This window comes from Hemiscyllium ocellatum, chromosome 14, assembly GCF_020745735.1.
Source record: "Hemiscyllium ocellatum isolate sHemOce1 chromosome 14, sHemOce1.pat.X.cur, whole genome shotgun sequence".
Lineage (NCBI taxonomy): Eukaryota > Metazoa > Chordata > Chondrichthyes > Orectolobiformes > Hemiscylliidae > Hemiscyllium > Hemiscyllium ocellatum.
In genome coordinates, this window is record NC_083414.1 from 67646378 (window position 1) to 68634007 (window position 987630).

General features: G+C 41.3%; 4 protein-coding genes across 5 annotated transcripts; all 4 read right to left on the reverse strand.

Annotated features, from left to right (window-relative positions):
* Positions 1 to 17757: 17757 nt before the first annotated feature.
* Positions 17758 to 59459, reverse strand: LOC132822173 (protein SSUH2 homolog). 2 transcript variants are annotated; one of them, XM_060835248.1, is made up of 12 exons: positions 59302 to 59459; positions 50309 to 50407; positions 49388 to 49460; positions 48517 to 48646; positions 46938 to 46998; positions 45142 to 45266; positions 41129 to 41191; positions 38202 to 38284; positions 30481 to 30573; positions 23367 to 23472; positions 22244 to 22351; positions 17758 to 19769 (listed from the first exon to the last, which is right to left on the reverse strand). In XM_060835248.1, the coding sequence occupies exons 1-12, from the start codon at positions 59324 to 59326 to the stop codon at positions 19629 to 19631; spliced, it is 1107 nt and encodes a 368-aa protein (XP_060691231.1). In that variant the 5' UTR covers positions 59327 to 59459; the 3' UTR covers positions 17758 to 19628. The 2 variants fall into 2 exon arrangements, with proteins under 2 accessions (XP_060691231.1, XP_060691229.1); XM_060835246.1 differs by having other exon boundaries at positions 38202 to 38302.
* Positions 59460 to 105257: 45798 nt separating this feature from the next.
* Positions 105258 to 108423, reverse strand: rbm15b (RNA binding motif protein 15B). Its single transcript, XM_060835249.1, has one exon. It carries the CDS (start codon positions 108067 to 108069, stop codon positions 105520 to 105522), a length of 2550 nt encoding a protein of 849 aa, XP_060691232.1. The 5' UTR covers positions 108070 to 108423; the 3' UTR covers positions 105258 to 105519.
* A 15114-nt stretch (positions 108424 to 123537) lies between these two features.
* Positions 123538 to 139132, reverse strand: manf (mesencephalic astrocyte-derived neurotrophic factor). Its single transcript, XM_060835250.1, has 4 exons — positions 138965 to 139132; positions 130519 to 130646; positions 129745 to 129886; positions 123538 to 124852 (listed from the first exon to the last, which is right to left on the reverse strand). The coding sequence occupies exons 1-4, from the start codon at positions 139047 to 139049 to the stop codon at positions 124668 to 124670; spliced, it is 540 nt and encodes a 179-aa protein (XP_060691233.1). The 5' UTR covers positions 139050 to 139132; the 3' UTR covers positions 123538 to 124667.
* A 21525-nt stretch (positions 139133 to 160657) lies between these two features.
* dock3 (dedicator of cytokinesis 3) lies at positions 160658 to 881906 on the reverse strand. Its single transcript, XM_060835046.1, has 55 exons — positions 881858 to 881906; positions 874789 to 874872; positions 840376 to 840416; positions 832121 to 832176; positions 817358 to 817454; positions 753362 to 753510; positions 704320 to 704404; positions 638806 to 638847; positions 636054 to 636208; positions 570412 to 570493; positions 560097 to 560157; positions 549913 to 550060; positions 512642 to 512730; positions 499842 to 499967; positions 468843 to 468967; positions 448273 to 448435; positions 425573 to 425679; positions 422367 to 422538; positions 401165 to 401262; positions 395027 to 395110; positions 390406 to 390506; positions 379906 to 379987; positions 376373 to 376543; positions 373713 to 373905; positions 371461 to 371588; positions 360912 to 361058; positions 359481 to 359579; positions 356906 to 357000; positions 356079 to 356154; positions 349860 to 349960; positions 348532 to 348590; positions 322399 to 322547; positions 306576 to 306661; positions 298466 to 298492; positions 298252 to 298347; positions 281024 to 281084; positions 280481 to 280574; positions 272489 to 272637; positions 260105 to 260191; positions 254078 to 254182; positions 238560 to 238701; positions 234196 to 234362; positions 231086 to 231172; positions 222666 to 222845; positions 216126 to 216209; positions 212759 to 212875; positions 198408 to 198529; positions 193235 to 193370; positions 191662 to 191809; positions 190490 to 190605; positions 187488 to 187575; positions 183743 to 183748; positions 174940 to 175053; positions 166529 to 166611; positions 160658 to 161158 (listed from the first exon to the last, which is right to left on the reverse strand). Exons 1-55 carry the CDS (start codon positions 881904 to 881906, stop codon positions 160667 to 160669), a joined length of 6201 nt encoding a protein of 2066 aa, XP_060691029.1. The 3' UTR covers positions 160658 to 160666.
* Between the last annotated feature and the right edge of the window lie 105724 nt (positions 881907 to 987630).

A 987630-nucleotide genomic window follows, 5' to 3' on the forward strand; every position in this document is an offset into this window, starting at 1 on the left:
AAATAACAATCTGCTGTCTCATTAATTAACAAGTCATATGCCTTAAATATTAATTTAGGAAGTTATGGTTCCAGTGAATTAAAGCATGTAGATAGAAGGCTGTTGTTTTTCAATAATTTCACCCTTTTGTTCAATAATTATTCTGCAGCTAAACAAATAACTGACAGATGGAACAAGAGTCACAGGCTGTACTTTTCAGGCTTTGAACAGTAGGGAAGTTTGCAGTTTAACTGAGAGTCTGAAGCCCCAGGATGGGATAGCTAACAGCTCAACAGCTCTGATGGAACATTTGGCAAGTAATCTAATCTAAAAAAAATTTGGCACCTTCCAGATTTGATAACTATCAGTTCAGTTTGTGAACACGGCTTGTTTGACAAAAAATGCTACAAATGTAACATTGCATGAATAATATACTGTATCAAGCATGACTGCAACAAATCACTTAAATAATAAATATATTGCCATTGTTTAGTATATCACTGATACCACAGTGGAACGTGGGTTTTATAATAAGTCCTTGAGCTCAGGAGTATGCGCGGAAAATTTAATTGAGGTTTGCAATCCAAACTGGCAAATAACAGTTATTAAGTTAATAACTTCAATTAATACTATTATTACCTTAATATTAACTTGGTATTATTATGCATCCACAGTGTCTTACTCAAATTGGAACTGAGCTTCAAATCTCACATTTGCCCTATTACCAAGTCTGTCTGTTTCTATCCTCAGAGTATCTGCCAGCACTGCCAGAATCTTCACCCACGCTTGCATCACCACCTATCTCAATTCAAACTCCTCTTTCCAGGCCTGCTCAATTCAAACTTATCTTCTATTCTGCACAATGTTCTGCACACGCATGGGTACATGCTATTAATCTCAATATCCATCTCTTTTCCCACAAATTCCACTCTGCCTTGCCTCTGCAATCTTCAAGGAGCGGGAGAGTCGATATTTCAGGCATAAGCTCTTCATCAGGAATTCATTCATCACATTCCTGATGAAGAGTTTATACTCGAAACGTCAACTCCCCTGCTCCTCAAATGCTGCCTGATCGGCTCTTCCAGCACCTGACTTTTTGACTCTGATCTCCAGCATCTGCAGTCCCCACTTTCTACCTCTGCAACCTTTGTCAGCCCTCCATTCCTGATACACGAGCTCAGATTTTGCATATTTCTCCCTGCCTTCATTTTGCCACACAGAACTTTGAGGTTCCAATCTACACTGTAAAGTCCTCTCTTCTTCATTGAAATGTAAGAATTGTGAGATGAAAGTAGACCAAGATCCATCTAGTTCACCTTCTACCAGTTGAATGCAGATTAATCCAGTTGAAACTAGTTGTTAACCAATCATTACAATCAGACTATTATCTGGTTTTATATCATGTAGTGTACAATGTGTTATTCTGTTACAGTAGTAATGCAGTGATTCAGATGTGTTGTCCTCAGATCTAGTTACTTTATGTACATCCTGAGGCCAAGCAGCTGGTTGTAAACACTTATGTGGGGCCTTTGTCATCTAGGTTAGAGAAAAATAACAGAAGATGAGAGGTTTTAATTACATATCATTGAGAATTGGCAGTGTACATTAATTGTAGATACATAGATAAAGAATGGACCTGGCAATTCTGTAGCAGTAACTTGTGCTTCCTTTGCTCTCCTCCTCCTTCACCACCACCACCACTACGTCCCCCTCCCCCCGCCCTTGCCAATTGAGACCTTGTGTCTGTGTGGTTGTTGGTAAAATTCTAGAATCCATTTTACAAATGAGATTTCTAAATTCTTGGAAGTGCAGGGTCGGATTAGAACAAGTCAGCATGGATTTAATAAGGAGAGGTCATGCCTGACAAACCTGTTAGAATTCTTTGAAGAGGTAACAAGTAGGTTAGGCCAGGGAAACCCAGTGAATGATTTCTATCTAAACTTCCAAAAGGCCTTTGATAAGGTGCCTCACAGGAGGCTGCTGTGTAAGGTGAGGGCCTATGGCGTTTGTGGTGAGCTACTGGGATGGGTTGAGGATTGCCTCTGTCAGAAGGCAGAGAGTTGGGATAAAAGGTTCTTTTTTGGAATGGCAGCTAGTGACAAGTGATGGCGCACAGGGTCAGTGTTGGGGCTGCAGTTGTTTACTTTATATATTAATGATTTGGATGAAGGGACTAATGGCATTCTGGCAAAGTTTGCTGATGATATGAAATTAGGTGGACAGGCAGGTAGTACTGAAGAGGTGGGGAGGCTGCAAAAAGATTTAGACAATTTTGGAGAGTGGTCCAGGAAATGGCTGATGAAATCAATGTGAGCAAATGTGAGGTCTAGCACTTTGGAAAAAAGAGTGCAGGCAGGGACTATTTTCTAAACGGTGAGAAAATTCATAAAGCCAAAGTATAAAGGGATCTGGGAGTGCTAGTCCAGGATATCTGTCAAGGTTAACTTGCAAGTTGAGTCCGTGATTAAGAAAGCGAATGTAATGTTGTCATTTATCTCAAGAGGGTTGGAATACAAAAGCAGTGAAATGCTCTGAGACTTTATAAAGCTGTAGCCCCATTTGGAGTACTGTGTCTAAGTTTGGGCCCCACACCTCAGGAAGGACGTACTGGCACTGCAGGGTGTCCAGCGGAGATTCACACAGATAATGCCTGGAATGGTAGGCTTAACATATGCTGAACGGTTGAGGACCCTGGGATTACCTTGCAAAATGTCCACATTACAGAGGAGGAAGTGCTGGATCTCTTGAGATGCATAAAGGTGGATAAATCTCCAGGACCTGATCAGGTGTACCCTAGAACTCTGTGGGAAGCTAGAGAAGTGATTGCTGATGAGATGTTTGTATTATCAATAGTTACAGGTGAGGTGCCGGAAGACTGGAGGTTGGCTAACGTGGTGCCTCTGTTTAAGAAAGTGGTAAGGACAAGCCAGGGAACTGTAGATCATTGAGCCTGATGTCGGTGGTGGGCAAGTTGTTGGAGGGAATACTGAGAGGTAGGATGTACATGTATTTGGAAAGGCCAGGACTGATTAGGGATAGTCAACGTGGCTTTGTGCGTGGGAGATCATGTCTCACAAACTTGATTGAGTTTTTTGAAGAAGTAGCAAAGAGGATTGATGAGGGCAGAGTAGTAGATGTGATCTGTATGGAGTCCAGTAAAGCATTCGACAAGGTTCCCCATGGGAGACTGATTAGCAAGGTTAGATCTCATGGAATACAGGGAGAACTGGCTCAAAGGTAGAAGACAGAGGGTGGTGTTGGAGGGTTGTTTTTCAGACTGGAGGCCTGTGACCGGTGGAGTGCCACAAGGATCGGTGCTGGGACCTCTACTTTTTGTCATTTACATAAATGATTTGGATGCAAGCATAAGAGGTACAGTTAGTAAGTTTGCAAGTGACACGAAAATTGGAGATGTAGTGGACAGCGAAGAGGGTTACCTCAGATTACAACAGGATCTGAACCAGATGGGCAAATGAGCTGAGAAGTGGCAGATGGAGTTTAATTCAGATAAATGCGAGGTTCTGCATTTTGGGAAAGCAAATCTTAGCAGGATTTATACACTTAATGGTAAGGTCCTAAGGAGTGTTGCTGAACAAAGAGCTGTTGGCGTGCAGGTTCATAGCTCCTTGAAAGTGGAGTAGCAGGTTGGTAGGATAGTATGCTTTCTTTTATTGGTCAGAATATTGAGTGCAGGAGTTGGGAGGTCATTTTGTGGCTGTACATTGGCTAGGCCACTGTTAGAATATTGTGTGCAATTCTGGTCTCTTTCCTATCGGAAATGTGTTGAGAAACTTGAAAGGGTTCAGAAAAGATTTGCAAGGTTGTTGCTAGGGTTGGAGGATTTGAGCTATATGGAGAGGCTGAACAGGCTGGGGCTGTTTTCCTTGGAGCGTTGGAGGCTGAGGGGTGACCTTATAGAGGTTTACAAAATCATGAGGGGCATGGATAGGGTAAATAGACAAAGTCTTTTCCCTGGGGTTAGGGAGTCCAGAACTAGAGAGCATAGGTTTAGGGTGAGAGGGGAAAGATATAAGAGAGACCTGAGGGGCAACTTTTTCACGCAGAGGATGGTACGTGTATGGAATGAGCTGCCAGAGGCAGTGGTGGAGGTTGGTACAATTGCAACATTTAAGAGGCATTTGGATGGGCCTTTTTATGAATAGGGAAGGTTTGGAGAGATATGGGCCAGGTGCTGGCAGATGGGACTAAATTAGGTTGAGATATCTGGTCGGCATGGATGGGTTGGGCCAAAGGGTCTGTTTCCATGCTGTACATCTCTATGACTGTATGAGGTTAGAAGGTAGAGGGGAGATCTAATAGAAACTTACAAGATAATGCATGGCTTAGAAAGGGTGGACACTGGGAAGTTGTTTCCATTAGGCGAGGAGACTAGGACCCGTGGGCACAGCCTTCGAATTAGAGGGGGTTAACTTAGAATGGAAATGAGGAGTCATTTCTTCAGCTAGAGAGTGGTGGGCCTGTGGAATTCATTGCCATGGAGCACAGTGGAGCTGGGATGTTAACTATCTTCAAGGCAGAGATTGATAAATTCTTGATCTCGTAAGGAATTAAGGGCTATGGGGAGAGTGCAGGTAAGTAGAGTTGAAATGCCCATCAGCCATGATTAAATGGGGGAGTGGACATAATGGACCGAAAGGCTTTATTTCCACTCCTATGTCTTATGGTTGTATAGCTTCTTCACAGACATTTATATATGCATGGAATATTCCCGAATATATCTTTCAAGATGGCTGAGAGAAGTTTTTTTTGAGATGTTCAGAATCATGCTGGCTCTGGACAGAGTAAGTAGGGAGAAATGTTTTCCATTGGGAAAGGATTAAAAAGCAGAGGACGTTGTTTTTCGATAATTGGCAAAAGAAGGCTGGACAATGTGGAAAATAGCTTTTACACAGTGAATGGTTAAGGCTATCAACGTACTGTCTGGGAGTGTGGTGGAGGCAGGATCAATTAGCATTTTCAAAAGGGAATTAGATAATTTTCTGAAGAGAATCAGAGAAAAGGCAGGGAAGTGACAACAACATGTAAACAATGGGCCAAATGGCCTCCTGCTGTAATCACTCTATGATCCTATTCTATGATCTATATGGCTCAGGTCAAATGTAATCTGATAACATGTCTGCAATGCATCTTGGGACATTTTACAATTTTGACACATGATGTAGATGCAGATTGTTGCAAATGAATTTCTGGAGATTGTTGGCTGCTTAATCTTTTTTATGATTGCTTCATGAAACACTGTGATTCAAAATGTACACCAGTTGCTGCCACACCAAAAAGAACTGTACCAAACGCCACCAATGATCTGAGACTGAGTCAGTGAGATCAACAGAGTGTGCTGAGCATTTTGTAATCGCTAAGGATTGAGTTTCATTTTCATTTAATAGATTTAATATTGCATACAAGCCACAATTATATTGAGTCCTGCAGATTGGGCAGCAACACAGGCTGATTGGGTTACAATGGATGACACAGTCAAGGATTCTTGTCCCAGAAACTGTGAGCTCATCTCAAGGGGTTTGTCGGATATAAAATCAAATCTGGCAGGACATGTGGATTGGGGATGGTGTTTGGGAACTATTGTGCAGTGAAGAAAAAGATCAATGAATGGTGTTATGAATGGAGAAGATGAATTTCCATTCAATCGTGAGTGAATTTCAGTTCTCTGCCTCATTGTAGAATGAGAAAGGGCTTAATTGGAGGCCAGTCATTCCCTCAAAGAGGAAATTAGCATGACGCAGTACTGAACGGAGCCTTATTTGTGAACAGATGCTATATCTATTCTCTTGACTAGCCCATAATGACATTAAAAAGAATAAACTTGCATTTTCATAGCACCTTTCATGACTTCAGGAAATCCTAAAGTGTTTTACAAGTCAATTTTTTTTTAAATGTAATCATTGCAATAATGTTGAAAACTTTACAGCCAATTTGAACCCTGCAATTTCTCAAATTGGGAATGTAATAGTGCCAGGATAAATTTGCTTAAATTGTGTTTGTTGGAGGATAAACAGGACTCAGGGAGATATCTCTGGTTCTTCTTTTTCTGTTGGATCTTTTATGATCACCTGACATCCATAAGATAGTGCCTACTACATTGCAGTTTTCCCACAAACTGACGTGAATGCTTGGATAATGCACATAAGCTGTCCAATAGCGAATCTAAGGACACGATTGTAAAGACTCTGCTTTACATTCTACTTCTTCTTTTGGTGGTTTGTAGCATTTTTCCAAGCCCTATTTAATATTAAAACTAGTTGTTTTATTCCAGGCAGCTATGACCCTTTTGCCACATCTCAGTTCTCAACCTCAGATTGAATTCCAACAACTGACACTGTATTTGACAATAATGTTTCTACATTTTCAAACATCTTTCCCCATAAAGTGGCTCTTAAACATATTATATTAAGCTAGAAACTCCACATTCTTTTGTGAGTAATTAATTAGCTCAGTAATTAATTTCCTGGCTTCTGGTGGAGTTGCGGATAGATAGATAGAGAAGGTGTTTAGTATGCTTTCCTTTATTGAACAGAGCATTGGGTGTAGGAGTTGGGAGGTCATGTTGCAGCTGTACAGGGCATTGGTTCGGCCACTTTTGGAATATTGAATGCAATTCTGGTCTCCCTCCTATCGGAAGGATGTTATGAAACATGAATGGGTTCAGAAAAGATTTACAATGATGTTGCCAGAGTTGGAGGATTTGAGGTACACAGAGAGGCTAAATAGGTTGGAGCTGTTTTCCCTAGAGCATTGAAGGCTGAGGGTTGACCTTATAGAGGTTAATAAAATCATGAGGGGCATAGAGAGGATAAATAGACAAAATCTTTTCCCTGGTGCAGGGGAGTCCAGAATTAGTGGACATAGGTTTAGGGTGAGAGGGGAAATATTTAAAAGGGATCTAAGGGGCAACTTTTTCATGCAGTGGGTGGTGCGTGTATGGAATGACCTGCCATCTGTTTCATTGCTGTACATCTCTATGACTCTATGGTTATCTAAGTACTCATTTGCAGATTTAAAGCAGTTCCCGCTCCTTTTCAACCTTTCTCTCTCTCTCTCTCTCTCTCTCTGTCTCCCACTACAGCCTGCCTCTCCCCATCCTTGCAACCTCACTCTTTCTGTCCAGTCGATTCACTCACCCCTCTCCTGCAACCACTTTTTGTCTTCCTCTCTCTTCACCTGTGTACTTTAATCATTTTCCCTACCCTTCTTCAGCCTTCATGATTGAATTTTTCCAAACCAGTTTTTGGGTTTTTGGGAATGAATACATCTACTGCCCCAATATATTTGGCCCAGCATTGTTTCACAGTGAGCTCTGCTGTACAGCCAACAGTCTTTACACATTAAAAAATACATTTTATGTATTGGGGTTGGGATATCCTGATTAGCACGGCTGAAATGTAGGATTTTTCTTTCTTTATACAGAAGCACTGGCAGACAGCTCATCAAATTTGGATTTCCCTTCATTGTCCCAGTTGCTGGAAGCAACTTCACAAGAAAACTTTATCGTTGCTTAGTTAGTGTACAGGCTGTCTGTCTGTAGGCTGTCTGTTGCTGCATGGGTTGATGGTACATTCTGTTAGTTTACACCTTTGATAGGCAGCCTGTTAGTATATGGGCAGTCGATACAGAGTGTATGAGTTGTCTGAGGACACAGTCTGTCAGTACACAGAGTTTGTGGCAAGTGATGTTTGTTTAATGGCAGCCACAGATTACACACAAAGGCACTTACAGCAGAAGTAAACATTGTATAACTATGTCAAGTCAACCAGAATACTACAGGTAAAATTGCATTTCTCTTTTTTCATTAAAAAAATGGATACACTATCATTTGCAGTTATAAGTTATCCAACATATATAGATTACTTACAGTGTGGAAACAGGCCCTTCGGCCCAACAAGTCCACACCGACCTGCCGAAGCACAACCCACCCATACCTTTATATTTACCCCTTACCTATGGGCAATTTAGCATGGCCAGTTCACCTGACCCGCACATCTTTGTGACTGTGGGAGGAAACCAGAGCACCCGGAGGAAACCCACGCAGACACGGGGAGAACGTGCAAACTCCACATAGTCAGTCGCCTGAGTCGGGAATTGAACCTGGGTCTCAGGTGCTGTGAGACAGCAGTGCTAACCACTGTGCCACCGTGCCGCCCACTAGTAATCTAATATGTAGTCACAAAGAAAATGATTAGTCATTAGCAAAACAATATATTCCACTTTGGTCAGTCTCTAAAAATGGATTGTATACATTGTCTTTAAACTGTGCAAGTCTCCTAATGGCAAGCATACAGACAAGACATTTTGGTTAGGCCACATTTGGAATATTGTGTGCATTTCTGTTCTTCCTCCTATAGGAAGGGTGTTGTGAAACTTGAAAGGGTTCCAAAAGGATTTACAAGGATGTTGCCATGGTTTGAGCTATAGGAAGTGGCTGAATAGGCTGGGGCTGTTTTCCCTGGAGCATCAGAGGCTGAGGAGTTTATAGATGTTTGTAGAGCTTTATAAAATCACGAAGGGCATGGATAGGCTAAATAGACAAGGTATTTTCTCTGGAATGGGGGATTCCAGAACTAGAGGGCATAGGTTTAAGGTGAAAGGGGAAATATTTAACAGGGACCTAAGGGGCAACTTTTCCGCGCAAAGGGTGGTACGTATATGGAATGAGCTGCCAGAGGCAGTGGTGGAGACTGGTACAATTACAACATTTAGAAGGTATCTGGATGGGTACATGAATAGGAAGGGTTTAGAGGAATATGGGCCAAGTGCTGGCAAATGGGACAAGATTAGTTTAAGATATCTGGTTGGCATGGATGAGTTGGACCGAAGGACCTGTTTCCGTGTCGTACATCTCTATGACTCGATGTGTTGTCATTGGCTGTTCTTCTGGTTTCAGCACCTTCTTGGAGTGATAATTCTTCTCCATTAGTGTCAATTTGTGTCATGGTGACTGTTATCGTTGATCCATTTCTGTCACTGGGGAACAGTGTACCTCTGGAATTCATGGTCCTTTGATACTCTATGCAGGCTGGTGCGATCACTTGTTCTTGATCCACTGTTGTCTCAACTAGGACTTAGGCAGCGCAGGTGTGACATGATATCTAGTCTTTCACGTTCACTGTGTCTATTTGAGGTGATGAGGAGGAAGTGAAGATTGCAGATGCTGGTGATCAGCGTCAAAAATTGTGGCGCGGGAAAAGCACAGCAGGTCAGGCAGCGTCCGAGGAGCAGGAGAGTTGATATTTTGTGCATAAGCCCTTCATCAGGAATGTGGACTTACGTCTGAAAGGTCGATTCTTCTGCTCCTCAGATGCTGCCTGACCTCCTGTGCTTTTCCAGCACCACACTTTTTGATGATGGCCATTTAGGTGACAATCATTCTATTCAGGACCAAGGTTTCTGTGTGAGTTGATTAAGAATGTTAAAAATTTGCACTTTCCAATGCATATTTCTCCAATGCCTTGGCAGCTTTATCAAAGTTATATTTGGATTTCTGTCATTTCATCTTGATTTTGTTACTCATGCCCATTAATACTTCTGGTTTCAAATGACAGGACAGGCTGCAGGTAATCTGTGTATGCATTGATGATAACACTGCATATATTGTTGAGAGACCAGGGGTTGGGCCCTGATGGGAATGGGACAAAGGGCAGGAGAGGTAGCATGTAAGGAAGGCTTGCACCAGGAGCAGGCTGGGGGGAGGGAGACTGGCTGCAGGATGTGGGAGGAGGAAGGCCTGCACTGGGAGTAGGCTCGGGAAGGATGCCAACACAAGGAACAGGGTGGGGTAGGAAGGCCTACACAGGGAGCATGGTCAGGGAGAGAGGGGAGTGTATCAGATGCCAGCACCCATTTTGTTTGGGAGTGTGGGACTGCTGGGATAAGGTTAGGAGGCTAAAGGGGGACTGGGAGAGATAGAGTTGTCTCAGAGAAAATTAAATTAACTTATCATTCCATAATGTACGCTCCATCATTTTACATCCAGGCAGTGTCATCTTTAGATAGACAGCTGCTTCCTTTTGCTTGAGAATGATTTGTTTCCTCGAGGTGACATTCATAGGATGCACAGCCTTTCCTGACTCCTCTTCTCCCCCCATTTCCTACACTATCTCTACACAATGGGTCCTTTGTGCTTCTGTATGTTATTCCATGTTTTTCTCTGTGTGTCCATATATTTAATTCTGTCTGTGCCTGCCTATTTATGTGTTTGTGAGTGAATGTGTGTATGTGGCTGTGTGTCTGTGTGTGTTCTGCATGAACATGTGTGTGTATATATGAGAGAGACATATCTATAAATTTATGTATTTGTGTTTGTCTTTCTGTGCATGTGTGGGTGTGTATGTCTGTTGATATATGTTTCTTTGTGAGTGAGTGCATATGCATGTGTATTCTTCTTTGTATATATGTATTTGTCTGTGTTCATGGTTGTGTGTGTGTGTTTCTCTGTATTTTTGTGTGTGGTCTCTTTTTTTTGATAGTTTTCAATTTGATAGAGAAACTTCTCCATTAGGGGGCAGCACATACTCACTGTATTGCAATCTCAATGGCAGTAAGATGACAGATCTAAAATAAAATTGCAAATACTGGCGATCTGAAATTAAAACAGACATTGCTGGAGAAATTCAGCTGGAAACAGAAATTTCTGCAGAAATACAGCAGGTCTGGCACCGCCTGTGAGTGAATATTTTGAGTCTAATGCTTCAGAACTGAAAGGGGCTGGAAAACGGTGTTTTTTATACTATTGACAGTGGAACAGATTGTGAAGGTGGCTCGAGCTAAAGACAAAGGGATTGTCAGTGTTGGTGAAGGAAGATAGGAACATGAAATGGATGTAAATAAAAATAGGAAAATGAGAAAATAGGTCAGCTCTGCTTTGAGTAAAGTCAACAATACATTGAGGTGGGGGAATATAAGGAAAATGGAGAGCAGAATTCATGCCCTGAACTTGTGGAATTTAATATCCAATCCTAGAACTGTAAAGTACATAACTGGAAGATGAGGTTTTGTTCCTCAAACACGTTTGTTGGACAATTTCAGCAAGTCCAGGGCAGAAGTGTTAGCATGACAATATTAAATATGGTTTATTGAAGTGGCAAAGCAATTGGAAGGGTTAGAGTCATGAGGACAAAGGGTGGAGGTGTTCTGCAAAAATTGTCACTCAGTTTGCATTTGATCTTGCCAATATAAAGGAAACTGCATGCGTGTAGTGAATATAGTAGACTAGACTGAAAGAAGTACAAGTGAAACGTTGTTTCGCCCAGAAGTAGGGGCCTTGGACAGTGAGGAGAGAGGAGGCAAGTTATGAAGTATAATATCTTGGTGATTGAATGGTAAGGTGCAATGAGACGGACGTGTGAGAAAGTGTAAGGAATGTTGGAGGAATGGATCAGGCTGTCACGGAGAGAACCGTCTCTGCAAAATGGGGGAAGGGGAACATGTGTTTGGTGGTGGTACCATGCTGGAGGTGGAGAAAATGATGGCCACAATTGAATCTGCCTCCACCACTCTCTCCGATAGAACCAAGAGACATCACAGGAAAAATATAATTGCCTTATGAGGATGATGTTTACTTAAATAGAAACAATGTGCAACATTGCGTGGGAAAGGCAGGAGTATGGCACTAGGTTAAAATGCTCAAACAGCCAGCACAGACATATGAGCCAATTTTTTTTAATGATTTAGTCAAATACAATGAGGTGTTTTAACTTACAGTTATTCACCCCCTACATATTATCTTAAAAATGCTTTCAAGAATCCTTACCATGAATGTTCATGAAGAAACAGTGCTTTTTTACACTGTCAATCTGCATGTGACATTCCTCCCCTACTCACATTCTTTCACCCATTCATCCAATCCTTACTATTTACACCCAACTGAGGGATTACTTTGATACTTGAGTATTATTGCAGTCACAGGTGTCACAGGTGAGGTGCCGGAAGACCGGAGGTTGGCTAACGTGGTGTCACTGTTTAAGAAGGGCGGTAAAGACAAGCCAGGGAACCAATGAGCCTGATGTTGATGGCAGACAAGTTGTTGGAGGGAGTCCTGAGGGACAGGATGTACATGTATTTGGAAAGGCAAGGACTGATTAGGGATAGTCAGCATGGCTTTGTGAGTGGGAAATCATGTCTCACAAACTTAATTCAGTTTTTTTGAAGAAGTAACAAAGAGAATTGATGAGGGCAGAGTGGTAGATGTGATCGATATGGATTTCAGTAAGGCGTTCGACAAGATTGCCACTGGAGACTGGTTAGCAAGGTTAGATCTGATGGAATTCAGGGAGAACTTCCCATTTGGATACAGAACTGGCTCGAAGGGAGAAGACAGAGGGTGGTGGTGGAGGGTTGTTTTTCAGTCAGGAGGCCTGTGACCAGTGGAGTGCCACAAGGATCGGTGCTGGGTCCACTACTTTTCATCATTTATATAAATGATTTGCAGATCACACCAAAAGACCTCAAAGAAGGTTACCTCAGATTACAACAGGATCTTGATCAGATGGGCCAATGGGCTGAGAAGTGGCAGATGGAGTTTAATTTAGATAAATGAGTGGTGCTGCATTTTGGGAAAGCAAATCTTAGCAGGACCTAAACACTTGGTGGTAAGGGAATGTTGCTCAACAAAGAGACCTTGGATTGCAGGTTCATAGCTCCTTGAAAGTGGAGTCGCAGGTAGACAGGATAGTGAAGGCGGCGTTTGGTATGCTTTCCTTTATTGGTCAGAGTATTGAGTACAGGAATTGGGAGGTCATGTTGCGGCTGTACAGGAGATTGGTTAGGCCACTGTTGGAATATTGCGTGCAATTCTTATCTCCTTCCTATTGGAAAGATGTTGTGAAACTTGGACGTGTTCAGGAAAGATTTACAAGAATGTTGCCAGAGTTGGAGGATTTAAGCAATAGGGGGAGGTTGAATAGGCTGGGCTGTTTTCCCTGGAGCGTAGGAGTGTGAGGGATGACCTTATGGAGGTTTACAAAATCATGAGGGGCATGGATAGGATAAATAGACAAAGTCTTTTCCCTGAGGTCGGGGAGTTCAGAACTAGAGGGCATAGTTTTAGGGTGAGAGGGGAAAGATATAAGAGAGACCTAAGGGGCAACATTTTCATGCAGTGGGTGATACGTGTATGGAATGAGCTGCCAGAGGAAGTGGTGGAGGCTGGTAAAATTGCAACATTTAAAAGGTATCTGGATGGGTATATGAATAGGAAGGGTTTGGAGGCACATGGGCCGGGTGCTGGCAGGTGGGACTAGATTAGGTTGAGACATCTGGTTGGCATGGACAATTTGGACCGAAGGGTCTGTTTCCGTGTTGTACATCTCTATGACTCTATGAGATAGTAAACCCCACAAACCCCAGGCTCATCCCACATGAGAAAGCATCCCTCCAAATATTTGGAGGGGGGGACTGCAAATGGAACTGTGGGATGGTGGCCATATGTTAGAACAACACCAAACTTTGTTGCTGTTCCTTATCCAACCTCGAATAAGTGGGCTCTTTTTACACACTTGCTTGAGAAATTGATTTTTCCTATTGCTGGAGCATGATTGATTTGATAATGATTTTAAAAGAGACAAAGAGTTGCTTTGCATTCATAGACATCCTAGCAGTTACGCTAAAGGCACAGTAATATAAAGACAGGTATATCTGAGCATGGCTTCAGTCTGTAACCCTCATTTGCTGATAATGTATCTTGTTCATCTGGTATTGCAACAGCTGGATAGGCACAAGACTAAGGATTAGTGGATATGCAAATAAGCAGCCAACTGAAGAAAGAGGGAGGGCACAGCACTCCTCTCTCATGATGATACTGCTACTCATATGAGATGGGTTTCATCTGCCTAGTTTCATCTCCTCCTCCCAGTGCAGATCAAGGGCAGGAAATAGGGGATGCTCCCTAGCAAGTGGAGGAGTACAGTATTCAATGTCTTGAGGTGAAGTCCCCAGAGAATTTTGAGAAAATTGTTAATAGAGTGTTGGCGAAGTCTTGACAAAGTCTTCCAATGTATATTAAAAATTGTCTTCAAATGGGGTTTCAAGTTGACTTCATTCAGCAAGTGGACTTGAAAATGGATGTGTTTTTAAGTTTCGGGCATAAGCCCTTCATCAGGATTCCTGATGAAGGGCTTATGCCCGAAACGTCGAATTTCCTATTCCTTGGATGCTGCCTAACCTTCTGTGCTTTAACCAGCAACACATGTGATCTCCAGCATCTGCAGACCTCATTTTTTACCCTGTGTTTTTAAGTATATGTCACAGTAAAGCAACAACTTTGTTACCCTTGTTCAACTGATTATTGTTTAGAGAAGTAGGTAATTGCAGTAGAAATCACCAAAATGTTCTGCAGCCTTATTAAAAAATGTTTGTAGATGATTTCATTGTCAATCAGAGCCTTAACAATCTTTAGGAATGCCCTATTTTTAGATTGTATGTAAATGTGTTTATCACAGTGGCATCAAAAAGGCTAAACCAGTGTGCAGTTCAAGATGGCATCTTGGCCAGACTGAGGCTCATTAGAGTTTAAAATATCTGTGAAAATTCCTCCTCCACCAAGTTTATTAAAAACTAGAGCCCTCAGACTCAGCTCTATAATCTTGAGATTCAGCTCTGTTTGTGTGTTGGTACAAATGCCAGGAACTCAGAATTGTGCAGAGGATTAGGGAGTAGGGAACAGGACAGAAAGTAAGCTGGGAAGATCAGCTCCCAACTCTGGGATTGTTCATCACAGCAATTTCCAGACATTTCATTGGTGAGGAGACTGTGTCTTTATACCCATGTACAAATCAAGCTGAGCTGAGCTCAAAGCTGACTACATAGCAACAGGGGAACAGGAGTAGGCCATTCAGTCTGTTGAGCCTATCCAAATCCTCCTGAAGCCACTTTACATCTCAGTCACAACATAGTTACATTTAGCTTTGCATCATTTGGAAATATTACATTTGGTTGCCACATCTAAATCATACAGTGAACAGCTGGAGCCCAAGTACTGATCATTGCAGTCCCACTAATCACAGCCTGCCAATTGAGAGTGACTCATTTATTCCTACTTTGTTTTTTAACTTTGTTTTTCCCTGTCTTCCAGTCTCATTAGCAGCTATTCAACTTACATTCACTGAACGAGCAATGTCCTTGAACTTCAGTGGCTGTAAAACTTGGCTGTTCTACTTCTATAAAAAGCCCCTTTGCAGCATTATCCATATTGCATGATGTATATTGCAAATAGAAAGTAAGAACTGCATTTATATAGCATCTTTTGCAAACTCACAGCATCCCAACTTGCTTGAAAACCAATAGTTTTGAAGTGTAGTCAGTGTTGTAAAGCAGGAAACATAGTAACTAATTTTTGTATATCAACGACAACGGGGTAAATCACCAGATAATCTGCTTTAGGAGTTGTTCAATATAATCAGTCACAGGGCAATAAAAATTACTCAGAGTCAAATGGTTGTTTGTATTTAAGTTTGATTAAATTCTTCCATTGATCTGTAATGTACTTAGTTCCACAATGTATTATAATGTGAGACTGAATTTGTCACACACTGTGCTTTAAATCTTTAATATGGTGTCACCTCAAAGGTGATAACCTGAGGTAAAGCTGTTCACCACTGCACTGTTTCATGATGAGATGCATTCAAGTTGACTAAAATCATGAGATATCAAAGCAGGAGTATACTTTCATTATTAACTTAACCCAGAGGTTTGAGTTTCATCAACTAGAAGAGCAGTTTTGGAAAGAAGAAAACCAGAAACCTAATGAAGATGATCTGAAGGTGCTTCCTGTCAGATAAATCCAAATGACCATTTCAGATCATTGGTCCCCAAAACTCTGATCTTTAGTTTGTGTGAACTACCACATCACTGCCACATCTCCAAACGGCAGTTGAATTAGTGGGTCCCTTATGGCATCAATATAAAATGGGAGGGATTTTCACAGAAGGAACTTAGGAGTAGGCCACTCAATCCCTCTGTTCTGCCATCTGGTTAACTCATGAATGACCTGTATTTTAACTCCATTTCCTTGTTTCCAAATTCCTTCATATCCTTTGCCCAACATAAAGTCTTAGTTCTTGGATTTTCAACAATTTTTCCTCTTTCTGTGAAGGATGCAAATCTCCAACTGTTTCAAGAATTCAGGTTACAGGTGAAGATTGACCTCATCAGTAAATTGCACAGTAAAGTTTAGGGCATTCCTTCAATTTCAGGAATTTTCTTCCAAAGTTTTGTCTGACATTTAGGTGAATCCAGAAAATATGTTCTTTTTCTCTCCTTTCACGTTTCACTCTATGTTCAAATTGTGAATTTGTCTGAGAGATTGCAGGTATTATTGAGACATTTTAACTGAGGCATTTATGAAATAATATTAAAGGCCTAACATTTATTCTCACAACCTCAAGATATCCCAAAGTGTTTTACAGCCATTGGAGTATGTGAATTGTATTATATAAAATGATGGCAGCCAATTTGCGCACAGCAAGAAGACACAAATAACATGATACTGAACCAAATAATCTGTGTTTAGTGCTATGGAAAGGTTCTGTTGTAGGAAAGGTTTTGGAAAGGATTATAAGAGATAAGATTTATAACCATCTAGCAAGCAACAATTTGATTTCAGATAGTCAACATGGTTTCGTCAAGGGCAGGTCGTGTCTCACAAATCTGAGTTTTTGAGAAGGTGACCAAGCATGTAGGTGAGGGTAGGGCAGTTCACATGGTATACATGGACTTCAGTAAAGCCTTTGATAAGGTTCCACATGGTAGACTGTTGGAGAAAATGCAGAGGCATGGGATTGAGGGTGATTTAGCAGTTTGGATTAGAAACTAGCTTTCTGTGAGAAAGCAGCAAGTGGTGGTTCATGGAAAAAATTCAGCCTGGAGTCCGGTTACTAGTCGTATGCCACAAGGATCTGTGATCCCTGAAAGTTGCCACTTAAAATTTTCATTGATAGCGCTGTTAAGAAGGCATACGGTGTGTTAGGTTTCATTGGTACAGGGATTGAATTCCGGGGCCGCAATATCATGCTGCAACTACCAAAACGCTAGTGCGGCCACACTTGGAATATTGTGTACAGTTCTGGTCGCCATATTTCGGAAACGATGTGGAAGCATTGGAAAAGGTGCAGAGGAGATGTACCAGGATGTTGCCTGGTCTGGAGGGAACATTTTATGAGGAAAGGCTGAGAGATTTAGGTCTGCTACCATTGGAAAGAAGACTAAGAGGGGATTTGATAGAGACAAACAAGATGATCAGAGGATTAGATAGGGTAGACAGTTTCCTAGGATAATGACGTCAGCTTGTACGAGGAGGCATAACTACAAATTGAGGGGTGATAGATTTAAGACAGATGTCAGAGGCAGGTTCTTTACTCAGAGAGTGTAAGGGTGTGGAATGCCCTACCTGCCAATGTAATTAACTCAGCCACATTAGGGAGATTTAAACAATCCTTGGATAAACACATGGATGATGATGGTATAGTGTATGGGGACGAGCTGAGAATAGTTCACAGGTTGACGCAACATCAAGGGCTGAACGTGCCTGTTTTGTGCTGTATTGTTTTATGTTCTATCTATGTTCTATGAGTGATAAACATTGAACAAGACACCCATGTAAGTATGACTCTAACAGGATGCTTTACCTGATACAGTATTATTTATGTTATCAACCATAAGCTAAAATCTGGGGATCGATTTTGTGGTTGTTGAAGAATCCAACAGACATTTATTCCAAATAACTATTATGTACAAACATTACATTTCTCAGGTACATATATGTTATTTATTAGGTTCAACAAAGAAGCATGCTTCCAGTAGAGGGTCATGTCTGAAATTATCCAAGATAAGATTAATAGGAGATCTTTATACCTTCAGATTACATGCTATGATACAATGATGATATCATGAGCACGTCTGTTAAAGGCATACAGACAAACTGACAATGAGATCTAATACAGATGTTGCGAGTCAAATAAAAGCAAAATACTGTAGATGCTGCAAATTTGAAACACACAGTATGAAAAGTCATATCACACTTAAAGTTAACTTTGTTTTTCTCTCTCCATGGCTGCTGCCAGATACTGAAGTCAAACCCCGCTCTTCTTTCAAACAGTGCTATCAAATCTTTTTTTCCACCCAAGAGTGTGGATGGGCTTCCAGTTTAACATTCATAGAAAATATGGCTCTGACAACACCCTTGGTACTGTACTGGGATGTCAGCCCAGATTTTGTTCTTAAACTCTTGAGTAGGAGCTTCAAGATTCTTTATGACAATTTTAAGTTTTAGGACAGATGTTAAGGAAGGGTCTTATTTACTAAGAATGCAAAAGCACATTTCAGCCCTCTAGAGGCAGTCTCAAAGCATTGCCAAACCCATAGCCAAATCCAAATAGCTGGCATTAACATTGAGGATACTCTTAGGCCACAACTAAGAGGCCATAACTACATAGCAGCAGGAACTAGCCCAGTTATATTACAGCACTGCCTCCAGAGTCACCTATGTATCAACCAATGAGTAGGTGGGGTTGGGCTTGAGAATGTTTGAATCTATGACTAAAAATACAGCAGAGTGTCCTGTGTGCTGTAGGATTTTACTTTTGCAAATTGTAGGAGGTGGAGGATAGTCACAGAGCACAAAGTCTGACCAGAAAATAAATCCCAGTTGCTTTACAGCAGTAAAGGTCGCCCATGTAATCATCTCATTCTGGCTGGGATCAGTGCTGTCACTACGTGTGGCTGTTGTGATATAAATGCAGCATGAGGACGGAGGCTGGTGAAGGGGCTTGTCAGAGATTAACATGTAAACAAGACATTCAGGCTGACAGGGTAAAACAGCAGGAAGCATCTGCTGGATGGAAACTTGGGCTCACTGCCACTATTATATACGCATGGCAATGTGCTCGACAATGCTAAGATAAAACACTAATAGACTATTAATAAACTAATCTTTATTTATAAAGTGAATGGTATTAATTTATACCACACGCATTCATTTACTTAGACACCAGTAAACATGTGACACAATTTATTGGACCCTGAGGTCTACAAGTGGCGCCCGTATGCCAGGATCACAGACTCCAAATCTACTGTAGTGTAAACTGTGCCTTAACATTCACAGAGAACAATAGGACTTTATAGGAGTAGGAAGTTCAGAGAGTACTTTACAATTAAATGATATGTCTTTTTTCCATAGCATAGGTCCTGGTTCTGGCTACCTTGGCTTACAGCTCCTCCAAATGTAATTTCTATTGAGGATTGAGATCAGGAGATATATGGAACTGGCTTTTGACTCGTTATCATTTGGCTTAAGCTGTCGTGTGAGATCTACACCAACCCCATCCAAATTATGCTACCAAAATACCTCTGTAGCCATGATCGATTAACCAGCTTCAAAAACTTGCAATTGGCAAAGAGGTGTTTAACTGATTAACCTGCTTTGTGCCAGTGTTATTGAGGAAGATGTAATGGTCCTAACAAGCAAAGAACCAACCCTTTATTCTTCTCAATAATATTGAAAACTCTTAGACCCTCCCCTGACCAACATTCCTCATCCCCTTTCTCTGAGCTTGCTGCACACTTGGGGGTGTGTGAGGCAGAGTGGCCCAGGTTAAGGTTTTCCTTAGAAGGATGCTGAAGGCTGGCGATCAGAGAATGGTACACTGGCATTTGCTGGGATAGTCTGGAGCATAGACATTGTTTTCTGTGCCATACACAAAGTAACTGTTCTCTTGTCCTTTCCACTGGAAGTGCACCTTAGTTACAGGAATCAATTCAATTGTCTGTCGCTGTAATACAAGATTGAAATGATTATTTATGTGTTGAATAAGGAAGTGAACAAAACACATTAAACACAATTTCATATTGAACTGCAATTTTACCCCTTCCACCTACCCAGGATCATGCTCTAAAAGGTCTGTATCTTCTCTTGTTCATCTTGCTATTACTAGCTGAGCAATGGTCTCCTGAATGCATTTTAAGAATTCAGTGCCCTCTGTACCTATTTACATAGGAACACAGAAAATAGGAGTAGGAATAAGCCATTTGGTCCTTTAGGCCTGCTTCACCATTCAATTTGATCATAGCCAATGATCCAACATGTTCAATGTTTTGGCCTGAGCCACTTTATGTGGCATAGAATTCTACAGATTCTCCTCTTTCTGGATAAAGAACTTTCTTCTCACCTCTGTCCTCAATGAACTACTCCACATCCTTTGACTATGATCCCTGGAACTGGACACAGAACAATATTAGGATAGTTGAAATCTTCTACTATTACTTGCCTGTTGTTTCTGACTTTCTTGACAATTTGCCCTTCTAACTCCAACTCACTGCTGGGGATCCAGATTCCCAACAGTGTGACTGACCGTTTTCTGAGGCTGAACTGGTATGGCCTTATTTGATACTCCTTCCAGCACATCAGCCCTCCTTACAGCTGTGATGGCACCTCCATTTTATAAATATTTCTTAAAACCAAACCCTTTGGCCAAGCTACTAGTGATCTGCCCTAACATTCCCTTAATTGGTTCAGTGTCAAATGTGAGTTGACCATCCCTCTTGTGAAGCATCTTTTGATGTTTTTTCAATGCAAGTTGTTATTATGGTGAAGGCAAAACAGCAGCAACTGATTTTTTATTTTGTGATTTTGTTTTGTATTCATTTCCAGAGAATGGGGAACACTTTCACTTCAGATATCCAAGGCAATATTGCACACCGTCCAAGTAGCCACTGACTAAACCTACTGCTGATCTCGACTTCTGAAGAGCACCGCCTCGTATTCTGGTGGGATGTTTTCTACTTCCAATCCCACTTTGTGATTGGCCAGTTCTGTGCTGTTGAAACTGCCCAACTTTTCATAGGGTCCATACAATATGTAGACTTCTATCCCATAAGTCAGTGTGTTTTAAATGGAATCTCTAAAATATTGAAGTTTAATCGTACCTGATCCCGAGGGACCATGCAACACCTTTTAATGTCATCTAGTCATGAGCTAGGGATGGTTTACTAAATTGTCAGGACAACTACTAACGATTCTAAAAATGCCAGCACTTAAGAAGCGATCCAGCATCAATTCCAAAGAAATTTCCCAATTCTCCAACCTGTATCTATGGAAGAGTTTTTTAGTTTCTTTTTTGAGGGTTCAATTTTGAAACTACACCACGAAGTAATAAACTCCCCAGCAATTTAATGTGTCTTTCTTGAGGGCCTCTCGAGATTTCCACAAAGGTTACTTTTGTTTTTTTTGGGCACTATCTTTTGGTTTTTGGGGGCTACCTTTATTTCTCACTAGACCATTTGTTGGATGATGCAATCACAAAGAAACAACGCCTTCTGTACTTGTGTTGTTATTTGGAATGTTTGGATTCAAGAGGAAGCTGGATTGGAAGGTTTAGGGGAGATGTCAGAAGTAGGTTCTTTACACAGAGAGTGGTGGGTGTGATAAATTCACTGCCAGCAGTGGTATTAGAGTCAGATACATTAGAGAATTTAAGTGACTCTTAGATAGGCACATGGATAATAATAAAATTAAGGATATGTAGGTTAGTTTGATCTTAGAGTAGGATAAAAGGTTGGCACAAACATTGAGGGCTGTGCTGTAGAGTGCTATGTTTTATAATATTCCATCAATTTCGTCAACAGTTATCAACTTTCTATTAAACTAAAAGCCACAATAAACAAGTGAAGCATTAATTTCCTGAACACTATCTACTTTCAATTGATACAAGCCTAAGTTAACAAACATTTTATTCAGATTAACTGAAACGCACTTCTATGGACAAAAAGCCACCTATCTAAATATACTTTCCACAGATTGGTAAGGTCAAAGCTAATGAATTTCAATTGCACTTTCACAAAGCCTGAAGATTTTAACCAACCCTATTGACTGCACATCAGATTAAAATTTACCAATTGACAGTGTCCATACTGCCTCCCAGTGCTAGGGACCTGGGTTCAATTCCACCCTTAGGTAACTGTGTGGAGTTTGCCCATTCTGCCCTTGTCTGCATGGGTTTTCTTCGGATGCTCCAGTTTCCTCCCACAGTCCAATGATGTGCAGGTTAACTGGAATGCCATAATGTCCAGGGATGTGCTAGTTAGGTGGATTAGCCATGGGAAGAGAAGGATTACAGGGATAAGGTAGGGAGTTAGGTTTGGATGAGATGCTCTTTGGAGGATCAGTGTGGACTTGATGGGCCAAGTGGTCTGCTTCCACAGTTTGATGATATAGGGTTGTGTTGGTGGGTCTCTGGCCCATTCTTACCTGCTGAAGTATACATGCTGTTCTGCCAAACTTTTCCTGGTGTTCTTGAACACCTTGCTGGGAAATCCGATCAATTAAAGAGTCTGGAAAACCAACTATAGTGTAGACCTCAGGGAAAAAAACAAAACAGGATTGGAGGAGTTATAACATTTGCAGCATCAAGCCCACTGATTTTCTCCAATCTTCTTTTCTTTCACTTGTGACTTTTTTTTTTGTTTGTGTGCGTACTCACCAAGATGAAGCATCTGGCAATCTTGTTACCCAGAATCAGCACCAGAAATCTCTAAGCTGGATACTGTGTTTTACTGAAAAGGGTCATTGTTACAGTGTGAGGAATGAAAAGAATTAGATGGGAGTTTAGATCAAGCTGGAATTAATGGTTAGGGAACATAGATGGCAACTATCAATATTTTACATTGTTAATTGTTTCAACTTATGGAGACTGAAGGGCCTCAGTATCAACCGATCACACCAAGTTGTTTCGGAGCCTGTCAGAACTAATCAGATTAGTTAGAATGTTGACAAGAAGAAAAGAAATACATATATTTACATATGCCTTACACAACCATGTGGTGTCCTGAAGCATTTCTGAGCCAGTTATGTGCCTTTGACACATACTCATTTTTGTAACCTGGGAAATGCAGCAGTCAATTTGTACACAGGGAGATTCCACAAACTATAATTAGACGACTTACTTAGGATGTTATTTGAGGGCTAAGTATTGACCAAGGCGCCAAGGAGAACTCACTCTTTGAAAAAAATGACTTGGCAATTTTTACATCCACCCAGCGAATGAAGGTGGGAATATGATACGACATTTTTTTGACACAAAGATTACCCAAGCACATTAAAAAACATTTGGAATAATCTCTCTGCAAGGATTTCAGTGAAATCTTGCAATTGTTGCCATGCATATACTGGGATAAGAGGACTGCTTGCATTTTATTACATAATAAAGATTGTACCTCACTACCACGTGGATGCACATTCAGAACCCATTAAGAGCTGGTTTCTCTGATCATTTATTACATTGCAGCTCAACAACACAACAACAGGGAAGACACCTGTCCAACAGGTAGAAATATGACAATAAGCAGCATGTTCAGAAATGTTCCCCTCTTACTCGATAGCTTTCATCAGCAAACACATTCTGTCCAGTCACTTCATTGAAGAGTGCCACAGGAAGTCCAATTTGTTGGTCAGCCACTTGTTCAAAGACATTATTGGTCCTGGATCAAACACAACAACAGATTCATTGATGGCACACAAGTCAGGAGAGTACACCATTGTGCTCTGATCAGTATTTAACCATTAATTAATGTAAGAACTAAGTCATTTACGAATTTTGCTTGTGGGATCTTGCTGTGTTTAAATTGGAGGCTGCATTTCTTGGACCACGAGGTGTATATGGTGTAGGGGTGGGAGAGGTTGGAATGTATGGGTGGGATTTGGTGTGGGGTGTAGGGGTGGAAGTGATGTGGAGTGGGAATGGGTAGGGGTGTAGGGGTGGGAGTGGGCGTCAGTTGTAGGTGTGAGAATGGGTGTAGGGTATAGGATGGGAGTGGGTTCAAGGTCTATGGGTGGGAATGGCTGTGGAGTGGAAGTGGATGTGGCATGGGAATGGGTAGGGATAGGAATGGGTGCTAGATGGAGGGGAGGGAGTGGTGTGTTGGATGGGAGTGAATGTGGGATATAGAGGTGTGAGTGGGTGTAATGATGGGAATGGGATGCGGGAATGGGAATGACTTTGTGGGCTGTGGGGGTGGGAATGAGTGGAGTTGTCAGGTGGGAGTGTGTATAGTGTGTAGGGATGGAACAAGTGCAGTGTTTAGGGGTTGGAGTGAGGCCCCAAGATATGTATTTTGCAGCCTGATCCATATGGGGTAATCATTGAAACAACAACCATCATGGTTTGTCAACCTGGAGATGCTGAGGCCAATTGTGACCTCTCTCCAGCCCCAATATTTAGATTCAATTAGCCAACTCGAACATTAAAAACATTACCCTCACTGTTGATCTGGGTGTAGAATGTCCCGTGTGAATGCAATATCTACAATTCTGCTCAACTTTAGCAGTGTTGCTAAGACAAGTTCACCAACACTAATTGAAGGAATGTGAGAGAAACTGGAGATTGGGAAGGGCGAATTCAGCTGGGTGGTGGTGTGTGTGGAGCTCCAGTATGGAGCTGTTGGGTCAAATGGCCTTTGTCTGTGCTGCAAATTGTAAAACAACAAAGACATGAATAGTACAGGTGAAATAAGCACCAAAATGAGACAGTAACAGACCCACACTGTCTCATGCAAGCAAACCCGGAAGAATTGGAACGCACTAGCAAGTTACCAGTGATGCACTCCCAGCTATTTCCTCCCACAGTCCAAAAATGTGCAGGTTAGGTGAATTGGCCATGCTAAATTGCCCGTAGTGTTGGATGAAGGGGTAAACGCAGGGGAATGGGTCTGGAGGGTGCGGTTCGGCTGGTTGGTGTGGATTTGTTAGGCCGTAGGGTCTGTTTCCACACTGTAAGTAATCTAATCTATCTGAATCAGTCCATTATGATCTTTGATGACCAGATCTCAATAGCACCACATGCGACAGGCTGCCTTTTATTAGTGGTTATATGAACTGGCTATTTGGACATAGGTTGAGGGGTGAGAGGGAAAGATAATCATTACACAGGGATTAAAGTGGGTGACAACAAAAAAGATCTTAAAGTCTCTTGTGTCAGGGATCAAGTCATATTATAGTATGAGGAAGTGGAATATTAAAGTACTCCTTACAATCTGTAGTGAAAATGAATGTTTCTCAGCAATTTCAAGAGGGTAGAAACAGGAGAATGTCCTTTTGTTTCTTGTCTATTACTGTTATATCAAACTATCAAAAAGGCCTCAGCACTTCAGCATTCAATGTAATTAGTGCACGTACAACAGGGTGAAGTCCTCGTAACAACACAACATGGCAATGCTGAATTACATCCACATGAAATGAAGCAAAGTGGAAGAGTACGGAGAGATTGGAAAAGCATCAGAAAGAGCAGGATTTCACACTCGAAAACTTGGAATTCCACCAAGAGGTGAATATTCGTCATCCCAGGAATAATATGGAATTAAAAGTTGCCTTAATAGCGACCTTGTAACCACTGTCAATTGCTGTTAAAAGCCACCTGGGTCACTAATATCCATTAGGGAAGGGAATTAACTGTCCTTACCCAGTTAAGTTTGACTTCAGAACCACAAAAATGTGGTTGATCCTTGGGCAATAAATAATGGCCTAGCCAGTGACACTGATATCCCATGATCCCTGGGAAAGACAGAGAGGATATTTACTGCAGAGATCAGCGCCAGCAACATCTTCCCTACTGTAAATAACGGATTGATTTTGCTCACACTGCTTGTGTTGGCTCTGGATTTTCCACTGGTCAGTCCGTTGTTACACCAGTGTTGATGGGATTACACATGGGAACCTCATCATAGCAGATTTTAAAAGAATTGCCCTGAAAATTGAATTTTCTGTTGGGCAATTCCCCAACACCTGGAACCCTCTGAAAGTCTGCATAAAAAATTGAAGATTTCAGACGGTTCTGATGAAGTTATGTAAAATAGTCAGTCAGCATGGAAACAGACCCTTCAGTCCAACCTGTCCATGCTGGCCAGATATCCCAACCTAATCTAGTCCCGCTTGCCAGCACCCGGCCCATATCCCGCCAAAACCTTCCTATTTATATACCCATCCAAATGACTCTTAAATGTTGCAATTGTACTAGCCTCCACCACACCCTCTGGCAGCTCATTCCATACACGTACCATTCTCTGCATGAAAAAGTTGCCCCTTAGGTCTCTTTTATATCTTTCCCCTCTCACCCTAAACCTATGCCCTCTAGTTCTGAACTCCCTGACCCCAGGGAAAAGACTTTTGTTTATTTATCCTATCCATGCCCTCATAATTTTGTAAACCTCTATAAGGTCTCCCCTCAGCCTCCGACGCTCCAGGGAAAACAGCCCCAGCCTGTTCAGCATCTCCCTGTAGCTCAGATCCTCCAATTCTGGCAACATTCTTGTAAATCATTTCTGAACCCTTTCAAGTTTCACAACATCTTTCCGATAGGAAGGAGACCAGAATTGCACACAATATTCCAACAGTGGCCTATTCAACAGCCGCAACATAACCTCCCAATTCCTGTACTCAATACTCTGACCAATAAAGGAAAACACACCAAACGCCTTCTTCACTATCCTATCTACCTGCGACTTCACTTTCGAGGAGCTATGAACCTGCACTCCAAAGTCTCTTTGTTCAGCAACACTCCCTAGGACCTTGCCATTAAGTGTATAAGTCCTGCTAAGATTTGCTTTCCTAAAATGCAGCACCTCGCATTTATCTGAATTAAACTCCATCTGCCACTTCTCAGCCCATTGGCACATCTGGTCCAGATCCTGTTGTAATCTGAGGTAACTCTCTTCGCTGTCCACTACACCTCCAATTTTGGTGTCACCTGCAAACTTACTAACTATACCTCTTATGCTCGCACCCAAATCATTTATGTAAATGACAAAATGTAGGGGGCCCAGCACGGATCCTTGTGGCACTCCATTGGTCATGGGCCTCCAGTCTGAAAAACAACCCTCCACCACCACCCTCGGTCTTCTACCTTTGAGCCAGTTCTATATCTAAATGGCTAGTTCTCCCTGTATTCCATGAGATCTAACCTTCCTAATCAGTCTCCCATGGGGCACCTTGTCGAAAGCCTTACTGAAGTTCATATAAATCACATCTACTGACCTGCCCTCTTCAATCTTCTTTGTTACGTCTTCAAAAAACTCAATCAAATTTGTGAGACATGATTTCCCACACACAAAGCCATGTTGACTATCCCGAATCCGTCTTGCCTTTCCAAATACATCTACATCCTGTCCCTCAGGAATCCCTCCAACAACTTGCCCACCACCGAGTCAGGCTCACCGGTCTATAGTTCCCTGGCTTATCTTTACCGCCCTTCTTAAAACAGTGGCACCACGTTTGTCAACCTCCAGTCTTCTAGCACCTCACCTGTGACTATCGATGATACAAATATCTCAGCAAGAGGCCCAACAATCGCTTCTCTAGCTTCCCACAAAGTTCTCGGCTACACCTGATCAGGTCCTGGAGATTTATCGACTTTTAACCGTTTCAAGACATCCAGCACTTCCTCCTCTGTAATCTGGACAGTTTGCAAGATGTCACCATTAATTTCCCTACAGTCTACATCTTCCATATCCTTTTCCATGGTAAATACTGATGCAAAATATTAATTTAGTATCTCCCCTATTTTCTGTGGCTTCACACAAAGGCCGCCTTGCTGATCTTTGAGGGGCCCTATTCTCTCCCTAGTTCCCCTTATATCCTTAATATATTTGGGAAAACCCTTTGGATTCTTCTTAATTATATTTGCCAAAGCTATCTCATGTCCCCATTTTGCCCTCCTGATTTCCCTCTTAAGTATACTCCTACTTACTTTATACTCTTCTGAGGATTCACTCGATCTATCCTGTCTATACCTGACATATGCTTCCTTCTTTTTCTTAACCAAACCCTCAATTTCTTTAGTCATCCAACATTCCCTATATCTACCAGCCTTCCCTTTCACCCTGACAGGAATATACTTTCTCTGGATTCTCATTACCTAATTTCTGAAGGCTTCCCACTTTCCAGCCGTCCCTTTACCTACGAACATCTGCCTCCAATCAGCTTTTGAAAGTTCTTGCCTAATACTGTCAAAATTGGCCTTTCTCCAATTTAGAACTTCAACTTTTAGATCTGGTCTATCCTTTTCCATCATTATTTTAAAACTAATACAATTATGGTCGCTGGCCCAAAACTGCTCCCCCATTGACACCTCAGTCACCTGCCCTGCCTTGTTTCCCAAGAGTAGGTCAAAGTTTGCACCTTCTCTAGCAGGTACATCCACGTACTGAATCAGAAAATTGTCTCGTACACACTTAAGAAATTCCTCGCCATCTAAACCTTTAATGCTATGACAGTCCCAGTTGATGTTTGGAAAGTTAAAATCCCCTACTATAACTACCCTATTATTCTTACAGATAGCTGAGATCTCCTTACAAGTTTGTTTCTCAATTTTAGTCAGCATAGGTTAGATTATTAAATATGGGCTGAAAATGTGTTGCTGGAAAAGCGCAGCAGGTCAGGCAGCATAATCAATGTTTCGAGCATGAGCCCTTCTTCAGGAAATACCCCATATAAATCCTGAGTAACTACCCACTCACCACATATCTAACTCAGATATCCGCAGCTACACTACCCTCAGACTCTAATCTGCCATTGCCCTCTCTCCTTCAGGTAATGATACCTTTGCCCTGCCCCACTCTGGGCCCAATACCCCCTTACCCTGACTCCCCACATCCTGCTTCCCCCTCACCACCACCAGGTCTTTTCTCTTCCCTCCAGTCCAGACCCACTGCCTCCCTTCTCCCACTCTGGGCTAGATCTGCTTCTTCCCTCGGGGACCCATCCCCCTCTTTCCCATGGTCTGGGCTTTATCTGCCCCTCTACCCCATTTGTCCATAATCCCTCCCTAGGCCTAGGCTCCTACCCTCCATCTTAACCCAATGCTGGACTCAACCTTCCCTCATGGGAAATGACCTTACCCCCTACCCACTTGGCACCCTACCCTCCTGGCACTTAACCTCACAATTACATAAAATGTAGCTGGCAGTGCACTTAGATTTGGTGATCTGGTGCTCCCGTGTCTGGGCAGCATGGTGCAAAAATAGTAGTACTCCTTGAAAAACGCATGAAAATAGCAAATTACTTTCATGAATCAGGAAGTGAGAAGTCGTTCCAATCCTGACATTTGCTGTTGTTTCTCACTCTCTCACCTAGCGGTTGTTTTTCATTCTGGACCTTTGTGTTTCAGAAGATAGCAGCTGATTCTGTGGAAAACGGATGTTGCAAAGTTGGGTAGAATAATTGTAGATGGGGAGGCAGGAAGTTTTAACTTGTGTTTGTAAAATTGTAAGATGCAAAGAAGGGGATGCATTGCATGGTCCCCTGAAACGATGGTGTTTTTTCTGTGCTTACAGATTTAAAATGGGTGCCTGTGAGCAGCAGCTTGAGTTTGCCGGTACACAGAGCCCAAACTGAAACATTTGTATTGAAAGGCTGTACAGTTAGCAGGCCAAGCAGCAGTTTTTACCAAGACCTTTGAATTTAGCCAATCGATTTGAAGCAGGCACTTGGATACCAAAAACGTATTAAATTTAAATCTGACGGTTTTGACAACATAGGACCAATCCTATTATGTGAAATACTGATATGTCATTAAGGGTATAAAAGAAGGGGAACAGTTAGACCAAGAGCCCAGAGCAAGTTGCCATTCTCCAGAGGTAATGACTCTCAGCTCTCGAGAGAATCGCTGGCTCTCTCAGCCTCATCATTGTCTTAAAAAAAGCACAATCTGCGTAATAATGGTACCAACGATGGAGAAGGAATTCTTGTCAGAAGGATCAACGGAGAAAGCACAGAACATTCTGATGGACATGTAACCTGGCTGTAATTCCGAGATACTAAATTCTATATATGTGAGTGTTATTTCTATTTATTGGAACAGTATACCATTAGAATCTTGCTTCATTCAGGAATAGTTAGTAGTTAGAAGGGTTTTTATTTGGGTTTGTTAATAGTTTAGTTAGTTCATTCGCTGTTAGAATTAATAAATAGTTATTTGTTGATCTTAAAGTGAGTATCAGGAATTTATTTCATATAACGACTAGAAGTTGATAAAAACCAGCTTACACCACTTTTCAGACTTTTCTTTACAGGTTATAGGGTGAGACACTCCTCTTTGGGTGTTTTGGTTTTAGTTCGCAGAAGTGGCAGGGGAGGCCAACATCCACTTTATAACATCCACTGTCTGAGCTGCTTTCCTCTGACAGTTCTATTTATATGACAGCTGTCAGATCGGAATTACATCATCACTTTTCTGAAGGAGGTCTGGTTGGAATCTCTTGCCAGAAATGCAAAGCTCTCTCCTTTTGTTAAAAAAAAGGAAGGAATTCTGAGTATGATTGCCCCTGCTTGGAAAATTCAGCCCTGTAGGTATTCACTCAATGAGATGTAGGAGAAATAATCTTACAAGACTCTGAGGCACCACACAATTCCCACCTCAATTTGAATAAAGGACGTACACCCTATGTCTAACTGAATGGCTATAGGAATACAGTGCTTTTTCTAAACCTGACACTTACCATTTTACTGTTAGCTGTATGTAGAAGAGCAAATGGCCACTGGTCTTGCAGACATGGCAGGTCCGGGTGCCTCGGCCTAGACAAGGGCCACACCTGAACGTAAGGACACTGATGTTATCTGGAGCAAACCAATTCATTCCACAGACACTTTAATAAGTCAAACATTCTCTATTGAGTCATTTAGAGTTGCATCCAGACAGCGGGCATTTGATGGGTTTGGGTCTGAGGACTTGATTTTGGAAGAGCCAGCAGAAAATGGCCAACAGCAATTTATAAACTTTAACTGTCAACTTTAAAGAGTAAAATTTAACTGAGAGCCTGAGCCACTAGTGAGAGTCTGTACCAGTGCTGAGAACCTGCACAAATGCATACAGCAGGCAGATTCATGGAGTGATGCACAGAAAGAGACTGTTGAGCCTAAAGCACCCGTGCCGGCCCATCCAGAGAGCCGTCGGCCAACCCCACTCACCTGCTCCATCCCCACAGGCCTTCATTACGTTCTGATAGGAACAGCAGGTTTGGTTCAATCAGATTATGGTTAATCTGTATTTTAATTCCCATTTTAGTTCCAAAATCCCTCAGACATGTGCTTAGTTTTGAAATCTGCAATTTTCTGTCCTGTTTTTGGGGTGGGGCAGAGTTCCAAATTTTGACTGCCATTTGTGTATGCATAGGTTTTCTGATCTTACTTCTGAACAGTTCAATTGATATATATTTAGTTTTATAACTTGGCCCGACTGACTGGTAAAGGTTACTTCAGCTCTCAGCCTCTGCTTGATTGTGAACCCATGGCAGTATGATTGGATGGGCTGCTGAACTGTGAGTACCATCACGCATGCATATGATTCCATCCCTGGTTCACAGAGTAATATTTTCCACAGGTGTTGCTGAATTATGATGGTATGCAATATAATTCCATAGGTCAGGTAGGAATGTCTGAGACCAAATGGAATTAGGGAACTAGGATGGTTATTTGTTAATCAATGGGTAAGAAATGGCTGATGGAGAAAGTGAAGTCGCATGGGGTCCATGATATACTAGCTAGATGATTAGAGAACTGGCTGGGCAACAGGAATCAGAGAGTAGTAGCAGAAGGGAGTTTCTCAAAATGGAATGCCGTGACCAGTAGTGTTCCACAGGTATCGGTGCTGGGACCTCTGTTGTTTGTGATATACATAAATGATCTGGAGCTGCGCAGCAGGTCAGGCAGCATCCAAAGGCTCATGCCCGAAACGTCAATTCTCCTGCTCCTTGGATGCTGCCTGACCTGTTGCGCTTTTCCAGCAACACATTTTTAGCTCTGATCTCCAGCATCTGCAGTCCTCACTTTCTCCTCATAAATGATCTGGAGGAAGGTATAGGTGGTCTGATTAGCAAGTTTGCAGATAATATTAAGATTGGTGGAGTAGCAGAGAGTGGAGGGGACTGTTAGAGAATGCAGCAGTCTGTAGATAGATTGGAGAGTTGGGCGGAGAAATGGCAGATGGACTTCAGTCTGGGCAAATGCGAGGTGATGCATTTTGGAAGATCCAATTCTAGAGCGAACTACATGGTAAATGGAAACCCTGGGAGAATTGATGTACGGAGGGATCTGAGTGTTCAGGTCCATTTTACCCTGAAGGTGGCAACGCAGGTTGATACAGTGGTCAAGAAAGCATATGGCATGCTTTCCTTCACTGGACGGGGTATTGAGTAAAAGAGTTGACAGGTCATGTTACAGTTGTATAGGACTTTGATTCACCCACATTTGGAATACTGCGTACAGTCCTGGTCGCCACATTACCAGAAGAATATGAATGCTTTGGAGAGGGTGCAGGGGAGGTTCACCAGAATGTTACCTGGTATGGAGGGTGCTAGCTGGAAGAGAGGTTGAGTAGGTTAGGATTACTTTCATTAGAAAGACGGAGGTTGACGGGGGACCTGATTGAGTTCTACAAAATCATGAGAGGTATAGACAGGGTGGATAGCAAGAAGCTTTTTCCCCCAGAGTGGGGTCTCAATTAATAGGAATCACGAGTTCAAGGTGAGAGGGGAAAAGTTTAAGGGAGATATGCGTGGAAAGTTCTTTACGCAGAGGGTGATGGATACCTGGAACATGTTGCCAGCAGCGGTGGTAGAGGCGGGAACGTCATTTAACATGTACCCAGACAGGTACATGAATGGGCAGGGAGCAGAGGGATACAGATCCTTGGAAAATAGGTGGCAGGTTTGGGTAGAGAATCTGGATCGGCACAGGCTTGTGTTGTAATTTTCTTTGTTCTTAGAACTGGGTGTGTACAGGAAACAAGTAGTCAGGGTGGTTGGATTTTTTGTGATATCTAAGTTGAAATAAAACTGACTAGAAAACTATAAGCCCTATGTGTCTAACCAACCTTTAAATTCTAATATTTTAATAGTGGTATCTGAGGTTTGGTAGCTGTTTAAACTAAGCATTATTCTAACCAAAGAGTAATTTGGAGTAAACTTTATAGTGATGGCTCAGTCACAATTTCAAGTATTGGAGTATGTTTACCAGCTCCTGTTTTTTGAATGTGAACCTTATGAACAGTAAAATAATTAAATAACCTGTGGACCTGTGTTACTGAAGAGGAAACAGGTTATGGCCGTGGCTCTTTCATTAGAAAGTAGGATAAGAAGCAAAAACTTTTCACAATAGGAGATTGACGATACAGACAGGGATGAAGGTGTTGAGAAAGTGTTAACATTCGCGATAACATTTATCAAAAAGATAATTTATCCATGCCTATGAGACAAGTTAGATTTGTGTAAATTTAGAAGAAGTGAAGATGGTTCCATAGAAGAATGCACAACGGAATTCAATAGATTCTATGTTAGACAGTGGAAATCCTATCTGGAAGTTCTCTAACCTGTGCTGCCATTTAAATTCTTAGACAATGCCAAAGTATGAATTCAGATGAATTTCTAATTTTGAGGGTGGTCAAAATTTGCAGTTAAAAACACACTGCTAGAAAAAATATTCAGAAGTATAAAAAATTCCTTGGAAAGCATTCCTTTCAGCAGGTACAAATGGAGCAGAAAGTGGAAGGCACAATGTTGACAGGATGGTGAAGCTGTCTAGAAACAAGTTGCAAGTGACATGGACAAAAGGAAAACTTTCACAAAGAGAAATAAGAAGAGCAATGCTTTTGACAATGTTGAGAAGCAAACAGAATTTGGGATTTACAATAAAAGAATGAACTCCAGGAATGTCCAGGGTATGGCCAATGTTGCAAGTTAAAGTACTATTATGCCATGAACTGTCCCATATATATTAGAATATTTGAAACTAACCATGAAATGAAAGATTCAAAATATAGGGACTATTATTCATAAGTAGTTTCATCCAATGATGAATGGTAGAAATGTTAGTGTGACAGAATATCTTAACTGTGCAGTATTGGACAGTGGATGCATTTCTACAATGCATGGAATAAAGTGACCAATAAATAAGAATTAGGACTAATCTGAAGAATTTAAGAGTTCTATTGGTTTCAGGTTTGGGGATGATAAAACAAAATATTTCAAAAATGTCATTCCTTGCAAAATAACTAAAACCAATCAGCTTATTAGCACAGGCTTTATATCCAGTGAAATATCATTATTACCAAATAAGAAATTGATGAAAACAATGCTGACTAAACCAGATATGGAAAATTATAAATTGTTGTATTTGGGTAATCAATGAACTTGCAATTTACAAAATCAGGATATTTTTCTATTCCTTTAAATGGATATAAATTCTTCACCAAAGAATTTTTTTAACATGTTACTAACAACAGAGGACAGAAATAGGACAGACAACATCAGGTGTGTTCAAATTACGAGGCAATGTGACATCCCTCCAAGGTTAAACATTTTATTAAGGGGTGCAGAAATAAGGGATGAGGAGTATAATAAGCTTATAGAAGAGAGAAATGATAAAAGTGAGATTTGTAAGAAAGGTCAAAGGATATCATCATGACTTACAATACATTTATCCTTAGCAAAGGATTAACAAAATAGTAACAATGAATTTAAAGATGTGTGATAATTTTTACATTTTGTCGATTCGGTAAATACATTGAGTCAGTTGACAATAATATATAGTGAATAAAGTAAAGTAAAATAAAATAAAGTAAAAATTGCCCTTTGGTCAAATGAAAAAGGGACTGGACTTGAACCGCTGACAAAATGTTTCATGATTGAATAATTAATTTAGGATATCCGTGCAAATATGAGCATAATAGTAATGAATATTGCAGCAAAAAGCCCTGTTCATAATGGAAAAAGGAACCATGTGATTAATAAGTAAAACGGTCAAAGTTTGACAGACCAGCTAAATTATCATTCATGGAAATATGGGCTGTACATTTTTGCTTTTATTCATTCACAAAATGCAGGCATCACTGGTCAAGCCAGCATTTATTACCCATCCCTGATTGCCTAGAGGGCAGTTAAGTGTCAACCACATTGTTGTGGGTCTGAAGTCACATGTAGGCCAGACCAATATGGATGGCAATTTCCTTCCCTAAATGGAATTAGAGAACCAGATAGGTTTTTCCTGACAATTGACAATAGTTTCATGGTCATCAGTAAACTCTTAATTCCAAATATTTAGTGAATTCAAATTCCACCATCTGTCATGTTCTGGATCCCTAGAACATTCTCAGGGTCTCTGGATTAGTAGTCTAGCTTTAATACCACTAGGCCATCACCTCCCCAAGCTAAGAATTTATAGCAGATGGTCAGAGGATAAAATTCATATCAGTTAGTTTTTGGGAATTTTAAAGTTCCATCAGTAATACAGTTGGTTCTGATTAGTTCTATTCTCATATGACCCTGCATGATAAGAAAATCGCGTAATGGTAGCACCATTTAAACTGATGGAATTGCGTTATAGCCAATACAGTTAAGTTCATGTTATAGCCAATTTGCATTGAAGAAACACACGTCAGAGCAGAACAGACATAAGTGATCAACCCCAGCTTGTGAAGAGGCTACATATTTGTTATTTCAACATATTTGGAATATTTGAATGTACTGCATGGAAACAGAAAGGTTATCGTTAGAGCAGAAGACTCAGAAAGAATTCAGTGAGTCTTAAGGCCATTAGAAACCAGTTTCGATTGGGAGAGAAATAATTTATTGTAACAGACAGGTACTTAAAGAATGGAGAGATCCGGGGAGGTTACTGGTAAAAATAATAACTCTACAGAACCAGACTGCTCGAGTACAGTTTTCAAGTCTGGACTACAAATTTGCAGATTCTAGTAGAATTATGGAAAGTAACAAGAGACCAAGTACTTCTCGTATCTATATGGTACACAGCTCTGTGTATCAGACTGTCACAATTGACGTTTGTCTGATGAAGGACAGATACATTCTGATGATCAATATGAGGCTATTAGTCCCCAAAGACAAGTACTAAAACTGGAAAATAAAGTCACAAATTTACCAGAAGCAACCAATCAGTGGAGAAATGTGACTTTTATAAATGTTGCAGGCCACTGGAAAATATAATAACTCGTTGAATGAACAGGATGAAGGGCATAAATAGATTGCAAACTTGAAGTACAAAATGGAAGGCAAAAAAATGCAGTGTAAGCTCAGATAGCGGCTCTGTGAGTCACTAGAAAAAGATCATGAATCTTTAAAAGGAATTCTATTAATAGGAGGCAGGAGATCCAATAGTAACAGTCCAGAAAGAGATAGATTGCAAGGTAGTGGATATAGCTTATCAAGGTCAGAAAATATAATACACACCAGACATACTACCAGTATCAGAGGCTCAATGTGATCGGGACATCTTAGAAGCTACAAATGAATTTGAAGACAAGATTATCAAAGATGTCAGGCACAAGAGTTTCTAGGTTGTCAACCCTGTCCCATAGGTAGACTAGGTGTCTTGTAATGGAATGTCGAAGGCTAAAACAAGGCTAGTGACATGAGCTTTTCAAGAAAAATTGGGGGATCAAGATTTGGAGATTCACTGATGAAAGGAAAAGCAATTTTGAAGATTATCTTGACTCTATTTGAAACAAATACTTAGGAATATAGATCAATTGACATTAAAGCTACATTTTGCAGGGGAATCGGCTCAAAAGGGAAGTGTTTCTTCACCCTCCAAATTAGGCACTAAATGCAGTTGGGACACTCTGGAAGATAAATAAATATGTACATGGTCTAAATGATACGTCTAGAGTCTTCTTGGCAAGGTCTAACTTATTAAAATCAGACTGCCTTCAGTTAAAATCAGATAAAGCCAGCTTTTCCAGACTCCACGAGGGTACCTTTCAGACAATTTTATGATGCATGGAGATGATATTTTATGTGGAGAGAGCAGTGAATTTGAAAACATTGTAATAAATGAGCTTAAGCATAATTCAAAATTGGAAATAAGGATTGCAGGGGTTTTAAGGACATTAGATTGGAAACATGCACAATTGGTAAAGGGTCACTTTACGTCAGCAATCTTTAGAAAATATAAGCCCCATTGTTGTTCATCAAAGTGGGACCTCACAAAAAGATGCAGTGATTTCCAGTTGACTAATTGACAACTGAATTGGTTGGTCACTCAAACAAAGCCAGATGCCAGTTTTGAAGTATTAAAGTTGAGTAAAACTGAAAAATTCTAAGGCGCAGGTCATTAGTTAAGCAAAGAAAACATTGAAAACTTAAAAATGGAACATTAAGTTTTGAAATTTCTGTCATTGGGAGATGCCTGGAACATGAAACTTTTTTTTTACTAATGGGTTCTGAAGTTGAAGAGGATTTATATTTTTCTCAGGGAGAAGGAAGTAAATGTTGTCCTTTAGTTTGGCAGGCTGAGAAAAACCAGAATAATTGTAAGAAGTACCTTAGCAGAAGGAACTTTTATATTTGTTGAGGCAGTAGTTATGGCATTTTTCTTAGCAAAACATTTGGAAGAAATTCCATTAAGGTATTCAGCAACAATATCCAGAGCATGCCACATTGTTAATAAGTCACTCTTGGATAACATACATTCAACAAAGTGTATGAATGAATAAAAAAAATTGAGGATCAGTGTTGCAGTTTTAAAATAGACGCTGGATAATTGAGGAATCTCCAAATTGAAATGGGTGGATAGCAGCAGTCAGCTACCTGATTGCTCAATGAAGAAAGCAACAAGCTCTAAGTAACTATTAAAAATGTTGGGAAAAGGGTATTTGGAAATCTAATATATATTAAAAAGATTGGAATATAGTATGTTGTTCTGCACAATATGTTGTCTGTTTTATTTTCATCATTACTATACTTGGTAAAGAATAAAAGAGATAGAAGTTATCAACAAATGAGGTCTGTCAGGGATATCGGAGAACTAAAGAATTAAGGAGAGTGTCATGATTATAGAATAATTGAATGAGAACTTGACTGGGTTATGTACGTGTTGTACAGATAGGGAACAAGTAATCAGTGGTCTTGGAGTTTTGGGATGAGCAGGTTGAAATTTAACTCTGACCAGAAAAGTATATGCCTGGGTTCTGTGCAATGAACCTTTGGTGTTGGACAACGTGTGGTATCCCTCCTGAACCTCTCTAAGCACTCTAAATCAGAGCTGCTGAATGGTAATGGTACCACGACTTTATCCTCACCTGACCCATCATCAAATTCGAGGTCCAAACTGCAAACCACGTATACTCTACTGCACCATGTAAACAAAAGGCTATCACAATAGCATCATTCTTTGCAGGGCAGTTTAAACAAAATGATGTTTTATTTACCTTTTCATCCCTCTCCCTCCGCACTGGATGCACCTCTTATTTCTGTGTACTACTCCTCGGCTACCACATGGCAGACATTTGAGCTGCATTTTAAAAAAAAACTGAATGTACGTGACATGCCCATGAAAATCAGTTGTCTACCAAGCCCATTCAATTACCCAGAGATTACAGGTGGCTCTGAAACAATCCAGCTCACCCTTGCACTGCGCAGCAGAGGACAAGCCCCATCCCTGATTGAAGGGATTCAGTTTGTAACAGTCACTGGCAGAAGGAATGGAAGGAAAGGCAGAAGGGTGAGGATGAGGATCTCTTCACCCAACTGAAGTTGTTGAAATGCAATATTGTATGGTGTGTAAAACTGGCAATCCATGCAATCGTATTGGTTCTCTGCTCCAGCGAGAATGTCCCCCATGATGCAGAAATTTACCTGGATTCAACTCAGAAACCAGTTGAAGGCTTGAGTGTAGCAGGGAGTATGGCCTGGGATTGTCCAAGCTTTACTCCTTTTTGAAGTTTCAATTTACTTTCTTGCTTCCTTCTCTCCTGTCCCCCTATGACAATAAGTGATAACTTGCCTAGATAGATATTCTCACCTGTCAGCCAGCAAGCTGTGGAATAAAACCTGTAAGTGTCTGTAGAGAATTGCACACAGAACCAAGTACTACACTTAACTTCAACTCTCAAATGAGACATCATCCAAGGCCTCTTCTGTTCTCTCAGGCAAGTATAAAATGATGGCATGATCTGAGAAGAGAAGGGGTGCTGTCTCATGCTTCCTTATCAATACCTATGCACCAATGTCTCTAAAGTAGATTGTCATGGTTGGATCTTGCTCTGCTCAAACCTGCTGCTGGGCTTCTGACATATAGCACTTTCAAGGTTGTCTATAAAGTGCTTTGAGACAATTTGAGGTCATTAAAGTTGAGGTATGAATTCAAAGACAGGCTGTTTTTGAAGTCCAGTTCAATTGAATATTGTTGCAGGAGCTTGGCTGTCAATACCAGATATGGCCCACCCACCCTGTGCTCACATACCTTGCCAGTTGGTATCCTCACTCATTCTTCTAAACATTCTGTTTATCAATCTGTTAAACATATTTAATCAAAAGTATTTCTAAATTCTATTTTTAAAGCTTGCCCTTCCGCAGAAGCGAAATTCTGTCTGTATTAAAATAACTTATTGTTTTAGCTCCCAGGGTGTGGCTAAGTTGGCAAGGCTATCATTTATTGCCCATCATAGTGCATAGCCATTTCACAGAGTGGAAAAGTGGTTAAATGGTTACCTCTCAGCTACAGATTGGAGTCACATGTCCATTAGACTGGGTAAGGACATTGTTTCCTCCCGTAAAGGACCACAGTGGCATTATCACATTTCAATTCTCAAATTATCACAGTGAGATTGAATCTTCTATCCTGACGGACGATTAGGTCATACCATGATGACTGGTCCAGTTACATGGCCACAACAATATAAGGTGAGGACATGCCCTGGACTATGCCAGTGGCCTGGAGAAGCCCATAACAGAATGCTTAGACCCCACACAAAGACTGAAATGTCTTTCCCAATGTGGTGTCTGGTTCAGTCTCTAGTTTGTGCTGTTTTACTGAATCTGAACTGTGTTGGCCAAAACAACTAGCATTTATGTGCCAGAGGATATAAGGGGTGAAGTCATCTTGAAGGAATCCTGCACTTTATTGCTGCCCAACAGCTCTCAGCTGATAAGTAGATAAAATTACGATAGACCATTATTCTTATTATAGCAACATCTTGAACTTCAATTACAAAATTTGTTTTAAAGAATGGCCATACAGATGGAAGTTGGCTGCAGATACAAATCCACTGGATTCCTGACAGACAGACTTTGGAATGTCACACCTGATGAGATGTCAAGGACGCTTCAAAGGTTGGACTTCAAAAAATGAGAAATGCACTTATAACCCCCTTTGAGCATCTTAGACTATGAACATAATGGTAAAAAAGATACCAGTCTGGGCTAGAGTCATATTTAACATCTTCCCAGATGTTTAAAAGGGACTGGATGTAGGTTTGCTTCTCAAAACTCATTTAAAAGGGAGTTTCAACCTTGGTGTGCATCGGTTAATGGCCTAATTATCTCTGTGTGATGTGTGAGGGTCGCAGCTTTGAGAATAGCTATTAAACACAAGTAAAGAAAGGGAAAAAAGTGATTCTCTCAGTCAGTGCTGCCAGCCAGATCCTGTAAAAAAAGAACTAGGACAAGACAACAAAAAGAATCTCAAATCGAACTGCAAAGAGAAGAATCCCAAAATTGACTATGACTATCAATGGCAATACTACTGGTAACAGATGCTGCAAGGTTCTTCTGTTCATTCTTCACAATTATCTCAGACAGAACCATAATGTGTTAATTTTATCTTTTTTTGGATGAATTTCTAATTTTTGTGAATGTATGCTGCACCATTATTTCTTCTTGCATTTATCAACTGATAAACTCACTCTTTGTTAACTGAAAGAATCTAGGTTAAATTGGCTCCTTTGAAAACATAAATTCATTTGGTCTTGGAGAAAGGTATCCGCAAGGGAGGAGATTCATTGTAAGTTAACGTGAGTGAGTGATTAAAGGATGGGGGCCAGATCATCCCTCTTCATTTGGCAGTTTGAAGATTTGGAGTATCCCTGTCTGGAATCAAAATAACTTGGAGAACTTTGCAGAAGGTTTAACTGCAACATTGTGATGACACTGCAGCTAAATAGTATGCCAACAGCTTTAAAGGGAATCTGCAAGTTGCTGGCAGAGTTGCTGGAACTGCACACTGACCAGAGTTAGCAGCATCTGATATGGAGGGGAGGAAAGGACAATAGGATATTGGAGTAGTTAATCCTATCACTCACAGAGTACAGGTAAATAACTGCAAAGTGTAGACTAGACCATACAATCTATTACTCACCATTCCTTTACCACCACACTGTGAACATCTATATCTCCCCCGGCCCTTGCACTTGTGGCAACACTGAAATAAAACATAATTTGTCAAATGAAGCTGATTTCTAGCAGCCCAACTGCAATTTTACAAAATGCTACAAAAATCAGTTGCTCCTCAGGGATGGCTTCCTATGTTGTGGGAACGTCTTTTTTTTAAAGAATTCATAGTGGTAGTATATTGGCACTCATCTGAGTCAATCTTAGTCAATAACAAATGGTCACCAGTTTTGTGCGGACAGATTATTTGAATTTTTACAAACAATTCAGACGGTGTGATGATATTGATATTTTTCATGATATTGACAGTGAAAAATGACTTATTATGCACTCTGTCAAAATGGTTTGTCAATCACTTCTTGTCCATCGCCTCAAGTGGAATATCAGATGATCTTTATTTTAGCTGAAGGAGCTCCTTCAGTGCAGTCTGTGTCAGTTGCTGTTAATCCTGATTGGCTAAGTCGGTAAAGACCTTTGCTCCCTATTACTTGGAAAATCTTAGTTGTTTGTTGTTTTTCTGCATTAGAAATGTCCAAATCCAGAAATCCTAGCTCTGAATGCTGTTTAAATATTTTAAATTCCAATGAAAAGTTTGCTGTGTTTCAATTTAAACTAGAGAACTTTGAAGACATTTTGACAATATGCCTTTGATATTCACTTGTTTGCTATTGATCCATCACATACACGGATCATTTACTTTTCTCAAGAAAGTTAAACTGGCCTCTCAATAAGGATTTGTCTGAATACCAGCAAGCTCTGTTTTTAACACACTCCAATGCTGTATTGAACTGATTTGCACGATTTAAGCGTGGTAACCATATATTTCATCTGTAGATCTTTCCTACTGACAGTTCAAGCACAATGTTGCTTCATCAAGACAATGTTTTCCACATGTTCACCATGTTGCATTAATAATGACAGTCTAACACTCAACCGCTCATCAAATACTGATTAACTCCATGGGTTAGTTTATTCAAAACAGTAAACCATTTTTATGCACGGAGTGGTCAGTACAGCAACCAACTGAGTTTTCTCTGAGTGCAGCTTGCAAACACAAAAGAGACATACTGTCAGGCAGGGTCACAGTATTGTATACACAAAGTCCTTAAAGATGAACTGTCTTAAAGGCGAGGTACATTTTATTCTCACTCTTTGTACAATAGGCTCCCTTCTTCAGGATGGATTAGAGCTTAACAAACTGAATTAGAACAGGACAGATTGGTTAGAGACAGAGAATTTGGATTAGAGATGAAAGATTGGATTAGAGCTGCATTGTCTGAAAAAGGTTTCAATCATTTGGACTAGAAAAATCTATCTTTGGAAAATAGATAATTTTATTACAATAAAAAGTGTGCAAGGTTTCATGACAGTCAAGTCATCAGCATAAATCAGAGAGAACTTGGGATTAGATAGAATTAGTACAGATACATCAAGACAAAATAGATTTAGACATGCTTGGGTAAAATTGATAAGATTATGTTAAAGTAGAGTAAAACACAGCAGAAAGATTAGGCTGGTCAAGTTTGAACTGAATTAGGATAAGAGAGATTAGGAGAAGAAAATTCTTGAGTTAATGTTTTATATGTAAATTATTTCTTTAATTATTTCTGTTTCACATTTAAGACAGATCCACACCAACCCTGGTGGTACAGCACTGGATACAGGCTTCTAACCACAAAAACACTTTTCAACCACCACCCTCTGCCTCTTGCCATGAAGCCAATTTTAGATCCAATTTGCCAAATTTCCCTGGATTCCATGGGTTCTTACGCTCTTGACCATCTTGCATGTGAGACCTTATCAAAAGGTCACTGCACTCCCCTCATCCACCTCCTCAAAAAATCAAATCTGTCAGGCACAATCTCCTCCAGACAAAGTAGTGCTGACTATCCTTGATTAATTCTTGCCTCCCCATGTGGAGATTTATTCTGCTTTAAGCTCATAAATCACTCCAAATGTTTCCCCGCCATAGATGTTGAACTCACTGGCCTGTGATTCCTACCATTCTTCTGAATAATGGTGCCACATTAGCTGACCTCCAGTCCTTTGGCACATTTCCTGTGGCTGAAAAGGGATTTGAGAAAATTAATGTCAAGGCCCCTGTAATGTCCTCCCTTGATTCCCAGAATAGCCTGCGATATATCTCACCTAGTTCCAGATAAAGGGCTTTTGCCAGAAATGTCCATTTTTCTGCTCCTCGGATGATGCTTGACCTGCTATGCTTTTCCAGCACCACTCTAATCTTGACGTTATATCTCACCTAGGCCTGGGGATTTATCCAACTTTAAGCCAGTTAAAACCACTATAACCTCCTCCATTTGAATTATAAGTTGTTCAAGTACATCACAGACCTGATTCTATACCTAGATCACTCCTCTATTGTGAATACAGAGGCAAAATACTCATTTAAAACCTCAACCTTGTTTTTCTGCTCCACACACATTGCTACTTTGATTCCTAAGGCCGTACCCTTTCCCTGGTTATCCCCTAGCCCCTAGTATATTGATAAAATGCTTTTGGATTTTCCTTTTATTTTATCCATTTTTTTTCCATATCACGCTTTGCTCTCCTATTTCTTTTTAAGCAACCCCCTGCACTTTCCACACTCCTTTAGGGCATCCACAGTTATCACACTTCAGTATCTAAATTCCCTTTGTTCCTGATCTAATCCTGTACATCCGTTGACATAAAGAATTATTTGGACTTGTTAGTCCCATCTTTCACCTTTATGGGAATATGGTGGTCCTTTACTGTCATTATTACACCTTTGAATATCTTGCACTGCTCTAGTGAGGATCTTCCTGCAAGTACCTGCTCCTAATTGGGCAGCACGGTGGCACAGTGGTTAGCACTGCTGCCTCACAGCGCCAGGGACCTGGGTTCAATTCCCGCCTCAGGTGACTGACTGTGTGGAGTTTGCACATTCTCCCCGTGTCTGCGTGGGTTTCCTCCGGGTGCTCCGGTTTCCTCCCACAGTCCAAAGATGTGCGGGTCAGGTGAATTGGCCATGCTAAATTGCCCGTAGTGTTAGGTAAGGGGTATATGTAGGGGTATGGGTGGGTTGCGCTTCGGCGGGTTGGTGTGGACTTGTTGGGCCGAAGGGCCTGTTTCCACACTGTAAGTAATCTAATCTAATCCACTTTGGACAGCTTCTGTCTTGTCATGTTAAAATTGGCCTTCTCGGAATTCAAAATGTTTATTTTTGATCAATCTTTGTTCTTTTCTATGACCACTTTAAATCCTAATTACATATGTTGTCTGAAAAGGAATTAAGGAGGTGGGTGAAGAGGCATAGGTTGGCATGGAAGACATGTAGGGCCATGGGGGTTAATAAGAGGAAAAGGTTGCATTTTGTTCTATTCATTCACTGGATGAGGGCATTACTGGCTAGGCCAGCATTTATTGTCCATCCCTAATTGCTCAGAGAACAGTTCAGAGTTAACAACATTGCTGTGGTTCTGGAGTCACATGGGACTCTAGACCAGGGAAGGTTTTCTTCCCTCAGAGCCATTAGGGAACCAGATGGATTTTTCCCAATAATCAACAATGGATTCATGGTCCAGATATTTATTGAATTAAAGTTCCACATCTGCCAAGACAGGCTTCGAACCAGAGTCCCCGGAATATTCCCTGTGCCTCTGGACTAACAGTCCAGTGATAATACCACGAGGCCATTGCTTCCCCATTAAAGGAGTCTCCTCCACACCCAGCATTCTTTGCAATGGCTGCTTCCAAACTCTTTCTAAGGGATAGTGGGCCTGACCTCAGTAAGCACCCTGCCTCAAGGATTAAAAGTAAAACTACCCAGGACATTTCTCCCGAGTCAGGATTTGCAGAGCTGGGAAATCCCTCAAACCTGAGCGTGAAAGTGTGGACCTTTGCTGTGATTATTTCAGTATCACAGCGACAGAATGGATTGTCCCAGAGGAACAGTTCTTTCTTAGATTTAACAGCAATGTCTGAGCAAATAGTGACAATTACCTTGACAGCTGCAGTGTGAGGAACCGGAACTTTCTTTACAGAATCCTGAAACATTGGTGGGGTCTCAACAACCACTTCCCATGGAAGGGGTGGAGATCCACATTCAGCACTGTCGACAAGCTGACCTGGATAAAAAGAAATAGTTGACAATTTTTAACCATACTTTAACACTGGAGCATGGGTCTGAGGGTTGATGCGTCTAAGGCAACTGGCAGTACACCAACCTCCATCTGGTCTGTTGTCTAAGTCTACAAGCCAAATGGAAAAACTAGTAAAACTTGCAAATTCCACTTTAACTCATCCTGTGTACTTCAAAATGGCCAGTACATTCATTTCCAACTCGCACATTTTTATGAACTGGTCTTTGTCTCTGGGCATTTTCAGGTTGAACCTACTTTTTTTATTCACTTGTCAGTTTGGACATTGTTGGCTGGCCAGCATTTATTGCCCATTCTTAGTTGCCTCTGTGAAGGTGATGGCGAGTTTCCTTCTTGAATTGCTGCAGTCCACGTGCTGTAGGTAGACCCAAAATTCCCCACTAGGGAGTGAATTCCAGGACTCTGACCGAGCAGTTGTGAAGGAACAGCGACATAGTTCAATTTGCAGCAGGGTTGCCTCAGAGAGTCACAGGTTCCAAACACTACATAAGCTGCATGCATAGGCTGACCCTCTAGTGCAGTAGTGTATGAATGCTACATTGTCTCAAGGGCTGTCTTATTAAATTGAGACTCACTTAGTGAAGCTTAACTTCACTTCTCCCCTCTCCTGACAAGTGGTCTGTAAGGTAAATTTGCCAGGCCTCAAGGAGCAAAAGGTTCAGTTGTTTCCCAGGCCTCCAGCCTCACTGATCCTGCTTATCACTGAAATCGTTCCCAGTAATTTGATAATTCACTTCTTGACAATTTACTGTTAATTACTGGTTGTATTTTTGGATCTCTTTTAAAATCGATCTGATCTGTCCTAACTCCTTCCGTGCTTAGTGTCAAATTTTGTCCGACCACACACCATGATCATTTTTCAATATCAGGAGTGTTTTATATAAATGAAAACTTGTGAATACAATAACTGATTGTATTTTTAGATCTGATTACAGAATATACTTTGATACATGGGAGTAAAAGTCACCATATACTGCTTTCTTATCAGAGATATAATAGTTGTGTGTTTAACTTGAAGTAGGGAGGAGGGACAGTCACCTCAGTTTGTCCAGATATCCAACCGACTGAGCTAACTGATGCCCCTGAAAGCAGTGTGAAAGAACAATAATGTGCCACATGCACATATACATTTATCTCTAAAAATTATTGCTGTCCTTTTAAATTTGCATCTTTATTCAACTGTTTTTATGAACCAAATATAGCCCATAATTAGATCTAAAAATACAACCAACTATTGAAAATTTGACACTAATGATTCAGGACAGGCAGGCAGTGTCTGAAATGAGGGCAGGAAGGGGACAGAGATTTAGGAAGGGAGTTTCAGAGCACATTTTCTGTAGATGACTGGAGATGAAGGAAGTGTATATTGGAGGAAGCCTCAGATATCGCAATGTGTATGACTGCTATGGAGCTGCTCACTGATAAACCATAGCAGTGTCTCCAAAGCCTGAGATTGAGATCAATGGCAACCTACAAGCAGATTGGATTATCGCTTCATTTCACTGACTTGGTTTGAAATGGTGCCTTCCAGAATACTGCAGATGTGCATCATTAGACAGGTTGTCATATGTTAGTAATATGTTGTGGTGGTCACAGTGAACATGCTTAAATTGAAGGTTTTGCCAAAAATACACGTACCAGTAAACGGCTTATGTGCCCATTCAGTTGACCGGGTTTCAGTGAAAGTCTCCAGTCGATACTGAAAGAGATTAAAAAAAAACATTTTCCGTTTAGCCAGTGAACAGCTTAGTGGTAATGTCACTGGGTGAAAGGCCCAGACTAATGCTCTGGGAACATGGGTTCTTTACATCCCACCACAGTAGCTGGCTTAATTCAATTCTTAAATCTGGAATTGAAAGCTTGTCTCAGTGAGCATAAAACTGTCATGAAAACCCATCTGCTTACCTTTAGGGGAAGAAATCTGGCCTATCTATAACCCCAGACACAGAGGAATGTGGCTGTTTCTTAACTGCCCTGTGAAATGACCAAACAGTTCAAAGGCAATTAAGAATGGGCTACAAATGGTGATCTTGGAATGCTGGCTTCATAAGAGGTTTCTAAAGAACTGAGATATATCTATAAGTCTCCATCATCAGAGGTCAATCGTCCATTGCTAGGGGCCTATCATATTCTTTCACTGAATCAAGGGGAGGAGGGAAATCACAATCCTCCATCGTTGGGGACATTTACTATCCAACCCCTCCTTCACCCTCTTCCCCACAGTCCTACAGCCACCTTCCATCACAAAAGACCAATCATATTCCACCTTCAGTCAGCAGGAGCCAGCATGGACACGATTATCTCTTTCCTGAGTCTGGGTGTCTAGTTGCAGCCTACATGTTCATATGAATGTTGTTTTCTTGCTATATATGAATATACAAATGACAGAGCAAAAAAATGTTGGGTGCAAAGCTGTCTGATGATGAATCCATGCAAGCCATACGGGTTTGCAATCATGTCTAAAGATGTCAACTGCAGACAGGCTTGCAGTTCGTTGGAAATCCTATAAATGTAACAGGACTCCAAAAATCACTAAATAACTAGGTAGAGCTTATAGTGATTGTAATGAGGTCAACCAGATGGATCTCACAGAATATGAGATCATTGATTGAGATTAGATTAGGTTCTCTACAGTGTGGAAACATGCCCTTTGGTTCAACAGTCCACATTGACCCCCTGATGAGTAACCCACCCAAACCCATTCAGTTTGACTAATGCACCTAACATTATGGGCAATTTAACATGACCAATTCACCTGACCTGCACATCTTTGGACTATGGGAGGAAACCAGAGCACCCGGAGGAAACCCACGCAGACACGGGGAGAATGTGCAAACTCCACACAGTCGGGGATGTTAATCTGGTACAATCGGGGAGCCCTCATTGACAGATATAAAAAGAAGTCTCCCTGCATACACCCGACATGGGTGCTGGGGAAAAATAAGAACTACCAATGTCAGGCGGTAGTGTGGGGGAAAGGAAAAAAAAAACAGGAGTCTCACAGGTTCTGCTCACTCAGAGCTGGCTCAATGTCACATGTAAATAAAGGGTGATTTGGTACTGGCCACTGTGGAGTTACTTCAGAGGTCACCTTGAGAAAATTCTGATTAGTTTACATGGAGGGAGGTGCAGAGCAGAAGACAGGCTAAGAAATGAATGGAAGCTGGAGTGATGTATGGTGAGGAAGTGAAAGAAAACATTGATTTAGGTGTCTTACCCTGTACATGTTAAATGGTGTGAGATCCTGAAAGACCATGTCTTGGGCAGGGTGTCTGCTATAACAGCAGTGAGCATCAGCAAACTGTGTCAATGCCTCTCGCGCTGCCTCTTCAGTGATGGATGGAATTCTAGAGGTAAATAGACAGAATATCAAGTCTGAATCCCAGGATTTGTTTGAAATGCTGCATTCCAAGCTTTCCATTTGAATGGAGCGGCATGCAGTGTTCTGAACCGATCAACCTAAAGGAGCCCAGATGTTCTCGGTGTTTGGAAGTTGATTTACCTCTGTAATGGAAGGGCTTTTGACATTGTTGCATCATGAGACCTGATAACAAGCAACACTCCTTAGTCAGACAGAGTTTTAAGGTATAGGGGTACAAGTAGCTCAAGGGAAGCAATAAAGCAGCACTGAACCATTCAGCAATGCAACAATCAGTCACTTTAATATTAATGGTGATTACTATCATGGGCTGAGGGCATCACTGACTAGACCCGCTGGAGTCACATATAGTCACCCTGGAAGGATGGCAGATTTCCTTCCCTAAAAGACATTAGTGAATATTTTGCAACCATATAGTGTCACTGTTAGACCATCTTTTAATTTCAGATTTTTACTGAATTCAAATTTCACCATCTGCTGTGGTGGGATTTGAACTGTCTAGACCATAAGGGTATGGATTATATTCCAGTACTTGAATCTGTTATACGAAAAAGTCATAGCACTGTTACTTGTGATCAAAGAGTAATTTTCAGACTGAGAATGGTCGAAATAGGAGGTATTGTAAAACCAAGTGGAGTGAGTCTCCCTCTTCTGTGTTAAAAATTTGTCTAAAAGCTGACAACTCATGACCTCTCGGAAAACAGTGTACCTCCACTCCAGCTGTCGCTGAGGTTGCTCCCTCTTGTCAGACGGATGAGTTGGTGGAGAGACATAGTTTTCATCTGTAACCAAGAAAGCAAGATTCAATTCACCAAGCCTTATTGTTTACTCCCAACTAAATACAGTACCCAGATTGAAGGATGTGAAGCAGGAGTTCTCTCAACAGGGCAGGCACCAGAACTAAATTTATATTGCTGAACAGCCCATTGTAATGCCTGAGGTGAAATTATATGCTGCCCCACCCATCGGTGTTCTCCAACAATGTGGCCATGGCCCTGAACCTGAACCACAGTGGCTCAGTGGTTAGCACTGCTGCCACACAATACCAGGGTCCCAGGTTCGATTCCAGCCTCGGGCGACTGTCTATGTGGAGTTAGACACATTGTCTGTGTGGGTTTCCTCTCGGTGCTCCGGTTTCCTCCCATAGTCCAAAGATGTGCAGGCTAGGTGAATTGGCCATGTTAAATTGCCCATAGTGTTAGCTGCATTAGTCAGAGGGAAATCAGTCTGGGTGGGTTACTCTTTGGAGGATCAGTGTGGACTTGTTGGGCCGAAGAGCCTGTTTCCACACTGTAGGGAATTTAACCTAATCAATAGGTTGCCCAAGCTGCCCACCAACTGCTTTGACCTGGTGGTCAGTCCTTGCAGGTAGTTTCAAGCAGCAAGCATTGGCCTCAAAGATTTTGCACTGATCCTGTGGTCCCCAGGAATTTTCACAGGGAGTCAGCAGATAGTAATCGCGAGGAGTCCCGAGGAGCTCTGAAGTAGCTATCTTCAGCTCTTCGTCATAATCCTTCTACTTGAAGCATTCAAGGGAAGGCTATTCACCTATGAATCTTCAAGTGTTCAAGCACACATTACTCTCATAGCTCACAATAACTGCTATGTGGAGTGTTCACTCCAAACCCACCTCCACCTACAACAGTTCCCTCGTAGCCCCTTATATTGTCCAGCATTTCAATAGGGGGTGCTGTTGGGCCTTCCTCATCCTCCAAGTCCTCTGGTCCACCTGCAGAGATCAGGACAATTAGAAGTGTGTCGGCCAGGCCAATGTAATATCTCTGACTGATTGCAATGAACTGGACCTATTGAGAACTTTAGACAGAAAGTGTTTCTATATGTCTGAATGGAATAAGACTATCTAGGCTGCCTATAATATACCTTTCTTGGTATTCTGTTTCAGAAATTATTTAAAGTAAGGAAGGTTTGTATTTGTATAGCCCCTCTCAACCTCAGGATGTCTCACAATGCTTGATAGCCAAGCACATATTTTTGAAGACACTGTTGTAATGAAAGAAATGCAACAGCCAAATGGTGCACAGCATGCTCCCATAAAACAGCAATGTGACAATACCCACATAATCCTTTCTAATGGTGTTGATTGAGAGAGTATTGCTGAGAGAAATACCCTGCGCTTTTTTGAAATTGTACTTTTTTTTAGGCAGCTGAGGGCTTGACATTGTACTGCAGTGTCAGTCTAGAATTTACAATGGCTTCTGTAGTGGGAATTGAGCCCACAAATAATTGACAGAAATATAACAGCACTACCACTGAGCCACAGCTGACACTCAGGGCTGCAATGGAAGTGAGTATTCTGTAGGGAGCATAACATCGACTGAGTTAATACCATCAACAATACACAAAATCCCAAGGTGAATAACTACTTAATTGTAGTCTTGGACTTGCAAATTACAGTGGGAAATCTGATGTGTGTGTGTGAGAGTGTTTGGCAGAAACATAAAATAGGAAAGGTGGCCTGACCATGGCTAACAAGAGGAAGTAGGTCCAAGGAAGGGGCATACAAATTATCCAAAAATGCAGCATACCTGAGGATTAGGAGCAGTTTAGATTTAAGTGAAGGAGGATGAAGGGATTGATTAAAATGGGATTATTCAATACAAGATAATCTCATGCAGAACATATAAACTGATTGCAAAAAGCTTCTAAAGAAAAAAAATCAGTGAAGACAGGGACCCGGGTTTGATTCCAGCCTTGGGTGACTGTTTGGAGTTTGCACGTTCTCCCTGTGTCTGTGTGGGTTTCCTCTGGGTGCTTCGATTTCCTCCTATAGTCCAAAGATGTGCAGGTCAGGTGAATTGGCCATGCTAAATTGCCCATAGTGTTAGGTGCATTAGTCAAGAGGGAAACAGGTCTGGGTGGGTTATTCTTCAGAGGGTCGGTGTGGACTTGTTGGGCCAAATGGCCTGTTTCCACATTGTAAGGAATTGAATCTAAATATAGGTCCTTTACAGCCCAGAAACAGGAGAAATTGTAATGGGGGACAGAGATTGCAGACCAATTAAATATACATTTTGGTCCTTCCTTTTGGTGTAAGGAGGATACGAATAATATCCCAAAAATTTCAGGAGTACAGGGTCTTATGAGAGGGAATGACTGAAGGAAAGCAATATTACTAAGGAAATTATGCTAGGAAAATCAATGGGATCAAAGACCAATAAATCCCCAGAGCACAATAACCTGTACTTGAAAAAGTGGCCTTCGTAATAGCGGATACATTGGTGGTCATCTTTCAAGCTTCTATACACTCTGGAATAGCTCTTATGGATTAGGAAGTAGCTAATGTAACCCTGTTATTTAAAAACGGAGGTAGAGAGAACACAACGAATAGTGGGGCAAATGCTAGAGCCCATTATAAAAGGTTTAATAGCAGAGCACATAAAAAACAGTGACAAGATCACTCCGACTCAGCATGGATTTACAAGTAGGAAATCCTACTTGACCAATCGTCTGGAATTTTTCAAGGATTTCATTAGTAGAGTTGATAGATAGATAGATAGATAGAAGGATACAGCGCAGTACAGGCCCTTCGGCCCTCGATGTTGCGCCGACCGAATCCTACCTAACCTATACTAGCCCAATAACTTCCAAATGCCTATCCAATGCCCGCTTAAATGACCATAAAGAAGGAGAGTTCACCACTGATACGGGCAGGGCATTCCATGAACTCACAACCCGCTGTGTGAAGAATCTACCCCTAACATCTGTCCTATACCTACCACCCCTTAATTTAAAGCTATGTCCCCTAGTAACACCTGACTCCATTAGCGGTAAAAGGTTCTTAGTATCTACCCTATCTAAACCCCTAATCATCTTATACACTTCTATCAGATCTCCCCTAAACCTTCTCTTCTCCAATGAGAACAGCCCCAAGTGCCTCAGCCTTTCCTCATAAGATTTTCCTACCATTCCAGGCAACATCCTGGTAAACCTCCTCTGCACTCGTTCTAAAGCTTCCACATCCTTCCTATAGTATGGCGACCAAAACTGCACACAATACTCCAGATGAGGCCTCACCAGAGTCTTATACAACTGCAACATGACCTCAGGACTCCGGAACTCAATTCCTCTGCCAATAAAGCCCAGTACACCATATGCCTTCCTCACAGCACTATTTACCTGGGTGGCAACTTTCAGAGATCTGTGTACATAGACACCAAGATCCCTCTGCTCATCCACACTACCAAGTAGCCTACCATTAGCCCAGTAATCCATCATCTTGTTATTCCTACCAAAGTGAACGACTTCGCACTTAGCTACATTGAATTCCATTTGCCACATTTCCGCCCAGCTCTGCAACTTATCTATATCCCGCTGTAACCTACCACTTCCTTCCTCACTATCCACAACTCCACCGACTTTTGTGTCATCCGCAAACTTGCTTACCCAGCTTTCAAGTCCTTCCTCTAGATCATTTATAAAGATAACAAAAAGCAATGGTCCCAAAACAGATCCTTGTGGTACACCGCTAGTAACTGCGCTCCAAGATGAACATAATCCATCAACTACTACCCTCTGTCTCCTTCCAGCCAGCCAATTCCTAATCCAAACCTCTAATGTATCCTCAATGCCATACCTCCGAAGTTTTAGCATTAGCCTACCATGGGGAACCTTATCGAACGCCTTACTAAAATCCATATACACAACATCATGATGAGGGGGACCCTGTGGATGTAGTCTATTTGGTTTAGAGAAGGCTTTCATGACGGTCCTGGATAAGAGTTCAACATATAACTGAGGGTATGTACTGACATAGATTTGCAGATTGAGGTGAGGAAAGAAGCTGTCACCTGCTGGAAGATATCAAAGTAGGCAGAAAGGTAATAAGTGGAATTCAGTCTAGGGAAGACTGGAGGTAATTGGCAAGGGAAAACAGTGCAAGGCAAAAGCAAAGAACGATAGAATATAAGAAATGTAGGGGTACAGATGGACCTAGGACACCTGAAGGTGGCTAGATAGGTAGATAGGGCGGCACGGTGGCACAGTGGTTAGCACTGCTGCCTCACAGCGCCAGAGACCTGGGTTCAATTCCCGCCTCAGGCGACTGTGTGGAGTTTGCATGTTTTCCCCGTGTCTGCGTGGGTTTCCTCCGGGTGCTCCGGTTTCCTCCCACTGTCCAAAGATGTGCAGGTTAGGTGAATTGGCCATGCTAAATTGCCCGTAGTGTTAGGTAAAGGGGTAAATTAGGTGTATGGGTGGGTTTCGCTTCGGCGGGTCGGTGTGGACTTGTTGGGCTGAAGGGCCTGTTTCCACACTGTAAGTAATCTAATCTAATCTAATAAGGTGGTCATGAAGGTATTTGAGATACAGCTAAGATGTCAAGTGTAAGAGCAGGGAGATTATGGTGGGACTGCATAAACCATTAGGCAGACAACACATTACCACACTCCGGGAAGGATGTGATCATACTGGAGAAATACAGAGGAGTTTTACCACGATTTGGACTGGAATGGAGAATTTTCACCATGAGAAAAGATTGAATTTTTAAAAAATTCAATCAAAGGGTAAGTGTATCAGGGCCAGGCTACACTAGTTGCCCATTTCTCATTACTACTGAAAAGGTGATGGTGAACCATCTTGCTGTCATCAATACTTTTGTAGCAGTTTTAGTGCAGACTACTTGGCCACTTCAGAAGGCAGGTAAGTCACATGTTGGCCTGACCAGTAGATTTCCTCCCTTAAAGTGAACCAGATGGGCTTTTAAACAGTTGAGTCTAGATTAGAGTGGCGCTGGAAAAGCACAGCAGGTCAGGCAGCGTCCGAGGAGTAGGAAAATCAACATTTCGGGCAAAAGCCCTTCATCAGGAACCATCAGATTCCTGATGAAGGGCTTTTGCCCAAAATGTCGATTTTCCTACACCTTGGATGCTGCCTGATCTGCTGTGCTTTTCCAGCACCACTCTAATCTAGACTCTGATCTCTAGCATCTGCAGTCCTCACTTTCACCTTTTAAACAGTCGATTCTAGTTTGAAACTTATCGTTACTGTGATTGGATCTTCCTAAATTCATGAACTGAATAAGATTTCACTGGTTGCTCTGGATAGTTTTGAATCTACAATTGCAATAGGCTTTAGCTGCTGGGAGGCTAGCCAATCACATACCCACCACACCACAATCTTCCCCAGTAGCCAGGGACATTTTCTATTTAACAGAGGAAGCTGCGTCAATTATAAAATGATGAGAGACATAGAGAGTGTGGATAGGAAGGCCTTATTTCCATTTGCAAAGACAATAACCTGGGGGAAGGGAACATAAATGTAAAGTAATTGATAAGATTAAAGGGGAGTCGAGATATTTTTATTATCAGAGACTGGTGGTGATCTGGAACCCATTGTCAAAAAGAGTGTTACTTACAAAGTATTTACATGGACACAAAGTTCTGCAACTACAGACCATAAGTTGAGTTTTGAAACAATTGCTTGTTTACAGCTTGCATGAACAAAATGGGTGGCATACTGGCTCAGTGGTTAGCACTGCTGCCTTATAGCACCAGGAACGCAGGTTTTATTCTAGCCTTGGGTGACTGTGTGGAGTTTGCATTTTCTCTCTGTATCTACATGGGTTACCTCCAGGTGCTCTGGTTTCCTCCCACAGTCCAAAGATATGCAGGTTAGGTGGATTGGCCATGCTAAATAACTCTGTAGTGTCTGGAATATGCAGGTTAGGGGAATTAGCTGTGGTAGTGCAGGGGGCTGGGTCTGGGCTTGGGTGGCTTGCTTTTTGGTGGATCAGTGCAGACTTCCGCACTGTAAGGATTCTGTAATTCTAAATTCATAGATGGTCTGCCTCATTGCCATTTGTGGGACTTTGGTGAACTCAAATAGCCTTCCAATTATCTTACACCATACTTCAAAAAAATACTTCATATATGTTAAATACTTTGGGATGTACTGAGGATATGAAAGTCACTACTGGAATTCTTAACTTCTCCACAATATGATACTAGGAGGCAAAAGTGTTGCAATCCAGGGAATAAAATCTGGAATTGAACAGTTTATAGGGTTCAGATTCTTCCGAGCCTCGGCCAGTGAATAAAAAGAGAATTATTTTACTGAATAGCCATGCTAGGCACAATACTAACTGTTAATTTGAAAAGACACCACATTTTGAACACAATAACTCCTAATAATTCAAGTGTTTTATTTATTTCTTGGGGTAGAATATTCTGGTTAATAATTAATCCACAATTACTCAATTTACATATTTATTACACGTTTTGGACAAACACAGTGATCTTCATAGACAAAGCCCATTGCTGTACAGTCATAAAAGTATTTTCACTATATATATTTTATATTAGTGTCCAGGGATATGCAAGTGAGGCAGATGAATCATGGGAAATTCAGGGTGATGGGTTTGATCTGGGTGAGATGCTTTTTGGAGGGTCAGTGTGGATTCAATGGGCTGAAAGGCCTGCTTTCACACTGGTAGGGATTCTGTAGGGGGAGATTGATTGGGGAAAATGATAGAAAGGGAGAGAGAGAGAGAAATAAACACATAGGAATATATAGGAAAAAAAAACAACCAAACATACCAGAAAGTAGAAATAGAGTGGATGTACGTCATTGATTAGACTAAGATAGACTAAGCAAAGTTAAAAAGGGTGGTGCCGAAAAAGCACAGCAAGTCAGGCAGCATCCGAGGAGCAGGAGAGTCGTCGTTTCAAGCATAAGCTCTTCATCAGGAATGTGGGTGAGAGATAACTGGAAGGTGGGGCTGGTTGGGAGGGAGAAGGTAGCTGGGAATGCAATAGGTAGATGAAGGCAGAGGGTGATAGTGGTAGGTCAGAGTCAACGGTGGAGTGGATAGGTAGGAAAGAAGATGGACAAATAGGACAGTTCTCACTTTCTCCTGGGTAGAAAGCAGCAAAGGCAGAGCACCACACTACAGTTGCTGACTGTCCTGACTTCTCCAGGAATACAGATTAATCTCTGAGACACTGCTGTGAGCAAATGAGGAGAGTCCAAGTGAAAAATCAGAGGCCACAACTGAATGTTAATTGATTGACAGTCAAGAATCATTCTGCCAGATCCATTCACTCTCACACCATTTATGTGGGAAAGTGGACTTGTTGAGTGACTAGAGTATGAAGGGGTGTGCTGGAAGGTTAAGTGCTAAACCTCTTGGAAAATCGCCAGGCAGTGTTGGCAACTCCAGAACACAAACCCGATCAGTTTAGTGGCAGGCAGAGAGAGTTGAAGAAAGCATGCACAATATTAAAAGGTCAGGGGAAAACTAAATGTCAGATTGAGGTGGGATGGCAGACACATGGATCTTACTTATGTCGGACTGAGAATTTATGAGACAATGCAATCAGGAAGACATCAGATGTCAAAAATGTGGAGTTGGGAAAACCATGCCCTGTTTTCTGCTCATATACGCCTAAAACTTCAGCTCTCAAGTGTACTCAGAGGTTAGAGAGAGCATAATTAGAAGATGAGTGAAGATGATGCCAAATCTCCCCTACTTCGGCACAATCTCATCAAGCAACACTGTTTTTGAGAAAGACTGGAAATTAGAATAAATTATTGTCAGTTTTGTGCTGCATGCTCAAGGTAACTATAAAATGGAACAAGATGAGTCAAACTTCACATGTGATGAGTACGCCTACAATCAGAAGACTGAGGGCTACACTTGCATCCAGAATTGAAGATCTATATTGCACCACAATGCAGATTTTATGCATTTTCAATACTATTTGTTTGAAATGATAATTTACAACATTATGGGAGATAAGCTAAAATCTAAAATCTCTAAGAAATTCCAGCTTACAATCAAATATATTCTCAAAACAGGTATTGCTTCAAATCTATATAATTAAAAGTTACAAAATGGGAAAAAGAATTTTGCATAAGGCACATGACAGGGAAAGTGTGAAAGGAAAAGGTGGGAAAGAAACAAAAATGCAATTGGAGAAAATGGGTTGAAAGAACATATGACAAAGTATGACAGGAAGTAAATTAAAGGAGTCTACACAACACGTAAGGAGTTTGATACTGTATACATTTAACTGCCTGTAACTATACAATTGCATTACACAAAAATATGGTTAGCGTTCATTTCCAAATTACTTTACACGTAAAAAATACCACACTCAGTTTGTTCACTGCCATTTGCAGTTTTGCTGATCTCTCAACATCAGGTTATAGTCCAACATGTTTAATTGGAAGCATATTAGCTTTCGGAGCATCACTCCTTCATCAGGTGGTAGTGCTTCCAATTAAACCTGTTGGACTATAACCTGGTGTTGTGTGATTTTTAACTTTGTACACCCCAGTCTAACATCGGCATCGCCAAATCATTGCTGATCTCTGTCATCCTTGTTCATGAATGGATTGCAGCATTACGTCTGTATTCTTTCACACAACCTCCAAGATTTCCACTGTCACTGTGAGCTTTTCCCAAAGTTCCACAACTACAGAAAATGTGCTGAAAGCTGGGTTGGATACAACAGCTTGTTTACAGCTAGCATAGATAAGCTCAGAGGTTAGCACATCAACAGGAATTCAATCCAGCCTCAGGTGACTGGGTGGAGTTTGCTCATTCTCCTCATGTCTGCTTGGGTTTCCTCCAAGTGCTCTGGTTTCCTTCCAATGCAAAGATGTGCAGGTTTTGTGGACTGACCACACTAAATTTCCCATAGTATCCAGGGATGTGCAGGCTGGGTGGGTTAGCCATTGGAAATGCAGGGTTACGAGGATGGAAGCTCTTTGGAGTGTCATTGTGGACTCGATGGGCCACACTGGAGGGATTCTATGATTCTATGAAAATGGTCCGAATGGCTCCTTCCTGTGTCAATACCTTTTGTTTCTACAGTGCACATATATTGCAGTGTACAGTAACATTACTCAGAGTGGAGTAACATTACTTTTGTGTTCAAGTGGCAATGATTTAAATGTGCTGAGAATCCAGTCATTTCTGAAATGTCCTGTATCCACAAACTTGTGAAACTCCTGTGGGGACACTCTGGTCTTGTCACACTCTTTCCACAAAGACTGACAGCCCAACACTCCGCACTCATACTTTAACTGAACACATGGACGACACATTAAACTGTGAGAGAAAAATAACTTTTCAAAAGTGAAACCACGATTGGAATTAAGTCTGCCCCCTGCAGCTGGCAATGATTGAACAGCATGTGACAGCAAAATCAGATGGGGAACCAGTGTGTCAAATGTAATCGCAAGTACACATTATTCTGTTTCTTAGTTTATTATCACAATCGCTATAATCTACTTATTTCTCTTAGCTTGTAAATCTTTTTGGCAGTTTTCTCCTTCTTTGTCCCTCCCTCATTCTGTCATCTGTCCCTCCAATTGTCTCTTTCTTTGTCTCTCTCTGCCTGTCCCTTCCTGCTCTCTTACATAATCGCTCACTCCTTCTCTGTCTCCTTGCTATATGTCTCAGACTCTTTCTTGCAGTCATTGCCATTCCCTCTGTCCTCCGATTACTGGACAAGGAACAGAGTTATCAGAGCATCCACAATCCCTCTGCAGCTTGTAGCTTTTCAGTGAGCCCAGCTGATCTGAGACACACTGCTGCCTCGCTCCTCAAACCCCCGAGTTGGGCCCCACGAATAAAGCAAGAGAACTTTTCCAGCTTACCAGTTTCTGACTGATTGGGATCCATTGGGAAAATCCAACAGCATTCGCCGTGAGCAAGACAAAACCTCTGCCAGAGGAGGCTGTTTTGAGCCACAGAAATCGCAGCTGTCTTCTGTGGGATGTGGAATTCTGCTCAATATTCACCGTTTACACCACTTCAAGTTTTAGTGAACAGAGCACGTGACCTCGGCGTGTTGAACCTATGAGCAGACACTGCAACGTCATGAATATTCCTTTAAACTGAGGGCTGACAATGGAACTGCATGAATGTTCAGTGTAAATAGGTTCATGCTTCTGGAAAGAGTTGAGGCAGCTAAAGGGACACAGCCTTCACAGAAACGTGTTTGCCAATTTACCATGGGGGAAATGGAGCAACAAGGACAGTTTCTGAGAGATAACCTGGGAGTAATTTATACTGTACCCATTGCAATTGGGCAGAAGGGGATTGAAAATCTGACTGGGTAAACTGGTGTAAGTCAGATCCGGGTAGATATCAGGTCCAGTGGGGATATGGTATAAGAGGGGATCTGTATCTGAAGCAAAAACAGAGATTGATGGAGAAGCGAAATTTTCGCAGGCCTGACAGCGAGTGGCAGGCAACTGGAAGATCGCGGTCATTTTTGCAGAAATAACGTAGGTGTTCCGCAAAGCGGTCGTCCAGTCTGTGTTTAGTCTCCTCAATGTAGAGAAGACATTGTGAGCAGCAAATACAATAGACCTCTTTGAGTGAAGTGCAGGTAAATCGCTGCTTCACCTGGATTGACTGTGGGTGGGGGTCAGATCTAGTTGGGATTGGACCCTGTGTCGGGGTCAGGTCTAGTTACGGATGGACATTCCTGATGAAGGGCTTATGCTCGAAACGTCGAATTCTCTATTCCTGAGATGCTGCCTGGCCTGCTGTGCTTTGACCAGCAACACATTTGCAGCTGTGATCTCCAGCATCTGCAGACCTCATTTTTTACTCGACAGTGAGCAGATCAGGCACCATTCCAGGAGCCAAGGGGGGTGGAAAGATAAATGGGATAGTGTGACAGATAGATGGAGATGGGGGTAATGGTGATAGGTCAAAGAGGGTGGAGTGGATAAGTGGGAAGGAAGATAGACAGGTAGGACTGGTCATGAGGGTGATACCAAGTTGGAATGTTCTATCTGGGATAAGTGGGGTGAGGGGAAATGAGGAAACTGGTGAAATCCACATTGATGCCACGTGGTTAGAGTGTCCCGAGGTGGAAGATGAGGTGTTCTTCCTCCAGGTATCAGGTGGTTAGGGAGTGGCAATGGAGGAGGCCCAGGACCTGCATGTCCTTGACAGACTGGGAGGAGAAGTTAAAGTGTTCGGCCATGGGGTGGTGGGCTTAGATGGTGTGGGTGTCCTGGAGATGTTCTCTGAAGCGCTCTGCGAGTTGGCGTCCCAATGTAGAAGAGGTCGCATCGGGAGCAAAGGATACAGTAAATGATACGTTAGGACATGTAGGTAAAACTCTTGATGGATGTGGAAGGCTCGTTTGGGGCCTTGGACAGAGGTGAGTGGGGAGGGTGGGTGCAGACCTCTGGAGGTTTTGCAATTCCTGCGGTGGCAGGGGAAGGTGCTGGGAGGGGAGGTTGGGTTGGTGGGAGGCGTGGATCCGACAAGGGAGTCGCGGAGGGAATGGTCATTATGGAAATCAGATAGGGGTGGGGAGGGAAATATATCTCTGGTGATGGGGTCTGTTTGTAGGTGGCAGAAATGGCAGAGGATGACGTGATGTATACAGAGATCGGTGGGGTAGAAGGTGAGGATCGGGAGGGTTCAGTCCTTATTGTGGTTGGAGGGATAGGGTTCAAGGGCCGGGATGCGGGAAGTAGATGAGATGTGTTGGAGGGCATCCTCAACCACATCGGATGGGAAATTACAGGTCAGCTCTAGTTAGGGATTGATTCTGGGTCAACTCTGGGAGGTCAGGTCAATTTGGGTATTGAATGGGGATCATTTTGAATATGGTAATCAGCTGATTTTTAAACACATTTTACCAGACTGTTAAGTAGGAATGTATCGTCAATAGTCACAGATGAAGTGCCGGAAGACTGGAGGTTGGCAAACATGGTGCCACTGTTTAAGAAGGGTGGTAAGGACAAGCCGGGGAACTATAGACCAGTGAGCCTGACCTCGGTGATGGGCAAGTTGTTGGAGGGAATTCTGAGGGACAAGATGTACATATATTTGGAAAGGCAAGGACTGATTCGGGATAGTGCGTGGGAAATCATGTCTCACAAACTTAATTGAGTTTTTTGATGAAATAACAAAGAAGATTGATGAGGGCAGAGCAGTAGATGTGATCTATATGGACTTCAGTAAGGTGTTCGACAAGGTTCCCCATCGGAGACTGATTAGCAAGGTTAGATCTCATGGAATACAGGCAGAACTAGCCATTTGGATACAGAACTGGCTCAAAGGTAGAAGGCGGAGGGTGGTGGTGGAGGGTTGTTTTTTAGACTGGAGGCCTGTGACCAGTGGAGTGCCACAAGGATCAGTGCAAGGCCCTTTACTTTTTGTCATTTAGATAAATGATTTGGATGCGAGCATAAGAGGTATAGTTAGTAAGTTTGCAGATGACACCAAAAATGGAGGTGTAGTGGACAGCGAAGAGGGTTACCTCAGATTATAACAGGACCTTGACCAAATGGGCCAGTGGGCTGAGAAGTGACAGATGGAGTTTAATTCAGATAAATGCGAGGTGCTGCAATTTGGGAAAGCAAATCTTAGCAGGACTTATACACCTAATGGTAAGGTCCTAGGGAGTGTTGCTGAACAAAGAGACCTTGGAGTGCAGGCTCATAGCTCCTTGAAAGTAGAGTCACAGGTAGATAAGATAGTGAAGAAGGCGTTTGGTACGCTTTCCTTTATTGTTCAGAGTATTGAGTACTGGGGTTGGGAGGTCATGTTGCAGCTGTACAGGACATTGGTTAGGCCACTGTTGGAATATTGCGTGCAATTCTGGTCTCCTTCCTATCGGAAAGATGTTGTGAAACATTAAAGGGTTTAGAAAAGATTTACAAGGATGTTGCCAGGGTTGGAGGATCTGAGCTAAAGGGAGAGGCTGAACAGGCTGGGGCTGTGTTCCCCGGAGTGTCACAGGCTGAGGGGTGACCTGATAGAGGTTTACAAAATTGTGAGGGGCATGGATAGGACATATAGGTAAAGTCTTTTTCCTGGGGTTGGGGAGTCCAGAACTAGAGGGCATAGGTTTAGGATGAGAGGGGAAAGATATAAAAGAGACTTAAGGGGCAACTTTTTCACGCAGAGGGTGGTATGTGTATGGAATGAGCTGCCAGAGGATGTGGTGGAGGTTGGTACAATTGTAACATTTAAGAGGCATTTGGATGGGTATATGAATAGGAAGGGTTTGGAGGGATGTGGGCCGGGTGCTGGTAGGTGGGACTAGATTGGGTTGGGATATCTGGTCGGCATGGACGGGTTGGATCGAAGGGTCTGTTTCCATGCTGTACATCTCTATGACTCTAAATGCAGGAATGAATCTCAAAGATTCCACAAGCAGCAATGTCCATTACTCTGATTTAGTGATTATTAGTCCACAAAGAGGATCGGTTATGGCACCAATTTTAGTGCCTTGGAATCTTTTACATTTGCCTCAGAGCTCAGACAGAGCTTTAGATTTAGGTCATATCCAAAAGGTCAGTACCACAGAGTCAATGAACTCAAACCCTCTGGAGTGGCACATGAACATTGAACCTTCAGGACTCAGAGGTGAGTATGCTGCTCTTTGACTCATTACTGAAACAATTTAAAGAATCAATATACCCTATAACTGGTTTTAGAGCTTCAGAACTATGAGGAAGTGAAAGAGGAGTAAATTAGCCAAGGTTTCCTCTGTCCAATCAATCTGCTGTAGACGAGGTACTGCAAACTTTATTTTTACTGGCACCGTATGAACCAGTAAAAATTAAATACCTTAAAGTTTACTGTATTAATCTGACCAATTATCATAGGTTTACTTTAATTCATTCAAGGGATGCATTATCACTAGCTAGGCCAACATTTATTGCCATTCCCTAATTGCCCAGAGGGCAGTTAAAAGTCAACCAGGTTGCTGTGGGTCTGGAATCACAGGTAGGCCAGCAGATTTCCTTACCTGCAGGACATTACTGAACCAGATGAATATTTTTCCTCTGACAATCAGCAATGGTTTCATGGTCATCATGAGACTCTTAATTCCATATTATTATTGAATTCAAATTCCTTCATCAGCCATACTCAGGATTTGAACCCCAGTCCATTTATACAGTATCATAGAGTCATAGAGATGTACAGCATGGAAACAGACCCTTCGGTCCAACCCGTCCTTGCTGACCAGATACCCCAACCCAATCTAGTCCCCCCTGCCAGTACCCGGCCACCTCCCTCCAAATCCTTCCTAATCATATACCCATACAAATGGCTTTTGGGCCCATTGTCTACTCTTAAAATTTTAACCCTTAGTTTTTAAAATTTATTTACCTCAATGAAAATATACTTGTTGAATCAAATGGCCACACAAACTATCAACAGTTGATTCAATTTCAAATCAATTTTTCTTCAAATCAATCACATTTCACAACTTCCCCATGTTCAGCTGTGGCCGGGACATTTCCCAAATACATATTCACTACACTCCCTCTCTCTTGACAGATTAGAGAGCAGCAGCAGAAAACCATCAGTAAATGGATATGGTTCTACATGCTGAGCTCTTTGGAGGAAATAGCTCCATATTACAGAGCTATCAATGACTGAAGCTGTTATATCTACAAAAATGAGAACATTCAGAAAGATACTGTATTTCATGACCCTTCTCAAATCCCTCCTAGCAGAGCGCTTTAGGGAACATCTCCAGGACACCCGCACCAATCAACCACACCACCCCGTGGCCCAACATTTCAACTCGCCCTCCCACTCTTCCGAGGACACGGAGGTCCCGGGCCTCCTTCACCGCCGGTCCCTACCACCAGACGCCTGGAGGAAGAACGCCTCATCTTCCACCTCGGAACACTTCAGGGCATCAATGTGGACTTCAACAATTTCCTCATTTCCCTTTCCCCCACCTCACCCTAGTTCCAAACTTCCAGCTCAGCACTGTCCCCATGACTTGTCCAGACTTGTCCTACCTGCCTATCTCCTTTTCCATCTATCTACTCCACCCTCTCCTCCCTGACCTATCACCTTCATCCCCTCCCCGACTCACCTATTGTACTCTATGCTACTTTCTCCCCACCCACCCTCCTCTAGTTTATCTCTCCACGCTTCAGGCTCTCTCCCTTTATTCCTGATGAAGGGCTTTTGCCCGAAACATCGATTTCGCTATTCCTTGGATGCTGCCTGAACTGCTGTGCTCTTCCAGCACCACTAATCCAGAATCTGGTTTCCAGCATCTGTTGTCATTGTTTTTACCTCATTGATGATAACTTCACACTAGCTGAGGGATAACATCCCTTTAAGAGGTCACAGCATTGGTCTCAGGTTCCCAGTCCCTGCTGGCTTTGAAAGTTGAAAAGCTGAATGCTTCCAGGAGCAGTTTGTTTCACTGCATTGATCTGTGTGTCGGAGTCTTGATTGTCTTTTACTCAAACATTTATTATTCATTCTGTTTTTGTGCTTTTAAAAGTTGCTGTTGTGCCATTTATAGAGGCACATCTTTGTCTTCTCTCCACTCTCCTGCCGGAGTTGCTACTGGAAGTCCTCATTCCTCAAATACATCTATAGACCATTTCATCAGTAGATTTACTTCTACTAGTAGCCAGAGATGAACTACATTATGACAAGAATAAGACATTGTGAAAACCCTAATTGGTTCAAAGCAGTGAGCCTGTTGGCCTTGCCTTTTCCAGCCGTCAGTGGCAAACATTCCTCTTTCTGGGCTAGAGTGCCTTTGGTTGAAAACCCAATCCAGACTTTCAATGGAACATCCAGAGCGTTACTGAGGGAGTGCTGCACTGTTGGAGGTGCTGTCTTCAAAATGAAGCATTAAACCAAGTCCTTGCCTGACCTCTCAGCGGATGGAAATTATTTCATGGCATTATTTCAAAGAGGAGCAGGGAAGCTCTAGGTCAATATTTATCTGTGAGCCAACATAGACATACAATGATGAAACAGAATAGAAGACCATTCAGCCCATTGTGCCTGGGGGCTGACTCTTTGAAATAGCTATCCAATTATTCTTTCTCCCCTTCTTCTTCCATCTAGCTCAGCAAGCTTTCAATGTTGTGTAAACTGTAAACTTTTCAAAGGAACCACATTCTCAATTTTGACAACTCGCTGCATAAAACCAACTGTCATCTTGCCACTGGGTGTTTTTTTCACTTATTTAAAATCTGTTGCCTCCTGGTTCCTTATTATCCTTCTTAGTGGAAATAGTCTCTAAAATGCAGTGTTCACTTCCAGTTTAAACAACAGTATAGGATCACAAGATATTATCTGGTAATTATTTTGGCAAATTTGCCACCAAGTTTCCTGCATTATAACAATGGCAACATTTTAAAAGCACAACACTGGCTGTAAGGAGCATTGGGATTTCCTGAGTTTGTGAAAGGCGCTATTGAAATGCAAGCATTTATATTTACTGTTGTCCCAGTCTGGGGTTGGATAATTATTAATGTCTCCAAGGCAAATGGGGAGAGGCACTAAATACTGGCTTATCAGTGTAGCCAACCAAAACCTGAATGAGAACGAAATAAAGTTTTAACATTGGAACAATTTGTTCAACAGAAATCACCTGATAGAACTATCCACTGAGAAAAAGTACACTATATTTCAAATCAATTTGTTCAGACATACATCTGAAGCAAGTGCGATTTAAACATAGGTCTCCTGGCTCAGGGATAGAGACACTACCATTGTACCACAAGCCCTGTTGATGCCAGATCTATTTTTTAACCCCATCTCTGTTACTGAGTGATCATGTCTTGTTTCCAACTGGACAAACGTTTGCCAGTATTTTTCCCTGCCGTGATATTTGGCTTGTCCCCTGTTCACTGCTGTGGATGCACAGTTGAGCTAAACAGACAGTTCAGGATGGATGGGTTGCATAGACAGATACATAGATAGAGAGATTATTGACAAACAAGGGAGTCAAGGGATACAGAGGGTGGACACAAATGTGGGTTTTCAGGCCACAACAAGATCAGTCGTGATCTTATGACAGGGTATGCTTGAGGGGCTGAATGACCTGCTCTTGCTCCTAATTTGTGTATTAGAATGTGTTAAGTACAGTGAAGGAACGAGAAGATGACAGAATGGATGCTTAGAGGTCAGGTACAGCAGGTAGGAATTTCGCAGTCCCAGGTTAGAAGATAGGGGGGCTGAAAAATAACAGGGAGTTGTGTCATAGTTGCTGTCAGCACCATTGCAGGAAGTCTCCCAACTGACCAAATGAGAAGCAGCTATCTGCAGACTGGAGACAGACAGCCCATTTCGGTAATTATTATTCCAAGCCTTATGGTGTTTAGTCAATGGCAGAGCAGAGCCCATGTATGTATGAGGGGAGATCACCTGTTTATGGAGCCTGTGTCTGAAAGAAGCATGGAAGCTCCATGACTCGTACAAGAGGTGATGGGCAGGGAAGGCCATTCTGAAGGGCCTGCCTGCATTGCACCACCCATCTTTAATTTTATATCTATGCCCACCCACCCCTCCGAGGCCCCCTCTCCACCTAGTGGTGCACTCCAAATCACTACCTATCTCAGCAATGCCCACCTCTCTGTTGGCATTGCCAAGACTCAGGAGCTGTTGGTCTTTGGATTCCATTGGCCAATCAGGAATCTGTCCCTAACTTCTGTCACATTGCTGAGCCAATTCCACTGCCAGCGAGTGGGAGCTCAGAATCTCCACCTCATCCCAACATCACAGTTCCATCCTAAAAGTCATGGCAACATCTCACCCACAGAATTCACTAGGGTGCTTAATTGGAGATTGATATTTATAACAACAACTTGCATTTATCTATTGCATTTAACATATTACATACGGCACAGAGTACAACATGGATACAGGCCATTTGGCACAACTAATCCACACCAGTATTGATGCTCCACGCAAGCCACTTCGCACTGGTCTTTTCTACGCTCCATCAGCACATTCCTTCCGGTGCCTTTTTAGTTTATCCTGAAATGCATCAAGGTCTTTCCTCTGAGCTTTTGCCTGTGGTCATAAGGACATTCTTAACATTCTTCATGAGTCAAGGAGGTTTCCATTTGAAATTACTTCAATGAAACACAAGCTCCAAGGCCAAAGAAGGGCGTCAATGAGATACGTTTTAAGCAGCTTTTAGGGAGGAGAGGGTTAAGTATTGTATTCCATAATTTTGATTCTGGATTACAGATGATAAGTACTGTAATGTATTTTGAAATGAGGGTATTTTAGGAGGCTTTGTGATTGAAGAATGGGAGCTGCTATTGCTGTGGAAAAGCAGGCCCGATGGGTTTCTGGCCTACTCTGAATACAGTGAAACACTTATTGTATCACAGCACAGATTTCAGAGCAGACAGACCTGTACTTTTAAGACAGTTCCATGATACGTGAAATGTGGTATAAAGGTCCTTCTCTTCCTTCTCTTCGGGAACTCTCTGAGTGTGATGGAGTCAGTGCAGTCAGTTGCGTGTTTTATGCGCAGTCACATCAACAAACACAAAATCCAGGCTCTGCGTGTGTGTAAGCCTGTGATATTATAGCCTTATAAATAGTGTTATAAATAAACTTTAAGATACCTGTGCCGTACTTCATCCTTTGTGGTTGATGTTACATGGGCTAACATATAGTAAATTACAAACTGCATCAACTTATACCACAATCTTAACACTTGTAGGTGCTCATGAATCCAAATCACAAAATGATTCCAGATAAGAAATTGAAATAGAAACTTCTTGTTCTTGTGAAGAGATGAGAAAATGTGATAGGGAGTAAAAAGCCTGACTGATTCTCTGATAAAGACTGGGAATCAAAATGAAAATACACATTTTTACCATTTATTAAGAACAGGATTAGACAGGTCTTTAACTGTACTTGAAAAGATCAACAAAGGTGTCTAACAGTTGGAGTTCATTGAGCCAGTGTTTTGTCTGCTGTATATGCCCAAGTGAATCTGACAATACCACAAAAGAATGATAAAAATTGACAGAGTAAGGAAATTGTTGAATCTCCTTCTGCCGATGTTTTTTTGAAGATAACATAATATCTGGAATGATGGCAGGAAGTAGGCTGGTTATTAAACTGACCTTGTGTCTGTAAGCACTTATGGATATATCAAAACAGGGATAATCAAAGCACGTTCAGTTCCTTGAATGTCACTGATGTAATTCATAGACAGGGCTAAAAGGGCTGGAAACAAAGAAATGCCAAGGGATTGATGGTAGTTAGCCTACAAAAACCTCTGAGAAGAATACTGGAACTTATCTTGTTGTTCCCATGTTGATTGAGGATAAACAATTCTGTGATAATACAATAAACAGAACTCAACATGGTTTTAGATTGATAAGATCCTGCCTGAAAAACCTCCCTGATTTCTTCAAGGCAGTGGCAACAAATAGGGGCTGTGGGAAGCCCTGTCATACACTGAAGCGTAATTGGCTGAGTGATAGGAAACAGAGAGTAACAAACAATTAATATTTTTCGGGCTGGAGGAAGATTTGTCGTGGAGCTCCTCAGGGGTCGCTATTGGGACCCTTGTTTTACCTGAAAAATATTAATAATCTGGATACTAGTGTGGAGGGGGTAACTTCCAAGTTTGCAGATGAAATTAAACTTGTAAGAATTTTAAATTGCGGATAGGGCAGTATCACCTTCTAGAAGGAGATTGACAAATTGCTGGAGTGGCTTCATAAGTGGATAAGGTTCAATGCAGAGACATGTGAGAATGCACTTTGATTGGAAGAATATTGCAAGACACTATAAAACAAGGGGCACATTTCTAAAGGGAATGCAGTACCACAGAGACCTGTGAATGGGCACAAATCATTGAAGTTAGCAGGACAGGTGGCGAGACCAGTTCGTAAAACAATATCCTTGGTTTTATTAATAGGAGCAGAGAGTACAAGAGGAAGGAGGTGATATTGAACATGTACAAAATACACTTGTTAGATCTCACCTGGAGTATTGTGTATAGTTGAGGGCACGTCATAATAAAGAACATGTGAATGCATTCCAGACAGTAAAGAAACAATTTATTAGGAAGGTCATAGGGTTGAGAAACTTCAGCTATGAAGATAGATTGAAAAAGTTGGGAGATTAGTTTTCTTCTTCCTAGAAAAAAACAAGAGGAGATTTGATAGAAGTTTTCAAAACATGAGCAGCTGGACAGAAATAATAAGGAGAAGCTGTTTCTGCTTGTAAAGGAAACAAGAATGAGAGGGCATAGATTTGAAATGATGTGCAAACCAAGCAAGGATGATGTGAGAATAAAAATTTAACACAGCGAGTAGTTAAGAGTCTGGAATGCACTGCCTGGAAATGTGGTGGAGACAGGCACTGGATGATTATTTGGATAGAAATAAAATGCAGAGGTATGGGGAAAAGACATGAAATTGGCACTAGTAACAAAGCTAATGCACATGCAATGAGAGATTGAGATGAGGAGGAATTTCTTCAGCCAGAGGGTGGTTAATCTGTGGAATTCATTGCCACAGAGGGCTGTGGAGGCCAAGTCATTGAGTGTAATTAAAACAGAGATATATAGGTTCTTGGAAAAGCGCAGCAGGTCAGGCAGCATCCAAGGAGCAGGAGAATCGATGTTTCGGGCATAAGCCCTTCTTCAGGAATGAGGAGGGTGTGCCAAGCAGGCTAAGATAAAAGGTAGGGAGGAGGGTCTTGGGGGGAGGGGCGTTGGAAATGCGATAGGTGGAAGGAGGTCAAGGTGGGGGTGATAGGCTGGAGTGGAGGTGGGGGTGGAGAGGTTAGGAAGAGGATTGCAGGTGGGGGGATGGGAATTGAGGATTGCAAGACACTATAAAACAAGGGGCACATTTCCGCCACCTCCAAACAGACCCCACTACCAAGGATATATTTCCCTCCCCTCCCCTATCAGCGTTCCAGAAAGACCACTCCCTCCGCGACTCCTTCGTCAGGTCCACACCCCCCACTAACCCAACCTCCACTCCCAGCACCTTCCCCTGCAACCACAGGAAATGCAAAACTTGCGCCCACACCTCCCCCCTCACTTCCCTCCAAGGCCCCAAGGGATCCTTCCAAATCCGTCACAAATTCACCTGCACCTCCACACACATCATTTACTGCATCCGCTGCACCCTATGTGGCCTCCTCTACATTGGGGAGACAGGCCACCTACTTGCGGAAGGTTTCAGAGAACACCTCTGGGACACCCCCACCAACCAACCCAGTCGCCCTGTGGCTGAACACTTTAACTCCCCCTCCCACTCCGCCGAGGACATGCAGGTCCTTGGCCTCCTCCATCGCTAGACCATGGCAACACGACACCTGGAGGAAGAGTGCCTCATCTTCCGCCTAGGAATCCTCCAACCACAAGGGATGAATGCAGATTTCTCTAGCTTCCTCATTTCCCCTCCACCCACCTTATCTCAGTCCCAACCCTCGGACTCAGGACCACCTTGTTGACCTGCAATCTTCTCCCGACCTCTCCGCCCCCACCCCCTCTCCGGCCTATCACCCTCACCTTAACCTCCTTCCACCTACTGCATTCTCAATGCCCCTCCCCCAAGACCTTCTTCCCTACCTTTTATCTTAGCCTGCTTGGCACAAACTCCTCATTCCTGAAGAAGGGCTTGTGCCTGAAACGTCGATTCTCCTGCTCCTTGGATGCTGCCTGACCTGCTGCGCTTTTCCAGCAACACATTTTTCAGCTCTGATCTCTAGCATCTGCTGTCCTCACTTTCTCCTATATATAGGTTCTTGACTGGTAAGAGGATCAAGGGTTATGGGGAGCAGACAGGAGAGTGGGGTTAAGAAACGTATCAGCCACAATGGAGTGGCAGAACAGACTGATGGAACAAATGATCTAATTCTGCTCGTATGTTTTATGATCTCATGGACCAAATGGCATACTTCTGCACCATAATAATTCTGTGATTCTGAACCTTGTCTTGTGAAAAACTTATGATGAGGTTCCAAATGAAAGACTTTTAACTGTACTTAAGACTGTGCTGATTCAGAGTTAACATTGGGAGAGGGAAGCAATTAATAAAAGGTAGAAACACATATTCTCTTTAAGACTTGCATCTTCTTTCTGCTACAATAGTCCAAGTTTCTCTGGGTGCAGCTGTATAGTAATACATACAAAAATAACAATTCTGCACGTCAACCTCCTCTTTCCCTGCTCCAACAGTTCACTTGAGTGGCCTATTGTTCTATCACACTTTAGATAGTTCATCAATGTGAATCAGACTGCACAAAAGTACACCATTTAGCCATTGTGTCTATGTTTCTTTGCGAGAGCTATCCAATTAGTCCAACCCTTTTCTCTTTCCTCACAGCCATGTATTCTTATTTTCATTTGCAGGTAATTAGCTTTCTATCATCATAAATCACTAGTGAACCTGCTTCTGTCATTGCTTCAGGCCGTGTGATTCAGTTCACAATAACTGTTCGCTTGTGGAATTAACTTCCTAAGGAAGTGGTAGATAGATATCAGCACAATCACAATGTTTAAAAGATAATTGGATAGGAAAAGTTTGGAGAATATGGGCCAGGAGCAAGCAGGTGGGCCAAGTTTAGTTTAGGATTATGTTCAGCATGATCGGACTGAAGGGTCTGCTTCCACGCTGTATGACTCTATGCCATCTTCAGTTCTTTTGCTGAATTATCTTACTTGCTACTCAGGATCTTACTAATCCTGACAATGTGAATGAAGTCTTTTTTCAGTCAAAACTGCTCTGGCTAAATATGTACCAAGGGAATGAAATTTATAATACCACAGTGAACCTCTGATAGGGATTATGTCTCAATTGACCTCTGTAATCCCTACTTGAGGCCCCCTCTTGGTAATCACCGTGAGAAGGCCGTCCTTGGTAATCTCTGCGAAAACTACAGCTGCCAATTGCCTCTAGTATTCCTAGTTGTGAAGGTATCATCCTGCTCTCTGGCTGAAATGTAAGAGAACACTTTCACGAGTCTATCCTCAATCTCTTTTGATTCATCTTCCAATTCATGAAAACAGCACCCTGACGAGGACTGTATCAAACAAGGACCATCTGTCAAGGATTGTTCTGTATTGAGAGTCATCCTGTGTCAGGAGGATGAATTGTCCTGTTCGAGAGCTGTCCAGTATTGAAAGTTGGGGCGACATGGTGACTCAGTGGTTAGCACTGCTGCCTCACAATGCCAGGGACCCTGGTTTGATTTCATCCTTGGGTTGTCTATACATTCTTCTGAGTTGCATGGGTTTCCTCTGGGTGCTCTGGTTTCCTCCCACAGTCGAAAGATGTGGAGGTTAGGTGGATTGGCCATGCTAAATGCCTGTAGTGTCTAGGTGTATTAGCCACGGGAAATGCAATGATAGGGTGGATTGCTCTTTGGAGGGTTAGTGTGGATTCAGTGGGTTGAATGGCCTGCTTCCACACTTTAGGAATTCTATGATTCTAAGTTGTCCTGTGACAAGGTCCCCTATCAAGGGCTTGCCCCTGTCATAGATTGAGGTCAGCCCAGTGACTGTGGGCACCTATTAATATACATATTTTATTGCTGGCAATCTTGCTGTGTCAATTACTTGTCAGTATCCTTTTAGTCAATGTCCCCAAGATACAGATAGTTCTGGGAAAACACACGTTTTGGCAGCGTAATTTGGCTATAATGTTGCTGAAGAATTAAGGAATGGTGTTTTGGAGAACGCTTTCCTCCATTGGTAATAGCGCGATTCCAGTAGGGGTCAGTTCATGTGTTTTATTATGCGTGTGTGCCGAAATCTCCCCGCTGTTTTGCTCATGCGCCAATGTTCTTACTGTTCTATGCAGGCACTGCTATTCTGTGCGTGCACAGTGTCCACGCTGAAGTCTCTGCATCGTTCTGCGCATGCATGATATCATCCCCAGTCTTCATTCTTTTTATTTCAAAATATACTTTATTCATAGAAATAAATCTTTGGTGCCTGTATAATTTGTCATGTCGTTCATAGATACATATATTGCATGTCTTAACATTACAAAGAACAGATTGAATTAATCGAATTTACAGTTATCCTAGTTACAGTTCCCTTTATTAACCATCCAGTCCCTTATTATTTAGCTGTGGCTTCAGCGGAACCCATCTACTGAGTGGGTGCCCTGTTATACAATAGCAAAGGAACCTTCTTTCATCCCCAGTTTATGGGGTTACCATTATCCATTTGACTGTCCTGTCTCTGGGGTAGCTGTCTGCATCCCCATGGTGAGCTCGAACTGCTGGACCTTCATTGGGCTGAGGTAGCTATCCAGCTCCTCACTGGGGTTATTCACCCGCTCCGGTGTCATTGAGCCAAGGCAAGGGTCCGCACCTTCCAGTTCTGTGTCTGACAATGGGACTGTCAGAGGATCACAGCTTTCAGTTACCTGTAGTTGTGGGGCAGTGGGTACGCCCTGGTTCTCACTGGGTGGCGGGTGGACTTCGGGGGGGTCCATTGTTTCCTGGTTGGGAGGAAATGCCCTCCTCTTTATCCACGGCGCTTTGTCTCTTCTTCTGGTGGTGATGACCTTCTTTCGCCCGTCTTCCCCATCAGAAGCGCTGGCCGTCTCTCTCCCTCGTGCAGCTGTCTTTTCCCCCTTTGCTGGAAGGCTTTGGGGGCCTGGCACGATTTCCTCTTCCTGTTTTTAACAAGTATCCACTCCTCTGCCTTCTCGATTACATCCTCCTCCATTGCTTCCATCTGCCCAGCTAGAGCTAGGATCAGCTGCTGTGTCTCTCTGCTGGCTGCTGCCTCCTCCACTCCAGCCTGTTCTTCTTTCTGAGTGTCGCCAGTCTCTGTTTCCCTGCTGTCTGGGTGGACCTCGCTGGTCTTTGGGGATCCACGGCTCACATTGTCACCTCCAGCCATCTCTGCGTAAGTGGGGCCCCCCCCGTCTTGGGCAGGTCTTGTACACGTGGCCTGCCTCTCCACACAGGTTGCAGCTCTTTGCTTCCTGACAGTCCTTAGTCAGGTGACCCTCCTGTTTGCAATTCCTGCAGATGGTCACCTTGCAATCCGCCATCACGTGTCCCACCTTCCCGCAGGTTCGGCACACTTTTGGCTGGCCTGCATATGTCAGGTAGCCTCTGCTCCCTCCAATTGCGAAGCTCGAGGGTGGGTGGAGAATGATCCCATTATCATCAACCCTCAGAGTTACCCTGACCTGCCGCTTACTGGTCCAGATCCCAAAGGGGTCGGTCACATCCGTGGCTTCTCCCTCAACTTGGACATACCTTCCCAGGAAAGTCAGGACGTCAGCCTCTGGAACATAGGGGTTGTACAAATGGATTGTAACAACTCAACTCCACTGTGCAGGAAGCACACACAATGGGATCGCCGACAAGATGGAGAATAGTGGCTCCCCTATCTTCTCCTTGAAGACCTTCAGGAGCTGCTCGCACTTCTGAAGGTCATATCAAAGTAGCTTGCCCCAGGGAAATCCTGCAGGCAGTACACGTCCACTGCGGCAAACTCACAGCATCCCAACAGCACTTTCTTAATAAACAGGATGCGATCGACTGGTGTACGACCCTCGACCTTCTTCACAGTCACCCTTACTGTGTTTCAAACCCCCTGTCTAGGGCTGCAGGCAGCTGTTGAGGCCATAGCTCTTGAGGTTGGCTGGTACCTGAATTGGCATTAGGCCGAAGCCAGCATGAAGTTCCACCAAGAGCAGGTCAGCACAACCAAACGATCCTCCAATGATCAATTACGATCCAGCGATGATCTCCACTAGCTCTGATGACTCGCAACCTGTCCTGATAAGATCAAGTGCCTGCAGGCAGTACACGTCCGCTGCAGTGAACCTACAACATCCCAACAGTCTTCATGCCGTTCTACTCATGCGCCGATGTCAGCTGCTAACAGCAGCTTTCTGTGAGAGGTACTGTAAGGAGAGCAGCTTTCTTACATTTTTTAAATGTACTGAGTTAAATTTACTTTTATTTTGTTAATAAATATGATTTTAACCATTCATTCAAACTGTGCTATACTTTGCGTTAGACTTTTGGATGATTTTTGTGTGATCTTGAGTGATATTTTTTGCTGGTCTGCCCCAACCTTACTTTTCTGATAGGCCACATTATTTCTATTAAGTGAGATTTCACTGGAACGCATCTACAGCGTTATAGGAGAACCATCTGTACCACTCAAAGTTAACTAGTGCCCCATTAGCCCACTTCCATTATAAGGTCAATGTTTCCTAAGAACAAACTGTAGATCCTAAATAATTTGGACCACCAGGCATCAGTGACCTGGTGATCATCATCAAGGTCAACATCAGCTTGCCTTTTGTTCTTGTTTAAGGAATTGCTAATGTTCAGGGAAGGGATGTATCTGCTGTAGCAGCCATTACATGAGGTCTCATGTTACACAGACAATACTGAAAAAGGAAGGTAATGACCTAGTGGTAGTATTACTAGACTATTAATCCATTAACCCAGATAATATTCTGGGCACCCAGTCCCGAAACCTGCCACAGCAGATAGTGGCATTTAAATTCAATAACGAATCTGAATTACAAATCTAATGATGATCATGATTGTCAGAAAAGGCCTGTCAGGTTAACTAATATACTTTGGGGAAGGAAGCTTCTGTCCTTACCTGTCCACTCCAAATACATGACTCCAGACCCTCAGCAACATGGTTAACTCTTAAATGCCTAATGGGGCAATAAATACTGACTTAACCATTGGCATCCATATCCTGTGAATGAATAAAAAATATCCATTTTAGAGGAATTTCAATTTCTAACTGCATTTCCTCTCCTTCAAAGGGATGCTAAAGTTTATTGCTGACAAGGCCAGTTTTTCTTAGCCATCCTGGATCGATAGCAGTGAGCCTTCCTTTTAAAGCACTGCTGTACATGTACTACCTCAATGCTGGTCTGGGTGATTGCAGGTTGAAAGGTGCTGTCAAAGGAACCTAGGTGAGTTGCCACAACTTGTTGATTGTACACACTGTACATTAGTAGTGATAGGAGTGAATGCTGAAGATGGTGGATGTGGAGCAAATCAAACTTCGTGCTATGGAGGTTCTTGAGTGCTGTTGGAACTGCGTCCATTGAGGCAAGTGCAGAGTATTGCATCACAGTCTTGACTTGTGTCTTGTGATAGTGAACAGGCACCCTCCCTTTTCATTATGGCTGGTAGGGAAACCCTCCAAACAGATAGAAGGTGTGGTGGATAGTTGGTTTTCAGAAGGGGAAAGGAAGGACTTATGCAGTACTAACCATTAATGTTACTGTTTCCTTTTCCCATACTGGGCGGAATGAAATGTTTTACTATCCAGCACCACAAAATCCAAAAATGTCATTCAGCAAATTCAATTTACATTTCCAAAGATAGGATGACTATTTGAATTTTTGTTTTTCACCTTGTATAAAAGCAGTCATTTTCCCCTTTCCAACCCGCCCTCCGATCAGCCATTCTCCCGACATGGTAGAGGACAAAGGACTTCTCTCTTCACTTTCTGAACCTGGTTCCAAACTGAGTGTCTGATATTAACCATCAGATAGATGGATTATTAAAAATCCAGTAGGTGAAAGGTTGTGACTCATGGCCTCTGCTTGTAATAAGCATTTGCTGATTGTGCCTTGATGAACATGGCAGAGGTTACTGAAGCTGTAGGAATGACACCTGGAAGAACAGCAACATCAAGGAATGCTGAAGGATTGGAAAGGGTGAAGAAAGAAGTGAAAGGAGATATAATAATGAAGGAAAGGGATTGAGGAGGGGGTAAAAGAAACAGAAAGAGCAAAAATAGAAAGAGCAATGAGCTTATGTTCAGGGCAGCAGCCAAATCATGCATGCAGACAAATGAACACAGGAATAGTACAGGTTACATAAGCCTGGTCTCACAAAACGTAAAGACAAAAACCTGATAGGAAGTAGGAAACAGGTAGGAGATAACAGGAAGGCGTCCAGAATCAAGTTTAAATGTAGAGTCCCTACGGAGAGACGACAATGGAATTGACCTGTTGTCCAAATTTGGTGACAAGAAATATCCAAATGATATTTGAAGATTTTCTGCTTTAGTGCAAGGCTATTATTGTTGAATGGATTAAAAAGTGTTACTGAGGCACAGTTCTGGCAACAAAACATAACATTAACATATTTATAGAATATGTACCTTCACCAAAGATGAAGGCACTGCACAAACCAAGTCTCACAATACAAAGAGGCAACATTCTGCCAATCAGAGCCCACTTTCCAACTAGTCAGCACTCTCCTTTCATAAATTTTAAATGTTGCTTTGCCTTTACTTTGGCATTCTTGCAAACTGTCCTGATGAGTACAAAATGAAAAGCTTCAATGAATATATATTTTGGCAATACTCAAGTTAATGAAGTCAAATTGAAACGTCTCTGGTTACCACTTGGGTATCTCCTCCTGTTTTTTAGGATTTATTGATTAACACTGGGTCTTCAGAGAAATACATCTGCATGATCATTCCACGAACTCTAGAGGTAATTTTGTAAAATCCATTGATCCGCACATTTTCATTATTTCACAACTTACAGTCTTCCCAAAAGAAATGACATAAAAATCAGTCTATCTCATGGAATCTATTCTGCCCCTTGAACATATTTATGAAAGCACAGATTTAATTTTTATAGTATTTACAAATTCACTGTCAATTTGAGTTATGTATTACTAATTGTAACTGGAAATAAACTATTTCAAAAAAGCTTTTTCAATCATAATCTACTCATCACTCACTTTCTATAAAATTTGCCTTCTACTGTGCCATATAAAGATGTGTTTGCTCAGTAAATTTCAACATTAAGTTCTGTCATGAGGACATTGTAGTTTATTTAGAATCTATTAATACCAGGAATCAGTTATTGTATAAGACGAACTGAGCGCAGAATGCAAAAACAGTTTGGTTCATGAAATTGAAGCCAGTGAATTCTTTGTGAATTCTCAGTGAATTGATCATATTGCAGTGAATTAAATTATCTGCATCCACTTCAAAAAAAAATGAGTCCAGGTTTTTCTTTCTGCACTTATGTACTTTTGATCATTTCTTCTTTCCAGGTGAGCTGGACAAATACTGCTCTCATGGAGTCTTGGACCATCTCGTTCTCTCCCTAGTTACCCAATGCTTTGAAAGGAGTTAATCTCATCTCTCACTTCTTTTGCTGAGAGTCCATTCCACATCCACTACAGGGGCTCTTCAACTAGTCCATGTTCTTTCTCCAGGTTTCTATGTAAATGGCAGCAGAGTAAGACGCTCATGCTCATCAGTTTCTTTTTCATTTTTCCCTCTTTGCTGCAATTTGTCATCCTCCCACACCTTCCCTTTTGACTTTTAACTTCTTAAACTACCCTACCTGGACGGAATGGAACAGAGTCTGGGACCAGCCTGGTATGGGAAGCAAGTCATGGCTGGAACCCAGAATGGGAGCAGACCAAGCCCAGGCTGAACTGCAAGGCGAGTCCTGGAAGCGAGTCACGGCCGGAGCCCGGAGCGGGAGCAGAGCGAGTGTGGGCTGAGTCCTGGAATTGAGCCAAGGCCGGAGCTCAGAGTGGGAGCACAGTAAGTGTGGGCAGGATCCTGGAGTGGAACCAGAGCAAGAGTACGCCGAGCTGAGAGCTGAGTCACAGGCCGGAGGCTAGAGTGGAGTGGGAGTAGAGTGAGCGCAGGCTGGCCAGGGAGAAGAATCCTGGAGAAGAAAGTGAGGACTGCAGATGCTGGAGATCAGAGCTGAAAATGTGTTGCTGGAAAAGTGCAGCAGGTCAGGCAGCATCCAAGGAGCAGGAGAATCGACGTTTCGGGCATGAGCACTTCTTCAGGAATGAGGAAAGTGTGTCCAGCAGGCTAAGATAAAAGGTAGGGAGGAGGGTCTTGGGGGAGGGGCGTTGGAAATGCGATAGGTGGAAGGAGGTCAAGGTGAGGGTGATAGGCCGGAGTGGAGGTGGGGGTGGAGAGGTCAGGAAGAGGATTGCAGGTGGGGGGAGGGGAATTGAGGAAACTGGAGAAATCTGAGTTCATCCCTTGTGTTTGGAGGGTTCCTAGGCGGAAGATGAGGCGCTCTTCCTCCAGCCGTCGTGTTGCTATGGTCTGGCGATGGAGGAGTCCAAGGACCTCCAAGAATCCTGAAGGCGAGTCTGGGACAGAGGCTGGAGGCAGTGAGGCCTTGTGTTCTGAATCCTGGCAGGCACAGACTCAATGAAAAAGGACAATAACTTGAGTATTTTAAAGACACTTTTTTATTCTCATTCTGACTTTTTAAACTCTGTTATTCATCAAAGTCTTTTCTTTAACTATTTCAATTCTGTATCAACACATAAAGTATTTGTACCCAGGTACCTTGTTAATAAGAGAGGTGACATTACAAATTTTCACTGCACTCATTTAACAATGAGTGACAAAAAAGGCTATTCTAAGAATGGCCACTAGATGAAGTGCTGGTCACTGAAGCCAGGCCCAGCATTAAGATTAGATTCCCTACAGTCCAGAAACAGGTCTTTTGGCCCAACAAGTCCACACCGCCCTATTTGTCTACTCCCTACTAATACACCAATCACTGTGGGCAATTTAGCAAGGCTAATTCACCTGACCTGCACATCTTTGAACTGTGGGAGGAAACCAACGCAGACACAGGGAGAACATGCAAACTCCACGCAGACAGTCGCCCAAGGCTGGAATCGAACCTGGGTCCCTGGCACTGCAAGGCAGTAGTGCTAACCACTGAGCCACCCTGTAAAGGTTGAGAAGGTGAATCCTTCATGGTAACCTCAAACCAGTTGATGGGAATTGAACCCACACTGTTGGCATCACACTACTCTGTAAACCGACAATCCAGTCAACTGAACTAAACCACTAAAATGCAATTATCATTTGTGAACAAAGGAGGGGGATAATATGAGGGAAATAAAGTGGACAGACCAGCTACTGGTCCCTAACCTGTAAAAATTCTGGCCTCCTCTCTCTTCCCGCCTCTTCAATGTTTTGACTCATTGCACCCTCTCCTATTTTTCACTTATTTTTTTCCTAAGGCAACAAACAACTTCCTTTCTTCCATGTCGCCTTGAATCTACAGCCACTCTAAGGTCAAACTTGGTGTCACCCAGGCCTTACTTTCTGATGTACCTTGTCCTGTATCTGATTCTTTCCAATCTTGGGTGTTCCTCACTATGAATCTCATATTAGACCCTCTTCCAGATGAAACTGCAAAATGAGGAGGGGGCAGATTTGCTGTTGAGTTTTAAACTACAAATTGGACTTCTGATGCCAATGATCAAATTAAATGACTGTTTCAAACTCTAATCAGCTCCACTACTTCGTGCCCTATAATGGTGGAAATTATGGAGATTCCAGTCCAATTCTGGATCACCAATACTAGAAACAAGGGATCTTCCACAGAGTTTGCAGACTGATGACAACAGTACAATTGCAGAGACACCAAGAAAATGCAAGGTAGAAAATTGACCCCAGCCTCACACCTCAGACAGAAAATGAGCACTTTACATCCCAAAACTGCTTAGCTTGTGGTTGTTAAAAGGAAAAGTTTAGTTGATAAATTTGCACCAGAGGCACTGTATAGAATTCACTTAGTTCAAACCCACCTTCCCATTTCCTCTATCCCCTTTGTATAGAATTCTTGGTCTATTTTGATCTTTTCCTGTTTATCTGTTTTCTATTTTTAGCGCAGTTGCGGAAGGCCCACAGTTGGTCCAAGTCTCAGTAAAATAACAGCACTGAGGTGATAAAATATAATGATGTACACACAGAATACCAGTAATTAAACCAACCAGGAGAGAGAAGTGTCCTTGAATACTGTGAGATATCCTATTCCTTTGACTAGGCAGGTGTTACATTTATTTAGTCAGTATTTAGACAACTTTGACTTGTCCTCTAGACTAGACTAGACTTACAGTGTGGAAACAGGCCCTTCGGCCCAACAAGTCCACACCGACCCGCCGAAGCGCAACCCACCCATACCCCTACATTTACCCCTTACCTAACACTACGGGCAATTTAGCTTGGCCAATTCACCTGACCCGCACATCTTTGGACTGTGGGAGGAAACCGGAGCACCCGGAGGAAACCCACGCAGACACGGGGAGAACGTGCAAACTCCACACAGTCAGTCACCTGAGTCAGGAATTGAACCCGGGTCGACAGGCGCTGTGAGGCAGCAGTGCTAACCACCGTGCCACCGTGCCTCTATATCTGAGTGTTCACAAACCTCCTGAAATGTTGATTGTTCGCCATCATCTGACTCTGATCATCCAATGATCTCCATCCATGCTAGTTCAATATGATCTGTTTGACATGTACAGTCATCTTTGTCTCTTCACTCTAGCCAACCCATCCCCTCCCCCAATCCCCACTTTGTCTGATTTGCTTGCTAGAACATTTCTTAGCTTATCTTATTAATTCTTTGCACTCTGTAGTGTCACTGTCAATGTGCTTGACAAACTTCACTTACAGTTACAAAAAGAGAGCTCAGTTCAAACATTTGTCTTGCATTTAAGATTAAACAAGCCACTCTGCAATTCACAACAGAGTTATCCCATTTCAGGACAGTTAACAAATTATTAATAAAGATCATTCACATATTGACATCTTTCTCTGATTCTATTGTGGGTTAGTGAGGAATGTTTTCCTCAGTGCTGTCAGGTTCATTCCCACTGTTTCACAATTCCATCCTCAACTTTATTCATTCAAGAATGTTGTAAATTAGCTGAAGAAAAACAAAACAACAGAATACTTGACCACACTGTCCTCATTATTTCTTCTTTTTTGACCAGGCCCTCGATGTTGCGCCGACCTGTGAACTAATCTAAGCCCATCCCCCTACTCGATCCCATCATCATCCATGTGCTTATCCAAGGATTGTTTAAATGTCTCAAATGTGGCTGAGTTAACTACATTGGCAGGCATTTACCATTCTCTGAGTAAAGAACCTGCCTCTGACATCTGTCTTAAATCTATCACCCCTCAATTTGTAACTATGCATCCTCATACAAGCTGATGTCATCATCTTAGGAAAAAGACTTTCATTGTCTACCCATCTAATCCTCTGATCATCTTGTATGTCTCTATCAAATCCCCTCTTAGCCTTCTTCTTTCCAATGAGAACAGACCCAAGTCTCTCAGCCTTTCCTCATAAGACCTTCCCTCCAGACCTGGCAACATCCTGATAAATTTCCTCTGCCTCTTTTCCAATGCTTCCACATCCTTCTTGTAATGAGGCCACCAGAACTGTACACAATACACCAAGTGTGGTAACACTAGCATTTTGTATAGTTGCAGCATGACATTACGGTTCCAGAACTCAATCCCTCTACCAATAAAACCTAACTCACTGTATGCCTTCTTAATAGTGCTATCAACCTGGGTGGCAACTTTCAGGGACCTACGTACATGGTCTCCAAGATCCCTCTGCACATTCACACTACCAAGAATTTTTCCATTGACCCACTATTTTGCCTTCCTGTTGTTCTTACCAAAATTAATCACCTCACATGTATCTGCATTGAGCTCCATTTGCCACCTTTCAGCCCAATTCTGCAGTTTATCCAAGTCCCCCGCAACCTGCAACGTTCTTCCACACTGTCTACTACTCCACTGATCTTAGTGTCATCTGCAAACTTACTGACTCATCCACCTATGCCTGCCTTCAAGTCATTTCAAAAATGACAAACAGCAGTGGTTCCAAAACAGATCCTTGTGGCACACTATGAGTAACCAGACTCCAGGCTGAATATTTTCCATCAACCACCACTTGCTGCTTTCTCACAGAAAGCAGTTCCTAATCCAAACTGCTAATTCACCCTCAATCCCATGCCTCTGTATTTTCTCCAACAGAAAAACCATGTGGAACTGTATCAAAGGCTTTACTGAAGTCCATGTACACCACGTCAACTGTCCTAGCTCATCCACATACTTGGTCATCTTCTCAAAAAACTCAGTGAGGTTTGTGAGACATGACCTGCCCTTGATGAAACCATGTTGACTATCTGAAATCAAATTGTTGCTTGCTAGGTGATTATAAATCCTATCTCTTATAATCTTTCCAGAACTTTTCCTACAACAGAGGTAAGGCTCACTGGTCTATAATTACCCGGCTGAGCAGATAACATATATATCAACTTTAATGGGAGCAAGAACCTGAGTCTTCGTTTCATTCATATAAAGACCCCTCCTCTGTCCAGATCTTTCTCTCATTTCCTTCCTAGGTACAATCCACCATCTCAATCTCTGCCCGGATACGATCCATTGTCTCAGTCCCTGCCCAGATATGATTCAACATCTCAATCCCTGCTAAATATGATTCGTTGTCTCATATCCCTGCCTAGATACAGCCCCTCCTCTCAGTGTCTGACTAGCTATGACCCGTATCTCAATCCCTGCGCAGATATGATTCGTCATCTCAATTCCTGACTGGGTACAATCCATTGTCTCAAACTCTGCCTGGATACGATTCGTCATCTCAATCCCTGCTTGGATGTGACCCTCCTGTCAATTCCCGATGAAGGGCTTTTGCCCAAAACATTGATTTTCCTGCTCCTTGAGTGCTGCCTGACCTGCTATGCTTTTCCAGCACCACACTCTCGACTCCTGCCCGGATATGATCTGTCATCTCAATCCCTGCCCAGATACAATCCATCATCTCAATCACTGCCCAGGTATGTTCCCTCTTTTCCCTCCTTGCCCTGATACATTCCTCTTATCAATCTCTGTCTGTTTATGACCCTTTGTTTCAATCCCTGTCAGAATACGATTCCTCACCTCAATTCACATCCAGACACACATTCTCATCATTGTTTAAGCTGGTATACAGGGCTATGTGTTCGATTCTCATTTGCACACCAGGCATTAGGCGATTGGGGGCCCACATCCTGATCAACATTTATGCACATCCTTGTAAATCTTTTCTGAACCCTTCAAGTTTCACAACATTTTTCCAATAGGAAGGAGACCAGAATTGCATGCAATATTCCAACAGTGGCCCAACCAATGTCCTGCACAGCTGCAACACGATCTCCCAACTCCTGTACTCAATACTCTGACCAATAAAGGAAAGCATACCAAATACCTTCTTCACTACTCTTGCTCTTTCTCATGTTTTACTAATGCTGAAGAAGGGTCACCAGAACTGAAACATTAACTCTGCTATCTCTCCACAGGTGCTGCCAGACTTGCTGGTTTTTCCAATAATTTCTGATTTGGTTTTAAATTGTGAACAAACTGTTTTAGGCACCATGTGTCAGAGAGAATTGAAGGTGCTGGCTAGGGAACAGTTAGTGAAGGGGATCAGAAACATTAATGCTGGTCTTCCTAATATAGACTCCCTCATTTAGCAAGACTACCATACTCTTATAAACAGCTGCTAAACAAGAGTAAAATTCCCATGGAATGGGACACACCTGATGTCTATTTTTAACAGTAAGAAACCTATTAGTTGCCTCGGTCCAAAATGAGCCAAAAATCCTCTTAACAACTTATCTTCTGCTTACTGCCTCCTTCCCATCCTCCAACACCCTGCCTACCCCTCCTCCTTGCCACCTTCTTCACACCCCACCACCTCCTGCTTGCCAATTCCAAGTCCTCTTCCCACTCACCTTCTCTCTAGCAAGCTCACAACAAAGTTTTGGAAGAGGACAGTGAGCAGGAGGAAGCACAGGTTTGGGGGAAGAAAGTAGCGAGAGGGAGAGAGACAGAGCGAGAGGGAGAGAGACAGAGCGAGAAAGAGGGACCAAGGACCACAAAGGGATGGTTTATTTGCAAAAGACAGAATACATGGTAACTGCACTAACTAGGAATACAGTTATTCAGGGAAAATCCCTCAGTTAATAAACTGCATTCAAACACAAATGGTCTGTGTTTTCAATGAGCAAGACCTGAATTTATTTGGAGAAAATTTCTGGTCATTCACTGAATGGCAGACAAATAGAGGGTTATGCCCAAAATGTCGATTCTCCTGCTCCTCTGATGTTGCCTGTCCTGCTGTGCTTTTCCAGCACTACACTCTCGACTCTGATCTCCAGCATCTGCAGTCCTCACCTTCTCCTGGCAGATGTGTAGCATGTGACAAATGAGAGAGTGGAGTGATACAGAGAAGTCATGGTCAAGTTGAGCTAAGTGTTGTCAATGGAAATGTAGAAACTCTACTCTCAACTGGGCTTGTGGTCATTCTCTGTATGTTAAAAAGGTATTGATTCTGTGCCCTCTGTTTAAACAATATTAGTTGACAGTTTTCAGTTAACATTTACAAAAGGCAAAGAGGAAAACCTTTTCAAATTGCCACTTTAACACAACCGGCCCAACCTCTCTCACTTTCCTGTAGCCATGAGAGGTTAATGACGAGCAAGGACAAACACCTCGTGTGGAGTTTATGTTGACCTCTGGATTTGGGCTCCACCTTGAGGCTGAATAAAGTAATGTTTTGTGAAATTATTATTTTTGACATAATCTTTGGGATTTGCCTAACATATTCAAGTCCCTTTCTCCAAAATATAATTTTGTCTGATGGCATTTATACATCTTGAAACACTCTGTAAGCATTTCAAAAGTGGGGTAGGATGTGACGCAATGCAAGTCATTTTTAGTAGCTGGTTCAGCCTGTAGCATTGACTTGTCAGCTACAGATCAAATGACCTGCATCTTTGGGATGTATTAATTTAATTGTAAATTTTGGAACATAATTTTTACAAAGATAGGTCACATAGTTTCTGTCTACCATAACCATGAAGAAATCACTCATGTCTCTAGGTTAATATATCTTTAAAGATATGCTCAAGATATTGTAACAGTATCATAGGAAATGACTTGTGGATTTAAAGGTTCCATCTTACCCCAGGATCACTAGAAGCATGACATGTTATTAAAAACATGCTGCTCAATATTTTCTGTTATAAACTAATGCTTGTATATAATAGCCAGAATAAATATCTTTTGAGTTGATCAAAGTTTAAGAAGGGTGGTAAGGACAAGCCAGAGAACAAGAGACCAGTGAGCCTGAGGTCAGTAGTGGGCAAGGTGTTGGGGGAATCCTGAGGGACAGGATGTAGATGTATTTGGAAAGGCAAGGACTGATTAAGGATAGATAATATGGCTTTGTGCTTGGGAAATCATGTCTCACAAACTTGATTGTAGTAGTAACAAAGTAGATTGATGAGGGCAGAGCAGTAGATGTGATCTATATGGACTTCATTAAGGCGTTTAACAAGATTCCCCATGGGACACTGGTTAGCAAGGTTAGATCTCATGGAATACAGGGAGAACTAGCCATTTGGATACAGAATTGGCTCAAAGGTAGAACACAGAGGATGGTGGTGGAGGGTTGTTTTTCAGACTGGAGGCCTGTGACCAGTGGAGTGCCACAAGGATCGGTGCTGGGTCCTCTACTTTTTGTCATTTATATAAATGATTTGGATGCGAGCATAAGAGGTACAGTTAGTAAGTTTGCAGATGACACCAAAATTGGAGGTATAATGGACAGCGAAGAAGGTCACCTCAGATTACAACAGGATCTTGACCAGATGGGCCAATGGGTTGAGAAGTGGCAGATGGAGTTTAATTCAGATAAATGCGAGGTGTTGCATTTTGGGAAAGCAAACCTTAGCAGGACTTATACACTAGGAGAAAGTGAGGACTGCAGATGCTGGGGATCAGATAAAAGGTAGGGAGGTTATCTTTTATCTTAGCCTGCTTGGTGCACCCTCCTCATTCCTGAAGAAGAGCTTATGCCCGAAACGTCGATTCTCCTTCTCCTTTGATGCTGCCTGACCTGCTGCGCTTTTCCAGCAACACATTTTTAAGGACTTATACACTTAATGGTAAGGTCCTAGGGAGTGTTGCTGAATAAAGAGACCTTGGAGTGCAGGTTCAGAGCTCCTTGAAAGTGGAGTTGCAGGTAGATAGGATAGTGAAGAAAGCGTTTTGTATGCTTTCTTTTATTGGTCCGAGTATTGAATACAACAGTTGGAAGGTCATGTTGCGGCTGTACAGGACATTGGTTAGTCCACTGTTGGAATATTGCATGCAGTTCTGGCCTCCTTCCTATTGGAAAGATGTTGTGAAACTTGAAGGGGTTCAGAAAAGATTTACAAGGATGTTGCCACTGTTGGAAGATTTGAGCTATAGGGAGAGGTTGAACACGCTGGGGCTGTTTTCCCTGGAGCATCGGAGGCTGAGTGGTGACCTAACAGAGGTTTACAAAATCATGAGGGGCATGGATCAGATAAATAGACAAAGTCTTTTCCCTGAGGTCGGGGAGTCCAGTACTAGTGGGCATAGATTTAGGGTGAGAGGGGAAAGATATAAAAGAGACCTAAGGGGCAACCTTTTCACACAGAGGGTGGTACGGGTATGGAACGAGCTGCCAGAGGAAGTGGTGGAGGCTGGTACGATTGGAACATTTAAAAGGCATTTGGACGGGTATATGAATAGGAAGAGTTTGGAGGGATATGGACAGGGTGCTGATAGGTGGGACTGGATTGGGTTGGGATATCTGATTGGCATGGACGAGCTGGACCGAAGGGTCTGTTTACATTGCTGTACATCTCTACGACTCTTATAAAAATGTATTGCTGCATCAAGTTAAACACCTGGAGGCAAACTCTCACCATCTCATGCAATTAGCAAATGAATTTCAATACAGGTAAGTCTGGGATTTTGATATTTGACAGGATGAATAAAACAGAATTCTATGGGCAAAAGCAGCAAAGGAATCTAGGTATACAGATATACAAATCATATAATATGCAGGTTAATAAGATCATATAATTAACTCACCAACTGGATCATTCACACATGGACCATATCGTGTAAACCCTTCTCTTTTCATGATACCCATACATGTGCAATTTCTTTCAAAGGTTATCTATATTTCCTGTACACCAAATTTTTCTGTATGTTTTAGTTTTGTTTTAAAAGCCATTTAATTTATAAATGTAGGCATTCAGGAAATACAATATTTCAACTTATGAAAATTGTTTCCTTCAGCTGAGAAATGTGTGACATACCTAACTGAAATGTTTCTTTTATTTTGTGATGTATTTTATTTTGCAGCTTATTTCAAATAAAAATACAGCCTGCTGTAAATGTTCAGTCCGTGTTTCAATTTGTACGGTATGCTTTCTGATTGGACAATATTGAAGGAACCCAACTCCGGTTCTAACATTTAATCAATAGGAACCTATCATTCAATTGAAGTTACAATTTTCAGGAAAATAGCTTTGACTGTAAGCAAAGACTTATTGTAGATAAATGCAAGTGTTCTTTTCATGGAAAGCTGTAGTATCGCCAAGTCCCATGGTGAGCTATTTGACATTGTGAGCATCATGTACCTCATAAGTCAGGATTGACAATATCTGCAATTTAAACATGGCCACTCATCACTGAATAGCTCTCATCTATTGAATATGCAAAGCAGTGTTAACGGCAGGGAAAAAGAAGGTTCATTTTCCATTTTGAATGTTCCACGCAGAATTACAGCCAGGGCTCAAAAAGCACAAAGGTGGCTGGCGAATCCATCACTGGAGGTGTACAGAATTCCTGGAAAAATTCAGAGAAATGTTGTCAAGAATAATAGATAAAATTTGTGAAGTGGTGATCTCACTCAGTCTGCTTGAGTGAGGCAAGTGCACTTTGAGGCTGAGTTCCTAGTTTCAGCATTGGATTGGTGGGGTGGGGGGGTTCAGGATGCTGGGCTGAAATCTGGTCAGTTGATTTGACTGGATTTATTACTGTTATGTGTTCTGAGGTACAGCAAAAAGTGTTGTCTTACAGGATTTTCAGGCAAATCGTACTATACAAGTGCGTCAAGGTGACAGAACAGAGTGCAGGACACAATGTTAAAGCTGCCAGAAGGTGCAGGTAGAGATCAACATGAACATTAAAGAAGTCCATTCAAAAATCTAATAATGGTGGTGAAGAGGTTGTTCTTGAATCTGTTTGAACCTATATACAAACTTTTATATCTTCTGCTCAACAGAAGAGGGTGGAAGAGAGTATAATCAGGGTGGGAGGTGTCTTTGATTAGCTTGTTTGCTTTCCTGAGGCAGCAGGAAATATACATGAAGTGAGTTGATAGAAGGCTGATTTGCGTGTTTGGATTGGGCTGTGTTCATAACTCTCAGCAATTTCTTTCGGTCTTGGGAAGAGTAGCTGCCGTCCCATGCTGTGATACATTCAGTTAGGATGGTTTCTATGGTGCATCTATAAAAATTTGTAGGAGTCTTTATGGACTTGCTAATTTCCTGAACCTCCTGAGGAAGTAGAGGCATGGTTGTGCTTTCTTGACCATGGGTCAACATGGGTGGACCAGGACAGATTGTTGGTAATCATCACTCCTAGAAACTTGACCCTCTCAACCATTTCTACCTCAGCACCATTGATACAGACAGGGGCATGCCCTTCAATCTGCTTCCTGAAATCAATGACCAGTTCATTCATTTTCCCGACATTGATGGAAAGATTGTCTTTACACCATGCTGTTAAGTACTCTACTTCCTGTATTCTGTTTCAACATTGTTTGAGATCCAACTTGTAAACGGTGATGTCATCAGCGAACTTGTAAATGAAGTTGGTGCAGAATTTGGCCCCACAGTCGTGCATGCTTAAGGACGATAGTAAATAGAATTATCAGAAAGAGAATTGGCGGCCTCCCTGGCAAATTTTTATATGGAGTTCTTGAGATGCACATGAAAACATTATTTCATTCGTTACCCATGTTTGACACAAACTTGAGCAATCTTGAAGATTGCACATTGAATAAGCAGGATTTGGTTATAATCTCACTTGAATTCTTTATTCAGAACCTATTCATGTCAGCAAAAAAAAACACCTTAATTATTCCACTTTGGCCACAACTTAAGTTCTGATCTTAATCCTGAACTTTATCCATTCCCAATAAGTTATATGGTGACAAATATTTAGATTTTTTATTAAGACAGTGTACAGGAGATTTATTTACTGTGAATTAAAAAAAAGTTAATATTTCAAGGTTAAGTATTTAATATTTACATATATAATGTTCTGTAATTGTGCTATCATATCTTTCTGAAGAAGAATGCATTCCTCCTCCCCTGAAAAGCCAACACAAATATAAGTGATCATGTACTACGTGACTGCATCTCTTAACCAAAACGTAATCCTGAAAATTAAATCATAGCCCTCAAGAATATCTCACTAGGACCTGTCAAAAAACAAATTGACCCCTCTGATATCCAAGTCTGGATAAATAGCAAAGTCCCTAGATTAAATTGTGACTAGAAGCCATTTGCCTAAACATTTGCTGCTGCTATGGTAGTGATTATTGGATACTTAAGAATCTTGTGATGAATTCCTTTTTATTTTGGTTATATTCATTTGTTTTGTCTGAGAGAATTGTCAGGGAATTTGATGTGCAATGTCAGTCACATTTGATTTTGCCTAGCAATGGGGACAGGGCTTGTTATGAGGTTTTCAATGGGTTACACAAAACAATTCAAGGGTCACTGAAATTTGAGTGTGCCGCTGGGCAGTCAATTTTAAAAGTTAAATTGTGAGGAGCAAGCTCCATGCTGGGCAGGGCCTGCTAGCTGTGATGCTGAGAAGGTGACTGAACAGTTGAAGGTCAAGGAGCTGTGTGACAGCTCAGTTCAATGAGGACTCAGGACAAGTCCTGAGAACAGTAGATGCAGCTAAGTGTTGAAGTTAGGATGCAGAAGATCAGCAGTCTGTTGGAGAATTGGAGCAATTAGTAATTCAGTGCAGGGTGAAAGAGGCCCACAATCAGTATTTGCTTTAAAAAATCTTAGAGAGAAATACTGGAGGTTGGAGAAACCATGGGGCATAATTGGCTTGAAGCTAGAATTGTGCCTGCAATATGGTGGTGAGTGGAGTAGAAAAAAATTGGCCAGCAGGTCCAGGATCATAATCTCATTTGACATAGTGCATTATACATCAGGCATACTCCACTTGCCAATGTTGATAAGGACTCTAGCAAGGTCCATCCCTGAAATCTGGCATTTGTACCAGCTAATTGGCAGGCTCAAGTGGTGTAATGGTAGTGTTCCACCTCTGGACCAGAAGATCAGGATTCAAATCCCACCTGCTCCAGAGGTGTTCAACAAGGTGTCCATTGGCTATCAACTTCCACTCCAACCAGCATCTCAAAATTGCCAAAATAACTTTGCTAACAGCCATCTCATTCCTAATTATCTCTTTCCAAATACTAGCTAACTGCTGAAAAATCCCCAAATGCATCCATGTTGCAAATCTCACTATTCAAGGTATGTACATTTTTCACTGACTCTTTATAAAACTGTGTAAAGGTGTTGTCTTTTAACTGGGATATAGAATGAAAAATAACTATGTAAGGAGTTTCAACACGACCACAGTGATAAACATTACAGAAATGAATTAATGAGCCATTATTAATTAGTCAGAGAGAGCCTCAAGGGGCAGAAACCACCCTTACCTACCATGAAGATATAATCTCATCAGTGGTTACTAGGCAACAGTAAAGGCTCATCATGCACACATTAAGAATATATTCTGAATAACAAGGAAAAAGCAGATTTAAAAATAGAAAATGCTGGAAATGTTCAGGAGCTTGAGTAGCTGCTTTGGAGAGAGAAACAGATTTAGTGTTCAGATTAATGACCTTTCAGTGGGAAAAAGTTCTAAATCAGGTGGAAGAATAAGGAAGAATAAGGGAAGATCTGTCTGGGGAGGGGGGGGGAAGAGTGGGCAAGGTAGAAGAAAACAAATCATGAGAGTTGCTTGTACAGAACCAAAGGGAGTGGTACTGGGACAAGTAAAGGAACAAAAGAGGTGAAGGGGAAAATAAAGAACAGCTGCTACCTGAAAGCAAAAACTGGAGAAGGAGTAAAATTAGATTGACTTATGCTGTGCTTAAAAAAAAACAGAAGTAAAAACAGAGACAGAGATTGAAAAATGAATATTTTTCTAGGACCATTTCAGAGAGCAGTTGCTGTGGGTCTGGAATCACACGTATGCCAGACCACGTAATGACAGATTTTCTTCATAAAAGGACATCAGTGAAACCTGATGGGTTTTTTAATAGGTTTTTTTAATTGAAAAATTTTAAAGACTTTTTACAAAGTTACAAAAGTAATACAAACAAGTATAAACATCAATATTAAATCAAATAAGAAAAAATACATATAACCAAAAAAAAAGACAAACCCAATGAACTACTATCCTACAAACAAACAAATAGTATGGAGTCAGCTATTACGAGAGGGCATAGCTTTAAATTAAGGGGTGTTAGGTATAGCACAGATGTTAGGGGTAGAATCTTTACTCAGCGAGTCGTGAGTTCATAGAATGCTCAGCCAGTAGCAGTGGTGGACTCTCCCTCTTTATGGGCATCTAAACGGGCATTGGATAGGCATATGGAGGATAGTGGGTTAGTGTAGGTTAGGTGGGCTTGGATCGGCGGAACATCGAGGGCCAAAGGGCCTGTACTGCGCTGTATTTTTCTATGTTCTAAAACTTAAAATAGAATATCATACATTACTAGCAATAAACAACGAAATAATTAAATAACTAAATACATGCTCAAAATACATTTACATCAAGTCATAATAAAACCCGTATTTATACGGGATTCCTCCTCCCGGGGGTCCCCGAACTAGCCAGAACCATTACCATAGCTAGACAAAAGCCCTGGTCAGTATGGCCGAAATGTCTGTGTCGATGTAGTTCAAAAAGGGCTGCCATGTTTTATAGAATAATTCTGTTTTTTGGTGCACCATATTTGTGAGGAAGTCAAGGGGGATATATTCCATGACTAACCTGTGCAGTTCGAACGTCCTGGAGGGCCTTCGGCTACCCGATTCACTAAAATATTTTTCCTTGCACTGAAAGAAAAAATGGTAAATCATTTCCTCCTGTACACATCCGGGGGGGAGGAATCTGAAGAGCCCAAAAGCAGAGACACTGGATCCAATCTAATCTCTGTATGCAAGATCTCTGACAAGGCATTCGCTACTCTGTTCCAATACCTATGGATCTTATGGCATGTCCATAGACAATGCATGGGAGTGCCAATTTCTATTTTACATTTAGGACACATTGGAGATGCTCCTGCCTTGAATTTTGCGAGTCGTTCAGGTGCCATATGAGCCCTGTGGAGTATCTTTAATTGAATAGCCTGAGTTCTATTACAAAAAGAGATCTTTCTGGCATTTTCCCAGATGTCCTCCCACATTTCTACTGAGACCTCCAACCCTAGTTCTTGATTTCAGGTTTTAAATAATTGTTCCATGTCCTTGGATACTTTATTATATAGTGAGTGATAAAAAGTACTAATCGAGGGAGGCCCCATCGGCCATAGCACTCTCCTTTCCCTATCAGATTTGTAGGGGTTAATTATCAATATGGTCTTCTTTTGTATATAATCTCATATTTGGAAATACTGAAAAGGTCCCTGTTAGGCAGTCCAAACTTCTGGTGCAACTGCTCAAAAGACACCATAACCTCCCCATTGAACAGATCTCCCAAGCAGGAGAATCCACTGGACTTCCAAGTTTTAAATGTAGCATCTATCACCACTGGCTGAAATCCCGGTGCTCCCACAATAGGAGTATAAGGTGAGGATTTTTGCAGGTCACCCTCATCTTGTTGCATTATCCTTCAGGCTTTAATTGTATTTAGGGTTTTTACAGTAGTCCATAATAGCTCTCACCTTGTCCATAAATAAAAGAATGACATGGGGACATTTTGCTTGGGAGATTTCAATATCTAACCAGATTGATTGTGGGTCACAAGGGACCAAATCAGCTACATAAGATAATAAGGAGCTCAATTGATTCCTCCTAAAATTTGGAAAGTCCAGTCCTCCACTTGCTTATGGGAGATGCAGCTATTCTAATTTGATAAGGGGCCGTTTATGATTCCAATAAAGGAGCCGAGCCAGCCATATAGCTTACGCAACGCCTGTCTCAGCAGTATCGGGGGAGCATTCTCATAGGCTATAGAAGACGAGGTAGAATATTCATCTTAACTAGGGCTACTCTGCCTAACCAGGATATTGGGAGATCTCCCCAGGATTGAAGATCCTACCTTATTTTCTCTAATAGGTGCACAAAATTAGCTTTATACAGCTGACCAAATACTGTGGTGATAAAAATACCTAATTACAGAAAACCTTCAGTGATCACTGAAAGGGAAAATAAGATCCGCCCGGTAAATTGGATACACTGGCAAGACCTCCCAATGGCATGGCCTCAGATTTCACAAAATTGATTTTATAGCCTGAGAACATCCCAAATAAATTGATTACTTGGATTAGACGGGACACGGATATCAAAGGATCACTTAAGAAGAGGAGGACATCATCTGCATATAGAGTGATTTTATGTTTGCCCAATCCAACCCTCGGAGCTGTAATGTTAGGTTCAGTTCATATAGCTTCCACCAGTGGTTCAATCACTAGCGTGAATAATAATGGTGAAAGAGGACATCCCTGATGACAACCTCTGCCAAGACTAAAGCTATTTAAACCTGAATTTAAACCATTGGTGATCACCGCTACTTTGGGATCATTATATAATACTGAAACCCATTTAGTAAATACCTCTCCGACACCGAACCTTTCCAGTGTATAACAAAGGTATGGCCATTCTACCCGATCAAATGACTTCTCTGCGTCCAAGGAGACAGCTAAACCCAGTATTGTTCCCTGTTGACAGGCTTGTATCATATTTAAGACCCTTCTAATATTATTAGTTGACCTGCGGCCATTTATAAACCCCGTCTGGTCCTCTTTTATGATGTATGGTAAGACCATCTCCAATCTTAATGCTAACATTTTAGAAAGAATTTTGAAATCCACATTTAGTAAGGATATGGGTCTATATGATGAGCAATCTTCTGGGGCCTTTCCCTTTTTAAGAATAAGAGAGATGTTTGCTTCTCTCAACGAAGGCAGAAGGCAGCCCTGACTATGTGAATATTTATACATATTTATGAGTGGCCCGGCCAGTTCCCCTATAAATTCTTTATAGAACTCAACTTGGAATCCGTCTGGTCCAGGCACCTTGCCATTCTGAAGCTGCCTCACTGAGTCGAGTACTTCCTGGGTTGTCAGGGGGGCATTCAAGATCAACACCTGCCCCGAGGTTAAGCCCGGAAGGGCCAAAGTTTTAAAGAAGGATTCCATCCTCACAGTCCTAAGATTTATACAGTTCAAAATAGAACTTTCTAAAGGTTGTGTTGATCTTTTTACTATCACAAGTCAGGGTACCAGCACTTTCTCTAATGGACGTAATGGCTTGAGGAGCCTTTTTCTTTCTGTGCTAGGTATCTGCCAGGCTTGTTGCCATATTCATTTATTCTCTGCTTTGCAAATAATATTTCCCTCTTTGCTGTTTGGGTAAGTGCGGTAATCAAGGCTGCCCTAAGGACTGTGTCCTTTGTAACTTAGTAATGGAAGGCCTGTTAAGATATGCTGTCTCAGCTGCCTTCAAGCGAGCCTCAAGCAGGCACAGTTGCTCTCCCTTTTGTCTTTTCCGGGTCGCAGAATATGAGATGACCAAGCCTTGCGCATATGCCTTAGTGATCTCCCACATCATCGATGGGTTACTGACTGTACCTGAATTAATTTCCCAGGAGGTTTTGAATTCATTCGAAAAATACTTTATAAATTGCCATCCTTCAATAAGAGGGGATCCATTCGCCAATGTCAGGAGCCTATCCCATCATCCCTAATCTTGACTTCCATATATATTGCGGCATGATCAGAAATAGCTATATTACCTATTTTACAAGACAGTATGGAATTCAAAAGGGTCAAGGGGGTAAAAGACATATCAATTTTGGCATGGCACTTGTGTGGGTTAGAGTAGAAAGTAAAGTCTCTACCCTGGGGGTGAAAGCACCTCCATACATCTACTAGCTCGAGCTCCTTATTCAGATCCACCAGTTGTCTAGATCTCAGAGATATACCCATAGTGCTCTTAGGTATCCTATGTGTCTCTGGGTCCATAATACAATTAAAATCTCCTCCTATATTTGTATGGTGGACTCCAAAAGCCATCAACTTAGAGAACGCTTCCGTTACAAATTTAAAGGGATGCGCCGGGGGGGGGACAATAAAGTTTCAAAATTCCATATTCCTCTCCATGTATTAGGGCTTTGATCAATGTATACCATCCAGACTCATCTTTTATCTGGCTTAACATCGGAAAAGGAAGATTCTTCCAAATAAGAATGGCTACTCCCCTACTTTTTGAACTGAAAGATGAGAAAAAAGCCTGATCAAATCCACCCTGTTGTAGCTTTAAATGTTCTTTATCAAATAAATGTGTCTCTTGTAAGAGAGCTACATCGACCCTTTTTTGAGACTTGATCATATCTTTTTCCTTTTGATTGGTCAATTACTCCCCTTGACATTCCAGGTGCACCACCTAAGCGAATGGCTAGCCACAATCGTCCAGGCAAGCCCGAGACCCCCCAGGAGGAAGAACCCCACTCAGAAAACTTTGAATAAAGACTGTAGGAAATTCACAAATTCAAAAATTCTTTAAAAAATTTAAACCAACACAATTAATAGCCATTCCTAAGTTAAAAGAGTGGCAAACATATTTGAAAGGAGACTTTCCCCCTTGCTCCCAGGGGGCATAACTACCTATCAATAACCCCAACATAACCTCTCCTAGCTAAGGCCCTGCCCTTGGCCCAGGCATTATAGAATGGAGTATACAAATTCAAGTATTTTATAAAAAATGAGTAACCCCCCACCCCCCCCCACACCAACACCTGGGTGCGTTTAGCAAACACAGTACAAAATAGGAATATATAAAATTACAAAGTTACAATCCCGGGCTAGTATTAGACAACTAAGTAAAATGAGAATAGAAGAAAACCCTGCTCTTAAGAAAAGGGCAAGACAGAACATACTGCTCTCGCCCACAAATCGATGAAGCCACGTGAACTATAAAAAGGAAACCAAAGGAAGAGTAAGGAACAAGCCCACCCCCAGTGAAAGATGAGTAGAAGGATAAAAAAAGGGGGTAAAAAAGGGGGGGGGGGCAAAATTAAGTCATTATCCATACGGTTCAAGTCTATTTGAGTCCAAGAATTCTTTTGCTTTTTCCAGCGACCCAAAGTTGTAAATGGATCCTCCATGGCTGAAGCGCAGCGTTGTCGGATAACGCATAGAGTATTGGATATTTAGGTCTCTCAGACACTTCTTTGCCTCATTGAATGCCCTCCTCTTGCAGCATAACCGAGATTGACTCCTGCCTGGACCGGGGACTCCTCAATAAAAGCGTCGATCTTCTCTTGACATTTGGTGATCCAGGAGAGCAGGCTCACCTTCGCAGGTAAGTCCCCTGAGGCGACCGCTGACGTCTGTGCTGCTGCAGGAGTCGTCCCTGCCGGTTGCGAGTTGCAGGAGTTTTTGCCCTTAGCCGTTTTAGAAACAACACCAAACTATCCAGGTTTGATGTAAAATGACTAACTACGCCGGGCAAAAACTATCTTAAATGATTTAAAGGGTGAGGTGAACGCGGGTGCCCCACTTCGCCCGAGTTTTAAGCAGAGCACTACAGACACAGACTTGCTGGGTCGCTGCCATCTTGAATCCTCCGAAACAGATGGGTTTTTTTTTAACAACAATCGATGATAGTCTCAGCAATGGGACCATGTGAGCTATCTTTCAATTCCAGTTTTATCATTGATTTCAATTTAGGACCACAGGCCATCCATTTATCATTATATGCGTTGGTTTCTTCACTGATTTCTAAAAAATGGGAACACTGCAGCAAGCCAAAGGGACAGTGATTAGTATTTGAGCAAGCTGAAGAATTAAAACGGTGTGAGACTGAAAACACAAGGTCCTGTTTATGAATTGAATTTAAGTATCCTGCAAATGTGGTCACCCAATTAATGCTGTTGATTTAGTTTACATGGACTTTCAGATGGTGTTTGATACAGTGCCACACAACAGATTTGTGATGAAAGTCATATGGCTTGAAATAAAAGAGTTAGTAGCAAAATGGACACAACATTAACTGTATGATAGAAGACAGAGTATTGGTCATTGATAACATTTTGCTCTGGAGAAAGGTTTGTTAATGGAGCTCCCCAGTGGACAATATTGGCACCCTTTCTTTGCCTGATACATGTTTTAATGATCAAGATCTTGGTGTGCAAGGAGCAATTTAAAGTTTGCAGATAGTTCCAATGCAGACGTGAGAGGTAATGTATTATGGTAAGAACATTGACAAAAATTTAAAATGGGGGTACAGATGCAGAGACCTAGGTGCATTAGTGCACACATCATTGAAAGTGGCAGGCTGGTAGAGAGCAAGTAAAGCATAGTTATTCACAGCTTCATTTATTGGGGCATAGAGTACAAAAGCTGATGATGAATTTCTACGTGATGCTTGTTGGACCCCAACTGGAATATTGTTTCAAGCTCTGGCAGGAAGGATGTCAATATGTTGGAAAGCATGCAGAAGTGGTTTACAAGAATGGTTTCAGGGTTGAGGAACTTTAGTTATGAGGATAGTCTGGAAAGAAGGCTAAGAGGAGATTTGATGTTTTCAAAATCATGAGCAGGCTGGATAGATATGGAGAAAATGTTCCTGCTCACAAAGGGAAAAAGGCACAGATTTAAAGATCTGTAAAAGCAAAGATGGACTGAAAAACAAACATTTTTCCACAGTAAATACTGAAGGTATAGAATGTACTGCCTGGAAATGTGACATTCAGGAGGGCACTGATGATCATTTGGATAAAATGTGTGCTATGGTATGGGAAAAAGCAACAGTTTAACACTAGGTAATGAAACCCATTTAGCAAGCCAGCCTAGACACGATGGACCAAATGGCATTTTTGTATTATAACAAATCTGCGATATGTAAATACATATTTGGCCTCTCCATTGTAGAACAATTTGCATCATGACCAAGATCAGTTTGAAAGCAGTAAACACAAATTGCTGCTTCACCACCATCCCCAGGGATGGGGGTGAATTGAAGAGTGAACAAAACTGTGCCTTTTGGAATAGTGAAAGGGAAGGCTGGTTGCATTACATCGAAGGTGATATGAAGATTGTAAAGGGTGTTTAGTTGAATATGAAGGCAGGTTGAGAGGAAGCTGAGGAGAAGGAGAACCCTATCATGGGTCTAAAGGTGAGGAGAACAAGTGACAGAAGTGTAGCAGTTGGGTCATACATGTTTGAGGGAAATCCTTGGAGGAGGATAAATGTCATATCAGAAATGCAGATGGGGAAGGCTGCATTATATACAGATGCAGTGAAGAAATGGGAAAACCTGGTGCAAATGAGGCCCAAATAGCTGTACGAGCCTGTGGATTTGTGTCTCTGTTTTGCTTACACCAGTTTAAATTTTGTCTTGTTTTTGAATGGAATGCTGTTCTTAATTCTGCAAATTCACATCCTGTCAAGGCATAATTTATGTTTCTTTACCTATTTCATTAACACTCCCTCTGTCTCTGCATCATTAACCCTTTCATCACAATCTCTCCTGTGCTCTCAGTGATCATAGACTTCCCCTTCTGTTGATTTTCCATTTCCAAAGGTTGAGTTGGGGGATGGGGTGGCCGACAGAATGGTTACAGTAAGGAAGAGACCTGCCAAAGGAGGAGAGGTGGAAAACAAGGAGGTTGCAGGGGAGAGGTAGCCTGGAACAGGAATAGAGGCTGCAGGGGCTAGAAGACAGCTAGATGAGTTTAATTAGGCTACTTTTGGAATATTGTGTGCAATTCTGGTCTCTTTCCTATTGGAAGGATGTTGTGAAACTTGGAAGGGTTCAGAAAAGATTTACAAGGATGTTGCCAGGGTTGGAGGATTTAAGCTATAGGGAAGAGATTGCATAGGCTGGGGCTGTTTTCTCTGGAGCATCAGAGGCTGAGGGATGACCTTATGGAGGTTTATAAAATCATGAGGGGGCATGGATAGGTTAAATAGATAAGGTCTTTTCCCTGGGGTGGGGGAGTCAAGAACTAGAGGGCATAGGTTTATGGTAGAAGGGGAAAGATATAGAAGGGACCGAAGGGGCAACATGTATGGAATGAGCAGCTAGAGGAGGTGGTGGAGACTGGTACAATTACAACATTTAAAAAGGCACCTGGATGGGTATGTGAACAGGAAGAGTTGAGAGGGATATGCAGTGGCTCAGTGGTTAGCACTGCTCAGCACCAGGGACCCAGGTTCGATTCCAACCTTGGGTGACTGTCTGTGTGGAGTTTGCACATCAGAGGGATATGGGTCAAGTGCTGGCAAATGGGACTAAATTAGATTAGGATATCTGGTCAGCATGGATGAGTTGGACCGATGAGTCTTTTTCTCTGCTGTACATGTCTATGAATCTGAGTGAAGGACACTAGAAAACAAAATTACTAACCACAAAGTTGTTATAAATGTGAAATGTCTTGCTTAAGGCTGCAGGCTCAATAGCCACAACAATGAAATGTTCTTGTAACGAACGCTGCCAATTAAATTAAGCAACAAAGGGTTGTAGTTGCCTAACATATTCAAACCTCCAGCATATGTAATGGAACACAATTGCTCTGACCTCAGTTGTCGACTAAAGGTGTTTAGTGTGTTACTTAAAAATAAACTTTTAATTTATGTTTGCTGTCTTGTGAAAATTTAAATACCATTGCACCAAAATACTGTTGCTTTCCTTGTGCACAATGGCTTTATGATTTACGGAGAATTGATGATTACGGATTATACTGTTGACATAACTCCTCCCAATAAAGTGAGAATGGAAAAAAGACACAAATATAAAATAGTACAGAAAATCAAAACAGTTTGAAGTCTACACTAGAGCGCGGGGCAGAAGCATGGGAAAGGAGACAGGCAGGGATGGAGAGAGGAACAGAATCACAGTTCAAAAATTGCTCTTTGGGCCATCACTTCTGCATTGTCACAAAATACACTATGACCAACACTGAATTCACAGAGCCATTCCTACACTACTCCCAAGCCTTGACTGTTGTGACCCTTCATGTGTGCTCATCCAAATACTTCTGCCTTATCCAGCCTTCTAGGCAGTGTATTCCAGACACCCACTATTCTCTAGCTGAAAAGGTTTTTTCTTAAAACCCCTCTTTTCACTTAAGGGCGGCAGAAGTACAATGCTGAAGGTATGCAAAATGGCAGAGTTAAACAGACAGTCATGGGGGCTGGGTATCTGCAAAAAGACAAATGGGAAAGACAGGCAGGATTATAGGAAATGGAGCTGAGGTAAGATGGAGGAAAGCAAGAAGTGTCAAAGGAGGGAGAAAAGAGACACAGGAAGCTGCAGTTGGGAGGGGTGAGAAGAGAGATGCAGAAAGTCTAAAGGGTGAGCAGGGTAGAGATGATATAGATACTGTCCTGGAAAGACTGAGACAGATGAAAAATGACCAATGCAAAGGTAGGCAATAGTGATGAAGATAGATGGGTAGGAAAGAGAAAAAATGGCAGAGAGGTGCAAAAATATGGGACAGAAATTTGAGACAGAGGGGAAAGAAACACAGCAAGTTGGAGAGGTGATATTGCAGAAAGAAGTGGAAAGAAATCGATAAAAGTTTAGGAGGATGGAAAGAGAGAAGACTTAAAAAATGTAGATTGCCCGAAACGTCAAATCTCCTGTTCCTTGGATGCTGCCTGACCTGCTGCGCTTCTCCAGCAACACATTTTCAGCAGCTGCCAAATCAGATATGCAAGTACAGGGAAAGAGAAGTGTGAGGGGGAGAAAGATTGAGGTAAAAAAAATCAGGGCATGATACAGAAATATGGTGGAAGAGACACTTAGAAAGAGGGGGACAGAAAGAGAGACGTTCTGGAAGTGTGGTTGAGATAATAATATAGGAAAACAGGCAATGATGCAGGAAGGTGCTGTTGAAGACAGAGGCAAAGATAGAAGGAAAGAGGGGAGTGGAAGACAGTAGGGGGAAGGACACAGATGAAAAGGAGAGGGAGAAGCAGAGAGACAGGAGGAGGGTACACAGGCATTGACAGAAGAGAGGGGGAGACAGGAGGGAGAGGTAGAGGCAGAGAGAGAGAGAAAAAAAGACGGGAAGGAGAGAGAGAAGCAGAAACATGGGAGGGAGGGAGCAATGCAGAGACTTGGGGGGGGAAAAAAAGAGGGCAGAGAGAGACAGGTGGGGGGGCGTGAAGAGACATGGAGGGGAAAGAGAGAAAAAACAGGGGAGGGGTAAGAGGAAGAGATAGGGAGGGGAAGAGAGAAGAGGAATAGGAAGAGATGGGGGAGGGGGAAGAGGAAGAGACGGGGAGGGCAAGAGGAAGAATAATGGGGGGAAAAGCGAGATATCAGTGCAGACATGCAAAAAGAGGAGGGACACAGATGGAAAAAGATGGGAGACACAGAAATGCAGAAAGAGACAAAGAAAGCTGGCAGAGATTTAAAAACGTGGGGAGCATCACACAAGACAGGAAGAGACAGACAAAGACAGGGAGAGAGCAAAGGGACAACAGGATGGGAGAGGTATGTGTAATGACAGGGTGAGGGGAGTGTGCAGGAAGGCGCAAGGGTGAGATATACAGAAAGATGCAAAAAGGGAGATGCAGGAGGAGGTTGTGTGGGATTTACCTAAAGGGAAGCAGCAACATGCACAAAAATGGCAGAATTCAATTTGCAGCAACACAGGAGGGTAAGAGATGCAGGTTGTTCTGCTATAACATGCTTGACAAATTGGGACACTGTTTCTAAAGCACAACTTTTAAAATGTGCATTTGCTGTAACGCGATTACATTGCCAATGCTAAGTACTGTTTCTTTACAGCGCAGGGTTGCACAAGAATGCAACCATCACGTTATAGAAAAACTACCTGTACAGAGATGTAATTCAGAGACAGAGACAGAAAGATAAATAAAACAGCCATAAAAAAAGAGGAAGAGGTAGCTGCACAGATAGAAGTACAGAAGAGGGGAAACTGAAAGACACAAAGGGGATAAGAAACAGACAGAATGCATAGATACACAGAGGGCATGGAGGAGAGAAACTCTGACAGACAGATGGAAAGAGATATGCAGAAAAATGGGAAGAGGGAGAGAGACAGAGGAAGAGAAATGCAGAGAGATAGATGAAGGAGAAAGAAAGAGTCTCAAAGAAATAAAGAGGGATCGAAGGAAGGATATAGATGATGGAGGGAATGGCACAGAAAGATGGGACTGAAACAAAGCTGGGGAGGAGGGGAGATGAAGACAGGCACCAGTAGATACACAGAATGAGACAGTGAGGGGTAGAAAAGACAGAACATAAATGACAGAAAATGGAGTGTGACACAATGAAACAGGGTGAAATCCAAGAAGAGGTCAAGGCAGATGTAGAATAAGACACATTGCAAAATAATACGGAAGAGGACAGAAGGATGAGTGAATCAAACTGAAAGATGCAGAAGGAAGGGAGACAGCAAGAGAGAAAGAAATTGAATGTCTGAGGTGGGGTGAAATATGACGTAGAAAGTCAATGGATGCAGAGGGATGCAACAGACTCAAAGCAGTAAGAGACAGAGTGTTACAGGTGCAAAGGGGTGGAGGAGTAATTCAGTCAGACACACACATACTTGAGACAAAAATAGATGTTAGAAATATACAAAGCAAAGGGAAATACAGACCAGAATGAAGAATGACATATTAAGAGGCCAAAGAGAGACCAGAACAAAGGGGATGAGCACATGAAATGTAAAAATTGAAGGGAGACAAAACAAGCATGAGTGACGTAATATAAGTGTTGTCAAGTAAATAAAAAACTGTTGAAGAAATGGAAAAGAGAATTGCCGAGAAGCACAGAACCAAAACAAACAAATACAGAAGGGAGAAGTGCTTATGATAAGAAAAGCAACGCACAGATGGAGTGAACAGAATGAGTGGCACAGCTACACAAGCGAAGAAAAGAGAAAAGAAAGAACAGGGAAGAATGTTAAAATAAACAAGAATGAGTGGAAAACAATCATACAGAGGGGAAAGAGACTAACCCAGAGAGTGACACAGAGAAAACACAGGTTTGTCATGTAGCTGGGATGAATCAAATATGATGCAACTATGCAAAGAAAGACACACATACGGACAAATGAGGGGAGAGACATAAGCATGGGAGGTGGAGTGCGATCCCAATTAAGAGATTGCAGATTTGGGGGTGGAGTGAGTAGGATCAGATAAAGATAAGCAGAGAGAAAGCACAAATGAAAGGTAGACGGGGAGCAAAAGCCAGAGGTGTGCAGCTAAAGACCTGAGACACCAAAGAAAGAAAGAAACTGCATGAGGATGAAGCAATTTATCACAAAGACATATAAACAGAGCAAGGGCAGAAGGGAGACACAGCCAAAAAAACTATTTGGTGTGGGGCATGAACAGTAAACATACAGATGAGCACTGGCTCCAGTAACAGCAGAGACAATGAAAAAAGTACAGATCAGTGGAGAATGATTGGAGATGATAGAAGTAGATGCAGCAACCACATGGGAAAAACTTTCAGTTAAAAGAATCTATAGCAGAGGAGATAATTCAAAATGCAAAGGGAAACAGAAAAGGTAGGGAGAATTTGGAGTTAGGAATATCAGCCCAATTCAACAAAAAGCAAGATATTTAAACACCCTGAATTCCTTTCTAAATTATCTTGTTTACAGAATCATTTAGTTTGGGTGCTTTAGTGCACTGCAATTTACTGGAAGATCATAATTGAAGCAAATGCTTAATTTTGTAGTGTTGTGTGCCCATTAACATCTGTTATTAAGATATAATGTACTTCAGAACACTGGACAATATTGATCATTCTCAAGTACAATTCTAACCATTGAAAATGTGAAAGAAAAGTCAAGGACAGAACAAAATTAAAAATACAACGTTAGACGTAGCTTTACTGACAATTCAGAACTTTTCTTCATACAATCAATTTTTTTTTTAAAAAACCAAACAAATAAAAGGTCAACGTTCAGCACTGGCCTAAAATTCCAATGAAAAGGAATAAAAGGGCTATTATGGTAAATGGTAAAAACAGAGTACAGAATTAGACAACTAAAGTTCTGGTGCAGACACACATTTGTTTGGTTTAGCAATCATTGTCCCAAAGACACTAGAACTGAAATGGCAGTCCCGACAAGAGTTACATTTTATTCCTGATGAAGCAGTCTCTCAGACAGAGTCCCGTACTATTACCACAATTAAATGTTCTTCATCTACTTTCCCTAATGTCCTCATGGCTGTCTGCAGGAATTGCTGAGAGAAGACACAGGGTGGGAAAGCATATAGCATGCCTGTATTATCCTTGTCCTTTGCACCACCGACTGGCAAACCAATCACTCCTGCGGCCTGTTTCTGCTTCAGGTAAGACACCAAATTCCGCAGTAGCCGTTGCTGAAGACCAGGCTCCACAGCCACAGCCCCGTCCCCTCCTTCAGCACCCTGGGGAGCCTGCACAGCGAGCAGCACAGCATAGCCATTAGGGCTGCCCTGTTTGATGCGGCGGGTCACCTCATCCAGCTTGGGCTGGTCAAGACGCAGGCGCTGAGCAATCTTCAGTTGCGATACCTGTGCACCCGTTGCAGAATCCTTGAGGAGAGAATGGGTGATGGCAGCGTCACCCTCGAGCGTGAACATTTTTGTGGGAAAACAGCTATTCTTGAGCACAAGGACACCATTCCAAGCAAGCGTGAGTGCCTGTGCGAACTCCAGCAAATTGGCTGGCTTCTTGGTCTCTGTTTTTGGAGCATCAACAATTGCTTTAGTCTCAGACTCAATCTCATTAGTTCTGTGATTGCGCTCACTGTCTTTCTTTTTAAGCTGCACAGGGTCCTGGGCATCTGAGAGCACCTTGTCCTCAACAAGCAAACGCCGATCCTCCAAAGGTGCAGACGTGACCTGTTCCTTCTCAGTGGTACCATCGGCCCCACGGGCATCACGATTCCGTTTGTCCGGGCTTAGCTCCAATGAGCCCCGAGGCTTGGCCCTCGCCCGCTCCTCATAGGGTGAGAGTACAGGCCGGACACGCTCATTTGAAAGGCTCCGGCGCTTTCGCCTTTCTTCCCAGGGCTTAACGGCAACAGTACTGCGGTCATTCTCCCGTTCGTTCAGCCAGCGGTCCCGGTTGCGGATGGAAACAGTATCAGTGTTGTTACGGCGCTCCAAGTTCTTGGCTGGGCTGCTCCAGTCACCATCCAAGTAGCTCCTCTCCCGTTCATGGTAGAGGGGCAGCGGTGGTGTCCGGTCACGTGCCCGGGCCTCCCGCTCCAGGCTCCGGTGCCGACCAAAGCCATCTGCCAGCAGTTCAAAGGGGACTGGAAGTGGAGCCTGTGGGTACGGCTGCTGGTAACGTGTATCTTCCACCTTAGCAAAGTCTACTCTTAAGCGCCTGTCAGGCCCTCCAAGTGGAAAGCCGCGCATCTGAGCACAGGCAGCCTGTGCAGCATCCAAACTCTCGTACTGTATGTAAGCAAAGCTGTCGCCTTTTACATAGTCAATGGTGCGAATGCTGCCAAATCGGTCAAACTCACGTGCAAGGGCAGCGAGTGAGGTCAGGGGTCCCAGCCCACCCACCCACAAACGAGTCGTTGGATTAGCTTTGCCATATCCAATTTTAACATGGTTCCTGCCGATCACCCGACCTGACATGGCCACCTTGGCTCGGTGTGCCATGTCCAAATTCTGAAACTTTAAGAACCCATAGGCACCGCCTTGCCCCCTGGGTGGACGCTTGATTACCACTTCCTCAATGATGCCATACTTCTCAAAAGCGCGTCTCAGATCAGTTTCTGAAATGTTGTGATCTAAGTTACCAATGAATAAATTTCTCGTGGCTCGTTTGTCATCCTCAGGCATCAAATCATCCTCCTGCACAGGGTAGCTGTAAGCTCGCCCACGCTCGTCATATAGCCCATAATAGTCTAACGACCGTTCACGTTCCCTTGCCAGCGGCACTGCCTCAATGGGATAATTAGCATGTCTCGTCCGCTGGTCTCGGAGGGCACAGGCCCCTGGTGACAAGGATCGTTGCCGATACTGATATCCAGTGTGGATAGGTCCAAAAGTAACTTCGGGTGGGGTACAACTCCTCCTCTTGGGGTACACCGGCTCAATTTTGAGGGGCCGGTCATAAAGCACCAGCCGACCCTTGGCGTGCCTTGCCTCCTTAGCGTCCTCGTGGTGCCGGAAATGGGCATATGCCAGCCGGCCCCCTTCAGGGGTATGCGTGGCGTTAACGCTCACCTCTCCAAACTTCTTGAACTCATGGAAAAGACCATCCTCCACTGCCTCATCCGTCAGCTGTGAGCCCAAGTTGCTGATTACCAGCGTTTTGTACTCGAGCCCAGCGGGCCGGCTATTGTCACCTTTGCTTTTTTGGGCAGAGCTAGTCCTGGCAGAGGGCAACCTGGCAGAGCTGGCAGTCTCATGGTGGTGGTGGTGGTGATGATGGTGGTCCCCTCTCTCCTCCCTACGGTTGTTATTATTGGATTTGTCCCCCCCTCCTCCGGCCCTGTCCCGGCTCCTGCTCCTGCTCCGACCCCCCGGGTGCTTGGCGCTGAGGCCAGCCTTGTGGTAGCTGCCACCTCCTCCCCGGCCGGTGTCACCTTCCTCCCTGCCGGACCGGCCGTCCCGCTCTCTCTCCCGTTCCCGGGGCCTCTTGGCCGCTCTCCCGCTACCTAGGGCCGAGCTGGGGCTCGAGTCGCGCTCGCTCTGTCTCTTCATGGCGGGCCCGAGGCCTGCCTCCCCGCGACCCGCACCCCCCGCCCGGCTCGGCCTCCGCCTCGGCCTCGGCCTCGGCCTCCGCCGCCTCCTCCTCCTCCTCACAACCGAGCCCGCGCTAGGCCGCCAGCCCCTCTCCGGGAAAGTAGGCCCTGGCGCCACCACCAGCTGACGCCGATCGCGAAGGCCCCGGGCAAGGCGGACCTGCCGCGAACTCCCCGTCAGGCTGCAAGCTGCCTCCTCGCCATCTTGTCAGAGGATGCCCCGCTGCCTCTAACCCCGCCGAAAGAATGCGCGCCGCTTCCCCCGCCCTTGCCCTGCGCTCTTGCGCTCTGACCTCACCGCTTCCTGCGTACCTCCGTCCAGGCGCGCCGCTTCCAATGACGTCATCGCGCTACGTGACGCAACGACGCCGCCCGACGGCCTGAACGTTTCGTGCGGCGTCACCACGTACGCCGAGCGGCCCGTGCGTGGTGAGCGTGCTCGGCGGCGGCGGTTTGTTTTTGCCGTTGCTTTGAACCCCCCAGAGGAACCTGACCGCCCGGCCTACAGAGCAGGAGCCTTTCCGCTGTTTTGCCATTGTGGCAGGAGAGTTCACTCACAGCAGCCTGTGAAGTCCAGAATGAATTGAGGAGAAGGTCGCCCGGTTTGCACAGTTAAGGCCAAGGCTCCAATCAGCAATGGGGAGACCTGACTTTAGATTAGATTAGACTTACAGTGTGGAAACAGGCCCTTCGGCCCTACAAGTCCACACCGACCCGCCGAAGCGCAACCCACCCATACCCCTTACCTAACACTACGGGCAATTTTAGCATGGCCAATTCACCTGACCCGCACATCTTTGGACTGTGGGAGGAAACCGGAGCACCCGGAGGAAACCCACGCAGACACGGGGAGAACGTGCAAACTCCACACAGTCAGTCGCCTGAGTCGGGAATTGAACCCGGGTCTACAGGCGCTGTGAGGCAGCAGTGCTAACCACTGTGCCACCGTGCCACCGTGCCGCCCACCTGTTACCAAAGGAATGATTAACGGTATCAGGGCCTGGAATTAATATGGCAACCTTGAGGGTGTGAGGACTCCAGGATTCCTCCCACACCCTGGATAACCGTCTGTGTAGAAAGTACCATCAGCAGCTTGGACCCTGTGATTCAGGATTTAAACAGTAACCGTCATTATTGCTTTGCATCTCCACCCCCCCCCATTCCAGTTTACACCCACAAACATGAAGACAAAGGTGGTCGCCGGACACTGAAAAAGAAATAGGCAGGTAACGCAGAGTCCGTTTAGTGTATCCCACTGTTCAACCCAGTATTCAGTTGTGAATACTGTTGAGAGTGATGGTTCATTTGGGGGACATGCGGTCAGAGCATTGTCCATGGCTGGCTTAGCTATACATTGATTTTGAGGAAAACTGCTTAAACAATAGTTCAAGGGGATTCTGTAGTTATTGCAAACAACAGGAGCAAATGTGCATTCTTGCCTTCCTGGTGGTAGGCTCCTGAATGTCACTGAATGGCTGCAGAATATTCTGGAGGAGTCATGATGAACAGTGTGGCGTTGGAAGACATTTCTGATGAAGGGCTTATGCCCGAAATGCTGAATCTCCTGTTCCTCGGATGCTGCCTGACCTACTGTCCTTTTCCAACACTACACTTTTTGACTCTGACTCTTCAGCATTTGCAGTCCTCACTTTCTCCGACTCCTGATGAACAGCCAGAGGTCATGATCCAGATAGGTTCCAGTGACGTAGTTAGAAAAAAAAGATGACTTTCAGGAGGCAAGAGATTAAAAAGTAGATCTTAAAGGTATTGATCTCATGTTTACACTCAATGTCAACCACTAGTGAGTATAATAGTAGGAGGTTAGAGCAGATGAGTACATGACTGTAGAGATGGAGCAGGCTGAGAGATTTTGGATTCCTGGGGTATTGGGACCAGTTCTGGAACCTTAATAAACCATGGAGTTTGCACTTCAACAAGCCCAGGTTTGCCAGTTAAAATTAGTGAATGATCTGAAAAGCAGAAGAACCAGTTTAGAAATTTCTTTGAAAGGTTTGTCAGTGCTAACAGGTATCTTTGATGAAAAGAGTATTGCAGATAAAGCAGATGAGATGAGGGCACAGATAACATCGTGGCAGTGTGATATCATAACTGTTAAAGACAGGGACAGAAATTACACACCCTGGTGCTGCTCCTTACTCAAGCCTTTGTCCTTACCTGAGCACAATATTCCATAGCCCCAAGGAGAGGATTACACTGGTAATCAAGCCTCACTATTCCATGAGCCATCATAAATGTATGAATATCGAAGATGGTTAATTTGACTGCTATCTCGAACAAGAGAAACTTGCACCACATTTTATCAACAAGCAAAAAAGTAATTATTTATCGAAAACAAATATTTAATAAATGGCAAAACAATTTGTGAACAATACTATCGCAAACTTAAATCATATTCCCTTTAAACAATGCACACTATAAACCACAAGCACGTAAAACAAGATAGACAGCTTTACAGAAATATGAATAGAAAATGTAGCCATAAAGGAACATATTCTGTTGGTTAATTGTTTAAAATGCGTCGGTAGAATGAGGTGACTTCCTTGCAGTTCTTTAGGCTTTTACATAGTAATCAAGATGTACAGCACGGAAACAGACCCTTCAGTTCACTTGTCCGTGCCAACCAGATATCCTAAATTAATTTAGTTCCATTTGCCAGCATTAGGCCTATATCTCTCTAAATCTTTTCAACTCAAACATCCATCCAGATGCCTTTTAAACGTAATTTTACTAGCCTGCATCACCACCTCTGGCAGCTCATTCCATACATGCACCACTCTCAGTGTGAAATGTTGCCCCATAGGTCCCTTTTAAATCTTTCCCCTTTCACTTAAACTTATGCTCTCTAGTATTTTACTCTCCTGTCTTACGGGAAAGACCTTGACTATTACCCTATCCAGGACCCTCTTGATTTTATAAACCTCTATAAGGTCACCCCTCAGCTTTTGACACTCTGGGAAAAATAGCCCCATACTATTCAACTTCTCCCAATAACTCAAACCCTCCAACTGCGGCAACATCCTTGTAAATCTTTTCTGAACGCTTTCAAGTCTTTAAACCTTTTCAAGTTTAACAGTGTCTTTCTTATAGCAAGGAGACCAATAGTGGCCTAACCAATGTCCAATATTGACTGGTGATGAAAAGTTGCGAAACAATAGAATATAGTCAATTCGGTAGCTAGTCAGTTGGGTCTAGGTCTTCGCTGAGTAAGAAGTTATTCTTTTCAGTATATTTGGAGTTTGTATTTTTCACCTACATCGGGTGAGGAAGAGAGATTCACGCCTTTGCTCTCTGGATGCCAATGTTCATCTGTCGCTTCTCAGGCCTGTGACAGGCTGCAACTTAAAAAGCCAAAGATTGTTGCTAGGCAGCTTTTCGATCCAAAGGCACCAGGTGCTATCTTGTCTCTCAAAAATGTCAGTTCTTCCAATCTTTGTTTATCCAGTAAGTGAACATCATACAGTTTCACATTTGAGCTTTAAGTTGCAAATAAGAAGTACCAGACACATTCTCTGCAACACAGTAGCTATCAAACAAGTTTTTTGCAGTTTATATTCCAAAGAAAGATGTGTTGACATGCCTCAACCTTTGGAGAGATGGAACACCATTTCTAAATGTGTTTCATTAAAAGAGAATTGTGACATATATACAATAAAACACAAATTATATCCATCGGTCTGCACTCATTTTTATGAAGGAACTATTCCAACATAATTCTTAATAATAGTTCTGCAATTACTTTATTTTTTTCAAAGTTACGAATTCACAAGCTTCATCAAAATAACCTTTCTTTTCAATTTTTAAATATCCCTATGAAGAATTATGATCAGTGCATATTAGTGTTTCCTTATTTTTGCGATGGACATAGTCTCCTTTACCACTGTGGAGTACGTTTTAGAGTCATAGCCATAGATCTACAGCACAGAAAATGTTCCTTTGGCTCATTCTGGTCTCCCTCCAATCAGAAGGATGTTGTGAAACTTGAAGGGTTCAGAAAAGACCTACAAAGATGTTGCCAGGGCTAGAGGGTTTGACCTATAGGGAGAGGCTGAATAGGCTGGGGCTGTTTTTCCTGGGAGATCAGAAGCTGAGGGGTGACTTTAAGAAGTTTATAAAATCATGAGGGTCATGGATAAGGTAAATAGGCAAAGGTATTTTCCCTAGGGTAGGGGAACTAGAGGCATAGGTTTAAGGTAAGAGGGGAAAATTTTAATAGGGACCTAAGAGGCAACCTTTTCATGCAGAGGGTGGTGTATGTATGGAATGAGCTACCAGAGGAAGTGGTGGAGTCTAGTACAATTACAACATCTTAAAGGCACCTGAATAGGTATATGAATAAGAAGGGTTTAAGGGATATGGGCCGAGTGCTGGCAAATGGGACTAGATTAGTTTAGGATGGGGTGGCACAGTGGCTCAGTGGTTAGCACTGCTGCCTCACAGCGCCAGTGACCGGGGTTCAATTCCTACCTCAGGCGACTGTATGGAGTTTGCACACTATCCCTGTGTCTGTGGGGGTTTCCTCCCACAATCCAAAGATGTGCAGGTCACATGAATTGGCTATGCTAAATTGCCCATAGTGATAGGTTTGTTAGGGGTAAGTGTGGAGGAATGGGTCTAGGTGGTACACTTCAGAGGGTTGATGTGAACTTGTTGGGACGAAGGGCTTGTTTCCATACTTTAGGGAATCTAGTCCAGGATATCTGGTCGGCATGGACGAGTTGGACCGAAGGGTCTGTTTCTGTGCTGTATGTGTCAATGACTCAATCAGGTCTGTGCTAGTCAAAAATACTAACTATTCTAATCACATTGTTCTGATTCTTCTGGTTTGGTTTCTTAGAAAAGTACACCACTGACCTCTCTATCCTTGTTTTATCACCTAGGAATAATACCACATCCTCACTTTCCTCATTCCTGATGAAGGGCTTGTGCCCAAAACATCGAATTTCCTGTTCCTTGGATGCTGCCTGACTTGCTGCGCTTTAACCAGCAACACATTTTCAGCCATAATACCATATCCTACAAGTTATTAGCATCAATTGTCATTCTAAAAGGTTTAGTGAAGTCACTAACACTAGGTAATTCATTAGAACTGTAGTCAGCTTCTCAAAAACTGTTTGGTACTCACTTGGAGCATATTATGTTTGCTGTTTTTACAATAAATCTGTTAGAAGTGTAGTTACAGTGCTGAAATTAGGCATGAATTTTTTGATAAAACCTTCTCATCCCCAGTAATCTTTTACTTTTCTGATTTGTTTTAGAAATGCAGAATTCTGTAACTGTCTTCACTTTCTCTGTTTTTGGCAACACCTGCTATGCCCCACGATGTGTCTGTGTAAGCTACCCTCACTTTTGTGAACTCATTCTTGGCATCATTTATTGTTAAACTGCAATCTGTAAATCTTAAAAAAAGTAAATAGATACATGTGTTCTTCTCAGGTGTTATTTAAATTAATACATATTCTAAATATCAGTTACTACAGATAGGCACACCAATTACAAGCTGATTCATTAATCTTTGAAATGTAACCAAGATATTTTTAAATTCAATTAATGTGACTCAATAATGACATTGGTGTAACAAAACTGGTAGTTCATTAGCTTTTTATAAAAGCTTTCTGAAAATCCAAGTATACTATATTCATCAATTCCTGTTCATCGGTTGTATTAGTAAATCTCCCACCCACCGCCTCCAACCTCATAGTCCCACAACCCCGCACCGCCCATTTCTACCTCCTGCCCAAAATCCACAAACCTGCCTGCCCCGGCCGACCCATTGTCTCAGCCTGCTCCTGCCCCACCGAACTCATCTCCCAATACCTCGACACGGTCCTGTCCCCTTTAGTCCAAGAACTCCCCACCTACGTTCGGGACACCACCCACGCCCTCCACCTCCTCCAGGATTTTCGCTTCCCCGGTCCCCAACGCCTTATTTTCACTATGGACATCCAGTCCCTGTACACCTCCATCCCCCATCACGAAGGACTCAAAGCCCTCCGCTTCTTCCTTTCCCGCCGCACCAACCAGTACCCTTCCACTGACACCCTCCTTCGACTGACTGAACTGGTCCTCACCCTGAATAACTTCTCTTTTCAATCCTCCCACTTCCTCCAAACTAAAGGAGTTGCCATGGGCACCCGTATGGGCCCAGCTATGCCTGCCTCTTCGTAGGATATGTGGAACAGTCCATCTTCCGCAACTACACTGGCACCACCCCCCACCTTTTCCTCCGCTACATCGATGACTGTATCGGCGCTGCCTCGTGCTCCCACAAGGAGGTTGAACAGTTCATCAACTTTACTAACACCTTCTATCCCGACCTGAAATTCACCTGGACTGTCTCAGACTCCTCCCTCCCCTTCCTAGACCTTTCCATTTCTATCTCGGGCGACCGACTCAACACAGACATCTATTATAAACCGACTGACTCCCACAGCTACCTGGACTACACCTCCTCCCACCCTGCCCCCTGTAAAAACGCCATCCCATATTCCCAATTCCTTCGTCTCCGCCGCATCTGCTCCCAGGAGGACCAATTCCAACACCGCACAGCCCAGATGGCCTCCTTCTTCAAGGACCGCAGATTCCCCCCAGACGTGATTGACGATGCCCTCCACCGCATCTCCTCCACTTCCCGCTCCTCCGCCCTTGAGCCCCGCTCCTCCAACCGCCACCAAGACAGAACCCCACTGGTTCTCACCTACCACCCCACCAACCTCCACATACAACGTATCATCCGCCGCCATTTCCGCCACCTCCAAACGGACCCCACAACCAAGGATATATTTCCCTCCCCTCCCCTATCAGCGTTCCGCAAGGACCACTCCCTTCGTGACTCCCTCGTCAGATCCACACCCCCCACCAACCCAACCTCCACCCCCGGCACCTTCCCCTGCAACCGCAGGAAATGTAAAACTTGCGCCCACACCTCCACACTCACTTCCCTCCAAGGCCCCAAGGGATCCTTCCATATCCGCCACAAGTTCACCTGTACCTCCACACACATCATCTATTGCATCCGCTGCACCCGATGTGGCCTCCTCTATATTGGTGAGACAGGCCGCTTACTTGCGGAATGCTTCAGAGAACACCTCCGGGCCGCCCGAACCAACCAACCCAATCACCCCGTGGCTCAACACTTTAACTCTCCCTCCCACTCCACCGAGGACATGCAGGTCCTTGGACTCCTCCACCGGCAGAACACAACAACACGACAGCTGGAGGAGGAGAGCCTCATCTTCCGCCTGGGAACCCTCCAACCACAAGGTATGAATTCAGATTTCTCCAGTTTTCTCATTTCCCCTCCCCCCACCTTGTCTCAGTCGGTTCCCTCAACTCAGCACCGCCCTCCTAACCTGCAATCCTCTTCCTGACCTCTCCGCCCCCACCCCACTCCGGCCTATCACCCTCACCTTGACCTCCTTCCACCTATCCCACCTCCATCGCCCCTCCCCCTAGTCCCTCCTCCCTACCTTTTATCTTAGCCTGCTTGGCTCTCTCTCTTATTCCTGATGAAGGGCTTATGCTCGAAACGTCGAATTCTCTATTCCTGAGATGCTGCCTGGCCTGCTGTGCTTTGACCAGCAACACATTTGCAGCTTTCCTCAAAACCTTCCAACAACTTTATCAAACCCAATTTTCTCATTTGCAAATCTGCTCTGACTAGCTCCAGTCATACCATTATTATTCAAATATTTATTTATCACATCATTTGTAATGTTATGACACACTTGGGAAAATCTGCAGTATCTGATTTATCTGTCTGATGGAATCAGGATAACAACAAACACTGAACAGGTTCCTGTACTTAACGTAACCCATGTTTATTGCAAATAAATAAGTTATAGGTACAGATAAACAAAACAATGAACTGTCAATTTATAACTCTACTAGCTGACATTCTAATTCTGTTGTAAATCAGAGCCAATCAGAGCGTGTTTTGTATCTGCAACTGATCACAATTACACAAACCTGTTGCTGGTTGAATGTCACTTCATGCACTCCAGCCATGCAATCTTATTTCACCTCCTCCACTGTATTCAATGCAAAAGTATAAGGAAAATTCACAATGTGTTTCAATAACTTGTTTTCAAAAGGGCAGCTATTCCTTCCACAATCTTTCGTTTTTTTAAAAACAATCCTTCTCTATTTTAGTCCAGAATCTTTAGAATGAAGACTAATAAAAAGTAATGTCTTTACACACCTCCACCCAAATAAGACAGAAAACTTTATTTCAAAAATATTTTGGATTTGTGAAATGCAAACAACAAAACATAAGCCTTAAATCCATTCAACATTCCATACAATCTTATATAATCTTTCAACGTTCTTTATATCTTTAATGTATTCTACAATCTTCACTGGGAACACTGCATCTGTAATCATAATTTCCTTTGCAGCAATGAAAATGATCTTTATATTAAATGTCTGAAAAAACAGACTTCATCTGAGTAGTCTTGCAATTATAATTTTAAACTTTTAAATGAATGCCAATGGATTATGGTCAGTACAAATTAATGTTTCTTTGTTACCATTTCATATATAGATTTCAAAAGTATTGAAGAGCCAATTATAATCTCCTACAGTAGAGTATTTCATCTGATACTGGTTTTCGTAGACAAATACCCACTTTCTTCTTTATTCATGATTCATCACCCTGTAACAAGATAGTGCCTATCCTCAAATCACTTGCATCAATCACCATTTTGAGAAGTCTGGAAAAATCAGCTTTGTTTCTAAGGTTTGCCTTCATTTTCTCAAAGGCTGCCTAGCATTATGGTGACCATGCCACTTTTGCTTGTCCCTCTAATAAATTGCAAATAAATGTTGAAATTACACACAAATTTTCAATAAAACCTATGCATTCCTAAAATCCTCATTGTTTCTTTTTTACATTTAGAACTGAATATCACTGGTGAAATTCAGTTACTTTGTCTAGAATGTACTAAATTTACTTTTCCGCCTGATCCTGTTTTTCTGGGCTGAGCTGAAAAGCATGTAGTCTTAATGGTCCTGACTCTTCTATGTCCACATCGTGCTAGCTAATGTAGTACATCCAGGTGTATCTCTATAGATTGCCTTAAACTTCCTAAGATTACAGAGACTTGGATATCACAGGGGCAGGAATGGTTGATGGATATTCCACGGTTTAGATATTTCAAAAGGAATGCGGGTAGGTAAAAGAGTTGGAGGAGTGGTATTGCTAATCAGGGATAGGATCACAGCTGCAGAAAGGGATGTCATCGAGGAAGGTTTGTCTACAGAGTCAGTATGGGTGGAAGTCAGAAACAGGAAAGGAGCAGCTACTTTATTGGGAGTTTTTGACAGACCTTCACAAAAGCAAAGGCGACATGGATGAGCAGATTGGGAGGCAGATTTTGGAAAAGTGCAGAAGTAACAGGGTTGTTGTAATGGGTAACTTTAACTTGCCTGCTTATTGTAATTCCTCCCTCTTCACTATCCAAGGCCCCAAACACACCTTCCACGTGAAGCAGTGCAGCACGGTGGCTAAATGGTTAGCACTGCTGTCTCACAATGCCAGGGACCTGGGTTTAATTCCAGCCTCGGGTGATGTCTGTGTGGAGTTTGCACATTCTCCTTGTGTCTGTGTCGGTTTCCTCCTGCAATCCAAAGATGCACAGGTTAGGTGAATTAGCAAAGTTAAATTGCCCATAGTGTTCAGGGATGTGTAGGTTAGGTGCATAAGTCAGGGGTAAATGTAGGGGAATGGGTCAGGTGGGTTACTCTTTGGAGGGTTGGCGTTGACTTGTTGGGCTGAATGGCCTGTTTCTGCACTATAGGGATTCTATTCTTTTCTATGCACTTCACGCAATCTGTCTACTATATTTGCTGCTCACAATGTAGTCTGTACATTGGGGAAATGAAGCGCAGGCTGGGTGGCCACTTTGCAGCACATCCATGTTCTGTCCGCAAAAAAGACTATAATTTAATCAGTTTTTCTTTTGAGTTCCCTTTCTAGACTCGTGAACTCCATATAAGTTTCCCTTGCAACTTCCAGTATTCTGTACAAATATGACCCATTTTGTTAAAATGGAAACACTTTGGTTATTGATTCTCACCTCCACCGTCAGCACTTTCTGATCTAAGGGCACACCTGGCTATTCATTCCTTATCTTAGCTATTTGCCTTCTTTTCACTCTTTCACTTTCTGTCCCTTTTAAATTTATGAAAGTGATAGAATAAAGGTTTAGTTTATGGATCAGCTCCAAATCATCAGCCATTATTGCTGCTTGATTTTGTTTTGATTTGATTTATTGTTGTCACATGTACCAAGATACAGTGTAAAGTATTGTTTTGCTTGCTGACTGGATGATCGTACCTGATATAAGTACATCAAGGTAATAGAACAGAATGCAGAGTATAGTGTCACAGCTGCAGGGAAAAATCAAATCTATGAGAAGTCAGTCCAAAGGTCTGATGACAGCAGGGAAGAAACTGTTCTTGAATCTGATTGTACGTGTTTTCAAACTTTTGTATCTTTTGCCAATGGAAAAGGATGGAAGAGATTATAACCTGCATGGGAGGGATCCTTGATTATGTTGGCTGCTTTCCTGTGGCAGCAGAAAGTGTACATGGAGTTATAGAATCTTAGAATCATAGAGATGTACAGCATGGTTTATGTGATAGAATGGGCTGCTTTACATCCTACATTTCTAATTCTAGTTTTTGTTTTCATTTCCCTTTGTCTTTTTATTCCCATTGGAATTTCATCTTGAGCATTTTTTACTTCAAGTTGGTTTAATTTTTCTTCACATATAAGCTTCTTTAACCATAGCACAATTCTACCTGATTCAAATGTTTCACTACCCAGAGTACCTGATCTTTCTTATATTTCCACTGAACCTAAATGCTGTGCTGGTACTTAAATTATATCTGTCTAGCAGGTAGGTTGACCCCCATCTTTGTTTGTGAACTCTATTATCTAGGCCATTTAAGTTTCACTTTAAGACTGTTGGGGAGAACACTGCCATCTGCAGGGTGTTTGTTGAAATTTCTAATGCTGTTTCTTATTTACAACACAGAACCTTGTGCTTTCTTTACTATTATCACTTACTAATGTCACATCCAAATCCTTATTGTTTTTGTTTCTATATAATCCTACACAAGACCCTGATCTCTTCTTCAACTTACTTGGGAAAGCGCACTGATTCCTGAGCCCCGTTATTCCCAAGTATCCATAAAAGATAATGATTTATGAAAGTATATAACGTTCACAGAAATCACATTAACAGAAAACACTGACCAGCTTCCTGTACTCAATGCTAATGTTTTCTAGGTTCATTAAAAAACTAGCTAACATGAACATTGGAAACAATTAGAATCAAATGACTTTATAATAGGGAATAAAGAAAAGGGCAGAGAAGTTAATTGATTACTTTGTGCCTGTTTTAACTGAGGAAGGTACAAGAAATCTCTCAGAATTAGAAATAATCAGACCAAACAACTGTTTATTCGAAGTAAATGAAATCTAGCCACAGGTAAATAAAATCATGAACTGTCAAAAATATACTAGTTGAAACTCTAATCTCCTTCCAAACTTCCATGTATACACACACATACAGATAAACAAAAACAAATTGGTGTTATAGATGGAAAGAAAAAAATTCAGAACAGTTCAATAGCAGCAGTTTGCAGGTTTCAATATGATGTTCCTTTTGCTTCCCAAGACTTCAGTTCTTCAGTCCCCTTTCTCCAGGTTCTTTAACTTCTTTGCAGAAGGCACACAGTGATTGTTCTACTAATTACAAAGTTTCAATAACTGGTTAAAGGCAACAGCTTATGGTAATTCATGGGAGAAAATAGAACATAGAAGAATACAGCAGGTGGTGAACTTGTGGAACTCCCTACCAGATAAGGCTATTAAGGCTAAATCATTGAATATATTTCAGAAAGCAACATATAGATTGATTTCCAGACACTCGAGATTGTCAAGGTGTGTGGGGAGAGACTGGAGTTATGTTATTGAGATGAAGGATTAGCTGTATTCATATTGAATGGTGGAGTAAGTTCAGTGGGCGAAATGCACTTATTTTCAATGTTCCTTTATTAGGGGACTTGATGTAGAGATAGGTATGGTTCCCTGAGCTTTGTTTGAGCTCCACTGGAAAACTAAATGTAGGAAGCCACAAATATAGGGTTCAGAGTGGAATAGCAAGAGAAATTTATAATAACTAGTGATCAGAAGCTCAAAGTCACATGTATGAACTGAATGGCGATGTTCAGCAATCACCCAATTCCTCTTCGATTTTTCCCTGTGAACAACAGGCTAGTATGAGCAGTGCTGAAAATGTGTTGCTGGTTAAAGCACAGCAGGTTAGGCAGCATCCAAGGAACAGGAAATTCGACGTTTCGGGCTAGAGCCCTTCATCAGGAATGAGTTCAGTGAGTTCACATCCCAAATTGAAAAGAGAATTACTGATTCCACCTAAGGGATGTGTTTGTAGACCTGATAGTGGGTTGGGAGGTGAAAATGCAGGAGTTGCATTTCCTGCACTCTGTAATGGGCAATTGTGTAGATAAGGGGGTGGAATGGAGTATTAAAATGACAAAACACAGACCAAGGTATTACAAAATGAACAATCTCTTTGGAATGCTGAAAGGAATCAAAATTAAATTGGCAGCTGGTGGGGACATTTGGCAATAGTACCGTGCAGGAGATGGGGGGGGAATTGCCCACAATGATCCAAATGAATGTGGAAGCTGATCAGATGGAGGTGTGGGTAGAAATGTGGGAAATAGAATGGATATAGTTAGGCCTTATTATATACTGTAGTAGGGAATCCTTTATTGAGCAAGAGGAACGGTATTTGAAGCATCAAATGGAAAGTTGCATTGCCAGAACAACTGAGACAGAGAGTTAAAAAAAAGCTAGGACAACCTCACAAGGGAATAAGGTCACCAGCACTTTTACAAACTACTGTCTGATATTTAGTGGTAGGTCACATTCAGAGGTGGGGATGTAGGAGGTGGATTTGGAAAATTGATGCTATGCCTCTAAGTCCACCAAATGACCTCAACCTAAATGACCACGGTGAGGGACAGATTCAGGTGGAATTTGGTGGGAGAGGAATTGTTCTTTTGAGGAATTGGAGAAATTGCAAGTTATAGTTTCATAGTATATGGCTGGTAGAGCTGGAAATGGTGATAGGGCTGAGATTTGGTTTAACTGGTGGTGGGGGAATCAAGTCTTGGGTTATCATGCTAGTGGCATTTTTAAAGTGGATCTCATGCTCATATAACACACACACACGCAATGGAGTTTGAACCAGCAACATTCTTTATCTCAGTTACACAATGGACAGTGCATTCACCAGCCCTGTCAGAAAATTGAGCTACCATGCTAATATAAATTAGACAGCTATATTCATGGGAGAGCAGGCTCCCAATGGTAGACCTACAACCTCAGTGTAGTTTACGTGATCTTTGATTGTTGGTGAAGAACATGATTGAAATTGACAATATCTTTATGTACACAGCTACAGGAAAGGCACCTTTACCTCAATTACTGCATCTGATATTTCGATATGAGTGATACTAACAGCGGTAAGTCAAGATAAAGGTGTTTATCTGTGATTTTCTTGATAGCTGCAGCATAGTTGGTACTCGTTTGCAATCATTGTGGGTTGACTTGCACACAAGAGATTTGAGTGTATAATCTAGATTTGGCATATCCCATATTCAGACTGCAATATTCCATTTGTTATGTGAATTGCAGATAGAAAGACAACCCTCTGATGGTGGGATGAGCTCTGTAGGAAACATGGGAGGCCAATTAAGCAAAACAAATTATCTGATCATCATTTTGTTCTACATACGAATTGACCACTGTGTTTCCCAATTCACAATGATGGCCACTCTGTTTTTTCAAAAGAACACTTCATTGGTTGTAAAGTGCTTTGAGGTATCGCAGAAGTTGCAACATTTCTTCATTGCAATGGAGTTGTGCAACTTTATTGGCACTGTGCAACCCAATCTGCAAAATAAGAGCCACAAACTCATGACTGTCACTTCCTCCAACTTTTCAGATCTTCATTAGTAAACCGGTACTGAATTTTCCTGAAACCTTGATAAAAGGTCCTGTTTTAATGGTAAACTAGGACCACCCTCCCACATATTGGATCATCCCAAGGTTCCAAATCAAACAGACTCTCTTCAAGCCACAGTCTATTGCAGACCACAGCATAGCATCACTTTGATGCGCTGCCATCTTTACCCTTTTCCTGTTTCACTGGAGTGGTGACATAGTAGCAAACAGAATGTGTTTGGAAGCAGGAACAGTTTCTTATGTTGACTACATTGTCAGTTCTCCTCTAATACGATGGTCGTGTTTGTGTGCAACCCTGCGCTACAGAAAAATTGCACTTAGAAACAGCACTTAAAAGTGTTGGTGATGTAGTCACATTACAGCCAACACACATTCATATTTTGGAAACAGGATCCCCAATTTGTCAATTGCATTAGTGAAATCTTGCTGATGAAACACGTTATAGTAGAATACCCCACACATTAATGGGGGTTACAATCTAAACAAACTCTCTAGCCACCAGACCATGGCATCATGGATTTAAATAGCAGGGAGGTGTTGTATTCCCCAGCCTCCACTCAAGCTTCTCCCTCCCAAGATGACTGAAGATGCTGATCCACATCTTGTAACAAGGTAGGCTACAGCACATTTGAAGAAATGACATTTTTTTTGCACAGTTCCACACCAGAGCTTACCAACACATAGATAACCAACTTCCAATTGTAAAGCACCTCATTAGGCCCTGCAGCATATTGCAAACATGCATGAAAAATAATTAATAAACCAAGAGAGATTAGGAAAGGTGAGCAAAAGCCTGTCAGAAGAGGGGAGCTTTCAGGAGTGGGAAGATGAGCAAATTATAGGAAGGCCATACTTGTATATAGGTAGCAGCAAGGATGGGCTTGTCTGAGCCCAGAGCTGCATATAATGAAAGAAATGTGAAGCATGTTGAAATCCAATAACTCAGTAGGACCAGTAGTAGTTGAAGAGAAGGGGGTGAGCTGGGGTTTAATGATGGGAGGTCAGCAGGATTGAGTGTCTGGAAGTAACAGTAGCACAATGCTTCAGTTGTGGATCAACCAGGGTAGAACCTGAGGTTGGGAAAGCAACTGCTACGATGCAAAAAGAATAACGTATGACCAATGTACCAGGCACAAACCTGTATCAGTTTCTGTTACTTATTAAAGTTATTGTCTCTGAAGACATCAGTTGGCACAGTGGAGCAACTTTACAAAAGGCTAGCATCAAGCCATCATTTGAGGTCTAAAAAGAGTGAAGCTGACAGGCTGCTTCATTCTGCGAAGATGGGTTAGGGATACCCATCACAACTATATCATGCTGTTCAGACAAAAAAAAACCATAGTACAATTTATTTAGAAAAATGTTTAATGAGCAATTTTTTTTGTAAATACAACAAAAATAATGGGTAAATAGATATCTAAGAGTGTACTGGGAGCTCCGAGTGACACACTGGACAACTTGCTTTCCTACTTGAAAATGGGTGAGACAGAGAGCAAGTGTAGGTCTTTGCACTGAAGGTCAGTGGTATTTCTACCAGAGAAGGAAGACAGTACTACAATGTCAGCTCCAAGCACCTTCACCCTCCCATCTGAGCTGTCAAGGCCATCACTGCTTTAACATGACATTATGAAGCATATCTTCAGTATAAATCTCACCCAGCACAGCTTGGAAATATATCCTCCACCTCCCCTCAGTGGGGTGTACTCTCTACTTCTCTCCCTTACCAGAGTTCTTCAAAAAGGAACCATGGCTTGAGTAAGAAGGGCCAGAGGACTGCAGAGAAGGGCATGAGAAATCACCACAGTTTCATCCCATGTCTGCACTTGTTGTGTTTATAAACATACATTTGCCAGTGCAGATTGCTGTACAAAATAAATTGCAAATCTTTGCAAATGTAGCCAGAGTATCAGATCAATTCCTGTTTCAGCATATAGATCTGCTAGTTTAGACCTGGGCTGGAAATTGCTGCACATAAGAGACATTTTACTAAAGAAATGCCTGGAATGCCAAATACCCAACTTATGAAGTTTGTTTACAGCTCAAGGCAATGAGGAATAGGTTCAAATTATTCCAACTGATTTCACGAGACCCTTACTGCAAGGGGTGCTGACTAACCCAGGCAATTAGTAATAGATTTGAACCAAAGGCCTAGAAGGTGAATCACAATGTAGAACTGTGTTAACCATCAAAAAAAGATGCTACTATACTCTCAGGGAATTGCTGCGTGACCACATTCCATTTTACTGCTTAGAAATCCAGCCATCGTACATTTTTTAAATCAACTTTTACAAACATTTCCATTTTCTAACTCATTGACCCCCCAAAACATCACAAGCAACACTTCCCACAAATCAGTTTATTTTATAGCAAATCTCAAGACATTAAAGTCCCCTTTTTATTAATAAATACAAAAAGGCAAGTGAAAACCAATGGAAATGTACAATAACGAATTGGAGGCAGGGCATCCTCGAGCTTCACTAGAGTTCGTTCCGTGATTTGGCAGCAAGGGGAGCATACTTGGGCATCAGGTCTGTGATTTTCCGGATGAAGTCAGATTTCTCCGCGCAGCCTTTACACGACTCACCCCACTCATCCAGAATCTTCCTCAGCTCCTTAACTCGCAGCTTCTTCAGATCAACTGTACTTAGGTCCACCTGTTTGTCTGATTAAACAGTGAAAACAAGACACGTGGTCAGTAGCACTATTCTCAATGTACAACCCCTTATCGACCCCAGGCCAAACAGTTCTTAGTTTGAGAGGACAGTCTGTTGTGTAGGCTAGCCCTTCATGGATTGGCTTGTTTTTCTTGGACACTGTGTCCACCTATGCTAAACTTTTGCAATGTTTCTACACAAATGCACATTTCTTCTTTGTACTGTGCAGTGGTATATTGAACAAAACTGTATCACCAGTTGAAACTGAACCACCCCTCTTTCAGCAAGGTGTAGCAGTTCATTGATTAAACAACAAAGTTCATTGAATCATACTCTGCAGAAGAGGTCATTCAGCCCATCAAGACTGTACTACCAAAATACATAATCTACACTGATCCCACTTTCCAGCACTAGACTCACAACATCATAAGTGTTCACTCAACTACGTTTTATAGCTTATGAGGTTACACACTCAACTACCTGCCCAGGCAGTGCATTCTAGACCTCTACCATCTTAGGGATGAAAGTTTTTCATGAAGCCTCATGTTTTTTAACCTTAAAAAAAATTATCTTCTCACTGATCTTTCATCTAAGGGAAAGGATATTTTCTGTCCACACCCCTCAATATTGTAGATTTATCAGGTCACCCCCCCCCCACCTTTATTTTAAAGAAAACAAAAACTTATTCAGTATCTTTTCATAACCAAAGTGCTCCATCCAGGTAACATTCTGGTGAATTGCTTCTGCACCCCCTCCAGTTCAATCACATCCTTCCTACAGTGTGGTGACCAGGACTGCACAGTATCCACTGGGACCTAACCAACCATAACCGCCCTGCTCTCATAATCAGTGCCTCAACTTAGTAGAGGCAAGTGTCCCTATGCCTTTGTAACTACCCTATTAATCTTTCCGCTGCCTTTAGGGTTTTGTGGCCCATGATATATATGTTCTTGGGCTTTCCAATTTCCACCCATTCATTAAGTACTCCCTTGCCTTTTACTTCCGTCTAACCTCACACTTTAGGGTTAAGTTTCATCTAACCAAACTTCCTGTGACTCAAGGCCTACTTCCTTACTGTCAACCACTTGGCCAATCCTTTTCATCTGCAACCTTACTTATCATCCCTCCCCACATTCTCATCTACATTATTTATACATCAGAAATAAGTTATTACCAGTGTTCACTGCAGTGAGCCACTGGACAATAGCCTCCATTCAGATAAACAACCTTCTACTAATATCCTGTCTCCTGCCACTAAGCTAATTTTGGATTGAACTTTTCAGGTTTTTGTGGATCCCATGGTTTTACCTTTAGCAGTATCTTATGTGGGTTCTTGTCAAAGACCTCACTGAAAAGCATATCAACTACATCAACTGTACTATAATAATCTGCAGGCTTAGTCACCTCAAAAAAATTCAATTAAATTCATTAGGTATGATCTCCCTCTGACAAAGCCATGCTGACTAACACTGATTGAATCTTGTTTCTCCAAGTGGAAGAGGATTCTCACCTTCAGAATTTTCTCCAATAGTTTCCCTATCACTCATGAGAGACTCACTGGTCTGTAGTTTCCACATCTATCTCTACCATCTTTCTTGAAAAGTTAAACTAAATTAGCTGTCCTCCAATTCACTGGCATCTCCCCTGTGGCCAGAGACAAACTGAAAATTTGGGTCAGTGCCCTTGTGATTTCCTTGTCTTTCATAACAGCCTGGGATGCAAATCATCTGAGGAAGTTAGCGAGTTGAGAAGATTTGCAACTCAGGTTGAGGTTCTAGTTGTAAGTTTGCTCACTGAGCTGGAAGGTTCGTTTTCATGAAAATGAACCTTCCAGTTCAGCGAGCAAACCTACACCCATTAAGCAACTACTGGATGGATCACCAGGGCATGGTAAAGTTGGCTTTAGGCAGAAGTAGTAAGCTGATTTTTGCAGAAGTCCAGTAATATTTTCAAAACTAGCACTTTTTTTCTAAATGACTTCACGGAAAGCAAGATTTCAGTTGTGTTTGGAGTACTGGATGTCACCGGCTAGGCCAGCATTTATTATCCATCCCCAATTGCCCAGAGGTCAGTTAAAAGTCAACCACTTTGCTGTGGTTCTGGTGTTACATGTAGGCAAGATCAAGTAAGGGTGGTAGTTTCTTCCCTAAAGGATATTGGTGAACCATGTGTTTTTCCCCTGACAAAGAAAGTGTTTGGTATGCTTTCCTTTATTGGTCAGAGTATTGAGTACAGGAGTTGGGAGGTCATGTTGCAGCTGTACAAGACATTGCTTAGGCCACTGTTGGAATATTGCGTGCAGTTCTGGTCTCCTTCCTATCGGAAAGATGTTGTGAAACTTGAAAGGGTTCAGAAATGATTTACAAGGATGTTGCCAGGGTTGGAGGATTTGAGCTACAGGGAGAGGCTGAACAGGCTGGGGCTGTTTTCCCTGGAGCGTCGGAGGCAGAGGGGTGACCGTAGAGGTTTATAAAATTATGAGGGGCATGGTAAGGATAAATAGGCAAAGTCTTTTCCCTGGGGTCAGGGAGTCCAGAACTAGAGGGCATAGGTTTAGGGTGAGAGGGGAAGATATAAAAGAAACCCAAGGGGCAACTTTTTCACACAGAGGGTGGCACGTGTTCTGGAATGAGCTGCCAGAGGATTAGTGGAGGTAGGTACAATTACAACATTTAAGAGGCATCTGGATGGGTATGTGAATAGGAAGGGTTTGGAAGGATATGGGCCAGGTGCTGGCAGGTGAGACCAGATTGGGTTGGGATATCTGGTCACTATGACTCTAATTGACAATGGTTTCATGATCATCATTCAACTCTTAATTCACATGGATGATCCCTGGAATGGTAGGTTTAACATACGAGGAACGGCTGAGGATCCTGGGATTGTATTCACTGGAGTTTAGAAGATTAAGGGGAGATCTAATAGAAACTTACAAGATAATACATGGCTTGGAAAGGGTGGACGCTAGGAAATTGTTTCCGTTAGGCGAGGAGACTAGGACCCGTGTATACAGCCTTAGAATTAGAGGGGGCAAATTCAGAACAGAAATGCGGAGACATTTCTTCAGACAGAGAGTGGTGGGCCTGTGGAATTCATTGCCGCGGAGTGAAGTGGAGGCCGGGACACTAAATGTCTTCAAGGCAGAGATTGATAAATTCTTGATGTCACAAGGAATTAAGGGCTACGGGGAGAATGTGTGGGCGGCACGGTGGCACAGTGGTTAGCACTGCTGCCTCACAGCGCCTGAGACCCGGGTTCAATTCCCGACTCAGGTGACTGACTGTGTGGAGTTTGCACGTTCTCCCTGTGTCTGCGTGGGTTTCCTCCGGGTGCTCCGGTTTCCTCCCACAGTCCAAAGATGTGCGGGTCAGGTGAATTGGCCATGCTAAATTGCCCGTAGTATGTAGGGATATGGGTGGGTTGTGCTTCGGCAGGTCGGTGTGGACTTGTTGGGCCGAAGGGCCTGTTTCCACACTAAGTAATCTAATCTAAAAAAAAGTGGAGTTGAAATGCCCATCAGCCATGATTGAATGGCGGAGTGGACTCAATGGGCCGAATGGCCTTACTTCCACTCCTACGTCTCATTGTCTTAATTCTGTTTTTTTTTAAAAAGTGAATTTAAACTCCACAATCTGCTGTAGCAGAGTCCCCAGAACATTTCCTGGTTCTCCGGTGGTAATAACCATGAGGCTATTGCTTCCCCTTTAGATCATGTATTTGGATGTTGACCATTCTTTGACAGAATTCATCTTTACATGGGAAAAGATTGCTCATAATATAGTATGGAAATCAAAAGGAAATTATTCAAGGAGATCATACCCCAAAGAGGGTCTTTCCAGCATGCTATTATTTTGCTAGTTTCTGCTCTCTTCACTCTTCTACACAAAGAACCATTCTAAAATGCAGCCTTAATCTGTAAAGACTGCACTGAATCTTCAGTGTACCATCATGAACTGTGAAACAAACTAAAAATGTGCACCATCGGCATTAAGCAAGCAGAGACAGATAGATTTGGAGCAAAGTCAGAACAAACTGAAAGAATGCCAAAATCTATCATAATAGGTAAGCTAGGATTCTTCATTTGTTTGATAGAACAAAACAATTTGTATAAAAGCTAGTAGTGAACCTCCAGTGAATTAAACCAGAATTTTTACATTGAAGCTTGAGATGGCTGAGTCAGTGTGTGCCAAGAAATAAAGCGGAACTACTTTTGTAAGTAGTTAATGTAAAATATATCTATTTGCTGTGAAAAATAAGAGACATATAATGATCATATGGCATGCAACAAGGAAGGCAGATAACAATGGCCAAGTATACAACAAGCGGAGGAAATTACTACCTCAAATTACTACCAGTAGCACCATAATATAAATATCTTTAAGGACCAACAGCTACAAACACATTCATTGCTTGGGAGATATTTGAATTATAGAATCCCTACATAAGTGGAAGCAGGCCATTCGGCCCATCAAACCCACCCAGACCTTTCCTCCTACCCTATTCCTGTAACCACTGCACGTTCCATGGCCAATTCACCCAGCCTGCACATTCCTTAAATGGGCAACTTAGTCTGGCCAATCCACCTAACCATCTTTGGATTGTGAGAGGAAGCCCACACAGGTGTGGGGAGAATGTCTGTGCAAACTCTGCACAGACAGTCACCTGAAGATGGAATTAAACCTGGTGCTGTGAGGCAGTAGTGCCCACCACTGAGCCACTGTGCTGCCTGAAATTGCTTGTACAGTGGTTGAATTGGCTTGCGCTGATTCTTGAATAATTTTAAAATCACTTGAATCATTTATTAAAATCATCTAAGCAAAAGAAATTTAAGTTACATTTATGTAACTGGTCTTCAGAATCGAACCATTCAAGCACCAGCTTTGCACCCAACCTGACTTACCATATTTTAGATCACAGATTTGACTGTCGCTCTTCTTCAGTTTTTCGCAGATCTTAGTAACTGGCACATGATTGCTCATGGGTCTGGAGACTTCTTTAACTATCTTGGTGGCTGCATCACCTGTTGCTCCAATGTAATAGCACTGGAAACAAAGCATGATCCATTAGTAGCTTTTCTACTTTCCCCACTTGCCTCTCACTTTTGAGATTGTCCTCGGCTGCCATACTTGACTTAAACTATTTGACTGCCTGACCATCAATAAATTGACTTGCAAAGGTTCAAAGGAATAAACTATCCCTAAATGTACCCACAGCAATTCCAAATATTTTAGATAGTATACTGGATTTATTCAGGTTATGATTAGTGAATCCAAAATTTGAGTACAAAATATCTTAGATAAAATATAATTCAGTTGTTACCACTCAACTAACATTAAAGAGTCATCTTAGTTCGAATTAAACAATTCCTCATCTGTCAAAGTCTGTGGGAGACATGCAAACTGCTGCTGGCACGAAATCCGATAATGTTCATGTTAAAGTCCATACCTGCAGTATCTAACAGACTTTCTTGCTCTCGAGAGCCAAAGAACAAATCAACATTCTCCTAATCACCCTGTAGCCTACAAGAGAGGCTTGCAAGGAGGATGGTTTGTTTAACAGAGAAAGGCTTCAATGCTGAAGCAGCTTTTGGGGAAACAGTGCAAATTGTCCTGTTTCATCCAGTGTTTTAAGCTGCATTGTGTTGTCATTGCATGTGCACTGATTAACCACTTACAAATCGGTTCTCCTTGCCCTTGACATCCATGCATTGCTGGATTAGATGTTCTTCTATAACATCAGGAGTGAAGTTTACATCTTGCTCTTTCAAGGAGTTATAAAATCGTTCCAAGAATGACAAACATACTAGAAGAATGAACAAGAATCTTCCATTAATATCTAACACTCAAGTAAAACAAAACATTTTTGTTGGCGTAGAAGTTGGAGGAGGTTATTATATTTCAATTCACCCCAGCAGTGCTGAGGAGTTGTACGTGTTTATTACCCATATAGAGTGAAAAGAGTGGCTCCCAATTTCACTTTTGCAGAATCAGACTCTAATTTCCAGATTTGCAACCTTTTCTCTGGAAAACCCAGAACAATAAAAAGGATAAATATGGAGAACATATCAACACCTCAAATAAGATAACATCCAAATTTCTAAACTTGTGAATACAGAATTCATGCAAATTGATTTTACCCATTAAAAGTCATAATATCATTCTGCTGAATCTGCAACCCTACCTACAAGATAAATCTCTTCTTCAGGTACAGAACTGCCTCAAAGTTAGAAGACAGAGGGTGGTGGTGGTGGAGGGTTGTTTTTCAGACTGGAGGCCTGTGACCATTGGAGTGCCACAAGGATTGGTGATGGGTCCACTACCTTTCATCACTTATTTAAATGATTTGGACATGAGCATAAGAGGTATATAGTGAGTAAGTTTGCAGATGACACCAAAAATGAAGATGTAGTGGACAGCGAAGAAGGTTACCTTGACCAGATGGGCCAATGGGCTGAGAAATAGCAGATGGAGTTTAATTCAGATAACTGCGAGGTGCTGCATTTTGGGAAAGTAAATCTTAGCAGGACTTATACACTTGGTGGTAAGGTCCTAGAGAATGTTGCTGAACAAAGAGACCTTGGAGTGCAGGTTCATAGCTCCTTGAAAGTGGAATCACAGGTAGATAGGATAGTGAAGGTGGTGTTTGGCATGCTTTCCTTTATCGGTCAGAGTATTGAGTACAGGAGTTGGGAGGTCATGTTGCAGCTGTACAGGACATTGGTTAGGACACTGTCGGAATATTGCATGCAATTCTGGTCTCCTTCCTATGGAAAAGATGTTGTGAAACTTGAAAGGGTTCAGAAAAGGTTTACAAAGGATATTGCCAGGGTTGGAGGATTTGAGCTATCGGGAGAGGTTGAATAGGCTAGAGCTGTTTCCCTTGGAGCATCGGAGGCTGAGGGATGACCTTATAGAGGTTTACAAAATCACGAGGGGCACGGACAGGATAAATAGACAAAGTATCTTCCCTGGGGTCAGGGAGTCCAGAACTAGAGGGCATAGGTTGAGGGTGAGAGGGGAAAGAGACCTATGAGGCAACTTTTTCCACTCAGACGGTGGTATGTGTATGGAATGAGCTGCCAGAGGAAGTGGTGAAGGCTCATACAATTGCAACATTTAAAAGGCATCTGGATGGGTATACGAATAGGAAAGATTTGGAGGGATATGGACCAGGTGCTGGCAGGTGGGACTAGATTGGGTTGGGATACCGGTCAGCATGGATGAGTTGGACCGAAGGGTCTGTTTCGAGCTGTACATCTCTATGACTCTTTCATTTAAATTCATATTCCTCCAAAACCTTCCTATTCATAACCAACATCCAGATGCCTTTCAAATGTTGCAATTACAGTAGCCTCCACCACTTCCTCTGTGGCAAAATAGCCTTCGCCATGCTACCAGAGAGCTAGAAAGTAAAATTGGACAGGATAATTCTTTCTTGACCTGCACATACAGAACGGATCAACAGGAATTTATGGCACAGAGATATAGTTATGTTTAACTGTATCAGTTGCATTGGTTGAGGTATATTTATTCTTTAAATAATTCATATGGATCTATTACATTCACTTAAGAGCAAAAACAACTCTTTCATTTAAAAACCCATCTAACATCTCCAATATTGCAGCACTTCTTCAGCACTGTGCTAGTGTTGGCTTAGATTTTGTTCCAAGTTTCTGGAGTGGCACATTGACATTCAGGTAGAAAGAGTTGACTGTCCATCAATATAGTCTCATCGTGTAATTATTTATTAAAATCTTATGATTAATTAGGGGCAGCAGAGCAGCTAGTACTGCTGCCTCTCAGTGCCAGGGACTCTGGTTTGATTTCACCCTTCGTTGACTGTATGTGGAGTTTGCACATTATCTCTGTGTCTGCGTGCATCTCCCGAGTGCTCCGGTTACCTCCTACAGTCCAAAGATATACAGGTGAGGTAGATTGGCCACACTAAATTGCCCTTCATGTTCAGGGAGGTGCAGGATAGATAGATTAGCCATAAGAAATGCAGGATTAGAGCAATAGGGTGGTGGGTTGGATCTGGAGGGAATGGGGGATGTACTTGAAGGGGGTTGGTGTGGCTCGACAGGATGAATGGTGTGCTTCTGCACTGCAGGGATTCTATGATTCTATTCTATGATTGTCAACCAGTAGTTTTGTGGTGTAGTGGTAGTGTCTGTAGACCTGATTACAAGTCCCACCTACTGTAGAGGTGTGACAACATCACTGACCAGACTGATTAGAAAATATTTAGTGTCATTGTCAACCACAACATTCAAGGTGGACTTCTGTTATGGAATGGAGGAAAGTTTAATACCGTTTGTTCCCTTTTCAAAGTCTATTTTACAGAGGTTACAATGCATAACCAGAACCTTAGTGGACTGTAAAATCCCTAGGCTGTAGATCAGTCCAGTCAATTCTTCAACTTGGGTCAGAAAACCCAGAGAATAAAGCAGGAGCTCTCCCTGATGAGAATGATTTAAGAATCATGATGGAGATGGGGAAATCTCTTAGTTGTAAAATTCTGCTGTTTTCACTGCAGTTTTGGGTCATGCAAATGTCAGCCAATGTTGCTGAATGTGCATTTTACAATTAGTAGATGCCATAATACTACCATACAAGAGGTTACAAGCGTGTCTAATAAGAATATGTGCACCCACCTTCAATTCAATTACAGCTTTGCCTATGCTTTGGGAAGATGCCAACTAATTCAAGTCATAGAACAGCATAGTCACGTGATTCAGCTAGTCACGTCTACACCAGCACTTTTATCATCAAATTCCAACAGTGTGGAAGCAGGTCATTTGGCCCACTGAGTCCACAGTGACCCTCCAAAACGCATCCAACCCAGACACCCCCCTCCCAACCCCAATCCCTTTAACCCCACATTACTCATGGCTAAGCCACCAAACCTGCATACCTGTAGACACTATGGCAACAGAGCATAGCCAATCCACCTAATCTGAACATTTTTGGACTGTGTGAGGAAACTAGAGTACCTGGAGAAAATCCATGCAGGCACGGGGAGAACATGCAACTCCACAGATAGTTGCCCAAGAGTGGAATCAAACCAGGGTCCTTGTGCTGGGAGGCAGCAATACTAACCACTGGTTTCTCTTTCTCCATATTCCCTTTGAAGCCACTTATTGAATCTGCATCTATCATCCACAGATTATACAACCCATAGTGCATTCTGACAGGAAATTAGTACTTCTGATACTTGACTGTAGCTTTATGTTGTCCACAGACTAGCTGGAGCTGCAGTCATTTCTCAGGGAGCAGTAGCAATATGAAGAGGCACCCAACTTGTGAAATCACTGTTTTTATAACTTGCAATACAAATACAGAAATCAAAGTTACCGCCTTGTGAGACCCAGACCAAAGATCCCTGATGGGGAAAACTTTGAAGGCAATGGGTCTTGAGTTGCAGCACTGCTTGCAGGGCCAGATTGGCTCAGTGGTTATATTCTCATACAATAGATAATCAGTTCCAGCCTCACTCCATGTATTTGAGCACATTCTAGATTGCAGCTCCATTTGCTAGTGTAAACATTTCCAAAATCCCTAACCTGACAGCACTGTAGGTTTCATATGGTCCAAACTACAGGAGGAAGGAAAGGGTCCAAGGGAAAAAGCAGACAAGCACCGTCAGAAGTAGCATTTACTTCTTGAGGAAGAAAGAAAAATAAAAAACCTTTTGCGTATATTAGTAAGAGAAAGTGAGGTCTGCAGATCAGAGCTGAAAATGTGTTGCTGGAAAAGCGCAACAGGTCAGGCAGCATCCAAGGAACAAGCGATTCGACATTTCGGGCATAAGCCCTTCTTCAGGAATGGATTCCTGAAGAAGGGCTTATGCCCAAAACGTCAAATCTCCTGTTCCTTGGATGCTGCCTGACCTGCTGCGTTTTCCAGCAACACATTTTCAGCATAAGTTAGTAACCCAGAAACAAAAGAGCAGCTTCTGAAAATCACTGCTCAAAAATGTACACAGTCCTGAGATATTACATCAGTTTAAGATAAACTTGAGCATACTTTTGACATTATTGGATGTTTTACCTCCACACTCTCTTAACTAACATCTGGAACATCCTTGCTGCAGCTCCTCCCAATTACTCACCTATCATCAAGTTGGGAACCCCCCACCCCCGATTAGCTCAATCCCACTTACACATTTACCCTAAATCTTCTTTAAATGGACCCATACACTTCACCTTACTTCTTCCTAACCAAACCCCTACCAACAACACACATCCCTATCCAGCACCCATCCATTTCCCAAAACATTCCCTCCAAAAGGTATTTTACTAGCACATAAATAGTAAGCAGGTGGAAGGCCGATTAAAGACAAGGAATGACAAGATGCTTAGGGGAAACAGAAAAGATATACAAGAATGGTTCTAGGATGAGGAACTTCAGTTACGTAGATTGGAGAAATTCATTGGAGAAAATATTTAAAAAATGATTTGATAAAAGGTACTCAAAGTCACGTCATCTGGTTAAGATAGAAACGCGAAACTTATCGATGATAAGATCAAGAACAAGAGGCCACAGAATTAAAGGTAATTGGCAAAAGGAATGAAGAAACATGGGTACAGCAAGTGGTCAGGACGTGGAATACAGCCAGAATGTAGGAGAAGCAGTTTTAATTGAAGCCTTTGAAGGGGATTTGGATTATTATCCATAAACGGAAGAACATGTAGGCTGCAGAGAGAAATCAGGAATGTGGTTTTAGGCGAACAGGTGCTTTAGAGAACTAGATGAGATGAGATTAGATTACTAGCAGAGACAACAAGCTAAATGGCCACCTCCGGGCGGTATTGATTATGTGATCTGAGATGTGAGGTATGGCTAAAACGCTTGGTCAATACTATGCATCAGGGAGCTCTGGGGAAAGATAAAAAAAAAGGAATAATCAGAGAAACTGACACTCTGGTGCCTGATTCTGTATGAGGCAGTACTAAAGTCAAGGGCTGCTAGTGTGTAGGTAAACACGGTGACTAGTGACAAGATATCGGCCTCTGTGGAGTTATTTCAACTTTAATTATTTTACATTATAATATGTCATGTTAATGTAATATACATTGCAATCATTCCTCAGAAACATGAATTTGCCTGTGCAGGCCAAAGAATCATTCAAAATGCATGAGCAAAACTCACCTAGATATGACTACTTTCACTTCAGTGGCAGTTGCGCTTTCACGGTCTAACCTGTTCAGGTACACAGCTCTTCCCCTTAACCCTCCATGAGCAATTGCAGAGGGGTTCAGGTGAATAGACAGAGGAGGAGACCGCATCATCAGGGGAGAGTGGATGGGAGGGAGACTTATCTGCATTGTCCACCCCCTCTCACCCCCAGTGTCCACCCACAACCTCCCCCAACAAAACTCAGCCCTGGTATGCAGAATGTCTCACTTTTATTGGTAAGTTACGATACGCTAGAAAAGGACAAATAGAAAAGGTATTTTCCCAAGGGTGGGCACATCCAGAACTAGAGGGCATAGATTCAGGGTTTGGGTGGGGGGGGGGGGGGGGGGGGGGGGGGGGGGTGTGTGGAGGAGGAGAAGAGAGAGAAGGTATAAAAGAGACCTAGGGTGCAGCAACTTTTTCAGGCAGAAGGTGGTGCGTGTGGGGAATGAGCTGCCAGATGAAGTGGTGGAGGCTAGTTCAATTGCAACATTTAAAAGGCATCTGGACGGTTATATGAATAGGAAGGGTTTGGAGGGATATGGGCCAAGTGCTGGCAGGTGGGACTAGATTGGATTGGGCTATCTGGCTGGCATGAACGAGTTGGACTGAAGGGTCTGTTGTCGTGCTGTACATCTCTATGACTAAGACTCTATGTTTACTATGGAAAAATGATACTGGGAAAAAATGCTACTAATGATTAAAATTGATGGGCTGGATGTGCTGGAAAGGATGGCTATGCTTGGGTTGGATAAGTTGCTTGGTCTGGATGGATTGTGTGAAAGAACACTTGAAAGATTGCGTGAAAGATAGCAAGGAGGAAAGCGCACAACTGGCCATAACCTTCCTTGGATACACTGGAGTTGCCAGAACATTTGGGAAGTGGCAAATATGATCTCTTAATCAAGAGACAGTGCAAGGACATGCCTAGCAAGTATAAGCCAGTGAGTTCAATATCCATAGCAGGGTTTTGCAAGGAGAAAGAAATCAGAGATTTGATTTAGTTAAGGCTAATACAGACTTGCAAAAAAAAAAAATCATGATTGACTGTTTTAAAGGTTACTGATGATATGGTCTCATCTTAAAATTGACAAAGCGTAGTACAAAGATAAAATTCACAATATGGTGCTCATAGAATAGGTGTCTTAGCTTGCTTAGACAAACTAGCTCGAGTACTGAAGAGAGTGAAATGACAATTTCAAAGTTGTAATACAGGACTTGGGAGGTCATGTGCATTATCCTTTGAAGATGTCAAGATACATCAGTAGAGTGGTTAGCAAAATATATGAGATCCTAGGCTTTAATAGAAGGAGGTAGGAGTACCCAGTGAACACTGGTTAGGTTGTTAACCGACAGCCACATCTTGTTCTGGTCATCAGACTTTAGAAAGGACAGAGATCCTTAAAGCACAGAGGTGGTGGCCAGAATGACATGGGCAGGAATAATTTTCACTACAATAATTAGTTAAAATGTTGAGAGGCTGAGGATGTTCTACTTGAGAAAAAGGAAACTGAGGGAAGATTTCATAGAGACCAAGATCAATGAAGTTGCTCCCATTATCTACTGTACACAGGTACAGGGCACAGATTTAAAGTTTTGGGCAAAAGGCATTAGAGAATGTAAGGAAGAACCAGTCTTACACAGCAATGGTGATAACCTGGAATTTGATGTTTGAGAGAGCAAGAGATGATTAATGATTTCAAAAGGAATTTGGATACACTCTTGAGCAAAATAAAATTGTAAAACTACAGGGAATGTGGAAGAATGAAGCAGACTTGATTGCTGTACAGAAAGCCAAATGACTGAGTGTTTCCTGCTCCTCGGATGCTGCCTGACCTGTGCTTTTCCAGCACCACACTCTCGACTCCAATCTCCAGAATCTGCAGTACTCACTTTCACCTGAGTGTTATAAAGCAACGTCACTCCTCTCACTGATCTATACCCCTAAACCAATCTTTAACTATGCTCTCACTCTACCCAAAAGACAGCATCATCAAGAATAACCATCCCAATACCACACCAAACCCTGTCAAATAACCAAGCCCAATATTACCCTGCCAATTGAAGATAACCCTTCACGAAAACCTTCAACTCGGTTAATGGGCTGAGAAGTGACAGACAGTTTAATTTAGACAAATGTGAGGTATTGCATTTTGGTAAAACAAACAAGGGTAGGACCTATACAATTAAGAGTAGGGGTTTGGGTGGTGTAGAAGAGACACCTGGGGATTCAGGAGCATAATTCTTTGAAGTTTGCATTACATGTAGAAAGGGCAGTTAAAAGCATTTAGCACACCTGCCTTTATTGCTCATACCTTTGAGTAAGGGAGTTGGGACATCACTGAGATTGTTTAGGACATTAATGAAGCCTCTTCTGGAGTATTGCGTTCAGCATAGGAAGTTGAAGCTAAAGATGCATGGCGGTGTGATTTCCCTCAGGTGGAAGTTTCAAGATTGGGACATATTGTAAGGTGAGAGGAGAAATATCTGAATTAGACATGGGGGCAATTTTTTTTAAAGATAGGTTCACACGTGGAGTGAACTTCCAGAGGAAGAGGGGGTGCGGTACAGTTACAGCGTTTAAAAGACGTTTAGATAGGTATACGAATAAACAATGTTTGGAGTGATGTGTGCCAAGCGCACATAAGTTATACTAGGTTTAGTTTGGGATTATGATCGGCATAGACTGGTTGGACCGAAGCGTATGTTTCCATGCTGTATGACTCTGTAACCCCTTAAACTCTTCCTCAACTTTACCCAACCCATCCAAATAACTACAGCTTCACCATGGTAACCACCACGACGCTGCGCCAAACCCCTTCAGCGAGGACCTGAAACCGCACCCCGACCCAATACTTCGAGCCTCATCACAATAACCACCCCATCCCCAAATACCCATCCACCCCTCTATTCCCTTTTCTCATCTCCTGCCTCCACCATTACCTTCACACTCCCCTTCTTTCAGTGCCTTAGAAGACGTTACGAAAAAAACTAATGCCGCAGCCAGACCAGTGGCCACGAATCCCATCTTCAGCTCCAGAACTCCACTGCACCGACACTGTCCTCCCTTCCAGATCTGCCGGCAACACACCGCGTCGTGCAACCAAACTAGCCTTCCCCGCTTCAATTGGACCACGTCTTCGAATCGGTGTCCCACCTTAGCATAGTCTCTACGCCTATTGGACAGGATGGATGTCGCTCAGTTAACGCCAAGGAACGGCGTGCAATCAAGTTTGGTTACACGCGGCGTGGTCTCCCAGCGGCCAGTTGGCGCCTCACGATTGGCTCAGGGGTATCGGCCAGTCGGAATCATCCACCAAGTCCCTGTGCCTCGCGTCACTTCCTGGAGGCGAAACGGGACTGCATTTTCCACCCGAAAGAGGGGGCGAGGCCAGAGCCTGGAGGCCCATCCCACGTGAGGTGGAGTGGGCGGAGCCAGAGTGTCTCCGTCACGGGGAATGAAGTCAACGGTATGTGGACCATTTCCAGGAAGGATGGGTGGTGCTAAAAGTGGGGCGGGCCCATTCCCAGGCATGGCGGGTGAAGCCCAGCGTTGAGACGGGGCAAACGCTGGAACTGGAGGAGGATAGGAATGGGCGGAGCTAGTGTGCGCTGAGGCGGGGCTAGCTCTAGCTGCGTTTGTGGTCTTGAGGCGGGGCTAGCTCGAGCCGCGTATGTGGTCTTGGGGCGGGGCTAGCTCGAGCCGCGTTTGTGGTCTTGAGGCGGGGCTAGCTCGAGCCGCGTATGTGGTCTTGAGGCGGGACTAGCTGTCGCCCCGTTTGTAGTCTTGGGGCGGGGCGACTCGAGACGCGTTTGTAGTCTTGGGGCGGGGCGACTCGAGCCGCGTTTGTTGGCTTGAGATTGGTCTAGCTCGATCTGTGTTTGTGGCCTTGGGGCCGGGCTAGCTCGAGCTGTGTTCGTAGTGTGAGGGTGGGGCGAGCTCGAGATGTGGGTTTGAGGTGGTTGGTGAAGGGTGTTCGCCATCTTGTGTCTGAGGAGAGATGTGAACTGTGACAGAAATGGAAACAGGTGCCAGCCAAATCGTAACAATACTTAATCTTCATAGCAAAAGTAATTCCAGTCACGCCCATCTCCTTATTCTAATGTCCCTTTGTTTTGTTTCATTTACCCGTCCAGTTTGCAGGCTGATACCTGTGGCATATAGGTAAATTAACGTTACTTCTGCAACCATAATTACTTATGCAAGGTAAATGAACTCACACCAGTGTGTAATTGTTTCAGCCAAGTGCTGAGTCAACAAGAATGGAAACTATGTGGAGGAAATGCATAATTGTTTTTTGTATTAGCTAAAAATGTATGCAAGAAAGAAACGGGACTGCAAAACAATGATAGAAATACTGGCACTAGATAAGATGTTGTGAAGAGAGGCAGTTAAACTAGATATGCCTGTATAAACAATAGGTATAAACATCTGTTTCCCACTTTGTACAGAAACATAGGAACAAACCCCAATTAAAAGGGCTTAGTGATAAGATGCTGAGAGGGGCAGCACAGATGGAGGGAGAAGATAATGGTAAGCAAAGGATGGGATGAGATCAAACGGCCTTGAGGCCAGGAATAAGCATTTTGTCACAGATAAGGCCAGATAAGGCAAGAGATAAACAGGAGTAATGGGTACTGGTCTTAGGGAAGTGGAGGATGTAAACAGGGGGGGAACAATGAAATAAAAAAATGGAGGAACCAAATTGTATAAATATTAAGTTTCGTTGAATTCAGTGTGTTTTGTCCCTGCCTTGTGGACATCACAAAAGGCACTACTAGTTCAGATCTGGGACTGAAATTATTGAAGTGAGTGAGCTTTGTTTCTCACATACCGTATCGCACTAACCTTCCATCAGAAAATAAACTTTCGAAGTCTTACATTTCTGTAGCGTCCTTTACGTGCTGAGCAGAGTTTCACAACTCATATGACAATTTTCTTGAAGTTCTGGATCAGAAACCTTAAATCTCCTTTCTTTCCTCAGATACTCCTGGTTTCTTCAAGCAATTTCTGTTTATGTTCTTGCAGTCTGGACTCTGGAAATCTCAGTTGAAAGTAGCTTTGAAGAAAGAAATAGAGTTAGTGGGTTGAATTGTACATTTGTTTTAATCAGGGTCTATTACCAGTCCCATGAGCTGAAGAGATTCTGCAATAGTGCTGAAGACTTGTGCTCCAAAACTTGCTGATGCTCTAGCCAAGCTGTACCAGTACAGTTACAATATTGGCATCTACTTGATGATGTGGAAAAAGTCTCAGGTGTGTCATGTCGACCAAAAAGCAGGGCTAATCCAAACTAGCAATTTACTCTCGATCATTATTAAAGTGATAAATGGTGCCGTGAACAGTGCTATCAAGTAGCACCTGCTTAGTGATGCCCGGTTTAGGTTTGGCTAAGTCCACTCAGCTCCTTACATTACAGCCTTTATTTAAACATTGCTCAAACCACCTGAATTCCAGAGGCGAAGTGAGAATGACAGCCCTTGATGTCAAATCTGTATTCGACTGAGCTGTGGCATCAAGGAGTCCTAGCGATACTGGCAATTTGTATCAGGGCAAGCTATCTGCTGTTTGGTCCACATGTAGCACAGAGGAAGAGGTATGTGGTTATTGTAGGTCAGTCATCCTGACTCAAGGATATCTTTGCATGAGTCCCTCAGGATAGTGTCCTAGGCCTCACTGTCTTCATCTGTTTCATCAATGTCCCCTGACCATGTCCATTGAAAAGGACAAGGGGACAGCATGTAGATGGGAATGTCAGCATGTCCTTCCAAGCCATTCATTCACCTGACTTCTAAATATACCACGGTTCCTTCATTTGTCACTGGGTCAAAATCCTGGAATGTCCTCCCTCAGGGCATTGTTGGTCTGCCTACAGCATGTGGACTGCAGTGGTTCAAGAAGGCAGCTGACCATCACCATCTCAAGGAATATGAGGATTGATGAGGGTAGAGCAGTAGATGTGACCTATATGGAGTTCAGTAAGGCGTTCGACAAGGTTCTCCATGGGAGACTGATTAACAAGGTTCAATCTCATGGAATATAGGGAGAACTACCCATTTGGATATACAGAACTGGCTCAAAGGTAGAAGACAGAGGGTGGAGGGTTGTTTTTCAGACTGGAGGTCTGTGACCAGTGGAGTGCCACAAGGATCAGTGCTGGGTCCTCTACCTTTTGTCATTTACATAAATTATTTGGATGCAAGGATAAGAGGTATAGTTAGTAAGTTTACAGATGACACCAAAATTGGAGGTGTAGTGAACAACGAAGAGGGTTACCTCAGATTACAGGATCTTGACCAGATGGGCCAATAGACTGAGAAGTGGCAGATGGAGTTTAGTTCAGGTAAATGAGAGGTGCTGCATTTTGGGAAAGCAAATCTTAGCAGGACTTATACACTTAATGATAAGGTCCTAGGAAATGTTGCTGAACAAAGAAACCTTGGGGTGCAGGTTCATAGCTCCTTGAAAGTGGAGTCGCAGGTAGATAGGATAGTGAAGAAGGCATTTGGTATGCTCTCCTTTATTGGCCAGAGTATTGAGTACAGGAGTTGGGAGGTCATGCTGCGGCTGTACAGGACATTGGTAAGGCCACTGTTGCAATTCTGGTCTCCTTCCTATTGGAAAGATGTTGTGAAACTTGAAAGGGTTCAGAAAAGATTAACAAGGATGTTAACTTCCTGATGAAGGGCTTATGCTCGAAACGTCAAATTCTCTATTCCTGAGATGCTGCCTGGCCTGCTGTGCTTTGACCAGCAACACATTTGCAGCTGTGATCTCCAGCATCTGCAGACCTCATTTTTTACACTAACAAGGATGTTACCAGAGTTGGAGGATCTGAGCTATAAGGAGAGGCTGAACAGACTGGGGCTGTTTTCCCTGGAGTGTCAGAGGCTGAGGGGTGACCTTATAGAGGTTTACAAAATTATGAGGGCTATGGATAGGGTAAATAGGCAAAGTCTTTTCCCCCTGGGGTGGGCGAGTCCAGAAGGTTTAGGGTGAGAGGGGAAAGATTATAAAAGAGACCTAAGGGGCAACTTTTTCATGCAGAGGGTGTATGGAATGAGCTGCCAGAGGAAGTGGTGTTGGAGAGACTGTTAGGTGTGAAGGCTAATAAGTCCCCGAGACTTGATGGTCTGTATCCCAGGGTACTGAAGGAGGTGGCTCTAGAAATCGTGGATGCATTGGTGATCATTTTCTGATGGTTTATAGATTCAGGATCAGTTTCTGCGGATTGGAAGGTGGCTAATATTGTCCCACTTTTTAAGAAAGGAGGGAGGGAGAAAACAGAATTATAGACCAGTTAGTCTCACCTCAGTGATGGGAAAAATGCTGGAGTCAATTATAAAAGACGAAATTAGGACACATCTGGATAGTAATAACAGGATAGGTCAGAGTCAGGATTTGTGAAGGGGAAATCATGCTTGACTAATCTTCTGGAATTTTTTGAAGATGTAATTCTGAAGATGGACAAGGGAGTGGATGTAGTATACCTGAACTTGCAGAAAGCCTTTGATAAAGTCCCACATAGGAGGTTAGTGAGCAAAATTAGGGCACATGGTATTAGGGGCAAAATACTGACATGAATTGAAAATTGGTTGGCTGACAGGAAACAAAGAGTAGTGATAAACTGCTCCCTTTTGGAATGGCAGACAGTAACCAGTGGTGTGCCGCAGGGATCAGTGCTGAAACCACAGCTTTTTACAATGTACAATAATGATATAGATGAAGGTATTAAAAGTAATATTAGCAAATTTGCTGATGCAGCAAAGCTGGGTGGCAGGGTGAAATGTGAGGAGGATGTTAGGAGAATACAGGGAGACCTGAACAGGCTAGGTGAGTGGACAGATGCATGGCAGATGCAGTTTAATGTGGATAAATGTGTGGTTATCCACTTTGGCAAGAACAGGAAGGCAGATTACTACCTAAATGAAGTCAAGTTAGGCAAAGGGGCAGTACAACGAGATCTAGGTGTTCTTGTACATCAGTCAGTGAAAGCAAGCATGCAGCTACAGTAGGCAGTGAAGGAAGCTAATAGCATGCTGGTCTTCATAACAAGAGGAACTGGGAATTGATTATAGAAGCAAAAAGCTCTTGCAGCTGTACAGGGCCCTGGTGAGACCGCAATTGGAATATTGTGCGCAGCTTTGGTCTCCAAGTTTTGAGGAAAGACATTCTGGCTATTGAGGGAGAGCAGCGTAGGTTCACGAGGTCAATTCCCGGAATGGCGGGACTATCTTGCGCTGAAAGATTGGAGCGACTATGCTTGTGTACCCTTGAGTTTAGAAGGCTGAGAGGGGATCTGATTGGGTTAGATGGGTGAGTCCCGAACCAGTGGACACAGTTTAAGAATAAGGGGTAGGTCACTTAAAACAGAGTTGAGGAGAAACTTCTTCACCCAGAAAGTGATGGGTGTATGGAATGCTCTGCCCCTGAAGGCTGTGGAGGCCAAGTCTCTGGATACTTTCAAGAAAGAGTTGGATAGAGCTCTTAAGGATAGTGGAATCAAGGGTTATGGGGATAAGGCAGGAACAGGATACTGATTGAGGCTGATCAGCCATGATCATAATGAATGGTGGTGCTGTCTCGAAGGGCAGAATGGCCTACTCCTGCACCTATTGTCTACAATTGAAACATTTAAGAGGCATTTGGATGCGTATATGAGCTGGTTGTTGGCAGGTGGGACTAGATTGGGTTGGGATATCTGGTCGGCATGGATGGGTTGGACTGGAGGGTCTATTTCCCTGCTGTACATCTCTATGACTAATAATATACAAGAAAAATACCAAAATATAAAAAGGCAGAGGTAGGACAACAAGTCATACCACAGCACTATAATGATAAACCATCTACATATCAACTTAGACTAAACTACAATCAAATTAAATAAAAATTCAAATTATCTTAGAACAAAGTAATGATATAATTTATTTCACTCACCACACTCCACTAAAGCTCTCACCTCTGGGAGCACAAATCATTGTACCTGTTTTTTTTATCCCCGCTTCCCCCTCCCAGGGCCCGACAGGTGCCCAAACTGATTCCAATGGCTATATCACGGCCCTAATTAATATTGCCGATAAGTCTGCATCAATATAATTTAGAAAAGGCCACCGCATCTTGTAAAACTGCTTTGTTTTGTGGTGCATATTTGTGAGGTAGTCTTGGGAGAGATGCTCGATCACCAGCCTGCGCCTCCCCATAAGACCTAGGAGTATTTCCAACGCCGAATTCATTAAAACATTCTTCCTCGCACAGTGGATGAGAATGTTACTCATTGTGTCCCTCCAGAAAGGGCAGATTTGGCAACCCCAGAAGAAGAAATACTGGGTCCACTTTGACTTCAATTTTCCTTCAGCTCCCTTAGTATGGCACACCAGTATCTCTGGATCTTGAAACATGACCAAAAGCAGCGTGTAAGAGTGCCTATACTAATTTTACATTTGGGACATCCTGGAAATGCAAATTAAGTTCATAGCTTTCCCAGATCTCGGGCTCCAGTGAATAGCACACAAACATTCAATCCATGACAAGCAAGTGTACACGCAAATCAGACTACAGAGTTAACCTTTCCATCAGCTTCCATCCTGTCTGTCTGTCTGTCTCCCTCTTGTATGAACATCTTCGAATTTTCTTAGTATCTCGGTTTCAGCCTTTGTGTTTTCCTAGCTTGTAATGGTAATGAGACATTCACATTCCGGAACGTCCAGATTAGGGAGCTGCGCTTCATAAATTCAAATCTGCTCAGTGTGGTGTACATGAAAATGTAAGCGGATTGTTCTATTATATGCATATTCCACTCAGCTTATTAAATTACTAGTTAAGAGTCATAGAGATGTACAGCATGGAAACAGACCCTTTGGTCCAACCTGTCCATGCTAACCAGATATACCAACCCAATCTAGTCCCACCTGCCAGCACCTGGCCCATATCCTTCCAAACCCTTCCTATTCATATACCCATCCAGATGCCTCTTAAATGTTGCAACTGTACCAGCCTCCACCACCACCTCTGGCAGTTCATTCCATACACGTACCACCCTCTGTGTGAAAAAGGTGCCCTTAGGTCTCTTTTATATCTTTCCCCTCTCACCCTGAACCTATGCCTTCAAGTTCTGGACTTCCCAACCCCAGGGAAAAGACTTTGTCTGTTTATCCTATCAACAGAGTGCAGGTTCACTCTGGTGTCAGTTTCTTTGTCTCTCTGTCTCTCTCTCTCTCTCTCTCTCTGTCTCCCCTGCACTGACCTCACCATGTGCTTCCTTTGTCTGTTGTTCTCCCTTTTAAAACTTGTTTTGACTTTGTTTTGGAACTTTGGGAAAAAGAAGCAACAGCATATAAAATAGTAATTGCTGCTCCTGGAATTCGAGAAAGTCATCTCCAGCACCTAAAATACCTCAAAAAAAGAGTAGCTGTTACAGCCAGAAATTTTTCCTGTCCTTCATCTTGGATTACCCAGAATCCTTTTTGAGAAAGAGAAAATGCTTCTTGTTAAGGCTTTGGATGAGCTGAAGAATGAAACTGAATTGGGGAGTAGGAAAACCTTTGGAAAGCTGAGTCAGTGATGGGCAGATTAATTTGTTTACTCATTCATGTATAAGGTGTTGGTGCTGCTGACAAGGAGCATTACTTAGAAGACAATTAAGAGTTAACTACATTACTAAGAGTCTGGAGTCATATCTCAAAGGGAAAAATCGGTTGGCAGTGGTATTTAGTCTGCCTTCACAGTCTTCATCTGCAGCAGTAATTCATACCAGCAGTAACTATAAGGCTCAATGATTGAGAGAAAACATCCATAATCTGTGGTTGTGTTTCGCTAATAGCAGACAACCTTCACTCAACCCCTTCTGGGATCTCCAGTCTGAAATTTTCACTCCCCCATCATCCTCACCCCATATCTGTCAAACCATAGGATTCTTAGCCCTCCCCCCAGATTCCACATCCTGTCGGCAGGAACTTTAAATGGTACTGTTTGCAACTTCTCTGCTTCATTCCTAGATTGCTCTCATACAGGGAAGGGACAGTGTCGTGAGACTCTCCTATGCTTTTCCTAGAACTTCAGAGAAGTCACCCTGACAGATAGCGCAGACGTCACCCTGGCTTGAGATGGCATAGAGACAATGCAAAGTGCCCCGTGGAAAGAATAGTGAATAGGTCATTCTGGCAATGTTGGCACAGAGGTCATCTGGCGGACTTGGTGTGGAAGAAGAAGGGTAGTGTCTGAAATGGAAAGGCTGAGGGAAGCTTGTTGGAAAACATTTGAAACCACCCTTGGTAAGAATTTTTGTTCGTATTAGAACAGGAAGAATTTATTGGTATGTCTGACAGATTTCAGTCTATAATCAACATTCAAGGTCTGTGGGCAAGCCTATGGACATATTGCAAAACTATTTTTCAAATTTCTTGCTTTGATTTTGGAAATTAGTGGTAAACTATAGGGGACTGTGTTGAAAAATTCCAACTGCTGTTTCTCTGTGAATACCTGTGAGAGGGAAAGGATCTGTCTGTGTGTGTGGGAGACCATGATATATGAAGGAATAAAAATCTGTCTATATGTGTTGGAGAACATTGTGTGAGAGGGAGAGAGATCTGTCCGTGTGTGTGTGTGTGTGTGGGGGGGACAGTATTTTGTGTGTGTGCATATTTTGACGGGGAACATGTGTATGCCAGAGACAGCATGCAGGTGAATGAGGGAGAGCACGTGTGTGCATGACAGGTCTATCTGTGTTTGTGTACGTGGAAGAAAATGTCTACATGTATGTAAAAGAAAACATGTGCGTGGGAGAAGGGTCTGTCCACGTGTTTGAGAGAGAGTGTGTGTGTGAGAGAGAGGGAGATGTTTGTTTGAGCATGTGTATATGTCAGGCCGAGCATGTACCTGTGCATGAGGGAAAATATCTGTGTGAGAGGGATTAATGTGTTCGTGTTTGCGTCTGCATGTGCTTAATATGAAAGAGAGGATGTGCTCATGGGTGTATGAGGGAGAGCATGTACGAATGCATGGGAGAGGGTGTGTGTGCGTATGTGGCGTAGAGGGTTTGTGAGGGAGAGGATGTGTGCACATATGTGAGGGAGGGGGGTGTGTGTGGAAGAGGGTGCGTGCATGTGTATGAGGGAGAGTGAGCATGTGAGGGAGAATGTGAGAGGCGGAGGGTGATAGTGCCTGCCTGCCTGTGAGGGAGAGGGAGTGTGTGGGAGAGTATCCACCTATGGGAATGTGTGTGCAAGTGTGTGTGTGTTGGGATGCATGCGAGAGAGAGAGGGGAAGTGCACATGCATGATGAGAGGGTGTGCGCATTTGAAAGGCGGAGTGTGCACATCTGCGTGAGGGTGTGGGTATCCTCGTACGTGCTTGTGTGTGAGGGTGAGAGTGTGCGTTGTGTATGTGAAGTGAGAATGTCCACGTGTATGTGTATGTGTATGTGAGGGAGAGCATGTGTGTACTGGTGTGAGAGAGAGGGTGTGCATATGTTGAGGGTGAGAATGTGTGGGTACCCATATGTGTGAGAGAGAGAATGTGTGCACATGTGTACATTTGAGGAAGAGAATGTGCATGAGCGCGCGTATGAGGGAGAGTGTGTGTAAGCATGTGAGGGAGAGGGTGTGCATGCATGTGTTGAGGGTGAGAATGTGTGTACATTTGTGTGAAGGAGAGCTTGTGTGCGCACGCATGTCTGTGCACGAGGGAGATGAGTGAACACCTGAATGCGTGTGAGGGAGAAGGTGTGCTTGCGTGTGTGTGTGTGTGTGTGTGTGTGTGTGTGTGAGAGAGAGAAGGTGTGCAAGACTGTGTGCATGCATTTGTGAGGCAGAAGGTGCATGTGGGAGAGGGATTGTGTATATGTGGCAAGTGGGGCAATGTAACAAACCAGTTACGATGGCAGTATATTGCATAGATAATGAGAGACTAGGACGATAGTGTAAGAAATCGTGCCGGTGTTCACAGAAAGAAACCCTTACCAAAATTAACAGTTTGCTGATTTCTGGCAAAATTCAGCTCAATGTTTCAAGTCCACTGTGATTTATTCAGAATGGGAATGAATTTAGGCATTTTATATTGATATCTTAATTCTTTTGATTTGGTTTGGATTGTGATTTGTTGGTGGAATGACAATGTAATGAGGTTAGATTATATTTGCAAAAGCCGGGATGGGGGCTCTCTGCACAGCTTGAGCCACCAAGGTGGGATACTGAGGACATTTTGCGCTCATGGATAGGCACCCAACTAATTGATTGGAACAGAGCGTATCATAGAATTTCATTGCTTGGTCTTCATGCAAAAAAATACACTATGCATAAAAAAACTTTATGTACGTACACAGTAAAGTTGTTTGGTCTGTACTGTGTATGGATATGGAGAACAAACAAACATTTGACTTTCTCTATTGTTGCAACAAACCCAAAGGCATTTCTTGCTTACATGTATTTGAGGCAGGGTCTGATAACTGAATGGACCCCCATTGTACTTTGGTAGAAAGACCTTAGAAGGTGGTCTTTCTCCCACTATATCTTGGTGGCGGCTACCCGAAGCTTTAGGGTGACCCCTCAGTGCATAGTCCTGGAACTTGGAATGTGCCAGTCTGCCATATTTGGTCGAGGTCAGTTATTTGCACTGGAAGGTCAACAAGTTTCAGGCAGACCAAAGAGCGTTTTTCACAGAGTTGATAGTGAAGTGGGAGATGGCACGGGGCAGGGTGACACTCGGCACACAGACACACAAGATGGCTGCTGAACCAAACGTTGGCCACTTGACACAAGATGACCGCCGGACAATATGGAGAGAGTCAGCAGACCAAACAAGGATACTGCCTGTGGCCACCAGAATGCCAGCACAATGGACTCACAACCTAGTTGATTAGTTTAAGGCAGGTGGGGAGAGAATACACGAGTAGCGTTTACTGCTCGCTGACGTGTCTGGGTCCAGTCAGTACCTTTGATAGAAATGCTAATAATTTGATACGGACTAATACAAAGTGCTAATAGCCAGGGCTGCAGTAATCGTCCGTCTCAGGAAGAGCTATTAGCACCCGTAACTACAGCAATGGACTTCCGCACAGACATTGAAACTGACAATGTCTACGTTGAAACACAACACCGGCCGCACTGGAACTGACAATGCCTGCACTGAAACTATCAATGATTCTGCAATGTTTACAATAAACAAACTACGTTAGAAAGACAATAACCTCATCACTGATCCATTATATTACAAAATGTATAAAAGTATCTTTACGTGCTCCGGTTTGAGAGAAGAGTCGCAGCTGACTGCTGTGCTGTTGATGTCTTTTCTCTCCCTGGAGTTCCAGTATTTCCTTGTACAATAAATGTTTTTGTAGAGTCCCGACTCTGAATCCGAGGCTGGTGATTGTCCGCACGATAGTCTTCCGGGTGTATTCAATATTTGTCTGGTGTGCATCCTGGGAACAAACAGTAGTGCACAGAGACCTGAATCATTGAACAACTCAGGACGGATCTTGACAAAACCACTGCATCTGTCCCCTTTGCATAGCCACATCCCAGAAGGGATGTGTGACAGTCTCTTCCTCTCCGGAGTTAGTTCAAGTGATAGAGAGACTCTGGCCATCTTTGAAGAATCTCAAAGGTAGTGCCCTTCTCATCATCAACCAGGCTATGTCTTAGTGCTTGTTGGATAGTAGCCACACACGCAGACAACAAGCAACATGAATTCGACTGGGACAACACTACTATCATAGGGCAAGCCAGACAGAAAACAGCCAGGGAATTCCTAGAGGCATGGCATTCATCCACAAACTCCATCAACAAACACATTGACCTGGACCCAATATACCAACCACTACAGCGGACAGCTGAAACTGACAACCGGAAGCGGCAAGGACAGACCACTATAAATACCGGAAGAAACATCAAAGAAGCGCTTCGCAGGAGGCTCCAAAGCACTGATGATGTCGCCTAGCCAGGGGACGAAACGTTTGCAACAAAAACTTCCAGCTCGGCGAACAGAACCACAACAACGAGCACCCGAGCTACAAATCTTCGCACAAACTTTGAGCTTGTTGGATAGTTCTGGCAAAGAGGCTTTCTGCAAAATAAGTTTGACACTCTGCTCACAGATAGGATCAACCTGCTGTTTTTCCCACAGATAGGATCTCAAGGATGCTATACTTTTGACCACAAGTCCATCAGGCAAAGGTTGGTATGCAGCAAATCTTTCCATGAGGGGCAGGTGATATGGAATGGTCCAACTACTTGGAGTGTTCCATGACAACAAGGCCAGGCCCATCATTTGTAACGCAAGGGACAGGTGGAACCTCAGTACATAGTGACACTTGGTGTTTGTGTACCAAGGTTCTACTGACTGCATCATGGAGCCACATGTGAAGTGGCCATCAGGATGAAGGCAGTGTTCGATACATTCTTCACTAGTCCCAAAACATTAACTCTGACTTCTCTTCACAGATGCTGCCAGGCCTGTTGAGTTTTTCAAGCAACTTCTGTTCTTGTTTCTGATTTACGGAATCTGCAGTTCTATCTGCTTTTACATTCTTTCCCTCCATATCTGGAGCATTATACATGGTCTCCCTTTCGACCTGGTTCACCTTTGACCTCCAGATGAAATGGCAGACGGCTCAGATGACTGCAGTGATGCAGACTTGGGAAATAGGCCAGACCTATTTGGGTTGCTGGAACAGCACAGCAGGTCAGGCAGCATCCGATGCTCTCTGACCTGCTTGCTTTTCCAGCAAACCGCTCTTAACCCATCCAGAGACAACGGCTACTCCAGTCTCTGCCACATGATGTCATCCAAGACCTCTGTGATGACCGGGAGGCCATGCTGTCTATTAGCTTAGCATCATGCAGAATGGCATAAAAGGATTTGCTGATCCTGAGATGACATTACCAAGCCGTCCTCTTCCTTCAGGCAGGTGATCACAGAACTCTTCTTGTGCACCTTCTGGAAGAAGAAGCATGAGCACGTCTCATTGTGTTCCATGGAACAGACCCTGGACTGGAAGGTTATTTTGGAGGACTTCGAGGCAAAGGCAAGGCGTGCTGGCTCTTCATCTCTTGGACATCCTTCTCCTCATTGAACCCCATTGTCTGCAGCAGGTGCAGGTTTTGCTTTTTTTTGGATTTTGGACAATTTTCCCCATCTCCTTCTTACCTGCTGAACACTTATTGAGGATAAAGAACCTGTTGTTATTCCGCTTGACTGTTTTCCTCTGGTCCACTGGAGACCCAAGAGGGGCTTCTTGGTTCACCAAATTGTGTAAGCCTTTTTGAGCACCTCGAACAGTTACATTCAGCTTCCACGTTCTCTCATCCACTGGCTGTCATCGTTTTGGTGACAATTGGCCAGTAAGAGGCAGTGGTCAGAGAAGGAAACTGATTTGATATTAATGGATCTGACTGAAAATGCTTGGGACACAAATAGGAAATCTGTCCTTGAATGGATAGACTCAACTGGCTGTGACCAGGTATCTCAGGGCTCTTTGTTTGGTCTTTTACTGCACATTTCTTTGCACTTACTTGGCTGCACACAGCATCTCTGTTTTCCCTATGCCTCTTCAGCGAGAGCATAAAGGCCCTGACTGACTGTTCAATGCAGACACAAACCAGGCAGCTTGTTGTTGTCAGCTATCATTGGCAGCCTTTTCTTATAAGAATCTCCTAGGTCCAGGGGTTACTGAGGCTTCCGGGATCAGAAGAATATGTTGACATATTGATTGGTATGCATGAAACCTCTCCCTGGCCAAGCACGTTATGGGGAATGTTGGTCAGTGGTCAAGCAGTGGACACTTTGCTGTCTGTTGCTGTACTGTATTAATCTCACATATGCACCATGTGCCAGCAGAGCAAACACACTGGATATGCATCAACTGCTGGCCATGGTTCAAAGTCTGAGGGGAGGAGACCTCAGTACAGTGAAGAGAAACACCCTTCAAGTCGTGGATTCCCATGCAAAGTAAGTCGTGGCAGCACTTAATATCAGGGTAGGAGCTTAAGCATAGTCAATTGTCTAGACATTATTGATCTGTTTCCTGTATTGCTGGTCATTCCTCTGCACTGTGGAAATAGCATTTACCTGGATGACAACCTCAAACCAGGTTGGTAATATCTAGAAATGTGGTCATTCCTGATGTGGTGAGGAAAGAGGTTGGCCCTCCTCACCACCAAGACCTCCAGGTCCCTGTCAGCAAAGTAGGTAGTAATTTGCATCTGCCTATCCTCTCGGAGATTTCAAATCAACTGTACAGAGGATCCGTGGACTAACAGCACTTGATCTGGTATATAACTGTGTTTTAAATGTGTTGACCCTGGGCCCAGGAATATATTTGCCTATGGCAAGAGGGAGGATATGATCAACAGGGCAATACAGGACATGTTGAAGTTTTGTCAGTATTTGAAGGGATTCATAGGAAGTATTTGAAGTTTGCAGGAGATTCCCCAACACAGAAAGGGACAAACACCACATGTAAGTTGCAGAAAATAACATAAGGAGACTGGCTTGGCTTCATGGAGTCAAACCCTCCATGAATTCAACTATTTGAAATTTAATCAATTTTTGTTAATGCTCAGTACCAGGTCTATGAATTTGTACAGGATGCCATATCAGAATTTTTCATGTGGGCTTCAGGATTGTTGTGTTCAGATTGTTCTGAAAATGTTTTTCAGAAGCCCATATTTTGTCGTGAACAATCAACTGTGAATTTTGGTGCTGTGCTACAAGCTGATGTCAGGGAATGGGCACACTAACTGGTAAAGTCCATTTACTACCTGCTTGACTTTGTGCTTGCCTTGTCATCCAAACTTAAACTTTCAGCCCCTGAAGTTTTGTCAGTATTTAAAGGGATTCGTAGGAAGTTTGCAGGAGATTCCCAACCCAGAAAGGGATAAACATCTCTGCTCTGCAATTCTCTTCAGATTAACTCAGAACTGTTATATCAGTATGTTGCCAACTTCAGTCTGAAAAGACTTTCGGGGAACGAGAGAAAAGTTTGAAGATAATTGTGGTAATTTTGCATTTACATTAATTGTTTACAAAGTGAAAAATGGAAATTTTCAGAACAAAAAAATACTAAGATTTAAACATGTAAAGCTGTCTGGAGCTTTGTTCCCTCTTGGAACAGCTGTGTTTCAGTATCAGCGATATAGTCAGATAATTTACGGAAGTCAGAAAATCGATACGAGTACTAGTCAGTCATATACTGAAAAATGGAGGGTCTCGGTCAGACAAAAATACTGCTGGTTTCAGTATTAGAATCTAATGACTTGTGAACTACCTGGCAGGAAAAGCTGCAAACTGTCAAACAACAGCAAGGTAATCAGCTGTCAGTCACGCAGACAGCAAATGCTATAAGCTGTCACTCCGACAGGGTCATGTGACTCAGCAAGCGTAATGAACTGGCAGTTGAACAGGAAATGCTATGAGTTGTCATTTAGAGTAAGGATTCTGAACTGTCAAATTGATAGGCAGTGAGAAAGGCTAAGATAAGCCAGCAGTCCGTAATACACTAATGTATACAATGTTAATAAAGAGATGGAACTAAGTTATTACGATCACATCCAGATTTATTTAAAAAGAGGAAGGAGACAAAATGGTAATTTTAAGCTAGTTAACTTAACATCTGTCATTGGGACTATTATAAAATTATAATACCAGAGCATTTAGAAATGCATATTATCACCAAAGTTTCATGAATGGGAAATCTTGCCTGAAAATGTATTAGAATTATTTAAGGAAGTAATAAGCAGCACAAATAAAGGGGAAACAGTGGATATACCTATTGGATTTCTAAAGTGCTTAATAAGAGTCGATGATGCTGGACGGATGCATGGCAGATGCAGTTTAATGTGGATAACTGTGTGGTTATCCACTTTGGTGGCAAGAATAGGAAGGCAGATTGCTTTCTAAATGGAGTCAAGTTAGTTAAAGAGGAAGTACAACGATATCTAGGTGTTCTTGTACGTTAGTCAATGAAAGCAAGCTTGCAGGTACAGCAGGCAGTGAAGAAAGCTAATGGCATGCTGGCCTTCATAACAAGAGGAAATGAGTAAAGGAGCAAAGAGGTCCTTCTGCAGCTGTACCGGGACCTAGTGAGACTGCACCTGGAGTGCAGTTTGGGTCTCCAAATTTGAGGAAGGACATTCTGGCTATTGAGGAAGTGCAGCATACGTTCACAAGGTCAATTCCCGGAATGGCGGGACTGTCATATGTTGAAAGATTGGAGTGACTGGGCTTGTATACACTTGAATTTAGAAGGATGAGAGAGGATCTGTTTGAGACGTATAAGGTTAGTAAAGCATTGGACACTCTGGAGGCAGGAAGCTTGTTTCCGCTGATGGGTGAATCCAGGACCAGAGAACACAGTTTAAAAATAAGAGGTGTAGGCCATTTAGAACAGAGTTGAGAAACTTCTTCATGAGAGAGTGGTGGATATATGGAATGCTCTGCCCCAGAAGGCAGTGGAGGCCTAGTCTCGGGATACTTTCAAGAAAGAGATGGTTAGAGCTCTTAAAGATAGTGGAATCAAGGGTTATAGGGATAAGGCAGGAACAGGATCCTGATTGTGGACGATCAGTCATGATCGTAATGAATGGTATCAGTCAGTACCAGCTATGGACTGACAGTAAGGACTGTGTGAACAATCAGGCAGGCAGGAAACTGTCGATTACATGCATGCAGCAACAGTTATAACCTGTTGGTTAGTTAGAATCTAATGACTTGTGAACTACCTGGCTTGAAGGGCCAAATGGCCTACTTCTGCACCTATTGTCTATTCTCTAAAAGGGGTAAAGGCTTCTGAGAGAACAGGACATGAATATATTTCAAAGTCAATTCAACATAAATAGTCTTTTTGCCTCTTAGAACAGTGGCTTATGTGAAATTAACATAGTCACTTTGCTTTGGTTATGAAACACAGTTTGTGAAAGTCACCCACAAAAAAACAGTTATCATCAGAGAGGGTTCTTTGCTTAGTGAGCACAAAGAGAAAGGAATTCAGAAATTAACTATAGTTGCACTGAAAGAGTCCAGCCTACCTGCGGGTTTTGTAATTGCAAAACTAATGAAGAACAAGAATCCTTTCTCTCCTAACACCTTCCAAGTCAATATTTGCCTGTACGTGAGGACTATTTTGACTACAGAAGCCATTGCAGTTGCTGTGGAAAGAGAAACTTCAAGAAGCAATAAGCTATAATGATCTTAGAGACTGATCTTACATTCACCTTTAAGGTATCTTTCATTCTAGTGACATTTTTTTTCTATGTATCATTAGGTAGTACATTTTATCTGACCTCCTGAGTATAGATAGAAGAAGCTCGTGAGCTGACAGTTAGACAGTAAAACTTGTCAAAATAATTAAACAAAAGGATATAGTCACATATACTTCCCAAAGAAACACCAGTAAAGTTCTGGAATGTGTTTATCTTTTTGTTCAGTGGTCTTGCTCAGTGTATGTGCGCTACATAATAATAATAGGTTTGAGTGTGGGATGTTGCTTTTGCTTGTTATTTCATGTATTTTTGCTTGCAATACAAAGACAGACAAGGAATTACTTGTTAAATCAAGACTTTAATTTTAGGCATTAAGGAATTACACATCACAGTAATTTTGGTGAATAGGAAAACGAATAGCAGTATTTACATCTAAAATTCACGTCACATTTTGACATGCTAACACGATATATACAGTAAAACCCCACTATATATTTTTACCAATGTGCCCTTACTGGTCCCCTTATAATATCAATAAGGGGCAGTTCTGTAATAAAAGAATGGAGTTGAGTTCATCACTTAAGAGTACAATTGAACATAACCATGGGTCTGGCAAAAGGTTATTTACCATTATAATCAAGTGCTTTTTGTTTAAAACTCTACCGTTCCGTACCCCAGCCTATAAAACCAATTTACCTTTAAGAATTTTTTCTTGGAGCTCAGGAGGATTGGTTGAAAATCAATCTGCCATGCTGGCCAGCCATCTTTTACCAAAACAACAAGCTAGGCAGAGGCTAGCTCTGAATACAGCTCGCTTGTTCCTACCATGTTTCCCAAGTCGGGGTCATGTGGTAAAGTTTTGCAGTTAGTAACTAACTTTCTGGCCTGAGCCAATCACAGCCCCAGTGAGAGCCATTAAAACTTAGTGCTACAGAAAAACTTTTTACACAACATTTCAATTTCTCAGTCCCTCTCCTTCTGCTCTTTCTACAAAATTCATAAATACTGAGCATTCAAAATGGAAGATCTATACAAGGAGCAAGATTATTTGGGCATTTACATGGTCCAATAGAGACAGACACAATTTGGAAAGGGGAGAAACAGCTTCACATCACTGTGCGATAATGCTGACAAGTCTTAAATCAGAGCAACCCATGGTTACAACAGGCAGTTTAAACTCCATCATTTCAAACATTGCTGCTGTACAGAAGAACAGGACTTTAAATTACAAGGCTCACAAAAATACATCTGGCATGCTTTAGTTACAGAACACACTTGTGTACTGCGAAGAAAGCACTGCAAAAGCTTGGTAAATATTAACTAAGAACAATGCCTTTTCAGAGACATGTTACTGTTATACATCAAAATGTAATTTTTATCTTACAATCCTTTTCACACTTCATTTTGTTTTCACACGATCCCCAGTGGAACTCTTGACTTATGAAGGGAAAGTAAGGTTGAAAAAAAAATTAATTTTGTACTTTTCTGAGATTAGATTACCCATCTTGCAAAGCATCCCAAATGAAAACATTGAGTAAAACTTTGAAGCTGCTGACCACAGAGTATATAAACACTGGGTCCATATCGCCTGCAGTATTGAAGACTGAGATGAAATGATACTGACATATCACTACTTCAGTAGCCCTTTCAAATTTTCCCTGATCGTTACATTTCCAATTGAAATCCCAATATTGGATAGTGGCTGGGATATGTTTGAAAGTTTCACTGGCCACCCCTCTTTTCTTCCTGCCTCCTCCTAGGAGGGGGAAATAGCACCGTATCAGTAGCCTAAAGACTGGCCTTTCATCCGATTATGGAAAACAGATTGACCGCCCTATCTGTGGAATTGTTTTCCGCTGTCTGAACATATTACAGGGAACATTCTGGAACCAGGGACTAGGGGCCTGCCAGGCAGGTAGGTTTCCCATTTAAATGATTGGGTTCGCACCTATCTGCAGTTTTGGGCTTCGGTGGTAGGTCTTGGAACATATGTCCCATGGGTACGAAGGGACTACTGTAGTGTTTTTGAACAAGAGGGATTTATTAGAATTATATGCTTTGGGGGCCATTCAGGAGTCAGTGTTCATCAAAGTCTCTTCCCCATCCCTAACAACAATTAACAATTGAGAGTAAGTTGGATGTGAGAGAATACTCAATGATGTACATAGAGTTACAATCACTTTTCAATTCTTTTCAACTTTTGTACCAATTTTTACCTTTTTTAACAATACCTATGTTACCACTTTCTGAACAAATGTTTAACATGTCTCTTTATTTATAGCTTTCTCTCAATAACACATCTTGCTCTATGTTATCTTACACCTCTGCTTTAACATTAAACCATCAACTCAATTGTTAATAAAGAAACAATGTAAGACACCTTCAGAATCTAGCTCTAATTTTTTTACTTAGATAAACTATCAAAAACTTGCTTTAGCACAGTGGTCATTTAAAGTACAAATTACATATAGCTCCCTAACTGTTATAGAGGATTTTTGTTTTTTTTATACTTGCTGTACTGTTGCTTGTAAGGGTAGGGGTTCTTTGACATTGCAATGCATCTTCAGATGTATGAAATTAGTGAGGTCCAAATACATCTGAGTTCTTACATAAGCCAGATGGTATAAGATCATGTTACCTGATTGAAACGAAAAGTATCTTTCACATGTTTAAAATGGTGGTACGCACATATTACCCTAATGAAAAGTACACAAGTCTCTTTGCAGGTAAATAACATATTGAACTAGTGGAAACTGGAATGATTAGCAGTGGAGTTTTTACATTTTACTCCTGAAGCTGTACCAACTGTATAATGTTTAAACATTTCTTTCATAGGGTGTGGGTGGAGCTGGCCATTGCCATTGAGAAAGTGATGGTGAACTGCCTTCTGGAACTGTAACAGCCCTTGTGATTTAGGTCAGATTGCTGTTGTCAAGGGAGTTCAAGATTGTTAATCCTGAGAGGTGCTCCCGTGCATCTACAGCCCTTGGCCCTCTAGGTGCTTGAGGTCACAAGTTTGGGAAGGTGCTGTCAAAATAGCCTTGATGAATTGCTTCAGTGCATCTTGTAGGTGGAACACTGCTGGCACTGTTTTGGTAGTTGGAAGGGATGGAAATTGAGTGATGGTTAGATTTTCTCTTGTTGGAGATGGCATTACCTCGCACTTGTCTGATGCAAATGTTAATTGTTACTTATTGGCCCAAGTGTTCTGCACATCAATGCACAGTGTTTTGGTTTCTATGGAGTTGCAAACATTCCCAATTCTGACATTGGTCATTGATAAAGAGCTGTATATATTGATGGATGGGCTGAGAACTGTCCTGCAGTGATGTCTTAAGAGTGAGAGGGTTGGTCCGTAATAACCAAAATCATTTCCTTTGTGTTAGGTATGATTCCAACCAATTCCCTTGACTCCCACTGACTCCAGTTTAGCTAGGGCTGTTAATACCACACATATTTCAGTGCTGCCTTTATGTTAAGGGTAGTCTCTTTCAGCTTACCTCTTTAGTTCACTTGTTTTGTCTATGTTTGGACCATGGCTATAATGAGTTCAGGAGTTGAGTTGACTTTGCAAAATCCAGTCTAAATTTCAGTGAGCAGGTCATTTGTCTACATATGTCGCTTCAAAAAAGAACTCCGAGTTGGTAAGTTAAATGCTGCAATTGACATTTAAAATTGGACAAATCCATTCCAACAGGATTTAACTGAAGCCAGTCCAAAGAAAAAGCCCAAAATTTAAATGATAATCAACTTTTTCATTTTGTGATTTAACTGGACTCACACTATTAATGAAGATTTAACCTGAAGTTCTTCAGCACTAAGTTCTATGCTGAATTTAGACGTATTCTGCCTTAACAGAGGAGGGGCAATTGTATGCTACTTCAATATTGGACTGTACATTCCTGATATTAGTTTGGTACACTTCTGTCTGACATTACCTTCATGCTTTTCATACACAGGATGCATGATATCTCAATGACAATTTTACTCACAACTTTAGTAAAGATGAAAGTCAGTGGAAGACCTGGTAAGGAGGTATATCAAATGCTTTGACCAGAAGATCGAGAAAGGGGAAATAGAGAGGAGAGACATGAATTTATGAAATGACTAATATCCTTAAGTGTTCACAACGATCTCAATCATCAAATGCCTCATTCATTCTATGCTTTCTGAATAATCAAAGTGAAGTGTGTGATGCAACAGGAAATTTTGGACCTGAAGGGTTGAGGCCTTTTCAGAACACTCCTGTACTCCACACAGGGACCTCCAACTGCAAATACAATCAGAGAGCAGCCAGGCCGTAAATAAACAGGCCTTCCTTTTCATGAAACAAAGTATTAGTCAAAAGTAAATAGTTTTGCAAAGAAATGTAATCCGTTTACAATAAACAGAGGTGGCTGACACCCGTAGGATGAACCAGTGAACACCTTAATTTTGAGCCCTTTTTGTGGCCTAGTCTTGATTGATGCCATGTTGCCACGGTACCTTGGCCTGCTCCTCTTTACCGCTGTGACCAGACTGAGAGAGTTTGCGTGTGAAAGCCTTTGGCCTGCTCTCTTCTTCAAGTGTTTCTTCATTGCCTATGTATGTAGGTCTGGGGTAATATGGTTTGGGGGGCAAAGCTGGTATCTCTGTGGATTCCTTAGGAATAACTCCAGTGGGAGCAGAGTGGCTACGGCATGGGTGAGCTTTCACAGATTCAATGACATCTGGTTCAGATAGGCTGTACCTTACTGGTATGTAAGGGGCTTCCCCATCCTCCTCTGGGTTCCAAGTCTGACTGGAATCTGTTGTGTCTGTACGTGGTGGCTCCATTGATTGGCCAAAGTTGCTTTCACTCAGAGAGGATACCCCGCTGCTTGCGCTGCCAGACAGAGTGGAGTTACTGCCATCAAGACCCGAGTGGGGGCTTGTAGGTGATGCAGGAATTGGGTGTAACGAAGACTGTGGGGGAGAAAGGAGAAAAAAAGTTAGTATTCACAGTTCTTTCTGTGTACAGAAAACGTTCTTTCAACTCAAACCATTCTTAGGTAGAACATTCTAGCCAGGTGATTATCCCATGCCAATTGTCAGTGACAAAGTGTATTTAGAACAATGACATTGAAAGTCAGCACTGTTCAACTGTCCAGAATATATTTACAGTCAAATCTGATCTCTGTGCCTCATGGTACAAGGATGAACAATTTGCTGTGAGTCACTGGATAGCAATCAGGAAGACCATGTTAAGGCTAATTTTCACTTTCCTTCATTTTATATATTAAGGGTAATTGCGTTGGTGCTATCATTCCTGTAACTGAGATCAGCTACCTTAACACCATTGAAAATGAAACCATCTTATCTAGATGACTAAAAGACACAAAGGATCATACATTTACCACTGGCTAGTCAAATCCCATCACATATCTGCAAGATAAGCAAGAAGTTGTCTTGATGCCGTGGCCACTTTTTATTTCTCAACTAGTATGACTACAGAGATTATGAAATTGTTATTTGTGAAGTTGCTATGGCTGTGCAATGTTTACCTGCATTATGATAGTGATCACATTTCAAAATACATTGGGATGTCTTGGTTTTTCAAAAGCCACAATATAAGTACAAGACTGAATCCAGGAACTAAAATTCTATCTTGTCTGTTAATTCTTTTTAGTTTAATTATTTTTTGTTTCTATTTATATGAATGCTGTAACTCAAGTAACACTACCTGCAGGCAGTGCATAGAGAATGCAGTTTCAAGGTGGCACTGCAGGGAAAGAGGTTCTTCAGATTTTTAAGGAACTCTTAAAAATAAAAACTGAAGCACAAGCTTGAGAAATGGAGGCTGGCAGTTGGAAGTTAGGAAGGCGAAAGCAATGTTAGCATTCATTTTAAATGGGTTAGAGTACAAGAGTAGAAATGTATGGCTGAGGTTGCTGAAGACTCTGGTCAGATTGAATTTGGAATATTGCGAACAATATTCAATATTTGGGTCCCATATCTAAGGAAGGATGTGGTGGCATTAGAGAGGTGATGGAGGAGATTTATAAGAATGATCCCAAGGATAAAGGACTTATCATATGAGTGGTTGAAGATTCTGGGTCTGTATTGAAAGAATTTAGAAGGATAATGGGGAATCCGATTGAAACTTACAGAATAATTAGAGGCCTGGATGTGGTGGACATGGGGAAGATGTTTCTGAGGAGAGACTAGGACATGAAGGCATAGCTTCAGGAATGACCTTTAGAACTAAGATGAGGAATGTCTTCAGTCAGTAGGATGGTCCCTGGTGAATCTGTGGGACTCATTGCCACAGAGGCCTGTGGAGGCCAAATTATTGAGTGCATTTAAGACCGATAAATAGGTTTTTAATTGGTAAATGGATCATGGGTTACAGAGATGAGAGAAGAATGGTGTTGAGAAACATATTAGCCATGATTGAATGGTGGAGCAAACTTGATGGGTTGAATTGCCTTATTTTGCATCTATATCTTATGGTCTAATGCTGCAGCCGGCCTCTGTTGTCCCAGCCCCCTCCTCAGTGGCACCTGTTCTCATAATGGCATCTCACACTCTGAATGTGATGAAGTCATCAGTGCATGTGCAGATGCTTCCTATGATCTGTCCTGTTGCAGCCACGGGATAAACCATAAGAAATAGGACAGTAGGAGGTCGTTCAGCCGTTAAGCCTGTTCCACCATTCAGTAGCATCATGTCTGATTCGATATTCCTCACAACCATATTCCTACACTTTCCCTGTAACCTTTGATTGCACCTACTGATCAACAATGTATCTATCTCAGTCTTAAGTATACGTACTCTGTTCTTACAGCTCTCTTGCAAGGAGTTCCAAAGGCACTCAACCCTCTAAAGAGATGAAATTTCTCCTTATCTCAATCTTTAATTGGGGCACCTTTATTCTGAACTTTGTCCTCTGGTCCTTGATTCTCCTATGAGGGGAAATATCTTCTCAGCATTTATTCTGCCAAGCCCCTTAAGAATCGTGTATGAATTAATGTAATCCTCTCTCACTGTTCTAAACGCCAGCCAGTAGAGTCCTAACCTGTTTAGTGTTTCCTCAGAAGACAATTCTTCCATACTAGGGACCATCCTACTGAACACCCTTCAATTATGTTTTCCCATAAGTAAGGGGAGCAAGACTGTTCACTTATATTTTCTGATGTGGTCTCATTGGCAGCAACTTTCAGTTAGACTTCCCTACTCATATACTCGAACCCTCTTGAAATAAGGGCCAACATTCCATTAGTCTTTCTGATCACCTGCTGTGTTCTATTTAGCTTTCTGTTTCGTGTACACTTATCTCAAAATCCCTTTGTGTTGCAGCTTTCTGCAGTTTTTTTTTCTCCATTTAAATAATACTGTTCTTTTGTTCTCCTTTCCAAAATGAAAAACTTTGCATTTTCCCACAATATATTTCATTTGCCAACTTTGTGCCCACTTACTTAACCTACCGATATCTCTCTATAACTGTTTGTATCCTGCTCACAACCTAGCAAAAACCTTACCTTCATTCCCTTCCATCCATGCATCAATGAATTCAATACGTGAGATGACATCAAACACTTCCTCTGCCCCTCCCCCACTCTATTCTCTCACCCTCACAATGCGCAGCCCTCTGCTCCAACCCCAACCTTACCATCAAACCAGCAGACAAAGGGTATGCAGTGGTAGTTTGGCGCACTGACCTCTACTGCTGAAGCCAGGTGCCCACTCGAAGACACAACCCCCTCGACCATGACCTTACCTCTCATCACCAAAGCAGAGTCTCCCAAACCATACGCAACCTCATCACCTCAGGGGAATTCCCAACTACACCTTCCAACCTCATATTTCGGGAACCCCACATCACCCGATTCTACCTCCTACCTAAGATCCACAAGCCTGACTATCACGGCCGACCCTTTCTTGCCCCACCAAATTCATCTCCACTTGTCTCGATACTGTCCTATCCTCCCAGTCCAGGAACTTCCCACGCCCTTCCCCACCTCCAAGACTTCCGTTTCCCCAGCCCCCAACACTTCATCTTCACCATGGACATCCAATCCCTATACACCTTCATCTGCCATGACCAGGGCCTTCAAGCCCTGTTTCTTCTTCTTCCGATTTTTCCACCAGTGCCCTTCCACTGACACTCATTTGTTTGGCTGAACTGGTCCTCACCCTTAACAATTTCTCCTTCGAATCCTCCCACTTCCTCCAGATGAAAGGGGTTGCCTGTGGGCACCCGCATGGGCCCCAGCTATGCCTGTCTCTTTGCTGGCTACGTAGAACGGTCCACCTTCTGGAGTTACAATGGCACCACTCCCCATCTTTTCCTCCACTACACTGATGACTGCATTGGCGCCACCTCATACTCCCACAAGGAGGTTGAATAGTTCATCAACTTCACCAACACATCAACCTTAAATTCACCTGGACCATCTCTGACAACTCCCTCTCCTTCCTGGACCTCTCCATCTCCATCAACGATAACTGACTCGACACTGACATTTTTTACAAATCCACAAACTCCCACAACTAGCTGGATTACACCTCCTTCCACCCTACCTCCTGCAAAAATGCTATCCTGTATTCCCAATTCCTCTGCCTCTGCCTCTGCTGCATCTGCTCCATGGAGGACCAAATCCACCACAGAACACACCAGATGGCCTCCTTCTTTAAAGACCGCAATTTCCCTTCCCACGTTGTTGAAGATGCCTTCCAACGCATCTCATCCATGTCCAGCATCTCTGCTCTTGAAACCCAACCCTCCAACCGCAAAAAGGTCAGATCCCCCCGTACTCATTTTCCGCCCCACCAACCTCTGCAGAAATCGCATCATCCGCCATTTCCACCACCTTCAAATGGATCCCACCACCAGGGATATATTTCCCTCCCCACCCCTATCTGCTTTCTGCAAAGACTGTTCACTCCGCGACTACCTGGTCAGGTCCACGCCCACTTACCCACCCCTCCCCACTAGGCACCTTCCCCTGCCACTGCAGTTATTGCAAAACCTGCATCCACACCCCCCACCTTCCAAATCCATCAAAGTTTCACCTGCACGTCATTTATTGTATCCATTGCTCCTGATGCAGTCTCCTCTACACTGGGGACACCGGATGCCTTCTCGCAGAGCGCTTCAGAGAACATCTCCGGGACACTTGCACCAATCAATCCCACCTCCCCCGGCCAAACATTTCAACTCCCCTCCCACTCTGCTGAGGACATGCAGATCCTGGGCTGCCTCCACCGTCCCTCCCTCACCACCAATGCCTGGAGGAAGAACGCTTCATCTTCTACCTTGGGACCCTCCAACCCACATTGGCATCAACGTGGACTTCACCAGTTTCTTCATTTCCCCTCCATCCACCTTATTCCAGTTCCAACCTTCCAACTCAGCACCGTCTTCACAACCTATCCCACCTGTTAATCTTGCTTCTCACCTATCTGCTCCACACTCCTCTTTGTCCTATCACATTTATCCCCACCTCCTTCCCCCATCGTACTCTCAGCTACCTTCTGCCCAGCCCCCTCCCATTTATCTCTCCACTTCCGAGGCTCCCAGCTTCATTCCAACATCAATTTTCCTGCTCCTCGGATGCTGCCTGACCGGTTGTGCTTTGCCAGCACCACTCTAATCTTGACTCTAATCTCTAATCTGCATTACCCACCTCCTCCTTCTCACAACCTACCTTGCTACCTATTTCTGTGTTGTCTGCAAATTTGGCTACAGCTCATTCATGTCCTTCCCCAGTCATTAATATATATTGTAAACAGTTGTGGTTTCAGCACTGATCCTAGTGGAGCCCCACTGGTAATGGATGCCAACTTGAAACAGAAACTTATCCCCACTTGCTGTTTCCTGCCGATAAGCCAATTCTCTTTCCATGCTAACACATTACCTCCAAGACTGTGGGCTCTTATGACAACTTTTTGTGATATGCCATCTCCTGGAAGTCCAAATACACACATCTATTTATTCTCCTTTATCCACTCTGGATGAGACTTACTCAAAAACTCTAATAAATTAGTCAGACATAATTTCCTTTTCATGAAGTCATGGTGACATTGCTTGATGAGATTCTGATTTTCCAAATAGTCTGCTATTACTTACTTAATTGATTCTAATACTTTTCAAACAATAGATGTTAGGTGGATTTCAAGGGCAATGTGTACATGTACCATGGCCATTTGGATAATCACTCCATTACATTAAGTACACTTCAGCATCACAGCTAAAATTCACAAATACTTTTATGGAAAGATTAACTGTTGAACAAATTTTTCTCTTTATTTGGAGGTGCCCAAGTTAACATTGACCTATTGTACAATACTTACTTTACGTAGGGTTCGTGCAGGCAAGGCAGGTGGTATATCACTGATCTGATGATGGAAGGGATCAAAATTCATAGTGAAATGACCTATGTAAACAAAAAGGAGATTTGTTAAACCAGCCTCATCATGACCATTACCACTATCATGAAGTACTTCCATCATTACCATCACCACAAACAAATTACCAATATAATGTGGAACTTTTACATTTTACAGCACAAGAGGAAATTCTGCCCATTGACTTGAAACTGACTCCCAAACCCTGTTAATCTATTCTGTTGTTTTCCTTTTCAAATATTTATTCATTTTCTCTCAAATAGTAATAATAAGTCTCTCCTACTTCCCCAGCCCCACTATTTCTGATTTGATGACCTACCAGTCCTACCCCTTAAAGAAATTTCTCCGAACTTCTCCCCTCCCTTGTCCCAGTCTACTTTATAGTGAAAGCCTCAAGTCCTGGTGCTACCTTTAATAAAGCTGTTTTGTATATTCCATGTTTTGACTCCCTTCCTATTTCAGAGCACTGAAAACACACCATTTTTGATTTAGTGTTACTTTTCTGTTTCTGTACCCTATTTTCAAAAAAAGTGTCAAGTTTTAAAATGAAATTATGAACTCATCTTTCCTTTTTTAAAGATTTATCTGATTTTCTATGTTCTTAAATTTTTTTCCATTCAGTATATTCTTTCCAAAATGGTTCTTTTAAGTGGTTTCTTATATCTGATATCTGTTTGCCCAATTTGACTGTTTTCAGAAGTTGTTTGTTGCTATGTTCAGAGTTAACCATAATTCCTACTTTTGTGTTGACTGAAAACATTCATCCTTCACCTCTCCTGCAAATGCAGGAAATCTGGAACATTAGTAGAAAATGGTAGAAATCAGCAGACCAGGGAGTGTTTATGAGGGAAAAACAAAGTTGAACATTTTAAGTTCTCTGATTTGTTAGTGTTTCTTCCATTTTCTGTTTGTGTTTATTTTAGAACACGTACATGTAGCAAAGTCAACTGACTCAAAAATTATTACTACCATTGGATCATCATCCTTTTCATTGACAACATTACATAACTGTACAGGTGACGTAACAGCATCTCATGCACATGGATTCCAAACTATAAAACTTCATTGGATAACAGAGAATCCTCCTCTATTGTCACTGACCACAAATCATAATCCTAAATCACCTACGGATATATTGAACTTTAATTCTAAATGGTTTTTAAAAGAGTACTGATACAGCCAACAGGACCGTGGATTTAGATTAAGCGGCCGTCTGGAGAGGAATTCTGGAATCTCACACTTGTACAGAGTTGGGGAAATTTTAAATGGAAAACTGAAAAGGTGACTAGGAGGGTGGACCTACATGAGAAGTGCGGCGTGGTGAAAGATAAAAGTTGGCAACAGAGAGTCCTTTCATTTTGTTTCTTCTTGTAAAAGCTGAAGTGTGACACCACAGGTAAACTGTTAGGTGATTGGTGGGTATCTCTGCCAGACCTTTCAATTGATCATTTTGTTTAAGTAAGGAGATGTTATTGTAGCTGAAGAGGACTGATGAAACGTAAAATATTTAACAATGAAATTAATTAATTGGATTGAATAGAGATGGCTAAACAGGAAATGTATTGCAGCTGTAGTATCCGGAGCTGGTGAATGCCAGCAGACTTCACAGTAACCACAACTATAGCAGTTGCTGAAACAAAAACAGAAATTGCTGGAAAAACTCAGAGGTCTGGCAGCATCTGTGAAGAGAAATTAGTGTTAATGTTTTAGCTCAGGTGATATTTCCTCAGAAGAGTTGCTTGAGGAATTTCAGTTCAGAGTTGATGAGCTGGAATCTGCCTTGTGACGTCAGGAGAGTTCCCTGAATGTTGGTTCCAGGAGGCAGTCATGCCCTTTAGATTAATTGTGTAAAATTTGGTCTGTGGTCAAGGACATAAGGATGTGACTGTGGTGAGGCAGGCTTTATGATTCAAAATTTAGCTATGGAGAAGTCTCAGCCAACCCCTTACCTAAGAGGTACGAGGACCTAATAGGTTCTTGCTCCCAATGTGGACAAGGGCACAAAAAAAGGAAGATGAGCGAACTGACCATAGTAGCATGATCCACAGCACTATTCAAGTGGGTGGGGTGAGGAAAGAAAAAGTGAGGAGTTACGGGAAATGGCACAGTTAGGGGAATAGATGCTGAAAGACTTTGTTGCTAACTGTTGCCAAGCTTCAGGACATCTGTTCTGGGCTGAAAAGGAACAAGAGTGGCAGGGGAAGGATCCTGATATCACGGTCCACGTAAGTACCAATGACCTAGGCAGGACTAGGAAAGAGATTCTGCTGAGGGATTACAAGCTGTTTGGAACTAAATTAAAATATAAAACACATGCTAGTAATCTCCAGATTAATACCCAAACCACATGCGAATTGGCTTAGGATAAATAGAGAAGTAAGTATGTGGCTCACAGATTGGTGTGGAAGAAATGGGTTCTGATTCATGGCACACTGACACCAAGGAAGAGCTGTTCCTTTGGCACAGGCTTTATTTGAACCATTCTTGACAGGTGTCCTGGTGAATTTGATGAATTGTATTACAGATAAGGTTTCTTTTTAATACATCCATGGAATGTGTATCTCACTGAGTAGGTCAGTATTTATTGTTCCTTCCTAATTATCCAGAGGGCAGCTAAGAGTCAACCATATTGCTGTGGGTCTGAAGTCACATATAAGTCAGACTCAGTAAGGATGGCAGTTATTTTCCCTAGAAAACATTCGTGAACCAGATGGCTTTTCCCAACAATCAGCAATGGTTTCATTGTCATCATCAGACCTTAAGATTTTTATTGAATTCAGATTCTACCATCTGCAGTGCTGAGTTGGTTAGCAAATCAAATAGAAACAAGAAAACATAAGTGCACATTACTGAAAAGGAAAATGATAATCAAAATTTGACAGTACAAAATATGTGCGGAGTGCAGCAGAAATAATAAAAAGTCAAAGCTTAAGGCTCTTTAACTGAACATATATGGTATTTGTAACAGTAAATGATCTGACAGGAGAAATATGGATATGATTTGATAGATATTACAAAGATGTCATTATCTTGTGTAATAACTCCTACAAGGCCAATGGGGAATCACTAATTAATATTTGTGGAGATTGAATATGAATTCCCTTGGCAACAGGCAATGAAATGCCCAGCTGGCACTCATCACCAGAGCTCTTTAGTGGTGCATTGGTGAGGGGCCATCTTTGTGGTGTCCTTGGCCTTGAACCAGGAGGTCCAGGTTCAAATCCCACCTGCTGCAGAGATGTATAATAACATCTCTGATCAGTTTGATTTAAAAATGTGGTGAACTAGCAGTGTCCCTGCCCTGGAGCTGAGAGGCCTGGATAAAAGCCCTACATGCTCCAGAGGTATGTATTAACATCCATGAACAGGTTGATTAGAAACATGAGTTAATAATTTTAAAAAATGGTAGTATCCCTATGTCTGAGTCAGGAGACCTGAGTTCAAGTCCCACCAATTCTAGAAGTGTATAATAACATCACTGAACAGGTTGATAAAAAAAAATTAAAATGTTAAAAAAAACAAAATCAAAGTGATTTTGGTGGTGGAAATGTTGCTTATTTGTATATGAAAGCATATCTGAGTATAAAAGAAATAAAGGGCTCTTCTATACAGTGCTTTATTTCCTTTCCAAATCCATTTTGATTTAGTCAGAAAGGAGGAAACAACAGACCAGTTTACCTAACAGTTGTCGTTGGGAAAATGCTAGAGAGTCCATATTAATGAAATTGATAGGAGATCATTTTAATGTCATTAATGAGATCATGGTTTTGTGGAAGGGAATTCATGTTTGACAAATTTGCTAGAGTTTTTTTTTCCTTATTCCTGATGAAGGGTTTATGTCCGAAATGTCAATTCTTCTGTTCTTCTGATGCTGCCTGACCTGCTGTGCTTTTCCAACAACACACTCTTGACTCTAATCTCCAGCATCTGCAGTCCTCGCTTTCTCTTAGCTCATGGTATTGGGGTATTGGCATGAATTGAAGGTTGATTAATTGACAAAGCAGAGTTGGGATTAATGTGTCTTATTCAGGTTGGTACGACAGGTGGAGTGCCAAGCGCTTCATTTATTTATTATCTACATTAAATACTTGGAGGAGGGACCAGAGTGTAATGTATCCAAATTTGAGATTTGAGAATACATCATGAAGATGTCAGGAATCTACAAGAGAAAATAGATAGGGTGAGTTAGTGGGCAAAAACTTAGCAGGTTGAGTTTAGTGTAGTCAAGTGTCAGGTCATGTGCTTTGATTAGAAGAATTAAAAGGCAGACAATTAGTTATGTGGTGAAAGATTCCAAAAAAAAAGTGTGCAGTGCACTGGGGATCTATGTATTTTTATGCATGAAACACAAAAATTTGGCAAGTAGGTTCAGAATATAATTAGGAAGGCAAATGGAGTTTTGGCTTTTGTTGCTATGGAATTAAGTTTAAAAACAAGGGACTGTTGTTAAAACAATACAAGTTATTGGTGACGTTGCACATAGAGTACTGTGTACAGTTTTGGTCCCTGTATTTGAAAACAGGAGGCTGTTCAAAAGCGATTCACCATGCTGATTCCTGAGATGAAGGGACTGAATAGAATAGAATCCGTACAGTGTAGAAACAGGCCACTTGGCCCGAGTCCATACCGATCCTCTGAAGAATATCCCATCTATACCCATTTCCTTACCCTGTTTACATTACCCCTGACTAACACATCTAACCTACACATTCCTGAACACTATGGGCAATTTAGCATGGCCAATTCACCTAACCTACACATCTTTGGACTGTGGGAGGAAACCGGAGTACCCGGAGGAGACTCAGGCAGACACTGGAGAATGTGCAAACTCCACACAGACAGTCACCTGAGTCTGGAACTCGAACCAGGGTCCCTGGCGCTGTGAGGCAACAGTGCTGACCACTGAGTCACTGTGCTGCCCCACCTGACTTGTCATAAATACTAAACAGGTTAGGCCTTTATTTGTTAAAGTTTGTAAGAATGAGGGATGATCTTATTGAAACACTCAAAATTCTGAGTGGGGTTGACAGGTAAGGCAAGGCACACTTGACTTGAATTTCCACTAGTGGGGACTGTTGAACTAGGGGACGTTGTTATAAAGTAAGGGGACACTTACTTAAAGCTGAGATGCAAAGGAATTTCTTCTCCCAGAGGGTAGTGAATGTCTTGAATTCTCTACCCCAGAGAATTGTTGGACCTATGCTGAGCTGGCACAACAGGAGAGTTGAGCTGCAGGGCAGATCAGCCATGAACTTGTTGAATGGTAGGGCAGGTTTTAAGATTCAAAGTCTACTGATGCTCCTATTTCTTATGCTCCTACAGACATATTTGTGTTTTTCTGTTCTCAGGACATACAAAAAATAGAGTTATAAGTGAGCTTCAACTCTGGTCTGTGTATGTTAGTGGCCTGACATCCTAATATGTGGGTCATTGTGCTGTGAAGGCTGTAGGGTTGAGAACAGCCAATTGAACATCTTTGGACTGTAGGTAAAGAGAGAGAGAGAGAGAAAAACAGCTCTCCCTCTGGGTGCACTAGCCACGATTGAAAGGAAACAGGACAAAATCAATCTGCTTGGCCAAGAATCCTGAAACTGACACAACATGCTATTACCTACTTTACACAAATGACGCAGAAATTGATCTGCACATCATTTTTTAAATTCTTAACTCCTTTTGGACTCAGTTCTTATTCTTAATGTGTGTCTATGTGTTTAATAACTAATAAACTGATTCTTTTGTTCAGTCAAGAAAGCCTGATTACATTGACACCTTTTAAACCATTAATCCATTGGTCTGGAAGAAGGGCATCCAGAAGGTGAAGGGGTCCTTTTCAAATTAACCTTTATTGTAACCAGAAACTAATAATGGACTAGCCATATAAATACTGTGCCTACAAGAAAGGTCAGAAGCTAGGAAGTAATTCATCTCCTGCCTCCACAAACCATTTCCACCATTTAGAAGGCACAAGTCAGAAGTGTGCTGGAATATGTTGGGAGGGTCTGTTTTTATGTGTACAAGTCTATGTCTCTGTGTCCACTTGCCTGGATGACCGTAAGTCCAACAACACTCGAGAAGCTTGACACCATCCAGGACAGAGTAGTATGCTTGGCACCAGATTCACAAGCATCCACTCCGTCCACCATTGACACCCAGTAGCAGCAATGAGTACCATTTAGAAGATTCACTACAGGAATTTGCCAAAGATCCTTTGATGGTACTTCGCAAAAAACAGTGAACTTGTTATAAGACTGGTGACAGTTGTGATAACGTAAGGTTACCATTGCCAAGGATAGATACTTTATTAGGGATTGATTTGGCTGATGGCACAATGTACACCTCACACAGAAAAGGACAGCTCGGAGAAACTGAGAAGACTGGAGAAAGCCAACACCAACTGGCAGGAAAGATAGGAATCAAAATAGATTCAGAAGCTATACCAGAGGCAGCAAAATCCATAATGGTTGGAGTGGTTAAAGAAGGGTTACTTGACTTAAACTTGCAGTAAGTGACTAAGATGGTGGGAACTGAGAGGTTCAGAAACCCTACTTGTAAGTTTTAAGATAACCCAGGAATGGTCATTATATTTATTCAGATAAAGCCAAGCCTCCTGCTTTAGAAAGGAGTTAAAAGGGCAGAAGATAGAGTAATAGATATAAAACAACACTAGAACGGGCCAAGAAATTGCCTGATAAGGGCTTTTGCCCGAGACGACGATTTTCATGTTCCTCGGATGCTGTCTGGCCTGCTGTGCTTTTCCAGCACCACTCTGGTCTAAACCCAAGAAAGGTGACATCTGCAGCGGAACACCATCATCATTAAAGTTTTTAAAAGGCCCATGAAGAAATTGCCAGATAGGGCCAGAAGGAAGTGGAGATAAAGTCTCGTTTAGTGAAAGAGGTGCATTCCTTTTAATTTTCTTTCTGGCTGTGTGGGCCTCTAAGGTCCATATGCAGCAGTAACATCTGGAACCTAAGAGCAGCTTGAAGGGAATGTTTTCACATAATCGACGAGGACAAACAAGGCTGCATGATAGCCCTCATGTTACTCACTATAGAAATGGGTTTGACTCTTAACTGCTGTCTGGGATGAGAAATAAATGTGGGCCATGCCAGCGACACCCACTTTCCAAGAACAAAAAAAACTTTACTTGACAGTGATTATTCACCTTATCTAAGAACAACTGTCCTCTGACGTCAACATTAAGTACCATGTAGATGGAAAATATTTAACCTCAAACTCCTCTATGCCAAAACTGAACAGACCACTATAATTGTACATGATCCACAGTTTGCAATTAATTACAATGCCATTGTCCACTCTGCACCAGATTTGTAAATCATTTTTAATCTCTTCAATTCTGCACAGTAGAAACTCCAGTCTGTTCTTGAATATTGTTAAAACAAACTCATATCAATCGAGAACAGATCAGCCAAATATGCCACTTCTCATATAGAAGGAGAAACTCTGGATTATTTCAGCACTTTATACACCTTGGCAAAAATCTCTCTCAAAAAGCCACCATTAATGAGGAGCACCAGTATCAGATTAGCTGCACGAGTTCAACCTTCTATACACCAAGCAGTCAGTGTTTCACAACAAAGAACTCTGAGTCAATTCTAATGTGCAAAGTGGTTGTCATTACCCCATTCTTGTACTGCAGTGAGACCTGAACTGCTCAGGAATATGTTCAACTACTGAAGTGATTCCATCAAGCAATGCTTCTGTTGCTATCTCTGGATTCAATGGGATGGTCATAATACAAACACTAATGTTCTTCTGTGAAGCCAGCTTACTAGCATTCAGGCAAAATTGCAAAATCAATTTTAATCAATTTGACATTGTGTCCAGACAGCTAAAAACCATCTCCTTCACAGGGCTCTGTTTTCTCAACTCTCAAGTGGCTGATATTACAGGAGAGGGTTTAGAAAATATTTCAAAGGTCCTCTGAAGCTCTCTTTGAAGTGTGATAGCATTGACATTCATGATTGGGAGGGGTATGCAATCATTCAAAATATAAATAGGCTCAGATTTAGGATATTTGGTAGAAAAATTAAAGGAAAGTTGAGGAGAATTTATTTCCCTCCATAATGGGTGTGGTAAAAGTTAGAAAAGAACTTGGATATGCATGTGAAGTGCTGTTATCTACAGGACTATTGACCAAGAGCTGAAAAGTGAACTTAGGTTGGATCATCTGGCACAGGCATGATGGTTACTGGGCCTGAATTTTCTGTGTTTCTACATAAGTAACAAGAGCAATTTGTAGTAACATTATTTTCCTACCCATCACTTATAGCTAACATTGAGCTAACTTTCCTCTACCAGGCCAACCCAACAAAGGGGCTTGGATTTCTACTTACCAGGTGGCAATGATCGAGGTGGTACTGGGGGTGCCACTACTGTGCCCACATGTGCTGAGAGGAATGGTATTGTGTCCCTGGTTCCACTGTCTAAACTCCAGCTACTGGGAGCTGCTGGCACCGCTGAAACATAGTGAAACCAATGTCAGTCAACAAGTACCTGAACTGGTATGCAATAAAGTCTGGTGCAGGCAAATGAAAGGTAAATGCAGTGGAAATGAAAAAAACTAGGAACCACGTATTCCTGATGGATGAGAAAGAACTTGCTGATATAGAACATAGAAGCCCTACAGGGTTGGAACAGGCCCTTCGGCTCAACATGTCCACACCAACCCTCCGAAGAGTAATCCATCCAGACCCATTTGCCTGCTCTACATTTATCCCAGATTAATACACCTAACCTATACAGCCCTGAACACTAATGGGCAATTTAACATGGCCAATTTACCTGACCTGTTCACCTTTGTGATTGTGGAAGGAAACCAGAGCACCCAGTGGAAACCCACGCAGACACTGGGAGAATGTGCAAACTCCACAAAGACTGAGCCTGAGGCAGGAGTGAGGCAACAGTGCTAACCACAGAGCCACTGTGCTGCCCCTTTCATATAGACAATGAAAAGACCTGACATATCCTTTAACTTTGTTGAACTGTGATGCACAACAAAGAAAGCTAACAGGACCCAGACGTACATGACTCCATTCACTGTGCTCATGACCTTTCCAGTCCGTTGGAGCATCCTGGTTTGATCAAGTTAAATCTACTTGGTAAAACAAGCATCAATTCACTGTTAGCCATGATGAATAAGAGGTGAGAAGTAATCCTGAAACACTACTTTAAGTATGTTCTCCCGGGGAAAACTGGACATGTCCTTTGAGGGTACAGATACTTTCAGATGCATCAGATAAATTTACATAGGTTGATGAAAATCTATGATGAATGGCAAGAAGAATAATTAAGATCAAAACAATGAAGTGGCATCAGTGCAAAACAGTAACAACAACAGTATCTGTATTCACTGGAGTAAAAAGGTTCTCCGGCAGTCTTCTCCAGTTGAATGAGTAAGTTCCCAATTTCCTGTAATTCGTGATACGGAGGTCCTGGTTTATTAATGAATTTATGAATACTAATGTATGAATGCAATCCTGTACTGGGTGTCATTTCAAAGGTCCAACATACGAATGCTTCCTATACTTAAGAACAGATATTTTATATTGTCCAGCCTTGTGTTCTGACTTGCAAATGGACTCGAGTGGAACCCATTTGCAACCTGGGGACTGCCCAGATAATATCTGAGCAGATTGTTGTAGGAGGAAGTAGGTTGAGTTGATTTTTTCCATATTCACATAGCATCCAAACACAAGCATTTTTTGATGGTCCTGGTTTTTCAATAATATTGAGGAACAGAAACTTCTGGATGTTTGCTTTAACCCAGAATACCCAGGCGAACTGGTAACCTTCCTGAGATCAGTTGTAAATACTCAGTATCACACTGGGCAATGCGGTTAGGTGTTGAATTTTGATTAAATTGTAATATTTAAGTAACTGAAAAATGCGCAAGGTTTCCTCCCCTTTCAAAATGACATCAAAACCACATAATCTCTCTCACTGCTTCGTACATATGAACCTAGATGGTCACAGTCTATAGTAAGTGGTCAAATTAGCATTGCAACTGAATTAATTTTGCTTACTGTGAAATTACGTATTATCACAAACAGTAATGCATGAGACTCGGCTGTGGTGTTTGGGATAGTGCTAAGCACAAGTCTGGAGTTTTATGATGAGGAGGTAAAACTGAAGTAATCGGGCATCTTGATGTATTTCTTCAATTATAGATGGCTAGGACCAATCACCCTTTGAGATGAGGTATTGTCCACTATGTGTGAAAGAGGACAGACTTTTTGAGAAGGACATGTTTAGGTGTGGGGGAAGAGAGGGAGGGAGGGAGGAAGAGAGAGAGGAGGGCATAGTAGTAATATCACTGGACTAGTAATCCAGAAACCTAGGATAATTCTCTGCGGACACGAGCTTGAATCCCCCCATGGCAAACAGTGACATTTAAATTCAATAAACGGAAAACTCTAGAATTGACAAGCTAGTCTAATAGTGACCGTATAACCATTGTCAATTGTGGTAAAAACGATCTAGTTCACTAATGTCCTTCAGGGAAAGAGATATGATGTCCTTAGCAGTCTGGCCTACAAATGATTCCAGACCCACATCAACATGGTTGATTCTGAACTGCCCTCTGGGTAATGAGGGATGGACAATAAAATGCTGGCCTAGCCAAAGACACCCACATGAATGAATGAATAAAAAACTAGGATGCAATGGGAAATCAGAAACGAGGATAAATTGAAAAGTTGTAAATCAATTTAAAATACAGGAGACTTTTGTGTTTAGAAAGACAATGGTAAAACCATTATAAAGGGAAAACAGGAAAATAAATGAATAATCCTATGTAACGTAGTAAGTTACAGAAATAACTAGCTAGTTCATACCATGGGCACCATGGTGGCATAGCAGTTAGCACTGCTGCCTCACAGCGCCAGAGACCCAGGTTCAATTCCTGCCTCAGGCGACTGTGTGGAGTTCGCACATTCTCCCCATGTCTGCGCGGGTTTCCTCCGGGTGCTCCGGTTTCCTCCCACAGTCCAAAAATGTGCAGGTTAGGTGAATTAGCCATGCTAAGTTGCCCGTGGTGTTAGGTGCAGGGGTAAATGTAGGGGAAATGGGTCTGGGTGGGTGTGCTTCGACGGATCGGTGTGGACCTGTTGGGCCAAAGGGCCTGTTTCCACGCTGTAATCTAATCTACTATTCATAACGAATCAAAAAACCTACAATGTGAAAATATCTAGGTTAATGTTAAGTATTTGGTACATACACAGAGGCTACCATAAGGATGACAGGAATTATATGTTGATGAAAAGGCTGTGCAAGAACAGGGAATTTATTATAATGGCAGATTTCAGTTATCCCAATAAAATTATAAATAGAGTTGGTAAAAATTATGCATCTTTGCATCATGACCAAGAATGTAAATGGAACCAGAGGCAGTGTTCACTGGTGACTCCTGAATTCATAAATGATTGATAAATTCATTCATAAGTGATCCAGCCAATTTACAGGAAATGGAAATCAAAGCATCACTGGGAGATGGTATGAACTGATCAAATTTAATATGATTCTGGACCTATTATTGCAAAGACCAGGAACTAGACATATAACTTTTAAAGGAGCTAAACTCAAATAATTTGTATAAATCATTTGAATGTGAATATAGGAGGTGTGATTAGTAAGTTGCAGGTGACATCAAAATTGGAGATGTAGTCGACAGCAAACAAGGTTACTGGCGAAGAAGAGTACAATGGGATCTTGATCAGATTGGACAATGAGACAAGGAGTGGCAAATGGAGTTTAATTTAGATAAATGTATGGTGCTGCAACTTGTAAAGACAAATCAGGGCAGGTCTTACACACTTAATGATTAAGGTCCTGGGTAGTGTTGCTGAACAAAGAGACCTTGGAGTGCAGGCTATTAGTTCCTTGAAAGTGGAGTCGCAGATAGATGGGGTAGTAAAGAAGGTTAAGCCAAATGCTTGCAAATGGGACTAGATTAAATTAGGATATCTGGTTGGCATGGATGATTTGGACTGAAGGATCCGTTTGTGTTGTCCTACTCTATGACTGTGACTGTAAAGAGATTTAAAACAAATGGGTTGGATGAAAATGTGAATAGAAAAATACAATAAACATGAGCAAAAGACACAATAGACATCTTTAAAAATATAATGTTGAACATGAAAAAGGGGGACATAGAGTAGATTTTTTTTGTCATTTTTACCTTATACAACTGATAAAAGTAAAAAAGAGACAGTGTTCGAGCTTGATTATAAACAATTTAACCAAGCTCAAACGAAGTAGTGTGATAAGTGGATCAAAAAGCAAATTAGAAGTGAAACAAAGAGGAAGAAACCTCTGCGAAACCTCTGCAAAACCTACAGGGAGAAAAGACAAACAGTTCATGTCTATGAATGTAAGATAAAGTCGTGAAAAGTAAATGAGCAATCACAAAGTGCAAAGGAGAGAGTATATTCCCATTGTCTTACCAGACCATAATTTTGCTTTCTCAGATAGAGACGGAGCGGTGGTGATTTAACGTGAGGGTCAGCACATCTCGGGTGAGAGGAGAGGTTGAGAAGGAGAATCCTTCATGGTAACCTCAGCCACTGCAGGAATTAAACCCAATCTGTTGGCATCACACTGCTTCACAAAGCAACTGTCCAGCCAACTGAGTTAAACTAACACCGCAAGAAATGAATAGATAGTCTAACTGTGGTGGTGGGGGAGAGAATAGGTAGTCTAACTGCAGTAATGTGGAAATCATTGGAAGCCATTCTGAAGGACAGAATTAGTCTGCACTTGGAGAGACGGGAATTAATCATGAACAGTCAGCACGATTTTGTGAAAGGAGGGTCATATCTGACCAATTTGAATTTTTCAAAGAGGTGAGCAGGTATGTAGATGAGGACAATGCTTTTTATATAGACTGCTTAGACTTCAGTAAGGCTTTTGTTAAGATCTCAAACAGGAGACCAATAGCAAAAGTAACAGCCAATGGGATCTGGGGAAATTTGGCAAATTGGATCCACAAGTGACTGCATAGCAGGAAGCAAAGGGTGATGGTTAAGGGGTGTTTTGTCGACCTGAAGTTTGTGTCCATTGTGGGTTACACAGGTGTCAGTGTGGGGTTTGCTGTTCGTGGTTTATATGGATGATTTAAACTTGAATGTAGGAGATTGATCAACAGGTTTAAAGATGTACAAAAATTGGGGTGATAAATGGTGAGGAGGAGAGCCTAAGTTTACAAGATTGCATGTGCTGGTCAGAGGTTGATCAGTGGCAAATGGAATTCAATCTGGATTAATGTGAGGTGATGCACTTGGGCAGAATAAACAAGGCAACAGAATACATGATTAACAATAGGACCTTGCGAGAGAGACCCTGTGTGCATGTACACGAGTACTTTATGGTATCAGGGCAGGTGAATAAAGTAGTTAAGACAACACATGGTATACTTGTCTTTATTATTGAAGGCATAGAGTTTTAGAGCAGGCAGGTTATACTGGAACTGTATAAAATATAGATTAGTCGACAAGTAGAGCGTTGTGAGTCGTTATGGAATCTACATTATAGAAGAGATGTAATAGCACTGGAGGATGCAGAGAAGATTACCAGGATAATTCTTGGGCTGGAGAGTTTTAATGTAAAGTGAAATTAGACAGACTGAGGTTACTTTCCTGAGAGCAGAGGAGATTCAGAAGGGGACGTATAGATAAGATGTAGAAACTATGATGAACATAGGGTAAACAGAAAGAAACTTTTCCCCTTAATGGAAGGATCAATGACCAGGCGACATAGATTTATGTTAATGGGCAGAGATTTAGAAGAGATATGAGGAAAAGCTTTTTCATATAGAGAGTGGTGTGAATTTGGAACTCACTGCTTGTAAGGGTGGTAGAGGCAGAAACCTTCATAATATTTTACAATTATTTAGATGTACACTTGTGATGTCCAGGCATCTTAGGCTACTGCTGTAAAATGGGATTAGAATAGTTAGATGGTTGTTTTTGACTGGCGCAGATGTGATGAGCCAAAGGGCCTTTTTTTCTGTGCTGTGGACCTCTATGACTCTACAAGACCTGCAGATGTATATGTAACGAGAGGCTATTAGAGAGGAGATTAGAACATTAAAAGCTATAATTGAGCTTGTGACCAAGAATGGGTACAGAACTGCAAATACTTTAAACAGTTACTTCTCTAAGTACTTAGAGAGCTGAACAATTTCCTCAAGAAAACCAAGACAAAACTCAATGTCAATACAAATGAGAAGTAAATCCTAAACCAACTAAAATACCTTGAAAGAAAGAAATCCCCAGTGTTAGCTGGCATGTTAAAATAGACATGGAAAGGAGACTAATGAGGTAATCATCATGTCGGAGTTAATGTACAATGGGCAGATATTAGTAGATAATGCATATGTTTTAGAATGGTAACAGATGAAGGCCTGTAACCTGTTCCTCATTTGCATATAAAAATAATGGAATTATTATCTGGAGTAAACATTTATTATTTCTAAAAAACATTAATCAAGTAAACAATATTCAACACAGAGAAGATCCAAGACATGGATAAATGAAAAGAACCCTGGAAAAGAGAAAACAAATGGAGAGGTCAAATGTGCATGTGATAAACTAGGAGAGGTGGAAACAGAAACAGAAAGAAACAGTTGGAAACAGAATGAACTTAAAATACAAGAGGCTAGATAATGGTAGGGGAAGGGTATGTGAGCAGCACATATAATTCACGAGCAGCAACAATACATGACTAAACTTCCCACATACACATGGAATGTAACATGATTTCCAAAAAAATTTTCAACTTCCATATGAAAGGTTTTTAGTTAAACTCAAAACTGTAGAGTATGCAGAAAAAAAAACAATGGCAATGACAAGAAACTGGAAGTAGGGTGGAAATGGGCACTCCCTGGAAGTTAGGTCAGAGTGGTGATGGTTCCTTTTTTTTCTGGTGATGTGGAGGAATGGAAGAGGTTAAATGCTGACAAGAAGAAACTGGTTCAAACTAATAAATGATAACTTTTAGGACTGTTTTCAGGATATTCTTTTGTATACAGAATGATTAACATTTGGATTGGCTTCCAGGAAGAATGTTAGAAAAAAACACACAATTTAAGAAATGATAAGGTACAGAATTATGGTAATTGTTGGCTTGTTTCAACAGAAGCAGCATGTTGAACTGAATGGCTTTTAAAGTATTTTGTAATTTTGAATCTCAGAAGAACTTGTTTAAGAAAAGCATTGCACCATACATGACCGTGTTGCTGTTGTAAGATTTGTTGAATAACAATGTCTGAACACATTGTGTAGGGCTGTGAAACAGATACATTGATAAATGAGTAATTTTACACTATAACCAACATGTTTTGATCACTTGCAGGTAGCTGTTGGTTTATCAGACCCACATTGCAAACACGTTCAATTCAGTCCAATATCAAACCAGCGCAGGCATTACATTTCCATTTATAGAGTCATAGAGATGTACAGCATGGAAACAGACCCTTCAGTCCAACCCATCCATGCCGACCAGATATCCCAACCCAATCTAGTCCCACCTGCCAGAACCCGGCCCATATCCCTACAAACCCTTTCTATTCATATACCCATCCAAATGCCTCTTAAATGTTGCAATTGTACCAGCCTCCACCACATCCTCTGGCAGCTCATTCCATACACGTACTACCCTCTGCATGAAAAAGTTGCCCCTTAGGTATCTTTTATATCTTTCCCCTCTCACCCTAAACCTATGCCCTCTAGTTCTGGACTCCCTGACCCCAGGGAAAAGACTTTGCCTATTTACCTTATCCATGTCCCTCATAATTTTATATGCCTCTTTAAGGTCACCCCTCAGCCTCCGATGCTCCAGGGAAAACAGCCCCAGCCTGTTCAGCCTCTCCCTTTAGCTCAAATCCTCCAACACTGGCAACATCCTTGTAAATCTTTTCTGAACCCTTTCAAGTTTCACAACATCTTTCCGATATTCTATCCCACAGAAGGATTTTGATCCTGATTTTCTCCTATATCAGGTTTGTCTTCTATATAGGTTTTACTATTAATTCAAGTAACCCAACTGTTTACTTTTCCAGTGATTAGAAATTGGTAAACAGATAAAGTTGGAATGACATTAATGTAAAAAAGGATATAGAATATAAAACCGAATGAGAATATGAAACTAAGATATTACTCTAATTATACAGTGTGCTGGTCAATCTGGTGTTCAGTTATGAGTACTATGCCTTACAAAGGATACTCTGACCTCAGGAGCAGAATTCACTGTGATGATACCTGGCTTGGATGAACTGAGCAACAATGAAAAACAGAGAAACTTGAGGGTGGCATGGTGGCTCTGCGGTTAGCACTGATGTCTCACAGTGCCAGGGACCCGGGTTCGATTCCTACCTCGGGCCACACTCTGTGTGGAACTTGTAAATTCTCCCCATATCTGCATGGGTCCCCTCTGGGTGCTCTGGTTTCCTCCAACAGTCACAAAATGTGCAGGTCAGGTGAATTGGCCATGCTAAATTGCCTATAGTGTTACCTGCATTAGTCAGGGATAAATGTAGGGGAGTGGGTCTGGGTAGGTCACTCCTTGGAGGGTCGGTGTGGACTCAGTCATTAAGATGTACAGCACGGAAACAGACCCTTCTGTCCAACCCATCCATGCCAACCAGATATCCCAACCCAATCTAGTCCCACCTGCCAGCACCCAGCCCTTATCCCTTCAAACCCTTCCTATTCATATACCCATCCAGATGCCTTTTAAATGTTGCAATTTTACTAGCCTCCACCACTTCGTCTGGCAGCTCATTCTATACACATACCATCCTCTGCATGAAAATGTTGCCCCTCAGATCTCTTTTATATCTTTCCCCTCTTACACTAACCTTATGCCCTCTAATTCTGAACTCCCTCACGCCAGGGAAGAGCCTTTGTCTATTTATCCTGTCCATGCTCCTCATAATTTTATAAATCTCTATAAAGTCACCCCTCAGCTCCAAGGAAAACAGCCCCAGCCTATTCAGCCTCTACCTAAAGCTCAAATCCTCCAACTCTGGCAACATTCTTGTAAATCTTTTCTGAACCCTTTCAAGTTTCACAACATCCTTTCGATAGGAATATTCCAACAGTGGCCTTGTATAGCGGCAACATGACTTCCCAACTGCTGTACTCAATACTCTGACCAATAAAGGAAAACATACCAAATGCCTTCTTCACTATCTTACCTATCTGCGACTCCACTTTCAAGGGGCTATGAACCTGCACTCCAAGGTCTCTTTGTTCAGCAACACTCCCTGGACCTTACCATTAAGTGTATAAGTCCTGCTAAGATTTGCTTTCCCAAAATACAGCACCTCACGTTTATCTAAATTAAACTCCATCTGCCACATCTCAGCCCATTGACCCATCTGATCAAGATTCCGTTGTAATCTGAGGTAACCTTCTTCGCTGTCCACTACACCACCAATTTAGGTGTCATCTGCAAACTTACTAACTATACCTCTTATTCTCATATCTAAATCATTTATATAAATGACTGATCCTGAAGTGGCAAGACATCAGAGCATGTTAAATTTTAATTCAACGAGATGCTGCCATAATCGATGTTCAAGAGCATGCAAAGAACTGTGCTACGTTTATAGACTCTGGAATCTTATCTTCATGTGCTTCTCTCTGTTTTCCTTTACAGGTTTCTGCAAACCACAAATAAGATGTCAGGCACTTAAGGAGACTTCTGGGGATGACGACACCAATGTCCTAGAGGATGCATTGTCAGCTGCCTTGCCTGCACCCTTGAAGAGTCTGTTCACTGGCATTGCATTTACAAAGAAATTTGTTCACATGCCTTAAACTGTAAGGGATTGTATTTATAATTAGAGCCACATTCTTGTGAGCACAGTGTAGATATGCAAAGGGAGTTTGTGATAGTCAGGTCTTGGCTATTTAGGAGACTATTGGAGAACAGCCTTTTACTGAGCTCCATGCCGATGTCATGGCCATAAAATGTCTGTAGAAAATGAAGCAGAGCTTAGGGGAACATATGGCAGAGATGCCAGTGGGAGTGCATTGATTTCTGTCTTCTGTAAAGAAGTCTATTTATCCACAAGTTCTTCTTTCACAGTTGCTGGATCAAAATCTTTGATTTCCCTCCCTAAGAGCATAGTGGGTCTACCTACAGTATGATTACAGTGGCTCAACAAAACAGGTCACCACCACCACCCATATCTCTCAAGCAAATAACCAAGCGTTGGCAGATTAGTGCACGGCTTCCTGCATCGAGAGATTGATGACCATGATGAAGAGCAAGTCAAGCAATTGATCCTTATGTGTGCTAACCTACATTCCATCACTCCAAGCATTGGGTCCATATGGCATTGAGGCATCTGGATCTCTCTTTCCAGGTAGTCCTTCTCTTAAGGGAAATATTATTGCTTAACCAGATGGAGGAGAAATCCATGTTAACAGCCCCAGAGGAGGCTTATGGTAGTCACAGGGTGAGTGGTGTCTTTTCATCCCCACCTGGCATCAACCCCACTACCTCTGGTAGGCATGGCTGAGGAGATTGCCTCTGCATTTGTGCAGGACATCCTCAGGCAGCCAGAGACCTCAAGGCTCCAGACCTCAGAGGATACCTGCCAATGGTGCATCTCACACAACATCTTGCCTTCACCTCAGCTGCTGCTCACCTCAGCTAGGAAAAGAAAACTTAAACAGTTATGAGAGCACATGGTAGCATGGCGTGCTTTTAAGAAAATCACTTTGTCACTGTAAATATTGCACAATATACTATTTTCACTTTATTCACACGTGCATCCTTTTTTAAAATTGGAACCTGCTTAGTCACAGACCAAACAGTACTATGCTCAGGACATTACATAATTACATTACTTTAAAAACTGATTAACTGAGAGAAAATCTATCTGCTTTGGTTGGAAAAACAATAGCTGAGCAACGAGTTATCTTCAAAAAAGAAATTTCAAGCATATTTTCACAAAAGGAAAGGCAATATGAAAAAAAAACAGAACCCCAAGGATGACAAAGAGATTGAAATTAAGGAAAAGAAGAAAAAGTGTTCTTATGACTGATATTGGGTAGAAAATATACTTGAAAATCAGGCAGAATATAGAAAGTTCAGAGGAGAGATGAAAATGCAAATAAGAGCTGCAAAGAGGAAATTTGAAAAGAGGTTGGCAACCAATTTAAAATGGAATAACAATGTCTTCCATAGGCTTAGAAACAGTAAAACTGTTGTATAAGGAGGAATAGGGCCAATTAGGGATCAGTAAGGGGATTGAGGAGGTAGAGGGCATAGTTGAGATATTAACTGAATATTTTGTACCTGTCTTTACCAAGAAAGGAAATGCTACCCTGGCCATTGAGAAAGAGAAGGTAATTCAGACATAGAAGATGGAGAAAAGTCATATCGGACTCAAAATGCTGTTATTTTCTCCACAGATGCTGCCAGACCTGCTGCGTTTCTCCAACATTTTCTATGTTTCAGATTTCCAGCATCCACCATATTTTCCTTTTACTAGAATGGCTTAAAATTGATAAGGAAGAGGTATTAGACTGTACTTTAATCTGATCAGGACCAGATAAGATGCATCTGATGGTACTGTGGAAAGTGAGAGTCAAAATTGCCAAGTCAGTGGACATAATTTTTAAACTTTTCTTAGACCTGGTGGTGATGAAGAGGGCTGGAGAATTGCAAATGTTTTGCCCATGTTCAAAAAAGGCTTAAAAATAAACCAAGCAACAACAGGACAGTTGGTTTAAACATTCACTTAAGATAAAATTGATAGTCTTATAGATTAACTACAGTAAGCCAACACAGATTTCTTAAGGAGAAAGTGAGGTCTGCAGATGCTGGAGATCAGAGCTGAAAATGTGTTGCTGGAAAAGCACAGCAGATCAGGCAGCATTCCTGAAGAACGGCTTATGCCTGAAACATCAAATCTCCTGTTCCTTGGATGCTGCCTGACCTGCTGCGCTTTTCCAGCAATGCATTTTCAGCACAGATTTCTTAAGGGAAATCTATGTTTGATTAACTTGCTGAAGTTAAATCGAAGCATTCAAATGGAATTAGACTGTTATTTGAAAATGAAGAATATGCAGGGTTGCAGGAAGAAGGCAGGAAAATGAAGCTAAATGAATTGCTCATTTGGAGCGGTTATACAAACATGACTGGCAAAATGGCCTCCTTTGATGTTGTGATATCTTTTCCTGTAAAGAAAACAGCCTCTCTGACCCATCTCTCTAAACTGGTCAAATCTGCTAGTACAGGCAAATTGAATCAAATTCACCTATTGGTAATTCAGCATACGTCCTCCTTACACCCATGAATGTGTCCGTTCATGCTGCCAACTCTTATGGTCTCACCTTTGGTTTCCAGCACTGAGGAAGGGTAACCAGACCCAAAACGTTAACTTTGATTTCTCTTCACAGATGCTGCCAGATCTGCTTAGCTTTTCCAGCAACCTCTGTTTTTGTTTCTGATTCACAGCTTCAGCAGTTCTTTCAGTTTTTATTTGATACCTCGTAGGTTTAGTATGTGTTTCTTTCCAGCTTCCTTTAAATCTTTTAGAAAGTGTTTTCTATTGAGCTTGACATATTTGTTTCCTAATCCAGCCATCTTATGGCCCAGAAGAGAGAGATTTTCTATTTAGTGCCAAATCAGGGCTGGGTTTGCTAACTTGGAACTGAGTTAGATTGCCAAAGACATTTCAGGTAGGAGCATTCTACTTGAAAGTTCATGAAATGCTGAGAGTTAAACACAATACACTAATCAGTTTCACAGCCCATTTGCATATTTAAAAAAATACTGAACTTGTCATTGTTAATTTATAGAACATTGACCTTTGTGGTCCAACAGGAAAAATGAATAACTGATCATTAATGATTAAATTGATCCTTACCCTTTTCAGCGACAGAGAGATTAGGGTCACTGCATGGTTTGCAAGGTCCAACCACCTGTTGAATCAGGGCCCGCTGGAAACTAGAAGGCTGTAATGAAAATGTAACATCATGAGCACAAGTCAGCATATTATAGAGTTTATAACAACACTCAGAATAATGTATACCTCAGTGACTGTTTAGCAAATGGAATTTCAAATGTCCAGCCCAGTTCACATCCATTATGTGAGTTCTCTTTTAGTAATTTGACCTGATGGTGCTGTCATTAAAAATTTCAGCAACTCTGTTTCATAGTAAGTATAGCTGAGGAGCATTCTGTACACCTATACAGCTAGAACCCTCCCTAAGTACATTGTGGGTCAACCTACAGCACATGGACTGCAGCAGTTCAAAAAAGCAGCTCATCACCACCTTCTCAAGGACAACTAGGTACAGGCAATAAATATTGGACATTCACGAGTGAATGAAAAAAAGACCAGCAGTATGAATAATGATTTGTTGACTGAACATTGAGCCTGGCCCATGTGCAGTCAGTAATGTAACTTCCTGATCTTGTGGTATTGGGTGTGTTGAATATAAAGCATCCTGAAGGAGCATCCCACTGCTCTTTTGCTAAACACAGGCACAAATGAATGACTTTCATGCCAAGTGGTCAGGTAACAGTATATTAATACTAATGGGATATAATGGTGTACTGGTACTTAAATTGCATCAGGACAAAGGTTATCTCGAAGCATGGTGTGAAGACATGTATGTTTTATCACACTCTTCATTATTGGGTTACTTCAGCCTACATTTAAAAGTCCCAAAATCCCTTCAACTTCACTCAATCACTTTACATAACCACCCTTCCCATATCCATGGGCAAAATAAAAGCAAAGTACTGCAGATGATGGAAATCGGAAGTAAGATTGGAAGACTCAGAAGGTTTGGGAGCATTGACGAAAAGAAAAACACAATTAACATTGAGTCCAATGTGCCTTTATTCAGAACAAATCACACTGAACTCAAAACATTAACTCTGTTTTTCTCTCTCCACACATGCTACCTGCTGAGCTCTTCCAGGACTTTCCATTTTTTTCCATATTTATGACTGTTGTCTGGTCATTTTGGTGGTCTCTCCACTTTTGAGATTTATGTTATTTATAAGGCGTTCTCTAATCACTTCATTAATCTATTTACCTATACTCTCAGTATCCCCTATGCCAAGTGGAGGTAGCGATGTCATGGTAACATCTCAGGACAGGGGATCAAATTCCACCATGGTATGAAATTTGAATTGAATAAAAATACTGAAATAAAATGCTAGCCAATTGGTGACCATATTACCATTGTTGATTGTCATAAAAAAAAATCCCATTTGATTGATTAATATTTTTTAGGGAAGGAAATCTGCCGAACTTATCTAACCTGCCTATTGATTCCTGACCCACAGTAATGCGGTTGATTCTTACTGTCTTCTGAGCAATAAATGCTGATTAGTCAGCAATGTCCACATTCCATGAACAAATAACATTTTAACAAAACCCTTCATGCATCAACAAGATTCTCCTTAAAGACTTCCATTAATTCACTAACAATCTCCTAACTGTCTGTATTTGGCCCTTAAGATAGCTCTTTCATCAGGGACCTGTCAAATTCCTCTAACTCCTTCACTTTTGACAGTCCCATTTTCACTAAATTTTGGCTGTTTTGAACCTCTGCTAGTTCTCTTGGCCAGTTGCACCATTGTATCATCAAATGCAATGGTTGCAACTATTGAGTTCAGTAGATATAATTCAACCATGATTGGCAAACCTCATTTTGTAACTAAAGACTTCTACTGTCAAAGGCAAAGACATCCTTTGCCCCTACAATTACTTGCCCGTTCAAACCCATTTCCTTCGAACAAATGTTAAGTGAGGAGTGTTCACGGATTTCTTTATTTCTAGTATTGAGAATTATTACTGTACAACTAGGAGATATTTTCTCCTTTTCCTGACCTTGTGCTAGTTTGCTGTCCACTGACTCCTATCAATCAACTTACACCAATCTGCTTCATGCTTTCATCTGTGGGACCCATTTCTGTTCTTCCAAGATGGTACACACTCAAAAAATATTCATAGCTTTGGAAGCTCAGGGACCAATCATATCTATTTTAAAGGTACCACATAAACCCTTCCACTTCTGAAAATCTATACAACCTATCCATGCTTTTCCTTTCCTTTCAAGGTCACTCAAATGTGTTGCCTACTTCAATACTTTCTGCTCAGATCCCTTCAATCCAAATCCTCTGATTCAGTAATTGTTCTGAATTTTCCCACCTTGCCTTCCTCTCAAAATTATATTGCACGGTTCACCGCACCCATCTATTTTCTTGATTTTCCTCTACTGGTCATCTCTATGAGCTCCCCTCAGATGGCTGCATCATAAACTACCTGTACTCACCCTCCATTATCGCATCCATTGTCTCTCAGGTATCTATTCTTGATCCTTTTGTAATATCACCTACAAGCACAGGGCTCAGCTTCCATACGAATACCAATTGGATCTCTCCATTACCTCCTTTGACTTCAATGAACACCAGGGATCTATCTGATACAATGTTTTCAATTGAACAATGGGAAGACCAGAGACATAAATTCTAATTTTTTGCCAGTTCCTCCATTTCTGTGTAAAGTATTTTAAAAAGTGGCTGCCTTGAACATGTTTTTAGCCAATCCTCTTCAATTCTCAGCACTTGTTCCTATTGTTATTTTCAATGTGATGGTCTTTTTTGTATATGAAAATTTGAAAGTTGTTTTAGAATGAGGTGAAGCCTTACTTTATAATACTAGATAAGATTTCAATTCAGTGTTCCTGTGCTCATCTGGATTTTGCTAATACAATATTATTAATCTCGTGATAAAATGACAGGTGTAAGCTCCGTCTACACTTTATCTCAATCAACATGATGTCAGATAGCTAGCAACTTTGAAGTTTAATTGTCATACATGCCAATTGAGGGAATCCTCCAGTAACTTACCGGTCCATTTTCCATCATATTTGGATACAGAGCACTACTCGGCCTGTCCCTGTGAGGAGGCAGCAACATCATAATCTCCCGTGAATGACGGTACTTATCGGACAATGATGGGGAACCTGAGGGTAGGCAGAAAGAGGAACAGTAGATGAGGGACCAGTGGAAAAAGACAAGATAATAGAAAAAGAAAATCGACGAAGAGAGAATATTGGATGAAGAGGAAGAAAAGGAGAAAGGGCAAAAGGAATAACATGAGGAATTACATTTGGAATATTGCGTACAGTTCTGGTCACCACATCAAGAAGGTGGAAGCTTTGGAGAGGGTGCAGAGGAGGTTAACCAGGATGTTGCCTGGTATGGAGGGTGCAAGATATGAGGAGATTAAGACTATTTTCATTGGAAAGAAGGCGGTTGAGGGGAGACCTGATTGAGGTCTACAAAATCATGAGAGGTATAGACAGGGTGGATAGCAAGAAACTTTTTCCAAGAATGGAGGACTCAATTACTAGGGGTCACAAGCTCAAAGTGAGAGGGGAAAATTTAGGGGAAATATACGTGGAAAGTTCTTTACACAGAGGGTGGTGGAATGTGTTGCCAGCGGAGGTGGTAGGGGCAGGAATGATAGCATCATTTAGGATGAATCTAGACAGACACGTGAATAGCAGGGAGTAAAGGCATACAGACCCTTAGAAAATAGATGGCAGATAGAGGATATGGATCAGCACAGGCTTGGAGGGCTGAAAGGCCTGTTCCTGCACTGTAATGTTCTTTGTTAAGACAGGTAAAAGTGAAAATAAAAAGAGAAAGGAAGCTAATGTACAAAATGGATAGAGAAAAGGAGAGAGGTAAGGTAGAGTGTTAACAAAAAGTAGTACAAAAGGACAGCATGAAATAGTAAAAAAAAATGCAGACAGTGAAAAAGAAACTAAAGTAGGGAAGATGGACACGAAAAGGTCGAAATAAATGAGTGTGCATTCATTCAGAGTCCCGGGAAGACTTGAACATCTCAATTCCATAAAAGTGGCAATAGGAAGTTACACATAGTATTAGGGTCACAGTGACCTCACTGTGTATTGTTTTGTATGTGTTAAAAGGAAAGCTGATATTTGGGAGCGATGTGTAGCTCAGCTGCAAGTTGACCCTGAAAATTAATTCCAAATAAAAGAGGTTCTTACCTCGAGCACTAGACGGGGCTGAGTTGATCATCTGTGAGGGTGCAGAGTGTGTGGAACTCAGGCTGGAGGTGGATGGACTGGCCTGGTATGACAACAAAACAGAGACATTGATCATGGAGCTCTGGAACTTGGCTTTAGCATAAGCAAGCTGCAGAAAGCAGTTAAAGTAGCAGAAAAAAAGAGCATGTAGGTTACAGATAACTCTGACTCATCATGATTATATGATTTGAATCTTAAAATCAGAGAATTCATATAAATTATCAAACAGTATCTCCAAAATGAAGAAGAATATTAATTTCATCCCATCCCCAATTTTGTCCCCATCACTTCTGAAGATCCTGACCTTTGATGGGGTAGAGGTTTTGTAACATGTGACTTGTTCCTTGTACATCACCTAAGTGGCCGTGCATGACTTTAGATGGTGAGGTCTGACAGCGATTCTACCACAAAAGACACCACAATTTCTCATCAATATTACTATCCATGTGCTTCCCAGCAGGTGCCACTGAATAGAGATTAGAATTGTGAATCTTGGTTGACTTTTTCCATCCCTAACCTAGGAACACTGAGGTTAACTGCTTTGTTCCGACTATTTGAGATTAGCTGACTTAACATAGGCTGTAATCAGGCCAGTGATGGAAAAAGTGATTTTTGTTTAGATAGCCTCTTTCATCTGTTCACCAAAAACATACCACAGAATGGCTTGTGGAAAGGTTTATTGCTGTAGCTTGTATAACAACATCAGGATGGGAATGATCCCTTATGTACTTAAAATGGGCATGAGTGAACCATTATCAATTGTGAAATTTGTTTTGGCTTGTGGATGCTCTGTATATGTGATTGTTTCTGAGATTGGCACCTTTCATGGTGATTGCTAAACAGTGTTTTACTTAAACATATTTATACTCCACTTTAGTCATGATAGCCAGCCAAATGAAGTATGCCCAGCTCTTCTTAATAAAGTTTTACACATACTCAGAAGATAAGTGTTTTATGGTCAACTATATCACACTTTAACTGCGAGGCTTTTGCAGTTGCAGTTCCCATCAACAATATTTTTGCTGCAATCTTTATTATTTCTGAGTTGGGATTTGCTTAGTTAATGCTCCTCCTAGTACAGTTCTTGTGACTACATTATAGTTCCCATTAAAGATTAGCATTGCTACAGCCCTTTTTGAGGTTTTCTTCATTACTTTTGTCGTTTGGAGTTTGCTTTTACTGTCATTATTAGGATTTAACTTCTATTATTATCTCTGTTGGAATTTCATTCCTGTTAATGTCTCCATTGGGATTTAAATCCCTATTTCCATTGCACCATACCAGTAGATGTTCAGGAGGAGCTTCTTAATTTCCATTTCTCACAGTGAGATCTATGATTGTGATAACCCTTCACACAGCAACTCATTTACAGAGCTGGGCTACCATGGACAGGTATTTCTCAATAGAAAAGGAACATAAACAATTTGTTCCACTCTCTTCTGCTTCTTGTTAAAGGCTCAGCACCTACCATATCCACTCTAATGGCCCAGAGGTAGTGAATAATACAGGAAAACAAAAACAGGAACTGCCATACCTGCATGCGGAATGGGTCATCAATGGTTTCTCCTACAAGACCGTCTGTGAGGATGACAAGGTTTCCAACCTCACTGGATGTCTGTGAGGATAATGAAGATGAGGAATGTCTACTGGAGCCAAGCAAGTTCAGTGGGCTGAGGAAATGAATTAAGATAGATTTTTTTTATGTTCAGCCAGTCCAGTCTCAGCATTCACAATGTGACTAAGCAAGAATATCACACCTGATTCAACCACAGATATTTCATGGATACTATCCCATTATATTAATCTTTTCAAAGAAACCTCTATATATCATACATGACACTCAAAAGGACATCAGCCGAACAATGCTGGTTTATCATGCCTCTGCCACTATAAGGCTCACTGAGTAAGTATTCCATTGTTGGAGATGCCGTTTTCTGTATTCTGGTCAACATTTTTCTGAAACCCAATCTTTCCATATCATTGTTTGCATAAACCAGATTTCACATCTACCATACTACAGCCACTGCAAAGTCATTCGTAACTTAGGTGCTTTGACTGTTTAAGGCTTTACTAAATTATTATGCAAAATACTATGGATGCTGAAAATGTGAATTGAAAAATGTAAAATTCTGGAAGCATGCAGGTGTGTAATAACATCCCTGAACAAATTGATTAGAAAATATCTAAAGCATAAATCAAAACCATTTTGAATAACAGCCCCTCTGTAGCAAGTCTTTGTTCAAAAGATACTGTCTGAGATAGCAATGACACAGATTTGAAACCAATGTGATCCAATAAAATTGTGATAATACAAATTATATCAATAATCCAAATTACGTCATCAGCTGAGCTCATCAGAGCTGGACAAGCAGGAGACTAAAGAGCATAGCAAATTAGGCAGCATCAGGCGGTGAAGACGTCATAGAGATGTACAGCATGGAAACAGACCCTTCGGTCCAACCCATTCATGCCGACCAGATATCCCAACCCAATCTAGTCCCACCTGCCAGCACCCGGCCCATTTTCCTCCAAACCCTTCCTATTCATATACCCATCCAAATGCCTCTTAAATGTTGTAATTGTACCAGCCTCAACCACTTCCTCTGGCAGCTCATTCCATACCCGTACCACCCACTGCATGAAAACGTTGCACCTTAGATCTCTTTTATATCTTTCCCCTCTCACCCTAAACTTATGCCCTCTAGTTCTGGACTCCCCGACCCCAGGGAAAAGACTTTGCCTATGTACACTATCCATGGCCCTCATAATTTTGTAAACCTCTACAAGGTCACCCCTCAGCCTCCGACCCTCCAGGGAAAACAGCCCCAGCCTGTTCAGCCTCTCCCTATAGCTCAAATTCTCCAACCCTGGCAACATCCTTGTATTTCTTTTCTGAACCCTTTCAAGTTTCACAACATCTTTCCGATAGGAAGGAGACCAGAATTGCATGCAATATTCCAACAGTGGCCTCACCAATATCCTGTACAGCCACAACATGACCTCCCAACTCCTGTAATCAATGCTCTGACAAATAAAAGAAAGCATATCAAATGCCTTCTTCATTATCCTATCTACCTGCGACTCCACTTTCAAGGAGCTATGAACTTGCACTCCGAGGTCTCTTTGTTCAGCAACACTCCCGAGGACCTTACCATTAGGTGTATAAGTCCTGCTAAGATTTGCTTTCCCAAAATGCTGAACCTCACATTTATCTGAATTAAACTCCATCTGCCACTTCTCAGCCAATTGGCCCATCTGGTCCAGATCCTGTTGTAATCTGAGGTAACCCTCTTTGTTGTCCACTACACCTCCAATTTTGGTGTCATCTGCAAACTTACTAAAGTATGTCTTATGCTCGCATCCAAATCATTTATGTAAATGATAAAAAGTAGAGGACCCAGCACCGATCCTTGTGGCACTTCACTGGTCACAGGCCTCCAGTCTGAAAAACAACCCTCCAACATCACCTTCTGTCTTCTACCTTTGAGCCAGTTCTGTATCCAAATGGCTAGTTCTCCCTGTATTCCATGAGATCTAACCATACTCATCAGTCTTCCATGGGGAATCTTGTCGAATGCCTCATTGAAGTCCATATAGATTACATCTACTGCTCTGCCCTCATCAATCCTCTTTGTTCCTTCTTCAAAAAACTCAATCAAGTTTGTGAGACATGATTTCCCACGCACAAAGCCATGTTGACTATCCTGAATCAGTCCTTGCCTTTCCAAATACATGTACATCCTGTCCGTCAGGATTCCCTCCAACTTGTCCACCACCGAGGTCGGGCTAACTGTTCTATAGTTCCCTGGTTTGTCTTTACTGCCCTTCTTAAACAGTGGCACCACGTTTGCCATACTCCAGTCTTCCAGCACCTCACCTGTGACTACCGATGATACAAATATCTCAGCAAGAGACCCAGCAATCACTTCTCTAGCTTCCCATAGAGTTCTCGGGTACACCTGATCAGGTCCTGGGGATTTATCCACCTTTACCCGTTTCAAGACATCCAGTACTTCCTCCTCTGTAATCTGTACATTTTGCAAAATGTCACCATCTATTTCCCTACAGTCTATATCTTTCAAATCCTTTTCCACAGTAAATACTGTGCAAAATATTCATTTAGTATCTCCCCCATTTTCTGCGGCTCCACACAAAGTCTGCATTGCTGATCTTTGAGGGGCCTTATTCTCTCCCTAGTTACCCATTTGTCCTTAATATATTTGTAAAAACCCTTTGGATTCTCCTTAATTCTATTTGCCAAAGCTATTTCATGTCCCCTTTTTGCCCTCCTGATTACTCTCTTAAGTATATTCCTACTTCCTTTATATTCTTCTAAGGATTCACTTGATCTATCCTGTCTGTACCTGACATATGCTTCCTTCTTTTTCTGAACCAAACCCTCAATTTCTTTAGTCATCCAGCAATCCCTATAACTACCAGCAGTTGATGTTTCAAGTGTAACCCTTTTTCAGGACTGGAGGTGAGTGAAGGGGGTGATGGGAGGTTGGGGGGGGGGGGGGAGGCTGAGGGTAGGGTGGTGTAGTGGGGACAGGTGAAGACAGGTAGAAGGTATGACCTGGTTTGTCAATGTCAGGGATGAATCTGGTTGGTGGCAGGGAGGAGTGGGAGGGACAGACTGGGAAAGGAGTTGGGTGATGGGAAGGGAGGTTATTTGAAATTGGATAACTCAGTGTCTGTAGGCTGCCCAGGCAGAAGATGTGTTGTTCCCCCAATTTGCAGTTTGATTCATTGTGGCAATGGAGGAGGCCAAGAATGGTCATGTTGGAAAGGGGATGGGACAGGGAATTAAAACAGGCAGTGACTGGGTGTCTGTTCGGCCCCTGTGGGCCTGGCTGAGATGCTCGGCAATCCGTTCGCTAAGTTTTCATTTGGTTCCCGATGTGGTCTTCTCCACCTGTTGCAGTAAACTAGGTTGGAAGAGAGGCAGGTGAACCTCTGTCTCACCTGGAAGGACTGCCTGGGACTCTGGATGGAGGTGAGGGGGGATGGTGTACCAGCAGGTATTGCATCTTTTCTTGTTGCAAGGGAAAGTACCTGGGGGTTCAGGGGGATTGGTGGGGAGATTGGCGCAAACCAAGCACTGTTGAAGGGAGTTGGCAGCAGTGTTTAAGGATGATGTGTCGGATGTGGAGACCGGTACGTGGTAGATGAGGACAAGGGGGACTCTGTCTTTATTTCGTTTGGAGGTGGGTGGGTTTAGAGCAATTGAATGGGAATGGAGGTGGTGTAGGAGAACTGTCTGGATGACAGAGCGAGGAAAAGCATGAAGTTTGAAATAGATGGATATCTAGGATGCTTGTTAGTGTAACATCTCTTTGTCCAAGCAGATGCACCAGAGGTGAAGGAATTGGGAGAATGGGAGGGAGTTCTTGCAGGGCTACTGGGTGGGAGGAGGTGTAGCCCACGTAGTTTTGGGAGTCTCTGGGTTTGTAGTAAAAGTCTGTCTGGAGACTGTGGCTGGAGATGGGAAGGGGGGGGGCGCTGGGGGTGGTACTGGGGAGGGGGAGGGGAGGGAAACGGGTGTCTGAGAAGGACTAAGTGAATTTGAGAGCTGGGTAGAAGTTGCAGGTGAAGTCTATGAAGTGCTCCAGTTCAGCCTGGGTGCAGGATGCTGCTCCAATGCAGTCATGGATGCAAAGGCAGAAGATTTAGGGCACACTGCCTGCGTAGAGGGACTATTTGACATAGCTGACAAAGAGGCAGGCCCATCCAGGTGCCCATGGCTACCCCTTGGAGGAAATGGGAGGAGTTAAAGTAAAAGTTGTTGAGGGTGAGGACCAGTTTGGCGTGGTGGAGGAGAGTATTTGGTGGAGGTAGACTGGATGGGTCTGTTGGAGAGGAAGAAGCAGAGGGCCCAGAGGCCATCCTTGCAGGGTATGGACATGTATAAAGACTGCACAGCCATAATGAAAATATAGCGTTGAGGACCAGGCACTGGAAGTTACTGAAGAGGTGGAGGACATGGTTGGTGTCACGGATATAGGTGGGAAGTGTCTGATCCAAGCGGGAGGATGGAGTTGAGATAGGATGAGATGAGTGATGAGACAGGAGCATGCTGAGTCATGGGTAGTTGGGCTTGTGGAGCAGGTAGAACCAGGCAGTGCGGGCCTGGGGTCTATGGTTTGGAGGCAGTGGAGGGAAGATCACCAGAGGCAATGAGGACACGGTCAGTGAGAGTGATATTGGCATGATGCGCGTGGTGAGGTCATGGACAAGGGGGTGTTAGGACGTGGTGTCAGAGAGTTGGCATTCAGTCTTTGCGACATAGAGGTCCGTTCTCCAGACTACCCCTGCCCTGCCTTTGTCAGCGGGTTTGACGGTGAGGTGAGAGTGGAATGCTGCACATTTAGATGGGGTGTGGTTGGAGTGGGTGGGGGAGGTGGAAAAATTGAGGCAGCTAATGTCATGTCAGCAGTCTGCAATGTAGAGGTTTAGGACATGTAGAAGGCCAAAGGGGGGTGACCAAGTGGATGAGGAAGGTTGGAGGTGGGAGAAGGGTCCTCAGAAGGAGGTTGGGAGTTTTTGTCGAAGAAGAAGACATGGAGGTGGAGGCAACGGAAGAAGAGATCCACATCGTGGCCTGTTCAGAATTTGTTGAGGTGGGGCAGAGGGGTACGAACATGACCCCTTTCCTAAGGACAGACTGTTCGGCCTCAGAACAACAAACCTGGCTCAGCCTCACTTACCTGTGTCTATGCATGAGCTTTATAGCATCTGGACTCATGGGATTATGACCGGACATGAGACTGCCACGTGGTGTGCTGGAACCAGAGCAGGCAGGACTGATCTTGTCCATTCCAGGAAGATCCTATATAAAAAGATGGAATCCTTAGTGAGCTCTAAATTTCTGTGTGACTGCTATCATCAAGTTCCTATTGCTGAAATGTATTCACATAAGTGAGTGATATTAGACCATAAGTCAAAGGACCAGAAGGAAGCTATTCACTGGGTCCGATGGAGATTACATAGGTAGCAAGGATGCAGGCCATAGAGAGATGGCAAATATTCAGAGAATTTTAAAATCTAGCTTTCTGTGATAGCAGTGTGATGGGTGAATAAGAACTGGTGAGAGGAAAGGCAGCAGAGTTTTTGATAATCTTAACCAAATGCAGAGTAGAATAGTCAGGTATGCACTGGAATAGCCAAGTACAAAGGAAAAAGAAACAGAAGACTTGCATTTACGTCATGGATTCATAATCACTGGATGTCTCAAACATTTTACAACCAATGAAGTACCTTTGGAATGTTATCACTGTTGTGAAAACAATAGCAGTAATAAAGACATGAAATGTTAATGGTGATCCCTCTCTCTCTCCGCATTTTCTCTGCACCTGTACCACTATTCTGCACTCTGTTCTGATACTTGATGCACTTTGTATGGTACAATCTGCCAGTTGAGCACACAAAACATTTTTCACTGTATCTAGGTACATGTAACAACGATAAAATCAATGTGAATGAGGATTCGTTAACAGATGAGCTGAAGCACGGAAGAATTGAGTGATGTTACAGAGGTAGAAATAGTTGGTCTTAGTGATGACATGGGGATTTGGTCAGAATCTCATCTTATAGACAAAGATGGAATCCTTAGTGAGCTTTAAATTTCTGTGTGACTGCTATCATAAAGTTCCTATTGCTGAAATGTACTCACATAAGTGAGTGATATTAGACCATAAGTCAAAGGACCAGAAGGAAGCTATTCACTGGTTCTGATGGAGATTACATAGATAGCGAGGATGCAGGTCATACCAAGAATGCAACATGTCTGGTTCAACATCAAACAGCTGTCAAGGGAAGAACTGGGATTTCAACTGGACTCCCCAACAATTCCTTCCTATATTAAACTGATCCGTCAAAATACAACAGAAACTAAAATTAATTCTGTAGACTTTACCAGCCAAAGGTGAGTGAATAATAATGGAACTTCAAAACTTTTTATGCTTCCTAAGGAGCCTCACAGCACCAGGGACCCTGGTTCGATTCCACTGTCTGTGTGGTCTCCTCCAGGTGTTCCGGTTTCCTCCCGTAGTCCAAAGATGTGCAGTTTAGGTGAATTGATCATGCTAAATTGCCCATGCTGTTCAGGGATGTGCAAGTTCGGTGCATTAGTCAGGGGAAATGTAAAGTAATAGAGGAAGGGAATGGGTCTGGGTGGGATACTCTTTGGAGGGTCAGTGTGGACTTGTTGGGTCTAATGGCCTGTTTTCACACTGTAGAGACTCTATGATTCTATTTGGGGCTGTCAACAATTATTTTAACCCCATTGTAGGTTTGGTTGAGAATGGCACAGGCTAAGGAATAAACCCAGGCACTTCCCGGATTCAGTATAATACTAGAGCTATTAGTAAAACTTAAAGACCCCTCACACACTGCAGTAATCAACAAACACATGAGGGTGATGACAGAAAACCATCTCCCTGAGGTACTGACGCAAGAGCCTTACTGTTAACTTGTTTTTCCAGATTGCCACAGATGAATACCTGTATGAAGCATAAACAATATAGAAATAATCTGTCCCCTTTATTATATCTCAAGATCATTCAATAAGTGAGCAAACTGCACATAAATAGTTATCATTGAAACAGCCCTTTGCTAAGTCAGCATGTTCCTCTTAGTAGGAATACTTGCAGACTTCTTAAAGCATGCTTTTGATTAGCCAGGATGTATGAAATGTATATAACCCAGTACAGTCTTTTTAAAATACAATGCATCAATTTGGGATGATATATTAACTGTGGTTTTGGTTCAATTTCTTTTGTGCAGCATTTCCACCAACAATCACTGTGAGACTTATGATGGCTCAGTGGTAAGCAATGCTGCCTCATAGCACCTGGGTTCGATTACACTTTTGAGCAACTGTCCGTGTGGAATTTGCACATTCTCACTATGTATGGGTTTCATCTAGGCATTCTGGTTTTCTCCCATGGTCCAGGAATGTGTAGGTTAGCTGGATTAGCCATGGGATATGCAGGGTAAAGGGATAGGGTAGGGGGTGGGATACTTTTCGGAGGGTTGGTGTCGACTTGATGGGCCAAATGGCCTGCTTCCACATGGTCGGGATTCTATGATCTTGTACTCTCTTTGGATGACCTTGTTTAAATTGGTACTAGTTTTGTGGATTGAAGTCCAAAGAACACTCCTATTGAGATTACCCCATATTAGGAGCAAAGAGTCAATGAAGCTACCCTTGAGATGAATGAGAATAATTCTTAAAGCAGCCGTCTGGAGCATTAGGAGTTCATCTTTGAGATTTCAATTCTGATCTAGGCCAAACCAAAGAGATGAAAGTCTCTTTTCCATGGTAATTATGGAATCAGCTTAAGTAGGTACAGGCCCAAAGCACAAGAGGATTTGGCACAAAATTTGGGAAGCTACTCCAAAATCCACAGCATCTTGAATAAAGAAAATGGAATTTAGGGATAAGCTGTTTGGTTTGGAAAGAGTTTCTAAAGATTAATTCATATAACATGGGAGTCACTGGCAAGGCCAGCATTGATTGCTCATTTGTTTCCCCTCAAGACAGTGGTTGTGGGTTACATTCTTGGACACTTCTTGTGGTGAATGTGTTCCCACATGCTCTCATAGAGTCATATAGCACAGAATCAGACCCATTAGTCCAACCAATCCATGCTGAACATAATCCAAACTAAATTAGTCCCACCTGCCTGCTCCTGGCCCAGATCCCTCCAAACCTTTCCTGTTCTTTTAAACATTGTAATTGTACCCAATTCACCACTTCATTCCACATGCAAATCACACTCTGTGTAAAACATTTTGACTTTTTAAAAAAAATCTGTCCCTTCATCTTAAAAATGTGTCCCCTAGTCTTGAAATCCCCCATCCTTGGGAAAAGGGTTCCAAAATTCTGACGTGGTGATAATAAAGGAATTGTGATTATGTATGCACATCAGATGGCATGTGACACTTGATTTTTCCATGAATCCTGGTGCCCTGACCTTTGAGGTCTTGGGAGTTTATAAGTTTGGGAGGTGCGGTTGCCTTGGTGAGCGTAATAACTGCACAGAGGCTGGTATTTTCTCACCAAGTCACCCTTTATTTACCTGTGCACAGCACAACAGCTGTGGCCAGCCAGCTTGGAGTCAGTCCTCTGAAATGAGGAGATTCTAAATCTTGTGCTTGTATAGATTTTATTTTACTTTTTAATTTTTAACGAAAAAGTGAAGGGGAGGGTAGGGATTAAATAAGAATAGAATTGGAGATGGAAATAAAACACTCCATGCCCCCGGTGCCCACCTCTCCCTGAAAACCTTGAGGGTATCGGTAATCTTGTGGATTTTTTTCCTTTTATTAATTCCCCCCCACACTACTGCCTACTTGTATTTTCCCCAGCATCCATGATGTGTGTGCCAGTGTGAGACACAGTGAAAGACAACAGGTGTACCAATCCTTATTCAATTTCCTCCACCAGGAAGAAAACATCCAAGTGGCCAGTGACAAGCAGTGCCCTTCTTCATCAAAAGGCAATGCTGTGTGATCAAACAGTGAAGGGGAAGGCAGGGATAAAGTCAAAATCGAGTTGCAGTGGGAAATAATACACTCCACTCGCTGCAGTGCCCATCTCTCCCTGAACAGCTCAAGGGTGTTGGTGGACACTGCGTGCTCCAATCTTGAGGTTATATATATATTTTTTCTTTTCTTTCTTTTAACCCCCACCCTACCACCTGACTGCGGTAGTGCTTATTTTTTCCCTAGCACCCATGGTGTGTGTAGGTGTGAGACAGTGAGAGACACAAAGTGCACAAATCTTTATTCAATTTCCACCACCAGGAAGATAGGAAAACACCCGGGTGGCCAGTGAGAAGCAGTGCCCTTCACATCAAAGGGCAATGCTATGTGATCAAACAGTGAAGGGGAGGGCAGGGATAAAGTCGAAATAGAGTTGCAGTGGGAAATAATACACTCCACTCGCTGCGGTGCCCACCTCTCCCTGAACAGCTCGAGAGTGTTGGTGGACACTGCGTGCTCCAATCTTGAGGTTATGTATTTTTTTAAAGATTAGATTATTTACAGCGTGGAAGCAGGCCATTCGGCCCAACAAGTCTTGAGGTTATATATATACTTTTTTTCCATTTTTTTCTTTTTTTTTAATAGGAAAACACCCGAGTGGCCAGTAACAAGCATTGCCCTCCTCAACAAAGGAGATTCTAATCTCCTGGTTATACTTTTTTTATCAAAACAGTGAAGGGGAGGGGTGTTGTGATTTTTTAAAATTTTTTTTCTTTACCCCCACACTACCACCTAACTGCGGTAGTGCTTATTTTTTCCCCAGCACCCATGGTGTGTGTGTGTGTGTGTGTGTGTGTGTGTATAGGTGTGAGAATAAGTGTGAGACACAGTGAGAGACACAAGGTGCACAAATCTTTATTCAATTTCCACCACCAGGAAGAAAGGAAACACCCGAGTGGCCTGTGACAAGCAGTGCCCTTCACATCAAAGGGCAATGCTGTGTGATCAAAACAGTGAAGGGGAGGGCAGGGACTAAATCAAAATAGAGTTGGAGGGGGAAATGATGCACTCCACTCCCTGCGACGCCCACCTCTCCCTGAACAACTCCAGGGTGTTGGTGGACACTGCGTGCTCCAATCTTGAGGTTATATATTTTTTTAAAGACTAGATTATTTACAGTGTGGAAACAGGCCATTCGGCCCAACAAATCTTGAGGTTATACTGGTCAGTTACAGGGCTTTCCTGATTGGCCTAAGTTAACAACCCCAATCAAGAATCTTGTAGTCAACAAGATCCAACTGGTTTCAATCACTAAAGTGTGTATCTGTTCCGCATCCTGTAGATGTTACACCTTGCACTAGAGGAAGCTTTATCATACATCTCACTGTGCTGCACATTTCACAAGGGAATTACAGCACTGTGGTAATATTACTGGGCTAGCATTCTGAAAACCTGGATTAATGTCTTGGAGAGACAAGTTTAAATCCTACCACAGCAACTTCAACTAATTACTGTAAAGCTGGGATTTAAAAAAAAACTATTTTCAGTCAATGAGATCATGGAACAATGAAATTTCTGTTAAAAAAATCTTATAGTATTGCCCCATTGGGAAGGAAATCTGTTACCTTTACCCAGGCTGATCTGCATATGACTCCAGACCCAGTTGACTCTCAATTCCCTCTGAAATGACTGCTCAGTTGTGACAGAGAAGTCAAATAAGAATAAAACAGGACTGACCGCCTGGCATCAACCTAGGCACCAGCATCGCAAAGTCTTCAGTAACATCTATTTCCAAAACTGGGAGAGCTGTATCTTCGGTCAAAGGATGCAGATTTCTCCATAACCATCTCAGGTACGCTCTGTCTTACAAAATCACTCGATGCAAGAGCAGAGTGGTCTGATAAGAGTCACCCTGGAGATCTTCAACTGCGACCTTGTGGCATTAGATCAAACATGGGCAAAGAAACCTTCTGTTGATTACCATCTTTCCCTCAGCTGTCATGTTTGTCCTCCTATCTGTGGGCACCCCCAGGAAAGGCACAGGATGCATTCTGGGTGGAATGTCCATCACCATTACTGACTGAACTGCCTGTGTCCTGAAAGACATATTTACTAGTCTGAGCTTGGAGTAGGTGATTAGAGAATCACAGGAACGTAGATTCACTTTACTTAGCCTTCACCAATATATCTGTCACAGAATCATCTGTCCATGTGTGCATTGGTAAGATTGATCATCACAGTTCCATATTCAGGGACACCTTATGCAATCATATAAAATTATGAAGGGAATCGATAAAATAGAAATAGACAGAATGTTTCCACTGATAGGTGAAACTAGGGCAAGAGGGCATGGCCTCAAGATTAGAGGAAGTAGCTTTAGAGCTGAACTTCTTCACCCAGAGGGTTGTTAATCTTGCCAGGGAAATAACTGATGCTACTTCAGTAATGGCTTTTAAAGCTAAGGTAGATACTTGTTTGAAAAATAAAGGAATTAAGGGGTATGGTGAAAACACAAGTAAATGGAGCTGAGTCCACAAAAAGATTAGCCATAATCTTATTCAGTGGCAGAGCAGGCTCAAAGGGCCGGACGGCCTACTCCTGCTCCTAGTTCTTATGTTCACACTGAAGATATTCTCCACTGTGTGGTACAACTATGTACTAAATAGGATGGATACAGGTTTAGAAGTTCAAAACTGGTCATCAATGAGGTGTTATGGGCCATCAGCAGAGGCAGAACTGTATTAAATCACAATGTTAATCCCATGATCCGGTCTATTCTGCATCTTAACATTACCATCAGGTCAAAGGTCAAACTTTGATTCAACAACGAGTGAAGGAGGAGGAGCAGTACCAGACATACCAAAAAAATGGTAGCTTCAATCTGGTGAAGTTACAATGCAGGATCACTTGTGTGCCAAACCATGGAAGCAGCATGAAAGAAAAGCTAAGCAATCCCACAACCAACTGATCAGATTTAAACTCTACAGTCCTGCCACAACAAGAGATGAATGTTAATGGACAATTAAACAACTAATTCGGGACTTGGCAAGATGGTGGCGATTCTGTACGACTGCTGTGGACAGCTCTGCCTAACAGCTAAGGTATACCGATGTTTTTTTTGCCATCCCTGGCCATTTTATGTGGTGGAAATATTAGTTTAAAACCTCACAGAACACATTTTTGTTAATATTTGGGAGTGGGAAGGATGCCAAAGGGAAAGGAAGCAAGCAAACAGCAGCAGGGAGGACACTTCCCTGCAGCACCTGGTACACCAGAGACTGCAGCAGCAGCAGCCTCTCCTGAACCCCCCGGGGACCTGACAGACTCACAGGAATTGTCTGCGGTGATGGAGAGACTTACCTTAAAAGTTGCGGCTGCGATTGAGGAAATCTGTGGGGACATTCGTGCCCAGGTGCAACCTATTCCATCCATGCTGCAGAAGCACGAGTAGGAGATCCAGGGCGTCAGGGAGAGGCTGGAGGAGGTGGAGGATCGAACTAAGGCCTTGGAAGCTGCAATGGAGTCCTCATCCAGTCGGATCCAGGTGCTGGAGTGATAGGTGCGGGCCTTGCGAAACCATATCGACGACCTCGAAAATCGAGGTCAGAGGATAAATCTCTGAATTGTTGGGCTCCCTGAAGGTGAGGAAGGTGACCAGCCAGTCAGCTTCTTTGAAAACTGGCTGCCGAAGTTTTTGGGCCTTCACATGGAGTCCAGCAGGCTGCAGATTGAAAGGGTTACAATGCACAGATCAGGCCCAGATCAGTGCAGCGCCCCGGCTCGGTCCTAGTGCACCTCCTCTCATATAAGGACAAGGAAAAAGTCATAGAAGCTTCCAAATCCCTGGGAAAAGATCTGCAGGCGCTGCTGTACAAAAATCATGTTTTTCCAGGATTTTTCAGCAGCTGAAGTCCTTCGTTGACGTTAAAAAGAGGCTGAGGAACCTGGGCGTCCAGTACTCCATGAGATACCCCGCAGTACTCCGTTTCATCCACGAGGACTCAGTTTATACATTTGACTCGGCGGATAAGGCTAAAAACTTTGTGGATTCTTTAAAATAGACGGATTGGCCTGAAGAATATGGTTAATGTCTGTTCTCTTTTCTATTTTTTCCCATGTTTTCCCTTCCTTTTTTAAAATTCCTTTCTTTCTCCCTAATAATTTCCTTTTTGGAAAGGGGGGAAAGGACTTTGGAATAAGTTGTTCCTATTTTTTTAATAACTGGATTTTCTGATGGGAAATTTTGTGGATGTTCTTTGTTGTCTCTCTTTTTTTTGTTTGTTCTGCTTCTCTTGTAACCATAAGTAGGGGTGTCATGAAGCCAGGGGTGGGTGGAGTGCTCATCCTGACCTTGTCTTTTGATTTAAGGATCATTTCCTTGTTTTTTTTCTGGCCTAAGGTTGGGGCACAGTCCAGGTTTGAAGGAGCTGCAAAGGAGGGGGTGGGTAGGGTGAGTGCCCCCTATGGGCAGGAAGAAGAGTCTTCCATTCAAGGTTCTATAGTTGGTTTTCTTTGTAGTTTTTTGGTAGTAATAGTTGTTTATAGTTATGATAGCGTAGTTTTTCGATTCTATGAGTCTTTATTTACTTATGCTCAGCGCTTTGTGAGCAGGGCTCTCCCTCCATGGAGTCCAAGGGTGTCTGAAAGGGGATATTGCTAAGTGTCTTATTAAATGGTGCACCTGGAACATTAAGGGAAGTCATTCGCCTATTAAAAGGAAAAAAGTGCTTTCTAGCCGTAAGAGGGAAAAGGTTGATATCGCTTTGTTGCAGGAAACTCATCTTGATGATGGGGAACACCTGAAATTACAACAGGGGGGTTATGACCAGGTATTCTTTTCATCCTTTACTATTAAAAGTAGGGGAGTGGCAGTAATTATCCAGAAAAATCTTCCGTTCACATTATTAGAGCAGGTGAAAGATGAGCAGGGACGGTTTGTGCTACTTAAAGCCCTGATACATGGGGAGGAATATGGCATTTTAAGTGTCTACTGTCCTCCGGGGCATCCCCTCAAATTTTTAATTAATGCTTTCTCTAAGCTGAGTGCTTTTGAAACATGGCACATTATTATAGGGGGGGATTTTAATTGTCTTTTGGATCTGACAGTGGACAGGATGCCTTGTGGACCCCCAACTATTTCTTTGCAGACCAAGCAGGTGGTTGACTTATGCGAGGAGTTGGGGCTGGTGGATATTTGGAGATGTCTTCACCCTATCGGCAGGGACTTCACCTTTTTTTCAAACCCACATAAATGTCACATGAGGATTGACCTCTTTCTGGCTCCCTCAGCCCTTCTGGATTTGACTATGGGTTGTAAAATTGGGAATATAGCTATCTCTGATCTTGCGGCAGTATATTTGGAGGTTAAGGCCAAGAGTGAAGGGCTAAGTTTACGGCACTGGTGTTTGGACCTTTTTCTCCTTAAGGATTCCAAATTTGTGGAATACTTTTTGAAGGGAGTTTCAGGAATTCTTGACTATCAACTCAGGCAGGGCTAGTAGTCCGTCCATGCTATGGGAGACTGCTAAGGCCTTTGCTAGTGGATTAGCTATTTCCTATTCGGCTAGTTGGAAATGACAGAAGGAGGAACAGCAGCGTCTACTTGAGATGCGGTTGAAAGTCGCAGAGGCAGTACATTTTGCGTGGCCTTCGGTGACTAAGCTACAGTAGATCACAGCCCTTTGGTCTGCCTTGAATTCAATACTGACACAAAACGCAAAGAAAGAACTTGCTTTTGCTTGACAGAGGCTGTTTGAATATGGGGATTGGCCAGGGAACTAGTTAGCATACCTGACTAGGAAAAAGCGTGCTCCACAATCTATTACTGCAATCAGAGACAGCGCCGGAGTCCTTACATATGATGTTAAAAAGATTAATGAGGCTTTTTGGAGCTTTTACTCTGAATTGTCTTGGTCTGAAGGTTGCGAAGACAGGAGTGCTAAATGGAGACCTTTTTTAAGAACCTGGACCTCTCAGGGGTAACCTTGGAAGAGGCCTCTCTGCTTAATGCCCCCTTGACAATTCAGGAAATACAAGAGGCAGCTAGGCAACTTCAGAGTGGGAAAGCACCTGGCCCTGATGGTCTTCTGGGTGAGTTTTATAAGGAGTTTATTGGGATTCTATTGGAGATGTACAATCACTCCTATATGCATGAACGCCTACTACCATCTTTGAGGAAAGCTAATATTTCCTTAATTCTTAAGAAGGGGAAGGTTCCTGAGGATTGTGCCTCATACAGGCCCATCTCTCTGTTAAATTCAGATTTCAAGATTCTGTCCAAGATCCTGGGCGGCACGGTGGCACAGTGGTTAGCACTGCTGCCTCACAGCGCCAGAGATCCGGGTTCAATTCCCGCCTCAGGCGACTGACTGTGTGGAGTTTGCACGTTCTCCCCGTGTCTGCGTGGGTTTCCTCCGGGTGCTCCGGTTTCCTCCCACATTCCAAAGATGTGCGGGTCAGGTGAATTGGCCATGCTAAATTGTCCGTAGTGTTAGGCAGGGGGTAAATGTAGGGGTATGGGTGGGTTACGCTTCGGCGGGTCGGTGTGGACCTTGTTGGGCCGAAGGGCCTGTTTCCACACTGTAAGTAATCTAATCTAATCCTGGCGCTAAAATTGGAAAGGATATTGCCCCATATTATTAAAGAGGACCAGACAGGCTTTATAAGGGGCCGTAAGTCCTCTTATAATATAAGGTTGCTGAATGTGGTCCAAGTTTGTCAACAACAATCAATTCAGGGGTTGGTGATTTCCTTAGATGCAGAGGAAGCTTTTGACCAGGTAGAATGCCCGTATCATTTTTATGTCTTACAGCAGTTTGGGTTGGGTGGGGTCTTTGCTAGGTGGGTGGAGGTTTTATATTGCCACCCTCTGGCCGCGGTCATCACCAACAGGGTGAAGTCTGGGAATTTTACAATTGGTAGGGGTAGTCAGCAAGGCTGTCCCGTCTCACCATTGTTGTTTACGTTGGTGATAGAGCCGCTGGCAGAGGCTATTCGTCAGAATATCCACATAACCGCTCTGGAAGTGGGATCAAGGGCACACAAGATTACATTGTATGCGGATGATGTCCTTCTGTTTTTATCGAACCCGATGACCTCCGTACCCCATTTGATACAATGTATCAATTCATTTGGGGCTATTTCAGGATATAAGATTAACTTTGTAAAATCGGAGGCTATGTCTTTGGGGAACCTTAAGGATGTGCCAGAAGTTGAAGGTGGCTCTAAGTTCCCTCTTAAGTGGTCACGGGCAGGGTTCCTGTACCTAGGCATTTTTATTACCCACAAGTTTGATCTGTTATTTTGGACTCACTTTGCTCACTTGCTGGACAATATTAGGCAAGATCTCCAGAGATGGGAGGCTCTTCCAATTTCACGGCTGGGCAAAATATCTCTCATTAAGATGAATGTTCTTCCTCGTTTGCTTTATCACATGCGTATGTTCCCTATAATGTTCCCAGGTTAATGCTGCGGAAGCTTATGGGATGGTTTGGTTCCTTTGTCTGGCATCGTGGGTGGCCCCTCATCAAACTTACTAAATTGTTGTTGCCTCAAGGAGGGGGAGGAGTTGATTTCCCAGATATCAGAAGGTATCAATTGAGTTCCCTGCTGTCCTTTGTCTGCGATTGGGTAGGTAACGATCCAAACTCAATATGGCTGGATATCGAGGCCTCCCAGGCAAAGTGCCCTCTTATTAACCTGTTGTTCATAGATAAGATGAGGACAGTTATGGACCACTGCCGGAACCCTATTGTCATTGGTACAGTCAAGGCATGGAGGGCGATGCATCAGAGTGAGGGTTGTTTATCCAAGACTTCACCACTTACACCTACAGTTGACATGCCAGGGTTCTGACCAGGGATGATGGACTCAGGGTCCAAACTATGGGCAGCAAGAGGAGTTTCTAGTTTGGGAGACTTTTTTTGAGGGGGAGGTTATGATGTCTTTTGAACAACTGAGCCGCAAATACGGGTTGCCCAGCAGAGACCTTTTCCGTTTTTTTTCAGATTAGGGATTTCATCCAGAAGAAGACTATGCTTCTCACTAAGCCCTATCAGCCTGATACAGAGAGGTTGTTGCTACACTCCACAAGCACCCTTTCGGTTAGTGCCCTCTCTCGCCTGCTGGCCTTATCTTAACTAGGGCAGGGTATTAACCAGTTATGTGAGGTCTGGGAGCTAGCACTGGGAGTGGAGATCTCTTGTGAAACATGGGAGAATACTCGAAAGATCTCAATCTGTAACAGGACATGCGCTACGCAGTTAAAAGTTCTGCACAGGGCTCATCTGGCAGCAGGCCGTCTAACGAAGTTTAAAAAAGAAGCATCATCAGTGTGCCCCAAATGTAAAACAAGCTTACGTACTCTTACCCATTGCTTCTGGACATGCCACAGGCTCCATGTTTGAGCATTGTGGTGGGAGAGATAGGGAGGGTATTGAGGATTGAAGTCAAAGTAAACCTGATATCTCTCCTCTTAGGTCTATCGAATTTATCTTTACACGGGCATGGGAAGAAACTATTTAATATTCTTGAACACTGTGCACAGAAGAATATTCTGATGAATTGGGTGTCTGAGAACTCGCCGGGCTTGCTGGGATGGCAGAAATTAATTATGGAGCATATTCTCTTGGACTTTTCACAAACATGGTTTACCACACAATAGACAATTTTTCCAAGACATGGCAGCCCTACTTGAGTTATTTGGATATAGATTTATCAATTATCTTAACTAGGGCGTTTGTTTAACCAGGATGATTAGATTTGTCAAGCCCTAGGCCCTGGATGGGGTCTCCCAAGTTGATACGGGTATGTATACAATGCTCCTATTTGTTTGGGAGCCTTGCACCGAGCATAGCTGTTCTGTATTTTGTGGGTTTTTTTTGTTTTTTTTTGCTTTTCTTTCTTTTTTTTGGTGTTGCTTTGCACAGTGTTTGGGTTTGCTTTGTATTATAGAGTAGGTTAGTAGTTAGCAGATAGTAGTTGTATTGTAATTTGTGTTTTTTTCTTTTTATTATACTGATATTTGTGATTGATTGTTTTTTCAATAATTTTATATGTTTGTAAAGTTAAAAAAAATTGCTAATAAATACATTTACAAAAAAAAACTAATTCGAGTTCGAGAATTCACAAATATCCAGCACATCAAGAAAGAAGACAAAGCCGAAGTATTCACATCTAGTTTCAGCCAGAAATGCTAAGTGCATGATACATCTTGGCCTCTTCAGGTGTCAGCATCACAGATGTCAGTCTTCAGCCAATTTGATTTACTTTTGATGATATCAAGAAATAATTGAGTGAACTAGATATAACAAAAGTTGTGGACTGGCATCTACTTGACAATTTGGAAAACTGGCCGGGTATATCATGTCCACAAAAAGGACAAATCCAATCCAGACAATTACTACCTCACAATCTACTCTCAGTCATTAGCAAAGTCAGTGGTACTTAAGCAGCACTTAATCAGCAACGATCTGCTGACTGTCTCTCAGTTTGGCAACCTTAAACCAAACATTGTCAGGACAACTGACTTGGAAATGTTTGGTGACATCAAGGCAACATTTGACCAATGCTTCAAGGATCCTGTTGCAAAATTGTTGTTAATGGGAACCAAGGGAAACCTTTCTGCTGGTTTTAGCACAAAGGAAGATAGTTGTGCTTGTTGGAAGTCAACCATGTAAAAGAAGTCCTGAGGAGAGAGGGCGAGAGATATAGGCAGGGAGACAAGAGTTGGCAGAGGTTGGGAAGATTGTGAGGGAAGATTACTGCAGATGTTCCTCAGGGCAATATTCTTGGCCTAACCATTTTCAGCTGCTTCATCAATGACAGAACCTCCATCATAAAATCAGAAGTGGGAATGCAGTACTATTAGTAGCTCTTCAGCTACTGATGCAGTTGAGTCCACATGCAGCAAGACACGGATGACATTCAAGCCTGGGCTGAGAAATTCTTTGTGACATGATTACCCAAGTATCAGGTAATTACCATTTCCAACAAATAAGAACCTTTTCCCTTGACATTTAATGGCATGACCATCGTTGTATCACCCCACTATCATCATCTGGTTACCGCTGACCAAAACCTGACATGAACCAGCCACATAAATAAGGTGGTTATAAGAACAGGTCAAAGGGGTGGGAATGCTGTATTGAATAACTCCTCTCCTAACTTACCAAAATTCAAAGCATGAGTCAGGAATGTAATGAAATCCCCTTCACCTGCCTGCATGAGTGCAGCTCTAACAACACTCCAGAAGCTCAACATCATCCAGCTATACACTTGACTGACATCTGAACTAACACCTTTAACATTCACTGTTTCTATCACTGTCACAGGGTGGCAGCAGTATGTACCATCTACAAGGTACATTGCAGCAGGTGCATGGGAATGACAACATAATGCTTTGGTTCAAGAATGCCGTTTACTAATACAAGGGCAGTTGGGATGGGCAGTAAGATGCCTCATATGAACAACCTTGGTGAGTAAATAGCAAACAAACTTCATTAAAATAAACTTACTGTACGTGTAAAGACATATTTATACAAACCATCGAACGCATGGGGCTGGTACTCACGTGACAAAGGCTGGACCTCATCATCTGGAATTGATCTATTAGTTTCTTATGCAGAGGTCTCATTTCTGGGTGCACTAATTTCTCATGGATTGCTAAACCCACTCCAAGAATGTGAACCTGGAGACAAGAATGATTCAGGTTACAGTACTGTGGGTCACTGTGGAGCCTATCTGAGAAAACCATATGCACTTAAATCTGCACTATGAACCCGATCACTGTCCTAACTCTATTTTCATTCTCTTTGTCAGTCTGTCATTCTATAACGTGAACAGTCTTTCTGGATTACTAAACATTTCATTGCTTTAGGGTTTGAGGTGCTGGGTTTGAGTTGGACAATGGAGCGGACTCCATTAGACTGCGAAACATAGAACAAAATATATTCCCCTGCAGCATCCTTCCTGTCTGAAAAATGCATGCTCACCTGAATGGCAAATCATCAAATAGAAATGTCAGACAACTGTGTAAGGAATTATAGCTGAATCCAGTCTTTTGTCATTCTGTGAACCAATTAGTGCTTTTTCATATCCTTGATTTTTTGCATAGCAACCTCTTTATTTTAGTAGTTTCTCTGCAAGGAGTGTCTGACTCACCTCTCCCTAGGTGACCAATTTGTTTACACAAAAGAACAAGCTGCCACTTAATATCCATTCAGTGACCTAACCAACTCAATGAAGTGGTACTTTCTTGATTGGAGAGGTGATGGCCTAGTGGTATTATCGCTGGACTATTAATCCAAAGACACAGATAATGTTCTGGGGGCTCTGGTTCAAATTCTGCCTAGGCTGGACATGTTTCAATAAAAAATATCTGGAATAAAGAGTATAATAATGACCATGAATCATTTGTTGATTGTTGTAAAAACTAATCTAGCGTGGCCTACATATGACTCCAGACCGACAGTAATGTGGCTGATTCTTAACTGCCCTCTGGGCAATTAGGAAAAGGCAAAAATTGCTGACCAAGCCAGTGACACCCTTATCCTGTGAATGAATAAAAAAAATGAAAGGTCAGTTCCTGTTAAGTGCTGCTTTTCTTTTGCTCCATAAATGAGTTCATAATCTGGGATTAGCTGGGTAAAAACTGTTCATTCATACAATTAGAGTCATAGAGTCATAGAGATGTACAGCATGGAAACAGACCCTTCGGTCCAACCCGTCTATGCCAACCAGACATCCCAACCCAATCTAGTCCCACCTGCCAGCACCTGGCCCATATCCCTCCAAACCCTTCCTATTCATATACCCATCCAAATGCCTCTTAAATGTTGCAATTGTACCAGCCTCCACCATATCCTCTGGCAGCACGTACCACCCTCTGTGTGAAAAAGTTGCCCCTTAGGTCTCTTTTACATCTTTTCCCTCTCACCCTAAACCTATGCCCTCTAGTTCTGGACTCCCCGACCCCAGGGAAAAGACTTTGCCTATTTATTCTATCCATGCCCCTCATAATTTTGTAAACCTCTAAGGTCACCCCTCAGCCTCCGATGCTCCAGAGAAAACAGCCCCAGCCTGTTCAGCCTCTCCCTGTAGCTCAAATCCTCCAACCCTGGCAACATCCTTGTAAATCTTTTCTGAACCCTTTTATGTTTCACGACATCTTTCCGATAGGAAGGAGACCAGAATTGCACGCAATATTCCAACAGCGGCCTGACCAATATCCTGTAGAGCTGCAACATGACTTCCCAACTCCTATACTCAATACTCTGAACAATAAAGGAAAGCATACCAAACGCCTTCTTCACTATCCTATCTACCTGCAACTCCACTTTCAAGGAGCTATGAACCTGCACATCAAGGTCTCTTTGTTCAGCAACACTCCCTAGGACCTTACCATTAAGTGTATAAGTTCTGCTAAGATTTGCTTTCCCAAAATGCAGCACCTCACGTTTATCTGAATTAAACTCCATCTGCCACTTCACAGCCCATCTGGTCAAAGTCCTGTTGTAATCTGAGGTAATCCTCTTCGCTGTACACTACACCTCCAATTTTGGTGTCACTTGCAAACTTAGTAACTGTACCTCTTATGCTCGTATCCAAATCATTTATGTATATGACAAAAGTAGAGGGCACAGCACCGATCCTTGTGGCACTCCACTGGTCACAGGCGTCCAATCTGAAAAACAACCCTTCACCACCACCCTCTGTCTTCTACCTTTGAGCCAGTTCTGTATCCCAATGGCTAGTTCTCCCTGTATTCCATGAGATCTAACCTTGCTAATCAGTCTCCCGTGGGGAACCTTGTCGAATGCCTTACTGAAATCCATATAGATCACATCTACTGCTCTGCCCTCAATCTTCTTTGTTACTTCTTCAAAAAACTCAATCAAGTTTGTGAGACATGATTTCCCACGCACAAAGCCATGTTGACTATCCTGAATCAGTCCTTGCCTTTCCAAATACATGTACGTCCTGTCCCTCAGGATTCCCTCCAACAATTTCTACACCAGTGAGGTCAGGCTCAATGGTCTATAGTTCCCTGGTTTGTCTTTACCGCCCTTCTTAAACAGTGGCACCACGGTTGCCAACCTCCAGTCTTCCAGCACCTCACCTGTGTCTATCGATGATACAAATATCTCAGCAAGAGGCCCAGCAATCACTTCTCTAGCTTCCCATAGTGTTCTCGGGTACACCTGATCAGATCCTGGGGATTTATCCACTTTTAACCATTTCAAGACATCCAGCACTTCCTCCTCTGTAATATGGACATTTTACAAGATGTCACCATCTATTTCCCTACAGTCTATATCTTCCATATCCTTTTCCACAGTAAATACTGATACAAAATATTCATTTAGTATCTCCCCCATTTTCTGTGGCTCCACACAAAGGCCGCCTTGCTGATCTTTGAGGGGCCCTATTCTCTCCCTAGTTACCCTTTTGTCCTTAACATATTTGTAAAAACCCTTTGGATTCTCCTTAATTCTATTTGCCAAAGCTATCTCATGTCCCCGTTTTGCCCTCCTGATTTCCCTCTTAAGTATACTCCTACTTTCTTTATATTCTTTTAAGGATTCACTCGATCTATCCTGTCTATACCTGACATATGCTTTCTTCTTTTTCTTAACCAAACCCTCAATTTCTTTAGTCATCCAGCATTCCCTATACCTACCAGCCTTCCCTTTCACCCTTAATGGCCACTTTCACTTTCCTCCTCTTCTGTTTGATCCCAGATTCTTCAGGAAGAAATACAGAATATTATCTGTAATGTTTGACAATCAGCCATCTGTAAATCTCAAAGTATTCTTCAAAATTGTTTTCTGTAGGATCCTGCTTCCGCAACAGAGCCACAGATAAGTTTCACTGTGGTCTCAGAATAACCTCTCAGATTCAGGTCCAGAGAGAATGGAGAACAGGAAAGAATGCAGTACCTGCTCCTGCATCAGCTCCTTCAACTGATTGATCTTCTCACTATCCTCTGGGTGGCTCACTATATACTCCTTTTGGAAGAATGCCTGTCAAAGGGAACAAAAATTGACATTTGGAATAAAGAGAAAGTTGGACAGGGTTTCTGCTTTGGACAAAATTATGGTGCAAATTTTACTGATTTTGAGAGGTGGTTTCCTTCATCATTTCTCCCACCCAATTTTCATTCAAACACACTTACATGGTGCTGAGCAAAGTACCTGCCAACCAGCAAGGCGGTTGGTATAGCTTGTTTAATAAAGCTGGGTTTACCATAAAAAATAAGCATTTTAATCGGAATGTGAATCCATCACTATGAATAAGATGATTTTAAATGAATGAATACAACTTTATCAAGCCATTCACTATTTATAATGGTAGAGTAAATTTGTTTACTAAATTTAAAGCTTAGAAAACGCACATAAAAGTGACCTTTGCTCAAAAGGACCAGCTTAACCTTTAGAACCTGAATGAAAGACCCCAAACAGGCACAATTAGCAGATTCATGGTTGGGGTGGGGCTATTGTTAATTTTGGGACCTGCTTCTAGTGGGTCTTTCCTAAACTAACTGAATGTAGTTTATGCTTAAAATTCTGAAATTGTTTACTTTGGTTCGCTCTGGACAAATTGTGCAAAGAGAAAAAAGCACAATCAGTGTAAGTGTTAGGCCAGTATATTTAAACTGTGTTCTCATAAAGACACTTAGCAACAGGATCTAATCCAGTTACATTCATATTATTGGGTTATGCATGCTTGGCTTCTAAGAATTTGAACTTCAGCAGATATTTTCATGGTGGTAATATACAAATGTTCTTGGTATATTTAATTCTTTAATAAGTTTATGTGGTGTTGGGCAGTCGGTAGCAGCATGCATGTGCGTGTGTTGTTTTGGATACTGGATACAAGCAGCATATAGCACCTATGGCAAGGAAGCATTGAGTTTCCCATTCCCCTTCATCTCTCACAGATACTACTGTGCTCAGTAAGCAATAAGGATGAGCAAGGGCTATCTACTGTTCTTTTTAGGTACTTACACATTAGCTGGGCAACTGCTACTCTTTAATGTACTTGGTGAATTCTAAAAATGTTTCATTTTCAGCTCGAGACCATATGATCCAATATTGATGATGTTTGACAGCCTTAGACAGTGTGGGAACACAATCTGGTGAGCACATCAAAGTAAAAGCACCAAGGCTAGCTGAGGAATAAATACTCTAGGCTGCTGACATTTTAAGGATTGGTGGAGACCAGGCACCTGTTTAGCCTCAGACTAGGAATGACCTCTGGTGTCAGCAATTAGGGATTTCATCCACATGCACTGGTGGAACAGGAATGGCTAACAGGAATGTGGGACACAATGGTTGTTATTGGCCAGAAACTGCAGCAATACAGTGAGTCATAGGACCAGGTGAGAGGTTGTCAAATGCCGACACTAATACCTAAGAACGAAGAGTGAGTGCAGCTGATGCCTGTGGAACATGCCCTGAGATGCTATTTGAGCGAAGCAACATCGAGCTCCTTTGACGTAATCAGCAAACTGAAGTCACCTGATGGCTGCTCTAATTTCCATGTCAATATTTCCCAATGTCTAGCTTGTTTGCTGCATTTGGTACGATACAAAGATGAAGATTAAAGACTCAAGTTTTGCCATTAACAAGGTCATAGAGACTTAGAGGTATACCACACAGAAATAAGTCCTTTGGCTCAATTCATCCATGCCGACCAGGTTTCCTAAACTGAACCAGTCCCATTTGCCTCTGTTTGGCCCATATCTCTCTAAAGCTTTCCTATTCACATACCCACCACATGCCTTTTAAATATTGTAATTGTACCCGCCTCTACCACTTCTCCTCTAACATTCATTCCATATATGCACCACCCTGATGTGTGAAAACGTTTCCCCTCAGGTCCCTTTTAAATCCTTCCCCTCTCACTTTAAACCTGCATCCTTTAGTTCTGACTCTGCTAGCCTGAGGAAAAGACCTTGACAATTCACCTGATGATTTTATAAACCTCTATAGCATCACCCATTAGCCTCCTATGCTCCAGGGAAAAAAATGACCCAGCCTATCTAGCCTCCCTTTATAACTCATCTTCTAGTTTAGGTAACATCCATGTAAATCTTTTCTGTACTCTTTCCAGTTTAATGACATCCTTTCTACAGCAGGGTGAACAGAATTGTAGGCAGGATTCCAAATGTGGCCTGACTAATATCTTGTACAACCATAACATGACGTCCCAACTGATGAAGCCAAGTAGACAAACCACCTTATTTACCATCCTAATAGTGACTTCACTTTTAAGGAACTATATACTTGAACCCCTAGGTCTCTCTGTTCGTAAACATTCCTCAGGACCCTATTATTAACTGTGTTAATCTTTTCCTGGTTTGTCTCACCAAAATGCAACAGCTCGCATTTATCTGAGTTAAACTCCATCTGACATTCCTTGCACCACTGGCCCAGTTGATCAAGATTCTGTTGTACTCTAAGATAACCTTCTTCATTAGCCACTGTACTCATCGATTTTGGTGTCATCTGCAAACCTATTAACAATGCTTCCCATATTGACATCCAAATCATTTATATAAATGATGAACATTAGTGGACGCAGCACTAATCCTTTGTGGCACACTGCTGGTCATGAGTCTCCAGTGATAAACAACAATTTACCATCACTCTCTGTCTCTTAACGTCAAACCAATTTTGTATCCAAGTGGCTAGCTCTCCCTGGATCCCACATGATATAACTTTACGAACCAATGTACCAAGTGGTACCTAATTAAGGTCTTGCTAAAGCCCACATTGACAATGTTTACTGCAATGCCCTCATCTATCTTCTTGGTCACTTCTTCAATAAAGGAGAAAGTGAGGACTGCAGATGCTGAAGAGTCAAGAGTTGAAAAGTGTGATGCTGGAAAAGCACAGCAGGTCAGGCAGCATCCAAGAAGCAGGAGAGTCGATGTTTCAGGCATAAGCCCTTCATTGGGAATTCCTCATGAAGGGCTTATGCCCGAAATGTTGACTCTCCTGCTCCTCCGATGCTGCCTGACCTGCTGTGCTTTTCCAGTGCCTCACTTTTTGACCTCATCAAAAAACTCAATCAAATTTGTGTCATATGATTCCTCACACATAAAGGCATGCTGACTGTTCCTAACCAGTCCTTGCTTTTCCAAATGCATGTAGATCCTGTGTCTCAGAAACCCTTCCACCAACTTAGCCACCACTGATGTTAGGTTCACGGGTCTGCAGTACCCTGTCATTCCCTTGTAGCCTTTCTTGAATAATGGCATAACATTAGCGATCCTCCAGTCTTGCGGCACCTCACCCGTGGCTGTTGATGAGACAAATACCCCCACTAGGGGCCATGAAATTCCATCCCTAGTTTCCCACAATGACATGGGATATACTGATTAGGTTCTGGGGATTTATCTACTTTTATGCATTTTAAGATCTCCAGCACCTCAGCTCCTATACTGTGGACTCTTTTCAGATATCTCTATTTACTTCCCAGAGTTCCTTAGCTTCTATATCTTTCTCCGTGGTAAATACTGATGAAAAATATTTGCTTAGGATCTCACCCATTTCCTGTATCTTCACAGGTAGACAATCTTCTTCATCGTTAAGGGGCCCTATTCTCTCCCTAGTTACTGATTTGTCCTTAATTTATTTGTAGAATATTTTTGGATTCTCCTTTACCTTTTCTGCCAAAGCTATTCTAATATCCCTTTTTTGCCCTCATAATTTCCCTCTTATGTCTGGTCATACACCTCCCCTATACTCCTCAAGGGATTCACTTGATCAAAGTTTGTGCGAAGATTTGTAGCTCGGGTGCTTGTTGTAGTGGTCCTGTTCGCCGAGCTGGAAGTTTTTGTTGCAAACGTTTCGTCCCCTGGCTAGGAGACATCATCAGTGCTGTGGAGCCTCCTGTGAAGCGCTTCTTTGATGTTTCTTCCGGCATTTATAGTGGTCTGTCCTTGCCACTTCCGGGTGTCAGTTTCAGCTGTCCGCTGTAGTGATTGGTATATTGGGTCCAGGTCGATGTGTCTGTTTGATGGAATTTGCGGATGAATGCCATGCCTCTAGGAATTCCCTGGCTGTTCTCTGTCTGGCTTGCCCTATGATAGTAGTGTTTTCCCAGTCGAATTCATTGCAACATGAATTCGACTGGGAAAACACTACTATCATAGGGCAAGCCAGACAGAGAACAGCCAGGGAATTCCTAGAGGCATGGCATTCATCCACAAATTCCATCAACAGACACATCGACCTGGACCCAATATACTAATCACTACAGCGGACAGCTGAAACTGACACCCGGAAGCGGCAAGGACAGACCACTATAAATGCCGGAAGAAACATCAAAGAAGCGCTTCGCAGGAGGCTCCACAGCACTGATGATGTCTCCTAGCCAGGGGACGAAACGTTTGCAACAAAAACTTCCAGCTCGGCAAACAGGATCCACTTGATCCCATCTGCCTATGGCTGACATATGCCAACTTGTTCTTGACTAGAGCCTCAATATCTCTAGTTTTCCAGTGTTGTTCACGCTAACAGCTGCTGGCCCTGAACTCTTGTTATCTTGCTTTCGAAAGCTTCTCACTTGCCAGACATCACTTTAGCTGTGAACAGCCTCCCCAACCAACTTTTGACAGTTCCCGTATAATACCATCAAAATTGGCCTTGCCCAGTTTAGAACTTTAACTTGTGGACCAGACCTATTATTTTCCATAACTTTTTTAAAACTAATAGAATTAAGGTCACTGGTCCCAAACAGCTCCCCCACTAAATATTTCAGTTACTTGCCCTTTCTTATTTCCCTGGAGGAGATCGAGTTTTTGCCTCTTCTCTATTGTGCCATCTACATATCGATTGAGAAATTTTTCCTGAACATACTTAACAAATTCCTCCCCATCCAAGATTTAATACTTTAGCAGTCCCAGTCTATGTTTAGAAAGTTAAAGTCCTCTACTATTACAACCCTATTATTCTTACAGCTATCTGTGATCTCCCTCCATACTTACTCCTCAATTTCCCAGTCACAATTGGGGACTTATAGTGATCACTCCTTTCTTATTTCTCATTTACACCCATATAGCCTCACTGAATGATCCCTCAGGAATATCCTGTCTGAGTACTGCCATGATGTTTTTCCTGATCAAAAGGTGTTTAACAAGCTGTAATCCCTCTTAATTGGCAACTCACCACTGTCTAATGAGATACTTAACTCACCGCTTGGCAAAAGCATACAAGATGGAGCAAGTTGCTTCCAGCATTAAGATAGACTTCTCATCTGATTCTACCACAAATTGTAGCATTGCTTATGGCATTCAGACTCCTACAAGATTCTGCTCATCGAGATTTGAGAGAACAACCCGGAAGAGCATATAAAGCTCAAATTAAACATACATTGCTGTTTGCTACAGACAGGTCTACAGAAATTGACAAATGCCACATTCATAAATTGTGAACTTTGCACTACATTAGTATGATAAAAGCTGTAGTTTAGTTTCATTGTGGATAAAGAGTCTTTCCTGTAATAGGAAATAATACATTCAAGACAAAGGTATATTGTAACATTGGATTAAAACCACACAGGCATTTTTTAAAACTTTTGTTTCATTTTGGTACCAAGTTAGAAGTTTGGTGAAACTTCATGTACACCATGAGACAAACTGCCTGTTAGGTAATTTAAATGTTTGAAAACTGCAGATGGTACACAAACTGATGTTGAATGACAATGTCACAGTTTCTCTTCTTTTGAAATGCCAAGACACTAAGTTGATAAGAATACGTGTTTTTCATATATGTTAAATCTGATAAACTTGACCTTTATTTCCCCAGGCAACACTTAGTCATTTTAATCAACCTATTCAAAACACATGATGAAAAATTTCTAAGACAGGTGAGACTTTTCAATAATTTGTGGGACTGAAATTGTTAACTTTCTTGTAATTCTAAAGTGTTTATGATCAAGAACTGAGATTGCGCTTGTTGTGTATATTAATAATGATCTAAGAGACACCTGTGGCATGAAAGAAATCCAAAACAAATGTACAACATCAAGACAGTCTAATATAATCGCAACAAAGAAACAGTTGCCTCATTGGACAACTGTGGCCTAAGATGGACTTCAGGTGGATTTTGATAGTATCCTAGTCACCCTCGGAAAGAAAGGCATGAAAGTCATTGCAAAGAGTGATCCAGTCTTTTTATGAACAATTCGATCAGATGCTGAAGGCTACATTTGATATGTGATTGACTATTCTCGGAGTTATATAACTCCTGAAAATAAATTTGTTACTAGTAGATATATTCATTAACAGGTGTATTGCTAATGGATATGTTGCCAACTGATATTCCTATCAAATCTAGTAAAGATATTAATGGTTAATTTGGGCTGTAAGTGTTATCCCATGTCTGAACAGCCAATAATTTCCATTTCTATTTTGATTCTGCTTTACTGTATTCAACTGCAATTTCAAGCGTACTCCAAATGAACCTTACCTCCTGGTATCTGGCTATTCCTCCATTGACAGCAGCATCTATCACTCCATTAAGACACATGCTGAGAAGATTAATGTTGGCATGCAGCTGCTTGTGCTGGTATTGACTGATGAGAGTCCGCAGCTCCTGGTTTTTGTTTTCCACAACATAGATAGCATTTTCCAAGGGGCTCACTTCCAACTGCCAAAAATCAATCATGAAATATAGCATCAACTTGCATTAATATTGGCATTTTATCAAGGTAAAATATCTCAAGATGCTTTATGGAGAACTATTAAAGAAAATGAAGAAGTTAAAAAGTTTAGGGAGTGAAATCCAGAATCTGTATTCTAGCCAGCTGAAGGCACAACCACTAATGGTGGAGTGATTATAACCAGGAAAGCACAGAAGCTCAGAATTAGGTATGTGCAAATAGCTCAGAATTTTTGGCCTGAAAACGGTTACAGAAATAGAGGGGGTCACCTTGCCGGATTTGAACAATCTTGAGTCATATCCTACAGTGATGTACAGGGTCTTGGACCATATCTGGAGTGCTATGTACATTTTTGATCTACTTATTTGCAAAAGGATATAAATGCTTTAGAAGCAGTTGAGAGAAGATTCACTCAGTTCAAGAAGGACTTACTTATTGAGTAGGTTGGGCCTGGTATGAATTGCAGTTTAGAAGAAAGAGGTCTCTTATTGAAACATATAAAATCCTGAGGGGACTTAATATGGTGAACACAGGGAATATGTTGTCTCTTGTGGGACAGACCAGATATAGGACACTGAGTTTAAAGTTAAAAAAATCTCCCTTTTACAGATAAAGAATAAAATATTTTCTTTCTCAGTTGTTTTTTTAAGTGTGTGGAATTCTTCTTCTCAGTAAGCAGTGGTCTTTGGTCAGACTTTAGATAGACAAGGGAACCAAGAATAGATAAGAAGGTTATGTTGAGACCGTAATCAGATCAGTTATGATCCTATCGAATGCCAGAGCAAGCTTGAAGGACAAATTATGTACTCCTGTGCCCTAGTCCTATTTTTCCGATACTGAACAATGCCCAGCTAATGTCTCATGTCACTGAGTAGTCTCCAGGATTGGATATAGAGTCATACAGCCATGCAGCACAGAATCAGATTCTTCAGTCCAACTCATCCATGCTGACCAAGTTTCCAAAACTAAACTAATCCCATTTGCTCGAGTTTAGCCCATATCCCTCTAAATCTTTCCTATTCATGTAACTGTCCAAAGGTTCTTTAAATGTAGTAACTGTACCTGCATCTACTACTTCCTTTGGCAGATCATTTCACATACAAACCGTGTGTGTGAAAAAGTTGCCTCTCAGGTCCCTTTTAAATCTTTCTCCTCTAATGTTAAAATTATGCCCTCTAATTTTGAATTCCCTTACCCTAGACCTATGCTATTCACCTTATCTTTACCTCTCATGATTTTATGAACCTCTGCAACATCACCTCTCACCTCCTATTTGCAATGAAAAAAGTCCCAGCTTATCCAGCCTCTCTTTAGAATACAAAACCTCCAGTCCCGGTAACATTCTTGTCAACCATTTCTGCAACCTTTTCAATTTAATAATACAGGTAGCTCACCTATAATGCCATAGTTGTATATGAAAATTGCTTAATAAAAGAAATGGGGCCTTTGGGAAAAGTGTGGTTGGGGTAGACCAACAAAAAATGATCACTCACAATCGCTCAAACATCACTCAAAGGTTTAACATAAATTAGAGCACATTATAGCTGAATGTAGATGTAAATCATATTTATGAATGAAACAAAAGTACATTTAACACAATACATTTAAAAAATATTGTTAATGCACAGACAGAAGGTCATCCTGGTGTGTAATGTAGACTCCCTCATTGCTGTTAAGTGAGCTATATCACATATTCTCTCCTTAAACTCAAAACACTTTATAATATCTAGCTTCTCTTGCAATGTTAGAGCCTTTCTTTTGTGTTCATCACCCACAATTTTATCACCAGGACAATTCCTACGAACGTTCCTGTCACTATGCCCCTCTATTTTTCAAAAAAATGGGATAATCCAGGAGTAGTGTACCTTTCATAGGAAGCTGCTCAATGTATCTATCTCAGAAAGCTGCTCTCTGTACAGTACCTCTCACAGAGAGCTGCTCTGTAGGCAGCTGACATCGCCACATGTGCAGAACGGCATGCACATTGGCACATGCGCAGAACGAACTGCGCGAAATGATCACCAATGGTATCACACTATTGCAAACAGAGGTAAGCGTTCTTGAAAGTACCACTCCTTAATTCCTCAGTGACGTTAGAAGCAAATCATGCCGCCAGAATGCGCATTATCTGAGAACTACCTGCATCCTTCCTGTAGCATGGGGACCAGAACTGTATATAGGACTCAAATTGTTGCCTTACCAAAGTCCTGACAACTGCCACATGATGACCAACTCCTACATTCAATGGTCTGAGTAATGAAGGCAAGCATGCCAAATGCCTTCTTTACCACCCTGTCTACCTGTGACATAACTTTCAAAGAAATATGTACCTGAACCCTCAGGTTTCAGTTCGACAACACCTTCCAGGGCTGTACCATTTACAGTGTAGGTCCTGCCCTTGTTCACCTTACCAAATGAAATATTTTGAGTTTATCAAAATGAAACTCAATTTGCCACTCCTTGGCTCACTGGCCCAATCAATCCAATTGTAATTTTAGATAATCTTCACTGTCCACTATATCATCAATTTGGAGTCATCTGCAAAACTAACAATGCTTACTATATTCTCATCCAAATTATTTATGTAAATGACAAGCAAAAGTGGACTCAGTACTGATTCCTGCGGAACACTGCTGGTCACAGGCCTCCAGTCTGAAGAACAACCCTCTACCATCACCCTCTGTTTCCTACTGTCAAGCTAATTCTGTATTCATTTGGCAAGCTCTCCGAGTTCCATGTGATCTAACTTTACTAACTAGTCTACCATGCTGAACTTTGTCAAAGGCTTTACTAAAGAACAATTATATCTTGCAAAATGCAGAACTCTCAGTTGCAGGATTCCAAAGCAGCCTTCCTACACTTCTCAAGACCATCCTGTCTAGAGACAGCTGCTGGCCAATCTTAGTGAGGCAGCTGCTCAACACCATCACTAAGGTGGAAAACCATCCCCCAGAGTACTAGGACGATGAAGTAACCACACCACAACTGAATTAAGTGTTAAATTAAACTAAGTGTTAAAGGCTTGGTATTCATCAACCCCCTCCTCCCAATGTCAAGTATCTCAGCCAGGCAATGATTATCTTTGATGAAACGATCCTGCCATTACTACCCCTTTACCCCCAAGATGATAAGCAGTCCGTACAATTTGACATCATGTGGAAGTTACATGGCAACTGGCCCACCTGGAACTGTGTTAATCCCAGCAGCAGTTAGATAAAATCTCTAAATGGTGTGTGATTCACTACAAAGGGGACTCAATTGGTGGCCAAGTGAAAGATTGGTTATGGGCCTTCTTGCGCAAAAAGTAATTCTGGCAGAGGCCGGAAAACATCAGGATTCAGATGTGATATCACTCCACCTAACTGGATGCTCTTCCTACCCCAGGCTCGCCACCAGTGAGAGCATAAAATTCTGATCATGTTTTGTAGCGTCTGAGTCACCAAGTGAAATCCATTTTAATGTCCTTAGCCCAACTCATCCCACTGTAGTGATTGCAATTAACCAAGTGAATACATACTGAAATTTTGTGACCTTCCTTCAAAGACATATGATGTCTTTGAAGACATCACAGATGAATTGCTCATGACCTCAATTGGTATGTGTAAGATGCACATTTCTAGCAGAGGCACAGACAATTGATTGGAACCCTGATGAAAGCGTTCCTTCACATATCCCAGAGATGCTGTGGCCAACTAAAGTGCCTCAACTTGACCCAGACTTTGATAAGCTAACTTTACTAGATTTTGATATCAATACACTCTGGGTAGCATGTTCACAATGAATAGTACATCACAAGGATGCAGGTTCAGACTTTCCCGAACAAGTCTCAGGAAAGGAAAGACAGAGATTTGCTTCCAGTTCCTCGGGCTGGTGAGGCCAGAAACAAGGAGATAATGGACTTGAACATGTGGCTGGGGAACTGGTGCAGGAAGCAAGGATTTAAATTCTTGGATCACTGGGGTATGTTTATGGTAAGCATAAATTATACAAGAGAGACGGTTTGTACCTTAGTAGGTTAGGGACCAGCATTCTGGCAGGCAGGTTTGCTACTGCAACACAGCTACATATAAACTAGGTAGCGGGGGGGGGGGGGGGGGGGGTGGATATTTAGGAAGGAAATTGAAGGGAAAGTTAGAACAAGGGAAGTCAAGAAAGATAACTGTGTCAATGAAGCAGAAAACTCAAAAAGGGATCATGCTGTAAGGTTGAGTGAAACAGGAGTTGTGGGAAGGGTGAGGGCAGTAACAAATTAAAAATACTATACATGAATGCACAAAGCATTAGAAATAAGATGGATGAGCTTGAGGCTCTTTTGGAAATTGGCAAATACGATATTGTGTGGATAACTGAGACGTGGCTTCAAATGGACAGGGCCTGGGAAATTAATATTCAAAGCTACACGTGCTATTGTAAGGATAGACTGACAGGCAGAGGGGGTGGGGTGGCCATATTGGTAAGGGATGATATTCAGTCCCTGGTGCGGGGGGACCTAAAATCAGGGGATGTAGAGTCAGTTGGATAGAGCTGAGAAGTTCTAAGGGTAAAAAGACCCTCTTGGGAGTTATCTACAGGCCTCCAAACAGTAGTCTGGATGTAGGATGTAAGTTGAATCAGGAGCTGAAATTGGCCTGTCGCAAAGATGTTACTACAGTTGTTATGGGGGATTTCAACATGCAGGTAGACTGGGAGAATCAGGATGGTATTGGACCTCAAGAGAGAGACTTTTTGGAGTGCCTCAGAGATGGATTTTTAGAATAGCTGGTGCTGGAGCCTACCAGGGAGAAGGCAATTCTGGATCTGGTATTGTGCAACGAACCAGAATTGGTCAGGGACCTTGAAGTGAAGGAGCCATTGGGAAGTAGTGACCATAATATAGTAAGCTTCAATCTGCAATTTGAGAAGGAGAGGGTACAATTGGAAGTGACAATATTTCTGTTGTAATAAAGGGAACTATGGAGCTATGAGGGAGGAGCTGGCCAAAGTTCCAATACCTTAGCAGCGATGACAGTACAGGAGCAATGGCAGATATTTCTGTGTATAATGCAGAAGATGCAGGATCAGTTCATTCCAAAAAGGAAGAAAGAGCCTAGGAGGAGGCATGGGTGGCTGTGGCTGATGAGGGAAGTTAAGAAACATATAAAGTTAAAAGAGAAAAAGTATAACATAGCAAAGATAAGTGGGAAAACGGAGGACTGGGAAGCTTTTAAAGAACAACAGAGGACTACTAAGAAGGAAATACGCAGAGAAAAAATGAGGTACAAAGGTAAACTGGCCAAAAATATAAAGGAGGATAGTAAAAGCTTTTTTAGGTATGTGAAAGGCAAAAAAATGGTTAAGACTAAAATTGGGCCCTTGAAGACAGAAACAGGGGAATATATTATGGGGAAGACACAAGCAATCTCCCTGAGGTAACAGTGGCTGAAGGACCTGAACTTAAGGGAATTTAATTTGCCAGGAATTGGTGTTGGAGAGACTGTTAGGTCTGAAGGTTGATAAGTCCCTGGGGCCTGAGGGTCTACATCCCAGGGTACTGAAGGAGGTGGCTCGAGAAATCATGGATGCGTGGTGATTATTTTCCAGAGTTTGATAGATTCAGGATCAGTTCCTGCGGATTGGAGGGTGGCTAATGTTGTACCACTTTTTTAAGAAAGGTAGGAGAGAGAAAGCATGAAATCATTGACCATTTAGTCTGACCTCAATGTGGGAAAGATGCTACTATAAAGGATGAAATTACGACACATCTGGATAGTAGTAACAGAATAGGTCAGAGTCAGCATGGATTTATGAAGGGGAAATCATGCTTGACAAACCTTCTTGAATTTTCTGAGGATGTAACTCTGAAGATGGACGAGGGAGATCCAGTAGATATAGTGTACCTGGACCTTCAGAAAGCTTTTGACAAAGTCCCACATAGGAGGTTAGTGAGCAAAATTAGGGCGTATGGTACAGGGGGCAAAGTATTAACTTGGATTGAAAGTTGGTTGGCTGACAGGAAACAAAGAGTAGTGATAAACAGCTCTATTTCAGAATGGCAGGCAGTGACCAGTGGGGTACCGCAGGGATCAGTGCTGGGACCGCAGCTTTTTACAATATATATTAATGACATAGAAGATGGTATTAGTAATAACATTAGCAAATTTGCTGATGATACTAAGCTGGGTGGGAGGGTGAAATGTGAGGAGGATGTTAGGAGATTACAGGGTGACCTGGACAGGTTAGGTGAGTGGCCAGATGCATGGCAGATGCAGTTTAATGTGGATAAATGTATGGTTATCCACTTTGGTAGCAAGAACAGGAAGGCAGATTACTACCTAAATGGAATCAGTTTAGGTAAAGGGGCAGTACAAAGAGATCTGGGTGTTCTTGTACACCAGTCAATGAAGATAAGCATGCAGGTACAGCAGGTAGTGAAGAAGGCTAATAGCATGCTGGCCTTCATAACAAGAGGGATTGAGTATAGAAGCAAAGAGGTTCTTTTGCAGCTGTACAGGGCCCTGGTGAGACCACACCTGGAGTATTGTCAGAGTCAGAGTCAGAGTCAGAGTCAGATGTACAGCATAGAAACAGACCCTTCGGTCCAACCCATCCATGCCGACCAGATATCCCAAACCAATCTAGTCCCACCTGCCAGCCTCCACCAACCTCTGGCAGCTCATTCCATACTCGTACAACTCTCTGTGTGAAAAAGTTGCCCCGTAGGTCTCTTATATCTTTCCCCTCTCACCCTAAACCTATGCCCTCTGGGTCTGGACTCCCCGACACCAGGGAAAAGGCTTTGCCTACTTACCCTATCCATGCCCCTCAATTTTGTAAGCCTCTATAAAGGTCACCCCTCAGCCTCCGACGCTCCAGGGAAACGGCCCCAGCCTGTTCAGCCTCTCCCTATAGTTCAAAATCCTCCAACCCTGGCAACATCCTCGTAAATCTTTTCTGAACCCTTTCAAGTTTCACAACATCTTTCCGATTTGTGTGCAGTTCTGGTCTCCAAATTTGAGGAAAGACATTCTAGCTATTGAGGGAGTGCAGCGTAGGTTCATGAGGTCAATTCTTGGAATGGCGGGACTACCTTATGCTGAAAGACTGGAGCGACTGGGCTAGTATAGCCTTGAGTTTAGAAGACTGAGCAGGGATCTGATTGAGTCATATAAGATTATTAAAGGATTGGACACTCTGGAGGCAGGAAACATGTTTCCGCTGATGGGTGATTGCCGAACTAGAGGACACAGCTTAAAAATACGGGGTAGACCATTTAGGACAGAGAGAAGGAGAAACTTCTTCACCCAGGCAGTGGTGGCTGTGTGGAATGCTCTGCCCCAGAGGGCAGTGGAGGCCCGGTCTCTGGATTCATTTAAGAAAGAGTTGGATAGAGCTCTCAAATATAATGGAATCAAAGGTTATGGAGGTAAGGCAGGAACAGGATATTGATTAAGGATGATCAGCCATGATCATATTGAATGGTGGTGCAGGCTTGAAGGGCAGAATGGCCTACTCCTGCACCTATTGTCTATTGTGATCATACACTTTACTAGGTTCTCTGTTTTAAACGGCCACTTGAACACCTCTGTTGGCTTCTGGGCAGGAAGGCTGTCCTCAAATTTTTTTCACACCAGATAAATAAGGAATTGGGAAGTCAACAGTGTTTTCACACTCGAACTTTCCACCCATTTTCACAGACACTCTGCTTCCCAACTTGTCACCTTGGGAAGCATTAAATTCTACCCAATGTCACCTGTGCTAATTTGAGGGTGATTCATTTTAACCAAATCAACTCAGTGGCAAACAAATAGAGCCTAGCTGGTCAAAATCAATGGAAATTGAGTAGATCAAAACTTGATCCCGTAAGATCCTATCAAGTCAGTAAGATTTAACTTATTCCCTCAATCTTTCCTATGACTTCAAATTGCAAATTCTTCAACTTATCCTCATAGAATCCTTCAGTATTCCCTGTAAGCTTTTGCTTTTACAATCCCACCTTGACATCCTCATGGCTTCTTGTGAAATTACCTAATCTTAGCCTTCGATTCTTCTTCGTATCATCAGGATCTGGTGCAATGGGCCTTTAAAGCATTTTCTGCCAGGGCTGGGTTTGAAAGACCCAAAAATGGAAATTACAAATTCAAATGGAGAGGATATCTGTGGTTCAAAAGCCTCATGAAGATGGACTGCTCTTGTAACTTATTCCTGCCTCTCTGGAATAACAACACAGAAGCAAAAAGTAGGAACTTACCACCTCTCTCTTCTCCACTTCAAACCATCGGGAGATTCCAGGCAAACTGTGTGTAAGAGTCAGGGTAGTGCGTTCAATCCAAAGACTCTACAGTAGGATAGATGATGATAAAATACTCATTACCGAGATAAACTTTTACCCAAAACCTAATTCTTTGTGTCCTAGCATGTTGCGTCACCTCAGTATGTGGCAGGCCCAGTAACTTTCTCATCTATACACACAGATTACAGAATGTCTCATATACACTTACAGTACTTGATACTTTCAACAACTTCGAGGGACAATGTTAATCTAACTTATTGATGGGAGCAAATAATTCTGAAACCTATTCCACTATAAGTTGTAGGAGCAGAATTAGGCTATTCGGTTCAGAGACTCAGCTCTGCCATTCAATGAGATGATGGCTGATCGAAAATCTTCAACTTCACTTTCCTCTATTATCCCCATAGCCCTTGATTCCCTTATTGACCAGAAATCTATCTACCTCATCACTGAGTATGCTTATCAACTGAACCTCTACAGTTCTCTGCAGTAAAGAATTCTACAGATTCACTAACCTCTGAAAGAAAAAAAACTTTTTCATGTCTGTCTTAAATGGACACCTTACTCTGAAATTAAGCTTTCTGATCTTACACTCTTCACAAGAGGAAATAACCTATCCTGTCAAACTCTCTCAGAATCTTATATGTTTCAACAAGATTGTCTCTCATTCTTCAAAACTGTTCCTCAATAGATAGTCCCTCTATACCTGGCATCAGTCTAATGAACCTTCTCTGGACTGCCTCTCATGCCAGCATTCCTTTCATTAAATCAGAAGAAATAGGAACAGGTGGAGGCTATTTAGTCCCTTAAGCCTGATCTGCCATTTACTATAATCATGGCTAATTCAACATTCCTCACATTCACTTTCCTGCCTTTTCCTTGTAACCATTGATTCCCCTTCTGATCAAGAATCTATCCCACTCTTTAATATACACAAAGACTCTGTCCACATAGCTCTCTATGGTAAGGAGTTCCAAAGACTCTCAAACCTCTGGGAGAAGAATTTCCTCCTCAATCTTGAACTGATGCCTTTTTATTCTGAGATTATATCTTCTGTTCCCAGATTCTCCCATGAGGGGAAACATCTTCTCAATATTTACTCTATCAAGCCTCTTAAGAATCCTACATGTTTCAATAAGATCACTACTCATTCTTCTAAACTCCGGTGAATAGGGTCCCTAATTTGTTTAGTCTCTGCATTTAAGACAATCCTGCCATACTAAGGATCATCCTAAGAACCTTGTCTGAATTTCCTCCAATGAAATGGGGTCACAGAGTCATACAGCATGGAAACAGACCATTCAGTCCAACTCGTCCATGCTGACCAAGGTTCCCAAATTAAACTAGTCCCACTTTTCTGCGGTTGGCCCGCATCCCTCTAAACCTTTCCTATTAATGTGCCTGTCTTTTAATGTTATAACTTTATTTGCGTCTACTACTTCCTCTGGCAGTTTATTTCACGTATGAACCACAGTCTGTGTTAAAAATTTGCTCCTCAGGTCCCTTTTAAATCTCTCCTCTCACCTTAAAAATATGCCCCCTAGTTTTGAACTCCCCCACCCTAGAGAAAAGACCCTGTCATTCACTTTATCTATGCTCGTCATGATCTAATAAATCTCTATAACATCACCTCTCAAAATCCTAAAATTAAAATTTACCTTCTTCGGATTTAATTGGTTCCTTTCAAATCTTTTGAGCTCAAAAACACTTGATTAGTGAAGGACCAGATAATGTTTCCCCTTAATGCCACATATTAGTCATTTCTACCCACAGCAGATCTCAAACAGGATTAAGATTATACTTCAGCATTAGATCCAAAGACCAAAAACATGAAAGATGAACAGACATTCATTGTATTTATGTTAATCTTCACTATTTTGCAAGAAAATTCAAAGTGAAGATTTCTGAGGATTCTTATACTTACCACTTCTATTTCCTTTTTGGCTCTGAATTTGTTTAAAAACAGTTTATCTCCAACAATTTCCAGTTCTGAGGAAAGGTCATCCACCTGGAACAGTGTATAGAATTTTGTGTCCTCCCTGTGGTGAGACTCTTGGCGAGCATTTAATCAGAGGGGATGTGGGAGCTACACTATCTTCCCATCTCCTCCTGATTAAGTCTGTGGTCCTGACTGCTCACCGGAGATCCAGCCCATTAAAGGACCTCTTTCTGCAGTTGCTAGGTATTAATGCCCAGTTGTAGGTATTAATGCAGCAGGTGGCAGTGGACTCACCATGCATCAAGCACAACCATCAAATCTCTATGTGCTTACTTGCCCAGTGGTAGCCCCTTGTTCAAAGGCATCTGACTGAAGGAACTGATGATCGAATGGGGTGGGCCACTGATAGCCCCTTGCCCAGCTCTCATCCCATTATCTTGTCGAGAATCTAGTGATGACGTGAGACCTTTGGTAGGTCTCAAACTGTTGGTAGCCAAACTATCTCTCTGGTGATGCTGTCTTTCAAGAGAGGTATTGCTATCTGATTGGCCAATAACTCAGTCAGCGTGATTTCCACATTTAGTGTCCTCAATTCCATGGAAGGCCCATTATTGGCTTGTAAAGTGCCCAAATGGAATAGGATACAGAAGGTGTTCCCCAAAACAGCTCTTGATCTCCCAGCACCTCCATGGGATTTCACTCACAACTCTATTACTCCCTCCTCCAGAAGGAAAAACCGGTAGGATATGAAAATGAGATGTACTAGTCTAGTTCGTCTTGTACACTTCAAAGTTGAGCTCCCAGGAGGTCCAGTATGTTCATTTCCAAGTTTTACTTACTTATACTTTCTTTTCCCTTTGTGCAAATCTTCAGGGATTGAACACATTTTCTACTTTTGTTTCATATTTTCCAATTTTGCAGTTTCGCCAACACCTACTAAGACTTACAGTAGCATATTTCATTGTTGGCTACATCCATAGTATGGACTTCAGCAATACACATCCTTACTGCTTCCTGTAAAGCACTATATTGTAAACTACAAATATCAGTTTCCTGTAGCAGACAGTAATCCAGTTATGTTGTTTTTCCTTCCACTCCTCATGAAGAGTGGGAGAGGGTGCACACTCACCTTGAACTCATTTTCCTTGTCCTTTGAACCTTTATGAAAAGGTCGGTCATATCGAAAGCGGCTGATATTGTTTACGCGATAGAAGCTCTTGATCCGGTCTGGAACTCTCTCCATCTGAAGAACTTCCACATTCTCTGGAATTGGGCTAACGGCATAAATTTGCAAATCTAACCAAGAGGTCAAAGATTATAACACAGCAAAATCTACTCTTCTTCATCAGCTTTCATGGACAAGGTCTACACTGGTAATTACAATCATCACTGTATCCTCTAGTTAATAGACAGGCAGCATTAGTTTTTTTTAAAAATTTGTTGATGGGGTGTGGGTATCACTGATTAGGCCAGAATTTATTATCTGTCCCTCATTAAGAGTCAACAACATTGCTATGGAGTAACATGGAGGCCAGACCAGGTAAAAATGGAAGAGATCCAGATGCGTTTTTATGATAATCGACAATGGTTACCATTAGATCAGCTTTTTATTCCAGACTTTTATTAAATTCAAATTTGTGGGATTCGAACCAATGTCCTCAGACTATCAGCCTGCGTATCTGGGTTACAACTCAGGTACCTTACTACAATGCCGTCACCATCCCTAAATTCATTCAGATATTCATTCGGTTACAAAGAAACAACATATTGTAGATGCTAGAAATCTGAAATAAAAATGAAAAATGCTAGAAATATTCAGCAGATCTGGCAGATTGTTCTGATGAAAAGTTTCTCTATCCACAAATGCCACTTGACTTGCTGAATATTTCCTGCATTTTCCATTTTTATTGCTTACATAGAACATCAAATAGTACAGCACAGTACTTGCCCTTTTCTCCTTGATGTTGTGCCAACCTTTTATCCTACCCTAGGATCAAACTAACCTACACACCCTACATTTTATGATCATCCATGTGCCTAACCAAGAGTCGCTTAAATGTCCTTAATGTATCTGGCTCTATTACCACTGCTGGCAGTGCATTTCACTCACCCACTACTCTCTGTGTAAAGAAACTACCTCTGGTATCTCCCCTAAACCTTCCTCCAATCACCTTAAAATTTTGCCCCGTCGTGATAGCCATTTTTGCCTATTCACTCAATGTGTGGTTCTGTTCGCCGAGCTGGGAATTTGTGTTGCAGATGTTTCGTCCCCTGTCTAGGTGACATCCTCAGTGCTTGGGAGCCTCCTGTGAAGCGCTTCTATGATCTTTCCTCCGGCATCGCAGAAGCGTTTCGCAAGTTCCAGCTCGGCGAACAGAACCACAACAACGAGCTACAAATCTTCTCACAAATTTTATTCACTCTATGCCTCTCATCATCTTGTACACCTCTACCAAGTTACCTTTAATCCTTCTTCGCTCCAATGAGAAAAGTACTAGCTCCCTCAACCTTTGTTCATAAGACATGCCTCCAGTCCAGGCAGCATCCTGGTAAACCTCCTCTGCATCCTCTCTAAATCTTCCACATCCTTCCTATAATGAAATGACCAGAATTGAACAAAATATTTTAAATGTGGTCTAACCAGGGCTTTATAGAATGTAGCATAACCTCGTGGCTCTTAAACTCAATCCCCCTGCTAATGAAAGCCAACACACATACGCTTTCTTAACAACCCTATCAACTTGGCGGCAACTTTGAGGGATCGATGGACGTTTCTCCACACTTGTATTCTGCAGTCAAAGTTAACCTTCCAAAATGAGTGACTTTTCCACATTAAACTCCTTCTGCCACTTCTCAGCCCAGTTCTGCAGCCTGTCAGTGTCCCGTTGCAACCTACAACAGGGCTCCACACTAACACAACTTCACCAAACTTTGTGTCATCGGCAAACCTATTAAGCCCCTTTCCACTTCCTCATCCGAGGAATTTATAAAAATCACAAAGAGCAAAGGTTCCATAATAGATCCATGTCACTGGTCACCAGGCTCCAGGTTGAATATTTTCCATCAACTACTACCCTCTGTCTTCTACAGGCTAGCCAATTCTGTATCCAGACACACAAGTTTCCCTGTATCCCATGCGTCCTTACTTTCTGAATGAGCCTACTGTGGGGAACCTTATCAAACACCTTGCTAAAATCCACATCCACTGTTCTACCTTCATCAATGTGTTTTGTCATATCCTCAAAGAATTCAATACGTCTTCCGAGGCATGACCTGTCCTTCTCAAAGCCATGCTGACTATCTCTAATCAAGCTATGCTTTTCCAAATAATCATAAATCTTATCTCTCAGAATCCTCTCCAATAATTTGCCCACTACTGACATAAGACTGATTGGTGTGTAATTCCCAGGGTTATACCTATTACCTTTCTTGAACATGGGAATAACAAGGGAATAATCATCTGGTGTACTCTAGTGGTCAGTGAGGATGTAAAGATCATCGCCAAAGGTGCAACAATCTCTTCTCACTTCCTGTAGTAACTCTGGCCCAGGGGACTTATCTATCCTTATGTGTTTTTCAAAATTTCCAGCACATCCTCCTTCTTAACAACAACCCGTTTGAGCATATCAGCCTGTTTCATACTGTCCTCACAAACAAGAAGGTCCCTCTCACTAGTGAAGACTGAAGCAAAGTATTCATTAAGGACCTCCTCTACCTCCTCCAACTTCAGGCACAGGTTCCCTCCACTATCCCTGATCAGCCCTACCCTCACTCTGGCCATCCTCTTGATCCTCACATAAATGTTGGTCACCTTAGAGTTTTCCCTAATCCTACCTGCTAAGACTTTCTCATGCCCCCTTCCAGCTCTTCCTAAGTCCATTCTTCAGTTTCTTCCTGGTTACCTTGTAACCCTCTATTGCCCTGTCTGATCCTTGCTTCTTCAAGCATAAATTAGCTTCTTTCTTCCTCTTGATTAAATGTTCCATATCTGTTTGTCATCCAAAATTCTTCATCTTACCATTCCTCCCTTGCATCCATAGGACAAACCTATCTAGCACTTGCAGCAAGTCTTCCCTAAACAACCTCCACATTTCTGTTGTGCATTTCCCTGAGAATATCTGTTCCCAATTTATGTTCCACAGTTCCTGCCTAATAGTATTGTAGTGCCCCCTCCCACAATTAAATACTTTCCCATACAGTCTGCTCCTATACCCCTCCATGAGTATAGTAAAGGTCAGGGAGTTGTGATCACTGAAATACTCTCCCACCGAGAGATCTGACACCTGACCTGGTTTGTTGCCAAACACCAAATGCGTTATGGCCTCCCCTCTTCCTGGACACACCTGACAAAGGCTGTTCCATCCAAACTATTTGCACTAAGGAGATTCCAATCAATATTAGGGAAGTTGAAGTCAACCATGACAACAACCCTGTTGCTTCTGCACTTTTCCAAAATATGCGTCCCAATCTGCTCCTCTGTGTCTCTGTTGCTATTTGGGAGGATCTATAGAAAACTCCAAATAAAATGATAGCTAATTTCTTGTTTCTGACTTCCACCCACAATGACTCAGTAGACAAACCCTCCTCGATGGCCTCCCTATCTGCAGCTGTTATACTATCCCTGATTAGCAACGCCACTCCCACACCTCTTTTACCTTCCTCCCTCTTCCTCTTGAAACATCTAAACCCCGGAAGATCCAACAACCGTTCCTGCCCCTGTGATATCAAAGTCTCTGTAATGGTCACAACATCGTAGCTCCAAGCACTAATCCATGTACTAAGTTCATTGCCCTTATTCCTGATACCGCTTGCATTAAAATACACACACTTCAACCTGTCACACTGTCTGCAACTTTGCTCTATCAACTGTCTATCCTTTCTCACAGATTCTTTGCATGCTGTATTTGCCTGTTCACCAGCTATCCCATCCTCTGATTTGTAGGTCCAGTTCTTATCCCCCTGCCAAACTTGCTTAAACCTTCCCGAAGAGCTCTAGGTCCCCATCCAGGATTTTGGTACCCCTCCAATTCAGGTGCAACCAGTCCTCCTTGTACAGCTCCCACCTTCCCCAGAAAGTATACCAATGATCCACGTATCTGAAGCTCTCCCTCCTTAACAGCTTAACATTGGTATTTCCAATTTTCTCTCTTCATCTCCTCAAAATGGTGCAATTTGCTGGTTACTGATTCCATGGGTATTTGCAGTCCCTGAGGATCTTACCAACTGGCCTTGCTTCATGTATGTGAGACTAGTCAGTGAGTGTTGACTAGCCATGTTCCATACAGGGCATTATGACTGAGTTTGATGACTTATGTTGGGCAGGGGTCAGTTCAAGGAACCCTAATTTAATTTTCTCTTCTTAGCCCAGGGCAGCTGAGGACAACCATAGTGTTTCTATACTGTTGCTGAACAATGAGCTGAACACAACCTGGGACCTTCTGGTTGTGATGATGAGTTCTTTACGGCCACAACCAGCTCAAGGTTGAAGGATACACTGTGCATCAGACTGCAGGATGGTTTCATCTGGCTGATTGAGATGTTGCATGGCAATAGCTTGTGGAAATTCAGTCAGCATCCTCTGCTGAAAGGCCTCCAGCCTTTCATAATCATGACCACGACATACAAACTCCTTATTCTGATGACAATAGAAAGAATGGAAGAATCAGACAAAATAAATGATTAGCATTATGCAAAAGGATGAAAAGAAAAACTTACAGTCTAAAGAACATCTAAAATGGCAAGAAAGGAAAATATACAGACAGTCCATTAATTTTTTAAAAATATCAATGCATTGGGTTGCTATGCTCAATACAGCTAAATAATCCAGATACTCGTTTATAAATGATAAAGTCTGTTAAATATTAGGTAGTGCACCTCCTATCTGCAAACTTCAACTGTTGTTGTTGACATAAAAACAATATGAAAATCATGACATGTACAAACTGTCAGTGCAGTTATGTTAGAACTTCTATGCATAGTTCCGTGTGATGCTGGAGTTGCACGCTGTGAACATCTGGTGGCTCTGAACTCCAATGGCATCTTATATATAAACAAAACTAATATTCAGCAACAGCCTGACAGCAATTTATTAATGCACAAATACAGAGCTGGAGTCACTGCCAAAGGCAAGGTGAATGTCACATTATGAAAGTCAGTGATTACATATTTAAGTAGATGACTTCAATAGAATAACTTAAAGAAACTATATAATTAAAATTAAAAGCAAGAAATTTGATTCAAAGTACAACATTGTGTGGAAGAGTCTAAATTGCCAAAGCAATGAACAATCTGCAGCATGTTGAAGTGGTTCAGATTCTGCTCTGAGTCTAGAATTTTCTTGGGGGAAGTAATTGCTGTGACTAAGTTGTAGCAAATTATACAAAAATGCAAATTTTTAAAAATCTCATGCTTCACATTTTTCAAAGGCAATAATAGAATTATCAAATTATTAAAAATATATAATTGAATTCCTTTATATCAGCAAACAGTATTACAGGACAAGGAGTTAGACACATTGCTGATGATGGATTTCTTGCTTGTATTTGCTGGTGTTTTGATTAGCACTGGTTTTAACCAGAAAGACGCTTATAACTAGGATGAATAGAAGTATATGAATAAGTTCCTCAAATACTGCTACAAAGTTAATTTTCTTCTTCCTTTTGCCTCCTCTTTTATCTTTATTTCTCTGTGAAAGGTTCTGTGCCTTTGTGAGATTATTCATCTTGGATTGATAAAAGGTACTTTCTAGGTGTTATGAAGTTAAATACAGCAGATATCCAAAGAGACTTGGGAGTGCAAAGATCTTTAAAATGTCATGGATAGGTGCAGAAAATAATAAAGCAAGCTCATGGAATGCTTGCCTTTATAAATAGAGGACTGCAATACACAGAATGCTGAGGGTATGCTCCAGTTACACAAAACCTTGGTTAGACCTCACTTAGAGTACTGAGAGCAGACCTGGGTATCACACCTTACAAAGGATATATCAGCCTTAGAGGGAGGACAACCTAGGTTTACAAGAATAATACCTGGATATAAGGGGTTGTTATGAGGAGAGATTACACATATTAGGCCTGTTTTCTCTAGAATATATAAGGGTAACAGGTGATCTGATCAAATATATTAACAGGAAAAGGCAGGGTCAATAAAGATAAACAATTTTCACTGACGGCGGATTCTAGAACTAGGGGGCTTAGTCTGACAATTAGAACCAGACTATTCAGGAGAGATATTACAAAGTATTTCTAAACACAAACTGTGGTAGAGATTTGGAACTCTCTTCCACAAATGGCAATGGACGCAGGATCAGTTGTTAATTTTAATTCTGAGATAGATAACCTTCTGTTAAGCAAAGATATTATAGGATATGGGTTAAAGACAGGTACATGGAGTTAGGCCACAGATTAGCTTTGATATAACTGAATGGTGGTACAAACTTGAGAGCTGGAAAGGTCCACTCCTGTTCCTATGAACTGATATCTGATTTCTCTTTGTACCTTATATGTATGCTTGGTGGGTGAAAAAAGAATGGTGATTAGAGTTGAAGCCAACTGTCGTGCTCCACTCACCACCCAATTGAGGTCATATAATCACCAATAACTGGGGATTTAACGTGGGCTCATGTGGCTCAGTATCACCTTACCTGAATAATTTTAAGTATTTTCATGTATGGGTATAAATCAAAAATAAAGTGCAACTGCTGGAAGTTTGGAGTGAGCCATGAGGTTGAAAAGGATTTTGTATTTCTGTGGCCCCTCTCAGTGGCCATAGGAACTCAGAACGAGGACTTTATAGTCAATGGATTTGTTAAGTATAGTCACTGTTGTGTTTTGGAAACTACAGCAACAAGATGTGCACAGGAATATTGTAAATACAATATTGTGATAATTACTAGATAATCTATTTTACAGATATTACTGAGGGATAAATACCAATAAATCATGAGGGATAGGGTTAACACACCCAACACTACAACAGAAACCAAGGGGCTTGACATCTGACAGTATGGCAGAAAAAAACCCCACACCAACAGCAAAGTTATTAAAAATGAGCACAAGTTTGAGGACCACTGCCAAATATGACAATTGAATTCCAACAGTGGGGATTCAGAACAATAGCAGATTTTGAAAATATAACAACAGTTTGTGAGCACATTGAACATATACTAGAGAAATCTATTTGGAGTCCCTTTAAAAGTAATGTCTGTCTTTACTTTTGGGATCCAGTGACAACTCTGAGCACATCCAAATTATATATTAGATGGACTAGATACAGAGTAAAACACCCTCTACAGTGTCCACATCAAACCAACAGCAGACACATCACAGGGTTCAACATCGAGTAAAGCTTCCTTTAGTGTCCCCATTGAAAACCCCCAGGACAGGTACTGAAGAGTTAGATGCAGAGTAAAACTCCTCTAAACTCTCCCAAAATTCTAACAACATTGCCAGCCTGAGATTAGTTCTTCAAACAATCTAGAATGCCACACTTCTATTCCTTATATCTGTAATTCAGTGCTCCACTGAATTATAAGGTTTGTGTATCCCCTGAATAATGTGGAACAGGACTCTCCAGATTGTCACAAAAGAATCTTGCCGACCATGCAAACAATGATGAAATCTGTCTGGGATGGACCTTTCTCAGATTTTGCATTGAAATATAAATCTGTGAATGTAGTGTGCTACCGAGACAGTGCTCAGAATTTATATCTTATGAAAACATTCTATAGTTAAGTGTCTGTGGTTAAATAAAATTATATGTGTCACAAATACATCAATACTAAAAGCAATGTTTCCAAGAGCAACAAAACAACAGCTGAGAGCATAAAAATAGTACTCAACAGCACATCTAATATTTCCGTGTGCTGCATAAAATCTATCCATTGTAAATTTTTTATTATTATTGCAAAAAACAAAATATAGGATGTACCATCATGCTTTCACATAGAATGCCCAGAAAATTATTTCTTCAGAACGTAATCTAAATTTCACCCCATAATGTGATATTCACTTTTTGAGAATTCATTGGGGAAGTCAATTTGAATGTCTTCATCTGGACATGTCCATCTGATTCTGTGCACAGTTCCAAGTGTGTTATTTGGTTCAATATTATTTGAAGTAATACCTGCCATTATGGTCTTGACAAGCCTTCACTGTACAAACCGTATAGACCACTGGATGGCATTCTAACCACAAGGGCTATGACTGGCATTTTGCTTAAACACAAGCAAGTTCAGCAGGTGTTCAAGACATATAGGCACACATACACACAGAAACATAGCACACAGCATGCTTAACACATTCAGTACACTCATAAAAGAGCACATAAAGACACAGAGGTATATTCAGTTCCTGAAGAAGGGCTTATGCCCGAAACGTCGAATTTCCTGTTCCTTGGATGCTGCCTGACCTGCTGCGCTTTTCCAGCAACACATTTTCAGCTCTGATCTCCAGCATCTGCAGACCTCACTTTCTCCTCATATATTCAGTACGTACAAGCACACATAGATGTAACAATATTGGGCAGCACGATGGCTCAGTGGTTAGCACTGTTGCCTCACAGCGCCAGAGACCCGGGTTCAATTCCCACCTCAGACAACTGTCTGTGTTGAGTCTCCCCATGTCTGCATGTTCCTCGGGGTGCTCCGGTTTCCACCCACAGTCCCAAAAGGTTAGGTGGATTAGCCATGCTAAATTCCCCGTAGTGTTAGGTGAGTTGCTCTTCTTGGTGTTGGGCCGAAGGGTCTGTTTCCACACTGTAAGTAATCTAATCTAATCTAATAACACAGAAATATATGTGTACTTGGCTACACACACACACACACACACACACACACACACACACAATAGTAACTGCAATAAATGTTAGCATCAATCTGCCTGCATGTTAAATACCTAACAGTCGAAGGTAATAAGGTAAAAAGATGTTGGGTACTGATTAGTTAATTGTACTTACATGTGTATAATGTGGTCTTGTGGCACAATGTCCTACTTCTCGGATAGAAGATCTGGACTCAAGTCACACATCGGGATGTAATAGCCATGGAAGTGTATCACAACACATTCAAACAGATTGATCCAAAATTTATTTAGATATATACATAAAGAAGAACCAGGCAGTACAAGGGTAGTGGAGGGGAATTATAGAGTCATAGAGATGTACAGCATGGAAATAGATGCTTTGGTCCAACCCTTCCATGCCGACCAGATATACCAACCCAATCTAGTCCCACCTGCCACACCCAGCCCATATTCCTCTAAACCCTTCCAATTTGTATACCCATCCAAATGCTTCTTAAATATTGCAGTTGTACCAGCATCCACCACTTCCTCTGGCAGCTCATTCCATACACATACCACCCTCTGTGTGAAATAGTTGCCCCATAGATCTCTTTTATATCTTTCCCCTCTCAGCCTAAACCTATGCCCTCTAGTTCTGGACTACCCCACCCCAGGGAAAAGACTTCTGCCTATTTATCCTATCCATGCCCCTCATAATTTTGTAAACCTCTATAAGGTCACTCCTCAGCCACTGACACTCCAGGGAAAACAGCCCTCCAGGGAAAACAGTCCCAGCCTGTTCAGCCTCTCCCCATAGCTCAAAACCTCTAACTCTGGCAACATCCTTGTAAATCTTTTCTGAACCCTTTCAAGTTTCACAACATTTTTCCAAAAGGAAGGAGACCAGAATTGCACGCAATATTCCAACAGTGGCCTTACCAATGTCCTGTACAGCCGCAACATTACCTCCCAATTCCTGTACTCAATACTGTGACCAATAAAGTAAGCATACCAAACACCTTCTTCACTATCCTATCTACCTGCGACTCCACTTTCAAGGAGCTATGAACCTACACTCCAAGGTCTCTTTGTTCAGCAACACTCTCTAGGCCCTTACCATTAAGTGCATAAGTCCTACTAAGATTTGCTTTCCCAAAGTGCAGCACCTCACATTTAGCTGAATTAAACTCCATCTGCCACTTTTCGGCTCATTGACTCATCTGATCAATATCTTGTTGCAATCTCAGGTAATCTTCTTTGCTGTCCACTACACCTCTAATTTTGGTGTCATCTGCAAACATACTAACTGTACCTTTTATGCGTGCATCAAAATCATTTATGTAAATGACAAAAAGCAGAAGACCCAGCACTGATCCTTGTGGCACTGGAGGTCACAGACCTCCAGTCTGAAAAACAACCCTCCACCACCACCCTCTGTCTTCTACCTTTGAGCCAGTTCTATATCCAAATGGCTAGTTCTCCCTTTATTCCGTGAGATCTAATCTTGCTAACTAGTCTCCCATGGGGAACCTTGACGAACATCTTACTGAAGTCCATATAGATCACATCTACCTCTCTGCCTTCATCAATCCTCTATGTTACTTCTTCAAAAAACTCAATCAAGTTTGTGATACATGATTTCCCATGCACAAAGCCATGGTGACTATCCATAATCAGCCCTTGCCTTTCCAAATATATGTATATCCTGTCCCTCAGGATTCCCTCCAACACCTTTGCCCACCACTGGCATCTGGCTCACTGGTCTATAGCTCCCTAGATTGTCCTTACTACCCTTCTTAAACAGTGGCATGACATTAGCCAACTTCCAGTCTTCTGGCACCTCACCTGTGACTATTGATGATACAAATATCTCAGCAATCACTCTCTAGCTTCCCACAGAGCTCTGGGTACATCTGATCAGGTCCTGGGGATTTATCCATCTTTATGCGTTTCAAGACATACAGCACTTCCTCCTCTGTAATCTGGACATTTTGCAAGGTGTCACCATATATTTCTTTACTTTCTATATCTTCCATATCCCTCTCCAAGTAAATACTGATGCAAAATACTCGTTTAGTATCTCCCCCATTTTCTGTGACTCCACACAAAGGCCACCTTACTAATCTTTGAGGGGCCCTATTCTCTCCCTAGTTACCCTTTTGTCCTTAATGTATTTGTAAAAACCCTTTGGATTCTCCTTAACTCCATTTGCCAAAACTATCTCATGTCACCTTTTTGCTCTCCTGATTTCCCTCTTAAGTATACTCCTACTTCCTTTATACTCTTCTAAGGATTCACTTGATCTATCCTGTCTATACCTTACATATGCTTCCTTCTTTTTCTTAACCAAACCCTCAATTTCTTTAGTCATCCAGCATTCCCTATACCTACCAGCCTTTCCATTCACACTAACAGGAATATACTTTCTCTGCAATCTTGTTATCTAATTTCTGAAGGCTTCCCATTTTCCAGCAATTCCTTTACCTGCAGACATCTGCCCCCAATCAGCTTTCGAAAGTTCTTGCCTAATACCATCAAAATTGGCCTTTCTCCAATTTAGAACTTCAACTTATAGATTTGGTCTATCCTTTTCCATCATTATTTTAAATCTAATAGAATTATGGTCACTGGCCCCAAAGTGCTCCCCCACTGACACCTCAGTCATCTGCCCTGCATTACTTCACAAGAGTAGGTCAGGTTTTGTACCTTCTCTAGTAGGTACATCCAAATGCTGAATCAGAAAATTGTCTTGTACACATTTAGCAAATTCCTCTCCATCTAAACCTTTAACACTATGGCAATCCCAGTCTATGTTCGGAAAGTTAAAATCCCCCACTATAACCACCCTATTGTTATTACAGATAGCTGAGGTCTCCTTAGAAGTTTGTTTCTCAATTTCCCTCTGACTATTAGGGGGTCTATAATACAATCCCAATAAGGTGATCATCCCTTTATTATTTCTCAGTTCCACCCAAATAACTTCCCAGGATGTATTTCCGGGAATATCCTCCCTCAGCACAGCTGTAATGCTATCCCTTATCAAAAATGCCACTCCCCCTCCTCTCTTGCCTCCCTTTCTATCCTTCCTGTAGCAATTGTATCCTGGAACTCGCAGTCCTGCCCATCCCTGAGCCATGTTTCTGTAATTGCTATGATATCCCAGTCCCATGTTCCTAACCATGTCCTGAGTTCATCTGCCTTCCCTGTTAGCCCCTTGCATTGAAATAAATGCAGTTTAATTTATTAGTCCTATCTTGTCCCTGCCTGCCCTGACTTTGACTCGCCTCTATTCTCAACTGTACCAATCTCAGATTGATCTCTTTTCTCACTATCTCCCTGTGTCAACCCCTCCCCCCTTCACTAACAGACTTGATGGTCTTCCAATAATGTTCACTAATGAACATGACTAATGTGTTTACAGATATAGATACACACATATGAAATAGCAGACATGTGGAGAGTTGCATTTTGACAGACTTGCGGATACAAAAACATAAAGAGCAAAATGTAAAGAGACATTTTGAGACAATGGTCTGATTTTCCCAATGTTGTCCAACTCTACAACTTATAGTTCTACAGAACTTCTCATATTCAGAAAAGAGAGCGGGGCGATCAGCAAACCTTAGTTTTGCCGGTGGGGAGAAGGGCCCCTTGTTGGACACTTCACATGCAGCTGAAGTTTCATTGCCATTGCAAGGTACAAGATGACTGTGGTGTGCCTTTGTAAAGGAGGTCTGGGAGAGATGCAGTGGTTTTTGTTGAGGTTTATCACGAGCATTTCCATAATACAGGACCCTGTACACTTTGTGTTGTCAGAGAGATGTATACCAAAATGAGCATCAGCTGCTGCGAGAAGACCAGCAATTTGGCAAAAGACGCTGTCGGGTTGCTCAAAGATCATTGATCTTCCAGTGCAAGGAGCTGCATATAACTATATGTTGTGGACTGAAACATTGCAGACTTCAGCACAATATACTGAAGAACACAATAAAACTTGGCGCAGCACTGCAAAAGCTCGATGGACAAAGGTCATAGCTTTATACTCTCTTGCCATGCTACCTTGAGGGTTGTAATCCATGCAGAACTTCACGTATGCACCAAAAATATCTGGCACAGAATTTATGTTGTAAATATAACTTTTCATTAGAGATGCAGTGAGGCATTTCAGAATGCCATTTATAGTATCTAAAGAAATTGAACTGTGTTACACTTAATGTCAAACCTGAATTGTTATGTATTGTATTTCTGCACATTTTAGGATATAGAATCCTTACAGGCCCTTCAGCCCAACAAGTCCACACTGGCCCTCCAAAGAGTAACCCACCCAGACCCACTCCCCCTACCCTATGTTTACCCCTGACTAATGCACCTAACCTACACATCCCTGAACACTATGGGTAATTTAGCACTGCCAATTCACTTAACCTGCATACCTTTGGATGTGTGAGGAAACCAGAGCACCCAAAGGAAACCTACACAGACACAAGGAGAATGTGCAAACTTCACACAGTCACCCGAGTCTAGAATCGAACCTGAGTCCCTAGCACTGTGAGGCAGCAGTGCTAACCGCTGAGCCACTACGCCGCCCATATTTTATGAATAAACTATCATTTTTAAAAAAAATCCCCACATACAGTCAGATAAATGGGAATACTGATGTGGAAAGAAAAAGTGAGATGTTGAACACATGGGAAACAGGAGGATGGAGAGGATTAGAGGAAAAGGGCAAAGCAAGGAATTCCTAACTCTCAGAGAGGAAAGTGACATTGGGAGATTAGGAGAAATTTTGCAGCTGTATAAAGCAATGATCAAAAGTACAAGGGAGTTAGGAAGATGCCTGTGATGGAAGGGGAGAGAGTTCATACAAGGTCACAGAGAAAATGGTTATTCATGGAGGAAAGGGCAGGTATACGATTTTATAGAAAGGATTGTGATATATGCAAAAGTGTGAAATGTGGTGGATTAACAAAATCAGGTGTGTTGTGAAATGTCAATTTGTGAATGGAAGAGATAAAGTCAGTCACATGTTTGTGGTACACAATGGCTCACTCTGCCTGTAACAGGTTCATGCTAAGCAATATGTTTGTATTCTATGAACGCATTAGCATAAAACCTCTAAATATTACATCCACCCTTAAAGTTAGTGGCATATGAAAATCTTGTCATTGGGTTTGTTTGTTTAGAGGTGGCATGCAGCAGCTGACTTTGTGTGGTTGCATGTAATGTCAGCAGTTTTTCTGTCTAATTTGCTGGCACAAGGGAAGCAGGAGAATATATGTGCATGGAGGCTCAAAACTAGAAGGGGTGAGAGTGGTGTTCGGGACAGAGGATGATATAGAGTGAGGTCAAGGCATGGAAAAATAGAAAAGAGATCCAGTGGAAAAACATTTTATATTTGACATCAGGGAGCAAAGGATTCTGGGAAAGGAGAGACTTTTTTATTTCTGTCCAGCTGTATAAGTGAGTGTTTTCTAAACCAGAGACCCTACCTTTGTAGTGCCTTCCACCCAACCATCTCCTCGAACCTTAAACACCAGAGACACATCAAGCTTCTCTTCTTTTTTTACTTTCTGATAAGGGGACTATCAGGGATGGCAGTGCAGGGAGAGGAATGTTCCTCCTACATAGTGTTTGACGTGAGGGACACCATTAGTGTCCCATCCAAGTACATCTGTAGGAAGTGCACCCAACTCTCGCTCCTCTAAGACTGCGTTAGGGAACTGGAGCAGGAACTGGATGAACTTCAGATCATTTGGGAGGCAGAGGGTGTATAGATAAGAGCTACAGGGAAACATTTACTCGTAGGCATGAGAAAGCTGGGTGACTGTTTGAAGGGGGAAAAGACAGTCAGTGGAGGGATCCACTGTGGTCGTTCCCCTGAAAAACATGCATACCGTTTTGGATATTGTTGGGGTACTTACCAGGGGTATGCAGTGGGGTCCAAGTCTCTGTCAAGAGCCTGTTCCTGTTGCACAGAAGGGAAGGAGGGAAAGGAGGAGAGTGTTAGTCATTGGGGACTCAATAGAGGGTCAGATAGGTTTGTTGGGAATGAATGAGACTCACGGTTGGTGTGTTGCCTCCCAGGTGCCAGGGTCTGTGATGTCTCAGATCGTATCTTTGGGATCCTGAAAGAAGAAGGTGACCAGCCCCAAGTCATGGTCCACATAGGTACCAACGACATAGGTAGAAAGAGGGATAGGGATGTGAGGCAGGATTTCAGGGACCTAGGGTGGAAACTAAGAGCTAGAACAAATAGAGTTGTTATCAGCTGAACATGTGGCTGCAGGGATGGTGTTGCAGACAGGGTTTCAGGTACTTGAATAACTGGGGCTCATTCTGGGGAAGGTGGGACCTCTACAAACAGGATGGTCTTCACTTAGACCAGAGGAGTATTGATATCCTGGGTGAGACATTTGCTGGTGCTATTGGGTGGGTTTAAACTACCTCAGCAGGGAATGGAAATCTGAGGTGTAGTTGCAGTGCACAGGAGGATGAGAGTAGGGAGGACATGGACAGAATTTCATGGTCACAGAAATGCGCTATCAGACAGCAATAAGGTAGATGAGCTTGCAGCATGGATAGGTACCTGGGACTTCAATGTTGTGGCCATTTCACAGACTTGGATAGAGCAGGGTGAGGAATGGATGCTGCAGGTTCCAGGGTTTAGATCTTTCATTAAGAACATGCAAGGCGGTAAAAGAAGGGGAGGTGTGGTCATGTTAGTCGAGGATGTTATGACGGTGACTGAAAGAACTTTTAACGAGGGTTTGTCTACTGAAGTAGTATGGGCTCAGGTTAGAAACAGGAGGAGAAGTCACACTGTTTGGAGTTTTTTTATAGACCTCTGCAGAGTTCCAGAGAAGAGGAGGAGAGGATTGGCAAAATGATTCTGGGTAGGAGTGAAAGGAACAGGGTGTCATTATGGGGGACTTTAATTTCCCCAACATTGACTGGAAATGCTATAATTCTATACACCAGATGCATCAGTTTTGTCCAATGTGTGCAGGAGGGTCTCCTGACACATTATGTCGAAGGGTCGACAAGAGAGGAGGCCACACTGGATCTGGTGCTTGGTAATGAACCAGGCCAGGTGTTAGATTTAGTTGTAGGTGAGTACTTTGGAGAGAGTAACCATAATTCAGTTATGTTTAGTTTAGCAATGGAAAGGGATAGGTACATGCCACAGGACAAGAGTTATCGATGGGGCAAGGGCAATTATAATGCAATTAGGCAAGAATTAGAGTGCACAGAATGGGGTATCAAAATGCAGGGAATGGGGACAATTGAAATGTGGAGCTGGTTTAAGGAACAGATATTGTGTGTCCTTGATAGGTATGTCCCTGTCAGGCAGGCAGGAAGTGATCAAGTAAGGGAACCATGGTTTACTACAGAAATTGCATCTCTTGTTAAGCGGAAGAAGGAGACATATGTGTTGATGAGACAAAATGGTTCAGATGAGGCGATGGAGCTAGGAAGGATTTAAAGAGAGAATTAAGAAGAGCAAACAGAGGTCATGAGCAGTCTTTAGCAGGTAGAATAAAGGATAACCCTAAGGCTTTCTATAGGTATGTGAGGAACAAAAGGATGACTAGGGTAGGAACAGGACTAGTCAAAGACAGAAGTGGGAAGTTGTGTGGACCCTGTGGAGATTGGAGAGGTGCTATATGAACATTTCTCATTGGTTTTCACTCAGGAAAAGCAGAATATTATAGGGGAGAAGAATGAGATACGAGATATTAGACTAGAAAGGATTGAGGTTAATTACAAAGAGGTGAAAGTAGACAAGTTTCCTGGGCTGAATGGGATTTATCCGAGGATTCTCTGGGAAGCTAGGGAGGAGATAATGGAGCCTTTGGCTTTGATATTTGAGTCGTTATTGTCTTCAGGTTTAGTATCAGAGGACTGGAGGATTGAAAATGTTGTGCCCTTGTTCAAAAAGGGCAATAGAAATGACCCAGGTAATTATAGACCAGTGAGCCTTGCTTCTGTTGTAGGAAAGATTTTGGAAAGGATTATAAGAGATAGGATTTATAATCAGCAAGCAAGCAACAATTTGATTTCAGATAGTCAACATAGTTTTATCAAGGGCAATTCGTGTCTCACAAACCTCATTGAGTTTTTTGAGAAGGTGACCATGCATAAAGATAAGGTAGGGCAGTTGACGTGGTGTACATGGACTTCTGTAAACCTTTGATAAGGTTCCACATGGTAGGCATTTGGAGAAAATGCAGAGGCATGGGATTGAGAGTGATTTAGCAGTTTGGATTAGAAACTGGCTTTCCGAAAGAAAGCAGTGAGTGGTGGTTGACGGAGAATATTCAGCCTGGAGTACAGTTACTAGTGGTGTGCCGGAAGGATCTGTTTTGGGACAACTTCTGTTTGTCATTTTAATAAGGTGGATGGGAGAGTAAGTTTGCAGATGACACTAAAGTCGGTGGAGTAGTTAACAGTGTGGAAGAATGTTATAGGTTGCAGGGGGACTTGAATAAACTGCAGAATTGGGCTGAGAGGTGGCAAACCGAGTTCAATGCAGCTAAATGTGAGATAATTCACTTTGGGAAGGATAACAGGGAGGCAGAGTACTGGATAAATGGAAAGATTCTTGGTAGTGTGGATGTGCAGAGAGATCTTGGAGTCCATGTACCTAGATCCCTGAAAATTACCACCCAGGATCTCCAGCATCTGCAGACCTCACTTTCTCCACCCAGGTTGACAGTACTGTTAAGAAGGCATAAGGTGTGTTCAGTTTCATTGGTAGAGGGATTGAGTTCTGGAGCCACAATGTCATGCTGCAACTATACAAAATGCAACTGCGGCTGCACTTGGAATATTGTGTATGGTTCTGGTCACCTCATTATAGGAAGGATGTGGAAGCATTGGAAAAGGTGCAGAGGAAATTTACCAGGATGTTGCCTGGTCTGGAGGGAAGCTCTTATGAAGAAAGGCTGCAAGACTTGGGTCTGTTCTCATTGAAAAGAAAGCAGCTAAGAGAGGATTTGATAGATACAAACAAGATGATCAGAGGATTAGATAGGGTAGATAGTGAAAGTCTGTTTCCTAGGATGATGATGTCAGTTTGCACAAGGGGGCATAACTACAAATTGAGGGGTGATAGATTTAAGACAGATGTCAGAGAAAGGTTCTTTACTTAGAGAATGGTAATGGCATGGAATGCTCTGCCTGTCAATGTGGTTAACTCAGCCACATTAGGGAGATTTAAACAATCCTTGGATAAGCACATGGATGATGATGGGATAGTGGAGGGAGATGAGCTTAGAATAGTTCACAGGTTGGTGCAACATCGAGGGCCAAAGGGCCTGTTCTGCACTGTATTGTTCTATGTTCTATGGAGTTGAGGGCATGGAGGAGTGAAATGGTAAGGGCCTGGAATGTAGAGGTAAGGGTAGATGGTGGGAAGAACAAGTCAAGGTAAAAAAAAAGTAGATGCCTCAAGATTGGTATCAGTGCTGTCCAAATGTGTGTCCATCTCAGTGTCAGATGGCAGAGTCCTTGCAGACTTTGAGTTCACCACATTTCAATTATCCCCACCAAGAATGATCTAGAATGAACGTTATGTACGAACATTATTTTTTTGCAATGAGGAATGTCCCTGATTGCCCTGCAACAATTGATATGCGTCAGTACATTCAGTTCTCTGACTAAACAGCCTCAAGAAATAATAATGATGTACTTATGAATAAAGTGAATGTAATGTGAAATATTTACGAATGGGATTTAATTTTGAAAAATACCCTTGCCACGTGTGCTCTCTAGTTTAATGTTAATAGTATTTGAATTGTGTAGAAAAGTTGTGGGGATGATGCAGCACCTTTCTGAAGGCTCTTTTATAGTCTGCCAGTGGCTGCAGGATTTTTAGATACTTTCAGGTTTCTCTGCTGAATAGCTTCTTCTGCTGTGAGGTTCCACACATTTCCTGTGTCCTTCACTGCCACTTTCATTTGTAATTATAATCATGTTGGAAATGGGAAAAAGCTTGAGACTACGTTTGGCACAAAGCACCATCAGGATCAGCACTTTTTTGAAATAATTTTTGTTTTGTGAAGGACAGGATGGGATTTTGATGCACCAAGGATGGAAACTGGATTTCGTACAGTGAAACCTTGCTGAATTTATGCAGTCAGAAGGACACCAGAGCCATTTGAAAATGGTCACTGGGATCCAATTACAGATTTCCCAACCCTATTCATCCACCAATTTTTGCTCTCACAATATAAAGGTGGTAACGGCAAGTTCACACCCTATATTCCTGATGTGGCTGGGAATGTGGGGATTGGATTCTTCAATCTTACCATTCTTCTCCTGGGATATGAATATCTTTTCTGCAAACTGTGGGTCACATATTTCTGAGGAGTTGTGAACCACAGTTTGGATTCAGGGACCTTATGAAAGGCAAGTATAAAACATCTTACCCCTGCTTTGCCTGCACCCTCCCACCCCCACGACCCCTTTCAGCCTCAATGCCAACTCATTCCAACTTCAGTTCCTCATGGCCCCTTAAAACCCTCATGCTAAATCAATCCCAACTCGTGCCTCCCATCCATTTCAACAGCCCTTATAACCTCTATGACCACTTGCCAAAATATACTATGTATAGAAAGAATACACCTACAGCTACAATGGCATGTATGAAACTACTTAGAAAAAACAACCCATTTATTAGTTTTTGACAAAAAGAATGAGTGTTCCTAAAACCATATAAAGAAGCTAATTGAATAGACCATTAAAGTATCAATAACTGAGGCTTTCAACTCAGTTTACCATTGTGAAAATAAACATTAAGTCATTGGCAAAAGAGATTACAGAAAAAAAAGTTTTATAATTTTATAGAGCTATAATTCAAGCAAAGTCAAGCTTTTCTGCATCTGTGCAACCAAACTCACTCTCACAATTTATTGTTAAGAGTCCAGACTCAAGCTTCACTCACCTTTTGAAGCACTGTGACTTGTATTGTTGAGGTTTATTTTGGAAGTAAAGGAAAAATAATATTTGGATGATCAAATAAACATTGGCTCATACCTAAAAGGCATGGATGTGACAAGAGAGGAAGGAGTATGATAGCTTATGCCTAGAAGGCTGAGCTACAAGGATCTGAACAACTTTATTTATCTGTACTTCCCTGTGATCTTTCAGGACATTTCAATATTTTGAAAAAAGAATACAGCTTTGAAAATGTCCACTGGCATGAAAATTAACAAATAGGATTGTACTCACACGTAGGTAAAATGGAAACTTTCTGCCATAAAATCCAACCCTAAAGAATTCTGGTTCCAGACGCTGGTGCTCCAATATATTGTCGTAATATGCAGCTTCCATTTTCTGTTAATGCAAAAAAACTAGCGGTTATGACCCAATTCTAGAATACTGCAACACTGAAAGTGATGAGATGGCTTGAATAAAGTGCATTCTATTCATATAAGTTCAGTCAAAATTTGACTGTCCTTTACCTTGGGCATTGACTCAGTTCTGTAGGCACTGGCAGTCCTTCAACCTCCTCAGGCAGATGGTCAATGTTGAATTTAGACAGTAGTTTTCATGAGGTGGATCAATGCTCATGGGCATCACTACTAAGCCTGATTCTAGCCTTGTTTGTACTCGACACAGAACAACAGATAAGCACTGAGACTGTGCTTTGTGGATTTATCAAGACATCATTATTAAAGGGATGTGATTTATATGTATTCATCTTTTGTTTAAGAATTTAGATTGCCAACTAGTAGCTTATAGGTGTTGGTCTAGAGTGTTGGTCTAAAACCTAACAGAATTCTTTGAAGAGGTGACAAAGTTGTTTGATGAGGGAAGGGATGTAGATGTCGTATACATGGACTTGAGTAAGGCATTTGAGTAAGGCTCCCCGTGGTAGGTTGATGTAGAAGGTGAAGTTGTATGAGGTCCACAGTATTCTAACTAGATCGATAGAGAATTGGTTGGGCAACAGGAGACAGAGAATAGTAGTGGAAGGGAGCTTCTCAAAATGGAGAACTCTGACCAGTGGTGTTCCACAGGGATTCGTGCTGTGACTACTGTTGTTTATGATATATATAAATGATTTGGAGGAAGGTGTCGGGTGCCTCATTAGCACATTTGCAGATGACACTAAGATTTGTGGACGAGCAGATAGTGAAGGGGACTGTCAGAGAATGCAGGCAAAAGTGAGGACTGCAGATGCTGAAAATCAGAGTCTAGATTGGAGTGGTGCTGGAAAAGCACAGCTGGTCAGACAGCATAGCTGGTCCGAGGAGCAGGAAAATCGATGTTTCGGTCAAAAGTAATTCATCAGGACTGAAGGCAGGGAGCCTCCAGGGTGGAGAGATAAATGGGAGGGGGTGGGGCTGGGGAGAAGGTAGCAAAGAGTACAATAGGTGGATGGGGGTGGAGATGAAGGTGATAGGTCAGAGAGGAGAGTGGGGGAAGGTAGCAAAGAGTAGAATGGGTAGATGGGGGTGGGGATGAAGGTGATAGGTCAGTGAGTAGGGTGGAGCAGATATTGTTGTGGTTCTGTTCGCCGAGCTGGAAGTTTTTGCTGCAAACGTTTCGTTCCCTGGCTAGGGAACATCATCAGTGCTATTGGAGCCTCCTGTGAAGCGCTGCTTTGATGTTTCTTCCGGTATTTATAGTGGTTTGTTCTTGCCGCTTCCGGGTGTCAGTTTCAGCTGTAGTAGTTTGTATACAAACTACTACAGCTGAAACTGACACCCGGAAGCGGCAAGAACAAACCACTATAAATACCGGAAGAAACATCAAAGCAGCGCTTCACAGGAGGCTCCAATAGCACTGATGATGTTCCCTAGCCAGGGAACGAAACGTTGGCAGCAAAAACTTCCAGCTCGGCGAACAGAACCACAACAACGGACACCCGAGCTACAAATCTTCAACCAGACTTTGGAGCAGATATGTGGGAAGGAAGATTGGCAGCTAGGACAAGTCATGAGGATGGTGCTGAGCTGGAAGGCTGATGCTGGAGTAAGGTTGGGGGAGGGAAAATGAGGAAACTGGTGAAGTCCACATTGAAGCCCTGGGGTTGAAGTGTTCCGAGGCAGAAGATGAGGTGCTCTTCCTCTAGGTGTCGGGTGGTGAGGGAGCGGCGATGGAGGCGGCCCAGGACCTGCAAGTCCTCGGCAGAGTAGGAGGGGAGTTGAACTGTTGGGCCACGGGGCAGTGGGGTTGATTGGTGTGAGTGTCCTGGAGATGTTCCCTAAAGTGCTCTGCGAGAAGACATCCAGTCTCCCCAATGTAGAGGAGACTGCATCGGGAGCAACGGATACAATAAATGACTTTGGTGGATGTGCAGATGAAACTTTGATGGATGTGGAAGGCTGCTTTGGGGCCTTGGATGGAGGTGAGGGGGTTGTGTGGGCACAGGTTTTGCAATTCCGGCAGTGGCAGGGGAAGGTGCCGGGGGGGGCGGGGGGGGGGGGGGCGGCGGGGAGGTGACCTGACCAGGTAGTCATGGAAGGAACAGTCTTTGCGGAAATTGGAAAGGGGTAGGAAGGGAAATATATCCCTGGTGGTGGGCTTCCTTTGGAGGGGACGGAAATGTCGGCTGATGATGTGGTTTATATGGAGGTTGGTAGGGTGGAAGGTGAGGACCAGGGAGTTCTGTCCTTGTTATGGTTGGAGGGGTGGAGTTTGAGGAAGGAGGTGCTGGATGTGAATGAGATGCATTGGAGGGCATCTTCAACCACGTGGGAAGGGAAATTGCGGTCTCTAAAGAAGGAGGCCATCTGGTGTGTTCGGTGGTGGAACTGGTCCTCCTGGGAGCAGATATGGTGGAGGCGGAGTAGGAAGAGGTGTAATCCAGGTAGCTGTGGGAGTCGGTGGGTTTGTAATAAATGTCAGTGTCAAGTCAGTCGTCATTGATAGAGATGGAGCGGTCCAGGAAGGGGAGGGAGGTGTCAGAGATAGCCCAGGTGAATTTAAGGGTGGGGTGGAACGTGTTGGTGAAGTTGATGAACTGCTCAACTTCCTTGCGGGAGCACAAGGTGGCGCTGATGCAGTCATCATTGTAGCAGAGCAAGAGGTGGGGAGTGCTGCTGGTGCAACTACGGAAGATGGACTGTTCTACTTAGCCAACAGAGACAGACATAGCTGGGGCCCATATGGGTGCCCATGGCTGCCCCTTTGATCTTGAGAGAGTGAGAGGACTCGAAGGAGAAATTGTTAAGGGTGAGGACCAGTTCAGCCAAACGAATGAGTGTGTCAGTGAACATTGGGAGAGGAAGAAACGGAGGGCTTGGAGGCCCTGATCATGGCGGATGGATGCGTAGAGGGATTGAATGTCCATGGTGAGTTGAAGCATTGGGAGCCAGGGAAACGGAAGTCTTGGAGGAGGTGGAGGATGTGGGTGGTGTCTCGAATGTATGTGCGAAGTTCCTTGATAAGGGGGTATAGGACAGTATCGAAGTAGATGGAGATAAGGTCGGTGGGACAGGAGCATGCTGAGACAATGGGTTGGCTAGGGTGGTCAGGCTTGTGGATCTTGAGAAGGAGGTAGAATCGGGCGGTGCAGGGTTCCCGGACTACGAGGATGTAGCAGAATATAGATAGATTGGAGAGTTGGGCAGAGAAATGGCAGATGGAGTTCAATCCGGACAAATGCGAGGTGATGCAGTTTGGAAGATGCTATTCAAGAGCAAACAATACAGTAAATGAAATGTTTTCCCAGAGTGGAGGACTCAATTACTAGGGGTCATGAATTCAAAGTGAGAGGGGAAAGGTTTAGGGGAGATATATGTGGAAAGTTCTTCACGCAGAGGGTGGTGGGTGTCTGGAATGTGTTGCCAGCAGAGTGGTAGGGGCGGGAAGGATAGCGTAATTTAGGATGTATCGAGACAGATACATGAATGGGCATAGAGCAATGGGACACAGATTTTTAGAAAATAGGCAGCAGATTTAGATGGAGGATGTGGATTAGTGCAGGCTTGGGAGGCCGAAGGGTCTTTTCCTGTGCTGTAATATACTTTGTTCTTTGTCTTTTTCTTGAGAAAAGGTTTAATAATTAACTAAGTCAATTTTTCCAGAAACATGACGTTGAATCAGAGAGTTGATGACGAAGTATTAATGAAAGCTTGTTTTATTGTGGGGGGTTTAGATTGGAAGTGTTTGGTTGGAATTTTGCAAATTATTAAAGGGCTGAGGAAGTATAAGCTCTTTATTAGGAAGTATGACTGGTTAAAAGGAAAAGAAAACCTTGCAGCTCACAGGGCAAGAATTGAGAAAAAAAAGTCATGTAAAGCTTACAGATCTAATAGAGAATTAATTTCTCAGATGTTTGAGTAATTGTAAAGTGATAGTGTTGGGAATTTCCAGCTGCTTTCAGTTCTAATGAAGAATCATGCTGAACTTGAAGCATGATCAATGTTTCTCCCTCCACAGATACTGCCAGACCTGCTGAGTTTTTCTAGTACTTGCTGATTTTATTTGGGATTTTGTTTTATTGTGAGTTTTGAAAATTTTCAAACTTTCAAGAAAGCTTTTATATTATTTTTTTTTCTCTTGTGTAATAAACCTCTATTTTATTGGTAAAACACATTTATAGTCTTATGTTTCAGTAAGAGACTGCCACTTTAAATTGAAGAAAAAATAATACATGCTCTGTCAAGCCAGATTGCATTCTGGGATATGACTTGTCCAGTAGTAACGTCAGCTAAAGTCATCATGATACTCTTACCTCACAAAAATCTATTAGTTGCAATATAATACAATATTGTTCAGTTGCAGAAAGCCTGGATGACTTGCCCTTTCCTTGTCCACATGGTGAAAGCCTTGAATCTTTCGGTCCAAGGAACACAATGGGCACTTCATTTACTTATAAAAAAGATGATTATACAGACTGTTTCCATGCCATTATAAAGGTGTGAACCTACAGGCTGCACACAGAGAGTGCAGGTAAGAGAATTGTGGCTATTTCTGAATAAAAATATTCCCGGGAAAACAGCATTTTAGAATCACTGCTGAAAAGCATTCTTCCTTTGAAATGAAAACAGCATTTTCAACTGGCTGCTTTTATTTCCATGAGAAAACAATTCCACTCACAAATCAATGTTACAGCGAATACAAGTGGCAGGCAACCTGAATCTTGACTCTAATCTTCAGCATATGCAGTACCCACTTTTGCTCTGAATATGCCTCTGATGCCAGTATGGGTATTTGTAGGGGCTACAGCTGTATTAATAATTTCATGTTAAATTATATTACATTCAAGTTGCCCATCTCTTGATCTGTGTGGGGTTGATCCATTGATGAGGGAATAGTCTAGTCCCTTGTGCATTGAGTAAATGAATGCTGCTGAGAATAATGGCTGAAACAATGGGGTTGACCCCAGTACTGCTGGTTTCGAGGTGGAGAGATAAAATTAAAAATCAGAACCCGTCAAATTTCAATCTAAAAAGGTTGCACAGAATGAGCTTATATTTCAGTAAGACCTATGAGATGTTTAAGGGGTTAATAAGGTAGATTAAGAGAAACTAATTTCTCTGGGAAGAATCCAGAATTAAGAATAACCTTTAAATTAGAGTAGGCTGTACAGAGATATTTTCAAAAGGTATATTGTCACACAAAAGATGACAGAAAACTGGCATTTTCTCATGAAAAAGCAGTTTTTGGGCTTCAGGCAATGGTGCCTTGTGCAGGAACAATAATTGACTAACACACTTAATCGAACAGTTCTTGATTCCACTGTCACAGCCTTGATTTATAGGAGTGTAATTTTCTAGTGTTCTCTCATAGAAAAGTTTAGATCATTGGTTGAGCTTTGGAAGCTAATGGCATTGAAGCCCATTGAATCAAGGCAGATAGAAGATTGAAGTTGAGATTTTTCTGTATGTTGGGTTTAGTTCCATGTCAGCCAGTGTAATAACAGGAACGACCACATTGGAAGTTGTGTCTGGCTCCTTTAGAAGGACAATCCTCTCTGCTGGGTGTCTGTCTCTCAAAACTGTGACTTCAATAAAATATTTTGCCTTTGTCCAATGGGAAACTGCCCAAGAGTCTGCACAGGATTGCCTACCAACAGCATATTTTGTGCACCGTATATCAAATTTTGAAAAGATGTGCTGTCAGCATAACACATAATGCTACTTTTAAATGTCCTTGTGACAACATTACTCTGTGTACTTTTGATGTAAACTGCATATATTTTCTCAGACTGTCAATTTCAAATGTCTAATATGAATAAAGACTTGATTTAAATTAATTTTGTTCGTAAGCAAGTGGTATGATGAATGGCTTTGCATTACATACCCGGATCCAGCTGAGACTGTGGTAATCGTAGAAGGCTTCGTATTGACTGGCCAGCTCCCGACAAAGAGGAATTCCATACTCCCAGCACTGTGGACAATAAAAATTGTGAGTGAGTTCAAACTAAATATAGAAATGCTCAACAGAGATCGTTAGAACAAATAATAATTTCTGACAGCAGGATAAATCAATGCAATATAGTTTGTGAAGGCATGATGGGTCCTGAGTTCAGATAGTCTAGGGCATCAAGTCTGCAACCCCCGAGCCCTAATAACCCAGACAACTCTGTTTCTATTTTCAATGATATGTTTTATTTGTATTTGCTGGTTTGAAAATTCTGAGCCTGGTGATTTATCTTATTGATGGGCAAATCCTAAATTTAATCTTCAACCAACACTTAAAATAGATACCTGGTCATTATCATTGCAGTTTATGGAATCTTGCTGTACACAAATTGCCTGCAGTCACAGCTTGTGATACATGGCAAATTAATGGGAACATCGGCTGAGTCTCTGTAGTCACACAGCTAAGCAGCACACAAAGGTCATGAAGCTTGGACACTCCTGAGATATATAAAGGAAAGCTATTTAAATTAGTAATCAGTGAGCAGAGAGATTCCCTGATGCCTGTTCCAATAAAACAAACATGTAATTAAACTAAAAGCAAAAAATATTAGGAACACTCAGTAGGTCTGGCACAATCTATGGAGACAGGAAGGTAGGAATAATGTTTCAGTTCAATAGCCTTTTGTCAGAACCTTTAAAGATCTGCCATATTTTGTTTTTCATTCTATTATGAAACAGAACCACAGAGATTCTAAGGTTCTAGGATCTGGTTTCCTGATGTGGTAGGAGTGTTACAAGCGGTAGTAGTTGGGATGCCCATATTAGATTAGATTACTTACAGTGTGGAAACAGGCCCTTCGGCCCAACAAGTCGAACCCGCCAAAGCCCAACCCACCCATACCCCTACATTTGCCCCTTACCTAACACTATGGTCAATTTAGCATGGCCAATTTACCTGACCCGCACATCTTTGGACTGTGGGAGGAAACCGGAGAACCCGGAGGAAACCCACGCAGACACGGGGAGAACGTGCAAGCTCCACACAGTCAGTCGCCTGAGGCGGGAATTGAACCCGGGTCTCAGGCACTGTGAGGCAGCAGTGCTAACCACTGTGCCACCGTGCCGCCCACTAGAGCTGATTTTCTGGATTGATAATCTAGCGACAATACCATGAGGCCTACTTTGATTGTTGTTCATTGTCTAAATATGTTGCTGACAAAGGTGCCTGGTGCTGGCAGTGCCTGATGAAAGCAAACAGTCAATGATGTCAAGAAAAAGGCAGAAATCAATATCTCTTTTTACTTTTTCAAATTAGTGATAATTTGGAGAGTGATTGGTAAAGAGAAAAGAATAGGGGAGAGAAAAAGAGTCAGACAGACCAGCAAAGGAATGGAGAAAGTGAAAGACATACAGATGGGGGCAGGGAAGAGACATTTTTAGAGAGAGACAGAGACAGAGACAGAGAGAGAGAAAGAAAGAAAGAGCAACAGAGACCAATAGAGAGATAGATAGTGAGAGACTGGAAAAAGACTAGGAAGGGAGAAAAACAGGCAGTCAAGAAAAGAAAGAAACAAAATGGAGATAGAAAGAAAAAAATAGATAGTACATACTGTGTCAAACACAGCACGCTTTCTAGGTAAATACTAAAGATTGATTTATCTCTTTCTTTTCTTTATGACCCACATTAACTCATTGCCAGAGTACTGTTCCATGATATCCTATGGTTCCTCAATCAAATTGACCTGTTTTTGAAACTATGTGAGCTAAGGCACTAAATATCATCAGGCTACTTAACTATGGAGACATCTCAGAAAAATGTGATCTAATGCTTGCCTTATGCCACTCAGTAGGGTTCCAGCTATAAGAACCCTGGCTGACACTCCACTCTTAACTCAGTAATACTGTGTTGAATCATTTTGCCTCATCTTAGTTGAACACAGACAGGGAATTGAACAAGGTATATCTGGCTCACCGATTGGATGATCTTTCTGAGTCATCAACAGAAAACAAACAATGCTGTATTCAATCCATAACGTTGACTGCAGAGGTGCACTGCTGGGTTAGTGAAGCACAAGTCTCACTTAATTCAAATTATTCAGCATGTTCAGTGAGGTGAATAACTTGCTGCACAGACAGGAATTAAAGGGAAAAGGTTTCCTTGGATTTTTTTTGCTACTGTTTCATTTTCAGCTGAGGGAGAGACAAGTGAGTTGAAGACAACTATTTTAAATTTAAGTAAGGGCAATTATGAGGGCATGAGAACAGAACCAGCTAAAGTGAACTGGAAAATTAGATTAAAGTACAGGTCAATAAAGGTGCAGTGGCAGACAATTGAAGGGATATTTCAGATTACATGGAATAAGTAAATTCCAATGAAAAAGGAAAATTTCAGAAAAAGGGTCCTATTATCTGTGAATCTGTGGCTAACTAGAAGAGTTGAAGGTATTAACAAATTTAAAGAAGAAGCATTTAATTACACAAGGATAGTTGGCAGACTATATAGAACAGCAGAGAATTACTAAAATATTAACAAGGAGAAAGCTAGCTAGAAATTTAACTAACAGATATTAAGCATTTTCACAGATATTTAAAAAGAAAGAGTTAAGAAAAAAAATTAGCCCCATGCAAAGTAAGTCTGGAAAATTAAGAATACAAAGTAATAAGAGAGTAGATAAATTGAACAGATACTTTGAATCAGTCTTCATTACATTGGATACAAACAACATTGCAGAAATAGTTGCAAATCAGAAAATGGACGTAAGGGTAGAACTCAAGAAAATAACAATCATCAGGGAAGTGATACTGAGCAAATTGTTGGAACTGAAGGCTGACAAGTGTATCTGGATTCTGAAGGGCTTTCATTTTCCAAAATTTCCCGCTTTCAAGGAAGCTGCCATGAGATTGGAAAATAGCAAATGTAACTCCCTTATTCAAAAAGGGAAGGAGGCACAAATCAGGGAACTACAGGCCCATTAGCTTAATATCTGATATAGAGAAGATGTTAGAAGATATTATTAAGGACATTGCAACAGGGACTTAGAAAAATTCAGGCAGAGTCAAAATGGTTTTGTAAAAGGAATATCATGCTTAGCGAAATTAAAAGAGCTGTTTGAAGAAATAACATGTTCTATCGATACAGTGAAAGTGCTGTATTTGGATTTCCAGAAGATTTTTGATAAGTTATGGTATCTAAGGTTAGAATGGAAAATGAGGTTTATTGAATGGAGGTGGACAATTAGCTTGGGAAGATTGGCTAACTAACAAGAAAGAGACAGAAGGCAAAGTAGGTAATGTTTTGGTTAGCAAGATACAACAAGTGACATGTCACAGGGGTCAGTGTAGGGCCCTCAACTTCCACACAATGTATATTAATTATTCAGATGAATGAACTAATGGTGTGGTTACTGAAGACAGAGAGATTGGTAGGAAAGTAGGATGTGAATAGGAGATAAGGAAACTATAAAGAGACATATGTCGGTTAAGTGAGTGAGCAAAAGATCTGCCAAATGGAGCATAAAATGGAAAAAGGAGAAGTTGTCTATTTTGGCAGGTAAAATAAAAAGGAAGCATATTATCGAAAAGGTGAGCGATTGCAGAGCTCTATACAGAGGGAACTAGGTTTTCAGCTGAATTGTTACTGTTTGGACATAGACACAGCAAGTAAAGAGGAAACCCAATAGAATATTATAATTTATTGTGAGAGGACTGAAGAGTGGAGAGGTAATACTTCAGTTATACTTGGCATTGTTGAGCCCATGTCTGCTGTGCAGAGCATTGGCTTCTTAACCTAAGGAAGAATGTGAGTGAGTTGGAAGCAGTTCTAAGAATGTTTACTAGACTATTACCTAGTCTTAGCTGCACTGTCTTATGAGGAAAGGTTGGACAGGCTTGGCTTCTTTCCATTGGAATTTATAAGAGTAAGAGGTGACAAGACTGAAACATACAAATTCCTGAGGGGCTTGACAAGGTTGGTGTGAAAAGGTTTAGAGTTAGAGAAAATCTAAAATTAGGGGTCACTACTTGAAAATAAGGGTTCACCTACATAGACAGAAATATAGGCCAGGACACCAAGGAGACCTTGCTTTCTCTTCTTTAAAATATGCCATGGGATCTTTTACAACATCTGAGAGATGACGCAGTCTAACATCTCATTCAGAAAGGTGACAATGAACAAATAGCAAACTTTATACGCAGGGTAACAGAGCTGATTGGAGCCCAGGAGTTTCTTTGCAGTCAAGGTTGAGGAGTTGGAAGACACAAAATTGGCACAGCCTCAAAATGGACAGAATGGTGCATTGTAAATGTTGACAGCATATTATAATACAATAGATTGACAGGAAATTCATACAAACATATGAATTTTCATTTTGTTATTTGACCTTTACTGTGTCAAAAGAAGATCAAGCAGAGACCTGTAACATATATTTAGTGAACACATGGTGGATATGACTGGTGTTTAATAACATCTTACAGGAAGATACAAATGGAGACGAAGGACAAAAAAAGCATCTCCCAGCATCTCCCAGATAATGATGGAAGGCTCCTGAATCTATTTTTTATGACTGTCCCTCAACAGAAATCCTAATGAGCACAATACTTTGCAGGATAAGATAATATTCAGCACTTGATAAATCAATTATCTTTAATCCAATCAAGCCATGACACAGTGTCATAAAAATAGTAAATGCTAGAGAATCTCAGCAGGTCTGGCAGCATCTTCAGAGATACAGAATTAGCGTTTTGAGGTTCCAAAGGAACTTGCTGAGATTTTCCAGCACTTCCTGTTTTATTTCAGATCTCTAGCATTGCCACTACTTTTCTTTAACATGATATTGTGTCCCTCACTCCATTTTACTGATACTTGACGGCTCTCTGATGTACTCATCACAAATTTTGGCTAATGTCGATTCAAAGACAGCAATTATAATATGAAAATTCCATATGATAGGCCATTCAACCTACTGAATCTGCTCTGCCATTCAATGAGATCATGGCTGATTTAAAAATCCTCAACTCCACTTTTCTGCCTTATCCCCATAACCCTTGATTGGCCTACTGATTAAAAGTCTGTCTATCTCACAGCCTTTATAGCCCTTTGCAGTAAAGTATTTGACAGGTTCACTTCCTGCTGAGGGAAGAAATTCCTCCTCATAACAGTTTTAAATGGGTGATTCCTTATTCTGAGATTAAGCCATCTAGATTAGACTCTTCTACAAGAGAACAACCTTTCCGCATCTACCCAGTCAAATGCCCTAAAAGTCTAGCTTGTTTCAATAAGGTTGCCTCTCATTCTTTTAAACTCCAATGAGTATAGACCCAAAAACTCCCAAAGGCTCATCTGGGATTTGAATCTGGGATCTCAATCCCTACACAGCCCAAAGCAAGAACCATACTCCGAGACAAATGAGCCAGCTCAAACAGACATTGAGTCATACAGCATGGAAACAGATCTTTTAGTCCAACTCGTCCATGTCAACCAAAGTATACTAGTCCCATTTGCCTTAGAGAGTCACAGAGATATACAGCACAGAAACAGACCCCTCAGTCCAACGTGTTCATGCCAACCGAATATCCCAAATCAATCTAGTCCCACCTGCCAGCTCCCAGCCCATATCCCTCCAAACCCTTGCTATTCATATACCCATCCAGATGCTTTTAAATATTGCAATTGTACAAGCCTCCACCACTTCCTCAGGCAGCTCATTGATACACATACCACACTCTGTATGAAAACATTGCCCCTTAGGTCTCTTTTATATCCTCCCCCTCTCACCCTAAACTTATGCTCTCTAGTTCTGGACTCCCTCACCGCAAGGAAAAGATTTTGTCTATTTATCCTATTCATGCTCTTCATGATTTTACAAACCTCTATCAGGTCACACCTTAGCCTTTGACGCTCCAGGGAAAAAAGCCTTAACCTATTCAACTCCTCCCTATAGCTCAAATCCTCCAACTCTGGCAACATACTTGTAAATCTTTTCTGAATTCTTTCAAGTTTCACAACATACTTCCGATAGGAAGGAGACCAGAATTGCACACAATATTCCAAAAGTGTTTGGCCCTTATCTCTCTATTAAGCCTTTCCTATTCATGTATCTGTCCAAATATCTTTTAAGTATTGTGACTGTACCTGCATCCACCAATTCCTCTTGAAATTCATTCCATACATGAACAATCTTCTGAGTGAAAAATTTGCCCCTCTGGTCCCTTTTAAATTTTTCTTCTCTCACCTTAAAATTATGGCCTCTAGTTTTGAATTTCCCTATTCTAGGGGAAAGACCTTTGCTATTCACCTTATCTATGCCCCTCATGATTTTATAAACCTCAATAAGGTTACCTCTCAACCTCCTATGCCCCAGTGAAAGGAATCCCAGCTTATCCAGCCTCCCCTTATAACTTAAAATCTCCAGTCCTCGTAAAGCTTTCCTGCACCCACTCCAATTTAATAATATCCTTCTTGTAGCAGGGTGACCAGAAATGTACAAAATACTTCAAAAGTGGCTTCACCAATGTCCTGTACAACTACAACATGACGTCTCAACTCCTACACTCAACAGTCTAAGTAATGAATGCAAGGGTGCCAAATACCTTCTTAACCACTCTGTCGCAACATTCAATGAACTATGTACCTGAACCTGTAGGTCCCTCTATTTAACAACGCACCCCAGACCCCTACCATTAACTGAGTAATTCCTGCCCTTACCAAATGTGACACCTTACAGTTATCTAAATTAAACTCCATTTGCCACTTCTTGGCCCATTGATCCAATTGATCAAGATCCCTTTGTAAGCTGTACCATCAATTTTGGTTTCACCTGCAAACTTATGGTTGCTATATTCTCATCCAAATTATTTATATAAATGACAAGCAATAGTGGACCTCGTACCAATCCCTGTGGAACACTACTGGTTACAGGCCTCCAGTCTGAAAAACAACCTTCATCATCACACTCTGTTTCTTACCGTCAAGCCACTTTTGTATTCAATTGGCAAGCATGCGGAACCTTGTCATAGGCCTTACTTAAATCCGTGTAGGCAATGTCTACCACTTTTCCTTGAACTAGCTTCTTGGTCACATCCTTTAGTAAATTTAATCATGTTTGTGAGATACAATTTCCCACACAAAAGCCATGCTGACTATCCTTAATTAGCTCTTGCCTCTCCAAATGCTAATAAATCCTGTCTCTCAGATTCTCCTCCAACAATTTACCGACCATTAACATCAGAGTTTTCAGCTTGTACTTCCTTGGCTCCTCCTTGCAGCCTTCTTAAATAAAGGCACAATATTAGCCACCCTCCAGTCTTCTGGCACCTCACCCATGGCTCTAGATAATACAAATATCTTTGCTAGAGGCCCTACAATTTCTTCCCTAGCTTCCCACAATCTCCTTCCTATCGGAAGTATGTTGTGAAACTTGAAAGAATTCAGAAAAGATTTACAAGTATGTTGCCAGGGTTGGAGGATTTGAGCTATAGGGAGGAGTTGAATAGGTTAAGGCTTTTTTCCCTGGAGCGTCCTAGAGATTTATCTACTTTTATGCTTTATAAGACCACTGGCACCCCGTCTTCTATAATGTGGACTGTTTTCAAGATATCAATATTCATTTCCCAAGTTCCTTAGCTTCGATGTCTTTCTCTACAGTAAATACTGAAGCAAAATATTGGTTTAGTATCTCTCCGATATCCGGTGGTTCCACACACTCGGATTCTGGGTAATCCAAGGTGGAGGACGGGAAAAATTTCTGGCTGTAACAGCTGCTCCTACTTTGAGGTATTTTAGATGCTGGAGGTGATTTCCTTGAATTCCAGGAGCAGCAATTGCCTGTTTTGTATGCTGTTGCATTTTTTTTTCCAAAAGTTCCAAAACAGTCAAAACAACAGCAGTTTTAAAAGGGAGAAAAACAGACACAGGATGCACATGGTGAGGTCATTGCAGGAGGGAGAGAGAGAGAGAGAACCTGCACAGTTACTGCCTTTGCTGTTTGAATTAATGTATTGTTGGACATCGGAGTGCATCTGGGAAAATTAACAAACGGTGAAATTCACAACTGATCTTGGAGGAACTGTTGGGCCAAGTTCACAGCACAGAATCAGATAAGTTAATTGTTATTTTAAGACTGGCCTACAGAGAATCTGCAGTAGTGAGTAGAGTGTGTTCTTTCTCGATTATGGTTTTGGAGATAAATCTCTTGATTAAACTTAAAATATAAGCCATAACTATTAATTTAACCTGGGGCAGTGTTTATAGAGGAATAAGACAGTGTTAATTTCTGGGTCTGTAGATTGTGAAGGAGCAAAAATGGCTTTGAATAGGGTGATATGTACTTCTTGTCAGATGTGGGAGTTTAAAGAGAGGTTAAGGGTTACTTCAGATTATATCTGCCATAAATGCTATTGGCTGCGAATCTTATCAGATTGAATGGATCAGTTGGAGAGACAGTTAGAAGCAATGAGGAATTTGTATCGACCACAGTTTGTGATGGACGGCAGTTGTAGGAAGGGGGGCAAGTCTCAGATACAGTCACATAGATGGGTTAACTCCAGGAAAGGTAAGAGAGGTGGGCAGTTAGTGCAGGAGTCTTTTGTGGATATACCCATTTCAAACAGGTATGCTGTTTTGGAAAATATAGGGGGGTGATGGATTCTCAGGGGAACGTAGCACGAACAGCCAAGTTGCTGATATGGAGACTGAGTCTAATGCAACGAGGGGTACGTCGGGTTCCAAGAGATCAATTGTGTTAGGGGATTCTCTAGTCCAAGGTACTCACAGACATTTCTGTGGCCAACAGCGAAAAAGCAGAATGGTGTGTTGTTTCCCTGGTGACAGGATCAAGGATGTCTCAGAGAGGGTGCAGAATATTCTCAAGGGAGAAGGGGCCATCAAGAGGTCATTGTCCACATTGGAACCAACGATATAGGAAGGGAAAAGGTTGAGATTCTGAAGGGAGATTACAGCGAGTTCGGCAGAAATTTAAAAAGGAGGTCCTCGAGGGTAGTAATATCTGGATTATACCCGGTGCTATGAGCTAGTGAGGGCAGGAATAGGAGGATAGAGCAGATGAATGTATGGCTGAGGGGCTGGTGTATGGGAGAAGGATTCACATTTTTGGATCATTGGAATCTCTTTTGGGATAGAAGTGACGTGTACAAGAAGGATGGATTGCACCTAAATTGGACTAATATACTGGCAGGGAAATTTGCTAGAACTGCTTGGGAGGATTTAAACGAGTAAGGTGGGGGGGGGGTGTGGCACAGGGAGCTAGTGAGGAAAGAGATCACTGAGACTGGTACAGTTGAGAACAGAAGCGAGTCAAATAGTCAGGGCAGACAGGGACAAGGTAGGACTAATAAATTAAACTGCATTTATTTCAATGCAAAGGGCCTAACAGGGAAGGCAGATGAACTCATGGCATGGTTCGGAACATGGGACTGGGATATCATAGCAATTGCAGAAACATGGCTCAGGGATGGGCAGGACTGGCAGTTTAATGTTCCAGGATACATGTGCTACAGTAAGGATAGAAACGGAGGCAAGAGAGGAGGGGGAGTGGCGTTTTTGATAAGGGATAGCATTACAGCTGCGCTGAGGGAGGATATTCCCGGAAATACATCCTGGGAAGTTATTTGGGTGGAACTGAGAAATAAGAAAGGGATGATCACCTTATTGGGATTGTATTGTAGACCCCCTAATTGTCAGAGTGAAATTGAGAAACAAACTTCTAAGGAGGCCTCAGCTATCTGTAAAATAATAAGGTGGTTATGGTAGGGGATTTTAACTTTCCAAACATAGACTGGGATTGCTATAGTGTTAAGGGTTTAGATGGAGAGGAATTTGTTAAGTGTGTACAAGACAATTTTCTGATTCAGTCTGTGGATGTACCTACCAGAGAAGGTGCAAAACCTGACCCACTCTTGGGGAAATAAGGCAGGGCAGGTGACTGAGGTGTCAGTGGGGGAGCACTTTGAGACCAGTGACCATAATTCTATTATATTTAAAATAACGATGGAAAGGGTTATACCAGTTCTATAAGTTGAAGTTCTATACTGGAGGAATACCAATTTGGATGGAATTTGGCAAGAACTTTTGAAAGCTAATTGGGGCAGATGTTCGCAGGTAAAGGGACGGCTGGAAAATGGGAAGTCTTCAGAAATGTGATAATGAGAATCCAGGGAAAGTATATTCCTCTTAGGGTGAAAGGAAAGGCTGGTAGGTATACAGAATGCTGAATTACTAAAGAAATCAAGGGTTTGGTAAAGAAAAAGAAGGTGAAGCATATGTAAGGTATTGACGGGATAGATCGAGTGAATTCTTGGATGAGTATAAAGGAAGTAGGAGTATACTTAAGAGGGAAATCAGGAGGGAAAAAAATGGGACATGAAATAGCTTAGGCAAATAGAATAAATAGAATACATTAAGGACAAAAGGGTAACTAGGGAGAGAATAGGGCCCCTCAAAGATCAGCAAGGTGACCTGTGTGTGGAGCCACTGAAAATGGGGGAGATACTAAATTAGTATTTTGCATCATTATTTACTGTGGAAAAAGGTATGGAAGATATAGACTTTAGGGAAATAGATGGTGACATCTTGCAGAGGAGGAAGTGTTGGATGTCTTGAAACAGGTAAAGGTGGATAAATCCCTAGGACCTGATCAGGTTTACCCTAGAACTCTGGTAAGCTAGAACGTGATTGCTGGGCCTCTTGTTGAGATATTTGTATCATCGATAGTCACAGGTGAGGTGCTGGAAGACTGGAGGTTGGTTGATGTGGTATCACTGTTTAAGAAGAGTGGTAAGGACAAGCCAGGGAACTATAGACCAGTGGGCCTGACGTCGGTGGTGGGCAACTTGTTGGAGGGAATCCTGAGGGACAGGACGTACATATATTTGGAAAGGCAAGGACTGATGAAGGATAGGTAAAAACAATGTCTGCAGGAAAGATAATCAACATGGTTTTGTGCGTGGGAAATTATATCTCACAAACTTGATTAACTTTTTTGAAGTAACAAAGAAGATTGATGAGGGCAGAGTGGTAGATGTGATCTGTATGGACTTCAGTAAGGCGCTCGACAAGGATCCCCATGAGAAACTGATTAGCAAGGTTAGATCTCACAGAATACGGGGAGAAGTAGCCATTTGGATACAGAACTGGCTCAAAGGTAGAAGGTGGTGATGGAGGGTTATTTTTCAGACTGAAGATCTGTGACCAGTGGAGTGCCACAAGGATCGGTGCTGGGTCCTCTACTTTTTGTCATCTACATAAATGATTTGGATGCAAGCATAAGAGGTACAGTTAGTAAGTTTGCAGATGACACCAAAATTGGAGGTGTAGTAGACAGCGAAGAGGGTTATCTCAGATTACATCAGGATCTTGACCAGATGGGCCAATGGGCTGAGAAATGGCAGATGGAGTTTGATTCAGATAAATGTGAGTTGCTGCATTTTGGGAAAGCAATTCTTAGCAGGGCTTATGCACTTAATGGTAAGATCCTAGGGAGTGTTGCCAAGAAAAGAGACCTTGAAGTGCAAGTTCACGGCTCTTTGAAGGTGAAATAGCAGGTAGATAGGATAGTGAAGAAGACGTTTGGTATGCTTTCTGTTATTGGCCTGAGTATTGAGTACAAGAGTTGGGAGGTCATGTTGCGGCTGTACAGGACATTTGTTAGGCCATTGTTGGAATATTGTGTGCAATTCTGGTCTCCTTCCTATTGGAAAGATGTTGTGAAACTTGAAAGGGTTAAGAAAAGATTTACAAGGATGTTGCCAGGGTTGGAAGATTTGAACTACAGGGAGAAGCTGAACAGGCTGGGGCTGTTTTCCCTGGAGCGTCGGAGGCTGAGGCGTAATCTTATAGAGGTTTACAAAATTATGCGGGGCATGGATAGGGTAAATAGGCTTTTCCCTGGGGTCGGGAGTCCAGAACTAGAGGGCATAGGTTTAGGGTGAGAGGAGAAAGATATAAAAGAGACCTAAGGGGCAACGTTTTCACACAGAGGGTGGTACGTGTATGGAATGAGCTGCTAGAGGAAGTGGTGGCGGTTGGTACAATTGCAACATTTAAGAGGCATTTGGATGGGTATATGAATAGGAAGGTTTTGGAGGAATATGGGTCGGGTGCTGGCAGGTAGGAATAGATTGTGTTGGGATATCTGGTCGGCATGGACGGGTTGGTCTGAAGGGTCCGTTTCCATGCTGTAGACCTCTATGACTCTATGACATAGATGATCTCATTGATTTTTAAAGGGGTCCTAATATCTTGCTAGTTGCTCTTTTGCTCATATTTGACTGGCTGATATAGACCATAGAACCATACAGAAACACTTGCCTTGCCCTTGTTGAAGTAGTTGATAACCTGTCGGCATAGTCCTTCTTTACGCTGCCATTCTGTTTGGGCTGGGTAGTGTAGGAACTCTCGCAAGGTTCGATCCTCCCAATGAAGCAGTTCCCAGTATAGCATTAGTGTAAATGCTGCCTCTGGAGAAAAGAACAAATAAGAGATGCAATCAATTCAAGAAATCTTTGAAACGAAATCAGAATTTGATATTTTCAAAAGTATTCATTATTTACTCACCAATGAGATCGTTTTACTTCTTTACACCTCTGACTATCAACATTAGAAAAGAATGCTTTCTCCTCGACACTTCTGAACTTGTCAACTTGAGATTAATTGCTGAACTAGGTGTACAGTCTACTGGCACTTCACCAAACGATTCTTTACATGTGCTTTGTCAGCAAGCACAAGCTGACAACTGAAATAACAGGAATGGGCAAGGAAAAAAAAAATTCTAATCCTGCTCAGGATTTTCCAGTCGAGGCCATAGGACACAGAAGAGGAGTTGGCACTTGGCTGACCTTTTCCCCTCAGATTCCAATAAGAATGAAATGTTGGATGTAAACAGCTAACTCAGTATGAATGGGTAATTGAACCAGAGACCCACTTAGCCAGCACTGCTTCATTTATACACTGAATGGTGCTTTTATACACTCGTATGATGGAAGAATCAGAAAATTTCAAATTTCAGAGAGTGATACTCACTCTCATATTTCAGTGTTTCTACCGTTCATTGTGGCAGTGTTTCTGACCACAGGGCAAATGCTGACTCCACAAAGAAAAATAACTTGCTATGTGGTGGCATCAATACGATCTTAATGGCACAGTGGTTCAGTGGTTAGCACTGCAGACCTCAGTGCCAGGGACCTCGACCCTCAGGCAATTATTTCTGTGCACATTCTCCCTGTGTCTGCTTCGGTATCCTCCGGGTGCTCCAGTTTCCTCCCAGAGCCCAAAGATGTACAGGTTAGGTGGACTGACCATGCTAAATCTCTGACAATTAACCTTTTAATGTCAGCCAGGACTCCTGCCTGGACCAGATTAACAGCCACAATCAGTGAACTCATATTCTGTGAGTCCAGCTGGCTGCCCATAGTGTCTAGGGATGTGCAGTCTGGATGGATTAGTCAGGGGAAATGCAGTGTTACAGGGTTAGGTTGGGGGTAGGTGGGTGGGAACTACTTTGGAGGATCAGTGTGAACTCGATGGCCTGAATGGCTTGCTTCCACATGATTTTATGATTGCACACAGACACTTCAACAATATAGAAAACACAACTGCCAATTTGTACACAGCAAGATCTCAACGATAATGTGATTATAACTAGCTAATCTGACTTACTGACTTCCTCCCCAAAATGTTCCCATTTCCCTTTACTTTTAGTCTTAGCACTGAGTAATTTCTCAAAGTTGCTTTCAATCTACATCTTACACGTCTTAAACTTTCTCTCTTCTGCCCTAAGTGTGTAAGGTGCTCTTGTAAAAAACTTATGAGCATTTTTAACTTGGTGGTAGGAATTAAACATTTGACAGTTGAACATTTATGGCACTTTTGGTAGAGTAGATCTAGGACGATCTGTGCAGTGGACTAATTTTTAAGTTAAGGTTGTAAATATGAGCCTTTGATGAATTGGTTTTGCTGCCATCACACGCTACGTCTTCTCTGTTTGCTGATACTAAGACTTTTCTAGAATCACAGAATACCCTACAGTTTGAAGTTATTCAGGATGCAGATTAAGAGATTACCACAGTCCTTGAAACTTCTACTGAACTGAATTCCAAGATATTTCCATTGTCACAAATGTATTCATTGAAATAACTCCACAGAGGTGGGTATCCCATCACTAAGTCACCTTTTATTTACACATGACCAGTCCTTAACTATTGTATTGTCTCATATAGAATCATATACCAGAGTGTCAGTATCTCTGACACTTAAGCTTTTTATGTCAGCCAGGGCTCCTGTCTGGATCAGATTAACAGCCACAATCAGTGACATATTCTACGAGTCCAGCTGGCTGACCTCATTACAACCACTACAATTATATCATAGACTTTGTAACAAACTGTATTCTCCTCTTAAAACTGAACATGTTTGTAAAAACAAAAGCTCACAAAAAGCCTGACTTCTCTTGCAGATTCAGCTATGATCAACTATATAGGGGAATTAGACTGCTTATTTCAAGAAGTATTACAGACTTTTCCTACATCTGATTTCTTCTGATTGGCTCACCACTGATAACCATTTCAAATCCACTAACTCCCACAGCTACCTTGAATTTACATCCTCAAACTCTAATAAGGATTCTACTCCATGATCCCATTTTCATCATCTCTGTCTTATCTTTTCTGACAGTCCCACCCTTACGCAAGGGAGCTTCAGAAATGTCCACCTTTTTCTTTAACTGATGATTGCCTGCCACTGTGGGTGATCCGGCCCTAAGCTGTGTCAGATCCATTTTTTACACTTCTGCCCTCGCCCCTTTCCTCCCCTCCAAAACAATGATAGGTTGTTCTTCCCTTTGTTTTCATTATCCACCCCACCAGCATCTGTACCCAAATTACCATTAGGTGCCATTTCCACCATCTCCAGCAGGATGCCACCGTCAGACTGACTCCCCTCCCCTCCCTTGTCAGCATTCTAGGAGAATCATTTCCTCTGGACATGTTGGTTCACTCATCCCAATACCTTCTCACAACCCTGTGCCACTTGCCCATGCAAACATAGAAGGTACAACACTTACCCACTTACATCATCCTTCCTTACTATCTAAGGCTCTAGGCACACATTCCAGGTGAAGCAGCAATTTATCTGCAATTCATTAAATCTAATCCACTGTATTCATAGTTCATAATGTACGCGGAGAAGACTAAATGCAGACTGGGTGACTGTTTTGCCAAATACTTGATCTGTGAAAATGACCCCGAGCTACCCGTTGCCCACCATTGCAACAGAACATTGTGTTTCCATGCCAGCATTGCTGACTCAAGTCTACTACGGTGCTCTAGCAAGGCTTAACAGAAGCTAGGGGAACATCTCATCTTTTGCCATTTCAGACCACTATCACCGTCCTCTATGTTGGTTATCCTCCATCCACATCCTTTATTTTGTACAGCCAGACCATTTTCTCTCTCACTGCTTATCATCAGCTATCTCAGCTTGCTTTTTCACTTATCCCTTTTCTCTCTCAGCTCCATCTCTATGTTCTCTATTCACTCCCCCTCACCTGCTGATCAGCATAAATACCATCTTTTCCAAGCTATTTTCAGTTCTAATGAAGCTTCATGGGACTCCAAACATTAACTCATTTTCTCTCTGTAGATGCTGTCAAACCTTTGGAGTTTTCCTTTGTTTTAGTACTGAATATGGAAACATGGGGATAACAGCCACGTTAGGTGTTGAATTCTATAAAAACAAAACCAGAATGATCATTTCATGCAGAACCCAAGTGTTCTGAGAAATATCAGAGATGCAGGAAATCAGCTGCAGTCCTTCTGAAAAAGTGCAGGCAATTTGCAGATGCTGTAAACATAGAATTAGTCTGGTACTAAAACTTTCTCTCTCTTGATGACTTGTTGAGCCCATCTATATTGACAAATATCTAATACTCAATTGCCCTCATGGCTGCTGAATCGGATTTCAAATTTCAACTCGTTCATTTCAGAAAATTTCATGAAGCAACAGGCCTGCAATAACTACATACAGCAGGCGGCATGACAACCATGCTCAACCAACCTGTGTTTTCAACTCTCAAAACATAGGGTTAATTTTACCAGAAATTAGTTAATAGCTAATTTTGTCAAGTTTCATGGAGGATTTCTCTCTGTGAGGCTATCTGAGATTACTCATACTATCTTCTCCAACTTGCCTTATTACCTATGCACCACACCTCTATTGCACCCACTTGTCCTCTTCTCCCCTGTAAAACAGGCAGAAATACTCACCACTGCTGGGCCTCTGGAATTTCTGGCACCAGTACCATAAAATGCAAGCTATGCAGCAGGTCAAGTGCTGTCAGACCAGAGCTGAACTACACACTTAATGTGAATTGCCCAGGACATGTCAGAGGAAAATTACCATCCCATTTTGCTGACAGGAACCTGCAGGTTCTGAGGGGTGAGGTGGTGCAGAGGAGTGTTCTCTTCCTTCAGGACCAGCAGAGGAAACTGTGATATCAGACAGAGCCAGTTAGGCTTGGGGTTGCTTCCTGGGTCAGTGCTGATTTCATGGTCTAGAGTAATGTCAACAATGCAGGAAGAAAATCAATAACTTTCTCTACTCAGCAAGTTCGAGTGTCCCATCTTCTCTTTTTTTACCTCACATTCAGTCTCTCTTCTACAGCACACATCTTCTACCAAGCATCTCTATTGCGTACCATATTTGCCCTCAGACACTCTTACCTACCCAATCCCCCCCACATCATGAATCCTGCACACTCTTTGTGCTGCTGACTCACTTACCTGGACACCTGCATCACCACTAACTGCTGTGCTAGCTACTTTCAGGTCACTCAAACCCCTGCCCTTTGTCTCACTCCAGGAGAAAAAGGGCTCTTTCTGCCCTTCTTTGGCCAAGACAAGTGAAGAAGTTGCAACATTTGGCTTCTCATCCTTGATGAGGAAAGGTCCCTGATCCTTGTTTTTTAATTCACTCGTGGGAGGTAGGCATCATTGGCTGACCAGCATTTTATTGCTGTCCTTACTTGCCCTTTAGAAGGTGGTGGTGAGCGGTCATCTTGAAACACTGCAGTCTACATGCTGTATAATGACCCACAATGCCACTGTGAATGGAATTCCAGGTTTTGACTCAGTTATGGTGAAGGTAAGGCGATGTATTTCCAAGTCAGGATGGTGACTGACTTGGAGGGGAACTTGCAAGTGGTGTTCCCATGTTTGTGCTGCCCTTGTTCTTCTAGATGGAAGTGATCATAGGGTTGGAAGGTGCTGTCTAAGGATCTCTGGTGAATTTCTGCAGTGCATTTTGAAAATAATACACACTGCTGCTACTATATTTTGGTGGTAGAGGGAGTGGATACTCATGGATGTGGTGCCAATCAAGCTGGCTGTTTTGTCCTGGTTGCTGTCAAGTTTCTTGAGTGTTGGAGCTACACACATCCAGGCAATTGGGGAGCATTCCAAACACATTCTTGCCTTGTGTCTTGAAGATGATAAACAGGCTTTGGTGAGTCATCATCAGTCAATTAGCTGTGCCCAAATCACAGGACTGAGATCACAGGCTGTTCTTAATCTTTTGTGCCTAGACCCTCTGACTGAAGGTATGCCAGAAGGGTGCCTCCCTTTATTTGGCTGAGGACTACACCTCTTAGATTTTGAGACATGACCACTTAAATACTGCTCAATCAGTACGTTCGCTGCCTACGTTAGTGGCACATAGTGTAGATATGAGGTAGGTATTGTATAGTGACAACAATCTATCCATGCCTTGATTGATGGCTTCCTGCAACCATGACAAGGTGCATGGCTTTGTGTTTGCATTAAAAGGCACAACAAAACCAAAATACTGTGAGCTTGTAAACTCTGGCTATGGGAGAAAAGTGCAAAAAATCATGATATAGCAGGGCAAAGCAGAGATGCTATGAGCATCCAAGTAAAGTGAGTCAGTGCTCAGAGAGCAAGTGAGGAACCTCGAGGTGTACCCTTGTCCAATCTATAAGTTGGGTACTTTCAATGAAACAGCATTCCAATGAAAGGTGTTGGTGCACTCCAAAGTGCACCATGCAGTGCAGAACTGTAATACATGTGTATTGACGATGTGCCATGTGGGTGTAGGGATGCTGGTATCTATGAAAGCCAATGTTGATTGAGGTGTGGGGTGGGGTGGGGGTTGGGGTTGGGTATATGTGTGTGTGGTTGCTACCTACCTGTGCAGCTTGCCCTGAAATATTGCTGAACGGTGTCCAAATGGATGGCTAGAGGAGCAGAGGTTGCTGGACTAAACCCTGACTGTCATGTCGGGAACTGTTGCTGTCTACTTTCTGTCCAGCAGATGAGAGAATAGCAAACTGCATATAAATAAGATGATGAATTAATAATATCAATGCGCGTTAATATATACTATAGGTATCTTGCTGCTCACTATCGAGCTTCTCAACTTGCTGTTCAACACTTGGTTGGAGAATGGGACTTTTGCTTTTGATTAGAGTGGTGCTGGTCCGAAATGTCGATTTTCCTGCTCCTCAGATGCTGCCTGATCTGCTGTGCTTTTCCAGCACCACTCTAATCTTGACTCTGATCTCCAGCATTTGCAGTCCTCACTTTCACCTTTTGCTTTTGATGTCAGGAACCTCCTTACTGCTGATCACACCTGATTTTCCCAAATTTTCACTAATGGCCATGTTTTTCAGTGGCTGGGAAGATTCTACCCTAGTCTCTAATATTAGATGCGATTCTGCTTTGGGTTTACATGTACTAAATAATCGTAACTACGTTAAGAATTATACTGGAAACCAGTTTAAGATTATCAGTCAGGTTTGCAGTATGATTCATTTGCATATTTTATAAGCTACATTTGTTCACACACAGGGCCCTGTTTTTTGTTGGCGAAAGCAATGTTTCCACACATTGCACCTTTGTCATGGAAGAAAGGACTGAATCCTGATTATGATTTCCTGACCAATCAAATTCAACTTGCCTGGTTTGAAAGAGATTCCATTTAATAGCAATTTAGATCTTCAATTTTTCCATTTTAATCTGTGGTGGATAATGAAAGTTCACAGTTTATCGGAGACTACCAAAACAGTGTTGCAGAGTCAAGGCTCAACACTTAAAAATCTTAAAACTGAATTCTATCTATCTACTGTTGACTGAGGACATTGCATTAGATAATTACCCTCCATGTTTTTGAGTTTTTTTTAGTCTTATCTTTAGGATCCCTGTGATCTGAGTTTCTCGCTGTATCTCAGAATTAGGAAACATGAATCCCTCAGATCAGTCTGCATTTTGGTTACCAATGAAAATCTGTCATCATGTTCACAAATTCAATTGATGTAGAAACCTAGACCTTTCTGTTGGGTTTCTATGTTATATGTTGCGTGCAAACTCATTTCTGATGCAGATAATTCCCACATACCTCAGAACACAGAACTGATGATTCAAAGTCAGCTATCTGAGAACCACAAAGAGTCTTATCAATGTCTTACCCTACCTAAAGAGAACAGTGATACTAATGGGACCTTTTGAATAGAAAGGTTCTCACCATTGGAAATCTTCAAATAAAATCTAATCATTAGATATTGCATAAAGTTACTAATTGGGGATCCTTCGGTCCTCAGCTTACTTCAGGTCCTTTGTATCTTCACTCTATATCATATGGTTTTAACTTGCATTTATAAAGTTCTTTGTCACATTTCTCAAAACATGTCAAAGCACTTTCCAAGCAGTAAAATATTGAAATGCAGTCATAATCACTAAATGTTGCTATTTTACACATACCAAACAAATAACATGATAATCAAATAAACTGCTTTAGGTACTGTAGGTTCAGGACAGAGTTTTAACTAGAATGGCAGGTGAACGCCATGTTTTTTTTGTTAATTGTGTTGGGAATTTTTGTTTACATTCACTTTAACCATCGGAAATCATCAGTTTAATATCTCATCTTAAGGACAGTACCTCTTTGGGGATACTTGAACTGGCAACCTTCAGTTCTGAGCCTAGAATGTCATCAAATGGGTGAAATGACAAAATATAAACATTCATGATATAATTTCCATTATTCATCAAGCCTGAATTAAAGAATAAAGATTCCACTATATTGACTACTCAACTTTTAAAAGTGAGGTTGAATGGTGGACATGGTAAAACAGAAGAACATATGTTAAGATTTTTTTTGAAGAAATGTAGGTTCTCCTTTTTAAAAAAAAATCACTAGAAAAGTGACCAGAAGTACAATAAATCTAGGATGAAACTATCCAAAACATCCAGTCATGTTTAAAATATAGATAGGAACAAGCTTATTGATTCTTACCTGTATAATTATCAGCCTGAAGATGCATGTCACACAGTTTATGGATGTAACGGATATACATTTCCTCCTTGTTAATCTCAGATTTGTAAAAATTCTGAAAAAAATGTAAATATCTGTAAGCATACTGGAGTTGGAACAGGCAAGTGAAAGAGATCATTTTAAATTAGGCACTCTTCACTTGTTAATTCCTGCCCATTGATTTTTTAAATGTCTCTAACAATACTGCCCTGGGAGCATGTATCTACATATAATCCATTCTGTACCTATCCTGAATGTCTTTGATGAGATTGTGTCTTTGCCTAACCTTTACTGTATCTGACCTAAGTATGCTTGACATGGCTACACTGAGAACATCTAATGCTCCATCTGAGGCATTCTATGTCAGACTTAAGTGCAAAATGCTTGATCATCTTAACTCTGTAGATGTGCTTGACCTAAAAGTATTGCTGCTGATGTTGAATACCAAAATTGCTAAAACATTTTAATGCACTCTGTGTTATGAGTACAAATAAAGTTTAAGCAGAAAGAAAATTACTTGCTTACCAGCAAATTAACAGTACAGCCAATCTTCTTATTTTCAGTTTCATCCCCTTTCATACAGTCCCTGAGGAGAAGAAAGGCGCTTGAGCTCAAAAAATTTAGCATGTCACATAACAGGAATTAGTAGCTTCTGAATTGTAGTTTCTGCACAGGATTTCAGTTCTGATATTACACAGTTAACTTTCTGCATGGAAGCAGACTTAAGATGCCACACCTGATCTGAGTTCATTTCATGGATAATTACATCCATAAGTTTCATCAAATGGTTGAACATACAAGTGCCAAAGGTCATCAATTTACACAGATCACAGAATTTTCCCCATGGTAGGAGAGTCCAAACTAGAGGGGATAGATTTAAGGTGAGAGAAGAAACATATAAAAGGGGTCAAAAGGGGCAATGTTTTCATGCAGAGGGTGGTGTATGAAATGAGCTGCCACAGGTGGTGACGGAGGCTGGTACAATTACAACATTTAAAAGGCCTTGGCATGGGTGTATGATTAGAAAGGGTTGAGAGGGATATGGGCCAAATGGCAAATAGGACTGAACTAATTTAGTTGGCATGCCAAGTTGGACCAAAGCATCTGTTTAAATGCTGTACATCTCAATGACTCCACAGAAGATGCCGACTGTCAACTCCACACCACTGACTGCAAGAGAAATTTCACCAGACTCACTCTTGCCTTAAAACTCTGAGAAAGCTTGCTCTGCAAATGCTTATCCAGCTCCTCTTTGAAAGCTGCAATTGAATATCCATCCCTCCATTGTACACTCAGGGAGTGCGTGACAGGTCTAGATGCATAAAAAATGTTACTCCGCAAATTGCCTTTGGCTCTTTTGCCAATTGCCTTTAATCTGGATTTCTGGTTTTGATCCTTAAGTCAACCTGAATAATTTCTCTCTACCTACTTGGTCTAGACCCTTCATTATTTTGAACACCTAAGAAGAAGAACCTTTGGCAACCTTCCTGAAGCTGGAGGAAATTTGAGCAGCCCAAGTGCACATAGATATGTGGGTTCTGTGCTACAAGATGGTCTGAAGTTGTTCCTAGCTACTGTATTCTTAAGCAGTACTTTTAAGTGCGACTCCTGGATGCCTTAGAAGAGTCATCATTCCTAAAGACCTCAATAAAAACATCGGGGCACCTGGTATAACCAAGTTCACAGTTCAGTTTGGTGGCTGGGAGTCTCCAAAGCTATTGAGGACAAGCTTTCTAATTGTGTTATTTGTGCGATTTTAGTGAATAGATCTGCAACATAGCAGAACAATGTTGCTGAAGACAGTATTTCCTTGATACTGTCAAATGTCCAGTGTTGATGTTTATCCAAGACCAAGCATGGTCCTGTTTGACCATCTTTAATGTTGCAGAGACTAGTAACCCGCGTATAATTTTCTATTAATAGTGGGGCTTCCTGCAGTGAAAGCACTCAGGGTGGTTTCCCAGCTGTTTCCTGTCCAGATCTCATCATTTAATGGTCAGGGACAGTTCTGCTTTTTCTGCATCACTTTCCTTTTCTCTCCAGCTTGTCTGAGGGTATTTACTTCTCCTTTATCTCCCTTTGGTGTGTGAAAGTTTCAAGACCACAGTCTATCTGAGTTTATGAAATTGGCAAGGGTTTAAGAGACTTTGAGTTCCACAAGAACAATTACTTCACAAACATTTTGGCAAATGGCTCCAATTTAAGTATTTGCAATTAACAGTCAAAAACAAGCTGCTTAAGCCATTCAAATTTCTGTTATGTATGGTTAGGCTATTTTTGGCGGTACGGAATCTTTGGTACTAACTGATACACATCTAAGATAGCACCTTGTGTTGCCTCTAGTTAGTTGCACTCCCCTCAGACAAGAGGGAGTAAACTTAGTAAAATCTCCTTGTCCTACACTGCAACAGCAGTGTCGACTGTTGGACTAAGGACCAGTGTTCCAAAAGACTTTAATAAATCTGTTGGACTGTAACCTGATATTGTGTGACCTCTGACTTTGTCCACTCCAGTCCAATGCTGGCATATTCACATCATTGTTGGACTAGCCACTTTACAGTACTTATTATTCAAAAGAGACAAAGAAACTTCTTTATCATCAAACACGGGGATTGATGTGAATAAATTTGAATACTATAATTAGATTAGATTAGACTTACAGTGTGGAAACAGGCCCTTCGGTCCAACAAGTCCACACCGACCCGCCGAAGCGCAACCCACCTATACCCCTACATTTACCCCTTACCTAACACTACGGGCAATTTAGCATGGCCAAGTCACCTGACCTGCACATCTTTGGACTGTGGGAGGAAACCAGAGCACCCGGAGGAAACCCACGCAGACACGGGGAGAACGTGCAAACTCCACACAGTCAGTCGCCTGAGTCGGGAATTGAACCCAGGTCTCTGGCGCTGTGAGGCAGCAGTGCCAACCACTGTGCCACCATGCCGCCCTTAAATCTGCATTAAGGTGGTTTCCTCACCAGAGGCGACTTCAATGGTACATTAGGATTCCCCCTCTCAGCTCAAAATGTTTCAAGTTAAACTCCATTTCTTCATCCCTTTCTTGCTTCTCTTTCTCCTTTTCCATTTCATTACAGTTAAATTACAGTAAATTTCCAGTGTGATTCTTGTCTCTCCTTGTCTCTTTTTCCTGTTCCTGGAATTCTTTTCCTTTTCTTTCCTATTGGAAATCTAGTTCAAATTTCTGCTGCTCCAATTTTAATTTATCTATTTCAACACCTTAAATTTCAACCTCTAGATGCTTAATCACCTGATTTGCAATTTCTGTTTGCCTAGCTTTCAGGTGGAACTCTGCCTTATAGTGCCTAGCCACACTCAACTCTGCTATCAACCACAACATTCTGGAAGTTATCACATCCTGTATTGTAAAAGCATTGAAGTGTGGAAAGGAACTTGTACATAGGGTATTGTATGGTAGTGTCCATACCTCTGAGCCAGGAGGCCTGGATTCAAGTCCCATCTCCTTCAGGGGTGTGTAATAGCATTGCTGAACAGATTTATGAAACAATATCTTGAAATATGAACATCTTAGTTTCCACTTTAATATTGCCAATTCAAAAGAAAACCTTTTTGCATTTTGTAAATTAGTAGCTTCTGAAGGAAAAAAAAATTTTCCTCTTTCCATTTCTTTGGTTATTCTGTGGGACTATCCCAGACTCCAAGCATTCCATCTTGGTAAGGCCAGGTGAGGAGGGTGTGATTTAGCTCCCCTCTTTTAAACTTCCCCATTGGCTGCAATGAAGATTTAACTTCTTGTTATTACAGGAAGTTCAATTAAAATTTAGCTAAGGAGCCAATTAGAAGTTAAAGTTTTCTTACATGAAAGAGAGAACATATTTATTGTCTGCTAACCCCAAACAAAAGTAATAAAGACATTAAGTCAAGCATACAGACAAAAAGTGTCCAGTATGACAGGAAGATGAAAGGAAGATGCTATTTAAAGCCTTTAGGGTGATGTGATGCACGACATTTTAAATGGAGATCCACAGTTGTTAAATTGATGCCTTGAATCTTCAGCACTAGTGAAAATTGCAGCTATCCTTTGAGTTTTGAGTGTTCGAATGTTTCAATTTAATTTGGATTGTCATAACGTGCTCTTTGAGAGGCAGAGCTTTCTCAGTTGTTTTCAGCTCTGCAATCAGAAATCCATCTTCTCTCTTCAGCAACAAGAAGTTAATTGAAATGCATGCTTATGTACTTTATGTCTGAAATTATTGTCTCCAATCTTGGTAATTTCAGTGTTATTTTCCTCTCCAACATGTGAAAATACATATACCAGCTTAAGTAAGCAATGAGGAATTTTCACACCTCCTTGGTTGTTGGGGGTAGGATAAACCGTATTCCAGTCACCAGTACTGTAAAGGACATGTAGGTCTATGTACGTATGTACAAAAGTTAATAGGCATACCAGCAGGTGGTCAGGCCATCTACCAAGGTTATTTGTACAAAACACAATTCATGAAATAAAAAGAGGAGTAGTAAAATTAAAAAAAAATCAACTGATAGTATTTTATTTTTCAAAAACCTGCTAAAACTGTTAATAATATAAGATAACTCTTTGCATCAAAAACAGATATTCACAGTAAAAAATTCTTCTCATCATGTATCACAAATATTATGGGATAGTCAGGAAGAGACCACTGAAAAACTAGGGTCAACTTATACACGAGGTAGATTAAATATAGAGGACAATTTATACATAAGATTGACATATAGACAAAGTACGTACAGTACACTGCACTTTGGATGCTGCCTGAACTGCTGTGCTCTTCCAGCACCACCAATCCAGAATCTGGTTTCCAGCATCTGCAGTCATTGTTTTTACCACCATAATGGCCTGGCACCTGACCTTACTGTAATATGGTAAAATTAATAGCTCTAGAAAATCTCATTTGAATTTGTTGCATTTGTTCAGCTCCTATACCTTGTGGATCTGTTACATATCTAAGTAAGGTGGCCCTATCATGAGCACTTCTTATTTGGAATAATATCAAGAGTATACATAATTTGAAATCCTCTATCGACATTGAAGCGTAGCTGTTAACTGTCCACTCATTTTCGTTAAGTGTTCCTTGGTTTGTGAAGTCATGTAGTTAATGGTTGGAAAGATGAGGCTTCAGCCATGGTACATGCCAGATAGCATTAAACATCAGTTGGCGTCCAGGCTTATGCTTTTCTCGTCAGTTGTCACACCACCAACTCCAATTGCACTGAGTATAGATTCCCCATACAGGTAGTTCTTCTATTATGCAATATTTGTATTCTTGTGTAGCCCCGCATTATAGAAAAATCATGCTTTAGGAACAGTGCTTAAAGTGTTGGCAATGTAATCGTGTTACAGCCAACACATGTTTTAAAAGTTCGTTCTATAGAAAGAGTGTCCTCGATTCATCAATTGTGTGATAGCAAATTCGCAATAACGAAACACGCACTGTAGCAGAACGACCTCCACATATATCACACCCCGTCAAGTTCTCACTCGATTAGCACTCACTTTATATATAATTATCCCTCATTCCTTAATTCTATTTGATTTCAGGCACCCCTGTCACAACATGTTAGATAATAACAGAAAGGAGTGACACTCCAGCATCAGTGTCTAATTTGCAAAATGTCCACTGACCATTCAACATAGTATTGGCATTCTAGACATTTATTTTATGTCATTTCTTAAGAAGGGTACTTCCTGTCTGTTGCTTTCAATGACTTGTTTTTCTGAATTGGTATAAACAGTTTGCTGTTCCCACATCTTCCCACCCTACCTTTTGTAAAAATGCCATCCCGTATTCCCAATTCCTCCGCCTCTGCCGTATCTGCTCCCAGGAGGACCAGTTCCACCACAGAACACACCAGATGGCCTCCTCCTTTAGAGACCGCAATTTCCCTTCCCACGTGGTTAAAGATGCCCTCCAACGCATTTCGTCCACATCCCGCACCTCCGCCCTCAGACCCCACCCCTCCAACTGTAACAAGGACAGAGCGCCCCTGGTGCTCACCTTCCACCCTACCAACCTTCGCATGAACCAAATCATCCGTCAACATTTCCGCCATCTCCAAAAAGACCCCACCACCAGGGATATATTTCCCTCCCCACCCCTTTCCGTCTTCCGCAAAGACCGTTCCCTCCGTGACTACCTGGTCAGGTCCATGCCCCCCTACAACCCATCCTCCCATTCTGGCACCTTCCCCAGCCACTGCAGGAACTGCAAAACCTGCACCCACACCTCCTCCCTCACCTCCATCCAAGGCCCTAAAGGATTCTTCCACATCCATCAAAGTTTTACCTGCACATCCACTAATATCATTTATTGTATCTGTTGCTCCCGATGCAGTCTCCTCTATATTGGGGAGACTGGATGCTACCTAGCAGAGCGCTTTAGGGAACATCTCCGGGACACCCGCACCAGTCAACCACACCGCCCTGTGGCCCATTTCAACTCCTCCTCCCACTCTGCCGAGGACATGGAGGTCCTGGGCCTCCTTCACCGCTGCTCCCTCACCACCAGACGCCTGGAGGGAGAACGCTTTATCTTCCGCCTCGGAACACTTCAACCCCAGGGTATCAATATGGACTACAACAGTTTCCTCATTTCCCTTTCTCCCACCTCACCCTAGTTCCAAACTTCCAACTCAGCACTGTCTCCATGACTTGTCCTACCTGCCTATCTTCTTTTCTACCTATCCACTCCCCCTCCCCCCGACCTATCACCTTCATCCCCTCCCCCACTCACCTATTGTACTCTATGCTACTTTCTCCCCGCCCTCCTCTAGCTTATCTCTCTACGCTTCAGGCTCTCTGCCTGAATTCCTGATGAAGGGTTTTTGCCCGAAACGTCGATTTTACTGCTCCTTGGATGCTGCCTGATCTGCTGTGCTCTTCCAGCACCACTAATCCAGAATTTGGTTTCCAGCATCTGCAGTCGTTGTTTTATCCAATATTGGTGAGCTGCTCTGATTACAGATGCGGGTGTTTATCCCCAGTGTATTCTGGTGTCCAAGGCTTTTTAAGTTTCCTATCCTTTACCAATGTCAGCTGAGATCACTCATAGACAACTGGCAGATTACATACCACTGTTAACATGTAGGAATGTCAGAAGCAGGTTCTGGAAACTACATATACACAGATGCGCGTATGACATCAAGCTTGTGCAAACTAAACATTTCATTACTCACTTACAGGAACACAAGTCTCCAGTATTATTCCAGAATATTAGATTAGATTAGATTACTTACAGTGTAGAAACAGGCCCTTCGACACAACAAGTCCACACCGACCCGCCGAAGCGCAACCCACCCAGACCAATTCCCCTACATCTAACACTACGGGCAATTTAGCATGGCCAATTCACCTAACCTGAACATTTTTGGATTGTAGGAGGAAACCCACACTGACACGGGGGGAATGTGCAAACTCCATGCAGTCAGTCGCCTGAGGCGGGAATTGAACCCGGGTCTCTGGTGCTGTGAGACAACAGTGCTAAACACTGTGCCACTGTGCTGCCCAAATATTGTCAGGGCCCATATCCTTTGCAGTATCCAATGCCTCCAACCATTTCTCAATATGACATGAAGTGAATCAAATGAGCTGAAAACTGATATCTGTAATGCTGGGGATCACTGGAGAAGGCTGAGATGGATCATTCATTTGGCACTTGCAGCTGAAGAGTTTTACAAATGCTTCAGAATCTTGTCTTTTGTACTTAAATATTGGGCTCATCTATCATTGAGGATGGGGATGTTTTGGAGTCTTCTCCTCCAATGAGTTGTTTAATTGGATGTGGCAGTACTGCAGAGTTTAGATCCAATCTGTAAGTTGTGGGATCACTTAGCTCTATCACTTGCTGCTTATGCATGTTTGCCATATAAGTATCATATGTGGTAGTTTCACCAGCTTGACATCTCATCTTTAGGAATGCCTAATGCAGCTCCTGGCATGTCCTCCTGCACTCTCTATTGAACAATCACTTATTTATCTATTTGAATCTATTTGAAGAAGCAAGGTGCTCTTACATTGTCTAATATTGTGCTAGGGATGAACTTGATTAATTCACTACTTATTGCACCTCGGGAAGCATACTTGTTGACAGCTGATAAAGAACTGGTCATGTATTTAAAAACTCCTGAGAAGAAATGCATAGGTTAGGTAGGCTGTGCATGAAGCAGCATGGGAGATAAGAATGTTGAGTGAACAGCAACACAAAGAAACAACTGCAAACATGAATATGCAAATGAACTGCAGTCAGATTAACGTTTTATAGTGGGTGCTGAGGGAAAATAGCTTTGTATTTAAAAAAGAAGCACACACACTTTGAACACATGGATATGAATCTAATGATTTCCCCATGTCGAATCGAATCAACCCATCATTATTTACAGATTGAAACTCACACTGGATATAAGTGGGACATTCATCACAAATGACAAAGAAAATGTTTGAGATTCCTTAGCTGCCTTCAGGTGCAATATAAATATCTTTGCTTCCATTATAAGGTCAGAAGTGGGAACAGTTGTTGATGATTGTATAGTGTTCAGCACCATTCATGACTCCTTAGATACTCCCTTCCACTGCTCCCTGCCACCACCAACCAGATTCATTCCTCCCACAGACCAACCAGTCTACCTGTCTTCACCTATCCTCACTTCACAACCCTGCCCCTGCCACCCCCTTTATCTGCAGCTCCCTTTATACCCATCTCCGGTCCTGAAGAAGAGTTACACCGAAGACGTCAACTTTTCCATGCCCTGATGCTGCCTGGCTTGCTGTGTTCTGCCAGCCTCCTTCCTAACTTCCCTAGATACTGATGCAATTTGTGTCTATATGCAGCTAGACCTGGACAACATCCAGGCTTGGGCTGATGTAGCAAGTAACATTGTGCCACAAGAGTCCTGGGCAATGACCATTTCTAATAAGAGAGAATCTAGCCATTGCTCCTTAATGTTCAACGTCATCACCACTTTTGAGTCTTCACTGTCAATATCCTGACGTTATTGCCCAGAAACCAACCTGGACCAGCCAAGAACTGGTCAGAGGCTAGGAAATCTCCAGTGAATAGCTCATCCCTGTCTCCATAATCCCTGTTCACCATTTACAAAGCATAAACCAGGAGTGTGATGGAGTACTCTTCATTTGCCTGCATGAGTGCAGCTCCAGCAATAGTTGACACCATCCACCACAAAGCAAACCACTTGACTGGCACCCATAAACTACCATCAACATTAATCTGCTTCACCACAGATGGCGAGTGCCAGCAGCACACAGCATCTACAACTTGCAATGTAGCATCTCTAATCAAGGGTCCTTCAACAACACCTTCCAAATCTTCTATCTAGAAAGACAAGAGCAGCCAGGACAGAAGTACCTACAACTTATCCCACCTGGTCACACATTATTTTGACTTGGAACTATATTCCAAATTCTTCATTGTTGCTGTGTCAAAAGTCTGGAATTATTTTCCTAAGAGCCCCACTAGTGTCCCTTGGTCTGAAGGGGTGCAGTGGTTTAAGAAGGCAGCTCACAGCCAACTCCTCCAGGACAATTAGTGATGGACAATAAATGTAGGCCTTGCCAGTGAATTTAAAAAAGTGATTGAAAGATACTTTTTAAAACACTTTTATAAACTTTTATTTACACAATATTGCATCTTTCTAAATTCACCAATCATAACTTGAGTCAGTGTTTATTTATAGTGAATCCCCAGTTAATGTCTACTGCTTACCTGCTATTAACTACAATTGTCACACAATTAATGGATTCCCTTCTCTCTATTCAAATAATAAATAAATAAAGTTCAAATATGCAGCCAAAATTTCAAAATAAGTTGAAAGACAAACCTCTATACAGTATCTGGTATAAAACCTAGAATAACGAGCCACCTCCTCCTCTAAGTCCCTCAGCAATTTGTTCATACATGCATTTGTTTTGTAAAACAATCAGTTACTGACTTGCATCCACCAAAATTAATTTCAGAAACTTATTTCAAGCTAGCAAGGTCAATCCAAAACCTTTTCTCATGCATACTTGTTGAGGAGTACTATCCTACAATGAAAGAATATTTACATGACATGAATAGCATGAAGAATCTCAAATCAAATATTTGACAATGGAATCCTATAACTACTATCTTCGCAAGAACCAATGTTTCAGGAGTCACAGTACTTTTAGCAATCTTTTGTATTTTATCATTTCGAAGCTGAGGGAAGACAACACTTATCCGGACCCAGAAAAATTATAATGAAATATGCTGCATCAGAATGAAGAAAAAATTCATGTCACTAAGGTTTTATGTTCTTTGGGTCACATAAGGATGAGAACTTAAGCATGTGATTCTCCATATTCAATATTTTCATGTTCTATTCTTCCTTAAACTATCCTCTAATTTGAGAGTTTCATTATCACACATAAACAAAAACTATCATTTAGTTGGAGAGCCCAAGGGGTTCAACTGGTCAATTGTGCTTGCAATTGGTCTGCCTCTTTTTTGGTGAATGATCATCCCCCTGTGATTACCTCATACAAATGACATGGGTATAAGTAGCACTCTCTAAACAGGACTGTTGATATAAGGACTATTCCTGACCTACTCTGCTCAATATCTAAATCAATATAGTTAAAAGCCTCACGAGCCTCACTCTTACTTTTAAATTCTACACAAGTGTTCTCTAATCTTCTTAAGCATAACATCACTTCTTGAATTTAAGTGCAATCCAGGATCAACCCGGAGGAAACCATAGAATAAACAGTTTATTTTTAGTTCTATATAACTCTAAAACCAAGTATATATAATTACTAATTTTGTCCTCTACTCACCAAGTCTCAATGTGAAGTGAGTTATTGCACATTATCTGCCAGTGCCTTGAAGTCTGGGTTGTAGTTTGAGACTACTAATTGTATGCAGCCCATAAAATGAGTATTGGCAAGACAGATATGATACTTGGACTTGATTATCTTCATTTGAGATAGTTCTGTATCACAGAGGAATGTAGAGTCAAAATAAACTTTCACTTGAAAAGCAGAGGATGTTGAGTGAGTACTTTTCTATTTCTAGGAATCCCAGTCTAAAAGTCAATGACCCTTATCAGACTTTCAGCTCAATATCATTTTGAATAGTAATTATTTCCATCAAGAAACAGAAAATAGGAACAGGAATAGGCCATTTGGTTTTTTGAGTCTGCTGCACCATTCAATTTGATCACAGAAAATCATCCTACTCAATACCCTGTCTTGTTTTTGCCCCATATCCTTTGCTCCAGGTACCTCCACTACTTTGGAAGTCAAATATGCAATGGAATTTAGTAGTCAACCCATCAATGTCATCTTGAAGAATGGACCTGAGACAAACATGACACTTTTTTCCATCATGTCTCATTCCTGAAATTGCCACTTGAATTCCTGTGTTAACGTCCTCAGGTGTGCGCACAGGTTTTCTGGATAAAACACATTTTCTTTCTTTTAAAAAAGTATTTACTCCAGACTCAGGAAGAGTAGCAGTGTTTTTTAAATTTCAGTCTGGGGCTTAGTGACCCGTGATGTTCTGTAGGGATCGGTTCTGGGACTTTTGTTGTTTGTGGTTTTTATAAATGACTTGGATGAAGAAGTGGAAGGATGGGTTAGTAAGTTTGCAGATGACATGAAGGTTGATAGACTGGTAGATAGTGTGGAGAGCTGTTGTAGATTGCAATGGGACATTGACAGGATGCACAGCTGGGCTGATAAGTGGCAGATGGAGTTCAACCTGGAAAAGTGTGAAGTGATTCACTTTGGAAGGTTGAATTAGAATGCAGAATACAGAGTTAAAGGCATGATTCTTGGCAGTGTGGAGAAACAGCAGGATCTTGGGGTTCATGTCCATAGATCCCTCAAAGTTGCCACTCAAGTTGATCGGGTTGTCAAGAAGGTGTTTAGTGTGTTGGCTTTCATGAGCAGAGAGATTTAAGAGCTGTGAGGTTATGCTGCAGCTCTACAGAGCCCTGGTTAGACCACACTTGGAATATTGTGTTCAGTTCTGGTTGCCTCATTATAGGAAAGATGTGGAAGCTTCAAAGAGGATGCAGTGGAGATTTACCAAGATGCTGCCTCGACTAGAGGGCATGTCTTATGAAGAAAGGCTGAGGGAGCTAAGGTTTTTCTTATTGGAGCAAAATAGGATGAGAGGTGACTTGATAGAGGTGTGAAAGATGATGACAGGCGCAGGTAGAGTGGATAGCAAGAGACTTTTTCCCATAGTGGAAATGTCTATCATGAGTGGGCATAATTTTAATGTGACTGCAGGAATGTTTAAGGGAGATGTCGGTAAAGCATCAGACTTTTGGGGCGGCACGGTGGCTCAGTGGTTAGCACTGCAGCCTCACAGCACCATGGACCTGGGTTTGATTCCAGCCTCGGGTGACTGTCTGTGTGTGGAGTTTGCACATTTCTCCCAGTGTCTGTGTGGGTTTCCTCCGGGTGCTCTGGTTTCCCCCCAAAGTCCAAAGATGTGCAGGTCAGGTGGATTGGCCATACTAAATTGCCCATAGTGTTAGGTGCATTAGACAGAGGGAAATGCGTCTGAATGGGTTACTCTTTGGAGGGTCAGTGTGGACTTCTTGGGCTGAAGGGCCTGTTTCCACACTGTAGGGAATCTAATGTCAGAGGTAGGTTCTTTACAGAGGGTGGTGGGTGCATGGAATGCACTGCTAACAGTGGTAATAGTGATAGATACATTGGGGACATTAAAACGACTCTTGGATAGGCACATGGAAAATAGTACAATGCAGTACATACAGGTTAGTCTGATCTTAGGGGGCCAAAAGACCTGTACTGTGCTGTACTGTTCTATATTCTAATTTGGAAGATCACAAACCTAATTTCAACCTGAATGCATTCACAGGACTGATCACGTGTGTTATGCCTTTGTCCTCTGCTTGCACTTCGATTGTTCAGTTTTGACACTTTGTGTATAAGGAGCCTGAAGCTGAGCAAACACAGGTTGTCTGACAGTTCACTCCACATTTCATTGGTTGATTTTGAAAAGTGACAATATCAGCTACAGAATCTAAAAACTTTTGCCGGACCTTCCTGTGACTTAATCATGTCACAACAGCATAGAGGATTACTTCACTGCAGGCAGCATCAAGTTTACAATCTTAACAACTCTCATTAAATTAGAAAAGCTCATGATTTTACTTACCAATGCTTTCTGGTGGATTATACATTGGTAATTGACAAATCAGGATAATTTCTGCAAAATATAACAAAGCCTGTTCTTCTGCCAAAGCATGGCTGGTGCAGCATCAATTATGATGGAAACCAGTTTCTTGACTGGAATGTTTTTCTCAAACACATCTCTTTTGAATGTATTGTAGCTATCCTTACCTCTTATTGTCTCTTCAATGGGCAAAAGAATGAGATGATCCACTTTAGTTATGTCCTTAAACACAATCATCTGGGCTGTGTCTGTTATGTATGGATTCATCAAACCACAGTGAGAAGCATTCACAGTCCTTCCAGATCCCCCTGTAGTTACTGAAAGACGTCTTTAGACAAAGAGTCCACTTGCCTTGCTATTGTGGGAACATCAAATGACATGCTCTGGATTGCTATTATTATTTCTTCTTTCTTCTCAAAATCTTTTAATAAAGAGTCAGTGGCCACAGTCATTGCTTCTTTAATTCTGTCTGTGAATGATTTCTTGTATTTTGCTAAATGGCACCAAATGCAAAGTGATGCTTTAGTGCAAATCTTTTATTGTTGGTTTACATAAAAATGATGGTTCAGCTTTCAAAGTGGCCTTCAGGTCATCAATTTTCTTTGTCTGAAGAAAGCTATTCAAGGGAAAACTATCCTTGGATTTACTGTACATCATTGTGCAGTGTCACACTAAATTCCCACCTTTATTTATCAATATACTTTGTTGACATATAAGGCAAGTTTGTTTGAACAAAAATTGTTTTCCTGTGGAAGTTGTACATTTTTTGTTTTCTTTTTAGATTTCCTGATCCTTATTGCTTTACCTTGTGTGACAGTGTGACATCACTCTGCCACAGTTCATGCAGGTCAGCCTCTAGATCCGTGCTTCTGGAAATTCCAGAATGTTGATGGATGCTTTAAAATGTGGACAAGTGGGAGGTCACCTCTGTAGTATGATTTATTTCTGGGGTCCCTGGTCAGTTTGTGTTGCTCAGATATTGGATGTGGGTTGTGGTAGTGTTCCCCACAATTATTATTTGCCCTACAAAGACTTATCAGATAGGCAGCTGAAGAAAGAAAACTGCAGGTCTATAAAGGAGCGGTACTACATGGACTGCTCTTGCAGACAGTCTGTATGGACATGACAGGCTGAATTGTCTCTTATATTTAGAGTCATGTAATATACTGGTTTCACACATCTGTTTCTGGAATTTATTTGTTTGCACTGCCATCACAAAACGTATTTTACCTGTAATGATAGCCCAGCTGGAGCATAGCTGGCAAATCCTGTTGAGAGTATGTACATTCTCTAAATTCATTGTTTCTGGGAACGGAAGTCATGCAGCAGGATTACAATCAAGATGCATGCGTGCTGAGGAAATTTTGGAGGAAACATAGGTCAGCTGTCATAAACACGCACAGTGAGAATTCTCTACCCAGATGGTTGTGAAGGCTCAGTCTTTCAGTATATCTACAGTAGTATATTCTTGATTATAAATGGCATAAAAGGGTTACAGAGATGCCGTGGGTAAAAAGCATTGGAGTGTTTGATCAGCCATGATTGAATTAAATGTTAGAGTATGTTCGACAGGTTGAATGATCTGATCCTGTTCCTACCTTCCAAACATCCCTTTCATCATAACTGAATAGTGACATACTAGAATGTATATGTGAACAGGGTCAAATATGGCTGTGATGTTGCTCACAAGATGTTGACATTCATAAGTCTCACATTTGGACAGTTGTTTCTTGAATTAGCTGCCAGCTCAGCTCAGTTGATGCAGCTCGGGCCTCAGAATCTGATAGTTCAAATTAGGATTTGAATGCCTAACTATTACCCAACTTACCACTGTCACCAGTACGGTCCATTCCCTATGCCCAATTATGCCTTTTAATATATCTTCCTAATCCAGCTCAGCTAATACCTCATGCTTTCATAATTTCCCCTATTCAAACTGAACATCCTTGCTTCAGATTGAACTACTTCACATTTAAATATAATGTAAAATCCTATCATATTGTGGTCAGTCATCCCTCAAGGTTCTTTTACAGCAAGATTATTCATCAGCCCTTTTCATTACATAATACAAGATCCAAAACAGCCTGTCCTCTAGTTGACCTTTCAACACACTACTCTAGAAAACTCACTAAGAACACCAGAAACTCATTCTCCACAACATCTCAATTAGTTTACTCAATCCATATGCAGGTTTAAGTTACCCATGAGTACTGTGTTGCATATGCTATTTCATCCTCTGGCTTTACTATGCTCCATATTACTATTTGATGGTTATTAATAACTCTAACCAAAGTCTGCTATCCAATGCTGCTTCTCAGTTCCACTTAGATTCCACACATTGTTCTTCTGATCAGATATTCTCCCTTATAATGTAATGACCCCATCTCATATAATCAGTACAACCTCACCTCCTTTTCCTTCTCATTTGTCCTTCAAGCCCTGGAAAAGCAAGGGCAGCAAGTCCTGGAACAGTGTGGGCTATGAGCCTTTGAACTGTGCAAGCAGAGCAAATCCTGGAGCAGCGAGCAAGTAGTGCGCCCTCGGTGGAGACCGGTACAGGGGAGGAGTTCTGAACTTGCCTTGGAGCAGCTGGGAGCTGGTACAAAGCAGACTGGAGGCCTGGAGTGGAATAGGGATGGCTGCTGGACTGGCTTCTGGTGCAGGCGGTCAGACCACATGCGGAAGCCCTGTGCTGAGCTGCTACAATGTAATGTTAATTTGAATTTTTTTTACCTTACTGTAATGTCAATCCTTTAATGACGCCTTATTACTAACTTATTTTTTAAAACTTCTTTTTATTCCTCTGTTGTGTCCAAGATTTGTACCTAGATACTTGTACATAAGATGGCACCATAAGAGACAGCCATTGGAAAAGATTTTCACTGTACTTCTACAATGGCATACATGTGACAATAAGAGTCTATTCTATACTAAATGTTGAATATACTTAAATATTTAATTCTCAGTTTTCTGTTTCAGTTCTTTTTTTCTTTCCCTGAGTCAAGGGATAACTGCAGCTTTCAAGGTGCTCTTTGGCTTAACAGGAGGGAACTCTTTCACTTGGATACATTCTGACATTTTTACTCACTTGATTATTGGTAGGAAAGAAAGCTCTTTTACTTGCTGAGATACTTGCTATTTCTTTCATGCAATTTGCTCCTGAAGTAATGGGGTTGGAAATTTTGTTACAATACTAGGTTGAAAATTGAGATGTATTCAAGGTTTTCTGACCTCCAGAAGAGCAGCAATGAACTAAAGGAAGACTTATATTTATTTAGCTAATTTCATAGTCTTTAGACATCCCAAGGCATTTCATAACTAATTAAGTTCTTCTAATATAGTGTCACCGTTGTAATGTAGAAGATGCATGAGGAAATTTGTGCAGAAAAATCCAACAAAACCAATGTATTGAATAGTTTCAGTACGTTGGTTGGGAAATAAATGTTTGCTAGGAACACCAGGGAGAACCATCTTGCTCTGAAGCCATAAGACCTTTTACGTTCACTTGAGAGGACCTAAGGTGCCTTAGTTGAATGTCTCAATTGAAAGACAACCATCTAACAGTGCAACACTTCTTCAGTAATACACTGAAGAGTTAAACCTAGATTCTGTGTTGAAGTCTCTGGCATGGGATGTTAATTCAGAACCTTATTCAATGCTCTCCTTAGTGATGTTGGTACAAACTGGCTTTCCACTCAGAAATACCACTGGACAAAGATGGAGAAAAACCCTGAAGAGATGTATCTTTCAGCACAAGCTATTTATTTCACTATGTACTGGAAGTCAAGACTTGGATGTCCTTTACTGGGTGGTTTTGTGTCTATTGATGATAATTATCTAAATACTTGGAGAAAGTTTGTCAAGGGAGAAATAGTGACAGATTTTACATGGAAATACATCTCACTGATAGACTTGCAACAATGCTTTAGCAATCCCTCTGTTTTGTAAGTAACACACAGAGTAGTGTAACATTATTCATCGGGATAAATATCAAAGCCCTACAGGGTATTGTGATATTGTGGCTTATTTATTTAGGATTGGTAACCTATAGAGCATATGTTCAAATCCTATCATAGCAGTTTTGAAGTCAGAAATAAGATTGGAAATTTTTAAAAAATGGTGCTACTGATGGAACTACTAAGAGTGGCTATGAAGTTGTCAGTTTCTTTTTAAAACTGAACTAGTTCATGAATGTACTTTAAGGGAAAGAAACCCCTTTCCTCTTCTGGTCTATATCTGATTAGTGTTCTACATTAATGGCTGATGACTTTAATTGCCTTCTGAATTGGTTTAGCAGACCACTCAGAAGTATCAAAGTGAAAGTCACCACCAGACTGTCAGGGTATAGGAGCCTTGCATCCCCAAAGAAGGCTCTTTTGAATCATGGGAAACAAAGACAGGACAGGAGTCTTGTCAGGAGGCAAGACTGTAGCATATCAACTTGATCATAAAATAAAGAATTAAGCAGTATGTAAGCATTGTTGTAGTTAGATTTCACAAACATGAATTTCTCTCCCTAGCACCGCAACCACAGACAGACATCTACCTGTAGTCCAGCAGTCTCTCCATGAGGCGAGTTACTGACAATACGAAAGAAACACCAGTTTCTCTCCATGTTTCTTGTTCAATCTTCTCTAATAAACTGTGAGTACAAGCAAAAAGAAAGTTGTGAACGTTCCCTTCTGCAGCAAACCTCCCCAAGCACAGCCTGCTATCATTTTGGTAACATTTTAAAAAAATCTTGGGTGTTTTAATCTTACCTAGGATAAGGCCCAAAGAGCTGGGTGCTATTTCCAGGCAGCAAAAATTAAGCAAAGACAAGGATATTAATCACATTAGTACTGCATGATGTTAAAACTATGAGTTTACACATACCAGCACTGAGTCAAGAAATACCTACAATGCTTAAAGTTGATCATAGTGACCTTGACAAATAAAGTCATCCCACCATTGGAAAGTCAAGTGCAGTAGAAGGAGCACTTTACTGGTGAAATTCATTATTCAGCCATCAGTGTAAACAGAAAAATTAAACACTGTTACTTTTTGTATTTAAGTCCTGAAAGGTTGGAGACTAAAGCTGATGGTTTTCATGTCCCTCTGGTGTATGTATAATGTCAGATTTGAATCACCTTCAACTCAGAACTGAATGGAATAATTAACTAAAATATAGCATTTGGATGTTATAGCTTGTCAACTCTCTTTTAGATACATTTTTCCAGGAATGTCACCTACTTTCATAAAAGCTCAGACTAGCCAGATATAGATACAAAACATGAAAGAACGTGATCCCACTCACTCTAGAAAGAACTTGCACCAACATCTTCATAGAATGTTTCTCGGCTGAAACATCCTGTTTAACCCAAAACATCTTCATGAGTGTATTGTACCACAACTCTTCTAGTTTAATCCCAAAAGTCTTTAACATTTCTTTGACAAAATCACATGCTGGAGCACGGAATAAATTTAAGGATCAGATAGAAAAACTTTCAATTAGTCATCGTATAAAGGATTATGGGGAGCAGCTAGTAAAATGGAATTGAGACTGAGATGAGATCAACCATGATCGAATTAAATCATGTAGCAGGCTCAAATGGCTGAATTGCTTACTCCTGCTCCTTGTTCTTAATATTTTGTGTATTCTGAAATATCCCCTTGAACATTTTCACTACATTTCTATTGACAGATCCCTCGACCAATTTGCCAGTTCACTTTAGCTAGCTCTGCTTCAAAATCTTTATAATTACCCTGAACCAAGAATAAAATTGTAACATTCCATTCCTCTCTCTCACACAAATTGAATGTAAAATTCAGTCATATTATGATTGTTGCTACCAAGGATGCCATAATTGTGAGGTCATTAATTAATCCTGTCTCATAATCCTGTCTGATTTATGATTGGCACTGCAACATGTTGTTCTAAGAAATTATCCCAAAAATGTTCCAGGAACTACTTATCTAGACTACCTGTGAGGACAAATTGACAGTGCAGGCATTAGGAGGGGCTGAAAGGAAAAACAGACAATGTCGGTTTACTGGTAATCATAAACACATACTGCAAAAACGTAATGATATGACTGGATAATACAACCATGTGTATTAGTTCAAATACGATTGGTTAATGTAATCACATACATTAGCTTGGAATGTGAACTATATGAAAATGTTTGAGTAGAGATAGGAGTGAGCAAAGTGTAACAATTTGATTGGAAGTTATTATTTGTAGGAATACTCAATTGGAAGCTTGTTGTCTGTAAAATTAGGATAAAATATTTGACCTTGTGATAAAAATTTCAGCTGCATGTCAATTTCTTAACATGTATGAATGTTTAAACAAAGAAACTTCAGCCTCATCTGGTCTAAGAGAAAATAGAAGGTTAAACTCACCCTTACACAATCTTTGCCTATCTGACTTTTCCAATTGATATGTAGTTTACAATATCATTGTACCTTTTTGACAAGCTTCCATTACTACTTCCTTTATATGGCACGGCAGCACAGTAGTTAGCACTGCTGTCTCACGGGTTATATTCTAGCCTTGGGCAACTGCTTGCATGGAGGTTGCACATTCTCCCCATGTCTGCATGGCTTTCCTATGGGTGCTCTGATTTCCTCCCACAGTCCAAAGTTGTGCAGGCTAGGTGAATTGGCCATACCAAATTGCCCATAGTGTTTTGTGCATTAGTCAGGCATAAATATAGGATAGGGGAATGGGTCTGGGTGGGTTACTCTTCGGAGGGTCGGTGTGGACTTGTTGGGCTGAAGGGCCTGTTTCCATACTGTAGATAATCTAAAACAATCTAATCTAAAAAAAATTTAAAAAACTTTGATCCTTTGTTTCTTGTCACTGAACCAATTTTGGATTCAACTTGTTACTTTTCCTTGGGTCACATGGGTATTACTTCTCTGACCAGTCTACCATGTGGCAACTTGTCAAAAGCTATGCACGAACTGATGAATCAAATATACTAATCTCACACTTGTTACCTCCTCAAAAAATTAAATCAAGCTAGCCAGACAACTTTTCCTTAACAAATCCATGTTGACATAATTAAGATGTATATAATGGTGAGGGATATAAATAGGCTAGACAAGAATAAACCTTGCATGTTGATGGAAGCATCAAGACAACATGCATAGATTTCAGGTGAAGAGTAGATGGTTTAGAGGAGATGTGAGGAAAAATATTTTCACTAAAATAGGGGTGGGAATCTGGAACTTACTGCCTGTAAGGATGGTAGAAGCAGAAACCCTCACAATATTTAAGTAGTATTTAGATATGCACTTGTGATACCAAGACATACAAGGCTTTTGGCCAAGTTTTGGAAAATGGGATTAAACTAGTTCAGTGGTTGTTTTTGAATGGCATGGACTTGATGGGCTATAGGGCCTTTTTCTGTGCTGCAGATCTTGATTACTGACTATGATTATCATTCAACGCCAGGTTATAGTCCAACAGATTTAATTGGAAGCACACTAGCTTTCAGAGCAACGCTCCATCAGGTGATAGGAGTGTCGCTCTGAAAGCTAGTGTGCTTCCAATTAAACCTGTTGGACTATAACCTGGTGTTGTGCGATTTTTACACCCCAGTCCAACACTGGCATCTCCAAATCATGACTATCATTAATTAACTTATGTAATTTTAACACACAATTTATACCGTTTCTCAGAACATTTTCCCAAATAATACATAATTGGCATCAAGGTTTAGCTGACTGGTCTATAACTATTCAGAGGTTTACACAAGGACATATTATCATTGTACATAATTAAGTTTGTTTTCTAATTGGGGAGCGGTCACAGCACAGAAGCAGATAAGTGGTTTTAAGCACAGCCTTAAAATAAGTCTGCAGTAGGGAGTAGAGTGGATTTTTTTCTTGATTATATGTTTTATTGAGTTATGTCTCTTGATTAAATTTAAAATATAAGCTATATAATGGAGCTGTGTTTTATAGAGGAATAAGACAGTGCTCTTTTCTGGGTTTGTAGATTGAAAGAAGCAAAAATGGCCCTGAGTAGAGTGGTATGCTCTTCCTGTCGGATGTGGAAGTTTAGGAAGAGTTTACGGGTTACTGAGGATTATACTTGTAATAAATGCCGTTGGTTGCGAATCTTATCAGATCGAATGGATGGGTTGGAGAGGCAGTGAGGAATGTGCAAGAGCAAGGGGATGCGATGAATGGCAGTTAGAGGAAGGCGGGGGGGGGAAAGTCACTGATGCAGTCACATAGATGGGTTAACTCCAGGAAAGGTAAGAGAGGTAGGCAGGTAGTGCAGGAGTCTTCTGTGGCTATCCCCATTTCAGTTTCTGGTATTGAGACTGGCTCTAATGTAATGAGCGATACGTCGGGTTCCAAGCGATCGATTGTGTTAGGGGACTCTCTCGTTCGAGATACAGACAGACATTTCTATGGCTAGCAGCGAAAAATCAGAATGGTGTGTTGCTTCCCTGGTGCCAGGATCAAGGATGTCTCAGAGAGGGTGCAGAGTGTCCTCAAGGGGGAGGGGGAAAGTAGGAGGTCATTGTACACATTGGAACCAAGCACATAGGAAGGAAAAAGATTGAGATTCTGAAGGGAGATTGCAGAGAGTTAGGCAGGAATTTAAAAAGATAGTCCTTGAGAGTAGTAATATCTGGATTACTCCCGATGCTACGAATTAGTGAGGGCAGGAATAGGAGGATAGAACAGATGAATGCATGGCTGAGGAGTTGATGTACGGGAGAAGGATTCACATTTTTGGATCATTGGAAGCTCTTTTGGGGTAGAAGTGACCTGTATAAGAAGGACAGATTGCACCTAAATTGGAAGGGGACTAATATACCGGCAGGGAGATTTGCTAGAGCTGCTCAGGAGGATTTAAACTAGTAAGGTGGAGGGGGTGTGGGGGTGGGGGGGGGAATCACAGGGAGATAGTGAGGAAAGATTTCAATACGAGACTGGAACAGTTGAGAACAAAGGTGAGTCAAACAATCAGAGCAGCTGGGACAAAGCTGAGACAAGGCAGGACTGATAAATTAAACTGCATTTATTTCAATGCAAGAGACCTAACACGGAAGGCAGATGAACTCAGGGCATGCTTAGCAACATGGGACTGGGATATCATAGCAATTACAGAAATGTGGCTCAGGATAGGATTGACAGCTTAATGTTCTAGGATACAAATACTATAGGAAGGACAGAAAGAGATGCAAGAGAGGAGAGGCAGTGGCATGTTTGATAAGGGATAGAATTACTGCTTTACTTAAGGAGGATATTCCTGGAAATACATCCAGGGAAGTATTTTGAATGGAAGTGAGTAACAAGAAAGGGATGATCACCTTATTAGGATTGTATTATAGACCCCCTAATAGTCAGAGGGAAATTGAGAAATAAATTTGTAAGGAGATCTCAGTTATCTGTAAGAATAATAGGGTTAATATTAGTGGATTTTAATTTTCCAAACATAGACTGGGACCGCCATAGAGTTAAGGGTTTAGATGGAGAGGAATTTGTTAAGTGTGTACAAGAAAATTTTCTGATTCAGGATGTGGTTGTACCAATTAGAAAAGGTGCAAACCATGACCTATACTTGGGAAATAAGGCAGGGCAGGTGACTGAGGTGTCAGTGGGGGAGCACTTTGGGGCCAGCGACCATAATTCTATTAGTTTTAAAGTAGTGATGGAAAAGGATAGAACAGATCTAAAAGCTGAAGTTCTAAATTGGAGGAAGGCCAATTTGGACAGTATTAGGCAAGAACATTTGAAAGCTGATTGGGGGCAAATGTTTGCACTTAAAGGGACAGCTGGAAAATGAGATAATGAGAGTCCAGAGAAAGTATATTCCTGGTAGGGTGAAAGGAAACACTGGCAGGTATAGGGATAGCATTACAGCTGTACTTAGGGAGGATATTCCTGGAAATACATCCACAGAAGTTATTTGGGTGGAACTGAGAAATAAGAAAGGAATGACCACCTTATTGAGACTGTGTTGTAGACCCCCTAATAGTCAGAGGGAAATTGAGAAACAAATTTGAAAGGAGATCTCAGTAATCTGTAAGAATAATAGGGTGGTTATGACAAGGGATTTTAACTTTCTAGACATAGGCTGAGACTGCCATAGTGTTAAAGGTTTAGATGGAGATGAATTTATTCAGTGTGCACAAGAAAATTTTCTGATTCAGTATGTGGATGTACCTATGAGAGAAGGTGCAAACCTTGACCTACTCTTGGGAAATAAGGCAGGGCAGGTGACTGAGGTGTCAGTGGGGGAGCACTTTGGGGCCAGCGAACATAATTCTATTAGTTTTAAAATAGTGATGGAAAAGGATAGACCAGATCTAAAAGCTAAACTTCTAAATTGGAGGAAGGCCAATTTGTATGGTATTAGGCAAGAACTTTCAACAGCTGATTAGGCACAGATGTTTGCAGGTAAAGGGACAGCTGGAAAATGGGAAGTCTTCAGAAATTAGATAACGTGATATTTTTGTTAGGGTGAAAGGAAAGGCTGGTAGGTATAGGGAACCCTGGATGACTAAAGAAATTGAGTGTTTGGTTAAGAAAAAGAAGGAAACATATGTCAGGTGTAGACAGGATAGATCGAGTGAATCCTCAGAACAGTATAAAGGCAGTAGGAGTATACTTAAGAAGGAAATCAGGAGGGCAAAAAGGTGACATGAGATAGTTTTGACAAATAAGATTAAGGAGAATCCAAAGGGTTTTCACAAATACATTAAAGACAAAAGGGTAACTAGGGAGAGAATAGGGCCCCACAAGGATCAGCAAAGCGGCCTTTGTGTGGAGCCACAGAAAATGGAGGAGATACTAAATGAGTATTTTGCATCAGTATTTCCTGTGGAAAAGGATATGGAAGATATAAAATATAGGGAAAAAGATGGTGACACCTTAAAAAATGTTCATCCTACAGAGGAGGAAGTGCTGGATGCTTTGAAAAGCATTAAAGTGGATAAATCCCCAGGATCTGATCTGGTGTTCCCTAGAACTCTTTGGGAAGCTAGGGAAGCAATTGCTGGGCCTTTTACTGAGATATTTGTATCATCGATAGTCGCAGGTGAGGTGCCGGATGACTGGAGATTTGCTAACGTGGTGCCACTGTTTAAGAAAGGTGGTAAGGGCAAGCAAGGGAACTATGGAATAGTGAGCCTGATGTCGGTGGTGGGCAAGTTATTGGAGGGAAATCCTGAGGGACAGGATTTACATGTATTTGGACAGGCAAGGACTAAGTAGGGGTAGTCAACGTGGCTTTATGCATGGGAAATCATGTCTCACACACTTGATTGAGTTTTTTGAACAAGTAACGAAGAGGATTGATGAGGGCAGAGTGGTAGATGTGATCTACATGGACTCCAGTAAGGTGTTTGACAAGATCCCCCATGGGAGACTGGTTAGCAAGGTTAGATCTCATGGAATACAGGCAGAAAAAACCATTTGGATTCAGAACTGGCTCAAAGGTTGAAACAGAGCATGGTGGTGGAGGGTTGCTTTTTAGACTGGAGGCATGTGACCAGTGGAGTGCCACAAGGATCGGTGCTAGGTCCACTACTTTTTATCATTTGTATAAATGATTTGGATGTGAGTATTAGACGTATAGTTAGTAAGTTTACTGATGACACCAAAATTGGAGGTATAGTGGACAGTGAAGAAGGTTACTTCAGATTACAACAGAATCTTGATCAGATGGGCCAATGGACTGAGAAGTGGCAGATAGAGTTTTAATTTAGATAAATATGAGGTGCCGCATTTTGGGAAAGCAAATCTTAGCAGGACTTATACACTTAATGGTAAGGTCCTAGGGAGTGCTGCTGATCAAAGAGACCTTGGCGTGCAGGTTCATAGCTCCTTGAAAGTGGAGTTGCAGGTAGATAGTTGCAGGTAGGTTGAAGAAGGCGTTTGATATGCTTTTCTTTATTGGTCACAGTATTGAGTACTGGTAAAAACAATGACTGCAGATGCTAGAAACCAGATTCTGGACTAGAGTGGTGCTGGAAAAGCACAACAGTTCAGGCAGCATCTGAGGAGCAGGGAAATCGACATTTCGGGCAAAAGCCCTTCATCTTTCCTGATGAAGGGCTTTTGTCCGAAACATCAATTTCCCTGCTCCTCAGATGCTGCCTGAACTGCTGTGCTTTTCCAGCACCACTCTAGTCCAGAGTATTGAGTACAGGAGTTGGGAGGTCACGTTGCAGCTGTACAGGCCACTGTTGGAATATTGCGTGCAATTCTGGTCTCCTTCCTTTTGGAAAGATGTTGTGAAACTTGAAAGGGTTCAGAAAAGATTTACAAGGATGTTGCCAGGGTTGGAGGATTTGAGCTATAGGGACAGGGTGAATAGGCTGGGGCTATTTTCCCTGGAGGCTGAGGGATGACTTAATCGAAGTTTACAAAATCATGAGGGACATGAATAGGATAAATAGACAAAGTCTTTTCCCTGGGGCGGAAGAGTCCAGAACTAGGGGGCATAGGTTTAGGGTGAGAAGGGAAAGATATAAAAGAGACCTAAGGGGTAACTTTTTCACTCAGAGGATGGTATGTTTATGGAATGAGCTGACAGAGGATGTGGTGGAGGCTGGTACAATTGCAACATTTAAAAGGCATTTGGATGGGTATATGAATAGGAAGGGTTTGGAGGGATATGGGCCAAGTGCTGGCAGGTGGGACTAGATTGGGTTGGGATATTTGGTCCACATGGACGAGTTGGACCGATGGGTCTGTTTCCGTGCTGTACATCTCTGACTCTATGACACATCTTACACAACGTCCATTTCTTTTCTTTTGGTCAAACACATTCACAGATTGGATCAATTCTGAATAATGTGTTCCTTCTCCACTTCAGACTATTTGTAATGTTACTGATTCTTTCTCTGCACTGCTTACAGGAGGCTGAAGAGTTCACGGTAATTTTCATCTCCTTTTCCATCGGATACCAGACTGTCCAGTTTATCGATGAGCTCTGCTTCTACCTGCAACAGAGGAACAAGAAGTAAAAACTTTTGCAAAGATGTTATCCGTAATTGGGACTGGAGCTGTGCAGGAACAAACAGAAAGCAACCTGGGAAGGTAAGAGATTATAAAAACTTAACTTGTGGATTTGGGGCCTGCACTTCAGGACAGAGCTGAGTGGGAGAGAATGGAGAGCAGTCTGGGAAGGTAAGAGATTCTGATTTTAAACAGTTTTGACTGAGGAGAAACTGAAAAGTGACATCACAGGAAGGCTGTGATTTGATTGGCTAATAAGAGTCTGGGCTGTAGAGCAACTTGGAGTGGGAGGGTAAAGATTCAGTGGTTATGGTTGTGGATAAAACCAGAGCAGAGGTTCTGTTAACGGAGTATGAACAGCTAGGAGCTAAATTAAAAAGCAGAACCAAAAAGGTAATAATCTCTGGATTCCTACCTGAGACATGAGCTAATTGGCACAGGGTCAATAATATTATGCAGGAAAATACATGGCTCAAAGTTTGGTGTAGGAGAAATAGATTTGAATTCATGGGACATTGATACCAGTACTGGGAATGAGGGGATCTGTTCAGATGGGACGGTCTTCATCTGAATTGTGCTGGAACCAGAGTCCTCGCGAATTGCATAACTGGGGCTATAGACAGGGCTTTAATCTAAATAAGGGAGAGGAGAGAGATCAGTTATAGGGGAAATTAGAAAACCCGAATGAAAAGAGGAGGTAAGAGCACAGAAGTCAGGAGAGGTTATTAAAATCTCCAGCACAGACAGAAATAGGACAGAATGTAAAAGATGGTTAGCAATCAAACTTCAAGCAGAGATGCATGGTGAAGAAAAACAAGCATAGTACAGGGAGGATGAGGCAACCATGGCTGACTAGGGGAGTCAGGATAGCATAAAGCAAAAGAGAAAGCATATAATGTGGCAAAGGGCAATGGGAAACCAGAGGATTGGAAAGCTTATAAAGACCCACAAAGAACATCAAAAAAAGGAATAAGGAGGGAGAAGACTAAATATGAGGGGAAGCTAGCCAGTAACATAAAGGAAGACTGTAAGAGTTTCTTGAGATATATAAAGGGCAAACGAGAGGCAAAAGTGGAACTGGGCTCCTGGAAAATGGCACCAGAGAGATAGTAGTGAGGAGCGAGTAAATGGGTGAAGAACTGAATAATTACTTTTTGTCAGGCTTCAAAGTGGAAGACAGAGTAATAACCCAAAAATTCAAGAGAGTGAGGGGGCAGAATTGAGTATGGTGGCCATCATCAAGGAGAAGGTGCTAGAAAAACTGAATGGCCTGAAGGTGGATAAATCCCCTAGACCAGATGGACTACACCCCAGAGTTCTAAGGGAAATAGCTGAAGAGATAGTGGAGGCATTAGAGGTGATCTTTCAGGAATCGCTAGAATCAGAGAGGGTTGCAGAGCACTGGAAAATCACTAACATGACATAAGTATTTAAAAAGGGAGTAAGGCAAAAGAAGATGAAAAATGACAGGCCTAACCTCAGTCATGGGTAAGATCCTGGCATCATTGTGAAGGATGAGATTTCCGAGTAGTTGGAAATGTATGGTGAAATAGCGCAAAGTCAGCATGGTTTCATCAAAGGGAGGTCATACCTAACAAATCTGCTAGAGTTCTTTGAGGAAGTAACAAGCAGGTTAGACCAAGGAAAGCCAATGGATGTTATCTACGTGGACTTCAAGAAGACTTTTGACAAGGTGTCACATAGGAGGCCACTGAATAAGATAAGGTGTCAAAGGCAAGATGCTAGTATGGATAGAAGCTTGGCTGTCCGACAGAAAAGAGAGAGTAGGGATAGAAGGGTCCTTCTCAGGGTGGCAGACAATGACAAGTGGTGTTCCATAAGGCTCAGTGTTGGGACTACAACTTTTCACTTTATATATTAACAATCTAGGTGAATGAACTGAGGGCCTTCTGGCTAAGCTTGCAGACGATAGAAAAGATAGGTAGAGGGACAGATAGATTTGAGGAAGCGGGGAGGATGCAGAAGGATTTGGGCAGGTTAAGACAGTGGACAAAGAAGTGGCAGACGGAGTACAATGTGGGAAAGTGTGAGGTCATGCACTTTGGTAGGAAGAATAGAGGCATGGACAATTTTCTAAATGGGGAGAAAATTCAGAAGTCTGAAGTGCAAAGACACTTGAGAATTCTAGTTTAGGATTCTCTCAAGGTAAACTTGCAGGTTGATCAGATTAAAGATTTCCAGTGTGGAAACAGTCAGTGGTTGGGAAGGTAAATACAATGATAGCATTTATTTGGAGAGCACTTGAATATAAAAGCAGGGAGGTACTTCTGAGGCTCTTGAATACTCTGTTCAGACCACATTTGGAGTATTCTGTGCAGTTTTGGGCTCCAAATCTCAGGAAGAATGTACTGGTCCTGGAGTGTTCACAAGAATGGTCCCAGGAATGAAAAGCTTAACATAAGAGGGCTCTGGATTTATATTTGATGGAGTTTAGAAGGTTGAGGGGGGATCTAATTGAAATATACAGAATACTGAATGGCTGTACAGAGTAGATGTTGGAAAGCTGTTTCTATTGGTAGGAGAGACTATGATCCAAGGGCATAGCCTTAGAGTAAAGAGGAGACCTTTTAGAACGGAGATAAGGAGAAATTTCTTCAGCCAGAGAATGATGAATCTAAGGAATGCATTGCCATAGAAGGCTGTGGAGACCAGGTCATTTCTTTATTTGAGACTGAGATAGATAGGTTCTTCAGCATCATGGGGATAAGCCAAAGAATGGGGCTGAGAAACTTATCAGTCATGATGAATGGTGGAGCAGATTTGATGGGATGAATGGCTTAATTTCTGCTCTGATGTCTTATGGTCTTATGTTGTTGACTAGAGATTTCCTATATCTTGAGCTTTTTGGAAAGAACACTTTGCAAACAAAGCAGTCTGCCTATAGGAGAAAACAATACAAAATTCACTTCTTGATTACAGTCACAAAGTCCACAATATTATCAGAAAGCAGTCACTATCCCAATTTTGGCTGTAATCAAGTAGTTGGATTTGAACACAGAGAATTAAAGTGATATGGATTTCAGCAAGGCTTTTGACAAGGTTCTACATGGGAAATTGATTGAGAAGGTAAGAGCTCAAGAGATCCAATGTAACTTGGCAAGTTCGATCCAAAATTGGATTAGTGACAGGAGACAGAGGATGGTGTGCAATGGCATGTCACAGGGATCACTGCTAGGTTCCCTATTGTTTCTGATATTCATAAATGCTGTAAATAAGAACGTGAGATGGACGACAAATAAGATTGTATATAACATAAAGACTGGCTGGGTGATTACTAGTGAGGAGGGAGGTGTCAGGTTACAGGAGGAGATAAACAGATTGGTCAGATGGACAAATCAGTAGCAGGTGAAATTTAACTCTGATAAATGTGAGGTGATGCACTTTGGAAGAAGAAACAAGTAAAGAGAGTACTCAATGAAGGCCAAGATACAAGGGAGATCAAAAGAAGAGGGATCTTGCAGTGCATGTGTATAGATTCTTGAAGGTGGTAGGACAAGTGAGTAGGGTAGTGAACAAGGTACCTGTATACAGTTTGCTTGCCTTTATGACTCGTGGCATGATTATAAGAGCAGGTAGGTCATGATGAATCTGAACAGAACTTGGGTTAGGTCATAGCTGGAGTACTTTATGTTGAGGAAACTGATCAGAATGATGACTGGGATTGAGCATTTCAACTCTCAAAAAAGGCTGGATAAGCTCAGGTTGATTTCTTCGGAGCAGAGAAGGTGGAGGTGGCAAGTTGATACACCTAATAGGGGCCTGCACAGGGTGAATAGAAAGCTGTTGTTCCCATTAGTGCAAGGGCCAATAAGAAGGGGGCAAAATATTAAAGTGAAAGGAAGGAGTTTTAGAGGGGACTTGAGGAAAACGTCTTTATTCAGAGGGTGGTGGGAAGATGAAATGCACGGCCTGGGAGAGTAGTTGAGGTGGCAAACCTCACAATCTTTAAAAGGTACTTGGATGAACGCCTGGTGCGGGAAAGTGGGACTAGTGTAGGTAAGTAGTATATTTTTGGCAGTACAAACCTAATGGGCTGAAGGCCCCTTCTGTACTATATGATTCTATGATTCTACATAACATGTTAGGAGCATAAGTTTTTGACCTTCCTACTCTTTTCCAAACCCTCTCATTTAACGTTTGTAAGTTGAAAGCTACCAGAAAGAAGACTTCCACAGCAAGTGGAGGGAACATAAAGGAGAATCCAAAGACTCCACTACTCTCTCAGCAGACTGATCCAAAAAGACACCCCAGTGTCAACAGCTTGTGTACCAATTAGCTTTGGCAACAGACCAATACTTGAGCCAATTGGTGATTTTATTTTGTGAATTTCATTGTTACCTTAAAAGATTCTTTGAACATAACTGCGGAGCTTTATATTTTCCTCCCCAATATGATAATTGTATGTTATTTTTCAAGAAGGGTAGCTGTATATATGTTCACATATTTTAATTTTTTTTTAGTAATCTTTATAGTCTGCCTGACTACGTTTTGTTTGCAATAAACAAGTTCTTTATTTGTTATGTAAGGAATCTAGCCAACTTGTTTCTGAAGTGGAGCTATACTGTCAGATATAGCACCTTTTTAAATTCAAATTTGCTGTGACAATGGAAGAGTGGGACAAGCAAAGGAATCAGTTCACTCCCCACATCACCCCCAACCGGGATGTAACATTGGACAATATCTTTACATTTTACTTCTCCCTGAAACTTTGGCCTCCTGTGAATCATGGAACTGACCTGCAGGAATTTTGAGTTTCAGGATCCTCAGCAGTTACTTGCATGGAATAGGGAAAGATTTTAATACTGATGTTTAAAATAGAGGTGGGATGGAAAAGAAGAGAGGGAGTAGGTGAGGTGTTTTCCTTTTCAAAATAATATGACAGGATTTTTTACATCCAGAAAGTTAAGGGAGTTGCCTGACAGACTAGTCACAGATTAGAATCCCTACAGTGCGGAAACACGCCATTTGGCCCAACAAGTCCACACTGATCCTCCGAAGAGTGTCACACCCAGGCCCATTCCTCTACCCTATTACTCTACATTTTCCCCTGACTAATGCACCTAACCTACACATCTCTGAACACTATGGGGCACTTTAGCATGGCCAATTTGCCTAACCTGCATATCTTTGGACTGTGGGAAGAAACTGGAGTATCAGCAGGAAACCCATGCAGATACAGGGAAAATGTGCAAACCCTACAAAGTCATCTGAGGGTGGAATCAAATTCAGGTCAGGCAACAGCATGACATAATCACACTCATAGAATCATATCTTATCAACAAATGTTCCAGACACCATCATCACCATCCCTGGATATGTCCTGTCCCACTGACAGGCCCGACCCAGTAGAGGTAGCAGCAGAGTGGATTATAGTCAGGAGGGAGTTGCTCTGAGAATCCTCAACATTGATTTTGGACCTCATGAAATCTCATGGCTTCAGGTTAAACATGTAAACTGCTTATGAACATCATATATTGTCTGCCCTTGGCTGACGAATTTGAACTCCTCCATGTTGAACATCACTTGTAGGGAGCACTGAGGATGGGAAGTATGCAAAATGTATTCTAGGCAGGGGATTTCAATGTTCGCCACCAAGAGTGGCTCGGCAGCAGCGCTACTGATTGACTTGGTCAGATTCTAAAGGACATAGCTGCTAGACTAGGTCTGCAGCGGGTGGCAAGGGAACCAATAAAAGGGAAAAATATATCTCACCTCATCTTTACCAGTCTGCTGGCTGCTGATGCATCTGTCCATGACAGTACTGTAACAGTGGTATCCACACGATCCCACATAATCTCTCATTCTTGCCTTTACATTAAGAACACTATTGTGCTGTATAGTACTATCACCAGGATAGAAAATTGGACTGGCTTTGAATAGATCTAGGAACTCAAGCTGCACATCTATGAGGCACTGTGGACCATCGACAGCAACAGAATTGTACTCTGCAAGCTGCAACCCCTTGGTCTGGCATTAACTATTACCGAGGAGAAAGTGAGGTCTGCAGATGCTGGAGATCAGAGCTGAAAATGTGTTGCTGGAAAAGCGCAGCAGGTCAGGCAGCATCCAAGGAACAGGAAATTCGACGTTTCGGGCATAAGCCCTTCCTGATGAAGGGCTTATGCCCGAAACGTCGAATTTCCTGTTCCTTGGATGCTGCCTGACCTGTTGCGCTTTTCCAGCAACACATTTTCAGCATTAACTATTACCATCAAGTCAGGGATCAACCCTGGTTCATTGGAGAATGCAATTCCAGAAGCAGCAGTCAGGCATGAGATATCAACCTGGTGAAACAGGACTACTTGCATGTAAATAGCATAAGCAGCAAATGATAGACAAAGCTATGTGATCCCACAACCAAAGGATCAGATCAAGGCTCCAGTTGTGACATTGGCAAACAATTAAACTATTCTCTAGAGGATATGGCTCCACAAATATCTCCATCCTCAACAATGGAAAAACACACATATTTGTGCAAAAGATAATGAAGTATTTGCAATCTTCAGCCAAAAATATCGAGTGAATGATCCATTTCGGCCTCCTCCAGTGGTCCCCAGCATCACAGGTACCAGTCTTCATCAAATTTGATTGACTCCACGTGATATCAAAAAACGGCTGGAAGCACTGGATGCTGCAAAGGCTATGGGCCCTGAATACATTCCAGCAATAGTACTGAATACTTGTGCTCCAGAACCTGCTGCACCCCTAGCGAAATTTGCTAATGCTCTTCGGGAGAGTTTAAATTAATTCAGCAGGGAGATGGGAACCTTATTTGTAGCTCCAATGTAAAGGAAGTTGAGAGTAATTAGGTCATGAATAAGGGTTCAAGTCGCAGGAGTGTATTGGCATGCAGAAAGGTGGTTTGAAATGTGTTTACTTCAATGGCAGGAACATACGGAATTAAGTGGATGAACTTGCAGCATGGGTTGGTACCTAGGACTTTGACGTTGTGGCTATTTTGAAGCAAGAGGCCTAACAGGAAAGACAGATGAACTCAGGGCATGGTCAGGAACATTAGTCGGGCGGCACGGTGGCACAGTGGTTAGCACTGCTGCCTCACAGCACCAGAGACCTGGGTTCAATTCCCGACTCAGGCGACTGACTGTGTGGAGTTTGCACGTTCTCCCCGTGTCTGCGTGGGTTTCCTCCGGGTGCTCCGGTTTCCTCCCACAGTCACAAAGATGTGCGGGTCAGGTGAATTGGCCATGCTAAATTGCCCGTAGTGTTAGGTAAGGGGTAAATGTAAGGGTGTGGGTGGGTTGCGCTTCGGCGGGTCGGTGTGGACTTGTTGGGCCGAAGGGCCTGTTTCCACACTGTAAGTCTAATCTAATCTAATGGGACTGGGATATCATAGCAGTTACAGAAATGTGGCTCAGGGATGGACAGGACTGGCAGTTTAATGTTCCAGGACACAAATGCTACAGGAAGGACAGAAAGAGAGGCAAGAGAGGAGGGGGAGTGATGTTTTTGATAAGGGATAGCATTACAGCTGTACTGAGGGAGGATATTCCTGAAATACATCCAGGGAAGTTATTTGGGTTGAACTGAGAAATAAAAAAGGGATGATTACCTTATTGGGATTGGTTAATAGATGCCCTAATACGCAGTGGGAAATTGAGAAACAAATTTGTAAGAACATCCCAGTTATCTGTAAGAATAATAGGGTGGTTATGGTAGGGGATTTTTAACTTTCCAAACATAGACTGGCACTGCCATAGTATTAAGGATTTAGTTGGAGAGGAATTTGTTAAGTGTGTACAAAAAAAATTTTCTGATTCAGTATGTGGATGCACCTACTAGAGAAGGTGTAAAACCTGACCTACTCTTGGGAAATAAGGCAGGGGAGGTGACTGAGGTGTCAGTAGGGGAGCACTTTGGAGCCAGCAACCATAATTCTATTAATTTTAAAACAGTGATGGAAAAAGATAAACCAGATCTAAAAATTGAAATTCTAACTTGGAGAAAAGCTAATTTTGATGGCATTAGGCAAGATGTTCGCAGGTAAAGGGACAGTTGGAAAATGGGAAGCCTTCAGAAATGAGATAATGAGAGTCCAGATACAGTATATTCCTGTTACGGTGAAAGGAAAATCTGGTAGGTATAGGGAATGCTGGATGATCAAAGAAATTGAGGGTTTTGTTAAGAAAAAGAAGGAGGCATATACCAGGTATAGACAGGATAGATCAAGTGAATCCTTAAGAGTATAAAGGCAGTAGGAGTATACTTAAGAGGGAATTCAGGACATGCAAAAAGGGGACATGAGATAGCTTTGGCAAATAGAGCTAAGGAGAATCCAAAGGGTTTTTACAAATACCTTAAGGACAAAAGGGCAACTAGGGAGAGAATAGGGCCCCTCAAAGATCGGCAAGGTGGTCGTATTGTGGAGCCACAGGAGATGGGGCAGATACTAAACAAGTATTTTGCATCAGTGTTTACTGTGCGAATGGACATGGAAGATATAGAATGTAGGGAATTAGATGGTGACATCTTTAAAGATGTCATTATTACAGAGGAGGAAGTGCTGGATGCCTTGAAACGCATAAAAGTGGATAAATCCCTAGGACCTGATCAGGTATACCCCAGAACTCTGTAGAAAGCTAGGAAAGTGATTGCTGGGCCCTTTGCTGAGATATTTGTATCATCAATAGCCATAGGTGGAGTGCTGGAAGACTGGAGGTTGGCTAATGTGGTGTCACTATGGAAGAAAAGTGGTAAGGTCAAGTCAGGGAACTATAGACCTATGAGCCTGACGTCAGTGGTGGGTAAGTTGTTGGAAGAAATCCTAAGGGACAGGATGTACATGTATTTGGAAAGTTAAGGACTGATTAGGGATAATCAACATGCCTTTTTGTGTGGGAAATCATGTCTCACAAAACTATTGAGGTTTTTGAAGCAGTAACAAAGAGGATTGATGAGGGCAGAGCGGTAGACATGATCTACATGGACTTCAGTAAGCCATTTGACAAGGTTCCTCATGGGAGACTGGTTAGCAAGGTTAGATCTCATGGAATACAGGCAGAAACAGCCATTTGGATTCAGAACTGGCTCAAAGGTAGAAGACAGAGGGTGGTGTGGAGGGCTGTTTTTCAGACTGGAGGCCTGTGACCAGTGGAGTGCCACAAGGACCAGTGCTTTTTGTCCACTACTTTTTGTCACTTACATAAATTATTTGGATGTGAACATAAGAGGTACAGTTAGTAAGCTTGCAGATGACACCAAAATTGGAGATGTAGGGGACAGCGAAGACATGCTAGAGAATTCCTAAAGGCCTGGTACTCCAACCACAATGCCATAAACAAACACATAGATCTAGATGCCATCTATCAACCCTTCAGAAAACGAACAGGAAATGACATCACCACAAACCCCAGAAACATCATCCAGGACAAACATATAAATAGAAAGCAGGAGACAACAGCTTCGCTTCACTTGGAGGTCACCACTGATGATGTTACCTAGCCAGGTAATGAAATGTCTGGATATCAAACCTACAGCTCAGCGAGCAAACCTACACCCTAAACAGCAAAGAAGGTTACCTCAGATTATAACGGAATCTAGATTAGATGGGCCAATGGGCTGAGCAGTGGCAGATGGAGTTCAATTTAGATAAATATGAGGTACTGCATTTTGGGAAAGCAAATCTTAGCAGGACTTATACACTTAATGGTCAAGTCCTAGGGAGTGTTGCTGAACAAAGAGACCTTGGAGTGCAGGTTCATAGCTCATTGAAAGCAGAGTTGCAGGTAGATAGTATAGTGAAGAAGGTGTTTGGTATGCTTTCCTTTATTGGCCAGAGTATTGAGTACAGGAGTTGGGAGGTCATGTTGCGGCTGTACAGGATAATGGTTCGGCCACTTTTGGAATATTGCATGCAATTCTGATCTCCTTCCTATCGCAAGGATGTTGTGAAACCTGAATGGGTTCAGAAAATATTTACAAGGATGTTGCCAGGGTTGGAGGATTTGAGCTATAGGGAGAGGTTGAATAGGCTGGGTCTATTTTCCCTGGAGGGTCAGAGGCTGAGGGGTGACATTATAGAGTTTTATAAAATCATGAGGGGCATGGATAGGATTAATAGACAAAGTCTTTTTCCTGGGGTGGTGGAGTTCAGAACTAATAGGGCAAAGGCTTAGGGTGAGAGGGGAAAGATATAAAAGAAACCTAAGGGGCAAACTTTTCATGCAGAGGGTGGTGAGTGCATGGAATGAGCTGCCAGAGGAAGTGGTGGAGGCTAGTACAATTACAACATCTAAAAGGATCTGGATGGATATTTGAATAGGAAGGATTTGGAGGGATATGAGCTGGGTGCTGGCAAGTGGGACTAGTTTGAGTTGGGATGTCTGGACAGCATGGACGAGTTGGACCAGAAGGTCTGTTTCTATGCTGTACATCTTTATTACTCCAAGACTCTATGACATGGATAGAGAAGGGACAGGAATGGTTGTTGCAGATTCCGGGGTTTAGATGTTTCAGTAAGATCAGGAAAGGTGGTAAAAGGGGGGAGGTGTGGCATTGTTAATCAAGGACAGTATTACTGTGGCAGAAAGGACGTTTGACAAGGACTCGTCTACTGAGGTAGTGTGGACTGAGGTTAGAAACTGGAGCTTCTATAGGCCTCTGAAAAGTTCCAGAGATGTAGAGGAAAGGATTGCATAGATGCTTCTGGATAAGAGTGAAAGTAACAGGGTAGTTGTTATGGGAGATTTTATCTTTACAAGTATTGACTGGACTGGAAATGCTATAGTTTGAGTACTTTAGATGGGTCAATTTTTGTCCAATGTGTGCAGGAGGGTTTCCTGTCACAGTATGTAGATAGGAGAAAATGAGGACTGCAGATGCTGGAGATCAGAGTCGGGAATGTGGTGCTGGAAAAGCACAGCTTATGAGGCAGTATTCGAGAAGTAGGAGAATCGACTTTTCAATGCTCTATCAGGAAGGGCTGATGCACCACACTCTTGACAGTATGTAGATAGGCCAACAAGAGGCGAGGCCATATTGGATTTTGTACTGGGTAAAGAACCAGGCCAGGTGTTAGATTTGGAGGTAGGTGAGCACTTTGGTGATAGTGACCACAATTTGGTTATGTTTACTTTATCAATGGAAAGGGACAAGCGTATACCGCAGGGCAAGAACTATAGCTGGGGGAAAGGCAACTATGATTGATTAGGCAAAATTTAGGATGGGAGAGGAAACTGCAGGGGATGGGTGCAATTGAAATATGGAACTTGTTCAAGGTACAGCTACTGCAAGCTCTTGATAAGTATGTACCTACCAGGCAGGGAGGAAGTGGTTGAGCAAGGGAATCGTGGTTTACTAAAGAAGTCAAATCTTTTGTCAAGAGGAAGGAGGAAGCTTATGTAAAGATGAGATGAGAAGCCTCAGTTAGGGCATGTGAGAGTTAGAAGTTAGCCAGGAAGGACCTAAAGAGAGAGCTAAGAAGAGCCAGGAAGGGACATGAGAAGTCTGTGGCAGGTAGGAACAAGGAAAACTCTAAAGTTTTCTATAGCTATGTCATGAATAAAAGAATGACGAAGGTAAGATTAGTGCCAGTCAACGACAGTAATGGGAAGGTGTGTGTGGAGTCCAAGGAGATAGGAGAGGTGCTAAATGAATATTTTTCGTCAGTATTCACAAAGGAAAAAGACGATGTTATTGAGGAGAATACTGAGATACAGGCTATTAGACTAGACAGGATTGAGGTTCATAAGGAGGAGGTTTTAGCAATTCTGGAAAGAGTGAAAATAGATAAGTTGCCTGGGCCAGATGGGACTTATCCTAGGATTCTCTGGGAATCCAGGAAAGAGATTGCAGAGTCTTTGGCTTTGATCTTTATATCATCACTGTCTACAGGGATAGTGCCCAAAGACTGGAGGATAGCAAATTTTGTCCCCTTGTACAAGAAGGGGAGTAGAGACAATCCTGCTTTGTCCGGAGGCTCACTGAAGATGTTACCTAGTATAGTGATGAAATGTCAGAAAATGAACCTTCCAGCTCAGCGAGCAAACCTACATCCAGAACCTCAACCTTAGTTACAAATCTTCTCAAAACTCGCTAACAATCCTGGTAATTATAGACTGGTGAGTCTTACTTCTGTTATGGGCAAAGTTTCGGAAAGGATTATAAGGGACAGGATTTATAATCATCTAGAAAGAAATAATTTGATTAGGGATAATCAACTTTTGTGAAGAGTAGGTCCTGCTTCACAAACCTTATTGAGTTCTTTGAGAAGGTGACCAAACAGGTAGACGAGGGTAAAGCAGTTGATGTAGTGTATATGGATTTCAGTAAAGAGCTTGATAAGGTTCCCTACGGTAGGCTACTACAGAAAATACGGAGGCATGGGATTGAGGGTGATTTTGCTGTTTGGGTCTGAAATTGGCTAGAAGACAGCGGGTGGCAATTGATATGAAATATTCATTCTGGAGTTCAGGTACTAGTGGTGTACTGTGAGGATCTGTTTTGGGGCCACTGCTATTTGTCATTTTTATAAATAACCTGGATGAGGGCATCACACGATGGGTTAGTAAATTGCGGATGACAGTAAAGTTGGGGGAGTTGTGGACAGGGTGGAAGGATGTTGCAGGTTACAGAGGGACATAGATAAGCTGCAGAGCTGTGCTGAGAGGTCCCCTGCAAGCCACTCACCATCCCGACTTGGAAATAAATTGCCATTCCTTACTGTCACTTGGTTAAAATCCTGCAATTCCCTTCCTAAGAGGTATGGATCTACCTACAGGATATAAACTGCAGCTGTGCAACAAGGCGACTGATTACCCATTTTTACAAGGGTAGCTTGGGATGGGCAATAAATGCTGGCCAGCCAGCAATGATTATATCCCATGAGTGAATGAACAAAAAGACAAAGTTTTGATTTAATGTCTCAAGCAAAAGATGGCACCTCTGAACTCTATCAGTATGGCACTGGAATGTCAACCGAACTTTTGCACTCAATCTCTGCAACATGACTTGAAAATACAACCTTCTGATTTAAAAAATTCTTGTTTTGAATGCCAGTGAAAGTATGGAGTTTACATTCTTTCTATTGTTGTGTGGTTTGCAGGAGTGTGGAAAGTAGGAATCATGTTACAGCAGAAATTAGGCCCCCAAACCTCTAGGGGAGTTGAGGATTATCATCTCACCATTATCTCATTAAATGGCAGACACCTCTTCTTCCTCAGGAGGCCAAGGAAATTCCGTAAGAACCCTGACCAACTTTTAGAGATGCATCACAGAAGACATCCTATTTCGACGCAGCACAGCTTAGCATGGCAATTGCTCTGTCCAGGACCATAAGAAACTATAGAATGTTGAGAACACAGCCCAGACCATCACACAAGCCAATCTCCAATCCATTGACTCCATCTACACTTCTCATTGCCTTGGAAAGGCAGCCAACATTATCAAAGATCCCACCTACCCTAGTTATAATCTCTTTCAACCTCTTCTGTCAGGCAGAAGATACAAAAGCCTAGTCACATGTTCTGCTTGTCCTGCCAAATAGTCACGTATCCCTGAATAATTAGTTTCCATCTTTGATCTCCTTGTAACGAAGGGTCTATAAAAACAATAAGATTATACCCATTGATCTGGATCTGTGCCATTAATTCATTCATTTTGTTCTAAATACTACATACTTTGAACGAAAGAGCTATTAATTTTGACTTTTTACCATTTTCACTACCCCACTTACTGTTATTTTTCTATCTTTGTACACTTCCTCCCTTCCTGTCCTGCTCTGGGTATTGTTATTCAAATTGATGCCTTGTAATGCTGCCATATCCTCTTGCTTTGTAAATCTACATTTCACCCTTCCCAAACCTCCCACCACCACAACTCCAATCAGTTTAAATCCCTGGGATTAGTATTAGGACCACTGTTTCCTTTATATATCTTAATGAATTGCTCTTTGTTGTAACAGCCCAGAGATTCAAAATTTGCAGATGACACAAAATTTGGAATTATACCAAACTGTGAGGAAGATAGTGATAAACTCCAAGAGAACATAGATAAATTAGTGCAAAGGGCAGGCACGTGGTACATGATATTTAATGAGAATTACATGACATGTTGAGAAATGCAAAGTAATAGGAAGTGTGTGGAAAGACAACATGAAATAAGAATGGGAATCTAAAGTTGGGACTTGGGGCATATGGGCATAAATTGCTGAAGGTATTAGGACATGCAGCAAATGATGAATAAGGTATACATAAACCTGTGCTACATGAAGGCATAGATTTCAAAAGCAAGGAAATGAATAATGAAACTGTAAAACACTGCTTTGGCCTCAACTGGAGCTTGTGCTTAATTCTGGTCATTGCACTCTAAGAAAGGTATGAGGATGTTGAAGATGTGGAGGTTTTCGAGCAGATTCAGAAAAGATTTCTGAGATCATTCCAGCAGTCATGGATTTTGCGGAACAAGTTGACATACAGGGCTAGATGGATGCTTAAGGAACTGTGAATTGAATTTTAAGGGGCAACAGCACATTCTGACATGTGCACTGTTTAAAATTAGGTGGTGAAAGTTTTGATTGTTTTACTGAAAATAAAACCAATTTAAAAAAAAATTTGGGACCTTCACTCAGAGTTATTGAATGATTTGGACCTATTTTCATAAACAAAGGTTAAATGGAATGAAAAATAAAATTTAATTCTTGCTCAGAGGTTGCTCCCTCTAAAATCTAATATAAAAATGAGCTGCTTAATACACATATGCATTACTAATTTTACAAAGATTGTACTTATTGAGAAGGGAGATTTGAACATTATGATTCTTGGTACCTAATGCCAGCATCACCACCAGTTAAATGTTTAGTAAATATCCTATTATAATAAAAAGCATTACGGTACTATTTTGCCTTGCACTGTTGTCACTTTGTGGACCCTGAATCAGATTGCAAATTGATTTTCCTGTGGTTTGCACAAAACAAGAACTTGGATCTGCAAAGCACCTTACAAATAGAAAATTTTAAAAAATGAAGGCTTTAACAGACATGTACAAGAGGAATTGGTTATATATTTTCCAAATTTATTTCATACAGCAATCTGTGACTAGCAGGGGAGACTTTCATTATATCAGTCTGAGCTGGACCTGAACGCAGATTCCAGAGTGCAAAATGGCGTAAACCCCCAAAATACTGGTACACGTGGACCTCAAAATTCTTCAGCTATCCCCTTTATATTTTTGCTATTCTGCACTTTGCAATGAACATTTATTTTTAGTTGTGAATAGAACTCTAGAATTAGATTAGATTAGATTACTTACAGTGTGGAAACAGGCCCTTCGGCCCTACAAGTCCACACCCACCCGCCGAAGCGCAACCCACCCATACCCCTACATTTACCCCTTACCTAACACTACGGGCAATTTAGCATGGCCATTTCACCTGACCCGCACATCTTTGGACTGTGGGAGGAAACCGGAGCACCCAGAGGAAACCCACGCAGACTGTGCATACTCCACACAGTCAGTCGCCTGAGTCGGGAATTGAACCCGGGCCTCAGGCGCTGTGAGGCAGCAGTGCTAACCACTGTGCCACCGTGCTGCCCAGAACTCATCTAGAACTCAGGATTCAAACCATCTCCCCAGAACTGAATGTACCAACTTAAGAAGTTTCTGCTACTCAGAGCTAGCTCTGAGAATTGAAAGCATTAGCTAAACAATCCATCTCTCTTGATCAGCTCATACTCACTCAGCCTACCTGCTTGAAATTGCCATTCTTTCGCTGCTCCCAGTCCATCATGTCGTGAAAGATTGGGATCATTACATTCCGTACCTCAACTTGTGGCACCAGTGTGACACCCAGGAAGGGGCCAATCATTCCTGGGATGAAATGAATCTTATTTTCACCTATAAACAAAATTAAAATACATATTTATTCAAGGTAAAAGGCATTTTATTAATTATGCACATTAACTTAGGGTAGGAGACTATGAAGCATAAATTCTTGCCACCAACACTTAAAATTAATTCAAGTAATTCAAGGTATTGGACTCCAAACCTTGGGCGATTATTTTCCTCTGGCACAAAAGAGATCAGATATCAAAAATGGACACTAATTACCTTTTACTATGCCCTATTACTGTGCCCAGATATTCCACACCTCTTTAATTCAGTTTGGATATTTCATGTTCTCTGAGAACTAGAATTCAAATCACTACTTGTACAGATTCTTAGAAAAAGAAATAAGAAGTTCAAAGTAAGTCCTTCCAATTCAGTTTGCGCTGACACTCAGCCTTCAGACCATGCCAGGCCTCACCTCCAGTCTGCACTGGGCTTCACCTTGAGGCTCATACTACTCAGTTGTCTTGTTTTAATCATTAGGAATAAGAATTAATCTCAATATTTGTAGTTGTTTAACTTGGAAGACTTTAATTTGGACAAAAGCAGTTGATTTTCCAGTCAACAAAGAATAGGAGATGGATGCTAAGGTTGATCTGAATGGGAACATCTCAATAATGTGCTGCGCTAGAGTACTTCAATCTGGATATCCATATGATATACAATATAGACTGCATTGCCACCTTACACAACAACTTTTCAAATAGGTTCATAAAATTACACAGAGCTAACAGCACAAAACAGGCCATTAGACCCATTTGATCCGGACTGACGTTTATGGTCTACATAAGCCTTTTCTTGCCACTCTTCATCTAAACCTTTTGGCATATTTTAATCTCTTTCCTCCTTCATATGGTAATCTACTTTCTCTTTAAGTGTATCCATGCAATTTAATTCTGCAGTTCCACAATCACTCTCTGGATAATAAAATTCCTTCTGAGTTTACTGCTGAACCTATTGATGACTATTCTATAAACTGTAATAATTTTTTTAGTTTCAAACAAATTCAAAATGTTAAGCAGTAGCTATCACAAGATCCAGCATTGATTTTAACTGATATGAAAGAAAGAAAACACTTTCATTTTTATAGTCTTTTTTATGATCTTTACTTTTTTCATACTTTCATAGTAATAGGAGCAGGTGTTGGCCATGTGTCCATCCGCCATTCATTAAGATCAGGGCTGATTTATCCGTTGTCTCAGCTCCTCCTACCTGCATCACCCTTAATTCCTCTACCACGCAAAAACCCATCCAGCTGTGTCTTTGATATATTTAATGCCTCTACTGCTTCCTTCGGCAGAGAATGCCATAGATTCACTACTCTCTGGGAAAAGCAGTTCCTCCTCATCTCTGTCCTAAGTCTACTCCCCCTAATTTTGAGGCCATGTACCCGAATGTTGGTCTCACCCACCAGTGAAAACAATTTGCCTGCCTCTATCTTATCTATTCCTTTCATAATTTTATATGTCTCTGTAAGATCCCCTCTCATTGTTCTAAATTTTAGCGAGTACAGTCCCAGGCGGCTCATAGGGAAACCCCCTCATCTCTGGAATCAACTTGGTAAACCTCCTCTGCACTGCCTCCAGAGCCAGTATATCCTTCCTCGGGTAAGGAGACCAGAACTGAGCACAATACTCCAGGTGCGTTTCATTAGCAGTTGGTGCAATTTCAGCAGAACCTCCCTGCTCTTAAATTCAATCCCTCTTGCAATGAAAGCCATTATTCCAGTTGCCTTCTTGATTACCTGTTGTTCCTGCAAATCAACCTTTTAGCGATTCATGTATGAGCACTCTTAAGCGTCTCTGCACAACACCAAATAATACTCTGACCTATTAATTTTACTTCTAAAGTGGATAATGTCACATTTACCAACATTACACGCCATCTACCAGACCCTTACCATTTATTTAACCTATCTAAATCATTCTGTAGACCCTCCATATCCTCTGCACAGTTTGCCTTTCCACTCAATTTAGTGTCATCAGCAAACTTGCATACATTATACTCAGTCTCTTACAAATTATTTACATATATCATGAACAGTTGCAGGCCCAATACTGAGCCCTGCAGCACCCTGCTTAGCAGAGAATCACCCATTTATCCCAACTCACTCCTTTCTATTGGTTAACCAGTCTTCAATCCATGTTAGTATATTCCCTGCAACTCCATGAATTCTTGTCAATGAATCTTTTATGTGACAACTTATCGAATGCCTCTGGAAATCCAAGTATACAACATCCACCTGTTCCCCTCTATCCACCGCTGTTACATCCTCAAAGGACTTCAATAAGTTTGTCAAACACAACCTTCCCTTTCTGAATCCATGCTCTGACTGCCTGATGGAACCCTTTCCATCTAGATGTCTCACTATTTCTTCTTTAATGATAGCCTCCAGTATTTTCCAGACTACAGATGTTAAGCTAACTGACCTATAGTTACCTGCCTTTTGCCTACACCCTTTTTTAAACAGCGGTGTGACATTCGCTGTCTTCCAGTCTGCCGGGACCTGCCCTTAGTCCAGTGAATTTTGGAAAATTAACATTAACGCATCTACTATAACTTCTGCCATTTCTTTCAGCACCCTGGGATGTTTTCCATCAGGACCAGGAAACGTATCTACCTTCAGACCCTCAAATTTGCTCAGTACTACCCCTTTAGTGATAACAATTGAAATAAGGTCCTCACCTCCCATCGTATGGGCGGCACGGTGGCACAGTGGTTAGCACTGCTGCCTCACAGCGCCTGAGACCCGGGTTCAATTCCCGACTCAGGCGACTAACTGTGTGGAGTTTGCACGTTCTCCCCGTGTCTGCGTGGGTTTCCTCCGGCTGCTCCGGTTTCCTCCCACAGTCCAAAGATATGCAGGTCAGGTAAATTGGCCATGCTAAATTGCCCGTAGTGTTAGGTAAGGAGTAAATGTAGGGGTATGGGTGGGTTGCGCTTCGGCGGGTCGGTGTGGACTTGTTGGGCCGAAGGGCCTGTTTCCACACTGTAAGAATAATCTAATCTATCCTTAACATCATTTTTTGGCATGTTAGACATATCTTCCACTAGACTGACACAAAATAGTTACTCAAAACCTCAGGCATTTCAATATTACAACATTAATTACTTTTTCTCATTCTGCAAGGGATCTCTGTCCACTTTAGCCACCCTCTTCCATTTTGTCTGTATTCTGTGCTAATTTGCATTCATAATCTATCTTTCTTTTCTTTGTTGCTTGCTTCATGGTTCTTTGTTGCCTTTTAAAGTTCCTTTTAATCTTCCTGTTTCTCACTAATCTTGGCTACTTTATAAACCTGAGCTTTTAATTGGATGTCTTCCTTTATTTCCTTGGCTATCCAAGGCTGGCTCTTTCTACCCTTGCTATCTCTGTTTTTGACAGGGATATACTTTCCTTGAGCACTGTGAAAAATCTCTTTGAAAGTCCTCCACTATTCCTCAACTTTTCCACTATATAACTTGTGTTTCCAGTCTAATTTAGCCAATGCTTTCCTCATCCCATTATAAGTCTCTCTTTTTTAAGCATAATACCTTGGTTTTAGATGACACTATTTCACCCTCCATTTATATCTGAAATTCAATCATACTGCGATCACTCTTTCTGAGAGAATCCTTAACTAGAGATCATTAATTTTATCTGTCTCATTATACAGGACCAGATCTAGGATTGCATGCTCCCTTGTAAGTTCAATAACATGCTGTTCAACGCAGTCATCATAGATGAATTCTATGAACCCTCTTCAAGACTGTCTTTACCGACTTGAATCGGCCAATCAATGTGCATGTTAAAGCATGTCATGAGTACTGCTGTTCCATTCTTACATGCGTCAGATATTTCTTGATTAATTCCCTATACCACTGTAGCATTGTTATTGGGTGGCCTATAGACTACTCCCACCAGTGACTTCTTCCTCTTACTATCCCTGATCGCCACTCAAGTGGATTCAACATTTTGTTCCTTAGGTCCTATAATGTCTCTCTCTATCACCCTAATCTCATCCTTAATTAAGAATGCAACCCCACCTCCCTTACCTTCTTGCCTATCCTTTCAAAGAGCTTTACAGCTAATGATATACCTCTTCAAGTGTATGAATGTAGGAAACACAGCAGCTAAATTGTGTAGCGCAAACATCCAAAATGGGCAGCACGGTGGCACAGTGGTTAGTACTGCTGCCTCACAGCGCCAGAGACCTGGGTTCAATTCCCGCTTCAGGCGACTGTGTGTGTGGATTTTGCACATTCTCCCCGTGTTGGCGTGGGTTTCCACCGAGTGCTCCGGTTTCCTCCCACAATCCAAAAATGTGCAGGTCAGGTGAATTGGCCACGCTAAATTGTTGCTGTCCACCAACCCACCCTCACCTCCCGGCACCTTCCCCTGCCATCTGCACGAATTGCAAAACCTGCTCTCATACCTCCCCCCTCACCTCCATCCAAGGCCCCAAAGGAGCCTTCCACATCCATCAAAGGTTTATCTGAACATCCACAAATGCCATTTACTCTATTTGTTGTCCTGCTTCAGTTTCCTCTACACTGGGGAGACAGGATGCTTACTTGCAGAACACTTCAGAGAAATTCTCCGGGACACCCGCATCAACCAACCCCACTGCCCCGTGGCCAAACACTTCAACTCCCCCTCTCAGTCCGCCAAGGACATACAGGTCCTGGGCCTCCTTCATCACCACACCCTCACCACCTAATGCCTGGAGGAAGAACATCTCATCTTCTGCCTTGGGACCCTCCAACCACACAGCATCAATGTGGATTTCACCAGTTACCTCATTTCCCCTCCCTCCCCTTTATCCCAGTTCCAACCTTCCAACTCGGCACCGCCTTCGTGAACTGTCCTACCTGTCCATCTTCCTACCAACCTATGCACTCCATCCTCCTCTCTGACCTCTCACTATTACCCCCTCCTCCACCTACCTATCACACTCTCAGCTACCTTCCCCGCAGCTCCCCCCCTCACATTTATCTCTCCACCCCCTCAGCTCACAAGCCCCATTCCTGATGAAGGGCTCTTGCCCGAAATGTCGATTCTCCTGCTACTCGGATGCTGCCTGACCTGCTGTGCTTTTCTATTACCCGACTCTCGACTCCCCTAGCCATGCTGTCCCCGTACAGTTACGATACTGGTATCTACCCGACATTGTGGAAAATTGCCCAGGTATGTATTGTACATAAAAAGCAAGACAAATCCAACCCGGTCAATTACTGCCCCATCAGTCTACTTTTGACCATCAGTAAATTAATGGAAGGTGCCATCTACAGTACTATCAAGCAATTCCTGCACATCAATAACTTGCTCAGTAATGTCCAATGTGCATTCCACCAAGGCAACTCAGTTCCTGACTTCATTACAGCTTTGGTTCAAACTTGGAGAAAAGAACTGAATTCCAGAGGTGAGGTGATAGTATCAGTCCTCAATATCAAGGCAGCATTCAACCCAGTGTGGCATCAAGGAGCCCTAGCAAAATTGGATTCAAAGGGCAAACTCTCAGGTGGTTAGAGTCATACTTGATACATAGGAAGATGGTTGTGGCTATTGGAGGTCAATCATCTCAGCTCCAGGACATCTCTGCAGGAGCTTCTCAGGGTACTGTCCTAAGCCCTACCATTTTCAGCTGCTTCATCAATTACCTTCCAACCATCAGAAGGTCAGAAATGAGGATGTCCGCCAATGAATGCACGATGTTCGGCACCATTTATGACTCATCAGATAGATACTGAAGCAGTCCATGATCAAATGCAGCAAGATCTGGACAATATTCAGGCATGAGTTGACAAGTGGCAGGCTATGACCATCACCGATAAGAGACAATCTAACCACTGTCATAGGGTTCTACAGTATCGAGACAGGGTCTTTGGCCTGAACTGATCCATGCCAACCGAAATGTCCACCCACGCTAACACCATTCCCCTGCACTTGGCCCAAATCCTTCTAAATCTGTTCTATTCATATATTTGTCCAAATGCCTTTTAAATGTTGTTAGTGTACACACTTCAACAACTTCTGGCGGCAGTTCATTCCATAGGTGTACTACCCTCTGCGCAAAAATGTTGCCCCTCAGGCTCCTCTTTATTCTTTCCCCTCTAACCTTAAACTGATGTCCTCTAGTCCTCGATTCACTGACTCTGGGAAAAAGACTCAGTGATTCACCCTATCCATACCTCTCGTGATCTTATACATTTCCATAAGATCTCCCTTCAATCTCCTATGCGCTAAAGCTCGTTTAATCTCTCCCTGTAAATCAGACCGTTGAGACCTGGCAACATCCTTGTAAATTACCTCTGCACTCTTTCCAGTTTGAAAACATCTTTCCTATAGCAAGGTGACAAAAATTGAACATAATACTGCAAGTGCAGCCTCACCAACATCGTGTACAACTGCAACATAACTTCCCAACTCCTCCCCCCCACCCCCCCCCCCACTCAATGCCATGACTGATGATGGCCGGTGTATCCTTGCAAATATGAGTCTTGAGATATATAGATCCTGATCAGTAGGGGAATCAAGAGTTAAGGAAAAAGACAGTAAAGTGGATGTAAGGAATTTTGGATCACCATGATCTTATTGAATGGTTGAACAGGCTCAAGAGGCTAAACATCATATTCCTGTTACTATTCGTTATGTTTTTATGGAAATTTTTGATCAAATCCACCTCCTTTGTTGTATGCCTGAACTAATACGCCCCTCTTCTTCTCTAAATAATAAGGTCCTCTTGCCCTAGTTCCCATCTTGAAATCTTTCATTATATTTACACTGACAGCAGCAATAAAAGATCTTTGGAGATAAATGATCTGCTTAAAATTGATCAAAATCTCATCTCACTGAACGAGATGTTTAAGTGCACAGTCTCCTAATATTCTCCTTTGAAATTTATATCTTGGGAGCTGCACTGATTCAGTACCATTTTATTGTAAAGACCACATCTTTTGAATTCTTGCATTTTTGATTGTCAATTAAAAATGGGGAAATAACTGATTTAAAAAGTACAGCAATCCTCAGTTTTTACAAGTAAGTCACCTGACACTCATTCTAAGTACCTTGTTTGCAGACAAGCTGGAGTGTGTATGACTGGGGTTTTGCCTGCCATCATCTGTGTGATTGACTCCCAGGTAGATGATCAGCATGGGAGTTTGAATGTTTTGGCAGAAACCAATTGACCCCTGGAGGAGAAGGGGCTGAATTTGCTCTGCAGTAAAAAGTATCTCAAACTTGAAGGTAGCCAGTCTGTATTCACTTTCCAATTGTTGTAAGTTGTGACTTTAAATTAATGAGTTAGAGACTATTTTAAGTGTGAACCAGCCACCCTGTACCTACTGCAAACAAATTAAAGTGCCTGGATAATGACGATTAAGAAACAGCATTTTGATAAGTACAGGAATCATCTTTGGAGATTCTATGAACAGGGACTGCTCAACTGCCTGTGCAGTTTTTCCGTTTGCCTATAACACCAATGTGTTTGCCTGTGTCTGTCTGTATGTGCAGGGGAAGAGTTTATGTGGGGGTTAGATTGTTAAGTTATTGGCTGACAGTTTATAATTGTTTACCTATAACTTGAATCTATTTGTTTATAATAAATAGACATTCTTGTTAAGGACAGAAACCTGGTCTGTGCTTTCTGTTAACTTGGGTCAAAAGGACAGCTAAATTGGGAAATTCTGCAGGCTTTTATAAAAATCTTTGACTTTTGTGATGTCTTCAGGAGTGGCAGGGCTTGATTTCCACCATGATACCCAATGAGGTGTTACATATATATGACATCATCCTCAGCCACTTCTGTCAGCTTCAATATAGTCCCACTTCCAAATAGATATTCCCTCCTTCTCTACATATTACCAAAAGACTGTTTTCTTCATTATTTTTATTTCTTTGATTAGCGACACTGCTTGATGCTGTTACTCCTTTAGATTGAACAGTACTGGATGTGATCTTTACCCTTTGAAATCCAAAAGTCAGATTATATAAAACTGAGATGACAGAAACTAATGTGGGGCAAATTTTCATGGATTTCAAAAAGTTAAGGGGTGATTTGGTGGAATTTTTCTAGATATTAAGAAAAGCCAATTAAATAAAGATATTCCTAACATATTCTCACTTGTTTGTGACTAGGGCACATCATCTAAAACTTGGAGTCAGACCTTTCAAGATTTGGATTAAAAGTTTGGAATGCTCTTCCCCAAATGCCAATTGATACTCAATCAATCATTAACTTTAAATATGAGATTGGCATTTTTTTTAACCAAGGGCATATTGAGGGATATGGAATAAAGAGGAGCACATGGAGTTGGGTTGCAGTTCAGCCATAATTTCATTATTCTGGAAAGTAAATGGTATCCTCCTGTTCTTATGTTCCAGTGTTCTTTCTACATCACTTCTAGTGCTCCAGAAACTCATGCCATCACAGGGAATTCAGTTAAAACTACTTTCTCCAAAATGGTACACTATAACCATTGTTCATGAAGCATTCTTCACCACAGTGTCTGAAACTGTGTCTGCTGCCTGTAAACATGATTTCAAACCTTCTTTGACTCACCAGTTCAAATCCCCCATCCAAACACGCAAGCCAATCCTAGCAGAAACTAGAAGAACATAACTCTTCACGGCAATCTGCAATCTTTAAATCAACCCTTTGTTAGCTCACACATAAAACAACAACATGTGAAGAAACCTGAGCCCCAAACACTGGATTGTGCTGGTGAAACCAGTTGGAACTGGCTTGACTCAGAGGAAAAAAGTGAAGTGACATAAGGTACAAATCCTTATTTGGTGGAAGAGTAATGAGGTAATGCTACCAGTACCCTTGGGCTGGAGCCTTTAACAAAAGGACACAGGCTTGGCAGATGAGCCAGAGTCAATGAAAGTAAGACACCATAGTTCAAGAAGATGGAGTAAAAAGAAAGAATTAGGGTGTGTAGCCAGCAAAAATATAGTAGATCAACATTCGCAGAAGTAGAGGACCCTAAGTTTCCTGATGAAGGGCTTATGCCCGAAACGTCAAATTTCCTTTTCCTTGGATGCTGCCTGACCTGCTGCGCTTTAACCAGCAACACATTTTCAGCTCTGATCTCCAGCATCTGCAGACCTCACTTTTTCCCTTAAGTTGGAAGAGTTGACAGTCAGGACACAAGGGATTGCCTGGCCAGTGTGAATTCCTATTCTTGGGTATTAGTCTTTATACTCTATGACTGTTCAGGGAACGTTAGAGAATGTGCGCATAGATTTTAGTCTTGTGTGCCTACTTTTAACTCTTTCTTAACTAAACAGTGTGAATTTTATGTTTGTTTTAACTAACCAATAAAGTTGCTTGTTTGTTGATCAGATAACTATTAATTTAACATGGGCAGTGTTTGTAGAGGAATAAGGCAGGTCTGTACATTTTCTGGGTCTGTACATTGTGAAGGAGCAAAAATAGCCTTTAGTAGAGTGATATGTACTTCTTGTGGGAGTTTAAAGAGAGTTTAAGGGTTACTGCAGATTATATCTGCCATAAATGTTGTTGGATGCGAATCTTATCAGATCGAGTGGATCGGTTGGAGTGACAGGCAGAAGCGATGAGGAATTGCAACAGCAACAGCATGTGATGGATGGCAGTTATAGGAAGGGGGGAAAGTCTCAGATACAGTCACATAGATGGGTTAACTCCAGAAAGGTAAAAGAGGTAGGCAACTAGTGCAGGAGTCTTTTGTGGCTACACACATTTCAAACAGGTATGCTATTTTGGAAAATGTAGGGGTGATGGATTCTTAGGGGAACGTAGCACGAACAGCCAAGTTTCTGGTATTGAGACTGGCTCTAATGCAACAAGGGGTGCATCGGGTTCCAAGAGATCAATTGTGTTAGGGGATTCTCTAGTCCGAGGTATAGACAGACGTTTTTGTGGCCAGCAGCGAAGAAGTAGAATGGTGTGTTGTTTCCCTGGTGCCAGGATCAAGAATGTACTCACAGGGGAGAGGGGCCAGCAAGATGTCATTGTTCGCATTGGAACTAACAACATAGGAAGGGAAAAAGTTGAGATTCTGAAGGGAGATTACAGAGAGTTAAGCAGGAATTTAAAAAGGAGATCCTAGAGAGTAGTAATATCTGGATCACTCCAATGCTACAAGCTAGTGAGGGCAGGAATAGGAGGATAGAACAGATGAATGGCTGATGAGCTGGTGTATAAGACCATAAGACTATAAGACATAGGAGTGGAAGTAAGGCCATTTGGCCCATCAAGTCCACTCCAACATTCAATCATGGCTGATGGGCATTTCAACTCCACTTACCCGCTTTCTCCCCATAGCCCTTAATTCCTTGTGACATCAAGAATTTATCAATCTCTGCCTTGAAGACATTTAGTGTCCCGGCCTCCACTGCACTCCGCGGCAATGAATTCCACAGGCCCACCACTGGCTGAAGAAATGTCTCCGCATTTCTGTTCTGAAATGACCCCCTCTAATTCTAAGGCTGTGTCCACGGGTCCTAGACTCCTGTCTAATGGAAACAATTTCCTAGCGTCCACCCTTTCCAAGCCATGTATTATCTTGTAAGTTTCTATTAAGTCTCCCCTTAATCTTCTAAACTCCAATGAATACAATCCCAGGATCCTCAGCCGTTCCTCGTATGTTAGGCCAACCATTCCAGGGATCATCTGTGTGAATCTCCGCTGGACATGTTCCAGTGCCAGTATGTCCTTCCTGAGGTGTGGGGACCAAAACTGGACACAGTACTCCAAATGGGGCCGAACCAGAGCTTTATAAAGTCTCAGTAGCACAACCGTGCTTTTATATTCCAACTCTCTTGAGATAAATGACAACATTGCATTCGCTTTCTTAATCACGGACTCAACCTGCATGTTTACCTTTAGAGAATCCTCGACTAGCACTCCCAAATCCCTTTGTACTTTGGCTTTATGAATTTTCTTACTGTTTAGAAAGTAGTCCGTGCTTGTATTCTTTTTTCCAAAGTGCAAGACCTCACATTTGCTCAAATTGAATTCCATCAGCCATTTCCTGGACCACTCTCCCAAACTGTCTAGATCCTTCTGCAGCCTCCCCACTTCCTCAATACTACCTGCCTGTCCACCTAACTTTGTATCATTGGCAAACTTCGCTGGAATGCCCCCAGTCCCTTTATCCAGAAAGGGACTTCATCCAGTATGGGAGAAGAATTCACATTTTTGGATCATTGGAATCTCATTTGGGGTAGAAGTGACCTGTACAAGAAGGACAGATTGCACCTAAATTGGAAGGGGACTAATATACTGGCAGAGAAATTTGCTAGAGCTGCTCGGGAGGATTTAAACTAGTAAGGTAGGGGGTGGGACCTAGGGAGATAGTGAGGAAAGAGGTCAATCTGAGACTGGTACAGATGAGAACAGAAGTGAGTCAAACAGTCAGGGCAGGCAGGGACAAGGTAGGACTAATAAATTAAACTGTATTTATTTCAATGCAAGGGGTCTAACAGGGAAGGCAGATGAACTCAGGGCATGGGACTGGGATATCATAGCAATTACAGAAACATGGCTCAGGGATGGGCAGGACTGGCAGCTTAATGTTCCAGGATACAAATGCCACAGGAAGGGTAGAGAGGGATGCAAGAGAGGAGGGGGAGTGGCATTTTTGATAAGGAGATCTCAGTTATCTGTAAGAATAATAGGGTGGTTATGGAGGGGATTTTAACTTTCCAAACATAGACTGGCACTACCATAGTGTTAAGGGTTTAGATGGAGAGGAATTTGTTAAGTGTGTACAGAAACATTTTCTGATTCAGTATGTGGATGTACCTACTAGAGAAGGTGCAAAACTTGACCTACTCTTGGAAAATAAGGCAGGGCAGGTGACTGAGGTGTCAGTGGGGGAGCACTTTGGGGCCAGCCACCATAATTCTATTAGATTTTAAATTGTGATGGAAGAGGATAGACCAGATCAAAAAGTTGAAGTTCTAAGTCGGAGGAAGGCCAATTTTGACGGTATTAGGCAAGAATTTTTGAAAGCTGATTGGGGGCAGTTGTTTGCAGGTAAAGGGATGGCTGGAAAATGGGAAGCCTTCAGAAATGAGATTACGAGGATCCAGAGAAAATATATCCCTGTTAGGGTGAAAGGAAAGGCTGGTAGGTATAGGGAATGCTGGATGACTAAAGAATTTGAGGGTTTCGTTAAGAAAAAGAAGGAAGCATATGTAATGTATAAACAGGATAGATTGAGTGAATCCATAGAAGAGTATAAAGGAAGTAGGAGTATACTTAAGAGGGAAATCAGGAGGGCAAAAAGGGGACATGAGATAGTTTTGGCAAATAGAATTAAGGAGAATCCAAAGCGTTTTTACAAATACATTAAGGACAAAAGGGTAACTAGGGAGAGAATAGGGCTCCTCAAAGATCAGCAAGGTGACCTGTGTGTGGAGCCACTGAAAATGGGGGAGATACTAAATTAGTATTTTGCATCAGTATTTACTGTGGAAAAGAATATGGAAGATATAGACTGTCTTTCCAGTCTACTTTTATATCTCAAACCCTCTATTCCCATCAACATTCTGCTAAATCTTGTTTGAACTCTCTCCAGATTAATAACATCCTTCCTATAACAGTGTGACCGGATCTGCACACAGCACTCCAGAAGAGGTCTCACCAACACCCTGTACAAACTCAACATAACATCCCAACTTCTATACTCAAAGTCTGATCAATGAAGATAAGCATACTATGTGCCTTCTTAACCTGTGACGCAAATTTCAAGAAATTATGTACCTGAACCCTGAGGCCTCTCTGTTCTACCCAGGGCCCTACCAATAATTTTATTAGTCCTGTCCTTGTTTAGATCATCAGAATGCAATACCTCACATTTATCTAAATTAAACTCCACCTGCCTCTTCTCAGCCCATTGACCCAAGTGACCAAAGTCTCTTTGTAATCTTATATTACTATTTTTGGTGTCATCTGCAAACCTTTTAACCAGATTTCCAATGTTTTCTATCATTCATACAAAAATGACAAATGAAAGTGGACCCAGTACTGAATCCTGTGGAACACCACTGGTCACAGGCGTCCAGTCTGAAAAGCAACACTCCACCAACACCCTTTGGCTCCTGCCATAAATCCAATTTTGTATGCACTTGGCAATTTAATGTGATCTAACTTTTATGATTAGTCCACCATGCGGAAACCGGTCAAAGGCTTCATTAAAGACCTAGTAAACAATGTTTACCGCTCTGCTCTCATCAATCTTTTTGGTTACTTCATTAAAAACCTCAATCAACTTTTTGAGACAGACTTCTCTCACAATAAACCATATTGACTATCCCTAATCAATCCTTACCTCTCCAAATGCATGTAAATCCTATCTTTTAGAATCACCCCCAACAACTTAACCACTACTGATTTCAGACCCACAGGTCTTTGTTTTTAGGCTTCTCATTACATCCCTTCTTAACAAAGGCACAACATTAGCCACCCTCCAGTCCTCCGGTACCTTTCCTGTGTTTATTGATAATACAAATAATTCTTGTAAGGCCCCTGCAAATTCCTCACTAACTTAATCACAATGTCCAGGGATACAGTTGATCAGGTCCTGGAGATTTATCTATCTTTATGCTTTCTAAACTTCCAGCACTTACTCTTCTGTAATGTGAACTGTTTTCAAAACATCACTATTTATTTTCCATAGCTCTCTAACCTCCATTTCTTTCTCCACAGTAAAAACTGACATGAAATATTCATTTAATATCTCTCTCATCTCCTGAGGTTCAACACAACGACCAGCTCATTGATTTTTAAGGGGTTCTACTCTCTCTCTAGGTGTTCTCTTGCTTTTCACATATTTGTTTTTTCTGGATTATCTTTAACCTTATTTGCCTCTTTTTCTATCCTTGCTGTAACATCTAAAACCCAGACCATTTAGCTGCCAATCCTATCATTCCCTCAGCCAAGTTTCTATAATAGCTACAATGCTCCAGTCCCATGATTCCATACATGCCCTGAATTCACCAGCCATACCTGTAAGACCCCATGCAGCTTAATTCTTCAGAGTTACGTCATTCTCTGACTTGGTCTTGCCTGTCTTTTTCTAATTAACTTGCCGTTTCCTGATTCAGAACAATCCTCACCTTAGGAACCCTACTACCTCCCACAAAAGGTTTATAGAGTTCTTGAAATAGAACTAGCAAATCTCCCTGCCAGGATACTGGTCCCTTTCTGGTTTCACTGAAATCCTTCCTTCTTGAACAGGTCTTTTCTGTCCCAGAACAGATCTCAATGATCGAAGAAACTGAATGCCTGTACATGCCAACACCACTTCAGCCATTTATTTATCTCCCCTATTCTTTTATTCCTTCCCTCATTGGCACAAAGTACTGGAAGCAAACCAGATATTATGACTTCTGTTGTTCTGTTTGTAACCTTCTACTTAACCTGTTGTATTCATTTTGCAAAGCCTTAACCTTTTCCCTAACTATACTGTTCCTACCAATGTGTACAACACATCCAGTTTTTCACTGTCCCCTTTGACAATATGCTTCAAACATTTTGAGATTTCCTAACACTGGCACCAGGATATCAACATGCTATAGAACTTATAGAAGCACAAGAACGGGCCCGTCTGTCCACAATGGAGAAAGTGAGAACTGTAGATGCTGGAGATCAGAGCTGAAAATGTGTTGCTGGAAAAGCACAGCAGGTCAGGCAGCATCCAAGGAGCAGGAGAATCAACGTTTCGGGCATGAGCCCTTCTTCAGGAATGAGGAGAGTGTGCCAAGCAGGCTAAGATAAAAGGTAGGGAGGAGGGACTTGGAGGAGGGGCGTTGGAAATGCGATAGGTGGAAGGAAGTTAAGGTGAGGGTGATAGGCCGGAGTAGGGGTGGGGGTGGAGAGGTCAGGAAGAAGATTGCAGGTTAGGAAGGTGCTGCTGAGTTCGATGAGCAGCAGGTCAGGCAGTATCCAAGGAACTCCACCTTCCTAACCTGCCTAGCCTTCCATCACTTTCCTAAAAGTTTCTGAAACGCCCCTATTGTATCTGCTTCCACCACCATCCCTGGCAGCGCGTTCTGCACATCTACCACTCTCGGTGTAATAAAACTTGCCCCGTACATCTCCATAAGACTATAAGACATAGGAGTGGAAGTAAGTCCACGCCGCCATTCAATCATGGCTGATGGACATTTCAACTCCACTTACCAGCATTCTCCCCATAGCCCTTAATTCCTCGTGACATCGAGAATCTATCAATCACTGCCTTGAAGACATTTAGCGTCCCGGCCTCCACTGCACTCTGCGGCAATGAATTCCACAGGCCCACCATACTCTGGTTGAAGAAATGTCTCCGCATTTCTGTTCTGAATTGACCCCCTCTAATTCTAAGGCTGTGTCCACGGGTCCTAGACTCCTGTCTAATGGAAACAATTTCCTAGCGTCCACCCTTTCCAAGCCATGTATTATCTTGTAAGTTTCTATTAAGTCTCCCCTTAATCTTCTAAACTCCAATGAATACAATCCCAGGATCCTCAGCCGTTCCTCGTATGTTAGGCCAACCATTCCAGGGATCATCTGTGTGAATCTCCGCTGGACATGTTCCAGTGCCAGTATGTCCTTCCTGAGGTGTGGGGACCAAAACTGGACACAGTACTCCAAATGGGGCCGAACCAGAGCTTTATAAAGTCTCAGTAGCACAACCGTGCTTTTATATTCCAACTCTCTTGAGATAAATGACAACATTGCATTCGCTTTCTTAATCACGGACTCAACCTGCATGTTTACCTTTAGAGAATCCTCGACTAGCACTCCCAAATCCCTTTGTACTTTGGCTTTATGAATTTTCTTACTGTTTAGAAAGTAGTCCGTGCTTGTATTCTTTTTTCCAAAGTGCAAGACCTCGCATTTGCTCAAATTGAATTCCATCAGCCATTTCCTGGACCACTCTCCCAAACTGTCTAGATCCTTCTGCAGCCTCCCCACTTCCTCAGTACTACCTGCCCGTCCACCTAACTTTGTATCATTGGCAAACTTCGCTAGAATGCCCCCAGTCCCTTCATCCAGATCATTAATATATAATGTGAACAGCTGCGGCCCCAACACTGAACCCTGCGGGACACCGCTCGTCACCGGCTGCCATTCCAAAAGAGAACCTTTTATCCCAACTCTCTGCCTTTTGTCAGACAGCAAATCCTCAATCCATACCGGTAGCTCACCTCGAACACCATGGGCCCTCACCTTGCTCAGCAGCCTCCTGTGTGGCACCTTATCAAAGGCCTTTTGGAAGTCTAGATAGACCACATCTCCTTTGAACATTCCCACTCTCACCTTAATCGTATGCCCCTAGTATTAGAAATTTCAGCTCATCATTTTATAGACTTCTATTAAGTTTCCCCTCAGCCTCCACCACTCCAGAGAAACCAACTTGAGTTTTTCTAACCTCTGTTTAAAGCTCATACCCTCTGATCTAGGCAGCATCCTGGTAAACCTCATCTGTACTCTCTCCAAAACCTCCACATCCTTCCTGTGGTGATGAGAATTGAATGTAGTATTTTAAGTGTAACCTAACCAAAGTCTTACAAAGCTACAACATCCTGAGTCAATTCCCTGCCTAATAAAGGCAAGCAAGCCACGCGCCTTCTTTACCACCTTATATACTTGTGTGGTCATTTTCAAGCTGTTCAGGGTCCTGCCATTAACCGCAAATTATCATTTCTATTTAATCTTCCAAAGTGCAGCATCTTACACTTACACAGATTAAATTCCATCTGCCATTTCTCCATCCATATCTACAACTGATCTATATCCTTCTGTGTCCTTTGACAATCTTCTACATTATCCACAACTCCACCAAACCTTGTATCATCTGCAAACTTACCAACACCCATTTTCATCCAAGTCAGTTATATACATCAGAAATAGCAGAGGTCCCAGTTCAGATCCCTGCAGAACACCACCAGTCACGGACTTCCAGCCTGATAAACAATCTTCCAGCACTACCCTCCTGCCTTCTATGGGCAAGCCAATTCTGAATCCATGTGGCTAAGTCACCATGGATCCCATACATCTTACATCCCATAGTATCATACATTCATGCTCACTGCTGCAAAATCTCTGGGCCCGAGACAAGAGAGTTTCCTATAATAATTATTCCTTTAAATTGTGATAAATCTGGTTTAATGTAAGATTCATTCTTATTGCCCATGATCTGATGATCACTTCTATTTTTCTCTGAAAGACTGGCTCCCTCAAAAGTACCCAAATGGAATATCTGTTTGAGAGAGGAATAGCTGCAGGAGATTTATCAACTACCTTCTCACCTTTCCTGACAGTGAACCATCTATCTGATTGATTCTGCCGTGTAATCACTTCGACAAATCTACTAACCATCACACTCAGTGTCGCTGATTTACCCTCAGTGACATTAGGCCTCAAAAGAAGCTCTCAATAGTATCTGACATATAAAAACAAATTAACTTTCCTTAACCACAGATTTAATATTAAGCAAGCAAAAAATGGAAAAAAATAAACATATAAATATTAAAAAGAAATCACTTAGCTGAACAAACAAAAAAATGACTCCTCCTCAAATAATCCAACATTCAGTTTTCAATCTTCAGATTAAAAAAAAACCTCTCTCCAGAGCCATCCACACGTAGGCCTCTCCACAAGCTCCGTATATAAACTAACCATTTCTTCTTCTCTACGTATCTTTTTACGTAATTTTTTTTGTCAGAAACTCAATACACGTAAACACAAAGTATGTTGGGAAAAATTCTTTTTTGCGATTCCTTTAAAAAAACACCCTCGCATTTGTTTTTTTGAAGCTTTTTTTAGATGAATATTTTTAGAAATATAAAAGATTAAAACCGAGGAAGAGAAAAACACAGATACTTGACGAACATGTGGAGGCCCTTGCCACACAAACTCAGTTTCAAAAAATACTCTACTGTTTTGCATTTTTTGGTAATTATTTAGACAACTGTTTTAAAATGATTCAAAATAAAAATCTTAGGATTTTGAAATATAAAAACCATAAGAATTTTACAAAAAAGCCTGCAACTCAGGAGTAGCTGCAATATCCACTGATCATAAATCTAACTATATGAACCAACTATAAACTATAGAAGTGCACCATCCTCACATACATCTAATGCAATGCGACACTGAGTGTGTGATATAGCATTAATCAGTGGAAATATAAGAGATTAAATAACATTTTTTATTTTAAATTCATGAAAGCTCCCTGCTGAAGTACTTATTTGAAACAAACACTCCAAGAATAAGATGCACCTCTTTCCACAAAAACTTATTGATTTGGACCAGTAACATACATTCTGTGTCTGACATTAGCATAGACTGGGGACTGTAACCAAGACCTATTGGGGTTCTATTACTGAGCACTACACCAGTTGGCATTTGCTCATTATTTTATTGGAGGAGTTATAACAAGAAATCTTTTAAAATTTTTGTTTTTCCTTCAAATTATTTGATTAATGACAAGGGCGCGCATTACATTATATTTATTATTTGTTTCAGAACAAATCTTCAGTTATTTGCATTAGAAAATGTATATACAGCACACTGTCTTCATTCTAGAATTGTGGATGAATGGGAATTCTGAGTCAATACTGGCAAAACAATGAACTAAGGAACCCTATGAAAAGGTGAGTTCATTGTCATAGTCGACCGGCTTAGTTAACAGAAAGGACAATTTATACTAAAAGTAGTTGCTGTTATCTGTGACACCTAATCATAATGAATTGTTTTAATGCAACTTCCCTTTTGTGCTTTTCAACCATGTACTGTTTCCTGTACTATTAGTCTTAATCTATCCCTTTGATTCCCAATAATGAATGATAGTGTACAGCCATATAGGGGGTCATAGAGTCATAGAGATGTACAGCATGGAAACAGACCCTTCAGTCCAACCCGTCCATGCCGACCAGATATCCCAACCCAATCTAGTCCCACCTGCCAGCACTCGGCCCATATCCCTCCAAACCCTTCCTATTCATATACCCATCCAAATGCCTCATTAATGTTGCAATTGTACCAGCCTCCACCACATTCTCTGGCAGCTCGTTCCATACACGTACTACCCTCTGTGTGAAAAAGTTGCCTCTTAGGTCTCTTTTATATCTTTCCCCTCTCCCTCTAAACCTATGCCCTCTAGTTCTGGACTCCCCGACCCCAGGAAAAAGACTTTGTCTATTTATCCTATCCATGCCCCTCATAATTTTGTAAATCTCTATAAGGTGACCCCTCAGCCTTCGACACTCCAGAGAAAACAGCCCCAACCTGTTCAGCCTCTCCCTGTAGCTCAGATCCTCCAACCCTGGCAACATCCTTGTAAGTCTTTTCTGAACCCTTTCAAGTTTCACAACAGGCACAGTGGCGCAGTGGCTAGCACTGTTGCCTCACAGCGCTAGAGATCTGGGTTCAATTCCTCCCCGTATCTGCGTGGGTTTCCTCCGGGTGCTCTGGTTTCCTCCCACAGTCCAAAAATGTGCGGGTTAGGTGAATTGTGCTAAATTGCCCATAGTGTTAGGTGAAGGGGTCTGGGTGGGTTGTGCTTTGGCGGGACGGTGTGGACTTGTTGAGCCGAAGGGCCTGCTTCCTCACTGTAAGTAATCTAATCTTTCCGATAGAAATGGGGAAAAGTGTTGTTTTTGCAGAAATAGAAAAAGCATAGAGAAAAGGGGTACAGCAAGAGAACTGTTAACTCTGCAGGTATTTAGAGAAGAGTATCTCTACTTTTCAGTGTATAATTGTGGTTAATTAAATACTTACTTTGGTGTGTAATTATTATAGCAAATAAGTTCTTCTTAAAAATTATGTTTTCAGCAAAAAGCTGAGATAACTGAAATGCTTGGGCTATACAAAATGATACAAGTTAATGGAATGTACCAGCAGAATTGATACAAAATGTTAAACCAGACCTTGATGTACTGTCGACAAAATAATGTGTGTGTCAGCACTTACAGAGAGGAAGGTTGCCACCTGGGGAAGGGGGAAGTAATAAGGGTGGAGCGCAGCTGGGCAGTGGTATGGCAGTAAGAGAGATTGGGTAATTAGGAGTCTGGAGAGATGACCTCATTCAGTTCAAAGGGTATAACTGGACACTAACCTGAGTTCTAATTTGCTCAATTGCTTCTGCATTTGATGCCCTTTCTTGCAAGATCATCGAATAAATTGTCGTTTCCAGTTTTGGTGGTCTCGTCTAAATTTTATTAAATTTATTTCTAACAGGAACGAGACCAGAATTGCACACAATATTCCAACAGTGGCCTAACCAATGTCCTGTACAGCTGCAACATGACCTCTCAACTGCTGTACTCAATACTCTGACCAATAAAGGAAAGCATACCAAACGCCTTCTTCACTATCCTATCTACCTGTGACTCCACTTTCAAGGAGCTATGAACCCGCACTCCAAGGTCTCTTTGTTCAGCAACACTCCCTAGGACCTTACCATTCAGTGTATAAGTCCTGCTAAGATTTGTTTTCCCAAAATGCAGCACCTTGCATTTATCTGAATTAAACGCCATCTGCCACTTCTCAGCCATTGGTCCATCTGGTCAAGATCCTGTTGTAATCTGAGGTAACCCTCTTCGCTGTCCACTACACCTCCAATTTTGGTGTCATCTGCAAACTTACCAACTGTACCTCTTATGCTCGCATCCAAATCATTTATGTAAATGACAAAAAGTAGAGGGCCCAGCACCGATCCTTGTGCACTCCATGGGTCACAGGCCTCCAGTCTGAAAAACAACCCTCCACCACCACCCTCTGTCTTCTACCTTTGAGCCAGTTCTGTATCCAAATAGCTGGTTCTCCCTGTATTCCGTGAGATCTAACCTTGCTAATCAGTCTCCCATGGGGAACCTTGTCGAATGCCTTACTGAAGTCCATATAGATCACATCTACTGCTCTGCCCTCATCAATCTTCTTTGTTATGTCTCCAAAAAACTCAATCAAGTTTGTGAGACATGATTTCCCATGCATAAAGCCATGTCGACTATCCCGAATCTGTCCTTGCCTTTCCAAATATATGTACATCCTGTCTCTCAGGATTCCCTCCAACAACTTGCCCACCACCGAGGTCAGGCTCACTGGTCTATAGTTCCCTGGCTTGTCTTTACCGCCCTTCTTAAACAGTGGCATCACGTTTGCCAACCTCCAGTCTTCCGGCACCTCACTTGTGACTATCGACGATACAAATATCTCAGCAAGAGGCCCAGCAATCACTTCTCTAGCTTTTCACAGAGTTCTTGGGTACACCTGATCAGGTCCTGGGGATTTATCCACCTTTAACCATTTCAAGACATCCAGCACTTCCTCCTCTGTAATCTGGACATTTTGCATGATGTCACCATCTATTTCCTTACAGTCTATATCTTCCATATCCTTTTACACAGTAAATACTGATGCAAAATATTCATTTAGTATAGAACATAGAACATAGAAAAATACAGCGCATCGATGTTGCGCCGATACAAGCCCACCTAACCTACACTAGCCAACTTTCCTCCATATACCTATCCAATGCCCATTTAAATGCCCATAAAGAGGGAGAGTCCACCACTGTTACTGGCAGGGCATTCCATGAACTCACGACTCGTTGAGTAAAGAATCTACCCCTAACATCTGTCCTATACCTACCACCCCTTAATTTAAAGCTATGCCCCCTCGTAATATCTGACTCCATATGTGGAAAAAGGTTCTCATGGTCAACCCTATCTAAACCCCGAATCATCTTGGACACCTCTATCAAGTCACCCCTAAACCTTTTTTTCTCCAATGAAAACAGCCCCAAGTGCCTCAGCCTTTCCTCATACGATCTTCCTACCATACCAGGCAACATCCTGGTAAACCTCCTCTGCACCCGTTCCAGTGCCTCCACATCCTTCCGATAGGATGGCGACCAAAATTAGATTAGACTTACAGTGTGGAAACAGGCCCTTCGGCCCAACAAGTCCACACCGACCCGCCGAAGCGCAACCCACCCATACCCCTACATTTACCCCTTACCTAACACTACGGGCAATTTAGCATGGCCAATTCACCTGACCCGCACATCTTTGGACTGTGGGAGGAAACCGGAGCACCCGGAGGAAACCCACGCAGACCCGGGGAGAACGTGCAAACTCCACACAGTCAGTCGCCTGAGTCGGGAATTGAACCCGGGTCTCAGGCGCTGTGAGGCAGCAGTGCTAACCACTGTGCCACCGTGCCGCCCACCACACAAACTGCACACAATACTCCAGATGCGGCCGCACCAGAGTCTTATACAACTGCAACATGATCTCAGGACTCCGGAACTCAATTCCACTACCAATAAAAGCCAGTACACCATAGGCCTTCTTCACAGCACTATTTACCTGGGTGGCAACTTTCAGAGATCTGTGTACATGGACACCAAGATCCCTCTGCTCATCCACACTACCAAGTATCCGACCATTAGCCCAGTACTCCATCTTCTTGTTACTCTTACCAAAGTGAATCACTTCACACTTAGCTACATTGAACTCCATTTGCCACCTTTCTGCCCAGCTCTGCAGCTTATCTATATCCCGCTGTAACCTGCTACATCCTTCCTCACTGTCAGCAACTCCACCGACTTTCGTATCATCCACAAACTTGCTCACCCAACCTTCTAGCCCCTCCTCCAGGTCATTTATAAAAATGACAAACAGCAATGGTCCCAAAACAGATCCTTGCGGAACACCGCTGGTAACTGCACTCCAAGATGAACCTTTACCTTCAACTACTACCCTCTGTCTTCTTCCAGCCAGCCAATTCCTAATCCAAACCTCCAACTCCCCCTCAATGCCATACCTCCGTATTTTTTGCAGTAGCCTACCATGGGGAACCTTATCAAACACCTTACTAAAATCCATATACACCACATCAACCGCTTTACCCTCGTCCACCTCCTTAGTCACCTTCTCAAAGAATTCAATAAGGTTTGTGAGGCACGACCGGCCCTTCACAAAACCATGCTGACTATCCTTGATCACATTATTCCTATCCAGATGTTCATAAATCCTATCCCTTACAATTCTCTCTAAGACTTTGCCCACAACAGAGGTAAGACTCACCGGCCTATAGTTACTAGGGTTATCCCTACTCCCCTTTTTGAACAAGGGAATCACAATTGCTATCCTCCAGTCTTCTGGCACTATTCCTGGAGACAACGAGGACATAAAAATCAAGGCCAATGGCTCTGCAATCTCCTCCCTTGCTTCCCAGAGAATCCTAGGACTTATCTATTTTCACCCTTTCCAGAATTTCTAACACCTCTTCCCTAAATATCTCAAAGCCATCCATTCTAATTAATTGTGACTCAATATTCACATCAGCAACAATGTCCTGTTCCTGAGTGAATACTGATGAAAAGTATTCATTCAGTGTCTCCCCAATTTCTTCAGCCTCCACACGCAACTTCCCACTACTATCCTTGACGGGACCTATTCCTACCCTAGTCATCCTTTTATTCTTGACATACCTATAGAAAGCCTTTGGGTTTTCCCTAATCCTATTAACCAAGGACTTTTCATGTCCCCTCCTTGCTGCTCTTAGCTCTCTCTTTAGATCCTTCCTGGCTAACTTAGAACATAGAAGGATACAGCGCAGTACAGGCCCTTCGGCCCTCGATGTTGCGCCGACCGAATCCTACCTAACCTATACTAGCCCAATAACTTCCAAATGCCTATCCAATGCCCGCTTAAATGACCATAAAGAAGGAGAGTTCACCACTGATACGGGCAGGGCATTCCATGAACTCACAACCCGCTGTGTGAAGAATCTACCCCTAACATCGGTCCTATACCTACCACCCCTTAATTTAAAGCTATGTCCCCTAGTAACACCTGACTCCATTAGCAGTAAAAGGTTCTTAGTATCTACCCTATCTAAACCCCTAATCATCTTATACACTTCTATCAGATCTCCCCTAAACCTTCTCTTCTCCAATGAGAACAGCCCCAAGTGCCTCAGCCTTTCCTCATAAGATTTTCCTACCATTCCAGGCAACATCCTGGTAAACCTCCTCTGCACTCGTTCTAAAGCTTCCACATCCTTCCTATAGTATGGCGACCAAAACTGCACACAATACTCCAGATGAGGCCGCACCAGAGTCTTATACAACTGCAACATGACCTCAGGACTCCGGAACTCAATTCCTCTGCCAATAAAGCCCAGTACACCATATGCCTTCCTCACAGCACTATTTACCTGGGTGGCAACTTTCAGAGATCTGTGTACATGGACACCAAGATCCCTCTGCTCATCCACACTACCAAGTAGCCTACCATTAGCCCAGTAATCCATCATCTTGTTATTCCTACCAAAGTGAACGACTTCGCACTTAGCTACATTGAATTCCATTTGCCACATTTCCGCCCAGCTCTGCAACTTATCTATATCCCGCTGTAACCTACCACTTCCTTCCTCACTATCCACAACTCCACCGACTTTTGTGTCATCCGCAAACTTGCTTACCCAGCTTTCAAGTCCTTCCTCTAGATCATTTATAAAGATAACAAAAAGCAATGGTCCCAAAACAGATCCTTGTGGTACACCGCTAGTAACTGCGCTCCAAGATGAACATAATCCATCAACTTATAACTCTCAATCGCCCCAACTGAATGTTCATGCCTCATCTTTACATAGGCCGCCCTCTTCCCTTTAACAAGGGATTCCAATTCCTTATTAAACCACGGCTCCCTCACACGACTCTTTCCTCCCTGCCTGACAGGTACATACTTATCAAGGACACTCCGTAGTTGTTCCTTGAACAAGCTCCACATAGCGATTGCACCCTTCCCTTGAAGCCTACTTTTCCAAGCCACGCATCCTAAGTCATGCCTCACCGCATCATAATTTCCCTGCCCCCAGCTATAACTCTTGCCCTGTAGTGCACACTTATCCCTCTCCATCACTAGAGTAAAAGTCACCGAATTGTGGTCACTGTCCCCAAAGTGCTCACCTACCTCCAATTCTAACACCTGGCCTGGTTCGTTACCCAGAACCAAATCCAGTATGGCCTCACCTCTTGTTGGCCTGTCTACATATTGTGTCAGGAAACCCTCCTGCACACATTGGACAAACACCGACCCATCTAACGTACTCGAGCTATAGCTTTCCCAGTCAATATCTGGAAAGTTAAAACACCCATAACAATCACCCTATTACTTTCACTCTTCTCCTGAATCATCCTCGCAATCCTTTCTTCTACATTTCTAGCACTATTAGGAGGCCTGTAGAAAACTCCTAACAGGGTGACCTCACCTTTCCTATTTCTAAGCTCAGCCCAAACTACCTCAGATGGCGAGTCTTCATCCATCGTCCTTTCCACTGCTGTAATACTTTGACAAGCAATGCCACACCTCCCCCTCTTTTACCCCCACCTCTGACCCTACTGAAACATTTAAACCCTGGAACCTGCAACAACCAATCTTGTCCCTGTTCTACCCATGTCTCCGTAATAGCCACAACATCGAACTCCCAAGTACCAACCCACGCTGCAAGTTCACCTACCTTATTTTGTATACTTCTCACATTGAAGTATACACACTTCAAGCCATCTCCCCCATTTTCTGTGGCTCCACACAAAGGCCGCCTTGCTGATCTTTGAGGGGCCCTATTCTCTCCCTAGTTACCCCTTTGTCCTTAATATATTTGTAAAAACCCTTTGGATTCTCCTTAATTGTATTTGCCAAAGCTATCTCATGTCCCCATTTTGCCCTCCTGATTTCCCTCTTAAGTATACTCCTATTTTCTTTATACTCTTCCGAGGATTCACTCGATCTATCCTGTCTATACCTGACATATGCTTCCTTCTTTTTCTTAACCAAACCCTCAATTTCTTTAGTCATCCAGCATTTCCTATACCTACCAGCCTTCCCTTTCACCCTGACAGGAATATACTTTCTCTAGATTCTTGTTATCTCATTTCTGAAGGATCTGTAATATATTATTTAGATTCCCCTCATATATTTGTCACAGATTTTATACCAAGTCAAATAATGACAGCATACCCAGATTCTGCCACATGCTGAAGAGTTCATAGGCCATCATCACTCTCATATCACCATACCTGCCAGGAAGAGAATATGAATGAATGCACATCAACGCAAAGATAGACTTTACACAGTAAATATGCAACAAAATATGGCTGATTCCATCTCTTAGTGCTTGGCCCCATCATCAGGAAAAAAAGAAAGTCGGTAATTTTTTGCATTATTATTGATTCTCATTTTGCTTCATTTAAATCAGAGTGAGAACTTCACTTACAGTGGCTTTCCTTCAAGCTCCTGCATGATTATGGATCAACCTTGTTTTCCTCCTATTTTTTATTTGAGACATCATCCGAAAGTACAAATGTTATTTTTCATTTTGAGGGTATTCAGCTCCATCTCATTGCTTTCTCAACACATCCACTGTAGTTAAATTATCAGATTGCTTTCTGATATCCATATTGGATAAATAAAAAATATCTTATAACTAAATATTGGGAATATTTAAAATCACCACCTTCAGTCCACACTACAACTCCTGCTCCCTAGCCATGGAATTCTCTGTCTCCCTGGCAACAAACTATGGCTGAACCTGCCTGTCTACAACATTGGTGCCATATCTAACATCAATATGTGCTTCCAACCACATATCGATGACATTTGTAAGATTGCTCATTTTCACCTTTAATAATACACCCCAATTCTGCCACGGCCTCAGCTCATCTGCTACTAAATCTCTCATCCATGCCTTAGTTACCTCTAAAGTTGAAGAGACCGACTCACTCCTGCTTAACCTCTCAATGACTATCAACCTGTGTGCTCACTGATCTACAGTACACTGTCTCTTGGTTAAGTTTTATCTTGATTTTGAAATTCTCACTCTTATTTTAAAATCCCCTCCCTATCCATTAATCGTCTTTCCAACCCTTTGAGAGATCAGTACTCAGCTAATTTTGGCCTCTTGCACAATCCTGATGTTAATTGTTCCACTACTGGGAGCCATACCTTCAGCTACGCAGCTCCTGGAATTTCCTTCTAAACCACCTCATCTCTTTATTTCTTTCTCCCCTTCATTTAGGACATAAATATTACCTCTTTTTCCAGCCTTCAAGTCCTCTTCCCTATTATAAGTTTAGATGACCTAGTGTCAAATTCTCCTTTATAATGTTTTTGTGAAGTACCTTGGAAAATTTATTTTTGTTGATCTAGCTATTATTTTTTACTGTACATTTCATATCTAGCTTATACAATGCGGGCTTCCTTCTACTCAAAACTTTAATTCTTGGCTCAGGCTGTTCATCGAGTCCAGTAATGTTTTCCTGGAAGATGCCAACATTGACTGTACTCACCTGTCCAAGATCTTCTTCCTTTTGGCAGGTGTGGCATGCTCCAGTTGAAGACTTGGCTGATTTATAAACAGTACAGCCAAACTAAAGTACGAATTCCACACCTATAGAAATGGATCACAGTGACAGCTATCCAACAAGAACAATAAGTTGCAGTTATCTAAGTACAACAATATCAGAATGTTGTACTAATTCAATAGCAATAAGGTAAACATCTCCATCACAAAGCCATCTCTCTGATCATTCTGTCAAACTCTGACAGATACCATCTTTCACAGACTCTCTTAGAAACATATTGCAGATTTTACTCTATAAGGTTTTCTTTGAATTTAGAACAATTACAGAGTTGGTTTTGAACAGCCAAACAATGAATATTATTATTGTATTGCCAAATTGACTACCTTTGAGAACGACTTATTGGATCAAAGCAGGCGTGCAGAGTTTATAAATCCACTTAAACACATGTAGATTTACTTCCTTAAATGAGGTGTCAAATAGGTTAGATTTTTAAATCAAGACAAAGTCTCACTCCAACTGAATGGAATTTAACTTTATTTGTTAAAGTAACATAGTAGATAGAGAAAGACAAGGAGCAATTTCTGCGGACAGGCAGTGCAATATTATGCTCAATTGAGAATGATAAAAAGAATATAAGTGGGATTCATCAAAAACAAGGATGGCTGGGATAAAGAGGACATTTTCAAGATGGCAACCTGTAATTAGTGGAGCGCCACAACTATTTACAATATATCCGAATGACTTGGATGAATAAAGTGAATGTATAATAGCCAAATTTGCAGATGACAAAAAAAGGGAAAGACAATGAGTATAGGAGCTGGGAAGTCATGTTGTGTCAGTGCAAAATATTGGCTCGGCCACTTTTGGAATATTGTGTTCAATTCTGGTCTCCCTCCAGTGGATGTTGTGAAACTTGAAATGGCTCAGAACAGATTTACAAGTATGTTGCTAAGACTGGACAGTTTGAGTTATAGGGAGAGGCTGGGCCTTTTTTTTCACTGGAGTGTTGAAGGTTGAGGGGCAAACTTATAGAAGCTTATAAAATCAAGAGGGGCATAGGGAAAGTGAATCGTAAAGTTCTCTTTCCTTGAGTGGCAAAGTTTAAACTAGGGGCATAAGGTGAGAGGAGAAAGATTTAAAAGGGATCTGTGGAGCAACATCTTCTCACAGAGAGTGGTTCTTATGTGCTCCATGAGTTGCCAAAGGAAATGGCAGATGTATATACAGTTACAACATTACAAAACATTTGAAGAAATACATGAACAGAAAAGTTTTAAGAGGGATATGGGCCATACACAGACCGATAGTTTAGTTTGGGAAATTTGGTTCGTATGGATGAGTTGAATCGAAGGATCTACTTCCATGCTGTATGACTGTATAAGTGATGCAGTGGGAAAGACTATATCGACTGCAAATGATGTTAGTGATTGAGGCATATAGGCAAAGGTGTCAGACTTTATGGAAGAAGTCTTAACCGGCCTTTACTAAATTTGAAAAGATTAAGCGAATTAATTTTGATAGGAGAATGAGAACACTAGAAGGTGAAACTATATACAAAACTCTTGGAGAGGTTATTCCCTCAGAGGAATTTAAAAACTCACTATTTTTTGTATTAAGAACTCATGTTGAGGACCAAAGGGCTGCTACTGCTAGACAGGTAATGATAATGGCTGATGATTACAAAGTTAAACTCTTTTTAAAATCATTCTCATAAATTCAAAAACTATACAAAATAAGCGTGAAAGGAAGGCAAGGTAAGGCATGGATTGCTGGGAATATCTCACAGTGGTTTCCTCAGATCAGAAAGGAAAGTGCTAAAGGTGGAGATGAGAATCAGAAGCCAAGGTGTTTCCACTGCAAGTGGAACACATTCATTTACAATGTTAGAAGTTGAAAGGGAAACTCATATTAGAACTTGTACCTTTGCCTATAACTAGGATACCGGAGGCAAACACTGTAGTGAGTGCAGAAGAAATACATAAGGTAGATGAGAGACATGAGAAGATTTGCTGTAAAGGAAAGCTAATCCCTTTATCTTCAAAGGTAGAATCCATGCCCATAACAATTCTGAGAGATACAGAGACTACTCAAACTCTCTTGTTGGAGAAGGATTCAGTTTTCCCTCCAGAGAATTCATTGAAAGCCAAAGTGTTGGTAAATGGGATAGAAGGAGAATATATTACAGCTCCATTGTACAAGGTGCAATTAGAGTGTAGGTTGGTCTCTGGACCAATGGTAGTCAAGGTAGCTGCAAAATTATCTATGATTGGAGTTAGCTTACTTCTGGGGAATCATCAGGCATGAATAAAAGTCATAGCTTTGCCTATAAGAACAGAGAGTCTAATTGAGGCTAAAGAAACTGTATGGTTGCAGGAATAGATCCTGAGTATTTTTCTATTATGTGTGGTGACCAGGGCAATTGCCAAACAAAGTCCATCATTAAAGGGTGCAGTCATACCACAAGCAGATATTCGATAGCTGATATTCTATTTAAGAAGGATGATAGCTCAAAGGAAGTGTTTGACATGTGTTCATTAATTGAGGCTCAGGAAGAGGTCCAGAGTTAAGTAAGTTACTAAAGACAGTTCACACTAAATCTGAGGCTGAAAGGTTAACCAGAGTGTTACCACATAAGAAATGGAGTTTTGATAAAGTGGAGACATCCTCTCAGGTTTGTAGAGAAAGAATAGTTGGCTACTCATAATATAGTGGGACTGCCCAGATATCCTAAGGAGATATTGCGAATAGCACATGAAGTTCCTATGGCAAGACAAATAGGAACATGTAGGAGCAAACAACAAGTATGTGACATGGCCAGGACTTCATAAAGATGAAGCGTAGTTCTGTAAAAGTTATCATACATATCAGGTAGTAAAAAAAGCTCAACATCAAAATGTACTTTTGATATCGATATCAGATTCTGAAGAACCATTTAGTCAAGCATTAGTAGGTTATGTAGGCCCATTACCAAAATCAAAAGCAGGACGTCAGTACATCCTAATAGTTATGGACATGACAACTTGATATCCAGAGGCTATCCCTTTAAGAACTATAGCTAGGGTAGTGATGGAAGAATTAACACTTTATACTGGTTTAGATCACCACTTGATGTATAGTCAGAGCAAGGTTTTAATTTCATGTCTGAATTTTTCCAGGAAATCAGTAGCAGTTTGGGTATAAAATAATTGAAGTCAGCTGCACATCATTAGCAAACACAAGGAATTTTAGAGAGGTACCATCAAACTCTAAACATCAAGATTATGGCAAATTGTCCGAAATGCTCACAGAATTGGGGATTCTCAAATAATCTACTGGATTTCGCCTGTCTGAATTAAAAACAAAAAACAAAGAACCTTACAGCATAGCATCAGGCCCTTCAGCCCTCCAAGCCTGCGCTGATTCAGATCCTGGATCTAAAGTTGTCGCCTAGTTTTTAAGGATCTGAATCCCTTTGCTCCCTGACAATTCATGTATCTGCCTAGATACATCTTAAATGACACTATCGTTCCCAGCCCTACCACCTCCACTGGTAATGCATTCCAGGCACCCACCAATTTCTGCGTGAGGAACATTCCACATATATCTTCCCTAAACCTTTCCCCTCTCACTTTGAACCATGACCTCTTGTAATTGAGTCCTCCACTCTGGGAAAAATGTTTCTTGCTATCCACTCTGTCTATGTCTCTCTTTATTATGCCTCAATCAGTCTCCCCGAACCTCTTTCTTTCCAATGAAAATAATCCTAATCGATACAACCTCTTCTCAGAGCTAACACCCTCCATACCAGGCAACATTCTGGTGAACATCCTCTGCACCCTCTCCAAAGCATCCACACCCTTTTGGCACTGTGGCAACCAGAACTGTATGCAGTATTCCAAATGTGGCCAAACCAAAGTCTTATACAACTGTAACATGACTTGCCAACCCTTGTGTCAAATACCCCATCCGATGAAGGAAAGCATGCTGTATGCTTTCTTGACCACTCTACTGACCTGCATTGCCATCTTCAGGGAACAATGGACCTGAACACCTGGATCCCTCAGTACATCAATTTTCCACAGGACTTTTCCATTTACTGTATAGTTTGCTTTTGAATTGCATCTTCCAAAATGTATCACCTCGCATTTGTCCGGATTGACCTCCATCTGCCATTTCTCTGCCCAACTCTCCAATCTATCTAGGTTCTGCTGCATTCTCTGACACCCTCCTTCATTATCTGCTAGTTCACCAATCTTAGTATCATCTGCAAACTTGCTAATGAGGCAACCAATACCTTCCTCCGAATCATTGATGTATATCACAAACAACAGTGATCCCAGCACGGATCCCTGTGGGACAGCATTGGTCACAGGTCTCTATTTTGAGAAGCTCCCTTCCACTACTACTCTCCGTCTCCTGTTATCCAACCAGTTGTCTATCCACCTAGCAAGAATACCCTGGACCCCATGGGACTTCACCTTCTTCATCAGCCTACCATGGGGAACCTTATCAAACGCCTTACTGAAGTCCATGTATATGACATCTCCAACTCCTCCTCCATCAATCAACTTTATCACCTCTTCAAAAAATTTTATTAGGTTTGTTAAACATAACCTTCCCTGCACAAAACCATGCTGCCTATCACTGATGAGCCTATTTTCTTCCAAATGGGTATATGTCCTAACCCTCAGTATCTTCTCCAGTAGTTTCCCTACCACTGACGTTAGCCTCACAGGTCTGTGATTACCTGGATTATCCCTGCTATCGTTCTTAAACAAGGGGACAATATTAGCAATTCTACAGTCCTCTAGGACCTCTCTCATGTTCAAGATTGCTTCAAAGATATCTGTTAAAGCCCCAACTATTTCCTCTCTCACTTCCCTTAGTAACTTGGGATAGATTCCCATCTGGACCTGGGGACTTGTCCTCCTTAATGCCTTTTAGAATACACAACACTTCCTCCCTTCTTATGCTGACTTGACCTAGAGTAATTAAAGATCTATGCTCAACATCCGCCATGTTCCTCTCCTTGGTGAATACCGATGCAAACAATTAGATTACTTACAGTGTGGAAACAGGCCCTTCGGCCCAACAAGTCCACACCGACCCGCCGAAGCGCAACCCACCCATACCCCTACCCCTACATATACCCCTTACCTAACACTACGGGCAATTTAGCATGGCCAATTCACCTGACCCGCACATCTTTGGACTGTGGGAGGAAACCGGAGCACCCGGAGGAAACCCACGCAGACACAGGGAGAACGTGCAAACTCCACACAGTCAGTCGCCTGAGGCGGGAATCGAACCCAGGTCCCTGGCGCTGTGAGGCAGCAGTGCTAACCACTGTGCCACCGTGCCGCCCCTGATTCATTAAGAATTTCACCCACTTTCTCTGACTCCACGCATACCTTCCCTCCTTTGTCTTTGAATGGGCCAACCCTTTCCCTAGTTACCCTCTTACTCCTTAAAAATGAATAAAAAGCTTTGGGGTTTTCTTAAACCCTGCTCACTAAGGATCTCTCATGACACCTTTTCGCTCTTTTAATTCCTTGTTTCAGATTGGTCTTACAGTCCCAATGTTCTTTCTAAGATACGTCTGTCTTCAGTCACCTAGACCTTATGTACGCATCCTTTTTCCTCTTTGCTAGTCTCACAATTTTACCTGTCATCCATGGTTCCCTAATCTTGCCATTTCTATCCCTCATTTTCACAGGAACATATCTCTCCTGAACTCTAATCAACCTCTCTTTAAAAGTCTCCCACATATCTGCACCCAACCATTACGGATCCTCAATCCACCCCACCATCTCTTTACGCCTTGTATTCCTGGGAGTTTGAGCTCTGTTGGAAGTTGGAATTCTGAGATCAGGGTTTAAATCCCATGCTGACAGAACATTATATCATGGAGGTGGCATTATGTAAACCTTAATTGATATTCACATACTTGTATTTTCAACATTATAATCACTACAAAATAATGGGTAGGAACCTTAGTTAAAATTTTTCCTCCTTTGCCAAGGCTATCCTAGATAATCCACATCGAAACATTGCATTAAAGTTGGATCTGAACTGAGTGAGTCCCTGTTATACAAGGAGACAGTTATTTTAAGTCCAAAGAAAGCTGCAGGTGAACAAAACACACAGATGGGTTCACATGAAATGTGGTGGCCATTTAAGACAATTTTATTTTGTTATTTTGTAAAAATTAAGAAACCAACTCACCTTGAAATCGAAATCTGCTTCTGTGAAGTTCTTGTGTAATGCAGGAGACAGATATTGAACTGTTGTAACAATTATGCTGCAAAATAAATACACAAAGGTAAATCTAAGGCTAGTCAGAAGTCAGAATTTGAAATCACAGATGATGTCCATTAATCTCCTTATTCAAAAACAACTTTTCATTTCATAAATTTTCAAATATATATGCCAATGTGTTTTTATTGATTTCATAGCTTCTGTCTCAATCCTCATTCATAGTATTGTTTTTCTTCGCTCTAGATTATTGATAAGCCTGACATTACATCAGTGTTGGGAAAAACAAAATCTTGGAATTAAACTGAGATAGATCAATAGAAAATAGTTTTGATTAAAGCACCCACCTGAAATAATAACTTGCCTTTTTCTTTCAGATTACAACTAAACGTGTAGATACATTACAATTGACCCCCATGTTTTGGGTTAGGAAAGGAAGCTAAGGTCCTCCACCTCCTGTTTCCTAACCAGTTATCGGTGTGCATGTAAATCTGTGAAGGCATGTTTGTTCATGCTCAAATGTACATATGGGGTCAATACGGGATTGCATTCTGAGGACTGCATAATTGAATAGCCTGCCAAAATTTAGTGCCTATGCTTGCACATGAAGAATGGCCACTTAGGTAAATACCACACAGAGCAATCTATAGGAGAGGTGGCGGATCGGAGGATAGAGGAAGCCAAACTCAAAATCTATAATTTGTTTTACTAAAGAGGTATAGTGGGATATTTGTGACCAGACATATTTTAAGTTCCTTGACAACATGTACTTACTTGAGTCACTTCAGTCAACTTACTTGCTGGTTAGAAGTCTCATTACCATCCAGTCACGTGGGTAGACACTCAGCTTCATTAAATTACGGAACACACAAAATATTTTTAACAAGAAATCCTAAAAGAGAAAGAAAGACATGAAATAACTTGTTGAGTTAGCACTATTTTGTTTAACTTTTTGTTAAATTAGTTCTCTATTTTGTAGTAGTTTTGATATGATCAATGTGATGAGGATTCAGTGAACAGCAAACCAAATAGCCTGATGTTACCTCAAGCATGGTACCTGCACATTATTAAATAAGTGCTGGCTTAGCCTCTGAGAGATCAGTGGTACCAGTTACATTGCTTGGAATCACAGAGGCAGAGTAAATCAGAAAGGGTATACTCAACCATGCAAAAAGCTAATAAGACAGTAAAATGCATGACAGAATGTAGGGCTCACTGATCAATATAGCCAACTGATTCACACGGGCAATTTTCTATACCTACTTTTTTGGTAAACTCTTTGATGTGTAATTTAAAACTTAATTATTAAGTTTTAAGTCAACATTAAAAAAACATTACCACCAATTAAAAGCACCACGTTTAGCAGGCTGCATAGCAGGAAATGGAGAAGAACTTCAGGAGGAGAGCATGAAAGCAAATCACTTAGCTAATTATGGTTGGACTGTTCGACACTAGAGTGGTACTGGAAAAGCACAGCAGGTCAGGCAGCATCCGAGGAGCAGGAAAATTTACGTTTCGGGGCAAAAGCCCTTCATCAGGAATGAGGCCTCATTCCTGATGAAGGGCTCTTGCCTGAAACGTTGAGTTTCCTGTTCCTCAGATGCTGCCTGACCTGCTGCATTTTTCCAGTACCACTCTAATCTTGACTCTGATCTCCAGCATCTGCTGTACTCACTTTCACCTGTTCAACACTATGATGGGGAGATGCTAGTGTTGGACCAGGGTGGACAAAGTCAGAAATCACAAGCCACCAGGTTATAGTCCAAAATCGCAAGCTTTTAGAGTGCTATCCCATCTGACAGCCAGACTGCTGTGACCACTAGGACTCATAACAGCACACAAACCAACAGCCACTCTCAGACAACAACTCACCAGGACAAAGGACCCAATTCCCAGCATGAGCAAAACCAACGTGGTTTACAAAATCCCATGCAAGGACTGCACAAAACACTACATAGGACAAACAGGAAGACAGCTAACAACCCGCATCCATGAACACCAACTGGCCACGAAACGACACGACCAGCTATCCCTAGTAGCCATACACTCAGATGACAAACAACATGAATTCGATTGGGACAACACCACCATTATAGGACAGGCCAAACAGAGAACAGCCAGGGAATTCCTAGAGGCCTGGCACTCATTCACGAATTCCATCAACAGACAAATCGACCTAGACCCTATATACCGGCCACTGCAGCGGACAGCAACTGACAACCGGAAGCGGCAGATTCAAACCAGTATAAATGCCGGAGGAATCAGCACAGAAGCGCTTCACAGGAGGCTCCCAAGCTCTGAGGATGTCACCTAGAAATGGGACGAAACGTTTGCAAGAAAAACTCCCAGCTCGGCGAACAGAACCACAACAATTAACTTTTTTGCAAAAAATAAAGCTTAAAATATGACTTGAGCTCAGAGCCAATGATAGTTATCCAATTTGCATGACCTTACTTCCACATCCAATCCAATGAGGCAAAGGCACCATATCTCAAAAAAACTACCAAGGATGTTACCACAGAAATTTAATTGAGCTTCATGTCCTGTTCCCTTTAGCAAGCAATCAAGGCATCACCTAAGGAACTCAACTGGTGGAGATGAACTAGTTAACCTATTGCTTGGACCGTGGGATACTGCAGGAGATAGGGTTTCCAGTCAAGCTACAATAGTTGCATGTCATAACCTGTTTGCTTGAGCAATCACATCCTGGCTGAGTAGGTGGTCGCCAGAAATGAATTGATTATACTACAAGAGTAATAACCTGTGCTTGAATCCCTATGTCATGATCCAGAGACAAGACCATTCTGTGTGCATTCTGCTTTTTCTGCAGTTAAGAGGACAAACAACTGAGATGCTGATGAGAGAAGACCCATCTGGGGCTCCTGCATCCCCCTCCCCATTGCCATAAAGCCATTGATGATCTTTTTGAGTGAAATTTACAATTTTTTAATTATCCTAGCCATTGGTTTTGTTGCGGATATATGCCGACTTTGGAATTGGGTTCAAACTATTCAATTTATTTCTTATAGCTAGCTGATATGACAGATGGATACATGATTCTCCTAATTTTTGCACTATCTATTAGAAATGGCCTGGTACTCTTGAATTAATAAGAATATGTGACTGTATAAGCTTAAGGTTAAATGTAACAAACTTGCTCCCTGTGCTTGATATTCAAAGGGATTATATTATTCCAAAGAATGATATGGGAACAAAATTAAAAGGAGAAACTAGCATCATGTTTTGAATGTGCAAAATGACGATCAGAGCTGATTCCCAGGGGCTGGTGAATGCTGAGGTGATCTTGCTTTATCTAAGACCCATATTGTCACTTAAGTTACTCACAGAAGGCTGACAGTCAAATTATTTTACCTTGAGCTCCTCCTTGCTCTGGAAATTATCAAGCAATTGTTGATAGTGGTTATCTGCCATTTGCCGAAGTAGGGATAGTAGACAGGTGACATACTCCCCCTAGGGAACCAGAGCAAAGTAGAACCATCAGTGTCTCAGGTCACAACATAGCATATGGCACACCCAGTTATAAGGGTTGAAATGGTTGTAGGACAATGATGCACACACAGTTTTATGGATTTATTATGGATTTGCATGCCACTCTTTGATAAACTACATAAATAAACTGTATTTAGTATGTCATAAGGGCTCCAGATCAACTGACATTTAAGGTGTGGAGAGTTAGTGTTCTCTAATCCACAGTTCTCCAATCTAAGTCTCCAGGTCTGGGAGAAGTGTAATGAGAAAGGAACTTGTTCTTATTTGATGTGAAAAATAGAAGGCTTATAATTGCAGGAAACGTTACAATTCCCAATAGTCTGTCAAAAGACAACAAACACACTTTCCTTTATTTCATTTAATTTATTTTGATGTTTATTAATATCTATTATTTTTGTTTCCCCATTGGTACAGTTCAGCACAAAGCCATACTGAACTGGGTCCAAAATTCAATCTGAGGTTTCTACTGAACTGACTGTTACCAAGGCAGCAGTCACAGTGTTGTAATTGGTTTCAGAAGCCCTGGGCTAAGAAGGGGAAAAATAAGAGGATGGTAGATTTATATGGAAAGATGAGCTAATTGGGCTGAGTGGTTTCCCGCATCTATACTTATCTTTGTGAACTTTATAAAAGCAGCCAACCTGCAAATTTTGCTTATACTACATATAAATTGTTCAGCTGTCATTTAACACTTTTAGGTTTGAGACTAACTAGAAGTCAGTCATGAAATGAATGTCAAACTTTTATTCAAATACAGCAACAGTAAATTAATTTTTTTTAGGAAGTCTGCTAAATGTCACAGAAATGTGTACGCAATGGTTATAGTTTGCCAGATGATTTATCGCTTAAAGAGGCATTGTCAGCAAATTGCCCAATAAGTCCTCACTAATTCTATATGAACACCAAAGGATCACAGTTTTACAGAATGACCAGCTTTTTAATATATTTGGTGTAAATATTCCAATAAAAATAATTGAAAGGATATCAGGTTGAAACAAAATTATTTCCCATTATCATCCAACTACATTGCATAATAGAAATCATGCTTGCCTGATGACAAAAATCATGTCTTAATTCCTTGGATCCTGTCAGATAACAATGCAACTTTAAGGATCAGAATGCAGTCAATCTAAATATACCTAAATATGGAGTCTAGATGAAGTGTGAACATGAGATTTTGAATTTATACACAATCTTGCAGACAGAAAGGCTTGTGAGGTGTGGGTTTGGGAGGCGGGAGGGAGAAATTCATGCATGGGTGAGAACTATTAAAAAGGATTGTTAGTTACTAACAGTTATCTCTGCCGTGCACTGTGGGCAACGCTGTCCTCTTACCGCCTCCGCCATCTGGGACTTATTCATGATAGCAAGCAGAGTCTGTAGTAGGACATCAAGAAGGCTCTCAACCATCATCTCCACCTCTTCTGACACTGAGCACTCCTGGATCACAGCACAATGTCAGTTAATACATTAAAAGGAAATGTATAAGATTTGTGAAATAATGATTACCTAGCAAGTTACCTAGTACCGTAACACTCATGGTCTATAAGAGCAAATTTTAAACATAGTGAAAAACTCTTTCTTTTTTAATTAATTATTTTTGATAATGCTCCTGTGAACTGTCACAGGATGATTTGCTGCTATAAAAATGATGTGTAAGTGCTAACTGCTGTTACTGATGAGGAGATTAAATAGTTAAGGTTTAAAAAGACGACTGTTTCTTTGTTAATGGTAAACCAGTAGCAAACATTCTCTGCAATTTACGTCAGGATATTGATCACAGTTTAGGAAATAAAACATTTCATTTGACTGGAATCATCATGACTAAAACTGTGAACAAATTTGAGATGCATGCTGAGCAGACTCATATGTATTCGTACTCATACAGAGAATGTCTAGATGGTTTTGTAGAACAGTTTATGGTACAGCCTACTAGGGAACAGGCAATTCTGGATTTAGTGATGTGTAATGAGGCAGACTTGATTAGGGAGCTGAAGATGAAGGAACCTTGAGGGGGCAGTTACCATAATATAATAGAATTCACCCTATAGCTTGATAGGGAGAAGACTCAATCCAATGTAACGGTATTACAATTGAGTTAAGGTAACTACAAAGGCATGAGGGAGGAGCTGGCCAAAGTTGACTGGAAAGGAAAATGGTGCAGCAGCAATGGCAAGAGCTTCTGTGTGTAATTTAAGAGTCCCAGCAAATAATTCATCCCAAGGAAGATGAAATGTTCTAAGGGGAGAACGAGGCAGAAGCCCTGAGGGAGGAAAGCAGGAGACAGGAAACTAGATGCCAGTTAGCCTGACCTCGGTTGTTGGTAAGATTTTAGAGTCAATTTTTAAGGATGAGATTGTGGAGTACTTGGAATAACATGGTAAAATAGGTAGAGTCAGCATGGTTTCATCAAGGGCAGGTCAAATGAGAGTCAGTGGATGTTATTGCTAAGTTTTCAGATGACACAAAGATAGTTGGAGGGACAGGTAGTGACGAGGAAGCATGGTGGCTCAAGAAGGTCTTGGACATGGTAGATGAATGGGCAAAGAAGTGGCAGATGGAACACAATATGGAAAAGTGAGAGGTTATACATTTTGGGAGGAAGAATAGAGGTGTAGACTATTTTCCAAATGGGGAAATGCTTTGGAAATCTGAAGCACAAATGGGCTTGGGAGTCCTATTTCAAGATTCTCTTAATGTTAACAGGTAGGTATAGTTAGCGGCTCGGAAGACAAATGCAATCTTGGTATTCATTTCTAGAGGGCTAGAAAACAACAGCAGAGATGTACTGCTAAGGCTGTTTAAGATGCTGGTCAAACTGCATTTGGAATTTTGGGAAAGACATGCTGGCATTGGAGAGTGTCCAGAAGAGTTTTACAAGAATGATCCTGGGGATGAAGGGCTTATCATATGAGGACTCCGGGTATGTACTTGATGGCGTTTAGAAGGCTGAGGGTGATCTGACCAAAACCTACAAAATACTTAAGGGCTTAGATAACATGGAGGTGGAGAAGATGCTTCCACAAATAAGGACCCAGGGGCACAGCCTCAGGTTGAAGGGACAACTCTTTAGAGCTGAAGAGGAATTTCTTCTGCTAGAGGGTACTTTGTGGAAGACAAAGGGTTCTGCAGTGGGCTGTGGTGGCCAAGTCATCGAGTGTATTTAAGGCAGAGATAGATCTGTTCTTGACTAGTAAGGGGATACAGGGTTACTGGGAAAAGGCAGGAGAATGGGGTTGAGAAACATATCACTTATGATTGAAAGTGGAGCAGATTCAATGGGCTAAATTACCTAATTCTGCTTCTTTACTTTATGGTCTATTCTTGTGTTAATATAAGTACTTGAAACCAAGGAAAGGAAATACAGCTTTTGTGTATGGTTACATCATTGTCCATCATTCTGTTTGGCTGATTTCTACATGGAAAGAGAACTATCTCAAGCAGGTCAGACAGATAAATATTTTGGGTCTGACCACTAATCTTCCAATCCTGACAAGGCCATAATGAGCTCTGTGGGAAGTTAAAACTCATAAATTCTAAGTTCGCTAACTCATCTTAGAGGAAAACCTTTGAGACTACATTGTGTTTATCAAGGCATATAAGGCAGCTTATATGAGTATTCCAAAAGAAACTGCAAAAAACGAAAACAAAAAGCAGCAATCTTAAAAAGATAGTTCAACCACTCATGAACTATTACCAGCTTGAATAGCCTAACATTTTTAAGTTCTCTTTTGCTTCCAAGGTTCTTGTTTAATTGTAAATAAGTGGTTTAGCTTGGACAGTGTAATGGTATTTAACACCTACTGATCCAGCAGATCCTGTTAGCAGTCGATGTAATTATAAAATTTGTTCGTAGGATGTGGTTAACTCTCATAACGTTGCATTGATTATGAATCTGACAGTGGTGGTTGTGATGGTGGGGAAGCAAGGAAGGGTGTCCTTGAATTGCTCAAATCCAGATTACATTAAGTAGAGAATTTCCAGATTTTAGCCTATCAGTGATGAAGTTTCAAAATATATCTAAATCAGAATGGTCTGCAACCCTGTCCTTCCTAGTGGCAGGTTCAAATGGCTGTGATATACTATCAAAGCAAGCTTGCATGATGCTGAGATGCAATATGTAGACAACATACATTGCAGCCATAGTTCAGATGTCTTAAAGAATGAATATTAAATTTAGCGGCCAGGAGTTCTGCTCAAGGTTTGTGTGGGTTTCCTCTGGGTGCTCCAGTTTCCTTCCACAGTCCAAAGATGTGCAGGTTAGCTGAACTGGCCATGGTAAATTGCCCATAGTGTTCATGGATGTGTAGGTTAATTGCATTAGTCATGGGAAATGCAGAGTAATAAGGAGGGGAATGAGTCTGGGTGGGATGCTCTTCGGAGGATCGGTGTGGGTGTGCTGGGCCGAATGGCCTGTTTACACACTGTCGGGATTCTATTAAAATCTATAAAAAGTGGGCTGTTTGTCCTGAATTGTTGATGGAATACCGTAGAAACACCCAGTAGTTGCTTCAGGTATGATTTGAAGCATCGTTGTGATTAACTGATCAATATAAAGAAGCAGGGTTCTCAAAACAACACACTTTGAAGAAAATTCTAAACAAAAGGATGAAAATAATGATGAATTTGAACAAATCATACCAGTCACAAGAAGGTTTAGTCCTATGACGAATGTGTTAATCACAGATTGCTTTAACTGTGTGGTATTAGATAATATTTGCAGTCCAAACATACATTGAACAGAGTGGGTAAAATATCAATTTAGTTCATTAGGTACTAAGAATTGATGAAGGATTAAGGCATTAAACCTTAAGCTTCTTGATGACCAGTTTGAGCATACTAAACATAGTTATAATTCCAAGTAAAAGTAAAAAAAAATCAATTTGAAAAGAAATTCTATTGCCTCTAGTGAGATCATTATCCTTTTGAGTTACTTTTCTATGAAAAAAGGCATAAATGAAAAACATGGAGTATGACAAGGTATTTATTATTGAAAGTCAACTGATTTGCAAGTTATCCTGTCAAGAAAATACTGCATCCGTCAACACACTACCCTCCAAAAAACCTGTGATGTCTCTCATCATCTAATGTGCCTCCTACTGTCATCTCATTCCTGTCCAACTCATTCATTTCCTTGCTGAACTTGTGGACTCAAACAGTAGAACAGCTCTCAAACCCTTGTACACATCTAACCCTGAATGAGATTTCTGAATTGAAATCGTTACCATTACAGAAACCTGGCAAGGGTGATGCTATCTTAACCCTTAAGTCTCTTTGCTTGGATCTTCTAAAACTCGTCTCACTGAGACTACCAGAGTTGGTGGTTCAACTTTTATCACCAGATCACACCTCGGGTGACAGCCTAATTCTCTGACACATTCTCCTTCTTTGACCAGATTATCTTGTTCTATTTCTCAACCAAATCTTAATTATCTTACTCCCCTCCCATGTTTGATAAAATTTGCTCATTCACGATCATATTTTGAAACTGTTTTCTTTGTTCAGTTCCTATCAAAACACTTATTTTTCGGGGACATTTCAACTACTACCTCAGCTCACTGTATTCTTTCTCTCCTCTCTGAATTATCTGCCTTCTTATCCACTTTAAATGTCAACATCTATTTAAATTCCACCAACCCATATTCACAGTCATCCATTTAAGTCTCACTTGTTTCATCATATCAATCACAGATAAGTCAATTTCTAATAACTTTCTCCTGTCAATCCCTACCCATGTTCCCTTCCAAGTTGCAACCCTACCACCTTCTGTATGCATTTATGAAAACAAAAATTATCTTAATGCACTTCCAACTGCATCTTCAAAATCCCAACCATCTAACCTTTGTTTGCCACAATAATTTAGCATCTGCTGATATACTCAATTTCATCCTCTCACTAACGTTTGGTGCATTGTCCCTCAAAAGAAATATTCCCTTTCAGCCTTCCCATTACCACTACTAAATGCCTTCCCCCGATATAGTCGTGATCCATATTCCCAAACATCTAAGTGAATAAAAGCATGTGCAATATGTACAAACCTGACTGAACTATAAAATACTCCTGTTGACCTGCCAAAATTGCTTACGATTTCAGGATTATGTCGTAGTGCAATAAACCCCTGGCTATGCTACTGAAAACCATCTTCTTAAACTTCTTTCCTCTGGCCTCCTTATGTCCAACCATAAATGGGAGCAGCTCATGTACATATTTTTTACTAGGATTAAGACAATCAAATGTTATTTTCTTACATAATCCCACTGGTCCAAAATTTCTCTAAAAACCTACTACCCTGCCTCAGCCATGAACTCTCATTTTTTGTTTATTTTCTCTCATGAATTCTTCTACATCCATCTTGGCTAAGAGACCCACCTCATGGCCCCTGAATTCTGTTCCCAAAAGATTGCTTGTCACCCAACTTCTACTCCTGCTTTTCAATTTAACCTTTTCTGTCAAAAAGTTTCTATATTCAGGTATCGTCATCCTAGCCATTACCATCATCAATCCTTTCCTTAAAAACCTATCCTTGATATCACAGTGCTTGCAAATTCACCCTTTTGCCAAGCTCTCATTCCTCTTCAAAAGTCTTGAACATGCTGTCACCTCTTAAGTTTGTTCACATACATCCTGGAATTCCATGTTTGAGTTTCTCCAATCCAGCATCTGCCCCATGCTACAATCCTGAAACAGTTCTTCTCAAAGTTACAATTAACATCCTATTTGGCTTTGACAAAGGTAAACTAATCCTCCCATCCTTCTTGACCTGTCTGGAGCCTTTGACACAACTCTTTGCACCAGCTTCCTCCAATATCAGGATGAGAACTTCTGTGCATCTGGTTTCACTGTTATTTGTCTAATTATAGCCACAGTGCTAAATACAATGCATTTTTTTCTCTTTTTGCTTCCATACGGTTACATCTAGTGTTCCACATGGATCTATCCTTGGCTCCCAATGTTTTGTCCGTATGCTGTCACTTGGCAGTATCCAAAACCACAAATGTAAGCTTGTCACATGCATGCAGTTGACTTTACCTCACTACCACCTCTCCTGAGATTTCCACCGTTGCTGAGTCATGAAACTGCTAGTCTGACATATAGTCCTTCAATTAAATTTTCTGAAGAGTAAACCATTGTTTAGATCACTATTCCAAACTCCTCTCCCTAGCTATCAATTCTCTCCTTGTACTTGACAACTGTCTGAATCTTAACCAGGCTGTTTCCAACCTTGGTCTCACTAACCCAGAGATAAGCATTTGACCACATATTCACATCATCACTTAAATCATTTTTCTCCCGCCTGTCTAAGCTCACCTGACCACACCTGCCTCAGCTTACCTTTAATCAAACTTTCATTTCCACCTTGTTATGTCTCGACTTGATTATTCCATTGCATCTCTGGCTGGGCTCCTACATTTTCCAATCAAACATCTTGAGGTCATTCAAAAACAAATGGTTTATGTCTTAACTTCCACCAACTCCTATCCATCTGTCATCCCTCTGTGCACTGACACATGGTTCAGTCAAGGCAACCTAATTACCTTTAATGATTTTAATTTCAAATGACTTTAACGATCTTAAATAATTTAAACATTCTTATTCTTGTTTCGGATCTCTTCATTGTCTTTCCTTTTCCTGTCTCTGTTAATGCCTCAACTCTTTAAGTTTTTCAGACCTTTTGAACAGTCCCAATTTTAATTACTCCATCATTGGTTATTATATTTTCAATTGCCTTGGGCGTAAGCTGTAGACTTTTTTCTTTAACCCTTTTTTTGCTCTGCACTGTACACTTCTCCCTTAAGAAGATCCTTAAAAATGTACCGTCTTTTTCATAAAGATACAGGTCATCTAATTTATCTATAAAATAAAAATCAAAGAAAATAAATCTGAAAGTTTATATCAAATATTAAAAATCCCATCCAACAGATGTTTCTGGACACAAGACTGACAGAAGATATCAGTGGGTAATAGGAAATCCTGTGTTGAGAGGTGCTGTAATATCTTATTGTAAGACTTCCACTGACAGATATTTTAGCAAGAGAATTGTCATATATCAAAAGAAATGGGATAAAGCCAGAACCTTTTTAAAGGTAGCAGCTAAATATTGTATTTCTAAAATAATACATTGCAAATGTAAAAGGGTTATTACGGACAAAAACATAGATAAATGGATAGGAGCTGAACTTGGGGTACTTGTTATTTTTACCTTATAAAGGAAGACATTTTGCGAATAACGTGCAAAGACATATGAATATATGGTTATGGTCACAAATGCTGCAACTAAAAGTAATTTCAGCAACAGATTTGATGAAATAAATTATATAACATTTAAAAGCATGAGACTAGACTGTGGTCTTGACGAAAATTCAGAGAATACTGAGATGTCATAGTGACTCAGTGCTTAGTACTGCTGTCTCATAGGTCCCAGAGATCTGGGTTCGATTCCAGCCTTGGGTGAATGTCTATGTGAAGTTTCCTTCCTGTGTCTGCCTGGGTTTCCGCCACGTGCTCCGGTTTCCTTCCACAGTCCAAAAATATGCACGTTAGGTCAACTAGCCATGCTAAATTGACCACCATGTGCAGGTTAGGTGGGTTAACCATGGGGAATGTAGGGTTACAGGGGTAGGGGGTGGGAGTGGATTCAATGAGCCATATGGCCTATGGTAGGGATTTAATGAAAATGATCATGAAATATAATTCAGAAGATTTGTTGTACTCTAAGCGAGGGGCATAAAGAATCAGAAGGACTCGGGATGACATCTCTTAATAATATGATCTTCAAGTTAGAAAACGTTCATTTCTCACCATTTAATCAGAATTAATTACAAAATTTCACACTCTGAACAATTGATCGAAGTCAACAAGGTACCTTGTACTTTAAGTGCACATGTGCTTTGTGATGAGGGTCCTGAGGAACAGAGCACAGTAGATCAATGTGTGGAAAATGGTAATATGAAGAACATGACACGTGGGACAAAGCTATCACATTCACAGTGTGATGAACTCAGTACTCGGAAAGAAGCTTTTTAAGATATCTCTTTAAAGCCAATGAGAAACCAAGCTAATATTGGAAAGATGAATTCTTGTCTATGAGGTAATTAGACACTTAACAAATTATTCTAGCTTGACGTTACTAAGGATACAGGATTCAGTTAAGAGACAATGCCATAAACTAGACTGTTATTTAACATTGCCATGGAGACAGGGATTTGCTAATCAGAAAGGTCAATTACAGCAAATAAATGGTTTTAGAGCACAGATCTTGAGCGGGGCAATTTTATTGCCACTATTCCATTTATGCCAGAGACTGTTTAACAATGTTTATTAAAGGGGTTGGATAACAGATTCCCTGAAGGATCTGTGTCATCATGACTGCCCAAAACATAGCCAATCAAGATTTCTAAAACTGTACTATTGGTGTTCATTGTATTCAAGGCCCTTGGATAGAGTAGAGTAGCCAGTGAAAGCAACTCAAAGGTAAAATCTGTTAAGTAAGAAAGTGAGAAACCCTATATAATGTATGCTGAGTTGGATGTATTGCAAAATTACATATAGGGCCACAGTTATTGGGGAAGTATCCGAGTGCTTATAATTGTACTGTGAAATATTTGTTACATAAGCTATTGACAGTGAAATTCATTTATTTGAGTGAAATTTAATTTGTCCCTCACTGTGTGGTGTAGATTGTGTAATTTATATATATTTGAATATCATTTAATTTTGAGCTTTGATTTTGACCTGCTGACATTTGGACTTGGTTTACATGTATAAAGGGTTTTAATGATTAACTTGTCAATATTTTTAAAATCCTGATTTTTTTAAAACCAGTGAGGGGGTGTCCTCAGGGTGATATTGAGAATATGTTTGTATTTGGGAGAGTTTTAAAAGCAAACACAGTAAACATTGAGGAGCATTAGCTTATTTCCTGTTTAGAAGGATCAGGAAACCTTTCCTTAGAAAAAAATCCATACTTTGGAAAGCTTTTGTTTTTCAGTTCACAGATGTTCTAGTGCAGGTTAGGTTCATGAAACTGTTTCTCCTAAAGAAAGGATATAGTTTAAACTTAGAAAATAGGTTACTTCAGTGTAAGGATTTTAGTTTAAAAGTTTCAGAGCTTAAGTATTGATTAGAACCCTGAAAGGGTTTTACAAGGTTGAGAAAGGCTAAGTGTGACTAATTAAGAAAGAGGATTAAACTGGAAACTGGAAGAAATAGTTAAGTTAAACTGATAGATGAAAAAAGAAGCAAACTTTGATACTTGAGTACTGTAAAATAATGATGTTGGGATTACTAGGAATACATTTTTACTGTGTGCTTCAACATCTTTTAAATTGTGTTATATGTAAATAGCTTGGTTTATTCTGCTTTATCTTTTTTGTAGAATAAGCTTCTGTTTTATTGTTAAAACTAAATTACTTATGTTTCACTGAAAGGCCATCTCAGTAAACTAAACAAAGAAGATCCGGACTGGATTTCAGTCTGGAAGCTTGACTTGTCCAGTAAGGATCAGATTGGATCATAACAATTGTATGATTAACTTTATGTTGACTTTTGGTTTAACTATTACAGCAAAAGTGTTTTCAAGAATGAAAAATCAGTGTTGCTTGGGAATTCCTTTTGTTTCTAGTCATTGCTCTTTATGATGATACGATAACAGTTAGAGTCAGTACTTGAATGACATGCCCTTTAGAGGAGGAATGCAAACTTTGTGGGACATATTGTGCAAGTTACTGCTTAGTTAAATATTAATTGAATATTCAGGATGATGGCCAAGAGTAACAAAACACAGAACAAGTACAGTTGTTGAGTCTGAAAGTGAGTCACATCAGAAACCAACCATAAACTGAAAACCTGAAAACAGAAGTCCTCAAGATCATGATGTTTGATGACTGACAATAAACTACAAACTTATAGGAAAGGCAAAACAAAAGGAGTTAGATGACGGAAGAGAGTTTAGAATATATTCTACAGTATCAGATAATGGTTAACCTGCATTGACACAGGTGGATTTGTACTGAAAAAGTCCTTGCAGATGGGACTAGTATGCTAAAGTGAGGTTAATTGCTCAGGACTTGAACACAGAACAAGCAATACAAACAGTAAAGTGGTTTCCTCCACAGCTGAAAAAGTTAAGTTAAAAACCTTTATAATTTTTAGTCACACTTTTTGAGAGTTTAGGTCATTTGATGTAAAATACAGTTGGTTCTGATATAATGCAACACTTCCATTCTCATACATGATAACAAAATCATGCAATAGCCCTGCCATTTATACTATGGGAATCGCATTATAGCCAATACAGGTAAGGCAAGCTCATATTCTACAAAAAATGGTCTCAATTCTTCAGTTGCATTATAGTCAATTTGTGTTGAAGAAACACATATTATAGCAGAACAGACTGTATTATCAAATCAATGCTACCATGGAGAAATGTTTTGGAAATTGCTCAAAGAGGTTCCAGATGCAGAAGAAAAACAATAGAAACAAATTTGTCTATGGCCTGAATGATGCCTTAAGATGTGGTACTGTTCTGTGACTGGCTGACTGACCTGTGATGTATTTACAAAAATGTTCAGTTTTTAATTTCAGATTTCTAGTATTTACAGTTTTCTTTTTAACCTCTGATATAAACATACATTAAATTTTAAAAATGAATCAAAGGCTCTGTATAAAACCAATAGAGGACATGCTTTGATGAGTTGCTGAGAAAGGCAGTGGAGATATTACGCAAGAAAACTAACTAGAATAAAGGAGGAATCACTGAGAACTAGCCTGACTTGAGCTAGCAGGAGATTCTCTATGAAAATACACTATTGCTGGCATTCCATTATGTAGGACTGAGACATACCAGAGAGCTTGACTTCATGATAGAAAAGATGCTGCTGAGGATTCCAGAGCAGATGAGCAGCTCCTTCTGCTGCCGCAGATGCAAATGAATGTGATGGAGAACAACAGGTAGAAGGATCCGACGGGAGTCTATGAATAGAAGAAATTGTATTCTGAGCCACACCTCTACAGTATATCCTTCAATATGAACACATACAGATGTTGAAACACATTCCCAACTGAAAACAGGTGTCATCTTGCAAAATAAAGGTGATAATTGAAGTAGGTACACATCCATAACAAACAGTGGATATCTACAGGCTGAGGGATTGTGGCTCTGAAACTTAGACAGCACCACTGGAATTGAGGAAAAGCTGAACTTCTGCCTATTTACAGATCAGTGTACTGACCCTGCTGTAGGCTGCACAGAATCTGCACTGATGGGCTGCAGGCTACATGGAAACAATGGTGTGGGAGCCATAAAACACTGGAGATATCTGCCTGGTACAGGAATAATATATTGTTGAAAGCAGAAACAAACACCAAGGAGGTCAACCAGGTCAAAGAACTGAGTATTAATTTTCAGTGAGTCAGGTCTACACATCTTTGTAATGCAGTTTCTGAACAGGATATGGTGGTCTGTTTGGGATTGATGACAAGGGGCCTGCCAAGAACTTGTGGAGGGAAGTGTCTGTAGCAGTTGAGTTCCACCTCCTAGCACCATAGAACTCTTTTGCTGTGCATTACATTTAAAGTTAAAAATCACACATCACCAGGTTATAGTCCAACAGATTTAATTGGAAGCACACTAGCTTTCAGAACGACGCTCCTTCATCAGCTGATGAAGGAGTGTCGTTCCAAAAGTTAGTGTGCTTCCAATTAAATCTGTTAGACTATAACCTGGTGTTGTGTGATTTTTAACTTTGTACACCCCAGTCCAACACCGGCATCTCCAAATCATCATTACATTTAACATCTTCATCACAGCTGCCAAAGTACCAGTTCAGACAATAGTGGAATCAAACAGTTAGGAGTGAATCTCTCCAGATTTACATCTTGAGATCTCTAGTGACTTGCTCTACGAAGTGGGTTAAGACTTTCATGACATGAATGCACTGAGGATTATTTCAGAGCAATGGGGATAGCAGGGACTAAGAGTAAATAAATAAAATAAATTTAGAATATTTAAAATGCACTTCTCCAGTGTGTGCATAGTTATGTAACATCTAAAATCCAACATTAATCATTTACAACTAAGTATTTTGTACAGTCCAAAATCAGATAATTTGTATAACTACAGAATTACACTAACTCTACAGGCAAAAAACTTGTGACTCAATCTTTGCTGAAACAACAGGGACGTTTTTGATTTGGAAACACAATTAATTAATTTGCACAATTTGTTGTGGCTCTTTAACTGAATCACAACATTAGCTTCCAATCTCCAATTGACAGTCAGTTAAGGAAGGTGAACAGGATAGTCCATCCATTCTGTAAAAGGAAGAATTTCTAATGCTAGCAACTGTAGTCCTCATATCAACAGGAGCAACACAAGTTGCCTTCCCAGTCACATGTTCCCCTCTAGGGCAGATACAGAGTCTAATTGTGAGGAGATAAGAGCTCCAACACAGAGAATGTAAATAAACGATTAGCTCTGTTGACATGTCTGAGCACCAGGACCTTATGAAGCTCAAGTTTACACAGCATTTGCTGGATATCATGTGTTGACATTGCCTCTACTCGTTTCTTGTTAGAGTTGTAAGGTATGGGGGAGGATGCACATGATGTGTTGCAGGGACATGCAGCTGAAATTGAATAGATTAAATGCCATCCAAAAAACTGGCAATCACCAATGGCTGAAGCTCTTTCGTGTAACTGATCAAAGCACTTCCAGCTTTTCAATTTTGCTAAAGAAGCTCTGCTTCTTGTGATCTTGTTGAGTTGCTTAATTTATTTGTTGGCAGACCAAGAAGCTTCCCTTCTTGCCTTCAATCCTGCCCTGTAGAAACTAGAAAGAGGGGGGAGATGTTATTGGGGTCCTGACCTAAATTTCAGGAAGTTTCAACTCTCCAGGCAGACAAACCCTTCCTTTATCACCTGGGAAAACATCCCTCCCATAGCCAGAAAACATACACCAGTCCAGAAATAAACGTTTTTAAACTTTTTAAAAGCAACTGGTTTTATTTTTACATAGCTTATTATTTATAGCCATCTCTAAATATATCTTATGAAGAAAGGTGGCCGTATATGGACCATGCCTGCATTTCCTCTTACCTGAATATGAAAAGAGACGACTGTCCACTGTTCGTGCGATGGATTGCAGCTTGACTACATCCATAGATTGACCAATGTGCACTGTGCTGGGCATGCTGCCCAGTGTCCCCCTCACAAACTCTGCCACTTCCTGTACAGTAAACATCTGCAGCAGCTCATCAAATATTGCTGGGAAGGAATTGAGAAGGGCAGCCTACAGCAGAAACAACAGGATTGAAAAACTGCTCAATTCATCTTTCAATAAAATCCATGGAACTACTAACATTGTCAAACTAAATGGCATCATTCAGCCATTCAGAATGCAAGTATCATGAACAGCACTGTATTATTGCAAGGTACATGACAAAACACTCATGTCTTTCAATTATTCATTCACAGAAACACTAACAACATGAAATACTTATTTGACTAGCATGTGGCCAGAACAAAATTGTTTCAACATACAAGCACTGAAAAAGCTTAAACACTTACCACTAAATTAGAATGACAGTTATCCCAGTTCAGGCTGAAGATACAAGAGGTTTTTTTATTTACTCATTCATGAGATGAGGGCATTGCTGGCTAGGCCAACACTTATCACCCGTACCTAATGATCCAGAAGGCAGCTAAGAATCAACCACATTGCTGTGGCTCTGGAGTCACATTTGGCCAGATCAGGTAAGGATGGCAGTTTCCTTCCCCAAAGGATATTAGTGAACCAGATGGATCAACAATAGATTTGTGGTCATTGTAATTCCAGATTTTGTCTTTAGTGAATTCGAATTCCACCATTTGCCATGGCACAATTCAAACCCAGGTCCCCAGAACATTACCTGAATCACTGGATTAACAGTCTAGTGATAATATCACTAGGCCATCACCTCCCCTTATTGCTATTTGATTACTGGAATCAAATTGACATTTTATTTTACTGATTTGCTGTGTTTTATAGATTTTGAGGTACGAGATGCTTAGAACATAAGCTTCTATTTCTGTCACCTAATATAACATTGGGTGTGGAACTTCAATGCCCATCGCCAAGCATTACTTGGCAGCAGCACTCCTGACTAAGTTAGTTGAGCCCTAAAAGACATGGCTGCTAGATGCGGGAAACAACAAGAGGAAAAAGTACACTTTATCTCATTCTCATCCTCACCAATCGGCCTGCAGAAGATGCATCTGTCTTTTGAAGTATCAATATAAACGACGATTGCACAGTCCTGTCTCACATTGAGGGTACTCTCCATTGCGTTGTACGGCATCAAAACCATGCCATAATAGCTGGATTTCAAACAAATCTAGCAACTCAAACAGGGCATCCAAGAAACATTGTGGGTTATCATCAGCAGCAGAATTATACTCAAACACAATCTGCAACCTCATGGCTTGGCATATCCTCCACTCTAACTTTACTTTTAAGCCAGATGATAAACCTGGTTCAATGAAAAGTGCAGGAAAGCATGCCAGGAGCAGCACCAGGCACACCTAAAAGTGAGCTGACAACCTGGTGAACCTTTTCTGTGAAACTTCATGAGCAACAACTGACAAACAGAGATAAGCGATTCTAAACCCAATGAATTAGATCTAAGCTCTGCAGTCCTGCCATGTCTAGTCATGAATGATGGTTAACAGCTCAAGAGGAGGCTCCACAAATATTCTCATCCTAAATGATGGAGGAGCTCAGCACACCAGTGCAAAAGATCAGGCTGAAGCATTGAAGTAGTCTTCAACCAAAAGTGTTGAGCCAATGCGCTATCTCAGTTTCTCCTGGAGGTTCTAAGCATTACAAACACTAGTCTTTGGCTAGTTTGATTCACTCCACATGTTAACAAGAAATTGTGAAGGCATTGAACACTGCATAGGCTATGGGCCATGATAATATTCCACAGCAATACTGAAGACTTGTGTTCAAGAATCTGCTGTGCCCCTAACTGATTTGTTCCCAAACAGCTACAATAATGGTATTCATTTGGAAATGTGGAAAGATACCCTGCAATCAAAACGCAGACAAACCTAATAGCTAAGTTACCGGCCCACCATATACTCTTGATCACCAGTAAAGTGACGGAAGCCATCAAGAATTTTTGCCAGGATAGGGGAGTCCAAAACTAGACAGCATAGGTTTAAAGTGAGAGGGGAAAGATTTAAAAGGAACCTGAGGGGCGACTTTACCCTGCAGAGGATGCTAAATGCATGGAATGAGCTGCCAGAGCAGGTAGTGGAGGTGGGTACAATTACAACATTTAAAAAGTATCTGGATGGGTACAGAAATCGGAAGGGTTTAGAGGCATATGGACTAAATGTTCTAAGATGCACTTGCTTAACAATAACCTGCACAGTGACACTTAATTTGGGTTCCATTAGGGCCACACAGTTTCTTTCATCACTCAGCCTGTAGACTCAGTGAGGTTGCTAATTGAAGGCTAATTCAGCCATATGTGAGAGGAAATGTATTAAAATTGCTTGATCTCTTCATCTCAAAGTCAACAAATGAAAGAGACAGCTATCCTATCAAGTCTAGGTATCACTGAATCTGAAGCCTGTGAGATGAAAATCCAGTATTTTATGTCAATGCACTCTGCATTGATGCTGTTTAAAACCTATGTTGCTAAATGCAAACAGTGGACTTGTTCCTGTTCAGGGTCGGTTTTCTGAGAATATGCTATGGTTGCTAGACTAACCTGCGTGAAGATGAGAGTCTCAGAACTTCTGCTATCCAAACTCAAAACAAAGCGAATGGACTGAAAGAGTTCCTGAATACTGGCACGAAACTGTTCTTCTTCTATCCCACCTGTTGCTCTTGAATACAACATCCGAGATTGCACAATAAACTTGAACAAATATTCCAATGCCTGAGAAGAATAGAAACACACATTTGTCAGATAATTATAAAATAAGAAATATTAATCATCCAGCTTATCTCAGCTATTCTGATAGGCTGTACGTTCTTACCACTGCAGGTAATGTTTTAAAGCTGGCTTCATATGCATGTGCTTTGAATGGGCAACTGCTCCAGCGGTCCACAGGGCTTGTGTCATATTGAAAGCTAGTGGTTGTGGTTACATGGTTATTGATCAACGACTCAGAACTTGCAAGTTTCACCATGGCAAGTGGCAAAATTGAATTGACAGAAAACAGGCATACAAATTCCTGATTTCCATTCAACAGAAAACATTCACCATTTGCCTTTGAAAAGATTTGAAGATATGTCATGCTAGCTTGTATAGCTACTGATTCCAAACCCAGTGCTGTGTGCACACAAGGAACAAATAAAACGAAATCTCACAGTTCTGTCCTATTACCATCTTCTCAAGGTAATGGCTGACATTCAAAGTCCTTTCTTCAAATGTGAGTTGAGATAGTGCTTTAATCTCATCCAATATTCACAAGTGAACCTTTGCCAATTGAGGTCACTGCATATAATTAATAGTGCAAACCTTAACTGAATTTCCTTTCTGTGAATCTGAAGGCAACAGTCCAACTGCTGCCCTGACTGCAATCAATGCTCAACCTTTGTGTAGACATATATCTTATTAAAACATCATTTTGGAAGAGCAGAGGCTTATTAGAAAGAGTTGGGGAATCGGCCAGGAAGACATTATAATGAAAATCTATACTTTACAAATAAATTCTTGCAGTGTGAATGCTAGTTCAAGATAAATGCTGCCATTTATATGTTGATATTACAAAACAGCATATTCTCGGATTACTCTAAATGAAGAAACTGTAATAGACAGTACCACTTTTATATCTCCAGCATGTACAGCACAATAGAAAACACAACTGTTAGCACTGGTATTTCAGAAATATTAAACTGACTACAGTGAAAACTGTAAATACCATCTGTTCTGTAAGCAAGTCTGGATCTGAAGTGGGCGGGGTGCATTTCCAGTTGGTCTTCAACATTGACTAGGATATGTTCATAAGTTAATTATTGGTGCGAAGCAAATTCTGGATTTTACTTTATATTGATGTTAAACTCATATAGCATGATTACACAAGTCAAGTCTGACCTGTCAACAAAGGTAAAGAACGATACTTCTCCTTCAGAAACACATACTAACACAGACTGAAGTGGTGAAAATTGGTGATTAGATTTTTAATGTATGTCAAACAACTTCTACAGTTGATTATCAGGAAACTACATATAAAAATAAGTACGAAAACACAAATATGCATTGCTAAATTAGTTTCATTTCAACTGAAATACTAGGAGTCAAAGTGATGACCTAAGAATCACAGCAGGAACCAAAAAACAAAGTGATAATTCAGGATTAGGGGTTTAAAAACCTGATGGGAGGAGGAGGATAGGGATTTTGAAATAGGAAACAAAATTATAATTCAGCAGTCCATTTGGGATTAGAAACCCAATGAGTGGCTGAAAGAGTGTATGGATTTGTAACTTGGAACAAATTGATGATCGAAGAATACATCAAGTTCATTATCAAGCTACCAGGCAGGACATTACTGTGATTATACAAGTTCTGACATTCCCATGTCTCCACATAGAGCCATACAGCATGGAACAGACCCTTTGGTTCAACTAATTCACACCTACCTTGTTCCCAAACTAAACGATTCCCATCTGATTCCGTTTGACCCATATCCCTCAAAACCTTTCCTATTCATGTATTTATTCAAGTATCTTTTAAACATAACAGTATCTGCATGCATCAATTCCTCTGCCAGTTCACTCCACATTAACCACTCTGTGTAAAAAGAATGCCCGTCATGCCCTTTTTAAATCTTTCTCCTCTCACCTTAAAAATATTTTTCATCTCTAGTTTTGAAATCTCCCGTCTTGGGGGGGAAAAAAACCTTTGCTATTCACCTTATGTATACCCCTCATGATTTAATAAACCTCTGTAAGGTCACCCTTCAACCTCCTGTGCTCCATTGAAAATAGGTTCCACCCTGTCCAACCTATTTTTATAACTCAAACTATCTGTTGTTGGCAACCTCCTGGTAAATCCTGTCTGAACTCTCTCTAATTTAATAATATCCTTCCTATAATGGAGACCAGAACTGCACACAATACGCCAGATAGGACTCACCAATGTCCTGTATAACCTCATACAAAGTCATAAAACAGTTGATGAATGTTGTGCCCCTTTAAAACAGTAACATATAGTGAAAAGCGGAGCAAAATTCAGACCAAATAAAAGGAAAATGTTTCAACTAGCTGTGAGAGCAGGACTGGGGAGGTGATCAGGATATTGCTGTTTAAAGAAGAATTTAGATTATCTGAATATCAATTATCCAAATATCGGATTATCTGAAGGGGATTTCAAGATCCTGATAGAAACATTATGTCAAAGAGCTGTTTCAACCCTGATTGTGTCTTTTGTTTACAGGTACAATGATTAAAAACAAACCCGGCTCACTGAAATACTGCCAAGGACAGTTCTGGTACCATCTCCAAATGACTGACCTCCTGCCCTCTCTCTCTCTCTCCCCGACCCCAACACCTTTCCTGGAGTTCTACACAGGGGTGTACCCTAAACCCCCTTCCCCAGATAATCTCTCCAAAATTATCCTGTACAGGGTAGAGGTGGAATCTGTCAAAAAATTGTGCGCGCCATTTGGTGACTTACCTAACAAAGGCAGGAGCAGCAGCAGTCTTACTGTTGGCCTACAGTCCGGCTGCCCCTGTAGGGGAGAGGGGGATGGGCTGAAGTGGGGGGGTGGGGTTGGGGCTGAGGGATTGGGGGCAGGTGGGGGGGGGCGGCAGGGGGGCGGTGTTGGACGGTGCAGGGGGCAGGGGGGTGTCAGGGTGGCAGTGAACCAGGTTGGGGCTGGCGAGGGCGTGTGGTGGGGTGGGGCAGGGTCTCACGCGCAGTGTGCTTTTGCCTAGTTTTCTGAATGAGGAGCACACTTCACAGAAAACTCCACAGGAAGTCAATTAACTGAATAATCAATTATCTGAATGAAATAGCACTCGCCCATCTCATTCGGATAATCAAGGTTCTTCTGTATATAGCACAGGGACCAAACAGTACATCGCTGTTACCTGTAGGTTTTTAAGACAAACAAATTTTCAAAGGAATAAGTTTTAGTGATTTCTAGCAGTCATCACGATTAACAAATCATGCCACACAGGGTGAGCGAATGAAAACCGAGATTTGATATTATTAAGTGGGAGTAGCAACTAATAATTATCTATTGTTCCAATTCTATATTTTGTCAGAGTTATCACAGACATTATACTATGTACCCTCATTGCCTCTTGAATGTGATCTTGTCTCACAACTTCTGCAGATCGATCCATGTACCATTTCAGACATCGGATTAGCTCCCTATGGGAAACAAAAATCACAGTTTATATAAAACATGTAAGCATAACTCAGATTCTCACAAAGTCATAAACATGAGGCTTCTGGAATTAACATACATTAATAGCAGGTGAAAGTGAGTATCGCAGACGTTGGAGATCAGAGTCAAGATTAGAATGTTAGTGGAAAAACACAGCAGGTCGAGCAGCATCCGAGGAGCAGGAAAATTGACGTTCATTCCTGCTGAAGGGCTTTTGCCTGAAACGTCAATTTTCTTGCTCCTCAGATGCTGCCTGACCTGCTGTGCTTTTCCAGCACCACTCTAATCCTGATACATTAATAGCAGTACAACAGAAACACAAAGATAGCAAGAATATGCAGTGAGCTAGTATAGAGACAGGAGGGAGATACACAAATGCACTCTTCATGATGTATTTGAAGGTATTTTGGAAAAAGTTTATTTTTGAAAAACTGTATTTCTGAAATGTTTTATTCCCGGTCTCATTATCTTAAGTGTTGTCAACATTTGATAAATAGCTCCAATCCAACACTTAACAATCATTTTCTGAATGTCGTGAAATTCCCCATTAAGGAGTAATAGAGTGGACTATACTTGTCTACAAGCTTTACACAAATGCTCCTGACTTCAGACATCGTGGACAGTTACCAAGTGAAAACTGGATATTTCCCTATTGTTAGAGCAAAAAAAAGCACAGAGTCAACAGGTTTATATCAAGAAGACTATTTGACAAGCTGAATGTTGTACGAATGAAACCTATCTTGAAACACATTCCTTGTCTTCTTTTGCAAGAGAAACATGGCTGCCAGCCCGGTTTACTATTAATTGCATACCCCATGTCCTGAATTGGACACTAATTTGAACAACAATTTAATTGGAATCCAATGGGGAAGTCAGTGATTGAAAGGAACAAGCAAATTCTACATGTGAATCCCCCATGTAACTTGCTTCCTTCCCTGTTCCAAGTTAGCTCTTACAGGGGAAACCCATAATTGGTGGCTAAAAAGGAGGGAATCCAGTTTCACAGCTTTATTGTTAATGGATCACAGGCAAAAGCAAATACTGTATAAAAATGAGTCTAAGCAGCTGTCAACAGGATGTTAGACTGTCAGCCAACAATGTAAAGTACATTGCACCTACAACTGATCGTACTGGAAGGTAAATGGTCCCCATCCTTTGAGGTAAAAACAATGACTGCAGATGCTGGAAATTAGATTCTGGATTAGTGGTGCTGGAAGAGCACAGCAGTTCAGGCAGCATCCAAGGAGCAGTGAAATCGACATTTTGGGCAAAGCCCTTCATCAGAAATGAAAAAGGCCTTCTTTATTCCTGATGAAAGGCTTTTGCCCGAAACGTCGATTTCGCTGCTCCTTGGATGCTGCCTGAACTGCTGTGCTCTTCCAGCACCACTAATCCAGAACCCCATCCTTTGAGCACAGTCAGTGACACTACGAAGATTTAAACCATTCAATGAGGACCGACAACAGTGTAGTACCATGTAGAATTATAGAGATGTACAGCATGGAAACAGACCCTTCAATCCAATTCATCCATGCCAACCAGATATCTCAACCTAATCTAGTCTCACCTGCCAGCACCCGGCTCATATCCCTCTCAACCCTTCCTATTTATTTTGGTTTGCTTGATGGCTGGGATATCAAAATCCATTGAGCATTATCACACAAACAAATGAATAAGGAACACAAATAGGCTACACCATGAGTCTGCTCTGTCCCTCTTAAGGATCATGGCTGATCTGGTTGGTGCCTCAATACCACGTGCTTGCTTATCCCTGATAAACACGGACTCTTGTGAGTCAATAATCTATCTTTCCTTACCTTAAAGATATTCAATGACTTGGCTTCTTCCGCTCTCCAGGGAACAGCGTTCCACAAACTTATGAACCTTTGAGAAAACAAATTTCTCCTCATCTCCAACCTTAACAGGAGATCCCTTATTTTTTCAAACTGTGTCCCCTCTACTTCTAGTCTCCCATACAAGGAAAATGTCCTTTCAGGATTCACCCTGTCAAATTCCTTGAGGAATCTGATATGTTTCAATAAGGTCATCTTTTAATCTTCTAACTCCAGTGGATTAAAGGCCAGGCTGTGCAAACTCTTATCGTAAGATAACACCTCTGCCCCAAACATCAGTTGTATGAACCTTCCCTGAAAGACTTTAACACATTTATAATCTTTCTTAAATAGAGAGATTAAAACTGTATACCATGCTCCAGATATGGTTTTATCCTGTATAACTGCAGCAAAACATTGCTATATTCCATTCTTTTTGAAACAAACAATATTCCGTTTGGCTTCTTAATAAATTACTACACTTGCACACTAATGTTTTGTGATTCATGGACCAAGATATTCAAATTCCTCTGGAGCCCAGAATTTTATGATTTTCCTGTATTTAAATAATTTGGTACTTTTCCAAACTGGACAAGTTCACACTTTTCTACATTACAGTCTTTCTCTCAAATTTTTGCCCATTCACTTAGCCACTCAATATCCTTTTGCAAACTAGATTACAGTGGTCCTGGAAAAGCACAGCAGGTCAGGCAGCATCCGAGGAGCAGGAAAATCAACATTTTGAGCAAAAGACCATCATCAGGAATGAAGGCAGGGAGCCTCCGGGGTGAAGAGATAAATGGGAGGGGGGATGGGGCTGAGGAAAAGGTAGCCAAGATTACAATAGGTGGATGGAGGATGGAATGAAGGTGATAGGTCAGGGAGGAAGGTGGCGTGGATAGGTGCAAAGGAAGATTGGCAGGTAGGACAAATCATGAGGATGGTGCTGAGCTGGAAGGTTGGAACTGGGGTAAGGTAGGGGGAGGGGAAATGAGGAAACTGATAAAGTCCACATTGATGCCCTGGGGTTGAAGTGTTCTGAGGTGGAAAATGAGGCACCCTTCCTTCAGGCATTGGGTGGTGAGGGAGTGGCGGTGGAGGCGGCCTAGGACCTGCATGTCCTTGGCAAAGTGGGAGGGGGAGTTGAAATGTTGGGCCACGGCTGTGGGGTTGATTGGTGCAGGTGTCCCGGAGATGTTCCCTGAAGCGCTAAATAGTTAAGGGTCCAACACTGATCCTTGTGTCACCCCACCATTATACCTTATCAAACTGAAAATGACCTATTTATGCCTACCCTCTATTTCTTGTTTGAGAGCCAATTCTCCATCCACACTAATATTGTATTCCTTACACCACGAGCTCTTATTTTTCTTAGTAACCTTTCATGTGGCCTTGTCAAATGGCTTCTGGACTCTAACTACAGCATGTGCACAGTTTCTCTTTTACATGCTCTGAGTGTGAAACAGAACAAAACTTATATTGAAAATGTTTGCAACAATTCTTCTGATAGGACTGAAAAAATTAGATTTAAAGCTTAGTTCCCTACAGTTTAAGTTCCCATGAATATGTCTCATTTATATTTCATGGACATAGTTCAGCAATCCAATTCAGTTCATTTGCTGCTGATTCTGCCCCTCTCTAACCAGTGGTTTTGGATACAGCAACATCTCCATACCTGGAGGATTAGGACGCATGCTGCTGCAGCAAAGATATAATATGATATGATCTACCAGGGGAAACCCACAGTGGCCAGGTCTCTGGCACTGAGCCTGGCTCTGTAGCTCAGAAGGGAAGTGGGGAGAATAGGAGAGTGATAGTGATAGGAGATTCAATGATTGGAGGAACAGACAGGAGATTTATGTGGTCGGACTCCCAGATGGTATGTTGCCTCCCCTGTGTCAGGATCAGGGGAGCCTCAGAGCAGATCTACAGGATTCTTAAAGGAGAGGTTGAACAGCCAGAAGTCATGGTACACATCAGTACCAATGACATAGCTGGGAAAAGGGATGAGGATCGGAAAAGTGAATTTAGGGAGTTAGGTTGGAAGCTAAAAAGCAGGACGAGCAGAGAATAATCTCAGGACTGTTACTGGTGTCACAGGCTAGTGAGGCTAGGAACAGAGAGCAAGTGCAGCTGAATACGTGGCTGCAGAGCAGTTGCAGGAGGGAGGGCTTCAGATATGTGGATCATTAGGATATTTTCTGGGGAAGGTGGGACCTGTACAAGGACCTGTACTGGGTTGCACCTGAATTGGAGAGGTACCAATATCCTGGGCGGGAGGTTTGCTAGAGCTCTCCGGGAGGGTTTAAACTAGTGTGGCAGGGGGGCGGGTGGGAACCGGAGCTACAGATCAGAGGTTGGTGAACAGGCAGATACAGCATGCACAGAGTCTGTGAGGAAGGATAGACAGTTGATAGGGCATTGCTAATCAGAGATAGTATCACAGCTGCAGAAAGGGAGGTTGTCGAGGAGGGTTGGTCTACTGAGCCATTAATAGTGGAAGTCAGAAAAGGGGCAGTCACTTTATTTGGAGTTTTCTATAGACCCCCCCGCCCACCCCAAATAGCAACAGAGAAATAGAGGAGCAGATTGGAAGGCAGATTGTGGAAAGGTACAGAAGTAAAAGGGTTGTTGTCATGGGTGACTTCAAATTCCTTGTATTGACGGGATGGAGTAGATTTCATCATATTGTGTCCAGGAAGGGTCATGGTGTGGGAAAACTGAGGACTGGGAAGCTTTTAAAGAACAACAGAGGATTACTAAGAAGGAAATACGCAGAGGAAAAATGAAGTACGAAGGTAAACTGGCCAATAATATAAAGGAGGATAGTAAAAGCTTTTTTAAGTATGTGCAAGGCAAAAAAATGGTGAGGACTAAAATTGGGCCCTTGAAGACAGAAACAGGGGAATATATTATGGGGAACAAAGAAATGGCAGAAGAATTAAATGGGTACTTCAGATCTGTATTCACTAGGAAGACACAAGCAATCTCCCTGAGGTAACAGTGGCTGAAGGACCTGAACTTAAGGGAATCTATATTTGCCAGGATTTGGTGTTGGAGAGACTGTTAGGTCTGAAGGTTGATAAGTCTCCGGGGCCTGAGGGTCTACATCCCAGGGTACTGAAGGAGGTGGCTTGGGAAATCGTGGATGCGTTGGTAATTATTTTCCAGAATTCGATAGATTCGGGGTCGGTTCCTGAGGATTGGAGAGTGGCTAATGTTATACCACTTTTTAAGAAAGGTGGGAGAGAGAAAGCAGGAAATTATAGACCAGTTAGTCTGACCTCAGTGGTGGAAAAGATGCTGGAGTCTATTATAAAGGATGAAATTACGGCACATCTGGATAATAGTAACAGGATAGGACAGAGTCAGCATGGATTTATGAAGGGGAAATCATGCTTGACTAACCTTCTGGAATTTTTTGAGGATGTAACTCTGAAGTTGGACGAGGGAGATCCAGTAGATATAGTGTACCTGGACTTTCAGAAAGCTTTTGATAAAGTCCCACACAGGAGGTTAGTGAGTAAAATTAGTATTGGGGGCAAAGTACTAGATTGGATTGAAAATTGGTTGGCTGATAGGAAACAAAGGGTAGTGATAAACGACTCCATTTTGGAATCGCAGGAAGTGACCAGTGGGGTACCGCAGGGATCCGTGCTGGGACCACAGCTCTTTACAATATATGTTAATGATATAGAAGGTGGTATCAGCAATAACATTACCAAATTTGCTGATGATACAAAGCTGGCTGATAGGAAACAAAGGGTAGTGATAAACGACTCCATTTTGGAATCGCAGGAAGTGACCAGTGGGGTACCGCAGGGATCCGTGCTGGGACCACAGCTCTTTACAATATATGTTAATGATATAGAAGGTGGTATCAGCAATAACATTACCAAATTTGCTGATGATACAAAGCTGGCTGATAGGAAACAAAGGGTAGTGATAAACGACTCCATTTTGGAATCGCAGGAAGTGACCAGTGGGGTACCGCAGGGATCCGTGCTGGGACCACAGCTCTTTACAATATATGTTAATGATATAGAAGGTGGTATCAGCAATAACATTACCAAATTTGCTGATGATACAAAGCTGGGTGGCAGGGTGAAATGTGATGAGGATGTTAGGAGATTACAGGGTGACCTGGACAAGTTAGGTGAGTGGGCAGATGCAGTTTAATGTGGATAAATGTATGGTTATCCACTTTGGTGGCAAGAACAGGAAGGCAGATTACTACCTCAATGGAATCAATTTAGGTAAAGGGGCAGCACAGAGAGATCTGGGTGTTCTTCTACACCAGTCAATGAAGGCAAGCATGCAGGAACAGCAGGTAGTGAAGAAGGCTAATAGCATGCTGGCCTTCATAACAAGACAGATTGAGTATAGAAGCAAAGAGGTTCTTTTGCAGCTGTACAGGGCCCTGGTGAGACCACATCTGGAGTACTGTGTGCAGTTCTAGTCTCCAAATTTGAGGAAAGACATTCTGGCTATTGAGGGAGTGCAGCGTAGGTTCACGAGGTCAATTCCTGGAATGGAGGGATTACCTTACACTGAAAGACTGAAGCGACTGGGCTTGTATACCCTTGAGTTTAGAAGACTGAGAAGGGATCTGATTGAGACATATAAGATTATGAAAGGACTGGACACTCTGGCAGCAGGAAACATGTTTCTGCTGATGGGTGAGTGCCGAACCAGAGGACACAGCTTAAAAATACGGGGTAGACCATTTAGGACAGAGATGAGTAGAAACTTCTTCACCCAGAGAGTGGTGACTGTGTGGAATGCTCTGCCCCAGAGGGCAGTGGAGGCCCAGTCTCTGGATTCATTTAAGAAAGAGTTGGATGGAGCTCTCAAAGATAGTGGAATCAAGGGTTATGGAGATAAGGCAGGAAGAGGATACTAATTAGGAATGATCAGCCCTGATCATATTGAATGGCGGTGCAGGCTCAAAGGGCTGAATGGCCTACTCCTGCACCTATTGTCTATTGGTGTCTTGGGTGACTTCAACTTCCCTAATATTAATTGGAACCTAATTAGTGCAAATAGTTTGGATGGAGCAGCCTTTGTCAGGTGTGTCCAGGAAGAATTCCTGGCTCAATATGTAGATAAGCTGACTACAAGGGAGGCCATATTGGATCTGGTGCTTGGCAACAAACCAGTTCAGATGTCAGATCTCTAGTTGGGAGACCATTTCAGTGACCTTTACTATAGTCATGGAGAGGGACAGGAGCAGACAGTATGGGAAAGTATTTAATTAGGGGACGGAGAATTACAATGCTATTAGGCAGGAACTGTGGAGCATAAATTGGGAGCAGGTATTCACAGAGAAATGCATGACAAATGTAGAGATTGTTTCGGGAGCATTTCCTGCTAATGCTGGATAGGTTTGTCTCACTGAGGCAAAGAAGGGATGGTAGGGTGAAGAAATCTTGGATGACAAGAGATGTGGAACGTCTAGTCAAGAGGAAGGAGGAAGCCTATTTAAGGTTGAGGAAGCAAGGACCAGACAGGGCAATAGAGGGTTACAAACTAGGCAGGAAGGAACTGAAGAATGGACTTAGGAGAGCTAGAAGGTGGCACTGAGGTGATCTACATTTATGTGAGGAACAAGAGATGACCAGAGTGAGGGTTGGGCTAATCAGGGATAGTGGTGGGAACATGTGCCTGGATTAGGAGAGGTCCATAATGAATACTTTGCTTCAGTATTCACTAGTGAAAGGGACCTTGTCATTTGTGAGGACAACATGAAACAGACTGACACGCTTGAACAGGTTAATGTTAAGAAGGAGTTTGTGCTGGAAATTTTGAAAAACATGAGGATCGATAGACCAGCTGAGCCAGACAGGACATACCCAAGGACGTAAGGGAAGTGAGGAAGAGATTGCTGCACCTTTGGCACTGATCTTTGAATCCTTATTGTCCACTTGAGCAGTACCAGATGATTGGACTGTGGCAAATGTTATTTCCTTCTTCAAGAAAGGAATAGGGATAATCCTGGTAATTACAGACCAGTCAATCTTACGTTGGTGGTGGGCAAATTATTGGAGAGGATCCTGAGAGATAGGATTTATGATTATTTCGAAAAGCATAGTTTGATTAGAGATAGTCATCATGGCTTTGTGAGGAGCAGATCATGAGGAGCATCTCACAGTCTTACTGAAATCTTTTGAGGATGTGACAAAATACATTGATGAAGGTAGAGCAGTGGATTTGGTGTATATGGATTTTAGCAAGAAGTTTGGTAAAGTTCCCCATATTGTGCTCATTCAGAAAGTAAGGATGCATGGGATATAGGGAAATTTGGTTGTTGGGATACAGGGAAATTTGCCTGTTTGGATACAGAATTGGCTGTCCCATAGATTACAGAGAGTGGTAGTAGATGGCAAGTATTTGGGCGGCACGGTGGGCGGCACGGTGGCACAGTGGTTAGCACTGCTGCCTCACAGCGCCTGTAGACCCGGGTTCAATTCCCGACTCAGGCGACTGACTGTGTGGAGTTTGCACGTTCTCCCCGTGTCTGCGTGGGTTTCCTCCGGGTGCTCCGGTTTCCTCCCACAGTCCAAAGATGTGCGGGTCAGGTGAATTGGCCAAGCTAAATTGCCCGTAGTGTTAGGTAAGGGGTAAATGTAGGGGTATGGGTGGGTTGCGCTTCGGCGGGTCGGTGTGGACTTGTTGGGCCGAAGGGCCTGTTTCCACACTGTAAGTCTAATCTAATCTATTTAGCCTGGAGCTCGGTGACCAGTGGCATTCTGCAGTGATTGGTTCTGGGATCTCTGATCTTTGTGGTTTTTATAAATGAGTTGGATGAGGAAATGGAAGGGTGGATTGGTAAGTTTGCCGAAGACACAAAAGTTGGTGGAATTGTGAATAGTGTGGAGGGCTATTGTAGGTTGCAATGGGACATTGACAGGATGTAGAGCTGGAGACAAAAAACTGCAGATGCTGTAATCCAAGCAGATGGCTGGAAGAACACAGCAAGCCAGGCAGCATCAGGAAGTGAAGAAGTTGACATTTCGGGTGTAACCCTTCTAGTGGTGGGTGTAAGGGGATCTGCAGATAGAGTGGTTGGCACGCGCAGGGTGGTGAAGTGGGGATAGGTGAAGGCAGGTAGAGGGTACGACTTGGTGAGTCAATGGGAGGAATGAATCCTGTAGATGGCTGGGAGAAATGGAACAGAGGGAGAGGAGCTCAGGACGCAGAACTGGGCTGAGAAATGGCAGATGGTGTTCAACCTGGAAAAATGCGAAAGGATTCATTTCGGAAGGTCAAATTTGGATGTTGATTACAGGGTTAAAGGCAGGACTCTTGGCAGTGTGGAAGAACGGATGGATCTTGGGGTGCATGCCCATTGGTCCCTCAAAGTTGCCACCCAAGTTGATAGGGTTGATAAAAAAGGTATGGCGTGTTGGCTTTCATTAGCGGGGGGATTGAGTTTAAGAGCTGCGAGGTTATGCTGCAGCTCTATAAAGCCCTGGTTACACCACACTTGGAATATTGTGTTCAGTTCTGGATGCCTCATTATAGGAAGGATGTGGAAGCTTTAGAGAAGATGCAGAGGAGGTTTACCAGGATGCTGCCTGGACTGGAAGGCATGTCGTTTGAAGAAAGGTTGAGGGAGCTGGAGCTTTTCTCATTGGAGTAAAGGATGAGAGGTGACTTGATAGAGGTGCACAAGATGAGAGGCATAGATAGAGTGGATAGCCAGAGACTTTTTTCCCAGGGTGGAAATGGCTAACACAAGGGGGCATTATTTTACGGTGATTGAAGAAAGGTTTGGTTAGATGTCAGAGGTAGGTGGATGTATGGAATGCACTGCTAGCAGTGATAATGGAGCAAGATACATTAGGGACATTTAAGCGACTCTTGGATAGACATATGGATGATAGTAAAGTGTAGGGTATGTAGGTTAGTTTGATCTTAGAGTAGGATAAAAGGTTGGCACAACATCGAGGACAGAAGGGTCTGTACTGTGCTGTATTGTTCTATAAATGCAGAATGCTTCCTGTTTTGGTGACAGATCCAAACAGCTCTGTGATGCTAGTGGTTAGGCCACCTGCAACCAGACTTAGAAGGACAAAGTTGCGAATGATACTCCAGTAGAAAAATGGGTTTATGTTTGCCATCTTGCATTCAGCAGTTAGAATATTCCCTCACCTCGGGCACAGGGAGAGAGGATCTTGGGGCATCTAAGGAAACTGGTAGCACCTTGCTTCCTCCATACAGTTTCATTTGACAGCACTTTTGTTATCAGAGGTAAGGTGGCAAAGTAAGTGGAATATCAAAGACTACCTACAACTCAATGATAAGTCTAAGTCACAGAACATAGAGAGATCAAAGATCTGCACATCTGCCAGATGAATGAAATATCCTGCTCAGGTCTCTTACATCACCTATCTTATCAAATTGAAAATGACAATGTAGTAAATTGATTGCAATGGAATGGGATTTTATAGAAGGTCGTAACTATGAATGCAGCTTTAGGGAAATGATTTTGTGATATTGGAAACTCTGTGGTTGCACAAGTAATTTTTACAGTTATGAGTCCCGAACCATCAGATATTTGGACTCACTTGTATGCCAGTGCACCAGAGAAGTGCTTCTGAATGTAGGTATCCATCACTGGACGGAAATGAAAATACTTGCTATCCCGCAGCAAATTTATTACGAATACCTGGGAAACAGAGACAATGTTAAGTTAAAAAGCTTTAATACAAACTAGATGGCATGTTGATGTTAGCGATGCATGTTAATGAAATAGCTCAAAAAACAAAACTGATAATCTGAAGAAAAGAAGAAAATGAATAAATTAAAGGAAGGATCTTTTTTAATGAAGGGCATTAAAACCTGACCTTTTCTCCTCAGATAGTAAGACCATTATTCTGTACCTCATGCATACTGCTGATTGATAAAAATTACTCTATCCTACCCTCGTTACATTCATAAACTGTTACAGATGGGGCAACAGGGGTGTGCTGCAGAAATACACATGGAGCGAAGGAACTTAAAGAAAGAGAGATTTAAAAGGATCAGAGGGTGATGGGTGTGGGATAATGGAGAGGTTGTGGGTGCGGGGGAAATCAGGATCTCTGATATTTACTCTGATGCTATGTCTCATTCTCATAATCCAGTCTGATAAATTCATCAAATCTATTCATTCCCACTACCGAGTCTGATAAAACTGGTGAATATAGAGTAAAATTCAGATGTACAGTGATGACAAGATTTTAAGGTGTTGTTCTCATCACTGCAAAGTAGCAAATAATATCTTCCGATGACTGTGAAAGACAGCAACTGACTAAAGTATCAATGGATGGCCACATCTTATAGTAGTTTTACGAAAGTCATGAGTTTTGGATTCATGCAGTGTCTTTAAGGAGAAGAAATAGAAGCTTAGGAAGGATATGTTTTAGGAATTAGGCATCTGAAGATACAGTTATCAAGGTGGAGTGATAAAGATCAGGAGAGATGTGACCTATACAAGTGGTATCGGTTACATCTAAACAGAACTGAGGCCAATTTTCTCATGGGGTGAATTATTAATGTTGTTGGGAAGGGTTTAATTAACTTGAAGAGATATAGGAACTCGGAGGTAATACTAAATAGGAATACCAAGGTGTAAAGAATATTGGCAGATATAGACAGTATTAGAGTTGAGTGCAAGATGGAAAATAAGATGCTTGAATTATGGTAAGTGTGCATGCTTGTTGTAAATAATACTGCTGACTTGCAGATGCAGATTGCCATGTAGAAATCTGATGACAGAGGCCTGGCTCAATGAAGAGCAGAGCTAGGTATGAAACATTCCTCAATGTAAAGTGTTCAGAAAAGATAGGAGAGGAAGGAAAGGAAGAGGAGTGTTAAGATTGATTAAGGAATATATTATAATGCTGGAGACAGAAGATGCCCCAGTTCAAAGTAAGAATCTATTTGGATCAAGCTATGGAATAAAATAGGTACATTTCTATTATTTGATATAATCTATGGGCCACTAACTAATGGAAAGATGTAGAGGAACAAATTTGAGGGAGAATTATACAGAAGTGCAAGAATTTGAGAGTATTTATAATGGAAGCTTTTATTTAAAGTAAAAAATGAGGTCTGCAGATGCTGGAGATCACAGCTGCAAATGTGTTGCTGGTCAAAGCACAGCAGGCCAGGCAGCATCTCAGGAATAGAGAATTCGACGTTTCGAGCATAGTGCTCGAAACGTCGAATTCTCTATTCCTGAGATGCTGCCTGGCCTGCTGTGCTTTGACCAGCAACACATTTGCAGCTGGGAAGCTTTTATTTGTCTAGAATAGACTGAGATAGTAGTAGTGTGAAGAGGAAAAGGTTTTGATAGCATGTTCAGCAGACTTCTATAGCAAAGCCATTCCAGTTAAACGAGGAGAGGGGGATTGATAAATCTGCGGTTTCCAGCCTTGGCAAATTCAACTGGAACAGAGATTTCTTTTTTTATTCATTCACAGGGTGAGGGTATCACTGGCTAAGTCAGCATTTATTGCCCATCCCTAACTGACCAGAGGGCAATTTAAGAATCATGGTGATCATTAAGACTCTTAATTAATTTACTGAATTCAAATTTCATCATCTGGCGGATTTGAACCTAGGTCTCTGGATTAATAGTCTATACCTATCTTCTGAAAAGCATCCCACCCAGACCCATTCCCTTACCCTTTCCCTGTAACCCTACATTTCCCATGACTACAGAAATAGGGACGTCAGAAGGGATTGTAGCAAAGGTGACATGTTAACATTTAAGATATTGAGAAACGAGTCAATGAACTCAGATGGGTGAATGAAACTTGATGTCACTAGCTCACAGGGCAACAATCTATCTTGTTTTGTGTCTTTTTTGAGCAGATTATAAGATGCGTGTCTGTAGTGAGTGCCTATTGATAAAGATCATATCATTACCATAAGGCAGGAAGTACATTAATACTGTATTACATTACTATCCCAATAACCTCCCTTTCGTGAAAAAATGTTGCAGGTATTACCACTTCCAATGTGATTCATCCTCATACAATAGCCAGATAGAAGTATTAAGAGAGTACCTTGGAAATGCTGTGGGAACCCAAAGATAATAGCTTTGGTAATCCCAATATTGAATTGAAGAAAATTTCTGTTCATCTTGGTGGGCCTGATGAGCAATGTAATAATACACACAGTGGCATGCAGTGCAATAATAAAGTTCTTGTAAATACATTTTTAATCCATTTATACTGGGGGTGATTGTGAGGGTGGTAGAAAGGAATTGAGAGAGAAGTCTGTGTTGTATTGTGTTATCTACTAGAAGGAATAGATGAGACAAAGTGCACTGCTCAAACAAGCAGTTTGAAGTCAGTCATTCTAAGGATTTAATCAGCTTCTTTATGAGGTTGCAAGCCCACTCACAAGAGAAAGAGAAGATAAATTCCTTTGAACAAGATATATTCAAGCTAGGGGCAATATGGAGAAAAATGTCATGTGGCAGAGGCCAGGATATCTGAGCAATTTGAACCTTGGGGCTTACTAAAACTATCCAACCGACACAAATAGGTCTGAGCAACAAGGGATCCTGGCATTTGAATTGCGAGCATTTAGCTTAGAGGCTATACAACCATGATTTTTATTGTTTGCTCTATATGCTAAAACGCAACTATTGTAAGAACAAATGAAAACACTCATCTTAACGTTTGACCAGAAATCAGCATGTCTGTCTATACTCCATATATATGTCTGATCATAGAGAGGGAGAAGAAGGAAGAGGAAAAAAAGAGAGGAAAAACCTGCAATTTTTATTATCATACAAGCCAAATACATAATCAAAAAAGAACTATGATTCTATCAAAATATATTCCTTTATCTTTTAAACGGTCTTTAGAGAAATGGAACCCCAAAACATGTCCGCCATTATTTCAGTTTGCTCCTCATTGCTCATGAGGCATTTTTATACCTTAAATACATATTTTTCTGAACAAAATTAGGGATTGTTCCTTTAGCCTCCAATAGGTGGTCTCTTTTTCTCAAGTGCAATTGCTGCTGAGGAAATGACTGGTTCAAATCTGTCATTCAGATTGAGAAATTGTCACAAAGGTTACTTACAGGATGGTGCAAATGTACAGCTTCATTATATTCATGATTTCATTTAATTAAATAGCAATTTAAATGCCATTCTTTTCGTGTTCATGATAGTACTGAGTCACACAGATCAGAAAGGTCTCATGTCTAATAGTGTTAGTTAGCGGCTGGCATTTGTAACTGGTCTCATCTTGCTGGAGACACAAAGGGAAAATGAGCCAGGATTCCTCCTGCTAATTGTTATCTACTAGGTCTTCTGGAATGTAGATCTACAATGAAAAAGGCTATGTACCCTTTTACTGTCTAGGTTTGGATGCGAGAAATGACCACTTGGGCAGATATTCACTCATGGGTGTCTAAAACCTCAGTAAGGATCCAAACCTTCAGGAAATACAGGAGACAATTCAAGGGAATAAAACAAAATAAACTATGATTCTATCAAAATATATTCCTTTATCTTTTAAACGGTCTTTAGAGAAATGGAACCCTAAATTTTGTTTAATTTTGTTTTGTTTTGTTTTGTTTTGCAATTTGTTTTGTTAACTTTGTTTTGCAATTTGACAAATGTGGTGCTAGAAATGTTGGTTCTAGAAGACAGATAAGAAATTAGATTTTCTTTAAACCACACGACACACTTTCCAAAAACCTTACTTTCCAACTGCTATTAGAGTTATATTTAAGTAAGATTTTTAAATAAAATCACCAGTTTGGAAGCAGGCCATTTGGCCAAACAAGTCCACACCAATACTCTGAATATCATCCCACCCAGAGCTACCCAATTGTAGCTGCTTACCACTATCCTGTAACCCTGCATTTCCCTTGGCTAACACACCTAACCTACACATTCCTGAACACTATGGGTAATTTAGTATGGCCAATCCACCTAACCTGCAAATTTTTGGACTCTGGGAGGAACTCGGGACACCCGAGCAGAAATCCAAGCAGACATATTATGGCACATCCTGGGCAGCCATGATTTGAACCCAGATCTCTGGCATAGAGACAGGATTTACTTTAATGCATCAAAGAACATTTAAACTGCAATTATATCTGAGATTATCTCACCTCATAGTCTAACAATGCCAGGAAACGGTTAGATATATAACTTACCAGGTTAATGATACTTACCAAAGATTGAAATACAAGCAGCCCATATTTCTCTGTGTTGTCATCTAAAATTGTAAACAGCGTATCTAAAATATCCTGTAAAAACTGGAAGAGAAAAGAGATTTATCCAGGGAAATTGTTTCAGTATCAGTAATATCCATTCACTGAGTTTTTACATTGAAATTTTACTTCAGAGTGGGGTAAACACTTTCAATGCTATTTAGAGTTAGTGCTACAATGAAGTGTCAATGACTTGGATCTTCTCTTCAATTACTCATTGGTTTAATACACCATTCAGTGAGGAGTCATTGAGACAAAGAATGATCAGATTTGACAATTTAACTTTCTTTATTGTCCTCTGTGTCTCTTGCTGGGTGGTAATGATTGATATGTAGTGATTCAAACTTATACAGAATGATACGAGGTGGGGGTTTGATAGGGATCCTCATGCCTACCGCTGTTTGAGTGAGGAGTTGGAGTATACCAGTACCCGTGGAAACATGATAGTGTTTATTCTTTTTCTCTCACTCTCTGTCTCTGTCAAAGAGTTACGTATACATACAGAATATGCACAAAACCTTCATTTACATTCTAGCTACTGCTGGTCAAAATTGTTAAATCTTTCCTGAGAGTGTGTATTAAATCTCTTGAATAATTCAAGGGATTCTCTCCAGCCTATCTTTTCTCCAGACCTTCTATGCTGCTCTATTGCTCTCTCTCTCTCTCTCTTTCTCTCTCTCTCTCTCTCTCTCAAGGCAGTAAGCAGTATCTGTAGCCTTTAGGCATTCTTGTTTTGTCTAGCAAGAAAAAAGGGAGCTGACTTGGATGATATACCTGCCTCGTTTCTTAGATTAGATTAGATTAGATTAGGTTAGATTACTTATAGTGTGGAAACAGGCCCTTCGGCCCAAAAAGTCCACACCGACCCGCCAAAGCGCAACCCACCCATACCCCTACATTTACCCCTTACCTAACACTACGGGCAATTTAGCATGGCCAATTCATCTGACCCGCACATCTTTGGACTGTGGGAGGAAACTGAAGCACCCGGTTTCGTGAGTACATTGTGTGAAGTTGCTGCTTACTACTATCCATCACAATAATTCTCATTAATTCTACTTTGTTCTTCGGTAAATTGATGTATCAAAATCAAGATTTTGGCATGGAAGCTCCAAGAATTATTTATTTTCCAGGACATTGCAGTGGACAATCTAGGAGAAAAATAATTGAGTCTTAAAAATATTATATTTTCATTGTCTTGAATATTTCAATTGGTTCATATCAAGTCAGGGTAAAAAAAAGGCTTTTTGTCTGACAACCAAGAACTACCCATCGGGGAATGATGAGTCTTTATTTTCTGATTGGCATAGGGAACTGGGGTACCATGAGGATAGTCATTTTGGGAGACTACAAGAGAGACATTTGGAGGCAGGGGTCATGTTGTAGTAACTGCAACAAGGTTAGCCAGCTGAACCTCATAGAAAATAAGTTCCTGACTGATCCAATCAGGGAGCCCTGGGTGTGTCAGAGATACTGCCTCCCTATAACCAAAAATTGTTCATGTGTAAATAAAGAGTGACTTGGTAATAAAGGCTTCTGTAGAGTTATTTCAATGGTGACAAGAGGTAAGCATGACTTTGAAGAAACATGCTTGCATTGGTCATCTTTGAGTTGAGGTAAGCATTTCTTACAGGATCTTAGCTGGCAAGTTGTAGTTATTGCTGGTATGTAGACTTTACGCAGCAAAAGAGTCCTTTTAGATCTGAACTGAGTAAGATAGCTCATAGACCAGATCCAGGAAGATATCCAGGAGAGTTCATACACTGCAAAGTCCACCTACACCTGGTGTGGAATAGTTAAAATGTTTAGCAACATCAAAATAAGAATCAATCAAGATAAATGTCTGGCTAATTGATGGTGGAGGTTGATACCAAGGTGACAATATTAATGATTGCAGAACCACTTTTTAATAAAATCTGCACTGGACTCCAGCCCTTAACTTTGCACAATACCTCAGCTCAGCTGATGACTTACACTGGCAACCAATTACAGATTAAGGATCCAACTTCATTTCTGGTCTCTTGTGAAAAGCAGCTGGTTCAGTTAGCAGTGATTTTAGTAAAAGGCTCCAGCCCAATCCTGATGAAATGAAACTGGTTGTGAAAGATTCACCTAGATTCACTTGACATTTTTCGATTTAGTAAATAGTTGCCTGAGTGAAGTCCTAATTAAATACCCAGAGGTCTTCAAGGGAGGTTTAGGGACTATCACAGGAGTAAAGGCCACCTTACATGTTGACCAGGAAACAATTCTGCAAGAACTGCCTAGCACCAGTTGCCTTACAGGCAAAACTACAGACAGAAATCAGAAGGCTGGCAAGTGAAGGAATCATCAAACTAGTCCAATTCACAGAATGGGCAGCACCAGGCATATCAAGTTTGAAGCATAAACAGAAATTGCTGGAAAACTCAGAAGTCTGGCAGCATCAATGGACAGAAATCAGAATTAACGTCTTGGTTCAGTGAACCTTCTTCAGATCTCTTCTCTAGTCTCCTCCAGTTCTGAAGAAAGGTCATTGGACCCAAAATGTTAACTCTGATTTGTGATAATCACAGAGCACAAATCCCTACTTGGCCTGCTAAAGAAGACAAAGCCATGACACCCATAGCTTTGGGCCACATTTAGCAGCAGGCTCTAATACTAAGTGCTTATGATTATAAGTTAGAAAACCATCTGGGAGGCTGAACAACGAATGTAAATGCATCGAACCGCAGCCCATTAGCAAATACACCACCGATAGTATGCACAATGGAAGAGTCTGTAATGGGGGAAGCCAAAGGGCTATCTCAACTAGAATTTAAAGTTTTTTTCTACCTGGAGAGACCACCTCATGGGAGAGGATAACATATTGTTATGAGAAGCAAGAGTGATTTCTCTGAGAAAAAGTCGCTTTCGAATACAGACCAACCTCGATTATCCGAATGCGATGGGTAGGGAGTATTTTGTTCAGATAACTGATTGTTTGGATAATGGATAATGTTTTTACGGGTCCTTGAGATCTTATTCAGATAATCTGAAATTCGGATAATTGACATTCGGATAACCAAGGTTACTGTGTACTGGCTGAACTCCACCACGGCCATCCAGGGTTCTCCAAAAAGAAGATATTAATTATAAGTTATATCTAGTGCTTGGATACAGACATAGCCGCATTAGTGGGACAATACTCAGAGTGTAAACAAGGACAAAAATTACTGCTAGCAACTCTCCCACATTCCGGGAATAACTGGATAAATCTTGGACTCAGTTGCACATTGACTATGCAGGTTCTTTCATGGGTTCATTGTTCTTAGTCAATGTAGATACCCACTTAAAGTGGTTGGATATGCACAGACTTCATTTGTCAAACACGGGGACAACGATAGAAAAATTGTGTGCATCATTTCCAATACACAGAGTCTTGGAAGTGTTGATGACATATAACAAGCCATCATTTACTAGCAGGGAATTTGGTTATCTCTTAAAGTCAGATTGGATTTGACACACAAGATCAGTTCCATACCACCCATCATCCAATGGCCTGGCAGAAAGAGCAGTCCAAACTTTGAAGGTTGGCTTAAAGAGCCTCACTAGATTATCAAGTTGTCATGGTTCTTATTTGATTAAAGACCGCTTCACATGCAACAACAGGGATAGCACCAGCAAAGTTGCTAATGGGCAGAAGATTCTGCACTAGGTTAAGTCTGATCTTCCTGGACCTAGGTGGTGGTGGTGGTGGTGGGGGGAGAGGTGCATGTAAAATGCCATCAAATACACCAATGACAGGCATACGACTCCACTAAATGAGAGAGAGAGTATAATATCGGGGATGAAGTATGGTGAAAGAATCATGGAAAAGACTCCATGTAGGTAAGAGGTATGGTCAACATGAGGTCAGGACCTGTGACGTATTAAGTGCGATGATCCTGAATGAGCATGTGGACCACATGAAAGCCACAAATCTGCAAATGGTGTGAGAGTAAAACATGCTTTGCCCCTCGGAACATTTGGAAATGCTGTTGGAACCCATGGATATGCCCTCTCCGTCAAGAGTGTTCTGAATCAGAGGTGGACATGACGGAGGTAGTCACCTTGACACCTTTGCCATTGGAAGATGAGAGTGAAATTCTACTGAGGTGCTCATGGCACAAGAAGTGAGCTTCTGTGAGTTACATGTCACCAATAACGGATGCAGAGTCAAAAGAACATGACTCGGTGCCGAAATGTCCCAGGAGGCTCTTCAAGAAAAAATATCACCTATGTCCGCGGTCTCAAAGTGGGAGGAAAGTAGCGATTGTAATGAGGTTAGCTGGCTGGACCTCACTGAAAATGAATTCCCTGACAGGGGCTGTTAATCTAGTCTCAAGATACTTGACTCCCTCATCAGGTCCACACCCCCCACCAACCCAACCTCCACTCCCGGCACCTTCCCCTGCAACCGTAGGAAATGCAAAACTTGCGCCCACACCTCCTCCCTTACTTCTCTCCAAGGCCCCAAGGGATCCTTCCACATCCACCACAAATTCATCTGCACCTCCACACACATCATCTATTGCATCCGCTGCACCCGATGTGGCCTCCTCTATATTGGGGAGACAGGCCGCCTACTTGCAGAACGCTTCAGGGAACACCTCTGGGACGCCTGAACCAACTAATCCAACCACCCCGTGGCTCAACACTTTAACTCTCCCTCTCACTCCACCGAAGACATGCAGGTCCTTGGACTCCTCCATCGCCAGAACATAACAACACGACGGTTGGAGGAAGAGCGCCTCATCTTCTGCCTGGGAACCCTCCAGCCACAAGGGATGAACTCAGATTTCTCCAGTTTCCTCATTTCCCCATCCCCCACCTTGTCTCAGTCGATTTCCTTGAACTCAGCACCGCCCTCTTAACCTGCAATCCTCTTCCTGACCTCTCCGCCCCCACCCCACTCCGGCCTATCACCCTCACCTTGACCTCCTTCCACCTATCACATCTCCATCGCCCCTCCCCCAAGTCCCTCCTCCCTACCTTTTATCTTAGCCTGCCTGGCACCCTCTCCTCATTCCTGATGAAGGGCTCTGGCCCGAAACGTCGAATTTCCTGTTCCTTGGATGCTGCCTAACCTGCTGTGCTTTAACCAGCAACACATTTTCAGCTCTGATCTCCAGCATCTGCAGACCTCACTTTTTACTCAAGATACTGACACTCTGGTACCTGCCTCAGTATGAGGCAGAAATATAGTCAAGGACTGTTCATGTGTTAATAAAGGGTGACTTGGTGCAGGTTTTCGGCCCCTGCGGAGTTATGCCAATGTGACGATAGTTTTAAGAATATGTCTACTCAGAGTTGATGACTCTCGGCACACAGGATAAAATCTTTTTCAACAACTTTGGTTGCTTACTTCCTTCAATAGGCTCTCCTGCAATAACTTTTAAAACTTTATCTCTTATCACTACTTCTTTACTCTTTATCTTACCTTCTTCTCTTTTCTATTCAACTTCACACAGTGATCTGAATCACTCATCTACTTATTTCAATCAAAAGTGATCTCCTCAGCTTAATATGTTGGAGATTCTCATATTTTGCCTCCAAATTATGTCTGTATAAATGATAATGGAAGCTTAGTGAAGGCCACAATGTTTCAGTGAGATCCAAAATCGAAATTCAACTCTAAGAACACTGCAAATATTTTGTATTCGGCTCCATTTGAGCATTCATTTACAGAGACGTAGTGACTAGAGAGAAGAAATAATAGTGAGAGGGGAAGGATGAGATGACAACTGGCCAGAAAGGAGAGGGCAGGGAAGAGAGATGAAGGATAAGGAGGAGGAGAAGACATCTAGAACAGAGCTAAGAACAGAGAGAGTGTGGGGGAGGACTGAAGATGAGGTGAGGGAAAGACAAATGGAGTTTGTAAAGAAGGGAGAAATGTAGACAAGAGGCAATGGACAGTTGATGAAGTGATGCAAGGATGGATGAGTTGAGCAAAACTGAATAGGGAGAAGCAATGTTAAAAACAATGGAGAAGAGACCAGCCTGAAGAAATAACAGAACACATTTCTTGAACTGTCTCTAGTCTCTGAGCGTATGGTTTGCAATAACACTTTGAACAACACGATCTGGATATTGACTTACTTTAACTATTTCTTCACCGTTAACATGACGCAGTCTTCCCAGGATGTCCATCACTCTTTCCGGCTGTGCTTTCCATTTCAAAAGGGCAAGGAGGTCAACTGCAAGCAATCAAAAATTAGGTGTTAAACTTAGTAGATATTACATTGGGTGCTGTTTAATTTATGTACAGAGAAGCATAGTGCGGACTGGTTGGGCCGAATGGCCTGTTTCCACACTGTAGGGATTCTATGACATAGCACTGAAGTAGGGAATTTCATGGTCAAATTGAATAGTGCAGCACACTTAATGGGCCAAAGAAACCTACTCCTATGTTTTCTCGAAGCTTCAACTGTTTACAAGTGTTATGGGTTAGGCCAGACCCCTCAACATTTCAAGAAGGTAGCCCATATCCTAACTTTGCTAGTCGTTTTAAGCAGGTGTAACATGGATATTCCAGGAGTGATGCAGCTGGTCAAACCACTTAGATTTGAACAAAATATAATTTACTTACAAGATTACTGAATGAAACACAAACAATAGAAAACATAATATTGAATAACAACCTATCCGAAAACCCAACAGATCACCCCAACTTATTGATGCTGTTCCAAATACTTGCAACAATCCTCATAATGACCCCTTCGTAAACACAGGACCTTACAGGATAGAAGTCTGTGAGAGACAGAGTACCAGCCTGGACCTGCTTCTTTGGCTCCAGTAGCTTTTTTCATGCTACCGCTAAAAACCAAACCAAACCAAAGAAAAGCTGAGCTGGGAGAACTGGCCACTCCCCTTTCATTGTACAAGTGTTTTTTTTTAAAACATGAACACCTTCTGCCTGAGGCACTCTCTGTTAGCTATTATCAAATTGGCTCTAAAACCCTTCACCTCCAGACTTTTCGGAGTCTGTCATTTATGACCTCACTGAAAATAAGCCAAGGTCAGCATAACCTTATTAAAGGAGAAGCTTTGTCACACAAGACCACAGGAACAGGATTAATCCATTTAGTTTCTCAATCCTGCTGTCTAAACAATGAGATAATAGTTGATCTGTTACCTAACTCCATCTATCCATTTGTACTCTTACGATTCACCTGCACTACTTACAATGCCACTCATCTTTTGTGTCATGGACAAATCTGGATATATGGTGTTCTCTCTCATCCTCTAAGTCATTACTAAATATGGTGAATAGTTGAGGCCCTACAGGATATCTAATTGTCACAATGTTAGAGATTATCTTAAAGATTTATAGAAAATTCTATGTGAGAAACTATAAATCTCTGTTGCCTATCCTAAACGTGGACATCAAAAATGGTATGCATTCATTTGGCAAAAGGAGAATGAACAGTCAGTTGGTCTTTCACACAAGTTTATTCAACAATACCTAATACAACACGAGTGCAGAGGATTGTCCTCATACATTATGTATTATCCTAAACTGATACATCAAACTGTGGGTTTTTTTAGGTTGGTAATTGCGGTTCAGTTAATATTGAAGGTAGATGTTTATTTGCCATATGTCCAACATGATAATTGGTAATATGATAGACAGGGCTAAATTATCCCATAGCCAATGGATTAGATCTAAACTCGGCAGTACTGCCACATCCAGTTGCAAATGATGATAGACAGCTTAACCAAGCACTGGGGGAGAAGCCTCCAACTGATTGCCTCTGTCGCCATCTTTCACTGCTGACTGCTGCTGCCTCATTGCTGACAATCGCTGGGCTCCAATCACTGCTACCCTCCATTGCTGTGTCAGCCGCCTCGCTGTAGGGTCCCACTTTGGCACCACTTCAGACAACAATGAAGCTGCGATGTCACTGGTGGCGACCAGCCACTTCATGGCTGACCATCAATGCCCCCTGCGGCTGTCATCACCATCTCCACAACAGAGCTCCAACGACCAAAGAACCAATAGAAAGAAAGAGAAAAGCAAATAAAGAAGAAAGAAATGCGGTTTGAGCAGACGAGCTCTGGTAAGGAGCCCTACTCTGCTGCCATCTTGGATCACACATTTGGTACAAGCATTTGTAATAATCTTCAGACAAAATTTCCAAGCGGAAGATCCATCTCAGCCTCCTCCTTAAGTCCAAGCATCACACATGCCAGTATTAATTCACTCCACATGCTATTAAGAAATAGGTACTGTAAAAATTCTAATAACATTCCACTGAAGGCTTGTGTTCCAGAACTTACTGCAGTCTCAGACAATTTGCTCCAGTGCAGCTAGAACTCAGACATCTTCCTGACAATGTGAAAAATTGCCTAGATGTGTCCTGTTCACAAAAAGCAAAAATCCTACCTAACTACCATTGCACCAGTATTGATTTTCAGCAAACTGATGGAAGGGGTCATTAATATTGATATCAAGTGGCACTTAATCAGAAATAATCTGTTTATCAATGCTCAGATTACTGTCTATCAGGACCACTCTGCTCCTCATTGCAACCTTAATCCAAACATGGACAAATGTATCGAATCCAAGAGTGTTGTGTTTTCGTCCTTAATACAGAATTACTATCCTTATTCTGCAGTAGTAAGTAATGTACATTCAATTTATCTGAAAATTTCAAACACATTGACTAAACAGATAAACTGACAAATTGCAGTTTCAAGCAACTTCTACACACATCCTTAGTCTAGCGTGCTGCTGCATGGAGTCCTCATGGTTCCTGGTCATCTGATATCAACCTAGTCCTTGGCTTAGTAGCACATTCATATCTTACAAAATACTCAAGCCTCTTTCTTCCAGGATAAAATTACATACAAGAGTGAGAATATATATGTACTATATTAGGTAGTTGCAAAACTGTTTACACAGAAGAATTGTGGAATTAATAAATTTTAGAATTTATATAATGCATCCGTGGTTTGATGGCCCTTCCAATAAACTGATAGCATGTTACTTTTAAGCAACCTTTTCTGATATTTTATGACAGACCTCTGGAATAGATGGGATTTGAATCTGGACTTTCTAGGTGAGAGATAGAGACATTATCACTTCACTGCAAGCCTCTAATCTTGCAGAGATTTAAAGTTCACATTTAGCTCTTCTCGACTTGTAGATGTTTTGATCTTGTACATTTTGTTGGAGTGTTGGTTTATGTTATGACAGTCTAAAGAATCTCATTATGCAAGAGTACATGTGTTTGTGTATTATGCACAGTTGGAATACTGTATATCTCCCTTGGCTGGCTTCTGTTTCTCATCACTGTTGCTCCATTAGGTATTCAGGCTTTGTAGGATCTAAGCTCAGTGCACACTTAGGATATCTAGATGAACAATGCTATGGATCCTGTGCTTGAAAATGGGATCAGAGTATAAAGTTAGACCCTACTTGGAGTACTGTGAGCAGTTCTGGCCACCAAACCTCAGGAATGAGTACAACACAGGTTTATAAGAATAATACCTGGACCTCATGAATTGTTATGAGGAGACATTATACAAATTAAGCCTGTTTTTCAAAAGATTTGTTGGTAAAGGTGTTAGCTGATTGAAGTTTTCAAGATATTAATAGGAAAAAAGGTAGATAAAAATTCTGAGGAAGGGTCACCGGATCCAAAATGTTACCTCTGATTTCTCTTTACAGATGCTGTCGGACTTACTGAGCTTTTCCAGTAACTTCTGTTTTTGTATCTGATTTACAGTTTCTTTTCAGTAGATAAAAGATTCTGTACTGTAAAATTCTATGATTCTATATAAGCTATCTTCATTAGTTGGCAATTCTAGAACTAAGAAGCACTAAGGGATAGACTAAACATTAGGGCCAGATTGTTCAGGAGAAACATTAGAAGTACTTCTACATACAAAGAATGGTAGAGGTTTGGAACTCTCTTCCACAAATGGTAGTTGATGCTAGATTAGCTGTTAATTTTAAATCTGAGATAGAAAAATTTTTGTTAAGCCATGGTATTAAGAAACATGGGTCAAAGGTCTGTATCTGGAGTTAGACCACAGATCAGCCATTATCTCATTAAATGTAGAATAGGCATGAGGGGCTGAATGGCCTACTCTTGTTCTTATGCTTGATGATCTATGCAATCACAATGGTTCGAAGGGCCTCACTCGATGTTGTATGACTCTATCCCAAATATAGTGGTCTCACCTAGTGAAGCATTTGCATTGCCAAAGCATTTGTTTCAAGTGTAAGTGAAAAAACATTTTTTTTTGTTATACTACACTCCAGAGTGATACATCTGGATATCGGCTCCCAGCACCAGTATAATTCATATTTGAAAGCAAATTTAAGGTGGTAATACTTAACAAAGTTGAGAAACTGCCTAATCTGTATGTAAGAAAGAAGGACAGAGCTTTACCTCCTACAAAAGAATCCTGGCAACCACAGACTTTAGTAACCAAGGTTGTGCATCTGTTTATGTGTTTTCTTACTTTACTTGGTTTTAATAGGTCATAAACTACACTCTTTTTACTGAAGAAAACCTTGGAATTGGCTCTCTTTCAAATGCTTAACAAGATTAATTAAAGTGCAGTAGTTACATGCTAGAAAAGAAATAAAAATAGTTTGTTGTGGCTGACCAATGGGGTATTTAAAAAGAGGAACCACTCAGCCCTCCTCACCTGGCCAGAACAGCTACATGACCTGCATGATGTTAGAAGGCAGCTGTGTGATGGGTGTAATAAATTGCACTTCCCACAAAGTTTGCAAGATTTATGAATCCTAACTATCATACTAATGTTTGCAGAAGTTGTTGTCTAGCTGCGATGCCGTCATGTTTTCTGCCATCTTTTAGCAGTGTTGATGCTGTTTCCTTTTTTTCCTCCAAGAGATCTTTCTGGAAAGCTTCAGTGAGCACTGAAACAATAACAAGCTCTATTATCCAGTCACACAGTTCAGCCTGTAAGACTTCAGTCTTTATCCTTGTCATGGCACCAACTAATGAAAAGGCCAATTCATTCTTGTGGCTGTTGCTTATAAGACATCAACTCTAGGAGTTGAATTCTAAAGTTCACTTTAACAGGAAGTTGATCCTCCAGTACTTATATATCTAAGCAGGACTTGTCTGGTTCTCTTCAGAGGAAGATGCAGTGTTGACTCTGCAATGCCTCTTTTCCAACAATTCCAATGGCTATCTTTTTTCACTGTCTGCTTATCTGGTTCTGCAATAGCTAAATATAACAAACAGTTCTATTCTTTGTTTAAAAGTCTAAATTTAGATAAGACTTTTTTGGGCTCCTAATTCATGCAAAAGAATGCTTACTTTTTATTCACAGAGTCGTGGATGTCGCAGGCTGGTCAACATTTATTGCCCATCCCTAGTTACTCTTGAAGGTGGTGAGGAGTTGCCTTCTTGAACCACTGCAGTCCACGTGTTGTAGGTTGACACATGATGCCCTTAGGGAGAGTGTTATTTCATGGTTTTGGATTCATGGCAAAGGCAGTAACTTAATTACGTAACTCATTCAGGAAAGGTGAATACAATCAAATATTCACCTAACATTATGCTGTATCTAATCCCATCTCCTCATTGTACCTGATCAAGTCTAATTTATGACAGTGATTTGCACACCCACTTACCTTGTACCCACCATTACCTTTTTATGCACTCCTAAGACTCTATTCCACACACCCACCATGCCATTAATCCTTACTTTCATACAATTTCATGCCTCCCCCAGTAGTTACCCTCATCAAATACACTCTATTGTCAATTGTGCACTAGGCATGATGTTTACTTGTAGCTTTGTTCTTTCCCTGCTGCAAGAGAATAGAACATAGACACAATTAAGAACAAACAAACTTAGATGGTCCTCCACAGATCTCACAGTTCACAGCTGCAGCAGTTGAAATGCTGGAAATCAATGGAATTTTATCATTTATTGCCTTAGGAAATAGACATTTCCAGCTATCTAGTTACACAATTAAACATCAGCAAGGCCCATATCGCAGAACATTCATTCATGTTAATTCAATTTTAGCAACCAGTGAAGTTTGACCATTTTCAAAGTAAGGCATTGCAGCTGGACAATGGCATTTGGAAGATGAATCATCAAAGGAGGTTCCTTCTGATAATGCACTATCAAAGGACTTATGCTTACCATACACCAGTTTACTTATTCTCTCTCCAGTTAGACAGTCAGTTGGGTTTTCATCTGGTATAAAGTCTCCACTATGTAATGTGTACTGATGTTTGCCTGATCCATGAGAGCAATAAAGACAAAAGAGGACATGGAATTGGGAATTACACCCAAAAGTGCTTTGATTTCTCACCCTCATTAAGCTATCCGCATGCTACTTCATGGTCTGGAGGCTAAATCTTCCTTTCACGTGTTAAGTTGTTAAAAATAGAAATATAGAAAATGGGCTGGGAGACCTCAGAACAGAGAATGGGAAAAAATTATGGCTCTAAGTCTTGCTCCTTTTTTGAGCTACTTTCACTGTTGGAGCTGAATTCCTCAAATTTTAGGAGCAGTCTATTGTACTATTTTATAAACTGCTGCATTATTTTGGAACTTTGAAAAAGAAAGATAACTAAACAACAACATTTTTAAAAAGGGGGAAGAGAAAGCAGTGATCGTGTGGGAAGTGATACAAAGAGTTAAACCTATACAGCTGGCTATCTCTGGAGCTTAGTTTCAAGTATCTCTGGACATTGGAGTTTGTGTAAGAAAAATAAACAAACAGTGAAATTCACAGCTGACTTTGGAATGTAGCACTGACAGTTAGATTTCTGGTAATGAGACTGCCTCTACTGTAACAAGAAGTATGGCTGGTTCCAAGCGATCGATTGTGATAGGGCTTACTCTAGTCAGAGGCACAGACGTTTCTGCGCTTGACAACAAGACATCAGAATGATGTGCTGCCTTGCTGGATATCTCAGAGAGGGTGTAGAATATTTTCAAAGGGTAGAGGAATCAACAGGAGGTCATTGTAAGCATTGGAACTAATAACACAGGAAGAGAAAAGGACAAGATTCTGAGGAGAGAATACAGGAAAGTTGGCAGGATTAAAAAGTAGGTCCTTGAAGGTAGCAATATGTGTTTTAATCCCAGTGCCACCAGCTAGTGAGGGTAGAAGTAGGAGGGTAGAGCAGATGAATGTGTGGCTGAGGATCTAGTGCGGGGGAGAAAGATTCATATTTTCTGGATCATTGGAATCTCTTCTGGGGTGGAAGTGACCTGTATAAGGACAAATTGCATCTGAATAGGAAAGGGACTAATATACTGGTGGGGAGATTTGCTACAGTTGGTCAGGGGAATTTAAATTATAAAGGAGGGACCAGAGAGATAATGAGGAAAGAGATCAGTCTGAGACTGGTGTAGTTGGGAAAAGGGGTAAGTCAAAAGGGCAGGCAGGGACAAAGCAAAAAATGAGGTAAGACTGATAAATTAAATTGCATTTATTTCAGTCCAAGAGGCTTAACAGGGAAGGCAGATGAACTCAGGGCATGGTTGGAAACATGGGACTGGGATATCACAGCGATTACAGAGACGTGGCTCAGGGATGGACAGGAATGGAAGCTTAATGTTCCAGGATATAGATGATATAGGAAAAATTGAAAGCGCGGCAAGAGAGGACAGAGTGCTGTTACTGGTTAGGAATAACATTACAGCTATGCTTGGGGAGGATATTCCTGGGAATACACCTAGGGAAATTATTTTGGTGGAACTGAGAAATAAGGGATGATCCCCTTACTGGGATTGTGTACAGGCATCCCTCCCCACCAACACCTCCCCCCCCACCCATCCAATAGTCAGCGGGAAATTAAGAAACAATTTTTTTAAGGAAATCTCAGTTATGTATAGGGTATTTTAACTTACCAGACATAGACTGGGACTGACATAGTGTTAAGACCTTGGATAGAGAGGAATTTATTAAATGTGTACAAGAAACGTTTCTGATTCAGTATGTGGGTGTATCTATTAAATAAGGTGCAGAACTTGACTTGCTCTTGGGAATTAAGGCAGGGCAGGTAACTGAGGTGTGAGTGGGGGAGCACTTTGCGGGCAGTGAACATAATTGTGTTAGTTTTAAGTAGTGATGGAAAAGGATAGATCGAATCTAAAAGTTAAAGTTCTAAATTGGAGGAAGGTAAATTTTGATGGTATTAGGCAAGCACTTTCAAAAATTGATTGGGGCAGATCTTTGCAGGTAAAGGGATGACTGGAAAATGGGAAGCCTTCAAAAATGAGGTTATGAGAGTCCAGAGAAAGTATGCTCCTGTTAGGATGAAGGGCAATGCTGGGAGGTGTGGGTAATGCTAGATGACTTGAGAAGTTGAGGTTTTGGTCAAGAATAAGAGGGAAGCATATGTCAGGTATAGACAGCAGGGATTGAGTGAATCCTTAGAAGAGTACAAAAGCAGTAGGAGTATACTTAAGAAGAAAATCAGGAGGGGAAAAAGGGGTACGTGAGATCTCTTTGGCAAGTAGTGTTAAGGAGAATCCAAGGGATTCTAAAAATACATTGAGGACAAAAGAATAACTAGGGAGAGAACAGAGCCCCTTAAAGATCAGCAAGGTCACCTGTGTGTGGAACTACAGCAGACAGGGGAAATACGAAATGGATATTTTGCATCAGTGTTCACGGTGGAGAAGGATATTGAAGATGGAGACCATGGGGAAATAAATAGCAACATCTTCAAAAATGTCCATATTACAGAGGTGATGGTGCAGGATGTCTTAAAATGTATAAAAGTGGATAAGTCCCTGGGACCGGATCCGCTGTGCCCTAAACCTGTGTGGGAAGCTAGTGAAGTGATTGTTGGGCCCCTTGCCGAGATATTTGTAGCACCGGTAGCCACAGGCGAGTTGCCAGAAGACTGGAAGTTGGCTAATGTGGTGCTGCTATTTAAAAAAGGTGGCAAGGAAAAACCAGGGAACAATAGTCCAGTGAGCCTGACATCAATGGTGGGAAAGTTGTTGAAGGGAATACTGAGGGATAGGATTTACATGTATTTGGAAAGGTAAGTACTAATTAGGGATAGTCAACATGGCTTTGTGCCTGGGAAACTGTGTCTCACTAATTTGAGTTTTTTTGAAGAGGGAACAAAGAGCATTAATGAGGGCAGAGCAATGGACATGATCTATATGGACTTTAGTAAGGCATTTAACAAGGTTCCTCACAGTAAACTGGTCAGAAAGGTTAGATTACATGGAATGCAGAGAGAAGTAGCCATTTGGATATAGAACTGGCTCGAAGGTAGAAGACAGACAGTGGTGGTGAAGGGTTATTTCTCAGACTGGAGGCCTGTGACTGGCTGTGTGCCACAAAGACCAGTGCTGTGTCCACTGTTTTTCATCATTTATACAATGATTTGGATGTGAACAGAGGGGGTATGGTTAGTATGTTTCCAGGTGACACCAAAATTGGAGGTGTAATGGACATTAAGGAAGATTATCTGAGAGTACAACAGGGCCAATGCGCTGAGGAGAGGCAGATGGAGTTTAATTTAGATAAATGTGAGATGCTGCATTTCAGAGCAAATTGGGGCAGGATTTCCTCACTTAATGGTAAGGTTCTGGAATGTGTTGCTGAAAAAAGAGATGTTGGAGTGCAGGTGCATAGTTCTTTGAATGTGGAGTCGCAGGTGGACAGGATAGTGAAGAAGGCATTTGGTATGCTTGACTTCATTGGTTGTGCATTGAGGAAAAGAGTTGGGAGGTCATGTTGCAGCTGTACAGGGTATTGGTTTGGCCACTTTTAGAATACTGCATGCAGTTCTTGTCTCCTTGCTATAGGAAGGATGTTGTGAAACTTGAAAGGGCTCAGAAAAGACTTACAAAGATGTTGCAAGGGTTGCAGGTTTTGAGCAATAGGGAGAGGCTGAATAAGCAGGGGCTGTTTTCCCTGGAGGGTCACAGGTTGAGGGGTGACCTTGTAGAGATTCACAAAATCATGAGGGGCATGGATAAGATAAATAGATAAGGTCTTTTCCTCAGGGTGTGGGAGTCTAAAACTAGAGGGCATAGGATTAAGGTGAGTGGGAAAAAATTTAAAAGGCATAACCCTTTTAAAGGGTTCATACAGAGGGTGGTGCATGCAAGGAATGAACTACCAGAGGAAGTGGTGGAGGCTGGCACAACTACATTTAAAAGTTATCTGGATGAGTATATAAATAAGAAGATATCAGAAGTATACAGGCCAAATGTTGGCAAATGGGACTAGATTAATTTAAGATATTTTATCAGCACAGACCAGTTGGATTGAAGAGTCTGTGTCTATGTTGTACAGTTCTATGAATCGAAGTGAGGACTCTGCTGGGTGGGGACGTGGGCCTTGGTGCATGGGCTCTGTATTGACGTTTTATGGAAAACAACAAAGTAAATTCTCCTAATCACATCAATCATATTTCCCTATTATCCTCTCCACATGGTTTGTCATGGTACCTCATGTCCTCCATCTCGTAGCACTTCATAGCCCCATGACAACGTGATGTCAACTCATAACAATCAACTGTGGTTGTCTTTACATTAGAAGATAAATTACTTACCACGAATAAAGGGTAATCAATGAATTAAAGAAGACCAAGTTAAAAATCACATAACACCAGGTTAAAGTCAAACAGGTTTAATTGGAAGCACACTAGCTTTCGGAGCGTCGCTCCTTCATCAAGTGATAGTCCACTACCACCTGATGAAGGAGTGACACTCCGAAAGCTAGTGTGCTTCCAATTAAACCTGTTGGACTTTAACCTGTTGTTGTGTGATTTTTAACTTTGTACACCCCAGTCCAACACCGGCATCTCCAAATCATAAAGAAGACAAAGTAAGAAAAGGTAATTAATGTCGGCTGAGAACAGGTACTGGAGAAACCGAAGGAACTAAAATCTGATAAATCCTGAGGAAATGATGGGCTACATGCTTGGGTTCTTAAAGAGGTATCTGCCATGATAGTGAATCCACGATTAGAGGTTTTCCAAAATTCCCCAGATCATAGAATCATCACAACAGTTTGGAAGCGAACAAATGTAACACCAAGAAACCACAGGCCACCTGATAGCAGTCATCATAAAAATATATGAATCTCTCATCAAGGTTGTATTAACAACACGTGTCATAAATAATAGGATGATTAGGCTGGTTAGGAGGACCTCAAGGCTTTAGAGTCCATTATTAAGAATGAGATTGTGGAGTACTTGGACTTGCTTGGTAAAACAGAGATAAGTCAGCATGGCTTTGTAAAAGGGAGGTCATGTCTGACAAATCTGTCAGAACTCTTTGATGAGATAATGAGCAAGTCAAACAAAGGACAGCCTGTGGATATGATCTATTTTGATTTCCAGAAACCTTTCACAAGGTGCTGCACAGGAGGCTGTGAACCAAGATAAGAACTATAGTGTTAGGGGCAAGGTAATGGATAGGGGACTGGCTGACCAACAGGAAGCAGAGAATTGGGATAAAGGGATCTTTATCGGGCTAGCAGCTGGTGACTAATGGAGTTTCGCAGAGGTCAGTATTGGGACCATAACTATTCACTATATACACAAATGATCCGAACAAAGGAACTGAGGGCAATCTTAAGTTTGCAGATGACACAAAGATGGGTGGACGGATAGGCTGTGTTGTGGAAGCAGAGACCACAAAGGATTGGAACAGGCTTAGAGAATGGCAGATAGAATACAACATGGGAAATTATGAGAAAGGTGTGAATGTGAGAAGAGTAGAGATGTAGATTATTTTCTAAATGGAGAAGGCCTTGGAAACCTGAGTCACAGTTCAGGATTAACATGCAGGTTAAAAAATTGGCAGTTAGGAAGGCAATGCATTGTTAGTATTCACTTCAACAGAGCAAGAAAACAAGAGCAGAGATGTACTACTGAGGTTGGACAAGGCACTGCTAATGCCTCATTTAGAATATTGAGAGCAATTTGGTTTCTGTATCTAAGGAAGGATGTTCTGGCCTTGCAGGTGTCTACAGGAGGTTCACAAGACTGATCTCAGGAATGAAGGGCTTGTCACATGAGGAGTGTTTGAGGATTCTGGGTCTGTAATCAATGGAATTTAGAAGGATGATGGAGCTCTCTCATTGATGTTTATAGCATACAGAGTTGTTTAGATAGAATGGACGTACAGAGATGTTATCATTAGTAGGAGAGACTAGAACCTGAGGGCAGAGCCTCAGAGTGAAGGTACAGCCCCTTAGAGTTGAGATGAGGAGGAATTTCTTCAGACAGAGGATGGTGAATCAGTGGAATTCATTGCTACAGAAGGCTGTTTGAGGCGAAATCATTTAGTGCCTTTGAAACAGGCAGGTTCTTGATTAGTAGAGAAATCATAGGACATAGAAAAGTACAGCACAGAACAGGTCCTTTGGCCCACGTTGTTGTGCCAAGATTCAATCCTAATGTCAAATATAGTAACTTAACCTACGCATCCTCAACTCACTGCTATCCATGTGCATGTCCTGCAGTCGCTTAAATGTCCCCAATGACTCTGCTTCCACCACCACAGCTGGCAACGCATTCCATGCATTCACAACTCTTTGCATAAAGAACCTAACTCTGATGTCTCCTTTATACCTCTCCCCTAATATTTTCAAACTATGACTTTTCGTACCAGTCAATCCTGCCATGGGGAAAGGTCTCTGGCTTTGATTCTATCTATTCCTCTCATTATTTTGTACATCTCGATCTAGTCTCCTCTCTTTCTCCTTCTCTCCAGAGAGAAAAGTCCGAGCTTATTCAACCTTTCTTTATAAGGCAATCCCTCCAGTCCAGATAATATCTTGGTAAACCTCCTTTGCACCCTCTCCAAAGCCTCTGTATCTTTTCTATAGTGGGGCGACCAGAACTGGACACAATATTCCAAGTGTGGCCTCACCAGGGACTTGTAGAGCTGCAGCAAAACCTCGCAGCTCTTAAACTCGATCCCCCGTTAATGAAGGCAAAAACACCATATGCTTTTTTTAACAACCCTATCCACTTGGGTGGCAACTTTGAGGGATCTATGTACTTGCACACCCAGATCCCTCTGTTCCTCCACACTACCAAGAATCTTGTCTTTAATCCTATATTCAGCATTCGAGTTCGACCTTCCAAAATGCATCACTTCTCATTTATTCAGGTTGAACTCCATCTGCCATTTCTCAGCCCAGCTCTGCATCCTGTCTATGTCATGCTACAGTCTGCAGTAGCCCTCTATACTATCAACAACACCTCCAACCTTAGTGTCATCTGCAAATTTACTAACCCACCCCTCAACCTCCTCGTCCAAGTCATTTATAAAAACTACAAAGAACAGAGGCCCAAGAACAGAGCCCTGCGAGACCCCACTCAACTCTGACCTCCAGGCAGAATACCTCCCATCTACAACCACTCTCTGCCTTCTGTCAGCTAGCCAATTCTGAATCCAGATAGCTAAATCTCCCTGTATCCCATGCTTCCTGACTTTATGAATGAGCCTACCATAGGGGACCTTATCAAATGCCTTGCTGAAGTCCATATACACCACATCCACTGCTCAACCATCATCGACCTGTCTTGACACCTCCTCAAAGAACTCAGTAAGATTCGTGAGGCATGACCTGCCCCTCACAAAGCCATGCTGACTGCCTTTAATCACACTATGCTTTGCCAAATAGCCATAAATCCTATCCCTCAGAATTCTTTCCAAAATTTTGCTGATCACAGACGTAAGACTGACTGGTCTGTAATTGCCAGGGATTTCCCTATTACCCTTCTTGAAAAGAGGAACAACATTCGCCTCCTTCCAATCTTCTGGTACGACTCCTGTGGAAAGTTTTAAGAAACATATCAGCCATGATTAAATGGCAGAGCAGATTTGATGGGCTGAATAGCCCAATTCTGCTCTGAGAGCTTATCTTTGTGAAGAGTTGGGATGTTCAGCTCTCCAAACTGGGAATCTCAGTGTGAACAGCTAAGATGTTCCAGCTCTCTAATTTGGAATCTCTGTGAACATCTGGGATATTCCAGCTCTCTAACCTGGGAATCTCAGTGTAAAGATTGAGATTCTCAAGTTCTCCAGACTGGGAATATTAGTGTTAATAGTTTTCAGCTGACTCTTTAAACTTTACAATGGGGGTGAGGAGTTAATGACCACATTTGACTGTGGGGAGAGCCTTTAGTGGAAGCGGCTGATGGAGAGGAGCGGAAGAGTTTATACAGGAAGGAGCTGTGTATTGGTGGAGGGAGAAGGATGTTGGTAGAGGGAGGGTGGTGTTTTGGTGGAGGGTGGATGTTGTTTTAGTGGGGTCTATATATCTATTAAATCCTCCCACACCCCAATCGCAGGCTCAGTAATTACAGGGCCAAAATCAACGAGGTAAAAACAATGACTGCAGATGCTGGAAACCAGATTCTGGATCAGTGGTGCTGGAAGAGCACAGCAGTTCAGGCAGCATCCAGCTGCACTTTGGATGCTGCCTGAACTGCTGTGCTCTTCCAGCACCACTGATCCAGAATTACAGGGCCACGCTACTGATTCCAGCTGCACCACATGACAGCTGCTGAAGGGCTCTGGCATGCTCACCTTCAAACTTCCAACTGCTGGCTGCCAACTGCTGCAAGACAGGTGCATGTCATAACTATAGCTCCCATCAGGCCTGTTGGCTGAGCCTCTGCCAGGCACCAAGCTGCTGGCCCTCACTATGCAGATGTGGAACTCGAAAGGCATCGTGGGTAATGTAGTCCAAACAGTGTGCTGGAGGAAGTCATCAGATCAGAAATGATGGTTTTTATGTTATAGACAGAGTAGGAGTAAGAACAAAGGGAACAGATGGTGAGGGTGCCCATAGCCAAAGACAGAAGTTGCTAATGGAGGTGAAGGAACGATTCACTAAATGTGCGTTAATGAAGGTGTGAAAGGGAGAAAAAGTCCACACTGCAAAGAGCAAGGTCAACAGGACACAGCCATGTGGGCAAATAGAAGAAAACTGAAGAAGGCAGACCAGCGCAGAACTTACGAAGTTAGTGGTAGGGTCCTGGGAAGTGTTACCGAACAAAGAAACCTAGGGGTGCAGTGCATAGTTCCTTGAAAGTCAGGTCTCAGGTAGACAGGGTGGTGAAGAAAGCACTAGACGCTTGCCTTCATTGGCCAGTGCTTTGAGTATAGCAGTTGGAGTGTTACATTGTAGCTGTAGAGGACATTGGTGAGGCTACTTTTAGTATACTATGCACAATTCTGGTCACCCTTCTATAGGAAGGGTGTTGTTAAACTTGAGAGGGTGCATAAAAGATTTACAAGGATGATGCCAGGACTGAAGAGTTTCAGCTATAGCAACAGGCTAGTGGGGAGTATTTCATCACACCTGACATGTACCTTGTATATGATCGACAAGCTTTGGGTAGTCAGGAGGTGAGTTATTATATTATTTCTAGTCTCTGAACTGCTCTTGTAGCCACTATGTATGTGGCAAGACAGTTGAGTTTCCAGTCAGTAGCAACCCCCAGGATGTTGATAACGGGTGCTTCAGTGATGGTAACACCACTGAATGTCAAATGGCAGTGGTTAGATCACCTCTTACTGAAGCTGGTCATTGCTTAGCATTTGTGTGGTGCAAATGTTACTTGTGGAAGAGCTGAGTGGATAATTGAAGGCAGAGTCTACAGAGAAAGAGAGAGACAGAGAGAGAGAGAGAGAGAGAGATAAAAGGTAGGCAGAAGAAAGGATTATTGATAGTAGGCCAGGCCAGAAGAGAAATTGAATAGGAGTGGAACAAGGAATGTTCCAAATACCCCACAACGACACAGTTGTAATTGGGGCTCATGTGGATAGCCAAGGCCAAACCTTGTTCCAATCCTACTCTGGCTCCTCCCCAAAACTCTTCTTCTGGTATATTGATGATTTCATCATGTGCTGTTTCCTTCTCTTTTGGAACTTGAAAAAAATTATCAACTTTGCTTCTAATTTCACCTACACCTAATCCTTCCTCAACATCTGTTTCCATTGCTGGGGATAGGCTGGCCACCAATATTCATTACAAACCCATCAACTCCCACCATTACCTGAATTAAGCATCCTCACACCCTACTTCCTGAAAGGATTCTATCCCATTATCCTAGTTTCTCCATCCCTGTTGCATTTGTTCTGATCATGCCACCTTCTGCAGGACAGGCTTCGAAACCTCTATTTCTTTTCTTCAACCAAGGATCCTCTGCTACCATGGTTTATGGGGCCCTTAGCTATATCTGACCCATCTCCCTCACTTCTGCCCTCAATCCTTGACTTCTCTCTCACAACAACAATAGTGTCTCCTTGGTTCTCACTTATCATCCCACCAGATTCTGCATTCAAAGGATAGTCAGCTACGATTTTTATTACCACCAGTGGGATACCACAACCAGACACATACTCCCCTCCCCTCCTTTGTCAGAGTTCCAGAAGGGCGGCACGGTGGCACAGTGGTTAGCACTGCTGCCTCACAGCACCAGGGACCCGGGTTCAATTCCCGCCTCGGGCGACTGTCTGTGTGGAGTTTGCACATTCTCCCCGTGTCTGCGTGGGTTTCCTCCGGGTGCTCCGGTTTCCTCCCACAGTCACAAAGATGTGCGGTTCAGGTGAATTGGCCATGCTAAATTGCCCGTAGTGTTAGGTAGGGGGTAAACGTATGGGTATGGGTGGGTTGCGCTTCGGCGGGTCGGTGTGGACTTGTTGGGCCGAAGGGCCTGTTTCCACACTGTAAGTAATCTAATCTAATTTCAATGACAGTTCCTTCTCCATGCGCAACATCTCCTCACATGCCACTTTCTTACGTGATCGCAGAAGGTGCAACACCTACCCAATGAGCTTCTCCTTCCTCACTATCCAAGGCCTCAAACATTCCTGAAGCTGTGACTTACCATCTTTTAAATGAGTCTACTGCATTCGCTGTTCAGTCTGGTCTCCTCTACAGTAGCGCAGACTGGGTGACTGCTTTACTACACATATCTTCTGTCCATAAGAATGACTGTGCTTCCAGTTGTCTGCCACTTAAAGACATCATCATGTTCCCACACCAACATTTCCGTTGCAGTGTTTCAGCAAGTTTCAGTGCAAAGTATAGCATTTCATTTTCTGCTTGAGGACCTTGGAGCCTCTGGGACTCAACATAGAGATCAATAACTTTAGACTCTAATTCCACCTCCCATGTTTTTCACCTGCTCCCAGACCCTCATTCTGTCCTGACATGGGTTGCTATAAGCACAAGCAAACTACTCTTATCCACTCTCAGCCCTATTATCACATGACATGGGTTGCTTTTAGCACAGCCTACCCATTCTCTCCTACTCTCAGCTCTCATTATTACTTATTCAGCTTCTCTTCTGTCTGACCTGCTATTAATATTCCCCACATCTGCTTACATTTCATACCTCTTTAATTCTGGGCTCCATCTCCACTTATCCATTCACCTCTCCCCCGCATTATCCCAATCTCATCTTCAGTATAAATACTACATTTTCTTAGATGCTGTCAGTCCTCATGAGTTACCAGACTTGAAATGACAATTCTGCTTTCTCCCCATGGATGCTGCCAAATATACAGAGTTTTGCTAGCAATTTCTGTTTTTGTATTACCTTGGTACATCTATACTCTATTCCCTTCAAGCTCATGGCACTTCAGAAAAGGTTCACTTGATTGATTCCAAAAATGAGGGGCTGTCTTATGAAGAGAGATTGAGAAGTTTAGGCCAGTACTCTATGAAGCTTAGAAGAATGAGACGTGATCTAATTAGAATCATAGAGTCAGAGATGTCCAGCACAAAAACAGACTTTTCGGTTCAACTCATGCATGCTGAGCAGGTATCCCAAATAAAGCTAATCCCATTTGCCAGCACTTGGCTCATATCTCTCTATTCATACACACATCCAGATGTCTTTTAAATGTTGTAATTGTACCAGTCTCCACCACTTCTTCTGGCAGCTCATTCCATATACACATCACCCTTTGCGTGAAAAGGTTGCCCCTTTTGGGCTCTCCCATCCAGGGAAGAGACCTTGTCTGTTTACCCTAACCATGCCCCTCATGATTTTATAAACCTCTGTACAGTCACCCCTCAGCCTTTGACATTTCAGGAAAAGCAGCCCCAGCCTATTCAGCCTCTCCCTATAGCTCAAACTCTCCAACCCTGGCAACATCATTGGAAATCTTTTCTGAACCCTTTCAAGTTTCACAACATCCTTCCTTTAGGAGACTGACCAGAAATGCACACAATGTTCCAAAAGTGGCTTAACCAATGACATGTATAGCTGCAACTTGACCTCCCAATTCCTATACTCAGTGCTCTGACCAATAAAAGGAAGAATACCAAATATCTTCTTCAATATTCTTTCTACCTGCAACTCAACTTTCAAGGAGTGGTATATAAGGTCTTAAAGAGGATTGATAAAGTAGACACCAAGACGATGTTTCATGTGGGGCATCTAGAATGAGATGTCATAGTTTTAGGATAAGGGGTAGCAAATTTTAAATATGAGAGGAAAAATTCTCTTTAAAGGGTTGTGAATGTGTGGAATTCACTACTCCAGAGTGTGGTGGATGCGGGGATATACAGTAAATTTAATAAGGAGATCTACAGATTTTTAATTATTAAAGGGCTGAAGACTTATGGAGACCGGGCAGGGAAGTGGAGTTGAAGCTGAGATGAGATCAGCATTTTAATTATTTTATGCCATTTTAATGATTTATTAATGCGGATCTAAAAGTATCTTTGAGCCTTCACTGTTTCCAGCTTTTGATGATATTGAAGTGAACTTTCCTTTTTAAATTAATGTGGATAATTTCACATTTACCTACTTTGAAATCTACTAGGCCTAATTTTGACCATTCATAGAATACACTATTATTTCATTGTAATTTCACGCTACTTTCCACTGTGCTTATAATGCTGCTTATCTTTGTGTCATTGGCTAATTTGAATACATGACTTGCTATTCTATCATCAAAATAATTTTTAAAAATATGTTCTAATCAACAAGTTCAGCGATGTTTTTACACATCTCCGGAGCAGATGGGACACGACCATGACACCACAAGAACCCTTCAGAGTCATTAATAGGTAGAGTGAAGATGTGGAGCCACATTCCTTGTAGGATGCGACTAATTTTTAGATGTCTTTTGTTATTTTAATATTTTTTTTCTAATTAACATTTTCAAATCAGATAGTACCCTCACTGTATCAATTAAGAACACCTGCCCATTCACTCTATTCATTACATCTGTAATTATAAAGGGGATCACGAAGAATGGCTTTGAAAATCTTCTGAGTTTGGTCCACCTTTCCAAACTAAGTAAAGAATGCATTAATAAGGTTATCCTGTGAGCAATGCGAATAGCTGGCGCTGCCTTGCACTCCTTGTAATCTTCTTCCATCTCCTTAAGATCATCCATGAAAAACCCATACCTTGTTGCTCCTGCAGGCTTAAATCAAGTTGCTGTCCAATGTTGTTTAGAACATAGTACAAAATATCCTCCCTGGCGGAGGTCTTTGCATATACATGAATATATTCAGCATGTTGGTATTAATCAAAATGTTCTTTGGCTTCATTTATCATCTTTCCAACAGGTGTCAGCAGTTGAGTTTGAAGCGAGTAATCCATGCATCCTTGAGGCCACTATTTAAGTTTCCTGATGCAAAGACATTGAGGAGACTGGTGGTTGCAGTTTCAAAGCATCATGGCAAATCTCCAGAAATCTGCAAGTGTACCTTTTTGTGGTTGCACCCTATGTGGACACTAGTGGGATGGAAGTCCAAGGAGTTTGCAAATTTTCCTGGTTAATACAGGGATGTGCAGATGTGTATTGTGAATTGTGCCCCACATATCTGGGAAGACAGCTAGAGGTGCAATCCTAAATGCCTACTCATTGTGACAAGCACTATTGCTACAAACTTTCGTATAATTGCTGGCACTGACAAACAACTAGTCACCTGCCTTATCTATTTGTGGACTGCCAACTGAAACAAAATCTGGATGTGTTTCCGACAGACCTCTGGAATATTGAGAGGCAAATTTTGATCATGATGACAACTTCAACAGTCACCAATAATATGTGGCCATCAGGGTAGCAGGGAGTAGGGTTTCTTCAAATCCGCAGATGTGAGCAAATTCTGATGTGACAACCACATGTTCCACTATGTCAAGGAACAGCAGCATTTTCTGTTTCTTCTGCTTGAACACTTTTGTTGTGTGTAGTGCCTTATGTGAGTTGCACCACTCTTTTGTTTCCCTCTCAACAGCAGGCTGCAGCAGTATTGGTCACATTGTATTCGTGTCCAAAGTCTCAGCTAACACAAAGAAGACACATCTTGTGGTACACCACAACATGATTTCAAAATGGAAAGTTAAAAACCATACAACATCAGGTTGTAGTCCAATGTGTTTATCAGGAAGCAGTAGCTTTCAGAGCGCTGTTCCTTCATCAGATAGTTGTGGGGTATAAGATCGTAAGACACAGAATTTACATTAAAAGGGATTACAGCACTACAGATCAGGAAGTGCTCAAACCCAATCAATATCCTGACAACAGTACCTAGATGAAGGCATGATTTGGAGGTGCCAGTGTTGAACTGGGATATACAAAGTTAAAAATCACACAACACTAGGTTATAGTCCAACAGGTTTGTTTGGAAGCACTAGTTTTGGGAGTGCTGCTCCTTCACAACCACCTGATGAAGGCTCTGAAAGCTAGTGCTTCCAAATAAACCTGTTAGGTGGAGGCTAACATCCTACGTAGCAGTGTTCACCTCACTAAACCAGACCAGCACTTACTACTGATTTTAAACCAACATTTGGGTAATATTTATTTTCAAATAGGGTTTTGCTGTTGTTACACCACCTTTGGTTAAACTATATTTAACTTCTCTTATTTGTAGTTTAGTATTTCAGTCTGCAGAGACAACTATCCATTCCACATAGAAAGGTGATGATCAAAACTAATAGCATTACTGGACAAACTAAGGCAGTTTCTGTGTTTCTTTGGCCAGAACACAACATTATACCACACCATAAATATTATCAAACAATAGATACCTGAAACATTATTTAAGCAAAGTCAGACATATTGGCCCTGAAATTCAGCCATATACTTGTGTATGATCATTTAATATGGTGGATCTAAATTGCAGTCTCTGGTACTCCGTCAGAAGGATAAGTCCATTAAGACCATGCTAAAGATAGCAGACAAAAATCTGAGATGTTAAGCCTTCTTACACCAGCGCCTAACAGGGGTTAGTACTGATTTGGATACCTGTAAGTGAGAAACAAGTAGTACCTAAACCAGCTTTGAAAACTTTGGAAGATAACATAAAATAATACAACATTACCATTCTGTGTCAGTTTAGTGGATGAGAGTAGAGTTGAGATCCAAAAGAACTCCTTGGTACTTCGTTGAAATATGAGACTGGATGGAATGTTGGCACAGCCACTGAAGTCTTCTTTACAGCAGGGAAGACCCAGGTACAGCCCATGGTTAGTGAAAGTGCTATTTTCATCACACTGCAAAGTAAAATTCCAAGGTTAATTTTATTCTTTCTATAATTATTCTCCATCATTCATCTTATCATCCTCTCTACGCTGCTCATTTCTGCAACTTCATCCTTTTGCTGAAAGACCATAACGTGACACAATCCATGGCTTTCACTATACCTCTCAGCTGACGGATTGGTAAGCCAAAACTTCGGTAATCAATTTTATAATAACACAAACCATTATATTGATAAGCTAATTGATCTCTTTTGAGATATGATATTCATTTCTAAAACAAAATGTAAATGACTATTCTTTTAAAGGTACAGTTCAACAACAAAACAGTAAAAATATTGAATTGATCTTTATCATAAGTAGGATGTGATACCAAAGGGTGGAAGTGTTGTACATAATCTGTTAGGGTGAAGGGCAAGGCTGATAGGTGTAGAGAATGCTTGATGACTAGAGAATTTGAGGTTCTGGTCAGGAAAAATAAGGATATATAAGTCAGGTATAGACAGCAGTGAATCCTGAGAGGAGTATAAGGGCAGTAGAATCATGAGGGCAAAAAAGGGGACATGAGACTGCTTTGGCAAATAAGGTTAAAGAGAATCCAAAGGGTTTCCACAAATACATTGAGGACTAGGGAGAGAATAGGGCCCCTCAAAGATTAGCAAGGCCGCCTATGTGTGGAACCACAGGAGTTCGGTGAGATATTAAATGAGTATTTTGCATCAGTGTTTACTGGAATTGGAAGATAGAGAACTTGAAGAAATAAATAGCGATATCTTAAAGTATCCATATTAAAGAGGTGGTGGTGCTGGACGTTTTAAAATGCATAGATTCAGGGGACCGGTTCTGGTGTACTGTAGAGCCTTGTGGGAAGCTAGGGAAATGATTGTTGGGCATCTTGCTGAGATATTTGCATCATTGATAGCCACAGGTGAGGTGCCGGAAGAATGGAGGTTGGCTAATGTGGTGCCATTATTTAAGAATGTTGGTAAGGAAAAGCCTGGGAACTACAGACAAGTAAGCCTGATATCAGTGGTGGGCAAGTTGTTGGAGAGAATCCTGAGGAACAGGAGTTACATGTATTTGGAAAGACCAAGGACTGATTAGAGATAGTAAATATGGCTTTGTGTGTGGGAAATCATATCCCATTAACTTGAGGACTTTACCACAGCAGATATTATTGTAAATTACTTAGCCTATATGATGGTCTATCTTTTATGTACAAGCTATTTTTCCTTCTTGCAGCCAAACTAATGTTCTTTGGCAAATGACAAGTGATTATGACATGGATCTGCATAGCCCAAAGCTGAAAATTGATCACCACATCAGTTGGCATGGCTGATTGCCAATGTGATAATGCTGGGTCAGATGCCTCTGCAGTAGAAGGGACCAGCATGGGGGACCATGCAAAAGTAACTGGACATATAGCGTGTCGCATCTGGCTTCTATTTTGCTGTCTCCAGCAGTGACTCATTGAAATGTGATGATTATATCACTTATATAATGGTGCTGATACCATACTAGAGTTACAAATAGGGCATTATAGGACCGAACTCAATGCATTTATTATACTGAGAGAATGCCCACAGAACAGTTCTCAAGCTGAACCTGTCACTTGCAAGTGCAGCATTTCTATTTCATGCTTCAGCCAATGTGCTGCAGTTATCTATTGGGCTACGGTAGGTCTCTGGTCAGTCTTTCAGGAAAATTTTCACTTTCATAAAGGTGATAATTGCCATTATGTTTTCATGTAGAGAATTATAATGATCTTATAAATGCTTCCTGAAAGGATTATGGAAGCAAAACTAACAAAAACTGGCAAAACAAAATAGGAGAAATGCTTTGCATGAATGATTTACAGTTCTACAAATTAAAGTTGTCCTTTTAGAGAGGCAGTTCAAGCATGTTGGGTTGAATGGTCTCATTCTATGCTGTGTTGGTAAATGTACTAAAGATATGCCACCTTGAAACCATTAACCTTATCCAAACCAGAATTTTGAGAGCTTTGCAATTAATTACATTTACTTATAGAATCTGCCATGCCAACAGCATGTTCTTGCTTCATTCAATATCTGCATTTACCAAATAAATCATTTTGTGACAATTACAGCAGGTTCGTATGCTTTCAAATTGATGAGTTCAAAATTGATTCTAACTATGTTTGTTTGAAAGCTGGCCACAATAAATTAATACCTATAGCAATTATAATAACCCACAGACAACAACTGTAGCATCACCAGGCTCCTCACACACAGCAAGAAAATCAAAGTGAATTGCATTTAAATTGAGAGATGGAGAATGACATTGTATAGAAGGCCAGTGGCAAAGGGCTAAGAAGAATCTAATCTCTGCGCACTAGAATACAAATCTGTCTATATTTCAACATATTACATGTCATTGGTTAAAACCAGGTCTTCTATTAGAGAATGGTTGACTTTAGAATACTATTGCGGAACAGTAATGAGCAATATGTTGATGCTTCTGTCAACCGTTAGGGAGTTTGGGCTCTGAACTAGAATATCACTGGGGAGGAACCAAAGAGTCTCAAATGGGGGGAATGTCTGTGCTAAAGACGATGACAGGGTGTGTCTTTTACCCCAGTATGGCTGATTCCAACTAATTGTTGGAGTTAGGAGGAGGCACTGACACCCATAACAGATTGCTGAATATTCTAGTCTACAGCCGTTTGAAAGGACTGTTGAATAAGTTTGAATCTGAATTGTAGCAAGAATGGCTGTTGACAGGATACCACACTTAGACTAATGTGCAACATAAGATGAGAGGTTATATCTAATGCAGGTCGTTCTGCTATAATGCATGCTTCATCAGCATGAATTGGCTATAACGCGATTGACGAATTGTAGGTGTTGTTTGGATAACGTGAACTTTCTACTGAACATGTATAGTGATTTTCTATTGATGATCTTCTACATTGTGATTTTCTATAGCAGTTTTCCAACGCGTGATCTTCTATAGCACGAGTTTGCAGAGGAACACAATTGTCACGTCATAGCAGAACCACGTATAGGAGATCAAAGAGAACTGTAGTTACCTTGTAGACGTACAGTTCGTGGACGTCATCTGAGAGTGTTGTACCATCGTCACGCATCAGTGGTGTAAATGCAAAACCAAACAGCTTCTTTTCACCTTTATCTTTTGCTAAATAAAAATTGAATTTTGAAATTGGAACCGTGGATAAGAGCAATTTTTAACATTATCTGTATTATAGAACATATAATTCCAAGTTTATCCTGGTCAGTTTATAGAGATATAAACAAAACATATATAGTGGTGGCCCCAAACTTGAATTTGTAATGGTGAAGTTAATACTGCTTTCAGCTATTATGGAGTGAATTGCATAGCAACATCTAGTATACACGCATACACATTTAAACACACAAATCCAAATATGCTGTCAGGGATACGCTGCTCCTCCATAGATGTTCTCACTGATAAACTTGGCATTAAAAGAGATATATATGGATGAAATTAGAGTACTTGACCACTAATTCCTCATTAAATATGACAGAAAAGTTAGGACTGGTAAATTCAGCAATGAGCAAACTTGAAATAAAGTGTTCAGATTTAATTATTGCCAAACAACTGTCTGATTTTAAAAGTATAACTTCTCAATGTTCAATGTTAGAATCATATAGTTTTTAGACAAGGAAAAAGGCCCTTTGGCCTATTGTGTCCGTGCCAGTCATTTAGCATCTACATATTCTAAACCAATTTTCCAGCACTTGGCCCATTGACTTGGATGCTATGATGTTTCAAGTGCTTCTCTAATTACTACTTAAATGTTGAGGGTTTCTGCCTTTGCCACCATTTTAGGTAGTGAGTTCCAGATACCCACTATCCTCTGGGTGAAAACATTTTTCCTCAAATGGCTTCTAAACATCCTCCTTCTTTCCTCAACAATGTGTCACAGGTTATTGATCCCTCTACTAAGGAGAAACATCTCTCCCTATTTAGCCTGTCTATACGCTCATAACTTTGAGCATCTCAACCAAGTCACTCCTCAACTTTCTCTGCTCTGAGGAGAACAATCGCAACTCTTTACACAACCGTATCACTTCAGTCCAAGCAACATCTTTATGATTTTCCTCTGCATGCTTATTAGTGCAATCACATTCTTCCAATAGTGCAGTGACCAGAACTACACACAGTATTCTAGATATGGTCTAACTAACAATTTATATACTTCCATTAAAATCTTGTTACTCTTGCATTCAATACCTTGACCAATAAAGGCAAGTATTCCATTTGCCTTTTAACCACCTTATCTAGCTGTCCTGTAACCAGGGTGGGAAGAGTCTTTGATTATGTTGATTACTTTCACGAGCTAGTGGGAAGTGTAGACAGAGTTAATGGAAGGAAGGCTGGCATTCGTGATAGACCCGGCTGCATTATATCTCCTATTCATTGTTCAGAAGTTAATTAGTATTGGAAATCTCTTCCTTAACCTAATCTGATTTTCCTAATCAGGACGTGATTTAAATCAAATTTCTTGCTTTAGACTCTACATGGCTCAGAAGGCTGACTGTTTGAAGAGCATCATTGTGTCTTGCTATTCTCACAGATACCATAGGTCAACTGTATCACAAGCAGAGAGGATATAATGAGGATACAAAAAGGTATAGATTAACTGAGTGGCAAAGATATGGCAAATGTCTATTATTGGAAAATGTGTATGCTCTAAATTGCAAGAATAATAAAGAACTAGATTTTCTAAATGGTGAGAGACACAAATCTCTGAGATGTAAAGGGGTTTGGTCCTGGTGCATTCATTATAAAAGGTTAGTATTCAGATACAACAAGTAATTAAAAAATCCAATGTTATCATTTATCACAAGGAGAATTGAATACAAAAGTAGAGAGATTGTGCTTCAATTATACAGGCTACAGGCGAAATCATATTTGGAGTACTGCACATAGTATTGGTCATCTAATTAAGGAAGTAAATGTGTTGGAGGCAGTTCAATGAGGGTTTACAGACCAGTAGCTGGAAGAAAGAGAGAAGAGAGCGATAATGAGAGAGATTGAAAGTGAGTGATTGAGTGACTGACTAAGTGAGAGTATGGGTGTGGGTGTGTGCATCTCAAGATGAAAGGTTGGATAGGTTAGGCTTTTACCCAGTGGTATTAAGAGCATTAGGTGACTTGACTGAAGCATAAAAGATCCTGAAGGCTCTAGACAGTGTAGATGTGGAGACTATGCTTCCTCTTATGGGAGAATTTTGAACTAGGGATCACTGTTTAAAAATAAGGGATCATCCATTTAAAACAATGATAAAGCATTTTTTTTCTCTCTGCCAGAGGGTTGTGAGGTTTTGGAACTCTATTCCTGAAAAAATGGTGGAAGCAGCTGGTGGAATATTTTTAAGACTGAGATAGATAGAAGCAACAAGGGGGGAGGGTGAAAGATAATTAATCGTAGGTGGGGATGTGAATTTGAAGTGACAATCAAATCAGCTATGATCGTATTGAATGGCACAGCATGCACCAAGACTGATGGCCTGCTCCTGTTCTGAATTCATATGGCAATACAGTATTAGATGTAGAATCAAATTGGTCTCATCTCCAAAGGCTGCATAAAAAAATTGTGAATAACTGTCAGGAATGTCCACGTCAAGATCTATTCTGTTGGCTCTGACTACAAGTTCAGGGTATTGAAAACAATATTCTGCTGAGGGACAACAAGGTATCTCTCAAATTGTGATAGCATTTTTTTAACGTTCACGATCAAACATTCTGTGCTGGGCAAGGGTATCACACAGGATTCTGCAATCAGAATTCACACATTTTGATTAAAAAGAATCTTTTGCATCTTCCTCCACTCTTTTTGACTTGCAGATGTTGATTCAAAGAAGAACAAAGAACAGTACAGCACAGGAATTGGACAAAATAAGCTTGCACTGACACACAACTAAATTAAAAACCTTTTTGCCTCTATGTGGCCCATATCCAACTATTCCCTGCCTATTCACGCATTTGTCAAGATCCTTTTAAATGTTGCTATCGTATATGCTTCTGCCACATCCTCCAGTAGTACACTCCAGACACTTACTACCATCTGTATAAAAATAAATTGTCTCTCACATCTCCTTTAAATTTTCCCCTTTTACCTTAAACCTACATCCCCTAGTAATTGACATTTCTACTTTGGAAAAAAAGACTCCAACTATCTACTAACCATACCTCTTATAATTTTGTAAACTTTTATCAGGCCGCCCGTCAGCCTCCGACATTCTATTGAAAAATAAGCCAAATATGTCCAATTTCTTCTTAGAGCGAATATCCTCCAAACCAGGCAATTCCCTGGTAAATCTTTTCTGTACACTGTCACAAGAGGTGAGTCCACAATCAAATGCATCACTTTGTAAAACTTGAAACCATCCAAAGCTTTGCTGCCCATGTCCTAACTTACAATGACCCACTTCCCATTATCCATATGGTTGCTGACTTTTATTGGCTCCTAATTATGCAATTTGAAAATTCTCAATCCCACAGTCACCTCAGCCTTGTTTCTGTAATCTTCATACTCTCCAAGGTGTTGTGTTAAGCCATGATCGATTCTTCCACTCAACTTTTCTCTTTCTGAAGAACCACTGCTGGATTTTCCAATCTATCCATGAAATAAGATCCCACACCACTGACTACATTCCCATGAATCTTTACTGTACCCTCTCTAATATCTTCACATCCGTTTGAAAATGTGTATCCTAACCTGAGGCAAAAACACTGTTTACAAAGGATTTTTCAAATGTTCCTCACTTTTATTCTCTGTGCCTTAACTTATACAGTCCACATAATTCTAAAATCTCTTTCTCAACATGCCATCTTCAAATGACTTGTGCAGGTATAGCATACATCCTTCTGTATGCATCACTTCAGAAAAGATGTTTTCTGAATGGTAGCATCAATCTTTTGTCAATAAAACTCATCTGTACAGTGAGTGCCAGACTAAGAAAACAAATGAAATATTTAACGCTACATTGTTTTGAACCATTTATTGTTGTGGGAATCAGTTAGCTCAGTTGGCTGTATGGCTGGTTTGTGATGCAGAGTGGTGCCAACAGTATAGATTTAAGTCCTGCATTAGCTATAGATACCATGAAGGACTCTCCTTTTCAATCTCTTCCTCTGCCTGAGACATGGTGACCCACCATCAATTGTCTCTGATGACAGAGTAGCTCTCTGGTCTTGGAAGACTATGTGATTTTACCTATTTTAGTTACAAATTATCAAAACATTTTGCCACAGTTTTTCTAAATATCAAAAATTCACATTTGCCAACATCTAATTATCTCAGCATATTGTTTTTGTTTTCAGTGGTGAGCACTTTTTGAATTACTCGCACCACCCCTCCAGACTCTCTGTTCCTGTCCCCTCTCTAGAACTGTATCCTTCATTGTATCCTCTTTGTACCCTTATCAAAATGTATAATTTCACAATCCCTGCATTCAATTTCAGTATGTAGTGATTGTAACGAGGACAGCCAGGTGGACCTCATAAAATATCAGTTCTTTGATTGGGGCTGTTAATCTGGTCTAATCAGGGAGCCCTGGCTGACAGATATAAACAGGAGTGTCAGTGGTCCTGTTCACTCAGAGCTAGCTTTGAGGAAGTTGGATTAGTGTCAAGGATTCTTCATGTGTAAATAAAGGGTGACTTGGTGACAGGATACCAGCTTCACAGAATCCTCTACAGTGTGGAAACAAGTCATTGGCCCAACAAGTCCACACTGACCATCCTAAGAGTATCCCACCCAGACCCATTCCCCAATCCTATTATTCTACACTTCCTTTGACTAATGCACCTAGTTTACACATCCCTGAAAACTATGTGCAATTTAGCATGGCCAATTCACCTAACCTGCACATCCTTTGGACTGTGTGAGGAAACCGGAGCACCCAGAGGAAACTGACGCAGACACGGGGAGAATGTGCAAACTTCACACAGTCGCCCAAAGCTGGAATCAAACCCAGGTCCCTGGTGCTGTGAGGTAGCAGTGCTAACCACTGAGTCACCGTGCCGCCCCAAGTGGAATTACTTCAAGTGCACTTTATTTACATTAATACTACTTTTGTATAGTATGTAACACATGCAGATCTGCATACATTTGTACTCTGACAAAAGATTGGAATCTCAAATAAAATAGAATACTAAAATAGAAATCCCTATAGTATGGAAGCAGGCCATTCAGCCCATCGAGTCCATATTGACCTTCTGTACAGTATCCCACCCTCTCCATGTAACTCTGCATTCCCCATGGCTGACCCACTTAGCCTGCACACTAGAGGCAATTTAGCATGGCCAATCCATCTAACCTGCACATCTTTAGATTGTGGGAGGAAGCCAGAACACCCAAGGGAAACCCATGCAGACATGGAGAAAATGTGCAAACTCCACACAGACAGTCACCTAGTGGTGAAATCAAACCCAGGTCCTTGGCACTATGCCGCCTCAGCAATGGGATATTCTTAATCAACCTGTTCAAAGATTTTATGACACTCAGTCCTTCTGACCTAAAGGACACTACTACTTCACCACAAGACACCTCCCATACCCAACTAAGTGTCTATGGACAGAGAAACTGTGGTGTCCCACAAGGATCTGTGCTGGGCCTCAATTATTCACATTATTTATTCATGATGTGAATAATGGCATAGAAAATCATGTAGCGAAATTTACTCAAGACACAAAGTAGACAGCGTTATAGACAGCATAGGTGACAGCATAAAAGGACAAACGGATATTGATAGACTTAAGTGAATGGGCAAAGTATGTCAGATGGTGTTCAATGTAAGCAAGCATGAGGTTATCCATTTTGGATTGAGAAAAAAATGATAGATCATGGCACTTCCTATGTACAAAGTTAAATACAGTGGATGTTCAAAGATACTTGGGTGTTCAGGTGCAAAGATCTTTAAAATGTCAGAAAAAGATGAAGAAAATAATCAAGAAAGCTAATGGAATACTGGCCTTTATATTTAGAGGATTGGAGCACAAGGATACAAAACCTCATTTGGACTCCATTTGGAGAACAGGTCAGGAAGCCTCAGAGGACCAGGAGAGTCGACATTTCAGGCATAAACATCTGAAACATCGACTCTCCTGTTCCTCCGATGCTGCTTGATCTGCTGTGTTTTTCCAGCGCCACACCTTTTGACTCTGATCTCCAGCATCTGCAGTCCTCACTTTCTCCATTTGGAGAACTATAGCAGATCTGGACACCACACTTTAGGCCTTGGAGGTACAACATAGGTTAACAAAAATGATACTTTGACTTCAGGGATTAGATTACGAGGAGAGATTATACAAATTAGATCTGTTTTCTCTAGAATTTAGAACATTAAAGGATGATCTGAACAAAGTCTTCAAGATATTAACAGACAAAGGTAGATGAAGATAAACTATTTTCACTGTTTGGGGATTCTAGAATTAGGGGGCATAGTCTGAGAATTAGGGCCAGGCTGGCAGGAGAGATGTTACAAAGCGCTTCGAAACATAAATGGTGATAGAGATTTGAAACTCTCTTCCACAACTGACAGAAGCTGGATCAGTTAATTTTAAATCTAAGATAGATTTTTTTTTGTTAAGCAAAGGTATTAAGGGATATAGGCCAAAGGCAAGTATATGGAGTTAGACACAAATTAGCCGTGATCTCATTGAATGGCTGAACAGGCTCCAGGTGCTGAATAGCCTAATCATGTTCTGAACTCAGCATTTCAGATCAATTAACTTTGGTCAGAAACTAACATGCTTTGGGCAGGAGAGAAGCAAAATATATATTTTTAATTCTTCCAGGGGTTGTGAGCATCACTGGTGTCCATCCGTGATTGCCCCGACAAGGTGGTGCTGAATCATCTTCTTGAATGCAGGATTGTGACGATAACAGTGAAGGAACACCAATATAGTTCCAAATCAGGGTAGTGTGTGGCTTGGAGGGAAACTTGCAGGTGATGAATGCAGATTCTAGAGTCTGCAAACAGCCAGGGTATTGCTGACCATTGTCAATATTTGGTGTCCATCCCCAATTTTCTGAGGGCAGTTAAGAGTCAACCATATTGCCATGGGTCTGGAGTCACTTATACGCCAGATCATGTAAGGATGGCAGATTTCCTTCCCTAAATGACATTAGTGAACTATATGAATTTTTATGTCAATCAATGACGATTTTGTGGCCATCAGTAAATTTTCCATCTGAGAGTTAAATCAATAAATGAATTTAAATTCCACTAGGGTAAACTTCCACACTCAGACAACAACTCACTAGAACAAAGGACCCAATAGCCAGCACGAGCCAAACTAACGTAGTTTACAAAATACCATGCAAGGACTGCACAAAACACTATATAGGACAAACAGGAAGACAGCTAACAATCCGCATCCATGAACATCAGCTAGCCACAAAACGACACGACCAGCTATCCCTAGTAGCCATACACTCAGACAACCAGGAACATGAATTTGACTGGGAAAACACTACCATCATAGGACAAGCCAGACAGAGAACAGCCAGGGAATTCCTAGAGGCATGGCATTCATCCACAAACTCCATTAACAGACACATGGACCTGGACCCCATATACAAACCACTACAGCTGAAACTGACACCCGGAAGCGGCAAGAACATCCATCAACAGACACATCGACCTGGACCCCACATAAAAACTACTACAGCTGAAACTGACACCCGGAAGCGGCAAGAACAAACCACTATAAATACCGGAAGAAACATCAAAGCAGCGCTTCACAGGAGGCTCCAATAGCACTGATGATGTTCCCTAGCCAGGGAACGAAACGTTTGCAGCAAAAACTTCCAGCTCGGCGAACAGAACCACAACAACGGACACCCGAGCTACAAATCTTCAACCAGACGGTAAAGTCCTACCAGGAACCCCACAGTACTTTACTTAAATGGTTAATTTTTACTCAATCTGTGTCTGTTGGCTATTTCAGTCTAGGATAAAGTGGGAACAATTTGAGATGAGCTTGATGCTAACCTCATCTAAAGTCCACTCACAATAATTCCAATAGGAATGGGATTGCTGTCTCTAAGGGCAGTTTTTTTCAGTACCTTTAGCCTTCTCTAATCTTTACATGACTAAAACGAAACAAAACAATTATATTACAGTTTCTATTTACTGTTTGATTGCTCATAAGAGATTAACCTTGAGATTCCTGGAGATTCCAGGACAATGCTGGAGTGACGACAATCCCAGAAAGGATAGTTCTTTGGACAATGGCTGTAAGTGGAATCATGAGATCTAAAAATGTAGCTCAATAATGTGGATGCAGACAGTGATCGCTGTGCTTAAATGATAATGCCTGTGACACTACTGTATTAGGCTGGGTATCAATTTCACACTGTAGGGATTCTATGATTCTATGAATCATCAATTACAGTTGATAAGCTGTCAACAACGACAACAGATGAAGCACTAGTGATGATCATATGATTGTGTGTGCATGTGTACATGAGAATGGCACTCTTAAGTCAGTGAGAAAGAAGGGCAACTGGAAAGGACATGATCAGGTCAGGAAGTAAATGCGGCAGGTGGAGACAGGATAGCAGAAGTATGATTAAAGGATGTTAGCTGCATTGTGTTGATCAGGAGAATGAAGTGTGACTTTGGGTGAGTAGTGGCCAGCAGCAGTTCATGAATTTTCAATGTGGGGAAGAGGAAAAATTTTTCAAGAGGAAAAATCTTGCTTTATTTTGTGCCATGTTCTGCCATATGTATTTTATAATCTTACTTTAAGGACAACCTGTCGGGCAACACATAGACCTGGTTTTCCTAAATGTGGCAGAGCAATGCCCAGCACTTCAGGTCAATTCATTTTAACATTAAGGGGCCTGAACAGGGAATTTAATCCCTTCTCTTGTATACTCTTGTCCTTTACCAAAATAGTATGAACTGCAAAAGTATTATTTAATGAAAAACATCTCCTGCCCATAATATTAGAAACTTGGGACGACCTTTGGTGCCTGAAGAAATAGGTGTTATGGGCTTTGTCTAATAGCTCTGATAGGACTCCTAACAATTAAATAAAAATTCAAACTTCCAGCAATTAAGCAAACTGGGCCGTGAGATTTCACATCTTAAAAGAAAAACAAGCTTCATGAGAATTACGTGAATTAGATGTTGTCAACTTAATACTGTAATTTACAATTAATTATGCTATCAGTTCTACATTTCCAGCCCCCCAACCAAAAATAATTTTATAATATGTCATGACAATCTTGAAGCTACATTAACTTCTTTAGGGACTCAACCCATAAATATGTCACAGCTCTTCCCAAATTTAATTGTTCTCAGCGTTCTCTGAAGTCAAATTTTATGGGGATCTTTCTTTCAGCTCTTTAGCTAAGTGACCCTTCAACTTTTATTTATGATCATACAGCTCTGGATGCCTTTGTTCCTAATTCTGGTTCCCAATATGTATCCATCATCCTTGCAGCTTCCAAGCTGACTCTAATAACTGCTCTTACAAGGTTTGAGGACACTAGATTTTTTTTCCTTTAGCTGCAAACCAGGTAAATGTTCCAGCTGCTCTTTCCATCACTAATTCCAAATTGAACATTAGACTCACCTGCATTCCACACAGTGAATGATACAGTTGGTATTTTATCTGCTTAAAATACAGAATTGACCAACAACTATCTCTTATTGGCTTTCTTGATCCAATGAGATTTGGACTCTATTGAAGCAAATCTATATCTGCTGTGAGAAAAATCCAATCAACCGTAACAAACAAAACCTCTACTCCCTTTGCCATTTTCTATGACAACGTGATATGTTTTGGGAATCTTCATGTGAATTAATTGTTTTACATTGAACACAACTCTTTATTTTTGTAACCCATACAAATAAACTATATGGCTAAAGTTCCGATGACTTTTCTCCACAATTTCTATTTAAATGAAGGAACCTTGTTGATCAGCAAATGGGACTAGGTCAGATTGGACAGAACGGTCTGTTTTCATGCTATATGACTCTACGACTAATTAATGAACTTGTTGCAGAAGTATCTTTATAGAAAGGTGACCACAGTTTAATAAGAATTTTCAAATAAGTTTGATAAAATATGTAGTTTAATCTGAAACCAGAGTCTTAAATCTAAACAAAGACAATTAAGAAAGTAAGAGAAAGAAGTTGACTGCAGCGGATTGGAAAAAGTACATTAAAATGTTGATGGTAAATAGGAAATGACTATGATTAAAATAATTAATGTTTGGTTTTCAAAAGACATGGTTTAAGGTAAAAATATCCAATATAAAAACAAGGGAGCTGTGGATAACAAAGGAAGATAGTATTAGAAGAACAGAGCAGCCTGAGGAGGTTGTTAGAGAAAGTTATAAACCCGAGGATTCCAAAAATATTAGAATTCAGCAAAGGAGGATAAAATAAAAGTAAAGAAAATGATGCAGACTAGAAATTAATGTAAAAATATATTGTAAAAGCTTTTTAGGCTTATATGGAAAAAAAAGATTTTAAAAGCCAAATGCAGATGTAGTACAGGCAAAAACATAAACATTTCTAATAGGAAATCGAGGAATGGCTGAGAAACTTAATGAACGTTTTGTGTCAGTATTCTCAGAGCAAGAAATAGATTTATCCCTGTAATAGTTGAGGCCTAATGGCACAGGGGGTGTGAAGGACTATAAGAAATTAATATTAGTCAAAAAAGTAGTCTTGGAGGAACTAATGGGAATGAAAATGAGCAAATCTCAGGACCCAATGATTTTCACCCAACAATGCTAAAAGAAATGGATATAGGGATAGTGAATGCATTGGTGAACACCTTTCAAAGTGCTATTAATTCTACAATGATGCTTGCAGTTTGGAAGACTACAAATTTAACTCCAATGTTTAAAAAAGGAGAGAGACAGAACAACAGAACTGTTAATCTGATTTCAGTAGTTGGGAAAATATAAGAATATACAGGTACACAATCCTTTATCTGAAACCCTCAGGGCCAGCTGGTTTTTGGAATTCAGAATTTCTTGGATTTCAGAATAAGTGACAGTTTAACAGTTAAATTAAAAAAAATTACCGAACAGCAGGTACTCCTGTGAGTACTACGAGCTCTGAGACAGAATTGACGCTTGCCAGTGATTGGCCATGCCCCCACGTCATATCTGAGTGATGTGGGTCGAGTGGGTGTGAAGTTGGGTTAACTGTTTGCATGCCAAACAACCTTGTTATGGAGAAAAAAACTTCACGAGAAAAAACTTTGGATTTCAGAGTTTTTTGGGTTTTGGGATTTCAGATAAAGGATTGTGCACCAGTATAAGAATGTGACCACCGGACTTTGGAAATAATTGTCTGATTGGGAGAGTCAATATGAAGGGGAAATCATTTTTGACACTCTTAGTTTCTTTTTGAGGATGTTACAGCAGAGTCAGTAAGGAGGAACCAGTGGATGTGGTGTATTTGGATTTTCAGAAGACCATTGAAAACGACCCACAAGGGAGGTTGGTGAACAAAACTGAAGACTGATTAGGGATAATCAACATGGCTTTGTGCGTGGGAAATCATATCTCACTAACTTGATTGAGTGTTTTGAAGAAGATTGATGAGGGTAGAGTGGTGGACATGATCTATATAGACTTCAGTAAGATGCTTGACAAAGTTCAGCATGGTAGTCTTGTTAGCAAGATTAGATCAAATGGAACAGAAGAAGAACTAGTTATGTGGATACAGAACTGGCTCGAAGGAAGAAGACAGAGTGTGGTGGTGGAGGGTTGCTTTTCAGACTACTGGCCCGTGACCAGCAGTGTGCCATAAAGATTGGTGCTGCGTCCACTGCTTTTCATCACTTATATAAATGATTGAATATGAAGATAGAAAGTATAGTTAGTACGTTTGCAGGTGACACCAAAAATGGCAGACTAGTGGACAGCAAAGAAGGTTGCATTAGAGTTGAACAGGATCTTGATCAGGTGGGCCAATGGGCCAAGGAGTGGCAGATAAATGTAAGGTGCTGCATTTTGGAAAGGCAAATCAGGGCAGAACTTACACACCTAATGGTAAGGTCTTGGTGAGTGTTGCTGAACAGAGACCTTGGAGTGCAGATTCACAGTTCCTTGAAAGTGGAGTTGCAGGTAGATAGGATAGTGAAGGAAAAGTTTGGTATGCTTGCCTTCATTGGTCAGCGCATTGAGTATAGGAATTGGGAGGTCATGTTGTGGCTGTACAGGACATTGGCTCGGCCACTATTGGAACATTGCGTGCAATTCTGGTCTCCTTGCTATAGGAAGGATGTTGTGAAACTTGAAAGAGATCACAAATGACTTACAAGGATGTTGCCAGGGTTGGAGATTTGAGCTGAAGACAGAGGCTGATAAACTGGGACTATTTTCCCTGGAGCATCAGAGGCTGAAAGATGACTGTATAGAGATTTATAAGATCAGGAGGGGCATGGATAGGATAAATAAACAAGGTCTTTTCCCTGGGGTGGGGAGTCCAAACTAGGGGGTATAGGTTTTAGGTGAGAGGAGAATGTTTTAAAATGGACCCAAGGGACAACTTGATCATTCAGAGAGTGATGTGTGTATGGAATGAGCTGTCAGAGCAGGTGGTGGAGGTTGGTACAATAACAATCTTTAAAAAGCATCTAGATGGTTATATGAATAGGAAAGATTTAGAGGGACATGGGCCAAATGCTGGCAAATGGGACTAGATTTATTTAGGATATCTAGTCAGTATGGATGAGCTGGACTGATGGGTCTCTTTCAGTGCTACGTATCTCTGTGACTCTTTGACTCTACATGGAATTGACAGTAATATACTAGAATGGACTGAGGATTGTTTTTTGCCTGTTAACTAGTCAGAGGGAATGATTGCTAATTCTCAGTTTGGCAGTTTGTGACCAGTGGAGTCACAAGGATCAGTGTTTGGGCACGGCTGTTTACAACTTATATATTTGGAAGTGTGGAACAGCTGTAATAATTCCAACTTTTTGGATGACATAGAACATGGTTGGAATGTATGCTGTGAGGAGGATGCATTTAGACAGACTGAATCTGTGGTCAAGAGCATAGTTGAAGAAGGGGTTATGCCCGAAATGTCGATTTTCCTGCTCCTTGGATGCTGCCTAACCTGCTGCGCTTTTCCAGCAACACATTTTTCAGCTCTGATCTCCAGCATCTGCAGCCCTCACTTTCTCCTAGATATAATATAACGTGGGTAAGTGTGAAGTTATTCACATTGGTAGGAGGAACAGAATACAGAGCATTTCTTAGAAGTTGAGCAATTAGAAAGTGTTGATATTCAAGGAACTTATGTTCCCTTGTTCATAAGTTACCGCCAAGCATGCAGGTGTAGTTTGGTAGGTAAAGGGGCGTATGTTCGACTTGAACCCTGGTTCAATGGAAGTCTAGGGGGGCATTCCAACAGCAGCTCCATGCATACCTAAAAATGAGGTGTCAACCTGGCGAAGTTACCAAACAGGACTACTTTGGTGCCAAGCAGCAGCTGATAGAGCTAAACAAGCTCACAACCAACAGATCATTGGAGGAGGAGGTTCTACAAATTTCTCCATCTTGAAAAATGAAAGAGCCCAGGACATCAGTGCAAAAGACAAGGCTGAAGCATTTGCAACCATCTTCAGTCAGATGATGATCCATCCGACCTCCTCAGTTGTCCCCAGCATCACAGATGCTATTCTTCAGCCAATTTGAATCACTCACATGATCTCAAGAAATGATTAGATGCACTTAATACTGCAAAGGCCCTGACAATATTCTAACAATGGTACTGAAGACTTGTCCTCCAGAGCTTGCTCCACCTGTAGCTACATTTTTTCAGTACAGCTACAACATTGGCATCTAACTGACAATATGGAAAATTGCCCTGATATGTCCTGTACACAAAATGCAAGACAAATCTAATCTGGCCAATTACAGCTCTATCAGTCTATCATCAGTAAAGTAAATGAGAAAGCATTGGCCTAACGTAAGGTGCTGCATTTTGGTAAGGCAAATCAGGGCAGGAATTATACATTTAAGTGTAAGGTCCTGGGGAGTGCTGCCTTGGGATGCTGGTTTATGGTTCCTTGAAAGTGGAGTTGCAGATAAGGTAATGATGATGTTTGGTATATTTGCATTTACAGGTAGTTCTCATACAACACAGTAGTTGCATTTCAGGGAAACGCACTTAATAGAAATAATGGAGCTGATGGAAAAAATGTGGTTGGGGCAGACCAGCAAAAAATATTACTCGTGATCGCTCAAAAATCACCCAAAAGCCTAACATAGAGTGTAGCACAGCCTGAATAAAGGTTTAACTCACATTTATTAACGAAACAAGACAAAAGTAAACTTAACACATTATATTGAAAATATATTGTTAATGCAAGGACAGGGGTCATCATGATCATCATCTTCAGGAGCAGTTGTGGCTGCAGAAGTGGATGGCTATTGTTGATTGTCTTCTGACTGTTTCTTGGGGGTTGGTTAAAAAAAAGACATCCAGTTTTGCTGCTTTGCCCTTTTTCTTCTGTCTTGAAGAAGCTGTTCATAGGATGCCAGATAATATCTTATTGAACAAACTGCTACCCTGCTGTGTTCTGCGTTATAATTATTGTCCTCTAAGCTGCAACTGCCCCTCAATTTCCCTCAGAACAGAAGAGAGAAGAAAAGTGGAAAACTCTCGTGGTGCTATATACTGGACTTCATCTTTTTCATCTCCAGCTTCCATGTACCCCTCAGCGAGAAACTGTTGGAGATCAGCTATAGAGAGGTCTTCACAGTGGGACTCAAGCAGCTCTTCAATATCCTCACTTTCCACTTCTTCAAAGCTAGGCAGCTTTTCAAGGGCAAACAATGATCTTTGATGTTTGGGAGCTCCTCTGATGGTTCACATCTTTTAAAATCTTGGACTACGGGAGGAAATGCCAACGCACGCTCCTCGTCTGCCAAGGCAGATTCACTGATTAACTTTACATTATGGAATGCATTGTGGTTCTTAAAACCAGCATCTCACCCACTATCAGCACTCAAGGCAGGCACATCTGCAGAATTTTGAGCATTTTTCTTTCGATCTACATAAGTGGATAAGGCTTTCTCTTTTATGGTGAGAAAGGTTTTCCCAGATCACTTTTTTGTTTGATCTTCTATCCAACCACTTAGAAGCCTCTCCACCTCCTCAAGTACCTTTGGCCACAACCTCACAGATTTGCTGAGGCTCAGACTTGTTCCAGTAATACAGGTTGCTTTAATCTTTTCAGCACTGCCTCTAATGGTGCATAAGGTAGACTTCCTCATTCCTGTTAAGCAAGCTTTATCACATGTTCTCTCCCTTTGCTCAAAATGCTTTATTACATCTAGCTTCTCTTCCAGTATTATAGCCTTTTGCATTCATCATTCACAATTTTATCACCAGGACCCTTCTTGCTAACATTCTTGTCAGTATAACGTTTTTGCAAAAATGGAGAGGCATAATGAAGAGGAGAAGATTGTGTGATATGCAGGAACAAATTAGAAAGTCAAATGGTATGTACACTTGGATCTGCTATAATGTGAGTCTCTTCAACGTGAATTGGCTATAATGTGATTGAAGAATATAGACCATTATTTGTAGAACGTGAACTTTCTTTACCTGTATTGACTCTAATGTGATTCTGGTCCCATTGGTTTAAATAGTGCTGCTATTACGTGATTTTCCTATAACACAGGATCACACGTGAACAGAACTATTGTGTTATAGCAGAATAGATTGTATATGGGTAATGCAGAGTTATACAGGGCTTATACAGGAATTATACAAGAATATTTTTGTCTCAGAGGGACAGCAATGAACATTCATTAGTTTAATTCTTGAGATGAAGCTGCTGAATGTACAGTACTGTTCCTCTCACATGGCAACTGACATTGATACTTGTGCAGTACAGCGCGGAGACCTCGGCGCTGACATTGGTGCACGCGCAGAACGGTGCAGAGACTTTGGCGCATGTGCAGAATGAAGCATACAAAACGATCACTGGAATCATGCTATTGTGAACAGAAGTAAGCATTCTTGAAAATACCATTCCCTAATATTTCAGTGATATTATAGCTAAATTGAACTACTGAAACATGCTTTATATGAGGACTACTTGTATTGAGTAAAGGAGTTTGGATGTCATGTTGAAGCTGTACAGGATATTGGTTAGGCCCCTTTTGGAATACTGCATTCATTTCTAGTCTCCTTGCTATGGGAAAGATGTTGTGAAATTTGAAAGGGTTCAGAAAATATTTACAAGAATGTTGCCAGGGTTGGAGGGTTTGAGCTATAGGGAGTGACTGAATAGGCTGGAGCTATTTTTCCTGGAGTGTCGGAGTTTGAGGGATGACCTTATAGAGGTTTATAAAATCTTGAGGGGCATGGATAGGGTGAATAATCAAGGTCTTTCCACCAGGATATATAAATCTAAAACTAAGGGGCATAGGTTTAAGGTGAGAACGGAAAGATATAAAAGGGACCAGAGGGGAAAATTTTAAAAGGGACCAGAGGGGAAAAATTTAAAAGGGACATAAGGATCAACATTATCAAGCAGAGGGTGGTGCATTTATGGGATGAGCTGCCAGAGGTGGTGGTGGGTGCAAGTACAATTATAGTATTCAAAAGGCATTTGGAGAAGTACGTGAATAGGAAAGGTTTAGAGAGATAAGGAACAAATGCTGACAAGTGAGACTAGATTAGTTTAGGATAACTGGTTAGCTTGGACGAGTTGGACCGAATGGTCTGTTTCTGTGCTGCATATCCTATGACTCTAGTGGTATTATCGCTAGACTAGTAATCCAGAGTCTCAGGTTCGAATCCTACCACGCCAGATGGTGAAGACTGAATTAAATAAAAATCTAGAATTATGACTCTAATGATGATGATGAAACCACTGCCAATTATTGAAAAAACCCCATCTGGTTCACTGATATCCTTTCAGGGAAAAAAAATACCCCAATTTTTGCCTGGTCTGGCCTATATGTGTGTTCAGACCCACACTATTGTAGTTGACTCTTAACTTTGGTCAATTAAGTATGGGCAATAAGGATTGGTGTAGATAGACACACCCATATCCCATGAACAAATTTTCAAAAATGGTGGAAGGTGTCATCAGTAGTGCTAATAAGCAATATCTGCCTGGCAACAACCTTGCTCATTGGTGCCCTGTTTGGATTTGCCAGGGCCACTCAGCTCCTGACCTCATTGCACTTCTGATTTAAACATGGATAAAATAACTGAAATCCAGAAGTGAAGTTTGAGCGATATTCCTTAATATCAAGGCTGCAGTTGACCGAGTGTGCAACAAGGAGCCCGAGCAAAACTGGAATCCATGAGAATCAGAGGCAAATTCCCCGTTGGTTGAAGTCATAGCTGAGACATTGGAAGATGATTGTGGTAGCTAGAGTCAGTCATCTTAGTTCCAGGACATCCCTGCAGGAGCTCCTCTGTGTGGTATCCTAGGCTCAACCATTGTCAGGTGCTTCATTAATATCCATCATAAGGTCAGAACTGGGGATGCTTGCTGATGATTTCACAACGTACAGCAACATGTGAGACTACTCGGATACCAAAACAGTTCAAGTTCAAATGCAACAAGACCCTGACAATATCCAGGCTTAGGTTTACAAATGGCAAGCAACATTCGTGTCACACAAGTACTAGATAATGACAATCTCCAATAACAGACAATCTAACCATCACCCCTTGTCATTCAATGGTGTTACCATCACTGAATCTCCAATATCAATAGTTTTGGGAGGGGCTTACCATTGAGCAGAAACTCAACTAGACTAACCTATTGTGGCAAGAGAAGGTCACAGGCTAGGAATACTGCTGCGAGTAACTCAACTCCTGATTCCCCAAAGCCTGTCCACCACCTATAAGTCACAAGTCAGGAGTGTAATGTAATAATGCTCACTTGCCTGGATGGGTGTGGCTCCAACAATATACAAGAAGCTTGACATCATCCTGGCCAAAGCAACCAACTAACTGGCACCACATTCACAAGCACACACTCCTTCCACCACCAATCTCAGCAGAAACAGTGCATCCGATCAACAAGATGCACTGAAGAAATTCACCCAAGATCCTTAGACAGCACCTTCTAAACCCATAATCACTGCCATCTACAAGGACAAGTGCAACAGACACATAGGAACACCATCACCTTCTAGTTACCTTCTAAGCAACTCACCATCCTGACTTGGAAATATGTCACCATTCCTTCACGCACACTGGGCCAAAATCCTGGAATTTCCTTCTTTAGGACATATGGGTCCACTGCATGCCCTGCAGTTGTTCAAGAAGGCAACTCACTACCACTTTCCCAAGGACAACTCGGGATGGGTAATAAATTGTGGCAGAGGCAATGAGGCATCTCCCCACCATGAATTAATGAATTTTAAAAGAAAAGACTAGAAGATTTAAGTATGTAAGCAAATAAGTCCTGTTTCAATTGTACAGCAGACTGCACCTACAGAATTGTATGCAGTTCTGATTTCTTTGCCTCAGGAAGAATACACTAGCCACAGAAGGAGGGCAAAGATGATCATCAGTCTGATTTCTTGCATGATGGGCCAATCCTGTGAGGAGAAATTGAGGATATTGTTTGTATTAAGATAGAGATAAGGAGGAAGTTCTTCACTTAGAGGGTGGTGTAAGTTCAGATATAAAGTAAGTTTAAGAGATTGAAAGATTTGAATTGAATTGAATTTATTGTCACATGTACCGAGGCACAGTGAAATGCTTTCACTTGTGAGCATTACAGGCAAATCACAGAGTTAAGTAGCCCGGATAAGTAAATAATAAGTAAATAGCGGCAAAAACAAAAACACAGGTACAGGTGAATGTTAAGAATTTGAGAGTCCATTCAGTATTCTAACAACAATAGAGTGTACACTGTTCTGAAACCAGCTGGTGCGTGTGTTCAGGCTCCTGCGCCTTCTCCCTGATGGTAGAGTTTGTAGAAAAACATTGCCAGGGTGGGATGGATCTTTGAGATTGCTGGTGGCCTTTCCTCGACAGCGGGCCTGGTAGATGATTCTATAGATGGGCGGTTGGTCTTTGTGATTGTCTGAGCCAAGTTCACCACTCTCTGTAACTATCTCCAATCTTGAATGGTACAGTTGCCCTATCAGGTAGTAATACATCCAGACAGAATGCTCTCAATGGCGCAACTATAAAAGTTGGCAAGGGTATTTGCCACATTTCCTCAGCTGCCTGAGGAAGAAGAGACATTGTTGGGCCTTTTTATCCAGTATGTCCACATGAAGAGTCCAAGAAAGTTTGTTATGGATGACCACTCCTAGGAGCTTGACACTCTGCACTCGTTCCACCTCTGTGCTGTTAATATGTAGGGGAGCATGAGTAACATTCTGCTAAAGTCAATAATGAGTTCCTTGGTTTTGCCGGTATTGAGAGCTAGGTTGTTCTCAATACACCATTTTTCTAGGTCTTCCACCTCCCTGTAGTCTGTTTTGTCGCCATCTGAGATTCAGCCGACTATGGTGATATCATCAGTGAACTTGTAAAGGGCATTAGTCTGGCATTTGCCAACGCAGTCATGGGTATACAATGAATACAGTAGGGGGCTAAGTTTGTACCCCTGGTGGGCTCCAGTGTTGAGTGTTAGTGAGGATGAAATACTGTCCCCAATCTTCGCTGATTGTGGCCTGTGGGTCAAGAAACTGAAGATCCAGTTGTAGAGAATGATGCTTAGTCTGCGATCACTAGTAATCAATCTCAAGGGGATAATAGTGTTGAAGCCTGAACTGCAGTAAATAAGTAGGATTCTTACGTAGCCATTCTTCGTGTCAAGATGTTCTAGGGAGGAGTGAAGGGCAAGTGATAGGGCATCTGTTGTGGATCTGTTGGTTGGATAAGCAAATTGGACTGGGTCAAGAGTAGTGGGGAGGCTAGAATTGATTAATGCCATGACCAGCCTTTCAAAGCATCTCATGGCCACCAAAGTTAGGACTACTGGGTGATAGTCATTGAGACATGCTGCATGAGTCTTCTTAGGCACAGGGATGATGTTAGCCCTCTTGAAAAAGGCAGGGACAGTGGTCTGTTGCAGGGAGAGGTTGAAGATGTCAGAGAAGACCTCTGCCAGTTGATCTGTGCATGCCCTGAGTGCATGGCCTGGTAATCTGTCTGGTCCCATCGCTTTCCTGGATTCACATGAAGGAAAACTGGTCTGACCTCTGATGCAGTGACTGTTGGGATAGGTTCGTCAGGACTTGTCGGAATAGGTGTTACATCTTTGCCAAACTTTTGCTCAAAGCGAGTATAGAAGGCGTTGAGACGATCTTGGGCGGTTTTGTCATTGTCTGCTAACCTGCACTGTATCTTTTTAGAACCTGTGATGTCATTCAGTCCTTGCCATAGTTGCCGGGTGTCTGTCTGGGTCGCTAGTTTGGGTCAGTTTTGGTTCTTGGCTGTTTTAACGGCTCTGCAAAGGTCATACTTGGATTCCTTACATTTGAATGGGCCTCCTGATCTGAAGGCCTCACGCCTGGTTTTTAGCAGGTCCTGTATTTCTAATTCATCTATGGTTTCCTGCTGGGGAACACCTGGATTGACCTCCTCGTTATGCAGTCCTCCACATACTGTGATGGTGGTGACGTACTCGTCCAAGATACCTGTGAACTGTTTGAAAATGGCCCAATCAGCCTATTCCAGACAGCAGCGGAGTTGATCCTCTACCTCCTCTGACCAGCACTGAGCCTGTATCCATGAGGGGGTCTCCTGCTTGAGCTTTTGCCTGTAAGCCGGAAGAAAAATCATGGCATTGTGGTCGGATTCCCGAAATGAGGGCAGGGACGAAGCAGTAAGCATCTTTCACAGTGGTGTAGCAGTGGTCCAAAATGTTCGAGCTCCTAGTGTGGCAAGTAATGTTCTAGTGGCATTTAATGACATCAAGAGATAAGGGGATAAGGTGGGAACATGATATTGAGGCAGATAATCAACCATGATCTAGAAGTGTGGAGTAGGCTCAAGGGCTGAACAGCCTACTCCTGCTGCAATGGTTCTCTATTCCAATCTACTGGGAAGAATAGGTCTAAGGACAGTTAAAAGTTATGAAAATGCTTTTATTTTATTTGATTATTCTTTAAATGTGAACCCGGATAGTGATCTGTTTCAGAATCAAAGTCAGCTTACTTCACAGAGTTTGGGATCCAAAGACTGGTCAATATTGCTGAGATTCTTGCTACTCCAGAGACTTGAGCATATAATTCAGCACACCATCTAGTTCTGCACTGTCTGGAGTTTCATTTTTTACATGGGATATTAAGCAAAGATGCCCATTTGCTTCTAACATGGACATAAAAGATCCCATTGCATTAATGTGGAGAACAGCTGTGATGCAGCTCATGTCTTATGGCCAACATTTCTCCCTTATCTAACAACTAAGAAATGGATGATCTAGTGATTGTCGCATTGATATTTGGGCAAGGTTCATGTGTGCAAATTGGCAGTCACATTTCTGACACTATAACTATGATTACATTTCAAACTACATATTTGCTGTAAACACTTTGAGGTATCTTGAGTTCATGAAAAGTGCTATAAAAAGTGCTACAAATGGAATCACAGAGAAGGTCTGGACAATACTTTGGGGCAGGTACAGAGATTCATGACTGCAACAGTAAGAGCACAAATCTTTTTCACTAATACATTTTAATAAACACAATGGACAATCAACAATAGGTGCAGGAGTAGGCCATTCTGCCCTTCCAGCCTGCACCACCATTCATTATGATCATGGCTGATCATCCTCAATCATCCTCGGTTATGCCCGAAACATCGAATTTCCTGTTCCTTGGATACTGCCTGACCTGCTGCGCTTTAACCAGCAACACATTTTCAGCTCTGATCTCCAGCATCTGCAGACCTCACTTTTTTCATCCTCAGTCAGTATCCTGTTCCTGCCTTATCTCCATAACCCTTGATTCCACTATCCTTGAGAGCTCTATCCAACTCTTTCTTAAACGAATCCAGAGACTGGGCTTCCACTGTCTTCTGGGGCAGAGCATTCCACACACCCGCCACTCTCTGGGTGAAGAACTTTCTCCTCATCTCTGTCCCAAATGGCCTACCCTTTATTTTTAAGCTAGGTCCTCTGGTTTGGGACTCACCCATCAGCAGAATAACAATTTTTGCTTCTGTGACTTTTACATCAGTAAATTCAGGGAAGGTAATCCACTAAATATGCAAAATTTTTGTCCATATGCAGTTTGCAGTTTTGTGACAAGGGAGAACATATTAAGCACCCGTGATACATCATACATGTTTATCCTGCTTCCTAAATCCCTTAAAACTTACTGGACACGATATGGGTAGGAAAATTTAACCTCAATCCATGATACTACGACAGAAAATCTTGCAGTCAAGTTGTGAAAATGTTTTTTTCATTGAGCATGTCTAAAACCACCCTTAAATCAATAAATAGGAGGTGAGAGTGATTATAACGTGATAACTTTACCTTTTTTTGTGGAAAGTCACTTCACGTCTGTATATTCCTTACCCCAATTATAAAGCTGAGGCTAGAAACTTGCACAGTAGATAAGTCTAAGTGCCTGTGAGCTATCTGTGCACAGCATGGCAGTTTCAGCGTTTTGGGAGACTTCTTAAAAAGATTTACACAATTAATGTTTTGATACAAAAGTCTGTAAGTTTCAAACATTTGTCAGAATATACTGAGTTTGACCTTTTAAACAATTTTCTCTTTAAAGCCAAGATTTAGGTGTACTTACTGGAACAATGCCTGAATTCAAATCGAAGATGTGAGCCTCTAAACTTGTCAACAGGGATGGGCAGTTTGATGATCTCACCCCAGCGTGGACTGTTGTTGTGGTACATCACGAAAGAGCAATGTTCACTTACAGAGGGCTCTCCTGAGCCAAGACTAATACAATCCTGTAAATCACAAAGCAATATGCTGAACATTGCATCATTGTTTGAATGATACTTGTCAATTCATCTTCAATAATAAGATCACAATGTAGGAACAGCAAATCTAAAGAGAGCTGTAGGACATAATCTAATTGTACATTTCTATGACTCTATTTAATTCCTATGGATACAGCAATACTGACAGCTTTTTAAGGTCTGGTTAACATTGTGGATTTTAATTTGCAGTTGAAAATGTGTTGCTGGTTAAAGCACAGCAGGTTAGGCAGCATCCAAAGAATAGGAAATTCGACGTTTCGGGCACAAGCCCTTCATCAGGAATTGCTGATGAAGGGCTTATGCCCGAAACGTCGAATTTCCTATTCCTTGGATGCTGCCTAACCTGCTGTGCTTTAACCAGCAACACATTTTCAACTGTGATCTCCAGCATCTGCAGACCTCATTTTTTACCCGAAGATTTTAATTTGCAGTTCACTTACTCTTTAAAATATTTCTGTTTTTTTACTGCTCATCCTTCATGTGAATTGGAGACACTAAGAAGCACATAAATGGCCGTCAGCATCATAGATGGAAGTTACAGACACTCGGTCATACCCAAGGTAGAGGAAGATAGATGGGTAACTGTTAGATGGGACAAACAGTCAGTGCAGATGTCCCTGGCAGCTGTTCCCCTGTCAAACACGTATTCTGTTTTGGATACTAATGAGAGGGACAGCCCAGCAGGAGCAGACAAAGCAGTGGCACCTAAAGTTGGATCTGCTGTACCGAGGGGAGGGACAAAGCGTGGTAGTGTGATAATAATGGGAAATTCGATAGTCAAAGCTGTTTTTCAGGCCATGGGAGACACTTCAGGATGGTATGTTGTCTCCCCAGTGCCAGGGTCATGGATGTCTCAAAACAGGTACAAGGCATTCTGAAAGGGGAGGGTAAACAGATTGAAGTCAGTGTCTAGACTATCACAAATGACATAGGCAGGGAAGAGTGACAAGGTCCTGTAAAGACAATTCAGGTAGTTAGTTAGTAAACTAAATAGCAGGACCTCTAGGGTCGTAATCTTAGGATTCCTTCCTTTGCCACATGCTAATGAGGCAAGGAACAGAGATATATACAATTGAACAAATGGCTAAAGAGGTAGTGTAGGGGAGAGCGCTTTAGATATGTGGATCATTGGGATGTATTAAAGGAAAGCTCGGACCTGTTCATGAAAGATGGTTTGCACCTAAAATGGTTGCATCTTCAGGTAGGGAGGTTTGATAATGCCATTTTGGAGAGTTCAAACTAGTGTAGAGGGTGCTGTGGGAATCGGAGCAGGTCAGTAAGTACAGAGACTGGGGAAGAGCTTGAGACTAAGGCAAATATAGCTAAGAGGAAGGGCAGTTAGGGAGAGGTTGTTGAGCTCAGCGGAACTGGAGGCGTAGACTCCATTTGCTTCAATACAAAAAGTATAACAGGTCAGGCAGATGAACTTTGAGCTTGAATTAATGCTTGCAATTATAATGTTGTTGCTATCACAGAGACACGGCTGAAAATGGCCAACATTGGCTTAACATTTCTGGACATTGATCCTTTAGATAAGACAGAGGAGGAAGCAAAAAAAAAAGTGGGGGAGTTGTGTTACTCGTTAGGGAGCACATCAAGCTTTGTTGAAGGAGGGCATCCTGGAGGAATCTTGCAACGAGGCATCATGTGTAGTGCTGAGGAATAGGAAGGGAGCAATCAGAATACTGGGATAGTACTCAGACCTCCTAGATGCCATTGGGAAATACAGGAAGAGATATGTAGTCAGATTCTGGAAAGATATGAAACTAATATGATTGTTGTGGTGGGTGATTTTTAACTTCGCCCATATTGACTGGCATTCCCTTAATGCTATAGGTAGCAATTTGTTAGGTGTGTCCAGGAGAGTTTCTTAAAACAGTACGTTGATAATCTAGTGAGGGTGGGAGACATACTAGATCTGATATTGGGAATTTAACATGCCAAAGTTTCAGTGGGGGAGCATTTTGGGAATAGTGACCATAATTCCATAAGATTTTGGGAATTAGGGAAAATTTGGAGAATGTGGATTGGGAGCAGCTGTTTGAGGGTAAATCCACATGACATCTGAAATACTTTAAAGACTGGTTGATTAGATTGCAGGACAGGTATGTTCCAATGAAAATGAAAGATAGGAATGGCAGGATCTGGGAACTTTGGATGACAGAGGAAATTATCAGCTTGGTCAAAAATAGAGGAGACAGGCCTAAGGTCTAGGCAACTAAAAACAGACTAAGTCCTTGAAGAATATACAGAATGTAGGAAGGAGCTCAAAGGGGGAATTAGGAGAGCTAAAGGGCCACGAAATGTCCTTAGCAGGGTTAAGGAGAATCCCAAGGCATTTTCTACATATATTAGGAGCAAAACAGTAGCTATGGAAAGGGTAAGCCTGCTCAAGTATAAAGGAGAGAGATTATGTGTGGACCAAGAGGAAATGAGTGAGTTCCTTAATGCGAACTTTACATTGATATTCACCAAAAAGACAGACATGAGAAATGTTGAGGGTAGGGCAAGGTATGTGAATACTCTCAGAAAGGTGAACATAATGAAGGAGGACGTGTTGGGTGTCGTGAAACAAATTAAGAAGGACACGTCCCCAGGAGCAGATGGGATATATCCCAAGATATTGTGTGAGGCAAGGAAGGAAATATATGGGGCCTTAACAGATTTCCTTGCATTGTCTTTGGCCTCAGGTGAGGATCCAGAAGACTGGAGAATGGTCAAGGTTGTTGCTTTATTTAAGAAATGAAACAGCAATAATCCAGATAACTACAGGCCGGTGAACCTAACAAACGGGGTGGGGAAACTGTTGGAGAAGATACTGAGAAAGAGATTTATTCATATTTGGAAGTGAATGAAATTGTTGGAATGACCTTGTGTGGGTAAGGTCCTGTCTCGTCACCTTGATTGAATTTTTTTAGGAGGTGACAAGAATGATTGATGAGGGAAGGCCAGTAGATATTGTCTACATAGACCATAGTAAGGTACATTTGATAAGGCACTTCATGGCAGGTTGGTACAAAAGCTCAAGTCTCATTAGATCTGTGGTGCACTGGCTAGGCCATAGAAGACAAAGATGAGTGGTGGAAGGGTGCTTTTCAGAATGAAGATCAGTAACTAGTGGTGTTCCACAGGGATCAGTACTAGGGCCTTTGTTGCTTGTAATATAGATATATACAATGATCTGGAGGAAAATATATGTGGTCTGATTAGTAAGTTTGCTGATGACACAAAAATTCGTGCAGTTGCAGACAGTGAGGTGGGTTGTCAAAGTATAAACAGAGGAGCCTCGATCATCCGAATATCAATTACCTGAAAATCAAAATTAGAAGGAGAGCTGAAGGAGAGACACATTACGTCAAAGACGTGTTTCCAACAGTGATCGCATCTTTTGTTTACATGATTAAACAAGCACCGTCTCCAAATGACTAACCTCCTGCCCGTGCTCTCTCCCCATACTTTCCTTGGAGTTGTACAGAGGGGTGTACCCTAATCACCCACCTTCCCCAGATAATCTCTCCAACATTGTCCTGTACAGGGCAAACGTGGACCGGTCAAAAAGTTGCAGTAAAAACGTGTGTCTGTGTGCGTGTGTGTGCGTGCGCGCTATTTGGAGACTTACCCCACAAAGGCAGCAGCAGCAGTCTTGTTGGAGAGGGGATGGAGCGGATGGGGGGGCAGTTTTGGACAGGGTTGGGGGGCAGGGGATGGTGTTGGATGGGCTTGGTGGTTGGCGTTGGACGGGATTTGGGGGCAGGGAACGGTGTTGGACGGGGGTGGAGGGCCATGTTGGATGGGTTGGGAGCGGGGACGGACAGGGGGATGGTGATGGCCGGGTTTGGGGGCAGAGGGTGGAGTTGGACAAGGTTTTGGGGCGGAGGTGGTGTGGGGCGGGGGGGGGGCGGTGTTGGGGCTGGGGTCTCGCACAATGTGTGCTGCTGCTAGTCTCTTGAATGGGGAGCAGATGTTAAAAACTCCAAGCCCCAGAGGAAAGGCATTTAATTGATTAACTGAATCATCGATGATCTGATCAAAATAGTGTCCACCCATCTTGTTCGGATAATCGAGGTTCCCCTGTAGTGGGATATAGATGGATTGGAGATTTGGGCAGAGAAATGGTAGATGGATTTAATATGGATAAATGCAAGGTGATGCACTTTGGAAGATTAAAATTAGGTGTTAATTATACAACAAATGGCAGAACCCTTAGCAGCATCGATATACAGAGGAATCTGGACGTACTGGTCCACAGATACCTGAAAGTGGCAATAACACGTGGATAAGCTAATCAAGAAGGAATGCAGCACACTTTTCTTCATCAGCCGGGCACGGAATATAAAATCTGGCAAGTTACTGAACTTTAGTTTAGTTTGGAATATTTCTTGTAATTCTGGTCACCACACTACGAGAAAGACATGGATGCTAGGTACAGGTTGCACGGAAAGCATATCAGGATGTTGCCTGGTCTGAAGGGTTTTAGGTATGAGGAGTGTTTGGATAAACACATTGTTTTCACTGGAAAAACAGAGGCTGAGCAGCAACCTGATAGAGGTTTACAAAATTATGAGAGACATGGATAGAGTGGATAGTCAGATGCTTTTTCCCAGGGTGGGAAGATCAACTACAACAGGGCACAGGTTCAAGGTGAGAGAGGGAAATTTTAGGGGAGAATTGCAGGGAAAATGTTTCACAAAAATGGTTGTGAGTGCCCTAATGCACTGCCAGTGGAAGTGGTGAAAATGGGCACATTAGCAATGTTTAAGGCGTATCTTGATAGACACAAGAAATGGGAGGTGAACAGAGGGGTAGAAACTGTGTGTTGGCAATAAGTAGCAGGTCTAAATGAGGATTAGGAATTGGTCCATGCCTAGTGGATTGAAGGGACTGTTTCTGTGCAGTATTATTCTTTGTTCTGCGGGAATGCTTGTCCACTCTGATATCCCTACATTGTAATTTATTCAAATTGTCTGCTATCCAACTTTAGAAAAATATTGCACACTGATACAGTCCAACACTTATATTACCATTGTTTGAATTCAATTATCTATTAGGAGCAGTTCGTGTTGTAAGCAATGCTTTTGAGAGATGGATTCATACTTCTGAGTGCATTTTATTCAAGACCCAGACAGCCAAACAGAGATTTTCCTCCTATTTCTCTGGGTATTGAGTATTAAATTTGAAGGGATAAATATAATGTGCAAAACCACAGTACAGCCAGTCACCTTCTGTCGCAAGTCTTTTCTTCTAGCTACTACTGATTTTGTTTTTAAAATCTAAAATATTGACACCAATGTAACGAAGTGGACTAATTTTTTTTCGAAGAAGAAGAATCTAATAGTCCAGAATAATTCAGAAAATGAAAACTTCAATCAGGAGTTTTACACAAGGAAAAGGAGACACTGGGCTGATTTTTTTGGCTAAGTGCAAGTTGTGTCAAGTTTAGTGAAGAGCTTTTACCTGAGAGGCTTGTTGAGTTATCTCACTGTATCTTACCAAACTTATCTCCGTCCATTTGATGTCTCTCACATATGATTCCAACTCTATCTTACTACACGCTGTTGCCAGAACAGCTTGCCACTGCTAAGATATCACAGAATTAACTAGCATCTGTTGTCCTACATAATCTTTTAACAGGTGGTTGTGCACTCAGACAGGCACTGTCAGGTCAGACTGCCCTCCATTATTCCTGAAATTTGTCACAGAGATGGTAGGCAGGGGGAAATTGACACATCACTTTGAGGGCCAGGGTTCTGGAGGTCCGGCTGGACAGTGTAGAGTGAGGCAGTCTTTCTCTTCTCAGGGCTAGTAGTGGAGGCCACAACACTAGACCCTGTCAGCTTGATCTGAGATTAATACCAAGATTAGAAAAGTCTGAGCCATTTGAAAGAGTGCCAAACATTGTAGCGAGAAGGTCAATGTCCTCCTGCATTCTGTCAGATAACTCGCACTTACTCTATCTCTGCTACTGCAAGAAAAAACCTCCACCATGGCTCATGCTCTACCACCCTCACTACTGTCTGCATTATGTGTCCTCACTTGATGTCAGCAACTTCAATCCCTGGTATCACTAAATCTGCATGCTCTCTGTGCTTCTTACTCACTATGCTGCTAACAAACCTAACAAAAACAGTAATTGCTGGAAAAGCTCAGCAGGTCTGGCAGCATCTGTGAACAGAAATCAGAGTTAACCTTTCAGGTCCAGTGACCTTTCCTCAGAACTGGAGCTAGAACTAACAAACCTATGCCACCCTACTTTATGAAATCCCATCCAAACATTCTTCTATTCCTCTCTCAAGTACTTATTTGCAAATTTCATGGATGCATTGATGGTATTTATCCCTGAGTAAATATGTTCCTGTTGACTTCCTCATTGATTTTGGTATGAAAAAGGGCAGAATCTTTCAGGTCCATCTGCAGCTTGAAGGGCAGGAAGAGGTAAGTAATTGAGGTAAGACTGAGGGTGGCAAAAATATTGGTTTCCTAATAGTGGGTTGAAGGTTTAATGCGAAGTTTGTAGAACCTTTCAGATGAATTGGGTTTTCTTCTTCAACATTCACTCGCATTTCATGATCAGCTCAGCCTACTTAATTAAGTTCATGGATGTAATCCTGTTCGGCAGAGGCTGGAAACACATTCATAAACATGACCATATATACTTGGTATGCATTTGGCAAGTAGACTGATTCTGCTAAATTCTGGGATAACAAACCTCTTCAGCAACACGGTTCCTTCAAAACCAAGTTTTTTTTTGTGCAAATGCTTTCAGTGAAAGGGATGAAACTCCACTGGATCAACCAGAATCAAAAGAATCTCATTTGTTCTTATAGAGTCATTGAGATTCTTCTGTCCAACTCGTCCATGGTGACCAGACACTGTAAATTAACCTAGTCCAGTTTGCCAACATCCCTCTGAGCCCTTCTTATTCATATACTCATCCAGACGTCTGTTAAATGTTATAATTATACTAGCTTCCATCACCCCCTCTGGCAGTTCATTCCATACATGCATCATTCTCTGTGTGAAAAAGTTGCCCCTTAGGTTCTTTTCAAATCTTTCCCCTCTCACCTTAAACCTATGCCCTTTATTTCTGAACTCCCCTACCGTGGGGAAAAGACCTTGTCTATTCACTCCATAATTTTATGAACTTCTATAAGTCACCTCTCAGCCTCTGACACTCCAGTGAAAATAGGCCCAGCCTAATCAGCCTCTCCCTATTCTGAAATTCTTCAACCCTGACAACATCCTTGTAAATCTTTTCTGAACCATTTCAAGTTTCACCATCTCCTTCCTATAGCAAGTATTAAACATTTGGAATGTAAAAGATGAAACCTGATTAGGTCCACAAGCCTGCTCATAAAGCAGTCACACTCACTAATTGCAACAAACCTGACTGGGATAGCCGAACGGGAGGTTAGCTCAAAAAGAGTTCAGCTGAAAATGTTCAGATATCGGTGGGGTAAGTAGAAGTTCAAGATTTTGGGCTATCAGGGACACTGAAAGGATAAGGATCTTTTGGAAGGAGGAAATCACAGTGATACTAACAAACAGGACAAAGATGGAAGGGATAGGGACAAAGAGACAGTGATTGGGACAAAGAGGACAAGGAGGAGACATTTAAGGGGGAAAACAAAATAGGGTAATTAGTAGTGCTGGGAACAGAGAAAGAGCAGGAAAACCAAAAAAGGGTGATGTAAAACTAAGACTGGGCATGGAGATGCTTTTGGAAGTAGAATCAGCGGGAAATACAAGAGCAATGAGAGAGACAATGAAATGACAGATAGTAATTCAGGAGATTGAAGAAGGGTAACAGGGGTGATAAAGGAAAGAATTCTAGCCACAGAGATAGGGATGGAATTGTAGAGGAGGAGGATAAAGGGTGAATGAATTGAATGAAAAGTTAACAATCACCATCTTTCTCCTAAATCAGCTTGCAAAAGAAAGCATTGCAGAGAATGCATAGTATAAATGGGAAGTCTGTGTGCATGTGTTCCTATGCAGCATAAATACATCCTGAGGGAATCAGAATAGAAACTAAAAAAGTATCATTGCTCATGCATTTAATTAAGTGCATTGAAGGGAAGCACTCACTGCAGGGCAAAGTGAACAAGCACTATCAACACCTAACACCAACAAATCAATCATATTCAGTGACTCATTTAACTCTGAGAAGAGGGGAACATAAGACTCACCAAGTGTTGATACTGGTGAGGGAGGATTTCCCACATGCAACACTGCAGGTCATGCAGGTCATGAAAATGAAGGAAAATTGGATAAAACTATTATGCAAACTAAAAATTCTAAGGTTTCAAGGAATAATGAAATCCACTCAGAGTCAAATTGAGCTAATTGCTCAATGAATGAAAGCAATATAAAGATCAAGTCTATCAAAAGGCTGGAAATGGCAGAATGAGGAAGAGAAAAAACAATCATGGATCATGGGTCATGTACTCTCCATGCACCTTTCTAGGTGACTCCAGGGAAGGTTTTCATCCAGCATATGAGCAACATGATAAAAGTTCAAGGGGTAGCCTGACTGTCTCAAGATCCCAAATAGAAAACAAAAACTGATTCCTAATTTTTCTTCTCAGATCAGTATTTCGATGCCAGATATTTGACCATCTTAACCTATCAATACTATGGTTAAGGATGTGGAGGCTGAAGAGAGGAAGGAGGAATGTCCAGGGCAAATAAAACCAGAAACATGAGGCTAAGAGTCTGTAGCTTAGACAAGCAAGCAGTGTTAGAATAGAGAAACAGCATCTTCAACAATGTTGAGCCATGTACTGAGAGGGTGTACCAAAGACATTACAGCTACCAGCAGACTAGTGGAAGGCAGTTCCAGAAATGTCTTTGCATGATGAGGGATGTGTTCTCTTCTATTTGTCACTGCCTGCAGGTAGACGTGTTGTGTGCATCTAGGGCGGCAGCACTATGGCTACGCCGCTGAAGATCACAATAGGATTGAACTTCCTACACACAAACTCATTTTCAAAATTCAACTGGGGACATGTGTTGTGTTTTCTAATTGGCAACCCACAAATGGATTCATACGTCAATCAATGACATTGACAGGAATGCAATATAGTTTTCCAGTTCACCATGGACCCACACAGTCAAGATACCTAGTTGTCAGATTTGTAGCTGACTTTGAGGATGCTTGCTGATTGCCTTGTTAGCATGCTTAAAGTGACTTTGGCATGCCTCCTCTGGTGGTCCAGGACAAAGAGGGTTGCCTGCATACAAGCAACCATCATAGAGGCATTTGGGTCCCTTGCAGAGGAAAGGTGATTCAGCAGAGCATCTTTCAAGAATCCTGACATGATGACCTCTGCATTCAGGTCTGTTGCTCCATCAAATGGCTGAAACTCATCATTTCTACAGAACTCAACAGTACTTATTGTGTCAGGAACCTTGGTTATTTCTTCTTCCTTTAGTTGTAGGCCCATGTCAGTGCCCATGCTCATCAAAATTTTACAACAAGCTTATTTTAAATTTATCAACCATTGAGATGAATGTCTCTAAGCTAGTGAAGGACATTATCTGAGGCTCACAACTTTCTTCTTCATAGGATAGTTCAAAGGGCTGATAAGAATGGTCTGAGAGGCTAGGTCTCTTTTCTAATTTGCATTGGGATGGAAGCTTAAAGTTGTTAAGGAAGAAAGGAATTTATTAGTGTTATGAACTGCTACTCACAAACAAGGTTCCTTTAAGACCTTGGTGCTTGATTGTAGTTGTGAGTAGTAGATTGGAAGATTATTCATGAGATGACTGCAGATATCAATCTCTCTTCAACACAGATACATTGCCCCCATTCTCTAACCAGTTTTGCAAAGAGTGTCAGTAGCCTTATATCAGGCACTCTCCCACACCACATTTGTGGAGCACACAGGAGTCAAAATGTTGTGGCACAAGAACCAGACTCTCTTCAGCTGCCGCCTTGGCACTGATCTCCACAGCAACTTCTTTTCCAGGTTGTCTTCATCGGTCAGGATGCCCTCCTATTGCAATCCTTAAGGGAAAGAACTTCCCTTCTCTCTTAAATAGCCTTCAGATAATCTTTGGGAAGGCATCGCTGAAGAATTGTATCACCTTTTTGCATGGTCTGAGACCTCTCCAAGATGTGTGACAGTGATGAGCAGAGATTGCGTGATGCTCCTGGCTGACAGATGAACACATGAAATAAAAATAGGAGTCACCCACTCAGCCCCTCAAACCTGCTGTGCTATTCAATGAGATTGTGGCTGATCTGTTCATGTTTTAAATTCCAACTTCCTGCCTATTGCTGAGGTCCTTTGATTCCTTGCCAAGAATCCAACCTAAAAATATTCAATGACCCTGCTTTCTGAGGCAGCGGATTCCAAAGTCAGACACCCTGAGAGAAAATAAAATTCTTTTTATGTCTGTCCTAAAAAAGTGACCGTTAATTTTAAAATACTGATCCCCAGCTCCGGATTCACTCACAAAATGAAACGTCTTTTCCCAGTCCAAATTGTTGAGGCCATTCGGGATTCTATACACTTTAATTAGTAAGGCTCATCCAAACAAATCCTTACCATCCTTACCCATAAGACAATCTATTCCAACCAATCTACTCAAGCCAATCTACTCAAATCTACTCAATCTAGCAAACTAGTCTGAACTTTCTCAAGTAAATTTGCATCCTTCCCAAAATAAGGAGACCAAAGTTGCATGCAGTATCCAGGATGTGGTCTGACCAATCCCTGTATAAGTAAAACATAGCATCCTTATTTTAATGTAATCTCCTCTCATAATAAAGATAGCATCCTATTGGCCTTTGTTTTTAAATGGATGTGCATACCAACTTTTTGTGGCACATGCGTTTACATTTTTGTGCACCCTGGAATTCCAGTTGTTCACACTTATTCCAAATTGGTCTGCAAACTCCTCATCTGTTCTACATAATTAGAACAAAGAACAATACACAGGAACTGACCCTTTGGCTCTCCAAGCCTGCGCTGACACATTTTGCCCTTCCATACTAAAATTGTCTTCACTTACAGGATCTGTATCCCTTTATTCCCTTCCAATTCATGTATTCGTCCAGGTGGTTCTTGAATGCTGCTATTATGTCTGCTTCCACCTCCTCCCATGGCAATGCCACCAACTTTGTGTGAAAAATCTGCCTCTCACATTTCTTTTAAGCTTCCTCCCTTGCATCTTGAACTTGTGTCCCCTTGTAATTGACCCCTCCACCCTGGAAAAAGCTTCATATTATACACACCAGTCAGAATCTTATAAATTTCAATCAGATTGCCCCTCAACTTCCAGCATTCCAGTGAAAACATACACAGTCGATCCAACCTTTCTTCATAGCTAAAATCCCCCATACCAGGTAATATCATAGTAAACCTTTACTGTACCTTCTCCAGAGCATCCACATCCTTATGGTAGTGTGGTGACTAGAACTGTATGCAAGATTTCAAGTATGGCCTAACTAAAATTCTATAGAGCTGCAGCATAACTTGCCTACCCTTATACTCAATGCCCCTTCCAATGAAGAGGAGCATGCCACAAGTCTTTTTTACTACTTTATCTACCTGTGCTGCCACCTTCAGTGATCTGTGAATCTGCACACCCAGGTCCCTCTGCATATCAATACACCTAAGGATTTTGCCATTCACTGTATAATTTCCAACTCTACTTGACCTTCAAAAATGCATTACCTTACATTTGTCAGGATTAAACTCCATCTGCCATTTTTCTGCCCATACCTCCAACTGATCTATATCTTGCTGTATCCTCTGACAATCCTCCTCACTATCCACAACTCCATGGTGGAAGCAGACACAATAGCAGCAAACCTTTGTAAGATCCACAAACTTACTAATTAGACCAGTTACACTTTCCTCCAAATCTCTCCTGCTCTGCCTGATGGTCACCTTTTCCCTTCCTGCTTGTGGAATCTGAGTCTGCAGTGTGATAAACTCTCTATAGGTGCTATCCATGACACTCTCCGCCTCACGAATGCTCCACAGTATCCCCAGACTTCACTCCAACTCCGAAACTCAGGCTTCTAGGAGCTGCAGCTGGAGGTACTTCTTGCACACATGCAGGTCCCAGGCACTGGAAATGCTCCTGGTTTCCCCCATCGACCAAGGGGAGCAGACTACGATTTGAAGCTCTCCTGCCATGTCTTACCCTTTTAACTTAATTAATCCTTACAATGTTAAACTTTTAATACTATGTTGAAGCTTCTGATGCTCTCTGATCCAATAACAATTTCTCAAAACTTACCAGTTACTCACCAACAAGAGTTTCCAGAAATAGTATATGCTCACGCTTCTTTGCCCACTGGAACTCTCAATGCCGACCTTCCTCTCATGATGCTGTCTCACCTCTGAACCTTGCCTCTCACTGTTGTTTTTGGTTAGAGGAGGAAGGATAGATGGAAACACTACAGTAATGTAATGTTTGCGGCTAACCATTCCTTAAGAGCAGGTTCTTCCAAGATAACTTTCATGCCCACACTGAGTACGAATTTCACTCTCAGAATGTAAACTAGTGATGACTCAGCATCCTCTGGTTGTAATACTTTCCTATTATCTTTGTATCATCTACAGCTATTTGTTGTTACTCCCATCATTTAAGCGTAAAGGTGCACATGGACTGCAGTAGTTCAAGAAAGCAGTTCGCCAACACCCTCTCAAGGGCAGCTAGGGACCAGTCATAAATGTTGGGCTAGCCAGTGATGCCCACAAGTCAATAACATAAAACTCTGCTTTCTGCCAGCCAGCCAGTCAATCTTTTAGTCATGCTTATATATTTTCCCTATACCATGAGTGGCTATTTTCTGTATTAACCTTTGATGTGGTATCTTACCAAATGTCTTCTGGAAATCCAAGTAGACATGAATGTGGGGCCAAATTGCACACTAACTTCATTTACAAGTTTGCTGACAAAACCACCATTGAAGCTTGGATCTCAAACAACAGGACAGAACACAGGAATGAGATCATTCTTACAATGTTAAATACTTTTAATATGAAGTTGAAGCTTCTGATGCTGCAAATGTGTTGCTGGTCAAAGCACAGCAGGCCAGGCAGCATCTCAGGAATAGAGAATTCGACGTTTCGAGGAATATTCCTGATGAAGGGCTTATGCTCGAAACGTCGAATTCTCTATTCCTGAGATGCTGCCTGGCCTGCTGTGCTTTGACCAGCAACACATTTGCAGCTGTGATCTCCAGCATCTGCAGACCTCATTTTTTACTTGAAGCTTCTGATGCTCCACCAATGTAAGCAAAATGAAGATGCTAGTCATTGACCTAGGAGGTGGAGTGGAGGACATGCCCCATTTGCAATAATGGTGCTGAGATGAAGTTGCTCAAGTTCCAGGGAGTGATGATCATAATCTGTTCTGATCCACCCATGTTGACAATACAGTCAAGAAAGCACAGCAGTGCCTCTACTTCCTCAGAAGGCTAAGGAAACTTGACACGTCCATAAAGACTCTTGTAAATTTTTATAGATGCATTATAGAAAGCAAACTATCTGGATGCATCACAATATGGTATGGCAACTACTCTCCCCAAGACTGAGAATACGCCAGAGTTGTGAACATAGCTCAGTCCATCATGCAAACCAGGTTCCCATCCACTGACTTCATCTATACTTCCCACTACATTAGGAAAGTAACAATCAACGACCCTTCCCATCCCAGTTATACACTCTACCTCCCTCTTCCATCCGGCAGAAAGTAGAAATGTTTGCATACACAAACAGATTTAAGAACAGCTTCTTTTTTGTGTTATCAGACTTTTGAATGGACCTCTTTAATATTTATTCTGATCTCTCTTTGCAACTTCTCTAAAGCTGTAACATTGTACTATACAAGTGCATCAGAGTGCAGGATACAATCGGTACACTTAATAGTAATCAAATCAAACCAAATACAGTACATCTACAGGCTCCCCTTTATTAACAGCACAATTGGCTCCTTCAAAGAACTTGGTTCCCTTTCACAAAATCATGCTGACCTTTCCTGATTACAATGAGCTTTTCTAAGTATATTCCAGCTCTAACCTCTAGTGATTAAATCTAGATAAAACTTTCCCCCTGACAGATGTTAAGCATACTGGTCTTTTCTTCAGTTTGCATAGTACTATTTCCCTAGAGATTGTATTTTCATAAAGTTTCTTTCACTCTTCTACCTTCTGATTTATAGCTACTATTGAAATGTTTTTTGGATCCTCTACAGTGAAGACAAAGCAAAATATTTGTTCATTTCATTTCTTTATTCTTCATAATTTCCTTATCATTTAGAGAAAGGATCTTCTGGCTACTGAGGGACTGCAACAAAGGTTTGCCACAACTGATTCCTGGATGAAAGAATGACATATGAAGAGAATGGTTCAGACTATATTCATTGGAGTTTAGAATAATAAGGGGGAAATCTCACAGAAATCTCTGAATTCTAAAAGGATTAGACAGGACAACTGCAGGAATGAGTTTCCTAATGATTGGGAAGTTTAGAAAAGGGGGTTACAGTTGAAGGATATGGGATCATTTATGACTGAGCTGAGGAGAAATTTCTTCACCAAGAGAATTGTGAGCATGTGGAATTATCTGCCTTCAGAAATAAATTGAGGCTAAACATTTTTTTTAGATTAGATTACTTACAGTGTGGATACAGGCCCTTTGGCCCAACAAGTCCACATCGACCCGCCGAAGCGCAACCCACCCATACCCCTACATTGGGCGGCACGGTGGCACAGTGGTTAGCACTGCTGCCTCACAGCGCCTGTAGACCCGGGTTCAATTCCCGACTCAGGCAACTGACTGTGTGGAGTTTGCACGTTCTCCCCGTGTCTGCGTGGGTTTCCTCCGGGTGCTCCGGTTTCCTCCCACAGTCACAAAGATGTGCGGGTCAGGTGAATTGGCCAAGCTAAATTGCCCGTAGTGTTAGGTAAGGGGTAAATGTAGGGGTATGGGTGGGTTGTGCTTCGGCGGGTCGGTGTGGACTTGTTGGGCCGAAGGGCCTGTTTCCACACTGTAAGTCTAATCTAATCAAATTACCCCTTTACCTAACACTACGGGCAATTTAGCATGGCCAATTCACCTGACCCGCACATCTTTGGACTGTGGGAGGAAACCGGAGCACCCGGAGGAAACCCACGCAGACACGGGGAGAACGTGCAAACTCCACACAGTCAGTCGCCTGAGTCGGGAATTGAACCCGGGTCTCAGGCGCTGTGAGGCAGCAGTGCTAACCACTGTACCACCGTGCCGCCCACCACAAAATAAAACAAATTTAATACTTTCAAGGAAAAATTAGATATAGTTCTTAGGGCAAAAGGGATCAAAGGGTAAGGAGAGAAAATGGGAACAGGGTACTGAGTAGGAAGATCAGCCATGATCAGATTGAATAGCAGAATAAGTTTGAGAGGCCAAATGGCATATACCTAATATTTTTTAATGTTTCTATTTTTACTAACTCCCTAATCTCACTCTCTAGGGAACCAAAACTCACTTTACTTACTCTTTTCCTCTTCAAATACCTGTAGAAATGATTGCTTTCTCTAACACTCTAATGTCTTTCTCCTGATTAACCTTTTAGTCATCATCTGCCCTTTATCATATTCTAATGAATCATCTGACTTGCCATTCATCTTTGCACAGTTATTTGCTTTTTCCTTAAGTTTGATGTTTTCCTTCCTTTTGTTAACCACAGAGGCAGTTTTTCGCTTTGGAATATTTATCTCCAGTAGTTCTCAGTATATTACAAATATTCCTTCAAAGGTCTGCCATAACATCTCTACTGATCTATCTCCTAGCCAAATATACTAGTTACCTCAGTTTGCTCAGCTTTCATGCCCCTATAATTGGTCCTATTAACGTTTAAAATGCTAGTTTTAGACAAAATCTTCATCATTTTAAACCAGATATTACATTCAAACATACTATGACTGCTGCTACCTAGGAGTATCTTTATTCTGAGGTAATTAATTAATCCTGTCTCATTGAACAATACCAATTCTAATGTAGGAGCATATTACTGGATTAGATTAGATTCTCTACAATATGGAAACAGGTCCTTTGGCCCAACAAGTCCATACCGACTCTCCGAAGAGTAACCCACCCACACATTCCTTTACTTTATATTTACCCCTGACTAATGCACCTAACAGTATGACAATTTAGCATGGTCAATTCACCTGAACTGCACACCTTTGGAGTGTGAGAGGAAGCCAGAGCACCCAGAGGAAATCCATGCAGATGCAGGGAAAATGTGCAAACTCCACACAGACAATCAGCCAAGGGGGGAACCGAACCCAGGTCCCTTGCGCTGTGAGGCAACTACTGAGCCACTGTGCTGATGCTGGAATCTACTGAAAACAGCAAATGCTGCAGATTATAGTGGGTGAGACAACATCCATGGAGAGAGAGTAAGCTAATGTTTAGATTCAAGATGACTCTTCATCAGAGCTGAAATGAAGTGCAGAGGGTTAGTATTCATGCCGTACTTTGCTCGGGGGAGGGGGGCATTGTGTGAATGCCAGTGGAGAAAAGATGTTGATAATTCAGATAAAGTTATCTGAACTATCAACATCTTATCTCAACCAGCACCCTCCACCCTCTACCTAGCTCCCCTCACCCTCCACTTCCCCTCCAGACTATAGCATAAACACTATCTCCTTCACACTTCACTTCAGCTATGATGAAGAGTCTAATATAACCTGATCTCTGATTGGTCCCACAAAATTTCTTAGAGCAATACAACTTCAAAGGTATTCAATGAACTCCTCATTCAGGCCACCATGACCAATCTGAATCAATCTGTTTATATGTAAATTAGAATTACCCATGATTATTTTTGTTCTTTTTTCACACATATCATTAATTCTTCATGGATACCTTGTCCACAGTGTGATTGTAGATTGGAGACCTATAGACTTATCCCATTAGTGATTTCTTTCCCCTATAATTCCTCATCTCCACTGAAACATTTTCCACTTGATCTCCTTAACCAAGGTAATCTCGAACTATGGCACAAATGCCATCTTTGATTAACAATGCTGTCCCATCATCTTTACCTACCTTTCTATTTCTGTTGAATGTCATGCACCCCCCACCTCTACCCTTATGGTCTCATAATTTTATACAACTCAGTTATGTCCCTTGTCAGCCTCCTCTGCTTCAAAACAAGCCCAGTCAATCCAGTCTCTGCTCATAAACCCCTCAAGTCCTGGCAACATCCTGTTAAGTTTCTTCTGCACTGTCTCCAGTCAATCGCATCCCTCCTATAACATGAATTTCAGAACTGTACATCATAATATTCTATTAGAGCTCTAACTAAAGTCTTGGACAGTTCCAGCATAACCTTCCTACTCTTAACCTCCATGCTTCAGTTAATAAAGGCAGGAATTGCATATATTATTGAATTTATCTGCATTTCCTGCTACCTTAAGGGATTGGTGGATATGCATACCAAGACTTCTTGCCTACCTGTCCATACAATTTGATATTTTACTGTGCAAGCAAATCTAATGAGATAAGAAATGATCTCAGAAAAGCAAGAATCCACCTAAAATGTGTAAACTCTTGGTTTTTCCTGATAATTCATGCCAGGATTCATTTATAAAAACTCTGTATTTTCCTTCTTACAACCAAATATTTGTATTAAAATCTTTTAAACAAGCTGAGATGCTTTTAACAATCAAAATCACAGTATTAAAGAATCACTGTTTTTCACTTTTGTTCGGTTGTTCTGACTTTTCTGAATATGTTTATGTAAACTGTGATGCTGTTTTTATAATGGGAGCACTTATTCGAGAAGTAGCTTTGCCTGAAAACACAGCAACTGGAAATAGCATTAATCAAAATACAATAGCTGGATTATCTCAGCTTCAGTTCCATATATTAATTTATGCTGCCAAACTCAAAATACATGACTAATTTGTGAAGCACTGATTGAATAAGCAAAAGTATATTCAATTCAAACCAACTAAATTGGACAGGAGAGAAACAAAACAGAGATTGTACAGTTGATTGATGGAGCAACTCCCTAAAGAATCCAAAATATTTATTTCCTGCAATGTTCACCTGATCAACCTCAAATCCTCTTTCATGCATCTTAAAGTTTTGCATCTGTGCCCCAATCTGCTCATCAATTCGATCCCAGTTCTTCAACAGTTCAAATTTTAATTCTTATCGTCACGGTTTAGTTATTTCATGGCTTTACTCTTCCTATGTTTGGAATCTTCTCTTGCAGTCAAGTCTCTGTTTGTGTCACACCACCAGTTTGTGGCCACTTGTTTCAACCCATCAATGACAGCCATATCTGCACAAATCTCATGTTCTTAAATTCCTTCATGTACCTCTTCTTGACACTCCAAACTTTCACGTCAAATAACTTCTGGGTAACTGTACAATTGAATCCTCAACTCCATCTATGGACTCCTGAAAAACCCACTTGACTACCCTAATTTGCCCTACTAGGCACAGTGGCTCAGTGGTTAGTGCTGCTGCCTCACAGTGCCAGGGACCCAGGTGTGATCCCAGCCTCAGACGACTGTCTGTGTGGAGTTTGCACATTCTCCCCATGCCTGCGTGGGTTTCCTCCCACAATCCAAAGATGTACAGGTTAGGTGGATTGGCCATACTAAATTGCCCATAATGTGTAGTTTAGGTACATTAGTCAGGGGAGAAAGCGAGGACTGCAGATGCTGGAGATCAGAGCTGAAAATGTGCTGCTGGAAAAGCGCAGCAGGTCAGGCAGCATCCAAAGAGCAGGAGAATCGACGTTTCGGGTATGAGCCTTTCTTCTGGAGGGGTGAAGAAGGGCTCATGCCCAAAATGTCGATTCTCCTGCTCTTTGGATGCTGCCTGACCTGCTGTGCTTTTCCAGCAACACATTTTCAGCATTAGTCAGGGGTAAATGCAGAATAATGGGGAATGGGTTTACGTGGGACATTAAAAAAAAAGTGGGCGGCACGGTGGCTCAGTGGCTAGCACTGCTGCCTCATAGCACCAGGGACCTGGGTTCGATTCCAGCCTTGGGTGACTGTGTGGAGTTTGCGTATTCCCCCTCCGTCTGCATGGGTTTCCTTCTCGTGTTTTGGTTTCCTTCAACAATCCAAAGAAGTGCAGGTTAGGTGAATTGACTATGCTAAATTGCTCATAATGTTCAGGGATGTGTAGGTCAGGTGCATTGATTAGGGGTGAATATAGGATAATAGGGTGGGAGAATGGGTCTGAGTGAGTTACTCTTCGGAGGGTTGGTGTGGATTTGTTGGGCCAAAGGGCCTGCTTCCACACTATAGGGATTGTATTCTTCTATAACTCAAGCTTACTAGAACTCAAAACTTATGAATTCTCTGGCTACCCTCTGACTCAATGTGACTTGACCACATGACCTGACTACTTCTGACTCCCGATTTCCCCAACCTGCTCTTCTCCAACTTGAACTGATTATACCCCATCACTTGACTTGTCCTTGAAACTCTCCTAACATCTCCCCTAATCCTCTGACTATTCTCCTAACTGGGTCCCATCTTCAAAGCTGATATGACTACCCTATTACCACCTGACCCAACTGCTAACATACTGCCTACCATGACTACCTCCCACATCAACCACATGTGATCCTTCCCCCTTACCTACTTATCTCATTCACCCTGATTCACTAAAACACTGAAAAGCTGTGTAAATGAATTAATGCATTTAGTTTGAGAGTGAATAAACATTTAACAAAATAAAGCAGCTAATGCCATAAAAAGGTAACATGCTTTGACTTTTCATGATAATTCAGTATGAGGGAAGACTTTGATTTTAGATAGACTGTATTTTTTTAAGAGATCAGGTTCACACTAGTACCAGGCAGAAATGTGGAGCGGCAAAGATGTAAGAGCAGGGTGGCAAACCAATGGTGATTACCACTCCTTAGAGGATTCAGGCCAATACGTTTTTCAGTGGAATGAATGATAGTGTCCTGCAATGGGAATTCTTGGCAGCGTTCTCTTTTCTCAATTGAAAGTATTGAAGGCCGATGTTATTATCCCTCAACACTGTCACCCTGGTTGAGGTTATTTAATTCAGCACATGATGAAGTTCTTTTGACTCCTCTGCCTTGAATGGGCAACCCTTTACTCTGAATTCATGCCCACTGATTCAAGTGCATTCAATTTAAACAAAGGGGAAAAAACCCAACACTCTATGAATTCATCCTATGACTATCTCTGCTAATTTGATTTCCCCAATGTACATGAAGATTAAAGTTATCTGTGAATAGTGTACTGTCTTTGTTACACATACTTATCATTTCCCGATTTATTCTCTTCCTTGCCGTATAGTACTGGTATCTACATTTTCTAACTGAGCATCAAGAGAACTTCTCAGCAAGTGTAAAAAAATCTTACCTTGAGTATTTCTCCATCTGCATAAAGGACGTAAACCGTTATTTCTATGTTTTTCTGTACGCTCTTTCCACCTCTCTCAAAATCTCCTCGTTCCAATGTCAGATACAAATCATTTCTGATGTCACCTGCAGGATAGTCACATAACATGCCCCAAAATGTTACTTTGATAAAATTTAACAGGAATAGCATAAAAATGATGGGTGAATTTGCAGGTTAACTACACTTAAACCACAGCAGTGAAGTTAATCTAAACAATGAATCGTGCAGGGTCAGTATCTGACTGAAAAGAAGCATGTAGTCAGTGAGATATATATGCCACTCCTACAGCTCAATGAATGACCCCACCTAAAATTCTAACCTACCTTTCTTTAGATACTGACTGTCATACTATGTAATCCTAGTATTTTCTGTTTCTTATATCACCAGTAACTGCACTTTTTTGTTTCACTTATATAAACATGGCAAAATGTCTTACATGATTCTTTGCCAGCAATGTGGAAAGGAGAGCATGAAATGATTATGGTTGGTGAAGTATTGATGCTACATTACATTGCTGACTCTGCCTAACGTTATGATTTATTATACATTTACAAAAAATTCAGTCAAAATTGTTGAATTTCCACTGGAAAAACTGCCAAGCCAACTCATCTGGGGAAGTCTATGGTGATATCTATGAACAGTCCATATCACAGTAGAGCAGGTATTGGATATATTAGAATAGATGAAGGTGGATGAATCTGCTGCCCTGACCAGATATATCCAGGAACCCTGCAAATGGCTAGAGAAGAAACTGCGGGGGCCCTGGTTGATATTTTTGCATTATTGTTAGCCACAGATGAGGACTCGGAAGACAAGAGGGTAGGGAAAGTTGTGCCGTTATAAAAAAGGGCTGCAAAGAAAAACGTGGGAAATACAGACCAGCAAGCCTAATATCTGTGGTGGGTAGGTTACTTGAGAAGATTCTGAGGGACAAGATATCCATGGATTTGGAAAGTCAGGGTGTGATTAGGAATAGTCAGTATGGCTTTGTGTGTGGAAGATTATATCTCACAAATTTGTTAGAGTTCTTTGATGAAGTGACCAGGAAGGTTGATGAGGGCAGGGCGGTACATATAGTCTACATGGAACTTTTGATAAAGTTCCACATGGATGGCTGCTCTGGAAGGTTAGATCGCATGGAATCCAGGGGTAGCAGGCAAATTGAACACACAATTGGCTTAATGGTAGGAAGCAGAGTGTAATAGTGAAAGGATGCTTGTCGGACTGGAGGCCTGTGACTAGTGGTGTATCTCAGGGGTCAGTGCTGGGCCCATTGCTGCTTGTTATCTATGTCAATGATTTGGATGAGAACGTACAAGGCATGATTAGTAAGTTTTGCAGATGATACTAAAATAGACGGTATCGTGGATAGTGAGGAAGGTTATCAGAAATTGCAGCAGGATTTTGATAGTCTGGAGAAGCAGGCTGAGAAATGGCCAATAGAGTTTAATATGTAAGTATGAGGTGCATTTTGGAAAGTCAAACCAAGATAGGAGTTTCAATGGTGAATGGTAGGGCCTTAATGAGTGCAGTGGGACAGAGGGACCTTGGAGTTCAAGCGCACGGTTTGCTGAAAATGGAGTCACACATTGACAAGGCAGTGAAGAAGGCTTTTGGCGCATTGGCCTTCAATAGTCAGGGCACTGAGTATAGAAATTGGGAAGTTATGTTGCAGTTGTACAGGACATTGGTGAGACTGCACTTGGAGTATTGTGTTCGGTTCTGGTCACCGTGCTAAAGGAAGGGTGTTATTAATCTGGAAAGAGTGCAGAAGAAATTTGCAAGGATGTTGTGAGGACTGAAGGGACTGCTATGGAGTGCCATTGGACAAGTTCGGACCTTTTTCTTTACAGCGTAGGAGATTGAGGGATGGGGTCTTATAGAAGTGTAAGATCGTGACAGGAATGGATAGGGTGAATGCACTCAGTCTTTTTCCCAGCGTTGGGGAATCGAGAACTAGAGGGCACCAGATTAAGATAAAAGGGGAAAGAATAAATGGGTACCTGAGGGGCAGCTTTTTTACACAGAGGGTGACGCGTACTTGGAATGAGCTGCCAGCGGAAGTGGTTGAGGTGGGTATATTAACAACATTTAAAAAGCATTTGGACAAAATCATGGAATGTAGGCCAAGTGCAGGGAAATGGGGTTGGTGTGGATGGACATTTTGGTCAGCATAGACCAGTTTGGGCCGAAGGACCTGCCTCCGTGCTATAGGACTCGATGACTTGATATTGCATTTCTGGTTTATGAAGTTGCTTGGATAGTTGAGAGTAACTGTGTTTGGTGTAGGCTGTTCCAACAATTAATTGTGCCTCACAATTCCAAAACAATCCTTTTAAGTATTTTTAAAAACCTATATAGCCCTTCTACTGCAATATAAACAAGATGGTGCTAATGTCTCTATGCGGTAATCTTTCCTTGTAGTAATAAAGAGATAGATAAATGTTAGTTCTAAATGTTTTTCAAAACACTTCATGTTTTTTTAACTTCTGGTCTATACAGCAGGGATATGTTACTCTGAAGTTCTGATTGTGATTCTGAATGTCTACACGCAATTCCAATGCAGATTCGGGAGTTTGAGAAGGAACTGCCCAAGATGTACAACCACTTCTATTTTATTAGAAGCAAATCTTAAATAATGCAAGCCAAGTGGACAATTTTTCAGAATCCCAAGCCAGTCCTTATAGTCCTATTAGGTGCTCAGTCACAGTAAACTGAGTCAATAATTTGTGCTTGATGCTTGGCAGATAGCTTCCCTTTCCAAAGGTTTATCAAAAGTAATAAATAGATGGTCATATGTAATTTTGTTTTGGCTAGTGATCAGCAGGTACGTTAATCATATTACAAGAAAATACAGCGTAACAATGGACCATTTGGTCTAGATACTTTGTTGGTGTCTATTCTGTGCGAGTTGACACGGAGAAAGATCCTTGGATTTTTGCAATTTCATGTCAACACTTTTGTTTCCAGTGTTTGTCAATTGTTTTGGTTCGTTGTCATTCACAATCATTTCTAGTCAATTTAAAATAATCAACCATTTGAACAAAATCATCTTCTGTGTATTGCTTGCAGCAAGTTTAAAGTTTAGTTACTTTTTATTTGAGATTGATAATTTCAGTTACACAGTTTTCAAATCACCTCTGCAGTTCTCTCTGAATATGAAGTTGGAAGCTCTGAATTTACAAGAAAATGAAGATATACAATTTTTGGGTTCTCTGAGTTGGCCTTGGTTTCCAGTCGTCTTTCACTTAGTTGAGGAATCAGTGAACATGGGAGTTTACAAGTCTCTGATTTAAATTTTGACACACATATACAAGAGAAAAATGTCTCAGTTTCAATTTAACTCTGGTAAAGCAAGGCCCAGCAAGATCTCAGATAGGAAATGTACACGATGGTGGGTGGACTCCTGATTCTTATCTTGCCAACAAATGGATGTGGTATGTTTGAGGAAAGATCGAAAGACTGTTTTAAATTGCTTACATATCTGGACAAAAGGAAGTGTAACTAAAACCTGTTAGTTTCTGCAATGGGGGCTATTTCCTTGTTGCTAATTTTCTCCCATTAACACTGTAAATAAACAGTTCCTCAGAAGTTCTGAATGCAACGTTACCAATAGGTTTTCCTCCGATGTCATAGGTGAATGGACTCAGTGAAGACTGTTAGGTTAACTTGTTCATGCTGACAGTTAAGATAATGGTTCCTGTGCAAATGGTTAGACACTCAGACCTACCCTCCTAATTTTAATGCCTGTGTACTCTGAAATCATTTTGTTTGCATCATTATGTTCCAATGTATAGCAACTAGGATAGTGAATGGAATACAGTATTATGCCTGCAATTAGAGCCAGGTGAAATGAAATAGTTTGTTCCCTGCCTCCAGGAGTCCAATGTTGCGTACTGGTCACAAAATATTCCTGAATAAGCAAACAGAGCTTAAATAGATTGCAAACTGGTTTGGCAACAGAATGCAAAAGGTAATGGTGGATGGGTAAGAGTCTATGGGGAGTGGGGAGGGGACACTGACCTGTAGATTTTGACCAGCTTCTGCTCCGGATCCATTACTTGGCTTGAAAATAATGTGGAGGAGGATGCCTCTAATAATATGATTAAAATCAAATACACATATTTCCATGCCTCACTGTGTTCACTTTTACAGCTCCAAAACCAGGCCAGTATCTGCTGTGCAATTGTTAACACAAATAATACACTAAATTGAGAAATCTTAGCCAATTTTGTCCATACAAGCCCAGAGGATGTTATAGTTAAGTGTTGTAAGCCAGATGAAGTCAGCCTACTCAGGATAGAAGAGATGAATCTGGGAGCCTTGTAGTCTGATAAATTTATGAAATCATCAAGGAAGGTTCAACAATGTACAGTTACAAAACCCAGGCTGTGGAGATGTTAGTCCACCCAAACAAGTGCAACCATTGCACCACTTAGCAGTAAAAGCACTTAAAATATGAACATTATGAAGCTGAACTTGTCCATAATAGAATACTGTTAACAAACTTGGCATGCATGGCCACCCTAATATCCTCATCATTCACTTGTCATTTGAATATTAACGTATGTTGACTTAAAATGCAAATAATGCTGCTGCAGATAAAGTTAATAGCCATGATAACCTTTCTATATATTGTAGATGCCAGAGAGAATTTTGTTCATGTGCACAAAAATTGACATAGTACATGGGTTTGTACTTTGAAGCAAAGGAAATACCTTTATATTCAACTGCACAATGCAGTGTTTAGCTACTTTTAAGTATTTACCTACTTTCTACTCGTCTCCATAAATTGGAACAAACAAACTCATAGGTGCAGTAAAATGAACAGTGACATTTACACTTCATGTTTGAGACAAGAAAAAATCTGAACAGTAGTGCTTAGTGTAAAATATTTGAAATACTTGATTACCCCCAATTTACTCATATATCTTTCCTAATTGGTAAAATCAGCAACGCAGGGACTGAGAGTGTGCCGACAAATTAGAAATGAAATAATGGTAGTACCGCCTCAGGAATACTATAATTTTATAAGACTAGAAAGTATAATACTTGCAGCGAATATTTTTGAGCTGTCAACACACATTTCTGGTTTTAAACTTTCTTTCATTACAAAATAAGGAACAATTCCATCTGAACTCATTAATTATTCACCCAATACAGTCTCAGAGAATAGCTTGAACATGCTGTGCTGTTCTGAGTGGAGGGCTAACTTTTTTGTTGGGTTTTATTAAAATATTTCGTAACTTGCTGTGTTCTATAGAGTCCAAAGTTGTGAAGATTCTATCACAATAGCATTATGAAAGGTAGTTGTTTTAGAATAAATAATGTTTAAACATGGTGTGGTGATCAATGTTCAAATGCAAAGAACTGTCCTAGATGTGCGGTATTCTTCAAAATGAAGAATAATCCAAGAACATTGAATGGAATCTTTTGCTTCAGCAATCAGTAGCACAATAACAATAAATAGAATCAAATAATTCTACAGTACAGAAAGAGGCCATTTGACCCATCATGTCTGTACTGGTTCTCAAAACAGCTACCCAACTGATCCTATTCTCAAACCTTATCTCCATAGCCCTCTAAGTTAATCACTTTCAAAGATACATCCAGTTCTCTCCTGACCTTGCTGGGTAATCTGCTTCCACCACTTTCCTAAGCAGTGTGTTCTAATTCAATTCTCTGAGTAAAGAACTCAACACTCCTTATCTCAATCCTAGCTCTTATGCTGAAATCTTGAAATTGTGACTCCCAATTAATGACATACCAACTGGTGGAACAGTTTCTTCTTTATCCTGTCAAAACTGCTTGTAATTTTGTACGTCATAATTTTAAGGTCATCTCTTAATAGTCCTTGCTGCAAGCAGAATAAGCCCAATTTCTAAAATCTTTCCTTGAATCTAAAATCCCTCAACCCTGGTATCATTCTAGTAAATCTCCTTTGCATTACCTCCAGGGCTTTAACATAATTCCTTAAATAAGGCACCCAGAGCTGAACACAATATTCCAAATGTCGTCTGACCAAGATTTGTAGAGGCATAGAAGCATAGAAGCATAATCTATGCTGCATTTTATAAACCTAAGGATCTTATAGGTTTTCTTAACAACTGTTTCAACTTGCCTGGCTACCTTCAGAGAATTATACATGCGAGGTCCCTCTGATCCTGGACTCCCCTGAAAGTTATACCATTGAGTCTGTATTATTTCTTTATGCTTTTTCTACTACTGACTCGCAGAACGTTACTGTTCTATTCTTCATAGTAAGCAAAAGCTAATTCACATACTGTTAGTGCGCTATTGGTCATTTTAGGACAATTGCCTCACATTTCTTTGCACTGAAATTCATCTGCCAGGTGTCTTCGTATTTGGCCTATATTTATCTTATCCCATATAATGGCCCCCATCAGCTTTCCCACTGTTAATATCAAGATTTCCTGGGTTATCCTTTGCCCCTATCTTAAATATTAGTGTCACATTTGTATTCCTCCAGTCCCCAGGACTAATGCTATGTTCAGACAGGCCTGGCCATTTCCTTACAGGGTCCACGCTATCCTTCACTAATCTTTTACTATTAACATATTTGAAGAACAGTTTACTATTTGTTTTATTGAAACCTGCCATCCTTCCCTCAAGCTTCCTCTTAGTCTTCCTTATTCTAGCCTTAGCCTTTCTCATGCATTTAAATACTCTTTCAGATTTCTGTTGCTATTACATTCTGGTAAGCATATATGCCTTCTTTCTCTTCCTTATTTTCTCATCAATATTCTTAGTCATCCAGGGTACTCTAGCTTTGGACACCCTGTATTTATTTCTTATTGCTATGTACCGAGACATTCCTTTATCTCCCTTTTGAAAGTTCTTCATTCATTTTTCATCCACCAAAATACATTTCCAATCACCCAGCTCCAGTTCAACTTCTGGATCCCTAAAATCTGCCCTTTTCCAGTCTGGGATCTTAATCCTTGATTGATTTTTTTTTATCCCTTTCTAACTTAATATTGAACATCATTATATTATGATTACTATTTCTGAAACGCTCTCTCACTCTGACATTCTTCACTTGGTCTGCCTAGGACCAGATCCTACACAGTTCATTCCCTGGTGGGACTGGAAATGTAGTATACACGTTTCATGAATTGCTTCCCTTCCATGCCCCACAAACCACCTTTTTTGCCGTCTTCTCTAGGGTCATTAAAATCAACAACTATCACAACCCTAATTTTTCTGTAGATTTCCATAATCTGTCTGCAAATGCTCTCTCTGTTTTCTGTCCATTATTTGAAGATCTACATACCCAACAATGTCACCACTCCTTCTCTGTTTCCTCACATTCAATCATGGATATTCTAATTCAGGAACTGCATTGTGTTCAAGATTGAAAGTTCTACACCTTTTTTACCCACCCTGTTTCTACTAAAAACCTTATAACCCAGATGTTAAGTATCCAGTCCTGTTTTGCCTTGAGTCACACTTCTGTCGATGCTACTATGTCATATCCCCCAGAGCAATTCTAGTTCCCCAATATTGTTCACTATTCTCTGTGCATTTATGTACAGTCAATTTAATTCTGCCCTTATCCCTTTCTATAGTGAGTGGCAAGCCATTAACCAAAACTGGTCATTGTTCTAAAACTACCAATAGCATACTAACAGTGTGTGAATTGGCTTTTGTTTACTATGAAGAATAGAACAGTAACGTTCTGCGAGTCATCATTCTGCGAGTCAGTGTGAATCACTGTTGCTTGAAATAAGAAATAACACAGCAACATGTCAAGGACTACATACTGACAGATGTACCAAAACTTGGGACAACTGCTGTCAAGGCTGCCGAGAAAGACAGCCATCTAGGATCCATCTGCCAAAGTATAACGAGGGTCCATTCTATTATCAGATCCTCTCAGTGCCTCAAAATGAACATAAATAGTTTCCTGCATTAGTAGAAAATGTCTTTGTTTTTGCAACTGTCGAGAAGCTCTGAGAAACATCAAAATTCTTTTATTTGTTTTTTTTCTGTCTGGAAAGACAATACAGAACTGACGTGGAGACTTTGTATGTACTTATAGATGATTTTTAAATGAATAAGCTATATTTTTGAAATAAAACAAAACATAGCAACAGTAGGTCACTGTTTGCAATGAGAAAAAAACACAGTAACAAGTTTGAACCACTGTTGTTTCCAGCGAGCAACAGCACAGCAACAGTGCAGGTTACAGTTGCAATGAGCAACAGAACTGAATTGCATGGTTGTTACTTTGGACCTGTGAAATCCAACTTGCACAACAAACTGTAGATTCCATATACCAGTACCCTAAAGTCACTTAGTGGAGGAGTTTTGTAGCAGTTCTGTATTGAGGTGTAGCATCAAATGTTTTTATATCAATGATAATGACTTCTAAAAAGGATTCTTTTTCAATTTCTCAATTAAATTGAGAAATTGCAGCATGATTTCACCATGCATGGTCTATGATTCTAAGATCCGGCAAATTCTGAAGCTATTCTTCAACATTAAATCAATAGCTTTGTTAGGCCCTTATAAAGGAAACTATCTTTTTTGGCATAAAGTTAATTTATGATGATGCAAGAAAGCTATGGTTTTAGAGCATTTGAGCTAACACTCAATTTTTGAAATATATGCAATGCAGCCAATGTAGTCCAGCCTTAGGGGAGTAAAATGGTTTACTGAAGTAAGTGAAGTAACCTTGATATGAATATTACTGTGTGCATGCTCCTGAAGTGCAATGTATATTTATGAAAAATGCAAACAGCGAACACTGCAAAAAAACAGGCATCGGGGACTTACACCCTACTATCTTCATCTCTGCAGCAGAGAAAAAGAAGGAAGGGAGGGGTTATACAGATTGAGTTTGACATTAGTCAACAGAACATTTTTCACAGCATGACACACATTTTAGCAAACAATAGAAACTGCATGAAAGTTAAACATTGTTCCATTAAAAGGACAAGACAGATTATTGAGACTGAGACTAAGACACAAATAAAATTTGAATCATATCAAGTACAGTAATGACCAAAACATGCTCATTGCTCCATCTTAGTTACTGTTGTAAGGTACTAAAGTACATACGTGGAGGTCATTCCCAATCCATGTCATTAGAAGTTTTGAATCTATCAATCAGTCATACAGTTAATTTATTTAGCAAGCTCCACAAAACTGACTGCTCAAATTTCCAAATATTTTCAAATTGTCATTTGGCTGCTTCACTTAGTATTAAAGCAAACATCTATTAAAACAAAACAATATAAATAATTCCAAATCAAATCACTAAAATTATTCAGCAAATGTGTTAATTTTTAAATAGCTATAAATAATTTTCCTGTGTATAGCTCTATCTGAGCCTAAGGGTGAAACTAAAAGTTCATCTGAACCTTGTACTTAACACTTCTGGCTTTTATAAGAGATTATTTGGGTCCATGAGAATCAGAGCAGGAGACAGGAGAGAAAGTAGGGTTAAAGGACATTTCACAGGTGTTAACTTTCTTTCTGCCCACATTGTATCTATGTCATACCAATTCCCTTATTAAACTGCACAGATGCATGATTCACAGGAGCCTGGAAGCAATTATACAGATTTTGCTCTGAAATAAATTCCTCTCAAAAGACTTTAATAGGACCATAGTTAGAAATAAAGGGAAAATATAATACACTAGGGCAATCTGAGGCATATGATATATAAACACAATGAACAGGGATGTTTATTGGCAATTGCGTCTTTCATCCTGCAAGTATTGATGCAATTTAGATATATTTCCATAAGCATTCAGACAATGCCTTGGTGGGCATACAACACAACCAGATCTAGTCTTTATGCAGTTATCACAACTTGGTGTTGTAGCTTCATTCTGGTGTGCTGATTGTTGTTGTGGATGTTTCCATATAATTTATTTTATATATGTTGTTGTTTGGAATGATGATTTCTATCAGAATCATCATACGTATGTTAGACGGTTGATGATACGTAGTTCAGATTGTTATTTACTTCTTCGCATGATTTGACAGTTGATCATGAAAATGTCATGTGACCTAGTCTGGACACCACAACATAATGTGAACCCAAATTCCCATATGTAAATCTCCAACTTGTTGTTTTGCTCTTATTCAAGTAGCTACTTGTCTGTATGCTCATTGATCATGCTCTTATACCATTTTCTCCCTTTCCAACAATACATCGTGTATATATAACTGGATGGTAACACTGTGTGGAGGAAAAACTGTATGGATTATTTTTCCAATCATGAGAGCTGTCACTGAGGGCAAGCTATCATCTAGAGCATGCAGATTTAACATAGCCATCAAAATTTTTTTAAAGTCACTTTATCTTTAAAGATCGTGGATTTTATTGCATGGACTGTATGTTGTGTGAGATCATTCAACTGAGGGTAGTAAGGAGAAGAGTTAATACAATGAACACCCTCTTTCTTATACATCTTTGAAGGATTCACTAGCAAACTAAAAAACCACTGTCAAACATTTTGTAATACACCAATCATACTAAATACCGTAGTTAATATGTCAACAACTGTGGCAGTTATAGTATTTTTGACTGGTTGTACAAAAGGGAATTTTGTGAAATAGTCAATCAACAAACTGTACTCATTTCAGTAGGCATGGAAAATATCACTTCACACTTGCTCAGGAGGAATCTCATTTGAATGGAGAAGTGCTTTCGATTATTAGGGTTGATGGAATTAACATGCTTCACATGACTTATGAATTGATCTTGGGCTAATATGTAGACTCATGTGCCAACCTCTTGGGAAAAAATCTTAGAGATCTAAATGACATGGGTTATGGTGAGAAATGAGGCAGAATTGAGCAAAAAATCCAGTGATTCATATCTTAATGTTAGGAACATCTTTTAATTCATCTGGTGTTCAAATGAAATTCCTCTAGACAGTGGTGAGTTGCTTATTAAGGGTGGGGAGAGCTGATGCTTGTTAACAACCTTATTAACTGCACATTGCCTGAGTATTATGCAGCTTCCTATCTTACATTTGCTGCAAGTGAACTAGAAATCAAGTACTCTTGACATGGAGGTCAGAGCAGGGACCTGGTCGATTTCAGTTCATCACTGCCTGTGAAGAGCTCCACATTGATCACAATGCAACAGCATCTCAGGGCACAATCCATGGGAAGCAGCTACAGACAACCACTGCCCACAGACATTGGCATCTGATAATTGTCAACTCCTCAGCATCCTCACGACATCTCTCCAAAACACTTGAAGGATGTTTAGGAAGTACAGACATACATCGCAAGATGCATTGGCACCTAGCATTTAAAAGGCTGCTGCAAGGACACTACACTCAAGGACATACACCCAACTCATGATTGGTCCAGAGCTGATTCCTTGCTGTCTTAGTGTTTGTGCAGTTACCACCAACCTGTATGTTTGTGGCAGCATGGTGGCACAGTGGTTAGCACTGCTGCCTCACAGCGCCAGAGACCTGGGTTCAATTCTCGCCTCAGGCAACTGTCTGTGGGGAGTTTGCACATTCTCCCAGTGTCTGCGTGGGTTTCTTCCGGGTGCTCCGGTTTCCTCTCACAGTCCGAAAAATGTGCAAGTTAGGTGAATTGGCCATGTTAAATTGCCCATAGTGTTAGGTGAAGGGGTAAATGTAGGGGAATGGATCTGAGTGGATTGCTCTTTGGAGGGTTGGTGTGGACTTGTTGGGTTGAAGGGCCTGTTTCCACACTATATGGAATCTAATCTAATCTAATCTTTGTAGCATCCATGATTTGCCTTGCTGGTCAGTGCTTCTGTCAGAACCTAAAGGTTATCAGTACTACCCAACTTCGAGCTGCATATCATGGGTGGGAAGGGGGACATCTTGCTGGACAGCACACCAGCTGTCAATCTAACACCTGCAACAGCATGTGCCCTCTAATTGCATGGCAAATCACAGTGCATGATTATTTAAGCAAATGCAACTTGTTAGAAAGTAGATATGAGTTAGTCCTCAATCTTGTCAACGGAAGAGGTCACTGTTGATCAGGAGTGCTGGTACTGTTAATCATGGGCACTGTTTGCACACAACACAGGGGTTTGGCCATGGACAGATGTTCATATGGGCTAGCCATGTTAGGAAATATGTCCCACGACAGTCTAGACAGCGGGCAATGGTAAATCCTGGAGGGCCATCATAAGCAGTCAGGGGAATTGTGTATTCCTAGCTGAGGAGCTGCGAAGACAGTGGTCAGTGTCTGGTCAGTTATGTGAAAGGGATGTTTGTTGAAGGTGGTGAGAGATCTGGACTGAATATAGTACGTTGAATGATGGGGATGGTGCACAGTAAAGAGGAGGGCTCAATGTTAAAAGTGAGTGGAGGTGGTGAGGGAAAGCAGAACATTTGTTGAGTTGAGAACAAGATTGGTGACAGTGGTGGGTTGAAGAGAGATTCACGGTAAATAGGCGGAGTATTGCAGTACAGTATCAGAAGGTATGGTGTGCTACATGAGTGGAGATTATTGGCTGTGACCACTGCCACGGCTTTCACTGGACCACAATGGGCATCAGTAAGGTATAATGTCAGGTTCAGGGGGCAGGAGGAAAATTGGATGCACAGTTCATTGTGGTGGGCCTCCATATGGGCTGCCAAGTAGTGCAAGGTACCTGTTGACTGGGCAGAGCCTGACACTAATAGCGTTCAGCACAAGTTGTGTTCATCACTGGCTATTCACTAGACACTAAGTGCAACTGGAAATGGTTAGGACAATGCTGACAGTGGATGGAACAGTGTCAGTTTGATGGGTGGAATCACACATTACACATCTGCTGGATGATAGGACATTAGGGTGCATATAAATTAAGCATAAGGTTGTAAACTGCAGCTACATTTCATTCGCAATAGTTTAATTATCCATTTGCAATAGCTGCATGTATGGTTAGTGCAGTCAAAGGCAATTTGCTCCATGCCACTAGTTCTTGAAAATTGGACATTGCTACTAACTTCTGCATCATTAAGATGTCAATGAGTTAAAGAGAGATGAATGCTAGTCAAAATCAAGTCATAACTTCTCACATGTGCAGGGACACTGTGGGAGATGGAGATGATTATCATGTAAATATCACAATGGATTTGGTTGAATGCAATTATAACTTTCAAGGTTCATGTGGGTCTGGGATGCGAAGAGGTTGGACCACAGCAGTCACTCCCTTTTTGATGTAATGAGTTAGTTACTAGCTGATGCAGCACCTTACCTATGATGCTGCATACATTGTAACTGAAGCTGAATGAATGGTGAAAATATGATCCTCATTGTAGGGACACTGCATGTCTCACCGTATGGATGACTGTTCAGCCATCATCTGGAGGATATGCCACCACTTACTGTTCTCAGAGATAAGTACTTGGTTGTTCCTTATGTTCCCAAAATGGATCATTGCCAGAAAGAATCATATACCCAGCCACTGGCAAGATGTTGGTTTGTGGCTGCCTTCCTAAGAAGGCAAAGGTAGATTTGGAAGGAATGGAGCCAACAGCAAGTCCATGAACACTAGCAAGTCTCTGCAGAGGCCAAGGAGCACTCAGGTTAGGCAGCTGTCACAGCCAAAGCCCTCTCCAGATGTGCAGAGTTCACAGGAGGAGCAGAACTCTTTGCCTCCTCAGGAGGAATCAGCACAGAAGCGCTTCACAGGAGGCTCCCAAGCACTGAAGATGTCACCTAGAAAGGGGATGAAACTTTTGCAACAAAAACTCACAGCTCAGCAAACAGAACCACAACAACGAGCACCCGAGCTACAAATCCTGGAGGAATCAGCACAGAAGCGCTTCACAGGAGGCTCCCAAGCATTGAAGATGTCACCTAGAAAGGGGATGAAACTTTTGCAACAAAAACTCACAGCTCGGCGAACAGAACCACAACAACGAGCACCCGAGCTACAAATCCTGGAGGAATCAGCACAGAAGCGCTTCACAGGAGGCTCCCAAGCACTGAAGATATCACCTAGAAAGGGGACGAATCGTTTGCAACAAAAACTCCCAGCTCGGCGAACAGAAACACAACAACGAGCACCCGAGCTACAAATCTTCGGAGGAATCAGCACAGAAGCGCTTCACAGGAGGCTCCCAAGTACTGAAGATGTCACCTAGAAAGGGGACGAAACATTTGCAACAAAAACTCCCAGCTCGGCGAACAGAACCACAACAACGAGCACCCGAGCTACAAATCTTCGGAGGAATCAGCACAGAAGCGCTTCACAGGAGGCTCCCAAGTACTGAAGATGTCACCTAGAAAGGGGACAAAACGTTTGCAAAAAAAACTCCCAGCTCGGCGAACAGAACCACAACAACGAGCACCCGAGCTACAAATCCTGGAGGAATCAGCACAGAAGCACTTCACAGGAGGCTCCCAAGCGCTGAAGATGTCACCTAGAAAGGGGACGAAACATTTGCAACAAAAACTCACAGCTCGGCAAACAGAACCACAACAATGAGCACCCGAGCTACAAATCCTGGAGGAATCAGCACAGAAGCGCTTCACAGGAGGCTCCCAAGCACTGAAGATATCACCTAGAAAGGGGACGAATCGTTTGCAACAAAAACTCCCAGCTCGGCGAACAGAAACACAACAACGAGCACCCGAGCTACAAATCTTCGGAGGAATCAGCACAGAAGCGCTTCACAGGAGGCTCCCAAGTACTGAAGATGTCACCTAGAAAGGGGACGAAACGTTTGCAACAAAAACTCCCAGCTCGGCGAACAGAACCACAACAACGAGCACCCGAGCTACAAATCTTCGGAGGAATCAGCACAGAAGCGCTTCACAGGAGGCTCCCAAGTACTGAAGATGTCACCTAGAAAGGGGACGAAACGTTTGCAACAAAAACTCCCAGCTCGGCGAACAGAACCACAACAACGAGCACCCGAGCTACAAATCTTCGGAGGAATCAGCACAGAAGTGCTTCACAGGAGGCTCCCAAGTACTGAAGATGTCACCTAGAAAGGGGACGAAACGTTTGCAACAAAAACTCCCAGCTCGGCGAACAGAACCACAACAACGAGCACCCGAGCTACAAATCTTCGGAGGAATCAGCACAGAAGCGCTTCACAGGAGGCTCCCAAGTACTGAAGATGTCACCTAGAAAGGGGACAAAACGTTTGCAACAAAAACTCACAGCTCGGCGAACAGAACCACAACAACGAGCACCCGAGCTACAAATCTTCGGAGGAATCAGCACAGAAGCGCTTCACAGGAGGCTCCCGAGCACTGAAGATGTCACCTAGAAAGGGGACGAAACGTTTGCAACAAAAACTCCCAGCCCGGCAGACAGAACCACAACAACGAGCACCTGAGCTACAAATTAGATTAGATTACTTACAGTGTGGAAACAGGCCCTTCGGCCCAACAAGTCCACACCGACCCGCTGAAGCGCAACCCACCCATACCCCTACATTTACCCCTTACCTAACATGGGCAATTTAGCATGGCCAATTCACCTGGCCCGCACATCTTTGTGACTGTGGGAGGAAACCGGAGCACCCGGAGGAAACCCACACAGACACGGGGAGAACGTGCAAACTCCACACAGTCAGTTGCCTGAGTCGGGAATTGAACCTGGGTCTCTGGTGCTGTGAGGCAGCAGTGCTAACCACTGTGCCACTGTGCTGCCCCACAAACTCTGAAGACAAGAATTGGGTACAGCATGCATTCTTGCATTGTAAAATAGTTGTTGGTCATCATGCCAGTATTTGTTTTACACTATGGAAGTGAATTGCATCCTCTATTTGTTTGGTTTGTATTCACTCTTGTATTCACTCTTTTATTCACCTCTAAATAAAAGCTCACCTTTGAAATTATTTGATTGCTTGCCTGTGCATGATGTTCTCTTCCAGACAATAAGATACAGGTCTACAATGGACACTGGGTGATGGGGACTCAGAGAAGATGGTCAGATTTTACTAAAGACAGGTAAACTGTATGGCCTGGTGTAAAATAGTGATGAATGAGAGAGATTGGGATTGTACTTGTGCGGGGGTGTCAACCAAGTCGATATGTGACCTTATAGCTGCTGTGCCATTTTGCTGCCAGTGAAGGACAACAATAAAATGCCAAAGCTTGATTGTAGCCTTTTAAAGATGGTATGGATGGCAGGGATGTTGGTCTTTTGGTAGATATGAGTGATGAGCTGTTCTCAGAATGGTGGATTGCAAAATGGGGGTAGAATTGGGTGAAAGGAGTGGCAGGGGATGTGACATGTAGCTAATCAGGCAAGTTTGTTAAGATGCAGTGAGACAGCTCACTCAACCTCGCACCAAAATCCTCCAGGAAACTCATGACACATAGCCAAAAAAATTCATCATATTCAGTCCTTGCTTTTTTATGCCCTTATGACCTACACAGAAATGGCCTAGCATGTCTTAACATAGACTTGTTTGCCTTTGAAGATTACATTATTGAAATGACACAGTTTACCTAAGAATGACCAGCATTAATGTACAATCTCATGGACAAGTTTGCATGTGTTCAGGCTACCATTGATGATCTATTTGAGATATTGCAGCTGGATTTCAGCAGATGTAACTTACTGAGTCTGCTCTGTTCAAATGTGAGAAAAATGCAATGTTGCAGTCTGAAATCATTGGTGTTGCAATGGGTTTGATACCTTGTGGATCATAAGAATATATAGATCCTGTATTCAGGGAGAACAATTAATGATGGTGCATCTGTTTCAGTGGTATAAGAAATGTCAGGTGTCAGTCCTGTGAAATTGTATTGACATATATGATAGATACAGGCAATATATGGGATGTCAAAAGAAGCAGTGATGATGTCACACAAACCAGTTTTTATCTTTATGTTGTTTCAGAAAAGTAAAGTAATGGAATCAACTGATGTTTGAAAATAGAAAATGCTTCTTTAGTATAGAAAACACTATTGTTATTGTTTTAAACTGAATTTTGCCGTGTAATAGTTTCCTTAGATTGGAACTGCTCCTTCTGTACCTTTTAATTCTCCTTTATTTAGTTTTAAGCTGTCCTGGACTTTTGTAAACTGCTCTTATTTGAAAGAGGGAGAGAGTGGTTGAGTACAATCAGTCCTTTTGTTTTGAATATAGTTTTAACTTCAGCTCTGAACTTGGACACTCAGATAGATGACTCTTAAGAAAAGTAATTTTCTTAACTACCATGGTGATGCCACCTTTTGAGTCTTTGTTATTCACAAACTAGTTGCCATGAGTAGCTTTCATTTCCCACATAAATTATGATGCGGTTATGGTTCTCTATATGTTAGTCTATTTATCATATACCAGAGAGAGTTAGGTTCTTGTTGAGACAGATTTCTTAATGCTTACTGATTTACGGTACATTGTACTTACATAGAAAGGTACAGCATAGGAACAGGCCCTTTGGCCGACAATGTTATGCCGAACATTACACCAAGTTAAACCAATCCCTTCTACCTGCCCTTGGTGCACATTCCTTCATTCCTTGTTTATTATGTGCATAGCTTTAGAGTAAAGGGAAGACCTTTTAGAATGGAAATAAGGAGAAACTTCTTCAGCCAAAGAGTGGCGAATCTATGGAATTCATTGCTACAGAAGGCTGTGGAGGTCAGATCGTTGAGTATATTTAAGATTGAGATAGATAGGTTCTTGAGTATCAAGAGAGAAAGCAGGAGAATGGGGTTGAGAAAGCCATGACTGAATGGTGGAGCAGACTTGATGGGCTGAATGGCCTAATTTCTGCTCCTATGTCTTCTGATCTCATCTAAAAGCCCCTTAACATGTCCCTACCATATCTGCCTCCACCAATATCTTGGCACAGCATGCTAGGCATGTACCACTCTCTGTGTAAAAAACTTGCCCCTCATATCTCCTTTGAACTTTCTACCTTTTACTTTAAATGCATGTTTTCTGGTATTAGCTTTCTCAATTCTGGGGAAAAGATTCTGACTGTCAGTCCTACATGTGCCTCTCATAATTTTATCAACTTATATCAGGTCTCCCTCAGCCTCCACCAGAGAAAACAACCCAAGTTTGTCTAGCCTCTCCTTATAGCACACCCTCTAATCCAGGTAGCATCCTGGTAAATCTCTGCTGCACTCTCTCCCAAGTCTCCGCATCCTTCCTGTAGTGTGGTGACCAGAATTGAACACAATACTGTAAGTGCGGTCTAACCAAACTTTCATGAATCTGCAACATCACTTCATGACAATTGTACTCAATGCCCGAACCAATAAAGGCAAGAATGCCACACACCGTCTTTACCAATCTATCTACTTGTATGGCGACATTTAGGAAGCTATGGACTAGGACCCCAAGATCTCTCTGTTAAGGGTCCTGCCATAACTGTATAAAACTACATAATTGACTTTTTAAAAATATCAATTCACTGGATGTGGACATCACTAGCTATTTATTGCCATCCCTAATTGCCCAGAGGGTAGTTAAGAGTCAACCACATTGCTTTGAGTCTGAAAACACATGTAGGCCAGACCAGGTAAGGATGACAGATTTCCTTCTTAGGAAGGCATTAGTGAACCAAATGTTTTTTTTGACGATCGATTTCATGGCCATCATTATGCAGTTAATTCCAAATTTTTAATTGAATCCAAATTCTATTATCTGTCAAAGTGGGGTTCAAACCCAGGTTCCCTAATCATTACCAGAGTCTCTTGATTAATAGTCTAAAACTAATGCCACTAGGTCACTGACTAACTACATTGATTCTGTGACACAGAGAGTGAGTCAAAGAGAGAGGTGAGTACTAGAACATGCCTATCAGTCTGTCTGAAATATATAATATAATACATGGTGAATAATACTTAGATTGTGTGTAATCCAACTGAAAATCTTAATCAATAAAGAGGTGCAAATAGCAGAAAAAAGTAATCTTTTCACTTCTGAGCTTTCTATATGATTTATGACATGAGTTTATAAATCTTAGTGGTGTGAGGAAGTATTTTTGGCTGCTGACAGCAAGGCGAGATGAGAATACTTATGAGATTCTTTCACACTGGGCTTGAACATTGTTGAATGACCAGCTGCTCAGGAAACATTAGAAGATTGACAATGGGAAACCATTTCCCTAAATTGATAGTGCACTGATGGTACGAAAAGATATACAAAGCAACTGTGTGAAAAAAGGAAGAAAATTTATTTCACCATAATATCAAAAGAAAGGAGGTTTTGAAAAGGAGGAAAAGGAGAATAAATAAGTGTAACAGTAGTATCTTAAAACTCTGCAATAAAAAGTTTTATAATGTAAATAATTTTAAACAAGTGGTTTACCATGGGAAGAATTATTTGCATTCTTATCAAGTATTATGAACTGGCAGGTAACTAGGTATTGTGCTCATTATGATTAGATTAGATTACTTACAGTGTGGAAACAGGCCCTTCGGCCCAACAAGTCCATACCGACCCTCCGAACAGTAACTCATACAGACCCATTCCCCTACATTTACCCCTTCACCTGACACTATGAGCAATTTAGCATGGGCCAATTCACCTAACCCGCACATCTTTGGACTGTGGGAGGAAACTGGAGCACCTGGAGGAAATCCACGCAGACATGGGGAGAATGTGCAAACTCCACACAGACAGATGCCTGAGGTGGGAATTGAACCCGAGTCTCTGGTGCTGTGAGGCAGCAGTGGTCACCACTGTGCTACCGTACCGACTGATTATTTATCAGTCATGCAAATTTTCAGTCATTTTAAATTAATAGTACTGAATGTGTGCTGGCTTACAGTGATTCATGCTGCAAAGGTTATGGTAAATTTGAAATTATACTCTAGGTCTTGAACTACATGGGAGTTATGCCATTGATGAGTTGACAATAGTTCACTGTTTCACATAAAGATGTTTTCAGTACTGGGAAGGATAGATACTATCCAGGCATAATGCATATTATATAGCATGTTATTTAACATAATATGATGCTATGTAATAAAGCTCTTCAGCAACAGATTTATCTTTGATGGCTAGATGTGTGGCAATCACCTCAAATCTTAGTTGAGAATAAATCAAAACTAAAACACTAATGGGACATCAGACTTGACCAATCTTACTGAATCCTTTAAAACAGACACAGAAGGAGCAGACAAGGGTATAGTACTCAATGTAACATACTTAGACTCACCACATATTAGATTTCAAAATAAGGTGTCATGGAATAAATAACAGAATCAATTGGAAGCTCTTTATAGAACAGAAATCAGACAGTAGGTGTTAAGGTTAGCTAATTAGATTCACAGAAGGATTGCTGCTGTGTTGCTCTTCTCAATTCACATAAATGTAAAAACTCAAAATTGACAGAACATACTAAATTGAGAGTTCAGTCACTTCTACAGTTCAGTTACTGTAAAACAGCAATAAAATACAAAACATAATAAAGTTGCAGAAATGGAGTGGACTTTGCAAAATAATTATGTAGAAGTAATTTTGATGAGTTTCATTTTGGTAGGAAGAATTAGGTGGCATATATTTCTTGGATAATATAAGCCTAAATAAGTAGAGGAACAAGCAAGCCATTGGTCCAAATGCATAATTTGAAAGTAGGTTAATACACCAATTAATAAAACCAAAAACCAAAGAGAGTCAACAGGTGAAGAAATTAGGTAAAACATATATTGAACTTAAGAATATTATGTACTACTCTGATTTGGTTATTATACAAAGGATATTGATTCATAAAGATGATAATTTTTTTTAAAACCGTAACTGACAGGATATGTTTATCAGAAAAGTCTGAACAGGCAGGACATAAAGCTAAGTACTTTGGATGCTGGAAATCTGAAATGAAAATAAAAAATGCCAAAGAAGCTCAGCAAGTCTGGCAGCATCTGTGGAAACAGAAACTGAGAACACTTTGAGTCCAATGCGACTCATCTTTGGAAGTGAAAGACATTGAAAAAGTAGTTTTTATGCTGCTGATAAAGAGTGGAGAAGGAACAAAAAAAAACAGAGGTGCCCAAAGTCAAAGGCAAAGAGAGTGCTAATGTTAATAGAAGAAAAATATAGATGAAACATTAAAGGAGAAAATAGGTTGCGTTACCAGGAGTAAATCCATGCAAACAAGACAGAGGGAGGGTTGGTGGTCAAGCAGAAGTGGGAGCAAATATTATAATCAACACTGAGGACAGACTTCATGGCTGGAAGTTGTTGAATTCAGTGTTAAGTGTTGCAGCCTGTAAAGTGCCTAAGTAGAAAATGGAATGTGGGTCATTTAGTAGGCCTGGGTCAGAAATTTTAGAAAAAGAGCAAAATGGTGAATTAAAATGGCAAATGAGTGGAAAGTTAGGTCATTCTTGTGGACAGACTGGAAATGTTCTGCAAAGTGGTCAATTAGTCTGCATCTGGTCTTGATACTGTAGAGGAGACTGTATTGCGAGCAGTGAATAAAATAGAGTAGATCGAAAGATTAGAAATACGTTATTGCTTCACATCAAAGGTACTTGGAACCTTGGATAATGAGAAGGGAGGAGATAAATGGGTTAATATTACACTTTATGCGATTATGTAGAAGGTTCCTTTGGTTGGGGCTAAAGAAGCAATGGGTATGACAGAGGAATTAGTCAGTCTGTTGCAGAGGGAACGGTACCTTTGGGATGCTGTCAAGTGAGGTGAGGGGAAGACAGATTTGGTTTAAGCATCCTGGTGGCAGGAGTCATGGAGAATGATTCCTTCAGTGAAGGGATGAGAGTGGAAAACCAAGAGATCAGAATTGTACTGGCAAGGAGAAGAATTGGTGAGGATGGATGAGTAGGCAATGAGACAGACATGGCTGAGGTCCCTATCAATCATGGTGTGAGGAATCAGAGATAGAGACTGTAGAGAGAGAGAGAGAGAGAGAGAGAGAGAGAGAAACAGGTATTCTTTAGTTGAGGAAAAAATGAAGACACATTCTAGTGCTGTATTTTCTAGCTAATGGGATTCATAACAAAACAAATGAATTGTTAGAGTACATTAAAGTCAATAAATATGATCTGATAGCTCATTTGAAAACATTGCTTCAGAATGTTAGTCCTGAATATTGAGAGGTGTATGACATTGAACAAGAATAGGAAGCTAGTTAAAGGTAAAGGTGTAGTACTCTTAATCAAAGAGGCCACTGGTGCAATACTTTGTCATGACTTTTGTTCAGGAGATAGGACACAGAAACTGTTAGGGTAAAGATAAGGAATAGCAATGGAAAGGAGTCACAAATGGGTGTGGTCTGTAGGTCTGCTAAATGTAAGAAGATCATAAGATACATGAGCCAAAGTACCACTTCTGCCTGCCATTCAATGAACATGGCTGATCTGATCATTCTCAACTCCCTATTCCTACTTTTCCCATAACCCATTATTCCTTTAATATTAGAAATCTGTTGATATCAGCCTTGAGTACACTTAATGACCCAGTCTCAACAGTGCTCTACACTAAAAAATATCCACACATTCAATACTGTCAGAGAAAAAGTTTCCTCCTCATCTCAGTCTTTAAATGGGTGACTGCTTACACAGATGCTGCTCTCTGGTCCTAGATCTCCCAAATGGGACAACAATTTCCTGCAACTCCTATATTAAGCCCTCTAAGAATCTTATATGTACGTTTCAATAAGGTCTCTTCTTATTCTCCTAAATTCCAATGAGCACAAACCCAGCTTACTCAACCTCGCCTCATAGGAAATGTTCCATGCCCAGGATCAATATACTGAACCTTCTCAAGACTGTCTCCAACGACAGTATATCTTTCCTTACATAAGAGGACCAAAACGTCTCACCGTATTCCAGCTGTGGTCTGACCAGTGCCTTATATAGTTTTATAAGATCTCCCAACTTTCATATGCCATTCTCTTTGAAATAAACAATTCCACTTGTTATTGTGTGCTTGGGATTAAAAGAATGCAATAATCACAGCTGATTTAAATCTACATCTTAATTGGAAAAATGAGGTTGGCAATTGTAGCCTATATGAGGAGTTCCTGGAATTCTTTCCAAAAGATTGGAATATTTTCAAGATAGCTTCTTCAAGCAGCATTGTCGGGAAACAACCAGAGGGCAGGTTATATTAAGTATTGTGCAAAAGTATGATTAATTAATGATCTCAAAGGAAAGGCACTCCTAGGCAGCAGTGACCACAGTATTGTTTTACATCCTGTTTGGTGGCCCATAAGATGTAAGAGTTGAGGTAGATTATTCAGTCAACTGAGAATGTGCTGTCACTCAATAATACCATGGCTGATCTGATAATTCTAATCTCCCCTCGCCTGCCTTTTCCCATAATCCTCGATTTCATTCCTGGTTAAATATATTCAAGGCTGAGATAGACCTATAAGAGACTCAGTCTCAACAGTCCTCCACAGACACATTACCCTCAGAGATAAAATTCAAACACATCTCGGTTTTAAATGTGGGACACCGCATTCTGAGGCTGAACCCTGTGGTAACTATATGGGCATAAAAACTGAGCTAGCTGAAGTAAACTGAGTCACCAATTTAGAAGACAGATCAATGAAGAACCAATAGTAAATGTTTAAGGATATTTCAGAATACACAGAATTACTATATTGCTATTCAAAAGAATAATTCCAGGGAAGGATCTTTATAAATGCTTATCTAAAGAATCAGTCTTCATGGTGGAAGACACCAATAACATGCCAGAACTTCAAGAGAGTCAGGGGAGGAGCTGAGTACAGTAGCCACCATGAGGGAGAAGCTGTCAGGGAAGCTGAAAGATCTGAAGGTGGATAAAATACTCAGACCAAATGCGCGACACGCATAATTCTGAAGGAGATAGTGGAGGAGATTGTAGAGGCATTGGTAAACAACTTTCAGGAATCACTGGAGTCAGGGAACGTCCCAGAGGACTAGGAAATGGCTAATATGACTCCCCTGTTTAAGAAGGGAGAGAAGCAGAAGACTGCAAATTATAGACTAGTTAGCCTGACCTTAGTCATTGGAAGGGTTTAGAGTCCATTTTTAAGGATGAGATTGTAGAGTATTTAGAAGTGCAGGGTAAAATAGGGCTTAGTCAGAATGGCTTTGTTCATGCCTGACAAATCTGTTAGAATTTTTGCAGAGGCAATGAGCAAAGGAAAGCCATTGGATATGATAAGTTTCAATTTCCAGAAGATCTTTCACAAGGTGCCACACAAGAGGCTGCTAAATAAGATAACAGCAAAGGGCAAAGTTAGGGCAAAGTAATGGCATTGATTTACTGACTGGCTGAAGGCAGAGCGTGGGAATAAAAGGGTGGCAACCCGTGACTGGAGTCAAGGAAGGTCCCAGAGGACTAGAAAATAGTTGAGTTCTACAGGGGTCAGTGCTGGGACCTCAACTATTTATGTTATACATTAATGATCTGGCTGAAAGAACTGAAGGCATTGTTGAAGAAGCAAGGAGGCTGCAGAAAGATTTGGACTGGATAGAGTAGCAAAAAAATGGCAGATGGAATACAACGCAGGGAAGTGTGAAGTTTTGCACTTTGGTAGGAAGAATAGAGGCAAACGTTATTTTCTAAATGGGGAAAGGCTTTGAAAATCTGAAGCACAAAGGGACTTAGGAGTGTAGTTCAAGATTCTCTGAAGCTTAACACACAGGTTAAGTCAACAGTTAGGAAAGCAAATGGCAGCATCATTGTAAATTTCTTTTGCACTCTTTCCAGTTTAATAACATCCTTTCTATAACAAGGTGACCAAATCTGAACACAATACTCTAAGTGCGGCCTCGCCAACATCCTGTACAAGTGCAACATAACTTCCCAACTTCTATACTCAATACACTGACTGATGAAGGCCAGTGTGCCAAAAGCCTTCTTCACTGCCCTGTCTACCCATAACTCTACTTTCAGAGAAGTGTGCACCTGAACTCCAAGGTCCCTCTGTTTCATTACACTCCTTAAGGCCCTACCATTCACCGTGGAACTCCTACCTTGGTTTGAATTTCCCAAATGCAACACCTCACACTTGAACTCCATTGGCCATTTCTCAGCCCACTTCTCCAGCCTATCAAGATCCTGTTGCAATTTCTGATAACTTTCCTCACTGTCCATGATATCACCTATGTTAGTGTCATCTGCAAAACTTACTAATCATGGTTTGAACATTCCCATCTAAATCATTGATAACAAAAAGCACTGGACCCAGCACCGATCCGAGGCACACCACTAGTCACAGACCTTCAGTCTGACAAGCATCCTTCCACTATTACCCTCTGTTTCCTACCATCAAACCAATTGTATATTCAATTTGCCAGCTCTCCCTGGATTCCATGTGATATCTTAACCTTCCAGAGCAGCCTACCATACGGAACCTTATCAAAGGCCTTAGTGAAATCCATATAGACTAAGTCTAATGCCTTGCCCACGTCAACCTTCCTGGTCACTTTATCAAAGAACTCTTAACAAATTTGTAAAGCATGATCTCCTATGAACAAAGCCATACTGACTACTCCTAATCAAGGTCCTGTATGGTGGTCATGTCTAGAAGATTAAGTCACATAGGACACACAGTGAGATGTTAAATTGAATACAAATTGGCTTGGTCATAAAAGACAGGGAGTAGTAGTGCAGAGGTGCTTTTCTGACTGGAGGTTTGCAACCAATGATGTTTCAAGGATCAGTGCAGGGACCTCTGTTGTTTGTACTACACATATATAAATGATTTGAACGAAAGTGTTGGTGGCCTGATTAGTAAGTTTCAAACAACATTATATTGCTGTGATTAGTGAGGAAGGTTGACGGGATATAGGCCAGTCAGAAAATTGCTTATCTAAATGGCAGATGGAATTTAATCTGGATGCATGTGAGGTCAAATGCAAGAGGAAAATATACAGTAAATGGCAGGATCCTGAGTAGTGGTGATATACAGTGGGACCTTGGGGTGCAAGTCCATAGCTCCCTGAAAATGACAACATAAGTGGATAAGATGTAGATAGGAAGATGGCATGCTCGTCTTCATTGGCTGGGGCATTGAGTTTAAAAGTTGGCATGTCAAGTTGCAGCTGCATAAAGCTTTAGTTAGGACATATTTGGAGTGTTGTGTGCAGTTCTGATCGCTGTACTATACAAAGGATGTGAAATCTTTAGAGGGGGTGCAAAAGACGGTCGTCAAGATGTCACCTGAATCAGAGTGTATTAACTATCAGGAAAGGTTGGACAACTTGGATTGTTTTCATTACAGAGTTGGAGGTTGAGAAGTGACCTCCAAATTCACACATATTTCTTCCTAACATCCATATCCCATGCATTCACTCACTCAGTAGCTCTACTTCTTAAATTTTCCTTACTCACTCACCACTTGGCCCTGAACTAACTCAGACATTGCCTGCTTCCCACTCATCCCATACTTACTTACCTCCTTCTCTCCAGCACCCCCTCTCCCTGTCCCAACCTGTCCTTTCATTTCCAATCATTATCAGTCCTTCCCATTGCATTCATTCAGTCCCTCTTTCCCTCCCAATCCAAAGCCACCTATTGATCCCTTCCTCTTTCTCCAAGCTGTCCACTACCTAGCTTTCTCCACCTTGTTCAGACTTGGCTCCTTGTCTCTGCCTCTCTAAGTGAGTGGATGTGGTTCCTCCTGCACGGGCAGCAATGGATCTTGTTGCTCCCTCATAGGGGTTACGAACTTGGGCCCTGGAAACTCAAACCTAAGTGGGTTGGGGAGTGCTGCCTCTTCTACTTAAATTCCTGAGTTAGCTGAATTAGAATTAGTGTAATACAGCAACCTCTGCTCAGCACAGAATATGGCTGAGGTCATGTATAGCTGGAATGTTCCTTTCTGTTGGGGTACAGTTTCTGTGTCAGTTAACAGGGCCTCAGATGGTGATAAATGAAAGAAAGAGAGACTGACTGGCAGCTTCCCAGGTCAAGTAGAATTGCAAAATAAAATTAAAACGATGGAATTTCATGACTGAATGTCAGAGTTCCAAAAAAAAGTGAAAAACTCTCATTCCTGCTTTAAGATGGTGTATTGAGTGCAAATCAAATGTACTACTTTGTCCTGCATGATGCTAAGTTTCTTGAGTGTTGTTAGAGTTGCATTAATTCAGGTAAGTGGACAACATTCTATCACACTTCTGATTTTCACCATGTATTTTGGGGAAAGTTTGTCAGAGTCATGAGATGAGTGACTTAAATCAGAACTCTGAGACTCTAATCCATTATTAAATTCACAGTATTCAACTGCTGAACACTAAGGGGATACGTTTAGAATATTTTCTTGTTAGATATAGTCAATACCTGATACCTTTGTAGCAGGGTTTATATTAGTCCAAGTCCAAGCTTGATTGTGATGCAGGTCTTATGTAATGCAGACAAGGATTCCTGAACAAATCTTGAATATAAAACTGATTTTAAATGACAGTCACCAACTGCTTTGATATTGATTGCTCTCAATACTCTGATCAGCCATGTTGCTTAAATGAGCTGAATGCAGGGAGCTAAATATAAATTTACAACCTTGCAACTCCTGGCTGGAGAGCTGTCAATGAAATAATCAAACTTGACTTAAGTCTTCAGTTCAGATATAGTTCCTAATCAAGCCTATCATTTAAGCGGTTATCCAGAATGTTAATTACAATGCTGACTTTGAATGGATTACTTTCTGGGAGAATCACTGAACTGCGAAAAATCACTGTAAAAAAAAAGTATACAGACAGCCATCAGTGAGACTACTGGACAGAATGACACTAATTATTCTGTACCATCACAATAATACATCTATCTTTTATTCTGCAGGAAGAAGGGACAGATTTATATCAATGTATTTGGCTCATCAATGTATAAGGGATATTCTCCAGTGAATGTTTAAAAAAAATCGTGCTTCACTATTGTCACACATTTTGGAAAAAATATTAAATTATATCAGAAAGACAGATCGTAGGCAGAGTAAAAGAAAAATGCTGAATAATTACTGGGAGAAAAAAATAGTGACAATCTTCAATGAAGAACCTTCCCAGAACTCAAAAAATATAATCATCCGTTCAAAATTAGGAAAGATTTGAAATCAAACTGATGGAGTACAAATTCCAATCTCTTGAAAGAGGCCATTCTTAAGATTGTTATAAAAAGATTGAATGAAGAAATTAGAATAAATATTTCATGGAAAACCATTTAAACTTTAAATACTTTATCACAATCTGCTGTTTTGGCAGAGTGGATGACACTTTTAACAAAAGGAACAGTGCTATCCCTTGATTTTGTTGTATGTCGCCTGACTTCCAATTTTATTGGAAATTCTGGCTGCAGAAAACTTGATCAGCATATTTTCACTATTAAACCATTCCTTTCTCAGATAATGAGCTCCTTCATAAATTGAAATATAAATTGGGTGGCAAGGTGGAACAGTGGTTAGCATTGCTACCTCAACACCAGGGACCTGTGTTTGATTCCAGCTTGTCTGTGTGAGTTTGCATGTTCTCCCTGTGTCTTTGTGGGTTTCCACCACATGCTCCAGCTTCCTCACACAATCCAAAGATGTGATTCTAGATGAATTGACTATTTAAAAATTGTCCCATAGTGTCCACGGCTATGAAGTCTGGGTTGATTAGCCATGGTAAATGCAGGGTTATGGGATGGGGTGGGTCTGGGTGGGATGCTCTTTGGAGGATTGGTGCAGATTCAACTGTCCAAATGGCCTTGATCTGCACTGTTGGCATTCCAATCTTTGTGCCAACAAATTATTTTGATGTGTGGCCTCCCGGCGAGATGTAGTGATCTTTGGGCCTCCTGCAGCAGCTTCCCAATGTGGCATGTTGCTGGTAGGGTGTGGAGCTGGGTCCATTGGGGACTGGAAGCTAACTGTGCCACTGTGGTCTGCTGTACTGAACTCATTTTTGTAATGCTAGACATTTTATTTCTGCATTGTCTAAAATCTTGTAATAAAAGTAGCTGTGGTATTTTTGTACCTAAGTTAGTGCTGTAATTGGCGATATTTAAACTTTTCACTATACACATTGAGTATATGTGACAATAAAGGCTGTTCTATTCTATTCTATTCGTCATGGGTTAATCCCCCACTTATGAGAAGAAACAAATCAAAAATTGTGAAGCATTCTTGTACTGTTACACTATAACAAAATCAAAATTATGTGGGCTGAACAGGCTTCCACAAAATTTAAGTCATCATGAGTGATTCCCTTACGATTTTTTGTGGCTATCACAGTGGGCATTACTACCAACTAAAACAATGTACAGATCTAGGCAGAGAGTGTTTGCAACACTGATGCTTGACTTTGAACTCGCTGCATTATCTCTGCCTTCAGTTTGAAAGTCTACTCACAACAGATTGCTTTTTCCAGTGAAATGAACAATCACTTTATGTAAGTCTGATTGCAGGCATAGTTAAGTTTTTTTCTTCTATTGGAATGACCTCCATGCTTTGCTTTGCTTTCTGTGTTTGCATCATCATCATCTAGTATCATGCAGGCCCCTTGGAAATAAATTGGTGAGGTGAAGGCCACTTTTTCTGCACAATAGAGAGTGTTAGACCCATATCTAGCAGAAAAAATAGACCAGTCAGGACAATCCTTTAATGGATACACAATAAGCTTTGCAGTAATTCTGATAAAAAGTACAACTAACAGATATATGAACATGGGGTGAGAATGAGAATCACATCCACCATATAGATCCTATCCATTAGCTAATACAAGTTTGCTCATCATTTTTTCCAGTGAGCAAGCTAATCTCCTGACGGAGCCAAAAAAAGAAAAACAAATTGTGACCAATTTCAAGGAAAAAAGTCTTTGACAACTTAATGCAATGAAATATATTCTACGAGACCATATTTATCAATGAAATAGCACATAAGTGTTACTAATGTAATTTTAATACCTTGCAATACTGCTAATTATTTCATGATACTATTTGAGTCACAGTGTATAATATACAAACAACACCAGCACTCCCAAGTAGCAGGCTAGAAGAGCAAGTAGTTGATTATAAGGCTTATGAGGTTTTGTGGGCTATAAAAACAAAAAAGAGTGTTGTTTGGGCTGTATGAGAGTTGACTCAGATACATTAGCGAGTGCCTCAGTTGCCCTCACTTGCTAAAATGTGTTTGCTTCTCTTTCCCATCTTTAAAAGCCTTTTAAGAATTTATCTTTAACCAAACCTTTAGCCACCCTTCCTAAACACTTTGATTCCTGGTTCTAATACCTTCTCACTACAGTTATTTTCAAATTGTGACAGGATGCTTCTTTATGTTATATATTGCAATGTGTAAAATAACTACACATTGTAACATTCGTACAGGCAACTCCTTGGAAAAGTGAAAATGCCTCAGATGATAAAATAGTAGACGTTAGGTAACGAAGTCAAACAAAGAAGTCAGTCTCCACTTCTGCATTAAATTCATTCAATCTTCTTCATGGTATTAGTAAGGAGATTCAATTTTCACAGCATGAGCATATATTAATTATTTCAAAGGAATGTCATTCAACTCAAATATAGTTGGTGAACTACACAGTGCAATTATCTTCAACCTGTTATGATTCACCATTTTCCTGAAGAAACATCAATCCATTTCTAAATTTCATTTTATGTTGGGTAGGGCAGGGTTATTCATCTTCTTTAGGAATCACTCAGTAGAAAAAAGATTAAAAGTTAATTATGGTCAAGGGACACTTTTTAATCCAGCTTTAACTCAACGATCCAGTATAATCCCCACGTTCCTCATTTAATTGTTCTTATTTTCAGAGTTCTATTATGCGTTTCTGCATCCAGGTGTCTAGTTCATGTTGCTTGCTCACTTTATGAAGATGTGTTCCCTAATATCATTCTTTTTTGAATGGTAGAATAGGCTTTATGAACAAAATGGCCTCTTCTTGTTCCTATTGCCTACATTCCTTTGACCCTTTTATAATCTCTGAATGGAGTGAAATCTTCACATTAGTTGTTGAGATAAGATGAAAGTCTACAATCTTAGTTTCCATTGATTTTTATTTCAACAAAGGTTAAACTCCACTCATAAGATTATGCTTCCTCAGTGACCACAATCTGCAGCCTACCTGGCATAATTACATCAGGGAAGCCCAGCTTGCGAGTGATAGCCACACCCCGGTTAAAAATCACAGGATTCTCTCTGCGAATGTGATCCATGTCACCTCGGAGTAGTTGCAGAGAGATGATCATTCCTATGAAACAAAAAAACACACAACATTCAACCATTAAGTGGATTGAGGTACATTTCCAGATAAGTTTTGTTAGAGGTGGCACAAAGCTCAATTGATTTATTAAAATCATGCAAAAGGTCAATGACTTATGCTTAGTTCTGGAACCTAGTTTAAAATGTATGATAACTTTAACATTTCAAAGAAGGGTAATCTCTCTTCTGTTTTTCTCTTTCCCTTCCCTTAAAGTGCAGTATATGAATACCAATACTTCTTAGGCATCTCACCTACGAGATTGCCTTGAGGAGTAAGCCAAGGTGAAGGTCGTCAGCCAACTAATTAATACAAAACAAGTGGAACAATTCAGCCCTTTTCTCAAAACATTGAGACCTATGATTTTATCAGTAGAGGTCAATTATAATCTCTTCCTCCCAGAAGCATTACACTCATTTTGGTTGTAGGTGCTGGTTTTCAAAACAGAAAACCAGCATCTTGGGGTGACACGGTGGCTCAGTGGTAAGCACTATTGTCTTACAGCACCAGGGACCCAGATTCGATTCCAGCCTCGGGCGACTGTCTGTATGGAGTTTGCATATTTCCCAGTGACTGCGTGGGTTTCCTCCGGGTACCTTCCACAATCCAAAGATGTGCAGGTTAGGTGAACTGGCCATGCTAAATTGCTCATAGTGTTCAAAGGTGTGTAAGTTAGGTGCACTCAGGATAAATGTAGAGTAATGGGAAACGATTGGGTGGGGTGCTCTTCGGAGGGTTGGTGTGGACTTGTTGGGCCTGTTCCCACACTGTAGGGATTCTATTCTATAAAAATGTCTTTTCTGTGTCTTCGGGCATTATTACATATCACATATTGATGCCATTCTAAGTGGCTTAACAACTTGACTGAAGCAATAATATTATAAAACATATTTTGCTTCCCATTACAGCAGAAGTCACAGAAAACATAAATGTTAAGGCAGAGGTTTATGGTTCTATTATGCTTGAATGTTGTGGTCCTTTAATATAACGATTAACATGAAATATATACAATTGCTACTTGCAATTCCTCAGGCAAGTAAATTCTTTAAATTTCGCTCAAATCAGACAAATTAATTTATGAGAAATGGCATTAAAGGTCACACTGAATCATAAATAGCAATTAGATAAATATCCAACATCTGCTGTTCAGAATTCCATTAAAGATGACTGCAATGTCAGTCCTCATTTTGGCATTGCCTGAAGCTGTTACAGTTTGGACGGTTTCACATACTTGGAAGCCAACTTAGTCTGGGACATATAGCTACCTTTTCAAATTACAAGATTTTCCTTTGAACTGCTGATAACACCTTGAAACAGATTTATAATTACAATAGTATTTGAGGTTGAGAGGCATAGGATGCCCATTTCAGACCATTAAGCAAAATAAATGTCCCATGTTAATTAAAGGGACAAATTCAGTAGCACCTCAATGGTTCAGTCATTATGATGTAACTTATAGACCAGATATGTGTCAGCTTCAACACTGGGCCCATATTCAATTTACTGAGAATAGCTATGTGGTAAATGGGTATAAAATTGTCCTCAGTACTTTGGAAGCAGTGGGTAGTTGGCCAAAGTTCTTGATCCTGATCAGGCTTAAGGGACTTTTGTTGAAAGTGCATATCAGCAGACACTGAATAGGGTGGGTTTGGCTGTAAAGTCCTGCAAAGTCAAGTAAAATATCAATTCACTCAATCTGAGTTCTTCCAGGAAGCATGGGCAATGCTGTAGATGATGGCAAAATTCTTTGAAGCAGTAGTCCATTAAGAGATAATGGTTGAGGTTTCCTCCATTGGAGCAAGACACTTCCTTTACTTATTGCCAGAGCAAGAAGTAGTGGAAGGATTTGAATATTTACAGAAGATTAGAGTGATACCCTTTTCAATTCTAGCAATTGCAAGCCTATCCTGTCCAATCTTTCGTCAAAAGGCAACCTGCTCATTCCACCTATTAGTCCAGCAAGCTTTCTCAGATTTGAACATAGAACATAGAACAGTACAGCACAGAACAGGCCCTTCAGCCCACGATGTTGTGCCGACCATCGATCCTCATGTAAGGTAAACCTAATGTATGAATCCTCAAATTTCTGTGACCATATGCATGTCTAGCAGTCTCTTAAATATCCCCAATGACCTCGTTTCCACAACTGCTGCTGGCAACGCATTCCATGCTCTCACAACTCTCTGTGTAAAGAACCCGCCTCTGACATTCCCGCTATACTTTCCGCCAAACAGCTAAAAACTATGACCCTTTGTGTTCACAATTTCTGCCCTGGGAAAAAGTCTCTGGCTATCAACTCTATCTATGCCTCTCATTATCTTGTACAACTCAGTTAGGTCCCCTCTCTTCCTTCTTTTTTCCAATGAAAAAGTCCGAGCTCAGTCAACCTCTCTTCGTAAGATAAGCCCTCCATTCCAGGCAGCATCCTGGAAAACCTCCTCTGAACCCACTCCAAAACATCCACATCTTTCCTATAATAGGGTGACCAGAACTGGACACAATATTCCAAGTGCGGTCTAACCAAAGTTTTATAGAGCTGCAACAAGATCTCACGGCTCTTAAACTCAATCCCCCTGTTAATGAAAGCCAAAACACCATATGCTTTCTTAACAACTCTGTCCCCTTGAGTGGCAATTTTAAGGGATCTATGTACCTGCACACTGCCAAGAATCCCGTCTTTAATCCTGTACTCAACTTTCAAGTTCGATCTTCCAAAGTGCATCACTTCGCATTTATCCAGGTTGAACTCCATCTGCCACCTCTCAGACCATCTCTGCATCCTGCCAATGTCACGCTGCAGCCTACAACAGTCCTCTATATTGTCAACGACACCTCCAACCTTTGTGTCATCTGCAAACTTGCTAACCCATCCTTCAATATTATTCTTACAGCATGTGCTTTTAGTTTGGCAATAAGTTTGATGTGGAATGTTGTCAAGTGTCTTTGGGAAATCTAAGTTCAGTACATACATGAGTTATCCACAGCACATTACTTGGAGAATAATAGAGTCAGAGAGTCTTTCAGCATGAAGACAGGACCATCGACCCAATTGGTCCATGCCGACCAAAATGTTTATTCTTGCTAACACCATTTCTCTGAACTTGGCCTATATCCTACTAAACCTTTTCTATCCATATGTTTGTCCAAATGCCTTTGAAATGTTGTTAATGTATACATCGCAACCACTTCTGCGGGCAGCTCATTCCATTTGTGTACCACCCTCTGCGTAAAATAAACGTTTCTCCTTAGGTTCCCTTTTATTCTTTTCCCTCTTACCTTAAACTGATACGCTCTAGTCCTCAATTCTCCAACCCTGGGAAAAAGACAAAGTGCATTCACCCTATCCATGCCTCTCATGATCTTAAACAATTCTATAAGGTCCCCCCTCAGTCTACTATAATCTAAAGAACAAAGTCCAGGTTTGTCCAACTGCTCCCTATAATTCAATCCCTTGAGTGTTGGCAACATCCTTGTAAATTTCTTCTGCACTCTTTCCAGTTTCATAACATCTTTCTATAGCAAGGTGACAAAAACTGAACACAATACTCCAAGTGCAGTCTCACCAATGTCCTGTACAAGTGCAATATAACTTCTCAATGTCTATACTCAATGCCCTGACTAATGAAGGCCAGTGTGCCAAAACTCTTCTTCACTGCCCTGTCTACCTGTGACTCCATTTTAAGAGAAGTGTGCACCTGAACTCCAAGGTCCCTCTGTTCCACTACACTCCTTAAGGCCCTACCATTCACCATGAAACTCCTACCTCAATTTGACTTTCCAAAATGCAACACCTCACACTTATCTATATTAAACACCATTGACCATTTCTCAGCCCAATTCTCCTGCTGATCAAGATCTTGCCGCAATTTCTGACGACCTTGCTCACTGTCCACGATACCGCCTACATTAATGTCATCTACAAAACTTACCAATCATACCTTGTACGCTCTCATCCAAACCTTTGACGTAAACAACAATCAACGTTGAGTCCAGCACCAACGCCTGAGACACACCTCTAGTCACAGGCCTTCAGTCCAACAAGCATCCTTCCAATTTTACCCTCTGTTTCCTATCACCAAGCTGACTGTGTATCTAATTTGCCAGCTTTCCCTGGATTCCATGCGATCTAACCTTCAGGAGCAGCCTACCATATGGAACCTTATCAAAGGCTTTACTGAAATCCATATACTATGTCTACCGCCCTGTCTTTGTCAACCTTCCTGGTCATTTCATCAAAGAACTCTAACAAATTTGTGAGGCATGATCTCCATGCAAAAAGCTACGCTGACTACTCCTAATCAAACCCTTCCTTTCCAAATGTACATCTTATCCTTCAGAATGTTCTCAACTAACTAACCCAACACAGATGTTAGGTTTACTGGTCCATAGTTCCCAGGTTTATCTTTGCAGCCCTTCTTGAACAAGGGCACAACATTCGCTACCCTCCAGTCTTCTGGGACCTCAGCTATGGCTAATGATGACTCCAATATATCAGCCAGGGCCCCTACAATTTCTTCTTCGGCCTCTTGCAGTGTTCTTGGATATATTTGGTTAGGACCAGGAGATTTATCCACCTTCATACATTCTAATATATTCAACACCTCCTACACCGTGGTATGAACTATCCCCAAGAGATCACCAAATGTCTCCAAGTCTTCATGTCTTTCTCCACGGTAAACACAGAGGAGAAATATTCATTGAGGACTTGCCCATCTCCTGTGGTTTCACATGTACATGTCCACTTTGTTCCTTGAGGGGTCCTATTCTCTCTCTAGTTATTCTTTACCATTTAATATACTTTGGATTCTCCACAATCTTGTCAGCCAAGCTATCTTGTGCCCCCTTTTCGCCCTCCTGATTTCCTTCTTTAGTAAACTCCAGCATCCCCTTTACACCTCCAGGGATTCCTTTGAGCCCAGCTGCCTCCTTTTTACTGGTCAAAGCATCAATATCTCTTGTCATCCAAGGTTCTTCAAAGAACATCAATAAATTGGTTAAACATGATTTCACTTAAACAACAGACAATTATGATTATGCTTGAAGGTCCTGAAATTTTCTATGCAACCTTTGCTATTTCCAATTTAATAGAACTTCCAAGAATCTAGAGAATCTTGAAATTTTAACACTAATGCATCAACCATTGTATTGGCACTCCTTTTAAGATGCGACTTTATGAGTTCCTCCCTCCCTCCATTTCCTGATTTACAGCTATTTCTGAAATGTTACTTGCATCCTATAAAACAAAGACCAATGCACAATACCTGTTTAATTTAGTTGCCATCTTCATATTGTCCTTATTGTATCCCCAGATATACTGTTTACAGAATTAACATGTACTTTGTTGTCTTGCTGCTTTTTAAAATATCTACATGAATTCTCTTTATTGTTTTATATTCAATGGGAATATCAATATATAAAGCAACAGTTGGAACAACTATTGTCATGAGAAGTCACAACTACAATTTGGACAGGCACAGCACCCCAATCAATCAAAAGCATAAAATAGACAACGTTCAAGTAAGATGCACAAAATGTCTTGCCAAGCTACATGATTAGATAATGAATATAGTCAAAGTATATATTCGCCATGGTAAATATCAAAGAATGTATTGGCACAGTAGTACCAACAGAAGCTTTTGCCATTTTACAGATTATATTTGTTAGTCTTTACACTACTAGTATCGCAGTCCACATTAAAATATTTAAAGTTCCCTGTTATAACTCTACATAATTTATGCACCTCTGATTTCCTGGCAATTTTTTTGTTTTATATTTGTCCTTGTCATTTGACAGCCTACCAAACATTCTTTGTCACATAACATTAGCTGTTATTTTGTGGTTCTAACCAAACATGTTCTATCTTGATCATTATAGGACCCTATTCAATTGGCATACTCCAACTGACCAAATGACAAATAACTCAGCACTAATCTAGTCATTGGAATTGGTTATGACAAGGACATACATGGCTCTACAAGATGACTTATGCCTAATATTAATGATTTGGATGCCAAAGTTGGGAGAGCTATCCCACAGACTTCTCAAGCAATTGCCTGACATAGCCATATTCACAGAATTACATCTTTCAATCAACATGCCAGATGGTACATCAACATCCTTGTCCTCTTTTCCGCTGGCAGGACAGAGTGACCAATCACAGTAGCAATATAGTGGTACAACATTTGGAAGTGAGAAGCTGTGGATACCTTCGACTTCGACTCTGGATCCCATGAAATCTCACGTCATCAGGTTATGGAAATCAAATTTACTATCTTCTGTCCTCTCTCAGCTGATGAATCAGTTCTCCCCTACATTGATTACCACTTGGAAGCAGTGAAGATAGCAAGAAAACAGAATATGCTGTGGATGGGCGAATCTTGATATCTGCTACCAATAGTGGTTTAGTAACACCACTTCTGACCAAACTGGCTGAAACCTGAAGGACATAGTTGCCTGTTGAGCCTACATGGTAAACAATCTCATCCTTAACAATGTACCTGGCATTAATGAATTATTTCATGTCGGTTTTGATGGGAATGACCACTGAACAGTCCTTATGGAGTCAATGTCTCATTTTTAAATGGAGGATGTTCTCCATTTTGCATTACTATTGTACTAAATGGAATAAATCAGATTTTGCAGATAGGCATTCAGGAGGAACTGTGGGTCATCAGCAGTAGCAGAGTAGAACTCCATCAAAATCTGCAACCTCATGATCCACTATAATACCCACTCTACCACTGGCAGTGAACCACCTAACGAACCCTGGCTCAGTGAAGAGAGTAGGAATGGATGCTGGGAGTAGTACTAAAGGTGAAAGTGAAGACTACAGATGCTGGAGATCAGAGTTGAAAATGTGTTGCTGGAAAAGCGCAGCAAGTCAGGCAGCATCCAAGGAGCAGGAGAATCGACGTTTTGGGCTTGAGCCCTTCTTCAGGTTCCTGAAGAAGGGCTCATGCCCGAAACGTCAATTCTCCTACTCCATGGATGCTGCCTGACCTGCTGCGCTTTTCCAGCAACACATTTTCAGTAGAACTAAAAGTGCCAACCTAGTGAACCTAATGAACTGAAGCAATATGCTGTAAACAAATTGGCTGTAAACAAAGGAAATTAATTCCATGACCAACTGATCAGATCAAATATTTGCAGTCCTGCCAGACCAGTTGTGAATGACAGTGGGCAAGTAAACAGCTGTGCTCAGTCCCTGAATAAACTCTGCCCAATAATACCAGAACACAGATCCTGAGTGGAAAAGACAATGATGAGTGTTCACAACCATCTTCAGCCATGAGTGCCAAATGGGTGGTCTATCGTGGCCTCCTCTTGAAGTTCACCTCAGACATAGGTCTTTAGCCAATTTCAGTCATTAACTGTATTGATATAGGTGCACATTTTTGGGTTAAACTTTGTAAAAGGGATATAAAACTACATGTGCATTGCAGAAAGTGAATAGAAAACACATAGCCACTTAGTTAATTAGGAATCAGTTAAAATCCATTGCAGGAGTATCAGAAATGAAAGTCTTAGTTACTTTGGGAAAGCAATAATTTATGTTAGGAAGCTGTTTCCCGAGAAAAAGAGAGACAGAAAAGCTTAGCAAGCAGTTGTGAAGTTTGTAGCCTCAGCAGTTAAAGGGAACTAGAAATTCCAGCAATTCAGGGAGACCGAGAATTTGTGATTGGAAAAAATTCAACAAGAGCCGAGTCTTAAGCTGGAAAGGCAATTGCATATATGGTAAAGCAACTTGCCAAAACTAAAATCTCTAAGCATATCACGAGTCAAGGACCAGATTCAAGAAACTAAGAAAGGAAGTTCTGGGATCTATGGGAAAGACAGACCAACAAGCACTGGACTATCATATATGTTTGTGATTTCTGAGAGGATTTGTAGCTGAGGTTGAAGTCCAGGTTTGGGTTGGATAGGTGGGAGGAACCAAGGACACAATCACCAGACAGCACCAACTTGATCAGCAAAGACAACATTCTCAAACTACTAGACCTATGCCTCACCACCCACTTCACATTCAATAACACGATCTACAAACAAATCAACAGAACAACCATTGGGATCCAACCCAAACTTTGGGTCCGCTACATGGATGACACCTTTGTGATTACAAAAGGAAACAAATTAGAGGAAACCTACAACATCATCAACAATATCCTTATTACCATAAAATTCACAAAGGAGAACGACAACAGACACCCATTCCTAGATGTCACAGTAGAATAAACAGTTAATGGAGTACTTCAGACCAGATAATTAACTACAGAAGCAATCACCCAACATCCACAAACGGAGTTGCATCAGGACATTATTTCAACGAATCACAACAACCCGGAACTGCGAGCAGCAGAAGAAAAATACCTATACGGTGTATTCAGGAAGAACTGGTACTCAATAAACACAGTCCGTCGATTTCTCAACAACGAACCCAAACAAGCAGACACAACGTGCTCAGAAACTTAGCCACATACCCTTACATTAAAGACATCTCTGAAATGACTTTCAGACTACTCAGAACCCTTGGCATCATGGTAGCCCACAAACCTACCAATGTGCTTAAACAGCGGCTATTGAACCTAAAGGACCCTATACAAACCACCAGCAAAGCAAATGTAATTTACAAAATACCATGCAAGGACTGTAATAAACACCACACTGGACAAACAGGTAGAAAACTAGCCACCAGGATACATGAACACCAACTAGCCATCAAAAGATATTACCCACTATTACTAGTATCCTTATATATAGATGAGGAAGGACACCACTTTGTCTGGGACAACACATCCATCATAGGGCAACTAAACAGAGACATGCACGGGAATTCTTAGAGGCCTGATATTCTAATCGGAACTCCATCAATAAACACATCAATTTGGACTCTATCTACCATTATCTGAGAAAAAGAACCAGAAATGACAACACCCACCTTAAGAAACCAAGACACATAAATAGAAAGCAGGACATAACACCGGCACTTCACCAGAGGCTCACTGATGATGTTACCTTTTAAGGTGATGAAAAATTTGAAAACAAACCTTCCACCTCAGCAAACAAATTTACAATGTGAATATCATATATGTTGCTAGGTAGCGAAGGTTTGAATTATGAAAACGAAGTTGGATAGGCTGGGACTTTTTTTACTGGAGTGTAGGAGGTTGAGAAGTGACCTGATAGAAGTTTATAAAATAATGAGGGGTGCAGACAAAGTTAGTGGTAATTGTCTTTTCCCTAAGATGGGGATTTCAAGACTAGGGGGTACATTTTTAATGTGAGAGGTGAGAGATTTAAAAAAAGCTTTTACACAAGTGCATGATTTGCGCATGGAATGAACTTTTTGAGGAAGTGGCTGAAGAGTCTATAATTAAAAGCCATTTAGATATCTTGAATAAAAAGGTTTGGAGGGATATGAGCCAGGAGTAGGCAGGTGTAACTAGTTTAAATGTGGGATTATGATTTGCTTGGACTGATTGGACTGAAAGGTCTATTTCCATGCTATATGGCTCTATGAGTGTATGTCTCAACTGATGAAATGTGAATTATTAGTCTTTATTGTCCATTAAACAATGCCAGTTTTTATTTTACGTCAATGATAACCCTTTTTGCCAATATGTGTATTGCTCAAATAGAATTTTCTTCTTCTTAGGCTTAATATGGAGTCTAAATTCCTACACAGAGCTGGTGGAAAGATAAACTGCAGGGAGGCTGCAAAGAGCTATAAGAGGTTCACACAGCGGGCAAGAAGATAATCAAACAAGTTTAATGTGGCAATGTATAAATAACAGAAAACTAGAATATTTTCCCAAAGGTATGAAACTTGACCAATGAAACCTGGGTGTGCTTGTGAATGAATATGGCAAGTTAGCTACATGTACAGCAAGCAATTAGGAAGGCAAATGGCATGAAGTACAAGACCAAAGAAGTGCTGCTACAACTGCAAAAAGCATTTGCGAGGCCAAGTTTGGAATACTGAATGCATTATTGATCTCCATATTAAAGGCATGTCAGACTAACACTGGAGGTAGTATAGTGAGGGTTCACTAAATTGGCCCCGAGGTTATCCTATGATGATTTAATGAAACCAATCCAGAGCTTAGAAAAATTGAGTTACAATCTCATAAAAACAAAATTTGTTGGGCACTTGAGAGGGGAGACACTGAGCTTGGTTCCATTCATTGTGGAATCTAAAACACAGGGTCACAGTCTCAGAATAAGGTCCAATAAGTTAGAATTAAGGTGATGAGAAATTACTTCACGAGTGGCACGGTGGCACAGCAGTTAGCACTGCTGCCTCACAGCACCAGAGACCCGGGTTCAATTCCTGCCTCAGGCGACTGTCTGTGTGGAGTTTGCACATTCTCCCCGTGTCTGCGTGGGTTTTCTCTGGGTGCTCTGGTTTCCTCTCACAAAAATGTGCAGGTTAGGTGAATTGGCCAAGCTAAATTGCCTGTAGTGTTAGGTGTAGGGGTCTGTGTGGATGGCGGGTCGGTGTGGACTTGTTGGGCCGAAAGGGAAGGGGTCATTTGTCCATCATGCCTCTACTGGCTTGTTGAACGAGCATCATTACCTAGTGTTAATTTCCTGAACATTCCCAATGTCCTTACACATTACTTATATCTCAGTAATATCCAATGCCTTCTTGAATGCTTCAGTTGAGCTTGCCTCCAATATACTTCCAGGGTAGCACATTGGATACCCTAACTACTTTGAATGAAAGCATTTCTCCTCACTTCATCCTTGTTTCTTTTGCAGATCACTTTATAACTATGCCCTCTTCATAGAATACCTACGGTGTTGAAGCAGGCCATTCAGACAATTAATTCTGCATCTCTCCTCCAAAGAGCATCCCACCCATTCCTGTAACATTGTTTTTCCCACGGCTAAACCACCTAATCTACACACCCCTGGACATTATGGACAATTTAGCATAGCCAATCCATGCAACCTGCACATTTGGCCTGTGGGAGGAAACCAGAGCACCCAGGGGAAACCATGCAGACATGGGAAGAATGTGCAAACTTCATAGAAACAATCACTCAAGGGTGGAATTGAATCTGGGTTACTGGTGCCTCTCTTATTTGTGTTCCTTTTATGAGCAGGAACAGTTTTACCCTATGTACTCTATTCAAAGAGGTTGCACATCTTTGGAATTTTTTGACTTAGTGTTGTGGATATTCTATTATTGAATGCATTACGGGCTAGGACAGAAAGAGATTTCTTCTACAGTGAATTAAATGATATGGGGAGCAAGGAGAAAAGTGGAGTCCCAGGTCAGCCACGATCATATTGAATGGCATGTGGGCTCAACTGGCTACGTGGTTTAGTCTTGCTCCAACTTATTTTGTCTTGTGTTCTTATTTTTCCCACAATGTGGCATAGATTCAACGATTTTCAATTGCTTCTTCATTCAACTTCTCTCCATCATAAGACTAGAAGTAGAAATGTTCACTGATGATTGTGTTCCATATGTAATTCTTTGAGATAATGGTGCCCACATGCATCAAGATATAAAGAATATCCAGATATGTAAGGATTCTATGATTAGCTGGTAAGTAGCAAATATCATTTATATCCAGCAAACAAAAGGCAATGATCAAATTCAATAAGACAATTTAACTATCTCCATTTGACATTCAACTACAGTACTATTAATGAATCCCCTGACATTCTAGTATTCCACTGGCCAGAAATTGGATATTCTGTGATGACTGACTCACATTTTGACTACTCAGTGTCTTTTTTGCTTAAATGGTATGAGATAGGAGTATGATGGAATATCCTCTGCTGCTTGGATAAGTGCAACTCCAGGAAAAAACTTGACATCATCCAGGACAAAGCAACTTGCTCTACTGGCACCTCATCCAACACTTCAAGCATTCACTAGCTCCACACAGTACACTAAGGCAGCGGCTCTACATCTCCATGATGCACTGTGCCAACTCTTCAAAGATTTTTCAACAGAATTGTCAAAACTGCAACCACCAACACTTAGGTATACAAGGGTGGCAGATGCATTGGAACACCACCAATTTTAAGCCACTCACCACCACCACTCACATCCTGCCAATCTTTCATCATTGATGGGTTAAAAATCACACAGTTCTCCACTAGCAGCACTACAAGCTGTATTTGAATCAAGATGAATACATTTTGAACAATTTGGAAGCAGGCCCCACAATAGAAAACAAGTGAAATATTTACGATGATCACACTCTGGGTGCAGATCAGTCCCCTGTTCCTGAAATGCTGTGATTGCAGTTTCAACATGCAGTCTCAAGCACTCAGTGATTGGCTGCTTAAACCCATAATTAATTAGTGAGACCTTCACATATAATTAAGTCTATATACTCAGTACGGAATGATTCAACTTGCTTAATGAGTTCAATTATTGATGAGGATTGTGGACTGAGGAGCAATTATAGTTATGGTAGAGTTACTACAACAACATTTTTCACCATCAACAACTTACAAAACTTTTGTTTGAAAGCCAATTGTAAGTTATGAAAGATGCTTATTAAAGGGAGGCTGTAGTCTAAATACGAAGTCTCATATGGAGGTGCAATGGAAAATAATAATTTTGACAATGCAGGTTTGGGGCAGAACTCAAAAAATTTCTTTAGAATATAGGCTAAGAGCGTAAACAAGATGCAGAGATTTACCGTAATTTGTGCTGGCTGCAGTATACTTGTTGCTGGATTTGCGAATTATATTTTCATGGATTTGATACCATTCATTTTCATTATTACACCTGGTCAAAAAAGAAGGAAAGTAAGAAATGTTAGAGATCACTTCTTAGTGTATGATAGGGAAATCAAATACTTTCACAAAAGCCCATTGCAACTTTTGACTCAAACACAAAAGACAACAATAACTGATTTCTCATTGTAATGCAATGAAGACCCTAACAACAGTGAACTGGAGCTCGGTATTTATGGTCAATTGCTCAGTCAAAAATATAAGAGCTCCAAGACAAGTGAAAGATCACCTTGTTTATTGAAAACCAATTGAAATATTATTTATTGTAATATATTATATTGTTTGAGCAATAATACAGTGAATAGAATTGTATAGTCATACAGCATGGAAACAGACCCTTCAGTCCAAGCATAACATAATCCCAAAATAAATTAGATCTACCTGCCAGTACTTGGCCCATATCCCTCCAAACATTTCTTATTCATGTATTTATTCAAATGTCTTTTTAACATTGTCACTGTACCTGCATCCACCATTCCTCAGGTTAAAAAAAAGCCCCTCAATTCTTTTTAAAATCTTTCTCCTCGCTACTTAAAAATATGCTCCCAGTCTTAAAACCCCCCCACCCCAGGAGAAAGAAACATTCAATTCACTTTATCAATACCTGTCACAATTTAGTAAAGCTCTATAAGACCACCCTTCTCTGAAAAAAGTTTCAGCCTATCCTTATAACTCAAATCCTCCATTCCCAGCAACATCTTAATAAACTTTTTTTGAATCCTCTCCACTTTAATAATAGTTTTCGATAACAGGGCGATCTGAATTTGTCACAGTACTCAGCAATGTTCCCACTGACTTCATCTGCGGGAAATGCACCCAACTCCAGCTCCTCGGAAACAACATTAGGGAACTGGAGCTGGATCTGGATGAATTTCAGATCACTCAGGAGGTTGAGGAAGTAATTGAGAGGAGTTACAGGGAGATAGTCACACATCAGGTACTGGGAAAAGGTAGATGGAACAGAAAAGGAACAGGCAAGCAGTGCAGGAATCCCTGTGGCTGTTCCCCTCAATAACATGTACGCTGTTTTGGATACTGTTGTGGGGGGTGTGGGGGACTTACCAGGGGTAAGCCATGGGGTACAGGTCTCTGAAATAGAGTCTGTCCATGTTGCTCAGAAGGAAAGGGGGGAAAGAGGAGTAGAGCATTAGTTACTGGGAATTCCATAGTTAGGGGGATAGACAGGAGATTCTGTGCGATACTCACGGGTGATGTGTTGCCTCCCAATTGCCAGGGTCCGTTATGTCTCTGATCGTGTTTTCAGGATCCTTAAAGGGGAGGGAGAACAGCCCAAGTCGTGCTCCACGTAGGCACCAACAACATAAGTAGGAAAAGGGATGGGCATGTAAGGCAGAAATTCAAGGAGCTAGGGTCAAAGCTTAGAGCTAGCACAAACAGAGTTATCTCTGGTTTGTTACCCATGCCACGTGCTACCGAGGCAAGGAATAGGGGGTGAGAGAGAGGAGTTGATCATATAGCTTCAGGGATGGAGCAGGAGGGAGGATTTCAGATACCTGGATAATTGGGTCTCATTCTGGTGTAAATGGGACCTCTACAAACAGGATGGTCTACACCTGAACCAGAAGCGTACCAACCTTCTGGGGGTGGGGAATGGGGAGAGGTTTGCTAATGCTCTTCAGGAGAATTTAAACTAATTCAGCAGGGGATGGGAACCTGAATTGTAGCTATAGGAATTCGAGAGAAGTGAGGTCATAAATAAGGTTGAGGTTGCAAGAGTGTACCAGCAGGCAGGAAGATAGTTTGAAGTGTGCCTACTTCAATGCAAAGAGCATCTAGATTAAGGTGGTGAACATGCAGCATGGATTGCTACTGGGTCTTGGATGTTGTGGCCATTTCGGAGACATCGATAGAGCAGGGACTGGATTAGTTGCTGCAGGTTCTAGATTTAGACGTTTCAGTAAGAACAGGGAAGGCAGTAAAAGAAGGGGAGGTGTGGCATTGTTAGTCCAGTACAGTATTACAGTGGCAGAAAGGACTCATCTACTGAAGTAGTAGCGGCTGAGGTTAGAACTCATCTACTGAGGAAAGGAGAACTCACCCTGTTGGGAGTTTTCTATAGGCCTCCGAATAGTTCCAGAGATGTAGAGGAAAGGATTGCAAAGATGATTCTGGATAGGAGCAAAAGTAATAGGGTAGTTGTTACGGGGAACTTTAACTTTCCAAAAATTGACAGGAAAGATGGGTCAGCTTTGGTCCAATGTGTACAGAAGGGTTTCCTGACACAGTATGTGGATAGGCCAACAACAGGTGAGGTCTAACATTGGATTTGGTACTGGGTAATGAACCAGGCCAGGTGTCAGATTTGGAGATAGGTGAGTACTTTGGTGATAGTGACCACAATTCATTTATGTTTACTTAAGCGATGGAAAGGGATAGGTATATACTGCAGGGGGAAGAGTTATAGTTGGGGGAAAGGCAATTATGATGCGATTAAGCAAGATTTAGGATACATAGGATGGGGAAGGAAACTGCAGGGGATGGGAACAATTGAAATGTGAAGCTTGTTCGAGGATCAGCTACTGCGGGTCCTTGATAAATATGTACCTGTCAGGACGGGAGGAAGTGATCGAATGAGGGAATCATGGTTTACTAAAGAAGTTGAATCTCTTGTCAACAGGATGAAGGAGGCTTATGTAAAGTTGAGATGTGAAGGCTCAGTTAGGGCACTTGAGAGTTACAAGTCAGCCAGGAAGGACCTAAAGAGAGAGCTAAGAAGAGCCAGGAGGGGACATGAAAAGTTTTTGGCAGGTGGAATCAAGGAAAACCCTAAGTTTTCAATAGGTATGTCATGCGTAAAAGAATGACAAGGCTTAGATTGGTGCCAGTCAATGATAGTAATGGGAAGTTGTGTGTGGAATCCAAGGAATAAGGAGAAGCACTAAATGAATATATTCACACAGGAAAAAGACAATGTTGTTGAGGAGAATACTGAGATACAGGCTACTAGACTAGACAGGATTGAGGTTCACAAGGAGGAGGTGTTAGCAATTCTGGAAAGTGTATATAAACCCCTTGGGCCAGATGTGATTTATCCAAGGATTCTCTGGGAAGCTTGGGAGGAGATAGCAGAGCCTTTGGCTTTGATCTTTATGTCATCATTGTCTACAGGAATAGTGGCAGAAAACTGGAGGATAGCAAATTTCGTCCCCTTGTTCAAGAAGGGGAGCAGAGACAACCCTGGTAATTATAGACCAGTTGTGGGTAAAGTGTTGCAAAAGGTTATAAGAGATAGGATTTATAGTGATCCAGAAAGGAATAAGTTGATCAGGGATAGTGAACTTGGTTTTGTGAAGGATAGGTCATGCCTCATAAATCTTGTTGAGTTCTTGGAGAAGGTGACCAAATAGGTGAATGAGATAAAGTGGTTGATGTGTATATGGATATCAGTAAGGCGTTTGAAAAGGGTGCCCACGGTAGGCTATTGCAGAAAATATGGTGGCATGGGATTGACAGTGATTTAGCAGTTCGGATCAGAAATTGGCTACTTGTAAGAAGACAGAGGGTGATGGTTGATGGGAAATGTTCATCCTGGAGTTCAGTTACTAGTGGTATACTGCAAGGATCTGTTTGGGGCCACTGCTGTTTGTCATTTTTATAATTGACCTGGATGAGGGTGTAGAAGGATGGGTTAGTAAATTTGCGGATGAGACTGGGTTGGTGGAGTTATGGACATTGCAGAAGGAGATTGCAGGTTACAGAGGGACATAGATAAGCTGCAGACCTGGACTGTGAGGTGGCAAATGGAGTTTAATGTGGAAAAGTGTGAAGTGATTCAGTTTGGAAGGAGTAATAGGAATACAGAGTACAGGTGCACAATCCTTTATCTGAAATGGTCGGGACCAGCTGGTTTTCGGATTTCAGAATTTTTCAAATTTCAGAGTAAGTGACAGTTGGATGGCGAAATTTAAAAAAATCTTACCAAAGAATAGACTTACTGTGAGTAAAATGGACTTTGAGACGGAATTGAGGTCTGCTATACTGGGCCACGCCCCCATGTTGCATCTGATTGATACGCATCGCCTGGATGTGGAGTTGGGTCAGCTTTTTGCACGCCAAAAAACCTTGTTAGTGAGAAAAAAACTTCACAAAAAACCTTTGGACTTTGTAGCTTTTAGGGTTTCGGGATTTTGGATAAAGGATTGCCTACCTGTATTGGGCTCATGGTAAGATGTTTGGTAGTGTGGATGAGCAGAGAGACCTCGATGTCCATGTGCATAGATCCTTGAGAGTTTCCACCCAAGTTGATAGGGTTTTTAAAAAGCGTATGGTGTGTTAGCTTTTATTGGTAGAGGGATTGAGCTTCAGAGCCATGAGGTCACATTGCAGCTGTACGAAACTCTGGTGCACCTGCACTTGGAGTACTGCGTACAGTTCTGGTCGCAGCAACATAGGGATGTGGAAGCTTTGGAAAGGGTGCAGAGGAGATTTACCAGGATGTTGCCTGGTATGGAGGGAAGGTCTAATGAGGAAAGGCTGATGGACCTGAGGCTGTTTTCATTGGAGAGAAGAAGGCTGAGAGGTGGCTTCATAAAGATATAAAAGATAATCAGAGCATTAGATAGGGTGGGCAGTAAGAGTCTCTTACCTCGGATGGTAATGGTTAGCACAAGGAGAATTAGCTTTAAATTGAGGATTTTAGATATAAGACAGTGTCAGAGGTAGGTTCTTTACTCAGAGAGTAGTAAGGGTGTGAAAGGTCTGCCTGCAAAAGTAGTAGACTCACCAACCTTAAGGGCATTTAAATGGTCATTGGATGAACATATGGATGACCATTGAATAGTGTAGGTCAAATGGGTTTTAGATTGGTTTCACAGGTTGGCACAGAAGGGCCTGGACTGCACTGTAATGTTCTATGTTCTGCGTACCTGATTAGGTCCTGATGTTGTGAAATTTGAAAGGGTTCAGAAAAGAGTTCCAAAGGTGTTACCAGAGTTGAAGGGTTTGAATTATCGGAGGAGGCGGAATTGCCTAGGACTATTTACCTTGGAGTGTCGGAGGCTGAGGGGTGACCTTTTAGACATTTATAAAATCATGAGTTTCATGGATAGGGTGAATACACAAAGTGTCTTTCCCAGGCTGGGGGAGTCCGGAACTAGAGAGCTTAGGTTGAAAGTGAGAAAGGGGAAAGATTTAAAAGGGACCTAAGGAGCAACGTTTTCAAGCAGAGGCGGGTGCATGCATGGAAAGAACTGCCAGAGAAAGTGGTGGAGGCTGGTACAATTACAACATTTAAAAAGCATCTGGATGGATGAATGAACAGGAAAGGTTGAGAGGGATATGGGGCAAATGCTGGTAAATGGGACTAGATTAATTTAGGATATCTGGTCAACATGAATTAGTTGAGCTGAAGGGTCTGTTTCCATGCTGTACATCTCCATGATTCTACATAGACAGAGTAATTAAGGAGGTGCTTAGCATGCTTGCCTTTATTGTTCAGACCTTTGAGTATTGAAGTTGGGACATCATTTGGAGTAATCCTTACTTCCCCCATTCTACAGCAGGAGCATTCAACTGCCCTAACATCCATTTCCATTGTTCTGAATTCCCAAAGAGACTATTGAAAAAAATCTAGTAACCTTACCAATCCAGTGCACAAAACCCTTTTTATGGTTGCAGAAGGAATATGGGTGGGAGATACTGCCGAAGTGTATTTTGGGTAAAGCAACCAAATTGGATAACGTGTTGCCACTATTTTAGAAAGACGATAAGGAAAAGCCAGGGTACTATAGACTGGTGAGCCTGACATCCGTAGTGGACAAATTGTTGGAGGGTATCCTGAGGGGCATGTTCCTAAGGGCCTTATATGTATGCGGAAAGTCATGGACTGATTAGGAATAGTCAACATGGGCAGGTGCCAGTAGGGGAGGGTTGGTTGTTAAGGGGGCGTTGACCTGATCAGGTACTCACGGAGGGAATAGTCGTTGCGGAAAGCGGATGGGATGGAGAGGGAAATATATCCCTAGTGGTGGGGTACATTTGTAGATGGCAGAAATGTCGGCAGATGGTGCGGCTTTTGCGGAGGTTGGGATGGAAGATGTGGACCCGAGGGGTTTGTCCTTGTTGCGGTTAGAGGTGTGGGGTTCGAGGGCGGAGGTTTGGGATGTGGATGAGATGCGTTGGAGGGCATCTTCAATCACGTGGGAGGGGAAATTACAGTCTTTAAACGAGGAGGCCATCTGGTGTGTTCTGTGGTGTAACTGGTCCTTTTGGGAGCAGATTCGGCGGAGGAGGAGGAATTGGGAATACAGGATAGTATTTTTGCAGGAGGTAGGTTGGGAGGAGGTATAATTCAGGTAGCAGTGAGAGTCAGTGAGTTTGTAAAAAATGTCGGTGTTGAGTTGGTCATCATGGATGGAGATGGAGAGGTCTAGGAATGGGAGGGAGGTGTCAGAGATGGTCCATGTGAATTTAAGGTCAGTGTTGAATGTGTTGGTGAAATTGATCAACTGCTTAACCTCCTCATGGGAGCACGAGGTGGCATCGATGCAGTCATCAATGTAGTGGAGGAAAAGGTGGTGAGTGGTGCCGGTGTAGCTACAGAAGATGAACTGTTCTACGCAGCCAACAAAGAGAAAGGCAGGGGCCCATCCAGGTGCCCATGGCTACCCCTTTCGTCTGGAGGAAGTGGGAGGATTCGAAAGAGAAATTGTTGAGGGTGAGGACCAGTCAGTGTTCTGTGGTAAAACTGGTCCTCCTGGTCTTTAAAGACCATAATTTCCCCTCCCATGTGGTTGAAGATACCCGCAAATCCATCTCACCCACATCTCGCACCTCCGCCCTCAAAGCTCACCCCTCCATCCGCAACAAGGACAGAACCCCCCTGGTCTTCACCTCCCACCCACCAACCTCCGCAATAAACCGCATCATCCACCGACATTTCCGCCACCTACAAATGGACCGCACTACCAGGGAATATATTTCCCTCCCCACATCTATCCACTTTCCACAAAGACCATTCCCTTGGTGACTATCTGGTCAGGTCCATGCCCCCCAACAACCCACCCTCCCCTCCTAGCACCTTCCCCTGCCACTGCAGGAATTGCAAAACCTGTGCCCATACCTCCCCCCTCACCTCGCAGAGCGCTTCAGGGTACATCTCTGGGACACTTGCACCAACCAACCCCACCACCTGTGGCCAAACATTTCAAATCCCCCTCTCACTCTGCCAAGGACATGCAGGTCCTCGGCCTCCTCCACCGCCACTCCCTCACCACCAGATGCCTGGAGGATGAACACGTCATCTTCCACCTTGGAACTCTTCAACCCCAGGGCATCAATGTGGACTTCATAATTTCCTCATTTCGCCTCCTTACCCCAGTTCCAAACCTCCAGCTCAGCACCATCCTCATGACCTGTCCCACCTGTCAATCTTCCTTCCCACCTATATGCTTCACCCTCCATCCACCTATTGCACTCCCAGCTACCTTCTCCCCAGCCCCACCCCCTCCCTTTTATCTCTCTGCCCCCGAGGCTTCCAGCCTCATTCCTGATAAAAGGCTCCTGCCCGAAACGTCGATTTTCCTGCTCCTTGGATGCTGCCTGACCTGCTGTGCATTTCCAGCACCACTCTAGTCTTGACTCTAATCTCCAGCATCTGCAGTCCTCACTTTCGCCTAAAACCTAGATACACCACATGCACTGCTCTACCTTCATTAATGTGTTTTGTCACATCCTCAAAGAATTTAATAAGGCTTGTCAGGCATGAAATTTTTGTTTTATCAAAATAAAATGTCTTACAAACATCCAAATTAAACTTCATCTGCCACTCCTCAAACATTGATCTAATTGATCAAGATCTCTTTGTAATTTTAGATAACCTCTTCACTGCTTACCATACTACCAATTTTGGTGTCATTCACTAACTTACTAACCATGCCTCTATATTATCATCTGAATCATTTAAAAAAAATAACAAACATCAGTGGACCCAGCATTGATCCCTGTGAAACCACTGGTAACAGGGCTCCAGTCCTAAAAATAACTCCCGCCACCACTCCCTGTCTTCTGCCATTAAGCCAATTTTGTATCCAATTGGCAAGCTCATCCTGAATTTCATTTGTGCTAACTTTACTAATGTGGAACCTTGTCAAATACTTTACTGAAGTCCAATTAAACAATGTCTACTGCTCTGTCCTCGTCTATCTTCTCCTTTTTCAAAAAACTCAGTTATGTTTGTGAGACATGATTTCCCTCACACAAAACCATGCCGTCTCATCCATGACACAACCTCATCATTCTTGGTCTTTTCAAATGCATATAATTCTTTCAGAATCACCTCCAACAACTTACCTACCACTGAAGTCAGACTCATTGGTCTTTAATTCCCAGTCTTCTCCTTATATTCCTTCTTAAACAAAGGCACAACATTAGCCATTCTCCAGTCATCCAGCACCTTATCTGTAGTTACAGATGATGCAAATATTTCTCCAAGTGGCCCCACAATTTCCTCTCTCACTTGTAACAATGTCCTGGGATATGCTAGATCAGCTCCCAAGGATTTATCCATCTGATCTTCTGTAATGTGAACTGTTTTCAAAACATCAATATTTATTTCTAAGTTCTCTAGCATCCATTTCTTTCTCCACACTGAGGACTGATACAAAATATTCATTTAATATCTCTCCCATCTCCCAAGGTTCAACTGAAAGATGATCTTTTTGATCTTGAAGAGGCCCTACCCTCTCTCTCTAGTTGCTTTCTTGCTCTTAATGAATTTTAGAATCTCTTTGGATTGTCCTTTGGATCTGCCAAGGCTATCTCAAATCCCTATTTGCCGACCTAATCTCCCTCTTAAGAATGCCCTCTTCATAGTGTTCAAGAAAGTCATGTGAATCCAGTTGTCCACATCTAATATATGATTCTTTTTTATTCTCGAGTTAAACCTCAATATCTTTATTCATCCATTGTTCTCTAATCCTATCAATGAATGATGTTACAGCATTGAACAGGAAAAAAATAATTGCCAAAATCCTATATCGAATGAAATCTCCAGAAAATGTTTTGGTTCCGTTCCACAGTGGTTAAGCTAGTGGCTAGTCATCAAGAAATATGTTGGAGACCCAATTTCAAATCTTACCATGGCAGTTAGAGAATTCAAACTTGGTTAATTAAATACATTTAGAATAAAAAGCTCATATCAGTAATGAACTGGATTATAATAAAAATAAGTGTCCCAAAGTCCTTGCTTAAAAGTCAACCATTTTCAGTTACCATACATGTGCACCATACTTAAATAGATCCCTGCACTCCAAAGAAACTGGACACTTGGAATAGGCAATAAATGCTGATTTTGCCAAGAATGCCTATTTCCCACAGACGAGTACAAAAAGTTCTTGGAACTGATTTGAACGTATTTAGAAAAGAGATAGTCACCTTTCAGATATCAAGTGGTTGCCTGTTAGTAGAACTGAATTTTCTACCAGCAAAGACTATGTCTGATAAAGATTATTTATGTTTCTGCTTATTAATATGATTGTTTACAGTTTTTGAGAAGATTTGTAGCTCAGGTTGTGCATTAGGTTGTTAACTTGCTCGCTGAGCTGGTAAGTTTGTTTGCAGAGGTTTTGTCACAGTACTAGGTAACATCATAAGTGCGCCTCCGGTGAAGCATTGGTGTTCTGTCCTGCTTGTTATTCGTGAGACCTGGTTTGCTGAGGTGGGTGTTATCATTTCCAGTTTTGTTTCTTAGCAGTTGGTATATGGGGTCTAACTCTACATGCTTGTTAATGGAGTTCCAGGTTGAGTGCCAGGCCTCCAGGAATTCCTGTGCATGTCTTTGTTTGGCTTGTCCTAGGATGGATATGTTGTTCCAGTCGAATTAGTGTCCTTCTTTGTCTGTGTGCATGGACACAAGTGATAGGTGGCAGTGTCTCTTGGTGGCTAGTTGGTGTTTGTGGACCCTGATGGCTAGTTTTCTACTGGTTTGACTTTTGTACTGTTTGTGGCAGTCAGAGAGAAGAGTCAGCCAGGGATCATCTGCTGAAGCATGAAATCTTTCTCTGGAGCAGCTTCTGTGCCTGCTACCAGCTAAAACCAAACCAGAAAACACCTGAACTGGGAGAACTGACCACTTCCTGCCATTGTTAAACTAAGCTCTTTCCGAGACATTTCAGCACCTCTGCCTTTACGACCTCTCTTAAAAAAAACCCAAAGACAAAGTAACCTTGATAAAAGCACGGTATCGTTACTACAGCCTCAAAACATTGGATCAGGTTTGTCAATTTCCTCTTCATATATCCCATGTTGACTCCATCCAATCAAATAATTATTTTCCAAACATCCAGAAATCACACTCTACATTAGATTTTTGTATTTTCCCTATAACTGACATCAGGAACACAAAAGTGTGTCGCTCCTGTTTTCTTTCTCCTTCCTTTCTGAAATAGTACAGTTATATTTGCAATTTTTTAATCTGCAGGGACTGTTGCAGAATCAATAGAATTTTGAAAGATAATCCCCAATATATCCACTACTTCTGTAGCCATAAACTTCAACACTCTAGGGTAAAGACGATTGTTTCCCAGGGAACTATCAAGTTTTAGTTCCATTGACTTCCCCAATAAGGTTTTTCATTAATACTTATTCCATCTAGTTTCACACTATCACTGGACCTTTGGATCTTAATTATTTCAGAGTAACTGATTACCTTTTCAACTGTGAAGAGAAACAATCATTATAGATACGCAGAGAAATATCGATTGTAGTTTTTTGATGATTGAGGGTTATTGAAGCCATGCCTGAAGTGAATGCAATTATCGGATGGTTCTATGATCTAAAAATTAGAACTAACAAATCTCTCTTTGGAAATTATAAGTCAAGTTGTCACTTCGTTTTGATTAAGGAAGGATGAAACATATTGTGGAGGCAGTTCAGAGAAGGTTTATTAGATTAATACCTAGAATGAGAAGCTTGATGCTAGGCCTGTAATTCCCAGAGTTTAGAAGAGTAAGAAGTAACTTAATTGAAATATATAAGATCCTGAATGATCTTGACAGTGCTCATGTAGAGAGAATGTTTCCTCTTTTGAGAGCATCTAAAATTAGGGGTCACTTTTAGAGGTTGCTCATTTAAAACAGAGATGAGGCCAAGTTTTCTCTCTAAGTCATTTGAACTCTGAGGATGACTATAACATGGACTGTTATGGACTTCCAACAGAGAAAGAGCAAAAATCATTGAATGCTGCAGGAATGAAGCTTTGAGCACTGACTACTTTGTGAAGTGACATGTGGCAAACCCACTCAGTCTACTGCCAAACATCTGATGAAGCAGATATCAAGACAGTGAAATTAAGGTCTGATGTTTTATCTCTTGCAAATGGTGATGTCAGAGAATCACAGCCAGCTGTGTAGATTGAGGAACCATCATCACAGGAATCATGCATGCCCTTCCCAGTGCAGGTACACACACCTCGAGCTGTCTCAGACAGCTGTAGTATGAGTGGCAAAGGTAAGTATCACATCATTTGTGAGCAGAAGCAAGTAATCAAGGTGTAGCAAACTGTTGGCAGTCCCTATTGGAGAACAGGGGCGGCACGGTGGCACAGTGGTTGGGGCGGCACGGTGGCACAGTGGTTAGCACTGCTGCCTCACAGCGCCTGAGACCCGGGTTCAATTCCCGCTTCAGGCGACTGACTGTGTGGAGTTTGCACGTTCTCCCCGTGTCTGCGTGGGTTTCCTCCGGGTGCTCGGGTTTCCTCCCACAGTCCAAAGATGTGCGGGTCAGGTGAATTGGCCATGCTAAATTGTCCGTAGTGTTAGGTAAGGGGTAAATGTAAGGGTATGGGTGGGTTGCGCTTCGGCGGGTCGGTGTGGACTTGTTGGGCCGAAGGGCCTGTTTCCACACTGTAAGTAATCTAATCTAATCTAAAAAAACAGAGGAGAGCTCCAACCAGGCATACCCTGGCTGTGTCCGCTGAATAGTTGTAAGAGCAGTACATTGATATGAATGGATCGTATAATACATCCTGTACCATTGACCAATCTGTTGCAGTAGTGGTACATGAATACATAGACCCAATCAGGCATTCTCCTGCGCCTGCATGCGCAGGTGAACCTGAAAGGATGAAATGAATAGTGTCACTCTTTTTTTCTGAAGCCAATCCTTCGCCCTTTTATTTGAGGCACATAATAAGCATCATGCTCTCACCTTATCACCCAATGAATAAGACCGTTTTTGCACACATGCAGCTGGCACACTATATTGTGATGCCATCCAATATATTGTGAGGAAGAGGTATCACAGGCATTTTAGAGTTTGGGACAGTGGTCATCTGTTTGCACAAGGCATGTTCAGTATGTAGGAGTTCTTGAAAAGGGCAGAGAAGTGACAATAGTATCACATTGGGTCTCACATGATTCCAAATTATACTATTTTGATTAAATGAATAAAAAATGAATCCAATTTAAAGTAGACTGGACCAAACTAATCTTGTAAGAGGCCCTTGAAGAGACACAGAAAAGACAGAATCTCAAAGCTATCTCATTAATTTAAATCAACATGGCATTTTTGTGGTTTTAGGATGCACTCTACCTTTGATAGGACTGCAGATTGTAAAGCTTTTGTGAAATATTGTGATTAAAAAGATTATCATTAATACACACGTGGCATGTACCTTGCTTTGGAAAATTACCATTTTGTAATTATGCACTGTCTGTGTATGATGTCTGAAAGTATCATGCAATAAAGTAATTTTCTGCGTCATGACCGCTCTATCCACGAGAGCTGGATGTGGAATTGGACTCTGAAGGGCTGTAACCTGAATGTTTGGCTTAAATGCTTCCAATGAAGGATCTGCATTGCTCAGGAAAAGTGATCCTGAATCAGGGTATCCCAGACTTCCTTGTCATCCCAATTCATGTGTTGACAGATAAAGCTGAACTTGCTGCACTGCCAGATGATTCTCGTCAAATTCCTCATCCTCACACAAGACAATGTTCTCTTCCTGACGGACCTCCTTCATGTTCATTTCACTCTGGATAAGTACACAGAAGACCACAATGACATGGAAACCACTGAAGAGTCAAACTGCAGGGCACCCCTGATTAGTCAGGGCACTAGAATCTCACCTTAGGGGAATGAAGACCTTTGTGCTGAACTGGCACTAGTTGCACTGTTCCTGTGCCTCAGTCGTGGGACTTTGCACTGAGGTCATCAGCAACTTTTTCACTGACATTCCTTGTTAGCCAGGAACCATCTCAAGAGGGCTGTCAACTGGAATGAAGAGCTCTGGTACCTGAAACTGACTCAGGATGAAAGATTCATGACAGCTGCCACGAAACCTATTGAATACTCAAAAGAACTGCTTGCAATGCTGCCACTCAGACTGCATTGGTTATCCCTATCCACAAAAGTGCTGACTATTCCACTACATTACTTGATCTTCATCACTGCTCCAGCCTAGTTTGGAGGAGGTAGCACCCAACCACAATTATAGATTCCTGAGATTCAGAAATAACTTGCTACTGATTGTGACTGCAATTAAGCATTCTAAATAACCTCTCAATTTCAGCAATTTCTATAATGACAACACAATTTGTTCAGCAGTAAGTCTTCAGCTATCAATGTGATCCTCTTTGTCTATTCCCTCTTTTTAAACAAAATAGTAAATGTCTGATGCTTCACTGAAAGGCTTCCTACTATGCAGCTGCCTCATCTGTTTGGATGAGTCCCTGAGAAAGTGTGGAGGGTTGTGCAACATTACATTGCAAGTGTGAAAAAATAAACAATACGATTGGATAAATAACCAGCCAAACTGGTTTCTTCCTGCTTTCTGATGGGCCTACCTCCTTCCCAAAATGCTGCTTCAGACATACCCTTGTCTACCTGCTCACCCGCGAGAAGTTCTGTGGTACAATGCACCCCAATAAACCTGCTGTCCTCACCCAGAATGTCCATGAATGGAAGAGGCTCCTAACTATACTGCAATACAGATCAATACTGATAACATGATTATTTGTAGGCTAGCTGAAAATGTGTTGCTGGAAAAGCGCAGCAGGTCAGGCAGCATCCTGGTGCTGTCTGACCTGCTGCGCTTTTCCAGCAACACATTTTCAGCTCTGATCTCCAGCATCTGCAGACCTCACTTTCTCCTCCTATTTGTAGACTAGATAAATCCTACTAAATGAGGGGACAAAGTGAGCGGAGAGAAAGTTAACTTAAAAAAGATTTGTCTTGCAACTGGTTATTTATGTGAAAATATAACATCCATCTTCAGGATGCTTCCATTATGGGGGAACAGGGTTTGTCATTGCCAGTTATAATCCATATCTCACCAACTCTCTTGACAGCTCCAAAGACAGATTATGTCTTTCAACCTTCTCAATGCATTGACGTGTTATGTAATGGCTTCATAATAAGCGTCTTCGACAAAGGTTTTTAGGAACAGGAGACTTTGTAATGCATGTGTAAAAAGCTTCATGCCAAATTTGACTTGAAGAATTTATGCTTTGGAAATTCATAAATTCTTCAGTCATTACGTAACTCAGAAATAAGAGCTAATTGGCACAATGTCTCTGTCTTAATTAGCTGCATCTAAGTTTAAAAATAGGTCCTTTGATGCCGTGAGCCCACTGTGGTATGACTTCATATCATTTCTAACAAATAATACCGTTTCCATTCCTCTAAAGAAACAAACACAAAAAAAAGGAAGCAACTCGTATAGTATTACCTTGTCTCTGTAAAACTTTTTTTTTGCTTATTCTATCCTGAACTACAATGGACTATAGTTGGCATCTAGTTCAACTAACACTTGTAGTTTCCCAATACATCATCCGCTTAACTATCCTTCACTCGTGAACCAATCCAGTGAGTGGTAATGGGTTCTTTAAGAGGGTCATTGATACTGCTGGAAAAGCGCAGCAGGTCAGGCAGCATCCAAGGAGCAGGAGATTCGACGTTTTGGGCATTAGCCCTTCTTCAGGAATGAGGAGAGTGTGCCAAGCAGACTAAGATAAAAGGTAGGAAGGAGGGACTTGGGGGAGGGGCGATGGAGATGTGATAGGTGGAAGGAGGTCAAGGTGAGGGTGATAGGCTGGAGTGGGGTGGGGGCGGAGAGGTCAGGAAGAAGATTGCAGGTTAGGAGGGCGGTGCTGAGTTCGAGGGAACCAACTGAGACAAGGTGGGGTGAGGGGAAATGAGGAAACTGGAGAAATCGGAGTTCGTCCCTTGTGGTTGGAGGGTTCCTAGGCAGAAGATGAGGCGCTCTTCCTCCAACCGTCGTGTTGTTATGGTCTGGCGATGGAAGAGTCCAAGTACCTGCATGTCCTTGGTGGAGTGGGAGGGGGAGTTAGTGTTGAGCCACTGGGTGGTTGGTTTGGTTGGTCCGGGTGTCCCAGAGGTGTTCTCTGAAACGTTCCGCAAGTAGACAGCCTGTCTCCCCAATATAGAGGAGGCCACATCGTGTGCAGCGGATGCATTAGATGATGTGTGTGGAGGTGCAGGTGAATTTGTGGCGGATATGGAAGGATCCCTTGGGGCCTAGGAGAGAAGTAAGGGAGGAGGTGTGGGCGCAAGTTTTGCATTTCTTGTGGTTGCAGGGGAAGGTGCCGGGTGTGGAGGTTGGGTTGTCTAACAACAATGAGCACCTGAGCTACAAATCTTTTCACAAACTTTGAATAGGTTCCATAGCTTCACAGGATTTGATTAAACAATTTGGTGGTAGTTAAGGCACTTTCAATTTTGGCTTTTTATTTCAAAAGAGAATGGAAATATGAAAATAAGGAAATGTTGTTAAACCAATACAGGGCACTAGCCAGACCACATATAGAATACTGTGAATATTTTTGTTCTTTTTTTCTAAGAAAAGGCATACTGACACTGAAGTCAATCTACAGAAGGTTCACTAGATTGATACTATGCATAGAAGGATTTTATGAGGAAAGATTTGACCTGCACACGCTACCATTTAGGAGAATTGAGGCATGACCTTATTGAAACTTACAAGATTCTGAGGGGATAGATGCGGAGCAGAAATCTTAAAGGTAGAAATTTATTTGATGGAAACTTATTTGATGGGTGGCATGGTGGCTCAGTGGTTAGCACTGCTGCCTCACAGCACCAGGATCCCAGGTTCGATTCCAACCTCGTGTCTGCGTGGGTTTCCTCCAGGTGCTCTGGTTTCCTCCCACAATCTAAAGATGTGCAGGTCAGGTGAATTGGCCATGCTAAGTTGCCCACAGTGTTAGGTACATTAGTCGAGGGAAATAGCTCTGGGTGGGTTACTCTTCAGAGGGTCGATGTGGACTGGTTGGGCTGAAGGGCCTGTTTCCATACTGTAGGGAATCTAAAAATAAACTATAACTTCAGGAGCTACTTTCTGATGTAATAAGATGGGCATCCATTTGGATGAGCAGAAGCAGAATTTCTGACTGCTTGTTGGTTCGAAGCGGGTAATTTGAGACTGTGGAGATTGTCATTTTAAAAATCCCAATCATGATACCCATTTGACTGGAATGAAAGTATCAAATGACAGAGATGTTTAAAGGAGTTTCAAAACTGATAAATCTGTTGATAGAAGTATTATCAAATTGTAGCAAAGTGGAAAAATTGATGAGGCATAAAGTACACTTGAGGAAGCCATAATATGTTGAAGGAAGCCATCAATATTTACACCAGGAAGCTTTATTGTAGCAGTGAAGATGCACCACCATTTTCAGAATGTAAATTTCTCAAAAATATGCACAGATACGTTCAGTTTTAATGGCATCACTTTTGCCAAAATTGGTAATATATGTATGGGATCCACTTTAGGTCAAGCCCTTGCAAACATTTTTGTCGATTTCCTCAAGAAATATGTTTTTCATGGAATGAGTTCTAACCTCCAAAACAACCACCAACTGCACCTGCATAGACACCTGCCCACCTGCATCCATCCATACCCCTGGCCATCTGACACAAATCTACTCCCCAAACCTGACTACACCCTCAACCCACTAATCCATTTGACATCCCATGACCATACGCCTCATCCCCTGCATGGACAGACCCTGACAGAAACCCACTTACCCATCTGATCTACTCTAACCTGTCATCCACTTCCCTCCAAACTACCTGCCGCCTTGCCAACTTATCACCTTACAACCACTGCCTCAGCTGTCACCCTAGCCCACTTCTCACCCTCTCTCTTTCTCACTTATCTCACATTACCTTATCCATATTCATTCACTAGAGATCATTAAATAACATTTAATGGTAAATGTAGAAAATAGGTGCAGTAGTAAGCTATTCTTCCCTTCAGGCATGGCTGATCATCTAACTCAGTGCCCTGTTTCCACTTCCTCCCCAGACATTTGGTCCCTTTCGCCCTAAAACCTATATCTACCTCCTTCTTGAAAAGATTCAATGTTTTGCCTTCAAGACTTCTACTGAATTCCACTCTTAGTTATTTTTAATTAACTTTTTAAGAAATGTTATAATTAGTTTAGATTAGATTCCCTATAGTGTGGAAGCAGGTCCTTTGGCCCAACAAGTCTACACCGACACTCCGAAGAGCAACCCACCCAGACCCATTCCCGTACCCTATATTTACTCCTGATTAATGCACCTAATACTATGGGCAACTGAACATGGCCAATTCACCTCATCTGCACATCTTTGGATTGTGGGAGGAAACCGGAGCACCCGGAGGACACACATGTTGATACAGGGAGTATGTGCAAATTCCACACAGACTGTCGCCCAAGGCGAGAATCGAACCTGGGTCCCTAGTGCTGTGAGGCATCAGTGGTAACCACTGAGCCCCTTTAGCAATGCTCCTTTAGAAAAGGTTGAGACTCAAACAAAATGAAAAACTGCATACACTGAAGATCTAAAACAAAAATAAACTGCTGGAAAAACATAGTAGATCTGGCAGCACCAGTACAGAATTAAAATTTTGAGTCCAGTGATCCAAAGTCAGCACTACAAGCAGCTGGGAAATGGTTGTATTTATGTTGATGATGGAAGGTGAGGTTGGGGAAGAGTGAGGGTGGAAGGAAAGAAGGGATTGCTGATGATGAACCTTGGACATGACTGCTAGGAATGGTGCTAACGAGACGTCTGAATAGTTGGAAATGGGTTGGCAGTGCAGGGAGCAACCCATGCAGAACAGGACCTTCGGATGTGGGAGATGAGTAACGGACAATGGAGGACAGTGTTTACATTCTGAAATTGGTAAACTCGATGTAGAGTCGTGAAGGCTGGATGACCTAGGCAGAAAACAGAGTGTTGTTCCTCCAGCTTGTGTTGAGCCTCGCTGGAGCAGTACATAATAGCATAGGAACAGACGAAATAAGAGCAGAAGCCTATTCTGCCATTCAATAAGATTATGGCTGATCTTGTCATGGACTCAGCTCAACTTACACACCGTAACCCTTAATTATAAAGTCATACAGATGTACAGCATGGAAACGGACCATTTGGTCCAACTCGTCCATGCTGACCAGATATCCTGTATAAATCTAGTCCTATTTGCAGTATTTGGCCCAAATCCATCTAAACCCTTCCTTTTCATATAACCATCTAGATGCCTTTTATAAGTGGTAATTTACCAGCCTCCTCAACATCCTCTGCTAGCTCATTCCATTCCCTTTCTGTGAAGAAGTTGCCCCTTTACTCCCTTTTAAATCTGCCCAACTCACCTTCAATCTATGCCCTCTCGTTTTGGACACACCCACCCCAGGGAAAAGACCTTGACCAGTCTCCTTGACATGGGTCCCTCATGATTTTATAAACTTCTATAAGGTCACCCCTCAGCCTCTGACACTCCAGGGAAAAAAGCTCCAACCTATTCAGCCTCTGCCTATAGCTCAAATGTTGTCTGATGTACATAACCATTTGGTTAATTAATTAGAAAGCCTACCAACAAACCTATCTCCAATATAAGAGATACAGAAAGTCTAAAACTAAAGTCTAAAACCCTGGCAGTTCTTTGCATAGAGTTTGGTGCCAATCCTTTCCAAATTGGATTTTTTTTCTGCTGGAACTAAGAATGGAGGGGTTTTGGTTGCTTTCCCAAAGCAGCAGGAAGTATAGATGCACTCAAAGGAGAGAAGGCTGGTTTGCATGATGGACTGAGTTCATGACTGTCTTGGTTTCTTGCAGTCTTGGGAAGAGCAGTTGCCAGACCATATTATGTTGCATCCAGATGGGATACGTTCTGTGATGCATCTATAAAAATTGGTAAGAGTCCTTGTTGAAAAATGTGTTGCTGGAAAAGCACAGCAGGTCAGGCAGCATCCAAGGAGCAGGAGAATTGACGTTTCGGACATAAGCCCTTCTGCAGGCATATGCCTGAAACGTCGATTCTCCTGCTCCTTGGATGCTACCTGACCTGCTGTGCTTTTGGTAGGCTGAAGTTGATGTGAACCATGACTAACCTCTGGAAGCACTTTACACTTATGGAGTCAGAGCCACCAGGCAGTAATCATTAAGATATGCTACATGATTTTCTTGGCACCAGGATGATGGTGGTCTTAGCAGGTGGGAACTTCAGAGCGTAATACAGAGAGGTTAATGATGTCTGCGATACTACCACCAGCTGATCCACACAAGATCTGAGTGCACAGTCATGGCCATTCAGGCCAGTTGCTTTCCATGGGTTCATTCTTGTGAAGGCCAATCTAACGTCTGCAGCAGTGACCATGAGTACAGGCGCATCTGAGGTTGTTGGGATAGGTGACATCTTTTCACTGACCTTCTGTTCAAAGCGAGTGTAGAATGCATTGAAATCATCAAATACCGCAATTCTGTTTGACTTCGCTTTGTAGCCCTTTATGTCGTGTAAGCCTTGCCACAAATGATGGGTGCTGAAAAATGTGTTGCTGGAAAAGCGCAGCAGGTCAGGCAGCAACCAAGGAGCAGGAGAATCGACGTTTCGGGCATAAGCCCTTCTTCATCCATGGTTTTTGGTTGGGAAATTAACTTCATCAGCACACAATTTTCTACACACTTACTAAAGAAGTCTGTGATGATGATAGCAAAGTTGTTGATATTGACCTTGGAGTTCTTGAGTATGGACCAGTCCACTAAGCTGTCTAAGCGGTCCGTCGCAGCCCTTATGTTGTCTCAGACCAACACTGTAATACTTCCTGTGATCAGTCCTCACACTTCAATTTCCACTTGTAAGCCAGGAGGAGGAACACAGCAATGTAATTTGATTTTCTAAAATGCTGGTGGGGATGGAATAGCCAGCACCTTGATGGTTGTATAGCAATGGTCAAGGATGTTCAGTCCTTTGGTGGGACAGGAGACATGTTGATGGTAGCACGTTTTTGAGATTGGTCTGGATGAAGTCACCGACCTTGATGAATAGGGACTGGGGATATTCTATCTCAAGACTGTAGCTTTGTATACTTCGTCAAGTGCATTCTTCACTTCTGCATGGGATGTAGACTACTGTCAGCAAAGTGGAAGTGAACTCGTGCAGCAAGTTTTAGGGACAGCACTACCTACTTACTACATTTACAAGAACTAGAAAGAGGTGGCAACACCTCAAACTAAAGGCTATTCTGTATAAATTTGTAATTGCATATTTGAACAAATCTATTACATACATGACTGCCATCATGAATATATATATCTGTAATGTGTTAAGAATGCTTTTACATGCCCATATTATTTATGTCCTTAAATTTTTAAATCTTCAGAGATGAAGCTGCTTTAAAATCCAGATGTTATGTTGCACCTTGAGTTTCTTTTTCTGTTTTTTCCCCTCCCTTTTAGACTCACATAGTGCTCTCAGACCCATCAAATTTCCTCATGAGCAATGAAACATTTTCAATTTGATTTGGAAATGTAATACATGCTTCTTTCTTAGTCTGAAAAAGTACTGCGAAATATATTAACTAGGATTTTGATCTCCTCTTCTTTAGTTATAAATAATAAAGCACGAACCATGTCCTGACATATCAATGCTTTGATCCTCCTTCAGTTTTCTCAGGTGCTTCACATTCTACACTGTTCCTCATATATTCCGACTGTGGTAAATGCATGAGGTGACCAAATAATGAGTTTTCCATTATGAATTAAAAGCATTGACATATTTTGAAACCATTTACAATCCACTTGAGACCAGAAAATAATGTACAGAGCCTGCAGATTTTCATATAGAAATTCTGTGACATGCGGATCTGTCAGAACAAGTCAGGACATTTTTAAAAAATGTGATAATTGGATGAGGAAATCATGCTCCAGTTCACTGTTTATTGCCCATGATTAATTGGTCTTGAGAAGCTGGATGTAATCAGCTCATGTGGTAGAGATATACCTCCAGTGCTAGCAGGAATTTCAGGATTTATTAGAATCACCAAAGAATGATAAGCAATACATTTACAATTCAGGATGATCAATGACTTGGATTTGAGCTTCTAGGTAATGCTGTTCCATAAATGTGTTGATCATGTGTTTGGAAGTGGTGAAAGTTGCAGGATTTCAAAAGTCCTGCAGAAGATGCCTCACCAATTTGAGAGAGTGCACCTTGTGCATGATACACACAGCCACCACAATGCACCAGTAGTTGAAGTGGATGTTTCAGGGTGGAGAAAGGGTGCCAATCAAGCAGACTCCTTTCTCTTGGACTGTGTTTGTATTGTCTTGTGTTATAGGAGCTGCACAAATTCAGGCAAGCTACAGATATTCCACTCCAATCTGTGTTTCATAGATTATGAAAGGGCTTTTGAGAGACAGGAACAATATCCTCACAAAGCTACACAGATGCAACAACCTAAAAAGAAAGGAGCAGGCAATATCTATAATAAATAATACATATACCAGGCTATACACTTAAATAAAAGAGACCATGCATAGCAATTATAGTTTAAAAAGTACATAGGTCGACAGCTGATTGACCCATCATAATATCCAGTTTTGACTTTATCTTTTAGCCAGGATCTGTTGAACGTCTGGCAAATAGTAATAAGTTGATGTTGGAGGATTCATTGGTACTAATCCCATTTAATGTCCATGGTAGATGATTACATTTTCTCTTCCTCGGGTTGATCACTATCTAGGACTTGTATGATGAGACGTTGTCCAGGTTATGCTGTATGTGAACATGGACCGCTTCATTAACTAAGAAATTGTAAATGGAACGAGCTAGATTTTTTTAAGACCGTCACTTGAGATCAAGAATGGCTTGCTTCAAACCATCAAACTTGAGTTGAAGCAAGCCATTCTTGATCTCAAGTGACGGTCTTAAAAAAATCTAGCTCGTTCCATTTACAATTTCTTAGTTAATGAAGCGGTCCATGTTCACATACAGCATAACCTGGACAACGTCTCATCATACAAGTCCTAGATAGTGATCAACCCGAGGAAGAGAAAATGTAATCATCTACCATGGACATTAAATGGGATTAGTACCAATGAATCCTCCAACATCAACTTATTACTATTTGCCAGACGTTCAACAGATCCTGGCTAAAAGATAAAGTCAAAACTGGATATTATGATGGGTCAATCAGCTGTCGACCTATGTACTTTTTAAACTATAATTGCTATGCATGGTCTCTTTTATTTAAGTGTATAGCCTGGTATATGTATTATTTATTATAGATATTGCCTGCTCCTTTCTTTTTAGGTTGTTGCATCTGTGTAGCTTTGTGAGGATATTGTTCCTGTCTCTCAAAAGCCCTTTCATAATCTATGAAACACAGATTGCAGTGGAATATCTGTAGCTTGCCTGAATTTGTGCAGCTCTGTGCCCTGACCTCAATAGTCTACTGTAGTAGCAAATTCACAAGTTGATCACACTCTGAAGAAATGTTTCTGTCTTTCAGTTCTAAGTGGCTTACCCTATATCCTGGGACTGTGACTTCTGGTTCTAGATGTTAAAATCAGATTCCCTCTCATCTTTCTAAACTCTAGTGAATACATGCTCAGTTGAACCAATCTCTGCTTGTATAAGAGTCCTGCCATCACCAGTATCAGCCTAGTAAACCTTCATTGCACTCTTTCTATGGCAAATATATTCTTTCTGAGATGGGAAGACCAAAACTGCACACAGTACTCCAGGTGCAATCTCACCAAGCCCCTTTATAACTGCAGTAAGACATCCTTTCTTCTAAACTCTCATTCTCTTGCAAAGGCGGCCAACATGCCATTTGCCTTCCTAATTGCTTGTTGTACCTGCCTATTTACTTTCAATGTCTGGTGTATAAGGACATCCTGATCCTTTTGTACATCAGCAGTTTTCAATCATTTCAACAATTTGAATCACACTCTGCCTTTTTTTCACACTAAACTTCACTGTATAACTTCACCTGTTTCCACTTTAAACTGCATCAACCATTTGTTTGACCACACATTCAGCTTTTCTAGATAATCTTGAAGTCTCCTTGCATCCTCTTTACAATATAGATTTGTGTTGTTGGCAAGCATGGAAATATTGCAATTGGTTCCCTCATCTAAGTGTATATAGATCATGAATAGCTAGGTTCAAGCGCTGATCCCTGCAGTACCCCACTAGTCACTACCTGCCACCCAGACAATGACCCATTTATTCCCATTCTCAGTTTCCTACCTGTTAAGCAATTCTCAATTCCTGCTAGTGTATTTCCACCAATTGCAATTTGCCTTGCTTTTTATGTGGGAACTTAGCAAAGTCTTTTTGAAATCCAAATGCACCACATCAACTATTTCTTCAATATCTATTCAGTTGGTTACATTCTCAAAATCTTTGTTAAGAATGATTTCCCTTTCATAAATCCATGCTGACTTTGCCTAATCCCATTAATACTTTCCAAGTGTTCTGTTATCACATGATTTGTAATAGATTAGCCATCCCCTCAACTGATGTTAAGCCAACTAGTCTTCCATTCTTCTTTTCTCTCCCTCCTTCTTTAAGTAGTGGGATTGTATCTGCCAACCTTCAATTTGTATGAACTAAAGCAGGGTCTGTAGAATTTTGGAAGACAACCACCAAAGCCTCCAATATTGCCAGGATGCTTCCTTTAGAACTGAGAGAGGCAGATTATCAGGCTCCGGGGATTTGTCAGTCATTAATCTTGTTAATTTCTATTGCATCTTGTTTCTTCAGTAATTTTAATTTTCTTCAATTCTTCTGTCTCACTAGGCCCTTGATTCCCTAACATTTCTGGGAAATTATTTGTGTCCTCTTTTTTGAAGAGTGAACCAAAATGTGTGTTCAATTCTTCCGCCATTTCTTTTTTCCACAGCATACTTTACCTGATTTCTGAATGTAAGGAACCACATTTGTCATCACTAATCTCTTCACATATTGGTAGAAGTTTTTATCATTAACAATTTTTCTAATTTATTTTGTAATCATCATTGATCTACCTTTCCAGATTTATTTTTGCGCCAGGTAGGAATGAATAGTTGCTGTATTTATGCATTTGGTCCTTAAATATTAGCCATTGTCTATCCACTGTCAATCTGTTCTATAATGTTCCCCAGCTGAAAATGTGTTGCTGGAAAAGCGCAGCAGGTCAGGCAGCATCCAAGGAACAGGAAATTCGACATTTCAGGCATAAGCCCTTCATCAAGGCTGACCTGCTGTGCTTTTCCAGCAACATATTTTCAGCTCTGATCTCCAGCATCTGCAGACCTCATTTTCTCCTATAATGTTCCCCAATCTATCACTGCCCTTACAGTTCCCTTTAGGTTCAGTTTAGAGTTCAACTTCTTCACTGTCCATCTTGATGAATAATTCTATCATTTTATAGTCATTTTTCCCCAGTTAACCTTGCAATAAACTATTCATTAATCCTTTCTCATTGCACACTACTCAGAATAGGATACCTTGCTGTCTGGTTGGTTTCTCAAAATATTAGTCCAAAAAATGTGCCCTCAAGAAAATTCTCCTCTGCGGTATTATTTCCAGTCTGGCTTGTCAAATGTTTATGTAGATTAAAATCACCAATGATTACTTGCACACTTATTGCACCTGTGTATAATCTCCTATTTAATGCCTTGCCTTTCATCTCTGCTCCTGTTGAGAGCAAACGGATAAGGTTTACCAACACTTTCTGACCCTTAATGTTTCATATCTCCACCTTCACAGACTTCATATCACGATCTTCTGAGCCAATATCCTTTATTAGTGTTGCATTGATTTTACTCCTTTACTAACAATGTCACCTCCTTTCTCTCTTTGTCTGATCTTCCTAAATATTCAATGTTCAGTTCATATCCTTGGTCACCCTGCAGCCATATCTACGTAATGTCAACTATATCATAACCATGTATATCTATTTGTGCTGTTAATCCATGTACCATATGGTGAATTAAGATACAATTCCTTTAGACTTGTCTTTTTAACATCGTCAGTCATCGTATCTTTGTTTTGCACCATGGCCCTACTGGTTGTTTGCCCTTGTTTATTCTGCTTTTCATTCTTCTATCTTTTGTTTCCATCCATTTCCCCCCCATCCTGTCCGTCTGCGGAACCTCTCATCAACATCTGTTCTTAAACCCTTCCCAACAGCATTAGCAAACAGATACTCAACACCGCACGCCAACGCCCCCACCCCTCAAAATCTCTCATCCGAGGAATATGCTTGACCTCATCAGGGATACTTTGAGGCAGAAGTCATATTTGTTTTCTTTTCTTCTCAGTTTAACAAAAACTGCCAACCTTAATTTTGACAATGGTCTCATTTTGCTTTTTGTTTTGTTGAGGCTTCAAATATAGTACATGTTTTCAAATCCATTAATTTGAAACTGCATCAATGCATGGATCCAGAATAAAATTTAGTATCATTAACAGTTAAGCATACGATGTTTTACAAATGTTCTTTCAGGTTTTTAAAACCCACTGCCTTGAAAGACACTTGCTGTTATCTCAACTTTTTACCCTATCTGAAGAATCAACATATGTATTCCCTAACTACTTCCCAATATATCTCAATTTTAATATACACACACAGTCACACACACAAGCTTTCCATTAAATTTTGTTCATGAATGTAAGTTGTGCCAGTTATCATTTCTAAGTATACTAATACTGCTGAAGTGAAACACAGTCCCATGATTCCCAAGATTAGACTGAACTGTTTAGTAACCTCATTACCAATATATGCTGTGTTCTACATTGCATTTACCCTGAAGTGCATGAATTTCATAAGTTTTTTGAATTTCATCCGTTTCTACAGCCATGTAGCAACAATATATTTCTACACACTATCTAAGCTGAGAATTCACTAACCTACTTAGCACACTCCTCGTATTCATGTATTTAAAGTAGCCCTAATTTTGACCTTCGAGCATTCCATTTTAGACTGACCCCACCTAATCCCCTACTATTTCCAACTGTAATGCCAGGTCTGTCCCAGTTATTTGCACTCCTTTGTTTTCTGTCTAGTATTATGCCTGATTCACATGCCTCTACCAAGATAGATTAAACCCCAGGCACACCAGTAACTTGTCCCATAAGGGATGTGGTCTCACTTTGTTCAGACGGATGTGCAAGTCATGTCACATAACAGTCATAATCTCATTGAATGATATAACAGAAACATAGGTCCAAGTGGTCTACTCTGTTCCTAATCTTTTTAAAGTGAGTTATAGCAAAAGTGCTAGTGAAAATTGTCAATTACAAAATTAATTGTCATTTCGAGAAATATTGGTTAATAAGGGATAGCCAGCATAAGTTTTTTGAAGGAAATTGTGTCTGATTAGCAATCAAAACAGTTAGCAAAAATTCATAGATTTAAAACAATTTACAATAGCTAAGGATAAAATAAAGCATTTTTAACACTGGCTGTTATGATAGAAAAGATAGTGGGTTCCATTGGCACTTTCAAGAGTCAATTGATCACCTATTTCAAGTGAACTAATTTATAAGGTTGTGAAGGGAAAAATATTGGGTGCATGATTAAATTAGACAGTTCTTTCAAAGACCTGGCAGAGACATAGTGCAGCGAAGTGAGATGCTATTTCCAATTTTATTTTCACTGACATGTATATCTCAATTTTAATATATGCACACTGCCACACATTCAGTAAGCTTTCCATTGAATTTTGTTCATGAATGTAGGTTGTGCCAGTATAGCTGTCTTACAAATAAATGTTATCCAAGTATTCTTTGAATGTCCACCTCCATCCAGTATTTCAAGAGGTATCTTTACTTCTTGACAAAGCATGTTGTATTTTTCATGGATTGTTGGCCTACACTTAAAAATACAGACTGCATCATGTGTTGCATACACTGGAGAGAACATTAAGAAATGATACAGAAAATGTTAAATCACATCTAAACAGGTGTTCCCATGCAGTAGTGTGCTCAGGTGCCCAGCTTTCCAAGGGAATTTCCTCCTAAAACTGTACATCGACTGCCAGTATCGGCAAAATATAATATATAGATTTTTGTAAGTTCTGGTTTATTGGAGACATTGAATGGCATCTCTAGAGTGTCAGCTTTGTTGTCAGTCAGCAACGTGGTGAGCATATTGGATACAATGAATAGCGAACTGTTCTAGCGCTGGTATTATACTGACATTTAGCAAACTTATAGAGTTGATTGTTCGACAGAGTAAGAATCGTGTCTTTTTATTTTGTGTTTGTTTTTATTAAACTGTGGACTGAAAGAAGAAGGTGCTATTTTAAAAAAGAAACAGTGTTTGAAAAACTGGCAGAAGTTTAGAAATAAGTAAGCTGACACATGCCAGGCATCATGTAAACAAATGTTTAAGCAATCAGTAATTGGGGTATGAGTTGCAGCCAACATTTGCAGGCAACAAGAAACTGATTGAACAATGGACTGGTAACCAGTTTTCAATGATAGGTACCTTTTTGTGCTGCCAACAACAGTGTGCTTGGTCCTTAGGTAACTGAACAGCTCGGAGATGAGAACAAATTACAAAGAGAGAGAAGTGCATTGATCTTCCTCAGCTCAGAAACAATCTCTCATAGAATCCCTACAATCTCTGTTCTCTGCAGTCAAAGCTCATTGTTAATCCGAAGAAAACCAGTTTATCTTTCCTGCAACAGCACAAAGGAAGACTATTGAGTCAGTTGGAGGTCAGTCATCTTGCTACAGAACTCCCTCAGGTAGTGCCCTAGGCCTAACCATTTTCACCTACTTCATCTTCCTTCCATGGGTATTCTGTTCATTGCACAATCTTCAGCATTATCCTCAACTCCCTTGATGCTAAAGTGTGCATGTGCGGTAAGATCTGGACAACATTAAGGCTTGAGCTGATAACAGACAAGTAAATTTTATGCCATGAAAGTGCTATGGAAAGTCCATCTCCAATCTGGGAGAATCTAGTCATCTTCTCTTGACATTAAATGGCATTCACATTACTGAACACTATCAACGCCCTTACCATTGAACAGAAACAGAAATGGATCAGCCATTTAAATTATTTAGTTGGAAGGATAGGGCTGAAGCTGAGAGCAAGTTACTCAGCTCCAAAGTTTGATCACATCTATAAACCATCAGATAGAAGTGTGTTGGATTACTGTCTACTTGGACAACTGCAGCTCCAACAACTAATAAGCGACTCAGCAACACATCTAGGAGAAAGCAGCTTGCCTGACTTATAGTCTGGGATAGATCCCTCTCTGCCATGCTTATATAGCAGTGGTACAGGGACCTTTGCACATTTTAGGGAGTTTGGAAGTATCTAATATCTCTGCATAGGAATAGCCAGTCTTTAGTCTCATTATTTTACTCAGTATGTTACCTCTAATGCTTATGATTATTAAAGCTCATCCACCCCTTTACCTTCTTAATTTTCTTCCATTCTTGGAATTTTTTTAATGTTTACAGCTGTGAAGATAGACATGAAAATACTTGATTAAGGTCTCTGCCATGTTATTATTTCCTATTACTAACTTCCTAGTTTCATTCCACTAGGGACCAACGTGTCACAGTTTATCGATTGCTTTTAACTAACTGTGTCACAATGACCTGTCATTTTTTAAGTTTGGTCAATGAGCTGTGAACTTCCTATGAATCATCATTTAGCCTCCTTTTAGATCTTTCGAATGTCCATTTGTGCAAGGTAATGTCATACATTCAGTAAATAAAATACAGATACAAAATAAAAGAAGATAGAGATAATATGTACTGATAAAGATGAAAATTAATTTAGTCCATTATTATGCAAGCCATTACTTTTTTGTTTAAAGATTTCTCTATCCATGTGAAGGAGTTGAAAATTTGAAGTCAGAATTCTGTAGTTGAATAGTTGGAGGTAGCTTTGTTGGACTCAGTAGGTATAGCTAGTTTTTGACAGAGATTTCTTGTTCCTCAATTGATTCCTCAGTAATTAAGGCATCTGCAAATTCCTGGATTCATTTGGAAGAAGTATTACCTGGAAGTTACCTGGACACTGTGTTTCAGGAGGGAATCAAATCCCTTAGCGTAAACACCTTGAATACAGTAAGAGGGTCCAGGAGGTAGTGCTGCAGGAGCCTCAGCCCTTGACCAGCAATTTTGAGTTTCTTCCTCCCTGTGTGGATGAGAGTGGGGACTGTAGGAGGGATGAGCAAATTGATCATAGCACGTTGGTGTAGAGAGCCATTCTAGAGATGGCAGAAAAAAGAAATGTAATTATAGTCAGGGCTAGTATAGTTAGGAGAATAGGCACTTCTTTGCAACCAGGATCCAGTTCTCGAAGGTTGTGTTGCCTGCCTGTGTATGGGTTCAAAATATCTTATCTGAGCTTCAGAGGAACTTGCAGAGGGAGGAAATATCCAGTTGTCGTACTCCACATTGGTACCAATGATTTTGGCAGAAAGAGCAAAAAGGTTCTGCTAAGAGAATAGAGCAGCTAGTGTAAATTAAAGCAGAACCTAAAATGTAACAATCTCTGAATTACTACCTGAGCCATGAACTAATTAGTACAGGGTCTATAAGATTTAATAGGTAAATGCATGGCTTAAAGATTGGCATGGAAAAAACGGCTTTGAATTTATGGTGTCATACTGGGATGGAAAGGACTGCTTCCATAGGATGGGCTCCATCTGAATCATGCTGAGACAAGAGTCCTAGTGAATCACATAACCAGGCTCTTCATAGGGCATTAAACTAAATAGCGGGGTGGGGGTGAGGTGGGGAATTTGCATCGAAATTAGAAAATCATAGCTGAAGGAGAAGGCATGAATGCAGGTTAATGAAGAGTTTGTTTGTTACCAGAAAATAAAAGGAAGGAAGGGGCAGAATGTGTGAACATCACATTCCATCAAAGAATCTGACAATAGTAGGCAAATTTGATCATAGAACAAATTTAGAGGCTTTGTCTCAGAATGAACACAACATTTGGATAAAATAATGAATTTACAGCACAAAGAACCAAATGATTATGAGTACTGAGGCGTGCTTGCTGGGAAACCAGATTTGGGAATTCAGTATCCAAGGCTATTCAGTGTTTCAGAAGCTTAGGCAGGAAGGAAAAGGAGGTGATGTAGCTTTGTTCATAAATGAAGAGATCAGTGCTGTACTGAGAAATTATTTCAGCACTACAGACACTAATGTAGAATCAGTGTGAGTAGAAATAAGTAATAACAAGGGAAAGAAGTCCCTGGTGGGAGTAAGCTATATAACCCCAAAAAGTAGTCCTGCAGTGGGGCACAGTATAAGGAAGGAAGTTGCATAAATGATATAGCAATAATCTTGAGTGATTTAGATATTCATATAGACTGAATTAATCAAATTGGCAAATGTAGCCTCGAGGCAGAGGTCATAGAATGTATTCAAGATTGTTTCTTGGAGGTGAGATTAACTAATGAGCTTGTCATAAAGAATCATCTAGACTTCGGTAATTGCACATTCACCTTATGAGGGTGAAAAACTGGAGTCCCACACTAGCATTCTATGATTAAACGCAAGCATGAGGACAGATCTGTCCCTAGTGGACTGAGCGGAAGGCTACAAGGTAGGGCACTTGATGAACAGTGACAGACGTTAAGGAGATACTTAATTGTTCCCAACTAAAGTATTTTCCAGAAATGAAGAAAGATTGTCTAAAAGAAGGAAAAGTCCATGGCTAAGCAAAAAAGTTAAAGATAAAAGAGGTGGAGGAGTGGCATTGATGATCAAGGATAGTATCACAGCTGTAAAAAGGGAGGTCATTGAGTAGGGCTTGTCTATTTTTTCATTTTGTTTGAGTTTCAACCTTTTCTAAAAGAGCATTGCTAAAGGGGCTCAGCGGTTACCACTGATGCCTCACAGCACTAGGGACCCAGGTTCGATTCTCGCCTTGGGCGACAGTCTGTGTGGAATTTGCACATACTCCCCGTATCTACAGGTATGTCCTCCGGGTGCTCCGGTTTCCTCCCACAATCCAAAGATGTGCAGATGAGGTGAATTGGCCATGCTCAGTTGCCCATAGTATTAGGTGCATTAGTCAGGAGTAAATATAGGGTACGGGAATGGGTCTGGGTGGGTTGCTCTTCGGAGTGTCGGTGTAGACTTGTTGGGCCAAAGGACCTGCTTCCACACTATAGGGAATCTAATCTAAACTAATTATAACATTTCTTAAAAAGTTAATTGAAGTTATTACTAAGAGTGGAATTCAGTAGAAGTCTTGAAGGCAAAACATTGAATCTTTTCAAGAAGGAGGTAGATATAGGTTTTAGGGTGAAAGGGACCAAATGTCTGGGGAGAAAGTGGGAACAGGGCACTGAGTTAGATGATCAGCCATGCCTGAAGGGAAGAATAGCTTACTACTGCACCTATTTTCTATATTTACCATTAAATGTTATTTAATGATCTCTAGTGAATGAATATGGATAAGGTAGGGTGAGATAAGTGGGAAAGAGAGAGGGTGAGAAGTGGGCTAGGGTGACAGCTGAGGCAGTGGTTGTGAGGTGATAAGTTGGCAAGGCGGCAGGTAGTTTGGAGGGAAGTGGATGACAGGTTAGAGTAGATCAGATGGGTAAGTGGGTTTCTGTCAGGGTCTGTCCATGCAGGGGATGAGGCGTATGGTCATGGGATGTCAAATGGATTAGTGGGTTGAGGGTGTAGTCAGGTTTGGGAAGTAGATTTACTGTCAGACGGCCAGGGGTATGGATGGATGCAGGTGGGCAGGTGTCTATGCAGGTGCAGTTGGTGGTTGTTTTGGAGGTTAGAACTCATTCCATGAAAAACGTATTTCTTGAGGAGATCGACAAAAATGTTTGCAAGGGCTTGACCTAAAGTGGATCCCATACATATATTCCCAATTTTGGCAAAAGTGATGCCATTAAAACAGAACGTATCTGTGCATATTTTTGAGAAATTTACATTCTGAAAATGGTGGTGCATCTTCACTGCTACAATAAAGCTTCCTGGTGTAAATATTGATGGCTTCCTTCAACATATTATGGCTTCCTCAAGTGTACTTTATGCCTCTTCAATTTTTCCACTTTGCTACAATTTGATAATACTTCTATCAACAGATTTATCAGTTTTGAAACTCCTTTAAACATCTCTGTCATTTGATACTTTCATTCCAGTCAAATGGGTATCATGATTGGGATTTTTAAAATGACAATCTCCACAGTCTCAAATTACCCGCTTCGAACCAACAAGCAGTCAGAAATTCTGCTTCTGCTCATCCAAATGGATGCCCATCTTATTACATCAGAAAGTAGCTCCTGAAATTATAGTTTATTTTTAGATTCCCTACAGTGTGGAAACAGGCCCTTCAGCCCAACCAGTCCACACTGACCCTCTAAAAAGTAACCCACCCAGAGCTATTTCCCTCTGAATAATGTGCCTAACACTGTGGGCAATTTAGTATGGCCAATTCACCTGACCTGCACATCTTTAGATTGTGGGAGGAAACCAGAGCACCTGGAGGAAACCCACGCAGACACGAGGTTGGAATTGAACCTGGGATCCTGGTGCTGTGAAGTAGCAGTGCTAACCACTGAGCCATCATGCTACACATCAAAAAAAAGCTTTCATCAAATAAATTTCTACCTTTAAGATTTCTGCTCCGCATCTACCCCCTCAGAATCTTTTAAATTTCAATAAGGTCATGCCTCAATTCTCCTAAATGGTAGCGTGTGCAGGTCAAATCTTTCCTCATAAAATCCTTCCATGCATAGTATCAATCTAGTGAACCTTCTGTAGATTGACTTCAGTGTCAGTGTGCCTTTTCTTAGAAAAAGAGAACAAAAACATTCACAGTATTCCAAATGTGGTCTGGAGAGTGCCCTGTATTGTTTTAGCAACATTTCCTTATTTTCATATTTCCATTCTCTTTTGAAATAAAAAGCCAAAATTAAAAATGTGCCTTAACTATTGCCAAATTGTTTAATCAAATCCTGAGAAGCTATGGAATTTATGTTCGCTTTCGCACTTTTTACATAATTAATAAAACTCTTCCTATCCTTTTTGTTACTTGCAGTTTATCCTTAAAGATTGAGGTAGTACAGTGGCTCAGTGGTTAGCACTGCTGCCTCGCAGCACCAGGGTCCCAGGTTCCATTCCAGCCTTGGGTGACTGTCTGTGTGTAATTTGCACATTCTCCCTGTGTCTGTGTGGGATTCCTCTGGGTGCTTTGATTTCCTCCCACAATCTAAAGAGGTGCAGGTCAGGTGAATTGGCCACACAAAATTGTCTATGGTGTTAGGTGCATTAGTCAGAGGGAGATGGGTCTGGGTGGATTACTCTTCAGAGGGTTGGTGTGGACTTGTTGGGCCGAAGGGAATCTAATCTAATTTGTTTTCATGCTCGTGTACAATAGTGTAGCTGTCCAAAATCCTTGAATGCTTTTATGCCACCTCCCTCTGGCAACAATATATTTTCAAGTCCTTTCATTGAGATTCCTAAAGCATGTTCAGCACTCTGAGTAAAATAAAGATTCGTTTTCAATCCCAACGCCAGTATTTCACAAAAAGAGATCATAATTTTCCACTGGGATTGCTAGAGGATGTGAAGACAGATATAACTAATTTTGTATACTTACTGGGCACAAAAGAAGCATGAAGGTTTATTATAAGTAAAAATATCTCTAGTAATTGTAGTTCCAGACATTTATTTCATATTTTTTTCCCAAATAAGTTATATATATCAAACAAATTGTGAAACTGCTGGTTTCAAAAATATTTAACTTTTCTTATTGAATCAAGCTGGCTGCTATTTTAAGTGGATGTCTACTTCCAGCAACTATTATTTTAATAAAATAAGAAACACTTGCTGTAATGAACAATCCCATTACTTCACTGATGGAAATAACATGGTTTGGCACTCAGGAGTGTTGTCAGAAATATTGATGTACTTATTTAATTGCACTTATCTCCCCACATACAGAATTCTAATACAATGTACCACCACGAAGTGTTGCGCAGATCATTAGACAGGTCTTGTTGCACAACTTAATTGTTTTCAGTTCCCCTGATACTTACATGATTGAGACCCTATATTTACCACTGAGTAACCTGGGAAAATCAACAACATTATAAATAAAAAAATGACGTTGATAATAGATTGTTAGTAATAATACATAGCCAGTTAACACCCGAAAGCAAAAAAATCAGTACCTATGGCTGTTCCTCAAAGCCGTAATCTTGTGCATTCACCCCTTCTTAATGTAAGGGGAGTGAGAAAGAGTGGGAGAGAAAGAGATCGATAAAACCCTTCCACAGTGAAATGGAGAGATTGGCAACAGTCCTCAGAGAGAGGATCAATGAACCACCTCAGTCAGAGAGAGAGAAGGAAAGAAATAAATTGGTATACTCCTCAGCACACAGAGGGATAGAGGTTAAGAAATCCTTTGGACATAGAGATAGCGAGAGGGAGAGAGACAGAGGAGGACAGAGAGAATGAAAGAGAGTGAGACAGAGAGAAAGAATTACTGAAAAAAAGGTAGAGGTATCAGTGAAACACTTCAGAGAGAGAATACAGACATCAGTAAGATCCAAGAAATCCCTCACCTTTGGAGATCAGTGTGAAAATTTAGTCATACGGAGAGTGAGCCACCTGCATGTTCTGTAGAAGAGAGCCTGATAATTTTTGTTTATCTCAGCACTGTAAATCCGTTTAGTGTTGAACACTCAGTACAACAATAAACAATTTTAACATTTCTTAAGGTCAATCACAACAATCATTTAGACCGTATCTGCTGGTTTGGTGGAATTCCCAGTAAGCCACCATATGAGAAAAATAGGGTTCAATGTGCACACCTAAATGCACCTGTGAGGTCTATTCATCAGTTTCTGACTGACTGATGGAGATGGTTGGCTAGTTTCCAATTTGAAAGTGTTTTCACTATAAACAGTATGCGCAGGCATCTCACAAACAGTCATAAACTATTCTGGGAATCTACTGAACGATGCCAGTAAAACAATATGCTCAATCTCAGACTAAGTGAAATCAGAAAATGAATAATCTCTTGCTTACTTGTGTCTATCATTTGCTCCTTACGCAGTTTGGCACACGAGACTACATATTTGTTTTGGAATGTGAAATGGAAAAAAGAGAAGTTTGGGCACTGCTGTATTGAAGAGAAACGTTTTTTTAGTTCAAAGGTCAAAAATGAACACTATGGTGTTCACTTATTGATTATGCAAGGTCTTATAACAGTTGGAGAAACTGAATTTGTTATTTGTATGAAACAAGCCAACACCAGGTACTCTTGGGCTGCCTAGCAAAAGACATTTGGATTTTCAAGTTGCAGTTTGTCATTGACCTGAGAAGGGTGGTTTTAAAAAAAATTTGCTCATGGGATATGGGTGTCGTTGTTAAGGTCACCACTATTACCCAGCCCTAATTGCTTTTTAATTGCTAGGCAATTCAAAAGGGCAGTTAAGAGTCAATCGCACTGCTGTAGATGCAGTCACATGTTGACCAGCTCAGATGGCAGATTTACTTCCCTAAAGGACAACAGTGAACCAGATGAATTTTTAATGATAATCAACATTATGTGGGCGGCACGGTGGCACAGTGGTTAGCACTGCTGCCTCACAGCGCCTGAGACCCGGGTTCAGTTCCCGACTCAGGCGACCGACTGTGTGGAGTTTGCACGTTCTCCCCGTGTCTGCGTGGGTTTCCTCTGGGTGCTCCGGTTTCCTCCTACAGTCCAAAGATGTGCAGGTCAGGTGAATTGGCCATGCTAACTTGCCCGTAGTGTTAAGTAAGGGGTAAATGTAGGGGTATGGGTGGGTTGCGCTTCGGCAGGTCGGTGTGGACTTGTTGGGCCGATGGGCCTGTTTCCACACTGTAAGTAATCTAAACAATGGTTACATAATTGTAATTAGGGTAGCTTTTAATTCCAGATTTGTATTGAATTCAAATTTCACCATCTGCCATGGTGAGATTCAAACCTACATCTTCAGTATATTATTCTGGATTCCTAGTCCAGTCCAGTGACATTAACATTTTGCCACTGCCTTCCCCTCATGGTAAATGGTGAGTATCAAGCCTGATAAAAATCTGGAATTAAAAGCTAACCTAATGATGACCATGTAACTACTATCGGTTATAGTAAAAACTCATGTGTTTCACTAATGTCTTTGGGGAACGAAATCTGACATCCTCACCTAGTCTAGCCGACATGTAACCCCACTTCCACAGCAATGTGGTTGATTGTTAACTGCTCTCATGACAATTAGGGACGAGCAATAAATCTCTGGTTTTGCCAGAGATGCCCAAACCCTCCCATGGGTTTAGACACATGATGAAATTTTTAAAAAGTAGTCTACTATTTGCAATTCATGTATATGACAATCCAACACTTAGAAGTAAAATCTCACTTCTTACAGAAAGATATATAGAAAGTGTGCTTTCAAACTCAACAAACCTCCTTCAATAGCACCTCCACAATCAGAAGAACAATGGGAACAACAATGCGGGAATATCACGACCCGCAAGCTCCCTTTCAAGTCACACACCAAGTAATTTGGAACTATATTGTTTCTCTCTATCACTGCTGTTACATTAAAATCCTTGAACTCCTTTTCACATGAGCTGTAGCATTTCAAGAAGGTAGATCACCAGTACTTGCTCAAGGGAAAAATGCTGGTCCCAACTTGGACAAATGGTAAATATCTAAAGAAAATTGAATAATAGTATGTGAAATAACTCAGCAGAATTATATCTGCCTGTAAACAAACATGACAGAGAAGAAAAAGCCATTTGATCCATTAAATCTGTCCCACATTACTGTGATACCCTGTGCATTACAATATACACATTCCTAACCACATCTCGAACCCTGTAAATTTCTGAGAGACTGCAGCCTGTAAATCAATCTCTTAGTAACATTGAACATACGTCACTTACGTGTAAACTTTCAGCACAAAATCCTTTTCCTCTCGAAGTTCAGCAATTGACGATAGAGCGTCCATCATACTCAGCACTGCACAACCGTATGGGCGCCGATACTGCACATGAGGAGGGCCTTTCTTCGAGTCATTCGATAGCATCCGACCTTACAAGAACACAGGAATAGATGAACATAAATCTATAAGAAATACAAACAGAAGTTGGCCACTTGACTACACCACTCCATTATCATCCATATGTTTATCCAATGATCATTTAAATGCCCTTAATGTTGGCAAGTCCACTACTGTTGCAGGCAGGACATTCCACACCCTTCCTATATCTGTCCTACATTTATCACCCCTCAATTTAAAGCTAAGTACCCTTGTGCTAGCCACCACCATCTAAAGAAAAAGGCTCTCACTGTCCGCCTTATCTAACCCTCTGATCATCTTGTATGCCTTTATTAAGTCACCTCTCAACCTTCTTTGCTCCAACGAAAACAGCCTCAAGTCCCTCAGTCTTTCCTCATAAGACCTTTCTTCCAAAATAGGCAAAATACTAGCAAATCTCTTCTGCACCCTTTTCAATGTTTCCACATCCTTCCTATAAGATGGCAACCAGAACTGTACACAATACTCCAAGTACGGCCGCACCAGAGTTTTGTACAGCTGCAACATGGCCTCATGGCTCCGAAACTCAATCCCTCTATCAATAAAAGCTAACACACTGTACACATTCTTAACGACTCTATCAACCTGGGTGGCAACTTTCAGGGAGCTATGCACGTGGATAATGCGATCTCTCTGCTCATCTACACTACTAAGAATTTTAGTATTAGCCCAGTATTCTGTATTCATGTTACTCCTTCCAAAGTGAAATCACCTCACTTTTTTCCGCATTAAACTCCATTTGCAGCCTCTCAGCCCAGCTCCGCAGCTTATCTATGTCCCTCTATAAACTGCAACAACCCACATTGTCCACAACTCCACTGGCCTTAGTGTCATCTTCAAAATTTACTAAACAATCCTTCTGTGCCCTCATCCATGTCATTTATAAAAATTACAAACAACAGTGGCCCCAAAACAGAACCTTGCAGTACTCTTCTAGTATCTGAACTCCAGAATGAACATTTCCTATCAACTACCAATGTTTGTCTTCTTACAGCTAGCCAATTTCTGATCCAAACTGCTAAATCACCCTCAATCCCATACCTCCATATTTTCTGCACTAGCCCACCATGGGGAACATCAAATGCTTTACTGAAATCCATATACACCACATCAACCGCTTTACCCTCATCCATCTGTTTGGTCACCTTCTGAAAGAACTCAATAAGGTTTGTGATGCACGACCTACCCTTCATTTGAACCGTATTGACTATCCCTAATCAAATTATTCCTTTCTAGATGATTAGAAATCTGATCTCTTATAATCTTTTCTAAAACTTTGCCCGCAGCAGATGTAAGACTCACTGGTCTATAATTACCAGGGTTGTCTCCACTTCCCTTCTTGGACAAAGGGACAACATTTGCTATTCCCCAGTCTTCTGACAATATTCTTGTAGACAATGATGACATAAAGATCAAAGCCATAGGCTCTGCAATCTCCTCCCTGGCTTCCCAGAGAATCCTAGGATAAATTCCATCCATCCAAGGGGACTTGCCTATTTTCACACTTTCCAAAATTGCTAACACCACCTCCTTTATGAACCTCATTCCTGTCTAGTCTAATAGCCTGTAGCTCAGTATTCTCCTCGACAATATTGTCTTTTTCCTCTGTGAATACTAATGAAAAATATTCATTTAGCATCTCTCCTCTCTCCTCGGACTCCACACATAGCTTTCCACTACTATTGTTGACTGGCCCAAATCTTACTCTAATCAATCCTTTATTCCTGATATACTTATAAAAAGCTTTAGTGTTTTCCTTGATCCCACCTACCAAAGACTTCTTATGTTACCTCCTGGGTCTTCTTAGTTCTCTCTTTAGGTCCTTCCTTGTAACTCTCAAGTGACCTAACTGGGCCTTCATGTTTCAACTTTACATAAGCCTCTTTCTTCCTCTTGACAAGATTTTCAAATTCTTTAGTAAACCACGGTTCCCCTGCTTGACCACTTCTTCCCTGCCTGACAGGTACATACTTATCAAAGACACACAGTAGCTGTTCCATGAATAATCACCACATTTCAATTGTGCCCATCCCCTGTAGTTTCCTTCCCCATCCTATGCATCCTAAATCTTGCCTAATTACATGATAATTGCCTTTTTCCCCAGCTGTAACACTTGTCCTGAAGAAGGGTTTATGCCCGAAACGTCAATTCTCCTGCTCCTTTAATGCTGCCTGACCTGCTGCGCTTTTCCAAAACATTTTTCAGCTCTGATCTCCAGCATCTGCAGTCCTCACTTTCTCCTGTGGTGTATACCTGTCCGTTTCCATCGCTAAAGTAAACATAACCGAATTGTGGTCACTATCACCAAAGTGCTCACTTAGCTCCAAATCTAACCCCTGGCTTGGTTCATTACCCAGTGCCAAATCCAATGTAATCTCACCTCTTCTTGGTCTATGTACACACTGCGTCAAGAAATCCTCCTGCACACATTGGACAAAAACTGACCTGTCTAAAGTACTCGAACTATAGCATTTCCAGTCAATATTTGGAAAGTTAAAGCTAGCCTCAACAACAGTTCTCTGACCCAGTGGTAACCTGCACAGCTAACTGCCTTTGCAGTTTCAAGTATCTCAGTACATCGGAATATGTCTAAGAAAAGTTAACACATAGTGAAATTCACAGCTGACCTTGAATAATCCTGTGTGGGGAGCTCACAGCAGGGTAGCAGTTTTAAAGTGTAATCTTACTCCTTTTTAGTAAATCTACAATAGTGAATGGAGTGGGTTCTTTATCAATTATTGAGATTTATTGAGATCTGTCACTTGATTAAAGTTTAAAAATACAAAAACATAGGTACTAAGTTTGTGCTATTTTCTGGATCTGTAGATTGTTAAGGTACATTTAGTAGAGTGATGTGTTCTTCCTGTCAGATGTGGGGGATTAGGGAGAGCTTCCATGTTACTGATGATTATATCTGCAGCAAGTGTATTTGGTTGTGAATCCGATTGGATCACATGGATTGGATGGAGCAGCAGTTAGAGACAATGAGGAATTTACAGGAGATACGGGGTGTGATGGATGGCAGTTGCAGGAAGGGAGATAAACTCAAGGCACAGTCAGGTTACCTCCAGGAAAGGTAGGAGAGGGAGGCAGGTAATGCAGGAGTCTCCTGTGGTTATCCCCAACTCAAACAAGTATTGAAAAATGTTGGAGGTGAGGACTCACAGGGAAATGTAGCACTGGTACTGAGACTGACTCTAATGTAACTAGGGGTATGCCAGGGTCCAAGCGATTGATTGTGAAAGGAGACTCTCTAGTCAGAGGCATAGACAGATGCTTCTGTGGCCGACAGCAAGACATCAGAATGGTGTGCTGCTTCTCTGGTGCCAGGATCAAAGCTATCTCACATGGGGTGCAGAATATTCTCAAAAGGGAGAGGGACCAGCAGGAGGTCATTGTATACACTGGAACTAACAACATAGGGTGAGAAAACAGGAAACTAGACAAGAATTTAAAAAGGAGGTCCTTGAGGGTACTAATATTTGGATACTCCCAGTGTTACGAACTAGTACGGGTAAGAATAGGAGGATAGAACAGATGAATGTGTGGCTGAGGAGCTGGTGCAGGTGAAAAGGATTCACATCTTTGGACCACTGCAATTTCTTCTTGGTTAGAAATGACCCGTATAAGGAGAACAGATCGCACCTGAATTGGAAGGGGACTAATGTACTGGTGGGGAGATTCGCTACAGCTGCTCGGAAGGATTTAAACTTTGTGGGTGGAACTGGGGAGATAATGAGGAAAGAGATCAGTCTGAGACCGGTGTAGTTAGGAAAAGGGGCAAATCAAACAGCCAGGGCAGGCAGAAACAAGGCAGAGAATGAGGTAGGACTGATCAATTAAACTGCATTTATTTCAATGCAAGAGGCCTAACAGGTAAGGCAGATGAATTCAGGGCATGGTTGAGAACATGGGACTAGGCTACCTTAGTGATTATAGAGACATGACTCAGGGATGGACAGGACTGGCAGCTTAATGTTCCAGGGTATAGATGTAATAAGGAGCATAGAAAGGGGTGCGAGAGGAGATGGAGTGGCTTTTTTTGATTAGGGATAACATTACAGCTGCACTTAGGGAGGATATTCCTGGCAATATGTCCAGGGAAGTTATTTGGGTGGAACTGAGAAATAAGAAAGGGATCACCTTATTGAGATTGTACTATAGAACTCCCCATCAAAACATCAGCAGGAAATTGAGAAACAAATTTGTAAGGAGATCTCAATTATATGTAAGAATAATAGAGTGGTTATGGCAAGGGATTTTAACTTGCCAAACACAGGCTGGGACTGCCATAGTGTTAAGGGCTTGTATGGAAAGCAATCTGTTAAGTGTGTACAACAACATTTTCTGATTCAATATGTTGACGTACCTACCAGAAAAGGTGCAAAACCTGACCTACTCTTGGGGGAAAAAAGCTGGGTGGGTAACTGAGGTGTCATTGGGGATGCACTTTGGGGCCAGTGACCATAATTCTATTAGTTTTAAAACAGGTCTAAAAGTTGAAGCTCTAAGTTGGAGGAAGGCCAATTTTGACACAATTAGGCAAGAACTTTCAAAGGTTGATTGGGGCATATGTTCACAGGTAAAGGGACAGCTGGAAAATGTGAAGCCTTCAAAAAAGCGATAAAGAGAGTCCAGAGACAGTATGTTCCTGTTAGGGTCAAGGGCAAGGCTAGTAGGGTAAGCAATGCTGGATGAATAGCGAAACTGAGGATTTGGTCAAGAATAAGAGGAAGCATATGTCAGGTATGGACAACAGAGATCGAGTGACTCCATAAAAAAGTATAAAGGCAATAGCAGTATACTTAAGAGGGAAATCAGAAGGGCAAAAAAAAAGACATGAAGCAGCTGTGGCAAAAAGGATTAAGGAGAATCCAAAAGGATTCTACAAATACATTAAGGACAAAAGGGTAATTAGGGAGAGAATAGAGCCCTAAAGATTAGCAGGTCTGCCTATGTGTGGAATTGTGGGAGGTGGGGAAGATACTAAACAAGCATTTTGCATGAATGGTTACTGTTGAGAAGGACATGGAAGATAGAGAACATGGAGAAATAAATATTAACTTCTTGAAAAATGTCCATATTTCACAGGTGGTGGTGCTGGGCATCTTAAAATGCATAAAGATGGACCTGATTAGGTGTACCCTATAACTCTATGGAAGTGATTGCTGGGTCCTTTGCTGAGATATTTGTATCCTTGATAACCACAGGTGACTGTAGAGCTGGAACACTGGAGGTTAGCTAACACGGTGCCACTATTTAAGAAAGGTGATAAGCAAAAGCATATTGTATATCAGTGAGCCTGACATTGGTGGTGGGCAAGTTGTTGCAGTAATCCTAACAGATAGGATTACATGTATTTGGAAAGGCAAGGACTGATGAGGGAGAGTCAGCATGGCTTTAGGCACGGGAAATCGTGTCTCACTAACATGATTGAGTTTTTTTCAAGAAGCAATGGACTGATGAGGAGAGAGAGGTGAACATAATTTACATGGACATCAGTCAGGCATTTGAAAAGGTTCCTCATGGTAGACTGATTAGCAAAGTTTGAACACATGGAATTGGGTAGAACTAGCCAGTTGGATACAGATCTGACTCAAAGGTAGAAGACAGAGGGTAATAGTGGAGGCTTGCTTTTCAGACTGGAGGCCTGTGACCAGTGGTGTGCCATAAGGAACAGTGTTGGGCTCAATGCTTTTCATCATTTATGTAAATGATTTGAGGAGGTATGATTTGTAAATTTGCAGATGGCACCAAAATTGGAGGTGTAGTGGATAACGAAGAAGGCTACTTCAGAATACAACAGAATCTTGATCAGACGAACCAATGGGCCGAGGAGAAACTGATAAATATGAGACATTGCATTTTATAAAGGCAAATCAAGGTAGCACTTACACACTTAATGGTAAGGTCCTGGGGAATGTTGCTGAATAAAGAGATCTTGGAGTGCAGGTTCATTGTTCCTTGAAAATGGAATCGCAGGTAGATACGATAGTGAAGAAGGCATTTTGTATGCTTGCCTTTATCAGTCAGTGCATTGAGTATAGGAGTTGGGAGGTCAAGCTGTGGCTGTGTGGGACATTGGTTAGGCCACTTTAGGAATATTGTGTACAATTGTGTTCTCCCTGCTATAGGAAAAATGTTGTGAAACTTAAAAGCATTTAGAAAAGATTTATAAGGATGTTGCCAGGGTTGGAGATTTTGAGCTGCAGGGAGAGGCTGAATTGCCTGGGGATATTTTTTCCTGGAGTGTTGGAGGCTGAGTGGTGACCTTAAAGAGATCCATAAAATCATGAGGGGCATGGATTGGGTAAACAGACAAGGTCTTTTCCCTGGGGTGGGGGAGTCTAAAACTAGAGGGCATAGCTGTAAGGTCAGAGGGGAAAGATTTAAAAGGGACCTAAGGGGTAATTTTTACACGCACAGGATGGTGTGTCTACGTAATGAGCTGCCAAAGGGAGTGGTGAAGCTGGTACAATTACAACCTTTGAAAGGCATTTGGATGACTATATGAATAGGAAGGGTTTGGAGGGATATGGGCCAAGTGCTGACAAATGGGACGAGATTAATTTCTGATATCTGGTCAGCATGGATAAGTTGAACCAAAAGGTCTGTTTCTGTGCTGTACATCTCTATGATTCTATGACTCTCCTGCCAATCAAATATCCTTCTAAAGTAGCCCAAATGCATTCAATAGCTTAATGTCCACTGCTTTCTAAGAGAAGAAATTCATTATTATCTCTTGTCATATCATGTTTTTAAACTTGATATTTATGGGCTCTTCATCCTGTGCCCAACAGCTCAATGAGTGCATTATTATATGCAAAGACATAATGAAACTATTGCTAAGCATGACCCTAATGTGCATGTCTTAATACAGGGAACCCCCTTCTTACAATAAAGCCTGACATGGATTCAGAAACTGTAGTTTTGGAAATTGAGATAGTAGGGAGGGAGAGATGGTGGAATGGGATCTGAACCAGAGCCTGTAATGGTTCAGTATTTTTCTAGAGCTGGGAGGACTATTCAGGACTACCACTATAAAACACGATTAAGACAACCTTTTGCATTTTTCCCTCCGTTACCAGCAGTGTTTCCTTTAAGAATTTTTGCTGAAAATGTGCTGCTGGTTAAAGCACAGCAGGTCAGGCAGCATCCAAGGAACAGGAAATTCGACGTTTCGGGCCAGAGCCCTTCATCAGGAATGAGGAGAGTGTGCCAGGCAGGCTAAGATAAAAGGTAGGGAGGAGGGACTTGGGGGAGGGGCGATGGAGATGTGATAGGTGGAAGGAGGTCAAGGTGAGGGTGCTAGGCTGGAGTGGGGTGGGGGCGGAGAGGTCAGGAAGAAGATTGCAGGTTAGGAGGGCGGTGCTGAGTTTGAGGGAACCGACTGAGACAAGGTGGGGGGAGGGGAAATGAGGAAACTGGAGAAATCTGAGTTCATCCCTTGTGGTTGGAGGGTTCCCAGGCGGAAGATGAGGCGCTCTTCCTCCAACCGTCGTGTTGTTATGTTCTGCCGATGGAGGAGTCCAAGGACCTACATGTCCTCGATGGAGTGGGAGGGAGAGTTAAAGTGCTGAGCCACGGGGTGGTTAGGTTGCTTGGTCCGGGCGTCCCAGAGGTGTTCCCTGAAGCATTCCGCAAATAGGCGGCCCGTCTCCCCAATATAGAGGAGGCCACATCGGGTGCAGCGGATGCAATAGATGATGTGTGTGGAGGTGCAGGTGAATTTGTGGCGAATATGGAAGGATCCCTTGGGGCCTTGGAGAGAAGTAAGGGAGGAGGTGTGGGCGCAAGTTTTACATTTCCTGCGGTTGCAGGGGAAGGTGCTGGGAGTGGAGGTTGGGTTGGTGGGGGGTGTGTGGATCTGACGAGGGAGTCACGAAGGGAGTGGTCTTTGCGGAACGCTGATAGGGGAGGGGAGGGAAATATATCCCTGGTGGTGGGGTCCGGTTGGAGGTGGCTGAAATGACGGCGGATGATACGCTGTATGCGGAGGTTGGTGGGGTGGTAGGTGAGAACCAGTGGGGTTCTGTCTTGGTGGCGGTTGGAGGGGTGGGGCTCAAGGGCGGAGGAGCGGGAAGTGGAGGAGATGCGGTGGAGGGCATCGTCGATCACGTCTGGGGGGAATCTGCGGTCCTTGAAGAAGGAGGCCATCTGGGCTGTACGGTATTGGAACTGGTCGTCCTCGGAGCAGATGCGGCGGAGACAAAGGAATTGGAAATATGGGATGGTGTTTTTACAGGGGGCAGGGTGGGAGAAGGTGTAGTCCAGGTAGCTGTGGGAGTCAGTCGGTTTATAGTAGATGTCTGTGTTGAGTCGGTCGCCCGAGATAGAAATGGAAAGGTCTAGGAAGGGGAGGGAGGAGTCTGAGACAGTCCAGGTGAACTTGAGGTCAGGATGGAAGGTGTTGGTAAAGTTGATGAACTGTTCAACCTCCTTGTGGGAGCACGAGGCAGCGCCGATACAGTCATCGATGTAGCGAAGGAAAAGGTGGGGGGTGGTGCCAGTGTACTTGCGGAAGATGGACTGTTCCACATATCGTACGAAGAGACAGGCATAGCTGGAGCCCATGCGGGTGCCCATGGCAACTCCTTTAGTTTGGAGGAAGTGGAAGATTGGAAAGAGAAGTTATTCAGGGTGAGGACCAGTTCAGTCAGTCGAAGGAGGGTGTCAGTGGAAGGGTACTGGTTGGCAAGGCGGGAAAGGAAGAAGCGGAGGGCTTTGAGTCCTTTGTGATGGGGGATGGAGGTGTACAGGAACTGGATGTCCATCGTGAAGTTAAGGCGTTGGGGACCGGGGAAGCGAAAATCATGGAGGAGGTGGAGGGCGTGGGTGGTGTCCCGAATGTAGGTGGGGAGTTCTTGGACTAAAGGGGACAGAACCGTGTCGAGGTACGCAGAGATGAGTTCGGTGGGGCAGGAGCAGGCTGAGACAATGGGTCGGCCAGGGCAGTCAGGTTTGTGGATTTTGGGCAGGAGGTAGAAACGGGCGGTGCGGGGTTGTGGGACTATGAGGTTGGAGGCAGTGGATGGGAGATCCCCTGAGGTGATGACGTTATGGATGGACATAACAACACGACGTTTGGAGGAAGAGCGCCTCATCTTCCGCCTGGGAACCCTCCAACCACAAGGGATGAACTCAGATTTCTCCAGTTTCCTCATTTCCCCTCACCCCACCTTGTCTCAGTTGGTTCTCTCGAACTCAGCACCGCCCTCCTAACCTGCAATCTTCTTCCTGACCTCTCCGCCCCCACCCCACTCCAGCCTATCACCCTCACCTTGACCTCCTTCCACCTATCACATCTCCATCCCTACCCCAAGTCCCTCCTCCCTACCTTTTATCTTAGCCTGCCTGGCACACTCTCCTCATTCCTGATGAAGGGCTCTGGCCCGAAACGTCGAATTTCCTGTTCCTTGCATGCTACCTGACCTGCTGTGCTTTAACCAGCAGCACATTTTCAGTTCTGATCTCCAGCATCTGCAGACCTCACTTTTTACTTTAAGAATTTTTGCTCAGACTACTTGTTGATTGGAATCACTGAGCATGACCAAAGTTATTGTGCACGACAATATACCCATTTGTCCCTTAAAATTGCAACTATTATATCTTGAAGGCCCCAATTGCACATGCATGACAGCACTTTGCTTCCTGAACACAACAGGTGTAAGCTCTTTTCAAAATGTCTAAGCCTGAATGTGGGCACACAGTAAGTCAATTGCCCTTGTTTTACAGCCTTTAGCACCCCATTAATATATTAACGTCTCGCTTTCCTATCATCTACCCATGAAACTGGCCTTTTACCTGGTACTTCAATGGTATTTTACAGATCCTCAGCATTATAATCCACAATAACATACAGAATGTATTACTTCAAAATACTAACGATGCTTGGTTACTGGGCTGTATTTTCTATGTCAGAGTCTTATTCCGAGTGGAAATTGAAAACCTGTCCACCTTGCCTGATAGCATGTGAATGAATTCATATTCAAGCTCATAACAGTCTATTGTTAAATATCAAGGGTTTACCTATTCGTATCACATGAGCAACTATGTAGAGATCTCGCTTCAGATCCTTATTACTGAGATCCTGAAAGTCCAAACATAAAAACAAGTTGACATGAAAATGAGAATGAGAACTACAGAAAAAAAAAAACTATAGTTAACATCAGAATGTGTTAGAGGGTGAAAAGAGGCAATTAATTCTGTATATATTAAATATCTTCACTATTATCAGCATTATCTCATTAAACATTTCAAACTGAAATGAAACGTTTAACATGAAAAATCATTTTTTTCCCACTTATCAGCATGAAGTAACTAGATTAGTTAAAGGTTTCGAACCAAGGAGACATTATTTTTTCTCACCATTGTTTGCAATTTATCTAATGATGTTACTAAAGATGTCCCATGACATGTACACAAACAATACTTCCTGAAACATGTTTATGCCAATACTAATTATCTATAAATCTCTTAATGTGTACAATTATACCACAGTCTGTATGAAACCTTTTTATAGTGGGGAAAATGTTTTATCAATACTTCATGAGCACGGTTTGCTGCTAAACTCTTTGAAATATGTTCTTAACGTAAAAAATTATTCTTAAAAACTTAATTTGGCTACTACTTCCTATCCAAAGCCAACATTTTAACATTCAAAAGAAAACAAAATCCCTATTTCACAAGAGCATAATTAAGTCTATGACAATAAAACATGATACCAGAACAGTTGGAAAGCATTAACAGGGTTGGCCAAAGTCAGCATAGGTTTATGAAAAGTAAGTTATGCTTAACAGATGGTTCTCCAAAGCACATGTTTCTACAACACAAATTGACTATAACACGATTACTGAATTCAGACCGATATTTGTAGAACACAAGCTTTCCTTACCTGGACTAGCTATAACACAATACTGGCCCCGTTAGTTTAAATGGTGCTGGCATTGCATGATTTTCTTCTAAAGCGAGATCACATGGGAACCGAACTATGGCATTATAAGAGAACTACATGAGTTAGAATCTTTTTTGAGGATGTAACTAGTAGAAAAGAAAAGGAATAACAAGTGGCTGTGATGCATTTAGATTTTCAAACAATTTTTCATAAGATCCCACTTAAGTGGTCAGTGGAAGCAGAGTCTTTGTGTGTACTTAAGACTGAGGTAGATTCTTGATCCATAGGGGAATCAAGGGTTACAGGGAAAATGCAGATAAGTGGATGTGAGGAATGTCATGATCCTACTGAATGGTGGAATAGGCTCAAAGGCTGAATGGCTACTCCTGTTCCTATGGTCTTATGAGACATTGTGACTGTTGCTAGGAAATAGGCTCTGTGCAAATGAAATAGTACTTGTGTGAAACATAGTGAAAGGGCTGTGAGATAGCTGTGCAAGCAGCAGCATGGACTGACACAAGGAGTTAGGGAATTTCAGATCATACATGAAATTGAAGTACAGGCAGGTATGGAACAGGTTGAGGTCCCAGCATAGGAGATATACTCATGAAAAGGGTAACACTGGAAGATAGGATTCATGCCAACCTGAATAGAACCTTTTGAACTGATCTTGATAAGTGATGTATGCACCTGAGTATACATGAAAGGGAAATGTCATTGGAAGTACTGGTCACAGTTTGAACATGTTACTAACTGATTTGTTTCAGAGCATTAACCATAACCAACTGGTGAAGACTGAAAGGTCATTTGCTTACAGACTGTAGGATGTTATTCACCATATTGATAGTCAGTACTGTCAGGGTTTGGGGAGGGCACACAGTCTAGATTTCATCAAGAAACAGGAGCTCCCAAAGAAAATATGGTGCCACATTCTAACCAATTTCTAGTGACAGGGACAAGTTCCAATGTTCTGTACAAGGACTGGCAGCTTTGTCCACGAGAACATAAAAGCACAATCCCACCCACCATTGCAACAGTATCAATGAATCAGGGAAAAATACTGAGACCATAAAAAATTGACTGACCTCATCTGACACTCGGCCTGCTACCAGAAAATGGACTAATGTTAGTCAAGTTATGAACCTCTCTGATGTTGGTCTGCCCGAGTAGTCTTGATTCAGAGCAGAAGGATTAGAAGCAGGCTATTCAAGTTTGCCTTGCCAATCACTGAAATCATAGCTGATCTGATAATCATCAATTCCACTTCCCTGACTCTTCCTCATAATCCTTGATTCCCTTACTGTTTAAAAATATCTCAGCCTTGAACATATTGACAGACAACTCTACAGACATCTGTGGTAAAGAATTCCATAAATTTTGAGAGAAAACTCTCTTTATCTCTATCTTAAATGGGCAACCTATTATTCTGAGATTATGCCCTCTGGTCCTTGGCTCTCCTTCAAGGAGACACAACCTCTCCATATCCACTCTATCAAGCCTCCTTATGCTTCAGTAAGTTTTTGACCATTCGCTTTAGAACCTGTCTGGATCTTTTTGTAAACTCTTTCTGCATCCTTGCCACTTGTCTGCCCAACTACTTTTGTGTTGTCTGCAAATTTGGTTGTTATACATAAACTTTCCTCACTCAAACTATTATTATACATTGCAAATAATTGTGGACCCAGTACTAATCCTTGTGACACTCCACTAGTCATGGGTTGCCATCTGAAAAATGCACCCTTTATCCCAACACTCTATCTTCTTTTAGTAGCCAATCCTCAATCCTTACTAATATGCCATTTCTAACATCGTGTTCTCTTATCTTAAGTAGCCTAACATGTGAAACCAACTGGAAAATCAGATATATTACATTCATTGCTTCTCCTGCTATCTTGTTTGTAACTTTCTCAAAGATTTCTAATAATTTTTTCAGGCATGATTTCCCCTTCATGTAGCTATACTGACTCTGCTTGGTCATTTCTAAATTAGTTGACCTAATTTTTGTCTTCTCCCTTTTTATTTAGAGATGGTACTTTGGCAGCTTTCTAATCCACAAGGACTTTTTCAGAAGCTGTGGATTCTTGGAAGATTACTACCAGTGCACAGCAGCTCTGCAGCTACTTCTTGCATTTCATTTGCTGTCTTAGTATATTTTATAATTATTAAACTTATTTCTGCTCTTCATTTGGCTCCTTGATTATTTAATAATTTTGGAATGCAATTAGTGCCTTCTCCTGTGAAGACGGATGCAAAATATTTATTCAACTCCTTTGCCATTTCCTGGTTCCTCATTATTATTTCACCTGCCTCATTCTCTAAGGGGTCAATGTTCACTCTGCCCTTGCTCTTCCTTTCTAGATATTTAAAGAAGCTCTTACTGTCAATCTTGATAGTACAAAAATTATATTTTCTCTGTTTCTTTTTCTGGTCACTTTTTGTTGGTTTTTAAAGCTTTCCCAATCCTCTGGTTTAGCACTAATCTATGCTACAATGTATGTTTTTTTCTTTCAATTTGATGATAGCATTGACTTCCCTTACTTATCGTGGTTACCTTATTCCATTTCCGAGAATCCTTCTTTCTCACTAGGATATTGATATGAGCTGTAGGATATCTTCTTAAACATCTGCCATTTTTTCTCAATTGCTGTTAAACTCCTTTCCCAGCTACTCCAGCTAGTTCTGTCCTTATTGCTTTGTAATTCTCCTTATGTAAGATTAGCATAGTTGTTTACAACATAAATTCCTCCCTCTCAAACTGAATGATAATTTTCATTATGTTATGATCATTTTTTCCTAGAGGATCTTTTACTCTGATATCATTTAATAAAATTTCCACATTACATATCACCAGATGCAAAACAGCCTGATCCCCGGCTGAATCTAGAAAACTGTCCAGACACATACTTGAATTTTTCTTCAAGGTTACCTCTGATAATCTGACTATCCTCATTTACATAAAGATTAAAGTCACTCATAATTAATGTTTTGCATTTTGTTTAAATATGATCTTATTATCTCTTGATTTACTCTCAGTCCTACTGGATACCTACAGTTTTATATCCTAATTAATACTCCCAATAGTGACTTCTTCCCCTTGTTATTTCCTATTCCCACCCACAATGATTCTACACCTTCCGATTGAAAATTCTTTCTATCATTCCTATTCCTTCCATATCCAGCCATGCTTCTTTTCCTACCTCTTCTTTCAAAGATTAAGTTTGCATCTTTGGAAAAACAACTGATGACACAGTTTGAACAGTCTAACAGTTGGTTGCAGCTAATCACTGCACTCTTTGCTTAGGGAATGGGTGGACTAAAATACTGGCTGGTCAATTATGCCACCAGAACCTTTAACACAGGAATCTCAGATGTAAATTCAACTGATTTGACAACTATGACCAAAAAGTTTGGATTTTAAGTTCTCAACTTAAGAAAATTCTGGCAAAGGAATAAGGAATCCAAGAGAGACAGCTGGGCATCGATCAAACACCGTCATAGGTAATTCAGAACTTGGCCACTGCATTGGAGTGCCATGCATGAACTATTGACGATTATTAACTTTGGAAAACTTCTCAAACAACGAGGTAAAGGATGATGTCTGCAACATCAACGGATCATAGGTAATTGATCAGTCAAAGAAAATCCTGAGATAAATTTATACAGATGAGGTACCTCTTTTTGCATAACAAATATACACCCGTTGAGCCTGTCAGAGTACAGACAGCATGGTCTGATTACCAACTCAGGTTTAACACATAAATAAACCTGATGCAGGATGTACCATCAATAACAATGTGTTAATTGGCATTGAGCTGGCAATCTCAGTTATATCACAATCAACATCAATTAAGACATTTTAGAAATTACAGAATAGGTAATTAGGGGAGGTTATTATGTAAGGTATCATAATTTAACACCATATATACTAGGTAGACAGTAATATAATAAGCACCACTTTAGATAGATGGAATGGGGATACCCCTTTGGTAGTGTGTCCATATACAATATATAAGGCAGAAGAAGCAAGGTGCAGGTTTAATGCAACAGTCAATTATAAATGGAAGAAATGTAACCAACAATGGACCAACTCATGTTGGCTATTTGCATATAGGCAGATATTGCATTACATCAGAAGAGCAGTACAATATGTGAACAATCAATCTTTTCCTGTAATCTTCCATGCAATTTATTCATACCCACAGTTACCGGCAAGGGTGGGCAAGGTAGAACTGGTGGAAATCTATAACAGAGAAACAAACAACATACAGGCGAAAGAAGATGTTAAGTAAAACCTGACACAGTATCTAAACCAGTAAAATATATGTAAGTGGGTGCCAAATAGCCAAGAGAAAGTGAGGATTGCAGATGCTGGAGATCAATGTGGTGCTGGAAAAGCCCAGCAGGTCAGGCAGCATCCATGCAGCAGGGGAATCGATGTTTCGGGCAAGAACCCTTCATCAGGAATGAGGGGTGAGCTGAGGGGGCTGGGAGGGGGATGGGTCTGGGGGAAGGTAGCTGAGAGTGTGATGGGTGGATGGAGGTGAGGATAAAGGTGATAGGTCAGAGCCAGGCCTGGCAGTGGGTGATAGAAACAAGGAAGTAGCCTAGACTGCAAAATAACCAGGATAATGGGAGGCCTTGGGAGACACAAACAATCCTTGTATGCACTATGTATGTATGTACCTATAAGATATAAGTAAATTAACCCTGGGAAATCTCATCAAGATATGAGTTGCAAACGCACCAGTTAAAATTAGGTACATGATCTAAACTGTATAAAACCTGCGAATGTGGATTTCTGCAGAAGTTAGTTTTAGACTGTTGTAGCCAAGCTGCCTTGTGTTCAGTTGAATAAACAATTGTAACTTGTACTTGAGTTTCCTGATGTTTATCAAGTTGTCAAGTTGTCTGACACCATTTGGAACATATGAGATCCTGAAAGATCTCCACAGGTTAGATGTGGAGAGAATGGTTCCTTTTTCGAAACCACAGAAATAATACAGCACAAAAGGGGACTACTCAGCCATCTTGTCCATACTCACCCAAAGAAACCCAGATACCCTTTATAATCCTTTCTGCCTGCACACGGTCCATAGCCCTGCAGCTAACAGCACTTAATGTGCAAATCCAAGTACTTTTAAAAGATTTGAGCGTCTCTTTTTAAATTAGTATGCTTACTACGTTGCTGCATTCCTGTCTACTCTAGCTGTTCCCCTCACAATTTTGTATTCCTCAATCATGTCACCCCTTTGCCTCTCTGTTCTAAGGAAAACAACGCAAACCTCCCGCCCCCCCCACACCATCTCACCTCGTAGCTACAATTCTCAGCCTTGCCAACATTCTAGTAAATCTTCTTAGCATGTTCTCCAGGGCAATTATGTCCTTCATGTAATGTAGTAACCAGAGCTGCACACGTACTCTAGTTTTGGTCTTATCAGTGTCTACACCTCTGCCAAGGACAGAGTGAATTCCATATGTGTTCTGTCCAACTGTACTGTCAGCTTTAGGGACCTGTGCATTTCCATGCCAAGATTGAGCATTTCACTTACCCGTCTCAGTGCATTCTGGCTTATTTTGTATTCCCTTTTACTATTTTACCTCCCTAAATGTATTACCTCACACTTATCAGAGTTGAACTCCATATGCCACTTTCCCGCCCACTCCACCAATTCTTGTATACCATTTTGGATCTTGCACTGACAACATCCACCACGCAGGCCAAGTTTTGTATCATGTGCACTTTTCCCATTGTGTGCCTCACATTCAGGTTTAAATTGTTAATTTATAAAATAAACAGCAGGAGTCCCAACACTGAGCCTTGTGGATCACCACTTTAAACAACTTTGCATTTGTAAAGGCAGCGATTGACTATTGTCCTTTGTTTCCCGTAGCTAAGTCAACTTTGGATCCAATTCGACACATTACCCTGCACTCCATAGGCTTTCAGTTTTTTGAACAGACTGCCGTGTGGGGCATTGTCAAATGTCTTATAAAATAGGCAGACCACATCCAGTGGATTACTTTCATCAATCCTTCTTGTCACTTCCTTAAAGAATTCAATCAAACTTGCAAGGCATTGCTTTCCTTTAATAAAGCCATGTGAACTATCCCTGACATTAGTCTACGTCTTCCTAAGTGGCAGTTTATCTGACCTCTCAGGATTGATTCAAATAATTTGCCCAACACCAAAGTAAGGCTAACAGGTTTATAATTGTTTGTCATTTTCTTTGTACCTTTTTTTAAACAATGAACCACACTTGCATTCCTCCAGTCCTCTGGCACCTTGCCTGTGTGTAATGAAGATTGGAAAATAATCCTCAGAGCATCTACTACTTCCTCCCTGACCGCCTTCAACATCCTAGGGAACAATGCATCTGGTCCTGGTGACTTATGCACTTTCTCTCTTTTGATTATTTTGTCCAATATTTCATACTCATCCTGGATTACTACATTGACGTTGTTCTTTTCTGTTGTGAATACGGAGACAAAAAACAATTGAATCAAAATTCTTCCCATATCCTCTACATCTTCATATAAATTTCCTTCATCATTCCTGATAGGAAAGATATCTGAGAAAGATATATTCGCATTGGAGACAGTCTAGGGAATACATACAAATCAGATTCAAGGTATGGAGGGACTGTCTTATGAAAAGATTTTAAATAGGTTGAGCCTATACTCCATGGGAGTTGAGAAGAGTGAAGGGCAACCTTATCAAATGACTTGTCCGGACTTGTCTGACCTGCCTAGCTCCTTTTCCACCTATCCACTCCATCCTCTCCTCCCTGATCTTTCACCTTCATCCACTCCCCCACTCACCCATTGTACTCTATGCTACTTTCTCCCCACCCCCACCCTCCCCTAGCTTATCTCTCCACGCTTCAGGCTCACTGCCTTTATTCCTGATGAAGGGCTTTTGCCCAAAATGTCGATTTCGCTGCTCGTTGGATGCTGCCTGAACTGCTGTGCTCTTCCAGCACCACTGATCCAGAATCTGCAGTCATTGTTTTTACCTCTTAGGGGATTTGACAGGTGTAGTGGTAGGATAAAAATTACATTTCCAAAACAGGCCATTAAGGGTTAATCACTAAGTGTTAATTGAATTTGGTAATGAGCAAGTGAAATAAAGTTGAAAAGAACATGGAAACAGACCTAATGGAAAAAATAGTCTATTTATACTGAGAGGTAACCATGTGACACTAAATTGTCTGTCTTCTTGGGCTGTCACATGGAGCCACCTGGATAATCGAATGTTTTTCTGTATAATAGAATGTTTGAAAAAGTACTGGAAGTATCACAAAATGGTGATACAGCATGTAATATTCGACTCAATAGTACTAATATCAGGGACTTTGCCCCAGTCATTGGACTTCACTGCAGGCTGAGATTTGTGACTGTAAGAAGGCAATGAGACTGGTTGTCAACTTAAAGCGTGTGTTATTTGCTGTTGGAATTCGCGACCAAGTTTCGTGAATGGTGCCAGGATCCTCAAGTTCTCCACCTGGGCAGAAAGGCATGAGACCTATTGATATACATTTATTGCTTTATATATTTACTGCTAATTTGCTACTTAACATATAAATTTACTACTTAATATGTATTTACTGATTAATGCCCTCTTTATATCCCACTAGCAAATCATAACAACAAAGTAGATGCAGAATGGCTGTTGCCCCTTGTGGGAGAGTCTAGGAAGGAAATAATCTCAGAATAAGGGGTCACCCATTGACAAAAGAGGAGAAATTTCTTCTGTCAGAATTCTTTACTGTAGAGAGCTGTAGAGGCTGGGCTGTTAATTATATTTAAGACAGAGGTTTAATTTCAAAGGTATCAAGGGTTATGGAGAAAAAGCAGGAAAGTGGAGTTGAGGATTGCCAGATTAGCCATGATCAAACACTGAACTACACTAATTCCATTTACCTGCATTTGGTTCACAGCCTACGATGGAATGACATTTTTAAGTGCTCTCAAAATGTTTCTTTAATGTTGTGACAATATCTGTCCCCAAAACCCTTTCAGGCAGTTCCATATTTCTACCACATTGAAAGAAACAGCAATAACTCTTTTTGGAATAAACTGTTTCTTGAGATGAAAGGGACAGCAAGAAACTGTTATAAAAGGAGTTACATCAACATGTGAATTGACATCCCTGGGAAGAAGGAGCTACAGAAACAATGTAAACAAGCTGTTTCCTGGAGGACAGGAGACAACACTTAATTATCTGCTGTCTTGTGACAAATGGGCAATTAGACTTGCCTGCAGAAGCAACATTCTGAAGTAAATTGCAGGAAAAAAGCTATATGTTATACAGACAACTAACCCCGAAGGTAACAAGGGACAAAGAGTTATTTTTGATGAGAAGGCAAGCTGCAGATGTGAAATCAGTATTGGGTATGAAAAAATCTATCATTTATCAATAATGCCACAGTAAAAACTTGAAAGAGAGAAAACTGTATAAGAATCAAACACCACAACAAGTCAACAGCAGAACTTCAAAGAACAACACTGCAGAAGGAACAAACTCTGGAAACTTCCTATTGGTTGATAACAATCTGGTCAGATTTCACCATTAATTGTGTAATAGCTAAGTTGGGTTGCAGGCTTATATTTGCTTACTTGAGAAGTCTTAGTAAAGTTTAAATTATTGTTTCAGTATTTGATTGTCTGTGAGATTTTTTAATAAGTAGCTGAATTTAAGGTAACTTGTGGTGATTTACCCATGACAGCTCATTCAGTCAAATCCTGCCTTGATGTCAAGGGCAAACACCCTCAGCACACCTCTTAAGTTCAGCTTGTTTGTCCATGTTTGGACTAAGACTGAAAGAAGGTCAGGAGCTGAGTGACTCTGGTAGAACCTATACTTAGGATCAGTGAACAGGTTATTGTTGTGCAAGTACCGCATAGTCATATTGTTGATAACCCGATCTGTCACTTTGTTTATATAGATTGGGACAATAATTGGCCGGATTTGATTTGTTCTGCTATTTGTGAATGGGACATATTTAAGAAATTTTTCACATTTATGAATGAGTGCTAGTATAATAGCCTAACCTAACCTAACAGCATACCTAAAAAGAAAAAATGACTGAGAAAGATGAAAGGAATCGTATTTTCTTTATGTTGTTAACGTCTAATTTGTAGAGTACCAATACACTTTATATTCAAATTTGATGTTGTGTTTCTTGTGTTAATAGTTTCTTTACTAACATTCTCATTATCCTGAAAGGAGAAAGAATATCATTGAGGGAAAAGCAGCTCCTTTTGTCCTCAAACTAAAACCTGAATATTTATAGAACCTGGCCTCTAATAAACTGATATGTTTGATGCAAGATTTAACAAAAATCTTTCATGACAATACCTTCATACACAGAGTTTAATTTCATTTACAACTTAAGGAATTGAATTTCTTTTAAAAGAATAAAACACTAAAATGGCAAGCAAGGATTTTACCGTAAATAATGCACACATCCGATCTATTTTCTCAGGGTTTCTTGGCATTCCATTCTTATTCAGCCTCACCATAAACCTCTCACTGCGAAAGAAAAGAAAACGTAATTAAGTATTTTTTGAGGAATACATCTAAGTCAGCTTATGAACGTCTTTTAGCAAGTTTGCTTAAGGAAAAGATTTGTTCAGACATAATCAGTTCCAGTATTGTCAGAGATTAGAAAAAAATATGACTTCCACTTGAACCATGAGAAACAGCAAACTGCAGAACTAAAGATTTTGCCCAAAGACTTTTGTTACATGTGCAGAGAACATTTTGAACTGTGTGACATAAAAGATGGAGTTCATAATTTTGTTAGGTATGCCCGTGTTCTGATTCTATCAAAATTAGCATGGTTATTTGTGTATTCATTGTGTTTTGTTATATAGAGGTTAACATAAACTGGGCATTCAGACGAGCCCTTGCAAAAATTCAGAGACTTAAACTTTGGTTGTTGGGTTAGGAGGTGTATGCTTGCACTGTGTCATTCTAAAGGTAATACTAAATGCATAAAGAATGGCTCCAGTTCTATCCTTCACCAAATGGTTTCTTGAATAGCATAAATTAATTTGTACGAAAGGTTACAGAAGTTTAAGTAAATATTACCTCCAGCCCAAAGTGATTTCCTGCAATGTTTTATTTTACGATAAAATCATATTTAAGGTGACAACAAATCTAGCCAGGCATCTAGATGAATCAAGCACTGTCATGTGTTTCTGATAATTGCAGTAATTTGGAAGCCTTTGAGGAATATCAAAAAAATTGTGCTGCTTTGCTTGGGTACAAAGGCAGCAAATAGATACATATTAAAAGAGTTTGAACCTATTTTTTAAAATGTGTAGGTACATGTATAAGGGGACCCTATGGAATCCCCATCATAGCAGACTCTTAAAGAATTGCCAAGAAATTGGCAATTCTTCTATGCCTGGAACTCCAAAAGTCTCCATTAAATTGGAAAATTCAGAGGATTCTGTTGAAATTAATAGGTACTCAGGAAAAGTTTGTCTATTAAATACAGCAATTACTGTAACGAGGTCAGTCAGCTGGACATCATTAAATATGTGAGTTCCCTGATTGGAGCTGTTAATCTGGTCCAATCAGGGAGCTCTGGCTAACAGCTATAAACAGGAGTCTCGGGATTTGAGGTTTATCCCCATCTCCCTATAAACTGGTTGAACGGTAGGGTTTGGGGCCTAGCTTTGCTGCTCCTCTCCCTTGTAAAATTGCTGTCTCTTGTACAGCTGTCAATGTTTATTGTAGACTGTTTTGTAATTTGTTTAATAAAATAAAAAAAAATAAACAGGAGTCTCTCCGCGGTTACGTTAGGGCCCGGGTGTCCTTGGAGAAGGAGCACGCGGTGTCCACCAACACCCTGGAGTTGTTCAGGGAGAGGTGGGCGCTGCAGGGAGTGGAGTGCATCATTTCCCCCTCCAACTCTATTTTGATTTAGTCCCTGCCCTCCCCTTTCGCTGTTTTGATCACACAGCATTGCCCTTTGATGTGAAGGGCACTGCTTGTCACGGGCCACCCGGGTGTTTTCCTATCTTCCTGGTGGTGGAAATTGAATAAAGATTTGTACACCTCGTCTCTCACTGCGTCTCACACCTGCACACACACACACCATGGGTGCTGGGGGGAAAAATAAGCACTACCGCAGTTAGGCGGTAGTGTGGGGAAAAAAAAATAAACAGGAGTCTCAGGGTTTGGGGCCTGGCTTTGCTCCTCTCCCATGTAAAATTGCTGTCTTTTGTATGCAGCTGTAATGTAACAGTTTGTTTTAAACTGTTTTTGCAATTTGGTTAATAAAATTAAAAAAATATAAACAGGAGTCTCTCAGCCTTTTAAATGCTGTAATTGTACCTGCTCCACCACTTCCTCTGGCAGCTCATTCCATACGTGCGCCACCCTCTCCGCATAAAAAAGTTGCCCCTTAGGAAAAATAAACAGGAGTCTCAGAGGTTCTGTTCACTCTGAGGGCTGATACTGATCCAGCTTTCTCAGAACTAGGGATTCTTGGCAGCAAGATACTGGCCCCTGTGAAGTTATTTCAGTGGCGACAGGACTGGAATTAATGATGTAACTATGTATAAGCACCTACTAACCAAAGCCCAACAGGACTTCAACAAACACTACAACTGGTTTTATCATTGGAAAATGTGGCAAGTAGAGCACAAGTAGCAGCGTATTCCAGTGGAAGTGTACATCCTCATTAATTTGGCTGACATTAATTTGGGAACACCACTTGAGTGAAGGCAATTGCATAGCCTCACTCAGTACATATCCTGAAAGAAGGACTCTAGGTCAGCCCACAGCAAAGCTCTAAAACAAAACTAAGCCTTGCCAAATGATTAAAATTTTCTTCTGGATCTGGCTGCAAGTCAAGTGTAGTTGCTGCCAGTATGTGGACTTTACTCAGAAGGAGTCTCACAAGGCCTAAATGGAGTAAGAAAACTCCGGTATTCATTACTGGAGGAAATCACCACCTACACCTAAAATTCCTCAAAAAAGAAGCAGCCTGTTATAGCCAGAAATTTTTCCCATCCTCAGTCTTGGATTACCCAGAATCCTCAGATTGGAGGCCTGTGACCAGTGGAGTGCCACAAGTATCAGTGCTGGGTCCACTACTTTTCGTCATTTATATAAATGATTTGAACGTGACCTTAAGAGGTATAGTTAGTAAGTTTGCAGACTTGCAAAATTAGAGATGTAGTGGACAGCGAAGAAGATTACCTCGGATTACAATGGAATCTTGATCAGATGAGCCAATGGACTGAGAGTGGCAGATGGAGTTTAGTTTAGAGAAATGTGAAGTGCTGCATTTTGAGTCAAATAGTGCAGCACAAACCCCTGCTAGATCTGCATAAAGAGGACAAGGCAATTCCGCCCTGTGTTTCAGATTGAATACAATGGGAGGTTCTAATACTAAGTGCATATGATTACATGTCGTAACGCTGTCCAGGACGGCCAGGTAGCAAATGCCAATGGATTGAGCTGCCTTCCATTGGCAGATCCACCACCAGTGGCACTGCCACTGGGAGAGTCCACAATGGTTTTAAACTTTCTGGACACACTTCCAGTCACAGCTGGCAATATCAGATTCTGGACGCAAAAAGATCAGGTCATAGCAAAACTTAAACAGCTGGTGGTGATGGGGGATATTAAACGGCCATCACAACCAGAACTGAAACACTTTTGGATGCAGAGAGACCAGATCACTGTAGAGAACGGCACATTATTATAGGGAATAAGAGTGATTGTCTTGAGCAAAGGCTGCCTTCAGATACTGGTTGGATCACCCAGGGGTTTCCAAAATGAGATGCTGGTGAAAAGTTATATCTGGTAGCTAGTACTAGATTCAGACATTGTTGGTGGGGCACTGCCCAGAATGCATACAAAGACAAAAATTACCACTAGCAGTATCCTCCATAATTGTGAGAATGGCCAGGTAAACCCAGGACTTGGTTGCACGTCAACTATGCTAATACCTTCATAGGCCCAATGTTCTTAATTATTGTGGATGCCCACTCAAAGTGGCTGGATGTGCATGGAGTTCATTTGTTACAATTGGGAACAATGATAGAAAACTGTGAGCATCTTTTGTGATACACGGATTTTCGGTAGGGTTGGCTACAGATAATTGTTGAGTAAAAAGTGAGGTCTGCAGATGCTGGAGATCAGAGCTGAAAATGTGTTGCTGGTTAAAGCACAGCAGGTTAGGCAGCATCCAAGGAACAGGAAATTCGACGTTTCGGGCCAGGGCCCTTCATCAGGAATGGGATGAAGGGCTGATGAAGGGCTCTGGCCCGAAACGTCGAATTTCCTGTTCCTTGGATGCTGCCTAACCTGCTGTGCTTTAACCAGCAACACATTTTCAACTTCAACAAACAGCTTACAACTTCACTTGATACTTAACTGTCCAAGTTGCTATTTGATCATTGGACCACCTCCTCACTCAACCATAGGGATAGCTCCAGCAGAGTTGCTAATGAGAAGAGTCTGGACCAGGTTAAATTTGATCTTCTAGGGCCAAGGTTGGATGTGAAATAGCATCAGGAACAACAAGACTCTGCTAAGCGAGAGAGACAGTTTACTACTGGGATGAAGTTTGGTGTAGAAACCATGGAAATGACCCTGTATGGGTAAGAGTCATCGTTGATGCAAGGTCAGATCCAGTGATGTAAAAAGATCGGGTAGATGCAAGAGTCTTGAATACGCACATGGCCAACATGATATCTGCAAATGACATGGGAGCAAAACATGCTCAACTCCTCAACAGCCTTTCCGATTGTAACAGAACCCGTGGGTTCTCCCTCTCCATCAAAGAGTCCATGCTGTACACCTCTATGACTCTGTGAACCCCCTTTCCTGGTTCTAAACCTGATTTGGCTATGTGGTTATCATCCCACCCATGGACCTGAAACCCCCGTTCCCACTGCTGTACCCAACCACATATCTCATAACCAATATTCATCTTCATCTGCTCCCCCATCTGGTACTCTACTTACCTGACACCCTACTCACCTACCCTCTCTAGATCCTAACCTCTCACATCTTACAGACTTGCCATTTATAATAGCAGTTAAAAGTGGCTGTCTGTGTTTCTGGACCATTGATTTCCAGATCATATGAGCTAACGTCTATGAAAATGGGGTGTGTTCCATCCTGTGACAGTTCTGCAATACAAAAGAACTGTCAGAATGGAAATACTACTCCGCATTCCTGAGGAAGCCAGATTGGATTCTCCTGTCAGAAAATCAAAGCTCTGTCCTTGCATTTTAAAAAAGGGTTGGAGTAGCATTCCATATGAGATAACACACCTGTTAAACAGTCTATAACAGTAAAACATCTTGGTCGGATTTTCCAATCAGTGGCAATCTGCATGAGATTGCTATTCGTTGGAAAATCTGGCCTAGAGGTTTTACTTTTATAAACTGTTTCATGAGTGTATTTATCAAGTAAAAGACTGACATTAAGCCTCAATATGAGATAGTTCAGCAGATGATAGAAATGCTTACTTAACTGATCCAGTACATTTTTAAAAAATAATTTTTACCATTTAAAATCTGATTACTCACAGGTTGTATGTAACATTGTTGACTATACAACTTTTTTTAAATGGGAAGCTTGTATCGAGTTGTATTAATTGTCGTGATTCATGTTACGATGCTTCATTATATCAAATGCAAATTTCTTTAACCTATGTTTGAAAATTAAATTTTAAAAACTGGCCCAAATTTTGCTGGTTCATTGACATAGCATTGAACAATGTGGAAATGAATTTGAGCAGAAGTACAAAAAAAATCTTTCTCAAGATGGGTACAATTTTCATTGGAGTCAAAATATTATGAATGTTTTTCGCTACCAGATCTGCCATGTTTCTCTTGCATTTTCTGTTTTTACAACAACTTTCACTTAATTCCCAATTGTTCCCAAAGTTATATACACCACATAAGATCAGTTACAGCCAAATTCACATTCCACAAGTAAGTGTACTATTGAATAAAGGATAGCACATTGAGCAGGAAAGGTGTACCCAGCAGTCTTCTGCTAACAACGTCACAAAATATTCATATAACAACTTCACTCTGAATTAATTCTACAGTCAAACTCACAGAGCACATTATTGTAATTGGCTGTACTCTTGTCAATTTCACATATTAAGCTAAATCAATGGGAACTACAATTGGAAACAAGAAATAACTTCAGAGTGAATTGTGAAAAAAATAAACTGTAAGCATGCCATTGGAAAATTCGGTAAACTATATGTAACATGAAATTTGAACACAAGATGGCCAAAAGATCACAATGTAGGGATTCTTTATTCCGCAGGCATTGGGTTATTACAAACATGAAAGGAAGTGGCAATTTTTTAAAAAAGTATTCATATGGAATTATCTGGTTTACACTTGGATGAGGAAATCCCTTGTGTCTGATCTTTATCCCCATGAGGTTTCTTTCCCTCAAAGACACACCCTCCGGTGAGGGTCCATTCGGCTGATCTTGCTGCCTTGTGTAGTGGCTTCCTTCACTGTCACCATCTGTTACTGGAAGTTCTGGTAATACTTCTCCTGTTGTCCAACTCAATACCCTCCCTCACCATCTTCACCCGATACTGGATGTTCTTTTACATATGTCACTGTTTGAATCTTGGCATTCTAGCAACTAGACATAGCACAAAATAGATACATGCATCAAACACCCCCACTGCCAATCACTTAAACTCCCCCTCCTACTCCCCCAAGGACATGCAAGTCCTGTGACTCTTCCACCATCAAATCAAAGCCACCTGCAAAGTGGAGGAAGAACGCCTCATCTTCTGCGTCAGGATCCTACAACCTTATGGCATAAACATCGACTTTACCTCCCCTCTTCACCACCATCCCCCCGACCTCATCCCAGATCCAACCCTCCAACTTAGCATCTTCCTCTTGACCTGTCCTATCTGCCATCTTCCTTCTCAGGTATTCCACCTTCCCCACCAACCTATTACAATTACCTCCCACCTGCATCCATCTATTGCCTTCCCACCCATCTTCACCCCCAGCCCCAACCTCACTCCCTATTTATCTCTCAGCCCCCTTCCCCCTCCGCATTCCTGATGAAAGGCATTTGCCTGAAATGTCAACTCTCCTGTTCCTTTGATGTTGCTTGACCTGCTGTGCTTTTCCAGTGCCACACTTTTTGACTATAACTCTCTAGCATTTGCAGTTTTCACTTTCTCCGACATAAAGGTTAAGTCTGATGACTGAAATGGGGTGAAGATGGTGATCGCCAGAACATAACAACACGACGGTTGGAGGAAGAGCACCTCATCTTCCGCCTGGGAACCCTCCAACCACAAGGATGAACTCAGATTTCTCCAGTTTCCTCATTTCCCCTCCCCCCCACCTTGTCTCAGTCAATTCCCTCAAACTCAGCACCGCCCTCCTAACCTGCAATTTTCTTCCTGACCTCTCCGCCTCCACCCCACTCCGGCCTATCACCCTCACCTTGACCTCCTTCCACCTATCACATCTCCATTGCTCCTCCCCCAAGTCCCTCCTCCCTACCTTTTATCTTAGCCTGCTGGACACACTTTCCTCATTCCCGATGAAGGGCTTGTGCCCGAAACATCGAATTTCCTGTTCCTTGGATGCTGCCTGACCTGCTGCGCTTTAACCAGCAACACATTTTCAGCTCTGATCTCCAGCATCTGCAGACCTCACTTTTTACTCGGAGACATGAATAGGAAGGGTTTAAGAAATATGGGCTAAATGCTGGCAAATGGGATTAGAGTAAGTTAGGATATCTGGTAGATATGAACTATTTGGAGCACAGCGTCTGTTTCCTTGCTGTATATCTCTATGACTCTATAACACTAATATAGCATGGCAAAAATAGCAGAATGGATGAGTGGTATTTAAATTGTAATATGTCGGGAACTATGGATTCGCAGAGGGATCTGGGTGTCCTTGTGCACCAATTAATAACAGTAGACTGGCAGGTAGAGCAAGCAAATAAGGCAAATTGTATGTTAGCCTTCATCACAAGAGGATTTGAGTTCAGAAGTAGGGATGTTTTACTGCACCTATACAGAGCCTCAGTGAGACCACACCTGTGTGCAGCTTTGGCTACCTACCTAAGAAAGAATTTGCTTGCCGTAGAGGGAGTGCCATGCAGGTTCACTAGGCTAATCCCAATGATGGCAGAGTTGTCCTATGAGGAGAGATTAATTCAACTGCGCCTATGTTCACTGCTGTTTAGAAGGATGGGAGGGGATCTGATTGAAACATACAAAATTCTAACAGGGCTGGAGAGACTAGCTCTAAGAAGGAAGTTTTCCCAGACTGGGGGAGTCTAGAACTAGGACATACAGTACTAATATATTGGATAGACCATTTAGGTCTATGATGAATGAAGATTTCTTCACTGTGAGCCTGTGGAATTCTCTACAACAGAATTCTGTGGAGACCGAGTCACTGAATATATTCAAGAAAGCCAAATTATTAGATCTTAAACATATGAAGATGTATGGGGAGAAAGCAGGAAAATGGCATTGAGACAGATGATCATATCAAATGATAGACCAGGCTTGAAGGGCCGAATGACCTGCTTCTGGTTTCTATGTTTTCAATTATTATTATGTTCCTGACAGCTTCTTTCTAATGTTGAACTATTATAGATGCAGCTTTAATTCCTTTTCTCTTTTTTTAAGAACTTCACTTTTTTTCCACCAGCCTTTTGAATGAGAGAAACATTCCTGTCTCTAAAATGAGTTCCCAGGACAGACTGAAAATAAGAGTCTGAAAATTCTTCCCCATTAAGGTCTTTGTTTAGTTGTCTTGAAACTGTTGTGGTTCTGTTCGCCGAGCTGGAAGTTTTTGCTGCAAACGTTTCGTTCCCTGGCTAGGGAACATCATCAGTGCTATTGGAGCCTCCTGTGAAGCGCTGCTTTGATGTTTCGTCCGGTATTTATAGTGGTTTGTTCTTGCCGCTTCCGGGTGTCAGTTTCAGCTGTAGTAGTTTGTATGTGGGGTCCAGGTTGATGTGTCTGTTGATGGATCTTCTTGCCGTTTCCAGGTGTCAGTTTCAGCTGTAGTGGTTTGTATATGGGGTCCAGGTCTATGTGTCTGTTAATGGAGTTTGTGGATGAATGCCATGCCTCTAGGAATTCCCTGGCTGTTCTCTGTCTGGCTTGTCCTATGATGGTAGTGTTTTCCCAGTCAAATTCATGTTCCTGGTTGTCTGAGTGTATGGCTACTAGGGATAGCTGGTCGTGTCATTTTGTGGCTAGCTGATGTTCGTGGGTGCGGATTGTTAGCTGTCTTCCTGTTTGTCCTATATAGTGTTTTGTGCAGTCCTTGCATGGTATTTTGTAAACTACGTTAGTTTGGCTCGTGCTGGCTATTGGGTCCTTTGTTCTAGTGAGTTGTTGTCTGAGTGTGGAAGTTGGCTTGTGTGCTGTTATGAGTCCTAAGGGTCGCAGTAGTCTGGCTGTCAGTTCTGAGACGCTCCTGACGTATGGTAGTGTGGCTAGTCCTTTTGGTTGTGGCATGTCCTCGTTCCGTGTTCTATCTCTTAGGCATCTGGTGATAAAGTTGGGTGGGTATCCGTTTTTGGCGAATACCTTGTATAGGTGTTCCTCTTCCTCTTTTCGCAGTTCTGGTGCACTGCAGTGTGTTGTGGCTCTTTTGAATAGTGTCCTGATGCAGCTTCGTTTGTGTGTGTTGGGGTGGTTACTTTCAATAGCCAGCACGAGCCAAACTAACGTAGTTTACAAAATACCATGCAAGGACTGCACAAAACACTATATAGGACAAACAGGAAGACAGCTAACAATCCGCATCCACGAACATCAGCTAGCCACAAAACGACACGACCAGCTATCCCTAGTAGCCATACACTCAGACAACCAGGAACATGAATTTGACTGGGAAAACACTACCATCATAGGACAAGCCAGACAGAGAACAGCCAGGGAATTCCTAGAGGCATGGCATTCATCCACAAACTCCATTAACAGACACATAGACCTGGACCCCATATACAAACCACTACAGCTAAAACTGACACCCGGAAACGGCAAGAAGATCCATCAACAGACACATCAACCTGGACCCCACATACAAACTACTACAGCTGAAACTGACACCCGGAAGCGGCAAGAACAAACCACTATAAATACCGGACGAAACATCAAAGCAGCGCTTCACAGGGGGCTCCAATAGCACTGATGATGTTCCCTAGCCAGGGAACGAAACGTTTGCAGCGAAAACTTCCAGATCGGCGAACAGAACCACAACAACGGACACCCGAGCTACAAATCTTCAACTAGACTGTCTTGAAACTCTGGTTAATGTCTTTAGCTTACAATTTTAGCTATTTCAGTTTAAAAGCTAATTGTTAACTCCAAACTCACAGACAAACTCATTTATTTAATTTAGCATTCCAAGAGCCCTCCAGTTTCGGACTCCCCTGTCCTGGGGTAGGGACCTTGTCTATTTTCCAAGCCCCTCATGATTTTATAAACCTCTTTAAGTTCACTCCTCAGCCTCCGACGTTCCAGGGAAAATAGCCCAGCTTATTCAGCCACTCCCTATAGCTCAAACCCTCCAACCCTGGCAACATCCTTGTAAAATCTTTTCTGAACCCTTTCAAGTTTCACAATATCCTTCCTATAGCAGGGAGACCATGCATCTGCTATCAAAGAACAAAGAGCAATTACAGCATAGCAACAGGCCCTTCAGCCCTCCAAGCCTGTGCTGACACATTTTGCCCTGCCTTGTTAAAACTATTTTCACTTACAGGATCTGTATCCCACTATTCCCTTCCTATTCATGTATTCATGCAGCTGCTTATTGAGTGCAGCCATTGTGTCTCCTTCCACTACTTCCTGTGGCAATATGTTCCAGGCACTCACCATTCTTTGCATGAAAAACTTGCCTTGCACATCTCTTTTAAATTCCATTTAAAACACTATTAAATTCCAACTCCTATTACACACCTTGAACTTGTGGCCCCTAGTAATTGACCCCTCCCCCTTGGGAAAAAGCCTCAGAACTCTATCCATGCCATTCACAATCTTATAAATTTCGATCAGGTCACCCCTCAACCTCCTGCATTTCATTGGAAATAAACCCAGTCTATCCAATTTTTCTTCATAGCGAAAACTCTCCATACCAGCAATACACTGGTAAACCTTTTCTGCACCTTCTCCAAAGCATTCACATCTGTCTGGTAGTGTGGTGACCATAACTGCACACAATATTCCAAGTGTGGCCTAAAGCTGCAGCATAACTTGCCTATCCTTACACTCAATGTCCTTTCCAATTAAGGCAGGCCTTTTTTTATGACCTTACTAACCTGCACTGGCACTTTCAGTGACCTATGGACCTGCACACCCAGATCCCTCTGCATATCAAACTCCTAAGAGTCCTGCCATTCATTGTATAATTTCCACCTGTACTTGACCCTTCAAAATGCATCACTTCACATTTGTCTAGATTAAACACTATAAGCCATTTTTCTGCCCATGCCTCCAGCTGATCTATAGCCTGCTGTATCCTCTGACAATCCTCCTCACTATCCAATTCCTGCTATATCGTCTGACTATCTTCCTCACTATCCAATATCCTGCTATATCTCTGACAATTGTCCTCACTATCAATACGCAAGCTTATATGCCTTCTTGCATCCTCCTCATAAATCACAATCATGCTCATTTGGGTTTTGTCATTATTCCAGGATATCATATATATTGTGAATAGCATAATCCTTGCGGTACCTCATTAGTCACTTCCTGATATTTGGAAAAAGAAACCTCTGGTTCTGACTGGCAACCAATTCTCATTCCATGTCAACATTTTACCCAATTTCTCATGTACTTTAAATTTGCTCACTAATTTCTTCAGAGGGACCTTATAAAAGGCCTTTTGAAATTCCACTGGTTCTCTCTCACCTATTCTATTAGTTACATCTTCAAAAAACTCCAGTAGATTTGTTAGCCTTCCATAAAGCCAGGCTGGCTTTTTAAAATCTCATTAACGCTTTTGAACTATTCTATTAACACATCTTTTATAATAGACTTTAGCATTTTCCTCAGTACTGATTTTAGGCTAACTGATCTTATCATTCTTTTTTCTCTTTCCCTCCCTTTATAAATAGTGAGGTTACATTTGTACCTTCCAAACTACAGAGTTTCAAAGTTGACCACCAATGCATCCAATATTAACAGGACTACACCTTTAGTACTTTGGATTGTAGATTAACAAGCCCTGATAATTTGTTAGTATTTCACCTCATTAATTTGCTTCGTGCCATTTTCTTACTAATAGTGATCTCCTTCTGTTGTAGCCTTAACCTTCTATTTTATTCCACACTCTCAGTAGAAGCTTTGGTTCGTTCATATTCCTGGGAGGTTATTTGTGTCCTGTTTTATAAAGACAGAACCAAGAAAGGGTTATTTAAAGTTCCAGCAGTTGAGTTGAAATTTTAATTACTTCAATCCTATCAAAGTATTTATGAAGTCTCACTCTCTCTCTCTCAAAAATAAGCTGGATTGGATTTTGTTAGTGATATAGTATTTGATGTTCTTAGAATTGCAACAACAATGTTTACGTGCTATATCAGGGTGTATGGATTCCAATATAAAGCTTTTGTTTCTGTTCAATATATAAAAAAGTGCTTCTGTGATTTCCATGATATTTGAAAATCTTCAAATGGGTTATAAGATTTTTTTTTCATGTTATCTTCATTTCTGTGTGAACAAAGATTGAAACATTGCCAACTTTTCATTCAGTAAAAGATCATTTTGGCAAATAAAGTTAAAAAAAATCATGATCTATCCAGCCAGGTTGCTTTCGGGTGGCCGACTTGTGTAGCACTAACATCAACTGGGTATTATCCCATAACAACTGAGGTTACAAGATCACAATAGCTGGGTGATTGCAGGCTGTACTCAAAAAGCCAAACACTACCTATGGCAAAATAATCATCTTAATCCATCACCTTACATATCTAACATTACACAAGTGCATTATCATAGTTGCTTTCAGTGATGCACTTCACAGTATCCATAGATGTTAAAGATCTAAGAATTTCCATTTTACCTTAATGGCTTCTGACACTTGAAATCCCATTCAGAAGTTCACCAAAGGAATAATTTTTGTGTGTACACCTGAAATTTTCTGGAAAGATACTGGACTACAAGCTACTGGGATGGCACGGTGGCTCAGTGGTTAGCACTGCTAACTCACAGGAACCCATGTTCGATTCCACCCTTGGGTAACTGTTTGTGGAGTTTGCACATTCTTCCCATGTCTGTGTGGGTTTCCTCTGAGTACAGTGGGTTTCCTGCCACAGTCCAAAGACATGCAGATTAGCTGGATTGGCTATGCTAGATTGTCCATGGTGTTGAGCAATTTGCAGATTGGGTGGATTAGCCATGTGGAACGCAGGGTTACAGGGATAGCATAGGATGCTTTTCAAAGGTTCAGTGAACATTCAAGGGGCTGAATGGCCTGCTTCCATACTGGAGGTATTCTACATGAGCATCTTGAGTGCTACGATACAACAGTTGATAAAAAGACAGGTGAAACTAAGCCTGATACCCTACCTGGGGCGGCACAGTGGCTCAGCGGTTACCACTACTGCCTCACAGTGCCAGTGACCCGGCTTCGATTCCTGCCTCAGGCAACTGTCTGTGTGGAGTTTGCACGTTCTCCCAGTGTTTGCGTGGGTTTCCTCCAGGTGCTCTGGTTTCCTCCCACATTCCAAAGATGTGCGGGTCAGGTGAATTGGCTATGTTAAATTGCCCATAGTGTTTATCACCACAGGTACATTAGTCAGGGGTAAATATAGGTTGGGGATCTGGGGGGGGAACACTCTTCGGAGGGTCGATGTGGACTTCAAAGGGCCTGTTTCCATACCATAGGGAATCTAATCTAAAATCATTCCCTGCATATATGTGATTAGATGATCTCATCCAAGGTTGCACCATTCATAGTACAGTATCAATCTATACAGATGAAGATTAGTGAGAGGCTCGAGCAAAGTGTGGGGGAAACAGTGCAAGTGCGGTGAGAGGATAAAAGAGTGAGTTTGAGATAGAGTAGTGAGGAGATTACAAAGTGATCCTCAGAGAGAGTACTCTGAGAGCAGTGGGAGGATTACAAACCAAGCTTTAAGAAGGAGCAGTGTAAGAGCAGCATGTGGATGACAAAATGAGCCTCAAAGAGAGCAACACGTGTGGTGCAGGGATAACAGTGAATCTGACAACAAGTGGTTGGAGAGAGAGGATAACAGTGCAGTGATAACAGAAATGCAGAGTATATTTTAAAGGGTAAGAGATTCTATAATGTTGATGTTGAAAGCAAGCCACCAAAAGCTAAATTACAGCTGTAGCAAGGAATTAGGAAGGCAATAATACATTAGCCTTTACTGTAACACGATCTGAATAAAGGAGTAAAGAAACTTTACTGCAAATGTATAGAGCCCTGGTGACACTGGACTTGGAGTACTATGTACAGTCTTTTTCTCATTACTCACGAAGAATAGAAGGACTGCAATGGAGGTTTACCAGACTGCTTGTGGGGTTGTCCTGCAGGAGAATTTAAGAAGACCGAGCCTACAATCTCTTGAGTTAAATAGAATGGGAGATGATCTCATTGAACATATAAAATTCTTGCATGGCTCATGAGGGTAGATGCAGGAAAGATGTTTCCTCTGATGGACTGGGGTAGGGAGGGGCAGAATCAAGGACCCTGAATTAAAATAAGAGGTAGAGATCATTTAGGCCTGAAATGAGGACGCGTTTCTTCTCTCAGAAGAGAGGGAATTTTAGACTTTTCCAGTCACTGAGTATACTGAAGATGAAGGTTGATAGCTTTCTAGACATTAAAGACAGCAAAGCATTTGGGATAGAGCAGTAAAATGGATCTAACTGTATAGTGGAGTTCAAAAGGATAAATGGCTTGCTCATGATGCCATCTCCTAGTGAACAAGAATGGTGTAGGAGAAACAAAAAACACAGAATTGCAGCTTTTATAGGAGATTCCATAATTAGGATGTCACATGCATTTTTGTAACAATTTTCGCAAATCGTACATGATGTTAGTCTTTCTGATGCCAATGAAAAGGACCACAGATCATAAAACCAGACTATCGATGGATATATCAACCATTCATTCCAACAAGGGCTATAATATAAAAAGAAAAAGATATACAGTTAAAAGATGCCTGTGGATGTAAATTCAGTGACTATCTGGACAGAGACACACCTGGAAAGTCACACCTATTGATGTATCAAAGAAGTTTCAAAGGGATAGACTTAAAAGTGTAGAATTCACTGCAAAATAAACTCTAATGTCTGTGAACCCTGTGAATATCTCAGGCTGTGAACATGATGGTAAAAAAGACAGCTGTCTGGAAGAGAGACATATTTGTATTTTTCCCTCTTCAAGAGTACACAGGGACATTAGTTAAAAGTGAGCCTCAACCTTGCTAGTGTGTGTTGTTGGCCCAATATCCTCATGTATGGATTAGAATGCCTTAAGGAGATAGCTTTGAGAACTGCCATCAGTTACCCCTACAGCTCACGTAAAGGAAGACAAAGATACTCTTGTACTCTGTGTGTGCACCTAGCTACAACCAAAAGGAACCTGGAATAAAAAAGAGCTTCATTGACTTGAAAAATCAGGAGTCTCAAAATCCATTGTTCATCATTACATAGAGAATGCACATATTGAGGTCATCGTGTCATATGTTCAGGAGCTAAGGATCAGGTTAAAAACCATGATCTCAAGAGTATAGCCAGATGGAAATAGAAAGATGGAGAATATCAATACACGGCTTGAGGTACAGTGAGGCCCCGATTCTTGAGGCACTGGAAAGCAAGGCATCTTTTCAAAGGGGATGGGTTGTACCTCAACAGATTTGGGACCAATAACCTGAAGGGAAAATCACAAATGTGATTAGGAAGATTTAAATTAAATCAATGAGAGTATGGGTACTGACACAGAAGGAGAAATAAAGAATAGGACTCTTAAGAATGTTTGACATTACCAGAGAAAGAATTAGTATAATAGGATGTATGGGAGAAGATGCAAAGGCAGAATTACAATCGTATACATATATTTTCAAAGTATGCTGAATACAGTTGTTGAGTTCAAAGCAAAACAATAAAGTATTTTTAAACATTTGTGGGATGTGGATGTTGCTGGCATTTGTTGCCTCAGAGTATGATGTAGTGGAAATAATGGAAATGTGGTTTGAAAATGGTGAGAATAGAGCGCTTAATAATAAAAGGATATAAAGTGTTCAGTAAAAAAAATTACAGAAAGAGAAAAAGGAAGAGGAAACCATGCTGTTTAGGAAAAACATTGCAACGTTGGAACAATGGTATATCCTTGAGAAGCAAAAGCAGAATCCATCCGGTCAGAATGGAGAAATAATGTAAGTAAGGTAATGTTACATAAGGTAATCTGCAGCTCTCCAAATAGTGAGAAAGAAAGAAAGAGAGAGAAAGAGAGAGATTTAATCTGCAACGAAATCACGGATGTGCCAGAATTACAGGATAGTGTTATGAAGTTGTGTAGAGTACTCATGAAGTGGAAGGCAGGAAGCTTGAGTTTGTTTGTTTAAATGATAGGAGGACAAAGTGCGTGGTTTCTTTAAGAGATAAAGTGCTTTTCAAAGCTTGGCGATTTTAAAGAAAATACCTACAAGCAGCTGTAGATGCACCAACAGTTCTACATTGGAAACATGTAACAATTGGCTGTGGGATTGGAAAATTTTAGGCTTATTTTGTTGTTTTGGTAACTATCTTGAATAGCCAATTAATTTAAACCAAGCCCTTAGATACTGAAAACCTATCACATTTAAAACTGATGGTTTTGACAATCGGGAACCAATCTGTCTGTAAAGAAACTAATAGATCAAAAGATCTAAAAGATGCTGGCACTTTGAAAATTGGGGGAGAGCCAACTGCCACCTGAAGTGAGAGCACACCCTCTATCTGAAGAAAAACATCTTGCTCCCACAGAAATCTTCACGCTCTTTTAAAAATATAATCTATTCATAAAGATACATACGCTTAGATAATATTCCGACCACTAGAATTCAGTGGAGAAAGGCATTCAGAACAGAAGAAATTATGGACGAAACATCCCTAACAGCAGAATTAGCAGAAGAAAGATTGGAGAGACAGCACAGCATTTCAGAAGACACATTTCAGGTGAACTTTGAGAGACAAAATTTTAATTTATTGTTTTGTTATACACATGGGACTTGTATTTATGCAAACTGCATCCTATGAGAATCTTAATTTAATCAGGAATAAGTTCTTTGAAAGGAATTTCTCAGTTTGCTGATTGTTCTATTAAGTTGTTCACTGTTAAAGTTAGATAAATAAATTATTATTTGTTGATTGTAGAGTGAGTGAAAGGATTTAATTTCATTAACGCACTCCTTTATAAGAGATGGGGGGGAGAGGGGAGGTAAGTTATACCACTTGTCAAACTTCATCAGATTACAAGGTAAAGCAAACTTCTCTGGGTATTTCAGTTTTAACCATTAGAAGGGGTGTCAATGTCCACTCTATAACAATAGGAATATAGGCTGACACTATCGCAATTGATGTTTTAGAAATGAATGATAGAGGTGTGCTCTGACCCCTGATTTGCTAAGCTTCCCTGCATCAAACCTCTCACTGAAATCAGGTTGGCTGCTCAGGGCACCTCCACATCTTCCCATCCCCTCCCATCCCCATATACCCTGTATCTGGTTCCAAAAATATTACTTTCTGGGACTACTAGTGGTTACCACTCCTGCTGACATTACAGAGGTTAGACATTGAGAGACAATGGCGCCTGGAGGTTGAACTTTCAAGGATGAAAGTCTCACATTATCTATTCAACAGTCTGCTGACCATTAATTATGGGGCCATACCACAAAAGTTGTGTCAAGTTCCCACATGTTGTTTATGGTGGAGAGGCACAGGGAACCAGAAGAAATGTTAAATTCCAGCCATTATTTCTGACTTTACTTGTGACTTAAACAGCTAAAAGTGACTTGGTCAGTCATGAAAATACAGCACATTTGGTTTTCTATGAATCCTTATGCCCAGCAACACTGCTTACTTTCAGTGCCCTCCTTTTTTGCCACCAACCTATTCATTCCATTCCATATAGCTACCATAATCTTCCTAGTGCAGATTAAAATGTTCTGATCCTTTTTTTGATTACAGCAACGGAAAGACACAGGATTATGGTGAAAGGTTTTACTGAACACATTTATACTGTTGATGCTAAATTCTCAACCAAGCCCCTGCCAAAAACACACATTTTGATTATTTTGAACCTCACCTTTGCCTTCTGTTCAATTATTTCAACAGTATTTACTATGGTGGGTTAAATATTTAAACTATAGCAGCAGCATTTTTTCCACAAGAACAACTGAGCTCAATCATCATGTACCAATGGTGTTTGCACAAGAACATTAATGATAAACGAAGTATAAGCAAGGAACTCTGAATTTGTAAACAAGTTCAGCAACTCTTCAATTACATTGAATTATATGACACAAAATGACTCCGTTTATGATTCATTATTTCTAAATAGCTCAGTCGGGGGAGCAGACAAATTACACTTTCGACATTGAAGTGAAATGATTCTTTTTTTTAAACTTAGGAAGCTAAACCTTTAAAGCAAATGACACCTGCCTACAACTCCTCATAGCTTCCAGTCTGTTAACAAATTTTGAACAGTTTCAGAGTTTTAGTTTGGTGGTTTTAAAATGCAACGTATTCCAGTTTCTTACAATCAACACTGGCAACAACATCATTAGATATTTTAAACTGGAACTATTTTAAACAGATTGCAAATGCTTGCAAAATTAAAGGAGATCTTTGGTGCAATGGTAGGGTGTCTGCCTCTGACTCAGAAACCCTTGATTTAACTACCACTTCAGGACAAAAGATGAGGAAGGTATATTTAAAACATGGCCAAATAGGCTGATTAACAATTATAGATCAGTCAAACACATGTCAATGGAAGAGCATAAGAGTGAGAGAGATTCTTAGTCAGCTATATGATGGGAAAACATCAGAGCCTCTCTCATTATCCATTGGTCCAGACTACAATGTGCATGTAATAAATGTAAAAAATGCCTGTTGCCACAGCATCTGGGACCAAGTTGATTGGTAACACCACCATCACACAATTGAATCTGGCTTTATCTTCGATGTGATAGCTTCGTAAACCACTACTTACCTTCATCAAAAGGTGTGGTGCTGGAAAAGCACAGCCAGTCAGGCAGTGTCTGAGGAGCAGGAGAGTTGATGTTTCAAGCATAAGCTCTTGATCGGGGTGCGGCGGCAATAGGTCGGAGTGGAGGTGGAGCGGACAGTTGGGAAGGAAGATGGACAGGTAGGCCAGTTCAAGATGGCAGTGCAGAGTTGGAGGATAAGGTGAGGGAGTTGAGGAAACTGGTGAAATTGATATTGATCCCATGTAGTTGGAGGGTCCCAAGATGGAAGATGAGTTGTTCTTCCAGGTGTCAGGTGGCTAGAATTTGGCAGTGGAGGAGGCCCAAGACTTGCATGTCTTTGGCAGAGTGTTTGGCCACAAGCGGTAGGGTTGATTGATGCGTGTGTCCCAGAGATGCTCTCTGAAATGTTCCACAAGTTAGCATCCTATCTCCCCAGTGTAGAGGGGACCATATCAAGACCGACGGACACAGAGAAGGACACAGGAAAATCTCTGCTGGATGTGGAAGGTTCTTTTGGGGCATTGGATGGAATTTATCTCCGCATACCTTGACACTATCCTGTCCCCCGTGGTCCAGGATCTCCCCACATATACTCGAGACATCACATGCCCTCCCCTCCTCCATGACTTTCGGTTCTCTAGCCCCCAATGCCTCATCTTCACCATGGACATCCAGTCTCCGTACACATCTATCTGCCATGATGAAGGCCTCCAAGCCCTCCCTTTCTTCCTCTCACACTGACCCAACTAGTACCCTTCCACTGACACATTCATTAGATTGGCTGAACTGGTCCTCACTCTAAACAATTTCTCCTTCAAGTCCTCCCACTTACTTCAGACCCATGGGGTAGCCATTGGCACCCACATGGACCCCAGCTATGCCCGCCTCTTCATCAGGTACGTGGAACAGTCCATCTTCCACAGTTACACCGGCACCATTCCCTACTTTTTTCTCCACTACATCGATGATTGTATTGGCGCCACCTCATGCAACCATGAGGAGGTTGAACAGTTCATCTATTTCACAAACATCTTCCACCTTGACTGCAAGTTCACCTGGACCGTCTCAGGCACCTCCCTCCCCTTCCTAGACTTCTTCATCTCCATTTCCAGCGACTGACTCAACATGGACATCTGCTTCAAACCCAAGTACTCCCACAGCTACCTGGCCTACAACATCACACCAATGCCACCTGTCTCCCTCCTGTAAAACGCTATCCCTTATACCAAAGTCTTTGCCTTTGCCACATCTGCTCCCAGGGGGACCAATTCCACTCCAGAGCATCACTGATGATCTCCTACTTTAAGGAATGCAATTTCCCCTCCCACAAAGTTAACAATGCCCTCCAGTGCATCTCTTCCTCTTCCTGAAGCTCCACCCTTGAACCCCAGCCCTTCAATTGTAACAACGATAGAACTATCCCCTCCCCGCCCCTCACCTTCCCACCCCATCCTCTACCATTTCCACCACCTACAATCAGACTCCACCACCAGAGATATATTTTCCTCCCCCACCCTATCTGTGTTCTGCAGAGACTATTCCCTCTGCGACTCCCTCGTTAGGTCCACACCCCCAACCAACTCCACCCACGCCCCCCACCCCTCCACTCCTGGCACTGTCCCTTGCCACCACAAGTGGCGTAAAACCTGCGCCCACATCTCCCCCCTCACTTTCATCTAAGCCCCAAAGGATCCTTCCACATTCTGCACCTTCAAACACCTCATTTATTGTGTCCATTACTCTCAATGTGGTCTCCTCTACATTGGGAAGACAGACGCCAATTTGCGAACATTTCAGAGAACATCTCCGGGATACACCCACCAATCAACCCCACTGCCCTGTGGCCAAACACTTCAACTTCCCCTCCCACTCTGCCAAGGACATGCAAGTCCTGGGCCTCCTTCACTGCCAAGTCTAGGCACCCAATGCCTGGAGGAATTACACCTCATCTTCTGCCTTGAGACCCACAAACTATACGGGATCAATGTTGATTTCACCAGTTTCCTGAGCTCCCCTCCTCTCACCATATCCCAGATCAAATCCTCCAATCTGCTCCATCCTCCACTCAGATCTATCACCATCATCCTCCACCTTCATCTACCTATCACATTCCCCCAGCACCACCTCCCCTCCATTTATCTCTCAGCCCCCTTGGGCTTCTCCACAACATTCCTAATAAAGAGCTTATGCTCGAATCATCGGCTCTTCTGCTCCTCGGATGCTGCCTGACCGACTGTGCTTTTACAGCACCACACTGTTTGACTCTGATCTCCAGAATCTGCAGCCCTCACTTTCTCCCAGTATTTATTTTAGTCTATTAGTGTGCTCTGGGGAACAAAGTGCTAGCTAGATTTGTGTCACATGTTGGAAACTGGCCCAAAGATCTTGGATTCTGAATTAAAATAGTACTGGTAATATCAGGCATAAATCAATGAACCCTAATAAAGGAAGAACTAGTTCTTTTTCTCTCAGCTGCATTCTACAATGTGATGAAACCTGGTTTTCTTGTGCATCAGCATTATATTTACAACAAATGAGGTCGTAAGATTCTTCGACATAGCTCAGTTAGTCCAAATTGGCTCATTCGAATTGTAATTCAAATTGGAAATACACACATTAAACCACCTCAAATGGTTCTTTGGTCATTATGATGCATGGGTTAACAGGTAAATGTAAGATACACATTATATTGAGAATTCATAAGTCCTTAGCATTTTAGTGATCTATTTAAAGCAAAACAGAACTTTCTTGACAAATTTCAAATTGCATTTCAATAATTCAGAATATAGTCAATTACTGGTGATTGTAGTCACTGAGTGGATTTGCACATCAAAAACTGATGTTTATTTGCTTCATTATTGTTTACATCCCAATCTTCATTCAGTACATCATGTGAGCTTTTGATTCTACTATTGATTGTTCTGTTTATTTTGAAATAGAACTGGCTGATTCTTCCTAGACTTACTTGTGTCCTCAAAGAAATACCATTTACAAATATTTCTGCAATGGATTCGACAATTCGTTTATTTTTAAAAAAACACAAAAATGATATGGAAACAGGAAAAAGCAATTGCTATCACTTGAATTTTTTTTAATTTAGAAAGGCCTACATTGGACTAGAATAATTGACTTTAATTAAAATGTCAGAAACAGAAACATAACAGAAAACACACTTTCCTACATGTTAGATTTATAGACAAAATAGCATATGGATGTCAAGTCTCTTCTGCTCTATAAAGTCAAGGAAGTAGGACTAGTTGAAATACTCTTGCAGACAGCAAACTCTGGCTTGTCAGGCCAAATATCCTCCTGCACTGGGCACCCGAGAGTTTTCTGGACTCAACATTAGGTTGAACAACTTTATATCATAACTTCTACCTCCATTCTGTTTTCTATATGCTTTTGTTTCTTTCTCTTTGTTTCGTTGTGATGATTTTTGTCTTAAAATTTATTTCTTTATCCCTTCATGTTGCACTTTTTTTTGTTTCTTCCATTATTACACTTTTTAGCTGTCGCATCAGCAGGGAACCGTTTGTTTTTGAATCCTCCCTGGCCTCCACTCTATCACAGACCTTCTCCATTGTTCCTCTTGATCCTCCCTCACCCCTTTCAACAAAAAAAAACTCTTACACCATTATTTCTCTTAAATTCAGATGAACCATTGTCAACCTGAACTGTTAACTGCTTTTTTTCCAGATTTGTTGCCTGACCTGCAGAATTTTCAGCTTTTCTGTTTTTCTTAAAAATTCACTCATATGATGTGGGCATCCCTGGCTGGCCAGCATTTATTGCTTATTCTTAGCTGACCTTGAGAAGGTAGTGGTTAGCTGCCTTCTTGAACTGCTACAGTCCACGTGTTGTAGGGTGACCTCCAATGCCCTTAGGGACTGAATTCCAGGATTTTAAACCAGTGGCAGTGAAGGAAAGATGACATATTTCCAAGTCAGGATGGCGAGTAGCTTGGAGGAAAGCTTGCAAATTGTAGTGTTTCCATGCATCTACTGTCTTTGTCCTTCTAGATGGAAGCAGTCATGGGTTTAGAAGTTGCTGTCTAAGGAACATTGGTGAATTTTTTCATCTTGTAGATGATACAGTCCCACTATTGAGCATACTTGTGGCTAGGGTGCCAATCATGCAGACTGTTTTGTCAAACCTTTTGAATATTGTTGGGGTTACACCCATTCAGGCAAGTGGGGAGTATTTCATCACACTCCTGATGTATGCCTTGTAGATGGTGGAGAGCAAGGATGAGAGTTAATCGCTGCAGTATTCCAAGCTTCTGATCTGCTCTTGTAGCTATTGTGTTTATGTGGTGAGTCCAGTTAAGTTTCTGGTCAATGATAACCCTACCAATGTTGATAGTGGTTATTCAGTATTGGTAACACCATTGAATGTCAAGATAATTAGCTTGTCCATATTTGAAATGTTCATTGCCTAGTGTTTGTGTGGCATAAATGTTACTTACCACATGTCATCCCAAGCCTGGATATTGTCCAGATTGTATTGCATTTGAACGTGGACTGCTTCAGTATCTGAGAGTCATGAATGTTGCTGAACATTGTGCAATCATTGGCAAACATCCTCACAGGTGGCGGGATGGTCATTCATAAGACAGCTGAAGATGGTTGAGCCTAGGACACTATCCTGAGGAACTCCTGTCGAAATGCTCTGGAGCTGAGGTGACTGATCCCCAACAATCACAAAAATGTTCCTATGTGACAGGTACAACTCCAGCTAGGGGACAGGATGTCCTCTGATTCCTGTTGATTCCAGTCTTGTTAGGGCTCCATGATGTCACACTTGGTCAAATGCAGCCTTGATGTCATGGGCTATCACTCTCATCTCAGCTCTGGAATTCAGCTCTTTTGTCCATGCTTGAACAAGGCTGTAATGAGGTCAGGAGATAGCAGAACATAAACTGGGAGCCAATGAGCAGTTTATGGCTGACCAGGTGCTGCTTGATAAGAGTGTTGATGATACCTGCCAACACTTTACTGATGGAGGGTTAACTGGCCGGGCTGGAATTATCCTGTTTTTTGGGCACAGGACATAACTAAGCAATTTTCCAAATTGTTGAGTCGATGCCAGTGTTGCACTGTACTGGAAGAGCTTGGCTAAGGGAGTGGCAATTTCTGGCGCACAAGTTTTCAGCACTTTTGCCAGTTTATTGCCTTTGCAGTATCCTTCTTCCAACTGTTTGTTGATATCAAGTGGAGTGAATAGAATTAGCTGAAGAATGGTATCTATAATGCTGGAGATCATTGGAGGAGGCAGAGATGGATCATTCACTCAGCACTTCTGGATGAAGATTGCTGCAAATGCTAAAGCTTTATCTGTTGCAAGTATGCGGTGGGATCATCCATTATTAAGGATGGGGATATTTGTGAAGACTCCTCCTCCAGTGAGTTGTTTAATCATCCACCACCATTGATATCTGGATGTGGTAGGACTGCAGAGCTTAGGTCCGATTTGTTCATTTTGGGATTGCTTATCTCCATCTATAACTTGCTGCTTAAGCTGTTTGGCATGCAAGTGGTTCTATTTTGTTGCCTCACGAGGTTGACACCTTATTTTCAGGTATGTCAGGTGTTGCTGCTGACAAGTCCTTCTGTATTCTCCAAAGAACTACAAATGATCTCATAGTTTGATGGTAATGGTAAAGCGGGGGACAATGCTGGGCCATGAGGTTACAGGTTGTGCTGAAATATAGTTCTTTTCCTGTTAATGGCCCACATCATCTCATGGATGCTAGATTTGTTTGAAGCTTGTCCCATTTAGCACAATGATAGTGCCACACACATGATGTGGACATTTTCAATGTGAAGGTAAACTTCATCTCCACTGTATGGTGGTCAATCTTACAGAGACTGGTATGGATGAGGTTAAGTATGTTTTTCCCTCTTGTTGGTTCTTTCATCACCTGCTAGTTTAGCAGATATGTACTTTAGGGCCTAACCAACTCAATCAGTAGTGCTGCTGCTGAGCCAATCTTGGTATGGACATGGAAATCCCCCACCCAGAGTACATTTTGTGCCCTTGCCACCATTAGTGCTTCCTCCAAATGTTGTTCAACATAGAGGAATACTCATTTATTATCCAAGAGAGGATGGTACATGGTAACCAGCAGGAGGTTTCCTTACCCACGTTGAATCTGATTGCAAAAGACATCATGGGGCCCACAGTCAAGATGAAGCACTGTCACGCCAACTCAGATCCAACTTTACACAACTATGCTGCCACCTGTACTGGATCTGACCTCCTGGTGTACAGGTCAGATCCAGAGTGATGATGGTGGTTTCTAGGACATTGTATATGATTCCATGAGAATGATTATGTCAGGCTGTTGCTTGACTAGACTGTGAGACAGCTCTTCCAAATTTGGCACTAGCCCCCAGAGGTTAGCAAGGACGACTTTGCGGGGTCGACAGTGCTGTTTCTGCTGTTGTCTTTTCTGGTGTCTAGGTCAATGTCAGGTAGTCTGTCCAGTTTCTCATTGCAAATATTTCTTTGTTCATTGTACATTGATAAATTAGGTATCATCCAAACATCAGCATTTTGGCTCCTCAGTTAAGAGTTGGCGCTGATCTCTAAATATATACACCATATGTAAATATTGAATCTACTGGTTCCTTAATATGTAACCATCAAGATTTTGCTAGTTTGTCATCAACAGTCATACTCTCTAAACATCCAAACTCTATATCCTCTGACCACAATAAATAACCGTTGTCCAGAAAATTTTGCACCCAGTTATTCAGTTGGAGAACTTGGTTCCTTGATGAATATGCTGAATATTGGTTTATTCCAGCTGTAATAATGGTCTATAGGCTCAAACATTTTGGAATGTATTAATGCTGATAATTCCAATCACAATTTAGAACTCTTTCATGTAAAATTTGCATATTTGGATACATCAGTAACCTTTCCATTCTGCTCTGTGACTCTCCCATTAAGGAACTACCCTAATTTGGAAAATGAATCCTGTAGTAAAAGACCAAAATGGCTGCCATTTATGTTTATCTTTTTCTAATGTTTAGCCCCTAGAGAAAGAAGGCCATCTCATTTGTATTCAAAGGTGTGCTTGATGGTAAGTCTATAATAAGATAACAAGCTCTTTCATAGAATGAAAAACAATGAAATAGGCTTCAAGATTCAATTAACATGCAGTAGGGACTCTCCTTGAGCAGATTTCTTGATCATGTTACCATGATGTAACTCAAACAACCACGAATCCCAATCTCTACTGTGACAAATATACAAAAATACCAGGCCACACTACTCTACATTTGTAAAAATAACATTCAATGTGCTAAACCTGCATTAGTACCTTGCATTCATAAACACTTAACTGTCATGATCTATTACAACAGAAAAGCTAAGCAGCTCCAACTGCAAACTCAGTAATTGATCTGGCAGTATCTAACATGCTTCCTGCAAGAGCAATGAAAACATTTTTCTGAACACAATCTATGCTAACCAGTGAATTTAATCAAGGTCCTGCAGCTACTCCGATAGTTCTGTTAAGTGCACCACATGGAATGAATGAACTAGTTAATGTTTTCATTTTGTCTGGTTTTGTGTACTTCATGCAACAGATTCCAGTTAAAATCTTTTATCTGGTAACTTGACACTTGGGTTGGTCCTAAATTATTCTTTTGTGGAAACCAAATGTACCTGCAGTTTGTCAAACAAAAGAGCCAGCGTCCAACCAATATGTGTAGAGATAAAATTTAAAAAAAACATTAATCGGATGTATGCATTACTGGCAAGATTATCATTTATTACTGATCTCTAAATGCCCTTAGGAAGGGGTGTTGACATGTCATCTTGAACAGATGAAGGCTATGGTTCTGTAGTGCTGCTGTGTAGGGAGTTGTCAGATATTGACTCAGTAGCGAAGCAATATTGTTACAGTTCAAAATCAGATCTTGGAATGGAACACAGAAGCTGCAACTATCATTCTCAACTTAGCTGGTGAAAGCTGCAGATTTTGAACTATCAATTGCTTTTATGTATCTTGTTCATTGTATGACATGCATTCACAATTCGTTGGAGGAGTAACAGCATGCCAACAAGTGGACTGTTTTGATAGGGATGACTTGAGTTTCTTAAGTGTTGTGGAGCTGAACCCATCCAGACAAGTGGACAGAATTCCATCACACTCTCAATTCGAGTCTTGTAGATAGTGGCAGAAGGAATGATCTTGTGTTACACATTCTCTGACTTGCTCCTGTAAACAAAAATATTTATGTGGCTGGGCCAGTTAATTTTCTGGTCAATGGCGACATCGCAGGCTCTTGATGGAGAATTTCAGCATGAAACGTTTTGGCTATATTATAAAATCATTTCTTCATCCTGATTTGTCATGGGTGGATATGAAAAATTAGACACAAATCCTGAGACAATTGTTGCATATCTTTGAACGGCATTTGTAAAAATCACATTAAAAACAAAAAACTTTCCATTAATGCAGGTCTTCAAACTTATTTTGTCTAAGGTACCTGTGTGATAGTCAGACAAATTGGCATTTTCATTGAAATATTTGAAGATGAAACAAATGCTGCCTATATACTCCTATATAGGAGTAGCATAAGAGTTTAGTATTTCCCTGGATGTCCTGAGTATTTGAATCCATTTCTCCAGGTGGTTGAAGTTTCAGCTGAGGATTACTTTGGGAATAGTGATCACAATTCTGTAAGTTTTAGAATACTCATGGACAAAGATGAGAATTATCCTAAAGGAAGAGTGAAATTGGGAGAAGGCCAAATATAGCAAAATTCAGCAGGAGCCTGGGAATGTGGATTGGGAGCAGCTGTTTGAAGGCAAATCCACTTTACTATGTGGGAGGTTTTTAAGAGAGGTTGATTAGAGTGCAGGACAGATATGTCTGTGAAAACAAGGGATAGAAATGGCAAGATTAGGGAACCATGGATGACAGGTGAAATTGTGAGATTAGCTAAGAGGAAAAAGAAAGCATTCGTAAAGTCTAGGTGACTGAAAATAGATGAAGCTTTAGGAGAATATCGGGAAAGTTGGACCAGTCTGAAACAAGGAATTAAGAGGGCTAAAAGGGGTTATGAAATATCTCTTGCAAACAGGGTTAAGGAAAATCCCAAAGCCTTTCATTCATATATAAGGAGCAAGAGGGTAACTCGAGAAAGAGTTGGCCCACTCAAGGACAAAGGAGGAATGTTATGGGTGGAGTCAGAAAAAATGGGCGAGACACTTAATGAGTATTTGGCATTGATATTCATCGAGGAGCGGGACATGGTGGATGTTGAGGTTAGGGATAGATGTTTCATTACTCTAGGTCAAGTCTGCATAAGGAGGGAGGAAGTGTTGGGTATTTTAAAAGACATTAAAGGTGGACAAGTCCCCAAGTCCAGATGGGATCTATCCCAGGTTACTGAGGGAAGCAAGAGTAGAAATAACTAGAGCCTAACAGATATCTTTGCAACATCCTTGAACAAGGGTGAGATCCTGGAGGACTGGAGAATTGTTAATGTTGTCCCCTTGTTTAAGAAGAGTAGCAGGGATAATCCAGGTAATTATAGACCTGTGAGCCTGACGTTAATGGTAGGGAAGCTGCTGGAGAAGATAATGAGGGATAGGATCTATTTACATTTGGAAGAAAATGTGCTTATCATTGATAGGCAACACGGTTTTGCGCAGGGAAGGTCATGTCTTACCAACTTAATAGAATTCTTTGAAGAAGTGACAAAGTTGATTGATAAAGGAAAGGCTGTAGATGTCATACATAGATTTCAGTAAGGCATTTGGTAAGGCTCCCCATCATAAGCTGTTGGAGAAAGTGAAGTCACATGGGGTTCAGGGTGTACTAGCTAGATGGATAGAGAACTGACTCGGCAGCAGGAGACAGAGAGTAGTAATGGAAGGAAGTTTCTCAAAATGGAGAACTGTGACCAATGGTATTCCACAGGGATCCATGTTGAGACCACTTTTGTTTGCGATATACATAAATGAACAGGGAAAAGGTATGGGTCACCTGATTAGCAAGTTTGGTGGTGTTGCAGATAGTGAAGGGGACTGTCAGAGAATGCAGCAAAATATAGATACATTGGAAAGTTAGGCAGAGAAATGGCAGACGGAGTTCAATGTATTTTGAAAGATCCAATTCTAGAGCGAACTATATTATACTATTTGCACATTGACCCTCCGAAGAGCAACTCACCAGTCCCATTCCCCTACACCTAACACTATGAACAATTTAGCTTGGCCAATTCACCTAACCTGCACACCTTTGGACTGTGGGAGGAAACCGGAGCACCCGGAGGAAACCCACGCAGACACGGGGAGAACGTGCAAACTCCACACAGTCAGTTGCCTGAGTCGGGAATTGAACCCGGGTCTCAGGCGCTGTGAGGCAGCAGTGCTAACTACTGTGCCACCGTGCCGCCCACCGTGCCGCTTTCCTTCATCAGATTGGGTTTTGAATACAAGAGTTAGCAGGCCATGTTATAATTGTATAGGACTTTGGTTCAGCCACATTTGGAATACTGCATGCAGTTCTGGTCGCCACAGAGTTTTTCCCAGAGTGGGGGACTCAATTACTAGGAGGTAAGGATATCAAGGTGAGAGGGGAAAAATTTAAGGGAAATACGCGTGGAACGTTCTTTACGCAGAGGATGGTGGGTGCCATTGGAGGTGGTAGAAACTGGTATGGTAACGTCAGTTAAGATGTATCCAAACAGATACATGAACAGGCAGAGAAGAGAGGGATATAAATCCTCAGAAAATAGGTGACAGGTTTAGACAGATGACCCAGATCGGAGGGCTGAAGGGCTTGTTCCTGTGCTGTAATTTCCTTTGTTCTTTGTACTTTTGTCACCCATTTTTATGTAGCGTTGTGCACTAATGAAATTGGCAGCTAACTTGGTGCAAGTAGACACTGGTAAAATGGACACAAATTTTGGAGAAATCTCCAGTGGAGATTCCAGATTATGTCTCATAGGACATTTCATCTCCAGAATAAAATTAACTGAGCCTGAGAAAAATGTTATCAGTTCACAATTTCTGAGAAAGGTATCCTGCAAAACAGAAGTTGTCAATATAAAACAAAAAAAATTGAATATGACAAATAATTTACAGATATTAGATTGAGATCTTTTTATTGCTGATATGAGAAGCTCCCAGGCAAGTCTCCTCAGTTTGTTCCAGATTTACAAGGGTGTTGCCAGGTTGGAGGTTTTGAGCTATAGGGAGAGGCTGAACAGGCTGGGGCTGTTTTCCCTGGAGCATTGGAGGCTGAGTGGGGACCTTATGGAGGTTTACAAAATTATGACGGGCATGGGTAGGATAAATAGACAAAGTCTTTTCCCTGGGTGAGGGAGTCCAGAACCAGAGGGCATAGGTTTAGGTGAGAGGGGAAAGATATAAAAGAGACCTAAGCGGCAACTTTTGAACATAGAGGGTGGTATGTGTATGAAATGAGCTGCTAGAGGAAGTGATGGAGGTTGGTACATTTGCAACATTTAAAAGGCATTTGGATGGGTATATGAATAGGAAGGGTTTGGAGAGGTAATTAGAAAACCACAGGCAGTAACAATACCCACACATTTAATACCTATTCCTCCATTTGAGGAACCTTTTACAAGAGTCTTAATTGATTGCGTTAGGACCCTTATCTCAAACAAAAAGTGGGAGTCAGTATTTCTTAACAACAGTGGTGTATCCACTGGATTCCCAGAAGATGTCCCATTACATAATATCACAGCTAAAAGGATTGTAGAGGGAACAATCAAATGTTTCACTAGATATGCACTACCCACAGAGATACAATCACATCAATGTCAAACTTCACACCGAAATTACTCAAAGTTATGGACAGCTTAGAAAAAAAACAATTCAAATCTACTGTGTATCATCCATAGGGAGCACTAGAAAGGTGGCATCAGACATTAAAGAACACAATGAGGGCTTAGATTAGATTACTTACAGTATGGAAACAGGGCCTTCGGCCCAACAAGTCTACACCGACCCGCCGAAGCACAACCCACCTATACCCCTACATTTACCTCTTACCTAACACTACGGGCAATTTAGCATGGCCAATTCACCTGGCCCGCACATCTTTGGACTGTGGGAGGAGCCTTTCCGCCCAACAAGTCCACACCATGTGAAGAGTATCCCATCCAGATCCATTGCCCTATACGTTCCCTTGACTAATGCAACTAACCAACACATCCGTGAATAGAATGGGCAATTTAGCTTGGTCAATTCACCTAACCTGCACATGTTTGGACTGTGGGGTAAACTGGAACACCCGGAGGAAACCCACGCAAACATGGGGAGAATGTACAAACTCCACATGGTCAGTCGTCTGAGGCTGGAATCGAACCCAGGTCTCTGGCGCTGTGAGGTAGTACTGCTAACCACTGAGCCACAGTGCTGCCAGATGATTGCCAGACTATCCAGATGATTGGGATAAGAGATTTCCATTTGTGCTTTTTGAGATCAGAGATGCACCAAATGGATTGACCAAATTCAGTCCATTTGAATTAGTTTTTGGGCATGAAGTGAGAGGACCACTAAAATTAATTAAGGAGAAATTGGTAAGTCAGAATTCAGAGACCACATATTTGGACTATGTGTCAAATTTTATGGAACAATTAAATAGAAGAGGGAGTTGGCTAGATAGCATTTAGAAGTATCACAGCAGACAATAAAACAGGAAGCAGACAAGAAATCAAAAACTTGCAATTTTGCTATCGGGGATAAGATGTTAGTGTCACTTCCAACAATAGGTGAACCTCTAAAAGCAAGGTTTAGTGGACCTTATCAAGTCGAAAGGAAATTGAGGGAGGTGCTCTATTTGATAAGGACACCAGACAGAAAGAAATCTCAGTGTTTCTCAAAGGCATTTTGACAGGGAAGGAATGCAAAAGGAGACTGTGTTATTGGTTACACTACAGGGGGAAGAACCAAGTTCAGAGGATTCTCAGAGAATTGAACATTCCTCAAATTAAATTGGACAATGAGGAAGCAGTCAAAAAGTAGGATAAATTATTGAGTTACCTTCCAGAGGAAAAGCGAAATGACCTGAAATCACATGGGGAGATATGTGGAAATAAACTGGAAAGAACTAACCTAATCATGCATGATGTAGACGTATGAGATGCTGTTCTGATTAAGCAACATCCTTATAGGCATAACCCTCTGAAGTTGGCACAGGTTCAAAAGAAGATTGAACGCATGCTCAAAGATGACATAATTGAAGTGAATTACAGTGACTGGAGCTCACTCATTGTAATGGTACCCAATGGCTATGTGTGGACTATCGCAAAGTCAGTGCAGTTACAAAGACTGATGCATATCCGATTCCACGTTTGCAAGGCTGTGTGAAGAAGGTTGGCCAAGCAACTTATATTTCTAAGTTGGAATTGCTCAGAGTATACTGGCAGGTACCTTTGTCAGAAGGAGTAAAGGCAATGTCGGCTTTCGTAATGTCTAATGGACTGTATCAGTTTAAAGGCATGCCATTTGGTATGAAAAATGCATCAGCCATATTTCAGGGACTAACCAATAAGTCTATTACTGGATTACTAATTGTGTCCTATATATTGATGACCTGGTGATTTTTAGTCACACATGGAAATAATATTTGCAATATTTATCAGACTTGTTTGATCAACTTCGGAAGGCAGGTTTGGTGATAAATGTGGCAAAAAGTGAATTTGCCAAAGCCCAAGTTACCTTCCATGTTATTGGACATACCATCGACAAAACGATTCCTGGGATTGAGTGGATTTTATCAAACATTCATACCAAATTTTAGTAGTGTGGCTGCTCTACTCACTTAAGTGCTAAAGAAAAGCAAGATGTTTCAGTGGAAAGCGGACTGTCAGAAGGCATTTGACAGCCTGAAAGCTCGGTTAACCACTGCCCCAGTATTAGCCACACCTAATTACGCAAAGCCATTCAAGATGGCTATTGATGCAAGTAATATGGGTGTTGGTGCTGTGCTCCTGCAGGAAGACGCTGAGATTAAAATGACCTATTGGGTATTTCCCCAGGAATTTGAACATTCATCAGCAGAAATATTTGACAGTTGAGAAGGAGACTTTGAGCTTCAAAGTTTGTGAGAAGATTTGTAGCTTGGGTGCTCGTTGTTGTGGTTCTGTTCGCCCGAGCTGGGAGTTTTTCTTGCAAACGTTTCATCCCCTTTCTAGGTGACATCTTCAGTGCTTGGGAGCCTCCTGTGAAGTGCTTCTGTGCTGATTCCTCCGGCATTTATACTGGTTTGAATCTGCCGCTTCTGGCTGTCAGTAGCTGTCCGCTGCAGTGGCCGGTATATAGGGTCTATGTCGATGTGTCTGTTAATCGAATTCGTAGATGAGTGCCATGCTTCTAGGAATTCCCTGGCTGTTCTCTATTTGGCCTGTCCTATAATGGTGGCGTTGTCCCAATCGAATTCATGTTGTTTGTCACCTGAGTGTATGGCTACTAGGGATAGCTGGTCGTGTCGTTTTGTGGCCAGTTGGTGTTCATGGATGCGGGTTGTTAGCTGTCTTCCTGTTTGTCCTATGTAGTGTTTTGTGCAGTCCTTGCATGGGATTTTGTAAAAGAGGAAGAAGAACACCTATACAAGGTATTCAACAAAAACAGATACCCACGCAATTTCATTAACAGATGCCTCAGGGAAAGACAACGAAATGAGGACATGCCACAACCCAAAGGACTGGCCACACTCCCATACATCAGGAGCATTTCTGAACTGACTGCAAGACTGCTGCGACCACTAGGACTCATAACAGCACACAAACCAACAGCCACTCTCAGACAACAACTCACCAGGACAAAGGACCCGATACCCAGCATGAGCAAAACCAACGTGGTTTACAAAACCCCATGCAAGGACTGCACAAAACACGACATAGGACAAACAGGAAGACAGCTAACAACCCGCATCCATGAACACCAACTGGCTACGAAACGACATGACCAGCTATCCCTAGTAGCCATACACTCATGACAAACAACATGAATTCGATTGGGACAACACCACCATTATAGGACAGGCCAAACAGAGAACAGCCAGGAAATTCCTAGAAGCGTGGCACTCATCCACGAATTCAATTAACAGACACATCGACATAGACCCTGTACACCGGCCACTTCAGCGGACAGCTACTGACAACTGGAAGCGGCAGATTCAAACCAGTATAAATGCCGGAGGAATCAGCACAGAAGCGCTTCACAGGAGGCTCCCAAGCGCTGAAGATGTCACCTAGAAAGGGGATGAAACTTTTACAAGAAAAACTCCCAGCTCGGGCGAACAGAACCACAACAACTTTGAACTTGGTGTTGGCATTACACCATTTCAATGTTTATGTTACCAGTTTAGTATCTGAGACAATTAAATACACTGACCATACCTCATTGAAGTTTGTGGAGAAATTTAAGGACAAAAATCTCAAACTGTTTAGATGGAGCTTGCTGTTACAGCCATTTAATTTGAAAACTATGCATGTGGCAGGATGAGAAAATGTGATTGCTGAAGGATTGTTGAGACTTAAATGAGAAGTGGACATGTTCGGTGGCAGGATAAAATAGACTGAAACGGAATGTAGCGGTACCTGTTTGCATGTTTATATTCAATATAATGTGTGTGTGTGTGTATATATATATATATATATATATATGTTACCGAGTATTAACAATTTAAGATTAAGGGATTTTAACATGAAGCCATCTTTGGATATTGATGGGTTTTTTTAAGGGAGGAGAGGTGTGATGATGCTGCTCCTTTGACAACAATATGTTGTCCTTGAATGCTTTTTCCAGGGAGGTCATAAAATACACAGACTCTGAAAAATCTAAGTTTGAAGGGTTTTCGGGGTTTGACCAGCTACATCTCTCCTGGAACATCCATGTTATACCTGCTTAAAACAACTAGCAAAGTTAGGGTCTAGGCTATTTTCTTGAAATGTTTTGAGAAGGTCTGGCCTGGGTCATAACAGACTAATGAACACAGGAAACAAGTATCCTTCTAAGCTCCAGAATGCTCTTTCACTCCCCTCCTAAAAACTTGGAACTTCAAACTTCTGCATTGATTATGGACTTATCATGGCTATCAGGTTTCAGTGATGTTGAAGGTGTAGTGTCAACTGAGAGCAGATTATTATTTTCAGAACATAATTAAATTCATCTAATATTTGAATTTATTAAGAATTGCCACATTTCCAGTCTTGCAAGGGCATTTTGATTTATGGATTGCCATGATTGGTAGGTTACATTTTGTAATAGATCAGAATTCAAATTTTCATACATTTTTCTATTAAAAGTAACTCTGAGAGAGAAACTAATGTAACTATTATCACAAGATCAATTAACAAATGTTGTAGTTATGTTGTGCAGAACCTCTGTAATTCAGTCCACCTGTCATCTTATTTCCAGCTTCAGCCTCTGAGAAAACCTCTACTGTTTTCAAGCCTTAAGGTTTGCTACTTAGGTTGTGCGATAACAGGAAATTGACCCTACTCCAACTCTGCCTAGCTTATCCAGTCTAGTTTGGTGCTTAATTTCTTGTTTCAATTTGTTACTTTGTTTCTAAGACCATGTCTGGAGCACCCATAATCAGTACTCAGCAGACTTAGGCTGTTTGTAATTTTAGAAACAAATATTCCTGAAGGAAAGGATTCAGAGTGATCTGGATTTGGATCAGTCGTAGATAGCCTCTAAGTATGCTAAGTTTATTATGAAATGAGTTTTGCCTTTTGATAACCTGAGCAACAGCATGACTTGTAGGTAAAAAAATCAAAATTGCCTGCAACCCAAATGAATATCCATGTGTTTCACATATATTTTTTCAGTTTTTCTAAAGGCAGATTAAGCAAGCATTTGGTGAGACAAAGTTCGTTGTAAAACATTAAGCTGGTTTTGTTCATGGTTGATTAGCATCCAAAAACACCAGTACTCAATGCAGTTGTATAGCTTCAAATCAATAGGTCATCACACATAACTTTAATAAAATGAATTTAATGAATGAATATAATACTGAATTCAAACCTTTCACAAATCCTTTGCCTGAATCACTGCAGTTTCATTTTTTGTTACCAAGAATTATTCCAGCTTCAGTTTCTCATCAAATTATCACTACTTACCTTCTCAGAGCAGAATCAACCAGCTTACCTTGGCATCAACCAATGCCTAACAGATTTACAATTGTCATGCAAACTAGAATGTTCAACTGACTTTCATTGACCACAGTACATTGATTCAGATACCTAATTTAATTAATCCTTGGTACTCTCTGAATTAGAGTCATAGAGTCCTACAGCATGGAGACAGGTCCATGCCAACCAAAATGTCTGTCCACACTGACCCCATATTCCTGCACATGGCTTATATCCTTCTAATTCTTTCCTCTCCATGTATTTGTCCAAATGCCTTTTAAATGTTGTTAATGTACCTGCCTCAACCACTTCCATTGGCAGCTCATTCCAAATGCGTACCACCCTCTGTGTAAAAAAGTTGGCTCTCAGGTTTCCTTTTATTATTTCCCCTCTAACCTTAAACTGATGCTCTCTAGTCCTTGATTCACCAACTCTGCGAAAAAGACTGAGCGCATTCACCCTGTCCATGCCTCTAATGATCTTACACACATCCATAAAATCCCCCCTCAGTCTCCTACACTCTAAAGAAAAAAGTCGTAGCTTGTCCAACCTCTCCCTATAACTCAGATCCTTGAGTCTAGACAACATGCTTGTAAATTTCTTTTGCACCCTTTCCAGTTTAATAACATGCTTACTCTAACAAGGTTACCAAAACTGAACACAATACTCCAAGTGCAGCCTCACCAATATCCAGTATACCTGCAACATAACTTCCCAACTTCTATACTCAATGCCCTGACTGATGAATGCCAGTGTGCCAAAAGCCTTCTTCACTGACTTGTCTACCTGTGATTCCACTTTCAGAGAACTGTAAACCTGAACTCCAAAATGCCTCTGCTCCTACATTCGGTAGGGCCCTACCATTCATCATAGGACTCCTATCTTGATTTGACTTTCAAAATACAAGACCTCACACTTATCGATAAACTCCATTTGCCACTTCTTGGCCCACTTCCCCAGCTAATTAAGGTCCTGCTGCAGTTTCTGAGAACCTTCCCCAATGTCCATGATACCGCCTATTTGATTGTCAAAGTTAAAAATCTCAAAACACCAAGTTATAGTCCAACAGGCTTATTTGGAGGTACCTGTTGGACTATGACCTGGTGTTGTGTGATTTTTAACTTTGCCCATCCCAGTTCAACACCGGCACCACATCATATTTTATTGTCATCAACAAACTTAATCATGCCTCGTACAATCTCATCCAGATCATTGATGCAGATTACAAATCGTAATGGACCCAGTACTGACCCCTGAAGCACTGCACTAATCACAGGCTTCCAGTCCAACAAGCATCCTTCCACAATTACCCTCTGCTTCCCACCATCGAGCCAATTGTGTATCCAATTTGCAGGTCTACACGGTTTCCATGCGATCTAACCTTCCAGAGCAGTCTACCATGTGGAACCTTATCAACAGCCTTATTGAAATCCATACAGACAACATCTCCTGCCTGCCCTCATCAGCCTTGCTCATCACTTCATCAAAGAACTCTTAACAAATTTGTGAGGCATGATCTCCCACTCAGAAAGCCATGCTGACTACTCCTAATCAAACCCTGTCTTTCTAAATGCATGTACATCTTATCCCTCAAAATCTTCTCATGTATCTTACACACCACTGGCATTAAGCTTACTGGTTTATAGTTTCCAGGTTGTTCCTTTGCAGCCTTTCTTGAATAAGGGCACAACATTCACTACCCTTTGGTCTTCCAGGACCTTACCCGTGGCTAACGATGATGCAAAAGTATTAGCCAGGGCCCCTCCAATTTCTTGTCTAGCCTCTTGCAGTGTTCTTGGATATATCTGGTCAGGACCAGGAAATTTAATCACCTTTATACATTCTAATACATCTAACACCTCCTCTCCTGAAGTATGGATTGTCTCCAGATATCACCACTAACTTTCCCAAGCTCCCAAATCTTCACTGCAAACACTGAGGAGAAATATTTATTGAGAACCTCACCTATCTTCTGCAGTTCTACACATACATGTCCACTTTGGTCCTTGAGCAGTCCTATTCTCTCTGTGTTTACTCTTTCTCTTATAATATATTTAAAGTACCTCTTTATATATTCACCCAAATCTTCTCAGCCAAGGCTATCTCGTGCCCTTTTCACGTCCCTGGTTTCCTTCTTCAGTAAACTCCTGTATCCCCTATATACCTCCAGGGATTCCCTTGATCCTGTACCTGTACCTGAGCCACTTCCTTTTTTCTGGTCGAAGCCTCAATATCTCTTGTTATTCAGGGTCTCCTATTCATGCCAACCTTGCCCTTCACCTTTACAGTAACATGCTCACCTTGAACTCTAGCTATCTCACTTTTAAAGGCCTCTCACTGCCAGACATCCCTTTACCTGCAAACAAACTACTCCAATCAACTCCTGCAAGCTCCTGTCTAATTCCATCAAACTTCGCCTTCCCCAAATTTATAACTTGAACCTGTGGACCAGTTTGTCCCTTTCCCTAACTATTTTAAAATTAACAGAACTATGGTCACTGGTCCCAAAGTACTCCCCCACTGTCACCTCTGTCACCCATCCTGTGCTATTTCTGAAGAGTAAGTCGAGTTTTGCCCCTTCCCGAGTAGGGCCCTCTATATACTACTTGAGGAAATTTTCCTGAACGCATTTACCAAATTCTACCCAATCTGTGTCCTTAATGCTCTGGCAATCCCCTACATGACAACCCTATTGCTCCTGCATTGTGTGTTAACTTTAGCTCAAGAATAACATCTTTAAACATATTCTGCACCAAGATGCCCTGTGAAGCATAGTGTAATATTCTAAAACTTGGCATAGGCTGTTATATATACTTTTTCAGATTATTTCAGCACATTTGCAAAACAAACAAAAATACAATACTACAGCTGATCAGCCTGTTGCCTTTGTGTCACAACAACACAACATGATATGTTAAAATAAGTGAGAAATACAGAGAAAGCTATTTGGCTTGTTGTAAAATATATTTAAGTGCTAAAGTATAAAGTTTGCTTCTTAGGAATATAGTCAGATACACAATTAAACACAATTTAAGCTCTTGAAACTTCTTACATTCTTTAAACAGATACTGCATGAATTTCAAGAGGAAATGAAAAGAAATTTCTCAACTTAAGGTACAGATACAAATACTGGCAAAATTACATATTAAGCTGAATTACCTTGGAACAAACAGGTATTTATCCCAATAGTCAATCATTGTCCATACTCTATAAGTCTTCTCAGCCCTTGTCATACAACCATACCAACATGACCTCTGCTAATTTCCCTCAAATATAGCTTACTCTTAAAATTTACTCAATTTATTTCACTGCTTCGTCTACTGGTGAATGTAGGCTGGCATCTGCTAATTGTAAAATATACTTGTGGCTGAAATTTGACATTTTCATACTCTGTCCGCTTGATTTGTAAATGTCATTCAGCATCATGGTTACTGGTTCCATCTTTCCAGGCTTATGAGATACTTAGTTGGTTAATTTACAAATATGTAATGCAGAGATATGGAACAGATCAGGTAGTATTGCCAATGTTACAAGTCAGCCATTTTCACTAGCATTTAAATGCCTTATAATTTATACAGTTTGCCATAACCCCAGATCACTTATGGACAAATTGAATTTTTAATTACAGTATGTGCTATTTAAAAAAAAAAGAGAATAAACAGTCGAAGAATGGAAAGTCTACACAATTAATTTCAGTTTCCCGAGCATGCCAGTGTGGATCATCACTCGACTTGAGGGAGTCTCTGGAATGTCACACCTGGTTAGTGTCAATGAATATTAGAAGAAAGAGAAGGGCTTCAAATGGAGAAATGCACCACAAACTAAATTATAATCTCCTGCAAATTTTCTAAGATCATGATCATGATGGGATAAAGGAGAGCAGTCTGGTGAGAGACATGTTTGTGGTTTCTCCTGTCAAGGTTGTACAAGAACAGGAGTTAAAATAAATACAAAGAACTGCAGGTGCTGGAAATCTGAAACAAAAACAGAGTGCGCTGGAGAATAACAGCAAGTCTTGCAGCATCTGTAGAGAGAAAAACAGAGTTAACATTTTCAGTTAAGTGAAGTTCTGTTCTCTCTATTTTTTCTCACAGATGTTGGGTTTAAAAGTGTGGCACTGGAAAAGTACAGCAGGTCAGGTGGCAAAATGGAGTAAGGGAATCAATGCTTTGGACATAAGCCCTTCATCAGGAATGTGATGAAGGTTTTATGCCCAAAACATCGATTCTCCTGCTCCTCGGATGCTGCTCGACTTGCTGTGCTTTTCCAGCACCATACTTTTCACCTTTGATTTCCAGTATCTGCAGGCCTCACTTTGTCCTCTCTACAGATGCTGCTAGATCTAATGTGTTACTCCAGCACATTAAAATTCAGTGGTTAAAATTCAGTTTAAACCTTGGTGTGGTGTTATGGTAGGCCACAGCTGAAAAAAGCCATCTGTGCACTGCAGGTAAAGAGAGAAGCCTCACTTTGTTGGAAGGAAGCAAGCAAAACCACAGCTGAAAGAAACAGACAAAGATCTTCTGGCTGAACTGAAAGTGCAAGCATCTTGTAATCAACTACTCACCTAGCACAATCTGTGCTACTAATATCACGCTGCAACATCCCAATTCCTAATCTTCACAGAACTCAGAGACTGATTCATGTATTTTTTTCTAAAACAAATTCTTGCACTCACCTTTCACTTCTAGTACGTGTGTGTGTGTGTGCGTGCCTTTTTTGTCTTGTATGTAGCAACAAATAAACTCACTTGTTTGCTAACTCAAGAAAAGCTTGATTAATTTGGCTCCTTATAAAACACAAATTCATTTGATCTGAGAGAAAGTAACCTTGTTAAATCAATCATATTGTGACCTGCCTGGGGACAGATGAAAGAAGGGGAACCGGTTCATCTCCTTCACCTGGGAGCTTGACAGTTTAGGATATCCCATCTTGAACTTTAAGAAACAATGGAACCTCAGTCAAGGACTGGTCATAAGTTAACAGGATAAATATCTGCACATCAAAGGCTGTATAACAAGGACTGTTTCTGGAAGTAGATATAACCTGAAGATTAGCAAAAAGGGATGAGTGTGTTATTCACATATTGTATAATAATTATATTAAAAATGAATCTGTTGATATATAGCTTACTATTTTTTAAATAGCTATAAAGGACTGGATAGTAGTAGTGGATGTGAATATGATAGAAAGCGTCAGCAAAAGAAACTTTCACCTCAATAGTGATTGCTATGTTGGACATCGTTTAGTAGAGGCAGTAGTGGATTTTCACTACAGTTATAATAACTCTAGCCTATATCTTAACCAGAATAATACTGCATCAATAAAACTATTATTGAACAAAGCCAGAGAAAGGAAGTGAACAGAAAAATCAGGATGTACAACATGCATGCACATCAGGAATCTGAACATTTCCCCACACAGGTTCAGCTCACCCCAAAATGGTGACCAGAACTGCCTTCCAAACAGAACCTTGTTACCTCTGGATAGGGAACAAAGTTCTCCTCACAAAAGTCCTGATACTCCAGAATGGGAAACAAAGCCTCTCCTATTGGCAACCAAGACATCTCCTCAGATGGGCTCTGGAGTACCAGGATGGGGTGCAGACCCTCCCTGTATCGGTACCTGTTACTTCAGATGGATATACAGTCTCTCATTATAAAGGTACTGGTTATGCCAGATTTGGAAGCAGGGCTTCTCTCCATATGGGTCATAGTTACCATGGGCTACACAATAGCCAGATCATTTCTGAAAAGCATTGAAAGTCACCTTTGTATCCACTTTGGCCAAAGGCGAGGACCCAGTGGACTGGAGAATAGCCAATGTTGTTCCATTGTTTAAGAAGGGTAGCAGGGATAATCCAGGAAATTATAGGCCTGTCAGCCTCACGTCAGTGTTGGGGAAAACATTGGAAAAGATTCTCAGGGATAAAATGATCTATGCAAATTTAGAAGCAAATGGTCTTGTTAGCGAAACAGAGCATGGTTTTGTGCGGGGAGGTCATGCCTCACTAACTTGATTGAGTTTTTTTGAGGAGGTGATGAAGATGATTGATGAAGGAAAATCAGTTAAAGTTGTCTACATGGACTTTGGGAAAGCCTTTGACAAGGTCTCTCATGGCAGACTGGTACAAAAAGTGAAGTTACATGGTATCAGGGATGAGTGAGCAAGATGGATATGGAACTTATTCATAGGAGACAGAGGATCTTAGCGGAAGGATGCTTTTTAGAATGTATGGTTGTGACTAGTGGTGTTCCTCAGGGATCAGTACTGAGAACTTTGTTGTTCGTGGTCTACACAAATGATTTGGAGGAAAACGTGGCTGGTCTAATTAGCAAGGTTGAGGAAGACACAAATATCTGGAGTTTGGATAGTGAGGAAGATTGTCAGAGAACACAGCAGGAGGTAGTAGAGTTATGTGCTTTTCCTGTCAGATGTGGGTGATTAGGGAGAATTTCCATGTTACTGATGATTATGTCTGCAATAAGTGTGTTTGGTTGTGAATCCTATCAGATTGCATGAATTAGTTGGAGCAGCAATTAGAGGCAATGAGGAATTTACTGGAGCTAGGGGATATGATCCATGGCAGTTATAGGAAGGGAGAAAAATTGCAGATACAATCAAGTAGATGGGTTACCACCAGAAAAGGTGGGAGTGGGAAGCTCGTAGTGCAGGAGTCTCCTGTGGGTATCTCCATCTCAAACAAGTACGCTGTTTTGGAAAATGTAGGGGGTGATGGTCTCTCAGGGGAATGTAGCATGAATAGCTAAGTTATTAGATTAGATTATTTTATTAGATTAGATACAGTGTGGAAACAAGTCCTTCGGCCCAACAAGTCCACACCGACCGGCAACCCACTACATTTACCCCTTTTACCTAACACTGCGGACAATTTAGCATGGACAATTCACCTGACCTGCACATCTTTAGACTGTGGGAGGAAACCGGAGCACCCGGAGGAAACCCACGCAGACACGGGGAGAATGTGCAAACTCCACAGTCAGTCGCCTTAGTTGGGAATTGAACCCGGGTCTCTGGCACTGTGAGACAGCAGTGCTAACCACTGTGCCACCATGCCACCCAAGTTTCTGGTATTGAGACTGGCTCTAATGTAATGAGGAGTACGTCAGGTTCCAAGTGATCAATAGTGATAGGGGACTTTATAGTCAGAGGCAAAGACAAACATTTCTACAACCGACAGTGTGAAATCAGAATGGTGTGCTGCCTCCCTGGTGCCAGGATCAAGGATATCTTGAAGAGAGTGCAGAATATTCTCAAAGAGAAGTGTGACTAGCAGGAGGTCGCTATACATACTGGAATTAATGACACAGGAAGGAAAAAGGATGAGATTCTGAAGGGAGAATATAGAAAGTTAGACAGGAATTTAAAAATGAGGTCCTCAAGGATAGTCATATCTGGATTAATCCCAGTGCTATGAGCTAGTGAGGGTAGGAACAGGAGGATAGAGCTGATGAATGGGTGGCTCAGGAGCTGGTGCAGGGGAGAAGGGTTTACATTTTTGGATCATTGGAATGTCTTTTGGGGTAAAAGTGACCTGTATAAGAAAGATGGATTGCACCGGAATTGGAAGGGGACTAATAAACTCACAAAGAGATTTGCTAGAGCTGCTTGGCAGGATTTAAACTGGTAGGGTGGGGGGGAACACCCAGGGAGACAATGAGGAAAGAGATCAGTCTGACACTGGAACAATTGGAAGAAGACCAAGTCAAATAGTCAGGGAAGGCAGAGAACAAGGTAGGACTGATAAACTAAACTGTTTTTATTTCAATGCAAGAAGGCAGATGAACTCAGGGCATGGTTCGGAACATGGGACTGGCATATTATAGCACTTACAGAGATGTGGGTCAGGGATAGACAGGACTTGCAGTTTAATGTTCCAGGATAGAAATGCTCCAGGAAGGATAGAAAGTGTGGGCAAGAGAGGAGGGGAAGTGGCGCTTTTGATAAGGGATAACAGTTCAGCTGTAGTTTGGATATTCCTAGGAATACATCCAGGAAAGTTATTTGGGTGAAATTAAGAATTAAGCAAGGGATGATCACCTTATTGGGAATGTACAATAGACACCAAAATAGTCAGTGGGAAGTTCAGAAGCAAATTTGTAAGGTAATCTCAGTTATTTGTAAAAATAATAGCATGGTAATGATAGGGGATTTTAACTTTCCAAGCATAGACTGGGACAGCCATAGTGTTAAGGGTTTGAGGAATTTATTAAGTGTGTACAAGAAAATTTTCTGATTCAGTATGTGGATGCACCTATTGGGAAACAAGGCAGGGCAAGAGACAGAGGTGTCAGAGGGGAACAACTTTGGGGCCAGCGACCATAATTCTATTAGCTTTAAAATAGTGATGGAAAAGGATAGACAGGAAGCACAGAAACAGACCCTTCAGGTGACCCATCCATGCCACCCAGATATGCCAACCCAATCTAGTCCCACCTGCCAGCACCTTGACAATATCCCTCCAAATCCTTCCTATTCATATACCCATCCAGATATCTTTAAATGTTGCAATCATTCTAGACTCCACCACTTCCTCTAGCAGCTCATTCCATACACGTACCATCCTCTACATGAAAATGTTGCCCCTTAGGTCTCTTTTATATCTTTCTCCTCTCACCCTAAACCTATGCCCTCCAGTTCTGGACTCGCTCACCCCAGGGAAAAGACTGTGTCTATTTGTCCTATCCATGTCGCTCATGATTTTGTAAACATCTGTAAGGTCCCCTCAGCCTCCGACACACCAGGAAAAACAGTCCCAGCCTGTTAAGCCTCTCCCTATAGCTCAAATCCTCCAACCCTGGCAACATCCTTGTAAATCTTTTCTGAACCCTTTCACATTTCACAACATCTTTCCGATTGGAAGGAGACCAGAAGTGCACACAATATTCCAACAGTGGCCGAACCAATGTCCTGTACAGCCACAACGTGACCTCCCAACTCCTGTACTCAATACTCTGACCAATAAAGGGACGCATACCAAACGCCTTCTTCACTATCCTATCTACCTGCGACTCCACTTTCAAGGAGCTATGAACCTGCACTCCAAGGTCTCTCTATTCAGCAACACTCCTGAGGACCTTACCATTAAGTATATAAGTCCTGCCAAGATTTGTTTTCACAAAATGCAGCACCTTGCATTTATCTGAATTAAAGTCTATGTGCTACTTCTCATCCCATTGATCTATTTGATCAAGATCCCATTGTAATTTGAGGTAACCTTCTTCGCTGTCCACTACACTCCATTTTTGGTGTCATCTGCAAACATGTAAACTCCACTCTTATGCTCTCATCCAATCATTTATGTTAATGACAAAAAGTAGTGGACCCAGCAATGATCCTTGTGGCAATCCACTGGTCACAGGTCTCCAGTCTGAAAAACAACCCTCCACCACCACCCTCTATCTTCTACCTTTGAGCCAGTTCTGTATCTCTTTATTCTGTGAGATCTAATCTTACTAACCAGTCTTCCATAGGGAATCTTGTCGAACGCCTTACTGAAATCCATACAGATCACATCTACCACTCTGCCCTTGTCAATCCTCTTTGTTACTTCTTCAAAAAACTCAATCAAGTTTGTGAGATATGATTTCCCACACACAAAGCCATGTCGATTATCCCTAATCAGTCCTTGCCATTACAAATATATATACATCCTGTCCCTCAGGATTTCCTCCAACAACTTGCACACCAATGACATCAGGCCCACTGGTCTATAGTTCCCTGGTTTGTCCTTACCACCTTTCTTAAACAGTGGCACCATGTTAGCCAACCTCCAGTCATCCAGCACCTCACCTGTGTGTATCGATGACACAAATATCTCAATAAGAGACCCAGCAATCACTCCCTTAGCCTCCCACAGAGTTCTAGAGTACACCTGATCAGGTCCTGGGGATTTATTCATGTTTATACATTTTAAGACATCCAGCACTTCCTCCTCTGTAATATGGACATTTTTCAAGATGCCACCATCTATTTCCCTACATTCTATATCTTCCATGTCCTTTTCCACATTAAATACTGATGCAAAATACTTGTTTAATATCTTCCCCATTTTCTGCGGCTCCATACAAAGGCTGCCCTGCTGATCTTTGAGGGACCCTGTTCTCTCCCTAGTTACTCTTTTGTCCTTAATGTATTTGTAGAAACCCTTTGGATTCTCCTTAACTCTATTTGCCAAAGCTATCTCATGTCCCCTTTTTGCCCTCCTGATTTTCCTCTTACTGCCTTTACGCTCTTTTAAGGATTCACTCGATCTATCCTGTCTATATCTTTCATATGCTTCCTTCTTTTTCTTAACCACAACCTCAATTTCTTTAGTCATCTAACATTCCCTATACCTACCAGCCTTCCCTTTCACCCCATCAGGAATATACTTGTTGAGATATCATTTCTCATTTCTGAAGGTGTCCCATTTTCCAGCCGCCCCTTTACCTGTGAACATTTGCCCCCAATCAGCTTTGAAAGTCCTTGCCTAATTCTGTCAAAATTGGTCTTTCTCCATTTTAGAACTTCAACTTATAGATCTAGTCTATCCTTTTCCATCACTATTTTAAAACTAATAAAATTATGGTCGCTGGCCCCAAAATGCTCCCCCACTGACACCTCAGTCACCTGCCCTGCCTTATTTCTCAAGAGTAGGTCAAGTTGGTTACTAAATCAGAAAACTTTCTTGTACACACTTAAATTCCTCTCCATCCAAACCCTTAAAGCTATGGCAGTCCCAGTCTATGTTTGGAAAGTTAAAATCCCCTACCATAACCACCTTATTATTCTTACAGATAGCTGAGATCTCCTTACAAATTTGTTTCTCAATTTCCCTCTGACTATTAGGGAGCCTATAATACACTCCAATAAGGTGATCATCCCTTTCTTAGTTCTCAGTTCCACTCAAATAACTTCCCTGGATGTATTTCCAGGAATATCCTCCCTCAGTACAGCTGTAATGCTATCCTTTATCAAAAACGCCACTTTCCCCTCCTCTCTTGCCTCCTATTCTGTCCATCCTGGAGCATTTGTATCCTGGAACATTAAACTGCCAGTCCTGTCCATCCCTGAGCCATGTTTCTGTCTTTGTTACGATATACCAGTCCCATGTTCCGAACTATGCCCTGAGTTCATCTGCTTTTCCTGTTGGGCCTCTTGTAATGCAGTTTAATTTATCATCCTACCTTATTGTCTGCTTTGTCCCTGCCTGCCTTGATTGTTTGAGTCACTTCAGTTCTCAACTGTACCAGTCTCAGATTGATCTCTTTCCTCACTATCTCCCTGGGTCCTCCTCCACATCCCCCCCCCCCACCCCGCACAGCTCTAGCAAATCTCTCTGCCAGTATATTAGTTCCCTTCCAATTTAGGTGCAATTCGTCCTTCTTGTACAGGTCACTTCTACCTCAAAAGAGATTCCAATGATCCAAAAATGTGAATCCTTCTCCCATACACCAGCTCCTCAGCCATGCATTCATCTGCTCTATTCTCCTATGCCTGCCCTCACATAGCTTGTAGTACCAGTAGTAATCCAGCTATTACTACTCTCAAAGATCTCCTTATTAAATTCCTGCCTAACTCTCTGTAATCTCCCTTCAGAATCTCAACCTTTTCCCTTCCTATGTTGTTGGTTCCAATGTGTACAATGACCTCCTACTGGCCCCTCTCCCCCTTGAGAATATTCTGCACCCTCTCTGAGACAATCTTGATCCTGGCACCAGGGAAGCAACACACCATTCTGATTTTTCGCTGCTGGCCATAGAAACATCTGTCTGCACCTCGGACTCGAGATTCCCCTAACACAATCAATCTCTTGGAACCTGATGTACTCCTCATTGCATTACAGCCAGTCTCAATACTGGAAACTTGGCTGTTTGAGCTCCGTTTCCCTGAGAATCCAACACCCTCTACATTTTCCAAAGCAGCATACTTGTTTGAAATGGGGATAGCCACAGAAGACTCCTGCACTAACTACCTACCTATCTTTCTTACCTTTCCTGGAGTTAACCCATCTATGTGATTGTATTTGCAACTTTTCCTCCTTCCTATAACTGCCATCCATCACATCCCCTTGCTCTTGTACATTCCTCATTGCCTCTGTCTCTCCAACCGATCCATTTGATCTGATAGGATTCGCAAACAACGGCATTTATTGCACTTATAATCCTCAGTAACCCATAAACTCTCCTTTATATTCCCATATCCAACAAGAAGAGCATATCACTCTACTAAAGGCCATTTTTGTTCCTTCACAATCTACAGGCCCTCTACAAAACGCTGCTCCAGGTTAAATTAATAGTTAATGCTTATATTTTAAGTTTAATCAAGAGACATATCTCAATAAAGCATATAATCAAGAAAGAACCCTACTATCCTAACTACAGCAGACTTACTGAAAGGCCACGCTTAAATATTCACTTCTGTTTCTGTGCTATGACCTTTCCCAAACAGGTTCCTGTAAGATTAGTTGTGAATTTCCCTGTTTGTTAATTTTCCCAGATGCACTCCGATGTCCAGCAATACATAAATTCAAACAGCAAAGGCAGTAACTGTGCAGATTCACTGCTCTGTCAGTTTCTTTCTCTCTCTCTCTCTCTCTCTCCTGCACTGACTTCATCATGTGCTTCCTTTGTCTGTTCCTCTCCCTTTTAAAACTGCTTTTGTTTTGACTTTTATTTCTCCAAAGTTCCAAAATAATGCAACAGCATATAAAACAATAATTGCTGCTCCTGGAATTCAAGGAAGTCATCTCCAACACCTAAAATATCTCAAGCTGTAACAGCCGGAAATTGTTCCCATCCTCAATCTTGGATTACCCAGAATCCATCAGATCACAAGGGCAAAAAGGGGACATGAGGTAGCTTTGGCAAATAGGGTTAAGGAGAATCCAAAGGGATTTTAAAAACACATTTAGGACAAAAGTGTAACTAGGGAGAGAATAGGACCCCTCAAAGATCAGTAAGGCAGCAATGTGTAGAACCACAGGAGATGGGAAGATGCAAAACAAGTACTTTCCATCAGTGTTCACTACAGAGAAGGACATGGAAGGCACTGAATGTGGGGAAACAGATGGTGACATTTTGAAAAATATCCATATTACAGATGATGTGATGCTGGGTGTCTTAAAATGCATAAAGGTGGATAAATCTCCAGGTGTACCCTAGAATTCTGTGGGAAGCTAGAGAAGTGATTGCTGGGCCCCTTGCCGAGATATTTGGATTATCAAGTCACAAGTGAGGTGCTGGAAGACTGGAAGTTGGCTAATGTAGTGCAACTATTTAAGAAAGGTGGTAAGAAAAAGCCAGGGACCTATAGACCGGTGAGCATGACATCGGTGGTGGGTACATTGTCAGAGAGAATCCTGACGGACAAGATTTACATGTAGTTGGATAGGCATGGACTGATGAAGGATAGTCAAGATGGTTTTGTGCATGGTTAATCATGTCTCACTGACTTGTTTGAGCTTTTTGAAGAAATGAAGGAGGATTGATGAAGGCAGAGCGGTGGATGTGATCTATATGGACTTCAGTAAGGCATTTGACTAGGTTCTTCATGGTAGACTGGTTAGCAAGGTTGGATCACACGGAATACAGGGAGAATTAGCCATTTGGAACAAAGATAGAAGACAGAGTCGGAGGGTGAGTTGCTTTTCGGACTGGAGGCTTGTAGCCAGTGGTGTGTCACAAGGATTGGTGCTTGGTCCGTAGGTTTTCATCATTTATATATACAATTTGGATGTGAACATAGGAGGAATAGTTAGTAAATTTGCAGATGACACCAAAATTGGAGATGGCGTGAACAGCGAAGGAGGTTATCTCAGAGTATGATGGGATCTTGATAAGATGGGCCAATGGGCTGAGGAGTGACAGATGGAGTTGCTGTATTCTGGGGAATGTTGCTAAATAAAGAGACCTTGGAGTGCAGGTTCATAGTTCCTTCAAAGTGGAGTCTCGGGTAGATAGGATAACGAAGAAGGCATGCTTTGCTTTATTGTTCAGAGTATTACGTATGTTATCTGAAAGGTCATTTTGCGGTTGTACAAGACATTAGATAAGCCATTTTTGGAATATTATGTGCAATTCTGGCCTCCTTGCTATAGGAAAAAACAAGTTGTAAAACATGAAAGGATTCAGTAAAGAATTACACGGATGTTGCCAGGATTGGAGGGTTTGAGCTATCGGGAGAGGCTGAATAGGCTGGGGTTGTTTTCCCTGGATCATTGGAGGCTGAGGGATGACCTTATAAAGGTTTATAAAATTATGAGGGGCTTGGGCAGGATAAATAGACAAGATCTTTTCCCTGAATTGGGGGAATCCAGAACTAGAGGTCGTATGTTTAGGGTGAGGGTGGGAGAGATTTAAAAGGGACGTAAGGGGCAACTTTTTCACTCAAAGGGTGATGCCTATGTGGAAGGAGCTGCCAGAGGAAGTGGTGAACGCTAGTACAATTACAACATTTAAAAGGCATCTAGATGGCTATATGAATAGGGAGAGTTTAGATGGGTATGAGGGCCAAGTGCTGGCAAATGGGACCAGATGAATTTAGGATATCTAGACAGTATGGATGAGTTGAAATGAAGGGTTTCTTTCCATGCTGTACCTATTACTCTATATAGGTCAGTTGGCGGCATGGACAGTGAAATGGCAGATGGAGTTTAATCCAGACAAATGAGCGGTGATGCATTTTGGAAGGTCAGGTACAGGTGAAAATTATGTAGTGAATGGTAAGCCTTAGGAGTATTGATATTTAGAGAGATCTGGATGTGGAGGTCCACAGATCACTGAAGGTTGCAGTGCAGATAGATAAGGTAGGCAAAAAGACCTATGGTATGCTTGCCTACACTGGACAGGCGTCAACATTAGAGTGGTGCTGGAAATGCACAGCAGGTCACACAGCGTCCAAGGAGCCGGAACATTGATGTTTCGAGCAGGAGCCCTTCATGATGCAGGGCTCCTGCCTGAAACGTCGATTTTCCTGTTCCTCGGATGCTGCCTGACCTGCTGTGCATTTTCAGCACCACTCTAATCTTGACTCGAATCTCCAGCATCTGCAGTCCTCACTTTCACCTATATTGGAAAGGCATAAGTATAAAGATAGGCAAGGTATGCTGCAGCTTTACAGAACTTTAGTTAGGCCATATGTGGAATATTACATACAGTTCTGGTCACCACACCATGAGAAGGATGTGGATGGTTTGGACGGGATACAGAAAATGTTTACCAGGATGTTGCCTGATATGGGTGACTTTAGTTATGAAGGAAGGTTGGCTAGACTGGGTTGTTTTCATTGGAACACAGGAGGTTGAGGGGCAACCTGATAAAAGTTTATAAGATTGTGAATGGATCAAGTGGAAAGAATGAGGATTTTTCCCAGGTGGAGGGGTCAATTACTAGGGGACACAGGTTCAAGGTGTACGGCGGACAGTGGGAAAGAATTTAAAGGAGATGTGCGAGGTATATTTTTCACGCAAAGGGTGGTAGTGCCTGGAATGTGCTACGAGAAGTGGGAATGGAGGCAGACACAATAGCAGCATTCAAGAAGCATCTGGACAATACATGAATTGGAAGGGAATAAAGGGATACAGATCCTGCAGTGAAGTCTTAGTATAGAAGGGGAAAATGTGTCGGCACAGCTTGAAGGGCTGAAGGGTCTGTTCCTGTGCTGTTTTGTTCTTTGTTCAAAACACCTGACTTTTTTGCTCCTTGTTCCACAATTTGTGAGGATGAGGCCATATTCCCATACAGGAAAGTTTGATAAGACAAAATATATCAGATACCTCCTGTTGTGTAAAGGCCCCAGTTATGGATTCAGCTTCTGCCATCAAGCTCAATACCTCAGTTTTACAGCCGTAGTTATACAGATCTAATGAACCTAGCCTCCTGACTCTATTAACGCCTTTGGTAATGTGTGAAGTTTTGATAAGACTCCTGGTCTCTCTCTTTCCAACACCCCATGTTCGTGCCTCCAGCTCTCCTAAAGTTTACAAAATTGTAGAAAATGTCTCCATTGCTGCAGTGCATCACAATAAACAAAGAATAGTCAGTAACAAAAGCAGAAATTGCTGGAGAAATTCAGCAAGTCTGGCAGCATCTATGGAGAGAAAACAAAGTTAATGTTTTGGGTCCAGTGACCCTTCTTCAGAATATAATGGTCATTATTGACAAACTGCAGTAGTCTTATCAACAGTCAACAGATTTGTGGAAATAAATTATTCCTCAAGCTGAGAGCATGGCACTTATTAGATCATTTTTTTTTAGAATTTGGTTCATGTATCTCCATTCACAACGGACATAACTTTTCATAAATAAATGCATCTAGCTTCTTAACTCCATTTACTGTTAAATGAACCAAATGCTAAAATCACATCAATTTGCCTTTACTGAATAAATGCATCTGTACTTGTATTTCGATGGTCCACATCTGAATCATATATGCCCAATAAGAGTACATTGCCAATACTGGATAATTAGCAAAACAACCACTGCAAGATACATAACCTACTTTGAGTTTCTCTCTTGTACACCTTTCGTAGGCTCCATAAATACTGTTCAGGCTAAAGATCAGGGTAATATCAACACTAGTCAGCTGATTTGCGTACCCTTTGCCAGAGAAGCTGCTATTTTTCCCTCTTTTTCTAACATCTGCCAGCAAATCTAAAACACTGATGATCTTCAAGAGCGTACACAGTTAGAATAACAATCATTACTGGCTTACTCGCTCAATCCCATCTTTGTTCAACTGCACCAGCTGCCGGGGATTGATTATGTTGGATGTCTGTTTGTGCTACACATGATGTCAAAGGCATTTTTAATAATATCCATGCAAAATAGATTGTACACACAAAATACTTTGATAATTAAAATGGTTAGCAATCTAGACCACATTTAAACTTTAATTCACATACTGCTTTACAGGAGTTTTTACATTTCAGTAAATCTCAAAATACCAGCTAATTGATTTCTTCATCTCTCCTTCACTGCACTGAAATGAGTTCAAATTATTTATTTTGTGACAAATTACACACTGAAAAGCTACTCTTTTATTTTGTTTATTTTATTAATATCTGCCTTACTCCTAACATCAATTGATTTAGTTGGTTAGGAGTACATTTTGGATTTGAACAGAGGACATGGTGGACGATAAACAAATGTTCCAACTGAACTCTTTTAAAATTAATGATATTTTAGTGTTATGTTTGTAGATTCATTTTCTGTCTTGTGCTGGTACAACTTTGAGTGTTGTGTGCTGAATCAATGGGCATTGCATGCTGAATCAATGAACGTGGATTGTTGAAACATTAGGCGTTGTGTGCTGAATCAATGAATGTTATGTATGAAATTGATGGGTGTTGGTTGTTGAATAAATGGACGTGGTGTGTGGAATTGATAGATATTGTTTGCCGAATAAAGGAATGCTATGTGCTGAATCAATGGACATGGCACACTAAATCGATGGGTGTTGGGCGTTTGAATCAATAGGCGTTGCATGCTGTAGCACTGGGTTTCTGGATTGATAGATATAGGTTGCTGAATCAACGAGTGTTGAGTACTGCATTGATGGGCATTGGGTACTGACTCGATGAACATTGTGCACTGACTTGATGTGTATCGTTTGCTGATCCGAGGAGCATTAGATGCTCACTGGATGCGATACTCCAGTATACGACGTGGCAAGTGAAATGGTGGCTGAATGAATTTAATTAGGCAAGAAATGAAAACATGAAATTCTCATTGTTGAGATAAATGCGTGATAAAATTCTGTCCCTTTGCATAGCACTACTGGGTATTGTGGTCTATCTGCACACATTTTCACCGTATTAAAACCACAACTCACTGCCAATTTACTTCTACAGCGATAAAAAGATCCATGATATGCTATTATTATTTGAAAAGTTGAGTTCTAAAGTGCACAAAACTAGGTATAGTTTTAAGTTTGACTTATATGTTCATATTCACAGAATTCAGAGTGTTGAAGCAGCCATGGTGGCAAGTGGTTAGCACTGCTGCCTCACAGCGCCAGGGACCTGGGTTCAATTCCCGCCTCAGGTGACTGACTGTGTGGAGTTTGCACATTCTCCCCGTGTCTGCGTGGGTTTCTTCCGGGTGCTCCGGTTTCCTCCCACAGTCCAAAGATGTGCGGGTCAGGTGAATTGGCCATGCTAAATTGCCCGTAGTGTTAGGTAAGGGGTATATGTAGGGGTATGGGTGGGTTGCGCTTCGGCGGGTCAGTGTGGACTTGTTGGGCCGAAGGGCCTGTTTCCACACTGTAAGTAATCTAAAGATAATCCATTCAGCCCACTGAATCCACACCGATCCTCTGAAGAGCATCCCACCCATATGAACACCTTCTACTCTATCCCTGTATCCCTACATTTTCTAATCCTCTGAGCCTACACATTCATGGACACTATGGCAAATTAGCATAGCCAATCCACCTAAACTGCACATCTTTGAACTTAACACATATCACATGCATTAAGAAGGGGAGGACATAACTTTAGGTCATTTTAAATTTGTTTTGTGAATGTTGTTTGTAGTTTGTTGATGTATGCATTTTTAATGAGGATTTGCAGACATTGACTAGAAATTGACGCGACTAATTCAGTACATTTGAATCAAAGGAAGAGGAGAGGAAAAGAAACTACTGTTGCCTTGCAACAAGTATTCTGTGATGGAAAAACAGAACCATCCAGAAGATTAAGCAGAGTGTCCTGGTTTCTATCAGAAAGAAGTGGCCATTCAGAGAGAAAAATATCTGTAAAGCAGCTGTGCAGTTTAGTAGTTTCGTAAACAGTCAGGGAAGAAATAACAACGTTCTGAATGGCTCTATATCAGTAAGATAAAAGCTTCAGAAACAGAAGTCTATGGAAGAAGAGTTGCATGAACCAATATTACAGAATAAGGGAGATGAGTTAACAATTTGTTTAAGAATCTCAGGAAGAGACATTAACCAAATACAGATAGTTCTCGCATAAAGCTATAATGTGATTTAGCTATAATGTTGCTAAAGAATTAGGGAGCAGTATGTTTGAAAATGCTTACCTCTGTTCACATTGCTTTGATCATTTCGCATGCTTTGTTTTGCACATGCATCCATGTCAGTGTCAAAGTCTCTGCATCGTACTATACATTGAGCAGCTTATCTCAAAAATGAAACAAATTAATGTTCATTGCTCTTTCTCTGAGAGGACAATATTCTTGTATAATTCCTGTAGGACTGCATTACTCTTACATATACTATTTGCCTTTCTAATTTGTCCTTGCATCTGCATATCACACCATCTACTCCTAGATTATCCATTATTTTGTAAAAAATGGAGAGACATAGTGACAAGAATGTTAACAAGAAGCGTCATAGTGATAAAATTCTGGGTGGTGAACATGAAAGAAAGGCTATAAACTGAAAGAGAAGTTAGATGTTATCAAGCATTTGAGCATAAGGAGAGAACATGTGAAATAGCTCGCAGGTTAGCTTTGAGGAATTGGAAAGTGAGGATATTGAAGAGCCGCTTGAGTTCCACTCTGAAGACCTCTCTACAGCTGATCTATAACAGCTGTCACGGATGGGGAAACGGAAGCTGAAGATGAAAAAGCTGAAGTCCAATTGAGCAAGGAACCATGGAGAGGAAAAACAGAGCACAGAAACAGACACTTCAGTCCAACCAATCCATGCTAAGTTTCCCAAACTAAACTAATCCTATTTGCCTGCATTTGGCCCATATCCCTCCAAACTTTTCCTATTCATGTTCCTTTCCAAATACCTTTTAAATGCTGTAACTCAACTGTAACTAATCTGCATCAACATGACGACTATTCACAAGATTTAAGTAACTGTAAGGTATTGCTTAGATTAAGAGTGTTCAACCTCCATTTATGATATTTAAGATAGAATAATAAAGTCATACAGCAAGCAAATAGACCCTTCAGTCTGAGTCATCCATCACAACTAGGTATCCTAAACTTAAATAGTTCCATTTACCTGCCTTTGGCCCATATCCTCTTTCCTATTCAAGTACCTGTCCAAACATCTTTTAAATGTTTTTAGAGTGCCTGCCTCTACCACTTCCTATGGCAGTTAGTTCTATATATGCACCATCCTCTCTGAAAAAGTTGCCCTCAGGTCCCTGTTAAATCTTTCCGCTCTCAGCTTAAACTTATGCTCTCTAGTTTTGCACTCTCCCACTCTAGGAGAAAGACCTTGGCTATTTATCTTATATATGCCCTCTATTTTATAAACCGCTATGAGGTCACCACCCAACTTAAGGGAAAAAGTTCCAACCTGTCCAGGCTTTTAGAGTAATACAGCACAGAAACAGACCCTTCAGTCCAATCAGTCCACGTCGAATATAATCCCAAACTAAACTAGTTCCAATTGCCTCCTCCTGGTCTATATCCCTCCAACCCTTTCCTATTCATGTACTTATCCAAATGTCTTTTAAACGTTGTAATTGTACCCACATCCAAGCTCCCATCTCCGTGTAAAAAAAAGCCCCTTGTGTATGTTTTAAATCTCTATCCTTTCATCCTAAAAATGTGCCTCCTAGTCTTAAAATCCCCTATCCTAAGGAAAAAGGCAACTATCATTAACTCTATCTATACCCCTTATCATTTTGTAAACTTCTATGAGGTCTCAAGTCCTGGCAACATCCTTGTAAACTTTTTTATGTACCCTTTCTAGTTTAACAACATCCCTCCCTTAGCAGGGTAGATTTTTTTTTCTCTTTGCATGCAATATACTTTGATTTTCTTTTGCCAAAAGTATATTGGCAGCCTCTTATGAATGTATTTAGTGACTGACAACCACAGTAAACGAACAGCAAGAATTAAACTTAAGGTCTGTCAAAGTTGGTCTCAATCTGACATCTAACTTGTTCAAGTACTATCATCAATTGAGATCATACCACTACCTAATTGAGAAACATGGCACTTCAGAAACCCAACAGACAAAAAGCCATTGCACCTCACCCAGTTTGGAGGTAGGTACTGTTGCTCTGTCCTTATAATCACTTGCACTGTCTTTTCTCAAAGCTCAGGCAATGGGTCCAGTGGACCAAGAAAGGCTGCCTTTGTGGGCCATTCCCCCAAACCAAATCAGACATGAAAAATAATGGGGAATTATGGCACAATGGCATGCTCTTGTACAAATGGCCTAAGCCTGAATGTCAGATTTTAAATCTCATTAAAAACAGGGGCTACTTTCTGCTGAATGACAGCCTTTCCTGCACATTGTGAAGGTTTATCACTCCTGACTACATGATATGTGAAAGCCTCCCCTGGAAGGCATAAATGTCGGGGAGGAGGCCAGTTGGGAAACATTGCGAGGTAAGGGACATCTTGGACATGATGGGAAAGCTGGCAATAAAAGGCTAAGACAAACATGACTATACTACTGCCTCCACAGATCTCCTACGAACATTAAGATAGCACAGATCAACTCACATTATTTTGATCATCCTGCTTCGAGAAAGAAACTGCAAGAGCAACTGCCGCAGTAGAAAGAGCCAGCTCCGTCAGCAGATTAGCCTGCACAAGAAGCCCATGCAGACTGTGAGCAAGGCACAAAACTGAAGCTACAGAGCTAAAGACACATGAAAAATCAACATTTTTAACATTACTTCCTAGGATATGCTGAAGCAATCGCTGAAATTTGTCAGCTGCTGGACTAGTATTTGCACCCTCATGGATAAGGAGGGAATCTCATCCTTGTGCTATGAAGGTGTTAACAGTCCTCAATTCTTCGGCCAGTGGATCATATCAGGGAGCTACTGGGGATCTCTGCAGAATCTCACAGATAACCACTTATAAATGTAAGTGGGAGGTCACTGATGCTCTGTTTGCTAATGCCCACCTACTTATTAATTTCCCGATAGAAACTCTAAAATGGAAAATGAGAGCCAATTGGGCATTGCATGCTGAATAGATGAGCATTATATACTGAATCAATGGGCATGTGTTGCAACCAGAAAACATAAGCATTCCGTACTGGATCATTAAGACTTGCACATTTAATCAATGGGAATTGAACAATTGAATAGTGCAGCACAGACAAGGCCCTTTGGCCCATATTGTCTGTGCTGTCCATGATTTCACACTGTATTGATGAGCATTGCATGATAAATCAATGAGCTCTGAATTCTGAATCAATGAGCATTGCATTCTCAATCAATGGGCACTGCATGCTGAATCAATGGGCACTGTAAGCTGCAACAATGGTCACTATATACTACAACAATGGGAAGGAAGCCTGCTATGAAATGGGTGATTTAGAGGGAGCCTGCTAAGAACAAAGTTGGAGAAAAGCTTGAAAAGAGAATAAGCTGCTGGCTGACCTCTCAGAATTTTGAAAAGAAAACAGTCAGCAGCAGTTCAGGATGAAACCTGCTTGTTTTTGTGAAAAAATAAGTGAGCAAGCATTTCAATATTGTCTATCCTGCACAAATTTTGACTGTAAGATCTCACAAATATCCATGCATATTTAATGATTTGAACACATGGTAGAACATCAAGGTAACAGACCCTGGAACATCCTTCACTTTATTCTGCTGCCTTCAAGAATAATTCATTGGACAATTTTTTTTGAAACGTAAATCTCTACAGATAAATCTGTCTTTTGTCCCCTCTTTTCCTGAAGACAGTCAGTGTGCGTTTGTGGACATCTTGGGGATACTTAGAGGGATAATCATTTATATTTCTATATTACTGACTGTGCACCTTCATTGAAAATGTTTTGTTTTGATAATAAATCTGAGCATACAATAAACTCAGAATTGCATTTATTAAGAAACCTGGTTGATAGGCCTTTCTGCTTAAAACATGATATAGATAAAGTAAAGTTGGTAACTGGAAAAAAGTATTTTTATTTTATGTTGTATGGAGTAATGACACCAGAGTGAGAGTACTCTCCAATTTTGGTGATAACACTGTGGATAGAGATACAGTTAACTTTGCAGTTCAATAACCTTTCATCAGAATTGATGAACAGTTCAAAAACTTACTTATTTGACTAAGAATTTGATCACCTGGCCTAATATGCCCTACATGGCTTGGCGTCAAATTTTATTTGATATCACTTCTGTGAAGTACCTTGGGATGTTTCATGACATTAAACACACCATGTAAATGCAAGCTGCTGATGTACATGCAAGATTGTTATATAGGCATGCCAGCTCACTGTGCCGTATAAATAGCTGCTCATGATGAAGATTGGTGTCACCGATGTCTTACTATAGGAAAATGCAAGACTTGTTAGTCTAAAGTAGTAGAGAAAGATTACTTCCTGGTTTAATTAGTAGAGTCTCTTGTAGTTAACAGGACATTGTTTATTAGAAGCAAATTACTGCAGATGTTGGAGTCTGTACTGAAAACAAAAAATGTTGAAGATCAGAGTGGGTCAGGCAGCATCCATGGAGAGGAAACAAGTTAACATTTCAAGTCTCAGTGACTCTTCATTAGAACTGACGTGAAGTGTGGAGGAAGCAACATTTTTACAATAGTTGGGGGAGGGGGTAGGGAGGATGGAGTTCCGCGGGATAATGTACTGCCCTCGGCAAAGGACTCAGCTTCACACCCTTAGGCCCATACCTTAGTGAATTTCGTGCCATCATGACACTGAACTGTTCTACCACTGCCTCCATCTCTGCACTCACTTCTTCGGGCAGGAGTCCTCCCTGCTATTCCATCGATTCTTTCACCTGTATCCTGTATTCATTCTCCATTGGACCGCTTCCTCTAGCTTCTTACCTGCCCTTGAGCTCTTCATTTAGAACTGCCTGTGTGACATCAGCCATCTCAATTTGTCTGCTCCTCTCACCCACTCTAACTTTCCATTCTGAAATTGCCACACTTGGCTCTGAGGTTCAATTCTGATTTGGTTATTAAACCTGCTGACAATGGTGATGCCGTTGTAGTGTGGTGCACTTTGTGAAGGCTCAATGCCAGCTCTCTGACATTTCTTCCTACCTCACCCTGGATCATGATCCCACATTGGAACATCAAGCCATTGTTGCCAGGACTGTCACTGACTGCATTATCTCCAGGGATCTTCCTCTCCATCGTCTCTAACCTTACAGTCTCATAACTCCAGACAGTCTGCTTCTACCCACGTCCCAAAATTCACAAACCAGACTGCCCCAGTGGATCCATCGTATCAATCTGTTCCTATCCCGCTGAGCTCCTTTCCTCCTACCTTGACTTCATCCTCTTTCCACTTGTCCAGATCCTGCCCACTGACATCCACAATTCCTCTGATGCCTTCTGACATATTGACAATTTCCAGTTCCCTGGCCCGAACTGCTTCCTGTTCGCCATAGATGTCCAATCCTTCTACACCTCCATTCCCCATCAGGATAGTCTGAGAGATCTCAGATTTTTCTTCAACAAAAGGCCTGAACAATCCCCACCCACCACTGCTCTCCTCTGCTTGGCTGAACTTGTTCTCTCACTGAACAATTTCTTCTTTCATTCATCTTTCTTCTGCCAAGTCAAAAGAGTGGCTATGGACACCCACATGGGTCCCAGTTATGCCTTCCTCTTTATTGAGTATGTGGAACAATCCTTGTTCCAGTCCTACACTGGCCTCCCTCCCACAAATCATTTTTCAGTACATCCAGTACATCAAACTCCTGGACCTTAAAAAAAACTTGTTTATATTTCTACCCCTCTGTAACTTTCATATTGTCCTTTTCTGACACTTCCCTGTCTTTCCTTGACCTCTCCACCTCCATTTTGGGGAATAAACTGCCCTCTGTCATCCAATACAAAACCACTAACTCCCTTAGCTACCTTCACTACAGCTCTTCACATCCCACCTCCTGCAAGGATTCTATCTCATTCTCCCAGTTCCTTTGCCTATGTTATGTCTGTTTGGATGATGCCACCTTACAAACTGTTCTGCTGACATGGCTTCCTTCTTCTCTAATAATAGTTGCCTACCCACAGTGGTTTACAGAACCCTCAACCGCACCTGACCTATCACCCGTGTTTCTGCCTTTGCCCCTCCCATCACTCACAACAATGTGATTGGGCCCCCCTTGTCACCCTTTCATCCCACCAGTATCCACGTTCAAATGATGGTACTCTGCCATTTCAGACAACTCCAGCACAGAGCCACCACCAAACACATCTTCCCCTCACTCTCCCTGCCTGCATTTCACAGCGACTGTTCCCTCCAGAACACTTTAGTCCATTCCTCAACACCAACACAGCCACTCTCTCTTCCCATGTAACCACAGAAGTTGCAACAACTGCCCCTTCACCCCATTCCTGCTCATCATCCAAGAGCCTAAACAGTTTTTCAAGGTGATGCAGCATTTCACCTGTACCTCATTCAATTTTGTGTATTGTATTCACTACACCAAATGTAGCCTACTCTACATTGGAGAAACCAAACAAAAAGTGGGTAATTGCTTAGCAGAATTCCTCTGGTCTGTGAGCAAGCATGATCCCGACTTTAACACAGCGTGTTGCTTGCATGCCCACTTTTCTGTCTTCAGCATGCTGCATTGCTCCAGTGAATCACAGCATAAATTAGAGGAACAATTTCTTATCTTCAGACTAGGCACTTTATAATCTTCTGGACTTAATATTGAGGTCAACACCTTCAAATTGTGAACACACTCCCATTCCTTCCCTTTCTTTTAGCTTTACTTCTTACATTCTCTGTCACCATATCCTCTCTCCCCTATCTCACTAGTGGAATTGTGTTCTTTCCAGTTTGGCAGGTAGGGAGCCATTGTTCTGCCATTCTCCCATTCCGATCACTTAATATGAACTGCTAATATCCTTACTCCCCCAGCATTTCCACATCCATCTCCCCAATGTATAAATGCTGCTCCCTTTCACACTTCACATCAGCTCTGATGAAAAATCATCCAGACTCAAAATGTTAGTTTTCTTTCTCTCCATCGATGCTGCCTGCGTGCTGTGATCTCCAGCATTTCTTGTTTTCAAGATTTTGCTTAATGTTGTCATTGGCAAACAGTTACTAGGTACATTGATATGACTGACATTGATACAGAAACTTTCAGGAAAACCATATTGTGGCCTCACTCCTTTGAGATTTTAAGCTGTTTACTCACAATCCATATATCATCATCATAGTGTGATGTTTCAGATACACGTCATTATTAACATACACACAGTAATCAAGAGGAGTTCAAGAGCCAAATGTTGTGACAAACAACAAATGTGGAAAATGTTCTTCTGTTCCGAGAGTACATTTTTACTCTATAAATAGCTATTGGACAGGTGAGAAAGGAACTTTGTCAGACTGACATCAGAACACAAGGAACTAAATTCTGAGTTTGCCTGGTTCCAGAACTTCTCCTTTCTTAACATACCTTGTATGCAGTATAACATTTAGTTATGTAGATTTACAACAACATGGACCTTATGTTATGACAAAAAAATGGCTGAGTGTGCTACTCAGCCTGCTTTTAGTTATAAGCTTTTAAAGAAGCAGTTTTCAGATTTCTAAGTAATACAGAATTCTTCCGCAGTATACAATTGTTTAAAAGCAAGCCATGACAACAATCTCTTACACAGACCATCAATTCATAGCATTTGTGTTCCAAAATATATCTATCCTCTCTATATTCCGTCAAATTCAGTCAAAATGATTAATGAGAAACTAGAAATACTCTGTGAAAGAAATGGAAACATTCAAGTATAACAGAGAAAATCTTTTAGGAGACTTGGAAAAAGTAACATGGATCATTAATTGCAGCCTTTCATCACACAATCTTCTCTTTAGCTTATTAATTGTATACCCAGCCTCTATACAGGCTGGTTCATGGAACTGGGTGGCAGCACAAATGTAACTCCTCATCACTACAGGAATCCTGAAGGTGCTGGTTTTCCTGCTGACTGGTAAAGGAGGCCATACCACAAGATATAGCCAGCCTGAATGAAGGCATAAGCCTAGATCAGTATGATTCCCAGATTACAAGAAATGCAAAGCAGTGCAGGAAGAAAGTGAACCATATAAAACAGAAACCGCTGGAGACACTCAGCAGATATGACAATATCTATGGGAAGAGAAACAGAGTTAATGTTTTGCATCCCAGGAATCTTCTTCAGAACTGAAAGGGGATAGGAAATTGAAGAAAAAGGGAGAGGATGGAGTGAGTGGAACAGTTGATTAGAATGCCATCACCAATGACAAAGTGAGTGTTAATGTTAGTAAAGAAGGGATCTCAGTGAGACATTGGACTTAATTGTAGCAACGGATAGTTGAAAAGGTTGCCTTTGCTGAGAGGAAATTCATTTCAACACATTGAGGTGGTTGGGGTGGAGAGGAAAGGAGAATGGTGGAATGAAAACAGAGGACAGTGTTCATGAGTTATTGAAATCAATGTTGCATTCTGAAGAATGTCAAGTATTTGGATTGTACTGTATAACAATACCTCCAGCTTATGTTGGGCTTTGTGGAACTCTGAAACAGGCCTACGATTGAAATGTTAGCTTGAAAGAGCATGTATTGAAATAGCAAGAAATGAAAGGTTAGAGTCATGCTATTACACAGAGTGGAGCTGAACTTTAAAGCATTCACCCAGTCTGTGTTTGTTCTTGCCAATCTAGAGGAGACTGTATGGTAAGCAACAAGTCAACGTAGGAATCACAAAAATGGCAGCATTCAAGTTTAGTAGGTAATAGGGAAGGCAAATTAAACATCAACCTTTATTTCAAAAGGAATGGACTAAAGAAGTAGCAAAGTCTTGTAAAACTATACACTGACTGTGAAAAACTTTGATCTCCTTATCTAAGGAGAAATATATAGGCATTGGAGGCAATCCTGATCTCAAGTTTCTTAGCTAGTGTTATGGACCAGACCCCTCAAATTATTTTAAGGAGATGGCCTAGATGCTAACTTTTTCTTATTTTAAAGGCAAATGCAATGTGTTGTGTTCTAGCTGCAATTCGATTGGTCAGTCTACTTGGCATTGAGCAAAACACAATCTTCTTAAACACTATCGTTAAAATACAACCAAAGAAAGAGAATTTTGGAATAACTTAACTCTACTGGAAAACTTAACAGAACAATAGATACAGTCACACTAATTAACTGCTACGATATAGGAACATCCCATAAACACACAGCTTGACAAAAAGGCAAATTCCAAAACCAGATTCTCACATGCAGTTCTTCATTCCAGGAGGAAAGAACATCAAAAGACAACTCAGAGAGTATACTCCAAATTTCAGCTGGAGCAAAGAGAGTGATGGCAGCTTTTCACAATCCGAGCTGCTTCTGCCCTGTTGAGACTCCAACAGCAACTGCTTAAAGATATAAAAAAACTAAAACTAGAAATCTTGGTCTGAGAGGGCTGGCCACATCCCTCTGGGCTGTGTTTATTGTTTCCAACTTAAAGAAAAAACCAAAGGCCTCACAAACTGTTGACTTTACTGGCTTTTTCAAGTATACAGCTCGCCACTTCTGCTTAAAATCTTGCTTCCAACAAAAAAAGGACAAAATTACAGTGACGCCACAGCACTGTCACACTACCTAATATTCAATTAAATTATACAGGGAAAGTAAACTCAACTCCTCATGTGCTAGCTGTTGCTCTACAAATAAATGTTGCATTTTGGATGGGAGAAGATGAAATACTGAGAGCGAGTGGGGTTATTGCTCTGCTGGAATTTCATGTGCATATAAAGATTCCAGTGATCTGTGCAAGTTATGCCCTCAGGTCTTCTCCCACTTAGGCTAATCAAATTGATTTTAATTTTCTCTCAGCTACTCATGTCGTGCTCTGTGTCAACTCAGGATTTCTGTCTTGCTTGATCTTTGTCTCTCACGTTAACTTAGGGGAAGCTACAGGGAGGCAGATTAACCTTTCTACAAATTCTTGTACTCCCCATGATGAGAATAGATTGGTTTGATAACACTGGGAACTTTTCCACTGGTTCTCAATAATGTTATTTAATTCTTACAATGAAGTGACAAGACAACAACAAATATTATGATAAACAAGCAAAGAGGTTGGCTGTGCATGACAACTTGTGAGACAAGAAGTGGATAGTGGCAGCTAGCATGATGTAGAATAACCTGTGTGGAGCTTAAGTTTTGTAACAGGAGTTTCTCCGGAAAACAACATCACAAGATGACCAAAATTTATGTTGTTATTTTTCTAACTTAACTGTGCAATTTTTAAAGAACTCCAATGACACATCTCCATTTTTACTTTTACAAAAACAGAACCACCAGACCTTTGAATGACCTCATACGTGTTATTTTTAAAGAAATGGAACTTTAATAAACAATTATCCTGGATTCTAGCTGAACAGGACATGTTTAAATGAGAGTAATTAATCCTTGCTGGTTCAACATTAATTGTAATCAGTCCAGTGTTCCTGCAACTCATTTTCTGATGTATTAGCTATTTTACTGTCACAGTGAATGAATAATTCTAACACATTGTGAGAGTTGAACTTCTTCATGCACTTATAGCCATTACAGCAGCATAGTTCCAAATATTCCTGGCACATCACAGAATACAGGTGATAGGCATAATTAGAAGCTGCTGTTGTCTTTGTCTGTCTGTCTGTCTCACACACACACACACACACAGCCAAAGCTTTAATTAATAACTGTGACAATTATCCAAAGCTCAAAAATCGTCTCTTTCAAAAATTAGAACTGGTAAGTTCCAAAGAAATAGAATGAAATAGGTTGTGGAACTGCACAATGCTGCCAGCTGAATTCATCGCCTTTTGGATTCCTACCTGATCTGTTTACCCTCTCGCATGTCGTAAAGAGAAAAGAAGATATCTGTATCTTCTCCAATAGTGTGGTAGGTAAAGCTTCTCATACTTAGTAAGAGATGATGGGGTATGGGGATGCGGCATGTATCACCATGTCGATGCTTCATAGTATCCGTCTATTTCAAAAAGAAAGAAAATGTCACATTCATCAGAAATATAACATAATAACATTAAACATCTTGAAAAGCTACAAATAATTTTGGACATATATTTGAAAATAATTATTGTTAGGGCACTGAGGAAATTGCAGGGCAGTGGGAATGACAACAGAGTTCCTTCAGAGAGCCAGGGTGAATTCCCTCATTTAACATTCTATGATCATTTTATGAATTTCAACAATACCAGACAAAAATGCAGTTTTTTTCCAAATTCAAATGTTCCAGTGTATTTTTCACAATAGCTAATCTATCTACACTTTAAGTAGTGAATTAAAACAATTGTTCTTAAAGTGTGTTAAGGGGTACCTTTGGGTAATGGTTGTAATTATTACCATTCTGTCAGCAGATAAGAAAACCATCAAAAACACTAAATTGAAGTGGCCCTCCATCTAATCTGCAATATCCATGCATGCACATATTTATTAATTACTTTAACAGAAAAAACTGGATGGTGATAAATGAAAAAGTCAAACCCACTAGCTGAAAATGTGGCAAAACCTACATCTCTTTTAGGGAAGTGTCACTCGGGCACTTAACTGGACAGCAGTAATCCCATCAGGAGGACAAATGTCCCATGTGTGGAAATTCTGCCTGCCAAGAGTTGCCAGCAGCTTTACTGAATGGTAGCACCACTGGGGAGACAGTAATCACTGTCGGTAAAACACCTAAATGGGGACTAATAGTCTTGCTGGATCTTAGGTCACAGATGAATGATGACATGAAGGAACTGACAAATGGCGCAGGATTACAAGGTAGGTGGAAGGGGTGTTGGCAGCCAGGGAGGGGGTTGACACTGAGCAGGTCCCCTTCTTTCCTGACGTTCAAACTCTAGGTCAGGCATTGAATGCTTTTGAACAAGGGAACTCTTGCACATAAGTAACTCAAGGATTTGCTTAATAGAAGAAAAAATTGTGGATGCTATAAATATGAACCAAAAACAGAAGTTGCAGGTGTCAGTTCTGAGGAAGCATCATCAGACTCAAAACGTTAACTCTGATTTCTCTTCAAGGTGCTGCCAGACCTGCTTAGGCAGCAACTTCTGTTTTTGTTTGAAGTATTTGCTTGTCATACTCCCTGAACAGCAAAGGTCCTTACTCACTGCTGAAGGAATATAGCACTCATGGAATGAGGCCCTTAAGTGGGCATTAATTGCCCACTCAAGTACCGCAACTGATGGCCAAGGAAGTCAAAGCTTCGACTTGGGAAAATTGGGCACACCAACACATATTATCTTGCTAAAACTCACAAAACCTCTCTAAGCAATTTATAATTACATAGTTATAAAGTAATACAATACCTGAAATATTTCTGTTTCTTCAGACTAGTCTAGTAATCAGGCAACTATGGAGCGGCATGGTGACTCAGTGGTTAGCATTGCTGCCTTGTAGTGCAAGGAAGCTGGGTTCGATTTCCATCTCGGGTGACTGTATGGAGTTTGCACATTCTCCCTGTGTCTGCATGGGTTTCCCCTGGGTGCTCTGGTTTCCTCCCACAGTCACAAAGATGTGCACGTCAGATGAATTGGCCATGCTAAATTGCCCATAGTGTTAGGTGCATTAGACAGAGGGAAATAGGTGTGGGTGAGTAACTCTTCGGAGGGTTGGTGCGGACTTGTTGGGCCAAATGTTTCCACACTGGATTAGATTAGGGAATCTAATCTAATCTAATCAAATATACAACAGTTTGCACATTCTCCCCATGTCTGCGTGGGTTTCCTCCAGGTGCTCTGGTTTCCTCCCACAATCCAAAGATGTGCAGGTCAGGTGAATTGGCCGTGCTAAATTGCCCATAGTGATAGGGAAATTGGTTTGGGTGGATTACTCTTCAGAGAGTCGGTGTGGGCTGGTTGGGCCAAAGGGCCTGTTTTCACACTGTAGGGAATCTAATCTAATCTCTGGAAGGTGTTTGGTAGAATTCTACTTAGTTAAAGTATTTTTTTTTAACATAGTTCAATGCTACCATTCTTTTAAACTTTTGTTTTGGTGGAAGTTGTATTTATTAAGATATGAGAAATCAATGGAATAATTTCACAGCATTTATTTGTATCAAGCACTTACATGTCAAATACAGTTTCAACTTTGTCATAACTTCACAAACATTCCACATAATAACATCAAGAATACAGGGTGAATTTTTCAGCAAATTTGGTATGGATTCACGTCTAGGTCCCAGGGATAGAAATAAAGTTCTTAAGCACTGGATATGAAGTACGAAGTAGGAGTAGAAATAAGCCATTGTGCCCCTCAAGCATGCTCCACCCATTCTATAAAATAGCAAATAAGACAACCCTCCTCACTTTTTTTCCTCATTCCTATAGCTAATGTTTATGAACTGATGAAGGAGCTTTATATAATTATTTTGGCACTCAATTTATGAATGAAAAGCAAGAGCTAAGTATTAACTATGCTACTTTTGAGATACTTTCAATTTCCGCACTTATTCTCTAATACAATGCATATATTTTAGATTTTCTTCATAATATTGAATTGTTGGTATCTGATTAAATCACTAGTAATAAACAATAGAGATAATCTTCAGGATATATGTAGGAATACCTGTGTAGTACTTTGCTGTATGCTGTGTCTACTGGACAGGTGCTGTGAAGTTTAAAAGAAACAAAATTAGTAAAATAGATAAATATAACAATTTCAGATTCTAATCATTTTAAATATGTCTCTTCAAATTTCGGCTGAATCCTGCAACATTGTTGGACATATCCAACCTGCTGAACCAGAATCAGATATTTTATACTATGAGAAACTGTAGCACAGCACGTTACAAAAATTTAGAGTCTGAATTTCACTATAGGCTTCGAGAAAAGAAAAGCATTATTGAGATAAATAAATTACTTGCTTTGTACATCATTGATTTCAATGCAGTTATGAGGTCAACAAGAATAAACAGAACTTTTACTTATCTAAATCAGTCGCTTTTGGAATATTGCATCCAATTTTGGTCTCCCTACGATAGGAAGGAATGTTGTGAAACTTGAAAAGGTTCAGAAAAGATTCAGAAGGATGTTGCCAGGTTGGAGGCTGAACAGACTGGGGCTATTTTCCCTGGAGTGTCAGGGGTTGAGGGATGACCTTGTAGAGGTTTATAAAATCATGAGGGGCACGCATAGGGTAAATAGACAAGGTCTTTGCCCTGGGGTGAGGGAGTCCAAAACTAGAGTGCATAGGCTTAAAGTGAAGGGAAAATAAATAAAAGGAATCTAGGGGCAACGTTTTCAGGCAGAGTGGCGGGTTGTATGGAATGAGCTGCCAGAGGAAGTGGTAGAGGCTGGTACAACTGCAACATTTAAAAGGCATTTGGATAGGTATATGAATAGGAAGGGTTTAGAGGGATGTGGGCCAAATACTGGCAAATGGGACTAGATTAATTTAGGATATCTGATCAGCATGGACAAGTTGGACTGAAGGGTCTATTTCCATGCTGTATATCTCTATGACTCTAAATAGGTTTTAACATATACTCTTTAAATGGAGAAAACCTCTCCTTCTACAATAATGTATATTTACATGAATGCTGACTTTGAGTTTAACTCCAGCTAAGTTTTGTGCCTTCTATTCTCAGAATGAGGTTTGATGAATAGGCTTTTTTTTCTTTCAATTTTTAAATCTTTTCCACACATACACAAATCTGTAGTGTGGATCGGATTGTGGCAGATATGCAATATTTTACCCTAATGTCACAAGACATCAAAAGAATCTTTTTGGTGTGACCTTGCATATGCATACATATTATAAAGTAAGTCTTTGACATTCTACAGAAACAATTCTTAATGCCAAATATTGGTAGCAGATCCTCCCTAATGAGTGAAGAACTTCAATATATGCTAAAAACAGACTATTGGCTTTTAATATAATGACCACGACAAAACGCTGACCCAAAACGAACTGTTTAGGGAGACAGAAAAGTCCCTTTTTAATCATTCTCAGTGCTTCTTAAAGCATCAACACCTGCACTCATGTCATATTATTGCAAGATCACTATGTCATAATTAGGATTATAAAATCGATATATCCCTGCTGCCTCAGGGGAGGCTATTTCCAGAATGAACCTTTAGGACATGTTGTAATACATGGCAACTTTGGTTAGAAGTAGAGAGATCACAACTGTTTTGCATAATTTCAGATGGTTTCTCAAGCTGAGCTTTTACACTTGCTTGGCACAGAAGGTGAACATTAAAGTGATTGAATGTTAATAAGTCCTCTTGAACAAGATCTTCCAGCTCCTCCATTGTGATGATGCAACATTTCATATATTCAATTAGCAGCTTTGATGGCTCTCTTTTTAAACATTGATTGTCACAAGTAAGGATTTTTATACGTATGTGATTTTAATACATTACTTCAGTGATTTAGAATAGTGTAGAATACACAAGTAGATTAAATCTCTAAACAGATCACCATACTTCCACTTCTTCATGATGCTTATGGAGCATGGGTACATGTGGCTTGATCACTTGTGACAACAGTTTTCAGTGGGTGATTTCACCGAAGTATATTCTGTGAGGTTGCTTCATTCTTCAATTTAACTTTAAGGTAAAGACAATATAGGAGTGGAGGAGAGTTAGACATTTAATTGCAAGGTTTAAAACAGGGAGTTACAGGAGAGATCTCTTCTAACATCTGATACCTGAATCTACATCAATCCTGTGCCGTACCAGATTGAAAAAAAACTCTGGTTTACCCTAAAGAGAAGACCCATCCAAATTCAAGTAAACTCAATAAGGGCTAATTAAATTTCAGGTAAAGCTAATACTAATAACAGCGAAGTTATGTGTGAAAATTGTATACACATGCTTGAAGAAGTTTGAAAAACGGTTCATTGACTTGTGAGAAACAAATGCAAAATTAAAATCAGAGGTGATGATGGTGCTGCACTAGCTGTAGATGCTGGGACACTGGAGCGATGAGCTAGACATGTCTAAGAGATTCTTTTTGCACAACAATTTTAGCTGATGTGAAACCTTGCAGAATTTCTTGATTTTGTAACTGCATGGTCCCTTCAAGGCCTCACAGATTTCTGACTTGGAAGGAGGTGATATGGGACTCAGCTGCACTTGCTTCAGTTTTGGCAAAACCTGGTTTATGTGATGCTGAGACAGCAGCTTATGCAAGATAAGAAAGGGCTGAGCAACATATGCAGACTTGCCCTTACTTAATAAAGGTTGACAGCCATAGAATCAATCATACGTCAAAACGCTCCCATTAATTCGAGGCCCAACAATAATTGCTATGTCAATTACTCTCATATCAACCATATAAAGTTTCAATGAAGTACCAAGACCTTAAAGGCCCGTAAATAAGAACCGAAAGAACTGTGCTTGCTGTAAACCAGAAACAAAAATATAAATTGCTAGAAAAGCTCAGCAGCTCTGGCAGCACCTGTGGAGAGAAATCAGAATTAACATTCCTCCGTTCCTGAGTTCTGAGGAAGAGTCACTCAAAGACAGACAAAAGGCAGTGACCACAGTCAGTGAGGGAGAGAGAGAAAGGAACTTACACTGACAACTGACATAGCAATGAAACTGCACAGTTACTGCCTTTGCTGCTTGAGTTCCTGTATCTCTGGATATCGGAGTGTGTCTGGGAAAAACTCACAAACAGTGAAATTCAGTGTTGACCTTGGAAGAACCTGTGTGGGAAGGCTCAGCACAGGAACAGATAGGTGCATAGTTTTTAATGTGGAATCATGTTGTAAGTGTACAGTAGTGCGTAGAGCAGTTTCTTTCTTGATTATATGTTTTATTGAGATCTGTCTCGATTAATTTTTAAAAATATAAACCATAAGTACTAAGTTAGCCTGGAGTACTGTTTTTTAGAGCAAAAAGACGGTACTATTTTTGGTCTGTAGATTGTATAGAAGCAAAGATGGCCTTTAGTAGAGTGATTTGCACTTCCTGTTGGAAGTGGGAGTTTAGGGAGAGTTTCCATGTTACTGATGATTGTGTCTGCAGGAAGTGTCTTTGGTTGCGAATCCTATCAGATCACATGTTACAGGCAATGAGGAAATTACAAGAGGCAGTGAGTGTGATGGATGGCAGTTATAGGAAGGGAGAAAAGCCGCAGATACAGTCACATAGATGGGTGAATTTCAGGAAAGGTAGGAGGGGTAGGTAGGTAGTGCAGGTGTCTTCTGTGGTTATCCCCTTTTCAAACAAGTTTGTGTTTTGGAAAATGTAGGGGTAATGGACTCTCAGAGGAATGTAGTGCAAACATTCTGGTATCGAGACTAAGTTTCTGGTATCGAGACTAACTCTAATATAATGAGGGATACTCTGGGTTCCCCAAGTGATCGATTGTGATAGGGGACTGTCTAGTCAGATGCACAGACAGACATTTCTGCAGTCAGCAGCCAAAAATCAGAAAAGTGTGTTACCTCCCTGGTTCCAGGATCAAGGATATCTCAGAGAGGGTGCAGAATGTTCTCAAAGGGGAGCAAGACCAGCAGGAGGTCATCGTACACATTAGAACTAACAACATAGGAAGGGAAAAGGATGAGATTCTGAAGAGAAAATATACAAAGTTAGGCAGGAATTTTAAAAAAAGGCCCTTGAATGTTCCAGGATACAAATGCTCTAGGAAGGATGGGGGAGGGGGTGGCAGTGGCAAGAGAGGAGGGGAAGTGGCATTTTTGATAAGGGATATAATTTCAGCTGTACTGAGGGAGGATATTCCTGGAAATACAGCCAGGGAAGTTATTTGGGTGGAACTGAGAAATAAGAAAGGGATGATCACCTTATTGGGATTGTATAGACCCGCTAACAGTCAGTGGGAAATTGAGAAGCAAATTTGTAAGGAGATCTGTTATCTCTAAGAATAATAGGATGGTTATGGTAGTGGATTTTAATTTTCCAAACATAGACTGGAACAGGCATAGTGTTAAGGGTTTAGATGAAGAGGAATTTATTAACTGTATACAACAAAATTTTCTGACTCAGTACATGATGTACCTACTAGAGAAGGTGCAAAACTTGACCTACTGCTGGGAAATAAGGCAAGGCAGCTAACTGAGATGTCAGTAGGGGACCACTTTGGGGCCAGCAACCATAATTCTATTAGCTTTAAAATAGTGATGGAGAAAGACAGACCAGATCTAAAAGTTGAAGTTCTAAATTGGAGAAAGGCAAATTGTGGCAGTGTTAGGCAAGAACTTTCAAAAGCTGAGGCAGATGGTCGCAGGTAAAGGGATGGCTAGAAAATGTGAAGCCTTTAAAAATGAGAATACAAGAGTCCAGAGACAGTATATTCTTATTAGGGTGAAAGGAAATGCTGATAGGTATAGAGAATGCTGGATGACTAAAGAAATTGAAGGTTTGGTTAAGAAAAAGAAGGAAGCATATATCAGGTATAGGCAGGATAGATCGAGTGAATCCTTAAAAGAGCATAAAGGCAGTAGGAGTATACTTAAAAGGGAAATCATGAGGGCAAAAAGGGGACATGAGATAGCTTTGGTAAATAGAGTTAAGGAGAATCCAAAGGGATTTTACAAATACATTAAGGACAAAAGAGTAACTAGGGAGAGAATAGGGCCCCACAAAGATCAGTAAAGCAGCCTATGTGGGGAATCGCAGGAGATGGGGAGATACTAAATGAGTATTTTGCATCAGTGTTTATTGTGGAGAAGGACATAGAAGATATAGAATGTCAGGAAATAGATGGTGACATCTTGAAAAATGTACACATTGCAGAGGAGGAAGCGCTGGATGTTTTGAAACACATAAAAGTGGATAAATCGCCAGGACCTGATCCTGTGCACCCTAGAATTCTGTGGAAACTAGGGAAGTGATTGCTGGGCCGCTTGCTCAGATAGTTGTATCATCGATAGCCACAGGTAAGATGCCAGGAGACTGGAGGTTGACTAACATGGTGCCACTATTTAAGAAAGGTGGTAAGCCAAAAGCCAAGGAACCATAGACTGGTGAGCATGACATCAGTCATGGATAAGTTGTTGGAGGGAATCTGAGGGACAGATTTATATGTATTTGGAAAGGCAAGGACTGATTAGGGATAGTCAGCATGGCTTTGTGAGTGGGAAATCATGACTCATGATTTAATTGAGTTTTTTGAAGAAGTAACAAAGAGGATTGACGAGGGAAGAGTGGTAGACGTGATCTATATGGACTTCAGCGAGGCATTCCACAAGATTCCTTATGGGAGACTGGTTAGCAAGGTTATATCTCATGGAATACAGGGAGAACTAGCCATTGGATACAGAACTGGCTCAAAGATAGAAAACAGAGGATCGTGGTGGAGGCTTGCTTTTCAGACAGGAGACTTGTGACCAGTGGTGTGCCACAAGGATCAGTGCTGGATCCACTACTTGTTGTATTTTATATAAATGATTTGGAATTGAACATAGGAGGTATAGCTAGTAAGTTTGTAGATGACACCAAAATTGGAGGTGTGGTGGACAGCGAAGAAGGTTGTACCTCAGAGTACAATGGGATCTTGAGCAGATGGACCAATGAGCTGAGGAGTGGCAGAGTTTAATTTAGATAAATGTGAGGTGCTGCATTTTGGAAAGGCAAATCTTTTTTGCATGTATACACTTAATGGTAAGGTCCTCAGGAGTGTTGCTGAACAAAGAGACCTTGGAGCGCAGGTTCATAGTTCCTTGATAGTAGAGTCACAGGTAGATAGGATTGTGAAGACAGCATTTGGTTTGCTTTCCTTTCCTTTATTGGTCAGAACATTGAGTACCCGAGTTGGGAGGTCATGTTGGCGGCTGTACAGGACATTGGTTCGGCTTCATAGAGTCATAGAGATGTACAGCATGGAAACAGACCCTTCGGTCCAATCCGTCCATGCTGACCAGATACCCAACCCAATCTAGTCCCACCTGTCAGCACCTGGCCCAATTCCCTCCAAACCCTCCCTATTTATATACCCATCCAAATGCCTTTTAAATGTTGCAATTGTACCAACCTCCTCCACTTTCTCTGGCAGCTCATTCCATACACATACCACTCTCTATGTGAAAAAGTTACCCTTTAGGTGTCTTTTATATCTTTCCCCTCTCACCCTAAACCTATGCCTTCTAGTTCTGGACTCCCTGACCCCAGGGAAAAGACTTTGCCTATTTATCCTATCCATGTCCCTCATAATTTTGTAAACCTCTATAAGGTCACCCTTTAGCCTCCGACTGTCCAGCGAAAAACAGTCCCAGCCTGTTCAACCTCTCCCAATAGCTCAAATCCTCCAACCTTGGCAACATCCTTGTAAATATTTTATGAACCCTTTCAAATTTCACAACATCTTTCTGATAGAAAGGAGACCAGAATTGCATGCAATATTTCAACAGTGGCCTAACCAATGTCTTGTACAGCCTCAACAGGACGTCCCAACTCCTGTACTCAATACTCTGATCAATAAAAGAAAGCATACCAAACGCCTTCTTCACTATCCTATCTACCTGCGACTTTACTTTCAAGGAGCTATGAATCTGCACTCCAAGGTCTCTTTGTTCTGCAACACTCTTTAGGACCTTACCATTAAGTGCATAAATCCTGCTAAGGTTTGCTTTCCCAAAATAGATCACCTCGCATTTATCTAAATTAAACTCCATCTGCCACTTCTCGTTGGCCCATCTGATCAATATCCTGTTGTAATCTGAGGTAAGCTTCTTCGCTGTCCATAACACTTCCAATTTAGGTGTCATCTGGTTCTTCTGGAATTTACATGCAGTTCTGGTCTCCTACATATTGGAAGGATGTTGCGAAAGTTGAAAGGGTTCAGAAAGGATTTACAAGGGTGTTGCCAGGGTTGAAGGATTTGAACTAGCGGTAGAGGCTGAATAGGCTGAGGCTGTTTTCCCTGGAGCGTTGGAGACTGAGGGGTGACCTTATAGAGGTTTATAACATCACGAGGGTCATGGACAGGGTAAATAGACAAGGCCTTTTCCTTGGAGTGGGGAGTCCAGAATTAGAGTGCCTAGTTTTAGGGTGAGAGGAGAAAGATATAAAAGGGATCTAAGGGCAACTTTTTCACACAGAGGGTGGTGTACATATGGAATGAGCTGCCAGAGGAAGTGGTAAAGGCTGGTACAATTACAACATTTAATAGGCATCTGGATGGGTACATGACTAGGATAGGTTTAGAAGGACACAGGCCAAGTGCTGGAAAATGGGAAAAGAATAGATTGAGACATCTGGTTGGCATGGACAAGTTGGACTGAAGGGACTGTTTCTGTGTTGCACATCTCTATGACCCAAAATATCAACCTGGATTACTCTGCACAGATGCTGCCAGACCTCTTGAGCTTTTCCAGCAATTTGTTTTTGTTCATTAAAAGCCCCTATCTGGTTTCAAAAATCTGAATATGACCATTCAATACACAAAAATAAAGAAATCAAAGCTATTGATCTGCTGCATTATAAAACTTGTACTGAATAACTCCACAAGAAAAAGTACCATTGATCATTGACAGAAAGGTTAGACATTAACAATATGAACTTTGCAAATCCACTCACATTAGACCTCTAACTTAAATATTTTCTATCAATTAAGTTTTCAGGAACCATATGTTTTGCTTTTCTTTTTATCTTGCCTCACTATTGCTATCAATGGACTAACCAATAGTAAGCTCCCATCTCAGCTTGTTATAGGAAGAGAAAAAGGAGGGATGCAAGGCCACTCAGGATGCATCAGAAGTAAAATGTGCTCATTCAATGGAACCCAACAAACTTGAATTTACAGCTTGTGACAGCAGACCTGATAGGCCTTTATCAAAACCAATGCTAACAATAGTGTTGATGACTCTTTGTAAACTTCCAATTCATTGTCTATTCTCTCATTACAGCATGGGGAAAAAAAGGGTTCGACAATTATTAGCCAACAATGACTAATCAGCTACACCTATCAAGATGGCACAAACTACCTTTGGAAACATAGTCATAGCTATCTCAATACAAACAATCCTGTCTCACAGCATCCCAATCAGTATAAGTTTCATTGCAGATCATACACCATCAGGGTATCAAAGCCTGGTATACCACAAATTAGCTGTTGCTTTAACCTCCTGGCAGGTATCTGCTTCTTGACAGGTTGCAACACTGGCTTATGGAGTAAATCAACAAAAAAAAGGCGTCTCTCACAACTTTCCATGTAATATCATCTGACTTTGAAAAGACCTGAAAGTGATTTATGGAAAGCAGTGCTCAGACGTATGATTGCAGATTTATGCCTGCACACCAGATTTCCTTTTCCTTCAACTTTTGCTGATCACTCGTTTGTCTTTTTTCCTTTCATCCTTGGCTGCTATGGTTGGGGTGAATTTTTCTAAAAGCTATGAGAATTTATATATAATCTCCACACTTTTTTTCAATTATCTGATCATATTGAAATTTTGATTAGATTCCCTACAGTGTGGAAACAGGCCCTTCGGCCCAACAGTCCACACCGACCCTCCGAAGAGTAACCCACCCAGACCCATTTCCCTCTGACTAATGCAGCTTACACTATGGGCAATTTAGCATGGCCAACTCACCTGATCTGCACATCTTTGGACTGTGGGAAGAAATCAGAGCACCCGGAGGAAGCCCACGCAGACATGGGGAGAATGTGCAAACTCCACACAGACAGTTGCCCAAGGCTAGAATCAAACCTAGGATCCTATTGCTATGAGGCAGTAGTGCTAACCACTGAGCCACCCTGCGCCCTTTTATCAATACCTTACCAAATTATAAAACAACGTTATTGCTCGAGAACAGAGTGCTATTCGCACATTTCATTCTAGTAAGGCATGCTTCAATTTTTGATCAGGTATTGCTGTCTCACACTGGGATGCAAAACCTAATACTGATATGATAAAGGTTGTATCTCCCTAATCTGACAACCTCTTGACCAGGTCTCTCCCAGACCAGAGAATTTGCAAGATCACAGGAGGTCATGTATCAGGTCAGAATTGAGTTTCTCAATTCTAATGTGAAAGATGTTCTGTAAATCAAACCTATAGGCTGTTGCAAATGTATAAATAAACAGCGGAATCACTAAGATGGTTAGTTTGTCTAACTTTGACTACTTTCTAACGTAAACGGAACTGGCAATAGGTTTAATACCACATCCACAGGTACATCCAACTGACTGATTATCTAAGTAAATGCTCGCCTTCTTAAAAATGATATCAAAACAATTTTACAAATACTGCTTTCATATACAATAATGGGGATCATATCATCTTAAATTTAGATAGGAGTTCACAATTACAAATCCATTTGTAAAAGGGCTCCTTCAATCAAAACTATTTGAAAGCACTGATTAGTTTTTAATCAGGCTGAATCAATTTTATTAAACTTGCTACAATTGCTGATGCTTTGTCAATGGGAATGTCTTCAATGAACGTATTACAATTTTGATTGAAGTCCATTAAAAATTACAGAAGGAATTTTCAGAATATTAACACTTGAATAGATATTGAGAAAATGTGGTTTTGACAGTTCTAAACTTTAACAAGTTAAGACACAGGTTAATTACTCATTCATGCAACGTCATCTAAAGGCAGGTAGTAGCTGATTAATTCTTTAAAAGTTTACAATGGTTCTATAGAAAAGTAACATCTTTTGCAGGTTCAAATAGGATATTAGCATTTACACAGTTTATTTTGAGGATTACTGGAGATGCCCTCAGCACAAATATTCACAATGCCATTCTTATATGCTTTACTTCATTGGCCTATTTCTGATATTAGACCTCTTGCATTAACCCTGAACAACTGGACTTTCATTGTCAAGTCTACATTGCCAAAAAAAACCTCAAAACATAAAACAGATCAATAAATGACTTTATGTTGACAGACTGAATTCAAAAGGATCCTTTGAGATGGTCTATGCTCATCCACATTTCATATGCACTGTTAAAGTTCTATCCAGCTCACATGGGTCTATTAAATGCTGTATTTTTGAAATTGAGCAGTTTGGGACTGTAAACTGTGCATTCTACCAACAGCTGTAATTTATTTCAAAGAGCAGATTCCTCACAATAAATGTCAATCAATCTCCATAATCAACCTACCTCCTGATAATGACAAAGATTCATTCATTCATATCACTGTATAGTGGGATCCACATAATGATTATTTGACAAATAAGCACAGAAATAAGACTCCATGATATACAATGTTCTAAATGTTTGTTGCTAGGCTTGATTATATTGAATTTCCTGGATATTAAAATGATTTGCCGTTTACTTTATTAGGCACAGACTATTAAAGCACTGAACCTGAATATTGATTGGAAAATCACAAAGGAAAAGGTAAAAGAATGAATTTTCATTTATTTTATCTTCAATGTTATTCATCCTCAGTGCCTCTCCCCACCCATCACTACTCTCTCCTGTGTCACAGCATCTACTTCAGCACATTCCTGCTCCATCCTTACTGTCGCAAAATTTCTCTATATACTCGCCCCATTCTTTTACACAGTGTTGTAGGAATGGAATCCCCTCCAATTGGATTTTATCATAACTATGATAAAAAAAATCAACAAAACTCATGATACAGTGCTGCATGTAAAACCAAACATCAGCACAAATACTCAGAGGTTAAATTCAAGCAGTGGCCTCGTCACTGAGGGATTCAACATTGTCTAAGTGCAACCATGGGATGACGGTGCACAAAAATGAATCTTTCATTACCCATTACAATTAAAACATTGATCAGCTAAAACATTAGCATGGAACCTGGACACTATTACTATGATCAGTTCGCACTGAGCGAGGGAAATAGATCATTCAAACTTATGTCTATCTAAGGGCTAGATACTGTTGTCATGTCATCTCAAAGTAGCAGCAAGAATTTTAGAACCACTGTGAACTAATCAGGCTCTGTGGACCTTCTTTTCACAGAAAAGGACTGCATTGTTTAACTGACCATACTTGAGAAAGATACCAAGGAGGATTAGCTTTCAGATATTCTGATCAATAGAAAAATGTTTGATGTGGTTGCAGTAGGCTTGCTTTAAATCACATAAAAGGATGGAATTGAAGCAACTGGGCTGCAGTTGGAGTAAGGGTCAGGATCAGCAAAATAGGTGATGAGAGCTTGACTCATCCATTAAGGAGCCACACAACTACAAGATGGGATTTTAGGCAAGGTGCTGGTGGAGCCATATGGGCTAGAGGAGAAACCTGGACCTTCAGCATGCACTTTGTGGGAGTGATGAATCACAGAACTCCAAGGAAGCCTCTTGGACCACGGTGGCAGCACTAGGTTTCGAAATGAACATTATGACCGAGTGCCATTTTCCTGTCTTTTCTTTGTATTCCTGCATATTGTTTTGATGCAAATGTTGTCTCAAATGAACTTGCCCCACTACAATTTCAGGACTTGCATTCCAGTCCCTAACTACACAGTGTGCGAAAAAGATTTTTTTCTCACATTATAGTTGCTTCTTCTTCCAAATACTTTAAATCTATGCCCCCTCATTCTCAATCCTTTTAAATATGGGAACAGTTTTTATTATTCTGTTTATCTTCTCATGAAAATTTCTATCCTCTTAGCCTTCTCCTCTACAAGGAAAACAGTCTCAACTTCTCTAATCTATCTTTGAAACTGAGGCTTTCCATCCCTGGAACTATTCTTGGAAACCTTTTCTGCACATGTTCCAATTGGTTCACATCCTTCATGACATGTGGCACCCAGAAACATAGAGAATACTTCAGTTGAGGTCTAACAGATTCAGCATAACCACCCTGCCTTTGTATTCAATGCCCCTATTATTAATGTCTAGGTTGCTGTATTCTTTATTAAATGCTCTCACCAGTCGTGCCATCCTTAATGACGTACACAGACATATACCCCATGTATCGCTGCAATTACATACATTAGACTTGGTGCCTTTATTTTGTACCATCTCTGTGTTCTTTCTACCAACTCACACTTGTTCAAATTGAACTTCACGTGTTATCTGTCTAACCAAGTTACAAGCTAATCAATATGCTTTTAATATGTTGTCCTCAACGTTTACAATGTGACAAGTTTTGCATCATGCGCAAATACTGAAATCGTCTCTATATCATGTATAATATATAAAACAACACATATAGCAGGAAAAGAAAGGGTCACAATACCAACCCCAGGGAAACTCATGGAATGATGGTGCAGGAAAATGAACTTTCGTAGAAATTTTGTATGCAAGTTGCTACTGCCCCTTTTATTCTATGAGCTCTAACTGTATTAACAATCTGTTAAGTAACATAAAAATGGGTCAAGCACCTTTTGGAAGTTCATGCACACCACATCAACAGTCCTTTCTGTTACCTCATCAAAAAACTCCAGCAAATTAGCTAAACAAGATTTTCTCTCAAAGTAGTCCAAGCTGGCCCTTCTTAATTAAGTTACATTGATTCATATGACTATTAATTCTAATTGGATGTATTATCACCCTAGATGCTTCCCCACTGCCAAATTTAAACTGACCAATCTATATTGCTGGGCTTATCCTTACACCGGCCATTGAACAATAGTGTAATGATTGCAATTCTCCAGTCCTCTGGCAAGTCTGAAGATGACTGAAAAATTATGACCAGCGCATCTGCATTTTCTGCCATAATTTCCTTCAGAATCTCTTCCTTCGTAAAGTATTCATTTAATAACTCAATCATGCCCATACTCCCATATGTAAATCATATTTTTGGTCTCTACCCGTCCCTACACCTCCTTCTACTACCGTTTTACTACATCCGTGCTTACAGAGGACATTGCAGCTCCCTTTTATGATAGCTGTCAGTCTCTTCTCATAACTCTCTTTGTTCATCTTAATTGCTTTCTCATTGCTCCTCTCAACCTTCCGTATTCAGCTTGGCTATCAATCGTATTTTTTACCTCACCCCTGTGGTTAGCATACCTTTTCTTATTTATATTAATTTTTATGTTATTTTTCATCCAGTGAGCTCTTGTTTGTTCTACCTATCCCCTGTGAGGCAACAGACCTTGAGTGTACCTGAACAATGTCTGCTTTGAAGGTAACCCATTGTTCAGCTAGTCTACCCTGCTAGCCTTTGGCTCTAACCCAGCGCTGCTATTAATCCATTGAAGTTGATTCAGATTTTTTTTCTTATATTGGAATATTCATTGTTTTTTCCACTATCATCCTAAACTTTATGATACAATGATCATTATTCCCCAAATATTACACCAATGACACCAGACAATTTTGTCCACCTCATTTCCAATAATCAGATCTAGAAATACCTTCATTCTCTTCAGAGTGGGCACATACTACTGTAGAAAATCCTGACTTGGAACACCACCACTATTCCTTCACTGTTGCTGAGTCAAAATCCTGTAACTCTCTCCCTTAAAACACTCTGCATCTGCACCCCGAATGGATTACAATAGTTCAAGATAGCAGCTCATCACTACCTTTTCAAGAGCAATTTGTGATTAGTAACACGTACTGCTCTTGTAGGGATGCCTATATCCTGTGAAAGAAGAAAAGCTTGACATTTAGTCTCTCTGCATATTCCTCATACTCTTCTCGCAAATGTCTTCTGTACTCTTGGCATTCTTCTTAAACCATGCTATCTAGATTGAACATATTGCTCAATCTATGTTGTATTTCTTGAGGGGATCATTCAGAAATTAACATGATTTGGCCATTGCCCTTAAATGTTGTAGCATAGCTTTGAGAACCATAGACATGGGGCAGATCTTTCAATCCTGCAGCCTGTATATGCATGATAGATTCCAAATCTCTGATTAGCCCTCAACTGGAGCAATAAACGGCCAAGGCCCCCTTCTACCAGGGTAGGGGAGTTCAAAATGAGAAGGCACAGGTTCAAGGTGAGAGCCAAAAGACACAAAAGGGGCAACCCCACCATTGAGGATGTTGAGCAAATCATATTTATGTCTCCAAGACAGAATATCTGTCCCTGCAATCTATACAAATAGGGATTATAGAGATTTACTGCACTTTAAACATCTACTTTTATCCAATCCTCCTTTCCTCAAATTAATTTGACTATTTGTGATTAATTGGAGAGTTGCGCAAGGTTTACGATAAATCAGAGGAATTTTAATAGCAACACTGTCAAAAATACAATCATGAAGTAGCTGAAAAGACAACTTCATTTTGAAACTTCTAAGAATTAAGGATAGCTAGGTGATAAGAGACCCTTCATTCTTTTCCTTTTTAAAATAATGTTGTCAAGCAATACCATTGCTTTGAGCAAAACTACATATTTGAACCACCAAAACACTACTTGCCTCAGGTTCTACCTTAACCTTTATTTCAGTCCCAGCCTCCTGTAACCATCATTCCAATGTCTGTTATCCTTAAATTTGTCAATTTCAATAGGCTGGGCTTTCAACCTCCACAAATTTGAATTCAGTCAAAACACTGTTGTTCACATTTCTGTCTGGCTTAAGTCCTGCCTATGACTCTGTCAATCTACACTAATTTCCAATGTGTTGGGCCAGATTCTCCAGGGAGTGGTAATTTTGTACAGATTGCAGACTCTGATTGGGTCCAACATTTGTGGGGGAAAGGGATCAGCTCCAGTGCTGGCAGCAGAGGGAGGTACTGAATTTGGTTGGATGATGTTTTGCATTTTTTGGTGGGGGGTAGGGGGGCACAGGTATGGGTATTAGGTGTTGGGTCCTGTGGCAGTGGGTGCTGGGTCTCTGGGGAATGGGGAGGAGAGCCTGGAGAGTGCATTATGTCAGCTCCTGAGGATTGTCAAGCCCCATGGTTGGGATATCACAATAGGTGATGGCTTAAGTATTTGGATTGTTTAATAGCTATTCAGGATAAGCTAAGTATTTAATAACTTTTCTGAGTAACTATTTTCCTTAATTTCATTAGAGCATCCAGGACAGCGAGGTATTTAGATGATGCTTTCTGGAATTACTTTTCAAAATCTCCCAATCTATTTCTACGAAGCTTCTCAAAATCCATGCTTTAAATCAATTATCATTCACCCTCCTTGATGACTGTATTTGTTCCCTCATTCATCATTGAGATGCTCTTTACATAAGGTCACCGTGTAATCTGAGTTAAACTGATCTAACAAAATGGGTTTCCAAGAATCATTGCTACACCTATTGAATTATTTGTAGCAGGAGACAAGAAACAAAGCTACAAAATGTACAAATTGCACCAAACACAGCCTGTGGACACTGATATCACTCACAGAGTTTGCATTTCCCCTCTGTTTGAACTTTTCCTTTCTCAGTATAGATTAAGATTTAAGTACACATTTAAGGTACTGAACTTTGAAAATGTGTCCAACCCAGAGTCAGAGTCGAAGTCTTCAGAGAGTTCTGACTTACTTGCCTTAATAATTACCCAGAGGAAGCTAGAGTGATAAAAGCTTGATCTAAGTCTTTGCTAATTGTATTACCGAACCCCGACTCCATGTCATTTACATCGACTGCATACGACCCAGTACATTTGACACAAAGCTCCAGCACCCGATACCTGACCCAACGCCAATCCCCGCCAATACCAAACCACCATCCCCACACCCAACTAATCCCCTGACATTTGATGTACTCCCTCCTCATCCACAATAACATACACTCACTCATTTGTCTCTATGCCCCACCATTTTCCACCAATTGCCTTATCCATCCACTTGCCACCCTACTTGCTGATACACCCACTTACAATCTCAACAGCATTTTGGCAAGGAGAAAAGATAAGTCCTGTAAGTCTTTGAATACAGTAGTTACAGCTGTAAAAGTGTGCGCCTTGGTCTTCAGCACAGGTCCTGCCTTGCTCTCAAAAGCTTAGGATAGAGTCATAGAGTCATACAGCTAGGAAATAGACCCTTCAGTCCAACAGTCCATGCCAACCATAATCCCAAACTAAACTAGTCCCACCTGCCTGCACTGGGTCCTTATCCCTCCAGTCATTTCTTATTAATATTTATCCAAATGTCTTTTAAATGATGTAACAGTACTACATTCACCACTTCCTCTGGAAATTCATTCCATACACAAACCATAAGACATAGGAGCAGAAATTAGACCATTTAACCAATTGAATCTGCTCCACCATTCTATCATGGCTTATAAATTTCTTAAACCAATTTTCCCGCTTTCTCCAGATAATCCTTGATCCTCTTGATACTCAAGAACCTATCTGCCAAACCATTCTATTTGTAAAAAAATTGTCCCATATGTTTTTTTCAAATCTTTCTCCTCTCACCTTAAAAATATGTGCTGAAAATGTGTTGCTGGTTAAAGCACAGCAGGTTAGGCAGCATCCAAGGAACAGGCATTTCGACGTTTCGGGCCAGAGCCCTTCATCATTTATTCCTGATGAAGGGCTCTGGCCCGAAACGTCGAAATGCCTGTTCCTTGGATGCTGCCTAACCTGCTGTGCTTTAACCAGCAACACATTTTCAGCTCTGATCTCCAGCATCTGCAGACCTCACTTTTTACCTTAAAAATATGTCCCTAGTCTTGGAATAGAGAAAAGACACCCACCATTCATATTATCTATATCCCTCATTATTTCATAAACTTCTATATGGTCACCCCTCAACCTCCTACACTCCAGGGAAAACAGTCCCAGCCTATCTAGCACTCTTAAAACTCAAATGCTCCATTCTCACAACATCCTGGTAAATCTCTTTTGAACCCTCTCCACCTTAATAATATCCTTCCTATAACTGGGTGACCAGAACTGGACACATTACTACAGAAGAGGTCCCACCAATATCCTATACAACCTCAATCTGATGTACCAACTCCTAAACTCAAAGGCCTTTTGAGCTTGCTTTGCCATTTAACATATCTTGGCTGATCCTCTATCTCAATGTCATTTTCCCAGTTTCCTTTGATGTCTTTAATATCTAAAAAATTATTAAAGTCTTTCTTGAATTATATTCAGTGAATTGTGCTGTACAGTCTTCGGCAGTAGGCAATTCCTAGGCTCACTACCCTTTAAGTGAATAAACTTTTCCTCACTCAGTCCTAAATACCCACACTGTGCCTTGGGTGCATAACCCTAGGTTTTCCAACTAGGGAAACGATCCTGTGTGTGTCTGGTCTGTCCAGTCCAGCCCACGTAGAACTTTGCACATATCAATCAGAAATCCTCTCTGTCATAAACTCTGCTGAATACAGACAAAACAGAAGGCCATTGTGGATTTTGTGATGAATAAAGAACCAGAGCAGTCTGCTTAGTTCAGTTGGTAAGCATGTGTTTCATAAAAATGCCAAAACACAGGTTCAATACATGTTCCAGTAATGATCTATAAGTCACTCGGTTCCACGATCAATCAATTAACATACCTGTAAACAACTCTTTGTCCAACATGCAAACAATCCTTTATTGCATGTTTCAATGTTGGGTTGGCAGACTCTGATTCGCCCAGAAGTATGAAAACTTTTTGCAATCAAAAGAATCCAACAACCTTACAGAATTTTCACAAGGTTTATATACATAAATCATCATCAAACATGGAGCATGATTGCATAGTAACAACCAATCAATAATTATAATCACTTCATGGATAGTAGTTTGAACCAATGATACTGAGTAAGTTGTAATGGCTTATATCACCTTTTCAAAGATTCACAATCTGCAAAATGTGGTTTAGTATTTCTTCTACAAGAACTTGCAGCTTGCAAATGTGGTTAGTATTTCCTCATCTCACAGCTTGCAAATGTGGTTAGTTTTTCCTCATCTTATCCATCTACTTCTTCATAGCTTTAACTATAGGTAGTCACGTAAGCATGGGGAAACATCAGTCTGCGGTTTCTTGTTTTTGTCTGGTTCAGAGCAATCTAATTTAGCAATTGTGCACTTTGCAGAAGCCATTTTGTGGAGCTTCTTTATCCATTTTGTCCTATCTCCTAGAGGCCCATATCCTCACCAGCTGTATAGATTTGGAACCAGACTTCTTGCGCTGTTCCTAAGCTGCCAATGAAAAAGCTCAGTACAAAATATCAATAATGGTCCAAGGATTTGACTTTGAGGAATGTACATAATTTCTAATCAACCTGTTCAGAGATGCTATTACATGCCTCAAGAGCAGGTGGTCTTTAAACCAAGCCTCCCGGCTCTAAAGTAGGGATACTATCACTGCATCACAAGAGCTCCACTTAACAGTGCTTAACTTGACATAGATCAATTGAGATTAGTTAACAATTTGACTCTAAGGCAATAGTTTGAAAATAGTGATAGTAATTTGACTGATATCAGAGCTAATGGCAAAAGCTTTTGTTGAACATACTTTGGGGAAGTGATAAGTGATATTACAGACTAGGTGATAACACAATAAGCAATGGTAGACTTTTAAAATAATAAAATGTATCATTTTCAAAGCTGAGAATAGGGCATAATATTAATGGGAAACCTAAATGTGAGATTAGCTAACTCAACTTATCTTAAGTAACAAAATAGCAATGGACAAAATACTCAATTTTAATTCGACAAAATTCCTGATCTTGATGGTTTCCACCCTGGAGTATCCACAAAAACAGATGAGGAAATAGTCATAATTTTCTATTATTCTGTAATTTGAGGAATTGTGGTTTTTTTCATTGGAAAAATGTAAGTGACAGTTTCTTTTAATAAAGGACAGTGGGAGAAGCAACAAAAGTACAGACCTGTCAGTTCAATGTCAGTTGCAAAGAATTGTGGAGTCAGGGACAGAGCTACTGAGCATTTGGGCAACTACGAATCGATAAGACAGTCAGCATGGATTAGTAATGGTAAGTTAGATCCTACTAATTAGTTATTTATTTTGAGCGTGTCACTAACATATGCAAGAGAATTCGTATATCCTGCCAGATGGCATTTGGTCGGATTCTTCAAATGAGGTTATTAATAAAAGTGAGAACACACAATTGTAGGTCATACATTGATAAAGATAGTTTGGAAAACAAGTTTGTAGAATGCTTGTGACAACCTCTTGGAACATTACAACATGGAACCAACTAGCAATAAAGCTAAGTTACATCCAGCAATGTAATGAGGTAAAACTGACTAATAATCTCAAAACCATGACAGTTAGAATATTTAATGAGCTAACTAAATAAATCTGGCTTAAAAGCTGGTACCAATATAGGTGACCATGAAACTACTGGATTATCATAACAACTAATTGACCTATGCCCCTTTAGGGAAAACATTCTTATCTGTGACTCCAGATGAATAGCATTGCAAATGATTCTGACAACCTTCTGAAATGGCCTTGCAAGCCACTCTACTGCAGTCAACAAGATGCTCGCTGCCACCTCTTAAGAACAATTAAATATTGGCAATAAATGCTGGCACTGCCAGTAATAACAACACCCTATGAATGAATTTAAAAAAATACCTTCCATTCTTTGTTAGGAATGCAATATCTGAATTATGTAGTGGTGTTATTCATTCTTCGACTTGAAAGACTACAGTGGCTATTGTTCACAAACCAGTTTTGTAAATACATGTATGAAAATGCTGCATTGATAATATGAATGCATCTGTGAGCATAACACTATTATAGGTTTTAAGTCAGCATATGGGCGGCACGGTGGCTAGCACTGCTGCCTCACAGTGCCTGTAGACCCGGGTTCAATTCCCGACTCAGGCGACTGACTGTGTGGAGTTTACACGTTCTCCCCGTGTCTGCATGGGTTTCCTCCGGGTGCTCCGGTTTCCTCCCACAGTCCAAAGATGTGCGGGTCAGGTGAATTGGCCAAGCTAAATTGCCCGTAGTGTTAGGTAAGGGGTAAATGTAGGGGTATGGGTGGGTTGCGCTTCGGCGGGTCGGTGTGGACTTGGGCCGAAGGGCCTGTTTCCACACTGTAAATCTAATCTAATCATATAAAGTACCGAAAAGACAAATGCAATTAGTATTTACACATTGGCCTGAATCAATAAAAACAGACAAATTACCTAAAATTGTTGAACTGCATTTGATTTTTCAGTGCTAAAAATTATTCAAAGTGTATACTTAAATATAATTTAATATGGTATTCTATCTTCTGAAAATAAAGAAATGACAGATTTTTCATTGATGTTTGCTTTCGGGGATGCAAATAACATTCCTGAAATAGCTGTAAAGCAGGAAATGGAAGTAAGGGTAGAATCTCATGAAAATTACAATACCAAAGAAGTGGTATAACAAAGTGTTGAAGCTGTGGGCTGACAGATTTCTGAGGCATTGGGACCAACACTGAGGCAGTTAGGACTTAAACAATCTGAACACATGACATATTAACAGGATTAGGACATATCCTCAAGGGAGGTTTGCTGGGGTTTGTTTAAGCTCACATGTCAAAGGTTGGGAACTTGAGGGGTAATCCAAATTGTAAGGGAGTTAAACGGATAAAAAGAAGTAGAAAAGCTACAAAGGAAATTAAAAAGAAGAGCAAAAATTGCTGGAGAAACTCAATAGGTCTGGCAACATCCGTGAAGTGAAAATAAAGTAAAGTTTCGAGTAAAGTAATCCTTCAAATGAAACATTAATTAATTAATGAAGCATTCACAACAAATAGATGAACTAAATGCACAGGTCATTCTGCTGTAATGTGCGTTTCATTAATGTGAATTCACTATAACACTTCTGATGAATTGAAGATGATTTACGAACTGTTTCTACAGCACAAACGTTTAAACGTGTATTGGTTAGTACATGATTCCGGCCCCATTACTTTAAATTATGATGCTATTATGCATTTTTTTAAATAACATGGGGTTACACAATAATGAAACTACCATGCTATAGTTGAACCACTGTTTTTGTCTAGGATCTCCTTGCCATTACAGAAACATAGCTGTTGGGGTTTGTTTAAACTGACATGTCACAGGGATGGGAATATGAGGAGTTGCACAAATTATCTGATATAACCCAAAAGATAAGTTAGAATCTGCTTAAGTGGAACAGTAAAGGGTTGGAGTTATTTATAGGCCACCAAATAATAGTGGTAAATGGGTCATGGTATTAATAAGGAGACAAAAGAATCTTGCATCATGTACAACATGGTAATCATGGGTGATTTCAATCTGCATTCTGACAGGGTAAACCATTTGAGCATTAAAGCTGTGCAAGATTAATTTCTGGAGATCTTAAGGGCAGTTTTCTAGAACAGCAGTTTGGATTGATGATTTTCTCTTTTGGATCTAAAGGACTGACAAATAAGGGTTTAGTGACTGCAATATGATAGAATTTATATTAAGTTTGAAAGTGAGATAGTTCAATCTGAAGTAAGAGTGTTCAATTTGAATATGGTAAATTAGGAAAACTTGAGGTGCAAGTTGGTGAGACTATCTTTAAAGAACAGGCTGAAAAAAATTACACATTTCTTCAAAGTGCAAACCACAAAAATGTCAATCAATCATAGCTGGCAAAGGAATTTAAGAACTTTACAAGTTTAAAAGAATATGATTATAAAGTGGGGGGCCAGAAATAGTAAATAAATATTTAAGAATACGGCATATGAGGACCAAAAAATTGCAAAAGGATGTTACTAAACTGGAAAGAGTGCAGAAGAAATTAATAAGGATATTGCCAGGACTCAAAGGTCTGAGTTATAGGAAGAGGTTGGACATGCCAGAGAGGTGCGAGGGAATAGCGAAGGACCTCTGGGAAGGTGAGTCTGATTGTTTAACACACTTACTTCAGACATCAGGGCCTCCATTTGCTGAAAGGTGCGAGGGAGGAGCGAAATACTTCTGGGAAGTTTTTAAGTGGGTGAGATCTAAACCCAAGACCCTACACCATAGGGCCTCCCTCCCACCCACCTCCTCTAACCTTACTAAGACTCTGTAAATTCAGTAAGTTTCCAGGTTTCTTTTTTATCTTCTCTTCCTTTGGTTGGTCCAGTGCAGGCTTTCAGAGTAGCGGAAATGGATGGTAGGGCAGTTGCATGTTCCTCCTGCAGAATGTGGCAGATGAGAGACACTTCACATGTCTCTGCCGACTACATCTGCGGGAAGTGCAACCAACGCCAGTTCCTCGAAAACCGAGTTAGGGAACTGGAGCTGGAGCTGGATGAACTTCGGATCATCTGGGAGGCTGAGGGAGAAATTGAGAGGATGTACAGGGAGGTGGTCACTACCCAGATACAGGATAAGGACAACCGGGTTACAGTCAGGGAGAGGAATGGGAACCGATAGCCAGATCAGGGATCCCCGGTGACCATTCCCCTCAGCAATAAGTTTACCGTTTTGGCTACTGCTGGTGGGGACAGCATACCAGAGGAAAGCCATAGTTGTCAGGTCTCTTGCACTGAGCCTGGCACTGTGGTTCAGAAGGGAAGGGGGGGAGAATAGAAAAGCGCTAGTGGTAGGGACTCAATAGTTAGACGGATTTACAGGAGATTTTGTGGTCAGGAACGGGACTCCCAGAAGGTATGTTGCCTCCCTGGTGCCAGGATCCGGGATGTCAACGATTGGGTTTACAGGATTCTGAAGGGGGAGGATGAGCAGCCAGAAATTGTGGTACATATTGTTCCAATGATACAGCCAGTAAAGGGACTGAGGATCTGAAAAGTGACTAGAGAGAGTTAGGTTGGAAGCTGAAGAGCAGGACGAGTAGAGTATTGATCTCAGGTTTGCAACGGTGCTGTGAGATAGACAGGTGAGGAACAGTCAGCGAATGCAGCTTAACACATGGATGCAAGGCTGGTGCAGGAGAGAGGGCTTCAGATACCTAGACCATTGGGATACCTTCTGGGGAAGGTGGGACCTGTACATGAAAGACAAGTTGCACCTGAACTGGAGGGGCACAAAATTTCCTGGGTAGGAGAATTGCTTGTGTGATTCAGGAGGGTTTAAACTAGATTGGCAGGGGGGTGGGAATCAGAGCCACATATCTGAGAAGGGGAAAGTTGCAGATGGGGCAGTGACAGGATGTAGTGAATCTATCAGGAATGTTTCTCATGTGATGAAACAAAGGGATTGGTTAAAGTGTGTCTGCTTCAATGCAAGGAGTGTCAGAAATAAGAATGATGAACTTAGAGCATGGATCAGTACTTGGGGATATGATGTTGTGACCATATCGAAGATGTGGGTTTCACAGGGGCAGGAATGGTTGCTTGATGTTCCACTGTTTAGAACATTTAAAAAGAACAGGGAGGGTGGAAAATGAGGAGAGGGTGTAGCATTGCTAATCAGAGTGTGCATCACAGCTACAGAAACGAAGGCTGCTGAGTCAGAATGGGTGGAAGTCAGGAACAGCAAGGGAGCAGCCACCTCACTGGGGGTTTTCTACAGACCACGTAATAGCAGTAGAGAGATTGAAGAATGATAGGCGGGCAGATTCTGGAAAAATGCAGAGGTAGCAGGGTTGTAGTTATGGGTGATTTCAACTTTCCCAATATCGACTGGAACCTCCCAAGTGGAGATGGTCTGGATGGAGCCGTTTTTGTCAGGTTTGTTCGGAAGGGTTTCCTTACTCAGTATGCAAACAGATCGACAAGGGGAGAAGCTATTTTGGATTCGGTGCTCGGCAATGAGCCAGGACAGCTGTCAGATCTCGCAGTGGGAGAACACTTTGGTGACAGTGATCACAACTGCCTAACATTTAACATAGCCTTAGAGAGGGAAAGGAGCAGTTACCGAGGGAAGATATTTAATTGGGGAAAAGGAACTTATGAAGCTATCAGACAGGATTTGGGAAGTACAGACTGGGAGCAATTGTTCCACAGAAAGGGCACAGCAGACATGTGGAGACTGTTTAAGGAGCAGTTGTTGCGAGTGATGCATGCATTTATTCCTCAGAGATAGATAAGAAGGGGCAAGATTAAGCAACCTTGGATGACGAGAACAGAGGAGCTTCTCGTCAAAAGGAAGATGGCAGCTTATGTAAGGTGGAGGAAGCAAGGATCTAGCCCAGCTTTAGAAGATTACAGGCTTGCTAGAAAGGAGCTCAGAAATGGACTGAGGAGAGCCAGGAGGGGGCACGAAAAAGGCTTGGCAAATAGGATTGGTGAGAATCCAAAGGCATTTTACTCAATAGTGAGGAATAAGAGAATGATCAGGGAAAAGGTTGGGCCAATCAGGAATAGCGTAGGGAACTTGTGCATGGAGTTTGAGCAGATAGGGGAAGCCCTAAATGAGCATTTTGCTTCAGTTTTCTCTAAGGAAAGGGACCTTGTTGTGAATGATAACTTTGAGGAGCTGGGATACAGTCTTGACCAGATCAAGTCTGATGAAGTTATGTGCTGGAAATTTTGGAAAACATTAAGATTGATAAGTCCTCAGGCCAGACCAGATTTATCCTAGGCTGCTCTGGGAAGAAAGAAAGGAGGTTGCTATGCCACTGGCGAAAATCTTTGCCTCCTTACTCTCCATGGGAGTCATACCAGAGGATTGGAAGGAGGCGAATGTTGTTCCTCTTTTCAAGAAGGGTAATAGGGAAATCCCATGCAATTACAGACCAATCAGTCTTACGTCTGTGGTCAGCAAAGCTTTGGATACAACTCTGAGGGAAAGAATTTATGACTATTGAGCAAAGCATAGCATGATTAAAGGCAGTCAGCATGGCTTTGTGAGGGGCAGATCATGCCTCACAAATCTTATTGAGTTCTTCGAGGAGGTGACAATACAGGTTGATGAAGGTTGAGCAGTGGATGTGGTATATATGGACGTCAGCAAGGCATTTGATAAGGTTCCCCATGGTAGGCTCATTCATAAAGTCAGGAAATATGGGATACAGGGAGATTTGGCTGTCTGGATTCAGAATTGGTTGGCTGTCAGAAGGAAGAGAGTGGTTGTAGATGGAAATTATTCTGCCTGGAGGTCAGTACTGAGTAGCGTCTCGCAAGACTCTGTTCTTGGGCCTCTGCTCTTCGTAGTTTGTATAAATGACTTGGACAAGGAGGTTGAGGGGTGGGTTAGTAAATTTGCAGATGACGCAAAGATTGGAAGTGTCGTCAATAGTGTCGAGGGCTATTGCAGGCTGCAGCGTGACATAGACAGGATGCAGAGTTGGGCTGAGAAATGGCACATGGTGTTCAACCTGGATAAATGCAAAGTGATGCATTTTGGAAGGTTGAACTCAAATGCTGAATATAAGATTAAAGATGGGATTCTTGGTAGTGTGGAGGAACAGAGGGATCTGGGTGTGCAAGTACATAGATCCCTCAAAGTTGCCACCCAAGTGGATAGGGTTGTTAAGAAAGCATCTGTTGTATTAGCTTTCATTAACAGGGGGATCGAGTTTAAGAGTCATGAGGTTTTGCTACAGCTCTACAAGTCCCTAGTGAGACCACACTTGGAATATTGTGTCCAGTTCTGGTCGCCCCACTATAGGAAAGATACAGAGGCTTTGGAGAGGGTGCAAAGAAGGTTTACCAGGATGCTGCCTGGACTGGAGGGCTCGTCTTACGAAGAAAGCTTGAAAAAGCTTTGACTTATCTCTCTGGAGAGAAAGAGGAAGAGAGGAGACCTGATCGAGGTATACAAGATAATGAGAGGAATAGATAGAGTCAATAGCCAGAGACTTTTCCCCAAGGCAGGATTGACGGGTACGAGGGGTCATAGTTTTAAGATATTAGGGGAAAGGTATAGAGGAGGCGTCAGAGGTAGGTTCTTTACGCAGAGAGTTGTGAATGCATGGAATGCGTTGCCAGCGGTGGTGGTGGAAGCAGAGTCATTCGGGACATTTAAGCGGCTGCTGGACAGGCACATGGAGAACAGTGAGTTGAGGGGTGCGTAGGTTAAGTTATTATATTTTACATTAGGATTAAACCTTGGCACAACACTGTGGGCCAAAGGGCCTGTTCTGTGCTGTACTTTTCTATGTTGTATGTTCGATTCAGGACTTTTTCTTTCAAGTATAGGAGAGGGAGTTGGAATCTTATGGAACTGTATAAGATCATGAGAGGCATGGATAGGGTGATTGCACTCAATCTTTCTCCCAGGGTTGGGGAAACCAGGACAAGAGGCATCAATTTAAGGTTAAAGGGGAAAGAATAAAAGGGAAACTGAGGGGCAACTTACTTTACATGGAGGGTGTGGCAGCATATGGAATGAACTGCCAGTGGAAGTAGTCGAGACAGGTACATTAGCAACATTTAAAAAGCATTTGAATAAATGGATAGGAAAGGATTAGAAGGATATGGGCCAAGTGCAGGGACATGGGGTTAGCGTGGATGGACATTTTGGTCGGCATGGACCAGTTTGGGTGAAAGGGCCTGTCTCTAGAATGTAGGACTCTATGACTCTAAAAGAATTATGAATCTAATCTAGGAAACAAAAAAACAGAAAAATGGACTGCAAAGGTTTCTACAGCTAGTTAAAAAAAAAGGCAAGGTTTGTTTAAGATGAGTATGGATCTTAAAAACACAGTCAGGGGAATTTATAATGGAGAATAGAGGAATTACAGAGAGGCTAAATTATTACTTTTTATCTGTTCTCACTTTTTAAGATACAAGGAAAATCCCATTGTTAGAGATCCAAGTGACTAGGGAGAATGATGAGTGGAAATAAATTATTAGTCAAAGGTTGGACTAGAGAAATTAATGGGGCTAAATGTTAATAAATCTCCAAGAGGTGATATTCTACATCTGAAAGATTTGAAGAAGGTGGCTATAGAGGCAGTTGATTCATTGTAATCATTTTCTGAAATTCCACAGATTTTGAAATAATTTGGGAGCTCCACATTTATAACAGTAGATTCCGTTTAAGTCTCTTTCATAAAATGCTAAGCCATATTTCCATTCTGACAGTTCTCTTGCAGCACAGAACTGTCAGTGTAAGTAAAATCACACCTCCTTTTCACATATATGTGATGTTAGAGTTCTGGGAGGTAGGGTACTAAGTGAATAGGCTTTTCAATGGCAGCTAAGTAGTGGCAATGTTCCAGATAGAAGTTGGCCAAGTGGATAGAATGCTGCGTGGGTGCACCTTAGGGTGTCAATTGTGTAACATGCCAGGATGGAAAGAGCCAAGGTGGAGAGAGGGTCAGTCAGAATAGGCTAACAAAGCCAGGTCCAGAGGGTGGAAGGGAGTAAGTAGTTGGGTCTGGCAACAGTGATGTTGATTCAGGTCAAACAGCTGGAAGATGAGATAGGGTTTTGAGTCTGGTGCAGTTGTGATGGGGAATGGGAATTTTGTCAGGTCCTGGAGCGATGCCATGTTAAGTCCCAGGGCAGAACCGTGTGGTCCAGAGGAGCATGTGTTAGGTCAGGGTCTGAGGGTAGTGTAGTTGGGGTAAGAGTGTGAATAAGTATGGGGTCCGTTTATTAATTACCCAAGATTTAGACAATGGATTTTATCATCCAGCTTCTCATGACTAACTATTTTACTTAAATTTCTTGGAACCATCTAAAGTCTCCAACTTTTATGGAGATTTTCAGAGCATTCCATTCGTAGACAAATTGTAGAGAGGAACATTTAATTTCTTGAATAGCTCCTTTGGAATCTGCTACGATGTGATTCCTCAGGGTCTGTGCACAACTCCCATCTATGCTGGTGTATCAGCAGCCTGGCCAGTGGAAAATTTGCCCCAATGTTGCTACATAGGAAACACAACAAAGGTTCTCCAGACTTGTTCTTGGAGTGATGGGCCTGTGCTATGAAGAAAGAATGGGCAAACTGGGCCTGTATTCTTGAGAGATTGTAATTGAGAGATGATCCAATTCAAACCTACTAAATACTTCAAAAGAAAGAAGGATAGATGTAGGAAAGATAATGCCCTTGGTTGGGGCCTAGAACCATGAGACACATTTAAAAAATAAGGGGAATGCCATTTAGGACTGAGTGGAGGAGATATTATTTTTAGTCTGAGGGAAATGGATGTTCTCTACTCCCTAACAGCTGTGAAAGGTCAGTGTTTGAATATCTTTAAAGTTGAGGTTGATAAATGTTTCATTGGCATAAGGGGTTACAGGAATACTATGGGCAATAGGTATCAAAATGTTGGCTTGATGGGCTTAAAGGCTTAACTTTGTTTCTATGTTTGTGTTCACCATGAAGGAAATTGGATACAAATGTATAGAAGTTATGTTTCAGTTATATTATGGCTTTGCTGGGGCTACATCTGGATTATTGTTGTTTCTAATCAACCTGTTCAGAGATGCTATGACACACATCTGGAGCAGGTGGGGCAATCGGGATTGTTGTGTACAGTACTCATCACCTTATTTAAAGAAGGATACAATTGGGTTGGAAGCAGTCCGGAGAAGATTTCCTAGACTAATACCTAGAATGTGCAGGTTGTTTTAATGAAGAATAGTTGGACAGGGAGGAACTGTATTTCTTGGAGTTCAGAAGGGCAACAGGCGACTTGATTGAAACATCCTGAATGGTCTTCATAGGTAGTTGTGGAAGAGATGTTACCTCTTGTTGGAGAATCTAGAACTCGGGGTCAGAACTAAAAATAAGGGATTTCACCTTTAAGAAGGAGATGAGGAAAAGTTTGTTCTTCGATGATCATGAAGCTTTGGGGCGCTCCTCCTCAAAAGCGAACAAAAAGATACAGGTATTTTGAAATCTCTTTCAGAAATGGCAGAGGATATCACATTAGCTGCTAATTTTAAATCTGAGATAGGTAAGTTTTGTTAAGCAAAGATATGAAGAGACATGGGCCAAAGGCATATATAGGGAGTTAGGCCATAGATTAGTCATGATCTCATTGAATGGCAGAAGAGGGTCAAAGTTCTACTAGTGCCCATATTCCTAAGTTCCTCCCTGAAATAAAAATAGAAAAAGCTGGAGAAACTCAGCAGGTCTGGTAGCATTTGAGAAGAACTGAAGAATTCAAAGTAACATTAACTATGTCTTTCTCCCTCTTCTCTCTCTCTATAGATGATATCTGACCTGCTGAGTTTCTCCAGCACTTTATTTTTATTTCAGCATTTAGGAAGCCTGTGTTTTCAATCTCAAAAGGTACGCATCAATGAATCTGATAAACTATTTCCTCTGTTGTTTTACCTTTTGCCAAGGAAACATCTTAAGTTTATAGTGCAAATAATAATTGATTCAACATGTCAAACTGTCTTACACTACCTAATTAAAAATGAACTCTAGTTCATTCAACCAAACTTCAATTAAGATAATTGGTTATTTCATGTTTTACTCTATCAGTCTAAATCATCAATGTGAGACAACAGTTCTGACATAATGCTGAACATTGAGTATACCAACAACAGATATGAGTAGATATAGCCTGGGTCATTTTTCAACGACAATAACAATGCAATGGACAGATCTTCTCAAGAGAATGAATGTTAGCATTCTTGTTAGGAATAACAAAGTAAATTATAAAAATAATGGGGGATGAACTTAGTAAAATGGTTAAAAGTTTAAAAGTTTGTTTTTAAAAATCCTCAAATGGAATAAAAGACAGATACATGAATTAATTATTGACATTAGGAAAAACAGATAATGATATGGTTCCTGTGAAAATTCATGACGTGGACATTAAAATATTAATTAGTAGAAGTTGTAAAGATATAAATTTGGAGATTACTTCCGAAGCACCTGTTGATAGTGTTGGACATCTGATGATGGTATTTGTCCCACTGAGACATGGAAGGAATGGTAGGTCAAAAGAACCTTGGGTGATGAGGGATGTGGAACATCTAGTCATGAGGAAGAACGAAGCTTAAGGTTGAGGAGGCAAGCATCAGACAGGACTTTACAGGGTTACAAGGTAGCTAGAAAGGAACTGAAGAATGGACTTAGGAGAGCTAGTAGGAGGCATGAAAAAGCATTCACGGGTAGGATTTAAGAAAACCATCAGGTATTCTACACTTATGTGAGGAACAAGAGGATGGCCAGTGTGAGGGCAGGCCAATCAGGGATCGTGGAGTACACTTGTGCCTGGAGTCAGAGGAAAGAGGAGAGATCCTTAATGAATACTTTTCTTCAGTATTCACTACTGAGAGGGGCCTGAACGTTTCTGAGGGACAGCATGAAACAGACTGATATGCTATAACAAGTTGATGTTAAGAAGGAGGATGTGCTGAAAATTTTGAAAAACATAAGGATAGATAACTCTCCTGGGTTAGATGGGATATATCCTCGGTTACTACAGGAAATGAGGGAAGAGATTGCTGCACCTTTGGCAATGATCTGTGTTCTCACTGTTCACTGGAATACTGCCAGATGATTGCAGGGTGAAAAATATTATTCCTTCCTTCAAGGAAGGGAATAGGGATAATCCTGGGAATTACAGACCAGTCAATGGTGGGCAATGTATTGGAGAGGATTCTGAGTGACATGACTCATGATTACTTAGAAAACCATAGCTTGATTGGCAATAGTTAGCATGGCTTTGTGAAAGGCGGGTCATGCCTCACAAACCTTACTGACTTCTTTAAGGATGTGACAAACCACACTGATGAAGGTAGAGCAGTGGATGTGGTGCACATGGACTTTAGCAAAGCATTTGATAAGATTGCCCATGGTAGGATCATTCAGAAAGTAAGGAGGCATGGGATACAGGGAAATCTGGCTGTCTGGATACAGAATTTGCTGGCCCACAGAAAACTCACGGTGGTGATAGATGGAAAGTATTCAGCCTGGAGCTCAGCGACCAGTGATGTTCTGCAGGGATCGGTTCTGGGACCTCTGCTCTTTGTGAATTTTATAAATGAATTGGATGGGGCAGTGGAAGGTAAGTTAGTAATTCTGTTCGCTGAGCTGGAAGTTTTTGTTGCAAACGTTTCGTCCCCTTTCTAGGTGACATCCTCAGTGCGTGGGAGCCTCCAGTGAAGCGCTTCTGTCATATTTCCTTTGGCATTTATAGTGGCTTGTCTCTGCCGCTTCCGGTTGTCAGTTGCTGTCCGCTGCAGTGGCCGGTATATTGGGTCCAGGTCGATGTATTTGTTGATAGAATCAGTGGATGAGTAAAAATGAAGTTGCATCAGGACACTATTCAAAAGGTCCACAACACACTGCAGTACACCAGAACTGCAAAAAGAGGAAGAAGAACACCTATACAAGGTATTCACCAAAAACGGATACCCACGCAATTTCATCAACAGATACCTAAGGGAAAGACAACGGAACGAGTATATGCCGCAACCCAAAGGACTAGCCACACTACCATACATCAGGAGCATTTCCGAACTGACAGCCAGACTGCTGTGACCACTAGGACTCTTATTCCTGATGAAGGGCTTATGCTCGAAACGTCGAATTCTCTATTCCTGAGACGCTGCCTGGCCTGCTGTGCTTTGACCAGCAACATATTTGCAGCAGTGGATGAGTGCCATGCCTCTAGGAATTCCCTGGCTGTTCTCTGTTTGGCTTGCGCTATAATAGTGATGTTGTCCCAGTCGAATTCATGGTGTTTGTCGTCTGTGTGTGTGGCTACTAAGGATAGCTGGTCGTGTCGTTTCGTGGCTAATTGGTGTTCGTGGATGCGGGTTGTTAGCTGTCTTCCTGTTTGTCCTATGTAGTGTTTTGTGCAGTCCTTGCATGGGATTTTGTACACTACATTGGTTTTGCTCATGCTGGGTATCGGGTCCTTTGTCCTGGTGAGTTGTTGTCTGAGAGTGGCTGTTGGTTTGTGTGCTGTAATGAGTCCTAGTGGTCACAGCAGTCTGGCTGTCAGTTCGGAAATGCTCCTGATGTATGGTAGTGTGGCTAGTCCTTTGGGTTGCGGCATATACTCGTTCCGTTGTCTTTCCCGTGGGCATCTGTTGATGAAATTGCGTGGGTATCCGTTTTTGGTGAATACCTTGTATAGGTGTTCTTCTTCCTCTTTTTGCAGTTCTGGTGTACTGCAGTGTGTTGTGGACCTTTTGAATAGTGTCCTGATGCAACTTCGTTTGTGTGTGTTGGGGTGGTTGCTTTCATAGTTCAGGACTTGGTCTGTGTGTGTGGCTTTTCTGTATACCTACGTGCTGAATTCTCCGTTCGGTGTTCTCTGTACCATCACGTCTAGGAATGGGAGCTGGCTGTCCTTTTCTTCCTCTCTCGTGAATTGGATTCCTGTGAGTGTGGCGTTGGTGATCTGGTGTGTGTTCTCTATTTCTGTGTTTTTAATGATTACAAAGGTGTCGTCCACATATCTGACCCAGAGTTTGGGACAACTCACCAGGACAAAGGACCCGATACCCAGCATGAGCAAAACCAACGTAGTGTACAAAATCCCATGCAAGGACTGCACAAAACACTACATAGGACAAACAGGAAGACAGCTAACAACCCGCATCCACGAACACCAACTAGCCACGAAACGACACGACCAGCTATCCTTAGTAGCCACACACACAGACGACAAACAACATAAATTCGACTGGGACAACACTACTATTATAGTGCAAGCCAAACAGAGAACAGCCAGGGAATTCCTAGAGGCATGGCACTCATCCACTGATTCTATCAACAAACACATCGACCTGGACCCAATATACCGGCCACTGCAGCGGACAGCAACTGACAACCGGAAGCAGCAGAGACAAGCCACTATAAATGCCAAAGGAAACATGACAGAAGCGCTTCGCAGGAGGCTCCCAAGCACTGAGGATGTCACCTAGAAAGGGGACGAAACGTTTGCAACAGAAACTCCCAGCTGGGGGGGCAGAACCACAACAACGAGCACCCGAGCTACAAATCTTCTCCCAAACTTTGTAAGTTTGCCGATCACATGAAGGTTGGTGGAGTTGTGGACAGTGTGGAGGGCTGTTATAGGTTGCAATGAGACATTGACAGGATGCAGAATTGGACTGATTAAGTGGCAGATGGATTTTAACCTAGAAAACTATGCAGGTCGAATTCGAATGTAGAATACAGAGTTAAAGGCAAGATTCTTGGCAGTGTGGAGGAGCAGAGGGATCGTTGGGGCCATGTCCACAGATCCCTCAAAGTTGCCACCCAGGTTGATAGGGTTTTTAAGAAGGCAGATGGTGTTGGCTTTCATTAACAGGGGGATTGTGTTTAAGAACTGTGAGGTTATGCTGCAGCTCTATAGAGCCCTGGTTAGACCACACTTGGAAGATTGTGTTTAGTTCTGGTTGCCTCATTATAGGAAAGATGTGGAAGCTCTACAGAGGGTGCAAAGGAGATTTATGAGGATGTAGCCTGGACTGGAGGGAAAAGTTGAGGGAGCCAAGGCTTTTCTCATTGGAGCAAAGAAGGATGAGAAGTGACTTGATAGAAACGTACAAGAGACATAGATCGAGTGGATAGCATTTTCCCATGGCAAAAATGCGTGTCTGTCAATGTTTCTGTCTGGGTAATTAAGTTAGTGATTTATGTGTCTTCCTTACTGTTGGTTAAAGATAATTTGTACATAATAGTTTTCTTCTGGTTAATTATTCAAACGTGGTTGTGTACATTCATTTTGACCTGTTTATCAGTCAGATAAATTGAAGAGTTTAACCAAACCTTTTGACTCGTGACGACTCTGGGAAAAGCAGGGCTTGATTTTCAGTCCGCTATTGCAGCAGGTTATAACAAAATGTCGAGTTGTCAAAGTGGCAACATGTGAATTTTGAGAGAACAATGCATAGTTGTTTGTCCCTTGACCATACACCTGACTATAATATCTCAAAATTAGAATCTTTTCAAGTTGATCCTACAACCACGAAACCCTTTTATACAACTGCACTGAGAATGCTATCTATTCAGAAATCTTGCCTGACATGGCTATCCTAGGAAAGCAGATTCATTAAGAGCACAGTGATTAAGAAACTGAGCAGGTCTGGCATCATCAATGGAGAGAAAGCAGAGTTAATGCTTCAAGTCTAGTAACCCTTGAGATTGCTTTTGTTTTCATTTCAGAACTTCAGCATCCGCAGTTCTTGTTTTGTTTCAGAAGGTGATTTAATGAGCAAATATTCCTTGTTGAACTTTGGTCTTGAAGAATTATGAAAAATAAGTGTCATGTTCAATGAAGATTACCCCTATCATCAGTATTATAGTTGTCTATATTCAGGGAATAGGATGAAATCCCTCAGCTGTGAGACAAATCAGCTCCTAAACTAATTGGTCCCCTTGCCCATAAGAACTGCTAATAAGAGCTGATATGAGGATGAAAATGTGTGCACAGAAATTGACTTAAAAATTGATGACAATTGATGACAACAACTGACTGTAATGATATTGTAATAGCTTACTACATTTTTTAACTAAATTTTTGTGAAAGAATAACTTTTGTCTTCTTATGTAATTATTTACTTATTTACTTGTTCTGGTCTACATGTGACTCCAGATTCACAGCAATCTGGTTGACTGTGGATACCTATATCCTATGATCAATTTAAAACAAAAACAAATTCACTTCATCTGAGCTAGTCTTATTTTCAACAGGAATTAGATTAGAACTCTCTTTGAAGTCATGAATGTGGAACAAAACTGATACAGCTTTTGGTCATGAATTCCTGACAGGATGAGTTTATGCTCTTTCAACTCATTGCTCCTGTGCAATATTTTTTTAAAGACAACTATAAAAATGATGCATACAGGAATTAAATATGAGCACATTAACTAACTATTTAAAAACAGCACATGTAGGAATTAAATCATTGTGACATCCAAGTATGAGACATTGGAGTCATTTGACATAAGAATACAAGGAACACCAATAAGGCAAAATACTGTGGATGTTGGAAATCTGAAACAAATACAAAGAACACTGGAGAAACTCAGTAGATCTGACAGCATCTGTGGAGAGAGAAAGAGTTAATTTTTTGAGTCTGATATGACCGTTCTTCAGAATAAGGAATGCTGATACTGTTAACCCAATAGTAGGCCGTCATAAATATTCATTCTTTTTAGTACTGCTGTTTGCTTCAGTGGAACAGAGTGTGGTAAAGTAATTTGCTTCATTTCATTTTGCTAATAGTTCTATTCTATTATTTTTTTTACACACTTACAATGGCTATTTTTGCTAAATATGTAGATGGCCCACAGAAAATACTTTTCATTAAATTTTGGATACAGGTATGTGCTGCTTAACAAGTTAATCCTGACCTTCTATCAAATCAAGCATCAGAAATGGAACTGGTTTGAGCCTGGCTCAAATTGAGCCCAGATTCTTTCATGAAAATCTCCTGAATTTGAATAATCTCAATTTCTGAAAGAAATAAATTGAGTGCAAAATTCTATAGCTTAGAAGTAAAGCATTGGCGTGTCTCATCATATATTTTGTCCATTTTTTTTCCCCTTTTTTTCTAATATTTATACTGTATTTGGTAATACATATTTATATTCAAGGACTATGTGAAAAACTGGAAGATATGGAACAATTTGGACATTTTCTGATTGAAAAGACTTTACATACTGATCTCTTGGAAATAAAACCAAGAGGTTAATTTGCGCTAGAGTTATTTCTATTTTGAGAAAATCAAGTAACTTTGGTTAAAAGAGATACGAAAGAGTTTATTGCTCTTAATTACTGGACAAAGCCTCCAAAGCAAACTTCTCCCTAGCTTGTTTCTGAAACTTTCTTGGTTGGGAACCTGATAAAGTTTTCACATCTCAATATTTTGACTATCTTTTAAACCCTTTTAAAAGGTTGAATGGTGATCACTAAGAATTTAGTACCAAAATGATTTCTATTCAAATCAAAGTTTTGTTTGGAAGACTTTCCATCAGTCATTGGCTATCAGTGACTTGATTTCTCTACCATAAAATCCAGTAGACTGTGATAAGTGATCACATTCTATCCTTCATTTTCAGATCTTAGTCAACAGGATTGCATTTTTTTCAAATTCCTTCTTGCAGAGAATCGACTCCCTTTAGATTGTGTGAATATATCTGTGTTTATGATTAAGGAAAATAATTTTAATTCCAAGTTATAGCAGTATTTTCCATTTGTTTTCAAAATAAGATTGTTACAATAATAAATGGACTATTTTGAGTTCATTAAAGAAGCATAGTGCAAGTGTCTTTTCTTGTGGATAGTAGTATAAAAAAAAGCAACTGGTCATTTTGGGGATTGACACTAGTGTTGCAACTGGTGGAGTAGTGGGGCTTGATTTCAGTCGTAATATTCCCTTCCTTTTGAAATCTATTGTGGATTCATCCACCTCTGTTGCAAATAAAGAAAAAAAATACACTGCCTCTACATAAACATTAATTACCAATGAAGTCCATTTTGAGGGGCAGTAACATGTACATAGGCGAGTGTGTTATTACTGAACCAAGACAGACATAGTAATTTTCTTAATCATTCTAGGATGTATGGATCAAAAAGTGTGGCGCTGGAAAAGCACAGTAGCTCAGGCAGCATCTGAGGAGCAGTAGAGTCGATGTTTTGGGCATCGTTGGCCTCCTGCTCCTCAGATGCTGCTTGACCTGCTGCGCTTGTCCAATGCCACACTTTTTGACTCTCACCAGCATCTGCAGTCCTCACTTTCTCCTAGGATGTACAGGAACAGTGATTCACTCTTATTTCACCAACTTCAACACTGTTTAGATTAGATTAGATTACTTTAGATTACTTACAGTGTGGAAACAGGCCCTTCGGCCCAACAAGTCCACACCGACCCGCAACCCACCCATACCCCTACATTTACCCCTTACCTAACACTACGGGCAATTTAGCATGGCCAATTCACCTGACCCGCACATCTTTGGACTGTGGGAGGAAACTGGAGCACCCGGAGGAAACCCACGCAGACACGGGGAGAACGTGCAAACTCCACACAGTCAGTCGCCTGAGTCGGGAATTGAACCCGGGTCTCTGGTGCTGTGAGGCAGCAGTGCTAACCACTGTGCCACCGTGCCGCCCTTGTTGTTTCTCTATTTGTACTTATCCTATCTCGTTGCTTCGTCTACTCCTTTGGTAAATGTTCAATTCCATGATCACATTCTTCTGTAAAAATAAACTCATTTATTATTTTGTCATTTTCTAAGGTTTTTGATTTTTATCTCTAATTGGTCCTCAACCTTCTATGAAGCTTTACTTTATAAAGCTTTATTTTTATTGTGTTCCTTACCAAGCTTCTAGTACATTCGCTCTTCGCCTTATCCACACCACAATGAGCAGGATGCCACATATAATATTGACACAGATTTTAGAGTACAGTCGGTTCTAATATAACATGATAGTTCCATTCTCATGCAATCTCATGTTCTAAGAAAATCACACATTAGCTGTGACATTTCACCTAATGGGGCTGGAATCACATTACAGCCAATACATGTAAGAAAGTTTGCGTTCTACAAATACCAGTCTAAACTCTTCAATTGCATTAAAGCCAATTCACATTGAAGAAACACATGTTATAGCAGAACCTTTTTTGGATACATATTCAGAAAAGTACCAGAATAGTCACAAAGTTATAATTTGTGAAAATTTCTCACAGTTACAAAAAGCGATGCTGTTGGAATTCAGCCACGTTGTTAGGATGTGGTAAACAGAGACTTATTGTAACTCCGACCTATTTTGTGTCTCAGAAATGAGCAGTTAATCAAATCGGGTGGGGGGGGACACAAAATTCATTTTGACACCAAGAAATGAACAAGGGGGTAGCAATGCAGCCTCAAAATGTAGAGATAAAAACATGAACAATGATAATGGAGTTTTACAGCATCTACAAGTTGCTGTATGGTACTTCAAATTTGCTTTGTTTCAATACCCTGTACTACAAGCTGAATAACTTCCTGGAATTTATTTTCAATGACAAAGGATCTCGTCCTAGCAAGTACCAGATGAATGATCTGCGTGCTATCCCTGAAAGCAGATAATATCACGATGAATGAGATATACATGCTGTGTTTTGTTCTACTACTAGGAGAACAAACTAGTTTATGTTCTATAATACAGTGCCTCATATTGCTTGTGGCTTACCATTGGATAGTCCATATCCTATAACTGGTAATACAAACTGGGTTGTACCTTGCAATTGATAGTATTCATACTGCTTTCTCCCTACGATTAGAAGTATACACTGGTTTGCATCCAAAATAATCAAGGTATACGGTGGCCATTATCCTACTACTGATTGTACTTTACAGCTTGCATCCAACAACTGGGAATGAAGAGCCATCAGACCTATATCACCTTCTTAAGCAATGTGATATCACACGCAATGTTGGCATTCTCAATTGATCCACATCAGTAGGGAGGTTTTGCATTTTATGTAATTCTGTCTGACTTCGCCTGTTAGGAAATGCTGATGCCTATCACAAAATAATAAACTTAGATATTTAATCTCATAGAATATTCATGTCTCACGTTGTATGGCAAAATCTTTAACTTCTTATCCTGATTATTTATTTCAAATTGAGGCAAAGCTTAAAAAGAGAAAATGTTTAAAATAAGTAAGGTTTGAGTCTATTACCACCAGTACTTCTAACTTTAGCTGAAAATGAAACACTGCAATATATGCATCATTCATGGTCTTCGAAGGTACCTTCAAAATATCTAGAAGGACAGTTAACAACAAGCCATCATGCAGAGGTGTACAGTTTGATGGAATGACGAGTCATGACCAAATTCTAATTATTGATATTTTGATTAAACATCAATGAGCTAACAGTTCAGCATTGAGATTTTGTTTTCAAATGCTCTGAGGAAGCAGAACTCAAACATCTTTCAGCAGTGAGATCCATAATTACCATTCACGGGCGGGGACACGGTGGCTCAGAGATTAGCACTGCTGCCTCACAGCACCAGGGACCCGAGTTCAATTCCCGCCCCAGATAACTGCCTGCGTGGAGTTTGCACATTCTCCCCATGTCTGCGTGGGTTTCTTCCGGGTGCTCCAGTTTCCTCCCACAGTCCAAAGATGTTCAGGCCAGGTGAATTGGCCATGCTAAAATTGCCTGCAGTGTTAGGTGCGTTAGTCAGGGGTGAATGTAGGGGAATGGGTCTGGGTGGATTGCTCTTCGGAGAGTCGGTGTGGACTTGTTGGGCCAAAGGGGCCTGTTTCCGCACTGTAGGGAATCTAATCTAAATCAAAGAAAAACTATCCCACTTCTCCAAAGTTGAATTTCTTTTTTTTGAATGTTTGGCCTTTCTTTTTCTGTCATCTTCACTGAGAATTAAATTAAAATTAGCTCTCATTGGTAAATGGACACTGAAGCTATTTATTTCAGAAACACAGAAACAGGAGGAGGCCATTCAGCCTTATGAGCCTATTCTACCATTCTGTTCATCGATCAGCTCACACTAGCTGCCTTATTTCTTGATGTCTACATTAAAAAAAGATACCAACCTTGAACACATTAATCTTTGGAAGAAATTTTCCAGATTTCCTCACCTACTTAGTACATAAGGTGTGTTTCTTGATTTCAATCATCAAAATGGTAGTTCCACCAAAAGAAATACTACCTCTGCATCTGCCCCTATCAAGGTGATTTCCTCAAATTCCAGGAGCAGCAATTACTGTTTAAATGCTGTTGCATTGTTTTGGAACTTTGGAAAAAAAAAGTCAAAACAACAGCAGTTTTAAAAGAGAAGAAGAACAGATAAAGGAAGCACATGATGAGGTCATTGCGGGGGGGGGAGGGGAAGAGAGAGAGAGAGAGAGAGAGAGAGAGAGAGAGAGAGAGAGAACCTGCACAGTTACTGCCTTTGCTGTTTGAATTCTTGTATCGCTGGATATGGGAGTGCATCTGAGAAAATCAACAAACAGTGAAATTCACAACCGAGCTTGGAGGAACTGTTGGGCAAAGTTCACAGCACAGAATCAGATAGGTTAATCATTGTTTTAAGTGTGGCCTACAGAGAATCTGCAGTAATGAGTAGAGTGGATTCTTTCTTGATTATATATCATTGGAGATATGTCTCTTGATTAAACTTAAAATATAAGCCATGACTATTAATTTAATCTGGGGCAGTATTTGCAGAGGAATAAGATGGTGTTATTTTCTGGGTCTGTAGATTGTGAAGGAGCAAAAATAGCCTTTAATAGAGTGGTATGTACTTCTTGTCAGATGTGGGAGTTTAAAGAGAGGTGAAGGGTTACTGCGGATTATATCTGCCATAAATTATCAGATTGAATGGATTGGTTGGAGAGACAGTTAGAAGCAGTGAGGAATTTGCAGCAGCAACAGTACATGATGGATGGAAGGGGGGAAAAGTCTCAGATAGAGTCACATAGATAGGGTAACTCCAGGAAAGGTACGAGAGGTAGGCAGCTAGTGCAAGAGTCTTTTGTGGATGTACCCATTTCAAACAGGTATGCTGTTTTGGAAAATGTAAGGGGTGATGGATTCTCAGGGGAACGTAGCACAAACAGCCAAGTTTCTAGTATTGAGACTGGCTCTAATGCAACGAGGGAAACGTCAGGTTCCAAGAGATCAATTGTGTTAGGGGATTCTCTAGTCCGAGGTACAGACAAGATGTTTCTGTAGTGAAGAAGCAGAATGGTGTGTTGCTTCCCTGGTGCCAGGATCAAGGATGTCTCAGAGAGGGTGCAGAATGTTCTCAAGAGGGAGAGGGGCCAGCAAGAGTTCATTGTCCACACTGGAACCAATGACATAGGAAGGGAAAAGGTTGAGATTTTTGAAGGGAGATTACAGAGAGTTAGGCAGGATTTTAAAAAAGAGGTCCTTGAGCTTAGTAATATCTGGATTACTCCCGGTGCTATGAGCTAGTGAGGGCAGGAATAGGAGGATAGAGCAGATGAATGCATGGCTGAGGAGCTGGTATATGGAAGAAGGATTCACATTTTTGGATCACTGGAATCTCTTTCGGGGTGGAAGTGACATGTACAAGAAGGACAGATTGCACCTAAATTGGAAGGGGTCTAATATACTGGCAGGGAAATTTGCTAGAGCTGCTCGAGAGGATTTAAACTAGTAAGGTGGGTGGGTGGGTGTTGGGACCCAGGGAGATAGTGAGGAAAGAGATCAATCTGAGACTGGTACAGTTGAGAACAGAACCAAGTCAAACAGTCAGGGCAGGCAGGGACCAGGTAGCACTAATAAATTAAACTGCATTTATTTCAATGCAAAGGAGGAACTCAGGGCATGGTTAGGAACATGGGCCTGGGATATCATAGCTATTACAGAAACATAGCTCAGGGGTGGACAGGACTGGCAGCTAAATATTCCACGATACAAATGCTACAGGAAGGATAGAAAGGGAGGCAAGAGAGGAGCGGGAGTGGCATTTTTGATAAGGGATAGCATTACAGCTGTGTTGAGGGAGGATATTCCCAGAAATACATCCAGGGTAGTTATTTGTGTGGAACTGAGAAATAAGAAAGGGATGATAACCTTATTGGGATTATATTACAGACCTCCTAATAGTTAGAGGGAAATTGAGAAACAAAGTTGTAAGGAGATCTCAGCAAAGTGTAAGAATAATAGGATGGTTATGCCAGAGGATTTTAACTTTCCAAACAGAGACTGGGACTCCCATAGTGTTCAGGGTTTAGATGGAGGGGAATTTGTCAAGTGTGTACAAGAAAATTTTCTGATTCAGTATGTGCATCTACTAGAGAAGGTGCAAAACTTGACCTACTCTTGGGAAATAAGGCAGGGCAGGTGACTGAGGTGTCAGTGGGGGAGCACTTTGGGGTCAGCGGTCATAATTCGATCAGATATAAAATACTGATGGAAATGGATAAACCAGATCTATAAGTTGAAGTTCTAAATTGGAGAAAGGCCAATCTTGACGGTATTAGGCAAGAACTTTCGAAAGCTGATTGGAGGCAGATGTTCGCAGGTAAAGGGACGGCTAGAAAATGGGAAGCCTTCAGAAATGAGATAATGATAATCCAGAGAAATTATATTCCTGTTAGATGAAAGAAAAGGCTGGTAGGTATAGGGAATGCTGGATGAATAAAGAAATTGACGGTTTGATTAAGAAAAAGAATGAAGCATATGTAAGGTATAAACAGGATAGATCGAGTGAATCCTTAGTAGAGTATGAAGGAAGTAGGAGTATACTTAAGAGGGAAATCAGAAAGGCAAAAAGGGGACATGAAATAGCTTTGGCAAATAGAATTCAGGAGAATCCAAAGAGTTTTTACAAATTCATTAAGGATAAAAGGGTAACGAGGGAAAGAATAGGGCCCCTCAAAGATCAGCAAGGCGGCCTTTGTGTGGAGCCGCAGAAAATGGGGGAAGATACTAAATGAGTATTTTGCATCAGTATTTACTGTGGAAAAGGATATGGAAGATATCAGCTGTAGGGAAATAGATATCTTGCAAAATGTCCATATTACAGAGGACGAAGTGCTGGATGTCTTGAAACGGGTAAAGGTGGATAAATCCAGAGGATCTGATCAGGTGTACCCTAGAACACTGTGGGAAGCTAGAGAAGTGATTGCTGGGCCTCTTGCTGAGATACTTGTATCATCGATAGTCACAGGTGAGATGCCGGAAGACTGGAGGTTGGATAACGTGGTGCCACTGTTTAAGAAGGGTAGTGAGGACAAGCCAGAAATTGTACACCAGTGAGTCTGACGTCGGTGGCGGGCAAGTTGTTGGAGGGAATCCCGAGGGACAGGATGTACATGTATTTAGAAAGGCAAGGACTGATTAGGGATAGTCAACACGGCTTTGTGTGTGGGAAATCATGTCTCACAATCTTGATCTTTGAGGACATAACAAAGAGGATTGATGAGGGCAGAGCGGTAGATGTAATCTTCAATAAGGCGTCTGACAAAGTTCTCCATGGGAGACTGATTAGCAATGTTAGATCTCACGGAATACAGGGAGAACTAGCCATTTGGATACAGAACTAGCTCAATGGTAGAAGACCGAAAGTGGTGGTGGAGGGTTGATTTTGAAACTGGAGGCCTGTGACCAGTGGAGTGCTACAAGGATCGGTGCTGGGCCCTCTACTTTTTGTCATTTACATAAATGATTTGGATGTGAGCATAAAGGTACAGTTAATAAGTTTGCAGATGACACCAAAATTGGAGGTGTAGTGGACAGCAAAGGAGGTTACCTCAGATTACAACAAGATATTGACCAGATGGGCCAATGGACTGAGAAGTGGCAGATGGAGTTTAATTCAGACAAATGCGAGGTGCTGCATTTTGGGAAAGCAAACCTTAGCAGGACTTATACACTTAATGGCAAGGTCCTCGGGAGTGTTGCTGAACAAAGAGACCTTGGAGTGCAGGTTCATAGCTCCTTTAAAGTGGAGTCACAAGTAGATAGGATAGTGAAGGCAGCGTTTGATATGCTTTCCTTTATTGGTCAGAGGAGTGAGTACAGGAGTTGGGAGGTCATGTTGCGGCTGTACAGGACATTGGTTAAGCCACTGTTGGAATATTGCGTGCAATCTGGTCTCCTTCGTATCAGAAAGATGTTGTGAAACTTGAAAGGGTTCAGAAAAGATTTACAAGGATGTTGCCAGGGTTGGAGGATTTGAGCTATAGGGAGAGACTGAACAGGCTGGGACTGTTTCCCCTGAAGCGTCGGAGGCTGAGGGGTGACCTTATAGAGGTTTACAAAATTATGAGGGGCATGGATAGGGTACATAGGCAAAGTCTTTTCCCTGGGGTCAGGGATCCAGAACTAGAGGGCATAGGTTTAGGGTGAGAGGGGAAAGATATAAAATAGACCTAAGGGGCAACATTTTCAAACAGAGGGTGGCACGTGTATGGAATGAGCTGCCAGAGGAAGTGGTGGAGGCTGATACAATTGCAACATTTAAGGGGCACTTGGATGGGTATGTGAATAGGAAGGGTTTGGAGAGATGTGGGCCAGGTGCTGGCAGGTGAGACTAGATTGGGTTGGGATATCTGGTCGGCATGGACGGGTTGGACCGACAGGTCTGTTTCCACGCTGTACATCTCTATGACTCTCTGACTCTAAATCAATTTCAATTTCAAAATCTGGAAGAGGTGGTTCTACAAATACTTCCATCCTCCATAATCGGGTATCTCAGCACGTCAGTGCAAACGTATTTGCACCAACTCAGGAATACTGAATGGATGATCCATCTCAGCTTCCTGGTGCAGACCTGAGCATTACAAATCATAGTCATCAGACAACGTGCATCACTCAAACTGATTTCAAAAACAGTTGAAGGCAATGCCCACTGCAAAGTTTTTGGCCCCTGACAACAAGATCTGTGCTCCAGATCTGGTCCCTGTTCCAGTTCAGTTACAATACTGGCCGTACCCATTAATGTGGAAAACTGCTGATGTATGATCTGACAACAAAAAGCAGAACAATTCCAACTCTGCCAACCTCCGTTCCATCAGCCTGTTCTTGATCACCAAGAAATTGTGGGAAGGTGGATTCAGTAATCAACTGGCACTTATGCAGCACAAAGATGTTCAATTTGGATGCTGCAAGGGCCACCTAGCTCCAATAACACTGATCCAATAATGACCAAAAGAGCTCCAAAGAAGAGATACAAGTTTTTTTTACAGGATGTGAGAATCTCTGGCTGGATCAGAATATATTATCTATCCCTATTTTCACTTTTGAAGGTACAGGTGGACTGTTTTCTTGATGTCATTTAGTGATATCAGTGCTGTGTGGGAAGGATGGTGAGGATTTTTACATTGCAACAGTGAAGGAACAGTGATATAATTCCAAGTCAGGATGGTGCGTCATTTGGAGAGGAACTTGTAGGTGCTTCATCAATCACCTTCCCATCATCAGAAGATCAAAAGTGGAGATGTTTGTCGATGATTGCACAATGTTCAGTTCTGTGGCAAGTAACTCACCTCCTGACTCCTCAAAAATTGTCCACCATCTACAAAGCACAAGTCAGAAGTGTGATGGAATAATCTCCACTGATCTGGATGAGTGCAGTTCCAAAAACTCAAGATGCTTGATACCATTCATGGAAAACCAGTCTGTTTGATGGCAACCCATCTGACACTTCTAGCATTCACTTCCACATCACTAATATACAATGGCAGCAGTGTGCATCACCTAGAAGATATGCTGCAGTAATCCACCAAGGCTACTTCGTCATCTTCCAAACCAATGATCCCTACCATTCTATATATACATTTTTTCCGTGTCACCGAGTCAAAATCCTGAAACTGTGAGTGTACCTACACCACATGGAAAGCAGGGATTAAATGTGGCAGATGCCACCACATTCTCAACGGCAATTAGAGAAGACTTAGTAATTATATGCTGGTCTAGCCAGTGTTGCCCATGAAAGAATTCCAGCAAAGTTTAAGCAATTTGTTCTCATGCATCACTGTCTGTTAAATGTCCAATATCCTTTCTGAGATTCGGAGGCCAAACTTGAATGTTGTCATCTAGATGGGGTCTGACCAGTGCTCTGAAACCATTTGATCAGTTAAATTCCAACCTGCTTGGGATAAAGAATAAAATCTAATTGGCTTTTATGAATACCTTTTATGACTGGAATGGTTGCCCCTATTTTCTGAGCACGTTAATTTGCTTACGTCCCTTTATGATTTCCTACAGATGTACTATAATGTTTACTTAGTAATATATAAATTTCTACCTTTTTGTTCACGTGATGAATGTAAATGTAAAATATACATGGTTAGAAAATGGGGTCTCAGGTCAGATTCAAGCAGGATACCATTTGTTAGAACCCACCAATTACCTCTTCACATCAAACACGTGATCTTCTCGTGCTCCGATTTCTTTTCACCCCTTGGCCTGCTCTGACACTCAACATGATCATGGTTGAACTTCTGCCTGCTTCATGTATCTCTTGATTCCCTGAAGGGTCAAAAATCTGTCCAAAAGTAAATATAGTCAATGATAGAGCATTCAGAACCCTTCTGGTAGAGAATTCTGAAGACTTATAAGTCTTCAGTGAGGACATTTCTTCTCATCTCAATCCTAAATCATTAACCCTTACTCTAAGTGCCCCCATTTTCTAAATGTCCAAATGTGGAAAATGGTCTGTCAGGGACTCCTCTGCTAAGCCCAATCAGAATCCTTCAGGTAATGAGATCGTGTTTCTTCCTTGTGAACTCTAAATTGTGCAAACCAAAGCTCCTCAGCCTTTCATCACAGGACAACCTTCTTCCCATGAACCTCCAAGTACATATCTCCTTAGATATAGAGACCAAGACTACACACCAGTAGTCTGGTTATGGTCTCACCCAATTCCTATGTAATTTATCAAGATTTCTTTATTCTTGTACACTAGTCCTCTTGCAACAAGGGCCAATATGCCATTTGCTTACCCAATTGCTTGCTGTATGTGCATGGATACATTTCACACCATTTAAAATTAATTTTATTTCTACTGTTACTACCAAAGCAAATAACCTCACCCTTTCTACTGTTACTACCAAAGCAAATAGCCTTGCTCATTGTACTCAAAATGACCATCCTATTACTGTGTATCTCCCTCTCTATTTCTGACCTCAGAACTCACATGCCCACCTGACTTTGTACCAACAATCATGAATACATTACCCACCGCCACTTTGTCTAAGTCAAGAACAGAGTGTCACAGATAGAATGTAAATAGTTTCTTAGTTCCCATGATCAATCTCTTTTGTCTGAAGTTGATATGCCCTTTCTCGCCCATGGACAGCATATCTCAATTTTTAATTTAGCGGTAAGTTTTTGAAAGCACTTTTTTTAAAGAAAGGAATCGTTTCTCACATATTTACCCTGAATTAAATGTGACATCTCACATACACACACATAGACAGACACAAAGATTAGTTACAGGTGAAGGTTATATACTTTTAAACACTATTACCTCAGTTTGATCCATGGTCTCTCATGTGACAAGTATGTTGGGATATTTTAATGCTTTAAAGGTGAAATGAAGGTCTTATAAAGCAATATGTTTGGAGCAGGTAGTGAGACTTTTGTTGGTCAAAGTTCCACAATGTTGCTTCTCAAGTGTTGGGTCTTTGGCAAAGTGTGTGCATGTAGGTTATACTCTTCTGCTTTCAAGGTATTGCTATTCATCACCTTGATTGATTGAAAACTTGCAGTTGGTTCCTCACCGGGCTTTCTGACCACTGAAGTGTTAGTTCAAAGGCTAACATATTACTTTCAATTCCATGAGCCCCTATTGTGCTAATTAAACATTTGTATGATTATCCAATGTCTCTTAGAAGTCTAAGTACGTACATCTACCATCCCCTTTATTTAAACCATGAGTTACGTTCTCAAAAATGGAATAATTTTTTTTCAGAATTTTCCTCCTCAGGCTTACTGTTATTGATAGTCAGATAAGTGAGGGAAGACCAACTATTATCGTGGCCTTAATGCAAGTGGATAAGTATATACAGGAAATAATGAGTTTTTACAGTAGTAACTATCAGGGATGGCAAATTACTATTCGAGATATTGCCACTCAACATGGTGACTGGATATGAATTGTAAGCTTAGCAAATATTATGCTAATGACGAGCTTGAAGGACTTGTGGATTGCCACCTGCAAGATCCTTTACACAATTTCCACAGCAGGCTAGAACACTTGATTCAAAGGCGTAAACATTAAAAGCAGTGGCAACCAATGGTAGACAGAAGAACAGAATTAACATTTCAGGTCAATACCTTTCATCAGATATACTGTTGAAATGTAACGATGGCTGTAATGTAGGAAACTGGGCAACTAATCTGCACAAAGCAATATCAGTCATAAGTTGACTGATCAGATTAACTGTTTCAGCAATGATGGGGGAGATAAATATTGGTTAGGATATCTGGAAAACTCCATTGCTCTTCTTTGAATAGTGACATATACTCTTTCACATCCATCAGTTAGGGCAGGCTTAGTTTAAGATTATCTGAAATGTGGCATCTCTAAACATATGGAACTTTTTCATATGATTCACAACTTGAAGACAAACTGCTACCAGACAAGAAAGGAACAAAGTCAACTTTCTCTACATTGAAGGAAAGAGGGTGGGGAGTGGCTGGCATGGTGAAAGTAAAATTGATCCTAAGAGTTGTCGGTGTTGATAGATAAATCTTCCAAGGTAACAGACACATTGGAATATGTATGGTTGTAAAACAATCTCAGTGCTATTTCTTTCATAGTGCAGCTATCAGTGCCTCTGTTACTGTACTGCAGTGACAGAATATTGCCAACCAATTATTGACTGAATTTACCATGCCTGCCAGATCCTTTTCTTTTGCATTTTCAAGGTTTTTAGAATTGTATTTATTTTTAAAACTTCTGTTAATGAACTTTCTATTTATCTTGTTGAAGGCTACTTTTTTTTTTAACTTTTGGCACCATCTTCACTATATAGTCTGAACTGGAATCATTCATATAGTTCAATTTTTTTGATTAGTGACAGATGCGATGCAGGGTGTGAGTATCTCACCAAATGATAGATACTCCATAATGACAGATTTCCATCAATGTGTAAAGATGATATTACATACATCTGGAGCAGCTGAGAATTGAAACTGGGCCTCCTGGAACTATCCCATGACAGCCATTCTTTTTTTTCATCCAGATGCTACAAATCAACTTCACATACCTAACAGATTCAGTAATAGTCTTCATGTTTATGGACACTAAGTTTAAAATCTCAACATTTTGTATGTAAGACAGGTGTTTAAGTTAGAAGAAAGTGAGGACTACAGATACTGGAGATCAGAGTTGAGAGTGCGGTGCTGAAAAAACACAGCAGGTCGGGCAGCATCCGAGGAGCAGGAGAATCAATGTTTTCGGGCTTAAGCCCTTCATCATTTGTGGTTACATTAGTTGAATTATACTTAGTTTAAATTATGAATAAAAGAAAATCCTGCAGTATACAGTTTCTTCATCTCTCACATGCTGGTTTATATGCTGCTGTACTTTCAGAAAATCAAAGTGCTATTATTGTAAGACAAGCAACAAAAATAAACATTTCAAAGTATCAGTGAAATGTAAAAGGGGAATGCCACCAATGACCATATACTCAAATGTCATGCAACTCAATTCCATTGAACGAGATTTGCAAAGTCCACTCTGTGTTGCTTTGGCTAAATCTGCTGCACTGTAAGATGCCAAAGGTGTTGTTCCTTCTGAAAATCTTCTTCATTTTCTTATTTAGTCTAATACTGCAGGTCTCACATATCCTCTTTGTCCCTCATATAGCCTTGTTGGGTTCACCACTGGTGAGAAGCAAAGAATCCAAACTTAAGCAACATCCTCTGTCTATGCTGTACTGCAATGAACCCCAGAAATGACATGCATGAAAAATGAAGATGTGGAGGATGCATCTTCATGTCCTTTTTGACCCCAGTGGAAGAAATATCACACTGAAGATATGCTGGATATCATGACATAGTGATCTGACCATCACATCTAAACAGAGCTTACTGCCATAACCCCTCTCTAAACTGCATGGCATTGTATGGAAAACTAACAACTGTGATTCTTCTGCAAATTCGCTGTATGGTGAATGTACTTTTGGCTGGAAACTACGTATGAGGAGACTGCTCTACATTTACTGAAGATCTTGGGTTTCCAAACACATGTATGCATCTTGTATTTATACGGATGCTCTTAGTGTATACAGGCCACAGAGGCTTCTGTGCCTGTATACACTGAAGATGGTTCCAATGAGCCCACATAGGTAAGATCAGAAACAAACAGCTTCTCAGTAATGGGATCGTTCAGGAGTCACAACACACACAAATAATAATTGAACATCATCCTCAAAACATCGAGACAGAGATAACCAACAATGGGATGCCTCTACATTGATTCCATACATTGCTGATCTGATTCAGTTGTTTGCAGCTCAAGCCATTTAGCACACATGATACAGTAGCAGACATTTTTACTTTGAACGCAGTATTTGAATCAGGATTAAAAGGCAACTCACGTAGGCCTTCATGGAGTGAGTTGCAGGTCAACTTTTCAATTGAGATGGCCTCCATAGATTCATGTTCCTTTCTGCCTTTCCCACTGTCAATTTAATCTTCTCTTTGTTCTCACCTAACTTTTATTTAACTGTTTATCACCCCACTTACCCCCTGAGCCACAGGCGTATAGCCCAGTTAGGTGAAACAGTTATGCAAAATCCATCAAATGAAGTCAAGGTGATGGTATCCATCAATGTGCCCCCTCCACAGCACCCTTGCACTCCCATACTCTATTGTCTCTGACTTTTATATGTTACGTTACCTCCCTTCAGTTACTGTCCTCTCTGCATTCCGGCATGCTGCCTCCAATCCCCACAATGGACTTTCCCAGTAATCCCACCATAGCACTGATCCCTGATAAAACCCTCTTAACTTTCAGTGGATAGATCCTCTGCAATGATTATGATACACCCTTGTGGTTGATTTGGAAGGATGCCATTACTGGCAAGTGACCAGACCTCCGACTGATGTCTGTGGAGACCCCAAGAGATGTAAATTCTTGCAATGGATCTAGAGGACTGACTGTGGCCCAGTCCCTGGATTGCAATGTGCCGATGAATCTGATTGACCCAAGAATCTGACTAACTGTCTAAACCACTGGGCTGATTTTGGATGAAGACTTGAGGTACTGTGTCAGTAATTGCTAGCTGATGACAATTCCCCCTTGACTTCACTGAGGACTAGTCATCTTTGACTTTGAGACATAGCCACTTAGTTGAAGTGCATGCAGTGATTATGCTGCATAATCTGGAGGCGCGTATTGCAGGTGAGAGATTGATGTGGCAGGAACATGCCCACCCTTTCACCGATTATTGTCGGCAAACATGGCAAGCTTTGCATCTGATACTGTTGGGCTCTAAGTTCTGAACAAAGTAGCAATGCATAAAAAAGCAAGTCAAGGTAAGGCAAGGCAAGGCAGAGATACTGTAACCATCCAAGCTGGCATAATGCAAGTAAAGTCTAAGAGAGCAAGCTAAGAGCCCTGAGCCACACCCTGCTTCAATCCACAAGATGGGTGCCTGTCCCTGCATGCATATCAGGCTGCCAGTGGTATTGTAATGCAAAGTGTTTGTGTTCTCCAAAGTGCATTATTGAAAATAAGACTCATATTCTAAATAAATTGGAGATATATCAGGTCTCCGCTCAGATATTCATAGTGGAAATTGCTGCTGTCTTGCTTCTCTTTGCCGTGTGAGAGAATAGCAAATTGCATGTGCATTACATGAGAATAATTAATAAGCAGATGTTAATGTTTGCAAATAGGCCTCTTGTCAGTCACTGAGAGATTTTTCTCTCACTGCTAGAATCCTGGATGCAAAACTGAACTGGTATTCCTCAGTACCCAGCATCTCAAACTTTGATCCCGCCACAACTGACTCAACATTGCCAATGTCAGTCAAGTGTTTGGATTGAATGTCCAAGGCCAAAAGCAACTCTGGCTGTTTTCCTAAACACGTTTATTGAAACCATTCATTAAAGATCTTTAGCTTCAAGTGTACAGAATGGCTGTCATTCATATTCTCTGATATATCAGAATCACGTTTTGTACACAAAACAAATGTGGCTGAAATGCCTCAATTAACCTTGGCTTTGACCTATCATGAACATCAGAGGCAGGACTACATCACTAACACTGAAGTCCTCAAAAGAATCAATCTGCCCAGGATGGAATGCATTCTCTTGTGAGATCAAATGGGCTGGGCAAGACATCAGGCTGGGCTTTGAGGAATCCAGAATGCCACAAGCAGTATTTTATAGAAATCAACACTCTGGTAAGCAAGATTGAGGTGCACTTCACAAATGCTTTGAAGAAAAGCTGAAAAGACTGGCTGAGTTGGAGCAGGAGGCTGGACCATGTTGCGCAACAAGCATGAAAGCAAACTGCAAGTTTAAAACAAACTGATGCAAGGCTACTAAACAAAGACAGAGACAACAGAATGACTTTGCCTACACCACAGCTCTTCCAAATTAGGAGTTCCTGTGACCCACATGCTGACAATCCTGCAAATCAAGAATGAGGCTCTTCAGTCATAACAATCAGCCAAATGGACTTATAATGATCTTCACAAGGAATTCGCCATCACTCATAGGTATTTTTAATTAAACTTGTGAAATCATACAAGTCAAACCTTTAATAACAGTTCAGAGATTGAAAGAAACAACAAGATAACCTTACACATGGAAAAAAAAGCAGCAATAACTCTGTCTGAAATGAACAAAGACAAGAGCAGACTTATACAGGAATTGAAAATAATTAGCCATGTCTGATAAAGGAGGAGTGAAGATTACATAAACAAAATTGCTTTGACACCTGCTTGTTAAACTAAATGCTTTATTGCCACAAATGATAGGAATTACACTGCAGAAATATTTAAGAAATTATCATAGGTAAGCTGTGTCTTAAACAGACAGTTAAGGCCCAATGGAACAAGGACCAAAGAAGGTTCTTCTGATAAGTAGCCAAGTTGCAAACATGCAGTAATTTAGATGAAAGTGCTTAAAGAATCATCAGTATAACACACAGATCCAAAGGATGAAAATCTATATTAGAATCGAACATCAGAACTCCACCTTAGCAGAACGTCTAAGAACAACACAATACAAGATCAAATTCTGGATACTTCCAGAGACAGATATGATTGGCTGGGCCAGCTTTCTTCAATTGGGTCACAGCTAATTTGGTTTGTGAGGCTTAATTTGCTTATTTGAGGGATCTTATTTTGGTTGCTACATGCAACAAAGTTTAATTCATTGTTTCAGCGCTTCATCGTCTCTGAGATTTCTTAATAAGGAGCCGATTTAACACGGTAACTTATGTTGATTTATCCACTACTACCTGTTCAGATGTGTTATGATACATCACTGTAGCAGGTGGGACATGATCCTCGGCATACTAGTCGAGCTGTGGGGACACCTTATTGTTTCTTTTTAATTCCTTCAACACATTTTTTTCCACTAATTCACAATTAAATTTGTATATCTCCAAATCATATTTACAACAGTTTGGAATAAATAATATTAAAGTTCAGGACTCTCTGAACATCTACTCAATAACTGTGATATGTTTTTATTTTCCCTATTTGCATTCCTTTCAGAATTTCTTTTTAATCCATTGTTCTTTCCATTTCTGCAGCTATTACTGAACTGAAAATCTGCATTGTATGCTAGAATATTACACTTAAGCTACCTACACAATCCCAACACAAATAATTATGTAGTAGACTTCAAACATTTTTATCTAATTTATTTTTGGAACAAATCTATCACACTGCAAAGTGTCACATTTAAAGCAGGTTCCTTTCGTCACATGGTCAAATATCTGCTAAAAATAGTAAATAACAGCTAAAGAATGATTTGGAGATGCCAGTGTTGGACTGCAGTGTACAAAGTTAAAAATCACATAACACCAGGTTATAGTCCAACAGGTTTATTTGGAAGCACTAGCTTTCGGAGCACTGCTCCTTCATCAGTGGTTGTGGAGAATAAGATTGTAAGACACAGAATTTATAGCAAAAATTTACAGTGTGATGTAACTGAAATTATATATTGAAAAGGACCTAGAATGTTTGTTAAGTCTCTCATCTTTTAGAATGACCATGTTGGTTTCAGTTCTTTCATATGTAAATTGCAAGTGAACTTTAACAATTGGTGTCATGTCAGCCCAGATAATGTATTTAAGGATGAACTTCCCTTTGCGAAGCTGTCTGTGCCACAATGGTCAGAGGGATTTACAGAATCTTACATGGATAATTTCAGTTCCATCACACTGTAAGCGTTTGCTATAAATTCTGTGTCTTACAATTTTATTCTCCACAACCACCTGATGAAGGAGCAGCGCTCCGAAAGCTAGTGCTTCAAATTAAACCTGTTGGACTATAACCTGGTGTTGTGTGATTTTTTTTAACAGCTAAAGAAAATTGCAAACAAAAATAATTTCTGAGAATTTTCTTCAGTTTCCACTGATCTCCCCTCTCGCAAATCACTTCGATTTACATGTTGCTGACAAATTAACTTTTGTCAAACAAAATTTCTCTTGACTTCCAAATAACTACTCAAAGTGTATCAAGAGTAACCACTTTATCAACAGGAAGTAACTAATCGACAGTCTTAAAGTCAAATATAGCTGAACCATAATAGCCCAAGACTTTAAATCACACCCCAGAGACTAAACTACTCATGTGCAAAGAGAGTGAAGGTCAACATATTTCTGTTATTGCTGAGCCAATTTTAATTTTGTTTTCTGTTTCCTAGTACTGGTAGTGTGCCAATCACACTTAGATTGCCAATATGCTCCTATCTTTCTTCCAAAGGTACTGATCTTCATGTTTCTAGTTAGCAATTCAGAGTTTGATCCTCGGAGGCTAGTTGGAGTAAGTTATGCAAACTTTTGCAGCAGTCACTTTGCCATGTTGTGAGATTTAAATGTCCAACAGCACAGTAGGACACTGAGCACTTTGTATGTAACATAGGGTTAAGGTGGAAGTTGCTTCAGAGATTAGGGTGTCAGGTAACTGATGGAGTCCTTACCAGAGGTTGAAACCCTTGGGGGTGGTTGGTGTCAGGGAAGGTAGGTGTTTGGGGACATAACGCTGGGGCTGGAGGAGGTTCAGTGGAGTTTGAGAAGTATAGCAGCAGAGGGAGAAGGGGTGAGATTGTGTGGGTTTTGGATGGCTGTCAGGGTTCCAGGGGATAGGGGAGGTGCAATCGGCATGTGGCAAATTGGAAGGATCAACATAATAGTTATCCAGGAATTAGACTACATTTTTACTCATTTAACTTTTCCTGAATGACTATTAAAGTAATGAAAGTAAAAATTTCTGAATTGTTCATCTTTAATGGATTCTTTCGGAGGGCTCCAGATCCAGTGGTATTGTTCCTTAGAATCTTCACCTTTCTGTAACTGTGCAACTCCAATATATGCTGCTCCAACAAGTATCTAGCTATTGGAACTTCTGAGCCAAAGTTTTGTTTAACCTAACTCTTATAGTACCATTTAATCAAACATTAAACCTCACAGCAAGATGTATTTGGGGTAAAGAGCTGTGAACAACTGGTCATAGATTAGACTTAGATTTATAGAGTCATAGAGATACACAGCATGGATACAGACCCTTTGGTCCAACTCGTCCATGCTGACCAGACATCCCAACCTAATCTAGTCCCAATTGCCAGTAACTGGCCCATAAACCTCTAAACCCTTCCTATTCATATACCCTCCAGATGCCTTTTAAATGTTGCAAATGTACTAGCTTCCACCACTACCTCTGACAGCTCATTCCATACACGTACCACCCTCTGTGTGAAAAAGTTGCCCCTTAAGTCTCTTTTATATCATTCCCCTCCCACTTAAATTGAAACAAAAACAAAGTGATGGAGAAACTCAGTAGGACTGGGAGGTTGTGTGGACAGAGAACAACGTTTTGATTACATTGACCCTTCAGAAAGATCTTAAATGCATTTGGGTAATGCATTGCAATAAGAATATTCAGAGTTTACTGAAATTAAATAGGGATTTTGTGGAGCCTTTCGGTATATTTAAGACAGGAATTTAAAAAAAAACTTTTTTTCATGAGAATAGGCCAGCATCCTTAAATTGGTCTTAGTAGTGAACCACTATAGGTACACCGATGGTGCTGTTAGGAAAGGAGTTACAGGATAATGACCTATGGTGATGATGAAAGAACGGAAATATAAGTTCAAGCGAGTCTTTGGAGGGGAATTTGTAGGTGATGGTGCTTCCGTATATCTCTTGCTCTTATCCTTGTCTTTCTAGGACCGGTCATGGGTATAGAAGATTTTGTTGATGGAATTTTGTGATTGTCTTTACATTCTCTTTGGGCACTTGCAATAAATTTTGCCAAATGGAAACAAACCTTTTTTTGAATCAGGAGAGGAACAAACAATATTATTACGCATCTGGGAGTTGCTTAAAAACATATATAATTACTCATAAGTAATTTTATAAACTCCATTTAAATAAATGGGGCTGTGATTTCAGATGTTGGGAAACAGGCATGGACTTTAGCACATTATCTGAAGTGGCAACTGCATCAAATGGCTATTGTGATGTTCAAAATTCATTCCTAAACATTATGACATAAAGACATCGCTGAACCTAAATACACGCAGTTTACTGAAGAAGAAAATCAAATGGACGAAAAGGGGGCACAACATAGCCTTAGCCGTGAAGATTAGGATAAATTCAAAGAGGTTCTTTCAGCATATTAAAGGAAAAAGAATAACGAGAGAGAACAGGGTCCCTCAACGACCAAAGTGGACATGTATGTGTAGAACTGCAGGAAATGGGTGAGGTTCTCAATGATATTTCTCCTCTGTGTTTACAATGCAGAAACACCTGAAGACTTGGGAACTTGGGGAAGTTTTTGATCATATCCTGAGGACAGAGTTTCCTGAAGAAGGGCTTTTGCCCAAAACATCGATCTTCCTGTTCCTCGGATGCTGCCTGACTTGCTGTGCTTTACCAGCACCACTCTAATCTTGACTCTAATCTCCAGCATCTGCAGCACCCACTTCCACCTATATCTTGGGGGCATTCTATATCACAGTAGAGGAGGTGTTGGATGTATTAGAATGTATAAAGGTAGAAAAATCTCCTGGTCCTGACCAGATATATCTAAGCACACTGCAAGAGACTAGGGTTGAAATTGCAGGGACCCTGGCTGATATTTTTCCATCATCATTAGCAACGGGGGGAGGTCCGGAAGTCTGAAGGATAGTGAATGTTGTGCCCTTACTCAAGAACTGGGAACTATAGAGCAGCAAGCCTAACATTTGTGGTCAGTAAGTTAATTGAGAAGATTCTCAGGGATTAGATATACATGCATTTGGAAAGACAAGGTTTGATTAGAAATAGTCGGCATGGCGTTTTGCATGGGAGATCATGCCTTACAAATTTGTCAGAGCTCTTTGATGAAGTGACCAGGAAGGTTGACAAGGGCAGAGTGGTAGACCATGTCTACATGAATTTTAGTAAGATTGTTGATAGGGTTCCACATTGTAGGCTGCTCTGGAATGTTAGGTCGCATGGAATCCAGGTGGAGCTGGCAAATTGGACAGGCAATTGGCTTGATGGTAGGAAACAAAGTGTAATAGTTTAAGGATGCTTGTCGAACTGGAAGCCTGTGATTAGTGGAATGCCTCAGGGGTCAGCATTGGGCCCACTGCTGTTGATTATCTATATCAATGACTTGGATGAGAATGTACAAGGCATGAATAGTAAATTTGCTGATGACACTAAAATAGGTGGACAGTGAGGAAGGTTATCAGAAATTGAAGCAGGACTTTAGTCAGCTGGGGAAGTGGGCCAAGAAATAGCAAGTGGAGTTTAACATCGATAAGTATGAGATACTCATTTTGGAAAATCAAATCAAGGTAGGAGTTTCAATGTGAATGGTAGGGCCTTAAGGAGTGTAGGGGAACGTAGAGACTTTGGAGTTCAGGTGCATGATTTTCTGAAAGTGAAATCAGAGGTAGACAGGGCAGTGAAGAAGGCTTTTGGCACAGTGGCCTTCATCAGTCAGGGCACTGAGTATAGAAGTTGGAAAGTTAAGTTGCAGTTGTACAGGATGCTGGTGAGGCCGCGCTTGGAGTATGGTGTTCAGTCTTGGTCGCCTTGCTCTAGGAAGGATGTTATTACACTAGAAAGAGTGCAGAAAAAACTTACAAAGATGTTGATAGGACTTAAGGGTCTGAGTTACAGGGAGAGGTTGGACAAACTGGGATTTTTCATGAGAGCATAGGAAACTGAGGGGGGATCTTATAGAAGTGTATAAGATCATGAGAGGCGTGGATAGGGTGAATGCACTGAGTCTTTTTCCCAAGGTTGGGGAATCGAGGACTGGAGGGAATCAGTTTAAAGTTAGAGGGGAAAGAATAAAAGGGAACCCGAGGGACAACTTTTTTTTTAACACAGAGGGTGGTACGCATGTGGAATAAGCTGCCAGTGGAAGTGGTTGAGGCAGGCACATTAACAACAGTTAAATGGCATTTGGACAAATACATGGTTAGGAACGCTTTAGAAGGACATGAGCCAATTACAGGGAAATGGGGTTAGCATTGATGGACATTTTGATCGGCATGGACCCGATTGGGCCAAGGGCCTGTCTCCGTGCTGTAGGACTATACGACCAGCAGAACAGAAACACAAACTGTATCAGGAGCAACTGAACAGGTGACAAGGTAAATTAAGAAAGGTAAAATTGCAAGAAGTAATCACTTCAAAGTACCCTTATAGCATGAATATTTAACAAATCAATATAAAATAGTAGGAAGCTGACAGAAGAACAGGCTATTCCGCCACTTGTTTGGATATTTTAATTTCAGTCCCAACTATATGCCTTTGCTCTCTGACTCAAACTGTAAATAGTCTAATGGATCAATAACTTCAGGTTACCTTTGTAAGGAATGCACAGGCTTAAGGAGATTTAAGAGACCACATAATGCATAGCAGAGACCTTTACTTTTATTTAAAAGACTATCTACTGCATTTAATTCTGGGCACCACATTCAGTGACCACAAACTGGTTTTGTAGTGGTTGCAACACAGATCATTAGAACACTAAAGAGTCAAATTATGAGGACTGGGTGCCTAGAGTAAAGATTCAGGAATTAAATAAAAAATTTGAGGTCGTAATGATGATTGAGAGTTGAGAGGAACTATCTTGTCCAGTGAAGAGAACAGAATAAAATTCATAACCATTAAAATTTTATGATTTGGAGATACTGGTGTTGGACTGGGGTGTAAAAAGTTAAAAATCACACAACACCAGGTTATTGTCCAACAGGTTTAATTGGAAGCACACTAGCTTTCGGAGTGTCGCTCCTTCACCAGGTGATACTATCACCTGAAGAAGAAGCGACACTCCAAAAGCCAGTGTGCTTCCAATTAAACCTGTTGGACAATAACCTGGTGTTGTGTGATTTTTAACATAAAAATTTTAGACAGGCTATTCCAGAATGACACAAGTAAGCCCTTTCCATATAATGCATAATGTAAATCTAGAACTCTCTTCCCCAAATCATTGAGGGTGGTCCATCAACAATTTCAAAACTGAGATAGATACAAATTTTAAGTAGGCAAAGGTAAATGAAGTTATGATACAAATCAGCCATGATTAACTGAATGTTATTGGTTTCCAAGATTGAATAGCCAGCCTGTGACTTTGTCAGCTGTATAAATATGAAAAACTAAAGACTGGAAATAAGGCATCTGACCAATAGGATTATTAAAAGTAAAGAAAAAGTTAACATAGAATATCATTTTAAATTAAACTAAGAATACAGCTAAACGACACAGGTTCAAACCACAAAATGGTATATTTATGGCTAAAAACTTCACGCAAAGAGTAATCGATATATGACACTAATGTCCAGATAAGAGTAACCAAGGCAAAAAAGCTGAATTATTTAAGAAATAATTGATGCTACAATGAAGAAGAGTAGCAATTAAATCTCTCAGGATAGATAAATCAACCAAAAAGGCTCTCCCATCTATGATTAATTTATGAACAATTTCGGCAATGTAAAGTCTGTTTCATTTTACATTCCATTCTGTAATATTTCACCCTACAACAGATATATTGAAATTCCCAAAGTGAGGTGATGCATTTCTGAGTCCCCTATTTTCATTTTAATAGCTTATACATAATGTGCTGAGGTTGTACAGATTATGGTGTTGAGGTTAAGCAGATTAAAGAGACAGAGACAGTTGGTCTTCCTTCTATATTCAGTTTCATTGCTTGGGTCCATATGTTAGACTGACATTGAAACTCAGAGAAATTAAAACTACCACTTGTGAAAGAGTCATAAGTGGCACATTGCACTACCACTTAAAACACAGCTTTTATGTGACTGTGCCAGATGGAGGTTATTGCCCCCAAATTTAAAAAAAATCCTGTTGTTACATGGTAGATATCAAACTGTTCCTGAGTTGGCACAAATAGGATGAGGGTTATTACTCTTATGAAGCATTAGTACTTTTAATAAAGGATATCAGAAATGTTAGAGAGCAGCAATTACTACAATAAAGAACAAATGGAACAGTGTAATTAATAGAAGAAAATAAACCTGGCTTTTTGAAGTAATGTCAGTTATGGTGCCTATAAATGTTGTTCTGCATAAATCCCATTATTCCTTGTTACAAAGCCATATTTGTACCTGTCAGGCAGGGAGGAAGTGGTTGAGCAAGGGAACTGTGGTTTATTAAAGAAGCTGAATCTCTTGTCAAGAGGAATAAGAAGGCTTATGTAAGATGAGACGTGAAATCTCAGTTGGAGAACTTGAGAATTACGAATTAACCAGGAAGGACCTAAAGACAGAGCTAAGAAGAGCCAGGAGGGGACATGAGAAGTCTTTGACAGGTAGGATCAAGGAAAACCCTGAAGCTTTCTATAGGTAGGTCAGGAATAAAAGAATGACTAGGGTAAGATTAGGGCCAGTCATGGACAGTAGTGGGAAGTTGTCCATGGAGTCCGAGCAGATAGGAGAGGTGCTAAATGAATATTTTTCATCAGTATTCATACAGAAAAATAAATGATGTCAAAGAGAATACTGAGATACAGGCTATAGACTAGATGGGATTGAGGTTCATAAGGAGGAGGTGTTACCAATTCTGGAAAGTGTGAAGATAGGCAAGACTCCTGGGCTGGATGGGATTTATCCTGGGATTCTCTGGAAAGCCTGGGGGTAGGGGGGGGGGGATTGCAGAGCCTTTGGCTTTGATCTTTATGTTGTCATTGTTTACAGGAATAGTGTCAGAAAACTGGAGGATAGCAAATGCTGTCCCCTTGTTCAAAAAGGGGAGTAAGGACAACCCTGGTGATTATACTTCAGTGAGCCTTACTTTGGTTGTGGATAAAGTGTTAGAAAGGATTATATGTGATATGATTTATAATCATCTAGAAAGGAATAAGTTGATTAGGGATAATCAACATGGTTTTCAAAGACAAGGTCATGCCTCACAAAACTTATTGAGTTCTTTGAGAAGGTGACCAAACAGTAGGATGAGGGTAAAGCATTTGATGTGATGTATATGGATTTTAGAAAAGCATTTGACAAGGTTCACTATGGCAGGCTATTGCACAAAATACAGAGGCATGGGATTGAAGGAGATTTAGCAGTTTGGACTAGAAATTGACTAGTTATAAGACGACAAAGGATGGTAGTCAATGGGAAAGTTCATCGTGGAGTTCAGTTACCAGTGATGTACCGCAGGGATCTGTTTTGGGGGGCACTGCTGTTTGTCATGGACCTGGATAAGGGCGGAGAAAGATGCGTTCGTAAATTTGCGGATGACACTAAAGTCGGAGTTGTGGACAATGAGGAAGGATGTTGCAGGTTGCAGAAGAACATAGATAAGCTGTAGAGATGGGCCAAGAGCTGTCAAATGGGGTGTAATGTGGAAAAGTATGAGGTGGTTCACTTTTGAAGGAGTAACAGGAATACGGAGTACTGGGCTAATGGTAAGATTCTTGGTAGTGTGGATGAGCAAAGAGATCTCGGTGTCAATGTGCATAGATCCCTGAAAGTTGCCCCCCAGGTTGACAGGGTTGTTAATAGGGCATATGGAATGTTAGCTTTTATTGGTACAGGGACTGAGTTTTATCACGCTGCAGCTATACAAAACTTTGGTGCGGCCACACTTCGAGTATTGCGTACAGTTCTGGTTGCCTCATAGAAAAGATGCGGAAGCTTCAGAAAGGGTGCAAAGGAGATTTACTTGGATATTGCCTGGTATTGAGGGAAGGTCTTATGAGGAAAGGCTATGGGACTTGAGGTTGTTTTCAATAGAGAGAGGAAGATTGAGAAGTGACTTAATAGAGACATACAAGATGATCAGAGGATTAGATAGGGTAGACAGTGAGAGCCTTTTCCTCAGATGGTGATGGCTAGCACGAGAGGACATAGCTTTAGTGAAAAGTGATAAATATAGGACAGATATCAGAGGTAGCTTCTTTACTCAGAGAATAGTAAGGGCAAGGAACACCTTGCCTGCAACAGTAGCAGATTTGCCAACTTTAAGGACATTTAAATATTCATTGGAAAAACATATGGATGATAATGGAATAGTGTAGGTTAGATGGGCTTCAGATTGGTTTCACAGGTCAGCGCAACATTGGGAGCTGAAGGGCCTGTACTACGCTGTAATGTTCTATGTTCTATGACAAGCTAAACAGAGGCCAGCCAGAAAATTTCTAGAAGCATGGCACTCATCCATCGACTCCATCAACAAACACATAGACCTACACCTAATATACCGGCCATTACCAGACTGGCAAACAGAAGCAGCAGGAATGGAACCAAATAAATTGGAGAAGACACAGTATAGCAGCACTTCACAGGAAGCTCCAAAGCACTGAATAGGTCATGTCAAGAAGGGACGAAATGTCTGCAAATCAACTTCCCAGCTCGGTGACCGGACCCACAACCATGGCTTTCCCCTCTCACTTTAAACCTATACCCTGTAGTTTTAGACTCCCGCTACTTTGGGATAAAGTCTATGACTATTCGCCCAATGCATGCCCCTCATTATTTTATCAACCTCTGTAAGGTCACTCCTCAGCCTCTGATGCTCCAGGGAAAATTGCTCAGCCTATCCAGTTTCTCTCAATAGCACAAGCCTTCCAAACCCAGCAACATGCTTGTAAACCTTTTCTGAAACCTTTCAAGTTTCACAACATCTTTCCTAGAGCATATTAAATACAGTATTCTAATAGTGGCCTAACCAATGTCTTGTACAGCTGCAACATGACTTTCCAACTCCTATATTCAATGCACTGACCGATAAAGGCAAGTGTCTCAAATATCTTCCTCACTATTCTGTCTACCTGTGAATTCACTTTCAAGGAACAATGTACCTGTTCGCCAAGGTCTCTTTGTTTGGTAACACTTCCCAGGATTCTACCATTAAATATGTAAGCGCTGCCCTGACTTGCTTTAGCAAAATACAACACTTTACACTTCTTCTAAATTTAACTCCACCTGCCACTTCTTGACCCATCAGCCTATCTGATCAAGGTCCCATTCTGCTGAGATAACATTCTTCACTGTCCACTACACCTCCAATTTTGGGGTCACCTGCAAACTTACTAATCATTCCCCCTCTGTAGATACTCAATGCATTTATATAAATGACGAAAAGCAATGGACTTAGGACCGATCCTTGCAGCACATCGCTGGTCACAGGCCTCTGGTCTGAAAAACAACTTTCCACTGCCACCTTCTGTCTCCTATCTTCAAGCCAAGTTTTTAAATCTAAATGGCTAGCTTTCCCTGTATTCCATGTTATCAAACTTTGATAACCAGTCAACCAAACAGCTTTCTGAAGTCCATTTGAAAACATCTGTCACTCTGCTTTCATCAGTCTTCTTTGTCGCTTCTTCAAAAACTCAATCAAGTTTGTGACACATTATTTGCCACACACAAAGCCATATTGACTATCCTTAATCAATCCTTGCCTTTTTAATACATGTAAATCCTGTCCCTTAGAATCCTCTCCAACAAATTGCCTGCCACTGATGTTAGACTTGTCGGTCTATAGATCCCTGGTTTATCCTTACTTCCTTTCTTAAATAATGGCAACATCTTCACCAATCTCCAGTCTTCCAGCACCTCACCAATGGCTATCTTAGTAAGGGGCCCAGTAAACACATCCCCAGCTTCCCACAAGTTTTGGGACACATCTGATCAGGTCCCAGGGATTTATCCACTTTCAGGCGTTTTAAGACATCTAGCACATCCTCCTCTGTAATATGGACACTTTTCCAGGTCTCACTATTTACTTCTTCAAGTTCTCTAGCTTCTATATTGTTCTCCATGGTAAATGCTGACACAAAATACTCATCTAGCATCTCACCCATCTCCTATCATTCCACACATAGATGGCCTTGTTGACCTATAACAGGCCCTCTTCTCTCCCTGGTTACTCTTTTGTCCTTAACGTATTTGTAGAATCTCTATGCGTTATCTTTAACCTTATTTGCCAGCACTATCTCATGTCCCTTTTTTGCCCTCCTGATTTCCGAGTATACTCCTACTGCCCTTATATGCTGGTCGGGATTCATTCGATCCCTAGTGTCTATGCCTGTCATATGTTACCTTATTTTTTTTCAAAAAGAATCTCAATTTTTCTAGTCATCCAGCATTCCCTACACCCAATAGCTTTGCCCTTTTCCGGAACAGGAACATACTGTCTCTGGACTCATGTTATCTAAATTTTGAAAGTCTCCCACAATCCAACCACCCCTTTACCTGTGAATAACCTCTTCCAATAACTTTTGAAAGTCTTTGCCAAATACCATCAAAATTGGCCTTACTCCAACTTAGAGCTTTAACTTTTAGATCAGGTCTATACTCTTCCATAACTATTTTAAAACTAATAGAATCACTTGTCCCAAAGTACTCTCACACTGACATCCTCTGTCACTTGCCCTGCCTTATTTTCCAAGAGAAGATCAAGTTTTGCTCCCTCTCTAATGGGTACATTCACATTTTGAATAAGAAAATTTTCTTGTACACACTTAAGAAATTCCTCTTCATCCAAGGCCTTAACACAACAGTCCCAGTTTATGTTTGGAAAGTTACAAATTACATTAACAACCATTACAACCCTATTATTCTTACAGCAAACTCCTTAGAAATTTGCTTCTCAATTTCCCGCTGACAATTGGGGTGCCTACAGTACAACCAATAGAAAATGAGGACTGCAGATGCTGAAGATCAGACTTAAATGTGTGGTGCTGGATAAGCAGAGCAGGTCAGGCAGCATCTGAGGAGCAGAAGAATCAAGGTTTCGGGTATAAGCCCTGATGAGCAATTCTCCTGCTCCTCGGATGATGCCTGACCTGCAGTGCTTTTCCAGCACCACACTCTCGACTGCCGAGAATACAATCCCAATATGGTTATCATCCCTTTCCTATTTCTCAGTTCCACTTATATAACTTCACTGGTCGTACTGCCAGGAATATTGTCCCTAAGTACAGCTATAAGAATACTGCCAGGAATATCCTCCCTACGTTAACCTTAACCAAAAATGTCACTCACACTCCTCTCTTGCCCTGTTCTTTCCACCCTTCCTATGGCATCTATATCCTGGAACATTAAGCTGTCAATCCTGCCTTTCCCTGAGCCAAGTTTCTGTAATTATCTGGAGTTATTTGTAGTCTTGATAGCAGTTTTTGACAAATGGCTAAAAACTATAGAAATAGGAATGAAAATGAAGAATCAGAATATCCCAATGCTGAAATTTTCGATTAAGCCTCATAGTACTGAAGCACTGCAGAATGCTTTACATTTTTGCATTGACTTCAGCCACACAAGCTTGTGACATGTAGATATTTTTAAATTCTCATATTACTGTCAATAATGTACTAATCCGAAGACACACTTTTCAAAATGTTACAATTAGCTTACTGGGCAAGCGGAGTTGGTAAATTGGTAGTTTTTGGCTTTTCCACAGATGCAACTTTGATGCTGCACATAAACAAACATTATACCACTGAGCACTTACTAGTTTGTAGAGATCTGCCACACTTATCTGTTCTGGATCAACCATTTCAAAGTCCTTTCTGGGAACTAGGTCCATGCCCATCTGTCTGATGAATCAGAGAAAACTGTATTAGAGTACATGCAGCAAATAATGTACATTTAAAGCAAGATACTTTACAGCCATCTGTGATTCAAGAATGAACAATAATTAATATGGCACTAATCTTTTACTTACTGTGCATGACTAGAATAGTGGTGATAGGTAACACAGACAAAAGTATAGTTTGACTATATCTTACCTTCTGTAAACGGAGGCCCTCCTAAATGCTACTGCCCATGTCTTAACTCAATAATTCCTATTTATCTATCACACTTGCTAACTGACTACTGGCTCCTGGTCAAGCCACCTTGTTTTTAAATGATGCACCCAAAGGCCTTACCCCTCTCCATCTCTGTAAAATCTTCAGCACCATAACTCTTAAGCTATCTATGCTCATCTAATACTGGTTTCGTGACCATACCCAATTTTAATCACCCTACAACAGATGGGAATCCCTTTAGTTGTTTAAACTTTCGAACAATCTGTCAGTCTAAGTTTTGGAATTTCCTCATGAAATCTCTCCACTTCTTTATTTTGTACCTCTCCTGCAAGATATTCTTTAAAACATTCATCTTTGACTCAGCCATAGATCATCTAATCTAATATTGCTTCATGTCATAGACTCAGAGTCACACAGCATGGAAGCAGGTTCTTTGATCTAACCGTGCATGCCGAACATTTGGTGGGCGGCACGGTGGCACAGTGGTTAGCACTGCTGCCTCACAGCGCCTGTAGACCCGGGTTCAATTCCCGACTCAGGCGACTGACTGTGTGGAGTTTGCACGTTCTCCCCGTGTCTGCGTGGGTTTCCTCCGGGTGCTCCGGTTTCCTCCCACAGTCACAAAGATGTGCGGGTCAGGTGAATTGGTCAAGCTAAATTGCCCGTAGTGTTAGGTAAGGGGTAAATGTAGGGGTATGGGTGGGTTGCGCTTCGGCGGGTCGGTGTGGGCTTGTTGGGCCAAAGGGCCTGTTTCCACACTAAGTCTAATCTAATAACCCCAAACTAAAGTAGTCCCACCTACTCCTGGCCCATATTGTCTAAACCTTCTTGATTCACGTATCTATTCAAAATGTCTTTTAAATATTCTAATTGTACATGCATCCACCATTTCCTCAAGAAGTTCATTCCACATGTGAGACATGCTCTGTGTAAAAGTTTTGCCTCATGTCTTTTCAAATCTTCCTCTTCTCACCTTAAAAATGTGCCCCTAGTCTTGAAATCCCCCATCCTACAGAAAAGACAACCACTATTAACTCAATGTATATCTATCATTATTTTATAAACTTCTATTAGATGGCCTCTCAACCTCCTACGCTCCAGTAAAATGGTGCCAGCTGATCCAGCCTCTCTTTACAACTCAAATCATGCATATCTGGCAACATCCTGCACAGTTGGATCGAAGGATCTGTTTCCATGCTGTGTGACTGAGTCTATGACATGGAGCAATATTAGATTAGATGATCAATGACTGAGTCAAAGATGAATGTTTTAAGGAGTATATTGCAGGAAGGATACAAAATAAAGAAGTGGAGAGATTTCATGAGGAAATTCTAAGGCTTAGACTGATAGATTGTTCGAAACCCTCTTCAGCTTGATAACATCCTTTGTATAACTGGGCGACCAGAACTGGACAAAATTTTCCAGAAGAGGCCTCACCAATGTCCTGTACAACCTCAATATGACTTCCCAACTCCTATATTCAAACTGAGTATTGAAGGCAAGTGTGCCAAATACCTTTTAACAAATATGTCTCCATGCAAATTTCAAGGAATTATGTACATGAACTCCTAGGTCCCTCTGCTCTACAACACTACCCAAGGCCCTAACAAAATGTAATACCTTGCATTTATCCAGATTGAACTCCAACTGCCATTATTCAGCCCATTGACCTATTTAATCAAGATTTCTTTATAATCTTATAAAACCTTCTTCACTGTCTACAGTACCACCAATGTTGGTGTCATTGGCAAACTTATTAACCATGCCTTCTATTTTAGCAAGTTTTGAGAAGATTTGTAGCTCGGGTTGAGGTTTTGGATGTAGGTTTGCTTGCTGAGCTGGAAGGTTCATTACCCTACTAGTAACATCTTCAGTAGGCCTCAGGTGCAACAATGCTGAAAATTCCTGCTTTCTATTTATATGTTTGGGCTTCTTTGGGTTGGTGATGCCATTTCCTATGGTGATGTTATATCCCATGGTGAAGTCACTTTCTGTTCCTTTTCTCAGGGGGTGGTAGGTAGAATCTAACTCAATGTGCTTGTTGATAGAGTTCTGGTTGGAATGCCATGCTTCCAGAAATTCTCATGCATGTCTTTGTTTGGCTTGTCCTAGGATAGATGTGTTGTCCCAGTCGAAGTGGTGTCCTTCCTCATCTATATGTGAGGATACTAATGAGAGAGGGTCATGTCTTTTTGTGGCTAGTTAGTGTTCATGTATCCTGACCCTCTCTCACTAGTATCCTCACATACACCATTTCAACTAGGATAAGACATCCATCTTAGGACAAGCCAAACAAAGCCACGCACGAGAATTCCTAGAAGCATGGCATTCCAACCGGAACTCTACTAACAAACACATTGAGTTAGACCCCATCTAACACCCCCTAAGAAAAGGAATAGGAAGTGACTTCACCACAGGAAATGACATCACCAACCCAAAGAAACCCAAACATATAAACAGAAAGTAGGAATGTTCAGCATTGCTTCACCTGAGGCCCACTGAAGATGTTACCTAGTAGGGTAACGAAACATTCCAGCTCAGCAAGCAAACTTACATCCAATGCCTTCTATATTCTTATCCAATTCATTTACGTAAATGACAAACAAAAGAGGACCCAGAACCAATCCCTGTGGAACACCACTGGTCATAGGTCTCCAGACCGAAAAGCAACCCTCCACTATTATTCTGTATCCTGCCATGAAGCCAATTATGTATCCAATTGATAAGCTCACCCTGAATCCCATGTGACCTAACTTTATTAATTAGTCTACCATGCGGAACCTTGTCAAAGGCTTTACTAAAATTCAAATAAACAAAATCTACTGTTCTGCCATCATTCGTTTTGGCAACTTCCTTAGAAAAACTCATCAAATTTGAGAGACACTATTTTCCTTGCACAAAACCAAGCTGACTATCCTTAATCACTTTTTGCCTCTCTTAATATCCATAAATCCTATCTTTTATAATCACTTCCAACAATTTACCCACAAGCAAAGTCAGACTCACAGGTCTATAATTCCACGGTTTCTCCTTACAAACCTTCTTAAAAAAAGGTAGTAGCTCCCTTTGTCCTGTCCAGGAGCAGCAGGAGACAGAACTGAGATGATGTTGGGACCAGGATGTTGCCAGGGAGGTAAGTGAACAGTATAAATAATTACCTTCAAAGCCTGTGGTCGTTTTCCTATCCAGGAGCAGCGGGAGACAGAGCGGAGGTGACATTTGGACCAGGAGGTTGCTGGGAACAAGGACTTAGTATATATTTGGGCAGCAGCTAAACCCGAGATACGACACGAGTAGTATCTTCCTCCCTCCTGCCCCTTCCTCTAACCAGAAGAAAAGGACTCTGTAAGGTAAGGTTTCTTCTTTTCTTTTAAATATTTAAATGCATTGTTTGGTATTAGTTAGTTGAGTTACAGTTAAGGCTGACAATGGCAGGGGACGTCAGACTCATGGCATGTACCTTTTGCTTGATGTGGGACTCAGGGACTTGGCTAATGTCCCTGACTCTTACACGAGCAAGAAGTGTCTCCAGTTGCAGCTCTTGTTTGATGGCATGACGGCTCTGGAGCTGGGGATGGACTCACTGTGGAGCATCCGAGATACTGAGGAGGTCGTGGATCGTACGTTTTGTAAAGTGGTCACACTGCAGATTAGAATTGCTGAGGGAGACAGAAACGGGTGACCAAAAGGCAGAGAAGGAGTAGGAAGGCAGTGCAGGTATCCCCTGTAGTCATCTCCCTCCAAAACAGGTATACCAATTTGGATACTGTTAGGGGAGATGGCTCACCGGGGGGGCGGGGGGGGGGGGGGGGGGGCAGCAGTTGCCAGGATCATGGCACAGTGGCAGATTCTGCTGTTCAGAAGGATGGGAAAAAGACTGGTAGGGCCATAGTCATAGGGGATACTATTGTAACTGCAGTAGATAGACAGTTCTGTGGCTGAAAACAGGACTCCCGGATGATATGTTGCCTCCCAGGTGCTGGGTCAGGGATGTTGCAGATCGGCTGCAGAGCATTCTGAAAGACGAGGATGAACAGCAGTTGTCGTGGTGCATATAAGCACCGATGATATAAGTAAAAAACAAGATGAGGTCCTGAAAGCAGAATTCAGGGAGCTAGGAGAGAAGTTAAAGAGGAGGACCTCAAAAGGTACTGATCTCAGGATTGCTACCAGTGCCACATGCTAGTCAGGGTAGAAATGAAAGAATAGGCAGGATGAACATGTTGGTTGAGGGATGATGTAGGAGGGAGGGGTTCAGACTTGTGGGACATTGGGACCGGTTCTGGGGAAGAGAAGACTATTACAAATTGGATGGTTAACACCTGAATCAGACCAGAACTAATGTCCTTGGGGGAGTTTTTGCTACTGTTGTTGGGGGTGGTTTAAACTAATGTGGCAGGGGGCTGGGAACCAGAAGACTAGCAGACAGTGAGGTGAAAACTAGAGACTAAAAAGAAACAGGATCATGAAGTTAGGATTACCGAGGGGAAGAGTAGACAGAGAACAGATGAACACAAAGGAACTGGTGGTCTGAGTGCATGTGCTTTAATGCAAAAGGTATAGTGGGTAAGGCAGACGAACTTAGGGTTTGCATTGGTGCCTGGGAGTATAACGTTATTGCGATCACAGAGATTTGGTTGAAGGAAGGGCATGATTGGCAACTAAGTATTCCAGGATATAGGAACTTCAGACAGGACAGGGAGGGAAGTAAAAGGGGAGTAGTTGCATTGCTTTACAGCAATGATATTATGGTTGTGCTAATGGAGGGCTTGAGACAACAGGGTGGTGGTGATGGGAGATTTTAATTTTCCCAACATTGACTGGGATACACTTTGTGTCAGAGATCTGGATGGGGCAGAATTCGTAAGGAGCATCCAGGAAAGTGTTTGAGAGCAGTATGTCAATAGTACAACTAGGGAAGGGGCCATATTGAACCTGGTGTTGGGGAATGAGCCAGGCCAGGTGGTAGAAGTTGCAGTGGGGAATTTTTTTTGGGTGTAGTGACCACAATTTTCTAAGTTTTAGAATACTCGTATACAAAGATGAGAGTGGTCCTAAGGGAACAGTACTAAACTGGGCCAAGGATAATTATATCAAAATTCCACAGGAGCTGAGAAAGTCCACATTTGATATGTGGGAGGCTTTCAAAGATAGTTTGAAGATAGTGCAGGATAGGCATGCGATAGGAAAGGCAAGATTCGTGAACCATGGATGACAGGAGACATTGTGCAACTAGCCAAGAGGAAAAAGGAAGTGAACATAAGGTCCAGGCAGCTAAAAACAGAACAGGCTTTGGAGATATATGGGAGAATAGGACAAATCTTAAAAGAGGAATCAAGTGGGCTAAAAGGGGTCACGAAATAAGTTTAGCGAGTAGAATCAAAGGCCTTTTGTTCTTATATAAGAAGCAAGAGGGTAACTAGAGAAAGGGTTGGTCCACTAAAGGATAAGGAAGGAAGGTTGTGTGTCAAACCTGAGAAAATGGGTGAGATTCTTAATGATTACTTTACATCAGTTTTCACTGAGGAGAGAGTCATGATGAATGTTGAGATTAGAGATAGAAGTTTGTTTACTGTGGATCATGTTGACATAAGGAGGGAAGATATGTAGGCTAAAGGATATTAAGGTGGACAAATCTCAGGACTGGATGGGATCTATCCAGGTTGCTGAGGGAGGCAAGAGAGGAAATAGCTGGGACCCTGACAAATATCTTTGTAGCATCCTTAAACACAGATGAAGTGCCAGAGGACTGTGCTCACATTGTCCCCCGTACAGACCAGTGAGCCTGACGTCAGTGGTGGGAAAGTTGCGAGAGAAGGTACTGAAGGATAGGATATATTTATATTTGGATGAGAACGGGCTTATCAGTGATAGGCAACATGGTTTTGGGTGGGGAGATCGTGCCTTACCAACTTAATAGGAGTTCTTTGAGGAAGTGACCAGGTTGATAGATGAAGGAAGGGCTGCAGATGTCATATACATGGACTTTAGTAAGGCGTTTGATAAGGTTCCCCATGGTAAACTAATGGAGAAAGTGAAGTTGCATGGTGTGCAGAGTGTTCTAGCTAGGTGGATAAAGAACTGGTTGAACAACAGGAAATAGAGAGTAGGAGTTTCTTGAAATGGAGAAAGGTGACCAGTAGTGTTCCACAGGGATCAGTGCTGGGGCCACTGTTGTTTATGATATACATAAATGATCTGGAAGAGGGCATTAGTGGTCTGATCAGTAAGTTTGCAGATTACATAAAGAATGGTGAAGTAGTAGAAAGCACAGGGGACTGTCAAAGAATACAGGAGAATATAGATCGACTGGAGAGTTGGGTGGAAAAGTGCTGGATAGAGTTCAATCCGGACAAATGTGAGATGATGCATTTTGGAAGGTCTAATTCTAGAACGAACCACACTGTAAACGGAAGAACCTTGGGATGAGTAGAGGGATCTGAGAGTTCAGGTCCATTGTACCCTGAAGGTGGCTGCATAGGTGGATAGAGTGGTCAAGAAGGCATATGGTATGCTTGCCTTCATTGGCCAGGGTATTGAGTATAAGAGTTAAAAGATCATGCTAAAAGTGTAAAAGGCTTTGGTTCAGCCACATTTAGAATACTGTGCACAGTTCTGGTCACCACATTACCAAAATAATGTGGACACTTTGGAGAGGGTGCAGAAAAGTATTAGGAGGATGTTGCCTCGGATGCCTAGCTATGAAGAGAGGTTGAGTAGGTTAGGATTATTTTCATTAGAAAATAGGAGATTGAGGGGGGACCTGATTTGAGATCTACAAAATCATGAAGGATATAGATAGGGTGGATAGAGATAAGCTTTTTCCTAGGGTGGGGGATTCAATAATGAGAAGTCACGTGTTCAAAGTGAGAGGAGAGAAGTTTAAGGGGGATACATGCATAAAGTACTTTACACAGAGGGTGATAGGTTTCTGGAACGCATTGCCAGCAAAGGCAACAGCAGGCATGGTAGATTCATTTAATATGCGTCTGGACAGATGCATGAGTAGGTGGGGAGCAGACGGATACAGATCCTTAGGAATTGGGCAATAGGTTTAGACAATGGATATGGATCGGCACAGACTTGATCATGGGCTGTAAATTTTCTTTGTTATTTAAGGTAGATTAGTCACTCTCCAGTCATTAGACACCTCACCTGTAGTTATAGATGATGCAAATATTTCTGCAAGGCATCTCATAATTTCCCCTCTTTCCATAACGTTCTAGGATACGTCAGATCAAGTCCTAGAGATTCATCCACCTTTACATTCTCTAAGACCTCACCCTCACCCTCTTCCACCTATCGTATTCCCAGTGCCCCTCCCCCAAATTCCCTCCCCACTACCTTTTATCTCAGCCCCAAACCTCAGATTCAGCACCACCCTCTTGACCTGTAATCTTCTTCCCGACCTCTCCGCCCCCACCCCCTCTCCGGCCTATCACCCTCACCTCCTTCCACCTATTGTATTCCCAGCACCCCTACCCCAAATTCCCTCCCCCCTACCTTTTATCTCAGCCTCATTCCTGAAGTAGGGCTTATGACCGAAACGTTGATTCTCCTGCTCCTCGGATGCTGCCTGTGTTTTTCCAGCACCACATTTTTCAATTCTCTAAGACCTCCCAAGCTTCGTCTACTGTAATGTGAACTGTTTCTAAAACATCAAAGTTTATTTCTGTGCATTCTCTAGTCTCCAATTCTTTCTCCACAGTAAAAACTGATGTGAAATATTAATTTTCTTTCTCTCCCATTTCCTGGGCCTCAACACAAAGACGGCCGCCTTGATCTTTAAGAAGCCCTATCCTCTCTCTCTAGTCACCTTCTTGCTTTTAACTTTATCTGTCAATGCTGTCTCATATCACCTCTTTGCCTTCCTGATTCCTCTCTTCAGAATGCCCCGACACTCTTTATATTGATTAAGAGATTCAATTGAACCAAGTTATCTATATCTAAAACATGATTCTCTTTTATTCTTGACTAGAACCTCAATATCTTTATTCATCCATTGTTCCTTAATCTTACCAGCCTTACCTTTCGTTCTAACAGGAACAACATGCCTCAGAACTCTTATCATCGCACTCCAGAATGCCTTTTATCTGCAAACAATCTACTCCAATTAAATTTTGAAAGTTGATTCATAACATTAACATTTGCCTGACACCAATTAAACACTACAATTTTTATGAAAGGCTTAAACTTTTCCATCGGATAAAGTAAGGACCGCAGATGCTGGAGATCAGAGTCGAAGAGTGTGGTGCTGGAAAAGCACAGCCAGTTAGGCAGCATCCGAGGAGCAGGGGAATCAATGTTTCGAGCATAAGCTCTTCATCAGGAATGAGGCTGGTGGCCTAAGGGGACTGAGAGATAAATTGGTGTGTGTGTGTGTGTGTGTGTGTGTGTGTGTGTGTGTGTGTGTGTGTGTGAGAGAGAGAATGCAATAGGTAGATGAAGGTGATAAGTCAGAGAGGAGGATGGGGCAAAGCCAAGTTGGAAGACTGGATCTGGGAAAGGGGGAGGGGGGGGTAGGGAAAATGAGGAAATTGTTGAACTCCACATTGATCCTTTGTGATTGGAGGGTCCCAAAGCAGCAGATCGGTGTTCCTGCCTGGAGGAGGAATGCCTCATCTTCTGCGTTGGGACCCTCCAACTACATGGGATCAATGTGGATTTCACTAGTTTTCTCATTTCTCCATGTCCCATCTTATCCCAGATTCAACCTTTCAACATGGCACCACCCTCTTGAACTGTCCAACCTGTCCATCTTCCTTCCCACCTATCTGCTCCACCTTCTTCTCTGACCTATCACCTTCACCGCCACCTTCATCTACCTATTGCATTTCAAGCTACCTTCCCTCCCTTTATCTCTCAGCCCCCTTAGGCTACTACCCTCATTCCTGATGAAGAGCTTATGCTTGAATTGACAATTCTCCTGCTCCTCAGATGCTGCCTGACAGGTCGTGCTTTTCCAGCACCACACTCTTTGACTTAGACTTTTCCACAACCATTTTGAAACTAATAGAATTATGATTGCTAGACCCAAAGTGTTCCCGCATTTTTACTTCAGTCACCTGCCTTGCCTTCTTGCCCAAAAGATGGTCTAATTTTGCTACTTCTCTAGGAGGAACATCTACATATTGATAAAGAAAATTTTCTTGAACACATTTGACAAATTCTTCACTATCCAAACATTTAACACTATGCTAGCCCCTGTCAATGTTTGGAAAATTAAAATCCCCCTTATTACAACCTTATTATGCTTATGTATATCTGAGATCTCCCTTTACATTTGTTCCTCAATTTCCCTTTTAGTATTGGGGGGCCTATAGAACAGTCCCATCAAAGTGATCTTTTCTTTCTTATTTGTCATTTCTACCCATACATTTTCAGTGGACGATTTTTCAGAAATATCTTCCCTCGTTGCAGTAGTAATGTATTTCTTTATCAAAATGCCACCCTCCTTTCACTTTCTTGCCTCCTTTTCTATCCTCCCTGTAGCATCTAAAACCCAGAATATTGAGCTGTCAGTTTTATCCATCTCTCAGCCAGGTTTCCATAATAGCGGTGATATTCAATCCCATGTTTTTAAACATGTCCTCAGTTCATCAGCTTTACCTGCAAAACCCCTTGCATTGAAATAAATGCAATTTAGTTCTGCAGAGTTACTACATATTTTAATTTCCTCGCCTTTCTTGTCTACTTGACATGCCCTCCTCACATTCAGAATCTTCCCCATCAATCCTTCTGTTTACACTGCTACTTAGAATTCCCCCACTCTCTCCCCCCCCCCCACCCCCCCACTGTCAGCATAGGATCTCCCTTAATGGAATGAACAAATCTCCCTGCGAAGATATTGGTCCCTTTCTAGTTTAGATTAGGCCCATCTTTTTGAAGACACCTTTTCTGTCCAAAAAGGCATTCCAATTGTCCAAAAACCTGAATCCCTGTAAAATGCATCAGCTCTTCAGCCACTTATCTCCTTTAACCTTATGTTCCTTCCCTTGTTTGAGGTTGGCATTGGGAGTAAACCAGAAATTACTACTTTTAAGGTTCTATTTTTTAATCTTCTATCTAACCTCTCAAAATTCACTCTCATGCTTTGACTTTTTCCCTAAAAATGTAATTCCTACCAATGTGTCCAAAAATTACAGGCTTCTCAATCTCACCCTTAACAATATGCGTGAAACGTTTAGAGAGGTCATCAATTCTAGCACCAAGGAGGCAACAAACCATCCTAAATTTATACTCACTGCCACATATGCTATTTTAAAGTGCACATGCAAAACACTCTGGCGGGTTTTACAACATTAAAGGTACATGCAGATAAAAGTCACTGTTGCAATAAATTCAGACAGAAAAAGAGAAAATGTTCTTCTTATTTCAATTTAAACAGACTTAGTTCTTCATTAAATAAGACCAGCATAACCATTTTTACAAGTGTGTCACAAATGAAACTGGCTTCAGTGTCCTTGGGCTAAATTAGCCACATCTCTTGCCCCCGATTTTTATCAGATGATTCCTCTTGTAAGCATATCTGTGGACGTGAGGTGAGTACACCATTTAGTTTAAAATTGTTAATTGGTCCCCTTAAATCAAACAGATAACAAACCTTTGCATTCTAGGCACAAACATGAAAATAGCAGTTCTGTGAAGAATGGAAAGCTGTTGGAAATGGAAATCACTACAAAAAGACTGTAATTAAGTTAGCCAGCAGGTCATCATAGAATATGACTTTCCTGATTGCACCAGATTAACTGCCCAATCAGAGAGCCCTGTCTGACATAACAAGGATGAGTGTCAAAAGATACTGACACTCTGATATGTGACTGAATAAGGCAGTACTAAAGTCAAGGACTGTTCATATGTAAATAAAGGGTGACTAGGTGGCAGAATACCAGCCTCTGTGCCGTTATTTTACTTTTCAAGCAAGGATAAGGAAATTGAGGGATTTCAATGGCATTAGGATTGCCAAAGTTCCCCAACATCAATACCTTAGGGGCTACATTTGACCAGAAACTTAGCTAAGCAGATCAGTGGTTGGGAATTCTGCAGAATGCATGTCAACTCCTGACTTTGCAGAGCCAGCACATGATCTCCTAGACACAATTTAGGAGCATGATGGGAATACTTTCCATTTGCCTTGATGATTGCATCTCCACCAACATCCCAGAAGTTTATCACCAACAGGCAATGTTGCCTGATTGATCTGTGCCCTATTCATCTTAGAGTCATAGGGTCCAACAGCACAGAGACAGGCCCTTTGGCCCAAATTGGGGCATACCAACAAAATGTCCATGCATTCGAACTCCATTTCCCCGCACTTGGCCTATAGCCTCCTAAATCTTTCCTTTCCATGCACTTGTCCAAATGTCTTTTAAATGTTGTTAATATACCCTCAACCACTTCCGCTGGCAACTCATTCCAGGTTAAACATTCACTCCTTTCATTGTTGATGCACATAGGCAGCATGGTGTACCATATCATGACTGAATGCACAATTCATCAAATCTCCTTAAAACTTACGAACGTTATTGCTAAAAAGGACTAGGACAGCAAATACATGGGAGTGACCCCACCTGCAAATTCTTCCCAAGCCACTTGAAACCACAAGGAAGTTTCTTCATTGCCTCAGGGGCAAAAATCTTCAAACTCCTAAATCGCAATGCAGGTCTATCTATACTAAATGGACTAAGCAGCTAGAGAAGGTGGCTCACCACTACATTCTCAATGCTAATTCAGGATAGGCAACAAATGCTGGTCTTGACAGTAATGCTCATAACTTGTGAATAAACAAAAAAATCGCTCGTATTCTCTGTATTTCAATCTCCTTTTCTGCCATTAAGCCACTCTTAAAATTTAGTTCTTTGACCAGACTTGATTGTTGAGTGAGGCTAGGGAGGATAGAGCAGGGGTAAAAAATGAGGTCTGCAGATGCTGGAGATCACAGCTGAAAATGTGTTGCTGGTTAAAGCACAGCAGGTTAGGCAGCATCCAAGGAATAGGAAATTCGATGAAGGGCTTATGCCCGAAACGTCGAATTTCCTATTCCTTGGATGCTGCCTAACCTGCTGTGCTTTAACCAGCAACACATTTTCAGCCAGGATAGAGCAGGGGCACTTGCAAAAATTTTCCATTCCTCTCCAGTCACTGGAAGGGTATCAGAGCACTGGAGGACAGTGGTACAGTTATTCAAAAAGGAAGCAAGGAATAAATCAGGAAACTACAGGCCAGCCAGACTAACCTTAGTGGTGGGGAAACTGTTGAAAGTAATTCAGAGGGGCAGAATTAATCTGCATTTGAAGAGGCAGGGATTAACTACCATGACAGTCAGCATGGTTTGTTAAGGGGAAGTCATGTCTGATCAACTTGATTGAATGCTTCAGAGGTAACCAGGTATATAGATGAGGACAATGCTTTCGATGTAGTCTATTTGGGCTTCACCAAAGCTTTTGATAAGGCGGAGACTGATAGCAAAGGTAAGAGCCCATGGGATTCAAGGAAATTTGGCAAATTAGATGTACAGGGCAGGAAGCAGTGGGCAACAGTTGAGGGGTGTTTCTTCCAACTGGAGGCCTGTGTCGAGTGGGATCCCACAAGGATCAGTGTTTGGACCCTTGCTGTTTGTAACTTATATCAATCATTTAGACTTGAGTAGGAGGATTGATTGATAAGTTCATAGATGACACAAAAATTGGTAGGGTGGTAAACAGTAAGGAACAAGCTGGTAAGATTGGCTGACAAGTGACACAAGGAATTCAATCTGGATAAATGTGAGGTGATGTACTTGGGCAGCACAAACAAGGCAAGGGAATACAAGAGGAACAGAATGCATGTATATGGGTTCCTTAAAGCATCAGCACAGATGGATAAAGTAGTTAGCAAGTCCAATAGTTGTTTGCTTTTATATGTCGAGGTATACAATTTAAGAGCCAGGAGATTATGCTAGAATTGTATAAAACATTGATGAGCCACAAGTAGACTAATGCATGCTGTTCTGGAATCCACGTTAGAGGAGGGATGTAATAGTTCTGGAGAGGGTGCAAAAGAGATTTACCAGGATGTTGCCGAGCTGGAGAGTTTCAGTTGTTTTCCTTAGAGCTGAGGAGATTGAGAGGGGATATATAAAATTATCAAGGGCATAAATATGATAAACAGGAAGTAACTTTTTCCCTTGATGTAAGGATCAGTGACTGGGAGCATAGATTTAAGGTAACAGGGAGAAGGTTTGGAATAGATATGAGGAACAGCTTTTTCATACAGAGCACGGTGAGAACTTGGAATTCCCTGCCAGTAACGGTGATAGAGGCAGAAGGATCAATAATTAAGAAGTATTTAGATGTGCTTTCAATGCCAATGCATACAATGCAATGAGCCAAATTGTAAAAAAATGGGATTAGAATAGTTAGGTGGTTGCCTTTGCTGGTGCAGACACAATGGGGTGAAGGTCCTTTTTTTGTGTTGTAGATCTCTACTACTTTAATGACCATAGACGAGCATTTTCTGAGATGACTTGGTGTTGTATTTTGTTTTATAATATTCCTGTGAAATGCCTTGAGATATTATCTTACATTAAATGTGTGACATAAATACAATAGCAACAACTTATGTCTAGATAATATACGTGGGCTCAGTGGTTAGCACTGCTGCCTCACAGCGCCAGGGACCCAGGTTCAATTCCCATTTCGGACAACTGTCTGCGTGGAGTTTGCACATTCTCCCAGTGTCCTTATGGGTTTCCTCCGGGTGCTCCGGTTTCCTCCCACAGTCCAAAGATGCGCAGGTTAGGTGAATTGGCTATGCTAAATTGCCTGTAGTGTTAGGTGTGTTAGTCAGGAGTGAATGTAGGGGAATGGGTCTGGGTCAGTTGCTCTTCAGAGGGTTGGTGTGGACTCCTTGGGCCAAAGGGCCTGTTTCCACACTGTAGGGAATCTAATAAGAAAACCATGGGAGAGGTGGGAGGGAGGTGTCTATAAGCAATTTCCACTGCAGACTTAAACCTTTTTCTATTGCTCAAAATCGTCTGATCAATGGCAAATAGTAAGAAGCTGTCCCCACTTATTCAAGGATCAAGAATGAGAGAGCACAGATTTAAGGTGCTGTGTAAAAGAAGCAAGGGTGACGTCAGAAAGATAATCTGTTTTACACAGCAAGTACAAACTGTCTTGAAATCTGGTGGAGACAGGTTTAATTGAGCCATTCAAGATGGCACTAAGGCAAAATGTCATCAAGGAGTGCTTATGATAGAGTGGTAGTCAACCCTAGTCAGAAAGTGTGGTGCTGGAAAAGCACAGTCAGTCAGGCAGCATCCAAGGAGCAGAAGAGTCGACATTTCAAACAGAAGCTCTTCATCAGGGGTTGCCATGACTGGAGGAAGTACACCTCATCCTCCACCTTGAACTCCCCAATCACACTGAATCAATGTGGATTTCACTAGTTTCCTCATTTCCCCTCCCTCCACCTTATCCCAGATCCAACCCTCCAACTTGGACTGTCCAACCTATCCATCTTCCTTCCCACCTATCTGCTTCACCATCCGCTCCAACTTATCACCATCACTCTCCACTTCCATTTACCTATTGCATTCCTAGCTACCTTCTTCCCAGCACCACCACTCCCCACTCATTTATTTCTCAGCACCCTTGGCCTCCCCTCCACATTCCAGACGAAGAGCTTATGCTCAAAACTTTGACTCTCCTGCTCCTTGGATATGACCTGACAGGCAGTGCTTTTCTAGCACCACACTTTTTGACTCTCATCTCCAGTATCTGCAGTCTTCACTTTGTCCTACCTAAGTTAGGATACCTGGGTTCAGGTTCCACCTGCTCCAGGGTAATCAACAACACCTCTGACGAGATTAATTAGAAATAAAAGTTGACAAGAAAAGCAAAGTTCATATACAGAAATTCTTGCCATTGATTGTCTAGCTTGTTTTATCAAAATTCTTGTATTCTAATGATGCATACTAATTAGGTTAACAAAATAAAGTTTTCTCAATATACCTATTCAATGGTGAAGTAATGCTGGGAAGTAAATTTCTCAGAACACTTGTATTTAGGCATGTTTTCACATTATAATAAAAGGGAGAGACAGCAAGGATAGGAATTGGCTCAAATTGATCATTAGAGACACGAAGAGCAAGATTTTCACAAAACTGTGAAGCCTCCAGGGTCTTTGAAAAAAAATGCAGAATATAGATCTGAATGTCCCCCATTTCACATATTTGTTGTATGGAGGGATGGTGGGTGATGCAGGATTGTAATTCCTACATGCATGATACCAAAACTCAGCGGGGTCGGCAGCAGTATTGTGTTCAAAGAGACCATATTGTTCATGGAGCAAGGGTCTGAACAAGCAGGTTGGTATTTTTAAGTCTTTAAAGAGGAAAGGTAGATAGACTCTATAGAACTGTAAAATCCTCAAGTCATTCATTAAAATATGGCAAGAATGGAAAAATTCTTGATGTTGAGAAAAGAAACCTGATTTTCAGTTTAAGGTTTTCATGGCTACTTGAGAATCTCACTAGTAAATGGCAAAGTGCCTCTTTGCATGTATTCAAATCTCATTATTACTCAACCTTGTCTCATTTCTATGCAAGTTGCTATTTTCCCCAGGGAGCAGAGAAAACTATATGACTCTCAATTCCAAAATGGAAGCCAGAGTGGTTACTTGATGGGCTCCATTTGTTGGTGTCTTATCTGGGCATCCATCTTGGCCAGCATCCTCCATGGCAGCCTCTGTCCAAGAAGGTTGGCTTAAGCCTCACCACATGGCATATTTTGGAGTCACTTTTAATACAGCTCACCACTTCAATGCTGTCCTTTAGAGCTCACTGACAACTTTCTTTACCAGGCTGCTTAACTTGTTTTTTTAGTGCTCACTCACTTTGCGCCTACTTAAATGCTAACATGTCTACCTTGCCTTTTTTATGCATGACAGCTTCTGTCAGAACTTGCAGCCTCACAACATTTGTCTTTGCATCCGTTTAGCTGAGGTAGAAAGCCAGGCAGCATTCATGTCTGCCTGCAATGAGCAATCAAAGAGGTGGACATGTATAGTGCTATGACAATATCACACCTAAAACATGAGCCATAGCCTTCTGGTCGACAATTCCACAGGTTCACTGCGCTTTGAGTAAAGAAATCTTTCCTCATCTCAATCCTAAATAACCTATGTCCTGAAACCCCTTGGTCCTAGCCCCCCAGTCAGGAGGAATATTAACTTGCAGGACTGATTGCAATCTGCTCCCCAGACTTCAATGAGACACAGGGTCATTGCTCCAAATAGCTGATTGACCATGTCTAAGTCACTGAAGTGAGTTTGGAGGATGCTTGTTGTCATACTTGGCAAATTTATAGGAGACTCTGGAAGCAGCTCATGCGATCATTTATTTTCAAATGTATGCAAGGGGAGCTGGTCATATCACAAAGTAGTGTAAAACTAATAATGGCTAGTTACAGACACCTCCAAGATTTATACAAAACACTACAACATTACATATTTAATTTTCCAGTCTCTTCATCCAGGCGTATTATATTATCTACTATTTGCCCACTGTTTATGCAGGTGTTGTTCGTATTTTACCCAAAGCTGATGCCATCCTACTAATGCTATGACTCCTACACTACCCTTGAGTATTAGTCTTGTTTTTTTACACTTTCTTTGTCCGTGTGTATTTACTGTATTTACTCTTTTTGTATTTACTGATAATATTATTATAACTGACAAACTAAAATTGATTCAGTCTCTTCAGCTCTCCCTTGTGGACCTTGGTCAGGCCAGAGCACACAGCTCAGTGATAGTGCTTTTCTCTTTATGCTTCACCGCCCATAGAAACTGGCCAAGTTTCGAGGGTAGGATTGTAAAGGTACTTAGTTCTACCATCTGTAAGACTGGCCCAGCACCACAGGCCCCTGTTCACTGCCCCCTATCCCCACATTCTCCAACTTTCATTCCCATTGTCATCTCTTATATATCCTTCTGGTGCCATGCTGTGCTCGTAGAACATTACAGGTGGTTAATTCACAGCAATTGTAAGAAATTAGAAAACTGAAGTAGGATGCAACAGCTGATGAGAAGGATACGTCTGAGGGAAGCTGCAAATATAAGATAGTTAGTTGAGATAGTTCGTCAGTAAATGACTAAGCAAATGAGAGAAAGGGGCCAGAAAATGGTGGTTCTCATTCTGTTAACATGGGAGTAAGTTGGTTTATTGAAAGGACAAGCAATTGATAGGTCAGAGTCATTCCTACAGACAAAGAAAGGGTTGGAGTCCTTCGTTGAAAAAAAAGGACATATCAGAGGGAGTCCAGGAGAAGGTAGCATTCACAGAACTCATGCAACACAAATAGAGAAACTGGGGGGAATGGAATGGAATCCTTCATGTAAGCAGGATTCAAAGAAGTGTAGTTGAGCAAACTAAGTCAGTGAGTTTGTAGTAGATATTGGTGGACAGCCCATTCCCAGAAATGGAAATGGTGAAGTCAAAACTAGAAGGGAAGTGTCACAGGTGGACCAGGTGAAAGTACGAACATGCGAAAAAGAAACAAGAGTGTGTCATGCAGCCCTTCCAGCCTGCTCCGCCATTCACTAAGATTATAGTTGATCTGATTTTAACCTCAACTTTACATTCCTGCATATGCCCAATAGTCTTTAATCTTAGTAGTCAATAACCTATGCCTTAAGAATATTTAAAATTAAAAATATGCATCTACTGCTTTTTGAGTAAGAGATTTCCAAAGATACTTAACACTCAAAGAAAATCTTTTTCCTTACTTCTGTCTTAAATGCCTTACTTTTAAACTATAACTCTTTTCTCTAGGTCTAGCTATCTGACAAACGAGCAACGGTTGTATTTCCAAATGAACCTGTTAGATACAACGTGGTGCTGTGTGACTTTTAACTTTGTCCATCCTAGTCCAACACAGGCACCTCCACATCATCCTTTTTCTAGATTCTCTGAAAAGGAACCACCCTTTTCACATCAACCTGGCCAAGCCCCCTTAGGATCTTTTATGTTTCAATAAAGTAATTTCTGACTCTTCTGAACTCCAGAGGATACAGACCTAGCCTATCTAACCTTTCCTCATAAGGTAATACAATCATTCTCAATAAAACTTCTCTGCACTGCTTCCAAAGTATTAGTGTCTTTCCATATGTTTGGTGATCAATACCGACATACAAACCTTCTGTGATTCATGCACTCTGATTTCTCTGTACCTCAGAACATGACAACCTCTCACTATTTATTAATGTACATCTCTTTTAAATTCTTTCTACCAAATAGACAATTCTTTATATTCCCATATTGCATTCCATTTGCTGAATCTTTGCCCACTTACATAAGATGAGAGAAGGATGAAATTGGAAGTAAACCAGATTCATTTTTCCAATTCCAGTACAGTTTGATAGGAAGTAGAGTGGGCCATAGTCAAAAAATGTGGCACTGGAGAAGCACAGCAGGTCAGGCAGCATCTGAGGAGCATAAGAGTTGACATTTCAGGCATAAGCTCTTCATCAGGAATGTTGGTGCGGAGGGGGGAGGGGGGTGCAGGTGCTGGCTGAGAGGTAAATGGGAGGAGGGTAGGACTGGGGGGGTTGGTTGGAAGGCGACAGGTCAATGAAAGTGGGGAGTGCTGCTGATTGGTTAGAGGAGAGGGTGGAGTGGATAGGTGGGAAGGAAGATGGACAGGTAGGAAAGTTCAAGAGGGTGGTACTAAATTGAAGAATTGAATCTGGGCTAAGGAGAAGGGAGGGGAGATGAGGAAACTGGTGAAATTGACGTTGATGCCATATGGTTGGAGGGTCCCAAGGTGGAAGATGAGGTGTTCTTCCACCAGGCATCGGGTGGCTTGGATTTGGCGGTGGAGGAGGCACAGGACTTGCATGTCCTTGGTGGGGTGGGAGGGGGAGTTGAAGTGGTCGGCCATAGGGTGATGGGGTTCTTTGATGTATGTTTATCCCAGGAATGTCCCAATGTAGAGGAGATAATGCCAGGAACAAAGGACACAGTAGATGACGTGTTCAAATGTGCAGGAAAATGTCTGCCAGATATGGAAGGATCCTTTGGGGTCTTGGATAGAGGTGAGGGGGGGAATGTGTGGACGCAGGTTTTAGACCTCTTGCAGTGACAAGGGAAGGTGCCGGGAGTGGAGGGTAGGTTGGTGGGGGGGGGGGGGCGATCTTTGGCAGTTACACCAGCACCATACCCCATCTTTTCCTCTGCTACATTGATTACTGTATTGGCACCACTTCGTGTCCCCACGAGAAGATTGATCAATTCATCAACTTCACGAACACCTTCCACTCTGACATCAAGTTCACCTGGACCATCTCACACACTTCCCTCACTTCCTGGATCTCTCTATCTCCATTTCCAGCAACAGACTCCACATGGACATCTACTTCAAACCCACAGACTCCCACAGCTACCTGGACTACACCTCCTTCCCACCCTGCCTCCTGTAAAAACGCTACCCTTATTCCCAATTCCTCCATATTAGCTGCACCTTCTCCCTGGAGGAGCAATTCCACTCCCAGGCGTCCTCCTTCTTCAAAGACTGCAATTTCCCCTCCCATGTGGTTAACAATGTTCTTCAGCACATCTCCTCCACTTCCCATTTCTCCGCCCTCGAACCTCACCCCTGCAACTGCAACAAGGATAGATCTTCCTGGTCCTCACCTTCCACACCACCAATCTTAGAGTACAATGCATCATCCTCCACCATTTCCGCCACCTACAGTCAGACCCCACCAGTAGAGATATATTTCCCTCCAACTCCTATCTGCATTCTGCAGAGACCATTCCCTCCGCGACTCCCTTATTAGGTCCGTGGCCCCACCAACCCACCCTCCACTCCCAGCACCTTCCCTTACCACAATGGGTGTAAAATCTGTGCCTACACTTCTCTCCTCACCTCCATCCAAAGGCCCAAAGGAACCTTCCATATCCCACAGAGATTTTCCTGCACATCCAAACACATCATCTACTGTGTCTGTTGTTCCCAATGTGGTCTGCTCTATACTGGGGAGACAGGATGCCAACTTGTGGAATGATTCAGGGAACATCTACGGGACTAATGCACCCAACTGCCCCACCACACTGTGGTCAACCACTTCAACTCCCCTCCCACTCTGCCAAGGACATGTAAGTCCTGGGCCTCCTCCACCGCCAAATCCGAGCCACCAGATGCCAGGAGGGTGAACACCTCATCTTCTGCCTTGGTACCCTCCAACTACACTGCATCAATGTCAATTTCACCAGTTTCCACATCTCCCCTCCCTCCACCTTATCCCAGATCCAATCCTCCAACTCGGCACAGCCCTCTTGAATTGCCCTACCCGTCCATCTTCCTTCCCACCTATCCACTCTGACCTATCACTATTATCCCCTACCTTCATCAACCCATCCCCTTCCATGCTACCTTCCCCCCAGTCCCACCACCCTCTCACTTACCTTTCAGCCCCCTTGGCCCCCACCCACATTCCTGATGAAGGAATCATGCCCAAAACATCAACTCTTCTGTTCCTCGATGTTGTGCTTTTCCAGTGCTACACCTTTTGACTCTGATCTCCAGCATTTGTGTTCCTCACTTTCTCCTAATTGGACCAGAGTAACAGTAGAATCTTTGGATACAGACACACCAACGACTACATGCTGAACCATAGGTTTGCAAGGACTTCAATAAAAAAAACAAACCAAGCACTTGATTTCAATTCTAGTGTTGGAAAGTAGGAAGAGGTGCTTGATTGTACTAAATCTTGGTTTGAATGCTGTTCATGAAAGATATTATAAATTATTTACAAAACTGTACCTTCCTTTTGACGAATTTGCTGATCTTTGAAAATGGCTAGAAATCACATGACTTGTAAGTTAGCCAAAAGTTCATACTGTGGATTGTAGAAGGACAAAGCCAGATGGATCACCATTGTGGAAATTCTGACCTAATAATTGTGTGGATAGTGAAAAATATAAAACAGAGGGCCCAGACCCTTTGTCTCTATGCTAAGGTCACTAACAAAAGAGACATCTTGAAACTCAATGCCTACAAAGATACTAAAATCAACAGTCTAATTCAAGTTGAAAAGAGAAAGTGCTGGAGAAACTCAGCAGGTGTGCAGAGAAAAATAGAGATAATGTCTGATATTGTCAGCTATGCCTGGAAGTGTGGGCAGAAAATTTAAAACCATGACAGACTCTTCCAGTGGTGGTTCCTCCAGCGGTCTTTCTGACAGTGCTCAATGCATCCGCATTTGCTGTGACCTCCAACAAGTCTTCCAATTTATAATTACATAAAATTAGTATCAAAGCCCACCACTGAATTCTGCCTGAATCTATGGGTGGCACTGCCTTGCCCTCTTTACGTCGACCTCGCAGGGGTTTACAGTTCATTATTATTACAAATTTATGTCCGTGAAGGGATTGGTGGAAGTTTCTGACTCCAAATATGACCACCAAACCTTCTTTCTCTACACGGGTGTATTTACACTGCAGATTAGTCCTAAGTCCTGGATGTATATGTTATTGGTTCTTCCTTGCCATTGGGGCACCTACAAGCTAAAACAATGCTGTGTGGGGAGGCATCACTTGTCAATACCAAATGTTGCTTGGTATCATACGTGCCAACTCAGAGGATGATAGCCGTTTCCTCATGTCCCTGAAAGTTATGGCTTGGCTACGCCACCACCCCATTTTAACAGTTAATGCACAGTGACAGGATGGAACTTTCCATAATAATTCACCAGCTCAAGGAAAGACCTAAGCTCAGTTACAGGCATGGGAGGTGGGGCATCTTTGATTGCCCTCACTTTGTCTTCCTGTTATTAACATATCATCTAGATAAATAGTGACCGGGGTAGTCCTCCATCAAAAAATTGCACAGGTTAATAATACTGCAAATGGCAGTCTCATATATTAGTGTAAACCCTTATGGGTATTAATGGCAGCATACTTCTGGGAATCCTTATCTAACCACAACTGCAAGTATGCATGGCTCATCTCTAGCTTTGTAACGGACAGAGTACCCCTGCCAGCTTTGCGCATTAATCTATGCGAGAGATTGGGTATTTATTCAGCTATGAAAAACTATTTACCATTGTTTAAAATCCCCACAAAGGTGTATTGACCAGTCGGGCTTCACAGTCAGTACAATCTGTGCTGCCTATTCTGCAAACTGGACTGGTTTAATGATTCCATCACTTTCCAGGCTTCTGATTTTTGCCTCTACATCTGTCCGTAAGGCAAATGGCACTGGGCAGGCCTTGCAGAATCATGGAATTGTTTCCTGGTCAACATGCAACGTGACCTTGGAGTTCCTTTTATCATCCTTAGACCTTTCTGAAAAGCTTCTGGGTATTTAATTAGGACTTACTCAGGCAGCCATTTTCTAATCGAAAAATGTCAAGACTGTTTAGTGAATCTTTCTCAATCAATTTCACCCCATCAGGTTTGGGCTTAAGCTTTTTACTACAATCAGCGATACCTGAACCAGCTGTTCCTATTAAGAGACCAGAACATATGTTTTATCATTAATCTGCAACGGCTCCCTGGCATAGGTTCTCAGTCCAGCCAAAGTCTTGTACAAGCTTAAGGTTTGGAGACCATGACGAATTTTGTTAAAGCCGAATTTTATGATCACTAAAATGGCCATGTCAGTATCAACCTCTGTTAAAATCGAGTGACCATTCAACCAGACATTTATTTTCTTTGGTTCTGATATGGATGTTGCTAAGAAATTTAACTGTTCCAAACCAGATGTACGTGGACTTGTCAGGGTGTAGGCTGTGCTGGATACTGGCCGATGAATTCCTAATGGGACTCTTTTCCTGTCTCGAATCTGCATGCTGGCAGCTGGTTTGCCGGTCCTGATTTGGAAGAAAAATTTAACTCTTTGGACGAGGCTTGGTCTTGTTGGATTTTGTTGTGGGCTGATTTGGTGACTGCCTGCTCAGTGAGGCTATGGAGTTGCCTTCACTCAAGTGGTATTCCCTGATCCCAAGCAGACAGGTGAGGGTGTCCTTCGATCAGATATTCATATATTCCAGTTGCTACATTTTCCATGATAAAGCCAGCTTTAAGTCCTGTTGTGCTTCAGTAATAGTACTTTTGCATAGTTACACCATTAATCTCATGTACCAAATAGTCTCTCACCATTTCATTAAGGGTTAAACCAAAGTCATATGCCTTTTCCAGTGGTCCAAACTTCGTCAAACATCCTGATATGGATCCTCCTGATTCTTGATTTACCGAGTAAAACTGAAAGCATCTCAGAATTAGAGGAGGCTTAGGGTCATAATATTCCTTAACTGAATCAGTCAACTCTTGAAAGATTTTAGTATCTGGTGCCTCAGGGAATGTTAGGTTCATAATAAGGTTCCAGGTGACCAGAGCTACACACAACATTCCAAAAGAGGTCTCACTAACATCCTGTACATCCTCAACGTAACATCCCAATTCCTATATCCAAAGGTCTGAGTAATGAAGGCAAGCATGGTAAATGCACTCTTAACAACCTTACTTATATGTGATAGAAACTTCAAAGAATTATGTACATGAACCTCTGTTCTACATGATGACCCTAAGGCCCCACATTTAATTGTATTTGTTTCACCGAAATGTAATATCTAGCATTTATCTGAATTTAATTTCATTTGCCACTCTTCAGCCCACTGAACCAAGTGATCAAGAACTCTTTGTAATCTTAGATAATTGTTCTAAAATCCTCACTCTTTTTGTTTTGTGATCTCTACTACTCTTCACATGTTTTTTTTTGTCTTCTACTTAGAAGGCAGATGCAAAATATAAAATTTGAAACTGTCTCCAATGGTGTGACTGAAGTATGACGGTACTATGGCTTTAAGAGATGTATTTTGTACTGGTTTGTTATGTGAAGAAAGGTTTTAAGGCAGATGTACTGCGCTCTCTATTTGAAGTCAATAAACTAATCAGCTTTTGAAGCCTTGTTTTTTTTTAAAAGAGGTTGGAACAATAGAAACAGCATGAATGTGTGGAATCAGGCTCCCATAGAACCACGGTTTGAGCTTAGCTTTGAGTTGTTGGGCTTCAAAACTTGGCTGTGAATCTCTCGCTCTCTTTGCTACAGCTAAAAGCTTGGGTTCTCTCTCTGCTGCCAGAATCGAATGAGAGACACAATCTGTTTTACTGACTTTTCTATTGCAATGGTGTGTTTATAGGATGTTACCATAGTGGAATAGTTGGTGTTTAATAGTTAAACTATCTATAATTCTATTAAGTTTTCCAATAAAATTATACCAGTTCTTCTTTCATTTACATTTTACCTATATGGTAAGAATAAATTGTGTTTATCTTAAAGCTGAGTAGTGTAACCAATCAAATCACATCTGGAACACAGCACATTACACTTGCCTTTAAATAGGATATATAGAGGAACCTCGATTATCCGAATACCAATTATCCAAAAATCAGATTATCTGAAGGAGATCTCGAGGTCCCGATAGAAACATTATATCAAAGACGTGTTTCTAGCAGTGATTAAACAGGCACCATCTCCAAATGACTGACCTTCCGCCCTCTCTGTGTGTTGGACGGGGTTGAGCGGTGGTGGGGTGGGGGGGGGGGGGGGGGGGAGTGGTGTTGCTCAGGGTAGGGGGCTGGGGACAGGCGGGGGACAGTTGAACGGGGTTGGGGAACAGCAGCAGACAGGGGACGGTGTTGGGGAGTGTTGGATGGGGGCTGGGTTTGAGGCGGGGGCGAGGTTGGACGGGGTTCAAGGGGTTTGGGGACAGGGGAAGGCAGGGAGCAGTTGGACTGGGTTGGGGAATGGGGGCAGGCGGGGGGCAGTGTTGGACAGGGTTGGAAACGGGAAGGTGTTGGACGGGGTTGGGGGCAGGGTTGGATGGGATTGAGGAGCGGGAGCAGGTTGGGGTAGGTGGAGTTGGAATTGAAAGCGGTTGGGTTGGCGGGGGCAGTGTCGGACGGGGTTGGGGATGGGATGTGAGGTTGGGCAGGTTTGGGCGGGGCTCTGGGGTCAGTGTTGGGGCGGTGTTGGGGGCAGGGTCTAGCGTGCTGTGATGCTGCCTTATCTCCTGAACGGAGAGTAGACTTTAAAAACTTCGAGCCCCAGAGGAAAGGCATTTAATCGATTAACCGAAAAATTGATTATCGAACAAAATATTGCCTGCCCATCTCGTTCAGATAATCGGGGTTCCCCTGTATTTGAAGGGGGTTTGGTCTGGTCTGTAACAAATTGGAGGTTCTTGTCAGGATCAAAGTCTCTAATTCCAGATTGAATTTAGGATTATTGGAATCAAAGACAGTGAGTGATGATTGATGGTGTTTATTCGAGGCGGGGGGGGGGAGGGGTGTTGCATTGGTTGTTTTAAAACGGGTGTGAAAGTGTAATAGTGGCTCTTTCAGTTGCTATGAGTTTCTGGGGAGGGGGTTGAAGAATTCACATTTGGTGTTTTACTGAAAGTGAGCAAGACAAAACTTTCAGAATTGGCAAGCAAACTGGAGTTGCAATTGCTTGTATCTGTTATGAAAGGGGTAATAATTGTGACAATGACTCAGCATTTACAATTGCCAGGAACATAATCAATATCTTTAGAAATAGCTAAAAGTTAATTACAAATGAAGCAGCTTGAATTAGAGCAATAGCAAAGAAAGAAGAAAGAATAACCCTGGCATAACAAAAAGGAAAAGGAAATAAAACCGTTTGATGAATTAGATTAGGATTTTACTGTATCATAACAGTTGCTGTTTAATAGTTAAATAATTTACTATTCCTTTAAGTTTTCCAAACAAGTTAAAGTTATCACTATTCTTCTTTCTTTTGTTAATATTTTAACTGAAGGTCAAGAATAAAGTATGTTTTGCTTAAAGCTGGGTAGTGTAACCAATTGAATTACATCTGGAACACAGAACCTTACACTTTTTTAAAAGCTTCATTTTGTGGGATATGGATGTCGCTGGTTAGCTTGTTGCCCGTGAGAAGATGGTGGTGAGCTGCTTTCTTGAACCACTGCAATCCACCTGCTGAGAGTTTACTCACAATGTCATTGGAGGTGAATTCTAGGCTTTTGACCCAGCGACAGCAAAGAAGCAGAGATATATTTCCAAATCAGGATGGTGAGAGATTTGGAGTGGATCTTGAAGGTGGTGATGTTCCCATATATCTGCTGCCCTCGTCCTTCTAGATGGAAGTAGTCGTGAGTTTGAAGGTGCTGTCTGAGGATCTTTGGTGAATTTCTGCAGTTCATTTTGTAGGTAATACACATTGCTGCAACTAAACATCGATAGTGGAGGGAGTGGATGCTTGCGGATGCTGTGCCAATCAAATAGGCTGCTTTGTCTTGGATGGTGTTGCGGCTGGACTCATCCAGGCTAGTGGGAGTATTCCATCACACTCCTCACTTTGCCTTGTTGATGGTAGACAAGCTTTGAGGAGTCAGAAGGTGAGTTACCCACTACAGTATTCCTAGCTTCTGATATTCTCTTGTAGCCACCGTGTTTAAGTGGTGAGTCCAGTTGAGTTTCTGGTCAATGATAATCTCCAGGATGTTGATAGTGGAGGATTCAATGATGCTAACACTGTTGAATGCCAAGGGGCGGTGGTTAGATTGTCTCTTACTCATGATGGTCATAGCCTGACAATTGTGTGGCGCAAATATTACTTGTCACTTGTCAACCAAAGCCTGAAAATTGTCAAGATCTTGTTACATTTGAACATGAACTGCTTCAGTAGCTGAGGAGCTGCGAATAGTAAACATAATGCAATCATTGATGAACATCCCCACTTCTGACCTAATAATGGAGGGAAGATCATTGATATAAACAATTGAAGATGTTTGAGCTGAGGACACTACCCTGAGGAATTCCTGCAAACATGTTCTGGAACTGAGATGACTGACCTCCAACAACCACGACCATTTTCTTATGTGTCAGGTATGACTCCAACTTGCCTTTAAATAAGATTAAAGTTAGGATCTTGGCTAGCTCCTTGATATATTTGAAGTGGGGGGGAGGGGGGAGGGGGTTCGGCCTGGTCCACAATAGAAGTAGCTAGTATAATTGCATTTAAAGAAACGTTGAGGACAAAGAAAGGGTTACAATTACTATCCTAGGCGATGAAAGATGGCACACTCAAGCTGAAATAAACCGGGGGCATGATCTGTTGGACAGAATAGCCTATCTGAAAGCCATATATCCAGAGTAATTCAATGACAGCGAGGGAAAGAGTGGTGGGAGAGAATGTTTAGGATGGGGTTATGGAAATTCTAACTGATATAAGTTGGGATGGTGACTTTGAAATAATTCAATCCCGAGATGAAAGTAGAAACAAAAAGGGTTATGGGTCACTGCAGTTTCCACATTCAGATATACTATATAATTTAACAATTTTAAAGTTTGACAGCTAGTTATGAGCTGAACTTTAAGATGTAAATGACTCAGTACATTGAAGGCTGTGTGTCTTTTGCAAATGGTAGTGTCAGGTTTTCACATAGAAAGGATGTGGGACAACCTAGAATGAGAGGTTATAGTTTTAGTATAAAGGGTAACAGATTTAAAAGAGAAATGAAGAGAAATTACTTCTCTCAAAGAATCACGATTCTGTTGAGTTCATTACCTCAGAGTGTCATGTAGGCTGGGATGATGAGTAATTTTGAGGAAGAAATAGACAGGTTTCAAACAGTACAGAACAACCTCGATTACCGAACAAGATGGGCGAGGAGTATTTTGTTTGGATAACTGATTGTGCTGCAAAGGTAGAGATAGAGGACAGAGAAAGGTTGAGAAGAGAGAAGCCCACGCTGCACACAGATCAGAATAATTTATGTTAGGAAACAAAACAAAAAGCAGGCATCAAGCAGGATTCACACACAAGGCCTCCTTAAATCGTGCGAGGATTAAAAGGGATCAGAGAGTGCCACGCAGCTGCAGTGTTCTGTGTGATGGCACTGACGACCCGCTTCTTGCCATCAGACAGTTGGAGGGCTCACGGACAGAGTGTGGGAGGGAGCGATGGTGGCTTCAGTTAGGGCAACAGTTGCCTTGTGAATAAAACGCCATAGTCCTGGCGAGTGTTACCCATCAACAACTGCTCACAACAACAGCAAGGGAGATAGTGAAGAAAGAGATCAGTCTGAGACTGGTACAGTTAGGAAAGGAGGAAGTCAAACAGGCCAGGCAAGCAGGAAAACAGCAGAGAACAGGGTAGACCTGATACTTTAAACTGCATTTATTTCAATGAAAGAGGCCTAAAAAGGAGGCAGATGAACTCAGAGCATGGTTAGGAACATGGGACTGGGATATCATACCAATTACAGAGACGCGGCTCAGGGATGGACAGGACTGGCAGCTTAATGTTCCAGGATACAAATGCTACAGCAAGGATAGAAAGGGTGGCAAGAGAGGAGGGAGAGTAGAGTTTTTGATTAGGGATAACACTACAGCTACACTTAGGGAGGATATTCCTGGGAATGTGTGCAGGAAAGTTATTTGGGTGGAACTGAGAAACAAGGAAGGGAACATCACCTTAATGGGATTGTACTATAGACCTCCAATAGTCAGCGGGAAATTGAGAAACAAATTTAAAAGGAAATCTCAGTAATTTGTAAGAATAATAGGGTGATTATAGTAGGATTTTAACTTTCCAAAGATGGAGTGAGACTGCTATAGTGTTAAGGGGATAGATGGAGAGGAATTTGTTAAGTGTGCACAAGAAAATTTTCTGATTCAGTATGTGGATTTATTTACTAGAGAAAGTGCAAAACTTAACCTAATCTTGAGAAATAGGGCAGGGCAGGTGACTGAGGTGTCAGTGGAAGAACGCTTTGGGACGTGTCTATTAGTTTTAAAATAGTGATGGAAAAGGATAGACTGGATATAAACGTTAAAATTCTAAATTGGAGGAAGGCCAATTTTGACAGTGTTAGACAAGAACTTTCAAAATTGATTGGGGCGGATGTTCACAGGTAAAAGGACGGCTAGAAAATCTTCAAAAATGAGATAACATCAGTGTAGAGACACTACATTCCTGTTAGAGTGAAAGGCAAGGCTGGTAGGTACGGAATGTTGGAAGGACTAAAGAAATTGAGGATTTGGTCAAGAAAAAGGATCATATGTCAGATAGGACAGCAGAAATCAAGTGAATCCTTAGAACAGCATAAAAGCAGTCGGAGTATACATAAGAGGGAAATCAGGAGGGCAGAAAAGGGACATGAGATGGCTTTGGCAAAGAGGGTTAAGGAAAATCCAAAGGGATTGTATAAATAATCAAGGACAAAAGGTTAATTAGAGAGAGAATACAACCTCCCAAAGATCAGCAAGGCAGCCTATGTGTGGAACGACAGGAGATGGGGCAGATACTAAATGAATACTTTACATCAGTGTTTATTGTGGAGAAGGACAAAAAAGGTATATAATGTGGGGAAATAGTTGGTGACATCTTCAAAATTGTCCATATTACCAAGGAAATGATGCTGGACACCTTAAGATGCATAAAGGTGGATGAATACCTAGGGACTGATCAGGTCTACCCTAGAATTCTGTGGGAAGCTAGGGAAATGATTGCTGGGCCCCTTGCTGATGTGTCATTGATAGTCACAGATGAGGTGCGGGGAGGCAGGAGGTTGGCTAATGTGGTGCCACTATTTAAGAAAGGTGCTAAAGAAAAGCCAGGGAACTATAGATTGGTGAGCCATCCTCTACCTTGAGCTGGTCCCTATGGGTCCAAAAAAGTTTCAATTCTAGTTGTTATGGCCTTTTGGTTTCCCCAATCAATACCGGTTGTTTCAGTTTTAAAAGGACTGGATCTTTCTTGGTCCCAAGTCTAATATTGTCCACTGTGACTGGAAACATGCCCAGAAAACTTAATATTATTACAGACTCTTCCTTTAGGGTTACCACCGGTGGTGTATCTGCTAATGAGAGGTGATTCAATACATTCGTATTTGCAACTCAGCCTTCTGGACAGTGTTCTAACTTGTAATTATAAGCACTTAGTATTACAGCCCACCAATGAATCCGGCCCAAAGCAACAGGTAGCATTGCATTTCCTCTCAGCAGACCATGTAAGAGTTTGTGGTCTGTGAGTATCATAATTTTCATCCATAAAGATATTGGTAGAAGTTCCTGTCTCCAAGCTAGGGCTTGTCAATGCGACCATTTCCAAGGCTAACCCTTCTTTAGAAGTTGATGCAAAGGTGCCAGGATGGATGCCAAATTATGTATGAACTTCCCATAATACATATAAGTGCTGCATTTTCCTTGTTTGTTTCTTTAGATTTAGTTGGTTTTTGTTGTTTTTTTTTAAGGAAAGCTTACTTTTAGAGGGATGGCAGTGCAGAGAGGGCAATGTTCCTCTTGCAACATGTATGAGGTGAGGGAAGCCATTAGCGTCCCTGCTGATTACACTTGCAAGAAGTGCACCCATCTCCAGCTCCTCCAAACCCGTGTTAGGGAACTGGAGCTGGAGTTGGATGAACTGCGGATCATTCGGGAGGCAGAGGAGGTCATAGATCGGAGCTTTAGGCAAGTAGTTACTCCGAAAGTTCAAGATAGATGGGTGACAGTGAGGGGGAGTGGGAGGAGGAAGCCAGTGCAGGGACCCCCTACGGTCATTCCCCTCAAGAACAAGTATACCGTTTTGGATACTTGTGGGGGGGATGACTTACCAGGAGCAAGCAACGAGGTTCAGGCCTCTGGCACGGAGCCTGGCCCCGTTGCTCAGAAGGGTAGGGTGGAGAAAGGTAGAGCAATAGTTCTTGGGGACTCAATAGTGAGGGGTACAGACAGACGGTTTTGTGGGGGCGACAGGGACTCACGTTTGGTATGTTGCCTCCCAGGTGCAAGGGTACGTGATGTCGCTGATCGTGTTTTCCGGGTCCTTAAGGGGGAGGGGGAGCAGCCCCAGATCGTGGTCCATGTTGGCACCAACGATATAGGTAGGAAGAAGGGTGAGGATGTCAGACAGGCTTACAGGGAGCTAGGTTGGAAGCTCAGAGTTAGAACAAACAGAGTTGTAGTCTCTGGTTTGTTACCCGTGCCACGTGATAGAGAGTCGAGGAACAGGGAGAGAGAGCAGTTAAATGCGTGGCTACAGGGATGGTGCAGGAGGGAGGGATTCCGGTTTCTGGACAACTGGGGACCTTTCTGGGGAAGGTGGGACCTCTATAAAAAGGATGGGCTACACCTGAACCTGAGGGGCACCAGTGTCCTTGGGGGGAGGTTTGCTAGTGCTCTTTGGGAGGGTTTAAACTAACTCCGCGGGGGCATGGGAACCAGGACTGTAGCTTTAGGGTACAGGACCTTGAGTGTAGGGAGGTTAGGAATAATGCAGCGATCTCTAAGGAGGGTGCCTGTAACCAGAAAGGTGGATTGAAGTGTGTATACTTCAATGCCAGAAGTATAAGGAATAAGGTAGGTGAACGTGCAGCGTGGGTTGGTACCTGGGACTTCGATGTTGTGGCCATTACAGAGATGTGGGTAGAACAGGGACAAGAATGGCTGTTGCACGTTCCAGGGTTCAAATGTTTTAGTAGGATCAGACATGGGGGTAAAAAAGGGGGAGGCGTGGCATTACTTGTCAAAGACAGTATCACAGCAGTGGAATGGACGATGGAAGAGGACTTGCCATCTGAGGTAGTTTGGGCTGAGGTTAGAAATAGGAAAGGTGAGGTCACCCTGTTAGGTGTTTTCTACAGGCCTCCTAATAGTCCTAGAGAAGTAGAGGATAATATTGCGAGGATGATTCAGGAAAAGAGTGAAGGTAGCAGGGTGGTTGTTATGGGGGACTTTAACTTCCCAGATATTGACTGGGAGAGCTATAGCTCGAGTTCATTAGATGGGTCGGTGTTTGTACAATGTGTGCAGGAGGGTTTCCTGACACAATATGTCGACAGGCCAACAAGAGGGGAGGCTATATTGGATTTGGTTCTAGGTAATGAACCAGGCCAGGTGTTAGACTTGGAGGTAGGTGAGCACTTCGGGGACAGTGACCACAACTCGGTGACTTTTACTTTAGTGATGGAGAGGGATAATCGTGCGCCGCAGGGCAAGAGCTATAGCTGGGGGCAGGGAAATTATGATGCAGTAAGGCATGACTTAGGTTGTGTGGATTGGAAAAACAGGCTTCAAGAGAAGAACACTAATGAGATGTGGGGATTGTTCAAGGAGCAGCTACTGCGTGTCCTTGATAGGTATGTACCAGTCAGGCATGGTGTAAAGGGCCTTGTGAGGCAGCCGTGGTTTAGTAAGGAATTGGAGTCCCTTGTGAAAGGGAAGAAGGCGGCATATGTAAAGATGAGGCGTGAAGGTTCAGTAGGGGCGATTGAGAGTTATAAGGTAGCCAGGAAGGAGCTAAAGAGGGAGCTAAGAGAAGCGAGAAGGGGACATGAAAAGTCTTTAGCTGGTAGGATTAGGGAAAACCCAAAGGCTTTCTATAGGTATGTCAAGAATAAAAGGATGACTAGGGTAGGTATTGGTCCAGTCAAGGATAGTAGTGGGAAGTTGTGTGTGGAGGCGGAGGAGATTGGAGAGACATTAAATCAGTACTTTTCATCAGTATTCACTCAGGAACAGGACACTGTTGCTGATGTGAATATGGAATCACAAATAATTAGAATGGATGCCCTGGAAATATGCAGGGAAGAGGTTTTGGGAATATTGGAAAGGATGAATATAGATAAGTCTCCTGGGCCTGATGGCATTTACCCCAGGATCCTATGGGAAGCTAGGGAGGAGATAGCAGAGCCATTGGCCTGGATTTTTATGTCGTCATTGTCAACGGGAATAGTACCAGAGGACTGGAGGATGGCGAATGTGGTCCCATTGTTCAAGAAAGGGAGTAGGGATAGCCCTAGTAACTATAGGCCAGTGAGTCTGACTTCAGTGGTGGGCAAAGTCTTAGAGAGAATGGTAAGGGATAAGATTTATGAACATCTGGGTAGGAATAACGTGATCAGGGATAGCCAGCATGGTTTTGTGAAGGGCAGGTCGTGCCTCACAAACCTTATTGAGTTCTTTGAGAAGGTGACTAAGGAAGTGGATGAGGGTAAAGCAGTAGATGTTGTGTATATGGATTTTAGTAAGGCGTTCGATAAGGTTCCCCATGGTAGGCTAATGCTAAAACTTCGGAGGTATGGCATTGAGGATACATTAGAGGTTTGGATTAGGAATTGGCTGGCTGGAAGGAGACAGAGGGTAGTAGTTGATGGATTATGTTCATCTTGGAGCGCAGTTACTAGCGGTGTACCACAAGGATCTGTTTTGGGACCATTGCTTTTTGTTATCTTTATAAATGATCTAGAGGAAGGACTTGAAAGCTGGGTAAGCAAGTTTGCGGATGACACGAAAGTCGGTGGAGTTGTGGATAGTGAGGAAGGAAGTGGTAGGTTACAGCGGGATATAGATAAGTTGCAGAGCTGGGCGGAAATGTGGCAAATGGAATTCAATGTAGCTAAGTGCGAAGTCGTTCACTTTGGTAGGAATAACAAGATGATGGATTACTGGGCTAATGGTAGGCTACTTGGTAGTGTGGATGAGCAGAGGGATCTTGGTGTCTATGTACACAGATCTCTGAAAGTTGCCACCCAGGTAAATAGTGCTGTGAGGAAGGCATATGGTGTACTGGGCTTTATTGGCAGAGGAATTGAGTTCCGGAGTCCTGAGGTCATGTTGCAGTTGTATAAGACTCTGGTGAGGCCTCATCTGGAGTATTGTGTGCAGTTTTGGTCGCCATACTATAGGAAGGATGTGGAAGCTTTAGAACGAGTGCAGAGGAGGTTTACCAGGATGTTGCCTGGAATGGTAGGAAAATCTTATGAGGAAAGGCTGAGGCACTTGGGGCTGTTCTCATTGGAGAAGAGAAGGTTTAGGGGAGATTTGATAGAAGTGTATAAGATGATTAGGGGTTTAGATAGGGTAGATACTAAGAACCTTTTACCGCTAATGGAGTCAGGTGTTACTAGGGGACATAGCTTTAAATTAAGGGGTGGTAGGTATAGGAAAGATGTTAGGGGTAGATTCTTCACACAGCGGGTTGTGAGTTCATGGAATGCCCTGCCCGTATCAGTGGTGAACTCTCCTTCTTTATGTTCATTTAAGCGGGCATTGGATAGGCATTTGGAAGTTATTGGGCTAGTATAGGTTAGGTAGGACTCGGTCGGCGCAACATCGAGGGCCGAAGGGCCTGTACTGCGCTGTATCCTTCTATGTTCTATGTTCTATATGCCAGCCCAAGAAATGATTCAAGCTCCTGGACAGACGTGAGAGACAGGGGCACCTTTGATAGTCATCTCTTCCATCTTCCAACAGATGTGATTCGGTGTTATCAATACTGTAGCCAAGTAGGTCATTTGGGGGATGGAAAACACATTTTTCCTTTATTAGCTGTACATCTTTCTTTGGAAAAAAAAACTCTAGAACAACATTTTCAAGTTCTCTTACGTATTCCTTATTAGTTTTCCCTGTTATGAGGATGTAATCTAGGTGAATGGTGACCAGGGGTAGACCTTGAGATCCCAAATGCCAGTCTTGAGTATTGTACAAGCCCTTATGGATATTAATTGTAGCATACTTATGGGAATCCAGATCTAAGCATAGTTGCAAGTTAGCATTGTTCATGTCTAGCTTCGCGAAGGTCAGCCTCCCCCAGCCAGCTTTGTGTATAAATATTCTATTCAAGTGATTGGGTATTTATTGACCTGTGCAAAGCAGTTTATTGTTTGTTTAAAATCCCCACAAAGGTGAACCTGCCCACTGGACTTCACAATCGGTACAATTGGTGGAGCCCATTTAGTGAATTGGATTGGTTTGATGATTCCTTTGCTTTTCAGCTTCTGATTTCTGCCCCTCCTTCTGTATATAAGGCAAATGGCATTGGGTGAGCCTTGTAGAATCATGTAATTGCTTCCTGCTAAACTTCAAGGTGGTTTTTACTCCTCTGATGGTCCTTAGGATTTAATTAGGGCTGCACTCAGACAACAATTTATGAAAATTGTTGAGCCAACCTAGGTCAATCTCTCACAAGCAAATTTACCCCATCAAGCTTGGGCCCAAATCGTTCACTACAATCTACAAAAACCAGCAGCTTTTCATAAGAAATTGGAACTGAAGTTGTACACTTAATCTGTAAAGGTTTCCTGATATAGGTTCTCAGCCAAGCTGAGGTTTTGCACAAAGTTAAGGATCCAGATTGAATTTTATTAAAAACTGGCTTTGTGATCACTGATGCAGCTGCATCTAAAGATTAGGTTCTCCTACTCATTATTTAACCAGATGTTTATCTTGGTTCTGATATGGATGTTGCTAAGCAATTTAACTGTTCCAGACTAGATATAGGTGGATGTCTAGGATATGAACTCTCCTGGAATCCAGCCTATAAATTGTCTTACTTAATTTAGGTCTGGTAAGATTCTTGCTGTCTTAAGTTTGAATACCAGCAAAAACTACAATGGCTTGCCAGCCGTGAAACCTGAAGAAAACTTTAACTGTTTGGCCCAGGCTTGCCTTTGTTTTGGGGTTTTGCTGAGGGCCAATTGAGGGCCCCTCTCTGATCAGGATATGTCCTGAGTGAGGCTATGTATCTACCTGCACTCAAGTGGTGCTACCCAACCTCAGTCGTATTTGTGAGGGTGTCTATCTCCATTGGAATATCCTGCAACTCATATGATACACTTGCAACATTTTTAAATGATAAAGTCAGTTGTAGCGTCCGCTTTTCCTCATAAGATAAGCCCTTCATCCCAGTAATGAGTCGAGGAACTTTCTAAACTTGTCACATAAAATTGTGAATTATGAAATATGAAACAATATGACAGTAAAAATAAAATAACTTAAAATAGAATTAGGAATTTAAATCTAGTGGAAAATAATTGTAGTATCTTTGAAAGAAATAATCCATTGGCCCATCATGCTAGCTCTTTGAAGGAATTCTTCAATTGAATTCCTTATTTCAGCTTTATCCTCATAATACTACAATTTAGTCCTCTTTAAGGACATGTCCAATTTTCTCTTAAAAGCTTTTGTGGAATGTAATTCTACACGTCTTTCAGGTTGTACTAAAAATCTTTTATGTGAAGAAATGTCTCATTTCCTCTCCGGTTCTTTTGTTAATTATTTTAAATCCATGTCCCCTAGTTACTATATTTATAATCCCAAATGGTCTGAAATTATCTCCATGCATGGTAATTAATGTCTTCTTTTCCTAAAGTAACCCTCAACATCTACAGTGTGAAGGTTTTAAACATTTTTTTTGGGAACTTGGATTTTAAAATGAATTGATTTTTAGTTTTTAGTTCTGTGAAAGTGACTTCTTTTTTGTGCAAGTATGAGACAATTTTCTTTTTTAGCAGTAAGTAAAATTAATATTCAAGAAATCACTTGACTTAAGTGACAGGATTAGACATGCTATCTTAAAGGACCTGGTTCCACCCTGTAGGGAATCTAATCTGGAGTGTTCACTAATTTTAAGTTTTTAGAACCCAAAAGAAGGAGGTCAAAGACCAGAACCAGGCTCATTTCTGAACAAAAGATGAATACCAGCAGATGTATTGTTTAGTAACATGGAAGTAATCAAGTTAACTATGCAATATACTGGAATTGTTTTCCTTAGAAGTTAGTTTGAGAGAGTTAGTCTGTCTCTCTGGTAGACAATTTCACTTAGTGAATATGCAGAAAGTGACAGTAAGAAATGCTTGTGTTCTTGTCAACTGATTAAAAAAATTGAAGAGTTAAGACAGGAGTGGTATTTCACTAGAGTTGAGAGACTGCAAAGAATATTGCTGTTTATGGTAAGATCTTTCCAAATTGTAATTTTCTTCAGTATAATAAACTTACGTACTTTTGTTGGTAGCCTTGTGTAAATATGTCCAGTGATCGACCAACACAGTAACCACATAGCAAAAGTAAAATTTATACTCTACCAAGCTAGGCTTCACTCTGGGATCTGACTTGTGCAGTATTATAATTAGCTGAAATCATAACAATACAGAAATATATAAAATAAACCACAATCTTGAACATTATTATTTGAACTAGAATTCTGACAAGAACCCTTTCAGTTTAGAGCACTTTCTCGTCCTCCCTCAAGAAAAGTAACACTTGTTCCTCAAACAATAATTGAAGACAACAGAGTCCAATTTGTTTTACTATGTGATTGTGGAAAATACAAATAACAGGCATCAAAGGTTTTGGAAAAGAAGCCTATTTGACAGAAAGTAGCTATTATGAAGGATGCACTTTTGAAAGCTATCCGATGAGGTTTTCAGAATTTCTTTCAGAGTTTTATTTGTTTTAGAGACACACTTGTTTCTGTAAGACAAACATGTACCAAGGACTGGATTTTATATGCACCTACAAATTTCTTTTCACTAGTGGGTGGGGGGGAGGGAACAGAAATTTATCTGTGCTAGTTTGTCAACATCCAGTCCACCTGGAGCTCAAGCCCATAACACACTGCAGGCAGCTGCCAGGATTAGTAGTTGGAATTTTATAACTTTCTATGAAATCCTGTCTTATTCTTCTGAATTCCAGCGAATATAATCCTAACCAATTTAAACACTCCACATACATCAGTCTTGTTGTCCCAGGAATCAGTCTGGCAAAGTTTACTGCATGCCCTCTATAGCAAGAGCATCATTTCTCAAATGAGGAAACCAAACCTGCAAACAATATTCCAATTTTGGTCTCACCAACGCCCTGCATAACATCCCTGCTCCTGTACTCAAACCTCTTGCCATGAAGGCCAACGTACCATTGTCTTTGTACAGCCTGCTGCATCTCCATCCTTTGATATTCCTAATCCCTTCAAAGCAAGCAGCTCTTGTAGCTGAAACTGGTGCTCAGTCTTTTTATATCTTTTACAGTTTGCGGCTTTTCAGACAGTTGACATTTTTTTTGGAAGTGAACCTCATTGTTTACCAGGTTAAAAACTCCCTGTTTCACTTTTTGTTATTAGTGGTAATATATTGACCCAACCTTAGCTATGATTCTTTATCAACAGTTTGGAAAGTACAATTTATCCCTTCTATATTTCCAGTTTCTATGAGCAGTGAAAACATGCATTGAGCATAGACTAAAATGTAGTACAAAAAAGCCAACTATATTAGTTATATAATAAAAATAGAAGCAACATTTTTAAAAGACACACACAAAATGAAAATATGCTATATTTTAATGCTTATTCAACTCCTTCTTAGTCTTTGAAGAATAAAAGGTGCAGTTTCTGAAAATGTTATGTATCAGTATGTTGGTGATCTAAAATACAAATGGAAAGTTCTGGAAAAAAGCAGCAAGCTTCTGTGGTGAAAAAACAAAATTTTCCTTCTGGAAGGATCATGAGGCTCAAAATGTTACAAAACTATCTCCTGTTGAGGCCACAAAAATAATGAAGTGTAAATGTTGGAAATATGACTTAAAAACCAAAAATGTGGGATATACTCAGCATGTCTGGTAGCATCCACAGCGGGAGAAAGTTTTCTTTCATGAGGATTGTTCTAATCAAGGATTACAGATTTGGAATGTTAACATTACTTTCCTCTGCACAGATGCTGATAATTTCTGCCTCCAGGAGGGAATATGGCTTTCTGATTTTGCATAGTTTAAACATTTCTGTAAAGCAAACCCTTTGAAGATAAGGCACCAAACATGACGGTGATCAGGATAGAATGTCTCTACATGTGATTTAAAATCTACACCTTGGATCAAACACTTTAGGCAGTTAAGAATCAACCATACTGCTGTTGTTTGGAGTCATATTTAAGCCAGATCTGGATGGTAAACTTCCTTGCCTAAAGTAAAGCAAATGGGTTTGTATGACAATCAGTCATTGCCATTATGTCAGCTTCTTTTATACCAGAGTTTTACTGAATACAAATTTCACCACCCACCATGGTGCGTTTGGAACCAACATCCCCAACCCTGATGTTCTTGATTACGAATTCAGAAATATTACTACCACACCACTGTCCTCTCCAGAAATACAACTCAGGAACTGGAGAAGAATGTGAATGAAAATACTTCTCCAGTTCACTGCACACTGAAAAAAATGGTTGTCAAATTATGTAAATTTCACTGATTTTTTAAAAAATTTGCAATGGTGAGGAGGTAGTGGATAGCACATTTAGCGAATTGGCCACACTGCAGTTTAGGATTGCTGAGGGAGAAAGGGAATAGATGACCAAAAAGCAGAGGAAGAGCAGGAAGGCAGTGCAGGTTCCGCTGCAGTCATCTGTCACCAAAACAGGTATACCGTTTTGGATACTGTTGGTGCAGTTGGCTCACCAGGGGAAGGCAGTAGTAGCAAGGTTCATGGCATCAAGGCTGGCTCTGCTATACAGAATGGCAGGAAAAAGAGTGGAAGGGTCATAGTCATAGCTGATTCAATTGCAAGGGGTGTAAGATAGGCAGTTCTGTGGTTGAAAATGAGACTCCCGAATGGTAAGTTGCCTCCTAGGTGCACGGGTCAGGAATGTCTCAGATCAGCTGCAGAATATTCTGAACAGGGAGGGGGAACAGCCAGCTGTCTTAGTGCATACAGGGACCAAGAATATAGGTTAAAAAATGGAATGAGGCCTGACAAGCAGAATTTAGGGAGTTAGGAGCTAAGTTAAAAAGGTAGGACCTCACAGGTACAAATCCGTAAGTTGTAGAATACTTATGGACAAAGACGAGAGTGGTCCTAAAGGAAGAGTGCTAAACTGGCAGAAGGCTAACTATAACAAAATTCGACAGGAGCTGGGGAATGTGGACTGGAAGCAGCTATTTGAGGTTAAATCCACATTTGAAATGTGGGAGATTTTTAAAGAGAGGTTGATTAGAGTGCAGGACAACGTGTCCCTGTGAAAATGAGGATAGAAATGGCAAGATTAGGGAACTAAGGATGACAGCTGAAATTGAGAGACTAGCTAAGAGGAAAAAGGAAGCATACATAAAGTCAAAGCAACTGAAAACAGATGAAGCTTTGGAAGAATATCAGGAAAATAGGACCAATCTGAAATGAGGAATTAAGAGGACTAAAATGGGTCATGAAATACCTTTAGCAAATAGGGTTAAAGAAAATCCCAAAGCCTTTTATTCATATATAAGGAGCAAAAGAGTAACTAAAGAAAGGGTTGGCCCACTCAAGGACAAAGAAGGAAAGTTATATGAGGAGTCAGACAAAATGGATGAGATTCTTAATGAGTACTTGGCATGATGGATGTTGAGGTTAGGGATAGGTGTTTGATTACTCCATGTCAAGGTGGCAGGAGGAGGGAGGAAGTGTTGGGTTTTCTAAAAGGCATTAAGGTGGACAAGTCCTTCGGTCCGGGTGGAATCTATTCCAGGTTACTGAGGGAGGCGAGAGAGGAAATAGCTAGAGTCTCAACAGATATCTTTATAGCATCCTTGAACACGGGTGAGGTCCCAGAGGACTGGAGAATTGATAATGTTGTCCCCTTGTTTAAGAAGGGTAGCAGGGATAATCCAGGTAATTATAGACTGACGAGCCTGCTGTCAGTGGTAGGGAAGCTGCTGGAGAAGCTACTGAAAGATAGAATCTATTTACATTTGGAAGAAAATGGGCAACATGGTTTTGTGCAGGGAAGGTCATGTTTTACCAAATTAATAGAATTCTTTGAGGAAGTAACAAAGTTGATTGATGCGGTAAGGCATTTGATAAGGTTCCCCAGGGTAGGCTGATGGAGAAAGTGAGCTGAAAATGTGTTGCTGGAAAAGCATAGCAGGTCAGGCAGCATCCAAGAAGCAGGAGAATTGACGTTTCGGGCATGGAGAAAGTGAAGTCACATAGGGTCCAGGATGTACTAGCTAGATGAATAGGGAACTGCCTGGGCAGCAGGAGACAGAGTGATAGTGGAAGGGAGTTTCTCAAAATGGAGAAATGTGACAAGTGGTGTTCTATAGGGATTCATGTTGGAACCACTGTTGTTTGTGATAAACATAAATGATCTGGAGGAAGGTATAGGTGGTCCGATTATCAAGTTTGCAGATAACATTAAGATTGATGGAGTAGCAGATAGTGAAGGGGACTGTCGGAGAATGCAACAGAGTATCGATAGATTGGAGATTTGGGCAGAGAAATGGCAGATGGAGTTCAAACTGGGCAAATGCGAGGTGATGCATTTTCGAAGATCCAATTCTAGAGCGAGCTATATGGTAAATGGAAAAGCCCTGTAGAAAACTAATGCACAAATATGAGTGTTCAGGTCCATTGTACCCTTAAGGTGGCAACGCAAGTCAATAGAGTGGTCAAGAAGGCATATGGCATGCTTTTCTTCATCAGACAGAGTACTGAGTAGGTTCGGCCACATTTGGAATATTGTGCGCGGTTCTGGTCGCCACATTACCAAAAGGATGTGGATGCTTTGGAGAGGGTGCAGAGGAGGTTCACCAGAATGTTGCCTGAAGAGAGGTTGAGTAGATTAGGAATATTTTAATTAGGAAGATGAAGGTTGGTGGGGTGGGGGGGGGGGCAGGGTTAGGTGGGGGAACCTGATTGAGGTCTACAAAATCATGAGAGGTATAGACAGGGTGGATAGCAGAATTTTTTTCACCCAGAGTGGGGGAGTCAGTTACTAGGTGTCACGAGTTCAAGGTGAGAGGGGAAAAGTTTAAGGGAGATATGCACGGAAAGCTCTTTAAACAGAGAGTGGTGAGTGCCTGGAATGCATTTCTAGTGGAGGAGGTGGAGGTGGGAACAATAGTGTCATTTAAGATGTATCTAGGCAGATACATGAATGGTCAGGGAGCAGAAAATAGGCAACAGGTTTAGACAGAATATCTGGATTGGCATAGGCTTGGAAGGCTGAAGGGCCTGTTCCTGTGATGTAAATTTCTTTGTTCTTTATTCAATTGTAATACATCCCAAGATTATGCAAATAGGTTTTAATAAACTGTGAACCCATGAACATCAAAACTCTCTCTCTGTTTACAGAATCACACAAATGTTATAACAAAAAAGAAGCCATTTGGCCCATTTGCCTGCACCAACATTTCAAACGAGCATCATTTGTTTATGCCAATCTCTTCTCCTCCATTTCTTTGTACATTATTTCTATCTAAATAATTGTCTAATGCCCTCGTGAACATCTCCATTGAATCTGCTTCCATCACAACTTGAAGCAGTGCATTCCGTTCCCTAAACCATTGTCAGCAATCACTCATAGAATACTGAGAGACCTGGATAGAGTGGATGTGGCGAAGATGTTTCCAGTAGTAGAAAGAATTAGGGCCCCAACAATGCAGCCTCAGAAACAAAGGAGGGCCCTTTATAACTGAGATGAGGAGGAATTTCTTCAAACAGAATTTTATCATATGTCACTAGGTCCTAGGCAGTATCTCCCTTTTTTATAAAGACAGTTGAAAACCCTTTCTTGGTCTCTTATAAGCCCGATTTTACTATGAATTTACTACTTACATGCATTTGGAGACTTTGGAACACTCACTTATACTGGTTGCCAGCCTTTTTCATCATTCTTTTTTGCTTCTCTTATCTGCTTTTTCAGCTTCCCAATGAACCTTGTGTAATCCTCTCAGTTCTCAATTGTATTATCCACATGACACAAGTCATAAGCATAGCTTTTCCCCCTCTTTATCTTAATTTGTATCTCCCTGGTCATCCAGGGAGCTTTGGATTTGTTTGTCCTACCGGTAAGTCTTTCAGACTATAGCCGAACCATCTCCTCTTTGAACTCAGCTCATTGTCTAGTTATGGTTTCCCACCAACCTCTTGTTCCAGTCTATCCTGCTCAGCTCTAATCTTTACCAATTGAAATCAGCTTTCTGTCAATTGATTTTCTTATTCTGTATTGACTGATGTCATTCTCCACCATTATCCTGAACCTTACAAAACAACGCTCACTGTCCTCTTGATGTTCCCCTATTGACATTTGATCCACTTGGCCCAGCTCATTTCTAAAAACCGAGCTTGATGGACTGGACACACACTGCTGCAGGAAACTCTCTTCAATACACATTTGAACACATGCCTTTTGCTGCCCCTTACATGACCAATATGTCAGTGTGTATTTGGATAATTAAAGTCCCCCATTTAATTACTCTATAAGGTTGGCATTTTCCCTGCATTTCCCTCCTCTACATCCTTTTTTACTATTTAGTAATTGATAGACTATAACTACCAATGCAATTGTACTCTTTTTGTCCTTAAAATTGCAGGTGTAGTAGACATTGAAGACGTTTACCTCAGATTACAATGGGATCTTGATTAGTTGAACCAGTGAGTTGAGGAGTGGCAGATGGAGCTTAATTTAGATAATTGTGAGGTGTTCCATTTTGGGAAAACAAATGTTAGCAGGACTTATACACCTAATGGTAAAGTCCTAGGGAGTGTTGGTGAACAAAAAAACCTTAGAGCACAAGTTCATCGCTCCTTGAAAGTAGAGTCGCACGTATTAGTCATGGTATTGAGTATAGAAATTGGGAGGCAATGTTGCGCCACAGGACATTGGTTAGGCCACTGTTTGAAAACTACATGCAATTCTGGTCTCCTTCCTCTTGGAAGGATGTTGTGAAACTTGAAACGGTTCAGAAAAGATTTACAAGGATTCAAAGTTTGTGAGAAGATTTGTAGCTCGGGTGCTCGTTGTTGTGGTTCTGTTCGCCGAGCTGGGAGTTTTTGTTGCAAACATTTCGTCCCCTTTCTAGGTGACATCTTCAGTGCTTGGGAGCCTCCTGTGAAGCGCTTCTGTGCTGATTCCTCTGGCATTTATACTGGTTTGAATCTGCCGCTTCCGGTTGTCAGTTGCTGTCCGCTGCAGTGGCCGGTATATAGGGTCTAGGTCGATGTGTCTGTTGATAGAATTTGTGTATGAGTGCCATGTCTCTAGGAATTCCCTGGCTGTTCTCTGTTTGGCCTGCCCTATAACAGTGGTGTTGTCCCAATTGAATTCATGTTGTTTGTCATCTGAGTGTATGGCTACTAGGGATAGCTGGTCGTGTCGTTTCGTGGCTAGTTGGTGTTCATGGATGCGGATCGTTAGCTGTCTTCCTGTTTGACCTATGTAGTGTTTTGTGCAGTCCTTGCATGAGATTTTGTACACTACATTGGTTTTGCTCATGTGGGTATCGGGTCCTTTGTCCTGGTGAGTTGTTGTCTGAGGGTGGCTGTTGGTTTGTGTGCTGTTATGAGTCCTAGTGGTTGCAGCAGTCTGGCTGTCAGTTCAGGAATGCTCCTGATGTATGGGAGTGTGGCCAGTCCTTTGGGTTGTGGCATGTCCTCATTTCGTTGTCTTTCCTTAAGGCATCTGTTGATGAAATTGCGCGGGTATCCGTTTTTGGTGAATACCTTGTATAGGTGCTCTTCTTCCTCTTTTTGTAGTTCGGGTGTGCTGCAGTGTGTTGTGGCCCTTTTGAATAATGGCCTGATGCAACAACACCCCCAGATTCTATGGACTACCTAAAGTACACAAACCAGACATCCCACTCAGACCCATACTACCAGGAATACCATCACACAAACTGGCTAAAGAGCTACAACAGAAACTGAAACACCTGATCAGCGGATCCAGACACTCTATACAGTCAACACAAGAATTCCTGGACATCATCAGAAATATACACATAGACAAGGAAGAAACCATGGTCTCATTCGATGTAATGGCATTGTTCACTTCTATTGACAAAACCCTAGCCAGAGAAACAATATCCAACCTGCTGGACATACACAACAGACAACAGGACGCTAAACCTATTAACAAAGATGGCATACTTAAACTACTGGACCTATGCCTCACAACACATTTCACTTTCAACAACCAGATATATGAACAAATCAACGGAACACCCATGGGCTCACCGACCTTCGGACTCATAGCAGAAGCAGTAATGCAAAGGTTAGAAAAAACAGTTCTAACGCAATTACAACCCAAACTCTGGGTCAGATACGTGGACGACACCTTTGTAATCATTAAAAACACAGAAATAGAGAACACACACCGGATCATCAATGCCACACTCACAGGAATCCGATTCACAAGAGAGGAAGAAAAGGACAACCAGCTCCCATTCCTAGACGTGATGGTACAAAGAACACTGAACGGAGAATTCACAACGAAGGTATACAGGAAAGCCACACACACACAGACCAAGTCCTGAACTATGAAAGAGCAACCACCCCAACACACACAAACGAAGTTGCATCAGGACATTATTCAAAAGGGCCACAACACACTGCAGCACACCTGAACTACAAAAAGAGGAAGAACAGCACCTATACAAGGTATTCACCAAAAACGGATACTTGCGCAATTTCATCAACAGATGCCTTAAGGAAAGACAACGAAATGAGGACATGCCACAACCCAAAGGACTGGCCACACTCCCATACATCAGGAGCATTCCTGAACTGACAGCCAGACTGCTGCAACCACTGGGACTCATAACAGCACACAAACCAACAGCCACCCTCAGACAACAACTCACCAGGACAAAGGACCCGATACCCACATGAGCAAAACCAAAGTAGTGTACAAAATCCCATGCAAGGACTGCACAAAACACTACATAGGACAAACAGGAAGACAGCTAACAACCCGCATCCATGAACACCAACTAGCCACGAAACGACACGACCAGCTATCCCTAGTAGCCATACACTCAAATGACAAACAACATGAATTCGATTGGGACAACACCACTGTTATAGCGCAGGCCAAACAGAGAACAGCCAGGGAATTCCTAGAGACATGGCACTCATCCACAAATTCTATCAACAGACGCATCGACCTAGACCCTACATACCGGCCACTGCAGCGGACAGCAACTGACAACCAGAAGCGGCAGATTCAAACCAGTATAAATGCCGGAGGAATCAGCACAGAAGCGCTTCACAGGAGGCTCCCAAGCACTGAAGATGTCACCTAGAAAGGGGACGAAATGTTTGCAAGAAAAACTCCCAGCTCGGCGAACAAAACCACAACATTTACAAGGATGTTGCCAGGGTTGAAGGCCTTGAGCTATAGGGAAAGGTTGAATAGGCTGGGGCTGTTTTCCCTGGAGTGTTGGAGGCCGAGGGGTGACTTTATAGAGGTTTATAAAATTATGAAGGGCATGGTAAATAGACAAGGTATTTTCCCTGGGGTGGGGGAGTCCAGAACTAGAGGGAATAGATTTAGAGTGAAGGGGAAAGATATAAAAGAGATCTAAGGGGCAACGTTTTCATGCAGAGAGTGGTGCTTGTATGGAATGAGCTACCAAAGGAAGTGGTGGAGGCTAGTACAATTGCAACATTTAAAAGGCATCTGGAATATATGAATAGAAGGGTATGGAGGGATATGGGCTGAGTGCTAGCAAGTGGGAGTAGATTAGGTTGGGATATCTGGTCGACGTGGTCGAGTTGAACCAAGGGTCTGTTTCCATGCTGTACATCTCTATGACTCAAATTAATTCTGTCCTTCAACTCTCAACAACACCCTTTTTCTTCAGCAATGAAAGTTCATCTTACCCAGTACTGCCACTCCTCCTCCTTCGCTTACTTTTTATATTTTTCCCTGAACAGCCTTTACCCAGGAATAGTTAACAGTCCATCTTTTTCTTTCTTGAGCCCCGTATACGTTAGCTGCACAACATCAGATTTCCATGTGGCAATTTTCACCTGCAACTCTCTAATCTTATTCATGATACTCCATACAATCACATAAATGAACAGCTAGCCTGCTTTTGACTTCACTTCTTTTTTCCTTACTCTGATTTACCCATTAAGTTGCTATTCTTTCTACGAGTGGTAACTGTATTTGTAAGTACTTTATGAGGTCTTGTATTCTTCTCTACTATCCTCTCTTTGTTCCAAAACATCTGCCAAATCAAATCAATGGAGTGAGTTTAAAACTTTCCCAATGTCAGGTTCACCCCATCTGATGTGTATAGATGCCATTTTCCCCAGATCCACAGTGTCCCATGAACCTAAAGTTCTCCCTTATGCGTGATTTTTCCTGATATGCATTCATCTGTCTATTTCCGTACTCACTTACATGTGGCACTCCAGAGATTACTATATTTGGGGTCCTGCTCTCTAATTTTCTACCTAGCTCCCTAAATTCTGATTATAAGATCACATTCCTCTTTAATAGAATTATATAATCCCGATGAGTGCAAATAGAGGCCAGTCAGCCCATCAACTCTGCACTGACCCACCTGGATACTCGCCTCATAACTAAGAAATCCCCTAGCACTATCCCTCCCCATTTCTTTTAATTGCCCTCCCGTATAGCTGAGCTGCTTGCAATGCCACACGTATGGCTCTCTGATTGTACTCCCTTGAGGAATCAGCACCCTCATCAACTTCTGAATTGAAACACAGAGTAGGATCTCAATTTCTCTTGGATTGCCTAGTAGTCACCCATTCCCTCCAGGCTCTTAAGCTGTCATATGACCACCTCTCTGAACATGCAAAAACATCCAACTGGTCTGGACAAGAAAAAATTATTGCTTGATTCCTAATATTAAAACAGTTTTCTAAACTCATACAAATTACTCACAAAACTCAAACTGGTCAATAACTTTCCAGCATTTAAGTATTCAATTACTGCACTGTAGCGGAGATAAAAATAAATAAAATTCCTATTAATGAAGATTGCAAATTTGGCTTTTTGACAATAGCTTTTGCTTATTTATACTCAACTCCGATATGGCACTGGAAAGTCAGAGACTCACAATGACTCTCACCAATCATTGCAATGACTCTTACTAATTTTTATAGATGCATCATAGAAAACATCCTATCCAGATGCATCACATCTTATAAAAGCAAATTACTGCGAATGCTGGAATCTGAAATCAAAAGAGAAAATGCTGGAAAATCTCAGCAGGTCTGGCAGCATCTGTAAGGAGAGAAAAGAGCCGACGTTTCAAGTCTAACTGACCCTTTGTCAAAGTTGAGCTTTGACAAAGGGTCAGTTAGACTTGAAACGTCAGCTCCTTTCTCTCCTTACAAATGCTGCCAGACCTGCTGAGATTTTCCAGCATTTTCTCTTTTGGTTGCATCACATCTTGGTATGGTGACTGCTCTGCTGGGAATGCACAGCAGGTCAGGCAGCATCCAAGGAGCAGGAGCAGCCCTTCATCAGGAGGAAGGCCTCATTCCTGATGAAGGACTTCTGGACAAGCTTCATTCCTGATGAAGGGCTTATGCCCGAAATGTCGATACTTTTGTTCCTTGGTTGCTGCCTGACCTGTTGTGCGCTGTGCTTTTCCAGCACCACATTCTCAACTCTGATCTCCAGCATCTGCAGTCCTCACTTTATCCCTATTGGAACTGCTCTGTCCAAATCTGCAAGAAATTATTGAGTTATGAGCGCAGCCCAGTCCACCACACAAATCAGCCTTCCTTCCACTGACTCCATCTATACTCCTCGCTGCCTCTGGAAAGCAGCCAACATAATTATGTTATTCTTCTTTTCACCCTCTTCCATTCAGCAAGAGATATAAAATTTTGAAAACGTGCAACAACAGATTCAAGAACAGCTTCTTCCCAGTTGTTATCAGACTTAAGAATGGAACTCTCATATATTAGAGTTGATCCTTCTCTGTACCTTCTCTGTAGCTCTAATACTATATTCTGTATTACCCTGATATATTTAGGAAGGTTCGATTTATCTGAATAGCATGCGAAACAATCCTTTTCACTGTACCTGGGAATATGTGACAATCATAAATCAAATCAAACCAAATCAAAACACAGTGAAAAAGTGACAATTACTCCAAACAGTCAGCACTAAATAAAATATTAATAATAAACAAAATTCTCTAGATTAACTTACTCATTGCCCCAGTCCAAGCGGACTGTAATGTGTCGTTTGACATCACGGATTTGGTCTTGAGTTAGGTGACCAGATAGAAGTTGTCTCCGCAAATCAATCAGCTCATTCATTACATGCCGCAGTTTGTAAAATAAGTCCACCTTGTGTTTCTGTCGAAGGAAATAGATAGAAGCTATTTAAACAGAAGTTATTATATTTTACAGAAAGTATCTGCTTGACTTCATCCTGCAGATTTGGCAGTACATCTCCCGACCACAAACCAACTATATTCCTACTATTCCCGCCATGGTAATAGAGGGAGGAAAAGAATTCATTTCCATATGATTTTTATCACCTAGAGTGAAATAGTGCATTTTTGTATTCCTAAAACTTAACTGTCATCATCAAGCATTCTCCTATATCAGTGATAGTGCAGTAACACAAGTAAATATTTCTCTATTTTCCATGTGCATCCCTCAAAATTCTGAGCAGCATTCCCTTCGACATTGATATTAATGTTATCATTCCCCAGATAGCTACAATTGTGACATAATTGAAGAATATTACTTGTATTAATTCCAAAAAACTGTAGTCATAATTTAGAGGCGCTGGTGTTGGATTGCAGTGTACAAAGTTAAAAATCACACAACACCAGGTTATAGTCCAACAGATTTACTTGGAAGCACTAGCTTTCAGAGCGCTGCTCCTTCATCAGATGGTTGTGGAGTATAAGTTCAGAAGACACAGAATTTATAGCAAAAGTTTACAGTGTCATATTTCAGTACATAATTACTGAAATTATATATTGAATTGTTTGTTATGTCTCTCATTTTTTAAAATAACCATTTTGGTTTCAGTTTTCTCAGTTCCTTCTAAAAATGTATTCATAGAATCTTACATAGATCCATACAGTTTTTGAGTGAAACAAAATAAAGTACAAATTTACCCCACAAACGTATAAGTATGTGTTCATCGGGGGTGGGTGGGTGGTATGAGCGTCTATGAAAGAGTGTGTGTATGTGTGTGAATGTGAGTGTAAAGGGTATAAGTCTGTGAGGGTGCGTGCATGGGTATAAGTGTGAGCGTATGAGAGAGAGAGAGAGAGAGAGAGTGCGTGTGCGTGTGCGTGTGCGTGTGCGTGTGAGAGAGAGAGAGAGAGAGAGAGAGAGAGAGAGAGAGAGAGAAGAGAAGAGAAAGAGGAGTGAGGAGAGAGAGAGAGAGAGAGATATCCCTCCCAGTGGTCCATGTCACACTACAGGTGACCCCACTGCACTACACACTGTTTTACAGACACTCATAGCCCCCCCACCACACAAACACCCACATGCATGCACACAGATATAAGTTTGTGGGGTGAATTTGTACTTGCATAATTATATTTTATTTTGCTCAAAAACTACATGGATCCATGTAAGATTCTGTAAATACCTTTCGTAGAAATAGAATCACTCTCAACATAGGGGCACAGACAACCTTACACAGGGCACCTCACACCTTCAATGCATTATATGAGACAACATGGCACCTCTTGTTAAAGTTCACTTGAGAATGTCATTTTTTAAAAAAAATTCTGGGATTTACATATGAAAGAACTGAAACCAACATGGTCATTCTAAAATATGAGAGGCTTAACAAACAATCCGGGTCTTCTTCAATATATAATTTCAGTTGCATCACACTGAAAACCTTTGCTATAAATTCTGTGTCTTCCGATCTTTATACTCGATAACCACCTGAAAAAGGAGCAGTGCTCCGAAAGCTAGTGCTTCCAGAAAAATCTGTTGGACTATAGCCTGGTGTTGTGTGATTTTTAACTTTACCTAGGTATTGTTAGTCTGGGCTGGATTTGAACCTTTACGCCAAAAACAAATAGGTCTGTGAATTAATACTAGGTACCCCCTCCCCACAGGTACAAATGCTACAAAATAACAAATGCTGAAGAAAGTGAGATGAATCATAATTTTATTGACAAGTATCAAAAAATCTCTGATGACTCTGGAAGTAGACTAATTTTTCTAAGACAACGTGATTCCAAGTATAACAACATTAACATCAGGAACAAAGTCAAAGTCAAAGCGTGAAAGTAAAAAATGAGGTCTGCAGATGCTGGAGATCACAGCTGCAAATGTGTTGCTGGTCAAAGCACAGCAGGTTAGGCAGCATCTCAGGAATAGAGAATTCGACGTTTCGAGCATAAGCCCTTCATCAGGAATAAGCCAGGAATATGCTTATTCCTGATGAAGGGCTTATGCTCGAAACGTCGAATTCTCTATTCCTGAGATGCTGCCTAACCTGCTGTGCTTTGACCAGCAACACATTTGCAGCTCAAAGCGTGAAAGGAAAAGTACACATGCCCATAATAATGAATAAAAACGTATTTCCAAATTTGATTATCAACAAGCTGTCAACAAGCATTTAAAACCTGCCAGGTTGGAGACACAACATAAAGACAGTGACTGGTCTCACATGTTTACAATTTTGTACAGCAGTGAAATGTATGCTTACTGCCAGGTTAAATATCTACACTCTTACAGAACCTGTCAATTTCACTTACGCGGCATACTGTGTGAATAATTAAGGTTTTATTGGCCAGTTTTGAATGAGAAATGGCTTTTCTAATTCAATCTACTTGTTTAAGTCAATTTTTAAAGCATTTAATGAAATGGAGGATATCTAGCTTATCTAAGCAGAACTGTTGCAAGTCTTTTGTTCTATTTATTGTTCTGAATTTGAGAAAGTCCAAGATGGAGAATGTAGAGTCACTGGCAATCGTTTTGCAATATTATAATAGGGCAGATTGTTGAGTACTTCTGATCAGACAAAGGAGGAGAAAAAAATCTGGGAACTTAGAACCCATGCTATAAGCTGTGACTCATGAGCATTTAAACATGCAGGGATTGATCAAGGATAGCCAGTACACTTTTCTTAAAGTAAAGTATATTTAACAAGATCAATGTATTTTGAAGCAGTGACTAGTTGGATAGAGTTGGTATACAGAAAATAATGAAAATGGATTTTCATAAAATGTTTTATGTGTGGCTGAGAAAGGTTTATCAGAAAAACTGACCATGAGAAAATCTTGTAGGGTTGATGGGAAGTAGGTTGATAGACAGGAAATACTGAATTTCAACAAATGGATGTTGATAGAACTAAAGCAGGATTAAAAGTGGTAGACCCAATTCATTATCAGAATTTTTGGACTTGAATGGCCAGGGGAGAACACAGTCTCAGACTTTGTTGACAAAGTATAAATAGGCAGCTTGTCAAACTGAAATGCTGAATGTAAAATCATTTAGAAGACAAACTGGTGAAAGGTATAGGCAGATTTGGGGATGGAATTTAAAGTGGATAAGGGACAGATATAACACACTAAAGCAATGTAGATAATTCAGAAAAGATTGAGGAGTAATTCATAGCTGGAAAGGACCATCTTAGCAGGAAAGGGTAAACAAGTTATGTCTTTCCTCACTGGAGTTTAGAAGAATGAGAAACGATTCTATTTATATATACAGGATTCTGTATGGGCTTAATATGATAAACACTAAGAGTATACATTTCTCCTTCTGGGTATGTGGAACTCAGGGGCACAGTTTAGAAATAATGTAGTTCCCATTTAAGACAGAGAAAAGAGGAAGTTCTTCCCTCAGACAGTCATTAGCCTTTGAAATTCTCTTCTTCAGACAGCACAGCAGACTGGTGTTACGGACTGGGTTAGGCCCCTTCGAAACATTTTTAAAAGGTAGTCCAGACCTTAACTTTTTAAAAATTGTTTTAGGCAGATGTTAGGTGGATATCCATAGAGTGATGCAGCTTATTTACAGACTACAGAATGAAACATGAACAAAAGAGAACAGAATATAGAATAACGTAACCTGTCTAAAAACACAGCCGACTCTATCACAACTTAATGATGCTGTTCCAATTTCCTGCAACTTCCCCATAAACACACCCCTTGGCAAAATAAATAAAATCAAACCCAGATTTTTACAGGAGAGATGTTAGGGATCATTTGCTGAAGCATGGAACCTTTTTTCACTGTTGCTGCTTCTCTGTCTCCAGCAGATCTAACTACTAAAACTAAACCCAACTATAAAAATCCCTGAACTGGAAGAACTGGCTACTCCCTTTTCATTGTACAACTGTTTTCAAATAACCTAAAAGCCTTTTTCCCAAGTGTTGCCTTGGGCAGTATCTGTTAGCCATTAGCAAAGACCCCAAATCCTGGACAAATCAAAACCTCTGCCTTTTAGAACCTCTCTTGAAAAAACCATGGACAACATAACATAGTTAAAGGTGCAGCATCATCACACTAGGTCATTCAATATATTTACAACTGAGGTAGATGGATGTTTGATCAATAAGGGAGTCAGGGTTAAAGAGAGCATAGAGGAAAGTAGAGTTATGGTCAGATTCAGATCTTACTTAATGGTGAAGTTCAACTGGTCGAGTGACCTATTCCTATTCCTTATACACTTACGAACTCATGAATTTCTTGGTCCACTCATCCTTCTCTCTGAAGGCATCTCTCCAAATCCCCATTTGAATTGCTAATATTGACTCACTCACATGTTTGTGTCTTATCACTCTTATGCCTCACAGTCACACTTCCAGATAGTCATTCATTCCTCTCCACTTATCCATTTATCACAACTCCATACTTTTTCACCGTACAGACAAGAGGCTGAAAGTCTTCTCTTAGTGTTGAACAGATGATTTCCAATTCTTGGTTGTCAGTTCATTTGCCTTGGACTTTACTCACATTGATCTGTTACTTCTTTGCTATCAGCCTTCAGCAAGGCTTACGCTGCTTTACTTTGGACCTTTGATGAACATCAAGAGGAGCAGCATCAGCAACATCAACCAGACGTAAACAAGATGTAAGAATGGGAACTGGATATGTGGCTGTGCTAAGAAAATAGTGCACCTGAAACCTTAGTTACAGCAGGATCAAAATATATACCCTCGAAGAGATTTAAGGATGAGAAAAGAGGCAGAGAAATTATAAAAAAGGAAGGTGCATTAAAGTGGATAAATTAGGTACCAAACAGGTTACATAAAGAGAAATAAATAAAGGAGATTAGATTAAGAGGTAGAATGCAGAAAAAAAACACAAAAATTAAATATGATATTTTTTACAAATCTCCAACAAACCCATAAAGGAATAAGGAAATTTTCAGTTTCAAACTGCTTCCATTCTGGATCACAGGTGCTGTATTAACAATTGTCACCTTAATAACAAGATTTAATGGACAATTAATTTGCAAACCTTACAAGTTTAAAAAAAAAGCAGGAAAATTATGGATGAAAAGCAAACGACTGATAACCATAAATTAACTAGGAAGTTCTAGAGATTCATAACCCACAGCATATTTCTTAATCCCTGAACTGGCTCATTGATCCATGCGTGAAACTTGTATTTGTTATTAAACTTCTAGTCATTCTAAAGTAAGATTTGGCCATTAAAGTCAAAAAGAGTCAACCAATAATTGTTTTGTTGCATTTTTTAAAGAATTAATCATACTGGTTTGATGATTCAAGTTGAAATTGTCAATACCAGCAATTAATGAAGCAGAAAATCAACCTAAAGATATGGATCAGTCCAAGTGGTACAGTGAAGCATACTTGACTTGTGTATACCCATCAGTGGGATGAGGGCTCAACAAGCCATCTTACTACACAATATATCTCAAAAACTAGCAATAGTAACTCAGTGCCAAAATTAGACTCAAGTGTAAACAAACAAAGCTGATGATGAGAAAGTTTTCAGAGTACATATTGACTTTCTTGACATCAGTCTAGAATTTATGTGAGCATCAACAATAGTTAGAGTACAAGAGGCAGGTGTGGCACACTACTTCAACGCGAACAGCTAAGTTTTAGAATTAAAAAAGTTATTAAGAGTGGCAGAATGTAGGAAGTGGAGCGATAAAGGATCACCTGTCCTGTTCACAGCTTCCATTATGCTTTGGCCTTTTAATTAAAAATGCAATCATTATATATTTTCAGTTCATGGGGTAGGGGAGAAAAAGGGACAATAGTTAGTACTGAAGAGTACTGCAAAGAAATTACAGGAAATTATTAACAAACCCACAGTTACATCAAATCATTATGAAATTATTCGGTGTTCCCACCATTATCAGTCACAAGTGGGGATGTTCGCTAATGACTGCACAACGTTCAGCACTATTTGCAACTCCTCAGATAATGGAGCAGTCCATACCCAAATGCAATAAAACCTCGACAACATCCAGGCTTGAGGTGACAAGTGGCAAGTAACATTCATGTCACACAAGTGTTAGGCAATGCCAATGCCCAACAAGAGAGAATCTAACCATCACCTCATAACATTCAATGGTGTCAACATAATTGAACTCCCAATTATCCATTCTTTTCATTGATCAGAAACTAACAAGGATTTTTTAAATAATTGAATTTTTTGAAGTAATGAAGAGGATTGATGAAGGCAAAGTGATGGATGTGATCTAAATGGACCTCAGTAAGGTGTTAGCCCTTAAGTCCCTTTTATATCTTTCCCCTTTCACCGTAAAACTATACCTTCTAGTTTTGGACTGCCCCATCCTGGGGAAAAGACCTTACCTATTAACCCTATCCATGCCCCTCATTATTTTATAAACCTCTAAGATTACTCCTCAGCCTTCGATGATCTAGGGAAAAGTGTCCCAGCATATTTAGCATCTCCCTATAGCTCTAATCCTCTGATCCTGGCAATATCCTTGCTAATCTTTTCTGAAAAAGCACAGCAGGTCAGGCAGCATCAAAGGAGAAGGAGAATCGACGTCTTGGGCATAAGCCCTTCTTCAGAAAGAAGCTCCATTCTTCAGGACTCATGTCCGAAACATTGATTCTCCTTCTCTTTTGATGCTGCCTGACCTGCTGCACTTTTCCAGCAACACATTTTTAAGCACTGATCCCCAGCATCTGCAGTTCTCACTTTCTCCTAATCTTTTCTGAACCCTTCCTATAGCAGGGAGACCAGAATTGCACATTATATGCCAAAAGTGTCCTGCACAGCCACATGACCTCCCAACTCCTATACTCAATGCTCTGACCAATAAAGAAAAACATACCAAATGCCTTCTTCACTATCCTATCTACCTGCAACTCCACTTTTAAGGAACAATGAACCTGCGCTCCAAGGTCTCTTAATTTAACAATACTCCTCAGGACCTTACCATTAAGTATATCAGTCCTGCTAAGATTGGTCTTTCCAAATTGCAGCACTTCACATTTATCTAAATTGAACTCACTCTGCCACTCCTTGGTCCACTGATCCATCTGATCAAGATCCAATTGTACTCTCACGTAACTTTTTTTGCTGTTCACTAAATCTCCAATTTTACTCTCATTTGAAAACATACTAATCCAAATCATTTATATAAATGGCAAAAAACAGTGGACCCAGCACCAATCCTTATGGCACTCCTCTGGTCACAGGCCTCCAGTCTGAAAAGCAACCATCCACCATCACTGTTTGCCTTCGACCTTTGAGCCAGTTCTGTATCCAAATAGCCAGTTTTCCAGTACTCCATGTGGTCTAACCTTGCTAACCAGTCTAGCATGAGGAACCCTAACAAATGCCTTACTGAAGTCCATATAGATCACAAGCACTGCACTGCCCTCATCAATCCTCTTTGTTACTTCTTCAAAAAACTCAATCAAGTTAGTGAGACATGATTTCCCACACACAAAGCCATTTGACTATCCCTAATCAGTCCCTGCCTCTCTAAATACATGCAAATCCTGTCCCTCAGGATTACCTCCTACAACTTGCCCACCACTGATGTTAGGCTCAGAAATCTGTAGTTCTCTGGCTTTTCCTTATCACCTTTCTTAAATAGTGGCACAACGTTTGCCAACCTCCAGTCTTCTGGCATCACACGTGTGGCAATTGATGATACAAATATCTCAGCAAAGGGCCCAGCAATAACAACCCTCGCTTCCCACAGAGTTCTAGGGTACATTTGATCAGGTCCTGGGGATTTACCCAACTTTATGAGTTTTAAGATGTCCATCACGTCCTCCTCAAACATTTTTCAAGATGTCGCTGTTGATTTTCCCACATTCTATAACTTCTATATCCTCCTCCACAGTAAACATGGATGCAAAATACTTGTTTAGTATCTCACCCATCTTCTGCATTTCCAAACAAAGGTGAACTTGCTGATCTTTAAGGGGCCCTATTTTCTCCTTAGACCACTGCTGTCTACACCTAGCACATGCTTCCTCCTTTTTCTTGACCAAAACCTCAATTTCTCTATTCATGTAGGATTCCCTACACCTACCAACCGAAAAACACAACGTCTCTGGATTCTCGTGATCTCATTTTTGAATGCTTCACATTTTCCAGCTGTCCCTTTAGCTGCTAATATCTGCCCCCAATCAACTTTTGAAAGATCTTACCAAATGCTATCAAAATTGGTTTCCTTCTACTTTAGATCATCAACTTTTAGGTCCTAGCTATTTTTTCCATCTCTATTTTAAAACTAATAGAATTATGCACACTGGCCCCAAGTTCTCCCTCCATATAAAATGCCTTATCTCCCAAGAGTAGGTTAGGTTTTGCACGTCCTCTAGCAGGTACATTCACATACTGAATCAGAAAATTTTCTTGTACACACTTAACAAATTTCTCCATCCCTAAAAGCTTTAACACAATGGCAGTCCCAGTATATGTTTGGAAAAATACAATCGCTTACCATAACCACCCTATTATTCTCACAGATAACTGAGATTTCCTTACAAATTTGTTTCTCAATTTCCTGTTCCTCCTGGTCCTGACCAGATATATCCAATAACACTACAAAAGGCCAGAAAAGGGGGCTATGGATGATATTTTTGCATCATTGTTAGCCACAAATGAGGCCCCAGAAGAATTGATGGTAGTGAATGTTGTGCCCTTACTCAAGAAGAGCTGCAAAAAAAAACCTAGAAACTATAGACTAGTAAGTGTAACATCTGTGGTGGGTAAGTTACTTGAGAAAACTCTGGCCTTCATCAGTCAGATCATTGAGTATAGAAGTTCAGAAGTTATGTTGTAATTGTACAGAACATTGGTGAAGCTGCACTTGGAGTATTGTGTTCAGTTTTTGTCAATTTGCTGAACGAAGGACATTATTAAACTGGAAAGAGTGCAGAAGAAATTTACAAGTATGTTGCCAAGCGTCAAGGTTCTGAGTTATAGGGAGAGGTTGAACAAGCTAGGACTTTTCTCTTTGTAGCTTAGGAAACTGAGGTGTGACCTTATAAAAGTATATAAGATTATGTGAAGCATGGATAAGATGAATGCACTCAGTCTTTTTCCAAGGGTTGGGATATCAAGGACTAGAGGCGCATCAGTTTAAGATTAGAGGGAAAGGAATAAAAGGGAACCTGAGGGGCAACTTTTTTAAAACAGAATGAGCTAGCAACAGAAGTGGTTAACAATATTTAAAAGACATTTGGACAAATACATGGATAGGAAAAGTTCAGAAGGATATAAGCCAAGTGCTGGGAAATGGGGTTAGTATGGATGGTCAGCATGGACCAATTTGAGATGAAGGGTCTGTCTACGTGCTGTAGGACTATGATTATCACTTTACTAAAGGCCATCTTTGCACCTTAACAATCTATAGATGCAGAAAATAGCAGTCTTACTGCTCTAAAACCACCACTCCAACCTTACTTAGTACCTACATTTTTATACTTTTAAAGTTTAATCAAGAGACCAATCTCAATAAATACATTAAATACAATAACAACTCATTCAACTCACCATTGCAGACTTACAAAAAAAGGTCAGGTTTACACTTTAAAACTAGCCACTTAGCTACTCTCTTGCTGTGAGCTCCCTCACATAGGTTTCTCCAAGTTCCGCTGTGAATTTCACTGTTTGTTTATTTTTCTTGAAAGAACTCCAATGTTCAGAGATACTGGAAACCAAACAGCAGAGGCAACAGCTGTACAGATTTATTCATAGGTCAAACAGTAGTGTTGGTTTCTTTCTCCAGTTGATTAATTCCCTTGTGGTCACTACCTTTGTTTCCCTTCCTCCTGTTTCAAGTGACATTGTTTTGATCTTTTCTTCCCCCAAAAGTTCCAAAACAATGTAACAGCTGATAAAACAATAACTACTGCTTCTAGAATTCGAGGAAATCAGCTCCAACACTGAAAATACCTCAAAAAAGGAGTAGCTCTTACTGTCATATTTTTTCCTATCCTCCAGTTTAGATTAACCAGAATCCTTTTAATTGAAAGATGCTGAACTGTTTGGATGCATTCTGGTCAGTTAGGGTATCTGCTGATTACAAAAAAATAAAGTGACTTGGGAAAACAGCCAAAGAAAGTTGTTTGCGATAAAAGGTGGCATTTCTTTAATTGTAGGAAAACCTGGCTGTGAGAAACCATGACTGCTGAGCAACCCTTGTTTGTCTTAGTTTCTGTTTCAGCAATCTAGGGAGTCAGAAGGGAAAAGCCTCCAAAGCTTGTAGTAAAGGCAAGTTTCTCTCTCCTGAAATTCTCTCAACTGCTTTACTTGGGAATTAATAAATTTCCCACATCTCAGTATCTTGATTGTCCTGCAAATCTTAAAATGCTGAGCTGTACTTTCCAAGACCTTAAAACCAGATTTCCATCTAAGCTGAAGCTTGCTTGCAATACCTTCCAATAGTCTACAGCTGTCAACAATTTGACCTCATCAAGAAACCTAGCATATATTGTGACAGTTAATCAAATTCTAACTACTGGCCAAAACAATATTCTTTTTCTTTTGTTCTGATGTGTCATCTCAGCTGAGCTGTGTTGCCCTTTGTGTTGTGAGAGTGTATGTTTCGGGATTAAAAGGATGTATAATTTTAATTCCAAACTATAGCTTAGTTGTTAACTAGGTTTGCTTTACAATGTACAGTTTCTAGAGTTCATTAAAGAAACATGATGACCATTTTTCTTGGTCATGATAGCAATACCAAAGGGGGAGGGTGGGTTGTCAGGCTGATCACTATGAATTGAGAGAGGATCTAATCATTGCGTGTGTGTGTGTGTGTGTGTGTGTGTGTGTGTGTGTGTGTGTGTGTGTGTGTGTGTGTGTGTGTGTGTGTGTGTTGCGTGGGGATTGGGGAGGGGCGCGAGTTATTGCAGAGTATGTACTAGCACGCTAGTTTGACAGAAGGGTTGGGGGAGCTGGGTTTCAAAGAGTCACTTGCCACTGGGGAATATACAGAACCCCATCTAAAGCTATATCAAATACAGGAAATATTAAGAAATATTAGGAATATTAAGAAATATTCATCCACATGGCAACCTTAAAACATGGGCATTTCTCAGAAATGGCATCAGAATCAGGAAACTTATTAGCCTTTTTACAGAATGCTCTGAATATTTAGTCTTGAAGGGCATTGCACAAAAATAAATGCATTCTTCCAAAAACACAAGGATTATCACACCTAGTAGGAGCAAATTACTGCAGATGCTGCAATCTTTACAGAAAACAATAAATGCTGGAGATCACAGTCAGGCAGTAACCATGAGAAAGCAAGCTAATGTTTCGAGTCCAGATGACTTAATCAGAGCTAAGTGAAGTGTGGAGCGGGCAGCATTTATGCAATAGTTGGGTGTGGGGGGGAATTGAAGTCTTGGGAAAGAAAGGATGTTGATAGTTCACTTTAAGTGATCGCAATGTGAGAACAGCAAAACAATGATCCGTCTAAGTGTCAGACTGGAATGACCAGACAGTCCTTCTGGGGTGGGGAAGGGGAGAGAGGGTGACAGAGAATGTAACAAGTAAACTAAAAGAAAGGGAAGGATTGGGTTCACGATTTGAAGGAGTTGAACTCAATATTGAGCCCAGAAGGTTGTAAACTGCCCATTTAAAGAGACGCTGCCTTTACAGTTTGTGATATAATTCAATGGGGCATTGCAGCATGTCAAGGACAGATAAGTGAACATTGTGTTAAAATGACCAGCTACAAGAAGGTCAGGGTCATGCTTCCACAAGGACTATAAGTGTTTTGCAAAGTGGTCACCCAGTCGGTGTTTAGTTTCTTCAATTGGGCCACATTGGGTGCAGCAAATACAATACCCTAGATTAGAGGGGGTACAGGTGAAATGCCGCATCACCTAAAAAATTGGATGGAAAGCAGGGACGGAGTGAAGGAACAGGTGTTGCATCTTCTGCGGTTACATGGGAACACCATCCATCACCACAATCTTAGAAGAATGCATCAGACCATGTTAATCATTAGTTTTGAGTTGGGCTGGTTTAGGATAATTGGATTCAATGAATGACTTTCTGTTTTGATGTTGGTAGACTGACCATATTGAATCCTTGACCGAATTAACATTTTCAGTGCTCATCCTAATAAGAAAAGTTGTTGTTAATTTATATTACCAGTATTCAGCTAGGCTCTGTCAGTGTTTGTGCTATTATTGTTCAGCAGAGTAGAAATATTCTCCTTATTCTCCAAGCTTAAAGATGGCACTGGCCATCACTCAACTCTACACACTGTACATTAATGTAATTATAGATTTAATGTAACATTTTCAGAAATATCTCATTTTGCTCAGAGGATTCATCCTCACTGTACATTTCCATCATCACTCTACTTGTTAGTAATTCCTGCACATTCCCATATACTGTGTATTGTTTAATGCTGCTCACTGCCTGTTGATCAAAAACTCCATGCCGTGTCTTGGTTAAGACTGCCTGCTACATCATGACCACTGTTGTAGGCTGCTTTTTGGACACTACTGTCCACAGTTAGTCAATGCTGCATACTGCCTCTTGGTCATAACTGTTTGCTACCTATTGGTCATCACTGTATGGTACCTGTTGTTCAATGCTGCATGTTGTCTCTTGCTTACAGCTACATGCACATTTTGGGCAATGCTGTATATTGCCTCTTGGTCACAGCTGCCCATTGGTTACTTCTGTACACGACCCATTGATCACCGCTGTACTTCACTCGTTGGTCGATGTTATTTCTTGCTACCGCTGCAATCTGCATTTAGGTCGATGCGGTCCTTTGCCTGTTGGTCATTGTTGCATGTTATCGTGTCATCAATTGTTCAATAATTTGACTCTGAGGTTATTAAATGCAACATTACTTACAATATACACCGAACAGGAGACAATTTAATTGTGTACTGAAAATGTGTATACTGTAAACAGATTAACTTTATGCTCGCAGAGGCAGATTTTATAAAAAAAAGGTAAGATCCTTGATGATGATTTTGGAGTCAGTGCTAATTTTAAAATTTCTCCAAGTCAATGTAGCCATTGAAGGTTTAAGGTATTATACTTCTTTTGGTCACCACCAACGGCACTCATTAATGATTAAGTCCTTTTGCAACATTCTCATATGACCAGTCAATCTTCTACATACCAAAGTAAATCACTTTAATGTTGTGAGGTCATTCATTTATCCTGGTGGCAGATTAGCCTGAAAGTCCAACATATATTTATTTCAGAGGGAATGCTCAGTCCATTCTATGAATATGTTCTTCTTATATTTATGAACTTTGTGCTTTAGTATCACTTTCTATTTTTGCATTATAAAGATAGAAGAATCAGAACTCTGTACATCATTTGGTGAGTTCTGCATTAGGCCTTTCTCTTCAAAGGAATATAAATGGCTGTTAATTTACTGATTAAAATAATAGTATTGTACACTATTATGTAAGTGTTTACATTTGGATGTGTTTAGTTGATAAGGACAGAGTAAAGCAATGTTATTCATTTCTTTTACATACCCCTCTTAAGAGTTTTCTATGAACGACACCAAGAGTCTACCATAGGTCCTTTGTGGCTGAATTTTACAGTTGCTTCACCGTTCACTAATATACACTTCTTTTTAAAGGTGTTTTGTTTGCTCCCTGTCTGAATCACCTTCACCCCAGCTGAGTGGTACTTCCCTGGTTCAGCATATCAATTTGTGTATTTGCATAGTTTGACATTATTAAACAGTGGCAATTCATTTAATCTGATACTGTGCTTTACCTTTCAGTTCTGCTATCATTTCTACAACAACACTAACAGCAAAAATTCCTATAAATTCTGTTACGATCAAGCCCTCCACAATCACCTAATGATGGAAGCTAGTGTGCTTCCAATTAAACCTGTTGGACTATAACCTGGTGTTGTGTGATTTTTAACTTTGTACACTCCAGTCCAACACTGGCATCTCCAAAGCAAAAATTTCAACTTGCTTCAATGAGGAAAGCAGTTGACAAAACAGGATTGAAATATGTTAGATTTTAAAAACCTTTTGAAGGTAGGAATGGAATAGTAATAGAAGCATAAATACACCTTAGGTGCAAAGAATTTAAGCCACTGACAGTGAAATACTAGTTTCACAGTAAGCCAGAATTCACTGATGTGAGCTGAAACAAGGACTAGATAATGTTACAGTGTGAGGAAACAAAGATTTTGAATTCCAAGGCTGGAGGACCACTAAAAACTAGGGTGATGAATGAGACAGAGAGTGATAGTAGGAGAAAGGATGCAAATAGTATGGTTGTGGTAAGTTGGGGTTTATGGAAGAATAAAATTGAAATGCACCACAGTTTGTATGAGCTGAATCTTGGGAAGTTAGTGAGGAGAAAACAAAAGACATCAACTTGGAGATTAAGAAGGCATGCATGAACATTATAATACTGGGGATGAAGCAGACATGGACTGGGATCATCTTGTGGAGGAGTTAAGTAACCTCAGTTGTGGACTGGATGTAAAACTGGAAGCTTAAATTGGGGTCAGAAATTGCATCAATATCACACATGGTCAAATTCAACGCGAGTTCCAAGGAGCAGGGTAGAATTGGACTACCTGGTTCAAAGTTTTTGATAGCAGGCATAAAGGATATAATTGGCTTTGCAAATACAGAAATAGAGAAAATATTGGTCAATTCACAACTTGAACAGTCAGTCAGAAACCACGGAGGAGAAGGTGGTAATGAAGATGTAAAGCCAAGTGTTGTTATAGCAAGTATGAGTTTTGATTTCATGTTTCAGTTAATATCACTAAGAAATAAGATTGGAATAGGAGCACAGAAGGATAAAACTTTGGTCATATGTCTTAAAAAGTCTGCTTTAGTTAACAGAGAAAATTTTTGTTTATATATTATTCATAATCCAAGACATCCCAATATACTTCACAGTCAATTTAATATTAAGTGTATTCTCTGCCCTAATGGATGGACAATACAAAAGCATATTTGCACACAATGGCTATGAAATAAATGACCATGTATTCTGTGCTTAATTATATTAAATAAGATAAATATTGAACAGGACACTGGGATTTCTTTTTTGTAATAAACATAAATTAGTAATACTATGTGATATTTGAGATCCACCTAAACCAGCAGAACTAATAGTATTTAATCTACTGTATAATGACCTTGTATTTTTATTTTACTGCATATTTGATTGTAGACTGAAATGGGGAGGATTCGTGAAGAATCAATGTAGTTTTAAAAAGCATGTAACCTGACACCCATTGTGAGATCTGTTTACACATGTGATTATTTAAGAAATAGTGGCAGTGTGTTTTTTTTATATAAACAGTCTGGTTACAGTCAAGCTGGGGCCTGGGGTCTGAGTATGAATGGTGCTTGGTCAGGAACACACAGCTGATTTTTCTATGGACTAGTGACCAGTTATTGATAACAAAAGTCTTCTACCTGCAAACAACTTTGCAATTTGTTCCCAGGTAGTTGAAAACTTTTGAGGTGTAAATGTTTGAGAGAAGTCATCTCTTTTCTCTGCAGTAAAAAATAATGCATTCAAACCCCTCCCCCCCCACCCCGAAGAAAAACTGTTAAATTTCCCTCAGCAGTTGCTCTAAGCAATGTATCTTATTCAGCAGGTTTATAAGTTTTAAATGGCCATTTTGAACCTTCTGCAAGCAAATAAAGAATAAAGGAGCAGTATGTTCTGACAAGACAAAAGTATCTTCTCAGGGAACACTATTTGCAAAGCCAGCTGCAGCCTTTAAACTTTCCCAGTCTTTCCCTCTGCCCATCCCACTGATGTGATAGCTTTTGCTGTTTGTCTTTTTCTGTAGGCGTGTGTGGGGAGAAACTTATATGGGGGTTAGAGATTCAACTAATAGAGTTATATGTTGATGGTTTAGAATTGTTTACCTATAGCTAAAGTCAATGCATTCATAATAAATAATCATTCTTGTTAAGTACAATTGAAGAAAATGGGGGAGATACTAAACGGGTATTTTGCATCTGTATTTACTGTGGTAAAGGACATGGAAAATATAGAATGTAGGGAAATAGATTATGACATCTTGAAAAATGTCCATATTACAGAGGAGGAAGTGCTGGATGTCTTGAAACAGTTAAAGGTGGATAAATCCCCAAGACTTGATTAGGTTTACCCTAGGACTCTGTGGGTGGCTAGGGAAGTGATTGCTGGGCCTCTTTCTGAGATATTTGTATCTTCAACAGTCACAGGTGAGGTGCCCGAAGACTGGAGGTTGGCCAACGTGATGCCACTGTTTAAGAAGGGTGGTAAGAACAAGCCAGGGAACTATAGACCAGTGAGCCTGATGTCAGTGGTGGACAAGTTGTTGCAGGGAATCCTGAGGGACAGGATGTACATGTATTTGGAAAGGCAAGGACTGATTAGGGATAGTCAACATGGCTTTATGCGTGGAAAATCATGTCTCACAAACTTGATTGAGTTTTTTGAAGAAGTATTGAAAAGGGTTGATGAGGGCAGAGCGGTAGATGTGATCTATATGGACTTCAGTAACGCATTCAACAAGGTTCCCCATGAGCGACTGGTTAGCAAGGTTAGATCTCATGGAATACAGGGAGAACTAGCCATTTGGATACAGAACTGGCTCAAATGTAGAAGACATAGGGTGGTGGTGGAGATTTGTTTTTCAGACTGTGACCAGTGGAGTGCCACAAAGATCGATGCTGGGTCCATTTCTTTTTGTCATTTACATAAATGATTTGGATGTGAGCATAAGAGGTTTAGTTAATAAGTTTGCAGATGACACCAAAATTAGAGGTGTAGTGACAGCGAAGAAGCTTACCTCAGATTACAACGGGATCTTGATCAGATGGGCCAATGGGCTGAGAAGTGGCAGATGGAGTCTAATTCAGGTAAATGCGAGGTGCTGCGAGGTATGGAATGAGCTGCCCAGAGGAAGTGGTGGAGGCTGGTACAATTGCAACATTTAAAAGGCATTTGGATAGGTAAATGAATAAGAAGGGTTTGGAGGGATGTGGGCCGGGTGCTGGCAGCTGGGACTAGATTGGGTTGGGATATCTGGTCAGCATGGACGGGTTGGACTGAAGGGTCTGTTTCCGTGCTGTACATCCCTACGACTCTATAGAAACTTGGCCCATGCTTTCTGTCAATCTGTGTTGAAAGATGGGTAAATCGGGGAACTTAGCATACTTTTATGAAATATTTCACTTACTAATCCAGGAAAAGCAGGACTGTATTTCCAGTGCACAACCCCAGTGAGATATAACAATTTCATTCTAACCCTCATTTCTTTCTAATGTGAGAATAGCGCTATGATCCTGTTGGACTATGACAACTTTACCATTTTGCCTTCATCTCATAACAAATAATTCTTCGTGTTTGCTGAGTTCAAGCTCCTCTTTTCCCTGCTAACCCACCACAAATCAGTTCCCATTTTAGACGGCGAATTCTTGAAGGCATACGTAGCTGATATAGAATACATATATAAATGACTTGTCCAATATTTATGAATGGAGAATTGACGTTTCGTGCATGAGCCCTTCTTCAGGCTCATGCCCGAAACGTCGATTCTCCTGCTCCTTGGATGCTGCCTGACCTGCTGCGCTTTTCCAGCAACACATTTTCAGCTCTGATCTCCAGCATCTGCAGTCCTCACTTTCTCCTACAATGTTTATGAATGTTTGGTAGCATTGCGAGGGCTGTAGACCAATCTGGACTTGCATATCAATAAATCTGACCTGCATGAACAAAATACATACCATTCTTAATTAGCTGCCAAAATTTTAATCCATTGGATCTGCCACTCAATGTCACCTTTCAAGTTTTATTTGGAAGCATGCTAAAGAAAATTTGCTGGATTTGTTAAATGAGCTGTCAGATAGTATATATGATAGGGTTCATTCACGTGGCTCATTGTGTTCGTGCATGCATGCATTGCCCTGGACACACAAAAAAAAGGATGTCCCTTTCTGTTCTACGATATCAATGACTGGTTCTGCGTAAAATGAACTGGCCACATTGTAGCAATTCACCCAACAATCAGTTTTGTGCAAGTCTTTCGCTTACATGATGAGTAATTCCTTCACATTTGCAAAACCATACAGGTCAATAGCAATGTAGTATCCTGTGCTCACGTAATATTGATAGCCTTTTCACCAACATACTAGTTAAGAAATCATAGTCATCTGGATGGAGCACTACATGACTATGTAGACCTACCACCGCAATGCAAATCAGTTTTCTCTGAATTTATTAACTCAACAATTTGCAAAGTTGAGTTCAGTTTCAATCACATCATGCACGCACAATAGCTTGATGCATGGGAAATTGTGTCTCACAAAGTTGATTGAAATTTTTTGAAGAACTGACAAAGAGGATTGATGAGGGCACAGCAGTGGAAATTATCTATATGGACTTCACTAAGGCCTTCGGCAAGGTTCCTATGCTAGACTGGTTAGCAAGGTTAGATCATATGGAATATAGGGAGAAGTAGCTACTTGGATACAGAACTGGCTCAAAGGTAGAAGGCCGAGGGTGGTGGGGGAGGGGGGTTGCTTTTTAAACTACAGCAATGATTTGGAGTTGCTGGTGTTAGACAAAGTCTGAAATCACACGACACCAGGTTATAGTCCAACAAGTTTATTTGAAATCGTAAGCTTTCAGAATGTAGCCTCTTTGTCAGGTGAGAGGGAAGCATACAAAACACAGAATTTATGGGCAGAGAGAACAAAAGACCATACAAATGGTGTGAATGGAGTGCCAAATAATAAATCTCTGCAGGTAACCAAGGGTGTTAGATGATGTGAGTAAAATGTCAACAGCTGAATGACAACTGAAAAGATGGCCTATAATCCGATTAAATGAGTCAGGGAGATAATTACAAAACATTAAAAGTAAGGTTTTGCTGGAGACAAACCAAATGACTGGAATAACATTAAACAAAAACAGAACAGAAACTGCTGGAAAAGCCCAGTAGGTCAGGCAGTATCTGTAAAGAAAAGTGAGAAACACCGAACAGAAACTGATAAACAAGTTGCATATGCATAAATCTTCTAGGAGAAAGTGAGGACTGCAGATGCTGGAGATCAGAGCTGAAAATGTGTTGCTGGAAAAGTGCAGCAGGTCAGGCAGCATCCAAGGAGCAGAAGAGGAGAAAGTGAGGACTGCAGATGCTGGAGATCAGAGCATCTGCAGTCCTCTGCATATGCATAAAGACAACCTCAACTGTGATCTTGGGTTCATGTTGTGCGACATGTGAACCCATCACACTGTTCTGTATCTGTAAAATCTTCCTTACTGTTCTGTTTTGACACTATCACCTTGATAAACTGTTATGATCTCTCTACCTTAGTTAGCTTATACAGTTTTGGATGACTTTTCTTAGTCAGACCCACAGCATGCAATTCTTATAATCTGTCATGTTATTCCAGTCAAATAAACATGAAAGAACTGCAGATGCTGTAAATTAGGAGCAAGGGCAGGGGTTCTGGGGGGGACCTCAGCCAGTTTGGTGGCATTTCTGAAGAAAAATCAGAGTTAACATTTTGGGTCTGGTGACCCTTCCTCTGATTTTTCTTTACAGATGCTGCCAGACCTGCTAACCAAGAACACAACAAGAGGCTAGAGAAGAAAAAGCAGGAGCCATGGTTGATATTTGTGCATTATTTGTAGCCACGGGTGAGGTCCCAGAAGACTGGAGAGTAGCAAATGTCATGCTCTTATTCAAAAAGGGCTGCAAAGAAAAATCTGGGAATCATAGACTAGTATGCCTAACATCTGTGGTAGGTAAGTTACTTGAGAAGATTGAGAGATAACAGCTGCATGCATTTGGAATGACAGGGATTGATTAGGAGCAGTCAGCATGGCTTTTTGCATGGGAAATCATCTCTCACAAATTTGTTAGAGCTCTTTGATGAAGTGACCAGGCATGTTGATGAAGGGAGGGTGGTATATGTAATCTGTATGGATTTTAGTAAGGCCTTTGATAAAGTTCCATGTGACATGCTGCTCTGGAAGGTTAGAACACATTGAATCCAGGGAGAGCTGGCAAATTGGATACGCAATTGACTTGATGGTAAGAAGCAGACGGTAATATTGGAAGGGTGCTTGTTGGACTGAAGGCCTATGACTAGTGGTGTGCCTCGGGGTCGGTGCTGGACCCATCGCTGTTTATTATCTAAATCAATAATTTGGATGAGCATGAGCATGTAAAGGCATGATAAATAAGTTTTATAGATGTCACTAAAACAGATAGTATCATGAATTGTGTGGAGGTTTATCAGAAATTGCAGCAGGATCTTGATTGGCTGGGGAAGAGAACTGAGAAATGGCAAACGGAGTTTAATGAAATAAGTGTAAGATGTAGCATTTTGTAAAGTCAAATCAGGGTAGGAGTTTCATGGTGAATGGTAGGGCTTTAAGGAGTGCAGTGGAACAGAGGGACCTTGGAGTTCAGATGCACGATTCTCTGACAGTGGAGTCACAGGTAGTGAAAAAGGATTTTCACATACTGGCCTTCATCAGTCAGGGCATTGAGTATCGAAGTTCAGAAGTTATGTTGTAGTTGTACAGGACATTGGTGAGGCTGCACTTGGAGTACTGTGTTCAGTTTCGGTCAACTTGCTAAAGGAAGAATCCTATTAAACTAGGAAGACTGCAGGACTCAAGAGACTGAGTTATAGGGAGAGGTTGGACAAGCCGGGACTTTTTTTTATTTACAGCATAGAAGACTGAGAGGTGATCTTATAGAAGTATATAAGGTCATGAGAGGCATGTATAGATGAGTGCACTCAGTCTTTTTCCGGGTTGGTGAATCGAGGATGAGGGGGCATCAGTTTAAGGTAAGAGGGGAAAGAATAAATGGGAACCTGAAGGGCAACTTTTTAAAACACATATGGAATATTGCCAAAAGTGGTTAAGGCCATTAACACCATTCAGGACCAGGAGATTTATCCACCTTAATGCATTCTAATATTGCGTCCATAGGTGTTAGTGACACATTCTAATACTTCCAACTCCTATTCTGTGATGCGAATTATCTCCAAGATATGACCACTAACTTACCAAGTCTTTATGTCTTTTTCCATGGTAAATACAGAGGGAAAATATTCTTTGAGGACCTTGCCCATCTCCTGCAGTTCCACACATACATGTCCACTTTGGTCCTTGAGGGCTCCTATTCTCTCTTTAGTTATTCTTATGCTAAAAGAACCTCTTTGCATTCATCATAATCTTCTCAGCCAAGGTTACCTTGTGCTCCCCTTTCACTCTTCTGATTTCCTTCTTCAGTCAACTCCTGTATCCTCTATATACCTACAGGGATTCCCTTGATCCCAGTTGCCTGTAACTGAGCTATGCCTCCTTTCGTCTGGTCAAAGCCTCAACATCTCTTGTCTTCCAGGGTTCCCTAATCCTGCCAACCTTGCCTTTCACCCTCACAGGAACATATAGACCTTGAACTCAAACTATCTCAGTTTTAAGATCCGCTCACTTGCCAGAGGTCCCTTTGCCTGCAAACAAACCACTCCAATCAACCCCTGCAAACTCCTGTCTAATTCCATCAAAGTTCGCTAATTTAAAACTTGAATCTGTGGATCAGTTTTTTCCCTCTCCATAACTACATTAAAATTAATAGAACTATGGTCACTGCACCCAAAGCACTCTCCCACTGTCACCTCATTCACCTGTCCTGCCCTATTTCTCAAAAGTAGATTGAGTTTTGCCCCTTCCTGAGTAGGACCTTCTATATACTGTTTGAGGAAACTTTCCTGACCACACTTAACAAATTCCAACCCCATCTAAGTCCTTAACACTACGGCAGTCCCAGACTATGCTAGGAAAATTAAAAACCCCTATTATGACAAGTCTATTGCTTTTGCATGTCTTCCCAATATCCCTGTATATTTATTCCTCTCATTCCTGTTGGCTATTTGGGAGTCTACAGTTCAAACCCAGTAATGTCACTATCCCCTTTTTATTTCTTAGCTCCACCCACAATGCCTCACTGGATGATCTCTCGATTATTTCATCTCTGACTATTGCTGTGCCACTCCCCTTAATCAAAAATGTAACTCTCCCTTCCTTCTTTCGTCCACCTCTTTCTTCTGTCAGTCCAGTCCCTCCCTTAGCCATGTTTCTATAATGGCTACAATATCCCAGTCCCACGTACCTATCCACATTCTGAGTTCATTGGCCTTGACTGCTAGCCCTCATGCATTGAAATAGATACAATTTAATCCAACAGGCATTCCTCGCTGCCTGTCATGTTCCAGCCTGACCTGTCTCTTCAACTTACTATTTCTGATTACTGTATCATGTTCCAGCCTCACACTTGCCTCCCTACTGTTGAGGATCCTATCCCCCAGCCAATCTAGTTTCAACCCTCTCTTGTAGCACTAGCAAATCTGCCATCAGGATATTGGTTGCCTTCCAGTTCATGTGCAATCCCTCCCTCTTGAACAGGTCACTTCTGCCCCAGAAAAGATCCCAATGATCTAAAAATCCGAATCCTTGTCCCCTGCACCAATTCTTTAGCCATGCAATCGTCTGTCATATCCTCCTGTTCTTACACTCATTAGCACAGTAATCCAGATATTACACCATCGAGGTCTTGGTTTTTAAACTTTTTTCTAGCACTCTATAATCACTCCGCCGAACCTCATCCCTATTTCCATCTATGCCTTTTGTACCAATGCACACAATGACTTCTGGCTGCTCATCACCCCCCTTAAAAACATTCTGCAGCCGCTCCTGGACCCTTACACCCAGGAGGCAACATACCATCCTGGATTTCTATCTGCAGCCACAGACCCTCCTGTCTATTGAGTCTCCTCACAAAGGTCCTGTTTACCGTTACCCTTTCTCGCTGTGCCCCAGAGCCAATCATGGTGCCATTGACCTGTTATTGCTGCTTTCCCCTGAATGGTCATCCTCCCAACAGTCTCCAAAATGGTGTAATTCTTTTTGAGGGGAATGGCCACAAAGCATTACTGCACTATCTCGTTACTCCCTTTGCCTTTCCTGGCGGTCACCCAGCAAGTCTCTGCTGCACCTTAGGTGTGACCAACTCACTAAAACTCTTATTGATCATGTATTAAGCATATCGGATGATCCTGAAGAGTGGGTAATTGTCCAATTAAACTGAGTGTTTCAATTATTTTCAGCGTAGCATGAGAACGCATTTATTGTTGTTGCAACAATTTCCTGCTTTCCACAAACATATAGAAATTTCTGATAAACAAGGCAAAAGGACGGTGACAAAAATGACCATGTTTCATAAGCAGGCATCAAAGAACTATGTACCCTATTATTATTGATATCACATAAATATCTGCCACCTAGATCACCATTGAGGACTTGTTTTGGATTGCTCTTTATCTGTTGTTTCCCCTCCAACTTTACTGTCATAGGCAGACTCGTAACTAGTTGGGAACTCCTGACGGCATCACTCTTGCAATCAACAGAACACTCAAGCTTCTCCACAACAGCAAGACAGCAATCTACAGAAAGATATGACGATGTGAATAACAACATCACCTCTGCTCTCAGAACAGAATCTTCAAGCCTTGCTTAATGCTTTCGCAGAAACATACTGAAAAGTTGGTCTCACTCTCAGACTTCAAGATGACTCAAGTCCTTTACCGACCCATCCCAGGTCAAGTTCCAATCCAGCTCTTGATTAAGATCAAGGGAGAAATCCTCCTATTATGAAGCATTTCCCTTAATTGAGAGGCTCTCAGCTAAGGCTGACATTGAGGCGGAGACTCAACATCACATCAAACTGCAAGTGCCGTGCCTTCAGAATCCTCAGCATAAGAATCTTTGAGACCATGACATTCTTGCTAATATATTAGATTCCTGTGTTTCAGGCAGTCATCCTTTCAACTCTTCAAGATGGCTCTGAAACTTGGCCTACATATAGATGCCACCTCAAGAATCTTGAGAAGTATCATCAATGTTGTTTGAGATGGATTCTTTACATCAGCTGTGAGGACAGCATAATGAAATAAATATCTTTGAAGAAGTCTGTAGCACGAGCATAGAGGCCATGATTTTCTGAAACTAACGCTGCTGGGTCAGCCATAAGTTTAGGATGCCAGAGATCTGACTGCAAAAGCAAATCTTTTTCTACCAGCTCAAGGAAAGTACTCAAACGAGAAGAGGACAAAGGAAGCATTTTAAAGACTCTCTGAAGTTGTCCCTCAAGATATACAATATAGATGTCAATGGATGGGAGAACCCTCATTCAAAAGAAACTGATTGTATGAAGGGCACAATTCTTCAAGTGCACCTGTCTGCAAGACAAAGCATGGAAATAGAACTAGAGAAAAGAATGCCAATGATTTCAAGGCCAAGGACCACTTTCATCTTCAGAAAACACTTCCAAATGTGTGGCTGGAGATGTGGTTCTAGAATCGAGCTCATTAGCCATGCAAGGAGCCACAGAACACATAAATACTGACATGAAATATCCACGGTGGACAGTCATTCATTAATAAGCAACTACCTATTACCCATGTAGTGTTTAATAAATACATCTTTTATTCTCAGAAAGAATGGAAACTAACCTTCAGATGATGGTGGCAAGTGAGGAATGGTTATTCTGGCATCATGATGTCATATTCATTAGCTATTAGGATTAAAATGGGTGATTCAGATGGCCTCTCAAAATAGGGTACATCAACAAATACTCAGGGTCAGAGAACAGTTCTTGTCAGGTGGCTCTTGAAGGACACAATCCTTATTAGGGAGTTGTCTTCTTCAGATGATAAAGGACAAGAAAAAAATTGAGGCAAGATCATAGGAAAAGTTTCCAAATACTTCAGTTAGGATGTAGCTTCAGCTACCTTTACAACTTCGATGAGATCAACTCATTCCATGCCAATGGACTGTTCATCTTCTGGTATCGGATTACCATCCAGAGCCAAAAAGTAGATGTGGCTGCATGCTAACAAGGATCAGATCCTAAATATCATAGGGTATATGACAACATGAATAGAAAATGAAGAAAAGGTGACAAGGTAACAATATTAATGAAAGAAGCATTGTTATAATAGTTGGAGGTTTCTTGCTTTAGGATATCAAAGTGTAGAATCAATTTGTATGGAAGTGAAGAATAATAAAGAAAACACTTGTGGAAAAGTGGTCTGCAAGCTCCCTAAAAGTAATCACAATGTAGGATAAGTTATGTAAGGAGGAATATTGGGTGCTTCTGACAAAAGGACACCAATAATCATGGATAATTTTAATTTCCACAAACTGGAAAAATCAGATTGGAAATGGCAGATTTGATGAGTTCATAGAATGTCTTCAAGGTAATTTTTCTAAGCAGCACTTTTTGGAACCAAGCAGACAGTAAATTGCCTGAGTGGTGGTATTACGTCAGGAGATAATATTAATTAAGGACCTGAGAGTAAAGGCACTTGTAAGGAACCAAAGACCACAATACAGACTACATTTTACGTCCAGTTTGAAGTGGAGAAGTTGCTGTCTCAGACTAATATTGTAAACTTAAATATGGGCAACTATGTAGGCATGGAAGCTAAGCTAGTTGAATGGTTCTAGATTCAAATAGGTTCTAGACTAAGAAACAATGATAGACATTTAAGAGAATATTTCGGAATATACAGAATATACTCCAACATGGCGACACAGTAGGATGCTTCAGATGGAGCTCTGTCGTTTTTCTTTCTTTCCTTGCTTCTGTATTTATTTTCCTCTCTTATTTCTTTTCAGTGGCATCCTAAACTTCCAGCCTCAATGCAGAATCAGACTCTCAGCCTCAGCGTGGATCTGGCAAGGCATCCTCTTAGTAAAAACAATGACTGCAGATGCTGGAAACCAGATTCTGGATTAGTGGTCCTGGAAGAACACAGCAGTTCAGGCAGCATCCGAGGAGCAGTAAAATCGACGTTTCGGGCAAAAGCCCTTCATCAGGAAACCTCTCGGCCTGGTGTAATCTCTCAGTCTGGTGAAGTGACCTCTTGGCCTGGCAATCTCTCAGCCTGGCATGACAGTCTCTCAGTCAGACCTGGTGGACCCCAGCCTAACCTGGCCTCAGCACACACTTCGGTTTTGGGCTATTTTCACAGGAGTCTTCCAGCCTTGAGAATCTGGAAGTGAACCCTGGAGCAGTTTGGAGTCAAGCTGCAGTGTGGACTGGAGACTAGAAACAAGCGTGAACTGATTGGAAGGACTGTTATTGTGAATTTTTTATTTCTCTATTTTTCAATTTATTACTATGATCTGTAATGCTGGACTTTGTATTTCTTTATTTTTCTAATTTTTTCTCCCTAAGAACTTGTACTGAAGAATCTGTACCTAGCTACCGTGTACTTAAAATGGCGCTGTAAGTGGCAACTTGTAAACTTTTCACTGTACCCATTTGAGTACATGTGACAATAAAGCTAATTCAATTCAAGTACACTCACTCCTCCGTAACCATGGAATCACTATCTGGGCGTCCATGTACTCTCAAGCTCGGCCCCAGGGTCGATTTTCAGTTTTCCTAATTGGCAGGTCCTGATGGATTTTGCAGTCCTTCATAGTAGATAGGGAAATTTCTATTATAGCACTATCCACTTTTTATGAAATCATGGGAGGTCCATGTCCACATCACCTGCAGATAACAAGAAGCTTGTGGATAGTTCTATTGTGAAAGAAAATTCCACGAATCCACCATCCGTGGTTAATTAAAATAGTTAAGGAAAGTATCAAACTTAAGGAAAAAGCATATAATTCTACAGAAAGGATTGACAGATCAGAATAAAAAGAACTGCATAGAATAGCCTAAAAGATTAATCAGGGTAAAGAAATTAGAGTAGGAGAGGAAGCCACATAGAAATGTAAAAATGGATAGCAATAGTTTCTGCAGGTACCTAACAAGGAAAGGAATAAATAAAGTGAAGAATAAATAAAGTGCATGCTGATTGTCTAATGAGTAAAAAAAACCTTAAAAGTCAGATGAAATAACAGTGAAACTGCAGATGAAATGAACAAATACTTTGCTTAAGTCTTTGTTATAAAGCACACAAAAACATTTCAATGTAACGAGATATTTCAATATACTGGTGGTTCAAAGATCATGAAGCAGAGGACATTTGTTTAACTGGTTTCATGTATTTACAAAGCTGAAGGGAAATAAAGGTTAAACTAAGAAGAGAGTATTTACATAGAATTAACCCTATTTGTTATTAGTTGAGGTCAAAAGTCACACGACACCAGGTTATAGTCCAAGTTTATTTGAAATCACAAGCTTTCTGAGTGCTGCTCTTTCGTCAGGTGAAGTCAACGAAGAAGCAGCACTCCAAAAGCTTGTAATTTCAAATAAACCTGTTGGACTATAACCTGGTGTCTTGTGACTTCTGACTTTGTCCACCCCAGTCCAACACTGGCACCTTCCCATCGTATCTGGTTGAGACCTGTGTCTGCCTCTCATTCTCCCCATGAGTACCTTTTTTTTATCTGTGCTGCTCTTTCCTTAGGAAGTCAGTTTGAATGCTCGAACTACCCTAGTTGATGGCCTGTTAGACCAGGCACAACTCTAAACCCACAGAAAAGCACTGGCCTGGATAAAGTCCCCAAACATGCACTCAGATCCGACATGGACCAATTGGTGCGAGTATTTGCAGAATTCTTTAACTTCTCCTTATTACTATGTGAGGTTCCTGGCTGGTTCAAGAAGATCAAAGAAAAATCAGATAATGTACCTTAATGACTACTGCCCGATTGCTCTGACATCCATCATTATGAAGTGTTTCAAGAGATTAATAACTGGACACATCAATTCCAGCCTCCCAGACTGCCACTATCCACTACAATTCTCCTAATGGCACAACAGGTCCATGGCAGACACCTTCACCATGGCCCTACACTCACTCCATAAACAGCTGGATAACAAGGACACCTCTGGTAAAAACAATGACTGCAGAGGCTGGAAACCAGATTCTGGATCAGTGGTGCTGGAAGAGCACAGCAGTTCAGGCAGCATCCAAAGTGCAGCGAAATCGATATATCAGGCAAAAGCCCTTCATCAGCAATAAAGGCAGAGAGCCTCAAATGTAAAGAGATAAGCTAGAGGAGGGTGGGGGTGGGGAGAAAGTAGCATAGAGTAGAATGGGTGAGTGGGGGAGGGGATGAAGGTGATAATCAGGGACGAGAGGGTGGAGTGGATAGGTGGAAAAGAAGAAAGGCAGGTAGGACAATGGGAGCAGGACCTGGAGTGTAGAGAGGTTAGGAATCAGGCATCAATCTCGAAGGAGGTTGATGTTAGGGTGATGTTGTATATTAGGGTGCAGGACCTGGAGTGTAGAGAGGTTAGGAATCAGGCATCAATCTCGAAGGAGGGTGCCTGTAAACAGGAAGGTGGCTTGAAGTGTGTATACTTCAATGCGAGAAGTATACAAAATAAGGTAGGTGAACTTGCAGTGTGGGTTGGTACTTGGGAGTTCGATGTTGTGGCTATTACGGAAACATGGGTAGAACAGGGACAAGATTGGTTGCTGCAGGTTCCAGGGTTTAAATGTTTTAGTAAGTCAGAGGTGGGGGTAAAAGAGGGAGAGGTGTGGCATTGCTTGTCAAAGATAGTATTACAGCAGTGGAAAGGACGATGGATGAAGACTCGCCATCTGAGGTAGTTTGGGCTAAGCTTAGAAATAGGAAAGGTGAGGTCACCCTGTTAGGAGTTTTCTACAGGCCTCCTAATAGTCCTAGAAACGTAAAAGAAAGGATTGCGAGGATGATTCAGGAGAAGAGTGAAAGTAATAGGGTGGTTGTTATGGGGTTCTTTAACTTTCCAGATATTGACTGGGAAAGCTATAGCTCGAGTACGTTAGATGGGTCAGTGTTTGTTCAATGTGTGCAGGAAGGTTTCCTGACACAATATGTAGACAGGCCAACAAGAGGTGAGGCCATACTGGATTTGGTTCTGGGCAACGAACCAGGCCAGGTGTTAGAATTGGAGGTAGGTGAGCACTTTGGGGACAGTGACCACAATGCGGTGACTTTTACTCTAGTGATGGAGAGGGATAAGTGTGCACTACAGGGCAAGAGTTATAGCTCGGGTCAGGGAAATTATGATGCGGTGAGGCATGACTTAGGATGCGTGGCTTGGAAAAGTAGGCTTCAAGGGAAGGGTGCAATCGATATGTGGGGCTTGTTCAAGGAGCAACTATTGAGTGTCCTTGATAAGTATGTACCTGTCAGGCAGGGAGGAAAGAGTCGTGTGAGGGAGCCGTGGTTTAATAAGGAATTGGAATCCCTTGTTAAAGGGAAGAGGGCGGCCTATGTAAAGATGAGGCGTGAACGTTCAATTGGGGCGATTGAGAGTTATAAGGTAGCCAGGAAGGATCTAAAGAGAGAGCTAAGAGCAGCAAGGAGGGGACATGAAAATTCCTTGGTTGATAGGATCAGGGAAAACCCAAAGGCTTTCTATAGGTATGTCAAGAATAAAAGGATGACTAGGGTAGGAATAGGTCCCGTCAAGGACAGTAGTGGGAAGTTGCGTGTGGAGGCTGAAGAAATTGGGGAGACACTGAATGAATACTTTTTGTCAGTATTCACTCAGGAACAGGACATTGTTGCTGATGTGAATATTGAGTCACAATTAATTAGAATGGATGGCTTTGAGATATGTAGGGAAGAGGTGTTGGAAATTCTGGAAAGGGTGAATGTAGATAAGTCCCCTGGGCCTGATGGCATTTATCCGAGGATTCTCTGGGAAGCAAGGGAGGAGATTGCAGAGCCATTGGCCTCGATTTTTATGTCCTCGTTGTCTACAGGAATAGTGCCAGAAGACTGGAGGATAGCACATGTGGTTACCTTGTTCAAGAAGGGGAGTAGGGATAACCCTAGTAACTATAGGCCGGTGAGTCTTACCTCTGTTGTGGGCAAAGTCTTAGAGAGAATTGTAAGGGATAGGTTTTATGAACATCTGGATAGGAATAATGTGATCAAGGATAGTCAGCATGGTTTTGTGAAGGGCCGGTCGTGCCTCACAAACCTTATTGAATTCTTTGAGAAGGTGACTAAGGAGGTGGACGAGGGTAAAGCGGTTGATGTGGTGTATATGGATTTTAGTAAGGCGTTTGATAAGGTTCCCCATGGTAGGCTACTGCAAAAAATACGGAGGTATGGCATTGAGGGGGAGTTGGAGGTTTGGATTAGGAATTGGCTGGCTGGAAGAAGACAGAGGGTATTAGTTGATGGTAAAGGTTCATCTTGGAGTGCAGTTACCAGCGGTGCTCCGCAAGGATCTGTTTTGGGACCATTGCTGTTTGTCATTTTTATAAATGACCTGGAGGAGGGGCTAGAAGGTTGGGTGAGCAAGTTTGCGGATGATACGAAAGTCGGAGTTGTTGACAGTGAGGAAGGATGTGGCAGGTTATAGCGGGATATAGATAAGCTGCAGAGCTGGGCAGATAGGTGGCAAATGGAATTTCAATGTCGCTAAGTGCGAAGTGATTCACTTTGGTAAGACTAACAAGAAGATGGAGTACTGGGCTAATGGTCGGATACTTAATAATGTGGATGAGCAGAGGAATCTTGGTGTCCATGTACACAGATCTCTGAAAGTTGCCACCCAGGTAAATAGTGCTGTGAAGAAGGCATATGGTGTACTGACGTTTATTGGTAGAGGAATTGAGTTCCGGAGTCCTGAGGTCATGTTGCGGTTGTATAAGACTCTGGTGCGGCCGCATCTGGATTATTGTGTGCAGTTTTGGTTGCCATCCTATCGGAAGGATGTGGAGGCACTGGAACGGGTGCAGAGGAGGTTTACCAGGATGTTGCCTGGTATGGTAGGAAGATCGTATGAGGAAAGGCTGAGGCACTTGGGGCTGTTTTCATTGGAGAAAAGAAGGTTTAGGGGTGACTTGATAGAGGTGTACAAGATGATCAGGGGTTTAGATAGGGTTGACCATGAGAACCTTTTTCCACGTATGGAGTCAGATATTACGAGGGGGCATAGCTTTAAATTAAGGGGTGGTAGGTATAGGACAGATGTTAGGGGTAGATTCTTTACTCAGCGAGTCGTGAGTTCATGGAATGCCCTGCCAGTAACAGTGGTGGACTCTCCCTCTTTATGGGCATTTAAACGGGCATTGGATAGGCATATGGAGGAAAGTGGGCTAGTGTAGGTTAGGTGGGCTTGGATCGGCGCAACATCGAGGGCCGAAGGGCCTGTACTGCGCTGTATTTTTCTATGTTCTATGACAAGTCACGGGGACAGTGCTGAGCTGGAAGTTTGGAACTAGGGTGAGGTGGGGGAAGGGGAAATGAGGAAACTGTTGAAGTACACATTGATGCCCTGAGGCGGAAGATGAGGCGTTCTTCCTCCAGGCGTCTGGTGGTGAGGGAGCGGCAGTGAAGGAAGCCAGGGACCTCCATGTCCTCGGCAGAGTGGGAGGGGGAGTTGGAATGTTGGGCCACGGGGCGGTGTGGTTGATTGGTGCAGGTGTCCCAGAAATGTTCCCTAAAGTGCTCTGCTAGGAGGCGCCCAGTCTTCCCAATGTAGAGGAGACCGCATCGGGAGCAACGGATACAATAAATGATATTGGTGGATGTGCAGGTAAAACCTTGATGGATGTGGAAGGCTCCTTTCGGGCCTTGGATAGAGGTGAGGGAGGAGATGTGGGCATAGGTTTTACAGTTGCTGTGGTGGAGGGGGAAGTGTCAGGATGGGAGGGTGGGTTGTAGGAGGGGCGTGGACCTGACCAGGTAGTCACAGAGGGAACAGTCTTTGCGGAAGGCAGAAAGGGGTGGGCAGGGAAATATATACCTGGTGGTGGGGTCTTTTTGGAGGTGGCGGAAATATCGGCGGATGATTTGGTTTATGCGAAGGTTTGTATGATGGAAGGTGAGCAACAAGGGCGTTCTGTCCTTGTTACGGTTGGAGGGGTGGGGTCTGAGGGCGGAGGTGCGGGATGTGGACGAGATGCGTTGGAGGTCATCTTTAACCACGTGGGATGGGAAATTGCGGTCTTTAAAGAAGGAGGCCATCTGGTGTGTTCTATGGTGGAACTGGTCCTCCTGGGAGCAGATACGGCGGAGGTGGAGGAATTGGGAACACAGGATGGCATTTTTGCAAGAGGTAGGGTGGGAAGAGGTGTAATCCAGGTAGCTGTGGGAGTCGGTGGGTTTGTAAAAAATATCAGTGTCAAGTCGGTCGTCATTAATGGAGATGGAGAGGTCCAGGAAGGAGTAACATGCAATTCTGCAATGTAGATCAGGTTGAGTTCATTGATGGAGTGGACGTTATGTGGGAGCTCCAGAATTCATTTGACAAGGTGCCACACAAAACATTGTTGTAGAAAACAGAAACACAAGATACAACAGTGCAATTTGAAGAAAAATATATGATTGTCATGTGTGTGAGGGTGTGTAATTGTACATGGAATACTGTGTCTAGTTCTGGTCACCCAGTTATATAGAGAAAATGATCAAGCTGGAGAGGGTTCAGAAGAGATTTACCAGGACGTTGCCAGGTATGGAAAATTTGAGTTATAAAGAAAAGCTGGATAGGCTGGGACTTTTTTCCACTGAAACATAGGAGATTGAGAGGCAATCTGATAGAAGTTTGTAAAATAATGAGAGGTACAGAGAGAGTTAATGGCCTTTTTCCATGGGATGGGGGATTTCAAGACTGAGGGCCATGTTTTTAAGGTGAAATAAGAGAGATTTAAGAAAGAAATGGAGCAATTTTTTTCACACAGAGAGTGGTTTGTGTGTGGAATGAAGCTCCTGAGAAAGTGGTGGATGTGGGTACAATTACAACTTCTATATGACATTTTGATAGATACATGAAAAGATTTGGAGGGATTTAGGCCAGAAGCAGGCAGGTGGGACTCGTTTAATTTGGGATTTTCAGCATGGGCTGGTTGATCCAAAGGCTCTGTTTCTGTGTTGTATGACTCTATAACATACTAGCATAGTCAGAAGAGCTTGCGTAACTGGGTGTTTATTGGCAAGATGTGAGAAGTGATGGCCTGGAAGAATCGGTGCTTTGGGTCTTCAGTTTTTACAATTTATATTAATTACCTCAAATGAGGGGAGCGAAGGCACAGTGGTTGAGCTTACAGATGAATACAGATAGGTTGAATGAATGGACAAGAATCTGGCAGGTGGAATATAATATTGCAAAGTGTGAAACAGTTCACTTCATCAGGAAGAATAAAAACACAGTATTTGTTAAATGGATAATGACTGCAGAACTCCAAGGTGCAGATGGATATAGGTGTTCTAGTGCATAAAGCATCAGCATGCTGATACTCCGAGTAATTAAAAAGGCTAATAGAATACCGTCCTTTAATTCAAAAAGAATTGAAGATAAAAGTAAGGGCCTTTTGCTTTAATTTAATAGTCTACAATACTTTTATTTCTGGGCCTACAATATCACTAGAGGTTAACATTATAATTAATAAAACTTAACTTGATTCCAAATCAGAAATTAGGATAGTTAAATAAGGGACTAATTAAGATGGTTAATTTTCTATCCCTAATAACCAGCTATAATTAAATTTTAGAAGCATACAAAATTGACTTTTACAGGATACTCCACTACATCAGCAGTGACATCACTTTTGGCAAATTCTGCAAGTTTGCTCAAGTGTTCTTGCTTTCCAAATTCTCTGCTGAACTGCTGCAAAGTTACTTTTTCAATACTTGGTTCCAGTCCCATGGTGGTATGTACACTCTCAATTGAATTCACAGTCATTATAGCAGAAGCAGGAGAAATAGACTGGATTGGGTTCAGTAGACTGCTGGTCACTGCAGGTTTCGTGGTTAACTCAGGATTCATTTGAATGTGGAGTGCTCAGAACTTCAGGTACTGAAACAATGTTTTAAGCAAAAGGAACTCTTGAACACAGTTAAGAGGTCAAAGGTACCTCAGTGTAAAGATTTTATAGCTGTAAATAATTATTCTTGCATGATCGTTCCACTCAGATTCTGCTGTCATCAGGGCAGAAATAACACGAAAATTCCACAATACTTGTTGGAATTTTATTATCGAGGAACCTCGATTATCCGAGCGGAGAGCATTTTGTTTGGATAACTGAATGTTCAGACAATCGAATGCCAGATAACACAGTTTAGCCAAGCATCGGAACCTTGTGATCTTGTTTGGAATCCGAAATAATAAACCGAACAGCAACATTTCGCAGAAGAAATATGAACATACAAACTCCATTTTTATGTAATCTTTGAACAGCTGGTGAGTTCAGTTGGCATGGGTTCAATTCTCATGCTGGCAGAGGTTATTATAAATTCTCCTTCCAAATCCTTTCTCTGGCCTGCGGTGCAGTGACCATCAGGCTAAACCACCACTAGTCATCCCTTTAATGAGAGAGGAGCCCTATTGTCTAATGGAACTATGGCAGCTTTACCTTATGTGCAAAACCTCCAATTAATTACCCATGGAGATGAACCATTTATGATGATGAGTATTGTGCCCTTTCTCACTTTCTGAAATAGTTGCATTATTCCTGTGCAACTTACTTGAATGCAACTCTTTTTTTCCCGAAAGGTATCAAATTGTTTCAACATTTTTGTGTCTCTTTGGAGTTTGTGTAAGCTTCTTTTAAGAAGAGCTACATTTTTTCTTCTTTCTATAGTTAGATCTATATTTGATTAATCATACTCTTAACCTCCAAGTTAGAAATGTATAATTTCAAAGTACACAATAAATTTCAGCACATTTTTTAGATTACTTACAGTGTGGAAACAGGCCCTTCAGCCCAACAAGTCCACACCGACCCGCCAAAGCGCAACCCACCCATACCCCTACATATACCCCTTACCTAACACTACGGGCAATTTAGCATGGCCAATTCACCTGACCCGCACATCTTTGGACTGTGGGAGGAAACCGGAGCACCCGGAGGAAACCCACGCAGACACGGGGAGAACGTGCAAACTCCACACAGTCAGTCGCCTGAGTCGGGAATTGAACCCGGATCTCTGGCGTTGTGAGGCAGCAGTGCTAACCACTGTGCCACCGTGCCGCCCACCTAACCACTGTGCCACCGTGCCGCCCACATAACCAATGATAATTCATTGCAGCTCCAAGGAAGAGCCTCAATGTCAAAAGTACTATCTTTCCAGCTGGTTGTTAAATTAAGACTCAATCAGCCTTCTTAGCACTACTTGAAGAGGATCACAGAACTCTCTTGCCCTGTCCAAAATTCTTTTCTTATTATTAAAGGAATTTTGATACTGCTATCTAGGGTACTGTTTATTGCCCATCCTTAATTATTCTCATAGTGGTGATGGTGAATTGCCTTCTTGAACTGCTGCAATGTATATAGTGTAGATACACCTATAGTACTATCATGAAGGGGTACCTGAATTTTAATCCAACTACCACAAAAAGATCCATGAACCATTTATTGTTCATAAACCTTTTGGAGTACAGAATGTCTGCTATATTTGCCTATTTATTTATGAAGAATGTGGGTTTAATATAATCCAACGATTGTAAACACCTTGGGATATAAGGCAATAAATGAATTGAGGTCATGAATGGACAGAACCCAAAGATATTGGAAGGAAAGTCCTCGTTGAATAGTGTAGGTTTACAGCTAAAATAGCACGATCTGAAGATCATCAGAGTCAAAACATATTGGAGGTGAAACCTATCTTTGCTGATAATATTAAAAGGGCAATAGCAACTCTGAAGGTTATTTCACAACTCATTTAACGTTAATTTTTTCATGACATCCACCAATAGGTTGAGAATGCAATGGGCAGACTCTTGTGGTATTGAAAATGTGGTCTGATTCTTGGGCAATTCCAGACTGCCACACAGAAATTGAGGGGACAACAATCAGAATATGTAAATAATTATAAATAGTGCCTGCAGCTGCAATAGTAGGTTTGAAGGTCCAAAATCTGAACTTGTGTTGGGCTTTTGCAGACTCTTTCCTGATCAAATAGACATTGAGGTATGTGTATACAGGCTTCCAAGTTATCAGATCTGTAACATCCAGAGTAACCTAGCATCTGGAAAAATCGGAAGCATTAAGTGTTCGGATGCGCTATAACAGTATTATCAGCATATGCGTAAAGAATGGTTAGTAAGAGAAGAAAGTTCCAATACAATGGTGATATATGCTTTTCAAGCATGGCACTTTTCCATACATTTCTCTCGTGACACGCATATGCTAAACTGAAATATTGGCTCTTCCCAAATTGTTCCGCCACCTCCAAACGGACCCCACCACCAGGGATATATTTCCCTCCCCTCCCCTATCAGCGTTCCGCAAAGACCACTCCCTCCATGACTCCCTCGTCAAGTCCACACCCCCCACCAACTCAACCTCCACTCCCGGCACCTTCCCCTGCAACCACAGGAAATGCAAAACTTGCGCTCACACCTCCTCCCTTACCTCTCTTCAAGGCCCCAAGGGATCCTTCCATATCCGCCACAAATTCACCTGCACCTCCACACACATCATCTATTGCATCCGCTGCACCCGATGTGGCCTCCTCTATATTGGGGAGATGGGCCGCCTACTTGCGGAACGCTTCAGGGAACACTTTTGGGACGCCCGGACCAACCAACCCAACCACCCCGTGGCTCAACACTTCAACTCTCCCTCCCACTCCACCAAGGACATGCAGGTCCTTGGACTCCTCCATCACCAGAACATAACAACACGACGGTTGGAGGAAGAGCGCCTCATCTTCCGCCTGGGAACCCTCCAACCACAAGGGATGAACTCAGATTTCTCCAGTTTCCTCATTTCCCCTCCCTCCACCTTGTCTCAGTCGATTCCCTCGAACTCAGCACCGCCCTCCTAACCTGCAATCTTCTTCCTGACCTCTCCGCACCCACCCCACTCCGGCCTATCACCCTCACCTTGACCTCCTTCCACCTATCACATCTCCATCGCCCCTCCCCCAGGTCCCTCCTCCCTACCTTTTATCTTAGCCTGCTGGACACACTTTCCTCATTCCTGATGAAGGGCTTATGCCTGAAACGTCGAATTTCCTGTTCCTTGGATGCTGCCTGACCTGCTGCGCTTTAACCAGCAACACGTTTTCAGCTCTTCCCAAATTGTTGTTGATTAACCATCTAATTTCAGTTTTGGTCTTTGGAGTATGTACCCCATTGTTATACCTTTCAGATTAAGCTCTTGCCACCACTAATTTCATTTTGCTATAATATCAGAGGAAAAGTACATTTAAGTAAAAATTCAAACAAGGCTAATTATTAATTACAACAACAGAAAAGAAGTGTTTTCTACAGGCATGGATAAGATGAACAGCAAAGGTATTTTTCCAAGGGTAGGGAAGTTCAAAACTAGATGGTATATTTTTAAAATGAAAGGAGAAAGATTTAAAAGGGACCTGAGGGACAACTTTTTGGTTCATATGTGGAATGAACTGCCAGAGGAAGTGGTAGATGTAGGTACAGTTTCAAAATTTAAAAGATATTAGGACAGGTACATGAATAGAAAAGGTTTAGAGGGATATGGGCCAAACGTAGGCAAATGGGACTAGTTTATCTTCGGAACTTGGCCAGCATCGATGATTTGGAATAAAGGGTCTGTTTCCATGCTGTATGACATTATGTCTCCATTTGAGAATATTTTAGAAATTATTTTTTGCTGGCCTATAATATCCTGAAAATTTTACAACCATAAGAATCTAATGCCCAGCTAAAACAAGCCATTTGGCATGAAATTGCAAAGCAATATACTGCAGATGTTTGCCTAAATAATCTACACTTACAACTTCAATTAGGCTGTCATGGCAAGAGAAGATAAAGAGAATCAAAATAGAAGCGGAAGGCAAAAGCAAACATAAGACTGACAGCCCAAGACCACGACCCTTCTCTATGTAGCCATTTTAATGGCAGAGGTAAAGGACAGATAAAGATTTCTTGCCTGCCATCTCAGCCAGGGATTTAATTGTACCAAAAGGACATAAAGGAGAATGAATTAGACTTGCCAATTCATATTCTAAATGGGCTGTCTGTTCCTTATATACTTTCCAAGAAGACACAAATTATCTTTCTATTGTCCGTCTTCAAATTATTTTTCCTCTCATGAGTGATTACTGATTCAATTCTGTTAACTTACCTTCTGCTGAATATTGGGTCTCTTAAAACTGAATTTTCCTAGACTTTATTGTGAAACATAAGATTTTACTCAACAGCTATTATAGCAGCACTTACCCTTCCAAAATTCTCCAACTTGCAACTATCTTTTTAACATAACTGAAGACAAAACACTGTGAAACAACTATCAATATGTTGAAAAAGTTCAAATAATTTGTGTTAAAGCCTTCACAATTTTTATTTTATTCTTCTTATTTTTGATTTGGAATTATGAGTCGAAATTGAGCATTCAACTTTGAACAGCAGCTTGTTTTAAAAAAAGAATAAAAATGTGATGATTACTGTTGAGAACTGGCCTGGAAAGATACTACAGCTTAATTACTGCTCTAAGAACGCTGTAGACAATCTGGCATTGAGATGCTTTTATGCTCAGGGATTGGCAGCTGTTTAGATGTTGAAGTTGTACATCATGGGAGAACCAGTGCTGGCCAGTTAACCACAGAAGGAAAAAACAAACAGCACACTAGCTTTGACTTGGTTTTGGGCAACAGGCAGTTTTGGTTGAAAAGCTGTTTCTGGTTTTGCCTCTCTAGTTATTTTCCAGTTATCAACTTGTTGAAAGTTCTGAGAAAAGAATTCCAGAAATAACAGAAGTCTCCAGAGGTCTGCAGAAGCTATTTGCATTGACTGGTGCCTTCAATGTCATGCACTGCCAAAAGATTTTATGAAGTGTCTGCATTCATTGTTGAAATAGCTATTTAACTGATAAAATGGATTTTTTTTTGTCCCTTAAATGTGCCTGTCTGCCTATCTGAGAAAGAATTGGAAATGGGGTGTTATGAACAAAGACGACTGGGCTTGGATCATATATATTAATTAGATTGCCTTGTTGATCACCTGTGTTCTGCTAATTAATATGCAATAATCATAATAAATTAATAATTTTGTTTGTCATAAACATGTTGTTGGAGATCTGTTACCTGTAGAGTCTGGTTAGAAACAACTGAGCAATATTGAGGGTCACTCAATATTTTTCAGATCACTCGTCAAAAATCTCGCAATAGCAATGCTGAATTAATTAGGTTGCAATCACTGTGGTTTGTGGTCTTTTTATAGGAGTGTTCTCTCCTGGACCCACTGTTTGCATTAACACTTTCTTTCCCCCTTGTCCTCTAGCTTTGGACTTCATGTTCCCAATCCATGGCCCTAACCCTCTGCCCCTCGTCCCCGGCCTTTGTTTTTTTTTCTAGTGGTCTTTGCTGCTGTACTTATAGTCCCATTTATCCATTTCCTCATCACTTCCAGTAAATATCTGACTCTAGTACCATATTGGCAGACATTCCTTGGTATCAATGGCCTCATATGAACCATCAGAACTGATATGTCCATCGTCGGACAGACTTTCACTTGTTTGATTCACATAGCTATGCAATACTTGGGTACTCCTTGTTATTTCCTACAACTGGTTTAGAATCTGCAAACTTGTAATCCATGTCAAACAAACCCAAATCATGTGGTCACCATGCTGCACATTTTTTTTGTCTTTACCAATCACCTCTCTGGGTGCCTCCAGTCTTTAAGCCCCTCTCTCTTCAAAAAATCCCAAATTTTCGGTTTCCAATAACCTCACGTTATAACTTAAGACTTCTGCGTTCTGCCTGCAGGCAGTGGATTCAAATACTCCAAAACAGTCAAACTAATTATTGCCAGTCCCCATGTATAGGATGATCACTTACTACTGATGGAATTTTTGAATGCCTACCGAAAACTAATATATGAATTATATCTTACTACTATCTGAACAAAGTCTTAGCATGGACAGCTCATGCTTTTGTAGATGATAATTTATGGATTGGCTGAGATGCCAAAATGTTATGAACCATTGTGTTTATTATTGCATTGTTCCCATTGTCAGAGATTTGTTAGTGGTCGAAGTGCTGTCCCCATTCACTTATTTATTACCTCATCCATAATTTTATTTTGTCTTTGCTGTGTATTGTTGTTGACTGAAAAAAATTTATTTTCTAAATCTGTGAAATTGAAGTGCCTTTTCTTTATCCCATGCCTTCAATTCCATAACCACAGTTTTGTTGAAATCTCTTGCTGAAGATACTCATGGGTTGCAATTGTGTCTATCAGCATTTTTATCATAAGACCATAGATATAAGAACAGAATTAGGTTATTCAGCCCACCATTTGGATGTTACAAATCTCAACTATCATCTATCTCTTCTATGTGCTTCTTGTACTCGCTATGCATTATTCCTGTATTAGTTACTACTGAGGGTGTTCAGGTAGCATTTAGCCAGTCTATTCTACACACTGTAGATGCGCATCCACAGTCTAGTATTGCACACATGAGGGATTCTGCCAACATATTCATCAATGTGCTGGATGCTATGACCAAAACATCTTTGATATACATTTCCATCTCCTTCCTCCAAATCTTCCACTTCGTGTTTAGTTTTGGATACTGCATTATGCCATGAGATAAATTGAGGTCTAATGGTACTTAAAATCAAAAATGAAACATCTATTGACTACACCCTAAACATTTCCAGAGTTCATTATTCGATAGAGAGATAATACCTGTCGATATGGTTATTTTATTATTTCAATGGTCGCTTTCAAAAAATGGGAGTGGGGAATTACATATTTTACATTTTGACTCAACTATCCACTGCTGACAATGTTCCACACTAGAAGATAATTGTTTCACACTGTTAGTGAGATCTTTATTTCAATTAACCACATTCAATAAAACACTACTTTCTAGCTCCTCATATTTAATAACCAATTTGCAACCAATTATGCATTAATAAATATATCCATCACCTGTTCCCTCATTCATTAGGTCTCAGGCCTCCTTTCAGAGCATAATAGATGCCAACATCAATCTTCTGGAGGATCACATGTAATAATCACTTCCACCTGAGACCAGGTCAGTATCCTTTAAATGTTACTGATATTCATGTTGCGACCCAAAAAGCAAAATCCAGATTTCTGAACTTTAGCCATATATCATTTAAATGTATTGATTTGAACTAATTTCTTTGTTTATATTAATTAGGTGTCTTTCACTAAGTTAAGCTGGCAACGATCCACTAAATTTAAGATGCTGAGATTAATACAACACCTCCTAAAATCATTCTTTTAATTGGTTTCTAGTAAGTGGATGGTTTGCAAATTATTCTTAGTTTACCGAAAACTGTTATGAAATGTCTGCCATTCTGTCGACATGTAACTTTCAAAATCTTATCAATAGCATACAAATAAAGGTAATCACATTCATTTCTATAGTGGTGAACCACAAATATTTGGGTTCTGGTGTGTCATATTTTCTCATTAGCCACAATGCACCTGGTTAGTAGTAACTATCAAATTTCAAAAATTCACATTAAATTATTTGCTTTCTTTGAATGTGACATATCTCTCAATCTATCAAGCTCCTTTACAAGTATCTGAATTCCTTGTCCACATTCTTACAATCCTTTGGGTAGAAATGTTTTTCTGGAATTTTTGACATATTCACCTTGAATGCTGATGGTATCTCCATGTCCTAAACTCCACTCCTTAAGGAGTAAGCAATTTCCTATCTACTCTGTCAGTTTTTCACACATCTTAAGTTTTTAATTTCCAAAGTATATAATTTAGAGTTTCTCTAATCAGTTAATTTTTTTTTTCTACCTATAACATTAACCCAGAATTTGGCAAATCCTAGTTATTTTCTAATCAACTTATTCAAGTGGGACTTGAACTTGTACCCCCTGGCTCATAGATAATAAACATTACTGCAAGAGTCCTTTTCCTTTTTTAAACAAAAGCCCCTTTTGGCAAATTTTAAAAGGTTATAGCAAATGCGCCCTCAATTAGCTTGCTTAAGTTAATAGTTGCTTTTTAAACTGGGATGTAATTTGGTGCATTGTCATGGCCTTTCTTAGATCCAGGATCAAAAGTCACTCGCCTAAGATGTATGCTATAACACAATCAAAAACAGAAATTTCTGGAAAAACTGAGCAAGTCTGGTAGCATCTGTGGAGAGAAAAACAGATGTTTAGAGACTTTCTTAAAATTAAATATAACCAAAGAGATCACATTAACATTGTGTATAGATTTCTTATCTAACTTGTGTTTGTGATTTATGCATTAACATTTTTGTTGAAATTTTGCAGCTGTAGAATTGAGTTTAATACAGTTTTGCAAAGATCCCCAAATTCCTACCATTTTAAACACTCTTCTATCTTAACTGTACCAGCAGTTAGTTTGTTATATTAAAATGTATTTGTACTCATAATAGCCGATATGTTGTAATTCTTTGGTACTCAGTGAGCATATCCCCACTTCCATAATTTCGATATTTGAATTTACCTTACTTCTGCCTATGACTTTAACTGCTTTAATTTGTCTTACTGTTACTCTTAGCTCCCCCGTATATAAATTACAGTTTTCTTTTTATCACTGTTTTCTTTTTACAATATGATCACTGAAACAAAATGTTAATCTTTCTCTTCCACTGGATCATATCTAAGTCTGTTTTTAACTACCTTAACTACATTATCTTGACCTATTTCTAAAATCTATTGATTATTGCTCTGGGGACCAATAGGCCCCACCTTACAGCAATACACATAACTGTAGAAACCAAAATTCAAGTCCTTGCTTTTCCTTTGGAAGTTTTCCTTGTTTTCAAATATATTGTTTTATGTTGTTTATATGTGTAGATTTGTAATGTTTTAGACGTGGAGGCTCAGCCTGTAGATTTGGCTGATGGAATTTCCAGCTTAGATCTGTAGTAAAGATTTGGGATATAATGCTTTGATTCATTTAGCTGATATTTTGCATATTTATAATCTTTTGATCAAATTTTGAAGACGAGATGTCTTGAAGACAATTCAAAAAAGTTTGGGAGAAGATTTGTAGCTCGGGTACTCTGTCCAGCCAGGGAATTCCTAGAGGCATGACACTCATCCACAGATTCTATCAACAAACACATCGACCTGGACTCAATATACCGGCCACTGCAGCGGACAGAAACTGACAACCGGAAGCGGCAGAGACAAGCCACTATAAATGCTGAAAGAAACATGACAGAAGCGCTTCACAGGAGGCTCCCAAGCACTGAGGATGTCACCTAGAAAGGGGACGAAACGTTTGCAACAAAAACTCCCAGCTCGGCGAACAGAACCACAACAGAATTCAAAAACTTCTGTTCACTAAGTAATAATTAAATCTGATCAAGGAATTGACACATCTGAGATATGTATGCCTGTGCTTTAGAAGAGATAGGTTTCTAAAATTTATAGAGACGTTCCTATAAAAAGATTGGTCACAAAGCAAAGAACTGCAGGTGCTAGAGATCAGAAACAAAACAAAACCCAGTAATTTCTGGAGAAACTCAGCACATCTGACATTATCTGTGGAGAGAGAAAAAGAGAACTTTAAATTCTGTGACCTTCAGGTCTCAGTGTATACCAACGTGAATATGTTCAAAATGAATCCAGGAAAATTTTCCAGACAGAAAGGATTGGTGCAAGAACTGGTGCAAGTACGATGGACCAAATGGCCTCTTTTCTATGCTGTCATAAATTTGGGATTCTGTGAACTTTCATTTTCAGTTAGTTGGTATAGCAGCAGGTTCTTTTGTGCCAAGAAACTGGAAGACTTGACCGATTATCTGAATTTTCACAGCAATGGAGAGTCTCTACATTTCAAAGATAACAGCAGAGGCTAAAGAATCTGGATATCCTGCATTAAAAAAGCACTCTACCATATTTGTAGGTAGAAGAGGTAGCTGCCCATTTAAAACAGCAACTACCACCAATCAAGGCTGATTTTCATTAGCTAGGAATGGGAGTGCAACATGATACTCAATCTGATAGCAATGGGTCTCAATTTTGTGGAATATATTGTTGAAGAATTAAGTTACCTTTTTGGAGATTGTCCTGGGATACCTATGAGGGAACTCACATGCCCTATGGGATAAATCCCTTGCTGTTTGGGAGAAGCAAGGTACCTTTCGGTTTCTTAAATGTCGATATGAATGTGTGTAAAAAGTGCATTGAAACTATCAAGTTCATGGAAGCAAGAGAGCTAGCAAAAGGAACTGCCAAAACAAATAGTCAAAAAACAACTAGTCAAAAGAGCTGTCAAAAGGAGCTGTTAAAGTGTCAAGGAGTTTAAAACTTTTGCTCTCTTAATATTTTGTCTACAAGTGCAGGAGTGTTTACCAAAAGAGAAGAGGGTGTTGGTTGGCAAGTAGCCTATGATTGGTAGAGGCACTGATTTTGTTTGAATTCAACTTAGTCAAATTAACTTTTATACTTCAAGGCAATACTTTGGAAATGCACAAGATAAAGGCTGTTCCCCAGCCTTTTGTTCATTTGAAAAAGGCGCAACACATGGTCATGTTCTGTTTTCATATAACAAATCACTGCATGTAAATACATGTGGCTTTAATCTTGTGATTCTGTTCAGTTGAGCCCAAGATGAAATACCTAAACAGATTGTCTGTATAAATGGGAAGCTAGGAAAATAGCAAGGTTTGTTAAAGGACTCAGTGTTGAAACTCTTGCTGTTGTGGGTGTGATAGATATGGGGATTCTATTGTGCATAGTAACTGCTGACCTAAGCCTCACCCAGCCTATGCAAAATTGTAATTAGTTAGACAGTGGGCATGTGGGCAGTGGGAAGGCAACGCAGGGAATTTTGTCTGCACACTCGTCCCTTGCCCCTCCTGAAAATTATATCGTAAGTCCTTGCCTCAGCAGGTGCTGTGACACATATTAGAATCTTCCAGTACAAAAGGAGACTCCTTGGTATATTATACTTGTATTGGCTCTTTGTAGGAGCTGTACATGTAGCCACCTACTCCCCAGAAACCTGCCAATTATCCTGCAAATCCTTCAACTATATGTACCACTATACCTCATGCATTTCCAAAGCATTGCCTTGAAGAATCAAAGTTAATTTGACGAGTTTGAATTCAAACAAAAACAATGCCTCTACCGATCACAGGCCACTTGCCAACCAGCACCCTTTTCTCTTTAAGCAAACATTCCAGCAACTGTAGACAAAATATTAAGAGGGCAAAAGTTTTATCCTCCTTGACACTTTAACAGCTCCCTTTGACAGCTCTTTTGACTCTTTTGGCAATTCCTTTTCCTAGCTCTCTTGCTTCCATGAACTTGATAGCTGCCTTCCCACTGTCTTCTATGAAGTTTCTATGAAAGCGGTGCTCACAGCCCTTACAGGCAGTATGTTGGAGGTCTTAACTCGCTGTGTGAAGATTTCTTTTCATTTTCCTCTGTAGTTATTTTGCCACTTATTGTAAATTCATTTCTGTTTGAAGGATTATTTACGTAAGAGATGCTGTTACAAGTGATACTACGGGAGTGCGCTGTTACTCTGGTTCCAATTATTTACTGGTCTCACCTACTGTTTCCTCTAAACTGCATGGCCATGCTACTGCTCAGACCACATGCATGATGATCAGCATTCCAGAAGCAGCTTCCACACGTGGACCTTGGAGATCCATGCACCAGCAGGAAAATGTAGAGGGAATGTAGGTCACAACATATTTTAAATATACTTTTTCCAGTTACCAAGATGACCAATTAAATACCTTATCGAGATTAGATTTTAAATTAAAAGATCTATATTATTAAAAATCTACAACAAATATGCAATAACTGGTTAATAAATGCAGACAGTAATATACAAGTTTTGACGCTTATCTCTCTGAATAAGACTATAAGATGTAGGAGCAGAAATGGACACCCATTCAGATATCTGATTCTGTTCCACTAGTTAATCCTGGCTGATATGTTTCTCAACCCTATTTTCCTGCCTTCTCCCCATAAACCTTGAATCCCTTTCCAATCAAGAATGTATCACTGTCTGAAATACACTCAGTAACTTGGCCTTGACAGACATCTATAGCAATGAATTTCAGAGATTAATGAACCTCCATCTGAATAAATTGCACCTCGTTTCTGTTTTAAAGGGTCAGCTTTCGAAGGCTGTGCCCTCAGGTCCTGATCTCTCCTACTGTGGAAAATCATCATCCTCATCATTTCTACACTATCCAGGCCTCTTAGTATTCTGTACGTATCAATCAAATGCCCCCTCATCCTTCTAAAATCCTTTGAATACAGACTCAGAGTCCTCAACTGCTCCTCATACAACACACATTTCATACCCAGCATCTTGTTCCTTAGAAACAGGGTCCAAAACTACCCACAAAGAATAGAAACCAGCATATCCCATTTCAAAAGATAAATGTTTTAACCTAAGATTGTTTACTGTATCTCATCACCATGACACTGGACTCCTTTGGCTACAAATTCTATCAGCATGATCTTAACCTCCACAACCATCTGATGAAGGAGTGGCACTGTGAAAGCTAGTGCTTCCAAATAAACCTGTTGGACTATAACCTGGTGGTGTGTGATTTTTAACTTTGTCGTCCCTAGTCCAACACTGGCACCTCCAAGTCATCACAATATTCCAAATGCAGTCTGACTAGAGCTTGTGTTCTAGCCCTCTTCAAATACATGACAGCATTGCATTCACCTTCTAACTGACCAACTCACCCTAATCTCAGGTTAACCATAAGGAGCCCCAGTTCAGGATACTCTAAGGCCATTTGTGCTTCAGATTTCCAAAGCTTTTCCCCACTTAGGAAGTACTCTACACTTCTATTCTTCCTACTAGCATACATAACCTTACACTTTCCCACATTGTATTCCATCTGCCACTTCTTTGCCCATTCTCCTAGCCTGTCCAAGTCCTTCTGCAGCCACCGCACACCCTCAACATCACCTATCTCTCCACTTATCTTTGTGTTATCTGCAAACTTAGCAACAATGCCCTCAGTTCCTTTGTCCAGGTTGTTAATGGATGGCATGAATAATTGTGGTCACAGCAATGACCCCTGCAGAATTCCACTAGTGCCAGCTGCTGTCCTGAAAAAGACCCCTTTTATCCCTACTCTCTGCTTTCTGCCAGTCAGCCAATTTTCCTGATTTATTTACTTCCCCGCATTCAAAATACTGTGAAGAGACCTGCACATAACTCACATCAGGGCCTTTTTCTTACCCCTTCGTGGTTCCTCAATTCTACCCACCCAGACTCTATGCCTTCTGAATCTATATCACTTCTTGCTATCAATTACATTTCCTTTCTGACTAACAAGGTAATTCACCCCTTCTGTCCATCTGCCTATCCTTTTGATAGGATGTGAATTGAATATTTCTTTCCCAGTACTAATCCCCTTGCAGCAATGTCTCTGTGACACCCACATATATTATGTGTATTTAAGTACAACACCTTTAAGTCGTGCATTAACTGATCCCTTCTCATAGCTGTCACCTTATCTGCTGTGTGTCGAATTAGATTCCTGACCCTTTTCATGATCTCTGTCCTATTATTCTAAAAATTTAATAACTTCCATTGAGCCCTCGTTCTCTTATTTTTCTCCTTAATGGTCTATGCAACTGAATGACATCCAAATTCTCCTCCCCACACACACCAATTTAGTTTAAAGCCCTATCTACAGCTCTCATTATGTGATTCACCAACACTCCGGTCCAGCATGATTCAGGTGGAGGCCATCCCATCAGAACAGTTCCCAAATAACCCAACACAAAAAACCAAACACTTTTTCGGGAAACGAGAGAAAAAAAGAAATAGATTTCTCTGCAGAGATCAGCTTTCCAAAGTAAAAAAAACTGATGAATGGTTTATTCTTCAATTGGAAAGAATAACGCCATAGAATGTTGTGGAGTCTATTGCTCTGATGTTCTGTTACATGTGGTTAAGTCAGTATTGATACATGGTTGTCTCTGAAGCTTTGGAGACACGCCTTTCTCAGGAGTAAAATCTTCATTTGTTTCACCAATCATTCTTTCAAAGGAACATTTGGGTTTCACCCTGAGCTTGACATGAGATTCTTTTTTTTGAAATTAGAGGAGATCAGATGGGCACTTAGCAAGCTTTCCTACAACTCAGTCCACAGCAGGCTTCTCTCCAACTGAACTATATAAAAGATGAACCTCTCCATTCCAGTCACTTGCACAGTCCCAACAGGATCAACAACAACAAAGTAAGCAGTTATTCCCAGTTTTTTTATTTTAACAATTTCTAGACAGCATTGTTTGAAAAATAAATGCCCACAATGAACTTTCAGTGACTTCCTTTAAAGCTAACACTCCATATATTTTCACAAATCTCAAAATAAATTCCTTTTTCCACAATCCTTCTATATTCAACAGGAAATTTCCTCATAACAATACATCTACCCAACATCCACTACAAACGCACTGACTCCCAGTTACCTCCACTATATATCTCGCACCCTGCCTCCTATAAAGATTCTAATCCATTCTGAGTTCCTCGCATCTGTTCTGATGATGTCAGCTTCAACAAGGGGCCCTTTGAAATGTCCACCTTCTTCCTCAACTAAGGATTTTCCTCAGACCATAGTTATCAGGACCCTCAGCCGGATCAGATTCATGTCTTGCACTTTGGCCTTCACTCCATCTCTTCTCTTCCACAACAGTTAAAGGGTCCCCTTGTCCATCATCCCCCAGCATCCACAAGGATGTATTGCAGGATTGATTTGGAAGCTGCAGTACATCTCTTCTTGCTACACTCTCCTCTCTCGGTTACAGCTAAAAGCTAGGGTGTTTATTCTCACTGCTGGAGTTGTAGGAGAGATAATCTGTGATTCTGAATTTGTCTTTTGCCCATGGTGTGTTTATGAGATGTTACTATATTGGAACAGTTAATTAGTAATAGTTACTGTCTATTATTTTGTTAAGCATTTCAATAGAGTTATAGCTAAGCCAATCTTTTTTTCTTTTATTTATTCATACATTCTAGTTAAATACAACTGTGTTTTGCTTAAAGTTCAGTAGTTTGACCAACTGAATTGCATCTGGAATGCAGCATCTTACACTTGCCTTTAAAATAAGAAAAAGTTAAGGTCAAGAATATCTTCTAAATATATTCCAAGAGGGTCTGATCTGGTCTATAACAAGACTAATCCCATATTCCATCTTTTGGCAAATAGCCCTGGGGTCTATGACAATGCAAGTAAATATCTAAGTACTGCTAAAATGTTTTTGACTGAACCATCTTTTCGAGCAGTGAATTCCAGCGTCCAGCTACCCTCTAAGTAAAACAATGCCTCTTCAATCTATCTCTTGGTTCTCTTCCTCCTTATCTTAAATATATGCCTGTTAGGTATTTACCCCTTCACTAAAAGAAAAAGGGCTTTCCTATCCACCCTATCTACTCCCCTCAATCTTACACACCTTTATCAGGTCCCCTCTCAACCTTCACCACTCCGCTTCTTGTGGCATAGTTGTATGTAATTTAACTCTGGATACAGCACTGATCTGGGCCTCTTTCAGTGTCCAAGCTCAGTGTCTGCAGGTACTGCCTCCTTTGGCAGTTTGCAGGAAAAGTGATGGCCTTCCTCTCTAATACTACACCTATCACCATCTCAAGGTCCTTGTGTGCAAGCTAAGTTGATTTTCTGGTCCATTGCTTTGGGGATAATCATGCAGGATCCTGGCTTGCAGTATGTGAAGTAGTGTGCAGCGAAGTTTTCCATTGCACTATGATATGAATATTGGAAGATCCTGACATTGGCACTGCTGCAATACTTCAAGAAGAGCACCAAAGAGCCTGGTTGCATAATCAATGAGGTGAAGAGTGGAAGGTTCACGGGAGACCTCATCCAGAGCTATGGCAAAGCATGTGCTATGAATTTTACTTGACAAAGTTTTATCTGAAAATGGGAAGATTCATGAGAAAACAGTATCCACCACAGCACTTTGATCAGAGTTTGTTTTATAAAAGATTGGGGCAAATTTCCAACCTCCGTTTCTTTAACCAGCACATTCACTCAGTATCTGAATTTATTTGTACTATTAAGAATATTAAATCTGACTCTTGATCTAATTTTGTATTCTTTGAATTGTATTTACCGCAAGACATTTGGTCAGAGTGAGGACAAACCAAATGTAGGTCAGATAAAAGCTGCAGCAGTGAAAGAGAGAGCCTGTTACAATTACCTAGCTGCCATCAATTCTGCTGCAAAAATCCTGTGCTACATTGAACCGTGTGCCAGATCATATTTATTCTTGCCACCCTTACTAGTCTTCCATTCCCAACACATTTAATTTAAAACCTTTGTCCATACTTTTAAATCCCTTTACATTTTGTACTTGGCTCTGTAACGAATCTTAGCTCTGTGTCTCAAGTCAACTTCTTTTCTTTTGAATAAGATCTGCTGTATATCACCCTCAACGTTCTATCTGATTCACCTGTCAGACAAAGAATTATCATCTTAGCCTTTGATCAAATCGATAATGCTTTCAGTCACTTCCTTGCTCTAGTTCAGCTTCCATTTCTTCTTTGAGAAACAGGTTTACTTGTTTAACATACTATCTTCCTGTTTGACTCTTTCATCCCTTTGTCCCCTCACCTCATACACTTCTCCTTGTCTTTCTTCTCCTCAGCCCTTATTTTCTCTTTGATACATTTCCCTTCCTTGTCACCTGACTCTTTATTCCCCTTCTCTTCATCTTCTGCTTTACTTTGTTCCCCTCTTCCTCACCATCCCATTCTACCTCCTCATACCTTCAATCCTTTTTATTTAATAAGGAATAAAACAAGTAACTCAAAGGATTAAAAATGAATTTTAAAAAGTACTGGGTTATATTAGACATGTTCCAATCCATTGAAAATGTTTCAGAATCTACAACTTTGAAAGATGACCACTAATGATTCTCATGTGACTGAATTAGTAACAATGTCCGTTCAAAGTTTGTGAGAAGATTTGTAGGTCGGGTGATCGTTGTTGTGGTTCTGTTCGCCGAGCTGGAAATTTGTGTTGCAGACATTTCGCCCCCTGTCTAGGGGATATCCTCAGTGATTGGGAGCCTCCTGTGAAGGGCTTCTCTGTTGTTTCCTCTGGCATTTATAGTGGTTTGTCTCTGCCGATTCTGGTTGTCAGTTCCAGCTGTCCGCTGCAGTGGCCGGTATATTGGGTCCAGGTCGATGTGTTTGTTGATAGAATCTGTGGATGAGTGCCATGCCTCTAGGAATTCCCTGGCTGTTCTCTGTTTGGCGTGTCCTATATTAGTAATGCTGTCCCAGTCAAATCCATGTTGCTTGTCATATGTGTGTGTGTGGCTACTAAGGATAGCTGGTCATGTCGTTTCGTGGCCAGTTGGTGTTCATGGATACAGCTGTCTTCCTGTTTGTCCTATTTGGTGTTATGCGCAGTCCTTACATGGGACTTTGTACACTACGTTGGTTTTGCTCATGCTGGGTATCGGGTCCTTTGCCCTGGTGAGTTGTTGTCTGAGAGTGGCTGTTGGTTTGTGTGCTGTTATGAGTCCTAGTGATCCTAGTTGTCTGGCTGTCATTTCAGAAATGTTCTTGATGTATGGTAACGTGGCTAGTCCTTTGGGTTGTGGTATGTCCTCATTCCGTTGTCTTTCCCTTCGGCATCTGTTGATAAAATTATGGGGGTATCAGTTTTTGGCGAATACATTGTAGAGATGTTCTTCTTCCTCTTTTTGCAGTTCAGGTGTGCTGTACTGTGTTGTGGTCCTTTTGAACAGTGTCTTGATGCAACTTCTTTTGTGTGTGTTGGGGTGGTTGCTTTTGTAGTTCAGGACTTGGTCTGTGTGTGTGTGGATTTCCTGTATACCTTTGTGGTGAATTCTCCGTTCGGTGTTCTCTGTACCATCACATCTAGGAATGGGAGTTGGTTGTCCTTTTCTTCCTCTCTAGTGAATCTGATTCCTGTGAGTGTGGCATTGATGATCCGGTGTGTGTTTTCTATTTCTGTGTTTTTAATGATTACACAGGTGTCATCCACATATCTGACCCAGAGTTTGGGTTGAATTTGAATCTGTCTCTCTTTGTCTGTGTGTATGATTACCAGTGATAGTTGGTCATGTCTTTTGGTGGCTAGTTGGTCCTGGAGACTCGTTTCCTGCCAGATTGTTGCAGTCCTTGCACGGTATTTTGTATACTACCTTTGTTTTACTGGCTGTGGGTACAATGCCTTTAAATTCACCGGTAGTTGTTTAATGATGCCTAGGGTCCGTAGTAGTCTGGTGGTCATCTCTGAAATGTATTTGATGTATGTTAGGGTGACTACAGTCTCTGGGCATGTTGTGTCTTTCTGTTTAGGTCTGTGGTGCAAGAATTGGTGGACTGCGTTTATCAGGTTACTATTGTTCCTGAACATGTGGCATGGTTGTCCCTCCTTGACGTCTCGTAGTTTTGGAGTGCTACAGTGTGTTGTGGCTCATTGAATAACATCCTTTATGTAACTCCGTTTGTGAGTGTTGAGATGGTTGCTTCTGTAGCTGAGTATCTGTGTGTGGCTTTCCTGTAAATGTTAGTCTGCAGTTCTCCACTGGCTTTTAGTTCCACCATGATGTCCAAGAAAGGGAATCTGTTATTGTTCACTTCCTCATTGGTGAAGTTTATACTGATAAGGATGTTATGTGTTTTGTGGGTTATTCTAGTTTGTTGCGTTTTGTGATGATAAAGATATCATAGTGGACCTCTTATGTCGGACCTTACTACACCTTACGTTGGATCACTTGAAGCTTTCGTGGAAATGTGTTCCACTGTTACAACTGGCATGACTTAACTGGAAAGACTGTACTGGTAATCATGCCCCACTGTTCCAGATGCCTTCACAAGACTGCTATCCAGCACAAAAACAATTCATAATTCAGGTTTCGTCATTAATAGAAAATAACTATTTACTGTAATATACAACTTAAACAACTGGCAGGGAAAAAATGGATTTCCAATTTACTGTATAAACTTAAATTATACCATTTTAATACCCCACAACTACATACACATGAAGCCATATTGGCAGGCCAATAATAATTATACGCTTTAGACATAGTTAATATTATTGCTATGGTCAGCAAAGCACAACCAACAAAAAAACTGTAACAGATGCATTTTACCAGAGCTACCTGACAAGCTTTTACTAATACTGATATAGTATGTGGCACCCAGGTACATTAGACACACATACAGGAAATTTTATTCAAAAGGCCAAGCCAAATCCTACAGCACAAACACAATTGGCCAATAACACATTACATCACTGGCAACAAGGAAAGCATTAAAGAGGCACAAATGCAAACTCAATGAGGCTCAGAGACAACAAAGAAAATGGCAAATTTTAGATGAAGACCAAGTTTTCCATATTGTCAAAGGAAAAGATTTTGTCTATTTATCCTATCTATTGTCTACTTAGAGTCATAGAGATGTACAGCATGGAAACAGACCCTTCGGTCCTACCCGTTCATGCTGACCAGATATTCCAACCCAATCTAGTCCCACCTCCCAGTGCCAGGCCCATATCCCTCCAAACCCTTCCTATTCATAAACCCATCCAAATGCCTCTTAAATCTTGCAATTGTACCAGCATCCACCACATCCTCTGGCAGCTCATTCTATACACATACCACCCTCTGCGTGAAAAGGTTGCCACTTTGGTCTCTTTTATATCCTTCCCCTCTCACCCTAAACCTATGCCCTCTAGTTCCCTGATCCTAGGGAAAAGACTTTGTCTATTTATCCTATACATGTCCCTCATAATTTTGTAAACATCTATAAGGTCTCCCCTCAGCCTCCAACGCTCCAGGGAAAACAGCCCCAGACTGTTCAGCCTCTCCATGTAGCTCAGATCTTCCAACCCTGGCAACATCCTTGTAAATCTTTTCTGAACCCTTTCAAGTTTCACAACATCTTTCCGATAGGAAGGAGACCAGAATTGTATGCAATATTCCAACAGTGGTCTAACCAATGTCCTGTACAGCCGCAACATGACCTCCCAACTCCTGTACTCAATACTCTGACCAAGAATGGAAAGCATACCAAACACCTTTTTCACTATCCTATCTACCTGCGACTCCACTTTCAAGGAGCTATGAACCTGCACTCCAAGGTCTCTTTGTTCAGCAACACTCCTTAGGACCTTACCATTAAGTGTATGAGTCCTGCTAAGATTTGCTTTCCCAAAATGCAGCACCTCGGATTTATCTAAACGAAACTCCATCTGCCACTTCTCAGCCCATTGCCCCATCTGGTCTAGACCCTGTTGTAATCTGAGGTAACCTTCTTTATTGTCCACTATACCTCCAATTTTGGCGTCATCAGCAAACGTAGTAACTATATGCTCACATCCAAATCAACTATATAAATGATGAAAAGTAGTGAACCAAGCACCAATCCTTGTGGCACTCCACTGGTCACAGGCCTAGAGTCTGAATAAAACCCTCCACCACCACCTTCTGTCTTCTACCTTGGAGCCAGTTCTGTATCCAAATGGCAAGTTCTCCATGTATTTCATAGATCTAACCTTGCTCACCAGTCTCTCATGGGGCCTTTTTCCTCAGACAGTGATGGCTAGCACAAGAGGACACAGCTTTAATTTGAGGGGTGATAGACATAGGACAGATGTCAGCAGTAGTTTCATTAGTCTGAGAGTAATAAGGGCATGGAACGCACTGCTTGCAACAATAGTATACTTGCCAACTTTAAGGAGGAGATATGAGTACTGCAGATGCACCCTCACCCACCAACCCCACTGCCCTGTGGCTGAACACTTTAACATCCCCCTTCCTACACTCCATCAAGCACATGCAAGTGCAGGGCTTCCTCCGCCGCTAAATTGCTACCACCCAACGCCTGGAGGAAGAACGCCTTATATTCCACATTGGTACCCTGCAACCACATGGGATAAATGTGGATATCAACAGCTTCTTCATTTCCCCTCTCCCCATATTATTCCAGGCCCAAGCCCCCAACTCGGCACCACCCTCCAGACCGGCCCATCACTCCCCCCTTTGACCTATCACCTTCTTCCTCACCTTCATCCATCTATCGCTTTCTCAGCTACCTTCCCCTCAACCCCACTCCCCTCCCATTGATCTCTCAGCCCTGGCCCACAAGCCTCATTCCTGATGAGTGGCTTATGCCCAAAACATTAATTCTCCTGCTCCTTGGATGTTGCCTGACCTGCTGTGCTTTCCCAGCAACACACTCTCGAATCGACAACTTTAAGGGCATTGGACAGACATACGGATGAAAGTGAAATAGCATAGGATAGATGGGCTTCAGATTGGTTCCACAGGTCGATGCAACATCAAGGGCCAAAGGCCCTCTACTGCGCTGTAATGATCTATGTTCTATGAAATGTATTATCGAACTTAAACACAGGTTAGTAGCCTTGTATTAAAAAGAACAACTTAGACACTATCATTTTAAAAAGCCAAATACCGAATCTTGCCAACCATTAAGATTTACATTAGAAATACCCCACCCAGTCTGAAAACCTCTTTCAACACACTAATCCAGTTTGATTTCTGAACTTCATTCAACCATTACCAGCTATGCCTAATACTTCTGAGTGTAAAGGATGCTTAAATTAATCAGATAATACCTTTGACGAAATCAGATGCTCTTCATGTGAGTTAAATGACACACAGATTTGAATAATTCTGAAAGCTTTCACTGCAGCTCATTCATATTCATAGAGTCAGCAATTCATTTTATATATGTCCAAATAAGATCCTCAGTTTCAGATCTCAAGGAAAGCATAATCATTATCTAAAAATTTTATTTAAAAGGTAGAGTAATTGGAGTGTCCTGTACATGTATCATAGAAAGTTATCACGCAGGCACAGCATCAATGACAATGGCAACTGGGACACTGTCTTATATTGCGGGGTTAAAATACAAGGAGAAAGAAGTTACTACACTTATAGAGGTGTTGGCGAGACTACAGCTGGAGCAAAGCTTTAGTCTCCTTACCTAGGACTTACAGGATGTCAACAAAGGTTCACAGCTAGATTGATTCCTGTAAAGCACAGAAGAAATTGAGTAGAATGGAGACAGAATAGGAAGAGAGCATTTTAAAAAGCCAAATACTGAATTTTAGAGTTTCAAAAATTGAGAGATGATTTAATTAAAATGCACAACGTTCTTAAGAGTTTGCAGGGTAGAAACTGAATGGTTGTTTTGCTTGACTGAAGTGATCACAATCACAGGATAAAGGGCCAATCATACACAACTAACATTAGGACAGAACCTTCAGTATATTCTGTGATAGAGCATCCATAATTCTTCAAGACAAAGAATTCTAAACATTCACAATCCTTTGACGAACAAATGTCTCAACTCATTCCAAAATGGTCAGCCCCTTACTCTGAGCTCTATGCCCATGTTCTAGGATCCCCAATCATTATGTCTCTCCCTGATTGAGCCCTTTCAGATTTTTATATGTTTCAATTAGATCACCTTTTACTTGGCCTATCATTAGGATGGGTGGTTAAGTGTGAAGACTATTTTTAGTGTGGTGGGGTGCTGAAGTGTATAGTTACTCGGGAGTAATACATGGTTTTCATCTAACATTTCCTACTTAGCCATCCTGGTTGGCAAATCTGATGTTTCTAAACTTACAGATTCTAACTCAAAGTCAGAAATGTTCACACAGGTCTCAGGACATTAGCTATTAAAAGTTTAAACTGATTGGGTATTTCCATGGAATCAGCGTGTCAGGAGTTCTGATGTGTATCATTGGGCGACATCTCGTCACTAATTATTCAGAAACGGGAAGATCTGGGCTTATCTTGTGACTTTACTTCCGTATTCCTTGTGTCACTTTCTTGGTGGCCTTCTGTTGGTTTCTAAAAGACTCCACAAGTTTCTTTGCCACGTTATAACCTGTCCATTTAATTTAAACACAACTTTCTGCATAAATCTCTTAAATTTGATTTTTCAATTAAACATTTGTTAAACATTTGTTTAGTTATCATCATGCCTTTAAATCTATTTTCCCAAACAACCCTAGTCAGGCTATCCTCATACTCAAGTAATTTCCTTTATTGTTAAGCTTGAAATTCTTACAAATGGGAATATATTACTTTCAAACTTAAAATGGAATTTAAACATATCATGATCAATTTTCCCAAAGTGTCTGTTGAACAAACTCTGTATTATGCACAATGCTAGTTTAAAAATAGCTTTATCTCTAGCTGATCCCACAACATATTACTCTAAGTAATTGTCACAGAAGTGTTTCACAAACTCACGTTCCATGTCACTTTACCAAGTACTATCTATTTGGAATCTGTAATTTCCTGCACGGTCTTCGTCACAAGCTCTTTTTTTTTACCTTGTCCAACAGAATATCAATGTTTATAAGGTTACTCCACTTTTTTTTTCTGGCCTTGTTAATCATTATCTATTCACATTAATTCTACTTATTGAGATCCTGATCCAAGGTTATTTCTCACACCGATCCATATGTCATCGTTTACTATTAGGGCTACTATCCTTTTTCACTTCTGCCTGTCTTTTACAATTATTGTATACCTTGTAATATATTTTTCACAATCTTGGCCATCATGACTCTGTAATGGCGAGTAGCTCTGAGTCACTAACCTCTAATTGTGCGTGTATTTGATCTAACTAATTGCAAATACTTTCACATAAATACAGAACATAGAACAGTACAGTACAAGCCCTTCTGCCCACGATGTTGTGCCAAGCATTTAACTTAAGCTAAGATCAACCTAACCTATATACCCCTCAATTTACTGCCATCCATATGCTTGTCTCACAGTCACCTTAATGTCTCTGGACATAATATTCCAAGTGTGGTCTAACCAGGGTTTTGTAGAGCTGCAGGGCTGTCCCTTTTCACTATTGCCTTTTACATTGGTGATTGAACCATTGGCGGAGGCCATTCATAGCAATCCCAATATATCAACTCCAGAAATGAGGTCAAAATTACATAAGGTTTCATTGTGCATGGACGATGTCCTAATTTTTTTGTCAAATCCAGCAGTTTAGGTGCCTCGCCTGATACTATGCATCAATGCGTTTGACACCTTTTCGGGGTACAAACGATGGCTCAATGGTTAGCACTGCTGACTCACAGCACCAGGGACCTGGGTTCAATTCCCGCCTCGGGCAATTGTCTGTGTGGAGTTTGCACATTCTCCCTGCGTCTGCGTGGGTTTCCTCTGAGTGGTCCGGTTTCCTCTCACATTCCAAAGATGTGCAGGATAGGTGAATTGGCTATGCTATATTGCCCACAGTACTAGGTGCATTAGTCAGGGGTAAATGCTGGGGACTGGGTGGGTTGCTCTTTGGAGGGTCAGTGTGGACTTGTTGGGCCAAAGGGCCTGTTTCCACACTGTAGGGAATCTAATCTAATCTAATCATCAAGATTAATCTTGCAAAATCAGAGACTATGATTGTGAAGGTGCGAGGTCTTGAGGGCGAACATCGATTCCCATTTAAGTGGTCACAGGGGGGTTTTGTGTATTTGGGCATATTCATTACTCCAGTTCTGGATTGGCTGTTCAAAGCTAATTTTGTTCAATTGTTTGACAAAATCAAACAAGACCTTCAAAGATGGGAGGCGCTTCCGGTCTCATAGTTGGGTCAGATAGCGTCTTATTAAGATGAATATTCTCCCCTGTTTGTTATACCCTATATGGATGCTCCCCCTGGTTTTCAATAGGCAAATATTCAAGAGACTGAACGGATGGTTCAGTTCTTTTATTTGGCATCGTAAGCGGCCCCTCATTAAATTATTCAAAACAAAAAATTACACTTTTGACTGATCTGTCCAAATCCTACATAGAGAGGAGGGTGCTTAGTGCTAAGAGTACACTTTCTGTCAGCACTTTATATCATCAATTGGGGGGTGCCCCCCCCCCAGATGAGTTAATCGATTCTGCAGGGTGTGAGCGAGAGTGACCAAGGTGTTGTGATCTCTTCAGAGACATGGAAAGATATTTGGGAAAATGCAAGAAAGATATCAATTTGCAATAGGACCCATGCTTTACAACTGAAGATTCTCCAAAGGGTCACTTGGCTCCGGACTGTTTCTCAAAATTTAAACCAGGGGTATCTTCTACATGTCCCAAGTGTAAGGTCGTACTGGCCTCTTACCCATTGTCTCTGATCTTGTGGTAGGCATAAACATATGGGAGTGCTGTGGCGGGTGAAATGGAGAGGATTTTGGGTGTAAGGTTGGAGAAGGACCCGATTCTCCTCTTCTTGGCCTGCCCAGTGTGTTCCCTGCAGATGCGCACAAGAAAAAAATTTTCAACATCCTCACTTTCTGTGCAAGAAAGAGTATCTTACTAGGTTGGGTATCTGAAAGCCCCCCGGGCCTGTTGGGTTGGCAGAAGATTGTTATGGAGCATATCCCCTTGGATTTTCTTAGAATATGGTACAACATGAAACTGAGAATTTTTGTAAGACATGGCAGCCCTTTTTGGAATACCTGAACACCGATTTATCTGCCACACTAATAAGGGCTTTTATATAACCGTAATGGTTGTGTTTTACGAGTCCAATATCCAGGGAGGAGGAACTGCGAACGTATCGGTGCCTTGATTGGCTGGGTTGAGTTATTCCTATCTATTAGTTTTATTGTTGGCTTTTATTGATTAAATAGTTAGTTGGGTTTTTTTAATCATATATTTTTATATATATATTTACACATTTGTACATGAGGCCGGGTTGGAGTTTTCTTTTACTCTTTTGTGTTCTTTCTTTGTATTGTTTTGCATTTGTTGTAATATTTTAAAAATCTATTTTTTCAATAATAATATATTTTAAAAGAAAATACTGTCAATTTGAACTTTGTTGGAGAGAAACCATTGTGTCATAATGCCTATAGTGACAAACACAGAAGTACATACAACATTTAGGCAATGAATCACACTCTTAAAAAGGTGTCTTATAATAGCATCCTTGTTATGGTTAGAAATCAGGTACAGTCTTTAGCTAATTTGTCTAATTGCAATAGCTGAATTTAGAAATATAATGCATTTTTGTTTTTAGCCCAGAATTTTCCAATTTATATACTTGGATAGATTTCACACTGGAGCACAATTTACTAGCTCTTAAACCCAGATAGAGATTTATGATGGCCAAATGTTGAAAAACATATAAATAAGAAAACAGGAAAGATTTGCTTTGCTTATTATTCAACAAAAAAAAATCAGCAATGCAGTAAGAATACAACTGTCATTTTACAACAAAGTGAAAATTTTAAAAATCCCAACAAAATTGCCCTTCGTTCTTAACATGTTCATGCTGGATTTATGAGGGTCAGCAGATAAATTGAAACACCAAATTCTCTTCTAAGCCAATCATCATTCTGACTTGACAATATAGCACTGTTACTTCAATGTTACTGGGAGAAAAGTTTGGAGCTGTACCTATACCAAATGGACTGCAGAAGTTCAATGACGGCTTGGTCTGGACAATAAATGCTGGCTCAGCCAGTGATACCCAAAACATAAAATATAAAATATAAAAGAAAATAAAAGTGCACTCAGTTTGGATTCAGCGAGGGCTACTCAACTCCTGGCCTCATTACAGTCTTGCTCAAAACACGAACCAAAGAACTGAACTGAAGAGGTGAAGTGAGAATGACTGACATTGACATTATAGCAGCATTTGACAAAAAGTGACATCAAGGAGCTCAAGCAAAATTGAAGCTGATATGAATCAGGGAGAAAACTCTCTGATAATAGAAATCATATCAAGCACAAAGGAAGATGGTTACAATTGTCAAAGATCTCATTCGCAGTACATTTATTTCTGCAGGAGTTCATCAGGCTTGTATGAAAGACCCCATCACATGCAGTTGCTTCATTAATGACCTTCCCTCCACCATACGGCCATAAATGGGATTATTCACTGAAGACTCCACAACATTCAGCAGAATCTGAAACTCCTCAGATAGTTAAGAGATCTCTGGCTGGATGCAGCAAGAAATCCAGGAACAAAATCCAGGCTTTAATAAAAGCAAATATACTGCAGGTGTTAGAAATCTGAAAGAAAAACAGAAAACATTGGAGAAACTCAGCAGGTCTAGCAGTTGCAGAAGAAAGAGAGAGAAATAGAGTTAATGGTTTGAGGCCAGTATGACTCTTCAGAACTGGAATTCTATACCAGAGTCATACTATACTTGAAACTTTAACTCTGTTACTCTCTGAATAGGTGTTGCCAGACCTGCTGAGCTTTTCAAGTACTTAAAATTAAATTTCAAACATCCTGTCTTATGCTGATAAGTGACAACTAACATTTCGGTCACACAACTTCCAGGTAATTATCACCTCAAATTTAAAAAAAAGTGTGCACTCATTTTTCTTCACATTCAGTAGCATTACCATTACTGGATCCTCTGTTATCAACATAATGGAGATTATCATTGATTAGGTACAGAACTGGACCAACTATATAAATAGTGTGACTACAAAATTAGATCAGAGGCAGGGATTCAGTCTCACAGATAAACTCTTTATTACCATTTAATTAAATCATGGCTGATCTGTACAATAACTCCATACAGCCACCTAGATTCTGTAATTCATCACTTGCTTATTCATCAATGTCAGCATTGACACTGGCAGAACCTGAATCGCTTTTTTTTGAGGAATGCATGTTCTGTATTCATGTCCCTTTGTTCTCTTCCTTCTATTTACCATATTGAACTTCTCAATCACCTTTAACTCAATGAGACCATCCCACGATTATCTATATAATCTCTAATACAAGTCTTGTGTATGCAATTTGTGTTTCTCAGTAATTTAACTCTTTTACTCCCAGATTTCAGAGGATCCCTGATGTACTTCCTCTAAAACTACCTAACTATTGTAAGATATCCAGAACTGAACCTAATAGTCTGAATCTGAGTTAACCAGAGCTTTATATATCTGCAACATAACATACATGGCTTTGTAGGTCAAGCCTCTCAAGACAAAGACCAACATTCTACTAGCATTTTTAATTAGGTTTTGTACCTATTCACAATCAAAGTCAAACAGAAAATCTTTAGTACCACTCCCTGTCTTTGAGGTAGGCCATCAGCTGCCTGTAATTCTTTTGATTTGGCTGGTGCTACTCTAACAGATACCATTAGAACATGTCAGGTTAGAAACCCAAGACATCTTTTCTTCTTATAAAATGCCCAAATAAACCATCACCAGTAAATTTATAGTTAATTTTACGTGCTGCTGGCTACTATGAAGTTCTTTAATAAGGCTTACATTTCTGAAAGAGTAAAGGTTACTAGTGAGGCAAATAAAGGCAGTGAGGTATGAAACAAGAACAGAGAACGCTGGAGAAACTCTGCAGGTCTTGCAAGATCTTTGGAGACAGAACCTTAGTTAACTTTTCAAATCTGGTACAAGTCTTCTTCAGAGCCAGGTATGAACCCAGCATTGGAAATTACTAACTATGGAAATGCTGTCATAGGTTTTAGAAATAAAACATGACTCTACTATTCGAACAAGCCTGTCTGGATACTCATCACAAAAACAGATGTCAACCTCTTTACTATCAAAAAAATCCCCAAGTTTACAATCAAATGAATGCGTCAATTGAAGTGACTTGACATACTGATTTGTACCATGTGCTTTGAATGACCGTTAAATAAGTCTCAAACCACACAAACCGTTCTGAATAAACCAGGTAAGCTAAGTCAAATGAGTGAAGTCTTACAGAAGACTTATGACATGCATTAACTTCAAATTTGAATTTAGACCGAACTGGAAACCAAAGCCTCCCATTAAACAGAAGTGTAGCCAAGAACGTATTTCTTATAAATCACATTGGATATCCTTAAAAGTTCTGGAGTGGCACGTCCCATATACAAACTATATAGAGCATCTGAAATTAACATCAATGAATCACAATTCTTTGACATCTCAGTAGTTTGATATTCTGCAATTTCCCTCATGTAGAATTCTTGGATTGCAGAAGTAAAGCATTTAGCAAGAATAAAGGAATTAAAACCGGAACCAAAGTCAACACCTGTTCTGGTGGATCTAAGCTTTACTGAATAGAAAGGTACAACTTAACATGTTTTACATAGCATTTTGGATATAGCATCTGTGAGTATACAATTTAAAATCTTTAGTTTACACATTACAATCTAAATATAACTTGAACTCAATATAATATTCTGGCTACTTTAGATTACTTACAGTGTGGAAACAGGCCCTTTGGCCCAACCAGTCCACACCGACCTGCCGAAGCACAACCCACACAGACCCATTCCCCTACATTTATCCCTTCACCTAACACTACGGGCAATTTAGCATGGCCAATTTACCTGGGAGGAAACCGGAGCATCCGGAGGAAACTGGTGGAGGAAACGGGGAGAACGTGCAAACTCCACACAGTCAGTCGCCTGAGGCAGGAATTGACCCCAGGTCTCTGGCGCAGGGAGGCAGCAGTGCAAACCACTGCGCCACCTTGCCGCCCACTATTGTCACAAAAACCCTACGTCACCTTGTGAAGCAGTTTTACGTGCAACAGTAACATTTAAATTATCCAGATCTTCATTCTTACTGTACTTCATTAAGTTTTAGCTCCTGTTACTCCTCAGTATTCCTGTAACAGATCACCTCAAAAATTCAGTTGATGCATTATGTAAAAGAAGTACTTGAGCATGGGAACAAATGAATGAAAATTTGCAAGTTATTTTCTTTAAGAACTCTCAATATGTTTCATGCTACATTACGTCTGGAGATTGAAACATTCACCCAATTGTTTTTAGAAAATATTGCAAATGAGTTGCACTTATAAACAATTCATGCAAAATTTATCACAACTGGTAAAAATAAAAGTTGTTACATACTTACCACATACAACTGTTTCCAGAGCATTATCCATTCTTGTAATGTGGCTGTGACCTCAGTAACAATGGAATCTTCCACTGGAACTACAGTCTCAAACTGGCTGCAAAACAAAACACAGGCATTAAACAATCTCACATCTCCACAATATAAAATACAATAAATATTTGTCTTAGAATATTTTGTAATTGCTTATTCTAACAACTGTGGAGCAAAATTAGAAAGAAGAGTTTAGGCAAATGGAAATGTTCTCCAATTTACCTCCTCCAAAAACTCAAACTGGCCTCTTGCATCATCAACAGCACATTTTCAATTTACAATTTTTCTGTTCTTCCATCATTTCTGAACAAGTTGAGAATGGAAGCATGAAATTACAAAATCTTATAATTTCTAAGAGATATTTAAAAGATTAACTGATCTGTGAGAACTATGACAAATGGATTTAAATGTAGGCAAATGTGAGGTCAACCACTTTGGACATTAAACATTTTTAAAACATAATATCTTTTAAATGCTAGAAGAGCAGAGCAAGAAATTGCTTTTAAAGTAGTGGATAGGAGGTACAAAGAGAGATGGAATTTTATCTTTGAGATGGATATTGGTGGTTCAACAGTTTACTGACACTTCAGCTCATCTCCTATACGAAGATATAAAAGCAAAATACTGTGGATAATGGAAACCTGCAATTAAAAACAGAAAATTCTGGAGAAATCAGCAGGTTTGGCAGCATCTGTGGAGAGAAACCAAGTTATTGTTACAAATCCAATATTGAATCTTCTTCATATTCAAAATGTTAACTGTTTCTCTCTCTCTCCACAGATGCTGCAAAATCTGATTCTCCAGTATTTTTTGCTTTTATTTCCTTTGTGAAGGTGCACACTACCTTATTTCCATGCTAGGAAAGCAAATTTCTGATGGAGGTTTCAACCTTACTGAGACTTCAAAGTTGGTGGGTCTAGGTGCAAAGGAAGGAAAATCACATTGCAGTGCTTTCTCTGATGCTACTGCTAGGAGATAACATTGATGAAAAGACAGCTAACCCACTACTTTAAAATAATCTTGATCTCTTCTCGTGAGAGTAGTGGACTTAATTTCTCCCTGTACAAGATAGTATCAGGTTTTTAACTTGTCAAACTGATCCAGGAGGAGCCCAATCTAATATCCAAATGTCCTGCTGGCTGCTTTCATTACTCACGTGACTTCTACACACAGAATTGACCCATTTAATCCCTTGCATCTGCTGTTATATCAGTGTCTGAATCCTGAAGCAACTATGATCAGAAACAGTTTAGCATATGCTTTCTACAAGTAAACTTCAATTCCAAACCTCTAATTCTACCAGATTGCTAAAGATGCAAATAAATTGTGTCAAGTTCTAGCAGACCAAGCTAGTTCGCATTCTACATAGTTATCATGATCCTGCAGACTTCATGATCCTATGGTCATGAAATAAGCAAAAGAAAGACCATTTATGTTGTAAAATCTGCAAGACAACTATCAGCTCAAGCCACATTGATACTTTTATGTAGGAGCACAATGCTGTTCCTTTTGTCTTCTCGACCTTGCAAGAAAAGACAATGTATAATACAAGGGGATGGACCATACCAGTAGTGGGACACCATTGCTGAGGTCATTACAGACTGTGTAAAAGATGTTGTGGCAGCTTGGGTGTCCTGTCTCTGAGTACTGGAGACAGTCTCTTATCCCAGGTGCAACTGATCTATGATGAGTCACACAAGAGCTTGTTTTTGTTGGTGACCTCATGGGGGGAGGATGACAGATAAGCCACTGATGAAGAGGTAAAGGGGAGGAAATGAATTAAAGTCAAGTTGATGGAATATGCATGTACGACTGCAGGTATTACAGTCTCAAGGCAAGCATCATACCGCTGAATGCAGAGCACTGGTGTGGATGGTGGGATGGTGACATGTTGCAAAGCCATTAATCAAAAGTTAACTCTCATCAAGTCTTAAACAGCTCTATTCAGTGTGCAACCATTCCTTAGGCATCAAGTGGAGGAAAAGATATCTGGCCACTCATTGTTACATCAGACAAGTGCCCAACAAACTGAAATGCAGATATCTGCATATTGGTGGGTTATTGTGTGCAATTAGAATTGGGGTCATTGGACGAGACACGCAACACAAGAGTGCATAAGGTGGTGCTGGAATCAGATACATTTGTGGACAATTAATGTGGAGTAGGAAAAGAGTTTGGCAGTGACAGTGATGCTGCAGCACATATTAAGGAAGAAGTCACTGTTTGATTTTCAGTACCTGGAATAGCTACAGAAGATATGTGCACGTCTGAAGGAATTTCCAGAGGTATTGCAAGCTCATTCTTTGTAAGTAATGGAGTCCAGTACTCAAGTCCAAATACTTGAGTACATAAGCTTTTTCTAGGAGAGAATGACCAACCTTCTGAAGAGCAACATACTGCATACATTATTTGCTGCTGCATCAGCATAAAACTCTGCACGGGTATGAGGTACATTAACTACTCTGAACCAGTCTGTTCACAACATGAGTATTATTCTCCATGGGTGATATGTGGAGCTACTTCTGCAAAGCTGGTCATTTGTGCTGGTGACATACTGCCTGGATTGGCAACTGAGCTGACTTTCACTTGGCTGCCTGAAAATGTAGCCAGGGCTGAGGAGAAAGTGGAGGATACTGGGCAACTTCTGACACACTCCTCTTGCGTGGCTTTCCTTAAGTGAGCCAGCAACAGGAATCTCAGTGACTGCCCCTGAAGACAGGCAAGCAGTGCAACCACAGGCAGGACCTTTATGGGTCACCAAGGCTGGCTAATACTTTCCTCATAGGCACACAGGGAGAGAGGTAAGCACCTACCAACACAGGGAGCACAAGATTGTCTCATTATTGTGACTACTAAATGTTAAATGGTTAACTGGAATTGGAATTTTGGATTGATATTGTAAATACATACACTACCTACTCAGTTGGTTTTCAATATTCATTAATTTATCAAGACAGGATTACGATACCTCCTAAAAGGCTAAATAAGATTCTTCCAGTCCCAGCTGAGACGAACTATACTCCATCCTTCTGTAATGTTAGGAATATGAAGGATAGTTCACTGGATATCCTCCACTTCAAGTGCAAGCTAGTTTCCTTGCCTTCCATGTGTTGTACTGTGAACTCCTCATGGTTGCTCAGGTTGCTTTAGGAAATCCCTGTTGACATGGGAATCATGTATGGACATCATCACCAGATTTCAGCCATGCCCTGAACTGATAATCTTTTCATTAGCTTCTGATTCTGATCCCCTTAGCCTCCTCTTTTTCCACATCATCCTCTCATAACATACAGCCTTCCTTAAGATATACCCTTTTAAGCTGCAAGCCTTTATTTACATCATATTTTGTAGGATACAGCTTACAACGATGGCCTTGGAGACAAGCCAGATAAATATTGCATAAACACTCTAGAATGTTCAGGGATTCAAAAGCACATCTTTGATAGTCCAATTAACTGTTCAATGATGATCCGTGTCTGAATACAGCTTTATTCAGCTTTATCATTGGACTATTTAAACTATCAGGGGAATGCCAGCTTCTCAAAAGGACAATGTTCTGAAGAACAGTCATTTTGGACTCAATGTTAACATTTTGTTTCTCTCTCAACAGATGCTGCCAGATCATGAGTTTCATCAGTATTCTCTATGTTTGTTTCCTCAAAAGGTAGCCCATGCCACCAGGTTGCCAGTCACATACCTGGGGAATGAAATGGAATATCTGAGGCAAGTATAACTTCACAGAGTGAAGACATTGTAACAATTGTTGGGAATTGAGCAAAAAAAGTGCAGAGATATTTGCCTGTGATCTTCCACTACCTGAACATCAACAGATGTCTCTTACTTAGAGTCAGAGTCATATAGCACTGAAACAAACCCTTCGGTCCAACCAATCCATGCCAAACATAATCCCAAACTAAACTAGTCCCACCTGCCTACTCCTGGCCCATATCCCTCCAGACCTTTCCTATTCATGTATCTATTCAAATGTCTTTTAAACGTTGTAATTGTACCCACATTCACCACTGCCCCAGGAAGTTCATTACACATGTGAACCACCTTCTATGTAATAAATATGCCTCTCATGTCTCTTTTAAAATCTATCTCTGTTCACCTTAAAAATGGCCGCCAACATTCAAGCCTGTTGAGGTGCTCTAATAAACATATGTGCAACTGATTAATCCTTGTAACTGAGAAAATTTGAAGGCCCTGTTGAGGCGCAATGGTAGTTTCTTACCCCTGGACCAGGAGGCCTAGGTTCAAGTCCCACTTGCTCCAGGAGGTGTGTAATTACATGTCTGAATAGGTTGATTAGAAAAATAGGTTAAATAAATTGGAAAAAAAAGGAAATTTGACTGTGTAGTCCTCTTGTGGTATAATGGTAACAATCCTACCCCTAAATGAGGAGACCCAGGTTCAAGTCCCACCTGCTCCAGAGGTATATAATAACATCTCTGAACAAGCTGACGCTAGAACTTTATGGTGCCCACTTTATTGCCATGCACCTGAGATGACATGCAAACTATTCCTTCCCTCTTCTAGCACAATTAAAGGGCCATCAATTTGAACACACCCAACCCCCTACCCTATCCCTGTATTCCTGCACTTTCCAGAAAACTACAGGCCATTTAGCATGGCCAATCCACCAAACCTGCATATGTTTAGACTGTGAGAGCACTCAGAGGAAATCTGTAAAGAGGCATGGAGAACATGCAAAATCCACCCAGACAGTCACCTAAGGCTGGAATCAAACTGGTATCCATGGTGCAATAAAGCAGCAGTGCTAATCACTGAGTATGTATGTTTGAACAATTTTGAATTAGGGTTTCACTCTCAGTCCACAGTCCATCAGCTTTTGCAGCAAATAATGTGTTTCTGAAGAAATCGTTTATTGCCATGTTGGGAACGAAGCACATCAAAGAATGATCAATTTGTACTGAATGTAATTTAAACGTTCTAAACAAGGTAGTGTGCAGATTGCTTCGTATTTATTCATGCTTATTTGAAAGCAAGCTTCTTGAAATCTATGAACCACAGCAAAAGTTCTACAGATCCAGATAATGTCTTAGAAGTTCTCAGTTTTGCATGCAACACACCATCCAGCAGCATTACACATGATTCACATCAGAATTGGTTACATTGCAATTATCCTCAGTATGTCCATGTAAAGCTTGCATAACTATTTGTTCTTGTGGGATTTGTCAAAAATTGGGTTTTGTTTAAAATAAAATAGTGTTCATAATAGTGAAGTTATATTGCGCTGATTATGCCGTACCACAGGTGTCCCCCGCTATCCAAAAATACAGCATTCCTATGAAACTGTTCGTAAGCTCAAATGGTGTAAAGCGAAGAAGCAATTACCATTAATTCATATGGGAGAATTTTTTGAGCATTCCCAGACCCAAAAAATAACCTACCAAATCATATCAAATAACACATAAAACCTAAACTAACACTAACATATAGTAAAGGCCATTGGGGGTTGGGGTGGTGGGAAGCACAGGATACATCTTGCTAACAGATGCACAAAATAAATTCAGATAAAGCACAGATGCTCACAGACACAGTTCAAAGCTATGGGAGCTTGATATTGAGTATAATTCCCGGGGAAGGTGCTTGGCAATGCCACTCTCGCTGTACAAACTTTTTAGCGAAACAGATACTAAAGTAGGTCTTATGAAAAAAAGTGAACTGGCATAAAGAGAACGTTCGGAAAGCGGAGGATGCCTGTAATGTGGTACTAACACCTTTGAATGGACATCATAGCTATTAATGCAATGGGTATTTGGCTATTTGATTATACTTCAAGTAACACAGAACAGTACAGTACAGGCCCTTCAGCACTCAGCGTTGTGTTCACCTTTTATCCTACTCTAAGATCAAATTAACCTAAATACCCTACATTTTACTAACATACATCTGCCTATTCAAGGATCCCTTAAATGTCCTTAATGTATCTGACTCTAAAACCACTGGTGGCAGTGCATTCCACACACCCACCGCTCTCTGTGTAAAGAACCTAACTCTGACATCTCCCCTAACCCTTCCTCCAATCACCATTAAATTATATCTCCTCATGATAGCCATTTCCACCTGGGAAAAAGTCTCAGGCTATCCACTCAATCTATGCCTCTCATCATCTTGTACATCACTATCAAGTCACCTCTCAACCTTTTTTGCTCCAATGAGAAAAGCCCAAATTCCCTCAACCTTTCTTCATGATACATGCCCACTAGTTCAGATAGCATACTGGTAAATCTCCTCTGCAACTCTCCAAAGCTTCCACAGCCTTCCTATAATGAGGCCAGCAGAACTGAACACAATATTCCAAGTGTGGTCTAACCTGGGTCTGTAGAGCTGCAGCATATCCTCATTGCTCTTAAACTCAATCCCCCTGCTAATGAAAGCCAACACACCATACATCTTCTTAACAACCTTATTGACTTGGTGGCAACTTTGAGGGAACTATAGACTTGGAAACCAAGATCTCTCTGTTCCCCCACACTGCCAAGAATCTTGCCTTTAACCCTGTAATCTGCATTCAAATTTGATGTTCAAAATGAATCACGTCACACTTTTTCAGGTTGAACTCCATCTGCCACTTCTCTGCCCTGCTCTGCAACCTGTCAATGTCCCATTGTAACCTACAACAACCCTCAACACTATCCACAACTACACTCACCTTCGTATCATCTGCAAACCTACTCACCCACCCTTGCACTTCATCATCCAAGTCATTTATAAAAATGACACAGCGCAGAGGTCTCAGAACATTCAATTGAAATTCATTATAAGTTGCTATCAGTATGAAGAATACCCAAAAGCTGTTGGTACAAACTGCTGCAAAAGCACTCTGCATTTAATATTTGAGAGGACTTAAATTTTAAAGCATTGTGGAAAATGGATTTATTTCAAGTTTTGAAGAAATACCTGCAGTGGTTTCTTTCAAGGAGATCCACTTAAAGTTCAGTGAACATTAGAAATTTATTTTAACAAGGCTTCTTGTAAATCACATAACTGACAATAACTACTTCATTATAGACCTCTTCTGGGGCTGTTTTTTGAACTGTGACTGGCTTGGTGAAGTTTCTTTTAGCTGATTCAGTTAGAGGAGAAACCATGAAGAACCAACTGAGCTGGGAAAGCATTCTCAGAACAAGCTATCCAGTTGACCATTCTTATTTGTGAAAAGAAACCCCTCTTGTTAACTTCAGGGGAGACCTTATTTGCTCTTTTGAAAGAGTGAGAGAAGAAACATCTGAACACCATTTTTTCTCAGCAATCTGCGTTTGTCAGATTTTAACCATGCATGATTCGTGATTGACTACCTGTGCCAGAATATCAGACTCTAGAACATCCACCAGTTATCCTTTTGCTTTCAAAAACCCCCATTAGTTAAAATATTCTTTTCCCCCCAGAAAACCAATCCTTGGAGAAACCAGTTTCTTTCTTCCTCTTCTTAAAGAAAAGAAATGTTTGTAGATGTTTGTGTGCTTTGGGGATATTTACAGAGATAAGCATTTATATTTCAATATTGATTGGGTGAGTTATCCATTTATTCCATCTTCATGAATTAGGTTTTGTTTTGATGACAATCACGTTATTGTGCTCATCAAGAAACCATGTTAATAGTAATGTTGTTTAAAGATTAGGTAGATAAGGTACTTAGTTTGCCATTCTGGTAACGAGAAGAAGTGTTTTTATTTTATGTTGTGACTCACGGAACACCAATGTTGCACTCCTTCAATCTTTGCTGCAATGGCAAGTAGCAATGCCAATTACTATGTATTTTGTAAGGGCATGAAGGTCAATCTGAAGAATTTACCAGTTTCAGTCTGTGGCATGCACAATGATTTTGTTATGCATTGGAAGAGGGCAGCCACTGTAGAACCATTAGTTCCCATGCCATCAGCCACCCCTGCCCTTCATAAAAGCCACTTTTTAAGTAAGAGTACTCCATTTTGAAGTACCCATTCCCTTACTTACCTTCCATTGTTGCCTGTTATTGCTTCCAATCTGGAAGGCAGGCAAACGACTGATGTTCCACCTTCAAGACTGAGACCACCGCCCTTAATTGGACAGCGAGTCCATCTTCTGGCCATTAACTGGCCACCCTGGGGAAAATCATAATGAGTGACTGTTTCCATTAAGTGGAATGTGGCACGAAAGGATTTTCTGGATCCCACAGATAGGGAGACACATGGATTGTGGGGTTACTAAGTTTGGCAGGAGCCAGAATTTAAATGTTTCAATGGAAGAATAAATTCCAAGATTAAGTCAGTAGTGTGTTATACTCTTAGTACTTAAGTATGCAATGAACACTTATTCGCTTAAAATGTTTTATAATTAAATTTCATCAAGGTAAAGGCAGCAATGCACAAGAATCTGATAGCATCCAAAGCAGGTTGATGTAAAGGTGATGGGCACAAAGAAGGGATGCAGGAGAAAGGAAGCTTGTATAGAATCTTGGGACCAACAAAGGTGTGCCGGAACTGATGGGGTGAGGAGTTGATTGGAGTAGTGCCTTAGGCATAGAGAAGAGAGAAGAGTGTATCATACTGGGGTTCTTACATTGCAAGAGTTTTGATTGTAGACAAATGAAGGTTTGAAAATCTCACTGGTTAGCCATGGCTGAAATCCATGGTCACGTGTTCTCATCTCTTTGCCTACCTTCTTCACACAGTTCAATTGCTGGAGCACCGATGCATCTCATACACTCAATATACTTGCAATCTTGAGAGCTGGAGAAGAAGGTAAAACGAAGAAGGAGCTTTGTCGTCAGAAACAGACAGCAATATCAACAGCAAACAGCAGAGAGAGGGTAGTCAAGATGCAGCCATTCAGAGAAGCCATCATAGAAGATGAACGCTAGCATTTTGAAGAGGAGCTTTGAATGTTAAGCACAGTCGCTCTTTTTGCTGAGGATTTTTTCTTAATATAGCCCACAAGTAGCTGCAGCATTGGAAGCTGACAACTTCACCAAAGAAAAGTTTGTCTCATCGCCAAATCTGAATTTTTATTTAGAATAATATGGGAAACAAGCAAAAGCGTGGAAGTGATGCAAAGTTACATCATTGTCAACAACATATGACAGTTAAAATTCTCCCAAACGTGACCATCTAATCCACTTTTCAATATGACCTTGGGACTCAGAAGCCGACAGAATAAACCCGGCCATAATTCATCACTGGAACTCAAAACTGATCGCAGGTTACATGTATCTATTATCTATTTAAAAACGCTTTATCTCCTTCTCTTCATGAGGACACTATCAAGACTTATCACATGGAGAACAAGACACAGAAATCTTACCAGTCTACAATATCCCAAAGTGCAAGATTTATGCATTTGTCATTTTCTAGAAATAAAAAACAAATTATTCCTGCCAATAATTACGAATGGAATTTTGACATATAGTTTTAGAAATAGGATGACAGACAGATCAATAGAAAGCTTTTTTTAAATTTAAAGAAAACAACAAAACTATGAAAACAAATTGCAACCTTCAATGAATTTTGGGTTTGCAAGTGTTGGAGTCAATTAAGTTGCTTCAAATTATATTAACATGTTGTGGTTCTGCTCGCCGAGCTGGAAGTTTTTGCTGCAAACGTTTCGTTCCCTGGCTAGGGAACATCATCAGTGCTGTTGGAGCCTCGTGTATATTAACATGCTCTAATATTTCTAGGTCAATGAATGGCCACTTTCAGTACCAAGAATGATCCTCTTTGTCCTCTTTACTGAATAGAGGAAAATACATTAAGAATGATGAAATGAATTTGCACCTGTACGGCAAATGCACTGGATTGTATTGACTTCATCAGAGTCATCTAGACTTGAAACATTAGCTTGCTCTCTCTGCATGGATGCTCTCTGAACTGCTGTGATCTCCAGCATTTTTATGTTTTCAGTACAGATTCCAGCATGTGCAGTAATTTGCTCCCTCACTGGACTGTATGATATGTTACTTTGTAATTTACTTCAAATTCTAACCCTCTCAAAAATAAATGACAATCTAAAGCAAACCAGATATTGGATTAAGAAAACAAACATTAGCTGTGTAGTCATTATCCTACTGGCCTGAAATAAATTTAGACTACCATAAGTATAGAGCAACAACAAACTTAGTCAGATTTCAAGCCTGCTTTTAAAAGTCAACTAAGAGCAATATCCAGTCTTTAAACACAAAGATTCTAGAAAGAATTACAAAAAAATTATGACAAAAATGTTAACATATGTTTGGCATTAATTTACAGTTTGTCAGAATAACTTGGAAATCAGAAGTAAATGCACTATCACCAAGTTTGCAGATGACACAAAAACAGATGGAAAGACAAGCAGTGATGCTGATGCACGGTGTCCACAGAAATATATAGTAAAACAGAGAACTGGAGATCTGAAATAAACAACGACAGAAATTTTTGGAGAAACTCAGCAGGTCTGGCAGCATCTGTGGAAAGAAAGTAGTTAACTTTTTGGGTCCAGCAACTGCTTCAGTTCTGGGAGGAAGTGGCGGGGGAATGCAGAGACACAGGAAAAGGAGGTTAAGGCAAGAACCAGATCAGACATAATCTTCTTTGAATGTTGGAATAGGTTTTAAGGGCTGACGACTTACTGTTACTCATAAGGTCTGTGTCTCTATGTACTCCTTCGCTGATTATTTTCTTTTTTAAAAAGTATGTTAATAAGATAAATAAATCTTCGCTGGTTACATTTATATTGCCAACAAGCTATTTTATTAATCGTGCCCTCCATTGTTTCTCTTCCTCTCTTTGTTCTCACAACTGTATTTGAACCTTAGTTTCTAGCAGGCTTCAAGGTTTTTTTTCATTCCTTTTCCAAAAGAACTGCCCTGATGCAGTCCATTTTTTAAATCAGATATTTGAAAGTTCTGACACTGTGCTGTGGGAATCTTGAACTTGAATATTTTCCATTGTTTTCTTTATTTGCCAGTTAAATCTTTCCACCAATTTAGCTAAACTAAAACATTCTTTCATGTTTCTGTAATTTGGTTGGTGCCAATCTGTTGCATTTGATGCTTTTCCTTCAAAATTTCAACAAAAAATTATTAAAACGTAACCCAAAAGTTATCAGTAGAACACTGCCAATATACAATATGCTGAGCATTGAGACACACAGCAGTCTGTGACTGTGCATGTTGCAGTTGATTTCAGTGCTCATTTTGAAAAGTTATTTTGACACCTTAGAAGCTGTAAATACAATTTAATAATACAATGCAACCTTTTTTTATGGTGAAAATTAACTTCCACAAATTGAATCCTCATCCCTTAAGATTTTATGTATAGCTAGAGATTTTTAACTAACAAACTTAAATTATACTTCCTTCAATCAAATCATGAACATGTTCATTCACAAAGGGAACAGACATGACGCTGATCTACAGAAATATCATGGTTTGAAAACAGGCTAAATGGATCAAGAGTCAAAAGCACGAGGGGAATGAGGTGACTTTCTCACAACCTTTTTTTTGGCAATGATATCACATTATTGTGGACCAAAGAACAATAGAAAATCCTTAATTCGGTAGATGGCCAGTTGGATGTAGGTCTTTGCTCAAGTTAAAAGCAAAGAAAGTGCTGATTTCTTTTTTCCCAAACTTGGACTGAGTGGGGAAGAGATAAATCTTTGCTCGTGGATTTTCTGGAGTTCTGAGTGGAACTGTCCCTTCTAAATTTTGTGACAATCTATCACTTAAGAACCCAAAAGACTATTGCTATGCAATTTTTCAACTCAACGGCACCAAATGCCAGCTTGTCTCCCAAATGTATCAAATCCAGCTTCTCCAAAATATATACAAACACATGTAACAATAAGTTAATGTCACACAGTTCTCCTTCTGACCTTCTAGTGGTAAGAATATGCACGTTGTACAATCTCTGTAACTTAGCAGTATCTAAAATTCAATTTTTCACCATTTCATGTTTGAGAAAAATATATGAAATCTTTACAATATTAAGTACAAACTAATCTCTGAACAAAATATAGTAATCTTACAGCAAAATATTGTTGTTTTTTGGTTGTTTCCCAAGAAAGAAATATTCCTTCATATCTACTAGAATGGAAAGCCAGTGCTGTTTCATTGAAGCTAAAAAATGGTATAATGCCAAAAATAGGCATTTTTAATAAGGTTGCCCATCGTTCACATCAAAGTAACCTGACTTAAAAACATTAAGCAGGACCTTAAAATCATATGAAGAATTTCTTAACATGATAGCTACATACTAGTTTTATATGAAAATTCTTTTAAAATGTGCTTAATTATCCTCACTCATGCAAGTGAACTCAATTTAAAGAGCCTTCCTGAACGAGCACAAGTGCAGGTGCTAGTGCATTTTCACATGGGGGCAAGAACTGTAAGCAACCAGATATGATAGTACAAGCATTACTGGTTTGGAGTGAAACTCACTTGTATTTAAACTCTTCCATTGTAAATGCAATTATGAACACTTACCTGGATGGGTCCTCACTTTCTCCTCCCTATGTTGATATAACCATAGACAACAGGTAGAAACTTTGCCTTATTACTTATTTAGCATGGTATTGGATGAGCGTATTCAAAGGATTCCACTGACCACTTAGGATGAGTCGGAACAGGATACTAAAATGGATGGGAATGATACAAAACTCTTCAAGGGACGGTGTTCACTTTGATTTTTGTCTTTTGTTCAGGGTACGAAAGACAACATAGTTTCTTACACGTTTGAAGAAATGAAGTTTGTCTGTTTCATTTGAGGGAAAGACTGCTTAAAAGCAAAATGATTAAACATTCAAGTTTGTTGTCATTTGTTTGATTTTTCCTTGCAAATGTCTGCTCTTTTAACAATGTAACATCCTAAAGTGCAACATATAAGAAAAGATGTTGACTAGTGGTTTAGAAAAGAAGTTTGGTTTTTAATTCATGTTTGGGGTAAGACTACATTACACTGAGGAAGGTGACCATCTTCTTGAACTGCTATAGTAGATATACACTCACAGCACTGCTCAGGAGATACCTCCAGGTTTGTGACAGAATGACGAAAGAATAACTATACATTTGAAGTCAGAATGCTATGCTAGTTGGAGTAGGACTGAGAAATACTCATACATCTATTTCCCTTGCCCTTCTAGGTAATAGAGGCTGCTATATTTGAGGTGCAGTTGAAGCATTAGCAAGTTCCTGCAAAGCATCGTACAGATGCTACAGACTGGAAACACATCGTGCTCATAGTAAAGGGAGTGAATGTTCAAGGTGTGCCATTTAAGTCATCTTCAATAATGTTCACTTTTCTGAGTTTCCTTTTTGAAGCAACACTCATTCAAGCATGTAGTCAGTATTCCATCACACTTCTGATTTGTGCCTTGCAGATGATGGAAAGGAAAACTTTGGATATAAGTGAGTGTTATGATTGTGCTAAAACAGCTTCAGTGGAAGAATGGCTAGTTCTCTAGAATAAGTTCTCTATGTTACAGCTGAGAGATTGCCGGGTCCTCAAACACTTCTGTTTGGAGTGCTCTCAGCCAGTTAGCTGAAGTGAATTCTGGGTGAACTCTGGCAGCACTGATGGAGATCCCAGGAGGAGGTCAGAACAAATTAGTCAAAAGGTGTACATCTGGTTTAGGATGGTTGCAAGAACTTCAGGTTTGTCTTTTGCACCCATGCCTCTGCCACTATTTTGGATGGTAATGCTTATTCAGCTTCTTCTTCCTATTTGTTTTATTAACCATTATTGTGCCAGAACTGCAGAGATTTCCTCTGCTCTGTCATTTCTATAATTGTTTAGCAGTGTGCAGTTGACACAGCTTCCATTGTTTAACACAGACTGTAGTCCTGCATTCAAACCTCACTGGAATGGCACCTTGTTACAAGTATTCTCAGTGCTGCTCCTGGATAGGAACAGGACTGCAGCACTTAGTCCCATTGCACCTGTTCCATCACTGTTTGGCTTACAAAGGTCTACTAATCTTCAAGTTTATTTAAAATAAATCATTAGCACTTGAATTTTATACATATTTCTTTAAATGTATGTTTATTTATGTTCGGTATCTATTCATAACATTTTCAGGAAGTAAATGAACATCAGATCACATTGTTCCTAATTTTGAAATGCAATAATGGTCATTCCAATTTCCTTTGTGGAAGGTCTACTATATTAAAGAGCAAGTCAGGGATTGCAATTTGGTAATTTGCTTCCCTTTAACAGCAGCTACTCCAATATAAGAGAATCTTAGCATTAATCGTTAAACATGATGATGGTTTGGGAGCCCTTGTTATACACAGTCCTGAAGCATAAATTACAACTGAAGAGGAAAAACAAAGTGAAACAATAAGTCTGAAAAGTTTTGGGGGAAAAAGCATATTAGGCACAAAGACTTAATATTAGAATTAAAATGGCCAGGCAAAAAGGAAAAAAAAACTGATATCAAAGTGTGCAAAATTAAACAATGTAAAGCTATTTGTCATTAGCATTTTTCTATATTAGCATTTGTTTCAATATTATAATGGGAAAGCTGAAAAGTTACTGAACTAACTACATCATTAGGAGACTGCCAATTCTCTGGATCTTCCAAAATCTAAGATTTGAAATTTCATTAGAAATGGACAAAAAAACACAAGATGATTTTCACAAAAGGTGCTTGAGCAATTCTGCAGATAATGATTTGTAGATTTTTTTTCTCTTTAACTGTGTAGTAAATTGGCATCATAATGCAACTGTCCATTCCTCATTGAGTACTCACCCCCGGTTACTAACAACTGCAGCCTTCAGATGGATATAGCTTGCAGGAAAGAGACCCTGTGGGGGAAAAAAAAATAAGTTTCCTTTTGTTTAAAAATCTAACAGTGCAGAACAATAATAGTATAGCCAGATAAACTACATCAAACAAATTGAAAAAATACAGCAATCAGATAGAATCTGGTTATCGTGACTCTTTTTTACATACATATTTAGATTAGATTAGATTAGATTTAATTCACTACAGTGCGGAAACAGACTCTTCGCCCCAACAAGTTCACACCAACCCTCCGAAGAGTAAATCACCCAGAGCCATTCCCCTACTCCCAACCAATGCACCTATCACTATGGGCAATTTAGCATGGCCAATTTACCTGAATTGCACATCTTTGGACTGTGGGAGGAACCGGAGCACCCAGAGGAAACCCACGCACACACAGGGAGAATGTGCAAACTCCACACAGACAGTCACCTGAGGCTGGAATCGAACTCGGGTTCCTGGCATCAATATCGGCATGAAGGACATGGGTGACATTAAGTGAAACCCAATCATCACTAATGCCAGGTCCCTTGATTAGACAGTGAATGTGTGCTGATCAGGCTTAGGACCAAAGAATCATACAGTATAGAATAGGCCCTCTGGCCCATTAAGTGTGCACTGCCAAATTATCCTGCTACTTCTCGTGTTCCAACTGCATTGCCTGCTTCTGGTTGAATATCAACAATGGAAGAATAAGATCCTCACCTACTGAAAGGGTCGCTAGGCTTTGGGGCAAGAAGCTTGCCATGAGCCTTTGCGCCTGAACATAAGTGGGAAGGCTGAGGGGTCACACTCTCTGTCCTCTGGCCCACTTAAATAACTACCTGTTCCTCTCCACTTTTGGGGAGGGCATTAAATTCTTTCTTTCCTCCAATTAAACATTAGGAGATCAGAAGCCATTGCTTTCAGTCTCCAATCTTTGTTCCTGAATTACTGTTTGCACCACTCCCTGAGGTGACACTTTGAAATAATCCAGTCTGTTCACAATTTTGCAGTCACAAGTGATCCCACGATGATATTCTGGCCTCACATTCCAGCCATCAATCAGTTTCAACTCTATAACATCACCTGACATCATCCCTGTCTCAACACATCTGTTGCTGAAACCAACTTCGATACCTTTAATACTCTTGGTTTGACTATCCCAACAAACTCATGATTGGTTTACACATTCTACTCTCCATAAGACATTAGATCATCCAAAATTTAATTCACATTAAGACCTGTATGCCAATCAGCGTTACGCTCGCTGTCCTACACTGGCTCGTGGTCAAGCAACACATCATTTTAAAACGTCATCCTGCATTTCAAATTATTCCATGACTTTGTCCCTCATGGAGAATCTATCATCTCCTCCACCCCCAAAATTCGCTGTGATACCTGTGCTTCCTCTAACTTTGGCATCCTGAAATATCTGGATTTTAATTGCTTAGTCATTGGTCACCTGAGCCCTAAGCTCCACAATTTCCTCCCTACATCCCTCTGTGCTCTTAACTTACTTCACTTTCCTCATTTAAGACACTGTGAAAATCTACCTCTTTGATGGAGCTACATAATCAGACTTAATACCTTATGTCACTCAGTGTCATATACTATTTAATAATGCTCACTTGATGGTCCTTGGAAAGTTTCAATACACTAATGTAGCACCATTCGTCTTTGTTATCATTGAAATTAACTTCTGAAAATGCCAATGATGAAATCACCCCTTTAAAATGGCCATAACACAATGCGGTCAGGTAATCAAGTTGTTACATTGTGGCTTGAAAAACAAAAGTCAGTGACATTAATGCTTTTACTCAGTGAAACAAATAACTAATGAATAGATGACTTCAACTTGAGAGTCAAGTAGAATTTTAACGTAATGTCTGAGTTATCCTGTGTACACTATTTGTGACTATACCCATCACTGAATTGTGATTGTATTTAGAACATAGAACAGAGAAAAATACAGCGCAGTACAGGCCCTTCGGCTCTCGATGTTGCGCCGATCCAAGCCCACCTAACCTACACTAGCCCACTATCCTCCATATGCCTATCCAATGCCCATTTAAATGCCCATAAAGAGGGAGAGTCCACCACTGTTACTGGCAGGACATTCCATGAACTCACAACTCGCTTAGTAAAGAATCTACCCCTAAAATCTGTCCTATACTTACCACCCCTTAATTTAAAGCTATGCCCCCTCGTAATACATGGAAAAAGGTTTTCATGGTCATTTAGTGATTCACCTTCTGATACTCTTCCCTTGAAGGCTTCAGATTACCTTAAAATGTTGGTTTTGTTGAGTTTTTTCAAACTTCAGAACAATTGGACAGTTTTGAGATACAATTTTGCATTCTGATTATGACATTTTCAAAACTTCCCAACAGGTTTTTGAATTGAAACAATTCTAATGTAAACTCTTCAAACTAAGGAGTTTCTTTTCTGGCTCACAAAAGACTTAGCAATAACTTGCATATTAAATCCTCAGGGCTCTAAATGATACTGAAGTCTGATTAAAATTTCAGTTATTGCATCTTTTTTCAATATTAACTGGTCACCTACAAATTGCCCACAATTGGGACTACTTGTGGTTTCTTTTATGTTGACACCAACGAAAAAAAAAGGAGAGTGCTTTTGTTTCGGAAAAGACTACCTTTTTCTCAGCAAACAGATTGAAACTCAGTTTTTAAAAATGTTGATGAATAACTTTTGTAGCTCAAGACAAATTTTCAATATGAACTGGGAAACTTAATTACATTGCAATGCATCTATATATTGTTCAGGTTTATGAAAATTAGAGCCCTGTGTATTAATATATGGAGCTTCCTATAAGCACAAGGGCATCATACTGTGCTCAACTGATAATGATGAATTGATATAATTCTTTAGGAGAAAATAAGGACTGCAGATGCTGGAGATCAGAGTTGAAAAGTATAGCACTGACAAAGCATAGCAGGTCATGCAGCATCTGAGGTGCAGGAGTATTAACATTTTGGACATGTTTTTGACTGAGTATAATTCTTAAGCATAATCAGCAGTTGACCATTATGTTGGCCACTACTGAAATTGCTGCCATGTATTACAGTGCTTTTCAAACAGAGAGAAAGTGTCACAATACATTCAAAGCTATGGAACAACGTGCTGTGAAACTCTCCCCAATATCCAGAATCTCTTTCTCAAATAAAAAGGCTTTGCTGGAAAGAACAAACAAATCTAAGCACCTGCACCATTCTACTGAGTAACAAGAAACATACTGTGAAATGGAAATGAGATATCATCTGCTATTTAAAATACGTCATCTGTCTTTTAATTTCAATTTATTCCATTTTGTATATTTCTCAGTATTTAATTTTTGAGAACTGGGGCTATTAGGAATGCTTGTCTGTATTTCAAAAAATCAAGAACCGCTTATTTTAGCGAATGGTTGTATGAACAACTTTGATTTCAGGTTTCAGGTTGTTAAAGGATTACGTGCGTCTGTAATAAATAAATAAGTCTGTTTGTTTTCACAACGGATTGACCATTTGGAAGAGGCATTTTAAAAAAAAATTAAAAACTTTTAATTCTGTGGAAGCTTTTTTTTAAAACAGTGTCTTTGAATATGACAACTTCATTTGATTTTTGAATCCTGCATCTGCCCATAGTGGATATGGTATAAATGGCTCGCGAGGATACATGGACACCTGTTGATGAAGAATGGAGTGTGATAGAAGGTAAAGTTTAAAAAAAGCATGATGAAAAAATGGGGAGGATAAGGAAAACATGGGGAGTTTGAAGGAAGGTATGGGTGGGGTGAGGGTTAAAGGAAATAAGAATGATGTCAGAGTCGTGAATCTATGTCCCTAGCAATCTGAAATGAGAAATCCTTACCAGCCTGCCAAAGCAGAAAGTCTATAGTGGAATCCAATCCATTCTTAAGGAGAGAGATAATTGGGCCATTTACTTGGACTCAACAGTGGTACACATATACATGCACTGAAAACCTGATAGTTTTGATGGATACCTGAAACAGTTTAAGCACATGCTCACTAATCAGGCCATCATCTCCTAATAAGCATTTGATCAGTTGTGATCCACAAACACTATCCCTACTATTGCTATAAAAGGTTGAGAGAATAGGTTTAAAAGCGAGACTATTCCAGTCATCCTTAAGTTCTAAAATTGGTCTATTCCTAGTGACAAATAGTTATCTCAAACATAATGGTGGCCACAACTTTCTAACATCATTCATGCATTCATTCTCTTGTTGCAAAAATAAATGAGAGCAGTGCACATGGATCATTGTATTGTTCCAATATTTGGTCCACAGAATAGGAAAATTCACCAACTTAAAGCACAGACTAACAAGCATGTCATATTGCCCTCCTCCTCTTTTCAGCCACAGATTTATGCTCAAAAAACTTGGAATTTAAACAAGAATATGGAAAAGCTGTTTTCCATATTCACACAATTCAGCAGAACAATAACAATGGTAGTTGATAATTCTAGCATGAGCTCTCTAATTCTGGTTTCAAATTGTATGATGATTTTTAGGATATTATGATTTAACTGACTGGCCTGTTGGTATTAATCGTCAAATGTCCCATAATCTAAAGATATTAACTAATCCGATTAGGAACCTCACTCCTCTCTGATATTGTAATGCAGTTGTCAATATGCCACAGTTATCATATTGCTGATTCTATGTAATTATTCCTTGTCACATAACCAAAGTGCAATTTTCTTTCACTTATTCATTATTAGTCAGCATGAACATAAAATAATGACATTTAATTGACATAAGAGAGTTTTCAGTCCATATTGGCTCACCTCTGGTGGATAAGTATTTAGATGCATTTATTATGAAAGAATTGTGAGTGCCATGATATATCAGCAATATTTTCAGTGCCATCTCACTTCACAACAACAACACGGAAAAGGGGAGACATGGGTTTCCTCAAAATAAATGAGGACGCAAGATTTCAAAATCAACCTCTTAGGGGTTACCATCGACTAGAAGCAGAAGGGGAACAGCCACAGAAACACTGTGGCTACAAGAGCGGTTCAAAGGCTAGGAATTATGCAGCAAATACTCATCCTTCAATTCTCCAAAGACCTATCCTGCATTTATAAGGCATAAAGCAGAAGTATGATAAATTCTTTCCATTTGCTTGGTTGAGTGCAGCCCCATCAACACTGATAAGCATGACACCATTTGGGACGAAAACAACCTTGACTGGGACTCCATCCATCTCCTTCAACATTATTGGCTTCTGCCACCAACAAAGTGGCAAAAGTGTGCACAATCGACATGAATGCACTGCAATAACTCCATCTTGGATCCACTGACAGCAATTCTAAACTTGCGACCTCTACCACTTAGAAGGATAATGGCAGGTGATATGTGAAAATGGCACAGTCTGAAAATTCCCATCCAAGCCACACATTATCTTGACTTGGGATCATATCACTGTTCCTTTACTGTTTCTGGATAAAAACCCTGGAAATCTTTTTTTGAAGAGCACTATTCCTACATCACATGAATTGTGGTGGTTCAAGGTAGTGCTATACTCAAAGCCAAATAGGGATAGGTAATAAATACTAGACCCATTAGTGAATCCCGCATACTGTGAAAGAATTTAAATCTACAAATATCTGAGAAAAGACAAGTTATATTAACTTGTCATATTTCCTTACAGGTGCCAACTGAGACGCTGAAGATTCAGCAATATACTTTCAAATCAGAATTACTTGCCAGGAAACCTGCAGATAGTAGTCCTCTTCCTTGCTGCCTAGATCTTTTAAGTAGGGGAGATTGTGGTTTTAAGAGATACTGCTGAAGAAACCATGATGAATGTTGATGGAACTGGGCTCACCAAGTAAGTTGAAAGCATTTGAGCACACTCTTGCGACTTGCGCTTTATACTTTGTAAATGTTAAGAGACCACAGGGAGTCAGAAGATAAATATTCCACAAATATCCAGCATCAACCTTCTCTTGCAGAGACAGCATTTATCTGGCTAGTCCAGTTACATTTCTGGTTGATTGTGACTCCACTATGTTAATGATCAAAAATACTACACCCGGTTTAAAGTATCATGTGAATTGGAAGTCTTCCACCACTGCTGCCGACATAAAATCACTTGGAGAGACAAATTCACCCATCAAGAAGTAGTAGACAGGACTGGTCAGAGGCACATCACAGACAGAAAACTGAGACTGCCCAACGCACACTCTCCCTTGAGATAAACACCCAGAGACAGACGAATGGACACAGTCAGATAACAGAAGTCGGGCTGGCCAAACTCCAAAAGTACATTTAAAGAGAGCTTTCACGATACCACCTGGGTTGCAGCAAAAGAATTACAATAGACCAGGGCTGGTGGCAAAGTCTTGCCATTATCACATATCCAAACAGAAAACTTAATTCCAAGTTAGTCCTACATTGTAGCTTCACAAAGTTGGTGGTTTAAATTTTAGGTATTTTTAGATCAATGCTATTCCTGACAAGTTTATCAACACACCTCATTGAACCAGGGTTAGCACACTGATTTAATGGTAATGTGGGAAGAGGGACATGCCAGGTCATGAGCTTGCCACTTGTCAAGGTACACCATTCTGGTGCTTTTGAAAGCCCATAGCACTACTTATACAATCTACTATTTTGACAATGGAGTTGAATATGCTATTGGTTTAATTAACTGCTTTTTGCAATTAATCATGTTCAGGCAATCAAGTCTCTTAACATCACTCCTAGCTATCTTAATACCCCATTATAAGGTTTGTATCTAACAAAACATATTTCTTTACTAACCTTGCTTCAAATTTACAAAATCCTTCTGCTTATTTTGGTCTACCTCAAAGTAACTCATTTTGCGAACAACATCTAATAACCTAGGTTGCTTTAATTTTTTTTAAATCTCCTAATGGTTTTGTTGGGTCAATACACAAATAAGTAGGGAGTTAAGTCATATAGATCAGAGTCCTATTTCAGTACAATATCGAAGTATTTTACTGCAACAATGGTATACTCAACACACATCTGCTCAGAAGACGGCAATATATGGTTCTTCGATGACATATCACCTATATGGTATGTGTGATGAGACAGGATATAAACTAATAGAGTTGCACACAATGCAGGGTTTAATTTCAATACATGCAATGTGCTGTCCTTTCATTAGTTCACCCTTACAGTATTGAGAAGAATGTTATAACTCACCCACACAGCAGTTATAGTACTCTAACTAATGTTGACACAAGGTCAAAAAACACACGACACCGGATTATAGTCCAACAGGCTTATTTGAAACCACAAGCTTTCGGAGACCCCACTCTTTCCTCAGACAGCTAGTAAGACAGAATACATCAGACACAGAATTTATAAGTAAAAGATCAAAGGGTCATACAACTTATGCATATGTATTCAACATACCTAGATGGCTATTACATCTTTAATCAGTTAGAATGGAAGTGCAGGTTTCGATTGATGAATATATAAATCCCAGAATTTTTCACGTCACTGCCCTAAGATAACTTCAGGCTTTATCAGAATAAAAGTGATACCTCAGGTCAGAGAATGAATTTTAAGTATGAGGCCATGTTTCAATTCTGATAAAGTCTGAAGTTATCTTAGTGCAGTGACTTGAAAAATTCTGGGATTTATATATTCATCAATCGAAACCTGCACCTCCATTCTAACTGATGACTTAATAGCCATCTGGATTTGTTGAATACATTCGCGTAAGTTGTATAACTCTTTGATCTTTTACTTATAAATTCTGTGTTCGATGTATTCTGTCTCACTAGCTGCCTGAGGAAGGAGAAGGGCTCTGAAAGCTTGCGGTTTCAAATAAATATGTAGGACTATAACCCAGTGTTGTGAGATTTTTGATTTGCCCCCCCAGTCCAACACTGGCACCTCCACATCTATGCTGAAACAATACACTATGCGAGTCACAGTGCTGCTAATTTGGTCAATATAACCAAATCCCACTAATCATTATAAATGAATCAAATGAATTGTTAGTGAATTATCAGAAATAAGTGTTGACTACAAATAATGATTAAATTAAATTTCACATTGCTTTAATGTAAAGGCAAAAAAATTGAATTGGTATGAAATACAGGATCTTCTTCAGCATAGACAGACATAACTCAGCTTCTAAACAAGTGCAGAAATTACAGAACAACACTGGGTTTCAATTTGGATCAAGAATTCTCATTCTTGAAATGGAAAGCAATGGGTTACTTACTTTGACTGTCGGCTTTTTGGTTGCAAATCCTCTGAACCATCCTGTAAAAGAAACAAAAAAATGATCCCAGTCAAGAAAAAGTATAAAGGTTTGTAATACTAGTGGATTTATATTGAGAAAATGATAGCTGATAGTATTTTAATCATGAAGACTGCATTCATTGTCAAAGAAACTAGTAAAATTTGGGAAAGCATGAAAAAGAAGTGGAAAACCTTGAGTAAGAAGCACAATGTACTGACGAACGATTTTATATCAAGTATTATAATGCAACTGTGGATATATCACATGGACCCAATATCCTGATGTCATCTGCACAATGATTCTTTCGCTTTCATGTAATACTGTTTCCACTCCAATATATCTAAATTTGAATTTCAGAATGAACACACTTAAATAACAAGAGTTAAAATGAGATCAAGATGAAAGCACAACTCAAGAGGCTTCTAACAGAACAAAACGTGTTGTAAAATGACTTACAAATCAAAATGAACACAGTGCATGAGCTGGAACCTAAAATTCAAATGTTTTAAAAATGCTGAAAATGCTCATTTAAACAGCCCTCACCAGCTTGGAATTCCTTTGAATTATTTGGAACTCCATGATTTCAAAATTCGGATGTGAAGTATCATTTTTCAAATTTTTATAAGCAAATATCTCATTACCACCTGATTGGTTGAATTACTAATTCCTAAAGCAACAGATCACAGCCAAGATTTGAATGCAGTAACAAGTAAAAGTAAAAACTACTGAACATGAACCAAACAGAACAGATATAAATTATGAATTAAAAATCAGTTTAGATCACTTGGTACCACTATCGGCTATATATAGTGTGAAACAACAGTTTAGTTTGTTACTGGGAATCCCATTAATGGAACACCATTTATGTATAGGAAATCACTGATAAATTCACCTACATAGCAAGAGTGATTGCATTTCAAATACTTTGTTATAACAAGACTTTGGAATATTCTGAGATGTGATACAGTGCTATATAAGGCAAACAAATCTCATAACACTAAGGTTATCTTTGCGTCTCAATGAACACATTTGACTTAAGTGATTTAAAGTCATGTTGGCCTATCTCCAAGTGCACCAAAGTTTGCTGTTTTTAAGGCACTTCTCTCCCTTGTCAAAAGATAGTAAATGGGTCCAGAAACTGACAGGACTAAAACTAGGTAAGCTATTATTTGGACAGATGAATACCCTGAATGTAACTGGGACTAGATTGGGTTGGGATATCTGGTCGGCATGGACAGGTTGGACCGAAGGGTCTGTTTCCATGCTGTACATCTCTATGACTCTATTTGTTTTATGAAGAGATCAAATAAATAAAGCATGATTCTTCAACTCAATTTAATTTGATTAACTAAATACTGGAGCTAAAGTTTACATTTAGGTTGGGTTCAAGATAGATTGCTGAAGGAGAAGGCAAAAGTAAAGAACTGTCTTAAATTCAGAGTAACATTATTTGTTATATTGATTCATCAATACATCATTATTGCAGCATTAGTGCTAATGGTGAACATGGTAATCATAGGTATACCAGCTTCTGATCATCAGTAAAGAGTAAAATATCATCTTTTATATTCATGTCCATCAACCTCAAAAGTTTGTCATATTGTGTTATTTATCCTGAGGGACGTGCAACTCAGTGACCTCACTGCAAAGTTGCTCCAGGGTCCTCAAGTCCTTATGTAACAGTTAATTCAGGGAACACTAAATATGTACTCACTGAGAATTCTTTCGTCTGATTAGTCGAAGGATCTCACTGTTTCTTGCCCCAACCACAGATGTCCCTACTAGGGTGCCGTGCTGGTTAAAAATGCTGGACTGAGAAGAACCCTGAGAAGCTCACAGAAATTCAGCATGTAGATATCAGCAGGAAACTGATAATGTTGTTTATTAGTTGCTAGCTGCAAAATCTAGGCCAATAGTTTTATAAAATGTAACACCAATTATTATTCAGTGTTTCCCATTTTGCATCGATTTTACTTTGACATATTTATGACTGACTCTGCAATGGCTCAGGACATGTTCTTACACGATGCAATGCTTTTAACCAGATTAATTTTGCTACAAAGTTGGATACTTTACATGTTGAATTTCATTACAACCAAGGTAAAGGTGTTCATCAATGCCAGAATCTTCCAGCTTAGATATCTCTGCTACCATGTTTAAAGGATAGTTGGGCACAATTTCAGACACTGCAAGACAGGAATTGCTCCTCACATTGTGGGACTCATCCCTAATCTGTGAAGATATGGCTCATCAGAAGTATCATGAGGACAAGGTGGTGGTCAGAAGGTCAGTCCTTTTCCCAGCTGACAGTGGAAAGAGGCCACACCACCAGACCCAGCCAAAACAGAGATGCATGGCCAGTGTTTTTCCACAATCAGAAAAGATGACGAACGGTACTGTAAGAAGGTCAGTATCCTCTTCACTCTGTGGTGTGAAGTTGTACATCTTCTTTTTGCCTTTTCATAATCTCAGGGTCATTACTCACTTTAGCATTACCAAGTATCTCATCAAGGTATTTGGATGACAATCCTCAGCATTGAATATATCATGCCAACACAAGGGCTCACAATCCCTCATGCTCTACAACTACTTACTCTACCTACCCTTTGTGTTTCTTATGCACCCACTTGGGACATCTTACCTCTCTCATTCTTATGCACGATCATTAAATCCTCTTTCATCACTTCTATTATACCAACTCCTATCTTGCTCGCATTTCAGGAAAGTTTAGCCCATCCCTAGGCCCAGAAAATCAAGACAGGTGGGGAAGTAGTGGATATCAAGCAATGGTCACAAAGTATTTTAACATTAACAAAGTAGAAGCCTTTTCTATTCACAGAACTCACAGGTTGGTGATGGGACACCGTTATCACTGTCCAAGCAATATAGGCACTCTGCACCTGTTGGAGACTTCCGAGGCCCTAACTGCTTGATTATCATTGTAGAAGGGAAGGATGTGACATTGTATGGTCTAGGAAAAATGGCATCAGTAAAATCAAAAGGTGCCCTTATGGATGTAGGAATGGGAAGTAGCACACAGATTTCCAGTTGATCTCAGAAATAAGCCACTGGCATACTAATTCAAGGCAGCTGTGCCCTTGATAGACACCTGGATGGAATTGTCACTTAATTCATGTGAGCGCAAGTCCTCCTTCAGCAGATAACGTCATTCAAAGTTAATGGGGTGGGACATTTTAAAATCGATGCCTATATTTATTTCAGACAGTTGAAGAAAATGACAGTGGGGCCTATTAGTGCTGAGTCTCATCATTTGTCTCTGCTTTCTTGATGGATCTTGACCTGATGCTTCTCCCTTCAGAGGCTATGCAACAGCCAAGTGTAGTTTCTGTTCTTGATGAATTCATTCTCATCATTATCTCCTTCTCCACTGTTCTCTGTTAAACAATAAAAATGCAACTGCCTGACCCATTTGAGCACTGTAAGCATATAGTTTGTGGGGAATGTCAGAAAGATAATTGAAGGAATACCTGAGCCATCACATCCATAACAATCATGTATTATGACCTCCCAGGCTTCCCAAAGACGCCATTGTCAATCCTTGATAAAGAATTCGGAGAACTACAACCTTATCCTATAGCACAGTGGACATTCAAAGTGCATACGCTACATTTCTGCCAGCAAGTCATTATGAAAGTTCCCCTCCTGAGCCAAACCTACCTGCTGAACCAAAAGAAAATTCTCCCATTCCTCATCATATGCATACCCTTGCTGACTCGTATTTCAGCCAGAGATTGTGGCAACTGTGACAGAGATTCTTCTAGACCTTGCTGTGAAATGTGACTGCCAAAAGGCAAATTCAGGTTCCACTTTTAAATTACAAGACTTGGTAAGCTTGCATGACAAGGAAGCAATATGCACAACATAATGTTCACAATGGTTTGAGGCTATCATTCAAAATCAACGTTCTTTTATTAATTAAAGACCTCCAGATGGAGTTCAAATTGAAGTCAGCTGGCGATATTACTTAGTAGAGGCGAAATTATGGCAATTGCATACCCACTTCACCTGCAATGACAAGACCTACTACAAACAAGTCAATGGAACACCTGTGGGATCACCAATATTAGGCTTCTTAGCAGAAGCAGTGATGCAGGGACTCAAACAAACAGCCCTTCCCACAATTCAACCAAACTTTGGGTCCACAATGTGACTGTCTCTTCTGTCATCACAAAACGGAATAAATTATAAGAAACCTACAACATCATCAACAACATTCTTATTGGCATGTTACACAAAAGAGGAGGATAACAACAACAGACTCCCCTTCCTATATGCTACAGTGGAACAAACAGTTAATGGAAAACTGCAGACCAGCATCAATACGAAAGCAGCGCAAACAGACCAGACATTTAACTACAGAAGCAATCATCCCAACACCCACAAATAGAGCTGCATCAGGACATTATTCAAATGAGCTACAACACATTGCAGCATCCAGGAGCTACGAGCAGCAGAAGAGAAAAAGTACCTATACAGTGTAATCAAGAAGAACGGGTTCCCGATAAGCGCAGTCCACTGATTCTTAAACCACAAACCCAAAAACTCTCACCACACAACCATACATCAAAGACATCTCAGAGATGACTACCAGACTACTCCAACCTGTTGGCATCATGGTAGCCCACAAATCTTCCAACACACTAAAACAGCTACTGATGAACCTAAAGGACTCCATACCAACAACCAGCAAAACAAATGTCATTTACAAAATACCATGCAAGGACTGTAACAAACACTACATCAGACAGGCAGAAAACTAGCCACCAAAAGACATGACCCATTATCACTAGTATCCTTACATATAAACGAAGAAGGACACCACTTTAACTGGGACAACATGATCCATCCTAGGACAGGCTAAACAGAGACACACACATGGGAATTCCTTGAGGCCTCGCATTCAAACTGGAACTCCATCAATAAACATATCAATTTGGACCCCGTTTACCAATCTCTGAGAAAAAGAACCAGAAATCATATCACCCACCTGAAGAGACCAAGACACACAAATAGAAAGCATGACAAAACACCAACACTTCACCGAAGGCTCACTAATGATGTTAGCTAGAATGGTGCCAAAACATCTGAAAATAAACCTGCCAGCTCAGTGAGGAAACTTCTAACCTGAACTGTAAGATGCTTGTCTCCACATCAGCATAAAAGCAACCTGAAATATCCATGAGATGTTTGGTAGTCCTTAAACATAAAGTTACCTGTAGAAGCATTCAAGACCTAGCAATCCCTCAGTTTTATAGTGGATAAAGGCATAAAGTGGTGAGGCTGTTCCATTGCTATTAGTTGGGTGCGAGAAGATTCATGGCCATGGTACATGCAGGGTCCTTGTGAAGAAGTAGATGCATGCAAAGAGAAGATTGAGGACTAGCACAGGCACTTTATGAGCTGCACCACATACTTGAGGAGACAAGTAAACAGGTTCCTATTCTGTTTTACTTATTAAACACTTACACTATCAAGTTTCTCGCTGGAGGAGAGAACTGAAAAAGCTATATGATGGATAAGTTGGTGTTTTAATGAGATGTAAATACATGAGAATAAGCTGGTTAGTATTTAAGGATGAGGTCCTAATCTTACCATTTAAGAACTGAGGGGAAAAAATCAAGCAAATCTTTCTAGACATTGCTAATCTGATGTCAGGAAGGAAAGAATTGTTTTCATAGTTTCATGTTCTTTGTGTCTTGAATTGGTGTTCTAAAACGTAATTCATTATGATTCATTTTCTCTCCTGCTATCACGTCACCTATTCCTCCTCCCAAGGACATCACACCCAACATTTCATTTGTTTTGCTGAGTGTTGCTTCTTCCTTAATTTCTTTTCTACACTTCAATTACCCTATTTTCAAATGCTTTTATTTGTTATATCTTCCAGTCGTAAAGGATGATCGGATACCTGAAACATTAACTGACATAAGAACATAAGAATTAGAAGAGTGGGCCATTCAGCTCTGCCATTTGATCAAATCATAGTTCATAATTTGGACCTCGATTTTCTTTTATACCCCTACTACTCTTTCATCAAAAAATATCTAATTCAGCTTGAAAATCATCCTCTGAGTCTTTTTCCATTGCTCCTAAGGAAAGAGAATTCTACAAAGCAATGATGCTTGGAGAAATAACTTCTTCCCATCTCAATTTTAAATGGGAAGCTCCTTAATTTTAAACTGCTTTGCCTAGTTTTAGACTCTCCCTCAAGGGGAAGTATGTTTTAGTATTCACTATGTCAGGTTCCTTCAGGGTTTACAGTAAAGATCACCTCTCATCTTTCTAAATTCCAATGCAAACAGGCCCAATGTGTGCAGCCTTTCCTCATAAGACAAGCCCTTTATCCTAGGAATTGGTCAAACAAACCTTCTCTGCACTCCCTTCAATGCAACCATGCCCCTTCTGAAATAAAGAGACAATAGATGATTGCATCAAACATTCTTATTTATGTTCTATTCCCCTTCAACAAATTACCATAATCCACTTGTCTCCCTAATTAGTGTGTGACAAAGTTGCTCCTTTAACAAGGTTATGCAGGCCTTGGCTTTTTTGTCCAGAGAGGTCGAAAAGTCTGAGGCCTCAGGTTTTAGGACCAATTTGATAATAGCTAAAAGATACTGTCTCAAGTAGAGGTTTTAAAGTTTTTAAAAAAACACTTACATAATGAAAAGAGTGTGACCAGTTCTCCCAGCTCAGCTTTTCCTTAGTTTTTTTTTAAAAACAGGATTGTGAAGAAACTCTGCTGGACCCAAAGAAGCAGGTCCAAGCTGGTACTCTCTCTCTCCGACTTCTATCCTGTAAGGACCTTGTGCTTGATTTTACATTTTGTGCCAAGAGGTGTTTATAGGGATTGTTGCAAGTATTTGGAACAGCATAATTAAGTTGGGAAGAATTGTTGAGTTTTCAGAGAAGTTAAGTTATTCGGGATTCTGTTTTCTGTTGTCTTGCTTAAAACTAACTAGGTTTGGATCAGCTGATTCTCTCCTGAAATACCCATTTTACACCTGCTTAAAACAACTACTAAAGTTAGGGTCTAGGTTACCTTCTTGAAATGTTTTGAGGGGTCTGGCCTGGTTGTTAACAGACTGGGGGCTCTTTGCGGGATTTGTTCTGTACTTCCAAATTGGGATGAGAGTTGTTGGACTCAAAGGGAGTGAATGATAGGTGTTCGTGTCTTTTGTTCTGGGTGTTGATTTTGGTTGGTTTAAACAATGCTTGGGATAGCAATGGCTCTTTCAGTCACCAAAAGTTTTCTGGGGTGGAAGAAGTGACTTTGGGGGTTTTACAAAAGGTGATTAAGGCCAAGAGGCTGGAAGTGGCAGATAAGCTGGGGTTGGAACTGCATCCTCCCTCCAAGAGGAAATGAGAGATAATTACAGCATTTAAATTTGCTGGAAATGCCATCGGAACCTTTAGACATGGCTAAAATTCAATTGAAAATGAAGCAGCTTGAGTTAGAGGCAAAAGATAAGGAATTACGATTATAAGCAGAGGAAGGAGAAAAAGAACAAATTGCTTTAGCAGAAGAGAGAGAAAAAGAGAGAGAGTTTGAAGTTCAGAAATTGGCACTTAGACAGGAGTTCAAAAATTTACTTTCTGAAAATAGGGAGAATTCATATGAAAGACCAGAGAGTTACAATGGGAAGATTAACAGCTAAAATGGCTAATGATTATGAGTTGGTCCATAAATCAAAGTTTGGTTTCCAGAATCAATTTCAATGCACGAGGGATAAAAATCGGGGAGAAGAGAAACCCTCATGTGGAAAGGGGCAGGTAGATCTCAGTGAAGATCATAAGGATAACTTGCCACAGTGTAAAAAGGAACCCCTTTAAGCAGACAGAGAAGTTAAACAGCTCCAGTGTTTCCAGTGCAATAAAGTAGGCCACATAAAACAGTGTCGGTGGGTTAGGAGAAGCACTGGGAAGTCAAATGTAGGAAAACAGGATAAGCCAGTGAATTTTGTTTGAGTGGTCACAGAAAGCACAATGGAGGCTAGAAAGCTGCACCAGAATGCACAAGCTCGTCGGAGGTTGGTTAAGGAGGAAGTGCCAGAAATTCTTAAACCATATACCTGTGATGGTAAGGTTTATTCGCATTGGCCAGGAGCAAGAGGTAAAGAGATTACAATATTAAGAGACATAGCATCCTTTCAACCTGTGATGCTGAAAAATGAGGAGATCTGTATTTAGGAAGGACTACTGCCAGAAAAGATACTAGCAACGGGAATTCACAGTGAGACAAAAAGCGCTCACTTATGTAAAATGAGGTTAGAGTGTCCAGTGAAGAGTAGAGAATTTGTGGTAGGAGTAATGGAGAAACTCTCAGCTCCAGGAATACAATTTGTCCTTGCTAATGATATACCTGATTCACTGGTAGGAATGCCGCCTACTGTGGTTGAAAAGCCAGTGGAAACTCAGGCAACTCAACTATTGCAGGACCCACATCCTGGAAGCTTTCCTGAATGTGTGGTAATGAGGCCACAAAGTCACCTGTTGCAACAGGAGAAATCAAAGAGTACAGATAAGAAAGTTGAATTAGCAGAGACACTGTTTGATCAAATGGTTGGCACCAACCAAGAGCAGACGGATGACAATGCAGACATCTTTAGCTCAGAAAAATTAACAGAATTACAGCAGAAAGATGCAAATTTAAAGCAGTTGTATCAAAAGACATACACAGAAAACGAATCCGAATGTATCCCTGAATGTTATTATCTTAAAAATGATGTCTTGATGAGGAATTTGAGACCATCACATATTCAGGCAGAATTCATCAAATCATAGAACATAGAAAGATACAGCGCAGTACAGGCCCTTCGGCCCTCGATGTTGCGCCGACTGAATCCTACCTAACCTACACTAGCCCAATAACTTCCAAATGCCTATCCAATGCCCGCTTAAATGACCATAAAGAAGGAGAGTTCACCACTGCTACTGGCAGGGCATTCCATGAACTCACAACCCGCTGTGTAAAGAATCTACCCCTAACATCTGTCCTATACCTACCACCCCTTAATTTAAAGCTGTGTCCCCTAGTAACACCTGACTCCATTAGCGGTAAAAGGTTCTCAGTGTCAACCCTATCTAAACCCCTAATCATTTTATACACCTCTATCAAATCTCCCCTAAACCTTCTCTTCTCCAATGAGAACAGCCCCAAGTGCCTCAGCCTTTCCTCATAAGATTTTCCTACCATTCCAGGCAACATCCTGGTAAACCTCCTCTGCACTCGTTCCAATGCCTCCACATCCTTCCTATAGTATGGCGACCAAAACTGCACACAATACTCCAGATGAGGCCGCACCAGAGTCTTATACAGTTACAACATGACCTCAGGACTCCGGAACTCAATTCCTCTACCAATAAAGCCCAGTACACCATATGCCTTCCTCACAGCACTATTTACCTGGGTGGCAACTTTCAGAGATCTGTGTACATGGACACCAAGATCCCTCTGCTCATCCACACTACCAAGTAGCCTACCATTAGCCCAGTAATCCATCTTCTTGTTACTCCTACCAAAGTGAATGACTTCACACTTAGCTACATTGAATTCCATTTGCCACATTTCTGCCCAGCTCTGCAACTTATCTATATCCCGCTGTAACCTACCACTTCCTTCCTCACTATCCACAACTCCACCGACTTTTGTGTCATCCGCAAACTTGCTTACCCAGCTTTCAAGCCCTTCCTCTAGATCATTTATAAAGATAACAAAAAGCAATGGTCCCAAAACAGATCCTTGTGGTACACCGCTAGTAACTGCGCTCCAAGATGAACATAGTCCATCAACTACTACCCTCTGTCTCCTTCCAGCCAGCCAATTCCTAATCCAAACCTCTAATGTATCCTCAATGCCATACCTCCGTAGTTTTAGCATTAGCCTACCATGGGGAACCTTATCGAACGCCTTACTAAAATCCATATACACAACATCTACTGCTTTACCCTCGTCCACTTCCATAGTCACCTTCTCAAAGAACTCAATAAGGTTTGTGAGGCACGACCTGCCCTTCACAAAACCATGCTGGCTATCCTTGATCACGTTATTCCTATCCAGATGTTCATAAATCTTATCCCTTACCATTCTCTCTAAGACTTTGCCCACCACTGAAGTCAGACTCACTGGCCTATAGTTACTAGGGCTATCCCTCCTCCCTTTCTTGAATCATATTGCCAATGGGATATAGATTTTGGAGTAGCGCATGAGATACCACTTGGGGGTTATTTAGGAGTGAAAAAAACTCAAGCTAAAATACAAAAACATTTTACTGGCCTGGACTGCATAAGGATATAGCTGAATTTTACCAGGTATGTCATACATGTCAGGTAATTAGAAAACCACAGGAAGTAATAAAACCCACACCTTTAATACCTATTCCTGCATTTGATGAACCTTTTACAAAAGTCTTAATTGACTGCATAGGTCCCCTACCTCAAACAAAAAGTGGGAATCAGTATTTGTTAACAATAAACAATGCGTCCACTAGATTTCCAGTTCCATTACACAATATCACAGCTAAACATATTATCGAGGAGTTATTCAAATTTTTCACTAGATACAGATCTACCGATAGATGATACAATTAGATCAGAAATGCACCAAATGATCAAATTCAGTCCATTTGAATTAGTTTTTGGGCATGAAGTGAGAAGACCATTAAAATTTGATTAAGGAGAAATTGGTAAGTCAGAATTCAGAGACCACATATTTGGACTATGTGTCAAATTTTAGGAAATGATTAAATAGAGCTGAGGAGTTGATTAGACAGCATTTAAAAGTATCACAGCATACGATGAAATAGGAAGCAGAGAAGAAATCAAAAATTCACAATTTTGCTATTGGCAATAAGGTATTAGTGTTACTTTCAGTGATAGGTGAACCTTTAAAAGAAAGGTTTAGTGGGCCTTATCACATCAAAAGGAAACTGTGTGAGATGAACTACTTGATAGGGACTCCAGACAGAAATAAATCTCACAGGGAGTGTCACGTGAATTTGCGCAAAAGGTATTTTGACATGGAAGGAAAGGAAGAGGAGAATGCGCTATTGATTACAACACAGAGGGAAGAACCAAGTTCAGAGATTCTGAATTGGACATTCCTCAAATTAAATTCGACAATGAAGAAGTCGTCAAAAATTAGGATAAATTATTGAGTTACCTTCCAGAGGAAAATTAAAATGACCTGGAAGAGTTATTACTACCACTAGGAAGTACTACCTTAATTATGCATGATAATAGATATAGGAGATGCTTTTCCAATGAAGCAAGATCCTTATAGACATAACCTTCTAAAGTTAGTACAGGTTCAAAAGGACATTGAACGCATGCTCCAAAATGACATAATCCAAGTGAGTTACAGTGACTGGTGCTCAATCATAGTAATTGGTGCCAAAACCAGATGGTACCCAATGATTATAGCAAAGTCAATGCAGTTACAAAGACTGATGCATATCCGATTCCGCGTTTGGAAGACTGTGATGAAAGGTGGGACAAGCAACTTAAATTTCTAAGTTGGACTTGTTCAGAGGACACTAGTAAGTACCTTTGTTAGAAAGAGCAAAGGCAATTTTGGCTTTCGTAACACCGAATGGTCTGTATCAGTTTAAAGTCACGCCATTTGACGTGAAAAATGTGCCAGCTACATTTCAGAGACTAACCAATCAGGTCATTACCGGATTACCCAACTATGTCATATATATCGATGACCTGGTGATTTTTAGTCACACAGAGAAGGAACATTTCCAACATTTATCAGACTTGTTTGGTTGAATTCAGAAGGCAGGCTTGTTGATAAACCTGGCTAAAAGTGAATTTACCAAAGCTCAAGTCACCTTCCTGGGCCATGTTATTGGACATGGACAAATGGCCTCACAGAATGCAAAAAAAGGTAATTGGGGAGTTTCCCACACCATTGACAAAAAGAGCAGTACTACAGTTCCTTGGATTGAGTGGATTTTATCAAAATTGTGTACCAAATTTTAGCAGTGTGGCTACTCCACTCATTGAATTGCTAAAGAATGGCAAGACATTACAGTGGACAGCAGACTGTTAGAAAGCATTTGACAGCCTGAAAGGTGTGTTAGCCACTGCCCCGATATTAGCCACACCTAATTACACAAAGCCATTCAAAGTAGCTATTGATGCAAGTGATGTGGGTGTCAGTGCTGTGCTCTTGCAAGAAGACGATGAGAAGATAGAAAGACCTATCAGGTATTTCTTCAGGAAGTTAAACATTCATCAGCAGAGATATTCAATGGTTGAGAAGAAGACTTTGAGCTTGGTATTGGCATTACCACATTTCAATGTTTATGTTACCAGCAACCTATCTGAGACAATCATATACACTGACCTTAACTCATTGAAGTTTGTGGAGAAATTTAACGACAAAAATACCAGACTGTTTAGATGGAGCATGTTGTTACAGCCATTCAATTTGAAAGTTGTGCATGTAGCAGGACAAGAAAACATGATTGCCAATGCATTGTCAAGACTCGAATGAGAAACAGAGGCTTTCGGTGGCATGAGTACAACAGCCTGGAACTGTTGTGCATGTTTGCATGTTTATAGTCAATGTAATGTATATGTGTGTTTTAGAGTAGTAACATTCTTTTTTAGGGGGTTTTAAAATGAAGCCATCTGTGGATGTTAATGGTTCATTTTTCTCAGGGAGGAGGTGTGACAAAGCTGCTCCTTTAACAAGGTTATGCAATCCTTGGCTTCTTTTTCAGGTCATAAACAACAGACTCTGAAAAGTCTGGGCTGTAGGGTTTTAGGGCCAATTTGATAGTAGCTAACAGATATGGCCTCAGACAGAGGCTTTCAAGTTTAAATAAAAACATGTACAATGAAAGGGGTGTGGCCAGTTCTCCGAACTCAACTTTACTCTGGTTTGGTTTTTTTGAGCAGGAGTGTGAAGAAAGGCTGCTGGACTCAAAGAAGCAGGTCCGAGCTGGTATAGTATTTCTCTCTCTCTCTGACTTCTATTTGTAAGAACTTGTGCTTGATTTTACTTTTTGTGCCAAGGGTATTTATGGGGATTGTTCCAAGTATTTGGAACAGTATCATTCTGTTTTTCTGTTGTTTGTTTTTCATTCAGTAATCTGGTAAGTAATTTCTGTTTTGTTTAAAACTAAGTAGGTTGGACCAGCTGATTCTCTCCTGCAATACCCACTTTATACCTGTTTAAAACAACTAGCAAAGTTAGGGTCTGGACTACCTTCTTGAAATGTTTTGAGGAGTCTGGCCTGGTCCATAGCAAGTGGCTCAACTTCCATACTAACATATTGGTCATTCACACACCAAGAAACTCAGAACCCTCTATATCAAAGAATACTGAAATCCTTCTCTGCTTAAATACAATGTACAGGGAGTTCTCAGCTTACAAATATCCAAGTCATGAATGCAATCCCATACAGGGGTGCAAGTTTAAAGATCCAACATAGGAACATTTCCTGTACTTACAAACAATTACTTTAAGTTGTCCAGCATTGTGTTCCAATTTGCATACAAATTATCTTGTGAACAGACTCAAGAATGGAACCCATTTGCAACCCAGGCACTGTCCATTATATTTTTGTATTTTCCTGCCAAAGCAGACAAGTTCACATTATCCCACTTACACTCCAGCTACCAAGTTTTTGTCCACTTGTCTAACTTATCTAAATCCCTTTGCAGACTCCTTATCAATTTGCATTCCTACCTATCTTTGTGTCACCATGAAATTTTGCTTCAACCAAATAACATACATTGTAAACGGTTGAGGACTCATTCCTCCGTTACATCTGATCAACCCAAAAATTACCGATTTATCCTAACTCTCAGTTTCCTGTCAGCTAACCAATCATCTAGCCATGGTAATGTTATCACCTAACTTACGAGCATTTAATTTATTTATTAACTTTGATGGACACTTTGTTAAATTCCTTCTGAAAAAACTATATATACAGCTTCCCTTTTATCCACTATTTTTTATTTCCTCGAAGAACTCTAATAAATTAGTCTAGACCTCCATTCCAGTAAAATAATTGCATTATTATTCTCCAAGTGCCCTGCTATCACCTCATTAATTATATTGTAGGCTAACTGGCCAAGAGTTTTCCACTTTATGTCTCCCTCCTTTCTTGAATAGAGGAGTTATGCTAGCTGTTTTCCAATCTGCTGGAACCTTTGGAAAATTAAAATTAATGCATCTACTATCTTCGCAAACTTTTTTTTAAAAAAAGGGTGAAACTTACTAGGACCTGAGGCCTTTAATTTTAATAATTTTACTCTTTTCCTCATGATTTCAATTAAGTTCTTCCCTCTCTCTCACTTCACAATTTACATTTCTAATAAGTTATTTATGTGTTCTATAGTGAAGGCAGACAAAATATCTGTTCAATGCATCCTTCATTTCCTCATTTCCCAGATACACTCTCCAATAGGACCAACACTCATTTTAACTTCTCTTTTTTATCTTTAAACTTGTAGAAACTCTTACTATTAATTTGATTTTAAAATTTCCAGCTAGCTTTCTAGCTAGACTAACCCATTCCTTCCTCTTGTGCTGAAAAGCATCCCTGTTCAGGAGAACCAAAAGCTGACTTCACAGAAGATGACACAAATAGCATTGCAGCAGAAGAAGGAGTATTTTGGAAAACAGAAAATGAAGGAAAATGACATAAACTTTAAAAAGCAAAAAAATTAATGGAAGTGAAAGCTAATTAATCCATCGATCCTGATAATCCACATACCAGGGCAGCAAAGATGGCAGCCTTGGATATAATGGATGTGTTGGTTGTCTACTTCCAAAGTTTTGTAGATCTGGAACAGTTCCAGCAGACAACAGAGTACCAAATGTGTTATGTTTCAAGATCATCCAGGAGGGTAAAACATTAAACAATAGCAGCTTTATTAAGATGAAATTCACTCTATTAATAGAAAGATGAGACAAAGGTGTTTACTGCTCAAAGTGGCCAATGACATCATGTGATTGGATTTTAAAGTAACAGTCCACCATATTTACACAAATATACTGCATCCCTCCCCCTTTACATCAGAGATTCCTGCAATAAAGATAGTTTCTCCCTCAGATACTCCAGTTACTATACTGTCACCGGTATATCCAGGTCATAATTTCACAGTTTTGGGATGTCTGCCTTGAAGAAGTTTTCCTCCTCTCTCTACAAGAACCTCAGGGAGTCCCTCTCCCACTGCAACTCCCAGGTCATTTCCTCTGCCCTGAAGCTCTTCAACCATGTCGTGAAACAAACTCAACTCTATGCTACTTTTTCCCCACCCCCAACCCTCCTCTAGCTTATCTCTCCACGCTTCAGGCTCACTGTCTTTATTCTTGATGAAGGGTTTTTGCAGGAAACGTCGATTTTGCTGCTCCTTGGATGCTGCCTGAACTGCTGTGCTCTTCCAGCACCACTAATCCAGAATCAAAACAGTTTCTACCCTACTTTTGTTAGAATACTGAATGGACTCACAAACTCTTAACATTAGCCTATACCTGTGTTTTTGCTTTTGCCACTGTTTACCTATTACTTAATTATCTATGCTACCTAACTCTGTGATCAGCCTATATCGCTTGCAAGCCAAACCTTTTCATTGTGTGGATCATTCACTCGGCACTTCTGGCTGAAGATTGCTGTGAATTCTTCAGCCCTATCTTTTGCACAAATATGCTGGACTCTTCCATCATTGAGAATAGGTATACTTGTGGAGCCTCCTCCTCCCATGAGTTGTTTAAATGACAACTGCCATTCATGACTGGATGTGGCTGAGCTGTACAGTTTAGATCTGGTACATTGTTTGTGGGATCACTTAGCTCTATCACTTGCTGCATATGCAGTTTGGCATGCAAGTAGTCCTACTTGGTGGCTTCACTAGGTTGACACCTCATTTTCAGATATGTCTGGTTTTGCTCCCGGCATGCCCTCCTGCACTCTCTATTAAACAAGGGTTGATCCCCTTGCTTGATAGCAATGATTGAGTAGAGGATATGTCAGGCCATAAAGTTGCACATTGTGGAGTATACTTCTGCTGCTTTTGATGTCTCACTGCGCCTCATGGAAGCCCAGCCTTGAGTAGCTAGATCTGTCCCATTTAGCACGGTGATAGTGCCGCAAACACAATAGAAGATATTCTCATTCTGAAGGTGGGACTTCACCTCTGCAAGAACTGCACTGTAGTCACTCTTACCAATAATGTCGTGAACAGATCTATCTGCAGCTGGCAGATTAGTAAGGATGAGGTCAAGTATGCTTTTCCCTCACCATATGCCGCTGACCAAGATAGCAGCTTAGTCCTTTAGGACCTGACTAGCTCAGTCAGTCGTCCTGCTGCTGAGGAGGTGTTGTTTGATAGTACTATTGATGTCACCTTTCATCACTTTACTGATGACCGGGAGTAGACTGATGGGCAGGAATTGGCCGGGTTAGATGTGTCCTGCTTTTTATGCAGCAGACACACTTGGGCAATTTCTACATTGTTGGGGAGATGCCAGTGTTGTATTGTACTGAGAACAGCTTGGCTAGGGGAGTAGCAAGTTCTGAAGCACAAGTCTTCAGTACTATTGCCGGAATATTGTCAGGGCCAGTAGCCTTTGAAAAGTCCAGAGCGCCCAATTGTTTCTTGATATCACATGAAGTGAATTGAATTGGCTGAAGACTGGTGTCAGTAATGCTTGGGACCACTGGAGGAGGCTCAGATGGATCATCGACTTGGCACTTCTGGCTGAAGACTCCTGCAAAAACTTTAACCTTCACTTTTGCACTGATATTCTGGCTCTTCCATTATTGAGGATGGGGATACTTGTGGAGCCTCCTTCTCCAGTGAATTTTAAGTCCATTTGCCTCTAAATGCATATAGATCCTGTTCCAGAGAATCTTTTCCAATAATTTCCCTACCACTGACATGAGGCTCACAGGCCTAAAATTTCCTGGATTATTCCTCCTCCTCTTCTTAAACAATGGGACACCACTAGCTGTTCTCCAGTCCTCTGGGACTGTCTATCATTGAAGGTCTATCATTCATCATTCTTCTGTTACACTGTAACTTGCATGTTTTACACTTCTTATGTACTTATGCTGTGTACAATTGTGCAGTTTGTGCTGTCAATGTAGCATCCTCGGTACTAGAGGAACACTGTCTCGTTATTACTGTATCAGTTGGACTGTGCATGGTAGAAATGACAAATAAAAGCTACTCTACTCTACATGTAGCCAAAGAGGATACAACAATGCCTGTCAATACTTCAGCAATTTGATTTCTCGCCTTCTTCAATACTCTGGGATAGATCCCAGCAGGACCCAGGGACTTAACTATATTAATATTCTTTAAGATGCATAACACCTCTTCCTTTTTAATAGCAAGTTGGCTCAGAAATTCGATACTCCCTTCCGAAATCATCCTCCATCAATTCCTTCTCCTTGGTGAATACTGACACAAAACATTTGTTTAGGACCTCATCTATCTCTTCTGGCTCCAAACATAGATTTTTTTCCTTTGTCCTTGAGTGGGCCAACCCTTTCCCTGGCTACCCTCTTGCTTTTTATGTATGTAAAGGAGCCTTGGAATTCTCCTTAATCCTGTTTGCTAATGACTTTTCATGACCCCTTTTAGCCCTTCTAATTCCTTGTTCAAGTTCTTTCCTACTTTCCTTATATACCTGTATACTTTATAAACTTTGTCAGTTCCCATCCTCCTAATCTTACACATGCTTTCTTTCTCTTTTTAACCAAGGTCATAACATCCCGGGTCTTCAAGGTTCACATAACTTGCCATACCTATTCTTCATTTTCACAGGAACATGCTGCTCCAGAACTCTTATCAACTGCCATTTGAAATACCCCCGCATGTCCAATGTGGATTTCCCCTCAAACAGCAGCCTCCAATTAAACTTCTCCAGTTCCTGCCTAATATTGTTGTTGTTCACCTTCCCCCAATTTAACATCTTCACCTGAGGACTGCTGTTATCTCTATTCATGAGTGAGTGAGTGTCTTAAAATTCATGGTATTATGATTACTACTCCTGAAATGCTCCTCCAGCAAAACATCATCAAGTTGGCGGGGCTTATTTCCTAAAACCTGGTCCAGTATAACCCTTTCCCTGGTTTAACTATTCACATCCTGGGTCAAGGAGCTCTCCTGAATGGTCCTTACAAATTCTGCCCCATCCAAACCTCTAGCACGAAGTGAGTCCCAGATAGTATAAAAGTTAAAATCACCCACCACAACAACCCTATTATTTCTACATCTTTCCAAAATATGTCTACATATTCTCTCCTCTATCTCCTACTGTCTTTTGGGAAGTCTGTACTCTATGCCCAGCATTGTAATGTCACCTTACTTATTCCTGAGTTCTCTAATGCATCCTCCCTCAGTACAGTTGAGAGATATTCCTTTATCAGTAACGCAACTTCATCAGCCCTTTTATATTCCCTATCACACCTAAACTTCTAAATCCTGGGACGTTCAGCTGCTAGTCCTGTCCCTCTTTCAGCAAAGATTCAATAATCGCAATGAGCCAGGTTTCCATTAATGTCATGAAATCAGTGCCATGTAACAAATTCAGTCTACAGTTTAATACCCTGAGTTTGCACTCTCCATGTATCTGCTCACATGTCCTTTCCACCATTGATCCCTCACATTTGTGAGCAACTCTTCAATGCTGTTTGCCTCTCCTCGTTCTCTATATAGCTTGCTTCACCTCTTCAGTATCCAGTGTGGCACCAAGGGACAATGAGACCCTGAGTTTCATTTCTGGGTCAAAAGCACACATTCCAGTTCTGCAAACATAGCTTTTTAACAATGATCAGCTGCATTTCCTATGTTCAGTCAAGGGGCAGACCTGGGAGTCAGATTATGCCCTTTATAGTCTCTGTGATTGTCCGTCAACCTATCAACTATGACCCCAACAGCCCCCAAATTTCCTCATAACGCATATGCTTTCGATCATCTCATTTTAGTCCTCCTACAAACTCAATGCCAAATTCAGAGCTCCCACCCATCACCTTTGCTCTTCCATTTCCACGCCATTTCATCTAATATCTCAGGAGACATGTCTATCAAAAATAGTTGGTCTATTGATGATGTCACTAGTGAAAAAAAACACTAATTCAAACATTCTATGCACTGAAGTACATTCAACTAACCTTATGTAAGCAAACATTTCACTTAACTAAACAAAACACATCGGATACTGGAAATCGAAAATAAAAACAGAAATAATTCTATGTCCCAAGCAGCTTCTCCCATGTTCTTTACCTACCCAAACACCCCAGGCTTTGTAATCACATGGGCTGCTTTCAACACAGTCATCTAACTTTCACCCACTATGGTCCCTATTAGCAGCTTTTCTCCCTGGCTCACCACTACCAATTTGTTGGCCCAAATGCTCGTCTCCCTCTCCAGCTCCATCTCTACCTCGTGTTTACTCCTTTCCCCAATTCCGTCTTCGGCAAATATACTATCTTTTCCCAGCTACAATCAGTTCTGAAGAATGGTCATTGGAACCAAAACATTGTGCTTAGTGAGGATAAGCTTCACCTTCTTCCCAAAATCCACAAATAGGACTGCCCAGACAAACACATCCTTTCCTATCTCAAAATGATTTTGTTCCTCCCTTTTCCAGTCCGTTCCCACTTACATGCACAATACTTCTGATGCTTTACATCATTTTCAGAATTTCCAGTTTATGGGTGCCAGCCTCCTTTTACCATGGATGTGCAGTCCCTTTATTAATCTATTGTTCGTCCAAACGGACTTAGTGCTTTCATTTCTTCTTGGAAAAATGCCTTGAATTGTCTCCATCCGCCATCCTCCTCCATTCCCTGGTCGAGCTCATCCTCACTTTAAGCAACTTCTCCTTTAATTCCTCTTACTTCTTCCAGATCAAGCAGGTGGCGATGGGTATCAGCATGAGCCGCAGTTCTTCTTAGGTTATATTGAATATTCCATGCTCCACTCCTACTCAAGTCCCTCTCCTCAACTCTTTCTCCTATAGATCAATGACATAACCAATGTTGTTTCCTTCTCTCTGGTCTATGCCAGGCTTCTATTTATCGACAAAGTCAATTAAATATGAGGCTGGACAAAGCAGAGCAGGAGCATGATAGTCTTTGTTTCAGGTTGGGACCCTTCATCAGGACTACAGCTCCACCTTCAACACTATAATCCCAACCAAACTAATCTCCAAACGCCAAGACCTAGGTCTCAGCACCACCCTCTGCAAATAGACCCTCAGCTTCCTGACCCACAGACCGCAATCAGTGAAGATAGGCGACGGCACCTCCTCTAGGAAAATCCTCAACATTAGCATCCCTCAAGGATGCGCACTCAGCCCCAGTTGTACTCTCTGTACACTCATGACTGTGTGGCCAAATTCATCTGAATTTCATCTACAAGTTCACTGATGACACCACTTTTGTAGGCTGGACATTAATCAAGGACGAGTCAGGATACAAGAAGGAGATAGAATGCTTGGCGTTGTGGTATAAATATAACAATCTCTCCTTGAATGTCAGCAAAACTAAAGAACTGATCATCGACGTCAGGAAAAAAGAACACAACCCTATTGACATCAATGGAGCGGAGGTGAAGAGGGACGAGAGTATCAAGTTCTGAGAAGTGATAATAACCAACAACCTGTCCTTGTCCTCGCACATGAATGCCACTGTCAAAAAGGCATAACAATGCCTCTTCTTCCTCAAGAAGCTAGAGAGGTTTGGCAAGTCCATAAGGACCCTCACCAATTTTTACACATGCATCATAGAAAGCATTCTATCTGGGTGCATCACAGCTTGGTATAGCAATTCCTCTTCCCAGGACCATAAGAAATGATAGAAAGTTGTGAACAGAGTACAGACTAGCCTGTGAGCCAATATCCTATCCATGGACTCCATCTACACATTTTGTTGCCATGGAAAAGCAACCATCACCAAAGAACTCTCTCACCCCGACTATGCTCTCTTCCATCAGGTAGAATATACAGAAGCTTAAACACAGGCTCAGGAACAGCTTCTTCCCTGCTGTTAGTAGACTGTTGAATGGACCTCTCCAATTTCAAACCTAGAGTTGATCTTGCTTTTATGCACCTCCTGTGCAGCATAACCTTGCATGCATTGCTCTGTCTAAACCCTCGATGATCTATTTGTCCTTGTGTGCTATGATGTGCCTGCTCGCAAAATAAAACTTTAGGTACACGTGACAGAAATAAGTCAGATCATTCAGAACTAGAAAGATTTATCCACTTCATTTCTAATTTTCACCCTGCTCTCACCTTCAGCTGATCCATCTCTGACTATTCGTTTTTTTTCCTCAACAGTTCTGTTTTCATTTCTGGGAATAGGCAAGCCATTTACATCCACTACAAACCCACCGAATCCTATAGTTACCTAGTCAATACATCTTGACTCCCAACTGAAAAGTTTCCATTCTATTCTCCAAGTTTGTCTGACTCGCCACATATATTCTGATTATGTCATTATGCATGAGGGGCCTCAGAATTGTCCACATCTTTCCACAACCAAGGATTTCCCATCACCATTGTTGACAGGGCCTTCAACTATGTCCAACTGATTTCCTGCACTTTTACCCTCCCCCTTTGCTTTCCTCCGAAAAGAAAGGGTCACCCTCATCCTCACTTTCCACTCCACCATCATCTGCATCAAAAGCATCATTTCTGCCACAATTCACTACCAAACTATTCACTATTCCCCTCCCCACCCTTAGCAGGTATTGTTCCCTCTGGACATATTGGTCCACTCCTCCTGCATTCCCAACACCTCCCCATACCCTCACAGTACATTCCCATTCAATCACAAAAGGTATATCACCTTCCCATTTACTTCCTCCTTTCTCATTATCCAAGGTCCCAGACATTACTTACAGGTGAAGCAGCATTTCACTCATTCTAATCTACTGCACCGCTGCTCACAATGTAGCCTCCTCTACACTGAGGAGATGAAATGCAGACAGGCGACAGCTTTGCGGAACACATGTTCCACCTGCAAAAATGCCCCCAAGCTTCCAGTTGCCTACCACTTCAACACACCAGTATTCCTTGGTCAACATGTGCCCCCTGTCTTGGGCCTGCTGCAGTGCTCCTGCGAGACTCAACACACGCTGGAAGAACAGCATGTCATTTTCTGCTTGGGGACCTTGTAGCCTTCAAAACTGAATACCGAGTTCAATCATTTTACCTGAGCATCTTCTTCTATGTCATTTAACCAACTCTACTCTCCAGGCCTCGTCATCACATGGGCTGCTTTCATCACAGCTTTCCCATTTTCACCCGCTAGGATTCCCTATTTGTAATTTTTCTTTTCTCCTGGCTCACAATTATTCATTCCTTTGTCTGCCAAACCAATGCTATGTCTCTCTAGGCTCCATCTCCACCTATTGTTTACTCCTTCCCATCTTCAGCATATATATCATCTTTTCTGAGCCACAATCGTTTAGTTCTAAAGGGCACTGGATCTGAAACGTTGACTCGGCTTTCTCTGCATTAGATGCTGCCAGACCAATTGTGTTTCTCCAGTAATTTTTATTTTTGTCCACTTAACTGCTAAATTTCTTATGTAAACAAACATTTTTATTCTATACACAGTCAAAGTTGTCCGGAAAAATACTCGCTTTATAGACACCCATGTCCATTTGCAAGATCAGTCATGTAGCACATTTCCTGTGATAAATTATGCAAACATGTACACCAAGACAGTTTTCCTAAACTCAAAAAATCCTTTTTGAATAGATTTTTGACCACTTTTGTAATCCTGATTCATTTATGCACCCTTTAGACTTGTGCATGCATTCTCATAATTCAAAAAGGTGCCTTACCTCCCCCAAAGTAGTCCCTGCAATACATCTAAAGGGGTACCTTAACTTTCCAAAGTAGTAAACATAAAATGTTTTTCATACCCACACTCCACACATTCACCTACAACCTATGTCAACGCATGCAATCTACCCATATTCTAGAGCCCCTTACAGACCTTTATCCATCACCACTCCCCTCATACTTCTCCAACTCATTCTTTCTTCTATCAAGCCTGATTCCCTTCAACAATCATGCAAAATGATTGAGCAACCACAAGTACCCACATATTTAAGATTAAAACCTAATTCTCAGACTTAAAAGTTCTACATTGATAAAAGCTCATTTGTTCACAATAAAAACGATTTGGCAAGTCAACATATAATGACAGTCCTAGAATTTTTTTGATCATCCTTCTGGTGGTTTGGCAAATCTAGTTAAGGAGAATCCAAAGGGCTTTATAAATACATTAAGGACTAAAGGGTAACGAGGAAGAGAATAGCGCCCCTCAAAGATCAGCAAAGCGGCCTTTGTGTGGAGCCCCAGGAGATGGGGCAAATACTAAACGAGTATTTTGCATTACTATTTACTGTGGAAAAGGGGATGTAAGATATAGAATGTAGGGAAATAGATGGTGACATCTTGAAAAATGTCCATATTACAGATGAGGAAGTGCTGGATGTCTTGAAAAGCAAAAGAGTGGATAAATCCCCAGGACCTGATCAGGTGTAACCTGGAACTCTGTGGGAAGCTAGGGAAGTGATTATTGGGCTTCTTACTGAGATATTTATATCATCGATAGTCACAGGTGAGGCACCAGAAGACTAGAGGTTGGCTAACGTGATGCCACTGTTTAAGAAAGGTGGTAAGGACAAGCCAGGGAACTATAGACCAGTGAGTCTGACCTCGGTGGTGGGCAAGTTGTTGGAGGGAATCCTGAGGGACAGGATGTACATGTATTTGGAAAGGCAAAGACTGATTAGTGATAGTCAACATGGCTTTATGCATGCAAAACCATGTCTCACAAACTTGATTGAGTTTTTGAAGAAGCAACAAAGAGGATTGATGAGGGCAGAGCAACAGATAAGATCCATATTTCACTTCAATAAGGCATTCAAAAAGATTCTCCATGGGAGACTGGTTAGCAAGGTTAGAACTCATGGCATACAGGAAGAACTCGCCATTTGGATACAGAACTAGTTCAAAGGTAGAAGACAAAGGTTGTTTTTCAGACTGGAGACCAGTGACCAGTGGAGTGCCACAAGAATCTGTGCTTGGTCCACTGCTTTTCATCATTTATATAAATGATTTTGATGCGAGCATAACAGGTATAGTTAGTAAGTTTACAGATGACACCAAAATTGGAGGTGCAGTGGACAGCAAAGAGGGTTACCTCAGATTACAATGAGATCTTCATCAGATGGGCCAATGGCTGAGAAGTGGCAGATGGAATTTAATTTAGATAAATGTGAGCTGCTGCATTTTGGGAAAGCAAATCTTAGCAGGACTTATACACTTAATGGTAAGGTTCTAGGTAGTGTTGCTGAATAAAGAGACTTTGGAGGGCAGGTTCATAGCTCCTTGAAAGTGGAGTCGCAGGTAGATAGAATCATGAAGAAGGTTTTTGGTATACTTTTCTTAATTGGTCAGAGTATTGAGCACAGAAGATGGGAGGCAATGTTGCGGCTGTCCAGGTCATTAGTTAGGCCACTGTTGAAATATTGTGTGCGATTCTGGTCTCCTTCCTATTGTGAAACTTGAAAGGGTTCAGAATTACAAGGATGTTGCCAAGGTTGGAGGTTTTGAGCTATATGGAGAGGTTGAATAGGCTAGGGCTGTTTTCCCTGGAGTGTCTCAGGCTGAGGGGCGACCTTATAGAGGTTTACAAAATCATGAGTGGCATGGATATGGACAAAGTCTTTTCCCTGGGGTGGGAGAATCCAGAACTAGAGGGCATAGGTTTAAGGTGAGAGGGGAAAGATATAAGAGACTAAGGGGCAGCTTTTTCACGCAGTATGTGTATGGAATGAGCTGCCAGAGGATGTGGTGGAGGCTAGTACAATTGCAACATTTAAAAGGCATCTGGATGGGTATATGAATAGGAAGGGTTTGGGGGGATATGGGGCAGGTGCTGGCAGGTGGGACTAGATTGGGTTGGAATATCTGGTCGGCATGGATGAGTTGGACCGAAGGGTCTGTTTCCATGCTGTACATCTCTATGACTCTAAATTAGACTGTTTCAAAGGGTTTATGTATCCTTTATGCTCAAATCTATCTGCAGTTAAAAGGGCACCTAAGTCCCGTGTTGAAACGTGTCTTCCAAACCTCCGCCTCTGGCCCATATTCACATGGTGTCCTGGAATATGTGAATAGGAGTAGCTCAGTTCTACATGATAAATGCATAGAGAAAACCTGAGCTTACCTGATGCACACACCCTAACCATTCTCTGTATGAAAAGTTGTTTTCCTCGTGATATTTGCATCTTCTCCAATTACTTTCAATCTGTGAACTCTTATTTTTGATCCCTTCACAAGTGGAAACATTTCTTCTCTGTTTACTCATTTCAGAACTTTTCTGATTTTGTAAACAAGGGAGCTATACAGCAGAATCAAAAAGTTCAGCAGGCTTCATTAATCGGAACTATAATTTAATAGAATCTCAAACTGTAGTTTCATCGTTTCACTGTCCAGTTGTATGTTGGCCAATCATCTATAACGAATAATTAACAATAACTATTTTTCACCACCATACAAGACACTTCTAAAGGTGCCATATTAGTGGGCACAGTGGTTAGCACTGCTGCCTCACAGCGTCAGAGACCTGGGTTCAATTCCCACCTCAGGCAACTATCTGTGTGGAATTTGCACATTCTCCCTGTGTCTGCGTGGGTTTCCTCCGGGTGCTCCGGTTTCTTCCCACAGTACAAAAATGTGCAGGTTAGGTGAATTGGCCATGCTAAATTGCCCACACTGTTAGGTGAAGGGGTAAATGCAGGGGAATGGGTCCGGGTGGGTTGCTTGGGCCGAAGGGCCTGTTTCCACACTGTAAGTAATCTAATCTAAAAAAATATAAAATTCAGTAAACTATTTGCATCTTATTAAGTACAATTACTCTAAGTATTTAATTTTCATTCCACACTGCTTTAAAAAAAACTAATTTCAGAAAACTTGAAGTGTTTTTTAAATCACATTCAATCTGTAGTATTACCTCCCATATAAAAAGGAAGTAGTTGAGTGCTTCAGTACTGCAATATTGACAAACATTAAATTACACTTCAAGTGCAACTATTGCTAATGAGTAATGGTATTGTATGCATTTACTCATATTACTCACTCAAAACATGTAAAGTGCTGGACATGAATCACACCATGGATAATATTTCTCTTTCTCCGTCATCTTTAGAGCACTGACGTCTGACACAGAAAAATTGCTGGGCTTGGGGTGGTAAGAATAGAAAAATGATATTAACTGAGTTGCTTCTGCACTGAAAGTTAACAAAATAGTGGGTTTATTAGTTTTGAAACCCAAAATGACATTATAATGCCACACAGATTAGAAGTAAGAGTCCAAAAGAGATACTAGTTAAAAAGTTTATGATCAGTCTCTCTGAATCATCTTGAAGAGGAGATTAAGACTGAGGGGGAATCTTATAAAAGTGTAGAAGATCATGAGAGGTTATCTGTTTAAGTTCTGAGGGGAAAGAATAAAAGGGAACCTGAGGGGCAACCTTTTTTAAACAGAGGGTGGTACGCATATTGAATAAGCTGCCGGCAGAAGTGGTTCAGGCAGGTACATTAACACCATTTGTGGGTTGGAGTTAATAGTTGGAGTTGTGTACAGACCTCCTAACAGTGGTCAGGACCAGGGACGCAACATGTACTGGGAAATAGAGAAGGCATGTCAGAAAGGCAAGGTCACAGTGATCATGGGAGACTTCAATATGCAGGTGGACTTGGTAAATAATGTTGCCAGTAGATCCAAAGAAAGGGAATTCATGGAATGCTTACAGGATGGCTTTTGGAACAGCTTGTCATGGAGCCCACAAGGGAGCAGGCTATTCTGGACCTAGTGCTTTGCAATGAACCAGACTTTACAAAAGATCTTAAAGTAAGGGAACCCTTAGGAAGCAGCGATCATAATATGGTAGAGTTCAGTCTGGAGTTTGAAAGAGAGAAGGCAAAATTGGATGTAATGGTGTTACAGTTAAATAAATGTAATTATGAGTGCATGAGAGAGGAACTGACAAAAATAGACTGGAAACAGCGGCTAGCGGGGAAGACAGTAGAACAAAAATGGCAGGAGTTTGTGGGTATAATTGAGAACACTGTACAGAGGTTCATCCCCAAGAAAAGAAAGATTATCTGGGGAGAGATTAGACAGTCATGGCTGACAAAGGAAGTCGGGAAATGTATTAAAGAAAAAGAGAGATCCTATAAAGTGGCCAAGGGCAGTGGGAATTCAGAAGATTGGGAAGGCTACAAAAACAAACAGAGGATAACAAAGAGTGTAATAAGGAAGGAGAGGATCAAATATGAAGGTAGGCTAGCCAGTAATATTAGAAATGATAGTAAAAGTTTCTTTCAATACATAAGAAACAAACGACAGGCAAAAGTAGACATTGGGCCACTTCAAACTGATGCAGGAAGCCTAGTGATGGGAGATAAGGAAATAGCAGGAGAACTTAACAAGTACTTTGCGTCAGTTTTCACAGTGGAAGACATGAGTAATATCCCAACAATTAAAGGGAGTCAGGGGGTTGAGTTGAGTATGGTTGCCATTACAAAAGAGATAGTGCTAGAAAAGCTAAAAAGTCTTAAAATTGATAAATCTCCTGGCCCCGATGGGATACATTCTAGAGTTCTTAGCGAGGTGGCTGAGGAAATAGCAGAGGTATTGGTTGAAATCTTTCAAGAGTCACTGGAGTCAGGGAAAGTCCCGGAGGATTGAAAGATCGCTGTTGTAACCCCCTTGTTCAAGAAAGGATCAAGACAAAAGATGGAAAATTATAGGCGAATTAGCCTAACCTCGGTTGTTGGTAAAATTCTAGAATCCATCATTAAGGATGAGGTTTCTAAATTCTTAGAAGAGCAGAGTCTGATTAGAACAAGTCAACATGGATTTAGTAAGGGAGGTCATGCCTGACAAACCTGTTGGAATTCTTTGAAGAGGTGACAAGTAGGTTAGACCAGGGAAACCCAGTGGATGTGGTCTATCTAGACTTCCAAAAGGCCTTTGATAAAGTGCCACACGGGAGGCTGCTGAGCAAGGTGAGGGCCCATGGTGTTCGAGGTGAGCTATTGGGATGGATTGAGGATTGGCTGTCTGACAGAAGGCAGAGAGTTGGGATAAAAGGTTCTTTTTTGGAATGGCAGCCGGTGACGAGCGGTGTCCCGCAGGGTTCAGTGTTGGGGCCACAGCTGTTCACATTATATATTAATGATCTGGATGAAGGGACTGGGGGCATTCTAGCGAAGTTTGCAGATGATACGAAGTTAGGTGGACAGGCAGGTAGTACTGAGGAAGTGGGGAGGCTACAGAAGGATCTAGATAGTTTGGGAGAGTGGTCCAGGAAATGGCTGATGGAATTCAACGTGAGCAAATGACAGGTCTTGCACTTTGGCAAAAAGAATAAAAGCATAGACTACTTTCTAAACGGTGAGAAAATTCGTAAAGCCAAGGTACAAAGGGATCTGGGAGTACTAGTTGAGGATTCTCTAAAGGTAAACATGCAGGTTGAGTCCGTGATTAAGAAAGCGAATGCAATGTTGTCACTTATCTCAAGAGGGTTGGAATATAAAAGCACCGTTGTGCTACTGAGACTTTATAAAGCTCTGGTTAGGCCCCATTTGGAATACTGTGTCCAGTTTTGGTGCCCACACCTCAGGAAGGACATACTGGCACTGGAACGTGTCCAGCGGAGATTCACACGGATGATCCCTGGAATGGTTGGTCTAACATATGAGGAACAGCTGAGGATCCTGGGATTGTATTCATTGGAGTTTAGAAAATTAAGGGGAGGCTTAATAGAGACGTACAAGATAATACATGGCTTGGAAAGGTTGGACGCTTGGAAATTGTTTCCGTTAGGTGAGGAGACTAGGACCCGTGGACACAGCCTTAAAATTAGAGGGGGTCAATTCAGAACAGAAATGCGGAGACATCTCTTCAGCCAGAGAGTGGTGGGCCTGTGGAATTCATTGCCGCAGAGTGCAGTGGAGGCAGGGACGCAGAGATTGATAGATTCTTGTTGTCTCAAGGAATTAAGGGCTACGGGGAGAATGCTGGTAAGTGGAGTTGAAATGCCCATCAGCCATGATTGAATGGCGGAGTGGACTCGATGGGCCGAATGGCCTTACTTCCACTCCTATGTCTTATAGTCTTATTTGAAAAGGCATTTGGACAAATACATGAATAGGAAATGATTTGGAGATGCCGGTGTTGGACTGGGGTTTACAAAGTTAAAAATCACACAACACCAGGTTATAGTCCAACAGGTTTAATTGGAAGCACACTAGCTTTCGGAGCAACGCTCCTGATGAATGTCAAACACCTGATGAAGGAGCGTCCTTCATCCAAAAAGTAAAAGGAGGCTGGTAGTGCTGATAATAAAAGATAGGATCAGTATATTAGTGACAGCAGATCTTAGATCTTTGAAGAAAAAGAACCTTTCAAGAAACGTGGCCATAACATGGTAGAATCTTACATTTACTTTGAAAACAATGTAGTTCAACAGGAAACCCTTCTCAAGTCTAAATGAAAGAATCTATGAAATTATTAGTGGCAAGTTGTTGTGGTGCTTTGGGAAAATATATTAAATATAGACAAGCAATATCTAGCATGTAAAGAAGTAGTAAATTATTTTTACTACAAAAACAGGCTTCAAGAGAAGAACACTAATGAGATGTGGGGATTGTTCAAGGAGCAGCTACTGCGTGTCCTCGATAGGTATGTACCAGTCAGGCATGGTGTAAAGGGCCTTGTGAGGCAGCCGTGGTTTAGTAAGGAATTGGAGTCCCTTGTGAAAGGGAAGAAGGCGGCATATGTAAAGATGAAGCGTGAAGGTTCAGTAGGGGCGATTGAGAGTTATAAGGTAGCCAGGAAGGAGCTAAAGAGGGAGCTAAGAAAAGCGAGAAGGGGACATGAAAAGTCTTTAGCTGGTAGGATTAGGGAAAACCCAAAGGCTTTCTATAGGTATGTCAAGAATAAAAGGATGACTAGGGTAGGTATCGGTCCAGTCAAGGATAGTAGTGGGAAGTTGTGTGTGGAGGCGGAGGAGATTGGAGAGACATTAAATCAGTACTTTTCATCAGTATTCACTCAGGAACAGGACACTGTTGCTGATGTGAATATGGAATCACAAATAATTAGAATGGATGCCCTGGAAATATGCAGGGAAGAGGTTTTGGGAATATTGGAAAGGATGAATATAGATAAGTCTCCTGGGCCTGATGGCATTTACCCCAGGATCCTATGGGAAGCTAGGGAGGAGATAGCAGAGCCATTGGCCTGGATTTTTATGTCGTCATTGTCAACGGGAATAGTACCAGAGGACTGGAGGATGGCGAATGTGGTCCCATTGTTCAAGAAAGGGAGTAGGGATAGCCCTAGTAACTATAGGCCAGTGAGTCTGACTTCAGTGGTGGGCAAAGTCTTAGAGAGAATGGTAAGGGATAAGATTTATGAACATCTGGGTAGGAATAACGTGATCAGGGATAGCCAGCATGGTTTTGTGAAGGGCAGGTCGTGCCTCACAAACCTTATTGAGTTCTTTGAGAAGGTGACTATGGAAGTGGATGAGGGTAAAGCAGTAGATGTTGTGTATATGGATTTTAGTAAGGCGTTCGATAAGGTTCCCCATGGTAGACTAATGCTAAAACTTCGGAGGTATGGCATTGAGGATACATTAGAGGTTTGGATTAGGAATTGGCTGGCTGGAAGGAGACAGAGGGTAGTAGTTGATGGATTATGTTCATCTTGGAGCGCAGTTACTAGCGGTGTACCACAAGGATCTGTTTTGGGACCATTGCTTTTTGTTATCTTTATAAATGATCTAGAGGAAGGACTTGAAAGCTGGGTAAGCAAGTTTGCGGATGACACGAAAGTCGGTGGAGTTGTGGATAGTGAGGAAGGAAGTGGTAGGTTACAGCGGGATATAGATAAGTTGCAGAGCTGGGCGGAAATGTGGCAAATGGAATTCAATGTAGCTAAGTGCGAAGTCGTTCACTTTGGTAGGAATAACAAGATGATGGATTACTGGGCTAATGGTAGGCTACTTGGTAGTGTGGATGAGCAGAGGGATCTTGGTGTCTATGTACACAGATCTCTGAAAGTTGCCACCCAGGTAAATAGTGCTGTGAGGAAGGCATATGGTGTACTGGGCTTTATTGGCAGAGGAATTGAGTTCCGGAGTCCTGAGGTCATGTTGCAGTTGTATAAGACTCTGGTGAGGCCTCATCTGGAGTATTGTGTGCAGTTTTGGTCGCCATACTATAGGAAGGATGTGGAAGCTTTAGAACGAGTGCAGAGGAGGTTTACCAGGATGTTGCCTGGAATGGTAGGAAAATCTTATGAGGAAAGGCTGAGGCACTTGGGGCTGTTCTCATTGGAGAAGAGAAGGTTTAGGGGAGATCTGATAGAAGTGTATAAGATGATTAGGGGTTTAGATAGGGTAGATACTAAGAACCTTTTACCGCTAATGGAGTCAGGTGTTACTAGGGGACATAGCTTTAAATTAAGGGGTGGTAGGTATAGGACAGATGTTAGGGGTAGATTCTTCACACAGCGGGTTGTGAGTTCATGGAATGCCCTGCCCGTATCAGTGGTGAACTCTCCTTCTTTATGTTCATTTAAGCGGGCATTGGATAGGCATTTGGAAGTTATTGGGCTAGTATAGGTTAGGTAGGACTCGGTCGGCGCAACATCGAGGGCCGAAGGGCCTGTACTGCGCTGTATCCTTCTATGTTCTATGTTCTATGTAAATATACATTCTAATAAAGCACAAAAGCCCAATAGAAAAAGTGAGTCAAGTGTGGCTAAGAAGGAAGCTAAAGATTGTCAGATCAAAGGAGGAGCTTTTGAAGTTGCAAAAAACAAAAGGCAGTAAGTCTGAGGATTGGAAGCACTTTTGAATTCAGCAAAAGATGACTAAGAAATTGATAGAGAATAGAATAATACAAACTCACAAGAAATATAAATAACTAAGTTCTGAGGAGGTTGTCTCAAACAGAAAAATCAACCCTATTTCTTTCTGAAATTATTTCAACAGTTATGATAGGCAAACAGGCTCATCCTATTGTCTAATGTAACAGAAAATCCAAGTGTTCTTTTATATTCTCATATTTTCAGTTATTCAGTACATCTACTTTATTATATATATTGTCTACTGTCAGCTATATGTTAAACTTCAGCCAAGACTATAAAATCCTTTGGTTTTAGTCAACAATTCTGTGGCCAGATCTGCTCAGTAGTATCAAAGAGAAAGCACCCAATCCTGACTGTGATATAATCTGCCCACTACAGTTTTACATAGACCTTTGGTACCTTTCGATGCCAACTCACCTGGGATGGATGGATAGATTAAGAGTTGGGCAGTTAGGTATCAAGCATAATTCTAGTGCAGCCACTGCTTCGTCTCATGTCGTGAAATGAAGACATTCCTTCAGGCCTGTCATCAATTCAGAGACTTACATTTTAAATGGAGTTGCCAACACTACAGAACCTCCACTCACTCACGTTATTAATTCCTCTTCCCACCATTACAATGCTCATTCTACTTCTCAACAATCCTCATCCTCCACTTCAACCCTGAATAATGTTTAGACCCTACCCATCAGACAGTGTTCACTCACCTCTTTCATCCTAGATAATGTTCACCCTCACTCTCACTCATTTTGCTGATCGCCTAACTCACCAGGTATTCATTCCCTTCCTAATAACAGTTGCCACTCCCACATTCTTGACAGTGTTCACATCCTACTCCTGCTCCTCGACGGTATCTAATCCCCTTCCTAAAGCTACCCCACAACTCACCACTCAGATCATCTTTACCCATCTCCTTCACCATGTGACAATGTTTGCCTCCCCCCATTTACCCAACAACATTCACTTCTTCCCTCAGCCCATGACAGTATTCAGCCACTATACCCTAAATATTCACTGAGTATAACAGAGCTCATTTCTTCTATGTGCCCCTTCCTCATGCCCCCAATATAATTTACCCTCCTTCCCTCATCCTATGCAAATGCAAATGCTCATGCTCCTTTACTCCCCAAAAATGCCAACTCTTCCAACATCACCAGACAGCAGCCAGGGTTTATGGATGGTGAGTCTGAGGAGAGAGGTATGGGAAGGGGAAAAAAAAACATTGCTATAGGGGCTTTGGTTACCATTGTGTTTTGACACCACAACTGATTCATTTGGAGTTGTGCTGCTCAACAGGTTTTACTCTTGCTGTGAAAAGCCTTGAAATAAATCTGTGAGAAAACCAGAGCAAGCACAGGGCAAACAAAGTAAATCTTCATAGTCCTGACCACCTCATCCATCTGTCATAAGTAACATGAAGCAATCTGGGCAAAATGGGAATTTGAAGTTTAAGCCTGTTCCTTACTTACCAAGGATACGCATACAATGAGAGTTTCAAAGAGTCCCAACATATATCAGCAATATAATTTGAGTTGGAAGCCTATCCACATATGGTTGAACAAATTAGAAAATTAAACTATCACGCTGCAAAGAATATCGATTAGGGATAAGTGGAATAGAAGGTCATAACTTAGCTAAGGATTGTGATTCTTCAAATAATTTTTAGATACATTGCATACTATTTTTGAAAAGTTTGCTGTTTCACCAAGCCACAAAGGCAATACCCATTTTGTAAAGGACAAGCTTCAGTTATTTAAGTTCTACCTTAATACAGAACAACCTCGATTATCCGAATGACACAAGCAGGGAGTATTTTGTTCAGATATTCGAATGTTCAGATAACTGATCTGATGGCCGCGGGAAGTGGGTGCGAGACCAGGTTGCAGTTTCCCCAGTGGCCGGTGGCGTCGCACATCCCCTTGCTACAGGCACGCTATGGCCCCGGTTCCAACTTCCCTCGCTCGAAAAGTTCTCTTATTTAAGCTTTTATTTAATATGTAGCTATTATGTTACAACAGAGGATTTTGTTTCAAATAAAGTATCATACTTAAGTGATGCAATGTAAGATGGAACAGGAGATTTTGCACCCTAGGCTTTGCCGTTGTCATTGTTTACATGAGCATCGGGGCCTTGAGATCGTGTTCGGATAATCAAAATTCAGATAACCGAGATTGCTCTGTATACCTTTACTTACATAGCCTTGGAATGCCAGATTTAACATAGTCAATAACATTTTTTGAAGAGAGAATCAGTTGCAAATAAATCAACATATAAGGAAGTAAGCAGCCTTGGAAAAACAAATACTTACTGTACTAAGGAGACACTTCATTTCTAAAATAAAAATCTTATTTTTAAATAAATAGCATTTGTATTTTTCATGAAATAGTAGTCATGATGAATCACAAATGTTTAGTTGTATTCTTACCTTCACACTTTTCCAAGATTTGAACTGTTTCTCCAATTTCCAGCACAAGCCCCTGTGGCACTGAACCTCGGAAACTACATATCACTGGGGAAAAATACAATAAGTATGACTTAGGATTTTGTCTGCAATGACCATATGATCTGATGCTAACTAAACCAAAGTGAATAACATTCTCCACAGGCCACACTTGACCATGAATATTGGGAGATGTTGTCAAAGATTTTTGTCTCACATTCATCAGGTCAAGCATAAAAATGCCAAATTTCAAACAATCACAGTAAATTACATTACAGGAGAAAAGTGCATTGATTGGTTGATAAGTTGACTCTAATTAGCCATGGCATCACCATGGAAAATGCAAAGACTACAGACTCCCCAAACATCCAGGAAAGTCAAAGAATTTGCAAAGCTTGAATATATAGGTCATTCTGCTACAATGAGTATTTCGTTAATGCAAATTCGCTTAACGCAATTGACAAATTGAGGATACTGGTTCTAAAGCGCGAATTTTTAAAACATGTGTTGGCTGTAACACTTTTACATTGCATTATAGAAGCCCTACCTGTATTCCTTTTGTTTGCAGAGAATAGTTCCCTGCATAGGAATGTCTATCACTGTAGCAAGTTTAAATAAACTACCTTACACATATCCAACGAAAATATCCTGTGAATTAGGTTAGAAATATGTGTAAATGTTGAATATTCCTAATAAGTAATGTTTTAGATGAAATTGGAGAAAGCTAGTATCAGATTAATTTAGGCAATGGCTGAACAAAAATTCTATTAGCTTGTATTTGCGCAGATAGATGAAACACAAAGTGAGCAACAGTTCATATTACTTAGAATTGCAAAATTTTACAAAAGCCACACGCAGTTTGAATAGCATAATGCAGGTGACAAAATTCAATTCAAAATTTCTACTCGGAAGAATCTCATCAATTAGCCTTTTCAAAATTAACATCAAGGAACTCAGTATTTAAATTCTGAAGACTTGCATATCAATTTATTTAATAAGGTAAGATTTTGAACAAACTGGTCCAATAAAGGATGCAAGGTGCGAGAGAATGAACAGGTTTATTGCAGGTATGCTCTATGGCTAGGAGTACACATTAGCACTTACAAAACTAATGGATCAGTTACATTTTTTGACAAATATCTCTAGAAGAATCAGACATAATAACAAACTCGGCATCACTCAGACATAAAGATCAAAAACATCGAGATTAATATGGGAATCACAGTTTTTAATGATGGAGCAGACACAATTGCTGAAGGGCCTCTTTCCACGGTGTAAAATCTCTCTGACTATATGATTACAATTAAGTGTCACTCCTACCTTAACTCTAATTTTCTAACTTAGTGGACTCTTTCCTGGTTTTTTGGCATGGAGACTTCTGTCCTGAGCTGACGATACAAACCTCTTTTCAGTTGTTAGCATGAAAACATTCACATGTCATTTCCCACAGGTTATAGACTTCATAAACTAAAATTATTTTGCTAGGGTGAATGTGTTAACCAAAACTGGAAACAGATTCTAAATAGAACTCAAATCAATCCTGTTTTCTCCATCTGTCATAAAAATTTCATATTATAAACAATTCATCAATGAACATCACAGATATCCTGCTAAGCACATAACTGAAGTCATGTGTTTTCCTGGAAATTATGTATTTACTTCCTGTTCCAAACAACTTTCAAAACTCTTACAAAAATTTATCTTCACAAAACCAAAACTAACTGCCTATCTCACTGCTCTTGTTCTCCAAAATGCATCGGAGCTCAATTCTTTTATTGTTCAAGAGAAATTGCTCATCAGCATGGGTTTTTAATTCAACATTCAACTTAAAATTGTGATATATCAGCAATTTCTCCTGCTCAAGGCGCTTTTCACAATACTTCATACAGACTTCTGAAATGTTAAGCTTCAACTAAAGGTCTATTTTTGGTTGAATTTGCTTTTACAAATTAATGATTTCATTCATGGTAATGTCCTCTTAGATGGAAATGGTATTTATTATAGGTGGAAAGACAAACAGAGAAAAACAAATTCAATGGCTCAAGAGCTCAGACTACAAAAAGAGGCTTAGTTCTCACAGACATTTTGATATAGCATTGATGGTGTGATACTGTCATCATGATGGCTGACTTTCTTTTCAATAGCTTATTAGTTAAGCCAAGGTTTTTCTTATATTTTTATTATGAAAGATGCTTCCTGTCTTCAGGCTTCTGGATGTCTCTGAACATACTGCACTCTCAGATATTATAAAAGTACAACTGAACCAGTCGAAAAATTATGGTAAAATAAAATTTCCTTAAATTAAAGACTCCTGCTGCTATATTGTCCACTACATCACTGATCTGAAAAGTTAAAGTCATGTAAAGCATACCATAGAATGATCTTGAAGGAGGAGTGTGGGGTGGGGGTGGGGGAAGAGAAGAGAGAGAGTTGGAATGGAAAGAGTGGGGGGGGGGAGAGTATGGGGGCGGAGAGAGGGGGAGGAAGGGGGGGGAAGAGAGAGAGTGGGGTGGGGGGAGAGTGGGGGAGAGGGTGGCGTGATGGAGGAAGAATGGGCGAGAGAAGTATGTGGGGAGATTGAAGGAGGGCGAGACAGAATGAAGGGGGACGAGAGAGTGACAAGGTGGCGAGGGAGTGAGGAGAGGGGATGAGAGAGACTGAAGGGAGGGCAAGAGAGACGGAGTGAAGGGAGGCCGAAGTGACAGGGGCAAGAGAAAGGCAGTTGAGAGGGTAAGGTGGTGGAAAAGAGTGTAAAAGGGGGTGTGAGAGAGGGAGATGGGCAAGAAAGGGTTGGGAGAAGAATAAGGGACAAAGGAGGGGTTGAGAGTCAGAGAACTGGGGAGGATCATGAGTGAGAATGAGGGAGGGACATTAGGGAGAATGCAATAGAGGCAGGGCGTGATCGAGAAAAGGCCAAGGGAGTGGCGCATGAGAACAGGACCAAGGGAACGGCACGAGCGGAAAAGAAACCAAAGGAGGGGCATGAGCAGGAAAGAAACTGAGGAAGGGGCATGAGTAGGAAAGAGGCAGAGGGAGGGATGAGAGACCGAGCCGATGGAGGGAAGAGAAAGTGGAAAAATGAAAGAGAAGAGGAGAGTAAGAAGGAGAGAGTGAGAGGGACAGCACAGCTTCCTATCTGTAGTCTCTGAATATTTCCCATTCTCAGCTGCTCTTGACATTTACAGCTTAGTTACAAACTCTGCAGCTCAACCACTGGGCTATGGTGAAGCAACATTTCCTTTCCTTCACTTGAAGGCTTCCGGTGCATTTCATTCTTGAATTCTCCCTCTTACTGCTTCCAAAATGCCACATTATATTGCACAGTCATTTCAAGATGCACAACTTTTCAATCTTCCAATTATAGTAGCTCAACCTCCATTTGAGTTTGTAGTTTCAAAAAAAAATCAAAATGCATGGTTACTTTTATGTTGCTTACCCTTTATCCTGTTTCACTTGATACTTGCTCAAAACCAATTACATTTCTAGCTTTTTCCAATCCTGATTAAAGATCATCAATGTGAAAGGTTAATTGTTTCTCTCCTCACAGACACTGCCCGATCTATTCAGCAGTGACTCCTCTAATTTTATTTTACTTTGGTGCAGATTGCAGAGGTCCATGCATGGCAGCAAATTCCAGAAGCAGATGTCAATGCGATGATCAGCAGTTGACGTGGATCGTAATGTGTGAAATGGAGAGGCTCAGTGCATATGCAGCTATGCAGCTCAGAGGCAACATTACTCAGTATTCTAGCACATTCAGTTTTATCTTTACAATTTGTACACACACTAACATTATCCAGGGCATCACATAACTAATTAACAGGGAATAGTGGGTCAATCAGAGAATAGGACTGTATATTTCATTGTGATCCATTACATATTACCTTCTTGAAATTTTATCTGTAGATCTTTTTGTCACAAAGTCTGAGTTATACTTTGCAAGAGTATGAGGAATTGGCAGCAAAATCTGGAAGAAAAGAGATTATGCTGCCAATTCCTCATACTGATGATCATGCTCTCTTTGCCTATTAAATATTTGGCTAAGAAAATAGTAATACATAATTAAAAAAATGAAAGGTTTGAAGGATTTGAACCAAAATACCTGTGCTAATTCTCCAAATGAATAATCCAGTTTTATTCTCCTACGCTAGATCATATTATTTCTTATCCATGATTTTTTTTAAGAAGATCAGAAATCAGACGACACCAGGTTGTATTTCAACAGGTTTGTTTGAAATCACAAGTTTTTGGAGCATTGCCCCTATAACCTGGTGTCATGTGACTTCTGATCTTGTTCCACAACCTGGTGTCATCTGATTCTGACCTGTTCACACCAGTCTGACACCAGCACTTCCACATCTTTTAAAACGATACATGGAGTCCCTGATTTTCGACCATCCAACTTACAAATGAGATCTACACAGGGGTGTATTAATATTAAAGATCCAGCATAAAGATCCAACTAAAGATGCAAACTTTGCCTCGTACTTACAAACAACTATTTAACATTGTCATGCATTATGTTTTGACTTTCAAACACACTGACTTGCAAACGGACTCTAGAACAGAACCTGGTTATAATCTAGGGACTGCATGTAAAGTATATTATATTTTGTTGCCACTGCCATTCCAGCAACAGCACTTCACATTCTGTCTATAGTCTGTAAATGTACTCAACCACCAATTCCCTCAATTCTTTTCAATAATCTCAACCTGTACATGTTAGTCTCTAACAAAAGAAATAGATTTACCCAAATTACTGAAATTAGATCTGTGGTCGGAGAATAAGACTGTGGATTATCCCATTGGATAACTTGGAGTGGGCATTTTGGTTCAAATCCTTTACTTGCACAAAACCTTGCACAAATTAAATTTTGCCAAGATACAATCTAAAAATGATTATCTATGCTTTTTATAAATGCTTTTTCATGTTTTTTCAGGTACCACACCAGTTCTGCCGTAACCTTACCCTGTCCAATTTTAATGGGAAACATCTCTTTAGAAGAGTTTGTCCCTCCAACCAGGGAAGAAGAATTCAAGTATCAGTTTTGATATGATGTATATTACAGGGGAGGACATTTCTCATATAGTCCTATAAGTCCCACTCCACCAACAATCATAAATTTTGAATTTAACCAATGTGATATTACCACTTGCATAGGTGTTAGATTATATCTGGTTTAGCATTAGAAACAAGTCATTAGTGGCATAAGATGAATAACAAAGTTATTTCTCCCCCCCCCCCTTGAGTTGGAGAGTTCAGAACTGGAAGGCATAATTTTAAGGTGAGAGGCGAAAGATTTAAAAGGGGCTTGAGTGGCACCTTTTTCCATACAGAGGGTGATTCATTGTGGAATAAATTGCCAGAGGAAGTGTTAGATTGCATTTACAGTTACAACATTTGGGCAGTACATTAATGGGAAAGATTTAGAAGGACATGAGCCAAATGCAGGCAAATAGAACTTTAGTTTGGGAAACTTGGTTGGCATGGACAAGTTGGACTGAAAGTTCTGTTTTCATCCTGTATAACGCAATGATTCTGAGTCAATAAATGATAAAAAGCTTATTACAACTAAAATATACAAAGACAAGCTCACATAGATCATTAATAAAAAGGTTTATATTGTGCAAACATATGTGTAGTTCATATTCTAACATCGGCAAATACAAGTACCAGACAAACTATGGTTGAATACCTCACAGAACTCATCAAAAAGCACGTGTGATCTAGGCAAATTTAACGGATTTGTCAGCAATTCTGTCCAGATATTAGTGACATAGAGTGCCACCAAATCACATTAAAACTCCACAATAGATTAGGTGAATTGGCCATACTAAATTTCCCATAGCATTAGGTGCAAGGATAAACGTAGGGGAATGGGTCTAGTTGGGTTGTGTTTCGTCTGGTCATTGTGGACTTGTTGGACTGAAGGGCCTGTTTCCACACTGTAAATAATCTAATATTATGAAGTTGAAGGTGTGCACTGTACCTTTAAGAGAGATTGAATACTGTTTTGCACTGAGAGCTTACAAGCACCTGTAATATGATTAGCTAGCAGTCTCAGAATGTACTGGAAAAGTGAAAATATGTTACATTTGGCTGTGAAACAAATACCTGAGTTGGTTGTTATTTGGACAACAATTCAAATCTAACCAATTAGTTTAAATTATGCTCCAGGATACTAAAATCTAATTGATCTTGAATTTATTGGTTCGATATTGGCAAAAGAATGAGACAATCTGATGTTGGGGAGATAAAAGAGACAGGCAGTTTGAAAGTTCAAACGACAGTAACTGCCATCGAGAGAGACTGCCATTCAAAACACTTTCTATCAAAGGTGCCTTTTTCATATGAAACATCTTTGCAGTAAAAGACAGAAGGAAACCCAGGTAGATCTTCAGCTGAAAGGAAGAGACCAGAGATGACAGCCGCTGTGCGATTTTGAATTTAAGTTGATGTAATTTTAATACGGGTTTTTAATGGAACAGTACATTGTTATGGAGGTGGAGGCAGATAACAAGCAGTTAGGAGAAAGGGGTGCTTAGAATTGTGAATAGTTGTTGTTTAATGTTCACTTTTAGAGTTAAGGAATTAATGGATATTATTTTTCTTTAAATAGTGGAATTTGGGAACTCTCTGTAACTCATACTTTAACAGATTAAGAGGCGAGGCGAGCTTTTCTGGGTATGTGGTTTAATTAGTGGATATACCGCTGTGTCATAACAATAAATCTTTACTTTTTGCACCTAAACTCACTCAAAATCCCATCAACCATGGACCACCTCAATTACTGTTCATGTTCCGTTGCACACCTTCCTTTCCTGGGTATATGCTCTGCTGCATTCTAGAAAGTGCAAATCGACACAGCTCTAGATTTTCATAGTGAGTTCTCCAAGTCATTACAATGCTAGGTTTGTTTCTTAGCTCTAATCTAGCTCAGTTGCACCAAGTAGTAACTGCTTGTGGACTTTCAACTCTCTCTCTCAACTGTATTGAACTATTAATTATAAAAAGACTATTTTCAATTCCTATTTCTAACATTTAGTTGCCTACTAACTCCCATAACTTCTTCCTGGGTTCTGACTGCATAAGAGTTATCCATCTCCTCTTGACTTCTCATAGAACCCCAGACAGAACAGAACAACCTAGCTCAGCTCTGTTCTTAGTAGTCTAGTAAAACAGTTATTTTTCTTCCAGGAGTCTGCCTCATTCCATGTGATCAAACTCTACCTGATGGTGGCTTTCAAACTGTTCAGCAGTATTTCTTGTACCATTCTGAGCGATTTATTGAAAACCTTGCAACAAGGGTTATATTGCTATGCAAAACAAAATAGAAAGCAACATTTGGACTCAAATGTTGAAACCACTGGGACTGTCATTTCCCTAAATATTATTTCCACAAGTTGCTTGCTCCAATAGCAGAAAATATGTATAAAAAATGGAATTCATCATGTTGCTCAAATCTAAGATTAGGATTTGCAGGAAATATAGGGTAACCTAGAGGCTAGAAAATGTAAGAAAATTAAGTTAAAAATCACACAATACCAGGTTATAGTCCAACAGGTTTATTTGGAAGTACAGGTACATAATCCTTTATCCAAAACGCTCAGGGCCAGCTGGTTTTTGGAATTCGGAATTTTTAAAATTTCAGAATAAGTGACAGTTCAATGGTGAAATTTACAAGAATCTCACTGAACAGCAGACTCACTGTGTGGAATGGCCCTGAGACAGAATTAAGGCCAGTGCTGGGCCACACACACACACCCCCCCCACGTCATATCTGAGTTACAGGCATCGAGTGGGTGTGGAATTGGGTTAACTATTTGTACGCCAAACAACCTTGTTAATGAGTTATAAACTTCACAAAAAAACCTTTGGATTTTAGAGCTTTTCTGATTTCAGGATTTCGGATAAAGATTTGTCTACCTGTACTAGCTTTCTGAGTGCTGCTCCTTCATCAGGTAGCTGTGGAGCTGGATCACAAGACACAGAATTTATAGCTAAAGATTACAATGTCATGCAACTGAAATGATATATTGAACAATATGTTTGTTCAATATATCGTTTCAGTTGCATGACAGCGTTTACCACAATAACCACATCTCTTACCAAAAGACCCATGTCTAACTATTGAACAGCTTCAAGGAAGTCACAAAGATATGCCAGCCTCAATTGCAAAGGTCCCTTCATTATCTATACTAAACCTGTTTTTTTTAAGTTATAATAAAGCATCAAACTATCTTGGCTTGAATAAAGCAAGTACTCCTCGTGCTGTAGCTGTAGGAACACTTTTTCCAACTACTGTTGCCTGTCCAATTACCTGGCAACGGGATTGGAATTCCGCTGTCAAACGCTCAGTCTCCCCTGAGTTTTGCACAGAATGGAAGAATCCAAAGCGTCTACAAAACAGTAAAAGTCTCTCTTTGGGATATGCAGCTCCTTGTGTTTTTTCTGCAGGAGGATCTCTTCAGGAGTTATTCGTCATCAAAACCGTAATTATCTCGTATATGGTCTCACCTTTTGGGTAATGAGACAACTGCTGCCTTTTCAGAATGTAGGGACATGCTTTCAGAATTGTGCCTATTTACCCAACAAAACCGATATGTTCTCGATTACATACTTGCAAAGGAAGGTAGAGTTGGCACCATAGTCAAAGGTAAATGCATCATGGGGGTCATTGACCTCATCAAAAACACTACTAAGCATTTGGATAACATCCATACCTTTGTCAGTCAAATGAATGAAGGTTCAGGATGGTGAGATTGGGGTTTTGGCTCATGGTACAACTGGCTGATCAATATGGCTATGTATGTTGCTTTGGTTTAGTTGGTCTTTTTGTTGGTATTACTATTGTTAAGTATATTATTGCCAAGCTATTAGCTTCTATTGACAGCATTAGTTCCACTCAGAAAATGCTTCTTTTCCACTTTGATGAAGATGAGGAAGTTCTATTGTCTGCCCTGATCCCCCTTCGGAGGAGGAGAAAATATGGCAATCTTTGGCTGCCATTCAATTGGATTAATGTGATCTGTGCCCTCACATTTATAGTGTAGTCGTGGAATGACCAAAGTGGGAGATGAGGATCTAAAAATCTGGATTTAAGATATTGTCAGGAGCAACAAATTTATGCTTTTATTAATAACATAATGGACTTTTAATATAACATAACCTTAGGAAATGGTTTCAGGATTAGTACTGTGCTAAAATGGTTGAAGGCTGCATTCCTGCTTTTCTGAGCTGGCTGAATTAAAAGATAAAGCAGACAATGATGTCTATAAAATGAATCATAAGACAATAACTGACCATTCTGACTAACCTTGAACTTGCAAGCACGAGACATAAAGTGAGAGTCAATACTGTTTCCCAAGAAATATCATTGGATTAACCTGTTGTCCATTATGTCACCTTATTACATTTGATTGGTTTTCTTGTAAGACAAACTGTTTCCCAGTAAACATCATTGGATTAACCTGCCGCCATTATGCCACCTTATTACATTTCGTTAGTTTTCCTTTGTAATTAAGGTTGTACTGTATCTTAAAAAGCATATTAAAATGGCTTATTGTTCAAATTCAATTGCATAAATTTTCCACGGAACACAAACTTTTAACCTCTGTGTTGCTGGACAAATCTGCACCAGGCTGCCTTATTTTATTAAACTGGTAATCTTGCTTTAAACAGACCGTACGCCTATTGATTCTTTTGACCAATCACGAAACCGAGAAGTCCCTTCTGGGGTTCCAGATCTTCATCTTCATCAAGCTTCCTGGTTACTTCATCAAAGAGCTCTAACAAATTTGTGAGGCATGATCTCCCACGCACAAATCCATGCTAAACTATTCATAATCAAATCCTGTCTTTCCAAATGCATGTATATCTTATCCCTCAGAATCTTCTCAAATAATTTACCCACCACAGATGCTAAGCTTACTAATCTATAGTTCCCAGGCTTTTCTTTGCAGCCCTTTTTGAATGATGGCACAACATTCGCTACCCTCAAATCTTCCAACACCTCAGGTATGACTAACGATGATGCACAAGTATCAGCCAGGATCCCTGAAATTTCTTCTCTAGCCCCTTGCAGTGTTCTTGGATATATCTGGTCAGGACCAGGAGATGTATCTACCTTCATACATTCTAACACATCCAACACCTTCTCTACTGTGATATGGACCACCCCCAAGATATCACCACTTCCCCAAGTTCCCAAGTATTCATATACAGGGTAAAATACTATATTACACAAACATAATACTATACTCCCACCTGAAATAGCTTGCAAAATAGAAAAAAATTAAACATAAAAGAAATTCAATACTTTTAAAAAATTAATACACTCACCATTATTGTACAGTAATCTTGCTAGCTTGATGAGACTCCATCTAGAGACTCAAATGGATTAGTGCACCTAGACACCCAGAACTATGTGCACTGATTTCCTTCTTCCACTAGATGGGGGCTAGGAGTTGAGTTCAAATTCAGAAGTGAAGCCAGAACTGCAGACAAGACCTGACCTACAGCCTAATGGTGTGTAAAGTGGGTAGGAGGACAGATCAAGTCAGGAGGCATGGCTAAGGTAAAGCAGCACCAGGGAGTAAGACGAGTACACATCAAAACTGGAAGCAAGACCTCTGGAGCAGAATCACACCAGAAAGCAAGGATAGAATGCATGGCTGGAGTAGAGTTAGACAGGAGACCAAGCCAGAGGGAAGATAAGACTAGGATAGTACAAATTAGGAGCCAGGCTAGGGCACTAGCTTTTGGGAAGTGAGGCTGGGACAAAGCAAGACCGAGGCTCGAGAGTAATGTCAGGAGTGAGGCAAGATGCCCTTACTCATTTGCCCGAACAAAAAGGAAGAATTAGTGTCAGGATGCAACATTGTGATAATGATACAAATATGCAACCTGAACCTTTAACTATGCATGCAAACAATGTTGAAAATGGCAACAAAACAAAAAAGTTTTCCCCAAATAATAACTGTTACAATAAATTGATGTGAAATGGAACAACTTACAGTGGTAGGGTATGTAAAGGAGAACTCAGGAAAGAGTAGATTTAGATTTTCAAAAGGTATTTGATAAGGTTACATACAAAGGGTTGATAATATGATAAGGGCTTGCTGAGTTCAGGGCAATATATTAGCAAATTAAAATTTGTATAGATAGGAAACTATGGGTAGGAATAAATCAGGCATTTTCAAACTGGCAGACTGTAACTTAAGGGTTACTGTTAGGGATTCATAGTGTTACACAATAGAATGGTTACAGCACAGGAGGAGACAAGTCAGTGCAACATGCCTGTATTGACACTTTACAAAAGTAATTCAGTCATTCAGTTTTAGCCATTTCCCCAGAGTGATGAAAAAACTTTTATACAATACAGCACAGAAACACACACAAGCCTGCGCCGATTCCTAGTCCTCATTAAGACATGCTACTAATTGTCCAGCGCGGTTGCTATGCTTCTGTTTGCCTCCCGTTCATGTGTCTATCAAGATCTGTTGCTTTAAACATTGCTGATGTGCCTACTTTCACCACTTCCATTAGTTACAGGCATCCACTGCCCTTTGTATGAAAAATTTTCCACACTTCTCTCCTAAACTTTCCCCCCTGACCTTGAGCCTGTGCCCTCTTGTAGTTGGCCTTTGCACCTGGGGAAAGGCCTCTGACTATTAAAACTAAGTCTCTCATTATTTTGTAGACCTCCACCAGGTTCTCCTCAATCTCTGTCCTCCTAGTGAAAACAATCTAAGTTTATCCAACCATTTCTCAAACTAAAACCCTCCAAACCAACGAACATCCTGCCTTCTCTGCACCCTCACCAAAGCATCCATATCCTTCTGGTAGTGTGGTAACCAGAACTGCACACAATATTCCAAATGTGGCCTAACTAAAGTCTTGTACACCTGTAATATAAACTGCCAACCTCTATATTCAATGCCCCAACCAGTGAAGGCAAGTGTGCTGTATGACCAGTTTATTCACCTGTGTTGCCACTTTCAGGAATTTGTGGACCTTTACAACTAGATCTTTCTGTATATCAATACTCCTCCGGGTTTTGCTACTTATTGTATAACTTGCACCTGAATTTGATCTTCCAAAATACATCACCTCGCATTTGTCCAGATTAAACTCCGTCAGCCATTTCTCTGCCCAAATCTGCAATATATCTCTATCCCGCAATACCCTTTGACAATCCTCCTCACTGTTTGTAACTCTGCCAATTTTGGTGTCATCCTCAAACTTACTAATCAGACCACCTATATTTTCCTCCAGATATTAGAAACAAAGATCCTAGCACTAATCTCTGTAGAACATAACTAGTTACTGATCTCCATTCCAAAAAATACCACTACTCTGTATGACCAAGCCAGTTCTGTATCCATTTAACCAGCTTATCCCAGATACCAGGAGATTCAATCTTCTGTACCAGTCTGCCATGAGGTACCTTAACAAATACCTTACTGATGTCCATGTAGACAATATCCACTGCCCTCCCTTCAGTCATTCCTCTCACCTCCTCAAAAAACTTTATCAAGTTGGTGAGACATGACCTTCCCTGCACAACTTCACGCTGCCTCTCCCTAACAAGTCCATTTGCTTCCAAAATGAATAAATCTTGTTTCTCATTATCTTCTCCAACAGCTTCCCTACCATTGACACCAGGTACAGTGGCCAGTAATTACATGGATTATCTGTTTCCCTTCTTAAATAAAGGAACAACATTGGCTATTCTCCAGTCCTCTAAAACTTCATCTGAGGGCAAAGAGAATATAAGTACGTGTTAAGGCCTCAGCAATGTCCTCCCTCATCCGACAGTATCCGGGGATAGATTGTGTTTAGCCCTGGGGACTTGTCTACCTTAACGTATTTGAAGACAGCACGTTCTCTTCAAATAATGATCTGATTTCTGGTGTAAGATATATAATCTTTCTCCACCATGCATTCAGGCACTGCATCCCCAATCCTAACCACTCACTGTGTAAAACACATCTATTCGTAATGCCGCTAGTTATTTTGCTAGCCACCTTAAATTATTACAGTGTGGTTCTTGATCTCAATCTATGTTGATGAATCAGATGAACAAACTGACAAAATGTATTTAAACTTGCTAATTATACATACCTAATTGGGAATGTTAGTTGTATTAAGAACACAAAGACACTGCAAAGAGAATTTGGGGAGATAAAGTGAGTGAGAACAAGATGGCATATGGAGTATAATGCAGGGAAATGCCTTCACTGCTCTTCGAGATGAGAATTCTAAGAATTTTGCCTCATCTTGGTCTTAAACGATGGATTTTAAAAAAAACTCTGTCCTCTGGTTTTAAACTCTTCCATAGCCTCTCCATAATTCCCTTCAGGATATTACATGTTGCATAAGATCACTTCTCATTCTTCTAAATTCCAATGTATACAGGGCTAAACCTTCATCCAAGATAAGCCTGCATCCCAGGAATCAAGTCAAACGAATCTTCTCTGAACTGCTTCTAATGTAATCAAATGCCTCTTCAAGAGATCAAAACTGCACACAGGACTCTTGATCTAGATATTAAGCTTTCATGATTAAATTAACCGAACAGTCAGATCCCACTTTCCTGCAAACATTTGTGATCATTCTCCATGTAAACCATACATTATTTCTCTATTCTTCACACCAAAATGGCCATTTCACATTGTACATCTTTATACTCTATCTCCCATTTTTTTAAAAAAACAAACTCACTTAATCAGAGTTTCTTTGTAGACTCTGTCCTCCTCAAAATGTAATAGCCTACCTTTGTCTCATCAGATTGAGAAACGACAGCTAGCTTTGCCAACACTCACCTAACCCCAAAGAAGCTCAAGTACCACCCATTTATTTCTTCTTGAAAAGGTTTTTGGATCCCACATTAAAATTTACCTGTCATTGTTTTGTGAACTAGTTTGAAATAATATTTCAGGTTCTACTGACTATTCTAATTCGTTATCACAACACCTTTAGGCAGCACACTTTTGACTCTGGGTCATATTTGTAAGCCAGGAGCAGCAACGACCCCAGGCTCTAAGACATGAGGCAACCAACTGCTCTAGTTTTGGTAGAACTCCTCGAACAATCCACGTTTGTTTTCTAATCTTCGATTCGGCCATTCTAATGATTGCTCCTGGATCTGTACAACTTTAAGATTTATTACTAGCTTTTCACATTGATTCTGTATCATAATTTTATGTTCAAAGAATCATACAGAAGAGGCCCTTCAGCCTACTGAGTTTTAACCTGCCAAGCATATGTTACTATCTATAATAATTCCACCTTTCCACACTAGACCAAAGTCTTAAATGTTATGAAGCGTCAAGAGTTCACCCACGTACATTTTAAAGGTTATGAGGTTACCCACCTTAACTACCGTCCTAGTACAATTCGGACTAATAACAAAAGTATGTCAAAATAGATGACGCAAAGCAAAACTGCTTGAAAGAAAATAAATGGATCTTTTAGCTGACTAGATGGATGAACTACTTTCTTAATTATGTGATTTATACAGAAATTACAATGTGGAAAAATCACAATATTAAGCAAACCATTCTTTGATGAAATCAGATCAGCCATGATCTTATCGAAAGGCAAAGTAGGCTCAAAGGGCTAAGTATCTACTCCTGCTCTGAACTGATATGTTTGTATGATGGTGGTTACCATCAAAAGCAAAATTTTTGGTTGGAAGACTTATCGACATTGGTTACAAAAACATGGAAAAAAACATTTATGAAACAAGAGACTGCACACAACATAGGAAGTACAATTCATCATATATTGGACAGATGGTTCAAATAAAAGAAGTTTTCAATTAAAAATCACAAAATATGAAGCTAAAGACCTATCAACTTCTTTAGTAAGACAATAATAATCCAAACACAAGATTTTATGAATACAACTAACAAGAATGAAGCATTTAATGACTACGGCATACAAAAATCTTGGGAAATTATTTAATTGATTGATTTACAGTAGCGAAGGATACCGAAGTTGGAAAATTTGGGAAAATAAATGGTGACATCTTGAAAAATGTCAACATTACAGAGGTGGTGGTGCTGGACATTTTAAAACACAAAGGTGGATAAATCCCTGAGACCTGATTAGGCGTACTCTCGAACTTTGTGAGGAGTGATCGTTGGGCCCCTTGCTGAGATATTTGTATCATCGAGAGCCACAGGTGAGGAACAGGAGAACTAGAGGTTGGCTAACATGGTGCCATTATTGAAGACAGGTGGTAAGGAAAAGCCAGGGAATTATAGACCGATGACTGATGAGAATTGTAGACCACCGACCATCAGTGGTAGACATCAATTGGAGGAGATCCTGGGGGGTGGGATTTACATGTATTTTGGAAAAGCAATGACTGATTAGGGATAGTCAACAAGTTTGTGGGAAATCATGTCTCACTAACTTAGTTGATTTTTGCATGAATTTACGTAAAACTCCGTTATTTCACTTTTTGATTAGAATCAATCTAAACATCATGGCATAGACAGAGAACACAGGGGGCCAACACCTTCAACATATTGTCTAGCTATCACCATTGTTAACAGCTAACCCGAGAATACAACTTTAAAAAAAAGGTTTTGTGATTTACACATGAAAGAAGTGTAAATCACAAGGTTTTGTGATTTACACATGAAAGAAGTGAAAGAAGTATCTCTGTATTCTAACAGATGAAAGGCTTAACAATCAATTTTTCAATGTATAATTTCAGTTATATCACACTGTAAATTTTTGCTATAAATTCTGTGTTATGATCGAGCCCTCCACTATCACCTGATGAAGGAGCGTTGCTCCGAAAGCTAGTGTGCTTCCAATTAAACCTGTTGGACTATAACTTGGTGTTGTGTGATTTTTAACTTTGTACACCCCAGTCCAACACCGGCATCTCCAAATCATAACTTAATTGAGTTTTTTGAAGAAGTAACAAAAAGGATTGATGAGTGCAGAGCGGTAGATGTGATCTATATGGACTTCGTTAAAAATCACAGACCACCAGGTTATAGTCCAACAGGTTTATTTAAAGCGCACTGGCTTTTGAGGCACTGCCTCTTCATCAGGTGGTTGTGAACAGGACCATAAGACAAAGAAGTTATAGCAAAAGGGTTACACTGTCATGGAGCTGGAATGATACATTAATCAAATTTAGATTAAATCGTTCATCTTTTAGAATGGGATATGCTAGGTTCGGTTCTTTAATATGTAAATCGCACAACTTCTTTTAAGTTATATTCTCAGGCTAGCTTCAGCTTTTTTAACAATAGGAGCGATCTCAGCTCAGACAATGCATTAAAGGTGTGAGGTTCAAGTCTGTCTGTGTCCCAATGTTGAGTCAGACTGGTTCTAAAGTGGAACTTACAGAATCTTACACGGATTTATGCAGCTTTTGAGCAAAATAAAATGTAATTCTGCAAATACACAGAATGTGGGTGTGAGTGCATGTGAAAGAGTGAGTGCGTAGGCTTGATTTGTGTGAGAGTGTGATGGGGTAGGCAGAAGAACCTTGATTATCCGAACAACACAGGCGGGGAGTATTTCATTCAGATAAACGAATTGCGGAAATTGAGGTTCCTCTGTAAGAGGATGCATGCGTGGGTGTGAGTGCGGGGAGTGCATGTGCGTGTGCATGAGAGAGCGAGAGAGAACCTGTAGTGTGACATGAACCCAAGGTCCCAGTTGAGGCCATCCACATGGTGACCAATTTTGGCTATAAGCCAAAGTGCTTTGTTGCTTATCCCAAATTCCACCTTGGAGGATGGTCACCCAAAGGTGTGAGGCTGAATGTCCTGGACCACTGAGGTATTCCCCAACTGCAAGGGAACACTCCTGCCTGGTGATTGTTACACAGTGTCCATTCATCTGTTATCGTAGCTTCTGCTCAGTCTCACCAATGTACCATGCCTCAGGGCATCCTTGCCTGCTGCATATGAGATAGACAGTATTGCCAAGTCACAGCAGTACTTGCCACGGCCATGTTGGGAGGTGTCCCAATGTGTAATGGTGATATCTGAGTCAACACTCTGGCACGTGTTGCAGCGGCTGCCATGACAGAGTTGCACGGTGTAGTTGTCAATAATTGTCCTGAATGCTGGGCAGTTTGCTGCAAACAATGATCTGTTTGAGGTTTGGTAGTTCTTTAAAAGGCAAGAAGTGGAGGTGTGGAAAGTCTTAGCAAGGTGCTCATCCTCATCAATAATATGTTGCAGGCTGTGAAGAACATGGCGTAGTTTTTTGGCTCCCGGGAAGTAATGGACAATGAAGGGTACCCTATCAGTTGCACCCTGAATCTATCCCCTGAGGAGGTCATTACGGTTTCTCATTTTGGCACTTCAGTAAGGTATTCAACAAAGTTCTGCATAGTAGACTGGTAAACAAGGTTAGATCACATGGAATAGGAAGAACTAGCCATTAGGATATAGAACAGACTCGATGGTAGGAGACAGAGAGTGGTGGTGTTGGTGGTTTGCTTTATGGACTGGAGGCCTGTGACCAGCAGTGTGCTGCAAGGATCAATGTTGGATGTGAACATAGGAGGCATGATTAATAAGTTTGCCAATGACGTCAAAATGAATGGTGTAGTGGACAGCTAGATTACAATAAGACTTTGATCAGCTTGGCCAGTGGGCTGAGGAGTGGCATCTAGATAAATGTGAGGGAAGGCAAATCAGGGCATGACAACATAGTCTCAATGGTAAGGTCCTAGGGAGTGTTGCAGAAGAAAGAGCCCTTGGAGTGCAGGATCATAGTTCCTTGAAAGTAGAGTTGCAGGTAGACAGGATAGTGAAGAAGGCATTTGATATGCTTGCCGCTTTTGGTAAGTGCATTGAATATAGGAGTCGGGAAGTCATGCTACAGCTGGATAGGGCATTGGTTCGGTCACTTTCGGAATACTGCGTGCAGTTCTAGTCTCCCTCCTATCAGAAGGACGTTGTAAAATTTGAAAGGGTTCAAAAAAGATTTACAAGGATGTTGCCAGGGTTGGAAGGTTTGAGCCATAGAGAGAGGCTGAATAGGGTAGGGGTGGGTTCCCTGGAGCGTCGGATGCTGAAAGGTGATCTAATAAAAGTTTATAAAATCATAAGGGGTAGGGATAGGGTGAATAAACAAGATTTTTTTCTTCAGAGTAGAGGAATTCAAATTTAGAGGGCATAGGCGAGGTGAGAGGGGAAAGATTTAAAAGGAACCTAAAGGACAGCTTTTTCAAGCAGAGGGTAGGGCATGAATGGAACATGCAGCCAGAGGAAATAGTGGAGGCTAGTACAATTACAACATTTAAAAGGCATCTGGATGTGTATATGAATAGGAAGGGTCCAGAGGGATATGGGCCAAATGCTGGCAAATGGTCAGCCTGGTCTTTTTCCATGCTGTACAACTCTATGATTCTACGATTGATTAATTGATTATTGCTCTTCCATCATACAGGTGAATGGTCGCTTCCTCCTAGAAGTGGAATTCTTTTTTGTTATTAGCAAAAATGTTACATTCACATATTTGACATGCTTTATAGGACATAATATTTATTTACACAACACATATGGGGCTACTGGATATTATTTATAAATATCAAATGCATGGCATTTTGATTCTTGTAAGTCAAAATAACTGCCTTTGACTTGCTCTAGTTCATACTGTTCTGCATCCTTTTGTTTATTGGAACATCTTGGTTGAACAAAACACCATTCTGAGGATCATTATTTTCTTGGCAATTTACTCCATTTTGTGATTTGGAGATGCCGGTGTTGGACTGGGGTGTACAAAGTTAAAAATCACACAACACCAGGTTGAACCACAAGATGAAGGAGCAGCACTTCGAAAGCTAGTGCTTCCAAGTAAACCTGTTGGACTATAATCTGGTGTTCTGTGATTTTTAACTTGTCTATTTCAAGATGTTAACTAGCTGCTAGGGTACAAATCTGTTTAAATTCCTGTAAATTTTCACAATGGTGCTCGGTGCTTTGTCAACCGAAGGGACATCATATATGCACTGCACTGATCTACAGGAAAAATGTCAGAGATATGTGGTTCAACATCAGACAAAGACTGGCAGGTTGGGTGTCTGGTCTTTTAAAAGAGGCTGAGGATTGACCTTCAAAGGTATGAAAGGTTTTTACAGAGTGCATAGAGAGGACAGGTCAGATTCTTCAATACCAAGAGCAGTCAACAAGCATTAAATGTTAAAACCTCTATTACTATGGCTCTCTAGGATTCATTGGAAGCCAGTGTGCATTTTTAAGTTCTTTGAGAAGATGACCAAACAGGTGGATGAGGGTAAAGCAGTTGATGTGGTGTACATGGACTTCAGTAAGGCATTTGATAAGGTTCTTCATGGTATACCATTGCACAAAATACGGAGGCATAGGAGTGAGGGTGATTTATCATTTTGGATCAGAAATTGACTAGCTAAAAGAAAACAGAGGGTGGTGGTTGATGGGAAATATTCATCCTGGAGTTCAGTTACTAGTAGTGTACCGCAAGGATCTGTTTTGGGTCCACCGTTGTTTGTCATTTTTATAAATGGCCTGGATGGGGGCACAGAAGAATAAGTTAGTAAATTGGCAGATGACACTTAGGTCAGTGGAGTTGAATAATAACCAAAGGTTTTGTAGATTATAGAGATAAGCTGCAGAGCTGGGCTGAGAGGTGGCAAATGGAGTTTAAATACGGAAAAGTATGAGGTAATTCACTTTGGAAGGAGTAACAGGAACGTAGAGTACTGGGCAAATGGTAAGATTCTTGGTAGTGTAGATGAGCATAAAGATCTCAGTGTCCTGGTACACAGATCCTTGAAAGTTGCCACCCAGGTTGATAGGGTTAGTAAGAAGGCATACAGTGTGTTTGCTTTATTAGCAGAGGGATTGAGTTTTGGAACCATGACATCATGCTGCAGCTGTACAAAACTCTGGTGCGGCCACATTTGGAATATTGCATACAATTCTGGTCACCACATTACAGGAAGGATATGAAAGCTTTGAAAAGGGTTCAGAGGAGATTTACTAGGATGTTCCCTGGTATAGAGAGAAGGTCTTACGAGGAAAGTCTGAAGGACTTGAGGCTGTTTTTGTTAGAAGGTTGAGAGGTGACTTAATTGGGACACATAAGATATTCAGAGGGTTAGATAGGTTGGACAGAGAGCGTTTTTCCTCGGACGGTAATGGCTAGCATGAGGGGACATAGCTTTAAATTGAGGGGTGATAGATATAAGATAAATGTCAGAGATCGGTTCTTTACTCAGAGTAGTAGAGGCGTGGAACACACTGACTGCAGCAGTAATAGACTCGCCAACTTTAAGGGCAGTTAAATGGTCATTGGATAGGCATATGGATGAGAATGGAAAAGCGTAGGTTAGATGGGCTTCAGATTGGTTCCACAGGTCGGCGCAACATCGCGGGCCAAAGGGCCTGTACTGCGCTGTAATGTTCTATGTTCTAAAATTCATTCATAGGATGTAGATTTCACTGTCTAAGCCAGCATTTAATGGTCACCTTTAATTGCCTGGGGGCAGTTAAGAGTCAATCACATTGCTGTAGGTCTGGAAACACATGTAGACCAGATTAGGGGAGAACGGAGTTTCCTTCCCTAAAGGACATCAATGAACAATTTTTGACCAGCAACAACAGTTTCAAATTTGTCAATAGACTCTTCGTTTAAAATCTGGAATTAAAAATGTCGGCCGTGGTGGGATTCTAAACCAGATCCCAGACAATTACCTAGATATTTGGATTAGCATTCCAAAGATCATATTACTAGGCCATCACCTCCACTAAATGCACTGCAGTTTCCAATGGGCTGATTTGACCTGACTGGGACTCTGCATGAATGTCTCTTGCACCGAGCTCAGGGTCAAAGCTCAGGTTTGATGTAACTAGAATAACTAAGGAGGAGACACAGCAATTTTCTGCAGGAAACAAAGGTGTCAAGTTAGGTGATGATGGATCAGTTTAGATGTCTGGCAGAAGAAATGTTTAGAGAGGAGGAAAACAGAAGTTAGAAATAGAAATCAAACAGGTATAGCATCTGTGGGAAGAAAGCAGTGTTAACATTGAGTCCAGTGACTTTTTATCAGAACACTGAGTGAAGCCTGCTTAGACCACTGCAGCCAATCTGGTGTAGGCACACCCACAGTTCTGCTTAGGAGGCAGCTCCAGAGTTTTGATCCAATAACAGTAAAGTGAAGCCATTTAGATAATGGTCAGGATGGTGTTTGACTTGAATGGGAAATACAGTTTATGGTATTCATAGAGTCATACAGTTGTACAGCATGGAAACAGACCCTTCGGTCCAACTTGTCCATGCCGACCCGCTATCCTAAATAGATCTCATTCCATTTGTGAGCATTTACTCATATTCCTCTAAACCCTTCCTATTTATATACCCATATTCCTATTCATCTTTCCTCATAAGACCTTCCCTCCATACCAGGCAACATCCTAGTAAATCTCCTCTGAACCCTTTTCAAAGCTTCCACATCCTTCCTATAAAGTGGCGACTAGAACTGTATGCAATACTCCAAATGTGACCGCGCCAGAGTTTTGTACTGCTGCAGCATGATCTCATGGTTCCGAAACTCAATCCCTCTGCTAATAAAGCTAACACACTATAAGCCTTCTTAATAACCCTATCAACCTGGGTGGTAACTTTCAAGGATCTAACCTGGACAGAGATCTTTCTGCTCATATACCCATCCTTTTAAATGTTGTAATTGTAACAGCCTCCACCACTTCCTCTAGTAGCCCAATCCATACATGCACCATCCTCTGTGAAACATTCATCCCTTTGGTCTCTACTAAATCTTTGCTGTCTCACCTTAAACCCACGCCCTCTAGTTTTGGACTTGGTCGCCCTGGGGAAAACATCTTGTCTCCTCACCGTATCCATGCTCCTCCAACACTCCAGTGAAAATAACCCCAGTCTATTCAGCCTCCCCTTATAACTCAAACCCTCCAACCCTGGCAACATCCTTGTAAATCATTTCTGAACCCTTCCAGCATCCTTCCAATGGGAGGGAGAGAATTGCACACAATATTCCAAATGTGGCCTAACCGATGCCTTGTACAGCCGCAACATGACCTCCCAACTCCTATACTCAATACTCTGACCAATAAAGGAAAGCATACCAAATGCCTTCTTCACTATCCTGTCTATCTGAGACTCCACTTTCAAGAAACTATGAACCTGCACTCCAAGGTCTCTTTGTTCAGCAACACTTCCCAGAACTTTACCATTAAGTCCTGCCCAGATTTACCTTTCCAAAATGCAGCACCTCACATTTATCTAAATTGACCTCCATCTGCCACTCCTCAGCCTACTGGCTCATCTGATTAAGATCCCGTTGTACCCAAAGGTAACCTCCTTTGCTGTCCACTACACCTCCAATTTTGGTGTCATCTGCAAACTTACTTAACCAATTCTCCTATGTTCATTTCCAAATCATTTAGATAAATGACAAAGAGCAAGGGACCCAGCACCAATCCTTCTAGCACACCAATGGTCACAGGCTTTCAGTCTGAAAAGCAACCTCCACCACCACTCTCTGTCTCCTACCTTCCAGCCAGTTCTGATTCCAAATAGCCACTTCTCCCTGTATTCTGTGTGATCTAACCTTGTGAATTTGTCACATGCCTTACTGAAGTCCATATACATCACATCCACCACTCTACCCTCATCAATCCTCTTCAATACTTCAACAAACTCAATCAAGTTAGTGAGACACGATTTCCCAAGCATAAAGTCATGTTGACTATCCCTAATCAGTCAAATGTATCTGTTGCCCTTTTCCTCCTAGATATTAGAGGTTCTGAGTTTGGAGAGTGCTCTATCACAGAAACTTCATCTAAGTGTAATTAAATACTTTGGCAGGTGTTGAGACAGAGTTGTTTTAAATGGCGGATATGGCAGTCAGTTTTGTTACTCTGGAATAACTAGTGCAGAGTACCATGGTAGACATGGGAAAAGCACAGACACACTTAGGAATGGCTTGATGCTACAATGCTGTGATCATATAAAGTAAACCAAGAAAAACAAGTAGGGGACCATTAAGGCCAAAACAAAGCATCAGTGACCAATCATGAATTTACACTGTTCCATGGACAATGGAAGAGCAACGGACAATCTTCAGAGATGACAAAATGAGACTACTGACCAGAGAGGAGATGGTGAACCAGATGTCAAAAAATAGATAGCCTTATGAGCCAATAGTCAGCTGAATAAGGCAAACAGGGTCAAATGAGGAAACAGTAGTAGAACAGTGTCTCACAAACTTAATTGAGTTTTTTGAAGAAGTAACAAAGAGAATTGATGAGGGCAGAGCGGGAGATGTGATCTATATGGACTTCAGTAAGGCGTTCGACAAGATTCCCCATGGGAGACTGGTTCACAAGGTTAGATCTCATGGAATACAGGGAGAACTAGCCATTTGGATACAGAACTGGCTCAAAAGTAGAAGACAGAGGGTAGTGATGGAGGGTTGATTTTCAGACTGGAGTCCTGTCACCAGTGGAGTACCACAAGGATCGGTGCTGGGTACTCTGTTTTTTTGTCATTTACATAAATGATTTGGATGCGAGCATAACAGGTACAGTTAGTAAGTTTGCAGATGACACCAAAATTGGAGGTGTGGTGGACAGTGATGAAGGTTACCTCTGATTACAACAGGATCTGGACCAGATGGGCCAATGGGCTGTGAAGTGGCAGATGGAGTTTAATTTAGATAAATGAGAGGTGCTGCATTTTGGGAAAGCAAATCTTAGCAGGACTTATACACTTAATGGTAAGGTCCTAGGGAGTGTTGCTGAATAAAGAGACCTTGGAGTGCAAGTTCATAGCTCCTTGAAAGTGGAGTCGCAGGTAGATAGGATAGTGAAGAAGGTGTTTGATATGCTTTCTTTTATTAGTCAGAGTATTGAGTACAGGAGTTGGGAGAACATGTTACGGCTCTACAGAACATTGGTTAGGTCACTGTTGGAATATTGCGTGCAATTCTGGTCTCCTTCTTATCGGAAAGCTGTTGCGAAACTTGAAAGGGTTCAGAAAAGATTTACAAGGATGTTGCCAGGGTTGGAGGATTTGACCTATAAAGTGAGGCTGAACAGGCTGGGGCTGTTTCCCTGGAGCGTCAGAGTCTGAGCGGTGACCTTATAGAGGTTTACAAAATTATGAGGGCCATGGATAGGATAGATAGACAAAGTCTTTTCCCTGGGTGGGGGAGTCCAGAACTAGAGGGCATGGGTTTAGGGTGAGAGGGGAAAGATATAAAAGAGACCTAAGGGGCAACTTTTTCACACAGAAGGTGGTACATGTATGAAATGAGTTGCCAGAGGAAGTGGTGGAAGTTAGTACAATTGCAACATTTAAGAGGCATTTGGGGAGATCCAAGATGGCGGCGACTCAGCAAGTCTGAGTCTCCAGAGCCCTTCCCAAAACCTGGGCCAAGTGGGTTACCTGTCCCCACCACACTTGCCAAACCACCCAAAAAATTTCTTTAATCTTAATTAGCTGCTGAATATTATATTTAAACAGTCTAATACTGAGTGGATAATGAGTAAATCGAAGGGACCCCGCAGCTCTCAGAAAACAAAGACCCCTCCCCCACCCTCCTCTCCTCCAGCTGCAGCTGATGTAAAAACAGGCCTTATAGAGATGATTGCCAGATTGGAATCGACACTCGTCAATTTCATCGCAGAATCCCGACAGCGATGGAATGCATTAGAAGAAAAGCTGCAAAAACAGAATCAAACCATCGGAGAATTACAGGGCCGAGTGGAGGGGGCGGAACTAAAGGTCACAACCTCCGAGGCTGCAGCTCAAACAGCTGCAGAACAGGTGCGAGCTCTGGAGCAGAGAGTCCGGGCCTTAGAAATTTACATGGATGATATTGACACCAGAAATCGGAGAAAAAATATTCGGTTGCTGGGCCTTCCCGAGCAAGAAGGGAAGGGACAGTCAATAGCATTTCTGGAGCGATGGCTGCCGCAACTTTTAGACCTGCGGGCTGAAACGGATCGGGTAAGGGTGGAGTGGGCCTACCGGGTCGCGACACGCGGGCCTGGCTCGAACCAGCGCCCACGCCCGGTCCTGTTCCGGCTGCAGAGTTATAGGGAGAGGCAGATACTCCTGGAAGCCTCCAGAAAGCTTGGAAAGGATCCTAAAGCCATGATCCATGAAGGATCCAAGATTATGTTATTTCAGGGCTTCTCCCCGGCTTTGGCCTGAAGAAGGAAGGTGTTTGATGAGGTGAAGAAATGTTTAAGGGACTTAGATATTCAATACACCTTACGCTACCCAGCGACGTTATGCTTTATCCACGAAGGATCCGAGTATAATTTTAGATCACCAGAAGAGGCCAAGAAACTTTTAGACTCGGTTAAATAAATCGTAAGAGACAATTTATGTTGGCTTGCCTCTCTCACACTCCATGGGGAGAAATGGATACTTTATTCTACTTTACTTTTGCCTCTGGGAGCGGGGTTGTCTTCCTTGCTATCTTATGTTATTATACTTAACTGTAATCTGTTGGAGTTGTAATTTTATAGTTATGAATGTTTGTACGTGGCATTGATGCTATCAGATATACTCAGGTATGGGTGGGGAGGGGTGGGGGTGCGGCGCTCACTGTTAACTCTAGCTCGGTATTATATTTAAATCCTATTAAGGAGCGCCCGGGTCGAGGGTGGGACACTGTTTGAGACAGGATATGGTGGAATGTTGGAAAGGTAGTAAGGCCCCCTGAGAACAAGGGGGAAGATCTCCATTCAGACATGTTTAATTTTTTGTTCTTATTGTTTGGAAATAGCTTCCTTTTTATCATACTGTTATGAGTGTATTAGAGAACATTTTCTCTTGTTTGACGGATGTAAGCGACTCAACTATACACTCTGGATGATTGTGGATTAGTTGAATTTTGATGATTATATATTTAAGATTTATTTTTATATTAATGTTTGTGCTTGAAAATTCTGCTTATTTTTGTAAATTTGTCAAAATGTTAAACTTCCAATAAAAATATCTATTAAAAAAAAAGAGGCATTTGGATGGGTATATGAATAGGAAGTGTTTGGAGGGATATGGGTCAGGTGCTGACAGGTGGGGCTAGATTGGGTTGGGATATCTGGTCGGCATTGATGGGTTGGACCGAAGGGTTTGTTTCTGTGCTGTACATCTCTATGACTCTATGACAAGAGACAGACTTCTATGGCTAGTTTAGTCTTCGCTTGCATGCAACATAATATGTATATTATATAATTTTAAAATAAATATATTAACATTTATGAGTTGGCAGGGGTTAAGTAACTTGAAGTTTCATGTGTATAGATCCTTAAAAGTGAAAGGAAAAAAGAGTATTCAGCAAAAATCAGGAATCTTGGGCTTCATGATTGTAAGTATTAAATACAAAAGTTGGGAAATTAAGCTGAACATTTATAAAGTTTTGGTCAAGTACCAAATAAGACCAAGACTAGCCTCATTTTTCTTTTAACACTTTAGAAAAGAATCCCTGATGGATTCTCAGCCCAAGCCTGGATATTGTCCAGGTCTTACTGCACTTGAACATGGACTACTTGAGTATCTGATTCACTGAAAATGGGGTTAAACATCATGCATACATCAGCAGACATCTCCATTTCTAACCTTATGATGGTGGGAAAGTCGTTGATGAAGCAGTGGAAGGCTGTTGGGCATAAGGACATTATCCTGAGGAACTCCTGCAGAGATGTCCTAGAATGGAGTTAACTGACTCCAACAACCTTAAACATCTTATGTGCCAGTTTTGAATCCAAACAACAATGAGTTTGCCCTGATTCCAGTTTTGCCAAGGCTTCTCAGTTAGAGGTGGCCTCGACGTCTAGGATAGTCAGTCTCACCTCACCTCTGGAATTTAACTCTTTTGTCCATTTTTGAAGGAAGGCTATACAATAAAGTCAGGAGCTGAATGGTCTTAGCAGAACCCAAACTGGGTGTCACTGAGCGGATACTACTTGATAGCACTGTTGATGACATCTTCCATCACTTTACAGATGATCTTAAGTAGACTCATGGGGTAGTAATTGGCTGGGTTGGATTTGTCCTACATTTTCTGTGCAAGATATATCTGGACAATTTTCGATATTGTCACGTAGATGCCAGTGTTATAAATGCACTGGCTGGAATAGCTTGGTAAGAGGAGCTACAAGTAATGGAGCACAAGTCTTCAGTACTATTGCCGGAATGTAGTCAGGATCCACAGCCTTTACTGTATCCAATACCTCCAACTGCTCTTTGATATCACCTGGACAGATTAGAATTGCCTGAAGACTGGCACCGGTCTTGCTGGGGACCATTGGATCATCCATTCAGCACTTCTGGTTGAAGATTACTGCAAATGCTTCAGCCTTATCTTTTGCACTGACGAGCTGGTCTCTTCCATCATTGAGGATAGGGATGTTTGTGGAGTTTCCTCCAGTGAATTGTTTAATTGCCTAACACCATTCATGACTGGATCTGGCAGGACTACAGAGCTTAGATCTGATCTGTTGGTTGTGGGATTGCTTAGCTCTGACTATCACTGCTATTTATTCTAATTGGTAGTTTCACCAGGTTGAAACTTTATTTTTAGCCTGGTGCTTCTCTTGTTATGTCCTCCTGCACTCTCCATTGAACCAGGGCTGATCCCCTGGCTTGATGGTAATGGTTGAATGAGGACTATGCCACACCATGAAGTTGCAGATTGTGAAGTACAGTTCTGATGACACATAGCACTTCATAAATGCCCAGTCTTGAGCTGTTAGATTTGTTTGAATTCTGTCCCATTTAACATGGAATAGTGCCACACAACATGATAGAAAGTATTCTCAATCTGAAGGGAGGATTTCATCTCCACAAGAACTGTGCAGTGGTCACTCTTACCTGGGTTTCTAAATTTCAAACAAACAATATATTGGAGTTGTTCCCACTTTCAATACTGAATAAGACTATAAAGTGGTAGTGATCTAAGGTTAATAACCGGAGGATGATAAACGCGTGCAGTTGGCAACATTCCACAAATGAAGGGGAAAACTTTAGAGGAGCAAACTAATCTGAATCAATATTGCACAACCAGTATTTAAATATGCAGGAGGAGAGAAATATTGTTCACATTCTACTCAAGATGGAAACGATGCATGTTAAAGGATGGGGTAAAAATGAAACAGTATTAATGGAAATATAGCAAAGGGGAAAAAAATAGAAGAATGTAATAATGAAATGATGAATTTGAATATTTTTTCTTCAAACATCAAACAAATTACAGACTCACACAATCACAGTGCAGAAGGTTGTTATTCAGCTCTCATGTCTGCACTGGAAGATCATAAGTAGTGCCATTCTCCCACTCTTTCCCCATAACCCTGCACATTAATTCTACTTATATAATTAAATAATCGTTCTACTCAAATAGTCATCTAAAGCCATCTTGAATACCTCAAATGAATTTGCTTCCACATCTTCAGTGCATATCCCAAGTACAATCACTTGCCCCGTGAAAAAAGATTTTTCTTGCATCACATCTATTTCTTTCACAAATTACTTTGAATTCATACCCTCTCGTTCTTGATTCTTTTACGAGTTGGAAAAGTTTCTCCGTCTGTGCAGACCTCTCATGGGTTTGAAAACATCAATAAAATCACCTCTTTAATCTTTTCTCCAAGGAAATAGTGCCAATTTCTCCAGTCAACTTTCTGAACTCAAGCATCTCATCCTTGGAATTATTCTCATAAATCTCTCCCGTGCTTACTCTATATCCTCCCGGCTCTTGTACTAAATGGTACCTTCAATAAAAGATAGGATATTATATGCTTTATTTGTCATGATATCCACCTACCCTGTCATCTTTAATCACTTATGCACACGTGCTTCCGAGACCCCCCATACATTAGAGTAGTTCCCTTTGTTTAATACTCCCTCTCCATGCTTTTGTTTCCTACCAAAATGCATCACTTAAAACTTCTTGTAGTGAACTTCATCTGCCACCTGCTTGTCCGCTCCGGCAATTTGTCAATTTTGAATGCTTCTAGTAATTGAGTTACTTGCTCTGTCACCAAGGACTGAGTAACATTTATTTCCTTCATTAACAAATGTGCAAAATAGTCATTTGGTATTTGCCTTCTTGGTCAAATCTCTTTTCAGTCCATAACTGGTGTTAGCACAGAAGTATTTATGAATGATGACAACTGGAACATTGAACGTTTTGGACACTACTGGGTTAAAATGGAATTTAACATGTGACTTCTTGGGAAAAACATTCATGTTCAAACAAAATTATGGGTTATTTGCTGTTTACTGTTTACTGGAAAAGCAAAGGATTTGGGCAAAGGAAAAAATCCAAATCTTCCAAAAAGAGATTTCAAACATTGGTTTTATAGCTCTTGCATTCTTGGCAAGTGCACTTAAAGGGAAAATCTAGGATCATATGTTGTTCCTGTCATCTCGCAATAACTTCTGAATTTTTGGTTTTTGCTTTGCCACCGATTTGGGAGTTTTGGCATTTCATAGGAAACTGCCACAGAAAAAAAATCCCTCTCTTTCTCTCTCAATAAGAGAAAGCTGAGCCTTAAAAGAAAGCCAGTTATAAAGACCTCTCCTTGGATCTAGAATATCAGAGAAAGTTCAAAATAAAAATCAGTATTTCTGATGTCCTCAAACTCTGAAAGCTGATTTGTTAACTCAGTCCAAGCTCTAAGTCTGACAAATTTTCAAATGGTGGAACTGAGGTTCTTCCATCACTCTGTGGCTGACATCAACTTGACCTCTTTGATAGAAGACTGAAGAAAATACGAGAAGATAACTCCTTCCACTCTTTTAGTTTGGATTCTTGATTGACAAGGGTGCTTTGTTCTCTTAACATTTTCCCACCTATAATACTCAGCAGAATTGTCGTGTGTGTGGATGTGCATGTGTTAGGATTAAGTGGGATATAGTTTAAAACTGCACAGCAGCCTAGTTGATGACCAGTTTTACCAATTGCCTAAATAATAAGTTTGTTTCAAATAAACAAGATTTCTTCTGCATTTTTCAAAGAGTCTCTTTAATTCTGAATAAAAACAATAAGGAAAAACAAATTGGCAATTTTTGTGATTAAATCATATATTTTCATATTTTTTATGGCTCACAAAGTAGTGGGGCTCAATTTCCCTTGCACTCCTCTGATCCTCCTGTTACCACCTATTTACTATTTTTGCATCTGTAGAAGACTTGAAGACTCCATTTTATGTTTCTGCCTGACTTTTCTCAGAATCCCACTTAGGGACTGAAAAGAGATTTGACCAAGAAGGCAAATACCAAATGACTATTTTGCACATTTGCTTCTTAATCCCCTCTGAACATTGTGCATTCAGTTAGGTGTTCAATGATATTTTCTACATGACTCCTGTCACAAGTATACAATTTCTTTTTTTTATTAACTTCTATTGCCTTTTTTAATATGAATTTCTTTGTCATACCTTGGCCTCTTAAGGAAGTATATTTTGATTTGTGTCTGAATCTCCTCTTCAGTTGTTCAGGTACTATTTTTACCACCAACCTCAGACTCCAGTTTATTTGCTCAGCTCCATTCTTGCCCCTTGGAAGTCAGTTCTTTCCCCACTATACAGTGATTAAAATTGAATAAGCCAAAATTGGAGACGTATAGATATCTCAGTCGGTGTGGAGCTGGATAAAATTACAGATGGTGAGGCAAAAGGATCTGAAACCATTTGAAAAGAAGTTTGAGAATTCTAAAATAAAAACCTTGATTGATCAAAAGCCAATATACATCAGAAAGTATATGGGATAAGAGGATTTGGAACAAGTTAAGACATGAATGGAAGACATCATAATTTTAGAAAGGATAGAATTTGGGAGACCAGCCAGAAATAAGTTGGAATAGAGAAGCAGTAACAAAAGCATTAATGAGTATACTTTGTAAAACTGAATGACTTATCTATAAACTTAAAATAACAATAAAAATAATTTTTTAAAAAATTGTCCAATGTGTGAATGGATACCAATTAGTTTCCTTATGGGAACACAGTTTCATAATAAAGTAAATCTCTAGTTTTAAGACTAAACTTATAATCAAACTTGGATGCTATTGATGTTGCTAGAAATCAGAATTAGAAAATGACAGCAAAAGTTATCTGGAGGAAAGGTGAATGTTACACCATTAAGGGATAATTCTAGAGACAGCAACAACAGTACAGTTTCCAGCCAACTGGAGGTTTTAAAAAACTGCAGATGCTGGAATTCGAAATCTCCTGCTTGTCTAAACTAGAGATAGGCAACCAAATTAATTAAGAGATCAATTTGACTATATTCCTGCGTAACTGAAATTTAACTGCATTGAAATAGCCCCCAGAGTGCTTCCCAGGGCGGCATGGTGGCACAGTGGTTAGCACTGCTGCCTCACAGCGCCAGGGACCTGGGTTCAATTCCCGCCTCAGGCGACTGACTGTGTGGAGTTTGCACGTTCTCCCCGTGTCTGCGTGGGTTTCCTCCGGGTGCTCCGGTTTCCTCCCACAGTCCAAAGATGTGCGGGTCAGGTGAATTGGCCACTCTAAATTGCCCGTAGTATTAGGTAAGGGGTATATGTAGGGGTATGGGTGGGTTGCGCTACGGCGGGTCGGTGTGGACTTGTTGGACCGAAGGGCCTGTTTCCACACTGTAAGTCATCTAATCTAATCTAATTGTCACCTCAAAATTCATGGTACTGCGGAGTTATGAACTCTCTTACTGAGCTGTAGTCAGCCAATTGCCACCAAGATCTTGCTGCCTTCTTGTACAAGCATTACAATGAATCTTGTCATGACATTAATTCAAATTGAATGTACACAAATATCCTAGCAGAAACTGACGTCCCATTTCCCTACTTGCAGAAAGCAACTGTAAAGGTCACTGCTGAAAATCATGGCAACCAAGGTATCCAGTATTCTACAGGCATGCCTGTGTTTTACATTATGAGCCATTATTCATGAAGGTTGTTGCAAACATCATCTTCAATTGCAGAAAACTACCAAAACTGCTTGGTTTAGTGTGGCAGAGGAAAACCACTGAAGAAGAGTTATACTCAATTTGACATGTTAACTTGTTTCTATTTCCACAGATGCTGCCAGATCTACTGCATTTCTCCAGCATTTTCTGTTTTTATTTGATATTTCCAGCATCCACCATATTTTATTTTCATTCAAGGAAAACTGCTTCACGGTCAAACAAGAAGGGTCTCTAATAATTAACAAGAGAGAGACATACAGCACGACAGACCCTTTTATTACCATTAGCAACTAATTACCATTTGAGCCCTTTCATACCTTGTACATTTGCCATGTGGACAAATGAACTGAGGGCATGGTTGCTAAGTTTGTAGATTGCACAAAGATAGATGAAGAGACAGGTAGTGTTGAGGAGGTGGGGAGACTGCAGAAGGACTTGGACAGGCTAGGAGAGTAGACAAAGAAATAGCAGAAGAAACAATGTGGAAAAGTGTGAGGTAATGCACTTTGGCAGAAAGAATAAAGGCATAGACTATTTCTTAAATGGGGAAAGGCTTTGGAAATCTAAAGTACAAGGAGACTTAGAAGTTCTAGTTCAGAATTCTTTTAATGGTAATATGCAGGTTTAAATGGCAGTTAGGAAGGAAAATGCAATGTTCACATTCATTTCAAGAGGACTAGAATACAATAGCAAGATGTACTGCTGAGGCTGTATAAGACTCTGGTAAGACTACATTTAGAATATTTTGAACAGTTTGGGTCCTGTATCTAAGGCAGGATGTGAAGACTTGGTTTACAAGAATGATGCTGGGAATGATGAGTTTGTCATATGAGGAGTGGTTGAGGACTCTGCATCTGTATTCAATGGAGTTTAGAAGGAAGGGGGAATCTCATTGAAACTTAGAGAATATCGAGAGGTTTGGGTAGCACTGATGTGGAGAAGATGCCTCCACTATTTGAAGTGACTAGGACCAAGGTCAGAGCTTCAGATTGAAAGGACGATCCTTTAGAATGGAGATGACAAGGAATTCCTTCAGCGACAGGGTGTTGAATCTGTGGAACTCCTGCCACAAAAAGTTGGGGAAACCAAGTCATGGAGCACCTTTAATGCAGAGATGGATAGGTTCTTGATTAGTAAGGGGATCAAAGGTTACTAGGAGAAGGCAGCAGAATGGGTTGAGAAATGCATTAGCCATGATTGAATAATGGAGCAGGCTCAATGATTTGATTTGATTTATTATTGTCACATGTATTGGAAGTGAAAAGTATTGTTTTGTGCACTAACCAGACAAATACCTCACACAAGTACATCAACACAATAGAACAAAATGCAGAATATAGTGTTACAGCTACAGGGAACGTGCAGGGAAAGATCAACTCTAATATATGCGAAGTCCATTCATAAGTCTGATAAAAGCAGGGAATAAGCAGATCTCAAACAATGACAAGACAAAATACACAAAAGGATAGTCAGCTTAGTGGCAAAGTGTAAAGACAATAATCCTCCCTCAATGTCAGCAAAATTAAGGTGCTGGTCATTGATTTTAGGAAGCAGAGTGGAGAACACACCCCTGTCTGTATCAATGGTGGTGGTGGTTGAGAGCTTCAAATTCCTAGGAATAAATATCACTAATCTAACCTGATCCATCTACATTGACGCTACAGTCAAGAAAACATAGCTATGCCTCTATTTCCTCACAAGGCTAAGGAAATTTGGCACGTCCGCAATGATTCTTATTCTTTTTATATAGTTGCACCACAGAAAGCTTCCTATCTGGATGCATCACAGCTTGATATAGCAAGTGTTCCACCCAGACCGCAACATAAAGTTGTTAATATAGCCCTGTCTATCGCAAAAACCATATAGTCTAATATTCTGCTCTCATATCTTATGACCTTATAAGAAGGTTAACACTAATTACCTTTAGTTCGTACAACATAGAAAGCCGGCTTTTTTTTTGTTCATTCAGTCAGTTCTTCTATAATGTGATGGTTGCATTCGTATGCAACCCGCATTTATAAAAAAAAGTCACATTTTAGAAACAGTGCTTAAAGTGTTGGTGCTATAGTTGCATTACAGCTAACATGTTTTAAAAGTTTGCGCCGTAGAAACAGCATCCCCAATTCATCAAACGTGTTTCAGCGAATTCTTGTTGATGAAACACGTTATAACTGAATGACCTGTGCTTCACTTTCTCCCCCAATCCCTTCCCTCTCCACTGGAGAAACTGTTTAACATACAGTAGCGCCTCGACTTACGAACTTAATCCATTCCAGGACACGGTTCGCGAACCGAAAAGTTCTCGAACTGAATCAATTTTTCCCATTGTTTGGATAGCGTAAGAATGCTTGGACAGCTGTTCACAGCGCACGCGCCAAAGATGAACTGAATGAGATCACGCGGGGCCAGAGATCTTTTGTGTTCAACAAGCGCGTAGCAAAGCAGAACAATTAAACCACATGGTCATACACGGGCTTTTGGCATTCATACCTTTGTTCATACCTTGAATTTTGTACGTATGTTGATGCAAAATTTTACATACAATCCTGTTCGTAAACCAAGTTGTATGTGAACGGGGTTGTTCGTATGTCGAGGCACTACTGTATATCTAAGTAGTAATCGTGGAGTGCAGTTTGAGAACCAACCATGAGCTAAGACAGCCATTGTTTTGTCGGGAACAGTCAAGGATAAGTAACAGTGCACAGAGTCGTCTTTGACAGAGTGCATCAAGAGCATCAAAAACAATTTTAAAAAGACATATATAAATATAATTTTTGTTGGTCCAGAGGCAGTTAAGTACATTTGAGAAGACATTTGTACAGAGTAATACAACTCTTTTTATTGGAACAAATTAGGATAAATGCCACTACAGGGCAATTATATTTGCTATTGACAGTGATTGCAACGTTAATTGAGAGATATCCGAATGGTTGTATTAATAACCAATAGTAATAATCCAACAGATTAGGTTTCAAATACAACTTCAGATGATCTTATTCTTTCCAATTCATTCTGCACTTTTCAATTATATCAGCACTGCAGGAATTCACTTATTTATCATGAATCTATAATTATAATTCATGTAACAGCACAACCTTTACAATTGCTGCTTCTTAGAATGCCTTTTATAGATGGTTGTCAAGGATACGAACACCAATGTAAGACATAGCAAGTCACAAAATTGCAGTTAGTTGTTCACAAAGCCACAATTATTATTTAATTAACATGGCATTTATTGCATCTTAAAAATCTGACGCAATCTGACAGTTGAACTAAAAGAAACCCATTGGAATTATATAATTTTATAGAGTGCCTGTCATTTCATTGATATTTTCTGTAGAATGCAAATGGAAAAGTAACTATAATGTGCATTTAAATATATTCATTAGTAATATATGATTATACAATATTCTGCAGAACATTTAAATCCAGTATTCAATTGCTTTTTAGAATTTAAGAAATTCCCTCTGAATTAACAATTTACAAATAATCTTTTTGTCAAGCAGCAAATATCTAGATTATTTAAGGTTATTTACCATTTCTAATTACTTTACTATTATTATAATTATAAAATTTACAATGTCAGAAAAAAATATAGTTGATAAGTGGAATAAAAATATTACCTAAAAAGGACGAGACATTAATGTTCTGAAGGGTTACTGTATCTGAAACATTAAGTCTGATTTCTCTTCACAGATGCTGCCTGACGTGAGATTTTCCAGAAATTTTTATTTTTGTTTCAGATTTTCAACACCGCAGCTCTTTCAGTTTTTTTGAGACATTACTGTGTCCTTTCACATTTGGGACCTGGTTAAACTTCTGCCCATGAATGCTAGTAATGGAAGTCTTTCCTAAATGCGGCAGCCCTACTTAAAACATATTCAGTTTCATTCCTATTTAGCATGGACCAACATTATAAATGCTAAGAATGGAGAGACATGTGCTGCGGTAACTTTCCTCCTTCTAATGACTGTTTGGTTGTCCTGAATAAAATATATTTTACATGGAGTGTTTTAATATTTTGAATGCTGTAATTCTCAGTAACAGAACATTTCATAGGCTTTTAGGTAAATTTAAAATCAAAAGAAAACATAATGGGTTGAATATTCCACTGCCTTGAGCAAGACTCATAATAAATGTGCGTGGTATTTTCAATGGATGCCAACTTAAAGTATCTGCATTTCACCAAAGCTACAAAACAGGATCACTTGCTTGCCAAACATCTTAAGTAGCAAGTGACAGATAGAACTAAGTAATCCCACAATCAACAGATCAAATTTTAACTGTGCAGTCCTGCCACATCCAGTTGTGAATGGTGGTGGATAATTAAACAACTCACAGAAGAAGGCTGCTCCTCAATTTCCCATCCTCAATGATGCATATCAATGCAAAACAGAATATGAAGCATTTGCAACAATCCTCAGCCAGATGTGTTTAGTAGATGAACTATTTCTCCTTCCTCCAGAGATTCCCAGCATCGGAGATGCCAGGCGTCAGTCAATTTGATTCATTCTACATGCTATCAAGAAAACGGTTGGAGGCACTGGATACTATAAAGGCTGTGGGCTCAGACAACATGCTGCCAACAGTACTAAAGACGTGTGCTCCAGAATCCCTGCCAAAGCTTTTTGAGTACAGACACAACTGTGGCATCTACCTAACAATTTGGAAAATTACCCAGGTATGCCCTGGACACAAAAGGCAGGAGCTACTGCTCCATCAGTCTAATCTCAATCATCGAAGTGATGGAAGGTGTCACCTACTCAGCAACAACCATCTCAAGGTTTCGGTTCTGCCAAGGCCGCTCAATGTCTTACCTCATAATAACCTTAGTTCAAACATGGATTAAAACATTTAATTTTAGAGGTGAGGTGAAACTGATTGCCCTTGACACCATGGCTTATTTAACAGAGTATGACATCAAGAAGTACTAGCAAAACTGGACTCCATGGAATCAGTGGAAAAATCTGCACAAGTTGGAATTATACTGGCAGACAGAAAGATAGTTGTAGTTGTTGGAGGTCAGTCTTCTCAGCTCTAGGACATCTCAGCAGAAATTCCTCAGGAGGCTGTTATACAATATATGAACAGGGAACAACAATAGACAAGGAGGTGAATGGACTTAAAAAGTTAATTTTTTTCCAGACTTGCCGAGTTTCTCCAGCAATTTATGTTTTTACCTGTTACAAGAAAACTTGGCCCTTTGAGCCTACCTCACTATTCATAAGATCATGGCTGATCTGATTTTAACCTTAACACTAATTTCCTGTATATCCCCGATAATCTTTTAACCCCTTGCTAACCAAGAATCTAGTTACCTCTGAAATAATTGCACAGAGGTCGGTATCGTATCACCAAATCACCTTTATTTTACATGTATATTGCAAGTACTCTGACCAACTAGCTCATAGCCAGTCCCTAGAGTGAGGAGACTCAGACTCCTGTTTATCTCTGTCAGCCAGGGCTCCCGGATTGGCCCAGTTAACAGCCCCAGTCAGGAATCTCCTACTCCATGCGATCCACTGAATAATCTCATTCCAATCACTAGACTCTGCCTGAAAAATATTTTAATATTCTACAGCCACTGCATTTCGAGAAAAGGAATTCCAAAGACACCCAGCCTTTTCACAGTAAAAATACTTATTTCTCTCTGTTTTAAATGGGAGCACTCTTATTTTTAAAATAATGAACCCTCATTCTAGATTCTCTGACAAAAGGAACAGTCCTTTCAACATTACATGGTCAACTCCCCACAGAATCTTATACATTTCAATCAAGCCGCCTTCTAAACTCACTTGGGTAACCTTTCCTCATAAAGCAATCTGTTCACTCCAGGTATTAGTCTTGTAAATCTTCTCTGAACTGCTTCCAACAGATTAGCATCCTTCCATAAGTGCAGTGACCAGCACTATACACCATACTTCAGGTGCGGTCTCACCAATGTCCTATATAACTGAAGCATAATCTCCCTACTCTTGCATTCACTTGTTTTCATAATAAACCATAAAAGTCCACGAGCTTTACTGATTACTTGCTGTACCTGCACTAAATTCTGTGATTCATGCACCAGGGCACCCAGACCTCTCTGCCTCTCAGAACTCTGCAACTTCTCACCATTAAGCTGAAAAGTTTTTTAAATTTTTTTTTCTGCCAACTGAATTTCTCACTTCCCTACATTGTACTCCTTTGCCCAAACATTTAGCTTATCTCTTTTTGTAAGCTTACATCTTCTTCACAACTCACTTTACTGCCTATCTCTACAGCATCTGCAACTTTGGCTACCATACTTTTGATCCCTGCAGCAAATTGCTCAAATAAATTGTGAAGGGTTGAAGCCTCAACACCAATAACTGTGGCACACCATTTGTGACATTCTGCCAGGCTAACAAAGACCTAAGCCCAAATACCTTTAGCTGCCTCATCAACGACGTTTCCACCATCTTGAGCACAGAAGTGGTTTTGTTTGCCAATAATTGCACAATATTCAACATCACTCACAACACCCCCAGATACCGAAGCAGTCTATGTCCAAATACTTGCAACAGCTGGGCAATATTCAGCTGACAAGCAGCAAGCAACACTTACGCCACACAAATGCCAGGCAATGACAATAATCAATAAGAGACAATCTGACTATTGTCCACTGTTAAATAATGGTGTTACCATCACTGAATTCACACACTATCAACAATTTGATGGTTACCATTGACCAAAAACTGAACGGGACTTGTCACATAAACACAGTGCCTACCAGAATAGGTAAGAGGCTCAGAATACTGCAGTGAGTAACTCACCTCCTGACACCACACAGCTTGTCTACCATCTCCAAGGCAGAAGTCAGGAGTGTAATAGAATATTCCCCTCTTTCCTGGATGAGTGCAACTCCAACAATACTCAAGAAGCTTTTCGCAATTCATAACAAAGCAGCCCATTTGATTAGCATCATGTGCACAAACACCAGTGGCTCTCAGTATTAGTAGCATGTATCATCTACAAGATGCCCTGTAGAAATTGACCAAGGCTCCTTCACCATTTTTCAAACCCATGACCACTATCATTTAGAAAGACAAGGGCAGCAGATACCTGGGAACACACCTGCCAAACCACTCACCATCCCAATTTGGAAATATATTGTCATTCCTTCAGAGTTGCTGGGTCAAAATCCTGGAATTCCCTCCCCAACAGTATTGTCTCCCTGCAGCAGTTCATGAAGGCAGCTTATCACCCCCTTCTCAAGGGCAATTCAGGACAGGCAGTAAGTGTTGGTCCAGTCGGTAATGCCCACATCCTATGAGTGAGTACAAAAGTCTCTCTCGGTTCAGAAAAAAAGGAGTCAGTAGGCAGTGCTTTAAGTAGTGCAGCACTAAGATTAGATGGCTTTTTTAAGTCTTCAACGACCAGGTGAAATCAAAGAGAACATGTGGCACAAACCTCATGATTGGCAGCAAGTTGACAGCAGTTTTGAAATACTTCCTTTCACTCGTCTGTCCTTAGTTAGCTTTCAACATTTCAGACATTGCTAAATTGCACTAAAATGCCTGAGCGTTCAGTAAGACAGTGTTTAACATGACCGAGGCAGCACTTATTCCAGTTTTCCTCAGCAGGCTATGAGAGAGTGAGTATATGAATTTTCCACTGTACACCTTTCAGCCTTGAAAGGCAATGCTCTCCCTTGTAAAACTGAAAGATAGAATTACTGCAGACACGTGTGCAATCATCAATGATTCTCTCAATCACAGGCAAGATATAAATGTAGATGGATGATGTATGCCAGGCAGGCCTACCACGATATCTAGGCAAAAGTGAGGACTGCAGATGCTGGAGATTAGAGTCGAGAGTGTCGTGCTGGAAAAGCACAGCAGATCCAGCAGCATCCGAGGAGCAGGAAAATAGACATTTCAGGCAAAAGCCCTTTGCTCCTCGGATGCTGCTGAACCTGCTGTGCTTTTCCAACACCACACTCTTGACTACCACAATATCTGCACATTGGTTGTAGCCTCAGTGTTGTCCACATTAAAATGTGATCCCGATGCAGTAGGCAACAACGTGGTGGATCGAGGATCCATGAGGTGCGAAGTTATCTGCAGTCAATGAGTTGGTTGCTTGTGAGAGATGAGTAATACTTGACAATTACAGTTTATTTCATCCTGAGAGTATCTGAAGAAGTATTTCAAATGGATGCAACTTCACTCAATCTAACTGGTATATACAGACATCTTAAAAGTGTAACTAAAATATATTTATAAAAGAGCAGGATGACTTATGATACAGGGACACCTGTGGCACCTCTGTAGGTTTTAAAATCTTACTTTCCTCTCACTACAACAAAGTACAATCCCAATTTACATGGATGGTGTGGCCTCTGCTTACTATGAAATAGACTCTGCTGTCCTGGAAGATTTGGCTTGTCATCCTGGGAGCATCTGGGCTTAAAGAGTCAAGGCCTGTTGAAAGTATCCTGTCCAGATGCAGGAGCATCTTTGTCATTTTGGACCTCAGCAGGTTTCAGCATCAGAGTCAGGGAAGTAAACAGGCAGGAAATCTCTTGAATCTCAAAGATTCTAAGAGGGTATGCCTGTGAATACCATTGTTTCCCTAAAAGGGAGGGGTCCTGGAGTGAGGTTGAAGATCCTCTATTCCTCATTCCTTTCGTCTCAGAGCACCAGCAGCTCGTATGATGGTGCGCAGATGCATGCACACATCTATCAGAGTGAATGTGCCCAACCTGGATCACCAAAGCTAATGCTTACTTGTCCACAGACCCAGACAGGAGCATATTCTGGAACTCGGTTGTTACTATTAACATTGGTGGACTCATCCATCCTTTGGTCCAGGTTACCACTACCACTGACAAATCTGCCTGATGCTACTGAATCTCTGCCATCATTTTGACACAGTTACTAATGATCGAAACCATGGCTTGGAGCTGAACAGGTGCCTGGTCTCCATCAGGTCTCTGACTGCCAGTGACCAGGGACACGTCAGCAATGCTTCACCAGATTGTACTTCTGAATGCAATCTAGAAAGCTAACCCACTAAGGTCAAATTATCTGGGCTAGTAGAAGATGCAGATGAAAGTATAGCCTCCTTTTAAGAGTTCAAAGGCTTCTTTCTCACAGGTGGAACTGAAGCTGAGAGTTGATGGTGCTGGCTACTCTTTGGTGGCGTTTTGCTGGGTCCTACGAGTACCCTCAAAGGGCATGGGAAGGAATTAGTTGTTTAAAAGGATTAAAAGTTTATTCCAGATAATGATGAAGTAGCAAAGAGTTGGTGTATTGCATTGCATCATGATGCAACTCAGTTGGTTGGTTGGTAATTGAAGTCTCTGCAGACTCACATGAGTAGTTGCTTTCTTCTACAGATAACACCAGCACGACTTTTGTCATTGCAGGAAAGTCTAATGTCCACCCACTGCTGCTAGTCTATGTCGTCTGGAACCTCAGTGTTGCAAGATGTGCTTTCCTGCAACTACATAAAAGGAGGATTCAGTAAGATTAAAGTGAGTGGAAGAATAGGTAGTGGTGATTCAGGGGCAGGCGACCTGATTAGGTGTCCCCAGTGAGCGAGTAGGAAGCACAGAGGGTCAGGAAAGTTTGGGAGGATGAATTTGAGACCTTTGCAAGTGGAGACAAGTAAGCCCTTCTCCCTCTCTGTTTGCGTTAACTGGCTGTTCAGGCAGGGCTCTATTCTTCTTAACAGAAAGATAGTCCCTCCTGTCCTACTGTTTTCCAGACTGACATGTCTTTAACTGTTTAAAATGTGTTAGCCGGTGTTAATTTTGATCATTTGGTCATATAATTGCTACTTCCATTGTCTTTCATAAACACCTTAATGTAAGAGGCCATTAGTATATATTGGCAGAACCATGGTAGGAATCGCTTACACCCACTTGTGATAGATTCCCTACGACTCTCTTTGTTAAGAGCCAAGCAAGTAGATACAGCACCTTGGGAGCTTTTGATTTTAAGTTTGTAAATACACAGTCACTGCGTTTTATAAAATTCACAAATGGTTGGGGTCATGGAAAAGTGAAGAGTCATATTTGGAGGATATGGAGTACAAATAATTTCAGATTCACATTTGAGTGCTGCACTCAATTATGGTTACTGACTGACAGCAATGAATTTGTTCCCTAATTACTTTAATCATTCATTTCTTTAGCCCTAAATGGATATTTATCATTCTTTTTGCACCAATGAAGTATTTGCAGTTTCGTGTATATGAGCAGAGGAATTGAGAAAATCATGCTTTGCGAATGGGGTATGGCTTAACTGTTGACCAGAACCCAGTTCAGAAAATAATTATTATTAATGTTAGAACCCTTGCTGATATTTCATTTTTTTAAAAAATCAATTTCAATTTGGTGCTGTGAACTATGAACCGAGCGCTGAGAGCTGAAGTCCAGCTTCAGACTGTCAGCAGCAGCTTGTTTATTAAAGAAATACAAAAAAAATGTTATTTGTTGATGAGGCAAGGCCCTCAAGTTGTTTCTTGTTATGAAGTGGTCTGTAGACGCCTCGACTCTGGACAGGGGTTATGGTTAACCAGACAGATAGGAATTGGTACCAGCAAGTCTGGAGAGAACATGCTGATCAAATACTGAAAGTTGGAGGTTTTTTTTTAGATTAGACTTACAGTGTGGAAACAGGCCCTTCGGCCCAACAAGTCCACACCGACCCGCCGAAGCGAAACCCACCCATACCCCTACATTACCCCTTACCTAACACTACGGGCAATTTAGCATGGCCAATTCACCTGACCTGCACATCTTTGGACTGTGGGAGGAAACCGGAGCACCTGGAGGAAACCCACGCAGACACGGGGAGAACGTGCAAACTCCACACAGTCAATCGCCTGAGTCGGGAATTGAACCCGGGTCTCTGGCGCTGTGAGGCAGCAGTGCTAACCACTGTGCCACCGTGCCGCCCACTAAAGTTTGAAAAGTTGAATTTAGCTATTGATGCTACAATATGAGATATGAAAGCTCACTGCCTAACATCTCATTATCAATTTATTAAAAGTTCAGAGAATAGAATCCCAGTTATACGTATCAATTGAATATTCCTCAAATCCTACTGGAAGTTAATTGCATGCATCAGTGGTGTCAGAAACCAAGCAAGATAATCTCACAGTCCAACATTCATACATGATTGTATGAATCATGGAAACAGCTTAAGTGAACTGACTAGTTACATCTTATTTATCCCTTAATTGTGCCTGTTTGCCTGTATTTGTGCAAGAGTGGGGCCTAGAATCAAGATAGTATTAAGACACAGAGACAAAGTTTAAAAATCACACAACACCAGATTATAGTCCAGCACGTTTATTTGGAAGTACAAGCTTTCAGAGTGCTGCTCCTTCGTCAGATGCAGAGACAGCCAGCCAAACCAAATCAGACTCCTTGTAATTACACAGTAAAATTAAAATATTCAATTAATTTCAAAATTGGCACAATGGCTCCAAGCCAGACTTTCTGAATGATCAATACTTGACACAGGGCTTATAGCTCAAACAAAACACTTTAATTAAATACCTGCTTAATTTTGCTAAAGTTAGTTTGATGATGAGAGCCACCGTGCACTGCTGAAGCCAGGCGCCAACTCCTCCTCCTACTGCCCTCTCGAATATGACCTCAACTCCCAACACCAACTATCATCTCCCAAACTATCCACAATCTCATCACCTCAGGGGATCTCCCATCCAAAGCCTCTGACCTTGTAGTCCAGGTACTCCACACTGCCCCATTCTACCTCTTACCCAAAATTAACAAACCTGACTACCCCAGTTGACCCATCGTCTCTGCCTGCTCCTGCCCCACCGAACTTATCTCCGCATACCTTGATACCATCCTGTCCCACTTGGTCCAGAATCTCCCCACATACACTCGGGACACCACCTCTTCCATGACCTTCGGTTCCCTGGCCCCCAATGCCTCATCTTCACCATGGACATCCAGTATCTGTACACATCCATCCACCATGATGACAGCCTCTCCCACTGACCCAACCAGTACCCTTTCACCAACACACTCATTTGATTGGCTGAACTGGTCCTCACCCTCAACAATTTCTCCTTCAAATCATCCAACTTCCTTCAGGCTATCCCATACTGCTAATTCCTCTGCCATATCTGCCCTCAGAAGGACTAATTCCACTCCAGAACATCCCAGTGGCCTCCTACTACAAGAACAGCAATTTCCCCTCCCTTGTGATCAAAATGCTCCAGCGATCTCCTCCGCTTCCCACACCTCCACCCTTGAACCCCAGCTCTCCAATCGCAACAAGGACAGAACTCCCGGTCCTCACCTTCCACCCTCCCAATCTCCGGATACAATGCATCATCCTCTACCATTTCTGCCACCTACAATTAGACCCCACCACTAGAGATATATTTTTCCTCCCCACCCAATCTGCATTCCACAGAGACCATTCCTTCCACGACTCCCTCATTAGGTCCACCCACCCTGCACTCCCGACACCTTCCCTTCAATTGCAAGAGATGTAAAACCTTCGCCCACACCTCCCTCTTCACCTCCATCAAAGATCCCAAAGGATCCTTCCACATCCGGCAGAGATTTTCTTTCCCCTCCGAACACTTCATTTACTGCGTTTGCTGTTCTCAAGGTGGTCTCCTCTATACTGGGGAGGCAGGACACCAACTTGCAGAATATTTCAGAGAACATCTCCGGCACACCCGCACTAATCAACCCCACTACCCCGTGGCCAAACACTTCAACTCCCCCTCACACTCATCCAAGTACAAGCAAGTCTTGGGCCTCTTCCACCACCAAATTTTAGCTACTCGATGCCTGGAGGAAGAACACATCATCTTCCACCATGGGACTCTCCAACCACCTGGGATCAGTTGATTTCACCAGTTTCCTGATCTCCCATCACCGCCCCCCCCCCCCACCTTATCCAGATCAAATCCTCCAACTCAGTACCACCCTTTTGAACTGTCCTACTTGTCCATCTTCCTTCCCACATATCTGCTCCACCCTCCACTCTGACCCATCACCATAACCCATTCACCTACCACATTCCCAGCTACCTTCCTCCAGCCCCATCCCCCTCCCAATTAACTCTCAGCCCCCTTGGCCCCCACTTATCCCCACCCCCAACATTTCTGATGAAGAATTTATGCTTGAAATGTTGACTATTCTGCTCCTCAGATGCTGCCTGACCGACTGTGCTTTTCCATCACAACATTCAGCATATAAATACAAGATGCATAATTAGGATTGGATATTTTCTGTATTCAGAATATCAACATTCGCCTTTAGCTTGAAATGACAGAAGAAAACTTCATAAGTCAAAAGTTCTCCTTTAATTAATGTGTAAGTGAAGTGATGAAGTAGAATGTGATCTTTGTGGGATGTTCAGATGAACGCTTCATATTTTATACATCAGCCAATTAGATCTAAATGTGAAGTGCAAGGATTGTGGTATGCCACCCATTAAAAATCTTTAGTTTATCCAGATAGCACACTTGAATGGAGGAAATTTCCTTTTAGGAACAGAGGATCTTTGTGCACAAGAAAACAGAGCCCTGAAATACAAGAATTATTTTGAATTTTTCTGATCTGAATATGATCAACAACAAGAAAAGGCACTAGAAGCTCAGGGTAAAAGAGATATTTCATAGGTATATGAACCAGAAACAGGTTAGAATCCACATGTATATTGATGACACGCAGAGTTACATACAATCACTTCTCAAAACATGTCAATTGAGTCTTATTTCCCTTGCTAACTGTCTCTGCAGCCTAGACGGAATTGGAAATGCAGTTAGACCTTAAGTATTAGTATAAATCATACCCTTTTCATTTTCCTATCAATTCCTTCATGATTCCCTTGAGGTCTGTTAAGCCATAGGATTGTACATGGAGGCACCAGGACAATTGGCTTCTGACAGACATTTAAACACTGCATTGTCCTCATTGAGGAGAAAGTGAGGTCTGCAGATGCTGGAGATCAGAGCTGAAAATGTGTTGCTGGAAAAGCGCAGCAGGTCAGGAAGAAGGGCTTATGTCCGAAACATCGAGTCTCCTGCTCCTTGGATGCTGCCTGACCTGCTGCGCTTTTCCAGCAACACATTTTCAGCATTGTCCTCATTGAGACCATTAACCTGGAAAGGGAGTTTTGGCTTTCTACTGATCCACTGAAAGGATCATTCACAAAATAATTTTTCAAGTTTAAAAGATTTAGTGTAATAAACTAAAAGCAACATTGCCAAAATTATTCAATATGCAACTAAGGCTACAAGTAACAGAAGATTACCTGTATATCTTTTAAAATGGCTGAAAATCAACCTCCATGGTTATATTATACTGTCAGTCAAGTGGCCACTTAGTTCTCCAGAAACTAGTGTAAAGTTATTCTCAGCCATCAATGCTTGCTTTCTTTTACCTTCCCAGCACATGGAGGTGCCAGTGTTGGTCTGGATTGGACAAAATCATGAGTCACACGACTCCAGGTTGTATTCCAATAGGTTTATTTGAAATCATTAGCTTTCGGAGCATTGTTCCTTCATCAGGTGAAGTGGAGGGAAGTGCACAGGCACATAATTTATTGGTAGCGACATCATTACAAGATAATTCCAGGTAATTACAAGTGTCAAAAGTTAGTACAAATAAGAGTCGCATGACAAAGGTCGAATCGAAATGGAAAGTACTCCAAACTGTACAAACTAATAAAGGTAGAGAAATAATAAATTATTAAGGTAATGGTGTCAAACTAGAACAGTAAGCAAGATTTTACAAACATGGAACAATATGGTGGGGTCACAAGTAGCGCAACATGAAAACCAAAGATCACATCTTTGTGGGTACAGAACTTGGCTATTCTGCTTTGTTGTGTATCTCTTGGAGAACACTTACCCACAGATCGGAGGCTGAATGTCCTTGACCTCTGAAGTGTTCTCTGACGGGGAGGGAACACTCCTATCTGGCAATTGTTGGGCGGTATCCATTTATCCATTGCCTGCATGGTCTCACCAATATACCATGCCTCAAAACATGGAGCGTATAAGGCAGATAACATTGGCCAAGTCACATAAACTACCATGTACATGGTGGGTGGTGTTCCCACATGTGACGGTAGTATCAATGTTGATCATCTGGCATGCTTGTCGAGGTTGCCATAGCAGGGTTGAGTGGTGTTGTGGTTGCTGTTCTCTTGAAGGTTGGGTAGTAGCTGTGAATGATGGTCTGCTGTTTGGCAGTTTGTTTCAAGGGGAGAAGTGGAGACGTAGGGATGGCCCTGGCAATATGTTTGTCGCCTGTTGAAGGCTGTGAAAAACATGGCATAGTTTCTCCACTCCACAGGAAGTACTGGACGACAAAAGGTACTCTATCAGTCGTGTCCAGTATCTCTCTTCTGAGGAGGTAATTGCAGTTTTTCGCTGCGGCATGTCAAAAATGGCAATCGATCAGTTGAGCATCCTATCCCTTCTTATGAGGGTGTTATTCAGCATCTGGAGGTGTACATAGCATTCCTCCTCATCTGAGCAAATCCTGTGAATAAACAGGGCTTGTCCATAGGGGATGGCTTCTTTAACATTTTTAGGGCATAGGCTAGATAAAAGCCGAGCATTGTGAGGTTATCTGTGGGCCAATAACCCAGCTAGCTAACATTTAATCCTCAACTAACTTGCACTCACGGCCAAGTGGTATTATAGTCGTCGCTGAGTAGTTAAGGCGATGGATTAGAAAACCATTGGGGTTACTCTGCAAAGGTTTGAATACTGCTGACTACGATCCACACTGTTGCTGCTTTAATGAAGCAAGTGTCTGCAAGTTGCTGATGAATCAAACACATTCTCAATTTCTCCTTTGGTAAGGTCCGTTATGAGAGTTTGTTCCAAAAGGTGAAGTCACATGGTATCAACAGTGAGCTGACAAGATGGATACAGAACTGGCCGAGTCATAGGAGACAGAGGGTAGTGGTGGAAAGATGCTTTTTGGAACAGAAGGTTGTAACTAATGGTGTTCCACAGGGTTCAGTGTTGGGACCTCTACTGCTTGTTGCCTACACAAATGATTGAGGAAAATGTGGTTAGTCTAATTAGTAAGTTTGCGAATGATACAAATATTAGAGGAGTTGCAGATAGTTAGGAGAATTGTCAGAGAATACAACAGGATATCGATTAGTTGGAGGCACGGGCAGAAAAGTGGCAGCTGGAGTTTAATCCGGACAAATGAGGTGATGCATTTTGGAAGGTCAAGTACAGATGGAAATTATACAGTGAATGGCAGGACACTTAGTAGCATTGATATGCAGAGGGATCTGGGTGTGTAGATCAATACATCACTGAAGTTGGCAGCACAGATAGACAAGATAGCTCCCCCCATCCCACCAGTCCAGGAACTCCCCACATACATTTGGGACACCACCCATACCGTGCACCTCCTCCAAGACTTTTGTTTCCCTGGCCCCCAATGCCTCATCTTCACCATGGACATACAGTCCCTATACACCTCCATCTGCCATGACAAGGGCCTCCAAGAACTCTGGCTTCTTCCTCTCCCATCATCCTCATCAGTACCCTTCCATTGACACGCTCATTCGTTTGGCTTAACTGGTCCTCACCCTCAATAATTTTTCATTTGAATCCTCCCACTGGGGCACCAACATGGGCCCCAGCTATGCCCTGCTTCTAAATCGGTTATGTGGAACAGTCAATCTTCTGCAGTTACACAACATTACTCCCCATCTTTTCCTTCGCTATATTGATGACTACATCAGCACCACCTCGTGCTCCCATGAGGAGGTTAAACATTTCATCCATTTCACCAACACATTTCACACCAAACTTAAGTTCACCTGGACTATCTCAAGCACCTCCCTCTCCTTCCTAGACGTCTTCATCTCCTTCAGTGGTGACCAACTCAAGACTGACATCTTTTACAAACACACTGACTCCCACAGCTACCTGGACTACACCTCCTCCAATCCCGCCTCTTGTAAAAATGCTATCCCTTACTGCAAATTCCTCTGCCTCCACTGCATCTGCTCCCAGGACGACAAGTTCCACTACAAAACACACCAGATGGCCTCCTTCTTCAGAGACCGCAACAAGGACAGAACCCCCCGGTCCTCGCCTTCCACCCTAACAACCTTTGTATACATCGAATCATCCTCTGCCATTTTCGCCACTTACATACAAACCCCACCACCAGAGGTATACTTCCCTCCCCACCCCATCTGCCTTCCGTAAAGACCATTCCCTCTGCGACTACCTCGTCAGGTCCACACCCCCACCCCCCACCATCCCCTCCTGGCACCTTCCCCTGCCACCGCAGGAATTGCAAAACCTGCACCCACACCTCCGTCCAAGGTCCCAAAGGAAGCCTTAAACATTCACCAAATTTTCACCTGCACTTCCACATGTCATTTACTGTATCCGTTGCTCCCGATGCAGTCTCCCCTACATTGGGGATACAGGACACCTACTCGCACAGCGCTTCAGAGAACCCCTCTGGAACACCAGGACTAACCAACCCCACCAACCAGTGGTCTAACACTTCAATTCCCCCTCCCATTCCACCAAGGACATGCAGGTCCTGGGCCTCCTCCATTTCCACTCCCTTACCACCCAATGCCTGGAAGAAGAATGCCTCATCTTCTGCCTCAGGACCCTCCAAACCTATGGCAATGTGGAATTCACCAGTTTCCTTATTTCCCCTCCCCCCACCTTAACCCAGTTCCAACCTTCCAACTCGATATTGCCCTTATGACCTGTCCTACCTGTCCATTTTCCTTCCCACCTCTCCGCTCCAACCTCTGCTCTAACTTAACAGCATTACCCCAACCCCCATCTATCTATCACACTCTCAGCTACCTTTCCCCCCAGCCCCTCCCTCCTCCCATTTATCTCACCATCCCCTCAGCTCACAGACCAAAACATCGAATAGCATACTCAGATGCTGCCTGACCTGCTGTGCTTTTCGAGCACTACACTCTCGACTCTATCTCCAGCATCTGCAGTCCTCACTTTTGCCTCAGCAAATGTGACAGGGTAAACCTTATTAAAGATCTTTCAGATATGGGTGCTGCTGGTTGGACCAACTTTTATTGTACAGAGGGCAATTAAAGGTACACCGCATTGCTATGGACTAGGATTCACATGCAGGCCATAGCAGGTAAGGTTAGCAGATATTCTTCCCTCAGGTACCTTGGTAAACCATACTGTAGAACAGATCTAGTTTGACTGATAGGACAAGGACAGGCAAGGTTAAAAAAAAATGATTATACGTGGATGAAGGAACAGAAGGATCAGGAACTATCAGAGGAATTTGTGCACAAATCATTCAAGTGGCAAAGCAGTTTGAGAAAACAGTGGTAAGACATGTTGAATATGACCTTTAAAAATAGTGGCATAAAGTTTAAAAGCGAGAAAGTTATGGTGAACCTTCATAAACACTGTTTGGCCTCAACTGAGGTCGTGCTCAATTGTGGGCCCCTTAAAGAATTTGAAGGGTTTAGAAAGAATGCAGGAAATATTTATGAAAATATTTCAAAAGTAGAGAGGATTCAATTGTGTCTACATATTAGCTAAGCTGGGTTGTTCTCCTTAGAGTAGGGAAGGGTTAGAGGAGATTTTATATAAATATTCAAAATTAGGATGGAATCGACAGAATAAATAGTGAGAAACAATTCCCAATGGTGGAGAGTTGAGAACCAAAGCACATTTATTTAAACCGAGTGGCAATCAAGCTGATATTTCATGATTCCACAGAACATGTAATGGATCTGGAAAGCAGTGTTGAAGGAGGTAATACATGAAGGCAGATTCAATTGTGGTTTTCAAAAAGGAATTGGATAATTAACTAAAGATACAAGTAAAATTATAAGGAAAAGGCACAGAAGTCATAGAGATGTACAGCATGGAAACAGACCCTTCAGTCCAACCTATCCATGCCGACCAGATATCCCAATCCAATCTGGTTCTACCGCCAGCACCAGGCCCATATCCCTCCAAACCCTTCCTACTCATATATCCATCCAAATGCCTCTTAAATGTTGCAATTAGACCAGCCGGCACCACTTCCACTGGCAGCTCATTCCATACACGTACCACCCTGTGTGTGAAAAAGTTGCCCCTTAGGTCTCTTTTATATCTTTCCCCTCTCACCCTCAACCTATGCCCTCTTTCTGGACTCCTCGACCCCAGTGAAAAAACTGTGTCTATTTATCCCATCCATGGCCCTCATAATTTTGTAAACCTCTATAAGGTCACCCCTCAGCTTCTGATGCTCCAGGGAAAACAGCCCTAGCCTGTTCAGCCTCTCCCTATAGCTCAAATCCTCCAACCTGGCAGCATCCTTGTAAATCTTTTCTGAACCCTTTCAAGTTTCACAACATCTTTCCGATAGGAAGGAGACTAGAACTGCATGCAATATTTGAACAGTGACTTAACCAATGTCCTGGACAGCTGTAACATGATCTCCCAATTCCTGTACTCAATACTCTGACCAATAAAAGAAATAATTCTTCATTATCCTATCTACCTGCGACTCCACTTTCAAGAAGCTATGAACCTGCACTCCAAGGTCTCTTTGTTCAGCAACACTCCCTAGGGCCTTACCGCCAAGTGTACAAGTCCTGCAAAGATTTCCCTTCCCAAAATGCAGCACCTCGCATTTATCTGAATTAAACTCCATCTGCCTCTTCTCAGCCAACTGGCCCATCTGGTCCAGATACTGTTGTAATCAGAGGTAACCCTCTTCGCTCTCCACTCCACCTCCAATTTTGGTGTCATCTGCAAACTTACTAACTGTACGTCTTATGCTCGCATCCAAATCATTTATGTAAATGACAAAAAATGAAGGACCCAGCACCGATCCTTGTGGCACTCCACTGGTCACAGGCCTCCAGTCTGAAATCAACCCTCCACCACTACCCTCTGTCTTCTACTTTTGAGCCAGTTCTGTATCCAAATGGCTAGTTTTCCCTGTATTCCATTACATCTAACCTTGCTAGCCAGTCTCCCATGGGGAACCTTGTTGAACGCCTTACTGAAGTCCATATAGATCACATCTACCACTCTGCCCTCATCATTCCTTTTTGTTACTTCTTCAAAAAACTCAATCAAGTTTGTGAGACATGATTTCCCACGCACAAAGCCATGTTGACTATCCCTAATCAGTCCTTGCCTTTCCAAATACTTGTACATCCTGTCCCTCACAGTTCCCTTCAACAACTTGCCCACCACTGACATCAGGCTCACCGATCTATAGTTCCCTGACTTGTCCTTACCACCCTTCTTAAACAGCGGTACCATGTTTGCCAACCTCCAGTCTTCCAGCACCTCACCTGTAACTATCGGTGATATAAATATCTCAGCAAGAGGCCCAGCAGTCACTTCTCTAGCTTCCCACAGAGTTCTCGAGTACACACCTGATCAGGTCCTGGGGATTTCTCCACCTTTATGCATTTCAAGACACCCAGCACTTCCTCCTCTGTAATCTGGACATTTTGCAAGATGTCACCATCTATTTCCCTACAGTCTATATCTTCCATATCCTTTGCTGATCTTTGAGGAGCCCTATTAACTCCCTAGTTACCCTTTTTGTCCTTAATGTATTTGTAAAAACCCTTTGGACTCTCCTTAATTTAATTTGCCAAAGTTATCTCATGTCCCCTTTTTGCCCTCCTGATTTCCCTCTTAAGTATACTCCTACTTCCTTTATACTCTAAGAATTCACTCAATTTACCCCGTCTATACCTTACATATGTTTCCTTTCTTTTAAAACCAAACCCTCAATTTCTTTAGTTATCCAGCATTCCCTATACCTACCAGCCTTTCTTTTCACCCTGACAGGAATGTACTTTCTCTGGATTCTCAATACTTCATTTCTGAAGTGTGATTGAAGTTCTTGCAAAAAGCAGACCTGATGATAATAGGCCAAATGGTCTCTCTCTGTGTTGTAACTGTTTTATGATTCAACGATTAGATTTCTTTAGAATCTAGTTTGGAATTTCTACATAACTAAAGCACATTCTGAATAATAGGCAACAAAACAAGGCTTTATTGTGAAAGGTTTTCTGTGACACTGAATTCTAGAAAACCAAAAGTACGAAAATCAAAAAAACTCACCAGAATTTTTAATTAAACAACAGAGTGCAGGACGATACACAGAAGCAGCATTCTCAAAAATGAAATGTCAACCTGGTAAGCTACTAAGCACGGTTACTTACATGCCAAACAACATAAGCAGCAAGTGAAAGGAAGAGCTAATCAATCCCGCAACAGATCAGATCTTAGCTCTGCAGTCCTGCATCTGGCCATGAATGGTTGTGGACAATTAAACAACTCACTGAAGGTGACATCACAATAAGTATCCCCAACTTCAATGATGGGAGAACCCAGCATATCAGTGTAAAAGATAAGGCTGAAGCATTCATAATAATTGGGCCCTAACAACATTCCACCAGTAGTACTGAAAACGTGTTCCAGAACTTGCCACAACACCAAACAAAGAGGTTACAGTTCAGCTGTAACACTGGCATCTACTCAGCAGTGTGGAAAATTGCTCAGATGTGTCCTGGATATAAACAGCAGAACAAATCCAACCTGGCTAGTTACTTTCCCATCTGCCTATTCTCAATCATCAGTAAAATGACTGAAGGTATCATCAAAAGTGCTATCAAGCAGCACCTGCCCAGCATTAACCTGCACACTGGCACCTGGTTTAGACTCTCTAAACTTTTGACCTCCAGAAGGCATTTGATAAGGTGCCACACAAGGGTTAGTATGCAAGGTAAGATAACACAGGATCAGGGGTACTTTATTCACTTGAATAGAGGTTTGGCTAAACAATAGAACACTGGAAGTTGGGATAAATGGGTCTTTTTCTGGTTGACAAGATGTAACTACTGGAGTTACCGACTTTTGAGAAGATTTGTAGCTCAGATTGAGGTTTTGAATACAGGTTTGCTCGCGGAGCTGCAAGGTTCCTTTCCAGACATTTCGTTACCCTATTAGGTAACATCTTCAGTGGGCCTCAGGCGAAGCCCTCAGAGAAAAGGAACAGGAAGTGACTTCACCACAGGAAATAACATCACCAACCCAAAGAAAACCAAACATATAAATAGAAAGCAGGAATTTTCAGCATTGCTTCGTCTGAGGCCCACTGAAGATGTTACCTAGTAGTGTAATGAAACATCTGGAAATGAATCTTGCATTTCAGTGAGCAAATCTACATCCAAAGCTAGTGGAGTGTCACAGGGATCAAGCCTCAACTATTTACAATCTATGCAAATCTCTTGGATGCAGGGATAGAAACGAAGGAGCAGGAGAATCGACGTTTTGGGCATGAGCCCTTCTTCAGGAATCTTTTAGGGGGAGAGGTTGGAGTGGGTGAGAGGGGTGGACAGGTTGAGGCAGTTAATGTCGCAGCGGCAGTTGGCTATGAAGAGATCGAGGGCGGGTAAGAGGCCAGCACGGGGTGTCCAGGTGGATGGGATGTGTTGGAGGCGGGAGAAGGGGTCGTCAGAGGGTGGGCGAGAATCCTGCTTGAAGAAGTAGGTGCAGAGGCAAAGGCGGCAGAAGAATTGTTCGATGTCTCGCCGCGTGTTGAACTCGTTAATCCGAGAGCGTAGGGGGATGAAGGTGAGGCCTCTGCCGAGGACTGATCTTTCATCCTCAGAGTGGGGGAGGTCTGGAGGGAAGGTGAAAACATGGCAGGGCTGAGAGCTAGGACCTGGTGTGGGGCTGGAGCTGGGAGTGGAGGCGGGGTTAGGCGTAGGGCGGGAATCGGGGCGGGGATGGAGATTGGGGCGGGGGTGAGGTTCAGCGTGGGGGCGAGGTTGGGCGTGGAGACGCATGTGGCATGGTCGTTGTGCAGGTGAGTGATATCACTGGGGGCAGAAGTGGCTGCGGCAACAGCAACCCAGGGGGCGGAAGTGGCTGTGGCAACGGCAGAAATGGTGTTGTTCCTGACAACTGTGGACCCCGCAGAGGCCGCGAATCTGTCGGCAATGGTCTTCCTGGTGATCGTGGAGGCGGTTGTCTGGGCGGCGATCGCGGAGGATGCAAGTCGGTGGGGGCAGATGTGACATCATGGTTCGCGGCAGCGGTTGCTGCTGTGGGCGCTGTAGCAGCCACATGGTTAATGGTGCCAGAGTGATTTTGGAGGCCGATGGAAGATTCTGGAACAGTTGAGGAACCCAGAGTGTGGGGGTAAGTACATGAAAGTTTTTGGTACTTACTGTCTTTAATTTCCGATATGGTTAGGAAGAACTGTTTGTTTAGTGTATGGATTCTTCTGTGGATGAAGAACAGTAGAGGTCCTTTGCAAGTCTGTAAGAGTGTTGTCCTGAGCTGAGGTAGGGCTAATTGCAGGAAATGTAGGTAGTGGCGCATGGCTGCAAATGTGCAGCGGAGGATCTGGAGGGAGGTCTGTTGCTGGAGGCTTCTGATTTGTTGTAGGTACTGGTTGTCGTGGTTGGATCCAAATTTTGTTGGTCTGAACGTAGTCCGGAGTCCATGCGGGATTAGTCGGTTCCGTCGACAGGTGCTGAGGAAGGAGATGTGGCTGTGGTAGTGAGTCTGTTTGAGAACGTGGCTGAAGAGCTTCTGGGCAGAGGAGATAACCTGGGGTGTGCAGTGACAGAGAGACTCACTGAAATCCTTGTAGAGGGAGGAAGAGAGCTTCTTCAAGGAAGACATCCTTGCAAGAGGATTCGCAGTAGGTTAAAATCTTCTAGGAGAAAGTGAGGACTGCAGATGCTGGAGATCAGAGCTGAAAATGTGTTGCTGGAAAAACACAGCAGGTCTGGCAGCATCCAAGGAGCAGGAGAATCGACGTTTCGGGCATGAGCCCTTCTTCAGGCTCATGCCCGAAACGTCGATTCTCCTGCTTCTTGGATGCTGCCTGACTTGCTGCGCTTTTCCAGCAACACATTTTCAGCTCTGATCTTCAGCATCTGCAGTCCTCACTTTCTCCTGCAGGAATAGAAAATACTATAAGCACTGTGGGCAGCATGGTGGCACAGTGATTAGCACTGCTGCCTCACAGCGCCAGAGACCTGGGTCCATTTCCCGCCTCAGGTGACTCGCTGTGTGGAGTTTGCACATTCTCCTAAGTGTCTGCATGGGTTTCCTCCGGGTGCTCCGGTTTCCTCCCACAATCCAAACAAAATGCGCTGGTTAGGTGAATTGGCCATGCTAAATTGCCCATAGTTAGGTGAAGGGGTAAATATAAGGGAATAGGTCTGGGTGGGTTGCGCTTCAGCAGGTCGGTGTGGACTTGTTGGGCTGAAGGGCCTGTTTCCACACTGTAAGTAATCTAAGTAAATCTAATCTAAGTAAATTTGCAGATGATACTACAACAGGTGGGCAATTAAGTTGCAATGAAATAAGAAACTTACAAATAGGTATGGGTAGTTTAGGTGAGTGAGCTAAAATGTGGCAGATGGAGTTTTCTGTGGATCAGTGTAGATCAATAGAAAAGCAACTAATTATCTAAATGGTAATTATCCAAGTGCTCCGATGCAGTGGGATCTGAAGAGCCTTATGCTTAAAATTACTATGCAGGTACAGCAGGAAAGTAGAATTTTGGCATTCATTGCTAAAGCAATGGAGTATCAAAGCTGCCACTGTACAAAGCATTAGCTGATCCACACCTATAGTACTGCATACAAGTTTGGTCCCCTTATTCGAGGAAGGATGTAACTGCACCGGCAGCAGAGATTGACTCCAGGGCTGAGGGATTATTTTACGCCTATACTCTCTGGAGTTTATAAGAATGAGAGGAGAACCATCCGAGGTATAAAAGATGTTAAAAGGGGGTTGACAAAGTAGACATAAAGAGAATATTTTATGTGTGGCAAACTATGAGAGATTATTGTTTTAGGATAAGGGGAACCAGATTTGGGCGGTACGGTAGCTCAGTGGTTAGCACTGCTGCCTCACAGCACCAAGGTCCCATGTTCGATTCTAGCCTCGGGTGACTGTCTGTGTGGAGTTTATATGTTCTCCCCATGTCTGCGTGGGTTTCCTCCGGGTGCTCCGGTTTCCACCCATAGTCCAAAGATGTGCAGGTCAGGTGAATTAGCCATGCTAAATTGCCCATAGTGTGAGGTGCTTTAGTCAGAGGGAAATGGGTCTAGGTGGATTATTCTTCAGAGGGTTGGTGTGGACTGGTTGGGTCAAAGGCCTGTTTCCACACTGTAGGGAATCTAATCCAATTTAAACAGAAATGTGTAGAGGATGCTGGAAGACTGTATAAATTTGAGGAGATTAACAGTTTATTAATTATCAATGGATTGAGGGTTATTGAGAGCTGACAGGAAGTGGAGTTGAGGCCAATATGAGATTAGCTGTAACTATTACATGGTGGGAAAGGCTTGAGGAGCTGAATTGCCTACTCTTAGTTCTTATGATCATATGCACTCATTGCAGCTTTGGTTCAAACATGGATAAAAGAGCTGAATTTCAAGATGAGGTGAAAGTCACTGCCCTTGACATCAATGCTGCATTTGACAGTTGGGGGCAAGACTGGAATCAATGGGAATCGGGGAGAGCTTTTTATTGGTTGGAAACACTCTAGCATGTAGGAAGATTGTTGGAGGTCAGTCATCTCAGCTCCAGGTTATCTCTGCAAGAGTTCATCAGGGTAGTGTCCTATGCCTAACCATCTTCAGCTACTTTATCTATGGCTTTCCCTCCATCATGACCTTAATGTAGGGAATATTCACTGATGACTGAACAGATTCAGCAGTATATGCGATGCAGCACTTCTCAGATACTGAAACAGTCTATGTACAAATGTAGCAAGACCTGGTCAATATCCAGGCTTGGGGTGACAAGTGGCAAGGGAGTTGAAGTATAAGAATCATTGTTGGTAATCATTCACTAATGAGTATAACTGTCCACCTAGAAGTTCAGTGTCACTGCGCATGAGTCTGTAAGTAGTAGTGTGGCTGATGGGCCTAATCCTAGAGCCATATCTCCAAACACACAATTGACAGGTGCTTCTGGGAGGTAATTACTCTTGCTGCCGGGTGTTCTCAAAGAATTGTCTTCCCTTCACGTGGAAGTTTCATTCAAGTCAGTTGTTTCTGAACGAGGGTCTCCCATTCATTGGAATCTATGTTACAATTCTTTAGAGAAGCCTTCAGGGACTCTATGAAAAGCTTCCCTTGTTGTCCTCTTATTAGATTGTCTTTCTTGAGCTTGGCAAAGAAAATTTGCTTTGGTAGGCAGAACTCAGGCATTCTAAACATGTGACCAGCGGAGTTTCCTTCAGATGATCATGGCCTCGATGCTAATGTTGTTAGCTACTTTAAGGACATTGATGTTACTACACTTGTCCCTGCTGATGGGGGGAATCCAGATCGAAGAAGAATAATGAAGTCTTACTGCAACTGTACAAGGTTCTGGTGAAGTCACATTTGGAGTACTGTATATAGTTTTGGCCTCTTTATTTAAGGGAAAAAATTATTTTCATTGGAGGCAGCTCAGGAAAGAGTCAGTAGGATAATCTCTGGTATGAAGAAATTGTCTTATGAGCAAAGGTTAAACTAATTGGTATCCAACTCATTGGAAGAATGGGGTCACTGAAAGTTAACATGAATGTGGATAAAAGATACATAAATTAATTGTAACTGTCAAGTCATTGAAACTATCATGAGAAAAAGCAAAGGAAGACATAAAAGCACTTAAAATTCCTGCTCTTTAAAATATTTGGAAAAAAATACCTGCTATTTTGTAATCTATTGACATATCTGAGAGTTATCATTCCATGTTAGGACTGACTGACTTCACAATCTTTCATTAATAGACAGTGGTGTCTGTCAGTTTACAGTTTGATTCCCACCTCCAAATGGTCATAAACTCTGAAGTGGCAGGTGAATTTCATGCTTATTTTCTAAAGAGTTAAAGAAAGTTAAATGCACTAAATAGATTTTATCAATTGAAATTGAATTTGTCAATAAGCGAAATATTATTTCATAACAGAATGAATCCTGGCATCTGTCCATGGGTAGATACTGAGGGGTTTGCATGGCAGGTGCAAGGGCAAAGGGTGTGGATATCAGGCAAAGGTAGCATTGGTTGATATTAGGTTGGCATGGAAAAAAAATAAAAGCACTATTGGGGTGAACACAGTTGACATCAAAAGCATGAGGCGCCAATAGGGTGGGTGTGGGGCATGTGGTGGCATTGCTGGGGCATGAGTGAGTTGGCAATGAGGGGGTTGGGGTGTAAGCTGGACAGATGTTTTTAACTTCACTTTTTAAATTCCTTCAACAAAGTGCTGCCATGCTGAGGTGCAATTTCTACCCAGCTACCCAACATCCTCCACACTGGTCACTGGTCACCGTCCCCCCGCCCCCCCCCCCCCCCCCCCCTCCCCCCCTCCAGTTTCCACAGCTCCTTGCACCTCTGGAACTACAATCTGAATTTCCAGGATATTTTTCCATACACCATCAGGCTTAGAGCCACACTTAGTCTGCGAGCAAAAATTTAGGCCAGAAGCTGTCCAACTAGAATTGACCCATTGTTGAGTGTTTGAATCAATTAAATAAAGAACCGTGGTTCTAGTGGTCTAAAACAAGCAAAAAACAGAATTTGCTGCAGAAGCTCAGAAGATTTAAAGTTTGGGAGAAGATTTGTAGCCCGGGTGCTCATTGTTGTGGTTCTGTTAGCCGAACTGGGAATTTGTGTATCAAACGTTTCGTCCCCTGTCTAGGTGACATCCTCAGTGCTTGGGAGCCTCCTGTGAAGCGCTTCTGTGATCTTTCTTCCGGCATTTGTAGTGGTTTGAATCTGCTGCTTCCGGTTGTCAGTTCCAGCTGTCTGCTGCAGTGGTCGGTATAGTGGGTCCAGATCGATGTGATTGATTGAATCTGTGGATGAGTGCCATGCCTTTAGGAATTCCCTGGCTGTTCTCTGTTTGGCTTGCCCTTTAATAGTAGTGTTGTCCCAGTCGAATTCATGTTGCTTGCCATCTGCGTGTGTGGCTACTAAGGATAGCTGGTCATGTCGTTTCGTGGCTAGTTGGTGTTCATGGATGCGGATCGTTAGCTGTCTTCCCGCTTGTCCTATGTAGTGTTTTGTGCAGTCCTTGCATGGGATTTTAAACGACACGAGCAGCTTTCCTTAGTAGCCACACACGCAGATGACAAGCAACATGAATTCGACTGGGACAACACTACTATTATAGGATAAGCCAAACAGAGAACAGCCAGGGAATTCCTAGAGGCATGGCACTCATCCACAGATTCAATCAATAAGCACATCGACCTGGACCCAATATACCAACCACTGCAGCGGACAGCTGGAACTGACAACCGGAAGCGGCAGATTCAAACCACTTCAAATGCCAGAGGAAAGATCACAGAAGCGCTTCACAGGAGGCTCCCAACCACTGAGGATGTCACCTAGACAGGGGACGAAACGTTTGCAACACAAATTCTCAGCTCGGCGAACAAAACCACAACAGCTCAGAAAATTAACCAACATCTGTGGAGCAAGAACCAAAATTAATGTTTTGAGTCCAGAGTGACTGGATTTGAAATGTTGACTCTTTTCTCTCCATTTTGAGTTTCTCCAGCTGCTTTGCTTGATTGAGTGTTTGAAGTTCCCTGAACAAATTAGATTTACCAACTGAAAGACATGTAAATGCTCCAAGTTCATAGTTTAAGCATACAACAGTTGGAGGCCATTTGGACAAATCAGCTCTGCATCAGTCAATAAAATTCTGACTACACCAATCCCATTTTCCAGCTCTTGGCCCATATCCCTTGAGGTTATAAACAACAAAGTGAATAATTAAATACTAATTAAGTGTTACAAGAATTTCTGATTCAACCCCCTAATAGGCAGAATTCCAGTTTCGCCCTCTGGTGTAAAAGAATTTACAACTCTCCTGTTTAACCTAAATCTATGCCCTCAGTTATTTCCTATCCACCATATCAATCTACAGACTTCAATCAGGTCACTTCTCAATCTCTGTAACTCCAAGGACAACAAACCTGGTCTATCCGATCTTTCTCTGTTGGTCAGATCAGCATCCTGGTCAATCTCCTCTGCATCTCTGTACTACAAATACAACTTTGCTATAGGCGGGTAACCAGAACCACATGCAATACATCAGTTTTACCTTAACTGCATTTTATAAAGTTCCGCAATTACATACTTCCTCAATTACATTCTAAATCTTGGCTAATGAAGGTGTGGCCAGATGAACCACTCAAAATGATGGATTCATGAAAAACGGACAATAAAGGAGCATACTGGGAATTTGAGACAAACCTTGACCAAAGTTACTATATTAATAAACATGCTGCAGAATCTAGACAGGCTGCAGCTACAGAAGACAGTATGCAATTAACCCAGCAACAATATGCACTTGAATTTGTATTAAATAGAATCAACCTGAATGCCATCACCAGAACCTCTAGTTGTTTGCCTTTCGCAGGGGCACCTCACACCCTTATTTGGAGAAGGCTACATCACCCATGTGCACCTAATACCTCCAGGAATGGATGCCCAAGGACGAACCTGCCATTGGCACATCAATGGAGACAAAAAAAAACTGCAGATGCTGGAATCAAAAGTAGACAGGTAGAAGGCTGCAAGAACACAACAAGCCAGGCAGCATTAGGAGGTAGAGAAGTCAGCGTTTCGGGTGTAATTGTTTTTCAGGATGTCAATGTCAGGTCGGGTCTGATTGATCAGGATGATCAAGCCCTAATCAGTCTATCAGAGGACACTAAAGACTCTCCCAAAAGGGCAGGAACAATTACAACAATGAAACAATCGCCACAATACCAGCCTCAGCAGCAGTAACTCGAGACCAACTACTGTGAGGAGAAGACACCCTGGGACCACCAGGAGATGATGACCAGATGATCATGGCCACGCGGATCATGGTCAAAATCAAGTGTGATGGTATGTGATCATCCATAATTAAGTTAAATTACAAGATGGTTGATTAGATTTATAGTGTAAATTGTTAGTTTATAGTGTATTTTATTGTCTATAGTATTAATTGTGTTAGATAAATAAATATTATTGTTTATTATTATTAAGAGTCGACTCAGTTTCTTTGCGAGATATAAGAGTTAAACATACTGTGTGGCAGGCGCAACAAAGGGAGGTATCCCTTCTTATGTCTTATTAAGCACATCTAATCTTCATGGATCTATGAATATGCACACCTATTACTGATCTTCAGTAATTCATAGCATAAGTCCTTTATCTAGTTAGTCCTCCCTTTGCGGTGTTAAATTTCTTTTGTCACCTGACCAGTTTGTTGATATCCTCCTGCAGTTTACAGTCAGTCAGTCATTCTCTCACTATTTACCTCTCTTATAATGTCATTCATGAACTTCTTGATCATATCTCCACCTTGTTGACAGAAATTGAATTATTTGACTGGTAGCCACTCTATTCGAACAAACTAACTCCAGTAATTTAAAGAAAGCATGATGAATTGGCACACAATATTATAGGTTTACCAATGTCATTCAGAATCTGCTATTCCCTACTTAATCTAGCATACACATAACTTCAATTCTGTGTCAGTCTTCAAACTTACGAAATAATTAAATTTACTACTTAAAACTGCTGGAAAAAGACTAGTGTAAGACCTCTGTTTTAGAATGGAGGGCGGCAGAAGATAGGAAATTATGGACCAGTTAGCCTGACCTTTGTCACGATAAAATTTAAGAGTCCGTTATTCAGGATGAGATTGTAGAGTACTTGGAAGAGCATGGTAAAGTAGAGCTGAGTCAGTACAGTTTGATCAAGGAGACATCATGCCTGACGAATCTGTTAGATTTTTTGAGGAGCTAATCAGTAAGTTAGACAAAGGACAGCCAGTTGACGTGATCTGTTTGGATTTCCAGAATGCTTTTGACAAGGTGCCACGCATGAGGTTGCTAAGTAAAATAAAAGCCCATGGTGTTAAGGATCAGGTATTGACATGGATGAAGGGTTGGCTAACGGCAGAGTCTTTTCCGAATGGCAGCCAGCATCTAGCAGAGTTCCACAGCAGTTAGCATTGGGCCCATAACTATTCAGCTTATACAGCTGAGCAAATGAATTGAGGGCATTGTTGCTAAGTTTGCAGATTTCACAAAGGTAGATGAAGCGACAGGGGTGTCAAAGAGGCAGGGAGACTGTAGAAGGTGCTGGATAGGCTAGAAGAGTGGGCAAGGAAGTGGAAGATGGAATAAAATGTGGCAAGTGTGAGGTTAATCACTTTGGCAGGAAGAATAGAAGCGTAGACTATTTCCTAAATGAGGAAAAGCTTTAGAAATTTGAAGCAGAAAATGACTTTGTGATTTTAAGATGAGGCTGTCAGCAGGGTTGGCAGCATTCTAGCTCCAGGGCCCATCTGCTCCCTAGCACCAGGCTGGCCACATCCTTCTTTCTCCTTTTCTCTTTCATCTTCATCCTTTTCTTCTTTTTGGCAGTAAACTGCGAATGAAGGCAGCATCTGTGGGAGCAGATAGCCTGATGTGACCAACATAGAGAGCGGGAGAAGGCAACCCAGGTGGCCGGCAATGAGAGCGAGAGGATTCCGAGAGTAGCCAACAACGAGAGCAAAAGAAGGCAGCCAGGGGCAGCCAGTGGTGAGAGTGGGAGAAGGCACCCCAGGTCAGCCGATGCAAGTGCAGGAGCAAGCAGAATAGGCAGCAGCAGTAACAGGAACAGGCTGCAAGGCAGTGAGTTCAAGCAGCCCAGCGTGGCGGTGGGAGCGAGGTCGAACCCTTATGAGGAGTGAGAGTCCAGTATGACGAGGCACTTATAAATTGTGGTGTTGAACTGTTAATAGTGTTTCTTTGTTTTTCCACTTTTTTGAAAGTTGAACATTACAGTCCTTTTAACTTTGTTTTCCTTATTTTTATGCTTTGTAACTAAGATTCTGTACCAAGGTAGCTTCATGTCTAAGATGGCACCATAAATGACAACTTGTAAACATTACAGTGTGCTCATTTGAGCACATGACAATAAACCTTAACCCAAACTTCAGAAATTCTCTTAGGAGTGTCCAGAGGAGGTTCACAAGACTGATCCTGGGAATGAAGAGTTTGTTATATGGAGTGGATAAGGCTTCTAGGGCTGTAAGCAAACAAGTTTTAAAGGATGAGGGGAGATCTCATTGAAACCAACAGAATACTGAGAGGACTGGACAGCATGGACGTTTCCACTAGTAGGTGAGACTAGGACCTAAGGGGACAGTCTCAGAGTGAGAGCAATCCTTTAGAACTGAGACAAGGAGGAATTTCTTCACCCAGAAGATGAATCTATAGAACTCATTAGTGCCTTTAAGACCAAAATTGAAAAATTTTTCATTAGTAGGTAGATCAAAGATTGAGGAGAAGGTAGAAGCATGGAGTTGAGAAATGGTTGAATGGCAGAGAAGAATCGATGGGCCAAATAGCCTAATTCTGCTCCCATATCTTATGGTTATCTAAGAGTTACCACTCTTTCAGGACAATTGGGGATTATCAATGAATAAGATTTGATCAATTCTGTCCATACCCCACATACAAATTTTAACAAGCAATTCAAAATAATTTATTTTCTAATAAGGAGTCATATTGGATCTGGAACATTAACTCTTTCCCTCTTCAGCAGCTTGTAGAGCTACTGACTTTCTCGAGCATTTCATGGTCATTTAAAATTCAAGATTTATTACTGCAAGCATAGCTCACTGGTAAGTGAACTACTATTCTATCATATCTATAATACCTCTTAATTTACACAGTCAACACGATCACAGTGAGAATGTGTATAAGGAATAAGCAGGCAGCGAAAGAGTTAAGTTCTGAGTTTTGTGAAACAAGAGGTTCACTGTATGACTGAGTATGACTGAGATCAGATAAGAACTTACAGTTAACAATGGGGTGCTGCAGGCAAAGGTAACAGGTTAACAAGTTGGAAAAACATTCATTATGTAGAGCCATTTAAGAAATTGAGGTAGCATTCAGCAGGAGGTCAGTTTAACAAGGTGAAAGTATTCATTATGTGAAGTCGATTATCCATTGTGTAACAGCAGATGGCTTAATCTTTATTATTGACACTTGCTGATTGTAACGGTCACCCAATCAATATGTATGTTGCCTCATCTGGATGCTCCCCTGTAAAATGACTATATAGTTCATTGAGAAACTGCTGTTCCAGAGAAGACCACAAACTCATGTCTCTGTGCACATGGGCAATTGTTCGCTATTCCTCCTGGGCCTAGAATAAAGATGAAGGAAGCAAAACTACACTGCATCTTTAAGCGTTTTGCTTTGACTGAGGGGGAAGAAACAGAACGACAATATTGGCATAGTCTGCAGGATCCAAACAGATAGTTACGATGGGGTGGTGTCAGTTGCCGCCCGGAGCCCGGAGCATCAGTGTCTCGAGACAGACAGGCCCACAAGGTAAGATTTTAACCTTGGTCCCTGTTGATATTCCTGTGTGCTGGAGATGGTCCCCTCGCTTGATCGCTCTCTGTTCTATGGATTCCTTGAACGGTAATTAGCTCAGTTGAGAGACACAGTTTTGCAAGCACACTGGCAGGCAGAGGTTCGAGTTTTCTGCACCGCAGAGAGGGGGGATGGGGTGTAATTTGAGGTTTGAGTCCTCTGCGCAGTACTCTGGTTCAAGTCCCCTGGGATAGATTTGATTGAGGTTCAAGTCCCCTGTGTGGTACTGGGGTGGGGGAGTTGTAATTGAGGTTAGAGTCCTCTGCGCGGTACTGGAGTTCAAGCTTTCTGTGTTCAAGCGAGGTTCAAGCTCTGTGTTTAATTGGCATTCAAGTTCACTGTGTTTAAGTGGGATTTGAGTTCTCGAAGTTTAAGGGTTCAAGCCCCTGTAAAGTGAGAAAGGGGTTAAAGCCCCCTAGTGGTGAAATTTGAGTGTGGCTTGAATTGCGTCACCATGTGGTCCTTTGTGAGGGCTTTCTCTTTTTCTAAGTGTCATTTCAGTGAGAGGATGCAAAAAAAATTTAGAAACACTGAATTAAGGTTGTACTAATACTTGGGTTGAAAAAGGAACTTTTCAATGTAGACTGTGCCCTGCAGAGTGTGTTTGATATTTTAAAAATTTGTTTGTTAGAATACTGGTTCAGAAAATCCTTTTAAGTAATTGTTTTGCCTTGTTTGAATCAGGATCTCAAATCAGTGTGCTTTGTGGGCTGTGTAATGGGGCAGATTTTATTTTTATTTTGAAATTGTACAGCATTGTCCTTTTAAAAAATTTATCAAACTTGTAACCTTAAAACAAATTGGGCGCCTTGAGCCCCTGATTTTGTTTGAATTCTCCAATGGCTATTTAAAACAAAAAGTTGGGTCAGTGGTCATGCTTTAGCCAGATGAGAGTATTGTATTAATATATCTTTGCTGTGTTGTTAATGCAGTGTTCACAAAAAGAAGAGTGCATTTTTAGTTTGATGTTTTGTTAAGATCTTCTATAGAATATTAGAACTCGAGACTGAGCTCTTTAAATTCTTTTAATTATTGTAAGCCTTCATTGGCCCCCTTCATATTACAAAATCAAAGAATGTTGATCTCTACCAAAGTTGCCACTGTAATTCCAACTGTTTTATTTGGGAAATTTCCTTTGGAGAACAAATTTTAAAATATTCAGTATTTGTTTCCCACAAATATTTGAGATTTAAATCTGAACTGAAATTGCCTCTTCAATTGCAAAAGCTGTTCCAGACTTTTGGAGAATACTCTTCCTTATACTTGGCTAATGTGAAAACTATCAATTTCTTAAAAGAAAATATCTTTTGAATAACCTGAATGGGATCCCCCAAGAGTTTGATTTTAGGACCATTGATTGTTGTTTATAATTGACTGAATTGTTTAGGCAATACAATTTAGCAAGTTATGAAGTGTATAAAACTTGATAAGGTTATAAATTGTGAACAGAGTAACAGACTTCAAGAATTCAAAGAATGTTGAAATAGGCAACACAATTTTTAGTGTAGTTAAATGTGTGACTGTCTTCATACTGAAGGAATGAGAGGGAAAATACAAAGATACTTTCAGCAGCTAACGTCTTCTCTGGAGTTTCTCCATTCACAGGTAAAGCATGCCTTTGGACCACTGTCCACAACCTGATCCAATCAGGTCCTCAGTCATGAGCATGAAAAGTGAAGCTAAAGAGGAAGTTGGTACGCTTTTTGTCAGTGGCCTTCCTACAGACGTTAAACAACAAAGCGGGAGCAGAAGCAGAAAAGAATGCTACATTCACCTAGCCTGCTGCTGCAGCTGAAGCATCTCTGAAAGGATGAAAGATTCATCAGTTTTGTTTTACAAGAAATCAGATTTCTGAGGAATGATGCAAGAACAGACTGAATTTTGTTTTCAGGTTGGACTTTAGTAAAGGAGATTTTGAAGAACTGGCTCGTTTCCACTCAACTTGGAGTGGTCACCAAGGACTATGGATTTAAGAACTTTACTGGTGAATTTTTCATCTATATGTAAGGATTCTTCAAATACTAATTACTGTAACGGATTAGTAAACTTTGTTATAATCATTGTATGCTGTGTGTCAATAACATACATAAATACTGGCTGTCAGAGTCTTATGAAAGCTGGTAGTGCCATCTAGGTGGTTATCATGAAATGATAAGGAGGGAATCAGAATGTGTATAGAGTATAAGCAGGCAGGGAAAGAGCGAAGTTTTGAATTTTGTGAAACAGGTTCAGCTGAGCATGACTGAGATCAGGTAAGAACTTACAGTTGGCAATGGGGTGCTGCAGGCAAGGATAATGGGTTAACAACGTGGAAAAGCAGTCATTACATAAAGCCATTTAACAATATTAGAAGCATTCAGTATGTGAGATCAGTTTAACAAGGTGAAAAGTATTCATTATGTGAAGTCAGTTATTCATTGTGTAACAGCAGATGGAATAATCTTTGCTATTGATATTTGTTGATTGGAACAGTCACTCAATTAATATATATATGTTGCCTTATCTGGATGCTCCTCCCTGTAAAATGACTATATAATTCATTGAGAAACTGTGTTCCAGAGAAGACCATGAACTCATGTCCCTGTACACATGGGCGATCATGCTCTCTCCCTCCAGGGCCCAGAATAAAGATGAAGGAGGTAAAACTACACTGCGTTTTCCTTTGACTGAGGTGGGGGGAGGCCACAGAATAACGGAACAATATTGGTGTATTCAGCAGGATCATATCAGAATTCTTCCATGTTGATAATATTGCCTAGCCCTGAAAGAAGCCATAGTAATCATCAAATCATTCATCAACGATTGCAGCAATCAATCGATAGAAAGCTTTGTGTTGTGTACAGAGGCATGGGTTACTGTAATTACGTTGAATCAGAAGCAGGTAAGTACAGTAGCGCCTCGATATACGAACGACCCTGTTCACGAACAAATCATTTACGAACAGGATTGTACGTAAAATTTTGCTTCAATGTTCGTATGAAATTCAAGGTACGAACGCAAAAGCCTGTGTGCGACCACATGGTTTCACTGTTCTGCTTTGCTACGCGCTTGTTGAACACAAACTCTCAGGCCCCGCGTGATCTCATTCAGTTCATCTTTGGCACATGCGCTGTGAACAGCCGTCCAAGCATTCTTACGCTATCCAAACAATGGGAAAAATTGATTCAGTTCGTGAACTTTTCAGTTCGCAAACCGGGTCCCAGAACGGATTAAGTTCGTAAGTCGAGGCAGTATTGTCTTAGAAACAAATACTTTTTCAACAGTTGGCACATCATCAAAAGTCATACTTTACAAATTTTGTTATATATAAAAGAAACTGGCTTATATAAAAAGAGAAACTATAGAATGCAGTGATAAACAATATTAAGTATATAAATTTCCATGTATAGTGAGCTCATCAAACTATCCATGGGAGTCATTTTGGTTACTTTTCCACTGACCAATTCTCACCTTTCTAAACTCACCTATAGGTTAGATTATCCTTATACAAGTAATAATTCTCTACAAAATATGAGCAAATATTGCAAGAAAATGCTAGCAAAAAGACAGCAGAAATTATGCATGTAGAACAAGAAATTCAATGAATATCTAATCATGAACTATAAGTAGTGCTTTTCTTCCCCTATAGAACCATAGAATTTTACAGTACAGAAAAAGACCATTCGACAAATTGTTCTGTACCAGTTTATGAAAGAGCTACCCAGCTAGTGCCATTCTCTAGTTCTACCTCAGCAGCCTTCTAAAGACATGACAGGCAAGACCTCCACCAAAACTGTGGAGTCTCCAAAGTCCTATAAAAATAGCATGAAGGCTCCAGATATGAATATCCCCTATTTCCCATTTTTGCTGTGGAGGGAGGGTGGGGTGATCCAGGATCATAATTCCCATAAGCAGAAAACCCAAACTCATCAGGGTCAGCAGCAGTGCTGAGTTCAAAGAGACCATATTTTTACGGGAGCAAATGTCTGATCAGGCAGTTTGGGATTTATAAAACTAAAGAGATTGTAAATCCTCTGGAAAGATGAACAGGTTTATAGAACTGTCAAATCCTCAAGTTATTTAAATGATCAGAACTTTCAGAACTGCCTCACTGGAAGAAATTGCTCTGGCATTTTCAATAGTTGATTACTTACCCATGTCTAACTTTAATCATCATAGTTTCATTCATTCTTGACTGCTTTCCACACTTATCATGGTGGGCAATCAAAATGTCAAAGTTTGATTGTTAGCACAAAGAGGGTTTTAAAGTATTAGCTACTTTGATGTGGGGTTAAGATAATAAATGATAGGTCTTTTTATATATTTACAAGATGTGGGCATAGCTGGTGAGGTCAGCATTTATTGGCCTTCTGAATTCCCTCTGGAAAAAATAGTGGCGAGTTGTCTTCTTGCAGTGTTACAATCTTAAGGTATAAGGGCACCAAGTGTTTTTAGGATTGGATTATAGAATTTTAAAGAGGTATTAAGTACTCTAAGGGGTTTAAATACATGGAATGGGATTTTATGGATTGCAGTTTTGTTAGGTTGTGAACTCGACAATATTAATCTTTATTATTTTTCTACTCAACATGGTTTGAGGTCTGTCCACAGTGGACACTGGGTGTCTTGGTATGAAGAGTGAAAGGGCAAAGGGCTGTGGAAGGCCACGGGTTAGCAAGATGGCATATGGGTTATAAGGAGCCATGAAGGTGGATAGGGACATGGTTTGACATGAAGCATGTAGTGATTGTAATGAGGTAAGGCAGGTGAGCTTCATATAATAAGTCACCTGATTGGACCAGATTAACATCCCCAATCAAGGAGCCCTGGCTGACAGATGGAACGAGGAATGTTAGAGGTTCTGTTCACTTGGAGAACTGGCTCTGAAGGAGTTGGATCAGTGTAAAGGACGCTATGTGTAAATAAAGGGTGACTTCGTGGCAGGTCTCTATGCAGTTAGTTCATTGGCAACAAGTACACTCCTGAAGAAATTCGGTCGCAACAGTTGCCTTCAAGTTGGAATGCAGCATTTCTGACATTATACCATTATTTGGGAAGCTTGACTCATTTGAACTCACCGAAGAATGGGCCCAGTATCTGGAAAGAACACATTATTTTTTCTAGACAAATAACATTGGGGGAGATGTAAAGCAAAAGCAATTCTCCTGACAGCATGTGGACCCGCAGCCTTTTTGGTTGTCAGAAGCCTGACTTTCCCTGAGGCACAGATATTAAAACTTCTGAAAAATTGACTGATATAGTTAAGGAATATTATGAACCCAAGCCACTTCTAATTCAGAGATGTTATCAGTTTTACCTGGCAATTGGAGAACCATGGGAATCTGTATCAAGGTGGCACAGTGGCTCAGTGGTTAGCACTGCTGCCTCACAGCGCCAGGGACTCGGGTTCAATTCCCATCTTGGGCAACTATCTGTGTGGAGTTTGCACATTCTCCCAGTGGCTGCGTGGGTTTCCTCCAGGTGGTCCAGTTTCCTCCCACGGTCCAAAGATGTGCAGGTTAGGTGACTAGGTCATGCTAAATTACCTGTGGTGTTAGGTATATTAGTCAGGGGTAAATGCAGGGGAATGGGTCTGGGTGTGTTGCTCTTCGGAGGGTCAGTGTGGACTTGTTGGGCCGAAGGACCTGTTTCCACACTGTAGGGAATCTAATCTAATTTAATTTTTGACTGGGCTAAGATGACTGGGAGAGGCACGTGAGTCAAGCCTCAGTCAAACTGGCTAAATTTTCTTCAGGATCTGAGCTGGCAAGCCATTGTAGTTGCTGCCAGTATGCAGACTCGAGACAGCAAAATAGTTCCACTGGACCCAAACGGAGCAAGAAAATTCATTAGCCAGTATTCAAAAGAGTGCACACCCTGGAAAGTCCAGCTATATCTGGTTTGGAACTGTTAATAGCTTACCAACATCTACTCGGGATCAATCAAAATAAACGTCTGGTTAAACGGTCACCCATTTCTAATGGAGGTCAATACCAGCATGACAATTTCAGTGATCACAGAACCAGTCTTCAACAAAATTTGTCCTGATTCTAACCCTTAGGTTTGAGCAAGACCTCAGCTGGACTGAGAACCTATACTGGGAAAGAAGTACAGATTAAGGTACAACTTCGGTGCCATTCTGAAATAACTGCACAGAAACCTTTAACCTATCACCGAGTCACCTTTATTTACTTGTGCACAGTACATTGGCTGTAGCCAGCCAGCTCCAAGTCAGTCCCCTGAATGGAGGAGATTTTAAATCTGCTGGCTTTTAAAATGTTATTAACCAGTACAAATTACAAACAGTTAACATGAATAGCTGTATACAAGAAACAACAATTTACAGGGGAAAGTGGCCGCAAAGTCAGACCCTAAACCCTACCTTACAACCAGTTTGCAGGGAAACTAGGACGAAACTTGAATCCCACCTTACATTATCAAAAAGGAAATAGTAAATGCAATCACATACAAACAGTCCGATCAACTGAACAATAAAACATTGCATATATCACAGCCAGGGCCTGGCAGCTCAGCAAACCACCTTCTGGCCACTCAAGGGCAGGCCATTCCTAGGCCCCTTCTGGCTTTTGGTCCACCCTGATATACCTTCCGTCCACCTCTAGAAAAGACTGTTCTGTTTCACCTCCCCCACATCCTCAAGGATGACAGCGATCAGGACAGCCTACCTGCCTTCCGGCTCTCGGTCTGCTCCACATACCATTTGGCTCTCACCCACCCTGACGCATCATCCAGCCTGTGGACTGCCGTGACACTCCTTCCAGCCATCTCTAGGACAATCCGTGCCCCTCCCTGGGACAATGGTGCACAGGGCAGCCAGCAAGCCTGCTGAATCCGTGCCTGTCCCATGCACCTTCAGGTTCTCAGTCACTCCAACACCTTCCAGCCATCTCTAGGATAGCCTGTCCCGATCATCCCTTCTCGGGATGACTGCACTCTGAACAGCCTCCCCACATTCTGGCTTTCGAGGGGATCTACCCACCTTCTGGCTCTCGGGGTGACAGCTTTCAAGATGCCCTTTGAGCCTCCCAGCTCACAGTAAAGCCTGCCAGACCCAGGGACACACATGACAATGCAAGTAATAACCCACACACAGGTGTTCAGTCTCCACAGAGACCTGGTCCATCCATAGAGGACCAGGCCAATCCAAGGGAATACAGTTCACCATAAAAAGGTGCAGTTAACTCACAAGGGATGCCCACTCCAACAGGCAGGGTCTACTCCAGGATGTAGCAAATGTTCACCTCCCAGCAAACACACAGGTGTTCAGTCTTTACAGGGGCTGAGCCCACCCACAAAGGGCCAGGCTACCCATAGAGGAACAGTTCATCTGGAAAGGTGTAGGATCTCACAGGGGCTCAGTCCAGACACCAAAAAAGTGAAAACACGTGCAAAAAAAACAAAAAAAACAAATTGCAAGGGCAAAGCCCTGCCACAAAATTAGCATAGTCCTTTTCACAAAGTAAAAGAAAGGAGTAACACAGGCTGTAACCAGCCAGTGAATAACAGTTCCCTCATGAGAACTGAATTACACCTAAAACACATTTACTGTATAGATTAGCCAGTTAAGAAAATCAGCCCTCAAAAAATAAACTGACTGTGTAGTTCAACCAGTTCAGGAATCAGGCTCCCTCACACAAAACACGGATACCAACAGCAGCAGTACATCTTAGCTGTGTGGCCAGCCAGCTCAGAGTCGGTCTCCTGAACTGAAGAGATTCTAAATATCTTATTTTATTAACCAATACAAATTACAAACTTAACAATGAACAACAGTTTACAAGAAACAATTTACAGGGAAAAGGGCAGCAGGGCCAAACCCCCGTCCACCCCACATACTGATCAGACCTCCTTGGCTAGCCTTCCTGCAGGACAGTCATCGGTCTTCCGGTCTCTGGCCATCATGTATACTGATGACCCTCCCTGGGCCTGCTTTCCTCCAGGCTGGTCATTAAACCTCTGGCCCCCAGCCAGCCTGAGTACTAGCTGCCTCCCATGACCAGCTTTCCTACAGGCACACTGTCGGCTGCCTAGCCCCCAGCCATCCTGCATACTAACAGACCCTGCCAGCCCGCTTTCCCCTAGGCTGCTTATTGACTCTCCAGCTTCTGACCGCCCCAAGTTCTGACTAGCCCACTCTGGCCCAAACCCAAACACAATTAATTACAAAACACACATTAACAGAATTCACAAAATCCTCAATACACTTCCCAGTACCAAGGCAGAGTCTACACCCGAAGGCAGTAAATGCATATCCGGCAGCACACACAGGGGTTCAGTCTCTATAGAGGCCTGGTTCATCCATGGAGAACCAGGCCCACTCACAGGAACACAGAACATTGTGAAGATGCAGTTAACTCACAGGAGTTTGGTCCATTCCTGAAGGGAGAATCCATGCCACACATTTAGGTGTTCAGCCTCCACAGAGGCTGGTCCATCAACAGAGGATCAGAGCCATTCACAGGAACACAGTACATTGTAAAAGGTAAAGTTAACTCAAGGATTCAGTCCACTCCTGAAGGCAGAATCCACTCCAGGATGTAGCAATTGCTCACCTCCCAGCAGACACACAGATGTTCAGTCTTTACAGAGGCCTAGTCACCCATAAAGGGACAGCTCCTCTGGAAAGATGTATTTTCTTAGAGGCTCAGTCCAGACACCAAAAAAGTGAAAACTCATTGGAAAGAAAGAAAACCAGGACTAAGCCCTGCCACAAAACCAGTATTGTCCTTTCCCAGCCAGTGAAACAACAGTTCCCTGAGAATTGAGTTATACCTGTAATACATTGACTGTGTAAATCAGGCAGTTTAGAAATCAGTCCTCAAAAAAAGGGAATACCAGTTAACAAACTGGCTTTGTAAACCAGCCAGTTTAGGAATCAGGTTTCCCCCAAAAAAACACAGCAACCAACAGTAACAGTAACACACGGACTGCAACCCAGCCAGTACTGAGTCAGTCCGCGAAACTGACGGGATTCTAGATCTCCTGATAATATTTTATTAACCTGTACAAATTACAAATAAACAGTTAACAACTCTATACAAGACACAGCAATTTACAGGGGACAAGGGCAAAGACAAAGACAGACTTCAAACCCCACTGTGCAATCAGTTCAAAGGGAAACAAGGACAAGCCTGAAATCCCACCTTAAATCAAACAAAACAGAAATAATAAATGCAATCACTTGCAGACAATCCAACAAACTAAATAATAATGTCATAGACTGCCCTGGCAACCCATCAAATCACCCACCCCCGCCACCTTCCGGCCACTCAGAGGCAGCCTGCCTCTACGCCCCTTCCAAGTTGTAACCAGCCAGTGAAACAACCGTTCCCTAATGAGAACTGAGTTATACCTGAAACACATTGACTGTGTGGATCAGGCAGTTTAGAAATCAGTCCTCACTAAAAAAAAAGGAATACCAGTTACCAAACTGGCAATATAATTCAGCCAGTTTAGGAATCGGGTTTCCTCCAAAAAAAAAGCAGAAACCTGTAGCAGCAGTGACACACTCACTGTGACTCAGCCAGAATAGAGTCAGTCCCCTAAACTGAGGGGATTCTAAATCTCCTGACTTTTTAAAAAATTTTTTTTGCAACAATGCTCAGCTGTGGGCAAGACCCAGGCTGCAGCAGTGGGAGCAGGCCGAGGCTGCTGCAGCCATGGTGGCAGCTGCTTGTGCAGCTGACCACAGCTCAAATTAAAGGGAAGACAAACACACACTAAAAAAGAACAAATATCTCTTTGGAAAAGGCGGGGAAAGAGAAAGAACACTCTCTTCCTCCAAAACACAGAGTATCAGCAGGAACACACTGACTCTGGCCCAACCAGCACAGAGTCAGTGCCCTAAATTGAGGAGATTCTAAATTCCCTGGTTATATTAGTCAACCAGGGCTTCCTGGCTGGCCCAGGTTAACAACCCCAAAGACCTCATAGTCAACAAGGTCCCCCTGGTTCCAATCACCACACAGTCCTTATGAATAGCAATTGGTTCAGTTACCACTAATTGTGGTAAAAGGCTCAGGCCCAAGCTTGATGGGGCAAAATTGGTTGAGAAAGATTCACGTAGATTGGCTCAATATTTGTCAACGAGGAAATAGTTGCCTGAGGGCAACTATTCAGGAAGGACCAGGGACTATCAAAGATGCCAAGGCTATCTTGCATGTTGACTAGGAAACAGTTCTACAATTCTGCAAGGTCTGTGCAGTGCCATTTGCCTTATCGGGAAAAATAGATGTAGCAATCAGAAGCCTGGAAAGCAAAGGAATCACCAGATCAGTCCACACTGTAGAATGGGCAGCATCGATTATACCGATTGTGAAGCTGGATGGGTTGGTTTGCCTTTGCTTGGATTTAAAACAGTAAACCAATTTTCTCAGCTGGATAAATACCCAATCTTCACATTCAGGAATCATACACAGAAAGCTGGCAGGGAGGTTGTCCTTCACAAAGCTTCACACGAGCCATGCATACTTGCAATTGCAGTTAGATGAAGATTCCCAGAAGTTTGCTACAAACAATACCCATAAAGGTTTGTACCAATATATGAGACTATGATCAGGGGTTTGGTTAGCCTGCGCAATTTTTCAGTGACATGTAAAACATCCAGTTGCCATTTTTCTGGATGATGTACTAACAACAGGGAAGATTAGTAAGGTGTACTTAGAGGATTTAGTCCTCATTCTTAGACATTTCTCCCAGAAGGACTTACGCCTTAGAAGAAAAGACGTGTATTCTATGCACCCCAAATGACCTAGTTTGGCTACCAATCAACAAGATTGGGTTACATCCATTAGAAGATAAAGTGAGAGCAATCAAAGATGCCCTGGCTCTCACATCTGTACTAGAGCTTAGGTCTTTCCTTGGGCTGGTGAACTATTAAGAGAAGTTCATACAGAACCTGGCCTCCAACCTGACATCTTTGCATTAACTCCTGAAAAAGTGTCAGCCTTGGGAATGGTCACATAGCCAAGACATAGTGCATCTTAGAGGACTTCCCTGGCAGCTATATTCCCAAGTGAGATCTGGTACTGACATGCAATGCCTCCCTGCATGGAATCACGGCAGCACTAGCTCATAGGTGGCCCAATGGAATGGAATACCCAATAGCGTACGCATCCAGGACTTTGGATGATGCAGCATGTAAATTCACCCAGATACAAAAGAGTTGGGGGGGTGGGGAGGGATGGGGCTTGGCAGTCAAGAAGTTCCATCAATATCTTTAAGGACATAAATTTGTAATAATAACAGACCACAAGCCCCTGCTAAGTCTACTTGAAGTGTACAAGCCATTGCTTCAGGCCCAATTCAGCGATGGGCTCTAAAATTAAGTGCATATAATTACAATTTGGAACACCGTCCAGAGGCCAAGTAACAAGTGTGGATGCATTGAGCAGCCTCTCCCTGACAGATGCACCACCAGTGGGACACTGTACCACCACTGGAACAGTCCGTAATGGTTTTAAATTTTCTGGACACACTTGCAGTCACAGGTGACAATATCAGATTTTGGGTGCAGAAGAATCTGGTCCTGGAAAAACTGAAACATCTGGTGGTGATGGGGGAAACAAAAGGGCTATCACCACCAGAATTGAAACCTTTTTGGACCCAGACAAACCATATCACAGTAGAGGATGGCATATTATCATGGAGAGCAAGAGTGATTTGTCCTGAGCAGAGGCCGCCAGATACTTGCTAAGCTTCATTAGTGTCATCCAGGGGTTTCGAAAGTCAAGATGTTGGCAGGAGGTTGTGTCTGATGGCCAGGATTGGATGCAGACATAGCTGCATTGTTAAGACAGTGCCCAGAATGCCAATAACGACAAAAACAAAATACTGCCAGCAGCTGCCCCATATTTGTGAATGGTCAGGGAAGCCATAAACTTGGTAACATGTTGTCTGTACAAGTACTTTCATGGGTTCAATGTTCATCATTGTGGATGCCCAAAGTGTCAGGACATGGATAGGTTTATTGGTCAAACACAACAAAGATGACAGGAAAATTCCATGCATGTTTTGCAATGTCGGAAATGGTAGTCACAGATAACAGGCCAACATTTGCCAGGAGGGTATTTGAGTATTTCCTAAAGTTGAATGAAGAGGTATAAAGTTTGGGCAGGTGTGACGATCCTGAGCAGTCATGTGGACCATATCAAAGCTGCAAACTGTGCAGGAGAAAAATATTCCCAACTTCTTGACTGCCTTTCCAACTGATGCAGAGCCTATGGCTCTCCATCTTTAAGCGTTAAAGATATCTCAGAATGAGAGATGGACACAGCAAATGTGGCACCTCGACACCTTTACCACCTGAAAAGGCATTTGAACTTCTGAGACACTCCGGACGCAAGAAGCCATCCACTGTGCTTTACAAGCCACCCATATCAGAAGAGGAGTTGGAGACACCTGATCCAGTGCTAAAATGCACCAGGAGTTACAAAAAAAAGAACCAGCCTATATCCTCTGACTTACAGGGGGAGTGATGCAGTGATTGTAACAAGGTCAGCTAGGTGGACCTCATGGAATATGAATTCCCTACTGGACCATATTAACATCTCCAGTCAGAGAGCCCTGGCTCACAAAGGTGAACAGAAATATCAGAGGTTCTCTTCACTCAGAGTTGGCTCTGAGGGAGCTGGATAAGTATCAAAGATACTCTACGTGTAAATAAAGGGTGACTTGGTGATGGGATACTGGAGTTATGGAGTTATTTCAGAGGGTATGAGGGCTGTTAGTGCGGCTAGAGACATGGATGGCCAGAGTTTGCGTGCATTGGAATAGGCAGTGGGAGGTCAGGGATTATGAGTAGATAGACGAATATTTAACTTCAGATGTAGACAAAAAAATTCTGCAGATGCTGTAATCCAAGGTGGGTAAGCAGGAAGCTGAAAGAACACTGGGAGCCAAGCAGGATTAGGAGGCAGAGAGGTCAACGTAACCCTGAAGAAGCAGTGCACCCAAAACATTGACTTCTCCGCCTGCTGATGCTGCGTGGCTTGCTGTGTTCTTCTAGACTCCTGCTTATCTACCTTAATATTTAAGTTCAGAAACCTCTTAACACCTATTGTCTGACATCTATCTAAATAATGCTCTCCCACATTCATAAAAATATTGCAATAGAACATCAGCAGGGCATCAATTTCCAGTAGCCTCTTGATGCTGTCAGTTATTTTGGTGCCACTGCCATGTAAACAATCTGTATATCTTTTCATTTTCAAGTATTATCCAGAGCTATAATGTCAAACTTGACACTGCCAGTTCCATTTGTCTATCAACATTATTTGCATTTCTTAAAATAAAGACTACAAATAGAATATATGCTACTTTAATGATCTACATGTATTTTATCATGTGTTGGCTTCTTTAATAATTCGGGGAAGCAAAATATGTACTTTAGTTTGGTTCAAAGTAGCTCCTTCCTTCAATTTACAACAAAACACCAAGACAAGTTAGATTGTGCTCCAAAGTAGGGGAACATGCAAGGTTGTTAATGTTAATAAAAGACTCAAAAATGTATTTAATGTTTACAATGTTAAGATAAACACTCCATTGCTATAATCTTGTAATTTATACACCATCAAATACGATACTTTCAAAATATGACTGCTTTGTAATACCAAAATAATTCAAGCCTGTTTCAGTTGAACCCATAGGCAGATACAGAAGCCAATCTGTATATTTTTTATTTAAATTATGAATACACCATTTGAGTAATTTTGCAAGCCAATGATCTATTTCAACATTGTAATGCTATTAATTCATTCTTGGACATTCAAGGTAGCACTGTGGATTTATGGCATATATTTCTACCAACTATTTCTAAATAGTTAAAATTAATTTCCACTACTCTACTGGTTTCTGTCTCTAAATGTTAGATAAGCTTTATAATAATAATGATGTTATGCAACTATTAACATGGAAAAGAGACACTGAAGACAAACAAAGAACAGGTATAAGATATTTAATTTAATATTGATGTGTTAAAAAAGTGATTAAAGATTTAGCTAGAACTCTCAATAATCCAAGTGATTATATAATTGAAGGTAAAGAGAAAATAATGGATTACTTAATGAGTATTTTCTAAAAATATTCACTCAAGAAGAAAAGATGAGCATGATATATAATTAACATAGTTCCACAAATTTTCTGGAAGATATTAAAATCGATATGGAGATTTTATTTGATCATTTAAAGTAACTGAAGATTAATACATTTCTCAGGTCAAATGAGGTCTCTGATCACAGAGATAGAGTGAAAAGAAAATTAGAAGGTTTCAAAGATCTATTGAATATTAGACAGTGCTAAAGTAAGCAAATGTGGTACTCAGTTGCATCAGACTAAAGCTGACTAAATCACTCATACACAATTAGCCTTCCATCCAAAGAAGGAAAATAATGAAAAGTAAATTAATAAATAGGTTTGAGGAGCATTAATATTGCAATTGTTTTAATAAGAAAGTGCCAAAGTGTACAGAGATAAATATGCCCGATGTACAAATCTTCTCATCTCCTTTGAGGATCTTCCAAGTGAAGTATCGATTATCAATCATTTTGATATGACCATCATTTGGAGGAGCCAGTGTTGGACTGGGGTGGTCAAAGTTAAAGATCACACCACACCAGGTTATAGTCCAACAGGTTTACTTGGAGTCACTAGTTTTTGAAGTGCTGCTACTTCAACAAGTGATGAAGCAGTGCTTCAAAAGCTAGTGCCTCCAAATAAACCTGTTGGACTATAACCTGGTGTTGTGAGATTTTTAAGTTTGATATAGTTGGTTTTTGGAAAGTCATTGAAGGGTTCTTTTTAAAGCTACTGCAACCCACGAAAAAATGAGACAAAAAAAACAAAAAAGAGAAAAGCACTAAAATACCTGGGTCACTGCTTTGTGGATAACAATCAGCAATCAGGAGGAGGATTTCCACAGTGAGCAGTGTCCTGGTCTTTGACTCAGAAGCTTAGTGTTCAAATTCCATTCCAAGACTTTACTGTAAAGGGAAGTGCATTCAGAATGTGGCCAAACAGGTCAAATATCAACCTGCAAATCTTTCACACATACGGGCTAGGAGAGATTATTTATCCATGCAATGGAAAGAACTTGGATCCTCTTACTATCACTTTGTATTGCTCTAGTATCACAACATACAGTACTTCAGCATTCATTTAAGAGTGTACAATATCACAACTCTTGGATGGTTGGAATGGTGGTTGTATTGGATAAACAGCCCGTGTGAATCAGGTTGATGCCAACAGCACAGCCTAATCCCATTTTCGTCTCAGCTAGATTCAGGACATAGCACCTTAAATTACCGAAATCGAAAGCTGTGGCACTGTGGGTCAGACCTGTCTCTGGACAGAGAACATTGGAACATATAACATATTAACTTGAAAAAATATCCTGTCAATGATCAGGATGCAAAAATTAATCAAATGCTCATAAACAAAACTTGTAACAGCAACATTAAGAATGAATAGAGTTAACATCCTATTAGGCAAGTGGGCCAAAAAGCAAATGAAAACCAAATCTGGAAAACCAAAATTACTACATGTTGATCAAATCTGAGCAAAGTATATATAATATTGTGAATAAAATTAACACAGGCAGATGGAGAAAAGACTCCTCAGTTTCAATATTACCCAAATGTGGAGCAATTAAAAAATAAAATTTTGAATAAGTATCATGTCTAAATAAATTCTGCAGAAGCTTAACAATAAATTAACCTAACACATGGAAAGGTGGACAATTTGATCCATGTCCTGAAGAAGCTTACTGCTTCAAGAGCCTAAAGGACAAAAAAAATCACTATCCTACCTGTATGTATGGTGGAAAAAAAAGATTAACTAGATTTTAAAGCTAACTATCAATAGACCAGTTGGTTAAAGCAATTTTCATTAATACACAGCTCCATACAAATCATGTTATGGCTGCTACGTATTCCTAAAGTCAAAGGCAATTTCCTGTGTCACATCATAATTTCAAGCTATAATTTATGCAAATGTTTTCACTTGAAAATCATTTGATGGATTGCAACTCAACAAATCTAGGATTATTGAGGAGGATTTGCATTAACTTGGCAAGGGGAAGAGATTCAGGATATTGGATTAGAAAGGAGAAACTAAAGAAAAAGGAAATGTGAGTTAGAAGGATATTAGGCAAGACTAGAATAAGGGGCAATCCAGTAGGTTTACTGTGTATGCATATACATGGAAAAATGTGTGGTATATTCAATAAGCACAAATAACCACATGAGAATATCACATTATAGTATTAATGGTGTCCAGACTCAAAAATTGCAAGACTAGTTATTAAACATATTCAGGAAAAATATGGAAAGAATTATAGGAGGACGAGCGAAAGAATTAAATACTACAGTGCTGGAGAGACAGTTCCTATTTCAAGATTGGAAAACAGACAGACTCTAACCTCACACCTTTAATGCATTGTCTAAACTGAGATGTCACTTTTTTAAAAATAAAACCTTAAATTAACTCGAGAATGTGACTTGAAAGTAGTTCTGGGATTCACATATTAATGAATCAAAACCTGCAACCCATTCTAAAAGATGAAAGACCTCACAGCAATCGAGGTTTGTTTGAGATATTGTATCGGTTGCATGACACTATGATCTTGTGCTATAAATTCTGTGTCTTATTATTCTGCCCCATTAGCTACCTGACAAAGGAGCAGCACTCCGAAAGCTAGTACTTCCAACTAAATCTGTTGGACAACAACCTAGTGTTGTGTGATTATTTAAACTTAGTCCACTACAGTCCAACACCGACATTCTATTTCATTCATAAAGCACACAATCTGTAGGTAATCAGTCCATGTGACATCCTATCAATTCCTACTTTGGAAACAGAACAAGTCTGACTCAAGGTTGGGAGACAGACAGACTCTAACCTCACACCGTTAATGCATTATCTTGAGAACGTGTATAGGGTATATACAGGGAAGGAAAGAGTTAATTTTGAGTTTTGTGAAACAAGAGGTTCAGTTGAGCATGACTCACATCATATAAGAACTTTTCATTAACAAGGGGTGCTGCAGGCAAGGGTAATGGGTTAACAAGGTGAAAAAGCAGTCATTATGTAGAGCCATTTAACAATGTTGGAAGCATTCAGTAGTGAGGTCAGATTAATGAGGTGAAAAGTATCCATTATATGAAGTCAGTTATTCATTGTGTAACATCAGATGGCTTAATCTTTGCGATTGATATTTGTTGATTGTAATGGTCACCAAATTAATATGTATATAGCCTAATCTGGAAGTTCCTTCCTGTAAAATGACTATATAATTCATTAAGAAACTATTGTTTAAGATAGAAGACCGAGAACTCATGTCTTTGTGCACATGGGCAATTGTTCTCTCTCCCTCCATGGCCCGGAATAAAGATAAAGGAGGTAAACTACACTGTCTCTGAGCGTTTTGCTTCAACTAAGGGGGAGGGGGAGGAGGGGGAAGGGGAGGAAACCAAACTACATTCTGAGCGAGTCCTCACTTTTTAAAAATAAAATCTTAAGTTACTTCAGGAATGAGACTTAAAAGTAGTTCTTGGATTTACATACTAATGAGTCGAAACCTGCAATCCCATTCTAAGTGACTAAAGACTTAACAACAATCTAGGTTTGTTCAACACATCGCATCAGTTGTTTAATACTTGATCTTTCACTATAAATTCTGTGTCCTATGATCTTGTCCCACTAGCTACCTGATTAATAGCAGTGCTCCCAAAGCTTGTACTTCCAAATAAACCTTTGGAACTATGACCTGACGTGGTGTGATTTTTTTACCTTGTTTACCCCAGTCCAACACCAGCACCTCCACATCATGTCTGATAATTGCCAGTGTTTCAATAGACAAAGTATTTTTAACAAATATTTCTCGCTTGTTTTGTATCTCCAAGTCCAATAACTATGTTTCTCATTTTTCACCCGTAATAAATATATGAAATAAATAGCAGAGTACCAAATCAGCAGGATTAGCAAATGAAGCATTACAAAATGTGGCCAGTTTATTTGATTTGACTAAATGTGTCCACAACATACAGTGAAAAACTTTGTTTTGCAAACAGTCCAGGGAGATCATAGCAAACAAGGACATAGAGATTATAAGGTGCTTAGACAGAACAAGACATACAGGTTATAATTGCACAGGATGCAGGCAAAGAGAGATCAACATTATCTTCAAATAATGTGATACTGCTAGAGAGTATCCATTCAGCAGTCTCGTAACTGTTCTTGAACATGTTGGTGCGTGTTCAATCTTCTGTATCTTCTAGCTGACAGATAAGGTTGTAGGAGAGCATTACTAGGGTAGAAGGGGTCTTTGGTAATGTTGGTAGCCTTTCCATGGTAATGGAAAGTATAAATAGAGTCCATAGATGCAAGGTTAGCTTCCATGATGATTTGCGCTGTGCATACAACCTTCTGTAGTTTCTTACAGTCCTGGGCAGAGCAGCTGATGTACAAGGCCTTTATGCACCTGGATAGTATGCTTTCTGTGGGTGCATCTGTAGAAGTTGGTAAGGGTACTTATGGACAGGCCCAGTATTGCTCCTTGGCATCCCTGATGGCTTTGTAGAGATCATATCTGGGTATTCTGTATAGGTCTAGGTCATCCAACTTGAATGCTGCATGCCTGCACTCAGCAGGCAGTGGATTTCCCAGTTCATCAAAGGAGTCCGGTTAGAGAACACTTGGATTGACTCTTTCTTTTGACATGCAATCCTCCAACACTTGCTAACGAGGTCCATGATGGAGGTAGCATACTCGTCTAAGTTAGGGTCAAAGAGATATAGAACATGGAAAAAGACTCTTCGGTCCAATTCATCCAAGCCAACCAGATATCCTAAATTAATCTAGTGCCATTTTCCAGTACTTAGCCCATATCCCGCTAAACCCTTCCTATTCATATACCCATCCAGATGCCTTTTAAATTCTGTAATTGCACCAGCTTCCACCACTCCCTCTGGCAACTCGTTCGACACATACACACCACCCTCAGCATGAAAAAGCTGCCACTTAGGTTCCTTATCACTCTTTCCCCTCTCACCATAAACCTATGCTCTCTAGTTCTGAACTCCCTCACCTCAGGGAAAATGCTTATTTGCTCTAACCATGCAGCAGGGTGGCTCAGTGGTCAGCACTGCTGTCTCACAGTTCCAAGGACCCAAGTTCAAATCCAGCCTTGGATGACTACCTATGTGGAGTATACACATTCTCCGTGTGTCTGTGTGGATTTCCTCCTGGTATTCCAGCTTCCTCCCACAGTCTACAAATGTGCAAGTTAGGTGGATTAGCAATGGTAAATGCAGGGTTATGGATGGGAGCCTGTGTCTGGGTGGAATGCTTTTCAGTGGATCAGTGCAGACTCAACAGGCAGAATGACCTCTTTAGTGGGCGGCACGGTGGCACTGCTGCCTCACAGCGCCAGAGACCCGGGTTCAATTCCCGACTCAGGCGACTGACTGTGTGGAGTTTGCACGTTCTCCCCGTGTCTGCGTGGGTTTCCTCCGGGTGCTCCGGTTTCCTCCCACAGTCCAAAGATGTGCGGGTCAGGTGAATTGGCCATGCTAAATTACCCAGTGTTAGGGAAGGTGTAAATGTAGGGGTATGGGTGGTTTGCGCTTCGGCGGGTTGGCGTGGACTTGTTGGGCCGAAGGGCCTGTTTCCACACTGTAAGTAATCTAATCTAGACTAAACTGAGGTTTACAAGGAGGAAGTGTTAGCAATTTTGAAAAGTGTGAAAGTAAGTAAGTCCCCTAGGTCAGATGGGTTATATCCTAGGATTTTCTGGGAAGCTAGGGAGGAAATCACCAAGCCTTTGGCTTTGATCTTTATGCTGTCATTGTCTACCAGAATAGTGCCAAAAGACTGGAGGACAGCAAATGTTGTCCCCTTGTTCAAAAAGGAAAGTAGTGACAACCTTGGTAATTATAGACCTGTGAGCCTTACTTTGATTGTGGGTAAAGTCATAGTCATAGAGATGTACAGCATGGAAACAGACCTTTCAGTCCAACCCGTCCATGTCGACAAGATGTCCCAACCCAATCTAGTCCATCCTGCCAGCACTCCACCCATATCCTTCCGAACCCTTCCTATTCATATACCCATCCAAATGCCTTTGAAATGTTGCAATTGTACCAGCCTCCACCACTTCCTCTGGCAGCTCATTCCATACACGTACCACTCTCTGCATGAAACAGATGCCCCTTAGGTCCCTTTTATAACTTTTCCCTCTCACCCTAAACCTATGCCCTCTAATTCTAGACTCCCTCATGCAATGAAAATGTAGTTATCCATCTATTTATCTATCCATACTTCTCATGATTATATAAACCTCGATAATCTCCAACATTCCAGGGAACACAGCCTCAGTCTAAATTGTTGGAAAAGGTTAGAAGAGATAAGATTTGTAATCATCTAGAGAAGAATAAATTGATTAAGGATAGTCAACATGGTTTTGTGAAGGGTATGTCATGCCTCACAAACCTCATTGAGTTCTTTGAGATGGTGACTAAACAGGGTAAAACGGTTGATGTGGTGTATATGGATTTCAGAAAGACATCTGATCAGTTCCCCACGACAGACTATTGCACAAAATACAGAGGCATGGGATTGAGGGTGACTTAGCAGTTTGGATCAGAAATTGGCTGGCTGAAAGAAGCAAGAAGGTGGTGGTTGATGGGAACTTCTGGAGTTTAGTTACCAGTGGTGTACAACAAGGATTTGTTTTGGGGCCACTGCTGTTTGCCATTTTTATAAATGACCTGGATGAGAGCGTACAAGGATGTGTTAGTAAATTTGCGGATGACACTAAGGTCGGTAGAGTTTTAGGTAGTGCTGAAAGATGTTGCAGGTACAGAGAGACATAAAAAGCTGCAGAACTGGGCTGAGAGGTGGCAAATGGAGTTTAATGCAGAAAAGTGTAAGGTGATTCACTTTGGAAAGTGCAACAAGAATAAAGAGCACTGGGCTAATGGTAAGATCCTTGGAAGTGTAGATGAGCAGAGAGCTCTCAGTGTCCAAATGCATCAATCCCTGAAAGTTTCCACCTAGGTTGATAGGGTTGTTAAGAAGGCATAAGGTGTGTCAGTTTTTATTGGTGGAAGGATCAAGTTTCAGAGCCATGAGGTCATGCTGCAGCTATACAAGACTCTGGCATGGCCACACTTGGAGTATTACGCATAGTTCTGGTCACCGCTTTACAGGAAGGATGGGGAAGCATTGGAAAGGGTGCAGGGAAGATTTACTAGGGTGTTGCGTGGTACAGAGGGAAGGTCTTCCAAGGAAAGACTGAGTGTCTTGAGGCTGTTTTTGTTAGAGAGAGAAGGTTGAGAGGTGACTTAATTGAGACATAGAAGATAATCAGAGGGTTAGATAGGGTGGACATCCTTTTTCCTTGGATGGTGATGGCTAGCATGAGGGGGCATGGCTTTAAATTGATGGGTGATTGACATAGAACAGATGTCAGAGGTAGTTCCTTTTCTCAGAGCAGTGGGAGCATGAAATGCAATGTCTGCAACAGTAGCAGACTCATCAACGTTAAGGGCATTTAAATGGTCATTGGATAAACATATGGATAGATAGGCTTCAGATTGGTTCCACAGGCTGACGCAACATCAAGCGCCGAAGGGTCTATACTGCGCTGTAATGTTCTATGATCTATACGCTTCCATTCTCTTGACCAAAACCTCAATTTCTCTCGACATCCAGTATTCCCTACACCTACTAGCCTTAACTTTCACCCTAACAGGAACATACTGTCTTATTTTTGAAGTCTTCCCGTTTTCCAGTGTCTCTTTATCTGCGAAAACCGCCCTCCAATACATTTTTGATAGGCCAATTTTGTTGGTATTAGGCAAAAACTTTCTCCAATTTAGAACTTTAACTTTTAGATCCCGTCTGTCCTTTTTCATGGTTGTTGGCCCCAAAGTGTTCCCCCACTGACACCTCAGTCACTTGCCCTGCCTTATTTCCCAAGAGTAGGTCAAGTTTTCCACCTTCTCTAGTAGGTACATCCACATGTTGAATCAGAAAATTTTCTTGTACACACTTAAAGTCCTCTCCATCTAAACCCTTAACATTATGATAATCCCAGCCTATGTTTGAAAAGTTAAAATCCCCTACCATAACCACCCTATTATTCTCACCAATATAGGAGAGTTCCTCACAAATTTGTTTCTCAAATTCCCACTGACTACTGGGGCAGGTCTATAGTACAATCCCAATAAGGTGATTATCCCTTTCTTATTTCTCCGTCCCACTCAAATAACTTCCCTGGGTGCATTCCCAGGAATTTCCTCCCTAAGTACAGCAGTAATATTATCCCTTATCAAAAACGCCACACCGCCTCTTCTCTTAACCTCCTTCCTATCCCTCCGAAGCATTTGCATCCTGGAACATTAAGCTGCCAGTCCTGTCTATCCCTGGGCCACGTCTCTGTAATTGTTATGATATCACAGTGCCACTTTCCTAATCATGATCCACATTCATCTGCTTCCCCATTAGGCCTCGTGCATTGAATTAAATGCAGTTTAGTTTATTAGTCCTACCTCGTTGCCTGCTTTGTTCCTGCCTGCCCTGACTGTTTGACTTGCTCCTTTTCCCAACTGTACTAGTCTCAGATTGATCTCTTTCCTCACTATCTCCCTGGGTCCCACCCCTCCACCTGACCAGTTTAAATCTTCCCAAGCAGGTGTAGCAAATCTCCCTGCCAATATATTAGTCCCCTTCCAATTCAGGTGCAATCCATCCTTCTTAAACAAATCACTTGCACCACAGAAGAGATTCCAATGATCCGAAAATGTGAACCCTTCTCCCCTCCACTAGCTCATCAGCTATACTTTCATCTGCTCTATCTTCCTCAGCCTACCCTCACTAGCTCACAGCACCGGATGTAATCCAGATATTACTATCTTCGAGGTCCTCCTTTTTAAATTCCTGCCTAACTTCCTATATTCTCCCTTCAGAATCTCATCCTTTTCCCTTCCTATGTCATTACTTCCAATGTGCATAATGACCTCCTGCTGGTCCCTCTCCCTTTTGAAGATACTCTGCACTCTAGGATCATTCTGAATACTCGCTGTCAGCCACAGAGGTGTACCTGTGCCTCTGACTGGAGTGTCCTCAAAAACTTGGCTGTTCATGCTACATTCCACTGAGAATCAATCATCCCCTACATTTTCCAAAACTTGTTTGAGATTGAAATAGCGGATGCTCCTACACTGTCTCCCTCTCCTACCTTTCCTGGAGGTAACCCATCCACATGAATGTTTGCTGTTTTTCTCCCCTCCTGTAAATTCCTCATTGTCTCTATTTGTCGCTCCAACCAATCCATGCTATCTGATCGGATTCACAATTTCGTTCAGACATATTCATCAGTAACATGGAAAATCTCCCTAATCTCCCACCTCTGACAGGAAGAGCACATAACTGTTCAGGTGCAGAGATGGCCTTTAGTACAATCTACAAACCCAGGAAATAGCCTGGAGCAGTGTTTTTTAAAGTAGTAAAGCTGTGCTAAGGAAGTACCTGTGTTTTATATTTTAAAAATTTAATCAAGAGACAGATCTCAATAAAACATAATCCAGAAAGAACCCACTCTACTCACTATTGTAGGTTTACAAAAAAAAACAACAAGGTTATAGTTTTAAAAAAAAAACTAGCTGCTCCCATGTGGTCAGCTTTCCTCCAATGTTTGCTGTGAATTTCGCTGTTTGTTAATTTTCTTAGACGCACTCTGATGTCTAGAGATACTTGAACTCAAACAACAAAAGACAGTAGGTGTGCAGATTCACAGTTGTGCTGGACAGGTTTCTTTCTCACTTGATGCACTGACCATGTGGTCTCTGTCTTTGCCTCTCGTCCTCCTTTTTGAAGTGCCATTGTTTTGATCTTTGTTTTCCCAAAGTTCCAAAACAATGCAAGGGCTTATAAAACAGTAATTACTGCTTCTGGAATTCAAGGAAATCAGCTCCAACACCTAAAATACCTCAAAAAAAAGAGGAGCAGCTCTTACTGCCACAATTTCTTCTCGCCCTCCATCTTGGATTGCCCAGAATCCTTTTTTTGTGTCCACTCAATTCTTGAATATGGTCCAGTCCACTGATTCAAAGCAGTCCCGGAGAAGATCTTCTGCTGTCAGCAAACCAACACTACTATTTTGAGAAATATCTTCCCATTTCAGCTTCAGGAACACAGCATTATGATGTGATTTTCCAAACTGTGGACGGGGAATGGAGCAGTAGACATCATTGATGCTTGTGTAGCAGTGGTCCAGGATGTTTGGTCCTGTAGTTAGTGGTATTTTGGCAGCACCTTCTTGAGGTTGGCCTGAAGAAGGGCTTATGCCCAAAACGTCAAATCTCCTGCTCCTTGGATGCTGCCTGACCTGCTGCACTTTTCCATCAACACATTTTCAGCTCTGATTTAAGTCAACGCCACGATGAATAAGGCCTCGAGGAATTTAATCTCCAAAGCATTTGTATGCCTTTTGGGTCAGTTAAAGACAGGAGCTTAAAGGTATATGCTTCTACATTTTTAAAAAAATGGTTTATTTGCCATTTAAAAAATGCTCAACTTCAGAGTATTTCATCACAGTACCAAATCCAACATAATAAAACTAGCATTTTGTAAAGACTATGCCTTTTTACTTCTGCAATTTTAAAATTATGGATTGAAATGAGAAACAACTGTTTTAAAACCAATGTTTTGAAAGATTGACATATATTTTGAAAAGCAAGTAGCCTGACACTTGTGGCAAACAAGTTGTAAACAGCCATTTGAACAAGCAGCAATTGAAGTTTAGCATAGATTATATTCCCTACAGTGTGAAAACAGGTCCTTCGGCCCAACAAGTCCACACCAACCCTCCAAAGAGTAACCCACCCAGACCCATTTCCCTCTGACTAACACACCTAACACTATGGGCAATTTAGCATGACTACTTCACCTGGCCGGCACATTTTTGGGCTGTGGGAGGAAACCCGCGCAAACAAGGGGAAAATGTGCAAACTCCACACAATTGCCAGAGTCTGAAGTTGAATCTGGGTCCGTGGCGGTGTGAGGCAGCTGTGCTAAACACTCAGACACCAAGCCGCCCATGGCAAGTGGTTGCAGATGATTTGGAGCCGAAGGGTTCGTCTTACCAGTGCAATTGCGTGGCAACGAAAGGGTGATAGATAACTAATCATTAGACCATAAACCAAAACAAACGCCTTTCACCTGCCATCAGCTGGGAGATTGGAGTTGGTGTTGGATTTCACCAATGTCCAGTGCAGCATTTAGACACTTGAGGAACAAAGTCTGAGACTTCAAACTCAACACCAAGCTCATGGTCTGGAGAGTAGAGTCACAGTTTTGTCGCATAGCAACAGATCCTTTGGCCCAACTAGTCCACACCAACTATGTGAAAGTGAGTACTGCAGATGCTGGAGAGTAGAGTCAAGAGTGTGGTGCTGGAAAAGCAAGCAGGAAAATCCCGAAACGTCGATTTTCCTGCTCCTTGGATGCTGCTTGACCTGCTGTGTTTTTCCAGTGCCACATTCTTCATGCCAACTATGTTTCCAAACTAACCTAGTCTCACCTGTCTGAGCTTGGATCATGTCCCTCCAAACCTTCCCTATTCATGAACTTATCTTTTAAACAATGTAACTGCATCCACCAGTTTTTCTGACAGTTGATTCCACACACTAACCATGTTCTATGTAAAAATGTTGGCCCTTGTGACCATTTTAAATCTTTCTTCTCTCAACTTAAAAATATGCATCCTAGTTTTGAACTCCATCACCCAAGTTTTGTTTAATAAATCTATGTCCCTCATGAATTTATAAACCTCTATAAAAGGTCACTCCTCCACTCCTATGCTCCAGTGAAAAAGATTCCAGCCTATTCAGTCTATTTTTATATCTCAAAACCTCCACTCCTGGCAACATCCTGGTAAATCTTTTCTGAACCCTCTCCAGCTTAATAATATCCTTCATGTAACAGGGTGACCAAAACTGCACACAGTACTCTAGAATAGGCCTCACCAACTTCCTGTATAACCTCAGCATGATGTCCCAACTCCTATACTCAAGGGTTCAGCAGTGAAGGCAAACATGCTGAACGCCTTCTTACCCATCCTATGACGCAAATTTCAAAGAATTATGTACCTGAACCCCTCGGTCTCTCTGTTCTGCCACAGTATCTAGGGTCTTCCCATTAATTGTGTAAGTCTATCCTTGTTTGTATTACAAAATGCAATACCTCACATTTACCCAAACTGAACTCCATTTGCCACTCCTCAGCCCATTGGCCCAATAAAGATCTCTTTGTGCGTTTGAATAACCTTCTTCATTGTTCAATATACTAGCAATTTTAGTGACATCTGCAAACTCACTAATGACAAACAAAAAGCGGATCCAGCACTGATCCCTTTGAACACTGCTGGTCACGGGTCTCCAGTCCGAAAAATAATTCTGCTCTACCATCACTCTGTCTCCTACCATAAAGCCCATTTTGTATCTAATTGGCAAGCTCACCCTGAATCTCGTGTGATCTAACTTTACTAATTAGTCTACCATGAGGAATCTCGTCAAAGTAGCTTGGTCCCCACCTTTCAGAATGCATAAGAAATATGAAATATGTACTGCATAGCAGACACTTCACATCTCTGGAGACTTATCACCAGCAATGCCTTCACAAAATCCTGCAAATACTAGCAGAATAGACATACCGACATGAGGGTCTTCTCCCAAGTCATTATCCTCACAAAGGCATTGATCATGCATGACTAACTGCAATGTTTGAGCAACACTGTCTGACCTAAGACTCCCTAAATTCTATTCCAAGCTCTGCAATGGTAAGTGATCACTAGAAGAGCAGAGGAAACGCTACAAGAAGACTCTGAAAGCATCTCAGAATAATGCAATATCCCCACTGACATGTGGGAATTACTTGCTCTGGACTGCAAACTGGAGAAGAAGCATCTGTGAAGGAGCCAGCCACTTCAAGCACAAGTAAACAGCAGAAACAATGCACAGAATCTAGAGTGTTCCAACTACCCACCTTGTCAAACACAACCTGCCCCACCTATGGCAAAGTTTGCGGCTCCAGGAGTAGACTATTTAGGCACCACAGAACCAACCCCTCCATTCCCCACTCCATTTCCCCCAGCATAGACGTAAGTCATCCTTGACCCTGAGGGACTAATAAAGAAGAAAACATAATTTCAGTACCCAATCTGACCAAGAGACTTTTATTCTGTAAATGCATCATGACTATTCACATTACAGTACTTTGACCTTGACCTGTTTGAGCCACAGAACTTTTCTCATTAGCAATTGAGATAGTTGCATTAGCTGTTTAGAGTGCAAAATGTTGCAAGTCCAATCAATCATGAAGAAATAACTTTACTGCTTTCATTGTCATATTAAAAACATTATCTTGCCATCACAACCTACTGTTGACAAGGCCTTTCCAATCTCTATCGCTACCTTAAAATATACTACAGGTACACAATCTTTTATCCGAAATTCAGAAATCTGAAAAGCTCCAAAATTTGTTTTGTGAAACTTTTCCTATATAAAATGATTGTCGTGCGAATAGGTGACTCAACTCCACACCCATTCAACCCAGATGTGATATGACAGCATGGCCCAGCACTGGCAGGCGTCAATTGTGTCTTAGCGCTCGTACTAGTCACACGTGGGTCTGCGATCAGTTTTTTTTATTTCACTGTGAAAATGTCATTTATTCTGAAATCTGAAAAATTCCGAAAGCCAATAAACAACTGGTCCCAAGGATTTCGGATATAGGATTGCTTACCTGTAGATGTCCTCATATTAGTTATTTGAGAAATAAATTTGACCTTATCCTTGTCAATCTGCTTGCTGAAGATGCATCTATCCATGTCAGTATTGATAAGAGTGACCACCACAGTCCTTGTGGTGTTGAAATCCTACATTCACACCAAGAATACCCTCCATCATTTTGAATCACATTAATGCCACACCAAATGCGACAGACTTCAAACAGATCAAGCAACTGAAGGCTGACCACCCATGAGGTGCTGAAGTACTGAAGACTGGTGCTCTAGGACTTGGTGTACCACCAGCTAAACTGTTCCAGTACAGTTACAACACTGGGACCAGCCTGACAATATGGAAAATTGACTAGGTATATCCCATCCACAAAAAAAAACCAGGACATATCCAACCCAGCCAATTACTGCCCAATCAGCCTAATCTTGATCATCAGTAAAATGATGGAAAGTGTCATTATTAAGACACACATACTTAACAATGCCCTGCTCATTGATGACCAATTTTTAGTTCCACCAGTGCCACTCAGCATCGTTACAGTCTTAGTTCAAATATGGATGAAAGAACTGAATTCCAGATGTGAGATGAGTGACAGCCCTTGACATAAAGGTGGATTTGACTGAATGTGGCACTAAAGAGCCCTAGTAAAGTTGAAATCAATAAGATTCAAGGGGCATACAGGAAGATGGTTGTAGCTGCTGAAGGTCAGTCATCTCAACTCTGGGACATGTCAGCAGGAGTTCCTCAGGATAGCGTCTTCAGCACAACCAATTACCTTCCCTCATATCATCAGAACTTGGAGGGGGGGTGTGTGATGTTTGCCAATAATTACACAATGTTCAGCACCATTCACAACTCTGCAGACACTGAAAAAAATGTTCAAATGCAATAAGACCTGCACAATATCCAGACTTTGGCTCAAAGGTGACAATTAACATTCATGTCACACCATTACCAGGCAACGACAATCTTCGATGAGACAACCTAACGCTGCCCCTTGATATTCATTACTATTCCTCTATTCCCCATTATCAACATCTAATGGTTACCATTGTCCAGAAACTCAAGAGGACCCACAGTGGCTTCAACATAAGGTCAGAGGTTTGGAATACTGCAGTGGGTAACTTGCCTCCTGACTCTCCAAAGCCTGTCCACCATCTTCAAAGTACAAGTCAAGAGAATGACGGAACATTCAAGAACACACTAGAAGCTTGACATCATTCAGACCAAAACAGCCCACTTGTTTGGCACCACATCCATAAACATCCATTCCCTCTGCCACCAGTGCTCAGTAGCAGCAGTGCATACCATCTACAAGATGCACGGCAGAAATTTTCTGAAGACACATAGACAGCCCGTTCGAATTGCAGAACCACTTCCATTCAGAAAGGCAAGGGCAGTAGATGCATTGGAATGGTACATCTGCAAGTATCCCCTCAAGTAAGCCACTCAGCATCATGACTTGGAAATATATTGTCATTCATTTAGATCACTGGGTCAAAATCCTGAAATTGCTTTCCTAAAGGTATTGTGGTTCTACCTTGAGCACGTGGACTACAGAGGTTCAAGACAGCAGCTTACTACGGCCATCTCAAGAGTAACTGGGGACAGACAATAAATGGAGGCCAGCCAGCAACACCCACGGCTCAAGAGTGAATAAAAATAACTAGCCTAAGCCCTTCCCAATGGCACAAGCAAATTTCAAGCATATTTATCCAGATCTTGTTCAAGCTTGTACAACTTCTTCCGAACCAATCTCAATACCCTAGAAATCTGAGGCCCATGTTCTAACAACAGCTTTCTAGCCAAAAGCTAAACCGCTCAATTCTCCTATTTAGGGAATCAATGTGGATTTCACCAGTTTCCTCATTTCCCCTCACCCTACCATATCCCAGATTCAACCTTCCAACTCAGCATCACTCTCATGACCTGTCCATCTTTCTTTCCACCTATCCACTCCACTCTCCTCTCTGACCTATCACCATTAACCCCCACCTCCATCCACCTATCACACTCTCAGCTATTTTCCCCTCAGCCTCATCCTCCCTCCCATTTATATCTCCACCCCTTGGCTCAAAAGCCTCATTCCTGATTCTCCTGCTCCTCAGGTGCTGCCTGACCTGCTGTGCTTTTCCAGTATCACACTCTAGATTGTGATCTCCAGCATCTGCAGTTCACTATCTCCTATTTCTATGCTCACTAGCACATAGCACTGTGAGTAATCCTGAAACTACTACTTTAGAGGTACTGCCTTTCAACCTCCTACCTATCTCCTGAAATCTGCTTTCAAGACCTCATTCCCATTCCTACCTAATTTGTCTCTGCAGCCATTCCATAACAGCCTTTACCACAGTACCAGGGAGACAACATAACATCCTGGAGTCTTTTTAACAGCCATAGAAACTCCTGTTTGATCCCCTGACCTTTGAGTCCACTATCACAATTACTTTTCCGTTATTCTTCATCTCGCCTATCCATTCTGTTGAGCGCCCATGGTGCCACTGATTCAGCTCTGAAGTCTTCAATTGCAGAATTACTACCCTCACTAAAGAAAAATGGAATATCAGTTAGCAAGCAAGATACGTCTAGAGGACTCCTGCAATTGCCTGATGTTTTTGACTGCCTTGTAGTCATTCCTTCTCTAGATGTACACTTCTAGCCTGTCTTGTAACTACCTCCTTAAACATGTCATCAACACAGTTCTCTGCTGCACGAATGCAGAATAGTGACTCCAGATGCCAGTTAAATTCTAAAACTGAGAGCTCAAGCTTGAGCAGCTAGTAACACTTCCTGCATATGTGTTTGTTAGGGGGAAAAAAACTGTCTATGACTTCACACATACCACAGAACGTGAACTCGACTTAGCTGTGCCAGCATGCCCTCTCTGAAATTTAAAAACTATTTATTTCAATTAAAATAGCAGAATAACATCACAATACTCAATAATCAGCTTATTCCCCTGTATAGAATTGAGAGCCAATTAGATTTGAAGAAAGGTGGACCACCCCTCTCCTCAAACTGCCTCTAATGCAAACTCCCAATTTACATTCTGTACAAGCAAAATATCACTGAGGGAGGCCTCTATTTATGCTTCTTGAAAATAACTGACTCAAGTTTTAAAAAATTGGTTGAAGCCAGCCATTAATTAACTAATTACAGCTTCTCTCAATAGCTTGTGTACCTTTCGAGGGTACGATTAAGTTAACTTCTCGGAACTTAAAAATTGAAAGAAAATACAATTGAGGTGGAAAACCTTGGTTTTAATTTAACCTAAATAAGTAAATAACTAATAGATCAAAAAAAAAGCAAAAAAAACCAAAATACAGAACAGCTATGCTTGTTGCGGAGCCCCCAAACTGGCATCGTGGGCAGCCCCTCATCAAACTTATTAAATTGCAGTTGCCTCAAGGAGGGGGAGGAGTTGACTTCCCAGACAACAGGAGGTAGCAATTGAGCTCCCTGGCCTTTGTCTGTGATTGGGAGGTAACAATCCAAACTCAATATGGCCGAATATTGAGGCCTCCCAGGCAAAGTGCCCTCTTATTAACCTGTTATTCATGGATAAGATGAGGACAGTTATGGACCATTGCCAGAACCCCATTGTCATTAGTACAGTCAAGGCATGGAGGGCGATGTGTCAGAGTGAAGGTTGCTTACCCAGGACTTCGCCACTTGCACCTATAGTTGACATGCCAGGGTTCCGACCAGGGATGACGGATTCAAGGTTCAAACTATGGGCAGCGAGAGGATGTTCTAGTTTGGGAGACTTGTTTGAGGGAGGGGTTATGATGTCTTTTGAGCAACTGAGATGCAAATACGGGTTGCCCAGCAGAGATCTTTTCTGTTTTTTTCAGGTTAGGGATTTCATCCAGAAGAAGACTATGCTTCTCATTAAGCCCGATACAGAGAGGTTGCTACGTTCCACAAGCACCTTTTCGGTTAGTGCCTGCTGGGTGGCAGGGCCTGGTAGGATATTAACCAGTTATGAGGGGTCTGGGAGTAAGAGCTAGGAGTGGAGATCCCTTCTGAAACATGGGAGAATGCTCAAAGGATCTCAATCTCAATAGGATGTGCGCTACGCAGTTAAAAGTTCTGCACAGGGTTCATCTGACACCAGACCGTCTGGCGAAATTTTAAAAAGGGGCATCTTCAGTGTGCCCCAAATGTAAAATAAGCGCAGGTACTCTTAACCATTGCTTTTGGACATGACACAAGCTCCGTGTTTATTAGAGCGCGGTGGCGGGAGAGATAGGGAGGGTATTGAAGACTGAAGTCAAAGTAGATACGATATCTCTCCTCTTAGGTCTACCGAATTTACCATCTTTAGATGGGCATGCGAAGAAACTAGTTAATATTCTTGCATACTGTGCACAGAAGAATGTTCTGATGAACTGGGTGTCTGAGAACCCACTGGGCTTGCTGGGATGGCAGAAATTAATTATGGAGCACATTCCCTTGGACTTTTGTACAAACATGGTGCACCACCCAACAGACCATTTTTATAAGACATGGCAACCATAATTGAGTTATTTGGATATAGATTTATCAGTTATCTTAACTAGAGCACTTGTTTAACCAGGATGGTTAGGTTTGTCAAGCCCTGGGCCCTGAAGTGGGGAGGGGTCTCCTGAGTTAATTCAGGTAGGTATACAATGCTCCCGTTCCTTTGTTTGGGAGCTCTGCACCAAGCATAGCTGTTCTGTATTTTGGGTTTTTTTTTGCTTTTCCTTCTTTTTTTGATCTACTAGTTATTTACTTATTTATTGGTATTGCTTTGCACAATGTTAGGGTTTGTTTTGCATTATAGGGTAGGTAAGTAGTTGTATTGTAATTTGTGGGTTTTTTTCTTTTTATTATACTGATATTTGTTATTTTTTTCAATAATTTTATATATTTGTAAAGTTTAAAAAAAAATTGCTGATAAATATATTTACAGGGGCGGCTCAGTGGTTAGCACTGCTGCCTCTCAGCACCAGGGTCCCAGGTTCGATTCCAGCCTCAAAACGAATGGCTGTGTGGAGTTTGCACATTGTCCCCGTGTCTGTGTGGGTTTCCTCCCACAGTCTCAAAGATGTGCAGGTCAGGTGAATTGCCCATGGTAAATTGCCCATAGTGTTAGATGCATTAGTCAGAGGAAAATGGGTCTGGGTAAGTTACTCTTCGGAGGGTCGGTGTGGACTGGTTGGGCCGAAGGGCCTGTTTCCACACTGTAGGGAATCTAATCTGTTTTATTCTCGGGGTGGGGGTGGGGGTGTTGGACTGCAGTGAACAAAGTTGAAAATCACAAAACATCAGGTTATAGTCCCAACTGTTTTCTTCCTAATACAAGCTTTCAGAGTGCTGCTCCTTCGTCAGGTGGGGCAGAACCATAGGATACGGAATTTATAATAAAAGATCAAAGTATCATACAACTGATGCGATGTATTGAACAAACCTAGATTGCTGTTAAGTCTAAAGTCACAGCCTAAGATAACATAAGATTTTATTAAAAAGAAGTACCAACGCTATTTCCAAAGTAAGAATCTATAAAATGTCACATGGACAGACTACCTGCCGATTGTGCGCTTTTTGGACTCAATATAATGTATCTGCAAATGTAAATTCATCCCATGGACTTATATGTGAGGTAGAGGGGGGGGAGAAAAAGATGGGGGGGAGAAAAAAAGAGGGGGAGAAAAAAGAGGGGGAGGGAAGAGCGGGTAGGGAAGGGGGAGGGAGAGAGGGGGAGGGAGAGAGGGCAAAGAAGGAAGGGGATAGAGTCGGGAGAGGGGCAAAAGGGGTGCAAGGGGGAGGGAAAGAGGGGAAGTGGGGGGCAAGGGGGAAAAGTGGGGGAAAGAGGTTGGGAAAAGGGGAAGAGGGGAAGGGGAAGGAAAGACGGGGGAATGGGGGGAAGGGGGCAAGGGAGAAAAAGGGGGAAAAGGGCGAAAGCGGGGAGAAGGGGGAAGAGGATGAGAAGGGAAAGAGGGGGAAATCAGAGGAAAAGGGGAAGAGGGGAAAGAGGGGGCAAACAGGGCGAAGGGAGAAGAGGGAAGAGGGCATGAGATGGAGAGAGTGTGAGTGTGTGTGTGCATGCATGCTTGATAAAGTGGGCACGTGTGATAGAGTTTATATCTGTATGTGAGAGAGATTGAGCGTCGTCTGACAGAGAACGTGTGCATAAGATAAAGTCCATGGGAGTGTGATTGCGTGTGTGAGTGAGTTTGCGTGCGTGCAAGAGTGTGTGGTGAGTGTGAGAAAGAGAGAGAGAGAGAGAGATTGAGTGCATGCGAGAGATCAAATGTGTGTTTGAAAGAGGGTTCAAGTGTGAGAGAGAGAGAGAGAGAGAGATCGAGTGTGTCTGAGAAGGGGGGGGATGGGAGAGAGAGAGAGAGACAGAGAAAGAGAGAGAGATAGAGTGTGTGTCAGAAAGAGGGATCCAGTGTGTGAGTGAGAGAGAGAGGGATCGAGAGAGAGAGAGAGAGAGAGAGAGTGTATGAGAGATTGAGTGTGTGTGAAAAAGATGGAGAGTGAGATACAGTGTGAGAGAGAGAGAGTGCACGAGAGAGAGAGCGAGAGCGCATGTGAGAGATTGAGTGCATGTGTCTGTGCGAGAGATCGGGTGTGTGTGCACACGCGAGGGATTGGGTATGTGCACGCGCACGTGCACATGAGGGATCGGGTATGTGTGCACGCACGCGAGGGATCAGGATTGTGTGCGTGCGAGGGATCGGGGGATGTGTGTGTGTATTCATGGAGAGGGAGAGAGAGAGAGATCGAGTGTGTGAGAGAGAAAGAGAGAGAGAGATCGAGTGTGTGAGAGAAAGAGGGAGAGACTGAGAGAGAGAGAGAGAGAGAGATCGAGTGCGTGTGAGAGAGATCAAGTATGCGTGTCAGAAAGAGTGTTCCAGTGTTTGCGTGAGAGGGACAGAGAGAGAGTGCGTGTGTGAGAGAGAGTATGAGATCAAGCGTGTGATTGAGAGATCGAGGGTGTGAGAAAAAGATGGAGAGAGATTTTGTGTGTGTGCGCGCGTGAGAGTGAGAGTGAGTGAGTGAGAGACAGAGAGAGAGAGAGAGAGAGAGTGAGTGTGTGTGTGTATGTATGAGAAATCGAGTGTATATGAGAGACCGAGTGTGTGTGAAAAAGACGGAATGTGTGCGTGTGTGTGTGTGAGAGTGAGAGTGAGAGTGAGATCGAGTGTGTGTGAGAGAGGGAGAGAGCAAGTGTGTGTGTGTGTGTGTGTGTGTGTGTGTGTGTGTGTGAGAAAGAGAGAGAGGGAGAGATCGTGTGTGAGAGAGATCAAGTGTGTGTCAGAAAGAGGGATCCAGTGTGTGCGTGAGAGAGAGAGAGATCGAGATCGGGAATGTGTGCGGCAGACACAGATAGACAGTGTGTGTGTGTGTGTGTGTGTGTGTGCGCGCGCGCGCGCGCGCCCATATGAGTGAGAGAGTGTGAGATCAAGTGGGTGTATGAGAGATCGAGTGTGTGTGAAAAAGATGGAGAGAGAGATCGAATGTGTGTGAGAGTGAGAGAGAGAGAGAGAGACACAGAGATCGAGAGTGCATGTGAGAGAGGGGGAGGGAGAGAGATCAAGTGTGCGTGTGTGAGAGAGCAAGAGAGAGAGAGAGATCGATTGTGCATGTGTGTGAAGAGGGGTAAGGGGGAAGGGCAGAAAAGGGGGAAGAGAGGTTGGGAAGAGGGAAAGGGGGAGAAGGAGGAAGGGGGGCAAGAGGGGAGGGGGAAGGGAAAGAGGGGAAGAGGGGAAAGAGGGAGCAAACGGGGGGGGGGGGGCGAGAGGAAAGAGGGCATGAGATGGAGAGAGTGAGAGTGAATGCGTGCATGCGTGCTTGATAAAGTGTCTGCGCCCGAGTGATACAGTTTATATCTGTATGTGAGAGAGATTGAGTGTGCGTCTGAGAGAGCGTGTGTATAAGACAGGGTCCATGGGAGTGTGATTGAGTGTGAGTGAGTGAGTGTGCGTGCAAGAGAGAGTGAGAGAGTATGTGGTGAATGTGCAAGTGAGTGGTGAGTGTGAGAGAGAGAGAGAAATAGAGATTGAGTGCATGCGAGAGATCATGTGTGTGAGAAAGAGAGAGGGATCGAGTACTGTGTATGTGAGTGAGAAAGTGAGAGAGAGAGAGATCGAGTGTGTGTGAAAGACAGAGATTGAGCGTGTGCACGTGCATGTGTGTGTGAGAGAGAGAGAGAGAGATAGTGTGCACATGTGTGAAAGTGAGAGAGAGAGAGAGTATGTGAGAGAGATCAAGTGCATGTGTGTGCGAGGGATCGGTTTTGTTTGTGTGTGTGTCTGTGTTCGTGGAGAGGGAGAAAGAGATCGAGTGTGTCTGAGAAAGGGGGCGAGAGAGAGAGAGCGAGAGAAAAAGAGTGCGTGTGAGAGAGAGAGAGACAGAGATCGTGTGTGAGAGAGAGAGAGAGAGAGAGATCAAGTGCATGTATGAGAGATCGAGTGTGAGAAAAAGATGGAGAGAGGGGGAGAGAGTGTGAGAGAGAGATAGAGTGTGTGTGTCTGTGAGAGAGTGAGAGAAAGAGAGTGAGAGAATGAGATCCAAGTGTGTGTATGAGAGATCATGTGTGTGAGAAAAAGATGGAGAGAGAGAGTGTGTCAGAGTGTGTGTATGCGTGAGAGAAAGACAAAGAGACAGAGATCGAGATTGCATATGAGAGAGGGGGGGAGAGAGAGAGAGAGAGAGAGAGATCGAGTGTGCGTGTGTGAGAGTGAGAGAGAGAGAGTGAGATCAAGTGTGTGTATGAGAGATCGTGTGTGTGAGAAAAAGATGGAGAGAGAGAGAGTATGAGTGAGAGAGAGAGAGAGAGAGATCTAGAATGCATGTGAGAGGGGGAGAGAGAGAGAGAGAGATCGAGTCTGCGTGTGCGTGAGAGAGTCACACACTTGAAGTCACTCTCTCTCACTCACGTGCACACACTCTCTCCCCCTCACTCACACACACACACACTCTTGATCTCTCTCTCTCTCTCTCACGCACACACTGGATCCCTCTTTCTGACACACACACTTGATCTCTCTCACATACACTTGATCTCTCTCTCTCTCCACGAATACAGACACACACCCAATGCCTCGCGCGCACACACCCGATCCCTCGCACACACACATGCGCGCTCTCTCTCTCTCTCACACGGACACTTTCTCTCCCTCTCCCACACACATTCGATCTCTCTGTCCCTCTCTCTCTCTCTCTCTCTCTCTCTCTCTCTCTCTCTCTCACACACACACACAATCTCTCGCTCTCTCTCTCGATCTCCCTCTCCACATAATCGATCTCTCATACATACATTTGAACTCTCTCTCTCTCTCACTCACATGCACACACACTCTCTCTCTCCCCCTCACTCACTCATTCACACACAAACGCACACATTCTTGATCTCTCTCTCTCACGCACACACTGGATCCCTCTTTCTGACACATACACACACACACGATCTCTCTCTCCCCCCCCTCTTTCTCACACACTCGATCTCTTTCTCTCGCGCGTGTGAGAAAGTAAGGTCAAGTGTGTGTATGAGAGATCGAATATGTGTGAAAAAGTTGGAGAGAGAGATCGAGAGAGAGTGTGTGTGTGTGTGTGTGTGTGTGTGTGTGTGTGTGTGTGTGTGTGTGTGTGTGTGTGTGTGTGTGTACGTGTGTGCGCGTGCGCGAAAGAGTGTGAGTGTATGTGAGGGACAGAGAGATCGAGTGCGTGTGTGTGTGAGAGACAGAGAGATCGAGTGTGTGTGTGTGTCTATATGTGTGTGTGTGTGTCTGTGTGCATGTGTGGGAGAGAGGGAGAGGTAGAGTGTCCGTGTGTGTGAGTGAGAGAGAGAGCGCGCGCGCGAGCATGTGTGTGTGCGAGGGATCGGGTGTGTGAGCGCGCGAGGCATCGGGTGTCTGTATGTGTTCGTGGTGAGTGAGAGATATCAAGTGTGTGAGAGAGAGATCAAGTGTGTCTGAGAAAGGGGGGGGGGGGGGGGGGAGAACAGAAAGAGAGAGAGAGAAAGTGTGTTTGTGTGTGTGAGAGAGAGAGAGATCAAGAGTGTGTGCGCATGTGTGAGAGTGAGTGAGGGGGAGAGAGAGAGTGTGTGTGCATGTGAGTGAGAGAGAGTAAGATCAAGTGTGTGTATGAGAGATCAAGTATGTATGAAAGAGTTGGAGAGAGAGATCGAGAGTGTGTGTGTATGAGAGAGAGAGAGAGAGAGATCAAGCGCATGTGAGAGATTGAGTGCATGTGTCTGTGCAAGGGATCGGGTGTGTGTGTTTGTATGTGCACGTGTGCAAGGAATCGGGTATGTGTGCGCACGCGAGGGATCGGGTATGTGTGCACGCACGTGAGGGATCAGGGTTGTGTGTGAGCGCGAGGAATCGGGGGATGTGTGTGTGTTCATGGAGAGGGAAAGAGAGAGATCAAGTGTGACAGAGAAAGAGAGAGAGAGAGATCGAGTGTGTGAGAGAAAGAGGGAGAGACAGTGAGAGAGAGAGATTGAGTGTGTGTGAGAGAGATCAAGAATGTGTGTCAGAAAGAGGGATCCAGTGTATGCGTGAGACAGCAAGAGAGAGAGAGAGAGTGAGTGTGTGAGTGTGTGTGTGTGTGTGTGTGCGCGCACCCATGTGAGTGAGAGAGGTCAAGTATACGTATGAGAGATCAAGTGTGTGTGAAAAAGATGGAGAGAGAGATAGATAGAGTGTGTGCGCGTGTGTGTGTATGTGTGAGAGTGAGAGAGTAAGTGTGAGAGAGAGAGAAAAACAGTGAGATCAAGTGTGTGAGAAAAAGATGGAGAGAGAGATCGAGTGTGCGTGTGAGTGAGGGAGAGAGAGAGACACAGATCGAGAGAAGGGGAGGGAGAGAGAGAGAGAGATTGAGTGTGCGTGTGTGTGAAGAGGGGTAAGGGGGAAGGGCAGAAAAGGGGGAAGAGAGCTTGGGAAGAGGGAAAGGGGGAGAAGGAGGAAAGGGGGCAAGAGGGGAGAAGAGAGGAGGGGAGGGGGAAGGGAAAGAGGGGGTAAATCCAGGAAAAAGGGAAAGAGGGGGCAAACAGGGGGGAGAGAAGAGGGCATGAGGTGGAGAGAATGAAAGTGTATGCGTGCATGCATGCTTGATAAAGTGTTTGCGCGCGTGTGATAGAGTTTATATCTGTATGTGAGAGAGATTGAGTGTGTGTCTGAGAGAGACCATGTGTATAAGACAGGGTCCATGGGATTGTGATTGAGTGTGAGTGTGAGTGAGTGAGAGTTGCGTGCAAGAGAGAGTGTGGTGAGTGTGCAAGTGAGTGGTGAGTGAGAAAGAAAGAAAGAGAGAATGAGTGCAAGCGAGAGATGATGTTTGTGTGAGAAAGAGGGTTAAAGTGTGTGTGATAGAGAGGGATCGAGTACTGTGTATGTGAGTGAGAAAGTGAGAGAGAGAGAGAGGTCGAGTGTGTGTGTGAAAGACAGAGATCGAATGCGTGCGCGTGCACATGTGTGTGAGAGAGAGAGAGAGAGAGAGATAGTGTGCGCATGTGTGAAAGTGAGAGAGGGAGAAATTGAGTGCATGTGAGAGAGATCAAGTGCATGTGTGTGCGAGGGATCAGTTGTGAGTGTGTGTTCGTGGAGAGGGAGAGGGAGATCGAGTCTGTCTGAGAAAGGGGACGAGAGAGAGAAAAAAAGTGTGTGTGTGTAAGAGAGAGAGAGACAGAGATTGAGTGTGTGTGTGAGAGAGAGAGAGAGAGATCGAGTGTGTGTATGAGAGATCGAGTGTGTAAGAAAAAGATGGAGAGAGTGACAGAGAGATAGAGTGTGTGTGTGTCTGTGAGAGAGTGAGAGTGAGAAAGAGAGAGAGAAAGAGTGAGTGAGTGAGATCAAGTGTCTGTATGAGAGATCATGTGTGTGAGAAAAAGATGGAGAGAGAGAGTCAGAGTGTGTGTGTGCGTGAGGGAGACAGACAAAGAGACAGAGATCGAGAGTGCATGTGAGAGGGGAGAGAGAGAGAGAGATTGAGTGTGCGTGTGTGAGTGTAAGAGAGAGAGTGAGATCAAGTGTGTGTATGAGAGATCGTGTGTGTGAGAAAAAGATGGAGAGAGAGTGTGAGTGAGTGAGTGAGTGAGTGAGTGAGTGAGTGAGTGAGAGAGTGAGAGAGAGAGAGAGAGAGAGAGAGAGATCGAGTCTGCGTGTGGGTGAGAGAGACACACACTTGAACTCACTCTCTCTCTCACTCACTCTCCATCTTTTTCTCACACACACGATCTCTCATACACACACTTGATCTCACTCTCTCTCTCTCACTCTCACACACGCACACTCGATCTCTCTCTTTCTCTCCCCCCTCTCACATGCACTCTCGATCTCTGTCTCTTTGTCTCTCTCTCTCGTCCCCTTTCTCAGACACACTCGATCTCCCTCTCCCTCTCCACGAACACACACACTCACAACCGATCCCTCACACACACATGCATTTGATCTCTCTCACATGCACTCAATCTCTCTCTCTCTCACTTTCACACATGCACGCGCACGTATTCGATCTCTGTCTTTCACACACACACAATCGAATTCTCTCTCTCACTTTCTCACTTACATACACAGTACTCGATCCCTCTCTCTCTATCACACACACTTTAACCCTCTTTCTCACACAAACATGATCTCTCGCATGCACTCATTCTTTCTTTCTTTCTCACACTCACCACTCACTTGCACACTCACCACACTCTCTCTTGCGTGTGGCTGAGAGAGACACACACTTGAACTCACTCTCTCTCTCTCACTCACACGCGCACACTCTCTCTCTCTCCCCCCTCACTCACTCACACACGCGCACACACTCTTGATTTCTCTCTCTCACGCACACACTTGATCTCTCTCACATACACTCAATCTCTCTCTCTCTCTATCTCTCTTCCCCCCTTTCTCAGACACATTTGATCTCTCTCACACACACTTGATCTCTCTCTCTCTCTCTCTCTCCACGAATGCATACACACACCTAATGCCTCGCGCGCACACACACCTGATCCCTCGCACACAAACATGCTCTCTCTCTCTCTCACACGGACACTGTATCTCTCCCTCTCTCCCACACACACTCGATCTCTCTGTCCCTCACACACACACTCTCTCTCTGTCTCTCTCCCTCACTCACTCATTCACACACACGCACACACACTTTTGATCTCTCTCTCTCACGCACACACTGGATCCCTCTTTCTGACATACACACTTGATCACTCTCTCTCTCTCCCCCCCCCTTTGTCACACACATTTGATCTCTTTCTCTTACGCGTGAGATTGTAAGATCATGTGTGTGTATGAGACAGAGTATGCGTGAAAAAGTTGGAGAGAGAGATCGAAAGTGTGTGTGTGTGTGTGTGTGTGCACGCGCGCGTGAGAGAGAGATTGTGAGTGTATGTGAGGGACAGAGGGATCAAGTATGTATGAGAGACAGAGAGATCGAGTGTGTGCGTGCATGTGTGTGTGTGAGTGAGTGTGAGAGAGAGAGAGCATGTGCGTGTGCGTGTGCGTGTTATCGGGTGTGTGCGCGCGTGAGGCATCGGGTGTGTGTATGTGTTCGTGGAGAGAGAGAGATCAAGTGTGTATGAGAGAGATCAAGTGTGTCTGAGAAAGCGGGGAGAGAGAGAGAAAGTGTGTTTGTGTGTGTGTGTGTGTGTGCGCGCGCGCGCGCGCGCGAGATAGAGAGAGAGAGAGAGCAGAATGGTGTGTGCGTGTGTGTGAATGAGTGAGGAAGGAGAGAGAGTGTGTGCGTGTGAGACAGAGTGAGTTCAAGTGTGTGTATGAGAGATCGAGTATGTGTGAAAAATTTGGAGAGAGAGAGATTGAGAGTGTGTGTGTGAGAGAGAGAGAAAGAGAGAGAGAGTGTGAGTGAGGGACAGAGAGATCGAGTGTGTGCGCGAGAGACAGAGATCGAGTGTGTGTCTGTCTGTGTGCGCGTGTGGGAGAGAGAGAGAGATAGATTGTCCGAGAGAGAGAGAGTGCGAGGGATCGGGTGTGTGTGCGGGCCAGGTATCAGCTGTGTGTTTGTGTTCGTGGAGAGGGAGAGAGGGAGATCAAGTGTGTGAGAGATCAAGTGTGTCTGAGAGGGGTGGGGGGGAAGAGAGAGAGAGAGAGAGCGCGCGTGTGTGTGAGAGAGTGAGTGAGGGGGGGAGAAAGAGTGTGCGTGTGAGTGAGAGAGAGAGTAAGATCAAGTGTGTGTATGAGAGATCCAGTATGTGAAAAAGTTGGAGAGAGAGATCGAGAGAGTGTGTGTGTGTGTGTGTGTGTGTGTGTGAGAGAGTGTATGAGGGACAGAGAGATCGAGTGTGTGTGCGAGAGACAGAGAGATCGAGTGTGTGTGTGTGTGTGTGTGTCTGTGTCTGTGTGCGCGTGTGGGAGAGAGGGAGAGATAGAGTGTCTGTGTGTGAGAGGGAGGGAAAGAGAGAGAAAGAGAGAGCACATGTGTGTGCGCAAGGCATCAGGTGTGTGTTTGTGTTCGTGGAGAGGGAGAGAGAGAGAGATCAAGTGTGTGAGAGAGAGATCAAGTGTGTCTGAGAAAGGGGGGGGGAGAGAGAGAGAGCGCGCGCAATCAGGTATGTGTGCGAGAAGAGAGAGAGAGAGATCGAGTGTGTGTATGAGAGATCGTGTGTGTGAGAAAAAGATGGAGAGAGAGTGTGAGTGAGTGAGAGAGAGAGAGACAGAGACAGAGAGAGACAGGGAGAGATCGAGAATGCATGTGGGGGGGAGAGAGGGGGTAAAGAGATAGAAACTGCATGTGAATGAGGGTGGGGGGTGAGAGAGAAAGAGAGAGAGAGAGAGAGATCGAGTCTGCATGTGGGTGAGAGAGACACACACTTGAACTCACTCTCTCTCACTCACTCACACTCTCTCTCCATCTTTTTCTCACACACACGATCTCTCATACACACACTTGATCTCTCTCACTCTCTCTCTCACTCTCACACACGCACACTCGATCTCTCTCTCCCCCCTCTCACATGCACTCTCGATCTCTGTCTCTTTGTGTCTCTCTCTCTCTCTCTCTCTCGTCCCCTTTCTCAGACACACTCGATCTCCCTCTCCACGAACACACACACTCACAACCGATCCCTCACACACACATGCATTTGATCTCTCTCACATGCACTCAATCTCTCTCTCTCTCTCTCACTTTCACACATGCGCACACTATCTCTCTCTCACACACACACACATGCACGCACACGCATTCGATCTGTCTTTCACACACACACACCCGACCTCTCTCTCTCACTTTCTCACTCACATACACAGTACTCGATCCCTCTCTCTCTCTATCACACACACTTTAACCCTCTTTCTCACACAAACATGATCTCTCGCATGCACTCATTCTCTCTCTCTTTCTTTCTCACACTCACCACTCACTTGCACACTCACCACACTCTCTCTTGCGTGTGGGTGAGACACACACTTGAACTCTCTCTCTCACACGCGCACACTCTCTCTCTCCCCCCCACTCACACACACATGCGCACACACTCTTGATTTCTCTCTCTCGCGCACACACTTGATCTCTCTCACATACACTCAATCTCTCTCTTTCCCCCTTTCTCAGACACATTTGATCTCTCACACACACACTTGATCTCTCTCTCTCTCTCCACGAATGCATACACACACCTGATGCCTCGCGCGCACACACACCCGATCCCTCGCACACAAACATGCTCTCTCTCTCTCTCACACGCACGGACACTCTATCTCTCCCTCTCTCCCACACACTCGATCTCTCTGTCCCTCACACACACACACACACACACACACACACACACACACACACTCTCTCTCTCTCTCTGTCTCTCTCCCTCACTCACTCATTCACACACACGCACACACACTTTTGATCTCTCTCACGCACACACTGGATCCCTCTTTCTGACATACACCCTTGATCACTCTCTCTCTCTCCCCCCCCCCTTTGTCACACACATTCGATCTCTTTCTCTTACGCGTGAGATTGTAAGATCATGTGTGTGTATGAGACATAGAGTATGCGTGAAAAAGTTGGAGAGAGAGATCGAAAGTGTGTGTGTGCGCGTGCACGCGCGCGTGAGAGAGAGATTGTGAGTGTATGTGAGGGACAGAGGGATCAAGTGTGTATGAGAGACAGAGAGATCGAATGTGTGCGTGCATGTGTGTGTGTGTGTGTGTGAGTGAGTGAGTGAGAGAGAGAGCGAGCGCATGTGTGTGCGTGTTATCGGGTGTGTGCGCGCGTGAGGCATCGGGTGTGTGTATGTGTTCGTGGAGAGAGAGAAAGATCAAGTGTGTATGAGAGAGATCAAGTGTGTCTGAGAAAGCGGGGAGAGAGAGAGAAAGTGTGTTTGTGTGTGTGTGTGTGCGCGCGCGCGCGAGAGAGATAGAGAGAGAGAGCAGAATGGTGTGTGCGTGTGTGTGAGTGAGTGAGGAAGGAGAGAGAGTGTGTGCGTGTGAGACAGAGAGAGTGAGTTCAAGTGTGTGTATGAGAGATCGAGTATGTGTGAAAAATGTGGAGAGAGATTGAGAGTGTGTGTGTGGGTGTGTGTGTGTGTGAGAGAGAGTGTGTGCGCGAGAGACAGAGATCGAGTGTGTGTCTGTCTGTGTGCGCGTGTGGGAGAGAGGAAGAGAGAGAGAGTGCGGGCCAGGCATCAGGTGTGTGTTTGTGTTCGTGGAGAGGGAGAGAGGGAGATCAAGTGTGTGAGAGATCAAGTGTGTCTGAGAGGGGTGGGGGGGGTGGAAAAAGAGAGAGAGAGAGCGCGCACAATGGTGTGTGCACGTGTGTGTGAGTGAGTGAGGGGGGAAGAAAGAAAGAGTGTGCGTGTGAGTGAGAGAGAGAGTAAGATCAAGTGTGTGTATGAGAGATCCAGGATGTGTGAAAAAGTTGGAGAGAGAGAGATCGAGAGAGTGTGTGTGAGAGAGAGAGACAGAGAGTGTATGAGGGACAGAGAGATCGAGTGTGTGTGCGAGAGACAGAGAGATCGAGAGTGTGTGTGTGTGTGTGTGTCTGTGTGCGCGTGTGGGAGAGAGGGAGAGATAGAGTGTCTGTGTGTGTGAGGGAGGGAAAGAGAGAGAGAGAGTGCACATGTGTGCGCGCAAGGCATCAGGTGTGTGTTTGTGTTCGTGGAGAGGGAGAGAGAGAGAGTTCAAGTGTGTGAGAGAGAGATCAAGTGTGTCTGAGAAAGGGGGGGAGAGAGAGAGAAAGTGTGCGTGTGAGAGAGAGAGAGAGAGATCGAGTGTGCATCAGAAAAAGGGATCCAATGTGTGAGTGAGAGAGAGAGGGATTCAGAGACTGTGTGCGAGAGAGAGATATCAAGAGTGTGTGCTTGTGAGAGTGAGAGAGAGTTAGATCAAGTGTGTATATGAGAGATTGTGTGAGAAAAAGATGGAGAGAGAGTGTGTGTGTGAGTGTGAGAGAGAGAGATATAGAGTGTGTGAGAGGGAGAGAGATTGTGTGCGTGTGTGAGAATGAGAATGAGTGAGAGACAGTAATCGAGTGTGAGAGAGAGGGAGAGATCGAGTGTGTGTGAGTGAATGAGAGAGAGAGAGGGAGAGATTGTGTGTGTGTGTGCGCGCGCGCGCACGTGAGTGAGAGAGAGAGACATCAAGTGTGTGTATGAGAAATCGTGTGTGTGTGTGAGTGAGAGAGAGGGCGAGACAGAGAGAAATCGAGTGTGCGTGTGTGAGAGAGAGATCAAGTGTGTGAGGGAGAGAGAGAGAGAGAGAGATAGATCGAGTGTATGTGAGAGGATGAGAAACAGGGAGAGATCAAGTGTTTGTGTGTGTGGTGTGAGATCAAGTATGCATGCGAGAGGAGAGGGGGAGAGAGAGAGAGACATCGAGTGTGTGAGAGAGAAGGAGAGATCAAGTGTGAGGTAAAGAGAGAAGAGGGAGTTAGAGAGAGAGATTGAGTGAGTGTGAGAGAGGGAGAGATGAAGTGTGCATGTGAGGGGGAGAGAGAGGAGAGTGAGAGAGAGAGACCGAGTATGTGTGTGAGAGAGAAAGATCGAGTGTATGTGAGAGAGTGAGAAACAGGGAGAGATCAAGTGTGTGTGTGTGTGTGTGTGTGTGTGTGTGTGTGTGTGTGTGTGTGTGTGTGTGTGTGTGTGAGAGAGAGACAGAGATATCAAGTATGCATGTGATAGGAGAGGGGGAGAGAGAGATCGATCAAGTGTGTGAGAGAGGGAGAAGGAGAGGTAGAAGGAGTGAGAGAGATCGATTGAATGTGTGAGAGAACGAGAGAGAGACACTGAGAGAGAGTGTGAGAGAGTGAGAAACAGGGAGATATCAAGTGTGTGCGAGAGAGATCAAGTGTGCATGTGAGAGGAGGGGGGAGAGAGAGAGAGATTGAGTGTGCGTGTGTGTGTGTGAGAGAGAGAGAGATCAAGTGTGTGTGTATGAGACATCGAGTGTGTGAGAAGGAGAGATCGTGTGTGTGTGTGTGCACGTGTGTGTATGAGAGAGAGAGATATCGAGAGACAAAGAGAGAGAAATCGAGAATGCATGTGAGACGGGGAGAGAGAGATCGTGTGTGAGAGAGAGCGTGCACACGAGAGAGAGATCAAGTATATGTGAGAAAAAGAGAGAGCGAGAGAGAGACAAAGAGAGAGATCAAGTGTGTGAGAGAGAGGAGGGGGTAGGGAGAGATATCGACGTGCGTGTGTGTGTGGGAGAGAGAGAGATCGAGTGTGTACGAGAGAGAGAGAGGGACAGATCAAGTGTGTGTGTGAGGGAGAAAGAGAGAGAGAGAGAGATCGAGCGTGTGTGAGGGAGAGCGTGAGAGATCAAGTGTGTGTGTGTGAGAGAGAGAGAGAGAGAGAGATCAAGTGTGTGAAAAAGATGGAGAGAGCGAGAGTGTGTGTGTGCATGAGAGAGTGAGTGAGTGAGAGAATGAGACAAATAGAGAAAGATCAAGTGTGCGTGAGAGGGGAGAAGGGGAAGAGAGAGAGATCGACTGTGCATGTGTGTGTGAGAGAGAGAGAAAGATCAAGTGTGAGAGAGAGATCGAGTGTGTGTGTCTGTCTGTGTCTGAGAGAGAGTGAGGGGGAGAGACAGAGTGTGCGTGTGAGAGAGAGAGATCATGTTTGTGTATGAGAGATCAAGTGTGTGTATAAAAGATGGAGAGAGAGATCAAGTGTGTGTGAGTGATCAAGTGTGTGTCAGAAAGAGGGATCCAGTGTGTGTGTGAGAGAGAGAGAGAGAGAGAGATCAAGTGTGTGTATGAGAGATCGCGTGTGTGTGAAAAAGATGGAGAGAGAGAGATAAATAATCTGTGTGTATGTGTGCGTGTGTGTGAGAGAGAGAGAGATCGAGTGTGTGTTTGAGGGAGAGGGAGAGAGAGAGTGAGAAAGAGGGATAGATCAAGTGTGCATGTGAGAGGAGTGGGGGAGAGAGAGAGGCAAAGAGAGAGAGAGATCGAGTGTGCAAGTGTGTGAGAGAGAGAGTGAGATCAAATGTATGTGAGAGACGAAGAGAGAGGGAGAGATCAAGTGTGTGTATGTATGAGAAAAAGAGAGATCGAGAGACAAAAAGAGAGAAGATCGAGAGTGCATGAGACAGGGGAAAGAGAGATCGTGTGTGTGTGAGAGAGAGTGCATGCAAGAGAGAGAGAGATCGAGTGTATGTGAGAAACAGAG

Coding starts and splice junctions, on each gene's coding strand:
- rbm15b (XM_060835249.1), bottom strand. CDS start 108,069: ATGAAGAGACAGAGCGAGCGCGACTCGAGCCCCAGCTCGGCCCTAGGT.
- dock3 (XM_060835046.1), bottom strand. CDS start 881,906: ATGGATAACTCTTATGCAGTCAGAACCCAGGAAGAAGTTATGGGAGTT. Junction 832,177..840,375: donor CCAAAAAGCCGACAGTCAAA/GTAAGTAACCCA, acceptor TTTCCCCCACAG/GGTCTCTTTCCTGCAAGCTA. Junction 348,591..349,859: donor AGGAAGAAGATCTTGGACAG/GTGAGTACAGTC, acceptor TCTTCCTGGCAG/GTATGGTGATATGAGAGTGA.
- manf (XM_060835250.1), bottom strand. CDS start 139,049: ATGGGATTCGTGGCCACTGGTCTGGCTGCGGCATTAGTTTTTTTCGTA. Junction 130,647..138,964: donor GAAAGAAGGGGAGTGTGAAG/GTAATGGTGGAG, acceptor TCATTCTTCTAG/TATGTTTGTCATTCTTGGAA. Junction 129,887..130,518: donor AGGGCAAGGAGAACCGATTT/GTAAGTGGTTAA, acceptor CTTTGTTTCCAG/TGCTATTACATTGGAGCAAC.
- LOC132822173 (XM_060835246.1), bottom strand. CDS start 59,326: ATGGATCCCAATCAGTCAGAAACTG. Junction 48,647..49,387: donor CAGCGACAGCTGGAGTGGAG/GTACACTGTTTT, acceptor ATTTACCTCTAG/AATTCCATCCATCACTGAAG. Junction 45,267..46,937: donor GGCACATAAGCCGTTTACTG/GTACGTGTATTT, acceptor CTTTTTATCCAG/GTCAGCTTGTCGACAGTGCT.